We start from the raw sequence: 1,007,214 nt of genomic DNA, 5'->3' as shown, positions 1-1,007,214 counted from the left end.
TATCAAGGGGAAAGGGCCTTGTTTTAAGCCACTTGAAGTTTGGGGTAGTTCGTTGAGCAACTCAGACTAACTAAAGTGCTAGCTTTGTGACCTGGAACAAATGACTTCATGCCACTGAATCTCAATCTTCTCCTAAGTCCTGTTTCACTGGGCTGTTGTGAGGACTGAATGATAAACCACATGTGAATCGTCGAGCTCAGAGGATGTTGTTCAGTGACTGCAGCTATCACTTGCCATCATACCTAATGTGTGCAAGTACTTTCTACCCACTTATCATTTCATGGAGAAAAATTTGTTTGGTGGGACAAATTTTTAAGGCCATGGATCAGCCCACCTTTAATATTTCCAGGGCCCAGGGCAAGAGTACAAATAGAAGGCCATCAGCCAAATATCTAAATATGTAAAAGTTATAGACTAAGTTAACAAATTATTATACATTAAGTTCTACTTTCCTACCTTGGCAATGTACTTCTCATAATAACATGAAAAGCCGGGTTCAAACTCATGGTTGATGGGTGGGTGAGGGAGAGCTGGTTTCTAGGGCTTGGTCTGTAACTCCTCCTCTCTGTCCATTTGGGAAAGGAATTGGAGGATGCTGGATATTCAGAACAAAGTTTGGAGAGGTGTGATCTTGGTAAGGGGACACAATGGATGTTGTCCCATAGACTCCTCACCTTGTGAGAAGCCAGAGGGGAGAATTTTCTAAAGTATGGGCCCTGGGCCAGGGTGCTTTGGTCATAAGTACAAGGATAGTTATTGATTAAGTACCGAAAGTGCAGCCACTTAAATTAAAACCAAACTGAATATTATAGCAAATACAGAATGAACGATGTTTTAGCATACTTGCTCAAAAACAGGGTGTCCCAAAGGTCTTCCTTCAGTTTTAATCACTTCAAGGATATAAATACTGCAATTTATAAACCATCATTTGCAAGTTTAAGTGAATTTTACACTGTTTTGTTTTGTGAATGTTGAGTAACACATTTTTTTTATTTTCATTTCAGTTCCCCTGAGTGAAAAACATGGCATACATTGACTAGAAGAGACAATTACACTTATTAAAATAATTAAAACTCAGAGTCAAACGTAGTAAACTCTCAAAGGACAGTTTTGTAAGTTTGTAGCATTAGACTTATGAAGTTATTAAAGCTCCAGACTGCACTCACATATTTGGGACATCCCGTATTTGAGTTTGTGGTATGTCAGGTTCCATGCTATATACTTGATTAAAAAGGAAAAAAGAAAAGAAACAGTCTTCTCTAAGGAACTTGCAGTTTAGTTGAAGGGGAGATGTGAAGGAGACTGCTCTCATAATATGATATGTTACGGGCTGCAACTGGGCCAGTAGAGCTAGAGAACAGAGTCCGGGGAGTGAGTGACAGTCTGGAGAACCAGGGGAATCTTGCCAGTGGAGGCGACATGAAGCTGGGCATTAAGAAATGAACAGCTGGCTTGGCACCTGTGGCTCAAGCGGCTAAGGCACCAGCCACGTACACCTGAGCTGGTGGGTTCGAATCTAGCTTGGCCCCGCCAAACAACAATGATGGCTGTAACCAAAAATAGCTGGGCACTGTGGCAGGCACCTGTAGTCCCAGCTACTTAGGAGGCAGAGGCAGGAGAATCGCTTGAGCTGGAGGTTGCTGTGAGCTGTGATGCCACAGCACTCTACTCAGGGAGACAGCTTGTGGCTCTGCCTCAAAAAAAAAAAAAGAAAGAAAGAAAGAAATGAACAGCCAAAGAAAGGAAGATAACAGCACAGGTAACAGTGGGCGCATGTGCGGGGGGACAATGCTCTGTTCTGGGAGTGACAGACTGCTCCTCCTGGAGGCCAGGGCTGGACTGAAACTGAGGTGAGGAAATTAGTATGGAGCTGGCTTGCAGAGGACTTGCATCTGGAGTCTGGAGTCATTCAGAATTAGTAAATGGAAAGTCAGTTTTCTTAATGAAAAATAATAGAATAGAAAAGAACAAAACAGAGCAGAATATAACAGTAGAATAGGGATGTTAGTTTGCTGGGGCTGCTGTTACTGGGTGGCTGTAAACAACAGAAATTTATTGTCTTAAAGTTCTAGAGACTAAAAGTCTAAAATTCAGGCACCAGCAGGTTCCAGGTGAAACCTATAGTGGAAGCTTCCTTTGTTGTCCAGTCTCTGCTTTCATCTTTACTGGGCGTTCTCTTTGTGTCTTTTTGCGGTATCCTCCCTCTATATGCATCTATCTCTGTTTCCTAATTTCACCTTTTTGTGAGGATACCAGTCATACTGGATTACAGCTCCTCCTAATGACCTCATTTGAACTTGATTGCTTCTGTGAAGACTTTTTTTTCCTAAATAAAGCCACCTAACTGCTCCAAGAGATATTCTTAGTCTCTTTCTTGAATTGAGAATATTGAAAGGTGAGCAAGTGAATGGATTTGCAAAGAGGTTTTCCAAAGAGGCTTCACCAACAAAGCCTTGGCTTTTCTTAAAACAAAGATTTAAAATTGTCAGGTTGATCAGTCCAAGTAATTTTGGGGTTACCCCAAGCCCTTGTGTTCCCTGCATCTGTATGTTCCAGGCAGGTTCTGGTTTGTAAGCTCCGCTGGTTCAGAACATGAGTTAGACCTCATTCAAATCTAGAGCCTGCCACTTGGTGGCCATAGACATGTTTGTGATTTCAGTTTTCTCATCCATACATGGTAAAAATAATATTAGCCATCTTGCAGTGTTATTAAGAGGGTGAAATGAGATAGTGATACAGAGAAAGTGCTTATTGTATATAAAAGGGCTCAATAAATGGTAGCTATAATAATAGTAAGACTGACATAACCATGACAGTCTGTAAGATTCTAGGCCTGTGACTGCAAGTCTTTTTAACTGTCTAACACACCTGAATTGTATTCGGACACCACACAAAAGCATGCCCCTCACTGACCTACATCAGAGCTTTGCAATACTCCTTAAACTCCAATTAAGAAGACACAGACAGTGGGTTGTTTATACATCTTGAGTAGGTAGATACAATTCAAATTGCCTGAGTTTGGAGGTTTGATGTTGCATGTGCAGCTTCTGCCACCAAGATAAATGTGGAGCTGCAATGAAAACAAGGGAAAATGATTAACCTTGTAGGCAATCATGCCCTTCTTGGAAGTATCTATATCCCTCCTGGAACTTGTCAAGCCTAGTCCCAGGAACTTGTCCCAGCTCCTTCTCAGTGTTGCCACCTCTCTTCAAGGGGGCTGCCTCATGGCTTGAAAACACAACTCAGAGGCACAGCAAAGAAGAGAAATGTCACAGTGTATTAACTTGTCAATAAACACTTTGCTTAAGGAATGAAGTCAGAAATGTCACACCCACACTCTTGGAAAAAAGCATTGTGCTAAATAGAAAAAAGGAGGGGGTGGGTGGCAGATGCAGCTGAAGACACCCCACAGTTATTTTGCACTTTAGTCACATGCACTGAAGGCCTCATTACCTGAGAAGTAGGCCCAGGTGGCAATAACACTCATGTGCCCCTATCAACTTAGTGAGGAGCTTCAGTCTCCTTGTACTTGGTAAGGAAGGGGCACCTCTTATGACTAGCCACAGGCTATAGACTCCAGGGAAGTTGTGGATAATTACAAGGTAATTATTTATAATAAGTGCTTCCACTCTCAGCATGATTATCTACCCCTGAGTTGCTTGCCTCCTTCTGCCTGGTTTATGTAGGGAAACAACGTCCAAATTAATCTATGTCTTTTGCAAGCAAGTGTATACTCCTTTGATGATCCAGATGGTTTAGTGCCCTTAAGCAGCAGGTGTTAAGACTTTCATCTTAACATAAGAGACATATTTTTTCATTTTCCCTTTTTAAGACTTTGGGAATTTAAAGGTGAATTATGGGATTAATATAGAGTTGGCCACTAAGGACAGCAAAGCTAGCCCTGTGTGAAACCAGGAAAAATAATCACAGTGAACCTTTGGAAGGATTTTATGGTTTGCTCAACATTTTTTGTGTATATCATGTCTTTTAATTTTCAGATCAGCTCTGCACAGTATATATTGATTTTATGATGAACCTGGCAGTGTACTCAGGATAATACTCAATTAAGGGCATGGCCTTAGGAGTAGATTGATGGGATTTGAATCCCAGCTCAGCCACTCATTAGCTGTGTGACCTTTGCTGTGTTAACTAACCTCTCAAAGCCTTAGCCTTCTCATGTATTGCAGGAGGACAATACCAACCCTACAGGGCATGACCCAAAGTGAGTTAGTCTGGGAACGTGAATCTCTGCGTTTTTGGCTCTATAGCTTCTCAAGGGCTTTCGGGAATTAACAACGATGTCACATCCCCATACAAGTAAAATGGGTAAAGGATAGTTCTTGATAGGAACACTCAATGATTGTGTAGAACTGTATCTTGCTTTTTATGCATGGCAGATCAGGCTAAACTGCTCAGAACCTCCTGCCTGTGCAACTGCTGTGGATTTACAGGATTATCCCTTGATTTTGAGGTGGCTGTACCTTAGGAGCACTGGACAGTTGAAAAGAGAGGATTTGCTATTAATAGATGCTCAATCCCCAGGTTTCTTCTTCTTCTGCTCTCTGTCCCTGGCCAGGTAGAACCTTTCTCTCAGCCTTAGTTTTCTCATCTCAGAATGAAATTCAGAACATCCCACCTCCTCCATCCACCTTTACTGAGCCAAGGAATATGAATACACCAGGAAAATGATGGTGCATGTCACATGCCTTATGTAATACAGCGATTGTTGATGACTTGAATTGCTGGGGCTTAGCTTGTTCCCCATCATTCCACCCAGAGCTCTGTCAGCAAAAAGAAGAGAAAAGGAATTATCTCTTCCCCTTCTCAGAAGAAGAATAACTCAACTGAATTATTAAATTCTGGACTTCTTTGTGGTGAGATGGTTGGAAGAATTAATTCCACTTTTTCTCTTGTAGTGCACTCCATCATTAGTTTCTTTTGGTAAATTTTGACAACAAGCAAGCAAGTAAAACAAAATACAATCAATTCTCAGTAATCAGAGATTCCATATTAGTAAATTTGCCTTCAAGGTTTATTATTCTAAACTTTAGGATAATAGAGACTTCAGAATTCCTTACCCAGATGTTCACAAACCTGCTTCCACAGCCTCCTTGGATTCTTTCTCCATCTGAGGGGTGGCTGTGAGGGGCATGCTTACAGAACTGGGGTCCCTGGGAAGGTGTCCAGATGCAGGACAGGCTAAAAGGGCCATTTTTCACTACATACATTTCAGCACAGAACTTCAAGGAGCCTCAGAATTCTAAAGTCAAACCTGGTTTTCCAGGTTGTATCAAGGTATACTTTTCCAAGTAAAAGGGAAGACCTTATTTCATTTCAGTTTTTAGTCTTGGTTTATATGTTTTAAATATGCAGATAGATGATATGTGAGCCTCCATGTGTACCCTTATCTCAAGCCTCCAGAGAAAGTGGCCAGCTTAGGAAGAAAGAAACCTCTATTGATTAAAACTGCTCATATCTGGGGTCTGTGCATTACTGCATCCTAATCTGGCTTATTGTGGCTGCTACATCTGTTAGTGGGCTTCTCAGTCTTGAAGCTCTAGCACAGGAAGCCAACAGATAGGTGAGGAGCACCAGTCAGGAGTAAGTGAAGGAAGAACAGGGGCAACAGAGGTTGTGATCCTGAAGATTCACATTTGTATGCAATGGATAGGACTCTGGCTTGATTGTATGATCTAAATGGGAGCAGGGGCTTCCCCATCCTTCCTCATTGTCCCCTTGGACCTTCTCACCAAACTCACCAAACTGAGTTCAAACTGTTTTTTTTGAAACATAAAAAGACATAATGTTTCTTATACTCAAATAGTCAGGAAACAGTTCACCCCTGATCAACATGTAAAGTACTATTATTATCATCTAAACTCAGTTTAGACCATTTTCACTATGGGAAACAAATATACTTTAACAACATAAGTAAAAGAGTCATTATCAAAAATAAATAAATAAATATCTTTCTTTTCTTTCTTTTTTTTTTTTTTTTTGCAGTTTTTGGCTGGGGCTGGGTTTGAACCCAGGTTTATACCCACCAGGTATATGAGACCAGTGCCCTGCTCCTTTGAGCAACAGGCACCGCCTAATTTATTTCTTTCCAAAACTTAGAAGGAAGACAAGGATGAGAGAAGACAAGGGAATTAAAGGTTACTGAGGGCAGCACCTGTGGCTCAAAGGAGTAGGGCGCCAGCTCCACATACTGAAGGCGGGGGTTCAAACCCAGCCCCAGCCAAAAACTGCAAAAAAACCCAAACAAACAAAAAAGAAAAAATTAAAGGTTACTGAGCCCTTACTATCCAGCCAAAGCCATGCTAAGTTTATCACACACATTCTCTCATTTAGACCTCACCATAACTTTAACAAGTAGGTGTCATGGTCTCCATTTCCTAATGGATGTAGTGGAAGAATGGAGATGTTTAACAATTTGTCTGAGGTCAGATAGCTAGTAAATGTCAGAACTGGAATTTAAACTTGAAAGCCCCATTCTTCTTCTCTGTCTAGCAGCCTCTGCTCCAAAATTTAGAATGAAAGTCTTTGGATTATTCACCAGTCTGCTTCCCTGTTTTTAAATCCTGCCTCTTTAGCAAGGTTGCCTGTGGATGGGCCCCCTCATCACCTGCAGGGGTCCTCAAACTTTTTAAACAGGGGGCCAGTTCACTGTCCCTCAGACCATTGGAGGGCTGGACTACAGTTAAAAAAAAAGCTATGAAAAAATTCCTATGCACACTGCACATATCTTATTTTGAAGTGAAAAAACAAAATAGAAACAATTACAATCACACCGCCTCATGTGGCCCGCGGGCCGCAGTTTGAGGACCCCTGATCTAGGGTCAAGATGGTGGGCTGACTAGAAAGGGCCAGTTGACAAATCTTTGTGATAGATTTTGTGCGTGGGGGTGGGGTGGATTTCAACCTGCACCCTCAGGACCACATGCTGATTTTGTAGGGACTTTTCTTTGCTTATCTGTGGCATTGGATACCACAAAAAGACACACAGACCTCTTTTTTTCTGTTTGTGAATCAACTTTCATTAGTGTTTGTGTATTTAATGTGTTGCCCCCAAACCACTCTTATTTTTCCAACATGCAGCAGAGGCAGAAAAAAAGCTTGGACACCCCTGTTAGGGCATAGGGCAACTGGAAGGGGGAAGGCAACAGGTCAGCTAGAGGTGGAGGGGTGGGAATTTCTTAAATGCCCTTTGTTATTGCAGACAGTGTTGGAGCAAGGTCAGGGTCTGGAGAGCTGGGCAATAGGCCCTGAGCTGATGGGTTTAGAGACAGGCCACATAGCTCTACAGAGCCCACCAAGAGGTCCCTCTTGAGCTATTAGTAAGAAAACTTACTTTCACATTTAACCTATTTGTCCAAGGGATAAACTAGCAAAGCATAAAGAGAAAGGGAAGAATTTAGATAATGTGTGCAAGGTGAAATCTCAGAGAGAAGCAATTGGAAAATCATATATTTACTTTAGAGTTTTTGACATTAAAGTCTTTCCTTCCTTCCACCACCAGATAAGACTGTTTTGGCCTCTGTTTATAAATTCTTCCATGCCATGTCACCTTTCTTGCAAATCTGTTGCAAAATAATCACATCTCGGTATTAGATTCCATTTTCTAAATATGTTAAAAATGAATTTCAATGATTAAATGCCAAAGATTAAGCTTGTTACTTCTCTAAATTGATGTGAAGGGTACATTTTAATTAGAAATTATAAATCTAAGCCACTATACCATCGAGCTACCTCAAAACCTCCAAATCTCTATAAAGCTCTAACTCTGAGGGAAAAAAAATTAAAATTAAATTTCACAAGTGATCTTGTGAAATAACCAACCATATCTCATCTCATTTTATTTGGGTTGAAATTTCAGCCTGAGGCATCTGAGGGTAATTCAGCTAAGGCATCCTGGATAAAGGTCATCAACGAGAGAAGCTCTGACTTATTTTCCCTTTTATATATCTGTATACTTTTATTAACTATGCATTTATGGGTGTGATTTTGACCAGGGAGCTTTTCATTAGTATGGAAGCAACTATGTAATATTCTCTGGCATATCTTACACTGGCATTATGCTAAATTATCAGATGTTTCCTTTTCTGCATAGCTAAAAACAAAGTCTGTAAAGTTGTAATTCTTTATCCAAGCTGACAGTTGTTTATACATCTAAAGATTTGTCTAGAAAAATCTGCCCTGCGTTCTCAACATTAAAATCCTGTGGCTGCCGGGAATTTTAACACAAGAAAGGATGTTTAGCAAACATCAAAACAAAAGCTACCCTTCCAGCCTAATTTTCTTTTTCACACATTTGTCCACCCTACCCACCTCTTGATACCAGCAGGGAGTAATCTCACCTCTGGAAAGGAAGACAGCATCCTAACTGTGCTGACAAAGTGTAGGGAAATGAGAAAGGCTTGACAATTGCTGAATTTTATCCCCCTTTATTTCCAAAAGAATAATGACGAGCTGTCTTTTCTTCCACTTAACCTCCTAATCACCTGCATCAGCAATTTACACTGCAGCTACCCACATGTCTGAGTGGGAAGGGGCCAGGGAGGGGGTGGGAGAATGAGATGTGACCTCCCCTCCCCCACATCACCACACCCATTGAAACTCTTCCTTAACCAGCCTCGAAATTGCAATCTCCCCCCATTCAATGCCCAGCCCCTGCTGGCTTAGAGAGCTACATAGCTTGTGGTAAACTGTTATCCATTATTCCTCTATATTTAGAATTTCTCTGGAGAAACGGCATTATCTCAGTCACTATTCTGAAAGCTGCTTAAAGTTAGCCTTTTTCAGTAGTTTATTCACAGTTGCTTTCATGGACCCTTTATTCACCTTGCTTAAAATTTTTTGGATGGATGCATGACTACAGAAATGCAAACTGTTGAAATATCACTCTATAAAAAATACACTATTGGGACCTGATCAAACTAAAAAGCTTCTGCATAGCCAAGAACACAGTAAGTAAAGCAAGCAAACAGCCCTCAGAATGAGAGAAGATATTTGCAGGTTATGTCTCCAACAAAGGTTTAATAACCAGAATCCACAGAGAACTCAAACATATAAGCAAGAAAAGAACAAGTGATCCCATCGCAGGCTGGGCAAGGGATTTGAAGAGAAACTTCTCTGAAAAAGACAGGCACACGGCCTACAGACATATGAAAAAATGCTCATCATCTTTAATCATCAGAGAAATGCAAATCAAAACTACTTTGAGATATCATCTAACTCTAAGATTAGCCCATATCACAAAATCCCAGGACCAGAGATGTTGGCCTGGATGTGGAGAAAAGGGAACACTTCTACAATGCTGGTAGGAATGCAAATTAATACATTCCTTTTGGAAAGATGAGAGATCTAAAATTGATCTAAAATAGAGAAGGGAATAGATCTAAAAATAGATTTGTCATTCAATCCTATAATTCCTCTACTAGGCATATACCCAGAAGGCCAAAAATCACATCATAACAAAGATATGTGTACCAGAATGTTTATGCAGCTCAATTCATAATTGCTAAGTCATGGAAAAAGCCCAAGTGCCCATCGATCCACGAATGGATTAATAAATTGTGGTATATGTACACCATGGAATATTAAGCAGCCTTAAAGAAAGATGGAGACTTTACCTCTTTCATGTTTACATGGATGGAGCTGGAACATATTCTTCTTAGTAAAGTATCTCAAGAATGGAAGAAAAAGTATCCAATGTACTCAGCCCTACTATGAAGCTAATTTTTGGCTCTCACATGAATGCTATAACCCAGTTATAGCGGGGAAGGGGGAAAGGGAGGGGAGGGAGGGAGGAGGTGGGTGGAGGGAGAGTGATTGGTGGGATTTCACCTGCAGTGCATCTTACAAGGGTATATGTGAAACTTAGTAAATGTAGAATGTAAATATCTTAACACAATAACTAAGAAAATGCCAGGAAGGCTATGTTAACCAGTATGATGAAAATGGGTCAAATGGTCTATGAAACCAGTGTATGGTGCCCCATGATGACATTAATGTACACAGCTATGATTTAATAAAAAAAGAAAGAAATATTACTCTATAGAAAATCACCTATGATTTGCATTGTGCTAATGTTGGGGTAGGTCAAATGTTTTTTCTCTGCTCTCTGTAGTGTTTCATTGGAAATAAATTCTACTCCCTCCACCAGTGGAAAGTGACTCAATGCCCTGAACAAGTTCTGGTGATAGAAAACATATTTTCAGTAATACTGAGCTCATTTTTTGCCAGGACAAATTAGTCAGTAGCTATCTCATATGTCACAGAGGTTTTCAAGAGGCACTTAGGAAGATATTTAAAAAAAAAAAAATCCCCCTATGTAGATTATCGGAAATGTCATGTGCTAATGTGAAAATGCTCTGGTAGTGGAGCAAGATGGTGGCCGAGTAACAGCTTCCTTGCATCTGGGCACCCTGAGTCTGGGGAGATAGGACTCCGTGCATGTCTGGCTGGTGGGATCTGCCTATCATCACCCCTGTGAGGATACAGGGAGTCAGCAAGAGACTTCTGGACCCCAGGAGGAGGCCTAAAACAGTGGAAAAACGGCAAGTGGTCGCGTGTGTTCAATCCGTCTAAACCTGCCTGCAACTGTAAGTTCAGTAGCAGCGAGACTGCAAACCAGAAAGGCCTTACCTGTGAACTGTTTTGGTGTCTTTGGACTTGGCACTAAGTTGAACTGCCTTGGGGAGAGCCTGAGCGGGAGTGTGGAGAAATTTGGCCATTGTCTAGGGCCCCAGTCTGAGCCGCTGAGCCAGACGGAGCTAACAGTGTTTGGCTGTGGGTCACAGTGAGCCATCTGCCCCAGCAAGCTCTGCCCTCAGGGTCGCAGAGCTAGAATCGGGTGGGAGCTGGTAACCCAGCAACCAAGTAGCCTAAGGGTGGGGTTTGAGCCTCCTAGCAGCCTTAACCCTTAGGGGCAGGGTGAGACCAGTTTTGGCACACTGGGTAAGTGGATAGCCACTTCAGCAGTGATTCCAGCGACAAGCACTTTCCTGGGAAAGCTTCTCCTCAGCAAGTTTACAAGTTCAAAGTGCCGTTTAAGTAGTCTGAAGAGAGATTTAGGGTGTCTACCTGCTGGGGTTTGAGAAATCAGCAGCCTCCAGTCATATCAGAACTGTGATTAACATCTCATACATACCCCAGAAGACCACGTGTTGCCCAGACAATATTCAATAACATATACATACTGCTTTGTTTTGGGTTGTGTTTTTTTTGTTTTTTTGTTTTTTATTGGTTTGGGTTTTTTTTTGTTTATTTTGATGTTGATGTTATTTTGTTTTTTAATTTCAACCTTTTCCACACAGATTTTTTTTCTTTCACAATTTTTCCAGTTTAATTATAATTTACCATTGCTGCCTTTTTCAATAACTAGAACTTCATTTTTGCTAGTGTTTCTACTGCTATTATTTGGTTTTTCACCCAATTTTATCCCGTAAAGTTTTCTCTTTGCTTGTTTTGGTTTGATTTATAGCATTTTTGTCTTTCCTATCTACTTGGTGGAGGTGGGGTACTGTGTCTGATCAAGTTAGCAAAGAGCTGCTGACCTCAAGGGAACCACCCAACTGGGCACCCTCAGAAGGTGGAGTTTTTTTAAGGTTGTGTCAAAGTACCCTACTGTAAACTTATATTGCTCTGTCTCCCTCTTTCTGTGCCTCTCTTCTTTTGTCAATATTTCTTTTACCCACCCCCTATCCTGTCTCTATTTTTCTTTGTTTTTTTAACACTCAGTCCTCCTTTCTTTCATCCCTTTTTTGCTCTTCAACCTTCTCACACTTCTGGTCCTGTAACCCTTAGTCCACAGGCAAAAAAACTTAAAGAGAAAGAGGAAGTGAAAGGAAAATTAGGGTAAGGAAACAGATAAAAGAAATCACTCATGAGGAAGAATCAGAAGAAAACTCAAGGCAACATGAAGAACCAGTCCAGAACAACCCTGCCAAGGGACCATGAGGTAGCTACTGCAGAGGATCCCACCTAGAAAGAAAGGTTAGGAACGAAAGAAAGGGAATTTAGAATACACATGTTGAAAACAATGAAACAAATGATGGAAACAATGAAGGAAATTGCTAATAAAGTGGAAAATAATCAAAAGGAAATCCAAAAACAGAATCAAATCAGAGATGAACGATATGAAGAATATAAAAAGGATATAGCAGAGCTGAAGGAACTGAAACTGTCAATTAGGGAACTTAAAGATGCAATGGAAAGTATCAGCAACAGGTTAGACCATGCAGAAGAAAGAATTTCAGAGGTAGAAGACAAAGTTCTTGAGATAACTCAGGTAGTTAAAGAGGCAGAAAAGAAGAGAGAGAAAGCAGAACGTTCACTGTCAGAATTATGGGACTTTAGGAAGTGTTCCAACATACGAGTTATAGGAATTCCAGACGGGGAAGAAGAATGCCCCAGAGGAATGGAAGCCATACTAGAGAATATTATAAAAGAAAATTTCCCAAATATCACCAAAGATTCTGACACACTGCTTTCAGAGGGCTATCGGACCCCAGGTCGCCTCAACTCTAACCGAGCTTCTCCAAGACACATTGTGATGAACCTGTCCAAAGTCAACACAAAAGAAAAGATTCTGCAAGCTGCCAGGAGTAAGCGCCAGTTGACCTACAGGGGCAAATCCATCAGAGTGACTGCAGACTTCTCTAATGAAACTTACCAAGCAAGAAGACAATGGTCATCTACCTTTAATCTACTTAAGCAGAACAATTTCCAGCCCAGAATAATGTACCCTGCTAAGCTAAGCTTCAAAATTGATGGAGAAATCAAATCATTTATGGATATGCAAACATTGAGGAAATTTGCCACAACAAGACCACATCTACAGGACATAATTCAACCTGTTCTGCACACTGACGACCACAATGGATCAGCAGCAAAGTAAGAACTCACAAATTAAAGGACAGAAACTAACCTCCACACTGATGGAAAAGATAAAACTAAGCAATGGACTCTCACAAAATAAGACGAATAGAATACTACCACACTTAACAATTATCTCAATAAAAGTTAATGGCTTGAATTCCCCACTGAAGAGACATAGATTGGCTGACTGGATTAAAAAACACAAGCCATCCATTTGCTGTCTGCAAGAAACACACCTGGCTTCAAAAGACAAATCAAAGCTCCGAGTCAAGGGTTGGAAGACAATTTTTCAGGCAAATGGAATTCAGAAGAAAAGAGGAGTTGCAATGTTATTTTCAGATACATGAGGATTTCAAGCAACTAAAGTCAAAAAAGACAAAGATGGTCACTTTATATTGGTCAAGGGAAAAATACAACAAGAAGACGTTTCAATTCTAAATATTTATGCACCCAATTTAAATGCTCCCAGATTCTTGAAACAGACCTTACTCAGTGTGAGCAATATGATATCTGATAATACCATCATAACAGGGGACTTTAACACTCCCCTTACAGAGCTGCACAGATCCTCTAAACAGAAATTAAAAAAAGATATAAGAGATTTAAATGAGACTCTCGAACAACTGTGTTTGATAGACGCATATAGAACACTCCACCACAAAGATAAAGAATATAGATTCTTCTCATCACCCCATGGAACATTCTCCAAAATTGATCATGTCCTGGGACACAAAACAAATGTCAACAGAATCAAAAGAATTGAAATTTTACCTTGTATCTTCTCAGACCATAAGGCAATAAAGGTGGAACTCAACTCTAACAAAAACGCTTGACCCCACCCAAAGGCATGGAAATTAAACAATCTTCTGTTGAATAACAGATGGGTGAAGGAAGAAATAAAACAGGAAATCATTAACTTCCTTGAGCATAACAACAATGAAGACACAAGCTACCTAAACCTGTGGGATACTGCAAAAGCAGTTTTGAGAGGAAAATTCATCGCTTTAGATGCCTACATTCGAAAAACAGAAAGAGAGCACATCAACAATCTCACAAGAGATCTTATGGAATTGGAAAAAGAAGAACAATCTAAGCCTAAACTCAGTAGAAGAAAAGAAATATCCAAAATCAAATCAGAGATCAATGAAATTGAAAACGAAAGAATCATTCAGAAAATTAATGAAACAAGGAGTTGGTTTTTTGAAAAAATAAATGAAATAGATAAACCATTGGCCAGACTAACGAGGAATAGAAAAGTAAAATCTCTAGTAACCTCAATCAGAAATGATAAAGGGGAAATGACAACTGATCCCACAGAGATACAAGAGATCATCTCTGAATACTACCAGAAACTCTATGCCCAGAAATTTGACAATGTGAAAGAAATGGATCAATATTTGGAATCACACCCTCTCCCTAGACTCAGCCAGGAAGAAATAGACCGCCTGAACAGACCAATTTCAAGCACTGAGATCAAAGAAACAATAAAAAAGCTTCCAACCAAAAAATGCCCTGGTCCAGATGGCTTCACACCAGAATTCTATCAAACCTTCAAGGAAGAGCTTATTCCTGTGCTGCAGAAATTATTCCAAAAAATTGAGGAAGAAGGAATCTTCCCCAACACATTCTATGAAGCAAACATCACCCTGATACCAAAACCAGGAAAAGACCCAACCAAAAAGGAGAATTTCAGACCAATCTCACTCATGAATATAGATGCAAAAATTCTCAACAAAATCCTAGCCAATAGATTACAGCTTATCATCAAAAAAGTCATTCATCATGATCAATTAGGTTTCATCCCAGAGAATCCAGGCAGGTTTAACATACGCAAGTCCATAAACGTTATCCACCATATTAACAGAGGCAAAAAATAAAGATCGCATGATCCTCTCAATAGATGCAGAAAAAGGATTTGATAAAATCCAGCATCCTTTTCTAATTAGAACACTGAATATTATAGACATAGGTGGCACATTTCTAAAACTGATTGAAGCTATCTATGACAAACCCACAGCCAATATTTTACTGAATAGAGTAAAAGTGAAAGCTTTTCCTCTTAGAACTGGAACCAGACAAGGTTGTCCTCTGTCACCTTTACTGTTCAACATGGTGCTGGAAGTTCTAGCCAATACAATTAGGCAAGACAAGGAAATAAAGGGAATCCAAATGGGAGCAGAGGAGGTCAAACTCTCCCTCTTTGCTGACAACATGATCTAATACTTAGAGAACCCCAAAGACTCAACCACAAGACTCCTAGAAGTCATCAAAAAATACAGTAATGTTTCAGGATATAAAATCAATGTCCACAAGTCAGTAGCCTTTGTATACGCCAATAACAGTCAAGATGAGAAGCTAATTAAGGACACAACTCCCTTCACCATAGTTTCAAAGAAAATGAAATACCTAGGAATATACCTAATGAAGGAGGTGAAGGACCTTTATAAAGAGAACTATGAACTCCTCAGAAAGGAAATAGCAGAGGATATTAACAAATGGAAGAACATACCATGCTCATGGATAGGAAGAATCAACATTGTTAAAATGTCTATACTTCACAAAGCAATCTATTCAATGCCATTCCTATCAAAATACCAACATTGTACTTTCAAGATTTGGAAAAAATGATTCTGCGTTTTGTATGGAACTGGAAAGAACCCCGTATAGCTAAGGCAGTTATAAAAATAAAGCTGGAGGCATCAGCATACCTGATTTTAGGCTGTACTACAAAGCCATAGTAGTCAAGACAGCATGGTATTGGCACAAAACAGAGACATAGACACTTGGAATCGAATTGAAAACCAAGAAATGAAACTAACATCTTACAACCACCTAATCTTCAATAAACCAAACAAGAACATACCTTGGGGGAAAGACTCCCTATTCAATAAATGATGTTGGGAGAACTGCATGTCTACATGTAAAAGACTGAAACTGGACCCACACCTTTCCCCACTCACAAAAATTGATTCAAGATAGATAAAGGACTTAACTTTAAGGCATGAAACAATAAAAATCCTCAAGAATGCATAGGAAAAACACTGGAAGATATTGGCCTGGGGAAAGACTTCATGAAGAAGACTGCCATGGCAATTGCAACAACAACAAAAGTAAACAAATGGGACTTCATTAAACTGAAAAGCTTCTGTACAGCTAAGGAGACAATAACCAAAGCAAAGAGACAACCTACACAATGGGAAAGGATATGTGCATACTTTGAATCAGACAAAAGCTTGATAACTAGGATCTATGGAGAACTCAAATTAATCCACATGAAAAAAGCCAACAATCCCATATATCAATGGGCAAGAGACATGAATAGAACTTTCTCTAAAGATGACAGATGAATGGCTAACAAACACATGAGAAAATGTTCATCATCTCTATATATTAGAGAAATGCAAATCAAAACAACCCTGAGATGTCATCTAACCCCAGTGAGAATGGCCCACATCACAAAATCTCAAAACTGCAGATGCTGGCATGGATGTGGAGAGAAGGGAACACTTTTACACTTCTGGTGGGACTGCAAACTAGTACAACCTTTCTGGAAGGAAGTATGGGGAAACCTCAAAGCACTCAATCTAGACCTCCCATTTGATCATCCTGCAATCCCATTACTGGGCATCTACCCAGAAGGAAAAAAATCCTTTTATTATAAGGACACTTGTAGTAGACTGTTTCTTGCAGCTCAATTTACAATCACCAAAATGTGGAAACAGCCTAAATGCCCACCAACCCAGGAATGGATTAACAAGCTGTGGTATATGTATACCATGGAATACTATTCAGCCATGCAAAAAAATGGAGACTTTACATCCTTTGTATTAACCTGGATGGACGTGGAAGACATTATTCTTAGTAAAGCATCACAAGAATGGAGAAGCATGAATCCTATGTACTCAATTTTGATATGAGGACAATTAATGACAATTAAGGTTATGGGGGGGAAGCAGAAAGAGGGAAGGAGGGAGGGGAGGTGGGGCCTTGGTGTGTGTCACACTTTATGGGGTCAAGACATGATTGCAAGAGGGACTTTTACCTAACAATTGCAATCAGTGTAACCTGGCTTATTGTACCCTCAATGAATCCCCAACAATAAAAAAAAAAAAAAGAAAATACTCTGGTAATCTTTCTGTTTTACTCTTCCTTAGTAAAATGCTGTTTTTTGTTTGTGGTTCCACTCTAAAATAGATGTTTCAAAGAGAACCCGGAAGTCAATTTTATAATTTAGCACAGAAAAGCAAGATAACAAGGTCATCAAATAAAGGAGGCAGATTCAGTGATTTCATCTTTTCTCTCAGTTCTAATCTCTGCTGAAAACTGGGTAAGAAGAGGGTAGTGGGATGCATTTGTAAGAAATTTTTATTAGCATTCAGCATGTTAAAAATAAAGTGAGGGCTGGCATGGTGGATCACACCTTAATCACAGCACTCTGGGAAGCCAAGGCCAGAGCATCATTCAAGCTTACACACACACACATATATAAATTAGCTGGGTATGGTGCCAGGCACTTTTAATCCCAGCTACTTGGGAGGCTGAGGAAGAGAATCACTTAAACTCAGAAGTTTGAGGTTGCTGTGAGCTCTGCTGATGCCACAGCACTCTAGCCTGGGGAAAAAAGTGAAACTCAGTTTCAAAAAAATAGAATGTGTGTCTGTATGGATGAGTGCCTGTGATCAAGTACTGTCTTCTTTCAGTATGCTTGAGAATTTGAAGGAAAAGCAATTTAGCTGGACCAGTCAGCTCATGCCTGTAATCCCAGCATTTGGGGAGGCTAAAGCAGGAGGATTGCTTAAGTCCCAAAGTTCAAGAATAGCTTGGGCAACATAGCAAGACTGTCTCTACAAAAGATGAGAAAAATTAGTGGAGCATGGTGGTACATACCTATAGTCCCAGCTCTGGCCAAAGCAACAGAGCAAGACCCTGTCTCAATCAATTATTCAATCGATAAATAGCAGTTGATAGCACACACACATATCTTCTTGGGATCTCAGTTTTCACCATTCCATAGTAGAGCAAAAAATTGCTACTTTTCAGGGCTGTTGAGAAGATTAAATAAGACAATGTGAATAAAACATCTAACAGAATGTCTGGTCTATAATCAAAGAAAACTAGAGTAATATGTAAAGCTATGATACCTGTGGGTAGGAATGAGTTTAGCTGAATCCTAAAAATTCAGGCAGAAAGGCTTACTTAATTTTATTGTATAGCCTGGTCTATATGTAACAGTTTTCCTATTAAAGTTTAGCAGAGAGGAGGAAATTACTCTGTCATCTACGTCAGTTTAACTGGTGTGCTGTGAGAGGATTTTAGGTGTGCCATGAAAATTTAAAAAATTGAGAGACAAGATGGCAGACTGAAGCCAGCTTTCAAGAGGCTCCCGTCCAGAAGGAGAGTTAAGGGACAGGAATTTAGTAAGTATCCTGGTGGACTTGAGCCACACCAAAAAAGAAGGTTGAAGAACGCACTCAACACCGCTGAGGCAAGCTGTGATCACAAGGACGCAAACAAAAGGTACAAAATCCACCACCAAGCAGACGGGAGTCCTCCTCCCCCATGAGACTGGCTCAAGAGCCCCACAATTAAACAAACGGGCAGAAATTAAAGGCACTCCCACTACACTCCACGGGAGAGACCTTCTAAAAACTGGACCTACCTCCCCTACTGGGGTGCCGTGGCATTCTCCTGCTGGGCATAAAACTGAATAAAACTTTAAAAATCCTTTGCCGGCAATCCTGAATCCCCAACACTCCCCTCCCGCCCACTGAGGTCTGGAGGCCTGTCCCCCAGGAGTTCGGACTCTTGAGTGATTTCTCAAGGGGAGTGGACAGTCCCCGAGTTGCGACTGGTCAGCATTGACTCTGAGGCACGCGAGTGAGGAGAGGGCACCGGGCTGAGGGGGAGTCACGCCTCGGCGGCACTTCCCTGTGGTGCGGTGCAGCAGCCCTCTCCGTGCATCAATACGGCCAGGGATAAAACTAAATGAAACTCTAGCTTTCCCCCCACTCTCACTCGGGGTCTGGGGGCCTGTCCCCCAGGAGTTCGGATCCTTGGGTGATTTCTCGAGGGGAGTGCACAGTGCCCGAGCTGCGTCAGGTCAGCGCTGACTCTGAGACACGTGAGCGAGGAGAGGGCACTCTGCTGAGGTGAAATCAAGCCTTGGTGGCACTTCCCTGCGGTGCGGTGCAGCAGCCCTCCCCAGGCGGGCAACAATACGGCCGGGCATAAAACTGAATGAAACTCTAGCTTCCCCCACACTCCCACTCGGGGTCTGGGGACCTGTCCCCCAAGAGTTCGGATTCTTGGGGGATCTCTCGAGGGGTGTGGACCCAGCATAAACTGCGGGTGCTCAGTGCTGACTCTGGGGCACGAGACAGAGGAGAAAAGGGTCGGCTGAGTGCCCACACTAGAGCGGCAGTTCCCTGGAGGCAGAGCAACAGCCATTTTTTCTTTAACGGCAGAATGACTCACTTCTGGATATTCTGAGGCCACACCCCCTGTCTCCCTGGGCAACCAGAGGAGGCCACCAGTGAGCAGGGGATTTCCTGACACTGCTCACAAACCCTGGAAGCTTCTAGGGCGGGGCCGACCCAGAGAGGTGATCGGACGCAAGCCTTCAGCAGCAAAGAGGACACAAACCTCCAGCAGCAAAGACGTTTGAACTCAGAACAGCCCGTCTTCTGTAGGCGATTTCGGCAGGAACAGAGACAGAACCCCGCAAAGTTGTCTGTTCTGTTCTGTTCTCTTAACAGCACCCATCAGGGACAGGGCTAAGACTGAGTGAACACCTCCTTCAATCACCTGCATCAAGCACTCAAAGATGTCAGGCCCCATCTCCTCCTACTAAATAGCGGCAGTCTGCGGGGGCCTGGCAGACTTCCTTGCAATTCAGACAGGTGCAAACCCCTGGAGTGTCTGTTCACTGCAGGCAACTGGGTTAGCCATCTGCAGAGATACCAGTGACTGGGTCCAACGGAGGGGCAAAGTGGGGAAGGAGACGTCAACCTTCCCAGACTGCTCTGTTTGCTGGGTGGCTCCTCCTGACTCCACCCTGCACTGGGATGAGCCCGTGTCAGAGGAGTCACCAGGCCCCTGTGATCCAGTTCCCAGAGACCTCTTGAACTCTCCCACCCGAGACAGGTGCTGATTGAGACAGTTGATTTGGACCTTTTGAACTGGGCTAATAGACTGAGGACTTTTCAGGCGGTGCCCTGGGTGTGCGGTTGTAGGAAGGTTTGATTCTCCTTTTCCAACTGGGGCCAGAGGGGGGCTGGCGGGGTGACTTAATTGCTGATTTTTCCACACAGCTGAGACATCAAGCCAGAGTAGAAGTTGCCATAGGATCGAACAGAAACCAGCTGAAAACAAGACATGACCACATAGCTCCACCTCACAAGACAGGGCCCCAGTTTCTCAGGCCACAACACTGTACGGGCCCTTAATAAAGCCCCAGGGGAAAAATCAAAGGGAGTAAAATAACCATGGGGTGGAATCAGTGGAAAAACTCCGGTAACATGAATAACCAGCATAGATAAACCCCCCCAAGAAAAGATACGGCAGATGTGATTAAAGATCCCATTCATAAACAACTGGCTGAGATGTCAGAAATCGAATTCAGAATTTGGATTGCAGACAAGATTAATAAAATGGAATTAGGAATTCGAGGAGAAATTCAAAAGTTGTCTCAAGAATTTAACGAATTTAAAGACAAAACCACAAAAGACTTAGACACACTGAAGCAAGAATTTACAGCCCTCAAAGATATCAAAAATACAGTAGAATCCCTCAGCAACAGAATGGAGCAAGCAGAAGAAAGGATTTCTGACATTGAAGATAAAGTCTTCGAACGCTCCCAATCTCTCAAAGAGGAAGAGAAATGGAGAGCAAAAACAAATCACTCACTCAGAGAGCTCTCAGATAATTCGAAAAAAAGCAATATACGAATTATTGGGATTTCTGAGCATGATGAAGTGGCCTCGAAGGGCACAGAGGCCCTTCTGCATGAAATTATGACAGAAAATTTTCCAGACATGCCTAGAGAATCTGAAATTCAGTTAGCGGACAGCTTCAGAACCCCAGCACGATTCAACCCCAATAAGTCATCCCCCAGACATATCATAATTAGCTTCACTAAAGTTAACATGAAAGAGAAGATTCTCAAAGCAGCCCGGCAAAAGAAAACTATTACGTACAAAGGTAAGAATATTAGAATAACTGCAGATCTCTCTGCTGAAATTTTTCAAGCCAGAAGAGAGTGGTCATCAACTTTTAATCTCCTAAAGCAAAATAACTTTCAACCCAGGATCTTGTATCCAGCTAAAGTGAGTTTCATCTATGATGGAGAAATTAAATACTTCAATGACATTCATATGTTGAAAAAATTTTCCATAAGTAAACCAGCTCTTCAGGATATTCTCAGACCTATCCTCCACAATGACCAACCCAATCGTATACCACAAAAGTAAACTCACTCAGAAACTACGGATCAAACTCCAACTTCCACACTGGCGAAAGGATTAAAAATGTCCACTGGACCTTTGAAAAACTCGATACCCAAAATTCCACCAGACTTCTCAATACTCTCCATCAATGTGAATGCTTTAAACTGTCCTCTAAAGAGGCATAGGTTAGCTGACTGGATACAAAAACTCAAGCCAGATATTGGTTGCATACAAGAGTCACATCTTAACTTAAAAGACAAATACAGACTCAGGGTGAAAGGATGGTCATCCATATTTCAGGCAAATGGTAATCAGAAAAAAGCAGGTGTTGCAATTTTATTTGTAGATACAGTAGGCTTTAAACCATCAAAAGTAAGGAAGGACAAGAATGGTCACTTCATATTTGTTAAGGGTAATACTCAATATGATGAGATCTCAATTATTAATATCTATGCACCCAACCAGAATGCACCTCAATTTATAAGAGAAACTCTAACAGACATGAGCAACTTGATTTCCTCCAGCTCCATAATCGTTGGAGATTTCAACACTCCTTTGGCAGTGCTGGATCGATCCTTCAGCAAGAAGCTGAGCAAAGAAATCTTAGATTTAAACCTAACCATCCAATATTTAGATTTAGCAGACATCTACAGAACATTTCAGCCCAACAAAACTGGATGCACATACTTCTCATCAGCCCACGGAACTTACTCCAAAATTGACCACATTTTAGGTCACAAGTCTAACCTCAGTAAATTTAAAGGAATAGAAATTATTCCATGCATCTTCTCGGACCATCATGGAATAAAACTTGAATTGAGTAACAACAGGAATCTGCATACTCATACAAAAACATGGAAGTTAAATAACCTTATGCTGAATGATAGCTGGGTCAGAGATGAGATTAAGAAAGAAATCGCCAATATTTTGGAACAAAATGATAGTGAAGACACAAACTATCAGAACCTCTGGGACACTGCAAAGGCAGTTCTAAGAGGGAAATTTATAGCACTGCAAGCCTTCCTCAAGAGAACAGAAAGAGAGGAAGTTAACAACTTAATGGGACATCTCAAGCAACTGGAAAAGGAAGAACATTCCAACCCCAAAGCCAGTAGAAGAAAAGAAATAACCAAAATTAGAGCAGAATTAAATGAAATTGAAAACAAAAGAATAATATAACAGATCGATAAATCAAAAAGCTGGTTTTTTGAAAAGGTCAATAAAATAGATAAACCTCTGGCCAACCTAATCAAAAAAACAGAGTAAAATCTCTAATATCATCAATGAGAAACAACAAAGACGAAATAACAACACACTCCTCAGAAATCAAAAAAATCCTTAATGAATATTACAAAAACTTTATTCTCAGAAATATGAAAATCTGAAGGAAATTGACCGATACTTGGAAGCTCGTCACCTTCCAAGACTTAACCAGAATCAAGTGGAAATGCTGAACAAACCCATATCAAGTTCAGAAATAGCATCAACTATACAAAACCTCCCTAAAAAGAAAAGCCCGGGACCAGATGGTTTCACGTCAGAATTCTACCAAATCTTTAAAGGGGAATTAATACCTATATTACTCAACCTGTTCCAAAAAGTAGAAAAAGAAGGAAGACTACCCAACACGTTCTATGTAGCAACCATCACCCTGATCCCCAATCCAGGAAAAGACCCAACAAGAAAAGAAAATTATAGACCAATTATCGCTAATGAATATAGATGCAAAAATATTCAACAAGATCCTAACAAACAGAATCCAGCAACACATCAAACAAATTATACATCATGAGCAAATTGGTTTTATCCCAGGGTCTCAAGCCTGGTTCAATATACGTAAATCTATAAATGTAATTCAGCACATAAACAAATTAAAAAGCAAAGACCATATGATTCTCTCAATTAATGCAGAAAAAGCTTTTGATAATATCCAGCATCCCTTCATGATCAGAACACTCAAGAAAATTGGTCTAGAAGGGACTTTTCTTAATCTGATAGAGGCCATCTACAGCAAACCCACAGCCAATATCATATTGAATGGAGTTAAATTGGAATCATTTCCACTCAGATCAGGAACCAGACAAGGCTGCCCATTGTCTCCATTGCTTTTTAACATTGTAATGCAAGTTTTAGCCACCGCAATTAGGGAAGAAAAGGCGATCAAGGGTATCCATATAGGGTCAGAAGAGATCAAACTTTCGCTCTTCGCAGATGATATGATTGTGTATCTGGAAAACACTAGGGACTCTACTACAAAACTCCTAGAAGTGATCAAGGAATACAGCAGCGTCTCAGATTACAAAATCAACATCCATAAATCAGTAGCCTTTATATACACCAACAACAGTCAATTTGAAAAAGCAGTTAAGGACTCTATCCCATTCACAGTAGTGCCAAAGAAGATGAAATATTTGGGAATTTACCTAACAAAAGACGTGAAAGATCTCTATAAAGAGAACTATGAAACTCTAAGAAAAGAAATAGCTGAAAATGTTAACAAATGGAAAAACATACCATGCTCATGGCTGGGAAGAATCAACATTGTCACAATGTCCACACTACCCAAAGCAATATATAATTTCAACGCACTCCCTATTAAAGTTCCACTGTCATATTTTAAAGATCTTGAAAAAACAATACTTCTTTTTATATGGAATCAGAAAAAACCTCGTATAGCCAAGACATTACTCAGAAATAAAAACAAAACAGGAGGAATCACACTACCAGACCTCAGACTTTACTACAAATCGATAGTGATCAAAACAGCATGGTATTGGCACAAAAACAGAGAAGTAGATATCTGGAGCAGAATAGAGAACCAAGAGATGAATCCAGCTACTTACAGCTATTTGATTTTTGACAAGCCAATTAAAAACATTCAGTGGGGAAAAGATTCCCTATTTAACAAATGGTGCTGGGTGAACTGGCTGGCAACCTGCAGAAGACTGAAATTGGACCCACACCTTTCACCATTAACTAAGATAGACTCTCATTGGATTAAAGATTTAAACTTAAGACATGAAACTATAAAAATACTAGAGGAGAATGCAGGGAAAACCCTTGAAGAAATTGGTCTGGGTGAGTATTTCATGAGGAGAACCCCCCGGGCAATTGAAGCAGCTTCAAAAATACACTACTGGGACTTGATCAAACTAAAAAGCTTCTGCGAAGCTAAGAACACTGTAAGTAAAGCAAGCAAACAGCCCTCAGAATGGGAGAAGATATTTGCAGGGTATATCTCTGACAAAGGTTTAGTAACCAGAATCCACAGAGTACTCAAACGCATCAGCAAGAAAGAAACAAGGGATCCCATCGCAGGCTGGGCAAGGGATTTGAAGAGAAACTTCTCTGAAGAAGACAGGCGCACGGCCTTCAGACATATGAAAAAATGCTCATCATCTTTAATCATCAGAGAAATGCAAATCAAAACTACTTTGAGATATAATCTAACTCCACTGAGACTAGCCTATATCACAAAATCTCAAGACCAGAGATGTTGGCGTGGATGCGGAGGAAAGAGAACACTTCTGCACTGCTGGTGGGAGTGCAAATTAATACATTCCTTTTGGAAAGATATATGGAGAACACTCAGAGATCTAAAAATAGATCTGCCATTCAATCCTGTAATCCCTCTGCTGGGCAGAGGACCTTCTTGGTAGACCTTCTGTGTCTACCCAGAAGACCAAAAATCACAACATAACAAAGATATTTGTACCAGAATGTTTATTGCAGCCCAATTCATAATTGCTAAGTTATGGAAAAAGCCCAAGTGCCCATCGATCCACGAATGGATTAATAAATTGTGGTATATGTACACCATGGAATACTATGCAGCCTTAAAGAAAGATGGAGACTTTAGCTCTTTCATGTTTACATGGATGGAGCTGGAACATATTCTTCTCAGAAAAGTATCTCAAGAATGGAAGAAAAAGTACCCAATGTACTCAGCCCTACTATGAAACTAATTTGGGGCTCTCACATGAAAGCTATAACTCAGTTACAACCTAACACTAGGGGGAAGTGGGAAAGCGAGGGGAGGTGGTGGTGGGTAGAGGGAGGGGGATCAGTGGGATCACACCTGTGGTGCATCTTACAGGGGTATTTGCGAAACTTGGTAAATGTAGAATGTAAATGTTTTGGCATAGTAACTGAGATAACGCCTGAAAGGCTATGTTAACCATTGTGATAAAAATGTGTCAAATGGTCTATGAAGCGAGTGTATGATGCCCCATGATCATATCTATGTATACAGTTATGATTTAATAAAAAAAAGAAAATTTTAAAAATTATTAATTAAATGTTTTTCAGAAGAATTTCAAAGCACAGTAAGTATATTCTCTTTTTACTCTTTTTTTCTTTTTGATCAACTTAATTTAAGTGTGTTGGAGGTTTAACTATAGGCTGAAGTGTGCTGTGAGATTTAAAAAAGTTTGAAAAACACTGGTCTACGTGACCCATTTTCACATGTTTAGAGTTGATCGCGTACTTGAACAAGTGAATTATGAATTTCTCCAACATTCCCTTATAATTTGAGTCATTAGACACAGCCATAGTGTTAACAGTTTAATATGGAAGTGTTTGTGGGGATTTTTCTGGGTTTTCAAACTTGAAAGACATCAGTAGTATTAGCATTTGTGATTTCACCCTGTTTTAAATATTTATAGATGCTTAACTCTTAGATACTTTTGGTATTCCAACAAATTTAAACTCTGTATAAATATTCCTTTGGGGGCTTTTATTTTGTTTTGTTAGTAAAAATTACTAGAGGAATGTAACTCAAACCTAATTTCCAAATAAAATATCTTACAGCAATCCAAATATCCCTATGTGGTTATTATCCACTGTAAAGTACACGTTCCCTCGGGGAATCTGCTATAAGAAAAAATTAAAACTGAGCCGCCCATTTTAAAGCCCATTAAGTCATTAGGTGGCTCTTCAATGTTTTTCTGATGAGCTAGAAAGCACAAGCTGCCCTCCCAGAGTCAGGGACAAAAGCATTGTGTAGTCTCCTGCAAGCAGATTTCTTTATCCAGAGTTTAGATCAAAGATGGCCCTTAATATTAGCATGGATTTTTGGCCCTTATAAATATTTCTACATCCTTAAATCTTAATATGCTGCTGCTTCCTATAGTTAGGTGTCCTAAATGTGTGCTTAGTCACAGTGTTTGAAGAAATTGGTGCCAGACATTCAATGGTGTCAGGCAAACATGAGCAGCACATCCTGGAACTTATTAGACTAATGCCTCATAAAACTGCTCTAATTCCCCGATATTTCCCCCTAAATTCTTCTGTTTCTCTGTGTGGCAGACGTGGTTTCTTGCTTATTCATTGGTCATTCCCTTTCTCACAATTTCTCACTAAACTATCACGATTTAGTTTGTGCAATAACATACTCAAGAGTGGAGTCATGTTTGACCTTAGTCACAGAAAATGCTCTCCCCTTGGCCAGTGCTTGGTCTACAACTGGCATGTAACCCACTCTTGGTCAGTGAAATATAATGAGGATTATTATATAGGGCTTGGGAATATTTTTCTACCTGTTAAAAGGTAAGGGAAATACAACAACAATACCTAGCCACAACTGCAATAACTTGATTCCTAATTTGGATGATACCATGTGAAAACGTGGTGCCTGATGCTGTGGTAGCCATCTTGTGACCACGAGGAAAACAGCACATATGCACTGAAGATGGCAGATGGGAATGACTCAACAAGTCTGAATTCTTAAAGACATTGTCAATTTTTTTTTTTATTAAATCATAGCTGTGTACATTAATGCAATCATGGGGCACCATACACTGGTTTTATAGACCGTTTGACACATTTTCATCACGCTGGTTAACAGAGCCTTCCTGGCATTTTCTTAGTTATTGTGTTAAGACATTTATTTACATTCTACATTTACTAAGTTTCACGTACACCCTTGTAAGATGCACCGCAGGTGTAATCCCAAAAATCACACTCCCTCCACCCACATTTCCCCTCCCACCCCTCCCATTCCTCCTTCCCCCTATTCTTGGGTTATAACTGGGTTATAGCGTTCATGTGAGAGCCAAAAACTAGCTTTATAGTAGGGCTGAGTACATTGGATACTTTTTCTTCCATTCTGGAGACACTTTACTAAGAAGAATATGTTCCAGCTCCATCCATGTAAACATGAAAGAGGTAAAGTCTCCATCTTTCTTTAAGGCTGCATAATATTCCATGGTGTACATATACCACAATTTATTAATCCATTCATGGATCGATGGGCACTTGGGCTTTTCCCATGACTTAGCAATTTTGAATTGGGCTGAAATAAACATTCTGGTGCAAATACCTTTGTTATGATGTGATTTTTGGTCTTCTGAGTATATGCCTAGTAGAGGAATTATAGGATTGAATGGCAGATCTATTTTTAGATCTCTAAGTGTTCTCCAAACATCTTTCCAAAAGGAATGTATTAATTTGCATTCCCACCAGCAGTGTAGAAGTGTTCCCTTTTCTACACAAAACATCTCCGGTCTTGGGATTTTGTAATATGGGCTAATTTTACTGGAGTTAGATGATATCTCAAAGTAGTTTTGATTTGCTTTTCTCTGATGATTAAAGATGATGAGCATTACAGCTGCAGGCCGCAGAGAGCAGGTATGAGGCTCAGAAAAGGATCACTCAGGTGTTTGAATCGGAGATCTTAGATCTGTACAGCAGACTAGAGAAAGATGGCCTCCTGAAGAAACTTGAAGAAGAAAAAATGGAAGCAGCTGAAGCAGCAGAAGAAAGGCTTGACTGTTGTGATGATGGCTGCTCGGATTCCGTGGTGGGGCACAATGAAGAGGCCTCTGGCTACAACGGTGAGACCAAGACCCCCAGGCCTGGCAGCACCCGCGGCAGCAGTGGAAGCAGAGGAGGAGGAGGCAGCAGCGGCAGCAGCCAGCTTTCTACCCCAGAGAAACCCCCAAACCAGAGGGCAGGGCCATTCAGCAGTCGGTGGGATAGTGCCATGGGAGAGCCCTCTGCCAGCATCCCAACTACTGTCGGCTCACTTCCCAGTTCCAAAAGCTTCCTGGGTATGAAGGCCCGAGAGTTATTTCGTAATAAGAGTGAGAGCCAGTGTGACGAGGACGGCTTGACCATCAGTAGCCTTTCTGAAACCCTAAAGACAGAACCGGGCAAAGACTCAGGTGTGGAAGTCAAGACTCCCCTGAACCGAGATGGCCTGCACCCATCCCCCCCAACCCCAGACAGTGTTGGACAGCTACGTATCATGGACTACAATGAGACCCATCCTGAGCACAGTTGAGGGTGAGGGCCAGTCACTGTTACTGTGTGTATTGTTGGCATAGGACAGGAGGTGTGAGTGCACGTTTCAAAGCTTTCCTGTCCCAGGGTCTGAGTGGTGGGTTCACGTGGTGGAAGTGGGATGAGGGTCCTTTGACAGCTGATAGAATGCAGAACGGTTTTGGATCTAGCATGGAAATGCCTCTTAACCCTTCCCCTTGACCCACCCCAAGCCTCTCTTTCATTTACCTAGCAGTGTACTAATCCGAGGGCCAGTTTGCGTTCCTCGGTAGCTTTATTTTCTTCCTCTTCCCCTAAAATGGTTGCGTCCTTTGAACCTGTGCAATATGAGGCCAAATTTAAAAAAAAAAAAAAAAAAAAAGATGATGAGCATTTTTTCATATGTCTGTAGACCACGCACCTGTCTTTTTCAGAGAAGTTCAAGTCCCTTGCCCAGCCTGCGATGGGATCACTTGTTCTTTTCTTGCTTATACGTTTGAGTTCTCTGTGGATTCTGGTTATTAAACCTTTGTCAGAGACATAACCTGCAAATATCTTCTCCCATTCTGAGGGCTGTGTGCTTGGTTTACTTACTGTGTTCTTGGCTGTGCAGAAGCTTTTTAGTTTGATCAGGTCCCAGTAGTGTATTTTTGAAGCTGCTTCAATTGCCCAGGGGGTCCTCCTCATAAAATACTCGCCCAGACGGATTTCTTCAAGGGTTTTCCCTGTACTTTCTTCTAGTATTTTTATAGTCTCATGTCTTAAGTTTAAATCTTTAATCCAGTGAGAGTCTATCTTAGTTAATGGTAAAAGGTGTGGGTCCAATTTCAGTCTTCTACAGGTCGCCAGCCAGTTCACCCAGCACCATTCGTTAAATAGTACATCTTTTCCCCACTGAAAGTTTTTAATTGGCTTGTCAAAGATCAAATAACGGTCAGTAGCTGGATTCATTTCTTGGTTCTCTATTCTTGTGCCAGGATCATGCAGTTTTGATCACTATCCATTTGTAGTATAGTCTGAGGTCTGGTAGTGTGATTCCTCCTGCTTTGTTTTTATTTCTGAGTAATGTCATGGCTATTCGAGGTTTTTTCTGATTCCATATAAAACGAAGTTTTGTTTTTTCAAGATCTTTAAAGTATGACAGTGAAGATTTAATAGGGATTGCATTAAAATTACATATTGCTTTTGGTAGTATGGACATTTTAACAAAGTTGATTCTTCCCAGCCATGAGCATGTTTTTCCATTTGTTAACATTTTCAGCTATTTCTTTCCTTAGAGTTTCATAGTTCTCTTTACAGAGAACTTTCACATCCTTTGTTAGATAAACTCCCAAATATTTCATCGTCTTTGGCCCTACCATGAATGGAATAGAGTCCTTAACTGTTTTTTCACCTTGACTATTGTTGGTATATATAAAGGCTACCCATTTATGAATGTTGATTTTGTAACCTGAGACACTGCTGTATTCCCTGATCACTTCTAAGAGTTTTGTAGTAGAGTCCCTGGTGTTTTCCAAATATACAATCATATCATCTGCAAAGAGCAAAAGTTTGATCTTTTCTGACCCTATATGGATACCCTTGATCGCCTTTTTTCCCCTGAATGCAGTGGCTAAAACTTCCATGCAATGTTAAAGAACATTGGAGACAATGGGCAGCCTTGTCTGGTTCCTGATCTGAGTGGAACTGATTTCAATTTAACTCCATTCAATACGATATTGTCTGTGGGTTTGCTATAGATGGCCTCTATCAGTTTAAGAACTGTCCCTTCTATACCAATTTTCTTAAGTGTTCTGATCATGAAGGGATGCTGGATGGTATCAAAAGCTTTTTCTGTATCAATTGAGAGAATCATATTGTCTTTGTTTTTTAATTTGTTTATGTGCTGAATTATACTTCTAGATTTATGGATATTGAATCAGCCGTGAGACCCTGGGATAAAACCAACTTGGTCATGATTTATAATTTGTTTGATGTGTTGCTGGATTCTGTTTTTTAGGATCTTGTTGAATATTTTTGCATCTATATTCATTAGTGATATTGGTCTATAATTTTCTTTTCTTGTTGGGTCATTTCCTGGTTTGGGGATCAGGGTAATGTTTGCTTCATAGAACATGTTGGATAGTCTTCCTTCTTTTTCTACCTTTTGGACCAGGTTGAGTAATATAGGTATTAATTCCTCTTTAAAGGTTTGGTACAATTCTGACATGAAGTTCTCTGGTCCTGGCCTTTTCCTTTTCTTATTTTTTTTCTTTTTTATTAAATCATAGCTGTGTACATGGATATGATCATGGGGCATCATTCACTAGCTTCACAGACCCTTTACGAAGTTTCACATATACCCTTGTAAGATGCACCTCAGGTGTAATCCCACCAATCCCCTTCCATCTACCCACGTCCGTCCTCCCTCCCCTCCCTTTCCCCTGTCCCCTATTCTTAGGTTGTAACTGGGTTATAACTTTCATGTGAAAACCCTAAATTAGTTTCATAGTAGGGCTGAGTACATTGGATACTTTTTCTTCCATTCTTGAGATACTTTACTAAGAAGAATATGTTCCAGCTCCATCCATATAAAAGTGAAAGAGGTAAAGTCTCCATCTTTCTTTAAGGCTGTGTAATATTCCATGGTGTACATATATGGCAATTTATTAATCCATTTGTGGATCGATGGGCACTTGGGCTTCTTCCATGACTTAGCAATTATGAATTGGGCTGCAATAAACATTCTGGTACAAATATCTTTGTTATAATGTGATTTTTGGTCTTCTGGGTATATGCCCAGTAGAGGGATTACAGGATTGAATGGCATATCTATTTTTAGATCTCTAAGTGTTCTCCATATCTGTTTCCAAAAGGAATGTATTAATTTGCATTCCCACCAGCAGTGCAAAAGTGTTCCCTTTTCTCCACATCCGCGCCAACATCTCTGGTCCTGGGATTTTGTGATATAGGCTAGTCTCACTGGAGTTAGCTGTTATCTCAAAGTAGTTTTGATTTGCATTTCTCTGATGATTAAAAATGATGAGAATTTTTTCATATGTCTGTAGGCCGTGCGCCTGTCTTCTTCAGAGAATTTTCTCTTCAAATCCCTTGCCAAGCCTGCGATGGGATCCCTTGTTCTATTCTTGCTAATGCTTTTGAGTTCTCTGTGGATTCTGGTTATTAAACCTTTGTCGGAGACATAACCTGCAAATATCTTCTCCCATTCTGAGTGCTGTCTGCTTGCTTTAATTACTGTGCTCTTGGCTGTGCAGAAGCTTTTTAGTTTGAGCAGGTCCCAGTAGTGTAGATTTGAAGCTGCTTCAATTGCTCAGGGTGTCCTCCTCATAAAATACTCGCCCAGACGGATTTCTTCAAGGGTTTTCCCTGCACTCTCCCCTAGTATTTTTATAGTTTCATGTCTTAAGTTTAAATCTTTGATCCAGTGAGAGTCTATCTTATTTAATGGTGAAAGGTGTGGGTACAGTTTCAGTCTTCTACACATTGCCAGCCAGTTCACCCAGCACCATTTGTTAAATAGGGACTCTTTTCCCCACTGAATGTTTTTAATTGGCTTGTCAAAGATTAAATAATGGTAAGTAGCAGGATTCATTTCTTGGTTCTCTATTCTGTTCCAGACTTCTACTTCTCTGTTGTTTTGCCAATACCATGCTGTTTTGATCACTATCGATTTGTAGTATAGTCTGAGGTCTGGTAGCGTGATTCCTCCTGCTTTCTTTTTGGTTGTTTTTCTTTTTTGTTTGTTTGTTTTTTGGCTGGGGCTAGGTTTGAACCTGCCACCTCCGGCATATGGGACCGGCGCCCTACTCCTTGAGGCACACGTGCCGCCCTCCTCCTACTTTCTTTTTATTTCTGAGTAATGTCTTGGCTATTCGAAGTTTTTTCTGATTCCATATAAAACGAAGTATTTTTTTTCAAGATCTTTAACGTATGACAGTGGAGCTTTCATAGGGATTGCATTGAAATTATATATTGCTTTGGGTAGTATGGACATTTTAACAATGTTGATTCTTCCTAGCCATGAGCGTTGTATGTTTTTCCATTTGTCAATATTTTCAGCCATTTCTTTTCTTAGAGTTTCATAGTTCTCTTTATAGAGCTCTTTCACGTCCTTTGTTAGATAAATTCCCAAATATTTCAATTTCTTTGGCAGTACTGTGAATGGGATAGAGTCCTTAACTGTTTTTTCATCTTGACTGTTGTTGGTATATATAAAGTCTACCGATTTATGAATGTTGATTTTGTAATCTGAGATGCTGCTGTATTCCTTGATCACTTCTAAGAGTTTTTTAGTAGAGTCCCTAGTGTTTTCCAGATATACTATAATATTATCTGCGAAGAGCAAAAGTTTGATCTCTTCTGACCCTATATGGATACCCTTGATCGCCTTTTCTTCCCTAATTGTGGTGGCTAAAACTTCCATTACAATGTTAAAAGGCAATGGAGACAATGGGCAGCCTTGTCTGGTTCCTGATCTGAGTGGAAATGATTCCAATTTAACTCCATTCAATATGATATTGGCTGTGTGTTTGCTGTAGATGGTCTCTATCAGTTTAAGAAATGTCCCTTCTATACCTATTTTCTTAAGTGTTCTGATCATGAAGGGATGCTGGATATTATCAAAAGCTTTTTCTGCATCGATTGAGAGAATCATATGGTCTTTGTTTTTTAATTTGTTTATGTGCTGCATTACATTTATAGATTTACGTATATTGAACCAGCCTTGAGATCCTGGGATAAATCCAACTTGGTCATGATGTATAATTTGTTTGATGTGTTGCTGGATTCTGTTTGTTAGAATTTTGTGGAATATTTTTGCATCTATATTCATTAGTGATATTGGTCTATAATTTTCTTTTCTTGTTGGGTCTTTTCCTGGTTTGGGGATCAGGGTGATGTTTGCTTCATAGAACGTGTTGGATAGTCTTCCTTCTTTTTCTACCTTTTGGAACAGGTTGAGTAATATAGGTACTAATTCCTCTTTAAGGTTTGGTAGAATTCTGACGTGAAACCATCTGGTTTCCAGCTTTTCTTTTTAGGGAGATTTTGTATGGTTGATGCTATTTCCAAACTTGATATGGGCCTGTTCAACATTTCCACTTGATTCTGGCTAAGTCTTGGAAGGTGACGTGCTTCCAAGTATTAGTCAATTTCCTTGAGATTTTCATATTTCTGAGAATGAAGTTTCTTGTAATATTCATTAAGGATTTTTTGGATTTCTGAGGAGTCTGTTGTTATTTCTTCTTTGTTGTTTCTGATTGATGAGATTAGGGATTTTACTGTTTTTTTTCCTGATTAGGGTGGCCAAAGGTTTATCTATTTTTTTTTTTTTGTTTGTTTTGTTTTGTTTTTTTGGCCGGGGCTGGTTTTCATCCCACCACCTCTAGCATATGGGTCCGGTGCCCTACTCCTTGAGTCACAGGCGCCACCCAGGTTTATCCTATTTTATTGACCTTTTCGAAAAACAAGCTTTTTGATTTATTCATCTGTTGTATAATTCTTTTGTTTTCAATTTCATTTAATTCTGCTCTAATTTTGGTTTTTTCTTTTCTTCTACTGGGTTTGGGGTTGGAATGTTCTTCCTTTTCCAGTTGCTTGAGATGTCCCATTAAGTTGATAACTTCTTCTCTTTCCATTCTCTTCAGGAAGGCTTGCAGTGCTATAAATTTCCCTCTTAGAACTGCTTTTGCGGTGTCCCAGGGGTTCTGATAGTTCGTGTCTTTGTTGTTGTTTTGTTCCAAAAAATTGGCGATTTCTTTCTTAATCTCATCTCTGACCCAGCTATCATTCAGCATAAGGTTATTTAACTTCCATGTTTTTGTATGAGTATGCAGATGCATGTTGTTACTCTGTTCAAGTTTTATTCCATGATAGTCCGTGAAGATGCATGGAACAATTTCTATTCGTTTAAATTTACTGAGGTTAAACTTGTGACCTAAGATGTGATCGATTTTGGAGTAAGTTCCATGGGCTGATGAGAAGTATGTGTATTCAGTTTTGTTGGGATGAAATGTTCTGTAGATGTCTACTAGATCTAAATGTTGGATGGTTAGGTTTAAATCTAAGATTTCTTTGCTCAGTTTCTTGTTGGAGCATCAATCCAACACTGCCAAAGGAGTGTTGAAATCTCTGAGTATTATGGAGCTGGAGGAAATCAAGTTGCTCATGTCTGTTAGTGTTTCTCTAATAAATTGAGGTGCATTCTGGTTGGGTGCATAGATATTAATAATTGAGATCCCATCATATTGAGTATTACCCTTGGCAAATATGAAGTGACCATTCTTGTCCTTCCTTACTTTTGTTGGTTTAAAGCCTATTTTATCTACAAATAAAATTGCAACACCTGCTTTTTTCTGATTACCATTTGCCTGAAATATGGATGACCATCCTTTCACCCTGAGTCTGTATTTGTCTTTTAAGGTAAGATATGACTCTTGTATGCAACAAATATCTGGCCTGAGTTTTTGTATCCAGTCAGCTAACCTATGCCTCTTTAGAGGACAGTTTAAGCCATTCACATTAATGGGGAATATTGATAAGTCTGGTGAAGTTTTGAATATCGAGTTTTTCAAAAGTCCAGTGGATGTTTTTAATCCTTTTGCCAGTGTGGAAATTGGAATTTGATCCGAAGTTTCTGAGTGAGTTTACTTTTGCGGTATAGGATTGGGTTGGCTATTATGGAGGATAGGTCTGAGAATATCTGGAGGAGCTGGTTTGGTTATGGCAAATTTCTTCAACATATGAATGTCATGAAAGTATTTAATTTATCCATCATAAATGAAACTCAGTTTAGCTGGATACAAGATCCTGGGTTGAAAGTTATTTTGCTTTAGGAGATTATAAGTTGGTGACCACCCTCTTCTGGCTTGAAAAGTTTCAGCAGAGAGATCTGCAGTCATTCTAATATTCTTCCCTTTGAAGGTATGGTTTTCTTTCTCCCGGCAGCTTTGAGAATAATCTCCTTCATATTAACTTTACTGAAGTTAATTATGATATGCCTGGAGGATGTCTTATTGGGGTTGAGTCGTGCTGGGGTTCTGAAACTGTCCACTATCTGAATTTCAGAATCTCTAGGCAGGTCTGGAAAATTCTCTTTCATAATTTCATGGAGAAGGACCTGTGTGTACAGCGAGGCCACTTCATCTGTTTCTGGAACTCCAATGATTCAGATATTATCCTTCTTCGAATTATCCCAGAGCTCTCGGTGAGAATGATCCATTTTTCCTCTCCATTTCTCTTCCTCTTTGAGAGTTTGGGAGCCTTCAAAGGTTTTATCTTCGATGTCAGAAATCCTTTCTTCTGCTTGCTCCATTCTGTTGTTGAGGGATTCTACTGTATTTTTCATATTTTTGAGTGCTACAAATTCTTGCTTCAGTGTGTCTAAGTCTTTGGTGGTTTTGTCTTTAAATTCGTTAAATTCTTGAGAGAACTTTTGAATTTTTCCTTGAATTCCTAATTCCACTTTGTTAATCTTCTCTGCAATCCAAATTCTGAATTCGATTTCTGACATCTCAGCCAGTTGTTTATGAATGGGATCTTCAATTACATCTGCCATATCTTTCCTTGGGGGGGTGTTTGATCTATTCTGGTTATTCATGTTACCAGAGTTTTTCTGCTGATTCCGCCCCATGGTTGTTTTACTCCCTTTGATTTTTTTCCCTGGGTCTTTTTTGAGGGCTTGTGCAGTGTGTGTCCTGAGAAACTGAGGCCCTGTCTGGTGTGGTGGGGCTAAGTGGTTCTGTCTTGTTTTCAGCTGGTTTCTGTTCCACCCTAGTGAAACAGATACTCTAGATTGAAGTCTCAGCTGTGGATAAATATCAGCAATTAAGGCACCCCGCCCCCCACTAGTGAACAATTGGAAAAGAAAAATCAAACCTTCCTACCACCATGCACCCAAGGCACCATCTGAGTTTTTCTCAGGTGATTGGTTCAGTTCAAAAGGTCCAAATCAATTGTCTCAGTCTGCACCTGTCTCAGGTGAGAGAGTTTAAGTGGTCTCTGGGAACTGGATCACAGGGGTCTGGTCTCCTGGCCTTTTCTTTTTTGGGAGGTTTTGTGTGGTTGATGCTATTTCAGAACTTGATATGGGCCTGTTCAACATTTCCACTTGTCTCTGGCTAAGTCTTGGAAGGTGACGTGCTTCCAAATATTGGTCAATTTCCTTCAGATTTTCGTATTTCTGGGAATAAAGTTTCTTGTAATATTCATTGAGGATTTTTTTAATTTCTGTTGTTATTTCGTCTTTGTGTTTTCTGATTGATGAGATTAGAGAGTTTACTCTTTTTTTCTGATTAGATAAGCCAAAGGTTTATCTATTTTATTGATCTTTTTTTATTGATCTTTTTAAAGAACCAACATTTTGATTTATTGATCTGTTGTATAATTCTTTTGTTTTCAATTTCATTTAATTCTGCTGTAATTTTATTTATTTCTTTTCTTCTACTGGGTTTGGGGTTGGAATGTTCTTCCTTTTCCAGTTGTTTGAGATGTCCCATTAAGTTGCTAACTTCCTCTCCTTTCGTTCTCTTGAGGAAGGCTTGCAGTACTATAAATTTCCCTCTTAGAACTGCCTTTGCGGTATCCCAGAGGTTCTGATAATTCGTGTCTTTATTGTTGTTTTTTTCCAAAAATTTGGCAATTTCCTTCTTAATCTCATCTCTGACCCAGCTATCATTCAGCATAAGATTATTTAACTTCCATGTTTTTGTATGAATATGTAGATTCCTGTTGTTACTCAGCTCAACTTTAATTGTATGGTGGTCCGAGAAGGTACAAGGAATAATTTCTATTCCTTTAAATTTACTGAGGTTAGACTTGTGACCTAAGATGTGATCAAATTTGGAGTATGTTCCGTGGACTGATGAGAAGTATGTGCATTCAGTTTTGTTGGGATGAAATGTTCTGTAGATGTCTGCTAAATTTAAATATTGGATGGTTAGGTTTAAATCTAAGATTTCTTTGCTCAGCTTCTTGCTGGAGGATCGATCCAACACTGCCAAAGGAGTGTTGAAATCTCCGACTATTATGGAGCTGGAGGAAATCAAGTTACTCATGTCTGTTAGAGTTTCTCTTATAAATTGAGGTGCATTCTGGTTGGGTGCATAGATATTAATAATTGAGATCTCATCATACTGAGTATTACCCTTAACAAATATGAAGTGACCATTCTTGTCCTTCCTTACTTTTGTTGGTTTAAAGCCTATTGTATCTGCAAATAAAATTGCAACACCTACTTTTTTCTGGTTACCATTTGCCTGAAATATGGATGACCATCCTTTCACCCTGAGTCTATATTTGTCTTTTAAAGTAAGATATGACTCTTGTATGCAACAAATATCTGACCTGACTATTTGTATCCAGTCAGCTAACCTGTGCCTCTTTAGAGGACAGTTTAAGCCGTTCACATTGATGGAGAATATTGATAAGTCTGGTAAAATTTTGGGTATTGCATTTTTCGAAAGTCCAGTGGACATTTTTAATCCTTTCGCCAGTGTGGAAGTTGGAGTATGATCAAAAATCTGAGTGAGTTTACTTTGGTGGTAGAGAATTGGGCTGTTTATTATGGAGGATAGGTCTGAGAATATCCGGAAGAGCTGGTTTGGTTATGGCAAATTTCTTCAACATATGAATGTCATGAATGTATTTAATTTCTCCATCATAAATGAAACTCAGTTTAGCTGGATACAAGATCCAGGGTTGAAAGTTATTTTGGTTTAGGAGGTAAAAAGTCGATGACCAACCTCTTTTGGCTTGAAAAATTTCAGCAGAGAGATCTGCAGTCATTCTAATATTCTTCCCTTTGTAGATAATGGATTTCTCACGTCTGGCTGCTTTGAGAATATTCTCTTTCATATTAACTTTAGTGAATTTAATTATGATATGCCTGGGGAATGTCTTAATGGGGTTGAGTCGTGCTGGGGTTCTGAAGCTATCTTCTATCTGAATTTCAAAATCTCTACGCATGTCTGGAAAATTCTCTTTCATAGTTTCATGGAGAAGGCATAGTTTCATGCCTCACTAGGTATAGAGGCCACTTCATCCGTTTCAGGGATTCCAATGAATCGGATATTAGCCTTCTTCGAATTATGTCAGAGGTCTCTGAGAGAATGCCCATTTTTGCTCTCCATTTCTCTTCTTCTTTGAGAGTTTGGGAGCATTCAAAGGCTTTGTCTTCAATGTCAGAAATCCTTTCTTCTGCTTGCTCCACTCTGTTACTGAGGGATTCTACTGTATTTTTTAGATCTTTTAGGGCTGCAAATTCTTGCTTCAGTGTGTCTAAGTCTTTTGTGGTTTTGTCTTTAAATTCGTTAAATTCTTGAGACAACTTTTTGAATTTCTCCTCGAATTCCTAATTCCGACTTTTGAATTGCTGTTTGAAGTTCTAATTCCAAATTATCCTCCACTTTATTAATCTTGTTTGCAATCCATTTTCTGAATTCGATTTCTGATATCTCAGCCAGTTGTTTATGAATGGGATCTTCCATTAGTTTTGTCATATCTTTCCTTGGTGGGGGTTGATCTATTCTGGTTATTCAAGTTAGCAGAGTTTTTCCACTGATTCTGCCCCATGATTGTTTTACTCCCTTTGATTTGTCCCCTGGAGCTTTGTTGATGACTCGTACAGTGCTGTGGCCTGAGAACTCAGGCCCTGTTTGGTGTGGTGGGGTTAAGTGGTTCTGTCTTGTTTTCAGCTGGTTTCTGTTCACCCCTAGTGAAACAGTTACTCTGGGTTGAAGTCTCAGCTGTGGAGAAATACCAGCAATTAAGTCACCCCACCCCCCATAGGCAACAATTGGAAATGGAAAATAAAACCTTCCTACAACCACACACCCAGGGTATCACCTGAATAGTCCTTGGGCAATTGGGTTAGTTCAAAAGGTCCATCAAGTGCCTCAGTCAGCACGTGTCTTAGGTGGGAAAGTTTAAAAGGTCTCTGGCAACTGAATCACAGGGGTCTGGTGACTACTCTGATATGGCTTGCTCCAGTGCTGTGTGAATTCAGGAGGAGCCACCCAGCAAATAGATCAGTCTGGGAAGGTCGATGCCTCCTTCCCCACCTTGCACCTCTGTCACACCCAGTCACTGATAGCCCTGCAGTTGGCTGACCTAGTTTCCTGCAGTAAACAGATACTCCAGGGGTTTGCACCTGCCTGAATCACAAGGAAATCTATTTCTGCTCAGGCAGGCCACTGCTCTCTGTCTCTATCCAGCAGAGGGAGGTGATTCCTGACAACCTCGGGTGCTTGATGGAGGCTGGGGGTGTTCACTCAGTCCCAGCTCCTCCCCTAATTGATGTTACTGACTGAACAGAACAGAACAACTTTGAAGGAATTTGTTTCTGTCCCTGCCAAATTCCCCTGTAGAAGAGAAGCTGTTTTGAGTTCCCAGAGCCTGCGCCTCAGGCCCTCTTTTCACTCCTGCAGGTTTGTATTCGGTTAACTGTCAGTTCTAGCTTGCTGCCTTCCTTTGTCTATAGGCTGACAATCCTCTGAGGGCTGGGTGCGTCTTATGCTCATTAAAGCGGTCCTCTGGGTCAGCCCCACCCTGGGAACTTTCTGGGCCTGCGAGTGTGTTTCTAGTCCCTGTGCTCCACCCAGGTTGGTACCGCCTCAGGCAAACCCTTTACTCAAGGGGCCTGTATTTCCGTCCCAGATCTGTTTTGTGGTGGTTGCCACCTGAGTAGATGCCTGGCCTCCTCTGGTTGCCCAGGGAGACAGGGATGTGTGGCTTCAGAATATCTGGGAATGAGCCATATTATTGCTAAAAGATGGCTGCTGCTCTGCTCCTCAGGGCATTTCTGTTCCAGTGTGGTTCCCTCTCAGCTGACTGTCCTCTCCTCACTCCCATGCCCCAGAGTCAGCACTGAACAGCTGCAGTAGGCACTGTCCACACACCTAGAGAAATCACCCATGAATCTGGACTCCTGGGGGACAGGCCTCCAGACCTCAGAGTGAGAGCGGAGGGGAGTGCTTGGAGCTCAGAGTTGCAGGTAGAGAGTATATACAGTTTTAAACAGTTTTATGCCTGGCAGGAGAACACTGTGGCACCCTAGTAGGGGAGGTAGGTCGAGTTTTTAGAGGGTCTGTCCCATGAAGTGTAGTGGGAAGACCTTTGAACTCTGCTCATTTGTTTGTGGGGCACTCCGAACCATTCTCAAAGAGGAGGGGACTCCCATCTGCTTGGTGATGGATTTTATACATTTTGTTTGTATCCTTGTGGTCGCAGCTTGCCTCAGCAGGGTTGATGTTCGTTCTTCAACCTTCTCTCCTCGTGCAGCTCAAATCCACCAGGTTACTTGCTAAATTTCTGTCCTTTACTCTTTCCCTGTGGAAAGCTGGCTTCAGTCAGCCATCTTGTCTCCGCCCCAGCAAGACATTGTCAATTTTAATGATAATATCTCTTAATCATGAACACCAGATTGATAGTCTTTAATTTTTTAATTAATGTGAAAAACTATAGATTGATTCTGTCAATCTTGAGATACTAATGTTAAGAAAAAGCTTCACTTCCTTAAGTCCCTCCCTCATCATTGAGTTTTTCTTTTTAAAGTTTATTTTCTTACCTGTCTTTTCAAATCTATACATACATCTTCTGTGCCATAATACCCATAAGGTGTCTAACTTCTTGCCAGAGGTTAAGGAGGAACTGAAATGTTTTCAAGGTTAGCCCTGACTCAGGTTTTAGCACCTGAGGGTTTGTTAGAGGACAGCATTGTTCTTTTTCCAATCCACTTTTAATAGTGTTACCTGATGAGTCTTTCCAAAACACTTTTTTCCGTTTAGAAAATCCCAAGGATTCCAAAGAGCCTTCCAGATAAGATTTTGACCCTTTTCTTAGCATTTAGTACTGTTCCCAGTCTACACCCAACTGACCTTTACAGCTGGAGCTTATCTATTTATTGAAAGTATAACTTTTACCCATTTGGGTCTGTTTACTCACCTTTAACCTTTCTTACTCATTAGTACTTCTGGTCTTGTTTCTTTTGGCCCCTCCCCAGGACTAGAATTCCTGGTCCTCTAAGTCAGTGCTGTCCCATAAGTGGCCACAAAGCCATGATAGGTAGATTGGATTTTTCACTGATTTTTAATTTAATTTAGTTTGAATTTAAACACTAATACTTGAAAATCCAAAACTTTTTTTTTCTCTGTGAAATATCCTGTTAAGAATATGAAAGGACATGAGAGAGCAAGATGGCGGCTGAGTAACAGCTTCCTTGCATCTGGACACCATGAGCCTGGGGAGATAAGACTCCAGGCATCTCTGGCTGGTGGGATCTGCCTATAATCATACCTTTGAGGATACAGGGAGTCAGTGAGAGACTTCTGGACCCCAAGAGGAGGACATAAAAAATGGGAAACTGGCAAGTGGTCATGTGTGTTCATTCAGCCTAATCCCACCAACAGCTGTAAGTACAGTAGCAGCAGGACTGCAAACCGGAAAGGCCTTACCTGTGAAGTGTTTTGGTGTTTTTGGACTTGGCACTCAGTTGAACTACCTTGGGGAGAGCTTGAGCGTGAGTGCGGAGAACTTTGGGCATTGTCTAGGGCCCCAGACTGAGCCACTGAGCTGGACGGAGCTAATAGTGTTTGGCTGTGGGCCGCAGGGAACCATTTGGAGAGAACTGCCCCAGCAACATCCGCCCTCAGGGTTGCAGAACAAGGATCGGGTGGAAGCTAGTAACCTAGTGATTGAGCAGCCTAAAGGGGGGGACTGAGCCGCCTTACAGCCCTAACCCTCAGGGAAAGAGTGAGACCAGTTTTGGCACACCAGGTAAGTGGATAGCCACTTTAGCAGTGATTCCAGAGACAAGCACTTTCCTGAGAAAGCTTCTGCTTGGCAATTTTAGAAGTTTAAAGTGCCTTGTAAGAGGGCTGAAGAGAGATTTAGGGTGTCCACCCTGGGGGGTTTCAGAAATCAGTGGAGGCCTCCAGTAGTATCAGCACTGTGATTAACATCTCATACCCCAGAAGACCACCTGTTGCCCAGACAATATTCAACAAGGTATATGTACTGCTCTGTTTTTGGTTGTTGTTTTTTTTTTCTTTCTGCTCCTTTGTTTTTTGTTTATTTTGATGTTGTTGTTGTTTTGTTTTTTAATTTCAACCTTTCAAGTACAGATTTTTTCTTTCTCAATTTTGCTAGTTTAAATACAATTTACCATTGCTACCTTTTTCCATAATTAGAACTTCATTTTTGCTAGTGTTTCTCCCCCTATTATTTGGTTTTTCACCAAATTTTATCCTGTAAAGTTTTTGTTTGCTTCTTTTGGTTTGATTTATAGCATTTTTGTCTTTCATCTCTAATTGGTGGAGGTGGGTTACAGTGTAAAGAGCTACTGACCTCAAGGGTACCACCCAACAGGGCACCCCCAGAGGTTGGGGTATTATTAAGGTTGTGTCAAGATACCCTACTGTACACCTATATTGCTCTGTCTCCCTCTTTATGTGGCTCTCTTCTTTGTGTCAATATTTCTTTTACCCACGCCCTCTCCTTTCTCTACTTTCTTTTTGTTCTTTCCTTTTTCTTTCATCCCATCTTGCTCTTCAACCTTATCATCCTTCTGGTCCTGTACAAATAGAACTCATCGAAACCTTAGTCCACAGGCACGGGAACTTAAAGTGCAAGAGGAAGAGAAAGGAAAATTAGGGCAAGGAAACAGATAAAAGAAATCACTCATGAGGAATAATCAGCAGAAAACTCCAGGTAACATGAAGAACCAGTTCAGAACAACCCCTCCAAGGGACCACAAGGTAGCTACTGCAGAGGATTCCACCTATAAAGAAATGTTAGGGGGTGGCACCTGTGGCTCAAAGGAGTGGGTGCCAGCCCCATATGCTGGAGGTGGTGGGTTCAAACCAACCCAGCCCTGGACAAAAGCTGTAAAAAAAAAAAAAAAAAAAGAAATGTTAGGAATGACAGAAAGGGAATTTAGAATACACATGTTGAAAACAATGAAGGAAATGATGGAAACAATTAAGGAAACTTGCCGCACCCACGGCATATAGCCGTAGTGAGGCAGTGCTGTCCGCGTTACAGAACGACGGGAAGGTGGTTTGTGCTCCCCGGAGCTTTGTCCCCAGTTGCCCCCAGTATGCACAGCATCAGAAATGTTGCCTAGCATACTCAGTTACCCGCTTAAGTTTAAAGATTGTGGCATCTACTCATGTGTTTGTCATCCTGTACCAGAAGTCTGTTTGTTCTGATAAATTGTCAATATGTACTTTCCTAAGAATGAGCACAATGCACTACTAATCCAGATAGAGCACAGCCTTGTGAGCTGCTAAACTCAGTGGCACCAACAATGAGCACATAAAGATGTTTTCCCACCAGTGAGTTAAGACGATAAGCCCAAGGACATGAAATACAAATTATCTACATAAGTTACAAAGTCACTGAAACACATCCACCCACCATAAAGTCCTGTTCAGAACATCTTGTTTCACCAATTGTCACGCATAATAAAAATCAATAGGAAAAATAATACTTGTCAAGGAATTTACTCTAAATCAAAATTATAATTATTAATAACAATAAGATCAAATAGTAAATGTAGAATTAGTCAAGCATTAACGTAAAGAAGATGTCAAGCTGTTCTAAAAAGATAATAAGAAACTGAGATAGGAGAAAGCGGGCAGAGTTAACTAATAACCACCACCCTCCGGAAGCGGAACTTTAAAACATAACAATGCATGATAAATCACACTTGTAAACGCAAAGATAACCCGCGCACGTAAGCGGAAAGATTGCATTATGTAAGCTCTGTAAAAATGTATAAATACCAACATGTATACCCAATAAATTCACAGCTGCTTCCTTCATCACATACTATGTGGCAGTCTGTCATTTTTCCTGCGCCGACCTCTCAACTTTCCTCGTTCCTTCTCCCTGCACTCCCTCGGACTGAAACCCACCGACAGGGCGGTCCGTAGCAGGTGGCGCCCGAACAGGGACCTGAAGGACAGGTAATCTTCTCTCTCTTTCTTTCTTTTTCAAGGTTGAGGGCGGCTCTCACCAGGGAGCTGCAGTCCCGCCGGTAAAGGCTGACCGGTTAAGTGTGAGCAATCAGCAGGTACCATGGGGCACGAATTAACCAAGGAAGAAAAAAATCTTGAGTACTATGTTGCAACGTTTGTTGGCAAAGAACGGGTTCAATGTGTCCCTCAAACGGTTGGAGGAGCTTATACATTTTCTTATTAAGCAAGGTACGGAGGAGCCGTACCAAGACTTTATTTCAAGGCTGGAAGAAGCCATTAACAGAATGCTCCCCCCGTCTGAGGGCACATCACTGTTGCTCAAACAGTTAGAAGCATGCATAGATGCCTCACCAGCTATAGCCCAGGGTATGGCTTATGCTGCAGCAATGCAAGGACAGAAATTCAGCGCCTATGTTAAAAATACCTTCAATAAGGGAGGTAAGGGGCCGAGAGCTCCTATTAACACTTGCTATAATTGTGGCAAGCCAGGACATATGCAGAAGGACTGTAAACAGTCCCATGCCAATAAGCCGAGGGGGGAACCGCCCGGCTTATGCCCTCGCTGTAAGAAGGGCAAACACTGGAAAAATGAATGCAAATCAAAATTTCATAAGGATGGAACCCCCTTGAATGGCAAGGGTGACACTGATCCTGAGGATCAGGACGTACAGAGATCAAAAAACTAGTAAAAGGGGCATTCTCCCAGCCCAGACCCCAAGGGAGAGCAGGCTGTAGCTTGTAACACACAGCCTTTATCTACTTTAAATCCTCAAGCCCCTGAATTTACTATTCATGACCTTTCATGGGGCACTCCTGGAAGTGCAGGTTTAAAATTAGCAAGTGAAAAGAATGTCTTATTATCCAAATGGGACGGTGTTACTTTAATCCCCACTGCAGTAAAAGGGCAACTTTTGCCGGGGACAGTTAGAATTATTATTGGGAGAAGTTCAAATTATACTAAACATTTTGAAGTTATTCCAGGAGTAATTGATTCAGATACTCAAAGTACAATTAAAATAATGGTTAGAGCTTTAGTAGAAACAACGCAAATTCACAAAGGACAAAGAATAGCTCAATTATTATTATTACCATATGTCCCTTTACCTACACCATATTTAAAGACAACTAGGGGACAAAGTCAGTAGATTCATTCGGATTATATCACTCCACAGAAAGTACAGATAAGAAGAGACAAATTACAAACACTTAATGATTATCAAAAACTCTTAGGAGACATAAATTGGATTCGGCCTTATTTGAAAATTACTACGGGGACTCTCAGTCCTTTGTTTGCTATTTTGCAAGGAGACTCAGATCCACGGTCTCCAAGAATAATGACTAAAGAAGCTTTACAGACACTGAGGGTTGTGGAACAGACCATTCCAAGAAATAAAATTAAATGGCAAAGCATTTAAAGGGTTAATGGATACAGGAGCTGACAAAACCTGTATTGCAGCTTCTAAATGACCTCAGTCCTAGCCGGTTCAACAAACCGCTTCTTCTTTGATCAGACTTGGTTTAGCCGCAGAAGTTATGCAAAGTACAGCTTATCTCTCTTGGGAGTTTGAAAAAAAAACAGGTTTTATTCAACCATATGTATTGCCCTCTTTACCATTCACTCTATGGGACAAAAACCTCCTACATGTTATGGATTTAAAATTAGTCACTGCTGATCATTTAAATGACCAGCATTTTATATAAGGGCCACTACAGAAAATCATGCAGTTAAAATAACTTAGTTAACAAATAAAAGACCAGATGTCCTCATAACTTTGGGAAGAGGGTATGCTTGTATTTTTCCACAGGATGCGGAATCACCCATCTAGATTCCAGACCGACTGGTCAAGCCAGCTCCTTCGGAAAAGACAACGCAGAAGGAGACGCCAGCAGCTACTACAAGATCTCACCCGCCACTTGAAGAAAATGAAAGTACACTCGCCGATAGCAAACAAAACCACCGGACACATTTCCACTGACTCCAAGACGGCTGAAAAGACCCAGCGGGAAAAGAAGCTGAGGGCCCCCCTACCCTTCGTGGGGCGGGCCTGCCTCCCAAGTGTTACAGCCCCCAGACAGCAGCACTGACAGAATCCCAAGGGTGAGATTTAGAAACTTTATTATTGGCCCTTTACCACTAGTAATTTGTATAAATAAGAAAAATATTTTTACAAACTGAATCTTTATCAACGGATAAAATTCTTGCCTTTTAAACCTTCTAATTATCAGTTTAGCTGAGTGAATAAGTGACTTCATAGTAAACTAGGATCCTGTTTGGTGGAAAGTGAGTTTTTGAGAGTAAAAGAAATTAAACAGAAAGGAGAATGACATTGTGTAAAGAAAGAATCTTGTGTGATAAATTTTATCCTGAAACAGAATAGTTATGTAAGAAAGTAAAAGGCAGAACAAAAGTTCAAGAAAGTTTAGAATGTTTGTAGATGGTCTGTGCAGGTTAAATGAAACTCATAAAAGAAAATTTATGAAAGAATTTACATGTGATCCAGTTAACTATATATTTCCTTTAAAATCTTTAACTTGTAAAAATAACTAATTGTATTGCGTCCTTTAATATGCAACATGATAAACAAGTAAATGTTATGTTAATTGTAAAAAAAACCTTCATATGTAATGTTACCTGTAAATCTACAAGACAATCCATGATATGATAATGCAGCATTACAAGTGTTAGAAACACTTAATGAATTAATTAGGCCTAAGAGATTTGTAACAGCTTTAATTTTAAACATTACAACTTTAATTTCTATAATCACTACTTTTGCTGTAACTACTACAGCTTTAATGCAACAAATGCATACAACATACTATGTCAATACTCTTGACAATAATATAACTTTAACATTAATAACACAAGCTAATATAAATAATAAGCTTAAAACTAAATTAAATATGTTAAAAAAGAATAATCTTAACTTTAAGTCAAAACATTAAGTACATACAACAGAAACTACAAACAAAATGTCACTCAACATTTCAAGCCATTTACATTACACCTTTACCATATAATGTATCTAACTCATAGAACAAAGTACAAGCACATCTTCAAGTGTCTAGAGAGACAATAATATAACACATAATTTACACAACTTACAACAAAATATTACAACCATGAGTCAAGCTCATTTACCAATAACTTCTCTTAACACATTAACTCAATCTTTAACTAATGGATTTAAAACACTCAATCCTCTTAACTAGATCCAGTATATTGTGCTCATAACCATTATTAGTTATTTGTCATTTTGTGTTATGTTGTTGTTACCATGTCTCATACGGTGTCTGTTTTCCTCTATTATCTCTATACGCCAAGAAGTCTTTAAACTGCGGTTTAAAAACAAAAAAGGGGGAAATGCCGCACCCACGGCATATAGCCGTAGTGAGGCAGTGCTGTCCGCGTTACAGAACGACGGGAAGGTGGTTTGTGCTCCCCGGAGCTTTGCCCCCAGCTGCCCCCAGTATGCACAGCATCAGAAATGTTGCCTAGCATACTCAGTTACCCGCTTAAGTTTAAAGATTGTGGCATCTACTCATGTGTTTGTCATCCTGTACCAGAAGTCTGTTTGTTCTGATAAATTGTCAATATGTACTTTCCTAAGAATGAGCACAATGCACTACTAATCCAGATAGAGCACAGCCTTGTGAGCTGCTAAACTCAGTGGCACCAACAATGAGCACATAAAGATGTTTTCCCACCAGTGAGCTAAGACGATAAGCCCAAGGACATGAAATACAAATTATCTACATAAGTTACAAAGTCACTGAAACACATCCACCCACCATAAAGTCCTGTTCAGAACATCTTGTTTCACCAATTGTCACGCATAATAAAAATCAATAGGAAAAATAATACTTGTCAAGGAATTTACTCTAAATCAAAATTATAATTATCAATAACAATAAGATCAAATAGTAAATGTAGAATTAGTCAAGCATTAACGTAAAGAAGATGTCAAGCTGTTCTAAAAAGATAATAAGAAACTGAGATAGGAGAAAGCGGGCAGAGTTAACTAATAACCACCACCCTCCGGAAGCGGAACTTTAAAACATAACAATGCATGATAAATCACACTTGTAAACGCAAAGATAACCCGCGCACGTAAGCGGAAAGATTGCATTATGTAAGCTCTGTAAAAATGTATAAATACCAACATGTATACCCAATAAATTCACAGCTGCTTCCTTCATCACATACTATGTGGCAGTCTGTCATTTTTCCTGCGCCGACCTCTCAACTTTCCTCGTTCCTTCTCCCTGCACTCCCTCGGACTGAAACCCACCGACAGGGCGGTCCGTAGCAGAAACTGCTAATAAAGTGGAAAATAACCAAAAGGAAATCCAAAAACAGAATCAAATAAGAGATGAACGATATGAAGAATATAAAAAGGATATAGCAGAGCTGAAGGAACAGAAGCAGTCAATTAGGGAACTTAAAGATGCAATGGAAAGTATCAGCAACAGGTTAGACCATGCAGAAGAAAGAATTTCAGAGGTAGAAGACAAAGTTCTTAAGATAACTCAGATAGTAAAAGAGGCAGAAAAGAAGAGAGAGAAAGAAGAATGTTCACCGTCAGAATTATGGGACTTTATGAAGTGTTCTAGCATATGAGTATAGGAATCCCAGAAGGCAAAGAAGAATGCCCCAGAGGAATGGAAGCCACACTAGAGAATATTATAAATGAAAATTTCCCAAATATCACCAAAGATTCTGACACACTGCTTTCAGAGGGCTATCGGACCCCAGGTCGCCTCAACTCTAACCGAGCTTCTCCAAGACACATTATGATGAACCTGTCCAAAGTCAAGACAAAAAGAAAAGATTCTGCAAGCTGCCAGGAGTAAGCATCTAGTTGACCTACAGGGGCAAATCCATCATAGTGACCACAGACTTCTCTAATAAAACTTTCCAAGCCAGAAGACAATAGTCATCTACCTTTAATCTACTTAAACAGAATAATTTCCAGCCCAGAATTCTGTACCCTGCTACTCTAAGCTTAAAAATTGATGAAGAAATCAAATTATTTACGGATATACAAACATTGAGGAAATTCACCACAACAAGAACAGCTCTACAGGAAATACGTCAACCTGTTCTACACACCAACCACCACAATAGATCAGGAGAAAAGTAAGAACTCAGAAATTAAAGAACAGAACCTAAAATTCACACTGATGCAAAAGATAAAACTAAGCAATGGACTCTCACAAAATAACATGAATAGAATACTACCAAACTTATCAATTATTTCAATAAATGTTAATGGCTTCAATTCCCCTCTGAACAGACATAGATTGGCTGACGGGATTAAAAACACAAGCCATCCATTTGCTGTCTGCAAGAAACACACCTGGCATCAAAAGACAAATTAAAACTCCAAGTCAAGGGTTGTAAGACAATTTCTCAGGCACATGGAATTCAGAAGAAAAGAAGAGTTGCAATCTTATTTTTAGATACATGTGGATTTAAAGCAACTAAAGTCAAAAAAGACAAAGATGGTCACTTTGTGCTGGTCAAGAGAAAAATACAACAAGAAGACATTTCAAATCTAAATATTTATGCACCCAATTTAAATGCTCCCAGATTTTTGAAACAGACCTTACTCAGTCTGAGCAATATGATATCTGATAATACCATCATAACAGGGGACTTTAACACTCCACTTACAGAGCTGGACAGATATTCTAAACAGAAATTAAACAAAGATGTAACAGATTTAAATGAGACCCTAGAACAACTGTGCTTGATAGACGCATATAGAACGCTCCATCCCAAAGATAAAGAATATACATTCTTCTCATCACCCCAGGAAACATTCTCCAAAATTGACCATATCCTGGGACACAAAACAATCATCAACAGAATCAAAAGAATTGAAATTTTACCTTGTATCTTCTCAGACAATAAGGCACTAAAGGTGGAACTCAACTCTAAGAAAAATGCTCGACCCCACACAAAGGTATGGAAATTAAACAATCTTCTGTTGAATAACAGATGGGTGAAGGAAGAAATAAAACAGGAAATCATTACCTTCCTTGAGCATAACAACAATGAAGACACAAGCTACCAAAACCTGTGGGATACTGCAAAAGCAGTTTTGAGAGGAAAATTCATTTCTTTAGATGCCTACATTCGAAAAACAGAAAGAGAGCACATCAACAATCTCACAAGAGATCTTATGGAATTGGAAAAAGAAGAACAATCAAAGCGTAAACTCTGTAGAAGAAAAGAAATATCCAAAATCAAATCAGAGATCAATGAAATTGAAAACAAAAGAATCATTCAGAAAATGAATGAAACAAGGAGTTGGTTGTTTGAAAAAATAAATAAAATAGATAAACCATTGGCCAGACTAATGAGGAATAGAAAAGTAAAATCTCTAGTAACCTCAATCAGAAACAATAAAGGGGAAATAACAACTGATCCCACAGAGATACAAGAGATCATCTCTGAATACTACCAGAAACTCTATGCCCAGAAATTTGACAATGTGAAGGAAATGGATCAATATTTGGAATCACACCCTCTCCCTAGACTCAGCCAGGAAGAAATAGAGCTCCTGAACAGACCAACTTCAAGCACTGAGATCAAAGAAACAATAAAAAAGCTTCCAACCAAAAAATGCCCTGGTCCAGATGGCTTCACTCCAGAATTCTATCAAACCTTCAAGGAAGAGCTTATTCCTGTACTGCAGAAATTACTCCAAAAAATTGAGGAAGAAGGAATCTTCCCCAACACATTCTATGAAGCAAACATCACCCTGATACCAAAACCAGGAAAAGACCCAAACAAAAAGGAGAATTTCAGACCAATCTCACTCATGAATATAGATGGAAAAATTCTCAACAAAATCCTAGCCAATAGATTACAGCTTATCATCAAAAAAGTCATTCATCATGATCAAGTAGGCTTCATCCCAGGGATGAAAGGCTGGTTTAACATACGCAAGTCTATAAATGTTATCCACCATATTAACAGAGGCAAAAATAAAGATTACATGATCCTCTCAATAGATGCAGAAAAGGCATTTGATAAAATCCAGCATTCTTTTCTAATTAGAACACTGAAGTGTATAGGCATAGCTGGCACATTTCTAAAACTGATTGAAGCTATCTATGACAAACCCACAGCCAATATTTTACTGAATGGAGTAAAACTGAAAGCTTTTCCTCTTAGAACTGGAACCAGACAAGGTTGTCCTCTGTCACCTTTACTATTCAACGTAGTGCTGGAAGTTCTAGCCAATACAATTAGGCAAGACAAGGAAATAAAGGGAATCCAAATGGGAGCAGAGGAGGTCAAACTCTCCCTCTTTGCTGACAACATGATCTTATACTTAGAGAACCCCAAAGACTCAACCACAAGACTCCTAGAAGTCATCAAAAAATACAGTAATGTTTCAGGATATAAAATCAATGTCCACAAGTCAGTAGCCTTTGTGTACGCCAATAACAGTCAAGATGAGAAGCTAATTAAGGACACAACTTCCTTCACCATAGTTTCAAAGAAAATGAAATACCTAGGAATATACCTAACGAAGGAGGTGAAGGACCTCTATAAGGAAAACTATGAAATCCTCAGAAAGGAAATAGCAGAGGATATTAACAAATGGAAGAACATACCATGCTCATGGATGGGAAGAATCAACATTGTTAAAATGTCTATACTTCCCAAAGCAATCTACCTATTCAATGCCATTCCTATCAAAATACCAACATCGTACTTTCAAGATTTGGAAAAAATGATTCTGCGTTTTGTATGGAACCGGAAAAAACCCCGTATAGCTAAGGCAGTTCTTTGTAACAAAAATAAAGCTGGGGGCATCAGCATACCAGATTTTAGTCTGTACTACAAAGCCATAGTGTCAAGACAGCATGGTACTGGCACAAAAACAGAGACATAAGACACTTGGAATCAAATTGAAAACCAGAAATGAAACTAACATTTTACAACCATCTAATCTTCGATAAACCAAACAAGAACTTACCTTGGGGGAAGGACTCCCTATTCAATAAATGGTGTTGGGAGAACTGGATGTCTACATGTAAAAGACTGAAACTGGACCCACACCTTTCCCCACTCACAAAAATTGATTCAAGATGTATAAAGGAGTTAAATTTAAGGCATGAAACCATAAAAATCCTCAAAGAAAGCATAGGAAAAACACTGGAAGATATTGGCCTGGGGAAAGACTTCATGAAGACTGCCATGGCAATTGCAACAACAACAAAAATAAACAAATGGGACTTCATTAAACTGAAAAGCTTCTGTACAGCTAAGGAGACAATAACCAAAGCAAAGAGACAACCTACACAATGGGAAAGGATATTTGCATATTTTCAATCAGACAAAAGCTTGATAACTAGGATCTATAGAGAACTCAAATTAATCCACATGAGAAAAGCCAACAATCCCATATATCAATGGGCAAGAGACATGAATAGAACTTTCTCTAAAGACAACAGACGAATGGCTAAGAAACACATGAAAAAATGTTCATCATCTCTATATATTAGAGAAATGCAAATCAAAACAACCCTGAGACATCATCTAACCCCAGTGAGAATGGCCCACATCACAAAATCTCAAAACTGCAGATGCTGGATTGGATGTGGAGAGAAGGGAACACTTTTACACTGCTGGTGGGACTGCAAACTAGTACAACCTTTCTGGAAGGAAGTATGGAGAAACCTCAAAGCACTCAAGCTAGACCTCCCATTTGATCCTGCAATCCCATTAATCCTTTTATCATAAGGACACTTGTACTAGCCTGTTTATTGCAGCTCAATTTACAAGCACCAAAATGTGGAAACAGCCTAAATGCCCACCAACCCAGGAATGGATTAACAAGCTGTGGTATATGTATACCATGGAACAGTATTCAGCCATTAAAAAAAATGGAGACTTTACATCCTTTGTATTAACCTGGATGGAAGTGGAAGACATTATTCTTAGTAAAGCATGACAAGAATGGAGAAGCATGAATCCTATGTACTCAATTTTGATATGAGGACAATTAATGACAATTATGGTTATGGGGGGAACAGAAAGAGGGAAGGGGGGGTGGGGCCTTGGTGTGTGTCACACTTTACGGGGGCAAGACATGATTGGAAGAGGGACTTTGCCTAACAATTGCAATCAGTGTAACCTGGCTTATTGTACCCTCAATGAATCCCCAACAATAAAAAAAAAAGAGAGAGAGAAAAAAAAGGAGAAAAAAAATAAATAAATGGTGTTGGGAGAAGTGAATATGCACATGTAAAAGACTGAAACTGGACCCACACCTTTCCCCACTCACAAAAATTGATTCGAGATGGATAAAGAACTTAAATTTCAGGCATGAAACAATAAAAATCCTCAAAGAAAGCATTGGAAAAAAACTGAAAGATATTGGCCAGTGGAAAAGTTCATGAAGAAGACTGCCATGGCAATTGCAACAACAACAACAATAAAAACAAATGGGACTTCATTAAACTGAAAAGCTTCTGTACAGCTAAGGAGACAACAACAAAAGCAAAGAGACAACCTACACAATGGGAAAGCACATTTGCATATTTTGAATCAGACGAAAGCTTGATAATTAGGATCTATAGAGAACTCAAATTAATCCACATGAAAAAAGCCAACAATCCCATATATCAATGGGCAAGAGACATGAATAGAACCTTTTCTAAAGAAGACAGATGAATGGCTAACAAACATATGAAAAAATGCTCACCATCCCTATATATTAGAGAAATGCAAATCAAAACCACCCTGAGGTACCATCTAACCCCAGTGAGAATGGCCCACATCACAAAATCTCAAAACTGCAGATGCTGGCATGGATGTGGAGAGAAGGGAACACTTTTACACTGCTGGTGGGACTGCAAACTAGTACAACCTTTCTGGAAGGAAGTATGGAGAAACCTCCAAGCACTTAAGCTAGACCTCCCATTTGATTCTGCAATCCCATTACTGGACATCTGCCCAGAAGGAAAAAAATCCTTTTATCATAAGGACACTTGTACTAGACTGTTTACTGCAGCTCAATTTACAATTGCCAAAATGTGGAAACAGCCTAAATGCCCACCAACCCAGGAATGGATTAACAAGCTGTGGTATATGTATACCATGGAATACTATTCAGCTATTTAAAAAAATGGAGACTTGGGGCGGCGCCTGTGGCTCAGTTTGTGCGGCGCTGGCCCCATATTCTGAGGGTGGCGGGTTCGGACCCAGCCCCGGCCAAACTGCAACAGAAAAATAGCTGGGCGTTGTGGTGCACGCCTGTAGTCCCAGCTGCTCGGGAGGCCGAGGCAAGAGAATCATGTAAGCCCAAGAGTTAGAGGTTGCTGTGAGCCATGTGACACAAAGGCACCACACGACACTCTACCCGAGGGCGGTACAGTGAGACTCTGTCTCTACAAAAAAAAAAAAAAAAATGGAGACTTTACATCCTTTGTATTAACCTGGATGGAAGTGGAAGACATTATTCTTAGTAAAGCATCATGAGAATGGAGAAGCATGAATCCTAGGTACTCAATTTTGATATGAGGACAATTAATGACAATTAAGGTTATGGAGAGGGGAAGGAAAAGCAGAGAGAGGGAAGGAGGGATAGGGGCATGGCCTTGTGGTGCACGCCACACCTTCTGGGGGCAAGACATGATTGCAAGAGTGACTTTACCTAACAAATGCAATCAGTGTAACCTGGCTTATTGTACCCTCAATGAATCCCCATCAATTAAAAAAAAAAAAAAAAGAATATGAAAGGACAAGCCAGTGACTGGGAGAAAATATTTGCAAATCACTTATAAATGTTTCACATCTAGAATATATACCAGTCTGATTTAAAACTGGGTGAAAGAATTGAACAGACATTTTGCCAAAGAAGACATTGTACATTTATGTGCAAATAAGCACATAAAAAATATTTGACATCACCAGCCATCAGGAAAATGCAAATTGAAATCACCAAGAGATATCACTATAACACCTATTAGAGTGACTAGAATTAAAAATGCTTAGAGCTCCAAACACTGGCATGGATGCAGAGAAACTGGATCTCTCAGACATTGCTAGTGGTAATGTAAAATGGGATAGTCAGTCTGGCAGTCTGGTAGTGTCTTAAAAAGTCCACCCATAAACTATTCACAGATTTATTTGTAATAGCCAAAAATTAGAAATGACCCACATACCCCTCAATGACCCACATACCCACATTACCCCTCAGCATAATTACTTTGAAATCCAACTAAGGTGGATCTTAGGAACGTTATGATGAGTGAAAAAAGCTGTCTTGAAAGATTATGTATTGCATGATCCCATTTGTATAGCATTCTTAAAATGACAAAATTACAGAGCTGGAAAACAGATATATAAACTTTTTTTTTAATTTAATTTTTTTTTTTTGCAGTTTTTGGCCGGGGCTGGGTCTGAATACACCACCTCTGGCATATGGGGCCGGCGTCCTACCCCTTTGAGCCACAGGCACCACCTGGAAAACAGATAAATGGCTGCCAAGGGCTATAAAAGGACAGACTAGGGAGTTCCTTCCTGGTGATGGAACGGTTCGGTATGTTGATTGTAATTGTACTTTTACAGTGCTACACATATGGTAACATGTCATAGAATTATTCAGAGACACAAATAAAAACTTTGATGATACATACAAATGATGATGAAATATGAATGATGCCCAGTCTAGTTAGTTATATTGTACTAATCAATATCCTTGTTTTGGTAATGAACTATATAGTTAAGTAAAATGTTACTATTGGGTAATGAGTACATGAGGCCTCTGTACGATTTTTACATTTTATGAGTCTGTAATTATTTCAAAATAAAAAGTAAAATTTAAAAAAAGGTATTCAATTCTATTATGGGAAAACATTTGAGCATGTATATGAATCTACTTTTCAGTTGTAAATTTTATGAAATCTAAATACTGACCAAGAATTTCTGATGAAAATTTAGCATATGAATTGAAATGTGTTGTAAATGTAAACTACACACTGTGTTTTGAAGATTTAGTGTGAAGAAAATTCTAAAATATCCATAATTTTTATATTGATTAAATATTCAAATGATACTATTTTATATATTGGGTTAAATGAAACATATAATTAAAATAAATTTCTTTCTTTTGTTTTTTTTTAGAGACAGAGTCTTGCTGTGTTGCCTGGGCTAAAGTGCAATGGCATGATCACAGCCTCAAACTCCTGGGTTTGAGCACAGTCCTCCCACCTCAGCCTCCCAAGTAGCTGGCCCAGCCAATGATTTTTTTTTTCTTTTTGATAGAGATAGGATCTTGGGATCTCACTATGTTGCCCAGGCTGATCTTGAACTCCTGGCCTCAAGCAATCCTTCCACCTCAGCCTTTCACAAAGAAATGATTTTGTCTTTCATTTTCACGTTTAAAAATGTGGCTTTTAGAAAATTTAAAATTACATATGCAGTTCCTATTATATTTCTATTAGATTCCTGTTCTAAGGAAAGGTTTTAAATATGAGACCCTGAAAATGGAAACATATAGGCTTATGCGTATAAGCAATTTTTATTCAAAGGACAACATTCATATATTTTTTCACAATTTTATTAACACATAGCTGATATATGATAAACTAAAATATTTAAAGTGTACAATTTGGACAGTCTGACATAAAAGTATGAATTTATAAAACCCATCATCACAAGATAATAAACATTTTTATTGCCCTTCAAATTTTCTTTCCTCCTGCCATCTCCATCACCAAGCAATTGATCATCTTTCTAACACTATAAATATACTATTTTCTAGATTTTTAAATAAATAAACATACTAATTGGTATCTTTCACTCAGCATAATTACTTTGAAATCCATCCATGTTGTTTCGCACATCAATAGTTCAATTCCTTTTCACTGCTAAATTAGTGTGTATTGGACAGGAATATGTCTACTCATTTACTTGTTCAGGGACTTTTGGCCTGTTCCCAGCTTTTAACTATTACAAATAAAGCTGTTGCACATTTTAATTGGGTTGTTTTTTTTTTCTTCTTATTGAGCAAGGAGAGTTTTATTTTACATAAAACACAAATCCTTTCTGAAATATATATTTTGCAGATAATTTCACCCAGGTTGTGGCTTGTCTTTTAACAAGTTTTTTGAAGAGCAAGTGTTTTACTTTAATCTAATCTATCATTTTTTCTTTTATAGTTCATATTTTTGTGTCCTATTCAAAAAATCTTTTTTTAACCCAAAGTAGCTAAGTTTTTTCCTATGCTTTCTTCTGGAATTTGTATAACTTAATCTCTTACCGTTAGGTCCAATATTTGTTTAGACTTACTTTTATACATAGCATGAGTAAAGAAAGAGTCAAGGTTCTTTGTGCATGTGTATGTATTTACCCTGTTTCCCCGAAAATAAGACATCCTCCGAAAATAAGACCTACTTACAGGAAAGATAAGACGTCCTCTGAAAATAAGACCTAGCACATCTTTGGGAGCACACCTTAAAATAAGACACTGTCTTATTTTCGGGAAAACCGGGTAAGTACAGTTCAGCCTTGTACCACATGGGGATTGCAGTGCTGACCACCATGCCATCAAAAAGTTGCATTTAACTTTGGACTTTTTCAATATTCTTTTTTTTTATCCTTTTTTTTTATTAAATCATAACTGTATACATTGATATGATCATGGGGCATCATACACTCGCTTCATAGACCATTTGACACATTTTTATCACAGTGGTTAACATAGCTTTCTGGCGTTATCTCAGTTACTGTGCCAAAACATTTACATTCTACATTTACCAAGTTTCGCAAATACCCCTGTAAGATGCACCACAGGTGTGATCCCACCGATCCCCCTCCCTCCACCCACCCCCCTTCCCACTTCTCCCTATTGTTAAGTTATAGCTGGGTTATAGCTTTCATGTCAGAGTCCCAAATTAGTTTCATAGTAGGGCTGTGTACATTGGGTACTTTTTCTTCCATTCTTGGGATACTTTACTAAGGAGAATATATTCCAGCTCCATCCATGTAAACATGAAAGAGGTAAAGTCTCCATCTTTCTTTAAGGCTGCATAGTATTCCACAGTATACATATACCACAATTTATTAATCCATTCGTGGATCGATGGGCACTTGGGCTTTTTCCATGACTTAGCTATTATGAATTGGGCTGCAATAAAAATTCTGGTACAAATATCTTTGTTATGTTGTCATTTTTGGTCTTCTGGGTATATGCGCAGCAGAGGAATTACAGGATTGAATGGCAGATCTATTTTTAGATCTCTGAGTGTTCTCCATATATCTTTCCAAAAGGAATGTATTAATTTGCATTCCCACCAGCAGTGCAGAAGTGTTCCCTTTTCTCCGCATCCACGCCAACATCTCTGGTCTTGAGATTTTGTGATATAGGCTAGTCTCATTGGAGTTAGATGATATCTCAAAGTAGTTTTGATTTGCATTTCTCTGATGATTAAAGATGATGAGCATTTTTTCATATGTCTGAAGGCCTTGCGCCTGTCTTCTTCAGAGAAGTTTCTCTTCAAATCCCTTGCCCAGCCTGTGATGGGATCCCTTGTTTTTTTCTTGCTAATGCGTTTGAGTTCTCTGTGGATTCTGGTTATTAAACCTTTGTCAGAGATATACCCTGCAAATATCTTCTCCCATTCTGAGGGCTGTCTGCTTGCTCTGCTTACTGTGTTCTTAGCTGTGCAGAAGCTTTTTAGTTTGATCAAGTCCCAGTAGTGTATTTTTGAAGCTGCTTCAATTGCCCCGGGGGGTTCTCCTCATGAAATACTCACCCAGACCAATTTCTTCAAGGGTTTTTCCCTGCATTCTCCTCTAGTATTTTTATAGTTTCATGTTTTAAGTTTAAATCTTTAATCCAATGAGAGTCTATCTTAGTTAATGGTGAAAGGTGTGGGTCCAATTTCAGTCTTCTGCAGGTTGCCAGCCAGTTCACCCAGCACCATTTGTTAAATAGGGAATCTTTTCCCCACTGAATGTTTTTAATTGGCTTGTCAAAAATCAAATAGCGGTAAGTAGCTGGATTCATCTCTTGGTTCTCTATTCTGTTCCAGATATCTACTTCTCTGTTCTTGTGCCAATACCATGCTGTTTTGATCACTATCGATTTCTAGTAAAGTCTGAGGTCTGGTAGTGGGTTTCCTCCTGTTTTGTTTTTGTTTCTGAGTAATGTCTTGGCTATTTGAGTTTTTTTCTGATTCCATATAAAACGAAGTAATGTTTTTTCAAGATCTTTAAAATATGACAATGGAGCTTTAATAGGGAGTGCGTTAAATTATATATTGCTTTGGGTAGTATGGACATTTTGATAATGTTGATTCTTCCCAGCCATGAGCATGGTATGTTTTTCCATTTGTTAACATTTTCAGCTATTTCTTTTCTTAGAGTTTCATAGTTCTCTTTATAGAGATCTTTCACGTCTTTTGTTAGGTAAATTCCCAAATATTTCATCTTCTTTGGCACTACTGTGAATGGTATAGAGTCCTTAACTGCTTTTTCAACTTGACTGTTGTTGGTGTATATAAAGGCTACCGATTTATGAATGTTGATTTTGTAACCTGAGACGCTGCTGTATTCCTTGATCACTTCTAGGAGTTTTGTAGTAGAGTCCCTAGTGTTTTCCAGATACACAATCATATCATCTGCGAAGAGCGAAAGTTTGATCTCTTCTGACCCTATATGGATACCCTTGATCGCCTTTTCTTCCCTAATTGCGGTGGCTAAAACTTCCATCACAATGTTGAAAAGCAATGGAGACAATGGGCAGCCTTGTCTGGTTCCTGATCTGAGTGGAAATGATTCCAATTTAACTCCATTCAATATTATATTGGCTGTGGGTTTGCTGTAGATAGCCTCTATGAGTTTAAGAAAAGTCCCTTCTAGACCAATTTTCTTGAGTGTTTGGATCATGAAGGGATGCTGGATATTATCAAAAGCTTTTTCTGCATCAATTGAGAGAATCATATGGTCTTTGTTTTTTAATTTGTTTATGTGCTGAATTACATTTATAGATTTACGTATATTGAACCAGCCTTGAGACCCTGGGATAAAACCAACTTGGTCATGATGTATAATTTGTTTGATGTGTTGCTGGATTCTGTTTGTTAGGATCTTGTTGAATATTTTTGCATCTATATTCATTAGTGATACTGGTCTGTAATTTTCTTTTCTTGTTGGGTCTTTTCCTGGTTTGGGGATCAGGGTGATGTTTGCTTCATAGAACGTGTTGGGTAGTCTTCCTTCTTTTTCTACATTTTGGAACAGGTTGAGTAATATAGGTACTAATTCCTCTTTAAAAGTTTGGTAGAATTCTGACGTGAAACCATCTGGTCCCGGGCTTTTCTTTTTAGGGAGGTTTTGTATAGTTGATGCTATTTCTGAACTTGATATGGGTCTGTTCAACATTTCTACTTTATTCTGGTTAAGTCTTGGAAGGTGGCATGCTTCCAAGTATCGGTCTATTTCCTTCAGATTTTCATATTTCTGAGAATAAAGTTTCTTGTAATATTCATTAAGGATTTTTTGGATTTCTGATGAGTCTGTGGTTATTTCGTCTTTGTTGTTTCTGATTGATGACATTAGGGATTTTACTCTTTTTTTCCTGATTAGGTTGGCCAGAGGTTTATCTATTTTATTGACCTTTTCAAAAAACCAGCTTTTTGATTTATTGATCTGTTGTATTATTCTTTTGTTTTCAATTTCATTTAATTCTGCTCTAATTTTGGTTATTTCTTTTCTTCTACTGGGTTTGGGCTTGGAATGTTCTTCCTTTTCCAGTTGCGTGAGATGTCCCATTAAGTTGTTAACTTCCTCTCTTTCCGTTCTCTTGAGGAAGGCTTGCAGTGCTATAAATTTCCCTCTTAGAACTGCCTTTGCGGTGTCCCAGAGGTTCTGATAGTTTGTGTCTTCATTGTCATTTTGTTCCATAAAATTGGCGATTTCTTTCTTAATCTCATCTCTGACCCAGCTATCAATCAGCATAAGGTTATTTAACTTCCATGTTTTTGTATGGGTATGCAGATTCCTGTTGTTACTCAATTCAAGTTTTATTCCATGATGGTCCGAGAAGATGCATGGAATAATTTCTATTCCTTTAAATTTACTGTGGTTGGACTTGTGACCTAAAATGTGGTCAATTTTGGAGTAAGTTCCGTGGGCTGATGAGAAGTATGTGTATTCAGTTTTGTTGGGATGAAATATTCTGTAGATGTCTGCTAAATCTAAATATTGGATGGTTAGGTTTAAATCTAAGATTTCTTTGCTCAGCTTCTTTCTGGAGGATCGATCCAACACTGCCAAGGGAGTGTTGAAATCTGCGACGATTATGGAGCTGGAGGAAATCAAGTTACTCATGTCTGTTAGAGTTTCTCTTATAAATTGAGGTGCATTCTGGTTGGGTGCATAGATATTAATAATTGAGATCTCATCATATTGAGTATTACCCTTAACAAATATGAAGTGACCATTGTTGTCCTTCCTTACTTTTGATGGTTTAAAGCCTACTGTATCTGCAAATAAAATTGCAACACCTGCTTTTTTCTGATTACCATTTGCCTGAAATATGGATGACCATCCTTTCACCCTGAGTCTGTATTTGTCTTTTAAGTTGAGATGTGACTTTTGTATGCAACAAATATCTGGCTTGAGTTTTTGTATCCAGTCAGCTAACCTATGCCTCTTTAGAGGACAGTTTAAGCCATTCACATTGATGGAGAGTATTGATAAGTCTGGTGGAATTTTGGGTATCGAGTCTTTCAAAGGTCCAGTGGACATTTTTAATCCTTTCGCCAGTGTGGAAGTTGGAGTTTGATCCGAAGTTTCTGAGTGAGTTTACTTTTGTGGTGTAGGACTGGGTTGGTCATTGTGGAGGATAGGTCTGAGAATATCCTGAAGAGCTGGTTTACTTATGGCAAATTTTTTCAACATATGAATGTCATTGAAGTATTTAATTTCTCCATCATAGATGAAACTCAGTTTAGCTGGATACAAGATCCTGGGTTGAAAATTTTTTTGCTTTAGGAGATTAAAAGTTGATGACCACCCTCTTCTGGCTTGAAAAGTTTCAGCAGAGAGATCTGCAGTTATTCTAGTATTCTTACCTTTGTACATTATAGTTTTCTTTCGCCGGGCTGCTTTGAGAATCTTCTCTTTCATGTTAACTTTAGTGAAGCTAATTATGATATGTCTGGGTGATGACTTATTGGGGTTGAATCGTGCTGGGGTTCTGAAGCTGTCTGCTATCTGAATTTCAGATTCTCTAGGCATGTCTGGAAATTTTTCTTTTATAATTTCATGCAGAAGGGCCTCTGTGCCCTTGGAGGCCACTTCATCGTTCTCAGAAATTCCTATAATCCTTATGTTGCTTTTTTTCGAATTATCTGAGAGTTCTCTGAGTGAGTGATCCGTTTTTGCTCTCCATTTCTCTTCCTCTTTGAGAGATTGGGAGCATTCGAAGACTTTATCTTCAATGTCAGAAATCCTTTCTTCTGCTTGCTCCATTCTGTTACTGAGGGATTCTACTGTATTTTTCATATCTTTGAGGGCTGTAAGTTCTTGCTTCAGTGTGTCTAAGTCTTTGGTGGTTTTGTCTTTAAATTCGTTAAATTCTTGAGACAATTTTTGAATTTCTCCTCGGATTCCTAATTCCATTTTATTAATCTTGTCTGCAATCCAAATTCTGAATTCGATTTCTGACATCTCAGCCAGTTGTTTATGAATGGGATCTTCAATCACATCTGCCGTATCTTTTCTTGGGGGGGTTGATCTATTCTGGTTATTCATGTTACCAGAGTTTTTCCGCTGATTCCACCCCATGGTTATTTTACTCCCTTTGGTTTTTCCCCTGGGGTTTTATCGAGGGCCCGTACAGTGTTGTGGCCTGAGAAACTGGGGCCCTGTCTGGTGTGGTGGAGCAAAGTGGTTCTGTCTTATTTTCAGCTGGTTTCTGTTCGATCCTATTGCAACTTCTACTCTGGCTTGAAGTCTCAACTGTGTGGAAAAATCAGCAATTAAGTCACCCCACCTGCCCACCTCTGGCCCCAGTTGGAAAAGGAGAATCAACCTTCCTACAACCATACACCCAGGGCACCACCTGAAAAGTCCTCAGTCTATTAGCCCAGTTCAAAAGGTCTGAATCTACTGTCTCAATTGGCACTTGTCTCGGGTGAGAGAGTTCAAGAGGTCTCTGGGAACTGGATCACAGGGGCCTGGTGACTCCTCTGACACGGCTCACCCCAGTGCAGTGTGGAGTCAGGAGGATCCACCCAGCAAACAGAGCAGTCTGGGAAGGTTGACGTCTCCTTCCCCACTTTGCCCCTTTGTCAGACCCAGTCACTGGCATCTCTGCAGATGGCTAACCCAGTTGCCTGCAGTGAACAGACACTCCAGGGGTTTGCACCTGCCTGAATCGCAAGGAAGTCTGCCAGGCCCCCGTAGATTGCCGCTATCTAGCAGGAGGAGATGGGGCCTGACATCTATGAGTGTTTTATGCAGGTGATGGGAGGGAGGTGTTCACTCAGTCTTAGCCCCGTCCCTGATGGATGCTGCTAACAGAACAGAACAGAACAGAACAGACAACTTTGCGGGGTTCTGTCTCTGTTCCTGTCGAAATCGCCTACAGAAGACGAGCTGTTTTGAGTTCAAACGTCTTTGGTGTTGGAGGTTTGAGTCCAATCACCTCTCTGGGTCGGCCCCGCCCTTGAAGCTTCCCGGGTTTGTGAGCAGTGTCAGGAAATCCCCCGCTCACAGGTGGCCTCCTCTGGTTGCCCAGGGAGACAGGGGGTGTGGCCTCAGAATATCCAGAAGTGAGCGTTCTGCCGTTAAAAAAAAAAGTGCTGTTGATCTACCTCCAAGGGGGTTCCGAGCCGTAGGGAGCCCGGTCGACAGCGAGCAGATTCAGTTTCTCCCAGTCTCTCGCCCGGTTGTACTGCCGCAGCTCAAGCCTTCAGGCTTCAGAGTGGGTGCGGGGTGGGAGGGAGCGGCTGGAGCCCAGAACCACTGGGCAGCGGACAGACTCGGCTATCCCCAGTTCCCTGCCCAGCCACACGGCAGGTGTTCAGGTCTCCGGACCACAGAGTGAGGGCGGGGGAGTGCCTGGAACTCAGAGCCAGCAGGGGCTCCAAGCCGTAGGGAGCCTGGTCGACAGCGAGCAGATTCAGGTTCTCCGGGTCTCTCGCCCCGCAGCTCAAGCCTTCAGGCTTTAGAGTGGGGGCGGGGTGGAGGGAGTGGCTGGAGCTCAAACCGAGCAGGTCTCCGGATCCCAGAGCGAGGGCAGGGTGAACGCTGGGAGCCTGGAGCCAGAGCCCAGTCTGCAGCGAGCAAATTCAGATTCTTCCGGTCTCTTGCCTGGGTATACCGCTGCAGCTCAAGCCTTCAGGCTTCAGAGTGGGGGCGGGGTGGGAGGTAGTGGCTGGAGCCCAGAATCCCTGGGCAGCGAACAGACTCGGCTATCCCCAGTTCCCTGCCCAGCCACACAGCAGGTGTTCAGGTCTCCGGACCACAGAGTGAGGGCGGGGGAGCGCCAGGCACTCCGAGCCAGCAGGGGCTCCGAGCCTAGGGAGCCCGGTGGACAGTGAACGGATTCAGATTCTCCCGGTCTCTCGCCTGGTTGTACCGCCGCAGCTCAAGCCTTTAGGCTTTAGAGTGGGGGCGGGGTGGAGGGAGTAGCTGTAGCTCAGAACCGAGCAGGCGTTCAGGTCTCTGGACCACAGAGCGAGGGCGGGGTGAACGCCGGGAGCCCGGGGCTCTCGGCAGCAAGGAAATTCAGATTCTTCCCGTCTCTCGCCTGGTTGTACTGCCGTAGCTCAAGCCTTCAGGCTTCAGAGTGGGGGCGGGGTGGGAGGGAGCGGCTGGAGCCCAGAACCGCTGGGCAGCGAACAGACTCAGCTATCCCCAGTTCCCTGCCCAGCCACACAGCAGGCGTTCAGGTCTCCGGACCACAGAATGAGGGCGGGGGGAGCGCCAGGCACTCAGAGCAGCTGGTAGCAAGTTCGACTCAGCTATATGCCTGGAGGTATTGTTGCCCAAGGAGGGCTGCTGCACCTCGCCTCGGGGAAGTGCCACCCTGGTGAGGGTCTCCCTCCGCTGACTGTCCTAACCTCTCTCCCGTGCCCCAGAAACAGCGCTGACCAGCCACAGCTCAGGGACTGTCCTCTTCCCTTTAGGAGCCACCCAAGAATCCGAACTCCTGGGGGACAGGCTTTCAGACCTCAGAGAGAGTGGAGGGAAGTGCTGGGTACTCAGAGTCACCGGCAAAGGAAATTTACAGATTTATACAGTTTTATGCCTGGCAGGATAACGCCTAGGCCTCCTAGTAAGGGAGGTAGGTCTAGTTTGTAGTAGGTCTTTCCCATGAAGTGTAGTGGGATGGCCTTTGATTTCTGCCCTTTTGTTTGTGGGGCCCTTAAGCCGATCAGGTGGGGAGGGGGGACTCCCGTCCGCTTGGTGATGGGTTTTGTACCTTTTGTTTGCTTCCTTGTGATCGCAGCTCTCCTCAGCGGGGTTGATGTGCGTTCTTCAACTTTCTCGCTTGGTGTTGCTGGAATCCATCAGATTATTTGCTAAATTTTCGTCCCCTAACTCTCCTTCAGGACAGGAGCCTCTATGGAAAGCTGGCTTCAGTCCGCCATCTTCCCATCATCCCCCGACTTTTTCAATATTCCGCTTGCTCCTTTTACTTTATTTATTTATTTTTTTTTTTTGTGATTTTTGGCCGGGGCTGGGTTTGAACCCACCACCTCTGGCATATGGGACCGGCGCCCTACTCCTTGAGCCACAGGTGCCACCCTAACTTTGGACTTTTTCAAAAACTTAACTACTAATAGTCTACTATTAACTGAAAGTCTTACCAATAACCTAAACAGTAAATTAACACATATTTTGTATGTTATATTATATGCTGTATTCTTACAATAAAGTAAGCTAGAGAAAAAAAAACATTATTAAGAAAATTTAAGGAAGAGAAAAATGTATTTACTATTTGTTAAGTCCAAGTGGATCATCATAAAGGCTTTCCTCCTCTTCACCTTAATGTTGAGTAGGCTGAGAAGGAGGAAGAGGACAGGTTACTTTTACTGTCTCAGGAGTGGCAGAGATGGAAGAAAATATGTGAGGAAGGGTATCCCTCACAGTTCCAACCCCTTCAAGGGTCAACTGTACATCTAACTAATTTATTTAAAAAAGTATCCTTTCCTCATTGGGTTTCCCTTTTAAGAATGTCAGTTGATATATGTGCTGGCCTATTTCTAGTGTGCTCCGTTGATTATTTCTAAGGCTATTTCACGCTGTCTTGATTACTGTAGCTCTATAGTAAACCTTACATACAAACTCACATAGATTAAGTCCTCCAACTTCATTCTCTTTTTTAAATGTTTTTGACCATTCTACATCTTTTGAACTTCCATAAAAATTTCAGAATCAGTTTCCCCATTTCCTAAAAAAAGAAAGTCCTGCTGATATTTTTATTGAGCTTGCATTGAATCTATAGATCAACTTGGGGAGAATGGACAACTGAACAATATCAAGCCTTCTGATTTATGGCTGTGTCTCTCTTCCCTTTTCAGGTCTTTTAAATTATTTTGACAATATTTTATAGTTTTCAATGGAAAGGTCTTGCATAACTTTTTCTCAAACTAATACTTACGTTCATACTTTTTGCTATTTGAAATGGTATTCTATTGCAATTTTGGAGGAACCCCCCCCCGATTTTCATTCGTATATTCTTTATCCTTCAATCTTGCTAAACTCACTTATTTGTTCCCATAGCTGTTTTTGTACATTTCTTAGAATTGTCTACATAGTCATATTATCTGTATTATCATAGAGACTATTTTATGTTTTTTGTTTCAACCTGAATGCTGTTGTTATTTCTTTTTCTTTCTTTATTACGTTTGCTCTAACCTTCCTTAACAATGATGGATAGAAGTGGTGAGAAGAGATGTGCTGTATTGTTCTCAACCTTAGATGAAAAGCCTCTTAGATTAAAAGCACCTTCCCTTGGAGTGTCTCTAGATTTTTGTATTTTTTTAGTGGGAAATTTCTAACTACAAATTACATTTCTTTAATAGCTATTAGCTATTCAGGTTATGCATCTTTTGTGTGATCTTTGGGGGATGGTTTCTTTTAAAGAATTTGTCCCTTACATCTAAGATGTCAAATATATTGGTAAAAAGTTGTTTATTAAAATTTTTATTTTTTTTATGTCTACAATTTCTGTATTGGTGCCCCCTCCATTCATATAATGGATAGTTTGTACCTTCTCTTTTTTTCATCTGTCCAGCTAAAGATTGATCACTCTTATTGATCTCAAATAACCAGGTTTTTTGGGGGGAGGGTACAATGCGCTGATTTTATATACCATTTGGAATGTTTACATAGAATTGGTTAACATAGTGTTCACCTCACTTATTTAATTGCTGTGTTTAGACATTTATACTCCACCATTAATATAGTTGACATGTACCCTTGCAGGTTTTGATTCCAATGATATTCTGTATCTTTTTTTGTTTTCTATTTTCTCTAGCCTCTTGAACATTTTTAATATATTTTAAATTTTAAGTACATTTATAATAGCTCTTTTAATGTCTTTAATTATTAATTCTAACATCTGTGTCATTTTTTGTTCTGCTTTTACTATTGTTTTTCTTAACAGTATGAGAAGTATTTGCCTACTTTTTTTTATGCACAAATAGACAGGAGTACATATAATTTATATGTTTAAGATAAAGAGTAATAACAAAATTAACATATGCTTAACACCCCAAACAGTTTAGCCAAAAGAATGCTATCAATACCTACAATCTGTCTCTGATTGCACTTCTTCAATCTACTCAAAGGTAACCACTATCTTGAATTTTGTGTTAAATTGTCATTTATTTATTTTTACTTAGGTATATAACCCTAAAGCAAATATTAATTTTTAACTTTTTTGACCTTTATCAAAATACAATAATTCTTGACTTACTTTTTTCACTCAATTATGATATTTTTAAAATTCAATCAAATAAATATGTGTATCTGCTGTTCATTTTCTATGATAAATAATATTTCATTAAATTAATATTCAAAAGATCTATTCTTCTATTTGCAGACATGAGAGTTGTTTCCAGTTTTTGTTTTTGTTTGTTTGCTACTACAGTGCTTTTATGACTACATTTGACTATGTCCTTGGTGGCACATGAAAAAAGTCTCCCTAAGGTATTTATCTTGAAATAATATTTCTGAATTGGAGACTACACAAATTTTCAACTATGCTAACTAACATTAAATTGCTTTTAAAAGTTGTCTTACCAATTTGCTCTTCAATCAGCAGTATGTGAATTTCTATTGCACTGTATCTTTGCCAATATTTGGTTTGTTGGGCAATGTAATTTTGCCAATCTGATAGGAAAAGAATGGTATCTGTAGAAGTCATTTGTTTTTCCTAAACAGTACCCATTATTCCCCCATTCCAAGCACATGGTAGAAGGAATTGCATTTGCTGCCCCTTGTGGTTGGGTGGGCTCATTTGATGTGTGCCCCTTGCCACTTTCAGGCTGGAAACTGATGCAAATACCTCCATGGGCTTCTTCCTTCTGGCAAGGAGACTGACAACATTCAGGAAGTGACTGTTGTGTGACTCTGGGAACGTGAACAACCACTATGAACAGATGACCTCCGTTTTCAGATGATCTATAATGGACAGTCAGTTAGCGTGAGAAGCAAAATTTTGTTGGTATGATGCTTGAGTGTTGGTGGCAACAATATTACCTAGAATATCATGATACACAGAATATCTCATTGTGGTTTTAATTTGCTTTTTGCTGCTTACTAATGAGACTGGACATCTTTTGGCCATTCCCTCTTCTTTTGTAAAGTGCCTACTTATGGCTTTTTCATTTTTCAATTGGTTTCTTTGTCTTGCTCTTGTTGATTTATAGGAGTTCTTTAGACATTTTGGATTATTATCTTTTGTCAGTTTTGTTTCAAATTCTTTACATAATTTATGTTTATTCTTGTAATGATTCTTAAACACAACTTTTTATTTTATAAAATTCCAAACCTACGAAAGCAGAGAGAATAGTATAATAAAGCTTCCTATAACCATACCTAGCTGGCTTCAGTAATTATTGACTCTTAGTAAATCATGTTTCATCTGTAATCCCTATCCATTCCTCCCACACCTAGATTATTTTGAAGAAAATGCCAGACATTGTATAATTTCATCTATATATCTCTCAAGATTTGCTATTTGGAAGTGGGGTCTATTCCATTCTCCCAACCCACATAGACCAAAGGCTTTTCCTGTTCCCTTTTAAACAACCTAAGCTGTCTTGGGAGAGTTTGTGTCTCAACTAATTGGATGGCTAAAGACATTTAAAAAAATTTTTTCATTATATTATGTTAAAAGCACTAGAAATGACTTAATTTAGCACACATTCATGTTGCTCAGACACTTCTAAGTATATTTTAAACTTGTATATTTTATATTTTATTCATGCGTATATATGTTTTCTACTATCCATTTAAATTTCTAAAATATCTGAACTATTTCTATCGGCCTTGTTTGAAATAATGCCTGATAACAAATTCTATTTGATAGAATTCACATGTTTATACATATATGATGATTGTTAGGATATCATTAGGAAAATGAACTTGAAGTATGGCTTGATTTGTATAGATAATTCTAATGGCTAGAGAAAGAAATGTATCTCATATGGAATAAAATGTGATTTTTTCCCCTATTTTGCTCATTTCAGTTTTCTTTCTTTGATACTTTTTCTAGGCAGTTTATGAGTTGTATATTCAGTGCTATTTTTTGAAAGGCACACAATTGAAAATATATGGTTGTACTGTGGATAAATGCACTGCACTGACATTACCGCCGTAGAAGAATCTGGAATGAGCATTCTATCATTCAGTCCCTTAAATGTATCATCTTGCTGAGTTGCTTTTTCAGAAGTATTCATCCATAGGGTACTTTGTCTTTCAGAATTTAAAGATTCTGTTTTCGTACCTCTCTAAATAGTGTTTTAATTGTTATTTTAAATGGCACGCCATTAGAGATTTCTGTCCTATATTGTTTTTATATGAGTCTATAGACAATAATTTTTTGTTAATTAAAAAATAAAAACAACCGTTTTATTGCTTTATATTACCTTTCACTCAAAAGGGGGGAAGGGGAGATTAAGAGGCTGACAGAGCATTGAAGAGTAATTGAAAACGCCAAAACACAATCATTGGCTTTTTCTATCTGTTTTCTTTTGCTTTTAGGTTTTTGCCTTTTGTGGCCATGGTGTGGCTGTCATCCCACACTGATCTGTTTCTTTTCCTCCAGAAAAGCTTCTCCCTTCCTTCTGACTGCTGTTTGCCCAGCTGGTGTGCGTGGAGCTCTCCTCATCCTAGTTCATGGCAGGGGTAAGAGTTGTGTGTCCTTTTGATCCTTAAATTTGACCCAATTGCCCAGTGCAGTGCTGTCAGACTTCAGGGGGCTTGTCTGCATTCTTGAAATGTGCTTCTTGAGCCACTTTATGTTTAGCAATAACTTGTGATACTAATGAAACTCTTCCTTTGTTTTAACATCCGACAAATTACTTTCCAATCTTCATTGCCAGGACAACTCCAGGGAACAGTGAATCCTTTTTTTTTTTTTTTTGAGATAGAGTCTCAGTAGCCCTGGATTGAGTGCAGTGATGCCATAGCTTACAGCAACCTCCAACTCTTGGGGTCAAGTGATCCTCTTGCCTTAGCCTCCTGAGTAGAAGGTACTACAGGTGCCTGACACAATGCCCAGATAAGTTTTTTTAGAGGCAGGGTCTTGCTCTTGCTCAGGCTGGTCTCCAACTCCTGAGCTCAGGCGATCCACCTACCTCAGCCTCCCAGAGTGCTAGGATTACAGGCGTGAGCTGCTGCACCTGGCCTTGGAACAGTGATCCTTAAACATAAGATTCTAATATGCCTTTCTTCATACCAATGTTCCTTTTATGTATACCTCTAGTAAAACATTTTTTCTGTTTGATGCCAAAGATTTTCCCTTCTTTTAACTAGTTTTGGATACTTTACATGTTAGTTCCCCCCACCCTATCACTCATATTTTCTCTAACTGTTCATCTGGGGTTGGCTGAAGTATTAATAATAATTTGTATCTATCCTCACTTTAAAATGGGTTTGCATAGTCCATGACTATTTTGAAGAACAGTCAAACATTACATGATAAACATATGTCTTGCTGAGTTGCTTTCTCAGAAGTATTTCTAGTATCTTTTAGTATTTTTACTCCTATCTGTGTCTATAATAGCTAACCTCAGGCAAAAATGACTTACACTGCTCTATGACTCAGCGGATCCATTTCAAATGACTGTTTAGGAGATCTGTCAATCAAGATAGGAGGTGCTGAATGTAGTGAAATGCCTGCTTGCTTCCAGTTTTGACTCTTGATCACACACCTCTCTTACTATGTACACATGCACTGCTCTTTTCATGAAATAACAGCTCTGACACCACACTATAAGCTCCCTACTACATTCTTTCTGCCATACTCCCCACAACCTCAAAGCTCTTTGGAGCACCCAGGGGATTCCAGACATCTGTAAAGAATAACAATCTGTTCATTGGGTGTGTCTATTCTGTCTGAGAGAAACCAACATAATATGTACACAATGGGACAACATAATAGCACTAGCCAGTTCCGAGTCCTCAAACTGAGCTTGCCAGAAGAAAGAGCACCAGTTGGGTGTGGTGGCTCATGCCTGTAATACCAGCACTCTGGGAGGCCAAGGCAGGTGGATTGCTTGAGCTCATAAGCTCGAGACAAGCCTGAGCAAAAGCAAGGTGCTATTTGTACTAAAAAAAAAAAAAAAAAACACAGAAAATCTAGCCAGGTATTATGTGGGTGTCTGTAGTTCCAACCTCTTGGGAGGCTGAGGCAGGAGGATTGCTTGAGTCCATGAGATTAAGGATGGTGTGAGCTGTGACGATGCCATGGCACTCTACCCAGGGTGATAGAATGAGACTCTGTCTCAAAAAACAAACAAATGATAACAAAAAGATAAAAAGAAGGATAAGAAGAAGAAAAGAAAGAAAGAGAGAGAGAACACTGCACCTTAATAAAGTTATAGCATGGGGATCCCAGAAGAAGATGAATCTACCCAGAATCCTCCTCAATTCAGCCTGAACTTTTTATTAAGGACCTTCTGTGTACAAAGTTTAAACTGAGAGACTTTTAATGTTTCTTTCATATGTGGACAGGAAAGACAAACTCTAAATTCTTGAGGGATACTATTAAATCAAATTTCACAAACTAAATGCCTGTCAGGAGGCAAACAATTCAGAGCATAGCACCTACGGGGAGAATCCCATATATGACATAATAAAGAAACTATCATCATCTCTGCAAAGAATGCATTTTCATTTTTCCATAATAAACATGACAAATACTTGCCTATCTAATCCATCTAATATCATCTAATCTATCACTGTCTTTTTTTTAATCCATCACTTTTTAAGGAATGAAGTTGTAACTGATGCTTTTGATGATTCCCTCATATATAGTTCCTACAAATGGAACCTAAGGTCTGTTTTGGAGGGAAGCCTCCAATTTATATCTTTGACTTTAAATGACAGTCCAACTCTATCTGAAAAGATTGTCCTTCTCAGTGGGGTGTTCAATGTGGGGTTCAGTGAGTGGTACACAGTGAGAAAACACATGAAACATTGAAGGTGACAACCATCTAGTCAGCTAGCTCAGCCAAACCAGAGGTAGGGCAGCTGGGTCATATTTAGATGCTTGGATTACATTGTCACTGAGATAAACCCAAGAAATGCCCAAGTTTCCATATTTGGGGGAATTCCTGCAACGATCCTGTTCTTTAATAAGGCATCTTACTGCAGATCATTAATACTCAGCATCACCTTCTCTCTAGCATCTAGCCGACTGAGGTTTTGGCAGCCTGGCTGCTGTGGGCGTAGCTGATTCTTGTTAGTTGGTTGGTTGCATCCAATTAATCAACTTTCTGGCCCAGGAATCTCCCACTTCTAAAGTTAGGTTCACCTATAGACACATTTAGCATCAGTATCTAAGTATCCTTAGTAAGCTATAACAATAATCTATCTATCGTGACGTAACCATCCATTTATCATTTGTCAAAAAAAAATTTTTGTTAAAAATTACTAAGCTTTTATATTCATGAAAGACATCAAAATCAATTTGGGAATTAATTCTAAATTATGCATTTTAACATGCTCCAGATAAATTGAAATTTTAGAGGGTTTAAGAAAAACTTAGTAAGGTCACATTAACCACTGCTTTTTGACTTAAACAGCCATCTGATCAACAATTTCAAGAATCATTAATGTTAATAAGAAAAGAAGTAAACCATTATCATTCTAATATTATAAAACATTTTAACTTTTGTTCCTTGTTGTATGACTCACTAGGTACCTCTAAAAATGCTGGGTAAAATAGTTCAGGAAAATTATAAATGTATGCCTGAGCTTACAGGGAAATGACAGAAATTCTCTAAGATCAGAAAACCAAGATAGAAAGAACCCAGAAAAACAAGTGAGGCTTGCAGCTGGTGACATGGTAGCCCAGAAAAGTAGGACTTACCTTCCATGGCCATGTAATTTATCCTCTAAACCAGAGTGTTTGTGGAGTGAAAGGCATTAGCAACACACTGAAAATTTCTCTGCTTCTTAGAATATAGAAAATTACAAGAGAATGTCATACCCAGCCTAACATCAAGAAAATGATGAACGGTGTGCCATGTCATAACATCAGAGAGCTCAGGACACAAGGCCACCAGAAAACTGAATTTCAAAGGGTAAAAAATCCCTTTTAATCAAGTCAGGATACTGAATTATTTCATTTTTGGCAGAGTATGAGAGAAAAAGGGCACTGCCATGAAAGGGGCAGAAGAAATATATATAATATATGTATGTATGTATATTTTATATATGAATATATATAAATAAAAAATATATAAAGATATATAAATATATAATTATTATTTTTTTTTTTAGAGAAGGGTATTGCTCTGTAATCTAGGCTGGAGTGCAGTGGTGCAACCATAGCTCACTGCTAGCCTCTAACCCCTGGGCTCAAGCATTCCTCCAACCTCAGTCTCCTGAGTAGTTGAGACTACAAATGTGTGCCACCACACCTGGCTAATTTTCTTAGGATAAAGAATTACTAAAGGCTGAGTATGCACTCACATGTCATATTACTTTAGAATAAGTAGACACAAGAGGTTTTCACACACACTCGTAAGCTTCTCTCAATGGCCTCCTAGGGTGCTCTTAAGAAAGACTAAGGCAGGTTGAAAGGTTAGAGAGAGCTCCTTTTTGTGGTGTGGGGTGCAGTAGGAGGTGGCTGCCACCATGCCTTGATGCTTCTCTCATGGGAAGCAAAAGTCTTAAGCTATTAAGGAACAAGCAGCAAACCCTTGGACCCCAGGTGAGGAAGGGTATATGAACTATTAATAAAATAAAATAAAATCCTAACTGCCCACACACACTGAATAGTCCCCATAGTTCAGGCTATGGACTAAGACAGAGCTGGGTTCAAATCCAGGCCCTATCACCTGCTGTGTGACATTGGGCAAGATCCTAACTTTTGTATTCCTCTAGAGTTCTTACTTGTAATACAGAGATAATAGAAGTGACTGCCTACAAAGTAATTAAAAAGAGTAAACTCTTAGTGCAATTACTAAGACTCAGTACTTACTGTTATTTTGGCAAAAAAAAAAAAACATAAATGGGCAATTTGCAAAAGAATAAATATGAATGACTAATAGACACAAAAAAGATTCTCACTTGTAATAAAATAGATGTAGATTAATACACTAATGGGATGCCATTTTTCCCCAGTAAATTTGAATTTAAAACTACATCCTACCTCTCAATTTTGATATGTGTATAGTGAGTCCTAGAATGAATATAAGTTGAGATAATATTTCTAGAAGGCAATTGGGATTTTTATCTAAGGCCTGCATGTTTTCATAGCCTTTGGTCAAGGTTGTAGCCATTGTTCTACAGGCACCACTCACATTGTAGTCTGAATTTGGGTTTGTAGCAGCATCATGTATTGTTACACCCAAGGATCGGGGGTCCCCAATGACCACACGAGAGAGCCAGACACTGATACAATCACATGAGGGCGTTTTATTCAAGCTTGAGCCTGGGTTGCCAGCACTCCCAGATGCAGCTGGGACCAGAGCCCTGTACACACAACGCACGGGGTTTTTATGGGGTGAGTATGGGGTTAGGGGTTGGGGAAACAAGGTGTAGTCCATGGATTCGTTATTTCTTGTACCTATACTGGAGTTTAAAGCTGATTGGAGTCCGCCAACTTTAATGGCCGGGGGGCAGATGCACTCCGGGAGATGGGGAGGGGTGTGGTTTACCAAGAAACGAAACTAGGGGCTTTCAGGTTTGCTCTAAAATGGAGGATGAGAGCCCAAATGGTGTCACTAGGTTCTTCAGTATACAGACTACTTTATGTGGGTGCCTCTAGAGCTGTGCAGCTTTCGGCCCTGATGTTCACATCTTCAACTTACAGCAATCAAGCCTAAGAAAATAAACACAAAGGAACATATACATTTATGAATAAAGATTTTTATCTCAGCATAATTTACAAAAATGCAAAAACTGTGAAACATCTTACATTTCAACCAATAGCGAAATAGTGAAATAAATATTTGTAGATTCATACAATGGAACGTTTTCATATATCTGTTAAAAATCATGTTCAGACTGTGTAATGAGGCCAGGAGTTGTAGCTCACACCTATAATTTTAGCCAGGGAGGATAGAGTGGGAGGATTGCTTGACCTCAGGAGTCTGAGACTAGCCTGAACATGAGGAGCATTCTATCTCTACTAAAATAACAAAATAGGAAAATTAGCTAGAAGATATGGTGGCAGGTGTCTATTGGCTACTTGGGAGGCTGAGGCAGGACAATCACTTGAGCCCAAGATTTGGGGGATGCAGTGAACTATGATGGCACCACTCCAATCTAGCTGAGGCTATAAAGACAGACTGTAACTCAAATAAAAGTAATGACATGGGAAAATATTCTTACAAGGTCATTCCAAAAGGATAATAGCTTTATTATTGTCTCCAACTAGAAGAGTAAAGCATACTCATTTCAAAAATTACACAATGTAGAAAAACTAAATGAAGTAGATGCTAGTAATTTTAATAATCAAAAAATACACACTTTGGTTTTACAAAGTATTTTCCACACAAATGTCTATATTCCTATGTAACATGAAGTGCAAAAGACAAACTGGAAAATAGCAAATCCCCATGAAAGGAAAAGACAATCAAAATATTAAAATACTCATTCGGGGTGGTGGGAATATGGATTATTTTTTTTTAACTTGTCTATTTTTTATCTCTGACATGTCTATAGTAAGAATGAATTACTTTATAAGAAAAACATTCTAAATATCATAAATGCTATAAATGACCTTTTCTTTCTTAACTTATGGCTATTTCTTTCGGTGGTCTGGAGATTGAATATAAAATAATACAAGATATTCTTTTGCAAAATGAGAAATAACAGTCATTAATCATTTTGCTGTCTTCTTAATGAAGACATGCAAATGCATATGCAAATAAGCTGAACTTCTATTATGACATGGTGACAGGATGCTCTACAAAAGAGAAGGTAATGATAGAGTTTGAAAAACGGGAGTACAGAGGAAGGTTAGCAGTGGAGGAAGATTTCTATTCAATGCCTTAGTAGTGCTGTATTAATCTGATAGTGTTCTAACAGTAATAAAATAAGACCACAAACAGCATTAAGAAATGAAAGCTAGTTAATTGTAGCATGACACACAGAGCATAATAGAATGGAAGACAGAGACCCAGAACAAAAAGAAAATGTATAAAGTTATAATATTGTTCAGACTTCTTCATCAGTCTTGCCAGATCATCATATATATTCAACTACTTGCCAAGTTTAGTCAATATTACCCATGTATAACCCTAGGGTATTTTTATCCAGTATCACACATTTGAATCAAAACTGAAAAAGAATCACTTCAACCTTCAAAAATTTTGTCTACACAATTATGTGTATTCAAACACAAATTGAGTAAACTTGAAGTCCCTCTGTATTGTTAGCATTCAATAGACAAAACTTTAATGTCACAAGGGAGTATGAAGCACTAAGGTTCTTTAACGTGACTGTTCCAAGGAGAATTGGAGCTAGGCTTACAGAAAATTAAAGTCATTGGACAGAGCAGAAGAGACTATGAGACAGCATCCTATTGCGTTAATCCTGTTTCTGCCCTTTCATGTGGACAATAGGGACATCCAGCTACCTTTAAAAGGCTTGGGGATCCAGACTAAAGATAAATACTCAGCTGGATTCTACAAACATTTTTGAAATTCTATTATAGGAAAGGTTCCTGGGTTAGGAAGGAAGATACAAAATGGCAAAACACCATCACTGTCCTCCAGAATCTTCCTAGTGCATGAAAGAGCCAGGCAGGAAGGCGATTGCAAAGCATAGCAGAATTTTTAAAGTGCTGTGATGGTGGCATAGACACAGGAAGAGGAGATGAAGTGACAGTCCCCTAAATAGGGACTATGGTCATTATTACAGCAATAGTAAAACTCACCACTCAAAGCAGGATCCATGGAACAGAAGCTTTAACATCACCGTGGAGCTTGTTAGAGATGCAGATACTCAGCTCCCATCCTCAGATCTCCTGAGTTAGCAGCTCAGAGGTGAAACCCAGGTTTTGGTCTTGGTAGCTCCCCAGGTAAAATTTTTGGGCTCCAAAGTTTAAGAATCAGCATTGTTCTGAAGTACAGATACTTGTGGTGTAAGAGGACATAACCCCCCTTTTTCTTGTTCATGCTAAATTTTTAATAATGCACAATTTTTATTTTTTTGTTTTTATTTTATTTATTTATATTTTTGAGACAGAGTCTCAAGCTGTTGCCCTGGATAGAATGCTATGGCATCATAGCTAACAGCATCCTTGAATTCTTGGGCTCAAGAGATCCTCTTGCATCATACTTTCTATTTTTAGTAGAGATGGGGGTCACACTTTTGCTCAGGCTGGTCTTGAACTTGTGAGCTCAAGCAATCCACCTGCTTTAGCCTCTTAGAGTGATAGGATTACAGGTGTGAGCCACTGTGCCTGACCTAACACACAATTTTTAAAACAATGATTATACATGCTCATTGTAGAAAACTTAGCATATGTGGAATAATACAAAAGGTGAAAAATATCACCCTAGTGCATTAATGTATTGGTTAGGACTCTGCAGAGAAACTGAATAGAGAGAGGTATATAAAAGATATATGTGTAGGAGCTTTGATAGCACATATATGAAATCTATATATGAGATAGATAAACAGCCCTCCATATCCATGGGTCCCACATCCATGGATTCAACTAACTGCAAATCAAAAATATTTTTAAAAAATTAAAAACCAAGACAGTAGAGCAACTAGTTACATAGCACTTCCATAGTATTAGGTATTATAAGTAACCTAGAGATGATTTAAAGTATACAGGAGGATGTTCATAGGTTATATGCAAAAACCACACCATTTTACTTAAGGCACTTGAGCATCCACAAATTTTGATACCCCCAGTGGGTCCTCAAACCAATCCCCCAGAGATACCAAGAGAGAACTGTTTACATGTAAGACATACATATATATGTACATATACATATACCCATATATACATATAAAAGAAATGTACAGGAAACATATATGTATAATAATATATACAAGAGACAGATAATATATACAGAAGATATATACAAGAGAGATATATGGATAGTAGAGATTTCTTAGAAGCCATTGGCTCACATGATTACAGAGGCTGGTAAGTCCCAGATTTGCAGGGTGAGCTGGCATGGGAGAGGCCCAGAGAGCTGATGGTATTATTCCAGTCTGAAGGCTAGCAGACTTGAAACTCAGGAAGAACTAAAGCTTCATTTGAATCCAAAGGTAGGAACAAAGCTTATGATTTTGAGACAGAGTCTTACTCCATGACCCTCGGTAGAGTGATGTGGTGTCATAGCTCACAGCAACCCCAAACTCTTGGGCTCAGGTGATCCTCTTTCCTCAGACTCCTGAATAGTTGGGATTACAGGCACCCACCACATGGCCCAGCTAGTTTTTCTATTTTTAGTAGAGATGGGGTCTCGCTCTTGCTCAGGCTGGTCTTGACCTGAGCTCAGGCAATCCACCCTCCTTGGCCTCTCACAGTACTACCCTATTACCCCCAAAACAAGACAGAATGGTCTCTGCTTCTACTACCCTGTTTCCCTGAAAATAAGACATCCTCCGAAAATAAGACCTACTTACAGGAAAGATAAGACATTCCCTGAAAATAAGACCTAGCGCATCTTTGGGAGCACACCTTAAAATAAGACACTGTCTTATTTTCGGGGAAACAGGGTAGGATTACAGGTGTGAGCCACTGCCTGGTGAGCCCTTTGTTTTATCTGGTCCTTCAGCTGATTGGATGGGGCCCACCCATATTAAGGAGGTTAATCTTTTTTACTCACTCTGCTAATTTAAATGTTCATCTCACCCCAAACTCTCTCACAGAAACATTCAGAATAATGTTTGACAAAATATCTGGCCACTTCTTGGCCCAGTCAAATTGACACATAAAATTAACTATCATGCCTAAATTAACTACTGTAAACATTTTGGTTTACTTAATTTGTCACCATTTCAATTTCAACACTAAGGAATGGAGTTTATGTGAAAGAAGATAAAGTCTGAGGGTATAAAGAGTCAGTATTTTACTTCATGCTTTGCTGCTGCTGCCCCCATTGGAAGTGGATGGCAGGTGTGTTCATGGGTAATAACCACTTCTTTCTGTCCAAGCTAGGGGCTTCATTTTCATACATTCAGAAAACGTAAGAAGTTGTGGGGTTTTTTCCCCTCCAAAGCAATTTTTCTAGCTGTGGTATGAATTATTTCTCTGGCATAAACATGACCCTTCAACCCCATCTGAGCTGAAAATCCCATTTCTAATCTTCTTTCTGATTGAGAAATGACAGAGTGGATTTTCTGGGAAATATCTGGTTGTTCTTGTGGGAGTGGCCCCAAAGCAAGTGCACATTTTTTATGATTATTCATCACAAAGTACATTTTTAAAAATCAACACATGGATTAAAATTTGAAATTGACAAATGTTTGTCCTCCTGGTAGACTAAATTCTGTTTTCTCACATGGTGATGTCTCTGGTGACATAATCTTATGAAAGGTCTTGATAAGAATTTGATTTGTGCTGTTTGCTTCATGACCAGAGACAGTACTGGCAAAATCATGGAGTGACATTAGCCCTCACCATGGCCAGCCAGCATCTTCAGCAGTATAATCTGTTCCCGTAAATCCCATCTTTTCCATCAGTGGTTTTAAGTGTTGGCAGCACATTGGAATCACCTAGGAGTTTTATAAAAATGCTGATGTTTGGTTTCTATCCCCACAGACTCTATTTGATTAGTCCAGTGTATGATCTGGGCACTGGGCTTTCTAAAAAGCCTTCTGGGTGATTGAATATGCACCCAGAGTTGCAAATCATCATCCAAGGACCCTCATTACTCAAAATGTGGTGATCCACTATCCACGTTACCTTCAAGCTTGTTGGAAATGCAGAGGCCTGTTCTAGACTGCCTGCGTCAGCATCTATATTTTAACAAGACTCCCGGGTAATCTTAGGCATATGATAAGGTTCAATCCAATGCTACATTGGTCCTCCCCTTGGAATTAAATTCACCTTTGGGGAAAGGGAAACTCAGTAAGGTGAAATAGTTATTTTATTTAATGTCTTAGGTCTGCCAAGATGATCAAATTATAGCAGATGTTATACTGCTATAACACTGCTTGAGTAAGTTTAAGAAGTAAAAGTTCTAATTATGAGCTTCGAGCATCAGAAGTTGAATAGAATGGAGTTTTTGATCAGGGAGAATTCTTGATTCCTTGAAATCCTCTTGCATGTGCAAATAATTTCTTAGTTTCTCTAAACTATGCTTATTCCTGCCCAGGCCCATGGGGTCAAGAGCACAAGTCCAACAAATTCTCTAGCTCCTGGCCTGACCAAAGGTTTATGTTTTAGGTAAGAAAATATGATAGTATTGTCCTAAGTTTCAATAGAAAAACATGAGTATTTAAAGCAAAGAAATGTATTTTAGGCTGGGTGTGGTGGCACGCTTTTAATCCTACCCTGTTTCCCAGAAAATAAGACAGTGTTTTATTTTAAGGTGTGCTCCCAAAGATGCGCTAGGTCTTATTTTCGAGGGACGTCTTATCTTTCCTGTAAGTAGGTCTTATTTTCGGAGGATGTCTTATTTTCAGGGAAACAGGGTAGCACTTTGGGGAGCTGAGGCAGGAGGATTGTTTGAGTTTAGGAATTCAAGGCCAGCCTAAGCAGGAGCAAGACCCTGTCTCTACCAAAGGTAGAACAAATTGAGCGATATTCTTGTAGCCTCAGCTACGTGGGAGGCTGAGGCAGGGGGATCATTTGAGCACAGGATTTTGAGGTTGCAGTGAGCTATAATGCAACCACTACACTCTATCCTGGGTAACAGGGAGACCCTGTCTCAAAAAAAAAAAATGTATTTTAAAGACTATTTTGCACTTGAATAATAGTTTAAAGAGGAAATACTAACCAAAAGAGAAGAATGAAACTTCAAACGAAAGCTAAAGGGTGGGTGGCACCTGTGGCTCAAAGAGTAGGGCACCCACCCCATATACCTTAGGTGGCAGGTTCAAACCTGGCCCTGGCCAAAAAATGCAATAAATAAATAAATAAATGAAATGAAATGAAAAAAAAACATAAAACAAAAAAAGCTAAAGGGTAAGTCTTCTTTTTGTGTATTTTGAAAAATGTCAGCCATACCTGATTCAAATCAATGCCTATAACTTTGATAACTTATTTCCTCTCTCTAATTTTTGGTTTTCTTAACCAAATAAAGTATGGACAATAATATCTACATCTAGGGCTATTGTGCATTTTGATTAAGACCTCCAAAGATGACAGATGAATGGCCACCAACATATGAAAAAAATGTTCATGGTCTTTAATCATCAGAGAAATGCAAATCAAAACCACTCTGAGATATCACCTAAGCCCAGTAAGATTAGCCCTCATCCAAAGTCCCAAAACTGCAAATGCTGGTGTGGATGTGGAGAGAAGGGAACACTTCTACACTGATGGTGGGATTGCAAACTAATACAGCCTTTTTGTAAAGAAGCATGGAGGATCCTCAAAGAGCTAAAAGTAGACCTTCCATTTAATTCTGCAATTCCATTCCATCTACCTAAAAGAACAAAATCATTTTCCACAAAGACATTTGCACCAGAATGTTTATTGTGGCTCAATTCATAATCACCAAGTCATGGAAGTAACCTAAGTGCCCATCAACCCATGAATGGATCAACAAACTATGGTATATGGATACCATGGAATACTATTCAGCCATTAAAAATGATGGAGACTTTACATCTTTTACATTTACCTGGATGGAGCTAAAACACATTCTTCTTAGTAATGTATCATAAGAATGGAATAATAAATATCTAATGTACTGAATACTAATATGAAATCAATCTATAAAAAATTACATGCTGAATTGAACACTAAAACAATACAGTCTAGTACAGGGTCAGGGGAGAGGGAGGACAATTGGCAGAAAGAAGATGGGCATGTAGTGGGATCTCACCTAATGTGCCCATTGTGAGAGTACAACATGCCCCCTGAGTGAAGGGTGCTTTTACAACTGGGACTTTACCCTGGAGTAAGAACAATGTACCCTAAAATTTTGTACCCTCATAATAATTTGAAATAAATAAAATAAAAATAAATTTTAAAAAGATGTTATATAAGTTTTATAGCTTTAGTTTCCCCAAATGAAAAATAGAGATAATTCTTACTTCAAGATTCTTGTGAGAGACAAAAATGTGTACTTTGTGCTCAGTATGGTCCTGGCACACAGTAAATGATTGCTTTGTAGAGGGCCATCTTTCTGTATCAGTAATGGCAGAGAACACAGTGAGTGGTATTAATAGTTGCAGCACCAAGAATCATCAAATGAATGATTTCCACCCTTTCAGATTGGACTGACCCAATCTGGTGGAGAAATTGTCACCTTTCAATACTTTCCCCACCAAAATCTACTTTAACATTCTACCAGAATTCTTATTCAGAATTCTTATCCAGGATGGGGAAATGTCCCAATGTAAAGTTAGTCACCATCTTATGGGAGGGTGAAAGAGAGGGAGAGTGAGCACACAAGTGAGCTTGGGTGTACTTTGGAATATTGCACATGCTACTCCCTGAAGACTCCGATGCATTCTCAACATTCATTATCTCTTCAAGAACTACCACAGTTAAAAATTACCTGCTATACAGGATATATAAATTAAGCGTGAATATTATTGTTGGCTATACATTGTTTTACATAAAGATGAAGTATAGTATTATCTCCATCTTATCAGAGGAGGAAACTGAGAAACAGAAAGATAAAGTTCCTTGCCTAAGGTCAAGGTCATCAAACATGTAAGTATGTAGCTGAGTCAGAATTTGAATTCATATTTATCTCTGAAGCCCAGGCCCTGATCATATGCCTCAATGTACTTTCATATAGGTGGCACATCAGACCATAATTCTTACAGACTACTCCAGAAAAGCAGGTGTAAGCACACTATGACTTGCTCTAAGGAACAGAGGACACTCAGAATTCCAAAATGGGCTTCGATGCTGTAGACACTATGTTACACCTGTTGTTTCATTCAATCCTCACAAACTCTGTAAATAGGGATTTTTAACCCCACTTCAAAGATCAAGAAACTGAGATTAAAGAATTTGTTCAAGGTCACTTAGCTAATAAATGACAAACTATGATTGCAATCCAGGTCTGTCTGACTTCCATAGACACATATCCTACTTTCCTAGAATGACTTTTTTATACCTTGTTTTACAAAGAATCTGAAATATTTGGAAAAAGGCTAAAATATGTTTTCCATTTCAGAAGCTTGGTCTCGATATAATGTCTGTTAGCTTTCCTTCAGTGTACCCTTACTCTCTCTTCTTAAAAAAAATAGACTTTTGTTTTGTTAAGGAACCTGTAGCTGCCAGAGGGAAAGAAATAAAAATATTGATTCAGATTTTCTGGGACTGGTGGGTGAAGGCAGAGACTACTCCAGAGTACAGCATTGTTTTGTTCTGGGGCTAACAAGCTAAAACTGTGGATGAGAAAATGCCAGCTCTCTGGAATTAGCCACTGAAGCTTGATTTTGGAGATTTTGTTTAAAAAAAACAAACAAACTGTTGAACAACTGTTTTTAAAAAAAAAACTGTTAAACAAAAAGCATGAATAATACTTATTTTTTTCTTTCTTTTTTTTTTAATTGTTGGGGATTCATCGAGGGTACAATAAGCCAGTTTACACTGATTGCAATTGTTAGGTAAAGTCCCTCTTGCAATCATGTCTTGCCCCCAGAAAGTGCCACCAGGGCCCCACCCCCCTCCCTCTGTCCCTCTTTCTGCTTTTCCTCCCACCCCATAACCTTAATTGTCATTAATTGTCCTCATATCAAAATTGAGTACATAGGATTCATGCCTCTTCATTCTTGTGATGCTTTACTAAGAATAATGTCTTCCACTTCCATCCAGGTTAATACGAAGGATGTAAAGTTTCCATTTTTTTTTAATAGCTGAATAGTATTCCATGGTATACATATACAACAACTTGTTAATCCATTCCTGGGTTGGTGGGCATTTAGGCTGTTTCCACATTTTGGCGATTGTAAATTGAGCTGCAATAAACAGTCTAGTACAAGTGTCCTTATGATAAAAGGATTTTTTTCCTTCTGGGTTGTAGGAGGAATATTTAGAAATAAACATATCCTACATCAAGCACACAAAGTAAATTCAGTGTGAGTTTTAAATGACTTGCTTTTCTTCCAGAGGCTTAAGAGATCTGGACCCCCCTGGGTTACTCACAGAGTTAGGCTTTTTTGGAGTTGTAAAAATTCCTTAGGCCTTTTGTCTGAAGCAGTACACCCCGTGAAGCCTGAGATCCAAGGGCATGCCGCCCTTCCTCAGAGATATGGGCCAGAGGGTTGACATATGCTAACAACATATTGTCAGCGGTCTATAGGTACTCTGCCCTGAGGGAAGGAGACAGTCATTACTTCATACTGAGTAAACTGAGTGAATGCTTGAAGATATTCTTCTTCTTCTTCTTTTTTTTTTTTTTTTTTTTGTAGAGACAGAGTCTCACTGTACCGCCCTCAGGTAGAGTGCCGTGGCGTCACACGGCTCACAGCAACCTCTTAACTCTTGGGCTTACGCGATTCTCTTGCCTCCGCGTCCCGAGCAGCTGGGACTACAGGCACCCGCCACAACGCCCGGCTATCTTTTTTTTTTTTTTTATTGAATCGTAGCTGTGTACATCAATATGATCATGGGGCACCATACACTTGGTTCATAGAATATTTGACACATTTTCATCTCATTAGTTGACATAGCCCTCCTGCCATTTTATTAGTTACTTTGCCAAGACATTTACATTCCACATTTCCACATTTGCCAAGCCTCGCATGTACCCTTGTAAGATGCACCACAGGTGTGATCCTTTCAATCCCCCTCCCTCTACCCCCCTTCACCCTCCCGCCCCACGCTTTCCCCCTTACCCCTGTTCTTAGGTTGTAACTTGGTTATAGCGTTTCATGTGAAGGTCCTAAGACAGTTTCATAGTAGGGGTGAATACATTGGATATTTTTTCTTCCATTCTTGAGACACTTTACTGAGAAGAATATATTCCAGCTCCATCCATGTAAACACGAAAGAGGTAAAGTCTCCATCTTTCTTCAAGCCTGCATAGTATTCCATGGTGTACATATACCACAATTTGTTAATCCATTCCTGGATCAATGGGCACTTGGGTTTTTTCCAAGACTTAGCAATTATGAATAGGGCTGCAATAAAGATTCTGGTACAAATATCTTTGTTATGATGTGGTTTTTGGTCTTCTGGGTATATGCCCAGCAGAGGAATTACAGGATTGAATGGCAGATCTATTTTTAGATCTCTAAGTATTCTCCATGTATCTTTCCAAAATGAATGTATTAATTTGCATTCCCACCAGCAGTGCAAAAGTGTTCCCTTTTCTCCACATCCATGCCAACATCTCTGGTCTTGGGATTTTGTGATACAGGCTAGTCTCACTGGAGTTAGATGATATCTCAAAGTAGTTTGATTTGCATCTCTCTGATGATTAAGGATGATGAGCATTTTTTCATATATCTGAAGCCCACTCGCCTGTCTTCTTCAGAGAAGTTTCTCTTCAAGTCCCTTGCCCAGCCTGCGATGGGATCCCTTATTCTTTTCTTGCTAATGCGTTTGAGTTCTCTGTGGATTCTGGTTATTAAACCTTTGTCAGAGACATAACCAGCAAATATCTTCTCCCATTCTGTGGGCTGTTTGCTTGCTTTACTTACTGTGTTCTTGGCTGTGCAGAAGCTTTTTAGTTTGATCAAGTCCCAAAAGTGTATTTTTGAAGCTGCTTCAATTGCCCAGGGGGTCCTTCTCATAAAAAATTCACCCAACCCAATTTCTTCAAGGGTTTTCCCTGCACTCTCTTCTACTATTTTTATAGTTTCATGTCTTAAGTTTAGGTCTTTAATCCAGTAAGAGTCTATCTTGGTTAGTGGTGAAAGGTGTGGATCCAGTTTCAGTCTTCTATAGGTTACCAGCCAGTTCACCCAGCACCATTTGTTAAATAGGGAATGTTTTCCCCACTGGATGTTTTTAATTGGCTTGTCAAAGGTTAAATAATGGTAAGTAGCTGGGTTCATCTCTTGCTTCTCTATTCTATTCCAGACATCTACTTCTCTGTTTTTGTGCCAATACCATGCTGTTTTGATCACTATTGATTTGTAGTATAGTCTGAGGTCTGGTAGCGTAATTCCTCCTGCTTTGTTTTTATTTTTGAGTAATATCTTGGCTATTCGAGGTTTTTTCTGATTCCATATAAAACGAAGTATTGTTTTTTTCAAGATCTTTAAAGTATGACAGTGGAGCTTTAATAGGGATTGCGTTGAAGTTATATATTGCTTTGGGTAGTATGGACATTTTAACAATGTTGATTCTTCCCAGCCATGAGCATGGTATGTTTTTCCATTTATTAACATTCTCGGCTATCTCTGTTCTTAGAGTTTCATAGTTCTCTTTATATAGATGTTTCACATCCTTTGTTAGATAAATTCCCAAATATTTCATCTTCTTTGGCATTACTGTGAATGGGATAGAGTCCTTAATTGTTTTTTCAGCTTGACTATTGTTGGTCTAAATAAAGGCTACTGATTTATGAATGTTGATTTTGTAACCTGAGACGTTGCTGTATTCCTTGATCACTTCTAAGAGTTTTGTAGTAGAGTCCCTAGTGATTTCCAGATATACAATCATATCATCTGCGAAAGTTTGATCTCTTCTGACCCTACGTGGATGCCCTCGATCGCCTTTTCTTCCCTAATTGTGGTGGCTAAAACTTCCATTACAATGTTAAAAAGCAATGGAGACAATGGGCAGCCTTGTCTGGTTCCTGATCAAAGTGGAAATGATTCCAATTTAACTCCGTTCAATATGATATTGCCTGTGGGTTTGCTGTAGATGGTCTCTATCAGTTTAAGAAATGTCCCTTCTATACCGATTTTCTTAAGTGTTCTGATCATGTTGGATGTTATCAAAAGCTTTTGCTGCATCAATTGAGAGAATCACGTGATCTTTGTTTTTTACTTCGTTTATGTGCTGAATTACATTTATAGATTTACGTATATTGCACCAGCCTTGAGACCCTGGGATAAAGCCAACTTGATCATGATGTATAATTTGTTTGATGTGTTGCTAGATTCTGTTTGTTAGGATCTTGTTGAATATTTTTGCATCTATATTCATTAGTGATATTGGTCTCTAATTTTCTTTTCTTGTTGGGTCTTTTCCTGGTTTGTGGATCAGGGTGATGTTTGCTTCATAGAACGTGTTGGGGAGTCTTCATTCTTTTTCTACATTTTGGGACAGTTTGAGTAATATAGGTACTAATTCCTCTTTAAAGGTTTGGTAGAATTCTGACGTGAAACCATCTGGTCCCGGACTTTTCTTTTTTGGGAGGTTTTGTATGGATGATGTTACTTCCGAACTTGAAATGGGCCTGTTCAACATTTTCACTTGATTCTGGTTAAGTCTTGGAAGGTAATGAGCTTCCAATTATCAGTCCATTTCCTTCAGATTTTCATATTTCTGAGAGTAAAGTTTCTTGTAATATTCATTATGGATTTTTTGGATTTCTGAGGAGTCTGTTGGTAGTTCATCATTGTCATTTCTGATTCATGAGATTAGAGATTTTACTCTTCTTTTCCTGATTAGGTTGGCCAATGGTTTATCTATTTGGTTGACCTTTTCAAAAAAACAGCTTTTTGATTTATTGATCTGTTGTATTATTCTTTTGTTTTCAATTTCATTTAGTTCTGCTCTGATTTTGGTCATTTCTTTTCTCCTACTGGGTTTGAGGTTGCAGTGTTCTTCCTCTTCCAGTTGCTATCTTCTTCTCTTTCCATTCTACTGAGGAAGGCTTGCAGTGCTATAAATTTCCCTCTTAGAACTGCCTTTGCGGTGTCCCAGAGGTTCTGATAGTTCGTGTCTTAATTGTTGTTTTGTTCTGAAACTTTAGCAATTTCCTTCTTGATCTCATCTCTGACCCAGCTATCGTTCAGCATGAGGTTATTTAACTTCCATGTTTTTGTATGAGTATGTAGATCCCTGTTGTTACTCAGCTCAAGTTTTATTCCATGATGGTCCGAGAAGATGCATGGAATAAATTCTATTCCTTTAAATTTACTGAGGTTAGATTTGTGACCTAAGATGTGATCAATTTTTGAGTAAGTTCTGTGGGCTGATGAGAAGTATGTGTATTCAGTTTTGTTAGGATGAAATGTTCTGTAGATGTCTGCTAGATCTAAATGCTGGATGGTTAGATTTAAATCTAAAATTTGTTTACTCAGCTTTTTGTTGGAGGATCAATCCCTCACTGCCAAAGGAGTGTTAAAATCTCCGACTATTATGGAGCTGGAGGAAATCAAGTTGCTCATGTCTGTTAGAGTTTCTCTTATAAATTGAGGTGCATTCTGATTGGGTGCATAGATATTAATAATTGAGATCTCATCATAGTGAGTATTACCCTTAACAAATATGAAGTGACCATTCTTGTCCTTCCTTACTTTTGTTGGTTTAAAGCCTATTGTGTCTGCAATTATAATTGCAACACCTGCTTTTTTCTGATTACCATTTGCCTGAAATATGGATGACCATCCTTGCACCCTGAGTCTCTATTTGTCTTTTAAGTTAAGATGAGACTCTGATAAGCAACAGATATCTGGCTTGAGTTTTTGTATCCAGTCAGCTAACCTATGTCTCTTTAGAGGACAGTTTAAGCCATTCACATTAGTGGAGATTATTGATAAGTTTGGTGAAATTTTGGGTATCGAGTTTTTCAAAAGTCCAGTGGACAATTTTAATCTTTTCGCCATTGTAGAAGTTGGAGTTTGATCAGAAGTTTCTGAGTGAGTTTACGTTTGTAGTAGAGGATTGGGTTGGTCATTACGGAGGATAGGTATGAGAATATCCTGAAGAGCTGGTTTGGTTGTGGCAAATTTCTTCAACATATGAATGTCGTTAAAGTATTTAATTTCTCCATCATAGGGGGGAGAGACAAGATGGCAGACTGATGCCAGCTTTCCACAGAGGCTCCCGTCCAGAAGGAGAGTTAGGAGACAAAAATTTAGTAAGTATCCTGGTAGATTTGAACTGCACCAAGAGAGAAGGTTGAAGAATGCACACCAACACCACTGAAGCAAGCTGTGATCACAAGGACACAAACAAAAGGTACAAAATCCATCACCAAGCGGACAGGAGTCCCCCTCCCCCATGAGACTGGCTCAAGAGCCCCACAATTAAACAAACGGACAGAAATTAAAGGCCCTCCCACTACACTCCACAGGAGAGACCTTCTAAAAACTGGACCTACCTCCCCTACTAGGGTGCCATGGCATTCTCCTGCTAGGCATAAAACTGTATAAAACTTTAAATATCCTTTGCCAGCAAACCTGAACCCCCAACACTCCCCTTGCACTCACACTGAGCTCTGGAGGCCTGTCCCCCAGGAGTTAGGATTCTTGGGTGATTTCTCAAGGGGAGTGGACAGTCCCTGAGCTGCAACTGGTCAGCGCTGACTCTGAGGCACGCGAGCGAGGACAGGGCACCTGACTAAGGGGGAGTCACGCCTCAGTGGCACTTCCCTGCAGTGAGGTTCAGCAGCCCTCCCCGGGCAACAATACGGCCAGGCATAAATCTGAATGAAACTCTAGCTTCCCCGCTGAGCTCTCAGCACTCCCCCCCACTCTCACTCAGGATCTGGGGGCCTGTCCCCCAGGAGTTCGGATCCATGGGTGATTTCTCGGGGGGAGTGCACAGTGCCCGAGCTGCGACTGGTCAGAACTGACTCTGAGACATGCGAGCGAGGAGACGGCACTCTGCTGAGGGGGAGTCAAGCCTTGGCGGCACTTCCATGTGGTGCAGTGCAGCAGCCCTCCCTGGGCAACAATACGGCTGGGCAAAAAACAAAACAAAACAAACAAACAAAAAATACGGCCAGGCATAAAACTGAATAAAACTAGCTTCCCCGCTGAGCTCCCAGCACCTCCCCCCACTCTCACGTGGGGTCTGGGGGCCTGTACCCCAAGAGTTCGGATCCTTGGGAGATCTCTTGAGGGGTGTGGACAGAGCATAAACTGCAGCCGGTCAGTGCTGACTCTGGGGCACAAGACAGAGGAGAAAAGTGTCGGCTGGGTGCCCACACCAGAGCGGTTTTTCCTGGAGGCAAATCAACAGCCGTTTTTTCTTTAACAGCAAAACAGGTCACTTCTGGATATTCTGAAGCCACATCCCTTGTCTCCCTGGGCAACCAGAGGAGGCCACCAGTGAGCAAAGGATTTGCCTGATGCTGCTCACAAACCCGGGAAGCTTCCAGGGCAGGGCTAACTCAGAGAGGTAATCGGACACAAACCTCCAGCAACAAAGTTGTTTGAACTCAGAACAGCCCGTCTTCTGCAGGCGATTTTAGCAGAAACAGAGACAGAATCCTGCAAAGTTGTCTGTTCTGTTCTGTTAGCAACATCAATCAGGGACAGGGCTAAGCCTGAGTGAACACCCCTCCCCACCACCACCAGCATCAAGCACTCAAAGATGTCAGGCCCCATCTCCTCCTGCTAGATAGCAGCAGACTGCAGGGGCCGGGCAGATTTCCATGCAATTCAGGCAGGTGCAAACAACTGGAGTATCTGTTCACTACAGGCAACTGGGTTAGCCATCTGCAGAGATACCAGTGACTGGGTCTGACGGAGGGGCAAAGTGGGGAAGGAGACATCAACCTTCCCAGACTGATCTATTTGCTAGGTGGCTCCTCCTGACTCCATGCAGCACTGGAGTAAGCCATATCAGAGGAGTCACCAGACCCCTGTGATCCAGTTCCCAGAGACCTCTTGAACTCTCCCACCTGAGACAGGTGCCGATTGAGACAATCGATTTGGACCTTTTGAACTGAACTAATAGACTGAGGACTTTTCAGGCGGTGCCCTGGGTAGGCAGTTGTAGGACGGTTTGATTTTCCTTTCCCAATTGGTGCCAGAGGTGGGCGGGCGGGGTGACTTAATTGGTGGTTTTTCAACACAGCTGAGACTTCAAGCCAGAGTAAATATTACAATAGGATCGAACAGAAATCAGCTGAAAACAAGACAGAACCACTTCGTCCCACCACACAAGACAGGGCTCCAGTTTCTCATGCCACAACACTGTACTACGGACCCTCAATAAAGCCCCAGGGGAAAAATTAAAGGGAGTAAAATAACCATGGGGTGGAATCAGCAGACAAACTCTGGTAACATGAATAACCAGAATAAATCAACCCCCCCAAGAAAAGATACAACAGATGTGATTGAAGATCCCATTCATAAACAACTGGCTGAGATGTCAGAAATCGAATTCAGAATTTGGATTGCAGACAAGAATAATAAAATGGAATTAGGAATTCGAGGAGAAATTCAAAAGTTGTCTCAGATTTAACGAATTTAAAGACAAAACGACCAAAGACTTAGGCACACTGAAGCAAAAATTTACAGCCCTCAAAGATATGAAAAATACTTTAGACTCCCTCAGCAACAGAATGGAGCAAGCAGAAGAGAGGATTTCTGACATTGAAGATAAAGTCTTCGAACGCTCCCAATCTCTCAAAGAGGAAGAGAAATGGAGAGCAAAAACGGATTATTCACTGAGAGAACTCTGGGATAATACAAAGAAAAGCAATATACGAATAATTGGGATTTCTGAGAATGATGACGTTGCCTCGATGGGCACAGAGGAATTTCTGCATGAAATTATGAAAGAAAATTTTCCAGACATGCTTAGAGAATCTGAAATTCAGATGGCAGACCGCTTCAGAACCCCAGCACGATTCAACCCCAATAAGTCATCACCCAGGCATATCATAATTAGCTTCACTAAAGTTAATATGAAAGAGAAGATTCTCAAAGCAGCCCGGCGAAAGAAAACCATTACATACAAAGGAAAGAATATCAGAATAACTGCAGATCTCTCTGCTGAAACTTTTCAAGCCAGAAGAGGATGGTCATCAACTTTTAACCTCCTAAAGCAAAATAACTTTCAACCCAGGATCTTGTATCCAGCTAAACTGAGTTTCATTTATGATGGAGAAATTAAATACTTCAATGACATCCATATGTTGAAAAAATTTGCCATAAGTAAACCAGCTGTTCAGGATATTCTCAGACCTATCCTCCACAATGACCAACCCAATCCTATACCACAAAAGTAAACTCACTCAGAAACTTCGGATCAAACTCCAACTTCCACACTGGTGAAAGGATTAAAAATGTCTACTGGACCTTTGAAAAACTCGATACCAAAAATTCCACCAGACTTATCAATACTCTCCTTTAATGTGAATGGCTTAAACCGCCCTCTAAAGAGGCATAGGTTAGCTGACTGGATACAAAAACTCAAGCCAGATATTTGTTGCATACAAGAGTCACATCTTAACTTAAAAGACAAATACAGACTCAGGGTACAAGGAGGGTCATCCATATTCCAGGCAAATGGTAATCAGAAAAAAGCAGGTGTTGTAATTTTATTTGCAGATACACTAGGCTTTAAACCATCAAAAGTAAGGAAGGACAAGAATGGTCAGTTCATATTTGATAAGGGTAATACTCAATATGATGAGATCTCAATTATTAATATCTATGCACCCAACCAGAATGCACCTCAATTTATAAGAGAAACTCTAACAGACATGAGTAACTTGATTTTCTCCAGCTCCATAATCGTCGGAGATTTCAACACTCCTTTGGCAGTGTTGGATCGATCCTCCAGCAAGAAGCTGAGCAAAGAAATCTTAGATTTAAACCTAACCATCCAATATTTAGATTTAGCAGACATCTACAGAACATTTCATCCCCAAAAAACTGAATACACATACTTCTCATCAGCCCACGGAACTTATTCCAAAATGACCGCATTTTAGGTCACAAGTCTAACCTCAGTAAATTTAAAGGAAGAGAAATTATTCCATGCATCTTCTCGGACCATCATGGAATAAAACTTGAGCTGAGTAACAACAGGAATCTGCATACTCATACAAAAACATGGAAGTTGAATAACCTTATGCTGAATGATAGCTGGGTCAGAGATGAGATTAAGAAAGTAATCGCCAATTTTTTGGAACAAAACAACAACAAAGACACAAACGGTCAGAATCTCTGGGATACCACAAATGCACTTCGAAGAGGGAAATTTATAGCACTCCAAGCCTTCCTCAAGAAAACGGAAAGAGAGGAAATTAACAACTTAATGGGACATCCCAAGCAACTGGAAAAGGAAGAGTATTCCAACACCAAACCCAGTAGAAGACAAGAAATAACCAAAATTAGAGCAGAATTAAATGAAATTGAAAACAAAAGAATAATACAACAGATCAATAAATCAAAAAGCTGGTTTTTTGAAAAGGTCAACAAAATAGATAAACCTCTGCCCAACCAAATCAGAAAAAAAAGAGTAAAATCTCTAATATCATCAATCAGAAACAAGAAAGACGAAATAACAACAGACTCCTCAGAAATCCCAAAAATCCTTAATGAATACTGCAAGAAACTTTATTCTCAAAAATATGAAAATCTGAAGGAAATTGACCGATACTTGGAAGCACGCCACCTTCCAAGACTTAGCCAGAATCAAGTGGAAATGTTGAACAGGCCCATATCAAGTTCAGAAATAGCATCAACTATACAAAACCTCCATAAAAAGAAAAGCCCGGGACCAGATGTTTTCACGTGAGAATTCTACCAAACCTTTAAAGAGGAATTAGTACCTACATTACTCAACCTGTTCCAAAAGGTAGAAAAAGAAGAAAGACTACCCAGCACGTTCTATGAAGCAAACATCACCCTGATCCCCAAACCAGGAAAAGACCCAACAAGAAAAGAAAATTATAGACCAATATTACTAATGAATAGAGATGCAAAAGTATTCAACAAGATCCTAACAAACAGAATCCAGCAACACATCAAACAAATTATATACCATGACCAAGTTGGTTTTATCCCAGGGTCTCAAGGCTGGTTCAATATACGTAAATCTATAAATGTACTTCAGCACATAAACAAATCAAAAAACAAAGACTATATGATTCTCTCAATCGATGCAGAAAAAGCTTTTGATAATATCCAGCATCCCTTCATGATCCGAACACTCAAGAAAATTGGTCTAGAAGGGACTTTTCTTAAACTGATAGAGGCCATCTACAGCAAACCCACAGCCAATATCATATTGAATGGAGTTAAATTGGAATCATTTACACTCAGATCAGGAACCAGACACGGCTGCCCATTGTCTCCATTGCTTTTCAACATTGTAATGGAAGTTTTAGCCACCGCAATTAGGGAAGAAAAGGCGATGAAGGGTATCCATATAGGGTCAGAAGAGATCAAACTTTCTCTCTTTGCAGATGATATGATTGTGTATCTGTAAAACACTAGGGACTCTACTACAAAACTCCTAGAAGTGATCTAGGAATATAGCAGTGTCTCACGTTACACAATCAACATCCATAGATCAGTAGCCTTTATATACACCAACAATAGTCAAGTTGAAAAAGCAGTTAAGGACTCTATCCCATTCACAGTAGTGCCAAAGAAGATGAAATATTTGGGAATTTACCTAACAAAAGACGTTAAATATCTCTATAAAGAGAACTATGAAACTGTGAGAAAAGAAATAGCAAACAAACAGCCCTCAGAATGGGAGAAGATATTTGCAGGGTATATCTCTGACAAAGGTTTAATAACCAGTATCCACAGAGAACTCAAACGCATCAGCAAAAAAAAAAAAAAAACAAGGGATCTCATCGCAGGCTGGGCAAGGGATTTGAAGAGAAACTTCTGTGAAGAAGACAGGCGCGTGGCCTTCAGACATATGAAAAAATTCTCATCATCTTCAATCATCAGAGAAATGCAAATCAAAACTACTTTGAGATATCATCTATCTCCAGTGAAACTAGCCTATATCACAAAATCCCAAGACCAGAGATGGTGGCGTGGATGTGGAGAAAAGGGAACACTTTTGCACTGCTGGTGGGAATGCAAATTAATACATTCCTTTTGGAAAGATACATGGAGAACACTCAGAGATCTGAAAATAGATCTGCCATTCAATCCTGTAATTCCTCTGCTGGGCATATACCCAGAAGACCAAAAACCACATCATAACAAAGATATTTGTACCAGAATGTTTATTGCAGCCCAATTCATAATTGCTAAGTCATGGAGAAAGCCCAAGTCCCCATCGATTCACAAATGGATTATTAAATAGTGGTATATGTACACCATGGAATATTATGCAGCCTTAAGAAAGATGGAGACTTTACCTCTTTCATGTTTACATGGATGGAGCTGGAACATATTTTTCTCAGTAAAGTATCTCAAGAATGGAAGAAAAATTACCCAATGTACTCAGCCCTACTATGAAATTCATTTGGGGCTTTCACATGAAAGCTATAACCCAGTTACAACCTAACAATAGGGGGAAATGTTAAAGGGAGGGGAGAGAAAAGGGTGGTGGGTAGAGGGAGGGGGATTGGTGGGATTATAGCTGTGGTGCATCTTACAGGGGTATTTGTGAAACTTCGTAAATGTAGAATGTAAATGTCTTGGCACAGTAACTGAGATAATGCCAGGAAGGCTATGTTAACCATTGTGATGAAAATGTGTCAAATGGTCTATGAATCGCGTGTATGATGCCTCATGATCATATCAATGTACACAGCTATGATTTAATAAAAAAAAGAAAATTTCTCCATCATAGATGAAACTCAGTTTAGTTGGGTACAAGATCCGAGGTTGAAAGTTATTTTGCTTTAGGAGATTAAAAGTTGATGACCACCCTCTTCTATCTTGAAAAGTTTCAGCAGAGATCTGCAGTCATTCTAATGTTCTTACTTTTGTAGGTAATGGCTTTCTTTTGCCTGATAACCTTGAGAATTTTCTCCTTCATATTGACTTTAGTGAAGCTAATGATGATATGTCTGGGGGATGACTTATTGGGGTTGAATCGTGCTGGAGTTCTGAAACTGTCTGCTATCTGAATTTCAGAATCTCTAGGCATGTCTGGAAAATTCTCTTTCATAATTTCATGCAGAAGGGCCTCTGTGCCCATCGATGCCACTTCATTGTTTTCCAGAACTCCTATTATTCGTATATTTGCCTTCTTCGAATTATCCCAGAGCTCTCTAAGAGAATGATCCATTTTTGCTCTCCATTTCTCTTCCTCTTTGAGAGTTTGGGAGTGTTCGAAGGATTTACCTTTGATGTCACCAATCCTTTCTTCTGCTTGGTCCATTCTGTTGCTGAGAGATTCTACTGTATTTTTCATATCTTTAAGGGCTGCAAATTCTTGCTTCAGTGTGTCTAAGTCTTGGTGGTTTTGTCTTTAAATTCATTAAATTCTTGAGACAATTTTTGTATTTCTCCTCGGATTCCTAATTCCATTTTATCAATCTTGTCTGCAATCCAAATTCTGAATTCGATTTCTGACATGTCTGCTAGTTGTTTATGAATGGGATCTTCGATTACATCCACCATTTCTTTCCTTGGGGGTGTTGATCTATTCTGGTTATTCATGTTACCGGAGATTTTCCACTGATTCTGCCCCATGGTTGTTTTACTCCCTTTGATTTTTCCCCTAGGGTTTTGTTGAGGGCCCGTTGAGTGTTGTAGCCTGAGAGACATGGGCCCTGTCTGGTGTGGTGGGGCTGAGTGGTTCTGACTTATTGTCAGCTGGCTTCTGTTTGACCCCAGTGAAGCACTTACTCTGGTTTAAGTCTCAGTTCTCTGAGTCGGCCCTACCCTGGATGTTTCCAGGGTCTGTGAGTCACCTCAGGCAAATCCTATACTCAGGGGTGGCCTCCTCTGGTTGCCCAGGGAGGCAGGGGGTATGGCTTCTGCTGCCTAAGGGAACTGCCACTCTGATGTGGGTCTCCCCCAGCCTCACTCCTGTGTCACAGAGTCAGGACCGACCAGCCGCAGTTTGAGCACTGTCCACACCCCAACAAATCCCTCAAGAATCTGAACTCCCGGGGGACAGGCCTCCAGATCCCAGAGTGAGGGTGGGGTGGGGCGCTTGGAGCTCAGAGCCACCGGCAGCAAGCTCACTCAATTCCTCCCAATCTTTGGCTCCACCACACCACCGCAGCCCAAGCCTCCAGGCTTCAGAGTGAGGGTGGCTTTGAGGGAGCAGCTGGAGCCCAGAACCGCTGGGCAGTGAACAGACTCAGCTCCACCCAGTTCCTTGCTCAGCCACATGGCATGCACTCAGGTCTCCAGACCACTGAGTGAGGGCGGGGGGGAGCACCGGGAGTCAGAGCCAGCAGGGGCTCCGAGCTGCAGTGAGCCCAGTCGGCAGCGGGCAAATTCAGTTCCTCCCAGTCTCTCGCCCGGTTGTACCACCGCAGTTCAAGACTTCAGGCTTCAGAGTGGGGGCAGGGTGGGGGGTGCAGCTATAGCCCAGAACCGCTGGGCAGCGAACAGACTCAGCTCCACCCAGTTCCCTGCCCAGCTACACAGCAGGCACTCAGGTCTCCAGAGCACAGAGCGAGGGCGGGGGGAGTGCCAGGAACCCAGAGCCAGCAGGGGCTCCGAGCTGCAGTGAGCCCAGTCAGCAGCAAGCAAATTCAGTTCCTCCCAGTCTCTTGCCAGGTTCTACCGCCGCAGCTCAAGTCTTCAGGCTTCAGAGTGGGGGCAGGGTGGGGGGAGGGCTGGAGTCCAGAACCACCGGGCAGCAAAAAACAGACTTAGCTCCACCCAGCTCCCTGCCCAGTCACATGGCAGGAGCTCAGGTCTCCGTACCACAGAGTGAGGGCCGGGGGAGCGCCAGGAGCTCAGAGCAGCAGGGAGCTCAGAGCAGCTGGTAGCGAGGTCCACACAGTTCGACTCAGTTATATGCCTGGTTGTATTGTTGCCCAAGGAGGGCTGCTGCACCTCGCCTCGGGGAAGCGCCGTCCTGGTGAGGGTCTCCCTCTGCTGAATGTCCTCACCTCTCTCCCATGCTCCAGAATCAGTGCTGACCAGCCGCAGCTTGGGGACTGTCCTCTCCCCTTTAGGAGTCACCCAAGAATCCGAACTCCTCGGGGACAGGCTTTCAGACCTCAGAGAGAGTGGAGGGAAGTGCTGGGAGCTCAGGGTTGCTGGCAAAGGATATTTACAGATTTATACAGTTTTATGCCTGGCAGGAGAACGCCTAGGCATCTGAAGATATTCTTCTATTAACTCTGTTCCCCTATGGCTACTTTCGTCTTTGTGACCTGCTTGGAACTAGTCACTGTTTAGAGGAAGAGATTTACTACATAGGTGGTTGCATTGATATGATAAATATTTCCTTTCAAGTTAAATTACAGATATGTAAAAAAGAAGATAAGATGATGGAACTAATAGATAATAGATTAAGTGTATACGTGACTGGAAGAGTATAAAACTAAAACTTGGAATAAAAACTTTTGCTATATGCCATCCCATGGTGTATAGTCTGTTTCTTGACTTAATAATTACAGGAGCGAGTTTACACCCACGGCAAAGCTGCTGTTCGTTAGCATCTCCGGTCATGCAACATGGGTAGATGCCCAGTAATGGGATTGCAGGATCAAATGGGAGGTCTAGCTTGAGTGCTTTGAGGTTTCTCCGTACTTCCTTCCAGAAAGGTTGTACTAGTTTGCAGTCCCACCAGCAGTGTAAAAGTGTTCCCTTCTCTCCACATCCACACCAGCATCTGCAGTTTTGAGATTTTGTGATGTGGGCCATTCTCACTGGGGTTAGATGGTATCTCAGGGTGGTTTTGATTTGCCTTTCTCTAATATATAGGGATGATGAGCATTTTTTCATGTTTGTTAGCCATTCGTCTGTCTTCTTTAGAGAAGGTTCTATTCATGTCTCTTGCCCATTGATATATGGGATTGTTGGCTTTTTCATGTGGATTAATTTGAGTTTTCTATAGATCCTAGTTATCAAGCTTTTGCCTGATTCAAAGTATGCAAATATCCTTTCCCATTGTGTAGGTTGTCTATTTGCTTTGGTTGTTGTCTCCTTAGCTCTACAGAAGTTTTTCAGTTTAATGAAGTCCCATTTGTTTATTTTTGTTGTTGTTGCAATTGCCATGGCAGTCTTCTTCATGAAGTCTTTCCCCTGGCGATATCTTCCAGTGTTTTTCCTATGCTTTCTTTGAGGATTTTTATTGTTTCATGCCTTAAATTTAAGTCTTTATTTATCTTGAATCAATTTTTGTGAGTGGGGAAAGTGTGGGTCCAGTTTCCAGTCTTTTACATGTAGACATCCAGTTCTCCCAACACCATTTATTGAATAGGGAGTCATTGCCCCAAGGTATGTTCTTGTTTGGTTTATTGAAGATTAGGTGGTTGTAAGATGTTAGTTTCATTTCTTGGTTTTCAATTTGATTCCGAGTGTCTATGTCTCTATTTTTGTGCCAGTACCATGCTGTCTTGACCACTCTGGCTTTGTAGTACAGACTAAAATCCGGTATGCTGATGCCCCCAGCTTTATTTTTATAACGAAGAACTGCCTTAGCTATATGGGGATTTTTCTGGTTCCATACAAAATGCAGAATCATTTTTTCCAAATCTTGAAAGTACGATGTTTGTATTTTGATAGGAATGGCATTGAATATGTAGATTGCTTTGGGAACTATATACATTTTAACAATATTGATTCTTCCCATCCATGAGCATGGTATGTTCTTCCATTTGTTAATATCCTCTGCTATTTCCTTTCTGAGGATTTCATAATTTTCTTTATAGAGGTCCTTCACCTCCTTTGTTAGGTATATTCCTAGGTATCTCATTTTCTTTGAAACTATGGTGAAGGGAGTTGTGTCCTTAATTAGCTTCTCATCGTCACTGTTATTGGCATATACAAAGGCTACTGACTCGTGGGTGGACATTGATTTTATATCCTGAAACATTACTATATTTTTTGATGACTTCTAGGAGTCTTATGGTTCAGTCTTTGGGATTCTTTATGTATAAGGTCATGTCATCAGCGGAGAGGGAGAGTTTGACCTCCTCTGCTCCCATTTGGATTCCCTTTATTTCCTTGTCTTGCCTAATTGTATTGGCTAGAACTTCCAGCACTATGTTGAATAGTAAAGGTGACAGAGGACAACCTTGTTTTGTTCCATTTCTAAGAGGAAAAGCTTTCAGTTTTACTCCATTCAGTAAAATATTGGCTGTGGGTTTGTCATAGATAGCTTCAATCAGTTTTAGAAATGTGTCACCTATGCCTATACTCTTCAGTGTTCTAATTAGAAAGGATGCTGGATTTTATCAAATGCTTTTTCTGCATCTATTGAGAGGATCATATGATCTTTATTTTTGCCTCTGTTAATATGGTGGATAACATTTATGGACTTGCTATGTTAAACCAGCCTTGCATCCCTGGGATGAAACCTACTTGATCATGATGAATGACTGTTTTGATGATAAGTTGTAATCTATTGGCTAGGATTTTCTTGAGAATTTTTGTATCTATATTCATGAGTGAGATTGGTCTGAAATTCTCCTTTTTGGTTGGGTCTTTTCCTGGTTTCGGTATCAAGGTAATGTTTGCTTCATAGAATGTGTTGGGGAAGATTCCTTCTTTCTCAATTTTTTGGAATAATTTCTGCAGTACAGGAATAAGCTCTTTCTTGAAGTTTTGATAGAATTCTGGTGTGAAGCCATCTGGACCAGGGCATTTTTTGGTTGGAAGATTTTTTATTGTTTCTTTAATCTCAGTGCTTGAAATTGGTCTGTTCAGGAGCTCTATTTCCTCCTGGCTAAGTCTAGGGAGAGGATGTGATTCCAAATATTGATCCATGTCCTTCACATTGTCAAATTTCTGGGCATAGAGTTTCTGGTAGTATTCAGAGATGATCTCTTGTATCTCTGTGGGATCAGTTGTCATTTCCCCTTTATCATTTCTGATTGAGGTTACTAGAGATTTTACTTTTCTATTCCTCGTTAGTCTGGCCAATGGTTTATCTATTTTATTTATTTTTTCAAAAAACCAACTCCTTGTTTCATTAATTTTCTGAATGATTCTTTTGTTTTCAATTTCATTGATCTCTGATTTGATTTTGGATATTTCTTTTCTTATACTGAGTTTAGGCTTAGATTGTTTTTCTTTTTCCAATTCCATAAGATCTCTTGTGAGATTGTTTATATGCTCTCTTTCTGTTTTTCGAATGTAGGCATCTAAAGCGATGAATTTTCCTCTCAAAACTGCTTTTGCAGTATCCCACAGGTTTTGGTAGCTTGTGTCTTCATTGTTGTTATGCTCAAGGAAGTTAATGATTTCCTGTTTTATTTCTTCCTGCACCCATCTGTTATTCAGCAGAAGATTATTTAATTTCCATGCCTTTGGGTGGGGTCGAGCATTTTTGTTAGAGTTGAGTTCCACCTTTAGTGCCTTATGGTCTGAGAAGATACAAGGTAAAATTTCAATTCTTTTGATTCTGTTGATATTTGTTTTGTGTCCCAGGATATGATCAATTTTGGAGAATGTTCCATGGGGTGATGAGAAGAATGTATATTCTTCATCTTTGGGATGGAGTGTTCTATATGCGTCTATCAAGCACAGTTGTTCTAGGGTCTCATTTAAATCTCTTATATCCTTGTTTAATTTCTGTTTAGAGGATCTGTCCAGCTCTGTAAGAGGAGTGTTAAGGTCCCCTGTTATTATGGTATTATCAGATATCATATTGCTCAGACTGAGTATGGTCTGTTTTAAGAATCTGGGAGCATTAAATTTGGGTGCATAAATATTTATAATTGAACCATCTTCTTGTTGTATTTTTCCCTTGACCAATATAAAGTGATCTTCTTTGTCTTTTTTGACTTTGGTTGCTTTAAATCCACATGTATCTGAAAATGAGATTGCAACTCTGAATTCCATTTGCCTGAAAAATTGTCTTCCAATCCTTGACTCATAGCTTTAATTTGTCTTTTGAAGTCAGGTGTGTTTCTTGCAGACAGCAAATGGATGGCTTGTGTTTTTTTATCCAGTCAGCCAATCTATGTCTCTTCAGTGGGGAATTCAAGCCATTAACATTTATTGAGATAATTGATAAGTGTGGTAGTATTCTCTTCATCTTATTTTGTGAGAGTACATGGCTTAGTTTTATCTTTTGCATCAGTGTGGAGGTTAGGTTCTGTCCTTTAATTTCTGAGTTCTTACTTTGCTGCTGATCCATTGTGATGGTCAGTGTGTAGAACCGGTTGAAGTATTTTGTGTAGAGCTGGTCTTGTTGTGGCAAATTTCCTCAATGTTTGTATATCCATCAATAATTTGATTTCTCCGTCAATTTTAAAGCTTAGCTTAGCAGGGTACAGAATTCTGGGCTGAAAATTGTTCTGTTTAAGTAGATTAAAAGTAGGTGACCATTTTCTTCTTGCTTGGAAAGTTTCATTAGAGAAGTCTGCTGTCACTCTGATGGATTTGCCCCTGTAGGTCAACTGGCGCTTACTCCTGGCAGCTTGCGGAATCTTTTCTTTTGTGTTGACTTCGGACAGGTTCATCACAATGTGTCTTGGAGAAGCTCGGTTAGAGTTGAGGCGACCTGGGGTCTGATATCCTTCTGAAAGCAGTGTGTCAGAATCTTTGGTGATATTTGGGAAATTTTTTTTTATAATATTCTCTAGTATGGCTTCCATTCCTCTGGGGCATTCTTCTTCCCCTTCTGGGATTCGTATATCTCGTATGTTGGAACACTTTATAAAGTCCCATAATTCTGACAGTGAACGTTCTGCTATCTCTCTCTTCTTTTCTGCCTCTTTTACTATCTGAGTTATCTCAAGAACTTTGTCTTCTACCTCTGAAATTCTTTCTTCTGCATGGTGTAACCTGTTGCTGATACTTTCCATTGCATCTTTAAGTTGCCTAATTGACTGTTTCAGTTCCTTCAGCTCTGCTATATCCTTTCTATATTCTTCATATCGTTCATCTCTTATTTCATTCTGTTTTTGGATTTCCTTTTGGTTATTTTCCACTTTATTAGCAGTTTCCTTCATTGTTTCCATCATTTGTTTCATTGTTTTCAACATGTGTATTCTAAATTCCCTTTCTGTCATTCCTAGCATTTCTTTACAGGTGGAATCCTCTGCAGTAGCGACCTCATGGTCCCTTGGCGGGGTTGTTCTGGACTGGTTCTTCATGTTGCCTTGAGTTTTCTGCTGATTCTTTCTCATGAGTGATTTCTTTTATCTGTTTCCTTGCCCTAATTTTCCTTTCACTTCCTCTTGCTCTTTAAGTTTCCGAGCCTGTGGACGTTGCCGGCGGGTTTAGACCAATTGAACACACGCGAACACTTGCTGGTTTTCGATTGTTTTTGTCCTCCTCTTGTGTCCAGAAGTCTCTTGCTGACTCCCTATATTTTCACAGGGATGATTATAGGCAGATCTCACTAGCCAGAGATGCCTGGAGTCCTATCTCCCCCGAATAATACTTATAATTACAAGTTAAGAGAACATTTCTGTAGCCATTTTGAAACTTTGACCCAGTAAAAATGTAAATGTCCCAGGAAGGAGTGGAGGCCTTTGTGTTGTAGGACCCCCCCCCCCCCCCCCCGGCCAGGGCAAGGATGTAGTTTTCCTCCTCTCTTTATTCCCAAAGCCTAACACAGTCTCTGACACATTGTGAGTGTTCAATGAACACTGCCAAGTGAATTAAGGAATGTATGAATAAATGAACAGTTAGCAGAGAATAAATCCACCAGTCACCTTTATGAAAGCAAATTTGATAATAAAAGTGCATAAAGCCTAGGTACTCCCCAGAAGACATGAAAAACAAACTCACTTCACTCTTTTGCCAAGAGCAGGCTTAGAGCTATCTTCAGTTTAGTTTATCATAGTTTTCTCATAGGACATTGAGGGCAGAAAAGACTTTTATAATCCAAAATGTCAGGGAACAAAGCCAGGAGATCCAATAAGCAGAATAAAACACATTCAATGAGTTTCTGAACACTATGTTGGTTTGTGCTTCAGAAAGAAAGCTCTCCCTCTGGCTCCTCTCTGACAGCGTGGCTTAAGTGTGTGTGTGTGTGTGCGCGCGCGCGCGTGTGTGTGTGTGTCTGATCCTTCCAAGCTAAGTTGCAAATAGGAAATTCAGGGCAATCAATACCCATGTCCCTCTGTAGCTAGGAGAGAAAATGCAGGAATACGTGTGCCTGTAACGTGTGTCACCACTAGGGGTCCCCAGCAGCAGGCGACGTGAACTGGAAACTGGGTATCCGAGGCGGCCTCCCTTTGTCTGCACCCCAGGTGTGGACTCCTCTTTGTTCAGAGGCAGACCTGTTACCTGCCAGGGCTGAGCTGCCGGCTCGCTAACCAGGTCCTGGGCTGCCTGGCACCTTTTGAGAAAAACGAGTGTTTCACAGCTTCTGCCTCTGATTAGGCCTGACGTTCCTCGGAGGGAGCCAAGGCGTTCTCTTTAAGGGGACTAGGTATCTGTGTGTTTGAAATAGGGCTTAAACTACAAAAGGAAATATTTCTTACTACAACAAAATTGCTGGCAAAAGGACTGCTTTTCAGGGTACAGTAAAGTATTGGCCATAAAATATTTAAAGCTGGTTGACAAATAGCCCCACTGTTCTCTTGTGAATGCTGGCCACTGGATTAATCTTGAAAGTAAGGAATACAGTATTTCATTCTGTGTTTAGGGAAAGAGAATGACCTTCATCAAGAAACACCCCAGAATGGCTGAGAGAGCACAGCTCCCACCATGACAGCCACATTCACCCTGCTGTTTTCTTGTCTGCCTTTAAACTTCAAAAGAATGGTAAAACAAAATAAACAAATGATAGTAATGTAAGAGCTACCCTACAAATAGTAAATGATGTGAGCTGTAATGGCTGGTGCTGGAGGGTGGGTAGGGTGCAGACTGCAAACGTTTCCTCCATCAAAATTTTATTCTTATGTTTTCACCATTTCAGTTCTTTTCACAGCTAAGGTAGTGCCCTTACACACCCATCACCTTCCTTTTGTGTTCCAGATGTGTTACTGGTCATCTGTGACTCAATGGTCACAGCTACTGAAGTGGAAAGTGATTGGCATATATGAGGAACATTTACTTTGCTCATTTAATTCCACAGATGTCTACTGGGCATCTATTGTGTGCAAAGTATAATAGAGAATACAAAGGCTGGGCAGACAAGGATCCTGCCCCCAGGACGTTTTTATTGGACTAGGGAGATAAAATATATGACAAAATTAGTATATTGAAACAAGACAGAGCATGAGATCTGCCAATTGAGAGGTAAGAAGGACAGCTGGTTTCTGGTGTGGGAAGCAGGGAAGATTCTCCAGAGAAGGTACATTTTGGTTAAACCTTCACAATATGTAGGATGGGCTACAGGAAGGAAGGGCAAACACCGTGCTTCCAGGCCCAAGGGGCACAGGGCACAAGAGAAAGGATCAAGTTTGTGAAAAGGGGAACAGAAATAAGTTTGGAAAAAGAAAGTTGGAAGGCGTGGATTGCCAGGTGAAAGCTAAATTAAAACAAGCTGGTAATTTTATTTATTTATTTATTATTTATTTTTTATTTCAGGTTAATGTGAGGGCACAAACAACCAAGACACAATATTGAATTTGTTAAGTAGAGTCCCTCTTGTAGTTATATCCTGCAAACTGGTAATTTAAAATTTTAAATAGATCACATTATCTGCAAGACTTTTTATTTATTTTTTAAGACTTTTTAATCTCATAAGATTTTTAATATGTGAATACAAAAGGTAAAAATGACTATAGAATTTCTACCTTTCAAATAAATGTAAGCTCTTTATAGCACCAGTATTTCCTTTTCCATTCTCAAATTGAAATTCTCTAGAATTAAGGCCGTAAGTGAGTGAACAAAATAGATGAACTGATTTTCTCCTTTCATTTGGAAAAATACTTTGTAACATCCACAAACAGGTTCCTGAGTCTACTGAGGAGGGAGTTAGCATTTTTGTTTCAGCCATCTCCTGCTAATTTGTTGACATGAAACATTTTTGCAAGGAGCAGTCAGCCCTCAGGCCTCCAAATCTAAGACTGATAGTCAATGATCATGCCTGCTGGGTTTTCTCCTTTGGTTATGGCTTTGATGATCCAGATGATCAATTAATTTTAAGATTTTAATTCTGAACCTGGAGCTCTGTCTGTTTTTCAAAATAATGGGCATTAGTGTTATGGTCCACCTTCTACCAACAGGCTGGGCCTCCCAAATCGGCAAGCAGATTTGTTGGCCTTGTTACCTTCCTCTGGACTCAGGACCTCGTAGGAAAAGCTATGAGTCTGTTTTGTTCTACTTTGTATAGCACAGTGTTAGTGCCTTCTGACCATGTGGCCCTCTGGCCTTCATCTACCAATTTGGAATAATAAAAATAACCTATTTCACAGGGCCATGCTTTAGTTTCTCCAACTAACTAAAGGTCCTTGAAGGCAAATATTACCTTCTCAAATTGTATAAATAGAATCTGACGTCTTTTGGTGAGACTTAAGAGATAAATAATGAAACCTATTGCCTATTGCACAATTTGAGATAAGAAGTTCACACCTTAGGCCAAAGTTGAGCCATTTCCCCTGGTAGAAGAATTCACAGATGATTAGTGATCTTCAGATACAACAAAGCAAAAGTTCAAATTGTACATTCAATATTTCAAGTGACTTTTGGAACACAAACTTTATACCAGATACATTGTTTAATCTTCACAATAAAGGCTCAGTGAGTTGAAGTAATTTGCTCAAGGTCACACAGGTAAGTGACAGAACTGGGGTTTGAACTGAAGTGTTGTCATCAAAATCCAGATGGTAACAATCCCAGGAGGTCAAACAGCCAAGTCAGATAGTCCACTATCTAAAGATCTAGAGGAATATGTAGATTACTCATCAAACAAATAAAAGACTCTGGGGAAATGGGAAGTTCAGCCCTGATAGAGAGGTCAAAGGTGTGATGGGCCACACTTCCCTGAAGGGTTCCAGATTAGGCTGCAGGAAGGGTGTACTGCGCAAAAGATAAATGGTGGCAGCAGGTAGGGAAAGGAGTGGTACTTGAGTCTCCTTATACAGGCTGGGCTGCTTCAAAGTCTGTGCCGGTGAGGGTCAGGAGGACACAGCTAATGTGACTGGAGAATGCTCACAGCCCTTGACTATTCAGTAAGGTGCATTTAAAAAAAAAAAAAGAACCTTACTGGGAAGACAATTGGGATGGCATCCTGGAGGGAACTTTTAAAACACAGTTTAATCAACTAGAAAATGTGATGTGGGTGTAGATTGTGGTTACTTAACATGCATTATTCACTGTATGTTAGGTGATCCCCCAGGACCTGGCTACTGTTCCAGGGTCACTCCTGATAATTTTTAAATTGTTCTTTTAATCATGTTCTTAAAAATTGAACTACCCAATGTGAACACTTTACATTTTGCTATATAATGAGAGCATTTTTATTTCTTTAATGTTTGCTTTTTCCTCTGATCTAACAATTTCTCTTCAAATTTCACAGTTTTCTGTTGCTTTAGGATTGAAAGAACCGATTAGCCTGCTGGGAGCATGAAATAGACTTTTTAGAAAATCTGCACGATATTTCCTCCCAGTGAAATTAATTTAGGTTTAAATATAAGGGGAAGGTAATACACCTGTGTCTCTTTCTCTCAAACACCTAAGCAGTTCCTTATCCTGAAAGGGCACAGTCTGACCAGCTGCCAAGTCTTAAGTCTTTTGTGAGGATCCCTTCCAAGGCGCAGCAGTCGTAGAACCTCTTTCTCTTTGACACCCGGCTTTGTGTGGACCTGATGACACATTTGGCACGTCTCTATTTCTTTAAAGGCCAGCCTCAGGGGCCCAGAGGACCCATCGGGCACTGACTGTGGCTGGGCTTCTTACAGCGCAGCTGGATGGGTTTTCCTGTTGTTTTAGGAAACGCACCTACTTGCAGGGCAGGAGCTATCAGCTCCAGAGCAACAAAGGACAATTTGGAGGGGAATGAAAGAAACACTACACAGCCGCTCTGGCCCTTTCTGCCTGGCGCTCGCGTCCTCAGTGGTCCCGCCTTGGCTCAACGCATCCCCCACCCCCACTGTTTCGCCGCTCCAGAGCCAGGCGTGGAGAGGCGAGCCCCATCTCTTTCCCTCCACAGCCTCCCTCCTGTTCCCTCTAAACCCTAGGATCAGTGCTGCGCACCGCATCCGCGCTCGGCCCGCGCCCCCCGCGCCCTCCCAGCACCTCGGGAGTCAGCTCCCCGTCCGACCTTCCCCCGCCCTGCAGTCCGCAGCCTCTCCCTCCAGCCCCTGTCGCGGGAGCTGTCAAGCCCGCAGCAGCAGAAGCAGCCCCCGAGCGCCCGCGTCTCCTCTCCTTCCTTTGTGTGCGTGCGAGCAGAGTTGGGGCGGAGGGAGAGGGGCGTCGCTCCGTCTGTCTGCCTCCCGCCGTCCTCGCCCAGGCTGCTAGAAGTGCGGCCCGGGAGGCGGGAACCCAGGGGAGGGTGCGGGAGCCCGCGGGGCGGCTCGGGGCCTCCCGGCCGTCCTAGTCCCAGCCGCGCACGGGGGAACGCTGACGGCAGTGGGACTCGGTAGGAGCCGACATCGGTCGGCCCAGCTGCCCCTCGCCCTCCCTCTGTCCCCACCTATCCCCCGACACTCGGAGAAAAGCGTGCAAAGGCTCGGAGAGGGACGGAAACCACAAATAAATAGCGGCGGCAGTAGCGCGTCATCTGGTGGAGCAGGAAGTGCAGGCTGAGTCCGGAGGCCGGTGCTTTCGCGCGTCCCCAGGACTTTGCCATGGGCTGGGGGCCGCGGAGGCTGCGAGCGGCCGGGCGAGGGCAGCGGCGGCGGCGCCCGCAGAGGGGCTGAGCGAGCAGCGTCGCGCGGGGCGCGCGGAAATGGCAGCGTCCAGTAACTCCAGTCTGTCCGGCTCCTCCGTGTCCTCCGGTGAGTTTCAGTCCGTCGGGCGCGGCTGCTGCGCTGGGTCTCTTCCCCATGCCTTGACCCCACTCCCTGGGAAGGATAGAGCCTACCTGTGGCGGTCCCACCGCTCTCTCGGAGTTGGGGCAGGCGTCAGGAGTGACACTTGCTAGGTTTTGCCAGCTCCTCGGTGCCTGACATCTGACAGCCTGGAGGTGGGGGAGCCGTGGCACCCTTCCTGCGCGGCGCGGGTGTTCTGGGGCTCGGGGCGCAGCGGGAGAGAAACGAAAGGAACAGGGCAGGCTCGCACTTTCTGCGCAGCGGGAGCTGGGCTGGCGCGGCGGGGAGGCGGAGGGCGACCGTGTGGTGCCCGCTACCCAGGATACCCAAGTCCGAAGCAGAGGGGCGCTAACCCTTGCCCCTTTCAGACTTGATTTCTTTGTTTGTTTCAGAAATTAGCTCTGTGGAGACACTTGCTTGGGGCATGGTTGTGAGATAGCAGCGATGAAGGGATTGTGTCTTTCTGGTCCCGATTGAAGTGGGTTAGGGAAGGGAAGTAGAGCCCAGGATCTGACTCTTGGCACGTTTACGTGTGTGTGTGTGTGTGTGTGTGTGTGTGTGTGTGTGTGTGTGTGTGTGTGAGAGAGAGAGAGAGAGAGCGCGCGCACTTTAGACCTTTTCTTATACTACTCTAGTAATTTCACTAGCAAGGCATACATTTGTTTATCCTTTTAAGTGTGACTGAGCAAAGGGTGGGCTTCTTTCAGCTTTTCTATGATTAACCCGCGGGTCTAATTGAAGAGAAAAAAAATGCTAAGGAATCTGAAGCAGCAGGGGTCAATAGAAGCAGACCTACTGGTTTCTGAGTATGACAGGTTTCTATTCAGAATGATGCATTGAGTAGAATTCCTGTACCTCTCTCGTCACTGGAAACTTTAATGCCAACCCTAAAGGGACAGCTGATAGGACATTTAGTGTAGCTTACAGTATTCAAGGGTCAAGAAGGTCTTGAAATCCTAATGGAAATGCTCAATGTGCTAATATTGTATTAAATCCTATTATGCTCTTTTTATTATTATCCATAAATGAAACTCTAAGGAAGAAACACCTTTTTAGAGGTATTGGACAGCAAGCCAGGCATAAAAGAAACCACATCTTTAAATGTGTAATTAATTAAATAATAAATGCAAGGTGAATTTGACTCAGGTACAATTGTGATGTGGCAAAAGGTGATCACTTGAAAGCCATCTGTTATCTTTTTTGGAAGGGTTAGTTACAGGGAAATGACACTTCCTTTCTTGATTACTGCCAACTAATCAAAAAAGGGTATTAGGTGTACAATATCGTTCAAGTTTCTGGTAGTAGCAGCCAATGGGGCAGAACAGTCATATCTTATTAAGAGCAGCAACAAGTTGACTGCCTGTGGTTTTAATTCTGAGAACTCAGCAAATGCTACAGCTTATTTTTAGTACCTTCCAACCACTGTTGCTGCTTTTCAATTCATTTTGGTTGACTAACATTGAATTTAAAGTACAGTGATGTTGAGTTTTTATTAGCATATGGTTATCCCTCTCAGAAAACTGCCTGAAAATGTACTGGTGGGGAAGAGGTGGCAAAGTCAAGACTGGAGAAAGGACAGGAGGCAGTATTATTACATGATTTACTGGGGGCATAAATTACAGATGCTGTGGCATCTGCATTTTCAGATTTTGATGTAGCTTAAGAAAACTGATTGGAAATCCTAACTCAGCCTTAGGAAGCATATGTTGGTTTGAAGCAGCACAGTATAAGCTTTAGATGATGGTAATTGCTTTGCAGATAGGACAGAGACGTTTATAATTGTTTACTTCCCTGCTTTATTTACCACTATGTTTTAGAAACTGGGAAATAACATGAAAGCTGAAATTCAAAAAGTGGGTATGGATATATTATGTGGTAGAATCAACCTGGTCCATGAGTTTATGTTGCCTAATTCACCAATTAATCAGGTACTTTGTCTTAAAACATACAGAATTCTTTCTTAAAGCACACTTTTACCCTTGTGTGGATCATGAATAATTCAGATGACACAGCAGTTCACACCTGGGAGAGGTGTTGGGCAGGAAAGATTAGAGCTTATTTGTGGTGGCAGCTGGGCTCTCTCAGGCAGCAACCAGAGTCTGAAAAATTAGGACACATTATCCATCTATTCATGGCCATTTTCAAAGACCTACTGTGTGCCAGGCAGTAAGGTGCAAGCTTCAGCTTCAAGTAGGTTAAGTGTGGAAGATAATTTTAGGATTTCTTCTAGCTCTGTATTTCTGGGATAACTGATTTTTGTTTTTTTTTTTTTTTTAATCCTGACTCTTCATTGATCATCTTGGTATCTTGGGGTGAGTTACTTAACTTTTCCAAGCCTCAAGGTCCTCATCTGTAAACAAAGCTAATACAAATGATAGAACCTACTTTACAGAGGATTGTGATAATTGAGGCAACAAGTGTAGAGGTTTAGCACAGGTCCTGATGGTTATTAACTCCCTAATGTGAATAAACTTTACTTCTTTAAGGAATGAAAAAGAAGGTACTCACTGCTCAGACTTGAGGTGCAGAAATCTTCTGTCCCATGTTCACTTTGATCTTGAATTTTGGGCTTCATTATATAACATCATCTGAGTGGTCTTCCAGGTTTTAACCATAGTCCTGAAAGAAGAGTGAAGATCCTTTCCTTTACCATCCAGGAGCAAAGCTGGATAAGCAAATAGCGACTTGCATTCCAGTGTGACAAAATGAGTGCTGTGGAGGCGGGTGTGGGGAGAGACAATGGTTATCTCAGTTTAGGGGGATGAGTGCAGGTGACATAGGAGTTGGGTACTGAAAGATCAGTAGGCCTTTTCCAGAAAGCAGATAGAGGGAAAGGCATTTCAGGAAGAAGGAAGAGCTTAGGCAAAGGCCTGGAGATGGGGAAGTCGTGGCCTAATTTTGACTGCTTGGGCTGTTGATCCTTCTGCTGGGTGGTCACTCTTCTCTGGACAGTTATGGTTCTAGGCCCGTCATGCCCGGAGCTCACTTACTACTGTTGTTGCTGTACAAGAACCTGTTCGGGTGGCATGGGTTTGATGATGAAAAAAGCTCTGGAAGCCTTAGGACATATTTGGACAATTGAGCACTAAAAAAGGACTGTTGATTCTGTAGTGTTCAAACTTCTCTTGGCAGAATAGCTGTGGGAGACTTAGGTTTTGGTGTGTTTGCACAGAGCAAAGATCTAATAATTTACTCAGTGTTGAGGTCAAAGTTACCTGATTTTCCTGAGAACATGAGCTCACTAGGTGCTATTGAACTGTATCACCCAAGTGTGCCATTTATTCTACATTACCAACTGAGACATAACAAATGTAGTAGTCAGGGTACAATTAATTTTAAAATATATTTTCTGAGAACTCCAGAAATTTTCCTCTGGAATATTTAATTATATGCAAAAGAAATTGCTTTATCTTTGTTTTAATGACAACTGCTGGTAATTAAATTTCACAATCACCTAGATTGGCAGGAAGATTTGATTACCTTTATTATTGCAAAAAAAAAAAAATCCCTATCCTTAAGCTTTCAATCCAGCCTATGATACTTGATTATATTCTGAAATAAACAATGGTTGATTTGCAAAACAGTTTCCTTAATAATCAAGGGTTACATTTCCTTTTATAATTGAAATAAAAACTTTTTGCATGTTAGTAATATGATTGTCAAATGGGCAATTTCACAGTCAAAAAAATCAACCCAAGTGAAGTAACAAATAAAGAAGCTATGAAATATTTCTAGTAACTGAACAAGGTAAAATATTAAATATTAAAGGTACCCCAGGATAAGAAGCTAAAGTTTTGAAAACAAGCATACTGTATTATAAGAATGAAGTCAACATAGACTTTTTAAATTAAAATGCAAATAAAAAAAGATTTTAAAAATCAGTATTATGTGCAGAGCCATCAAAACCTTAATGGGAAAAGAACATTACTGAGTGGATTGAGGTATTTATTTCTCTGGATTCTATACAACAGCAATGTGGGCCAAGTAAATACTGTTATTTTCTGCTGTCAAATTGGTGTTGATCCTAGAAATGATAAATAGAAATTTTTATTACTTATTATTGTGGGATCATAACCAGTGACATATAAACATTTTCCGTATTTCTATGACACAACTGAACTATAGTAATTCTGGCAAGGCTTATGGGTGTAAGTAGAAATTTCATAGATCCCATACTATAAAACACAATCTCATTATCGAAACAGATGTTCTCATTGAGAAGTCGTCTTTTAGACTTTGGATTTTTCAGAAATTTTCTTCTGGAATACTCATTATGCAATTATGTGTAAAAGAAATTGCTTTGCCTTTGTTTTAATGGTAACTGCCGATAATTAAATTTCACCTAAATTAGCAGAAAAGTTTGATTACCTTTTTGATTTTATATTACATACACAAAATTGCGATTTAAAAATAATCACAGGTAAAAAACTGCAAAGCTAAAATTAACCCAGTGAAATAAATTATTCCCTGAGATGAGAAGCATTGGTTTTTGTGTTTTTCTGCTGGCCTTACCACATCTTCTCTGAACTTAATAGATTTTAGCATCTGTTGGTAGTATCTCAGACAAATGGAGAAATACTGAATCTGAGAGGTAAGGAGACTTCTTTTTCTTTTTATTTCAGATGACTATAAGGGCATATACAGTTCAGTTACATTGTTTGCGTTTGTTAAGTATAGTCCAAGTTGTATGTAGTTGAGCCCTTCATGCAGGAGGTGTGCCATATACCCTACATTGTGCCCATTAGGTGCGAGCAACCAAACCCCTCCCAGCTCCTCCCTGGCTCCTACAACTACACAAGCCCACATGAGAGAAAAACACAATTAAATTCAAGAAGGGGGGGGAAAGGAGATTTTTCTTAAGCATATTGCGTATTTGCAATGTTTGACAAGGGACATGCCGATTTCTGTACTTCTGAAATTCTAGCTCCCCCTAATTAGCCCCATGCAGTAAATGAGACGGCTCTGTCGTTTGCCTCACTTTTGTGGGCGTTGAGCACCAGGTATTTTCTGTGGCCAGTTTGTGTGCGGTTTAACTGGACAGGGTGTTCTCCGAGCTGCCACCTGAGGCCCGGCCCGAGTGTCAGCCCTGCTGAGGGCTGTCTACTCCTCCTCAGGGACTCCCAGTTTTGCACAGTGCTGAAAAGAACTGGACATTCAGTTTGGAAAACCTGAACACGAGCAGTGTCACGCTGGGAAAAGTTTTCTGCCAGAAGATCAAGATTCCTGACAAGACAGAAACAGAGGAGAGAAATGGAGCTAGTGATAGATGCATGATTAATCACATCCGCCTGTCACCCACGGATCATTTATCTTTTATGAATATATATTCACATTTCATCGCTTCTGAAATATGTTGTTTAATTTTCAAAACAAATGGCTCTTCCCCCTCCTTTCCTCCTTTTCTCTCTCCCTTCCTTCTTTTTTCCTTCTTTCCATTCTTCTTCTACTTCTCTTTTACTTTTTTCGCCTATTCCAATGTCAGCCAGATATCTCCTTCATCACTGGATTACTTTACTTTTTATAGTTTCCAAATCTTCTCTGCACCTTCTTTCTTCTCCTTCCCTTTGGCCTGTGGGAAGGGAAGCTGGTATTCTGTCTGTCGTGTGGATTTGGGTCAGAGGATTCAAATGGACACCCTTGCCTCTGGTGCAGGCAGGTTGGTGAGACAGCACAACTGATCTATCTCAAGGTTACTAACAAATGCAGAGGTATATTTAAAGGCTTCCTTACTAGAAGAACCCCCAGTTAGGGATATGCTGGCCCCCACAGGCAGTGGACCCTGAACCTACATGGTTGTTCATTGAGGTCTAAGGCTACAGACCTGGGATAAGTCCACTGTCAAGTGGCCACAAAACATTCATCTGTGCTTCCAAGGAGAGCCAGCCACCAGCTGCTTGTGCAAATAACCTGCTATTCTCCTCGTTCACAATTAATTGCACACCTTTGTGGGGGCTGATCTTTGAATATAGCCTGTGTGGTCTGATTTTAGCATTGCCTTGCTTCAACAGTTTGGCTTGTTGACATCACCCAACCTTAGCGCCATTTGCAAAATAATGCAGCTGCATAAAGTTTTATTTTAAATCAACCAATGTTTAAGTGTCATAGATTCCCTATTAAATATAAGCTGAGCAGATTTAGAGTGGGGAGAGACCTCTGATATTGTGTAGCAGAGTCCAACATGGTATAAGGAAGAAAATCAGGGCCTGAAGGACTAAGAAACTGTCCAGTGCCACTCAGCTGGTTGGTGGTGGAGCTATGGCTGGAACTGTCATCTAGGACCCAAGTGCCTGTGACATCAACTCTCCAGGCTGCTTCCTGGCTCATCCTAAAGAGTAACATCATCCTTTGAGAATTTCTTGCAGACATTTTTTCTGTCTGTCTTTTTAGAGGCTGCTCTATTTAATTATTTAATACTTTCAAAAAAGAAGTCATAAAGTGCTTGTATTTTTAATGGGCCTTAGATCTCAAGGCTGTTGTGATGCACAAAGACTTAAGTGACCTAGGTCTTCCCTAACCATATGCAGCTGTACTCTCCAATATGGTAACCACTAGCCACATGTAACTATTTTAAATTAAAAATATCTGGCTGTGCACAGTGGCTTATGACTATAATTCTAGCATTTTGGAGGTCAAGATGAGAGTATTCTTTGAGGCCAGGAATTCAATACCAGCCCTAACAACATAACGAGACCCTATCTCTACTAAAAAATTTACATGGTGACGCTCTCCTGTAGTACTAGTTATTCTGGAGGCTGAGGCAGGAGGATCACTTGAGCCCATGAATTTGAGATTGCAGTGAGCTATGATGACTACACTGTAGTTTAGGTAACAGAGTGAGAACCTGTCTCCAAAATATAAATAAATGGATAAGTGAATACATAAAATAAAAATATTCAATTCCTTAGTAACACTAATAAGCTAAGGATAGATTTTTTTTTTTTTTTTTTTAATTTCAGGTAATGTGAGGGTACAAACAACCAGGTCTAAATATTTGAATTTGTTAGGTAGAGTCCATCTTGTAGTTGTGTCCCACACCCAAAGGTGTCCATACACCCCTACATTGTGCCCATAGAACATTTAATGGAATGCTTTCTCATTAATGTGTTTGTTTATTGTTATGTTTAGGTTATTTTTCACTAATTTTGCAAATTAACTTTTTTAAAGAGTAATTTCTTCATAACCTGGAGGGAAACTGAGATAGCTGGAGGATCATTTTCGGGAGGGTAATGTTCGTAAATACCTCTTGTCCTGAGGTTTGAGTCAAGCTTTATAAAAACAAAAATGGTGTTTTGTTTCCCTAATGGCAACTCAATTTCTTTTTAAAATAAACCCACAGTGAGTTGTAATATCATCCTCAAAAAGGAAAAAAAAGTCCATTCCTGGAAAAAGTTTGGATCTTTTTGTACTTTTTCCAAAATATCATAATGAAAATAGGAAAATAAGAAAATTATGAATATGTGGACCGAGGTTGCTAGTGGCACATCTCAGTCTTGAGATTTTTCTCCCAATTTGCCTATCAGCAAACAGTCCAGCTAGAAAGCTTTTGCTTCAACAAAAGGCCCACATGCAGGGCAAAGTAAACACATGTTTTTTAGAAAATAAAGTTAACTTTTGGAATTTTCAGCATATTTAACTGGGGGGAAATACATGCAAATGTTCCTGAAAACAAGATGCAGGAACATGACAGTTGCTAAGGAAAAGAAGTTCTTACTCATGAACTTGTATTACTCTCTTCCAGTGCAACAAAAGTGGGAAGATAGACAGTGTCTTTAAAGTGTCAAACAACTATCAAGAAAGAGGTGGATATTCAGGCCATTGGATTCAGAAACTATAATAACTAAAAGACTCTTGTTCTTTATTAATGTCTTCTCAGATCATAGATTTAGGGTACTCTGAATCACAGAGGCACTTGGGTGATAACCTTACGCAATTCTTTCTCATCAGAGGTCCAGTTCCTGTATTTTCTCCTGCCCTCAAGTTGTCCCCTGAATCCTCAGAACCAGCGAGGTATTGTCCTTTTCAAAGAAACCAAACTTAGCACTTCCTTATTACTTCACATAGGCCACGTTAGTAATGTAAGCATGCTTGTTTTCTGAGTGGTTTGCTTCCAAGGAGTAAGTCCAAGACACAGTCGAGGCAGTGGGGAAATGGGAAGCAGAGAGTACGGCTTTGGCAGTAGATCCCCTGCAGCTCCTGTCCTGTAGGGGCTGCCTCACTGATCACAAAGGGCCTGATTCTCAAAGCCTAGGCCTGTGCTGTTCAATATGGCAGCCACATGTGGCCCTGAGTTGCTGACACATGGCTAGGCTGAATTGAGAGGTGCTACAGGAGCAAAATGCACAATGAAGACTTAGTACAAACAAAGACTTAGTTCAAAGACTTAGTAGAAACAGACAAAAATATAAAATATCTGATTTATAAGTTTTACAATCTTGAGTATATTTTGAGATGATAATATTGTATTTAGGATCTATTCAGTTAGATAAACAATATTTTAAAAATTAATTTCACTTGTGTTTTTAAAAAATATTTAATGTAACTACTGGAATATTTGAAATTACATATGTCCCTCACATTATATTTGTATTGGTTGGCACTGGTTTAGATGATTCCAGTGACGGCGTTCCCGCCTTTATCGCAGAATATGCCACACAGAAACCTGCTGATTCACTGCTCTGTGGCTCCCATGGTTGAAGCCCTGTCTGTTGCCCAAGCCAGAAACTTACCCTCCATTCACCAAGGCAGTTCATCCCCAATTCTCAGGTCCCTGTTTTATTATAATTCCATGCAATGAGAAATGTTCTTAAATTTTCTGAATCTGTGCAGTGATTTTGAGATGAAACATTAGAGACAGGGACAGGTTGGGACTTTTGTCAGATTCTAGTTGAGACAGATTTTGGGTTTTGTTTTGTTTTGCTTCAATATAATTCTAGATTTTTCATATTTTTGTTAGCTTTATGAACACCTCTTTGTCCAAAGAAAGCCTGCAATCCTATGAAGTTGGAAAGAGAAGCTGAGGAAACAAGGGACACATTTTTCTCTCTACTGTGTAGAAAATCTGATAGCATTTACATTGAGGCCTCTTGCCATGAATATGTATGTGTGTGAATTTGTCTGTATATATTGTGTGTGTGTATGTATACACAGAAAGTAGACATGGATTAGTTTTCAAACAAAAGTTATTTTCAACCAAATTTATCTCACATATAAATTAATATCAAGGGAAATGAAAAGTCAGGCCTAACATTACTTTTAGTAATGAAAGAATTCACTTGGGATTATGCTAATGAGTATAGATATTAATACACATAATTTGGCTCCATAATATTGATTTAAGTTGCTCATTCAAATTCACTTTATTATGTAAAAATTAGCAGTTTTGTTTTACAGAGCTTGTCCCTACAGACAGTGAGATGTTAAACCATGTTTATTGGGTAAATTATAGTATTTTGCTCATTTTCATATGCAAAGAGAGCAACAGTGTGTCTTCTTTAGTATGCACCCTTTGAGTTGTTAGTTTTCTGGTGGGGATCCACACAAGGTGTCCTCTCTGCTATCTCCCTCGTTTTGCGATCAATGTCTAGGTGGAAGGTACTGTCCATGACCAGGAGACAGAAGTTTTTCTTCTCTGTGATGTTAAAATACCCTAGGGTTGAACTATGGCTGAACTAGAGCCCTGTGTTTGCTTTAAGCAGCCAGGCTAACCCCTGTGCCTTTCTTTCTTTTTTTTTTTTCCTGAATTCTTTTTTAAAGAATTCATTCATTAAGAATTCCTCTGAATGAATTCTTCTTCAGAGGAAAAATGCAGTTGATAAGGGCCTTGTAAACTGTCCTGAAGTAATTAGTATCAGATTAAGATTAGGAACAGAACCAAAGCCAATCCTAGGCAATTCACATGTAAGACATGATGTAGAGTTAGACAGTGTCATCTGTCATAAGAACATAATAATTGCCACTGTACTTACTTGGTTTTTATTCCGACCCCAGTAATAGGAATGGGGTATTTCATAAAAATGCTCAGCTGCCTTTCAGGGAAGAATTGCCCTGCAGGCATCTTACTTTTCATAAAAAGCTGAGTGTAAATCTGTCATTCAGGAGTTCATGTTGAGATGTCTGAATCCATCTGCAGTTCCAGCCTGCGCTTCTACTCATATTAATAGTAATGAGTTCTATCCATTTTCTACCTACAGAATAGGTTGCTGTTTCTTCCTATTGCTTTACATTTAGCTCCCTGAAACTTGTTTCTAGCACCCATTCTTGATATTTATAAATAAATGTAGGTTTATTTGATTCACAGTCTTCAAGGGTCTCATTGTATGATGAGCACTAGAAAATCAGGGTCTGGTTCAAACACCAACACCAACTAGCTTTGTGGTGTACCTGTCTGAGTTTCCATTTTCTGATCTGTAAAATAGACTAATCATACTAATTGTCAGAATCAAATGTGTGAATGTCCGTGAAAGAAATTTGCAAATACATGAATAAAATATAAGAATCCTTGGTTTCATGAAGTTCGTACTCTAATAAGATGCTCCACAGGTTCCTTTTCCGGATGATAAGTGACTACTCAGAGCTTATGATTTCCTGGGAAAAATTTTCCCTAAATACTTATCTTTGTTTTTCTTTATCTGCTTTTCAAAACCTCTAATAAATATACCAATTTAGAATGTCTCTACTCTGTATAAGACTTCAGTGTGGGGCGGTGCCTGTGGCTCAGTCAGTAAGGCGCCGGCCCCATATACCGAGGGTGGAAGGTTCAAACCCGGCCCCGGCCAAACTGTAACCAAAAAATAGCTGGATGTTGTGGCGGGCACCTGTAGTCCCAGCTACTCGGGAGGCTGAGGCAAGAGAATCGCTTAAGCCCAGGAGTTGGGGGTTGCTGTGAGCTGTGTGAGGCCACGGTACTCTACCGAGGGCCATAAAGTGAGACTCTGTCTCTACAAAAAAAAAAAAAAAAAAGACTTCAGTGTGCATGTCATACAAGTTCCAACAATTAAGTTCAAGAACTCATCCTAAAAAAAGTGCTACATAATGTCATTGCTGAATGAGACCTTCAAAGTACTCCCCTTGGGACGCTATGCACCAATACCAGCACCAAAAGCACTTTTTCTAGGATGAGTTTGTGAACTTAATTGTCAGACCTTGTATGATGACAGTTCTGATGGTCATTCCAAAAAAAAAAAAAAGAGTTCCAAATTGCTTTGAAGGGTGGATTAGGCATGGGGTGTCGGTGCATAGCTTCGCAAGGGCTGTACCTGGAAGGTGACTATAGTGATATTCAGCAATGAGGTATGTAGGACGAGTTCGTGAACTTAATTGTCCAACCTCATAATTTCCTATCTAGAGGAATGGCTCTTTTAAAACTTAAATTTATAAGTATTAAATGTATACAAAAGAATATCTGTAATAGGCATCAAGTTATGAAGCACAGCAACATGAGCGTAAGATAAGCTTACTTTTCTTTCTGAAATAATTTTATCATACATCACTAAAATACATGCTCCACAAGGGCAAGCTATTTTTGTCTGTTTTGTTCACTGCTGGATCCCCAGCACCTGACCCAGTGTTTGATATGCAGGAGGAACTCAATAACAAGTTGCTGAGTAGATGAATATGTCTGAATCTCAAGCACTGTGTTATAGAAATGTCTCTGCAGCCCCTCCATTTTCTCTCTCATGTAAATCAGCTCTGCAAGCATCCTATTAGCCCTGTGCCTTAAATGATTTTCAGAAAATTATTTAAAAATATTCATAATATAGATTATGTGCATTTATTTGCAATAGGAGACTCCCAACAAAATCACATGGCCTTTGCTGAACCAGAACTTCTTTTTTTTATTATTATTAAATCATAGCTGTGTACATTAATGTGATCATGGGGCACCATACACTAGTTTCATAGACCGTTTGGCACATTTTCATCACTCTGGTTAACATAGCCTTCCTGGCATTTTCTTTTTTTTTTTTTTTTTTTTTATTGTTGGGGATTCATTGAGGGTACAATAAGCCAGTTACACTGATTGCAATTGTTAGGTAAAGTCCCTCTTGCAATCATGTCTTGCCCCCATAAAGTGTGACACACACTAAGGCCCCACCCACCTCCCTCCATCCCTCTTTCTGCTTCCCCCCCCATAACCTTAATTGTCATTAATTGTCCTTATATCAAGATTGAGTACACAGGATTCATGCTTCTCGATTCTTGTGATGCTTTACTAAGAATAATGTCTTCCACTTCCATCCAGGTTAATACGAAGGATGTAAAGTCTCCATTTTTTTTAATGGCTGAATAGTATTTCATGGTATACATATACCACAGCTTGTTAATCCATTCCTGGGTTGGTGGGCATTTAGGCTGTTTCCACATTTTGGCGATTGTAAATTGAGCTGCAATAAACAGTCTAGTACAAGTGTCCTTATGATAAAAGGATTTCTTTCCTTCTGGGTAGATGCCCAGTAATGGGATTGCAGGATCAAATGGGAGGTCTAGCTTGAGTGCTTTGAGGTTTCTCCATACTTCCTTCCAGAAAGGTTGTACTAGTTTGCATTCCCACCAGCAGTGTAAAAGTGTTCCCTTCTCTCCACATCCATGCCAGCGTCTGTAGTTTTGACATTTTGTGATGTGGGCCATTCTCACTGGGGTTAGATGATATCTCAGGGTTGTTTTGATTTGCATTTCTCTAATATATAGAGATGATGAACGTTTTTTCATGTGTTTGTTAGCCATTCATCTGTCATCTTTAGAGAAAGTTCTATTCATGTCTCTTGCCCATTGATATATGGGATTGTTGGCTTTTTTCATGTGGATTAATTTGAGTTCTCTATAGATCCTAGTTATCAAGCTTTTGTCTGATTGAAAATATGCAAATATCCTTTTCCATTGTGTAGGTTGTCTCTTTGCTTTGGTTATTGTCTCCTTAGCTGTACAGAAGCTTTTCAGTTTAATGAAGTCCCATTTGTTTATTTTTGTTGTTGTTGCAATTGCCATGGCGGTCTTCTTCATGAAGTCTTCCCCCAGGCCAATATCTTCCAGTGTTTTTCCTATGCTTTCTCTGAGGATTTTTATTGTTTCATGCCTTAAATTTAAGTCCTTTATCCATCGTGAATCAATTTTTGTGAGTGGGGAAAGGTGTGGGTCCAGTTTCAGTCTTTTACATGTAGACATCCAGTTCTCCCAACACCATTTATTGAATAGGGAGTCTTTCCCCCAAGGTAAGTTCTTGTTTGGTTTATCGAAGATTAGGTGGTTATAAGATGTTAGTTTCATTTCTTGGTTTTCAATTCGATTCCAAGTGTCTATGTCTCTGTTTTTGTGCCAGTACCATGCTGTCTTGACCACTCTGGCTTTGTAGTACAGACTAAAATCTGGAATGCTGATGCCCCCAGCTTTATTTTTATTACTAAGAACTGCCTTAGCTATACGGGGTTTTTTCCGGTTCCATACAAAACGCGGAATCATTTTTTCCAAATCTTGAAAATATGATGTAGGTACTTTGATAGGAATGGCATTGAATAGGTAGATTGCTTTGGGAACTATAGACATTTTAACAATGTTGATTCTTCCCATCCATGAGCATGGTATGTTCTTCCATTTGTTAATATCCTCTGCTATTTCCTTTCTGAGGATCTCATAGTTTTCTTTATAGAGGTCCTTCACCTCCTTTGTTAGGTGTATTCCTAGGTATTTCATTTTCTTTGAGACTATGGTGAAGGGAGTTGTGTCCTTAATTAGCTTCTCATCTTGACTGTTATTGGTGTACACAAAGGCTATTGACTTGTGGACATTGATTTTATATCCTGAAACATTACTGTATTTTTTGATGACTTCTAGGAGTCTTGTGGTTGAGTCTTTGGGGTTCTCTAAGTATAAGATCATGTCATCAGCAAAGAGGGAGAGTTTGACCTCCTCTGCTCCCATTTGGATTCCCTTTATTTCCTTGTCTTGCCTAATTGTATTGGCTAGAACTTCCAGCACTATGTTGAATAGTAAAGGTGACAGAGGACAACATTGTCTGGTTCCAGTTATAAGAGGAAAAGCTTTCAGTTTTACTTCATTCAGTAAAATATTGGCTGTGGGTTTGTCATAGATAGCTTCAATCAGTTTTAGAAATGTGTCACCTAGGCCTATACTCTTCAGTGTTCTAATTAGAAAAGGATGCTGGATTTTATCAAATGCTTTTTCTGCATCTATTGAGAGGATCATATGATCTTTATTTTTGCCTCTGTTAATATGGTGGATAACGTTTATGGACTTGCATATGTTAAACCAGCCTTGCATCCCTGGGATGAAGCCTACTTGATCATGATGAATGACTTTTTTGATGATAAGCTGTAATCCATTGCCTAGGATTTTGTTGAGAATTTTTGCATCTATATTCATGAGTGTGATTGGTCTGAAATTCTCCTTTTTGTTTGGGTCTTTTCCTGGTTTTGGTATCAGGGTGATGTTTGCTTCATAGAATGTGTTGGGGAAGATTCCTTCTTCCTCAGTTCTTTGGGATAATTTCTGCAGTACAGAAATAAGCTCTTCCTTGAAGGTTTGATAGAATTCTGGAGTGAAGCCATCTGGACCAGGGCATTTTTTAGTTGGAAGCTTTTTTATTGTTTCTTTGATCTCAGTGCTTGAAATTGGTCTGTTCAGGCGGTCTATTTCTTCCTGGCTATGTCTAGGGAGAGGATGTGATTCCAAATATTGATCCATTTCCTTCACATTGTCAAATTTCTGGGCATAGAGTTTCTGGTAGTATTCAGAGATGATCTCTTGTATCTCTGTGGGATCAGTTGTTATTTCCCCTTTATCATTTCTGATTGAGGTTACTAGAGATTTTACTTTTCTATTTCTAGTTAGTCTGGCCGATGGTTTATCTATTTTATTTATTTTTTCAAAAAACCAACTCCTTGTTTCATTAATTTTCTGAATGATTCTTTTCTTTTCAATTTCATTGATCTGTGATTTGCTTTTGGATATTTCTTTTCTTCTACTGAGTTTAGGCTTAGATTATTCTTCTTTTTCCAATTCCATAAGATCTCTTGTGAGATTGTTGATGTGCTCTCTTTCTGTTTTTCGAATGTAGGCATCTAAAGCGATGAATTTTCCTCTCAAAACTGGTTTTGCAGTATCCCACAGGTTTTGGTAGCTTGTCTTTATTGTTGTTATGCTGAAGGAAGTTAATGATTTCCTGTTTTATTTCTTCCTGCACCCATCTGTTATTGAACAGAAGATTGTTTAATTTCCATGCCTTTGGGTGGGGTGGAGCATTTTTGTTAGAGTTGAGTTCCACCTTTAGTGCCTTATGGTCTGAAAAGATACAAGATATAATTTCAATTCTTTTGATTCTGTTGATATTTGTTTTGTGTCCCAGCATATGATCAATTTTGGAGAATGTTCCATGGGGTGATGAGAAGAATCTATATTCTTTATCTTTGGGGTGGAGTGTTCTATATGCATCTATCAAGCACAGTTGTTCTAGGGTCTCATTTAAATCTCTTATATCTTTGTTTAATTTCTGTTTAGAGGATCTGTCCAGCTCTGTAAGAGGAGTGTGAAAGTCCCCTGTTATGATGGTATTATCAGATATCATATTGCTCAGACTGAGTAAGGTCTGCTTCAAGAATCTGGCAGCATTTAAATTGGGTGTATAAATATCTAGAATTGAAATGTCTTCTTGTTGGAGTTTTCCCTTGACCAATATAAAGTGACCATCTTTGTCTTTTTTGACTTTAGTTGCTTTAAATCCACATGTATCTGAAAATATGATTGCAACTCCTCTTTTCTTGTGAATTCCATTTGCCTGCAAAATTGTCTTCCAACCCTTGACTCGGAGCTTTAATTTGTCTTTTGAAGCCAGGTGTCTTTCTTGCAGACAGCAAATGGATGGCTTGTGTTTTTTAATCCAGTCAGCCAATCTATGTCTCTTCAGTGGGGAATTCAAGCCATTAACATTTATTGAGATAATTGATAAGTGTGGTATTTTTTTTTTTTTTTTTGTAGAGACAGAGTTTCACTTCATTGCCCTCGGTAGAGTGCCGTGGCGTGACACAGCTCACAGCAACCTCCAACTCCTGGGCTTAGGCAATTCTCCTGCCTCAGCCTCCCGAGTAGCTGGAACTACAGGCGCCCACCCCAACGCCCGGCTGTATTCTATTCGTCTTATTTGGTGAGAGTCCATTGCTTAGTTTTATCTTTTGCATCAGTGTGGAGGTTAGGTTCTGTCTTTTGATTTCTGACTTCTTACTTTGCTGCTGATCCATTGTGGTGGTCATGTGCAGAACAGGTTGAAGTATTTCCTGTAGAGCTGGTCTTGTTGTGGCGAATTTCCTCAATGTTTGTATATCCGTAAATGATTTGATTTCTCTGTCAATTTTGAAGCTTAGTTTAGCAGGGTACAGAATTCTGGGCTGAAAATTGTTCTGTTTAAGTAGATTAAAGGTAGATGACCATTGTCTTCTTGCTTGGAAAGTTTCATTAGAGAAGTGTGCGGTCACTCTGATGGCTTTGCCCCTGTAGGTCAACGGGCGCTTACTCCTGGCAGCTTGCAGAATCTTTTCTTTTGTCTTGACTTTGGACAGGTTCATCACAATGTGTCTTGGAGAAGCTCGGTTAGAGTTGAGGCAACCTGGGGTCCGATATCCCTCTGAAAGCAGTGTGTCAGAATCTTTGGTGATGTTTGGGAAATTTTCTTTTGTAATATTCTCTAGTATGGCTTCCATTCCTCTGGGGCATTCTTCTTCCCCTTCTGGAATTCCTATAACTCGTATGTTGGAATGCTTCATAAAGTCCCATAATTCTGATAGTGAACGTTCTGCTTTCTCTCTCTTCTTTTCTGCCTCTTTTACTGTCTGAGTTATCTCAAGAACTTTGTCTTCTACCTCTGAAATTCTTTCTTCTGCATGGTCTAACCTGTTGCTGATACTTTCCATTGCATCTTTAAGTTCCCTAATTGACTGTTTCAGTTCCTTCATGTCTGCTATATCCTTTTTATATTCTTCATATCATTCATCTCTTATTTGATTCTGTTTTTGGATTTCCTTTTGGTTATTTTCCACTTTATTAGCAATTTCCTTCATTGTTTCCATCATTTCTTTCATTGTTTTCAACATGTGTATTCTAAATTCCCTTTCTGTCATTCCTAACATTTCTTTACTGGTGAAATCATCTGTAGTAGCTACCTCATGGTCCCTTGGTGGGGTTGTTCTAGACTGGTTCTTCATGTTGCCTTGAGTTTTCTGCTGATTCTTCCTCATGAGTGATTTCTTTTATCTGTTTCCTTGCCCTAATTTTCCTTTGACTTCCTCTTGCTCTTTAAGTTCTTGTGCCTGTGGACTAAGGGTTACAGGACCAGAAGGGTGAGAAGGTTGAAGGGCAAAAAGGGATGAAAGAAAGGAGGACCGAGTGATAAGAAAAAAAAGAAAGATAGAGACAGTATAGGGGGTGGGTATAAGGAATATTGACAAAAAGAAGAGAGGCACAGAAAGAGGGTGACAGAGCAATGTAGGTGTACAGTAGGGTACTTTGACACAACCTTAAAAAACCCCACCTTCTGGGGGTGCCCAGTTGGGTGGTTCCCTTGAGGTCAGCATCTCTTTGCTAACCTGATCAGACACAGTACCCCACCTCCACCAAGTAGAGAGGGAAGACAAAAATGCTATAGGTCAAACCAAAAGAAGCAAACAGAAAACTTTACGGGGATAAAATTTGGTGAAAAACCAAATGATAGCGGTAGAAACACTAGCAAAAATGAAGTTCTAGTTATTAAAAAAGGCAGCAATGGGAAATTATAAGTAAACTAGAAAAATTGAGAAAGAAAAAGGGATCTGTATGGAAAAGATTGAAATTAAAAAACAAAATAACATCAACAATGTCAAAATAAACAAAAAAAAACCAAACAATCAAAAAAAAAAGAAAAAAATACACAACCAAAAACAAAGCAGTCTGTATATGTTATTGAATATTGTTTGGGCAACACGTGGTCTTCTGTGGTATGAGATGTTAATCACTGTTCTGATACGACTGGAGGCTGCTGATTTCTCAAACCCCAGCAGGTAGACACCCTAAATCTCTCCTCAGCCCACTTAAAAGGCACTTTGAACTTGTAAACTTGCTGAGCAGAAGCTTTCCCCACTTTCTCGCTGGAATCACTCCTGAAGTGGCTATCCACTTACCCAGTGTGCCAAAACTGGTCTCACTCTGCCCCTGAGGGTTAGGGCTGCAAGGCAGCTCAGACCCCACCCTTAGACTACTTGGTTGCTGGGTTACCAGCTCCCACCCGTTTCTAGCTCTGTGACCCTGAGGGCGGAGCTTGCTGGGGCAGATCACTGACAATGGTTCCGTGTGACCCACCGCCAAACACTATTAGCTCCATCTGGCTCAGCGGCTCAGACTGGGGCCCTAGACAACGGCCAAAGTTCTCCGCACTCCCGCTCAGGCCCTCCCCAAGGCAGTTCAACTCAGAGCCAAGTCCAAGGACACCAAAACAGTTCACAGGTAAGGCCTTTCTGGTTTGCAGTCTCACTGCTACTGAACTTACAGTTGTGGGCGGGTTTAGACGGATTGAACACACACGACCACTTGCCGGTTTTCCACTGTTTTAGTCCTCCTCTTGGGGTGCAGAAGTCTCTCACTGACTCCCTGTATCCTCATAGGAGTGATGATAGGCAGATCCCACCAGCCAGAGATGCCTGGAGTCCTATCTCCCCAAACTCACGGTGCCCAGATGCAAGGAAGCTGTTACTCGGCCGCCATCTTGCTCCGCCTCCCCCTTCCTGGCATTTTCTTAGTTATTGTGCTAAGACATTTACATTCCACATTTACTAAGTTTCACATATACCCTTGTAAGATGCACCGCATCATCTTTAATCATCAGAGAAATGCAAATAAAAACTATGTTGAGATATTGTCTAACTCCAGTAAGATTAGCCTATATCACAAAATCCCAAGACCAGAGATGTTGGCGTGGATGTGGAGAAAGGGGAACACTTCTATGCTGCTGGTGGGAATGCAAATTAATACATTCCTTTTAGAAAGATGTTTGGAGGGTGGCGCCTGTGGCTCAGTGAGTAGGGCGCCGGCCCCATATGCCGAAGGTGGTGGGTTCAAACCCAGCCCCGGCCAAACGGCAACAACAAAAAAAATAGCCGGCCATTGTGGGGGGTACCTGTAGTCCCAGCTGCTCGGGAGGCTGAGGCAAGAGAATTGCGTAAGCCCAAGAGTTAGAAGGTTGCTGTGAGCCGTGTGACGCCACGCACTCTACCCGAGGGCGGTTCAGTGAGACTCTGTCTCTACAAAAAAAAAAAATAGAAAGATGTTTGGAGAACACTTAGAGATCTGAAAATAGATCTGCCATTCAATCCTATAATTCCTCTACTAGGCCTATACCCAGAAGACCAAAAATCATACCATAACAAAGATATGTGTACCAAAATGTTTATTGCAGCCCTATTCATAATTGCTAAATCATGGAAAAAACCCAAGTGCCCATCGATCCACGAATGGATTAATAAATTGTGGTATATGTACACCATGGAATATTATACAGCCTTAAAGAAAGATGGAGATTTTATCTCTTTCATGTTTACATGGATGGAGCTGGAACATATTCTTCTTAGTAAAGTATCTCCAGAATGGAAGAAAAAGTATCCAATGTACTCAGCCCTACTATGAAACTAATTTATTGCTTTCACATGAAAGCTATAACCCAGTTACAATCTAAGAATAGGGGGAAGGGGGAAAGGGAGGGGAGGGAGGGGGAGGTGGGCGGAGGGAGGGAGATTGGTGGGATTACACCTGCAGTGAACCAGAACTTCTTGACTTGAATTGTGGTTCACAAGCCCATTTCAGGAGTGAATAGTTTTACTATTTTACTCTGGACCACTACAGAGAATTTCTGTTTCTATACCAACAAAGCAAAGGCAAACAGCATTTTTTAAATTGTGATGTAGTATACATGTTACACATACAAGGATGAATCTGGAAAACATTATGCTAAGTGGAAGGAACCAGTTGCAAAAGACTGCATATTGGATGATCTCACTTACATGAAACGTTCAAGGCAGGCAAATCATAGAGACAGAAAGGAGAGTAGTTGTTTTCTGGATCTGACAGGATTGGTGTGAAATGGGAAGTGACTGGTACTGGGCTTCTTTTTGGGGGGGTAATGAAATTGTTCTGAATTTGATTATGTTGATGGTTGCACATATCTGTGAATATGGTAAATGACATTGAATCCTTCAATTTTAAACAGGTGAATTGTAGGTTATATGAAGTGTATCTCAATAAAGCCATTTTTTTTAAAGGCAGAAGAAAATTGATGCAGTAAGAATATGAAGGTGAAATAGTCATAAAGTGAGTAGACAGAAGGGCAATTCCCATAGGTTAGGGTAGGTCCTTCCTAGCCAGGATCTGGTAATCACTTCGGGGACATTTCAATCCATATTCACTAATAACTTAGTCAACATGGCTGCCCCTTCTCGTCTCATTTTTATTTCCACACTCATCTTTTTTCAGCTCCCAGCCCCTGACCTCCTCAGACACTCAGTTCCATAGACACTCTGGCCGTGCAGCTGGTTTGCAAGGTCAGCTTAGCCTCTGCTAGACAAACACCTCCCTTCCTCAGGGTCCCCTAAAGGCTGGGGTACCCTCCCTCTAAAGGAAGAATGAGAGACAGCAGTAGGTCTCCTCTGCTGTTTCTGGACAAAGCAATTAGTGCATTTCTCATGATGAGTTAATTCGATTTTTATCCAGCTTTTTGGATCCTGTGCACAACTCTTATGCCCTCCAAGTAGAACATGTGCGCCTGGTGCTCTTAAGTATTATTAATACAGTGATGCTTGTGGTGCTGCCTCTGTGTGTCCCCACTAGCTGGATGCTTGTGCAAATGTTTCCAAGGGTGGCATGTGCATGTTCCTTTGTTGTTTCTAATCAAAGAGCTAACACCCTTTGATCACGTCAGATCACAGTATTGTACTGTAAATACTTTGTTAGAAAAACTAAATATTACACAGGTGTAGCTGTCTTGGAAATTCTGGTAGTGTTTACTTTTACCTAAACAAGCAAAGAAAAACGTGTTTGATCAGATGAGACGAAAATATAAATGACTACAAATAGGACATTTTCTAGAACCACATAGTATGCACCAAATGAAGCCAAACAATGAGCTTTTTACCTGCTGGTTTTGAGAGCCACGTTGTTTGCAGCAGTCTTCCCTCAAGTGTAAAGACTTGTCTAGCTAGAGAGACTTTTTGTTGAGTTGCAGAAAGATCTGGTTCTGGTCTGGAGATAATGGAGGTGAGGACTAGGGTCTTGGGGAACAGAGTTCCTAGGTGGCCCTCTTCAATGCCCTGTCTGAATTTATAGGATGGCTCACTTCTTTTCAAGTTGTTCATGGCCTGTCTTTCTTCTTTCTTCCCATATGAAAACTGAAAAAGGTATCCCATAAAATACAAATGTATGCCCATTCATGGAAGTGTGAAAGCAACCCAAGTATTGAGCTATCGCCCTTAATTCTTTCCTTAAGGTCTCATTCAGAGTACTTTTCTGGCATCCAGTGGAGGAAGAGGGTATGGGCCAGAGTGGGTTTATTGTTCTGTGATATCTGGCTGCTGTGGGCCCCTTGTGACAACAGCACATCTGGGGATGATATTGCGCCTCATGCTGGCCTCCACAGCTGCCATGGCATCTCACTTCAGTTGAAGATTTTATACCTCATTCCTCCTGCTTTCTAATGTCACAGGCTAAGTTATCTTTAACAAAGGACTCATTGTTGCTGATACCTGTAGTCCTAGCTACACTGGAGGCTGAAGTGGATCACTTGGACCCGGGAATTTGAGACTTCTGAGGCTGTTGTGAGCTGATTTCACCACTGCACTGCAGCCTGGGTAACAGAGTGAGACCTTGTCTCTTAAAAAAAGAAAAAAAGAAAGTTGCTAGGATCTTGTCTTATGCAAGCTTATCTTGTGCTAAAACAAACATGTATGACACGTTCACACCTCCTCACTTCCTGACCAGAACTTCCCAGGGTGTAATTATTGTATGGGTTAGAATGCATCAACTATAGATATAGAAAACCCCCAAAAGAAGTGTGAGCTACTGTCAGTTCTATAAATTGTGGTGTGTGGTTCTCTCAGCTCTGCTTTCTTGATGGTGGGCTTTGTCTTCAACCTCACTCTCCTTATGGTGTCAAGATAACAGCAGAGGTCTCTGGCATCATATCTAGAAACAGAAAAGGGGTTATCTCTTCCTCCTGGGCCTGTGGAAAGTAAGAAAACCTTTCTCAGAAGCACCTTTCACCCCAGCAGTTTTCCCCTTGCCTCATTAGCCACAGTTTTTTTACGTGCTTAGGTGTGAACCAATCCCTGGCAAGGGAATATCTTAGGATTCCCAGGATGTATCTTTGAGGGTCTTGAAAATTGTATGATTTTTCTGGCTCTGCCTAATTCTTCAGTGCCAGCTTATGGTGCCTTGATGGTGCCTAGAATCGGATGGGTCAGCCTCTGGGAAGGGGTGAGGACACCTCAACAAAACAAGGTTCCATTAGGGAGAAGGGGCAACCAAGAGTGTCTGCCTTAGTTACATCATCAATGTCTGCAGCCCTTGGAATCTCAAAGGCCACTGCAGAAACACTGAGAATTCTGAGATACATGCCTCTCTTGGTCAAAGGATTAATTAAAATCTTAGTCGAGAATCAAATGATGAGTACACCTGTTCACTTTGTAATAATACCAGTTCCTGGGAAAATGTTTTTGCTTCTCTACCATTTAAGGTGACTGACAGCTTTTACTGATGTTGGGGTTTTTTTCTTTCTTTCTTTCTTTCTTTTCTTTTTTTTTTTTTTTTGAGTCTGACTCTGTCACCCTGGGTAGAATCATAGCTCATAGCAACCTTAAACTTTTGGGCTCAAGTGATCCTCTTGCTTCAGCCTCCTGCGTAGCTGGGACTATAGGCACCTGCCGTAACTCCTTGCTAGTTTTTTCTACATTTAGTAGAGATGGGGTCTTGCTCTTGCTCAGGCTGGTCTCGAACTCCTAAGTTCAAGCAATCTACCTGCCTCAGCCTCCCAGAGTGCTGGGATTACAGGCATGAGCCACTACACCCAGCCATGTTGTTTTTTGCTTGTTCATGCTTTATGGTTTGAAGCACTTTGTTTTATGGTTATGGAAAAATATAAATCCATTAATTAAAAAATGAATAGATTTCTTTAACTCTAATGAAAAGTGGGAGAGTGAGGGTTGAAGGTTTGGTTTTTGACAGACTTTAACATCCCTGGGGCTCATGTAAGTTGGAACTGTATGATTAGACAGTCAGGGAATAATGGTAGATGATTCAACCACTCCTGGTTGCTATGGCAAGGAATTTTTAAGGCTTTGATTTATAAGAAATAATGATAATTAGTAGCTCTTTGTTTTTAAAACAGAGATCCCTAGCAATTGTCAAGGCTGAGTGGATTAGATGATTGGCATCTAATTGGAGAAAGAATCTCAGGTTATTTCCTAGAAAAAGAGAACAGGGAGGAGGCTTTTGGAGAGTAGGTACCTGTTTTTCATTACTGTGGCAGGCCAGGGTGTGTCAAGATGGCTGGAGATGAGGAGACATATGACCTGTATCTGTGCTAGTTCTGGCTCAGCATTTACTTTTTGTGTGGCGTGGGGCAAATTACATTATCATTTTGTAACTTTGATTCTCACCTGTAAAATTATTAGTTTGGCCCAGATCATCTTTGAGGGTCTTGAAAATTATATGATTTTCTGGCTCTGCCTAATTCTTCTTGCCAGTTTATGGTGCCTTGGTGGTCCCCTAAGGGAGCAACCCTCTCCCCACTCATACACACACATACCTCAAATAGCAATTACCCATGGCATCGTATGTTCTAAGCAGCCAATCTGTAAGACACTGGACTATTGGATGCCTGCACCACACTGGCTTTTCAGATCTCACTCTCAGTAGGCCTGGAGATGATCTGAGTGTGCTCCAGGCAGGATTATACAAGCCTTTTGGAAAGTGAGCCACTCTAAGAAACCCAGAACACACATACCATGTACACACGCAGAATTCATTCGATATGTATTTATTGAGTATTACGTATTGACCATGTTCTAGGTTTTAGAGACACTGTGCAGTGAACAAAACAAGCAAAAATTCTGGACTTGATGGAGTTTCTTAATAGAGACATAATAAATCGAAGAAACTATATGTAAATATGTATCTTGTATATATAATTATATATAATTTATATAGTATACTAGAAGGTGATAAGTTGTATGGCGAGAAAGAAAGCAGGAAGGGAGGTAGGAAAAGCTGGGGGTAGGGGAGCCTGAATTTTAAATTGCATAATCAGGATGGCTTTACTGAGAAGGTGGCGTTTGCAGGTAGGGCAGCCAGTCATACAGATATTTGGAGACAGAACATTCCAGACAGACAGAACAGCACTTGCAGACCCCTGATGTGAGAACGTGTATTTCAGGAACAGAAACAAGGTCCATGGAGTGAGAAAGTGGAAATAGGAGCAAGCAGGAAGGAGGTGGCAGATGATGGCATTGTAGGGACTTTGGTTCTTACACTGAGTGAGATAGGTTGTCCCTGGAGGGTCTTAGAAGGGAGTGGCAGGATCTGACTTAGGTTTTAAAAGACCTAAGGGAAGAGCAACACTGGCTGTTACATCAAGATAGACTAAACAGAAATGCTGTGCGCACATGCACACACACACACACCTGTGGAAACACAAGTTCCCCAAAGAATGTTTATCCTGTTATATGTGATGTGCTCTGATATTGTCTTTTCTGTCCTGTTTCTACTCATTCATTTAAAATCTGTCAGGGCCCACAAATTGATTTCAGGATCCACTGTAGAATGGTGACTGGCAATTTGTAAAACACTATAAATTGGCCTAGAACCACAAAGATGTAGTTTTCTTTCTCAAGGCATGGTTGTGTTACACACAGCATCCTACAGAGGCCTCATATTCATATTTAATAACAGTTTTAAAATAATTTTTTATAATAGTTTTTCTAAAAGATTTTGTTCACTTTTTAACTTGCTACACTGAGTGGCACTATTTTATTGCATGAAGTCTTATCTTTTCCCTAAATATTTAGCAGGCTTTTATCACCAATACATATTTTAAATAACTTTTTATATAGAACATTTCAAATATATTTAAAATAGAGAATCCTAATGAACTTCTCATCACCCACCTTCAACAGTAGTCAAATGATGGTATGGTTTCATCTATATTTCATCCTCATACCCTGGAGTGTTTTGAAGCAAATCCCATTTCATCTGTATATATTTCAATTGGTATCATGAAAAGATAGAGATTTGAAAAATTGACATTATTATGTTCTCATATGCACACACAGAAGCACTAATTGCCTCTTTTTGGTCGGATTTGCCAGTGCTTTTATTTATTAGTCTGAGAAGGGAAACACAAGTGACCTTACTGGAGTGAAGCTGAGGTTGTGCTGTGGAAGGAACACCCCGTTGAACAAATACTTTGTCATCTCCAAAAATGAGTCATTTCGATTTGATTTCCCTTTTATACTTTCATTTATAGTCAAACATGGCCTCCTTTTCTGTGGTTCTTGAGAAATCTGCAGCCTTGTAAGTCTCTGGGTCTTGGTCATCTTGGTACTACCCCCGTGACTTAGCATGGTTCCTGGCACACGAGGCAGCCGTCACATTTATGTTAATGTTTTACTTCTTTTTCTATGCAGAAGTGGGAATAACCTTTCCCTAGTCCTATAGCCTCTCACCTCCTGCTGGCCCTATGTTGCAGCCTCCTTAAAACCTGACTTTTCTAGGAAGCTTTTCTGAATCAGTTTTGACTCTTTGAAAGGAGCCTTCAGGTTTGTCTCAATTCTTACAGAATTCTTTTGTTCTTTCTATTCTGTAAGTTTGTTATACTCAACCAGTAGTGTAGTGCTGTGATATCTTCCCCAATCTCCACCAATAATTAATTGGCCAGAGATGAATTAGATATAGGTTACATTCCTAAAAACATTGTCATTTCTGAAGATGTTTAATAGTTATAATTTCAGAAGGAGGTAAGGAAATAATTTTACGTTTGTGTATATGGTATATACTAATCCACCATTGAATATCCTATGTTTACAGAGTTATGTACCCAAATATTTTATCTGTGAATATAGACAGGGAGATGGCAATACTCTGAGACTTCTTTTTTTCATCTTTTATTTCTCTTTTCTTTTTCCTTTCTGTCTTCCATCAAACATGGGTTTATAGTTGGTGTCAGCTGCCATGCTTGGCTTTGGGGACTTAAAGGGATATGAGGAATCCCACTTGTAACTCTTTGTTCTGAGTTTGTCTTTATTCACGGTTTATCACTGTAACTCTGTGAAGGCAGGGACCCTTGGTGACCAGCTTCCACATAACTTTTTAAAAACTTTTCTTTGGGTGAATAAATGAATGAATGGAAACATGAATTCCTAGCCCAAGGATTTAAAGTGAATGTGAACTTTGTGAAACTTTGTAGAACTTGGGACATCATTAATAATCATAAATATTTGGGGTGGCACCAGTGGCTCAGTGAGTAGGGCACCGGCCCCATATATCGATAGTGGAGGGTTCGAACCCAGCCCTGGCCAAACTGCAACAAAAATAAACAAAAATAGCCAGGCATTGTGGTGGGTGCCTGTAGTCTCAGCTACTCAGGAGGCTGAGGCAAGAGAATTGCCTAAGCCCAAGAGCTGAAGGTTGCGTAAACTGTGACACCATGGTGCTCTACAGAGGGCGACAAAAAAAAAAAAATCATAAATATTTGTAGTTCAAACTCTTCCCTTAAATTACTACCTATTTTGAGATTTTTGTACCCTCTCAGCAATGCCTGCAGTTCATGGATTATTATGAACAGTGGCTTAGGAACGGGCCCCAGACTGTAAACAAGAAGGCTAAAAGGGGAAGCCATCCACTGTGCTGACCACCCACTCTTCCTGGCATGTGTTGTTCTATCTATTTGAGGCACTCCTAATTTCTCATTCTCTCTGGTTCTGTAAATGTCATAGTCTTGGAAGCCTCCCGGATGTCCCGATGAAGGGTCTTGTTTAACCTGGAGCTGGGCCTGTAGTTATAAATCCTTAACACTAAGAAAAAAAAAAACAGCACACAAATCTGTCTGTTTCCCAAGGTTTTTCTTCTATCCAAGTTACAATTTTATGTTTACATGCATGCTATGCCAGGAGACAGTGACTTCTGATAAAATAGGAATTAAAAGTACTTCTTATGTCATTTCAGGGCATGAATTTGCCTGGTGGGAAGTTTTATCTGTGTGTGTGTGAGAGAGAGAGAAACAGAGAAAGAGACGGAATATGTGTATCTTTATAAGATGTGGCACACACGTTTATGTCTTTCTGTAATAAAGCAGATTCAATTTCCCAAGGAAAGAAAACTTTCAAAGGACCTGTACCTGTGGGACAAAATTTTAGCTAGTATCTTTTCTTCTGGTTTTAAATGATTTATTCCTCTTCCTTAAGTGATTGAATATAAAAGAGTTCTTTTTTAAAGAGAGGACTATCACTTAACATTTTAATATTAATAGTTATATATAATTAATCTTATTATGTAAACTAATCTTTATAAATCCCCAGATGCAGTTTGTAACTAAGCCTAAGCCTAAGTAATTCTCCAGGTGTAATGACTGACAAGCCATAGAATGGAAATGTCAGAGAAGCAGTTATTTGGGAGGACTGGAACTTTATATATATATATATATATATATATATATATATATATATATATATATATATATATATATAAATTGCTGAAAGAGTCCTTGTAGATTTTCCTCAAAATTAAAAAAGCAAGAAGAAGAGGAAATTACAATTAATAGCCTTAAAATTCCAATTAATCTCTCAAATAGTGATTAATTTCCAGAGAAACGGAGACTCTGCAGTGCATCTGAGAGAAAGGAAAAGACAATTAGGATTGGGGAAATTGATAGAGGACACTTGGGTAGGTGCAAGTCCCACCAGGGCTTCAGGCTGCACTCGGATTGAGTTAATTGACAAGGTTGGAAACCTACCAGAAACTGTATCTACTGCTGTCTCTTCCTAATGGGGTGATGTGCCCATTTTAAAACCCACTGCCCCTGTTACCTAAAATTGTCTATTGTTTCTTTGTGGAAATCTTCAAATAAGATCTGTTATCAAATTATACTTCTTTCTTTGTCACCTCTCAGCACATCATTGGACCGAGATTTTGGCCCCTGCCCGTCTTTGTGCTTCCAGTATCCTCAGGGCTCCCTCTGACAATCAGCACCTCAGTGAGCTGTGTCAGATCTGTGTTAATGGTTAAATATAGTGGATACTCCAAATTTCTAAAACACTAATCTTGCCTGGAAATCTCAGGGACCAATTGCTGTATCAACTTTTTGCTTCTATTAAAGCAAAATAATAGCCTTGCGATTTTTTTGTGTGCCATCATGAGGACTGGATAAATCAGAATGAAGCAGAAATTAAATGGCTATACTTAAGAAAATAATACTTATTTTTAATATGCAAATGCTAAGTTGGCATTATCAGATAGATTCAGTCTTAAGTAGCTTGGAACTTATTTGTAATTTTAATTACATGGCAATGAAGATAGTGTTAAGCTTTTATAGTAGCATGGTGTTGGTTCTCTTTCTCCCCAACCTACTAACAGTACTTGTGAGGGGAAAAAGCCTCTAGAGAGGAAAGAATAAATATCACAGTCTCTTGAACATCTAAATATATGCAGCATTTTATAGAAATAATGTAAATGAACTAAGCATTTGCAGTCAGCTGGAAAACTTAACTTTCAGAGGGATTTGACCAGATACACTGACCTAGAAAACTAAATAAGCAGTTTGGAAAATTTGGCTTGTGTGTATAATTATTTTTATATTATCTCAGGCTGTGCCTTGCAAAGAGTAAACCACAGTAGTTATCTGACCTATTGCTCTACCACTGTCTTTTCTTCAACAGAGTAATTATGTAAGACTCAGCATGTTTTTAACTAACTATATGCATGCAGAACATTCCTTAACTTCAGTAGCCCAGCTCTTTATTAGTCTTTCAGTATAAATAGAAAAGAAACCCCATGATCGCATTAATGTACGCAGCTATGATTTAATAAAAAAAAAAGAAACCTTAAATCAAGACCAGTGTTTATACTGGAAATACAGGCCATTGTGGAAATACGAGCTCTTGGCACTTTTGTCTTGAAAGCTGTGATTTATCAGATATTTCTAATTAAAATAGAAAGTTAATCTTTAATATAAAAGAATCCTAACAATGCTTTTTATTTGAATATAAATATGCAGTTAGGATATAGGTTACAGGATGTCTTTAAGGCCCTAATGTCCTTTGGGTTTACTGTTTTTAATTCTGGTTCTTCTTTGAGTAGCTTGGAGCAAATAAGATTTCCATTAGAGTGTGTGCATGCCCCTAAACCTAGCTGAAAAAAAGATACATATCTGATAATTTGCCATCTCAGCATCATCCCGTGGCAGCAGGCTGGAAGGCAGTAGTTTAACCTGCATGTGAAGTAATGTTTATGTGCAAGGAGGTGTACTTCCCTTCTTGGATGTGAAGGACCTCACAGGAAAGTAGTTTAATCAGATTGCCCTGGATGGCTAATCATCCTGAAGAGCTAGTGTTGCAATTGGAAGACATTAACTGTTGTTTAAAACCTGAATTGGCTGGTAGAGCTCAGATATTCATAAAACTAGTTTTAGCCTGTATATTTAACTGCCTTCATCTTACATTTAAAAAAAAAAACCAAAAAGCCCTGAGAGTAACAATTTCCAGTGGTAATGTTTTATGGGCATGTATGACCACCCCACAGCAACTGAGCAACACAAGAGTTTCCTGACTTGTAGAAGTCAAGCAAAGTTTTGAAAAATTGGAAGGATGGCAAATAGTCCCCTACATCCGATACTCCCAGGTCTGTGCAAAAGCAGTGAGAGATGCCCTGAAGACAGAAGTCAAAGCAAATGCCAAGAAGACTCCTGGCAGCAGTGTGAAAATTGTGAAAGTGAAAATGGAATGATCTACCCTGCATGAAATGCTACATTTCATGGTGAAGATGTGTGGGCATGTGCCATGGCAGATTGAAAACAATCTCACATCACGGGAAACAAAAATACCTGTCTTGTTCATAAATTGACAATGTCAATAAATTGAAGTATTCTTCACTCTTAAAAAAAAAAAAAAAAAAAAAAAGCAGTTCAAAGGAAACAATGAATTGGAATTAATTACTAAGCTGAAAAGGGCCCTGGGTGATTTTAGTCTTATTGGGGATTACAAAATCCCCTCCCGCCCATTCCTCCAACCCTCACCCATAACTCTCTTTCCTTCTTAAGTTTGTGCTGTGACCGTTAAGTACTAGACAGCAGAAGTCATGGTAGGGTTTGTAGAGTGGTAGAATCATACAATACGCGTGTGAAAAGGTTATATCCTATTTAGGCTTGGTGCCTGTAGCTCAAGTGGCTAGGGCACCAGCTACACGCACTGGAGCTGGAGGGTTCGAATCCAGCCTGGGCCTGCCAAACAACAGTGACAACTCCAACTGAAAATATAGCTGGGCATTGTGGCAGGCGCCTGTAGTCCCAGCTACTTGGGAGGCTGAGGCAAGAGAATCACTTAAGCCCAAGAGTTTGAGGTTGCTGTGAACTGTGATGCCACGGCACTCTACCCAGGGTGACAGCTTGAGACTATGTCTCAAAAAAAAAAATATATATATATATATATACATACACTTTTAAAAGTTAGGTTCTAAAACAGACAAGAAGTTTAGACTGTTTTCAATGTGAGCAGGCTCTGTCAGAGGCTAATCAGGGCTTCTTAATCCTGAATCACCAAGGACAGTTTTTGAAAACACACTGGCCTGGGCCATATATGAGACTTAAAAATTATGATGTCCCCGTGGCACTCCTGAGCAGTCAAGGTAATGAAGAAATACTCAGAGTTTTTCCAACACTGCTTAGGCAGCTTTAAAGAACTTGTTTAGCAAAGAGTAAAATTACTAATTTAAAGAAGACTGAAATAAATCAAGGATGTATTTTGTACTCTTTAGGGTAACCATTAAAATAATAACAATAATGAAAGAAGCTTGCCTAGAGTCTAAATAAGGGAGAAAAATAGTTTTTAAAACATTAGATTTATCTAAAAGAAGTGAAAAAGAAGAAATATAGGAATTAAGAATAGTTGAGAAAAATAGGGAAAAATGCAAGATGGTAAACTTAAAAGAAACTACATTAGTAATTATATTAAATATAAATGATTTCAGCATTCCAATTAAAAGGCAAAGATTGCCAGACTGGATAAAGTTAATCAACTTTAGTACATTTAAAAAATTCTAATGCAGTTTATTAAGTTCAAAATTTCTATAGACTCAGAAAGGTTGAAAGTAAACTGTTAGAAATAGATACACTGTGCAAAAATTAACTAAAAGAAAGCTTATCTGATCATATTAATACCAGATAAAGTAGACATTAAAGCAGAAGTTATTATGAGACAAGGGCATTTCTTAGTGATGAAAGAAATATAACAATCCTAAATTTGTAGGCACTTGACATCTTTAAAAAAAATACAGATAAAGTGAATATTGGCGCAACTTAAAGGAGAAATATACAACTCCAAAAATCATTGTTGTAAACTTTAGGAAGATAAAAGCAAAGAGTAAGTTGAAGAATGTGATTATACAACTTGACCTAATTGTCAACTATACGAAACTAATCTAACAACTACATTCTTTTAAAGATACATGGAACATTTAACACAATAGATCACCTCTTGATCATAAATTATGTCTGAATAAATATCAAAAACCTAAAATAATTATATGTATTCTGACTAGTATAAAATTAAATTAGGACTCAATAATAGAAAGTTGCCTAGGAGATCCTCAAATATTTGAGAGTAAACAGAACACTTCTGAATAACCCATGCAAGAAGAAATTACAATATTAATAGAAAAGTATTTTTAGGTAAATGATAAAAATTATGAAAATGGACCATATACAAATTTGTGAGATGAAACTAAACCAATGCTTAGTATGAAATTTATATTTTGCAAATGTATCTAGTAGGAAAAAGGAAAACTTGAAAATAAATGTTTTAAATTTCCAATCCAAGAAGCTAGAAAATAGTTACCAATTTAAACCCAAAGTAAAAAAAGAGAAATTACAAAAATAAGGGTAGAAATCAAAGAAGTATCAAAAGATATATAATATTTTAAATTAACAAAAAAAGTGTGTGTTTTTTAAACAATTAATACATCTCTTACAGTTCAATCAAGGAAAAAGGAAGTAAAAATACAAGTTGGGCATATCAGGAAACAAAACAAAGGAGGGTCACTACTACATTTCATAATTGGGTTAAAATGATAAGAGGAAATTATGATCAACTTATTGTTAATATATTTGATCCTTGGAGAAAATTGAAAAATTTCTTTAAAAACATAACTTACCAAAATGAACATAGAAATTTAAAAACCTAATAATCATATATTTATTATTTAAATTAACCACAGCTAAATGCTTTCCGAAAAATTAAATTTCAGACCCCTATTGCTTTAGTAGTAAATTCTTACAAACATTTATGAAAAAAAAAATGCCAATTCTATGCAAACTCTTCCAGAGAATAGCAAAAGATGGAACTTTTTTTTTAGCTCATGATATGACATCAGTCTAACCTAAGTCTGGCAAAAACTTACTATTAAGGAAAATTACCAACCAACATTTCACATATATCCCAAAAATTTCTTTTAGCTAATCAAAATTCAGTGACACAGAAAAGGATAATACCTCATGATCCAATAGGGTTTATTCCAAAAATCCACAGTTGATTTAATGCCTAAAGATCAATCAAAGCATCACTAAAAGAATAAGATGGAAAATCATGTAATGAAAGAAAAATCATTGATTCAATTTAACACTTGCTTATAATAATATTTCTCAATAAACTGCTAATAGAACAGAATTTCTTTAATCAATGGTAGATAACCTCATACTTAGTGATAAAATAATAAATGCTTTTTCTATGAGTTTGGGAACAAGAAAAGGATGTTCACTATCACCATTATACAATATCTAACATTGCACAGGGAATTATAGACAATGAAATAAGGCAAGAAAAAAAGGTTATGAAGATTAAAAAGGAAGAAATAAGACTATTTTTCATAGATGGCATAATTATGTATATGGAAAATCCTGAAGAATCTACAAAACAAGTGTTGAAAACATTGTGAACTTTATAAGGTCAATGTACAAAATATCAAGTGTATCTCCCAATATAGCAACAATAATTGGAAAATTAAATTTAAATGTATCATTTAATGTTAAAAAATCAAGTACCCAGTAATAAATCTAATGAGAGATGTTTAAAACCTTTACAATGAAAACTACAAAATATATTGAGAAGAATTAAAGTTTGCTTAAGTAAATGAAATGACAAAAGCATATGCCTGGATTAGATAATTGTAAAAATGACAATTCTGCCTAATTTAATTAACAGATTTAATGCAATCCCCATCAACATTAGTCAGTTATTTGTTGTCCTTCTTCAAGGACTAATGATAGTTGAAAACTATCAAACTGGTTCAAAATACAAAAACTAACAATAACCAAAGCAATGTTAAAGAAGAAAAAAAAAAACATGGAGAACTAACACTATCAGTTGTTAAGGCTTATTGTAAAGCTACAGTAATTAATTATCTAAAGTAATTAAGAGAGCATGGTATTGGTTCAAGAGTACATGAATAAAGTAAAGAATAGAGTAAAGCCTAGTAATAATTGTTACAGATCTGTGCATATCTGACAAAGTGCTTGTACCAAGAACATGTAAGGAATCCTACAAAGCAATTGGAAAAATACAGTCAACCTAATTAAAAATTGAGCAAAACACTTGAAAAAGCTTTCAAAGAAAAGAATATCACAATTAGTGACCATTGACCCATGAATAGATTAACAAATTGTGGTATATGTACACCATGGAATATTATGCAGCCTTAAGAAAAGATGGAGACTTTACCTCTTTTATGTTTACATGGATGGAACTGGAACATATTCTTCTTAGTAAAGTATCTCAAGAATGGAAGAGAAGTATCCAATGTACTCATACTATTATGAAACCAATATATAATCACCCACACTTTCATATGAAAGATAAAACACAACTATAGTTCAGGATGAAGGAGGGAAGAGGAAGGGGAGTAAAGGGGAAGATTTGGTGGAGGGAGGGTAATTGGTGGGATCTCACTTATGAGGTATATTGCAAGGGTACATGTCAAATCTATTAAGAGTAGAGTACATGACTCAGTGCCTATAGCACAGTGGTTACAGCTCTGGCCACATGCACCAAGGGTGGTGGGTTCGAACCTGGCCCAGGGCAGCTAAACAACAATGACAACTGCAACAACAACAACAAAAATAGCCAGGTGTGTGACAGGCGCCTATAGTCCCCGCTACTTGGGAGGCTGAGGCAAGAGAATTGCTTGAGCCTAAGAGTTCGAGGTTGCTGTGAGCTGTGATGCCATGGTACACTACCAAGGGTGACACAGTGAGACGCTGTCTCAGAAAGAAAAAAAAAAAAAAGTAGAGTATAAATGTCTTAACACAATAATTAAGTAAGTGAGGTCAAGGCTATGTTAACCAGTTTGATGTAAGCATTCCAAATTGTATATAAAATCAGCACATTGTACTCCATAAATGCATTAATGTACACAGATATGATTTAATTAAAAAATTAGGAGAAAAAAATAAAAGTTTCTAAACATTATTAGAGAAATGCAAATAAAATAACAATGATATTCCATTCTCCATCCACCAGAATGTCTAAAATTAAAAAGGCAAGGATTATCAAGCTTAGTGCAGTTTTTGGTGATTAGGAGAAAAAAATTTACTCTTGCCTTTGTGTCCTTATGATTAGAACCCTTTCAATTTTTGGTGGTGGCATTCCAAATCATCTCCTGTTGATTTAGTCTTGCCTTCTGTCTACAGCCTTCTTACACTGTCCAGGCTACCTACTCAAACCTTCCAGTGAAACACTTGATTTCTTATTACTGCCATATTCCAAATTAATCACTATTCTGACTTTATAACTACAGATTAATTTTGCCTGTTCTTTGAATCTTAAATGTTGGAATGATGCAGTGTGTATTTATGTACTCTTGCATTCTTTTACTCAACATTCACATACTGAGATTCATTCATGTATTTTTGTGTACCTATGGTTCATTCTTTTTCATTGCTGTGACTATTCCCATTTCTACATTATTTATCTCTATATTCTAATTTATTCTGCAACTGATAGACTCTTGAGTTGTTTACAGTTTGAGATTATTACCCAAAACTCCTGCAATGAATATTCTTAAATGTGCACATACATACACATTTCTGTCATGTACATGTAAAATTTCTAGATCGTGGGGTATGTATATAAAGACAGTCCCTGGGTTACAAATAGGTTCTGTAGGTCTGTTCTTAAGTTGAATTTATATGGAAGTTGAAACAGGTACATTTACCTATTGCCTATAATAGCCTCCATTCATAAGTGCAAGTAAGATGTTTGGAATTTATTTAATAGTGTCTCTTCATAAGCGCAAGTTGTATATAAGTCAGATGATGGTAACTTGGGGAGTTCCTGTGTTCAGCTGTGCAAAGTACTGCCAAACTGGCTTCTAAAGTCAGCTCAGCGCCCGTAGCACAGTGGTTATAGCGCCAGCCACGTACACCAAGGCTGGAGGGTTCGAACCCAGCCTGGGCCAGCTAAACAACAATGACAACTGCAATAAAAGATAGCTGGGCGTTGTGGTGGGTACCTGTAAAAAAAGAAAAAATAATAAAGTAGTTTTACTAGTTTACCCTTTCACTCAGCAACATATGAAAATTTTCATTGTGTCATATCTACATCATGCCCGTGCCTCTTTTCTTATTCACTTAAAACTCTCAAAATTCTTTTGACTTGACTCTCTAAAATCCTATGGGCAGTAAGATGCAATTCTTTCCTATCATTTGGCCAGATGACTGCAAACACTGCAGAAGCAGCAGCAAACAAAAATGGCAGGAAAGACTATATATATCAACTGATGTTCCAAAGATGAATAATTCTAACAGGCTCTTCTTGAAAGAGGAACAGTTATGTGGGATTGCTGTCCCAATCAAGAAGTTTGTACTTCTTTTTAAATTTTTTGTAGAGATGGGCCTGATCTTGAACTCCTGGCCTCAAGCGATTACAAGCATGAGCCACTCCACCTGGCCAAGAAGCCTTTGCTTATTAATCATAAACATAATTCTTTCTTCCAAAGAAATATCCCTATTATGAAAAAGTTTGAAACAATTTGTAATCAAGTGACATTCCCTGTAAACACTGTAAATATAATTGAAAAGAATAGACTTTTAGGCCATGATCAGATATTAGCAAATTTTAACTAAGTAGAAGCAAACTTGCAGTACAAATATTTTTTCTGTGTGTGCTAAATGCACAAACAGTATTTATTTCTAAAATCCTGCTTTGTTTAAAAAGAGATTACAGGAGAGAAATTCAGAAGCTAAGGGATTAGGAGCTATTTCTGCTATTACCAAGTACATGATCCTAGTCAGTTAATGTTTTTGTCTGAGTTTTAAAAACTGCAGAAAAGAACATTATAATCTTATTTGTTTACTGAAAAGATTATTGTGAGGAACAATTGAAATGGCCTATAATAGCCAATCCTTATAGGGATTAAAAGTTAACAAGGCATTTTCCACATATTTTTATTTCTATTTTTCTTTTTTTTTTTTTTTTTTTCAGTTTTTGGCCAGGGCTGGGCTTGAACTCACCACCTCCGGCATATGGGGCTGGTGCCCTACTCTTTTGAGCCACAGGCGCCACCCTTTATTTCTATTTTTAAAATAAACTTATCGGTGGTCAAGTGCTATTCAAGCATAAGGTATATTTTTCACGTAATAAGTCACTGGATAACTTTATTTATTATATGCCTTAAGTTGTAAACAAAGCCCAGTGTGGTTCAGTCTGTGAGTGTATTTTGCTCATTCTTTCTTGACTCAGTAGAAAGGAATGGAGAGTATGATTCATAATGAATAAAACACATATCATCTCCTGGAGATAGAAAATAAGGATAAAGGCAGATTTCTATTCGGGAGAATTTATTTGAGCTTTGGAAGTAATTTAAAATGGCTATTCCCTCCGTCGGCCTGCCTGGGTTGACGCCTCCATTTTCAATCATAGCAAGATTGCCTTTAGTTGCAGGGAACTGCTAAAGCCAGAGCTCTGAAACTCGGAAACTGAGCTCTTTTCAATTAAAACTCCTTATAAATTTTAGACGGGCAGAATATGATCTCCTTTCCTGATTGCCATCACAGATTTCAAATTATTTAAATTAATTCATAGTTTGTCCAAATCAAAAGGAGAAAATATGACCTAACTCTCACTGTCTTGTTATACCTGAACATGCAGAATTAGCCTAGAAAGATATGTTAAGCTACTAAATATGCAAACCTTATCATAAAGTAGTTGTTTTGGGGCACATGCATATATAGATATGAGCTCTAAGAGAAACAGTATTATATACAATGATGAAGTTCTCGGATCAGTAACTAAAACCAATAAATGAAAAATATGTGTGTGTCTGTGTGGGTGTGTGCCTTCTGACCATCCATTTGTATGGAGATGTGTATATGTGTGTTTAAAGCAAAATCTCCAAAGATTTTCTTTGTAAAACTGCATTTGATTCTATAGGACATTAGTGCTATGGTTTAGTATCTCCCTTGGTTTCTTATCCTGGTTTTACACTATGTGGAAAATTTACTCTGAGGTAGAACAAAACTGATAAACCTTGATATATTTGGAAGGTACACATAGACCCTAGCTGATCACCTGCTGTGACTTCTTTGAGGCCCTTTCTGAGGAATCACCACCAATCACACTAGAAAAGATGACTTTACCTCATGTGAGGGGACAGTCCTAATTTTCAAGAGGGTGTTAAAGTCACTGAGCTTTACTGTGGTTAAAACATTATTCTGAAACATGTCCTACAAGCCATGGGATTAGGTCTTTATTAATAAAACTTCCCAAATGGTATTTGCAATGTGTCACACCACTAGAGAAGATAAGTAGAATGGAATTAAACTAACACAGAGAGATCACTTATCTTATAATTAAGAATAGTGTACAAGAATGAATTCATAGCAATTTCTGTGTTGGTCAGGGAGATATTAAATAACCTTTCTTTTTAAAAAGTATTTTTTGAGACATAAATTCTCTGTGGGGAAAAAAACATAGAACAATGAGCTGTCTTTTTTCTATTGGTTGCCTGTTGCATTCCAAATACTTTGAAAAATGAAGGGAAATGTAACATTTTAAAACAATCTTTCTGAAATCTATTTTTATGAGTAAGGAAAAATGAACTAAAGTCCTGAATTATTTAGACTTTTTGAAAACTTACATGATGTAAGGCAGATAACTCTTGGTATAGATCAGTTTCACAGAGTATGGTGGCGTGAAACAAACATGAATCACTGATTTTTTTTTTTAGAGTCAGCTGAAAAGCATCACATCTAATGTCATTTTTTAGAAAGAAAAATAAACGGTATTTCCTGATGAGGAAGTTCCTCCTTGGAAACTTCACAGAGCTTTATCTCATTAATTTACAATGCACAATTACTGCAGAATCGTCTTGAGTCTGTGTATTTAAGATCTTAGCTGAAAGGTCATTTGTTCTGAAGCACAGCCAACTCAGAAAGGTGAACAAAAAATCAATTTATACAAAGTATAATCAAATTCTTATCAATTTATGCTATGACTTTTCAAATTTTCTCTGGAATTATCCTGGTGATGTAAATTTTGCTTTTAATGTTCTCTGTAAAGGTCCAAAATAATGATCATAAAGAAGATAATTTTAAGGTTTCGATACCAATTTTTTTGTCTTAGTTTCCACCTAAAATGAGTTTCCTTTTGCTGATCCTTCCTTTTCCCATCTACTAAATAGAGAATGAAAAAGGCTGCTACAGCTGTGAAAAATGTAGAAGGCATTCATGTTTCCAGAAGGAAATTGTAATGGGTACATACACGTTGTTTCTATCACTTTTGTGCTTATGAAAGGAGTAATAGAGGTTCCCTGGCCTAGATCTATGGTGAGATGTGATATGATGTTGCATTTCATGAGAGTATTTTAGGACTCCAGTGTGGAGTCTAGCTTCACTACAGTTTATAACTGTGTTTTGGCTGAGTTAGTGGAGTCAGTGAACTTTGTTTTCCTAACGGCTCTCACTATAACAGCAGTGCACCTTCCACTGGCAGCAACAGTAGCAGGTAGTTTTTATATTCACTTTTATTTTTTTTAAGAGACAAGATCTCCCTCTTTTTCCTAAGGTGGAGTGCAGTGGTACCACTAACTCCTGGGCTCAAGTGATCCTCCTGCCTCAGCCTCCTGAGTTGCTAGGACTATAGGCAAGTGACACCAAACCTGGCTAACTTAAAAAAATTTTTTGTAGAGATGAGCTGTCTCTCTCTTGCTCAGGCTGGTCTTGAAGTCCTGGCCTAGAATGATCCTCCTACCTTAGTCTCCTGAGATGTTGGGATTACAGGCATGAGCCACCACACCCAGCAGCAGGAAGCTTCTTAAGGAGATAATCTTCGTGCCTTGCTGGGCAATGTAGACTGGGTCAAACCATCCATTTTTCTGTTCTTTTATTTTTCTGGCTTAGAGTTACATTCTCACCTCAGTTGATCTCCTTTCTGCCATTAGCTTCCTGCACACCATTGAATTGTTCTTTGTTCCACAGGGATAGGTATGCTGAGTTCCTAGGAAAAAGTTTGTCCACTGTCCAGAATTACTACTCCTTCTTGTGATAAAGCCCCCAGTTTTCTTCTGTGTGCCCCTTTTTTCCAAGTCCATATAGGTCTGCTGCTTTTGGGGGTGGCATGTGACCCCAGCTTCACTAAGAATCTCAGGCATTGGACTGGAAAGGGCACATAACCCCATTGGAACCATCAGCTATTTGCTGTGGGGTTTGCTTGCTGGGTTTGAACCATAGTTGTCTTTCTGTCATTCCCCTGAGAACTGAGATGGAATGGAATACACTCCCGTGCAGGCAGCGCTGAGCAGTGGAGAGCCCACTCCGGATTCTCCTTGTCTGGACCTGAATCAAGCAGCAGCTGAAGTTCTACTGCTGGCCTTTTGGCTACCCCACTTTTTTTTTTTTTTTCTCTTTAGCTTATACTAGTTGGAATTGGAGCTTCTGTCATCTGTCACTTACAACAGAAATAACCCTAAGTGATATAGACCAAGTATATAGCACAAGCTCCAAAGGATTTTACTCTTTCCATGTTTTATCCTGAGCTTCCTGTTAATAATTCCAGGTTGCAAAACCTTTCTTTACTCATGGTGCTGACATCTAACAGGCTTATTGTTAAATCGGAGGCTTCAGGTAATATACGTTCTCAGCTCTGAATATTTCCTAAGTTCTGAATACTGTATCAAGCTGCTTAAAATCGGGATATTTATAAGTAATTGCTTGTAATTCACAGAGGACACTCACACACATATATGTATATATCTTCACACACATGCATATATACACAAAAACACACATATAGGCTGGGTGTGGTGGCTCATGCCTGTAATATGAGCACTCTGGGAGGCCAAGGCGGGCAGATTGCTTGATCTCAGGAGTTCGAGACCAACCTGAGCAAGAATGAGACCTCATCTCTACTAAAAATAGAAAAACTAGCCAGGCATCATTTGCAGGCACTTGTAGTCCCAGCTACTTGGGAAGCTGAGGTAGGAGGATTGCTTGAACCCAAGAGTTTGAGATTGCTGTGTGCTAGGATGCCGCGGGACTCTTCCCAGGACAACAGAGTGAGACTCTTTCTCAAAAAACAACAACAAAAAAAACCCTCAAACACACACACACAAACACACACATACATGAGAGAGGATGGTGTGTGGTATAACCCATTTTAATCAACAACAGAGGACCGTATGGCTTATAATGCCATATTTGGATATATTCAGATACACAAGTACTTGCCACGGTGTTACAATTGCTTGCAATATTCAATATAGTAACATGCTGCACAGATTTGTGGCCCAGGAGCAATAGGTGATACCATGTAGCCTGGGTGTGTCGTGGGTTCTACCATTTAGGTTTGTGTAAGCGCATCCTATGATGTTTGCACAATGAAAAAAATAGCATAATGATGCATTTTTCTTAAGCCACACTTGACTCTGTATCTATATACACATGCCCATATACACATATATGCGTGTATACATATATTCATATGTGTGTCTGTGTGTGAATACATACATATGTTTATGTTAAGCCATACCCACATATTCACATATACTACGTCTTTAGAATGGTTAGGATGATAATGGTTAGTTCATTTCACTCATTAGACTTAAAAAAAAAAAATCACCCAACCTTCCCATTAGGCAATATTAGGAAATAAACACACCACCAAGGCAGAGAATTTGATGTGATCAAAGTCCAAGATGATTTGGCTGCAGGCACAGCAATATGGGGGGTTGTTTGTCTCACCCCTGGGTTTCAAGAAGGCTGATCCACCCACACAACTCAGGGCAGGGTGCCAGAAGAATGGGCTCCAGGCACTGCAGCCTGTTGTCCTTCCTGAACTCTCGCTTCACACCCACTCTTCCTTTTGCTCCCACTTTGCTCCAGGTTGGCCTGGTTTTTGAGCATAGTGATGTGCTGCACTCTGCTTTCTGGCCCATGGGCTTACAGAAGGAAAGCATGGAATCATTTTCCGGCTGTAACCCTTACAGACCCCTCAGGTGTGGTTTGCTCGCTCTGGCCTCCTCACCTGGTCTGACCCTCTTCCCGGGCTGGGGATGCTGTTTCAGTCTTCTTTGCAAGAGTGTGATAGGGTGAGGAAGAGGGTTGACATGAAAGAGAAGCAGCTAGAAAAAGGACAAAGGTAGTATCTTTCCACGCATGTCTTACCTTATCTAAAAATACTTCCCATTGGCAGATAGGGTGAGAAGCTTAGCAGATGGCATATGCTTCCTAGTGTACCAGATTGTAATATTATACACTTGGATTACAAAATCTGGGTATTACAGCCATAAACATGTGTAAACATTTTTATGTTTTGCTAAAAAGGAAAAATAATCACCCATGATATATTATCCTAATGAGCTAATTATGAAGATCAATTAATTATATTCCTAAAATCTAGGTGGAAGAATGGCACTGACTCCTGTGACATTCTACTCAGCTTAAGCAGTATAATGTGTATTTCTCATTTGGCTTGATTTTCACCATTTGCTACAGTTGTGTTTTACTTATTAGACTCCTAGGACTGGAAGGAGTCTTTAGATGAAGAATTGGAAAACTATGGCCTACCAGCCAAATCCAGCCTGCCACATATTGTAATCCTTCCTTCCTCCCTTCCAACCTCCCTCCTTTCCAACCTCCCTCCCTCCCTCCTTCTTTCTCCCTCTCTTGCTCTCCCTTCCTCTCTCTCTCCTTCCTTCCATCCCTTGCTCTCTCTCCCTCTCTTTCTCCCTCCCTCCTTCCCCCCACCACCTCTTTTCAAGGCAAGCCTCAAAGTTTATGGAGGAAGAGAAAGATAGGCTTAGAGTAGGAAGGCTTACGAAGCAGGATACATTTGCCATAGTCAGTGAATGGGTCTCCATTGCCAGGGCAAGTAGGTAAAGAGGCTGTAAATAAAGTTTCATTGGAACCCAGCTATAACCATTCATTTAATTTTTGTAAATGGTTTAGTGGGTTTCTTTCCCACTACCCTGGCACAGTTGAGTACTTGTCAAAGTGACCATATGGCCCTAAAAGCCTAAAATATTTACTACATGGCCCTAACAGAAAAAGTTGGCCAACTTTACTTTAGAAGGTTATCTAAAATCATCTGTGTTTTCCAGAAGGCTTCTCTTTTGTTGTCTCAGAAGAGTATTTGCCTAATTAGTAAAGATTTCTAGGGATGAACATTGTATTGCCTCACTATATCCCAACTCTTACTGAACAAATTTTTTTTGTAAACTTACCTAAATCCTTTATAAGACAGTATAAACCCAATTCCTCTTTTTAAAAAATCTTTAGTTCAGTTATTTTTGTTTCAGCTGCTCAATGAAAGCATCGTATGTATTTAAAGTCTATGAAATGGCCTAATTTTTGTCCTTTTTTGTCCCCACAGAATAATATCTTTCCTTGCTAACATTCCCAAATCTTAAAATGTTTTTCCATGGCTTATCTACAAAACTTTCTCCATTTCCTGTAATGACAATTATTTATTTATAGTTAGAACTGGACATTGTACTCTAGTAATATTTACCCATTACAAAGTACATCCAGGTGTATAATCAGTTTGTATCTCAAAATACTTTGTGAGGAATTTGAATCTAGTAGGTGAACAACTATATGCCCGTACGAGAGAAAAACACAATCAAATTCAAGGAGGGAGGAAGGAAGGAGGGAAGGGACTTGGTAAGCTCCACCTAACCAGTTCAATGTAGGGATATATGGCACACCTTGTGGATGAAGAACTCTGCTAGGATTCAGATACGACCTAACAAACGCAGATGACATAACCCAATCATATGTACCCTTATATGATCCAAAATTAAAGAAAGAAAGGAAAAAAACCCTTGTGAGGCCAGCAAGTAGTTTTATTATGTCCACTGTGTGGATGAGCTGTATGTGTTTTTATTGGGCCCATTTTGAAGATGAGGCACAGCAAAGTTAACTATCTGGTCTTTGATCCCACAGCCAGGAATTGATAAGCCTTTTTCCAGCATACCAGACTGCCAAGGACATCATAATGAGCTTGGCAGGAGGACATGTGACTGTTCCAGTAAGCTATATTGCATGTGTCTGCCTAATGGAGGGAGGCAGACACATACAATATAGCTTACTGGAACAGTAAGGGAAAATATTCTGTCCTTCACTATATATCTGCAGGCTTAACTCGAAGTTGGTTGGCTATGGGGCCATCATGACCTTGGTCCTCTGTCCACCATTTAAATATTGTCACTGTGTCTGCATCACAGCAAACTGATTATGTGTTAATAGAAGAACTATGGCTCGGTGCTTGTAGTTCAGTGGTTACAGCGCCAGCCACATACACCTGTGGTGGTGGGTTCGAACCCAGCCCGGGCCAGCTAAAAACAACAATGACAACTGCAACAAAAAATAGCCAGGTGTTGTAGTGGGCGCCTGTAGTCCCAGCTACTTGGGAGGCTGAGACAAGAGAATCACTTAAGCCCAAGAGTTTGAGGTTGCTGTGAGCTGTGACACCACAGCACTCTACCAAGGGCGACAGTGAGACTCTGTATCAACAACAACAACAAAAAAATAAAAAAGAATAAGAACTAGGAAAGAGTTTGGTAAAGTGAGCAAAAATCCATCGCAAGTAGGAGAAAAGGGGTGTGTTTCGGGGGAAGAGGGTGTTCAATGGCATTGGAGGACAGTATAAGCTACATATCCTTTCCACAGTCCTCACAGCCAGACCATCCCCACATTCTACACTGTGACGTTTGTTCTTCCTCTTCCAATGTACTGAACTCAGTAGTCTCACTTCTCAAAACTATTCTGATTTTGGAGTTTTTGAAGATATTCTCTGCTGTCTTCTTTTCTCATCACCATTTATTGTTAATGTGAAATTCTTCTCTTTGAGTCATTAACGGAAATATTAAGCAACAGAAACAAAAACATATCTCCTTAATAATAATGTTCATAGATTATTCTCAGCAAAGCACAAAGATAGCATAGGGATACTGTTATGGAAATATGAAAAAAAAATGGTACTGTACTTTTGGGGGTAGATGTTTCCCAACTTACTTATTTTACCCTTTTAGATGTTTCTTTTGGGATGAAATTACAGCTCTGATACTATCATTAGCACCTTAGATTATTGGTTGCAGTGTATAAAAGAAACACAGGCTACTTCTTGAACATTCCACATTTTTAGTTTAACAGAGCATGTTTCCTGTTTTGGTTGTATGTTGCTCGCCATTCACCGTCATCATTGCACACAGTCATGATTCCTACATGAACAGATCATTGTACAAAGTGAATTTCTCATGTGTGTCTTCAGGTTATTGCAGCTGAAGCATTTATTTTTACTAGTAGTAATATTAGAGAACTCATCAATATTGAAGCATAGACTACCATTCTTTGCAGAAATAGCAACTTCTCCCTTCAGTGTCTGTTTCCAAATCATATCATTCCTGGTCACTGTGTGAGGAGCAGGAAGGGCACAGTTTGACGGCTGAGATCCTGGCCTGTGGCTGTAAGAGGCCAGGGAGGAAATTCATCTTTGGTTTGTAAACAGACTTGTAAACCAAAGACTTTTATGAGGACATCACTGGGAGACAATAGAGTTAGGACCTTGCTGTCATATTTACTGTCGGAAGTAAAGTGAAATGAAATGAGACTTTAAAATAAAAATTTCTCTTTTCTTACCCCTTCTTTCAGTTATCCTTTCAAAGATACTTAAAAAAAAAATTCTTTGTATTTTCCTGATCTTTTCTCTAGTTGAGCGACCAGCTCTTATTCTCATCTTGTCAAATGTCTTCTCATCCTTTTATGTGCACAGCTAGGAAACCTTACTAAATCACTATTCCAGACTCACAGCTGCTTTCTGCCTTTGAGAAACAATATTCTCTAGCTCTCTCTCTTTTTTTTTTTTTCTGTAGCATCACATTCAGAAGATACAATTTCCATGTCTAAGAAGCAGTCATCCTTGAATTTTGCAGACTTAATTTTATTCTGGTAGCTTCAAATCTGAAAACAGGATGAATGATCTGATATTTACTTGCATCTAAGAATCGAAATCTTTTTCACAGTGTTGGGGTTTGGTTGATGTCATCATTTCCATCTAAGCTAATCATGACTCCCCTCAGTGGGCACTCACGTATTTTAGAGTTGTTGAATGTTTCCCAAATGCGGGATGCTATTACATTTTGCAGGCTTCTTTCTAAATTGTTATTTATACTCACTATGAAAACTTCAGCTGTTTTTATGACAGGCATTATTTTAAAGGAATAGTGGTAACAATGGCTGTATATTGATTATTTTTATATTAAGTTGTCCTCATGTGTCCATAATATGGTCCTTTCTTTTTTAACATTCCTTGTTATGACAGAATAATCCTAATTTCCACTGTCCTTTCTTAGCTTGTCATGTTACATTATTTCTATGATGTATACTGGTTTTGTTTACTCAGTTAATGACCATTTTTCTTTAACTTTTCTCAATGCTATATTAAAGAAGGAACTATAAATAATATGGTGCAGAGGCTGGCCATAGTAGCTTACCCATGTAATCCTAGCAGTCTGGGAGGCTGAGGTGGGAGGATCACTTGAGCTCAGAAGTTCAAGACCAGCCTGAGCAAGATCAAGACCTTGTCTCTAATAAAAATAGAAAAATTAGCTGACTTTTGCGGTGGGTGCCTGTAGTCCCAGCTACTTGGGAGGCTGAGGCAGGAAGATTGCTTGAACCCAGGAGTTTGAGGTTGCAGTGAGCTATGATGATGCCATTGCACTGTAGCCAGTGTGAGAGAAGGAGGCTCTGTTTAAAAAAAAAAAATGAATAATAATAATATGATTCAGAGCTCAAGTTTTCCCAAGTCTGAGTTTCTGGGTTTAAACCCCTCCTTGCCACCAAACTTGTTTTATGACTGGGCACCAAATAGTCTCTTTGTGCCTCTTCTCTTTTCTCTAAAATGGTGGTAACAATACCACCTAATTCCTATGATGATTGTATGATTAAATGAGTTAAGTTATATAATGAATTTAGAATCAAGCCTGGCATATAATGAAGGCTCCACAATGGTAGCTGTCATTATCATCTTTATTGTTGTTGCCTAAAGAGTGACAACTATGTCAAAAGCAGTTTATCTTCAAAATCCCTTACAAACCTTACAATGGAAGTAGGTGGTTAAGGAATGTGTAAAGTAACTGTGGTAGGTAGAATAATGACTCCCACCCCACCCCATCCCAGATTCCCACATCCCCATGGAACCTGTGAATATGTTAGGTTACATGGCTAGGGAGAGTTAAGGCTGCAGGTGGGATTACTGGGAATATTGTCCTAGACCTTGCTGGTGAGCCTGACATCATCACAAGGGTTCTTCAAGTGTGGAAGCAGGAGGCAGAAGAGTCAGTTTCAAAGGGATCAAAGCCAGGAAGACTTAATGGACCATGGCTGGCCTTGAAGAGGTAAAGAGGCCACCAGCCTAGGACTGCCAGCAGCCTGTAGAAGCCAGAAAAGACGAGGGGATGGATTTTTTCCCCTAGAGCCCCCTATTAGCCTCCTGCTAATACTTTGACTTTAGCTAATTGAGACTCATTTCAGGCTTCTGACTTCCAGAATTTGTGTTATTTTTAGCAACTAAGTATGTGGTAATTGGTTATAGCAGCAGTAAGAAACTAATACAATGGTCACCTGACTGAATGAAAAGGTTACTTGACATCACTACACCAAAAAAGGGGAGGTTTTTATTACGTTAATGAGACATGATTGTTGAAACCACTTAAGCAATGGGTTCTAAACCTTCCTCAGCTAGACTTACTCCTTTAAAATAGCTTCCATGCACAGAATCATAAATTTTTGCATAATGTTTAATGAGGCCTACAAATCTCATTGAGACCCTCCTTGGCCCCAGGTTATAGCTGGGATAAGATACTGATAAGATAAGGCAGAAAATACTGAAGATGGGCCAAGTTGATGATAGCTACCATCCTGGAGCATTTATTATATGCCAGACTTGAAGTTTGCAGGGGATTTTTTAAGGCTCAGCCAATGATGAGGTTTTAATGATGAGCCTAGGAAAATTCTGGACCATCAAATTGGTCTGGTGCTTTGAAGTTCTAAGTAACCGAAGGCTCTGTGAATGCTCATCAAAGCTACCAGGTAATTTAGAGATCTCAACCCCCCTGTTCAGCTGAATTGAAAATGTCTTATTTTCCATTTCTCAGTCTATTATGGTAATGTCATGTTCCAAGTTATATGACCTTTCTGTACTTACAGCCTTTTAGGGACACATCTTATTACTAGAATAATTAAATTCATGCTCTAAATAGTGATTTTAAACCTAAAGTAACATTAGAGTGATGGTTATCTTTACTATGTCTTGTTCCAAGATCTCTTATGTTTTGGGTCATGAAAACAGGTTTTTATCTTTATCTTACAGGAGGTGCTAACACTTAGAGGGGATAGCCTAGGGAGAGGAGTACACTGGTATGATTTCATTAATTCATCAGTAAGTACAGATCCATGGCCAGCTAAGTTCAAGTCAAGATACTAAGTATGAGGATGCCAAAGATAAGGAACCTGGAGGTAGTTCTCATCATTCAGGTCCTTACTGTCTTATTCTGATCTTTGTTATAAAGCAAATACTCCTTGAGGGTATGGTTTCAATGTTGCAGCCATTGTTCACTTTCTAGTGAAAGATTTATCAGGTCTTGTCTTGAAAATAAGCTTTCAGGCAGTGCCTGTGGCTCAAAGGAATAGGGCACCAGCCCCATATGCAGGAGGTGGTGGGTTTAAACCCAGCCCCGGGCCAAAAACTGCAAAAGAAAAAAAAAAAAAAAAGAAAGAAAAAAAGCTTTCAACTGGAGGAGGAGGATGGGAGGTCAGAGGTCCACAGAGAGCTGAGGGGCAGAGTAGAATTTCTGTGATAAGAACATCCTAGGCCAGTGAATAATACCTTTAGTCATCTTGGATTTCTCTTTCAGTGGATCCAGACTATTCTTTACACGTTACCTTAAAGAGTAGAGGCAATAGCAAGGGTGGGACGAGATTGATTACAGGTGGTCAACACAGATCTGGTTTGAAGCCCATCTTTGTGACTCAATAAATACATCAGTTGTGCCAGTGTGTGTGGCATTTATTTCGTGCCGGCCTCTGCATGGAGCATGCCATGGCTATTTGCAAGGTTGCTCCTTTGCAGTCAGTTAAGAGCTGCTGCTGCATGAGTTCTGATTTTGCACACAACTTCAGTATCTTCTGCCTTAGCCTGCCTAAACTGCTGTCCCCAACACCTCTGTGGCCTGTGAGGAACCAGGCCATACTGCAGGGGATGAGCATGCAGGCATGCAAATAAAGCTTCATCTGTATTATAGAGGCTCCCCACTGCTCACATCACCACTTCCACTCCACCTCCTGTCAGATCAGCGGTGGCATTAGATTCTCATAGGAGCTCAAATTCTACTATAAACTGCATGCCAGCGATCTAGGTTGCACCTTCCTTATGAGAATATAGTGCTCCCAGCCCCATCTCATAGAAAAATTGTCTTCCGTGAAACTGGTCCTTGGTGCCAAAAAAAAAAAAGGCTAGGGACCACTGACCTAGGACATTCTCAAACTGGGATTGTTAATGGACTGCATGTTGGAGTGAGATAAGAAATATGTATTAGTTTTCTGTTACGACTATAACAATTTGCCAAAAACCTAATGGCTTACCATAAAACAAAGTAATTATTTTATGGTTCTAGTTGGTCAGAATTCCCAAATGACTAGGCAGGGCTAAGTTCCTTCTGAAAGCTCTAGGGAAGAATTCACTTCCTTACCTTTTCCAGCTTCTAGAAGCTGCCCACATTCTTTGCCTGGTGGTTCTGCATCACTCTGAACTCTGCTTCTGTCATCAACATCTCCTTCTGACTCTCCAGCCTCCCTCTTATAAAGACTCTTATGATTGCATTAGGACTGCCCAGGTGATCCAGGCTAGTCTCCCTTTGCAAAATCCTTACCTTAATCACTTCTACAAAGTCCATTAGCCAAGTAAGGTAACAGATGATTTTAGGAATCATCTGACACATCTTTGGAGCCATTATTCTGTGTACCACAAGGTGTCAAGGATGATAGCACCAAAATAGCCAAAGTGCTTTCTTTGCTAAAGACCTTTAAACCAAGGCCTCTCTCCCACCCAGTTTTGGAGCCAGATAAACCTTTACAATTCCAAGATGGCCCTTTTCCATTTTCCATTATTATGGGTATAATAGAAAATGTTTCAATGTGATTAGAATTAGCAGGGTCTTATCTCACACTTGGCCCAGGGGGTAAAGTTGGTGGGAAGTGGCAGATTTCTGGGCTCCATGCCTTGCCTTTGCAGGTCTATAAATTCCTCATTAGATTCCTGACTGCTTCAGTAACTCCTCATCCCATGCCTTTTAAAGTGCTCTTTGCACCACATTTTTGGATAACCATGACATACCTTTTCAACATGTGTTTGTCCAAATCTGTTCTAATGATTTCAACTTTATGTCCTCATAGGTAGGAGTCATTGTGCAATTTGATATTTGTTTTCCAGATAACTTCAAAAGTCTGGTAGAAAAGAGAAAGGAAAAAATAAAAAAGCATCTCAGTGGAGCAAGGGCTTTTGCCAGAAACTTTCCTGGATTGTTTTCTGTCTAAGACATCTATCCTCCAGACCAAAGCAGACAGGAAAATAGGTTGCAAGGCTGAGCCTGGAGGCAGGACATGGTCTCTGAGCCAGGTGATAAGGCAATGGGCCTGCAGGCTTCAGGGCAAACATAGGTTCCAAAGCCAGATAAGCCAGACATGGGAACAGGACACCAGTGGGATAAGGGAGGGGTTAAGTAAGTTGGTGCAGAGTGGACAAATTTTGCACTTGAAAACTTCTAGCCACAATGTCTACAAGGAGCAGAACTGATCTTTCCTGGTGTACAGCCTAACATCGTGTTATGTGGCAGTAAAAGTCTCTGCCACTCCATCATTTGAATCTCTGTCATTCACTCACACTTTCACATCTACCCTTTTGAAATTAAAACTTTAGATCTAGTACACATATATGTATTATTCTCCAATTTAATATTGTCAGACTGCTAATTGTTTTCCATGGGGGAACGATCATATATAAGTATGATCCTGAAAATATAAACATATATTTACTCATTAATTTAACATATATTGACCATCAACTATGTGGCAAGGATTCTTCTAGGCACTGAGGATATAGCAGTAAAGAAGACACATGAAAGTACTGTTTTTGAGGCACTTATAATCTAGCTGAGAGTGACAGACAACAAACAAAAATAGGTAAAATTTAGGGGAAGGAAAAGCAGAGCAGGGATGAAGACATGAAGTATTAAAAAAAGCTGAATGTGAGTTGGGATGAGTAGGGAGGGCCTTCCTGGATGAGGACTTGAAACTTAAAGGAAGTGAGGGGGCGTGTCAGTGGACATATGGGGCAAGAATGTGCTATGATAGGTAGGAGAAGAGCAAAATTAAAGAACCTGAGGTGGGAACACGCCTGGAGTGTACAAAAAGCAACAAGAAGGCACGTGTGGCTGGAGCAGAATGGGCATGGCTGGAGGCTGTGTGTGAGTGGAGGGTGGCTTGCAGATCACAAGAAGTCTTGCAGGTCATGACAGGGGCTCTGTCACTGCATGTGAAATTATTGAAAAGTGCTGAGCTGGCTGGGCAATGAATGATCTGATGTATTTTCACTGTTCTGGCCTCTGTGCTGAAAATGCACTGCAAGGGGGAAGGGCAGAATTAAGTACAACACTTTGGGGCTATTCTAATAATCCAGAGATGATGGATGAAGCCCAAATGATGGCAGTAGGGCTGATGATTGAGTCTTGAGGATGTTTTGATGGTAGAGCTAGGACAGGATTTGCTGATGATGTGGATGTGGGAATGAGAGAATGTGGAGCCAGGGATGATGGTTTAGTTTCTGGCCTGAGCAACTGGAAGGATGAATGGACATGCCATTAACTCTGATGGAAAAGATGGCAGGAGGAGCGGGGTTGGGGGAAACCATCAAAGGGTCAGTTTGGACATACTCAGTCTGTCATACTCCTTAGACATGTCAAGCATGTGATTAGACATGTGGATGTGGGGATTGGAAGAGAGGTCCCCACTGGAGATATAAACCATCAGCTCCAGTCTCTACCATCACACCCTTAATTCTAGCTTCACTTGACAATGTTCTTCAAAGCACCTCCCTACCTTGGCCTAGGTCATAAAGATCTTATAAAAAGCTCTTGTTCCCTGTTGGTTCAGTGCTTCATCCTGCATTCTGATCTTGTTCCTCCAGATCCCATCTCCTTGCGTCAGTACTTGATTCTCTCCTTGAACCCAGCCCAGGGGTTGCCATTGCGTGAGGCAGGAGCATGGGAACCTAGCCCACAGGCAGCCAGCCTTTTACCACTGATGATTCCATTGGATGGGGTGATCATCAGGGCATGATGTTTGGCCACTGTACAATACCTCTTGGATTGGTCACCTGGGTCTCTCCTAGCGCAGACTGAACAAGAACTACCTAATCCTAGAGAGCCTCTTGGGGTACACCCTCCCCTGAGCCTGGCTCCAGAAGGCTCTGCTTCTCTGAAAAGGAGACTGAAATGCCTTTACCTGGAACTTCCCAAAGAAAGTTTAGTGTCCTGTTTCCCATCACCCCTTCCTTCCCAGTGTTATATATATCTCAATTCTAAAGTAAAATGGGTATTGATCCTATCTCTTAGGTGAGACAGGTAGGGGCTATCGAATTAGCTATTGAATCAGCACCTCTGTCTTAATTGCTTGATGGTGAAATTGATTGCAAATCGTAGCTGAAAGACAATCACAAGTTAGGCTTGGGCAGGTAGAAGAAACTATATATTTCTCCAACAATTTTTTTATTGAATAACTACCTGCTAGGTGTCAGTTATTTCACTATGCTGTGCTGTGTGTACAGAAAAAAAAAAGATAAAATGTTCTCTATTCCTAAGAGACTCACAGCTTCTTGGAGGAGGACACAAATATGAAAAGAAACAAATTAAAGTATTGTGACAGGAACAGTAGGCCAGCGATGCCACAGCAAAGGCAGGCAGAAGGGGAGGAGAGGGTGCTTTGGAGGTCAGTGGAAGCTGAGCTAAGTTTTGAAAAATGAGGAATCTGCCAGGCAGACCATGGAGGGGAAAGCTTCTGGAAACTTCAAGTAGCTCAGGAAATCTGTCGTCATTGGAGGAGCTTTAAGTGTGAAGGAAAGGGCCAAGCCTAGAGGAAGGGGAGGGAGACAGGGTAGGAGAGAGTGCCAGGGAGCAGGTCCTGAAGGAACTCGTCAAGAAGGATACAGGTTGGGAAGGAAGAATAGGAAGAAAAATATCAATCTAACAATTTGAATACAGTAGAATCTCTGTAATCACTCAAGGGACTGTAACAAACTAGTCAACGTATGGAGGTGATCAACATATGGAACTAGGCCTATGGTACTGATATGTACATGTGGTGCATGTCCGGTCTATGAATATTAGATCAGTTTAAGGAAGTGGTCATTGTAGGGAAATGGTCAACTGTGGAGGTCCTATTGTATTTTTTTTCAGTTGCCATAAGGAGTATCAATCAATTTGCATGGTTTATTTAAGACTGAAACTTCCTGACAGAGGAAGTTGCAAAGCACTAAGAAAGTATGTTTAAGTCAAATGTTGTCCACACAGATTCTGTGCATTATAGATTATCTATCCTTCTACATCCAGTTTCTTCACCTTTTTCCTACTTTCTTTTTATTTATTTATTTGTTTATTTTTATTAATATTAAATCATAGCTGTGTACATTAATGAGATCATGGGGCACCATACACTGGTTTTATAAACAGTTTGACACATTTTCATCACATTGGTTAACATAGGCTTCCTGGCATTTTCTTAGTTATTGTGGATGAAGCAAGGGAATGCCTGAGTCCAAGAGACTAGGTTGCTGTGAGCCATGATGATTATCCACATCACTCGACCCAGGGCAACAGAGGGAGACTCTGCCTCAAAAAATAAATAAATAACTAAATAAAATAATAAAATAAATCAAATAAAAACAAAACAAAACTAAACATTCTCTAGTAATTTCCTAGAAACTCATTATGTTAGAAGTTCATTTCTAAATTTATTTTCCATCTTGGCCCATTACACATTAATTTGTTACACCCAATCACCCAATGTTACACCCATCTTGGTGCCTCCAGGTTCTGGTTCTGGTTTTTTAGGACTATTAACTAACTTTGTTTTAATGTTTACTATAGGTGGTACATAAGAGTTCATTTAAATTTGGACCAAAAAATAAAATCTACATACTGGAAAAGTCCTTTTTCTTTGTAATTCCAGAATGTTTATGTTTGATTCTAATTATCTGTTGATATGACAATAAAATTAAATCCAAAAATATAAAAAAAAAAAAGAAGGAAAGGGGGACTAATGCTTTCCCATCTGCATAAGAGGGCAGAGCAGCAAACATGATTTTGGTTTGAAAGGTAAGCAAAGAAACAAAACTCCCCCTTCTTCTCCCAAAATGTATGCCAAAAGGAGAGCCACCATTCATCAAAGTAACTCAAAAAGAAACTTAGATGTAACTTTCATTATTACTTCAAGACCTCATGCTATACATATAAAATACAGATCATATTTGACACTTACATGTTTACTGTGTGTAAGGCATTGTTCCAAGGGCTCCATATATGTGTACAGATGCATGCATAGAACTCCTTTAATCCTCGCAACTACCCTATGATAGTAGAACTCATTTAATTCTCTTTGCAGTTAAGTGACTTCCCAAATGTCATATTGCTTGTAGCGACAGAGGCAGGTGTGGAAACTAGGCAGATGCCTCTATAGGATACACACACATATCCATATATATATGTGTGTATGTATGTATATATATATATATATCCATGTATGTGTAGGTCTTTCTACCATGTCATAGTCCTCACCAAAAGTGTCAGAAGGGGCAGATAGAAACCTCCAGCAGCCAGAGACTGTGCTGTTGTGTCTGTATAAAACCATCTCCCTGGCATTGTTGAGAGTAATGCAAATCATCAGAGACCCTACTTTCATTCCAAAGGCAGTGAGAGCTGCACATTTAACTATGACTGCCCTCTGCATACTACTGGCTTTTAGGTCACCAGGGTAATTATGTGAAAGAGTGCAGCTCATGGCAATATCTTCTAAGGCAGTCAGCAGTTTGAGTTGAAGCAGAATGGGCCTCTCAGTACTTTAAATGTTTGTTTGTTTGTTTGTTTGTTTTTCTAGAATTCTGGAGGGCTGGGTAGATTCTTTAACTAGAATATCATATCTATTATGTTAAAAAAAAAAGTGCTGCAGGGCAGGGCCTGTGGCTCAGTGAGTAGGGCGCCGGCCCCATATGCCCAGGGTGGCAGGTTCAAACCCAGCCCCGGCCAAACTGCAACAAAAAAATAGCCGGGCGTTGTGGCGGGCGCCTGTGGTCCCAGCTACTCGGGAGGCTGAGGCAAGAGAATCACGTAAGCTCAAGAGTTAGAGGTTGCTGTGAGCTGTGTGACACCACGGCACTCTACCCAAGGGCGGTACAGTGAGACTCTGTCTCTACAAAAAAAAAAAAAAAAAAAAAAAGTGCTGCAATTCCTCTTCGGTGCTTATTTACATCAATTAAGAGCAGACTTAGGTAAAGAAAAGTACAAGTTTGTTTGTTTGTTTAGAGCTGTCAGTGGTGTCATCATAGCTCACAACAACCTCAAATCCTGGGTTCAAGTGACCTCCTGCCTCATCTCCCAAGTAGCTGGGACTACAAGTGCCCACCATTGCATGGGGCTAATTTTTCTATTTTTGTTAGAGACAGGGTTTTACTCTTGCTCAGGTCTAGAGCCTGTGAGTTCAAGTGATCCTCCCACCTCAGGAAGTTACAAATTAAAGTGCCAACATCCTGAAATGAGATTATTTGATTATAGTCTGGAAAAATTGGTAGTACTGACTTCCCTTCTGGAAAAAAGAAAAGTAAAATATCCAGGTGGCATTTCTGTGAGGAAAGCAATAATCACGGTTCTCAGCGTGAATGTTTGCCTTTTTATTTTATGACAACTTTTATTTTTTGGAAATGAACTTCAAAGCTTCTATACATGTTACAAAAATTTCCACATGCAGAGAAACAAGTTTATTTTTACTAATGTCTTCCTTATTTATTTATAAACAAGCAGGCAAATAAACATCACTGGGAGATAAAATAGGCGTATTTTGTGTTTCCTGTAGGTGGCTTAGCTAGTGTAGAGCTCCATATTAATCTAATCAGTCAATTACTAAGTTTGTAAAATATGGCTTAGAGAAAAATCACTTTTCAGAAAATGGAACCTTTTTTAATCTTATGGAGAAATACCATATACATAAAAGCAACCTTTAAAAATTATCTACTGATGTCTCATTTTCATGGAACAAATCTCTTTCCTGGCATTTTTCACTCACTATGGGACCATCATAGTCCACCTAATGTAGGTTTGTTCCACTTTGCTTGTAGTTGTAATCCTAAAAAGTTGTGTACAAGTCAGAATTTTCTAAGTCCAATCACTTAAAAAGCATGGATATTTTGAAAAACTTCTTTTAAAAGGGATTCTATGGAGACTTCTTTGGGGAAACAGAAAAAAAAATTGATATAACAATACCTCAACTTGATCATTTTAAAGATCAGATTTTGATAGATCTGATCACAGATTTTGGGGGTATGTTTAATGACATAATTTTACTTCGTATATATCATATAGATTGAGTTAGAAGGATTTTTAAATACTCCAGAAGTTTGCCTGCAAAATATGTGCAGGTTGGCGTTCTCATTTGCTGATGTAGAACAACTTAAGACAGAAAGACAAGGAGAATTTTGCCAAGGCCTCAAGGTTTCAGAAGGAAGAGAATCCAAAATCCTCATAGTTGTTAATGTCCTTGCCAGTGTATCCTTTCAATGTTGAATACATAATTTAAGTAAGTCTGAAGTTAATTACAGTTTATCTTGATCACAAATTTATTTTTAGATGTCACAGTGCACCCAAGTCAAACTACCAGTCAACATCTGGCAGATCTGAACATTCAGTGCCTCTCTTTTTAAAAAGAAGTTGCCCTGGATTGTTCTATTGTTAACACTAAGGAGGGAACTTCCTGATTTTTTTCTTCATTTTTATTTAGTGGTTTCTAAACCAAAAAGGAAACATTGAATGGTGCTAAATTATAAGTCTATGGGTTAATCTTATTAATATTAAGATTATATAAGATTATATATATTCTTTTCTTCCCCCACACCTACTTCCCTCGTTCCTGGTCATCATTGTAAGTGGGTTGTTTACTTATTTATTCTCTCAAGCTCTCACTTCTAAGTCTGGGATTTCCCCTTCTTTTTCAGTTTTAATTTTTATGGGCAGAGAAGGTGGCATGGAGAACAGGGGTGACTGTGGTTAGCCACTCTCTTTGGCTGGGGACGGAATCTCTGAGACCATGAAGAACACAATTCACCTCCTACACAGAGGGATGGGACGCACTAACCAAGACCCTTAAGTGGCTGAATCCCTGCCAGTCATTTCTGCTGTTCTCTGCAAGAAGGTCAGAGCAAGCATTTTGTAGCAAGGCAGAGGGGCTGAGGACCTGGAAGCTCATAGGTAACCTCTGGGGGCAGCACCACCTATTGGCAGAAACTGGTACGCTGTGCTCAGGCTGGGGAGGCTGGGTGTAGACTCAGCAGGAAGGAGTGGATTAGTAATGTCTGCCTGCAGTGAGGGTTAAGGAAGTGGTGTGCATGGCATAGATCGTCATCTCCTTGGCATGGGACTTACAGATCCTGTGTGATAATTAGGAAACTGGGGTTTTCATCCCATTTCTGCCTGTAATGAGCAGTGTAACCTTGGGCAAGTGATTAACTTCCCTCGGCCTTGGTTTCCTGCTCTTTAGAGAGGAGCAAACCCACCCTCTCTATAAACCTTCTGGATGTCTGGATCCTAGATTCTGTATCTCAGGCTGGGTCACTCATGGATCGCCATAGTTCATGAGGTAAGAAGTGAATCTTCATCTTGGTCTTTGGGTCTCTCTTAGTCTGACTTTATGCTGTTTTTCACACCATGTCTTCAATTTCCAATACATACTGGCCAACTCAGATAACTCATGGTTTTTGGAACATGCTCTGTACTTTCCTGTATCATCTCTTTTCTTTGTTAATCTCTATCTAATGCCTCTGCCTTCCCCTCTTCTCTGCTTATTAAAATCCTACCAAATTCATTTTAGACTCTGAATCTCATGGAGTCTAAAACCCTTTCTCTTTGGGACCTTTGTTGTTTTACAACCTATTACAATCTCAATTGTTGTCATATTGTTCCTAGCTAGTTTGTAAATTCATGGTGGGAAGGATTTGTGTTTTGTGCCCCCATTTTCCATGGACTTTCTTCAATGTCTAGTCAGTCTGACAAAATGTACTGAACATTTATTTAAAGAAGAAAACAAAAACCAAGGAAAAATAGCAGAAATAAAAGTGGCAAGGAGATTCATTTAAGTCAATATATACATTATACCTATTGAATTTTGGCAAAACAGGATGGCAGGTATTTCAGTGGAGACAGATAAGACTAAGAAATAATCTCTGTCTTCAGGAGCTTACAGAATAATAATTAATATTTTTCATTTTTAATGCACATTCTTTTTACCACATCCTCACGCATACTACCTTCTTAGAACAACACTATAAGGTATTACCACCTCTATTTTACTGATGATGAAGCTGGAACAGAGAGTTTAAAGGACTTGCCTGAGGCTACATGGCTAGTAAGTGGATACCTGGCTTCTGAAACCTGAGCTAATCCCAGGATTGACACTGCCTCCTTGGTGGGGAGTGGATGACAAGCACTGGCATACCCTCTACTTTCTCATTTCTAAGCCTTTGCTATGCTCTTTGGGCCTCTTGGAATGCTCTCCCCTCATACACCTCTCAGTTTATGGAAGTGCTTCTTTTGCTCCTAACATGTTTCCTTCTTGAAGCCTTTTCTGCCTCCTTCATCCAGCTGGGCCCCTGATAATGGGTGCTCTATACACATGTGTAAAATGAATGCATTAATGCCAGCTCAAGCTCTTTTTCCACTAGTAAAATTCTAAGGGTGAGGTAAGAACATCTAATAAAAAGTGACTGGAGAATTCTGTTTCAATCAACAAACATCCATTGAGCACTTAGCAAGGTCTTGGTAACACACAGAGGAAGACGTCCAGTGTAGAATAACTTTTCCCTGCTTTATAGAAGAGGCTGTAGTGACACCCATCTTGGGATTTATGCCACGTGGAGGGAATTACTTCTTTCCTGGGGCAGGAGCAGAGAGGTTCCCAGAGTTCTCTTGTCTCTTGTCCTGGTCTACAAAGAGTGGAGGGTAGGGGGAAATAGAGACTGGTGTGGAACGGACAGTCTCAGTGAGTAATTGCTGGTAATTGCTAAGCCAGAATAAGCACCAGAGCTTCTTCCCTCCATATTTCTAGGAATGGAAGGGCAGACTAGGGCCATTTGGGGCATAGTTTCTACTCGTTGATCTTCCTATCAGAAAGTGGTGAGTTTTATGTGTGATCTATATAGATCACACGGGCCAGGGAGTGACTGCTTGCAGGTGCTGTGGATTCAGAACTGTGGCTGAGAGACGCTCACATGATTTAAGTCCATGTCTTCACTCCTTCAGGCTGCTGTAACAACAGAAACTTATTTTGCACAGTTCAAGGCGCCAGCAGATTCAGTGTCTGGTGAAGGCCTATTTCCTCTGAGAGTGGGTTTTTCTCCCTGTACCCTCTCATGGAAGAAGGGATGAAGGAGTTCTGTAGCATTTTTCTAATTAGGGCACAGATCACCTCCCAGGACCCCACCTCCTAATCCCATCACCTTGGGTGGCGGGGGTGGGGGGATTTCAACATATGAATTTGGAAGAACATGAACACACAATGCCCAGCACTACAGTGTCATGAGTCACATGTGGGTCATTTATGGAGGTATGAACCTCAGGCTGAGTGAAGCCAGAGGGAGGAAGGGCCTGGAGTGTCTAAAATGGAAACAGAAATGGTGACATCTTTGCCAGAACTGGAAAGATGAATGGGATCCCACCAGGCTGTGAAGGCAGATGGGGGTGGGGGGCACTCTAGGAAGAAGAAGCAGGAAGTGTAGAGATAAGAGTGGAGAGAGCAGTTTGACATAACTGGAGCTTGGGGAATGCAGATCAGGGGTATAGCAAAAACCACAAATCTTGGATTTTCTGTTCTAGATGTTGCTAGTATTTATGCAATTACACAGTTACCCAAAGATGCCAGAACAGGCATCTCCCTGCTCTCTGTGGCACACAGCCTGACATGGTGGCCTCCCCTCGGCATCCTAAGTTGCTGCCCAGCATCCTCCCCAGAAGCAGGTGCCCATTTGTCCTGTGACCACATGCTTCCCAGCCATGTGCCCACAGCCAGCCTGACTTGCCTCCTGAGCTTAGCTTGCCAGAGACCACCCTGGCATTGTGTAGTGGCCCAGGACGTGCCAGAGTTTGTTTGTTCTTCCCCCTTACAAAGATTGTCAGCCCCCAAGTTACAAAAACAAAACAAACAAAAAGCCTTACTGCCCCTGATGGTGCATCCCAAGCCCTGACCTTTTCATAGCCAGTCTTGACCTTCATCGTATCACAGCCTGACCCACCAGGAGAGGAGCCTTGATGCTGTTCTCTTGTTTCTTCTTCCAGCTTTCCCTTTCCCTGGCTTAACACAAAACAAAGCAAAACAAAAATCTAACGAACCAAAACCCTCCCTGCTCTTTGTCTTCCGGAGATCAGTGTTACGCCGCTTATTTTCTTTTTTATGGAGATGTCATTTCTAGAGGAAAAGCACTGTACTTTTTCCCCATGTGCTTTGTCTGCCTCGTTCAGGTGTTGATGCCTGAGAGAGGCTGGTCCACACCATCTACGAGAGCTGAGCTCAGAAACCGGTCAGGCAGCAGCAGGTTGGCTGGGGCTGGAGGGCCTCTGGGACTTGGAGAGTAGACCCTGTCCACTGTAGGGAAGCAAAGTGCTGGGTCTGACTCCACTGCAGGTGATGGGAGCAAGTCTGACCAGGCAGATGACAGTGAGGCCTAGAGACTCTGGAGAGGAACTACTTTAGCGGGCAGTGGTTTTAGCAGCAGGTGGCAATATGAGGACGAATTTATGTCTGATACCTGATCAGAGATTTGAGCTCTAGATTGGCCACCTGGGGCACTGGGCCTCATTCAGATCTGCCTCCAGCCTGCCCCTCTGCCAGTCCCCATCTCTTTAGTCTGCTTCCCATCTCTTTAGCACGTTACCCAAGTCTCCTCCTGTTGCCTGCAGCTTCCATTTCTTCCTCTTCACTTCCGCTGCTGTGACCTTAGATAGGCCTATGTCTCACATGGTTGCCATTATCAGGCTACTGATAGGCCTTGCGCAGAGTCTCCCATCAGCTTGGCTTGTTGGACCACTGACGCTCAGTTCTGATCCTGTTGCCGCCCTCCCCCCCCCGCCCACACACACAGATCTTTCGTGGGTCCCACACTCCTCAAGCCTGGCATTCCAAGGCCTCAGGCAGGCTGTCCCTGCCTCTCTGTGAATTTTTCCTGTAGCCTCATTCTCTTCCCTTTGCCCAGGGCTTCCCAAACCTGAACCTTCAGAAAAATCTAACAGGGAACCTGTTAAACATACAATTATCAGGCTTTACTTTGAGGGGCACATGCCACTAAGCTGGGGGCTGGAATCTGAGTGTTTCATATTGTAAGCACTGGCTGCGTGTCTCTGCAGATAACCCAGTTTCAGAATCCAACCCTGTGCCCAGGTGTGCCCTTCCCATCCCCGGAGCTCTCAGTTCTTCATGCTCCAGATCAGGGTTAATTCCACAGAACTGTTATTTGCGTGATTCCAGCAGCAGCCAAAGGGAATTTCTTCTTCTACCCTTATATTAGTCAAGGTTCTCTGGAGACCAATAGGATACAGATAGATGTCTAAAAAAATTATTTTTATTTTTATTTTTATATTTTTTTCAAGACTGAGTCTCACTTTATCACCCTCGGTAGAGTGCTGTGGCATCACACAGCTCACAGCAACCTCCAACTCCTGGGCTTAGGTGATTCTCTTGCCTCAGCCTCACAAGTAGCTGGGACTACAGGTGCCCACCTCAACGCCTGGCTATTTTTTTTGTTGTTGCAGTTTGGCTGGAGCCTGGTTTGAACCCACCACCCTCAGTATATGGGGCCGGCGCCCTACCCACTGAGCCACAGGTGCCATCCTATAAAAAATAATTTATTAAGGAAATTGGCTTGTGATTGTGGAGGCTGAGAAGTCCCGTGACCAGCCGTCCACAAGCTGGGGCCCCTGGGATGCAGAAACAGGGGTCAGTGTAAGTCCGAAGCCTCAGAACCCAGAAGGCTGATGGTGTAATTCTCATTCTGAAGCTGGAGGCCCCAAACCCGGGAGGGCTCTATGTTCAAGGACAGGAGAGGAGGAGTGTGTCCCAGTTCCAATGTGTCCTGGTTCCAGGAGACAGACACATGCCCTTTCCTCCTTATTCTGGACTCCCTGCACATTGGACGGTGCCTGCCCACGTTAAGGCAGATCTTCCTCTCCTGGGCTACTGACACTCATACCTGATCTTCCCTGGGAACACTCTCAGACACATCCACAATAATGCTTTACCAGGGTACTGGGTAACCAACCCTTAATCCAAGTGAGTTGACATCTGAAATTAGCCCTCACAACACCCTAGGTCAGTCCTGTCACCTTTTGCTCTACGCCATCTCTTTCTTGCTGATTATAAGTTCTTTTTAGGGAGTGTATTTTATTCATCCATGTGTATCTTGCAGCTTCCAGGAAACCAACTTATATTTAATAGCTGCTCCAATGTGCAGGATATTAGACCATAAACAGTCAAATAAAAATATATGATATTGCATTTAGTTTTGTGAGATTTTACCTCTATAAGAAAAAAATAGGAAAGATGTCTCAGGAATGGTAGTGACATGAATATCAATAACAAATTCCATTAAAAAATTTAGAAATATGAATTTTTAAAAGTAGCCCTTTTCATTATAGAATCATGCGTAAGAATTACCTTTTTCTTCCCCTCTCTTGTCTGGTGAACAGACCTCTGGAGGGCTTCTGAATATATTTGTAATTGCCAAGACCTTATTGACTTAACCTTATTTAACATAAGACTTAGGATTTTATTGTTCATCTGCAATTATGTTGCCTATTATATTTCCTTTTGTTTGCCACTAGAGACCCCAGTTAGCTCAGATTTCTGTTAACAGGTGCAGTGTCATGGCGCTCTCTGAGAGGAAAGAAAGATAGCAGGAGCCAACTATTTACCTCTCTTACAGCACAACCTTTATTGATACATCCCTATTTTTAAATTTGCTTTTATCTGCATTGTAAAAATGAAATTATATAGCCATTACCAAAATTAGATAGGAGATTTATTGGATCAGAAGTGCTTTCTTTCTAATCCTTAAACAACTGAAAGGTTCTTTGATAATTCTATCAAAGAGAGAGTTAAAATTCCTTTTTATCCTGAAATGTTACAGATAAGAGAATAACCTAGTTCTGCTTCACTAATGTAAGGAAGGCTTCTGATTCAGGAATATACAGAAGACTTGAAACGTTCATAGATTATAACATGACTCATTGAAGAATATAAAAGACTTGAAAGACAATAAACTATTTTAAATTAGAACCTCTGATTTCCTGTTAAGTCTTTTTCTTTTTTTTTTTGAGACAGAGTCTCACTTTGTCACCCTAGTTACAGCGGCTGTGATGTCACAGGTCACAGCAACCTCCAGCTCTTGGGCTTAGGTGATTCTCTTGCCTGCCTCAGCCTCCCGAGTAGCCACAACTCCTGGCTATTTTTTGTTGCAGTTTGGCTGGGGCCAGGTTCGAACCCGCCACCCTTGGTTTATGAGGCTGGCACCCTACCCACTGAGCCACAGGCGCTGCCCAGATTTCCTGATAAATCTTAAGATGCTTTGCTTTTGTTTTTTTTCTAATAATATACATGGAGTACCACAGCTAATAAGAAGACTCTTCCCTTTCTCTTTTTTGCCTGATCTTCTTTACAACTTAGTAATATTTCTATTTTTTTCTTTAAGAGACAGACTCTCACTCTGTTGCCCAGGCTGGCATGGAGTGGCCTGATCATAGCTTACTGTGATTTCAATCTCCTGGGATCAAGCAAGCCTCTCACCTCAGTCTCCCATGTAGCAGGGATTACAAGCACACGTCCCCACACTTGGATATTTTTTTTCTTTTTGGATTTTGTAGAGATGAGGTCTTACCTGTGTTACCCAAGCTGGTCTTGGACTCCTGGGCTCAAGTAGCCTCCCAAAGTGCTGGGATTACAGGAGTGAGCCACTACACCCACCCCAATTTAGTAATATTTTGATCATGTATTTATTATGGACAAGGCTGAGACAAAACTGAATAAAAATACTAAAATTAATAAATAAACATTTGTTATATATATACCATGCAGGACACTTTGCAAACAATGGTGATTTAAAATAAAATACCTGCCTCTAACAAGACTACATTTTAGGGATGTTATGGGGATGAGATAGATATAAAGTACTTAATATGGAGTCAATGCTAGCAGGTATTTTTAAGGTAACTTTTTATAAGTAACACATTTGCAGAATTTCAGGGAAAATGAGTTAAGACAGTCTAGACATATTAGTAATGTTCGATAAACAGAGATTTCACTCACTCTTTCCTCAACATAATTTTCTAAGCTTCAAACGAAGAGAAATGTGTCAGTACATGTAAACTGTGAATGTTTATTTTCAACTATGAAAGTGAAGCCAAATTTGGAACCAGTAAAGTATTCACATAGAAATAAAACATAATTACCTATAATCTAAGATGATACAGGATTTGATGCATGGCCCTTATTTTAAAGATTAAAAAAATTACAGTCAGAGTGACAGTGGTTTGTTCTATTAGTTTTTGAAGGTGGTTTAAATTTTACATTAATCTCAAGAATTTTACATGCCATACATACTAAAATAGACCAAACTTGTTATCGTGAGCTCACAAACAGCTGCAGAAAGGCTCTGGGTTAGCAGAGAAACCTAGGGTTAGGTAAAGGCTTTCAGAGTAGTGAGTTGAATTATTTCTCCTACAAATTCATGACCTTCTGGAACCTCTGACTGTGATCCTATTTGGAATAGGGTCTTAGCAGGTATAATAATTAGTTAAGATGAGGTCATACTGGATTAGGGTGGGTCCTATATCCTATATACGGATGTTGTTCTAAGATAAGGACAGGATGGAAGGCCTTGTGAAGGTGGAGGCAGCAGTTGGAGTAATACTACCACAGACCAGGACCACCAGGGATTGTTGGCAACCATTGGAAGCTGGAAGAGGCAAGAAAGGATTCTTCTCCAGAGCCTTCAGAGGGAATGTGGCTCTGCTGACACATTGATTTTGGACTTCAAGCTTCCAGAGCTGTGAGAGAATAAAGTTCTATGATTCTAAGCCTGACAATTTGTGGTTCCTTGTTATGGCAGCACGAAGAAACTAATACAGACACTTATCAGAGATGAACTTCAGTGCACTAGAGCACCATTGTGTAGCCTTAAAGTGGTCATAATAACACCTATTACACAAGTTTACATAGGATTACATGACCCAGTCTATTTATAAAAATTTGGTACATGCACAGATGGGTTTTTGTTTGCATTCTGTCTTAAATTACATTCTTATGCATCAAGTGTTACCTCTTGTACAGAATCTGAGATTTCAGCTTATGGAAAGGAAAAACTATTTTGTATAGGAGCATCCAAAAATGTAAGTGGTATCTCATGGGGCAGTTGATTTCCCTTCCTGGAAAAGATGTAAGCAGAGTCTTAGTTATCCAGAGTGTTCACACCAGTGTATCAGTTAGAGATTGTGTTTTGGTCTGTGTAACAGATACCCACCTATAGTGGCTTAATCAAATAGGGATTCACCAAAAAGTTTCTCACATAACAAGATGTCCTGAGCTATGTCTCCATGGCTAGTGTAAAAGCCCCATGATGCCATCAGGGACCCAGATCTTTCTCTCTTCCGTCCTGCTGTCCTTACATGTGGCATTCATCCTTGCTGCCAGAAGATGGCTGCCCTTCCTCCAGCCTCACGTGCTCGTTCCAAAAGGAAGAAAAAAGGAGTGTGAAGGATGAAGCTGCAGACCATGTTAAGAAAGCAAAACTTTTCTGGAAATCCTCAGCGCATTCAGCTTGAGTCTCATTGACCAGAACTGGTTCACATGGCCTCTGGTGAATGTGTCTGGACATGAGACTTTCTGCCATATGAGTTTAACAATTAAGTTCACGATCTTACCACTGTGCACTTACCTTGGCAGCACTGTCCAAACAACTCAGAAAGGGTTCACGATCTCGGTATAGCAGGTTCTCACAGCTGTGTTCCTGTTGACATGTGGCTGGGTCTTGCTGAGTGGTGTTTGTTATTGTTGTATGTTTTTGTGTGCTGTCATGAGAACGTTGAAGCTTGAATTAGACCAACAAACCAACATTTGTAAACGTCTTGTTAAACTTGGCAAAAGTGGAAGTGAAGTCAGGGACATGTTAGTCGAAGTTTATGGGGATAATAGCATAAAGAAAACAGCAGTGTACAGACGGATTAAAGGTTTTCTGAGGGACAGAAAGTGTCATTGATGAAGATAAGTCAGGGTGGCTGGTAAGGAGCAGAACTGATGAAAACATTGCAAAAATTCATTGAATTGTGCATCAAAATCATTGGCTGACTATGAGAAGCATAGCAGACTAGTAAACATCTATAGAGAAACAGGGAAATCTGAACTGATGATCTTGGCATGGGAAAGGAATGGCTCTTTGCATCACCAGCTCACACAGCACTGTCTGTGAGGGAGCTGTTAGCCAGTAAACAAACAACTGTATTGGAACACCCTCCCTACTCACTTGATCTGGCCCCCAGTGACTTTTTTCTTTACATGAAGATAGAGAAAATATTGAAAGGAAGTGATTTTGATGACATTCAGGACATCGAGCATAATACAATAGCTTTAATGTCTGTTCCAGAAAAAAAGTTCCAAAATTGCTTTGAAGGGTAGACTAGGGAGTGACATCAGTGCATAGTTTCCCAAGGAAAGCACTTATACAGTGCCCATAGTGATATTCAGCAATGAGGTATGTAGCCATTCTTCCAGGACAAGTTTGTGAACTTAATTGTTGCAGCTGCCTCAGACAGATCACGCACACTAGGTCTCCTCCGAAGAGCCAGGCCTCCGTGAAGTCACTAATCAATACCGCCTCCTTCCAAATCTCACTTAAATGTCTGCTGGTCATAGCCTAGTCACATCCAGACCTGTTGCTGCCAAGGGGACTGGGAAATGTCGGGTCTGGCCTTCCAGCCTCTGCAGTTTAGGAAGGTGCACTACCCAGGCTCAATCAGGGTGCCCAGCTAGCTATGCACAGGGCCTAGCACTGACAACATTCCGAGCAACTGGCTGCAGTTGTTCCTCCAAGACAGCTTGCAGGTCATGGGGAGCGAGGCCACTGGTGAGGAGGCACCGAGAGACCAGAGGAACACAGGGACGAGTTCAGGCCCACACACCCCGGGAGCCTGCAGGTAGGGCATGTACCCAGGAATGGGCAGCGGAGGGCTGATGGGGGCATGCAGAGGGCAGAGGAGGTGGAAGTCCCTGGGCATGCATGGGTGGACATGTGCAGAGAGGAACCTGCTTCTGCTTTTCCCCTTGCTTGGTCTCTCTCCCAGGTTCTCAGTTTCTCTCTCCCAGATGCTTGGTTTCAGGCAGACATGTGGCTCCAAGGCAGGGCCAGCACATTCACTTCACAGCACTGCCACGCCCTGTCCAGCAAAGGAGGGGTTCCTGTGACAGCTGCACGAAGTAGCTTGTGTGGCCTGGACTACGTGGCGCTCAGCCAGTCCTGAAACTAAACTTAGGGTGTGGGTAGGACTAATTATAAGTACAAGAGGAGAAAGAAAACCCTCTACCCTGAGAGGTCTTTGTTGGAAACTTCTAGGCTCAGTGTTGGAGGGAAGAAACTGAGTGAGCTTTATTTAAAAGAACAAACAAACCCCCCAAAAGAAACTGATTGGGAATCTTCCTCCTCCTCTCTCCCTCTCCTCCCCTCCCCTCTTTTCTTTTCTTCTCTCTTTTCTCTCTTCCCCTCTCCTCTACCTTTCTTTTCCATCTAAGTTTGTGTTTCATAGTCTGTGATTTAGGCAATGGGGTAACCGAGATATTTGTTGGAAGTGATCTTGCAGACAGCAACGATGGCAAGCTGGGTAATTCAAATTTAGAAAGGATTTTTAATAATAATAAAAAAGGATGTAACTGTGATTTTTCATCTCTCTCCCACCTTTTATATGTTCTTTTTGTTTGTTTTGGGTAAGCCATTAGGGAGAATTGGACTGATTTACTGATGTCTTTTCTTCTTTTGCTGGTTGCATTCATCTTAATCTTTTACCCAGACATACTTTCTGTAGGAACAGAATCTATAAATGGAACTTGTAGTATACAAAAATCATTTTCTAGAAACTGATTCCGTTTTAATGCCATTAAATGCAATCAGGAGTTACCAAGCCTGTTACTGGAACTCTCTTCCAAATTTAACCTAATGCAATTTACCTTTCCTTTGGTGTTGAAGTTCCTGACAGCTGGAGCAGACTTTTCTAGACAGAGCAGTTTGGCTCATAACAGGTGTCTTTTTCCTTTGTTCCTCCTGTTTTGTTAACTTCATGTTAAGGTCCTGGTGTGATGTTATAGTGAGCTTTTGCTTGGGCTGTTGGTTAGCTCTAAACACTGTGAGATGCTGCCATATCATAAACTGGACTTGAAGCCATGTGGTTGTCAATACACTCAAACCCTAGATGACGTCTCAGTCTACTTCAGAATCACAGAATCATGCAACAATATAGCAACACTTTCTCTCTAGTGATACTGGAGAAGAGTGACTCTTTTTCCTTGGTACTACTTTTCAATTAAAAATGTTCTTTCTTAACAAGAAAAAGTTTGTACATGGATATTCAAAAGGAGAGAAGAAGCCAGCCAGGCACCTTGGCTTTATAATCCTAGCACTTTGGGAGGCCAAGGCAGGTGGATTGCCTGAGCTTAGGAGTTTGAGACCAGCCTCAGCCTAAGAAGAATGGGACCTCCCTCTACTAAAAAATAGAAAAACCAGCTGGTTGTTATGGCAGTCACCTATAGTCCCAGCTACCCAGGAGGCTGAGGCAGGAGCATCACTTGAGCTCAAGAGTTTGAGGTTGTCGTGAACTATGATGATGCCCTGGCACTCTAGCCTGGGCAACAGAGTGAGATTCTGTTTAAAAAGAGAGAGAGAGGGGAAAGAGAGAGAGAGAGCCATTTTCATTACTTCAGCTTGAAAATAATTATAGTATTTTAAATCTCAACTTGCAGTTTTGAATATATGCAGTGCACTTGCCTTTAGTGATTTAATTATTTGTTTCTGAGCTCATTACAAAAAGACGTGGTGGAATCTGGGGGAGAGGAGGAATATTTTCATTCCCTAGTTATCTTCTGCTAGAATTTGGTGCTCCTGGGTCATCTGTTCAAGGAATTATTTTAAAGTTCATTTTCTATTAAACATGACTTATACCTGCATTGGGCTTGTCTGTCACAGGTGCTCTTTGATGATGTTTTGAGGCCTGGCCATATGGAAACTAAGATAACATGGGCAGTCCAGGGAGCCAATCCAATAGTATCTGAGGAAGAACTAATACCCCTCTCCCCAAATCTACCTATAGGACCGCCATTAACAAGAGGACCCCTCACCTCCCTGTTGTAAGGAGTTCTGGCTGCAAATCCCTTTTATCATGGGGAAATAAACCCAAAGCAATGGACATAATGCCTTCCTAGAGCCCAAGCCATGCAGATAAGCATGGGTTTTCTTCAACACATTCTGAGTAAGAGCAATAGATTTTTCTCAGAGCCTTTGGTGATAAGGACTGGGGCTGTCAACTGGCCTTGCTATTGAAAATCTACCCTGCTTTCCTAGGCTGCCTGACCTGAAGCCACCCCCACCCCCACTTTTGTTTACTTACCTGTTACCTTTGCCTCGCTCTGCCTTGCTCGCTCCTGGAGTGACCATCGACCCTCACTGAAGCCATTTCCCAGAACTATTTACGTGTGGTCCATCCCAGCCTTAGTTTCCTTTTGGTTTGGAAATAGACATATCACTGTGTTCTCTTCCATGTATATTTCAGTCTCCGGTCCGATGGCTTCAGTGGTCTCAAGTTCAGCACATGTAGGATTGAGCTTACACTGCGTTTTCCCATGTGGCCCGATGATCTTCACTCCGTGTGTCAGTGGCAGCAACTCTGCTCTCCTCATCCCCAGGCACAACTGTTCTGACTGTTCCCTGTCCTTCGCCATCTCTCAGCATTTTTCTTCTACTCTTCCATGTATCCCTGCCCCTAGGTTGTAAGAATAATCTCTGGTCCATGGAGTAGTAGAACTGAAAATACTCTTTTGCAACCAATCTAGTATCTTCTTTTTATACACAAGGAAATAGCAGCCCAGAGAGATTAAACAAGTCACTTTGCTCTGAACTAGTTGGAGCAGAGTCAGGCCGACTCTTCTTTCTCCTAGCCCCGTGTTCTTGCCGCCCCACTGGTGGAGTCCTGCTCCCCCCATCATCTCCACCCTCTCTCCCCTCATCTATTCTGTATGTTCAAGCATTCAGATTTATTGTGTCAAAACACTACTTTTTGCCATTTCTCTCTCTCTTTACCTACATACACACACACACACACACAAATGCACAGAGATTTTGGTGGTCCCTATAGCTAGGATGACTGACTATATAATGTATTGCCCAAACTGGGTCTCTCTCTTGAGAGTGAAAAAAAACTCCAGGGCAACAGGGATAAGCCAGGATTGTCAAACCAGGATGTAGGCTCAGGCTTCCTACAGTCTAAATCATAAAGACTAGATGTCCCCTTCTGGAATTTAAAAGATGATAACCAGGCTCCAGATTTCTATAAATCTGGCCTCAAGTTACCCTTCTAAGCTCTGTGCTCAAGAATCAACACAATGTTTTGCGCCATCCTTCTTGGTGCATATCTACTTTGTTTAGATTTCTGCCTTACAGCCTGGAAGTCTTTCTCTGCTCATCCGATTTTCTGTTTTCTCGAGGGGCTAGTTAAATCCCTTTCTTCCATAAAATCTTCTAAGTCAGTTTCATCTGCCAGTTGTCTAGCTCCTCCAAAGTCATGCACTCACTACCTGTACTACTAATTTGACACTTACAAGTTGTGAAGTGAAGTGATCTGATTTTTTTGATGGTAGTGAGGATACAGTATCTGATCATTCCTTCTATAAATATATCTGCTTAAAAGCGTGAGACCCAGAAGAAAATATTACAACGAGCAAAACTTTTAAAAGGGAAATCAGAATTTTGTTTTGCTAACAAGTATATAAACTGTGTGATTGTACTCATGTGCCACCTGGAAGAAAAACTTGGACCCCACTTCAGGTATAAATCAGATGGTGATTTATTACACCTGCGCAGGGGACCATGGTGATTTATTACACCTGTGCAGGCTGGTCGCTGCCCCAAAGGGCAAAATGGCCCCGAAGAGAAAAGCATGCTGCCTTTTATACCTTTTTTGTTGCTATGTGGCAAGCAAGCGAACAAACACAGAAGCAGAACATGGCCAGTTAGCCCAGAGGTGGGGTTACAATCAGGGGGGCTACAACGTGGCGGTTGGCACTGGGACAGCTTGGGAGACTCAGTGGCTTGGGAAATTCTGCTTGAGTAAGTTTTCACCATTGTTTTACCTGTGGCTAGGAGTTTTTGAGAACTCAGGAAACTTTCTTATTCTATTCTGAAACCTGTTCCCTGATTTTGCAGGGGGTGGGGGGGTGGGGGATTGAGACATCGTGCGGGGACTCAGGCTGAGACAGTTAGGGGCCTTTAGGGGTCTTTGTGCTGAGTACTACAGTACAATCTTGGAATTTGGCACCAGCTAAGGGAAGTATGCCTGCAACCCCACTTCTAATTTTTATCTGCACAAGTGTGAACTAACTTATGTGTGAAGTTGTTGCTTGTGGTGTTATTATAATCCCAGAAGGGTGTAAACATCAAGTGTCCAGAAGTGAGGAACCAGTAGAATAGACCGTGATACGGCACCCAGTGGAGTGCTACCCAGCAGTAAGAAAAACAGACAATAAGGAAGATCTCTTATGTATGAATGTGGTGAGATCTGTAAGATACAGGGGAGGGAGAACACAAGGTGTGGAAGAGTGGATATTGTGTCTACGGTTTGTGTAAAAAAAGAGCTGGGGAAGAACGTGTGTATATATTACATATTCTCTCTATATAAAGATACATATGCCATATGGATACACGTTTTATATATCTGTACTTTTGCAAAAAGAAACAATGTTAGTCAAAGGTATAAACTTTTAGTTATAAGTTAGATTCTGGGAAGCTAATGTAGAGAATGCCAATTATAGTTAAAATTGTATTATATACTTGAACTGTACTAAGAAAGTAGAATTTAAGTGGCCTTACCCCCACCCCCCTACCCCCCCCACGGTAACAAAGTATGATGATGGGCCTATTAATTAATTTGACCGTGGCAATCATTTCACAATGTATAACTATATCAAATCATTACTTTTTTTTTTGAGACAGAGTCTCTCTATGTTGCCCTCAGTAGAGTGCTGTGGCATCACAGCTCACAGCAACCTCAGACTCTTGGGCTTAAGTGATTCTTTTGCCTCAGCTTCCCAAGTAGCTGGGACTACAGGCACCGCCACAAAGTTTGGCTATTTTTGTTGTTGTTGTTGTTGTTATTGTTGTTTGGCAGGCCGGGCCTGGGTTGGAACTGCCAGCCCCAGTGCATGTGGCTGGCACCCTAGCCACTGAGCTACAGGCACTGACCCAAATCATTACATCTTGAATATATATAGCTTTTACTTTTCGATTCTATCATAGTAACCCTGGAAGAGAAACAGCTGGAATGTAAATATAAACTAAAGAAAAATAATTACCCTGTTTCCCCGCAAATAAGACAGTGTCGTATTTTAAGGTGTGCTCCCAAAGATGCACTAGGTCTTATTTTCAGGGGACGTCTTATCTTTCCTGTAAGTAGGTCTTATTTTCGGAGGATGTCTTATTTTCGGGAAACAGGGTATCTATAGGGTCAAGAGTGAAAACAAGACTTTTCCATTTCCACTTTTCCTTAGATAAATATTTTCTTATCTAATTTTGGATTTGAGCTATGTCAATGCATTTATGTAAAATTAAAACATGTAAGTGATTTATTTTATAAAATTATTTCTTTGGTAAAGTAGGGCACAGGGTGATTAATTTTGCTTGCTCTCATTTGCAGTATTTTCATGCTTGAATTTGTGGAACTGAATAACCTCCTGGAGTGAAGGTGCCTTGGAGGGTGGGAGGGGGAAGCCTGGAAGAGGGGTTCACCCCGGAGGGGGTGGGGAAGTGGTTAGGATTCCAGAAACTTGCTTATAAGTCAGGTATTTGTTGACTCCATATCTCAGTGTTTCCCTCTTATTTTTTTCTAGCCATGGAGAGTTTGGAGTTCATTTTTTAGGTGAACATTGTATTTAACCAGCGTACTTGTCCAGCCTATTAATTCTTGATACCAGATCTATTTCATTTGAAGATGTCTGTGGTTGTTTCTTCCAACAGTTGAGGAAACATCCTTTGTTCCATTCATCACGTTTAGCCTCACTCTGATAATGTAATTTACAGCTCTTTGAGAATATCATTTAGAAATAATCCCCAATTAATAATCCACTTTGCGATTGTATTCTACTTTCCTTCTAACACACTTTGACTTACAGAGGAAAAAAATAAGATGTAATTCTTAAATGCAGATATCTGAGAATGACCTGTCCTAAGAGAAACTCTAATAAGAGACCCTGAAGGTGATAATGATTCCTTTTTCCCCTACATCCAATCCAGGTATCAATGGTAATCGATGTCCTTGTTCATGTGTCTTTGGAAACTCTCAATTTACTTTTCATTGTGTTTTATGTCATCTCATATTGTCCTCCAAACAACCCTTTTACAGAATGGAAAAGGAAACCAAGGCACAGAGAGGGTTAGTAACTTGCTCGAGGTCACACAGCCCACTTCATGGCAGGCCTGGGGTTTGCTGTTTGCGCTATATTCATTGTCTCTCTAACTTGGTCAAGCTCTGTGACTTCTACCTTTACTAGTTCCTTTTATGTCATTTCTAAACTCACTGGGGGAAGTTATGAGTTACCATTACCTCTCACCACTAGAGTATTGTGATTTCCTCCCAGCAGGGCTCTGACTAAGGTGTTCCCTTTTAAAACCTTGAGTCTAATTACCACCCAGAGCTCAACCTCTCTAGGGACATAAGTATCATTCCTTCACTCCACACACATTTGTCGGAGTATTTATCTAAATGTACAGTGTGTTCTTTTTTCTCTTGAAAAAAATTATTTCTCAGAACATAGGACTTTGCCTTTTATGTTTGAGTCCTTACAAAGTCTTTTGCCTTAACTAGAGCTATGGTCCCCTCCTTTATTTTGAACCAGAATCATGTCTGGCTAAGACAATTACTGAGATTACCTCCAATAAATGCCAGCAATGGATACTTGTGGAGGTCACTTCTTGGAATGACTTTTTAAAGGAAGCAAATTTGCATGGTTTTAGAGATTTTTCTTTGGCTCTACCCTCACAGAAGTGCCTATCAGATATCATTATACATAAATCTTTTCAGACCAGATTATTTTAAAAAACAACATGAATACACATCTACAGACAATAAAATATAAACTGGCCTCATGCTGTATAAATGTACAGTTGTGGCTGGAGTAAAATTTCCAGTGATAGCATCGTGCACACACTTGAGCATGCTTTATCTCAAAAGTGTTTTATCTTCACCTGGAGGTGAAGGTGACTATTAGTCACCTCTGCAAGTCAAATTAACTAATTAACTATTAGTTAATTTTAAAGTGGCCCCAACTATGGACTAAGACACGATTGATGATGTGTGCTAAAGGTTTAATAAAATTATTTTGTAAGATTTTTGGTATGAAGAGAGAAATATTTTACTTGTATTATCTTATATAGTATGTGATTGTGAATATGCAAATGTAAATTCAATATAAGTGAACCATTATCTGTTTCACCTTATGCCTTAAATTTGTACATTCAAATTGATACACTAAACTTTTTTCTTGTCTTTTCATTGAGAAAATGGAGAATTGCTTTATTTTCAGTCATCTTATGTTTATGCCTGAACACAGATGTAGGAACTACTCACAGAAAATCAGATATCGACTCTGCCCTCATGATACTAACAGCTGAGTTGCGAAGTTAAACAGCTACTATTGTTGCAAAATAACTAAGAAAATGCTACAAAAGCTATATTAACTAATGTGATGAAAATGTGTCAAACGATCTATGAACCAAGTGTATGGTGCCCCACGATCATACAAATGTACACAGCTATGGTTTAATAAAAATAAATAAATAAATAAAAGAAAAAAAAATCCTCCTCAAATTTGGTGGCATAAAATAATAACCATTTTCTTAGGTTTAGGATTCCTGGGTCAGAAATTCTGGAAGGGCCCAGAAGGGACAATATTGTCCTACTCCATGATACCGAGGACCTCAGGTGTGAAGACTTGAAGTCTCAGCTGAAATCATCTACAGTTGTCTTTATTTGCTGGCATTTGGCTTTCTCACAGCATGGCAGCTTTGCAATAGTCAGATTTCTTACATAGAAACTCAGGGCTCTAAGCACAAAAGTTCTACTGAACAATGAAGATGCATCTGTGCCTTTCCCAACCTGGTCTTTTTTTGACTACCTGTTGTTACTTCTGCCACCTTCTTTTTGTTACATGCAAATAAAAAGTCTGCCCAGATTCACATGGAGGAAATCTAGTTCCCATTTTTCCTGGGAATAGTGTCAATATTACATCGTAAAAGATCATGTGGGATGAGAAATGTCATGGCTGGTTTTGGAAAATTAATCGGTCCCAAAGAACTTTGGCAGACTTATGTATAAGAATATGAGAAAAGAGAAGACTTGAAGAAAGTTCTAGCTGAAGTGCTATGGAAATGTTAAAGAAATGTTATTTATGGATGATCTTGGGCAAGGGAGGAGGAGTTAAAGAAATGTTATTTATGGACGATCTTGGGCAAGGGAGGAGGAGTAGGGTATGGACACTTGGAAAGGTAGAGATGGAAACCAGATGTATAATTAAGGAGAATTGGGGAGCTGGATGAAGATGTGGGGTGAGGGACCGAGCTAGAGCTAGATTTCTGTTTTGAAGTCAGGGAGTCTGGATGTCAGGGAGGAGGATGTGCTTGGATAAAAATAAAGAACAGGTGTATGTAGGAAGGAGGAGGATGAGATCCAAGGATGGAGTTTCAGCAGCTGTTCACAATCATTCTTACCCAGATCCAAAACGAAGCCCCCGGCATTCTGGCCTCTGTGCCTACCACTCCCCCACTCCCCCGGAAGCTTTTCTGACACAGGTTCCTGTTTGTGGCTAAGCCTAAGCTCACTGGGCCTTCTGCCCTTCCCTTCTCTGTCTTTCCTGTGGCATCTTATCCGTAGCCTGTCTTCCAGCAGAGCACGCTTGGCTAACTATGCCATGGGTTCTGTGGCTTTGCTCTTGAACCATCTCCAACTCCATTATCTGACCCAGTTGCAGCACTTGATTCTAGGCACCACCAACTCTCCCGTTCTTGGCTTCAGTTGCCCTCTTTCCACTTCTCTGGCCAGTCTCCTGTGCTGCCTCTTTTTGGTCAGCTGCCCATAATTTGTTGGTGTTCCCAGAGTTTTCTTCTTAGCTGTTGTACCTGCTTACTGTGCCTACTCTCAGCATGGGAAGGGAGGCTTCTAGTGGACAGGGACCCCTGCAATGGCATGTAAACTTTGGACCGTGTGTGGCTAGACACATATTTCTGGGACATGATTCTCAAAATGGTCTCTGAATTAAGAAAAATTGAAAGGTTGAGATCAAAAACTTTTCTTCATATTTTCTCCATGTCCTCAGACTTACATTCAACCCATAGCACTCCCCTAAGCTATAGGATTGTGCACCCTCTTCTGGGAAGCTTAAAAATTCTGATGATTGGCAGGGTGCAGTGGTTCACACCTATAATCCTAGCACTCTGGGAGGCCTAGGCAGGAGGATTGCTTGAGCTCAGGAGTTTGAGACAAGCCTGAGTAAGAGTGAAATCTGTCTCTACTGAAAAATAGAAAAAATTAGCAGAGTATTATGGCACACACCTGTAGTCCCAGCTACTTGGGAGGCTGAGACAGGAGGATTGCTTAAGCCAGGGAGTATGCTGTGAGCTAGGCTGACGCCATGGCATTCTAGCCTGGGGCAACACAATAAGACTCTGTCTCTCAGGGCGGCGCCTGTGGCTCAGTGAGTAGGGCGCCGGCCCCATATGCCGAGGGTGGTGGGTTCAAGCCCAGCCCCGGCCAAACTGCAACAACAAAAAAATAGCCGGGCGTTGTGGCGGGCGCCTGTAGTCCCAGCTACTCAGGAGGCTGAGGCAGGAGAATCGCCTAAGCCCAGGAGTTGGAGATTGCTGTGAGCTGTGTGACGCCACGGCACTCTACTGAGGGCCATAAAGTGAGACTCTGTCTCTACAAAAAAAAAAAAAAAAATAAGACTCTGTCTCCAAAAATAAATAAATAAATAAATACATAAATAAAGTTGATTATCAGAGCTTGACCCCAGACCAACTGAATCAGAAGCCTGAGCATGGGTTCCAAGCACCCTCTTTATATATATATATATATATATATATATATTTTTTTTTTTTTGGTAGAGACAGAGTCTCACTTTATCGCCCTTGGTAGAGTGCTGTGGCATCACACAGCTCACAGCAATCTCCAACTCCTGGACTTAGGTGATTCTTTTGCCTCAGCCTCCTGAGTTGCTAGGACTACAGGTACCCACCACAACACCCGGCTTTTTTTGTTGCAGTTTGGCCGGGGCAGGGTTTGAACCCACCACCCTTGGTATATGGGGCCAGCGCCCTAGCCACTGAGCCACAGGTGCCGCTCATCAAGCACTCTCTTTATTAAAAGCTACATGGGAAATGCTTGTATGGAGCCAGGGTTGGGAATTCGTTAAATTTTCTAACCAACTACATGGATGATGTCTTCTGTATGTCACAGTATTAGTTTGATAAGATTCTCAGGAGAAAAAATTTAAGGTCTTAGGAATTAATGCTATGTGAGATATTTCATATGATGGACACATATGGTGTTCTTAATACATTTCACAAAAAGCGATAATCCTGCTTTGTGTCAGTCACAAAAAATCCTAGTGGTTACTATTTTAAACTGTTTTGTTTTTACTGGGCTAAAGAATAAATTATACTGCCTGAAAAAGAGTTAAATTAGATCAGGATTAGAGTTTCAATTCAGATAATAAAGATTTGTCTTCTTTTGAAATCAGTAGAGAACAGAGTAAATATAATCGTTTTCTTTGTGTTAACTTCATGCAGCTCCCTAATCCCTTTCTTCTTTGCCTAGCTTGTTTCTTTTATTTTTGTTTATTAAGGTGAACCCTCCTTACTAAAAAGAAACTAGCATTAACATGTGTAGAAGTTCAGTTTTGCAAAGGAGAAAGAGTTCTGGAGATGGATGGTGGTGTAGGGCACACAACAATGTGAATGGGCTTAGTGCCACGGAATCCTACCCCTATAAATGGTGCAGATGCTACAATCTATGTTATATGTATTTTATCACAATTTAAAATAATAAAAAATTATTTTATTTTTTTGAGACAGAGTCTTACTCCTTCACCTGGGTAGAGTGCTGTGGCGTCACAGCTCACAGCAACCTAAAACTCTTGGGCTCAAGTGATTCTCTTGCCTCAGCCTCCCAAGTAGCTGGGACTACAGGTGCTCATCCCAACACCTGGTTGTTTTTTTTTTGTATTTTTAGTAGAGACCTGTTCTCATTCTTGCTCAGGCTGATTTTGAACTCCTGAGCTGAAATAATTCACCCGCCTTAGCCTCCCAGAGCACTAGGATTACAAGTGTGAGCCACCTTGGCCAACAATAATAAAAAAAAATAAAAATTATTTAAAAAACACAATTGACTGTTAAGAGCAAAAAAGAAAACTAGATTTAGGTGAAATAAATAATTGGTCTTTTTAAAGGAGATCTATTATTTCTCAGCAAAAATTCAATCCATTGGAAGATAATGCGAGAACTAAAAATTCTCCTCCATCATAGTGAAATCAGGAGTGTGGAAAGCAGCTGTTGTGGAGCCTTCAAGAAGCTTGACCCTGAATAGATGGGAAGACCTGCTTTCAGAGTCAGGAGAAGTCGAAGGAACAGGGCCACATTGTGGGCTGCTTTGCAGTGGGGTCTCCAGCTATTTTGCTGGCACCATCCACGATTTATTCAGCTTAGCACTTTGGAAGGGTCCAGTCTGGCTCCTGGCGATGCAGCTGCCTCCCCACTTCCTCAGGGCACAGATTTCACTTTTCACTTGCTGTTCTAGACTTGAGTGGCCAAATCATTGTCATGAAATCTTTTTTTTTTGGGGGGGGGGTTGGGGTGGGATAAGGTTTATTTACTTACTTAACATTTAAAGATAATTCATGTACTTCAGTGATATGCAGACAATTTAACACTATTGAAACACTTAAAATCCAGAGAGAGCCAGGGCAGTATAGACCCCCAACCCCATTCCTCTCTAGATTGTCTCAAGAAACCTCTTAAAGATGCAGTCTCTTCTGAGTTTGACTTCTGTCTCCTTAAGACCCCTGGGCCTGGAGTTGAGGCCTCTCTGAGGCTGAGTGGGCTGTGAATGAATTCACAGAGCTTTGAGACACATGATTAAATAGAAATTTTTTGTGTTTAGAATGGTTGTACTACCTTGTAACTCTCTCAATTCAAAAAACTTTCCTGGAGGTAGGAGGAGGCTTCATGAGAGAGATGAAGGTAATCTCTCAGGTCTAGGAAAGCAGAGAGCTGGCACCTCCCACCAGCATGCAGGGTGGAGGATCCTGTGGCTTAGGAATAAATAAATTTGATGCCAGCTACACTAAGTACAAAAAGTATCCTCTGCCTTGATGGATAAGGGTAACAAGAAGGAAAAAGCTTAAGTTTGAGTCAGCTCATAAAGTCTGTTTTAGATGGTGAAACCTTGACTGCCACATGATGAAGATTCACCTCAAAATACCCAATTTAGATATTATCTGTGCCATTGGTAGCATGACATGTTGCCCAAATGACTGCCAAGGTGTGTATGTCTTCCACAAAACAGACTGACTATACACTTAAAATATGAGGTTTCCTAGGAAACTGGAACACTGGCTGGCCGTCCTCACCAAGCAGTCCCCAGGGGGCCTGTGCCCAGAGAGGCAGAGTCCATAACTTCCTTCTTCCCCACTTCTCCTCTCCTCCCCTTTCTTTATTCTGTCATCTTTCTGCCCCCCAAATGTCTAAAGAATGGATGTTCCGATGGCACACTAAACAGGAGATGTTATTGCCTTCTAATAGGAAGAATCTGTTTGCTAAATCACAAATCGACCATCTTGTCTGTCAGAGAGACCAATGAATTTTTGAAATTATGAATTTTCTGGAAAAACCTATAATCTGTGATTCTGGAAATTATTATTCTAGTGTGTGATAAGATGGCATGAGGGAATTCAGGTGAGATCAAGCACTTATTGACCATTCATTTGCAAGGACTGCGTTTCAAGTTTTCAATGCATTGTTCACAGCTGAAGGAACTGAGGTTTGGGAAGGACCAGGCTTTACCGAGGGAGAGTGAGCCCAGGTCCACTCTCTGATTCTTTTCACTATAGCACACCTTCAACATGAGCGACAGACTGGGACCAGACCTCCTTCCAGAAAGCCCCCACCTCTGCAAGTAGAGACAAATTGAAAAACTGACCTCAGCCTCTATAAATTTTCTTTTGGAAATAAACAAATGAACTACAACTGGGCCATCTTGGCCCTTCTTCCTGTTTAGGGTGAGAAGCCAAGGTCATTTTCTGCTTGAAGTCCTGCACATTTTTTAATGGAAGGACTCAATAGGGGTCATACCTCCTTCCCCTTTGATGCTTTCCTTCCTGGCTCCAGCCCCACTCTCCCCTCAGCTGCAGGAGCACTTAAAACCATTTTACTTTTTTGGCATTTGTCTGAAGTGTCTTGTGACTTCTGTGCTTCCACGCAGCAGTCGCGTCACCCCGTACATCACCCTGTGTCTCTGCAGGAAAACTCAGGGCCTTCTGCACAGGAGGCACTGAGGGATGGCTGCTCAATGGCTTATTAAAGCTTACAGAAGGCAGCCAACTTTTCCAGAGGGAATAACTTGAGGGAAGTGGCTCCTAGAACCCTGAGCAAGGTGCTGATGTCTCTTTTCATTTTCTCTAGTTTCCCCTAACTTGGGATGTCAGTGCATCCCTGTCCTGGGAATTTGGTATTTGTGGCCTTGATGAACAGTTTAAATTGAATCAGGCCATCCTTTATGTCACAGAGGCCTCCCAGTCCCACTGGACAAGGAGAGGCTCTAGAACTTTCTGTGTCCCTGTGCCAGAATCATTCAAGGCATATTTTGGCTGATTTCTACTTTGGATGACTCTCCTTGAAGCAGGATAGCCAAATCAGCTTCTTTCCAGTAATGGCAATCAGATTTTATAGCAAAGTCCCCAGTTAGGCAATGAGAACAGGGAGGCAGCCTGAGTCACTGACTGGTGTTATAGAAGGTTCTTTCCACTGAGAATGACTGAATATTTTGTGCTGAAGCCTTTTATTTCTCTGTGCCCAGCATATTTTCCCTATAAATGTTATGGTATGTAAGTCCTTTTGAGTAGCTTCTTTATTTTTATTTGCTTAGTTAAAAACCTTGAACTAAGGCTTATGTAATAAATTATTCATATTTGGGTTATGTGGCTGGCTCAAAAATGTCATCAATTTTAAATAAAATACGAAGAAGTATAAATTATTTGATAAGTGTATCAACCATTTCCATGGTTCCCACCCGCCATGTCCTTTGTGTTTCATGCCATTTAAGAAATAATCTCCCTGGGTACCATCCTTAGCTAAAGAATAGTCTTTTTAAAATAGAAATTACTAACTACTCCTTGCATTTTCAGCTTCTCTTGATCTTTGCATTGGGAAGATAACTCTCTAGGGAGCTTTGAAGATATTAATAGAGGTGAGAATGCATGGATGCTTCTGCACCAATTCCCAGGGAAGGTTTTTCCAGATGTGGCATGCCATGGGGAGTCTATCTGGCTTGGATAATTGACAGCTGCCAGCCTGTAATCATCTGTGCTAAATTGGTGCTGGAACCACAGAAGACAGCTCAACAGCTGGGCTACAGAGAGCCGCATCTCTGCACAAGGCACAGCTCCCTTCCCCACAGCCATCTTCAGAGGCCTTACTCACTCCCCCCACCCCCACCCCCACCCAAGCAGGTGCATTGCTCTGGGAAGGGAAGAAAGCCTGTAGCTTCCACCTGGTAGGTGAGAGAGAAGAAATGCCTTCACTCAATTCACTCAAATGGGCCACAGTTGGATAACTGGGGATTCACTTTCTATTGCATTGACTTTAGCATTTAATTTTAATTTTTTATGTTTTTATTAATGCACAATAGCTGTACATATTTAGGAGGTATATGTGATAGTTTAATACAAGCACAAAATGTGTAATGATCAAATCATGATAATTAAGATATCCATCACTTTAAACATCTATCTTTTCTTTGTATTGGAGGCATTCCAATTCTACTCTTCTAGTTGTTTTGAAATATAGAATAAATTATTGTTAGCTGTAGTCACCCTGTATTCCTTCTGACTTTATATTTGTACCTATTAACCAGTCCTTATTTATCCCACCCCCACTCCCCTGCCCACCCTCTGGTAGTCGCCATTCTTCTCTCTCCATGAGATTAGTTTTTTGGCTCCCACATATGACTATGAACATGCCATATTTGTCTTTCTGTTTATATTTATTTCACTTAACATCCTCCAGTTCTGTCCATGTTGTTGCAAATGAAAAGATATCATTTTTTATGGCTGCATAATATTCATACATATACACATATATATTATATATACCACAGTTTCTTTGTCCATTCATCAATCAATATTTAAGTTGATCCCAAATATTGACTATTGTGAATAGTGCTGCAGTAAACATGGGGGGAGATACCTTTTCAGTGTACCAATTTCCTTTTTTATGGATGGATGCCCAGCAGTGGGATTACTGGATCAAATGGTAGTTCCATTTTTAGTGTTTTGAGTGACCTCCATACTGTTTTCCATAGTAGCTGTACTAAGTTACATTCCTAACAGCAATGTAAGAGCAACTTTAGCATTTTAATCTGAAATTCTTTAGAGGCCAGTTCTTAAGATGAGGCAGGACCATAAAGCAAAAGGACTGATGATAGCAGCCCAATAGAGAAAACAGGGCTGGGCACAGCATGGTTCCTATTCTAGCCCAAGCCCTTCCACGTGGTGACTATTAAACCTTAGCTCAAACCATCTGATGTTCTCTCATTTCCTGGTGTATCAGGTATGATAATACCACCTGTCCTGCCTACTGCAGAGACTTATTCTGGGATTATAGAAATTAATGTAATTATATTGTCCACTGTAAATCCAATTTAAATAAAATACACAGATGAGGTAGTGCCTGTGGCTCAGTGAGTAGGGTGCTGGCTCCATACACTGAGGGTGGCAGGTTCGAACTCAGCCCCAGCCAAACTGCAAACAAAAAAAAAAAAAAAAAAAAAAGATGATGAGGACAGAGTCTCTGGTATGCATGATCGCTCTTTGTCCTTCTAATTCTCTGCCTTTATGAACTTATGGCCTAAATGGTAAATGCCTCCTGAGAATAATAACAAGAGCTTTCATTTGTTGGACACTTCTTACGTGCCAGGCATTGAGTTAAATGCCTTATGGGCATTATTTTATTCAATTCTCACAATAACCTTGCTGGTTGTCACTCCTGTTGCTCCAGGTCAAGTAGAATAACTGGGTTCTGAACCCTGTGTACTCTTCTGGAAAAGCCCACGCACTTCCCTTGAGGCTGCTTTCTAAATTAAGGAGCTACATTCACCATTTTCAATTGACACTTTAAAAATGATCTAACATGTATATCCATGGTTGAGTCATTTCTTCATGTTTGAGTGTAGCATAAGGCTTGATGTGATAGAGTGCAAATAGAGGTTGCTGAGGAAGGTGTGGGGAGGGGAAGAGAGAGCACAGAAGAGAGAGAGGGAGGGAGGGAGAGCGAGCTCACCATACTGGAAAGAGAGAAGGGGAAAGTTGGGGAAAGAGAGAGAGGGAGAATTCACAATTGAGAAAAAAAAGACATCGTTTTTTGTTTCTGATCATAATAGTGATTTTGACAAACGCATTTGTATTTATAAATCTCATTTAATATTTTCCGTGCAGATAATCCTTAAAAGCATATAATCAATTAATGGGGCTTTTGATGTCCTCAGTGCAGGAGATTTGGAACTACATGATCTTGATAATCTTTATAAAAGATTGGAAGAGGCTGACAGCGAGACAATTCCCAGTATTTCAAAGCTCTGCTGGACAGAAACGATTAAATTTGAGTTGGGTGGGGAGGGGAAGCAGAAGAGGTGAGACGTAGAACAAGAAGAGATCGGAAATGGATGAAATGGCTTTAGAAAATGCTATCACCAACAATCAGCCTTTTGGTCACCTTCCTCGTCTTCAAGTGGCAAGTGCATTTTGACTTTGGCTGTGGTCGGTCCCTGCCTGACCCCAAAAGCCAGTAGACAAGTTCAAGGCCCTGGTCACTGTCAGCATCTAGTGAAAGCCCTCTCTAGTTGTTTTGATCCTGGCCCTGTTACATTAACAGGTTACGATTAAATATATTTTCACTGGCAGCTCTTTTAACATAGAATTCTATGATTCTGGAATGTACTGTAAGATGAAAAATTCTATAATTCAAAAATGTTCCAAGTCTCTTTCCAGTCCCTGTAGTGGGGTACCTCCTAAGAGCCCCTAAGGTGGATCCTGCCTGGGATGCCCTGAGTCTGACCAGGTCATTCAGGAGAATTTTCAGTTTGGTAGAAAATCAGGTTCTTTCTGTCCAGGCCAACAATTGAACTTGAGGTTAAGAAATAACACCTAGAAGAAAAAAAAAAAAAAAACAGAATGGCTTCTTTTGCAGAATCAATTCTTATGTTTCAGATGTTGATTATCCAATGTTGTGAATAATTTAGGGCTTTTGTTTCTCTGCTTTCCTTGGTGGCTTTGCCTTTCCTCATCTCATTCTCATTGCCTCTAAAAACAGGCATAGTAAGAGACATAAATTAATACTGGAGTCTCATCATTTTATTCTTAACAAGCAGCTCCTAGAGGACAAAGAGGGATATTTCTAATTCACCCTTGCATTTTTCTCCCCACCAACTCTTTATACAGGTGTCTAGGGGGAGCTCAATGGTGGTTTTTTATAGGCAGGTTGGATGGAGGTGAATATTTCACTGTGATTGCAGGAGAGAGGCCTCAGCTCTGTTTGCAAGGAAGGGTTCCAAGGTACCTGGCACATGCAGAGAGCACGGCTTTGATATCAATCATAACTTCTTTCACACATGGAGAGGGACACTTGATCTGTAACATGCCTACTGGTTCCTGCACTGGCGTCTCCCACCCCACACCACAGACGTGGGCTTCAGCACAGTCTCGGTAGCCCAGACTTAGGGTAGTCTCTGATGCCCCAGGTCCTGACTCACCTCCCTCCTGTTGTCAGTCCATAGAAGTGCATCCATCTTTGTCCTCACACACATCTCAACTATGCCTGGGTGAGAGCTCAGGGGCGGAGGAAGGGCTGTTCTCTCTGCCTTGCCAGAGAGATAAATGTAAACCTCCTGGACCCAAGTCATGAACAGAATAAAGACAATTCAATAATAAGGATTTGGGGCAAGGCAAGTAATAAAGCTACTGAAGAGGGAACCTGAGCCCAGGACCAAGCAGGTGGGGAGTCAGAAGCAGATGGCTGCTCTGCCACCAGGGTGGAAAAGCAGGAATGCCTGTACTGGGTGGAAAAGAGAATTACCAGAGTCTTCTAGGTCTGTCCTTCTCAAAATTTTGGGCCTCCCGACCTGTTTATTTTCTTACAAATGATTGAGATCCCCAAATATTTTAATGTTATATTGATCAATATTAACCACAGGAGAAATTAAAATAGAGAAATTAAAAAAACATACATTTTTTCCTTTTTTTTTTTTATTGTTGGGGATTCATTGAGGGTTCAATAAACCAGATTACACTGATTGCATTTGTTAGGCAAAGTCCCTCTTGCAATTGTGTCTTGCCCCCAAAAGGTGTGGCACACACCAAGGCCCCACCCCCTCCCTCCTTCCCTCGCTCTGCTTTTTCTTTCCCCACCTCTCCCTTCTTCTTTCTCTCTGCTTTCCCCTTCCCTCACCCCCACCATGACCTTAATTGTCATTAATTTTCCTCAAATCAAAATTGAGTACATAGGATTCATGCTTCTCCATTCTTGTGATGCTTTACTAAGAATAATGTCTTCCATTTCCATCCAAGTTAATACAAAGGATGTAGAGTCTCCATTTAAAAAACATACATTTTAAAAATAAATCTTATTGTGTGTATTTGAGGTTTACAAAATGATGTCATGGGATACATATAGGCCTTAAAATGGTTACTGCAGTAAAGCAGAGTAACATATTTACCATCTCACATGGTTACTTTTGTGTGTGTGACAAGAGCAACTAAAATCTACTAGTTCAGTGGAAAACCCTAATACAGTGCAATTTTATGAACTTTAGTCCCCATGTGTATAAGATCTCTAGGCTTATGTGCATTTTGCGTCCTTTGACCTGCATCCCTCCATTTCCTCCCCCCTAACACATAGCAGGCATTGTTTCATTCTCCATTTCTCTACACTTGAGCTCTTTTATTCCACGTGTGACATCGTGCAATATTTTTCTTTGTGTGTCTGGCTAATTTCACTCGGCATAAGTAATGTTCTCTAGACCGACAATGTTGTGGCAAATATCAGGATCTCCTTTTTAAAGCCTGAATAATATTCTATTAATATACATACATGTTTTACATATATCACATTTGCTTTATCCATTCACCCACTGAAAACATCTTTACAAGACAGTGACCTCATCTTCTTTGGTTATATACCCAAAAGAGGGCTTGCTGGGCCATATGGAAATTCTGTTTTTAATTTCTTTAGGAACTTACATACTGTTAATGGCTATACCAATCTTCATCCCCACCAACAGTGTTCTAGCTTTCCCTTTTCACCATATCATAGCCAACATTTGTTATTTCTTATCTTTTTGATACATTACTTTTATTAAAACACAATATTTTCCAAAATAGTGTTATTGTTTTACTTTGCTGCAAATCTCTTTAGTGGCTGTCTTCAGGGGAGATGGTTGGATTTTATATCTGTTTGTACATCTACTCATTGCCATATTTCATCATGTACTTTCTGGAAATCTCCACCGTGTACTTGAGAAAGCCTGAACGTAATCATGTCAGATAGGGTCTGGGTATTATTATGAAAATAGTTTTGGCCTCCCAGATCTCCTGAAAAGTTCTCAGGGATTTCCGAGGGAAGGAAAATTCCTTCTCTAGGTGCAAACTGCCCCAAACTTGCTTCTCTTTGTGTTTAAAATGAGGTCATGTTATATGATGACATTTCTGCATTAGCACAAAGTGGGCATGGTGAGCCAAACAAATAATCCTTTTTATGGCTTTTGGCATTTCAATAGTACATACAAACATCACAGGGATGAGTTAGAATAAGAGTGACATTGAATGCCCTGTCGGACAGTATGGCCCAACTCTTGCTCATGGATTGGCAACAAGATCACTCAGACCCTGAGACAGGCTACTTTCCACACTTTTCAACATGTGAAACTTCAAATCACATGTGCTTCTCTTAGCCTGGACAAAACATAAGTTTTTCCTCTTGGCAATTACCAAAAGCATTCTAAGAGAGGAGCAGCTGCTTCAAGTCCCTCTGAGCTTCTGTTTCCAGTGCCCAAGGACAGCTTAAATCTGCTTCATAACTGCCCGATAACTGGGCAGTTTATCAAACTCATCTTCTATTTCCAGGGCGCAGAATCATCTCAATCAGAACCCCCTCTTTCTGCACCAGTCAAGACAAGGGCTGAGCTGTGCCACTAATAAGGGGAGCCTGAACGGGAGGCAGTGTTTCATGAGGACTGTGGGTTGGTTTCACTCCAGCATCAGACTTCACCTGCTGAAAGAGTGACAGCGGAGTGGATACGGCCAGTTATTCCGTGGCCAACGTGCAAACAAAGGCTGTTCAAAACACCAAACAAGACAGATTTTGATGTCGTTCTAATGCAGGAACATAATTTTTAACATGGCTAGAAAAATACTCGGCTTTATTCTGTGTCCTTTGGGAAAACTTCATTCATCTGTGCTCTCACCTCTCCAGAGCGGGCAGAAGGATGGTGTCTGAGGGTTTACTTGTTATTATGGAAGTTTACAGAGAGTTAGTCATCACCCAGCGGGAAGGTAGGAATGTGTTTGTGTGTGCTTTGTGTTTGTGGGAGGGAGGTACAGCGTGAGGACTGTGTCACCGAAGCGAGGCTCCTGAGTCTGGCCTCTCTTTGTCCCCTGTGAATGTGACTGTGGTACTCAAGCAGCACAAAAGGAAATTAGAAAGCCAGCATTGTCTGTGTGTCCCCTGTGACCCAGTAGTTGCTCTCTGGATCTCAGTTTCCTCATCTGTAGAACAGGTATAACAATAGTATCCATCTCATAGGGTTATTTAGAAACATAGAAAGATAGTATACATATAAAAGCTTCTTAAAACAGTGTATAATACATTAAAAATACAAAATAAATGGCAGACACGTTATATTATTATTATTAGCTATTGGCATTTGAAACTTGGTTTCCTCATCTGCAAAGTAGGATTTTCCACGTTGGTGTAGAGGTTATATTAGAAAATATATGCTCAAATCTTGGAGAAAATGTCAAATACTGTTAAAAGTAATGCATTGTATTTTGGGAGCAAGAGAACAGTTTAATTGTATACCTGAGTATTTTTCCACGTGTAAGACTCTAGTCCTTGAACAGTAACATGTGATTACCTGCACTGTTTTGAAAGCAGGGCAGTTATTTTTAAATGAAAGAATATGTAACAACCAGAGCAGGAATGGCAATATAACTACAACTAGTAATAAAAATTGCTAATATTTGTGGAGTGTCTTGTGCCAGCACTGAGCTAAGAACTTGGGTTGTAATAGACCATCTCATTCCTCATAGCTCTTTGAAGGAGGCACTGGGTATCATTACTCCATTTGCAGAGGAGGAAAATGAGATCACTCAGGGCCACTCAGGCAGCACGTGTCTGGGCCCTGGTGGAGCCTGGCAGGCTGATTCTAGAGTCCATCTATGCCCTTCCCCAGTGCAATAGCAGGGCTGGGGGTCCAGTGGCAGGAGGGAGGGGATTGCATTGCAGTCTCAGATAGCAGATTGCAATGTCTCTGCAGGTGACAGGTTGGGTTTTTTTGAGTTTTTAGATAAGACAAATGATACTTTTTCCTTAGTATTGGGGAGAAAGGTGGCTGTTTCTTAGTGAGTGAATCATTGATTTGAGGCAGGGAGATCAGATGGTAGACTCTAACAGTTCCCCAAGGACAGTGTAAGGAGGGGGCTGGGGCAGAAGTCCCCAGGGTGTTTCTGAAGGGGTGGTGAGCCTACCAGAAAGGAGCGCACAGGATGTGACCTGGGCGGAGCCCGAGGGGTGAGGTGTAACCTTTGTGTGGGACTGTAGTGGGGAGCAGTTTTTCTCAGGAGATTGCAGGCTCTCCCACGGGGCCTGGATATTATTTCCATGTCTCTATTCAAGGCTATTTGATTAAACAGGAAGATGGCACAGAGGCATAACCATCTGTTTCTGGGAAGGCTGTATAAGTTAGTAATATAAAATGGGAGGGTCAGAGAGACTTGAATTTGAATTTCACTTATGCAACTTAAAAGATACATGTTTGTTCAAATACTTAATCCTCCAGGTCTTCATAGGATGGTTGTAAAGATTAAATAAGAAACTCGTGTAAATAAATCACTTGGCTTTGTAAGCCCACAGTAAGTGGAAGTTCTTATTACTGTTTTGTAATAATTAGATCTTCCCACTAGCTGATTCCTGTATTTTCCTGTTATGCTGAGGAGATTTCCTTTAATTGCGGCTTGACTTTCAGCTATGTTGGATCACTATAGGCAATGCCAGTTCCAGGAGCAGGACTCCACAGGTGGAGAGGTGCTAAGCCTCTCTGCCTTACAGATGCATTGTGTAATTTTAGGATGGTATTGGCCAAGCTTTCCTGCTTGATCCTGTTCTAGTGCAAACCTTAGAAGAATATGCAGAAAGGAACAGCCAACTGTAAACAGTCACGGCCCTGGCTCAGCTGAGGAAGGTCGTAGCTTGGCTTTTCCTGACCTGGCAGACTTGTTAAGAACAGGGATCATGCAGTTAAGGGGCCACACACATCATTATACCAGAGAGGAAAGGTTACTTGCTGGCTTTGAACAATGCCCTGGGGCTGTGTCTGCGAAATGCAGGGACCACAGTCTCTGTTCTGTGAAGATCACTAGCTAAGCAAGGAGCCCAAGAATTTTGTAGCATGCCCTTCACTCTTTTACTGAATAGTCGAGTAATGGGACATCACCAAGGGATTAGATTGTCTGCCCGAGGAGTCCTCTGTGCATGATGGGCCAGGCCCCCTGTGTTATCTAGGTACCGGTTGGGCAGACTGATGTCAAGTTCAGATTGGTGCAGTGACAGGACAAAGTGGCAACAAGCAGGCAGTGGTAGAGCAGGGGTCAGGTGTGTACAGAGGAGCCACAGCCCTAGTGTGATCCAAGCAGCAGGGTTTAGGGTTCAGTATCGAGGTCTCAGACAAGCCCCAGAGCTTCGCAAGAAGGTGAACAGTTGTAACCCAGAATGTGAGCCCTGGCATAATCCAAAACAGGGAACCCTGGCAGGCATGGAGACCCATGGGCAGGGCTCAACTTTGAAATGTCATGAAGGCTCTCCTGAACCATACCAGACCTGTCCACACAGCTTGGTGCTTTGGTCATCACACGTGTGTGGTGGATTTTCCCAGCAGTATCTTCAAGGTGTCACTCAGCTTCTGAGTTTCCCCTCAGGTACTGCGTGTGCCAAGAGTATCTCCAGATCCTTCAGCTGCTCTCAGCCTTGATGGCACCAGCCCTTCAGTCCAGCTTTCCCCAGCCCCAGGTTAGCCAGTGTTTATCAAATGTCACCACATGGCAGGCACAGTGCAGAGACCTCTGCACACACTCTTTCCTTTCATCATCCTCAACAACCTTGTGAAGTGGGTGCTGTCATTGTCCCCATTTTACACATGGAGAAACTGAGGAGAGGTTGAGTTGTGTGCAATCCTAGCTGGTAAGCAGAGTGAAGACGCACCGCAGACCTCTCTTTCCCCAGAGCCCAAGCTCTGCACCGCCTTGTCTGGGACTCATTCAGCTGAGATGGAAACTCAGCCTGTGACCTGCTGAGCTGTGTCTCAGAGTTGCTGTGTTGCTGTGTCTGGCTGGAACAGTGAATGCAACTGTGGTTGTACATTGAAATCATCCAGAAAGCTTTAAGAACTACTTATACTTGGGTCTTGCCACTGAAGATTCTGATTTCAATTGAGTTGAAGTGTGGCCTGCACATTTACTAGATGAGGGTTGGTCAACATTTTCTGTAAAGGGCAGGTGCAGACAGTACATACTTTTGGCTTTGCAGTCCATACGGTCTCTGTTGCATCTACTCAGCTCTGCCTTGGTAGAGTGAAAGCAGTCACAGACTCTATATAAATGAATGAGCATGGCTGTGTTCCAGCAAAACTTTATTTATAAAAACAGGTGGCTGGCTGGAACTGGCCTGTGAGCCAGTTCATTAGTAGGTTCTATCTCATGGCCAGTGAGATCAGAATTCATCTTGCTTCTGTGGCTCCAGTGTCTGTGGTGTCTTGGGAGAGCCCTGGGCATCCCTACCCTCCAAACTACCGCCCTCCTGCAGGATCAGCAGGCCCAGTTTCTCTGGCTGAACTTCTATGATGGCCTCTGTCTTATAGACACCAGTGCCCTGCTGGGTTGGAAATCCTGCGACAAACCACCACCTGTTTGGCGGGGGTCCTGCCTGGTTTACTAGCCCTCTCTTATAAGGAGTTAAAATTGGCCCCCTTGGTCCTGGCTGACAGCCAGGTCCTCTGAATTAGAAGGATTAGCTGGATTTGTGAGGCTGCCACCTGTTTGCTAAAGAGGACTGCCCTTTGTGAGCATGCCTCCCTCTCCTGCCCCCATCCTCCCAGGCCTGTCTCCCTCCAGAGCTAGTCCAGTGTGGGGAGGGAGGTCTGGTCCCTATCCTTTTCTCACCCAGGATCTTATTTCCTTCCCTTTTGAACTGGCCTTCCATGCCCACCTCGTACTTGAGTGATAGCATCATTTTCACCAGAGGGATTTGGCATATCAATTTTCTTTTATGGAATATTAATGCAGGATTTTTGAAATTGTGAGCAGTGATTATTTACAAAGTCAAAGGGGCAGCTGGAAAATAAAGCTGCTGAATTGCTCTTGGTGATTGGAATTATGCCTTAAGCCCCTAAAACTATAAAAGCAAAGCACGCTTTTCCTAGCTTCCCTCACATGGCAGCTGTCTGTGGTGGTAATGGGGGTATAGAAACACCACAAAAAATGCCAAACTGAAAGAACAGTATTACTATAGATGGCACTTAAAATATTAACAGTTCATATTCACAGAGGGTCTTTACAGGTTCATTGTTTAGACATTGGAGTGCATTTGTTCAACAAACATTTACTAAGGCCTGAATGTGTTCCACATGTAAGAGACACAGGATAAGGCTTTTACCCTCACCAAAGAAAGACCATTGTGTAAACAAATAACTACATGATGGTGTCCCAAGTGCTGTAATAGAGGCATGTGCACAGCTGTGGGCATGAGAGGCTGGAATGGAAGGCTGAGGAGTCAGAGAAGCTTCTCACAGGGGTAGGTGAGAGGTGAGCTTGCATGCGTCGAGTTCCCCAGACAGAAAACAGGAGGAAAGGTGTTTCTGGGGAGAGGGACCAGCCTGTCAAAGGCGGAGCAGGGACTGGAGTGTGTGGTTCATGGCAGGGAATGGTGGGAGTTGCATCTAGAAAGTGGCTAAGGGATTTGTAAACCATTTGGGAAGCTCCAGCATTCCTGGGTGATATTGGGCCAATAGAAGCATTTAAAATAGACGAGAAACGCAATCGAATTTCTTTTAGAAAGATAATTTTGGCAGCAGTGGGGATCCTGAATTAGGGTGGTGAATAAGGAAAGAAGCAGGAGTCCTAGTAGGAGGCTGTCATCAAGATCAAGAGGCTCCAAGCTAAGGAAGCAGAAGCTGGGATGAACAAGACGGGAGACAGAATTGATAGAATGATGAAGGTGAGTGAGAAGGTATTCTTGGTTTAAAAATATAAAAGGAGACCGGACAAGATGGCTCATGCCTGAAATCCTCTCACTCTGGGAGGCTGAAGAGGGTGGATTGCTTGAGCTCAGGAGTTCAAGAGCAGCCTGAGCAAGAGTGAAATCTCATCTCTACTAAAAATAGAAAAAATAGTTGGGTATGGTGGCACATGCCTATAGTCCCAGATACTCAGGAGGCTGAGGCAAGAGGATCTTTTGACCCCAAGAGTTTGAGGTTGCTGTGAGCTGTGATGAGCCATGGCACTCTACCTGGGGTGACAGAGTGAGACTCTGTCTCAAAAGAAAAAGAAAAAAATGTATATGTATGTGTAGAAGAAGTAGTATTTTTAAAGGAGCAGAGATGTTCATGGTTCAGATGTCAGGCCTGCTGGTTTTGGGGAGTCTGAGGATCACACAATTAGAGTTATTCACTAGGCTATGTATATGTGTGACAGGAATTAAGAGGGAGGACTGGAGGTAAAAACTTCTATCAGGCACTGGGTATAGATATGGTTCCAATGCTCTGTGGTTTATAGCTTAGCAGAGAAGACAGACGTTGAGCAGTAAACTTGGAAACAGGTGTTCATGAGAACAGCCTGTGACTGTGAATTGTGTGATCGTGGGCCACTCACCTACCTCCCTCAGCCTGGACTTCTTCAGTTGGAAACAAATGGGTTATAAGGACAACAGAGGCACATCTGTCAGTTTATAAACACCCTACACACACTGTCTGATGAAATACTTACACTGACCACCTCACATGCTTTTGAAAATTGTTATTTTGAATAAGAAATATAGTCACACAATATGGAACTCGAAACTCAAAGAAAGGTAAATAAAGACTCCTTTCCATTCTGTCCTGAGGCCTTTCCCAAAGACAACATTTTCCTATGTGCTGTACAGGAGTATTCTTTGTATGTACAAGAGACCACTGTGTGTGTGGGTGTGCGCGCACGTGTGCGGTCTTTTATTCTCTTTCTTTTTCCTTTTTCTTTGCATAAATGATAATATACTATTCACTATTCTGTACCTTGCTTTTTTTTGGCATACGAAGAAATATCCATTGAAGGGTACAGCACAATTTTGACATAAGGGGCCCCCTATTTAGGGGCACCTAGGTTGTTTCCAATATTCTGCTGCTATAAACAATGCTGCATCTTTTCACACATGTGTAAGTATATCTACAGGATAAATCCCTAGGAATGAAATTGCTATGTCAAAGAGAATGTGTGTCCGTAATTGTGACTGTTAGTGCCAAATTTCTCTCCATGGCCATGCCACCAAGTCAAGTTCCTATTGGCAGTGTCTCTCATGGTTATGAGGCTTATATGATGTAACATATTTACGACACTCCATGGACTGAGAAGGGGTCAGCAGATGTAAAGTGTCCTCATGCCCCTCCCTCCCTACACAGTGGCTCTTCCACTTGCTGTCCACAATGAGAGAAGTGCCAGTTGCCTATCAGTAGAGAACCCTTGCAGTCCTGTTCAGCCATTTGCCTCTTAGAGATATTCACCATTGTTTTACCATGGGAGATGCCTCCCTGTCCTGATTTCTCCTGAGTACAAGTGGTCATGTGGCCAGTGCTGCTTCTTGGGCATCAGCTCTTATGCAATATTGTGTATCCGAAGTGTCAGCTGACAGTTCTGTTGCCTGGGCACTGGGTGGCGGGAAGGCCCAGGAGTCCTGCCCAGCCTCCTCCACAAACAATGGAGAGACAGTTGGGATGACTTGGCAGTGGCATGATAGAACAGGTCAGGACAACCTGAACTGTTTTCTGCAAGCACTGAAGATATAGCCTATAACGTGTGTCAACTCATTTGTCTGTACAAGCTATATTCATTGCTACTGGTTCTTCTGTGTGTTTTGAAAACTCTGTTTCACACTGGAGTTTGGTGTTAAGTGGAAGGAAGAACAAGGATGAAGTAGATCCATGGTTGCCTCTTACAGAGATAGGTGTACAACCCAGTTCAACAAATTGAGACTGACGTAACTCATTTCACTCAGGCTCTTTCTACTGAGTACCTACTATATACATGGCTCAACACTGAAATGGATTATAATTTTAAGTACTGGGGATAACGACAGCCATGTCGGCTGTTTACGTTGATTTTGGTAGACTGAAATTGCTTTGCCTTTTTCCTGTGCTAGCCAGTCGTTATATTTTTCATTGACAAACTGAATTGCAAAGCAGGCATTATTCAATTTGCACAATACAAGGAAAATTGCTCTGAAAATTAATAATGTTTTTGTGGTATTGGTGGATTTAAACATAAAATATGATTTTCTGATTTATCTGTTTGGTAAGGGAGAAATTTTTACCTAAAGGGAAAATATGCCAAAATGCAATAAGTTGAGGAATCTGAAACAATATCAAATACAGACATAAAAGAATTTTTTTTAAGCCTATAAGCATTGAATATTAACAAGAAGGACCAGTGTCACAAAGATTACAAGACGGAATGTTTCCTGTTCTGAAGGAAAGGCAAAGCCTTATTGCTGGTATGGCTATAAGGGAAAATCTTCTAGGGTAAAAAATGAAAATCATGAGAGAAGCAACAGAGGAAGAAGGAAAATACTGAAAAAGAAAAAAAAAAAACATGGAAAAAAGGACAGATAACAGCAGGTGGTGGGTATCTGAAAAGGCAGAAGAAATTAAAGCCAAACCATGAAAGTGGCAGAAAGAGGAGAGCGGGCCAGTGGGAAAGGAGAGAGAGGCCCCCTCTCCATGCAACTGTGTCATCTGACTCGCTTTTCTTGCTCTGCCTGAGAACACTTTGACCACCAGTATCTGAGCTGCACTGGACTCATACACTCCTCGTATACCATGTATTACAGCCTAGCAGTAACTTACAACTCTTGTTAGGTGCTTACCTGGTTTCAGGTTACTGTCCCAAGTACTTTGTGTATTAGCTCATTTAACCATCATAACAAGCCCTTGAGCAATCATTGTCTTCACTATATGGATGAAGTAACTAAGTTACAGAGAGGCTGAGCAGCTTGCCCAAGGTCAGAAGCTTCCAGGGGAAAAACTGATTTAATTGGTAGGATTCTAAGATTCCCACCCCTAAGATTCTCACTTCTTGGTGCACCAAACCTGTAGAATCCTTCCCCCTTTAGTGTGGACAGTGCTTGTAAAGACGATGGGATATCACCTTCTTGATTAGGTTACCTTATATAGCAAGGAGAAAGTGATTTTTGCAGGTAGTAAGTAATGTCCCTAATAAGTAGATTTAGGGTTAATCAAAAGAGAGACTGTTCTGGGTGGGCCTGACCTAAGTAGGTGCGCTCATTAAAAGAAGGCTCAGGTTTTCTCTGAAGAAAGAGAACTATAGTAAGAGATTCTTCTGCTAATCCTAAAGAACGACTAAGCTGTGTTGTGAACAGCCTGTGGAGGAGGCCATGTGGCAAGGACCTGAGAGTGGCCTTCAGGAGCTGGGAGTGGTCCCTGATCAACAGCTAGCAAGGGCACAAGGACCTCAGTCATCAGCCTCAGGGAAGTGAATTTTTTCTAACAACCACGTAGGTTTGGAAGAGAACCCTAACCCCAAGAAAGAAACATACAGCTGACTCCACAATTTCAGCCTGTGAGACCCTGAGCAGAAGGCCAGTTCAGTCACCCCTGGACTTCTGACCTGCAGAAGGGGTGCTGCTTTGAGCTGCTAAGTTTGTGTTAATTTGTTCTGCAGCAGCATAAAATGGATGCACTGGGAAGTGAGCCTCCCGATTCTGGCCCCTACTCCAGTCTGCCCCTGCAGAGAAGTCATTGCATAATCACGAAATCCTGGAACCTCAGGGTTGAAGGGACCTTTGAGATCATCCAGTCCAGTGCCTTAATAAAAAGTTTCCTTTGCAGCAGGTACCCACTGTGTGCATAGGTTGGGGACTGCTCCACTTACAGTGGATTATGGGAGCAGGCAGTGTGCCACAGTGGAGCCCCACTCAGCTGCTTCTGTTCCTTCCATGCCCTTTTTCAAGGCACCTCTGATGAGCACAGTATGAAAACCATGGATCTGATCCAACAACTCATCTCATCTTTACCTTTTCTTCTACAACATCCTGACCTGTCTGAAAGCCTCCCTAAACTTTTCTTTCTATTTGCTGGGCTATTCCTTTGGAAAGTCTTCTTTCTGTTGCATTAAAATCTGACTCTCTTTCATTGCCACTATTGGTCTAGGTCTGGCTATAAGTGACACACAGGACAAATAGAACCCTTTTTTCCTAAGACACCTTCATGTCTGGTATGTACAAGACAGTTCTCATGTTTTATGGAAACCATCTATTTTCCAGACAAAACACCTCCATGCCCTCATGGGAGTTTCCGGTGGTCCTTCTCTCCTACTAAACTTTTGTTTGCCTATGTTTCTTTTAAACCAAGGTCAGGACCTAAGCACAAAGCTTTTGGTGTGGTCTGCTTCACACAAAATGCAGCGGACCTAGCTTAAGCCAGTCTAAATATTCTGTTTCCATCAATGCAGCATTAGACCACATTGGCTTTTTGGCAGCCACAAAGCAGTGCTGACTTGTACCACACACAGAGTCAACCAAAACTCCTTTTTTATACGTGCGGTGGCTAAGGTATGTCTCTGCAGTCATGTACTTGTGTGTGTGTGTTTTAACCTGAATACAGGCTTAATATTCACCACTGCTATGTCTCATCAGGGATCTGGTGCATCTCTTGTGTGCTCCTAATTATGTCATCCAGCAATCTTGCTCTTCTTCCTAGCGTCATCTCAACTCACAGTGTGATAAGTATGCCATAAATCCTCATTGGAGTTATTGACACAATCTTGGAACTGTTTGGGGCTGAGGTCAGAGCCCTCTGGCACCATATGGACGACCTATTCCCAGTGTTTGGGTCCTTCAAACAGTTACAAATCCAAAAAATTTCATCACCTAATGGCAGTCATCCAACTCATAAAGGTGCCATTAGAAGCAATGAACTATTTCCTGGTGTCCAAGTATAAGGTCTTGAGTCCATTTCTCTGACCTCCCAAGCTAGGAGGTCACAGTAGTTTCTCCTGAATGCTCACAAATGCTTTGTAGCCTCTTTTCCTCTTACCCACCCATCTGTGGTTTGTTCCTCCTTAGATAAACAACCTTCCCCCCATTCTCGTCTTTTTTTTTTTTTTCAGACCCCCTGTGGGAAAAGATAAAGACCACTTAAAGGCTGATAGTGAACTGAGCCATAGGGTGCCTTAACAACAGTGATAGGGCTCATCTTTGTTTCAGAGGAGTATCTCCTAGGTATCTTTCCATCAGAAGTAGGGCAGGTATCTTTTCATCACTTTACCCCAACATCAGGACAAGTTGTGGGAGGTGGAAGGGGTGCAGCCAAAGGTGAGGTCTGTGTTTGGGGGTGGGGTGAGGAGGGAGATGAAGGGGTAAAGCTGAGTGTGGTTCTGAGGTTTCCATGAGGCTGGGGTGAAGTGAGTGCCTTCTCAGCATCACCCTTTCTTTTGCTCATCCTTTCCCCCTGTCTCCACCAGCCATGCTGTACCTTAAAGCAGATAAGGGCAGAAATAGGGTGGGGGACATCATTTTTGACGGCGCTAGGGATAGCTTCAGCTCCATGTTAGATGTTGGGGTGGATAACTCCCAGATCCACCCTAAATTGAACATCCTGTGATTTCATAATTTATTGAGAGAGCACAAAGCCCATATGAGCGGACTTGGTGGAGATAGTCCACAAGTATAAATAAATCACAATTGTGTCCTGTCTTGGTTCATTTTATCATATACTTTTCTCCTTTATTTACATTCATTTATATAAAATGAAAATTTCCATGAGTCTTATAGGAGACCTATGTTACCAAAAACACCAAGAACTTCTTTTCGATTGTTGAAAAAGACATGTTTTAATTGCTGTGGTGAAATTTGACATCATAGTGTTCATCTGTTGTTTTTACCACCTAGTCTTCATTCACCATCTCTGATAACCACCTGCATTTTGGGGGGAGCCTTTGGTGGAATCATCTCTGCACTCTGCTTTGTAGGGCATGGAGCTTCGATCTGGCCAATCAGAACATTAGGTTCTCCCATGTGTGGTTTAAGCCACACAAGGCAAAAAGTCTTGCTGGGGATCCTAGAAAAGAGACCCCTGGTCTTTCTCATTGAACTTGGAGTTCTCAGGTTTTGAGGTTCAAGCTGTTTCCACTCCCTTGCTCCCAGGAGGGAAGAATCTGAAAGAAAATGAAGCCAAGACAGAGAAAGTGGAGGTAAAAAATAGAACAAAACTGGCTTCTGATGACATGAGGAGACAGTGATTAGCAACTAGACTCTGGAGCCAGAACTGCTTGGGTTTGAAATGTTCTGTCATTTACTAATGTGATCACAATGGATGAGTTAGTCTCTGTGCCTCAGTTTCCTCATCTGTGAAATGGGAATTGTTATAATACCTACTCACAGAATTGAGGTTCAGTGCATCTGTGAAAAGCTGAGCACAGTACTCAGCATTTGGTCCACAAGAGTGTCAACATTTGAGCCATACATTAAGGCATGCCTAAAATGAAATCCACCCCTTGATTTTTTTTTTATTTTTAAGAACAATAAATTCTCTTTTGCGTTAGGCACTTTGGGTTGTGTTTTTCATCACTTTACCCAAGAAGTCCTAACTAGTAGACTTGGCAAAATCAAATTCTTATTCATAATTTTAAATTTTGTCTTCATTGATGATAATCAGATAAAAATAATGCAAACATGGATATATTCCTTTCTTGATTATTATCCAATGATGAGCATTATCTTAGAATACACTAATTTCAGCTTGGCGCTTATAGTTCAGCGGCTAGGGCGCCAGCCACATACACTGGAGCTGGCGGGTTTGAACCCAGCCCGGGCCTGCCAAACAACAATGACAACTACAACCAAAAAATAGCTGGGTATTGTGGTGGGCACCTGTAGTCCTAGCTACTTGGGAGGCTGAGGCAAGAGAATTGCATAAGCCCAAGAGTTTGAGGTTGCTGTGAGCCATGATGCCACGGCATACCACCGAGGGCGACACAGTGAGACTGTGTCTAAGAAAAAAAAAAGAAAGAATACACTAATTTCCTTCTCCTTCCTAGAGTCTTGGTTGCATTTGTTTGAAATTTACATTTCCTCATTTCTTTAAAAAATACCCATGGCATAATTACCAAAGGATATTCTGAATGTTGCAATTAGATTCTCATAACAAACACACACTTTATGTTCTTTGTCTATGGTTTATGTAATATTTTAAAGTAAAAATATAAAAATGTTTAAATAAAATATAAATAATAAATATATTAAATAAATAAAATCTTTAAAAACACACCTGCATAGGGAAGGTAGGTGGTTGGCTGGGGACATGGGTGAGAATAGGGAGGAAATTCTGGGTGAGAATAGGGAGGAAAATCTGGGAATCTCTATTGGATTTAGCAACCTCTTGGCTCGTGTGCCCTTGGACAAGCTGATTCTGCTTGGTTTCCTGATCTGTAAAACAGGCAGGATCAGGGTGATAGCCAAGTTCTCCCCCATGCTTTTTTTTTTTTAATATGCAATGACCTATTCCTCTTTATTAATTTTGAAGTGTGTATGACCTTTCTTAAATAATCTATTTAATTTTATCTGTGGTTGAAATGATAGAAAAAAGTTAGAAAAAATGGAATAATGAGACTCATAGGAATTTTGTGATAGCCTTAGAATTTGTAGTATAGTATATATTTTAAAGTTATCCTCGTCTATATTTTTCTGTATCTGAGGGGCTTCGTTTTTTTCTTTCTGTTTTTAAAAAATCCATGTGTTCTTCTCCCTGAGTTCTGACTGTCCTTAATAATCAAAACGGAGCTTGGCCATTTAAGCTGAGAATAGCAGCAGAGGCCCTGGTTGGCTTTAATTAGCAGGCAGCACGCAGAGAAGAACAATAAGGAACCAGGATAGAAAACAAATAGCAAACCAGAGAAAATGGAGACAAAGTAAGTGAGCTGGTAAGATGGGTCCAATGGTGTTAGTTTTCCTTTTTCTTAGAGAGTGAAGCCAGGCCTGGTGTGAAGTGGGCAGTCAGTGGGTTTGCAGGAGTGGGAGGCCAGTGATGAATAGGTGAGAGCCAGCATTTGGCTGTGTATGGACGCACTTCATCCTGCCAACTCAAGGGGCCCAGGGATGGCGGAGGAAGAATATCACAGAAGAAAACTCAGGATACCCATGTTCCTGTGCAAAATACAGTTTCCATTGCTGAAGTGAAAATATCGAAGGCATTGCCTGAAGAACAGTGTGACCTCTGAGAATGCTAAGAAGTTGCTTACTCACCTGAACCAAAGCATTTGTGTTTGAAAACCACAGTGCTTATTTGCAAGTAAGTATTCATTTCATGCCTCGCTATTTGGCTTTTAGGTTGGACTTAATTAAAAAAGCTGTAGCATCTTTGAGTCCAATTTCCTCTTTTCACATAGCATCTGTCCCCGACAGCTTGTGTGAGGCTCGGCCACTTGTTGAGGCTGAAGCTAGAAGAGGAAATGACAGAGGAGAGGCGAGGTGAACATACGCCTCTTGTTGGAGGTGGCACTCTCTAATTCTGCACAGCCCTGTCACATGCTTAAGAGTCTTCTTGGTTTAAGCAAGGCAACAGATGTCTCCAAGAGGAGGATGTTGGCAGCATCCCAAAGGCCAGCAGGACTGCGGGTCAGGCATGAGTGAGCCGACAGGAGAGGGAGGCATACATGTTTTTGCCCTCTGCTCAGAACTGGAAAACAGGCCAACATCGGAGAAGAGCAAATTCTAGAACTGAACAGAGGGTGATGGCAGAGAGAAAATACTTATTTGGAACAAGCATCATCCTGGGGCGAGATGGGGGGAAGTTGACTATTTTCAAATACAAATATGCCCCAGCACTTTCTACATTCAAATAGATGGTACAGAAGATGACAGTCGATACAGGATTGATTTTGCCTATCAATGTGACCACGTTTTGCTTTACAAAACTGATGTACGCATTTAGCTGGAGGTTTGCTTTTAAGTTTTACCAGGAAAGAGAACTAAACCTTTCTCCCCTTACTTTTTTTTTCTTCCTTTTTTGTGTCTTGGGCAGAGTGCTGTGGCACAGCAACCTCAAACTCTTGGGCTCAAATGATCCTGAGGCCTTAGCCTCCTGAGTAGCTGGGACTATAGGCACCTGCCACCATGCCCAGCTAGTTTTTCTATTTTTAATAGAGATGGCGGTCTCTCTCTTGCTCAGGCTGGTCTTGAGGTCAAGTGATCCACCTACCTCAGCCTCTCAGAATGCTAGGATTACAAGCATGTGTGCCTAGTTGGCCCCTTTCTTCCCTTAAATAAGTTGTTCTCAGTTACTGGGATAAGCCTATCAGTAAATCCAAACCAACCTGTATCTCATTTTGGAACAAGTAATTGAGTTGGTAATAAGTACACTCTTATAGATGGAACACACATTTAATCTACTTTCCATTTGAAGGTTTTAGTGTCACTTTTAAAGTAGTTTGTTTGAAGTTCAAGGTAATAGAATTTGGTTCTTTGGAGACTTCATTCTTAATTTAAAAGAACCTTTGTAAATTGCTTGGGCCTTATACTTTACCTTGTTCTTGAAATTACCTGGAATTTCTCTAGCTGTGCTGTTTTATAGCATAAGACTCATTTGAACAAGTATGTGTCACCTTCCTGTTTTCTTTCTGGACCTTAGCTCTTCTTCCCTGCATACTCCTATTCCCCAAACCCCACAGGTGGTCTAGCTACATTTTGTCTCTGAACAGTCCCTGTTGCTTTTATGCAAAGGAAACCAATATCGTGACACATCCCATCTGAAGCTTGTAATTAGTGCCCCATTCTGTGCAGTTCTGTGGATATTGAATATGTCCTGTTCATACTTTCTTCCATTTGATGTCTGAAGAATACAGTCATTCTGATTGCTGATCAGACTGTCACAGATCCATGGAAGGCCACCTATGGGCCACATCGGGGCTTAAATGCAGCACATATCTAGAAAGCCAGCATGATCAGGGGCAATTGGGGTGTTCATGGCCAGGCAGTATTCTCAGGAGACTTGCATGCCACCATGAGTAATGTTAGCAAGTTTTACTGACACTTTTCCAATTACACAAGTAATGAGATGGTATTTATGGACAAATTAGAAAAAAAATATAGAAAAGTAGATGATCTGCCTGCAAATCCTACATTTAGAAGCAGTCACATAATCTTTTGATGTCTATGATTTTAATTACCTTTTATATACATATATACTTATAAATCTATATTTTCTTTTTTCAAAAGAAATGTGCTAAGCCTGCTGATACTAATTTTATTGCAAAATCTACCACAAACATCTTTAAGTATTTGATATCATTTTTTTTTTTATTGTTGGGGATTCATTGAGTGTACAATAAGCCAGGTTACACTGATTGCAATTGTTAGGTAAAGTCCCTCTTGCAATCATGTCTTGCCCCCATAAAGTGTGACACACACCAAGGCCCCACCCCTTCCCTCCATCCCTCTTTCTGTTTCCCCCCCATAACCATAATTGTCATTAATTGTCCTCATATCAAAATTGAGTACATAGGATTCATGCTTCTCCATTCTTGTGATGCTTTACTAAGAATAATGTCTTCCATGTCCATCCAGGTTAATACGAAGGATGTAAAGTCTCCATTTTTTTTAATGGCTGAATAGTAATCCATGGTATACATATGTATACCATGGAATACTATTGTATATGTATTTGTTAATCCATTCCTGGGTTGGTGGGCATTTAGGTTGTTTCCACATTTTGGCGATCAATTGCATGGATGGGACTTTTTTTTTTCTTTAAGAGACAGAGTCTCACTTTGTCACCCATGGTAGAGTGCTGTGGCGTCACAGCTCACAGCAACCTCCAGCTCTTGGGTTTAGGCAATTTTCTTGCCTCAGCCTCCCGAGTAGCTGGGACTACAGGCACCTGCCACAACGCCTGGCTGTTTTTTTGTTGCAGTTTGCCTGGGGCTGAGTTCAAACTCACCACCCTCGGTATATGGGGCCAGCACCCTGCCCACTGAGCCACAGGTGCCACCCAAGGGACTTTTGTTTTTTTTAAAATCAGTCAACATATAGTTAGATATTTGAACTGGTTTCAGTTTTTCTTTCTTTTTTTTTTTTTTTCAATTTGAAAGCAGTCACTGTTTATTAACTGACCAGATTACAAAAACAATCAGGGCAGATACCTTAGTTCATTCTTCTAATAAGCCTATTGATTTGATCTTCCCTATTACCAGCATCTCCACCTTCTACAAAGTGGGTTGTTTTTTTCTTCATCCCTCCCCGTGGAGATGATAACTTAAAGGGCCACAAGAAGTTATTTGCTTCTTTGAAGCGTTTTCCAACAGTATAGATCTCATGAATCAGATCCTCCATGCAGATGATGCCATATTTACTAAGAGATCGTGCAATCAAACTGTTATCAGTCAATGCAATTCATTTCTTATTGATTTTGCCATAACCACGCTTGTAGATTAGCTCATTTACTGACTTCAGATTTGGGTACCGCCATGCAATATACGGTTCTACAATCCTCAGCATGTTAATGGAAGCCTTGTTGAGCTTAACAAAAGTTCCATTGAAGATCTAGTGAAGGCGAAGAAGCTGCAACACTTTTCGGACCTTTGGACTCACACCATTGATACCTCTGATCCTGATGACAAATGCCAATTTTGGTTCTGCAGGTACATAGAAGTTGCCAGCTTTTCTTGCCATCCTAGCCATCCGAATCTCAGTTCTGTACATCTGCCTGTATTCTTTATGATACTGCTTAGCTTTTTCATAGATAAGCTTCCTCCTTGCCTTTCGAAGCATCTTTTGGGCACACTTCTTTCTCAGATGCTTGATCTTCAGCTCTGCGAAATTCTTTCGCTTTTTCTTAAGGGTTTCTGGCACAGCAGGAACCTTCTTCTTCTTCTCTTCAATGGCCGCCATGGTTCCAGCCGGAAAAAGAGGACTCTGTTTTTCTTTCTAATAAATCATTCTATGAGTAACATTATGTGGCTAAATCTTTTCACATCCTCGTTTCTTTAGGATTAAATCCTAGAAGTTGAATTGTTTGATCAAAAAGTGTCATGATTCTGGGCGGCACCTGTGGCTCGAAGAAGTAGGGCACCGGGCCCCATATGCCGGAGGTGGTGGGTTCAAGCCCAGCCTCGGCCAGAAACTGCAAAAAAAAAAAAAAAAAAAAAAAGTGTCATGATTCTTACAGGAGTCTATCTCATATGCCCTTTACAATGGCACCAAACATCTGGGTGGCAAAAGTTAGCAGCTCATGCTTCTCAAACATGCGCTGAGCTCCATCTTCCTTCCTTGCTTCCTTCCTTCCTCCCACTCTCCCTCCCTCCCTCCTTTTCTTCCTTCCCTCTTTCTCTCTCCCTCTCTCTTTCTTTCTTTTCTTTTTGTGAGACAGAGTGTTACTCTATTGCCCCAGGCTAGAGTGCTGGCAGTCAGACTTCCCAGCAACCTCAAATTCCTGGGGAGTCATAGCTCACAGCATCCCCAACTCCCAGGGGTCATAGCTCACAGCATCCCCCAAATCCCAGGCATCATAGGTCACAGCATCCCCAAACTCCCAGGTGTCATAGCTCACAGCATCCTCAAGACTATTGGGGAGTCACAGATCACAGCATCCCCAAACTCCGAAGGGTCATAGCTCACAGCATCCCCCAAATCCTGGGCATCATAGCTCACAGCATCCCCAAACTCCCGGGTGTCATAGCTCACAGCATCCCCAAACTCCTGGGTGTCATAGCTCACAGCATCCTCAAACTCCTGGGGAGTCATAGATCACAGCATCCCCAAACTCCCGGGGGTCATATCTCACAGCATTCTCAAAGTCCCAGGGGTCAGAGCACATAGCATCCTCAAACTCCTGGGGTCATACCTCACGGCCATCAAACTCCTGGGGGTCATAGCTCACAGCATCCTCAAACTCCTGGGGGTTATATCTCACAGCATTCTCAAAGTCCCAGGGGTCAGAGCACATAGCATCCTCAAACTCCTGGGGTCATACCTCACGGCCATCAAACTCCTGGGGGTCATAGCTCACAGCCCTCAAACTCCTGGGAGTCTAGCTCACAGCATCCTCAAACTCTCGGGGTTGTAGCTCACAGCATCCTCAAACTCCCGGGGTCATAGCTCACAGCATCCCCAAACTCCCGGGGGTCATACCTCACAGCATCTGCAAACTCCTGGGGGGTCATACCTCACAGCATCCCCAAACTCCTGGGGGTCATAGCTCACAGCATCCCCAAACTCCTGGTGGTCATAGCTCACAGCATTCCCAAACTCCTGGGGGTCATAGCTCACAGCATCCCCAAACTCCTGGTGGGGTCATACCTCACAGCATCCCCAAACTCCTGGGGGTCATAGCTCACAGCATCCCCAAACTCCGGGGCGTCATAGCTCACAGCATCCTCAAGACTATTGGGGAGTCACAGATCACAGCATCCCCAAACTCCGAAGGGTCATAGCTCACAGCATCCCCCAAATCCTGGGCATCATAGCTCACAGCATCCCCAAACTCCCGGGTGTCATAGCTCACAGCATCCCCAAACTCCCGGGGGTCATATCTCACAGCATTCTCAAAGTCCCAGGGGTCAGAGCACATAGCATCCTCAAACTCCTGGGGTCATACCTCACGGCCATCAAACTCCTGGGGGTCATAGCTCACAGCATCCTCAAACTCCTGGGGGTTATATCTCACAGCATTCTCAAAGTCCCAGGGGTCAGAGCACATAGCATCCTCAAACTCCTGGGGTCATACCTCACGGCCATCAAACTCCTGGGGGTCATAGCTCACAGCCCTCAAACTCCTGGGGTCATACCTCACGGCCATCAAACTCCTGGGGGTCATAGCTCACAGCCCTCAAACTCCTGGGAGTCTAGCTCACAGCATCCTCAAACTCTCGGGGTTGTAGCTCACAGCATCCTCAAACTCCCGGGGTCATAGCTCACAGCATCCCCAAACTCCCGGGGGTCATACCTCACAGCATCTGCAAACTCCTGGGGGGTCATACCTCACAGCATCCCCAAACTCCTGGGGGTCATAGCTCACAGCATCCCCAAACTCCTGGTGGTCATAGCTCACAGCATTCCCAAACTCCTGGGGGTCATAGCTCACAGCATCCCCAAACTCCTGGTGGGGTCATACCTCACAGCATCCCCAAACTCCTGGGGGTCATAGCTCACAGCATCCCCAAACTCCGGGGCGTCATAGCTCACAGCATCCCCAAACTCCTGGGGTCATAGCTCACAGCATCCCCAAACTCCTGGGGTCATAGCTCACAACATCCCCAAACTCCGGGGGGTCATAGTTCATAGCATCCCCAAACTTCTGGGGTCATAGCTCACAGCATCCCTAAACTCCCGGGGGTCATAGATCACAGCATCCCTAAACTCCCAGGGGTCATAGCTCACGGCATCCCCAAACTCCCGGGGCTCATACCTCACAGCATCCTCAAACTCTCGGGGGTCATAGCTCACAGCATCCCCAAACTCCTGGGGGTCATACCTCACAGCATCCCCAAACTCCCGGGGGTCATAGCTCACAGCATCCCCAAACTCCTGGGGGGTCATACCTCAAAGCATCCTCAAACTCCTGGGGGTCATAGCTCACAGCATCCCCAAACTCCTGGGGGGTCATACCTCACAGCATCCCCAAACTCCTGGGGGTCATAGCTCACAGCATCCCCAAACTCTGGGGGTCATAGCTCACAGCATCCCCAAACTCCTGGGGGATCATACCTCACAGCATCCCCAAACTCCTGGGGGTCATAGCTCACAGCATCCCCAAACTCCTGGGGGTCATAGCTCACAGCATCCCCAAACTCCCGGGGGTCATAGCTCACAGCATCCCCAAACTCCTGGGGGGGTCATACCTCACAGCATCCTCAAACTCCTGGGGGTCATAGCTCACAGCATCCCCAAACTCCTGGGGGGTCATACCTCACAGCATCCTCAAACTCCTGGGGGTCATAGCTCACAGCATCTTCAAACTCCTGGAGGGTCATACCTCACAGCATCCCCAAACTCCTGGGGGTCATAGCTCACAGCATCCCCAAATTCCTGGGGGTCATATCTCACAGCATCCCTAAACTCCCGGGTGTCATAGCTCACAGCAACCTCAAACTCCTGGGCTGAAGCCATTCGTTAGTCTCAGACTCCTCAGAGGCTGGGACCACAGGTGTGAGCCACCAGGACTGGCCAGTTTTTCTATTCTTATTAGAGACAAGGTCTCACTTTTGCTCAGGCATTCCAGACCTCAAGCAATCTGGCCTCTCAGAGTGCTAGAATTACAGCCGCCTGGCCAGAAGGAGGGGATTTCTGCCCTCTTCTTTCTGGGAAGTTTTGTGTATATTCTTTCCTGCTATAAATTTGAAGAGACAGGATGGGCTTTTCATATATTTTTGTTGTTCCAAGCTCTAAATATTAGATTAAATATGCTTAGAAAAGGCCTTATGAACCACCAGGAGTGGCCTTTTTCTATAGTAACACTTTTATCATGACATGCAGAGGAGAGAGAGAGGCCGAAAGGACAGGACCCTTCCTTCCTCTCTGTGTGGTCTAGCGAAGCTCTGAGGAGAGTTACTGTAACACGCAGACTATATAGTATTTCACCAGAGAATAGAAAATACTTAGGGAAGACAGAGTGCTCTGAGACAACCTCTCAATCCATTTATCAAAAAGCTTATAATGGACCTCTCATTTCAAAGAAGGTCAAACACTAATAAATATTGAGAAAAGAAAGTTAAAAGGACATCAAGTTAATATTTTGCTATCCGTTACTTGATCTTAGAAAGCCTGAAATATTTTTCCACACAAATTTTGCAATTTATTGATTCATTCCTGCCAATCGGCTTATAGGAACAGACACAGATGCTTCGCTTTTAACTACAGCTTCCATTTCTATAGTGCTTTACAATGCCAACAGATTTTTATGTATTCACTTTCATTACTTATGCTATCGCCAGCATTCTGGAATAATCTTTGCTAGTTAAAAACTGTATTGTTGTCAGTAAAAGCAACTGAAATGTTATTGATTTTGGTTTAAATGCTGCAATAACATCTTTTGGTTTTGTTGTACTGGTTTTGAGGAAAAAATAAAATATTCAGTATTTCATCGACTCTTTCACACTTGCCTGTGTTCAAAATATATTCAGAAGCTGATTATTTTCCCACTTCTGTTACTGCCACACTGGTTTTGGAGAAAAATAATCTCTATCCTGGATTGCATTAACTTCTTCACCAGCTGCTTTATTTCCAGTCTTGCCTCTCTTCAGTCTGTTGTGAACCCTGGGCTGAGCAAGCTTCCAGAGTGTAAGTTCAGTCCTGTCACTCAGAGCGGCCTCCACTTTCTTGCCTACCATATGCCCCTTGCATCCGGTTTCCTTAGAAGACAGAGCAGTTAGGAGAGGGTCTCCACGACTTCCTGCCATTTGCCGGCATCTTCCCAGTGCATGGAGGCCCCACCTTTCCTGCTTTTCTTGAAAGTAATTGTCCCTGCTGCTGCCTAAGCTCACCCTTTCATTAGATCCCCTTCCTCCCCAGGCCCTTCACTGCTTCTGACAATTGTCCCTTCTCACTCCAGCATCATCACTTATTCCCTGGCTGTAGCCATACCAGCATACAAACAGGCTGTTACTTCTCTTATTTAAAAAAACAAAACAAAAACAACTTTTCTTGGCAGCATTTCCTTCCTCAATGACCACTCCATTTCCCTGCTCCCTTGACAGAAAAACTCTGAAAAATTCTTTTCCTCCCCTCCTTCCCTAAATTCACTGGGGTCAGGCCTTGCCCCTATCCCTTTCCCTACCCACTGTACTCTTCTGACCAAGAGTAGTTAGTGTCCTCCACAGTGTTAGCTCCAAGGGTCCATTCTCAGCCTTCACTTTGCTGACCTCTCAGCAACTTTCATGAATATTGATCACTTTCTCCACCTTGAAGCACGCTCTTTTCCTTACTTTCACAAATCACACTTCATTCTGGTTCTCCTCCTTCAAACTCCTAGTTACTGTCATCTTTCTATCCTTACATAAACTCTGCTCCCCTCCTTCACTGAGCTCCAGACACAATGGCTTCCTTGCAGCCTCTCTGCCTTGTTGCAGACATCTCAGGGCCTTTGCACCTGCTGTTCCTTCTGCCACAGTTGCTCTTCTAGACATCTGTGTGGATCTGTAGCCCCCTTTCTCTACACTTTCTCTCCATAGTACATCTCCTCACCTGGCTCACTGTTTTACTTATTTCATTTATTGTCATTCTCTGTCCACTGGACTGTAAGCTCTATGAGGATGGGAATTTTTATCTGTCATGTTCTCTGTCATGTCCCCTGTGCTTCAGACAGTGCCTGCTACATAACAGGTGCTCAGTAAGTACTAGTTGAATAAATAAATGACTATTCTTGATATTGTTAGTAATGTACTTGGAGAAATATTTCATCAGAACCCCTTGAGTCTTTCACTTTATAGGAGTTTAAAGGGTTTAATTTATATTAATATTTGTATGACGGGAAAAACAAGGGTGTTTCAGGACAGAAATAATAAACATTTGGAAGGTGGAATGCCTTTGTTAGTTTGCCAGCCTATCTGTATCCATGGAAACACTTCCTCAGAACTGTAAATTGGGAGTATATCCTTAGTGTCTGTCTTGTAATCACAACAAGGTGCCATTTTTGTGCCAGATTGAATGACAAGGGCAGGATCAGAGAAAAGCAACTGAGATCTTAAGGCAGCACATTTGATTCAGAGGTGCTACAAGCGGAGGCCTGAGAGACTCTACTAGAAATGGAGCAAATCCCCCCAGCCTGTCCCAGATGCCTCCTACCCAGGGGGAGACCTCACAGGTCACCACTTCATTTTCCCCAGGCATGTCAACAAATCGGGTGTACATGGTGCCATCCCCCCTCCCCGCCTTTCCTTAAGTACTTTTTTCCTTCAAAAGTCTCTTTCCCTCTGTTTTTTCTTGGTGAAACCCCATTCTTCAAGGCTCAGCACAAATGCAGACTCGACTGCGAAGCCTCCCCAGACCCCATTAGTCAGCATGAATTCTGCCATGCACTGTGCTCCTTGGTACAGGAGGCCAGACAGTCCTCCCTCGCCGCAGATGCTCAAGATCCTGATATTAAATGGTGTAGTATTTGCATATAACCTGTGCACATTCTCCTGTATGCTTTAAATCTTCTTTAGATTAGTTACAATACTAAATACAATGTAAATGCTATGCATTTCAGTAGTGTGTAGGGCTGGTTTAGGGTATAATGACAAGGAAAAATGTCTGTACGTGTTCAGTACAGAGGCAACATTCATTTTTTTCCAGAGTATTTTCTATCTGTGGCTGATTGAATTCACAGGTGAGAAACTCACAGATACAGAGGGCCGACTGTATTCCTCAATTTACTTGTGAACACACACACACACACAAATTTTAAGTTCATTGAGGGCAAGGATTGTATTATACTTTTTTCATGCTTTTAGCAGCTAGAAAGTTCCTTGGACACTGAAGGCACTCATTGTAATTAGAATTGTCACTAAATGGACACAAACTTTTTTAAAAATCAGATAAAAGATCCTTCTTGTAAGTTGCCTCCTGCTGGTGATTTTCCTTTTACTCCTTCTTTGTGACTATTAGGCAGCTTCTAGGCTTCGTTTAGACCAGTGGTTCTCAAACTTCCTAATGCCATGACCCTTTAATACAGTTCCTCACGTAAAACTTAACAAAAATAATTTTATGGGTGGTGGTCATCACAACATGAGGAACTGTATTAAAGGGTCATGGCATTAGGAAGGTTGAGAACCACTGGTTTAGTCGTTATGACGAGAAGTCACTTGTGCAGCAAAGCCTCCTGCTTAAGGCAGGCTGGCTTTGTCCGATGTCGCCTGCTTGTCTTGGTGCCCTCAGCTTCAGTAGTGTGTAGGGCTGGTGGGACAGAGGAAGAAGCAGGGTAAGCAGCCCGCAGATTATTCTGCAGTGCATAACTGGATGTCAGTCTCTGGTTTTCTGAAATCCTAGTCTGGGGTTCTAGGTAAAAAATTGCATCTATACCATGCCAATTATTTAGCAGAAACTCCACAAATATAAATTTCAGGACCCAAGAAAAATAGTTAAAATGGGAGGCATTCCATTCATGGTTATTGAGGCTTTTTCTGCCCATGTTTTCACCTGGTATCATAGACAAATTCCTGTACGACTTGATGGTTCAGCCCCCTTACCCACCTCTTTTCATGGTATTTGTTAGTGAGACCAGGCAAATGCTTTCGGGGGCTCAGAGCCCTCAGTAAGCAAGTTGCTGACTACTGTAGATGTGGCCTCAGTGGTTATTACTGTCTTTGCCAGAAGAGGGGATTAGACAAATTGTCAGAGGGCCTTGAGCCAGCTGGATCTTATGGAAGGCCTCACTGATGACTGAGACGTTGAATATCGGGTCCCGGTGGAAGGAGAGTTGGCATGATCTTGGCAGCTGAGCTGTCCACAGGCACCCTGAGCCACAGATAGTCCATGCCAAAGAAATACGAGGTGTAGCTGAGAAGCTCTCCGCCAGGGTTATTCTAGAAAGGGAAAGGTCTGCCCATGGGTAATTTTAAAAAAATTCTAGCTCTCTCACATTTTTTATTAAGGCATGGTAAAATGCTACATTTATAAAGGTTCCAGATGCTGTTGAGTAAACTCCTAGTTTGAGTGCAATGGAGTAACACAATAGCCAGCAAGATGTTGGACACTCCAGAGAGAGGAAAGATACCTCCAAGGGAGCATTTACCTGCTGGACTCTGCCGCCTTCTGCCCTCAGGGATTCCCATGCTGTGGGAATTTCTTCCCATTGTATATTGTTATTAATAAAAGAATGGCAATATGAAAACCATTCTTTCTAAGGACTTAGGTGTACTCCATTGAAAAAGTGAGGGGTGGAGGAAGAAATAAAGTGCTTTAAATCCATTTAGAAGTCCCAAGAGGTATAACTAAAGCCAGATACCCAATGAACTTATAAATTGCCTTACAGGGATGCTGAGAGACTTTATGCAGGTAAATGTTCCTTGGGAAACTTTGCCACTAGCCTGAGTGGGTGCCAAAAGTTACCTCTAGGACGGGATCCAGGCTGGAAGGGAAATTTGCCTTTGGGAGTTGGGCAGATTCTGAAGAATACTCTGTTAATGGCTTCTCTGGAGTAAGAAAGGGACTGTGCCCTAGAGAACATTACCAGCACTGAGCTGTGGTGATTTGAGTTGTCGTAAGAGAGCACGTTCACTCTTCATTTCTTGTTTGTCATGTGAACCTGTGATGATCCATATATGCCTAGAAATTCTTGACCCCTTCGGTGGTGCCATCTGGAGACCTTAGGAAAGGGCGTGTGGTCCGGTTGACCTTTGCACTGGGAGTGATTTGTGTTCTTCTGTTGCTTTCAGAGATTCGTGCTCACCTGATACAGCAACACCGACTGCTTCTTGCTAGCTTTGTGCTTCATTGTACTTACATGTCAGGGGAGGCTGGGAATGTCACCTTTTTTAGGAGTCTGGACATAATAGATAATAAATCTAGAAAACACAACATGTATATAATGTGTTCTTCTTTTTTTTTTTTTGTTTTGTTCTGTTCTTCTTTTTCTTCTTGCACATACCTCAAAACTCTGACCTTATAAGAGTAATACAATTATGAATGAGGTTACTAATACCACTTGGTACCCACAATAGTTCCTGAATTTTTGCTGAACTTCTATTATCAATAGATAGGAGGCCTGAGAGACTGAGATGGAGACACAAGTGACTGGTAGGTGCAGTGACAAGCATTTTGAGTGACAAATAGATAACTCTCCATGAGAGTGCAGATAAAAGTGTGAGTTTCCATGGAGGAGGCGCAGGGTGACTTGGTGGATGAAGCAGCAGGGACATGAGCCACCGCATGGGGACATTTGGAAGGGGAAAGGGATTACAAGCAGAGAAAGTACACAGACTGAAGAGAGGCAGGAGCCCAGAGGGGAAACAGTGGGAGTAGACTTCTGCAGGGCCCTGGGCACTGAGTACAAATAAGATTGGAAAGAAAGATTGGGGTCAGATTATAGAAGGTCTCACATGTCCATCTGAGGAGTGTGGATGTAACAGCAGAGGTAAACAGAGTGTTGTATGAGGGGCAATAGACCAAGCAAGAGGTGCTGATGTCTTTAGGGCCAGCGTGAGGCAAGAAAGACCCTGAGCAAAGAAGAAAGAAGAACTGAGCATTAGTGAACTATGAGGAGGAAAGGCCAGCTGATGAGAAGAGGAAGGGAGCAGGGTCAGGAGGTTCATTAGGGCATGAAGTATATTTCTTGGCCTTTGACACTGGCTTCTGGCCAATCTTGGGAAAACGTTGCCTTTTCATATTCTTTCTCAATTTTGAGTGATTTGTACAAGCTCAATTAATTCTGTTCAAAACAGCCAAAGATGCAGCCAACAAAATTACATGATGGATTAAGTTAGTAAAATTACAAAAAAGTAGTGATTCATTTTGAAGACTTGAAGAGTTTCTTACTTTCCAAAAAAAAAAAAAAAAAAAACAAATGGCAAAACATTAAATTCTGAATTAATGAAGCAGAGAATTAGCAGGTGATTATTTGAATAACAAAAGGAAACTTTTTCCAAAAGCATTCCCTCTCCCCTCCAGGAATTCTTTAAAGAAGAATTCTTTAAGCAAGCCCTCCTAGTCCTCACCTATTTAAAATGTGATTTATTTGTAGGCACCTGATGGAACATGGAAAGGAGTTTATCTAATAAAGCATGCAATGCCTTTGGGCTACTTACTACCAGGTGAAATATTTTAAAAAACATTTATTTATATATGTATGAAGTAGCAATACCGTAAGAAATGTGAATGAGTATATTTTCATTTTCTGTCAGTCAAGTTTGAGAATTAAAGCTGTGATTTTTTTTTATTAAACATATTAATGACCCGTTTAAAACTTGCTACTAATTGCTTTGATTACTGTCATTTGTATAGTCCCCTAATATATACAGAGTCCACAAAGTTCTTAGTCATTTTTTCCTAAAAAGCAGTGATAAGAAAAGCTTTTATAATGTCAGCCTAGAAAACCCTAACAATGGCTTCCTTCTTGAATCATTATAAGAAGTAATTTAATTATTTATGTTTTTGTAACAGTTCCTAGTTTTTCTTCTATGTAATGCTTTTTTTTTTTTTTTTTTCTGACATGGGTTATTGCTCTGTTGCCCAGGCTGGAGTGCAGTGATGCAACCATAGCTCCACTGAAACCTCCAAATCCTGAGCTGAAGCCTTCCTCCTGCCTCAGCCTCCAAAGAGCTGGGATTACAGGCATGAGCCACTGCACCTGCGTTAGAATACTTTTTATTTTTTTATTTTATTTTTTTTTTTTGCTTTTTGCATGAAGTTTGCTTTACGACTATGCCTTATTCTTTTTTTTTTTTTATAGTTTCTTTTCTTTTTTTTTTTTTTTATTGTTGGGGATTCATTGAGGGTACAATAAGCCAGGTTACACTGATTGCAATTGTTAGGTAAAGTCCCTCTTGCAATCATGTCTTGCCCCCATAAAGTGTAACACACACCAAGGCCCCACCCACCTCCCTCCTTCCCTCTTTCTGTTTCCCCCCCATAACCATAATTGTCATTAATTGTCCTCATATCAAAATTGAGTACATAGGATTCATGCTTCTCCACTCTTGTGATGCTTTACTAAGAATAATGTCTTCCACGTCCATCCAGGTTAATACGAAGGATGTAAAGTCTCCATTTTTTTTAATGGCTGAATAGTATTCCATGGTATACATATACCACAGCTTGTTAATCCATTCCTGGGTTGGTGAGCATTTAGGCTGTTTCCACATTTTGGCGATTGTAAATTGAGCTGCAATAAACAGTCTAGTACAAGTGTCCTTATGATAAAAGGATTTCTTTCCTTCTGGGTAGATGCCCAGTAATGGGATTGCAGGATCAAATGGGAGGTCTAGCTTGAGTGCTTTGAGGATTCTCCATACTTCCTTCCAGAAAGGTTGTACTAGTTTGCAGTCCCACCAGCAGTGTCAAAGTGTTCCCTTCTCTCCACATCCACGCCAGCATCTGCAGTTTTGAGATTTTGTGATGTGGGCCATTCTCACTGGGGTTAGATGATATCTCAGGGTTGTTTTGATTTGCATTTCTCTAATATATAGAGATGATGAACATTTTTTCATGTGTTTGTTAGCCATTCGTCTGTCGTCTTTAGAGAAAGTTCTATTCATGTCTCTTGCCCATTGATATAAGGGATTGTTGGCTTTTTTCATGTGGATTATTTTGAGTTCTCTGTAGATCCTAGTTATCAAGCTTTTGTCTGATTGAAAATATGCAAATATCCTTTCCCATTGTGTAGGTTGTCTCTTTGCTTTGGTTATTGTCTCCTTAGCTGTACAGAAGCTTTTCAGTTTAATGAAGTCCCATTTGTTTATTTTTGTTATTGTTGCAATTGCCATGGCAGTCTTCTTCATGAAGTCTTTCCCCAGCCCAATATATTCCAGTGTTTTTCCTCTGCTTTCTTGGAGGATTTTTATTGTTTCATGCCTTAAGTTTAAGTCCTTTATCCATCTTGAATCAATTTTTGTGAGTGGGGAAAGGTGTGGGTCCAGTTTCAGTCTTTTACATGTAGACATCCAGTTCTCCCAACACCATTTATTGAATAGGGAGTCTTTCCCCCAAGGTATGTTCTTGTTTGGTTTATCAAAGATTAGGTGGTTGTAAAATGTTAGTTTCATTTCTTGGTTTTCAATTCGATTCCAAGTGTCTATGTCTCTGTTTTTGTGCCAGTACCATGCTGTCTTGACCACTCTGGCTTTGTAGTACAGACTAAAATCTGGTATGCTGATGCCCCCAGCTTTATTTTTGTTACAGAGAACTGCCTTAGCTATACGGGGTTTTTTCCGGTTCCATACAAAACGCAGAATCATTTTTTCCAAATCTTGAAAGTACGATGTTGGTATTTTGATAGGAATGGCATTGAATAGGTAGATTGCTTTGGGAAGTATAGACATTTTAACAATGTTGATTCTTCCCGTCCATGAGCATGGTATGTTCTTCCGTTTGTTAATATCCTCTGCTATTTCCTTTCTGAGGAGTTCATAGTTTTCTTTATAGAGGTCCTTCACCTCCTTCGTTAGGTATATTCCTAGGTATTTCATTTTCTTTGAGACTATGGTGAAGGGAGTTGTGTCCTTAATTAACTTCTCATCTTGACTGTTATTGGGGTACACAAAGGCTACTGACTTGTGGACATTGATTTTATATCCTGAAACATTACTGTATTTTTTGATGACTTCTAGGAGTCTTGTGGTTGAGTCTTTGGGGTTCTCTAAGTATAAGATCATGTCGTCAGCAAAGAGGGGGAGTTTGACCTCCTCTGCTCCCATTTGGATTCCCTTTATTTCCTTGTCTTGCCTAATTGTATTGGCTAGAACTTCCAGCACTACATTGAATAGTAAAGGTGACAGAGGACAACCTTGTCTGGTTCCAGTTCTAAGAGGAAAAGCTTTCAGTTTTACTTCATTCAGTAAAATATTGGCTGTGGGTTTGTCATAGATAGCTTCAATCAGTTTTAGAAATGTGCCACCTATGCCTATACTCTTCAGTGTTCTAATTAGAAAAGGATGCTGGATTTTATCAAATCCTTTTTCTGCATCTATTGAGAGGATCATGTGAGCTTTATTTTTGCCTCTGTTAATATGGTGGATAACATTTATGGACTTGCGTATGTTAAACCAGCCTTGCATCCCTGGGATGAAGCCTACTTGATCATGATGAATGACTTTTTTGATGATAAGCTGTAATCTATTGCCTAGGATTTTGTTCAGAATTTTTGCATCTATATTCATGAGTGAGATTGGTCTGAAATTCTCCTTTTTGGTTGGGTCTTTTCCTGTTTTTGGTATCAGGGTGATGTTTGCTTCATAGAATGTGTTGGGGAAGATTCCTTCTTCCTCAGTTTTTTGGAATAATTTCTGCAGTACAGGAATAAGCTCTTCCTTGAAGGTTTGATAGAATTCTGGAGTGAAGCCATCTGGACCAGGGCATTTTTTGGTTGGAAGATTTTTTATTTTATTTCATTTTTTTGTAGAGACAGGGTCTCACTTTATGGCCCTCGGTAGAGTGCCGTGGCCTCACGCAGCTCACAGCAACCTCCAACTCCTGGGCTTAAGCGATTCTCTTGCCTCAGCCTCCGGAGCAGCTGGGACTACAGGCGCCCACCACAACGCCTGGCTAGGAAGATTTTTTATTGTTTCTTTGATCTCAGTGCTTGAAATTGGTCTGTTCAGGAGCACTATTTCTTCCTGGCTGAGTCTAGGGAGAAGGTGTGATTACAAATATTGATCCATTTCCTTCACATTGTCAAATTTCTGGGTGTAGAGTTTCTGGTAGTATTCAGAGATGATCTCTTGTATCTCTGTGGGATCAGTTGTTATTTCCCCTTTATCATTTCTGATTGAGGTTACTAGAGATTTTACTTTTCTATTCCTCGTTAGTCTGGCCAATGGTTTATCTATTTTATTAATTTTTTCAAACAACCAACTCCTTGTTTCATTAATTTTCTGAATGATTCTTTTGTTTTCAATTTCATTGATCTCTGACTTGATTTTGAATATTTCTTTTCTTCCACTCAGTTTAGGCTTAGATTGTTCCTCTTTTTCCAATTCCATAAGATCTCTTGTGAGATTGTTGATGCGCTCTCTTTCTGTTTTTTGAATGTAGGCATCTAAAGCGATGAATTTTCCTCTCAAAACTGCTTTTGCAGTATCCCACAGGTTTTGGTAGCTTGTGTCTTCATTGTTGTTATGCTCAAGGAAGTTAATGATTTCCCGTTTTATTTCTTCCTGCACCCATCTGTTTTTCAATAGAAGATTGTTTAATTTCCCTGCCTTTGTGTGGGGTCGAGCATTTTTGTTAGAGTTGAGTTCCACCTTTAGTGCCTTATAGTCTGAGAAGATACAAGGTAAAATTTCAATTCTTTTGATTCTGTTGATATTTGTTTTGTGTCCCAGGATATGATCAATTTTGGAGAATGTTCCATGGGGTGATGAGAAGAATGTATATTCTTTATCTTTGGGGTGGAGTGTTCTATATGCGTCTATCAAGCACAGTTGTTCGAGGGTCTCATTTAAATCTCTTATATCTTTGTTTAATTTCTGTTCAGAAGATCTGTCCAACTCTGTAAGAGGAGTGTTAAAGTCCCCTGTTATGATGGTATTATCAGATATCATATTGCTCAGACTGAGTAAGGTCTGTTTCTATAATCTGGGAGCATTTAAATTGGGTGCATAAATATTTAGAATTGAAACGTCTTCTTTTTTTTTTTTTTTTTTTTGAGAAGTGAGATTTTTTTTTTTTTTTTATTGTTGGGGATTCATTGAGGGTACAATAAGCCAGTTACACTGATTGCAATTGTTAGGTAAAGTCCCTCTTGCAATCATGTCTTCCCCCATAAAGTGTGACACACACTAAGGCCCCAAACGTCTTCTTGTTGTACTTTTCCCTTGACCCATATAAAGTGATCATCTTTGTCTTTTTTGACTTTAGTTGCTTTAAATCCACATGTATCTGAAAATAAGATTGCAACTCCTCTTTTCTTGTGAATTCCATTTGCCTGCAAAATTGTCTTCCAACCCTTGACTCGGAGCTTTAATTTGTCTTTTGAAGCCAGGTGTGTTTCTTGCAGACAGCAAATGGATGGCTTGTGTTTTTTAATCCAGTCAGCCAATCTATGTCTCTTCAGTGGGGAATTCAAGCCATTAACATTTATTGAGATAATTGATAAGTGTGGTAGTATTCTATTCGTCTTATTTGGTGAGAGTCCATTGCTTAGTTTTATCTTTTGCATCAATGTGGAGGTTACGTTCTGTCTTTTGATTTCTGAGTTCTTACTTTGCTGCTGATCCATTGTGGTGGTCATGTGCAGAACAGGTTGAAGTATTTCCTGTAGAGCTGGTCTTGTTGTGGCGAATTTCCTCAATGTTTGTATATCCGTAAATGATTTTATTTCTCTGTCAATTTTGAAGCTTAGCTTAGCGGGGTACAGAATTCTGGGCTGAAAATTGTTCTGTTTAAGTAGATTAAAGGTAGATGACCATTGTCTTCTTGCTTGGAAAGTTTCATTAGAGAAGTCTGCAGTCACTCTGATGGCTTTGCCCCTGTAGGTCAACTGGCGCTTACTCCTGGCAGCTTGCAGAATCTTTGCTTTTGTCTTGACTTTGGACAGGTTCATCACAATGTGTCTTGGAGAAGCTCGGTTAGAGTTGAGGCAACCTGGGGTCCGATATCCCTCTGAAAGCAGTGTGTCAGAATCTTTTGTGATGTTTGGGAAATTTTCTTCTGTAATATTCTCTAGTATGGCTTCCATTCCTCTGGGGCATTCTTCTTCCCCTTCTGGAATTCCTATAACTCGTATGTTGGAATGCTTCATAAAGTCCCATAATTCTGACAGGGAACGTTCTGCTTTCTCTCTCTTCTTTTCTGCCTCTTTTACTGTCTGAGTTATCTCAAGAACTTTGTCTTCTACCTCTGAAATTCTTTCTTCTGCATGGTCTAACCTGTTGCTGATACTTTCCATTGCCTGTTTAAGTTCCCTAATTGACTGTTTCAGTTTCTTCAGGTCTGCTATATCCTTTTTATATTCTTCATATCATTCATCTCTTATTTGATTCTGTTTTTGGATTTCCTTTTGGTTATTTTCCACTTTATTAGCAATTTCCTTCATTGTTTCCATCATTTCTTTCATTTTTTTCAACATGTGTATTCTAAATTCCCTTTCTGTCATTCCTAACATTTCTTTACTGGTGGAATCATCTGCAGTAGCTACCTCATGGTCCCTTGGTGGGGTTGTTCTAGACTGGTTCTTCATGTTGCCTTGAGTTTTCTGCTGATTCTTCCTCATGAGTGATTTCTTTTATCTGTTTCCTTGTCCTAATTTTCCTTTGACTTCCTCTTGCTCTTTTAGTTTTCGTGCCTGTGGATTAAGTGTTACAGGACCAGAAGGGTGAGAAGGTTGAAGAGCAAAAAAGGGATGAAAGAAAGGAGGACCGAGTGATAAGAAAAACAAAGAAAAATAGAGATAGGAGAGGGGGTGGGTAAAAGTAATATTGACAAGAAGAAGAGAGGCACAGAAAGGTGGAGACAGAGCAATATAGGTGTACAGTAGGGTACTTTGATACAACCTTAAAAAAACCCCACCTTCTGGGGGTGCCCAGTTGGGTGGTTCCGTTGACGTCAGCAGCTCTTTGCTAACCTGATCAGACACTGTACCCTACCTCCACCAAGTAGAGAAATGCTATAAATCAAACCAAAACAAGCAAACAGAAAGTTTATGGGATAAAATTGGGTGGAAAAGCAAATAATAGCGGTAGAAAAACTAGCAGAAATGAAGTTCTAATTATTGAAAAAGGCAGCAATGGAAATTATAATTAAACTAGAAAAATTGAGAAAGAAAAAGGATCTGTATGGAAAAGGTTGAACTTAAAAAACAAAACAACAATCAACAACATCAAAATAAACTAAAAAAACAACGAAACCAAAAAAAAAAAAAACCACAACCAAAAACAAAGCAGTATGTATATGTTATTGAATATTGTCTGGGCAACACGTGGTCTTCTGGGGTATGAGATGTTAATCACAGTTCTGATACGACTGGAGGCTGCTGGTTTCTCAAACCCCAGCAGGTAGACACCCTAAATCTCTCTTCAGCCCACTTAAAAGGCACTTTGAACTTGTTCACTTGCTGAGCAGAAGCTTTCCCAGGAAAGTGCTTGTCGCTGGAATCACTGCTGAAGTGGCTATCCACTTAGCCAGTGTGCCAAAACTGGTCTCACTCTGTCCCTGAGGGTTAGGGCTGCAAGGCGGCTCAGACCCCTCCCTTAGGCTATTTGGTCGCTGGGTTACCAGCTCCCACCCGATTCTAGCTCTGCAACCCTGAGGGCGGAGCTTGCCGGGGCAGATCGCTCACAATGGCTCCCTGTGACCCACAGCCAAACACTATTAGCTCCATCTGGCTCAGAGGCTCAGACTGGGGCCCTAGAGAATGGCCAAAGTTCTCCGCACTCCCGCTCAGTCTCTCCCAAAGGCAGTTCAACTGAGTGCCAAGTCCAAAGACACCAAAACAGTTCACAGGTAAGGCCTTTCTGGTTTGCAGTCTCGCTGCTACTGAACTTACAGTTGCGGGCGGGTTTAGACAGATTGAACACACGTGACCACTTGCCCGTTTTCCACTGTTTTAGTCGTCCTCTTGGGGTCCAGAAGTCTCTCGCTGACTCCCTGCATCCTCTCAGGGGTGATGATAGGCAGATCCCACCAGCCAGAGATGCCTGGAGTCCTATCTCCCCAGACTCATCGTGCCCAGATGCAAGGAAGCTGTTACTCGGCCGCCATCTTGCTCCGCATCCCCTAGAATACTTTTTAAAATTACTCTCCTCCACCCAAAACAATTGAAAGCAGGGATTTTAACAGGTAATTAATTGTATCCAAATGTTCATATCAACATAATCACAATAAGCAAAAGGTGGAAAGAACCCATCATGGACAGATAAATAAATAAACAAAATGCAATATGTTAGTTTTTTTATTCATTCAGAATCTAAGTGCAGTGCCAGGTATAATGCTGGCCTTGAGAGAGGATCACAGATGCTTCTAGTCTTTCTTTGATGTCCTGAAACCTGGATGATCCAAGACTGCCCAAGAAACCTCTCATCCCTCTCTGAAAGGAGAACCCAGTAATAATAAGGGCTACAGACCTGGACTCTGAGCACTTGGGCCCAAGGCCGTGTTCACACCCTTGCTTTACTAGGCAGCCTTGGCCAGTTTCTTACATGTTCCTAGCCTCGTCCCCTCTCAGGTCATCTATGGTGTATGCCTGATGCTACTTGCGCTACCTGAGTAGCACTGGAGCACTCTGAGTTTCAGTGTACTTACTGTACAGAAGGAAGTAATTGTCAGTGTCTGGGCTGGAGATTTCCTCCACCTTTCTTTTCACATAAGTCCATATTTGAGTTTTTGGCCTAGGAAACAAACTGGTAAAAATAAAGCATTTATTTCCATTACTTTTATTGAAACCATCTGTAGCCCTAGCTAGATTGGAGTTAGCCACATTGAGGGATAACCTTGCATCTACTAATGGCACTAAACTTTGTAAGACTCACTTCTTCCAGGGGATCAGGGGCAAAGCCGGAGGAAGCTTGAGGAAGGGCCTAGGCGGGAGGACTGCAAGCATAAGCATCTATCCTGTACTGGCCTGTGCAGCTGCCCTTTTCTGAGAGAGTGACCTCAAGAGTTACAGTTTAGAAGAAAGTTTTGGGGGTTTTTTGCAGTTTTTGGCTGGGGCTGGGTTTGAACCCACCACCTCCAGCATATGGGGCCAGTGCCCTACTCCTTTGAGCCATAGGCACTGCCCCAGAAGAAAGTATTTTTTTATTGAGGTAAAATATACAGAACATAAAGTTTGCCATTTTAATCATTTCTAAGTGCACAGTTTTGCAGACATTGACATTGTGGTGCCATCATCACCACCATCCCTCTCCATGACTTCATCTTCCCAAACTGAAACACGTGTCCATTAAATAATAACCCTCCATTCTCCCCGCACCCCCTGCCCCAAGCCCTGGTCAGGGTCTGTTCTACTTTTCCTGAATTTGACTTCCTTGTGCCCCTCATGTAAGTGGAACTATACAGCGTTTGTCTTTTAGTGTCTGGCTTATTTCACCTGGCATATGTTTCCACATGTCATTCATATTGTAGCACGCATCAGACTGTCATTCCTCTCACCAGTGAATCCTCTCCGGGGGCTGCACTCAGACCCTCACACCAGGCCAACAGGCCCCTTTGTGCCTTGCATCTGTGTTGGTGCTGGCATCTGTTTCCTGCTCCCAAGTTACTCATCCCCCCAAGTCATTGATTGCCATGCTGGCCCATGTCCCCCACAGCAAGACAGCTTAAGGTCTGGTTGTCTTTGACTTATTCCATGAGGCATTTGCTGCACATTGGATCATTCTTCTTTCCAGGAGGATATTTGGCAGGCTGCATTTATGTGCCACCTTTGGGGCACATGGGACCATTCACCCATCCTTGTGGGGTGCTGGGATACTAGGGTGCATATGGGGCTCTCTCAGTCATTGGCCCAGACACACCCCTCGCCCATCTCCAGCCTGGCACCTCCCTGTCCTCCTTTGATTCTGCCATGCCCTCTGACCTCGCACTCCCCAGTTCTATCTGTGGGTTTTATTATCCACACTTTCAGGGTCTGCCTTGAGGTTGGGGGCTGGGGGAAGAGTTGGGCCCCCTTCCCAGGGACTCCCCAGGCTTTAATACCCTTCTAGCACCCTGCCCTGGTCCTGCCAGTGTCTTCAGCCTATGAGACTTTCTCAGAGCTTCAGCTTTACCTGATACCCATCCTTCCAAGTTGTGCCACAGCTCAAGATTTTGACAAAGAAACTAATCCATTTCTTAGTTTTCTGCTTGTCTGTTGTATCATTCCTTCTCCTTAAAGTAACAAAAGCAGTAGTCCTAGCTGATTAAATAGGTCACGGCCACTGGGTACAGGGACAAAATACAAATAAACACACAAAAAACCACTGGGATTAATACTTAAAAATACTCTCTTAACTCTAATGTTCATAGTGGAAATACAGGAAGAGAGGAGAGGACATGAATTAGAAAAAGGACAGAGCCAGCCAACTTTACAGATGACTAAAACCAGATCTTTTGCTCTGCCTGGAAGATTTATATGATGTTAGGCATTGCTGAGAGTTAAGAAATCAAAAATGACTGAGGGAGCAAAGAAAAAAACATATTCAGAGAGATTCCACCAAGCTGTAATTGCAGAGAGAGATGATATCTCGTAACCAAACACCGTGAAGCAATGTATAATGTGATCCAATGAATAGTAACTGTCCTAATTAACCTGTTTCAGAAATCTAACATTTGATATTTTAGTGTGAAATAGAATACTCTTATATAATACTATGTTAAGTGGAACTATTTATTCTCATTTTTTGATGAGTATTCAATACATTAAATGTGCCATTTGAAAATTTAGTGTGAGACCACCTCGCAGGAGTGCAAAGATAAGCACGTGAACTGGCTTCGTGACTCTCAAGCCCTGTCGCACATAGACTATTGGAGCAGACTGGGAAAGGGAGGTAGGGGAGGTGCCTGCCTCTTTCCCCAAGCCCAGAGAGATGGACTTCAACCAGACCTCTTAGAGGGTTTAAATAAAGTTGCTGGCATTTGGGGGGATGTAGTAGATTTGAACCTGATTCATTGTGAAAAATCTAAAGGGCAAGTTGCTGTGAGATTCCTGCCTTGGAGCTGATCAGGTATCTAGAAGTAGTCAGGGCCAAGGATGTGATTGCTGTCTGTGAGCCAGACATAGGCCAGGCCCCAAGGTCAGGCAGTGTGGGGGCATCTTCAATCCTGTCCTGGAGGGGAGGTGGTGGGAAGACACGGCTAGGAGAGTGAGCCTCTTGAGTGGCTAAGGAAAGAGCTGTGAGCTGCCAGCATTTACTGCATTGGGGAGGCTATCGGCCACTGGAGGTCCTAGTGATTGTGGGGTGAGGGGTAAGTTCTCTGAGGAACCCATGAAAACACCGCAGGAGAAGAGTACATATAAGGTTTCAAAGAAATATAAAATATGATTGTCTAATAATTTTTTTATCTGTTGCCATATCTGGCAGCCCCTCTAGGTACAAGAGGTATAAATAGCAATAATAAAAAAAAGCATCCTTTATCCTCTATTCATGTTCTCCGTGCTTAAAATCAGAATATAGTTATTCAGCCCCCAACAACCCAAAAGGGATAGACTCTTCTGTGAGTTGGGGTTTTCTTAGTTTTGACACGTACCCTAACTTGCTACAAAGCTTGAGATTTGTAAGAAAAATTTGCATTTGTTAACTCTTATAGGTGTGATAAAATGGGAAGTTGAGTCAATAGCTGGGTAATTTTTAGAGACTAAGTAATCATAGCAATTGTAGAGTTAGTGATTTGCTTTTCCTCTCATAAAATGAAAGGTCTGATGATGTTCGCTTCTGTAGAAAGCCACATTGGTTGCCCAGAAACTACCTCTTCAGACCCAAATTGTATTCTTCTGAACGAGAAAGCACGTCCACCTTAAACATGAATCTTTCTTCGCTCACTCCCCCTTTCTCCTTCTCTTTTGCCCTCCTTCCTCTTCTTCTTTCTCTTCTCTTCTTTCTCTTCTCCCACTTCCTTCCTCTCTCCCTCTCCTTTTCTCCACCCAGACTTCTTAGAACCACACTTACTTGATCTCTGTGGGTTAGACTTCTGTGTTTCATATCTAAGACACTCACTTCTGGGTGGGCAAAGTGTGCAATCATTGTCAGGCAAGTACGTGTATCTCAGAATGTTCCCAGTGCTATGGTTTGCTTTCTGTCCCCTTGTAACTTAGGCCCCATTTAGCATTTGTTATGGAAGCTAGTAGGCAATTCATTGATTTAGTCAATAGCACACAGCTTTAAGTCAATAAATCACTAGTTCCCTAAACTGGTTGTGTCTTAAGAAGCAGACTTGAAAGCATTATATTCCTTTATCAGTTTCCTAGGAGGTGGTTTCAAGTTTAAAAACCGTATGAAGGCAAGCATGCTGAGAAATGAATTATTGGCATCTCCCAAAGATGAAAGTACTGGCTTTTTGTAAAAGAAAGAAGGAATGTTCTGATTAAGTTGCTTGTTTAATAAATAATAAAGAGGATCCACAAAGCAGCAAATGTAAAAGAAAGGACAGTGATAGGAAGAAAAAATCCCTCTGCGACATGCCACTGGAGAGTGCTGATTCAGAAGAGGAGTATACCTGGGAGGAGGGACGAGGAGGGAAGAGGGACCATGGTGCTGAGAGAAAGCACAGTGCCAGGGTGCAGGTGCTCCGCGAACAGCTATATCCTCGACCTGTGACAAATTCGCCCTCTGGGAATAAACAAATGTCCAGGGAATCATGTGTCCAAGGTGATTTTTCAAGTGTTTTGTGTATTATTTAAATATTGTAACAGATTACTTAACCCAGTATAATCAATATATAAGAATGCCATAAGCTCCCTCCTGTCCAGTAGCTGTGTTAGCCTCCTTCAGGAATGACATGAGGAGGTAACCAGGCCAGCTCATGTGGAATGGCTTTGGGTGATTTGCATTCTGCAGAGTTGCCAGATTCCTTCCCGTCTTCTTACATAATACTGAGCATTTCCCTCCAGAGGTGTGAAGCATGTGTAATGATTAGTCTTTGGTGTTTCAGATGTGACTGGTAATGTCCAGGCCTGGGAGCATCTTAGTACTCCTGTTTTGGGGACAGCAGAAGGAAAATATGCCCCACATACATCCTATCAATATGCGCTGTTTCCCCTTCAGCTAAATACTTTGACAGGACCTAGGGAACTAGGTAAGACTTGAGAAGCTCATTTGTTTGTAAATCTAATGCCTTCCAATTCAGAATACCTCAGATATTTTTAGGAGTCTGTAACCCCTTTTATACATTTTTAAAAGCTGAGTAAAAAATATAAGTTGAATGGAAATCATTATCTGTAAGTAAATACATAATATAGTCAATTCATTTTGGAGATCCAATCTTTCAAAATATCCTGTTTGAAGGAAAAGAATGAAAGGGATCTATGAGTTACAAGGTTGGTAAGGATGGTTATTCAACCTCAATTTGCAACTAATGGCATTCCTACTGTGGTGGGTGGAATAGGGTTTCCCCCAGAGATGTCTTTTGAAACCTGTGAATGTGTTGTTACAGGGCAAGGGGGAATTAAGGTTTCAGATGATTTAAGATGGTTAATCATCTGACCTTGACTGAAATGGTCAGATTATCCTGGATTACTGGGTGAGCCCAGTGTAATCACAATAATCCTCCTAAGTGAAGGAGAGAGGGAGGAATGTTAGCGTCACCAGGGATGCCAAGCTTCTGGCTTTTGAACGGAGAGGAAGGAACCAAAAGCTGAGGGAGGGTGACAACTTCCAGAAGCTGAAAAAGGTAAGAAAACAGATTCTTCCCTAGAGCCTCCAGAAGGAGCCCAGCCTTGACAACACCTTGATTTTAGCACAGTGGGACCTGTTTTGAACTTCTGATCTCCAGAACTTAAGCCAATAAATGTGTGTGGTTTTAAGCCACAAGGTTTGTGCTAATTTGTTACAGCAGCAATAGGAAATGAATGTGCTTAGCACTGTATCTTTCTGGATTTTGCTCAGTTTAAATAAATTGGCTTAAAGTATTTACTGGGTATCTCGGCATAAGTACAGCTGTGTCTGGGGGAGCTGGAAAAGTATGGAGGAAGTAGAATAAACCAGCTCCATCCTGCTGTCTGCAGGTTCTGCCTTCTCTCCCCTTTGGCCTCCTCAGCCTTGCCCTGTGTCACCTCTCCACTCCCCTGGCTCCCACTCCTCCAGAGCCCTTTCAATTCCTCAAACTTTCTGCCCCAGGCCCTTGGCTCATGCTCTTTCTTCTGCTTAAGTGCTCTTTCTCCATCTTCCAACAACAGACTTTGTTCCATCTTCAGGCCTTAGCCTAACTCAGTGATTTTTTTAACTGGTGTGCTTTGAGAGGATCTTAGGTGTGCCATGAAAATTTTTAAAGATCATTAATTAAATTATTTTCAAAAGAAGTTCAAAGCATAGTACATTCTTTTTTTACTCTTTTTTTTTTATCAACATAATTTAAGTATACCAAGGAAACTAAGTTCCGTGGTTCAAGTGTGCCATGAAATAAAAAAGTCTGAAAAACACTGGTTTAACCCTTCCTCCTCTGTCAGTCAGACAAGTCTAAACGTGATCACTTACAAGTCAAAATCTTAATGGTTTAAAACAATACAACTTATTTGTCCCCAGGTCACACAATGTTGTTGGGGTGTGTGTATCAGAGACAGGATTTGGCCATTATGGCAGTCTACCTTGAGACCCCTGTACCCTGCCCCCGGATCCCCATGCTTTCTCAGAATCCTCAGCAGGATCTCTGTGCTTACCTGTGAGAAATAAGGAATATGTGGAGGCCCCTGGAGGCTTGGAAATGGGAAGCTTCACATTGGGATGGGAATGGGAAGCCATAATCCTCATGACCTCACTCTCTGTGTGCCCAGGAGGAAATCCAGTGGTGGGTGGATGGTGCTCCCTCCTCAGATATGATTCTCTCAGCCACCCTAGCCAGGTCTGCTTTGATAGACTCTCTGCTGGTATCTTACTTATTTCCTCCATAGCACTTTACACTTAATAATCTGTCTCTTTGTTAATTGTGTTCCCCCCAAGACCAGAGCTGCACAGGGCCGGGACTTGTCTGCTTTGCTCACGACCACATGTGCAAAGCTGATAACACCATGTCTTTTGCAGAGTAGATCACCAATCAGTAAGAGTTAATGTGTGATGAGTGGACTGAACAGTCTGACATGTGAATGAGTAGAAAGCACAGACCGGGACCAGAGGGTGTCTCCTGTCACTCCGAAGGCAAAATAAATAGGTCGTGGTCTTTTACAGTAATAACTTTCAAGAAGCAGCCAAAAGCTTGTTTTGGGTTTTTTTGTTTTGTGTTTTGTGGGTAGTTTCAGAAGGCTAGGATTCAAGAAAGTGTTTGGAATGTCACTGCTCTTCTGCTTTTAGAACGCGAGTCCAGGCCTCCAGATGGGCAGACTGGCAGGAGCGCTGCTCTTCTTACTTGGACGGATTCTGCTTTTTTATTTCTGAGCAGGCTGTCAACCCCTTCAGGAGCCCTAACTTTCCCCCTCTTATCTACTCACAGAGGCCAAACCATTCACCCTCTTGTTCCCCCAGCCCCCATAGACTAATCATATATTCCCAGAAGCCCTGTGGGGGAGAGGGGCTGGTTTCCTGACCTTGTTTCTCCTTGTCATTCTTAGTGTCAGTTTCCTTTCTAGCTTACCTTAAGCTGGTGGTTACATGGCAGCCTGAGAGGCAGAATGCCCAAACCCAGAAAGTGGTAAAGAGAGGAGTAAGTGATGCTTAATGGAATCCCAGTTGTGGAACTTTGGGGGTTTTGTTTGTCTTTTCTTCTAATGGTTCATTCAGATCTAGGAGCTGATGAGAGAGGATTCTGGGCTTGTCACCAAATGCACTCCCCACTCCACTACCTGTGTAGAGCTCTAAGGAAGGCCCGGAGCTACCTGGCTGTGCAGGCTGAGTGTTCCTCTTCTCCTGAGTGGAGGTAGAGTCCTACTAGGCTCATGGGCCCTGCTCTGGCCTTGAATGGATCCTGATCTGCTGAACTCCTAGGAAAGCTGCAGGGTGAGAGGCCCGAATGTCTGTTCTCTGGAAGGGAAGGATTCCAGGAAGGATACTCCTACCCCAACTGGATCTCTCCACATGGGGCAGACATATAGCGTATCCTGTGTGGGGGTAACCAAGGAGCTGTAGTTGGGAAGAGTACCACAAACTACATTATGTATCTACTTAACTTCCTTTCCACACTTCAACATTGTTGCACAGATGAAACATGTTAAGAGGAACACTAAAATCAAGGATGTGTGCAAAGATTTGTCAGTAGGAATGTTTGGTAATAGAAAAAAAGGCAATAACGGAAATGTTCACATAAGAGAGTAGATAAAAATACATTATGATACATCCACAGAGTGAAATACTTGAAAGCCATTAAAATTGATCATGTAGAAGAATATTAAATGACATGTAATCGTGTTCACATTTAACTTTTCAAAATCAGGCTATAAAACATTAGAAACTGTATGATACAATTTTTTCAATTGTGTATTATGCTTATGTAAACAATGGAAAAGATAAAGATCAAAATAGGAAGTGGTGCAACCATTATATACCCATAATTGTTAAAAATTAAAAGTTAAAATGCAAGAATAATAACACAATAGGATAGTTACTGTGGCAAATGGGATTCTGAGTGATTTGGGTTTTATTCTTAGTGTCCAACTTTTTTTTTCAAACTTTCCATAATGAACACACATTTCTTTTGAAAAGGGACATAAAAATATGTAATGTTATTTTACAAATTAGATGACTATCTTAGTTCATTTGGTTTGCTATAACAAAATTCCACAGGCTGAGTGGCTTATAAGCAACAGAAATTTATTTCTCACAGCTCTGGAGGTTGGGAAGTCCAAGCTCAAGGTGCCAGCGGATTTGGTGTCTTATAAAGTCCACTTCCTACTTCATAAAAGGATATTCTCACTGTATCCTCATATGGTAGGAGAAGGATGGAGCACTCGAGTGTCTCTGATAATGACACTAATACCCTGTATAATGGCTTTAGTCTCATGATATATTCACCTTCAAAAGGCCCTCTTCCTACTACTGTCACATTGGGGATTATGATTTTGGGGCGACACAAGTGTTTATAACATTGACTAAATCCCCAAATTACTTGTTAATAAGTATTGAAAGGAGACCTGAAGAACAACACAAGTCACTGACTTGCAGTAAAAAAACTCCATGACCTGCTCTTCTGTCTGCCCTCCCTTCGTTGCAGACCTGTCCCTTTCTTTCCCTCCCCCCAAGCTTAATACCCTTCTGAGCCTTGTAGGCTAAGCCTCCTTAGCATCTCTTGTATCCACTCTCCCCATTGTATTCTCTTTTCCTTTGTCTCTGCTGTCTTTTGAGGGACTTCCCACATTCTGGCCTTTTCTCCCACTGTTCAATAAGTGGTAGCCAGTCCTCCACCAACAACATGAGGATGGGACCCTCTTGAGAGACTCAGCTCAAGGGCTACATGTTCTCATAGAGTCTTTCCTGATAGCCCCACTTCTGATCCTAGAACGGACCCTTCTTTATGCCTCACTCTTTGTTCTGAATCCTCTGGTAGAAACTTTCAGTGTCTCCTGCACTTCTTGGCACTTACTTTGTACCGGGTTCTTCATACTTCCTGCATCTTAACTTCTGCAGTCATTGCAACATCATCCCCAATCCCCATGAGATTCACAGCCCCACTTTACACATGAGAAAACTGAGGCAAAAAAGAGGCTAAGCAGTTTGCCAAAGCATCACAGGTAGGGACTGGAAGAGTCAAGCTCAAGCCCATGTGGTGTGGCTCTGGCGTCTCTACACGTACTATTTATGTGCTATGCTTTCTTCCCCTCCATGTAAGGTCTTTTTCCTAGTTCTGTCCCCTACCACATTGTATAAGAGGGATCATGTCTTTTATCTGTAGGTTTTGGTGCCACGCCCACGGGCTGATATGTGGAAATCTCATAATAAACACTGATTGAATGGCTATTTAAGCAACAGTATTTATTGAGCATCTTCTCTATGCCAGGCATTGCTTTCAGAACCTGAAAGACACAAGTATCAAAACAGATCATGATTCCTGCCCTCTATGGTTGGGGAGGGGATGAATTCAATACTAGGGGAAAAGTCAAGGATAAATTGGGAAAATGATTCTGGTATATTTAGAAGACATTTTTACTGTTGTATCCATACTTTACTAGATAGCATTATAATTCTCTTCTTTTAAATTTTGGGTGTAATTTGAAGCAATTACAGTACTGCAAATTAATACAAATTTGTCCTTCACTTGTCATGGAAGAGTGCTGCAACTGTTCAAATGTAAGTAGCCCGTCAGTGGTCAAATCATGACTGCCTGGTGCTCCTTGATGCTCTGAAACATCTTGTTTGAAACTGCAATGTATAATCTTACTCTCACTTCTTAATGTTTTTCTTTCTTGCTCATCTTTTCTGCTTTTTTCTTGTCTTTCTCCCTCTATTCTCTTGAGAAACCATCTTAATGCTTTCTGTTGCTTCCTACCTCATTCTCTGCCTCCTTTTTTCTTAATTTCTTTTCCTCTGCACCTCACCAAATATGTATTTTTGAACAATTGATCAAAGCTCATAAAGCACAGTGTGATTTTTCTCTTTCAACCTGTAGGTAGAGAGGAAATGATCTGACCAAAATGTGTTGCCAAGTGCTGTAGATTTCATTTGGGGCCAGAAGGGAGGAAGACAAGCTAACTTCTCTTTCAATGTCAGAGCAACCTCATAATGTAGGTATTATTTCTGATTTATTAGTAAAAACACAGATATTCAGAAAGATTCATTGTCTTAAGTTTCCTGGGTAATGAAGAGCATGTAGGTGAACGTATTCCTCCATGATGTGCTGCCACCCCTTATACAGAGTAGAGCACTGAAAAATAATTTATTCCTCTTGCTTGAAGAATGCATTTTACTAAGGTCTCATTTATTATAATGAATTGGAGGCACTAAGAAACTCAGACTATTCCAAAATAATGGCATTATTTTAAAACAAATGGAATCTTACAGGAATAGAAATATCTGATTATACTTGCAAAATACTAAGTTAAAAATGTACCACAAGAATAAGCTATTTCTTCACTCTCATCTCCCCATACTCCAGTGTCCATGAATGGAAAGTACGCATTCTTTGGATCCTACCTTCGATTCTAATGGCCACGGTGAGATCACAGAAAGCCTCTGCATTGATCAATTGTTATCCTGAATCTTGGGCAATCATGCAACTCAGATTTCCAGAACATAATCTTTTGCAGATATTCTTTTGATCAAACTCTGTACCAAAGTCTGTGAAGTATTTCTATATCCCTATCAGACCACTTTAACCTTTGCAGTTGGACCTCCAGTCTCACTGAACCAGCTTGCAAATCACTGGTGACCTGCCCATGGCCAGTTCTCCTCAGCCCCAATGCTGACTGCTCAGTCTTTCTGAGTTGTATGGAAATGCTGGGTTAGTGCCTACCTTCAAGTCTTTCCCCAGGAAAAAAGGGTCACATTTTAAGGGATTGGAGGAGAAAGAGCCAAGGCCATGTGAAGCCACATTGGGAGGATTCCCCAATGTGAATGCCTAAGAGAACATCTGCACACAGCAGGTGAGGCAGATATAGTCACCTGAGGCCTCAGGCTCCCTGTAGTCCCCTGCTGAGCTCGGTACTGACTGCTAAGGCAGGCCACACTCTGAGCAACATCTCACTTAGAGAAATTCTGGCCTTATAATAACAGTCATATGTGGCCATATCAGGAAACAAAGATGATTCTTTCTAAATCCAAATACATTCATTCCTGCAATGCACCACTTGGGAAAATTCTTCCAAGAATTCTTTTATGGATACTTTGAGTCTTGTTTTCTCCCTCTTCTCCCCTCTGGCTGTCCATGCTTATAGCCTTTATCTCTTCTAGGGCAGTGATGGGGGTCTTAGGGTAGTTTATGGGGTATAATTCATTGTGGGTGTTTATTATTTTAAAAAGTATACAGAATGCAAGAGCTCCTCAGAGTTACAGACTCTGAACGTCCTGTCCAGGGGCTTCCATTCCCATTTGATTATGAAGTCATTCTGCCCAGTGTATTCTTGGGATCCTACTTTTAAAACACCTCCTGTCCTTCATGCCTGTCAGTATATACGCTAATTTTGATATTGGCTTGGGAAAATACGTTCCAGCAATTTTAATTCTGAGTTCTGTACCTAGAAGAGTAAAAGGCAAAGTCTTGAAGATACATACCTGTACACTCATGTTTATAGCATCATTAGTCGCAATAGCCAAAAGGTAGAAGTAATCCAAGTGTCAAAGGTGACAACATGGGTGAACCTTGAAGACATTAATATAATAAGCCAGTCAAAAAATATAATAAGCCAGTCAAAAAAACACAATACTGTGTAACTGCACTTACATGAGGTACCTAGAGTAGTCACATTCACAAATACAGAAAGTTGAATCTTGGTGAAAGTGGGGGAAGAATGGAGAACTGCTTTTTAACTGGTGTAGCCTTAGTTTTGCAGGATAAAAAGAGCTCTGGAGATTGGTTACACAGCAGCGTGAATGTACTACTAAACTGTACATGTAAAAAGCTTTAAGATGGTATATTTCATGTTGTATTTTATAACAATTAAAAATAATTTACAATTTAAAAAGCATTTTAACCCAGAAGAGGAATTAGCAAGTTACATCACCACTTCCAACAACAAAAAAATTCTTTATTAACAAATATTGCCCAGTGATTACTGTATATGGTATGCCTGTACTAACATCCAAGAAGAATAATAAAGATAAATACAGCACAGTTTGTGTCCCAGACCATGTTGGTATAGTCTGGAAGACGAGATCTGGGCAAAATATCAATTCATTGAGAATTCCAAGAAGTGAAAGTTCCCTTAGATGAGAGGCAATGCATTCAGGAGGACCGGTTAAGGGGAACTGGGAAGGTTAAGTAGGAATCCAAAACAAAATCAAAACAATTTTTAAAATTACCTTCACTTTCATTGAAGGGTGAATAATAGAGACTCTATTGCTCTTTATTTTTCGGGTGTCTTGTGAACTGTTCTGGAATGGAATAAAGTCACGTATCCCCTCCGTAAGGCAGCACTTGATCAAATCAACATTGTAGGTTTATGTGGGCAAGAGAATTTTAAGTGTTGCCAAATCCCTGAGAACTAATTCCAGTGCATCCTCAATATAGAAGCATTAACCTTGTTTAATTTAGTACTGAATTATGAAAATATTATATAATATCCTGAATTCTTATGAAATTATGACTTTCATCATACTTCTGAGGAACAAAGCCTTATCTTCCTTTCTATTTTGGGAACTCAAAAACAAGTAAATGAGATACCTGACGCTATGTATGCTTCTCATACAAGGATCTTCCCCGACCTAGGAAATGTATTACTTTGTGATGGTTATCTTTGAGGGAGAGAGAGTAATTCAGAACTGCCTGGTAAATCCTACTTATTTTGGTCTGCTCCACCTTTCTCAGCTTTGACAGATTAGCACAAAGATTGCAATTTTCCCCATATGATCCCAGGAAGCAGATTGCTGAATCATGAGTCCTAGCTTCAGGTTAAAGAGGAAAATAATTCCTTCAGGGAGTAATGTGCAGGTACTGTCTGCAGGATTAAACTGATAAGAGATGACATTGCATTAGGAGGTTACAATAATAGGATCACCTTAAATTAATCTCCCTGAATGAATAAAATACACCTATTACTCTGAGGTTCATCCCAGCCTTGTAAAATGGCTGGTACATGTGAAGTTCTGGAAAAAAGTCAAATAAAGGATATAAAAAATGGGCTATTCTGATAATGCAGTGATATGTTTGAGGATTATCATATTTGATTCATTTTTAAAAAACTCAACAAATATTCTTTTTTTTTAGACAGAGTCTCAAGCTGTCACCCTGGGTGTCACAGCTCACATCAACCTAAAACTCTTGGGCTCAAGTGATTCTCTTGCCTCAGCCTCCCAAGTAGGTGGGACTATAGGTGCCCACCACAACGCCCAGACCTTATTTCGTTGTAGTTGTCATTGTTGTTTCAGCTGGCCAGGGCCAGGCTTGAACCTGTCAGCCTTGGCGTATGTGGCTGGCACCCTACCCACTGAGCTACAGGTGCTGCCCATCAACAAATATTCTTGACTTCTCACTTTGTGCTGGACAATGTAGGTGATAGAACAGTGCAGAAATGAAAAAAAAAATTCTTATACTTAAGAATCTTACCTGCTAACAGAGACCAATGATTTTTAAAAAAATCTTTGTACTTAGAAGTCTTACCTGCTAATGGAGGTAAAATGATTTTTTAAAAATTATGAAAATGCTAAGAGAAAAGCAAAGCAGAAAGGAATTCTCATGATGTGTGTTGAAATTTAAATAAGATAAACTATACATGAATCATTAGATTTCTAATTGTTAGAACACACAAAGAGATGGCATTTAATACCATTGAATCAGTAGAGCACTTAGAATCAAACTGGGTTCTAGGCTTTGTTTTGGCACTATTTCTTTGGGCAAGTTATTCTTTCCTCTGCGCTTAGTAGTCAGGTGCCAGATGGGCAAGTTGGACCACATGGATTCCAAATCTCTTTTAGCTCTAAAATTCTGTGAACATTAATGTTTCTTTGATGATCTCAAAGTCCCTCAGGATCTTGTGGTTACCCATAGCTGTCAATATGAAAGCCAATTCCTATTAAAGACATTTTATTTGAGCTTCCTAATCATTTAGATTCTGGGTAAATAGGAATTTTTGTCATCTATATAATGTATAATAAAAGCATGTAAAGTGCTTACTAGTTACAAAACTGCCATACCTTGGTAATGGTTTTCTTCTATAATTCCAGGTAAGGCAATTTGATTTCCTTTACTGGCAATAAATACAGGGAGAGAGCAATTTATATGAGTTGGTTATAGTGCATTTTACTATAATTTAGTAATGGAAAAAGCCTGATTAGGATCACGTATTCAGTATGACACCTATTTTCTGACACAATTCAGTACCATACAAATTCCCGAAGACTTGTTGGAGGAAATATAATTATCCAAACTGCTGACGTTACATAGTGCACACTAGCTGACATGTCACAGACCCGTGACATCATTACACTAAAAGCCAGTTTCCAGGCACAGTCTGATGTAACCAGAGTCGCTGCCCTCTATGCGATATCTGACTTTACTGAGTTCTTACAAAGAAATGTGATCTTTTTTTTTTTTTTTGGCCACAATGTTGGGGTTATACTTTTAACTTGCCAAAGCAAATAGCTCTGCTTTCTTGGAATATGGAGTTCATTCAGATAACCTTCCTATTTTCTTCTCTTCGTGAGGGATGGTGTGGGTAGGGAAAAAAATCATGTGGTCCTTAGAACTCTGTAAGCAATTATATGCTCTGCTGATAAAAGAATGTTTTGTTGCTAAAAAAAGGGTGTAGGTAGCCTGAAAATAGGTTTCAATTTGGCCATTGTACTAGAGTTCTGGGAAAACAGACCATTCTTTTGAATTTCTGAACAATAATAATTTATTTAAGACATTTGCACAATCATGATAAGTAACACATCTTGATAAAAAAGCCTTGCATTGCAGAGCAACTGTAGAAGGATCGCTACACAGATAATGAGCACAGTTATGTGTAAATTAATTTAAGTGGGCACCAAGGGACAGAAGTAGACAGGGAAAAGGGAAGTAATTGAAACAGCAAATTGTTTGAGGCATAAAAATGGAAACATGTGTAAACTCTACAAACTTAAAAGTGGTTTGGTGCCATAAACTTTTTTTTTTTTTTTCAGTTTTTTTTTCATGGCCTGGCTCGAACCTGCCACCCCTAGTATATGGGGCCGGTGCCCTACTCCTTGAGCCACAGGCACCACCTGCCATAAACTATTTTGTTAATCCCTCTGGAGTTTTAATTAGGTACAAGTAATGATTTAATGAAATGCCCATGGAAAGAAGTCAACATAAACATCAAAACAGAGGGAGAAATCCCTTTGTATTTGGGCACTTTGGGACCAATGGGTGTTTCCTAGATCCTTGATATATATTGAAAGTGTGGTCCATAGACCAGCAGCATTCAGCATTCTGGGAACTTGATAGAAATGCAAAACCTCAGGCTGCATGCTAAACCTAGTGAATCAGAATCTGTATTAACCAAGTCTCCAGGTGGGATGCACACACACGGAGCTTAAGAAACACTGCCTTAAGTTATTATAATAGCTTTGTCATTCATTGATTCATCAAACATTTTTTAGAGCTCCTTTCATATCCCAGAGAACAAACTAGACAATGAAAGGAAGAAACATGGTTAGAAACATGAGTAAGATACAGTCCCTGCATTCGAGGAACATATGTAACTGCAGAGGGACATGAGAGATATTAAAGTTAGAGTTAAGATGATCTGTGCTGGACTGTGAGATGCCAGGGTGGAGAGTGAGGATGCTGCCCCAGGGTTAGCTCTCAGCACATGAGTCTTGGTGCTTTGTTTACAGAAGACTGGGGTAAAAGAGTGTGTCAAGCCTTGAAATGTTGGGTTTTGAAACAGCTGTGGAATTTTTCAGGGGGAAATGACTAGTTGGCTCTCAGGTCTGAGAACAAGGGTCAGTAAACTATGGGTACATAGACCAAACTCTGCCCTCCGCTTGTTTTCACAAATAAAGTTTTATTGCAACACAGCCTGACTCATTGGCTTGCATATTGTCTCTGGCTACTTTTGCACAATCAGGGCAGAGTTGAGTATGTACAACAGAGAATGTGTGGCCTATGGAACCTAAAATATTTTCTCTCCAGCCCTTTACAGGAAGTTTGCTGACTTCTGTCCCAGAGCATTGTGGAGAGTTTGGGAGGGAGATCCACAGTTGCCAAGCAGGTGGATGAGTTCCTCCTGGTAGGCTATGCAATGAGAGGAGACAAGGGCAGGGCAAGGCCCTGGGAGACACTGCTTCCCAGCCTCCTAGCATATCCGGGAGGCCAAAGTCGTGTTTTGTTTTGTTTTTTCCCTGATAACTTTTATAGCATTGACTTGATCATTTTTTTGGCACTTGCAAATTTATTAAGCTAAAAAATTTGTACTAGTTCAATGAACTATCCTGTATGTCATGTATAAACCTAATCATTTAGCAGATTTTGTGTAGTAAAGATAACTATTACCTTTAAATGAAAGCTGCAGTAACATTATGGTTTGAGCCTAGTCACAGAGAAGAGTCTCATTTACCCATGAAATACAAAGGAAAAATTTAATTTCCTCATGAATTTGTTTAGCCAGCATCGTACTTGTGTTATAAACATTTTCAAAGATCATTAATTAAATTATTTTTGAACGAAGTTTAAAGCACGGTAAGTATATTCTTTTTTTTATCCTTTTTTTGATCAACATAATTTAAGTGTGTCACAGAAGTTTAACTGTAGGTTCAAGTGTGACGTGAGATAAAAAAGGTTGAAAAACATGGGTTTAGCCTTACTTTTGCAGCTGTCAGGGCTGTACAGAGGTGCCCACAGTTCCTGCAAGCCCCCTCTCCCTTTGGAGATCCCAGAGCAGCTCTGACCACAAGCCTACTTGTTCTCAATATTTTGCCTGTTTGGAAGGTGGCTACTCCCCTCAGACACCAGGCAGAGGCTAAGCTAGAGGGAAGCTGAGGGGGCCAACAATGCCCCTATAGCAGGAAATAGTCTAGTACATATAAATGGAACTGCATATGTGAAATCTGCACACTTAAAAGGCATTTGTACTATAAACTCTTACGTACATCTCAGGAGTTATGTGGAGGCCTTTGTGCATAAAATGAAGGGGTCTTAACCACCCTGCAAACATTTTGATGGAATCATCTCAAAAAGAAAAGAATCTGGGTATCATTTCTTAACTTGTCTTTGTTGGGAAAATGACACTGATATTCTTAAGTACTGGCTTTGAGGTGAGGTTCAGTAGTCTCTATGTGTTGAGGGGAGAAAGAGGACAAAAAGGTCATACATGGGAATCACTAGCACCTTCACGATCACTGCTGACATGACTATCATGTATCTCCTTATTTTTACACTAGCATGAAGGCATCCTTTGTATTTTCTGTTGCCAAGCCCAGTGGCTTCCCAAACATTTTCCAATTTAACGTCTGATGGGCACAGTTCAGATACAGTGGAGCTGCCAAAACTGTTGATTTAGATTCCATGCAAGTCCCTTGCATTCTGAGAGGGTCCACTAGTTCTTTTGGTAAACCTAAAAGGTAATAGTAGGTTAGGGTAAGATTGTCTGGGCTGATTAGAGTTGCCAGGCTGCCTCCATTTCCACAAAGCTACTTTGACTCCAGTGTTTCTTTCCTCTCCCTAGAGTGCCTAAGCTGTCTGTTCGCAATATTGCAGTGTTGGGATTCTCTTGCAGGGCCCTGGCTCATCTGAGCTTTTGTTTTCTCTGGAACTGAGTGGCACCAAACCCTTGTCACATCTCGCTTTTTCAGGGTGAATGAGCCAGTGTTGGAATGCACAGCTCCTTTATGTGACCTCCCCTCCCCCACCTTGCTGGCCCTTCGCTTTTGGTTATTTCTGCATTTTTGTGACACAAGTAGAGAGAAATGTGCAAAGTGGAGGCTTGATGAGTATGAAGGTGGTCATCAATATTTAGTGAGGAGCTGCGCTCAGCACTTCACAGACATCAGCTTACTGCATCCTCCCTGTGCTCCCCGAGGGGTAGGCCCAGTAGATTTCTCTATTAAAGAGAAAACAATAAGCTTTTTTGCAGTTTTTGGCCAGGGTCAGGTTTGAACCCGCCACCTCCAATATATGGGGCTGGCATCCTACTCCTTGAGCCTGTGGCGCCTGTGGCTCAGTGGGTAGGGTGCCAGCCCCATATACGGAGGGTGGTGGGTTCAAACCTGGCCCCAAACTGCAACAACAACAAAAAATAGCTGGGCATTGTGGCATGTGCCTGTAGTCCCTGCTACTCAGGAGGCTGAGGCAAGAGAATCGTCTAAGCCCAGGAGTTGGAGGTTGCTGTGAGTTGTGACTGCCATGACACTCTACCGAGGGCAATAAAGTGAGACTCTATACAAAAAATAAAATAAAAAAAAAAAAAAAAAAGAGTAAGCAATAGAGGTTTAGAAGAATTCAGTAGTTTGCCCAAAGCATCAAAACCAGAAAGTACCAGAACACGATTAGGGCCACATCTTGTCTCTCAGATCAAAGCAGGGGTGTTAACTACCATGCCAAGGGACAGCACAAACTTTAGATACTGGAGAATTGAGTCTCAGAGCCACCAAACTATGGCTTCTGAATTTTTCATTATTTTCCTCAAGGGAAGGTATCCATTGTCACCCCCACCCTAGGATTTAGACACACTGCTCAGCAGGGGTGACAGATCCTGCAGGTGAGTATCAACGGCGTCCTCTCAAAGGTTTACCACGGTGGCTTTTTGCTGACATCCCCAAATACTTGTGATTGAACATTTTCTGCAACTTTATTACAAAGAATTCTCTTTATAGAAAGGGAGAAAGCCAAGTAAATATTAAGAAAGCAACAAAATCAACACAGCAACCTCTAGGACATAGTGTCTTTCCTCATATCTAACAGCCAGCTGGACTCCAGACACTAATTGGAGTAGTGATCATGATGACTGTTGCCCAATCTTAACTTGCTACAAAACTGATGTGCTGCTCCTAGATGCCGTTTCCCTGGCTCTGTCCTTTTTGCATGCTCTCTTTCTCTTTCTGCCAGTGTTCCGATTCTCACCTTTCAGGCTAGGGGAAACCTTCTTCCACCCACAGTGGTCCCCTGTTCCTGTCCCTCCAGCCTTCTGTGCAGACTTCCTTCCACGCACCTCGTATCCTATTTGTCAGGGTGAATCTGCTGCAAGCATAGAGACCACACTGATCCCAACTTTGCTTATTCTCAAACACCAGAATCTAAATCACTTAAAATTAGATCCAGGGCTGGGAGCAATTAGGTAAATTTCTCCCTCATGGGACATTCTAAAGTGGCTTCTTTGAAACCTCACTATCTCTTCTACCAAACGGCCTAGGGAAGAGCTATACAGATTGTTAGCAATTCTGTAAAGAATTCTGTGGCAAAGCTTCACTGGGGAAAATAGCTGAAATTTTTTTCAGAAATTAGATTTCTGGGTTATCTGTGCATTTCATTTATGCATATTTTCCTAACATGGTCCTGGTGTGGACAGCCCAAGGTCTTGCTGCAGGTGAATAGAGAGAGATTGAATTCAGCCACCATGCCAAGAGTTTTCTGTGACCATACAGTGATAATGGAGACAACACCGGTGCTCATACCAGGGGCCAGCCACTCAGAGGTGAATTGACCTATTCCTCACAGCTGTCCTTTGAAGGATGGCACATCATTTTATAGATGGGGAAACCAGACACAGAGCAGTTGATTCACTTTCCCAGAGCTACACAGCTTATAGGTGGCAGAGCTGCGATTTAAACTCAGGTAGTCTAGTGTTAGAGATTGTGCTTCAACCTGCTCTTTTGTATGTAGTATCTTCTGACACACAGACAAGGAAGGTTTAAGCTTTCCTTCACAGAAGGTTTAGTCAGAGAGATGTTTGCCAATCTAATTTAAGACATACTGTGTTAAATACCACAATAGAAACATATTGAGTGCTTTTAAGCCCTGGATACTTTCCTGTGATGTTAAAAGCCATCTTGGATCTGTTTTCCATCCCAGAGAATTATCAAGCCCTCAGATAATTGAAGAAAATGAGGCAAAGTGAGGAGAAGTTCCCGTCCCAGCCAGCTTCGTCTTGTCAGTCCCCACTAATAAAGGTTAAATGGCTTTTCTCACATTGTTCCCTAAGAGCTCTGCTTGTCTCCACCAGCGGTCCCCTGTCTTCCCTGAAATTAAAAGTTCCATCTCAGTCCTTGTTTACTGTTGCTTTCAAGTCCTTTGTGGCAAGGTGGAATATGGCCTTTCCCTGTTACAATGGAGATTGGTAAAGAACCAGATTACAAACCCCAGATCCCTGTCAGGATAAATAGACTTTGCCAAATCTCCCCAAGCTTCTCTGGCTACAAAATGGGCAAAATAGAACTTGCTTTTTCCTCCTCCTCCTCCTTACCTAGTGGGAGTATTGTGAAGATAAAAAGCAATAATTGGTGTGAAAATGCCCTGAGCTTCCCAGATGAAAGCTCTCTATAATCCCAACATATCATTAGACTGCTTTACGGAGATTTTAATACGGTTCGGTGGCTCATAGAAGTAGCTTTTTCAGCTGGTGGTGTGAAGTCCTAGGTCTTTATTCCAGAAAGGGCTTATTTATTGAAAATAGAGTCAAGTTAACACTGTCCAAGTCAGGGACAGCCTAGAGTTGAAGGATAAACGTACCTCCATTTGGGAAAACCTGTTTAGCCATGCTTGCTTGAAAGCCCCTGGGGTAGGGAGCTCCCTACTTCCAGAAGCAGCCACTGAGTACTGTTAGAAAATGGGATTGGTTACTACACAGAACACATCCACGTATCTGCCCTTCCACTTTCTGAAAACATACACCATGCTCACTTGGACACTTTGCTAGCTCAACTTCCCTCAACCGTTTCTCATGCGATGAGATTTTGAACCCTCTCATCCAGCGATATTGTGATCCCAGAACCACACACAACATGCATGAGGTCTGACGAAAGCAGATGGCCACCCCATTATTTTGCTAGTGTAGCCTGAGATTATAGAGTTTTCGGTACCATTGTTGCACTTTACTATTGAAGTGAAACGGATGACAATCTCTAAATATATATCATAGGTATTCTTGCTAGATTAGGTCTCCTGAACATTGGCAATGTTTTTTTTTTAAGATTCTTGGAAAAAAATTACATTTATCGCACTTAAATTAAAATTTTATTATGCCATCTTTTTAAATCCATATTTTTCCATCTAATTTATTATCTACCTCTCTCAGGTGGTAATCCAAGCTCTTGGATATGTATTCGAAAAGGGTAAAGGGCCCACTTCCTACAAATATAGTAAAGTTTAAATTTTATCCACTGTTCATGGCCAGTTTTGATAAGGATGCTCTCTGCTATTGGTTAAATCTTGCCTGGGAAAAAGACAAAGAAATATTTTTCTATTAACTAATGTGTGCCCTTTGTAATTGTCAGCCGTAAAGTGATTCATCTACCCGTGTGCCCCGGGTTTTGTAACTGTGTCCAGGATGCTTTGCTGCTTCCTTCTTGTCTGCTTCCTTTCCTCTGCTCTCCCAATTTTGTGACATCATCCTGGAAAGACATGTCTGGCATTAGGATAACTTGAGTTGTTCTAAGGAGACTGGGTTGGCTTCCGGGGTACCATTGTTCTCAATTCCCTTTATAATCTACCACATTTATTATTTCTGGGATCAATTTGTAGCCCAAAAACATCTATTAGAGAATTCTCCTTCTTTCCCTTAAAAAAAAAATTCAGAACTCTGTCTAATTCCTTGATTGTGATCCCACTCCCATGGATCATGTCTGCCTCACAGGCCTCTGCCAGCAGGTTGCCACCTGATTTGAGCATTTCCCTCTGAGCGCAGGGTACAGTCTGTCTAGGGTGAGATCTGAATCCATTTAGAGCAGTTAGATGCTCCCAACCTATCCTATTCTGTTTTCTTTTTTTAATATTTGTTTTGTCCTTTGTGGTCCAAAGTCTGTTCTCCAAGGGAAGCCAATGGCAACTAGAAAGGAATTGTGCCCTCTTTGTGAAATCAGCATAGATGCCAGCCACTGAGCTCAGGCTTTCTTTGATGTTCTAGGTTCTAAGCTTCATGAAATCCTTTTATATGCTACTTTCCATCTTTCAGTGATCTGTATTAAAATGTGGATACCTCTGAGAAGGGTTGTACTTTGAAACATAAAGTGACCAGTGAAATGCTAACATCTTAGCAAAACATACCTTCAGACTCAGCCCAGGTGGTTGCAGGGGCGGGGGTGGGTTTTAAAGGAAAATGCTGAACTGCTCACTTATGGCTGGGCTGAAAATCTTACCTTCCCAGGACACTGTCCCTGGTAGTACTCAACAGAGAAGAGTGCAAGTCTGCTTTGTTTTGGGGTAATGCTCCATCCTGGAGCATTTTTTGCAAGAATTGAAGGGAGAAGAGGGATGCAGAAAGCTTAGATGAGGAGTTAGGAAAGCTGGGCCATATTTATTCCCAGGATCTGCTTGTAAGTAGGCTCTGAGACCTCTGTTTTCTTCTCTATAAAATGAGATTTAAGTTATTTAAGTCAACCTTAAGTCATCTGTAAGGTCCTTCCTAGCATGTGACACTGATATTTTACCCTACCCTTATCCCATCTTTACCACTATAGCTGGCTCTGCGTCCCATGTGCAAGTCACATCACCTTTCTGGGTCCTTCATTTTAAAGAGAGAGGTATGACTGGTTCTGCAGTTTTCTAAGTGAGCAGAGCTCCGCAGAAACCTGGGGGGAAAGCAGAGTTGGGGTGTGGAGGAGGAGCAGCCTGTCCTCCTCAGTCCCTGTTCAACTAGGGCAACTCAACACTTACCTACTGGTCTTCCGCCTGAGCTTTCACTATTGTTGCTTTGTCTGGTTTTGCCTATTAGTGGACTGTATCTTAATACGTGACCACGTAGTAATATCACAATATTATAAATGACTCTTAGAGCCCTGTCTAGCTCCTTGAGAGCAGGGATCAGGACTTGTCATTATGTCTTCATTACTCTTCATAAAGCCTCAAGTATATTAGGTGCAAATGCTTATTGGATAAATTTGTAATGATAATTATGGTAATTATTAATGAGCTCTTATTCCATACCAGGCATTCCGTGCTTTAATGGGCTACCTCAATTCACCTTTACATTAAACCTATAGGGTAGATGTTATTTTATTCCATTTTGCAGAACAGCAATAGAAATACTAAACTTTAAGTTGGATGGAGACAACCTGACATATATGACAAGCGAGCCTCTTAATTGCTTTTCTATATTGCCTCATTCTGCTTTTTTTGTTTTTTCTCATTTATTTATTTCTTTATTTATTTATTAAATCATAACTGTATACATTGATATGATCATGGGGCATCATACACTCGCTTCATAGACCATTTGACACATTTTCATCACAATGGTTAACATAGCCTTCCTGGCATTATCTCAGTTACTGTGCCAAAACATTTACATTCTACATTTACCAAGTTTCGCAAATACCCCTGTAAGATGCACCACAGGTATGATCCCACCAATCCCCCTCCCTCTACCCACCACCCCCCTCCCTCCCCTCCCTTTCCCACTTTCCCCTATTGTTAGGTTGTAACTGGGTTATAGCTTTCATGTGAGAGCCCCAAATTAGTTTCATAGTAGGGCTGAGTACATTGGGTACTTTTTCTTCCATTCTTGAGATACTTTACTGAGAAGAATATGTTCCAGCTCCATCCATGTAAACATGAAAGAGGTAAAGTCTCCATCTTTCTTTAAGGCTGCATAATATTCCATGGTGTACATATACCACAATTTATTAATCCATTCATGGATCGATGGGCACTTGGGCTTTTTCCATGACTTAGCAATTATGAATTGGGCTGCAATAAACATTCTGGTACAAATATCTTTGTTATGTTTTGATTTTTGTTCTTCTGGGTATATGCGCAGCAGAGGAATTACAGGATTGAATGGCAGATCTATTTTTAGATCTCTCAGTGTTCTCCATATATCTTTCCAAAAGGAATGTATTAATTTGCATTCCCACCAGCAGTGCAGAGGTGTTCCCTTTTCTCCACATCCACGCCAACATCTCTGGTCTTGAGATTTTGTGATATAGGCTAGTCTCACTGGAGTTAGATGATATCTCAAAGTAGTTTTTTTTTTTTTTTTTTTTTTTTGTAATATATATATTAGTTTATTTGTTTTTTTTTTTTTTTTTTTTTTTTTTAATTTTTTTTATTAAATCATAAGTGTATACAATGATATGATTATGGGGCATCATACACTCACTTCATAAACCATTTGACACATTTTTATCCCAGTGGTTAACATAGCCTTTCCGGCGTTATCTCAGTTACTGTGCCAAAACATTTATATTCTACATTTACCAAGTTTCGCAAATACCCCTGTAATATGCACCACAGGTGTGATCCCACCGATTCCCCTCCCTCTACCCACCCCCCCCTTTCCCACTTCCCCCTATTGTTAAGTTGTAGCTGGGTTATAGCTTTCATGTGAGAGTCCCAAATTAGTTTCATAGTAGGGCTGTGTACATTGGATATTTTTTCTTCCATTCTTGGGATACTTTACTAAGAAGAATATGTTCCAGCTCCATCCATGTAAACATGAAAGAGGTAAAGTCTCCATCTTTCTTTAAGGCTGCATAGTATTCCATGGTATACATATACCACAATTTATTAATCCATTCGTGGATCGATGGGCACTTCGGCTTTTTCCATGACTTAGCAATTATGAATTGGGCTGCAATAAACATTCTGGTACAAATATCTTTGTTATGTTGTGATTTTTGGTCTTCTGGGTATATGCCCAGCAGAGGAATTACAGGATTGAATGGCAGATCTATTTTTAGATCTCTGAGTGTTCTCCATATATCCCTCCAAAAGGAATGTATTAATTTGCATTCCCACCAGCAGTGCAGAAGTGTTCCCTTTTCTCCGCATCCACGCCAACATCTCTGGTCTTGAGATTTTGTGATATAGGCTAGTCTCATTGGAGTTAGATGATATCTCAAAGTAGTTTTGATTTGCATTTCTCTGATGATTAAAGATGATGAGCATTTATTCATATGTCTGAAGGCCGTGCGCCTGTCTTCTTCAGAGAAGTTTCTCTTCAAATCCCTTGCCCAGCCTGTGATGGGATCCCTTGTTTTTTTCTTGCTGATGCGTTTGAGTTCTCTGTGGATTCTGGTTATTAAACCTTTGTCAGAGTTATACCCTGCAAATATCTTCTCCCATTCTGAGGGCTGTCTGCTTGCTCTGCTTACTGTGTTCTTAGCTGTGCAGAAGCTTTTTAGTTTGATCAAGTCCCAGTAGTGTATTTTTGAAGCTGCTTCAATTGCCCGGGGGGTTCTCCTCATGAAATACTCACCCAGACCAATTTCTTCAAGGGTTTTCCCTGCATTCTCCTCTAGTATTTTTATAGTTTCATGTCTTAAGTTTAAATCTTTAATCCAATGAGAGTCTATCTTAGTTAATGGTGAAAGGTGTGGGTCTAATTTCAGTCTTCTGCAGGTTGCCAGCCAGTTCACCCAGCACCATTTGTTAAATAGGGAATCTTTTCCCCACTGAATGTTTTTAATTGGCTTGTCAAAAATCAAATAGCGGTAAGTAGCTGGATTCATCTCTTGGTTCTCTATTCTATTCCAGATATCTACTTCTCTGTTTTTGTGCCAATACCATGCTGTTTTGATCACTATCGATTTGTAGTAAAGTCTGAGGTCTGGTAGTGTGATTCCTCCTGTTTTGTTTTTATTTCTGAGTAATGTCTTGGCTATTCGAGGTTTTTTCTGATTCCATATAAAACGAAGTAATGTTTTTTCAAGATCTTTAAAATATGACAGTGGAGCTTTAATAGGGAGTGCGTTGAAAGTATATATTGCTTTGGGTAGTATGGACATTTTGATAATGTTGATTCTTCCTAGCCATGAGCATGGTATCTTTTTCCATTTGTTAACATTTTCAGCTATTTCTTTTCTTAGAGTTTCATAGTTCTCTTTATAGAGATCTTTCACGTCTTTTGTTAGGTAAATTCCCAAATATTTCATCTTCTTTGGCACTACTGTGAATGGGATAGAGTCCTTAACTGCTTTTTCAATTTGACTGTTGTTGGTGTATATAAAGGCTACCGATTTATGAATGTTGATTTTGTAACCTGAGACGCTGCTGTATTCCTTGATCACTTCTAGGAGTTTTGTAGTAGAGTCCCTAGTGTTTTCCAGATACACAATCATATCATCTGCGAAGAGCGAGAGTTTGATCTCTTCTGACCCTATATGGATACCCTTGATCGCCTTTTCTTCCCTAATTGCGGTGGCTAAAACTTCCATTACAATGTTGAAAAGCAATGGAGACAATGGGCAGCCTTGTCTGGTTCCTGATCTGAGTGGAAATGATTCCAATTTAACTCCATTCAATATGATATTGGCTGTGGGTTTGCTGTAGATAGCCTCTATCAGTTTAAGAAAAGTCCCTTCTAGACCAATTTTCTTGAGTGTTCTGATCATGAAGGGATGCTGGATATTATCAAAAGCTTTTTCTGCATCAATTGAGAGAATCATATGGTCTTTGTTTTTTAATTTGTTTATGTGCTGAATTACATTTATAGATTTACGTATATTGAACCAGCCTTGAGACCCTGGGATAAAACCAACTTGGTCATGATGTATAATTTGTTTGATGTGTTGCTGGATTCTGTTTGTTAGGATCTTGTTGAATATTTTTGCATCTATATTCATTAGTGATATTGGTCTATAATTTTCTTTTCTTGTTGGGTCTTTTCCTGGTTTGGGGATCAGGGTGATATTTGCTTCATAGAACGTGTTGGGTAGTCTTCCTTCTTTTTCTACATTTTGGAACAGGTTGAGTAATATAGGTACTAATTCCTCTTTAAAGGTTTGGTAGAATTCTGACGTGAAACCATCTGGTCCCGGGCTTTTCTTTTTAGGGAGGTTTTGTATAGTTGATGCTATTTCTGAACTTGATATGGGTCTGTTCAACATTTCCACTTGATTCTGGTTAAGTCTTGGAAGGTGGCGTGCTTCCAAGTATCGGTCTATTTCCTTCAGATTTTCATATTTCTGAGAATAAAGTTTCTTGTAATATTCATTAAGGATTTTTTGGATTTCTGATGAGTCTGTGGTTATTTTGTCTTTGTTGTTTCTGATTGATGATATTAGAGATTTTACTCTTTTTTTCCTGATTAGGTTGGCCAGAGGTTTATCTATTTTATTGACCTTTTCAAAAAACCAGCTTTTTGATTTATTGATCTGTTGTATTATTCTTTTGTTTTCAATTTCATTTAATTCTGCTCTAATTTTGGTTATTTCTTTTCTTCTACTGGGTTTGGGGTTGGAATGTTCTTCCTTTTCCAGTTGCGTGAGATGTCCCATTAAGTTGTTAACTTCCTCTCTTTCCGTTCTCTTGAGGAAGGCTTGCAGTGCTATAAATTTCCCTCTTAGAACTGCCTTTGCAGTGTCCCAGAGGTTCTGATAGCTTGTGTCTTCATTGTCATTTTGTTCCAAAAAATTGGTGATTTCTTTCTTAATCTCATCTCTGACCCAGCTATCATTCAGCATAAGGTTATTTAACTTCCATGTTTTTGTATGGGTATGCAGATTCCTGTTGTTACTCAATTCAAGTTTTATTCCATGATGGTCCGAGAAGATGCACGGAATAATTTCTATTCCTTTAAATTTACTGAGGTTAGACTTGTGACCTAAAATGTGATCAATTTTGGAGTAAGTTCCGTGGGCTGATGAGAAGTATGTGTATTCAGTTTTGTTGGGATGAAATGTTCTGTAGATGTCTGCTAAATCTAAATATTGGATGGTTAGGTTTAAATCTAAGATTTCTTTGCTCAGCTTCTTTCTGGAGGATCGATCCAACACTGCCAAGGGAGTGTTGAAATCTCCAACGATTATGGAGCTGGAGGAAATCAAGTTACTCATGTCTGTTAGAGTTTCTCTTATAAATTGAGGTGCATTCTGGTTGGGTGCATAGATATTAATAATTGAGATCTCGTCATATTGAGTATTACCCTTAACAAATATGAAGTGACCATTCTTGTCCTTCCTTACTTTTGATGGTTTAAAGCCTACTGTATCTGCAAATAAAATTGCAACACCTGCTTTTTTCTGATTACCATTTGCCTGAAATATGGATGACCATCCTTTCACCCTGAGTCTGTATTTGTCTTTTAAGTTGAGATGTGACTCTTGTATGCAACAAATATCTGGCTTAAGTTTTTGTATCCAGTCAGCTAACCTATGCCTCTTTAGAGGACAGTTTAAGCCATTCACATTGATGGAGAGTAAGGATAAGTCTGGTGGAATTTTGGGTATCGAGTTTTTCAAAGGTCCAGTGGACATTTTTAATCCTTTCGCCAGTGTGGAAGTTGGAGTTTGATCCGAAGTTTCTGAGTGAGTTTACTTTTGTGGTATAGGATTGGGTTGGTCATTGTGGAGGATAGGTCTGAGAACATCCTGAAGAGCTGGTTTACTTATGGCAAATTTTTTCAACATATGAATGTCATTGAAGTATTTAATTTCTCCATCATAGATGAAACTCAGTTTAGCTGGATACAAGATCCTGGGTTGAAAGTTTTTTTGCTTTAGGAGATTAAAAGTTGATGACCAGCCTCTTCTTGCTTGAAAAGTTTCAGCAGAGAGATCTGCAGTTATTCTAATATTCTTACCTTTGTACGTTATAGTTTTCTTTCGCCGGGCTGCTTTGAGAATCTTCTCTTTCATGTTAACTTTAGTGAAGCTAATTATGATATGTCTGGGAGATGGCTTTTTGGGGTTGAATCGTGCTGGGGTTCTGAAGCTGTCTGCTATCTGAATTTCAGATTCTCTAGGCATGTCTGGAAAATTTTCTTTCATAATTTCATGTAGAAGGGCCTCTGTGCCCTTGGCTGCCACGTCATCAGCCTCCGAAATTCCTATAACCCTTATGTTATGTTTTTTCGAATTATCTGAGAGCTCTCTGAGTGAGTGATCCGTTTTTGCTCTCCATTTCTCTTCCTCTTTGAGAGATTGGGAGCGTTCGAAGACTTTATCTTCAATGTCAGAAATCCTTTCTTCTGCTTGCTCCATTCTGTTACTGAGGGATTCTACTGTATTTTTCATATCTTTGAGGGCTGTAAGTTCTTGTTTCAGTGTGTCTAAGTCTTTGGTGGTTTTGTCTTTAAATTCGTTAAATTCTTGAGACAGTTTTTGAATTTCTCCACGAATTCCTAATTCCATTTTATTAATCTTGTCTGCAAACCAAATTCTGAATTCGACTTCTGACATCTCAGCCAGTTGTTTATGAATGGGATCTTCAATCACATCTGCCGTATCTTTTCTTGGGGGGGTTGATCTATTCTGGTTATTCATGTTACCAGAGTTTTTCCGCTGATTCCGCCCCATGGTTTACTCCCTTTGGTTTTTCCCCTGGGGTTTTATCGAGGGCCCGTACAGTGTTGTGGCCTGAGAAACTGGGGCCCTGTCTGGTGTGGTGGAGCAAAGTGGTTCTGTCTTGTTTTCAGCTGGTTTCTGTTCTATCCTATTGCAACTTCTACTCTGGCTTGAAGTCTCAGCTGTGTGGAAAAATCAGCAATTAAGTCACCCCGCCTGCCCACCTCTGGCCCCAGTTGGAAAAGGAGAATCAAACCTTCCTACAATCGCACACCCAGGGCACCACCTGAAAAGTCCTCAGTCTATTAGCCCAGTTCAAAAGGTCCGAATCAACTGTCTCAATCGGCACTTGTCTCAGGTGGAAGGGTTCAAGAGGTCTCTGGGAACTGGATCACAGGGGCCTGGTGACTCCTCTGAGACAGCTCACTCCAGTGCAGCGTGGAGTCAGGAGGAGCCACCCCGCAAACAGAGCAGTCTGGGAAGGTTGACGTCTCCTTCCCCACTTTGCCCCTCCGTCGGACCCAGTCACTGGTATCTCTGCAGATGGCTAACCCAGTTGCCTGCAGTGAACAGACACTCCAGGGGTTTGCACCTGCCTGAATCGCGAGGAAGTCTGCCAGGCCCCCGCAGACTGCCGCTATCTAGCAGGAGGAGATGGGGCCTGACATCTTTGAGTGTTTGATGCAGGTGATGGGAAGGAGGTGTTCACTCAGGCTTAGCCCCGTCCCTGATGGATGCTGCTAACAGAACAGAACAGAACAGACAACTTTGTGAGGTTCTGTCTCTGTTCCTGTCGTCGCCTACAGGAGACGGGCTGTTTTGAGTTCAAACGTCTTTGCTGCTGGAGAATTGCGTCTGAACACCTCTCTGGGTCGGCCCCGCCCTGGAGGCTTCTGGGTTTGTGAGTCGTGACACAGGTGGCCTCCTCTGGTTGCCCAGGGAGACAGGGGGTGTGGCCTCAGAATATCCAGAAGTGAGCGTTCTGCCGTTAAAGAAAAAACGGCTGTTGATCTACCTCCAGGGAACTGCTGCTCTGGTGTGGGCACTCAGGCGACCCTTTTCTCCTCTGTCCCGCGCCCCAGAGTCAGCACTGAGCGGCCGCAGTTTGTGCTGGGTCCACACCCCTTAAGAGATCCCCCAAGAATCAGAACTCTTGGGGGATGGGCGCCCAGACCCGGATTGGGAGTGGGGCGGGGGGAAGCTAGAGTTTCATTCAGTTTCACGCAATACTACGGTCCGGGGAGGGCTCCTGCACTGCACCGCAGGGAAGTGCCGCCAAGGCTTGATTTCCCCTCAGCGGAGTGCCCTCTCCTCGCTCACGTATCCCAGAGTCAGCGCTGACCTGACGCAGCTCCGGCACTGTGCACTCCCCTCGAGAAATCACCCAAGGAGCCGAACTCCGGAGGGATAGGCCCTCAGACCCCGAGTGAGAGTAGGGGCTCTCAGCTCTCAGCGGGGAGGCCAGAGTCTTATTCAGTCTTGTGCCCGGGGAGGGCTCCTGCACTGCACTGCAGGGAAGTGCCGCCAAGGCTTGATTTCCCCTCAGCGGAGTGCCCTCTCCTCGCTCACGTGTCCCAGAGTCAGCGCTGACCTGACGCAGCTCAGGCACTGTGCACTCCCCTCGAGAAATCACCCAAGGAGCCGAACTCCTGGGGGATAGGCCCTCAGACCCCGAGTGAGAGTAGGGGTTCACAGCTCTCAGCGGGGAGGCCAGAGTCTGATTCAGTCTTGGGCCCCGTATGCCCGGGGAGGGTTGGTGCACTGCACCGCAGGGAAGTGCCGCGAGGCGTGACTCCCCCTCAGCCCGGTGCCCTCTCCTCACTCGGTGCGCCTCAGAGTCAATGCTGACCAGACGCAACTCGGGGACTGTCCACTCCCCTTGAGAAATCACCCAAGGATCCGAAGTCCTGGGGGACAGGCCTCCAGACCTCAGTGGGCGGGAGGGGAGCGCCGGGGATTCAGGGTTGCCGGCAAAGGATTCCCAAAGTTTTATTTAGCCCTATGTCCGGCAGGAGAACGCCACGGCACCCCAGTAGGGGAGGTAGGTCCAGTTTTTAGAAGGTCTCTCCCATGGAGTGTAGTGGGAGGGGCTTTAATTTCTGCCCACTTGTTCAATTGTGGGGCTACAGAGCCGGTCTCATGGGGGAGGGGGACTCCCGTCCGCTTGGTGGTGGATTTTGTACCTTTTGTTTGCGTCCTTGTGATCACAACTTGCCTCAGCGGTGTTGATGTGCGTTCTTCAGCCTTCTCTCTTGGTGAGGCTCAAGTCCACCAGGATACTTACTAAATTCCTGTCCCTTAACTCTCCTTCTGGACGGGAGCCTTTGTTGAAAGCTGGCTTCAGTCCGCCATCTTGTCTCTCAGTCTCCTCAAAGTAGTTTTGATTTGCATTTCTCTGATGATTAAAGATGATGAGCATTTTTTCATATGTCTGAAGGCTGTGCACCTGTCTTCTTCAGAGAAGTTTCTCTTCAAATCCCTTGCCCAGCCTGCAATGGGATCCCTTATTTTTTTCTTGCTGACGCATTTGAGTTCTCTATGGATTCTGGTTATTAAACCTTTGTCAGAGATACAACTGCAAATATCTTCTCCCATTCTGAGGGCTGTTTGTTTGCTTTAGTTACTGTGTTCTTGGCTGTGCAGAAGCTTTTTAGTTTGATCAAGTCCCAGTAGTGTATTTTTGAAGCTGCTTCAATTGCCCGGGGGGTCCACCTCATAAAATACTCGCCCAGACAAATTTCTTCAAGGGTTTTCCCTGCACTCTCCTCTAGTATTTTTATAGTTTCATGTCTTAAGTTTAAATCTTTAATCCAGTGAGAGTCTATCTTAGTTAATGGTGAAAGGTGTGGGTCCAATTTCAGTCTTCTACAGGTTGCCAGCCAGTTCACCCAGCACCATTTGTTAAATAGGGAATCTTTTCCCCACTGAATGTTTTTAATTAGCTTGTCAAAGATCAAATAGCGAGAAGTAGCTGGATTCATCTCTTGGTTCTCTATTCTGTTACAGATACCTACTTCTCTGTTTTTGTGCCAGTACCATGCTGTTTTGATCACTATCGATTTGTAGTAAAGTCTGAGGTCTGGTAGTGTGATTCCTCCTGTTTTGTTTTTATTTCTGAGTAATGTCTTGGCTATTCGAGGTTTTTTCTGATTCTATATAAAACGAAGTATTGTTTTTTCAAGATCTTTAAAGTATGACAGCGGAGCTTTAATAGGGAGTGCGTTGAAATTATATATTGCTTTGGGTAGTATGGACATTTTGATATGTTTTTCCATTTGTTAACATTTTCAGCTATTTCTTTTCTTAGAGTTTCATAGTTCTCTTTATAGAGATCTTTCACATCTTTTGTTAGGTAAATTCCCAAATATTTCATCTTCTTTGGCACTACTGTGAATGGGATAGAGTCCTTAACTGCTTTTTCAACTTGACTGTTGTTGGTGTATATAAAGGCTACCGATTTATGAATGTTGATTTTGTAAACTGAGACGCTGCTGTATTCCTTGATCACTTCTAGGAGTTTTGTAGTAGAGTCCCTAGTGTTTTCCAGATACACAATCATATCATCTGCGAAGAGCGAAAGTTTGATTTCTTCTGACCCTATATGGATACCCTTGATTGCCTTTTCTTCCCTAATTGCGGTGGCTAAAACTTCCATTACAATGTTAAAAAGCAATGGAGACAATGGGCAGCCTTGTCTGGTTCCTGATCTGAGTGGAAATGATTCCAATTTAACTCCATTCAATATGATATTGGCTGTGGGTTTGCTGTAGATGGCCTCTATCAGTTTAAGAAAAGTCCCTTCTAGACCAATTTTCTTGAGTGTTCTGATCATGAAGGGATGCTGGATATTATCAAAAGCTTTTTCTGCATGGATTGAGAGAATCATATGGTCTTTGTTTTTTAATTTGGTTATGTGCTGAATTACATTTATAGATTTACGTATATTGAACCAGCTTGAGACCCTGGGATAAAACGGACTTGGTCATGATGTATAATTTGTTTGATGTGTTGCTGGATTCTGTTTGTTAGGATCTTGTTGAATATTTTTGCATCTATATTGATTAGTGATATTGGTCTATAATTTTCTTTTCTTGTTGGGTCTTTTCCTGGTTTGGGGATCAGGGTGATGTTTGCTTCATAGAACGTGTTGGGTAGTCTTCCTTCTTTTTCTACCTTTTGGAATAGGTTGAGTAATGTAGGTACTAATTCCTCTTTAAGGGTTTGGTAGAATTCTGACGTAAAACCATCTGGTCCCGGGCTTTTCTTTTTAGGGAGGTTTTGTATAGTTGATGCTATTTCTGAACTTGATATGGGTCTGTTCAACATTGCCACTTGATTCTGGCTAAGTCTTGGAAGGTGGCGTGCTTCCAAGTATTAGTCAATTTCCTTGAGATTTTCATATTTCTGAGAATAAAGTTTCTTGTAATATTCATTAAGGATTTTTTGGATTTCTGAGGAGTCTGTTGTTATTTCGTCTTTGTTGTTTCTGATTGATGATATTAGAGATTTTACTCTTTTTTTTCTGATTTGGTTGGGCAGAGGTTTATCTATTTTATTGACCTTTTCAAAAAACCAGCTTTTTGATTTATTGATCTGTTGTATTATTTTTTTGTTTTCAAGTTCTTTTAATTCTGCTCTAATTTTGGTTATTTCTTTTCTTCTACTGGGTTTGGGGTTGGAATGTTCTTCCTTTTCCAGTTGCTTGAGATGTCCCATTAAGTTGTTAACTTCCTCTCTTTCCGTTCTCTTGAGGAAGGCTTGCAGTGCTATAAATTTCCCTCTTAGAACTGCCTTTGCGGTGTCCCAGAGGTTCTGATAGTTTGTGTCTTCATTGTTGTTTTGTTCCAAAAAATTGGCGATTTCTTTCTTAATCTCATCTCTGACTCAGGTATCATTCAGCATAAGGTTATTTAACTTCCATGTTTTTGTATGAGTATGCAGATTCCTGTTGTTACTCAATTCAAGTTTTATTCCATGATGGTCCGAGAAGATGCAAGGAATAATTTCTATTCCTTTAAATTTACTGAGGTTAGACTTGTGACCTAAAATGTGGTCAATTTTGGAGTAAGTTCCCTGGGCTTATGAGAAGTATGCGTATTCAGTTTTGTTGGGATGAAATGTTCTGTAGATGTCTGCTAAATCTAAATATTGGATGGTTAGGTTTAAATCTAAGATTTCTTTGCTCAGCTTCTTGCTGGAGGATCGATCCAACACTGCCAAAGGAGTGTTGAAATCTCCGACGATTATGGAGCTGGAGGAAATCCAGTTACTCATGTCTGTTAGAGTTTCTCTTATAAATTGAGGTGCATTCTGGTTGGGTGCATAGATATTAATAATTGAGATCTCATCATATTGAGTATTACCCTTAACAAATATGAAGTGACCATTCTTGTCCTTCCTTACTTTTGATGGTTTAAAGCCTACTGTATCTGCAAATAAAATTGCAACACCTGCTTTTTTCTGATTACCATTTGCCTGAAATATGGATGACCATCCTTTCACCCTGAGTCTGTATTTGTCTTTTTTTTTTTTTTTTTTAATTTTTATTTTTTTGTAGAGACAGAGTCTCACTGTACCGCCCTTGGTAGAGTGCCGTGGCGTCACACGGCTCACAGCAACCTCTAAGTCTTGGGCTTATGCGATTCTCTTGCCTCAGCTTCCCGAGCAGCTGGGACTACAGGCGCCCGCCACAACGCCCGGCTATTTTTTGGTTGCAGTTTGACTGGGGCTGGGTTTGAACCCGCCACCCTCCATATATGGGGCCGGCGCCCTACTCACTGAGCCACAGGCGCCGCCCGAGTCTGTATTTGTCTTTTAAGTTAAGATGTGACTCTTGTATGCAACAGATATCTGGCTTGAGTTTCTGTATCCAGTCAGCTAACCTATGCCTCTTTAGAGGACAGTTTAAGCCATTCACATTGATGGAGAGTATTGATAAGTCTTGTGGAATTTTGGGTATTGAGTTTTTCAGAGGTCCAGTGGACATTTTTAATCCTTTTGGCAGTGTGGAATTTGGAGTTTGATCCAAAGTTTCTGAGTGAGTTTACTTTTGTGTTATAGGATTGGGTTGGTCATTATGGAGGATAGGTCTGAGAATATCCTGAAGAGGTGGTTTGGTTATGGCAAATTTTTTCAACATATGAATGTCATTAAAGTATTTAATTTCTCCATCATAAATGAAACTCAGTTTAGTTGGATGCAAGATCCTGGGTTGAAAGTTATTTTTTTTAGGAGATTGAAAGTTGATGACCACCCTCTTCTGGCTTGAAAAGTTTCAGCAGAGAGATCTGCAGTTATTCTAATATTCTTTCCTTTGTACATAATAGTTTTCTTTTGCCGGGCTGCTTTGAGAATCTTCTCTTTCATGTTAACTTTAGTGAAGCTAATTATGATATGCCTGAGGGATGACTTATTGGGGTTGAATCGTGCTGGGGTTCTGAAGCTGTCTGCTATCTGAATTTCAGATTCTCTAGGCATGTCTGGAAAATTTTCTTTCATAATTTCATGCAGAAGGGCCTCTGTGCCCTTCGAGGCCACTTCATCAGTCTCCGAAATCCCAATTATTCGTATGTTGCTTTTCTTCGAATTATCTGAGAGTTCTCTGAGTGAATGATCTATTTTTGCTCTCCATTTCTTTTCCTCTTTGAGAGATTGGGAGCGTTCAAAGACTTTATCTTCAATGTCAGAAATCCTTTCTTCTGCTTGCTCCATTCTGTTGCTGAGGGATTCTACTGTATTTTTCATATCTTTGAGGGCTGTAAATTCTTGCTTCATTGTGTCTAAGTCTTTGGTGGTTTTATCTTTAAATTCGTTAAATTCTTGAGACAACTTTTGAATTTCTCCTCGAATTCCTAATTCCATTTTATTAATCTTGTCTGCAATCCAAATTCTGAATTCGATTCCTGACATCTCAGCCAGTTGTTTATGAATGGTATCTTCAATCACATCTGCCGTATCTTTTCTTGGGGGGGTTGATCTATTCTGGTTATTCATGTTACCAGAGTTTTTCCACTGATTCCGCCCCATGGTTATTTTACTCCCTTTGATTTTTCCCCTGGGGCTTTATCAAGGGCCCGTACAGTGTTGTGGCCTGAGAAACTGGGGCCCTGTCTTGTGTGGTGGGGCTAAGTGGTTCTGTCTTGTTTTCAGCTGGTTTCTGTTCGATCCTATTGTAACGTTTACTCTGGCTTGAAGTCTCAGCTGTGTGGAAAAACCAGCAATTAAGTCACCCCGCCCACCCACCTCTGGCACCAGTTGGAAAAGGAAAATCAAACGTTCCTACAACTGCATACCCAGGGCACCGCCTGAAAAGTCCTCAGTCTATTAGTTCAGTTCAAAAGGTCCAAATCGGTTGTCTCAATCGGCACCTGTCTCGGGTGGGAGAGTTCAAGAGGTCTCTGGGAACTGGATCACAGGGGTCTGGTGACTCCTCTGATATGGCTTACTCCAGTGCTGCGTGGAGTCAGGAGGAGCCACCTAGCAAATAGATCAGTCTGGGAAGTTTGATGTCTCCTTCCCCACTTTGCCCCTCCATCGGACCCAGTCACTGGTATCTCTGCAGATGGTTAACCTAGTTGCCTGTAGTGAACAGATACTCCAGGGGTTTGCACCTGCCTGAATTGTAAGGAAGTCTGCCAGGCCCCTGCAGTCTGCCGCTATCTAGCAGGAGGAGATGGGGCCTGACATCTTTGAGTGCTTGATGCAGGTGGGGGGGGTGAGGTGTTCACTCAGGCTTAGCCCCATCCCTGATTGATGTAGCTAACAGAACAGAACAGGCAACTTTGTGGGGTTCTGTCTCTGTTTCTGCTAAAATTGGCTATAGAAGACGGGCTGTTCTGAGTTCAAACGTCTTTGCTGCTGAAGGTTTGTGTCCGATTACCTCTCTGAGTCGGCCCTGCCCTGGAAGCTTCCCGGGTTTGTGAGCAGCATCAGGCAAATCCTTTGCTCACTGGTGGCCTCCTCTGGTTGCCCAGGGAGACAGAGGGTGTGGCTTCAGAATATCCAGAAGTGAGCTGTTTTGCTGTTAAAGAAAAAATGGCTGTTGATTTGCCTCCAAACTGCCGCTCTTGTGTGGGCACCCAGCTGACCCTTTTCTCCTCTGTCTTGTGCCTCAGAGTCAGCACTGAGCGCCCTCAATTTATGCTCTGTCCACATCCCTCGAGAGATCTCCCAAGAATCCGGACTCTTGGGGGGCAGGCCCCCAGACCCCCAAGTGAGAGTGAGGGGAAGCTAGAGTTTCATTCAGTTTTATGCCTGGCCGTATTGTTGCCTGGGGAGGGCTGCTGCATCGCACCACAGGGAAGTGCCGCCAAGGTGTGACTCTCCCTCAGCCAAGTGCCCTCTCCTCGAGTGCCCTCTCCTCACTCGTGTGTCTCAGAGTTAGCACTGACCAGTCGCGGCTGGGCACTGTGCACTCCCCTCGAGAAATCACCCAGGGATCCGAACTCCTGAGGGACAGGCCCCCAGACCCCGAGTGAGAGTGGGGGGGGAGTGCTGAGAGCTCAGCAGGGAAGCTAGAGCTTCATTCAGTTTTATGCCTGGCCGTATTGATGCACAGGGAGGGCTGCTGCACCACACCACAGGGAAGTGCCACCGAGGTGTGACTCCCCCTCAGCCCGGTGCCCTCTCCACACTCGCATGCCTCAGAGTCAGTGCCGACCAGTTGCAGCTTGGGGACTGTCCACTCTCCTTGAGAAATCACCCAAGAATCCGAACTCCTCGGGGACAGGCCTCCAGACCGCAGTGAGTTGGAGGGGAGTGTTGGGGATTCAGGGTTGTCAGCAAATTATTTTTAAAATTTTATACAGTTTTATGCCTGGCAGGAGAACACCATGGCACTCTAGTAGGGGAGGTAGGTCCAGTTTTTAGAAGATCTCTCCCGTGGAGTGTAGTGGGAGGGCCTTTAATTTCTGCCCGTTTGTTTAATTGTGGGGCTCTTGAGCCGGTCTCATGGGGGAAGGGGACTCCTGTCCACTTGGTGGTGGATTTTGTACCTTTTGTTTGTGTCCTTGTGATCACAGCTTGCCTCAGTGGTGTTGATGTGCGTTCTTCAACCTTCTCTCTTGGTGCAGCTCAAATCCACCAGGATACTTACTAAATTCCTGTCCCTTAACTCTCCTTCTGGATGGGAGCCTCTGTTGAAAACTGGCTTCAGTCGCCTCATTCTGTTTGTAGGGCCTACTGACAAAGGTCAAGGGATGAGGGAGATGGAAAGCAAGGGGAGTATCAGTCTGAAAATGATGCTGGAGAGAGAGGGGGATGATCCCGAGGTGTCTGAGAAAGGGCTTTGATGTGAAGTGCAATGTTGGTCCATAGAAGTGAGCTCCACACATCACCAGCTGTGGTACCCCTCAGGAACATTTTTTAGAAATGCATGTTCTCAGGCCCCATCTCAAACTTCTTGAACCAGAAAAGTTGGAGGTGAGGTCCAAGAGTTTGTGTGTTAATAAGCCCTCTGGGGTAGTCTGATATATGCTGACATTTGAGATCCAGTCCTGTGGACCAATTTCAGTGAATTTAGTTTTGCCTCTCAAAAAAAGAGTGAAGTTTCTGGTATTCTCAGTGTTGGAATATAAGTTTTAAATCTATACTGGTATCTAATCATTTGATATTTCAAAGAAAAGTCTAAACAAGATGTTTGCTTGGACCAAGAGACTCTTTAATATCAGATTTCTTCTTTCTACCTTCTGTTTAGTCTGTAACCCGAGGCCTATCACTTAAGTCCTGATTCTTTGCCTGTAAAATGTGGTTAATGACGCTGTGCTCCCATATTGGGATAGCCAAAGAAACATGTAATTAGTGGTTATGAAGCATCTGGAGCCCAGAGCACCATATAAATGTTGTAGGATAATTACCAGTTTATGGCCTTAAATGCTGCGTACAACTTGACACATTTAAAATTTCTTCCCTGAATCATAAAGTTTAAAGTTAATTTAATAGTTTGCTATTTTGCATTTAATTTTTATTCTTTTTGTAGCCTGATTCTTTTCTTCTTTGTGCTTCCTTTAATCTTCCAGAGAAAATAGGTGAGAAAAAAAAAATGTTTAAAAAATCAAGACCTTTGGAGAAAATGTATTCTCCAAAAGCAAGGCATAATTTTAGGCTGTCAGGCAAGGGTTCTACAGAAGTTTTGGACAAAAAGATAAGAGATATTCCATAGACCCAGAGATAGTTAGCACCTCTAATAATGACGGTTCTTTGAGATTCCAAGTGATGAATCTTTAAAGAGAGTTCACCTTGAATAATGTCTTCATTTCTGCTCAGCTTTGTAACAATGACCTTCCTTCTATTCGAAATCTGAGATGTCTGAATAGTATTTTCTATATGGACACTCTTTGTTCAACTTAGTAAAACACTTCCTTTTTTAGGCAAGACTGCTTGTCCTTCATATACACTCATTTGGATTAGTTTTACAAGAATACAGGCTAGTTTTTCCTCTAGTGCAAAATCTTTTTTTCTTCCTCCACTTAATCTCAAACTGGATATATATTCTCTTCTCTTCTCTCTTTTCTTTTCTTCCCTTCCATCTTCTCCTCCCTTCCCTATTCTTCTTCTTTTTTTAAATCACCTATCTTCTCTGGACCTGTCTTTTCCTATCAGGTGCAAATTATTTGTTTGCAACATTTCTGAAATTGCTCTAAGAAGATCAGTAGAAAAATGGCAAGGAAGGAGAATATCATTTCACTGCCCTCACATCTCTGAAAGCCGGCTGTTCTTGAATTGTGTGTACTCCTTGCCAGCTCAGTAATAACTAATGTATAGTGTACATATGATCTGCAGAAATATATCAAGAAATGCATGCATTTAGTCATTGTTTGGATGATTTGAACTCATTTAAATTTTTGACCATTTGGTCAGTAAACCTCTACAATAAAGAAAACGTGTCTGTTGTTTTGGTGAATGGCCAAAAAAAGATGCAAATGAAGACATAGCAAAACGATTTCTTTTCAGAGTTTAACTAGGGCAGAATTTATATGGAAAATCACAAATGTGGATAGATTAACCAAAGATAAGTGTATAAAAGAGGCTTTTATACCAACAGTGTGGTATGAAGAAAAAATTTTAAAATGCTAAATAACCGTAGTTTTTATTTTATGCATTATAACTTTAATATTGCAGCATAATTACTGAGCAGGAAAAAACCTCCACTCTTCTATTACCATTTCCCAACATTTAAAATTACACACTATTGATTGAATTAAAAAAAAAGAAAAGAAAAGAAGGATAGGGCTTATCCAAACTCTGAATCAACACACTAGTTTATAAACTGAGTCTCAAGTAACCAGGATTGTTTCTCCTCATGCCTTATGCTAGAGGTCAAATGCTTACAATAGCTGAAAATAACAAATTGAGGCATGTTTTCATAATTGGAAATAAAAAAGAAATTCTGCCATCTGCTAATGAAAAGAAAAGTTTTACAATAAAGCTAACACCTACTGTCATTTCTAAAGAAGCATCTCTAAATTCTTCAGAAGACAGTAATGGTGCTTATAACAGCTAAAAATGATTCAGGGTACCATTAATGGATTAGGAATTACCTGGAAAATCATGCTTGTACTTGGAAGTGCAGTTACTATCCTTTTAGTAGTTGGTCCAACTTTATAACTGTCTGGGGGTTTTCATAGCAGACCGAAAAGTATTTTTCATTTTCAAGTCCAAATAAGTCAAAATGAACCAGACAAAAGATGTACTCTAAGGGGAAAAAGGGGAGGAAAAAGAGATCCCCCCTCCCTACAAACCCCCGACTACTTTGAAGATCATTGGCTGAACCCCAAAACGGCTTCTTTTTCCACTGAACTTAATGGCAATTTGCTAAGCACTACAGTAAAATGAAATGGTTTAGTATGTCTGGCAAATTATGAGGGTTGACAGCAAACAGATTGGAAGAGTTTAACTCCTCCTCATCTTCCACAGATAGGTCCAAAAACAAATGATCAGCCATTGGGACAATGGGTCCATCTAGCAGGACATGTTTCGGCCATAGACTTTTCCCTTCCCTTCCCTTCCCTTTTCTTCTTTTTTTAAATCACCTATCTTCTTTGGGCCTGTCTTTTCCTATCAGGTGCAAATTATTTGTTTGCAACATTTCTGAAATTTCTCTAAGAAGATCAGTAGAAAAATGGCAAGGAAGGAGAATATCATTTCACTGCCCTCACATCTCTGAAAGCCGGCTGTTCTTGAATTGTGTGTACTCCTTGCCAGCTCAGTAATAACTAATGTATAGTGTACATGTGATCTGCAAAAATATATCAAGAAATGCATGCATTTAGTCATTGTTTGGATGATTCGAACTCATTTTAATATTACACCGTTTAGTCAGCAAACCTCTACAATAAAGAAACCATGTCTGATTGAATTAAGTAACTTAAAGTTTCCTCTGGTGCTTCTTAAAACAAGAACTGTTGCTTTTCAAAAAGGAGATGTTTTTCTTGAGGAATATGGATGGCGGTTTTCTGTGGTTTCTCACTTTCTTGAACTCCCAGAGCTCTCACTATCTGGATTGTTTATTTCTCACCATTAGCATTTACTTTCATGTGCTGAAATTCTCTTTTTATGCCCCAATTTGACCAGATGAGAAACTCCTTGGAGTAAGGATCATCTTTCAGATTTGTGAAAAGCAGTTTATCAGGTCATTTTAACAAGACTCTGTACCTTTAATCACATTTGGTGACCTAATGCGTTTCTTATTAAAATAGTGGTCTCTGCCTCAGCCTATTTTTATATCATCTTGAAATGTATTAGGTTTTCCTAATACACTTTTCTAAAATGACCCTGGCCTCATTTAGCACAATGATTTGTTGTAAAGTACTTCACTTTGGGGCTCTGGATGAATAAGGTGGTCAGGAAATGATACCTGGAAAGTATTATTTGAACCAGTGTTACTGGATTGAATGAGCATCACCCCAGGACACAGGGTCAGATGGGGTCATTTTTGCATGATAATTGGGAATTGTTGCTACCACTCTGAGATCCTTCCATGATTGGAGAAAGGGGTACAAAAGTTTTTGTTAACATAGATCACTTTGTAATGCTTGTGTCAGGGCTATAATCGTGCCCTTCATCCGAATAGTGTTCACTGAACCCATTAAGTAGGTTTTCACTCACCCTTCCCACCCCCCCGCTTGATTTCCCCTGAGTTTTACTTATCTCTGTGCACATACATGTGTGCTCATTGGTAGTTCCAATTTAATTGCAAGTGTGTGTGGTGGTGTTTGTTTTCCCATTCTTTAGGATATTTATTTATTTATTGCTATCAATAAAGCATTAATGAGGTAGCATTAATGAGGCCTTTCTGAAATTTGTTTTTGGAATTCAATTTTGGCCCCAGATTGACCTTCCGGAGACAAATTCATGTTCTTAGAGGTTGTGTGTGTGTGTGTGTGTGTGTATTGTAAGTGTGTATGTTTTAGAAAAAATGAAGGACTCATTTATTAGTTAGAACATATCATTGAAATTCTTAGAAATCCCATAATTGCAGATTTATGCTGTGCATGTTATATGAAGAAAAGTAAAACACCCCCTAAGCTTTGAAGCATTGCCTATCCTCGGAATACATCACAGGAAAATAAAGGGGAGAGTGTTGGTGGTATTCTTGCTATTTTATTGTTAGAAAAATCAAGAGCTGAGATGAGAGTCTCCTTGCATACATTGAATCAATTTAGAGGTGTATACTATAGCATGGGAAGTTTATTACAGATGTGAAATTATGCAGTATGTAGCAAGGATAAATGTTTATTCATATTCTAAATTTAACCTACCAATATTTAAACATTGGAGTTGGAAGTGAATTTGCTGTTTTGGCTTTTGGGTCTGAAATTCTCCCTATACTGCCATGTGGAACAGACACAGAGCTATGGAAAAAGTGGAAGGATATCCAAGCTTCTTCTCCTTTTGGAAAACATATTTGGCTCTAGTTTATAAAAAATGAATCAAAATCACTACAAAAACAAATTATCTTAGCCACATTTGAGTCTTGTTTTAGCCTTTGCTGTGGTCTAGGGAGAGGCAGGGGACATTGTCAAGGTCCTGCAGAGGACAGAAGGCACACTCAGCTGGGGTGCTGAAGAAAGTTAATGAAGGGTCTATAGACAGAGGTGTCAGGAGGTTGAGAGAACCAAGAGATTCTGAAGCACCTGGGAGTTGCCAACAATAGGAAGCCATTCCCACCCCTGGGCCTGAAGGGATGATAGGATGAAATCGTGCTTTTGGAGCTGGGGCCAGCTAGAATCACAGGAGAGGAACTGAGACAGTAGGGTCATGGAGGGCCTTATCATGGAGGTCTTACCTGCCTGAGTTGCAGGACCAGGGTGGGGGTGGGTGGGAGGAGAGCAGAGAAATTAATACCCCATTCCCTGGCACTGAGGAGACTCCTACCCCGTTTCCCCGAAAATAAGACAGTGTCTTATATTAAGGTGTGCTCCCAAAGATGCACTAGGTCTTATTTTCAGGGGACGTCTTATCTTTCCTGTAAGTAGGTCTTATTTTCGGAGGATGTCTTATTTTCGGGGAAACAGGGTAGTAGAAGCAGAGACCATTCTGTTAGAGAGTAAGTTCTTTCCTTCAAAATCTGGGGATTACCAACAGTGATTTTTCATTGAATTGACAGGGAGATGGTGAGTGTAAAAAGTGATTAAAAGAAGGAGCATGAAATACCACTCTAAGGAATAGAATTTTGGTGAAGGTTTGGCTTGTGTGGTCTTACCAAAAAAAGAGAGAGAATAATAATATTATGTGATTTATATCCACAAAAAATAGAAAGTAAACAGCCACATGGAATAGTGGTTAAGAACTCTTGCAGGGGAGTAAGACTGTCCAAGTTCATTCCAGGTCTTGCCCCTTAGCAGCTGGGCTATCTGGGACAATTTCCTTTGATGCTTTGTTTGCTCATTTTTAAAGTAGGGAAAATGATCATGTTTACTCTGTGGGGTTCGTAGGAGGCTGAGATGAAAAGGTGATGGCCTGAAACAAAGAACTCAGTAAATATAGATGCTACCAGCTAATACAGATGGCCCCTGACTTAGAATTTTTGACTTTACGATGGTATGAGATCTGTACACATCCAGTAAAAACTGTACTTTGAGCTTTGACTTTCTCCTAGGCTAGCAATGTGCCTATGATACTCATTCGTGATGCTGGGAGCCACTGCTCCCAGTCACTGACACCCCCATGGGATAAACACTCATATTCCACAGTGTGCTGTGCTTCCAAACAATTTGGGGATATTATATTTTCTGTTTTCCTATCCTGTCATGTCTGCAAAGTGCCCATCTGTGTACAGTATTCAGCACTCTATTGTAAAATAGGCTTTGTGTTAGATGATTTTACCCAACTGCAGGCTCATATTAGTGTCCTGAGAACAACTGAGGCAGGCTAGGCTAAGCTGTGATGTTCCGTAGGTTAGGTGTACTAAATAATTTTGACTTAATGACATTTTCAGCTGTTGATGAGTTTGTTGGGACACAGCCCCATTGTAAATTGAGGAGCATCTATGCAAACTCGGCTGTATCCTTCTTGTCTTATGGTCCTGTCTCAGAAGATGTCTTCTCCACGCAGAGAGTCCAAATGTGGGTGAGGATGAGGGTATGAGACGGTTAAGTTTATTGGAAGGAAACATGGGCTGCAGGAGGCTGAGCAGCACCCACTCTCCCCTCCCTTCCTACAGTGGAAGGAGAGGCTTGCTTCTCTCTCTACCACGTTGGTATCCTGTGGGGCTGGGAAGGAGAAAGCAGAGACACTGACTGAAGAAGGAAATGGTGCTAGGTCCTACCAGGCAAGGGCTGGGCTGGGGGCATGCAGAGTGGGATCAGAATGGGATAAGCCCACTGGTTCTGGGTCCTCATTCCCTTTGGCTGTCCCACACCAGGCATCAGGGACAGACTGTGCCATTAGGCCCTGCCCCACTCTCTGTTTTCTGAGCCCACAGCCTCCATAGCTTCATGCCAGGGTTGCTTTTGAAAGGAATCTCAGGGCTCTGCTCAGCATCTCATTCTCAGAAAATGACCAGTTGACAAATGAGTAGGCAAGATACATGCAACTAAAAGCAGATCAGGAAAAAATTGGGTCTCTGAGGGAAAAAAGGATGCAAAAAGGAACTAGAGATGAAATTGAGTGCTTTAAGTTCGCCCATTCTATTTGTATAGTTTTAAAAATAAAAGCTAGAAGCAGGTTGGAGGAACATAATGCACTAACAGACTTGGGAATTAGGGGCAGAATTGTGCTCTAAATTCATGAAGCCATGGCACAGTTTCATATTGAACATGGTCTATCCCTACCACTAGCATTTTCCTGGCTGATTTTTTTTCCCCCCTATGGCAGCCAGAGATTTTTTTCTGGTTTTTCAATTTGTGCCCACAAATTCAACTCCAACCTACACACCCACAAGCCAACAGCTGCCAGAGGCTGTGTCTTTTGCAGCAGTGAGCTCCCGGTGTCTTTTGCAGCAGTGAGCTCTTGGTTTTTAGCTGTAATGGGCGACAGTCAGGGACAAGATGAGTGCGTGTGAGCTCATGAGAAAGGGGTAGATGATAATAAAACAATACAGGGTGCTGTGCGTGGGGTCCAGCAGTCCTTGACACTTTGAAGATCACCTGGCCTTTCACAATCAGTGGATTCGACCACGTTGTTATACGAAAAGATTAAAACACAGCTGAAAAACCAAATGATAAATAAATTCAATCTCATAGTGACTATTTCACCACATAAGATGGGTGTAGAAAATTTTGGCAGATAGAGTCATGTCAATCACACATTATAAAGCCACATAGTGAGAAATTAGAAACATTCTTCTTGGAAATCTATTTAGAAAGAAACGGTTTTAGAAACTGTCCCTCAGATTTCATACCTGTCACATCTCTGTCCCCTATGTGTAAAGGAGGATTAAGGTCAAAGGACCAGCGTGGAGTGGGAAAGTCAGATGCAGAATATCACTCTGTTGTGGACAGGAAGTCCTCAGGGCGTGTCTGTACACTTAGCACTTCCATTGTTTGCAAGATATTGACATCTGAAATGAATTTTTACTAAGTGTGAGAGAGATGTTATCTTAATCAGCGGATACCTTTTGAATAGATTGAGTTTAATAGTTTTGAAAATATTGGTGACATAAAATACATTTAGAAAGGCGTCTGAAATTCTACAATAAACAGTTAAGCGATAGTTAGCACAGAGTATGGCCTCTTTCCGGAACCATTTACTTAGTGCAGTGGTGCTCACGGGAGTGGAACGATGTGTAGTCATTTGTGCGTCCTCTCACACAGTGAGGCCTGGGAAAAAAGCCTGTTACAGTGCAATGGATTAATTCTGAAAAAAGACCCCTTCCTAAAAAGCCAAATGTTACATATGAAAACCTACAAACAGCTCTTGCTGGAGGCTCCGTCTGTTGATCTGGGACATGATTACTAAGTGGGTGTAAGTGGTGTGTTAGCTTCTGGATCAGAACACCCGCTTTTAACCTGAGGATACCACACCCTGGACCTGGAAGTTCTTAGCAAGGGCTTCTTCAGTCACAAACACTGAAGGTGAAGGACATTTTCCTGTGTTATTCAGGGGCCCCACAGTTAGTCATTTCTGGCAGTTTTCTTTGCTGTTTCCTTTTTCAATTTTTGAGAGCCAGATCCTAGCCATACTTTTCAGTAGTCTGTATTAGAGCCTGCACATAGCAGGTAAGACTCAGCAAATCCTGACTGGGAGGAAACTTCCAAAAAGCTTGATCATTCTTTTCCTTTTTAATCAGGTCCGCAGCTTGTGACTGACTAGAGTGGACATGGTGAACAGTGCAGCCCGTATGCCTGGTGGGTGGGTGGGGGGGAGGGGGGTGCACTGAAAGCGCAGTACTGATGGTTGGCACAGAGATTCCTCAGGGAGATCTAACTTAGTTTTTCCTCCAATTTGATAGTGGTCCCCAGTTGGTCAAGCAAAAAGACATGTTTTGAGCACCCGGTGTATACCAGCATTTGGCTCTGCTTTGGGAGATGCTGAAGAGTATAAAACTTGGGAGGAAAACAGAGATTTGGGGGACGTGACAGCTCTACTAGGGTGGCTTTCCACTGGGACTCACATCCCATCTCCATTCCACCAGAAGCCAGGGAACACACACTGGGAGTAATCACAGGAGTTCCTGCCACCAGCAGCAAGAATTGGTGGGCCACTCGCCTGAAGGAGAAGGTGAGGCAGAGGCTTCCTCTTGGAGCAGCTCATGTGACCCTCTCCTTGCCCTTGACAGATGGCGAGCTGTCTGCTGAAAGGGTCCCTCCTGTATTTGCCTGTGCAGTGCTGGGGGAAAGAAGGCATTTGATAATGCATAGGCTCTCCGTGGAAATGGTTTAACTAGCCTTTGTGAAAAAGCACTCTTTCATTAAAAATTCTTAATACACAAACCAGTAAGTCTCCTTCCTTCTCAGAATGCTTGACGTGAAAACAGCATTCCAACCCTTTTACCTCTGTCTTCCTTTCCCTTCCCATAATGCACAGCCTGGCAAACTCCTTCTCAGCCCTCAACACCCAACTCCAATATCATCTCCTCTGTGACAAATCCCTGTCATCTTACCACTCACCTCTGCCAGGGGCCTGGCTCCTGTCTTCAGGCACCCCAGGGCTCCCTTCCTTCCATGGACACCCTTCAACCTGATTCCCTCTAGCAGTGGGAGTTGCTTCAGGGAAAGGAGTTTGTTGTCTGTGTGTACCCAGTGCCTAACTTGGGATCAGGAACAGGGTGATGGCAAATGTCTGCTAAATGCAAAATTGGGAAATGAACAAATGATCTTTTATAAAGGCACAGGTGTGTAAATATACAATTCCTTCTTATGACACAGCCACCGCAAATATAGATAAACAGAAGTTACCAGTACAAACAACCACAGATAGCAGCTAACTATTAAGGAAAGGTTTGTTTTAATATTTGGTTTCAGATTCTGGTAGTGGAAGCAGGAACTTTCACATGCTGCAATTAGGAAGACAAATGTTCCACTGTGCAAACAGCAAGAGGATATGACTGCCGCCAGCCTGTGGTGCAGCTGTCCCCAGCCCTTAAGCAGATAGGCAGCCCTGAGATAACAGCGGGGGACCGGGAGGAGGTCTGTTCTTCTCCTCTGCTATGTACTGTCAATACTTTCTCTTGTGGAGATCCTTGGACCACTTGTTTGCCTCATTCTTCACCCTTTAATCATAGGCTCACTAATGCTGCCACTCACCCTGCTGCTGGGTGATGGGAAGGCTTTCCTTCCTGCGTACATTCATTCAAGCATTGGCATGAAAGTGATAAATACAGGCAAATGCAGAGATGAACTTGGAGCCTTACGTTAGCGTCTTGCTGGTGGTGAGGGACTGCTGTGGCTGGGCACCCGCTCTTGCCTCCCCTTCCTGTACCTCACAGCCATGCTTCCTGTGCTGTCTTTTGCCCTGTGGTATGGTTAATGAGGTGTCTGAAGTGTTGCTAATGCGTGTTTGTGATCTTTAGAAATACACGTATTTTCCTGTAAGAAGTTATTTTTAACGAAAGTGATAAGAAACCACAGAGCACGAAACCAGGAGAAAAGTAAAACTTGAGGCTCTGAGTCTTGGGCGGCTTCATAACCTGAATGGGCCCCATCTGCTTTTACTTGCCTTACAGTAATAGGTAAGGTTTAGGTTGGTAAAAGATGAACACAGGCTTTATATATTCATAGGCAGACCCAACTAATGGCTTTAACATTGTGAAGTAAATGTACTTAATTCTAGTGATAAAACGTGATAGGTCAACCCTCCCCAGATCATTACTGGGTGGACATTGTGTTGGCCATAATTTATTCTATGGGATATAAATAAGTTGGCTAAAGCTTTCCCCAGCTTTAGGCAAGGGACAGCCCTTTTTCAGCCTCAGGTTCCATATCTGTAAAATGAGACAGTACTATTCATCTGGCATCCAACCTCACTATTCCTCTGGCGCAATGGAACTAATAATACCTCTTTTACAAGCTCGTTATGAGTATTAAATAAGATACCACATGTGAAATGTCTGGAGGTTAAAATATCTACATCTATTATGATACAGCCTCAAAATTATCTTTGAACCCCCAACTACTTCCTGAAAAAAACACAATATACCTGAAATTACCTTAATCAGTGATTAAGTTGGCCCCTTAAAGAGGTCACTTGATCATTTAAAAAAAAGAAAGAAACCTAAAAAATTTAATCAGATGTACTTACAAGTGTTTAATATAACTGTAAACAATTTCCTCTCCTGACCTTCAGCCACCTTGATCTCTATGGACAAACATAACTTCAGCCCCTAGCAATTTTTCCTGAGCTTTTATGTGTACTGCATACTGGGCTATTCCTCATTTTTATTTTAATTTTTATTTACTTATTTTTTTTTTTAAAAACGATATCACTCTGTCACTAAAGCTAGAAAGAAGTGACTGGATCATAGTTCACTGTAACCTCAAACTTCTGACACAAGGGATCCTCCTGCCTCAACTTCCCTAGTAGGTAGAATTATAGGTGTGTGTACCAGGCCATGCTAATTTTTTTTTGTTTGTTTGTTTTTTGCAGTCTTTGGCCGGGGCTGGGTTTGAACCTGCCACCCCTGGCATATGGGGCCGGAGCCCTACTCCTTTGAGCCATAGGCGCCGCCCACAGGCTAATTTTTTAAATAAAATTTAGATATAGGGTCTCACTACGTTGCCCAGCCTGATCTTAAATGCTTGGGGTCAAGGGATCTTCCTGCCTTAGCCTTTGTCAGTCATGAGCCACCATACCTGGCTTTTTCCTCATTTTTAAAATTTAACACCTTAGAAAGCTTTCCATATCAGTCACGTCATTCCTTTTAGTCTATTTATAGTATTCCATAGCAGGTTTTTAAAGATCGCTTTAATAAGCATTGAGGCAAGTGGCTATGTGGTGGAGACTACCTACAAGGTAAAAAACAGCTAGCTGCTCACATGTTACATGACTATGTGATTATGGCTGGATAAAGTTTCTGGTGGCAGCATTGTACAGGGACTTAAAATTGTTTTTCTATCAAAAGGCTAAGGAACAAGCAAGCATGATATATTTTGGGGAAAATATCTTAGATGACTAAAAATAATCTAAGACAAAGATACACATAGAGAATTTAAATAAGTAGCCAGGTGTGGTGGCTAACATCTGTAATCCCAGCACTTTGGGAGGCCAAGGCAGGAGGATTTCCTGAGGCCTGGGGTTTGAGACCAGCCTGGTCAACATAGCAAGACCCCATCTCTATAAAAAATAGAAAAATTATCCAGGTGTGGTGGTGCTACTCAGGAGGATGACACAGGAGAATTACTTGAACCCAGGAGTTTGAGGTTGCAATGAGCTATGATGAGGCCGCTGCACTCTAGGCTGTGAGACCTTGTCTCAAAAAAAGCAAAAGCAAGACTTTGTCTCAAAAAAAAAAAAAATAGTAATAATAATAAAATAAAGTTATTCCATGAAATGTGAAGTGATAAAAGCAATATTTCTAAATTTGTATATTATTTTAGTATGTATAATAAAAGAATTAATGAATCAATTATAAGTACATATATGAATTAAGTATTATAAGTAGATATCTGATAATTACTAAAATTTTATGCATTCAAAAACACTTTTAGGCATATCTCATCATTGGGAAAATGCCAACTACCTTCCGCTGGGGAATTCTTTTTTTTTTTTTTTGAGACATAATCTCACTTTGATGCCCTCGGTAGAGTGCTATGGCATCATAGCTCACAGAAACCTCAAACTCTTGGGTTCAAGCAATTTTCTTGCCTCAGCCTCTTGAGTAGGTGGGACTTCAGGCACCCGCCACAACACCCGGCTATTTTTTTTTTTTTTTTTTTTTTTTTAGAAACAGATGTCTTGCTGATTTCGAACCGGTGAGCTTCACCAGCCTTAGCCTCACAGAGTTCTAGGATCATAGGCGTGAGCCACTACACCTGGCCCTGGTGGGGACTTCTTAAGGGGATCTTCATACTTAGCAGTTTTACTCTAAACAAACAGAATTCAAACAACATAAAGCAGGCATAGGCTTAAATAGCACTTTTATTACTAAGGGCAGGCAGAAAGGCTTTTGGCCTGGTGTGCTTACTATCCGCTGAGCCTTAGAATTAAGCAGGCTTACCTGTTTGCCAGGTGCTGCAGGCTAGACCACCAGGAAGGCACCCTCCACCACAAAGTGTAGTGCCCCTAGGGAAGCACAAACCCAACAGAGAAATTGCTTCAATCTTACCAGGGACACAGTATAGGCCCAGAGAGAGGCCAGGAGTTCGCTCACTGACTTTCTTTCACAGGCCAGGAGTAGGGAAGATTTCTTTCCCATTAACCCTGTGTATTTTGGCATAAAGCATATACTCATTTGGACTAATTCTCACCACATATATGGGTGAGTAAGTCATTTCCTGAGGTCCACTTGTTCCTGTAAGGCAGGAAGGATGGCTTCCCCAGAACTGATGGCTCCAGCATGCTGCCTTTGAAAACTTCAGGTCACTTGGAACGGCTCTGATCGGCAGGTGTTGGCATAGGGAGGACACAGCTGCTCTAAGACTGAGAATTTATGGAGTCAGAGCTTTCCGTCAGGAAAGCATTTACAAGGCCCAATCTCTTTTTACAGATGAGAAAACTGAGGCCCATCTGAGTTGAGATTGAGGGAATAGCCAAAAAATTACTCAGTGAGCTGGGAGCAGAGCTGGTATTGCACACTCATTACTACCTTCCAGCCTTCACTTTGCTGGGCTTATTGACCAGAGCACAATTTTCTGCCCTTTCCTGGGACCTCCATCACTAGAATTCTCTCATTCACATGTGGGGACATAGCCAGTGACCCTCTGACAGTCCAGTTCCACCGCAGCTGGTTCCGTTTGCAGCCCATAAGACAAACAATGATTTGGCTAACAAAGGCCAGGGTGAGTGCCAATGACATGCTCATGCTTGATATGAATCACTGCAATTATAATAATTGAACTGATTGTTGTGGACAGTGCCAGTTGTAAGGAAGGATTGTGCTAGATCAGAGAGCCCATTTGTTGCCAGGCCAGTATTGAGCTGACAGTCCAGGACTAGGAATGGGCAGAATATCTCTATTGAGGGTGAAATCTGGACTTGAGTTACACACAGCACCTGATACGTAAAAGGACCCTTGAGAAAAAACAGGAAAGGAGGGAGAGAAGGAGGGATGGACGGAGGGACCAAGGGAAGGTTGGAGGGAGGGAGGAAAGAGAATGGGACGGAGAGGGAAAGAAGGATTTCAGTCAGTGAGATTTCACTTTAGCTGTTCAAAAAGATAGCAGAAAGTTGAATAATGTTATAGTTTTCCCCTCTCTGGTGCTATTTTCTGCAATCTTCAAACCATGTTATATCATTGAAGCAGACCGCAAGTAAGAAAGAACTGAAAACTTCGTGTTAGCTTCTGCATTGCAGATTGCACTGTGGGACTAAGATCAGAGAGAAAACTCAGGAGTCTCTGAAACCAAACTGATCTATATTTGATTTCTGGTTTTTTTTTTTTTTTTGCTAACCATGTGAAACAGGAAAATGACTTAATCTCTTTTAGTTCCCTCTTCTCCAAGAGATAAAAGTATGTACCTTATAGGACCTCTGCCAAATGCTGCTTTAGCACCCTAGACTTTGTCTATTATAGCACTTTTTATCATTTATCACAATCACTTGCTTAAGGTTTATTTGCCTTCATTGCTGGATCAAAGGCACCTTGAAATCAGGGACTGGGTCTGCCTTGCTCACAGCTAAATCTTCAAGTAGCACAGTGCCTGGCACATACATACTCGCTAAAAGGGTGGTTAGGTAGATGGATGGGTGGGTGGATGGGCAGTTCGGTGGATGGAAGGATGGACGGATGGATGAATGGTTGGAGAGATGATTCAAGAAATTGAAAAGATTCAGGAGAACGTAAAAGGGCCTACCCCAGAGTCTGGAATATACCAGGAACTTAAAAATTCCTTTCCACTTTTGATGGATGACCTCACCTCCTCTTCTATCTTTATGCTTCAGGACTATTTAACCCTAAAATAATTTAACGCTCAAAAAACTCTCTTTCCTTGCCAGTTGCAATATTACCAAGGCCATGATTTATGAGTTGCTTTCATAAGATTTATTCTACACTGCTACAGCCATCATATATCTGAAGAGGCACAAATGCCCATGTGAACCCAAAATGCATAGAAAAATATTATAATAGGAGAAAACAGTGGCTCTTCTAAATGGCAGCTGGAGGTACATCTTTTTTTTTAATTAAATCATAGCTGTGTACATTAATGCGATCATGGGGCACCATACACTGGTTTTATAGACCGTTTGACACATTTTCATCACACTGGTTAACAAAGCCTTTCTGGCATTTTCTTAGTTATTGTGTTAAGACATTTACATTCTACATTTACTAAGTTTCACATGTACCCTTGTAAGATGCACAGCAGGTGTAATCCCACCAATCACCCTCCCTCCGCCCATCCTCCCCCCTCCCTCCCCTCCCTTCCCCCTTTCCCCCTATTCTTGGGTTATAACTGGGTTATAGCTTTTATGTGAAAACCCTAAATTAGTTTCATAGTAGGGCTGAGTACGTTGGATACTTTTTCTTCCATTCTTGAGATACTTTACTAAGAAGAATATGTTTCAGCTCCATCCATGTAAACATGAAAGAGGTAAAGTCTCCATCTTTCTTTAAGATAGAGACCATGCTTTTTCCATGACTTAGCAATTATGAATTGGGCTGCAACAAACATTCTGGTACAAATATCTTTGTTATGATGTCATTTTTGGTCTTCTGGGTATATACCTAGTAGAGGAATTATAGGATTGAATGGTAGCTCTATTTTTAGATCTGTAAGTGTTCTCCAAACATCTTTCCAAGAGGAATGTATTAATTTGCATTCCCACCAGCAGTGTAGAAGTGTTCCCTTTTCTCCACATCCACGCCAACATCTCTGGTTTTAGGATTTTGTGATATGGGTTAATCTTACTGGAGTTAGATGATATCTCAAAGTAGTTTTGATTTGCATTTCTCTGATGATTAAGGATGATGAGCATTTTTTCATATGTCTGTAGGCCGTGCACCTGTCTTCTTCAGAGAAGTTTCTCTTCAAGTCTCTTGCCCAGCCTGTGATGGGATCACTTGTTCTTTTCTTGCTTATACATTTGAGTTGTCTGTGGATTCTGGTTATTAGACCTTTGTCAGAGACATAACCTGCAAATATCTTCTCCCATTCTGAGGGATGTCTGCTTGCTTTACTTACTGTGTTCTTGGCTGTGCAGAAGCTTTTTAGTTTGGTCAGGTCCCAGTAGTGTATTTTTGAAGCTGCTTCAATTGCCGGGGGGGTCCTCCTCATAAAATACTCACCCAGACAAATTTCTTCAAGGGTTTTCCCTGCACTCTCTTCTAGTATTTTTATAGTTTCATGTCTTAAGTTTAAATCTTTAATCCAATGAGAGTCTATCTTAGTTAATAGTGAAAGGTGTGGGTCCAGTTTCAGTCTTCTACAGGTTGCCAGCCAGTTCACCCAGCATCATTTGTTAAATAAGGAATCTTTTCCCCACTGAATGTTTTTAATTGGCTTGTTAAAGATCAAATAATGGTAAGTAGCTGGGTTAATCTTTTGTTCTCTATTCTGTTCCATACATCTACCTCTCTGTTTTTGTGCCAGTACCATGCACTTTTGATCACTATCGGTTTATAGTATAGTCTGAGGTCTGGTAGCATGATTCCTCCTGCTTTGTTTTTATTTCTGAGTAATGTTTTGGCTATTCAAGGTTTTTTTCTGATTCCATATAAAACAAAGTATTATTTTTTCAAGATCTTTAAAGTATGACAGTAGAGCTTTAATAGGGATTGCATTAAAATTGCATATTGCTTTGGGTAGTATGGACATTTTCACATGGTATGTTTTTCTATTTGTTAACATTTTCAGCTATTTCTTTTCTTAGAGTTTCGTAGTTCTCTTTATAGAGATCTTTCACGTCCTTTGTTAGGTAAACTCCCAAATATTTCATCTTTTTGGCACTACTGTGAATGGAATAGAGTCCTTAACTGTTTTCTCAGCTTGACTATTTTTGGTATATATAAAGGCTGCCGATTTATGTATGTTGATTTTGTAACCTGAGACACTGCTGTATTCCTTGATCACTTCTAAGAGTTTTGTAGTAGAATCCTGGTGTTTTCCAGATATACAATCATATCTGCGAAGAGCGAAAGTTTGATCTCTTCTGACCCTATATGCATACCCTTGATCACCTTTTTTTCCCTAATTGCAATGACTAAAACTTCCATTACAATGTTAAAGAGCAATGGAGACAATGGGCAGCCTTGTCTGGTTCCTCTTCTGAGTGGAAATGATTTCAATTTAACTTCATTCAATATGATGAATTTGTGGTTTGCTGTGGGTTTGCTGTAGATGGCTTCTATCAGTTTAAGAAATGTCCCTCTTATACCAATTTTCTTAAGTGTTCTGATCATGAAGGGATGCTGGATATTATCAAAAGCTTTTTCTGCATCAATTGAGAGAATCATATAGTATTTTTTTTTTAATTTGTTCATGTGCTGAATTATACTTATAGATTTATATAAGTATAAATATTTGTTCTTATTTATTAAGAATAAATATTTGTTCTTATATATTGAATATATAAATTCAATATATTCATATATTGAACCAGCCTTAAGACCCTGGGATAAAACCGACTTGGTCATGACGTATAATTTGTTTGATGTGTTGCTGGATTCTGTTTGTTACGATCTTGTTGAATATTTTTGCATCTATATTCATTAGTGATATTGATCTATAGTTTTCTTTTCTTGTTGGGTCTTTTCCTGGTTTGGGGATCAGGGTGATGTTTGCTTCATAGAACGTGTTGGGTAGTCTTCCTTCTTTTTCTATATTTTGGAACAGGTTGAGTAATATAGGTACTAGTTCCCCATTAAAGGTTTGGTAGAATTCTGATGTGAAGCCATCTGGTCCTGGGCTTTTCTTTTTAGGGAGATTTTGTATGGTTGATACTATTTCAGAACTTGATATTGGCCTGTTCAACATTTCCACTTAATTCTGGCTAAGTCTTGGAAGGTAACGTGCTTCCAAGTATTGGTCAATTTCCTTCAGATTTTCATATTTCTGAGAATAAAGTTTCTTGTAATATTCATTAAGGATTTTTTAAATTTCTGAGGAGTCTGTTGTTATTTCATTTTTGTCATTTCTGATTGATGAAATTAGAGATTTTACTCTTTTTTTCCTAGTTAAGTTAGCCAAAGGTTTATCTATTTTATTGACCTTTTCAAAAAACCAACTTTTTGATTTATTGATCTGTTGTATAATTCTTTTGTTTTCAATTTCATTTAATTCTGCTCTAATGTTAGTTATTTCTTTTCTTCTACTGGGTTTGGGGTTGGAATGTTCTTTCTTTTCCAGTTGCTTGAGATGTCCCATAAGTTGTTAACTTCCTCTCTTTCCGCTGTCTTGAGGAAGGCTTGCAGTGCTATAAATTTCCCTCTTAGGACTGCCTTTGCAGTATCCCATAGGTTCTGATAATTCATGTCTTCATTGTTGTTTTGTTCCAAAAATTTGTCAATTTACTTCTTAATCTCATCTCTGACCCAGCTATCATTCAGCATAAGGTTATTTAACTTCCATGTTTTTGTATGAGTATGCAGATTCCTGTTGTTACTGAGTTCAACTTTTATTCCATGGTGTTCTGAGAAGATGCAAGGAATAATTTCTATTCCTTGAAATTTACTGAGGTTAGACTTGTGACCTAAGATGTGATTGATTTTGGAGTATGTTCTGTGGGCTGATGAGAAGTATGTGTATTCAGTTTTGTTGGGATGAAATGTTCTGTAGATGTCTGCTAAATCCAAATGTTGGATGGTTAGGTTTAAATCTAAGATTTCTTTGGTCAGCTTCTTATAGGATGTATCCAACACTGCCAAAGGATTGTTGAAATGTCCGACTATTATGGAGCTGGAGGAAATCAAGTTGCTCATGTCTTTTAGAGTTTCTCTTATAAATTGAGGTGCATTCTGGTTGGGTGTATAAATATTAATAATTGAAATCTCATCATATTGAGTATTACCCTTAACAAATATGAAGTGACCATTCTTATCCTTCCTTACTTTTGTTGGTTTAAAGCTTATTGTGTCTGCAAATAGAACTGCAACACCTGCTTTTTTCTGATTTCCATTTGCCTGAAATATGGATGACCATCTTTTCACCCTGAGTCTATATTTATCTTAAGGTAAGATGTGACTCTTGTATGCAGCAAATATCTGGCCTGAGTTTTTGTATCCAGTCAGCTAACCTGTGCCTCTTTAGAGGACAGTTTAAACCGTTCACATTAATGGAGAATATTGATAAGTGTGGTAAAATTTTGGGTATGTAGTTTTTCGAAAGTCCAATGGACATTTTTAATCCTTTTGCCACTGTGGAAGTTGGAGTTTGATCAAAAGTTTCTGAGTGAGTTTATTTTTGTGGTAGAGGATTGTGCTTGTCATTATGGAGGATAGGTCTGAGAATATCCTGAAGAACTGGTTTGGTTATGGTAAATTTCTTCAACATATGAATGTCATTAAAGTATTTAATTTGTCCATCATAAATGAAACTCAGTTTAGCTGGATACAGGATCCAGAGTTGAAAGTTATTTTGTTTTAGGAGATTAAAAGTTGATGAACATCCTCTTCTGGCTTGAAAGGTTGCAGAGAGATCTGCAGTCATTCTAATATTCTTCCCTTTGTAAGTAATGGGTTTCATACGTCTGGCTGCTTTGAGAATTTTCTACTTCATATTAACTTTAGTGAAATTAATTATGATGTACCTGTGGGATGTCTTATTTGGTTTGAGTCATACTTGGGTTCTGAAACTGTCTGCTATCTGAATTTCAGAATCTCTTGGCATGTCTGGAAAATTCTCTTTCATAAATTCATGGAGAAGGGCCTTTCTGCCTTGCGAAGCCACTTCATCACTTTCAGGGATTCCAATGAGGCAGGTATTAGCCTTCTTCGACTTATCCCATAGCTCTCTGAGAGAATGATCTGTTTTTGCTCACCATTTCTCTTCCTCTTTGAGAGTTTTGAGCGTTCAAAAGCTTTGTCTTCAATGTCACAAATCTTTTCTTCTTCTTGCTCTACTGTATTACTGAGAGATTCTACTGTATTTTTCAGATTTTTGAAGGCTGCAAATTCTTTCTTCAGTGCATCAAAATCTTTGGTGGTTTTTGTCTTTAAATTTGTTGAATTATTGAGCCAACTTTTGAATTTCTCCTCCAATTTCTAATTCTGATTTTTGAATTGGTCCTCGAATTTCTAATTCCAAATTTTACTCCATTCTATTAATCTTGTTTGCAATCCAAATTCTAAATTCAATTTCTGACATCTTGGCCAGCTGTTTATAAATGGGATCTTCAGTTACATCTGCCATATCTTTCCTGGGCGGGGGGGGGGGGGGTTGATCTATTCTGTTTGTTCATGTTACCAGAGGTTTTCCGCTGATTTTGCTCCAAGATTATTTTACACCATTTGACTTTTCCCCTGGAGTTTTGTCAAGGACCACTACAGTGCTATGGCCTGAGTAACTGGGGACCTGTTTGTTGTGGTGGGGCTAAGTGGCTCTGTCTCGTTTTCAGCTGGTCTCTGTCTGACCCTAGTGAAACAGTTACTCTGGGTTGAAGTCTCAGCTGTGGAGAAATACCAGCAATTAAGTCACCCCTCCCCCCATAGGTAACAGTTGGGAAAGGAAAATCAAGCCTTCCTACAACCACACACCCAGGGCATCACTTGGATAGTCCTCGGTCAATTGGCTCAGTTCAAAAGGTCCAAATCAATTGTCTAAGTCAGCACCTGTCTCAGGTGGGAGAGTTTAAAAGGTCTCTGGCAACAAGATTACAGGGGTCTGCTGACAACTCAAATATGACTTGTCCGGTGCTCCATGAAGTCAGGAGGACCCACCCAGCAAATAGATTAGTCTGGGAAGGTTGATGCCTCCTTCCCACCTTGCACCTCTGTCACACCCAGTCACTGATAACCCCACAGGGCTGTGATCCAGTTGCCTCCAATGAGCAGATACTCCAGGGGTTTGTACCTGCCTGAAGCACAAGGAAATCTATGTCTGCTCAGGCAGGCCACTGCTCTCTGTTTCTATCCAGCAGGGGGAGGTGAGGCCTGAGAACCTCGGGCACTTGATGGAGGATGGTAGGTGTTCACTCAGTTCAGCCCCGTCCCTGATTGATGTTACTGACAGACCAGAACAACTTTGTGGGAATTAGTTCCTGTCCCTGCTAAATTCCCATGCAGAAGAGAAGCTGTTTTGAGTTCCCAGAACCTGTGCCTCAGACCTTGTCTTTGCTCCTACAGGTTTGTATTTGCAACACGGTTAGCTGTCAGTTCTAGCCTCCTGCCTTCCTTTGTCTATAGGCTGATGATCCCCTGAGGGCTGGGTGCATCTTAGGCTCAGTAAAGTGATCCTCTGGGTCAGCCCTGCCCTGGGAATTTCCCAGGTTGTGCGTGCATTTTCTAGTCCCCACACTCCACCCAGGCCGGTACTGCCTCAGGAAAACCCTTTACTCACAGGGCCTGCATTTGCATCCCAGATCTGTTCTGCGGTGGTTATCACCTGAGAAGATGCCCGGCCTCCTCTGCTTGCCCAGAGAGACAGTGGGTGTGACTTCAGAATATCCGGGGGTGAGCCCTATTGTTGACAAAAATGGCTGCTGCTGTGTGCCTCAGGGCACCGCCACTCCAGTGTGGTTCCCTCTCAGCCGACCATCCTCTCCTCACTCCCGTGCCTCAGAATCAGCACTGACCAGCTGCAGTCCAGGCCCTGTCCACACCCCTCGACAAATCACCCAAGAATCTGGACTCCTGGGGGACAGGCCTCCAGACCTCAGAGTGCGAGTAGAGGGGAGTGCTGGGAGCTCAGAATTGTAGGTAGAGAATATATACAGTTTTATACAGTTTTATGCCTGTCATGAGAACACCATGGCACCCTAGTAGGGGAAGTAGGTCCAGTTTTTAGAGGGTTTTTCCCATGGAGTATAGTAGGAGGACCATTGAACTCTGCTCATTTGTTTGTGGGGGCACTCAGAGCCAATCTCATGAGGGAGGGGACTCCCGTCTGCTTGGTGTTGTATTTTGTACCTTTTGTTTGTATCCTTGGGGTCACAGCTCGCCTCAGCAGGGTTGATGTGTGTTCTTCAACCTTCTCTCTTGGTGCAGATCTAATCCACCAGGTTACTTGCTAAATTTCTGTCCTTTAACTCTCCTTCTGGACAGTAGCCTCTGTGGAAAATTGGCTTCAGTCAGTCATCTTGTCTCCACCCCGGAGGTACATCTTAATTGTCTCCTTCTCTCAGAGCTAACCTCTTCAGGAAGGGACTGAATAAAATAAAATAATAACTATCAAGAAATAACTGAGTAAAATAATCTCTCTTTTTCTTTCCATTCCAGCAGCACTTTAGGTCTAATATTGCTTTGTAATGCCACACTTTCTTTTTGTGCTATGGTGACATGTACATGTGGCCAGGGGCTAGATCCCAGCAGGTGGTCAGTTAGGGCTTATTGAATAATGAATAAATTGATGTCTTATTTTATGTTTTAGTTGATTCCTGTGGTTAGAGTCTGCATCTTGCTTTTATATCTGCATCCACATCTAGTGCAATATTTTGTGCCAAGTGGGCCATAAGCTGTAGGTAAATATTTGTTGGATGAATAAATGAATGCCCCAGAGGGCTTCTGGAGGAAAGACATTCCTCTGATGAAAAGAATTTGTAAAGAGGCAGGCAGATGCTGGCAGGAAGAATGTCTGAGGAGGGGAGGCAGGTCTCTAGACTGAATGTTAGCAGAGGTGGTGAAGTTGTGTCTAAACAAACAGCAGAGCAGGAAAATGTGAATGATAAAGGAGGAAACTGTCCACCAGGAAAGCAGCTCAGGCACACCAGGAGGACTCTTAGCAGCTCCAGCACACCAGGAAAGCAGCTCCAGCACACCAGGAGGAATTTTATTTTAAATGAATGCCCCTTCCTTGACTCACTGGTTCTAAGAGAGGGACATGATAAGGGGTTGACAAAGGTCATGGTGATCGTGATAACCAAACTGGAGCTCCTATGGCTTTTATCTCTGTCAACCCCTTGTCACCCTTCATCGCCTCCCCTTCACTGGTAAACCTCTTGCTTGCAAGCTGTTTGCTCAGTTTCCACTTACACTTCATCTTACTTGACTGTGACTTCTATCCTTGTTGCCCTGTGGGCTCATTAGAAACCCCCTTTTTGGTGCAGTAATGGGCTCCCCTCATGCTTATCTCACTGGAATAGCTTCTGATGCTGTAAACCACTTCCCCCTTCTTAAATGTCTCTTGCTTTGCCTTTCAAGTTGTCCATTTCATGGTTTCTCTCTGCCGCTCTGGTCTCTGCCCATTTCCTACTTCTCATCTCTTATGAGGCACTGTGTCAAGACCTTCTTCCCTTATCAGGGTGTTTTGATGGACAGCCTGTGTCCTGCCATTTAGTTTGGTGGCCACAGCACTATCTGTACACTAGGGCTTTCATTCCTGTTGCCCCAGGCCAGGGCTCTTTTCTGAACCCTGTGCCTCTTAGAGACAATCATTTGCTGTCCTGTAGCCAACTCTTTCCAGCAAGGATAAGCTGAAAACATCACCATTTGCCAGGCCCACTTCTCCTCTGGTCTGCCCATCTCTGTAAATGGCATCACCACCATCCAGGTGCTTAGGCCAAAAACAATTCATCTTCCTCTGCCCAAGGCAATAGTCATATCCTGCCTTTACTTCTCTGTGGATGGCCAGTCCATCACCAACTCTCTACGTCTTACAGATCTACCACATTTTCTCTAGCTCCACTGCTACCATTGAAGAGCAGACCAGTAGGGTCACCTTCCCGGGCCTCTTACCTTCCCACTCTCCCATCTTCTCTTCCTTTATCCAGTCTCACTCTACATCTGGACCCTGTGTCCTCCCTGCTAACATTTTCCCATCCCTCTAGACAGTTAAGCTCTTAGCATGGTTTTAAAGTTCTTAATTATCTGGTCCCTACTTAATTGAATCCCTGGCCACTCAGGAATGCCTCTTCCTGTATCAGCCCACCCCGAAGACGTGCCTGTGTCCCTTTCAGCCATCAAGCTGAGCCCCTTCCAGCTCTCCTGTCTTGTCTCTGGTCCTGGCAGGCCACCCTCAGGCTGTGTATTCCCCCACCTCCACTCCAGAGTCCACTTGTCCAAAAGACTCTACTTACCCTTGGCTGCTGGAGTAGATACCTGGGCCATTGAGTGCCTCTTTGACTAAGCTCAGGATGCCATGGTAGCAGAGGTTACTCATTCTTCACTCCCTTTTGGGGAACTTTAGGCCTTGTTGTTAGATTCTCCTCCTCTGAGTCTGCTTCTGAGAGAGCCCTGAACAAGGCTACTCAAGGCCAAAGGTGACTGGCCAAGGTATGGGGAAGAGCCTAACTGCTCCCCTTCATCTAGCCTTCCAAGGGTTGGGATGCTCTGCCATTGACACCCCTTTCACTCTTACTATGTTAACCATTGCCTCCTTATTTGTTTTTACCCTTCAATCAAATGCAAGTTTTGAGTTTCTGTCTTTCACTTATCCAATCCTTGGAGCACTTATGATACCCTGGATACCATTTATAGCAGCCAGGGCCACCATTCCAGTTTGCCATTGGTGCCCAGGTGAGAGGACTAGTAGGGGTTGAACGTAGGTTGGGCTTTCCTTGTCAGGCCATGTGCTCTGATTTGGGACTGTGTCCCCCAGAGGAAGCATCTTCTCCACATACAAGCGCTGTCCAATTTCCAAGCCAGGAACCTGCCTGAAAAAAAAAAACACCTTTTTCTAGTTCACAAAAGGTACCCAATAGGGTAAAGGTGACCCATTAGTCAGAAAATAAGATAACAAGCTATTATCCTTCTAGCATGAGGGGATAAAATATAAACAAAGAAATATATAACCACACAGTAAAACATTTCAGCTAGTAAAAGGCTCTGCGAAGAATGAGAAAGAGTGTCTGGGAAACCACTTTGGATTGACTGGTCCAGGAAGACCGCTCTGGAATGCTGAGATCTGTATAGATGGAGGGGAGTGTAGGGTAGGAGGGAGAGGCCAAAGTGGTTGAGGTCTACGGGGCAAGAGAAGAGACAAATGAGATGACCAGGGAGAGGTGGCCAGGGGCCAGATCACACAGGGCACCCTGCCTTGTTCACTGCGGCGTGCACAAGGCCTGGCCCTTCCTGTTTATTCTACAAATATCTGTTGAATAAGAAAGTCTCATCATGTCTCTGTGTACAGAATAAATGGCCCAGGACGGAAGCTCTGTGTGGCCCCAGGGCCCTCTAGTGACCATAGACTACAGCACAAAGCCCTCCATGGTTTTATTATCTTCAGAAAACCTCTGCCTAGCTTGGTCCGTGGGACCCAATTTAAGGGCCGTGGGACCCAATTTGAGGGCCCAACAACAGTTCTGGAATTTGTCTTATTAACTGTTCTCTGCAGGTAGGACGCAATCAGTTACAAACATCACCGATATGAGATGCACAGTTGGGTGCATGGCAGGCCTTCATCTCTTACCCAAGCAGAGTTTCCAAAGAGAATACATGGATGTCTAATTTCTCAGGGGAATGCAGGGATCCTGTACTGGTGAAAAGCATTAGCAAGCAGGCCAACTAACAGCCTTCAGATCTTGATGTTTTGTAGCACTTAGGATGATCTCCAGGCAATCTCGCATTTCAGGCCTGGCACTACTTAGCTGTGATGGCCTGACAAGATCACAGCAACATGCCATATACTTTGGCCCCTCACGTAGTTCTGAAAACCCAAGGTTGGGCATAATGTGTACACCGAAGACATATTGCAGCATGTGCACAGATACAACATACTGTTCCTGCTGTTGTTGTTTGCTTTCACTTGGATCCCAACCCATCCTGGGCCCATTAAGCTAATCACCCAACAAATTCTGAACTGTCATCTCATTTTGAGGCTATTCCATGCCTGACTGAAAAATCTGTTTTCCCTCACTTTCCCTGGAAGAAGCCCACTGCAACCCATTTGCAAATGTGTGCATCAATAAATCAAAAGTGACAGCAGAGACTGGCTTTTCTGGGGGAAAGGATGGCAGAGACAGGGACACTCTCCTTCCATCTATTTTCCAGGGGATCCTCCTATACAATGTTTGCAGCTTCATTTGAAATATTCTAAGGATACGGCATGTTCAGCTTCTAGTAAATTGTTCTCCACACCAGTGAATCTTTCATTCCTCTCATTCTCTAAAGCCTCTGCATGTGTTTTTCTGTTAGTCTAGTCATTCTCCACTGAGCCAAAAGAAGGAGTCTGGCTCTCCTTGATGTTTACACGTATTTTTTCTTCAGTTGTCACTTACCCAAGTGGAGCACATACATTCTTTAATTTTTCTTCACTAATCAGTCTCCAAATTCCTTTGCACTTGCTCCTCAGGTGAGTCCATCAAGTTGACATATTTCTGGAGTTAAAATGCCTGGAAGAATATAGTAATCCAATTGCAGCCACCCAAATCTGCAAGATTCTTGATGTATTTTCACCATACTCCATGCCATATGTTTCCACAGATTCACTTCCAGGAATGTTCTGTGCCTCCATTTGCTACCCTGAAAATGCATAGTCTCATCCTTGCATTTTCTAGTGGAGCCTTTTCTTTTTTATTTTATTTTATTTTAGAATGTTATGAGTGTATAAATCTTTTTGTTACATGAATTGCTTTTGTACAGTTTGGGTCAAAATTTTAAGTAAGCCCATCACCCGATTAGTGCACATTGTACCCACTGGGGTAAATTTACCTGTCCCCTCCTACTCTCTCCTACCTGCATTCTTTCCATTGAGTTTTACTATCAAATATGCACATGGGTGTTGATTAGTTCCCATTGAATAGTGAGTACATGTGGTGTTTTTTTTTTTTTCCATTCTTGTGCTACTTCACTTAGGAGAATGGTCTCCATTTCTATCCAGGTTGTTACAAAAGGTCTTAGTTCACCATTTTTTATGGCTGAATAATACACCATGGTATACATATACCACATTTAACAATCCACTCGTGTACTGATGGGCACTTGGGTCAATTCCACATCTTTGCAATTGTGAATTGTGCTGCAGTAAACATTCCAGTGCAGGCATCTTATTGACAAAAGTGCCTTATTTTCCTTTGGATAAATACCCCACTGTGGGGTTGCTGGATCAAATGGTAGGTCTACTTTTAGTTCTTTGATGTTTATCCATACAACTTTCCATGAATGGAGGTTACTAGCATGGATGTGAAAGAGAATGGAACTCTTACACACTGTTGGTGGGACTGAAAACTAGTACCAACTGAGACTTGAAGGTATTAAAAGTTAAGATGTATATTGATCAGCCAGTATTGCTAAGTGAGAGTGCAAAGAAATAGTCTTTCTAGTCATTCTCGTACACATTTTTGAGAGTTCCAATTGGCACACTTTTTTTGGAAGCCACTTTAACAATAACTGTTAAAATAAAAAAATACACGGGCTGGGTCTGTTGGCTCATTCAATAATCCTAGCACTCTGGGAGATGAAGGCGAGAGGATCACCTGAGCTCAGGAGTTCAAGACAGCTTAAGCAAGAGAAAGCCCCCACCTCTACTAAAAATAGAAAAAATTAGCCAGGTGTGGTGGCATACACCTGTAGTCCCAGCTACCCTGGAGGCTTGAAGCAGGAGGATTGCTTGAGTTCAGGAGTTTTAGGCTGTGCAAATTATGATGATGCCACTGCACTCTAGCCAGGACAACAGAGTGAGACTGTCTCAAATAAATAAATAAATAAATAAATAAATAAATAAATAAATGTCACAGACACTTCACCCAGCAGTTCAACATCCCTGAATCTATACTGCATATATAACATATCAGTGCAGCACTGTTTAATGATACCCCCAAATTGAAAATAGCCTAAATGTCCATAAATTGGAAGTTATCACATAAATGAATGAAATATATTTTGAAATACTCATACCATGGAAGACCAAGCAAAAGTTAAAAAAGAAGTGAACACAGATCTATGTGTATTGACATGGAAAGATGCTTAAGAAATAGTTCTTAAATTCAAAAAGCAAATTGCAGAACAGTATTTATGGTATGAGATTATTTTTGAAAAGCATTATTCACTATTTACAGAACCAAATCCATAAGGATTCACTGAAATTTCTTTTTTTTTTTTTTTTTTTTTGTAGAGACATAGTCTCATTTTATGGCCCTCGGTAGAGTGCCATGGCATCACACAGCTCACAGCAACCTCCAACTCCTGGGCTTAAGCGATTTTCTTGCCTCAGCCTCCCAAGTAGCTGGGACTACAGGTGCCCGCCATAACGCCCAGCTATTTTTTGGTTGCAGTTCAGCCGGGGCCGGGTTTGAACCCACCACCCTCGGTATATGGGGCCGGCACCCTACCGACTGAGCCACAGGCGCTGCCCTCACTGAAATTTCTTAATGCTGCTTTTTTCTGAGGTAGAGGACTTCTTTAAAAATACATATTTAAATTATTCAACTTTTTCTGTTTTCCAACAATAAGAGGATATTATTTAAAGTTTAGTAAAAACAATAGAGGTATTCCTTTATTTCTGCTCTGCTCTTTGTCCAGAAAGATGAGTTTTTATGACACCTGGTTTCTGTTGTCCCTGTCGTCCTCTCCATCTGTCTCACACATTGAGGAGCTTTCTGTGGGATAATCCCAGAATTCTTTGTCTTCTTCCACAGACCATCTTTTTAGGATTTATTACTTTAGCACTTAAGGTTTTCTTAAGGTTGCTCTCAAGTTTTAAACTACCCCCCTGGGCCCCTTTAACCATCTATTCTTTTTCTTTTCTTTAATATGTTCCCATTCTGTATGGATTATTTCATTTGAGGGGTCTTATTATCTATTTTTGTAAGATTTTGATCATTTTCTAACCATCTATATCTTTTTTCCCTCCACCTTTAATGAGAGGTGATACTTGTTTCCCAGTCTGCTCAGAATTGTTCATTAATGTTTATTTCATTTTTAAAAGAGAGCCAAGGGAATTGGGGATGGTCTTTTGTTACTGAAGAAATGATCTCTTTTATTTTGTCTTATTCTTAGCATTTCCTGCCCAAATACTTTACACATTGCGTGTTATCATAAGGATCATTTTTGTTAGGTCTTTTTACATCTACTTTATATTCAGGGTGGCAATTTATTTAGGCAATGTATTTAAAAAATATATCACTTCTACAAATTTATTTTTCATTCTTTTAAATTTTTGTACAAGCAATATTTATAGAAAATTATAAACTGTTAAGTAAGCAAAAGAGAAAAAGATGGAAATCACTTATATTTTCACTATAAGGTATATCACCTTCTAATAATTGGGTTTATAGTCTTCTAGATATTTTCTATATCTACATATACATAAATATTTACCTTTTCTTAAAAATGAAATGATACTTAAATTATTTTTTAGACTGATTTGTTTAATACTTAACAGGATAGCATGAAAATTTTTCTATCATTAAAGTAAGTAGGAACAGTAAGCACGGAGTTTATTTTATGTCAGGCACCTGGCTTAGTATTTTATTTTATTTTTAATCACAATTTATTTTATGTTCATCTTTTTTTAATTGCACTTTATTTAGGGTTCTCTCTGTCTCTGTCTCTCTTTTATTCCATTAATCTCTTCTTTTTTAGCTTTCTCCTATACCTGGCTATACTGAAATGAACTATAGTTGTTATTTTCTCTTTATAGACTCAGCATTATACATATTAACCAATGCAATGCTTGCAACAATGCTACATGCTGAGTCATATTATTACGCTCACTTTATAGATTTAAAAACTGAGGCACAAACAGATTAGATCATTTGCCTAAGGTCACACAGCTAGTAAGTGGCAGAACTAGGTTTTGACCCTAGACATTTAGCTGTGCTCTTGACCACAAAGCTGTAACTCGAACTGTTATCTTCGTGGCTAAGTACATGATATTTAACTACTCCCTTCTTTCTGTGCTGTTAGGTTCACTCTTATGCAGAGATCATCAATGAACACCTTGATCATATATATGTCTGCATATATGTTCAATTACTACCTTAGGCTAGATGACCATAAATAGAATTGCTGAGTCAAAGAGTTGACACATTTTTTTAAAAGGCTAGATACATATTAGTCAAAGTTTTTAAACAATAAGATTTCTAAGCCTCTCTGATTCTGGATTTCTTTTTTTTTTTGTAGAGACAGAGTTTCACTTTATTGCCCTCCGGTAGAGTGCCGTGGCGTCACACGGCTCACAGCAACCTCCAACTCCTGGGCTTAGGCGATTCTCCTGCCTCAGCCTCCCGAGCAGCTGGGACTACAGGCACCCGCCACAGCGCCCGGCTATTTTTTTGTTGCAGTTTGGCAGGGGCTGGGTTTGAACTCGCCACCCTCGGCATATGGGGCCGGCGCCCTACTCACTGAGCCACAGGCGCTGTCCAGCCTCTCTGATTCTTATAATTCATCATCCCTTTCTAAAAATGCAAAACTATCTTCTGGGGTCACCAGTATTTATTTATTTATTTGTTTGTTTACTTATTTTTGAGACATAATCTCACTCTGTTGCCCTGAGTAGGAGTGCTGTGGCATCATAGCTTACAGAAACTTCAAACTCTTAGGTTCATGTGATCCTCTTGCCTCAGCCTCCTGAGTAGCTGGGGCTACAGGTGCCCACCACAATTCCCAGCTGTTTTTTTTATTTTTAGTAGAGACAGGGTCTCGCTCTTGCTCAGGCTGGTCTCAAACTCCTGAGATTAGGCAATCCACCCGCCTCGGCCTCCTATGCAGCTTCTCATTTTATTTCCTCTACCTTCCTTCTACATTATGCCTATTTCTGTAAAATGTTTAGCAAGACAGTACATTTTCAAAAAGCATTATGTCTTATGTTGTCAGTTTGTCCAGTACCTTGCATCTCCTAAACTTCACCGTTTAGCTGGGTATGTGCAGAGATGGCATGCTGCCCCACCGTTTGATTTAAAGATAAATTTTCATAATACAAATGTTTTTCTTTTCTCTATATTATTTTTTCTTTTAAGCTTCTCAAGAACTGAAATAAAAGTATAGTATATACTAATTTTATTTTCTTAATTTCATCATACATAAATTCAGGGAGACTGCCTGACAAGAATGAATGATGTATCAGAGATCAGAAAGTCAAAGCTCCCACCCTCTGCCTCTACCTTGTTTTATGACCTAGAGGAAATCACTTAATCATTCTGCATTTCATTTTCCTTATTTGCCAAATGATGAAGGTGAACTCAATGATTTTGAAAAACTATTACAGGATTTTTAAAGAAGTGACAGGTTATCTAAGAGTAAAGTTGATCTTTAAAAAGTATTGTGTGACATTGGGGCAAATAATGTGTATGTTTGGAGAGGGGGAAGGTTAGGAGAAACTGAAGATTTATTTCAACGTATTAAGAATATCTTGTGCTTTGTCACTTGACCAAGGCCTCTTAACAGCGTGCATTAGTGGTTTGTGAAACATATACTTGTTCCACTGAAGCATGACAAATGGCCTCTCACTTTGAATTCTTCTACATGGGAAAGAAAACCCTTCCATGACAACAGCACTGGAACATAATTACAGGCTGCAGGTCTGGGGACAAGAATCAAGACAGTCATTGGCCACAGTCGAGAGAAAAGACAAGAGCCAAAAGCCCACCCCGGAAGAATCAGGACAGGGTGATGTCACAATAATAATAATAATAATAATAATAATAATATGATAACATTAGTGAGACTTTCTATTTGCCAGGTGTTGCCCCAAGAATTTATATACACTATCTCATTTAATTTCAAAGTGCCTCTAAAAGATAGCTTATGAAGTAGATGATGTTATTTTCTTACAAAAAATGAGTAGTGGGGAGCTCTTAAAAGAAGCTGGATAATCCACGTCAACTTATTCAGCCAATAGTTGTCAGGGGTAGGAATTCAACCTTGAGAGTTCATTCATATATTTAACACAAGTTTTTGTTTTGTTTTGTTAAGTGCCTGCTGTATGCCAGGCACCCTTCTGAGGGCTGGCAATGCTGAAGTGAATGATACAAAATTTTTGCTTTTGTGGAGTTTAGTCCCTAGTGGATGAGACCAGTCAAAATAAGGCAAGGAATAAATAATAATTTCAGATGGCAGTAAGTGCTATGAAGAAAAATAAGGTCTCTGTTAGGAGACCGACTGGAGTAGCGGGAAGGCTACTTTGTACAAGGCTGGCAGGGAAAGCCCCGGGAAGGTCACCTCAGCTGAGCCCTATGTGCTAGAATAGGTGAGCCTGGCAGAGACCTGTGGGAGAGCATTTTACATGGACAGCCCCTAAGAGCAAAGGTGAAGGGACTTGAAAGAGCCTGGCTTGTGCTAGGAACAGAGGGAAAGCCAGTGTGGTTGGATGACAGTGGAAAAAGGCAGGATGTGTACAGTGGAGTCAGAGAGGCAGGCAGGCTCCCAGTGACTCAGGACCTGCCAGCCACAGCCAGGTGTTCAGATCTCATTCCACATGCAGAAGGAGGACACTGGAGAATTGTATGCAAGGGAGTGGTCTGATCTCCAGTCTCTCCAGGTGGCTTTCTTCACCTTCTTGTTACATTGCCAACAAGGAGTGACTGGAGAGGGATAAATTGTTTATGTAGCCTGCAGGGGCAGCCTAAATCCAGGGAAAGTTAGGGGTTGGTGTTTCAAATGAAACAAAGTTCTGGGTTTTTTACAGAATAAGACTGAGATGGACAGTGAAGAGTCATCTAATCTAAAAGTCTAACTTTAGGTAGGAAGAACTTAGTCGATCCATAAAAAGACTGATCCCTCTGTCTGGGCCTCAATATATGGAAAGCAGTGCACTAGATTGTTAACATCCATGACCACTTCTAGGTCTGTGGGTTGTGCTTACTTCGTAGACTAAATCTCATCCAGAATAACATGTGGATTCCTAGTGTGTAGGAGGCATCTCAGGAATTACATTATCTGTGAAATCTATACTGTGTGTGCATGCCTATGTGTATGGGGGGGTTTATCTTTGAAAAAATATTTTTGAAGATGTCAACATTTTCACATAATGCATCTGGATTTTTTGATAAGTGGCATTGTATAGATGTTTCTAGAAATGCATTGTAAACTAAGCAATTTGATTTCTTTCTTTGAATGTTCTTTATAAACAAATGCTTATAGTAAACCCACTAAAATCCGTTTATGTCACATATAGAATGAAATTAATAGTTTAGGTTAAAAACTAACTATTTTAAAATATTGTCCTCTTACTTTGACAGAAGTATTAAGTTAATGATCACATTTATTCAGCAAACTAAGTTTGAATAACAACATAAGCTATCACTAATGCACTGTGTTTGTATGTGTGCCTGTATGTTCTGACTACTCATATGTAAGTTTATAACAATTCAGGCCTAACAATGTACATTCATTTGTATGGAATGACCTTGGCAGGCAGTCAGTTGAACATCCTGATACAGAGCACCCTAGAGAGCAAGATATTAATTGTGGAAGAATTTCATTTAAGCTGTGCAGTGTAAATTAAGTAGGATTTGGGAAAAATTACCACTCTTCATTTAATTTTTATTTATAAATACTACATTTGTTTCTCCGGGGTGTATGTGTAGGGGAACACTCTCAAACTGTCGTCCAACATGAAGTTAGAAAAGAATAACAGAGCAGAAACACAAGCACAGGGCAATCTAAGGACAGGCTGTGGGTTACCCTGGGGTTGTAGGATGAGAAAAATAGAGTTTCCTTATCTAAAAGGGCTGAATAAAAGGACATTTTTATGGTCTCCCTCCCTCAACATTCTGTGTTTTGAGGGAAAGGACTTTTCTGCTGGCTAATTAAGCTAGAAAATATTTTCCCAAGGCCTTATAGCCATGAGCTCAGAGGACTCTAATAGCTCCACTCGCATTATAAATTTAGCTGTTGGCACTAGGATGGTTGAGTCAACTGAATGAGCAGATTTTCTCCTATTGTCTGTTTCCTAGGTTGATGAATAACAATTTCACCCTCTCCATTTAGTTGTAACTCTTTCACTCTGACACTTCAGATTGCTGAGAGGTTTCTGGAAATTTTCTAAGTCACACATTGGAGTTAATTCAAGGAGATGATGCAATTCCAATTGAATCATCAGTGTCTCTGCTGTCAGACCAAGTATTTTAGTAGTTCAGTTGGTTGAGTTGTGCAACTCTACAGACTTAATATTACATACTTGCCAATTTGCGTCTTGCCCTCAAGTCTTAATAAATAGGCTAAAGGCCTGATTGGAAATTGTGAGATAAATTATATGTTTTTTTATGCCAAGTTAAATAAATACTGTTTGAAAGGATTACTAGAGGGTACAATCAAGTTAATTGCTTCAAAAATCTTTATTTGATTTACTGGGCTCTATGAAAATTGTTAAGCTATTGATTCTATCACAGTAAGTGATCTGAAGAAAGTGGGGCTGGGTCCACAAGGTTTCCAGTTATGTCCCCTCCCTCATGCCCAGAACCACCCCATATACGAGCAAAGTCCCCCAGGACGGGAATGCAAGTACTGCTGACAGACTGTTGTTCCCCCAGAGAAGACACATGTTGACAATTTGACATTCAGGCTGACAGACTGATTTCTTTATTTTATTCTAGATGCTGAAGAATACCAGCCTCCAATATGGAAATCGTACTGTGAGTACCAGAAGTGAAAATCTCCTCAGAAGTCTTCATCAGGCCTGCCTTTTGGAACAATTTTTGTCCTTGGTGTAGTACACACAAGGTCCCACATCACAGTGCTGAAAACCCAAATCTCTCTTTTTCCACTAAGGAGAGATAGTAGTCAGAGAGAATTAACTCAGCCCCTCTCCCTTGACTAATATATCTAAGAACCAGCTGCTGGGGTGGCACCTGTGGCTCAAAGGAGAAGGGCGCCGGCCCCATATACCGGACGCTGGCCCCATATACTGGATGCCGGCCCCATATACCGGAGGTGGCAGGTTCAAACCCAGCCCCAGGCAAAAACTGTAAAAAGAGAGAGAGAGAGAGAGAACCAGCTGCTGGCGACTCTCCTCAGGAATGCTTGGAAAATGGAGGTGCACATTCTGAATCTCTGCCTTTTAGTTTGGAGCTTTATTTTTATTTTACTTTTATGCACAGTTGGTTGGCATTAGGAGTTCAAGACCAGGCTGAGCAAGAGTGAGATCCCCCTCTCTACTAAAAATAGAAAAACTAGCCAGGCATCCTGGCAGGTGCCTATGGTCCCAGCTACTTGGGAGGCTAAGACAAGAGGATTGCTTAGTTTCAAAAGTTTGATGTTGCTGTGAGCTGTGATACCATAGCACTCTATCCAGGGTGATAGAGTGAAACTCTGTCCCCCCAAAAAATGAGTGAGTGTGTTGACTTCTGTGATTTATGTTCTTGGCTGATTATCTAAAGCTGTGATATCAGATGACCATTAACTGCTGAAAAAAAAATTATTTTCTTGAGACAGAGTCTCACTATGTCACCCTTGGTAGAGTACTGTGGTATCACAGCTCACAGAAACCTCTGACTCTTGAGCTTAAGCAATTCTCTTGCCTCAGCCTCCCAAGTAGCTGGGATGATAGGCACCAGCCACAATGCTTGGCTATTTTTTGGTTGAAGTTGTCATTGTTGTTCAGCAGGCCTGGGCCGAGTTCAAACCCACCTGCCTCAGTGTATGTGGATGGAGCCCTAATCCCTGAGCTATGAGCCTAATTGCTGAAAAATTAACAGAGAGTGAAGAATGATATTTCGTCACTAAGGATGACTTGCAAGAAACAGAGATCATATCTGACCATCACTCAGCTGCCTCACAAAGGTGGGCTGTTGTCATCACCTTGAACTTGTTTTTTCTCTCCTTAGTATCATATCCCTGACTCAGCAGTTCTCCACTGAGAGAGGGAAGATCTGGGGTAGGATAGACCCACTGTGTCAACAGCCATGGGATGCTGGTTCTGGTTCAGGCTCAGTAATAAGAATAATCATTGCTGCTCATTGAAAACCTGTCCTGTGCCCGCCACTGCACTAAGCAACTGTATCTTAGATTCTCACCACTGCCCCAATACATGGATACTATTATCTCCATTCACATATGAGGAAACCACAGCTCACAAAGCCTGAATGACTTGTCAGAGATTTCATAGAAAGTGGTAGGATGGCTTTCCAAGTGGAACCCAGAAGCACCTGACCCATAGCCCACAACTCTCCAAGACTCTTCATATTTAAAACTTCACACATACATATATATACTGTAGACACAAACGTACTGGCATACGCACACTTCTATACATTTATGTATGCATTTGTTACAAAAGCAATACAAAGCTACATAAAAAACAAACATTTGGGAAATACATAAAGCAGGGAGTAAAAGTTTCCCACAACCCACAAACCAGGATTTCCAACCCCCTCTTCTTCTTTCCCAATAGCTAACCCCTGTCAGTTTTAGAAGACATATCCTTCTAGTTGTTTAAAAACCCATGCTTAGCATGCAGGCATTTTGTTGTAGTTTTTGTGTTGTTGTGTAAAAATGGCTTTAGGCTGCACTTGGTGTCCCTTCAGCCTATTTGTTTCACTTCACAAACATCTTGTTTTTATCCTTCCTTGTCATCACATCCAGAGGCACCTCGTTCTTCATTATACTGGTCTGTTCTTCCATCTGTGAAATAAAGGGGGTGTACAAGGTCTCTAAGGGGCCTTCCAATCTAATGCTTCATGTCCCAATCTTCTATTTTAAAAGGCAGAGCTAATGACTTAGTAATTGGATGGTATTTTTTGTTTGTTTCCTAATGGAGTGTGAAGTACTCTGACAGTAAATCAACAAAATATCTGTAGTGAGAGGTATGGAGTGTTCTCTGACTTACTGAGTCTTGCACACTGCAGGCACACAGCCTTGCGTGCATTAACTAGCTAATAAGTATTTGCTGAGTACATGGCAGAGAACTTTGCTGAAGTGAAAAGACGGTATTGGCTCAAGTCACTTTTCCTTTTTCTAAGAGACCTTGTGCCACCTGATAGATCCCTTTAAAAGCATTTCTATGTCCTGAGGAAGGTAGAAAAAGCATTGCTACTTCCATGTCACAATATCAATTTTACCTTCATTTTTGGTTTTAAGTTTCACTTTTAGATCTAACCAAGTTGTACTTTTAAAATTTGCTCTAGAGTCATAAAACTTGACCTGCAAAAGGATTGGTTGAAGTCATTTAGTACAAACCTACCATATTTTTCTGTGTAAAATGAACTCCCATGTATAATGCACACCCATGTTTTTGGCTCGAACTTTCAGAAAAAATGCTCCTTGAGAAACTGGTCTGTTGTCAGCTGGGAGAGACATATTAGGAGAAGGCTAATGTTCCTCTGGTAAACATGCAGATAGCAACACCTTCCCACAGATGCCCACTCTGTGAAGGCTGCCCCGGCCCTCTCTCCTGGGAGCCCTTCCCTCCCTGCCACATCAGGGTGAGGCCAAGATGGTCACAGGCATGGCTAGTAGGGCGGGAGCTTCTGACACAGGCCAGCTGGGTCCCTGGAGCCTGTGTGGGGTTCCCGGTCACCTCTGTGGGGCCGGCCCTCATCCCCACACAGCCACAGCCTGCCTCACCAGCCCTATTACTACCCCTTCCTGGATCAAGATGTTCAGTAGAAGCCACTTACCCACTTCCACTGGATCCCAGATCTTCCCAAACTGGAACCCTGTGCACCTGGTGGACCCAGGTGGGAGAGCATAGCACCCTGGGAGGCCCCGCCAAGCCATAGTACCCATGTATAATGCATATTCTTATTTTTTCCCCTCTAAAATTTGGACAAAACGATGCACATTATGCAAGGCAAAATACGGTAATAACGTATGTAAAGTTCCTCCTTATTAAACCCAACTAATAGTCAACTGGGCTCTGTTTCGTGCATTCTTTGACTTTGGGCCACTTAGACATCTATATATCCTCACAAGATTATTATCAAGGTCATGCTACCTCATCTCATTTCCTAAGAATATGATCCATTCATTTAATCTTTTAGCAAATGCTTTCTGAATATTGGAGGATATTAGGAATCAACAATGAATAGTGTGGTTTATACTTTCCTGCAATTTATAGTCTAGTAAAGGAGACAACTGTAAACCAACATACTTAAAATTCAAGTGGATTCTGGTAACAAAATACTACTCTACTTCCTGGGATCATAGGAGACTTTATAGAAGAAGCTAAATTTGCATGTGAGCCTTGAAGAATGACTAGAAAGAATCTGAAGGCCTATTGACCTTCATGTGATACTTATAGAAATACAAATGTGTTAAAACTGTAGCTTTTCCCTGGTCTGAAAATCCAGCAAAGCTATCTGAATATTAAATTTTGTTTTGTGTTAGATAACCTGTTGGTGAACACATTCTGAACCTCAGGAATCACCAAGCTCTTCTCTTTGAAGTGCTCACAAATCATCGTTAAGAGATTAATTTTAAATACTGATGTTAAACTTGTTAGCATATAACTTATGTAATCTGTATTCTTCCATCACACATTTTTTAAACTCTGGAACTTGATACTATCAAATCTCTCATCTATTTACTGCATGCAATATATTTATGCCATAGTTTATAACTCTTGGTTTAAAAATGTATGATTTGCAGTGATGAGGGATCTATATAGCTATCTTTTTGCTTTTATTGACTATTTTTGACTGTAAATTTGACTTAGTTAATGTCAAATTCTTATTACGAAGAATTTGTCCTAATTGTGACATCATTCCTAAAAGAATATTAGTCTTCTTCTAATGATTCCTTATAAGAAGCTGCTTCTAAATTTTGATGCTAATTGCAATGCTCTGGGCTGCAAGTAACAAAATACATTACTCAATTACGTTGATTTAATTGAGCAAAAAGTCCAGAGGCACTGGCTTTAGGCTTGACTTGCTCTGGAAACTTAGATGACATTACCAAAACACAGTGCATATTTCTTCCTGTCTTGGCTCCACTTTCCTGGATTTGGCTCTACTCTTAAAATATTCTTTCTTAGTTATCCCCGGATAGCTACAGACAATACCAGGGCTATCACTTCCTTGTTAAAAAGTAACAGGTAGGGCGGCACCTGTGGCTCAGTCGGTAAGGCGCCGGCCCCATATACCGAGGGTGGTGGGTTCAAACCCGGCCCTGGCCAAACTGCAACCAAAAAATAGCCAGGCGTTGTGGTGGGCGCCTGTAGTCCCAGCTACTCGGGAGGCTGAGGCAAGAGAATCGCTTAAGCCCAGGAGTTGGAGGTTGCTGTGAGCTGTGTGAGGCCACAGCACTCTACTGAGGGCCATAAAGTGAGACTCTGTCTCTACGAAAAAAAAAAAAAAGTAACAGGTAAAGAGACAGTCTACCTTTTTGACAGTACAAAGTCTCAACATTTGAGTCTCAGCCCTAATTGACCAGAATTGTCCATTCCTGAGTTCATCACTGTGGTCAAAGAGTTGGTATGTGCTAACTGCCCTAAACCAATCAGGACCCCACTGGAAGGAACCTGGGAAACCTACATGATTAGAAAATCTGGATTAATGTTGGAATTGGAAAAGATAGAAATGGATGCTGGGGAGGCAGCCACAGATGTCTGACTAAGAAATTCAAAAGAGTAAGGAACCATAGAAATCATCTCTTTCAATATTTTGTATAATGTATGGTGTTAATTAATCTATTTCTTCATTTAGCAAATATGTCTTCAGTCTCTATCTTAAACCAGGCACTGTGCTTGGAATTGATGGATAAGATGGGGTGTTGAGTGAAGAAACTATGATGTTACAGGATGCCCCTGGAGTTCCTGCCCACTCGGTCCCTCTCCTTTTCATAGAAGCTAACACCATCACTTACTGAGCTCTTTCTATATAGTCTTGCCACAAAGTATCATACATCTATAGCTAATCTTCAACTCTCAGACCAAACACAAAAACACTTATGAAATCAGTGAGAAGGCTTTGGTTTTGATTCCCTAAAAGAAAAACTCAGTGTTGTCACCAGGTGGCCCAAATTTCCACATCCCCAGCTATGGCCTTTCTCATGTCACCCACAGGGAGCAGGTTGAGTCTGTTCCCAGCAGACGGTCTGTCAGGTTTCATCACTGAAGGGAGAGTGACAAGTTCTCTTGGTGAGCTCCCAATCTGCTTTGGGTTGCTTGGGCAGCTGGCCATCTCCACCTCTGTTCCCCAGTGCCCACCACCCCTGCCAAACAGCTTACTCCAGCACTAGAAATTCCCTTGTGTGCTGCCCAGGGCCCAGGGCTGGGCAGTGCATGGATCATATTTGGGACGTTGCTTAGTTGTGAATTCCATCCTTTTACCTTTAGGTTCACAGACCAGTCAAGAGGCGACATACATTATTGCACTTGCTTGGGATTTGTGTTTGTTAGACAAAGAAAATTCAAGAAGCTATGATTTCAGATTACATAGTTCATTTCATATATTTAACATGCCTTGGAGCTTTTTTCCATGGATGTTTCTTCTGTTAAAGGTAATCTAGGAAATGAAGACTGGCTCTCATTTGAGGCTAAGATCAGAGACCGGGTCTCACCATGACCGCTGTGATTGATTGCCTGCTCGTTATCTTTGTAAGGAGATTTATAATACAGATGGCAAATGGGCTTCTGTATCTGTTTGCCAACTGCCGTTGTTTAGAACAGCATAGAGCAGGTCTTGTGGATTCTAAGACCAACTCATGGAGAAATAAGCCATTGATTAAGATTATGATGTCTGCTTCTGAGGTACCAGCAAGGAGAGATGGTATCCCTGGCTTGTGGGGTCTACCGGGGGCCTTCCTCCTTCCCTCTTCCAAGTTGCTCCCTGGCTAGGACTGTACTAGTTGGTTGTGAGATTGGTGAACTATTACATTTTTCTTTACTAAAGCTGAGGGGTTCCTAACAGTCACAGCTATGCAATTTAGCCTGCTGACATAGGGGAGGAAGTGTCTAGGAATGTTTCGTGCCCTGCATTCTCTGTTTCTGTTAATCACATCTCAATCTCTCAGTCACTTGGGGTCCTTCTCTTCATTCAATTTGTAACCAATTTCTGTTAATCCGCTTTTGAATTTTTTTTTTTTTTGCAGTTTTTGGCCAGGGCTGGGTTTGAACCTGCCACCTCCAGCATAAGGGGCAGGCTGGCACCCTACTCCTTTGAGCCACAGGCAATGTTCTGCTTTTGAATTTTTGAAGGCACTCAAGGCACCTTCTCATTTGCATTTCCATCAGTGGAATCTTACATTTTCACCATCTTTTTTGTGTATGAGTAAAATACTATCCCACTTGTTTTTGTTTTTTAAGTGTTGGGGATTCGTTCAGGGCACAAGAAACCAGGTTACACTGATTGCATTTGTTAGGTAAAGTCCCTCTTACAATTGTGTCTTGCACCCAAAGGTGTGGCACATACCAAGGCCCCACCCCCCTCTCTCCTTCCCTCTCTCTGCTCTTCCTTTCCCCACCCCTCCCTCTTTCTCTCTCTCTGTTCTCCCCTTCCCCCACCCCACCATGTCCTTAATTGTCCTCATATCAAAATTGAGTACATAGGATTCATGATTCTCCATTCTTGTGATGCTTTACTAAGAATAATTTCTTCCACTTCCATCCAGGTTAATACAAAGGATGTAAAGTGTCCATTTTTCTTTAATGGCTGAATGGTATTCCATGGTGTACATATACCACAGCTTGTTAATCCATTCCTGGGTTGGGGGACATTTAGGCCATTTCCACATTTTGGCGATTGTAAATTGAGTTGCAATAAACAGTCTAGTGCAAGTGTCCTTATGATAAAAGGATTTTTTTCCTTCTGGGTAGATGCCCAATAATGGGATTGCAGGATCAAATGGGAGGTCTAGCCTGAGTGCTTTGAGGTTTCTCCATACTTCTTTCCAAAAAGGTTGTACTAGTTTGCAGTCCCACCAGCAGTGTAAAAGTGTTCCCTTTCCTCCACATCCACGCCAGCATCTGCAGTTTTGAGATTTTTGTGATGTGGGCCATTCTCACCGGGGTTAGATGATCTCTCAGGGTTGTTTTGATTTGCATTTCTCTAATATATAGAGATGATGAACATTTTTTTCATGTGTTTGTTAGCCATTCGTCTGTCATCATGTCTCTTGCCCATTGATATATGGGATTGTTGACTTTTTTCATGTGGATTAATTTGAGTTCTCTATAGATCCTAGGTATCAACCTTTTGTCTGATTCAAAATATGCAAATATTCTTTTCCATTGTGTAGGTTGTCTCTTTGCTTTGGTTGTTGTCTCCTTAGCTGTACAGAAGCTTTTCAGTTTAATGAAGTCCCGTTTGTTTATTTTTGTTGTTGTTGCAATTACCATGACGGTCTTCTTCATGAAGTCTTTCCCCAGGCCGATATCTTCCAGTGTTCTTCCTATGCTTTCTTTGAGGATTTTTTTTTATTATTATTAAATCATAGCTGTGTACATTAATGTGATCATGGGGCCCCATACAGTGGTTTCATAGACCATTTGACACATTTTCATCACACTGGTTAACATAGCCTTCCTGGCATTTTCTTAGTTATTGTGCTAAGACATTTACATTCCACATTTACTAAGTTTCACATATATTCTTGTAAGATGCACTGCAGGTGTAATCCCGCCAATCTCCCCCCTCCCTCCCCTCCCTTTCTCCCTTCCCCCTTTATGCCTTATATTTAAGTCTTTTATCCATCTTGAATCAATTTTTGTAAATGGAGAAAGGTGTGGGTCCAGTTTCAGTCTTTTACATGTGGATATCCAGTTCTCCCAGCACCATTTATTGAATAGGGAGTCTTTCCCCCAAGGTATGTTCTTGTTAGGTTTATTGAAGATTAGGTGGTTGTAAGATGTTAGTTTCATTTCCTGGTTTTCTATTCGATCGCAAATGTCTATGTCTCTATTTCTGTGCCAGTACCATGCTGTCTTGACCACTATGGCTTTGTAGTACAGCCTAAAATCTGGTATGGTGATGCCCCCAGCTTTATTTTTATTACTATGCACTGCCTTAGCCTTACGGGTTTTTTTCTGGTTCCATACAAAATGCAGACTCATTTTTTCCAAATCTTGGAAGTACAATGTTGGTATTTTAATAAGAATGACATTGAATAGGTAGATTGCTTTCAGAAGTATAGACATTTTAACAATGTTGATTCTTCCCGTCCATGAGCATGGTATGTTCTTCCATTTGTTAAAATCCTCTGCTATTTCCTTTCTTAGGATTTCATAATTTTCTTTATAGAGGTCCTTCACCTTCTTCGTTAGGTATATTCCTATGTATTTCATTGTCATTGAAGGTGAAGGGTGTTGTGTCCTTAATTAGGCATATACAAAGGCAACTGATTTGAGGACGTTGATTTTATATCCTGAGATATTGCTGTATTTTTTGATAACTTCCAGAAGTCTTGTGGTTGAGTCTTTGGGGTCTCTAAGTATAAGATCATGTTGTCAGCAAAGAGGGAGAGTTTGATCCCTCTGCTCCCATTTGGATTCCTTTTATTTCCTTGTCTTGCCTAATTGTATTGGCTAAAACTTCCAGCACTATGTTGAAAAGTAAAATCTTGACAGAGGACAACCTTGTCTGGTTCCAGTTCTAAGAGGAAAAGCTTTCAGTTTTACTCCATTCAGTAAAATATTAGCTGTGGGTTTGTCATAGATAGCTTCAATCAGTTTCAGAAATGTCCCACCTATGCCTATACTCTTCAGTGTTCTAATTAGAAAAGGATGCTGGATTTTATCAAATGCTTTTTCTGCATCTATTGAGAGGATCATAGGGTCTTTATTTTTGCTTCTGTTAATATGGTGGATAATGTTTATGGACTTCCGTATGTTAAACCAGGCTTGCATCTCTGGGATGAAACCTACTTGATCATAATGTATGACTTTGATGATAAGCTGTAATCTATTGGCTAGGATTTTGTTGAGAATTTTTGCATCTATATTCATGAGTGAGATTGGTCTGAAATTCTTTTTGTTTGGGTCTTTTCCTGGTTTTGGTATCAGGGTGATGTTTGCTTCATAGAACGTGTTGGGGGAAGATTCCTTCCTCCTCAATTTTTTGGAATAATTTCTGCAGTAGGGGAATAAGCTCTTCCTTGAAGGTTTGATAGAATTCTGGTGTGAAGCCATGTGGACCAGGAAATTTTTTTGCTGGAAGCTTTTTTATCATTTCTTTAACCTCAGTGCATGAAATTTGTCTGTTCAGAAGTTCTATTTCTTCCTGGCTAAGTCTAGAGAGAAGGTGTGATTCCAAATATTGATCCATTTCCGTCACATTGTCAAATGTCTGGGCAGAAAGTTTCTGGTAGTATTCCGATATAATCTTGTGTATCTCTGTGGGATCAGTTGTTATTTCCCCTTTATCATTTCTGATTGAGTCTACTGGAGATTTTACTTTTGTATTTCTAGTTAGTCTGGCCAAAGGTTTAATCTATTTTTTTTATTTTTTCAAACAACCAACTCCTTGTTTCATTAATTTTCTGAATGATTCTTTTCTTTTCGATTTCATAGATCTCTGATTTAATTTTGGAGATTTCTTGTCTTCTACTAGGTTTAGGCTTAGATTGTTCTTCTTTTTTCAGGTCTGTAAGATGGCTTGTGAGTTTGTTGATGCGCTCTCTTTCTGTTTTCTTTAATGTAGGCATCTAAAGTGATAAATTTTCCTCTCAAAATAATGCTTTTGCATTATCCCACAGGTTTTGAATCTCTTCATTGTGTCTTCATTGTTGTTATGCTCAAGGAAGTTAATGATTTCCTGTTTTATTTATTCCTGCACTCATGTGTCATTCAACAGAAGGTTGTTTAATTTCCATGCCTTTTTGTGGAGTTGAACATTTTTGTTGGAGTTGAGTTTCACCTTTAGTACCTTGTGGTCTAAGAAGATACAAGGTAAAATTTCAATTCTTTTGATTCTGTTGAGGTTTGTTTTGTGTCTTAGGATATGATAAATTCTGAAGAATGTGCCATGGGGTGATGAGAAGAATGTATATTCTTTACCTTTTGGGTAGAGTATTCTATATGCGTCTATCAAGCACAGTTGTTCTAGGGTCTCATTTAAGTCCCTTAAATCTTTGTTTAATTTCTGTTTAGAGGATCTGTCCAGCTCTGAAAGAAGAGTGTTAAAGTCCCCTACTGTTATGGTATTACAGGATATGATATTGCTCAGACTGAGTAAGGTCTGTTTCAAGAATCTGGGAGCATTTAAATTGGGTGCATAAATATTTAGAATTGAACCATCTTCTTGTTATATTTTTCCCTTGACCAATATAAAGTGCCCATCTTTGTCTTTTTTGACTTTGGTTGCTTTAAATCACATGTATCTGAAAATAAGATTGCAACTCCTCTTTTCTTCTGAATTCCATTTGCCTGAAAAATTGTCTTCCAACCCTTAACTTGGAGTTTTGTCTTTTGAAGCTAGGTGTGTTTCCAGCAGACAGCAAATGGATGGCTTGTGTTTTTGAATCCACTTAGCTAATCTATGCCTCTTCAGTGGGGAATTCAAGCCATTAACATTTATTGAGATAATTGATAATTATAGTAGTGTTCTATTCATCTTATTTTGTGAGAGTCCATTGCTTAGTTTTATAGTTTGCATCAGTGTGGAAGTTAGGTTTTGTCCTTTAATAGCTGAGATCTTACTTTGCTGTTGATCCATTGTGATGGTCAGTTTGTAGAACAGGTTGAAGTATTTCCTGTAGAGCTGGTCTTGTTGTGGCGAATTTCCTCAATGTTTATATATCAGTAAATGATTTTATTTCTCCATCAATTTCAAAGATTAGCTTAGCAGGATCTAGAATTCTGGGCTGGAAATTGTTCTGTTTATGTAGATTAAAGGTAGATGACCATGTCTTCTTGCTTAGAAAGTTTCATTGGAGAAGTCAGCAGTCACTCTGACAGATTTGCCCCTATAGGTCAACTGGTGCTTACTCCTGGCAGCTTGAAGAATCTTTTCTTTCATCTTGACTTTGGACAGGTTCATCACAATGTGTCTTGGAGAAGCTTGGGTAGAGTTGAGGTGTCCTGGGGTCCAATATCCCTCTGAAAGGAGTGTGTCAGAATCTTTGGTGATATTTGGGAAATTTCCTTTTACAATATTCTCTAGTATGGCTTCCATTCCTCTGGGGCATTCTTCTTCCCCTTCTGTGATACCTATTACTCATATGTTAGAACACTTCATGAAGTCCCATAACTCTGTCAGTGAACTTTTGCTTTCTCTCTCTTCTTTTCTGCCTCTTTAACTATCTGAGTTATCTCAAGAGCTTTGTCCTCTACCTCTGAGTTTCTTTTTTCTGCATGGTCTAATCTGTTGTCAATACTTTCTATTGCATCTTCAAGTTCCCTAATTGACTGCTTCAGTTCCTTCAGCTCTGCTATATCCTTTCTATATTCTTCATATTGTTCATCTCTTATTTGATTCTGTTTTTAGATTTCCTTTTGGTTATTTTCCACTTTATCATCAGTTTTCTTCATTGTTTTCATCATCTGTATTCTAAATTCCCTTTCTGTCATTTCTAACATTTCTTTATAGGTGGAATCTTCTCCAGTAGCTACCTCACGTTCCCTTGGAAGGGTTGCTCTGGATTGGTTTTTCATGTTGCCAGGATTTTTCTGCTGATTCTTTCTCATGAGTGATTTCTTTCATCTGTTTTCTTGCCCTAATTTTCCTTTCACTTCCTCTTGCTCTTTAAGTTGCCATGCCTCTGGACCAGGGTTTCGATGAGTCCTTTTGGTACAGGACCAGAAGGATGAGAAGGTTGAAGAGTAAGAAGGAAAAAAAGGAAAGAAAAAAAAAAGAAAGAAAAGAAAAAAAGAGAAAGGAGAGGGGGTGGATAAAAGGGAAAATTGACAAAAAGAAGAGGTGCACAGAAAGAGGGAGACAAGACAGAGCAATATAGGTGTATATAGGGTACTTTGACCCAACCTTAAAAACCCTCAACCTCTGGGGGTGCTGGGTTGGGTGGTTCCCTTGAGGTCAGCAGCTCTTTTCTAGCCTATTCGGACACAGTAGCCCACCTCCACCAAGTAGAGAGGAAAGACAAAAATGCTATAAATCAAACCAAAACAAGCAAACAGAAAACTTTATGGTATAAAATTGAGGGGAAAAAAAACAAATAATAAGGATAGAAACACTAGCAAAAATGAAGTTCTAATTATTGAAAAAGGCAATAATGGGAAATTACATTAAAACTAGAAAAATGAAGAAAGAAAAGAAAAGAGGAAAAGAAAATCTATAGGGAAAATGATGAAATTAAAAAACGAAACAGAACAACAACAACAACAACCAAAGGGAAAAAAAAACCTCCAAAACAAAGCTGTATATATATCTTGATGAATATTGTCTGGGCAACAGGTGATCTTCTGGGGTATGCGATGTTAATCACAATGCTGATACGCCTGTATGAGATGGAGACTGGAGACCTCTGCTGATTTCTCAAACCCCACAGGGTGAAGATCCTAAATCTCTCCTCAGCCCCTATAAAAAGCACTTTAAACTGCTAAACTTGGCTAAGCAGAAGCATTCCCAGGAAGGTGCTTATTGCTGGGATCACTCCTGAAGTGGCTATCCACTTAACCAGTGTGCCAAAACTGGTCTCACTTATGCCCCTAAGGGCTAAGGCTCCAGGGCGTCTCAGACCCTGCCTTTAGGTTGCTCAGTTACTAGATTACTAGCTCCCACCTGATCCTTGCTCTGCTGCCCTGAGGGCAAAGCTTGCCTGGGCAGTTCTCCCACAATGGCTCCACGTGGCTCACAGCTGAACACTATTAACTTTGTCTGTCTCAGCAGCTCAGTAGTTGGGGCCCTAGACAACACTTACAGTCCTCTGCACTCTTGCCCAAGTTCTCCCAAGTTAGTTGAACTGAGTACCAAGTCCAAAAAACACCAAAGCAGCTCACAGGTAAGGCCTTTCTAGTTTGCAGTCTCACTGCTGCTGTACTTACAGCTGCTGGCGGGATTAGACCTAACGAACACACGTAACCACTTGCCAGTTTTCCACTGCTTTTGTCCTCCTGGAGTCCAGAAGTCTCTCACTTACTCCCTGTGTCCTCAAAGGTATGTTTATGGGAAGATCCCACCAGCCAGAGATGCCTAGAGTCTTGTCTCCCCAGACTCACTGTGCCCAGTTGCAAGGAAGCTATTACTTGGCCGCCATCTTGTTCCTCCCTTCCTAGAAAATAAGTTCTGGAGTCTGGGAAGTCCCAAATCAAGGCATTGGTATCTGGTAATGGTCTTGCTGTGTCCTCATGTGGTGGAAGGCAGAAGGACAGAAGAGGGATGAACTCTGTCCTCATGTGGCAGAAGAGAGAGAACCCACCCCGATGACTCCAAATTTTCTCATGGTTAAGTGCTCTTAACCATTGTGTCTTAATGTTAGCTTCAAGAATCAACACCTACCTCGGAAGGGTGACATAGACCTGTAATCCCAGCATGTTGGGGAGCTGAGGCAGGAGAATTACTTGAGCTTAGATTCCAAGTGATGAGGATTACTTGAAGTTGAAGCTGCCCTGAGCTGCAATGATGCCATGACACTACAGCCTGGGCAACAGAGCAAGGTCCTATCCTATTACACCCCATGTGCCAATCTAATTTAGGCCCTGGAACATTCTCTTCTGGTGTCTCACCTGTCCTTTGTTTAAAATGTCCCCACTTGTTTCCTTGCTCTGACATTCCCCTGGACAATGGCCCCTGCTCCTGAATATACATTAGAGTATCCTGAAAAGATACTTCTCAAAAGCAGAGGTTTGGTGGACCCTAGCCAGACTGGCTGAGTGGGCATAGCCAGAGATGGAGTCCGGGAATCTGTATATTTCATAACAGCTCCTGGGAGTGTCTGAGGTGAGCAGCCCCCCATAATTGATGCTCGCTGAGTTTAGCAATTGAGGCTTTGGATCTTGGTTTCATCTATTATCTGTGTGACCTTAAACATCTTCAAAGCTGGCAGGTATCTCCACTACTTTATCAGTGAGGGGGAAAAACAGTGACCTTGGAAACTTGTTGAAGATGCATATCAAGTGTCTGGCATATAGCAAGTGCCCCCAAAAGGCATCCTCTATTCTTCTGAACAGCCTTATCCACATCACCACTATTTTTAAGCAGACTATATCATGTGCCTCCTGCTTATAACATGTCACTGTGTCCACATTGTAGACAGGAGGGAACCGGCACTCACACTCCATAGGATGCCAGCCAAAGTCCTTCTTTCACACCACACATCTGGCTCCACAGCCACAATGGCCTCTCCTTGACCAGTCAGCACCATTTCCTTTTCCTGCTATTGACCTTTCCTTCACCTATAGCCTGTAACCCCCTCCCTCCTTTCTTCCTGAAGAAACCTCACTAATCTTTCAGGGAGAGCTCCCTGTCTCTACCCTTGGGAAGCCACCCTGACCACTTGAGTAAACTGAGTGGCTTCCTACTCTTCTCCTTGTTAAATCAGTTGGCCCAACTTGTTTTATTTTTCCCCATACATATCTGTCTCACTGTATCAGAGGCACAGATTGGGCCATTAGATATAGTCTATTTAATCACCAAATACACATTCAGCATCTACTGTGTGCCAAGCATTATTTTAAGTGCCAGGGATGCTTCAGTTGACAAAGTTCTGCCCACAAAGAGATTAGGTTTTAGTAAAAGAAAATAGTACACAAAATGAATAAATATAGTATTTATAGTTGTTGTTTTGAAACAATGTCTTGCTCTATCCCTCAGGCTGGAGTGCAGTGGTGTGATCAGACCTCACTGAAGCTTCAAACTCCTGGGCTCATGGGATCCTCCTACCTCAGCATCCTGAATAGCTTGGATTACAGGCATAAGCCACCACACCCAGCTAATGGTTTAGTTTTTTTTAGAGAAGAGGGTCTCCTCGTGTTGCCTGAGCTGATCTTAAACTCCTGGTTTCAAGAGAGTCTCATGTCTTGGCCTCCTAGAGCACTGGGATTATAGGCATAAGCCCAGCCACTTTTTATTTATTAATGGTCTTAATGGTGATGAGTGCTGTGAAGAAACATAAAATGATATAAGGGAGCAGAGTGATGGGTGGAATTTCACATGAGCAAGTCAAGGAAGACCTCCCCCATAAAGTGAGAATGAAGCAGAGACCTGAGTGGAGGCCGAGAGTGAGCCACGTGGTATCTTTTTTTTCATGTGCAAGCTTTTATTTGAACATTTGTATTAATTCTTTGGCATATTTGTGTGTGTATCTTATATATCTGGAACTTCTAGGTCACATGCTAACTCTATATTAAACTTTTTGAGAAACTACCAATCTGTTCCAAAGTAACTGTACTATTTTACGTTCTTAACCGCAGGATATGAGGTTTCAATTTCCCCACATTTTGCAGCATTACAACCACATAGTATCTTGGGATAGAGCAGTTGAGGTAGAGTAGTAAGTGCAAAGACCCTGAGGCACAGGAAAAATAAACCAGGGCTTTGAAATCAAAAGGATACGTTTTTGTTGGATGCCCTATGGGCAGATATTTAACCTCTCTGCACTTATTTTCTCATCAATAAATGAGAATGAGAATGATAGTTATTTTTTTTCTGTATTCTTATAACAATTCAACAAAATATTCTTCCTGACATGGCAGGTGTTTAGCATGCTGGTTCCTTTCTCTTCTCCCTGCCTCTCCATTCATCCTCAAAGCCTCCATATAATGCTGATTGTGGTGTCTGGCGTACAGCACATGCTCATATATTTGCTATGAATTACAAAGGAGCACTTAGCTAAAAATGGTTCTCTTTTATAACAGGTATACTTTCTTTGCCACCTTTCATTAAAAATGGTATTAACAAAAGCCATTCCAGCCATATCCCTTACATATAACTGTTGGCTTCAAGAGGTGTTAATAATAGGAAGAAGAGAGTGGACAGGATTCTCCATATGGGAGTTCTGCAATTCCTCTTAGATCTAATCCTCTGTGATTCAAGGAGATGGCCCCTTTTGTTCCTATTATGCTCATTAACAGCAATATTCTGCTAAAAAGCAGTTTAATAGCTTTGGTGTGATATGAAAGGAATAAAGAACTCCAGGCAGCTTCCTTGGTGATTACAGAGGGCACAGCTGTACTGGGGAAGCCAGTGGAATGTCTACATCTATTTCTGTATCTTTGATTGGCCAGCCTTTCCTCGTGTTTCCTGTTTTACAAGAAGTCTTCTTGAAGTCTATGTCCTACAGCCTTGTTGATTAAACAATACATACGTATGATTCAAAAGTCAAAACAACACAATAAGGTATACACTGAGGAATCTTGTTCCTAATCCTCTCCTTGTCTTTCTTTTCAACCCCTAAAAGTAGTTGCTCTTATTACCTCCTTGTTCCTTCCAGATTTTCTTTATATAGATATAAGCAAAAATAAATTTTACTCCCTTTCTTTTTAAACGTTAAAAATTTTTTAATTTGTTTTTTATTTGTATATATTCATGGGGTACAAGTACAATTTTGCTACTTTTTTTAATTAAATCATAGCTGTGTACATTGATATGATCATGGGGCATCATTCACTAGCTTCACAGACCGTTTGACACACTTTCATCACACTGGTTAACATAGCCTTCCTGGCATTCTCTCAGTTACTGTGCCAAGACACTTACATTCCACATTTACCAAGTTTCACATATACATTGATATGTACATTATACTCTGGGTATATGGGTTCGTGTGCATGTGTTTTCTTCATTTTGTTCTTTTTACTTATCAGAATATCCTGAATATCATCCCTTGTCAGTGTATAGAGAGATCCTCACTCTTTATTGCAGGAACATGGTATCCATTGGAAGATGGACTTTCGTACATTTAATTCGTCCTTTCTGAGGGATATTGGTACCTGCTTCTGTATTCACTGCACTATTTCATAAACATATTTTTAATTTCTGAATATCCCTCTATAGCTGAAAGGATTCTTGAAATAGAGGTTGTGATTTTATTTGTGTTTGTATCCATAGTACTTCAACAAATTCTATGGATTTAAGATTAAGCAAAACCAAACACAATCTCTTCCCTGATGGTTGGACTTACAAGATGGGAGAGAGAGACGATTGTTTCTAGCACCTACACCAAAAAATACAGAATTATAATTGTGATATGTTATATAAAGGAAAGTGCATGGAATTATAAGAGCAGAGACTAGGACAGTGTCTTTGGGTCTGGTGTGAGAGGCCAAGAAAGACTCTTCCACAAAGTTGATGTTTGAACTGAGGTCATGATAATGAGGGTAGATAACAAGAGGTGGGGGTGGGGGGGATTGAGAGGAAGATACCATAGATTTTCCTTCAAAGAAAAATAACCATTTTAGCTGAGCAGCTGACACAGAGAATAGCATGGTCCAGAATGCTATGCCCAACACCTGGTAAGGTTGATAAACTGGCCATATGAGGTGTGATGAACAACTTCTAAGATGCCAGTTGGAGAAATAGGATGGATAATGGCTCCTTTGCTGACATCAGGATTCCTGGAAGAGGCCCAGATTTGGAGGTCCTGAGGTTGAAGGGAGCACTGTGCATTTAGGGAAAGGGAGCATGATTCATGGTAAGGTTGTAAAAGTAGACAGAGGCAAGGTCATTTAGGGAACTATCACAATGTTAGAGATTTTGATCTTCAGCTGAGAGCAATGGTACCTCATGGAAGGCTTTTAAGCAGCAGAGTGACATGATCTGATTGACGTTTTAAAATAATCACTCTGGCCACCAGGTATAGAACAGGCTGGAGGGTGGTAAGAGTCTAGAGCAGTGGTTCTCAACCTTCCTAAGGCTGCAATCCTTTAATACAGTTCCTCATGTTGTGGTGACCCCCAACCATAAAATTATTTTCATTGCTACTTTATAACTAATTTTGCTACTGTTATGAATCATAATGTAAATATCTGATATGCAGGATGGTCTTAGGCGACCCCTGTGAAAGGGTCGTTTGACCCCCAAAGGGGTCGTGACCCACAGGTTGAGAACTGCTGGTCTAGAGCTTGAAACAGGGATTAGTGATAGTGATGGACAGGCTTAAGAGACTTTTACAAAGCAGAGTTGACAGTTCTGTTGATAAACTGGCCATGTGAGATGTGATGAACAATGTCTAAGTTGCCAGCTGGAGAAATAGGATGGATAATGGCTCCTTTGCTGACATCGGGATTCCTGGAAGAGGCCCAGATTTGGAGGAAAACATCCTGCGTTCAACTTTTGACAGGTTGAACTTGAGGTCCTTTTGAGGAACTCAGGAGAAATGGAAATTTGGGTTCTGAGCAGAGATGCCAGAGCCTTTTGTGTGTAAGGTATGTGGAGGAGATTCTTTATGGAGAAAACAGAGACTAGAGCCTGAAGAGGGTTTAAGATAAGCCTTGGGTATGATTAATGGGCAGGTACAGAAGGAGGAGTCAGCAACGGGCATGAGAAGAGAGCAGCCAGAATAGAAGGGGGAAAAACTAGGGGAGTGTGAAGGCCAGTGAAAATAGGTAGCTCAAGCTGAGTAACATGTGCCAACTGGCTGACGGTCTCATGTGCAAGGCAGCTCCTCTCTCCTCCACCCAGCCACACTGCCATGTACTGATGCGTTAGGATCTGCGCGCTCTTTCTCCAGAGAGAGGCAAGCTTTTGAAGGTTTTCTTTTTATCTGTTTTTCATTTTTGGTGTCTTTCTGAGCTCAGAAAGGGCTATGCTGAACTCCAATTTTCTTTCATTTATGGGTACAGTCGTCCTTATGTGACACATGCCTCATCATTAGTGTAGGCAACCTTCACTTAGAAGTGTGGCACATTTCAACATCAATTGGAGGGTTGCATAGTTTCTTCTTTGTGCTAAAACTGGCAAATCTGCACTTAATTAGGTAAGGACATAACCATGTTGTGCCAAAGGCATTGGGGAGCCATCATTACAAAATATATTCCATCACTTTTCTTTCCATCTGGCTGTCTATCCTTCAATTAAAATTTCTCTTTTATTTTTAGCCCTAAAAATAAATCAGAAAATTTTGTTTATCATATTATATTTTCTAGAAATACTTCATGTTGATCTTCTTTTTAACTTTTTGTAGATTTATTCCATCTAAAATTAATTTTTCCCTCTTTAGGATTCTGAAGGTTATATCAGCTTAGTTTGTTTTCAACCTCTACTTTCACAGAAGTAGAACTCAAAGGTACCTGCACAGGGTAGATTTTCCTTCAAAGAAAAATAACCATTGTAGATGAGGAGCAGAAAAATTACTCATTATGGTCTGAAAAATAACAAATAATAGTCTGATAAATTATATTATATACAATGACCTATTTTCCTCCGAGCCCAAGCCAGAAAATGTGTCTTTAAAGCAGGTTAGAAGAGAGTTATTATTATTATTCTTTAAGATGTGAAAGGCCCCAGGAGAGAGGAATGATAATGGGTGGGAAGTCTTCGCATGAATGAGAAATTTATAATGATAGGCAAGGCAAAAATGGTGGGTAGAGGGGAGAGAAAGAAATGGTTTGGTGTTTCCTTTACTCACAGAATCAGTGGTGTCTTTGTATGTAACTAATATTTCAGAAAATGATACTCCTCTTCTAATGCCAGTTCTTTCCCTGGTATGTTAAGAGACATCAGCATTTAAATTCAGAAATCCTATTATACGATCTTACTACTTAGGTATTCACAAGTAGAATTTCATCTTTAAAATCGTCAAAAGAATTTTAGCCATATCTAGTCTTCTAAGAAAGCCATGAAATGAACAATGCCAGTAACAATTATGAAACTAAATTGGCCTTATAAGAACAAAAAATAATATCAATTTTGCCAGTTTATCGTCATGGTGACTAATTTCCATATAAATTACCTGGCTTCATCCAGTGTCAAAAATGTGCCTGTATCTTGTTTTTTACATTTGCAGTTCTTGGGATTTACTTATGTGAAAACATTTGAAGGCATGTTGGTATGCATTGCAATATTCTAATTATTTTTTTCTTTTTGGCAGTATATCAGTTACAGCAAGAGGCACCTCGTCCCAAGAGGATCATTTGTCCTCGGGAGGTCAGTACTCAGTTATTTCTAATACACCTTGTTAAATATGATGAATTGTCAGCACTACGTTGATACTGGAAGGATTTCAGGTTTCCTGGGAGTTGATTTCTTTTAACGTTTGTTAGAGTGTCAACAAATTTAATGTCTTCATAATCTATATTTTGAAATCAGACATTATTTTAAAAATACTAAGTAGGAATCAGATGTCTCACATTTTTAACCATTGCAGAAGCAAATTAAACATCATTTGTAAACCCTCCAGAACACGTATTCTGGTTGTTTTCTTTGTTGTTGTCATTTTGATTCTTTTAGCATTTATTATTATGAAATATTTCCAGCAGAGAAAGTACAGAGAAGAATAAATGTCCAGGTATTTTCATTATCCATATTTAGCAAATCTTTATGCTTGGTTATATTTTCCTGACATTTTAAACTAATAAAGCCTTACAAGAAAAGTGACTGTTTTTATTCTTGGAGATAACTTAAAAAATATATCAGCTCATGAAAATGTTTCCTGGATCACAGAACATTCCCTAGCCCTCTTTCACTAATCAGTTCTCTGATCACGTGGGATGCCAGCAAGATTTGAAAGGCAGTATTAAGGCTCTGTTTTCTATTTTTTCTTTAACAGCAAAATTAATATCCTTCAAACCAAAGACCCACGAGTCCTTGCTTATTTTTATAATTATTTCTTTTATTAAATACAGAGTAGCAGATAGCTTTTAAAGCACCATACATGCTTTATTATCAAAGGATAAAGGCTCTAATTCCAGGTTCTTGTGATTCATCTTTGAATGTCAGTACTTTCTGGATCTGGATTGAACGTATTTCAAAGACCTAGGTACGTACATACCCATACTTAGAGCTAACTTAATATGGTTTAATAAAGTTTTATACATAAAATTAACTTTTGTTGAAGGGCAATGAACTTCATCAAGTAATCTTGATTTTAGCACAGAGTAGACTTCTTATCCCAGGAATATGGCTGGAGAGGAGGAAATATCTGATGCTTAAAAAAGAACTCCATTTGGTACTCTGATCTTGTCTTATCACTAACTCTGTGGCCAATATATTCAAATGATATATCCAATAATATATTATTTGATATTCAATAATCAAATTCAATAATATTCAATACTATCTGAATCAGAGAAAAATCAAAAGAGTATAAATTTTTGAATGAGATGTACTATATAAATGTGTTTGCAGGAGAATTAAGAAACAAGTTGCTAAGAATTCTTTCACTTCTACTTTTCATTTAGAAAATTCTCAAATTTTCTCCATCAGAAAAATTATTACCATTTTTAGAGGAGTAGAGGCATTAAAATATCTCAATAAAAAGGATGTTTGTAACATTAGAGTACAACTAAGGGCTCTCTCTAGAGGTGTTAGTAAAAAGGCATGAGGCAGGGCCAGGTACTTGCTGGAGATCAAGGGGATGGTGAATAACCATGTACTCATCCATTTATTCAGCAAACATATATGGGGAACCTGCTCTGTTTATATATGGGGAGCCTGCTCTGTTTCAGCTTTGGTTCTGGGAATAAGCAAAGAATTTGGCTGTTAGCATTTTGACTGTCATAATAAAAGGGAAGAAAATTATGATGTAATTAAATATATGTTTAAGATTTTACCTTTGTGTGTATATGTGTGTGACTCTGAGATAGGGGTGGGGAGTGGGGACAGAAAGAGAGAAATCATCTCTCTGTTTCTAAAAATCCTTGGAACCATGTCAAATTGTCCTTTAAGTCGAGTAGAATATTAGCAGTAGAGATAGGTGGAATCAGAGTATTCTCGTGAAGACTCTTCCTAGGGTTCCACGGGGACTCTAAAGGATGTGGTGCATATGTTGCTTTTCTTCTCTTATCTGTCTGGTAAACCAAGCTCTTCATATTCCAACTTTTACTAATTTGATTCTTTAATAAGTGAAGCCTGGTTGATGTTTGACCCAAAAGTAGCGTCTCAGAATTCCATATCCCATTTTTGCCATGAAGCCTAACGTGGCATGAAGATGTATCAGCTCCATTTGCCCAACAGGCAGCATGGGGGCCAGCCAGCCAGGCAGCTGCTAGGTGATAACCAGTCAAGTTTACCTGAAGGACAGGTGCTGCTCAGGGAAGAGCCGTAGGGGTAGCTTCAGTTCACTTTATTCTTCACTATGATGTTAATTGCAAATAATTTCAGCCCAAATTGTTCAGCCTGCTTCCTGTGAGTGAAGGTTCTATCTTCTCTCAGATGCTGGTGAAGCCACAACTCCTATTACATATGGCATTTAGTTAAATATCTCTTTGCCTTGTAACACGCTTGCATGCTTGGGGGGCATGTCTAATGAAGACAGAAAGCCTGTCTATGCGAGTGTGTGGCCAGAGAGACTGAAGCTTTATTAACATATTTGCATAAAGCCATAAAGGCTATTCCTTTTGAACAATGAGTTATAATTTTTTTCTGTATACATTTTCTGTTTCATCTTACCCTTTAGTTAACTATTATTATTAAACACCCATTTCTTCCTTTTTTAAAAAATTAAATCATAGCTGTGTACATTAATGCAATCATGGGGTACAATGTGCTGGTTTTATATACAATTTGAAATGTTTTCATCAAACTGGTTAGCATAGCCTTCACGACATTTTCTCAGTTATTGTGTTAAGACATTTATATTCTACACCTAGTAAATTTCACATGTACCCTTGTAAGATGCACTGTAGGTGTGGTCCCACCAATTACTCTCCCTCCACCCATCCTCCCCCCTCCCCTCCCTTCCCTCTCCCCTTTCCCCTTCTTCTTGAACTATAATTAGGTTATAGCTTTCATATAACTGTAAATTGGTTTCATAATAAGACTGAGTACATTGGATACTTTTTATTCAGATACTTTGCTAAGAAGAATAAGTTCCAGCTCCATTGATGTAAACATGTAAGAGGTAAAGTCTCCATCTTTCTTTAAGGCTGCATGATATTCCATGGTGCACATTAATTTATTGATCTATTCATGGTTCACTGGGCACTTGGGCTTCTTTCATGACTTAGCACCTTGATCCCCAAACCAGGAAAAGACCCAACAAGAAAAGAAAATTATAAACCATTACCACTAATGAATATCGATGCAAAAATATTCAACAAGATCCTAACAAACAGAATCCAGCAACACATCAAACATATTATACACCATGACCAAGTGGGTTTTATCCCAGGGTCTGAAGGCTTGTCCAATATACATAAATCTATAAATATAATTCATCACATAAACAAATTAAAAAACAAAGACCATGAGATTCTCTCAATTGATGCAGAAAAAGCTTTTGATAATATCCAACATCCATTCATGATCAGAACACTTAAGAAAATTGGTATAGAAGGGACATTTCTTAAACTGATACAGGCCATCTACAGCAAACCCACAGCCAATATTGTATTGAATGGAGTTAAATTGAAATCATTTCCACTCAGATCAGGAACCAGGCAAGGTTGCCCATTGTCTCCGCTGCTTTTTAACATTGTAATTCTTAGCCCTGGCAATTAGGCAAGAAAAGGTGATCAAGGGTATCCATGTTGGGTCAGAAGAGATCAAACTTTCATTCTTCACAGATGATATGATTGTATATCTGGAAAACACCAGGGATTCTACTACAAAACTTTTAGAAGTGATCAAGGAATACAGCAGCGTCTCAGGTTATAAAATCAACACTCATACATCTGTAGCCTTTATATATACCAAGCTGTAAAAACAGTTAAGGACTCTATTCCATTCACAGTAGTGCCAAAGAAGATGAAATATTTGGGAGTTTATCTAACAAAGGATGTGAAAGATCTCTGTAAAGATAACTATAAAACTCTAAGAAAAGAAATAGCTGAAGATGTTAACAAGTGGAAAAAGCATACCATGCTCATGGCTGGAAAGAATCAACATTGTTAAAATGTTCATAGTATCCAAAGCAATATACAATTTTAATGCAATCCCTATTAAAGCTCCACTGTCATACTTTAAAGATCTTGAAAAAATAATACTTCATTTCATATGGAATCAGAAAAAACCTCAAATAGCCAAGATATTACCCAGAAATAAAAACAAAGCAGGAGGAATTATGCTACCAGACCTCAGACTATACTATAAATCGATAGTGATCAAAACAGCATGATACTGCCAGGGAGGTAGATGTACGGAACAGAATAGAGAACCAAGAGATGAACCCAGCTACTTACCGTTACTTGATCTTTGACAAGCGAATTAAAAACATTCAGTGGGGAAAAGAGTCCCCATTTCTTCCTTTTATACAGAGCTCCACAGCCTTCCCTCTTGCTCTTCAACCCATCTCCTCTTATCCACCTCTTCTCCGGTCCCTGGATGGGTGGCTCCAATATATTTAATCTCTCTTGTTTCTCTGACAATTAATACCTTCCTGGGTTTGGTCCTCTCTCCACTTAGGATCCCCCAGTTCAACATAGAGTGAATACCATAGATAATACCCACATTAGAGTGCCAAGTGATGTGTGCAGTTACAGAGACAGGGAACATTGTCAGTCCAGGTGCAGGCACAGGCCATCCTGACTTGATCCATGATGGCTATTAACAGATACCAACCACCTAATGGACTTCGTTGGGAGCTAGGTGAGTCAAGGTATAGACTGATTCAGCAGACAAAATCCAATAAGCTTAGAACATCCGGGAAGGCAGGGTGCTCAGTGGAAAATTCAGCTTGAACTTGCTTTGACTTCTTGCTCTACCACTTTCTAGCTACCCTCCTTAGAGTAGGGCACATAAAGGCCTAACCCGAGGGTGAACATATATCTTGCACAGTTATATTTGGCACATATGAGTCAAAGGTCTGGTTTGGTGCCTGACACGTAATAGGTACGCAATTAATGTTCATGATTCATGGCAGATTCTGAAACCTGTAAAGAGCAGGCTCTGAGACAACAGGGACAGAGTCAGAGCAATGGCAGTATTCTTCCAATGTAAGGGCAAAAAGGCAGTGATTACAAACAAAGCAAGATGTCCAGGTCAGAAATTAAGCCACCAGGAGAAAAGATACTGAGGATGAGGAGCAGAAGGCACAAGCAGTTGAACCACGGTTCCAGTACCAGTTAAGCTGAGCAGGGTCAGCTACTGAAATAACAGCTCATTGTTTTCCTGGGATTCATCACTGCAAATTAATATTTACTAAGCAGCTGTGACACCTGGCATTCTGAATACTCCTTGCCAAAAGGATCAAACCATCTTCCAGTATATAGAATTCTCACTTGCTCTTTCCGTCAATTACCAATCAGTCACTTCATAAGCATTTATAAATTACCAAGTGTGTGCCTGGGTGGTCTGCCAGCAACTGTGTAGGATATTAACTCTCAAATTTGTTTCTCTAGCTGAGACCTCTCCCCTGGGGTTCAAGCACCTCCATCCATCTGCTTGACCTCTTCAGGTAGGTTTCTCACAAGCCAGTGCTAGCCTAATGTTCAATGAACATAGAATGAACTAGACCCCGCTCCATAGTTAGGACCCCATCCAACTTCAAAAACCTTGACTTCTTGTTTTCCCACCCTCACTCCTTTCTCTTCTACTCTTAGCAAGCATTAATTTTATCTCCAAGTATATGTTGAATTTTCCCCACTTTACTCCATCTCTATGACTATTGTGTGGTTTGGGCCTTCGGCATTTCTTGCTTGGATTTTATTGCCAATAAAAAGCCTCCTTCCTGAAAGCCCTGCATCCTCTTTTGGCACCTTCCCTGCAGCCCATATTTATACACATAACACACACACAGTCCATTCACCAGACAGGAGCCCAAACCATCATTGTTAAATATAGATCAGACCCTTCCATAGCTTCCCATTACTTGTAGAATAAAAGCAAACTTCCTGCTGTGCCTGTGAGCCATGGTGCACCTCTTGCATTTGTCATTATCTTACCTTTCTTCTCAGAGTGCACTCCCTTTGGGACCCACTAGCCCCTATTACCATTCATCAAACAAATCACAGTGTCACTACAGCAGGGCCTTTGCACTTGCTCTTGGCCTAGAATTCTCATACCCAGGTTCTCTGCATGTTTAGTTTTCTGATTAAATGTCATAGAATAACAAACCATTCATGAACTCCATGAAAATTAATACCTCCCAAGTCCTCAATCTCTGTCATAGCACCCTGCAATCTCTAATACACTTTCTTAACATATTTACTTGCTGCTTGTATATTTCTCTCCCAGAGAATACAAGCTGCAGAAATTTCATCTTTTTTTAATTATTATTCAATCATAGCTATGTACATTAGTATGATCATGGGGCACCATACACTTGGTTTATAGACCGTTTGACACATTTTCATCACACTAGTTAATATAGCCTTCCTGGCATTTTCTTAGTTATTTTGCTAAGATCATCTGTCTTAATCATAGGTATAGCCCCAGCATTATAGTATGCCAAACAACAGTGGAAAGTCAGTAAATATATAGGAAATGATGGAAAAAAGGATAGAGATCGCTAACATAAGGGATTTAGAATTCTCAAACTATTCCTAATAGCATATCAAATTTACCCGATGCTGTCATTAGGGTGGTGAGTTAGACTTTTGGCATTTGTTAAGGTACTTACTTAAATACAGACTAGTATTTTTTCCTGGAATAGTCTTAAGTTTCTTTCTGGTCTTTCCAAAATGCCAAAATGACAAGATTTGCTCACATGACTCATTTACAGTCAAGTTCCACTAGAATTACCTAAAGGATGCACCAAATAAGCAGAAATTCTTTTGTAACTGTCAATGATTTGGTGTCATTTGTCTCTTTTGAAATTGCTATAGTGAATAGGAGATTATAAAAAGCAATTTCAAAAACGAGAAATAAAATTACATACTATTATTTCAAATTGTTCTCCCTTTTGTGTAGTTTCACATCCTTCTCCCTTGCCATAGAATAATCTGTTTTGGAGAACTATTTTTTTTTTTTTTATTGTTGGGGATTCATTGAGGGTACAATAAGCCAGTTACACTGATTGCAATTGTTAGGTAAAGTCCCTCTTGCAATCATGTCTTGCCCCCATAAAGTGTGTGAACTATTTTTTTTTTTAAATGCAAAAGTGGATTGTAGAGGTTTCTAGCACTCATAATTAGAATCAGTTTTTTTCTTGATTGTCAGAGATTAGACCAAGTACAGATGACAGTGGCCAGTGCTAAATTGTAGTAGTATCTCAGTACTGTATTTTTCCTTCCAGTGAATTTTATTCATTTTTTGTTTTTATTATTTGGGATTCACTGAGGACAAAAGAATTAGGTTACACTGATTGCATTCTAATCTGAAGGCAGTAGATGAACTATTAGATAAAGTACTTCTTATAATTGTGTCCTGCCCCCAAAAGGTGTGCATACACCGTGACCCCATCCCCCTTCCTCCTCTCTTCTCCCCACTCCCTCATTTCCCTACCCCCACTTTGTATTAGTTCATCTACTGCCTTCATATTAGAATAGAGTATATTGGATTCTTGCTTCCCCATTCTTGTAATGCGTTACCAAGAAGGATGTGTTCCACCTCTATCCAGGTTCATCTCCATCTTTTTAATGGCTGAATAGTATTCCATGGTATATATATACCACAGCTTATTAATCCATTCCTCAGTTGGTGGGCATTTAAGTTGTTTCCACATTTTGGCAATTGTAAATTGAGCTGTGATCAACAGTCTAGTACAAGTGTCTTTATGATAAAAGGATTTTTTTTCTTCTGATAGATTCCTACTAATGGGATTGCGGGATCAAATGGGAGGTCTAATTTGAGGTTGATTAGTTTGAAGTCCCACCAGCAGTGTAACAGTGCTCCCTTCTCTCTACATCCACCCCAGCATCTGCAGCTTTGAGACTTTGTGATGTGGGCCATTCTCACTGGGGTTAGGTGATATATCAGGGAAGATTTCCATGGGAATGGCAACAGCAACAAAAATAAACAAATGGGACTTAATTCAACTGAAAAGCTTCTGTACAGCTAAGGAAACAACAACCAAAGCAAATATACAACCTTCAAAATGGGAAAAGATATTTGCATATTATGAATCAGACAAAAGCTTGATAACTATGATCTACAGAGAACTCAAATTAATCAACAAAAAAAGACCTAACCCACATATCACTGGGCAAAAGACATGACTAGAACCTTCTCTAAAGAAGGCAGACAAATGGCTAACAAACATATGAAAAATGCTCATTGTCCCTAATCAAGAGAGAAATGCAAACAAAAACTACCCTGTGATGTCACCTAAAACCTGTATGCATTTTTAAACACTGCATGAAATGTCCCTCCCTCCTTTTATGCCTTGGTTTCTAGTCGTGTTCCTAAATATCTACCTGTCTCATCCTTTTCTAGCTTTATTTGTAAAAACTATTCTTTTAAGCCAGCAAGAACATCCATTTCTTCATGATGCTCTTTAAAATTTTATTAATCATTCCTAGACTTCATAGTCTTGTAGGTTTAGAGAATTTATTTTGTCTTAGGCATGTCTGGATCTTAACAAGCCATACTGATTGTATCATTCTCAATTAATCCAATACATTGCGAATCATGGATTTTTAGTGAACTTAGAGGAATTTTCTACTATTTCACATTTCTCTCCCCTTTTCTTCTTCTATTCATTGAAATAAATGCTTTAAAACAAAGTGCATTTGGGGGAATGTAAAAACTCAGTACTGAGTCAAGACATCCAGACAAAGTATGTCTCTAAAGTAATAAGATTGATTCTATAAGCCACAAGCAAAAATTGATCTTATTACCTTTTAATTGGCTTTATGTGTAGTAATCCATTTCTTCCAGAGCAAAAAAATATGTCTATTCTTTTCATCCTGGACTTTTCTCTATTTGTCCCTTTTTCCACCCTTGATGTTGACACAACCAAGAATAAAGGACTTCTCTCATCATTATTCCTTCGGGCTTTCATCTCACTCACTAATGCAGTCAACCTTTTTTCTTGATGCAGTTTTGTTCTGAATTGAACTTGCTTTGGTTTTAGACTTGCTTTATTAGTATAGAGGGTAAAACCAATGTTAGAAAAAAAATTTTCCCCTAAAGATAGAACCAAATGTCTTGTACTCTTTTAAAAAATAAAAATATCTTTTCTTATTGTATACTGTGATCTACCAAAATACATACTCCCCCCAAGAAAAGTCATTGTCTTTGGATACTTTGAACTTGTTGTAATATAATATAGACCTTGCAAGTGTGTGCTCAGAACATATGTAGACATTTCCAAGGTGAAATCATAAGCAGTAGGTAAGGGCTCTTGAGGCCAAGGTGCTATAGAGCTCAGAGGGTCTGAGCCAATGGAGGCAGGTGAGATGGCTGGAGAGAGTCACCAAGGAATAGCACACATGCCAGAGCATAATTTGAGGCAAAAGTGGTGGGATAAGGAAAACGAAGAGGGGATTAAATCATCATAGATAATAGGCAAAGTTTCCTGAGAAGGCTCTGTAATCTCTCCAGGTGTTTTATTTCTTAAAATTCAACTGGAAAATAAATGTGTATTACCTTATATAATTACTAATGTTGGAATAGTATCTTGTATATTTCATTGTTATAAGAAAAAAGGAACTGATAGCACCATGTGTTACAACATATGCCCTGTCACCCTTCCCTAGCCTGTGCCAGCCAGGAGCCAAGCATTACTCACTGATGAGAGTGGGAGCCGAATGACCCAGACTGAGATGCAAGGGTTATGAAGAGCTTCTGGCTCTTGTGAGGCCAGCCTGAGGCATCCAAATAGGAAGCAAATATCACACCCTATAGCAGTCACTACAGAGAGCAGTCCATAATAAGTCTGCTGTGTAACTCAGAGGTCAGGCCCAGTAAGATTTTGAGTGTTGCCATGATTATCCAGGTGCACAGTGCTATTGGTATTGTACTTCTGAAATTATATTTGTATTACTATTAATACAAATATGGTATTGTACTTCTGATATTATATATGTATTACTTTTAACAAAACCATTCAAATTCACTTCTAATCAGGTGACTCATACTAGACCTTTTTGCCTACTTGCCATGGCAATGGAGGTCCATTCACTGTCTATGGGGAGCTATCTCACTTTGTAAGCCTATATTTTACTCTGTAAGCCTACTTTTCTCTTCCTCCATAAATGTTTGTTTCACGTTTGCCTTAAAAAAAAGTGACTTATACTCAATGTCCATTCATATTCAGTATACACTAATGAATTCCAGTTCTTCTGAGATGTCTTGGATATTTTTCTTACCTGTCACTATGCACAAATCCTTGCTAGCATTCCTCCTCCTTTGAATGGACCTTTGCATTAACGAAAGTACTAAATCCATTATCATTATGTCAGGAATACTTTGAATTGAATTTCTATTTTCCTAGGTGCTAGGCCATTCCCTCAGTCCATCATCTGTGTGCTTAGTGAGCATTTTTCACTTCAGGATTTTAAGTAACTAATTTGCTAATTAAAGCCAGTCCAGAGCTGGCACTCTCCCAGCCCCTCCTCTTTGCCTCAATTTAGCACATCCCTGTCATCTTTACGCTGGCACTGACTGAGCCACTGGTAATGAATCACCTTTGGCTATGCCCTTTAACAAATCACAATCTCACTTAACATTAGCTTTAAGTATACCATGTCTGCCTGTCTTATTGGACAGAATAGCAAGCTTTGCTTCCATGATGATATCTTTTCATTCCTCCTTATCTACATGTCCAGTGTCATCTCCCTATCTACTGTGGAAAGAAATTAAATAGACTTGGCACAGCCCAACAAAGGCATATTGGTTGCCATCCAGCACCTTATGTCCTTTTAGGTAATTACACATAGATTGTTTGATGAATTGTTCTTGTGTTTTACTGGGTGTTTCTACAACTCTGTAATTACACTCTTGTGGCTGTCCCTTTGTTCTGTTATGGCTTCTCAAAGACCATGCTCAGTGATGCTTCATCAACACCTTTCAACTCAAGGATGCAAGTCAGACTCCTTAGTGTTTCAGTAGTCTCAGTTGTTTAAAAATATAATCCAACCATTTTCTGCCTCAGTTCATTGTGATTTTTTAAGCTGTCATCAGTATGCCATAGCTTAAAAATTAATGATTGTCTTCTCCCATTGCTGTGAGAGATGAAAGGGCATGAACACAAAGAGATGATTTGACTCTGTCATTCAATAGAAAGGCTTTTGAGGCATTGGCATCCTCTGTGTTTTCAGCTAATTGTAAGATGTCCTGAAATTGATTTTTGAGATAAGGCTATCACATTTTTTAGTCTGGCCATAGACATGAGTAAACTACTGTCTGCCAACTGTTTTTGTAAGTAAAGTTTTATTACAACATAGCAATGCTTATTCTGTTCTGTATTATCTATGGCTACTTTCATGATACCATGATAGAAGTGAGTACCAGAGACAGAGACTATACGATCCTCAAAGTCTAAAATGTTTACTATTTAGCCCTTGCCAGAAAAAGTTTGCCAACCTCGGTCTTGCACTAAAACTTTGATCAGTAAGTCGATATATGCAAAGCACTTAGAACAATGCCTGGCATTTATTTATAAGAAACATTGGTCTTTGATTTCTACAGTCTCCCAAGTGATATGTAAATGTTAGCAAATGAAGGGAATTTCAGCTCTGGAATTTAGAGTTTGATCTTAAGCCAGTTTGAGAGATAAGATTTGGCCTTCGTATTTAACACAAGTAAATTGATGGAAGAGGCCAAGGCAGTTACTAGAAGCAAATGTTCTTTCACCTATTTTCTCATGTCAACTTTCTTTCCATCAAGAAAAGATGGTGCAGGGCTCCATACACAGGAAAGTGAAGGCATTTGTGGAATCTGTTTATGTGGTAAGAACATCTGAATATGTGAAGTAAACCTACTTTCTTCAATTTCAAGATCAAAGCTGGTGTTGCCCTCCTATTAAAAGTTTATATGTTATGCAATTTTGATTAATAATTTGCATGCTGAAGCATCTGGGAGAAGAGTGCTGGGTCTGCAACTGACTCCAAGATATAATTTTTTTACAAAGTTGGATTGATTGATAGGAGTGAAAAATACATATGCCATAAAGCAAGCATAGTAAAAATGTATAGAATCTAGGTGATATGTGTATGGGTTTTTGCTGTAAAAGCCTTTCAACCATTATGTATGTATGAAAAATTTCATTTTAAAATGTCAAGGAAAAAAATGAAGACAGCAAGAGAAACAATGGTAGGATGTGCTGTGGTCCAGGGAACAAAGACATTCTCTGGGGTGCACAGCCCTGACAGGCAGGAGGGTGTCCCAACATCAGAGCTGTTGGAAGCACTGTAAGCCATGCTCAGGAATGTTTTTTCACATGGAATAGAGAATTTTTCAGAGAAAGAATAGTTGATAGCAAGGGCACACATTAATAAAAAACTTTCACTCTCTGATTTCTTACCATGCTGGGAATTATTTGGCGAGGGGTAATGCCTATTTCAGAAATGCCAAATTCAGTAACTTTTTAAAAGTAATAGAGAACAGGCTTCTGGATTTTACATATATAAGTCATTTTTACACACCTTTACAATATAAGGGAGTAAGTACTGGACTTGAGATCAGGGACTAGGTTTTTGTTTTGTTTTTTTTTTTGTAGAGACAGAGTTTTAAACCTGAATCTGCTGCTAGTCCATAGGGGGCTTTAACCCTGAATCTGCTGCTAGTCTGTAGGGGGCTGTGAGCAAATTAGTTAACCACATTGAACTGAGCTGCAGCTTTCTTGTCTATCAGAAAGAAGGAGGCAAGAACACATAGCCATCTTTCTGGTGGAAGAATATATGTAAAAACATTGTGCAGGTTACTAAGATCTTCCTGGATGGTGTCTCAGTAGAGGCAATATCACACCCAAAGGGGAGAAAACTGGTTCTTGGGGGATCACACCCCCACACTTACTCTTTTTATTTATAAGCCACAAATATACATAAAAACACAAATAGACATACAGTCCATGCTTAGTATTAAAATTTTATTGTGGGGAGATGATTGTGGGGGAAACATCCCTAAAAAAGGCTGCATTGCTCTCTAATGCAAAAAAAGGGTAACAAGTCTTTAATTTCTACCATCTCCCAGGTCTGCCTTTTTTTTTTTCTTTTCTGTTTAGACAGATAAATTTCATCCATCACTTTGAACGTTTAATACTCTTACACTTCTAGGAGAGAAAGAAAAAAGTAACTTCTGGGAGAAGAATAAGAATGATAGACATTTTGCCTTTTCCAAAGTACATATAGCACCACTTAACCCAAATACCACTAAACTTTGATGGAAGGAATTTACTAACAAGAGTGAGGAATTAGGTAAGTGTACTCACCCAATCTTTCCCCCTAGAAGTTTAACAGCAACATTAGTTCTCCCTTGATTTGATTTGATTCTATTGGGTACTTCAAGCTCTTTGAGCTTAAGAAGTATGTGGAGAATTTAAAGAGAGTTTGGAGGAGAATAATGAAGATGAATTAAGGATTGGAAAATGGGATCTATTAGAAAAGGTCGAAAGAATAAGAATTATTTAGTTGAGGAAGAATAGGCAATCTGGTGGCACAGAGATTGAATGAAAGCCTTATTCTTCAGCGAATATTCTCAGATTCTCATCTACACTGGAGACCAAAAAAAAAAAAACAAAAAACCCACGGAAGATGCATAATCTGAAGCAAGAGGGATATGAAGTTAGATGTTTTGATGAAATTTCTGTTGATGGTTAAATCCTGCAGTTTGATTCTCCTTTACTGGATTTCTCATTTTAAACTAATGTTCCTGTCTGTAGGATCAAGCATTTGACTAGGTTGACCCATCATGTTTGATTGCCCTGCCCTGGGGGGGGCTAACCAGCCAGTTGAACGGATATGGCCTCCATGGGGTTTAGCTTGATGGAAGGAAACACTCATTTTACCTGGACCTGTGGATCCAGGATGCCAGAGGATGAATATAAAACTTGGGCCAAGAAAGTGCCAGGTCAGAGCCAAAGCTGTGTGCCTAATTGGGTTATCCAAACAAGAAGGGCCTCAGGTGGGTTTGGGGAGCCAACACATGGAGCCGAGGAATCATATAGTGCCAGGGAAGATATTGCCAAGAATGAGTTCATTTACCAAAATGTAGGACTAATGGTAGTTGGAAGGGTATGAGGAAATTCCCTGGATGGAAAGAAAAGCTGATGATAGGTCTTTGAGGCATCATAGGGTTTTCAGTCGAGAGTAACGGTTAGGGCCAGAGCTCCAGGACCACCAAGCCTGCTTTTACACTCTGCCTCTCTGTGATTCAGAGGTTCATCCTTTGGAAATAGGCATCGTAGCTCTTACCTTTAATTGTGAGAATGAAACGGGCTAATACATGTAAAAAAAAGTGCTTAGAAAAGTGCCTGGTGCACAGTAATTTCTTTTTTTTTTTTTTTTTGTGTAGAGACAGAGTCTCACTTTATGGCCCTCGGTAGAGTGCCGTGACCTCACACAGCTCACAGCAATCTCCAACTCCTGGGCTTAAGGGATTCTCTTGCCTCAGCCTCCCGAGTAGCTGGGACTACAGGCGCCCGCCACAACGCCCGGCTATTTTTTGGTTGCAGTTTGGCCGGGGCCGGGTTTGAACCCGCCACCCTCGGTATATGGGGCTGGCGCCCTACTGACTGAGCCACAGGCGCCGCCTGCACAGTAATTTCTTAATAACTGTTAGTGATTGTTATTGTTATTGTTGTTAGGCTCTGCCATGCATGTGAATCAGCTCTAACAGCTTATTTTAATGGTTTCTACTCAAGCTCCAAATTCCAGGGACAGAGCATCTGAGTGGCTTATGCTGGTTCATATGTTCACAAGGACCTTGATTAGCAGAACCACTGCTTCCAGCCATAGTTGTTCTCTGTGGTCTCCAGTCTTCACTCTGGAGATTCAGAAATCTAGAAGGGGAGCAAGTTTCATCCTGTGGCTTGGAGGCATAAAGCATCAAGTTGTGAGCTACTGCTCCTGCCAAAGATCCCAAGGAAGGAATCTCAGAGCATCAGGCAAACCTGTCTTTCAATCAGTCCGTTACTGCTATGAGGCTGAGCCCTGTGAACATTATGCTGTTTGGTGCTGGGGCAACAGAGATAAAAAAAAAACAGGAGCCTTTTCTTCAAGGCGCTCATGCCTAGAGCTCATAAAGGCTCCCAATCCCAGCAAGATTGTCACAGACCTAACTCAGGCCTTTATAAAGTTCAGAGGCAGAAGAAGAAACAATCTAAAGTAGCTAGGGATAGCCCGGAATGATTTCCCCAGGTGGTGGCATTTCAGCTCTTAATTTTAAAATCAGTGAGATTTTACCAGGGTAAGGAATAGAGGAAATAGAGAAAAAGTACTAAAATTCCAGGCAGAGGAGCTAATCTGACTAAGAATGGGTTAAAATATGACTGACCAGCATGTGTTTCAGAAACTGCAGGAGTTATGTATTAAGAACATGAAGAATTGGGGAATGAGGATGTGGTGGGGCAAGAGCATGCATGTTGGTAAGTCCCTACCCTGGGTACAAAGCAAGAGCCATCCCAGGAAGACCTTGGATACTATTAATAGGTTCAGCTCTTTAATACTTATTGGGCACCTGCCAAGTGCCAGCACTGTTCTAGACTCTAGACATCAGAAAGCAAAACACAAATATCTCTGCCCCTGTGTGGTTTCCATTTGAGTGGAAGAGATTGGTGAAAAAAAAAAGTATATGTATGTATATATACGTACATGGTTATAGACAAAGGGTCTTATTATAAGGTGTTGACTTGTGTGATCATGGAAGTTGCAAATCCCATGATCTGCCATCTGAAAGCTGGGGATGAAAGGAATTTGGTAGTGTAGTTCCAAGGCCTGAACGCCAGAAAGCTGATGGTGCTGATCCCACTCCAGGTATGAAGACCTAAGAACCAGGAATGCCATGAGTGGATCAGTGTCCCCACTCAAGTTGTTGGAGAGAGGGAGCACGAATCCAACCTTCCTCTAACTTTTTGTTCTATTCAGGCCTTCAATGGACTGGACGTCACCCACCACATTGGGGAAGGCCATTTGGTTTACTCAGCCCATCGATTCAAATGCTAATCTGTTCCAGAAACACCCAGATACAACCACAAGTGTTTAATCAGATATCTGGGCATCACATGGCCTGGCCAAGTTGACATTAAAATTAATCATCATAACACAAATAAAATATATAGTATATCAGATGATGATGAATGGCATAAGGCAAAAAAGGAGATGGGATATGCCAAGGAGAGGAGAAAACATTTTTAAGTTAGTATGGGAAGGACCCACTAAGTCATGTTGGTTTGACCATGTGGCAGTGGAGAACCAGTAAATATTTTTTTATAATTTTTATTTCAAAATATTTGGGGGGTACAAGCGTTCTGGTTACATGGATGAATTGTATAATGCTGAAGTCAGGACTTTCAGAGCACTGGTCACTAGAATAGTCTATACTGTACCCAATAAGTAAGTTTTTATCTGTTACTCTCCTTCCACCCTCTCCCCTTCTTAGTTTCCAGCATCCATTACACCATATTATGTCCATGTGTACCCATCATTTAGCTCCCACCCCACTTATTAGTGAGAACATGTGATTCTTTTTCTATTCCTGAGATATATCACTTAGGATAATATTCTCCAGTTCCACCCAAGTTGCTGCAAATGACATTATTTCATCTATTATTATGGCAGAATAATACTCCATGGTGTATATATACCACATTTTCTTTATTCACTCATAAATTGACGGTTTATTTCCCATATTTGCAATTCTGAATTATGCTGTGATAAACATTCAAGTACAGTTTGTTTGTTTTTTTGTTTGTTTGTTTGGGATTCATTGAGGGTGCAAAGAATTAGGTTACACTGATTGCATTTGTTAGGTAAAGTCCTTCTTATAATTGTGTCCCATCCCCAAAAGGTGTGTCACACACTGTAACACCCATCCCTCTCCCTCTTCCCCCTCCCCAATCTTTCATTCCCCTACCTCCTTCCCTTGTATTAGATCATCTATTGTCTTCATATTAGAATTGAGTACATTGGATTCTTGCTTCTCCATTCTTGTGATGCTTTACTAAGGAGAATGTGTTCCACCTCCATCCAGGTTAATACAAAAGATGTAAAGTCACCTTTTATGGCTTTAAAGTCTTTTTTTATGGCTGGATAGTATTCCATGGTATACATATACCACAGCTTGTTAATCCATTCCTAGGCTGGTGGGCATTTAGGTTGTTTCCACATTTTGGCGATTGTAAACTGAGCTGCAATAAACAGTCTAGTACAAATGTCCTTATGATAAAAGGAATTTTTTTCTACTGGGTAGATGCCTAGTAATGGGATTGCAGGATCAAATGGGAGGTCTGATTTGAATTGTTTGAGGATTCACCACACTTCCTTTCAAAAAGGTTGTAGTAGTTTGCAGTCCCACCAGCAGTGTAAAAGTGTTCCCTTCTTTCCACATCCATGCCAGGATCTGCAGCTTTGAGACTTTGTGATGTGGGCCAGTCTCACTGGAGTTAGATGCTATCTCAGGGTGATTTTGATTTGCATTTCTCTGCTGATCAGGGACAATGAGCATTTTTTCAAATGTTTGTTGGCCATTCCTTTGTCTTTGTCATAGAAGGTTCTGTTCATGTCCCTTGCCCAGAGGTAGATGGGCTTGTTTACTCTTTTTCTGTTGATTAATTTGAGTTTTCTGTAGATTCTAGTTACCAACCCTTGTCAGATTGATACCCTGCAAGTATCTTTTCCTATTCTGAAGGTTGTCTTTGCTTGTTGTGTCCTTAGCTGTGCAGAAGCTTTTCAGCTTAATTAAGTCCCATTTGTTAATTTTTGTTGTTGTGATGGTCGCTGAAGTCTTTGTCATAAAATCCTTCTCCAGTCCAACATCATCAAGAGTTTTCCCCACACTTTCTTCTAAGATTTTTATCATTTTGTATCTTAGATTTAAGTCTCTTACCTATCTTAATTTTTGTAAAGGGTCAATTTTTGTAAAGGGTAAAAGGTGTGGATCGAGTTTCAGTCTTTTATATGTGATTATCCAGTTCTCCCAGCACCATTTGTTGAATAGGGATTCATTTCCCCACTGTATGCTTTTGTTTGCTTTATCAAAGATCAGATGCAAGTAGAGACTGGTTTCATCTCTTGGTTTTCTATTCTGTTCCATATGTCTATGTCTCTGTTTTTGTGCCAACACCACGCTGTTTTGATTACTGTGAGCTTACTGTAATACAGCCTGATTACTGTAGCATAGCCTGAAGTCTGGTAAGGTGATGCCTCCAACTTTGTTTTTATTGCTAAGAATAGCCTCAGCTATACGAGGTTCCATACAAAACCAAGTACTATTTTTTCCAGTTCTTCAAAATACAATGTTGTTATTTTAATGGAAATTGCATTGAATCTGTAGACTGCTTTGGTAGAATATAGACATTTTGACAATGTTGATTCTTCCCACGGAAGAGCATTAGTGTCTTAGGTGTGTTTTTGATGTAATGACTTCTTTTTCTTTGGGTAGATACCCCATAGTGGGATTGCTAGATTGAACAGCAAGTCTATTTTTAGTTCTTTGAGGAATCTCCATATTGTTTTCCATAGAGGTTGTACTGATCTACATTCCCACCAACAATGTATAAGCATTCCATTTTCATCCCATCTGTGCAATATCTATTGTTTTTTTATTTTAATAATGGCCATTCTTATAGGGTAAGGTGGTGCTCATTGTGGTTTTAATTTAAATTTCCCTGATAATTGGTAATAATGAGCATCTTTTCATATATCTCTTGGCCATGTATGTATATCTCCTTTTGAAAAAAATTCTGTTCATGACTTTTGCCCACTTTTTAATGTTTTTTTTCTTGCTGATTTGAGTTCTTTGTAGGTTCTGCATTTTAGCTCTTTGTAAAATGTATGGTTTGTGAATATTTTCTCCAATGTTGTTGGTTGTCTATTTACTCTGTTTTCTTTGCTATACACAATTTTTTAATTTAATTAAGTCCCATTTGTTTGCTTTTATTGTTGCCGTATTTTCCTTTGGGGTCTTAGTGGTAAATTCTTTACCTAGGCCAATATCTAGAGGAGTGTTCCATATGGTTTCTTACAGAATTTATATGGTTTAAGGTATTACATTTAGTTCTTTAATACATCTTCCGTTAATTTTTTTTTTTTTTTTGTAGAGACAGAGTTTCACTTTATTGCCCTCAGTAGAGTGCCGCGGCCTCACACGGCTCACAGCAACCTCCAACTCCTGGGCTTAGGCGATTCTCCTGCCCCAGCCTCCTGAGTAGCTGGGATTACAGGCGCCCGCCACAACGCCCAGCTATTTTTTTGTTGCAGTTTGGCCGGGGCTGGGTTTGAACCCGCCACCCTTGGCATATGGGGCCGGCGCCCTGCTCACTGAGCCACTGGTGCCGCCCTTCATCTTCAGTTAATTTTTAAATATGGTAAGAGACAGGGATCCTGTTTCATTCTTCTGTATATGGCTTATCCAATTTTCCAAGTGCTATTTATTGAATAGAGCTTCCTTTCCCCAGTATGTGTTTTTGTCTACTTTATCAAAAATCAGTTGTTCATAGCTATCTGGTTTTCTTTCTGGGTTCTCCATTCTGTTCTATTAGTCTATACCAGTACCATGCTATTTCAGTAACGATAGCCTTGTAGAAATTTGAAGTCAGATAATGTGATGGCTCCAGATTTATTCTTTTTGCTTAATATTGCTTTAGTTATTTTGGCTCCTTTTTGGTTCCATATGAAGTATGGGATTACTTTTTCTATATCTGTGAAAAATTACATTGGTATTTTGATGGGAATCACACTGAATCTATAAATCATTTGGGGCAGTATGGACTATTTTATTTTATTTTATTTATTTATTTAGTTATTTTTTGCAGTTTTTGGTCGGGGATGGGTTTGAATGCATCACCTCTGGTATATGGGGCTGGCGCCCTAGTCCTTTGAGCCATAGGCACTGCCCCAGTATGGACATTTTTTAAATGTTAATTTTCCCAATCCATGAGCACGGAATGTTTTTCCATTTGTTTGTTTCATCTGTGATTTCTTTTGTCGGTGTTTGACAATTCTCCTTGTAGACATCTTTTAACTCTTTGGTTAAGTATATTCTTACATATTTCCTTTTCTTTGCAGCTATTATAAATAGTATTACATTGATTTGACTCTCAACTTGACAGTTACTAACATATAGAAATGCTACTGATTTGCATATGTTTATTTTGTAATCTGGGACTTTGCTGAATTTGTCAACTCTAGTAGTCTTTTGGTGGAGTCTTTCAGGTTTTCTAGATCATATCATCAGAAACAGGGATCATTGGACATCCTCTTTCCTGATTTGTATGCCCCTCATTTCTTCTTCTTGCCTGATTACTCTGGCCAGGACTTCCAGCACTATGTTGAATAGAAGTGGTGACAAAGAGCATTCTTGTCTTGTTCTGGTTCTTAAGGAGAGTGGTTTCAACTTTCCCCCCATTCATTATGATGTTGACTATGGGTTTGTCATATATAGCTTTTATTAATTTGAGGTGTGTTCCTTCTATGTCTCAATAAACTATTGAGATTTTTATTATAAAATGCTGGATCTTATTGAATATTTTCTCTATATCTGTTGAGATGATCATATGGTCTTTGTTTTGGTTTCTGTTTATGATATGAATCATGGTGAATTATTTTAGAAATACTGGTTTGCTAGTATCTTCCTGAGGATTTTTGCATCTACGTTCATAAGAATATTGGTCTGTAGTTTTGTTTTTTATTTGTTTGTTTTGGTTTTTTTTATTGTGTCATTTCCTGGCTTTAGTATCAGAGTGATACTGGCTTCAAAGAATGAGTTTGAAAGGATTATAGAACAGTTTCAGTGGAATGGGTGCCTATTTCTCTTTTTAGGCCTGGCAGAATTTGGTTTTAGGACAGTGTTTTTTTGTTGGTGGTGGTGCTGGGAGGTTTTTTAATTACTGTTTCAATCTCTTTATTCATTATTGGTCTGTTCAGGATTTCTATTTCTTCCTGATTCAGGCTTGGGAGGTTGTGTGTTTCCAAGAATTTATCCATTTCCTCTAGGTTGTCTAGTTTGTGTGTGGATAGACGCTTTCCTAGTAATTATGGATGTTATTTTTATTTCTGTGGTATCAATTATAATGTCTCCTTTTAAATTTCTGATTGAACTTATTTGAGACTTTTCTATTTCTGGTTAATCTAGCTATTCATCTATTAATTTTCTTTATCTTTTCAAAGTTCCAACTTTTTGTTTCATGGATCTTTTGTATTGTTTTTGTTATTATTGTTTTTGGTTTCCAGTTCATTTAGTTCTGCTCTTAACTTCTAGCTTTGGGGTTTTGTTTGTTCTTTTTATAGTTCTTTGAGGTGGGACATTAAGTGGTTAATTTGTGATCTATCTTTTTGATGTAAACAAATTTCTTGGTGATTGATCTCTGCTAAAATCTTACTACTTCTTGTTCTGCTTCACAGCTTCTTCCTATGAAATCTCCTGTAGGTTCTGGCACTTTTCTCTCAGAATTATACCTGGGCTGTTTTATTTATTTATTTTTTCATCTAAAACGTTTTCTTCTTTCTGAGAGGATATAGCAACTTGTATCTCTAGTCAGCCATCTTGCCTCTAAGCCAGTGAAGCATTTTGATCAAAAAGCAATGTGACAATATTTTTATCTTCTGATTTTAGAATGAAAGATAGATTAGAGTGTGATGAGAGTACAGAGAGACAAGTAAAAAGACTATTTTAATGGTCCAAGTGAATGCATAGTACAGTACACATCACATGGAAAGAAAAAGACAATTTCAACAGCAATTAAGGAGTTACATACAAGAGACAAGACTTAGTGACAGATTGTCACTTGGGGTTGGGGAAAAAGAGAAGTTTGGGATGATGACTTCTAGCTTGGGCACTGGGTGGATAGTGCCCTGCATAGTATCAATCACAGGGATAAAGAGTAAGGGAGGTTGAGTCATCATCTGTGATGCATACAGCAGCCTACCCAGGTCCCCAGAAGGGGGTGCTGGGGTTTTAACTATGCTTGTATCAAGCCATCTGTAATAGCACAATCCATGTTTTTAGTGAGTACATGGTCTCTATTGCCCTTTCTCTTCCTTTTGGTGCAGGAGAAGCTTTTATGTCAGTAAGATGTTGGTTTGGGTCTTTTCTCCATGCCTGTGCATTATACAGGTCTTCCCTTTCCCATCTGCAAAATGGGAATGACTTGCCTGTGGGGAGACCAGAAGCACCCACACTGAAGCCACATGTTGAGTACTGGGTCAGGGTTAATAGGTCTAAACCAGGAGAAGTCAAAACCAGGGACGGAAGTCCTCAGTGTGTGAGGCATGATCATTTGTAAAAGTGTGTGTCCGAGTTTAGTTGCCCCTCCATTTTTTTCTCAAATCTAAATATAAGTAATTTAGGCAATTCACCTTCCTCTTTTATGATGCTTAATTTGTATAAAGCTTATATAACAAATCCTGGAAAATTAGGATTTCATTGAAGTCTATATTGGAGAGCCATTCAGACAATGTTTTAGCCACTTGCATGGGGGGCATCTTCTGTGACTTGGGGAAGCTGTGAGTGGTGGAAGTTTTATTTTTAACGCAGTGATTAGGGCAAAGTTTGAAAGCAACATTCTATGAGGTGTGGAGCCCCATAGAAGTAAGGTGTGGAAATATCAGTTCAGATGTGTGGATAGCCTGAATTATTATTCCCAAGAAATAACTTTTTTTTTCTTTTTTAGTGTTTTCTATAGTTTATATTGTTTAAATTTTCTCCAAGAGAGAAAGGGGCTCCCTTATTAACATTGTAGTCTGCTCCAGTTTGTAATTCTTCTTTTTATTTATTTATTTATTTATTTATTATTTATTTATTTATTTTTTAATTGTTGGGGATTCATTGAGGGTACAATAAGCCAGTTACACTGATTGCAATTGTTAGGTAAAGTCCCTCTTGCAATCATGTCTTGCCCCCATAAAGTGTGACACACACTAAGGCCCCACCCTCCTCCCTCCTTCCCTCTTTCTGCTTCCCCCCCCCATAACCTTAATTGTAATTCTTCTAATCTACTTCCTTGAGTAGCTGGAGGTATCTTACCAGTACTGTCTTTTTCTTAACACCACCTTTATAAATTGTCAATATTATCAAACACAAATATTTCCTTTTACTTCATTTTACTTTATGTATTTAAAATATTTACATGTTGGTTTAAACAATGTTTTCAATAAACTTCCTTGGGAATACTTGAGACTTCAAAGTTCTTTCAATCTAAAGCAGAGTTTCTTTACTATAGACATTGGGGAAGATAATTCTTTGTTGTACAGGGTTGTCCTGTGCATTGTAGGATGTTTATCAAATTCCTGGACTCCACCCATTACATGCTAGTAGCACACTCCCCCAAGTTGTGACAGTTAAAACTGTCTCCAGACTTTGCCAAATGTCCCTGGGGGGGAAGGCCAAAACCACCTCCTCTCTTAGATGAGAGGTACTGGTCTAAAGAAAAGCCTTTTACGGGCGGCGCCTGTGGCTCAGTCGGTAAGGCGCCGGCCCCATATACCGAGGGTGGCGGGTTCAAACCCGGCCTCGGCCGAACTGCAACCAAAAAATAGCCGGGCGTTGTGGCGGGCGCCTGTAGTCCCAGCTACTCGGGAGGCTGAGGCAAGAGAATCGCTTAAGCCCAGGAGTTGGAGGTTGCTGTGAGCTGTGTGAGGCCACGGCACTCTACCGAGGGCCATAAAGTGAGACTCTGTCTCTACAAAAAAAAAAAAAGAAAAGCCTTTTACTTTTTATTTGCTCTAATATTATCACTGATTTTTAAATTATAATTCCTGGAAAATTTAGGGGGGAAAAAGTGAAAGCAGAAAATAGCCCAAGTGAACAGAAATTGCTCTTGTCTTGAGCATCCGTAAATTAACAGAATGTTGGATCTACCTATATGAATTGTACTTAGAGAACTTAGCCAAGTCATCAGTAACCTTTTAAGGAGATTTCTTACAGAAAGACTGACCAGTAGATTTTTATAATACATTCTAATCAAGACAGGAAGGAATTCACCTCATCAGTGCCCTACTAGAATTCTGGAAAGAGAAAGGAGATCTTTAAAAATTGGCTCAATTTTCATTCTGTGCTGTAGACCTTGACTATAAGAGCATAAATTTCAGTACCTGCATTTTTCTTTCTCTTCCTTTCAATAGAGATCTTCGATTTCCAATTAAAAAGGTATTATCCACACTTATTTATTTTTCTTTTTAAAGCCATGGTTGGAGAAAGTTTAGATCCATATATGTATTTATTTGGGGGGGGGTGAAATTGCCCCAATATCACCGGCACAAATCCCTTTATCAAAAGGCTTTTTTCCTCACTTGATCTATATCTCAAAAAATGCACCAGTCTAACTGTCCTGTGTAGGAAGTTGCTAAATTGGGTTTTTAAATTATTTCTATTAAGTAAAAACTTAACATATGCCAGCTGCTGAGGGATTATAAAAGCTTTGTTTTTTCAATAATTGGAAACCTTGTTTACAGAGGACTCACAATATTCTTTAAATGTCTTTGTGTTGAATATAAAGGAACTCATGTTTATCTAGGCAATGATAATCTGACTGTAAAGCAAACTCATTTAAGGATTATGCTTCCTGTCTCTCACTGTGCAGCTGTTACCCTACTGTTGTCTGATGCTTTGCAGAATGCTAAGAATTCTTCCTTAAAATTAGAAAAATAAATTGAAAAGTAAACCAGGTATCTTGGGAATTACATGTAATTATAAGTCACAGGGAAATATTTTAGGAACTCCAAGTGTCAGTACATCTAGGCAAATTTATCCAAAGTTCACATTTGCTAACTCATTGATGGAATTCAGTCCATTTTTTAAAGAGATTTGAAGGTGTTCAGTCCTGGCAAAGAAAAATTAAGGACCATGTAAATAATCTAATATTTAGCCATGTTGACCTTTGAGAGCCAATGAACACACCAACACTGATCCTGCTATCTGCTGGACAGGGAGTGAGGCACAGTAGTTGGGGCTGGTCCTAGGCCCCTTTCTAGGCCTGTGACAGACATCAAGCTGTTGTTTAGTGGCTCTCTGTAAAATAAGAGCACTCCTGACCTCATAGTATTGTTTGGAGACTTAAATGAGACTGTACAAGTGAAACCACGAGGACAGTTTTTGGCACAGATCAGTGACTCAATAATTGTTCCAAGTCTCAGTTTTGTACATGCAATATCTCATCTAATCTTTGAAACAGCTTTATTAAAGTAGCATATTTTTATAACTCCATTTTTATTAAATATTGAGAAAAATGAGATGCAAGGAAGCTTAGTAATCTACTCAGGGCATTCTGCAGACGTATAATGAATACAGTTACCCTCTGTTCTCTGAATACTCACCGTCTGAATATTTGCTATTGGAACTTACTGCAAGGTTTAGATAAAAACCTTTCCCAGTTAGAAACCAGCTATAACAAGTTCTCACATGAGTGGCAGCTTCTCAAATTTTAATGTGCATATGATTCCCCTTTGAAATGCAGATTCTGCATTTCTAGCAAGTTCCAAGGTCGTGCCAAAGCTCCTGGTCCCCAGATCCCATAGTTTGAATTGCAGGGTGCTAGAAGGCAGAGGATGGGCCTCTCACATATCTCAGGGTTCTGCTGGTGAGCTGAATGTTTAAACATATTGCATATCATCTCTCTAATTTCCCTTCCTTTTCCCTGCGGGTTCACCCCTTTAGATGCTTAACCAGGGCATCTGAAAGCATTACCAGTTCAGCTCCAACTGGATAGCAACTTCTACATCTTCTGCAATATCATTGCATTGTTTATTCTTATTATAGAATGTGCTCAGTATAGAAGAGCAGTATAGATTCCTATTTTATTCAGCTGTAGACTGCACACAAATTTACTTATTACACTATCAAATTTACCTATTTACATATTACTCTATTAATAAAGTGTGAAATAGTTAGGTAATTGGTTTTAAATGTTTTATGTTATTCAAAACTTAACTTTAGATTGTTAGTTATTTAGGAACATTTTAGTGATATTTGAGAAACTAATATTTTTGGATGCTCTGATCATGAATTACTATTTTTTTTCCATGCAGAGTAATGGAATAGAGGCTCTTGCTATTTGAAGCTTTGCTACCCAGCACATTTTTTAGGAATGGATTACATTTGGATAACAAGGGGCACCTACATTTATTTTGTGCCAGACATCAGTAGAAATCCTGGGGATCTGATGATGATGAAGAGAAAATAACTGCTTCGCAAAGCTTATAGAGTAGTTAGAGATGAAACTGGAAAGTGAATACTTAACACACAGTGAGACACATAAAGGGAGCTCTAAGAACAGGGCAAAGAATGGGCCTAACTCCTCTTTCTAAGAGGCCCTCTCTGGATAGCAGTAATAGCTAATATTGAAGGACTAACTCTGTATGGCAAGCACCATTGCAAGCACTTTACGTGAACTTACATATAACTATTACAATAACCTAATGAGGCAGTGTGAATGAGAATTTTCTCATTTTAATGATGAGAGAATTGAGGAATGGAGAAAGTAGTAAAGTCACATAGAGTTGGGTGGTATGAGTCCAGAGCCTGCCCTCCCAACCACTGTTTGATCTTCCCCTTTTGAAAGAGAATTCTGTATCTTCAAATAAGAACATATAAAAAATGATAGATCTACTCAAGGAAGTACACTTACAGAACTACAAGTAATTTGGTTTGACGGGAGCATAGGCTGAACATGGATGATGAGGCCACTGTGTTGGACATAACATTTGTGTTGGCCTCACATATAGAGGAACACAGTTTATGAGTAGTATGGACAGGACCAAAACCATCTTCGATAGTCCTGGCAATTTCATTATATTTGAGGTGTGACTATAAAGTCATGAAATAGATTTTATTTTAACATATATATTACATAAGCATGGTCCCTTTCCATCAGTCATCTTGGGAAGCTCTGCTTTTATTTCCACTGAGTTCCCTATTGTTTAGAGTGTGTTGGGAATGTCTCTTCTATAATATCTTCAGAGCAAATCACAGTGAAAATCTTATTATCTTATGATCATGCCTCGCTTTTGTCTCAAATGTATTTCCTGGTTCAATCACCCATCCAATTCACTGGTCTTGGCTTTGAATAAGTTATGACTCTTTGCCAAAATAATATCCACTCTCAAATCCATTTTCAAAAAATAGATCTGTATTTCTACATAGCAATGATTTTAACTTTAATATTTGCTTAAAAATTATCTGGGGGATTGATTAAATTAGCACATTCATTAAATCTTACCCTCAGTAGTTTTGGCTTAGTTGGTCTGAGATGGGGAATAGCAATCTGCATTCTTCAACAAGTTTCCTTAAGTTTCTGTTTTGAATGACCAGACTTTGAGAAGAACAGCTGTAAGGGTATTTATAAGAAAGAGTAGTGCATCTTCATGAAGGTCCAATGGAGAAATTCCAAAAATGTCCTGATTAGCAGGGTTTTTAGTGTCATGCATTGTGCCTATCTTGGGAGACTTGTCTTGTGAATGATGCATATTTAGAATAAGATTTATAGTATTAGAATATTATGTTATTGGAATAATATGGTATATTTTTAAAAGGAATCAGCCACCATTCTGCTTGGCCACACCACATACACTGAATCCACCAGTGCCTGGGAAAGGACCCACGTCATGTATTTGCTCACTCAGGGAGCCCCTACTTGGTGCGCTGCTTCAGTAAAGATAGGTGTTCCTTTCTGAACCAGCTCCATTACCTAAGGGCCCAGTATTAAAGGATCTAGTAATTTGTCTACAGACTATGACTTTTTCCTACCTTTTTCTTGAAAAGGATAGTGAGTCAACCTTCTCTAAGGGCAGGCCCCTGTCCCTTCTTGGACTTGGAACATTAAATCCCAAGAACAGGCATGGCAGACCTGACAACTGTCCCTCTTGTTCACAATGGCCAGGTTCACCAGGTGAGGAGTCCACTGGCTCCAGCTGCTGCCCTGAGATGATCACAGTGGTAGGAAGCTCCAGAACCAACTTCCAATGATGTCATGTTATATTTTTCATCCCTTCCTGAATCCATGATTCCACCTAAATCAGTCCTCTGGTTTTTGATCAAGTTGTCTGATTTGAACAAATAAAATATTCAGTGAAAATGCAAGAAGCATTTTCTTCTTGCATTTCGGAGTTGCCTTATCAACTCTCCTCTTTCTCATTCACACTTGCCTACAAGAAACTCATACAATTGGAAATTGAAATTAAGAGCTATGGCTATTTTAGTAAAACAACTTCAGATTTCCATTGCTGGCTTACACAGAGCTTGAGCAGTGAGTCAGGCTTCTTTAAGGGCAGGCCCCTTGTTCCCAGGAGCCCTAATCCTCAGCCAGCTGGGTTTTGTCTGGATCTGAGGATCCAACATTTTCCAACCCGAAGAAATGTGAATGTTTGAGGGTTATTTAACTTCAATATTAAGTTCCTGACAGTCTTAAGGTTTAGTGAAGATTAGAAAGAGGGACTATGTGTAGACCTCTGTGAGCAAAAAGTTTAGAAAAAAGTGTTTTTTTTTTTATTTTTTATTTTCTCTATACATGTAATGTGTTTATTTGGTTTCCATTTTTTGCCTGTGTTTTTGTTTTTTATTATCCCAGCCATCATCTCTCTCTCTTGAACATTAACAAGAAGAGCTATATTTTACTCAGAAGCTACAGAGACAACAAAGAGAAGAGACATTGAATCTACCCAAACAACCCCTGATCAGAAGGAGTTGGGATTGGATGCCCAAACACATCCTCTGTCCTCATTGTCTCTCTTCTATCTTTCCTCCCTTCTTTTGTAAGGCTGCCAGATTCAGAAGAAAAAAAAAGCGAGAAAGAAATAAAACCAGAATACCTATTTAAATTTGAATTTCAGATAAACCAAGAATAATATTTTAGTATATGTCTTATGCAATATTTGAGACCTAGTCCATGGTCATATTCCATGTGCAACCTCTCACCCCCAATTCCATGTTCTTATTTTATTTTCTAGTAGTTTTCACACAGAGAGGATTTGTCCCTCTACTGCATCAGACTCTCCTTTGGGCAGGATCTTATTTGTTATCCCTCAAGACATCATAAATATTGACCTGTCTACATGGGAGCCTATGTTAGATTCCTTCCTGCTGCAAGCACAGAACACCTCCAAGCTCCTCATACCTTTCCTCTCTGCACCCGCACGTCATTGCTTCGTGAACCATGACTGGCCTGAGCACAGGGCTCTGAACATAAGCAATATGTCTTATATATTTATGAATAATGAACTGAAAGCAATTTGTTGTCTTATTGGGAACCAATTAAATTCAATGTTTATTGACTTACCTGCATGCAAGAAGTTAGTAGTAGGAGGCTTTATTACTATTCTGTCCGTCAGAATAGTACGGTAGTTAGGTTAATTACTCTAATCTAAAATAAGGGGGATATAAGAAGATACAGGGTGGAGTGTGGTGGCTCACACTGGTAATCCTAGCACTCTGGGAGGCTGAGGCATGTGGCTCGCTTAACCTTAGCAGTTTGAGATTAGCCTAAGCAAGAGTAAGACTCTGTCTCCACTAAAAATAGAAAAACTAGCTGGGTGTCATGGTGCTCACTTGTGGTCACAGGTACTTGGGAGGCTGAGGCAGGAGGATAGCTTTAGCCCAGGAGTTTAAGGTTGTAGTGAGGTACAATGATGCCTCTGCATTCTACTGCCTAACAGAGCAAGACTCTGTCTCATAAAAAGAAAAGAAAAATAACAGAGTGGGTAAATGAGGTTAGAAGCTATACCCAGATTTTGAAAACTTATATATGGCTCAGATAAAAAGATAGAAATAAAAATGCTCAGATATTTGGGCAGCTCCTGTGGCTCAGTGAGTAGGGCATCAGCCCTATATACCAAGGGTGGCGAGTTCAAACGCAGCCCTGGCCAAATTGCAACAAAAAAATAGCTGGGCATTGTGGTGGGCGCCTGTAAGTCCCAGCTACTCAGGATGCTGAGGCAAGAGAATCACCTAAGCCCAGGAGTTGGAGGTTGCTGTGAGCTGTGTGATGCCACGGCACTCTACCAAGGGCAAGAAAAGGTGAGACTCTGTCTCAAGAAAAGAAAAGAAAAATGAAAAAAAAAAAGAAGAAAGAAAAACAATTCCCATATATTATTTCAAATTTTGGAATATTGCCTCTTGAAGAATGGAGAAAGTTTTTTGCCATTGAATGTTGTCTGCTTCCATTGGCTTTTCTAGTCCTAAATTTCTTCTATGGGGTAGTGGTTTGGCCATCACAAATCTACACTATCAGAAAAGGAAGGAAGAACTTTGAAAGCCAATAGGATGATATAAATGACAGAGTATTCAACTCACCTTAAAAAGCTCCCTGGCATGTGGAGTAATGGTACACATCACTTATAGAAAGGACATCAGATAATAAGGTGCCTTTTTATATACTTTGTGCTTCTCTTAATGATATTATTTAAATATTCCTTCACAAATGACACTGAGCACACTTCTAACTTTGAAGATTAAGAAAGTTATGAGTGCCCCTCTTGGTTGAGTAATTTTCAGGTGTAAAATGCACAGAAGAGTGCACTTCTAAAATGCATATTTAGAAGTGTCTAGATGATTAGTTTTCTACTAGCAAGGTTTGTCCTAGGCAGAATTGTGAGCATGGTCCTCAGACCCCGGTTCCCCCTTTATGAGTCCTATCTCCCGGTCTCTAGCACCCCACCACCAAACAAGATCCCCTACATCTTTTGGAGGCTAGAGGCAGGCCAGGAAACTGCCCAATATCTTGAAATACTGCTGCTATGCCTATCCCTAAGCCCTCCTAGGAAAACCACCCATTTGACTGCAGAAAGAAAGGATTATAATGAAAGCTGCCAAGCCCAGATTCTACTCCAGTGAATAAACATGAACTTGCTGGCAGAGGCCTAACCACCAACAAAAACCCATAACTTAATGTGGGTCTACTATCACTTGAGTGTCCCTGGAGTTAGAAAAGAAGAGCAAAAGCTGAACAGGAGAATTTGTATTAATTGCTCACCAACTCAGACACTGTGAACATGAGAAAAAGTTCTTATGAAAGTAGATGATCTTATGAATGAGAAAAACTCAATGTGATAACCCCAAGGCTAAAGCTGGGATTGAAACATCTTTCCTGGAATATTTGATAGTGAAGTCATAAATCTTGTCCTATATATGCTGTACATTTGTGTAAAGTGAATTTCAGTTAATCAGCCATTTGTTGAAGAAATAAGAATGTTAAACTATTGATTTCACTTGAAAAAAGATCAAATGAAGCCTCTTTTCTTAAATCCAGGTATATTTTTTGTTTTTATTATAGATACATAACAAAGCAACTAGATGAAGATTGAAATAAATGCTTATGTTTGATGCATGCTAGAAATAGTGGTTTTATCCTTCAGGATGAAGCCTTGTAATATCATTATAAATTCCTTAATATTAAAATAAGTGTCACTTTGTTTCTTCTGAAAATTATTTTATTGGGTGATAGGGTTGGGGTGGGAAATGAACCTAGTGATTAGAGAAATACAGTGGTTTTAGATCATCCCTACCCAAGATAGTGGAATGTGTTGATTAACTCAATAGCTTCATGGATCTCTGATTTGGGAAATAAAATCTGTAATAAAATGACTTCCAGGACTATTGCTCTGTTTATTTGAATAGCAATTTTACCTAGCAGATTTGAATTCAAATGCATTATTAATCTTTTTCTTCTTTTTAATACAGGTGGAAAACAGACCAAAATATTATGGAAGAGAGTATGTATTATACAATTCTTTGTTTTAATAATTTAATCAGTAGTCATTTCATGTGTCATTTAAGTATTAAATATTACAAATTCTTTAATATGTGGTCATCATCACATGTCTATTGTGTAAGAGTTTAATAATAGGAATAAATGCAATCAAGACTCCTTAGTAATGAATTTTCTTTACAACGTTCAGGTGCTAGGTTTCCATCAGTATGTGTGTGTGGGCGGGGAGGGTCTCATGCTATCTCTCTCTCTCCACAAAAGCAGCTACAGACTGCCTAGAAATTATTTGGGATGAAATTTAAGGCAGCATTTCTCATAAATGAGGCTCCTTGTTAGTATTTAATTTCACTTTTTACCTCAACACAATATAAACACTTGGGCTGTCAAAAATTGTACAGTATAGCTAAATTCCTGACTCATGTACCTCAGCAAACCAAGAGATCAGGAAAGGCATCTCATTTCTCTGCAGTCTCATAAAACCCAAATGATGATTCCTCTTGACTTGTACATGTTAGCCAAATCACCTGAATGCCTTCAATTATTAGCTTTCCTTCCCTTTTTCTTCTTAGTTTTGAATCTTTTTTTTTTTTTTTTACTTAGAAATCTACTGCAGGGGAAATATGTTGGACCATAAAAATAATTCACGATATAAGCCTGTGGATGTGGGCAGGTGGAACGGTCCTGAGGGCAAGGAGATGCATAAATCACTTTTCTTCCCACATCTAACCAGAAGGTGTTGTGAGGCAAAGCCTCCTTTGAATTTATATCCAGACTCTCCTGACCAATCCAAAATCTTCTTTCTCTTATTCCTTACCCATGGGAGCCTCATCTCCATGACTGATGAGCCTCTTGGTGGCCCCAGCCCAGTATGTTTCCTTAATAGCCACAGCTGCATTTCAGAGCCTTCCATGTCCAGCCCTTGGGAATTCGGCCTCTGGGAGATCTGTCCCAGAGATCACCTCTGGGAGATCTGTCCGAGAGCGCTGGCCTCTGCTATTCTGCCTGTCACATCCCTAACATCTAAACTATGTTGTAGTATGGCTTTCTTCCTCAATATACTGGTTTGGGTTTTGCTTGTAGATAGCACAATTAATTTAAAAAATGAGAGAAAATGTAAACCTCCCACATCCACTTTTGCACATGAATTCCAAACTGAACACTGAATATTATGCATTTTATTTTTTGCATAAAGATTTTATTGAATAACCTTTTAGGTCTCATTCTCCAATCCCAATTCATGTAAAATATGTATAAGGAGAGGAGATATAGAAAACATTTTCATAACCACAGAAAGGAATATTGTGTGGTAGAGGAAAATTAGCTGTTGAGATGGATACCTTTACAGAGGGAGAACTTTTATTTCTGTACTGTTTAAGTTTTTACTACTTTTATGTCTTTCAACTTTTGAAGTTTGAATTTTCCCACTGTGCACAAGTATTACTTTTGTTTTTAAAAAGTTAATGAATTAAACCTGTTAATTTCGGAAAAATAGAAAATATAGGAAAATAGAAAGTGAAAAACACCCACAGTCCTACCTTGACCGGGGATGGTTGCTAACTTTTCCCTCCATCTCTTCCTTTCTATTCTTTGTGCATACTTTCTTTTTACAATGTTTCTGTCATATGATACATACATGTATTAACTATTGCAGGTCACAAATATTTGTACTTTTTAAAGTCGTGCATAAAAGAAATGAAGAGCCACAGACTTGTGTCTTCAGCTGCACAAAATTGTCATTTTCTTCTGTTGAATGATTGAATTTAATGTAGCCATTGACGTTGCTGTTAATCACTTAAACTTGCCGAGTCAAGGGAGTTAAAACTTAAATTCTAGTGTTCTAAAGCATAGTAAGGCAACCATAGTGAAGAACAATTCATTGAATATTTCAGAATAGCTAGAAAAGAAGCTCTTGAATGTTCCCAACACAAAGAAACGATAAATATTTGAGGTAGTGGATATCCCAATTACCCTGAGTTGATCATCATACACTGTACATATGTATTAAAATATCACATGTACTCCATAAATAAGTACAATTATTACCAGTTAAAAATTAATTTTGTTAAGTATGCATAATCAAAATCAAGTATCAAAAAAAAACCTTTGACTATCTGTTTTGGAGACTCCTCCCCTTTTTCCTGCATCCCTTCCAGGGGAGGGACCTGAGGCTGGTCCTTGTGCCCTCTTCTGTCTGTACCTCACTCTGTTGCCCTGGCCCATGTTTGGCGTGTGTCCTGGACGTCCCAGCTTCTATCCTTCCTCCCATCTGAGTACAAACCATGCCTGACCCTGCTTAGCTTTTGAGATCAGACAAGATTGGGCACGTTGAGGACGATTTGGCCATAGACTTCTATCCTTTCTGACTCTGGTGTGGGAAGCTTTCCAATGCGCCTGTCCTTCCCCCTTGCCCCCTGCACACACCTGCACACAGACACGTGCGCATGCACTCTAACTGGCCCAGCACATGCAAGGCTATCCTCAGGACTCTGCTTTGCCCTCTCTAGCTTCAGCTTATGCCACATGGGAAGCTTCTCTGCAGGGGTCATAGGACCCAATGGCCTCAAATGCAATCAAAACCCCCAGAGCCTCTGCTTCAGGCTCACAGTAAGCTGCCCAGTGACCCAATCCACACCCACCATGCACAACCAATTAGACTCCCTGAGCTCCAGATCTTTCAGCACTCCCCACATCCGCACCTCCTGTCTGTAAAACTGGGGACACTGGCCGGGCGTGGTGGCTCACTCCTGTAATCCCAGCACTCTGGAAGGCTGAGGCAGACAGATTCCTTGAGCTCAGGAGGTCAAGACCAGCCGGAGCAAGAGCAAGATCCCATTTCTACGAACTATAAAAACTAGCTGGATATTGTGGCAGGTGCCTGTAGTCCCAGCTACTTGGGAGGTTGAGGCAAGAGCATTACTTGAGCCCAAGAGTTTGATGTTGCCGTGGGCTGTGACACCACAGCATTCTACTCAGGGCAGCAGAGCAAGACTCTGTCTCAAAAAAAATAAATAAAAAAAATAAATAAATAAAATAAGGAACACTGGTCTTTTCTGGGGGACAGGAGGGTTGCTCTATGTCACAGCACAGTCATCCTCACTCAGGAAAGCACTTCCCCACAGCCTGAAAGCATCATCTCTTGAGATTTAAACCCAAATTTGGGAAGCCAGAAATCCTCTTTCTCCCAAGATGTCACAGCCTTAGAGTTAAGTGTTGATTTTGGAACCAAAAGCCACCACTATGTTGGACCTTACTTCCCTGGAGCAAAAGTTTTAGTTTCGATGGTCTAGCTACTTGTTAAGGATAGAGGGAATTAGGAAATCATTATTGTAATAGGCACATCCCCCCCCCCAAAAAAAATGTTTCATTCTACATTTCTCCTCTAACTTAGCATTTGCATTTCTGTGGAAAAAAAACAAAACAAAACTTGTCTGGCTGATACCTTTTCCCCTCTTCCCCTTCCAAGAGAGTAAAAGAGTTTATTTGTTTTTCTGTCCAGGACATTTCTTTTCTGATTTATTTCCCAAAGTTCTCTAAGCTTGGATAATCCTAGAAAGAAGTGCTGTTCCCTCTGCTACCTCTCCCAGGAGTGTGAGTTGCAGGCTGCTGACTGTACCCCCAACCCAGTTTGCCTGTCTTCCCCCAAAACACCCATCTAGAAAATCCCTAGCAGCAGAGGGAGCAACTGTCTTTTCTTTTCTTTTTTTTTTTTTATTTGTTGGGGATTCATTGAGGGCACACAGAACCAGGTTACATTGATTGCTTTTGTTAGATAAGGACCCTCTTATAATTGTGTCCCCCCACCTCCAAAAGGTGAACCACACCCCTTGCACCGCCACCCCCTCCCTCCTTCCCTTTCTCAGCTTTCCCCATCCCCCACCCCCCACCATGTACTAGGACCCTAATTGTCCTCATATCAGAATTGAGAATTGTATGTCTTTTCTTAAAGGCAGCAGGGAGACCAGGCTGGTTCTGACCCAGCTCTACCTGCCCTCCTCCTTGTGGGAGTCTCTGTCCACTCTCTGGGCCCCAGACAACTGCCTCTAGGTCAAAGCTTTCATTAGCCATGGCCGCAACCCTCCCAGATATGACCAGTTTTCTACATACTGTGTAGTATTCTAATATGTTATCTTTGAAAAAGAAAAACAGGTACATTTTCCAGACATGCCCCTAAGCTATTGTTCTCAACATTTAAAGAACTGCAGGAATGTTGATTATAGCTAGCTCCTCTAAAATTAACAATACCCTTCTCCTGAAGTAAGCAGGTTGCTAATCAATAACTGCTCATTTGCAATCATGATAATGCATTGTTCTGTGTTAGAACTGAGAACAAAATTGATAATTGCTCTATTTTTATTTCTTATGAGGAAAAAAAAAAGGAGCCATCTGTCTTTTTATTTCTACCTTTATTTCCAGCCTGAGAGCAAAGACAATCGCAGAAAGCCAGGTGGCTGTTTTTCCTCATGAGTGCCTGCGTGAATGCTGATTATCTGTTTGGGGTGTGCTGAGAGGTGGTTCTAAATCTGTCAAGAAGTGCAATGGTTACTCTCCTCTTCACCCAGCTTGGGGATTGCAGATTCTGGTGGCCCTGCCTTGCCTTAAGCCTAGTTCTTTGTCGTCCATACTTTGTATGTGGTCTGATCAGAGCAACAACGGTCTTATACCCCTCAGGTTCCATGGGATAATCTCTCGGGAGCAGGCTGACGAGCTCCTCGGAGGTGTGGAGGGCGCCTATATCCTCAGAGAAAGCCAGCGGCAGCCAGGGTGCTACACACTGGCCCTCAGGTGAGTGGCTCCCCATTCGCTGCTCCATTGCTGTCCAAGCAGCACCACTGATGTTTGCCTTTTTTTTTAAAGTTGTGATAAAATACTTGTAACCTAAAATTTACCATTTATAATTTTGAAGCATACAAGTCAGTGGTATTAAGTACATTCTTGGTATTGTACAACCATCTCTATCATCCATTTCCAGAACTTTTCGTCATCCCAAACAGAAACTCACTATCACGATCACTCTCTCTCTACTATTTGTATTTTCACTTTGTTTCCAAGCACCAACAGTATAGCAGAGGATGTCTGTATTTCCTCAGCCATGGATGTTATCAGTAGGTGTGGACACTGGGGGTCTGTCTATGGACACAGGAGATTGGGAAATTACTTGGGAAGTTAGCTCTCCTTCCACTGCTGCCTGCACTGTCCAGCTAGTGGAGGGAGAAGCTCCTCTGCCCTAGTTCCCAGCAGCCCTTGTCGAAGGGCTCCTTCGCCTGACCCTGCATGTGCATGACTTATAAGACATGCAGTTTGCTCACCTTGACCACAGGAACCCATCACGATGGCCAGTACAACACGGCTCTTCAGAGCATTTGTTGCAGAATCATAAGTTTCAGAAATCACAACACTGGAAAGGCAGTGCATATACTGCACTTTGTGAACCTTTGTCAAGTATTTTATGTCATTTGATCCTCACTAGAGTCTTGTAAGGTTCGGAGAAGGTCTTCAATTTCAGAATCAGATTGTCTTCCAAAAGTTCACTTGTGCTCTCTTTGAAATTGGGAAGACTTTTCTCCATAAAAGGATGATGTCAATGGAAGCACTTCTAGGCTAGCCCACAAAGGTGCGTTCAGTGTACTATCTCAATATTGCAGCTGTGCAAAGACACTTTCCAAGTTGCGATATGTCCAGAACATATGGTAAATGATGTACAAGGCATGACAATTAAGTTCATGAACTTGCCGCCATCCACTTACATTGGCTGCACTGTACAAACAACTCAGTAAGGTTTTCTAACCTTGGTATATCAGTGTCTCACAGATGTATTTGTGTCAATATGTGGCATTGTCTTGCTGAGTGTGGTGTTCATTATTGTTGTTGTGTATTTTTGTGTACCATCTCAAGAATGTCAGAGCTTGAATGAGAGCAATAAACAAACATTTCATAACTTTTTTGTTAAACTTGGCAAGAGTGGAAGTGAAATTGGGAACATGTTAAAACAGGGATAATAATTGCATCCATCTCAAGAAGTCTCTATGATAATAAAATGGGGTGGGGGAAATCACATCAAGTGCCCTGTGCCTGTTATGCAGTAAGTGCTCAAAAAAATATTAGCTGTTACTATTATTATTCCTCACTTTTCTTCTTCCTAACTCTGTTGTAATTCCTCATTCTCTCATGGACAGGTTTGGAAACCAAACCTTAAACTACAGACTCTTCCATGATGGAAAACATTTTGTGGGAGAGAAGAGGTTTGAGTCGATTCACGACCTAGTGACAGATGGCTTGATAACGCTATACATAGAAACAAAAGCTGCCGAATACATCTCAAAAATGACAACCAACCCCATCTATGAACACATTGGATATGCCACTCTGCTCAGAGAAAAAGTATCCAGGAGGCTGAGCAGGTCTAAGAACGAATCAAGAAAAGCAAATGTGACAAATGAAGAGCACACATCTGTGGAGAAGGTGAGCCGTGTGGGGGCGGAGCTGTCTCTCCTGTTCTTTTCCACACTGAAAAATCAGGCAGTTAATTATACATGTGATTTGCCAAAATTGAAGGGAAGACCCCACCTACCCAAAGGACTCTGGAATTTTAGTGCCAAAAGAGACCTTAGAAATCGTCCAGTTCAACCCCCTCATTTTACAGATGAGGAAACAGAGGCCCAGAAATGTTAAATGATTTGTCCAAACTGATGCAGAGATAGATCTTCTGTAAATAATCTATTATGAGTTTATTTGGAATTTGAAAGAAAAAAACACTCCCTTAATGTTTTTGATGAAACATTGTGATGAAATGTGTTTTTAATTGTCATCTGAGGTGTCTCTAGCCCCCTCTCTAGTTCCACCCACGTAGCCAAGTACACAGTATTGTATTTCCATCTCTTAGGACAGGGTGACCATCCACGGTACATGGGTCAGCCATTTCTGGAAGGTGATCTGATCTAGATAACAGGTTTCACTGACAGATATGGGGGTATTAAGGGTGTTAATGGCACCCTCTGGCAAGAGTGGAGAGACAAGTGGTCCTCTGACCCAGATGAAGTTATTATGCCTCACTGAGGATCAGGAAACTCCTAAGTGGGTGAGAGTGCAAGCTGGGGGAGTGTGGGCTGTGGCAGGAAGAGCTGGGAGATCTGATTTTCCTCTCCAGTAAGTTGCTGTTTATTTGAAAGGCACCACCACAGTTTGCTAGCAGATTTTTGGGATGTGCCCCTTTAGGGACCATCTGCTTTGGTCCTATCTGTTTTCCACTGAAAGAAAATGACAGCCAGCCACTCTAGTCAGCCCTCACATCATGTGCTGTGCCCGGCTGGGTATAAGAGATACCAATAAGTAGCCAGCTTGGAGACACTGCCCCTTCTGGAGGTTGCTAATCTTTAATTAAACTGGAGCAGCCACCCCCCACTCCCACCCCCTACCACCATTGTCCAGTGTTAGCGGATAGCAAAGGAACTTTGGGTTGACTGATTCAGCATTGGCAGTGGTGAAGGAGATTCACCAGAAAGTCCTGAAATAGGTAGGAGGGTGTAGGGTGGCATCCTGGTCCTCTTGGCAGAGAGAGGGATAATTTTAATTGATTTGCTAATTGAGCTTCAGAGCCTAAGAGAACCTTCCCAGGAATCACATCAGTTGAGCAGCTGGCCCATGAAAAAATAATTTGCCATTTTCGTTTTATAACTCCAGTGTCTCCAAAGCACCTGTTTATTCTTTTACAAATAATTGATTTGGGAAATTATGGGGTTTCTGATCGTTTTCATTTTAACCAAAGAGAAGGGGGACTTGAATCCCAACTTTCAGAGTTTTTTCTGGCCAGACGAAAGCCAGTCTGTTTGCAAAATCTGTTCAAAAGTAATTTAGAATAGAAAATCTGAAAGCTGACCTTCCCAGCCATGACAAATCAGAAGATGAATTGTAAAATAAATCTCTAAAGCAGTGTTTATATTTCTGAATCAAAGAGCAAAGCCACCAAAAAGGCAATCTGTTACAAACTGCAGGCTTCACAATAGAGCATTTCAAGGAAGAGAGGTGAAGAGAAGAGAGTCCTTCTGTGTCAGGGGTGAGACTGTAGATTCTGGGTATTGGAATTGATATTTCTAGATCCATGTCCTATGCCAAGAGGGAAGTTTGGTCTATAGAAACTGATATTCCACATCAGGAAACTTATACAACAAAATATGACCTTGCCTATAGGTATTTTGTGTTCATTTATTAAAAATAAATTTTGGAAGAAATTAGTAATCCAATTACTAATCACTTTGAATGAACCACCCAATATACTTTCATCATTTTGGAAAAAGGTAAATAAGGAAAATATTGAAGGAAAAGTCCAAACCCAATGAGCAGTTTGATGGACAAGTGTTGCTGGTATCGATTTTTCTAGGGCACAAATGATGTGATGTTTGGTTTTCCTAAGGTACTCTCTGGCCACTGGTCTGGTCACTTGCTGGAGTAGGTTTGTTAAGTTACTTGGTACAAATCCATCTGTTTCTCTCTGACCTCTATTGACAAGTGAAATTGTTAAAAGTCTCAGTCTTGCCGGAGATTCTATTTCCCTTAAGGGCAGGGACTGTTGCCATGGAGGCAGTGACTAGAAAAGAGGCCCCAGAAACTTGAATGGCTTGACTGAGAAGAGCCCAGGGTACCTGTCTGCTTCAGCCCAGGGTGTGTCGTGAAGGTTTTAATGAGTGAGATGAGGAGGTGTCCTACTATTTCTCAAATCCAGACATCCCAGTATTTCAGTTTGCAGAGTAGTCACATTTTATTTGCCTTTGTTTGTTTTACTGACAATTTCCATATGAATCCAGAGAGACTGTATTACCTGTGAATCTAAGAACGTTAATGGTGTTAATTGACAAAGAGATTACCTATCCCATCAGATTGGAGTGGTTTCTGGATTTATCACCTCTCAAGGTTTTTAGCAGTAAACTTGATTTTAATAAAAGTACATGAGGTGGAGAGATGGGAGGGTCTAAAAAAAATAGTTGTGGTGATGGTTAGCCATTTGTTCCTTACTGATCCTTTATTTAATTGTATTTTAAAACATTATGATATATAAGGGTCACTATTTAGTGCATTTAATCCAAATAGTTAATGTCCAGTGTAATTTCTTTTATGAAATATATTTCCGATTTATTCCATAGATTGATTACCTACTGACCTTCAAAAATGGCACTGCAAGCAATATAGGAATAACAATAGGATTTAATATTAGTTTAGACACTTATAGTTTATAAGCAATTTCACAATTTCCCATGTTATCCTCAGAACAGTTTCTCCAGGTCCATAGGGCCAGGATCATCCTCCCCACTTTATTGAAAAGTTCACACTAGCAAGATGAGGAATTGAACCCAGGCTTCCTAATTCTAAGTTCAGACCTTATTAAATCTACTAAGCAGCTGAGTGGCCTCATTCTATACTTATGCAAGTAAGTACCCTTGGTTTTGGCTATCCTAAGTCAAGTGATGCTAAAAATCACTCACTATTTATACAATCTGTTCTTGAAAACATACTGTTATTGCTAGCTATAATGGCTAGTACTTTCTTTGAATCAAATATATGTGACCACCATATTTTCTTTTTTTTTGTTTTTTGTTTTTTGTTTTTTTTTTGGCCAGGGCTGGGTTTGAACCCACCACCTCCAGCATATGGGACCGGCGCCCTACTCCTTGAGCCACAGGCACCGCCCACCACCATATTTTCAATAGGACATTTTCATTGAAAAAAATCTGGTTTGCCGTATTAAGTTGCATCTATGTTTTAGTAGGAAAAAATAATCCGTACTTTTGATAAAATGAGAGCAGCGTGCTGAAGAATATATTCTATCTCACCAGCTAATTCTTTTCACTATTTGTTATAGCGGCAAAAATTAGAAAACATCCTAAACACTCATTAATTCGGGATGGCACATCCATGTCAAGGAACACACAACCCAAGGAAAAGAATGAGAATTCTTATATGGGGTGATATAGAAAAATCACCTGGAATCATAGATGAACAACAGCAATTTGCAGTATAGTAGACTGGCAGTCCCCAGGTTACAAACGAAATAGGTTCTGTAGGCATGTTCGTAAGTTGAATCTGTATGTAAGTTGAATCTGTAAGTGGGAACAGGTACAATTACCTATTACCTATAACAGCCTCTGTTTATAAGTGTGAGATGTTTGTTAGTTGGATGTTTGTAACTCAGGGACCGTGTATAGTATGGTACTGTTGATGTAAACTAGAAGGAAACCGAAGATTTTGTGTATGCTTTTTTTCTTACAAAGCCACGAAGGAGACAAGAGCTGGTTGCCTGTGGCTAGGGAAGTCTGTATCTGAGGGGCGAGTTGGGGGAGATGTTTCCCTGCTACCATAAAATACTCTTTGTATTTTGAACCATGATAAATGCAATACCCTATTCAAATATTTAAATAAGAAAAAGTAATGCATCATGTCTTGAATTCACCTATGTTAAGGCAAACCCTGGATAAATAAAGCTTTGCTAAGTCAGTGTTTATCATGTACACAGCAGCAGCAGTTCCCACACTCCGGACCAAGGCACCTTCTCCATCTCTTCTTTCTGGCGCTGCCCCCATACTGATAAGATCCTTTCTCTCCCCACCCCCATACCCTGGGATGATTAACAACAATGAGGCTGTGTTCAGCAGACTTTCACTAAAGGTGGGGCTGGAAGTGGGTGACTAGAGCACAGGGCAGGTACAGGGCAGACCTCACCAAATAGAGTGTGGCCAGTCAGTCGCTGGAAATGGACTGGACCCCCACCCCCAAGATTGCCCCAATCCCCCCACAGACTCCTCAGAGGTGCAGGGTCCTTCCCAGCCCTCCCCCCATTTTCCACACTCCCCACCATGCACACCTCCTTTCTCCACTGCTGCAGACCAACTCCTAGACCCTTTTGCTTTCTTAGAGCAGGTGCCGAAGCCCTCTTTGGTTTCTGCTTTCTTCCTGTGAAACCAAGGAAAGTGATCTTTTCTGGACTGAAGTCTTCAAGCCTCTTGGGGGTGTCTTCCTACACAGATGAACTATTTCACGGGGAATGACCCCTCTTTTCTGTTCTTTGTGAAATGCCTACTTTCTTCCTTTCCAGGGGGATACTTTCTGCATTTATTTCACCATTTCCACCATGTGGCCCTGCTGGCCTGTCCAGATATTTTTGCCTAGTAATGCCAATACATTTCCCTCCACTGTCCTTGAACAGCAGACGATGGCCAGGCTAAGGCAGGCACATGGAGCCCTGCTCCCCAACAGAAGCCACCACAGAAGGTTGAGTCTATCCTGAGTGGTTTTTCCTCAGTCCTATGATTGCACCTAATTGCGTGTGGTGACTTCTGCTCATCAGAGTGTTGTGGTCTTTGGAAAAGCTCTCGTTTGCTTTGTCTGCAGGACAAAGTTCAGATTCCTCAGCATGACCTATAAAGCACCTGAGTGGGGCCCCTGGGAAAGCAGAACCTGGGACAATGGCTTGGCACAGATGGCAGATTTGAAAGGGCATCCCAGGGAACAGGAGGGAGAGGCCAATACAAGATGCCAGGAGGGCTATGTCAACTAATGAGATGAAAATGTGTCAAATATTCTATGAAACAAGTGTATGATGCCCCATGATCATATTGATGTACACAGCTATGATTTAATAAAAAAATAAAATAAAATAAAATATAAAAAAATAAATAAAAAAATAAACAGTAAAATAAGAAAAAAAAAATTCACATCATGGGTTGGGTCACACCTTAAGCGGAACTGAAGGGAAGGTGACAATCTATCACCTCTGTCCCCTCTAGGCTATGGGATAATACCCACGGCTGTTAGGTCCCCCACCTCTAGGCCATATGTGTGGTAGAGCCAGGTAGGTGTCTGCCAGCATCCCCTGCAGCCTTTGGGACCCTGTCTTCAATAAAGCCTGCTGAGACTCAGCCTCCCATCTCACAACTACCCCTGGGCTTTGCATGTAATCTTTAGGATGGATTAGCCTGCTGTGTCCTAGGTAATTGTTTACATCAGTGGTTCTCAAGGTGTAGCCCCCGGAGACCAGCAGCATCAATACCTGATTAGAAATGGCATCCTCAGGCTCCACCCCAGAGCCACTAGAGCAGGAACTCTGGGATGACCCCTACCAATCTGTGTTTCAACACTCCTCTGGTGGTTCCAATGCACACCTGTGTTTGAGAGTCTCTCTGCCTCACTCCTTCCCTGGAAGTTGATGGATTTGAGACACAGACTATTCCTCTACTTACTTCCTAACTAGAAAACCTGGTACAGTACACATTCACTGAGTAAACAATGGATGGATAACATTAAAACGTAATGAATTGCCCTAAATTCACCCCGAGCGTTTCTCAAGCTCACTAAGCGAGTGTATCAGTGTCTCTACCCTTTCCTCTGTGCTGGCTCCTTCCTCCACTGGGCTAGAATCCAGCCACCCACTCACTGCTGCATCATGGGCAGCAGCGTGTCTAGGAGGAGGGCAATCTTGGAGACCATCTCCTATAGTTCTGTTTCACAGAACAGGAAACCAAGGCACCCGGTTCAATGGAATAAAGAATATTTTAAAGATGTTTCAGAGACTCACACAGAAAGAGATGCCTTAAGGCCACCTGCTACGTAGAGGTTACCTGAGAGTTAAGATCTTTGAGGTTTATAAGTTATACCTACCTGAGTCCTACGTGATCACTGGGAAATAAAAAAATGAATTCAGATAGTAACAGTTAATCTAGAAGGTGTCTCAGAAGTCAGGGCCCCAGTGTAAAATGGAAGGTGTGTTTGGCTGGTGTTCTGAAGAGAACGTACTTAACAAGGGATCTTTCCCAGGGGTGACACTGGCAGGAACCGTCACCACCCCAGTACTGAAGGGGCCAGGGAAGGTAGGAGGGTGACTGCAGTCTGATGAGAGCTGCAGAGGGTCTCCTGCAGGAGGGGGGCTCCCACAGTCAAGCAGTGGCTGCACCACGGGGCAGGGGGATGGCCACATTTTCTTCCCCCACCCTGATCTGTCTGAACCTCCCATTGGCCAAGCACAGTGGGAAAGTGGAGAACAAAGGAGTTGAGGGCTGCAGCCCTCAGAGTTCCACTTTCCTACACAGGCAAAAGCAGAGAATAACTCCTCACTCGGTGTGAGCATTGTTTTAATTATCTAAGTAGAGTGAACCAGGTTCAGAAGCCAAAATGGGTGTTAATACAAGATGATAAGATAGTCCTTTTCTTGGAGGGACCCAACTGTGCCACTGTGCAGGGGATCTTGTTCCTGGAGTGGGGGAAGGCTTTGTAACTTCATTAAGGAGAGGAGATTCCAATGTGGTGTTGCCTGCTGCCTTTCCCCAAGCAGAGGCACTGTGCCCCTTTGCCAGAGAAAGAGCTTGAACTGATAATATAGAAAGCACTGAGGAACTGAAAAGATACACTCATATTACAAGGTCCAGAGAACCTGTAGATTTTCTCCACAGGAGGTCCCTTGGAAATAATGTGTAAGTGAAATTACCATTCTTTTTCAGGAGTCAAAGATAAATGAAGCTCAGCATAACTTAGCTAGTAAAAGTGACAGGTACAGTGATGACTCTGATCATCCTTCTTCCTACCCTCACATGCACAAAAATAAAGAAAAATGGAAGAGAACACTGTAAGAATGGGTTTGAACTTAGATCACACCTGCTCATGAGACTGGGTTCTGCCAAGCACTATTTTAAATCAGAATCTTCGGGTTTATCACACAGACTGAGCAAAAGCCAATGTGGGTATGTCAGCAGTTCTCAAACTGACTGCCAGTTAGAATCACTCTGGGAGCTTTAAAAAATACCATGCTTGGCCCTTCCTGACCCAGACAATCAAAGCCTCCTCAGATGAAGTTCAAGTATCTATATTTTAAAGACTTCTTAGGAGATTCTAATGTGTAGCCGGGGGTTGGGAACTTAAGTTAGATGAAGCAAAGGTGCTGAGACATTTGGGGGAGTTTTCTTTTAAGAAACACCTGTCCCACCTCCTCTCATGCCTCTTCTATTTCTGAGACTCTTACATGTCCTAAATTAGACTCTGGGCTTCTCTCTCTACCTGTGCATACATGTAAAAAGTTCTCCCTAGATACGTTTTTAAGGCCATTAACTCTGGTGGTTATGTGGTTACCTGAACTGGTTCAGAGATTTGTTTTGTTTTTTTCCAAGCTTCTTTTTACAAGATGGCTGGATAAAATTTAGGTGATGGGGAACAATTAACTGGAGTAGGATTAAGAATTTAACGAGGGACAAAGAGAAGTCAATGTCATGTCCCCTTGGTAGGGGACAACTGCTGTTTTCTTTGGGTTAATATTTTATCAGAAAGCATATCTTTTTTAGCAATATCTCACTGTCAGTGTTTTCAAAGTTTGAGCTTTATGGGGACAAAAAAGGGAAGTCATTCTAATTCATTCAGTGTATGTTGGGATATGATGAGCAAATGCTTCTTTGTTCCCATCCAAAATCTCTCTAGGAAACAGCTAGAGACCCAGAAGCTGAGGAAGTATTTTTCTATTCATACAGTGCCATCTTGTGGCCTGTGGGAGGGTTACATGTTCATGCCTTTCAAGGGACCCAAACTCAACAGATGTGATAGTAATGAGTGAGAACAAATTTTCAGCAATGAACTCATTGAATTGTCCTCATCCCCCCAGGTTTTATAGTACTGATCAGACTATGCAATAGCCAGGGGGTGGTCTGATTCATAGCTGATGTTCATTCTCTACTTAAGCATGTGATCAGCTCAGCCAACCTGGAACATTTCAATGTAAACATAGTCCAGAGATGCTCCAACTTCTGGCATCAGAACCCCTTTCTACTCTTCAAAATTACTGAGGTTTTATGTAGGTTGTATCTTTATGTTTACTATACTAGAAAAACTAGCACAACTGAGAAAATTTTAAAATGTGTATTAATTCTTTTAAACATGATAATAAAACCATTGTGTTAATGTAAATACCATATCTGGGGGGGGGGGGAAATAACACTGTTTTCCAAACCAAAAAACAAAAAAGAGTATATTGGATATTGGAACTGTTTTCACTGTTTTATAAATCTTTTTAGTGTCTGGCTTAAAAATAAGAGCCGTGTTCTCACATCTGTTCCTGTTTTCAACCTATAATGATATATCATTTTGTTTGAAGTATAAGAAGCTCTGGGCCACAGAAATATATAAATATATAAAAAGAAGAAATGTTTTTATGGCCTTTACATGTAAATGTAGATTTTAAAAAAATATGCTAGACTAGGCCAGGAGCAATGTCTCTTGCCTATAATCCTAGCACTCTGGGAGGCTGAGGCAGGTGGATTGCTTGAGCTCAGGAGTTTGAGAACAGCCTGAGTAAGAGTGAGACCTCCCCTCCACTCTACTAAAAGTAGAAAAACTAGCTGGGCATAGTGACACACCTGTAGTCCCAGCTACTTGGGAGGCAGAGGCAAGAGAATCACTTGAGCCCAAGAGGTTGGTTTGAGGTTGCTGTGAGCTATGATGACGCCATGGCACTCTACCCAGGGTGACAGAGTGAGGCTCTGTCTCAAATAAAAAAAAAAAAAATAGAAAAAAATATGCTAGACCACAACTCAACAAGTGGTTGTTTCTTAAAGGTTGAAATTAACAATGTCAATTCCTGAAGAAGGCAATTAGTATAATAAAATTAGTTTTGACATCATGGACTCTTTAAAAAGATCTTGAGAGCCCCCAAACATTGGTGGAGCACACTTCGAGGACTGCTACTCTAGGCAGACATGTGATGGACAAAAAGCACATCTTTTACAGTAGTTTATATGTGTACATATCCAGGGAGGTGTTTGAAAGACATTATCACGGGCGGCGCCTATGGCTCAGTTGGTGGGGCGCCGGCCCCATATACCAAGGGTGGCGGGTTCAAACCCAGCCCCAGCCAAACTGCAACAAAAAAATAGCCGGGCGTTGTGGTGGGTGCCTGTAGTCCCAGCTACTCGGGAGGCTGAGGCAAGAGAATTGCTTAAGCCCAGGAGTTGGAGGTTGCTGTGAGCTGTATGAGGCCACGGCACTCTACTGAGGGCCATAAAGTGAGACTGTCTCTACAAAAAAAAAAAAAAAAAAAGAAAGACATTATCACATTTTTATCACCTTTGACTGCTGGGAGGTAAATGATGCTGTCACCTAGGACTGCCATTCATCTCAGAGATGCTTGAGGGAAGAGTGTCTGCCCTTGGAGCTCTTTCAGTGGCTGGCAACTGGGGCTATGAGGGCATCACCCAGAGCCTCAAGCCCCTGTAAAATTTGGAAAAAGCTGTACAGGTGATTCTGATATACCCTCCCAGTGACGTGCCACCAACCCAGCCTCCTTCTCTTCACTATACTGAGGAGAAACAAATGCTCCTTCAGAGCTTAAGGTGACATTGAACAAAGGGGGATGATTGTGGGAGGTGACACACACATTAACCAAAACCCATTATTTCTTTCTTTGGCCTCATACAGGATGTCAACTTTGTTCTTACTTCCCATAGGCCTCTCCTGCCACCATCTCTGTGTCTGTTTCCCCAGGACATATTGGTCTCCCCACTTTTGCACCTGTAGTGTAGCTGTCATTTTTTCCACTTCTTTTTTTTTTTTTTTTTTTTGTAGCTGTCATTTTTTGCCACCCAGAACTTAGGCACTCTCTTCTGGAAATCACACCCAGAACCCCCTCAGCTTAAGGGCTTCTGGTGGAGTCATATCAGCCCCCAGTCTTAGAAGTGGATTTGTGTTTCAGGGCTGATCTGAGGACTCACATTTCCCTGACCACTGTAGTTGGTTCAAGGGTAAAACACAGTAGACTTTTACTTCAGGTCCAGGAAGCAGACCTTTCACCCTCTTTCTGCTTGGAAGGATTCGACAGAAAATAGAATCTGGGTTGCTGAAGCCTCTCCCCATAACGCAGAGCCTGAGAATGGGACACAGAGAAGGTGGATCCTGGAGATGAAAAGAAAAAGACTGAGTCCCAAGGACCTGATCTCAGCCCCTGCAGCCTGCCACCTTCTCCTGCATGTTTCAGTTATACATTAGCCAAAAATTCCTGTTTGGCTGCATGCGATGACTCGCAGCTATAATTCCAGCACTTAGGGCTGGGAGGCCAAAGCAGAAGGATTGCTTGAGGCCAAAGTGTTTTATAACTCTTCAAGTTCTATAAGTCTTCAAAGAGCAAGACCCCTACCTCTACAAAAAAAAAAAAAAAAAAGAAAGAAAGAAAGAAAAGAAAAAGTAAAATTATCTGGGTGTGGTGTCTCCTGTCATCCCAGCTACTCAGGAGGTTGAGACAGGTGGGTCACTTGAGCCCAGGAGTTGATGACACTACTGCACTCCATCCTGGGCAATAGTGTGAGAACCTGTCTCTATAAATAATAATAATAATAGTAATTCCTACTTTGCTTTTGAGCTGGGTAAGAGAATGTTTACATTAAGTCAGCTGCTCTGTCTTCATAATCAGAAGAACCGTAGCCTCCACCATCAGCTTACCATCACTTCTTCTGTCTTGCACTCCTGCTCACCTTGTCACCATCATTGTGAAAGCTCTAGTATTCAAATTCATAGTCATTTTTATTTTAATCCAAGAATCCACACTGTCCTTCTTTAAAATAGTGATATTAAAACAGAAAAAGGGAATATCTAGGGCTCACTGAAATGGGTAGGAATGGATTGTCTAGATTACTAAGCAGACATGGCAAATATCCCACTTCTGGGATACAGCCCTCTGCCTCCTGACTTTAAAGAAGTATAGTATAGAACTCTTAATAATTAAATGCACTTAAATAAGATTAAGGCAATATGCTAAAGAGTTTTAGGGAACCCAGATAAACCAGATTCTTATCGACTCCTACTATGTCCAGGAAATCTGTTTTAACAAAAAAATGGGAAGAAACATGGTTCCATCTGCAGCATTGGATATGGCCCAACAGCACCCTCTGTTGGATGTAGGACCTCCCAGGTCATCAATAGAGCAGACAATAGAAGCTGGAAGCCTGGTGATCTTAAAGAAGGAAAGGCCCAAATTCTGTCTGCAGCCTTTCTGAATTAGACCCACAGCCTACAGAGAGAGAGAGAGAGAGAGAGTGTGTGTGTGTGTGTGTGTGTGTTGGGGGGGTCCAGATCAACTATGGGGAGAGGACGGATCTTGTTTCCGAATTTCTGTTGACATTCCTGGAAATGAGAGTGTTAAGGCGACATTTTAGGTCATCCTCAATACTTCAGAACAGATTGCAGACTGACATCACTCATTTCTCAATAAAGAAATGTCTGGCTAGGTTTTACGATGGTGTTTATAAACGTTCCCGTTGGTTTTATGTCTCCTTACACATGATCATTTTGAAGTTGCTAGAAAGTTAATGTTTTACTTTATTTCTAGTCCCCATTTATGAACCTAATGAAGTCCAACCATCAGAAAAATAGGCTAAGGTTTGCACACGCAACTTTTGTTTTTCTCATGTGATTTGGTGGTATAAAAACATTATTTAAGAAGTCAAATCATTGTCATCTGCAACAGATACTTTGATACCCAAGTTGAGAGTTGAAAATAAGACAGAATTCTGAGCTGTACATATTCCAACATACATGTCTTTAACAGAGTAATGGCAGTTCTATTTTACCATCATATACATAAACACCATGTGAAACAATTCATGTTAAGGGGAACTTCTCTTATGTCTTATCCTGAATAATTTTAGAAAATGCATCATTCATAAATGAAAAGAATTTTTCATTTATTGAGCATGTCATAGTTTTAAATCCATTATAAACTATATTATTTCATTTAGCCTAATAAGCCTCATAAGCCTTTAAGTTAAGGCTTCCTCCTCCACCTGCAAAAATGCAAGAACTGAGGCTTGGGGAGGCCACGTGGTTTTCCCAGGGTCACAGATCTACCAACTTGCAGGTCATGTAACTAACACCCAGTCATAAGAAGCTTGACTAGCTTTAAACAGGCTTACTCTCTACTGTCCCATGCTGACAAAATAGATAGATTTGCTAATTGTAAAGCTTTAAAACAAAGCATTGTATTAGGAATTATTTTCCTCTTCAAAATCAGCGCTCGGTCCCTCTGTGGCCTGACTCTAATCATTTTCTGTCCTTGACTCAATTGTTCTTGTGAAGAACTAGGTATAACTAGGGAATTTTAAAGAAGGGAAGCGTTCATTACAGACAAGCATGCCTGCCTCTGATTTAGAAAAGAAAAAAAAATCCCTGTGTGCATTTTTAGCCTTGAGCTATATGAATTTTAAAAGGATTCAGCAATACTGTAAAGCTCCGTGTACTTCCACCGAATCCCACAGTGACGGTATGAAAGGCGTCTGTGTCCTTCTTCTGGCATGATGGAGGAAGCCCTCAGGAATGTTAGGAAGTAATGCCTGACCCCGTTCTCCCCAGTGTATCATCCCCTGACCTCTGGGAGTGGAGAATTATATACATGGAGATGTTAATTCACTGGATTTCTTCTCCCTTCCAGTAAGTTAAATACAAAAGCTCAGCCAGGAGGTTGGAAAGGAAGGAGCACTAGCTTTCCTTGGGTGTCTACCATGTGCCGGTGCTGTAGGGGGTGGCCCTCAGTTGGTCATTTCCTTTCTGTACGCCAACAGCCCTGGGAGGGAGGACTTAGGGTAGCTGTGGTAATTTATTTATGAGCCTGATCCCAACAGGCTTGCTGTCTTAACTTGAAAGCTTCTTCAAGGGTTCCTGGCTACCGCACAATAACCCACACACACACTATGTGGCACTCAAGGCCTTCTCTGACCCTGTGGGTGTCACCTTGCATAAACAGGAGCACATCACCTCATCTACTTCCTCTTTCCAGTTATTTCCAAGAGGCCAGAAAATCAATTAAGGTTTCTGAACACAATTACACAGCATCTTCTAGCTCTTTGCATGATCCTTCCCCTCCCCAGTACCCCGTCCTCACTTGGGGAACTCTTTCTTACCTTTTTAGACCCGTTCTGGACATTTTCTTCCCTGCACAGACTTTTCTCATCCTACCCAAGACTCTCTCAATTGATACATTCCTTTGGCTGCCTCACTGTGGCTTAGATATAGCTCTGTTTGCTTAGCACACCACACCAGAGGGTTTGTTCATTAATTCATTCATGCTAAACTATTAATAATTCATAATAATAACAATTAAATATTCATTTGTGCCAACCACTGTTTTTCTCAATACTGGCCAGTGACACTTAGGATGACTAGCTCAGGATGGACAAAGTACAGTAAGTCAAACCCTGGGGTCTTTGCTGAAGAACTGAGAAAGAAGTGAACCTATTCTTTCTGGGCTTGCTGAGGAACTGCATAAGTAAGGAGTGAGAATGGTCACCTGGCCAGCACTCAGGTAGTCTGTCTGAGAAAGAAGGCAGGGAAGAAAGCTGAACCCGGGGGGAGACAGAGAGTGTGCTACACTTTGAGCCTCGAAAGGTCCTTTGGGGAGTTCTATCCTTGGTTTTATGTGCTAATACACTTCCCTTTCTTTTTGTTCTAGTGCTAATTTGGGTGGAGTTTCTATTTCCTATAGCCAGAGAGCCCTAATGGCATTGTAAAGGAAAACAGGCGATGCCTGGCAGGGAAGGCCCTTCTGAGGAAGGGATTAGGTGGGGGAGCCTGGGCACTGGGGCTGGCGAAGGGGAAGGCTCTGGGCAAGCAAGGTGGGCAGGTGAGGGATGTGTGGACTGAAAGGTCCTCATAAAGCAGGCTCAGAAGTTTGGATTTCATGCTCAAAAGCCCCAAGGAGCTGGCAGAGGTGTGATTTTTATTAAACATGTGGAAATGGTGGCCTGGAGGATGGATCAGAGAGGATGGAGACTGAGGCCAGAGGGGTGGGAGATGCGGTGACACTGTAGCAGCTGTATTTTTGCTTTCAAAAGCTGGTTGCTCTAGGCAAATTTTTAAAAGGTCACCTTTTCCATTTTTTAAATGATGACACTATTACCAAAGCTAATTACTATCTTTATCTTCCAAATTTTGAAGACCTCAGTTTGATAATTTGTTTTTTACAAGTTTTACTAGGTTTGCCGGTGGGGGTCAGGGGAGTAGATAGGCGAGAACTCACAGCCCATTATTCCACTTGAGTGGGTAAATCTGGTCCCACAGAATTGCATTCACCCATGGGGCTTATCTGTTCAAGACACAACCTTCTATTCTCCAAAGCCCTCTGCCATTTCCCCTAAGTGCACACTCAGGGTAATAGTTTGTTAAATGAATTAATATGTTTGTATTCTTCCTTCATTACACCTCTCACTTGTAAAGAGAGAAATAGAATATATGCCTTTCTCAGAAAATCTGTGGACTTTAAAAATTACCTATGTTGAATTTGATAATAAAGTCAAAATACTCATTAACCTGCACTTCACAAATCCTCACCTTTAATATCTACAAAATAGCTACCTACTAATTAGTTTAAAGGACATTGAGATGAAAATAGTCGTTATTAAGAGAGCAAAGGTTTTGTTCCAATTCAGTGAAAGTATACTGTTAAAATTGGGATAAAAAGGGCAGCAATGTTTAGGCTGGTAAATTGCATTTGCTTGAGTGGTTCTCAGATATTAACGTGAATGAGAATCTCCTGGAAGGTTTGTCCATACACAGACTACCAGGCCCTCCCCTGTCATTTGTGATACAGTAGGGCTGGTCTGCGCAGCCTGTCAGATTTCCAGGACAGAATTAGTTTGAAACCACTATCTAGGCAGTTGAGTCATATAATTATTAAACACTAAAGCAACTGGAGAACTGAGGCAAAATCATAGTTGATTAATTGTACATACTATGTAATGTATAATCACATATGTATGTATGCGCGTGTATTACATGTATGTATTTCCAGCCCTTTTTATACTTAATTCTCCTAGAGTACAAGCAAACCGCATCTTAGGTACTCTCTAAATATTCATTGCTTTTATGTAACTTGCTTCTGAAGACCCTCAGTGGCTATGGCAGGGTGTCTTCCCCAAAGAGAAGGTGCTGGTGCCACACTGTGGTTAAGAACACAGGCTGCAGCGGCGCCCATAGTTCAGTGGGTAGGGCGCCAGCCACATGCACCAGGCCTGGTGGGTTCGAGCCCAGCCAGGTCCTCCTAAAACAAAAAAATAGCCGGTTATTGTGGTGGGCGCCTGTAGTCCCAGCTACTCAGGAGGCTGAGGCAAGAGAATCGCTTAAGCCCAAGGGTTTGAGGTTGCTGTGAGCTGTGACGTCACAGCACTCTACCAAGGGCAACAAAGAGAGACCTGTCTCAATTTAAAAAATAAATAAATAAAAAAGAACACAGTCTGCAGGACTAGTGGCTGTGTGACCCTTGACAAGGTACTTGAACCCCCAGTGCATCAGTTTCCTCATGTGAAAATAATAAAAGTTTCTCTTCGGGGGAGCTTGCTTAGTGATTCTGATAACGCAGGCACCCATCCCGTGGATGGCTAGCTATTCCCACATCCCCTGCCCCCTGCCACACACACAAGTTTCCCACGGCCTCCAGCCACTGTGTCCTGGCTCATGTAAGCCTCTCAGCCAAGAGCACCCTCCCTACTGGGCCTGCATGCCCCCTCGCCGGCTCTGTGACTTTGGGCTCCAGAGTTGGCTCATCCCTCTGACACCACATGGTGCCAGCACAGAGCAAGCTCTCAACGGTGCAGCTCTTCTGCCAGCTCTTCCAAGCCTCCTCTTCCTCCTTTGCACTCCTGGGAACATCTCCCTGCTTCTCTAGGGCACCTCCTGTGCTCTCCCAACAGTCCTTACCTACTGGTTTCTTCTCCTGTGTTCTCAGCTCCCAAGGTCCAGGGCTGTGACTCAGTCAATTCTGGGACCTCACAACAATTAACTGCAGCTAATGGGCTTTGTACTTCCAGCGTAATTTAACAATTTAACCAATGTTTGTTGAGGAAAAGAAGGAAGAGAAGAAAAGAAAGAAGAAACACAGGGAGGGACATTTTTACTATAACTTCTGAAACTAGAGGTAAATCTCTTGGGTAGAAAACCTAGAAAATTATTTAAGTTGAACCATATGCAACTGTTGATACTTGACAGCTTCCAATCTACAAAACAGGCAATTCAAGTGGTTCAAACTAATAGTTATGTAATATGAGTGTATTTGAACCTGGGTAATATATATAACAAAACTTCTTAGTTTTATAATACTATGTACAAACCACTAGGAGTGGATAGTAAGCTTGAAGTTTACATAGTCTGAGAGGCTCTTTTTAAGCAACAAACACAAAATTACTAGTAAGATGTTATATCATGGGGTCTTGGCAAGGCCTGGGCCAGGGAGAAATTCTGAAACTTGGCCATTTGCTTCTTAGTGACTTCCGCACCCAGGAGGAAGGCACCTCCCAGGGCCTGCTTTGACAAATGGGGCTACTTAGGCACGTGTGAGTCAGAAGAGTCAGGGTTTTGGGGAGAATCTATATGAGAAGAACACTCCTATGGGCAGATAACTCAGGTGCCAGCAAGTCCATCCTGCAATCACACAGAGCCACACAGAGACACTGCACAATTGCTGGGCTGGCCCATAGATTCCTAACAGTGATATTTCTAAGCTCCAATGAGCCTCCACATCAGACAGACCTCAAAGGCAGATGGTTTATTCTTCCGTTGAAATTCTCATGTTCATATGTTTCATGTATTTTCCCTCAGATGGAATGTTTTGGAGCAGAAAGGGAGCTAATTAAGAAAATTTAAGCCATGCTGGGTAAACACTGAAGCGGGGGTGGGTAGGACCAGGAATAAAAGCTTTATAAAACTTGTGCTGAAAGACAGAGATAAGGCCAGGTTCCAAACACGGAGTTTCTGGCATTTCTAGAAAAGTCTCTGAGAGGGCTTGCAGGAAGAGCTATTAGATTCAAAATTTACTATTATGCTGAGAGTGGCAGTGCAGAGCTTACTGAAATGCCATAAAGAAATCCTAATTCCATAGTTCCCCAAGCCAAGCAAACATAAGCTCTTATGTTAGGAGAGGATCTCCAGGAACCAATTTTTTTTCCCTAGAGATAAGCTTGGCTGATCCAGTCCCTTTCTGAGCTTAGTTACAACATAAACCTCCTTCAAGTGTTATGTCCTGGACCCCAGCATCCTGCTACTCCACTCGGTCTCCCTTTGCCCATGGGCATCCATGCTCCACCAACCAAACCTGGTGAACCATGAGAGAAAGGCTCCCTCAGAGCATGGGGAAGAATTCCTGCTTCAGCATCTCCCCCCACCCCACCCCACCACGGGAATTCAGGTATTACATGTCTCCTGGCTCGCCTCCTACAAGAGAGCAAAGGACATGAAAAAAACAGGACTTGTGGTCCCTCTCCTTCATTTTGGGACACTGGGCTATCAGAACTGACAGGAGGGTGCTTATCCCATTTGTATGTCTAACTTAAATATTTTAAACACAAGCATTAAAAAAGAAATTTGACAACCACGGGACGTGCTGTTTAGTATTCTATGTAACAATAGCTTTGCCAGGCTAGCCTAGCGCTTGGCAAAACTCAACAAGTATAAATATTCATTAATAAGACTATGAGAAGGGCACTGATGGACTAAAATCCTGGACCCTAAACGGGCCACTCAGGATGGTTTATTGATGTAATAGCACACATTTGTCACTAGGTGGCAGGTTTTTATAAATTTCCAATAACTGGCGACTTGCATCATTCTTGGGGAGAGAGGGAGTGTGAGTGTGTGCACATGTGTGTCAGTGCCTGTGTGTAAAGTGTGTAGGAAATTTAACATCAGCTTCTGAGACACCTCAAGGGGTTGATTATTGATTAGATAGTTTGAAACAATCACCACCATTTTGTACCCAGCACAGCCTTCTGAACCTACTAATCAGATTAAAGCTCTGTCTAGTGGTGTTGGGAATCCAGGTATTTTCATGCAAAAGAATGAAGTTGGGCTCTCACTTTGTAACAAATACAAAAATTAACATTAAATAGATTAAAGACCTAAACTCAAGACCTAAAATTATAAAACTCCTAGAAGAAACTATAGGGGAATGTTTCATGATGTTGGATTTGGCAAGGATTTCTTAGATGTGACACCAAAAGCACAGGCAACAAAAGCAAACACTGTCTAGACAAAGGGGACTACATCACACTTTAAAATCTTATCTGTGTCAAAGGATTTAAGCAGTGGCCTCAGAAGGCAACTTACGAAATTGGAGAAAATATTTGCAAATCATATATCTGATAAGAGTCTAACTATTCAGATTATTTTTATTATTATTTTTTTATTAAATCATAGCTGTGTACATTGATATGATCATGGGGCATCATACACTCGCTTCATAGACCATTTGACACATTTTCATCACAATGGTTAACATAGCCTTCCTGGCATTATCTCAGTTACTGTGCCAAGACATTTACATTCTACATTTACCAAGTTTTGCAAATACCCCTGTAAGATGCACCACAGGTATAATCCCACTAATCCCCCTCCCTCTACCCACCACCCCCCTCTCTCCCCTCCCTTTCCCACTTCCCCCTATTGTTAGGTTGTAACTGGGTTATAGCTTTCATGTGAAAGCCCCAAATTAGTTTCATAGTAGGGCTGAGTATATTGGGTACTTTTTCTTCCATTCTTGAGATACTTTACTAAGAAGAATATGTTCCAGCTCCATCCATGTAAACATGAAAGAGGTAAAGTCTCCATCTTTCTTTAAGGCTGCATAATATTCCATGGTGTACATATACCACAATTTATTAATCCATTCATGGATCGATGGGCACTTGGGCTTTTTCCATGACTTAGCAATTATGAATTAGGCTGCAATAAACATTCTGATACAAATATCTTTGTTATGTTGTGATTTTTGGTCCTCTGGGTATATGCCCAGCAGAGGAATTACAGGATTGAATGGCAGATCTATTTTTAGATCTCTGAGCGTTCTCCATATATCTTTCCAAAAGGAATGTATTAATTTGCATTCCCACCAGCAGTGCAGAAGTGTTCCCTTTTCTACACATCCACGCCAACATCTCTGGTCTTGAGATTTTGTGATATAGGCTAGTCTCATTGAAGTTCGATGATATCTCAAAGTAGTTTTGATTTGCATTTCTCTGATGATTAAAGATAATGAGCATTTTTTCATATGTCTGAAGGCCACGTGCCTGTCTTCTTCAGAGAAGTTTCTCTTCAAATCCCTTGCCCAGCCTGCGATGGGATCCTTTGTTTTTTTCTTGCTGATGCGTTTGAGTTCTCTGTGGATTCTGGTTATTAAACCTTTGTCAGAGATATAACCTGCAAATATCTTCTCCCATTCTGAGGGATGTTTGCTTGCTTTACTTACTGTGTTTTGGCTGTGCAGAAGCTTTTTAGTTTGATCAAGTCCCAGTAGTGTATTTTTGAAGCTGCTTCAATTGTCCGGGTCCTCCTCATAAAGTACTCGCCCAGACCAATTTCTTTAAGGGTTTTCCCTGCACTTTCCTCTAGTATTTTTATAGTTTCATTTCTTAAGTTTAAATCTTTAATCCAATGAGTTAATGGTGAAAGGTGTATGTTCAATCCCAGTCTTCTGCAGGTTGCCAGCCAGTTCACCCAGCACCATTTGTTAAATAGGGAATCTTTTCCCCACTGAATGTTTTCAATTGGCTTGTCAAAGATCAAATAACGGTAAGTAGCTGGATTCATCTCTTGGTTCTCTATTCTGTTCCAGATATCTACTTCTCTGTTTTTGTGCCAATACCATGCTGTTTTGATCACTATCGATTTGTAGTAAAGTCTGAGATCTGGTAGTGTAATTACTCCTGCTTTGTTTTTATTTCTGAGTAATGTCTTGGCTATTTGAGGTTTTTTCTAATTCCATATAAAACGAAGTATTGTTTTTTCAAGATCTTTAAAGTATGACAGCGGAGCTTTAATAGGGAGTGCGTTGAAATTATATATTGCTTTGGGTAGTATGGACATTTTAATAATGTTGATTCTTCCCAGCCATGAGCATGGTATGTTTTTCCATTTGTTAACATTTTCAGCTATTTCTTTTCTTAGAGTTTCATAGTTCTCCTTATAGAGATTTTTAACGTCTTTTGTTAGGTAAATTCCCAAATATTTCATCTTCTTTGGCACTACTGTGAATGGGATAGAGTCCTTAACTGCTTTTTCAACTTGACTGTTGTTGGTGTATATAAAAGGTACCGATTTATGGATGTTGATTTTGTAAACTGAGACACTGCTGTATTCCTTGATCACTTCTAGGAGTTTTGTAGTAGAGTCCCTAGTGTTTTCCAGATACACAATCATATCATCTGCGAAGAGCGAAAGTTTGATCTCTTCTGACCCTATATGGATACCCTTGATTGCCTTTTCTTCCCTAATTGCGGTGGCTAAAACTTCCATTACAATGTTAAAAAGCAATGGAGACAATAAACAGTCTAGTAAAAGTGTCCTTATGATAAAAGGATTTTTTTTCCTTCTGGGTAATGGGATTGCAGGATCAAATGGGAGGTCTAGCTTGAGTGCTTTGAGGTTTCTCCATACTTCCTTCCAGAAAGGTTGTACTAGTTTGCAGTCCCACCAGCAGTGTAAAAGTGTTCCCTTCCCTCCACATCCACACCAGCATCTGCAGTTTTGAGATTTTGTGATGTGGGCCTTTTATCATAAGGACACTTGTACTAGACTGTTTATTGCAGCTCAATTTACAATCGCCAAAATGTGGAAACAGCCTAAATGCCCACCAACCCAGGAATGGATTAACAAGCTGTGGTATATGTATACCATGGAATACTATTCAGCCATTAAAAAAAATGGAGACTTTACATCCTTCATATTAACCTGGATGGACATGGAAGACATTATTCTTAGTAAAGCATCACAAGAATGGAGAAGCATGAATCCTATGTACTCAATTTTGATATGAGGACAATTAATGACAATTAAGGTTATGGGTGGGAAGCAGAAAGAGGGATGGAGGGAGGGGGATGGGGCCTTGGTGTGTGTCACACTTTATGGGGGGAAGACATGATTGCAAGAGGGACTTTACCTAACAATTGCAATCAGTGTAACCTGGCTTATTGTACCCTCAATGAATCCCCAACAACAACAAAAAAAACAATGGAGACAATGGGCAGCCTTGTCTCGTTCCTGATCTGAGTGGAAATGATTCCAATTTAACTCCATTCAATATGATATTGGCTGTGGGTTTGCTGTAGATGGCCTCTATCGGTTTAAGAAAAGTCCCTTCTAGACCAATTTTCTTGAGTGTTCTGATCATGAAGGGATGCTGGATATTATCAAAAGCTTTTTCTGCATCAATTGAGAGAATCATATGGTCTTTGTTTTTTAATTTGTTTATGTGCTGAATTACATTTATAGATTTATGGATATTGAACCAGCCTTGAGACCCTGGGATAAAACCAACTTGGTCATGGTGTATAATTTGTTTGATGTGTTGCTGGATTCTGTTTCTTAGGATCTTGTTGAATATTTTTGCATCTATATTCATTAGTGATATTGGTCTATAATTTTCTTTTCTTGTTGGGTCTTTTCCTGGATTGGGGATCAGGGTGATGTTTGCTTCATAGAACGTGTTGGGTAGTGTTCCTTCTTTTTCTACCTTTTGGAACAGGTTGAGTAATATAGGTACTAATTCCTCTTTAAAGGTTTGGTAGAATTCTGACGTGAAACCATCTGGTCCCGGGCTTTTCTTTTTAGGGAGGTTTTGTATAGTTGATGCTATTTCTGAACTTGATATGGGCCTGTTCAGTATTTCCACTTGATTCTGGCTAAGTCTTGGAAGGTGGCGTGCTTCCAAGTATTAGTCAATTTGCTTCAGATTTTCATATTTCTGAGAATAAAGTTTCTTGTAATATTCATTAAGGATTTTTTGGATTTCTGAGGAGTCTGTTGTTATTTCGTCTTTGTTGTTTCTGATTGATGATATTAGAGATTTTACTCTTTTTTTCCTGATTAGGTTGGCCAGAGGCTTATCCATTTTATTGACCTTTTCAAAAAACCAACTTTTTGATTTATTGATCTGTTGTATTATTCTTTTGTTTTCATTTTCATTTAATTCTGCTCTAATTTTGGTTATTTCTTTTCTTCTACTGGGTTTGGGGTTGGAATGTTCTTCCTTTTCCAGTTGCTTGAGATGTCCCATTAAGTTGTTAACTTCCTCTCTTTCCGTTCTCTTGAGGAAGGCTTGCAGTGCTATAAATTTCCCTCTTAGAACTGCCTTTGCAGTATCCCAGAGGTTCTGATAGTTTGTGTCTTCATTGTCGTTTTGTTCCAAAAAATTGGCGATTTCTTTCTTAATCTCATCTCTGACCCAGCTATCATTCAGCATAAGGTTATTTAACTTCCATGTTTTTGTATGAGTATGAAGATTCCTGTTGTTACTCAGTTAAAGTTTTATTCCATGATGGTCCAAGAAGATGGAAGGAATAATTTCTATTCCTTTAAATTTACTGAGGTTAGACTTGTGACCTAAAATGTGGTCAATTTTGGAGTAAGTTCCGTGGGCTGTTGAGAAGTACGTGTATTCAGTTTTGTTGGGCTGAAATGTTCTGTAGATGTCTGCTAAATCTAAATATTGGATGGTTAGGTTTAAATCTAAGATTTCTTTGCTCAGCTTCTTGCTGGAGCATCGATCCAACACTTCAAAAGAGTGTTGAAATCTCCGACGATTATGGAGCTGGAGGAAATCAAGTTACTCATGTCTGTTAGAGTTTCTCTTATTATAAGGTGCATTCTGGTTGGGTGCATAGATATTAATAATTGAGATCTCATCATATTGAGTATTACCCTTAACAAATATGAACTGACCATTCTTGTCCTTCCTTACTTTTGTTGCTTTAAAGCCTACTGAATCTGCAAATAAAATTGCAACCCCTGCTTTTTTCTGATTACCATTTGCCTGAAATATGGATGACCATCCTGTCACCCTGAGTCTGTATTTGTCTTTTAAGTTAAGATGTGACTCTGGTATGCAACAAATATCTGGCTTGAGTTTTTGTATCTAGTCAGCTAACCTATGCCTCTTTAGAGGGCAGTTTAAGCCGTTCACATTAATGGAGAGTATTGATAAGTCTGGTGGAATTTTGGGTATCGAGTTTTTCAAAGGCCTGGTGGACATTTTTAATCCTTTCGCCAGTGTGGAAGTTGGTTTGATCCGAAGTTTCTGAGTGAGTTTACTTTTGTGGTATAGGATTGGGTTGGTCATTGTGGAGGATAGGTCTGAGAATATCCTGAACAGCTGGTTTACTTATGGCAAATTTTTTCAACATATGAATGTCATTGAAGTATTTAATTTCTCCATCATAAATGAAACTCAGTTTAGCTGGATACAAGATCCAGGGTTGAAAGTTATTTTGCTTTAGGAGGTTAAAAGTCGATGACCACCCTCTTCTGGCTTGAAAAGTTTCAGCAGAGAGATCTGCAGTTATTCTAATATTCTTTCCTTTGTATGTAATGGTTTTCTTTCACCGGGCTGCTTTCAGAATCTTCTCTTTCATATTAACTTTAGTGAAGCTAATTATGATATGCCTGGGGGATGACTTATTGGGGTTGAATCGTGCTGGGGTTCTGAAGCTGTCTGCTATCTGAATTTCAGATTCTCTAGGCATGTCTAGAAAATTTTCTTTCATAATTTCATGCAGAAGGGCCTCTGTGCCCATCGAGGCCACTTCATCATTCTCAGAATTCCCAATTATTCGTGTATTGCTTTTCTTCGAATTTTCCCAGAGTTCTCTGAGTGAATAATCCGTTTTTGCTCTCCATTTCTCTTCCTCTTTGAGAGATTGGGAGCGTTCGAAGACTTTATCTTCAATGTCAGAAATCCTCTCTTCTGCTTGCTCCATTCTGTTGCTGAGGGATTCTACTGTATTTTTCATATCTTTGAGGGCTGTAAATTCTTGCTTCAGTGTGTCTAAGTCTTTGGTTGTTTTGTCTTTAAATTGGGTAAATTCTTAAGACAACTTTTGAATTTCTCCTCGAATTCCTAATTCCATTTTATTAATCTTGTCTGCAATCTACATTCTGAATTCGATTTCTGACATCTCAGCCAGTTGTTTATGAATGGGATCTTCAATTACATCTGCCGTATCTTTCTTGGGGGGGGGTTGATCTATTCTGGTTATTCATGTTACCAGAGTTTTTCCGCTGATTCCACCCCATGGTTATTTTACTCCCTTTGATTTTTCCCCTGGGGCTTTATTGGGGGCCTGTAGTACAGTGTTGTGGCCTGAGAAACTGGGGCCCTGTCTTGTGTGGTCGGACGAAGTGGTTCTGTCTTGTTTTCAGCTGGTTTCTGTTGGATCCTATTGTAACATTTACTCTGGCTTGAAGTCTCAGCTGTGTGGAAAAACCAGCAATTAAGTCACCCCGCCTGCCCACCTCTGGCACCAGTTGGGAAAGGAAAATCAAACCTTCCTACAACCGCATACCCAGGGCACTGCCTGAAAAGTCCTCAGTCTATTAGTTCAGTTCAAAAGGTCCAAATCGATTGTCTCAATCGGCACCTGTCTCGGGTGGGAGAGTTCAAGAGGTCTCTGGGAACTGGATCACAGGGGTCTGGTGACTACTCTGATACGGCTTACTCCAGTGCTGCATGGAGTCAGGAGGAGCCACCTAGCAAATAGATCAGTCTGGGAAGGTTGATGTCTCCTTCCCCACTTTGCCCCTTCATCGGACCCAGTCACTGGTATCTCTGCAGATGGCTAACCCAGTTACCTGTAGTGAACAGATACTCCAGCGGTTTGCACCTGCCTGAATTACATGGAAATCTGCCAGGCCCCTGCAGTCTGCTGCTATCTAGCAGGAGGAGGTGGGGCCTGACATCTTTGAGGGCTTGATGCAGGTGGTGGGAGGGAGGTGTTCACTCAGGCTTAGCCCCGTCCCTGATTGATGTTGCTACCAGAACAGAACAGACAACTTTGCAGGATTCTGTCTCTGTTTCTGCTAAAATCGCCTGCAGAAGACGGGCTGTTCTGAGTTCAAACGACTTTCCTGCTGGAGGTTTGTGTCCGATTACCTCTCTGAGTTGGCCCTGCCCTGGAAGCTTCCCAAGTTTGTGAGCAGCGTCAGGCAAATCCTTTGCTCACTGATGGCCTCCTCCGATTGCCCAGGGAGACGGGGGTGTGGCTTCAGAATATCCAGAAGTGAGCCGTTTTGCTGTTAAAGAAAAAACGGCTGTTGATTTGTCTCCAGGAATTGCCGCTCTGGTGTGGGCACCCAGCCTTCCCTTTTCTCCTCTGTCTTGCGCCCCAGAGTCAGCACTGACTGGCTGCAGTTTATGCTCTGTCCACACCCCTCGAGAGATCTCCCAAGGATCCGAACTCTTGGGGGACAGGCCCCCAGACCTTGCGTGAGAGTTGGGGGGAGTGCTGGGAGCTCAGTGGGGAAGCTAGAGTTTTATTCAGTTTTATGCCTGGCCGTATTGTTGCCCGGGGAGGGCTGCTGCACTGCACCACAGGGAAGTGCCTCCAGGGCTTGACTGCCCCTCAGCAGAGTGCCCTCTCCTCACTCGCGTGTCTCAGAGTCAGCGCTGACCAGTCGCAGCTCGGGCACTGTGCACTCCCCTTGAGAAATCACCCAAGGATCCGAACTCCTGGGGGACAGGACCCCAGACCCTGAGTGAGAGTGGGGGGGAGAGCTGGAAGCTTAGCAGGGAAGCTAGAGTTTCATTCAGATTTATGCCTGACTGTATTGTTGCCCGGGGAGGGCTGCAGCACCTCACCGCAGGGAAGTGCCGCCGAGGCTTGACTCCCCCTTAGCCGGGTGCCCTCTCCTCACTCGCGTGCCTCAGAGTCAGCGCTGACCAGTTGCAGCTCAGGGACTGTCCACTCTCTTTGAGTAATCACCCAAGAATCCGAACTCCTGGGGGACAGGCCTCCAGACCTCAGTGTGAGTGGAAGGAAAGTGTTGGGGGTTCAGAGTTGCCAGCAAAGGATATTTAAAGTTTTATACAGCTTTATGCCTGGCAGGAGAACGCCATGGCACCCTAGTAGGGGAGGTAGGTCCAGTTTTTAGAAGGTCTGTCCCGTGGATTGTAGTGGGAGGGCCTTTAATTTCTGCCCGTTTGTTTAATTGTGGGGCTCTTGAGCCGGTCTCATGGGGGAAGGGGACTCCCGTCCGCTTGGTGATGGATTTTGTACCTTTTGTTTGCGTCCTTGCGATCACAGCTTGCCTCAGCCATGTTGGTGTGCGTTCTTCAACCTTCTCTGTTGGTGCAGCTCAAATCCACCAGGATACTTACTAAATTTTTGTCCCTTAACTCTCCTTCTGGACGGGAGCCTTTGTGGAAAGCTGGCTTCAGTCCGCCATCTTGTCTCTCCCCAGATTATATTTTTTTAAATGCCTATAACTCAACAACAAAATAAAACTCAAATAACCCCATTTGAAAATTGGCAAAGAACTTGAATGGACATTTGCCAAAATGTGATTTCCAAATGGCCAAGAAGCATATTAAAAGATGTTCAACATCACTAATCATTAGAGAAATATATGTTAAAACCAAAAAAAAATACAGAATAACTGTGAATTAAAAAAAATGGAAAGCAAAAAGTGTTGGTTGGATATGGAGAAGCTGGAACCTATATGCATTATTGGTGAAATCATAAAATGAAATAGCTGCTATGGAAAACAGTACAGTACCCCTCTAGATACTATAAATAGAGGGGCTGTGATTTTTAAAAAAAAAAGGAAAGCAACAAATTCTGGATGAATGTGGAGAAACCTTTGTGCACTATTGGTGAAAACATAAAATGATGTAACTGCTATGAAAAACAGTATGGTACCCCTCTTCAGGCTGCTGGTGGTGTTGACCTGTTCATACAAAACCTCAGCTAGCAAAGCATATATGAAATGCTAAAGTAAAGATTTCACAACTGAAATAGCAACACCAAGGAAATGCTTTCTGTTCCTAGAAATCATAGAATTTTGTCACTCAGGGTGGAGAGAAGAAGGAAATGACACTGACATTCATTTCATGCTTATTATGTATGTACTAACTAAGGATGGCTAAGTTATCTTTCCTGATAATCAGTGGATGCTTCCATGCACTGTTCACGTGCCCCCAGAATGGCTGAAGGGCTCATTCCTTCAGCAGCTAGTCATGCTGCTGGCAGAAACCTTCAGCTGCAGGAAGCTGTTTTGCCCAAAGACCACATCCTTACCCTTACTGGGTAAGGTAGAGGTCTAAAAGCTCAACCCCTTTCCCAAATCTGGGAGAAATCTGAAGAATCAGTCCCTCTTCAAGCCACCTGGACCAGCTGAGGCCTTTGCCTAGGCTGCATCATAGCCTCTCCCCCTGCCCAAGCCTGCTTCCTGTGGCTTCTGCTGGTCTCAGAATCTGCCTCCCGTCGAACTTGCCCTGCACCAATCCCTCAGGGAGTATGGAAGCTCAGTCTGAACCTGAAATTTTATTTGTAATTGAATTTTAATTCCATCTCAAGCTTCTGTTCTGCCTAAGGGTGATACTTTAGTGTTAGTCAATTCAGGGTAAGTCAGTCCATTCAGGGATTTCCTCTCCTGCCTTCTCCCTAGGATTACATCTCTTTTTCATGGGGTCCTGGCAGTTATCTTCTCTGTGTGCCAGCAGCCATTGCAACACCTCTATCCTGTCTATTGCTATCTTGTGGTGAATGCCCATTGGAGCCGCATCTTTTCTGGCTTGATACCAGGTCTCATCCGGCAGGCATTTTTCAGTGCTTCATCCTTACCATTTGCAGGTACATGGGAAGGACCACTTGCTGGGTTAATTGGGGACAATATGAGGCTATACTTTGCTATTATGTAAAATACCAGGCAAAACCCCCACCAAGTTTAGCACTAATGGTAAGCACCAAAGTAAGTGATTTAGAGTTATGCAGAATGTCTTAAAGAAGAAATTATTTTTTGGTGTTTAGCACTAATGGTAAGCACCAAAGTAAGTGATTTAGAGTTATGCAGAATGTCTTAAAGAAGAAATTATTTTTTGGTGTCCCTGTGTAGAAAAAAAAGTCATTGGGCATGTTCTCCTTCTGCATAAAAAGGTTTTAAATTAGTTCCCTGCAGCTTCCCACACTGATTTAACATATATTTCTCAAGTATGGCATTATTCAAGATTCTGGGGACACAGTGGAGAATACACACATGCAAGGCCCCCTGACCTTCCTAGTTTTTGGTAGGAATTTTGTTCCAAGGACTTCCACAGCAGTGATTTCAACATGAAGGCCACTAATGAGATGGCATTTGCCCTTCATTTGCCCTGTTAGGCTAGATACCATTTCCAGTGGCCCTCACTCCAAGGGACATCAGCATTGCTTTCTGTTCAGTTGACTGTCACTGTCAATGACTAAAGCCTAAGTCAGCAACTTAGGCTTTCTCCATAAGTTGGCAATACATAAGCCACATGTGGCTGACACACATATTTTGATGGTTGGTCCATTGGTTTTAAAAATATTTTTAATTTTGGAGAATTTGAAGGCAAATTAAGATTTCTAATTTCTCTTTAAGAAAAAAAAATATGCAGTAGGCCAAGGTTTATAGCCTCAGATGGCAAGACATTTACTGAAAGTAAATGCTACCTCTCCCTGCGCCTCCCAGACACCTTCAGATAAGACAGATTCGTGACTTTTCAACACAATCTGGTCAGACAGCCTCCTTCACCTGCTCTACCTCCCTGGCTGCTGGAGGCCTGTTTTTGGAGGGTTTTGTCTTTAAATTAACAGAGACTGACAAAGCTGTATTCTGGGGCTTATTCTATTGCCTCACATACTGTAGTATTTACCTGGCCATGTTTTGATGTGGTATTTTCTACCTGCAGTGAATGATCATAGGTGACTCACTCACACTTAATTGTGATGTGATACCCGGTATCATACCTTTATGATGACCTCTGGCCATTAGTGTTATTCGTGAGATACTTGTTCACCCTCCTTTCAGCATGATAGGAGGCACGACCCAGTCCCCTGTAGGTGGGTGAGGCCATGTGGCTCTTCCACCATTTAAGTGTGGCAGGAAGTGCATCATTTCCAGTTGAAGGTATCTGCCTGTGCAAGACCCTCCAGAGCCCACTTTTTCTCCTGTTATGGCAATCAGCAACATTCAGGATGGTGGCTGCTGCCTGCTGAGTCCCAGAGCAGGGAGACATGGAGCAGAGCCCCTAGCAAGAGGTCATGACTGAGAAGCAGATATTTGTGGATTTAATTAACTAAGGATTTGAGTCTTTCAATATTGCAGAATGCCCTGGTCTATACTGAGTGATACAGCCCATAAAAAGAATTTCTCTGAAAGTCCTGGCTAAATTATTCTCATCCCAGCAACTGGATTCTACTCATTTATGGACCCTGAGAATCTTCTTTAGCTTCTAGGAATCTTGAACCCAACTGTAGCAGAAGTGTAGGATTTTGTGATGTTTAGTGGGTGTTCTGAATTTTCTCCTGGTTTAATCTTCCTTTCTTTTTCTTTCATTCTTTTGTTGTTGTTGTTGTTGTTGTTGTTGTTGTTAGTAGGCTATGTTGTAAAAGAAAGAGCAGTACTGCATATAAAAACAAATAATTATATTGTTTGATTTGATCTACTTTTCTTTCAAATACATGTATGTTTCCCTTGAAAGAAATTAGTTTGTACTGATGTATAAATAAAAAGTAAAACCCCTGAGAATCTGGAAGAATTCTTTTTAGCAGTGGACTATGAGAGAGGTTAATGAATTATAGGATTTGAGGAATTTTTACATAAGAAGTGGTACCTTCAGAAATTTCTTACCTCTTCTTGTGGTTAATAATAAATTATTGTGGACTACTTAAGTTGCCAGTGGGAGATTGGAAGTATTTATAAGGAAATATGTGGTTTGTGCTTTTTATTGATTCATTTTTAATCATGTAGAAGAACTTGCTGGTACTTAGAGTTATTTGCCATTTGTTACCAGGAGTAGCGACGGAGTAGCACAGGCATTCTTGCTTAAGAAAATGCCCTGGGACAGATGTAGTCTTTCTTGAGTCACCTACTCTACTAGTTTTCTATGGCTGAATAATAAATTGCCATAAACTTAGCAGGTTAAAACAACACTCATTTATTACTCACAATTCTGTGGATTGTAAATTCATGTAAACTCAGCCAGGTTCCAAGAGCAACCCAAGGTTCAAATCAGGCATGGACCAGGTTGGGGGTATGAATACATCACCAATCTCATTCAAGTTGTTGGCTGAAGTCAATTCCTTGTGTGTATAGTTCTGATCTTCTCATTTCCTTGCTAGCTATCAGCTGTGGGCTGGTCTTTGCTCCTGAAGTGTCTAATATCCCTTTTTATGTGCCCCTTCATCTTCAAATCCATCAGTGAGCATCTGATCTTTCTCACACTTTGAATCTTTCTGACTTTCCCTTCTACCTCCAGCCAAGGAAGGGTCTGCTTTTAAAGGATTCATGATTATTCACCTAGATAATCTCCCTATCTTGAAGTCAACTGATTAGCACCCTTAATTACATCTGTGAAATCTCTCTTATCATGTAACATAATCATGAACCATAATGTCACATAACATAATCAAGGGAGTAACTTCATGTGCCAAAGGTCCTGGGGGGAATCAAGAATAGTGCTTCCATGTCCTCTGACCATTCTTCTACTCTCTTCCATCATCTTTGATAACTCCTTTTTACCTTTTTATTTCAGACCAACTCCCATCTGTTCTGGAGAATTCAAAACTAGCTGCTACCCATATATCCATTTCAATCAAGCATGTCATTAGTTCAAGTATGTACTTTTTATTCACATCTATGTTGTGTGTCCAAAATATAAGGTGAAGAGGAATAAGCAGACAAGGTCATGGACAGCATGGTGAAGAAATTGGAGCAAAAACTCCAGGGCCAGGTTTGTTTACTAGTTGTATGACTCTGAGATTGACTTAATCTCTCTCTGCCTCAGTTCCTTCAGCACCAAAATGGAGATTATAAAAGTAACTACTCGACAAAATTGTTAGGAGGATTGAATAAGTTAGTATATATAAAGTGTTTGAATAGGCCTAGCACAGGGTTGCTACTATAGTATTTTCTTAGAATAATACTCAGTGCTGTGAAACACAAACCCCAAATCTTAGTGGCCTGATGCAGGCAAAGGTCATTTTCTCACTTGCATTATGGATCAAGGGAAGTGTTTCTGGTTGATAAGCTTTCTAATGTGTTCATTCAAAAACCAAGACTCATTACATTCAATCACTCTTTCTGTAAATCACTGGGTCTCAAAATGTCAATCAAGGACCCCCTGGCATCCTTGGTTGACATTTTGAGACCATTTCCACAAGCACCCTACACACACACACACACACACACACACACACACACTTTTCCAACTGTGTGTCTGCAAAGGGCTGGAGTTTTTCATATTCTTCAACCAAAACAATATAGCAGGTAGAACACTGAAGCAGAGGTGAGAATCCAACTGTCTCTTAAGTTAGAAGACAAAGAGATTTTCAAAAATTTAAAATAATACCCCTTTTGTCATTTTTTGTTTGAGCTAATGTGGTTCATTTTTATAAAATATATTATTTATATAATGTTTATATTATTTATATTTGTATTTTTTAATGAATTCCTACTCTAGAGTTTTCTTGATAAGTAGCAATAGATACAACTTACAGTAGCAAATGCTTTTTGGAGTTCTAAATAAATTTAAGACTATAAAGAGATTATGAAACCAAAAGTGAGAGATCCAATGATGTAAATTCTGGGAGAATTTTCCATTCAGCTGGTGAAAGGAGTCTTCAGGACCACACTGAGGAGCCTCCTATAGGTCATTCCTGGAATTAGCACATTATTTCCACTCACATTTCATTAGCTGGAACTCAGACACTTGGTCACACCAAACCAAAGGGAGACTGGGGAATGGACCTGGTTACTGCCCAAGAGAAAGCAGAAATGGGTCTCTCTCCACCTCATCTTCTTTACCATAGTTGACAACTATCTTGTCTAGTGTTTTCCAAGAGCACTAGTAAAACATAGTCAGACAACTCCAAGAAATTCTAGAATTGTAACACAAGCCCACTGTTAGCCTCAGTAGTTTAGAAGTTGGCAGAGACTAATCTGAGATAGCTATGCATGTAGCCAAAGAGGTAAAAGAAGGGTGTATTAATCTTTTCAGAATCAGATTATTAAACAATGAGTGAAATGTTCTAGAAACATTTCTGATCCCTTTTGAAATCAAGAGTGAGGCATGACTGGTACTAAATGCTCTTCGTTTGGTTTTGTTTGTTTTTGGTTTGCTTTGATTTTTGCTTTGATATCTGATACCACTTGCACAAAATCCACTTTAGAATTTGAGAAATTGTCATTAATTGTGATGCATGGGGGGGAAGCAGAAAGAGGGACAGAGGGAGGGGGGTGGGGCCTTGGTGTGTGTCACACTTTATGGGGGCAAGACACGATTGCAAGAGGGACTTTACCTAACAATTGCAATCAGTGTAACCTGGCTTATTGTACCCTCAATGAATCCCCAACAATAAAAAAAAAAAGAATTTGAGAAATTGATGGCCTTTGGCAGTCTACATCACAGGTCAGCCATCTTATACTTTTTGGAATAAGACATGAGTTTTACACACACACACACACACATGAGAACCATACCTTAGGGTTCAGTTGCCTGGAAAATATGATTGAATTTTATATCACTGAAAATTTGAGAACAAGACTTGAGTGAGTACTAGCCTAGACTTAGACAAAATCTTAAGGTGGAAATTTGATTTTTAAATTTGTCATGACTAGATTAATTTTATATGTTTATACTACATATAAGTTTAGAAATTTGGAAATTGATATCTAATCTGCTTTTGTGCTACATGTGGTCTTTATCATGCACTAGGGACCCTTGTGCAATTAGCATGTGGGTAAACATTTGTAGCTGTATCTTTGCTTTCGTATGTTCTTTGTGTTATAATTTATTGGAGATATAAGACCTTGATAAGGAGCATACACTGTTCACAGGACAAGGTCAATCCACTTTAGGATCCTCCCTTTTATGAAATAAATTCTACTGTGCTTAAAAAGAAACAAGCTTCACCTAGGACATATTGTTTGATATTTGCTTGGTGCTTCAAGGTAGCCATTGCTAAGTAACAAAACATATGTGAATCCAAATTTTATAGAACAAATCCTTCTATTAAAAGGGATGCAGCAGAGAAAGATGAAGCTTTTCTTGCCTCCTTTGTCCCTTAAAAAAGAACAATCTTGAAATCTGATGGCCGCAGATTCTCCACCCCTAAGCCATTAATACATTATTGTTTCCTGGACAGAAAGAACAAGATAGGTGGTTTTAAGGTCAGTGGGGGCCAGTGGCTTTGTCTCAGACCCAGGCCCTTTGCATTGCCTTTCCCTCCCCTTTCCCAGCCTCTCGATTTGGCCTCCCATTTGGTTTGGTTAACAAGTGCACAGTAAGATTGTTGTTCCCTCACAGGTGTTAAAAGAAAAATTTCAGACAAATTAAATTGAATAGAGTTTAATTGACCAAAGAACAATTTGAGAATTGGGTGGACCCCAGAACCAGAAAAGGGTCAGAGTGACTCCAAGACTGCCAAACAGTCTGATAACATTCATGGACAGAAAGGGGAGAGTGACATATAGAAAACCCAAGTGAGGTACAGAAACAGCTGGATTGGTGACAGCGGGGCCTGTGCCTTATTTGAACCTGTTCTGAACAGCTGGTGCCTTTGGTTGGCTGAGACTGCGCTACCTATTAGAAGAGTATGTTCCAGTCTGTTTATGCATCAAGTTAGGTTCCAGTTCACTATGTACTGAGAAACCTTGAGGCCAAACTTAAAATACACATGAAGGCAGCTTTAAGCCAAGGTTAATTTAGTACAGCCATCACATGGTGGTGTCCAAATCTGAGGGCAAAGGAGATGACAACAGAGAAGAAGAGACTTCTTCATTTCTCCCTTGGAGAGAACACCCCTTTCCAGCAGACTTCCCATCATATCTCAATGACTGGGACTGTGCCCCATGCCCTCCTGCAGACCAGTTATTGACAAAAGGACCAAGGAGCCATAATTGGCAAGAGCCAGTCTTGGTCAGTTCATTGCTGCCTCAACCAAAGTGGGATCCTACTTGCAAATAAGAAAGAGGAAAGAGACACTTCCGGGCACAGAGGTTAACCAAGACCAGTGCGCCTGGTATGTGGAACAAGCAAGACTCAAAGAACATCATCAAAACACAACTGACCAGTGAAAATCATTTCCAGTTGGGAAAGGTTTTCCCCTGCTACTGAGATAACTACTCTGTCATGCCCCCGACTTTTCAAGCCACTTGCAGCTAATGGAAAGCCCTATTATTACTTTCCATCTCAAAACACAGTCTTGCTTTAACAGTTAGAACTCCCAGTTATGAATAATATTAGAAAATCCAAACTTGATGTGAGTTAAATCTCTCTTCCCCCAGCCATGGCTGATGTGGAGAGAGCACTTGCAAGGGCTGTGATCAGTGACTTCCCTCTCTCTTCACTCTGTTCCTGGCTCACTAGCCATAGGTTGGGTGCAGTGGGGAAAGAATTCTTCCCTGATTGATGCCATCCTAAGAAGGCTTCATGCTCATTGGGCATGGTGGACTCATTTGTGGGTCCTTAGGAGGTTGCTCCACTGGTCCCCTCTTACTACAGTTCCTGCAACACAGGAAACACATGTGACATTTTTCTGAAACCAAACATTGAAACTGGGAGTGAAGGGAGTGGGGGTGGGGTTCATGATTTCACCAACCTGACGATCATGAACTGAGACCGTCAACTGAACGGGGCACCCAGGGAGAAGGGCCACAGGGCACCTTTGCAGTGCACAGACTCTTCCGTATCCAGATCCAGTGGCCACTTCCCCTTCCATAAAGAGCTCTCTTTCCAAGTTGCCTTAACCTTCCAGGTGTTGGCCTGGAATTCGAAAAGCTCCTGGACAACTTTCTCTGCTGGTCTCAGGAAATCTTTTTGCCCTGAGTCAGGTAGAAATGCAGTTGCTTCCCAGATGGATCCCTCTCTTCTCACCTAAGATAGTTCAGGCAGCCTCAATGTCAGTCAACTACTCTCCACTTCTGCAGGATTGGGGACTTGCTATTCACACCCAAGTTGGTCAAATGGTGCCCAATGTTCAGTCAACCACTTTCCCCTTTCCCATCCTGCTGGTGTGAGTGTGGAGTCTTAACAGTGGTGAACTGGTTTTCACTGGTTCCTTTGTACCTCACATAAAATTCCACATCTGTCCCAAAGGAGGAACATCCCAACCCAAAAAGGCGAGCTCTATGTTTTGTTATATGTTTTGTTATAATACTGTGGTGTCCCAAAGAGCAATTAGTGTTCTGTAGGCTGCAAGTTCCTCCAATAAGGGTTCTGACTAATAAGTTTTCTAGTCTAAAACCTTGGCAAAAGGTTTGTTATTCTCTATCTGCTGTCAGCTATGAACTCCAACCACCACTGGCCTCTTTCCATAAATTCATTGTCTCTAGTTTGCTGGTCAGGAAAATCGAGAAAGAAATGAAGTTTTTAAGATTGGCTGATTAAAAGGTCCTAACTCAGAAATCTACCTTTACCTTGCCCATTTAGTCAAAAGTACAGTGTATCTGCTCCTTGGGAGCTATTTGGTACCTCCTGTTTGTTTTCCTTTGTGTTCCGGATAGATGAAATTGTTTGCACTCTAATCACCAAAGAACTGAGCCATAATTACAGCACGAGAATTTTTCTGAGATCCTTGTGTATGCAAACATGCATCAGTGAATCCATTCTGTTCCTTAATTGGGCAGCCTATCCAAAAAAAAGGTAGGGCTGTCTGTGTGAATGTGGTTGTGGGAGTATGAGTTTGCTTTTGTGCTGGAAAGATTCGACATTGTTATAGTATTAATAGTAAATACACGTGGAAATATGATAGATCTAACTGTACCTGTAAATCAACCAGACCAATATTTAATAGTTTTAAACTGAAGAACAGAGGACAACAAATGTGAAACTACTTTATAATAGTTACTGGAATATTTTGGATTAGTTACGCATTCTTGGTAATCCTAGTTTATCTCTTGTTCTTATTGTTGTTGTTTTCATAGTTAGCGTATTTTCAGCAGCTATTCCTGGCCTTTGGAATATAATTATGTTTCTCTCTTGAGCTATAATTTGGCTGCCGTAGCCAGAGGAACAAGGTTTGTGTGGAATCAAAGCTGACAACGGGGTGGGAGCTGCAGCTCTGACATTCCTCTGCTGGCTGACAGCCCTGTAACTCTGAGTATATAGAAAGACATTCCTGAAAATGGTTACCAAAACCAAATCCAGCTCTTGCATAGATATAGTTTTTTCTATTAGAGGAACCAGCTCTTACTGGCAGGAGGGTTTATTCAGGGCTATTTCTTCCACTTAGCATTTAAGTCACCAAATAGTACCTGTTATGCACCTGTCACACTGCTTGCACAGTGCTGCATGCCGTGGGATGGAGTTTGCTTTATAAGTACACTTTAGCAAAAACTTGTATGTACACAAAGAAAGGAAATTCAACATCATAGTTGAGTGTGTTAAGATAGATTAAGTTAGTTAGGGCTTAGTACCTCACCAAGAAATCCTGTGCAGTTTAACTTTCCTTTTTAAATGTCTATTCTTTGCCATTCATCTCCCTGATAATCAGCAGTAAATGCTATGGATGTAGTTCTGATCATCATGGTGATTCATCTACATCCCAGAGAGATAAGAGCATCTGTAACCCATATTCTCTGCCATGAGGGATGCAAAGGCCCTGCGTCACTTTGCTGGGGCTGCCATAATAAATGTCACAATCTGGGGACCTTAGAACAACTGAACTTTTTCCTCAGTTTTGGAGGCTAGAAGTTAGAATTGAAGGTATTTACAGGGTCATGCTCTCTCTTAAGGTGCTAGGGGAAGATCATTCCTTACTTCTTCCTAGCTCCTATTGGTCACCAGCAACCCTTGGTATCCCCTGACTGGGTCACTCCAATATCTGCCTTCATCATCACATGGAATTCCCTCCATGTGTCTCTGTACCTGGGTCATTACAATATTTACAATATTTGGAAAAGATATAAACAGAAAATAATGAGAGAATAAACAAGAGAAAAAAGTAAACATATTCCATGTTGGTCCATCAATTTTTTTTTTTTTTTTTGAGACAGAGTCTCACTATGTCATCCTCAATAAAGTGCTGTGGCATCATAGCTCACAGCAACCTCAAATTCTTGGGCTTAAGCGATTCTCTTGCCTCAGGCTCCCAAGTAGCTGGGACTACAGGCACCTGCCACAATGCCCAGCTGTTTTTTTGTTGTTTAGCAGGCCCAGGACTGGTTCGAACCCATCAGCCCCAGTGCATGAGGCCAGCGCCCTAACCACTGAGCTATGGGCACCAAACCCATCAATTATTTTTAAAAGGCCAAATGAGAAGAACCAAAAAGGGAATGCTCCAGGAGAGAATGTTGATTTCCAAAGTTTAATCCTGGGGCAATGGACCAATAGCATCAGCATTGCCTGGGGACCTGTTAGAAATGCAAATGCTTGGACCCACCTCAGACTTACTGGACAAATACTGGGGGCAACACACAGCAATCAATCAGTACAGTCCTGGGTCACTTAATAATGGGGTTACATTCTGAGAAATCTGTCATTCTAGGTAGGAGATTTCATCATTGTGTGACCATGATAGACTGTATTTACACAAACCTACATGGGGTACCCTACCTTACTACCCTCCCAGGTTGCATGGTACAGCCTATTGCACCTAGGCTACAAAACTTTACAGCATGTGACTGGACCGAATCCTATAGGCAGCTGTAACACAGTGGTAAGTATTTGTGCATCTAATCATATCAAAACATAGAAAAGGCATAGTAAAAAGCTGGTATCCTGATCTTATGGGACCACCGTTGTACTTGTGTGACACATGACTATTTTAATAAGCCCTCCAGGTGACTGTGATACAGGCTATCGGTTCAAAACCACTAGTCCTTAAAGCTGGTGTGGATATGACTTCCAAGGGCAGCATTTCCTTTCATTGGGCAGCACCCAAGAAAATCATTAAGCTGAGAAAAAAAACTCATGCTCACTTCTCTAAATCCTACTGCAAAAGCCTACTTTTTTTTTTTTTAATCATGTTTTGGATCATATTGAAGGGTGAAAATCAGATTGGTTAAGTCCAGGGCAGAGTTAATCAGTCAGTCCAGTATTGTAAGTAAGGTGTGGAAGGAAGCAGTCCTCTCTCACTAGATTCTGCTTGCCCTAAAGACAATGCAGCATGAGAGGCAAGCCCTGGAGTGAGGTCTCAAGTTGGAGACCACAGAATACTGGCAAGGTATTCCCCAAACCTTTGCATTCCTGCCAGTTTTGGGATCCTGGGGGTCCAGGCTGCTGCTCCAGGGCCCACACCTTCAACAGCAAAACCAGGCAGCATACCAAGGACCCCAATATTTATTCACACTTTTCAGAAATAGGCAAGTTGGCTTTTATATGCCTGTACTTTTATGTTAATGTTTTATTTGAATATTGCCTATTATGCTTGAATACTGAGTATTTGAATGTTATCTTTGAATAATGGTGGAAAAAAACTGTCCATTCTTAAACACTCAACAAGCATTCTGAAGGTAGAGTTTTGACCTCAGAGTTTCATTGCAGTCAAGGGCCAAAGGAATGTGTCCCCAGTGCTCCCCACCTGGCTCTGTGAAAGGCATCCCGGCCCTGGGCTAAAGAGAGGCAGCCCTGCCTTCTGAATGTCAAGGACATTTGATCTTACACATGCCCAAGGGTTGTCTCTGGTGCCCTACGCAGAAAAGTATCCGAATTGTCCAGAGAGGAACCATGAAGCGCAACACTTGTACCCAAAGTTATTAACCAGTTGTATCCATACAAACCAACAAACTTCAAAGGCTTGGGATTGGATTCTGTCTTCAGGGGTTAAAACAGGATATTTAAATATAGGGTGGACATAAAGTTCATGTGCAATTTAAAAGAGTTTAACATATTAAAAAAATGCACACGAACTTTACGTCCACCCTGTATATGACTTTATTTCAAGTCATATACATATCATATACATATACATTTCATATGCAGTGAAATGAAATAGTGACCTATTGGGCTCTTAATATACATTCAGTAAATTCCTTTTTTTTTTTTGAGACAAAGTCTTACTCTGTCACCGTGGGTAGGGTGCCATGGCATCACAGCTCACAGCAAGCCTCAAACTCTTAGGCTCAAGCGGTCCTCTTGCCTCAGCCTCCTGAGCAGTCAGGACTACAGGCACCAGCCACCATGCCTGGCTAGATTTTCTATTTTTAGTTGAGACAAGCTCTTTCTCTTGCTCAGGCTGGTTTTAAACTCCTGAGTTCAAGCAATTCACCTACCTTGGCCTCCCAGAGTGCTGGAATTACAGGCACTATCCCTGTGCCTGGCCCTGTTTTTTTGTTTTGTTTTATTTTGTTTTTTTTGAGCTAAACTCAATTTCAGGTAATTGCTTCTTATAAAAATTAATAACATTAATAATGAAATTTATTCTTTGATCCTACTATTACATAATATATGCTCACTGAATAATAAGTAAGCGGTGCAGGAAAAGATTATAATCCACTACATGGGAGCTATTTTTTCCTTCCAGTGTCTACATACAGTATATGTAAACATGTATTTGAAATATCTTTAACATTTAATTTTTTAAATATTCTATTGCCATATTCTTACAAAAGTAATTTAAATATTATGTCTTGATTAGAAAATATAGATTTAAAAACAATTTGTTTCACATCCATAAACTGACCTTATGGAGATACCCCAGGTACATATCTGTTCAGCATTTAAGACATTTAAAACCATAATAGGCCAAAAACCATAAGAAGCTAAAAGTGGCTTCTTCCTGCTAAGAGGCTTAGCAAATTTCTCTCCTGGGTAGATAAATCTTTGTTTAGAGGAAAAAAATACCTTCACAGGTCATTCAGAAAGGGAAAACCTTCAGAGCATACTCTGAAAAGGAAAAAGTAAAATAAAAAGCTGCTTTATTCTTTTATGTTTAAATTATATATACATGTATATTTTAAAACCTGATGAGAGCAAGAGTTCAGCACTTCATGGGTATGTCAAGAGCAGTGGAATGGCTGAGAACTTTATGAACACAGGTGAATAACATACAGTTTTAAGCGGATTGCTAGGCAGTGCTCTCCTGGTCTCACCCTACCCTTATTGATCATAAAAAGCCTACTGTTTCTTAAAGGCTGCCATGTGCCAGGCAGGTTTGGTTTTTTATCCCTGTATTAGATTTCAATGGACAAAAGGAAACTTTCCTACTTGTAATAAAACTAAACAGCAGGGAAGTTTTTTGTCATGAGATTGTCATCGTGAATTATCTGCCCACAGGTAGGTGCCATCAGAATAGTACAGACGCCCGTGGAGTGTTGAATATTAACAAACAGGTAGAAACAACAGCCAGATGTTTAATTACAGGGACTTACTCTTTTTCAGCTTGGTATTCTGGGCACTTCTGGTGGACTGATATGCTGGTACATATCAGCAATTCAATAACATACTGAATCGATCCGGCTTCCTCCTGCCTTGACTCTGTCATGACCTTTGTCACCTTAGAAAGGCTTTGCATATCCTGTCTTGTTTTCTCCATCTGGACTCTTCTTCCCCAACGTCTCCCCATCCTTGCTCTTTCTTGAGCTTCAGGTGGTGGCTCTGATGTCCTCTCTTTTAAGTCACTGAAAAATGTTTGGAAACCACAACATAGGCACTATCCCTGGTGTCTTTCCTGGTCTTCCTAAGCCTGACATGGCCACATGGCATCAAAGATGGTCACAAAGGACAAGATCTATCTATGCCATTTACCACGTGCAGAGTTCAAGACAGAAATCAGGGAGATTGCAGAGTAGGTTTAGTTTCCCCCAGAATAGTCAGGGGGCAAAGCTGGAGAGGGAAAGAAGGGACCAAGTGGCCTATATTTTGCCTTATAGCTGCTGGCCTAGCCACTGAGAATATGTCTCTAGGCTTCACCACGGCCAACTGTCCAATTTTGAACCAGAATTCAGAGGTTCAAAACTAAGAACATAAGCTCATAGTCAAATCCATCAAAATCTAGAAATATTACAGAAGTGGCAGTTTTATGATATTTAAACATCTAAATTTTAATAACTAGTTTTATTTATTAAAGACTACCAAAGTCACATGAAAGAAATGATATTTGAGTTCTTTTTCTGTTTTCCTGATAAAATATTTGGTGTAAGCATTTACTTTTTCTAAGTCAATTAATTAGAGCTCCTTTGCATATTAGGCAGTGAAATATCACATACACATCATATATATAGATACACGGACATACAGACAGACAGAAACAGAATCTATAATTTGCCAACTTTTTAATATATATTAAAGCATATATTTTAATCTAGACTTTTAATTACCTAATTTATCTTTTCAGTTTACCTAGGTTTTAGTTATCATTTTAAGTTATTTTTCTGTTAACTATATGCTTCATAAATTAGATACATAACACAGACCAGGGATTAAAGCATAGTTTTTAACTACTGTTTTTAATCTTATAAATCCTACCAAGAAAAACAAACCTAAGTATTTTAATAAGAATTGTTATTTAAAACAATATAAAATTTAGAAATGATTTTACAAATATAGTAGACATTTTTAGAGTATCTTCTGTTTAAAAATACCACATCTTTTAAAACACCATATGCCAGACAAAATCTATTGACATTGTAGGGATCAAAATGTCTCTGGCCCCCTAAAGTTCAGCCAAACTAAAAGGAGAAAAGGCCACTGTTTCCATAAAGATTTGCTGAGAATTCACTAACATGAAGCAGATTAATCAACAGAAGGAAAAATTATAAACTTATGTACAGGCGCCTTCAGAATGAGCACTCAAAGATAGCAGGGAAATTGTCCATTTTTTATGCTTACGGTCAACAACATGTGGGCCACTGTGTGGAAATGAGACTGAGAACTAGCGGCTGAGTAGGAGAAGACAGTAGGGCCTTTCTATCTAGATCTTACTTGGCTTCTAGGAGCCAGCATTCCTTCCTTCTAGGAATGGAACAGGGCCCTTTTGGAATGGTGCTTTCACAGTAAAACAAAATAGCCCAGATTGTCCCTTTATGGCCAGTTATTACATAGAGCAATTTTAGGTTTTATGAACAGTTATTAGAAAAAGTGGTTCTGGTTTTATGACCTGCTGTGGGGAAGAGTGATTCTGATTTCTATGACTAGTTTCAGGAAGAATTGGAACAAGAGGCAGGAGGACAAGGCAAGCTCAGAGAACTTTTGCTTCTGAGGCCTTCATTTTCAGGTAGTTTTCTGAGCCCCATCAATATGACATCACTGTATTTTAGACTGAAAAATCTTCAGCATCCATCCTTAGCACCTTAAAGAATGACAAAGCTGTAACAAGTTTTTTCTTACATGAGGATCAAGATTAAGCTGTCTTTAAAACATTTTCTAACTTGGGTGTAAACTCAAGTATGTGCAATATATCTAGAGAGTAAGACAGTTCTGAGATTCTCTTTGGATTTTAGCAATCATTTTAATTAATCTTAAATTGTTATACAAAATTAACAGTGTACGGATTTTTTTTTTCTAGGCAAAAACTCTGTTAAAGCAACATAATGTACACATAATCACCTAGCAAAATCAAGAATGAATGAGACTAAGGGAACCCTGAAATTACCAACTTGAGCTCTTATAACTACATCTTCTGGGACCATTCTGAATTCCTAGGGTACTGTTAATATCAGATGACAGAGTTGGAAGCATGTTTTATTTGTACCTTTCCTTGAACATTGAAATCAGTGGAAGAAACTGTGTTTGTAGCTAGGATTGCCGTCTGTAGCACAGTGGTTATGGTGCCAGCCACATACACTGAGACTGGCAGGTTTGAACCTGGCCTGGGCCAGCTAAACAACAATGACAAATGCAAAAACAACAAAAAAATAGCCAAGTGTTGTGGCGGGCGTCTATAGTCCCAGTTACTTGGGAGCCTGAGGCAAGAGAATCACTTAAGCCCAAGAGTTTGAGGTTGCTATGAGCTGTAATGCCATGGCACTCTACCCAGGGTGACATAGTAAAACTGTCTCAAAAAAAAAAAAAGACAAAACTAAACTATTTTCATAAACATTTGCCCATAGGTTTGTGTTTGTGTTCTATTTACTTGATGTTTCATTTATTCTAATTTGCTGACACTTTGTTTTATTTAGGCATGTATACAATTTTACCAATTAAGAACCTCAAAATTAAAACACACAGGTATTTTTGTTGATAACTCAGAAAGTTTAGCTATTATTTGACCAACAACATTAAATTTACCTTACTTATTAAAAATCATGCAAACAGATCATTTTGGTTTGGGCTGGGTTTATATTTTTATAACCTTTGTGTCAAATCCTAACACCTTAAGAATATCAAAAATAGCATGGTACCGGGCAGTGCCTGTGGCTCAAGGAGTAGGGCGCCAGCCTCATATACCGGAGGTGGCAGGTTCAAACCTGACCCCAGCCAAAACTGCAAAAAAAAAAAAAAAGCATGGTACCCCATGATTGCATTAATGTACACAGCTATGATTTAATAATAAAAAAAAAAAGTATAAAAAATGTCCAGTAAAACCCAGGCAAAATATATGCTGACAATTTGAAAACATTTTTATCCTTACTTTATTCATAATACTTTTTTTAATAAACCAGTTTATTTGCTAAAGATTACTAAATTCACATGAACCAGAAAAACACTTGAATTTGTTTAATTAACTTATGAATGTTCTGTTATTTATAAGCCAATCCAGAACTAGGTAGACACAAACATATATGGACACACACAAAACATAACTAAACATATACACTCACATCCACATGCACACAAAGGTCCAATAGATTTTACATTAGAACTCTGGTCATGAGATAGTAACATGACTCTTTAGTTTATAAAGGACAACTTGATTCAAATTTCTTCAGAAAAACTGGAACTTGTTCATATGGCAAAACTTTAATTGCCCTAACAGGTAACCTAATTATGCCTGTGGATCAAAGTTTTAGGCAATGCAGTTTCCATGACAGTTTGATTTAAAAAAAACTTATTTCAGGCTCTGCGCCTGTGGTTCAAACGGCTAAGGCACCAGCCACATACACCTGAGCTGGCGGGTTCAATCCAGCCCAGGCCTGCCAAACAACAATGACGGCTGCAGCCAAAAAATAGCCAGGCGTTGTGGCAGACGCCTGTAGTCCCAGCTACTTGGGAGGCAGAGGCAGGAGAATCACTTGAGCCCAGAAGCTGGAGCTTGCTGTGAGCTGTGAGCTGTGATGCCATGGCACTCTCCCCATGGTGACAGCTTGAGGCTCTGTCTCAAAAAAAAAAAAAAAGTATGACAGTGGAGCTTTAATAGGGATTGCATTAAAATTGTATATTGTGCAGTGCATCTTACAAGGGTACATGTGAAACTTAGTAAATGTAAAATATAATTGTCTTAATACAATAACTAAGAAAATGCCAGGAAGGCTATGTTAACCAATGTGATGAAAATGTGTCAAACTGGGCGGTGCCTGTGGCTCAAGGGGTAGGGTGCCGGTCCCATATGCCGGAGGTGGTGGGTTCAAACCCAGCCCCGGCCAAAAAAACCAAAAAAAAAAAAAAGAAAATGTGTCAAACTATTTATAAAACCAGTGTATGGTGCCCCATTATCGCATTAATGTACACAGCTATGATTTAATATTAATAAACAAAAAAGAAACTTATTTTAGCCCTCTTTTTATCCTTCAGTTCAAAATGAGTCTTTTTTGTTTTTAATGTTTACATTTTGACTACAACTTGCCAGGTAGCCTTTGCTGATATCATAGATATCAAAGATCTCCACGTAGCCTTTCACAATTGCTGATATCATAAGCAATGAGTTTTACTTCCAGCATCAGAAAGGAAAGCTAGCAGAAAATTGAAGGGAGAGCTTGAGAGACATTTTAACTCTATACTGGCAGGTTGATCTCTGAATTTTCCATGATATAATTTACCCTTCAGTAAAAAACTTGTGCACAAGAATTAGCCATAACCAGGTAGAGTCCTAGAAAACCCAACATGCCTTTGAACTTTTCCATTTAACACAAGTTAAATAGAAGTAAATGGATCCTCCAAAACCCAGCTGGGGTACTTGAAGGGAGTTGTTCTGTTCTTCTTGTCTTTCTTCATTTTTAAGGAATTTTTCCCATTCTTAAACCAATTTAGATTAATTTGGGGAAGAAGCAACAGAAAGGACCACTTAGAACGTTCCTTCAAATCAAAATTAGGATCCCAAACAACAAATTCCTAGGGAAAGAACCAGCTCAGAATAAACCAAGGACTGTCAACCAAACACGGGAGGTTGAGCCTCCACTGGAGGAGAATCTCGGAGCATTCTCACTACCTAGCTCTGAGATTGGGCTACTCCTTCAAGGGTCCCGAGCCTTTCTGAGTCCTATGTTGGATGCGAATCTTGAGAGAAAAGAAAACCATACTCTATAAAATAATTTAAAGAGGCTTATTTTGAGATAAATTTGAGGACCATGACCCAGAGCCACCCACACTAAAGAAGCCTTGAGCAAGTGAACTTGCAGTGGTAAGGTGACAGTTTGATTTTATACATTTTGGGGAGACAAGAATTACAGGTAAGGTCATAATCAATGTGGAAAACATACATTGGACATCTGGAAGAGGATATTTACAGATGATAGGTGTTTTTAAAGGTTCTTTAGCTGACAATTGGCTGAAAAGAGGCTTTGTCTAAAAGATCAGGAGTCAATGAAAAGGAATGCTTAAGATAAAGAGTCTGTTAATTAGAGACAAAGTACTGGAGATAGGCCCAGATTTAAGTGAGTATATTGAGGACCTGCTGGTAGGTCTTGCTTAGCCTTAGACCTATTAGTGAGTCACAGAGGACAACTCTAAGAAGAGAAGGGGGTATGATAAGACATGTCTGATCTCCTTTCTCATTGTTAGCATCTCAGTTTTAGGGATCCCTTGGCCATAGCCAAAAGGTAGAAACAACCCAAATGTCCATCAACAGATGAATAAACGATTTATGGCTTATGCATGCAATGGAATATTGTTCACCCATAAGAGGAACAAACCGATATGGTACATGCTATAGCATGGATGAAATTTGAATTGTGCAATTTAAAGTGGCTAATTTTATATGTGAATTTCATCTCAAATTAAAAAATCAAAAAAGCAAAGAATGGCCAAGAAGCAAAAGCAGAAATATTGCATGTATCTCCTGATCAAGTCAAATTCTCATGACTCTGATGGAGGCATCTCAGGTTACAACAGCCTATGAAGTTATAGTGGTGTGTGTGGGAGGGAGGGTGGGAGTGTGCCAGCCAAATAGGATTACTCTGTTCTGTGCAGGGCTGAGTGTTGAGCTCAACCTGGCCTGTATACTCTGCACACTTGGATTTTATTGCAAAGGTAGTTTGTCTGTATCTGTTGTTGCTATCTCTGTTTAGTGATATTTGCAGGGCTCTTTCAGTTGTAGACTATAAATAACAAAAGAATCCTTTGTCGATCACTGAACCATCCCACTCTGAAAATTCAGAGTATTTACCTGCAATTTCCCACCAGGTTTCAGTATGTACCCAGCCTGGCCTACTGGGTTTCTGTCATCAAGCTATTTCATTTTCTCCCTTTTAAGAGTGACATTTGCATATGTTGTGTTTGTATTCATATGTAAATTTATAGTTGGCATCTACCAAATCGATTTTTATATATATTTATCTGTCAGCTTAGGCTCTGTTATTTTGTGGTTACAAACAACCTCAAAGTCTTAGTACCTTAAATGACAATAGAGATTTATATCTCACATGTTCTTCATGGGTAAGCTACACATCTTCTTTCTGTTATCATGAATCCAGGACCCAGGCCTAAGGAGCAGCCCTTATGTGAGAGGTGTTGGCCTCAGGAAAGAGGAAGGGCGAAGAGAAATGGCAGAGCCACACAAAGGCTCCTTCTGCTCCCATTCAGTAGTGGCTGATGTCTCCTCCATGCACGTTTTATTGGCCAAAGCAAATCATGTGGCCAGGGCTAGCAAGAACTTATTAGAAAACTCAGGGAGAGGCAAGCCATGCTTGAGAAAGTGTCTACCACTTTATTATGGTCCCCAGATAAGGTTTCCTTAAGTTTTGCTTCATCTAAGATGCCCACCTATGGTCTTTGCTTATAAAGCAACTTTTCAAGCTTCTAATACTTTAGAATTGTGGAAGAAAACTCTCACCATTGTAAATTTTATTTATGCTGATAGGAGAAGTAATATGTTCTTTGAACCTTGATTTCTTATAACAAATAACTAAATGGATTAACAGTGTGAATATTGGAAGCCTACGTATTTATGCATTTTGTCATACCATTTCAGAATAAAATATTCTACGTCAGCCCTTCCCCCTTGTTCCGGTTATCTAGTGCTACAGAACAAATTACCTCAAAATGCAGTGGCTTAATACTCTCAGAACCATTTGTCTGTTGTCATAGCCAAGGCTTTCCAGAGATGGCTCATCTCTGTTCCACATGGTTTTATCTGGGGGAAGTTCATCTGGGTCTGAGAAATCAGCAATAGCTTCACTTACATTACTTGGCATCTGAGTTGCTGTAGCCAGAATGGTTGAAGTTGGTAAAGCCTCCCTCCCTCCCTGCAGATTTTCTCGTTCCCCAGGTCCTCCCTGTCTCTCTCTCTCCAGTAAGGTGGTTCACCTTCTCTACAAAGTGCCTTGAAGCCTTCGAAGGCCTGAGCTTTGAAGTTTTACAACTTCCCTCTGCCATATCCTATTGGCCAAAGCCAGTGACAGGACTGACCAGATTCAAAGGCAGGGAAACCTCTCAGTGGCAGGAGCTGCTGGTACACCCAGAGGTGGGAGGAATTTTTACATGTTCGACCATGAACCAAGTAGGTTGTATGGTACCAGGTCAATTGCATACCTTTCTAGAGTTGTTAATTTCTAATAGACACTCAAGAATTGGAAACCTTTGAAGACACTTTGAAAGAATTATAAGAAAGGGGAAGAATCATGAATAGAAGAGATTTTTTTTTTCTTTGCAGTTTTTGGCCAGGGCCAGGTTTGAACCTGCCGCCTCCAGTATATGGGGCTGGTGCCCTACTCTTTGAGCCACAGGCACCATCCTATGAATACAAGAGAAAAAAGAAGTTTTATTCTGGATCTGAAGCCTACCACCTTGAGCAGATTGAGGAGGTTGGAACCCAGTGCTACCCAATCTTCTCTCCCATCCTGGCCTCCTGGCCATGGAAGGAATTCTCCTCCCATGCAGAAAGTTAGTTATAAGTTAGTTATAGATTCTGAAGGAAATCCAAAAGTATATGTAGTTAGCCTAGTGTGGAGCCAAGACCCATTAAAGAGTCCCAGCTAGATTCTCATTGGGAAATTTGAGAACGCTGCCTTCTAAGTCGACTTAAAGGCACAAAGACCCTAAGTAAGCCCTAAACTCATCCTAAACTCAGCTCTCCTGTGAATGGAAGGAGGTTCTGACCTCAGTTGTTTTCAGTGCCAGACTCTGTGAAATCATGAAATAAACCTACCTGGCCACCAAAAATGTGTTGGTATCACCAACACATTTTTATCACCATCATTTGAATAAATTATGCAGAAATCCAACTCTATAGTATGCCCTTAAAGCAGAATAGTATTCTTAATTAGCTGTTAACCAATTAAGCAGTAAATAGTTAGTGTAATAGAACCAGCACTGTTCTGAGAGCATTCATTAAGACCAATCTGGAAGGGATTCTTTTTTTAAGTTTAGATGGTTAATCCATTATTGTTTTTATTGCCATATTGTAATCAGTGCGATGATCAGCCTAGGTTTGTTCTTCGTTTGGGAATTTGGGTTTTTGTTTTTATTTATTTTTTTTTTTTGTAGAGACAGAGTTTCACTTTATTACCCTCCAGTAGAGTGCCGTGGCGTCACACAGCTCACAGCAACCTCCAACTCCTGGGCTTAGGCGATTCTCCTGCCTCAGCCTCCCAAGTAGCTGGGACCACAGGCGCCTGCCACAACGCCCGGCTATTTTTTTTTGTTGTTGTTGTTGTTGCAGTTTGGCCGGGGCCGGGTTTGAACCCGCCACCCTCGGCATATGGGGCCGGCGCCCTACTCACTGAGCCACAGGCGCCGCCCTGTTTTTATTTTTTTTTACCCCAAAAGTAAATATTTATTGACCCCAAGGAGCTAGAGTAAATCTGATGAAATTCTATAGTTTTTTTAAATAACAAATTAAATAGATCTATCATCAAATGTGCAGGATCTGTTTCAGTTTAGTCATCACTGTAGTATCAACAGCAGAGAAATATAAGACTCCAGTTATAGAATCCCAAGCCTGGATTATAGTCCAGCTGGAACTGTCTACACCTGGTTCTCAATCTCAGTGGCCCATTGATATCACATGGGCCCCTCTAATGCCCAAGCCACACCCCAGACCAGTTACATCAGAATCTCTCAGTTGGGAACAGAAACAACAGTTATTTTTTAAAGCTTCCCAGGTGATTTCCATGTACACCCTACGGGTAAGAATCACTGTTCTAGACTACTCTTAAGGCCAAGGTAGAGGAACAGGGATCTAAAACAGCAGGTATACAGGGTGTCCATAATGCTTGTGTGGATGAACATTATGGACACCCTGTTTATAAAGTAATAGTTTATAAGACACTGGGATCAGATAAGAAAAAAAAAAACAGTGATCTCTGAGAGTCTGGAAACAAAGTGATGGCTGCAGTTGCCTAGCTTACAGCCTGGAGAAAGTGTCTCAGGCAGGTGCAGTGAGGGGAAACTCAGCAGGGCCCAATGGACTCTCTGAGTTGAGGAGGTGGAGCTGAGAGTCCAGGGAGACAGAATTCACAGGACCAAGTAAGGGAGATGACAGAGCTGCCTGCAGAGAAGCCTGGGGATTGGGATTTCTTAGATGGGCCTCCTGGAGCATTCAGCAAACATCAGTGCAGCAGATTGAGCAGGATCAGTACATGTATATAAGGAAACTAGTGAGTCCAGGGAAAGAATCACCCAAGAGGATTAGATGGAATAGTGTTGACATTTACACTGGGCCAGGAATTGTAGCTCTTTCCACTGGTTGGACTGGAAAGTGTCATTATTCATGGGGCATTGGGTAGAGTCCTTGGGATGTCTCTCCCTCAGGACTGGGCCATGCTCAGCTCTAGACTGAGCCCAGCTCCAGACCCATGTAGCCATCATAAAAGGAAGACACAAAAGGATCAAATTGTTTCCAAGTAACTCAGCTGCATCCAAAAGCAAAGGTAAAGAACATTTATAGGAATACAAAAATACTCAGCATACGGCAATGTGAAATTCAGAATGTCTGTCATCTAGTGGAAGATTACAGATATGGGAAGAGGCAGAAAAACATCACCCAACGTAAGGGGATGAATCAATCCAGAATTAACAGAGATGTTAAGACAAGCCAACGAGGACATTAAAACAGGCATTATAGCTATATTAAAACTGTGTTCCATATAGTCAAAAATCAAGTTGAGATGTGGAGCATATTTAAAAAATCCAAATCAAACTTTTATTTAGAGATTAAAAACTACAATCCTTGAGATGAAAGATATACTACATACAACTAATAGCAGACTGGACATTACAGAAGAAAACATAAGAGAAATTTAAGACAGAAATAGAAACTATCCAAAAAGGAGTTTATTTTAAAAATGAAAAACCATCAGGGAGCTATGGGATAACTTCGAATAGCCTGACAGATATCTAACTGGATTCCCCAAAGATCTGACACAGAAAAGGAGGACCGAAAAAAATGTATGTGAAGAAATAATGACCAGAAAATTTCCAAATTTGATGAAAAGTGTAAACCTAGAGAACCAAGAATCTTAACAAATCTCAAGCACCAGAATCTACACCAAGACTTATCATTGGAAGGTTGCTTGAAGCCAGTGGTAGGAGGGAGGGATTACAGAGAAACACGAGGAGACTTTCTAGGATGATGAATGATGGAGATGTTCATTCTTTAAAGTAGTGTTAGTTTTCCCGGTGTGTGTGTGTCTATGTGTGTGTGAGTTAAGCGTGTGTGTTTTTGATATGGGGTATGAGTGGTAAGTGAAAATGTTTCCAATTATACACTTAAATATGTACAACACGTTGTGTGTCAATTCTACCCCCAATAAAACTGATCCATTCAAACAAATAACTCAACCCTGGGTGCACATCAGAATCACCTGACAAGCTTTGTAAACATATGTATCTCCATCCTCAGAGGTTCTGGTTCAGTTAGCCTGCAATGGGGCCCAAGCATCCATATTATTCAAAGTTTGAGAGACAATTCTTTTTTGGCAAGATTTTTGAGAATCACTGCAAGGAGGAAACTGTAGAAATTTTCCTCAGTAGCCTGATATAATGGTTAATGATCTTTATTCTGAGCAAGCAGCTTTGTATTTCAGGGATATGGCCCTTTGATATACAATGTTAGCATCTGAGTTCTGAGTTTCCTGTGTCTAGTCCTTTCACTTATAGGCATACAATACCTAAGTGTATTAAGGAAAAGCCTGCAAATCCTGATCAGGCATTTCCGTGGCTGATCCTTGGGCTAGCAAGTGAATGAGACTATTTACAGCCATTCACAACCGCTTATGGAGCCTTATGGTGTGGTGAGCGCAGTGCCTGGCACACAGTTCACCCAAGCCAGCCTTGGTGTGATCGGTATTATGGTGGGCAGGCACTGAGGAGCAGACACTGGGCAGCAGCCACAGCCCTGCTACAACAGCGCAGGTGTTCATGGAGTAGGGAGTAGTTTAGGGAAAGTTGAAGAAATGAGAAAAAAAAACTAAGGTGAGTGGTCACTTGGTGTTTACTCTGTTCCAAAGAAAACCACTCTGGGGGGAATGTTTATATAACTTTCTTTTCTTCACCAGAGAAAATGATCCAGGAACACATTCAATTTGTGGTTTGTCAGTATTTCACTCCTAGTTCCAGTATCTTCCCCAGGGGATGTGGTAAAGGTTTAAGAAATTCAGGGCAGGTATTTTACTTCAGTTACAGAATATCTTGAAGGCAAATAGAAAGTTCTGTTTCATCTGTTTGTCATGCACACATTTGTTTGCCTGTGAGCATGAATCACCAGGCTCCTCCCTAAGCATTTTGTAACCCGAGCTGAGAAAGAACGAGATTATACACTAGAGGAAGGCAGGGAAATGAGTGCATTTCTAAGAGTGCTGTAGTCGGCAGAAAGCCCCTAACCGTATCAGATACTAATGCCTGCAACATGTAGATGTAATCTTACCTTGGCAGAGAGTTTTTGCAGATGTGTTTACATTAAGAATTTCAAGATGGGGCGGCCCCTGTGGCTCAAAGGAATTAGGGCACCAGCCCCATATGCCAGAGGTGGCGGGTTCAAACCCAGCCCCAGCCAAAAAAAAAAAAAAAAAAAATGAATTTCAAGAGGAAGAGATTGCCCTGGATTATCTGGGCAGGCCCCAAATACGTCCACGAGCATCTCTGTAAGGGAGAAGCAGAAGGAAATTTCACGGACAGGCACAGAGAAGTTTGCATGGAGATGGAACAGAATGTACACAGCTATGGTTTAATAAAAATAAATAAATATAAAAAAAAAAAAGATCCTAGACTGAGGCCATCAGGAACATGGGCAGCCAGCAGAAGCTGGAAGAGGCAGAGAACAGATTCTCTCCTGATTTCAGACTCCTGGCCCCCAGAACTGCAAGAGAATGAATTTGCACGGTTTTAAACCATTAGATTTGTAGTAATTTGTTACAGTAGCCTAAGGAAACTAGTACAGATGTGATCATCAGATGAGGAGGATGTGCATTACATCATTACTTTTGCACTATTTATATATGAGAAAGAGAGAGAGGCAGAAGCACTAGAACCCTTGAACTTTTTCGTTATCCATGCAAATAGGGACAGATGGGAAATAGTGCAAATTACAGAACTGGGGCTGGGAGAGAGGATGCTGGAGGGAGAATGGCAAGGTGATGGCTGGAGAGGGAAGGGAGACACCAAACTTTAGATAACTAGGCAGAGATATGTGACTCAGCTGCCTCCCCTCTCTGCATTACTTTTGTTCACAGCACATCACATCTGCTATCCATACTGATTTCTTTTTTGTCCGTTTCTCCCTACATGAATGTAAACTTTATAAAAATGGAAATTTTTGCCTATTATATTCACTGTTTCCCTGCTGCTGAAAACAGTGCCTGGAACATAGTAGGTGCTCAGTAAAAAATGAGCAACACATAATGAAATCAAATACATAATGCACGAGTTAAACCAAGGATGGTGAAGTTCTGGCTTAACGGTAAGCTTGCAGTGTCATCCCAGATCAATACTGTGAATAAGTGTGGTGCACAGACAGCTGCCTGTCTGAGAACAGATAAAAACAGAAGGATGGGAGGCTTCAGAAACTTTTTATTTTACTTTATTTTTTTATTTGATTTCATTTTATTTTTGACACAGGGTCTTTCTCTGTCACCTGGGCCAGAATGTGGTGGCCCAGTCATAGCTCACTGCAGTTTCAAACTCCTGGGCTCAAATGATCCTCCTTACCTCAGCCTTCAGAGTAAGTGGGACTACAGGAGCATACTACCACACCTGGCTATTTCTTTATTTTTTGTAAAAACCGAGATAGCACTATCACCCACCAGGTCTCATACCTGGTCTCAAGTAATCTTCCCGCCTTGGGCCCCTAAAGTGCTAAGATTACTGCATGAGGCACTGCACCTGGCTAGAAATTACTTCCAATTGCTTTTTTTAAATGTATATGATTGAAAACCAAAATAACAGTTGATAAAGAGCTATTGTAAATTCAATAATGTTTTTTAATAAATTTATATTTTTATTAACCACAACATATTTACCTTTTAAAATGGTCACACCTGTGAAGAAGAGATAAATAATTTTGATTTGTTGTGTTTGTTCCAAATATAGATATAATACACATATAATAACCTTTATTGTATATTATTATATATTATAATAACCTCAAGGTTATTATATGTGTATTATATCTATATTTGGAACAAATATTATATGTGTATTATATGTGTATAACCTTATATGTGTATCTGTATTTGGAACAAATAATATGTAATAACCTTGAGCCCTTAAGAGTTCACGGCCCAAAAGTCCAAAGGCACAAGCCAACCCAAACCAGAACACTAGTGTGCTAAGGCATTCTGTGAAGAGCCCAGGGTTCTACAACTTAATAGTATCTAAGACAGGCCCAAATGCAGGACTCATGCTTTCTAATCCCATCCTGGTGCTATTTTAGTGGCCACAGATATCTACACTTCCTACAGGTGTTCTCCTAGGCAACCTGGTTCATGCTCATAGATTTGAATCTGGCTAAAGAAGGAGGCTTATCATGCCCACCATACCTCTGACAGACGACAGCAGGGAGTTAGGACATGTCTGGGCTCTGGACCAGCGTCATGGGCATGGGGCCTATGCAGAGCCCTATTCTTAGAAATACTGGGCTTGATTTAATGCTCTGCTTCACTTTCTTAATGTTCTTAATAATTCTCCAAAAAGTGACATACATTTTTATTTTGCACAGGGCCCTGCAAATTCTGTAGCTGGTCCTGTGTAGGCAAGATGACTTGGATCTAGCATTCTTTTGTTTCTGCTTTCCTTCTGGGGACACAGCCTTCATCGTTGCTCCCCAGGATCTGACCATCAACCCAAAATGAAGACACGCAGTATATGGGGGTCATTATGAAAGTTTTGAGACACATAAAAATCAAGAAATATAAAATCTGCATGGACAGAAACAAATTAAGTCCTCCCTGCAACACTGCTAAGCCGAGCAAGTTGAAACTTGCACAGGTGAATCAGAAAGGATGCTGTCCACTGTGTTTATTGGAAGTAAAATAATGGACCCTAACAGTCTGTCTCAAAACTTTCGTAGTGACCCATGTATCAAAGCTGGGACTGGGATGAAGGGATGAAGGAGCTTAGGTTACAGAAGTTAATGGGGCCCTCTCGCTCTCGGGGGTGTTCAAATGCAGGTGAATCCTTCTCACTTGCCTCTCCCTGGTCCCACCCTGCAGACATCTGCGTATACATACTCTGCTTTCTTTTCCTCCATGTGTGTGCCTCTACAGACATTGAATTTTCATCAGCTAGATTGGGTGGCATGCAGAAACCCACCCTATTAACTTTTTCTTAGATTTTCTGAAAGTGTTCTTTATTTGTGCTGTCTTTGCTGGAGAAGAATTACATTTCCCCATTCTCTGCAAGACTCGCTATGGTTGACTGGTGCAAGCTCTACTGTGTAAATGTAATTTGATATAAAGCTGAATTGTCAATAGCATGAAATATTTGATAGGAAGCATGAAAGAGTAGATGGCACTGGTGGTCAGATTCATTGTGTCTGGGAATGCAGGAACAGTGTAGCATGGTCGCAAGGAAGAAAGGCTTGCTTAACATCCTGAATCCACTGCAAATCCCCTGTATGACCTCAGGCAACCAGGGGTCCTCAAACTGTGGCCCACAGGCCACATGAGGCAGTGTGATTTGTATTTGTTCCTGTTTTGTTTTTTTACTTCAAAATAGGATATATGCAGTGTGCATAGGAATTTGTTCATAGTTATTTTTTTAAAACTATAGTCTGGCCCTCCAACGGTCTGAGAGACAGTGAATTGACCCCCTGTTTAAAAAGTTTGAGGACACCTGCTATACCTTCTTAGCCTCAGTTTCCTCACCCATAAAAATAGAGCTGTCTCTATCCCACACGATTTTTTTTTTTTTTGAGACAGAGTCTCACTATGTCTCCCTCAGTACAGCACTGTGGCATCACAGCTCACAGCAACCTCAAACTCTTGGGCTTAAGTGATCCTCTTGCCTCAGCCTCCTAGTAACTGGGACTACAGGCACCCACCACAATGCCTGGCTATTTTTTGTTGCAGTTGTCATTGTTGTTTTAGCAGGCCCTGGGCTGGATTCAAACCTATGTGGCTGGCGCCATAGCCACTGTGCTTTGGGTGCCAAGCCCATCCCACATGATTTTTGAGGGGCCAAAGAATGAAATGTGTCTAAATATGTTTTTGCAAGTTGTGAAATTCTAACTGGTTACTGACACTGTTTATTCAATTTTGGGAGGGGAATTTTTCTGTAAGATGGGTCCATCCTAAATTTCTACCTGCCCTCTGCCAAGTTTAGGGATAAATCCCACAACATCACCATAGGATATTATGCAGTCTTAAAGAAAGATGGAGACTTTACCTCTTTCATGTTTACATGGATGGAGCTGGAACATATTCTTCTTAGTAAAGTATCTCAAGAATGGAAGGAAAAGTATCCAATGTACTCAGCCCTACTATGAAACTAATTTATGGCTTTCATATGAAAGCTATAACCCAGTTATAACCTAAGAATATGGGGAAGGGGGAGAGGGAGGGGAGGGGAGGGGGGATGGGCAGAGGGAGGGTGATTGGTGAGATTACACCTGTGGTGCATCTTACAAGGGTACATGTGAAACTTACTAAATGTAGAATATAAATGTCTTAACACAATAACTAAGAAAATGCCAGGAAGGCTATGTTAACCAGTGTGATGAAAATATGTCAAATGGTCTATAAAACCGGTGTATGGTGCCCCATGATTGCATTAATGTACACAGCTATGATTTAATAATAAATACAAAAAAAGAGAAAAAAAATCACACAATATGGGTTAGGCTTTAGAATACGCTTTATGGAGGAAAAGAAGAAACTGATAAAGTCGGGGTCAGCCTGGTGAGAGAAGATAAAAAGGCTAGCTGAGGCCAGTGTGCTCTGCTGAGTGGATTTGTGGGAGGGACACCTTGGGGAGAGGCAAGCCCTCCCCCAACCCCTTCCTCATAAACTCCCTTTTATTAGGCAAGTAGAAGAGCAATTTTGTCAGTGGGGAGATAATCAAACTGCTTTGTCTCCAGGAAGCCTGGACTTGGGTGCTGGCTGTTCACAAGAATTATCTGGGAATGCAAGCCCTCAGCTCCTGGGGGACCTTGGGACTCAAGAAATGTTACCCCGGAGGAGGAGATAACTTGTCCCTTGGGAAGAGGAGTTTGGGCATAGCCTCCCCAACTGTGTGAGAGAGTTAGACCCCATCCTGCAGCTCTTCCATCTGATAATATAAGTTAGGCACCTAGGGTCATAGCCAGGCAATAGCCTACCACAGAAGCACTGTTAAATTTTGGAAATAGGAGCCATCTGTACTAACCCCACGGTTAAAACCTAACTGGGTCATGCCAGGGTTTATTAGTGGCTGGTTTAGATTTGATAGAGAGATCAAGGTCTACTCAGGCTAAATCCAAATCCACCCATTAATGACCTAAACTAAGAGGATTCTCTTTTCAAAGATTCACTTGATCCTTTGGCCTAAAATTCAGTTACAGCAGATTCCTCTGGCCAGCTTTGTACCTGCTTTTCCATGCTTGATGTTGAAAGCTTGTGCATCCCCCTATGCTGCCCTTACTCACCCCTTCCTCCAGACATGAAGCCCCTCTCCTACCTGCCCTGATATCTTTTTTTTTTTTTTATTGTTGCGGATTCATTGAGGGTACAATAAGCCAGTTACACTGATTACAATTGTTAGGCAAAGTCCCTCTTGCAATCTTGTCTTGCCCCCATAAAGTGTGACACACACTAAGGCCCCACCCACCTCCCTCCATCCCTCTTTCTGCTTCCCCCCCCATAACCTTAATTGTCATTAATTGTCCTCATATCAAGATTGAGTACATAGGATTCATGCTTCTCCATTCTTGTGATGCTTTACTAAGAATAATGTCTTCCACTTCCATCCAGGTTAATACGAAGGATGTAAAGTCTCCATTGTTTTTAATGGCTGAATAGTATTCCATGGTATACATATACCACAGCTTGTTAATCCATTCCTGGGTTGGTGGGCATTTAGGCTGTTTCCACATTTTGGCGATTGTAAATTGAGCTGCAATAAACAGTCTAGTACAAGTGTCCTTATGATAAAAGGATTTTTTTCCTTCTGGGTAGATGCCCAGTAATGGGATTGCAGGATCAAATGGGAGGTCTAGCTTGAGTGCTTTGAGGTTTCTCCATACTTCCTTCCAGAAAGGTTGTACTAGTTTGCAGTCCCACCAGCAGTGTAAAAGTGTTCCCTTCTCTCCACATCCACGCCAGCATCTGCAGTTTTGAGATTTTGTGATGAGGGCCATTCTCACTGGGGTTACATGATATCTCAGGGATGTTTTGATTTGCATTTCTCTAATATATAGAGACAATGAACATTTTTTCATGTGTTTGTTAGCCATTCGTCTGTCGTCTTTAGAGAAAGTTCTATTCATGTCTCTTGCCCATTGATATAAGGGATTGTTGGCTTTTTTCATGTGGATTAATTTGAGTTCTCTATAGATCCTAGTTATCAAGCTTTTGTCCGATTGAAAATATGCAAATATCCTTTCCCATTGTGTGGGTTGTCTCTTTGCTTTGGTTATTGTCTCCTTAGCTGTACAGAAGCTTTTCAGTTTAATGAAGTCCCATTTGTTTATTTTTGTTGTTGTTGCAATTGCCATGGCAGTCTTCTTCATGAAGTCTTCCCCCAGGCCAATATCTTCCAGTGTTTTTCCTATGCTTTCTTGGAGGATTTTTATTGTTTCATGCCTTAAATTTAAGTCCTTTATCCATCTTGAGTCAATTTTTGTGAGTGGGGAAAGGTGTGGGTCCAGTTTCAGTCTTTTACATGTAGACATCCAGTTCTCCCAACACCATTTATTGAATAGGGAGTCTTTCCCCCAAGGTAAGTTCTTGTTTGGTTTATCGAAGATTAGGTGGTTGTAAGATGTTAGTTTCATTTCTTGGTTTTCAATTCGATTCCAAGTGTCTATGTCTCTGTTTTTGTGCCAGTACCATGCTGTCTTGAGCACTATGGCTTTGTAGTACAGACTAAGATCTGGTATTCTGATGCCCCCAGCTTTATTTTTATTACTAAGAACTGCCTTAGCTATACGGGGTTTTTTCTGGTTCCATACAAAACGCAGAATCATTTTTTCCAAATCTTGAAAGTACGATGTAGGTACTTTGATAGGAATGGCATTGAATAGGTAGATTGCTTTGGGAAGTATAGACATTTTAACAATGTTGATTCTTCCCATCCATGAGCATGGTATGTTCTTCCATTTGTTAATATCCTCTGCTATTTCCTTTCTGAGGAGTTCATAGTTTTCTTTATAGAGATCCTTCACCTCCTTCGTTAGGTATATTCCTAGGTATTTCATTTTCTTTGAAACCATGGTGAAGGGAGTTGTGTCCTTAATTAGCTTCTCATCTTGACTGTTATTGGTGTATACAAAGGCTACTGACTTGTGGACATTGATTTTATATCCTGAAACATTACTGTATTTTTTGATGACTTCTAGGAGTCTTGTGGTTGAGTCTTTGGGGTTCTCTAAGTATAAGATGATGTCGTCAGCAAAGAGGGAGAGTTTGACCTCCTCTGCTCCCATTTGGATTCCCTTGATTTCCTTGTCTTGCCTAATTGTATTGGCTAGAACTTCCAGCACTATGTTGAATAGTAAAGGTGACAGAGGACAACCTTGTCTGGTTCCAGTTCTAAGAGGAAAAGCTTTCAGTTTTACTCCATTCAGCAAAATATTGGCTGTGGGGTTGTCATAGATAGCTTCAATCAGTTTTAGAAATGTGCCACCTATGCCTATACTCTTCAGTGTTCTAATTAGAAAAGGATGCTGGATTTTATCAAATGCTTTTTCTACATCTATTGAGAGGATCATGTGATCTTTATTTTTGCCTCTGTTAATATGGTGGATAATGTTTATGGACTTGCGTATGTTAAACCAGCCTTGCATCCCTGGGATGAAGTCTACTTGATCATGATGAATGACTTTTTTGATGATAAGCTGTAATCTATTGGCTAGGATTTTGTTGAGAATTTTTGCATCTATATTCATGAGTGAGATTGGTCTGAAATTCTCCTTTTTGGTTGGGTCTTTTCCTGGTTTTGGTATCAGGGTGATGTTGGCTTCATAGAATGTGTTGGGGGAAGATTCCTTCTTCCTCAGTTTTTTGGAATAATTTCTGCAGTACAGGAATAAGCTCTTCCTTGAAGGTTTGATAGAATTCTGGAGTGAAGCCATCTGGACCAGGGCATTTTTTAGTTGGAAGCTTTTTTATTGTTTCTTTGATCTCAGTGCTTGAAATTGGTCTGTTCAGGAGCTCTATTTCTTCCTGGCTAAGTCTAGGGAGAGGGTGTGATTCCAAATATTGATCCATTTCCTTCACATTGTCAAATTTCTGGGCATAGAGTTTCTGGTAGTATTCAGAGATGATCTCTTGTATCTCTGTGGGATCAGTTGTTATTTCCCCTTTATCGTTTCTGATTGAGGTTACTAGAGATTTTACTTTTCTATTTCTAGTTAGTCTGGCCAATGGTTTATCTATTTTATTTATTTTTTCAAAAAACCAACTCCTTGTTTCATTAATTTTCTGAATGATTCTTTTGTTTTCAATTTCATTGATCTCTGATTTGATTTTGGATATTTCTTTTCTTCTACTGAGTTTAGGCTTAGATTGTTCTTCTTTTTCCAATTCCATAAGATCTGTTGTGAGATTGTTGATGTGCTCTCTTTCTGTTTTTCGAATGTAGGCATCTAAAGCGATGAATTTTCCTCTCAAAACTGCTTTTGCAGTATCCCACAGGTTTTGGTAGCTTGTGTCTTCATTGTTGTTATGCTCAAGGAAGTTAATGATTTCCTGTTTTATTTCTTCCTGCACCCATCTGTTATTCAACAGAAGATTGTTTAATTTCCATGCCTTTGGGTGGGGTCGAGCATTTCTGTTAGAGTTGAGTTCCACCTTTAGTGCCTTATGGTCTGAAAAGATACAAGGTAAAATTTCAATTCTTTTGATTCTGTTGATATTTGTTTTGTGTCCCAGGATATGATCAATTTTGGAGAATGTTCCATGGGGTGGTGAGAAGAATGTATATTCTTTGTCTTTGGGGTGGAGTGTTCTATATGCGTCTATCAAGCATAGTTGTTCTAGGGTCTCATTTAAATCTCTTATATCTTTGTTTAATTTCTGTTTAGAGGATCTGTGCAGCTCTGTAAGGGGAGTGTTAAAGTCCCCTGTTGTGATGGTATTATCAGATATCATATTGCTCAGACTGAGTAAGGTCTGCTTCAAGAATCTGGGAGCATTTAAATTGGGTGCATAAATATTTAGAATTGAAATGTCTTCTTGTTGTAGTTTTCCCTTGACCAATATAAAGTGACCATCTTTGTCTTTTTTGACTTTAGTTGCTTTAAATCCAATGTATCTGAAAATAAGATTGCAACTCCTCTTTTCTTGTGAATTCCATTTGCCTGAAAAATTGTCTTCCAACCCTTGACTCGGAGCTTTAATTTGTCTTTTGAAGCCAGGTGTGTTTCTTGCAGACAGCAAATGGATGGCTTGTGTTTTTTAATCCAGTCAACCAATCTATGTCTCTTCAGTGGGGAATTCAAGCCATTAACATTTACTGAGATAATTGATAAGTGTGGTAGTATTCTATTCGTCTTATTTGGTGAGAGTCCATTGCTTAGTTTTATCTTTTGCATCAGTGTGGAGGTTAGGTTCTGTCCTTTGATTTCTGAGTTCTTACTTTGCTGCTGATCCATTGTGGTGGTCAGTGTGCAGAACAGGCTGAAGTATTTCCTGTAGAGCTGGTCTTGTTGTGGCGAATTTCCTCAATGTTTGTATATCCGTAAATGATTTGATTTCTCCATCAATTTTGAAGCTTAGCTTAGCAGGGTACAAAATTCTGGGCTGAAAATTGTTCTGTTTAAGTAGATTAAAGGTAGATGACCATTGTCTTCTTGCTTGGAAAGTTTCATTAGAGAAGTCTGCGGTCACTCTGATGGATTTGCCCCTGTAGGTCAACTGGCGCTTACTCCTGGCAGATTGCAGAATCTTTTCTTTTGTCTTAACTTTGGACAGGTTCATCACAATGTGTCTTGGAGAAGCTCGGTTAGAGTTGAGGCGACCTGGGGTTCGATATCCCTCTGAAAGCAGTGTGTCAGAATCTTTGGTGATGTTTGGGAAATTTTCTTTTATAATATTCTCTAGTATGGCTTCCATTCCTCTGGGGCATTCTTCTTCCCCTTCTGGAATTCCTATAACTCATATGTTGGAACGCTTCATAAAGTCCCATAATTCTGACAGGGAACGTTCTGCTTTCTCTCTCTTCTTTTCTGCCTCTTTTACTATCTGAGTTATCTCAAAAACTTTGTCTTCTACCTCTGAAATTCTTTCTTCTGCATGGTCTAACCTGTTGCTGATACTTTCCATTGCATCTTTAAGTTCCCTCATTGACTGTTTCATTTCCTTCAGCTCTGCTATATCCTTTTTATATTCTTCATATCGTTCATCTCTGATTTGATTCTGTTTTTGGATTTCCTTTTGGTTATTTTCCACTTCATTAGCAGTTTCCTTCATTGTTTCCATCATTTCTTTCATTGTTTTCAACATGTGTATTCTAAATTCCCTTTCTGTCATTCCTAACATTTCTTTGTAGGTGGAATCCTCTGCAGTAGCTACCTCATGGTCCCTTGGCGGGGTTGTTCTGGACTGGTTCTTCATGTTGCCTGGAGTTTTCTGCTGGTTCTTCCTCATGAGTGATTTCTTTTATTGTTTCCTTGCCGTAATTTTCCTTTTACTTCCTCTTGCTCTTTAAGTTCTTGTGCCTGTGGAAGTTGTGGGCGGGTTTAGACGGATTGAACACACACGACCACTTGCCGGTTTTCCGCTGTTTTAGTCCTCCTCTTGGGGTCCAGAAGTCTCTCGCTGACTCCCTGTATCCTCATAGGAGTGATGATAGGCAGTTCCCACCAGCCAGAGATGCCTGGAGTCCTATCTCCCCAGACTCACGGTGCCCAGATGCAAGGAAGCTGTTACTCGGCTGCCATCTTGCTCCGCGTGTCGGACTTAATTTCTGCCCTGATATCTTTACCCGAGATTAGTGCCTCAGTAGCTGTGAAGTCCAGGTGTGAGAGGAATTTTGCACAAAATGCTCTGTGAGCCTAGTGATGAAGCAATTAATTTTATCAGGGACATTTCAAGAAGGAGCTACTTGAACTGTATTATAAAGGATAAGTAGAATATTTTTAGAACAAAAAAAGGTGAGAAGGGAATGCTAGGTTAAGAACACAGAAGCACAGATGTGGGACTTCAGAGAAGACAATGTGAATGAGTTGTTTACAACAGGGTGCAGCACATCGTAGGTGCTCAGCAAATATTAGTATTAGTAATTACTGTCGTTACATCATCAAGGAAATTCAAACACCCGGTATGGGTAGAATACCAGGAGGGAAGGTCTGGAAATGAAGCTGAAGTTGTAGTTGGAGATTTTTGTGTGTGAAGGGCCTTGAATGCTAGTGGGGTTTGATTTTTTTATTTGCATCACATTTTAGCCAACTAGTTAAAATCATGACTGTGATTTTTGCCCAATATTGTCCTCTTCTTATGACCTGGCCACGTAAAGCTTCTGCACCCAAATGACACCATAACCGCTTCCATTTCACTGGCAAAAAAGTTTACATGGCCACACCTAACTTCAAGGACATGCAGTCCTAACATTGGTGACTACCGTGGTCCTATGATGATGTATATTTGTTCATACTCATAAAAGCACGTGCTTAAAATGAATAAATTTTGTTATCAAAATTATACACCAACAATTCTTTTTTTTAAATTTGAGATTAATATGGGGGTACAAACAGTTGGGATATAATGCTTGCACTTGTTAGGTCCCTGTTGTTGTTGTGTCTCACACCTAGGAGGTGTGCCATACACCCTTACATTGTGCCCATTAGGTAGGAGTATACCAATCTCCCTCCATCCTCCCATCTGTCCCCTCCATCCTACCCCCAGCTTGAATTGAATTGAGTTTTTCTTTCGTGTGGGCATATATGTCAATTCTGACTTTGAAAAACACTTCAGTGCATTTTTTAAACAACTAGCTTTTCAATATTATTAAAATCATAATTCAAACAGCCACTTTAAAATATGATTTGAGATGGAAGTGGAAGACATTATTCTTAGTAAAGCATCACAAGAATGGAGAAGTATGAATCCTATGTACTCAATTTTGATATGAGGACAATTAATGATAATTAAGGCCACGGTGGGGGTGGGGGAAGGGGAGAAGAGAGAGAGAAAGAAGGAGGGATGGGTAGGGAAGAGAAGAGCAGAGAGAGGGAAGAAGGGAGTGGGGTAGGGCCTTGGTGTGTGCCACACCTTTTGGGGGCAAGATACAATTGCAAGAGGGACTTTGCCTAACAAATGCAATCAATGTAACCTGGTTTATTGTACCCTCAATGAATCCCCAACAATAAAAATAAATAAATAAAATAAAATATGATTTGATTTCTAAAAGTTAATTTTATGAATCCTTTTAGAGACATCATAACCTGTAGTGTGCTGCTAATGCCGCTAAGTTTAACCACCAGAATGTTTTCCTATGGTGAGGTGGGAAGTGGGATGAGTGGGGAAAGGGATCCTGGAAAGTAGCATTTACCTATGTCCCTGATGTAAATTCTCCCACCATGGCTGATTTCAAGCTACCAATGTGATATTACTGAATCAAGCTAGTTGAACCACATGCCAGTAAAGATGTGGTATAATTTGACATTATTATAAACAACAAGGTGATGACTATCCTCATGATGTTCAAAGATCGCCTTGTACAAATCCCTAGTTTGCTGGTAACACAGGATTAATAATAATAGTGCCAATCAGATACTACAGCTTTGAAAAATAATCTGGTAGAATTGTAGATTTAAAGCTAGACAAAGTCGCAGAGATCATCTAGTCACTGCACAGTTGAGCCAAACTGACACTCAGGAAGGCAAAAGATGTGACCAAAGTCATCCAGCTGCCATCCAGGAAACAGAACTGGGAACAGCATCCAGGCTTCCTGACTTTCTATTTAATGTCTGTGTGTGGCTCTCCGCACCACTGTAGGAACTGTGGGATTCCAGTTTTTGAATGGGTAAATTGTTCCTAGCCCACTTTCAGATATCCATCTTACAAGTATTATTTTAAAAGGTCAAAATATTCAGCCAAGCCATGCCTGTGGTGACCAAGTGGCAGGCACCTCAGGCTTGGGGAGGGGGTGTCAGGTGCTATTTGATAGTTGTTGGACCCAAACAATGCATTTTGCTCTGGATAGAGCAGAGGATAGCCTGACACCTTGTCGAGGGCTGTGGTTTACCCACAGCCCACTTCAGAGCCTGCTCTCATGGGCTCCCCTGGCACAGCCCCCACTCCCCACTTGCTCATGTTAATTCCAGCAGCAGCTCAGAGCAAGACCACTAAGCATTTTCCAATCTCAACCAAACTTCCGGGTAGCTGAGAAGAGTCCTTGGGAAGATGAGTTCATTCTGCAGGTCTGAGTGTAAAGTTAAAAACCAACAATAACAACTCTGTCAACAAAATGACTATTTGGAGGGCAAGCCCAAATGTCTCAAACTTGTGTGACTTTCTCTGGTTGTCCATTTTAAATACCTTTTCCTTCTTTCTCAATCTACAAATTCTTGTTCTTCCTTTAAGGCTCAACTCAAGGCCAATTCTTTGAAGATTTTTCTAACGTTGACCTTGGAGTACCTCCCATTTGCTCCTCTGAATTTATTACATCTTCTCCCCTGCCCCTAGAACACTTTGAACCTGCTTTTACTACAGCTCATGTCACAGAGCGTTTTGTGATTATTTATCCAGATGTCTGTCTCTTCAACTAGACCAAATAGTGCCTGGCCTGGCCCAGCCCAGGTAAAGGGTTGGGGGAGAGAGAGAATGAGAATGAAAGGAAAAGGAGAAGAAGAATAGAAAGAGGACAAACCATTCTGGACTGAGAGCAAACTTTCTGGGAAAAGTGAAGTTCCTCTGTGCTGGTTCATGCACCGCATTCCAGGGTGAAAGTGTCAAGCTTACAGTCCGTGAACATTACCAGGGGACATCTATTTACAGTGCAGATTCCTGCCTCCCTATCCCTTCTGCATTCTGAGCTCTGAATCAGAAGTCTGTGTTTTCACAGGCACTCCAGATGATTCAGGTGATCCAAGCACACTTTTGAGAGGCACTGGTGGGAGGGCTTCAGGGATGCAGGTGAGGTGGGCACCAGGCAGGTGCAGACTGAAGACCACGTAGCTGCCTCCATGAAAGCGCAGGGAGCTGGCAGGTCCTGAGGTGTCACCCTTCAGTTCCATCATGCAAGGCCCAGATTCCCACCCACCTTGCTCAGGCAAGTGCACAGAGCTCACTGGTTATGTCTCTTTTCCCAGAATATTTGACAGGCTTTTGGCACCTTAAGGGAGGCATGTCCTGGACCCTTTCAGTTCTAGTCTTTCGCCTGATCCCTCTGAGCTGTGGAATAGCCATGCAGGGTCTGCACTGGCCATGTCTGTGGATGAAGGATGTGGCCTGGGCTCAAAGACCTCCCCGAGGTGATGGGCATAGCCAACACCCACCATCAGAGCAGGTCTTGGCTCCTCTATGGCCTCCTCAGGCCTTCAGGCTTCCACCTTGTGCTAGCCTCAATAATGACAGTACTGTGTCCTTTAATCAAACCACCCACACCCTTGAAACTGCCACACACACAGCGGGGAGAGTCTCCCCTGTCCTCCTAGCTGAGTGATCATAGGGTTGTAACCTTCCCCACATGGTCATCACCCCTGGAGTCTTCTCAAAGCTCTCTATGCCTCTGCAAGCTGAAGGTTCTCAGAACAAAATTCTGGAAACTATCTGACAAGTACCTGTCACCATCACTCACAGAACAAAGTGTGTTTGCATCCCAGAAAATGATCATTTGATATTCCTGTTCATTAAGTTACTACAATTGTACCTACATGGGGTGCGATTGATTTTAATTTCACTCTGAGGTTGCTCCAGGTTACAATGGTAAGTCTCTAGCCTTGGAGAACTTCTATTTAGCATTTAAATGAGCACTAGGAGGGAAACACAAGACGTAATTATGAGGAGAAACCACATGTTGAGGGGCACCTTTGAAGTGCTTGGGCGCCCTGAAAGGGGCTGTGCACAGCTTCAATTCAGTAGGTGGGAAGTCAGCTGGATGGCCCTGGGAGCAGATGCCCTGACATTGATGAATTGTGTGGTTGTACTGGGGTAGGGAACTTTCACTCAGTGCTGGAATTATTTTAATGCAATGCTTGCCCATGACTCGGTAGCCTCAGTTTATAAATTAGCACATATTTTTAAATTCTTACCCATTACTCTACCTCCAGTTTATAAGTAAACATTAATAATGCTATAATTTCAATTGCCCACTCATTTTGCTAAAAACTATTTAGTGTATTATGCTTATAGATTATGTTAAATGTTTGTTTGGAGTCCATGCCCCTGTTATTATGTGTCACAAAAGGCTTAATTCACTCCTGCTTAATTTCAAACTTTCCCAATGGAATATAATGAGTTGTTTTCACAGGCAGGATTAGGGCATGATTAGTGCCATATAACTGAAGCATAAGTTTATTTTCAGAGGGTGAAGATTCTAGGATTAGTTGCATATACAGAGTCTATTTGACTCTCCAAACCAGTGGTTCTCAACCTTCCTAATGCCGTGACCCTTTAATACAGTTCCTGTGGGTCACAACCCACAGGTTGAGAACCACTGCTCTAAACTATGAGGCAGGTTACCACAACCAGTAATTGTTCTTTCTAAAGGAATGCCACAGTGGCCATTTGTATAAGCAGCATGCACACACATGCACACATACGTGAGCACACACACTCTACACATCACAAGTAGATGTCGAATTCTGATGTTAACTGTCCCACCTCTGTCATCTCATGGTTCCACTATTACATAATTATCTGGTTACTTGTCTCATCCCTACCCCAGACTTTTTACTTCTCAAGGGCATCTGTATTCCTGATACCTGGAGTTAATGTTTGTTGAACATTTAAAGATGGAAAGTTCTTGTTTTGTAAGTGAGGAAACCGAAGCCCCAATACATCAGATGACTTGGCCAAGATCACAGCATTCGGGACAAGTGTATGTGTCACAAGCAGGAGACTATTCAGTCAAATCAGAATATTTATCAAATGTCCTCTATCAGAATTCTTCATTTCCCACAATCACTCGGCCATGTGAAAGAACATGCTTTTAGCCCAGCAAATACACCAAAGAAGATAAGACCTTTGGCTTTGCCTCTCCTTTTTGTCTATCTCATTGGCAAAGTTCCTTTTGTAATGATCCAACCAAGAGACAAAATATCAGAACTCAGGAGCAGACAGATAAAATGGCCAGAAGACAAAATTCAACCAGTTATAAGAAGAACTCTGCTGCCTTGAATTTGACAGTGATCCTTTCACAAAGAAGTCATGCCTGCTCTTGAATTAAGTTACAATAAACTAGGAGAGACCAGCTCCTGCTTCCCTTTTATGTAGTTTCAGGTTTCCTCGGGAATCTTTTGGTCTTCTGTCCCCATAGCAATATACCTTGCCAGGAACTGGGTGGGTCAAAGGTCAGATTCCCCCCCTCCGAAGGCTTGGAAGGCTTAGGTTTCCAGTTTACTTTTTTTTTTTTTTTTTAATTCTTAAATGTCTTTCCAAAGCCTTGTAGGTTTAATTAGAAAAATCGTCATGTTTCTTCCCTCCCGTGTTTTTATCCTGACTTCTTTCTCATGTGCCAATAATTCTCTTACTCTCACTGTACTTTCCCCTCCTCTGATTTCACTTGTCATTTGAAATTTTCAATTTCTTTTTCTGTTCAAAGAGGGATGGAGCTCTGGAGAAATCAGGGTGAGGTCATGCTGGTTAGTCCTTCTCCCCCGCACAGGTAAGACTTTTGACCCGCCCCTGCAGGTTTCATGACCTGAGACCTGGAGGGTCACACCAGAGGCCCCAGCTGCCTCAGGGCACAGGGTGCAGTGTGGGAGGGAACAAAGGATTCCTTTCTGAGGTGGAGCAGCCAAGCCAGGAGCTGACCCAGCCTCAGGGAGCGGCCCAAGCGGCAGGTAGGGGCCTGCGCCCTGGCAGCCACTTTCACAGTAGGCCAGGGTGACTCTGCCTGTAGCCCCCTACATGTAGCCAGGCTCAGATATTTTGAAAACCCAGGACGACACCCCAGCGATAGGAGGAGCCTTAGAAACATGCCTGTCCTATCAGGCAGCCAATGAGGCAGCAGCAAGAAGAGGCGGAGGAGGAGGGGGAAGAGGAGGGGCGGAGCGGCCACCGAGACCGCAAAGCACAAGGGCAAGTCAGAGGTTCACAGCTGTGCTCCTCCTCCTCCCAGTGCCACCAAGTCAAGTCAGGCGCAGCTGCCCCTTCTCAATCTAGAGGCCACAAGCTCACTGTGACCTTAGTGTTTTGGTTTTTGTGTGTGTGTGTGTGTTTTTTTTTTTTTGTAGAGACAGAGTCTCACTTTTACCGCCTTCGGTAGAGTGCCGAGTGCCATGATGTCACAGGACTCACAGCAACCTCTAGCTCTTGGGCTCTCGATTCTCCTGCCTCAGCCTCCTGAGCAGCTGGGACTACAGGCGCCCGCCACAATGCCCGGCTATTTTTTGGTTGCAGTTCAGCCGGGGCTGGGTTTGAACCCGCCACCCTCGGTATATGGGGCCTGCGCCCTACTCACTGAGCCGCAGGTGCCATCCTTAGTTTTTAAAGTCAATTTCCCTTAGCACATGCACCTTGGAATCTTGGGTCTCTAGAAAATGTTGATGCCTGGTTGCTCCCCCAGACATTCTGATTTAATTAGTACTGACTGCCTAGTAGACATCTGGATCCTTCAAATTCCCTAGGTGATTCTAATGTGCAGCAAAGTTTGGGAATCACTGTATTATCGGCCATTTAATTCCTAGGGCCACGCCCCACCTACACTCAGAATAGATTTTGGCAACAGGTTCCACTTCCTGGAGTTGGTGGGAGTTATCTCCCTTTTGAAAATTCACATACATACAGTATTTATTGAGCACCTGTTATGTGCCATGCCCTGTGCTGGTGCCTGCCTGTGTTTAGCCCATCCAGGGCTTCTCGGAGATCAGCCTTCTAAAGGCAAAGTGCTGTCTTGTGATTTAAGTGCAAACTGGACTCTTCTCTGCTTCCAAGATGCTCCTCAGACAAAAGGTGTGTCACAGGTACTGAGAGAGGATGGTTTTAAAAGGCTAGAGGTCATGTGGGGACTATTGGAAGAGGGAGAGGTATGAGGAGCTCATCCCAAGCACACTAAGCTAATATATGTATACAAACTTTGGAGCAGCCAATTTTATATATGAAAAGTGCCAAAGTCATGTAAAGGTTAAAGACATGGGCTCACAAGCCAGATCAATTTTAGTCTCAAAAGACAATCTGTCCCTTATTAACTGTGGGATTGAGCAAATTATTTATTCTATCTTTCTGAGCCTCAGTTTCCCCATTTCTGGTGCCTATTTCACAGAGTTGTTTGCAGGATAAAATGAAGTAATGTGTGTAAAGGGCAAAGCATGAAGTCTCCACGTGTGTAATCTTTTATTATCATCCTTTTACCATCATTATAGCACACAGTTTAGGAACAAATGTTGACATTGGTCATCAGCTTTTCTGCCGTATGAACAGACACATTTGTGCCTTTTTCTGTAATCCCTATGTGTTCACTCTGCCTTGCCTTAGACCTGGTCCTCAACCCCCCAGGTCCATGGCCTGTTAGGAACTAGGCCACACAGCAGGTGGTGAGAGCTGGTGAGTGAGCAAAGCTTCATCTACATTTACAGTTGCTCTCCATGGCTCATGTCACCCCTGAGCTCCTCTCAGATGAGTGGTGGTATTAGATTCTCAGAGGAGTGTGAACCCTACTGTAAACTGTGCATGTGAAGGATCTAGGCTGTGAGATCCTTATGTGAATCTAATGTCTTATGATCTGAGGTGGATGGGTTACACACTTAAATTATACAGAAACCACCACCCCCAATCCCATCCCCATACTGTGAAAAAAATCGTCTTCAATGAAACTAGTCCCTGGCACCAAAAAAGTTGGGCACTGCTGCCTCAGGTGTTTTCCCTAATTATTAGCAGTGATTCTTTTAATTGGTATTTTATTTTCTTTCTTTTTTTAATCGCACTTTTTTTTTGTATTTTTTGTTTTTTTATTGTTAAATCATAGCTGTGTACATTTGTGCAATCAAGAGGTACAATGTGCTGGTTTCATATACGATCTGAAATATTCTCATCAAACTTCAACGTAGCCTTCATGGCCTTTTCTTAGTTTGTATTAAGAGTTGTTTTCTTAGTTGTTTCTTAGACATTTGTATTCTGCATTTAGTAGGTTTCACTTGTACCCATTCTAACATGCACCAGAGGTGTGGCCCCACCCATTACCCTCCCTCCACCCTGACTTCCCTCCTCCCTTCCCCTCCCCTGGCCCTTTCCCCATATTCTCGTGCTATAGTTGGGTTATAGCCTTCATGTGAAAGCTATAAATCAGCTTCATAGTAGGGATGAGTACATTCAATACTTACCTTCTTATACTTTGCTAAGAAGAATATGTTCCAGCTCCATCCATGTAAGCATGACAGAGGTAAAGTCTCCATCTTTCTATAAGGCTGCATAATATTCCATGGTATACATGTACCACAATTTTCTAGTCCATTCGTGGGTCGATGGGCACTTGGGCTTCTTCCTTGACTTAGCAACTATGAATTGGGCTGCAATAAACATTCTGATACAGATGTCTTTCTCATATTGTAATTTTGGTCTTCTGCATATATACCTAGTAAAGGAATTATAGGATTGAATGACAGGTCTATTTTTAGATCTCTAAGTATTCTCCAAACATCCTTCCAGAAGGAACGTATTAGTGTGCATTCCCACCAGCAGTGTAGAAGTGTGCCCTTTTCTCCACATCCACACCAACATCTCTGGTTTTGGGATTTTGTTATGCGGGCTACTCTTACTGGAGTTAGGTGATATCTCAAAGTAGTTTTGATTTGCATTTCTCTGATGATTAAGGATGATGAGCTTTTTTTCATACGTCTGCAGATCATGCGTCTGTCTTCTTCAGAGAAGTTTCTCTTCAAGTCCTTTGCCCACGCTGAGATGGAATCACTTGTTCTTTTCTTGCTAATACGTTTGAGTTCTCTGTGGATTCTGGTTAGTAGACCTTTAACGGAGGTATAACCTGCAAATATCTTCTCCCATTCTGAGGGCTGTCTGCTTGCTTTACTTACTATGTTCTTGGCTGTGCAGAAGCTTTTTAGTTTGATCAGGTCCCAGTAGTGTATTTTTGATACTGCTTCAATTGCCTGGGGAGTCTCCTCATAAAATATTCACCCAGGCTGATTCCTTCAAGAGTTTTCCCTGCACTTTCTTTAAGTATTTTTATAGTTTCGTGTCTTAAGTTTAAATCTTTTATCCATTGAGAGTCTATCTTTGTTAATGGTGAAAGGTGTGGGTCCAGTTTCAATCTTTTACAGATCGCCAGCAAGTTCACCCAGCACCATTTGTTAAATATGGGATCTTTTCCCCACTGAATGTTTTTAATTGGCTTGTCAAAGATCAAATAATGGTAAATAGCTGGATTCATCTCTTGGTTCTCTATAATGTTCCAGACATATACTTCTCTGTTTTTGTGCCAATACCATGCTGTTTTGATCACTATTGATTTATAGTAAAGTTCCAGGTCTGGTAGTGTGATTCCTCCTGCTTTGTTTTTATTTCTGAGTAATGTTTGGGCTATTCGAGGTTTTTTCTGATTCCATATAAAACGAAGTAGTATTTTTTTTAAGATCTTTAAAATATGACAAGGGAGCTTTGATAGGAATTGCATTAAAATTATATATTGCTTTGGGTAGTATAGACATTTTAACAATGCTGATTCTTCCCAGCCATGAGCATGGTATGTTTTTCCATCTGTTAACATCTTCAGCTATTTCTTTTCTTATAGTTTCATAGTTCTCTTTGTAGAGATATTTCATGTCCTTTGTTAAATAAACTCCCAAATATTTCATCTTCTTTGGCACTACTGCGAAAGGAATAGAGTCCATGACTGTTTTTTCAGCTTGGCTATTGTTGGTAAAAATAAAGGCTACAGATTTATGAGTGTTGATTTTGTAGCCTGAGACATTGCTATATTCTTTGATCACTTCTAAAAGTTTTGTAGTAGAATCCCTACTGTTTTCCAGATATATGATCATGTCATCTGTGAAGAGTAAAAGTTTGATCTCTTCTGACCCTATGTGGATAACCTTGATCGCCTTTTCTTCCTTAATTGCAATGGGTAAAACTTCCATTACAATGTTAAAGAGCAATGGAGACAATGGGCAACCTTGCCTGGTTCCTGATCTAAGTGGAAATGATTTCAATTTAACTCCATTCAATACGATATTGGCTGGGGGTTTGCTGTAGATGGCCTCTATCAGTTTAAGAAATGTCCCTTCTATACCAATTTTCTTAAGTGTTCTGATCATGAAGGATGTTGGATATTATCAAAAGCTTTTTCTGCATCAATTGAAAGAATCATATGGTCCTTATTTTTCAGTTTGTTTATGTGCTGAATTACATTTATAGATTTACATATATATTTATTTATTTATTTTTTTATTTTTTTATTAAATCATAACTTTATACAATGATATGATTATGGGGCATCATACACTCACTTCATAAACCATTTGACACATTTTTATCACAGTGGTTAACATAGCCTTTCCGGCGTTATCTCAGTTACTGTGCCAAAACATTTACATTCTACATTTACCAAGTTTCGCAAATACCCCTGTAAGATGCACCACAGGTGTGATCCCACCGATTCCCCTCCCTCTACCCACCCCCCCCTTTCCCACTTCCCCCTATTGTTAAGTTGTAGCTGGGTTATAGCTTTCATGTGAGAGTCCCAAATTAGTTTCATAGTAGGGCTGTGTACATTGGGTATTTTTTCTTCCATTCTTGGGATACTTTACTAAGAAGAATATGTTCCAGCTCCATCCATGTAAACATGAAAGAGGTAAAGTCTCCATCTTTCTTTAAGGCTGCATAGTATTCCATGGTATACATATACCACAATTTATTAATCCATTCGTGGATCGATGGGCACTTGGGCTTTTTCCATGACTTAGCTATTATGAATTGGGCTGCAATAAACATTCTGGTACAAATATCTTTGTTATGTTGTGATTTTTGGTCTTCTGGGTATATGCCAGGCAGAGGAATTACAGGATTGAATGGCAGATCTATTTTTAGATCTCTGAGTGTTCTCCATATATCTTTCCAAAAGGAATGTATTAATTTGCATTCCCACCAGCAGTGCAGAAGTGTTCCCTTTTCTCCGCATCCACGCCAACATCTCTGGTCTTGAGATTTTGTGATATAGGCTAGTCTCATTGGAGTTAGATGATATCTCAAAGTAGTTTTGATTTGCATTTCTCTGATGATTAAAGATGATGAGCATTTTCTCATATGTCTGAAGGCCGTGCGCCTGTCTTCTTCAGAGAAGTTTCTCTTCAAATCCCTTGCCCAGCCTGCGATGGGATCCCTTGTTTTTTTCTTGCTGATGCGTTTGAGTTCTCTGTGGATTCTGGTTATTAAACCTTTGTCAGAGTTATACCCTGCAAATATCTTCTCCCATTCTGAGGGCTGTCTGCTTGCTCTGCTTACTGTGTTCTTAGCTGTGCAGAAGCTTTTTAGTTTGATCAAGTCCCAGTAGTGTATTTTTGAAGCTGCTTCAATTGCCCGGGGGGTTCTCCTCATGAAATACTCACCCAGACCAATTTCTTCAAGGGTTTTCCCTGCATTCTCCTCTAGTATTTTTATAGTTTCATGTCTTAAGTTTCAATCTTTAATCCAATGAGAGTCTATCTTAGTTAATGGTGAAAGGTGTGGGTCCAATTTCAGTCTTCTGCAGGTTGCCAGCCAGTTCACCCAGCACCATTTGTTAAATAGGGAATCTTTTCCCCACTGAATGTTTTTAATTGGCTTGTCAAAAATCAAATAGCGGTAAGTAGCTGGATTCATCTCTTGGTTCTCTATTCTGTTCCAGATATCTACTTCTCTGTTTTTGTGCCAATACCATGCTGTTTTGATCACTATCGATTTGTAGTAAAGTCTGAGGTCTGGTAGTGTGATTCCTCCTGTTTTGTTTTTATTTCTGAGTAATGTCTTGGCTATTCGAGGTTTTTTCTGATTCCATATAAAACGAAGTAATGTTTTTTCAAGATCTTTAAAATACGACAGTGGAGCTTTAATAGGGAGTGCGTTGAAATTATATATTGCTTTGGGTAGTATGGACATTTTGATAATGTTGATTCTTCCTAGCCATGAGCATGGTATGTTTTTCCATTTGTTAACATTTTCAGCTATTTCTTTTCTTAGAGTTTCATAGTTCTCTTTATAGAGATCTTTCACGTCTTCTGTTAGGTAAATTCCCCAATATTTCATCTTCTTTGGCACTACTGTGAATGGGATAGAGTCCTTAACTGCTTTTTCAATTTGACTGTTGTTGGTGTATATAAAGGCTACCGATTTATGGATGTTGATTTTGTAACCTGAGACGCTGCGTATTCCTTGATCACTTCTAGGAGTTTTGTAGTAGAGTCCCTAGTGTTTTCCAGATACACAATCATATCATCTGTGAAAAGAGCGAGAGTTTGATCTCTTCTGACCCTATATGGATACCCTTGATCGCCTTTTCTTCCCTAATTGCGGTGGCTAAAACTTCCATTACAATGTTGAAAAGCAATGGAGACAATGGGCAGCCTTGTCTGGTTCCTGATCTGAGTGGAAATGATTCCAATTTAACTCCATTCAATATGATATTGGCTGTGGGTTTGCTGTAGATAGCCTCTATCAGTTTAAGAAAAGTCCCTTCTAGACCAATTTTCTTGAGTGTTCTGATCATGAAGGGATGCTGGATATTATCAAAAGCTTTTTCTGCATCAATTGAGAGAATCATATGGTCTTTGTTTTTTAATTTGTTTATGTGCTGAATTACATTTATAGATTTACGTATATTGAACCAGCCTTGAGACCCTGGGATAAAACCAACTTGGTCATGATGTATAATTTGTTTGATGTGTTGCTGGATTCTGTTTGTTAGGATCTTGTTGAATATTTTTGCATCTATATTCGTTAGTGATATTGGTCTATAATTTTCTTTTCTTGTTGGGTCTTTTCCTGGTTTGGGGATCAGGGTGATGTTTGCTTCATAGAACGTGTTGGGTAGTCTTCCTTCTTTTTCTACATTTTGGAACAGGTTGAGAAATATAGGTACTTATTCCTCTTTAAAGGTTTGGTAGAATTCTGACGTGAAACCATCTGGTCCCGGGCTTTTCTTTTTAGGGAGGTTTTGTATAGTTGATGCTATTTCTGAACTTGATATGGGTCTGTTCAACATTTCCACTTGATTCTGCTTAAGTCTTGGAAGGTGGCGTGCTTCCAAGTATCGGTCTATTTCCTTCAGATTTTCATATTTCTGAGAATAAAGTTTCTTGTAATATTCATTAAGGATTTTTTGGATTTCTGATGAGTCTGTGGTTATTTCGTCTTTGTTGTTTCTGATTGATGATATTAGAGATTTTACTCATTTTTTCCTGATTAGGTTGGCCAGAGGTTTATCTATTTTATTGACCTTTTCAAAAAACCAGCTTTTTGATTTATTGATCTGTTGTATTATTCTTTTGTTTTCAATTTCATTTAATTCTGCTCTCATTTTGGTTATTTCTTTTCTTCTACTGGGTTTGGGGTTGGAATGTTCTTCCTTTTCCAGTTGCTTGAGATGTCCCATTAAGTTGTGAACTTCCTCTCTTTCCGTTCTCTTGAGGAAGGCTTGCAGTGCTATAAATTTCCCTCTTAGAACTGCCTTTGCAGTGTCCCAGAGGTTCTGATAGTTTGTGTCTTCATTGTCGTTTTCTTCCAAAAAATTGGTGATTTCTTTCTTAATCTCATCTCTGACCCAGCTATCATTCAGCATAAGGTTATTTAACTTCCATGTTTTTGTATGGGTATACAGATTCCTGTTGTTACTCAATTCAAGTTTTATTCCATGATGGTCCGAGAAGATGCATGGAATAATGTCTATTCCTTTAAATTTACTGAGGTTAGACTTGTGACCTAAAATGTGATCAGTTTTGGAGTAAGTTCCGTGGGCTGATGAGAAGTATGTGTATTCAGTTTTGTTGGGATGAAATGTTCTGTAGATGTCCGCTAAATCTAAATATTGGATGGTTAGGTTTAAATCTAAGATTTCTTTGCTCAGCTTCTTTCTGGAGGATCGATCCAACACTGCCAAGGGAGTGTTGAAATCTCCAACAATTATGGAGCTGGAGGAAATCAAGTTACTCATGTCTGTTAGAGTTTCTCTTATAAATTGAGGTGCATTCTGGTTGGATACATAGATATTAATAATTGAGATTTCATCATATTGAGTATTACCCTTAACAAATATGAAGTGACCATTCTTGTCCTTCCTTACTTTTGATGGTTTAAAGCCTACTGTATCTGCAAATAAAATTGCAACACCTGCTTTTTTCTGATTACCATTTGCCTGAAATATGGATGACCATCCTTTCACCCTGAGTCTGTATTTGTCTTTTAAGTTGAGATGTGACTCTTGTATGCAACAAATATCTGGCTTGAGTTTTTGTATCCAGTCAGCTAACCTATGCCTCTTTAGAGGACAGTTTAAGCCATTCACATTGATGGAGAGTATTGATAAGTCTGGTGGAATTTTGGGTATCGAGTTTTTCAAAGGTCCAGTGGACATTTTTAATCCTTTCGCCAGTGTGGAAGTTGGAGTTTGATCCGAAGTTTCTGAGTGAGTTTACTTTTGTGGTATAGGATTGGGTTGGTCATTGTGGAGGATAGGTCTGAGAACATCCTGAAGAGCTGGTTTACTTATGGCAAATTTTTTCAACATATGAATGTCATTGAAGTATTTAATTTCTCCATCATAGATGAAACTCAGTTTAGCTGGATACAAGATCCTGGGTTGAAAGTTTTTTTGCTTTAGGAGATTAAAAGTTGATGACCAGCCTCTTCTTGCTTGAAAAGTTTCAGCAGAGAGATCTGCAGTTATTCTAATATTCTTACCTTTGTACGTTATAGTTTTCTTTCGCCGGGCTGCTTTGAGAATCTTCTCTTTCATGTTAACTTTAGTGAAGCTAATTATGATATGTCTGGGAGATGGCTTATTGGGGTTGAATCGTGCTGGGGTTCTGAAGCTGTCTGCTATCTGAATTTCAGATTCTCTAGGCATGTCTGGAAAATTTTCTTTCATAATTTCATGTAGAAGGGCCTCTGTGCCCTTGCAGCTACCTCATCGTTCTGCGAAATTCCTATAATCCTTATGTTGTTTTTTTTCGAATTATCTGAGAGTTCTCTGAGTGAGTGATCCGTTTTTGCTCTCCATTTCTCTTCCTCTTTGAGAGATTGGGAGCGTTCGAAGACTTTATCTTCAATGTCAGAAATCCTTTCTTCTGCTTGCTCCATTCTGTTACTGAGGGATTCTACTGTATTTTTCATATCTTTGAGGGCTGTAAGTTCTTGTTTCAGTGTGTCTAAGTCTTTGGTGGTTTTGTCTTTAAATTCGTTAAATTCTTGAGACAATTTTTGAATTTCTCCTGGAATTCCTAATTCCATTTTATTAATCTTGTCTGCAAACCAAATTCTGAATTCGACTTCTGACATCTCAGCCAGTTGTTTATGAATGGGATCTTCAATCACATCTGCCGTATCTTTTCTTGGGGGGGTTGATCTATTCTGGTTATTCATGTTACCAGAGTTTTTCCGCTGATTCCGCCCCATGGTTATTTTACTCCCTTTGGTTTTTCCCCTGGGGTTTTATCGAGGGCCTGTACAGTGTTGTGACCTGAGAAACTGGGGCCCTGTCTGGTGTGGTGGAGCAAAGTGGTTCTGTCTTGTTTTCAGCTGGTTTCTGTTCGATCCTATTGCAACTTCTACTCTGGCTTGAAGTCTCAGCTGTGTGGAAAAATCAGCAATTAAATCACCCCGCCTGCCCACCTCTGGCCCCAGTTGGAAAAGGAGAATCAAACCTTCCTACCATCGCACACCCAGGGCACCGCCTGAAAAGTCCTCAGTCTATTAGCCCAGTTCAAAAGGTCCGAATCAACTGTCTCAATCGGCACTTGTCTCGGGTGGAAGGGTTCAAGAGGTCTCTGGGAACTGGATCACAGGGGCCTGGTGACTCCTCTGACACAGCTCACCCCAGTGCAGCGTGGAGTCAGGAGGAGCCACCCAGCAAACAGAGCAGTCTGGGAAGGTTGACGTCTCCTTCCCCACTTTGCCCCTCCGTCGGACCCAGTCACTGGTATCTCTGCAGATGGCTAACCCAGTTGCCTGCAGTGAACAGACACTCCAGGGGTTTGCACCTGCCTGAATCGCAAGGAAGTCTGCCAGGCCCCCGCAGACTGCCGCTATCTAGCAGGAGGAGATGGGGCCTGACATCTTTGAGTGTTTGATGCAGGTGATGGGAAGGAGGTGTTCCCTCAGGCTTAGCCCCGTCCCTGATGGATGCTGCTAACAGAACAGAACAGAACAGAACAGACAACTTTGGGAGGTTCTGTCTCTGTTCCTGTCGTCGCCTACAGAAGACGGGCTGTTTTGAGTTCAAACGTCTTTGCTGCTGGAGAATTGCGTTGGAACACCTCTCTAGGTCGGCCCCGCCCTGGAAGCTTCCCGGGTTTGTGAGCCTTGTCAACGGTGGCCTCCTCTGGTTGCCCAGGGAGACAGGGGGTGTGGCCTCAGAATATCCAGAAGTGAGCATTCTGCCGTTAAAGAAAAAACGGCTGTTGATCTACCTCCAGGGAACTGCTGCTCTGGTGTGGGCACTCAGGCGACCCTTTTCTCCTCTGTCCCGCGCCCCAGAGTCAGCACTGAGTGGCCGCAGTTTGTGCTGGGTCCACACCCCTTAAGAGATCCCCCAAGAATCAGAACTCTTGGGGGATGGGCCTCCAGACCCCGATTGGGAGTGGGGGGGGGAAGCTAGAGTTTCATTCAGTTTTACGCAATACCGGGGAGGGCTCCTGCACTGCACCTCAGGGAAGTGCCGCCAAGGCTTGATTTACCCTCAGCAGAGTGCCCTCTCCTCGCTCATGTGTCCCAGATCAGCGCTGACCTGCCGCAGCTCCGGCACTGTGCACTCCCCTCGAGAAATCACCCAAGGAGCCGAACTCCTGGGGGATAGGCCCTCAGACCCCGAGTGAGAGTAGGGGTTCTCAGCTCTCAGCGGGGAAGCTAGAGTCTTATTGAGTCTTGGGCCCCGTAATGTTGCCCGGGGAGGGTTGGTGCACTGCACCGCAGGGAAGTGCCGCGAGGCGTGACTCCCCCTCAGCCCGGTGCCCTCTCCTCACTTGCGCGCCTCAGAGTCAATGCTGACCAGTCGCAACTCGGGGACTGTCCACTCCCCTTGAGAAATCACCCAAGGATCCGAAGTCCTGGGGGACAGGCCTCCAGACCTCAGTGGGCGGGAGGGGAGCGCCAGGGATTCAGAGTTGCCGGCAAAGGATTCCCAAAGTTTTATTCAGCCCTATGTCCGGCAGGAGAACGCCACGGCACCCCAGTAGGGGAGGTAGGTCCAGTTTTTAGAAGGTCTCTCCCGTGGAGTGTAGTGGGAGGGCCTTTAATTTCTGCCCGCTTGTGCAATTGTGGGGCTCATGAGCCGGTCTCATGGGGGAGAGGGACTCCCGTCCGCTTGGTGGTGGATTTTGTACCTTTTGTTTGCGTCCTTGTGATCACAACTTGCCTCAGCGGTGTTGATGTGCGTTCTTCAGCCTTCTCTCTTGGTGAGGCTCAAGTCCACCAGGATACTTACTAAATTCCTGTCTCTTAACTCTCCTTCTGGACGGGAGCCTTTGTTGAAAGCTGGCTTCAGTCGGCCATCTTGTCTCATCCTCAGATTTACATATATTGAACCAGCCTTGAGAGCTTATCGCACTTGGTTGTGGTGTATAATTTTTTTGATGCGTTGTTGGATTCTGTTTGTTAGGATCTTATTGTGTATTTTAGCATCAGTATTCATTAGTGATATTGATATATAATTTTGTTTTTTTGGGGGGTCTTTCCCTGGTTTGGGGATCAAGGTGATGTTTGCTTCGTAGAATGTGTTGGGTAATATTCCTTCTTTTTCTATATTTTGGATGAGGTTTACTAATATAGATACTAGTTCTTCTTTAAAGGTTTGGTAGAATTCTGATGTAAAGCCATCTAGTCCTGGGCTTTTCTTTTTAGGAAGATTTTGTATAGTTGATTCTATTTCAGAACTTGATATAGGCCTGTTCAACATTTCCACTTCATTCTGGCTAAGACTTGGTAGGTGGTGTACTTCCAGGTATTGGTCGATTTCTTTCAGATTTTCATATTTCTGAGAATAGAGTTTCTTGCAGTATTCGTTAAGGATTTTTTGAATTTCTGAGGGGTCTGTTGTTATTTCATCATTACCATTTCTGATTGATGAAATTAGAGATGTTACTCTTTTTTTCCTGATTAGGTTGGCCAAAGGTTTATCTATTTTATTGATCTTTTCAGAAAACCAACTTTTGGATTTACTGATCTGTTGTATAATTCTTTTGTTTTCAATTTCATTTAATTCTGCTCTGATTTTGGTTATTTCTTTTCTTCTGCTGGGTTTGGGTTGGAGTGTTCTTCCTTCTCCAGTTGCTTGAGATGTCCCATTAAGTTATTAACTTCCTCTCTTTCCATTTTCTTGAGGAAGTTTTGCAGTGCTATAAATTTCCCTCTTAGGACTGCCTTTGCAGTCCCAGAGATTCTGGTATTTCGTGTCTTCATTGTTGTTTTGTTCCAAAAATTTGGTGATTTCCTTCTTAATCTCATCTATAACCCATCTATCATTCAGCATAAGGTTATTTAGCTTCCATGTTCTTGTATGGGTATGCAGGTTCCTGTTGTTATTGAGTTCAACTTTTATTCCGTGATGGTCTGAGAAGATGCAAGGGATGATTTCTATTTTTTTAAATTTGCTGAGGTTAGATTTGTGGCCTAGGATGTGGTTGATTTTGGAGTATGTTCCGTGGGCTGATGAGAAGAATGTATATTCAGTTTTGTTGGGATGAATTGTTCTGTAGATGTCTGTTAAGTCCAGATGTTGAATGGTTAAGTTTAAATATAAGAATTCTTTGCTTAGCTTCTTTTTGAAGGATCTAGCCAGCACTGCTAAAGGTATATTAAAATCTCCAAGTACTATAGAACTGGAAGAAATAAAATTGCTCATGTCTGTTAGAGTTTCTCTTATAAATTGAGGTGCGTTCTGGTTGGGTGCATAAATATTAATAATTGAAATCTCATCATATTGAGTATTACCTTTAACAAATATGAAGTGTCCATCCTTATCCTTCCTTATTTCGGTTGGTTTAAAACCTATTGCATCTGCAAATAGGATTGCAACACCTGCTTTTTTCTGCTTTCCATTTGCCTGGAATATAGATGACCATCCTTCACCTTGAGTCTATATTTGTCTTTTAATGTAAGATGAGACTCTTGTATGCAGCAGATATCTGGCTTGAGTTTTTGTATCCAGTCAGCCAACCTGTGCCTCTTTAGAGGACAATTTAAACCATTCACATTAATTGAGAATATTGATAAGCCTTCGAGAGTCCTGTGGACATTTTTAATCCTTTTGTGACTGTGGATGTTGGAATTTGATCAAAATTTTCTGGGTAGGTTTACTTTTGTGGTGGAGGATTATGCTTGTCTTTATGGAGGATAGGTCTGAGACTATCCTGGAGAGCTGGTTTAGTTGTGGCCAATTTCTTCAACATGTGAATGTCATTAAAGTATTTAATTTCTCCATCATAAATGAAACTCAGTTTAGCTGGGTACAGGATCCTGGGCTGAAAGTTATTTTGTTTTAGGAGATTAAAAGTCGATGACCATCCTCTTCTAACTTGAAATGTTTCAGGAGAGAGATCTTCAGTTATTCTAATATTCTTCCCCTTGTAGGTAATGGGTTTCTTTCATGTGGCAGCTTTCAGAATTTTCTCCTTCATATTAACTTTAGTGAAATTGATTTTGATGTTTCTGGGGGATGTCTTATTCAGGTTGAGTCATGCTGGAGTTCTGAAACTGTCAGCCATCTTAAATTCAGAATCTCTTGGCATGTCTGGAAAGTTCTCTGTCATAATCTCATGGAGAAGAGACTCTGTGCCTTGTGAAGCCACTTCTTCACTTTTGGGGATCTCTATAAGATGAATATTGGTTTTCTTCTAATTATCCCAGAGCTCTCTGAGAGAGTGATCTGTTTTTGCCCTCCATTTCTCTTCCTCTTTGAGAGTTCGGGAGTGTTCGAAGGCTTTGTCTTCAATGTCAGAAATCCTTTCTTCTGCTTGCTCCATTCTGTTACTGAGGGATTCTACTGTGTTTCTCAGATCTTTGAGGGCTGCAACTTTTTGTCTCAATGTGTCAAAATCTTTGGTCCTTTGGTCTTTGAATTCATTTAATTCTTGAGACACCTTTTGGGTTACTGCTTGGAATTCTAATTCGATCTTATTTGCTATCCAGATTCTGAATTTGATTTCTGACATCTCAGCTATTTGTTTGTAAATGGGATCTTGTGCTGTGTCTTCCCCATTGACCCTTGGGGGAGTTGATCTACTCTGATTATTCATATTGCCAGCGTATTTCCTTTGATTTCCTCTCATGATTGTTTTTCACCATTGCCTCTGGCCATCCTCAGAGTTGGGGTAGTGTCTCTTCGAGATTAGACCTGGGGTGATCACTATTTTTGCTGGATCTTTGTAGAGAGTGACCCTGTGTAGCTCTTCTGGGGCTGCCCCAGCCAGGGAGTTCTGGTGGTGGGAGCAGCTCCAGAGTGTGACACCCCCGGATCCAGCAACAGGGCGGGGGATGGTGCACATGGTCCTGGGAGTGCCTGACACCCAGTGACTTTGGCACAGAGGGCCCAAGGCTCCAGCAGTCTCTTGCCAGGTGAAGGGCTCCACGCAGAAGCAGGGAGGGCACGCAGCTACCAGAGTCCCTGGCCAGATGAGTGGGCAGTGTGAAGGCAGGGAGGGTACAGGAGGGAGGACATGGGGTTGCGCGGTTCCCAGAATTCCTGGTCAGGGCATGTGGAGGCCTGGAAGGCGGGGTAGCGGGTCCCTGCGCAGCTCTTACCAGGGTCCAGGAGGGCTCAGCTCTTACGGAGGTCCAGGAGGGTCTCCAGTATGTTTATTTTCAATATAAAGTGAAATCACCGAACTCTGGTCTTTAGCCCTGGCCAGCCACATTGGGGATTCATAGCTGCTGAGCCTGTTGTGTTCTGTGGGTGGGGAGCACTGGAAATTTCACTTTGACCAGAATTTCTCAAAAATGTCAAGTTTGTAAGATGCTTCTGTTTTTCTCCCTTTTGTATGTCAGGTCTATGGGTAACAATCTGATGCTCTGGGGAGATACCTTGTATCTCCAAATATCACAATTTGATTTTTCTTTTTTGAGGTTAAAAATTATTTATTTAAAATCATTCTAGCTTCAGGACTTTTCATTAAAACACTGGTAATTCTTATGGTCCCAAGCCTTTCCAGGTGTGGCTTCTTTGAACAGGGCCATGTCTTGATGATGGAGAGAAGCACATGGCTGCAGGTGGCAGGGAGCACAGCCTCTCCTTGACTCACAAGGGAACTAGGATTCTGGAAACCTCCTTCCATGGCACTACTTTGTACAGTAGAATAAATGGTTATCCAAGTTATCCAAAGTGAAACCAGTAGCATGGATTTCATCTTCCGTACATGGGAACTTGGAGATTCTGGCCTAATGTAGGGTAGTTAAAATCACTCTCTCTCTCTATATTCCTGGCCAAAGTAATAATTTATCAGGGAAACACCACATGTTTTAAGCAGCTTGTCAAGTATATATTTCCTGGGAGCTTGTCCTTAGTTTACTCATTTAACTAATAAATTTTTTTTCATTCAGAAATATTTATCAAATGCTACACAGACAGGCAGAATGCTAATGACAGATACAGTGATGAGCAAGACAGAGCTATAGAGAAGTGAGGGTCAAACAGAGCCAAAGAGAAACAACCCTCTACAGAATGGTTTGTGATAAGAAACACAGAGGAGAACACTTCCTGGGGGAAGTTGTGGGCAATGCAGGGGAGGTTGGAAGGATGATGAGTAAGCAGAGTGAACAAAGAAGAGGGATGTGGCAGATGACATAGAGTGTGTTCTGGGGACTCCCACATTCACAGTTGTGCCCCAGCTTTCTGGGATTTCACTCACACACAGTAAGTCCTCACTTCATATCATCCATAGGTTCTTGCAAACTAGGACTTTAAGCAAAATGACATATAGTAAGTCCTCAAAAAATGTCATGTCCATCAAAGTCGTCTGATTACATACAGAGGGTACCAAGAAAAGGTACACACATTTTAAAAAAGGAAAAACTATATTAAAATTGTAACACTCAAGTCACATTTGGCTTCTGCAATTGCAAGAGGTGCTCAAACATGACTTGTATTCATCTTTTGTTATCAGTATATATTGAATATTACAAGTTTAATACAATTTTTTCCTTCCTTAAAATATTTAGGGTTCAGTTTGGCACCCTCTATATTTTAAGTGTAGACTTTACTATACATATGTAAACTCAGAATTTAAGCTATATACTGAGAAAATGTCTTATTTGGGGGCATAAAGGTTTAAATTCTCAGGAAAATTCCATAAATGGAGATTAGCCAAAGACTGAAAAATAGGCCTAGAGGAAGAGCCCTTCTTTTTTCACGTACGAAACATAGTAATGAAGGGCAAAGCCCTGAACATGTCAAACTTCCTGGGTTTTAACAACTTCTCCTAGTCTATGAACTACCTTAGATGACAACGGGAACTGGATCTTATTTCACTTTGGATGCTCAGAGGGTAGTACAGAGCCTTACATCTAGGAGTTGTTCACGTAATGTCTGTTGATTGTTTAATTGATTGTTGGCTAATTGCAGGATGAATGGATAGGTGGAAGGAAGGAAGGACGAGTAGTTAAATAAATGGTTGACTGGTAGACTAGCTAGCTGGATAGATAAATGGGAAGTGGGTGAGATGGATAAATGGAAGGTGTGCAGATGGATGGAAGGGAAAGAATATGAAGGGTCTACATCAGTGTGTCTGATACTTGTGCATAATATGTTGTAACTATATTTCTGTTGTTTTATAGCATAAAATACCTTATCTTTCATACATACTGAAACATTTGTGTCTGTAGAGGGCTCTTCCTCTAGGCCTATTTATTTAACCTATTTTAGTACATACTTGGAACAGGGTTTTTATCATACAGAAAAAATATACTATTTGTTTCAGATGTGTTTTGTTTGTTCAGAAAAACAGAAATACAAATGCATTCTGCATAAAACTTGCTGCCCTATATTATGCTGCTGAACATTAATCTTAGTGGCTAGGGTGCCAGCTGTGTACACTGGAGCTGGTGGGTTCGAGCCCAGCCTGGGCCTGCCAAACGACAATGACAACTACAACCAAAAAATAGCTGGGAGTTGTGGCAGGCGCCTATAGTCCCAGCTACTTGGGAGGCTGAGGCAAGAGAATCACTTAAGCCCAAGAGTTGGAGGTTGCTGTGAGCTGTGATGTCATGGCACTCTAGGCACTCTACTGAGGGTGACATAATGAGACTCTGTCTCAAAAAAACAAAAAACAACAGACATCAGCTTTTTCAGTTTGGTGCCATAAAAGGGTTTCACAGGCCCTGTCACCAAAACCTGCTTTGGATACCATTGCTGAATAACAAACCACCTCAAAACATAGCAGTGTCAAATATCCATTGTATTATGGTTACAGATTCTATGGGTTAGAAATTAGGACAGGGCACAGTGGGGGTGGCTTGCCTCTGCTTCATACTGTCTAGAGAGACCCAAAGGTTTGCAGTGAACTCAGAAGCTTAGGACTAGAATCCTTCACAAGTCTGGCACCTGAGCTGGGGTGACTTGCACGCTGAACTCAGCTGGACTGTCAATCAGAGTGCTACATAAGGCGCCTCAGTGCAGCCTGTGCTTCTGCCACACATGCGGCCTTGGGATAGTTGAACTTCTTACATGACAGCTCATGGCTTCAGTGCAAGGGTTCCATTGAACGAGGCAGAAGCTTCATCGCCTTTTATGACTCACTCTCCAAAGTCACACAGAATTTCCTCCATCAGAGTCTATTAGTTGAATTAGTTACAAGTATGTCCAGATTCCTGAGAAAAGGGACACACACCCCTTATCTTGATAGGGGGGATTTAAAAGAGTTTTACAGCCATTTTTAAAGCCCAAGCACCCCCTAGTTCTTAGAAACTGAACCCTAGAATCCCAACAGAAGGTAATCTCACTTTAACTCATTTCATCCCCCTTTGAGTCTCTCTTTTGTTGATACATATTATTTGCTTTTTGTGAGGGAAGAATCAGACCCCCAGCTTCCCATCACACCTGGAGTATGCTCGTAATGCAGTACCAAGAAAACTCTCCCCTCCTTTCCTGAGTTCAGTGCTTCTCCTAGATTATGCCAGTTTTGAGAGAGGACTCTTTGGAACCATCCCAGCCAGTGGCAGGCCAGGGAGCCTTCCTACTGCAGCAACAGAGCTGTATGAGGAAACTAGGGCAAAGCGGTTGTGCAGATGACAGCCTGCACAGGCAGGCACACCCACAGCAGTGGTAACGCCTCCAGGCTTCCAGGCACCCCACACAAGTGCTTCTTCTCCTTAGGATCTTGGCAGGTGGCTTTTTGTGTTATGTCAGAGTGCAGCAGTTTTCTGGCAGGGCTCGGGTCAAAGGGTCAAAGGGCAGTTTCCTGCCGATTCAGATTGTTGGCGTATCATTCAGGGCTGAAGGATTTCTTTAAGAGACTATTTCTTATCCATGGGGTTTGTGGGCGGTCAGGAGGAGCTTTGGTAAATAATATGGGTAGATTTCAGAACCTTAGGTCAGAGCCTAGAGATCTTAGGATTTCAGACTCACTGGCACCACAGAGCCAAAGGGGTCATAATATGGAATGCTGGGATTCAAATGACACCCTGGGCTTTGTTCAGCAAGAAGACACCATAGCAACTCTGAGGGCCCTGTGAGAACCAGAGAAGTGTCCCAGCTCTGCTGATGTACAAACCTGGGACTGAGTGCCCAGAACTGGTGCTTCCTGCCCTGCCTGCCTAGAACTGACCTTCCTGAAGTGTCCTTCTTGCTGTCCACTCCAGCCAGTAATCCTGTGCTTTACCTTGACTAGTGTTGTCTTTCTCACTGGCTCCAATGGCTCACCACGGGGGAGAAAAAAATATGTAATAACCATCCCCAGTCCTTACAGGGTCACCCAGGACCTGCCAGCAGAATCAGTCCCAGTCTAATTATGTGTGCATTGTTCAGGATACAGCAGAGCTGCCAGCTAAGCTTATTTAAAGAGTAATTATTAACAATAATCATAGCTAAGCTTTATTGAGCCTTTATTAGTTTTAAGCACTACAAACTATGTGTATTATCTGTTTTAATTGAGAGCAATCCTGAAGTTTAAGTATCCAGTACAGTTTCTCAAACACTAGTGCTGCTACATACTCACTGGCCTTACAGAACAGTTGGGAAAACTCTGATAGTTCTAAACACTAGTGTAAAGAGTAATTCTCTAAGAAAGGGATATACATAGACTTTTCCAAACATATTTAAGCCTGGAACAACTGGTGGTAACTGGCATTTTAAGAAACACTAATTTAAAACCTGAGTGGATGTTAACAGAAGTGGGTCTGCGCAAACATGCTTAGCAGCCTGTGAGACATCTAAGAGCCATTTGTCATGGTGGAGTTGGTGTGACTTAGTGACCATCTTTGAAATGGTTATTGTTGATACTCTCAGAATGCCCAGGTAACTCCTGAATGTAGCCGATGGTTTGTGCTTAGAAATGTGTCATCAGCTTCAAAGAAGCCTGCTACATCACAGGACCAAGACACTCCATCTGCTTCCAACACCCAGTTACATGTGCAGAGTGAGGAAGCCGAGAGTGAAGATGTGGAGCCCATAGAGCTGCTCACAGGCTGCCCCACGGTTATTTGTGACACTCTCCAGGAATACAGGAGGCTCTTCCCAGAGTGCATTGCTGGAGCTCACCCAGGACCAATATCAGCTATAATCTAATCCTTTATTCCGTTTCTGTAAATCCATACCCTAAAATATACTTTTTTGCTTTTTTCCTTCTAATAACATCAAAATGTTTCAGGACACAGCCTGTGTTTGTGGCATTTATGAATCTTTAGTACAATTTCTTATTCATTCCACCACATGCCTTCAGAGAACTGTCATTTGTAATTAAAATACTTCCAGCTTCCTCTTAGCTCTCTGGTGATTCTGATCCAATTGAAATGACCTTATGTTTATGAATTCTGTCAAGTCAGAAAGGGCTATTTTTCTCCATATGACATGAAGTAAAAGCAGTCTTAGTTGAACTCAAATGTTGATTCCTCGCAAAGAGTAGACCTCACTTTGAAAATATTACCTGAATAATCACAAAAGTTACTCATTAAATTATATATGCTTACACATATATAAAATGGTCTCCAGCCTGGGTATGAGCAATATCCAATTTACAACCTAAATTTCACCTTTAATCCTGAATGAGGGATCTGGTATGTTTACTCACATCTCACATTTGAGGAAATGACCCACAAAGAGGTTAAAAACTTGGCACAAGGTCACCCATTTGGGAAAGGTTGAAGCAGGGATTTTGACACAGAGAGTTTAGCCCTAGATAGTCTTCACTCCTAAAAAGGAATTCTTGGCAAGCAAAAGCTTTCACCATTTTTAGTTTCTAATTGCCATTTCTACAACTGTGAGTTTGATGAGCACATAGCATTTTTAACGGAAACAACACATGGCCGATTACAATACTAGAAACTCTTTAGGAGATGGCTGGAAACATTTACTTATTAATAAAAAAAATTTAATATAGCCACATTTATTAGGGTTAAAATAAAATAATAAAGCTAGAAAACTTTTGACTTATTTAAAATGGAAGGTCTTTCATCCCAAATCATTACTGAAAGATTACAAAACCTAAATTTCTTCTACCTATAACATACATATTGAGATGTAATTTTTCTGGGTCTGGATAAATTTATTTGAAGAAAATTTGTTGTATAAACACAATAATACATGTTATTCTCTTATCTCCTGACTTTCACAAACAATAATAGAAGATAATATGATTAAAGCAGCATTAAAGATAATATGATACAGTGGTTTTTTTCTTTGTTTTTTTTTTTATTGTGGGGGATTCATTGAGGGTACAATAAGCCAGGTTACACTGATTGCATTTGTTAGGTAAAGTCCCTCTTGCAATCGTGTCTTGCCCCCGAAAGGTGTGGCACACACCAAGGCCACACCCGCCTTCCTCCTTCCCTCTCTCTGCTCTTCCTTTCCCCACACCTTCCTCCTTCGTTCTCCCTCTGCTCTCCCCTTCCCCCACCCCCACCGTGACCTTAATTATCATTAATTGTCTTCATATCAAAATTGAGTACATAGGATTCATGCTTCTCCATTCTTGTGATGCTTTACTAAGAATAATGTCTTCCACTTCCATCCAGGTTAATAGGAAGGATGTAAAGTCTCCATTTTTTTTTAATGGCTTAATAGTATTCCATGGTGTACATATACCACAGCTTGTTAATTCATTCCTGGATTGGTGGGCATTTAGGCTGTTTCCACATTTTGGCGATTGTAAATTGAGCTGCAATAAACAGTCTAGTACAAGTGTCCTTATGATAAAAGGATTTTTTTCCTTCTGGGTAGATGCCCAGTAATGGGATTGCAGGATCAGATGGGAGGTCTAGCTTGATTGCTCTGAGGTTTCTCCATACTTCCTTCCAGAAAGGTTGTACTAGTTTGCAGTCCCACCAGCAGTGTAAAAATGTACCTTCTCTCCACATCTACGCCAGCATCTACAGTTTTGAGATTTTGTGATGTGGGCCATTCTCGCTGGGGTTAGATGGTATCTCAGGGTGGTTTTGATTTGCATTTCTCTAATAGATAGAGATGATAAGCATTTTTTTCATATGTTTATTAGCCATTCATCTGTCTTCTTTAGAGAAAGTTCTTATTCATGTCTCTTGCCCATTGATATATGGGATTGTTGGCTTTTTTCATGTGGATTAATTTGAGTTCTCTATAGAATCTAATTATCAACCTTTTGTCTGATTCAAAATATGCAAATATCCTTTCCCATTGTGTAGGTTGTCTGCTTGTTTTGGTTGTTGTTGCCTTAGCTGTACAGAAGCTTTTCAGTTTAATGAAGTCCCATTTGTTTATTTTTGTTGTTGTTGCAATTGCCATGGCAGTCTTCTTCATGAAGTCTTCCCCCAGGCCAATATCTTCCAGTGTTTTACCTATGCTTTCCTTGAGGGTTTTTATTGTTTCATGCCTTAACTTTAAGTCCTTTATCCATCTTGAATCAATTTTTGTGAGTGGGGAAAGGTGTGGGTCCGGTTTCAGTCTTTTACATGTGGACATCCAGTTCTCCCAACACCATTTATTGAATAGGGAGTCTTTCCCCCAGGGTATGTTCTTGTTTGGTTTATCAAAGATTAGGTGTTTGTAAGATGTTAGTTTCATTTCCTGGTTTTCTATTTGATTCCAAGTGTCTATGTCTCTATTTTTGTGCCAGTACTATGCTGTCTTGCCCACTATGGCTTTGTAGTACAGCCTAAAATCTGGTATGGTGATGCCCCAGCTTTATTTTTGTTACTATGAACTGCCTGAGCTATACGGGTTTTTTTCTGGTTCCATACAAAATGCAGAATCATTTTTTCCAATCTTGAAAATAGATGTTGGTATTCTTATAGGAATGGCATTGAATGGGTAGATTCGTTTGGGAAGTATAGACATTTTAATAATGTTGATTCTTCCCATCCATGAGCATGTTATGTTCTTCCATTTGTTAATATCCTCTGCTTTTTCCTTTCTGAGGATTTCATAATTTTCTTTATATATTTTCTTTCTTTCACCTCCTTCATTAGGTATATTCCCAGATATTTCATTTTCTTTGAAACTATGGTGAAGGGAGTCGTGTCCTTAATTAGCTTCTCATCTTGACTATTATTGGTATATACAAAGGCTACTGACTTGTGGACATTGATTTTATTATTTTTTTTATTGTTAAATCATACCTGTGTACATTAGTGCAATCAACCAATGTGCTGGTTTCATATACAATCTGAAATATTCTCATCAAACTGTTCAACGTAGCATTCATGGTATTTTCATAGTTATTGTATGTAGACATTTGTATTCTGCATTTAGTAAGTTTTGCCTGTACCCATTCTAAGATGCACCGTAGGTGTGGCCCCACCCATTCCCCTGCCTCCACCCTATCCTCCCCCACTCCCTTCCCCTTCCTTGGCCCTATCCTCATTGTCATGTGTTATAGTTCGGTTATAGCCTTCATGTGAAAGCTATAATTTAGCTTCATAGTAGGGCTGAGTACATTGGATACTTTTTCTTCCATTCCTGAGATACTTTGCTAAGAAGAATATGTTCCAGCTCCATCCATGTAAACATGAAAGAGATGAAGTCTCCACCTTTCTTTAAGGCTGCATAATATCCCATGGTGTACATGTACCACAATTTGCTAGTCCATTCGTGAGTCGATGGGCACTTGGGCTTCTTCCATGCCTTATCAATTATGAATTGGCCTGCAGTAAACATTCTGGTACAGATGTCTTTGTTATATTGCGATTTTTGGTCTTCTGGGTATATACTTAGTAAAGGAATTATAGGATCGAATGGCAGGTCTATTTTTAGGTCTCTAAGTATTCTCCAAACATCCTTCCAGAAGGAACGTATTAGTGTGCATTCCCACCAGCAGTGTAGAAGTGTGCCCTTTTCTCCACATCCACGCCAACATCTCTGGTTTGGGGATTTTGTTATGTAGACTGCTCTTACTGGGATCAGGTGATATCTCAAAGTAGTTTTGATTTGCATTTCTCTGATGATTAAGGATGATGAGCTTTTTTGCATGTGTTTTCAGATCGTGCATCTGTCTTCTTTAGAGAAGTTTCTCTTCAAGTCCCTTGCCCACCCTGAGATGGGATCACATGTTCTTTTCTTGTTAATACTTGAATTCTCTGTGGATTCTGGTTAGTAGACCTTTATCAGAGGTATAACCTGCAAATATTTTCTCCCATTCTGAGGGCTGTCTGCTTGCTTTACTTACTATGTTCTTGGCTGTGCAGAAGCTTTTTGGTTTGATCAGGTCCCAGTAGTGTATTTTTGATACTACTTCAATTGCCTGAGGAGTCCTCCTCATAAAATATTCACCTAGGCTGATTCCTTCAAGAGTTTTCCCTGCACTTTCTTCAAGTATTTTTATAGTTTCATATCTTAAGTTTAAATCTTTTATCCATTGAGAGTCCATCTTAGTTAATGGTGAAAGATGTGGGTCCAGTTTCAGTCTTTTACAGGTCGCCATCCAGTTCACCCACTTTTCCCCACTGAACGTTTTTAATTGGCTTGATGGAGTTCTGAAACTGTCTGCTATCTGAATTTCAGAATCTGTTGGCATGTCTGGAAAGTTCTCCTTTGTAATCTCATACAGTAGAGACTCTGTGCCTTGTAAAGCCACTTCGTCACTTTTGGGGATCCCCATAAGACAAATATTGTTTTCTTTTTTTAATTATCCCAGAGCTCTCTGACAGACTGATCTGTTTTTGCCCTTTATTTCTCTTCCTCTTTGAGAGTTTGGGAGCGTTGGAAAGCTTTGTCTTCAATGTCAGAAATCCTTTGTTCTGCTTGCTCCATTCTGTTACTGAGGGATTCTACTGTGTTTCTCAGATCTTTGAGGGCTGCAAGTTCTTGTCTCAATGTGTCAAAATCTTTGGTCATTTGGTCTTTGAATTTGTTGAATTCTTGAGATATCTTTTGGGTTACTGCTTGGAATTCTAATTTGATGTTATTTGCTATTCAGATTCTGAATTCGATTTCTGACATCTCAGCTATTTGTCCATAGGATCTTGTGCTGTGTCTGCCTCATTGATCCTTGGGGAAGTTCATCTACTCTGATTATTCATATGGCCAGAGTTTTTCTGTTGATTTCACCTCATGATTGTTTTTCACCATTGCCTCTGGCTGTCCTCAGAGTTGGGGAGTTATCTCTCCAAGATTCGACCCCAGCAGGATCACTCTATTGTTGCTGGATCTTTGTAGGGAGTGACCCTGTGTAGTTCCTCTGGGGCTGCTCCAGCCATGGAGTTCTGGTTGTGGAAGCAGTTGCAGAGTGTGACAAACCCAGATACAGCAAGAGGGCGGGAGGTGGTACACACAGTTCTGGGGGTGCCTGCCACCCAGTGTCTTTGGCACAGAGAGCCCATGCTCCAGCAGTCTCTGGCCAGGAGAATGGCTCTGTGTAGAGGCAAGGAGGGCTCCAGAGGGCACACAGCTACCAGAGTCCCTGGCCAGATGAGCGGGTCAGTGTGGAGGCAGTGAGGGTACAGGAGGGAGGACACAGGGTTGCGGTGCCCCTGCAGTTCCTGGTCAGGGCATGCAGAGGCCCTGCAGGCATAGGTCACAGGTCGGGGGTCATGGTGCAGCTCTTATGGAGGTCTGGGCTGCACCAAGCCCAGGAGTTTGAGGTTGCTATGAGCTGTAATGCCATGGCACTCTACCCAGGGCAACAGCCCGAGGCTCCAGTGTGCCAAAACCGGTCTCACTCTGCCCCTGAGGGTTAAGGCTGTAAGGCAGCTCAGTCCCCGCCTTTAAGCTGCTCAGTCACTAGGTTACTAGCTCGCATCTGATCCTTGCTCTGCAACCCTGAGGGCGGTGCTTGCCGGGGCCATTCTCTCACAATGGCTCCCTGTGGCCCATGGCTGAACACTATTAGCTCTGTCCAGCTCAGCGGCTCCGTCTGGGGCCCTAGACAATGCCCAAAGTTCTCCACACTCTTGCTCCAGCTCTCCCCATGGCAGTTCAACTGAGTGCCAAGTCCAAAAACACCGAAACAGTTCACAGGTAAGGCCTTTCCAGTTCACAGTCTCACTGCTGCTTATACTTATGGCTGCTGGTGTGATTAGGTCTATCGAACACACACAACCACTTGCCAGTTTTCCACTGTTTTTGTCCTCTTGGGGTCCAGAAGTCCCTTGCTGACTCCCTGTGTCCTCAAAGGGATGATTATATTCAGATACCACCAGCCAGAGATGCCTGGAGTCTTATCTCCCCAGACTCACCATGCCAGTTGCAGGGAAGCTGTTACTTGGCCGCCATCTTGCTCCCCCACTTCCCCGGACATTGATTTTATATCCTGAGACGTTACTGTATTTTTTGATGACTTCCAGGAGTCTTGTGGTTGAGTCCTTGGGATTCTCTAAATATAAGATCATGTCATCAGCAAAGGTGCTGAGTTTGACCTCCTCTGCTCCCATTTGGATTCCCTTTATTTCCTTGTCTTGCCTAATTGTATTGGCTAGAAGTCCAGCACTATGTTGAATAGTAAAGGTGACAGGGGGCAACCTTGTCTGGTTCCAGTTTCAAGAGGAAAAGCTTTCAGTTTTACTCCATTCAGTAAAATATTAGCTGTGGGTTTGTCATAGATAGCTTCAATCAGTTTTAGAAATGTGTCACCTATGCCTATACTCTTCAGTGTTCTAATTAGAAAAGGATGCTGGATTTTATCGAATGCTTTTTCTGCAACTACTGAAAAGATCATATGATCTTTATTTTTGCCTCTGTTAATATGGTGGATAACGTTTATGGACTTGTGTATGTTAAACCAGCCTTGCATCCCTGGGATGAAGCCTACTTGATCATGATGTACGACTTTCTTGATGATAAGCTGTAATCTATTGGCTAGGATTTTTTTGAGAATTTTTGCATCTATATTCATGAATGAAATTGGTCAGAAGTTCTCCTTTTTAGTTGGGTCTTTTCCTGGTTTTGGTATCAGGGTGATGTTTGCTTCATAGAATGTGTTGGGGAAGATTCCTTCCTCCTCAATTCTTTGGAATAATTTCTGCAGTACAGATATAAGCTCTTCCTTGAAGGTTTGATAGAATTCTGGAGTGAAGCCATCTGGACCAGGGCTTTTTTTGGTTTTTTGGTTGGAAGTTTTTTTATTGTTTCCTTAATCTCAGTGCTTAAAATTGGTCTGTTCGGGAGCTCTAATTCTTCCTGGCTAAGTCTAGGGAGAGGGTGCAATTCCAAATATTGATCCATTTCCTTCACATTCTCAAATTTCTGGGCAGAGTGTCTGGTAGTATTCAGAGATGATCTTTTGTACATCTGTGGCATCAGTTGTTATTTCTCCTTTATCATTTCTGATTGAGGTTACTAGAGATTTTACTTTTCCATTTCTATTAGTCTCCCAAAAGTTTATCTATTTTATTTATTTTTTCAAAAAACCAACTCCTTGTTTCATTAATTTTCTGAATGATTCTTCTGTTTTCGATTTCATTGATCCCTGATTTGATTTTGGATATTTCTTTTCTTCTCCTGGGTTTAGGTTTAGATTGTTCTTCTTTTTCCAATTCCATAAGATGGCTTGTAAGTTTGTTCATGTGCTCTCTTTCTGTTTTTCGCATGTAGGCATCTAAAGCGATGAATTTTCCTCTCAAAACTGCTTTTGCAGTATCCCACAGGTTTTGGTAGCTTGTGTCTTCATTGTTGTTATGCTCAAGGAAGTTAATGATTTTTCTGTTTTATTGCTTCCTGCACCCATCTGTCATTCAACAGAAGGTTGTTTAATTTCCATGCCTTTGTGTGGAGTTGAATGTTTTTCTTAGAGTTGAGTTCCAGAGGGGTGGAGCATGATGGCGGACAGGACAGACGTGTAGCCCACCTCTCCCAAGCCATCAGGTGAGAGGAAAGGCAGTCTGGACCTTCCCTGTGTGTGGATTATTGGAGTGGACAGACAGCTGGAGACACCCAGCGAACTGGCGGATTGCTATATATGAAGGGTAATTTAAAATCACAGACTCTGTTGTAGAGATTCTTCCCTGCTCAGCCATGCCGGCCAGCAGGCCCCTCCCCTACGGAAGTCAGCAGCTTTTAAATGCTGACAAAACCCAATTGACAAATAATTATTCCTGAACTGAGGGAGGCATCCGAAAGGAGAGCCACTCAAAACCACGGGGAGCTGGGCAAAATGTTGGACAATTGAAGGGAAGGGATCCTGCCCGGGAAACAGACATTTTGAACTACACAAAAGGGCGGGCACCTTTCCCCCAGGCATTGGAGGGGGCTAGCGGTTTAGGCTTGGCAGCAAACTGGCGGGTGCCCATCCAAAAGGGAAACTCTGAACCATAAAACCCAGAATAAGTCCCCCGAACGCTCCAACCACGGGACCCGGCTTGAAGCCCTGGACCTGGCTTTGGCTGCTAAAGCCGGGAAGCTACTGAAGCCGTGGACCAGGCTTTGGCTGCTAAGGCTGCAAATTTGGCTTCAGCCCTGGGAGCCAGCCACAGAAGATAAAACTGCAAGCCCGCCAACGACCTCACAAACTCAGCACCACTCCCCCTACAGCCAATTGCAGTCACCAGTTTGCAGCAGAACCTGCAAACAGAGTGAGAAGATTTGAGAAGCGTGGACACCTGCACTGAGTGGGAAGGTCAGTCGCAAGTGCTGTCTGGAAAAGAACAGCCGAGGTTACACAATTCTTAGGCGACAAACTTTTGCAGAAATTCCAAAACGGCAATCAGCCATGGAAGGTGGTCACCATGGTAACAGTATAAACTTTAAATCAGGTATAAGCCTCGGAACCACTCACAGCACCACCTGGTGTCCAGAAAGTATATTGCAGTATGAATATATTCCTACGAAAGTTGATCCCTACAGCAGACATATAGATATATATAAGTATATTTCTACATGCAAGAATATTTTTGTAGTTGGTGCCTTTTTTGTTTGTTTTGTTTTGTTTTTTGTTTTTTTTTTTTGGTTTTCGTGGGTTTTTTGTTTGTTTGTTTTGTTTTTCTCTGTTTTTTCCTCACCATTTTCTTAGAGGAGATTTCAATAATTTTTTATTATTACTTTTTATATAAATATATTTTTTATTTCTATGTCTTCTAATTTTAATTTCTTCCTTCTTTTCATTTAACATTCCTACTAACACCACTTTTTCTCTCTTTTTTTCCTTTCTTTCAATTATTTTATGATTATCACTATTTTTATTGCAGTTGTCGTGGCTGTTACCTGTATGTCTATGTGTTTCCGTCTGTCTCTGTATCTATGGCCCCGTGTGTCTGGTAAACTTCGTATCTGTTTATTTGTTCATTTGGTCTCAATGAGCTTGGTGTTACAACCTGCAACTCTGAGCTCCTAACACTCCCCTCCACTCTCACTCTGTGATCTGGAGACCTGCCCCCCCAGGAGTCCAGATTCTTGGGTGAACTCTCAAGAGGTATAGACAGGACCTGGACTGCAGCTGGCCAGTGCTGACACTGTAGCAAAGGAGTGAGAAGATGACGGTCGGCTAAGAGGGAATTACACTGGAGCGGTGGTGCCCCGAGGTGCAGAGCAACAGCCGTCTTCAGCAATAACAAGGCCCACCCCCAGATATCCCATAGCCTCTCCTCCTGTCTTCCTGGGCAACCAGATGAGGCCGAGCATCTTCTCAGATGGCAACCACCATGGAACAGATCTGGGACTGAAACACAGGCCCCGTGAGTAAAGGGTTTGCCTGAGGCAGCACTGACCTGGGTGGAACATGGGGACTAGAAAACACACCCGCAAAGCCGGGAAACTCCCAAACTGCGGGTGATCCAGAGGACCGCTTGACTGAGCCTAAGACGCACCTGGCCCTCAGGGGATCACCAGCCTATAGACAAAGGAGGCCAAGAGGCTACAGCTGACAACTGATCGTGCTGTGAATAAAAACCCACAGGACTAAAGACAGGGCCTGAGGCACAGGTTCCGGGAACTCAAATCAGCCTCCCCTCTGCAGAAGAATCTAGCAGGGTCAGAAACAAACTCCCACAGGGTTGTTCCGTTCACCCAGTAACATAAATTAAGGGTGGGGCTGGAACTGAGTGAATACCTCCAGCATCCATCAAGTGCCTGAGGTTGACAGGCCACACCACCCCCTGCTGGATAAAGACAGAGAGTAGCAGCCTAGACGAGCAGACACAGACTACCCTGTGACTTAGGCAGGTGCAAACACCTGGAATATCTGCTTACTGCAGACAACTGACTGGGTCACAGCCCTGTGGGGATAGCAGTGACTGGGTGTGACAGAGCTGCAAGGTGGGGAAGGAGGCATCAATCTTCCCAGACTGATCTATTTACTGGGTGGCTCTTGTGACTCCACGCAGCACTGGAGCAAGCCATATTAGAGCAGTCACCAGACCCCTATGATCCAGTTCCCAGGGACCTCTTGAACTCTCCCACCTGAGGCAGCTGCTGACTGAGACAATTGATTTGGAACTTTTGAACTGAGCCACTCACCTGGGGACTATCCAGGTGGTGCCCTGGGTGTGTGGCTATAGGAAGGTTTGATTTTCCTTTTCCATTTGTTGCCTGTGGTGGGTGGAGTGACTTAATTGCTGGTATTTCTCCACAGCTGAGACTTCAACCCAGAGTAACTGTTTCAGTAGGGTCAAATAGAAACCAGCTGAAAACAAGACAGAACCACTTGGCCCCTCTACACCAAACAGGGCCCCAGTTTCTCAGGCCACAGCCCTGTATGGGTCCTCAACAAAACACCAGGGGAGAAATCAAAGGGAGTAAAACAATCATGGGGCAGAATCAGCGGAAAAACTCTGGTAACATGAATAACCAGAATAGATCAACCCCCCCAAGGAAAGATACGGTAGATGTAATTGAAGATCCTATTCACAAACAACTGGCTGAGATGTCAGAAATTGAATTCAGAATTTGGATGGCAAACAAGATTAACAAAATGGAACTAGGAAATCGTGGAGAAATTCAAAAGCTGTCTCAAGAATTTAACGAATTTAAAGACAAAACCACCAAAGACTTAGACACACTGAAGCAAGAATTTGCAGCCCTCAAAGATATGAAAAATACAGTAGAATCCATTAGCAACAGAATGGACCAAGCAGAAGAAAGGATCTCCGACATCGAAGATAAAACCTTTGACTGCTCCCAAACTCTCAAAGAGGAAGAGAAATGGAGAGCAAAAATGGATCACTCAGAGAGCTCTGGGATAACTCGAAGAAGGCAAATATCCGACTCATAGGAATTCCTGAAACAGATGAAGTGGCCTCACTGGGTGCAGAGGCCCTTCTGCATGAAATTGTGAAAGAGAATTTTCCAGACATGCCTAGAGAACCTGAAATTAGGATAGCAGATAGCTTCAGAACCCCAGCACGACTCAACCCCAATAAGACATCCCAAGGCATATCATAATTAACTTCACTAAAGTTAATATGAAGGAGAAAATTCTCAAAGCGGCCAGGCAAAAGAAAACTATTACCTTCAAAGGGAAGAACATTAGAATGACTGCAGGTCTCTCTGCTGAAACTTTTCAAGCCAGAAGAGGATGGTTATCAATGTTTAATCTCCTCAAGCAAAATAACTTTCAACCCCAGATCTTGTACCCAGATAAACTGAGTTTCATTTATGATGGAAAAATTAAATACTTTAATGACATTCATATGCTAAGGAAATTTGCCATAACCAAACCAGCTCTTCAGGATATTCTCAGACCTATCCTCCATAATAAGCAACTCAATCCTCTACCACAAAGGTAAACTCATTCAGAAACTTCCGATCAAATTCCAACTTCCACAATGGCAAAAGGATTAAAAATGCCCACTGGACTTTCAAAAACCTCAATACCCCAAATTTCACCAGACTTATCAATACTCTCCATTAATGTGAATGGCTTAAACTGCCCTCTAAAGAGACATAGGTTAGCTGACTGGATACAAAACTCAGGCCAGACATTTGTTGCATACAACAGTCACATCTTAACTTAAAAGACAAATACAGACTCAGGGTGAAAGGATGGTCATCCATATTTCAGGCAAATGGTAACCAGAAAAAAGCAGGTGTTGCAATTTTAATTGCGGATACAATAGGCTTTAAACCAATAAAAGTAAGGAAGGACAAAAATGGTCACTTCATATTTGTTAAGGGTAAGACTCAATATGATGAGATTTCAATTATTAATATCTATGCACCCAACCAGAATGCACCTCAATTTATAAGAGAAACTCTAACAGACATGAGCAACTTGATTTCCTCCAACTCTATAATAGTCAGAGATTTTTAACACTCCGTTGGCAGTGATGGATCGATCCTCCAACAAAAAGCTCAGTAAAGAAATTCTAGATTTAAATCTAACCATCCAGCATTTAGATTTAGCAGACATCTACAGAACATTTCGTCCCAATAAAACTGAATACACATACTTCTCATCAGCCCATGGATCTTACTCCAAAATCGATCACATCTTAGGTCACAAGTCTAACCTCAGTAAATTTAAAGGAATAGAAATTATTCCATGCATCTTCTCGGACCATCATGGAATAAAACTTGAGATGAGTAACAACAGGAATCTGCATACTCATACAAAAACATGGAAGTTAAATAACCTTATGCTGAATGATAGCTGGGTCAGAGATGAGATCAAGAAGGAAATTGCCAAATTTCTGGAACAAAACGACAATGAAGACACAAACTATCAGAACCTCTGGGACTCTCAAAGGCAGTTCTAAGAGGGAAATTTATAGCACTGCAAGCCTTCCTCAGGAGAACGGAAAGAGAGGAAGTAAGCAACTTAATGGGAAATCTCAAAAGACTGGAAATGGAAGAACACTCCAACCCCAAATCCAGTAGAAGAAAAGAAATAACCAAAAGCAGAGCAGAACTAAATGAAATTGAAAACAAAAGAATAATACAACAGATAAATAAATCAAAAACCTGGTTTTTTGAAAATGTCAACAAAATAGATAACCCTTCGGCCAACCTAATCAGGAAAAAAAGAGTAAAATCTCTAATCTCATCAATCAGAAATAACAAAGACGAAATAACAACAGACTCCTCAGAAATCAAAAAAATCCTTAATGAATATTACAAGAAACTTTATTCTCAGAAATACGAAAATCTGAAGGAAATTGACCATCACTTGGAAGCACATCACCTTCCAAGACTTAACCAAAATCAAGTGGAAATGTTGAACAGGCCCATATCAAGTTCGGAAATAACATCAACATACAAAATCTCCCCAAAAAGAAAAGCCCGGGACCAGATGGTTTTACGCCAGAATTCTACCAAACCTTCAAAGAGGAATTAGTACCTATATTACTCAACCTGTTCCAAAAGATAGAAAAAGAAGGAAGACACCCAACACGTTCTATGAAGCAAACATCACCCTGATCCCCAAACCAGGAAAAGACCCAACAAGAAAAGAAAATTATAGACCAATATCACTAATGAATATAGATGCAAAAATATTCAATAAGATCCTAACAAACAGAATCCAGCAACACATCAAACAAATCATACATCATGACCAAGTCGGTTTTATCCCAGGGTCTCAAGCCTGGTTCAATATACGTAAATCTATAAGTATAATTCAGCACATAAACAAATTAAAAAACAAAGACCATATGATTCTCTCAATCGATGCAGAAAAAGCTTTTGATAACATCCAACATCCCTTCATGATTAGAACACTCTAGAAAATTGGTATAGAAGGGACATTTCTTAAACTGATAGAGGCCATCTACAGCAAACCCACAGCCAATATCATATTGAATGGAGTTAAATTGAAATCATTTCCACTCAGATCTGGAACCAGACAAGGCTGCCCATTGTCTCCATTGCTTTTCAACATTGTAATGGAAGTTTTAGCCACCGCAATTAGGGAAGAAAAGGTGATCAAGGGTATCCATATAGGGTCAGAAGAAATCAAACTTTCGCTCTTCACAGATGATATGATTGTATACCTGGAAAATACTAGGGACTCTACTCCAAAACTCTTAGAAGTGATCAAGGAATACAGCAGCGTCTCAGGTTACAAAATCAACATTCATAAATCGGTATCCTTTATATATACCAACAATAGTCAAGTTGAAAAAACAATTAAGGACTCTATCCCATTCACAGTACTGCCAAAGAAGATGAAATACTTGGGAGTTTATCTAACAAAGGATGTGAAAGATCTCTATAAAGAGAACTATGAAACTCTAAGAAAAGAGATAGCTGAGAATGTTAACAAATGGAAAAGTATACCATGCTCATGGTTGGGAAGAATCAACATTGTTAAAATGTCCATACTACCCAAAGCAATATATAATTTCAACACAATCCCCATTAAAGCTCCACTCTCATAGTTTAAAGATCTTGAAAAAACAATACTTCGTTTTATATGGAATCAGAAAAAACCTCAAATAGCCAAGACATTACTCAAAAATAAAAACAAAGCAGGAGGAATCATGCTACCAGACCTCAGACTATACTACAAATCGATAGTGATCAAAACAGCGTGGTACTGGCACAAAAACAGAGAAGTAGACGTCTGGAACAGAATAGAGAACCAATGGATGAATCCAGCTAATTATGGTTATTTAATCTTTGACAAGCCAATTAAAAACATTCAATGGGGAAAAGATTCCCTATTTAAGAAATGGTGCTGGGTGAACTGGCTGGCAACCTGTAGAAGACTGAAAGTGGACCCACACCTCTCACCATTAACCAAGATAGACTCTCACTGGATTAAAGATTTAAACCTAAGACATGAAATTATAAAAATACTAGAAGAGAGTGCAGGGAAAACCCCTGAAGAAATTGGGTTGGGTGAGTTTTTCATGAGAATGACCCCCCGAGCAATTGTAGCTGCTTCAAAAATACATTATTGGGACTTGATCAAATTAAAAAGCTTCTGCACAGCCAAGAACACAGTAAGTAAAGCAAGCAAACAGCCCTCAGAATGGGAAAAGATATTTGCAGGTTATGTCTCTGACAAAGGTTTAATAACCAGAATCCACAGAAAACTCAAACGCATTAGCAAGAAAAGAACAAGGGATCCCATCGCAGGCTGGGCAAAGGACTTGAAGAGAAACTTCTCTGAAGAAGACAGGCACACAGCCTTCAGACTTGTGAAAAAATGCTCATCATCTTTAATCATCAGAGAAATGCACATCAAAACTACTTTGAGATATCATCTAACTCCAGTGAGACTAGCCTACATCACAAAATCCCAAGACCAGAGATGGTGGTGTGGATGTGGAGAAAAGGGAACACTTTTGCACTGCTGGTGGGAATGCAAATTAATACATTCCTTTTGGAAAGAGATATGCAGAACACTTAGAGATCTAAAAATAGGTCTGCCATTCAATCCTGTAATCCCTCTACTGGGCATATACCCAGAAGACCAAAAATCACATCATAACAAAGATATTTGTATTAGAATACTTATTGCAGCCCTATTCATAATTGCTAAGTCATGGAAAAAGCCCAAGTGCTCATCGATCCACAAATGGATTAATAAATTGTGGTATATGTACACCATGGAATATTATGCAGCCTTAAAGAAAGATGGAGACTTTACCTCTTTCATGTTTACATGGATGGAGCTGGAACATATTCTTCTTAGTAAAGTGTCTCAAGAATGGAAGAAAAAGTACCCAATGTACTCACCCTTATTATGAAACTAATGTAGGACCTTCACATGAAAGCTATAACCCAGTTACAACCTAAGAATAGGGAGAAGGGGGAAAGGGAGGGGAGGGAGGAGGGAGGTAGGTGGAGGAAGGGGAATTAATGGGATTACACCTGCGGTGCATCTTACAAGGGAATATGTGAATCCTAGTAAATGTGGAATGTAAAAGTCTTAGCAAAATAACTAAGAAAATGCCACGAAAGCTATGTTAACTAGTGTGATGAAAATGTGTCAAGCAATCTATGAACCAAGTGCCCCATGATCATACTAATGTACACAGCTATGATTTAATAAAAAAAAAAAAAAAAAAAAGAACTGACCCTGCCTAGGCGGGACAAGTTTATTTGGGCAGGTACACCTGATTGTATCACAGACACATAGAGGACCTTTTCCTTTACCTATGAGCTATGAGCAATTCACCTGTTCTCTGAACAGACAGAAGGCTACTTTGGTACTGGGGAACAGTTTTTCTCACCTCTCTACAAATGTATCATGTGCCTGCTACCATTTTCATTATGGCCTCCGTTGAGTCTATACCATCACCTAGGAATTACCAAATTCCCCTTACCAAAACCATGTTCTCACATGAGGTTAGCAGTTGGTAACAGGGTCTTTTAAGGACTTTCTGAGATGGAGTCTATTTAGTGTTTTAATTTTTTTCCCCTTTCCCCGTTGTCTCTACTTTCTGATCACTTTATGTATTCTTGGTTGCATCAATTGCCTGAAAGCCCTGTGATGTTCTGTAAATTTTAAAGACAAATTCTTTCAAAATAAGGAAGTAATAATTCCTGCAAAAAAAAAAAAATAGAGTTGAGTTCCACCCTTAGTGCCTTTAAGGTCTGAAAAATTACAAGGTAAAATTTCAATTATTTTGATTTCATTGAGGTTTGTTTTGTGTCCCAGGATATGACCAATTTTGGAGAATGTTCCATGGGGTGATGAGAAGAATGTATATTCTTTATCTTTGGGATGGAGTGTTCTATATGTGTCTATCAAGCACAGTTGTTCTAGGGTCTCATTTAAATCTCTTATATCTTTGTTTAATTTCTGTTTAGAGGATCTGTCCAGCTCTGTAAGGGGAGTGTTAAAGTCCCTGTTATTATGGTATTATCAGATATCATATTGCTCAGACTGAGTAAGGTCTGTTTCAAGAATCTGGGAGCATTTAAATTGGGTGCATAGATATTTAGAATTGAAACATCTTCTTGTTGTATTTTTCCCTTGACCAATATAAAGTGACCATCTTTGTCTTTTTTTACTTTAGTTGCTTTAAATCCACATGTATCCGAAAATAAGATTGCAACTCCTCTTTTCTTCTAAATTCTGTTTGCCTGAAAAATTGTCTTCCAACACTTGACTAGGAATTTTAATTTGTCTTTTGAATCCAGGTGTGTTTCCTGCAGGAAGCAAATGGATGGCTTGTGTTTTTTAATCCAGTCAGCCAATCTATGTCTCTTCAGTGGGGAATTCAAGCCATTAACATTTATTGAGATAATTGATAAGTGTGGTAGTATTCTATTCGTCTTATTTGGTGAGAGTCCATTGCTTAGTTTTATCTTTTGCATCAATGTAGAAGTTAGGTTCTGTCCTTTAATTTCTGAGTTTTTACTTTGCTGCTGATCCATTGTGATTGTCAGTGTGTAGAACCAGTTGAATTATTTTCTGTAGAGCTGGTCTCGTTGTGGCGAATTTCCTCAATATTTGTATATCCGTAAATAATTTTATTTCTCTGTCAATGTTAAAGCTTAGCTTAGCGGGATATAGAATTCTGGGCTGGAAATTGTTCTGTTTAAGTAGATTAAAGGTAGATGACCATTGTCTTCTTGCTTGGAAAGTTTCATTAGAGAAGTCTGCAGTCACATTGATGGATTTGCCCCTGAAAGTCAACTGGTGCTTACTCCTGGCAGCTTGAACAATCTTTTCTTTTGTCTTAATTTTGTAGAGGTTCATCACAGTGTGTCTTGGAGAAGCTCTATTAGAGTTGAGGGGACCTGGCATCTGATACCCTTCTGAAAGCAGTGTGTCAGAATCTTTAGTGATATTTGGGAAATTTTCATTTATAATATTCTCTAGTATGGCTTCCATTCCTCTGGGGGCATTCTTTTTCCCCTTCTAGGATTCCTATAACTCGTATGTTGGAACAATTCATAAAGTCCCATAATTCTGTAAGTGAACATTCTGCTTTCTCTCTCTTCTTTTCTGCCTCTTTATCTGAATTATCTCAAGAACTTTGTCCTCTACCTCTTAAATTCTTTCTTCTGCATGGTCTAACCTGTTGCTGATACTTTCTATTGCATCTTTATGTTCCCTAATTGACTACTTTAGTTCCTTCAGCTCTGCTATATCCTTTCTACATTCTTCATATCATTCATCTCTTATTTGATTTTGTTTTTGTATTTCCTTTTGGTTATATTCCACTTTATCAGCAGTTTTCTTCATTGTTTCCACCATTTCCTCCATTGTTTTTATCATGTTTATTCTAAATTCCCTTTCTGTCATTCCTAACATTTCTTTATGGGTGGAATCCTCTGCAGTAGCTACCTCATGGTCCCTTGGAGGCGTTGCTCTGGATTGGTTCTTCAGGTTGCCAGGAGTTTTCTGCTGATTCTTCCTCATGAGTGATTTCTTTTATCTGTTTTCTTGCCCTAATTTTCATTTCACTTCCCTTGCTGTTTAAGTTCCAGTGCCTGTGGACTAGGGTTTTGATGAGTCCTTTTGGTACAGGACTAAAAGGATGAGAAGGCTGAAGAACAAGAAGGGACAAAAGAAAGAAAAGGAAAGAAAGATAGAAAGAAGGAAAGAAAAGAAAATAGAGAAAGGAGAGGGTGTGGGTAAAAGGGAGTATTGACAAAAAGAAGAGAGGCACAGAAAGAGGGAGACAGAGCAATATAGGTGACACAACCTTAAAAAACCCCCAACCTCTGGGGTGTCCACTTGGGTTGTTTCCTTGAGGTCAGCAGCTTTTTGCTAACCTGATCAGACACAGTACCCCACCTCCACAAAGTAGAGAGGAAAGACAAAAATGCTATAAATCAAACCAAAACAAGCAAACAGAAAACTTTTCAGGATAAAATTAGGTGAAAAACCAAATAATGGGGTAGAAACACTAGCAAAAATGAAGTTCTAATTATTGAAAAGGCAGCAATGGGAAATTGTATTTAAACTAGAAAAATGGAGAAAGAAAAGAAAAGGAAAGAAAAAATCTGTAGGGAAAAGGTTGAAATTAAAAAAGAGTGGGGAAAGGTGTGGGTCCAGTTTCAGTCTTTTACATGTAGACATCCAGTTCTCCCAACACCATTTATTGAATAGGGAGTCTTTCCCCCAAGGTAAGTTCTTGTTTGGTTTATCGAAGATTAGGTGGTTGTAGGATGTTAGTTTCATTTCTTGGTGTTCAATTCGATTCCAAGTGTCTATGTCTCTGTTTTTGTGCCAGTACCATGCTGTCTTGACCACTCTGGCTTTGTACTACAGACTAAAATCTGGAATGCTGATGCCCCCAGCTTTATTTTTATTACTAAGAACTGCCTTAGCTATACGGGGTTTTTTCTGGTTCCATACAAAACGCAGAATCATTTTTTCCAAATTTTGAAAGTACGATGTAGGTACTTTGATAGGAATGGCATTGAATAGGTAGATTGCTTTGGGAAGTATAGACATTTTAACAATGTTGATTCTTCCCATCCATGAGCATGGTATGTTCTTCCATTTGTTAATATCCTGTGCTATTTCCTTTCTGAGGAGTTCATAGTTTTCTTTATAGAGATCCTTCACCTCCTTCGTTAGGTATATTCCTAGGTATTTCATTTTCTTTGAAACTATGGTGAAGGGAGTTGTGTCCTTAATTAGCTTCTCATCTTGACTGTTATTGGTGTATACAAAGGCTACTGACTTGTGGACATTGATTTTATATCCTGAAACATTACTGTATTTTTTGATGACTTCTAGGAGTCTTGTGGTTGAGTCTTTGGGGTTCTCTAAGTATAAGATCATGTTGTCAGCAAAGAGGGAGAGTTTGACCTCCTCTGCTCCCATTTGGATTCCCTTGATTTCCTTGTCTTGCCTAATTGTATTGGCTAGAACTTCCAGCACTATGTTGAATAGTAAAGGTGACAGAGGACAACCTTCTCTGGTTCCAGTTCTAAGAGGAAAAGCTTTCAGTTTTACTCCATTCAGCAAAATATTGGCTGTGGGTTTGTCATAGATAGCTTCAATCAGTTTTAGAAATGTGCCACCTATGCCTATACTATTCAGTGTTCTAATTAGAAAAGGATGTTGGATTTTATCAAATGCTTTTTCTGCATCTATTGAGAGGATCATGTGATCTTTATTTTTGCCTCTGTTAATATGGTGGATAACGTTTATGGACTTGCGTATGTTAAACCAGCCTTGCATCCCTGGGATGAAACCTACTTGATCATGATGAATGACTTTTTTGATGATAGCTGTAATCTATTGGCTAGGATTTTGTTGAGAATTTTTCCGTCTATATTCATGAGTGAGATTGGTCTGAAATTCTCCTTTTTGTTTGGGTCTTTTCCTGGTTTTGGTATCAGGGTGATGTTTGCTTCATAGAATGTGTTGGGGAAGATTCCTTCTTCCTCAATTTTTTGGAATAATTTCTGCAATACAGGAATAAGCTCTTCCTTGAAGGTTTGATAGAATTCTGGAGTGAAGCCATCTGGACCAGGGTATTTTTTAGTTGGAAGCTTTTTTATTGTTTCTTTGATCTCAGTGCTTGAAATTGGTCTGTTCAGGAGGTCTATTTCTTCCTGGCTAACTCTAGGGAGAGGTGTGATTCCAAATATTGATCCATTTCCTTCACATTGTCAAATTTCTGGGCATAGAGTTTCTGGTAGTATTCAGAGATGATCTCTTGTATCTCTGTGGGATCAGTTGTTATTTCCCCTTTATCGTTTCTGATTGAGGTTACTAGAGATTTTACTTTTCTATTTCTAGTTAGTCTGGCCAATGGTTTATCTATTTTATTTATTTTTTAAAAAAACCAACTGCTTGTTTCATTAATTTTCTGAATGATTCTTTTGTCTTCAATTTCATTAAAAGTGGTATATATATCTTGTTGAATATTGTCTGGGCAACGGTTGGTCTTCTGGGGTATGAGATGTTAATCACAATGCTAATAGGACTGGAAGCCTCCACTGATTTCTCAAACCCCACAGGGTGGACACCCTAAATCTCTCTTCAACCCTCTTAAAAGGCACTTTAAACTTCTAAACTTGGCTAAGAAGAAGTTTTCCCAGGAAAGTGCTTGTTGCTGGGAACACTGCTGAAGTGGCTATCCACTTACCCAGTGTGCCGAAACCAGTCTCACTCTGCCCCTGAAGGTTAAGGTTGTAAGGAAGCTCAGTCCCTGCCTTTAGTCTACTCATTCACTAGATTACTAGCTCCCGCCTGATCCTTGTTCTGCAGCCCTGAGGGCAGAGCTTGGCAGGGCAGTTTTCTCACAGTGGCTCCCTGCGGCCCACAGCCAAACACTATTAGCTCCAACCGGCTCAGCAGCTCAGTAAGGGGCCCTAGACGATGCCCAAAGCTCTCCGCACTCCTGTCCAAGCTGTCCCCAAGGCAGTTCATCGGAGTGCCAAGTCCAAAAATCCTAAAACAGCTCACAGGTAAGGCCTTTCCAGTTTGCAGTCTCACGGCTGCTGTATTTACAGCTGCCGGCAGGATTAGACTGATCAAACACATGCCATCACTTGCTAGTTTTCCAATGTTTTTGTCCTCCTCTTGGGGTACAAAAGTCTCTTGCTGAATCCCTGTGTCATCAATGGGATGATTATAGGCAAATCCCACCAGCCAGAGATGCCCGGAGTCTTATCTCCCCAGAGTCACAGTGCCCCATTGCAGGGAAGCTGTTACTCGGCCGCCATCTTGCTCTCACCCCATGATATAGTATTTTTATTTTAAAATTTTTTGGTTCTCTTGGCTTAAAGTGAAAATCTCCTCAGGGATTTGACCTAAATCATATTTTTTTACATGAAACAGTGATCTCTCTTGTATTTTGGAAAGATTTTTATTTCTATGAACAGAGGCCATAAAACAGCATGTTTTTGGTCCCACATAGTGTGAATCCTTCCTTAATACCTGCTAGATGAAGAGTTTTCACTTTCAATAATGTTACTTACCCACTTGTTTTGCACATCTGAGAGTTGCCATACGTATATTCTAGCAGTGAGTTTCCAACCAGTGGGGTTTTGTTGTTATCGTTCTTTGTTTATTTGTTTATTGAGACAGAATCTCACTCTGTGCCCTGGGCACAGTGCCGTGGCATCATAGCTCACAACAAGCTCAAACTCTTGGGCTCAAGAGATCCTCTTGCCTCAGCTTCCCAAGTAGCTGGGACTACAGGTGCCCACCTCAAATGCCTGGCTAGTTTTCTTAGCAGAGATGGGGTCTCGCTCTTGCTTAGGCTGGTCTTGAACTCCTGAACTTAAGGAGCCACCAGACTCAGCCTCAGCCTCCTGTGTGCCCAGTCCAGTTGCTAGTCTTGTTTGGAACTTACCTCATTTTTCCCACCAAGGTAAAGGCCTACAAATGCAAAGCAAAACTAATACAAACTGGGGGGAAATGTTTTTGTTTCTATGTGACAAAATGTTCCTGTTTTTCCTCATTCTGATGATAAAGGTAACATCATTAAAGGAATTTTGAAATGTAAAGAAAATATATACATTGGTCTATTTCCTTGCAATGATTCCTATGTATTGGGATTTAAAAATATATATCTATTAGCTAGTACATTTATCATTGTATTCTGCTTTGTTTCTTAAGCATAATATCACCATGTTATTATACACTCTTCACAGACATCATTGTGATTGTTGCGTGAGCGTCACTCTTACTTAGGTATTTCCTAATATTAGGATATGCACAATATATTCCATTTTCAATATTAGAAATAATGCTGCTATGACTTCCCCTCTGTATTTAGAATAACTTCCTCAGGATAGAGTCTTAGAAATTGATTTACTCAATCTTAAAGGATAATAACATTTTGAAATCCCTGCTACACATGACCAAATTACTTTCTAAGATAATTTTAATAATGTACATTGGCAATTTCCTTCCTGTGCTTGATATGCCTGGGTGTATGTAGCTTGTTTAATGGATACAATCTGAGAGAGCTTGGATATTGATCAGACCTGTTGTTGCACAACAGAAAGGGCTTAGACCTTCATTTCAAGGAACTGGCTTTTAGTCTTAGCTTTACAACTAACTAGCTGTGGGAATCTGGGCAAGTCACTAGGAGGTTGGACTAGACCAGACACATGCATTTAGGAGACTAGGCTAGACCAGACACATGCATTTAGGAGACTAGGCTAGACCAGACACATGCATTTATTTATAAGTCTTTATTAAGTGCTCTTCATGGTTCTTGGTACAAAAGAGATTAGAAAATGTGAAGCAAGGGTTCTTTGACAGGATATTTTACCCAACTCTGGGACACATAGGTGGTGGCAGAATCACTTGAAGTTTAACACTATGAACCCTGGAAGCAGCTGGTTCTGGGTGCAAATCCTACTTATCAGCTTTGCAAGCTTGAGTGGTAAGAGCTCTCTTATGTCAGTTTCCTCATATTTGAAATGGGAATAATAATACATAGGACTACTGTGCAGATTAAATGAGAATACGTTTAGTGTGCCTGGCACATTAATGGACTTAGTAATCATTAGGAGATTTTTTTCTTTCTGTTACTCATATGATTCTAATATGACTTAGGTTTTACATGATGTGGACCATGTGTGCAGAGGCATAACTTCACAAAAGAATATTATATCTTCAAAGAGTCTTGGATTCAGAGCATTGGAAACATGTGGGGGAGGTCATGTGTCTCCTGACACAGACCATCTCTCAGGTTCTGTCCAGGGCTGCTGTTGCCACTTCACAGAAGTTGAGTGGACCCTTTCCCCAAAGTTTGGTTTGGTGTTGATACTGATGATGCCACATGCTCACTAAACAAATGTGCAGAGTTTTATTGCTTATATAATGAGATTTTCTTAGAGGTAGCAGGTCAGACCCCTAAGCAAGTCCCCAGAATGGCTTGAGAGAATCTGGAGGTGCAATGGTTTGACATTCTGTAATGGTTAAGAGGTGGAGGTGGGTGAGAGCTCTCGTGCCATCAGGAGCTTACACGGCTTACATGATTTGAACTTCCCCCGGCACCAATGGAGGGAGTACCCTGGCCTTCTAGTTGACTTGCAAGCTGTGAGCAAGTCAGACACCAAAAATGAAGTCAGATTCTTTATTACATGGGTTATGGTTTTATGATGGGCAAGGGAAATCTCACTGACTTCTTTCTTCCTTAAAAGGAAAAACAAGCGGGCTGTCTGGATCCACCCACAACCCCATCCTTTCCACTGCCCCCCTTTGCTTTCCAGCACTCCCCAGCACTGGCCCTGCACTACTCTCCTCCCATTCTTAAAGCACCTGAAAGCAGGTCTACACCACTGCTCCTGGAGACTGCTCTGCCAAAGTGAACACTCACTCATGTTCCTAACCCTGTGGTCCCCCCTGCTCAGTGCCCGTGAATCACACCTGACCCGTGAGCAACACTGGCCACAGTTGATCATCTTTCCACTTGACTTCCAGGATACCAAACTTTCCTGCTCTTACTCGCAGGCTAGGTCCTTCTCATTTTCCTGACCTCTTCATGGTTGGAGTGTCCTGGGACCCAGTCCTGGAGCTCTGCTATCCTCTAACTACACTTACTCTCTTCCTCTAAAATCTACCTGCCAGTGTTCGTACCCCAAAGTAGCACTCCAGCACCACTCTCTTCTTGGGACTCCAGGTGTCTGTGTCCAGCTGCTACTTGATGCTAACGTGCACTACAGGATGGAGGCCAACCTTCTGCCTCCTCTTCTCCTCAGGTTGTCTTCATTTCATTTATTGAAAACTTCAGCCACCTGGTTCATCAGGCCCCCAACTGTGCCATTATCCTGGAATTCTCTTTTCCTTGTGCACTTCACATCCAACCTGTGAGCTAGTCCTATAGACTTTACCTTGAAATGATGCCCCAATTCTGACTACCCCATCTACTTCCACTATCCCCTCACTGGCCCAAGTGCTATCTCCTCTTTACCTGGATTCCTACAGCAGCTTTTAATTTGTCTCTGCTTACACTGTTGTCCACACAGCAAGAAGAGCAATGCTTTTGTAAAGTGATTCAGAACATGCCAGAGCTCTGATGAGAAGTCCTTGGTGGCCGCTCACATCACATAACAGTGAAAGCTCCTGTCTCTTCCAGAAGATCCCAGGTTCCTCACTTCACCTGCTAGCACCACATTCTAGCACACTTGGTCTTTCCTATTTCTTGAACATGCCAAGCTTACTCCTACCTCATGGTCTTTGCATTTGCTATAGCCCTTCCTAGAATGCTCTTCCTCCAGGTATCAGCCTTGCTCACCCCATCACCCTCTGTCACCTTCTAAATGTGTTTTTGCCTAAATGTCACCTTCTCAGTGAGGCCTTTTCTGGTGACCCTGATTTAAATGGCAGCCACCCTCATCACTCCCTATCCTGTGTTGTTCTTGCTTTGTTCTTCCTCAGAGCACTTACCGCTTTCTGAAATAATATATAGTGTCCTTATTAGTTTTATTTATTGTCTGATCTCCAAGAGGTCAGAAACTTTTGTCAGTTGCTCACAGCCCTAGCCCACTGGCCTAATACAGTGCCTGATTAAATGATAGTTGCTCAATAAGTATTTGCTAAGAGAAGAAAAGAAGGAAGGGACAGAGGGGAGGGAGGAAGAAGGAGCTATATTTGCAGCATACCAAAGAAGAATTTCATTGCATTAAAATAAAGGTGAAGTCAAATTGGATGTGGTTGTTTCAGACTGGACTGTCTTCTTCCGGAATACTGTGCTTTCACATCAGCCTGATGGTAGTTTCTGTTCCCAGAGCAGGCAGTGGCTATGTGGGGAGTCTGCATCATCACACACAGTCTGACATTCCAGCCAGAAAGCGACAATGGGGCCATGTACTTGGTATAAGGCTGGTCTTCTCAACATACAAATATGAGGTCCAATTGTGGAGTTTGAAAATCTCAGTCACCACTATAAGCAACCAGAAATAACCTCAGAGTCTATTAGGAATGTGCAAGTACCCATTTTTTAGCTCTGCTGAGTTCCTAAATATCCCCAAGAATGGCGGGGGGGCATTGTCAGCTTCACAGTTGTGAACGGCATCAGGACTATTCAGTTTGGGTGATTGTTCACTGTAAAAATAGCACAGAAGATGGGACTGGAGTATTTCTATTTGTGAAACTTTGAAAACTGTTTAATAGTTTTCTCTCTCATTTACAACATGGGATAGTTTACATGCAGAAAAACAACTGATTGATTTGCTTTTTTCTAAAGGGCACCTTACTCCAACTGCTGATGGAGAAACCTGGTAGAAAAGAAGCCATAGGCTCTGTGTGATATGCTCTGCAGTGCTGCTCTGCAAACTGCCATCATGTAGTACAGCAAGAAAATGCAATTTGGCAAATGGTTGGCCTTTGGCAGAGATCTGTCTGGTTAAAATACTGAGCAACAGTGGAAGGGAGGGGGATGAGTTAGGGAAATATACTTGGGACCCACTATGCAGTGAGGTGCTGTTAGCAAGAAATTGAGTGTCTTGACCTTTGTAATAGAATCCATATGTCAATCACTTGGGGTACCAATTTCTTTGGACAGATGTAATGCATTGAAAATACAAAAAAAAGGAGATGATTACCAAATATGAGAAGAGAGTAACCTGGGGCAAGAAGAGAAATGACAGCTGAGAACTTGGTAATAGCTGCTTCCTCTTAAACTTGACGATGTTTACTTGGATCCTTTAGCTTCACAGATGTTTTAGGGGCTTGATTTGACAATCCATTGTCTCAAAACACAACTGTACCATATTTTCTTAAGTTGAGCATTTAAGAAATTTGAGTAAGATTTTCAATGTTCTTATTTAAAGAAATGGATTACTACACTCAGATTTAAAACATGTTGTTCATTCTCTCAAAAACTCACACAAAAACAAAGCAACAAATTATCAAATGACATGTGAGGCACATAAGGAGACCTAAAGTCTTCCTCTGTGATGTGGAGTACCTCTTGTCTCTACATTTAAACAGTCTGTGAAAAAAATCAGTAATTAGCCAACGTTTCTGACATCAGTCTCAGTAAAGCAGCTGGAGAAATTACATGGGAAAGACAGCAATTACAGCATTGCACAGTCAACCAACCCAAGAAGCATCAGGTTCTTTATTTGCTTCTAAACAAGGTACTTTGGTTCATTTTAGAACCCACACAGGCCCTTCAGTTTGGGGTGAATTGTGGCTGTTCTGAATGGAGTGAATTGCATTCTAGGAAAGGCAATGAGAGCCTTCCTTCAGCACTTTTGTGTCTCTCTCACATTGAGAGTGGCCGTCTGTCCCTGGAGAACAATTGGAGCAGCAGTTGGGCATCTGTGGCATCAGAGACAAAGGCCTCTCTGCCTCAGATAGAGCACACAGCAAGTTTGGAGGTCAGCAGCAGTTTTAGATACCTGATGCTTAAATGCACTCGAATGAAACCAGGATTATACAGCTTTAATTAGCCCACGGCAGGAAGGATGGCAGGGTCCCACCCTGGTCATTCTCATTTCTTTAACAGACATGGGAATAAGTTTACAGTTTAATCATATGTCTTTGTTGTCCTCCTCGTCTTTCAGAACTGAAAGCTACAAGCAAAGAATATAGCGAACACGGGGCATTCTTAGGAAGAGCAAAGGAGATTTATTTGGCAGTATGAGAGAATGTTCAAAGTCCGTAAGATCAACTGGGTTTAGAAGTGTTGATGAAAGAAAACCACCCCTTGGATTATCATTCAGCACTTGGGGTTTATTTTACTTACATTTCCAGTTTTTTCACTTTCCAACAGCAATAGAGAACCAGATCTGAGGTGCCAGAGCAGATTTCCCTGCCTCTTTGTCCACCAGTACCCTGGAAACCCATGTAGAACCCCTTCATATACACACACATCTAAGATATATGTGTGTATACAGAAGACACTGAAATAGCAGGTAGTAAGTAGGTACTCAATATACCACATTCCAGCCATCGAAAGCATTTCGTTGTGACCCAAAGTGAGAGAAAAACAAAGGAAAAAACAGATTTCCCACCATCGTCCTGGGCTGAAGGAATAACTATAGCATTTTGCTAAGTGTCCCTGGATCTGGGCAGGATTTAACATGTTGTAGCTATGGGGAGATAACATGCAGCCCAGGAACATGACCCAACCCCAAAACCCCAGACAGATGTGCAAGGGAGTGAACCCCTTGTCTAAGGGAAAAAAGAATTAGAAGTCACTCTGATGGAAGGTAAGGTAGTTTTTTATAGGACTGCTTAAAACCGGGCATGTTTACTTTGCATGTAACACAACTTCCTGGAGTGTCAAGCAGTGCTGGCACCATGCCAGTCACCAGCGATAGAGTTAATAGAACTAGGAGTAGTTTCACAAGTTTTTAGGTTTTCTTTTTTAAGCTTTAAAAGTTTTTAAAATTTCTGTAGGAACACAGAAGAGTAAGTCTTTGTGCCTGTAGCTGCTATACCTAGAGTGCCAGGGATTTCCCTGGAAAGAACATCAGGAGATCTGATTCCGGGTCTACTTACGGCTCAGTTTCCTCATTGGTAGAATGAGAATAAGGACGCCCACTCTACCTTCCTCACAGAGTAAAGGTCCATATATGTAACATATATAGAACTCCACAAACATATGATGTTACTTTTAATATTATTCTGGACACAAACTCGGCCTTGCTCCTTAGCCCCCAGGACTCTGTGGCTGACCCTGGTGCAGGGTCTCCCTGGTTCTAGCACCCTCTTTTGTGATAGAAGAAAACATGACAGCTTGAACCAAAAGAAACTCCAAAGGGCATAGCCCCTGGATTTTATATTGATTTTGTATTAGAGGCTAACAAGAGTAATAGATAAATAGGTAGTGATAATGATAATCCTCTGTTGTGATCCCCTGACCTCAAGTTACCTGATAGCTGAAGACATTTGTTCATTTATTTAGCAAATTTAGTAAGCACTTACTTTGCACCAGCTCCATGTATGGCACCAGGGCTTTAATTGTGATGAAAACCACACACAGCATCTGATCTCATAAAGCTAGAAGACTGCTGGCAGTGGTGCCAAGTCATAGTTTTCAAATCACACTAACAGGTGTATGGTTATACATCCTCAAGGTGACAGCAGGAAAGTGGGAGCAGGTGAAGCTGGAAGGGTGGCAGGCACCAGGCCCCACCGGCCCCACGGGCCCCCATAAGCAATGGTAGGGATATTCACCTTTGCCTTGAGGGTCTATGGAGGTTTTAAGTAGCATGATGGGAGGTGAGATGGGGTGAGCACAAGCAGAAACATGATCACATTTTGTATTTGAAAACATATCAATCCTATGGGAAGGGGGGAATTTGTTCAATTAGTATTGACCACATTTATACATTGGTTTCTAACAATTGCACTGAACTGAAGCACTTGAGATTAGTGCACAGACTCGCAATTCTGGGAACACATTGCTCCCCTGGTGGAATTTGGAGAGTCTGGGCCCCCATCTTCAGAAATTTGGATTTACTTAGTCAGAGGTAAAGCTTGAGCATGGCTTGTGGTTTGTGTGTGTAGGGAGTGGGGGGACTCTTTGTTCCTTGGTGATTTTGATTATCAGGCAGGGCAGAGGAGGTCATAGAACAGGGGTCCTTAAAGCCTAGAACCAGGACCAGCCATGTCAGCACCACCTGGGAACTTGTTAGAAATGTGAATTCTTGGGCCTGATTTCATACTGACTGACCCATAAACTCTAGGGCTGAGCCCCACAGCTGGTGTTCTGACAAGCCTTCGAGGGGTTTCTGATGCCTGCCAGGCATGAGGAGCACTGTTGCAGGGGTCCTAGGCAGGAAACCCAGGGTCTGCATCTGATTCTGGATCTGGGACAGAATAGCTCTGTGACAAAGGGCAGTCATCAAACCTCTCTGGCCCTTGGTCTCTACACCTGAAAAAAAAGGAGGTGGGATTAGATGAGTTCAGAGGCTGAGAGTTTATGTATGCATAGAAAACCTAATAAAGGTTTTATAACATTCATTAAAAATCATTTTGATATAATGGAATGAGAACATAACCACTGGGGGAAACTAAAAAAAATAGAGAAAACAATATAATGGAAAAATAAATGTTAATTAAAATTTCTCCACCCAGATATAACTATTGCTTATCTTCAGCAGTTTCATGGAGATGTTTTGGTGTGTTATCACTGCCTTCTGTTTCACTTTTTCAAAAAATTTATTTCAAAATATTACATGAGTACGAGTGTTTTTGGTTACATATATCAATTTTATTATTCTTGAGTCAGGGTTATAAGTGTACACATTGCCCAGATAGTGTTCACTGAACCTGTTAGGTAGGGTTTTGTCCATCCCCTCCTCCTCCGTTTCTCCTGCTTGATTTCCACGGAGTTTTATTTCCCTCTGGGCTTATGTGTGCTCATTGGTTAGTTCCAATTTAATAGTATGTGTGGTGGTTTTTTTTTTTTTTCGTTCTTAGCTACTTCTCTTTAGATAATGGTCTTCAGATCCATCCAAATTGTTGCAAAGGGCCTTGATTCATTCTTCTTCGTGTCTGAGCAGTACTCCATAGAACACATATATCCCATTTTGTTAATCCACTCATGAACTGATGGGTATGGCTTGGTCCACATCTTTGTGATTGTGAATTGTGCTGCAATAAACATTCCAGTGTAGGTGTCTTTTTCCTTAAGATAAACTAGTGGGATTGCTGGATCCAATGGTAGGTTGGATTCTAGTTCCTTGAAGAATCTCCATACTGTTTTCCATAAAGACTGTACTAATTTGCAGTCCCACCAGCAGTGCAGTTCCTATCTCTCTGCATCCACACCAGCATCTATTGTGTTTGGACTTTTTAATAAAAGCCATTCTAACTGGGGTAAGATGATATCTCATTGTGGATTTAATTTGCATTTCCCTGATAATTGGTGGCATTGAGCACTTTTCATATGTTTGCTGGCCATTTGTCTGTGTTTTTTCTTTTTTTTTTTTTGAAAAGCTTCTGTTCATATCTTTTGCCCACTTTTCAATGGCATTGTTTATTTATTCCTTTCTTATTTGCTTGAGTTCTTTGTAGATTCTGGTTATTAGCCCTTAATCAGTTATATAGCTTACAAATATTTTCTCCCACTCTGTAGGTTATCTTGCTTTGCTGATTGTTTCCTTAGCTATGCAGAAGCTTTTCCATTTAATCAAGTCTCATTTATTTTGTTGTTGCTGTGATTGCCCCTGAAGTCTTCTTCATAAATTCTTTGCCTCGGCTGTTACCTAGAGGAGTTTCTCCAACATTTGCTTCCAGAATTCTTATGGTTTCATACCTCATATTTAAGTTTTTAACCATCCTGAATTAACTTTTGTGAGTAATGAGAGATATAGATCCTGTTTTATACTTTTGCCCGTGGCTATCCAATTTTCCCAGCACCATTTATTGAATAGGGCTTCTTTTCCCCAGTATATACTATTGTCTGCTTTCTCATAGATCAGCTGGCTGTAAGTGGATGGTTTTGTGCCTCGGTTCTTTGTTCTGTTCATTGGTCTATGTCTCTACTCAAGCTGCTTTCTTCTGATAATTTTGTTTTTCTGTGAGCATCTATTTACAAAGCTTGGAATCATACTATATATGCTTCAGGAGTGTACTTGTCATCTAACACTGGGGCAAATGTTATTTTAATCATCTTTATTGATGTCTGCACAGTGTTCATGTGAATACACACACAGAGAGGTCACTCAATGAAGTGCACCAACTCATCCTAGAAAAAGTGCTACATACCTCATTGATGAATATCATAGTACGGTTGAAGTGCTCTCCTTGGGAAACTGTGCTCCAATGCTACCCTTCAAAACACACATGCCATGATTTATTTAATTTTTCTCCTATCTTGAACGAAAGTTTAGGCTTTTTTCTTGATATTATTATTTTGTTGAATATTCCTCTATCTCCCTTAATATAGTAATCTTTGTCTGAAGACCTATAAGAGAATCCTACCAACAGAGTCATTGGATCAATGCCCACAAACTTTTTCCAGGCTTTTGACAAATCCCCAACGTTTTTCCCAGACCACCCCAATTCACACAATACCAGCATAATCCTAGAGCACCCTCTTTATGACACCCTCCTTTATCAGTATTGATTTTCATTTTAGGCACTGCCATGAAGCTGCAGGAGCCCGCAGGAGCGGGAGGGAAGTGTTTGTAGCATAGGGCAGTAGCAGGCAGTAAATACCTAAGGGAGACAAATTCAGACTCAAGAAACAGAAACATATAAAGGGATCAGCAGCACAAATACTGGGGTTGGAATAGTGGGAAAGGCTGTCCAGGGACTGAGGATGACATTTTCCATGAGCCCTCTCAAAATGCAGCACTGGAATTTGTCTGATGCCTATGGAAGGATTAAAGATTAATAGTAAATCACCTTATCTAGAAATTGGTACTAATAAGGCAGACTGTCGTCGTCCCTGCAGGCTGAGATATAGGCCTGCCTGAAGCCAGACAGAGAAGGAGGCCTCAGTTGGGTGAAGTTTTGAGGTTTCTTCTGGGCTTACAATGTGAAGATTTTAAAGTCAGGGCAGGGCAGGGGTCTCCCCTCCTTCTCCCACTACCCTTTTCCTGGGCCCTTTTCATGTACACTGGTGCCCCCAAAGGGCTCCATTTTCTCATATCTTCCTGCCCTTTGACCCATCCTTACCTCTGTCTTTGTCTGACAGTTTTTTACTGCCTTTTTGTTACCCGAATCCTTCTTATGTCCAGGCTTCTAATCACAGAGAGAAAGAAGAACAGGGAGAGGCCTCAGAAAATAGAATCCCACCTCATTTATAAAAAAAGAAAAAGGGAAGTGGTGAGCTTATTTCACTATTTATTTATAGCTCCACCTACTTCCAAAAGCATCTTAAGTAGTGCCTGTATTCACTGATGCCCCAGGGAGAACAAAAACCTCCTCTTTAAAAACCAGGCCAGAAAACACCAGCACTGCTAGTCAGTAACAGGCTAATAATGCAGAAGAGAGTAATTCTGGTGTACAACCACTGAATATTGTTTAACATATTATTGGGATGAGAGGATATTTAGAAAATGGTTAAAAGCATAAATTGAGGATATATGCAAAAGAATTGAAAATAAGACTTGTACAAGAATTGAATCAAGACTTGTACAATAATGTTTTTAGTAGCACTAGCCACATTAGTAAAAAGGTGAAAACTATCTAAATGTCCATCACCTGCTAAATGGATGGAAGAAACGTAGTATGTCCATTCAGGGGATTATTACTTAGCAATGAAAAGGAGTAAAGTATTGATACACCCTGCAGCATGAATGAAACTAGAAACATCATGCTGAGTGAAAGAAGCAAGACACGGAAAGCCACACATTTGTATAATTACTTTATGTGAAATATTCAGAATAGGCAAAGCCATAGAGACAGAAAACAGACTGCAGGTGCTGGGGAGAAGAGAGCAGGGAGTCAGTCCTGATGGGCACAGGGTTTCACTTTGGAGTGATGAAATGTTCTGGAACTAGATAGAGGTAAGGGTCAGAGAACACTGTGAATACACTAAATGCGCCAAGATTGTGTACTTCAAGATAGTTAAAATTTTAACTTTTATATAATGTATATTTTGCCACAATGAAAACAGTAAACTTGTTCTTGGGGAGTAGGGGAAGCACAGACCTGGTTAGTTGTGCTTCTATCTGACTACTGAAACTCGCAGTTCCTATTTCCTCATCTGCAAAACTGGGATAATTGTGATAGCATCTCCTTCAAAGGGTTTTAAATCTTATGTGAGTCAAAATATGCAGAGTGCTTAGTATAATACTTGATACGCAGTAAGCATGCTGTAAATATCTGTGTTATCAACTGGATTCACATATTCTCAACTAAAGAAAATTTTGCCTGCCTTCCGGAGTGTATTTGGCAATGTCTAGAAACATTTCTGATTATCCTAATTGGGAGTTCTACTGGCATCTGGGGAATAGGGGCGAAGAATGCCATTAGACATCCTACAGTGCACAGGGCAGCCCCACAACAAAGGATTATCCAGCCCTAAATGTCAGTTGCTCCAGTGAGAATCCCTGGTTTAAGCAGAGTGTGTAGGGAAACGTGCTTCATCTAATGAATGTGTAGATGAAAATAGGTCAGATAGAAATTTTTGTTAGAAGATGATCAGCAAAAGTATTGAAAGTCCACTGTGTATAGAGAGAACTGTATTAGACATTGTGGTGAATATAAAAGAAGCCAAGTATCTGTCCTTGAGGAGTATAGATAAAAGATAGCTCTATGTGATTGGGTTATTTAAGAGGGAAGTTTTTACCAAGAGATTTTTGTAATCATTTTTCCTTTGATAGCAGGGTGATGTGAGGTCATCTACACTGCACACAATAATGTCGCTCAAAGGCTAACACTTACAGTCCCCTATAAAGAAGCATCCTGAGGGAACAGTGAGTGGCTCCTTCACATTTATGAATGTGTCTTGTGTTTGGGTAAATTCTATTGAATAAATATCCAAGAAAGAAATCACTGTCACAAATAGAAATAAAAATTACTTGTTACAAGCAAAAGCACAGACACAAGAGAAAATATCAAATCTCCTTGTATTCCACCACCAATAGACCAAAAGGAGAGGGAGACCCCTTTTGCCTACACTCCATTTAAAAAGTATTTATGTCATATTCTAAAGCTTTGTATTCATATCATTTATCTAGTTGAGATCATGGAATTTGTTCCTGCTTGAAAAGGCTTGCCGTCAGAATGTTTCTCTTAATTTGCTAGCAATGAAGGTTTGAGAAAAGACCCGTCTCCCTCCTCTCCATCGCTTTACTTAATCCCATCAGTGGCAGTTGTTCTTGGGATTGGATGATGAAAAGGGGTGAAAGAGCCTGGGGGAAGCACATCAAGATGGCAGATCCCTGGGGTGAACCGGGTCCTTGGAAGCCAAGGCCGGGGATGGGCAATCACAGGATGGGGCAAGAGACCCCATGCCACACACACCTTGCACAACTGTTCCCCCCTATATGGACAGGTGCTCCCTAGAAACATACATTTAGTTCCTACCATGGCAAGGAACCTTCGCTTGTAGGGGGAGACAAGAGCAAATTAGGCATCAAGCACACCACAGTGAGTGTTCTGTACAGGGGGATAAGAACCGCCTAAATCACTCTCATACAACATAGAAAGTGAGAGGTATCATCAGAAAATGTAGAGAAAATACTATGAGATTTCAAAGAAGAGAGTTTGCCTCCAATGGGGGAGTTGGAGAAGTCTTTTTTTGGAAAAGATGGCATTTGAGTTAGAATGTGAATGGGCTGGTGGAAATGTAGACATGTTGAAATGATGCTGGACTATTCCAAAAAAAACAGAGCAGGCCACCGAGGTGAGAAATTGTGTTGGAGAAAAGATTTTATAGGACTTGTAAAGGAGAGTATAGGGAAATACAATGAACTGGATACATCAGGACCAGCTCATGAAATATCCATAATGCCAGGACACAGCTAAGCCCTGGAGAAGCACTGGCGTGTCCTAAGGAGATGGGAGTAGTGAGCAGATTAGGAAGATTATTGTGTATAGGATGGCCTGGAAAGACACAAAGGTCTGAGTTATTGTGGAGCAAGGGGAGGGCTTTCAGATAAAGCATCTGGCAGGACCGATGGCAGGGTGTGGCAGCACAGGGGTGGAGTGAGGCAGCAGGGCACACAGAGCAGGGCCATGGGCACAATGCCTTCTGGTCTTAAATCAGCTGCATGGCCTTGGGAAAATCAACTTCACCTTCAGTGCCTTGGTCTCTTCATCTGAGAAAATGGGAACATAAATTTTGTTCCTCATACCCACATGCTGAAGTTTAAAATAAGTGCATTTGACACATCCTAAACATCGTCTGGCACTACAGAAATTATTGTACTCAGTAGCACGATATAAAAATTGGCAGTCAGTTTTGAAGTTTACTAAGATGAAATGAAAGGATGGATTTTTAAACCAAGTTGAAGTGATGGTGATTGGCAGGAATAAAGAACTGCACAGGAGAAGGATTGACCTCTGGTCTCTCCACAAGGCTGCCTAGAGGGGCTGGAGCATGGTACCCTGTCTCAGTAAGAAACAGGATGAAATTCACAGACCATCTATTTACATAAAGCTCCAGCCATCTAGTTCGCGCCTTCAAGTTCCTAAAGTATTGATTTTATTGCCTGGCATTAGCTGCACTGAACTTTGCCATCAGATCAGGAGTACTCCCAAGACATCATTATATCCTTAAGGGGAAGACCTGAGACCATGAGACCATCAGATAATACTTTTAAGAGCAAGGAGGGCATTTTTAAAGGCTTGGCCACTAATAGAAAGAATATCAAAGATTTTTTATTTAAAAGGCAAGCAACTGTGATATTTTGGTAAGGAATGTTGCTTTGTCTGTGTGGGTTTGAGCATAGGTTTGTGCAGGAAGGAGAGAGGGGAGACTGGGAAGTGTTCTGCCTCTTAGTTTGCAACTTCTAAAGTGGACTCAGAGCTGAAATGCTTTGCTCTTTGATGCCCCATTTGGTGTTCAGACTGTTTCAATTTAATACATGCCTAAGAATAAAAGTTAAGCTTTCAAGTGCTGAGGCAACAAGAAACATAGGCTTTACCCCTGTACCATTAAACAATCATCAGGGTTTAAAGGTTTAATCTGCTGGAGTTCAGCCCAGGATGAGGTTCAGAGCCCCAGAATAATTGCATGCAGCCTTAGACTTTGCCCATTAGAGCTACTTGCGGAGGCGGCGGGGGGAAGCAGTGCACACGTCAGTTTGAAATGTGCTGCTAAGGAGAGGTCTCTCCTTTACAGTGTGCTGCAGCAGGAGAAATAAAGCCACCTGCCCCTGCCGCCCTGAATCCTCAGTGGCTGACTGGATACCGCTTCTAAGGGTTGCTGCCTACATGAATGTGTACTATTGTTCCAGGCACACGTTGGCCTTAAGAAATAGCACAAAACAGGCCCATCCTTATTCAGAAGCAGAGCCCCCTCCACCCGGCCATCACTCAAACCAGGCCTTCTAGGTCACATGCTGGAGGCCGCTGCAGACAGGATGCAGCTGCCTCAAATCTGCTGCCTAACATTAGCTGCGGTTCGAAAGCCCTGACTGTGGCACGGACCTCCCCAAGCTCCACAGGGGAAACTAGAAAGATCTGGGATCTGGGCACGATGTTCTCCCAGGAACTGTGGCTGGAAAATGAGAAAAAGTGTGCTGTGGTTCGGAAGTCCAAGCAGGGCAGAAAACGCCAAGAACTGCTGGCTGTTGCACTGGGGGTGAAGGTGGGAGTGAAAGGCGCCTTTCTCTGGCCCCCTCTCAAACTCTTTGCCTGTTCACAGATCTCCTCCCTGGTTCGAAGGGCAGCCCTCTCACACAACGAGAACCATTTCAACTATGAGAAGACACACAACTTTAAGGTAAGCAAAACTCTGTGTTCTTTCGTCTGTCATGAAAGGCAGGTGGAAAGGTATAGTTTATGGTTTCCATCTGGTCTCTGACTGTAAAGTCCGGAGACAGCAAATTCCTTTGCTTTCTCCACTTAGCAAGAAACTGAACACCATGGATTTGTATCAGATTTGCAAGCAGTTAGCTTGGTGCTTATGCCTAGAAACGTCTATTTGTATGTTGACTTAGCTCTGGAGAATTGGGCCCATTTCCTCTCCATATTCTCAGGTACCGTGAAAGACAAACAGAGCATGCCCAGTCTGTCACATTGAGAGATGTTCTGGGGAAAGTCAAGCAGTACTTTTCCACTCAGAGTAGCAGTAAAGTGTATTGCTATCTCCGACCAAGGGAAAACAGTTGCCTGCTTCACATTTTCTGTTTTGTCTTTGGGTTTCAGTGATGCTAACTCCCTCTCATGCATAGATAGCTGGGAAAGCAAATTTTAGACAGGAGACTCCATCCCATCGTTTTCGTTTGTGTTCTGGGTGCTGAGGGCACCCTTGGTCACAGCCTTTATCTTGCTCACCAGACCAAACAAAAAGATCTGGAAACCTGTTGGGAGTTTAAGTACCTTTTCCCATGTGTATTTATAAACTGGAAAGACCACTATCTCTGTTTCAGAGTAGCGCTTGTAGAAAGGGCCTGCCATCAGAAAAGTATGGCCTGTCTCCTTCACCCTGATGTGCTTTCCAAGAAGGGCTGGGAACTGATTCTGATGCCAAAATGCCCAGCTTGAGATGCCATTGCAGGGAGGAGAGACAGGATAGAATCAGAGACTTTGCCCCAGCAAATGGTCTGACGATTTGAAAGTTGGAGAAAGTGGAGATAAGGGATCCAGGAAGGCAAAATGTGAACGGTCTTCCCTTTTAAAACTTTTATTTCCTTTAGGGCCAGTAGGCCAAGTGCCTATTGGAACTAGATAGCCCTTTGTCAGAGATGATGAAAGAAATCAATTTATTTTGTTGCTTTCCAAACCTTCAGAAGGACAAATGTGTGTCTATTAAATATACATTGTTAGCTTGGTCGTTTCCCTGCATCTGTTTTTAGAAAGCAAGTGGCTCAGGCATTTGCATGCTATAATTGAACCAAGGGATGGACTCATACAGCCCTACATATTTAGCATTAGGGTAAAAAATGGTATTACATAAGTCCTCTTCCATGCTAAAGCTTTTGATATTTCTCCTCTCACTGAAGAGTGACAGGTCTGATTTGGAGTACAAAAAGTCTTCATTTTTTCTTACCTTGTTTTCTACTTTTATCCTCATTAATTTATTTTCTTTATGAAAGCATTTTTCTGACTTTTGGCAGAAATCCCCAATTTTCTGCATCCTGTAGACGTACAACTATGAATAAGACAATAAATCATCTTAGACTTGTGAATTCTTTTCCTTCCTCTTGAATATTCCAATTTTTTCAGCTTCAAGAAATTAGAGTTAAAAAGGATGAATAATCACATTTTCATGCATATTTGCAGTTCTTTGGGCTTTAAGAAATTAGAGTTATGTTTGCATAGAATAGTTTTCCCACATATGTTCTGTGTCTGAATTTGGGTTTAAAAACACGTAACCATGTTTAGCTGATCGATACTTTGAAAACTAATTTCAGTCTTTTTAATCTTAGATCTCTGAATGGAAAATTAATCTTAAGATGTTTTTAAACAAAAATATAGTTGAAATTTATTTCTTAAATAGTACTGTTACCAACATGATTTCTTAAATACATGTCACTGAAAAACACCAGCAGCTTTTAAAATGTTTGCTTAAAAACGCATTATCTATTCATTGTGGCCTCTTCTGACTTAGAGCTCTTGAGAGAAGAAAAAGCAGAGAATAGACAAGTTGTTCGAGAGGAATACACAAGCCAGACAGGAGCATTTCTCTTCCATGTTTTAAATGGAGATCTTTGAAACTTAACACACTACAAGTAGCTGTGACAGTGGATCATGGCTTTCAATGGTACTGTTCGTGCCACTGTCTTTAAGAGTGAGTGGCGGGGACCCGAGGAGGCGGTGCCTCTGTTTTGCTGGGCCCCTTCCATCCTCAATGTGCCCACTGCTCAGCCCCTCAACTAAGTCTAAATGGGAATTTTGCATGGTTTTTGAAAGAACATTCTGAAAGCAGGTCGCTGCTATGAATATAGCAGCAGGTTTTTAGTAACAAGCCACTGAACTAATTAAAGGAAGAAAACTCTATCAAAGGCCCCTGCCATCTGCTTGGAATTTGTGTTTTATACCTTAAATTACATTGGCTTGTAGTTATGTTGACTTCTAATGGGCATTATTCTGAAACTTTCTTGATTTGTATTTCAAGTAATTATTTGGGGAATATAATGTATATGGGATAAAATAGTAAGGGCTCAATAAAAAGAATGATAATCACCAGTTCATGCTTATCAGCAATAGGGCTTTGCCAGCCCTGTCTGCCCCCTGGTTTAGAGGCCACTATGTGAGATTCAAATCTGCCAGTAAAGCTTGATGCCTTGCTCTATGACGAGATTTTTTTGCCCCTGTGGAGACTCTTATCCAGGTAAGAAGCCCTCTCCATGCTCTACCCAGGCACTTTGTCAAGAGGATTGATTAGAAGCTCCCCGAGCTCGGAAAGCTCTGGTCACCTTCTTGAGCATTGCCTTTGCTTCTTGAAAAAAGCTGGTGTTAGAAAATGGAAACTCAGCTCTGAGAACAAAAGCTTTGAGAACCAAGTTATAGTTGTGCCTCTTTTCAGGCAATAATCATGTACTTTTTGACACTCTATGCTGATGCGTCTTTGGCCCTTTCAAAGCTTGCATTTTCTAGGGTTACTTGCACCCACTAAGTACTAAAAAGTATTTATTAAAGGAATGGGGAAAATTAACAGATTCTTCTCTAAAGAAAAAACTACTCACCGAGAGAAAAGCCACTGGGTTGCTTACCTCATTTTTTTTTTTCTGCATCTCTGTTTATCTAATTGGCCTAAGGAGACACTCTTTCATAAGTGGTCCACTCAAATAACACTTTGTGTCTGAGCTCTAGAAATGTTCAGGCCAGAGAAACACAGAGACTCAACTGTTTGGATTATTGTACTTGCTGGTCACGCATGACACAGTGATCAGGTGGCCACTGCCAGCTTAGTACTCTTGGCCACAACATGATCTTTGTTGAAAAGTTTAGCTCTCTGCCTCAGTTTCCTCATCTGTGAAATGGTAATGTTGTGGGCTTTAAAGAATCCATGCAAATCATTTATCATCATCTCTGGCACCTAGTAAGCCTCATTTGATGTTAGCTTCTGTTATTATTTTATTAGTCATCTTTTTTTTTTTTGCCTCTCACTTCTCTTGTGGTCTTGTGTTTAGCTTTTTCTATCTCCATATTTCTTATTTTCTAGCCCCATTTCTTCATATCTTCCTTTTCTCTTCCATCTCTTTCTTCCTCTCTCGTTAATTAGATGTGATAGAAAATGAAATAAAGCCTAACGATTATTGTGGTTTCTCTGAATGTATTTTGCCAATACTTGTTCCTCACCTGTTAAAAATGAGTGATTTAGATTTAGAATTCACACATTTTTTTTCCTGGCTTTTCAAAAGCACTTTGTATCTGCAAGGACTCTATTAGTTTCCTAAAGCTATTGTAACAAACAACCACAAGCTTGGTAACTTAAAACAACATAAATTTATTCACCCGCCGTTTTGAAGGCCAGGAGTCTGAAATCAAGGTTAAGACAGGATAGGTTCCTTCTGAGGCTCTGAAGGAGAATTTGTCCTGTGTCTCTCTCCTAGCTTCTGTTTCCTGATAATCCTGGGAATTTTTTGGCTTGTAGACACATTACTCCAATCTCTGCTTCGACTTCATCTCAGTACCTTCTCTGTGCATTTCTGTTATCTCTTTTCTTATAAGATCACCAGTCATTAGATTTGGGGCCCACCCTAATCCAGTGTGATATCATCTTAATTATATCTTCAGAGACCCTCTTTCCAAATAAGGTCATATGCACAGTGATTGGGGTTAGGAGTTGAACATACCTTTTGGGAGGTATATGATGTGACCCATTACAAGGACTTTCACTGATCCTTTCCAGAGCCCTCAGTAAGAAGTCTCTCTAGTCTCACCCTTGAAATGACACATGGTCACTGCTATTAGTTAAAGCTTACAGTGTTATTAAAGGTTTTCACATCCACAAAGAAAAATCTTTAGATGTAATCTAATTGCTCAGGCCCCACTGCTAATTTCTATGGCTATTGACTTACTGTCTAAACAAGTTTTCATTGATTTTTTTTCTTACCAATGTTTCATTGCTCTGACAGAAAGTGATGAAATTTAGTCATTCTTGGTCTCTTATGTTTACCAAGAATTTCTTTATGAAAAGAGGGTATGGTAAGGCTGCCAAAAAACTGCAAAATATCTATTGAGCTTCAATTTTCAGTAGTAAGTCAGAAGCACGTATTTGCTGTGGCTGATTCATATTCAGAGTATGTACTTTGTAGTCAAATATGTGGTATAGGTATCAGTTCACATTAACATGTGTGATCATGCTGCAGAACTGGCTACATCATTTTGGGGGCCCAGTACAAAATGAAAACGTAGGGTCTCTTGTTAAAAAATTACTAAGACTTCTAAAACAGTGGCAGCAGACCATGAAACCAGGCACAGGGCCCTGCTCAGGACAGGGTCTTGCAGCTGGCCCTGTAGTGGCGTGTTTTTAAAAAATATATAAAATAAAAAAGGAGCAACACAGACCTGTTTCCATGAGAATTCAAGGAAGAGGGGGCTTCCTGGTGCTGGGCAGCCCTTGTAGGAAACAGCAGGGAGGAGGTATTAATAGAAATCAGCTGAAGCCCAAATAGATAAATAGATCGATGTTAATTACACAGAGGAAAGAAGGGGCCTTCAGGGCAGTGCAAAAGACATGCATGAAAAGCTTGGGTCAGAACTGAGCCAGGCACAGATAAGGCGCAGGGAGGAGGCTGTGGGGGAGAAGGGAGCTCCTTCACATTTAGGTCATCAGCTGTGCGGACAGATGGTGGAAAGATGATGGCCCTGGGGAGAGGGGAGCAGGGAGAGGCTCCTGCATAGGCCCCACCTCTGCTCCCTGCAGCTGGTGTCCTGCCTCCAGCCTGCAGCACTGTCACTCTCTGCTGCCACATTCTCTCCCCTCCCTCTGCCCAGGCACTTGTAGAACACCCTTCCTTCTTCTGCATGTGGAATATGGATGGAGAGTGCAGGCCCAGAAAGTCCTGATGGTTCAGAGTGAACTGCTCTGCCCCCCTCCAGCCCATGTCCCCCACTCCCAGACCCTGCTAGCTTCACTTCTCTCCTTAGCCCTGCCCACCAACCATGCCAGGCACGCCTACTTGTTTGCCTGCCTGCCCGCCCAACCAAACAGAGACTAAAACTGGAGGGCAGGGATTTTTGTCTGTTTTATTGACCGCAGAAACCCCGGTGTCTGGGACTAGGCCTGGCCTGCAGCAGGCTGTCCGTCCATGGTGGCAGAAAGCTTGTGGCCCTATCTACATACACTGGCACCTCCTCCTCACCCCTCGCCCCATGATTTATCCTCGTGTGTGTCCTGTGTGTTGCACACACTTGGGTTAGTTGTTCTGGGGCCCTTCTTGGTAGTGGGCCCTTACCAGAGTCAGCAGACTATGCTGCGCAGATGGGGGCTTTGGGGATGTGCCCGACCACCTCTCCCTTCCCATTTGGCTGAGGGACCTGTGGCCAACTGTGCCATGCTACCCAAAGTCTCATACATGGGAACCGTCTGCCTCAAATTACTTCTGTTGTCCTGGCATGCCACAAGATGTCTTTCAAGTGTCCCCATCCAGATATGAGTGAAAGGGTTGCTCTCCTTACCCTTTTATGGCCCCCACTGACCAAGCCTGCATCAGTAGCTTCCTATTAACATGCCACACCCTATCATGTGTGCTATTGGACATGCTCCTTTATTTTTTATTTTTATTTTTATTTTTTATTGTTGGGGATTCATTGAGGGTACAATAAGCCGGGTTACACTGATTGCAATTGTTAGGTAAAGTCCCTCTTGCAGTCATGTCTTGCCCCCATGAAGTGTGACACACACCAAGGTCCCACCCCCCTCCCTCCTTCCCTCTTTCTGCTTCCCCTCCCCCATAATCATAATTGTCATTAATTGTCCTCATATCAAAATTGAGTACATAGGATTCATACTTCTCCATTCTTGTGATGCTTTACTAAGAATAATGTCTTCCACTTCCATCCAGGTTAATATGAAGGATGTAAAGTCTCCATTTTTTTTAATGGCTGAATAGTATTCCATGGTATACATATACCACAGCTTGTTAACCCAGGAATACCTGGGTTGGTGGGTATTTAGGCTGTTTCCACATTTTGGCGATTGTAAATTGAGCTGCAATAAACAGTCTAGTACAAGTGTCCTTATGATAAAAGGATTTTTTTCCTTCTGGGTAGATGCCCAGTAATGGGATTGCAGGATCAAATGGGAGGTCTAGCTTGAGTGCTTTGAGGTTTCTCCATACTTCCTTCCAGAAAGGTTGTACTAGTTTGCAGTCCCACCAGCAGTGTAAAAGTGTTCCCTTCTCTCCACATCCACGCCAGCATCTGTAGTTTTGAGATTTTGTGATGTGGGCCATTCTCACTGGGGTTAGATGATATCTCAGGGTTGTTTTGATTTGCATTTCTCTAATATATAGAGATGTAGAACATTTTCTCATGTGTTTGTTAGCCATTCGTCTGTCGTCTTTAGAGAAAGTTCTATTCATGTCTCTTGCCCATTGATACATGGGATTGTTGGCTTTTTTGATGTGGATTAATTTGAGTTCTCTATAGATCCTAGTTATCAAGCTTTTGTCTGAAAATATGCAAATATCCTTTCCCATTGTGTAGATTGTCTCTTTGCTTTGGTTATTGTCTCCTTAGCTGTACAGAAGCTTTTCAGTTTAATGAAGTCCCATTTGTTTATTTTTGTTGTTGTTGCAATTGCCATGGCAGTCTTCTTCATGAAGTCTTTCCCCAGGCCAATATCTTCCAGTGTTTTTCCTATGCTTTCTTGGAGGATTTTTATTATTTCATGCCTTAAATTTAAGTCCTTTATCCATCTTGAATCAATTTTTGTGAGTGGGGAAAGGTGGGGGTCCAGTTTCAGTCTTTTACATGTAGACATTCAGTTCTCCCAACACCATTTATTGAATAGGGAGTCTTTCCCCCAAGGTATGTTCTTGTTTGCTTTATCAAAGATTAGGTGGTTGTAAGATGTTAGTTTCATTTCTTGGTTTTCAATTTGATTCCAAGTGTCTATGTCTCTGTTTTTGTGCCAGTACCATGCTGTCTTGACCACTATGGCTTTGTAGTACAGACTAAAATCTGGTATGCTGATGCCCCCAGCTTTATTTTTGTTACTAAGAACTGCCTTAGCTACACGGGTTTTTTTCCAAAAAAAAAACAGAATCATTTTTTCCAAATCTTGAAAGTATGATGTTGGTATTTTCATAGGAATGGCATTGAATAGGTAGATTGCTTTGGGAAGTATAGACATTTTAACAATGTTGATTCTTCCCATCCATGAGCATGGTATGTTCTTCCATTTGTTAAAATCCTGTGCTATTTCCTTTCTGAGGATTTCATAGTTTTCTTTATAGAGGTCCTTCACCTCCTTCGTTAGGTATATTCCTAGGTATTTCATTTTCTTTGAAACTATGGTGAAGGGAGTTGTGTCCTTAATTAGCTTCTCATCTTGACTGTTATTGGTGTATACAAAGGCTACTGACTTGTGGACATTGATTTTATATCCTGAAACATTACTGTATTTTTTTGATGACTTCTAGGAGTCTTGTGGTTGAGTCTTTGGGGCTCTCTAAGTATAAGATCATGTCATCAGCAAAGAGGGAGAGTTTGACCTCCTCTGCTCCCATTTGGATTCCCTTTATTTTCTTGTCTTGCCTAATTGTATTGGCTAGAACTTCCAGCAATACATTGAATAGTAAAGGTGACAGAGGACAACCTTGTCTGGTTCCAGTTCTAAGAGGAAAAGCTTTCAGTTTTACTCCATTCAGTAAAATATTGGCTGTAGGTTTGTCATAGATAGCTTCAATCAGTTTTAGAAATGTGCCACCTATGCCTATACTCTTCAGTGTTCTAATTAGAAAAGGATGCTGGATTTTATCAAATCCTTTTTCTGCATCTATTGAGAGGATCATGTGATCGTTATTTTTGCCTCTGTTAATATGGTGGATAACGTTTATGGACTTGCGTATGTTAAACCAGCCTTGCATCCCTGGGATGAAGCCCACTTGATCATGATGAATGACTTTTTTGATGATAAGCTGTAATTTATTGGCTAGGATTTTGTTGAGAATTTTTGCATCTGTATTCATGAGTGAGATTGGTCTGAAATTCTCCTTTTTGTTTGGGTCTTTTCCTGGTTTTGGTATCAGGGTGATGTTTGCTTTATAGAATGTGTTGGGGAAGATTCCTTCTACCTCAATTTTTTGGAATAATTTCTGCAGTACAGGAATAAGCTCTTCCTTGAAGGTTTGATAGAATTCTGGAGTGAAGCCATCTGGACCAGGGCATTTTTTGGTTGGAAGATTTTTTATTGTTTCTTTGATCTGAGTGCTTGAAATTGGTCTGTTCAGGAGCTCTATTTCTTCCTGGCTGAGTCTAGGGAGAGGGTGAGATTCCAAATATTGATCCATTTCCTTCACATTGTCAAATTTCTGGGCATAGAGTTTCTGGTAGTATTCAGAGATGATCTCTTGTATCTCTGTGGGATCAGTTGTTATATCCCCTTTAGCATTTCTGATTGAGGTTACTAGAGATTTTACTTTTCTATTCCTCATTAGTCTGGCCAATGGTTTATCTATTTTATTTATTTTTTCAAAAAACCAACTCCTTGTTTCATTAATTTTCTGAATGATTCTTTTGTTTTCAATTTCATTGATCTCTAATTTGATTTTGGATATTTCTTTTCTTCTACTGAGTTTAGGCTTAGATTGTTCTTCTTTTTCCAATTCCATAAGATCTGTTGTGAGATTGTTGATGTGCTCTCTTTCTGTTTTTCGAATATAGGCATCTAAAGTGATAAATTTTCCTCTCAAAACTGCTTTTGCAGTATCCCACAGGTTTTGGTAGCTTGTGTCTTCATTGTTGTTACACTCAAGGAAGTTAATGATTTCCTGTTTTATTTCTTCCTGCACCCATCTGTTATTCAACAGGAGATTGTTTAATTTCCATGCCTTTGGGTGGGGTCGAGCATTTTTGTTAGAGTTGAGTTCTACCTTTAGTGTCTTATGCTCTGAGAAGATAAAATTTCAATTCTTTTGATTCTGTTGATATTTGTTTTGTGTCCCAGGATATGATCAATTTTGGAGAATGTTCCATGGGGTGATGAGAAGAATGTATATTCTTTATCTTTGGGATGGAGTGTTCTATATGCGTCTATCAAGCACAGTTGTTCAAGGGTCTCATTTAAATCTCTTATATTTTTGTTTAATTTCTGTTTAGAGGATTTGTCCACCTCTGTACGAGGAGTGTTGAAGTCCCCTGTTATTATGGTATTATCAGATATCATATTGCTCAGACTGAGTAAGGTCTGTTTCAAGAATCTGGGAGCATTTAAATTGGGTGCATAAATATTTAGAATTGAAATGTCTTCTTGTTGTATTTTTCCCTTGACCAATATAAAGTGACCATCTTTGCCTTTTTTGACTTTATTTGCTTTAAATCCACATGTATCTGAAAATAAGATTGCAACTCCTCTTTTCTTGTGAATTCCATTTGCCTGAAAAATTGTCTTCCAACCCTTGACTCGGAGCTTTAATTTGTCTTTTGAAGCCAGGTGTGTTTCTTGCAGACAGCAAATGTATGGCTTGTGTTTTTTAATCCAGTCAACCAATCTATGTCTCTTCAGTGGGGAATTCAAGCCATTAACATTTATCGAGATAATTGATAAGTGTGGTAGTATTCTATTCGTCTTATTTGGTGAGAGTCCATTGCTTAGTTTTATCTTTTGCATCAGTGTGGAGGTTAGGTTCTGTCCTTTAATTTCTGAGTTCTTACTTTGCTGCTGATCCATTGTGGTGGTCAGTGTGCAGAACAGGTTGAAGTATTTCCTGTAGAGCTGGTCTTGTTGTGGCGAATTTCCTCAATGTTTGTATATCCGTAAATGATTTGATTTCTCCATCAATTTTGATGCTTAGCTTAGCAGGGTACAGAATTCTGGGCTGAAAATTGTTCTGTTTAAGTAGATTAAAAGTAGATGACCATTGTCTTCTTGCTTGGAAAGTTTCGTTAGAGAATTCTGCGGTCACTCTGATGGATGTGCCCCTGTAGGTCAACTGGTGCTTACTCCTGGCAGCTTGCAAAATCTTTTCTTTTGTCTTGACTTTGGACAGGGTCATCACAATGTGTCTTGGAGAAGCTCAGTTAGAGCTGAGGCAACCTGGGGTCCGATAACCCTCTGAAAGCAGTGTGTCAGAATCTTTGGTGATATTTGGGAAATTTTCTTTTATAATATTCTGTAGTATGGCTTCCATTCCTCTGGAGCATTCTTCTTCCCCTTCTGGAATTCCTATAACTCGTATGTTGGAACGCTTCATAAAGTCCCATAATTCTGACAGTGAACGTTCTGCTTTCTCTCTCTTCTTTTCTGCCTCTTTTACTATCTGAGTTATCTCAAGAACTTTGTCTTCTACCTCTGAGATTCTTTCTTCTGCATGGTCTGACCTGTTGCTGATACTTTCCATTGCATCTTTAAGTTCCCTGATTGACTGTTTTAGTTCCTTCATGTCTGCTATATCCTTTTTATATTCTTCATATTGTTCATCTCTTATTTGATTCTGTTTTTGGATTTCCTTTTGGTTATTTTCCACTTTATTAGCAGTTTCCTTCATTGTTTCCATCATTTCTTTCATTGTTTTCAACATGTGTATTCTAAATTCCCTTTCTGTCATTCCTAACATTTCTTTATAGGTGGAATCCTCTGCAGTAGCTACCTCATGGTCCCTTGGCGGGGTTGTTCTGGACTGGTTCTTCATGTTGCCTGGAATTTTCTGCTGATTCTTCCTCATGAGTGATTTCTTTTATCTGTTTCCTTGCCCTAATTTTCTTTTCACTTCCTCTTGCTCTTTAATTTCTCGTGCCTGTGGAAGTTGCGGGCGGGTTTAGACGGATTCAACACACGTGACCACTTGACGGTTTTCCACTGTTTTAGTCCGCCTCGCGGGGTCCAGAGGTCTCTCGCTGACTCCCTGTATCCTCGCAGGGGTGATGATAGGCAGTTCTCACCAACCAGAGATGCCTGGAGTCCTATCTCCCCAGACTCACGGTGCCCAGATTCAAGGAATCTGTTACTCGGCCGCCATCTTGCTCAAGGACATGCTCCTTCTAAACATGCCTGCCCATCTAGAAGTTCAGGAGCCGGAGAATGTGTCCTACTGCAAAGACACCTGTCCAGGACGTGGCAGCACCACCATATCCCAGTTTGGGCTTTGTGGCTAATTATCGTGTCTATTCCCATCATTAATTTTTGCATTCTAGTCAGTCCAGTAGTGGTCATTTACTTCAGAAAGAACCATTTTTGCTTCACCATGCACACGGCTCTCTTTTCTTCCTCCTCTTTGACCTTGTGAAAATGTCTGAGTCCATTGTTCCCAGGATGTTGTGCCCTGAGTTGTTGCCTGCCTCTCAGCTGCCCATCACCCTGTCCAGTCCATCCCAGTCCTATGTCTGTGCACCTGGAGAGTAAAGACATTGGACATTGAGCCTGCACATTAGCTCACACAGAAATTGGGTTCAGAATGGTTGTGGGGTTTGTTTTGTTTGTTTTATTTAATAATTAGAAAAGGATGTTTTGCCAGAAACAAATCTGGAAAGAACAGCTCAAAGGCAAAGCTCCTTGCCTTGAATACAAAATGAAAGACTCAAAGTGAGACTGAAATAAATAGGCTTGGAAGAACTGGGCTTGATAAAGAAAACATGGTTTCTGCCCCCAAAGTGCTATGAAGAGGAGTCTTTTTTATCAATCTCTTCCTGTACCCTGGCTCTGCCATTATAATTGTTAGAAGCTGCTTATTTTCAAGTACCAGAACCCCTGGAAATTGTCTTAACTAAATAAGAGATTGTCAGCCCCGAATACTCAGAACTCCAACAGGAGAAGAAGCAAGAGCTGGGACCATACCTGCAGCCAGTTTCTCCTTCTCTTTCTCCCTTCTTCCCACCTCCTCTCCCTCCCTCCCTTCCCTCTTTCCTCCCTCTCTCCCTCTGTCTTCCTCCCTCCCCTTTATCTCCTATGCCTATCTCCTTTTCCATCTTCCCTCTCCCCCTCCCTGCTTCTCTCTCTTTCTCTCCTTCCCTCACTGCCAACTTCATAGGTTTTTGCTTTCTGGGTATCAGCCTCCTTGTTTCCTCCCTGCATGAATACATCATAGTCCACGTGGTCTGTAGAATATGGCTGATAATAACTCCTTGGTTTATATACTAAGTGGTTGTGTTTCCATGTAGACAGAAACAGAAGGAGAAACCCAATGATATAAACCTCCTAACATCACCAACAAAACACCTACTCCTCTCTACCCCTGGAATGCCTTCCTTGCTCACCTCGCTCTTATGGGTCAAGTTGCTCCACTGAGCCACCTGCCAGGACCTGCACCTGACTTCTAGATCGGAGCTTTTACTTCTGTCCTTCATTCCCTGCGGCCTTGCCTTCTGTCGAGAGGCTACACATTATTTGAAATATCACATGATTCCTGACACACCAACCTGCTAAGAAGTTGCTCAAAGGCTCTTTCTTAGATGTCTGCGATTCACCAAGATTTACTATTGCTTCCCAGACAGTATATGCTTAATTTAAAAGTGTGTGTTTGTGAAAATTACAGCTAAATTAACCCATGTTTTACATGGGTCCTTGTGAGACCTCACAGTATAATGCCTTTATTCAAAGGATTTGCGCTCCTAATAGGATTTCAGGCAAGTGAGGAAACAATTTTTGGACAAGGTTCTTGCGCAGGTGAAGTATCTTCTTTCCCTGCCAGGGTCTGATTTAAAGCCCATCTCTTCTATCCTTGGCACTGGGGCACTGTCCTTGCTCCCCCTCTACAAATCAGCAGAGCCAGGTGGAGAGACAAGCTTTGATGCAAACTTTGCTCAGATGGCTTGCTTAGGCCACACACTTAGGCCAAGCTACTTCACAACTGCAAACCAAAGAGTCTGACTCATATCAAGTGCTTAGTTGTTATTAATTTTATATCAAGTTTGTTTTAATCCAAAGAACACATAATTCAAAGGGTCTATCCTTACTGACCTTAGTGACCAAGTGCCTGATTCAGGCTTTTCAAGTCCAGAAAAACATGCCTTTTGTGCTTTGTTGGGGTAAGGGTGGAGGCACCAGTGATCACTGTACATATTGGATATTTTTTCTTTTTTTTTTTTTGTAGAGACAGAGTCTCACTGTACCGCCCTTGGGTAGAGTGCCGTGGCGTCACACGGCTCACAGCAACCTCTAACTCTTGGGCTTACGCGATTCTCTTGCCTCAGCCTCCCGAGCAGCTGGGACTACAGGCGCCCGCCACAACGCCCGGCTATTTTTTGGTTGCAGTTTGGCCGGGGCTGGGTTTGAACCCGCCACCCTCGGCATATGGGACTGGCACCCTACTCACTGAGCCACAGGCGCCGCCCATATTGGATATTTTTTAAAGTTCTGAAAAAAGGAAGCTATTTAGCTATTCTTTCTTGATTCAGAAAATATGGTTTAAGGGCTGATTATGTGTCCAATGCAAGAGAGAGATGATATAAGGTTTATGATCACATCCTCTACTAAATATTCTTAGCTGGGATGATTTTGCACCCCAGGGAGCATATGGCCATGTCTGGAGATATTTTCAATTTGCACACCCAGGGTGTGCTTGTGGAATTTAGTAGAGGCCATGGATGCTGCTAAACATCCTACATTGGCCAGGACGGGCCCCCACCCATCTGCAAATATCACTACCAATAGGCAATAGGGAGCTACGGAAGGTTTTTGAGCAGGGAAATGTCAAAAGAATGTTGGTGCTGATGTGCTCATAAATGTGACACAGAATTAGTTAGTACAAGAATATTCTGCTTTATGTAGTCTTGAGATTCCCAACAAGCTTTGAGGCAATCAGTATTTTAGAAATTAAATTCTATCTTAAATGAACTAGAGTTGATGGGACAAATCCAGGAGTCATGGTATTGTGTGTGGGGTAGGTGGAGGAGCCGGCTCTCCTGCAGAGTCTGCTGGGTGGGCCTCTCCAAGGAAACCAGGGTCTTTCCCTGTCACAGACTGAGTGATTCCCCTCTGCTGTTTTTTTCTTACATCTGAAAAGCTTTACTTCAAGGTCAGTATTCCATCTGATGTTGCAAGGGGGAGAGTCCAAAGTTTACCCTAATTTCTCATATGAATTAAATGTCATATGATTGTGAAAAATACAGTAAATTATAGGAAAAATACTTGGCAGAGATCTGGAGGCCTTGACTTGCTACTGACCTTCTGGGTGATGGAGGATAAGCTGCCTGCATTTCAGCCCCTCAGTTAACTCTGAGGAAAAGCTAGACTAGAGCCCCCACAATCCAGCAACTTGTAGCTAGAGATGACGTTAGTCATCTTCAGCTCCCTCTTTTTTGTATATAAAGTAGCTAAGAAAAAAACACCTTTGATCCAAAGAGTCCTTTTCAAAGCACAGCAAAAGAATAAAGTTTCAATTTTGTGATATTAATCATAAACACGGCAAACTAAAGCAATATGGTTTTCATCAATACCAGCGATTCTCAGTTGAGATTACTTTCTCCTCTCCTCCCACCGGCAACATTTGCCAATGTTAGAGACTTTTGTGGTTTGTCCCAACTGGGGGGTACTACTGGCATCAAGAGGATAACAGCCAGGAAGCTGCTAAAAGTCCTACAGTCCAAAAGAAAGTCCCCCAACAACAAAGAATTCTCCTGCCCAAAATATAATGATACCAAGTTTAAGAAACCCTAATATATACTGATAAGTAAAAGCACACAATAAATAGCACTTTGCTTTTTCACTGTTTAGGTTCCTGGCCAAACTGATTGTGTATTTGGGTGGTGTCTACACTGACCCACCAAAACATATCTGCTATAAAACCACTAGAGAATACTGCCTTCCAGATTCAGCAGACGTGAGACAAATAACATCCTGTTCATTTAGAGTCAAGTTGGGGAATACTCACTTAAAGGCCTGGGATTTTTCTAGACAACTCTTCTTGCCCTTATTTTTCCTACATAGCCATTCCTGGACTATTTGTCAAACATACCTTATCTCCTGTAATATCATCTTTTTTTGTTTGGTGTGGTTTTTGAATTCCAGGCAGACCAGGCCCAGTATAATAGTCTTGGACAGACATTCTTCCTGTCTGGGGTATTTTCTTCCTGTCTAGAATATTTTAGTTACTGCCCTAAAGTTTTCAAAATGTTTTTTTTTTTCTAAAAAGATATTCTTGAAAATCAGTAAACTATAGAGAATGGAAAAATCCAATCAGTTACTTTTAAGATACAGAGTATTTCATTTAGCGAGTCAACATAAGTTGAACCCAGATAAAATAGGTTCAGAGAATATCCTTAGCATTTACATGTAGCCTCCTGTCCAGAGATTGTCCTTGGGGATTCAAAAGAAAACTGAACAATATATTGGCCATGAAAATAAACACTGGCAGGTCTATCACAAAAAAAAGGAAATTAGGCAATGGGCCTAAAATAATGTTTAACTTTACGTTCCACCTTCACTCCTATTTTGTTTTATTTCTGTGGGACTGTATGTGGACACTTGGAGTTATTTACTATTCATAGATATCTCTCTGCATTAATTTGGCCAGATAAATGAGATCAAAAGTAAGAGGGATACTTGCTGGGAAAGGATGTTGGTAAATATAGACAGGGCTAATAAGCATTCAATGCCGTTTTGATATGCTCAATTTTTTTTTTTAAGATCAGCAAAAAGTAAAATTTTAGAAAATTTGTGATTAGCCTATCTTGTATTTCCCAAGGCAGTTGGGAAATGGATTGGTTTCTGTTTTGTCCATGTGCAGTAAAGATGGTAGCTGCTCTACTAATTTCTAAACATTGCATTTTTCATTTTTACCCCAAGGTATAGAGACATTTGCCATGAAGTTAATTTATCCGCTGGAGATGTTTCAGAGAATAGCATGATATTGCTCTTTTGTTGTTGTTTTGTTTCTGCACCTCCTGTGAGAAAAGAATGCCTTTCAGAAACAAAGCCTGGCTTCATCTGCCTTTGGATATGCTGTCTTCTCTTCTTGGCATGTCATCTTCAAATCAACTGCCCAGAGTCTACATCATTACTTCCCCACTAGCTCTGCCTTTCCCAGGCTGGTAAATTCTTATCCATCCTTCAAAGCCTATTTCAATCTGGCCTCCCACAACCTTCTAGGAAGAATTTATCATTCTCCTCATGACACTGCAGAAGGATTTCCTACCTGTTCTGTTGCATCATTTAACACATGATTATTTGTTTCCTGTTTATTCTTGTAGATAATGAGATCCTTGAGTGTAAGGAGTTCTTGCTCTTCTGATCTGTTTCAACTCTGTCTATCCAAGGATTGATATATCAAAGTAGGCGATTGGCATGTGAGTATCAGACAAGTGAATAGTGAGTCAATAGAAAGGTGGATAGGTTGATGAAAACAGAAATAATTCATCTCTCTGGTGTCCTTCCCCTGCTAATTTGTAATGCCACTTCAGAAGAGATGTACCAAGTCTCCGTATATGTGTGATTGGGTTTCTGATCTTTCCCACCCTGTACCACAAATATCAAATACATTGTACCAAACATACTGGGGTTTAGCTATTATTAGTTGTAATCTTATTGCATTATATTCAGAATATGGTGTGTATGGTATTGGCTTTTTTTTGTGTGTGTATATGTTGAAGTTTGATGTGTGGTCAGTTAATGTAAATTTTTCATGTGTTATTGAAAACAGTTGTATGTTCTTTGATTTACTGGATATGAGGTCCCTTTTCTTTTTAGTATATTAACTTCAGCTATTTCATCTATTAATTTATGCAAATAAATGTTAAATCATTATGATGTGGATTTTCAATTTCTTCTTGTAATTTTTTCAAATTTTGCTTTATATTTTTGAGATCATATTGACATACACATATCAGATCAAAATTATTCTTTCTAGTAAAAAGTTGTCTCTTATATTATGATCATCTTTATCACTAAGAATGCAAATATATGCATTTGATCTATCTGGGGTTTCTATTGGCTAGCATTTGCTGGGTATGACTTTTTTACTTCCAATATTTTTTTCACGTTATATTTTATGTTCTTTGAAAAGATATTTAAAATATGATCTGAAAATTTGTCTCTTATGTGATGAGTTACAGTAATTTTATATTGTGATTAGAGATAGAGACAGAGTCTCACTTTTTGGCCCTCAGTAGAGAGCTGTGACATCACAGCTCACAGCAGTCTCCAACTCCTGGGCTTAGGAGTTGCCTCAACCTTTCTATTGCCTCAATCTCCAGAGTAGCTGGGACTACAGGCACCTGCCACAATGCCCAGCTATTTTTTTGTTGCAGTTTGGCCAGGGCCAGGTTTAAACCCAGCACCCTCAGTATATGGGGCCAGCGCCCTGCCCACTGAGCCACAGACACCACCCCATAAGAACTTTTTTGTTTGATGTGGTTTTTTATTCTATTTTCTCCTTTCCTGCTTTTGATTAGCTTAATCTAATCTAGATTTCTTTTTCCCCTTATGCATTTTTAAATTAATTTAAATAAATAATTTAAATAATTTCACTCTTTTTGTATATACTCAAATATCTAATATAATACTTACATGATTGATTTAAAATATTCCTCAGTAATTAGCAGCTCTTCTTACATTGCCCAGATCATCAAAACGCCTTAACCATCATCATCCCCTTCAATCTTTTATGTCATTTTTCATTCAGTTTTTAAGTCCCCTAAAATTAGTCATCTTGTTGTTGTTTTATGAAAATAGGACTTAATTAAATGACTCCTAGTTACCAGTTTTCATGCTTACCTTTGCTTCTTGAATCCTATTCCATCCTCATAGGTTTAATTTGCACCTCATTGAAGTATATTATAGTATTTCTTTGAGAATCTGTGAGTGGAAACTCTTGGCATTTGTCTGAGAATATCTTTATTTCACCTTTGCTTCTTGGATGATAACTAGCTGCCTCTAAAAGTTAGGTTGGAAACATTTTTCTCTGAGTACTTATGAAATCATTCCTTAATTGCTCTCATTTTTTGCTGAGAAAATATCTGTTTTTACTCTAATTGCTATTCTTCTGGAGGTTATCTGATTTTTAGGCTTCTACTTTGTCTTTTGGTATTCTACAATTTCGCTATAATCTATGTAAGTGTAGATTATTTTTGTATTGTTTGAGCCTCATTTAGCTTTTCTGAAACTGAAGGTTTTATGCCTTTTACTAAATCTGAAAAGACCTTGGCCGTTTTTCTGTTAGAATACATATTGCTTCCATATATACCCTAAACCCCATCATCTCTCGTCTTTTCAGGACTATCACTTCTTTGCTTATCTACTCTCTTTTCTCCATCTCCAGACTCCTCTGTTCATTGTATCGATGCCATTAGCATCGATAATGTCAACCCTAATGTCAACCCTAATGTCTCCCATCTTAAAAATAAAAACATCTCCCTTAAGCTATCCTATTTCTCTGCTGAATATCATAGCCAAACTTCTTGATAGAGTTGCCTTCATATTTCTCTACTTCCTTTTAACTCATTTATTCTTCAGTTCACTTTTTTTTTTTTAAGATGGACTCCTGCTCTGTCATTTGAGTAGAGTACAGTGGTGACATCATAGATTACAGCAACTTCAAACTCTTGGGCTTAAGCAATCCTCCTGCCTCAGCCTCTCAAGCAGCTGTGACTACTGGCTGGCACAATGCACCATAGCTGGCTGATTTTTCTATTTTTTAGTAGAGATGGGGTCTCTTGCTTAGGCTGGTTGTGAGCTTCAGAGCTCAAGTGATCCTCTTGCCTCAGCCTCTCAGAGTGTAGGATTACAGGTATCAGCCACCACACCCAGCCAGTTCACTTGAGTCTGACGTCCACCCTCACTGGTCCAAAGATGCTGCTCTTACCAAGGTTGTGAATGACTTCCATGTATCCAAATCAGTTTTTAGTACTTATCTACTTGCCCTTTACCAGCATTCAACATGGTTGACCACTCCTTCCCTAAAGTATTCTTTTGCCTCTTGGGTTGAAAAACAACTTTACTTTTGGGGTGTTTTCTAAACATTGGAGTACTGAGTGAGGGCTTGGGGCTGAGCTGTCTTTTCTTTATTTTCTGCTCTCTGTGCCCAACAGTCACGCACTGCATGATGGCATCTCAGTCAATGACAGACTACACATATGATGGTGGTCCCAAAAAGTTACAATGAAGTTTCCCTATGCAGGTGTACCGTCTTTTATCTTTTATACCATATTTTTACTTTATCTTTTCTATATTTAGGTATATTTGGTTAGACAATTACTCAACTATCATGTTACAATTAATTGTAGTATGTAGCACAGTAACATGCTGTGTAGGTTTGTAGCCTGGGAGCAATAGGCCGTATCATACAGCCTACATGTGTAGTAGGCTGTAGCATCTGGGCTTATGTGAGCACACTCTATGATATTCCCCACCTCCTCATGGGCAAAATTGCCTAATAATGCATTTCTCAGAATGCATCCTTGCCATTAAGCAATGCACTATTGTACTTTTCACCGTTTACACAATTTTAAATATCATGTTTGTCAGCCCTAACCCCTCCTCTGAGATATCAAATTTGTGTGAATACCTACCTTCTTGACACTCAACATTTGTATTTTATAGCAACATTTAACCTTAATCTGTTTAAAACTGAATACAGGAACTTCTCCCCAGGAGATTATCTACTCTACATCAACAAATGGTATCACCATCCACCTGTTCCTAAGCTAGAATCTAGGAGTCATTTTTTATTCCCCTCTATCTCATCCATATTTATTCTATTATCAGGTCTTGTGAAGTCTGTCTTCAAAATATATCTCAAATTCATCTACTTCCCATCTCCATGGCCAACACCCTGGTCTCCTCTGTTGTTGCTCAATACTGCATAGTTTTCTAATCTGTTCTGCTCCTAACACCATCTCATCCATTTCAGATGTATAGGTTCCTATGAGAAGCCCGCCAAGGAACTTCTTTTGTACCTATATTAAAACCAAATCCACACTCATGAATAAAGTCTTGAAGGCCCTGAATGACTTTCCCTTTCCTACCTCCATCTCAATTACTGCCTCACTTTTGGTGTTCTGGACTCCAGTTCTTCCATCACACAAAGCTCTTTTGCCTCTGTAAGGCCTCCATATATCCCTTTTGCCTGGACTCTTCCCTGTCCCTTCCCCCACAGGACTGGCTGTTCTCTTCTTTGGGTCACCTTCCAAGAGGGGGCCTTCCTGACCATCTGTCCTGGACAACACTGGCCCCTCTTAGTCTCTCCAGTAGCAGTCTCATCTTTTTTTCTTCCATAACCTTTTTCATGCTTTTTTATGGGGAGTTGTCTTTTACATGTTATTAGATTTAATTGATCTTGTGATTTCAACGGTATATTAACAAGTGACTTTGCTGCCATAATTAACCAGAACTTTTAGAGCATTTCTAGTAAAATATTAAGAAATGTATGACTGCTGAATTTAAAAAATGTCCCACTTTAATAAGGATACTTTACTGAGGAATCCTTCTAGTACCAAGTTCAATCTCAATGGGCCTCTAGAGAATCATGGCATTTGGCACTATGTGTACTTTTAGGATGAATTCTTTGCATTCCTACCAGGAGTGTGTTGTCATGTCTTAGAGTCACTCTCTTGCAACACATTTCTTTAAGTGAGAACAATTTTGAGAAATTTTTACATCTGTTTTCAAAGTAAAAACTCTCTAAGGGACAGTTTGCATATAATAAACTGAAATACCAAAAGACTATTATAAGTTCACTGCATAGAAATCCTGGTTATACGTGGCTTTTTTTGATTTATTAACTTGCTGACTTTCTTCCTCTGCTTTTACTCATCTGTGAGTTCCATTAGGAGGAAGCCAGGTCTGTTTTGCCTGCCTCTTTATGCACACCCAATTACTAGTGTATATGAATAAAGAAAGAACTCAAAACAAGACTTTCTTTTCTTAAAGTAGAACTATGATGAGCATCTTCCCAAATTATGACCATACTTAAACTGATTTTTTGTTAAACAAAGGTAGTATACAAGCCAATCAGCATGTTAAAAATTAATACTGTCTACATTTCTTTTATTTATTAATGGAGGTTTAAAACTTTGAAAGGTTTTATGTAATGTCTTATGGTATTTTAATTGTGTAAGATTTCAGAACATTTCATGTAGATTTGTATACCTCCAGTAGACAGCCATAGTGGTTTTGGCTGACCCTTGTCCTATTTGTTTTCAGGAATCCCCTACCTCTGTTTCTTTTTAATTTTTTTTTTTTTTATTGTTGGGGATTCATTGAGGGTACAATAAGCCAGGTTACACTGATTGCAATTGTTAGGTAAAGTCCCTCTTGCAATCATGTCTTGCCCCCATAAACTGTGACACACACCAAGGCCCCACCCCTCGCCCTCCTTCCCTCTTTCTGCTTCCCCCCCCCATAATCATAATTGTCATTAATTGTCCTCATATCAAAATTGAGTACATAGGATTCATGCTTCTCCATTCTTGTCATGCTTTACTAAGAATAATGTCTTCCACTTCCATCCAGGTTAATACAAAGGATGTAAAGTCTCCATTTTTTTTAACGGCTGAATAGTATTCCATGGTATACATATACCACAGCTTGTTAATCCATTCCTGGGTTGGTGGGCATTTAGGCTGTTTCCACATTTTGGCGATGGTAAATTGAGCTGCAATAAACAGTCTAGTACAAGTGTCCTTATGATAAAAGGATTTTTTTCCTTCTGGGTAGATGCCCAGTAATGGGATTGCAGGATCAAATGGGAGGTCTAGCTTGAGTGCTTTGAGGTTTCTCCATACTTCCTTCCAGAAAGGTTGTACTAATTTGCAGTCTCACCAGCAGTGTAAAAGTGTTCCCTTCTCTCCACATCCACGCCAGCATCTGTAGTTTTGAGATTTTGTGATGTGGGCCATTCTCACTGGGGTTAGATGATATCTCAGGGTTGTTTTGATTTGCATTTCTCTAATATATAGAGATGATGAACATTTTTTCATGTGTTTGTTAGACATTCGTCTGTCGTCTTTAGAGAAAGTTCTATTCATGTCTCTTGCCCATTGATATATGGGATTGTTGGCTTTTTTGATGTGGATTAATTTGAGTTCTCTATAGATCCTAGTTATCAAGCTTTTGTCTGATTGAAAATATGCAAATATCCTTTCCCATTGTGTAGGTTGTCTCTTTGCTTTGGTTATTGTCTCCTTAGCTGTACAGAAGCTTTTCAGTTTAATGAAGTCCCATTTGTTTATTTTTGTTGTTGTTGCAATTGCCATGGCAGTCTTTTTCATGAAGTCTTTCCCCAGGCCAATATCTTCCAGTGTTTTTCCTATGCTTTCTTGGAGGATTTTTATTGTTTCATGCCTTAAATTTAAGTCCTTTATCCATCTTGAATCAATTTTTGTGAGTGGGGAAAGGTGTGGGTCCAGTTTCAGTCTTTTACATGTAGACATCCAGTTCTCCCAACACCATTTATTGAATAGGGAGTCTTTCCCCCAAGGTATGTTCTTGTTTGGTTTATCAAAGATTAGGTGGTTGTAAGATGTTAGTTTCATTTCTTGATTTTCAATTTGATTCCAAGTGTCTATGTCTCTGTTTTTGTGCCAGTACCATGCTGTCTTGACCACTATGGCTTTGTAGTACAGACTAAAATCTGGTATGCTGATGCCCCCAGCTTTATTTTTGTTACTAAGAACTGCCTTAGCTATACGGGGGTTTTTCCAAAAAAAAAAAACAGAATCATTTTTTCCAAATCTTGAAAGTACGATGTTGGTATTTTGATAGGAATGGCATTGAATAGGTAGATTGTTTTGGGAAGTATAGACATTTTTTTTTTTTTTTTTTTGTAGAGACAGAGTCTCACTGTACCGCCCTCGGGTAGAGTGCTGTGGCGTCACACGGCTCACAGCAACCTCTAACTCTTGGGCTTACGCGATTCTCTTGCCTCAGCCTCCCGAGCAGCTGGGACTACAGGCGCCCGCCACAACGCCCGGCTATTTTTTGGTTGCAGTTTGGCCGGGGCTGGGTTTGAACCCGCCACCCTCGGCATATGGGGCTGGCGCCCTACTCACTGAGCCACAGGCGCCGCCCGGGAAGTATAGACATTTTAACAATGTTGATTCTTCCCATCCATGAGCATGGTATGTTCTTCCATTTGTTAAAATCCTGTACTATTTCCTTTCTGAGGATTTCATAGTTTTCTTTATAGAGGTCCTTCACCTCCTTCATTAGGTATATTCCTAGGTATTTCATTTTCTTTGAGACTATGGTGAAGGGAGTTGTGTCCTTAATTAGATTCTCATCTTGACTGTTATTGGTGTATACAAAGGCTACTGACTTGTGGACATTGATTTTATATCCTGAAACATTACTGTATTTTTTGATGACTTCTAGGAGTCTTGTGGTTGAGTCTTTGGGGTTCTCTAAGATCATGTCATCAGCAAAGAGGGAGAGTTTGACCTCCTCTGCTCCCATTTGGATTCCCTTTATTTCCTTGTCTTGCCTAATTGTATTGGCTAGAACTTCCAGCACTACGTTGAACACTAAAGGTGACAGAGGACAACCTTGTCTGGCTCCAGTTCTAAGAGGAAAAGCTTTCAGTTTTAGTCCATTCAGTAAAATATTGGCTGTGGGTTTGTCATAGATAGCTTCAATCAGTTTTAGAAATGTGCTACCTATGCCTATACTCTTCAGTGTTCTAATTAGAAAAGGATGCTGGATTTTATCAAATGCTTTTTCTGCATCTATTGAGAGGATCATGTGATCTTTATTTTTGCCTCTGTTAATATGGTGGATAATGTTTATAGACTTGCGTATGTTAAACCAGCCTTGCATCCCTGGGATGAAGCCTACTTGATCATGATGAATGACTTTTTTGATGATAAGCTGTAATTTATTGGCTAGCATTTTGTTGAGAATTTTTCCGTCTATATTCATGAGTGAGATTGGTCTGAAATTCTCCTTTTTGTTTGGGTCTTTTCCTGGTTTTGGTATCAGGGTGATGTTTGCTTCATTGAATGTATTGGGGAAGATTCCTTCTTCCTCAATTTTTTGGAATAATTTCTGCAGTACAGGAATAAATTCTTCCTTGAAGGTTTGATAGAATTCTGGAGTGAAGCCACCTGGACCAGGGCATTTTTTGGTTGGAAGCTTTTTTATTGTTGCTTTGATCTCAGTGCTTGAAATTGGTCTGTTTAGGAGCTCTATTTCTTCCTGGCTGAGTCTAGGGAGAGGGTGTGATTCCAAATATTGATCCATTTCTCTCACATTGTCAAATTTCTGGGCATAGAGTTTCTGGTAGTATTCAGAGATGATCTCTTGTATCTCTGTGGGATCAGTTGTTATTTCCCCTTTATCATTTCTGATTGAGGTTACTAGAGATTTTACTTTTCTATTCCTCCTTAGTCTGGCCAATGGTTTATCTATTTTATTTATTTTTTCAAAAAACCAACTCCTTGTTTCATTAATTTTCTGAATGATTCTTTTGTTTTCAATTTCATTGATCTCTGATTTGATTTTGGATATTTCTTTTCTTCTACTGAGTTTAGGCTTAGATTGTTCTTCTTTTTCCAATTCCATAAGATCTGTTGTGAGATTGTTGATGTGCTCTCTTTCTGTTTTTCGAATGTAGGCCTCTAAAGCGATGAATTTTCCTCTCAAAACTGCTTTTGCAGTATCCCACAGGTTTTGGTAGCTTGTGTCTTCATTGTTGTTATGCTCAAGGAAGTTAATGATTTCCTGTTTTATTTCTTCCTACACCCATCTGTTATTCAATAGAAGATTGTTTAATTTCCAAGTCTTTGGGTGGGGTCGAGCATTTTTGTTAGAGTTGAGTTCTACCTTTAGTGCCTTATGGTCTGTGAAGATACAAGGTAAAATTTCAATTCTTTTGATTCTGTTGATATTTGTTTTGTGTCCCAGGATATGATCAATTTTGGAGAATGTTCCATGGGGTGATGAGAAGAATGTATATTCTTTATCTTTGGGATGGAGTGTTCTATATGCGTCTATCAAGCACAGTTGTTCTAGGGTCTCATTTAAATCTTATGTCCTTGTTTAATTTCTGTTTAGAGGATCTGTCCAGCTCTGTAAGAGGAGTGTTAAGGTCCCCTGTTGTTATGGTATTATCAGATATCATATTGCTCAGACTGAGTAAGGTCTGTTTCAAGAATCTGGGAGCATTTAAATTGGGTGCATAAATATTTAGAATTGAAATGTCTTCTTGTTGTATTTTTCCCTTGACCAATATAAAGTGACCATCTTTGTCTTTTTTGACTTTAGTTGCTTTAAATCCAATGTATCTGAAAATAAGATTGCAACTCCTCTTTTCTTGTGAATTCCATTTGCCTGAAAAATTGTCTTCCAACCCTTGACTCGGAGCCTTAATTTGTCTTTTGAAGCCAGGTGTGTTTCTTGCAGACAGCAAATGGATGGCTTGTGTTTTTTAATCCAGTCAACCAATCTATGTCTCTTCAGTGGGGAATTCAAGCCATTAACATTTATTGAGATAATTGATAAGCGTGGTAGTATTCTATTCGTCTTATTTGGTGAGAGTCCATTGCTTAGTTTTATCTTTTGCATCAGTGTGGAGGTTAGGTTCTGTCCTTTAATTTCTGAGTTCTTACTTTACTGTTGATCCATTGTGGTGGTCAGTGTACAGAACAGGTTTAAGCATTTCCTGTAGAGCTGTTCTTGTTGTGGTGTATTTCCTCAATGTTTGTATATCCGTAAATGATTTGATTTCTCCGTCAATTTTGAAGCTTAGCTTAGCGGGGTACAGAATTCTGGGCTGGAAATTGTTCTGTTTAAGTAGATTAAAAGTAGATGACCATTGTCTTCTTGCTTGGAAAGTTTCATTAGAGAAGTCTGCGGTCACTCTAATGGATTTGCCCCTGTAGGTCAACTGGCACTTACTCCTGGCAGCTTGCAGAATCTTCTTTTGTCTTGACTTTGGACAGGTTCATCACAGTGTGTCTTGGAGAAGCTCGGTTAGAGTTGAGGGAACCTGGGGTCCGATAGCCCTCTGAAAGCAGTGTGTCAGAATCTTTGGTGATATTTGGGAATTTTTCTTTTATAATATTCTCTAGTATGGCTTCCATTCCTCTGGGGGTATTCTTCTCCCCCTTCTGGAATTCCTATAACTCGTATATTGGAGCGCTTCATAAAGTCCCATAATTCTGACAGTGAACGTTCTGCTTTCTCTCTCTTCTCTTCTGCCTCTTTTACTATCTGAGTTATCTCAAAAACTTTGTCTTCTACCTCTGAGATTCTTTCTTCTGCATGGTCTAACCTGTTGCTGATACTTTCCATTGCATCTTTAAGTTCCCTAATTGACTGTTTCATTTCCTTCAGCTCTGCTATATCCTTTTTATATTCTTCATATCGTTCATCTCTTATTTGATTCTGTTTTTGGATTTCCTTTTGGTTATTTTCCACTTTATTAGCAGTTTCCTTCATTGTTTCCATCATTTCTTTCACTGTTTTCAACATGTGTATTCTAAATTCCCTTTCTGTTATTCCTAACATTTCTTTATAGGTGGAATCCTCTGCAGTAGCTACCTCATGGTCCCTTGGCGGGGTTGTTCTGGGCTGGTTCTTCATGTTGCCTGGAGTTTTCTGCTGATTCTTCCTCATGTGTGATTACTTTTATCTGTTTCCTTGCCGTAATTTTCCTTTCACTTCCTCTTGCTCTTTAAGTTCTCGTGTCTGTGGACTTTCGCTCGTCCTCCCTCCAGACGTATGAAGGCAGACACCCCAACAGCGTTCCCAAGGACCTTGAAGCCGGCAACTCCGCAGGCCCCACCGGCGGCGGCCTGTGACGTCCCCTACCTCTGCTTCTTAAAGCTCTTTGGGGCCAGAGAACAAGTATATTTGTTTTGTTTTCATTTTAAATCATGATGATGAAATACATCTCCTGTTCTAGAAGATCCTGTATCCAAATAATCAAAGATAAGCCCATCCTTACTTTGTGATGTTCAGAATATGGAACAACCAGCTAAGCAGCCATCCACAAAAATAGCTCTTTGGCCAACCAGGAGAGGTTTTTAGCTTATTTACCTGAAGGCTACACCAAGGTCTGCTCAGTATAGACTCCCATTGGTAGTCTATAGACCCCATTGGTAGCATGCATTTTCAGCAAACTCTTTTATTTTATTTATTTTTTTTTTTTGAGATAGTCTTACTCTGTTGCCCAGGCTAGAGTATAGTAGCATCATTATAGCACATTGCAACTTCAAACTCCTAGGCTCAAGTTATCTTCCTATCTCAGCCTCCCAAGTAGCTGAGACTATACGCACACACCACCATGTCCAGCTAATTTTTCTATTTTTAGTACAGACAAGATCTAACTTCTCGCTCAGGCTGGTCTCAAACTCCTGAGCTCAAGCAATCCACCTGCCTCAGCCTCCCAGAATGCTAGGATTATAGGCTTGAGTCACCTCACCTAGCCTCCTTCACTTTTTTTAATGCCTTTTTGGAAGTGGCTAAAAGCCTTGGAACATTTCAATTATCCCATGATCATGTCTTATTTATACCTGCCTGGCTAGGCTACAGATGGAGCAACTTGGGTCAAAAGGGCATAGTAATTGAGTTCTGCCTTCCAGAACTTTCTGAGCTAAATGCAGGTTATAGCTACTGGCTATATCTGGATTTGTCTATACAGTGTCTTGTTTTAGATGGTGAGAGTTTCATTTCTTAGGTGATGGCAAAGCCCTATAATCTTACTGTTTCTCCACATTCCTTTCTGATTCTGGCTTGGGGCATGGTGGACCAGTGAAGGATTTCAAAGATCAAAGCATATCTCTGTTTTTGCAGGATCTGTTTGCAGCTGCGTCACTGGAGGGAAGAGGCCCAGTGAAGCACTCCTCCTACTTCCAATGACTCTGGATTTTCTGATGTTTTTTATTCTTTTTGGATCACAGGTCCACACATTTCGAGGCCCACACTGGTGTGAATACTGTGCCAATTTCATGTGGGGACTCATCGCCCAAGGGGTCCGGTGCTCAGGTAGACACGAATGTTCTTTCTCTTCTTCAAGTTTTAAAGCGCTGCTATGTTGAGCAGGAGGACCTCTCTCCAGAGCTGAGAAATATGTTCAGAAATGCTGGAAAGGTCTGGCTTTCTGGAGAGTTTAACAAATGAAAAGGATCTCGTGTATATGAAAGGAAAGAAAATTAAAAAAAGAAAGAAATACATATTCTTAAACACCTACCTGCCTCCCCAAATAGGCAGTATTCTTTAAAAGGAAAAGAAAGTCAATTCCAATGCCATGCTTTTTCCTACCCTATCTTGTTATGAAGGGCAGGACATAAAAATAGTAAGAATACTGATGAATATTTATCACTTACCAGGCACTAGGCTACCTCTTTCTATTTATCATGCCATTTAGCTTCACCAACAGGGCATGAGGAGATGCAATTAAATAAAAGAGAAAACACAGGCATACAGCTAACTGTTCCTTGCCTTCAGCCACATAGTAAGCAGTGGGACACTGAGTCAAAGGCCATCAGACTGAAGAACTCATGCTTATTACTTTTCTTCCATCAGATCAGCAGCTAAACCATCTTGATTTTTTTATCATGTTTTCAAAGAAGTTTGAAACTGTAGAAATGGGTGCACATACCCATTGCTAACAGCACATAACACGTTGTATTAAGGTACCTCTAACGAAATGACAAAGAGTTACCAAATTAATATGTAACTGGGCTTCCTAATTTATCATGCCATGTTTTTTTCTGGCAAGCAGTTGTGGCCAGGACCAAGAACAGCCTCTTCTGATATTGATTAGATTTCTACTGACACTGTGACCTCGTTCCTCTTTGCTAGAGTATGATTTTAAAAAATTACTCTTATGCAGCATTTAAAATAAAATAAGTTAATAACATTACCTTAAGGTGACCTTCTTTCCTTTAGAGGCCACAGGATGCTGTGGTTCACAGGTTCCATCTTGGTTCACAGGATGCTACAGCCAATAGTTGCATCCCAAAGTGGGGAGCTGACCCCACAAATGCTTTGTTTTTATGTGTTCTATTGTCCTGCATAAACTAATATTACAAAACAAAACATCCATGGGGTTGGTCCCCAACCCTTCATTTGGGATGTGACTATTGTCTTCCTCTCTGCCTGGAAGGGACTTTTTAGCTTTCATGTAAATATAGCAATCACCAGTATTGGCACCTGGATGGTTCAAGTAGTTCTCATGTTTGTTGGATAACTCTGTTTCTCCCATCACAGGTCCGTGAGATTACTGGTTTATGTTCAGATTGACCTCTGAGGGGCAGCCTCCCCAGATATGTTTAGATGTCCTTATTAACCTGAAATACTTACTTGCCAGGAGTTATAGAGTACCTCACAGCTCAGCCACTGAGCAAAGAGGTAGAATATCTGAATTATTCAGAGGCCACTAACCTGGCCCATCCAGATTACATCTATCAAAAAAATACCTAATTGCTGGTATTATCCACTTTCAACATGAAATTAGTCCAAAGTCAATATTTGGAGAACAAAACTCTGGGCTTCACATTAGCTGTGAACAGCACTTTTCTCTGGGATGAAAGGGTTTTTTGTTTTTTTTTTTTTTTCTAGTTTGTTTGGTTTGGTTCTTTTTTTTTTTCTTTAATGAAATACATTTTAAAGCTATATTGTTTGTGTTCTTCAGTGGCTACTTTTTGTCCTTTTATTTCCTCTAAGCAGCAGGAAGGCTGAAAACTGATCATAGAAGGTTAGGAAGAGCCATCATTGCCTCTCAGCTCTTCTTACATTATATATTTTGAATATTTTGAAAAAATACTAGCCTTTATTTGTAGCATATGGAGTTCTGTTACTTTGTAAAAACTTAACATTTTATACTTGTTATAAAATATTTTAATTTTATTTATTTATTTTATTTATTTTTTTAATTCTTTTTTTTTTTTTATTAAATCGTAGCTGTGTACATTAGTATGATCATGGGGTACCATACACTTGGTTCATAGACTGTTTGACACATTTTCATCACACTAGTTAACATAGCCTTCCTGGCATTTTCTCAGTCATTTTGCCAAGACCTTTACATTCCACATTTACTAACTCCACATGTATATTATTGCTCCAGATCTTAAAATGAAGACATGATTCCTCTTACATGAGGTACCCAGAGAAGCAAGTTCAGAAAGACAGAAAGTTGTATGGTGGCTGTGGGACAGGTGAATGGGGAGTTGTACTGTTTGGATAAAGAGTTTCAGTTTTGAAGATGGAGGAAGGTTCTGGGGATGGATGGTGGTGATGACTGCACAACAGTGTGAATGTACTTAATGCTGCTGAACTGTACACTTAAAGACGGTTAAAATGGTAAAAATATATATATATATAGTATTATGCATATTTTACCACAATTAAAATTTATTTAAATTTATTTTTTAACAAAAAATTTTGTTAAAAAATTTATGTAGTTTGTAAGATACAATAAAAATTACTAATTAAAAAAACTTAAAAGCTGGGCAAGTATCTTTATTTTTTATTACCATATTTGCTATTTATTTTATTTGAACATGTACATAGTACCTACTGTATTTCAGACACTGGTGAACACCTTGTTAACTTATAAGATGAGCATGATAACACTAAGACTAGGTGCTATTATGTTCTCCATTATGTATGAACAAAGGATTCACACAAGAAAGGTCGAGTTGCTAATCTTTGGTTTGAAGAGTCCATGACCATTAGCATTCTCTTGACCTTTTCTGGAGGATTGGCCCAGCATTTGCACACCCATCCTCCTGGCTGGGCACTCTGAGTAGGCCATTTTCCTTTCTATGGGCCTTATTTTGTTTGACACCTATGAGTGGAAATAATGTCTAACTGTACACCTATGGAGTACCAGCCAATTCATTTAGCCAAAACTTACATTCACTAGATAGATATATCAAAATATTATTGATGCTTACTTGAGCTTTGTTGAATTTCTCAAGATGATAAAAGTAAGATGAATTAGAATTATTTTTTTTCTTTGGTAGGAAGGTAGACAAAAAGAACTCAACTAGTCATATTTACGTGAAATTAGAATTACATGGTAATTATAAATTACCACTGATTTTACAGAAGTTTACAAGAATCCTCTCAACTTCTTGGTGTGGTTAACTGCTTTTTCTGTAAAGCAGATGACTACAATATTCATTGTCCTGTGTGAGTGTTTGTGTGTGTGTGTGTGGAGTTATTCTTTATATCTAGAAAAACAGTTTTAGAAGACATTTTGAGTAGACAGCACATCAACTTTGAACAACTTCAGCATTAAATTTTTATCTTCCAGAATGGAGACTGTTCCTTTTTATTGTCATAGAAATTCTGTCAGTGGATACCAACTGCTAACAAGGCTTTTAATGTATTCATTGAACTTAAAAGCACCTTTTCAGCTTTGGATCTTGATATGAGCTTTATAAATAATTCCTCTAATCATCGCATTACATGGCCTCGTTATAAATTATAAACTCTCAGGTACTCCCACTGGTGTACGGTCAGGCAATATTTCCACTCGTAGGTGTCAAAAGTAAAATGGCCTACTCACAGTGCCTGGCAAGGAGGTGGGGAGCTCCAACTATGGGGGCAACTCTCTAGGAAAGGGGATGAGAATGCCAGTGGTCACAGACTCCTCAAACCAAAGAGTGGCAATTCCTACAGAAAGAGTAACTATAGGATTGGCAATTCCTACAGAAAGAGTAACTATAAGTTTGGCAATTCCTACAGAAAGAGTAACTATGCCTTCCAAAGAGGAACATCACGGGCTTAAAGGAAACAACATAGCAAAAGTCCTAGGTGACCTTTATGAGCTGTGATTATCTCTGGGAATCCAAACCCAAAAGCCCACTTGTGGGACCCGAATGCTTCCAGCTTGAAAAGAGAAAACATATACAAACAACCTGGATAATTACCTACACTATCTGGATAAGGTGTTCTAGTCCAGCCACAAAGGCACTTACTGAGAAAGATGGAATCTTATAGGGGTTAGTGATGAGTCAGTAGCACGCTCATCTTGTACAGAGTATCTCTCTAAGTGAGGCAGGCATTCCAGGGAAATACATCAACCCCTGGGTGGTGGTAGTTTTATTTTTGGCAATATATAATTTGTGTGTGGCATCTTTGTTTACAGATTGTGGATTGAATGTACACAAACAGTGTTCCAAGCACGTTCCCAATGACTGCCAACCTGATCTCAAGCGGATCAAAAAAGTGTACTGTTGTGACCTTACAACACTTGTGAAGGCTCACAACACTCAGAGGCCCATGGTGGTAGACATATGCATTCGGGAAATTGAAGCAAGAGGTTTGGAAAATACATCCTATTCTAATGTTATAGTGATTCTAGCTTTACTATTTATTTTTACTATTGTTAAGGAAACTGAAGCTTTTCATTATTCTTGCTGGGACCTGCACACACACAGAAGCATGCACACACAGATAAATTTGCAGAAAACTAAATCCAAACAGCTGTATCAATTTCCATGCCTTATAAGCCATGCATGTGTATGCATTCAACAAATGTTTTTACTAAGCATTTATTTGCTAGACATGGAAGTTAGAAAAGTCACCATTCTTTCCTTCAAAAATTCATACTAAAGTATGAGGAATCAGAAGAACAAATAAAGAAATGTTGGTGGGTAGATATATTCAAAGCACTATAGAGTCACAAAGGAAGATGTTGTAATTTTATTTGAGGACAATTGAGAAAGGATTATGGCCAAGATGAGAATGACTTTGAACTTTTAAAAAATTGTTTCTATTAAATAATAAATTGTTGATCAACATATATCTCTTACATATGAAAATATCAGGTTTTTAAATTTTACATATTTCTGGTATACAACACAATGTTTTGAAATATGTATACATTGTGTTCTGCTAAATGGGGCTAATTAACATATGAATTACTTGTGAGAATACCTGAAATGCACTTTTAGAGATTTTATTTTATTTATTTATTTTATTGAGACAAGGTCTTGCTCTGTTACTGGTGTTAGAGTGCAGTGGCACAATCATAGATCACTACAGCCTCAAGCTGCTGGGTGATCCTCCTTCCTCAGCCTCCCAAAGTGCTGGGATTACAGGCATGAGCCGCCATGTCTGGCCCTAAAATGGTTCTGTTTAGTTCACAGAGGAGAGTTAAGAGAGTAGAAAGATCCATGCAATGAAAAATCAAGGAGGCAAAGAAGATAGAAACATTTCTAGAAAAGTTTCATGATATTATTCTTGAGTAAACTTTCCTTCATTTGGCCACTATTCAGTATCAAAACGTTCAGTGACATGGTTAGGTCTAGCTGGGAGAACTTGGATTCCTAGATATAACTTGTATAACTGGGTCACATCTTTTGTAAGGTTTTAACCCTTTTTACCATGCATTATATTCTGCTATACTTGATATCCATTATTGTGTCCAAATTGGCAGAGTATATTTTACAGGTATACATTCATTGGCCAACCACTCCATTTTTTTCAAAGCAAAACAAAAAAGGACATTATAGCTTATTATGCCAAGCCTTTAACAGATAGGAAATTATTCCCTTTCTCATGCAGGGTGGAAAACCATAGCTATTCTGTTCTCTGAGGACTTGCTCATTTAATCTCAGATTGTAAGAAATGCCTCCTGTCTTTTCACTGCTGTGGCTGTCAAGGCTTAATGGGTGCTTGAGAGCTAGTGAAAGTATTAATCCAATGACTAAGCTGTGTAAGGAGAAATGACGAGTTCCCTGACTCGGGATGAGTGCCTGGAACAAGTGGTCCTGGGTTTTGCTACTTAGTGGGTTCTGCAGTTTGGGGTCAGATCATCAGCCTCTCCAAAGCCTGCAATCAGACCCAAGGATGGAGTTGTGCTTCTCTGAAGAAGCTGAGATCTGCATAACTTCCTCCCAGGATGACTGATAATTCAGGCAATGTTAGTGCCATGGCTGACATTTAATAAGAAAGATCCCATGGGAACACAGCACTAAGCATGCCTAGTTTAAGAGCTAGAATAGCAAATCAGGAATTTATGCCAAGGAAGTTACAGCATAGGAATTAGACCTCCAGGTGTAAGGAACCTGAACACATCAGCAGAACCCATGAATGCCCTAGGAGAAATTTATGTGACACTCACATTCCCAGCTGCATGGCCACCACTGCTGTCTTCCATCCATAGCAAATTCCTACTGCACCAAATGTTCTTTTTTTTTTCTTTTGAGAGCCTCACTCTTTTGCCCCAAGCTAGAGTACCATAGTATCAGCCTAGTTCACAGCAACTTCAAACTCCTAGGCTCAAGCAATCCTCTGGCCTCAGCCTCCCAAGAAGCTGGACTGCAGGCTCATGTCACCACACCTGGTTAATTTTTACTTTTTAGCAGAGACAGGGTCTCACCCTTGCTCAGGCTGGTCTTGATTTCCTGAGCTTAAGCAATCCTCCCACCTGGACCTCCCAGAGTGCTGAGATTACAGGCATGAGCAACCACACCCACCCCGCCCCAAATGTTCTTTTATGCCCATTTTTCTCTGCTTGATGGGACAGAGTGAAAAGAACACAGACTTGAAGTTAAATTCCCAGCCCTGTGTCTTACTGGCTATAGTGACTTAACTGTATTTGAGTATCTGTTTTCTCCTTTATGACATGAATGGACCCCATAAGGTGGTCGTGAGGATTAAAATGAGTTGATACATATAAATGACCTAGTACAGTGTCAGCCTGTGTTATAGGACTCAACTGTGTTAATCCTGTTCACCTTCTCTTGAAGTGACCAACTCCCATAAGTCCACCTCCAATTCTGTCTGTGTTACTTAGTCTATACATCTCAGTCTATACATCACAGAGACACTGAATGATAGTGTCTTAGACAAGACAGAAATCTATTTCTCTCCCAGCAACAATCCAGGTGCCCAGAAGTAAGTCAGCACAGTAGACCTGTGCAGCAGGAATGCAGGCCCTGCAGCCTGTGCCCTGCTGTGCTCGAGTGCTGCCCGTCTGCAGGGTCAGTGTTGGCTGCCAGCATCTCACCTACACTGTAGCCAACAGGAGGGGAAAGGGGTGGTTTATTTCCCTTCGAGGCCACACCCCAGAAGCTGGACACAACACTTGGCCAGAGCTTAATGGCTGCTGCAGTGGATGCTGATCTGAAAACCAAAGTTTCCATTACCATAGAGGAATGGAAAGACAAATATTAGAAGGATAGGTAGCAGTCTCGGCAGCTCTGTCAAACTCCAACCCATCCTTCATGATGTCCTTCAAGATTAGCCTCACTTTATTTTATATCAAATTAATGTGAGGGTACAAATTTTTAGGTTACATTCTTCTCACTTCCAAGGTAAAGTTCAAGTTGTAGATGAGCCCCTCACCTGGAGGGCATGCTGAATTCACTCTGGGGGCTTGCTGAAAGATTAGCTTCTCAAAAAAAATCTCAATATAATACAAGGTGATTCATTGCTGAGTAAAGTATGGACTAGAGTCAGGAAAATTAGCCCCATTTAATTTCACTCTAAACCAGCAGTCCCCAACATTTTTGACACCAGAGACCAGTTTCATGGAAGACAATTTTTTCCACGGGGGTGGGAAGCTGGGGTGGGTAGGTGAAGGGGGTGATATGAGCTATGCTGGGAGCAGCTGGCAGCTGTAAATACAGGGGAAGCTGCTTCCTTCCCTCACCCGCCACTCATCTCCTACTGTGCATCCCGGTTTCTAAGTTTTCTGAAAGGCAATTTTTCCATGGAAGACGGTTTTTCCATGGACCTGGGTTGGGAGGGTAGGGGAGGAGGCAGAGTTCTGCACCTGACTCTTAACAAGTACCAGGCCGCAGTCTAGGGTTTGGAGGCCACACCTGTAAACCATAAACATAGTTCAGCATAGACTATAAAGCACTGATTTTCTATGTTCCTTGAAAACCTGAATTGCTTTGAAAGTGACTCAGTGAATCATAAGGACTGAATGATTTTTCTCCCTCTTATCCCTACCAAATTCATATGTTGAAGACCTAACCTGGAGTGGCTATATTTGGAGGTGGGGGTCTTTGAAGGAGTAATTAAGATTAAATGAGATCCTAAAGGCAGGGTATTAATCTATTTGACTAATGTCTTTTGGGAAGAGACTCCAGAGAGAAAGCTTACTCTGTCACTCTCCACATACACCAAGGAAAGGCCATGTGAGGACTTGTGAGAGAAGGTAGCCATCTACAAGCCAGAAGTTGAATCAACCAGAACCTTGGTTCATCTAGCAATAAGCAGGGTTACCACTGCTGGGAGCTCACATAAACTACTGTGTCCTTGCCTCTGTTCCAACTGCACTGAGCTGTGTGCACGTGCACCATAATTTTGCTTCCATTTCATGTGCCAAGTCCAGTTGATCGCTAGTGGCAATCTGAACAATTGGTACTGAGATGAATTGTCAGACCAAGGAGGGCTCAGTGGGGAAAGAGCTAGGGATATTTGTTGTGGTCATAGGAAAGGGGTCAGGGCAGTATTTATGATTTTATACCATGTACTTGTCTCTGATGCAGACTTAATGAAGACCCTTATACATGGCAGGCAGTACACATTCCCTAACTGTTTGCCAAGTGAAAAAGCAGAAACGTGTTACTTATCAATAGCTTGGAAGGTATACTGCAACCACAGCAGAAGCTATTTGCTTGCGTATTTTTGCTGTAGCTAGAGTTTTGATAGCAGCTAGTTTGTGACAGACAGGGTCTGAAATCGGGTCTCCTATTCCTTTTGATACTTTTGGGACCTGGCTAGGTTTCAAGAAATATCTTAGCAAGTCAGTAAGCTCAGGGAACAAAAACTAAATCTTTTTCTTAGCCTAGAAGTGCAGGGATCCAATTTTCAGAGACAAGAAATAGGATTTTATTTACCTGTTGTCTGAAAGTATAACAATGATATCAATCATATTTAGTTGAACAGTTAACATATTTTCTTATGGGTAAACAAGAAATGTAAAATTTGGATTTTTCCAATAAAATCAGAATAATAAGTATAAGACACACGTGTGGTGTGTATTCCTAGCACAGTGCTGCATACAGTATAGTACATGAATTAAGATGATACAAGGGAAAGAACTGGATTGCTTTTCACAGCAGTGAAATGTATGCCTGACAAACAAAAGAAGTACAGAACTGGTTGATGAGAATCTTGAATATCAGTTCACTTTGAAAATCCAGGCAGAAAGAAGATGAGATTTCCACTGAGATCCCCCACTGCCATACAAGCAAATGAAAACAGACTTGCATGGAAACTGAGACTGGCAAGTCCAAGTTCTGATGCAACAGTGTGTGATACATCAGATCACTGACTGTACTTGTTCCTGTCCTGATAGCATATAGTATAGATGTGAATTCAAGTCTATTTTTTTTAGATGTTTCAAGAAACTAAAGTCAGTGTATCTGTCTGTCTCCCTAACAGGATTAAAATCAGAAGGCCTTTACAGAGTCTCTGGGTTCACTGAACACATCGAAGATGTCAAAATGGCATTTGACAGAGGTAAGCCTGTACTTCTTGAATGCCATCTGACTAACTTAGCATCCTCTCTTTTGGGACCAGTTTTATTTATATTTTATTTAAATATATATAAATAAATAATATTTATATATTAAAAATATATATATTTTATTTATAGTGAGAGTGGAGTTTCAGAACTACTGAGTGTCATTCCTCAGGAACCTGTGTAACAACGGCTTGAAAACCACACAGTTCTGCTTCTCTGGGGAGAGTGTTTCCTTAGAAGCCATGGTAAAGTGGCCACCTCTAAGAGAATTTAAAATACTACTTGGATGGGCAGTCAATCCACATGGCACCAAGTACCCTTCTGTGTGCCTACCTCGGAATCCCATAGACAGTTCTTCTCTCAGCTCCAAAGAAGGAGCACAGGGAAAAGAGGGTAGCCCAGACATAGAAGGAGGGGAAGCCAGTGGAAGTTTAGGAGGTAATTTCTTTTGTTCTTTATGATGGTGGCATATATGTTCTAGCTGGGAGCAGATGTAGCCAACCTGAGGATTTTGTTTGTTTGTCTGTTTAGACACAGAGTCTCACTCTGTCATCCTGGTTAGAGTGCTGTGGTATCATTATAGCTCACAGCAACTTCAAACTCTTTGATTCAAGCAATCCTCTTGCCTCAGCCTCCCAAGTAGCTAGGACTATAGGTACCTGCCACAATGCCCAGCTAGTTTTTTCTATTTTTAGTTAAGGTGGGGTCTGACCCTTGCTCAGGCTGGTCTCCAACTCCTGAGTTCAGGCAATCCACCTACCTCAGTCTCCCAGAGTACTAGGATTACAGGTGTGAACCACTGTACCTGGCAAGGAGGATCTTGTTTAAAATACAGATCAGCAGGACTCACCCTTGAGGACTCACTCAGAAAGCTGGATAAGCCCAGAATTCTGAAGCTGGATAAGCCCAGAATTCTGTATTTCTAATAAAAAATACAAGTAATTCTGGTACAGCCAGTCAAGAGATGGGACTCTTAGCCTATGGACAGAGCTTCCAATTTGCAGCATGGTATACAAAGTCTTCAACATGCAGCCCTTCCTCTCTGTCCAGCTCAGCTGTAGCTCCTCTTCCCTGTTACACTGATTACCCCAGCAACCTTGAAACGGACCTTATTTGCTGTCATGAAGAAGCACCTTGGCTCACGTCTGTTCATCCGGAACGTGTTCACATCTCTGCCTGGCAAACACCTGTTACTCAGGGGTCAACTCAAGTCTTTCCTCTTTCAAGAAGCCTTCCTGACTGCCCCAAGCTCACCCAAGAGCTCCATTTCCTTTTCCCACATCTTCCCTCCATGTTCTTCACACTTCTTCAGCATAGCAATCTTCCCATCTCCTTGTAATTGTTGAGTTGTGTGTCTGACTGTCACTCTAACTAAAACTCTTGCAAGATAGTATCTCTTTTCTTCTTGAATTTGCTCGGGCATAAGAGTGCTTGTTTTTATTGTTGTTGCAGTTTGGCAAGGGTCAGGTTCGAACCTGCCACCCTCAGTATATGCAGCCGACGCCCTACTGACTGAGCCATAACAGTGCTTGGCACGCAGTAGATTCTCCGTAAATGTTTGCTAACTATTTGGGGTCAGTATGGCATATCTGCTGTGCCTTTACTGTTTCCTGTGCATCTGCAGCTTTTTTTATCTTCAGAACCAAATTTGCTGAGGCATTTCTTCTTTTAAATGATTCTCTATAAAAAAGATTGTAATAACTCCTATATGATTAAAAAAAATTTAATCCAAAAATTTCGCATAACCTGTGACAAATTGGAATGATATTTACTAATGGTAAAGCAAAAAAAATCAAATGTCTTGGGATCTATTGTTAGCAATGGTAAGAAATATGACACCACCGATCAGTAGCCCAGGGTGGTCTTGGAGGGTTGGATGCACCCAGCTTCTCTGTCTCTATGACAAAAAGAGGTAGAGATAAAGAAATAGAGGAATGGAGGAGGAGAAAGATGGTGGCCGAGAAACAGCTTCCTTGCATCTGGGCACCGTGAGTCTGGGGAGATAGGACTCCAGGCATCTCTGGCTTGTGGGATCTGCCTATCATCACCCCTCTGAGGATACAGGGAGTCAGCGAGAGACTTCTGGACCCCAAGAGGAGGACTAAAACAGTGGAAAAACGGAAAGTGGTCACGTGTGTTCAATCTGTCTAAACCCGCACACAACTGTAAGTTCAGTAGCAGCGAGGCTGCAAACCGGAAAGGCCTTACCTGTGAACTGTTTTGGTGTCTTTGGACTTGGCACTCAGTTGAACTGCCTTGGGGAAAGCCTGAGCAGGAGTGCGGAGAACTTTAGCCGTTGTCTAGGGCCCTAGTCTGAGCCGCTGAGCCAGACAGAGCTAATAGTGTTTGGCTGTGGGTCACAGGGAGCCATTGTGAGCGATCTGCCCCGGCAAGCTCCGCCCTCAGGGATGCAGAGCTAGAATCGGGTGGAAGCTGGTAACCCAGCGACCAAGTAGCCTAAGGGTGGGGTCTGAGCCGCCTTGCAGCCCTAACCCTCAGGGGCAGAGTGAGACCGGTTTTGGCACACTGGGTAACTGGATAGCCACTTCAGCAGTGATTCCTGCAACAAGCACTTTCCTGGGAAAGCTTCTGCTCAGCATGTTTACAAGTTCAAAGTGCCTTTTAAGTGAGCCGAAGAGAGAATTAGGGTGTCCCACCTGCTGGGGTTTGAGAAATCAGCAGCCTCCAGTCATATCAGAACTGTGATTAACATCTCATACCCCAGAAGACCACGTGTTGCCCAGACAATATTCAACAACATATACATACTGCTTTGTTTTTGGTTGTGTTTGTTTTTTTTTGGGGGGGGTTGGGTTTTTTTTGTTTATTTTGATGTTGTTGATATTGTTTTGTTTTTTAATTTCAGCCTTTTCCATACAGATCCTTTTTCTTTCTCAATTTTTCTAGTTTAATTATAATTTCCCATTGCTGCCTTTTTCAATAACTAGAACTTCATTTTTGCTAGTGTTTCTATGGCTGTTACTTGGTTTTTCACCCAATTTTATCCCTTAAAGTTTTCTGTTTGCTTGTTTTGGTTTGATTTATAGCATTTTTGTCTTTCCTCTCTACTTGGTGGAGGTGGGGTACTGTATCTGATCAGGTTAGCAAAGAGCTGCTGACCTCAAGGGAACCACCCAACTGGGCACCCCCAGAACGTGGGTTTTTTTTAAAGTTGTGTCAAAGTACCCTACTGTACACCTATATTGCTCTGTCTCCCTCTTTCTGTGCCTCTCTTCTTTTTGTCAATGTTCCTTTTACCCACCCCCTCTCCTTTCTCTATTTTGCTTTTTTTTTCTTATCACTCGGTCCTCCTTTCTTTCATCCCTTTTTTGTTCTTCAACCTTCTCACCCTTCTGGTCCTGTAACCCTTAGTCCACAGGCACAAGAACTTAAAGAGCAAGAGGAAGTGAAAGGAAAATTAGGGCAAGGAAACAGATAAAAGAAATCACTCATGAGGAAGAATCAGCAGAAAACTCCAGGCAACATGAACAACCAGTCCAGAACAACCCAGCCAAGGGACCATGAGGTAGCTACTGCAGAGGATTCCACCTATAAAGAAATGTTAGGAATGACAGAAAGGGAATTTAGAATACACATGTTGAAAACAATGAAAGAAATGATGGAAACAATGAAGGAAATTGCTAATAAAGTGGAAAATAACCAAAAGGAAATCCAAAAACAGAATCAAATAAGAGATGAACGATATGAAGAATATAAAAAGGATATAGCAGAGCTGAAGGAACTGAAACAGTCAATTAGGGAACTTAAAGATGCAATGGAAAGTATCAGCAACAGGCTAGACCATGCAGAAGAAAGAATTTCAGAGGTAGAAGACAAAGTTCTTGAAATAACTCAGATAGTAAAAGAAGCAGAAAAGAAGAGAGAGAAAGCAGAAAGTTCACTGTCAGAATTACATGGGACTTCATGAAGCGTTCCAACATACGAGTTATAGGAATTCCAGAAGGGGAAGAAGAATGCCCCAGAGGAGTGGAAGCCATACTAGAGAATATTATAAAAGAAAAATGCCCAAATATCACCAAAGATTCTGACACACTGCTTTCAGAGGGATATCGGACCCCAGGTCACCTCAGCTCTAACAGATTCTCCAAGACACGTTGTGATGAACCTGTCCAAAGTCAAAACAAAAGAAAAGATGCTGCAAGCTGCCAGGAGTAAGCGCCAGTTGACCTACACGGGCAAATCCATCAGAGTGACTGCAGACTTCTCTAATGAAAATTTCCAAGCAAGAAGACAATGGTCATCTACCTTTAATCTACTTAAACAGAACAATTTCCAGCCCAGAATTCTGTACCCTGCTAAGATAAGCTTCAAAATTGATGGAGAAATCAAATCATTTACAGATATAAGAACATTGAGGAAATTCGCCACAAGACCAGCTCTACAGGAAACACTTCAACCTGTTCTACACACGGACCGCCACAATGGATCAGGAGCAACGTAAGAACTCAGAAATTAAAGGACAGAACCTAACCTCCACACTGATGCAAAAGATAAAACTAAGCAATGGACTCTCACCAAATAAGACGAATAGAATACTACCACACTTATCAATTATCTCAATAAATGTTAATGGCTTGAATTCCTCACTGAAGAGACATAGATTGGCTGACTGGATTAAAAAACACAAGCCATCCATTTGCTGTCTGCAAGAAACACACCTGGCTTCAAAAGACAAATTAAAGCTCCGAGTCAAGGGTTGGAAGACAATTTTTCAGGCAAATGGAATTCACAAGAAAAGAGGAGTTGCAATCTTATTTTCAGATACATGTGGATTTAAAGCAACTAAAGTCAAAAAGACAAAGATGGTCACTTTATATTGGTCAAGGGAAAAATACAACAAGAAGACTTTCCAATTCTAAGTATTTATGCACCCAATTTAAATGCTCCCAGATTCTTGAAACAGACCTTACTCAGACTGAGCAATATGATATCTGATAATACCATCATAACAGGGGACTTTAACTCTCCTCTTACAGAGCTGCACAGATCCTCTAAACAGAAATTAAACAAAGATATAAGAGATTTAAATGAGACCCTAGAACAACTATGCTTGATAGACTCATATAGAACACTCCACCCCAAAGATAAAGAATATACATTCTTCTCATCACCGCATGGAACATTCTCCAAAATTGATCATATCCTGGGACACAAAACAAAAATCAACAGAATCAAAAGAATTGAAATTTTACCTTGTATCTTCTCAGACCATAAGGCACTAAAGGTGGAACTCAACTCTAACAAAAACGCTCGACCCCACCCAAAGGCATGGAAATTAAACAATCTTCTGTTAAATAACAGATGGGTGCAGGTAGAAATAAATCAGGAAATCATTAACTTCCTTGAGCATAACAACAATGAAGACACAAGCTACCAAAACCTGTGGGATACTGCAAAAGTAGTTTTGGGAGGAAAATTCATCGCTTTAGATGCCGACATTCGAAAAACAGAAAGAGAGCACATCAACAATCTCACAACAGATCTTATGGAATTGGAAAAAGAAGAACAATCTAAGCCTAAACTCAGTAGAAGAAAAGAAATATCCAAAATCAAATCAGAGGGGGAGACAAGATGGCGGACTGAACCCAGCTTTCAACAGAGGCTCCCGTCCAGAAGGAGAGTTAAGGGACAGGAATTTAGTAAGTATCCTGGTGGACTTGAGCCTCACCAAGAGAGAAGGTTGAAGAACGCACATCAACACCGCTGAGGCAAGCTGTGATCACAAGGACGCAAACAAAAGGTACAAAATCCACCACCAAGCGGACGGGAGTCCCCCTCCCCCATGGGACCAGCTCAAGAGCCCCACAATTAAACAAGCGGGCAGAAATTAAAGGCCTTCCCACTACACTCCACAGGAGAGACCTTCTAAAAACTGGACCTCCCTCCCCTACTGGGGTGCCGTGGCGTTCTCCTGCCAGGCATAAAACTGAATAAAACTTTAAAAATCCTTTGCCGGCAACCCTGAATCCCCAACACTCCCCTCCCGCCCACTGAGGTCTGGAGGCCAGTCCCCCAGGAGTTCGGATCCTTGAGTGATTTCTCAAGGGGAATGGACAGTCCCCGAGTTGCGACTGGTCAGCATTGACTCTGAGGCACGCGAGTGAGGAGAGGGCACCGGGCTGAGGGGGAGTCACGCCTCGGAGGCACTTCCCTGTGGTGTGGTGCAACAGCCCTCCCCGTGCATCAATACAGCCAGACATAAAACTGAATGAAACTCTAGCTTCCCCCCCCACTCTCACTCGGGGTCTGGGGACCTGTCCCCCAGGAGTTCGGATCCTTGGGTGATTTCTCGAGGGGAGCGCACAGTGCCCGAGCCGCGACTGGTCAGCGCTGACTCTGAGACACGCGGGCGAGGAGAAAGCACTCTACTGAGGGGGAGTCACGCCTCGGCGGCACTTCCCTGCGGATTAGGTGCAGCAGCCGTCCCCGGGCAACATTACGGGGCCGGGCACAAAACTGAATAAAACTCTAGCTTCCCTGCTGAGAGCTGAGAGCCCCTACTCTCACTTGGGGTCTGGAGGCCTATCCCCCAGGAGTTCGGATCCTTGGGTGATTTCTTGAGGGGAGTGCACAGTGCCCGAGCTGCATCAGGTCAGCACTGACTCTGAGACACGTGAGCAAGGAGAGGGCACTCTGCTGAGGGGAAATCAAGCCTTGGTGGCACTTCCCTGTGGTGCGGTGCAACAGCCCTCCCCGGGTGGGCGTAAAACTGAATGAAACTCTAGCTTCCCCCCCACTCCTAATTGGATTCTGGGGGCCTATCCCCCAAGAGTTCGGATTCTTGGGGGATCTCTTGAGGGGTATGTACCAAGCATAAACTGCGACCACTCAGTGCTGACTCTGGGGCGCAAGACAGAGGAGAAAAGGGTCAGCTGAGTGCCCACACCAGAGCAGCAGTTCCCTGGAGGTAGATCAACAGCCGTTTTTTCTTTAACGGAAGAACGCTCACTTCTGGATATTATGAGGCCACCCCCCCTGTCTCCCTGGGCAACCAGAGGAGGCCACCGGTAAGCGGGGGATTTCCTGACACTGCTCACAAACCTGGGAAGCTTCCTCTGGCCGACCCAGAGAGGTGATCGGCAAACCTCCAGCAGCAAAGACGTTTGAACTCAGAACAGCCCGTCTTCTGTAGGCAATTTCGGCAGGAACAAAGACAGAACCCCGCAAAGTTGTCTGTTCTGTTCTGTTCTGTTAGCAGCATCCATCAGGGACGTGGCTAAGCCTGAGTGAACACCTCCTTCCCATCACCTGCATCAAGCACTCAAAGATGTCAGGCCCCATCTCCTCCTGCTAGATAGCGGCAGTCTGCGGGGGCCTAGCAGACTTCCTTGCGATTCAGACAGGTGCAAACCCCTGGAGTGTCTGTTCACTGCAGGCAACTGGGTTAGCCATCTGCAGAGATACCAGTGACTGGGTCCGATGGAGGGGAAAAGTGGGGAAGGACACGTCAACCTTCCCAGACTGCTCTGTTTGCTGGGTGGCTCCTCCTGACTCCACGCTGCACTGGGGTGAGCCATGTCAGAGGAGTCACCAGGCTCCTGTGATCCAGTTCCCAGAGACCTCTTGAACTCTCCCACCCGAGACAGGTGCCGATTGAGACAGTTGATTTGGACCTTTTGAACTGGGCTAATAGATTGAGGACTTTTCAGGTGGTGCCCTGGGTGTGCGGTTGTGGGAAGGTTTGATTCTCCTTTTCCAACTGGGGCCAGAGGTGGGCGGGCGGGTGACTTAATTGCTGATTTTTCCACACAGCTGAGACTTCAAGCAAGAGTAGAAGTTGCAATAGGATCAAACAGAAACCAGCTGAAAACGAGACAGAACCACTTAGCTCCACCACACCAGACAGGGCCCCAGTTTCTCAGGCCACAACACTGTACGGCCCCTCGATAAAGCCCCAGGAGAAAAACCAAAGGGAGTAAAATAACCATGGGGCGGAATCAGCAGAAAAACTCTGGTAAAATGAATAACCAGAATAGATCAACCCCCCCAAGAAAAGATACGTCAGATGTGATTGAAGATCTCATTCATAAACAACTGGCTGAGATGTCAGAAATCGAATTCAGAATTTGGATTGCAGACAAGATTAATAAAATGGAATTAGGAATTCGAGGAGAAATTCAAAAGTTGTCTCAAGAATTTAACGAATTTAAAGACAAAACCACCAAAGACTTAGACACACTGAAGCAAGAATTTACAGCCCTCAAAAATATGAAAAATACAGTATAATCCCTCAGCAACAGAATGGAGCAAGCAGAAGAAAGGATTTCTGACATTGAAGATAAAGTCTTCGAACGCTCCCAATCTCTCAAAGAGGAAGAGAAATGGAGAGCAAAAATGGATCACTCACTCAGAGAGCTCTCAGATAATTCGAAAAGAAGCAATATAAGAATTATAGGGATTTCTGAGAACGATGAAGTGGCCTCCAAGGGCACAGAGGCCCTTCTGCATGAAATTATGAAAGAAAATTTTCCAGACATGCCTAGAGAATCTGAAATTCAGATAGCGGACAGCTTCAGAACCCCAGCACGATTCAACCCCAATAAGTCATCACCCAGACATATCATAATTAGCTTCACTAAAGTTAACATGAAAGAGAAGATTCTCAAAGCAGTCCGGCGAAAGAAAACTATTACATACAAAGGTAAGAATATTAGAATAACTGCAGATCTCTCTGCTGAAACTTTTCAAGCCAGAAGAGGGTGGTCATCAACTTTTAATCTCCTAAAGCAAAATAACCTTCAACCCAGGATCTTGTATCCAGCCAAACTGAGTTTCATCTATGATGGAGAAATTAAATACTTCAATGACATTCATATGTTGAAAAAATTTGCCATAAGTAAACCAGCTGTTCAGGATATTCTCAGACCTATCCTCCACAAGGACCAACCCAATCCTATACCACAAAAGTAAACTCACTCAGAAACTTTGGATCAAACTCCAACTTCCACACTAGCGAAAGGATTAAAAATCCACTGGACCTTTGAAAAACTCGATACCCAAAATTCCACCAGACTTATCAATACTCTCCATCAATGTGAATGGCTTAAACTGTCCTCTAAAGAGGCATAGGTTAGCTGACTGGATACAAAAACTCAAGCCAGATATTTGTTGCATACAAGAGTCACATCTCAACTTAAAAGACAAATACAGACTCAGGGTGAAAGGATGGTCATCCATATTTCAGGCAAATGGTAATCAGAAAAAAGCAGGTGTTGCAATTTTATTTGCAGATACAGTAGGCTTTAAACCATCAAAAGTAAGGAAGGACAAGAATGGTCACTTCATATTTGTTAAGGGTAATACTCAATATGATGAGATCTCAATTATTAATATCTATGCACCCAACCAGAATGCACCACAATTTATAAGAGAAACTCTAACAGACATGAGTAACTTGATTTCCTCCAGCTCCATAATCATCGGAGATTTCAACACTTCTTTGGCAGTGTTGGATTGATCCTCCAGCAAGAAGCTGAGCAAAGAAATCTTAGATTAAAACCTAACCATCCAATATTTAGATTTAGCAGACATCTACAGAACATTTCAGCCCAACAAAACTGAATACACATACTTCTCACCAGCCCACGGAACTTACTCCAAAATTGACCACATTTTAGGTCACAAGTCTAACCTCAGTAAATTTAAAGGAATAGAAATTATTCCAGGCATCTTCTCGGACCATCATGGAATAAAACTTGAATTGAGTAACAACAGGAATCTGCATACCCATACAAAAACATGGAAGTTAAATCACCTTATGCTGAATGATAGCTGGGTCAGAGATGAGATTAAGAAAGAAATCCCGACTAGAAGACGTGTGCCCCTGAGATACAGGAAGACTTTCCACGGAGTATGCAGGTAGGGGCAGTCCAAAGGAAATCAGTTTCCAGACCTTCAACTTCACCTAGGTGCCTTTCTCTCAAATTGATTGTCCACCTTGTACCAGTTCTTCTGTCCCCTTCCCTAGCTGTCATCTCTTTTTTGATAAAGATACATCCCTTCCGGGGGGAGGCGGAGAAAGATGGCAGCCGAGTAACAGCTTCCTTGCATCTGGGCACCGTGATTCTTGGGATATACGACTCCAGGCATCTCTGGCTGGTGGTATCTGCCTATCATAACCCCTGAGAGGATACAGGGAGTCAGCGAGAGACTTCTGGACCCCAAGAGGAGGACTAAAACAGTGGAAAAACGGAAAGTGGTCGCGAGTGTTCAATCCGTCTAAACCCGCCCGCAACTGTAAGTTCAGTAGCAGCAAGACTGCAAACCAGAAAGGCCTTACCTGTGAACTCTTTCGGTGTCTTTGGACTTGGCACTCAGTTGAACTGCCTTGGGGAGAGCCTGAGCAGGAGTGCGGAGAACTTTGGCCTTTGTCTAGGGCCCCAGTCTGAGCCGCTGAGCCAGACAGAGCTAATAGTGTTTGGCTCTGGGTCACAAGCAGACATTGTGAGCGGTCTGCCCCGGCAAGCTCCGTCCTCAGGGTCGCAGAGCTGGAAATGGGTGGGAGCTGGTAACCCAGCGACCAAGTAGCCTAAGGGTGGGGTCTGAGCCGCCTTGCAGCCCTAACCCTCGGGGGCAGAGGGAGACCAGTTTTGACACACAGGGTAAGTGGATAGCCACTTCAGCAGTGATTCCAGTGACAAGCACTTCCCTGAGAAAGCTTCTGCTCAGTAAGTGAACAAGTTCAAAGTGCCTTTTAAGTGGGCTGAAGAGAGATTTAGGGTGTGTACCTGCTGGGGTTTGAGAAGCTAGCAGCCTCCAGTCGTATCAGAACTGTGATTAACATCTCATACCCCAGAAGACCACGTGTTGCCCAGACAATATTCAATAACATATACATACTGCTTTGTTTTTGGTTGTGTTTTTTTTTTTTTTTTTTTTTTGGTATGGTTGGGTTTTTTTTGTTTATTTTGATGTTGTGGACTGTTGTTTTGTTTTTTAAGTTCAACCTTTTCCATACAGATCCTTTTTCTTTCTCAATTTTTCTCCTTTAATTATAATTTCCCATTGCTGCCTATTTCTATAATTAGAACTTCATTTTTGTTAGTGTTTCTACCGCTATTATTTGGTTTTTCACCCAATTTCATCCCATAAAGTTTTCTGTTTGCTTGTTTTGGTTTGATTTATAGCATTTTTGTCTTTCCTCTCTACTTGGTGGAGGTGGGGTACTGTGTCTGATCAGGTCAGCAAAGAGCTGCTGACCTCAAGGGAACCACCCCACTGGGCACCCCCAGAAGGTGGTTTTTTTTTTTAAGGTTGTATCAAAGTACCCTACTGTACACCTATATTGCTCTGTCTCCCTCTTTCTGTGCCTCTCTTCTTTTTGTCAATATTCCTTTTACCCACCCCCTCTCCTTTCTCTATTTTGCTTTTTTTTTTTTTATCACTCGGTCCTCCTTTCTTTCATCCCTTTTTTGTTCTTCAACCTTCTCACCCTTCTGGTCCTGTAACCCTTAGTCCACAGGCACGAGAACTTAAAGAGCAAGAGGAAGTGAAAGGAAAATTAGGGCAAGGAAACAGATAAAAGAAATCACCCATGAGGAAGAATCAGCAGAAAACCCAAGGCAACATGAAGAACCAGTCCAGAACAACCCTGCCAAGGGACCATGAGGTAGCTACTGCAGAGGATGCCCCCTATACAGAAATGTTAGGAATAAAAGCAAGGGAATTTAGAATACACATGTTGAAAACAATGAAAGAAATGATGGTAACAATGAAGGAAACTGCTAATAAAGTGGAAAATAACCAAAAGGAAATCCAAAAACAGAATCAAATAAGAGATGAACGATATGAAGAATATAAAAAAAATATAGCAGAGCTGAAGGAAATGAAACAGTCAATCAGGGAACTTAAAGATGCAAAGGAAAGTATCAGCAACAGGAGAAGACCATGCAGAAGAAAGAATTTCAGAGGTAGAAGCAAAGTTTTTGAGATAACTCAGATAGTAAAAGAGGCAGAAAAGAAGAGAGAGAAAGCAGAACGTTCACTGTCAGAATTATGGGACTTGAAGCGTTCCAACATACGAGTTATAGGAATTCCAGAAGGGGAAGAAGAATGCCCCAGAGGAATGGAAGCCATACTAGAGAATATTATAAAAGAAAATTTCCCAAATATCACCAAAGATTCTGACACACTGCTTTCAGAGGGATATCGGACCCCAGGTCGCCTCAATTCTAACCGAGCTTCTCCAAGACACATTGTGATGAACCTGTCCAAAGTCAAGACAAAAGAAAAGGTTCTGCAAGCTGCCAGGAGTAAGCACCAGTTTACCTACAGGGGCAAATCCATCAGATTGACAGCAGACTTCTCTAGTGAAACTTTCCAAACAAGAAGACAATGGTCATCTACCTTTAATCTACTTAAACAGAACAATTTTCAGCCCAGAATTCTGTACCCTGCTAAGCTAAGCTTCAAAATTGACGGAGAAATCAAATCATTTACGGATATACAAACATTGAGGAAATTCACCACAACAAGACCAGCTCTACAGGAAATACTTCAACCTGTTCTGCACACTGACCACCACAATGCATTAGCAGCAAAGTAAGAACTCACAAATGAAAGGACAGAACCAAACCTCCACACTGATGCAAAAGATAAAACTAAGCAATGGACTCTCACAAAATAAGATGAATAGAATACTACCACACTTATCAATTATCTCAATAAATGTTAATGGCTTGAATTCCCCACTGAAGAGACATAGATTGGTTGACTGGATTAAAAAACACAAGCCATCCATTTGCTGTCTGCAAGAAAAACACCTGGCTTCAAAAGAAAAATTAAAGCTCCGAGTCAAGGGTTGGAAGACAATTTTTCAAGCAAATGGAATTCAGAAGAAAAGAGGAGTTGCAATCTTATTTTCAGACACATGTGGATTTAAAGCAACTAAAGTCAAAAAAGACAAAGATGGTCACTTTATATTGGTCAAGGGAAAAATACAACAAGAAGACATTTCAATTCTAAATATCTATGCACCCAATTTAAATGCTCCCAGATTCTTGAAACAGACCTTACTCAGTCTGAGCAATATGATATCTCATAATACCATAATAACAGGGGACCTTAACACTCCTCTTACAGAGCTGGACAGATCCTCTAAACAGAAATTAAACAAGGATATAAGAGACTTAAATGAGACCCTAGAACAACTGTGCTTGATAGATGCACATAGAACACTCCATCCCAAAGATAAAGAATATACATTCTTCTCATCACCCCATGGAACATTCTCCAAAATTGATCATATCCTGGGACACAAAATAAATATCAACAGAATCAAAAGAATTGAAATTTTACCTTGTATCTTCTCAGACCGTAAGGCACTAAAGGTGGAACTCAACTCTAACAAAAATGCTCGACCCCACCCAAAGGCATGGAAATTAAACAATCTTCTGTTGAATAACAGATGGGTGCAGGAAGAAATAAATCAGGAAATCACTAAATTCCTTGAGCATAACAACAATGAAGACACAAGCTACCAAAAAACTGTGGGATACTGGAAAAGGAGTTTTGAGAGGAAAATTCATCGCTTTAGATGCCTACATTCGAAAAACAGAAAGAGAGCACATCAACAATCTCACAAGAGATCGTATGGAATTGGAAAAAGAAGAACAATCTAAGCCTAAACTCAGTAGAAGAAAAGAAATATCCAAAATCAAATCAGAGATCAATGAAATTGAAAATAAAAGAATCATTCAGAAAATTAGTGAAACAAGGAGTTGGTTTTTTGAAAAAATAAATAAAATAGATAAACCATTGGCCAGACTAACGAGGAATAGAAAAGTAAAATCTCTAGTAACCTCAATCAGAAATGATAAAGGGGAAATAACAACTGATTCCTCAGAGATACAAGAGATCATCTCTGAATACTACCAGAAACTCTATGCCCAGAAATTTGACAATGTGAAAGAAATGGATCAATATTTGGAATCATACCCTCTCCCTAGACTCAGCCAGGAAAAAATAGAGCTCCTAAACAGACCAATTTCAAGCACTGAGATCAAAGAAACAATAAAAAAGCTTCCAACTAAAAAATGCCCTGGTCCAGATGGCTTCACTCCAGAATTCTGTCACACCTTCAAGGAAGAGCTTATTCCTGTACTGCAGAAATTATTCCAAAAAATTGAGGAAGAAGGAATCTTCCCCCAACACATTCTATGAAGCAAACATCACCCTGATACCAAAACCAGGAAAAGACCCAAACAAAAAGGAGAATTTCAGACCAATCTCACTCATGAACATAGACGCAAAAATTCTCAACAAAATCCTAGCCAATAGATTACAGCTTATCATCAAAAAAGTCATTCATCATGATCAAGTAGGCTTCATCCCAGGGATGCAAGGCTGGTTTAACATACGCAAGTCTATTAACGTTATCCACCATATTAACAGAGGCAAAAATAAAGATCACATGATCCTCTCAATAGATGCAGAAAAAGCATTTGATAAAATCCAGCATCCTTTTCTAATTAGAACACTGAAGAGTATAGGCATAGGTGGCACATTTCTAAAACTGATTGAAGCTATCTATGACAAACCCACAGCCAATATTTTACTGAATGGACTAAAACTGAAAGCTTTTCCTCTTAGAACTGGAGCCAGACAAGGTTGTCCTCTGTCACCTTTAGTGTTCAACGTAGTGCTGGAAGTTCTAGCCAATACAATTAGGCAAGACAAGGAAATAAAGGGAATCCAAATGGGAGCAGAGAAGGTTAAACTCTCCCTCTTTGCTGATGACATGATCTTATACTTAGAGAACCCCAAAGACTCAACCACAAGACTCCTAGAAGTCATCAAAAAGTACAGTAATGTTTCAGGATATAAAATCAATGTCCACAAGTCAGTAGCCTTTGTATACACCAATAACAGTCAAGATGAGAAGCTAATTAAGGACACAACTCCCTTCACCATAGTCTCAAAGAAAATGAAATACCTAGGAATATACCTAACGAAGGAGGTGAAGGACCTCAATAAAGAAAACTGTGCAATCCTCAGAAAGGAAATAGCAGAGGATATTAACAAATGGAAGAACATACCATGCTCATGGATGGGAAGAATCAACATTGTTAAAATGTCTATACTTCCCAAAGCAATCTACCTATTCAATGCCATTCCTATCAAAATACCAACATCGTACTTTCAAGATTTGGAAAAAATGATTCTGCGTTTTGTATGGAACCGGAAAAAACCCAGTATAGCTAAGGCAGTTCTCTGTAACAAAAATAAAGCTGGGGGCATCAGCAAACCAGATTTTAGTCTGTACTACAAAGCCATAGTGCTCAAGACAGCATGGTACTGGCACAAAAATAGAGACATAGACACTTGGAATCGAATTGAAAACCAAGAAATGAAACTAGCATCTTACAACCACCTAATCTTCGATAAACCAAACAAGAACATACCTTGAGGGAAAGACTCCCTATTCAATAAATGGTGTTGGGAGAACTGGATGTCTACATATAAAAGACTGAAACTGGACCCACACCTTTCCCACTCACAAAAATTGATTCAAGATGTATAAAGGACTTAAATTTAAGGTATGAAACAATAAAAATCCTCCAAGAAAGCATAGGAAAAACACTGGAAGATATTGGCCTGGGGAAAGACTTCATGAAGAAGACTGCCATGGCAATTGCAACAACAACAAAAATAAACAAATGGGACTTCATTAAACTGAAAAGCTTCTGTACAGCTAAGGAGACAATAACCAAAGCAAAGAGACAATCTACACAATGGGAAAAAATACTTGCATATTTTGAATCAGACAAAAGCTTGATAACTAGGATCTATACAGAACTCAAATTAATCCACATGAAAAAAGCCAACAATCCCTTATATCAATGGGCAAGAGACATGAATAGAATTTTCTCTAAAGACGACAGACGAATGGCTAACAAACACATGAAAAAATGTTCATCATCTCTATATATTAGAGAAATGCAAATCAAAACAACCCTGAGATATCATCTAACCCCAGTGAGAATGGCCCACATCACAAAATCTCAAAACTGCAGATGCTGGCGTGGATGTGGAGAGAAGGGAACACTTTTATACTGCTGGTGGGACTGCAAACTAGTACAACCTTTCTGGAAGGAAGTATGGAGAAACCTCAAAGCACTCAAGCTAGACCTCCCATTTGATCCTGCAGTCCCATTACTGGGCATCTACCCAGAAGGAAAGAAATCCTTTTATCATAAGGACACTTGTACTAGACTGTTTATTGCAGCTCAATTTACCATCGCCAAAATGTGGAAACAGCCTAAATGCCCACCAACCCAGGAATGGATTAACAAGCTGTGGTATATGTATACCATGGAATACTTTTCAGACATTAAGAAAAATGGAGACTTTACATCCTTCGTATTAACCTGGATGGACGTGGAAGACATTATTCTTAGTAAAGCATGACAAGAATGGAGAAGCATGAATCCTATGTACTCAATTTTGATATGAGGACAATTAATGACAATTATGGTTATGGGGGGGAACAAAAAGAGGGAAGGAGGGAGGTGGGTGGGGCCTTGGTGTGTGTCACACTTTATGGGGGCAAGACATGATTGCAAGAGGGACTTTACCTAACAATTGCAATCAGTGTAACCTGGCTTATTGTACCCTCAATGAATCCCCAACAATTAAAAAAAAAAACAAAGAAGAAAGAAATCCCAATTTTTAGGAACAAAACGACAATGAAGACACAAACTATCAGAACCTCTGGGACACCGAAAAGGCAGTTCTAAGAGGGCAATTTATAGCACTGCAAGCCTTCCTCAAGAGAAAGGAAAGAGAGGAAGTTAACAACTTAATGGGACATCTCAAGCAACTGGAAAAGGAAGAACATTCCAACCCCAAACCCAGTAGAAGAAAAGAAATAACCAAAATTAGAGTAGAATTAAATGAAATTGAAAACAAAAGAATAATACAATAGATCAATAAATCAAAAAGTTGGTTTTTTGAAAAGGTCAATAAAATAGATAAAACTCTGGCCAACCTAATCAGGAAAAAAAGAGTAAAATCTCTAATATCATCAATCAGAAACAACAAAGACGAAATAACAACAGACTTATCGGAAATCCAAAAAATCCTTAATGAATATTACAAGAAACTTTATTCTCAGAAATATGAAAATCTGAAGGAAATTGACCAATACTTGGAAGCACGCCACCTTCCAAGACTTAACCAGAATCAAGTGGAAATGTTGAACAGACCGATATCAAGTTCGGAAATAGCATCAACTATACAAAACCTCCCTAAAAAGAAAAGCCCGGGACCAGATGGTTTCACGTCAGAATTCTACCAAACCTTTAAAGAGGAATTAGTACCTATATTACTCAACCTGTTCCAAAATGTAGAAAAAGAAAGAAGACTACCCAACACGTTCTATGAAGCAAACATCACCCTGATCCCCAAACCAGGAAAAGACCCAACAAGAAAAGAAAATTATAGACCAATATCACTAATGAATATAGATGCAAAAATATTCAACAGGATCCTAACAAACAGAATCCAGCAACACATCAAACAAATTATACATCATGACCAAGTTGGTTTTACCCCAGGGTCTCAAGGCTGGTTCAATATCTGTAAATCTATAAATGTAATTCAGCACATAAACAAATTAAAAAACAAAGACCATACGATTCTCTCAATTGATGCAGAAAAAGCTTTTGATAATATCCAGCATCCCTTCATGATCAGAACACTCAAGAAAATTGGTCTAGAAGGGACTTTCCTTAAACTGATAGAGGCCATCAACAGCAAACCCACAGCCAATATCACAATTGAATGGAGTTAAATTGGAATCATTTCCACTCAGATCAGGAACCAGACAAGGCTGCCCATTGTCTCCATTGCTTTTCAACATTGTAATGGAAGTTTTAACCACCGCAATTAGGGAAGAAAAGGCGATCAAGGGTATCCATATAGGGTCAGAAGAGATCAAACTTTTGCTCTTCGCAGGTGATATGATTGTGTATCTGGAAAACACTAGGGACTCTACTACAAAACTCCTAGAAGTGATCAAGGAATACAGCAATGTCTCAGGTTACAAAATCAACATCCATAAATCGGTAGCCTTTATATACACCAACAACAGTCAAGTTGAAAAAGCAGTTAAGGACTCTATCCCATTCACAGTATTGCCAAAGAAGATGAAATATTTGGGAATTTACCTAACAAAAGACGTGAACGATCTCTATAAAGAGAACTATGAAACTCTAAGAAAAGAAATAGCTGAAAATGTTAATAAATGGAAAAACATACCATGCTCATGGCTAGGAAGAATCAACATTATCAAAATGTCCATACTACCCAAAGCAATATATAATTTCAACACACTCCCTATTAAAGCTCCACTGTATTTTAAAGATCTTGAAAAAACATTACTTCGTTTTATATGGAATCAGAAAAAATCTCGAATAGCCAAGACATTACTCAGAAATAAAAACAAAACAGGAGAATCACACTACCAGACCTCAGACTTTACTACAAATCGATAGTGATCAAAACAGCATGGTATTGGCACAAAAACAGAGAAGTAGATATCTGGAACAGAATAGAGAACCAAGAGATGAATCCAGCTACTTACCGCTATTTGATTTTTGACAAGCCAATTAAAAACATTCAGTGGGGAAAAGATTCCCTATTTAACAAATGGTGCTGGGTGAACTGGCTGGCAACCTGCAGAAGACTGAAACTGGACCCACATCTTTCACCATTAACTAAGATAGACTCTCATTGGATTAAAGATTTAAACTTAAAACATGAAACTATAAAAATACTAGAGGAGAATGCAGGGAAAACCCTTGAAGAAATTGGTCTGGGTGAGTATTTCATGAGGAGAACCCCCCGGGCAATTGAAGCAGCTTCAAAAATACACTACTGGGACTTGATCAAACTAAAAAGCTTCTGCACAGCTAAGAACACAGTTAGCAAAGCAAGCAGACCGCCCTCAGAATGGGAGAAGATATTTGCAGGGTATATCTCTGACAAAGGTTTAATAACCAGAATCCACAGAGAACTCAAACGCATCAGCAAGAAAAAAACAAGGGATCCCATCGCAGGCTGGGCAAGGGATTTGAAGAGAAACTTCTCTGAAGAAGACAGGCGCACGGCCTTCAGACATATGAAAAAATGCTCATCATCTTTAATCATCAGAGAAATGCAAATCAAAACTACTTTGAGATACCATCTAACTCCAATAAGACTAGCCTATATCACAAAATCTCAAGACCAGAGATGTTGGCGTGGATGCGAAGAAAAGGGAACACTTCTGCACTGCTGGTGGGAATGCAAATTAATACATTCCTTTTGGAAAGATATATGGAGAACACTCAGAGATCTAAAAATAGATCTGCCATTCAATCCTGTAATTCCTCTGCCTGGCATATACCCAGAAGACCAAAAATCACAACATAACAAAGATATTTGTACCAGAATGTTTATTGCAGCCCAATTCATGATAGCTAAGTCATGGAAAAAGCCCAAGTGCCCATCGATCCACGAATGGATTAATAAATTGTGGTATATGTATACCATGGAATACTATGCAGCCTTAAAGAAAGATGGAGACTTTACCTCTTTCATGTTTACATGGATGGAGCTGGAACATATTCTTCTTAGTAAAGTATCTCAAGAATGGAAGAAAAAGTACCCAATGTACTCAGCCCTACTATGAAACTAATTTGGGGCTCTCACATGAAAGCTATAACCCAGTTACAACTTAACAACAGGGGGAAGTGCGATGGGGGTGGTGGGTAGAGGGAGGAGGATCAGTGAGATCACACCTGTGGTGCATCTTACAGGGGTATTTGCGAAACTTGGTAAATGTAGAATGTAACGGTTTTGGCACAGTAACTGAGATAACGCCGGAAAGGCTATGTTAACCACTGTGATAAAAATGTGTCAGATGGTCTATGAAGCGAGTGTATGATGCCCCATGATCATATCAATGTATACAGTTATGATTTAATAAAAAAATAACAAAATCAAATCAGAGATCAATGAAATTGAAAACAAAAGAATCCTTCAGAAAATTAATGAAACAAGGATTTGGTTGTTTGAAAAAGTTAATAAAATAGATAAACCATTGGCCAGACTAACGAGGAATAGAAAAGTAAAATCTCTAGTAACCTCAATCAGAAATGATGAAGGGGATATAACAACTGATCCCACAGAGATACAAGAGATCATCTCTAAATACTACCGGAAACTCTATGCTCAGAAATTTGACAATGGGAAGGAAATGGATCAATATTTGAAATCACACCCTCTCCCTAGACTCAGCCAGGAAGAAATAGAGCTCCTGAACAGACCAATTTCAAGCACTGAGATCAAAGAAACAATAAAAAAGCTTCCAACCAAAAAATGCCCTGGTCCAGATGGCTTCACTCCAGAATTCTATCAAACCTTCAAGGAAGAGCTTATTCCTGTACTGCAGAAATTATTCCAAAAAATTGAGGAAGAAGGAATCTTCCCCAGCACATTCTATGAAGCAAACATCACCCTGATACCAAAACCAGGAAAAGACCCAACCAAAAAGGAGAATTTCAGACCAATCTCACTCATGAATATAGATGCAAAAATTCTCAACAAAATCCTAGGCAATAGATTACAGCTTATCATCAAAAAAGTCATTCATCATGATCAAGTAGGCTTCATCCCAGGGATGCAAGGCTGGTTTAAAATACGCAAGTCCATAAACGTTATCCACCATATTAACAGAGGCAAAAATAAAGATCACATGATCCTCTCAATAGATGCAGAAAAAGCATTTTTTTAAAATCCAGAATCCTTTTCTAATTAGAACACTGAAGAGTATAGGCATAGGTGGCACATTTCTAAAACTGATTGAAGCTATCTATGACAAACTCACAGCCAATATTTTACTGAATGGAGTAAAACTCAAAGCTTTTCCTCTTAGAACTGGAACCAGACAAGGTTGTCCTCTGTCACCTTTACTATTCAACATAGTGCTGGAAGTTCTAGCCAATACAATTAGGCAAGACAAGGAAATCAAGGGAATCCAAATGGGAGCAGAGGAGGTCAAACTCTCCCTCTTTGCTGACGACATGATCTTATACTTAGAGAACCCCAAAGACTCAACCACAAGACTCCTAGAAGTCATCAAAAAATACAGTAATGTTTCAGGATATAAAATCAATGTCCACAAGTCAGTAGCCTTTGTATACACCAATAACAGTCAAGATGAGAAGCTAATTAAGGACACAACTCCCTTCACCATAGTCTCAAAGAAAATGAAATACCTAGGAATATACCTAACGAAGGAGGTGAAGGACCTCTATAAAGAAAACTATGAACTCCTCAGAAAGGAAATAGCAGAGGATATTAACAAATGGAAGAACATACCATGCTCATGGACGGGAAGAATCAACATTGTTTAAATGTCTATACTTCCCAAAGCAATCTACCTATTCAATGCCATTCCTATCAAAATACCAACATCGTACTTTCAAGATTTGGAAAAAATGATTCTGCGTTTGGTATGGAACCAGAAAAAAACCCATATAGCTAAGGCAGTTCTTAGTAATAAAAATAAAGCTGGGGGCATCAGCATACCAGATTTTAGTCTGTACTAAAAAGCCATAGTGGTCAAGACAGCATGGTACTGGCACAAAAACAGAGACATAGACACTTGGAATCGAATTGAAAACCAAGAAATGAAACTAACATCTTACAACCACCTAATCTTCGATAAACCAAACAAGAACATACCTTGGGGGAAAGACTCCCTATTCAATAAATGGTGTTGGGAGAACTGGATGTCTACATGTAAAAGACTGAAACTGGACCCACACCTTTCCCCACTCACAAAAATTGATTCAAGATGGATAAAGGACTTAAATTTAAGGCATGAAACAATAAAAATCCTCCAAGAAAGCATAGGAAAAACACTGGAAGATATTGGCCTGGGGAAAGACTTCATGAAGAAGACTGCCATGGCAACTGCAACAACACCAAAAATAAACAAATGGGACTTCATTAAACTGAAAAGCTTCTGTACAGCTAAGGAGACAATAACCAAAGCAAAGAGACAACCTACACAATGGGAAAGGATATTTGCATATTTTCAATCAGACAAAAGCTTGATAACTAGGATCTATAGAGAACTCAAATTAATCCACGTGAAAAAAGCCAACAATCCCATATATCATTGGGCAAGAGACATGAATAGAACTTTCTCTAAAGATGACAGACGAATGGCTAACAAACACATGAAAAATGTTCATCATCTCTATATATTAGAGTAATGCAAAACAACCCTGAGATATCATCTAACCCCAGTGAGAATTGCCCACATCACAAAATCTCAAAACTGCAGATGCTGGCGTGGATGTGGAAAGAAGGGAACACTTTTATACTGCTGGTGGGACTGCAAACTAGTACAACCTTTCTGGAAGGAAGTATGGAGAAACCTCAAAGCACTCAAGCTAGACCTCCCATTTGATCCTGCAATCCCATTACTGGGCATCTACCCAGAAGGAAAAAAATCCTTTTATCATAAGGACACTTGTACTAGACTGTTTATTGCAGCTCAATTTACCATCGCCAAAATGTGGAAACAGCCTAAATGCCCACCAACCCAGGAATGGATTAACAAGCTGTGGTATATGTATACCATGGAATACTATTCAGACATTAAAAAAAATGGAGACTTTACATCCTTCATATTAACCTGGATGGAAGTGGAAGACATTATTCTTAGTAAAGCATCACAAGAATGGAGAAGGATGAATCCTATGTACTCAATTTTGATATGAGGACAATTAATGACAATTAAGGTTATGGGGGGGGAAGCAGAAAGAGGGACGGAGGGAGGAGGGTGGGGCCTTGGTGTGTGTCACACTTTATGGGGGCAAGACATGATTGCAAGAGGGACTTTACCTAACAATTTCAATCAGTGTAACCTGGCTTATTGTACCCTCAATGAATCCCCAAGAATAAAAAAAAAAAAGAAAAAAATAATAATAAAAAAAAAAAAGCAATATGACACCACCGTACACAAGGCAAGTTTCCCAGGTTGAAGTCCTTGGGGTGGGAAAAGGAAGGTCAAGTCAAAATAAAAACACTTCAGTGAGCCTTAAAGAAGTAATAAGAGCTGTAGATATTCAACAATTGTTTTGTAAATACGGCCTCTACATCAAAGTCCAAAGAATACTGGTGGAAATTTGTTAGAGTTTCTTGATGCCTTTTTACTGATATTTCAAATTAGATTGTCATTCTATTATGAACTTTTATGTCTATAATATGAACGAATTACTCTGCTAAATTTCTGTTTAACAAATTACCAGGGGCTAGGACCCACAGAACTGTGTTAAGTCTATTTCCTTACCCTTCTGCCTGCTCTTAACCCTTGGACCCCACCTCATGCTTACCAAACTCCTTTCTGTTACCTCCTCCTACACTTCGATGTTAATAGAAGCCAAAAAAATTTGCTGAAGAAGCAGTCATTATTGTATTTCTTTTTTCCTTTATGTGCAGGCCTTAACTTGGTGCAGTAAGATCCTAATTAGGTCTGGATTGTTGTTTGTTTTTCAGATGGTGAGAAGGCAGATATATCTGCCAACATCTATCCAGACATAAACATCATCACTGGAGCCCTTAAACTGTATTTCAGAGACTTACCCATCCCCCTTATCACATATGATACCTATTCCAAATTTATAGAAGCAGCAAGTAAGTATTTAGAATTCATTTTTTATTTTAATTTTAATGCCAGAATTTTAAGTATAATGCCTTTGACTTTAAGAAAACTAAAATTTAGAACTCTTTAAATTATTGCATGTGTACTTATTATTTGCCAAGTGAGGGAACAATAGTACAGTTAATAGAAAACCAGGCATAGTTCACCAGCTGAGTTGAACCCATACCCAGCCAACTGTACCTGGCTGAAGCAGGATGTCAGTTCTTTCTCTCTCCCCATCATTCCTTGAATGCTGGGAACCAGCACACTCAGGTCTATGGTGTTGTAAATATGAATATTTCTGTAGCAAAAAAAAACATATTTTCTTCAATTAAGACCATGTAGGTTAACTATTTTAATCTACTAGGGAGACTCTCTTTGCTAATTAAAGTCACGCCCAAGTTTTAGCTACTGCTATTGTTCAAAATTAATAGGAAACCAAGAATATGCCCTTCCAAGTGTTAAGCTAGGACCCTTCACCAGTGTCCTCAATCTGCTCATCTCCTCCAGAAGGCAAATACTAGAATTCTATTTTTCAGAAGAGAAATGCAAGGCTTAGAGAACAAATTCACATGTCCAGGAGTGGAAAGTCAGCATTAACCTTCCCTCAGCCAATGGCTGCTTGTTCTGTGTGCAGCCCTGTGTTGCAGGAGAGAGGAGCAGGGTGAAAGGGGAAGGTGGGGAGGGGGGGCTACACTTTGCCCAGGAATAGAGGCAACAGTGAAGAAGGGGCAATTGAGATGCTGAGATATAGGACATAGATAGAAGTCAAGCCCACGTTGAGGAAATTTCATTTTATTTTGAGTTTTAGTTGTGATTGCTGTTATTTAATCTTTAAAGGTTGAAAAGTTTAGATATGTGCTATTAAGTGTAATCATGAGATGCCTGCGGGGAGACACAAGGGCAGGCTGGGATTAGAGTGAAATGCACTTTCCATTTGAGCTGTGGCCCCGTCCTCGGTAAGACCATTCAGTCCCAGATCCCAGTAGTCCTAGGCAGAGAAGATAGCAGCTGGGTACCCTCCCCCCTAAGAAGACTAGCAGGAGGGATTTCTTTGAGTAGGGGCCAGTACCTATCAGAGACCCCTAAACCAGAAATAGATAGTCTCCCTCTCATTATTAATGGGCCTAGACTCCTCTTCCTGACCCGAGATGTGCCCAGGGTTAATCATACCTATGCTTAAGTGAGAAGTTCCACTGGTGCAGGGTCAGCTGGCAAGCTCATCTGCCAGTGCCCCTGCATGGCAACATGCACTTGGTTGTGGAAGATTGCCAGGGAACAACATTAGACAACTTCTAGGGAACACTATCTACCACATGTGGTACAGTTCAAATTAAAGTCAGCTTGCCAGCAAATCCAGTGCTCAGAGAGGCCAAGAACAGCTTGTGCACATACCACCAGACTGTAGGCATTCCAGTGGACTGCACATTCCTAGAGTGAGGACATTGTCCAGTCTCCAGACACCCACAATGTGAACATCCAGTTAGCATGTTGTGTTCGGCTCACTTTCTGGAATAAGGCAGGGTAGGAACTAATTGATCAGTTTAAGTGGAATAGTACCTGAAATTGCATGAATTTATTAGAACCCCCCTTCCCTGCCACACATACACATTTGTGGCTAAGACAAAATTTCTTGTTACTTCTCTGAAAAGTTTAATGTCTTAACTGTGTGCTAATATCTGGATGTGTGAACTTCACAGAAATCTCCAATCCAGATGAGAGGCTGGAAGCAGTCCATGAAGTGTTGCTGCTGCTGCCTCCTGCCCACTACGAGACCCTCAGATACCTGATGATCCACCTAAAAAAGTAAGCTAATACTTTTTCCATAAACCTGGATCTGCCCTGGAGCCATCAGTGCATTGGGAAAAGCATCAGCACTCCTCCCAGCCCTAACAGCAGTGCCAGAGCACTCCCTCTGTGTCAGCACCCGCTCCAAGTGTGGTCCTTGTATCATCCCAAGGCCACTGTCAGAGGCCTTAGGTTACATGTGAGACTGCTGAAGTTAAATAGCTGATTCAAAGAGGTGAAGTCAGGGTTGAAACCCAAGTAGGCTGATCTGGAGCCCATGCTCTGTCTTCACCTTTTGTCTACACCACCTCCGTGTCTGTATCCCCGCCCTCTGTGTTCTGTTCTTCTCCTGCTGCTTGTCCCAGTTCCAGACTCCTCTGCTTTCCTGCCCCCAGGAGAACACATTCCCAGCCAAATCTATTGTGAGTTCTCCGTCTCTAAGTTGCTGTGGGTGGATCAGCTGGTGCTTCACTTTCAACGCCTATACTGTGAACTGCAGTCTCATCTGAAAGTTTGATGGGAGCAGGGGGGTATCCATTTCCAATCTCAGTGAATGTCGTTGTTGGCAGAATTCAGTTTCTCAAAGACTGGTGGACTGAAGGCTTTATTTCCTTTCCACCTGTTGACTGGAAGTCACCCTTAGTTCCTTGCCAGTTGAGTCTTTCCATAGCCAGCTCACAAAATGGCAGCTGGCTTCCCTCAGAGCATGTAAGCAGAGCACCCAAGAAGAAAAACAGTCTTTTTATAACCTAACATCAGAAATGATGTCCTGTTGCTTTTCCATCTTATATTTGTTAGAAGCAGGTCACTAGATTTAGCCCATAGTCAAGGGAAGGGACTCCATGAGGGTGTGAATCCTAGGAGACAGGGACCACTGGAGGCCATCTCAGAGGAGGCCCAACACACCCTGGGCTGGCCATGTGGACAGATGGAGATGTTTGGATGTCTACAGGACTCTAAAGACTCTTCTCACTAAACCTATATCACTTTTCCTTCACTGTACCTGTATACTGAGGTCAATGAGTTGGTCCTGTCCTATTGGAGGGATCAAGGTACACCTGTGTGCCTCCTCGCATTTTTTTTCTTTGCTAGACACATGGCTGTAGTCCATTCTTAGATAAAAGGAACATTGACCCTCTACTCAATAAGTGAAAGGAAGCAAGTTGAGAATGCTGACACTAGGAATGGGGGGCAGTTTGACTTATAAAACACCCAAATACTGTTGCTCAGTTTCAGGGTAAACAGAGATGGAGCCATTTCACTCATAGTATTCCCATTTTGATGAATTTATTGAATTTAAGAGTACAAGTAATTTTTGGATAAGTAATAAACTGTGAGTGTCATACCCAGCTTTTAATTAGCTATAAAACATTTCTTTTTTTAATTTTATTATTTTATTAAATCATAGCTGTGTACAATAATGCAATCGTGAGGTACAATGTGCTGGTTCCATATACAGTCTGAAATATTTTCACTGAACTGGTTAACATAGCCTTCATGGCATTTTCTTTTTTTATTTTATTTTTTTATTGTTGGGGATTTGTGGTCAATGTCCAATTGTTACAATTTGGAAGGCAAAGTACCATTATCAGAAAAAATGTTGACATCTCCCAGCTGAATCTTAAATGCCAAATTTCATGTTTTCAATGTGGTGGGTTTTCTAATCATCTTGTTTGGTCAGGTGCAGTGTCTGATTTCATAGGGAGAAGTGAGTACTTTGATAATGAAGAATATACTCTCCTACCATTGTAGATTTGTAGGGTGAAAATGATCCAAAATGATGATTTGACCTTCCTAAAATAATGCTAAATGGCTACTCCTAATGAGCTCTAAGGAAATAAACACAAAAGGATGGCCTTTTGTTTAAAACCTGAACACATTTTAATTATATTTTGCTCTCTGGAGAACCTACTCCCTTTTACATTTATTGTAAATATTCTAAAACCTGAATTTGTGAAAGCAAAAATCAGGGAGATTTTCATTTTATTCTACTAGAAAGATATGAAGCCAACTTTGAAGTATGAATTTCATTCTTGGATGCTCTGCAATTCTTTTTTTTGAGACAGAGTCTCACTATGTCACCCTTGGTATAGAGTGTTGTGGCATCACAGCTCAAAGCAACCTCCAACTCTTGGGCTTAAGCAATTCTCTTGCCTCAGCCTCCCAAGTAGTTGGGATTACAGGCACCTGCCACAACAACTGGCTATGTTTTGGTTGTAGTTGTCATTGTTGTTTGACAGGCCTGAGCTGGGTTCAAACTGGCTTCTGGTGTATGTGGCTGGCACTCTAGCCGCTGAGCTACAAGCACTGACCCTGCAATTCTTATCTGGATGTTGAAATAATGATTTTTTTTTTTTTTTTTGCAGTTTTTCGCCAGGGCTGGGTTTGAACCCACCACCTCTGGTATATGGGACCAGTGCCCTACTCCTTTGAGCCACAGGTGCGGCCCTGAAATAATGATTTTTAATTCAACCATAATTACCATTCCAGACATCATCCTGTGAGAACTAATGTCCAACTGCCTTGCGGTTTGGCCACATTCCTGCCTGTCCCATGATATCAGTCTGGCTCTTCCTAAATTCATGGCAGCCCATTCTACTGGCAGCCTTTCTCCTCTGGCGGGAGTCCTGTCAGCAGACAGGGAATCTGCCCTCAGATCTCCACTCTTTGGTATGCAGAACAAAGAGGAATAATTCTCTAATTTAAAAAACTGTGTTCATACTTGATGCATATAAGTAATTTATATCCACTGACTGAAAGCATTGTCAACAATTTGAAAAGAAAAAAAAATGAAAAAATTACCTCTTTTAAAATCCCTTTCCACCATTCTGATTCTCAATTTTCTCCCGAAAATTGGTTTGGTCCCAAACCAAAGATGCTCTTGGGACTTAAGTATCAGATCAGTATGTAAATTCATCTGCACGCATACATAATATCTTTGTGTGTATGTGTGTTACAGGGTTACTAAGAATGAAAAGGACAATTTAATGAATGCCGAAAATCTGGGGATCGTATTTGGGCCCACCTTGATGAGGCCCCCTGAGGACAGCACCCTGACCACCCTCCACGACATGCGGTACCAAAAGCTCATTGTGCAGATTCTAATCGAAAATGAAGATGTTTTGTTTTAATCCATCAGGGAAATGAGCTGAATAGCCTCAGCCCCATCTAAGTTGATAAAGCTAAAGGAATAAAAACATTTCATACATTTGATTTGTTTTTCAAACAAGCGACAGAATTTCCTGGACCACAGTGGATTGCCAAGTCAGGTACTGTGTCTCATAGACACGAGCCTTTTCCACATGAGAATGACAAGTGTGAGGGTGAGAAAAACCCCTCACCTTGGGTCTTCTGCTGTGCCTCGTATGTGTGTCTGTTTTGCTGGAAGAGTGATTAATAAATCTTTCTTTAACTTATTAAAAAAATAATGTAGACCTTTAAAGTTCAGTCTTTAGCAGTAACAAGAGCTTAATTCATAAAGGTACTTGATACAGGTATACATTTTCCACTTATAAAAAGAAGACAATTTTATCTGTTAAATGTTAAATGAAACCTATATTGTAAAATGTATTTTTATTTTACTTGCAAGAATGTTATTTTATTTTAGCAAATAGAACTCAATGCAGTGCATTGATTATTACTCTGTGTGCCCTGTCCTACATTCTTGCTATGATGCCCTAAAAATGTTGACCATGAATGCAGTATTATCTTGAAATACCTCTGTCCTCATCAGTGCTTTCCGATGAAATTTCACCTGCCCCGTGCATTCTTGCTTTTGATAGTTCTTGCTCTTAAGCACTGGCATTCTGCTATTGTATGGTATGTGTTTATAGCAATCGTAGGATGGTCTGAAACATCCACAAGTTTGCTTTCCATAAAAATTTTATGACTTTCCAAAGTAGGTTTTGTAATTGGCTGGAGTTGCTCCATATTATTCATACCACAGAATGTCTTAGCTTTATAAAAAATGATTTAAGGACACTGGATGTATCTGAGCTATGTAAAAAGTTAGCACTTTTCCTCATTTCTTTTTAGCTAGGCCCTCTGAATTCTTCTGTTAATGGCAGTTTACTTTTGCTACATTTCTGTACTGGTGAACAGCAAATCTGCAGAATAATTGTTGAATTTTTTTTTCATTTTTGTTTTGTAAACAAGCCTATTTTAAAAAGTGAGAATGAATAAAGTTGATTTTTACCAATTATTCCTCAAAGTAGCTCTGTATGGATAGTAATTTAATCTGACTTTCTGACTACAGTTCCATCCTTTTGATTATGTTTATCTTAGCATGAGCTCTCACACCAAGATTCCTATATTTTGTAACATAAATGAAATATTTAAAACACCCCAAACTGTAAATCTTAGATTTTTTTTTAATCCAACTACAATGTCATTTCCTGATTATTTGAGATAATTAACATAATTGCTCACTAGTCTTGTTTTGAAGTGACCATAAAAGAATGGCTGTGTCAAGTGCAGCTGACAGGAGGGACAGAGTGTGACCACTGTCCTGGACAGTCCCAAGGGCTATGCTAATGGACTCTGCTGCACACAGGGGTCAAAATAGCTTAGTCTCTTCTCTGCTGTGATCCTCCCTCCCAACTGCATACATTTATTCATTGTAGCTTCTGTATTTCTTGATATTGTCAAAAAATTATCTGGAAATGGATTTATTTTGTGAAGTGACAATACTTTGTAATTTATGATAGTGTAAACGGAAGGAAAAGCATTACATGTATTATTAAACTCTTCTGTCTATCCTTGTGAAGTATGTACAAGAAAGTTGTGTGGGGAAAGAAGGGCAGGGGTGGGGGAAACTCTGTTCTCAGTTTTGGGGGAAAGATTTTCTCTCCTTACTGAAACACGATGAGAAAGCAGGAGCATTCCAGGGAGTCCCTGCTCCCTCTGCCTTCTAGAGACCTAGAAGACTCAGATCCTAATATTCCCCCTTCACTTTCAGCCCAGCTAGAGTTGCAAGGCTGCTTGCAGGGTAGCAGGACAAGAATTCTGGAGGTAGAAAGCCCCAAGTTCAAATTTCAGATCCACATATTTATTACTGACTGCATATAACATTGGGAAGTTTGCTCCTCTGAAAAACCGTGAATAATATTCTGATTGTCACATCTTAAATTTACAGTCTAAGGTAATTAGTCATCGTTATTTCTCATTATTATATTTTTAAGCGTTGATGACTTAGAAAGGGAAAGGCTACAACATGGGGGGAGCAGGGATGGTAAAAGCATGAAAAGGAAAGGATGTGTCCCAAGTCCAAGTAACTGAGGGATAGTATAACAGGGATCTGTAAAAGGTAATGAGGTTCACTTGACTCCTTTTCTCAAATGTGATTCTAACACTTGATCCCCTCTACCCTGCTTTAGTCCTAAGGCTGCTCACCCAGACCTCTCTTCCCCACCATCTGGCGGCCTGACGTGGCTCCCCTTATCTGGCTTGAAATTCCTGCTGTTAGAATAATTGGCAAGTTAGACTGTCACAGGGGTCCTCAAACTACGGCCCGTGGGCCACATAAGGCAGTATGATTGTATTTGTTCCCATTTTGGTCTTTTTACTTCAAAATAAGATATGTGCAGTGTGCATAGGAATTTGTTCAGTTTTTTTTTTTTTAAACTATAGTCCGGCCCTCCAACGGTCTCAGGGACAGTGAACTGGCCCTCTGTTTAAAAAGTTTGAGGACCCCTGGTAGAGGAAGCAGGACTGTTTGCAGAAACCCACTGTTAAATGGTCCACGAAGGTTGTGGGAGGTGGGGCAGGGCAGGGTGGATGAGAAAAAAACAGTGGTGAGGATGCAGGGAGACTGCTTTTCTTTCTCCAGCTGACATAAATGGGCATTTCAGATGACCTGGTTCTCCACAGCTGGGAGGGGACTGGAGCACAATTCTAAAATAGTAGCTTAGAAGGGCACAGGGAGACAGAGATGTGGCCAAGAGAAAGGCAGTGAAGGAGGCACGGGAAGGAAGCTCACCGTACAAGTGAAGGATCGCTTGGGCTGTCTCGACTCCCGCTGAAAACCCACTCCGGGAGCTTACAAATTCCCAAGTTCTATCAATTCCTGATTTATAGTCTTTTAATTTAAAATTGTTCCATTCATTAATTTTCAGCTAATATTTACCAAGCATTCATTATCTATTGACTACCAGACAATGCATGCCTGGAGACACTGAGAAGGCTTATCTCCCTAAAAGAATTAAATAATAAGTTCAGTCTAGCAGGAGAGAAAGCTGAAACGTTAAGGGTTTTGAACTCTAATTTAGCAGAATAGAAGCTAATAATTTTTTTGTAATTATGGGATAGTTTTATATTTACAAAAATGTTTCAAGCATACAACAGAAAGTTCCTGTATATGCTTCACCCAGTTTCTACTAATGCTGACATTTTACATAATCACAGGACATTTATCAAAACTAAGAACAATGGACCATTACTATTAACTGAACTTCAGGCTTCATTCGGAGTCCATGAGTTTTTTAACTAATATCCTTTTCCTGTTCCCAGATACAATGCAGGGCATCACATTATACTAGTGGGTTTCAAGGGGGGGATAACACAATCTGATTTACATTTTTGAAGAATGACTGACTTGATTGCAGAACTGTCAGAGACTATGAGAGCAGGTGGGAGTAGCCAAGGGTAGAGACAGGGAGTCTGGTGTGCACTGTTCTAATGCAGGACTGAGATGGTGGCAGCCTGCCCCAGGCAGCTGCAAGGCAGAGAAAACAACTGAGCTGTATTTAGGAAGTAGAGTTGAAAAAGTTTGGTCACAGACTGGATTGAGGAATCAAAGATGACTCCCACATTACTTAATTTGGCAACTGGATAACATTTATGGAAATGAAAGACACAAAAAGAAGAACTATTGGGAAAAGATAGAAGACATAAGGAAGGTGACAAGTTCCATTGTGGACATGACAAAATGGAGATAGCTGTGACATGTTCAAACAACGGTGTTCAGAAGAAATTGCATTAACAGAAGGGCTGGAGGGCAGCACCTGTGGCTCAGTGAGTATGGTGGGTTCAAACCCGGCCCCGGCCAGGCCAAACTACAACAAAAAAATAGCCAGGCATTGTGGTGGGCACTTGTAGTCCCAGCTACTCGGGAGGGTGAGGCAAGAGACTCACCTAAGCCCAGGAGTTGGAGGTTGCTGTGAGCTGTGATGCCACAGCACTCTACCGAAGGTGACAAAGTGAGATTCTGTCTCAAAAAAAAAAAAAAAAAAAACAGAAGGGCTGGAGGTACCAGCTGGGAGTGACCCACTGAAGATAACAACTGAAAACACAGGATTAAGTAAAAAGAGCAACCAAGGACACAGAGCAGAGAAATACCAGGGAGGACCCAACCACAGTTTTCCAGAGCTCCACAGAAAAGGATAAATGAGGTCCATTTTAATGTAATCAAATATAGAAGATCTCATGATGCAGTTCAAATACACTCTCCTCCATCTGCAGTTTTGCTTCACCATATTCTCATATATTTATTTTTCCATGTAGATTTATTTTGCTGTGTGCAAGGCACCAGTGCCTGGGAGATGTTTGCTTAGTTAGATGCTTTATTAATGTAAATGAGCCAGTGCTGTGGCCTGAATGTGTCAATCCCTACTGAAATGGTATTGTGGGCGGAGGGGAGGTTGGGAGGTAATTGAGTCATGAGGATAGAGCTCTCACAAATGGGATTAGTGACCTTATGAAAGAGACTCCAGAGAGCCCACTTGTTCCTTCCACCATATAAGGACAGAGTTGGCAGGTGACTGTGAACCAGGAAGCAGATCCTCATCAGATTCCAGATCTTCTAGCTCCTTGGTCTTGGACTTCCCAGCCTCCAGAACTGCGATCAGTAAGTTTCTGTCACTTATAAGCCACCCAGTTTATAGTATTTTGGTACAGTGGCCTGAATGGACTAAGATGGTCAGTATCATTTTTCTTTTCCCTAAGTTGACTTAAAATAATTTTATCATACTCAAAGACCTCCTTTGTGCTACTAGTTTGTACATACTTCTAATTCTGTGCATCACAACGTATTACAATTGTGTATAGAGCTGTCTCCCACAAAAGTACAAACCCTTGAAATCAAGACCCCTGGATACCACCTGCAGTCCACACCCCTACTCATCCTGCAAGGCTCAACTCAACAGCCACTTTCCCTGCAAGATTCTACCTGGCTTCCCCAGGCAGAGAACATAGGAGGTTGCCAATTATCAACACGTGAAAGAACAAATGGTTCAGACAACTCTAGAGAGCTTGGTTGAATCAGAGCATGAAGTGTGAGGGGAAGGGTGGGGAGCTGAGATTAAATAAGCATGCCCATATAACAGCATAAGGAACCTCATGTGCTAAGCACAAGTACAATCTTAGAACATTCAAACTTAGATCTGTCAGGTGGCACATGAGGACAGACCAGAGGATGTCCAGACACAGAAGCTGATCAGGAAGCTGTCGTAGGTAATGACAACCTAAACTTGGTTCACAGCAGGAGGGATGGAGAAGAAGGCATGGACAGGAAAGTTATTGGAAGACTGTTGGAATTTATTGATTTGATGCCAGGATTTTAAAAAATTGGAAATAGTCACATATGATATCCCTATTTCTGGTTTTTGTAACAAAATGAATATTTAGGAAAATGAGCAGGGGGGCAGGTTCAGTCAAGTGAAGTCATGGTTTCAGTTTCTGTGCTGACTAATGCAACAACTCTCTAGGGGGAAATGTCAGGTAGATGTTTTGACACGTGGCTTTGGAGCTTAAAAGGGAGAGAGGAGCTGGCAGATATGACCCAGTCAGAGGGCATGGACAACAGAATTACAGAGAACCAAGAAAGGAACCCTGGATAAGAATATCAAAGGACCAGACAAAGTTAGAGAATTTTTCAGAAAGACCAGGAATGGCCAGCGGAGGAGGCAGGGAGTCTGGATGTAAGAGGAAAGGAGAGGAAGGAAGAACTCAAGGGTCAGAGGTCCACCAGGGCCAAATGCTGCTGAAGGTGACAAGGTCCCCAGTTCCCTCTGGACATGGCAACTCAAGTCACTGATCACTTAGCAATGATGTTCAGTGGGGACATGTGAAAGGTGGGTTGTTAAACCTTAAGGAGCAAATGGGATGAAGAAAGAAGATAAAACCTGTAGTCAAACGTGGCTCAGAAAAACAGGTGAAACTCTCATTCCATAGGCTTATAAACTTGGTATGTATAGTAAATAATTTATTGGAGAAAATTTTTCATTGTTGCCAAAAATAATATAACCTTATTATGTACTTCAAAATCTCTTTCAAAAGTTAAGCAGGTATTACTGGAACATATTCTTGGTCACTCATTATCAAACATACCTATTGGTTCCTATCTCCTAATCTGTAAAATGGGTATAATCTTGGTTCTAACCCTAATCTGAAAATGGATATAATAACAGAATACTTACCCTCCCCTACTTCTTGAGAGTTCTTCTAAGAATATGCTGAGATCCTGAATGTGAAAACTGAAAATATAGGAATACACAAGTGTTAATTATCATACACAGGCCCATCCTTCCAAAACCAATCCCCTGTCTGGGGGCAGTGAAAGAGGGGGTCAAGTTAAGGTTAGTCCATTAACTGGCAGATTTGGAGGATGTGAAGCCACAGGCCTGGAGCAGGAGATCCTGTCAAGTGTAACATGGGGCTATCAAAATCACAGGCACAGGACAAAAAGAGACTTCATTAGACCAATAATTTAGTACCAACTGGTCAATAGTAAGCATGTGTGTGAGAGTGATATATATGTGTGTTAAGAGACAAGGGCACAAGGTTCTTTTCCAGTGGTTGCTGCTAAAACCCAGGAGATTTTAATGGACCAATAGTTTCATCAAGGTAAGCAGTTCCCACCTCACACACAATCCCAGTGTGGCAAAGTCACTATCATTCCAACAGCCCATGTAGACTACTTCTTGAGCATAGATTACTGACTTTTAATAATGAGACAATCATTAACCTATAAGAAGCAGTATGTTTGCCAGTCAGGAAAGTTTCTGCTGCACATAAAACTCTGATGTAAAGGATTTAAATGATAAGTACATCTATTATCTCAACAAGAAATCCAAATAGAGACCATCTCCAAAGTCAGTGCTATCTTTCTACTTTCCTATCCTCAGCTTACTGACATTTTCCTCAGGCTTTGACTCATATAGTCAAAAGAAGGAGGCTGCAAGGACCACCAAGACAGTGCCTGTCTCTTCTTGTGTGCCCTGTTTAACAGCAAGGAAAACTATCCCAGGGGACCCCCAACATAAAACCTCTCCCGTTGGTGAGAATAGCACTGCATGTTGGTGCCTAACCCAGTCGCTAATCAGGGGAATGAGACCACCAAGGTTAGTTTAGATCAGGGGTTCGCAAAGTGAGATGCCTTGATCAGCATCACCTGGGACTTGTTTAAAAGGCCAGTTCTCTTACCCAACTCACTAAATCAGGGAGCAATTCCAAAGCAAAAGTTTCAGAAATGGTGATTTAGAAATATCAGGGATTATACCTGATCTGGGGATGGATCCAACTTAAAGTATTTGGATACCAGAAAATAATTAAGGTTCATTAGCAAAGAAAGGGGCAACAGGTTTGTAGCATTGTGGGGGTGGTTCAGTTTCTCAGAATCTGTAAGCAAAAAACTTTCCACATACTCACAACCCTCCCTCCATGACCAAAGTCTCCATGGGTCCATCACCATAGTACCTACTCTATCCCTAATATAAACTACAGGCTTCATGAGGGAGGAATCTGATCTGCTTTGTTCATACCCTACCCCAGCCTACTAACACACAGTAGCCACCCCAAGCTTTTCTAATTTAATAGCATATTCCTTCTACAAATATTGTACTCCAGTGTTCCATTTGAGTGCTGTAGGGGAGGGGAATAATTGCAAAAGCAGAGGAATCTGAAAATTCACATTGACTTTTGTCCATTATTTAGAGCTATGCCTAAAACATCTGAACATTTTGTAGCTTTTGCTTTAAACAAGGGCTTTTCCCTCAGACTGAGAATATCTTCACCATATTCTTTCTTTTTTCATCCAGTAGGAATGATTAAGCTTCAAAATGTTTTGGCTGGAAGAACCTGAAAAAGACCTAGATCTCTAGTTAGTTCAACTGCAGGTTACACAGAACAGTAGCTTTACTTGGCTAGAATCTAGTGCCATATAGATATGAGAAGGTTGGGCGCTGGGTCGAGATAGCCCGCTGTTTAAATCCTGACTCCATCACTGTCTAATAGCGTGGCTTATGGAAAGTTACTTGACTTTTTAAACCTCCATTTCCTTATCATTAAAATGCACTAATACCAGCTCCTAGTCCATGAAGTTACCATGAGGCTTAGAGCAATCTGTGGATGGCGCTCTATTCATAGAGTTTGGAGCACAGACTAAGAAGCAAATGCTTTTCTAAAAAAAAAAAATCTATAGTAAATATTTGTGAGAAAGGTTAGATCATTAGTATCCTTTCTTCAAAGTTTTAAGGCATGATCACTATTGCTGCCTAGCAAATGAGAGAGTGACAGGAATTTCAACCACTTACTGACCAGTGACTTTGGAAGCCAAGCCGCACCTGTCCCTTGCTGAGTGATATGGTGGAAAGAGCATGGTATTCCTCCCAGGGCCCTTGATGTTGAGCCACAAGACCTGGCTTAATCATAGATCAAGGCTTTTAACATTTCTGAGCTTCAGGTTTCTCTCCTTTGAAACATGAAAATTAATGCCTGCCCACTCGACTACAATCTCATGGGGATATCACAGAGGCCAGATGACACAGAAGCAGGGGTGGAGGCACTGTCACACAGCCTCACCCCTCCATACTACCCTCTCCTGCATCCTCTGCTCAGGCTCCTCTGCCCATGCTCCCTCTGTGATGTGCCACTCCCTGGTGTGCTCTCCAAGGCTGCTTCTCACCTACTTTCTCCCTAGGCAGTCACATCCACTCTGTCTTTGAATACTGTCAACAAATCCAAATTATTCCTGAGATCCACATTTAGTAAGCTACCCAATGTTCTGTAACAAATTCCTTCTGCTTAAGCCAGCTAGCATGGGATCTACTACTCATAGCCAAGGTCCCTGTGAACATACAAGTGATTCCACCATTCAGCTCCTTAAAATCTTTACATCTTTGCATCTAAAGTTTGCATTGCATTAAAACAATTTTAAAATTCACAAATAAAGGACTTCATCCCATTCTCCTTCCTTCTCCTCCATTCCTCAGCATGTTTATTGCATATGTTCAATATATGCCATGTTTTAGAGACATGTTATCCTCTATATTATAATTCTATGCCTAACTTTTAATTCTCCTCCATGTGATGTTTTTGAAAAGTAACCATAGTGATACATAGAAATTGACTTTATCCATTTTAACTGTTCTAAAATATTTTATTACGTAAGGTGTCCTATTGCTATTGCTATGAGTAGGTATTTAGGTTGTTTCCTTCTTTTCTATTGAAAACAGAACATCCCTGAGTGTTTTTGTTAACAAATGCAAGTGCTGGGAGTGGGACTGTAGGGCACAGAGGAGGCTCATTCACTTTACTGGGCACTCCTCAAAGTGACAAGGCCAGTTTATACACTCTTCAGCAGTATTTGAGAATTCCCACTCTCTGTATCCTTACCAACACAGCATTATCAGGCTCAAATATTTTTGCTAATCTGCTGGTATAAAATGATATTTTTGTTTCCATTTGCATTTCTTTGATTGCCATTGAAGTTGAGCACTCTTTTTCATTAAATGACTGTTTAATGTCTCTTCTATGAATTAGATATTCATAACTTTTAGCATTTCTCTATTGAGTTCTTTCTTTCTACCTGCTGATTTGTTGGAATTCTTTTTTTTTCTTTTTTTTTTTTTGTCATATAGAGTGTCACTCTGTTGCCCAGACTAGAGTGCCATAGTCTCAGCCTAGCTCACAGTAACCTCAAACTCCTAAGTTCAAGTGATCCTCCTGCCTCAGCCAAGTAGCTGGGATCTGCCACAACAATGCCCAGCTAATCTATCCTTCCTTCCTTCCTTCCTCCCTCCCTCTCTCCCCCTCCCTCCCTCCCTCCCTCCCTCCTTCTTTCTCTTTCTTTCTTTCTTTCTTTCTTTCTTTCTTTCTTTCTTTCTTTCTTTCTTTCTTTCTTTCTTCTTTCTTTCTTTCTTTTTCTTTCTTTCTTTCTTTCTTTCTTTCTTTCTTTCTTTCTTTCTTTCTTTCTTTCTTTCTTTCTTTCTTTTCTTTTCTTTTCTTTTCTTTTCTTTCCTTTCTTTCTCTCTCTCTCTCATCTCACTTTGTCACCCTTGGTAGAGTACCATGGCATCATAGCTCACAGCAACCTCAAACTCTTGGGCTCACGCAAGAGCTCAGCCTCCTGAATATCTGGGACTACAGGTGCCCACAACAACACCTGGCTATTTGGGGGGTTTTTTGGAGATAGGGTTTCACTCTTGCTCAGGCTGGTATCGAACTCCTCAACCCAAGCAATCCACCTGCCTCAGCCTCCCAGAATGCCAGAACCATGCCAGGCAAGACTATTTCTTTATCAGTGACTTGCATTGTGCCTATCTACTCCCAGCGTAAGTGATCAGTCTTTTCCTTTATTGTTTTTGCTTTATGCGTCTTACTTGTAAAATTCATCCTAACCCCCAAATCATGAAGATACTATATTTTTTATAAAAGCATCCAAGTTATATTTTCAACACTTATGTCTGGGATTATAGTGCAAGGTAGGAATCTATTTTTTTTCTTATGTAGATAACAAATTATCTTAATGCCCTTTATTGAACAGAAGTGTTCTGTCCAATATTGTAACTACTAGGCACATGTAGCTATTGAGCATTTGAAATGTAACCTATCCAAATCCAGATATACTTTAAGTGTATAATACATACTGGGTTTCCAAGATTTAGTACAGAGAATGTAAAATTTGTCGATAATTTTAATTATGATGAATATATGTTATAATAATATTTTGGGTAGTTGGTACCGAAATATGTTATTAAACTTTACCTGTTTCTTTCTACTTTTTTGAAATGGTGGCTACCAAAAAAGTTTAAATTACAAGTGGGGCTCACATTATATTTCTACTGGACAGCTCTGAAATAGATCATCCTTTCCAAAAGGAGAAGGGTCTCTCAATTTGTCATGATGGAATTTCCACAATTGCCTAGGTCTGTTTCTGGACTGACTCTCTATTCTGACCTATTAGTTATGTTGTTTAGTACTACACCAATACCATACTATCTTAATTTTTACTACTTTATAATAAGTTCTGAAATCTTATTCCAATTTCCGTTCTTCGAATTTGTCTTTGTTTTTAGTTATTTTCTCTCCTATATCAATTCTAGAACCACCTAAACTAGTCTTCCCCATCCTCCAACACAAACAAAACCTACTCAGATTTTGGGAAGAATAGTATTTGATTTCTATCTTTGGAAAGAATAGATGTCTGCCTTCACAAATACAGTAGAGTTCTTTAATTAGGTATCCCTCAAAAGGTTTTATAATTTCCTACACAAAGTTTATGCCTGTATCTTATAATATATATTTCTAAATACTTTAAAGGTTTTGTCACTCTTATGAATGGATTTTTTATTTCTAATTTACTTTCTAATGTATAGTTACAAATGTTAGGAATCTGTTTATTTATATATTATGGTCTTATCTCCAGAAACCTTGTTGAACTCTCATCCATTACCTCAAACATTTATCATTTCTTTGTGTTGGAAACATTCAGTATCTTTCTTTTATATATTAAAATAATATATCCTGCAGTGCTATAGAACACCAGAATTTATTCTTCCTATCTGTAGTTTGTATTCTTTAACAATATCTCCCTCTGCTTACCTCCCCCCACCCTTTTCAGCCTCCATCTGTTCTGTTGTACTTTTGAAGTCTGTGAGATCCACTTTTTCTTAGCTTCCACGTACTGGTGAGAACATTCAGTGTTTAGTTCTCTGTTCCTGATGTCCTCCAGTTCCATCAATGTTACCACAAATAACAGGATTTCATTGTATACAAACCAAGTTTTCTTAATCCATTTACCTGTTGTTGGACATTTGGGTTGACTCCGTATCTTGACTATTGTGAATAGTGCTGCAATAAACATGAGGATGCCAATGTCTCTTCAAGGTACATATTTGCTTTTCTTTGGATAATGGATGTGACAATCACTTGATCTGATCACTATGCATTATATGCAATGAAACATCATGATGTGTCCTATAAACGTGTACAATTATTGTGTGTCACTTAAAAAATAAAATGTAAAAAGTATGAGAACTGGCGGCAAAAAACAGGAAAACTATAAGACATTGATGAAAGAAATTGAATAATATATGACCACTCTACCCAGAGAAGTCTACATATTCTACAATATTGTTAAATATTGTTACAGACTCAATGCAACCCCTATACAAATGCCAGTGACATTCTTGACAGAAATTGAAAAAAAATCCTAAAATTCATATATAATTAATTCTTATTTCTCCTTCTCTTTCTTCTTTTAGTTGAGAAAGGATTTCACTCTGCTCTTGATCAGGCTGGTCTCAAACTCCCACCTCAGCCTCCTAGAGTGCTATGATTGCTACAATTACAGGTGTGAGCCACCATGCCAGGCTTTTATTTCTTCTTCCTATCTTACTGCTATAGTTGGTACCTCCAGAGATGAAGGCAGCCATCCTCAACTCATTTCTGACTTTAATGAGAAAATATCTGAAGTTTTACCATTAAATATGATGTTTATTATAATTTCAACACTAGTGATTCTCAAATTTGGCACCTGTCAGAATTACTTGGATAACTAAAAAAAACCACAGATGCCAGCCAGGTCTTTTGAAAAAGCAAAATACCTAGTACTTTGTATTTTTACCAAGCTTCTCAAGTGATTCTCCTATCATCCAAAGAAAAGTCTACATGAATACCCTTTGTGGTAGGAAACCTTGCTTCTAGACCTATAACCTCATTTTTATTTTAAAAAAATTACAGATGGTGGTGTTTTATTAATTTTTTTTCCTGAAATCTCTTAAGATGATCTTTAGGTCATATTTTCTCCTTTAGCCTATTAACTTAGTATATTACATAAATATATTTCTTAATGTTAAGTCACAATTATACTCCTAAGGAATTTTTCACTTGGTTGTATATGGTGCTCTAACAGAGTCTCTTAACATGCTCTTATCTCTTTTCTTTACTTTTGTTTTCTACACTTTTTCATCAAGCTTCATAAGTGAAAGTGTCTTTGCTTGAATAGTCCCTATTCAGTTGTTCGTCTCATAAGAGGAATTACAAAGATTTCTCTATTTTGCTGTTCTCTGAAATAGCTTGAATAAGATTGGAATTAGGTTCAGCTACAAGTAGCATAAAACCCAAATTGCAATTGATTAAACAAAATAAAAGCTTTCTTCTTGCTCATATAAAATCCCAAGTGGGTGGTGCGGGTTTGACATGGCAGCTCCATACTCATCAGGGACCCATGTTCTTTCCTTCTGGAGATCTCCCACTGGAGATCTCCTACCTGAGCTTCCTGTACACACCACTGCCTCCTACAGGCTTCATTAAACCCTCTTCACAACTCTGGCTTCCAAACCCCACCCTGCCAACATCTATCTCTATTAGGATGACCCAACCCGAATTGGGTCCTTTTCACACCTAAGCCCTCCCAGGGGCTCTCTTTCCGTCTTCTGGTCTATTGAGCTAAAGACCTGTGAACACACCAGCACACAATACCTAGAGCAGGCTGGCACTCATGGTGAGAAGGACCAGTAAAAACAGGGACCACCTTCTCTGAGAACGTGGTGAAGAGACAGCTGAGGCTGAGAACCTGGTGAAGAGACATCTGAAGAGGCATCATGGTCACACATCTGTGGCTGGGAGGCAGGACATGTAACTACCCAGGCTGCTGTCCTTTCTATAAGGCAACAAATGACAGTGGCTTTGCATGAGAGAAATAAAAATTTTAGATTCAAGTGGTAAGCATTCTTAGCTTGGTTGCCAGATATGTAGGGAAAGTTCTAAAAATGCCAGCTCACTTGCTGCTTGGAATTCTTGAAGGATACTGGTCCAGGGAGAAGATGATTTAGCACAGTCCCTCCCACAGTGGGAGAAGTTCCCAGGGCAGGACTGACCCAGAGGACAGCTTTACTGAGCCTAAGATGCACCCGACCCTCAGGGGATCGTCAGCCTATAGACAAAGGAAGACAGGAAGCTAGAACTGACAGGTAACCAAATACAAACCTGCAGGAGCAAAGACAGGGCCTGAGGCGCAGGCTCCGGGAACTCAAAACAGCTTCTCTTCTGCAGGGGAATTTAGCAGGGACAGAAACAAATTCCCGCAAAGTTTTCTGTTCTGTCAGTAACATCAATCAGGGGCAGAGCTGGAACTGAGTGAACACCCCACAGCCTCCATCAAGTGCCCGAGACAGTCAGGCCTCACCTCCCCCTGCTAGATAGAAGCAGAGTGCAGTGGCCTGGCTGAGCAGAAAAAGATTTCCTTGTGATTCAGGCAGGTGCAAACCCCTGGAGTATCTATTCACTACAGGCAACTGGGTCAAAGCCCTGCAGGACTATCAGTGACTGGGTGTGACAGAGGTGCAAGGTGGGGAAGGAGGCATTAACTTTCCCAGACTGATCTATTTACTGGGTGGGTTCTCCTGACTCCACGGAGCCCTAGAGCAAGCCATATCAGAGTAGTCACCAGACCACTGCGATCCAGTTGCCAAAGACCTTTTAAACTCTCCCACCTGAAACAGATGCTGACTGAGACAATTGATTTGGAAATTTTGAACTAAGCCAATCGCCCAAGGACTATTCAGGTGGTGCCCTGGTTGTGTGGTTGTAGGAAGGTTTGATTTTCCTTTTCCAATTGTTGTCTATGGGGGCTGGGGTGACTTAATTGCTGGTATTTCTCCACAGCTGAGACTTCAACCCAGAGTAACTGTTTCACTAGGGTCAGACAGAGACCATTTGAAAACAAGACAGAACCATTTAGCCCAACCACACGAAACAGATCCCCAGTTTCTCAGGCCATAGCACTGTACAGGTCCTTGAAAAAGCTCCAGGGGAAAAATCAAATGGTGTAAAACAATCATGGGGCAGAATCAGCAGAAAAAACTCTGGTAACATGAATAACCAGAATAGATCAACCCCACAAAGGAAAGATATGGCACAGGTAACTGAAGATCCCATTCATAAACAGCTGGCCAAGATGTCAGAAATCGAATTTAGAATTTGGATTGAAAAGAAGATTAATTAAATGGAGGAAAACTTGGAATTAGAAATTCGAGCAGCAAATCAAAAGTCGGAATTAGGAATTCAAGGAGAAATTCAAAAGTTGTCTCAAGAATTTAACGAATTTAAAGACAAACCACCAAAGACTTTGATGCACTGAAGCAAGAATTTGCAGGCCTCAAAGATCTGAAAAATACGGTAGAATCCCTCAGTAACAGCATGGAGCAAGCAGAAGAAAGGATTTCTGACATTGAAGACAAAGCCTTGAACGCACCCAAACTATCAAAGAGGAAGAGAAATGGAGAGAAAAAATGGATCATTCTCTCACAGAGCTCTGGGATAATTTGAAGAAAGCTAATATCTGCCTCATTGGAATCCCTGAAAGTGATGAAGTGGCCTCGCAACGCACAGAGGCCCTTCTCCATGAAATTATGAAAGAGAATTTTCCAGACATTCCAAGAGATTGTGAAATTCAGATAGCAGACAGTTCCAGAACCCCAGCATGACTCAATCTGAATGTGACATCCCCCAGGCATATCATAATTAACTTCACTAAAGTTAAATGAAGAAGAAAATTCTGAAAGCAGCCAGACATAAGAAATGCATTACCTACAAAGGGAGAATATTAGAATGACTGCAGATCTCTCTGCTGAAACTTTTAGGCCAGAAGAGGGTGGTCATTGACTTTTAATCTCCTAAACCAAAATAACTTTCAACCCCAGATCCTGTATCCAGCTAAACTGAGTTTCATTTATGATGGAGAATGAATACTTCAATGACATTCATATGTTGAAGAAATTTGCCATAACCAAACCAGCTCTTCAGGATATTCTCAGACCTATCCTCCATAATGACCAGCCCAATTCTCTACCACAAAAGTAAACTCACTCAGAAACTTTTGATCAAACTCCAACTTCCACACTGGCAAAAGGATTAAAAATGTCCACTGGACTTTCGAAAAACCCGATACCCAAAATTTCACCAGACTTTTCAATACTCTCCATTAATGTGAATGGCTTAAATTGTCCTCTAAAGAGACACAAGTTAGCTGACTGGATACAAAAACTCGGGCCAGATATTTGTTGCATACAAAGAGTCACATTCAAAAGACAAATACAGACTCAGAGTGAAAGGATGGTCGCCCATATTTCAGACAAATGGTAATCAGAAAAAAGCAGGTGTTGCAATTTTATTTGCAGATACAATAGGCTTTAAACCAACAAAAGTAAGGAAGGACAAGAATGGTCACTTCATATTTGTTAAGGGTAATACTCAATATGATGAGATCTCAATTATTCATATCTATGCACCCAACCAGAATGCACCTCAATTTATAAGAGAAACTCTAACAGACATGAGCACCTTGATTTCCCACAGCTCCATAACAGTCAGAGATTTCAACACTTCTTTGGCAGTGTTGGATTGATCCTCCAGCAAGAAGATGAGCAAAGAAATTTTAGATTTAAACCTAACCATACAACATTTGGATCTAGCAGACATCTACAGAACATTTCATCCCAACAAAACTGAATACACATACTTTTCATCAGCCCACAGAACGTACTCCTAAAATCAATCACATCTTAGGTCACAAGTCAAACCTCAGTAAATTTAAAGGAATAGAAATTATTCCTTGCATCTTCTCAGACCACCATGGAATAAAAGTTGAACTCAGTAATAACAGGCATCTGCATACTCATACGAAAACATGGAAGTTAAATAACCTTATGCTGAATGATAGCAGGGTCAGAGATGAGATTAAGAAGGAAATTGTGGGGGAAGAGACAAGATGGCAGACTAAAGCCAGCTTTCCACAGAGGCTCCCATCCAGAAGGAGAGTTAAGGGACAGGAATTTAGTAAGTATCCTGGTGGATTTGAGCCGCACCAAGAGAGAAGGTTGAAGAACGCACACCAACACCGCTGAGGCAAGCTGTGATCACAAGGATGCAAACAAAAGGTACAAAATCCACCACCAAGCGGGCGGGACTCCCCCTCCCCCATGAGACCGGCTTAAGAGCCCCACATTAAACAAATGGGCAGAAATTAAAGGCCCTCCCACTACACTCCACGGGAGAGACCTTCTAAAAACTGGACCTACCTCCCCTACTAGGGTGCCATGGCATTCTCCTGCCAGGCATAAAACTATATAAAACTTTAAAAATCTTTTGGCGGCAACCCTGAACCCTCAACACTCCCCTCCCACTCACTGAGGTCTGGAGGCCTGTCCCCCAGGAGTTCGGATCCTTGGGTGATTTCTCAAGGGGAGTGCATAGTGCCCGAGCCATGACTGGTCAGCGCTGACTCTGAGACACACGAGTGAGGAGAGGGCACTCGGCTGAGGGGGAGTCACGCCTTCGCGGCACTTCCCTGAGGCACGGTGCAGCAGCCCTCCCCGGGCAACAATACAGCCAGGCATAAAACTGAATGAAACTCTAGCTTCCACGCTGAGCTCTCAGCACTCCACCCAACTCTCACTCAGGGATCTGGGGGCCTGCCCCCCAGGAGTCCAGATTCTTGGGAGATCTCTCGAGGGGTGTGGACAGAACATAAACTGTGGCCACTCAGTCCTGACTATGGGGCATGAGACAGAGGAGAAAAGGGTCTGCTGGGTGCCCACAACAGAGCAGCAGTTCCTGGAGGCAAATCAACAGCCTTTTTTTCCTTAACAGCAAAACGGCTCACTTCTGGATATTCTGAAGCCACACCCCCTGTCTCCCTGGGTAACCAGAGGAGGCCACCAGTGAGCAAAGGACTTGCCTGATGCTGCTCACAAACCCGGGAAGTTTCCAGGGCAGGGACGACTCACAGAGGTAATCGGACACAAACCTCCAGCAGCAAAGACGTTTGAACTCAGAACAGCCCGTCTTCTGTAGGTAATTTTAGCAGAAACAGAGACAGAACCCTGCAAAGTTGTCTCTTCTGTTCTGTTCTGTTAGCAACATCAATCAGGGATGGGGCTAAGCCTGAGTGAATAGCTCCCCCCCTACCACCTGCATCAAAGATGTCAGGCCCAATCTCCTCCTGCAAGATAGCGGCAGACGTGGGGCGGCGCCTGTGGCTCAGTGAGTAGGGTGCCGGCCCCATATGCCGAGGGTGGTGGGTTCAAACCCTAGCCCTGGCCAAACTGCAACAGAAAAATAGCCGGGTGTTGTGGCGGGCACCTGTAGTCCCAGCTGCTCGGGAGGCTGAGGCAGGAGAATCGCGTAAGCCCAAGAGTTAGAGGTTGCTGTGAGCCGTGTGACGCCATGGCACTCTACCCGAGGGCGGTACCGTGAGACTCTGTCTCTACAAAAAAAAAAAAAAAGATAGCGGCAGACTGCAGGGGCCTGGCAGACTTCCTTGCAATTCAGGCAGGTGCAAACCCCTGGAGTATCTGTTAACCATAGGCAACTGGGTTAGCCATCTGCAGAGATACCAGTGACTGGGTCTGACGGAGGGGCAAAGTGGGGAAGGATACATCAACCTTCCCAGACTGATCTATTTGCTAGGTGGCTCCTCCTGACTCCACATAGCACTGGAGTAAGCCATATCAGAGAGGTCACCAGACCCCTGTGATCCAGTTCCCAGAGAGTTCTTGAAATCTCCCACCCGAGACAGGTGCTGATTGACACAATCTATTTGGACCTTTTGAACTGAACTAATAGACTGATGACTTTTCAGGTGGTGTCCTGGGTGTGCAGTTGTAGGAAGGTTTGATTCTCCTTTCGAACTGGGGCCAGAGGGGGGTAGGCAGGGTGACTTAATTGCTGATTTTTCCACACTGCTGAGACTTCAAGCAAGAGTAGAAGTTGCAATAGGATCGAACAGAAACCAGCTGAAAACAAGACAGAACCACTTAGCTCCACCACACAAGACAGGGCCCCAGTTTCTCAGGCCACGACACTGTACGGGCCCTTGATAAAGCCCCAGGGGAAAAATCAAAGGGCGTAAAATAACCATGGGGCGGAATCAGCGGAAAAACTCTGGTAACATGAATAACCAGAATAGATCAACCCCCCCAAGAAAAGATACGGCAGATGTGATTGAAGATCCCATTCATAAACAACTGGCTGAGATGTCAGAAATCGAATTCAGAATTTGGATTGCAGACAAGGTTAATAAAATGGAATTAGGAATTCGAGGAGAAATTCAAAAGTTTTCTCAAGAATTTAACGAATTTAAAGACAAAACCACCAAAGACTTAGACACACTGAAGCAAGAATTTACAGCCCTCAAAGATATGAAAAATACAGTAGAATCCCTCAGCAACAGAATGGAGCAAGCAGAAGAAAGGATTTCTGACATTGAAGATAAAGTCTTCAAATGCTCCCAATCTCTCAAAGAGGAAGAGAAATGGAGAGCAAAAACAGATCATTCACTCAGAGAACTCTGGGATAATTCGAAGAAAATCAATATACAAATAATTGGGATTTCTGAGAATGATGAAGTGGCCTCGATGGGCACAGAGGCCCTTCTGCATGAAATTATGAAAGAAAATTTTCCAGACATGCCTAGAGAATCTGAAATTCAGTTAGCAGACAGCTTCAGAACCCCAGCACGATTCAACCCCAATAAGTCATCCCCCAGGCATATCATAAATAGCTTCACTAAAGTTAATATGAAAGAGAAGATTCTCAAAGCAGCCCGGCGAAAGAAAACCATTACATACAAAGGAAAGAATATTAGAATAACTGCAGATCTCTCTGCTGAAACCTTTCAAGCCAGAAAAGGGTGGTCATCGACTTTTAATTTCGTAAAGCAAAATAACTTTCAACCCAGGATCTTTTATCCAGCTAAACTGAGTTTCATTTATGATGGAAAAATTAAATACTTCAATGACATTCATATGTTGAAAAAATTTGCCATAAGTAAACCAGCTCTTCAGGATATTCTCAGACCTATCCTCCACAATGACCAACCCAATCCTCTACAACAAAATTAAACTCACTCAGAAACTTCAGATCAAACTCCAACTTCCACACAGGCAAAAGGATTAAAAATGTCCGCTGGACATTTGAAAAACTCGATACCCAAAATTTCACCAGAGTTATCAATACTCTCCATTAATGTGAATGGCTTAAACTGCCCTCTAAAGAGGCATAGGTTAGGTGACTGGATACAGAAACTCAAGCCAGTGATTTGTTGCATACAAGAGTCACATCTTAACTTAAAAGACAAATACAGATTCAGGGTGAAAGGATGGTCATCCATATTTCAGGCAAATGGTAATCAGAAAACAGCAGGTGTTGCAATTTTATTTGCAGATACAGTAGGCTTTAAACCAACAAATGTAAGGAAGGACAAGACTGGTCACTTCATATTTGTTAACGATAATACTCAATATGATGAGATCTCAATTATTAATATCTATGCACCCAACCAGAATGCACCTCAATTTATAAGAGAAACTCTAACAGACATGAGTAACTTGATTTCCTCCAGCTCCATAATTGTCGCAGATTTCAACACTCCTTTAGCAGTGTTGGATTGATCCTCCAGAAAGAAGATGAGCAAAGAAATCTTACATTTAAACCTAACCATCCAATATTTAGATTTAGCAGATATCTACAGAACATTTCATCCCAACAAAACTGAATACACATACTTCTCATCAGTCCACGAAACTTACTCCAAAATTGACCACATTTTAGGTCACAAGTCTAACCTCAGTAAATTTAAAGGAATAGAAATTATTCCTTGCATCTTCTCGGACCCTCATGGAATAAAACTTGAACTGAGTAACAACAGGAATCTGCATACTCATACAAAAACATGGAAGTTAAATAACCTTATGCTGAATGATAGCTGGGTCAGAGATGAGATTAAGAAAGAAATCGCCAATTTTTTGCAACAAAACGACAATGAAGACACAAACTATCAGAACCTCTGGGACACAGCAAAGGCAGTTCTAAGAGGGAAATTTATAGCACTGCAAGCCTTCCTCAAGAGAAAGGAAAGAGAGGAAGTTAACAACTTAATGGGACATCTCAAGCAACTGGAAAAGGAAGAACATTCCAACCCCAAACCCAGTAGAAGAAAAGAAATAACCAAAATTAGAGCAGAATTAAATGAAATTGAAAACAAAAGAATAATACAACAGATCAATAAATCAAAAAGTTGGTTTTTTGAAAAGGTCAATAAAATAGATAAACCTCTGGCCAACCTAATCAGAAAAAAAAGAGTAAAATCTGTAATATCATCAATCAGAAACAACAAAGACGAAATAACAACAGATTCGTCAGAAATCCAAAAAATCCTTAATGAATATTACAAGAAACATTATTCTCAGAAATATGAAAATCTGAAGGAAATTGACCAATACTTGGAAGCATGTCACCTTCCATGTCTCAGCCAGAATCAAGTGGAAATATTGAACAGGCCCATATCAAGTTCAGAAATAGCATCAACTATACAGAAACCTCCCTAAAAAGAAAAGCCCGGGTGCCAGATGGTTTTACGTCAGAATTCTACCAAACCTTTAAAGAGGAATTAGTACCTATATTACTCAACCTGTTCCAAAAGGTAGAAAAAGAAGGAACACAACCTGTTCCAAAAGGTAGAAAAAGAAGGAACACGTTCTATGAAGCAAACATTACCCTGATCCCCAAACCAGGAAAAGACCCAACAAGAAAAGAAAATTATAGACCAATATCACTAATGAGTATAGATGCAAAAATATTCAACAAGATCCTAACAAACAGAATCCAGCAACACATCAAACAAATTATACATCATGACCAAGTTGGTTTTACCCCAGGGTCTCACGGCTGGCTCAATATCCGTAAATCTATAAATGTAATTCAGCACATAAACAAATTAAAAAACAAAGACCATACGATTCTCTCAATTGATGCAGAAAAAGCTTTTGATAATACCAGCATCCCTTCATGATCAGAACACTCAAGAAAATTGGTCTAGAAGGGACTTTTCTTAAACTGATAGAGACCATCTACAGCAAACCCACAGCCAATATCATATTGAATGGAGTTACATTGGAATCATTTCCATTCAGATCAGGAACCACACAAGGCTGCCCATTGTCTCCATTGCTTTTCAACATTGTAACGGAAGTTTTAGCCACCGCAATTAGGGAAGAAAAGACGATCAAGGGTATGCATATAGGGTCAGAAGAGATCAAACTTCTGCTCTTCGCAGATGATATGATTGTGTATCTGGAAAACACTAGGGACTCTACTACAAAACTCCTAGAAGTGATCAAGGAATACAGCAGTGTCTCAGGTTACACAATCAACATCCATAAATCAGTAGCCTTTATATACACCAACAACAGTCAAGTTGAAAAAGCAGTTAAGGACTCTATCCCATTCACAGTAGTGCCATAGAAGATGAAATATTTGGGAATTTACCTAACAAATGACATGAAAGATCTCTATAAAGAGAACCATGAAACTCTAAGAAAAGAAACAGCTGAAAATGTTAACAAATGGAAAAACATACCATGCTCATGGCTGGGAAGAATCAACATTATTAAAATGTCCATACTACCCAAAGCAATATATAATTTCAACGCACTCCCTATTAAAGCTCCGCTGTCATACTTTAAAGATCTTGAAAAAACAATACTTCGTTTTATATGGAATCAGAAAAAACCTCGAATAGCCAAGACATTACTCAGAAATAAAAACAAAACAGGAGGAATCATATACCAGACCTCAGACTTTACTACAAATCGATAGTGATCAAAACAGCATGGTATTGGCACAAAAACAGAGAAGTAGATATCTGGAACAGAATAGAGAACCCAGAGATGAATCCAGCTACTTACCGTTATTTGATCTTTGACAAGCCAATTAAAAACATTCAGTGGGGAAAAGATTCCCTATTTAACAAATGGTGCTGGGTGAACTGGCTGGCAACCTGTAGAAGACTGAAATTGGACCCACACCTTTCACCATTAACTAAGATAGACTCTCATTGGATTAAAGATTTAAACTTAAGACATGAAACTATAAAAATACTAGAGGAGAGTGCAGGGAAAACCCTTGAAGAAATTGGTCTCGGCGAGTATTTTATGAGGAGGACCCCCCGGGCAATTGAAGCAGCTTCAAAAATACACTACTGGGACTTGATCAAACTAAAAAGCTTCTGCATAGCCAAGAACACAGTAAGTAAAGCAAGCAAACATCCCTCAGAATGGGAGAATATATTTGCAGGTTATTTTTCTGACAAAGGTTTAATAACCAGAATCCACAGAGAACTCAAACGCATCAGCAAGAAAAAAACAAGGGATCCCATGGCAGGCTGGGCAAGGGATTCGAAGAGAAACTTCTCTGAAGAAGACAGGCGCACGGCCTTCAGACACATGAAAAAATATTCATCATCTTTAATCATCAGAGAAATGCAAATCAAAACTACTTTGAGATATCATCTAACTACAGTGAGACTAGCCTATATCACAAAATCTCAAGACCAGAGATGTTGGCGCGGATGTGGAGAAAAGGGAACACTTCTGCACTGCTGGTGGGAATGCAAATTAATACATTCCTTTTGGAAAGATATATGGAGAACACTCAGAGATCTAAAAATAGATCTGCCATTCAATCCTGTAATTCCTCTGCCTGGCATATACCCAGAAGACCAAAAATCACAACATAACAAAGATATTTGTACCAGAATGTTTATTGCAGCCCAATTCATAATTGCTAAGTCATGGAAAAAGCCCAAGTGCCCATCGATCCACGAATGGATTAATAAATTGTGGTATATGTACACCATGGAATATTATGCAGCCTTAAAGAAAGATGGAGACTTTACCTCTTTCATGTTTACATGGATGGAGCTGGAACATATTCTTCTTAGTAAAGTACCTCAAGAATAGAAGAAAAAGTACCTAATGTACTCAGCCCTACTATGAAACAAATCGATAGTGATCAACAGCATGGTACTGGCACAAAATCAGAGAAGTAGATGTCTGGAACAGAATAGAGAACCCAGAGATGAATCCAGCTACTTACCGTTATTTGATCTTTGACAAGCCAATTAAAAACATTCAGTAGGGAAAAGATTCCCTATTTAACAAATGGTGCTGGGTGAACTGGCTGGCAACCTGTAGAAGACTGAAACTGGACCCACACCTTTCACCATTAACTAAGATAGACTCTCACTGGACTAAAGATTTAAACTTAAGACATGAAACTATAAAAATAATAGAGGAGAGTGCAGGGAAAACCCTTGAAGAAATCAGCCTGGGCGAGTATTTTATGAGGAAGACACCCCCGGGCAATTGAAGCAGCTTCAAAAATTCACTACTGGGTCCTGATCAAACTAAAAAACTTCTGCACAGCCAAGAACACAGTAAGTAAAGCAAGCAGACAGCCTTCAGAATGGGAGCAAATATTTGCAGGGTATGTCTCCAACAAAGGTTTAATAACCAGAATCCACAGAGAACTCAAACGTATAAGCAAGAAAAGAACAAGTGATCCCATCGCAGGCTGGGCAAGGGACTTGAAGAGAAACTTCTCTGAAGAAGACAGGTGCACGGCCTATAGACATATGAAAAAATGCTCATCATCTTTAATCATCAGAGAAATGCAAATCAAAACTACTTTGAGATATCATCTAACTCCAGTAAGATTAGCCCATATCACAAAATCCCAAGACCAGAGATGTTGGTGTGGATGTGGAGAAAAGGGAATACTTCGACACTGCTGGTGGAAACGCAAATTAATACATTCCTTTTGGAAAGATGTTTGGAGAACACTTAGAGATCTCAAAATAGATCTGTAATTCAATCCTATAATTCCTCTACTAGGTATATACCCAGCAGACCAAAAATCACATCATATTTGTACCAGAATGTTTATTGCAGCCCAATTCACAATTGCTAAGTCATGGAAAAAGCCCAAGTGCCCATCGATCTATGAATGGATTAATAAATTGTGGTATATGTACATCATGGAATATTATGCAGCCTTAAAGAAAGATGGAGACTTTACCTCATTCATGTTTACATGGATGGAGCTGGAACATATTCTTCTTAGTAAAGTATCTCAGGAATGGAAGAAAAAGTACCCAATGTACTCAGCCCTGCTATGAAACTAATTTATGGCTTTCACATGAAAGCTATAACCCAGTTATAACCTAAGAATAGGTGGAAGGGGGAAAGGGAGAGAGAGGAGAGGTGGGCAGAGGGAGGGTGATTGGTGGGATTACACCTGCGGTGCATCTTACAAGGGTATATGTGTAACTTAGTAAATGTAGAATGTAAATAAATGTCCTAACATAATAACTAAGAAAATGCCAGGAAGGCTATGTTAACCAGTGTTATGAAAATGTGCCAAACGGTCTATAAAACCAGTGTATGGTGCCCCATGATCACATTAATGTACACAGCTATGATTTATTAAAAAAAAAAAAAGCTACCTCTTTGTGTTCATAACCCACCCGCTACCACATTCCCCATCTCTGTCCCCTGCAACCACTACCTGTTCTCCAGATCCATAATTTTGTCATTTTGAGAATGTCATACAAATGGCATCAAACAGTATGAAACCTCTTGGGATGGTCTCTTTTTCACTCAGCATAATTTTCAGAGGATTCATTCAAGCTGTTGTCTGTATCAATGGTTTGTTCCTTTTCGTTGCTGAGAAGGACTTCACAGTATGGCAGTACAGTTTGTTTTGCGGTTCATTCACTGAAGGACATCTGGATTGTTTCCAGTTTAAGGCTCTTATAACAAAGGGGATACGAACATTCATGTACAGGTTTGTATGTGAATGTGGGTTTTCATCTCTTTGTGATCAATGCCATGAGTACATTGTTGTGTCATGTTTTTTTTTTTTTTAAAGAAACTGCCAAACTGTTTTCCAGAGCTGCTGCATCATTTTACATTCCCACTAGCAAGATGTGAGTGATCCAGCTTCTGCTCATCCTCAGCAACATTTGGTAATGTCAATATTTTTTATTTTAAGTTATTGCCTGTTTTATAACTGGATTATTTGTTTTTCCACTGTTGAGTTTTGAAAGTTTTTACATACTCCAGATATAAAAGCCTTCATCAGATATGTGGTTTACAAATATTTTCTCCAAGTTGGTAGCTTGCCTTTTCATCTTCTTAAAAGTCTCCTTTAGACCAAAAGGTTTTGTTTTTTTTTTAATTTTGATGATATCCAAATTAGTTATTTTTTCTTTTATGGAAAATTGTTAGTCATGTCTAAGAACTCTTTACCTAAGCTCTAGGTTTAGAAGATCGCCCATATTTCATTCTAAAATTACATTCTAGTTTTACATTTCATATTTAAATCTATGACCCATCTTGAATTAATTACAGCATATTGTGTAATCATTAGGTCAAGGTTCATTTTTTGCCTGGTGTCTTGTTGTCTCAGAACCATTTGTTGAACTGACTATCCTGCTTCCATTGAAGTACTTTGCATCTTTGTCAAAAATTAATTGCCCACATTTGTTTTGGTCTATTTCTGGGCTCTCTATTCTGTTTTAGTGACCTATGTGTCTATTTTTTCCCATCTTAATTACTCTAGCTATGTAGTAAATCTCATTTTCAAAATTGTCACAGCTATTCTAGTTTCTTCTTGTTTTTTTTTTTTTGACAATTCATATCAATTTTAGAAAAAGTTTGTCTGTATCTACAAAGAAAAAAAAAACTGCTGAGATTTTTCTTTTTATAGAAACAGGTTTAACAGTTTGGGAAGAATTGACCACTTTACCATATTGAGACTTTTAATCCATGAACAGAGAATATCTATTTATTTAGATCTACTAGGTATATACCCAGCAGACCAAAAATAAAAAATGTATATACCCAGCAGACCAAAAAGGTATATACCCAGCAGACCAAAAATCAAAAAAACCCAGCAGACCAAAAATGAAAAAGAATTTTCATTTCTTTTTCTTTCTTTTCTCTCTCTCTCTTTTTTAGTGTCTTTGTCTTGGTTTTGTATTGGGGTAATACTAACCTCATAAATGAACTGGGAATCATTCTCTCCTCTTCTATTTCCTAAAAGAAGTTGCATAGATTAGTGCTAATTCTACTTTAACTGACATGTAGAATTCAGCAGTGAAACTGTCTGACTCTGGAGATTTCTTTTGGAAGTTGATTATGGACTTGATTTCTCTAATAGCTTTAAGACTATTCAGAAGATATATTTCATATTGAGTGAATTTTGGAGTTTATGCTGTTCAAGGAATCGGTCCATCTCATTTAAGTTATTGAATTTATGTAAGTCAAATTATACATAGTATTCTCTTATCTATTATCAAGAGCCTCAGGATCTATCATTCCATCTTCTGTTTTATTCTTGATATTAGTAATGCCTGTTTCCTCTCTTTTTATCTTTGTCAGTCATCAGCCCTATAGCTTTACTAATTTTATTGATTTTTTTCAAATACTGAGCTTTTTGTTTAATTGCTTTTCTTCATTGTCTGTTTCCCATCTCATTAATTTCTATTAATTTTTTTTTTTGAGACAGTGTCTTGCTCTTTTGACCTGGCCAGACTACAGTGGCATCATCATGGTTCACTGCAACCTCCAACCCCTGGGCTCAAGTAATCCTCCCACCTCAGTTACCTGAGTGACTGGGACTACAGTTGCGTTCCTCAATGCCTGGATAATTTTTATATTTTTTTGTAGACATAGAGTCTCACTATGTTGCCCAGGCTGGACTCAAATGATCTTCCCACCTCAGCCTCCCGAAATGTTGGGATTACACACATGAAAATAACTGTTAGGCAGTGAACTAAATAGCTAATAAAACAAAAGATTGGCCTTTGGTGAAGAGGTAGATAGATCTGAGGGAACAAAGCAGAAAGCAAGAAAGAGGAATCTAATGAGGGAAGTAAAGCAAGAAAGGTGCTCAGAATCAGGGGGAAGCCAGAGAACTCTCTAGAATAAGGTAAAAGGAGATGCCAAGAGGGTAGCTGTGTAACAGGCATGGAGGATAAATGTCCAGACCAGAACTGTGTGATTACAGACAGAAATGTTGAGGACACCACCACTGTGCCTTCCACTGCCACGCCATCTGATGACTCACTTCACCAGAACAAGTGAGTCCACCAAATAGAGAAAGACACTCAAAATCCATGAAATATGGGACCCAACTAAAGGAACTGCCAGGAGGAGACTGTGCAGCAGGCCAGAGAGAAATTGGTTCTTAGTGAAGGAAAAAGGAAGTGTTCACGAGTGATGTTTCAAAGAAATCCAAAATGAAACACATGGATTACTGATGTGATAAAATTTGTAGAAAAGTGTACCAAGAAGTCATCTGAAGGTATTGAAAGAATTAGAAAGAAGAGGAAAGCAAATTGAAAGAGATAAGAGAGCATTACTAACTTCAGGAAAAGACACCCCCACCCCCGCCACAAAAAAGCAAAGTACATCAGTACACAGACACACTAATACATTTAAACAGGAAATAAACAATTAAACAAATGCCGTAATATAATATTCTCTAGTGGGTTTATGGGAGAGGGGAAACTGAAGTTGTTCATGATGGTATAAGAGACGTAAATCGTTAAATGCAAGGAGGAAGTCTACAGAATGTTTAATATTAATAAGTCAAAAGAAAGAAAGATATACATATTATTTAGAAATATCGAAATTTGTAAATGCCAAAAATAAAAGCCAAAATTATTGGAAGTGGGAGGACTGGGGAAAGAATGAGATAAGAAACACCTATAATTTGCTATAAGACCATTAATAACATTTGACTTTTAAACTTATTGCATATGTTACTTTACTAACATGAAAACAAATTTTTGTCAAGAAGCAATGCTGTGTTGCCTGAAATAGCAGTGACATGATGCTCCTGTTCTTTTCCTCCTTCTGGTATAATTCAGCGATGCAGGTTATGTAAAAGATTCCAGGAACTAATGGAGCAGCACATATTAAACATAGTCCCCGGCTTGCACCCTAGCTACAGTCTGGTAGTGACCTTACTTCTAAGGATTTCGTCTTGCAATCTGTTAGTCCTTTTCTCATAACATTCCTTTCAAGTTTAACTGAGCACACTTCCTCCTGTAACTATAGGTAATACAATTTTGGTGCTGAAAGGATAAAGAGCATTCTTAAATCACATACAGAAAGCTTCTGCTTGATTTGATTTCATTATTATGTCCTGAAAACAGATTCAAAGTAAATTGTAGTAGATTAAATATCCAATGGTAACTTCAAACATTTTGTTCTTGGGGGAAAAATCTTGCCCAACTTCTACCGTTAATTTCAAAAAGCACTTCCAATTGATTTGTTCACCTAATTTCCTCACACAGCCAATAAAAGGTATTAGTCAAGGAGAAATGAAATTGACTGAGTCCGTGTTATGTGTCAGGCACTGTGCTAGGGATGCCAATACATGTATTGTCTCCTTTAATTCTGGCAACCACTCAGAAAAATAGATAGTATTATCCCCACTTTATGTATATGGCAACCAGGGTCTGAAGATATTAAGCAAATTTCCCAAAGCCACACACCTAATAATTCAAACCAACCATCAAGCCTTTCCACAAGAAACATGTAATTACAATTTCTAGAGTTAATTTGAGCTTTATTTTGAGTGCATGATTCCATAGGGCTTTTATGCCTAGGCAGCCACATATGACTTTTAAGTGGGAGACTTAGAAAACAATGGCCTAATTAGAATTTTTAAGTATGACTGTTTCCTTTGATGTAACAGCCTCCACAACAACAAATGTTTATTAAGCTGGTGCCTGACTAAATGGCAATATGAGATTTAAATAGCCATATTAGAAGAACTTTGTATATGGGATCAAATAACTCAAACTAAATCAAAATAACTCCACCTCTTATGGTCCTGTAATCTTGAATAAATTGCTTCAACTTTCCGAGATAAAACTATAGAACTGGTAGTTCCTGTCTGTCAGGGTGGCTTTGACCATTAAAAGTAGAAAGGCCAGAGTAAGGAATGGAAACTTAATATTATGATGAAAGTTTTATAGCTGCTGCTCAATCAGTTCCTTATACCAGATGCACAGGCTGCTTGTTCAATGAGTGGGAGCATATAGTTATGAGATTTACCTGCGTTAGCACTGAGCAGAGAGGTGCTCCGAGAACTTTGTGAGCCTCCCCTCAGCCTGCAAACTTAAGAAAGCAAGGATTGCCAACTCTGTAGATTGGGTCTTGATACAGGTCAGGAAACCAAAACACTCATTTACGTCCTGCATCATGTTACCCTTCCATCAGATACCCACTTGATACCCTGCACATGTGATGTAATGAGCTGACACATCGACAAACCACAGGAGAGAAAATGTAACCTGGCTAACAGAGCATAACCAAATCAATACTCTGTAAAGCAGTGGTTCTCAACCTTCCTAATGCTGCGACCCTTTAATACAGTTCCTCATGTTGTGGTGACCCTCAACCATAAAATTATTTTTGTTGCTACTTCATAACTATAATTTTGCTGCTGTTATGAATTGTAACGTAAATATCTGATATGCAGGATGTATTTTCATTGTTACAAAGGGGTGGCGACCCACAGGTTGAGAACCGCTGCAGGATATTAACAATAGCAGACAACAGGTTACCTTTTGAAGGAGCTAGGCTACCCCAGCCCTGACTTGGAACCAAATGACCGGCTAGATTGAGAACATTACTTTGGAGAGTAACACATGACTTGCACTGAAAAATCAGTGATCTTTCTAACCAATAATCAGGTTGAGCTATTTTTGTTTCCTGAAAGACTCCAAATGTGTTTTGGAGCCTTGTTCCAGGATTTCATGTCCTCCAGATCATTCATTCATTCCCTAAGTGCAACATTTGATAAAATTTCAGCAGCCGTTCCCTGGTGTTATTTTATTTTGTCCCATCTGTATCCACCTCACTCCATCTCCTTCAAAGGTATTACATAATTGGGTTCTCCCAATTTGGTAACAACAAAAACTTAGCAGATACTTAGGTCTACCATTTTTAAAGAAAATCAAGCTGTTAGTACATGTAATAGCAAATTTGATTCTATTTCATTGCCCCTTTTTCCCTCTTTTTAAAATTTCAAATTAATATGAGGGTACAAACAATTAGGTTACCATGTTTGCATTTGTTAGGTAAAGTCCCTGTTGTAGTAGTGACCTACACCCAAAAGGTATGCCATGTACCCTACATTGTGCCCATTGAGTGAGAGCGCAACAATCCCCTCTATTCTCCTCTCCCTGTCCCTCCTTCCCCCTCACCCTAGCTTGAACTGAGTTTTTGTCTTGTGTGGGTATGTATTAATTTGTCCACTGGCTTCATATTAGTATTGAATACATTGGATACTTGTTTTTCCATTCTCATTGCCACTTATATTACATTTCTTTTTACAAATCAGTCATATTATAATCAACAAAGACTTCATGTTTATGCATTCTATGATGACTCATTCAACAATACTGAAAACTTTTATCACAGGGCACAATGCCAGGTGCTAAAGATTCATTAGTGACATCTTAGTAATCATGGAGAGACACATAGCACAGTGATTAGTTAGGTCCCTGGACTTTGATACTCAAAGGAAGGTAACAGATTTCCCAGCTTCTGTGCAATGCCAGGTTTTGCTACTCATGAAGCAATTGCCACGTTTAACCAGTAAAATTCTGATTTTAATTCCTAGTATGCAAAAACTAAGAACTTATTCTCTAGTAATTTGTTTTCTTTTGTCTTTTAGTATAACCACTATTGCACTTAAAGATTAATCTGAGAAAGAAGAAATTTAATTTTTAAAAGAAAATCGGTGAGACAAAGTGACTCATGCCTATAACCCTAGCACTCTGAGAGTCTTGAGACTGGTAGCTCGAGACCAGCCTAAGCAAGAGGAAGATACCACCTCTATAGAGAGAAATTTCCTAACAGAGAATTAGCTAGGTATGATGGTGTGTGCCTGAAGTCCCAGCTACTCACGTTTTTGAACCCAGGAGTTGGAGAGTGTAGTGAGCGATCATGACAACACTACTGTAGCTAAGGTGACAGAATGAGGCCCTGTCTCAGAAGAAAGAAAAAAAAAAAAAGAAGACGAAAAAGGGAAGAAAGGGGAGGGGAGAGAAGAAGAGAGGAAAGCCTTACCCAAATCACCAACACATTTTGAAAACTAAAAATGACAAGATAAAACATGGTTTAAAAATGTAAGCATTGTCCCCAAGTATGTTTAAATATCATAACATCAAATATCACCTACTCTTAACTGAGCAGATAAATCAACTTTTAAATGCATCAAACAGTATGATTCATACATATAAAAAGGATATGGTCTGACCCTACAGTTCTGTGTCACAAAACTGGACATCATACAGTGTAGATTCATTTAAAAGTTGATTTATCTGGGCGGCGCCTGTGGCTCAGTGAGTAGGGCGCCGGCCCCATATGCCGAGGGTGGCGGGTTTGGACCCAGCCCTGGTCAAACTGCAACAGAAAAATAGCCGGGCGTTGTGGCGCGCGCCTGTGGTCCCAGCTGCTCGGGAGGCTGAGGCAAGAGAATCGCGTAAGCCCAAGAGCTGGAGGTTGCTGTGAGCCGTGTGACGCCACGGCACTCTACCAACGGCCATAAAGTGAGACTCTGTCTCTACAAAAAAAAAAAAAAAGTTGATTTATCTGTCAGTTAATAGTAAGTGACCAATGATTCCTGTATCAATAATTATGGAACACATGTATATTTGTAACACTAGGCGTGTGTTTGTGTGTGTGTTTGCATAGGGTGGTGATGAAATTTTTTATAGATTAAATCAGTTCTAGATGCAAAAAAATGGAGGGAAAAAAGTTAATTATTTTGATTTAAAACTCTGTCTTTAAAAATGTCATTATTATGATGTCTCAGATAAACTGATGAACCTCACTGTTTGGACTTAACCTCAACATGCTCATCGATGCACTACAAATATTTCTTTATTCATTCCCTTCTTTTCAATGAAAAGAACTTTCTTTTCAATGAAAGTTCTTTATTTTATACATAAATTCTCTATGTCTACAAAATTTCCCATCACTTAAACATTTAACTAAATCCTCCTTCTTTGAAGAACTTTTCGGATTGATAAATAAATGTGGCAACACTACCTTTTCCCCCTTTTGAACAGTATCATTTGTTTCCTCTAACTGTACTAGTCTGTATGAGATAGGAAGGCATTTGGCTGCAAGTAACAGAAAACTGTGTTTAAATCTGTGCTTACATCATCGGGACATATGTTTTCTTTCTGAGCTAGAAGTCTGCAGCTAAGTGGTTCCATGGTTCTTTCAGGTGCTCAGAGATATCATCAAGAACCCAGACACTTAAATGCCAGGAAGGCTATGTTAACCAGTATGATGAAAATGTGTCAAATGGTCTATAAAACCAGTGTATGGTGCCCCCCTCCCAAAAAAAAGAACCCAGACACTTTCCACACTCCTGTGCCAGCACATTGCCTCTTAGTCCCATGCTGATTGCCTCACTGTTGGAAGATGGCTGCTGTGACACCAGACATCACATCTTAATACTGTGCTTAAATGCAAGAATCAAGCATGTCGCAAAATACGTTCTTTTTTCAGAAGGTTGTACGAAGTATTTCCAGAAGTCTTCCTTACAGCCACATAAGCCAAAATTGGATCACACAGCCACTTCTTGTTTGCAAGGAAGGCTGTGAAAGCATTTCCCTTTTTAGCTTCTCATCAGACTCAGTCTCCTCTTCTATATGAATTAAATAAAATAGTACCCTGTTGATTCTACCCTAACATCCCTAATTCTCTTCATGCATAGTACACGCACACACTTTCTTACTGCCACCACTGTATTACAACCCACCAGAATATCCCACCTGAAGTACTCCAGCAGTTTCTAACTGGTTTCCTAATTACCCCTCTGTCCCCTCTCATTCACTCTTTACACACAGCTCTGGTAGCATTTCAATGCAAATCTTATCAAGAGCACCGTAATCCTATTCTGTGGATTAGGATCCTGAGCAGTCTGGTCACGCCCACCTTCCAGCTTCAGATCTAGCTGCTTCAGCTCACTCTTCTCACTGGGATCACGCTGTCCTGCTCTTGGCACCTCTAGACCTACAACTCCTTCACACCGCGGGGCAGGTGCGTGTTCTATTTTCTCTGCCTGCAATGTTCACCCATCACCCACCTCAGCTAATTTTTCCTCAATTTCTATGTCTCCACATCAATGTTCTCACTGTATGCAAGGGTTATTTGTATGATGTTGTCATTAAATCAATGACACATGACAGAAACATTCAAAGTTGTTAAATATAAATGGGTAGAAGGGTGTGATGTAAGAAAATCAATTTTAAAAGATTTTTCAGTAATTAGTTAAGGTTTATTTATTAAGAAGATGCTGGCTCCTTTGTTAAAATCACATTCAATGAGAGGCAATTTGGCAGTACTAGTAATTATTTTCTCTTGCTAAATATTTTCATTATTTTACCTGTATGGTCAACAATGTAACAACCCAGCTCCATAACTTCCTAGTGGTAATGGCACCTCAGACAAGAGCTGTTCCCCTATAAAATATTTGTGCTATCATGAATTGTCTCATTCTCTCCTCAAAATTGGTGGCCTGTCTTTATTCAGTTCTAGTGCTATGAACTGAATGTTTACGCTTTAAAACTAATCCCAAGAAATACATTAAAATGCATGACTTTCAAATATACACTGCTGTGCGTAGAATAAAAATTCAAAGAACCCCAAGCTAAGAAGTTAATCGGGTGTAAGTATTCATGTTTTCATCTTCCTTTATGCATTAAAATACTCTATAAAAACTATTTCTACCTATTTTAAGCTACAAGATATGTGAGTTAGGCCATGTGTCTCTCATTCCATTTATACTGCAGAAAGTCCTCAGTGCAAAGCGGCTCAGACATCAGTTGCTCCATACCCATGCTTGTAGCATAAGGAATATCAAAATAGTTCTTTGGAAAAGATAAAGCAAGCTGCACCTCTGGGCCAATATCTTTCTGTGGAACGAATAAAGGCACCGCCATGTGACCAGGAGCAAACACCTCTGAACCCTGACACAGTCCCCTGATTCACTTCCTGCAGTGGCTCAAAGTTGGATCTACACTTCCCTGGTGGCGTGGCTGTCCATAGCCTTCCAGACCTGAAAGAAGTAAATTCACACCCTTGTTTGCCCATGTCAAGAGCCCATGGCTAGCAGGCTGCGGTATAACGTGGTGGTTTCCACGGCGGAAGCTGGAGTCAGACCTCCCGCATTCCAACTCTGTTCTGACATGTACCAGGGGGGCGACCCCAAAGAACCATTTAACACCCCCTGCGCCAGGGTTTCCTCACTTGTAAAGTGAGCATGATAACAGTACCTACCTTTTAGGGTCGTCAAGCGCAGTAAATAAACGCAGGACAACGCTTGGAACAACGTCTGGCTAGCACACAGAGGGCTTCCGAACAATGTCAGAGCCTTTCAACTAAGGGGGCCTGAAACAAACATTTTTGCATGGGTGTGAATTAGATCTCTGAGTTACAAACTTGGGACCCCGGTATCCAGAAAGCAGTGGTGGTGGTGGGGGGGGGGGAGTAATAAGGAAAAATCAGGGTGGAGCAGAGCGAGAGACGAGGCGACATTTATCCAGGCGAGCCCCTCTACAGCCTCAGTCTCCCGGTCTGCAGTCTCCACCGTTTCTCCTGGCAGAGTCTGCCGAGTGAGCGGAGCTGCACAGCTTTTCTCCAATCAGGCAACCCAAGGCTGGCGCCGCGTCTGCGACCTGATCCAATCTCGTCCCCTGGAGGGCGGGAACGCCAAGTTCCTACCTGCAACTGTGGCAGCGGTGGCCGCCTCCTGGGTCTTTTTTTTTTTTTTTCTCCCTCCTCCCCCTGATGCCCTGGGGTTCTGGTTTCTCGAACTTGGCGAATAACCAGCAGGTGGGCAGATGCCTTTTCCCGTTTCTAGGGACGCGTAGGAAGGTTCAATGCTCCAGACTGAGCAGCCGGGCTCCCATTCGGCGGCTCCCGGGCAGGGAATAGGGACGCGCCGGAGAATGAAAGGCTGCTGACCCGGAGAGCTTGCCTCGGCATTCACTTGGGGCGGCGAGTCTGGCAGCCCCTTGCCGCAGCGCCTCGGAACAGAACAGACCTCACCGCGCAGAAGTTGGAGCTGCCAGCGGAGACAGGCAGCTGCACTTGGCTGAGCTGTGCTGCGGTGCGCTGTGTGCTGCGGTGCGCTGCGGGGATTTGCGACCAGTCCACTTCTCAGAAGTAGGATCTCTCCCAGGCCGCGAGGCTTCCAGGTTGACCCCGGCGCGCCCCCTAGCGCTCTTGGCCGCGATCTCCGCTTGGGGCCGCGGCGTCCTGGGAAGCCCCAGCAGGTGAGCGACTGGGGGTAGGTCTGCGTCGGCCAAAATAGAGCCTGGCACTGGAGTGTCACCCTGGGGTGCCAACCCCGTGCCTCCGGGTCCCCGGCTTCCCGGTACCCTAGGAGAAACAGCAAGTCGCAGGCCCTCGAGGACTGCGTGGTCTGTACATTTGCGAATTTTACCATGTTTCCCTTGCGCAATTCTTGCAGAACTCTCCCGTTCACACAAGTTGATAATCGTGGAGAAGAAAATGTAGGCTAGAGGACAACAAGCAGCGTCAAGACACCCCACTCCCACTAGTAAATAGCTTGGAGAAGGGAGTGCTTTTCCAAACTGCACCGTAGGAGGGAATAGGACGTTTGCAAACCTAATTGCCAGGCTTGAGGGTGTGGGTGTCTTCTGCACCCAAAGAGCTTTTGGCCATTTTTTTTTTTATTGTGTCCTCGGGGCGTCCTAGGGAGGAGCTGGGGCTGCGGTTTCGCGGCTCTGCGGAGGCCGCTGAGCCGGCTGCCGTAGGCGCTCAGACTTCCTCTCCTCGGCGGTTCCGGGAGGAGAACCTCCAACAGCAAACACCGCCGAAGTTTCCCTCCGAGCGCGCTTGTCAATCCCCTGAGCGCCCGGCACGTGGGCTGTGGAGTGGCCGAGCGCGAACCTGGAAGTGAGCGCAGCGCAGGCGAATCTGCACATTCCTGGCGGCAGCGCCCTGTAGACCCGCACGTAAAGAGGACAGAGTCTTGCTTACAGTATTAGCACGTAGGTGCTAAATGAGCGGCTTTCCGCTCCGCAGAGGGGGTGTTGAAAGCTTGGAGAAGAAACAAATTGTTTGGAAGTGTCTGCTTACATTCTCTCGCCTTTGGAGGGAGGAATTGCACAAGTTAAAAACCAGACGCCTTTTTTAATTTGTAACTAAAAATCTCAAACGTGGTACAGACTTGGTTCATATTTTTATAAAGAACTAAGAGGAGGGCATTTGCTATTTGGCCTCGTCTCTACCGTCAGCTGGGGGTGCTTCACAAAGACGTAAGATTGGTTTCTGGGGAGTAAAAGCGGTTTCCAAGGGAAGTTAAGTCTAAACACGTTTCTCTGAAATCGCAAGTGGTTAAAGAAAAAGTTTAAAAGAGCAAGGGCTGGGCGGCGCCTGTGGCTCAAAGAAGTAGAGCGCCGGCCCCATATACCAGAGGTGCCGGGTTCAAACCCGGCGCCGGCCAAAACCAAAAACAAACAAAACCGTAAAAGAGCATGGGCTTTGTCTCTCTCTTACACTGGGATATAAATTCTCCGAAGTATCTCATGAAAAGGATCTTGCAACGGAAGTCGATGGGGGAAGATATTTGGAGGGAATTTCGCGATTGTTTGTGGTCTAGTACGCATTGTTTACCTGTAGGGAGGACGCGCTGGGTTCCCAGCGTTCTACTCCCGGGTGCATCTCAAGTGAGACCGTTATGGCCGGGTGGGTCACCTTCAGGCGTTTGTCTATAGCAGGCGGTGTGGACGGGCCATTTTCTCTTTGCAGCCAAGGTGACCCAGATGGCCGGGCACGTCCCAGGGCGCCCCTGGTGCGTTGACCACTGCACACCTTGGAGGCAGGGCAAAGGTCGAGGCCGGGAGTTCAGGGCTAAGCCTGGAGACCGGGTGGTGGCGCCCTGGATACCAATCGTCCAGCCCCACGGTGGGGCGCAGCGGTACCTAGTGGGGGTTACCTTCGGGGCTCCAGTCACTGTGACCCGGCTCCACCTGGCGCCAGGCGTAGTGCAGGAGAGGAAATGGGATTGGGGGCACGTGACTTCGACTAGGTCGGTAACTAAGTTTTGTTTTGTTCCCCAGCACAGGGCGCTGCCTCCGCACCCACCCTGCATCCCGGGAAGGAGAAGACGGGGAAGGTGGAGTGAACGGCCAGAAACCACTAGGGGAGAGGGGCCGCCGCGGAGTCTCTTCCCCGCCGGGGCGCCGCAGCCCCCAGGCCGGCCATGGCCGACAGCGGCGGCACCGGCAGCTCCGGCCCCTGGTGGAAGTCGCTCTCCAACAGCAGGAAGAAAAGCAAGGAAGCCACGGTGGGGGCGCAGCCTGCAGCCCAGCCCGCCTCCGAGGAGCCGGCGCCGCCCAACCCGGACTGGACTAGCAGCTCCCGGGAGAACCAGCACCCCAATCTCCTCGGGTGCGCCAGCGAGCCCCCCAAGCCAGACAAGTTGTGTGGGGAGAAATCAGGTAACAGCCGCCGCAATTTGAAGATCTCACGCTCCGGCCGCTTTAAGGAGAAGAGGAAAGCGCGCGCCACGTTGCTGCCAGAGGGAGTCAGGTCAGCAGAGGAGGAGGGCTTCCAAGGGGAGCCCCAAGAAGACAAGCAATAACCAAGGCTCCGGGGCTGTAGCTCTTCCCACCGCTACCCTTTACCCGCCCACAGTTCTAAAAACCTGAGACTTCGGACCTGCTCCTGTATTTGGTGTGTCTAATCCCGCCAAATTCAGAATATTCACACAGTGCCTCTATGATTTTTTTCTGGGAATTGACGTGGCAATTGAGTTTTCAATATTTCATGACTCAAGGATGCATTAAATATTTATTTGTGGTAAGAAAAGATACCTACCGCTGAGGAGGTTGGGCATAATTAATTGTTTCAAAAGCTGTTCTGGGGCCTGGGCTCCTGGTTCATGTCACCATTGGGAAGGAGAAGGGTCCTTCTCTCAGAGATGGTAACTCAACTTGAACTCCACAGCCCCTCAATTGAGGAAAGCAAGGTCTTATTCAGGACTTTGTGGATCGCAGATCACAGTTCTGTTTTTAGTGCCTGAAAAACGTACTTTAGAGATACTTCCACAGACTTACCTCTGAAGTGAAGGGGGGTGGGGTGGGGGAGCATTAATTGGAAGCATTTTAAAGTAAAGCAGGATTGCTTTTAACGTGGAACTATAAAACTGTACCGCCTATTTTAGTGTGCACTATTAAAATTGTTGCACTCTTGGACTTAAGGTGACTTGTATTTTTTCTGTTCCAAGACTGAAACCCATCATACTTAACCCATCATACATGCAAAGTCTGAGGTGACAGAGTTAATCATTTGCCACACAACAGCTACCAATGGAAAGCTGCAAGGAAGAGAAAGTTTCCAGAAACCAGCAACACCCAGGCCGGAACCAGTTAGCCAGATATCCTTATTTACTAACCAAATTCAAGGTAGGGAGACAGAGGTTCATTATTCATTATTCCAAGAGTCCCCTTTAACTTCAGTGCATTTTCATAGCATACAATAAGTCACGATGCTAATGATACATTCTTTTCAGTATCTGTTGTTAACCTTACTAACGATTATCTGAAAATAAACAAATGCCCTGAACTCTCTTACTGTGTTCAACTATAGGAGTGGGGAGCTTTCCCCACTCCCATTGTTTCAAAAGCTTACTTCTTTGGTCTAAAGTATACATGTATCTAGTTTCAAACCCTTTAGATCTACCAATGTGAAGACTGTTAACAAAACTCTACCTGTTCACTTTTATTATAAGCTTTAAGAAAACGAGTAAAGGAATACCACTTGCCTTGGGCAAATTACAAAAGAGTTATTGTACTCCTTAAGAGGCACTGGGATTTTTCCCACCACAATTCAGGTTATTCTTAAACATCCAGAAATGCATGGAAGGGAAATTATTTTGATTAAAATGTATATCTTTTTAGGAAATGACAAATAGGATCTTAATTGGTGCTTCTTCATTTGTACTTGTATATATAGAGAGGCTATAGTTTTGTTTCAAATTTGTTGTTTGTAAAGTAGCAAAATATATCAATCGTTTATGTGATGGAGGTGGCTGGAATGGATTTAAATGAATGAATCAGGCTTAGTTACCAGCAGAATAACATTGCTAACCATTTGATACATGAGTTTCTACATGCAAAAACCTAACTCTAAAGGAAATTGTTCATATGGAGACTATGAACACCTTATTTAGGAGTATGTGGGGGTTGTTTTTTTCTTTAAGCATGAAAAGACTTTGTCGTTGTGTATTTAAAACTGGAAAGTGCGACCAAAATCGCATCCACATGGACTTCATGGATGTGGGAGAGATTACAATATGGAGCTACCATCTCTAGATTCAGGTAAAGAAGAGGGAGTTAAGAACATGAAGTAGAGAAGAAACTCAAGGTAAGGAGGGGATTATAGGCTGAAAGAGCAATGGGAGTGAGTACAGCAAATGTCAAATAAGACTTTGGAAAACCTTTATAGAGTATTTTCATTTCACTCTGTAGAAAGTAATCAAAATAATAATAAGTAATTATCCATAATGTTTTCTTCCTCCTTCAGGAAAACCAATAGATTAGTACTGAACCCGTGAAGTCTGCAAATACATGGTATTAAAACATTATACTAACTCTTTCATCTAGTCTTATTTCTTTAAAGCACTTTTTTCTGAAAAATTCCTTTAAAGTCACAAACCACTCGCATTCTCCCAGGTCTTGTGTTAGTTTTGGATCCCATCCAAGTCTGCCATGCTGTGAATAATCGATAGCAGACATACAGTAGTAGAACTTACTGACATGACCCCACTGTTCTTGAAAGAACATAAAACCACGTTAATGGCAGTTATGACAGCAAATGCAATTCACAATCTGCCACTGAGGTTTGTAATTACGTAGTTTTAAAGCAGCCCTAAATTATGCAGTGGGAGGAATACATTGATTTAATCCCAACTCAGTGAAATCAGAAACCAGGGAAAATTGGTGAGATAGAAGATCATGAGTAAAATGAGGTAATTTGGCAAAGTATCTTGCTGGAATTTATGTGCTTTTAGGTAATTAATTACATTCCTGGGACATATACAAACGTTAAAATTGTTTAAGCCTTGGGGTAATTTACAGTAAGTAAAAGGAAAATGGTGAATTAGAGTTAATTAGATTAGATACTTTTGTTTTCTTTAAACCTCCTTACCAATGAAATTTCACTCACAGATTTGGAAATCATCAGAGAAATGTTAATACTTTGCTTCCAAATTATATGAAAAAAGGGAATGAAAATCTAGTAACATGTTTGCTAAATACTTTCATAGCCCTCCAAAATTATATATACAGTAGTTTTTGCCTCGGTGACTCTCCTTGCAAAGTTGTTGGCTGAGCAGTTACTCATATTACAGGTCACCTGAATGTCCCTTTGTGTTTGTACCTCTATCGTTCGTTCCATTCTGTCTTGCATTTCAAGAGCACAGACTGGATTTTGGGTATATAGTTAGGATATTCTGTTTCAGTATAATACCTTTTCTCCTTCGAAACATGTATGTGAATTCAGCGATTCCAGTTTTGCCAAGTCCTTAGAAGGGAAATAGAAACCTAAAGAGCAGCAGCATTGGCTAAGATTTTGTAAAAAAACAGTTCTTTTCCTGAGATGCGCAGAAGAAAACTTCAGTGCCAAGAAGGAAGACAGAATTTCAAATAAAACTTAAACTGGAAAGGAGTAAGTGATATCCAGTAACCACAAGGGACCTTTTATGAAAAAAAGAAAGAGTGAATATCATTTTTCCCTTGCTGAGAAGTGTCAGTGAGACTATAAACAAGCACTGCAAAAGCTAGCTTGACAGACGCAATAAGGGAAATTTAAAGTCTAATTTATTCTTGGAGGATCTTGTTGTAATTATATAAAAAGTTCTTTCTTGGTGTAAGTTAGAGTTGATCTCAGTGGGAAGTCGAGAGTGGGACCAGAGATATTTTATGCACTTGGATGTCACCACACAAGTGTCATAGACTAGAAACAAGTAGTGTGGAAGCCACAGCAAACTTGGTCCCTGGTGACCTGGCTGCCCCATTGCTGCATTGTTCTCATCTGTTCTCTGTACTCTCTGGTCCCATCCTCATCTTGCCTCTGACCCATGGCACGTAAATTCCTGTGAGGCTCAGGGACACAGAGGAGGGGTGCCAGGAATCCCATAGGCCTTCCCCAGCCTTCTGCAGGCATGGCATGTCCACTTTGTACTAAGATGGCCTGGCTAATTTGGAAAATAGGATGAATAATGTTCACGATATGAAAAAATTATCACTATGGAGGTGAGATCTGAGGAAACTGCACAGGCCTTGACTTAGCAGAGGACAGTTGGCCATTTGTACAGAAATGGTAACAGCTACAGACCATGATCACATGTGGTAAGACTGACTGCAGAATATAAGCAGTCCTGAGTATGCAGAGTGAGGAATTCAGCCCTGCTTTCTGACCTGAATTGTGCTACAGAGAATGAAGTGACTGACTTGTAATTTTCATGTCAGGCTTGTTGGAATTACCTCATGCAATAATAAGATCCTCAAATGGAGTGCCTTTATTTCTCAGGTGTGGAGCAAGACTGTTTGTTTACCAAGGAGACAAAATTTCTGGCCCTAAAACTAGGAAGTTTAGGGTTGAAAAAGCTAAATATCCCTAGCCACTGACTGGCCTGCTGGTTAAGGAGGGAACATAGGACCCACATTGGATCTCCCTGTGCCTCTGTGGAAGGGGTTTTCCTTGAGTTACAAGGATTCTGGATTATAATTTCTTTCTAGTAGCCAGTCAGAAGCATAACCATGAATCCATACCTTATAGGATGGCAGCAGAAAGCTCCAACAGTTTTCCAAGACACATGATCACAGTGCTGTCTTTGAGTTGCTCTTGAATAAGTCTTAGATGATCAGAGTGTTAGTTGACTCTTCTATAAAACAAGGGAATCAAGTTTATATTCCAGCTTTAAAACACTTTTTTACTATTCTGCTATTCTGAGCAACTGGTTGTAAAGTTAACTCTTATACTATTCACTGGTTTAAAACAAAAGGCATCAGCTGTCTGTACTAATTGTGAGACGGGGAGCAGGAGAGATGGCAGAGAAGTATCAACTGTGATATGGATGTTGCTGCTGCTATACTGTCATTTGGCACAACAGTTGGAATATTCCTGCTACATAGGGACATTGAGCTTTGTTATTCATGTTCAGAATCAAATTGTGGAAAAGATGTCTTATGATAGTATATGAGCTTTCAAATCTATTATTTCATTTGTTTTCATAGCTAGCACTCAAGTATTCAAAGTCTTGTTAGTCACTGTTGGTTGGTTGCAGTAGCTCACACCTGTAATCCTAGCACTCTGGGAGGCCAAAGTGGGTGGATTGCTTGAGCTCAGCCTGAGTAAGACCAAGACTCTGTCTCCACTAAAAACAGAAAAACTATCCAGACATTGTGGTGGGTGCCTGTAGTCCCAGCTACTTGGGAGGCTGAGGCAAGAGGATCTCTTGATTACAAAAGACTGAGGTTGTTGTGAGCCATGATGATGCCACAGCACTCTACCCAGGGCTACAGAGTTAGACTCTGTCTCAAAGAACAACAAACACTTGATTATCTAATCTTAGTCTATTTAAACTTTATTTTCCCACTCACATTGATGATGTCCTAGATTAGGAATTCATCTCCTTCAGGCACGGAGGCCTGGAGATAAAAATGTTTTTTTTTTTTGTTTTTTTTTTTTTATTTTTGGCCGGGGCTGGGCTTGAACCCGCCACCTCCGGCATATGGGACCGGCGCCCTACCCGTTGAACCACAGGCGCCACCCGATAAAAATGTTTTAACTCTTCGTCACATTCTGTTTGTAATCCTGTAGGATAAAGCCAAACCCCTTTACAATGGCTACCACCCGTGTCTAGCTGCTCCATATAACTGACAATTCCGAGGGCATAGGTGGGCTGTGCCATGTCTGCAGACTTCTCTCTATCCTGTTGTCCCTGTTCAGCATATTCTTTCCTCACCACCTGCCTGGAAAGCCCTCAATCAATCTTCAAGACTCAAGAGTTTCATCCCTTTTAACTGTTCCCAAGCAGAGTTGGCACATATTTATGAGAAGTACGTTCAAACATATGTTACTCACTACCAGTGACCATATTACATAAATATGATATCATGTCTTCCTCCATTTTATTTTATTTTAGATTATTCAGAGTTTATTGAAAGACATAAAAAAAGATCTACAAAAGTTAAGACAAGGCTTAACAGCAGAGGGGTGGTGGAAATGGCTTACCCATCCATCCCATTTTAGTTTTGGATATCAGGCAAATTCAAGGGTCAATGCTCATTCTTTATGTAATTGCATAAACTCCTGGTTAATCTATAATGAAATGTAGATTAGTGAGAATTGCTTTCAGATACAGAAAGCAGCAAGCATTTAGCTATTAGTAGAGCCACAATTCCACCCACCCCTGGGAAGCAGGCTATGTCTAGCAGATAGAGAAATGTCGAGGGTTGGGAATCAGTCAAAGTCCAGTTAAGAGACAGAAACCACACAGTAATTTGAATAGGGAGTATATAACATAAAGATCTATTACTAATAACAAGGAAGAGTAACAGGGGCTTGGCTAATAAGAAGTAAAGAGAACCCTAAAGAATATAAGAATGGATCTAAATGAGCAAACACTACTGCTAGGGCTGAGATATAGGTCCTCAGACAGAGAAGACACCCTCTTTCCTCCAACCACTTAAGTCATATTAGAAAGGGCACAGCCATGACCCATTTAGAGGCTGAGAAGTCACTGCAGTGCCCCACCAGCAGAAGTTGCTGGTTACTGTCTGCCATGGGTGATAACTCACTAATCACTAAATGCTTTAAACATCCTGGATGAAAATATATTAGGCAATACCACTGGGTTTATATAATATGGGGAGGAAATTTGAATTTCTGTGGATGAGGCTACATCTGTTTCATGCCAGCTCCCTCCTTGGTTTAACACCCTCTTAGGAAACAATCCCCTCAAAATAAAGTCTGAAATTATTATTATTATTTGAGTCAGAGCCTCAGTCTTTCACCCTGGGTAGACTGCCGTGGCATCACAGCTCACAGCAACCTCCAACTTCTGGGCTCAAGTGATTCTCCTACCTGTGCCACCCAAGTAGCTGGGACTACTGGTGCCTGCCACAACACCAGCTATTTTTTGGTTGCAGCCGTCCTTGTTTGGCAGGCCTGGGCTGGATTCAAACCTGCCAGCTGACGCCTTAGCTGCTTGAATCACAGGCACCAAGCCTAAAGTCTGAAATTATTAAAGTGCTTTAAGGGCCCTACTTAATCCAGCCTCTGCCCATTTCTTCAGTGGTCTCCCTCCCACCATCTCTCCAAACACTCTCCATTCCAGCCAAACAGGCTTGTTTCAGTTCATTTTCTACCTCTAGGTCTTGGAACTTGTTCCTCCCCCAAACTGCCTAGAAACTCTCTTGGAAACAGGTTTTCTAAGGGCCTTTGACTTTGGGGAGCCTCTCTAGATATGCTCTCTCTTTACAGCCTTCTAGGGATTTTGAGGACACTTCTGCTTGAGCAACCATACATAAGAACTTGAGTGGAGTTACCTAACCTCTCTGGCTACAGTGATAACTCTGCTACATGGTGTTTGCATGCATGGACTAAGTACACCCACAAGCCTATATCTCAGAGATAAACTACATAGCCTAGATTAGAAGTTCTCAGTAATACCAGCTGTTTAAATTTTTACTCTTGAGTAATGGGTTGAAGTTAGGCTGAAGGAATTCTTTTTTTTTTTTTTCCAGTGTCTTCCTTTTAAAACTATCCAGAATTTAGAGATTCCATTTCCCAGGAACTCCAAGAAGTCTGCTTTTTAGAAATCTATGTTCCAAAAACTCAAGGAAAATTGAAACAGGAGAAGGTTGAGGACATGGAGAAAAAGAGGGGACCACACATCCAGGCCCTGAGGTGGCAAAGAAGAAAAGTGGGAATCTGTGCTGTCAATTTTATTGATATGTCCAAGAATCTATCAGGAGCTTTGCAGTTCCTCCCATCAAGATATGGAGTCTGTTTCCTAACCTTTTGACTATGGGCTAGTCTCCTGACTTGCTTTGGCAAAAAGAAAATGTGGCAGAAGTGATAACACCAACTCCAAGTCTGTAAGTCTTCTCTGGCTGTCCTAACGAAATAACACAGACTGAGCAGTTTAAGGTTTAAACAACAGGAAATGTATTTACTCAGTTGCAGAGGCTAGAATTCCAAGATCAAGGTGCCACTGGGGCTGATTTCTGGTGAAGCTTCTCTTTCTGACTTGCAGCTAGCTCCCTTCTCACTGCATCCTGGCATGGCCTTTCCTCTGTGCATGTGCTGAGAGACAGATCTCTGAGGTCTCCTGCTCTTCTATAAGCACACTGGTCCTATCCAATCAATGCCCCACTCTTAATGACCTCATGTAACCTTTAGCATCTCCTCACTGGCCTTATGCATATCCACTCCCCCTTGCCTACTAAGTAAGAAATAGTACAAATGCCACCAAGCAGTACAGAATATAGTCACATTTGGGAGTTAAAGTTTCAACTATGAATTTTGGGATAATACAATTCAGTCCATAACAGCAAATCTAGGCTTTGAGGGGCCTTGTCAGCTTTTAGGATCTTACTTCTAACTTGAGACAAATCTGGTCTAGCCTGCTGAAGGACAGGGACCATGGAGCCAAGATCAGCTGTCCCCCTGAGGCCATCAACCAATCTAACCACTACCCACAGTTGCATGAGAGAGTCTACATGACACTAGAACTACCCAGCTGAACTCAGAACAAATTGAACTTCAGAATTCTGCACAAAATTAACTAGTGGTATTTTAACCCACTAGGGTTTGGGGTTTGTTTTTTAGGCAGTAAAATCTAACTGATTTGGCAAATATTACTTTTCTTCCTGTTTTGTGGATGAGAAATGGAATCTCAAAGAAATTAAGTGATCAGCCAAGATTTCTGGCCAGTTAAGTCCTAAAAAGCTGCTGAGTCTTCTGAATTCAAATTCTTTATTTTCTTCATTATCCTCTGCTTCTACTCCCAGAGAGATGGACTCTAAGTCTGGAAACACAAATATATTAAAATAGGGCGACTTATGATAAGGCATTTTCTGGAAATCAGTTCCTAATGGGCTGGACTTCAGAGTGAGAGGGCATACCTGAGAGTATGATGGGAGAGTGTGTGTGTGTTTACATGTACTTCCTCTTCGGGGTACAGGCTCAGAGTTTATTTGGCTCTTTAATGCCAAGTTCAAGAAGGTCACCAATGGGTCTTGCCAAGTAATACATGTTTGTTCATGTAGGCCCTTGTAAGAAGTGAAAAACTTTATTGGCTGTAATGGGTTTGGGCCCTGCATGTTTATGTCAGTCAGCCTTTTGGGGACAGACTCCAGGTAAGGGGTGGGGCTCATGCGAGCTTTAATATGCTCCTTAGCTATGGACCTCAGAGAGAGAGTTTCTCAACCTTTTCCATGATAGGCTGAAGGCTGTGGGGAAGCTGAGTCATGAACAGAGAAAAGCAGAACTCACTGTGTGGGAAGATACTGGGTATTTCAGAAAAGCAACAGTGACAGATAAGCTTGAACTCAGGGGCCTCCAGAGGACTTTCCCAGAACTCCAGCCAATAGGCTGTCTGCCTCTGCTCCAGACATAATCCCAGCCTCTTATTGCAAAATCATTGCTTTCTTTCCAATATTCTGCTCTTTAAGACATGCCTGTATAGAATAATTTGAATGTAGATTTTGAGTAGGGTGCCAGTCCCATATGCCGGAGGTGGCGTGTTCAAACCTAGCCCTGGCCAAAAAAAAAAAAAAAAAAAACAAGCAATGAATGTAGATTTTGCACCCCATAAATTTCTCTGAAAAATAAAATCCTAGAAATAGGTATGCTGAGTCAAAGGATATAGACTTCACAATTTTGTACAGATAAGTTTTTTAGAAGTTTTCAAATTGCCTCTTTAAGGTTTGTACCCATTTATACTTCACAAGCAAGGTATGAAAGAGCTGCTTTCACACAGCCTTGCCAAGAGAGTCTTATCAAACTTCTAGATTTTGTCTAATGAATAGAAATTTTATGTGTCTCAAAGTAGTTTTAGTGTGCATTTCTCTTATAATGTGTGAACTTCACCATCTCTTGGAACATTTAATCTCTATATCTTTTTATGTGAACTTTCTGTTCATATTCTTTGAACATTTTTTAATCATGTCATTGGTTTCATTGTTCTTTAATCATGAGACATATGTTAGTATTATTTCTCCAGCAAGATTGCTTTGGATCACATGTATATTATGACATTATTGGATTATTGTATTCTTCAACTTTCTTGTGTGGTTTTTTCTTTTCTTTTTTTTTTTTTTAGAGGGGTGTTGGTTCTTTTCTAAGGATTTATTGTGAATCTCCAACCAGATTTTCAGTTCTCTGAGTATAGACCTAGGGAATAGCATTCACTTTTTACTTGTTCTAGTCTAGCGTGATGCTAAGTAATCACCAGTAACTATTTGGCTTACTGGACGAGTCAGAACAGAAGAACTAAGGGCTATCTGGAGATAGAAATCTCATCCATAGTGGATTGAAGAGTGGCCCCCAAAAGACATGCCCTAAGCCCCAGGACCCATGAATATGACTATCTGGGAAAGAAGATTTTATTGTTGTAATTAAGAATCTTAAGATCATCCTTAAGATAATCCAGGATATAGATAAGATAATATGATTATTCACATATTCACAGTCAGCCAACTCCATTGCTGAGAGACAGAAAGAGAGAAGAGGAGAAGCCCGTGTAAAGAGAGAGGCAAAGATTAGAGCTAGATAGCCATGGTCCATGGAACACCCCAAGACACCACATGCTGGAAGAAGCAAGGAAAAATTCTCCCTCCAGCCTCTAGAGGCAGTGCCAACACCTTGATGTCAGACTTTTGGCCTTGAGAACTGTAAGAGTAAATTTGTGTTGTTTTAAGTCACTCCGTTTGTGATCATTTGTTTTGGCAGCCACAGGAAACTAATCCATCACCCTTTGCTCCTGTGGTCCCCTTTGTCACAATCAGTGAACACATGTTATGCTGCCAACTAGCTGTGAGGGGAAGAAGGAGATAATGGGGACAGAAGAAGCATTGGAAAAGAGGGAAAGGATGTGGGGAGGCAGAGAATGCTAGTGAGAAAAGAACTAAAGGAAGGGTGGAAGAAAAAAGAGAGAGAGAGAAACAACATGCGGAAGGCTGGCACCTGCTCAGACCCTGGCCCCTTCCTTTGTCCTCATGGGTCTGGACACAGCCACTCTCCCTATTCTCCCTTAACTTCTTCCAGCCCCCACACATCTGATACACTAATCAAGTTCATGTTTGTGTTGCTAAGATCTTCTGTCCCATCCCACGTTTCTGGTTTCCAATCTGCAGGCACTGGCAAGCGGGGAAGAAAACCTGAGCAGAGACATGTGCTCACCCAGAAAGCTCCTCTTCCTTTCCCTCAGTCACCCTAAAAAGAGGCCAGTGACCCAGGACCAAGGACATTCCTCCACTAAGGGTCTCCCACTTGCCTGAGGTCTTCCACTTCAGGCAGTCACCAAAAACTTATCCACCCACTTGCAACGCTTCTGCAGTTACGTCTCACCACTTTATCTGCCATCTACAACAGAAGAAGTGACCCAGAGTTGCAAAGGGTGCCCTTGGATGTGATCACTTTTGCTCTTACCTTCTGGGTTTCCCTCGAGGGTCTTTGGAATCTTTGTGCTGCCTCTAGTGGTCACTGGAAGGAATGTGCACCCCAGAGGACCACAGGGGCTGCTGGAGCAACAGCAGTTACTTAACTATGTCTATGAACAATGTTGGGTACCTAAGTCCTCTGTCCATTGACCTAATCATTGTTCAAAAAATCTCTACCTATGTTTTGAAATTTTCTCTGTTTTTACCTAGACATTTTGATCATGTTTATAGAGAGAAGATTTGTAAACATTTTTTGATGTTTACATCAAATTCTGTGATCATTTTAAAAAATTATTTTTAAATTTACATATGATAAAATCCCTTTTGGTATACAGTTCTGTTGGTTTTTGACAAATTCATAGAGTGGTATAACAATGACCCTGATGAGGATACAAAACAGTCAAAAAATTTACCCATCATGCCTTTTCATGGTCAAATCCTTTCAACTCTTAAATCCCAGTAACCACTGGTATTATTTCTATCCCAATGGCGTTGTCTCTTCTAGAATGCGGTATAAGTGGAATTATACACTCTGCAACTTCAGGGGCCTTGCTGCTTTCACTTGTCATATGCACTGATTGGCGTATCACATGTTGTCAAGAGCGTCAATAGTGTGTTCCTTTTCATTGTTGAGCAGTATTTCATTTACTGTATGTGCCACTGTTTGTTCCATGGGCCCCATGAATGAATTTAGGTTGTTTCCAAGTTTTTTCAGTTATGTATAAGGCTGCCACAATTATTTGGATGCAGGATTTTGTGAAAACCTGATGTTTCATTTCTCTAAGGTAAATACCTATCACAAGTGTGTGCATAAATGTTTTTGCTCTGCCAAACTGTTTTCCAGAGTGGCTTTACTAGTTTGCATTCCCACCAGTAGTGTTTGAGAATTTTTTTGTCAGCACTTAGTATTGTGAGTTTTGGCTTTGTGTTAACCATTTTTAAAGATATGTAAAGGCATCTCACTCTGGCTTAAATTTACATTTTCCTAGTGACTAATATTATCTTTTTTTATTTATTATTAAATCATAGCTGTGAACATTAATGCAATCATGGGGCACTATACACTGGTTTTACATACCATTTGACATATTTTCATCATACTGGTTATCATAGCCTTTCTGGCATTTTCTTAGTTATTGTGTTGAGACATTTACACTCTACATCCAGTAAGTTTCACATGTACCCAAAACAGACTTGCCATTTGATCCTACAATTTCTCTACTAGATATAGAAGACCAAAAATCACATTATAACAAAGATATTTATACCATAATGTTTATTTCAGCCCAGTTCATAATAGCTAAGTCATGGAAAAAGCCCAAGTGCCCATCAATCCACAAATGGATTAATAAATTGTTGTATATGTACACCATGGAATATTATGCAGCCTTAAAGAAAGATGGAGACTTTACCTCTTTTGTGTTTACATGGATGGAGCTGGAACATATTCTCTTAGTAATATTATCTTTTGGTGTGCTTATTTACTTTATCCTTATACCATCCTTGGTCTAGTATGCAGACTTTTTGCCCATATTTGAGTTAGCTTTCTTGTGACTTTTGAAAGTTCTGGATATAGCGCCTGTGTTAGAAAAATGATTTGCAAATATTTTCTTCTAAGTCTTTAGCTTGCCTTTTATTTTCTTCACAATGAAAAATTTTTAATTTTGTGAATTTAAACTTAGCAATTTTTTCTTTAATAGTATATTGGACTTTTTATGTCATAGCTAAGAATTCTGCAAAACCCAAGATCATGAAGATTTTCTCTCATGCTTTCTTCTGGTTTGTTTTTTGTTCTTTCTTGTTTGGTTGGTTGGATTTGTTTTGTTTTGTTTTGCTTTGAGACGAGGTCGTGCTCTGTTGCCTGAGCTAGAATGCAGTGTCATCATCATAGCTCACAGCAACCTCAAACTCCTGGGCTCAAGTGATCTTCCTGCTGCGGCCTCCTGAGTAGCTGGGACACAGGTGTGTGCTGCAGCCTCCTGAGTAGCTGGGACTATTAACTTTCTAGTTTTTGTAGAGTCAAGGTCTCACTATGTCTAAAACTCCTGGCCTTAAGTGATCCTCCCTCCTTGACCTTCCAAAGTGCTGTAAATACAAGCATGAACCCCATTACCCAGCAACTTCCAAAAGTTTTAAAATTTTGTTATTTTACCTCTAGATCTATATACCACATGAAGTTAATTTTTATATATAGTATAAAGTATACATTGACATTCTTTTTTTATATGTATATTCAGTTGTTCTAGCACCATTTGTTGAAAATCATAACCTTCCTCTTTGTACTGTCTGTACACCTTTGTCAAGAAATAAATTGGATGTAAAGTGTGGGTCTACTTCCAGACTTAACTGTTTGTTGATCTATGTGACTATCATTTTACAAATACCACACCATCTTGATTTTGTGACTTTATAGTAAGTCTTAAAATGTCAAACTCTTGAATTTGTTTTTCTTTTTTGAAATCATGTTGTCTATTCTATTTTCTGTGATTTTCCACACAAATTTTGGAATCATGATAATTAAAAATAACTATGCTGGGATTTTTATTAGGATTTTAATAAAGCTCTATAGATTAATTAACATCTTAACAATAGTCTTATGGTACGCGAACACGACGTACCTATTTAGTTATTCTTTGAGTTCCTTAATCAGTGTTTCAGCATCAGTTCTGTAAATATTTTGTCATATTTATACTATTTCATTTCTTGGAGCTATTTATAAATGGTACTTCTTAATTTCAACTTCCAATATTTCACTGATAGTAATTTTTTTTAATATTGACCTTATAACCTGTGGCTTTGTTAAACTCAATTTTTAGTTCTAAGAGTTAAGTTTTTTCTTTTGTAAGTTACTGAGCTTTCTATGTAGAAAACCACATTGTCTGCAAATAGTGGGAGTTTTATTACCTCTTTTCCAATCTCTTCATCTTTTAATTCTTTTCTTTTGCTTATTGCACTGACTACGACCTGTTGTGTGCTTTTAGGAGTGGTGAGAATCTTATTTCAGTCTTCAATCCTGACCAAAGTTAAGGAAAAGGGTCCAGTCCTTACCCTTTTGTGTGATTCATCTGTAAGTCTTAGTAGACACCTCTTATCATATTAAGAAAGTTCCCTTCTGGAGCTGAGCATGGTTGCTCATGGCTGCAATCCCAGCACTCTGGCAGGCTAAGGCAGGAGGATCCTTTGAACCCAGGAGTTTGAGGTTGTTGTGAGCTAGGCTGAAGCCATAGCACTCTAGCCTGGTGCAATAGAGTGAAACTCTGTCTCAAAAAAAAAAAAAAAAATTTCCCTTCTGTTCCTAGTTCATTAAGTGTTTTCATCATGAGTGCATATTGAATTTGTCTAATGATTCTTCTATATCTATTGATATGATCATGCTTTTTAAAAACATAACTCACATTGCTAATTTTTGAATGTTGAACAACTTGCCGTATAGTGATAAACTCCATTTGCACATGCTCATCTCTTCCCATGCTCCTTCCAGGCCTGCTTCCAAAGCCCCTTTAAGAAATGTTATTGACCTACTCCAGCTCCTTTCTTTTAGATTCAGTGACCCAAGAGATTAATGATTTGCCCAGGGTCAAGCAGTTAGCAGCACAGCTGCTACTGTATCCTGACATTGCCCCATGGGATCCAGTAAGAATAGGTATTGTAGGAACACAGATCTTCAAGATCCCAGTCTTTGGAGAAAAGTCTACCCAGAGATTTGAGGAACAATATAGTGTCGTGATTAAGAGCAAGAAATCTGGAGCCAGACCACCTGGTGTCAAATGGTGGCTATGTGACCTTGAACAAGGTATCAATCTCTTTTAAGTTCTGATTTCCTCATATGTAAATTCTGTGTTTACTTGTATATCCAACAGCCACCTAACAGTCAGCACATCAAAAGTAAGTGTTCTTTTTTCTCTTACTCTAAAACATGTTCCTCTTCCTTTGTCCCAATTTCATTAAATGCCAATCCTGTCTCCCCAGGAATCTAGCCCAAACACTTAGTAATTGCCTTTCTCCCTCCATATCCTTCACCCGTATGCTTTAAATAACATCAAGGTGTACCAGGTCCACATCCTACACATCACTTGAATCAAACCACATTTTATCCGTTTCCAATGTCACTCCCCTATGGTCTAGCTATCATCATTTCTTGCCAAATGACAAGTTAACTAACCTGCTTTGTTTCCAATTGTCTTGCCCCCTGCCATCCTTTACCTACACAGTTGCAGTGTGTGAACTTTATAAGTTAAGGATCTGATCATGAAACTGTCCTCTTTAATCACAAGTTTCAGCTCCTCAGATGTCACTTTCATGAGCAACCCAAACTTCCCTCCCAAGCTTGTGTCTCATTATTATTACCACGTTTGCATACCCTATTCCCACCATATTGAAAGTGGTCAGTTCTTTAAAAGTGTCATACTAGGCCAGGCCTGGTGGCTCATGCCTGTAATCCTAGTACTCTGGGAGACTGAGGCAGGTAGATTGAGCTCAGGAGTTGGAGACCAGCCTAAGCAAGAGCAAGACCCTGTCGCTACTAAAAATAGAGAAAATAGCCCCACATCATGGTGGGTGCCTGTCGTCCCAGCTGCTGGGGAGGCTGAGGCAAGAGGCTTACCTGAGCCCAAGAGATTGATGTTGTGAGCAATGATGATGTTATGGCACTCTACCTGGGGCAATAGAGTGAGATTCTGTCTATAAATAAATTAAAATAAAAGTGTCATTCTATTTCTGCCTTCTAGATATTTCTTCATGCTCCCTCCTTTTCTGAGAATATACTTGACCTTTGGCCAGCTCATCCTTTTAGGTCTGTTTTGATATGAATTCAGTCAGGAATTCTTTGTAATACACACATCTTTCTTCCCCAATAAAATCTGGAGCAGACATCCATCCAATGTGCTTGTATAATACCCTATACTTCTCCCATCGTAACTTCACCTCATTATAGAAACACTGATTTGTGGACACCTATCCACTAGTTCTCAGCCCCATGAAATCAGGGACTCTTTAATCTCTTTAATATCTATCTCAGTTGTCTAGCAAATGTTAGCTTTTGTTACCATCACTAAAAAATTCATGTATACACATGGACACTAAGTATTTTTTATTTTTGCTTTTTAAAAATTGGTTATTTTATGATAATAAGAGATCAAATAGAAGTAACTGTGTTTCATATTAAGTCCTATTTCCTGTTTAGAAAAGTTAAATTTTGATGAAGATTGAGAAAAAATATTAAATAATAAAAACTACTATTTATTCTTTTCAACTAGATATCATGCTTAGCATGTGTATACAGGGACTTTTTTTTTTTTTTTTTTTTGTAGAGACAGAGTCTCACTTTATGGCCCTCGGTAGAGTGCCATGGCCTCACACAGCTCACAGCAACCTCCAACTCCTGGGATTAAGCAATTTTCTTGCCTCAGCCTCCCAAGTAGCTGGGACTACACAAGCCCACCACAACGCCCGGCTATTTTTTGGTTGCAGTTTGGCTGGGGACAGGTTTGAACCCGCCACTCTCAGTATATGGGGCCGGCGCCTTACCGACTGAGCCACAGGCGCTGCCCTATACAGGGACTTTTTAGTGATATTCTGTCACCAAATTCTCTGATATTCTTGAGGAGGCATAAAAAAAAAATACTGTAATTTACTCTTGTATTGTTGACTCATTATAGTGATTCTTATCTTTCCTGATTTTCTAATTTATGTTTGAACCCAGTATTAAATAGCAAAGGTCTCATTGCAAGAATAGCTCTTCTATTGTTTGGAATGCAAGATAATTATGATTGAGTTTTAAGATAATTCAAGATCACACTAAGTGATTCTTGATTTAAAATCTTGACTTTCTGAACCAGAAAAAAATTAGCTAAATTATTTAGCAAAATCTTATTTTCCTTAGACTAATTATGGAAATATACTGAAAACAACTTCCTTCCTTTGGAGGATAAAAACTTGAAAGAAACATTAGTTTTCTTTCTGTTTAGTTAGAGCTAAGGAGAAATTTTAGGTTTTGGATTTACAGTGAACTTCATAATGCTCTATGACCAATTAGCAGAACTAAAGGATAAAAAGTAAACCACTAAAAGAACTATTTCTACAGAAAACTAATTTAATTTTATAAAAAAATCATATCAAATTTAAGAAAAAATTTAAATGAATTTGATTACATGACAATTACAGATATGAAGTCTTATTCTTTGATACCTGGCATTCTAAGTGATTAAAATGTTTTAATTGTAACCAGGCATTGTGGTGGGTGCTTGTAGTCCCAGCTACTTGGGAGGCTGAGGCAAGAGAATTGCTTAAGCCCCAGAGTTTGAAGTTGTTGTGAGTTGTGATGCCACAGCACTCTACCTGGGGCAAGAGCTTGAGAGTCTGTCTCAAAAAAATGTTTTAACTGTGAAATCATAACTTCTGTACTTCAAGACTCCCAGGAAACATTATTTGTTAAACTCATTTTTTATAAGAATATCCCAAATAAATAAACTGTAAGTTAAGAGAAGTCTGAATATAAAGAGCACTTACAGACAGAAATTGTTAGGTCTAAGGTAAAGTAAAAAAAATACCAGTTAACTCCTGACAAATTCCTGGGCTGCAAGCCCTCAACAAAATGGAGTAAGTCTGGTTCACTCCCAAGATAGATGGGAAAGTACTCACTAACTGTTTGCTTGACTTCCTGGGCCTGGGAAGTGAACTGACTATCCCCAGACTGACCTTTAAACCATGCCAGGTGGAGAGAATACTGAGACAAAGATGTATGGAGGGAAAGTACTAGAACTAAGATGTATGAGAAAATATTAAAACAAACATGTATGATGTATGGCTAACTAGCCTCAAAATTCTGCTTCTGTACAATGCTTGACTGCTACCCACCCCCAAATGCACCTGAACAGCCTGCATGACACCCAGGATGCAGAGCAAGCCTTAAAAATCTGACTGTTTTAGCACTCGGGGCTGCTCTCAGAAACTCCATGTTGGGACACTTGGAGCAGTCACCAGCTAACTCTTCAATAAAAGGACTCTGCTGTAAATTTGGCTTGTTTAGCAGTGCGGTCTTTATGGAACTCCTGGGCACTGCTAAATTATATTGTATTACCCCCAAATTCTTTAGCTTAAATAAATATTCACCAAAAAATATCATGAATTTGTAACTGCCATAATGTTTGTAGGTACAAAGAATATGTGGGGGGGAAGGCCCCAAATCGTAGATAAATTTGTAAGTAAATAAAAATGGTTTCCCATTATAACATGATCTTATGGGAAAATATGATTACCTTTGCCAAACATTGATTTACATAGGAAATGGTTTGGAATATAATTACATAGTACTTGATATAGGAAATTACATGTCTAAAGATTCTGCCCTCCTATACAAAACAAAATATAGTCAGGACAAAATATAAACAGATATGAGATGACTTTAGCTAAATTTGAATATAGAAATCACAATGTTAACCTTACTTTGCTTCACAAAGGGTGTCTAAGAGCTTATAAAAGTTACAAAAATGATAAAATAAATTTTTAGGCACCAAAGATAAAAGGAATGATAACTTTATAGGAAACTAGTTAATAAATATTTTCTGATTTCATTTGATAATTAATTACCAAAAGGAAAAAAATAACAAACGCCATTACCTCCAGAATTGACACACAGGAAGGGATCAGGGGTCACTGCTTGGAGGAGGGCAGTTTTTATAATCTCTTAAAAACCCACCCTAGAATACACTCTTTAAATGATGCCCATTAACTCAGTTCACATGCAATTCCTCAGATAATTTGTATAATATAAATTAGCTCTGTACCTTTGAGTTAAATAGAAAAACATTTCTCTTAGGTGTTGACCCTTCTCTCATTTTAGAAAATGTTGAACATATTTTTAAAAAACACAATTTGGTACAAAATCAAATATTAAACTACTTTGAGCATGAGATTATTATCAAATTCAGGGCGCTCAATATCAGCTTAAGGAAAAGGGCCACACCTTATCGACTACATACCTATAACATAAAAGGGCATCAATGATGTTTGTTGAAAGAATGAATTAATAGGTCACTAATACCTGTGATCTCTAAGGATGACATGGAGAAAAACTTACATATTCTTCAGCCAAATCATGGGACTATTGTCAAATCCAATATAATGTATTATTTTCTTTTATGCATTTTATAGGGTATAAAGCATATTAGAATTCTTTCTAATGTCAAGATCATCAGAGGAGCCTCAATATTATCTTGGATAGTTCATCTAGAAGCCTAGAGTCTAGAAATTTTTCACCTAAAAGAAATTCTAAAGAATACTTTGTTGGGTGGCACCTGCAGCTCAAAGGAGTAGGGTGCCGGCCCCATATGCCAGAAGTGGTGAGTTCAAACCCAGCCCCGGCCAAAAACTGCAAAAAAAAAAAAAAAAAGAATACTTTGTCTAACCTCAACCTTGACAGATAAGACACTCCAGGCCTTCCTGCATCTGTTGCCTAGTTGACACAGTTAATTAACATCATAGATAAAAATAATATTCTGTTTCCGAGGCAAGGACTCTCCACAACGCATGCTGCTTTTTAAAACTTAATTTAATTATGGAGATCAAATAAAAAATGAAAATGTTGTTTTATTTTTTTATTGCTTCTTTTAAGTTGTTTCTTTCCCAGATTCAAAATGTGTTGAAACTATGAATCTGGACAAACATGGAGAAGAGGAAGATGTTGGGAAGTTGCTGGAACAGCTGCAGAAAGATAAATGAAAATGATAAGTGCTTTATTCTACTCACATGGTAGCAGGGAGGGGCGTGGATTGGGAGGATTCAGCTTCAGCTTCCCTAGCAAGGCAGCATTTGTTTATAGGAGGGTCTGAGTCAGTTTGAGTTGATATTTAAGGTTATTTGCTGATAACATGTACATGGCCAAAGAGATTTGGACAGAATATTATGTTCAAAAATTCATTTATTAACTAGATAAAAAATGTTTGGATGGATTTCTGCCATGAAAATGATGCTTGGAATGCAATCATATTGCAGGGAGATGTTTTGCAGTAACACACTCCCACTCTTCTAAGAATGAGTTAAGTAATGTTATGGTGTTAGTGCAAATTATTGTTGGTCAAAAATATTGCTAGTGAAACAAAACATCAATTATAGCAGCTTTAAGCCCTATTTAAGAAAAGCATACTTTGGGCGGCGCCTGTGGCTCAGTTGGTAAGGCGCTGGCCCCATATACGGAGGGTGGCGGGTTCAAACCCAGCCCCTGCTGAACTGCAACCAAAAAAAAAAAAAATAGCCAGGCATTGTGGCGGGTGCCTGTAGTCCCAGCTACCCGGGTGGCTGAGGCAAGAGAATCGCTTAAGCCCAGGAGTTGGAGGTTGCTGTGAGCTGTATGATGCCATGGCACTCTACCAAGGGCCATGAAGTGAAACTCTGTCTCTATAAAAAAAAAAAAAAGAAAAGAAAAAAAAGAAAAACATACTTTATTGTATGATAATAGCCTTCTCCAGGTATCATTTATCACTGATAAATGAGTTCACAGCCTCTCCATAAATAAAATATATCACATAAACAAATTAAAAAACAAAGACCATATGATTCTCTCAATTGAGGCAGAAAAAGCTTTTGACAATATCCAGCATCCTTTCTTGATCAGAACGCTTAAGAAAATAGGTATAGAAGGAACACTTCTTAAACTGATAGAGGCCATCTACAGCAAACCCACAGCCAATATCATGCTGAATGGAGTAAAATTGAAATCATTTCCACTCAGATCAGGAGCCAAGCAAGGATGCCCATTGTCTCCACTGCTTTTTAACATTGTAATGGAAGTCTTAGCCACTGCAATCAGGCAAGAGAAGGCAATCAAGGGGATCCAAATAGGACCAGAGGAGATCAAACTGTCACTCTTCACAGATGATATGATTATATATCTGGAAAACCCCAGGGAATCAACTACAAAACTCCTAGAAGTGATCAAGGAATACAACAATGTCTCTGGATACAAAATTAACACTTACGAATCCGTAGCCTTTATACATATAATAGTCAAGGGGAAAAACAATCAAGGACTCTATTCCCTTTACAATAGTGCCAAAGAAGATGAAATATCTGGAAGTAAATTTAGCTAAACATGTAAAAGATCTCTATAAAGAGAACTATGAAACTCTGAGAAAAGAAATAGTTGAAGATGTTAACAAATGGAAAAATATACCATGCTCATGGCTGGGAAGAATCAACATTGTTAAAATGTCTATATTACCCAAAGCAATCTACAGATTTAATGCGATCCCTATTAAAATACCTCTGTCATACTCTAAAGACCCAGAAAAATTAGTACTTAGTTTTATTAGTTTTATATGGAAACAGAAAAAAACTCAAATAGCCAAGACATTAGTCAGAAATAAAAATGAGGAGGAAGCACGCGAGTGCAGGGGAAGCACTTGAAAAAATTGGCCTGGGAGAATACTTTATGAGGAGGACACTACAAGCAATTGAAACAACACCAAAAATACATTACTGGGATCTGATCAAATTAAAAAGCTTCTGCACTGCCAAGAACACACTAAGTAAAGCAAATGGACAGCCCTCAGAATGGGAGAGGATTTTTGCAAGTTATATTTCCAACAAAGGTATAACTAGAATCCACAGAGAACTCAAATTTATTACTAACAAAAAAACTAGTGATCCATTTCATTGTGGGCAAGAGACATGAACAGAAGCTTCTCTGAAGAAGACAGGCACATGGTCTACAGACACATGAAAAAATGTTCATCATCTTTAATCATCAGAGAAATGTAAACTAAAATCTCCCTGAGATACCATCTAACTCCATTAAGAGTAGCCCACATCACAAAATCCCAAAAGTACAGATGTTGGGGTGAATTAGGAAAAAAGGGAACACTTCTGCACTTCTGGTGGGAATGCAAGCTAGTATGTTCCTTTTGGAAGGAAGTTTGAAGAACACTCAGGGATCCAAATGTAGACCTGCTGTTTGATCCTGCAATTCCTCTTCTAGGTGTATATCCAAAGGACCAAAAATCACTTGGCAACAAAGATATATGCACCAGATTGTTCATTGCAGCTCAATTCATAATTGCCAAGTCATGGAAGAAATCCATTGACCCATGAATGGATTAATAAATTGTGGTATATGTATACCATGGAATACTATGCAGCATTAAAAAATGGAGACTTTACCTCTTTTATGTTTACATGGATGGAGCTGGAAAATATTCTGCTTAGTAAAGTATCTCAGGAATGGAAAAAATATATCCAATGTGCTCAGTACTACTGTGAAACCAATTTATAATCACTCACACTTGCACATGAAAAATGAAACACAACTATAGCCTAGAATCAAGGAGCTAAGGGGAGGGACAGGGGAAGGGAGGGGTGGGTCAATAGAGGGAGGGTTAGTAGGGGCACCACACCTATGGAGCATATTGCAAGTATAAGTTGGATATCAGGTGTAGAACACAAATGTCTTAATGCTGTAATTGAGTAAATGAGGTTAAGGCTATGTTGATTTGTAGGATGTAAGAACCCCAGTTTGTACAAATAATCATCACATTGAATCCCATAATGGGATAAATGTATTCATAATCTATGTACAAATGACTTAATAAAAAAATTAAAACAAAAATAAAAAGAGTTCACAGCCTCAGTGAATTTGAATCAGGTATTGCACAAATACACACACATATATGCACGCTTATACTATACATATAAATATATAATTGATTCTTGTTATTCACAGTAGTAATGTTCCATAAAGTCACTGCTTTAATGAATTAGTAATTCACTGAGTCACAGAATTAGTCAATACTCAACTATTGTCTCCAGGGTAAATAGGCAGTTAGGTGCCTGTGTGCTTCTTCTCACAACACTTTTATCAACTGATCAATACATAACTTTGTTTTATGTGTTTCTGTTTGAAGACACTTTAGTATGTATTGTTGATTTATTAACATTGAACTTGTGGCCTTTAGCACTAACTATGACACATGCCTGAATGAAGCTTGTCTAACATGCATATTTTTCTGTAAGATACATCACAGCCTTCGTGCTGTTAGGAACACTACATAGCATTTCAGCACGAAGCTTGAGGGCTGTTTTAAACAGCAAAATCACAACACGAACAATGAAGGAAGAAACACTAGAGGACACTCGTTTATACAGAATTAGGAGAGCTGAGACAAGAAGGTCACTTATGTGGGAGCCTCTGTGCATGTGAGAAGAGAGGTAGCTCAATTTTTCACCATTTTGCACATGTTTGTAGGTGACTACTAAACTGTCACATGGATTTGGAATATATTTTAATAAGTGAGAAAGTTTGCAAATATGGTATTCCTGAATAATGAGGATCAAACACATGTACTCTATTCCTGTGTGTGTATGCATTCATGTGGGCATTTTTCTGATGACCAAATAAGTTTAGGTCATTGTTGTTGGCAGTTGTGGCTATTTGCAGCCAGTGTCATTTCTAAAATGTAAAAAGAGCAGGTTGAATATTTAGGTATGCTTGTATTGTGTGTATTTGGTGGGTGGTTACACAACAATGATGTGCCCATTATTCCTGTTCTTCCAGATTTTTAGAACTGCACCTATTTTGGAGCAACTCAAAGACAACTCTGTTTTTTTTTTATATGCTTGAACTGAGAAAATGCTGAGGTTCCTATTTTTGAAAGTAGAAAGAAATTTGAAACTCAAAATCCTCCTCTATCTTTGCAGAGTTGGGAAGAAGGCAAGTGTACCACCATGTCCTTGTCAGAAGCTGGCCTATGGCTTTTCGTGTTACTTGGCAAGAATCCAAGTAACACGGGGAGAGCAAGGGGTACAAAGGTTTAGATCTATCTACTTACTGCCTAGCTCTATTTATTTTCTGTGTGATATTTATCTTAAAATGAAAATAATGTTTATCTCTTGGTGTTCCCAGGAAAGTAAGAATAATGTATAGTAAGCACTTTGTATTTTATTTTTGTTATCATTAATAGGAGCAATAACAATCATACTTGTACTAAACAGAGATGATATATCAAATTCAGGCCCCAAAGTAATTCAATTGCAACCTAACAAAATAAACACCTCCCACAGTCACTGGATTTTGCACTGTTGATCTGAAAAGACAGCATGGCTGTCATGCACCTCTGCAGAACTTTCTGATGTTCCCCAGCCTTTGTCAGGACATACAGTACTCTCTTTGGCACACTTGCGTGCTAAACGCTCCAGGGTGTCAGAGCCATCAGTTGTCCTGAGACCATGAATTGTTGCCCCACCCTCTGTAGAGCTCTGGAGTTCAGGGTCCATGTAAACAGCCTGCAGAAGAATTAACCTTGGCTGAAGCCCCAGGGAAGACATGCTCACTGACTCACTGCTCTGTTCAGCCACTCCCTGGGTCCTTTACTCTTCTTGCTTGGCTCTACCTCCTGCATTTACCTCCCCACCTCCCAACTATTGATTCCCCACCTGCTGTTACTAAAACATAAAGAATAAAAAAAAATTAAGGCTGAGGAATTGTGATAGGAAAAGAATGGTGTCTGAAAAATAGAAATCAGAACAGAAATACACACAATAACATATATATGCTTACATGTGAACATGTTCATACACATGAACAGAAAGAGAGAGAACCAATTACCAGAAAATAAATAACATTAATATTATTTAAAGTCACATTTTCTTACACAAAACTGGAGAGATCTACCCACAAAATCGGCAAAAGCCTTGCTTGATACTGACCTTGCCTACCACATGAGATGATCAGGAAAGGCTAGGTGATAACTTGTCAGGTACACAGTGAGGAAGTTTGGTTCATTCTCTCATTGGATCATTCATCAGTCACAGGACACCTATGGTGTGGACATCACTAAAGAAGCCTTGTGCTCTTTGCTTCTGAGAAGCTCATTGTCTAGAGGCATTACTTAGATGATTTCTTAACAGACTTCTAGTATCTTCCAACTCAAGGATTCTATAATTCTGTGTCTCTACACTCATGGATGATGCTCAGTAGGAATGCACTGATAAAACTTGTTAGCTGTTAAAGTGTTGAAATATTTCCATAAGGGTTTGCAAGTAGCCAGTATGAACCCCCTGATGTGCCCTATGCTCCTGGACCCAACAACTAAATAGATAACATCTGTCCTAGGAGGAGTTTCCAGGACCCTCCTCCACCTTACCAGCCAGAATTACTTGGCAAGAATCCATGGGGAGAGAAAGGGGTACTAAGACTTTAGATCTATCTACTTATTGCCTAGCTCTATTTATTTTCCGTGTGATCTTTATCTTAAAATTAAAATGACAGTGTGTCTCTCAAACTTATATAGACTTTATGAAAGATCTCCTGCCTGAAAGATCCCCTACCCATTTAGCCCATCTACTCCCACATGATTTTGGAAAGGAATTCAGTGAAAACAGAGTATTTTCTAAAAGCAAACCAATGTGGAAATGATCGTACATATGTTCATGTGCTCCAACAATACGGTATTAGAAGATTCTTACATGAAACACAACACTCTCAGAACGTCTCAAAACTCAACATGTCTCAAAAATCTAGTTATTGGAATATAATAGACCCCAAATACTACTGATTTAATATATTTAAGGCTATCCATTGTTAAGTTAACTAAACTTCTAACAACAAAGAAACCTTGAAACTAAACTAACAATAATATGTCATTAAAAAGGAAAAATTAGGTGATTTCCTTCTTTTTTTTTTTTCTTTGCATTTTTTTGGCCAGGATTGGGTTTGAATCCGCCACCTCTGGCATATGGAGCTGGCACCCTACTCCTTTGAGCCACAAGTGCCATCCAGGGATTTCCTTCTTAATTTCATCTTTGACCCAGCTATCATTCAGCACATAGTTATTTTGTTTCCAAGCCTTTGTTTGAGTGTGAAGATTCCTGTTGCTGTTGAGTTCAACTTTTATTCTATGATGGTCTGAGAAGATACAAGGAATAATTTCTGTTCTTTTAAATTTGCTGAGGTTAAACTTGTGTCCTAGAATGTGATAGATTTTGGAGGATGATCCATGGGCTGATGAGAAGATTGTGTATTCAGTTTTATTAGGATGAAATATTCTGTAGATGTCTGTTAAGTCCATTTGTTCTAGAGTCAAATATAAGTCCATTATTTCTTTGTTTAGTTTCTTCTTGGAGGATCTATCCAGAACTGACAGAGGGGTATTAAAATCTCCAACTATTATAGTGCAGGAAGATATCAAATTGTTCATATTTGTTAGGGCTTGAGGAACCTTCTGGTAGGGCACATAAATGTTAATTATCCAAATCTCTTCATGTTGAGTGTTTCTCTTGACAAATATATCAAATATATAGTGTCCATCCTTATCTTTCCTTATCTTTGTTGGTTTAAAACCTATTATATCTGCAATTAACATTGAAATCCCTGCTTTTTTCTGATTTCCATTTGCCTGGATTATAGATGTCCATCCCTTCACCCTGAGTCTTTTGTTATCCTTTAAGGTAAGATGAGTCTCTTTTTTTTTTTTTATTGTTGGGGATTCATTGAGGTTACAATAAGCCAGGTTACACTGATTGCATTTGTTAGGTAAAGTCCCTCTTGCAATCATGTCTTGCCCCCAGAAGGTGTGGCATGCACCAAGGCCCCGCCCCCTCCCTCCTTCCCTCTCTTTGCTTTTTCTCGCCCCCCCCATAACCTTAATTGTCATTAATTGTCCTCATATCAAAATTGAGTACATAGGATTCATGCTTCTCCATTCTTGTGATGCTTTACTAAGAATAATGTCTTCCACTTTCATCCAGGTTAATACGAAGGATGTAAAGTCTCCATTTTTTTAATAGCTGAGTCTTTTGTATGCAGCAGATATGAAGTCTGAGTTTTGTATCCAGTCAGCCAACCTGTGCTTCTTTAGAGGACAATTTAAGCCATTCATGTTAATTGAGAGAATTGATAGGCATGGTAATGTTTTGGATGTCATGTTTTTCAAAGGTCCAGTGAGTATTTTTAATCCTTTCACCATTGTGGAAGTTAGGTTATGTTCAATAAACTTTGTGTGAGCTTACTTTTGCAGTAAACCATTGTGTTGGTCATTATGGAAAATAGGTCTGAGTATATCATGTAGAGCTGGGAGATGATGGTTATGTTTATCAGTCTGATTTAAGCATTCCACATTATATATCAAAACAGCACATTATACCCCAAATTTAAATTGTACACAATTATGATTTAATAAAAAATGCTAAGAAAAATAATAAAAATTCCAATACTCTCTAGTGGAAAATTTTTTCTAATAAATAGATTTTAAAGAAACTATTCAAAAAAAATAAAGCAAACACATCAATCAAAAATTATAATCTCAAGGCAGCATGATACTCACAAAGAATCCTCCCTCAAATTGCTAGAATCCCAAGTATGTGCCTGTCCACACTCATGATAGAAGCTTTCAACCTTTGCAAAAGATTGTGCAGTAGTGACTTTTACAGAGGACTGAATGAGAGCACTCAGCAAACTCTAGAGTAGGAGAAAGAAAGTACTGTTTTTAGTACTGTTTGCTGCATGCTCCTTATTTTAGGGAGGTAATGCCAAATTCTTCTTAAGAAGAGATTTTCTTCTTAATGGGAAAATATTTTAAGGGATTTTCTTAATCTGGGCAGGAGTGGTTTGGATGGAACAGGGCTAAAATTTCTCCATGTGAAAAAGGCAACCTTTCTGAGACAGAGATACACATTTGTTGTGCTGAGGTCTCCTGGGGGACCCCCGGATGCCTCATAGGCAGGATTGGAGGCCAGTGAGGAGCAGAGATGGAAAGAGAGGCTCTGGTTGGCAGAGAACAGACCCTGGAAGCTTTTGGAAAGGCCTGCTGCCTCCATGGAGGAATGAGGTATTTGTGATGATCACACAGCCCTGCCCAGGCTTTTCCTTTCCACACTGCAAAGCCCACACAAGTGTCTAATCTTCAGACAAAGTCTGTTATACCAATAGCCTAGCTGGGCAATTCTTGGGGACTTGGGAAAAGCTAGAGAGAAAGGTCTTCACCTTGCAGTGATAGCAAGATCACCAAAGGTAACCTATGGGAAGTTGGAGCGGTTAAAATAATAGGGGCTAGGAAACAATCAGAAGCTCCTATGAAGACCACTTGAGAGAGCTGAAGTATTTGACTTGGATTTGAAAGGCTGGAAAATGCGGGGCAACTTTGGTCACCCTATAAACAGTCCAGTTTTATTTACAAACACCAAATTGTACTAACCTTAATTTATTTAGGTTACTTGTGACACATAATCAAAGTCTTACATAAAAATGAAAATCGATTAAAGTACACATGTGTTCTACAAGTTCCAAAACCCAAGCCCATGAACTTGATTTTGTTTTACTTGGTCAGTGGCCCTCAGAGGACTGTTGTGGTCCCCCAGTACAGCCTGGAACACATTTGGATTATACATGGATGACTGGTCACCTTCTTTCTGTTCATCTTAACATTTTATAGACAGTTCTACCCACACTTAAGGAGACACTAGAATAATATATTTAAAAGCCTGACCATGAGAACCCTTGAAGAACAAAACAGTACAAGTGTTAGAGATCAGACATAACTGCAAAACCGTAGTATAAATACACTTTGTATTTTGGAAAATATTAATTTTTTAAAGAAGTTTTTATAATTACTTATAATTTCATATCTCAAAGTCACATTAATACATTTGTTCATTTTCTTTCAGGCCTTGTTCTGTGCATTTAAAATAAAAAGTAGGATATATTACATATAATTTTTATTTTTTAACATACCATATAATGAATGTTTCCATATTAAAATTATTTTGAAAATATTTATGACTGTATACATTATTCTATGAAATTTATGAAGAGTGTAGATTATTTCAAAATTTTTAGTGTTATAAATACACCCACAAGAAAAATAGATAAATGACATGAAACAGAAGCTCACAGAATTTGAAGTCCTACAAACATAAAAAGAGACCAAATTTATCAATATTGAATAACTGCAAATAAAACAATTAAAATCATTAGTTTTTGATTACTTGAGCACCTGTGGCTCAGTGAGTAGGGCGCCGGCCCCATATGCCGAGGGTGGCGGGTTCAAACCCAGCCCCGGCCAAACTGCAACAAAAATAGCCGGGCGTTGTGGCGGGTGCCTGTAGTCCCAGCTGCTTGGGAGGCTGAGGCAAGAGAATCACGTAAGCCCAAGAGTTAGAAGTTGCTGTGAGCCGTGTGACGCCACAGCACTCTACCCGACGGTGGTACAGTGAGACTCTGTCTCTACAAAAAACAAAAAAAAAAAAAATCAAAACTCTCAATAACAATAACAGTAGGCTTGATTTGAGTTGGTTCTTAAATGGTAAACCGGTTCCTATCACTTCAGAATGACCAGCAAAGTTTACAGTATTTGAGATACAGGAACCTCAGAGATCATTCAGTATAACCCCTTCATTTTCCAGAGAAACATGAGGCCCAGAGAAGTTGTGGACCTTATAGTTGGTGGGCTGTGTCCTTGAAATCCATCACTAAAGGCAAGCCCTATTTGAATTCATGTTGCTGTCCCCAACCTGAATATTCTTCATATACAATATACTTTTACCAGATCACTAAGATTTCCATTTTCCAAACTGAAAAGGCAACTGAAAAAGGTTATAAAAGTAGTTTTATGAAGATTTTCTCTAAATCTTTTTCCAGCCTTCCTTTGTGTCCCAGTCTTGGGGTTGATATGAAGTCTCTCTAGCTTTCTTAGTAAGGTCTGTGTTCATCTGTGTTTAATTAGAGTACATGGAGTTGCTGAGAAATAAAATATTCTGTTAGTTCAACTTTTAAAACTATTTTCACAGCTTTTGCTATTTTTAGCTATCTATTCTTCATTCTCTAAACCTTTCATGGAATGAGAGGGAATGCCAATATAAATAAAAAATAACTTCCATGTCAATTGCAACAACAATAAAAATAAACAAATGGGACTTAAACTGAATAGCTTCTGTACAGCTAAAAAGACAACCACCAAAGCAAACAGACAACCTTCAGAATGGGAAAAGATATTTGCATATTATATGTGGGACAAAAGCTTGATAACTAGGATCTACAGAGAACTCAAATTAATCAACAAAAAAGAGCCAACAATCCCATATATTACTGGGCAAGAGACATGAATAGAAACTTCTCTAAAGAAGACAGATGTATGGCTAACAAACATATGGAAAAAATGCTCATCGTACTTAATCATCAGAGAAATGCAAATCAAAACCACTCTAAGATATCATCTAACCTCAGTGAGAATGGCCCATATCACAAAATTTCAAAGCTGCAGATGCTGGTGTGGATGTGGAGAGAAGGGAACATGTTTCCATTGCTGGTGAGACTGCAAATACAACCTTTTTGGAAGGAGATGTGGAGAATCCTCAAAGATCTCAAATTAGACTTTCCATTTGATCCTGCAATTCCATTATTAGGCATCTACCCAGAAGAAAAGAAATCCTTTTGTCAAAAGGACATTTGCCTGTTTATTGCAGCTTAGTTTATAATCGCCAAAATGTGGAAACAACCTAAATGACCACCAACCCAGGAATGGATTAATAAGTTGTGGTATATGTATACCACGGAATACTATTCAGCCATTAAAAGAGATGGAGATCTTTTGTATTAACCTGGATTGAATTGAAACACATTCTCCTTGATAAAGCATCAAAAGAATGGAGAAGTAAGAATCCAACATGCTCGTTTCTAATATGAAGGCAGTAGATGATGTAATACAAGACCAGGGATAGGAGAATGATGGATAGGAGAAGAAAGGGGGACTAGGGGGTCCTGTTATATGACCCAACTCTTGGAAGCAGGACACAATTATAAGAGGGACTTCACCTAACAAATTCAATCAATATAACCTAATTCTTCATACCCTCAAAGAATCTCAAACAATAAAAAAATAAATGAAATAAAATAATGCAAAATAACCACACCACTTTTCTCCTCACTACAGGGCCCTGACAGCAGTGTGCTCAGCAGGTGGGTACTCTGAGCTCACACCACTGGCTTTTTTTGTGATTATGGTCAGACCCAAGGCAACAATGGAGAGAACTGTTTCAAAAAAATCAAAAAAAAAAAAAACACTTGTGTAACAGCATCAAGTACATATCAAATCCCTGGCCTTGGTTATTTGATTTCATCCATAGTTAAATCAACAACTATTCCTTATTAAAATTAAATAAATTCTCAGTTGGCGCAAACTCTATTCAATTACACCTTCCTTTCTCAAACGGTGTATGGTTGGGAGTGATGGGATTATTCATATGATCTTTTTTCCTGCAAGTGGCACTGTCATGTTGCTGTCTTCAACCTGAACATTGATTCCATGGATTGGATTTCACGTATAGGTTAATCAAATTGATATGTAGGGATATGGGAAGAGGGAGGGTATTTAAGGGACCTCACCTAATGTGCATGATGCAATGGTACATTTCAAAATTTTTAGAAACGAGTACAATTGTGACGGATGAGTTACTTAGTTCAATGTAAGCATTCCACATTGTGTAGCAAAGCAGTACACTGAACCCCATAAATGCATCAATGTACAAAGTTATGATTTAATAAATAATAATTAAAAAATTTTTAAATCCCACAGATTAAAAAAAGAACAAATTGATATGTAAATTTTAAATGGAAATAAATGCTATAAAGGAAAGTAAAGGGTGGTTAAAGAGCCCTTTGGTAGAGAAGAGAGGAAGAGGAAGTGGAGAGCATCCTAGGAGGAGGCCTCAGGCTCTACAGAGGCCCTGGGTGGGAAGGAGGGGTGCACGCTGAACACTGGTAGGGCTCTCCTTGGAGTTAGCAGACAAAGTGTACATGGACAGTGGCACTGGGATTAGAGGTGGTCAAGTCCAGATTTAAGATTTGCAGATGTGCTAGTTTGGAGTATTCTTTCCTGACCCTTTGATGTTGGGCTTGGTCATATGACTGTTTGCTTTGTCCAACAGATGGTGACAGGTGTGACATGCAGCAAGGGCTTGGAAATGTGCCTATTGGGTAGAGTGCAGATTCAGGAAGTCTCTGTGAAAAAAACATACCCCAGATGGGTAGTCAGTCCCATGTGGAATATAGCCACCCCTGCTAACCTGCTGACATAAAGGAGCAGGGCACTCACGGCCCCACAGTTCTAGGATGTTTTGGAATAGTTTGCTACATGCAATAACTGATGGATAACAGAGCTTTTCCACTTTTAATGGGAAATTTAAGGAACATTTTATGCAGAGAAGTAGATCAGATATGATTTTTAGAAGACCACCACTGCTAGGTGAAGTATAGATTAGAGGGGTGCAAGAATGTCTATGAAGGAGCAGTAAGGAGGCTACCACTGTCTTCTAGATGAAAGGTCATGAAAACAATCCAGGTAACAGAATGGTGTGTGCTGTGTGCCAAGCACTGTCCTAAGGCTGTAGTTGCACCACCTCATTTAATCTTCACAATTCTATCCAATTATATTCTTTTTTGTTTTTGTTGAGAGAGAGAGATAAAGTCTTTCTCTGTTAGCTAGTCTAGAAGTGTCGTGGTCTTAGCCTACCTCGCAGCAACCTCAAACCCCTGTACCCAAATGATCCTGCTGCCTCAGTCTCCCAAGTAGCTGGAACTTCAGGTGTCAACCACAATGCCTAACCAATTTTTCTATTTTTAGTGAAACTAGGTCCTGCTTTGTTCAGGTTGATCTTGATCTCCTAACCACAAACAATCCTCCTGCCTCAGCCTCCCAGAGTGCTAGGATTAATAGACATGAGTCACCATGCTCAGCCACTATCCCATGTGTTGATTGATAAGTGAACTAGGGCACAGAGATTTAGTAATTTTCCCAAGGTCACCCAACTTTTAAATGGTAGAGCCAAAATCAAAGTCAGGTAATGTTAGTTCAGAACCCCCTGCTAGTAACCAGTAAATTCTATTGTTTCCTGAGATGGCCAAGAATGATAACAATTGTTATAAAATGGGGGAAAGTGGGCAGATTTGAGTTCATTTTTAGGAGGTTACATCAATAAGGCTGATGACAAATTGAATATAGAACATGAGAGAGAGAGAGGAGACATAAAGAAGGACTTTAATGCTGTCAAGAAAGAATGACTCTCTGGCTCATACCACCAGATGAATAGCAGTGCCATTAAACATGCTGGAAAAGGACCAGATAAAACTGTAAACTTCATCTTGGGAATTTTGAAAGTGCATATCTTTGACATAACTAAATAGAGATATCAAGTATGCTGTTGGCTATATACGTCTTAAAGAAGAGAAGATTCAGAAACTTAGAGGCTGTTAGCATACAGGTGGTCACTGATACCCTGGACATATCATGGAAAGATTTTAAAGTCAGAAGACAAAAGAACCCAAGAGCATGGGAGACTATCCTTTCAGGCATCCACCTGTGGTTAGGAGATCAAGATCAACCTGAACAAAGCATTGTTATAACTTTGTTATGCATTTTAATCTTGGGTAAGCCAAGTTTCTCCAACTTTCTCTTTTGTCATTGCTGTTTTGTTTCTTAACCAGCATGGAATTTTAATTTTCCAGGTTAAATTTATTAATTTAAAATGCTATTCTTCTGATTAATGTAGAAATTGGACAAAGTCCCCAAAACAAAGAAACTTTAGGAATCTTTGAGATTTTGTTAAAACTATGAATTAATTTGGTAAGGATTGTCAACTATATGTAGGATTTTTCATAGAGGTCCCAAATAATTATTGTTAGAATTGATCAAAGGCTTATAAATATGTATTATTCTTTTTCAATAGAATATATTCTCATTATGTTCTATAATAAGTTATATATATGTATATGAGATGTTATTTGTATATAAACATCTTTACTCAAATATCTTTGCAATTATAGGAATTCTAAAAGTATTCTCTTATTTTTATGTATATTACAATATCTCCCCTTGAAACAATGGAAAAATTTCTCTTCCAAAATTATTTTCATAGCTTATTACATTGGCCCAAAGTCTCAAGAAAGAAGATAAATCATGGTAATAGTTGGCATTTTTCTTAGTTTGGGTTGCTACAACAAATTATAATGGACCGGGTGGCTTAAACTGCATTTGCTTCTCACAGTTTTATAAGCTACGAAATCTAAGTTGAAAGTACCAGCACATCTGGTGTCTGGTGAGGGTCTGCTCTCTTATTTGTAGTTGCCAGCTTCACATAGTTCAGAAAACAAATATCTGTCCTGTGTTTCTTCTTATAAGAATAATAATTCAATTTTTTTCAAAATCACCATTTCTTAATGCCATGACCTTGGAGGTTAGGTGTTCAACATACCAATTTTGGAGGTCACAAATACTCAGTACATAACAGCATTCTTGCCTTATTTCTAATTTTCATAAAATCTTTCAAGTGTTTCTCTCTAAAACATGAGTTTTCATTACACACACACATGTACACACATATGTCAAAATAATATTTTTTCTGTATCCATGAAGGAAAAAAGTTATTACAGATCAATCAGATTCATCAAAATTTTACTTCTGTTGAACTAAACTATTAGTAAACAACAGGGTAATTCCTAAACTTTTGAGGTTATGAGTTTGAAAAAACGTTTATCCAGAAAATGTCTCACCTGTAACAACTACTTGAAAATGACTCTCCAAAACAAAAAAATCACAATGCAAAACTAAAGAATAGGAACTCTTAATATCAAGGGATTAGTGGTGACCATTGAAAACTATTAAATATATACTTGAATCTAAATAATCATTATAATAATTGGTTACAAACAAACATAAAAGCTCAAATCTTCAAAAAGAATTTCTGTAATTAAAAGGTAGTGTAATAGCAATACCCTGGATTCAAATAAATAAAACATGAGGGAGAAGACACATAGAAATAGAAAGGCACCAAAGTGGCTTATCTTACCTGAGCCAGTGTTGAAACATCATTTCAATATGGAACTAGTAATTTTTCAAACTGTAAAGTAAATAATATTGCTACTAGAATTTTAAAATGCTGTGTTAGATTTTTAAAAAACAAAATATAATTTGTTTAGTAAAACAACCATAAAAAATAGAGAAATGGCCAGGTGCCTTGAATCATATCCATAATCCTAGAACTTTGGAGAGTTGAGGCAGGAGGATCACTTAAGGCCAGGTGTTTGAAATCAGCCTGAGCAAGAGCAAGACCCTGTCTTTACAAAAAATAGAAAATGAGTGGCTCACAACTGTAGTCCCAGCTACTTAAGAGGTTGAGGAAAGAGAATCCCTTGAACCCGGGAGTTGGAGGCTTCGGTTAGCTATGATGACCCTACTGCACTCTAGCCTGCACGACAGAACAAGACTGTATCTCAAAAAAAGAAAGAAAGAAAGAAAGAAAGAGGAAAGCAAGCAAAAAGGACAGAAGTATAAATAATACAAAGCATAAAACTAACATAAATAAAACTAATCTCACTAATATAAAAACAATGTAAATGAATTAGACACTCAATAAAGACTTTTAGTTTGGATTTAAAAATACAATCACAGTTACTACCTACCAAAAGCCTCAAAGGCAAGATTAATTTTAAAAAGGTCTAATTCAAAGTAAAAATTATTTTGGACAAGTAGAATCATATTATATCATTAAATTATATTATATTATAGAAAAATATGACCATCTGTCCAGGAGTCTTTATCTGTAGAATAACACAGTATCACAATGTATAAAGAGAAACATGTTTTTTTCTTAAATCAGAGCTGTGTACATTAATGCGATCATGGGGCACCACACACTGGTTTTATATACCGTTTGACATATTTTCGTCACACTGGAAATTTTCTTAGATATTGTGTTAAGACATTTATATTCTACATTTAGTAAGTTTCACATGTGCCCTTGCAAGATGCACCGTAGGTGTAATCCCACCAATCACCCTCCCTCAGCTCAACCTCTGAATATAAGACATTTATATTCTACATTTAGTAAGTTTCACATGTACCTTTGTAATATGCACCGTAGGTGTAATCCCTCCCCACCCTCCTCTCCCTTTCCTCCTTCCCCCTATTCTTAGGTTATAACTGGGTTACAGCTTCCATATGAAAGCCATAAATTAGTTTCACAGTAGGGCTGAGTACATTGGATACTTTTTCTTCCATTCTTGAGATACTTTGCTAAGAAAAATATGTTCTAGCTCCATCCACGTAAACATGAAAGAGGTAAAGTCTCCATCCTTCTTTAAGGCTGCATAATATTCCATGGTGTACATATAACACAATTAATTAATCCATTCGTGGATCAATGAGCACTTTGGCTTTTTCCATTACTTAGCAATTATGAATTGGGCTGCAATAAACATTCTGGTACAAATATCTATGTTATAATGTGATTTTTGGTCTTCTGGGTATATACCTAGCAGAGGAAATATAGGATTGAATGACAGGTCTATTTTTATTTATTTTTATTTTTTTAATTAATATTAAATTATAGCTGTGTACATTAATGCAATCATGGGGCACCATACAGTGGTTTTACTAACAGTTAGACACATTTTCATCATAATGGTTAACATAGCCTGCCTGGCATTTTCTATGACATTTATATTCTACATTTACTAAGTTTCACATGTACCCTTGTAAGATGCACCACAGGTGTAATCCCACCAATCACCCTCCCTCTGCCCATTTTTCCCCCTCCCTCCCCTCCCTCTGCCCCTTCCCCATATTCTTAGGTTATAACTGGGTTATAGCTTTCATATGAAAGCCATAAATTAGTTTCATAGTAGGTCTGAGTACATTGGATACTTTTTCTTCCATTCTTGAAATACTTTACTAAGAAGAATATGTTCCAGCTCCATTCATGTACACATGAAAGAGGTAAAGTCTCCATCTTTCTTTAAAGCTGCATAGTATTCCATGGTGTACATATACCACAATTTATAAATCCATTCATGGATCGATGGGCACTTGGGCTTTTTCCATGACTTAGCAATTGTAAATTGGGCTGCAATAAACATTCTGGAATAAATATCTTTGTTATAATGTGATTTTTGGCCTTCTGGATATATACCTAGTAAAGGAAATATAGGATTGAATGGCAGGTCTATTTTTAGATCTCTAAATGTTCTCCAAACATCTTGCAAAAAAAAAAAATGTATTAATTTGCATTCCCACCAGCAGCGTAAAAGTGTTCCCTTTTCTCCACATCCGTGCCAACATCTCTGGTCCTGGGATTTTGTGATGTGGGCTAATCTTACTGGATTTAGATATCTCAAAGTACTTTTGATTTGCATTTCTCTGATGATTAAGGATGATGAGAATTTTTTCATATGTCTGTTGGCTGTGCACCTGTCTTCTTTAGAGAAGTTTCTCTTCAAGTCCCTTCCCCAGCCAGCGATGGGATCACTTGTTCTTTTCTTGCTTATATGTTTGAGTTCTCTGTGGATTCTGGTTATTAAACCTCTGTTGGAGACATAAACTGCAAATATCTTCTTCCATTCTGAGGGCTATCTGCTTGCTTTGCTTACTGTGTTCTTGGCTGTGCAGAACCTTTTTAGTTTGATCAAGTCCCAGTAGTGTATTTTTAAAGCTGCTTCAATTGCCCAGGGGGTCCTCCTCATAAAATACTCACCCAGACCAATTTACTCAAGGGTTTTCCCTGCACTCTCTTCTAGTATTTTTATATTTTCATGTCTTAAGATTAAATCTTTAATCCAGTGAGAGTCTACCTTAGTTAATACTGAAAGTTGTGGGTCCAGTTTCAGTCTTCTACAGGTCGCCATGCAGTTCACCAAGCACCATTTGTTAAATAGGGAATATTTTCCCCACTGAATATTTTTAATTGGCTTATCAAAGATCAAATAACGGTAAATAGCTGGGTTCATCTCTTGGTTCTCTATTCTGTTCCAAACATCTACTTCTCTGCTTTTGTACCAGTACCATGCTGTTTTGATCAGTATTGATTTATAGTATAGTCTGTGGTCTGAAAGCATGATTCCTCCCGCTTTGCTTTTATTTCTGAGTAATGTCTTGTCTATTCGAGGTTTTTTCCGATTCCATATAAAACAAAGTATTATTTTTTCAAGATCTTTAAAGTAGGACAGTGGAGCTTTAATAGGGATTGCATTAAAATTGTATATTGCTTTGGGTAGTATGAACATTTTAGCAATGTTGATTCTTCCCAGCCATGAGCATGGTATGTTTTTCACTCGTTAACGTTTTCAGCTATTTCTTTTCTTAGAGTTTCACAGTTCTCTTTATAGAGATCTTTCACGTCCTTTGTTAGATAAACTCCCAAATATTTCATCTTCTTTGGCACTACTATGAATGGAATACTGTCCTTAACTGTTTTTTTAAGGTTGACTATTGTTGGTATATATAAAGGTACCAATTTATGAATGTTGATTTTGTAACCTGAGACTCTGCTGTATTCCTTGATCACTTCTCAGAGTTTTGTAGTAGAATCCCTGGTGTTTTCCAGATAAACAATCATATCATCTGCGAAGAGTGAAAGTTTGATCCCCTCTGACCCTATATGGATATCCTTGATCGCCTTTTCTTCCCTAATTGTGATGGCTAAAACTTCCATTACAATGTTAAAGAGTAATGGAGACAATGGGCAGCCTTGTCTGGTTCCTGATCTGAGTGTAAATGATTTCAATTTAACTCCAAACAATATGATATTGGCTGTGGGTTCGCTGTAGATGGCCTCTATCAGTTTAAGAAATGTCCCTTCTAGACCAATTTTCTTAAGTGTTCTGATCATGAAGGGATGCTGGATGTTATCAAAAGCTTTTTCTGCATCAATTGAGAGAATCACATGGTCTTTGTTTTTTAATTTGTTTATGTGCTGAATTATACTTATACATTTATGTATATTGAACCTGCATTGAGATCCTGGGATAAAACTGACTTGGTCATGATGTATAATTTGATTGATGTGCTGCTGGATTCTGTTTGTCAGGAATTTGTTGAATGTTTTTGCATCTATATTCATTAGTGGTATTGGTCTATAATTTTCTTTTCTTGTTGGGTCTTTTCCTGGTTTGGGGATCCGGGTGATGTTTGCTTCATAGAACATGTTGGGTAGTCTTCCTTCCTTTTCTACATTTTGGAACAGGTTGAGTAATATAGGTACTAGTTCCTCTTTAAAGGTTTGGTAGAATTCTGACGTGACGCCATCTGGTCCCGGGCTTTTCTTTTTAGGGAGATTTTGTATGGTTGATGCTATTTCAACACTTGATATTGGCCTGTTGAACATTTCCACTAGATTCTGGCTAAGTCTTGGAAGGTGACATGCTTCCAAGTATTGGTCAATTTCCTTCACATTTTCATATTTCTGAGAATAAAGTTTCTTGTAATATTCATTAAGGATTTTTTTGAATTTCTGAGGAGTCTGTTGTTATTTCGTCTTTGTCATTTCTGATTGATGAAATTAGAGATTTTACTCTTTTTTCCTGGTTAGGTTAGGCAAAGGTTTATCTATTTTATTGACCTTTTCAAAAAACCAACTTTTTGATTTATTGATCTGTTGTATAATTCTTTTGTTTTCAATTGTTTAATTCTGCTCTAATCTTGGTTATTTCTTTTCTACTACTGGGTTTAGGGTTGAAATGTTCTTCCTTTTCCAGTTGCATGAGATGTCCCATTAAGTTGTTAACTTCCTCTCTTTCCATTCTCTTGAGGAAGGCTTGCAGTGCTATAAATTTCCCTCTTAGGACTGCCTGTGTGGTATCCCAGAAGTTCTGATAATTCATGTCTTCATTGTCTTTTTGTTCCAAAAATTTGTCAATTTCCTTCTTAATTTCATCTCTGACCCAGCTATCATTCAGCTTAAGGTTATTTAACTTCCATGTTTTTGTATGAGTGTGCAGACGCCTGTTGTTACTGAGTTCAACTTTTATTCCATGGTGGTCCGAGAACATGCAAGGAATAATTTGTATTCCTTTAAAGTTACTGATGTCAGACTTGTGACCTAAGATGTGATCGATTTTGGAGTATGTTCCGTGAGCTGATGAGAAGTATGTGTATTCAGTTTTGTTGGGATGAAATGTTCTGTAGATGTCTGTTAAATCCAAATGTTCGATGGTTAGGTTTAAATCTAAAATTTCTTTGCTTAGCTTCTTATAGGAGGATCTATCCAACACTGCCAAATAATCTCCAACTATTATGGAGCTGGAGGAAATCAAGTTGCTCATGTCTGTTAGAGTTTCTGTTATAAATTGAGGCAAATTCTGGTTGGGTGCATAAATATTAATAATTGAAATCTCATCATATTGTGTCTTATGCTTAACAAATATGAAGTGACCATTCTTATCCTTCATTACTTTTATTGGTTTAAAGCCTATTGTATCTGCAAATAGAATTGCAACACCTGCTTTTTTCTGCTTTCCATTTGCCTGAAATATGTACGGTCATACTTTCACCTTGTGTCTGTATTTATCTTTTAATATAAGATGAGATTCTTGTATGCAGCAAATATCTGGCCTGGGTTTTTGTATCCAGTCAGCCAACCTGTGCCTCTTTAGAGGACAGTTTAAGCCATTCACATTAATGGAGAATATCGATAAGTCTGGTAAAATTTTAGGTATCAAGTTTTTTGAAAGTCCAGTGGACATTTTTAATCATTTCACCACTGTGGAAATTGGCGTTTGATCAAAAGTTTTTGAGAGAGTTTACTTTTGTGGTAGAATATTCAGCTGGTCATTATGAGACCAGCCGAAGGTGGGGAGTTTCTGAGAATATCCTGAAGAGCTGGTTTGGTTATTCCAAATTTTTTCAACCTGTGAATGTCATTAAAGTATTTAATTTCTCCATCATAAATGAAACTCGGTTTAGCTGGATACAGGATCCAGGGTTGAAAGTTATTTTGTTTTAGAAGATTAAAAGTCAATGACCACCTTCTTCTGGCTTGAAAGGTTTTAGCAGAGAGATCTGCAGTCATTCTAATATTCTTCTCTTTATAGATTATGGTTGTCTTGTGTCTGGTTGCTTTCAGAATTTTCTCCTTCATATTAACTTTAGTGAAGTTAACTATGATATGCCTGGAGGTGTCTTATTCGGGTTGAGTCGTGCTGGGGTTCTGAAACTATCTGCTATCTGAATTTCAGATTCTCTTGGTATGTCTTCAAAATTCTCTTTCATGATTTCATGGAGAAGGGCCTCTATGCCTTGCGAAGCCACTTCATCTCTTTCAGTGATTCCAATGAGACAGATATTAGCCTTCTTCGAATTATGCCAGAGCTCTCTGAGAGAATGATCTGTTTTTGCTCTCCATATCTCTTCCTCTTTGAGAGTTTGGAAGTGTTCAAAAGCTTTGTCTTCAATGTCAGTAATCCATTCTTCTGCTTGCTCCACTCTGTTACTGAGGGATTCTACTCTATTTTTCAGATCTTTGCAGGCTGCAAATTCTTGCTTCAGTGTGTCTAATCCTCTGGTGGTTTTGTCTTTAAATTCGTTAAATTCTTGAGACAACTTCTGAATTTCTCCTCGAATTTCTAATTCCAACTTTTGAATTTGTAATTCCAAATTTTCCTCCATTTCATTAATCTTGTTTGCAAACCAAATTCTGAATTTGATTTCTGACATCTCAGGCAGCTGTTTATGAATTGGATCTTCAGTTACATGTGCCATATTTTTCCTTGGGGGTGGTGGTGATCTATTCTGGTTATTCATGTTACATAGTTTTTCCGCTGATTCTTCCCCATCATTATTTTACACCATTTTGACTAGATGAGTGGATAAAGAAAAGTTGGGTTTGGGGCTCCAGGAGTAGAGATTAACTAGCCTTTTACCCAAAAGCTGGGAGTGGTGTCTGTGCCTTTTCCCTTGGAGCTTTGCTGAGGACCCATACAGTGCCACAGCCTGAGAAACTGGGCAACTGCTTGGTGTGGTGGGGCTAAGTGGCTCTGTCTTGTTTTCAGCTAGTCTCTGTTTGACCCTAGTGAAACAGTTACTCTGGGATAAAGTCTCAGCTGTGGAGAAATACCAGCAATTAAGTCACCCCACCACCCACAGGCAACAATTGGAAAAGAAAAATCATACCTACCTACAACCACACCCAGGGTACCACTTGGATAGTCCTCGGGCGATTGGCTCAGTTCTATAGGTCCAAATCAATTGTCTCAGTCAGCACCTGTCTCAGGTGGGAGAGTTTAAAAGTTCTCTGGCAACTAGATCGCAGGGGTCTGCTGACAACTCAAATATAACTTGCTCCAGTGCTCCATGAGGTCAGGACGACCCACACAGCAAATAGATTAGTCTGGGAAGGTTGATGCCTCCTTCCCCACCTTGCACCTCTGTCACACCCAGTGCTGGGCTGTGACCCAGTTGCCTCCATTGAGCAGATACTCCAAGTGTTTGCACCTGCCTGAATCACAAGGAGATCTATGTCTCCTCAGCCAGGCCACTGTTCTCTGCTGCTATCCAGCAGGGGAAGGTGAGGCCTGATAACCTCCGGTGTTTAATGGAGGCTAGGACTGTTACTCAGTTCCAGCCCCGCCCCTGATTGATGTTACTGACAGAACAGAAGAACTTTGTGGAATTTGTTTCTGTCCCTGCTAAATTCCCCTGCAGAAGAGAAGCTGTTTTGAGTTCACAGGACCTGTGCCTCAGGCCCTGTCTGTGCCGCTGTCCACTCTCAGCTGTAGTTAATATTCGTAGCCTGGTTACCTGTCAGTTCCAGCCTCTGTCTGCCCTCCTTTGTTTAGACTGGTGATCCCCTGGGGGCCAGGTTTGTCTTAGGCTCAGTAAAGCAGTCCTCTGGGTCAGCCCCACCCTGGGAATCAGCCAGCTCTGCATGTGTGTTTTCTAGTCCCCGTGCTCCACCCAGGCCAGGACAGCCTCAGGCAAACCCTTTATTCACAGGGCCTGTGTTTCTGTCGCAGACCTGTTCTGCCGGTGGTTGCCATCTGAGAAGATGCCTGGTCTCCTCTGGTTGCCCAGAGAGCCAGGGGTTGTGACTCCTGAATATCTAGGGGTGAGCCTTATTGTTGCCAAAAATGGCTGCTGCTCTGTGCCTCGGGGCACTGCCGCTCATTGTGTGCTTCTCTCTCAGCTGATTGTCCTCTCCTCACTTCCATGCCACAGAATCAGCACTGACCAGCAGCAGTCCAGGCCCTTTCCACACCTCTCAAGAAAACACCCAAGAATCTGGACTCCTTGGGGACAGGCCTCCAGACCACAAAGTGAGAGTGGAGGGGAGTGCTGGGAGCTCAGATTTCAGATAGAGAATATACTCAGTTTTATACAATGTTATGCCTGGCAGGAGAGCACCATGGCACCCTAGTAGGAAAAGTAGGTCCAGTTTTTAGAGGGAATCTCCCGTTGAGTATAATGGGAGGACTTTTCAACTCTGCTCATTTGTTTATAGGGTACTCTGAGCCTTCTCATGAGGGAAGGGGCTCCCGTCCACTTGTTGATGGATTTGTACCTTTTGTTTGTATCTTTGGTGTCATGGCTTGCCTCAGCAGGGTTGATGTGTGTTCTTCAACCTTCTCTCTTGGTGCAGCCATGTTATTTGCTAAATTTCTGTCCTTTAACTCTCCTTCTGGATGGGAGCCTCTGTGGAGAGCTTCAGTCAGCCCACCTTTTCTTGACCCTCCAAGTGAAACATTTTGTACATGAATATAAATGCATTTACCTACATGATATATGTATATATGAGAAGTTGGAGTATGACTACAATAGAGAATAGTTTGCCATACTACTTTGGCACTTTACTACTACTAATAGTTTGCCATCTCCACTTTGGATGGTTTATTCAACAAATAAAAAAGGTCATTGAAAAAAAAAAGTCATTGAAAATTTGAATAATTTAGTAGATATAACATTTTCTACCCTATCAAACTTTCTAATCTACAATAAGAGAAAATATTTATGAGACACTTGCAAACATGGTGGTAACAGCAAGACTTCTACAGACCCATAAGAAAATTTGTTAAAATGTCCATAAAGCAGAAAGCATACAGGCCATGTTCTCCAATACTGGAAAATAATGAATAATAAAACAAATTTTAAATTGGAAAAGCTGTTTTTGGAAATTGACAAGAATCTTTTAAATAACAAGTGTCAAGGAAAGAGTAAAATCGACACCTGGAGAAAGATGGCGGCCAAGTGTGCAGCTGGGTACAGTGAGAGTGGCAAGGGAAGACTCTAGGCATCTCTGGACGGTGTGTTTTGCCCAGAGGCTTCCCTTTGGTGACACAGAAAGCTGGTGAGAGACTACTGGACCCCACAAGGAGGACAGAAGCGGCTGAAAACTGGCAAGTGGCAGGTGTGTTTGTTAGGTCAGAGGCTGCCTGCAGCTGTACCCATAGCAACAGTGAGACTGCAAGCAGGAAAAGCATTACCTGTGGGCTGTTTTGGTTTTCTGTGACTTGGGCACTCAATTGAACTGCCTTGGGAGATCTTCATCCAGTGTGTGCAGACAACTTTGGATGTTGTCTCAGGCCCCTGTCTGAGCCACTGAGCCCGAAAAGAGCTAGTATTATTCAGCTGTGGGCTGCCTTCACAGCTGCTGTGGGAGAACTGCCCCTGTGTGCTGCAGCCAGGAGAACTTGGGTGAGCAACCTAGTGATGGAGCTGCCCAAAGGCGAGTACTGAGATGCTGGGGAAGTGCAGAGATCCAAATTTGGCAGATTAACATCCTTGGCCCCCAGGGGCATAGTGGGAGACTGGACTTGATGCACTGGATAAACAGACACACCAGGAGAGATTCCAGGGCTAAGTGCTTTCCCTGGAAAGCTTCTGCTTGGCCAAGGTTCATAGTTTGGAGGGTCTTTTAAGTAGGCTGAGGAGACTTTTGGGCTCACAAGACTGTGGGGTCTGAGACACCAGCAGAGACTTGCAGTCTCCATCTCGTACATCTGTATCAACATTGTGATTAACATCTTATACCTCAGAAGATCACCTATTGCCTGGACAATATTCAGCAAGATTTATATACTGTTTTAGTTCTTTGGTTTTGTTCTGGGGGGGTGGGTTTGTTTTTTGTTTGTTTGTTTGTTTTTAATTTCAACATTTTTCCTTGGCATTTTTTCTTTTATTTTTTTCACTATTCTAGTTTAAATACAATTTTTCATTTTTGCCTTCTATAACAATTAGAATTCCATTTTTGCCAGTGTTTCTGCCCCTATTATTTTTTTCTCCCCCAACGTTATCCCATAAGGGTTTTTGCTTGTTTGTTTCAGCTTGATTTATATTATTTTTTACTTTCTTCTCTACCTGGTGGAGGTGGGGTACTGTGTCTGATCTGCCTGGCCAAAGAGCTGTTGACCACAAGGGAATCACACAACCCAGAACCTCCAGAGGTTGGGGGTCTTCAAGGTTGGGTCATAGTACCCTACTACACACCTATATTACTCCTGTTTCTTTTTTTTTGGTGACTTTCTTTTTTTTTTTTTTTCAATATTTCCCTTTACTCACCCTCTCTTCTTTCTCTTTTTTCTTTCTTTCTTAAATCTTTTTTCCCTTCTTGCTCTTCAATTTTCTCATCTTTCTGGTCCTGTAAAAAAAGAACTCATTAAAACTTTAGGCCAGCAACACAGTAATGTAAAGAGCAAGAAGAAGTGAAAGGATAATTAGGGTAAGGAAACAGATACAAGAAAGCACTCATGAAGAAGAATCAGAACAAAAATCCTGGTAACATGAAATACCAGTCCAGAGTGACCCTTTCCAGGGATAGTGAGGTAGCAGAGAATTTCTCCTATAAAGAAATGTTAGAAATGATGGAAGGGGAATATAAAATACAGATGATGAAAACAATGAAGGAAATTGCTGAGAAAGTGGAAAATAACCAAAAAGAAATCCAAAAACAGAATCAAATAAGAGATGAATGATACAAAGAATATACCAGAGATGTAGGAACTGAAGCAGTCAATTAGGGAACTTAAGAATGCAATAGAAAGGATCAACAACAGATTAGATGATGCAGAAGAAAGAATCTCAGCAGTAGAGGATAAAGCTCTTGAGATAACTCAGATAGTTAAAGAGGCAGAAATGAAGAGAGAGAAAACAGAACATTCACTGAATTATGGGACTCTATGAAGCATTGAAATATACGAGTTATAGGTATCCCAGAAGGGGAAGAAGAATGTCCCAGAGGAATGGAAGTCATTCTAGAGAATATTATAAATGAAAATTTTCCAAATATCACCAAAGATTCTGACATACTCCTTTCAGAGGGATATCGATCCCCTGGTCACCTCAATTCAAATAGAGCCTCTCTAAGGCACATTGTGATGAATCTATCTAAAGTCAAGACAAAGTAAAGATTTTGCAAGCTGCCAGGAGGAAGCGCCAACTGACCTACAGGGGAAAATCTATCAGGGTGATCATGGACTTCTCTATTGAAACTTTCAAGCAAGAAGACAATGGTCATCTGTCTTTAATCTACTTAAACAGAACAATTTCCAGCCCAGAATTCTATATCCCACTAAGCTAAGCTTTAAAATTGATGGAGAAGGAGGTGGAGCCATGCATACAGGACGGATGTGTAGCCCACCTCTCCCAGGTCTTCAGGTGATAGGAAGAGGGGTCTGGACTTTTTCCCCATGTGAATTGTTGGAGTGGACAGACAGAGACGTACAGGGAATTGGCGGATTGCTGTATATGAGGTGTAATTTAAAACCATGGACTCTTGTAGAGATTTTCCCTGCTTGGCCGAGCTGGCCGGCAAGCCCTGCCCTCACAGAGGACAGCAGCTTGCAATTCTTGGCAAATCCCAATAGACAAAAATTTATTCCTGAACCGAGTTTAATGGCCCAAAAGGGGTCCCACTCAGAGGCAGAAGGAGCTAGGCAACCCAATGGAAAATTGAAGGGAAAGGATCCCAGCCTGGGAAACAGACATTTTGAATTATCCAAAATGGCAGACACCTTCCCCCAGGACAACAGGAGTGATTAAATAGACTGGACCATACCTGGTGGGGAATATTGGTGCGGGCAGGCAGTTCAGGCTGTGGGGTGAACTGGTGGGTGGCTGGACTCAAAAGTCCAGATTCAAAATTGCCAGAAAAAATGGGCCACAAAAACTGAGCCACAAAAACTGAGGATAAGGGCTCCATGTGCTACAGCCCTGGGAGCCGGCAACAGCTAAAGCCAGCAGCAGCCAGCACCCTCCCCCACAGCCAACGGCAATTGCCAGTTTACAGGAGAACATGGCAGCAGAGGTGAAAGATTTGTGAAGTGTGGACTCCTGCACCGAGTTGGGAGGTCGGATAGGAGTGCTGTCTGGAACAGAGCAGCTGAGGTTGAACAACAATTAGGTAATAAACTTTTACAGAAACTCCAAAATGGTGATTGGCCAGGTAGGGTGGTTACCATGGTAACAGTGTAAACTGTGAACCAGGTATAAGTCTGGTAACCACTCACAGCGCCACCTGGTGTCCTGAAAGTATATTGCATTATAAATATATTCCTACGAAAGTTGATCCCTACATCATACATATAGATGCATATTTCTACATATATACAAGAATAATATTTTTGTGATTGGAGCCTTTTTTTCCTTTCCTCATCACTTTCTTGGAGGAGCTATTGTTAATTTTTTCTCATTTATATATATATTTATATATTTATTTTTATGGTTTCTATTTTCAATTTTTTCTTTTGTCTTTTTTAACTTTTTTATGAACACCACTTTTTTCTTTCTCATTTTTCCCTTCTCTCTTCATCTTCTTCCCTTCTTATGGTTTCTGAGAGTGCTTACATCAGATTTTTAGAGGTTTTTTTGTTTATTCATTTTGTTTGTTTTTTACCTTTTTTTCCAATTATCTTACGATTATCATTATTTTTATTGCAGTTGTTTTTTGTTGTTGTGGTCTGCATATCTATGTGTTTCTGATTGTTTGTGCATCTGTGGGCTTGTGTGACTGGTAGCCTCTTTATCTGTCTAGTTGCTCATTTGGCCTCGATGAGTTTGGCATTTTGCTAAATACTCGGGTTGGCTATTTTCCCTAACTCCAATTTTCACACGCAATAAGGACAAGCAGCAGGCTAGAGCTGACAGCTAACCGTGCTGTGAATAGAAACCTGCAGGAGTAAAAACAGGGCCTGAGGCACAGGTTCTGGCAACTCAAAACAGCTTCTCTTCTGCAGGGGAATTTAGCAGGGTCATAAAAAAATTCCCACGAAGTTATTCTTTTCTGTCAGTAGCATCAATCAGGGGTGGGGATGGAACTGAGTGAACACCCCCCATCCTCACCACTCCCTGCTGGATAGAAACAGAGCAGCAGCCTGGCTGAGCAGATATAGATTTCCTTGTGGTTCAGGCAAGTGCAACCCCCTGGAATATCTGCTCACTGGAGGCAACTGCTCTGCAGGGCTATAAGTAATGGGTGTGAGAGAGGTGCAAGGAGGGGTAGGAGGCATCAAACTTCCCCGACTAATCTATTTGTTGGGTGGGTCCTCCTGAGTTCACAGAGCACTGGACCAAGTCATATTTGAGTTGTCAATAGACACCTGTGATCCAGTTGCCAGAGACCTTTTAAACTCTCCCACCTGAGACAGGTGCTGACTGAGACAATTGATTTAGACCTTTAGAACTGAGACAAATGCCTGAAGACTATTCAAGTGGTGCCCTGGGTGTGTAGTTGTAGAAGGTTTCATTTTCCTTTTCCAATTGCTGCCTGTAGGGGGGCAGGGTGACTTAATTGCTGGTACTTTTACACAGCTGAACTTCAACCCAGAGTAACTGTTTCACTAGGCTCGGACAGAAACCAACTGAAAAAAAGACAGAGCCACTTAGCCCCGCCACACCAAGCAGTTGCCCAGTTTCTCAGGCCATAGCACTGTATGGGTCCTCGACTAAGCTCCAGGGGAAAAGTCAAATGGTGAAAAATAATCATGGGGTGGCCTCAGCGGAAAAACTCTAGTAACATGAATAACAAGAATAGATCAACCCAGCCAAGGAAAGATATGGCAGATGTAAGTAAAGATCCCATTCATAAACAGATGGCTGAGATGTCAGAAATTGAATTCACAATTTGGATTGTAAACAAGATTAATAGAATGGAGGAAAATTTGGAATTAGAAATTCAAAGACCAATTCATAAGTTAGAATTTGAAATTCGAGGAGAAATTCAAAAGTTGTCTCAAGAATTTAACGAATTTAAAGGCAACACCACCAGAGAACTAGACACACTGAAGCAAGAATTTGCAGCCCACAAAGATCTGAAAAATACAGTAGAATCCTGTAGTAACAGAGTGGAACAAGCAGAAGAAAGGATCTCTGACATCGAAGACAAAGCTTTTGAACGCTCCCAAACTCTCAAAGAGGAAGAGAAATGGAGAATAAAAATGGATCATTCTCTCAGAGAGTTCTGGCATAATTCGAAGAAGGCTAATATCCGCCTCATTGGAATCCCTGAAAGTGATGAATTGGCCTTGCAAGGCACAGAGGCCCTTCTGCATGAAATTATGAAAGAGAATATTCCAGACATACCAAGAGAATCTGAAATTCAGATAGCAGACAGTTTCAGAACCCCAGCATGACTCAATCCCAATAAAACATCCCCCAGGCATATCATAATTAACTTCACTAAAGTTAATATGTAGAAGAGAATTCTGAAAGCAGCCAGACATAAGAAATTCATTACCTACAAAAGGAACAATATTAGAATGACTGCAGATTTTTCTGCTAAAACATTTCAAGCCAGAAGAGGGTGGTCATTGACTTTTAATCTCCTAAACCAAAGTAACTTTCACCCCCAGATCCTGTATCCAGCTAAACTGAGTTTCATTTATGATGGAGAAATTAAATACTTTAATGACGTTCATAATTTGAAGAAATTTGCCATAACCGAACCAGCTCTTCAGGAAATTCAAAGACCTATCCTCCATAATGACCAGCCCAATGCTCTACCACAAAAGTCAACTCACTCAGAAACTTTTGATCAAACTGCAACTTCCATAATGGCAAAAGGATTAAAAACGTCCACTGGACTTTTGAAAATCTTGATACCCAAAATTTTACCAGACTTATCAATATTCTCCATTAATGTGAACGGCTTAAACTGTTCTCTAAAGATTCACAGGTTAGCTGATTGGATACAAAAATTCAGGCCAGATATTTGCTGCATACAAGAGTCACATCTTACCTTAAAAGATAAATATAGACTCAGAGTGAAAAGATGGTCATCCATATTTCAGCAAATGTTGATGAGAAAAAAGCAGGTGTTGCAATTTTATTTGCAGATACAATAGGCTTTAGACCAACAAAAGTAATGAAGGATAAGAATGGTCACTTCATATTTGTTAAGGGTAATACTCAATATGATGAGATTTCAATTATTAATATTTATGAACCCAACCAGAATGCACCTCAATTTATAAGAGAAACTCTAACAGACATGAGAAACTTGATTTCCTCCAGCTCCATAATAGTTGGAGATTTCAACACAGCTTTGGCAGTGTTGGATAGATCCTCCAATAAGAACCTGAGCAAAGAAATTTTAGATTTAAACCTAACCATCGAACATTTGGATTTAACAGACATCTGTAGAACATTTCATCCCAACAAAACTGAATACACATACTTCTCATCAGCTCACGGAACATACTCCAAAATCGATCACACCTTAGGTCACAAGAATAACCTCAGTAACTTTAAAGGAATAGAAATTATTCCTTGCATTTTCTCCGACCACCATGGAATAAAAGTTAAACTCAGTAACAACAGGAATCTGCATACTCATACAAAAACATGGAAGTTAAATAACCTTATGTTGAATGATAGCTGAGTCAGATATGAGATTAAGAAGGAAATTGTCAAATTTCTGGAACAAAAGGACAATGAAGACATGAAATATCAGAACCTCTGGGATACCACAAAGGCAGTCCTAAGAGGGAAATTTATAGCACTGCAAGCCTTCCTCAAGAGAATGGAAATAGAAGAAGTTAACAATTTAATGGGACATCTCAAGCAAGTGGAAAAAGAAGAATATTCCAAATCCAAACTCAGTAGAAGAAAAGAAATAGCCAAAATTAGAGCAGAATTAAATGAAATTGAAAACAAAAGAATTATACAACAGATCAATAAATCAAAAAGTTGGTTTTTGAAAAGGTCAATAAAATAGATAAACTTCTGGCTAACCTAATCAGGAGAAAAAGAGTAAAGTCTCTAATTTCATCAATCATAAATGACAAAGACTAAATAATAACAGACTCTTCAGAAAATAAAAAAATCCTTAATGAATATTTCAAGAACCTTTATTCTCAGAAATATGAAAATCTGAAGGAAATTGACCAATACTTGGAAGCACGTCACCTTCCAAGAATTAGCCAAAATTGAGTGGAAATGTTGAACATGCCAATATCAAGTTCCAAAATACCATCAACCATACGAAATCTTCCTAAAAGGAAAAGCCCAGGACCAGATGGTTTCACATCAGAATTCTACTAAACCTTTAAAGAGGAACTAGTGCCTATATTACACAACATGCTCCAAAATGTAGAAAAGAAGGAAGACTACCAAACACATTCTATGAAGCAAACATCACCCTGATCCTGAACCCAGGAAAAGACCCAATAAGAAAAGAAAATTATAGACCAATATTACTAAAGACTATTGATGCAAAAATATTCAACCAGATCCTAACAGAACCCAACAACACATAAAACAAATTATACACCATGACCAAGTCGGTTTTATCCCAGGGTCTCAGGGCTGCTTCAATATACGTAAATCTATAAGTATAATTCAGCACATAAACAAATTAAAAAACAAATACTATATGATTCTCTCAATTGATGCAGAAAAAGCTTTTAATAATATCCAGCATCCCTTCATGATCAGAACACTCAAGAAAATTGGTCTAGAAGGGACTTTTCTTAAACTGATAGAGGCCATCTACAGCGAACCCACAGCCAATATCGTATTGAATGGAGTTAAATTGAAATCATTTCCACTCAGATCAGGAACCAGACAAGGCTGCCCATTGTCTCCACTGCTCTTTAACATTGTAATGGAAGTTTTAGCCATCACAATTAGGGAAGAAAAGGTGATCAAGCGTATCCATATAGAGTCAGAAGAGATCAAACTTTTGCTCTTCGCAGATGATATGATTGTATATCTGGAAAACACCAGGGATTCTACTACAAAACTCTTAGAAGTGATCAAGGAATACAGCAGCATCTCAGGTTACAAAATCAATATTCGTAAATCGGTAGCCTTTATATATACTAACAATATTCAGGCTGAAGAAAACAGTTAACACTATTCTGTTAATAAGAAAACAGACACTATTCTGTTCACAGTAGTGCCAAAGAAGATGAAATATTTGGGAGTTTATCTAACAAAGGACGTGAAAGATCTCTATAAAGAGAACTGTGAAACTCTAAGGAAAAAAATAGCTGAAAATGTTAAGAAATGGAAAACATACCATTCTCATGGCTGGAAAGAATAAACATTGTTAAAATATCCATACTACCAAAAGCAATATACAATTTTAATGCAATCCCTATGAAAGCTCCACTGTCCTACTTTACAGATCTTGAAAAAATAATACTTCGTTTTATATGGAGTCGGAAAAAAATCTCGAATAGCCAAGACATTACTCAGAAATAAAAACAAGGCAAGAGGAATCACGCTACCAGACCTCAGACTATACTATAAATCGATAGTGATCAAAACAGCATGGTAACGGCACAAAAACAGAGAAGTAGATGTCTGGAACAGAATATAGAACCAAGAGATGATCCCAGCTACTTACCGTTATTTGATCTTTGACAAGCCAATTAAAAATATTCAGTGGGGAAAAGATTCCCTATTTAACAAATGGTGCTGGGTGAACTGGCTGCCGACCTGTAGAAGACTGAAACTGCACCCACCCTTTCACCATTGTCTAAGATAGACTCTCACTGGATTAAAGATTTAAATGTAAGACATGAAACTATAAAAATTCTAGAAGAGAGTGCAGGGAAAACTTGAAGAAATCGTTCTCGGCGAGCATTTCATGAGGAGGAACCCCCGGGCAATTGAAGCAGCTTCAAAAATACACTACTGAGACCTGATCAAACTAAAAAGCTTTTGCACAGCCAAGAACACAGTAAATAAAGCAAGCAGACTGCCCTCAGAATTGGAGAAGATATTTTCAGGTTATGTCTCTGACAAAGGTTTAATAACCAGAATCCACAGATAACTCAAATGTATAAGCAAAAAAAAACACAAGTGATTCCACCGCAGCCTGGGCAATGGACTTGAAGAGAAACTTCTCTGAAGAAGACAGGCGCACAGCCTACAGACATATGAAAAAGTGCTCAACATTTTTAATCATCAGAGAAAAGCAAATCAAAACTACCTTGACATACCATTTAACTCCAGTAAGATTAGCCCACATCAAAAAATTCCAGGACCAGAGATGTTGGCATGGATGTGGAGAAAAGGGATACTTCTACACTGCTGGTGGGAATGCAAATTAATACATTCCTTTTGGAAAGATGTTTGGAGAACACTTAGAGATCTAAAAATAGATCTGCCATTCAATCCTATAATTCCTCTACTAGGTATATACCCAGAAGACCAAAAATCACATTATAACAAAGATATTCGTACCAGAATGTTTATTGCAGCCCAATTCATAATTGCTAAATCATGGAAAAAGTCCAAGTGCCCATCAATCCACGAATGGATTAATAAATTGTGGTGTATGCACACCATGGAATATTATGCAGCCTTAAAGAAAGATGGAGACTTTACCTCCTTTATGTTTACATGGATGGAGCTGGAACATATTCTTCTTAGTACAGTATCTCAAGAATGGAAGAAAAAATATCTAATGTACTCAGCCCAACTATGAAACTAATTTATGGCTTTCACATGAAAGCTATAACCCAGTTATAACCTAAGAATAGGGAGAAGGGAGAAAGGGAGGGGAGGGAGGGGGAAGGGGGGCAGAGCGAGGGTGATTGGTGGGATTACACCTGAGGTGCATCTTACAAGGGTATATTTGAAACTTAGTAAATGTAGAATGTAAATGTCTTAACACAATAACTAAGAAAATGCCAGGAAGGCTATGTTAACAAGTGTGATGAAAATGTGTCAAATGATCTATAAACCAGTGTATGGTGTTCCATGATCACATTAATGTACACAGCTATGATTTAATAATAAAAAAAAAACATTCAGTGAGGAAATGATTCCCTATTTAACAAATGGTGCTGGGTGAACTGGCTGGAAGCCTGTAGAACACTGAAACTGCACCCACACCTTTCACCATTAAATAAGATAGACTCTTGCTGGATTAAAGATTTAAACTTAAGACATAAAATTATAAAAATACTAGAAGAGAGTGCAGGGAAAACTCTTCAAGAAATTGGTCTGGTGAGTATTTTATGAGGAGGACCCCCCGGGCAATTGAAGCAGCTTCAAAAATACACTACTTGGACCTGACCAAACTAAAAAGCTTCTGCACAGCCAAGAACACAGTAAATAAAGCAAGCAGACAGCCCTCAGAATGGGAGAAGATATTTGCAGATTATGTCTCTGACAAAGGTTTAATAACCAGAATCCACAGATAACTCAAATGTATAAGCAAGAAAAAAACAAGTGATCCCATCACAGGCTGGGCAACGGACTTGAAGAGAAACTTCTCTGAAGAAGACAGGCACACAGCCTGCAGACATATGAAAAAGTGCTCAACATCTTTAATCATCAGAGAAATGCAAATCAAAACTACCTTGAGATACCATCTAACTCCAGTAAGATTAGCCCAAATCACAAATTCCCAAGATCAGAGATGTTGGCATGGATGTGGAGAAAAGGGATCACTTCTACACTGCTGGTGGGAATGCAAATTAATATGTTACTTTTGGAAAGATGTTTGGAGAACACTTAGAGATCTAAAAATAGATCTGCCATTCAGTCCTATAATTTCTCTCCTACGTATATACCCATAAGACCAAAATCACATTATAACAAAGATATTTGTACCAGAATGTTTATTGCAGCCCAATTCATAATTGCTAAGTCACAGAAAAAGCCCAAATGCCCATCGATCCACAAATGGATTAATAAATTGTGGTATATGTACACCATGGAATACTATGCAGCTTTAAAGAAAGATGGAGACTTTACCTCTTTCATGTTTACATGCATGGAGCTGGAACATATTCTTCTTAGTAAAGTATTTCAAGAATGGAAGAAAAAGTATCCCATGTACTCAGACCTACTATGAAATTAATTTATGGCTTTCATATGAAAGCTATAACCCAGTCATAACCTAAGAATATGGGGAAGGGGCAGAGGGAGGGAAAGGAGGGGGGAGAATGGGCGGAGGGAGGGTGATTGGTGGGATTACACCTGTGGTGCATCTTACAAGGGTACATGTGAAACTTTTAAATGTAGAATATAAATGTCTTAACGCAATAACTAAGAAAATGCCAGGAAGGCTATGTTAACCAGTGTGATGAAAATGTGTCAAACTATTTATAAAGCCAGTGTATTGTGCCCCATGATCGCATTAATGTACACAGCTATGATTTAATAATAAAAATAAATAAATAAAATTGATTGAGAAATCAAATCTTTTATTGTTATGCAGACTTTCAGGAAATTTTCCACAACAAGACTATCTTTATAGGAAATATTTCAAACTGTTCTACACACTTATCATCACAATGGACTTTCGGGAAAGTAAACACCCAGAAATTAAAGGACAGAACCTAGTTTCCACAATGATGCAAAAGACAAAACTAAGCAATGGCCTTTCACAAAATAAGATGGATAGAACACTACCACACTTATCAATTATCTCAATAAATGTCAATGGCTTAAATTCCCCACTGAAGAGGCATAGATTGGCTGATTGGATTAAAAAACACAAGCCATCTATTTGCTGTCTGCAGGAAACACAGCTCATGTCAAAAGACAAATTAAAACTCAGAGTTAAGGGTTGGAAGTCAATTTTTCAGGCAAACGGAATTCAGAAGATAAGAGGGGTTGCCATCTTATTTTCAGATACATGTGGATTTAAAGCAAATAAAGTCAAAAAGGACAATAATGGTCACTTCATATTGGTCAAAGCAAAAATACAAAAAGAAGACATTTTAATTCTAAATATTTATGCACCCAATTTAAACGCTCCCAGATTCTTGAAACAGACCATGCTTAGTCTGAGCAATATAATATCCTATAACACCATAATAGCAGGGGACTTCAACACCCCTCTCTCAGAGATGGACAGATCCCCTAAACAGAAATTAAACTAAGATATTAGAGATTTCAATGAGACCCTAGAACAACTGTGCTTGATAGACGTATATAGAACACTTCATCCCAAAGATAAAGAATATACATTCTTCTCATCTCCCATGGAACATTCTCCAAAATTGATCATGTCCTAAAACACAAAACAAACCTCAACAGTATCAAAAGAATTGAAATTCTACCTTGCATCATCTCAAACCACAAGGCACTAAAAGTGGAACTCAACTCCAAAAAAAATGCTCAACCTCACACAAAGGCATGGGGAAGTTAAACAACCTTATGCTGAATGACAGTTGGGTGTGGGAAGAAATTAAAAAGGAAGTCATTAACTTCCTTGAGTATAAGGAAGGGATTTTACTATGGGATACAGTAAAAGCAGTCGTGAGAGGAAAATTTATAGCTTTAAAAGCCTACATTCACAAAACAGAAGGAGAGCATATCAACAAACTCACAAGCCATCTGATGGAATTGGAAAAAGAACAATCTAAGCCTAAATCCAGCAGAAGAAAAGGAATATCCAAAATCAAATCAGTGATTAATAAAATTGAAAACAAAAGAATCATTCAGACAATTAATGAAACAAGGAGTTGGTTTTACTTTATGGGGACAAGACATGATTGCAAGAAGGACTTTACCTAACAATTGCAATCAGTGTAACCTGGATTATTGTACCCTCAATGAATCCCCAACAATAAAATAAATAAATAAATAAATAAATAAATAAATAAAATAGATAAACCTTTGGCCAGACTAACTAGAAATAGAAAAGTAAAATCTCTAATAATTTCAATCAGAAATGACAAAGGGGAAATAACAACCAATGTCACAGAGGTACAAGAGATTACCTTTGAATACTACCAGAAACTCTATGCCCAGAAATTTGACAATGGGAAGGAAATGGATCAATATTTGGAATCACAACCTCTCCCTAGACTTAGCCCAGATGAAATAGATCTCCTGAACAGACCAATTTCAAGCACTGAGATTGAAGAAACAATAAAAAATCTTCCAACAAAAGATGCCCTGGTCCGGATGGCTTCACACCAGAATTTTATCAAACTTTCAAAGAGCTTATTCCTGTACTGCAGAATTATTCCCAAAAATTGAGGAGGAAGTAGTCTTCCCCTAACACATTCTATGAAGCAAACATGACCCTGATACCAAAACCAGGAAAAGACCCAACTAAAAAGAAGAATTTCAGACCAATTTCACTAATGAATAAAGATGCAAAAATTCTCAACATAATCTTAGCCAATAGATTACAGCTTATCATCAAAAAAGTCATACATCATGATCAAGTAGGTTTCATTCCAGGGATGCAAGGCTGATTTAATATACACAAGTCTATAAACATTATTCACCATATCAACAGTAGCAAAACCAAAGACTATATGATCCTCTCAATAAATACAGAAAAAGCATTCAATAACATCCAGCATCCTTTTCTAATTAGAACACTGAGGAGTATAAGCATAAGTGGCACATTTCTGAAACTGATTGAAGCTGTCTATGACAAACCCACAGCTAATATTTTACTGAATGCAGTAAAATTGAAAGCTTTTCCTCTTAGAACTGGAACCAGACAAGGTTGTCCTCTGTCACCATTACTATTCAACATAGTGCTGGAAGTTCTAGCCAATACAATTAGACAAGACAAGAAAATAAAGGGCGTCCAAATGGGAGCAGAGGAGGTCAAACTCTCTCATTTTGCTGATGATATGATCTTATACTTAGAGAACCCTAAAGACTCAACCACAAGGCTCTTGGAAGTCATCAAAAAATACAGTAATGTCTCAGGATATAAAATCAATGTCCACAAGTCAGATGCCTTTCTATACGCCAACAACAGTTAAGATGGAGGTTAATTAAGGACAATTAATTGTCCCTTCACAACAGCCACAAAGAAAATGAAAAAAGAGGTGAATGACCTCTATAAAGAAAATTATGAAACCCTAAGAAAGTAAATAACAGAGGACATTAACAAATGGAAGAATATACCATGCTCATGGCTGGGAAGAATCAACATTGTTAAAATGCGTATACTTCCCAGAGCAATTTACTGATTCAGTGCCATCCCTATTAAAATACCAACATCCTACTTTCAAGTCGTGGAAAACATGATTCTGCATTTTGTATGGAAGCAGAAAAAAACCCGCATAGTTAAGGCAGTTCTTAGTAATAAAAACAAAGCCGGGGGTATCACCATACCAGATTTCAGGCTGTATTACAAGGCCATAGTGGTCAAGACAACATGGAACTGGCACAAAAATAGAGGCACAGACATTTGGAATCGAATAGAAAACCGGGAAATGAAACCAACAACTTACAGCCACCTAATCTTCAATAACCCCAAACAAGAGCGTCCACTGGGGAAAGACTCCCTATTCAATAAATGGTGCTGGGAGAACTGGATATCCACATGTAAAAGACTGAAACTGGACCCACACCTTTCTCCATTCACAAAAATTGATTCAAGATGGATAAAGGACTTAAATTTAAGGCATGAAACAATAAAAATCCTCAAAGAAAGAATAGGAAAACCACTGGAAGATCTCTGCCTGGGGAAAGACTTTATGAGGAAGACTGCCCTGGCAATTGCAACAACAGCAATAATAAACAAATGGGATTTAATTAAACTGAAAAGCTTCTGTACAGAAAAGGAGACAACAACCAAAGCAAATAGACAATCTACCCAATGGGAAAGGATATTTTGAATCAGACAAACGCTTAATAACCAGGATTATACAGAACTTCAATTAATCCACAAGAAAAAAAAAATCCCATACATCAATGGGGAAGAGAGATGAATAGGATCTTCTCTAAAGATGACCGAGAATAGCCAGCAAACATATGAAAAAATGTTCATCATCGCTAATTATTAGAGAAATGCAAATTAAAACCACCCTGAGATAGCATCTAACCCCAGCGGGAATGGCCTATATCACAAAATCTCAAAACTGCAGATGCTGGCGCAGATGTGGAGAGAAAGGAACACTTTTATACTGCTGGTGTAATATAACCTTTCTGGAAGAAAGTATGGAGAGACCCCAAAGATCTCAACCTAGATCTCCCATTTGATCCTGCAATCCCATTACTGGGCATCTATCCAGGAAAAAAAACCTTTTACTATAAAGACACTTGTACTAGGCTATTTATTGCAGCCCAATTTATGATTGCTAAAATGTGGAAACAATCTAAATGTCCTTCAACCCAGGAATGGATTGATAAGCTGTGGTATATGTATACTATGGAATATTATTCAGCCATTAAAAAAATTGGAGATTTTGCAGCATTTTTACTAACGTGGATAGAGGTAGAACACATTATTCTTAGTGAAGCATCACAGGAATGGAGAAGTAGGAATCCTATGTACTCAATTTTGATATGAGGACAATTAATGGCAATTAATGACACAGTGGGGGATGGGGGAAGCAGAGACCAGACAGAGAAGGAGGGAGTGGGTGAGGGAAAGGAAAAGAAGAAAAAAAAAAGAAGACAAGAAAAGAAAATAGTAATTAATTCTCACATAAATTGGATTTAATTTTGACCAAAGTACATTACTTTAACATTAATTTTTAATTCAACTTGTTAATATGTTGTTTGGGATATTGCATCCTAATTTATAAGTTAAATATGTTTGTAATTTCCCCTTTATAATAATATATTCTCTCCGATTTTAATATCAGGTGTACCCAGATCAAGTTGAATGATTTTGAAGTATTCCTTCTTTTTCTATTGTCTATAAGATTTGGCATCATCTGTTTTTTGAAATTATCTTTTACTTTTATTTATAAATATTAGTTGTCTATTTTTTGAGACTTAAAAACAAATAATAAGATGAAGTTAACTGATGACTCCATACTGAATCTCCAGAGTCAAAGCATTCTATAATAGACACAATCTTATTTGACAATATGGATGTTACTTTCTTTGCGTTATTATTATTGTTGTTATTGCTTAATATTTCGATGCAGCAATTCTCTGATTCCTTTTCTGAATGTATTTATATTCATTCATTCTTCAGGAGGTTTTTGTTTCTAGTCCTTATATCAAATATCGTTATTGTTATTTAAAAAAAACAAAGAAAGCAAAATCACAACTATGGATGACGATGAGAACTCTATTCTATGATTCCTGTTCTTGGATGGGGATGGGATGTTTGGGTTATTGATTTTCTGATCAAAATGCTTGAGGACTTCTTTTTGTTGCATGAGAGAAACAGATTCAATAGGAAGTACACATGTTTACATATCTAGAAAGAGATACTTGTTTTAAGGAATTGGTTTATATGGTCTTGGTATCTGGCAAGTCCACAATCTACAGTGTGGACTGACAGCTTGGAGATCCAAGAAAGAGTTGTAGTTTGAATCAAAAGCAGCCTGCTGGCAAAATTCTCTCTTTGGTGGGGAGGAAGGAGTCTTTCTTTCTTAAGGCTTTTGACTGACTGAGGAAAGTCTTGCCAAATTAGGGAAGATAATCTGCTTTACTCAAAGTCCTGTTCAAAAATATCTTCTTGGAAAGACCCAAGTAATGTGACCAAGCCACATTGACACACAAAATTAAGCATCATAATCCTTAATAACTCAAAACATTTGCCATTATGCTCCTATCTTTGGATTTCTATTCATAATAAACACTTCCTATCTGTATATATTGAGCACTTGTCACAGCAGAGAAGTGTTTTCCCAAATATGCTGAATCACTGTTCTAACTGATCTTTTTTTCTCCCCAAGAAGCACCTGCAACTTTTTATACCATTGTTTCTTTTTCTCTTCATTCTCAAAGAGCATCTCAATTTACTCCTTCCATTACTGTTTTAATTTCCCATCTTTTCAATTCTGCTCAGTGCTGCCTTAGAGAAATTTAATTTCTTTATTACAATTTTTAAAATATACAATCCTTTCTTAGCCCAGCCAACAGATCCATTTTTCCAAAATATTTTCTTTTATTATGTGTATGTCCACCCTAACTTTGGGATTTCTGTGCACATTGTTTCAGAATCATGGAAATGGCAGATAACAGATTTTTCAGAGTTGTTATTGGTTCAGTTTATTTTTATTAATTTTATTCTTTATACAAAATAAAAATTAAGAATCCTAATTTGTTCCCCAGATTGGGGGAAACATTGTACTGGCCTATGAAACACAAAATATGATAACCATTTTTTAATGCCTATTGATTTTTTAAATTGACAAATAAGTGTACAGAATGTGATGTATGGAAGGAATCTAAGTGTCTGTCAGTGGATGAATGGATAAACGAAATGTGATCTAAATACACAAAGGAATCCTATACAATCTGTAACAAAGGAAATCCTATCATTTACAACAACAGGGATGTAACTGGAGACATTAGGCTAAGTGAAATGAGCCAGACACAGAAAGACAAATACTGTATGATCTCACCTATATAGAATCTAAAACCACTGATCTCAGAGAAACAGAGAGTAGAAAGGTGGTTACCAGAGGCTTGGGCAGGGGGCTAGGGTTGGGAAGAGGGGAGATGTTGATGAAAAGATACAAAGCTTCACTTAGACTGGAGGAATAAGTTTTAATGATCTGTCCTACTGCATGGTGACCACAGTTAATAACAATGTATTATATACGGTTGTCCCTCTTATCCTTGGGGATACTTTCCAAGACACTCAGTGAATACCCAAAACCATGGGTAGTACAGAGCCGTATATAAACTGTTTCTTTCTCTACATACATATCTATTTTAAATAAGAATTGGGAGCAGTAAGAGACTGACAACAATAACTACTAATTAAATAGAGCAACTATAATAATATACTACAAAAGCTGTGTGAACGTGGTCACTCTCTCTCTTCTCTCTTTCAAAATAGTGAGATGACAAAATGCTTATGTGATGCAATTAAGTGATGTGAATGACGTAGTGTTAGGCTATGTCTGACCTTCTGTTGTTACGTCAGAAGTAGAACCATCTGCTTCGTGTGATCCTGAACCATGGAGCCATGACCATGTCAGTGGCTGGATATCAGAAACAGACAGTGTCAATGGCTAACTGGTAGGTAGTGTTCATAGTGAGGATACTCTGGACAAAGAGAAGACTCCCACCCAGAGTGGATAGCGCAGGGATGGCATGAGACTTCATCACACTATTTCAAATGGCACACTATTTAAAGCTTATGACTTGTTTATTTCTAGAACATTTCATTTAGTATGTCTGAACCATGTTGGCCAGAGGATACTAAAACCAACAAAACCACAGAGAGGAAGGCACCGTATATTTCAAAACTGCTACAATAATAGATTTTTAATATTCGCGTCACCAAAAAATGATATTGGTGAGGTGATGGTTATGTTAATTATCTGGATTGAATCTTTCTACATGTACACATAGATTGAAACATCACAGTGTATACAAATGAGACTGCTGTCACATCTCCACCATTCATGTAGCTTGTCTTCCCTCACCTCTCTCATAGGAACCCTGTCAAGCAGTTTTCTGGAATTTTCTCCCATTTCTTATAAATTATTTTCAAAGCCACGCAGCTTCATAGACTTATTAAAAACTTGTTTGCTTTCCTTATACTGCAGTGTATTTTCACAGGTCCCATTTTTTATGTTCATTTATCTCTGAATTTTGAGAGATCTACTTAGAGCAGATCTTTACCAAAGGTCAGGTATACAGAAAAACTCTGGCCCTGCTTGGTGCCACCTGGGCTGCTGGCCAATGTCCATAGTTCCTGCTTAATTTTTCACTCCATGTATATATTTTCCTTGTCTAGTTTGCCTAGATCTAGGGCTAACTGGCCTTGTCCTGACTCTTGCTATTCATCTCATAAAGTAAGTTGTGCAATAGAGAGACAGCTTCCTCATTTTCTCTTTCGTGAAGTTGGTGAAAACTATGGTTTTCTGAGTTAGAAGACAAAGACAGGGATGGGATGTAATGTGGGGCTTTGCTTCATTTTAGGCTGTCTGATTTGCTGTTTCAAATAACACTGATTCTCGGGCCTGGTAGTTAGTACATGTACTAGCCAGTCAGTAACATGCACTACTGGGCTAGCAGTCTTAGATTTTAATCACATTTTATGGGTAATGGAGCAAAATTGCATCACAGACTTACAAGCATTTAAAATCAACAGCTCAAAAAATAAATAAATAAAAAGAAAATAAAATATAATAAAATCAACAGTTCTTTTCATTTGCTTTGAAAGAGTATTATTATCTAATTATTATATATTTGTCCCAGACCCCTCCAGCAGTTTGAGAGGGCCCTAGTGTCCATAGATTTGGCAGTCACAGACTTAATATTAATTGCTTCTGCATTTCTTTTATCATTCCAGTGATACCTAATGAAGGCTGTCATTTTACTGGTGCACAAATTTGAATTGTGTGCCGCCGGGCTGATGTGTGAAAGCAAGTGTCACAGCCACCAAGCAAAGCGGGTGATTGTCCAGCACTCACATCCCTCTGTGATGCTGCCTGCTGCTTCTTGATACAGATCCAGCATTTCAGCTGAAATGAGATTTTAAATATATTTCTTTGTGGGAAGAAATCAGCCATTAAGTGAGACAGAAAATTGTAATGATAGTTGGCCTGTGACATAAAGTATGCAAAATAAATGTGTGAAGGATGGGCGGTGCCTGTGGCTCAAAGGAGTAGGGCGCTGCCCCCATATGCTAGAGGTGGTGGGTTCAAACCCAGCCCCGGCCAAAAACTGCAAAACAAGAAAAATGTGTGAAGGAAACAGTATGCACAAGAAATGTAGGTTCCTGCATAAATGTGTAAATTTAAGTATTAAAGAAAATCTTGGGACATGCCTAGTAAACTCTAAGGGCACACTGCGCTGTGTTGCATTCACCAGTAAAGTTCCTGATTAGTTTCAGTGAAGGGTATGGCAGCTGTAAATATTTAGATTCAGTTCCATTATTGAGGAACTAAAGCTATAGAAAATTAGCCTGTAAAATTAGTAGTTTTTAAGTGCCAGGTAAGTATGGAACTTATCATATACATTATAAAATTAAATCCCCAAAACAAGTCCATCAGATCTGTAGCACAATCCAGCTACAGATAAAGAAACAAAGGCTCAAAAATAAGTATCTTTCTGAGGTTACCCTGCCAGTACATAGGAGGGTTGAGGATCTGAGCTATTCTAACCAGAGACACCTCAGGGCCTTCCTCTGACATACTAAAGAAGCCTTTCTTTTTTTTTTTTTTTTTTTTTGGGTTTTGGCCGGGGCTAGGTTTGAACCCGCCACCTCTGGCATATGGGACCGGCGCCCTACTCCTTGAGCCACAGGCACCGCCCTAAAGAAGCCTTTCTAAATTACATTCCTACTTAGGAAAAAAATATGTATCAGCGGTTTTGCCTTATCTCTAGGTCCAATAGGAGTTAAATAAAATGTGCTTCTTAAGAATAAGTCAAGGTAGAGGTGGGAAGACTGCTTGAAGCCAGGAGACCAAGACCAGCCCAGGTAACACAAAGAGATTTTTGTCTTTAAAAACATTTTAATATTTAAAAAAAATTATCTGGGCATGATGGCTTGTACCTGTAACTCCCAGTAACTCCAGAGCCTGACACAGAAGGATCACTTGTGCCCAGGAATTTAAGGCTGCAGTGAGCTATGATCATGTCACTGCACTCCAGCCTGGGTGTCAGAGTGAGATTCCATCTGTTAAAAATAAATAAATAAATAAGTAAGGTTTGTCCTGTTAATACTCAACTTTGCAACAACTCTGCAGAACTAACTAGGCAACAGGGAATGTTTGGGAATAAGCACTATTCATGCCACGCTCAGTATCATACACAAAACGAAGACCTTACATCACCTTATTCCTTTAGAGAGCTGGACCCAACCACTGGCTCTCAAGAGAGATAGGTTTAAAATTATAAAGATGAAAATGAAGTTAGAGTGACATCAGACAGAGCCACTTCATTTTATGAATGAGAAACTCAGGGATGTAAATCTCAAGGAGCGTATCTAAGGCACAGTAGTTAGCATTAGTTAGATTGCTAGTGAGAGAGCTGAGACTAGAATTCAGGACTCCTGGCTCACAACCAGGCTTCGTCCCACAATAGCATATTAATAGCTGTGAAGAGTAGTCTTTGGCTTTGTTCTACCTCTGACCTTTCATCAAATCCACACATCAAATTCACAACTAATTGTTTAATCCTCTTTGCTTGAATGAGCAAGTCTCTACCAGGGCAGGTTTCCAATCTCACAAAGCAGTAGGTGTAAACAAATATAAATTGAATGCACTGTCTAAAATGAGATATTTGCAGAAGAAAAAGAAACTTACAAATATCTGAAAAGAAGCACCCGCCTATAGCACACAGGGTGAGTCAGAGGGTGTGGTGAGAGCACAGACACAGAAAACTGGTAATCACTCAACAAGCCAAACAAGGCAAATAGCCCAAAATCTCCATTCTTCTGGTGCTTCCAGGCTGGTATTTCATCCCCGGCAAGGAAGAGGAACACTGCGTTCGTGCTCAGCCGCCCTGCCCTTCCACCCACCTGGGCCTCCTCCAGTTTAGGCCTTGGGCTATGTCTGGCCTGCATCACGGCAGAAACCTCAGAAATGGCCTGCCTGCCAGGTCCCTGACTGCAGCCAGGGATCTGTCACATTAATGCTGATTTGTCAGGTCAAGCCGGACAGCAATATTTCTCTGTGTCTTACAGGCAAAGTTCAAGTTCTTTAGCTGTACCCAATTTTTGCAGGAATCCAGGCCTCGAGGAGCTTGGCCTGCTGATTTATCATTTTTCTATTTATGAGTCTTCATTCTACACTCAAAGATCAACATACATACATACATAGATAACACAGGAAATTATAGCTAAAATTTACCTTTATTTACAAAATATCTATTACATAATGTTACAATCATTTATATTTCTCTATTTGTTGATATATGAACACTAAAAATATAAAAAAATAAATAAATAATGAGTTTATTTATTTTCCTATGTATGGCAACCTTTGGGACACCCTGTATTCGCTGGCCTTCTCAGTGTGCCCCGGGTGAGCATACCGCATCCCCTCTGTTATTCTCTCTGAAATTCCAATCCCTTTCTTCCCCTCTTCCCCCTGTTTCTATGCCTTTCCCAAACCTCCAGGCCCAAATTGGTGCCCTCCATGAAGTTTTCCTTGAGCATCCTAGCTCACAATGGCAGTGATAAGCTCCCAGGCCTGCCATGGTGATAAAGGTGGTTGAGACTCCTAGGCCAGGCACTGTGCCATGTTTCTCCTCATGGATCATCTCATGAAGGCTGCACAGCAATTCTATGTGGCAGGAGCTGAGATCTTGGTAGCAAGTGATGAAAACCCCAAACCAAAGTGAATTAACACGTGAAAAAGTTACTGACTCACTGATATGAAAAGTCTGAGGAAAGACATGGCCCCAGTGATACACCAGGAACAGGTCTTTCTTCATCTTTTGGCTCAGCTTCTACAAAGTGCCTCCTTTCTAGGGCTCAGGTGGAGGCTGCAGAGACCGCAGGTTCTCATCTGTAACATCCAGGCAGAAGACGGCTGTGAGTGGCTTCCGCAGACTTCTCATTCTGTCTCCATGGTTATGAACAACTCATTTGGCCATCTCTGTGCCAATCACTGTGACCAGGGGATGGGACTGGGGGTCAGTTTTGCCAGTTTCAGGTGTCCTACTCTTGCCACTCAAAGCACCCAGGCCGGGGGGAGTTCAGGGCTCAAGCTTATCATGTCAGTGCTTTGGGAGACTGAGATGGGAGGATCACTTGAAGCCAGGAGTTTGAGTCCAGCCTGGGCAACATAGTTAGTGCCCTACCCTACAAAAAAAACAAACAAAAAAAAGTATCTAGGCCTGGTGGTGCTCACCTGTAGTGCTTGGGAGACTGAGGCAGGAAGATTTCTTGAGTCCAGGAGCTGGAGGCTGCAGTGAGCTGTGATCATACCACTGCACGCTAGTCCAGGCAACAAAGTTAGACTTTCTTTAAAAAAAAAAAAGAGAGAGAGAAAGTCCCCAGGCCAAAGTAGGTGAGTAAGTAGTTTTGTAATAATAGACAGAATTTCTGAAAGCCATGTAGAAACCTATGAAACATTTTGACAGTGAAAGAATTTCTGCACACTAAAAATAAAATGGGTCCTGCTTAGACAGTATGGGGAAAATCTTAAATACTAAAAATAAGTTTGGACTGGGCTCAGTGGCTCATGCCTATAATCCTAGCACTCTGGGAGGCTGAGGTGGGTGGATCACTTGAGCTCACAACTTCAAGATGAGCCTGAGCAAGAGTGAGACCCCATCTCTGTTAAAAAACTGAGGCAAGAGGATCGCTTGAGGTTGCAATGAGCTGTGACTCCATGGTACTTTACCAAGGGCAGCAAAGTGAGACTCTGCCTCAAAAATAAAAAAATAAAGAAAGAAGTTTGAATGTCAGAACCAATTTGAGGTTGCCCACCAGCATTTCCAGAGTTGTCTTTAGTCGGACTGGAAAATGAAATATGAACCCCATTTCGAAGTCAATTGACAAAGCATTATCTAAAACCTTCTAATATAGGATATTTTATTATTGGAACAAATACGAAAATGGACTTATACTTTGGTCATTTTCCACAAAGAATCTTTTGGCTAGCAATCTGAGTGGAATCTTTGGTATTAATTCCAATCTACTCTGATACTGAGGTATCAGATTCCTGCTGAGAGAGTATTTTCATGGGGAGCTAGGGTGATCATAAAGCTAATTTGCATGCCTTGAGCTTTGCTGGAGAACCCTGTGAACAGATCTTTCTTCTTTGTGTAATTGAACTTCCCCCACTCAGCAGTTTCGTAGCTCTTGAGGCAGTATTTGTTATACTGCATAATTTCTCATCTCTCCTTTGCAAATCACTTTCAAAATCAATAGTAAATTGACCTGTACAAGAAAGCACACAAATTACTTCATGTGTTCATGGCCGGTATCTTCATCAAGGCTCCCTTTCAAATACTGCAGAAATACAAAAGAGGTTTCCTATGTCATAACCGTAACACTAATAGCACTGTGTCAGGCTCTGGACTAAGCCCCTTAAATTATTTTATTTTCTTTTTTTCATTGTTGGGGATTCATTGAGGGTACAATAAGCCAGGTTACACTGATTGCAATTGTTAGGTAAAGTCCCTCTTGCAATCATGTCTTGCCCCCATAAAGTGTGACACACACCAAGGCCCCCCCTCCCTTAAATTATTTTTATCATCTTTTTCCTACAGGTGCTCTCTGAGGTATGTACTTAACATAACTCTTTCTAACAGAAGAACTGAAGTTTGGAGAGATTGAATCAGTTGCTCAAGGCCACCAGACCAAGATCTAAACCCAGACTGCCTGCCTTCTGGCTTTTTAACAAACATACTCCAAACTGTGTTACTGACATGAAAGCAGCCAATAAATATGCATTAAAACAATAACATTGATGCACGGGTGAGGATAACAGGAAGGCTGACGCACTGTGATTATCTATGCACTGACACAGTAAGGCCTACTTTCCCTAAATCACAGGAGAATGTGGTACTTTTAGACTGAGTTAAATACAGGTATTTAGTTACATGCTTGCAAAGGTAGCACATTTTCCAAGTGGCAAGTTTGTGGAAGCCTGGCTCCTTTTCAGTCTTTGCCTCTGTGACCCATGCAGTGAATATCTAACCTCCCCTCTCCTCTCCCACCCCCAGCACTGAGGAGGTGAAATCGGCAGGTGTTGGCATCAGAGACGGGAATGTGCCTCTTCTCCCCACACCTGCCTGCAGACCTGAATTCAGACCACCAGGTGGAGGGTGTGAACATGAAGATGCCAGAGGTTGTCACAGCTGGGTCTGTGTTTCATGTATTTCGAGAAACAAGGTAACATCAGAAAGGACCCTAAGGGTTGTCTTGAATGGCTGCTGCCTCTGAGTTATCAGAGTTATACACAAGGATGATTACCTTCCCTCACACTCCAGACCTTCTTAGTGACCTACATAGGCTGTGTTCTCACTTCCTCTGCAATGCAGGGCAGAGAGGATATCTTGGACAACTAAAAAGTAACTGGGTGTGGTTTGTTTATCTCTGGCATTCACAGGCTGGGCAGCTGGAACGTTAGCCTGCTCTGTGGACACGGCGCTCAAAGGCTCCTGGTTTACACAGAAAAATACTGCCTCTCTTTCAGCTTCACTGCATGTGAAATGGAAATCAGGCCCTTCTTTTTTTTAGTGAACTATTACCATGTCTCTCACCCTACCTCCCGTCCCCTCCCCGTCTATCTCTTATCCTGTCCTCTCCGCCCACCCCCCTCAGGGACCCTTCCCTTTTGTTCCTCTTTTGTTTTCCTTGTCTTTGTTCCTTCTTCTTTGTACCTGTCTCTTTCCACGGATGAGATTCCATTTTACTTATCCTGCAGGTGTGTAAAGTGTGCCTTGGTGATGAAAGAAAATATTACCATGAGAATGTGACCACCTCTCACTCCCTACCATAGGAATGTGACCACCTCTCACTCCCTACCATAGGAATGTGACCTTTTGTAACTGTTCCAGGAGATAGCCCCAGGAGCTGCAGCAAATGTTTACTATTAAGCAAATATTTGACTGTTAGTCTTGTCTTAAGACAGTTGAATAATGAACCAGAGTTCTTCTTATCTGGAGAGCCCCTGCTATGTCTACTCCCCCCCCCCTACTTTATGGTTAGAGTCCCTGCTATGTCTGCTATTCCCGCCTACTTTGTAGTTTTTGCCTTTATAAGCTTGTAAAAACTGCTGTGCAGGGCTTGACTCCTCGGCTTCTAAAAGAGTTGTGGGTCAAGCCCCGGCATGCAGGAATAAAAATCCTCTTGCGTTTTTGCATCAAGTGCCGTCTCTTGCGGTTGATTGGGGTGGTCAGAGCTCCGGGCAGAGTGGGGGGTTCTGCCCCAAGTCTTTCATTTGGGGGCTCGTCCGGGAGATAACGACCACCCCTCACCTGCAGAGTCGACCTTGGAGGTAAGAAAGGGGTACCCCGAAAACTGTCTAGTCTGTGTCTTCAGTCCTTTTGTTTGACTTTGTGTGCGCGCTTTCGATTTCGCAGCCGTTCGGCACCTCGTGAGAGTGGCCGGACAGTGGTCAGTAGACATGCCCGGAGGACCACAGGCTGAAACCCTGGGGGATGCCCCAGGAATTGAGGAGAACCAGGGACACCTGGTTGTCTCCTGCTGTAAGGGCGCTGGTCGAGTCTGGTTGTTCGATCAAAAATTACGGGAAACGTGCCCGTCTGATTCTGTTATAGGCTTGTGAAGGACCAAGTGTGGTAGGTGGGTCCTTGTACCTGTAATATTTCTGTTATTCCTGTTATTTGTGTTTCTGACATATCCACTGACGATGGGACAGACTGTGACAACCCCTCTGAGTTTAACTCTAGATCATTGGACTGAAGTGAAGAGAAGAGGTCGTGATCTGTCAGTAGAGGTTAAAAAAGGCCCATGGCAGACTTTCTGCTCCTCGGAGTGGCCTACTTTTAACGTCAGCTGGCCCTCAGGAGGAACCTTTGACTTATCTCTTATTTTTGCTATTAAAGAGATTGTTTTTCAGAGAGGACCGGGAGCCCATCTGGATCAACAACCTTACATCATAGTCTGGCAGGACCTGGTGCAGAATCCGCCCCCCTGGGTTTGGCCGTGGACTGCCACATCCAGGCCCCCGTCTAATCCTCAGGTGCTCGCTGTCCAATCTTCCGGTCCCAGAAAAGGGGGCAACAGTTCGGACACCCCTAAGAAGATCTACCCGGAAATCCAGACTGATCATCTTCTCCTCAACCCTCCACCCCCTCCTCCCCCATACCCTCCCACCTTGGCTCCTGTCGGGGGGCAGGGAGGACCAGCATCGCCAGATCTGGTGATTGCCCCCTCTGCACCCCCGGGGGAACCTTCACTGGGGCCCGCACAAGGTACCAGGAGTCACCGCCGGGGAGGAGTGTCTCCCGACATTACTGTTGCCCTACCCCTGAGGGCATACGGCCCCCCACCGGTGGCAACAGATGAGGGACCACCTCCTCTCCAGCCCCTCCAGTACTGGCCATTTTCTTCCACAGACCTGTATAACTGGAAAATTAATCACCCCCCTTTTTCAGAAGACCCCCAACGCCTGACTGGGCTGGTAGAGTCCCTGATGTTCTCTCATCAGCCCACATGGGATGACTGCCAGCAGCTCATACAGACTCTCTTCACTACTGAAGAGAGGGAGAGGATTTTACTAGAAGCTAGGAAGAATGTACTCGGGGCGGACGGGCATCCTACCCAGCTCCCCAACATCATCGAGGCTGCCTTTCCCCTCTCCAGACCAGACTGGGATTTCAACACGGCAGAAGGTAGGGATCGACTGTCAGTCTATTGCCAGGCTCTAGTGGCTGGCCTCCGTGGGGCAGCAAGACGCCCCACTAATTTGGCTAAGGTAAGAGAAGTAATACAGGGGGCCACGGAACCCCCCTCCGTGTTTCTTGAGCATCTAATGGAAGCTTTACACCCCATTTGACCCTGCTTCTGAAGGACAGAGGGCTTCCGTGGCTATGACTTTCATAGGGCAGTCAGCTGTAGATATTAAAAGAAAGCTGCAGAGAATTGAAGGATTGCAGGACTATACCTTGCAGGATTTAGTTAAGGAAGCTGAGAAAGTATACCATAAAAGAGAAACTGAGGAAGAAAAAGAGCAGAGAAAGGAGAAAGAGAGAGAAGAAAGGGAAAATAAGAGAGACCCAAGACAGGAGAAAAACTTAACATGGATTTTGGCCGCAGTAGTAGGGGAGAAGAGCCAGGAACAGACCCAAGGTAGAACTAAGAAGTCAGGTAGCCTGGGCAACTGCGTCCCGTTAGATAAGGATCAATGTGCCTACTGTAAGGAAAAGGGGCACTGGGCCAGGGAATGTCCTAAAAAAAAGAAGAAAGAACTCTCCAAGAAAGTACTGGCCTTAGAGGAAGAAGAAGATTAGCGGGGACGGGGCTCGGAACCCCTCCCCGAGCCTAGGGTAATACTTAAGGTGGAGGGGAAGCCAGTTGAGTTCCTTGTAGACACCGGAGCTCAACACTCAGTCCTACTCGAACCATCAGGACCCGTCTCCAAGAAAAAATCCTGGGTTGTAGGGGCCACAGGGCATCAGCAGTACTCATGGACTACCCGAAGATCAGTAGATCTGGGAGTGGGATGGGTAACCCACTCGTTCTTAATTATCCCTGAGTGCCCTGCGCCTCTCCTCGGGAGAGATTTACTCACCAAAATGGAAGCCCAAATCACTTTTACTCCTGATGGCTCAGAGGTAACCCAAAATAAGAGGGTAACAGCCCTGACCATGCGTTTAGAGGATGAACATAGACTCTTTGAAAAGCAGCGGGAGAAAGGGACTAGTCTCGTAAATGACTGGCTAGAAAAATATCCCGGGGCATGGGCCGAAACTGCTGGAATGGGACTGGCCGCAGAAAGGCCGCCTATAGTCATAGAACTCAAAGCTACTTCCACTCCTATGGCAGTGCGCCAATATCCTATGACTAAGGAAGCTCGGGAAGGAATTAAGCCTCACATTCAGCGTTTCCTACAGCTGGGCATACTAGTAAAATGCCAGTCGCCATGGAACACGCCCTTATTACCCGTCAAGAAACCCGGCACAGGAGACTATCGCCCTGTGCAGGACTTAAGAGAAGTAAACAAGTGGGCCCTGTGCAGGACTTAAGAGAAGTAAACAAGTGGGCGCAAGACATCCACCCCACCGTGCCTAACCCTTATAATCTGTTAAGCTCTCTCCCTCCAAACCATATCTGGTACACTGTCCTGGATTTAAAGGACGCCTTCTTCTGCCTCCGACTACACTCCTCTAGCCAGAACATCTTCGCATTTGAATGGAGAGACCCGGACTCTGGAACAACGGGGCAATTGACATGGACCCGATTCCCACAGGGGTTTAAGAACTCCCCAACCATCTTTGATGAAGCCCTCCACCAAGACCTAGCTCACTTTCACGCCAGCCACCCTCAGGTAACGCTCCTACAATATGTAGATGACTTACTACTAGCTGGAACAACAAAAGAAGAGTGCTATCGGGGCACAGAACTGTTGCTAGAAGAAATAGCCCGCTTAGGATATCGAGCCTCTGCTAAAAAAGCCCAGATCTGCCAGAAAGAGGTAACGTACCTGGGTTACACCTTAAGAGGAGGGCAGAGATGGTTAACAGAAGCCAGGAAGCATACTGTGACTCAGATTCCAGTTCCCCGCTTGCCCCACCAGGTGCGAGAATTCTTAGGAACTGCGGGGTTCTGCCGCTTATGGATACCAGGGTTTGCTACTCTGGCAGCTCCCCTCTACCCTTTGACCAAGGAAGGCACTCCCTTCGAGTGGGGTGCCAGCCAACAGTGGGCCTTTGACAACATTAAAAAGGCCTTATTATCAGCCCCAGCCCTGGCTCTACCAGATGTAACAAAGCCCTTTGTCCTATACGTAGATGAGAAGAGAGGAGTGGCCCGAGGGGTGCTGATGCAGCCTTTAGGGCCATGGAAAAGACCGGTAGCATACCTCTCCAAGAAATTGGACCCCGTCGCTGGTGGTTGGCCAGCCTGTCTGAGGTCTGTGGCGGCAGTAGCGGTACTGGTAAAAGATGCAGACAAATTGACTATGGGGCAGAAGTTGACAGTCATTGCCCCCCGTGCTTTAGAAAGCATCATCAGACAGCCCCCTGACCGGTGGCTGTCTAATGCCCGCATGACACATTACCAGAGTCTCCTATTAAACGGAGACAGAGTCCAGTTTGGCCCACCTGTCATCCTCAACCCAGCTACCCTATTACCTGATACTTCTGTCCAGAAAGATGTATTACACACATGCCAAGAAGTACTGGCTGAGGAAACTGGAACTCGGAAGGACCTCTGTGATAAGCCCTGCCGGATGCCCAGCTGACCTGGTTCACTGATGGGAGCAGCTCCATAATAGAAGGTAAAAGGGTGGCCGGGGCGGCGGTAGTGGACGATAAGCAGACCATCTGGGCAAGTAGTCTGCCTGAAGGGACGTCGGCCCAGAAGGCCGAGCTGGTCGCCTTGACCCAGGCCTTACGTTTGGCAGAAGGGAAAAAAGTTAACATATACACCGATAGCAGGTATGCTTTTGCTACAGCCCGTGTTCATGGGGCCATTTACAGGCAGCGAGGACTGCTGACTTCAGCAGGAAAAGAAATTAAACACAAGGAAGAAATCCTAAGTCTACTGGAGGCTGTTCACCTCCCTAAGAAAGTGGCCATTATCCACTGCCCTGGGCATCAGAAAGGGGGGTCCAGAGTTGCCGAGGGAAACCAAAGAGCCGACCGAGAAGCTAAGCTAGCAGCTCAAAGGCTCAACATCCTGCCACTATATGAAAACACTTTAAGGCCTAGCCTTAAAGAAATAGCACCCCCCCTTGTCAAACACTTTAAATATTCGGAGCGGGATCTCGAGAGAATGAACAGATTAGGCCTCCACTTAGAATCCCCAGAGGGGATCCGAGAAACTCTGGAAAGAAAAATCATCCTCCCTGAGGAGCAGGCGATCACCTTTCTCAGACAACTTCATAAATTAACTCATTTGGGCCCCAAGCATCTAAGAACTATTGTTCAGTCCTCCCCATACTATATTATGGAATTAAGTAAACTCGTTGACGCAGCTGCAAAAGAGTGCAGACCTTGCCAATTAGTAAACACCCAGCCTAGCACATTACCTCAGGGAAGACGACTCCGAGGAGATCATCCTGGAAGCTACTGGGAAACAGATTTTACAGAGATTAAGCCGGCCAAATACGGATACGAGTACTTGCTGGTGTTCATAGATACTTTCTCAGGATGGGTCAAGGCTTTTCCTACAAAAAGGGAGACTGCTCAAGTTGTAGCCAAAATAATATTAGAAGAAATTTTTCCAAGATTTGGGCTACCCAAGGTAATCGGATCCGACAACGGTCCCGCTTTTGTTGCCCAGGTTAATCAAGGTTTAGCCAAAATCCTGGGGCTTGAGTGGAAATTACATTGTGCTTATCGGCCCCAAAGCTCAGGGCAGGTAGAGAGGATGAATAGAACCCTAAAAGAGGCCATGACTAAATTATCCTTAGAGACTGGCATTACTGACTGGACAGTCCTCCTTCCCTTTGCCCTGTTCCGTGTGTGCAACACCCCTAGCACTCTCAAGCTGACCCCCTTTGAAATCCTATATGGAGCTCACCCCCCGCTTGTTGCCATGCAGCACCTCCCTTCCCCAGAATCTTACTCCTCTCAATCTCTATACACCAGATTAAAAGCCCTTGAAACTGTGCAAAAGGAGGTGTGGAGCCGGCTGATGGAGGCCTACAAGCCCGGGTATCTGCAAATACCTCACCAGTTCCAGGTTGGAGATTCGGTGTACATCCGGTGCCACCAGACAGCCAACCTTGAACCACAGTGGAAAGGACCATACCTAGTGCTGCTCACAACCCCGACGGCAATAAAAGTTGATGGCATCGCAGCCTGGATCCACGCATCTCATGTCAAACCAGCACCGCCGCCAGACTCCGGGTGGAAAGTGGAAAAGACGGACAACCCCCTCAAGCTCCGCATTCGCCGCAGTAGCCCTGCTCCTGCTGATACAACTCCCAGTGATAAGTAGCTCCGGTCCCAACCCCCATGCCCCCCAGAGGTTAACCTGGCAGGTTCTCTCTCAGACTGGTGATGTAGTATGGAGTACTACAAAAGAAGACCCTCCTTGGACCTGGTGGCCGTCCCTCACCCCAGATATTTGCACCTTAATAGCAGGGCTAGATAATTGGGATATCTCCGATGAGACCTTTAAAGAGGTTCCATCGAGCCTTGATCACCATTTAACAAAGCGCTCACTTACCAAAGGCTCCACATCCCAAGGCCAGTACGTTGCAGACGCCCCTGGCTGTGGCAACTTGCCCGCCCAGCACCGGATGCGACAAACGGAGTTCTATATCTGTCCCCGGGACGGGAGAATGAGAAGCCAAGCCAACAGATGTGGGGGGGTAGAAAATTTCTATTGTAAACAATGGGGATGTGAGACGACTGGGCAGGCCTTCTGGCACCCCTTCTCCTCTTGGGACTTAATAACCGTAAAGAGGAGCAGTACCGGAGCAGGGTCAAACCCCCTAAATATTTCCTTCACGGAGAGGGGGAAACAAGCCCGAGATTGGATAAAAGGAAGAACATGGGGATTCCGTTTCTATATGTCAGGGTGGGATAAAGGATTTACCTTCTTCATCAAATTAAAAATAGAGGACCCCGTCGCTGTCCAGATAGGACCCAACATCGTACTCTCAGGACAGCAGCCGCCAGCCAGGCCGCCTATTTCTCCCCGTATGCCCCAGACTCCGGGGAGCACCCAATTTACTGAGGCCAGCACAGCCCCATCACCTGCGAAACTGTCTCCCCAGGTAACATCCCCGGAGACTCCAAGCACCGGGCAGAGACTTCTTAACTTAATACAGGGGGCTTTCAATGTCCTCAATACTTCCAACCCTAATCTTACCGAATCTTGCTGGTTGTGTCTAGCCTCAGGCCCGCCCTATTATGAAGGGATCGCCTTCTCAGGTATCTTCCAAAATACCACCTCCCATAATTCCTGTGACTGGGGATCCAAGATCACCCTTACAGCAGTCTCTGGGCGAGGCATTTGCCTAGGCATGATCCCCGAAAATCGCCAGCATCTGTGTAATCAGACCATTAAAAGCCCATCAACCACTACCAATTATTATCTAGTGCCCCCTAAAGGAGGATGGTGGGCTTGCAGCACTGGGCTAACCCCGTGCATTTCCTCATCAGTGTTTAACTCCACTGCAGACTACTGTATCCTCGTACAATTAATACCTAGAGTTATCTATCACGAGGCGAGTTCCTTCGAGGCAGAATTCGATCTCAGACCCCGTAGACAGAAGAGGGAACCAGTCTCTATTACTCTAGCTGTCCTGATGGGTATAGGGGTGGTGGCCGGAGTAGGAACAGGAACGGCTGCGCTTGTCCAGACCCCACAGTATCTCGAAGAACTGAGAGCAGCTGTAGATGAGGACCTAAAAGCCATAGAACAATCAATCACAAAATTAGAAGAGTCACTAACATCCTTATCTGAAGTAGTATTGGAAAATAGACGGGGACTCGATCTCCTGTTCCTAAAAGATGGAGGGTTATGCGCTGCAGTAAGAGAAGAATGCTGTTTCTATGTAGATCACTCTGGTATGGTGAAAGACTCCATGTCTAAACTCAGGGAGAGACTAGAAAAAAGACAACGAGATCGGGAGGCCCATCAAGGATGGTTTGAAAGTTGGTACAGCCGATCACCTTGGTTCACCACTCTCGTTTCCAGTTTAATAGGCCCTCTTATTATACTGCTTCTAATTCTTACCTTTGGGCCCTACATTTTCAACCATATAGTCACCTTCGTCCGGGAGAGAGTAAGTGCTGTACAAGTATTAATGCTCAGACAGCATTACCAGTCCCTCTCTCTGGGACGATAGCCACGAGAATTAATACATAGAGCCAGAAGTTCCATGATTAGAACTTCCCAAAAAAACAAATGGGGGAATGAAAGAAAGTATTACCATGAGAATATGACCACCTCTCACTCCCTACCATAGGAATGTGACCACCTCTCACTCCCTACCATAGGAATGTGACCTTTTGTAACTATTCCAGGAGATAGCCCCAGGAGCTGCAGCAAATGTTTACTATTAAGCAAATATTTGACTGTTAGTCTTGTCTTAAGACAGTTGAATAATGAACCAGAGTTCTTATCTGGAGAGCCCCTGCTATGTCTACTCCCCCCCCCCACTTTATGGTTAGAGTCCCTGCTATGTCTGCTATTCCCGCCTACTTTGTAGTTTTTGCCTTTATAAGCTTGTAAAAACTGCTGTGCAGGGCTTGACTCCTCGGCTTCTAAAAGAGTTGTGGGTCAAGCCCCGGCATGCAGGAATAAAAATCCTCTTGCGTTTTTGCATCAAGTGCCGTCTCTTGTGGTTGATTGGGGTGGTCAGAGCTCCAGGCAGAGTGGGGGGTTCTGCCCCAAGTCTTTCAGTGACAGAGTAACCGCAGTCCCAATAATTCATTCCAAAGTGAATGGATTTAAGCCAGTAGGATTGGAGTCCACAGACAAGATCACCAACACTTAGAGAGGGGTAGAGGAGATGGAATGGTGGTAAATTCCAGGATGATTACAAATGGATCCAAGCTTCTGGAAGGATGAGGGCTCCCCACATCAGTGCCACCTAGTGGTTTGCTAGAGCAAGGTCAGCTGCTCAGGCCAGCAGCAGGGTGATGTTTTTGCGCTGTGAGTGTGCTGACTTCCCTGCAGGACGCTGTGCCACTGTCTTATTCAGTCACCACATACTACAAAATCTCTCTGAGTGAGGGGCTGAGGGATCGAGGAATGTGTGGGCTTGGGATTCTACCCCTCACTTGTCTAACACTCTTCTACAACACACACCAAGGAAACTAGAAAGCTACAGAGATGCAATTTCCAGAATTTGTACACTAGAATTTAATTGGAGTCTTATTTAATTTTTCATGATTTTTGAGTAGGCACTAAGATGTTCAGAAATGGTATAACAGGAAAACGTCACAAATTTAAGGTTGTGTGTACCTCGTAACACACATTTTAGGTAAGTGGCTTTCTATTTCCACAGTTAAAAGTGGCAGAATATTGATAAGATCCACTTCTGTTGACAATGAAAACAGCATTTTCTTAATTCTTCATTTTTCAAGAAGAGAGAAGTATTGGCATTTCAGATTTCAGAACTGTGTTAAAGATCTTTTTGTTCATAAACAAGGAAAAGAAAATACCACCTCCACCTTCATGGGTTTTGAGACTTATTAAGTTCAATTAAATGTCAACATTTACCATAAAAATAAGCGACCATAAAATAGCATTGAAGTTTATTAAATTTAAAAGGCGGAAGTCTCTCATGGAAATCCACATAGCCAAAACTAGAACCCCCTCAGAAAACCCTCCTGCACATGTATGTCCTGGGGAGTGCAGCAGGCTCTGAACCAAACAGGAGATACACTGGGGACTGGCCTAAGTATAATAAAGAGCTTGAGACTTGACGCTGTAAACTTTCCAGCTCTCATCAGGACCTCTCAAGGGCCTGTCTCTCTATGATCATGAAGAGAAATGGCCTTCTGTGCAGCTGCCAGCCAGGCCCTGAAGAAATGATTCCATCTCCTACCCTCATCACAGGCAGCCCTGCTGGGCCCTACAGTACATAATGTGCAATGTCCTCCCCCTCATTGTGCTTGTGTTAGTGGTGTGGAGCCCCACGGTCCAGCACTTGGCTGACTTGGAAAGGAGATTCATCTGTTGGTCATGTGAAAAATTCCTTGTAGATGGACTTCTTTGGGGAGGTAATTTTTCTGGGACTCCTTACCTGAGCGAAGAGAATGGTCACTACTTCCCTCTTAGCAAAGCAGAAAACGTTTTGGTATATAATGAAATGGAAATTACCAGTAACTTCCCTTTTCTTTCTTTTAATTTTATTCAGTTATGTATTTTTGTATTTATTTATTTATTTGAAACAGTGTCTCTTCTGTTGCCCAGAGTGTTGCATCATCATAGCTCACAGCAACCTCAAACTCTTGGGCAGAAGCCATCCTGCCTCAGCCTCCCAAGTAGCTGGGACTACAGGTGTACATCACTGAACCCAGCTAATTTTCCTATTTTTAATAGAGGTAGGGTCTCAATTTTCTCAGGCTGGGCTTGAACTCATAGGCTCAAGCAATCCTCCACCTCCCAGAGTGTTAGGATTACAAGTGTGAGTCACCGCACCCAGCCTATAATTTCCTTTTCTAAATCCCAATGAAATTCAGCCATGATTGAATAATAATTTCATAATACCTCATTTCAGATTAACTATGATATTTGAAATGAAGCTCTCCAGTTTCTCACTGGAGTATCAGAAAGAGAAAAGGGGGGGGGGAGATGGAGAAATTGACAGAGAAAGATTAATAGAAAGAGAAAGAAACAGGGTACCAGAGACAATGAAAATTCAAGTAAGAATAATCCCACCGACTCAGGTGGTCTGAACAATGTCTTTTACAGGAATGAACATAAAGAAAATATCTTGCACCTCCTCTAGTCTTCTAGGCAGCAACTGCTAAATGTTCTTGTTGCTAATTTATTGAGGTGGGTCCAGCTACCTGGACTCATCTCCCTGGACACCTGGTGCATCAGCAGCTGACCAGGAAGCCCTTGAGCAAATCTGGACAGACTCTCCATGCAAGGAAATGGCAAAGAGAGAAAGAGAAGGGAAAATAGAGAGAATGGGGGAGATGGAGAGAAGGTAGAGGGAAAGAGGGAGTAAATGGCAGGCTGGAGAAAGAAAAGGAAGGGGAAAGCAAAGAAAAAGAAAGGCAGATATAGGGGCGGCACCTGTGGCTCAAAGGAGTAAGTCGCTGGCCCCATATGCTGGAAGTGTTGGGTTCAAACCCACACTGGCCAAAAACTGCAAAAAAAAAAAAAAAAAGAAAACAAAAGAAAGAAAGGCAGATATATAAGAGGAAGTGAGGAAAGGGAAGAGAGCAGAAAAACAGAGATTGCTGAGAAAGAATACGAAAGGAAAAGCAAAGGAAACCAAGAATCCCAGGAATCCCAACTTACAGCCATCTCCCTGAGCGGTCACGAAGGGGAAGAGAGAGTCTCGCTGAGTAAACTGGCCTGCAGCAGACACTGCAGGGCTCCGGCCCCTAGTTGCACCTAGTTGCACCCTAATGAGCTGGTGGTGGCTGGGAGGCTGTGCTCTGGGCAGACCGGGAGGATTTCTGGTTTCACAGCCTGGCCACTGGGGGCCGCTGGGAGCAGGCATGTTGCCTGGCACTTGCTATCATGGCCTTCCCTTATTCTCTGCGTCCCACACGCCCCCTAGGCTTCAGGGATGGCCATCTGTGGGAAGGCGGTGACAAACCCCTCGGGAAGGCACACGTGGGGTTGGATTTCCAGCTAAACTGTCAATGTCGTGTGAACCTCCGTGTGAGTGTTGGATATCTAGCCCTTGGGAGGACAGCAGAAAGGGGGAAATACGATTGCGAGGCTGACCAAATAGAAGCTTCTGAGCCTTCCCAACTCCATGTCTCCGTTTTCTTCCAATCAATAAGAATTCTTTTCCCTTTTCATGGACTCGGTCGAAATTGAGGACAGATTCTGCTCCATGGTGATTTATGTGGAAACAAGAACTTTTTTCTTCTTGCTTCCCACACCACTCTGACTCCCCCAACAATTTACAAGAAAGTTTGGCTCATGACTTTTAAAAGTTTATTAGAAACCCAAAGTTGACTGTGAATCAGAGAAAATTAAAGACATTTTAAAAAAAGAGAGGTTAAAAAAGAAGAGAGGTTTTTTGTTTTTTTTTTTTTGTAGAGACAGAGTCTCACTTTATGGCCCTGGGTAGAGTGCCGTGGCGTCACACGGCTCACAGCAACCTCTAACTCTTGGGCTTACGCGATTCTCTTGCCTCAGCCTCCCGAGTAGCTGGGACTACAGGCGCCTGCCACAACGCCCGGCTATTTTTTTGTTGCAGTTTGGCCGGGGCCGGGTTTGAACCCGCCACCCTCGGCATATGGGGCCGGCGCCCTACTCACTGAGCCACAGGTACCGCCGAAGAGAGATTTTTTTAAAGGATCAGAAGACACAGAATACATTTCGATGTCAGCTTTAGCCACATAGAAAATAAAGCAGGAACAGAGGGGGCAAATGTTTCTCCACCTCTGATATCACACGGTGACTAATGAAGAAGTCACTAGCATCATTTTCTCCAGGCTTTCATCTTGGGGAAATTATCCATTTCTGGCCTCAGTTTGCACATTTGTAAAATGAAGTCTCTGGAATTCCTGTTTAGGCAGTTCTCCTGGAATACCTTTAGTTCATGAATTGTTACATAAATATTAAACATTTAATCTTAATGTCAGTTTCTTTTAATAGACAAGGTTGTGAGGTCTGTTTTCATTTCCTATGTTCAATAAAAGCTGGTTGAATGAAAGAATTAATGAACTTTTAAATTCCTAATCTCTATTGTCTGCTTTTAGTAACCTTGAAATAGATCATATCCTGTTTTTAGTAAGGAATTTGACAAAAGTTCTTCCAAAATGGGAAAGGGGTAAAGGTCACTCAGCCTCCTCTGGCTCCTATCTCTCACAGAGTAAAAGCCAAAGTCATGGATGATGGCCTAGAAGGCCACACAGAATCTGCAAATACCTGTCCTGACAACACCTGTTCCCTTCCACTCTTCTTTCCACTCATACTGTTCAAGTCACTTTGGCTTCTGGCTCTCCCTTGAAGACACTAGGCAGGCTTCCACCCCGGGGCCTTTGCACTCGCTGTTCCCTCAGCCAGGAATTCTATTCCCCATTTGCTCTTCTCTCACCACTTCCAATGTCTCCGTCTTAGTAATGCCTTCAGAGTTACAATGGCTCTGAGTTACCCAGACCACAGCTGTAGATCCCATCTCCATCTGATATGCTATATTTCTTTGATTGACTGTTCCCTCTTCCACTAGTCACTAAATATAAAATGCCCAGTTTCAAATCAAAAGTTCAGTTTATTATATCTCAAACAAGAAGAAATACAATTAATCAAAGTCTGTCCCTAAACTCTCGACATGATTTTGCCATCTTAATGGTAGCTTATTTATGCCAGCAGTAAAGAAGCCTGGAGAGTGAGTGGAGATGAAATCAACAAGGCATTTTCTACAGCTTGTTGAAAATTGAATATTTTTCCTTGCAAGAAATGTTCTAAAGCCTGAAAAAAGTGGTAGTCAGTTTCCAAGTCCACTTCAGTAGTTTGACAGTGTTGTTTGTGTGACATGTGGTCAACAGGTTGTCTTGCAAGAAGATTGGCTGTTTCTATAGCCAAAAAATCTTGGCTGCTTAATCACAAGCATCCTCATCATGTCATCCAGTTGGTTGCAGTAAACAACTGCCTATATCGATTGACCAGGTTTCATGAAGCTGTAGTGGATAATACCAGCACTGGGCCATCAAACAGACAACATTAGTTTTTTTTTTTTGATGAATATTCAGTTTTGAGCTGTGTTTCAGCACTTCACCTTTATCAACCATTGTGCTGAATATTCCTGCTCATCAAAAGGATCCATTTTTCATCACACATAATATTTGCAGAAATCGTTCACCTTTATAGCATGACAACAAAGAAAGGCAAGCCTTGAGACATTTCTCTTCTGATGCACATTTAATTCACGCAGAACCCATATATCCAGCTTCTTTATCTTGCTGATTTATTTCAAATGGTCCAATACTGTTGGGATAGAAACATCAAATCTTGCTGCTAATTCATGCACAACAGATTTGCTTCCACTATAGCTTTCGGCTCATCACGATTCACCTTGGTCTCAGGGTGCACACATGGCTCGTTTTCAAGATTAAAAACCCTGAAAAGAACTTCTCAAAGCATCCCATGTATTGTGTGTTCATTAGCCACATCCTTCCCAAACACTTCATTGGATATTTTGAGCTGTCAGCACTAAATTGGTTCCACAGTGGAACACGCATTCAATAACAACAAGAATTTTTTTACTTATCCATGGTTTCACAAAAATTGGTTTTAAAAAATTTGAAAAGCTAAAATGTGCATTTGAAAGAATGAGGATGTACATTTAAAATTAAAAAAAGGCAGTGTCAAAGTAAAATGTCAGATGTATCAACTGTCTAACTTAGTACTTAAGAAAATCAGATATTTCATACTTGATCGCCTAAAGAATGTAAGTTCCATAAGGGCCAAGAATTATCTTTACCTTTTTCACTGCCATTTCCATAGGACCCAGGACAGTATTTAGCAGACAGTAGATACTCAACACATATTTGTTAAATTAATAAAACTTGTAATTACATATTGCTTTATTTCTCACTCAAATCCTTTAAGAATCAGGTAAAGGAAGAAAGAAAAAAGAAAGAGAAGAAGGAAGGGAGGGAAGGAGGAGAGAGGGAAGGGTCACATTTGTTAAAGAGATCCTTGGGGCTAGCTTTAAGTACTTTACATGTGTTCACACACTTAGGTCTTAAACAACCATATGAATTAAGATCTATGACTTCCTTCCCCTTAGCTTTTCTGTCTGACCACTGGCAGGGCCTGGGCCTTTTGTATTCTGTAACCGTACTCACTTCCTAGGGGATCTCATCCAGTCTCGTGGCCTCAAATGTCATCTACCTCTGGTAGTTGCCAAATGTGTCTCAAACTTAACTTGTCTAAATCAAACCCTTACCTTCCACCTCTAAATTGTTTACTTCTCGGAGAAGGGCAACTCCATTCTTTTGGTTATTCATGCTGAAGACATGGGAGTCATCTTTGATTCCTCTCTTCTCTGTCCTCACACCTAGAGGTGCCAGATTTAGCAAATAAAAATACAAGATGTGCTGTATTTTATCTGGCATCTCTACCCACATCCAATCAATCAGGAAATTCTGTGTGTCTCCAGAATATAACCCACATTCAACCACTTTCCCCACCACCTGTACCACCTTGCCCCATCCTGGGATTACTGCAAAAGGCACACAGCTGGCATCTTTGCTTCCACCATTGTCCTTGCTGTCTAGCTTCTGACATCACCTGGAGCAATCCTTTAAAAAAAGAGTTAAATCCTACTCGGGAGGCTGAGGCAAGAGAATCGCTTAAGCCCAGGAGTTGGAGGTTGCTGTGAGCTGTGTGAGGCCACGGCACTCTACCGAGGGCCATAAAGTGAGACTCTGTCTCTACAAAAAAAAAAAAAAAAAGAGTTAAATCACATTGCTCTTCTTCTCAGAACCCTTCAGTAGCCTAGGTTAACATTCAAAGTCCTTCCCAAAGGCTACGCAGCCATCACGATTGTCCCACCTCGCTCTTCCTTGCTGATTTCATCTCCTGCCCCCTCTGTACACTCACTCTGCCTCAGGACACAGGCATCCTTACCACTTCCTGAATACACCAGTCACCCCTTCCTTTAGTGCCTTCACACCCACTTTGCTGTTCCGTCTGCCCGAAACCCTCTGCCCCAGATTTCTTTATGATTCTTGCTCTCATTTCTCTCCTGTCTCTACTCAAATGTCACCTTCCCTCATTAGCCTCTTTAAAATAGCACCCTCCCAGTCATTCTCTTTCTTCCTATTTCATTTTCAGAATGTTTTATCTTAGCACTTACCATCTCAATATATTTCTCTCTTGTCTCAGAATATAGCTATTATGAGAATAGGAATGTTGTGTCTATGCACTGCTGTACTCCAGTGATAGTAAGTGCTACAACATAGAAGATGCTCAGTAAATACCTACTGGGTGAATGACCACTCCTTTATAGGTGGGGAAACTGAGGCAAAGAGAGGCTAATTATCTTATCTAAAGTTGATAAATACTCAAGGTTCTATCCTTTGTCAAAGCATTATTTTTTTTATGTTGGGGAATTCATTGAGGGTACAATAAACCAGATTACACTGATTGCATTTGTTAGGCAAAGTCCCTCTTACAATGGTGTCTTGCCCCCAAAAGGTGTGGCACACACCAAGACCCCATTCCCCTCCCTCCTTGTCTCTCTCTGCTCTTCCTTTCCCCACCCCTCTCTCCTTCTTTCTCTCTCTGCTCTTCCCCCAACCCTACCATGTCATTAATTGTCCTTAACTGTCCTCATATCAAAATTGAGTACATAGGATTCATGCTTCTCCATTCTTGTGATGCTTTACTAAGAATGTCTTCCACTTCCATCCAGGTTAATACAAAAGCTGTAAAGTCTCCTTTTTTAATGGCTGAATAGTATTCCATGGTGTACATATACCACAGCTTGTTAATCCATTCCTGGGTTGGTGGGTATTTAGGCTGTTTCCACATTTATTTATTTATTGTTAAATCATAGCTGTGTACATTTGTGCAATCAAGGGAGACGATGTGCTGGTTTCATATACAATCTGAAATACTCTCATCAAACTGTTCAATGTAGCCTTCATAGCATTTTCTTAGTTATTGTATGTAGACATTTGTATTCTGCATTTAGTAGGTTTCTCCTGTACGCATTCTAAGATGCACCGTAGGTGTGCCTCACCCATTACCCTCCCTCCACCCTGACTTCCCCCCTCCTTTCCCTTCCCTTGGCCCTTTCCCCATATTCTTGTGCTATAGTTGGGTTACAGCCTGCATATGAAAGCTATAAATTAGCTTCATAGTAGGGCTCAGTATATTGGATACTTTTTCTTCCATTCTTGAGATACTTTGCTAAGAAGAATATGTTCCAGTTCCATCCATGTAAGCATGAAAGAGGTAAAGTCTCCATCTTTCTTTAAGGCTGCATAATATTCCATGCAGTACCACAATTTGCCAGTCCATTTGTGGGTCAGTGGGCACTTGGGCTTCTTACACGACTTAGTAATTATGAATTGGGATGCAATAAACATTCTGGTACAGATGTCTTTGTTATATTGTGATTTTTGGTCTTCTGGTTATATACCTAGTAAAGGAATTATCATCAGAGAAATGCAAATCAAAACTACTTTCAGATATCACCTACCCCCAGTAAGAGTAGCCCACATAACAAAATCCCAAAACTAGAGATGTTGGCATGGATGTGGAGAAAAGGGCACACTTCTACACTGCTGGTGAGAATGCACACTAATACGTTCCTTTTGGAAGGATGTTTAGAGAATACTTAGAGATCTAAAAATAGACCTGCGATTCGATCCTATAATTCCTTGTTTCCACATTTTGGTGATTGTAAATTGAGCTGCAATTTACACTTGCAGTCTAGTGCAAGTGTCCTTATGATAAAAGGATTTTTTTCCTTCTGGATACATGCCCAGTAATGGGATTATAGGATCAAATTGAGGTCTAGCTTGAATGCTTTGAGGTTTCTCCATAATCCCACCAGCAGTGTAAAAGTGTTCCCTTCTCTCCACATCCACGCCAGCATCTGCAGTTTTTTTTTTTTTAATTGTTGGGGATTCATTGAGGGTACAATAAGCCAGTTACACTGATTACAATTGTTAGGTAAAGTCCCTCTTGCAATCATGTCTTGCCCCCATAAAGTGTGACACACACTAAGGCCCCACCCCCCTCCCTCCATCCCTCTTTCTGTTTTCCCCCCATAACCTTAATTGTCATTAATTGTCCTCATATCAAAATTGAGTACATAGGATTCATGCTTCTCCATTCTTGTGATGCTTTACTAAGAATAATGTCTTCCACTTCCATCCAGGTTAATAAGAAGGATGTAAAGTCTCCATTTTTTTTAATGGCTGAATAGTATTCCATGGTATACATATACCACAGCTTGTTAATCCATTCCTGGGTTGGTGGGATCGCCAAAATGTGGAAGCATCTGCAGTTTTGAGATTTTGTGATGTGGGCCATTCTCACTGGGGTTAGATGATATCTCAGGGTGGTTTTGATTTGCATTTCTCTAATATATAGAGATGATGAACATTTTTTCATGTGTTTTTTAGCCATTCGTCTGTCATCTTTAGAGAAGGTTCTATTCATGTCTCTTGCCCATTGATATATGAGATTGTTGGCTTTTTTCATGTGGATTAATTTGAGTTCTCTATAGATCCTAGTTATCAAGCTTTTGTCTGATTGAAAATATGCAAATATCCTTTCCCACTGTGTAGGTTGTCTCTTTGCTTTGGTTATTGTCTCCTTGGCTGTAGAGAAGCTTTTCAGTTTAATAAAGTCCCATTTGTTTATTTTTGGTGTTGTTGCAATTGCCATGGCAGTCTTCTTCATGAAGTCTTTCCCCAGCCCAATAGCTTCCAGTGTTTTTCCTATGCTTTCTTTGAGGATTTTTATTGTTTCATGCCTTAAATTTAAGTCCTTTATCCATCTTGAATCAATTTTTGTGAGTGGGGAAATGTGGGGGTCCAGTTTCAGTCTTTTACATGTAGACATCCAGTTCTCTCAACAACAATTATTGAATAGGGAGTCTTTCCCCCAAGGTATGTTCTTGTTTGGTTTATTGAAGATTAGGTGGTTGTAAGAAGTTAGTTTCATTTCTTGGTTTTCTATTTGATTCCAAGTGTCTATGTCTCTGTTTTTGTGCCAGTACCATGCTGTCTTGACCACTATGGCTTTGTAGTACAGACTAAAATCCGGTATGCTGATGCCCCCAGCTTTATTTTTATTACTAAGAACTGCCTTAGCTATACGGGTTTTTTTCTGGTTCCATACAAAACACAGAATCATTTTCTCCAAATCTTGAAAGTACGATGTTGGTATTTTGATAGGAATGGCATTGAATAGATAGATTGCTTTGGGAAGTATAGGCATTTTATTTTTTATTTTTTTTTTTTTTTTTTTTGGTTTTTGGCCGGGGCTAGGTTTGAACCCGCCACCTCCGGCATGGGAAGTATAGACATTTTAACAATGTTGATTCTTCCCATCCATGAGCATGGTATGTTCTTCCATTTGTTAATATCCTCTGCTATTTCCTTTCTGAGAATTTCAAAATTTTTTTTATAGCGGTCATTCACCTCCTTTGTTAGGTATATTCATAGGTATTGCATTTTCTTTGAAACTATGGTGAAGGGAGTTGTGTCCTTAATTACCTTCTAATCTTCACTGTTATTGGCGTACACAAAGGCTACTGACTTGTGGACATTGATTTTATATCCTGAAACATTACTGTATCTTTTTGATGACTTCTAGGAGTCTTGTGGTTGAGACTTTGGGGTTCTCTAAATATAAGATCATGTCGTCAGCAAAGAGGGAGAGTTTGACCGCCTCTGCTCCCATTTAGATTCCCTTGATTTCCTTGTCTTGTCTATTGGCTAGAACTTCCAGCACTACATTAAATAGTAAAGGTGACAGAGGACAACCTTGTCTGGTTCCAGTTCTAAGAGGAAAAGCTTTCAGTTTTACTCCATTCAGTAAAATATGAGCTGTGTGTTTGTCATAGATAGCTTCAATCAGTTTTAGAAATGTGCCACCTATGCCTATACTCTTCAGTGTTCTAATTAGAAAAGGATGCTGGATTTTATCAAATGCTTTTTCTGCATCTATTGAGAGGATCATATGATCTTTATTTTTGCCTCTGTTAATATGGTGGATAATGTTTATGGACTTGCGTATGTTAAACCAGCCTTGCATCCCTGGGATGAAGCCTACTTGATCATGATGAAGGACTTTTTTGATGATAAGCTGTAATCTATTGGCTAGGATTTTGTTGAGAATTTTTGCATCTATATTCATGAGTGAGATTGGTCTGAAATTCTCCTTTTTGTTTGGGTCTTTTCCTGGTTTTGGTATCAGGTTGATGTTTGCTTCATAGAATGTGTTGGGGAAGATTCCTCTTCCTCAATTTTTTGGAATAATTTCTGCAGTACAGGAATAAGCTCTTCCTTGAAGGTTTGATAGAATTCTGGTGTGAAGCCATCTGGACCAGGGCATTTTTTGGTTGGAAGTTTTTTTATGGTTTCTTTGATCTCAGTGCTTGAAATTGGTCTGTTCAGGAGCTCTATTTCTTCCTGGCTAAGTCTAGGGAGAGGGTGTGATTCCAAATATTGATCCATTTCTTTCACATTGTCAAATTTCTGGGCATAGAGATTCTGGTAGTATTCAGAGATGATCTCTTGTATCTCTGTGGGATCAGTTGTTATTTCCCCTTTATCATTTCTGATTGAGGTTACTAGAGATTTTACTTTTCTATTCCTCCTTAGTCTGGCCAGTGGTTTATCTATTTTATTTATTTTTTCAAAAAACCAACTCCTTGTTTCATTAATTTTCTGAATGATTCTTTTGTTTTCAATTTCATTGATCTCTGATTTGATTTTGGATATTTCTTTTCTTCTACTGACTTTAGGCTTAGATTGTTCTTCTTTTTCCAATTCCATAAGATTGCTTGTGAGATTGTTGATGCACTTTCTTTCTGTTTTTCGAATGTAGGCATCTAAAGCGATGAATTTTCCTCTCAAAACTGCTTTTGCAGTATCCCACAGGTTTTGGTAGCTTCTGTCTTCATTGTTATGCTCAAGGAAGTTAATGATTTCCCGTTTTATTTCTTCCTGCACCCATCTGTTATTCAACAGAAGATTGTTTAATTTCCATGCCTTTGTGTGGGGTCAAGCGTTTTTGTTAGCGTTGAGTTCCACCTTTAGTGCCTTATGGTCTGAGAAGATACAAGGTAAAATTTCAATTCTTTTGATTCTGTTGGTATTTGTTTTGTTTCCCAGGATATGACCAATTTTGGAGAATGTTCCATGGGATGATGAGAGGTATGTATATTCTTTATCTCTGGGATGGAGTGTTCTCTATGCGTCTATCAAGCACAGTTGTTCTAGGGTCTCATTTAAATCTCTTATATCTTTGTTCAATTTCTGTTTAGAGGATCTGTCCACCTCTGTAAGAGGAGTGTTAAAGTCCCCTGTTATGATGGTATTATCAGATATCATATTGCTCAGACTGAGTAAGGTCTGTTTCAAGAATCTGGGAACATTTTAATTGGGTGCATAAACATTTAGAATTGAAACATCTTCTTGTTTTATTTTCCCTTGACCAATATAAAGTGCCCATCTTTGTCTTTTTTGACATTAGTTGCTTTAAATCCGCATGTATCTGGAAATAAGATTACAACTGACTGCTTCAGTTTCTTCAGCTCTACTATATCCTTTTTAGATTCTTCATATCATTCATCTCTTATTTGACTCTGTTTTTGAATTTCGTTTTGGTTATTTTTCCCTTTATCAGCAGTTTCCTTCATTATTTCCATCATTTCCTTCATTGTTTTCATCATGTGTATTCTAAATTCCCTTTCTGTCATTCCTAACATTTCTTTATAGGTGGAATCCTCTGCAGTAGCTACCTCATGGTCCCTTGGCAGGGTTGTTCTGGACTGGTTCTTCATGTTGCCTGGAGTTTTCTGCTGATTCTTCCTCATGAGTGATTTCTTTTATCTGTTTCCTTGCCCTAATTTTCCTTTCACTTCCTCTTGCTCTTTAAGTTCTCGTGCAGTTGCGGGTGGGTTTAGACGGATTGAACACATGCGACCACTTGCCAGTTTTCCACTGTTTTACTCCTCCTCTTGGGGTCCAGAAGTCTCTCGCTGACCCCCTGTATCCTCACAGGAGTGATGATAGGCAGATCCCACCAGCCAGAGATGACTGGAGTCATATCTCGCCAGGCTCACGGTGCCCAGATGCAAGGAAGCTGTTACTCGGCCGCCATCTTGCTCATCCCTCCCAAACAATAAATTTTTTTTTTTTTTTGTAGAGACAGAGTCTCACTTTATGGCCTTCGGTAGAGTGCCGTGGCATCACACAGCTCACAGCAACCTCCAACTCCTGGGCTTAAGCAATTCTCCTGCCTCAGCCTCCCAAGTAGCTGGGACTACAGGCGCCCGCCACAACGCCCGGCTATTTTTTGGTTGCAGTTTGGCCGGGGCGGGGTTTGAACCTGCCACCCTCAGTATATGGGGCCGGCGCCTTACCGACTGAGCCACAGGCGCCGCCCAACAATAAATTTTTTAAAAATGATGTCTTTTAACATCAAAATTTTGTTTTTCCCTATAAAAGTATTATATGCTCATTATAGAGAAATTGAAAAATATGGCAAGAAAAAAGTCACTTATAAATTCCCAATTCAAACATATGTTGTCTTTATCCTTGATAAAGACATGTGGTGTCTTTATCTCCAGACTTATTTTTGTGTGTTTTAAAAAATAATTTTGTACAGACAAAACTTCTTCCCTTGATTTTTTTAATCTTCCTCTTGCTGACCTGATCATAGCCACTAGAGGGCCATATATTAATATTTGTCCTCTGCTCCTAAAACTTCAATAATATCCCATAATAATTATTTTATTTCAGATTATTTTATTACTATATTAGAATATTTATCCTAAGTGCTTTATGAACTATAATCTGCACAAAATCTTGAAGTCAGTTCTTTTCTTATTTCCATTTTACAGATAGAGGAGGAAAACAAGTTTGGAGAATATAAATAACTCACCCAAAGCTGTAGCACTGTCCCGTCCTCTTTTCCTAGGTAGAGGTTGGGATGAGGCTGGTTGAGGGAGTGTCTCTCTCTCTGAAGCTACAAGTATTACAGAATCATGAGCTCTGTGAAGTCCTGAAATAAACAGTGACCCAAGAGAGGTGCATGAGGACAGGATCTCAGAAGCTGATACAAGAAACCACATGAAAAGTCAGACAACCTACAATTTACAGACATGAAAGCAGGGATGAATGCCTGGAAGGGAAGGATGTTTCTAAGCCAAAACCTGGGGCAGTGGTGTCCCTTCTGTCTGTATTTATTATGCTCAGGTGGGCCAGGTATGAACGGGGCATACCGGAGTTGGAACTAAGCCATTTCAGTACACTGCTCAGCACAGAATGCCTAGTAAATGTGTCCCTCATTTCCTTGAGTCATTTCTGCCCAGCAATTGCTGTAAAACAGTTATTGGTCTGTCCTTTGTCCCTCCCTTCCGGGTTTCCCCAAGAATAGCACTGGTTGCAAAGATCAACACCTTTTCCTGTGCACTCTGGAGAAAATAACACCATAGCCTCCTGCCCATTCCGATGAGCTATTCCTGGAGGGGTAATCATGACCTCCTCCCCAGAATTTGTGCAACTATAAAAATATTTACCTTATTTTAGTTAAGAGTTTGGGAGGAATGCTCCTAATTGCATCCTGCATCATTATCCAATGTCTGTTATATTTGTATCACAGTTACCATTTACATAATAAAACAGAATTGAAAGATGGAGCAACAGGAAAGATATTAAAGATATTTGAAGAGTAAAGACGCTACTTATTTGTTATTATAGGCAGCACCCAATGGCTAAGAGCCATTAAAGGTATTTTCTTGGTATTGCCAGACAAAAGCTCTGTTTTGTACAAGTGGCAGCAGAGGGCGCTCTTCTTATAGATTAGTTTCTATTCTCACTTTACTCAAAGGAAAACACTTGTAAAAATGCTTGTGTATGTTGATGGAAACGTAAATTAGTATAGCTAACATGGAAGAAAGTATGGATATTTCTCAAGAAACTAAAGATAGAACTACCATACAATCTAGAAATCCCACTACTGGGTATTTATCCAAAGGAAAAGAAAGTAGTGTACTTTCTTTTGATTACAAGTACTCACATGTAATCAACCTCAGTGCCCATCAGTGAATAAATAGATAAAGAAAATGTGTACATACACAATGGAATACTATTAGGCCATAAAAAAGAACAAAATCATGTCATTTGCAGTAATACAGATGGTACTGAAGGTCATTATGTTAAATGAAATAAACCAGGCACAGAAAGGCAAATATTACATGTTCTCACTCACAGATGGGCACTAAAACAGTTGATCTCATGGAGAGAGAGTAGAATGATCGATAGCAGAGAATAGTAAGGGTATATGGGGGGAGATGAAGAAAGGTTGGTTTGTGAGTACAAACATACAGTGAAACCGAGGAATAAGTTCTAAGGTTTGATAGTGAATCTGACAGGGAGAGTATAGCTAACAACATGTATTGTATATTTCAAAGTCATTAGAGAGAATTTGAAATGTTCCCAAAACACAGAAATGATAAATATCAATACTCAAGGTGATGGATTTACCCAGATACCTTATCTAATCATTACGCATGCAATAAAATATCACATGTACCCCATAAATGTGTAAAATGTTATATATTTAAAATTTTAAAAATAAAACAAGCTGGGAACAGTGACTTGCACCTGTAATCTTAGCACTCTGGGAGGCCAAGGCAGGAGGATCCCTTGAGCTCAGGAGTTCAAGACCAGCCTGAGCGAGAGTGAGACCCTGTCACTACTAAAAAATAGAAAAAGTAGCTGGGTGTTATGGTGGGCACCCGTAGACCCAGCTACTGGGGAGGCTGAGGCAGGAGGAACACTTGGTCTCGGGGGTTTGATACTGTAGTGAGACATGATGGCCATTGTACTCGACCTGCAGCTATAGCTCTCTGTCTCAAAAATAACAATAAAAATAAATGCTTGTATATATATATATATATATATGTATACGCAGACGTACTTTGTGTATGGCTCCTTGTAAAAAAGTAGATGGTAGACAGATGATAAATAGATAGTGATAGAAAAAGGTACACGGAAAGATAGAGTTAGAGAGAGGGGGGCGGTGCCTGTGGCTCAGTGGTTAGGGCACCAGCCCCGTATACTGAGGGTGGCAGGTTTGAACCCGGCCCCGGCCAAACTGCAACAAAAAAATAGCTGGGCGTTGTGGCGGGCGCCTGTAGTCCCAGCTACTCAGGAAGCTGAGGCAAGAGAATCGCCTAAGCCCAGGAGTTGGAGGCTGCTGTGAGCTGTGAGCTGTGACGTCACAGCACTCTACTAAGAGTGATAAAGTGAGACTCTGTCTCTACAAAAAAAAAAGAGAGAGAGAGAGAGGGATAGAAAGAGATTACTTCTATGGTTCTGCCTTGATCCATTAATACTGAAACTGTGTATGATTATGTTGACTTGAATTACTACAACTTTTTTCTCCTTAAGCATGTTAACATCCTCTTTCAACATGGAGACTTTTCAATCTTGTGCTCAGAAAGTTAGAGCTTTCAGTTTTTGCCCTTCCTCTCATCAGTTTATGTGCTTCCTCCTGGGGTCCTCCCTGGAGGGCCATAGCCATTTCTGGAACATTTCCAGGAGAGAAGGAGGTAAATCCATCTTCTCCTAGAACAGTTTCCCTTACGTTCTCTGCTGTGGAAGGCTGTAGACTGCTCCCATACTCCTTCCCCCTCCTTTTTTCCTTTGCCCCCCTCCTCCCCCTTATCTCTATCCCCCCAAGCACTACACTTGTCCCACAGTTCCATTGTTCTCCTCCACCTCCAGGGTCCACCTGTAATAGCCAGCCTCTAGGATGGCCCCATGGTCCCTACCCCCTTGTATATAACCCTTGTGCAGGGCTCTCCTGTATTGAGCTGGGCTGACCTGGATATGATGGGAATGACAATGTGTGACATTGATGTCAAAGTCACAAAAGACATCTGCCTTCCACTTTGCTCTCCCTTGAATCACTAAGCCAGCTCTCATGTGTGCGGATACTCAAGTAGTTCTATGGAGGGAAGGTCCATGTGGCAAGGAACTGAGCTCTCAGGCCAACAGCCAGCGGGGACTCACAAATCATTAGAGTGAGTCACCTGAGAAGCACATTCACCAGGCTTCAGACAAATCCTTCAGATGACTGCCTCTCGAGTCACCAATTTGTCTACTAGCTCTTCAGTAACTCTGAGATGGAACCATCCAGCTGCAAAGATGCTTCTGAATTCCTGACCCACAGACAATGATAGATAATAAGTATTTATTGCTTTGAGACACAAATTTGGACTAATAGGCTATGCAGCAATAGAAGGTCTCACTCCTTTTGCCATGCTTGACAACACCATTAACACTGCCATCTTTGTGGCTTTACCTCCTCATGTTCAAAGCTCTCCAGTGGCTCATCATTAATGTCAGGATAAAATCTGAGTTGCTTGACACATGATCTGGCTCCTGCGTGTCCCCAGCCTCCCTGACCCACTCTGCCTTTCCTCCCCGTACTGTTCCAGCTACTCTGAAATACAGCATGTCCCCCTACATGTGGATGGATGGATAAAATTGCCAGATTTTTCACAGAATGCACAGCCAAGTTTGAATTCCAGATAAATAATGAATAATATGTGTGGTTATATAATATTTGGGACATACTAAAAATATTGTATGACACACACTTATTCTTAAAAGCTATTCTTTGTTTTTATCTGAAATTCAAATTTCACAGGGCATTTTGTACTTTCAGTTGCTAAATCTGGCAGCCCTGCAGATGTGAGCTGCTTGCTCTCAGCTCCTGCTCACCCCCAGCTGGATCACTCCATCTCCTCTTCACTAACTCCCTGCCCTGCAGGGCTCAGCACAGACATCAGTGCCCCTAGAAGGCCTACACTGACTTCCCCCACCAGACACACGTAGGATGGGTCTGATGTACCTGCTACTGGCTCCCAACACTCCTTGTCACATCTCTTTCATACCAGCACGTGGCAAGAGTCATTTGCCTGTCTCCAAATCTAGATTCTAAACGTCTCAAGGTCAGGCACTGCCTTATTTCCAGCATGTAGTTAAAGTGTCAAAAACACATAAGCCTGGTTTACAATCCTGAAGATTTACGCTAAGCTAGTCGCTGTTCTAAGATGTTTTGCATATATCAACTCATTGAATTTTCATATCAAACCAAAGGAAGTACTATATTAATACCCCACTTTTACTGGTGGGGAATCTGAGTCAAGAAAGGGTTATCCAACTTCCCCACTGTCATTTAGCAATGGCAGGGAGATTGGAGTTCAAATCCAAGAGTCTAACTCTCTAGCACTCACCCCTCTGATGATAAACTAAAGTACTGCCTCTCTGTGGTGTGTAATGAGTGTTTGCAGAATGCATGTATGAACTATTTATGTGGCTAAGTTCCTCCAAACTAGATAATTGACTTCAAACAGGGACCTCTGTCTCTACCCTTCCTACCTAGCACAAAGCACATGCTTTTCTCATTGGTAAACACCAAAGAATTATTCTGGTCTGTTTTTCCCTCTTCAAATCCTGACCACAGATTCAGGGTAACACTGTGTGCCACACATGCCTAGAAAAGAATGGTTTTAGGACACGCCTTAGAAATAAGGCCAAGGGGGCACCATGGTTAACAGCATGAGTTCTAGAGTAAAACTGTTTGAGTTCAGATCTCAACTCTGTACTGCTTGTTGGCTAAGTGGCTCTGGATGAGGCCCTGAGGCCTAGATTCTTCATGAGAAATGGAGATGATAGTTTGTGTTTCTTAGGGTGTTGCTGAGGATTAAAAGAAATTAAAGAAAAAGCCACACTAGCACAGCACCTAGAATGTAGTGTATACTTGGTAACCATTAGCTGCCACCATTGTAATTCTCATTCCACTCAGCCCAGTGGAAGTATTTGTGGGCCTGGCATCCCCATGAATTTTTGTTACTTCTTCAGCCCCCTTCCCTTGTGCAAAACTTCAGAGTGAGGTTAGAGAGGTATCCTTTGGAGTTTTAAGGCCCAGCCTTAAAGATCAAAATTAAGAAAGATGAAATCCAATTATAGCCCAAGAAGAAGGGGAAAGGGGAAAGGGGAACGGGAGGGGAGAGGAGAGGGGATGATAGGTGAGGGGAGTGTAATTGGTGGGACCACACCTACAGTGCATCTTACAAGTATACATGTGAAATTTACTAGGTGTAGAATATAAATGTCTTAACACAATAACTAAGAAAATGTGGTGAAGGCTATGTTAACCAGTTTGATGAAAATATTTCAAATTGTATATAAAACCAGCACATTGTACCCCATGATTGCATTAATGTACACAGCTATGACTTAATAAAAAAAAAAAAATTAGGAAAGAAAAATCAAAGGAGGAAGACCAACCCACAGCTCAGAGAGCAGCTAGGGAGAAGCAAGAATAGCTCTGTCGGCCTTCACTTCCTGCCCTGCCATCCAGAGCTGGGGTCTAAAACTGCTTCAGACTCCAGGGTCAGAAGCTGCTCTGCTTTGGGGGAGCTGAAGAAGACATCATAGCTACCAGGAAACAATGCACATACACTCTCAGGTCGACAGCTACAAATTCCTCACATCTCAACACCTGCCTGAAGGAACACTCTTTGCTTCACAAGTGGCCAGAAATACATGAGAACTCTGTGACTTCAAGGAGTGGTCTCACAGACTAACTCAATCATAGGAGTGCCCATGTTGCAATCAAAGGCTACTCCTTCTGAGCATGGTAGGCACTGTTGCTAAGTGCTCGCACAGATCACCTTCCTTAGTCCCTGCAACAATACTGTAAGGTTTGGTGACATCATTATCCCTATTCCACAGATAAGAAAACTAAGCAATTGGCCAAAGTCAGTAAGCCAGTAAGAGAAGTTGATTTTAAATTTTGTGCTGTGATGTGGAAGTAGACTCTTCAGCTGCCCCCGATCCTATGGCCCCAGCTTCTGCTATGGGTCAAGTTCAGTGCTTCCAATGGATGCTAATAATACAACACACTCACAACAGTGGTTCTCAACTCCACATGCTCATCAGATCACCTGGGAAACTGGTTCACCAGGCCATCCTCAGACAAAATGAATTAAATTTTATGGAAGATGGAACCAAAATACTGGATGTTTTGTTAAGATTTCTCTGGATGACTATAATGGCCAGCCAGAGTTGGCAACCATTTTTCTCTTTCAATCAATGGATATGGTAAACTTGAAAAAGAAATTCCTAAGATCCTCATATTATAAATCTTTCCAGAATAATTTCTGTTCTTTTTCCAAGGGGAAATCTCTAAACAAGCTATGAAGATAAGATACCTCACAGAAGGTTTCAAAACTTTCCTTTACTCATCTATAATACACAGATTGTAGAATCAACTACTTTAATTAATGTAGAGGTAAGTGCTTCTTTCAGGCCCTTAAGAAAAATCTGATGCTAAGTGGCTACTTAGCAGTTACATGAACCTGATGGTGAGCACCTCCTTGAGGACACCATACTTGACTGACCCTCATTCCAAACCTGGGAGAAGGTCTTCATATACTACCATTCTGTAAAGTCTAAGACAAACAGGAAAAAATTAAGCAATTCACTTCAATGTAATAATGATAATTTACATTTATATAGCTACAACAGAAATCAATTCTGGCTAAGTTAAGCAAATAAATTATTGAAAACATATGAAGTATGTCACAGAAGCCAAAAAAGAAAAACCCAATGGCCTCAGAAAAGATAGGAGCCGGGGTGCCTGTAAGGATCAGGGATGCAGAACTTACAGATGTATGTTGCCTTCTACCATTTTGACATACTTTGACCCTTTTGTAAGAAGTCCTGTTTAGCTCTTATGACCTCCTCCTGGCACCATGACTGACTGTTCCAACAATACTATATCCAGTAGAAAAACTGGGATGCTTTCACAGAAGGAGAGGGAAGCAAAAGCTACATTGGCAAAACCAGTAGTCTAATGCTGTGCCATTAAAAGGTGTGGCATGCATACATGAATAACACCTTGTAAGGTGGCTGACACAGGGCATCTGCATTCCAGGTAAATTTTTGCTCTGATTTCCACTTTCTTAACATTAGTGATAACTATTTTGTAAATTTTAAAATTTCCACACACACAATTTATAACTAGTCCTCTTCTTGAAAAACGTGGGCTTGCAAATCAAAGAGATTATCTAACTTGCCCACTAGTGGATGTGAAGAAGCAGACTGGACTTCTGAGCGTGGCTTCCACTAGTGACATCATTCCACCTCTCAGCAAGCGCTTCATGGCAAACCATTCCTCAGCGGTCAGCCTTACGCTGAAAAGCTGCACAACTGGTAGTAAGGACACAGCTCTGGAGCCACCCTCCTAGGTTCAAATCCTGGCTCAGCTACTTTCTCCACCATGTGAATTAGGGATGATGTTTCAGTGGAGAATACATGTAAAATAGAGATGGTGATGAGATAGCACCTACCACACAGGAGTGCTGCAAACATTGAAGTAGTTTGTCTCTATAAAGTGCTTTGTTCATTCTGTACCTGGCCCACAATAAGCACTTACAGCGATTGCTGTTATTAGTACGTCATGGTTTCTTAGCTCATATTCACGGAAAGAGTTTCTGGGAGATGGTAAGTAACAGCCCATTCCTATTTATAGAGTTTGGACTTCAGAGCAAACCCTTTGCCAGGGTCACATGCTAAAGTCCTCTGGGAATAGAATATGGATTTGCAGGATTCTGGCTTTCCCCTTTGCTCTTTGTTCACTTCTTCAGCCCATTCTATTGTCCTGGCTGTGGCACCTGTGGCTCAAGGAGTAAGGTGCCAGACCCATATACTGGGAGTGCTGGGTTCAAGCCCGGGCTGGCCCAAACTGAAAAGAAAGAAAAAAAACATTCTATTGTCCTTCTGCTATAATTTAACAGTAGAGGAAGAAAGTCCTGAAGCTGATTCTAAGTGATTATTCACAACAAAGACAGCCGGTTTATCCATGAAGGTAAAAGATCAGCTGAGAGCCTGCTAATGTGACCAACCCCCTCTGTTTTGATCACTTCATGACTTACAGGTATGATTACCCTGAGGTCACATATACAGTCCCCTCCTTCTCTCCATCATTGCCAGCCCACATTCTTTCCCAATGGCTTTATCCACCTAGGTTTGCTGTATATAACAAACAAACATACAGGACTCTTTCAGATAAAGAGTGATTAATTTTTGTTATTTATCTGAATTTCAAATTTCACCAGGTGTCTTATATTTTATCTGGCACCACTACACCATTCCCCTATGGACACAAGAGCCACTAGATTTCCTAAATGGTAGGATGAGAGGAGCTCTAACTGGCCCTATCCAGGATCCAAGATGCTCAGCAGCCCTGTGGAGAGCTGTCTAGGGTCCAGGATGCTGAGAGGTCTGATTCTGTTGAAGTCCCATCTGCCAAGCAAAACTCACGGCAGGTTTTCCGGTAACATAATCCCACAGGATGCCAGCAAATTACAGGCTCTTGCTAAAATAAATTTAGGAAACAGCATTTTCTTTAATGCCCATCACTTCCATCCAAGTTTATAGATTATTCTTGTCTAACATTTTGATTCTTTTTTATTATTTATATAATAGTATTCTTATATATAATTATAGAATGTAATATGCATAATGTTATCTCTATGATAATATATTTCATGTTGCTCCTTCTGTTTACATTTACCACCTTGTTAAACCAGTTTCTTTGCTCACTAGTCATTCTTGCATCTCAGACCTTTCTGGGGTCAATTTTTATCTTCCAAAAATACACCCTTTTAGTGAAAAGGAAATCAATGTCTTTTTAGAGAAAGTCTTTTGCCGGAAAGCTCTCAGTTTGTGTTTGTCTTAAAATGCCTGTATTTCTCACTCTTTCTTGCAAAACAGTTGATTGAGCAAATGCCACCAGGCACTTACGTTATCTTATATATACGGAAAACTCAGTAAGGTTTCACAGCCTTGGTGTATCACTGTCTCGCAGCTGAGTTCGTATCTTACTGAGTAGTGTTCCTTATTGTTGAGTGTTTTTGTGTGCTGTATGATAACAGCTCTGATGGCCATTCCAGACAGAGTTCCAAAATTGCTTTCAAGGGTGGCCTAGGTGCTGCTGTCAGTGCATAGCTTCCCAAGGGGAGCTAGTGATATTCAGCGAGGAGGTATATAGCACTTTTTTTAGGATAAGTTCACGAACTTAATTGTCACACCTCATATATCAACAGCTATTTTCTGCCAGCATCCAGATCAAAACACCACTCACTGTTTCCCAGATTTGGTGCTATGCTTCAGAAATCTGCAGTCATGCTGTCAGTCTAACTGGCATTTCTCTGTAGTTAATCTGTCTTTTATCTCTGACAAAATAAAAATGTTTTCTTTGTTCTCATGGTTTCATTAAAATAGGCTTAGACATGGATTTATTTTTATTAATTATGCTTAGGATTCATCATGATTCCTGAATCGGCCAATTTGTACCTTTCCTAAACTCCAGACTATTTCCCATCGTTATCTATTCATACATAATCTCTATTCCTTTTCTCTGTTCTCTCCCTCTGGAATCCTTACTGGGCACAGTACATCTGTACATTTGCCCTTTCTTTTTTTTCTTTTTTCTTTTATTAAATCATAGCTGTGTACATTGATATAATCATGGGGCATCATTCACTAGCTTCACAGACCGTTTACCAAGTTTCACATATACTCTTGTAAGATGCACTGCTGGTGTAATCCCACCAATCACCTTCCCTCTACCCACCTCCCCCTTCCCTCCCGTCCCCTTCCCCCTTCCCCCTATTCTTAGGTTGTAACTGGGTTATAGCTTTCATGTGAAAACCCTAAATTAGTCTCATAGTAGGGCTGAGTACATTGGGTACTTTCTCTTCCATTCTTGAGATACTTTACTAAGAAGAATATGTTCCCGCTCCATCCATGTAAACATGAAAGAGGTAAAGTCTCCATCTTTCTTTAAGGCTGCATAATATTTCATGGTGTACATATACCACAATTTATTAATCCATTCGTGGGTCGATGGGCACCTGGGCTTCTTCCATGACTTAGCAATTATGAATTGGGCTGCAATAAACATTTTGGTACAAACATCTTTGTTGTGACGTGATTTTTGGTCTTCTGGGTATATGCCCAGTAGAGGAATTACAGCATTGAATGGCAGATCTATTTTTAGATCTCTAAGTGTTCTCCATATCTCTTTCCAAAAGGAATGTATTAATTTGCATTCCCACCAGCAGTGCAAAAGTGTTCCCTTTTCTCCACATCCACGCCAACATCTCTGGTCTTCGGATTTTGTGATTAGGCTAGTCTCACTGGAGTTAGATGACATCTCAAAGTAGTTTTGATTTGCATTTCTCTGATGATTAAAGATGATGAGCATTTTTTCATATGTCTGAAGGCCGCATGCCTGTCTTCTTCAGAGAAGTTTCTCTTCAAAGCCCTTGCCCAGCCTGTGATAGGATCCCTTGTTCTATTCTTGCTAATGCATTTGAGTTCTCTGTGGATTCTGGTTATTAAACCTTTGTCGGAGACATAACCTGCAAATATCATCTCCCATTCCGAGGGCTGTTTGCTTGCTTTACTTACTGTGTTCTTGGCTGTGCAGAAGCTTTTTAGTTTGATCAAGTCCCAGTAGTGTATTTTTGAAGCTGCTTCAATTGCCTGGGGGGTCCTCCTCATAAAATACTCGCCCATCCCGATTTCTTCAAGGGTTTTCCCTGCACTCTCCTCTAGTATTTTTATAGTTTCATGTCTTAAGTTTAAATCTTTGATCCAGTGAGCGTCTATCTTAGTTAATGATGAAAGGCGTGGGTCCACTTTCAGTCTTTTACAGGTTGCCAGCCAGTTCACCCAGCACCATTTGTTAAATAGGGAATCTTTTCCCCACTGAATGTTTTTAATTGGCTTGTCAAAGATTAAATAACGGTAAGCAGCTGGGTTCATCTCTTGATTCTCTATTCTATTCCAGACATTTACCTCTTTGTTTTTATGCCAATACCATGCTGTTTTGATCACTATTGATTTGTAGTATAGTCTGAGGTCTGGTAGCGTAATTCCTCCTGCTTTGTTTTTATTTCTGAGTAATGTCTTGGCTATTCGAGGTTTTTTCTGATTCCATATAAAATGAAGTATTGTTTTTTCCAGATCTTTAAAGTATGACAGTGGAGCTTTAATAGGGATTGCATTGAAATTATATATTGCTTTGGGTAGTATAGACATTTTAACTATGTTGATTCTTCCCAGCTATGAGAATGGTGTTTTGCCATTTGTTAATATTTTCAGCTATTTCTTTTCTTAGAATTTCATAGTTCTCTTTAAAGAGATCTTTCACGTCCTTTGTTAGATAAATTCCCAAATATTTCATCTTCTTTGGCACTACTGTGAATGGGATAGAGTCCTTAACTGTTTTTTCAACTTGACTGTTGTTGGTAATTATAAAGGCTACCGATTTATGAATGTTGAGTTTGTAACCTGAGACACTGCTGTATTCCTTGATCACTTCTAAGAGTTTTGTAGTAGAGTCCCTAGTGTTTTCCAGATATACTATCATATCATCCGCAAAGAGTGAAAGTTTGATCTCTTCTGACCCTATATGGATACCCTTGATCGCCTTTTCTTCCCTAATTGCAGTGTCTAAAACTTCCATTACAATGTTAAAAAGCAATGGAGACAATGGGCAGCCTTGTCTGCTTCCTGATCTGAGTGGAAATTATTCCAATTTAACTCCATTCAATGTGATATTGGCTGTGGGTTTGCTGTAATGGCCTCTATCAGTTTAAGAAATGTCCCTTCTATACCAATTTTCTTAAGTGTTCTGATCATGAAGGATGCTGGATATTATCAAAAGCTTTTTCTGCATCGATTGAGAGAATCATATGGTCTTTGTTTTTTAATTTGTTTATGTGCTGAATTACATTTATAGATTTATGGATATTAAACCAGCCTTGAGACCCTGGGATAAAACCAATTTGGTCATGGTGCATAATTTGTTTGATGTGTTGCTGGATTCTGTTTGTTAGGATCTTGTTGAATATTTTTGTATCTATATTCATTAGTGATATTGGTCTATAATTTTCTTTTCTTGTTGGGTCTTTCCCTGGTTTGGGGATCAGGGTGATGTTTGCTTCATAGAACGTGTTGGGTAGTCTTCCTTCTTTTTCTACCTTTTGGAACAGGTTAAGTAATATAGGTACGAATTCCTCTTTAAAGGTATGGTAGAATTAAGACATGAAACCATCTGGTCCTTGGTTTTTCTTTTTAGGGAGGTTTTGTATGGTTGATTCTATTTCCGAACTTGATATGGGCCTGTTCAACATTTCCACTTGATTCTGGCTAAGTCTTAGAAGGTGACGTGCTTCCAAGTATTGGTCAATTTCCTTCAGATTTTCATATTTCTGAGAATAAAGTTTCTTGTAATATTCATTAAGGATTTTTTGGATTTCTGAGGAGTCTGTTGTTATTTCGTCTTTGTTGTTTCTGATTGATGAGATTAGAGATTTTACTCTTTTTTTTCTGATTAGGTTGGCCAAAGGTTTATCTATTTTATTGACCTTTTCGAAAAACCAGCTTTTTGATTTATTGATCCATTGTATTATTCTTTTGTTTTCAATTTCATTGAATTCTGCTCTAATTTTGGTTATTTCTTTTCTTCTACTGGGTTTGGGGTTGGAATATTCTTCCTTCTCCAGTTGCTTGAGATGTCCCATTAAGTTGTTAACTTCCTCTCTTTCTGTTCTTTTGAGGAAGGCTTGCAGTGCTAGAAATTTCCCTCTTAGAACTGCCTTTGCAGTGTCCCAGAGGTTCTGATAGTTTGTGTCTTCATTGTCGTTTTGTTCCAAAAAATTGGCGATTTTTTTCTTAATCTCATCTATGACCCAGCTATCATTCAGCATAAGGTTATTTAACTTCCATGTTTTTGTATGAGTATGCAGATTCCTGTTGTTACTCAGCTCAAGTTTTATTCCATGGTGGTCCAAGAAGATGCATGGAATAATTTCTATTCCTTTAAATTTACTGAGGTTAGACTTGTGACCTAAGATGTGATTGATTTTGGAGTAAGTTCCATGGGCTGACGAGAAGTATGTGTATTCAGTTTTGTTGGGATGAAATGTTCTGTAGATGTCTGCTAAATCCAAATGTTAGATGGTTAGGTTTAAGTCTCAGATTTCTTTGCTCAGCTTCTTGTTGGAGGATCGATCCAACACTGCCAAAGGAGTGTTGAAATCTCCAATGATTATGGTGCTGGAGGAAATCAAGTTGCTCATGTCTGTTAGAGTTTCTCTTATAAATTGAGGTGCATTTTGGTTGGTGCATAGATATTAATAATTGAGATCTCATCATAGTGAGTATTACCCTTAACAAATATGAAGACCATTCTTGTCCTTCCTTACTTTTGTTGGTTTAAAGCCTATTGTATCTGCAAATAAAATTGCAACACCTGCTTTTCTCTGATTACCATTTGCCTGAAATATGGATGACCATCCTTTCACCATGAGTCTGTATTTGTCTTTTAGGTTATGATGTGACTCTTGTATGCAACAGATATCTGGCTTGAGTTTTTGTATCCAGTCAGCTAACCTATGCCTCTTTAGAAGACAGTTTAAGCCGTTCACATTAATGGAGAATATTGATAAGTCTGGTGAAGTTTTGGGTATCGAGTTTTTCAAAAGTCCAGTGGCCATTTTTAATCCTTTCGCCAGTGTGGAAATTGGAGTTTGATCTGAAGTTTCTGAGTGAGTTTACTTTTGTGGTATAGGATTGGGTTGGTCATTGTGGAGGATAGGTCTGAGAATATCCTGAAGAGCTGGTTTGGTTATGGCAAATCTTCAACATATGAATGTCATTAAAGTATTTAATTTCTCCATCATAAATGAAACTCAGTTTAGCTGGATACAAGATCCGGGGTTGAAAGTTATTTTGCTTTAGGAGATTAAAAGTCAGTGACCACCCTCTTCTGGCTTGAAAAGTTTCAGCAGAGAGATCTGCAGGCATTCTAATATTCTTGCCTTTGAAGGTAATGGTTTTCTTTCTCCTGGCAGCTTTGAGGATTTTCTCCTTCATATTAACTTTAGTGAAGTTAATTATGATATGCCTTGGGGATGTCTTTTTGGGGTTGAGTCGTGCTGGGGTTCTGAAGCTGTCCGCTATCTGAATTTCAGAATCTCTAGGCATGTCTGGAAAATTCTCTTTCATAATTTCATGCAGAAGGGCCTCTGTGCCCAGCGAGGCCACTTCATCTGTTTCTGGAACTCCTATGATTCAGATATTTGCCTTCTTCGAATTATCCCAGAGCTCTCTGTGTGAGTGATCTGTTTTTGCTCTCCATTTCTTTTCCTCTTTGAGAATTTGGGAGCGTTCAAAGGCTTTATCTTCGATGTCAGAAATCCTTTCTTCTGCTTGCTCCATTCTGTTACTGAGGGATTCTACTGTATTTTTCATATCTTTGAGGGCTGCAAATTCTTGCTTCAGTGTGTCTAAGTCTTTGGTGGTTTTGTCTTTAAATTCGTTAAATTCTTGAGACAACTTTTGAATTTCTCCTCGAATTCTTAATTCCACTTTGTTAATCTTGTCTGCAATCCGAATTCTGAACTCGATTTCTGACATCTCAGCCAGTTATTTATGAATGGGATCTTCAATTGCATCTGCCATATCTTTTCTTGGGGGGGTTGATCTATTCTGGTTATTCATGTTACCAGAGTTTTTCTGCTGATTCCGCCCCATGGTTGTTTTACTCCCTCTGATTTTTTTCCCCTGGGGCTTTGTCGAGGGCCCGTACAGTGTTGTGGCCTGAGAAACTGGGGCCCTGTCTGGTGTGGTGGGGCTAAATGGGTCTGCCTTGTTTTCAGCAGGTTTCTGTTCCACCCTAGTGAAACAGGTACTTTGGTTTGAAGTCTCAGCTGTGGAGAAATTTCAGCAATTAAGTCACCCTGCCCCCCCACCAGCAAACAACTGGAAAAGAAAAATCAAACCTTCCTAGCACCATGCACCTAGGGCACCACCTGATTTGTCCTCAGGTGATTGGTTCAGTTCAAAAATGTCCAAATCAATTGTCTCAGTCTGCACCTGTCTCGGGCGAGAGAGTTTAAGAGGTCTCTGGGCACTGGATCACAGGGATCTGGTGACTACTCTGGTGTGGCTTGCTCAGTGCTGCGTGGAGTCAGGAGAAGCCACCCAGCCTATAAATCAGTCTGGGAAGGTTGCTGCCTCCTTCCCCACCTTGCACCACTTCACACCCAGTCACTGATAGCCCCGCAGTTGGCTGACCCAGTTGCCTGTAGTGAATCGGTACTCCCGGAGTTTGTACCTGCCTGAATCACAAGGAAGTCTGTCAGGCCGCTGCGCTCTGCCTCTCTCCAGCAGGAGGAGGTGAGGCCTGACAACCTCGGGCGCTAGATGAAGGTTGAGGGGTTTTCACTCAGGTCCAGTCTCACCCCTGATTAATGTTACTGACAGAACAGAACAGAACAACTCTGCATTTCCCCTGCAGAAGAGAAGCTGAATTGAGTTCCAAATCAGCTTGTCTTTGCTCTTATATTGTCTATAGGCTGATGATCCCCTGAGGGCCAGGTGCGTCTTAGGTTTAGTAAAGCGGACCTCTGGGTCAGCCCTGCCCTGGGAGTTTCCTTGGTTTGCCAGTTTGTGTTGCCTCAGGCAAACTCAGAGTCTCTGGTTGCCCAGGGAGAGAGGGGGTGTGGCTTCAGAATATTCTGTAGTGAGCCGTATTGCTAGCAAAAGAGGGCTGCTGCCTTATGGCTCAGGCAACCGTTGCTCCCGTGTAGCTCCCCTCCGGCCAATCGTCCTCTCTCCGCTCCGTACCTCAGAGTCTGCACCGACAGGCTGCAGCCCAGCACTGTCTACACCCCTCGAGCAATCGCCCAAGAGTCTGGACCCCTGGGGGACAGGCCTCCAGACCTTGGAGCGAGAGAAGAGGGGAGCACAGGGAGTGCTAGAAGCCTGGGGTTGTGGGCAGAGAACACACACAGCTTTACACAGTTTTATGCCTGGACGTATTATCACCAAAAGACGGCTGTCGCACTGTGCCTCAGGGAACTGCCACTCTGGTGCAGTCCCCTCTCCGCCGACCGACCGGGACTGGCCTCCCGACCCCAGTGTGAGCAAAGGAGAGCGCTGGGAGCTCAGAATTCCAGGTAGAGGCCATACACAGTTTATATAGTTTTATGCCTGGCAGGAGGACGCCGTGGCACCCCAGTAGGGGAGGTAGGTCCAGTTTTTAGAGGGTCTCTCCCTTGGAGTGTAGTGGGAGGACCTTTGAACTCTGCCCGGTTGTTTGTGGGGCACTCTGAGCCTTTCTTATGGGGGAGGGGACTCCCGTCCGCTTGGTGATGGATTTTGTACCTTTTGTTTGTATCCTTGTGGTCGCAGCTTGCCTCAGCGGGGTTGACGTGCGTTCTACAACCTTCTCTCTTAGTGCAGCTCAAATCCACCAGGTTACTTGCTGAATTTTTGTCCTTTAACTCTCCTTCTGAACGGGAGCCTCTGTGGAAAGCTGGCTTCAGTCAGCCATCTTGTCTCCTCCCCACATTTGCCCTTTCTTTTTAAATTTTCTATAGTTCTGTCTCTCTGTGCTCCAATCTGTAACAATTTCTTCAGATTGGTCTTTTAGTTTACAAATCCTGTTTTTAGCAATGTCTTATTTGCTATTTAATCTGAACATTGAATTTTAATTTCACTCATGATGTTTCTTGTCTCTAGAAATTCTATTGGTTTCTTTTTCAAATATTCCTGTTCTTTTTTTTTAAAAAAAAAAAAAAAGCATCTGATTCCCTGCTCATGTTTTTTTTGTTCTCTTGTCTGTCTTTAAGTAATTTCAATATTTTATTTTTTATTTTATATTCGATAATTACAAAATATCTGAAATTCCTGGGGATAAAACTCTGATGTTGTTTCCCCAAACTTGTGATAGTTTGTTTCCCGAAGTGTTTTGTAATTTTGGATTTTGAACTCACGTCCAAGGGACTTTATATAGGTGAATATTAAAAGGCTTGGGAGGAGAAATGAGTCCCTCCAGAAAGAATTTTTGTTTGTTTTTTCCAAGCACCCTGTAGCATCACAGGGTGAAAGTACATTAATTTCTTGCCTTGTGGTGTATCAAATGATAAAAGTACTCTGTGATTATGAAATACAATGGCAGATGTTTTTCCATATAGAATAAGATAGAAATATTTCCCTATCATCTCCCTTTTCTGTGAGTGAGTTTTTTCCCCTTTCTTCCTTTTTTCTTTTTTTCTTTTTACAGAGTCTTACTCGCTCACCCTGGTAGAATACCATGGTGTCATTGCTCACAGTAACCTCCAACTCTATATATAGTTTATTGATTCTGCTTTGTGGAGAAAACTGCCTAATGCAATCTCTTTCTGTCTCTGTTTTTATCATTATAGATTAAAAGTAATATGAATAAAATTAAAAATTGAGCTGCTATTGTGAGGTCTCTTATTTGTACATTCCATTTTAAAGTAGGGTATTTATTTCCTAAAAATACTATTGTAACTTTAAGTACCATTTAGGTCACAGGATTAAAGGTAGGACCATCATCCTCTATCAATAAATATTTTTAATGAATTAGTTAATAGATGCTCAGTTATTCATAAGATAAACATCTCCTGTACTTTCTAGGGAAAAAATTATTTGAAGACATACTCTAACCAAATCAGGGAGATTAATAAAAACTAGCATAGCAAGAATGGGAGGACTATAATTCCAAAGGAATCTCTGCTGATTAAGTTTGTACCCTAATTTCAGAAATCTCATGGAGTTACATATTTCCTGAAGGAAGCTGCAGTCCCTGCACAATGTTTGACCTTTTGTTATTTCAATTAACTAGTCATCTTACTCCTTTCTCCCTTTCCCAGCATAAGGATACATGTTTCTCAAACCATAATCTCCACCCAACAAGTCAGTTGGAATGTCTTGACTTATTTGATGATTATTTCAAACAATCACTGCTGTTGTTCTTCCAGAGCTTGCTAACAATGGCTAAGTTTTCACTCAACTGCAGCACTATGCCAGAAGAAATACTTAACAAAAAGTCTTTTTTTCCCCCTTTAGAAAACCAGAATTACATAGAACAACATAATAGACATGTTTGTGTCTGAGCAATCTGAATAGGAATACTTTGCATCTTCAAAACTGATTTTAAATGATTGTGAACAGTCTTTTAAATTGGGAAAAATTATTACAAAATACACAGAATTTTTAAAATTTAAAAAAAAAAGTTGGGGAAATTCAATAAATGACCCAGGGGAAGATATTATATTTCAATAGCTCTTTCCTTGAAGCATCAGGATCTGTTACTATTTCTGAGTTAACTAGACTTTAAAATACATACAATATGATCTTGACAATATGCTTGTGAGCATATAAAAACATCTGGGAAAAAGATAACAAAGAAATACATCAAAGTGGGGCATCGCCTGTGGCTCAAAGGAGTAGGGCGCTGACCCCATATGCTGAAGGTGGTGGGCTCAAACCCAGCCCCGGCCAGAAACTGCAAAAAAAAAAAAGAGAAAAAAAAAAGAAATACATCAAGTGTATAGAGAAGTTATTTCTAGATGATGCAAATTTGGAAAGAAATTTGACTTTTCTTTTCTCTACTTTTCTGTATTTTCAAATGAGCATTTTTTAATAATCATTAAAAATGGATGTTTTTAATAAAAATCAGAACATGTAATTTACATGTGTCCATATTATTAACTGTTGAAAGGAAGGATATCAAAATGTAATGGTTTCAGAGTAGTTTAATTTCTGGCTTTTGATATTTTTGAAGTGTTCTATAATTAGAAGAGCATATATTAATTTTAACATAAAAATCAATGTGTTTTCTTAACTACATGGTAAATGATGAATATAAGGCAATAAATGCAAAAAAAGAAAAAAGTCCCAATAGTAAGCAAGATTGCTACATTACTGGAGAGCAGTTCACTGTGGGCCATGTGTTAGAAATAGCCTCCTAGAAGATTGAGTTTTGTTTAACATCCGCAAGTCCATAAATGTAATTCACCATATCAACAGAAGCAAAAACAAAGACTATATGGTCCTCTCAATAGATACAGGAAAAGCATTTGATAAAATTCATCATCCTTTCCTAATTAGAACATTTATGAATATAGGCATAGGTGGCGCATTTCTTAAACTGATAGATGGCATCTACAACAAACCCACAGCTAATATTATACTGAATGGTTGTCCTCTATCACCACTACTATTCAACATAATGCTGGAAGTTCTAGCCAATACATCAAGCAAGAGAAAGAAATAAAGGGCATCCAAGTGGGGGCAGAGAAGGTCAAAATCCCGCTCTTTGCCAATGATATGATCTTATACTTAGAGAACTCCAAAGACTCAAACACAAGACTCCTGGAAGTGATTGAAAAATACAGTAATGTCTGAAGATATAAAGTCAATATCCACAAATCAGTAGCCTTTGTATATGCCCATAACAGCCAAGATGAGAAGCTAATCAAGGACACAATTTCCATCACACTAGCTTCAGAAAAAGTAAAATACCTAGGAATATACCTAAAAAAAGAGGTGAAGGACCAATATAAAGAAAATCACAAAACCCTAAGAGAAGAAATAACAGAAAATATTAACAAATGGAAGAACATACCATGCTCGTGGCTAGGAATAATCAACATTGTTAAAATGTCTATTTTCCTCAAAGCCATCTACAGATTTAATGCAATATCCATTAAAATACTAACATCATACTTTCAAGACTTGGAAATAATAATTCTTCATTTTGTATGAAATCAGAAAAAAACTGAATAGCCAAGGCAGTTCTCAGTAATAGAAACAAAGCTGGTGGCATCACCCTACCAGACTTTAGGCTGTACTATATGGCCATAGTGATCAAAATAGCATGGTTTTAGCACAAAAATAGAGATTTAGATATTTGGAATTGAATAGAAAACCATGAGATGAAGCTAACATCATATAGCCACCTGATATTTGATAAAACAAACAAGAAATACACTGGGGGAAAAGAATCTCTATTCAATAAATGGTGCTGGGAGAACTGGATAACCATATCTAAAAGACTGAAACTGACCCGACCTTTCACCACCTATAAAAATTGATACAAGATGGACAAAAGATTTAAAACTAAGGCATGAAACAATAAAAATCCTCAAAGAAAGTGTGGTGAAAACACTGGAAGACATCAGCCTGGGGAAAGATTTTGTGAAGACTTCAGTGGCAATTGCAAGCTAAGGAAACAACAACCAAAACAAACAGACAATGTTGCAGATATTTGCAACGTATGAATCAGACAAAAGCTTAATAACTAGGATCTATAGCACACTGAAATTAATCAACAAAAAAAGATCCAACAATCGCATATATCACTGGGCAAGAGAGATGACTAGAACCTTCTCTAAAGAAGACAGATGAATGACTAAGAAACATATGAAATGTTTCATCTCTAATCATCAGAGAAATGTAGATCAAAACCACCCTGAGACAATATCTAACGCCAGTGAGAATGGCCCACATTCTAAAAGGGAACACTTTGACATTGCTGCTGGATCTGAAACTAATATAACCTCTTTGAAAGGAAGTGTGGATAGCCGGGCGTTGTGGCGGGCGCCTGTAGTCCCAGCTGCTCGGGAGGCTGAGGCAAGAGAATCGCGTAAGCCCAAGAGTTAGAGGTTGCTGTGAGCCGTGTGACGCCACGGCACTCTACCTGAGGGCGGTACAGTGAGACTCTGTCTCTACAAAAAAAAAAAAAAAAGAAAGGAAGTGTGGAGAATCCTCAAAGAACTCAAATTAGACCTCCCATTTGATCCGCAATGCCATTACTAGGATCTACCCAGAAGAAAATGAAAAATCATTTCATCCTAAGGACATCTGCACTAGACTGTTTATCACAGCTCAATTTAAAATCACCAAAATGTGGAAACAATCTAAATGCCTACCAGCACAGGAATGGATTAACAAGCTGTGGTATATGTATACCATGGAACACTATTCAGCCATTAAAAAAGAAGGAGACTTTATATCTTTTATATTAACCTGGACTGAGGTGGAAGGCATTCTTCTTAGTAAAGCATCATAAGGGTAAAGAAGCAAGAATCCAATGTACTCAATTCTAATATGAAGCCAGTAGATGATCTAATACAAGGTGGGGGTTGGGGAATGAGGGAGTGGGGAGGAGGAAGGAGGATGGAGGATCACCGTGTCTGGCACACCTCTTGGAGATGGGACACAATTATAAGAGGGACTTTACCTAACAAATGCAATCAGTGTGACCTAATTCTTTGTACCCTCAACGAATCCTAAACAATTAAAAAGGAAGAAGGAGGAGGAGGAGACAGAGCTTTTGCTGGGCTTAAAGTATGGGCAGGTATGACTATGCAGAGAGGAAAGGCAGGACACTCCCAGTTCAGGAAGGAGGAAGGGGAACATTCTGACTAGAGCAGAGAGCTCATTCAGGTCAGTGATGAAGATAAGCATAAAACTGGGCTCCACTCAACCGTGGGGCACTGTGGGTCTTCAACAAAGCACTTGAGTTCATTCTGCAAACCAAATCTTGACAGTGTATACCATAAACACCCAAAGCAGCCCAGGGGATGATTTGCAATTACATTCAGGTAGCTGGTTTCATCAACCCTTTGCCCAGTTCCAAAGGCAAGATTTCCACCCCATTTCACTTTCTGACCTGTATCCTTCCACCTGCTGCTTTCTCTTTAATAGTCTTCCTTTTTTGCCAAGCCCTTGACTTCCTGGCTCCATTTAAATCCCTTCTCCCCCTTCCATGTAGTACTTTCCCTACTCTGCAAAACCATCCTACATTCTTCATTCTGTCCACCCCCATCCAAGAATAGTTGGTCTTCCCACAATGTTGTTAATGGCAGAGAGGAAATTACCTCATTATAGGAACTCAAAATAAGGAAGAAATTACTTATTAGTGTAATATTTACTTTCAAGGAATATTCACATTTTCAAAGAGATGCTTGTTAACCCATTATACTTAAAACAGTGGAGGGAGGGAGGTAAATTTCTTCTTTTTTTGTAGAGACAGAGTCGCACTTTATCACCCTTGGTAGAGTGCTGTGGTGTCACACAACTCACAGCAACCTCCAACTCCTGGGCTTAGACGATTCTCTTGCCTCAGAGTCCCAAGTAGCTGGGACTACAGGTGCCCGCCAAAATGCCTGGCCATTTTTTTGTTGCAGTTTAGCCGGGCGGGGTTTGAACCTGCCACCCTCGGTATGTGGGGCAGGAGCCACAGGTACCACCCCGGAGGTAAATTTTTTGAGTTATCAGCCTTAGTCTTAAACTAATAAAGCCACCAGTTCGACTTCCCATGGCCAACAACTGTGGAAATGTTGTCAATCCTTTTAATTTCTTGTAAAATTCAAGACTGAAAGCTGTGGGAAGCAGGATCCAAGTGATCCTCTGAGTCCAGGCTGATGCCTGGGTGGGCAAATGCCTGTTGTCTTGGGGGCCCAGCCAGAGCCAGGACTTCTTTTGACCCCTGGATTCAGGTCACATATTTTCCGGCTTATCCTGCCACCCACCTGTTCTGAGCATGCTTGACCTCATCTCATGCCCAGGGTAGGGAGGAAGGAGGAGGAGATATACATGGGACAGCAGTCTGGGAGCTAGAAGGGTGACAGGGTGACATGTGGAACAGATGCAAGGGCTGGTTATTATTAGTGCCCTTGGTAAACAGGAGAGCTGCTTACACAGGGATGAAATCAGCTGTTTTTGTCCTGGGGCGAGTTCCAAAGGTGACTGCCTCCACTCTCCTCCCAACTTGATCTGACTCTGAAACCACTACCATGCCCCTAGTTTCTCCATCCTCAGTTTGCTTACTGCAGCCAGATATGATAATAGTAAAAATAGCAATAACTGTTGGATCTAACCATTCCAGGAACAGTTTTGAGACTTCATATATTGTAAATTCTATTTTCCTTATAACCAGCCTCTCTTGGGAGGTGCTATTCATGTCACTGTTTTACAGATGAGTATCCTGAAGCTCAAAATGATGCAGTCACTTGCCTAAGATCACCCACGTGATGAGTGACAGGTTTGGGATTTTAACCTATACACTATTCCTGTCTACTCTGATAAACCAGCCTCACTAAACTTTGCTTTCACCAAAGAGTGTAAGGACCTCTGGATCCACAATTCACACAGAACAGAGTCCAAACTTCCCAGTCTGGAAGTAAAGACTTTCACACTCTGATCTCAGTCAATATATCCAACCTTATCTCTGAGACTTCTTGGACACGTGGCATCAAGCCATGGCCACCTGGAGCTGTTCTATCTCCTCTGAACTTGCACATGCACTCAATATCCACGCACAGTAGCCCTGTGGCACTGCCCCTTCTTCTCTCCTCCAGCTCACTAGAGTTCCTGACTTCTCCTCCTCTCTGAGTCTGGGATGAAGGTTTGAATAAGAAAGTTTATATAGGGCAGTGCCTGTGGCTTGAAGGAGTAGGGAGCCGGCCCCATATGCTGGAGGTGGTGGGTTCAAACCCAGCCCTGGCCATAAACTGCAAACAAAAAAAAAATAATAAAATAAAATAAAAAAAGAAAGCTTATATACAAAGACAATTCCTATTTATTCACTTACTATCTTCTCCTTGCTTCTGATTGTGTATGGTTCCCCACATTTAGAATCCCTCATCTAACTCCATCAGGCTGGTGAGGTATCTGGCCCCTTACCCGAGAGATAAAATCGTATTCATGGGACAGCAGTCTGGGAGCTGGAAGGAGTGGCAGGGTGAAATTTAGAACAGATGCAAGGACTGGTTATTATTAACAGTAACACTCTACAGGTATTTTAGTAAAATACATTATAGTTCTTTAGAAACAAAAGAGGCCTTTAAGGTACTCTGGACACATAAACCAATAAAACCTCCAGAGTTGGACTAAACTAGTCCTACCCCTACAAAAATCTGTTAGCATCTGTCCAATTATTTTGGTTTCTGGTTTATTCCACTAATGTCTCACTGCAACCCATATTAGCAGCCCCTCTACCATCTGCCTGGGATGATCTCAGACTTAAATGCACATGTGGATCACTTGGGGATTATAATTTAGGACATGTGGGTGATGCCTGAGATTCTGCATTTCAAACAATCTGCTAGGTGATGCCAGTGCTACCAGTCCCTGGGCCAAACTCTGAGCGAACTCAACATAATGCCTAACTTGGTATAGCTGATGCCAGCTCTGTATCTCTTTGGCAGGTACAGATGGATCTGCCCTGAAGACAGGTCTCCTCGTGGGCCAGATGTGGTGGCTCACACCTGTAATCCTAGCACTTTGGGAGGATGAGGCAGGTGGATTGCTTCACCTGCGGCGTTCCAGAGCAGCCTGAGCAAAAGGGAGACCCAGTCTCTACTAAAAACAGAAAAATTAGCCATCCATGGTGGATAACACCTATAGTCCCAGCTACTTAGAAGGCTGAGGCAAGAGGATCACTTGAGCACAAAGAATTTGAGGTTGCTGTGAGCTATGATGATGCCACAGCACTCTATCCAGGGCAAAGAGTAAGACTCTGTATAAAAAAAAAAAAAGAGAGAGAGAGAGATCACCTGCTGGCTCCCGCAATATACCTATGGAAACCCTCTCATTTGCAAACAGTCTGCATGCCCAGTTGTGTCTCCTGCCTGCTCCTTCTGCTGACTCACTTTTCCCTCTTATGTCCTCTTGTCCTCCCTGCCTCTCTGTCTGCCCCATGACAGCTTCACCTGAGTAACTGAAAGGACAAAGCTAACTTTATTTTGTTAAAACTAACTCCATTTTGTCTCACAGACTTCACTGACCCCACTTTGCCCCCAGCCTTCAATTTACAGCTGCATACCAAAAGTGATAGGCAACCTGCTTCCTCCCCCACCCCGGCTCCAGTATGTTTGCCCCAACCCACTCTCGGCCTCAGTAGTAGTAAATCTTTCCCCTAAGCCCCCATTCTTCCCCCCCACCCTTTTCTTTTCTGTATCCTTAAAACTGCTCTTCCCTCTGTGGTAGGGGCTTCTCTGTCCTCCTGCTGCGGCAGGAGAAGCCCAGATTTGAATCTGTGAATAAACAGCTCTATTGTTTTTGCATCGGACTCGGCTCCTTAGTGGTCTTTGTAGGGGATTTCAAGATCTGGGCACAACATAACCTTTAGTATAGGTCTTCTCTCTGATCTCCCCTTTAAACCAGTGTAGCATGTGGTTCCTGCTACCCAGAGATTCTGTGGTGATAATAATAATAATATCTACACACAAATTTTAACCAGTCTTAAGGCTTCTCCCTGTTGTGGGATGTGTGTACCACAAGGAGGGGAAACATGTGGGAAGAGGATCAGAAGAAAAGCTCAGAAGAACATTCTGTACTTTATGTTTTGTTTACAAAGGGCCATAATTATTTGTTGTGAGCATGATTATTCTTCCCTATAACCGTGAGAGAAAGTAATCATATTATTGAAGTTGAGGGATATTAACAGAGCTGGGAGAAGCCCCTAGAGGCTGGCAAACAGTGGGAGCAGAACTGCTACAGTGACAAAGACAGATTTCCAAGAGCATTGACACACACCCCCTGCCTTCGGCTGGGCTGCCCATGCTCAGCAGCCAAACAGCCACCTCAAGGGGCCCCCTTCATCATCCTCCAACACTGCAACTCTGAAACTTCTTTATTTCATCTTACTTTTTGATCTTCTGAATCCAAAGAACGGGAGGGCTTCTGTGCACATAATCATGCTAGAAAACTCCATCTCCTTAAAGTTTCAGGGTTCCCAGGTTTCCCAAGGGCATGAAAAGCAAACCCTAAATTAAAAACTACTATATGCAAAAGAAGCATGAAAGAGTAGACTCAAGAAATTGTCTAGAGTTCCTTCCCCCTCCCAGAAGCTCTGGGGCTTTTACTTCTGTATTCCTTTCTGTCTAATAAAACCCTATCTTACCACTGATCTGTGGTCTGTGGGTCCATTCTTCGAATCCCCGAGACCAAGGACCTACTGAGGAAGAAATTCCAGTATCATAGTTGGGGGCTTGTTGTTCGGGATAGAAGCTCTGTGGTGAGCAATGGGACCACTTACCTCTATCCTGCTTTTCTCTATAGTTATAGATAATGGAGACTAATAATTCAGACATCCGTCAGCTGGTAAAAGTGTGTAGTGTGGCTGCCGTCCTCCAGGTCATGGGCAAGAGGCTGTTGGGGAATGAACTTTCTTTCTTTTTTTTTTTTCCTTTTTGTTGCAGCTGTCTTTGCTGTTTTAGCTGGCTGGGACCGGGTTCGAACCCACCACCATCAGTTCATGGGACCGGCGCCTTACCCACTGAGCCACAGGTGCCATCCGGGGAATGAACTTTCTAATTCCCCTTGGCTCCAAAAGGATGGAGGAGAAGGGAATGTTAGAAGGCTTAAGAGCCAAGCAAATAGAAGAAGTTCCCAGAGGTCTTGGGGTACCTAGAAATGGTTCTGAAGGGCCTTCTGAAGGGCACTGAAGGGCCTTCTGAAAAAGCGGGCTCTCTGAGATCTTTTACTATCTGTTCCTATTTCCCATGGTCCCCAACTTTTTCTACTGATCTATACAAACCTCCTGCTACTTTCTCTCTTCTTGTAGTTTACATGCTTAGTTTTGAAGGAGCTAAGAAAATTTCACCCCAAAATATGATTCCTTGGTATAAAGATTATTTTGAATTAAAGGCTGTTCAGAATCAGGAAACTGAACAAAGACTTCCTTTATCTACCTAAAATCTTAAAGGGCTGCTAGACTCCTTATCACATGCTAATAGACATGGCCCTAAGCTCATTTAAAGCACAATACCTGTTCTGTCAGGTTAATTTACTCATCAATCTGTTCCCCCCATCTACCCATCCCCCCCTAGCAACAACTTGCTGCACCTATACTTTCCAGGTTTCTCCCCCTTCCCTTCTAAAAGGCATCTTTAAAAGCTACTATCACTATTCTTGTGGTTCCCCCCATGCACGTGGTATTTGGAAATAAACCTTTCTGTTATTAATCTACCATTAAAAAAAAGAGAAATTGTCTAGAAATGATAGGTAGAATGTTAGTGTAAATGATATTTGATGTCAAGTTGGACGGTCTGGATTCACAAATGGGATCTGCCAAGACTAGAATGTGAATTGGGCACCTTTCTTAACCTCCCTGAAGCAGTGATACTTGCCTCGTGGGTTTGCAGCAGGGATTAAAAGGACTGGTGGGGATCACATGATATCTACCTGCCAGAAAGTAGGCATGCAATAAATATTACAGGAATGTATCACCTTCTTTGAGGTATAGCCCAGGCTTCTAAAAGTGATGATTCTTTCTCAAAATAAGAGATATCTATGCATCGAGGTCCAAAGAAGAAAGGTCTTGTCCTCATTGCTCATCAGATGGTGCTGGCCAGTAGAGAACAGGGTCACTTCCTTACTCATGGAGCATGAGGGATCTGGGGCAGAGGAGCACAACTTCCACAACATCCTGGGAGAAAAATACTTGGAGTTAGAAAGTCCTCTGATGCAAGAGCTAAAGAAGGCCCAAGAAGCCAGAGAGATTTGCCTACAGGTGCTATTTGAAGTCCTTAGTGAAAATGCAACCTAAGGACAATTGTATTTCTACATTGAAAGGCCTTTAAAAATACTTCAAATTGTAAGGTCAAGACTTCAAAGCACATAATGAATGGTTGTTTATCTCCATTACCCTTTGCTTCTGGTAATTCTGTGAACATGCTCTGACCTCAGACTGTGGCTGGAAATGCAGGAAGGATGCTGCCTGTGCATTAGCGTGAGCTTTGGAACTCGCCTAGAGAACTTCTGAAGCTCTGCCAAGATAAAATAAATAGCACAGTCTCCCTTCAAATCTCAACTTGAAAATGACACCGTATATCTTTGAATTAAAAGATTTCAGAATGTTTTAAATCATTTGACAGGTTTTACTAGAAAGAGAAGTTGTGATGAGTAAATGAGAAAAATTTATTTGAGGCAGATCATGGACTAAAGTGTGAAAGCAAAACCAATCAAGCTTCCCTAGAAAACGGAGATGGCTTGATGACTGTTTCAATCAATTGGCGCTGCTACAACAAAATACCACAGACTAGGCAACAGCAGGTTTGATGTCTGGGAAGGGACCAGTATCTGCTCCTAAGTCGGGGCTTTGTTGCTGCATCCTCCCCGGGAGATGAATACTGTGTCCTTATATGGCAAAAGGGACAGAAAGACAAGAGGGGCAAACCCCCTCCATCAAATCCTTCCACAAATACACCTAACCCCATTCATAAGGGCAGCACTCTCCTGACTGACTCACCTCCTAAAGACCACACCACTTACTACTGCTGCCTTGAGGATTATATTTCTTTCTTTTTTTTTTTCCAGTTTTTTTTTTTTTTTAATTGTTGGGGATTCATTGAGGGTACAATAAGCCAGGTTACGCTGATTGTATTTGTTCGGTAAAGTCCCTCTTGCAATCATGTCTTGCCCCCAGAAGGTGTGGCACAGACCAAGGCCCCACCCCTGCCACTCCTTCCCTCTCTCTGCTTTTCCTTCCCCTCCCCCCATGACCTTAATTGTTATTAATTGTCCTCATATCAAAATTGAGTACATAGGATTCATGCTTCTCTATTCTTGTGATGCTTTACTAAGAATAATGTCTTCCAATTCCATCCAGGTTAACACAAAGGATGTAAAGTCTCCATTTTTTTGAATAGCTGAATAGTATTCCATGGTATACATATACCACAACTTGTTAATCCATTCCTGGGTTGGTGGGCATTTAGGCTGTTTCCGCATTTTGGAGATTGTAAATTGAGCTGCAATAAACAGTCTAGTACAAGTGTCCTTATGATAAAAGGATTTTTTTCCTTCTAGTTAGATGCCCAGTAATGGGATTGCAGGATCAAATGGGAGGTCTAGCTTGAGTGCTTTGAGGATTCTCCATACTTCCTTCCAGAAAGGTTGTACTAGTTTGCAGTCCCACCAGCAGTGTAAAAGTGTTCCCTTCTCTCCACATCCACGCCAGCATCTGCAGTTTTGAGATTCTGTGATGTGGGCCATTCTCACTGGGGTTAGATGGTATCTCAGGGTGGTTTTGATTTGCATTTCTCTAATAGATAGGGATGATAAGCATTTTTTTCATGTTTGTTAGCCATTCGTCTGTCTTCTTTAGAGAAAGTTCTATTCATGTCTCTTGCCCATTGATATATGGGATTGTTGGCTTTTTTCATGTGGATTAATTTGAGTTCTCTATAGATCCTAGTTATCAAGCTTTTGTCTGATTGAAAATATGCAAATATCCTTTCCCATTGTGTAGGTCGTCTCTTTGCTTTGGTTATTGTCTCCTTGGCTGTGTAGAAGCTTTTCAGTTTAATGAAGTCCCATTTGTTTATTTTTGTTGTTGTTGCAATTGCCATGGCAGTCTTCTTCATGAAGTCTTCCCCCAGGCCAATATCTTCCAGTGTTTTTCCTATGCTTTCTTGGAGGATTTTTATTGTTTCATGCCTTAAATTTAAGTCCTTTATCCATCATGAATCAATTTTTGTGAGTGGGGAAAGGTGGGGGTCCAGTTTCAGTCTTTTACATGTGGATATCCAATTCTCCCAACACCATTTATTGAATAGTGAGTCTTTCCCCCAAGGTATGTTCTTGTTTGGTTTATCGAAGATTAGGTGGTTGTAAGATGTTAGTTTCATTTCTTGGTTTTCTATTCCATTCCAAGTGTCTGTCTCTATTTTTGTGCCAATACAATGCTTTCTTGACCACTATGGCTTTCTAGTACAGACTAAAATCTGGTATGCTGATGCCTCCAGGTTTATTTTTATTACTAAGAACTGCCTTAGCTATACAGAGTTTTTTCTGGTTCCATACAAAGCTCAGAACCATTTTTTCCAAATCTTGAAAGTATGATGTTGGTATTTTGATAGGAATGGCATTGAATAGGTAGATTGCTTTGGGAAGTATAGACATTTTAACAATGCTAATTCTGCCCATCCATGAGCATGGTATGTTCTTCCATTTGTTAATATCCTCTGCTATTTCCTTTCTGAGGATTTCATAATTTTCTTTATAGAGGTTCTTCACCTCCTTCGTTAGGTATGTTCCTAGGTATTTCATTTTCTTTGAAACTATGGTGAAGGGAGTTGTGTCCTTAATTAGTTTCTCATCGTCACTGTTATTGGCATACAGAAAGTCTACTGACTTGTGGACATTGATTTTGTATCCTGAAACATTACTGTATTTTTTGATGACTTCTAGGAGTCTTGTGGTTGAGTCCCTGGGGTTCTCTAAGTATAAGATCATGTCATCAGCAAAGAGGGAGAGTTTGACCTCCTCTGCTCCCATTTGGATTCCCTTTATTTCCTTGTCTTGCCTAATTGTATGTCGAATAGTAAAGGTGACAGAGGACAACCTTGTCTGGTTCCAGTTCTAAGAGGAAAAGCTTTCAGTTTTACTCCATTCAGTAAAATATGAGCTGTGGGTTTGTCATAGATAGCTTCAATCAGTTTTAGAAATGTGTCACCTATGCCTATACTCTTCAGTGTTCTAATTAGAAAAGGATTCTGGATTTTATCAAATGCTTTTCCTGCATCTATTGAGAGGATCATATGATCTTTATTTTTGCCTCTGTTAATATGATGGATAACGTTTATGGACTTACATATGTTAAACCAGCCTTGCATCCCTGGGATGAAACCTACTTGATCATGATGAATGACTTTTTTGATGATAAGCTGTAATCTATTGGCTAGGATTTTGTTGAGAATCTATTGGCTAGGATTTTGTTTTTGCATCTATATTCATTGGTGAGATTGGTCTGAAATTCTCCTTTTTGTTTGGGTCTTTTTCTGGTTTTGGTATCAGGGTGATGTTTGCTTCATAGAATGTGTTGGGGAAGATTCCTTCTTTCTGAATTTTTTGGAATAATTTCTGCATTACAGGAATAAGCTCTTCCTTGAAAGTTTGATAGAATTCTGGTGTGAAGCAGTCTGGACCAGGGCATTTTTTTGTTGGAAGATTTTTTATTGTTTCTTTAATCTCAGTGCTTGAAATTGGTCTGTTGAGGAGTTCTATTTCTTCCTGGCTAAGTCTAGGGAGAGGGTGTGATTCCAAATATTGATCCATTTCCTTCACATTGTCAAATTTCTGGGTATAGGGTTTCTGGTAGTATTCAGAGATGATCTTTTGTATCTCTGTGGGATCAGTTGTTATTTCCCCTTTATCATTTCTGATTAAGGTTACGAGAGATTTTACTTGTCTATTCCTCATTAATCTCGCCAATGGTTTACCTATTTTATTAATTTTTTCAAAAAACCAACTCCTTGTTTCATTAATTTTCTGAATGATTCTTTTGTTTTCAATTTCATTGATCTCTGATTTGATTTTGGAGATTTCTTTTCTTCTACTGACATTAGGCTTAAATTGTTCTTCCTTTTCCAACTCCATAAGATGGCTTGTGAGATTGTTGATGCGCTCTCTTTCTGGTTTTCAAATGTAGGCATCTAAAGTGATAAATTTTCCTCTCAAAACTGCTTTTGCAGCATCCCACAGGTTTTGGTAGCTTCTGTCTTCATTGTTGTTATGCTCAAGGAAGTTAATAATTTCCTCTTTTATTTCTTCCTGCACCCATCTGTTATTCAACAGAAGATTGTTTAATTTTCATGTCTTTGTGTGGGGTCGAACATTTTTGTTATAGTTGAGCTCCACCCTTAGTGCCTTATGGTCTGAGAAGATACAAGGTAAAATTTCAATTCTTTTGATTCTGTTGATATTTGTTTTGTGTGCCAGGATATGATCAATTTTGGAGAATGTTCCATGGGGTGATGAGAAGAATGTGTATTCTTTATCTTTGGGATGTAGTGTTCAATATGCGTCTATCAAGCACAGTTGTTCTAGGGTCTCATTAAAATCTTTTATATCTTTGTTTAATTTCTGTTTAGAGGATCTGTCCAGCTCTATCAGAGGAGTGTTAAAGTCCCCTGTATTATTGGATATCATATTGCTCAGACTGAGTAAGGTCTGTTTCAAGAATCTGGGAGCATTTAAATTGGGTGCATAAATATTTAGAATTGAAATGTCTTCTTGTCGTATTTTTCCCTTGACCGATATAAAGTGACCATCTTTGTCTTTTTTGACTTTAGTTGCTTTAAGTCCACATGTATCTGAAAATATGATTGCAACTCCTCTTTTCTTCTGAATTCCATTTGCCTGAAAAATTGTCTTTCAACCCTTGACTCTGACCTTTAATTTGTCTTTTGAAGCCAAGTGTGTTTCTTGCAGACAGCAAATGGATGGCTTGTGTTTTTTAATCCAGTCAGCCAATCTATGTCTCTTCAGTGGGGAATTCAAGCCATTAACATTTATTGAGATAATTGATAAGTGTGGTAGTATTCTATTCATCTTATTTTGTGAGAGTCCGTTGCTTAGTTTTATCTTTTGCATCAGCGTGGAGGTTAGGTTCTGTCCTTTAATTTCTGAGTTTTTACTTTGCTGCTGATCCATTGTGATGGTCAGTATGTAGAACAGGTTGAAGAGCTGGTCTTGTTGTGGTGAATTTCCTCAATGTTTGTATATCCGTAAATGATTTGATTTCTCCGTCAATTTTTAAACTTATCTTAGCAGGGTACAAAATTCTGGGTTGGAATTTGTTCCTTTTAAGTAGGTTAAAGGTAGATGACCATTTTCTTCTTGCGTTGAAAGTTTCATTAGAGAAGTCTGCGGTCACTGTGATGAATTTGGCCCTGTAGGTCAACTGGTGCTTACTCCTGGCAGCTTGCTGAATCTTTTCTTTTGTCTTGACTTTGGACAGGTTCATCACAATGTGTCTTGGAGAAGCTCGGTTAGAGTTGAGGCGACCTGGGGTCCGATAGCCCTCTGAAAGCAGTGTTTCAGAATCTTTGGTGATATTCGGGAAATTTTCTTTTATAATATGTCTAGTATGGCTTCTATTCCTCTGGGGCATTCTTCTTCCCCTTCTGGGATTCCTATAACTCGTATGTTGGAACACTTCATAAAGTCCCATAATTCTGACAGTGAACGTTCTGCTTTCTCTCTCTTCTTTTCTGCCTCTTTTACTATCTGAGTTATCTCAAGAACTTTGTCTTCTACCTCTGAATTTCTTTCTTCTGCATGGTCTAACCTGTTTCTGATACTTTCCATTGTATCTTTAAGTTCCCTAATTGACTGCTTTAGTTCCTTCTCCTCTGCTATATCCTTTCTATATTCTTCATCTTGTTTGTCTCTTATTTGATTCTGTTTTGGGGTTTCCTTTTGGTTATTTTCCACTTTATTAGTAGTTTCCTTCGTTGTTTCTCTCATTTCCTTCGTTGTTTTCATCATGTGTATTCTAAATTCCCTTTCTGTCATTCCTAACATTTCTTTATAGGTGGAATCCTCTGCAGTAGCTACCTCATGGTCCCTTGGCGGGGTTGTTCTGGACTGGTTCTTCATGTTGCCTGGAGGTTTCTGCTGATTCTTCCTCATGAGTGATTTCTTTTATCTGTTTCCTTGCCCTAATTTTCTTTTCACTTCCTCTTGCTCTTTGAGTTCCCATGCTTGTGGACAGTTTTCCACTGTTTTTGTCCTCCTCTTGGGGTTCAGAAGTCTCTCACTGACTCCCTGTATCCTCAAAGGGATGATTGTAGGCAGATCCCACCAGCCAGAGATGCCTGGAGTCTTATCTTCGAGGATTATATTTTAACGTGAATTTTCAAGGAACAAAAACATTCAAACCACAGCAATGACCTGGGGTTAGCAAAGATTTTTTTAGACCATAAAAAGAGGCAACTGCAAAAGAAAAAAATTGATGAAAATTTCTTTTTAGTATTAAGAACTTTTTGTTCATTGAACAACATCATTAGGAGAGTTAAAGGGCAAGCTATAAGGTGGGAGGAGATATTTGCCACACACATATCTAATAAAGAACTCTCATGCTGTCATGATCAAAAGACTCCCATAAGTTAAGTTTTAAAAGACAAAAACAAAATTTTAAGTCATTAAAAGACAGAAACAGTCACTTCCCAAAAGAGTATAGCCATATGATCCATATGTCCTTAAAGAGAGGTGCTTGATATCAGTAGTCACCAGGGAAATGAAAGTAAAGTCATGATGAGAGACCACTGCTCACCCACCCACCCACCCACCAGAATAGTGGAAATGAGAACAACTTTTAATACCAAGTGTTGGAGAGAAGAGAGAGCAATTGGAATCCCCATATCTCACTGCTGGGAGTGTGAATTCTTTCAAACGTCTTCATGTGTACTCCCTATGAAGATGAAGAGTCCTGAGACAGAAGAAGGTGCCTAATAGGTATTATAGACTAAGTGTTTTTGTCCCTCCCAAATTCATATGTTGAAACCCTAACCCCAATGCGATGATATCAGGAAATGAGGTTATTTAAAGGGATAGGTCATTAGAGTGGAGCCCTCATGAAAAGGATTAGTGCCCTTGTAAAAAGAGACCAAAGAGAGATGATTTGTTTCTTTGCCTTGTGAGAACACAGCCAGAAGACAAACATCCTCAAACCAGGAGGAGGGCCCTCCCCAGACATTGAATTGGCTGGCATCTTGATCTTGGACTTCCCAGCCCCTAGAACTGTGAGAAATAAACATTGTTTAAGCTACCCAGTCTATGGTATTGTGTTATAGTGGCCTGAACTGACTAGCAGAAAGGGGACTTTTTTTTTCTTAAGCAAGCCAAGTTTGGGGAGGTGGATATCAAATCTTTCTTATACTTGAGCCCCCTTGAGGCCACCCTTAGCTACTGGTTTGTGCCCTTGAAGACCCCAGCTTGCCTTCTCTGTCTCTCTCTCTTTTTTTTTTTTACAGGTTTCTTTCTCCCTTTCACTTGCATTTAGAGCTGAATCTGAAGCCATTCATCTGGTTCAAACCCCACCCTCCTCCAACTTCCAAAACCCTTTTTCACTTCATGGGGGTAAACAAAGAAATGGACAAGTGGGCTAATGGGCTCACTGTCTATTGCTACAAAATGCATTGCAACCCCTTCTCAGCAGTACAGTTTCTATGTCAAAAGATTCTCAGGATTACTATAGGCTGAAATGTAGTGTTTCACTGTAATTTTTCTTTCTTTCTTTTTTTTTTTTTTTGTAGAGACAGAGTTTCACTTTATTGCCCGCGGTAGAGAGCCATGGCGTCACACAGCTCACAGCAACCTCCAACTCCTGGGCTTAGGCGATTCTCCTGCCTCAGCCTCCCGAGTAGCTGTAATTTTTCTTTCGTAAACATGAATACTCATGATTATCATCTTATTTGGTAAATTATCTTTGATTCTTCTTCACAGCTATCATTTGCTAACTCCCAGCTCCCCTTTCTGACACCTGTCCCTCTTGCTGTGGCCTTTACAACCTACCAGAGCTCACAGTTCCAGGAATTCCTCCTTCAGCCAGTGGCATCATTTGCCAAGGACAATTTGGAAATATTGGATCACAGTCTTCTTTCACAGCCTGTGAACATGTTCTACACTTGGAGTTACAGATCCAGTTTTAAAAAGCAAATTTTTAAATACAGGCTAATCTTGATTTTCCTTAGATTTAGTGCATAGCACATTAAAGTTCATGTGGATTATTTTCCTGAGAGGAGCTTAATATCTGTGGTCCTGAATGCTTTCATATACTTAATTCAAGCAGTTGAAAGAAGAATAAATTTATATGCAAGACCCTTTTTAGGAAATTTATCAGTAACTTTTTAAAATCTCACAAACTCTACTGCTCCATTAACAGTTGGAACTTGCAGTGCTAAATGGAAGTTTCCTCTGTTTTATTTTAGTCTAACCAGAATTCTAATGGGCTCTTCTTTTGTGGCAGACACCACTTATTATTTACTTAGTACTCATTTTCCCCTACCAGCATCTCCCTCCTCTATACACAGCACCCTGGCTTTGCTCCAGGGAATATTAGGTGGTAGGGAAAGCAGTCTCATCCCTACTGGCCTATGATTGGTTGAGGAATGGCCATGTGACCTGCTTCTGCAGCTGACAGGACAGAAGGAGCTGCAGAGAAACCAGCTTATCATGTTGCTTGTCATGGCCCTTTGCCCTCTTGCCTTTACTTTCTTCTTCTCTTCCCTGTTCTGGGTTGGGACACAAATGTGATATGAGAGCTGTAGTACCTAACATGTCACCTAAAGGGAATGACCAAGAAAAATGCAGTGACATCGGTCCTAACTCTGCCAAACTATTCAATCAACATAAAGCAATGGTCCACCTCCAGACTTCTTGTTATATGACAAAAATAAGCCTCTAAAAGCTTCTGCCTCTCTAGCTGATCTTCTGTTATGTGAGGCCAAGGGCACTCCTGCCAGATGTGCTGTTCTGTAGCTGTGAAGTCGAGAGGACATAATGCACACTGGGCAGTTTCTGTGCCCTGGGGAGTGGGCCATCTTGCATATGCTGGCTCCTCAGCTCCTCGGACCGGCCTATGAAATAGCTCCTGGCATCTTTGTTTGCAGACACGGATACTGGGTTCAAAGAAACTAAGGCAAAGGTAGCCCCAGGGTGAAACCCAGGCCTGTCTGACTCTCCTGCCCAAGCTCTTGCTACTCTACCACGCTGTCGGGGAAAGTGAATGCAAGGGCACCAATAATGGGGGCGGGGCTTGAGAACCAAGAGTTCCTTTTCGAACACTTTATGTTTGAGACACTTGTGAATTACCCCAGTGGAGAGCCGGAGTGGGCAGGTAAATGTTATAGCAACAATTAGTTGGGCACTTGTTATACACAAGCGGTCTCATAAATGTCACTATGCTTCACACTCAGCCTTATGAAATAAATAGATATTGTTACCATCATTGGCCTCAGAGATCCAGATAAAGAAAAGACTTAGGCAAAGGTTAAGTTACTTCCCCCCAATCCCACAGCATGTGTGTGGCAACCAGAGCATGAATTCAGGGCTTAAGATTCCAAGACCCATGTTATCAGATGGTTTTCCTGGGCCCACCCAGCAAGAGCTTCCCTGGAGAGCACTTTCAAACTCTTTTCTGAGGCGACTGTGCAAATCTGAGGCAGAAGGTGGGGGGTTGCTTTTTTAGGGGTGGGGCTTCCTGGGCCTGGACACTAAGCTTCTTTAGGGCTTATTCCCTGGACAACCTCAATCCCTTCTCAAGGAGAAAGATTTTTTCATAGGCTAATGAGATTATCACCTTCTTTTAAGTTTGTTAAATCTGAAAAGCTTTTAATTTTAGAGAGAGATTTCTTTCTCTTTTAGAAATTTTTAAAAATTCCACATAGAAAATATTCACAATTGCTTTTGTGAAGAGGTAGAGAGAGAGCTGTTCACTTGCTCCGCTGGAAGAAGAGTGGCTGCCAGGAGGAGTGCATTAAAGGCTCCTGCTTCTCGTTATTTAGCCTGTAACGATTACTCTAAAAGCTCCTAGAGACCTGTACGGTGGAAAACGGTGAATCCTGTCATCGCTCAAACTGAAAATGAACTGTGATTCCATCTTCAAGGGCATCCAAGCAACAACAGTAACAAAATACGGATGGATTTCTGAGCTGGGAGCCTCAGCTAAGGCTTTGGAGGGGAGAATAACAAGACACCAAGGAAGAAAGAGGAAGGTCAGACTTGCTGTCCTCTTATGTCCTTAGGCAAGAAGGTACCAGCAAGTTCTTGTGATGTTGGAGGCCCATTAAAGGATACTGGGACGCACTTTATATTTGGATCCACCAAATTGGGCAGCATTTGAAGCTCAGTCTTTAAGACATTTTCTTTTTTGAATTCATATGGAGAAGTAATCCAGATCTCCATCCTCTGCCTGTCTTTTTTCCAGTTTTTCTCCTGGCTCCTCTAACAGAAGGTGATGAGTTGATGCTGTGAGCTTGAACAGTGCTTTGTTTTGCTTTTGCTCCCCTCAATCTTGTCTTTGGAGTTATATAAAATCTGATATTTTTTGCTCATCAAGTTTTAAACTTGGTGTGATTGATTTACAATTTTCAAAATGTGTGTCATTTTTTTTGTGCTGGAATCACCAGAGCGCTGCCCAATGGATGATCCTGAAGACTTTAGATTGCTCCAAAGATCCTTTTTCTTCTCCTGCCTGAGTTCCTTGAGAGGAGAGAGAAGAAGGAATCCTGACTATTTACTGGGTTACATGCCACATCCTCCCTACTCCCAACCAGTTCAAAACCCAAATTTCTGCTTGCCACAGTCACATTAACCAAGTAAGACTTTATACTGAAGGATGGGTGAAGATAGTATAGAGACGAATCCTAGATTAATTGATTTCAACCTCCTAAATCAGCCAAGCTTATATGGGTTTTCAATTATTTGCAAATCTATATCCATGAAAACAAACAATACAAAGGCTGCCAAAATAATTCATACATGTTTTAAGAAAGAAAAAATTATATTAAAATTTTAACATACAAGTCATGTTTGACGTCTGCAGTTACAAAAGATACAAGATACAATACACAAGATAACAAACTTTGCTGGTATTGATTATTACAATGTGTATACATTTTTTGGCCCCCCCTGTACATTATCAAGATGGAAGCCTTTTAGCAATTGGAATCCCAAACCAACAATTTTGCTTCTAAAAATGGGGAAATGGATTCTTTGTTTCAGCTAATTAGCTGTTTTCCTCCTTACCTGCTTATGACTTTTTTCATTGCACTGGTTCAATTACCTACTTAACACCAAGACTATATTGCTCTGCAAGGCATTTCACATATACTGTTAGGTAATTGCCCCCAGAAAAGTCCCTTCCCCAGAAAACCCCTTCCTGCTTTCAACAGACCAAGACTAGCTGTCTCACTCTTAAAATTACAGCTACCCACTGAAAATTTCAAACTTATGGCCTGCCCCTAATGACTCTTCCTGCCAGAACAGTAACTCCTTATTGGCTATTCTACCATCCCGTCATCATTCTGAGACTTCCCCTAACTGAACCTATATAAAGGTGTGCTCTTCTTTTAGTCCTTCTCTCTCTCCTTCTCTCCCTCTCCCTCGCCCTCTCTCTCTTTCTCTCTCCCTCTCTTTCTTTTCTATCCTCCTCGGTGCTGCTCTGCAGCATCACTCGCCAATAAAGACCTTTTGTATAAGCCTTAGTGGTCTGTGAGATCTCCTCAGTCAAGTGCCGCCCTTTCATATTCTTCACATGCATTCTCTCATTTCTTTATCACAAATGTACCGAAGCTAGATTTACTATTATCCTTTTTTTCTATGTAAGAAAAACAAGGTTCAAGGAGGTATTGCAAATTAAGACAGAGACAAAAGTTTAGGATTTGACATTTAATTCTACATGTGATTCTGCATTACATGGGATCAGTCAGATATGGTCTTCAGCTTGTCTTAAAATTTTTTACTGAGAGATTTTGCCAGGCCTCTTTTTAAAAGTTTAATACTTAAAAGCATGATGGTTGGTTTCATTACTTAACAGATAGAAAGCATGTCTGCAAACAGTTAAAGAAACTAAGAGACAGGGAATGTGGTGGGGTTTATCCAACCTAAACATCAGCACAGTTCCCTGCACAGAGGGTGAGCTCTCAATACTAAATGAATTTCTAGGTAGTTACTATAAAATACTGTTATTTTATTTTAAAACCTAATTGAGATGCAATTATATTCCAATTTCAAAATGTAACTATTAGCATATTCATAAGGAAAATTATCTAGAAAAATATATACCAAATTTTTACCATCTGACACACCATGACTTAAAAAAAAATAAAAATAAAAACACGGTATAGCAGGGCAGCACCTGTGGTTCAAAGGGGTAGGGCGCTGGCCCCATATGCCCAAGGTGGCGGGTTCAATCCCAGTCCAGGCCAAAAAAAAAAAAAAAACCACACAGTATAGCATATTTATGCTAGAGGTGGAACAAGCCAGACCTATTTTTAAATCCCAGATTCTCTACTGTCCTTGGTACTATTTTGAACAAGTTACTTATCTACCTTGTATCTGATTTTTCTCACTTAAGAAATGGGAATAATTATAATACGGAGTACGTCACAATATTGCTGTACTGATTAAATGAGATAATGTATATATAGTGCCTACACACAATTCACTATTCAACTATTCTTATAGTTACATTCTTAACATTTCCCCCATTCACATTTCTATGAGCTGAATATCACCATGTCATGATCTATCTCCTCAAGCAGATAAAATGAAGAGCTGGCTGCAATTAAAAAGACAGTAGTAGTATATGCATGAAATGTGAGAGGTAGCACTTTGTTCTCTCCATTCTTCTCTTCTAATACACAGAAAAGAGGCGGCTGAACTGCTGAGGCCAAAGTTAAATGAAAGGAGAAAGAAGGGAACTGCTTGTCTGGCATGTGCCAATGGAAGGTGGAGTGATGGCATAAATACCATTTGCTGTCGTCTCAATCCCTGTCTATTTATTTTCAGGCTTATTTACATCTTTGGGTAAAGAGAGAAAAAAAATCTGCCTACATTTTACCTACCAAGTACATTGTAGGCATTTCATGTTAAATCATTGTTCACTAATTTCCAGAGCCAAATCAAGAGAGTGCAGTAACCAAGATTTAATATCATTATTATTTTTTTTAATAATCTAAAAGTCACCCAGAGGCATGCAAGAGGTCCAATGCAAGGTGGAGGAGAGGTGAGAGACAAAATAAATTGTAGAATTATAAGTAAATCTGCCTACTGAATAGTAAGATACCATTCTTCTGTTCAGATCCCAGAATTTCCACCATCAGGTTTACTATATTCCCATGAGAAGTCAGAAGATACGTCTCTGAAAAAACTCAATATACTTAGAGGAAAATATCTTCAAATGTTGACTTTGGGGGCTACCTCCTTCTTACCCTGGCAGAGGAGCCTGCCAGTCAGCAGTCCCATCCATGCCCATGGGGCTTCCACCTGGGGAATAGACTTCCTCAGCATGGCTTGACAATAAGAGATCACCTAATATTTGAGGAAAGCCTCTTATATGAAAAAAAGAGAAACACAAGCAAACAACAAAAAGGAATTTGGGGACACAGAAAAAATGCTGGAAATAGAAAACTCTTTCCTTCCCAAAACAAAACAGAAGAATAACAACAACAAAAACCCACCAGAGAAAAGAGAAGATATGGCATCCATGAAACCAGAATAATCACAGAACAAGAAAGAACTCTAGAATATTATAAAAATTAAAGCCAAAACCACAAAGGAAATTTCATGTTAAGACCTCATGAAAGTTCTACAAAAAGCCAATAAAACAATATTAAAATTAGAGTAGCAGTCTAGGGGTCTGTATCAAGCAAGTTTAAATTTGGCTACAATAACAGAAAACCTAAAATAATAGTGGCTTAAGCTCACAAGAGCTTTTCTGTCTTAAATGGAGGTAAGCGAGCTAAGGTTAGTATGGCAGCTCTAGAGAGACTCCTTCCTTTTGTTCTGCCTTTTCAATATGTGGCTTCTATCTTCAAATTCATACTGGCTGGAGTTATGGCCATCATATCTGCATTCCAACACCAGGAAAGAAGAAGCCAGCGAGGACAGTGGGAATTCCTCTCAGTGATGTCAAATCCAAAAGCAGTTTTCCAAGAAATCCTACCCCAACACCTCCACTTCTATGTTACTGGCCAGAACTTAGCTACTGGTCCCATCTAACTGCAAAGGAGTCTGAGAAATGTTCTTTCATTAAATGTTTTCCTACTAAAGAAGAGGAAGATATAAATATTTAAGTAAACAACTGGCGGACTTTGATACACAATCTCATTTTTAATTAACAAGAAGTCTATGAAGGGGTGAACAGAGAAAATGGATAGGAGGAAATTACTCAAAATTAGTACAGGGAAATTATGTGTTCGGACTGATGGACTATTAAGTACCAAGAATAATGAATGAGAAAGGATGTCACTACGGCCCATCCTTGTAAGATTCAGAAGAGAAGCTTCAAGGTAGGTTCAGAGGCAGAGGGCAGTGGACTCCTCAATAGCATCACTGAGAGCTAGAAGACAGTGGAACAGCAGCACCACAATCTCGATTTTGTGGTATAAAAAGTGGTGATTTTCCTGATGAAAAGTGTGATTTTCATCCTAGAGTTTCATACCTGGAAAAACTAATAACAAGGGCAGGGATAATCTCAAATATTGAAGAATATGCTTGGGAAGAAACCAAGAAAGGGAAGAATGTGGAATTCAGGAAGCAGGGGAGCCAGCGTGGGAGGAAGGATGAGGGGATTCCCAAAATGGCAGCGACTTAGCAGGCCCGGCTGTTTAGAGAGCACCTAGCTCAGTTTAACACAGCAGAATGGGATGGAGAGGTTATGTGAAATTTGCAGTAAGAAAATGTGAAAGGGGGGCAGCCCCTGTGGCTCAGTCGGTAAGGCGCCGGCCCCATATACCGAGGGTGGCGGGTTCAAACCCGGCCTCGGCTGAACTGCAACCAAAAAATAGCCGGGTGCTGTGGTGGGCGCCTGTAGTCCCAGCTACTCGGGAGGCTGAGGCAAGAGAATCGCTTAAGCCCAGGAGTTGGAGGTTGCTGTGAGCTGTGTGAGGCCACGGCACTCTACCAAGGGCCATAAAGTGAGACTCTGTCTCTACAAAAAAAAAAAATAAAAAAAAAAAAAAAAAAAGAAAATGTGAAAGGGTATAAGAAAATTTATCAAGAGATAAAGAAAACTAAACCAGTAAAAAATAGAAGCCTTTATAAAAGCTAAATCCTCATGACAGAAGGGAGACAATAATGTCTAAACTTTCAAGAAATAGAAGTTGCACATTTCTAAAAATATGGATATAGACAACAGAAGAAAAAACCCAGAAGAATGGAGAGTGTTTGCCACTGAAGAATGGGAAGCGTTGCTGGAACAAAGAAATTCTGTTTTTTCATATAAGCATTTTAACACCATGGGTAAACTATACAAGTTATCTTTGATTTTTAAAAAATGAAAACAAGCATGCTGTTGCTTCACTAAATTATCTGAACTACTTCAGTGGCATCCTTTATTGGAATCAGAGAATTAAAATGTTAAGTGAAATAAATCAATGAACTAATCTGGATTAATTTTTTTACTTTTCTTTTTTTTTTGAGACAGAGTCTCACTTTATCACCCTTGGTAGAGTGCTGTGACATCACAGCTCACAGCAACCTCCAACTCCTGAGCTTAGACGATTCTCTTGCCTCAACCTATCAAGTAGCTGGGACTACAGGTGCCTGCCAAAACGTCCAGCTATTTTTTTGTTGCCGTTTGGCAGGGGCTGGGTTCTAACCCAGTATATGGGGCCGGCACCCTACACACTGAGCCACAGGCGCTGCCCTCTAATTTTCTTTTCTTACCTATTCAAGACCTCTACCAAGTAATCCAGTGGATTCTAGAAGTCAAAATTTCTATGTTCAAGGTTTATCGTTCTCAATCTCAGCACCTTACAAGAAATATCCTTTCATCTCAAGTAGGCAGACACCACTCCTGCATAGGCCCGTGAAAACACACACACACACACACACACACACACACGCACACAGAGACATTTCTGTCCATGTTTCACTGATTCAATTTGAAGGCTTTGGAACAAAAGATCCCCTGGAATGGTTTACTAAGAACTACATTGTTAAATTCCAGAGTCCTTAGAAACCCAGTTTAACTGTTGATGGAAAAAAAAAAAAAAAAAAGCCAAAATGCATTAATGAGATAAATTGTAGAGGGAAAGAATCTGTCAAACTGAATCTGAGAAGGAGACAGCTAACATAATATTTCTCCCAGGATAAGTAGTATTTGAAAACTCGCTGTGTAAGTTTGTCACTAAGAAATCCAGTGATTTAAAGAAGCATTTTACTGACAAAGACAGGACAACGTGTGTGTTCTGTGTTATTTTATATGAGCCAGAGCGCCCAGATGTTCCTTTTCATTCTTTCACTCTCTGAAAGAAGAGTTGATTGAAAGCCCCAAGAAGCTTCTTTCTCCTTTAGACAGCAACTGTTAATAGGCCTTACGGTGTGATAACAGAGGTGAGCAAAACAAGAGCCAAATTGCCTTTCTCCTTGGTACCACGGGCTAAACTGGGGCCAGCACTGACCCCAATGTAGAGAAAGGGCTGGGGTGAGTCTGCCAGACCTGGGCTCCATGCTGTCTTCTCTTTGCTTGCTTGTAATTTGACCCCAAGTGAAATATTTTATTTTACAGATGCAGACTTGCCATTCATTTGTGGGTGCTAGCCCTCCACCTCACTACAAATAAACACTGAAATCAAGATCCTCTAAAGAGTATAGTCACTTTCAGGTGGAACCACTAAATGAGGAGTGAACCACAGCAAAACTTCAGATTCCTGCATCCCTCCATTCTTACCACTGGACTCAGTAATGACAATGAAATTTGCTCACAATGTAATGTTAATGTATCTTCCTTCAACCTTACATTGTCTTTGGTCAAGAAATATCAGCACTGAAAAAAAAAGAAAGAAAGAAATACCATTTGTAATTTTGAAATTTTCTGTGTTTTCCAAATTGTTGCTACAGAGACCCAGGAAATAGATGTATTCTTTTATTATTAAAAAAAAATAAATAAAACAAACTTCAAATTTTTTTTTCTTTTGAAAGCAAAAGAAGGCGTGGCTCCTGCCTGCCTGGGAAGAGAGGGAGAAGGGGCCGGAAAGAAGCTTGTTGAAGAAGTGCTGCTGTGTGGCCATTTGCCCATGCCTAGAAGATTTGGCTGAGTTCGGGTCTCAGAGGCAGTGTAGGGTGATGGCTTAGAGCAGAGGCTAGAAGTTGAGCCTCATTGTGAGAATGAAGCATTGATACAAATGCTTAGAACAGTGCTTGCACATAGATAGGGATGTTTAATAAATGTTGGCTACTATTGTTATTATTATTAATATTACTCTAAGATTCTGGCTCCTCCCACCCCATTCCTTTTTTCTCCAGTTGTTTATTGTCCTAGAGGACCTTCCAGACACATTCTCCACCTGTTCACTTCATCTATGTTACAATGCATATTTGGGGGATGTGGAGATATACTGGAAGTTACACCCTGAAATACCTGTGCATTTTTTCTGGGCTGAATCACAAGGCTTTTGATATAATAGTCTGGCTTCAAGACTGCTGGTTCTTTTTTTTTTTTTTTTTTTTATAGACAGAGTTTCAAGCTTTTGCCCTAGGTAGAGTGCCATGGCATCATAGTTCACAGCAACCTCCATTTCTTGGGCTCATGTGATCCTATTACCTCAGTTTTTCTATTTTTAAAGAGATGGGGGTCTCACTTTTGCTCAAGCTGGTCCACCCACCTCAGCCTCCCAGAGGGTCAGCATTACAGGTGTGAAGCCACAAAGACAGGCCCCAGGTATTTCATTCTTGAGCAAGCTTTTTCAGGGACATTCCTTCCCTATTTTCATAAAGCGTTTCCTGACTATTTCACTTCAATAGCCAAGAAGAAGAATTAATACATTAAGCTGATTAAGATGTACTTTGATTTATGATCATCTCCTCTCAAGTGTTTTCAAGATGCAGTCCCTTATTCTTACTAAGCTAAAGAAAGCTGGCAGAAAATGCCATTAGACAAACATGCTATTCTTTTCTTTGTACATAACACGGTATCTTCCTTGAACCTTACATTGTCTTTGGTCAAGAAATAACAGCAGAGAAAGAAAGAAAGAAAGGAAAGAAAGGAAAGAAAGAAAAGAAAGACCAGTCTGTTTAATGACAAGGAAACATAGTTGCTCTTTCATTTGAACTTGCTACTTTACAGATGTAGAAAGAAGAAGACAAAAGTTTTTCTGAGAATTTACTGACTTGGCTATGTCACCTGGTTGGCTAACCTTTCAGATAGAGGAGCTGTCCCTATCCTTGTTGCCAATAAGTGGCAGTTTAACACCATGTCACATCGCATTCTTTGTTATCTTAATGTGAGAACTCTGCAACTCACACAGTCGATTCTTTTTTTTTTTTTTTTTTTTGTAGAGACAGAGTCTCACTTTATGGCCCTCGGTAGAGTGCCGTGGCCTCACACAGCTCACAGCAACCTCCAACTCCTGGGCTTAAGCGATTCTCTTGCCTCAGCCTCCCGAGTAGCCGGGACTACAGGCGCCCGCCACAACGCCCAGCTATTTTTTGGTTGCAGTTAAGCCGGGGCCAGGTTTGAACCCGCCACCCTCGGTATATGGGGCCGGCGCCTTACTGCACACAGTCGATTCTTGATCATCCCTGTACACAGTGTGTCTCTGCTCAGGGAGTGTGAGCAGATATAGCCTGTAAGGCAGAAATTTTTAAAATGTGTCTACTTAGCCTTGAACTACATTTTTTTCCCCAGTTGAAATTGGTGTGGCTATTCAGAAGTTGCCCTTCTGTAAAAATGAAACAAAACAAAGCAAGGCTACAAAGTGGAGGTCTGACTCAGGATTGCTCAGAGGCTGCTTTCTTCCTCTGTCATTCTGTTCCAAAGGCTCGCTTCACACCCTGGGGTTAGCTGCAGTCGTTCTGCACCAAGAGACAAAGAAAGCAAACACTTTTGCTGACATGTCATTTCTAAGCTGTGATGTTTCTGGCACAGAATTTTCCTTGGACAGGTGAAAAAAAGAGGACCAAATGTTAACTTATTAATCAAGTCCAGATTTATTGAGTACAGACATTGTGTGACACATACTTTGGGAGGGGCTGGTGGTACTGGGTTGAGGACACCATTTCTGCCCTTAAGGACAAAGACAAATAAACAGACAGTATGACGCCATACTCTAAGTGCTGAAGTACAAGAGGGGAAGAGGTCGTGAACTACTCAGAAGAGGAGCCGAGGTCCACCATGAGGGTTCTGAAAGCTTTCTCAGAATAGTTGAGTGTTGATACTGAAGGATGAGGCAACATTCTCCAGGAAATGAAGATAAAGGTATTCCAAGATAAGAAATAAGGCGGGAAAAGGTGTTCTTCTAAGATAAGGCTTGGGCGAAGGCAGATTCAAGAGAGCACAGGGTGAATCCCAGGGTCTCCGAGTCCTCTGGGACAGCAAGCACAGTGTGGTATTGGGCAGGTGTGGGGAGACAGAGACAGAAGATGAGATGGGGCCAATCTTAGAGGTTTTTATAAACACTAAGTTACTTAGGCTTTATCCTGGGATCAAAAGAGAGCGAGTAAAGGATTTTAAGCAAACAAGTTAGGTGAGCAGAATTTTGTTTCTGTGGTCTTTAATAGTAAAATGAAGTGCTTTTAATTTTATGAATTTCATGGAATTCACTTCTGGGTATTCTGAAGCACAGCAGAAATTATTGCCCCCATTTTGCAGAGGAAAGGACTAAGATTTCAAGGGTCTAACAAGTTATGTCAATAATGAAAAGCCTACAGCTAGTTGGTAGGCAACTTAAATCCAAATCTTTTGTCTCCAAGATCCAGGCTCTTTATACTACATTATGTTATTTACTTAGAAGGATTGAAGATCTTGATATCTTCATAAAATGCCCTTCTCAGTTTCTCAAAAGAACAGATTTGAGAAGGTATTTCAGGGAATTCCTCATTCCATTTACAATTCTGCTTTCATAAATTCATTACCTTGTCTCTCTTGGATCTTTCCCCTTCGCCAACATGTTAGAATCTCTCTCTCTTGACTCTTTCTACCCTTCTAGACATGACGCTGCCTCTCTGCTTCTCTTCTTGGTCAAGGTTTTTGAAAACCTAATACACACTCAAAGTGTGGTCTGCACTTCCTCAGCTGCTTTTCATACCTCACCCCACTAAGACAAGGCTTCTGCTTGCCATGGCACTGAACTTGCAAACCTATGATGACCTCCTGTTGTCACATTTTTTGGCTGTTGAACGTGAGCTCCGTGCAGCATGACACTGCAGGCTGCTTCTCTCCTGCTGCTTTCTGTGGTCTGACTCTTCCCTGGCTCTTCCCTCTTCCTCCTGCTCTTCCTTGCCACCTGCCTGGTGGATTGCTTCCTCTTTCTCTACCTGTTCAGGACAGCCTGGTGCTCCACACATGCTCTTGGCTCTCCTCTCTTCTCACTCAGCAAGTGAGGAAAGTGCATCTCAACCTCTTTGTGTTTGCAGCATGTTTTGGAGCAGTAGAAATTCTGGAAGCAGAATGGTAGGATGAAATTGCATCCACAGATATATGGAATGAGCCCCTTGGATACCTTTTGGCACAGTGCTGCTGTTTGAATAGAACAGCCTGCTCTTTTTCATGGACTGTGTGTGTGTGAAGTCAAGCTTCTCAACCCAGGAGTCTGCACAGCCCTAGCCTGATGTTAAGTGATAGAATTTCATGCCTCTTAACTTTTACTCAGGGCAAAAGGGAGCTTCCTCTGTGCAGAGGCTTGCACAGCAGGCCCACGTCCACATTCTTGCTGCCCACAGTAGGTTACAGCACACGGGTGAGTAGCCTGTATAGAGGATGGGAACCATTGTCTTGGACTCCCATAAGTTTCTGTCCTTTTAAAAATCATTGTGGTAAAATATGCATAACATAAAATTTAATCTTCAATTCATGTTTAAATGTACAATTCATTGGCATTAAGCACATTCACAATGTTGTGCAACTTTCACCATTATCTAGTTCCAGAGCATTTCTATTTACCCCCACAATAGAAACCCTATACGCATTAAGCAGCCACTCCCTGCTGTCTCTAGCCCCTGGCAACCAGTAACCTGCTTTCTGTCTCTATGGATATTCCTATTCTGTGTATGTTGCATAAATAGAATCATACAATACATGGCCTTTTGCGTCCGTCATCTTTGACTTAGCATGTGTTTTCAAGGTTCATCCATGTGTGTTGTTGAATAATATTCCATTGTATGGTTAGATCGTATCTTTTTTTTATCAGTCATGTGTTCATGAAAATTTAGATGGATTCCATCCTTTGGCTGTTATGAATAGTGCTATTACAAACATTCATGCACAAGTTTTTGTTCAAAAGCCTATATTCAATTGTTTTGGGTGTGTGCCTGTTCTCATCAGCAATATATGAACGTTCTAACTTGTCCACATCATCACCAACACTTGTTATTTTCCCAGTTTTTAAATTATAGACATACTAGTGGGTATGAACTAGTATATCGTTGTGGCTCTAAGGCTTTATCTTTGCTTTAAATGCTAATGATTTAAGCTTAAACTCTATTTCTAAATACTTTCCAAGCAATAAAAACATTCATCTACAAAAAGACTTGTACACAGATATTCAAAGCACCTTTATTTGCAATACTCAAAAAACTGGAAACAACCGGGGTGTCCACCAAATGGATCAGCAAATACTGACAAACCCATACAGTGAAATACTAATAAGCAATAAAAAGGAGCAAAGTGCACATAGAATAACTCATGGCTGAACCTAAAACACATTATGCTGAGTGAAAGAGGCCAGAGCAAAATAGTTCATCATTTACGATTCTAGTATACAAAGCAGTAGAAAAGACAGCATTAATCCACAGTAACACACCTGTCATTGCTTAGGAATGGGGGTAAGGTGGCCACAAAGGGTCATAAAGGAACTTTCTTGATGATGAAAATAGTTTATATCTTGATGAAAGTGAAAGATACATCAGAGTATACATTTTGTCAGCATTTATTAAACTGTTCATATAATGATACATTTTATTGTATGAGATTACACCCCAGTACAGTAAAATAGTTACCAAAAGTTGAAAACAAAAACTTTATAGACTCTGAAATATAGAGCTCAATGCACCAACCCCAATTTAATTTCTTTCACAACTCAACAAATGTGAATTGAGTAACTACCAAGTGCTAAGAGATAAGGATACAAAGGTGACAGAGATGGTCTCTGAGGTTGTAGATACCAGTCTGGTCTGGAGGACAGATTTTAAATTGATGAACAGATAATGTCACCATGACACCTGTAATAAATGCTAAAAAGGTAAGGTGCTTGAGAGCTAATAATAAAAGAAGTTGACCGAGTCACGATCCAGGTAAATGATGACTGAGTTTAGTTCAGATCTGAAAAATGAGGAGCAGTTCATTCTTGGGGTGTTCTCTAGAAAGAGAAAAGGGTATGTTCAAAGGGTCCATGACAAGAAGGAGTATTGCCTGTAGAAAGATGGGCGAGTAGACCACCGTGGCTGGAATGCAGAGATCAAGGGGTAGGGCTGAGAAACGTGTGCTAGAGAGTGGGTCAGGTCAGACTATGAGAGCCTTCAGACAAGGATCTTGTTTATTGCCACCAGAGCAAAGGGAAATCACTGAACTACAACTTCGGGTTTCAAGATAATTTCTCTGGCCACGTTGTGAAGAATGGTTTGGAAGAATAGCATGTTCTGGAGGAACCAAGTGAGAGGGCACTGGGAAAGTTCTGGAGAGTGATAGGCTCTATTCTCAAGGGGTGCTGGTGCAGATGCACAAAACTGGGCAGATTCAACAGCCCTCGGGGAGGGCTGATGTAAGAAAAGGAAGGTAAGAAGTTCCTGAGTGGTACAACAAGGACCTGGGTAACACCGAGGTTGTGTCAGCTTTGGAAGGAAGACCATGAGTTTCAGACACATGGAGTTTGAAGCATTTGGACCCCTGGCTCTTTTAGACTTTCTTTTCCTTGAAAGCCTCTCTTCCTCAGTTTCTGACAGGAGAAACTCCTGTTCTTTCAGGGACACCCAGCTCGGGTCTCCCTGTCTCTCCTCCCCACTCCTGCCTCACCAGAGAGAGTGCATCATTTCTTCTCTGGCATTAGATCTCTATTCAGGACAGGCTCCTCCATTATGCTATTCTATTTACAAGTTTGTGTTCTCTGCTAAACTGTTAGCTTCCTGGGGGCAAGGCTGTGAATTCATCTTTGCGCCCCTGACATCAGTGCATGTAGTAGCTAATCTGTAAATATTTGAGAAACTGAAGTAAGTACATGTAAGGTTTTTATAGTGCCTTTTTCTTGAAGAGCTCAAGAAGTTACAGGACAGATATAAATGTATGTTTGCAAGAAGAAGGTGTGAAAGGTGAGCTGTTGAAGGCATTTAGTGAGCAGTGGAATAAAATATTTTTGTCCTTTGCCAGGTTGCTTTATCAGTTAGGAATGCATTTGGCTGCACAGTTAGAAAATCTGATCGCAAGACCTAAAACAAACATGGACTATTTTCTCACATAAGAAATAGTCCAGAGATGGAAAGTTCCTGGCTTTGGTTCCAATACCCAGCAATACTAAGCTGATTGACTGTTTTCCAGTCTATAGTCTTGATTATATTGACCTTTTGACCTCAGAGTCACTGACTGTTGCAAACTGGTTATAGCATCAGTAGGCATCTCATTTGCCTTCAAGGCATACAGAGAGTGGGAAATGGAAGAGCAAAGCCAGCAAAACATTTTTCAGAAGTCCCTCAGCCAACCCCCTCTTTCCAATCATTGGCCAGAACTGGATCCATAACTTTCTGAGCTGTAAGAAAGGCTGGAAAATCAGGAATAGGATTGTCATGGCAGTCTTGAGACCAGTCATGATTCTGGGTTCTGTTAATAGGGAAGAAGGGGAATATGGCTTGGCCATTGGGAAGATGATTCAAGGTATCTGCTTCTGAAGTCATATCCACCGGGAGTAGCTAGTGATTTCCTTAATTCATCTTAGTGGAGGTAGGTGGGAATGAATCTTTCTCGAAGGTCCACATAAACAAGATCTAATGGCAGAGACTCTGCACATGGATATTAACTGTCACCTAAAAGTAATGCCTCTTGAAGATTTCAGCCCCAACTTTCCTCACTTTCCAAATAGATTCTTCCTCACTGCCTCCCATTGCTCTAACCAGTCATTTTAAAAAACAATTTGATCCAATCCAGCACTTATCCATATCTTAAGGTAAATAACAGCCTTTTCATGCTTAGGCTACTCAATAGAGACCATGGGAACTCTCTGGGCCCATGACAATGACTTCTCTGCTGGTTTATCTTTTCTTCCTTTTTGAATTAGAACATGAGTGGTTGGGCATTCAATGAGCATGAGCGTTTGGAATCTAGAGAAGAAGAGCATCTGAGTAATGCCTCAGATTTTGTTTCCAGTAGCAATTAGTCATGTAAAATGATTTATGAATTTTAGGATGGAGTACAGTTCTTTAGGTTTCGTGCCCACGATCATTTATAATAGTTCTAAAGGAGGAAAGGGCAGGAGGAACACAGGACAAACAGCTGGGAAGCAAAGACCTCATTGGCTTCCACTGCCTACACATATACACTTCTTCACTTAAATCAAAAGAAAAGGCCGTGTTCTTGACAACACAGGAGTGAGAGAGCTCATGAGAGTACTATCAATGCTTGCTATAAACATAAGCCAACATACTGTCCCTCTATAAACACGAAGAAAGCCAGCTAAGAGCTGCTAGGGGAACACACTTTGACAGCAGCAGCTACAGAATCTGAACCTGGGGATAGGCTGCAATCCACGAGATCTTCCCTGCTGGCATGAACCTGTGTTCCCACACTTCACCTAAGTCTCAGTGGGACGCTGAGTGCAGGTCTCCCCTTCACTCCCATCCTGGAGACCCGGCCTCCCTCACCAGCCTCCTAAGGGCCTTGCAGTGTGTCTGGCTGATAAAATGCACTCAAACATTGAAGACCGAGTGAACAGTCCATGAGCACCCCCTCAGTTCCTCCACTAGCAGGGATGCTTAGGACATGGGAGACAGAGAATCCTCCCCAGAGCCATACATCGAGCCTCAGAGCAAACTTTCTGCATTCCCCAAGGCCCTCAACTTGAAGTCTGACGGAGATTTGCTGACCACGTCGTTTTCCCTGCAGCTCCAGGCTATTTCCGTTTTCAATCACAGTCTGCTCTCCCTCCCCTTGGCTCCACCTGGGACAATCTACCTCCCCAGGTCACCTTGCCATCCGGATAATTCACATTCACCCCTTGGTTTTCTCGGGGACATCAGCTCTTCAAGAAGCCTTCCCGACATGCCCGCCAAGTCTGGACCCGGTGCCCCTCTATGTGCGCTGGCTCCGGGGACCTCTGACCCCTTCTCCGCGTTGTGTCGTAACTGCCCATTGATTGGTTTTCCTTTCCAGTCTGTGAACTCAAGGGTACCGGGCAATCTCGTTCCTTCTTTTGTCCTCATCGCTTAAGACGCCGCCTGCGGCTTAGGAAGGGCTCAAAAAATTCTGGAACAAATTCAAGGAGTGGTGTGCCACTGGGAGTGGTGGTGCTGGGCCCAGCGGTCGGCCAGCACTTCAGCCCTTATCTGGGGAATTCCAGCCTTAGGCCCACTTTCTTCGCAGATTAGACTTGGGACTCCATACCTAGGAGGCGCTTCTTATAGGCGGGACCCGCCTCCCGGGTCTCAGGAGACCCCGCCCGCCAGGGCCGTGTCCCTGAGCCGGGCGGCGGCAGCTCCCGGGCGAAGCCAGCGAGCAGGTGGGGGCGGCGGCCCCGCCTCCGCGTCCCGGCAGCGCCACAGCGGCTGCCGGGGAGCGAGCCCCGCGCACGGAGCGCAGCGCCGAGGGCAGCGTGGCTGCAGGGACGCCGTCTGGAGCACCGCGCAGGGGGACCGATCCTGGAGCCGGGAGGCGGTGGCGGCGGGGAAGATGTTGGTCTGAGCTCGAGTCCAGTCCAGCGTAGTCTCCAGCACGGCCAGCGGCAGGTGGCGGCTTAGCGCGCGCGTCCGGGTCGGTGCCGGAGGGTGGGAGGAACTGGCGGTGTCGCGGCGACTGCTGCTAGGGCCCGTCCCGGGGCAGAGTGGGGCTGGGGGTGGTGGCACAGATACCGCGCTAGTGCCTGTGCCGGGAAACACCCTGCCCCCGGGATGCCGTCCGGGCCGAGGTGGGCATCCAGGTGCTGCACGGCGTTCGCGACCCCCACCTACTCCCTGTCGCGCCGCCGGGGCCTGACCAGAACCAGACCGCGGAGGGACGGAGGGTCACCGCAGGGTTGCCTGACGACTTCCCCGGACCCGACTCTTCAGGGAGCAGCCCGCGGCTCCCAGGCCCCTAAACCCGGCCCTCCTCGAAGCGCGCTCTTGCCTTCCGGGTTTCACCCCCAGAACAAAAGGCTAGGGTCTTGCTGGGGAGGGGGCTGTCGTGGGACCGGCTGGGGCGGAGAAAAAAGCACTAGGAAATTATAGAGCCGGAGTGCCTTTGGGATACAGAAGCAGCCGACACTGAGGGAGCCAACACCAGAGATGTAAAGTGACTTGGCCAAGGTCACACAGCTCCTGGAGACGGGACACAGGTCTCCACATTCTCCTCCCGGTGCTCACGTCAAGCCCCTGGGGTCAGTGGACAGGCTGTGATCCACAAGTTTACGTCTGGCCACAGACTGCCTTTAAGGTCCTTTGCGGGAATCTGGGGAGAAGGTGGCCGGGGCGGGGGTGGGGAGCAAAGTTGAGGGAGGGGACATTGGACTCCTCCGGATCTGATCTCGGGGAGCCCAGCCCGCCGTGGGGTGGGGGAACAGGCAGGCAAACACTGGCTAGCAGGAACCGCTCCTTCTGAGGGTGGCGTGCCAGCCGCGTGGGTGTGTGGGCGGGCGCGGGGGCGGCCTGGGGACAGGTGTGCGCCACTCTTTGGAAAGAAGTTTTGCGAAGAAGGGCCGGGAGAGCTGTTACAGGAGCCCTGGGACAGACTGGCAGCATTCCCTGACGCTCAAGTTACTTTGGGACCTGCTGGCTGCATTTGTGAGGAAAGCTTCTCTGTAGCAAGAAGGCAGGCTGTCTGTCACTTTGCCTCGGTGCTCCAGGTCCTTGGGGTAAATGAGATTCTTGTTTGCCATGACCTGTGTCATTTAGAAAGCTTGTGCCCCTCTGCCTCCTCCTCTCCAGAATCTTTTGTCGCTTCAGACGGAGGATTGGGAGTATGTTTCCTGTGGTCAGCACTAGTAGTTATCACTAATCTTCCCTTGATTTTTTTCTTTAACTTTATCATGGCAAAAGAGGTCAGAAGAGGGGCTGCCTTTCGCCCTTGTATTGATCGGCACAAAAACCGAGGGAGACATCTGGGCGCTGGGTGTGTCCCCACCTTGCCCTAAATAAAGGTCACATGGGTATACGCTATAAAACATATTTATTAGTTAAACCCTTGAGACTTGTGCACTGGCTTTATGTTTTACCTCAGTATTAAAGTAAATAGAAATGTAATGCTAAAATCCATTCACTTTGGTAGCACACAGATTACTGCAGTTTTCCAGCTAATGTATTTTACAGATACATTTAAAAACCAAACAAAAACAAACAAACCCCCCCCCCCAAAACAAGGGCGGTGGGAAGAGGGAAGCAAAAGAAAGTAAAGTGACAGGGGTGAGGGAAAGGAAAAGAAGAAAAAAAAATAGTAGTTCTCACATAAATTGGATTTAATTTTGACCAAAGTACATTACTTAAACATTAATTTTTAATTCAACTTGTTAATATGTTGTTTAGGATATTGCATCCTCATTTATAAGTGACATGCTTGTAATTTCCCCTTTATAATAATATATTTTCTCCAATTTTAATATCAGGTGTACCCAGATCAAGTAGAATGATTTTGAAGTATTTCTTCTCTTTCTATTGTCTATAAGATTTGGCATGATCTGTTTTTCAAAATTTTCTTTTACTTTTATTTATAAATACTAGTTGTCTATTTTTTGAGACTTAAAAAAAATAATAAGAAGAAGTTAACTGATGACTGCATACTGAATCTCAGAGTCAAAGCATTCTATAATAGAAATACTCTTATTTGACAATGTGAATGTTACTTACTTTTCATTATTATTATTATTATTGCTGCTTAATATTTCGATGTAGCAATTGTCCGATTCCTTTTCTGAATGTATTTTATGTTCGTTCATTCTTTACGAGGTTTTTGTTTCTAATCCTTAGTTTAAACATTGTTATTGTTATTAAAATTTAAGCCTTTTTAATTTAGTGAAGGCAAAAAAATGGAAGCCTAATAAACACATGTATATGTAAAAAAAAATAGAAGTAAATAAAATAATAGAAAAAAAATAGAAGGAAATGAAAATGCACTGTAGATGCCTTTCTGGGCATCACCTAGTTTGATTCACTGTGATTCTTTATTGGTATTGTGACTTTTTTTACAGATGAGAAAAAAAAGTCAAGAGGTTAAATGCAGGGAAGCTCAGGATAAGAACCCACACAGAAACTTCAAATTCTGTATATGCACCCATCAACAGGCAATTTTTTGGCCACTTGAATGGGGACAGAACCATCGGGGTGACAGAGACTTGTAGGCTGGCTTCCTGCCATGCCTCCTTTTTTGTTCCTTCTAGGAGTCTCTGTTTTCATGTAATCATGAGTGTGACATTGTGTCACAGATTGCAGTTAGCCAGCAGCAGAAGGGATGGAGGAAGAGTGTGTCTGAGAACACACAGTTTTAGGAACAGGAGCAGGCCAGCTTGGCAGCCTGGCAACGCTCTTTTTAGGAGCTTCATTGTTCAGAGACCATATAGTACAGGTTGTGAGTTTGCAGTTACTCCAACACACGCGCACACACACACACACACAGAATAAATAATATAACCTAGAAAAGATCTGAGAAATCAAAATGTGATTAATAGTAGAGTAGAACATGCAGAATTTTTACCAGGGAGGCACAATGGACGACTTTTTCTACATTCTACAACTCATAAATATATGTTTATTAATGCTAAAGTTTTTTTTAAAGACCTACAAAAATAACTCAGCAGAAGGAAGGAAATGTGTTTTCTAGCAAATGTGTTATAAATGTATATTAACATGGGTGCCAAAATATTGGAAACTTTAGGGTACAGTCACATTACATCTGGGAAAAAATACTGAGAAATTTCTTCTAATGTGTGACCTAGTGATTTGATATTTCTTTTTTTTTTTTTTTTTTGGTTTTTGGCCGGGGCTAGGTTTGAACCCGCCACCTCTGGCATATGGGACCTGCGCCCTACTCCTTGAGCCACAGGCGCCGCCCATGATTTGATATTTCTGCCTAAACTTCAGAACTGGGAGAAGCAGCATGTTTGTTTTACTACCCAGTTTCAAATTGCAAGTTGAACATTTGCCCTGTTCTTAGAGTTATAAAGTTTTTGTGTGAAGAACCTCGGGTAAGTAGAGTAACTATAGAGGTGTATCTGGCTCACCAAGTGCCATCAAACATGATTATGCCTCACAAAGTTATCTTTAGGCAAGTTGTGCCTTGTCACAGTAGTGTTTCTGCCATCTGGCTGCTGGAATATTTAGAAAGGAATTGTAATTGTTTGACTGACTTTGCTGAGAGAATGACGAAACAAACTTCAAGAGGGAACTATAATATATGAGTTAGGCTTGGCGAGAAAATGATTAATTATTTCTTACCTAGCCACTGCACAAAACGAAGAAGTGTGACTTCCAGCTGATACCGAGCAGGTGCAGAATATGCCTTTTCTCTCTGGCTTCAGCAATAACCTGCTTGAAACTCCCCCTTTGCCATTCCAGTTGGGTCTTTCTTAGACCTGCTCAGGCAGGAACTCGATAGTGATGTGGCAGGGGAATTGTGTGATCAACTGCGGGGTTCAAGTGCCAAGGGGAGAAAGTGAAGCAGAGTAAAATGCCAGGCGGGTGTGATGTGTACCAGGCACCGTGGAGGAAGATTTTCAAACTCATCTTGAGGGAATATTCATCCTGTGTGGGCAGTGTATTCCAGCAAGACACTGCAATCTAAGATGATGGCTTCCAGAAGAGAGTAACAGGCCTGCCTATCACTGTAGGTTAGAGGTTGTGCATCATGTGAGTTCACGTGTGTGTCAGAGCAAAGCACACAGGCTGCCATCCATCTGTTCCTTAAAAGCTAATGGCTAGCCAGGCTGGGAATAGGTTAGGATTTCCTGTAATGTAGGAAATCACATCAGCCTATAAGGGACCTGATTCTTCTTATTCCTGTTATCAAGTGGGACACTGAGGCCAAGGACTGAACTGCTCTCAAAATGATAATGTGCCCTACTCTGGTCTCCCATTAGTCCGCTCATAACCCTAAGGTGCCCTCAGCCTACCTGACTGCCTTACAGAACCTGAGCTCCTCCTGCAGGGCAGCTACCATGTCCTCTCCCATCTCGGTTGCCAGCACCATGCCTTGCACATGATGGGTACCTTCTAAAGGTCGATGAATGAATTAATGAATGTGTGAGTGAATGAATGAATATGTTGAATATGTTGAATATGTTCTAAGATGAAAAGCCAGTTCTTTTTGGATTATCTGTTGTTTTGACTTCGCTGTCTCATTCCCCTCTGATAGTACAGATCATCAGCATGATTGTATGGACAAGATTTAAAATAGTTACCTCCCTTAAGGCTCAGCCTATAAAATCAGAAAGCTTCTGCTTTCTTCTTAATATTTAAGAGGTTAAATATTATTTCGTATTTTGTATGATTCATGTAATTCAGAAACCTTGGTTTTAACCTTACATTTATTAACTTGCTGTGTGATTGACCTTGGACAAATTATTTAACCTCTCTGTGCCTTTGTATTTTCTTTTCATAAGTATGATTTATTACGCTTGTTTTCACATTACTATTTAAACCATTTTCCAGCTTTATTAGTTTTTTTTTTAGTTTTTTAATTGTAGTAAAAACTACATAAAATTTACCATTTTAAAGTGTGCAGTTTAGTGGCCTTAAGTGCAATAATAATGTTGTGCAATAATCACCACTATCCATTTCTAGAACTTTACCAAAGGGATAAAAACTTTTAGAAAGGTTAATAATTAAATAAGTAATAATTAAATTAATTAAATAATTAAATAAATAAATAGGTTGGACTTAACTAATGGCAAACTAGGATGCAAAATTAAATGACAGAAAATTCAAATGGATACTTAACTTTCAGAAGCCCCACTTTAACTTATAGGCCTAAGAGGATGTAAAAGGTAAAGGTTTGTGGGCTCACTCCTGTTCTCTGGCCAAAAGTACAGCTTTGATGAGGGAAGATCCTTGTTCCCCCTTCTCAGCCCATGAGAGAACTATTCCTTACAGTGGAACTAAACTTCTGGAAGGAAGTCCCCAGGCTAGAGTGTGTGTATATAGGAGTTACTGTTACTGTGTGTTAACTCAAGAGACTTGAAATTAAGAAATCTGGAGTGAAGTCTCTGGTTCTCTTTCCAGCTCTGTGCTCTTTTATATCATTTAACTTTGGCTTTAGTTCTTTCGTTTGTGAGATGCATGCTTTGGTTTTTTTCACCTGTAAAATGGAGGTAAAGATAGTATTTATCTCATATTCAGGGTAAATAAGATAGGTTTAGTACTTAGGACAGTGCCTCATTCATAGCAATCTTCAATAAATTAGTCATTATTTTCATTGTTATTATGATCTGATGTTTTTAAAAATTGTTTGCCCTACATGTTCCCTGTTCCATACACTATTTGGGGAGCCTATAAAAATAGGTAGTAAGAAGTTTACAATTAATAGATAACGAAACAAGGGAAAAGGAAACACATAGATTAAAAAGTAAGATAAAATCAGAGATGACTTAGAGAACCAGACTACATCATGAGGTGTGGGTAGTATCTAGAGATGAGGGCAAAAATCTTTCAGAGCTTCCCAGCAGCCAAAACAAAAAGGAAAACACAAATAGTTACCTGAAGGACAGCGACCATGAGATAAAAACAGATCAGTTACACACCTTTTCCTGGTCTTGAAACCTGGGATAACTTTCCCCTGGCAGGTCTTCAAAGCAGTCGCTGTTGCCATAGAGATTTATGTCTTCAACATCATCCCTGCCATAAAGACAATGGAAGTTTTGTGGTAGAAGACAAAAATAAGTTTTCTAGAACTTTATTGACCACAGTTCTGGAGACATAATCCCAGAGCACAGCTAGCAAAAGGTCTTCTGTACATGGCCAAACACTGCAGTTCAGTGACAGGCTATATTCATAGCTGTGTTTACTGAGTGCCTGGGAGAGTGGAACGATTCTTCCTTTCAAAGATTATAATTCTTGTGAGAGTTAGGTAAACAATTCTACCTTTGAGAATGGTGGTTCTGTGTGAAGCCATTTACGTGAGCTGGATCAGTTGACTCATTCAGGAAAAGTTGGAAGGGTGTCTTCATGCACAAATACTCATTAATAAATGATTGTGAGGCTTGGTGCCCATAGCACCGTGGTTATGGCGTCACCCACATATTCTGAGCCTGGCAGGTTCAAACCCACCCCAGGCCAGCTAAACAACAATGACAATTGCAACCAAAAAAAATATCCGGACACTGTGGTGGGCACCTGTAGTCCCAGCTACTTGGAAGGCTGAGGCAAGAGAATCACTTAAGCCCAAGAGTTTGAGGTTGCTGTGAGCTGTGACTCCATAGCACTCTACCAAGGGTGACTCTACTGAGGGTGACATATGAGACTCTGTCTCAAAAAAAAATAAACAAATAAATAAAAATAAAATAAATGATTGTGATTCATGGATTTTCTTAACACTGGAAGTCCATAATTTCACTTTAGCTGCAAATTTTATCATTTATTTGGGAAAAGAAAAATCCCATGCTAAGTAAAAATCAATGGTATTTTTAAACATTCTTTGTAATTGAAATAATGATGATCATCTCTTTTCAGCCTCCTGTCCCCAGGGTTTATATTTGTCCAGACATGACTTGTATCAGCTTAGATTGCATTCAGCTGCCAAAGCAAACAAAACGAAGACAATGCACACATCCGAATCTGGCTTAAACAGATATGTTTGTTTGTTTTGTGGTATTAGACGCCCAAGAAATGCATTTTTCAGAGTTCATACAATGCTGTGAGAGACCAGCTCTTGCCATTTAACTGCTTCACTATCCTTGACCCATAGGGCTTCTTCATCCTAAATCTTGTTGCCTCGTGGTCACAACATAGCTGCTGTATCTCTGGGTTTACATCTGGAGTCTAGGCAAAAAAAAAAGAAAGGTGCAAATAGACAAAGTGATAAAGGCCATTCCGTTAGAGAGGTTTTGCCTTTTTATTCAGAACATGATGCCCTCCCTAGGACAATTAAATATAAGAGAGTCTTAGAAATCAAATATTTTTAGCTGGCTAAATTGCAATTGCACCCTTCAAATTAGCGGTTAGGCTAGGAAGAGAGGGAATAGTTATTGAGTAAGCAGTAGCAGCCACCTGAATGCTTCTGTTATTAGCCATGTCCCTCACTTAATTAGAAATTACAGAAGGTGACTCATTAATTTTAAATGTTTTCTAGATGTTCATGGAATTAGCATTAGAAAATGAAACATACCTAACTGCCTGTGTAAAAGAACCCTAAATAGCTATTTGCCAGCTCTGCTTCTCTGAATTTCATATCTAAATTTCCATTTGCCAGCACACTTCAAACTTGGTATGTTTCAAATTAAACTCACTGCTCTCTGCCCATTGGCCCCCTTCCCATGCTCCCCTACTTCTCCTTATTTAACATGAAATTGTCTTGGGATTGTCCTGGGCTGTTCCTCCTCCCTAGTCCCAGACATCCAATCTGATTACCTCCCTGGCTCAATCACACAGCTGCTATTCTAACTCAAGGAAATACCCATCCTAGCTCATGTGGATCTCCAAATTGGTCTCCCTGCTTGCTCTTTCTTCTCCCTACAATTCATTTTCCATACATGACCCCCAGAGTGCTATATTTAAAACACAGATGTCTAACAATATCTTTCTTCTCCTTAAAAGCCTGCAATAGCCAGCCCAGCTAGACAGCCTTGGCCCTGTGAGTGACATGCCACACCCTCCATACCGCAATTGGGGGGGCCAAGCTCTGCTCACACTTGCCCCTCCCCATTTAGTCATGAAAGCCTGGGCTCTGAAGTGTCTTTCCTATGCTGCTTGCTTGTCTATAACCTGCTGAACAATTAATTACCTTTTTCATTTATGTTTTCAAACTATATTTCTATTGACCTTTTTGGTCAGGATTCACTTTTACCTGGTATTAACACTGCTCCATTTTTGTTTTTTTGTTTTTTTAAATAACAACTTTTATTGAGATATGATTCGCATCCCACAAAATTCACCTTTTTAAAACCCACAATGTCAGGGGTTTTAAGAATATGCACAGTTGGGTGGTGCCTGTGGCTCAAAGGAGTAGGGCGCCGTCCCCATATGCCAGAGGTGGTTGGTTCAAACCCAGTCCCGGCCAAAAACTGCAAAAAAAAAAAAAGAATATGCACAGTCATACAGCCACCACTGTTACTTAATTCTAGACATTTTCATCAACCTAAAAAGAAATTCATTAGCAGTCACTTCCCATCCCCCACTATTAGCCCTTGACAATCTCTAATTTCCTTTTATATTTCCACGGATGGATATATTCTGGACATTTCATATAAATGGAATCTTAACAGGATGGGACCCTTGGAATCTTACACTATGGGACCATACAGTATAGGACCTTTGCTTCTTTTATGTAGCATAATATTAAGGTTTATCTGTGTTGCAGCATGTATCGGAACTTAATTCCTTTTTTAAAATTCATATAATAGTTCAGCAAACTTCATTTCTTTTTATTGCTGAGTAATATTCCATTGCATGATGATACTCCATTTTTGTTTCTCCATTCATTATGGATAGACATCTGGGGTGTTTCCACATTTTGTTTACCATTAATAATGCTGCTGTGAACATTTATGTGGAACCTTTTTTGCAAATTATGTTTCATTTCTCTTGAGGAGACACCTAGGAGAGGAATTGCTGGGTCTTGTGGTAACTATGTTTAACAATTCTGAGAAATGGCAATCTTTTTTTTTTTTGTAGAGACAGAGTCTCACTTTATGGCCCTCGGTAGAGTGCCGTGGCATCACATAGCTCACAGCAACCTCCAGCTCCTGGGCTTAAGCGATTCTCTTGCCTCAGCCTCCCAAGTAGCTGGGACTACAGGCGCCCGCCACAACGCCCAGCTATTTTTTGGTTGCAGTTCAGCCAGGGCCGGGTTTGAACCCGCCACCCTTGGTATACGGGGCTGGCGCCTTACCGACTGAGCCACAGGCGCCGCCCAGAAATGGCAATCTTTTAAAAGTGACTTCATGGTTTTACAGTCCCACCAGCAACGTGTAGGATTCTGCTTCCGTTTTTAGTGCCTGTGTAGGGTAGCGTTTTCATTCTTTTATTTTCAACTTTTATGCATCATTTTGTCTTAGCAGTGTTTTTTAAAAGAATATATGGGTGATTTTTTAAAAAAGAATTAGGATATCTGTTATTTAGTAAGAGAATTTGATAATGTGTTCACAGTTATTGTGATTACTCATATGTTGGAACTTCTTTTGTGTTTTTTATATACCTTATGCTTTATTATTAATTAACTCTTTTTTCCCTTTCCTCTTTCACCTTTTCCTAGAAAAATACCTGGAACATAGTAGCCCTTAATAAGTGAATATTAGCTGTTACTAAGGCTATCATTTGTGGACAAGAACTGTGTTTCTATTATTTCTTTATTCATCAATTATTTATTAGTTACCCACTATTCATGTTTACAGTTTTGCTCCATGGCTAGCATAGTGACTAACAGATGAATCTCAGTGAATATTTTCCATGTTGTTTAGATAATGCAGAGACTGATGAGTTTGTCAAAAGCAGGAGGGAGCAGTGGTAAGTGCATGGGCTTGGGACCACACTCACTGGGGTTTGATCTGGCTTTGTCACATCCCAGCTATTTGATCTTGGCGTGATTACATTTTATCTTTGCACCTTCATTTCCTCACCTGTGAAATGGGGATAACATCTGTTGTGTAGAGTTGTTTGTAGGTGGAGTGAATGAAAGATAATTACATAAGTAACGATTAGAATGGCTGGGGTAGGGAATATTCTCAGTACATTTGAACCATTGCTTTTGTTAGTGACCTGCTTCACAAAGCACCCTTTTAACCATGTACATCATCATTAAAACACCAACCATGTCTTTCCAGGGGGTAAGGTTATAATGAAAAATTAAACTGTCCCCTCTTCTGTGTCACTGACATAAATTATTACTGCCCTAGTAAATCAGGGGACATTTTTCCCTCATAAGGGGAAAAAGAACCAAGAGAAAAAACCAAAGGTGTACTTCTGACCTTAGATTTTGTCTCCAGTGACCCTGAAGGCTGCTGTTCACTCCAGCACTCTTAAATATTTGAATGAAAGATTTCTGTCTCTGTCATGCCCTTGCCCGGCAAATCAGAGGAAAACTAGTTTCAGAAATAGGTAGGACAACTATCTAAAACAAACAATCTAACATTTTCCCTTAGTTTCAGATTCATTTTCTCCACATTACCAGCTTTTGCATGACTCTTTGTGCCGCTGTTCTGGCTTTCCCCCAAATGTACATATCATACAATTTGAGAAATTCACCTGCAGAGGCCTTGAAGGAAGACCAAGAGTACAGTGGGTTTATGCCTGGCATTGTGCCCTTCTGGTACTCACGGATGCTCAGTGAGTTTTAAGTGACAGTGTTTGACCTGTACTCAGTGTGACATTACCCATATAAATTACTTATGCCAAAGAATGACCAGGCAGAATTTTGCCTGTAGGATCTAGGGGTGCAGTATTTTGTGGCTGGAGGAACAAAGCCACCGGTTGTTATCCCAGAGCTGTATATCTCCTCACCAGCACACTTGTGTGCTTGAGTTTAATGAATGACAAGGATCAGGTGTAGCTGGGACCAGCTTAGATATGATTTGTGCCTAACAGAGAATCATGTCTTAAAGCCATTCCTTATTGTATGTTAACCGTGTTAACAGAAAAATTCAACTTTAGGGAGAATGATTTTATTCTGCTCTTGCCTATTTTCCAAGCACACCTGGCCAGTCATCTCGGACACCGTGGGTGTCTGCTGGGCTGATTTCAGTTGGTGAGGAAGTTTAGGGCAGGACCAGCCCAGCAAACCCTCTTCAGCTCTTGGCAGTACACTTGATGACTCTTAACAGCTGCTCATTTGGACCAAATTGTTAAGACAATTTGCATTCTTTTCTTCATTTGTAGTTTCCTTTTAGGTGTAGACAGGTCTCCTAATTCAGATAGTGCAAGGCATGTTTTTAAAATTCTTTACAGTTGTTCCAAATAAACAAGGTAGGTCTCTAGGTTGGCAATTCTGAACTTTGTATTTTTTAAATTAATTTCTATTTTATTTCAGAGGATGACAGAGGTACACAATTGGTTACATAATTTGCATGTGTACATTTTATGTCAAAGTTGTAAGTGTGTAGCCGGGCGTTGTGGCGGGCGCCTGTAGTCCCAGCTGCTCGGGAGGCTGAGGCAAGAGAATCGCGTAAGCCCAAGAGTTAGAGGTTGCTGTGAGCTGTGTGATGCCATGGCACTCTACCTGAGGGCGGTACAGTGAGACTCTGTCTCTACAAAAAAAAAAAGTTTAAGTGTGGCTTTCACTCAGAATATGTGCATTGCATCAATTAGATGTGAATTCATTGTTCTCTCCCCTCCCACCTACTGGATTTCCACTGAGTTTTCCTTCCATATGTGTACATTAAGTGTTCATCAACTAGTTCCAATTTGGTACTGTGGTCTTTGTTTTTCCATTCTTGGTGATACTTAGATGAATGGTCTCCGGTTCCATCAGGTGGTTACAAAAGATCCTAGATCACCTCTTTTTTTAAATGGCTGAGTAGTACTTTATGGTATACATATACCATATTTTATTAATCCATTCCTGTATTGATGGGCATTTGAGTAGTTGACAATTAATATATTTTTCAAATAGGAGTAATATATATGACATGTTATTTATGTATTTATGTATTTATTCATTTATTTATTTTTGAGACAGAGTCTCACTCTGTCACCCTGGGTAGAGTGCCCTGGCATTATCATAGCTCATAGCAACCTCAATCTCTTGGGCTCGGGTGATCCTCTTGCCTCCGCCTCCCCTAGTAGCTGGTACTACAGGTGCATACCCACAATGCCTGGCTGGTTTTTCTATTTTTAGTAGAAGTGGAGTCTCGCTCTTGCTCAGGCTGGTTTGGAACTCCTGAGTTTAAGCAGTCCACAAGCCTTGGCCTCCCAGAGTGCTAGGATTATGGGCGTGAGCCATTGCACCCAGCTCTATGATACTTACTTTAAAAAGTATAAAAAGGATGCACTGTGTAAAGTCTTTCTCATCCCCATTCTCAGGCCACCAAGGTGTGCATTCTTACAGAAAAACATACTTGTTCCACATATATTTTCTGCTGCTTGTTTTGTACACTTAATATGACCTGGAGATCATTCCAGATTGGTACATATAAGGGGGCCACATGCTTTTCAACAGCTTTTAAATGCCATTATACATTTATTATAAGGCATGAACTGTAATTTAATAAGCAATCCCCAGTTTACAGACATATGCTTTACTTCCAGGTTTTCACCTGTAGCACAGTGGTTACAACACCAGACACACACACCCAGGCTGGCGGGTTGGAACCCAGCCCAGGACAGCTAAACAACAATGACAACTACAACAAAAAATACTTGGACGTTGTGGCAGGCGCCTGTAGTCCCAGCTACTCGGGAGGCTGAGGCAAGAGAATCGCTTAAGCTCAAGAGTTTGAAGTTGCTGTGAGCTGTGACGCCACAGCATTCTCCTGAGGGCAACATAGTGAGACTCTGTCTCAAAAAAAGAAAAATGCTGCAATGCATGTCACTGTACACATTAGTTCTCACAAGTATAAGGCCAGTTCCTAGAATTGGAAAGCCTGCATTATAAACTTTTGGTGCATTTGCCCTTTTACCTTTCATAGAATTTAACTGTTTAGAACTGCTGTGCCTCTTTTTATTCTGGGTCTGTAGGATCCCCTTATATAGGAAATAAAAGAAAATAGATGCTTACTGTGATTTTAATTTTACTGTAATTTCCCCATAGTTTGTATTATGATGTTTAAATATAATTTCCCTTCAATTCATAGTATGATTTTTTGCGTTGTTTATTGTGGTTTTTATGTATGCACTCAGGTACTTACTATTTTACATGAATCTTTTCTTATAAGCTTTTCTATAAAGCTTTTAGAAAGATCTTTCTGATTTTGAGATTTGTAAAAATAGTTCTTCCTCCCCCAAAAATAATTCTCCCATATTTCATTTTAGTATGAATATAATTTCCAATTAGAAATTAGCAATTTGATACCTTTGGAATGGATTCTTTTTTAATTTTTATTTTATTTATTTATTTATTTGAGACAGTGTCCCACCCTGTTGCCCAGGTGCAGTGGTACAGTGGCATCATCGTAACTCATTGCAGCGTTGAACTCCTGGGCTCAAGTGATCCTCCTGCCACAGCCTCCAAAGTGGCTAGGACTACATGCGTGCACCACCACGCCTGGCTAATTTTTTTTTTTTTTTTTTTTTTTTGTGGAGACAGGGTCTCTCTATGTTGCCCAGGCTGGTTTCAAACTCCTGGGCTCAAGCAGTCCTCCTGCCAAGGCTCCCCAAGTCCTGAGATTACAGGTGTTAGCCACAGGGCCCAACCTGAACTTAATGTAAGGCAGGAAATCCTTATGTTGATATTCTGGCTATCTAACTTTTTCCTCTCCAGGTTACTACATGGTTTTCTCAGTAATTTTTATTAAATAATCTTCTCTTCTCTGCTGATACACCAATGTCTTTGTTTTTTTATCATAGCCAAAATTTCCAAAAATAATTAGATCTATTTCTGGGCTCTTGATTCCATTACAATTATTGATTCTCCATGTACCAGTACCACATGGTTTTAATAAGTGTGGCTTTATAATTTATTGTCCAATGATTTTAGTTTTCCACGTGACCTTTAGAATCACCAAGCCTAGTTCTAAAAAGCAAATAAGTTGGTATTTTCATTATGATCACCCTAAAATTCTAGATTAATATGCAGCAAATTAGTGTTTAGTCTTCCTACCTAGGAGTAAATATGTTTTTCCTTGTGTTCACTGTTTCTCAGTAATGTTTAAAATTTTTTTTTCATGTCTTTCAGATTTTGTTAAGTTTATGTTTAGGTGTCCTTTCTTAAAGTAGCTGTTATGAACACAGTTATTTCTTCATACTATTTTCTAGCATTCTGTTTCATACATGGAGTTTATTGGTTCTGAAGAGCCACCTTTTTGAATTATTTTTTTTTTTATTTCCTATTGATTCTCTTAGATTTTCCATGTACATTGCCGTATTATTTGGGGTAAAAATGTTAATTGGTTTAGGTAACCTAATTGAGCCTCCTTTCTAACTGTCACTTATTTTCTTTCTTTTATCTAATTGAATTGACTCCTACCTCTAAGATAATAATAAATAGTAGCAGCAATCGTAGACATTCTTGTCTTGTTTCTGACTTTAATTGCAATTTATTTAGTATTTCCCCAATTACCATAATGTATTTTGAGAAATGTTATAAACATACAGAGACAGCAATGGAGATGATCTTATGATTTTTTTCTTTGATGTCCCTAATACAGGGTATTATATCAAGAGAATTTTTAGTATTGAAACATCCTTGCATTGAAACCCTACTTGGTCAATATGTATTATTTTTAGTTCATTGTTGAATTCTGTTTATTTATGCTTATTATTTTGCTCCTCAATATTCAGAAATAAGATTGCTCAGTAGTTTTCTTTTTCTTTTCTTCTTCCCTGCTGAAGTTTGGGTCTGACTGCTACGTGGTAATTAACTGTTCTTGCAGGTTGAATACAACTCAGCCTATGGCTTCATGCTTCTTGGTGGTGGATCTTTGACAACTTTTGTGATTTCTTTTGTTTAGATTTTTTCTCTTGTCTTGGTCATTTTAATAATTCAAATTTTCCTAAAAAGTTATCTATTTCAATCCAGGTTCTCAGATTTCTTTACCTAGATTTGAGCAAAATCTTTCAATGCTTTGTATATCTATCATTATTTTCCCCTTCTCTTCTTATTTCGTATATCTGTATTTTCTCTTTCCTTTTCTTGGTTAGGTTATTGATTACCTATTTTATTGTTTTCTGGTTCTCAGGGAATAAGCCTTAGGGTTTATTTGTTCTAATATTTATCTTTTTTCTAATTCCTAAGTATCTGTTTTTTTAATTTATAAAGAAATGTTAATTTCTTCCCTCCTTCTGCTTCCTTTGGATTTATGTTATTGTTATTCTTCTTGAGAGGGTTTTACTCTTTGCTCTATAAATGTAACTACCTACAGCTATATGACTTTCGCTCTGAACCTTATTTTAGCTGTATTCTGTAGTAGTACAGACTTTTGCTCTGAACCTTATTTTAGCTGTACTCTGTAGCTGTACTTCTAATATGCAATGTTTTCATTATCCTTATTTTCTTCATTAATTTTGGGTTTTATGCCTTTTTGTTCCAGAAGTTGTTTGATAATATTTAATGTTCCCAGGTGATAGCACTTTTATGTTTTCTTTGTATTTTCTTCATTTAATGGGATTGTAAACAGAGAATATTGTCTGTTGTATTTCTACTCTTTAGAATTTTCTTTGTACTGTTTACAGTTAATAGTACCAATGTCAAATACAGGAATAATAGAATGTGAGTTCTCTATTTTCAAAATATATAGTCATGTTTCTCTAGCTACCCTGCAATTATTATTTATATCTTTTAAAATCTTATTTTTTATCCAATGAATCTGACAAAGGCAGAGCGAGAACCAATGAGTTCTGCTCTGAATATGGTTTTCTTGAATATTCTGTAGTTTTGCTTTGTTTATTTTGTTACTGCTTCTTGGCACGTAAGTATTCATGGTTGCTAACTCAAACTTTGACCATTATAACTCATCTTTTTGACTTGTTTAATGTTTTCTATGCTGATTTCAATTTATTCTGATTGAACTTAAAGATGTAAAATTTATACAGCATATAACTGAATTTTGATGCAATCCCGGGGCTTGTTCCTTTAAAATGTGAGTTCAGCCTATTTATATGCATTAATATAACAGATATGTTTGTTGTTATTTTTGTGTATGTTGTTTTCTGTTTTTATTGCTTAATTTTTCTTTTTTTACATGTCACTTAATGGTCTATGATTGTTTTCCTGTGCTTTGTGGGAGATGTGCTATATCTTTAGTTTTTCTTGTCGTTATCTTTATAATGCTAATAATTCTCTGATTTTTTTAATTAAAGAGTATCTACTCATTTCCCAATATAAGCAATAATCAATATCCACTTCTTCCCACCTCCCCTCTGTCCCCCCTTTCCACCACGCAGGTTTAGTTGATATCATCACTTTATTTAGTTTCATTTTAGTATTTACATGTATACCTTTTAATATACTTGACTTATACTCTTATAAGAAAAATAAATGATTTATTAAGTTTAAAGATATTTTGACCACTAGAGTATGATAGCTAAGGAACCAATCGATATACATACATCTACTACTTTATCTTCCTTTTCGCCTGATAACTTTTGTTGGTTATGTCTTTCTATTTTGCTGTGGTAAATAATAGTTACATCGCTTTCCATAGGCATTTTAATCTTAGATGTATAGTTAATTCTATACTCATTGATATTTCTTTGGCCCTACTTTCTCTCCCAACTCTTGATTGGTTAATATCTTTACTATAGTGATAGCCTGAATAAAAATTCAGGAATCATAAATTTCCATGTTTGAAAACATTTGCCTTCTGACTTCTTACTAGAATAATGGTTTATCTGGGCATAAATTTTTCCTTTATACCTTGTTTTTCTGGGATACTATGGCATAGTTACTATTTCTCCAAAATGAATGTGCCTTATTAATGTATAGAATTAAATTTTCTTTCTGAAAAGTTTTCTTAAATTATATATTTGAAATTACATATTAAATATTTGTCTCTTCCATTTATTTATTCCCTTTATTCAGGAAAATTAGTCATCTTTTTTATTTATCTATCAGTTTCTTGGTCATTTATTTATTTATTTATTTTTATTGTCTCAGGTTCATTGAGAGTACAAAGAATTAGGTTACACTCTTTGCATTTGTTAGGTAGAGTCCCTTTTACAATTTGTCCCACCACCAAGAGGTGTGCCATACACCGTGAACCGCCAGTCTCCTCCATTCTGCCTTCCCCCTGCTCCCTCATTCCCCTGCCCCTACCTTTAATTTATTTGTGTTTTCTCTTATGTGGGTATGTATTAGATTCTCTGCTGGCTTTATATTGGAATTGAATGTGTTGGATTCTTTTTTTTTTATTATTATTAAATCATAGCTGTGTACATTAATGCGATCATGGGGCACCATACACTGGTTTTAAAGACCATTTGACACATTTTCATCACACTGGTTAACATGGCCTTCCTGGCATTTTCTTAGTTATTGTGTTAAGACATTTATATTCTACATTTACTAAGTTTCACATATATCCTTGTAAGATGCAACGTAGGTGTAATCCCACCAATCCCCCTCCCTGCACCCACCCTTTCTCCTCCCTCCCTCCCTTTCCCCCTTCCCCATATTCTTAGGTTATAACTGGGTTATAGCTTTCATATGAAAGCCATAAATTAGTTTCATAGTAGGGCTGAGTACGTTGGATACTTTTTCTTCCATTTTTTTTTTTTTAGTAAAATTTTATTGCTCTATTACCATTGATATATTTCCCTGAGAATGTATATAAAGAGTATCATAGTTCATGTAAGAAAAGCTTCCATTTCAATAAGAAAACATGATTATAGATATGTATATATATAAGAACTGTCACTTAAATGTATCAAATTGTTTAGTGATAATAAAATGCCATTTTACCACTATGTTGAAATTGCCTTCTCAGAGAAGCAACCACCTAACCATTCTGTAAAATAGTTCCTTCCTCCCTTGCATTCCCTATTCTACCATTCACCCTTACTCTGTTTTAGTTAATAGCACTTATGAAGCATCCGAATCACATATTTATTATCTTCTTCTTCCAGTTAGTAATTTTGTATTTTTCCTTTTTATTTCTGTTTTTCTTTTTTCTCTTTTCTTCCTTTTTTTAAATATAAATACAGAACTTCTACATAAGGAAAGGACTTTTTTTTTTTTTTTAGTAAATTATAGCTGTGTACATTAATGTGATAATGGGGCACCACACACTGGTTTTATATACTGTTTGACACATTTTCATCACGCTGGTTAACATAGCCTTCCAGGCATTTTCTTAGTTATTGTGTTAAGACATTTATATTCTACATTTACTAAGTTGCACATGTACCCTTGTAAGATGCACCACAGGTGTAATCCCACCAATCACCCTCCCTCCGCCCATCCTCCCACTTCCCTCCCCTCCCTCTCCCCCTTCCCCATATTCTTAGGTTATAACTGGGTCATAGCTTTTGTATGAAAGCCATAAATTACTTTCATAGTAGGGCTGAGTACATTGGCTACTTTTTCTTCCGTTCTTGAGATACTTTACTAAGAAGAATATGTTCCAGTTCCATCCATGTAAACATCAAAGAGGTAAAGTCTCCATCTTTCTTTAAGGCTGCATAAGATTCCATGGTGTACATATACCACCATTTATTAATCCATTTGTGAATCAATGGGCACTTGGGCTTTTTGCATGACTTAGCAATTATGAATTGGGCTGCAATAAACATTCTGGTACAAATATCTTTGTTATAATGTGATTTTTGGTCTTCTGGGTATACACCTAGTAGAGGAATTATAGGATTGAATAGCAGATCTATTTTTAGATCTCTAAGTGTTCTCCAAACATCTTTCCAAAATGAATGTATTAATTTGTATTTCCACCAGCAGTGTAGAAGTGCTCCCTTTTCTCCACATCCACGCCAACATATCTGGTCTTGGGATTTTGTGATATGGGCTAATCTTACTGGAGATAGATGATATCTCAAAGTAGTTTTGATTTGCATTTCTTTGATGATTAAGGATGATGAGCATTTTTTCATATGTCTGTAGGCCGTGCGCCTGTCTTCAGAGAAGTTTCTCTTCAAGTCCCTTGCACAGCCTGCGATGGGATCACTTGTTCTTTTCTTGCATACGTTTGAGTTCTCTGTGGATTCTGGTTAATAAACCTTTGAGACATAACCTGCAAATACCTTCTCCCATTCTGAGGGCTGTCTGATTGCTTTACTTACTGTGTCCTCGGCTGTGCAGAAGCTTTTTAGTTTGATCAGGTCCCAGTAGTATATTTTTAAAGCTGCTTCAATTGCCCAGGGGATGTCCTCCTCATAAAATACTCGCCCAGACCAATTTCTCCTAGAGTTTTCCCTGTACTCTCTTCTAGTATTGTTATAGTTTCATGTCTTAAGTTTAAATCTTTAATCCAGTGAGAGTCTATCTTAGTTAATGGTGAGAGGTGTGGGTCCACTTTCAGTCTTCTACAGATTGCCAGCCAGTTCACCCAGCACCATTTGTTAAATAGGGAATCTTTTCCCCACTGAATGTTTTTAATTGGCTTGTCAAAAATAAAATAAAGTAAATAGCTGGGTTGACCGCTTGGTTCTCTATTCTGTTCCAGATATCTACTTCTGTCTTTTTGTGCCAGTACCATGCTGTTTTGATCACTATTGATTTATAGTATAGTCTGAGGTCTGGTAGCGTGATTCCTCCTGCTTTGTTTTTATTTCTTAGTAATGTCTTGCCTATTTGAGGTTTTTTCTGATTCCATATAAAATGAAGTATTATTTTTTTCAAGATCTTTAAAGCATGACAGTGGAGCTTTAAGAGGGATTGCATTAAAATTGTATATTGCTTTGGGTAATATGGACATTTTAACAATGTTGATTCTTCCCAGCTATGAGCATGGTATGTTTTTCCATTTGTTAACATTTTCAGCTATTTCTTTTCTTAGATTTTCATAGTTCTCTTTATAGAGATCTTTCACGTCCTTTGTTAGATAAACTCCCAAATATTTCACCTTCTTTGGCACTACTGTGAATGGAATAGAGTCCTTAACTGGTTTTTTAAGGTTGACTATTGTTGGTATATATAAAGGATACCGATTTATGAATGTTGATTGTGTAACCTGAGATGCTACTGCATTCCTTCATCACTCCTAAGAGTTTTGTAGTAGAATCCCTGGTGGTTTCCAGATACAAAATCATAGCATCTGTGAAGAGCGAAAGTTTGATCTCTTTTGACCCTATGTGGATACCTTTGATTGCCTTTTCTTCCCTAATTGTGATGGCTAAAATTTCCATTACAATGTTAAAGAGCAGTGGAGACAATGGGCAGCCTTGTCTGGTTCCTGATCTGAGTGGAAATGATTTCAATTTAACTCCCTCAATACAATATTGGCTGTGGGTTTGCTGTAGATGGCCTCTATCAGTTTAAGAAATGTCCCTTCTATACCAATTTTCTTAAGTGTTCTGAACATGAAGGATGCTGGATATTATCAAAAGCTTTTTCTGCATCAGTTGAGAGAATTCATATGGCCTTTGTTTTTTAATTTGTTTATGTGCTGAATTATATTTATAGATTTATGTATATTGACCCAGACTTGAGGCCCTGGGATAAAACCAACTTGGTCATGATGTATAATTTGTTTGATGTTTGCTGGATTCTGTTTGTTAGGATCTTGTTGAATATTTTTGCATCTATATTCATTAGTGATATTGGTCTATAATTTTCTTTTCTCATTGGGTCTTTTCCTGGTTTGGGAATAAGAGTGATGTTTGCTTCATAAAACGTGCTGTGTATATTTTGGAACAGGTTGAGTAATGTAGGTAGTAGTTCCTCTTTAAAGGTTGGTAGAATTCTAACGTGAAGCCATCTGGTCCTGGCTTTTCTTTTTAGGGAGATTTTGTATGTTTGATGCTATTACAGAACTTGATATAGGCCTGTTCGACATTTCCACTTCATTCTGGCTAAGTCTTGGAAGGTGACGTGGTTCCAAGTATTGGACAATTTCCTTCAGATTTTCATATTTCTGAGAATAAAGTTTCTTGTAATATTCATTAAGGATTTTTTGGATTTCTGATGAGTCTGTTGTTATTTCGTCATTGTCGTTTCTGATTAATGAAATTAGAGATTTTACTCTTTTTTTTCCTGGTTAGGTTAGCCAAAGGTTTATCTATTTTATTGATCTTTTCAAAAAACCAACTTTTTGATTTATTGATCTGTTGTATAATTCTTTTGTTTTCAATTTCATTTAATTCTGCCCTAATTTTTGGTTCTTTCTTTTCTTCTACTGGGTTTCGGGTTGGAATGTTCTTCTTTTTCCAGTTGCTTGAGATATCCCATTACGTTGTTAACTTCCTCTCTTTCCATTCTCTTGAGGAAGGCTTGCAGTGCTATAAATTTCCCTCTTAGGACTGCCTTTGTGGTATCCCAGAGGTTCTGATAATTCGTGTCTTCACTGTTGTTTTGTTCCAAAAATTTGGCAATTTTCTTCTTAATCTCATCTATGACCCAACTATCATTCAGCATAATTTATTTAACTTCCATGTTTTTGTGAGTATGCAGATTCCTGTTGTGACTGAGTTGAACTTTGATTTCATGGTGGTCCAAGAAGATGAAGGGAATAATTTCTATTCCTTTAAATTTGCTGAGATTAGACTTGTCACCTAATATGTGATCAACTTGGGAGTATGTTCCATGGGCTGATGAGAAGTATGTGTATTCAGTTTTGTTGGGATGAAATGTTCTGTAGATGTCTGCTAAATCCAAATGTTGGATAATTAGGTTTAAATCTAAAATTTCTTTGCTCAGGTTCTTATTGGAGGATCTATCCAACACCAGCAAAAGAGCGTTGAAATCTCCAACTATTATGGAGCTGGAAGAAATCAAGTTGCTCATGTCTGTTAGAGTTTCTCTTATAAATTGAGGTACAAATCTGGTTGGGTGCACAAATATTAATAATTTAAATCTCATCATATTGAGTATTACCCTTAACAAATATGAAGTGACCATTCTTAACCTTCATTACTTTTGTTGGTTTAAAGCCTATTGTATCTGCAAATAGAATTGCAATAGCTGCTTTTTTCTGATTTCCATTTGCCTGAAATCTGGATGACCATCCTTTCATCCTGAGTCTGTATTTATCTTTTAAGGTAAGATGTGATTCTTGTATGCAGCAAATATCTGGCCTGAGTTTTTGTATCCAGTCAGCCAACCTGCGCCTCTTTAGAGGACAGTTTAAGCCATTCACATTAATGGAGAATATTGATAAGTCTGGTAAAATTTTGGGTATTGAGTTTTTGAAAAGTCCAGTGGACATTTTCAATCCTTTCGCCACTGTGGAACTTGGAGTTTAATCAAAAGTTTCTGAGTGAGTTTACTTTTGTGGTGGAGGATTGGGTTGGTCATTATGGAGGATAGGTCTGAGAATATCCTGAAGAGCTGGTTGGGTTATGGCAAATTTTTTCAAACTGTGAATGTCATTAAAGTATTTAATTTTTCCATCATAAATGAAATTCAGTTTAGCGTGATACAGGATCTGGGGTTGAAAGTTGTTTTGTTTTTAGGAGATTAAAAGTCAATGACCACCCTCTTATAGCTTGAAAAGTTTCAGCAGAGAGATCTACAGTCATTCTAATATTCTTCCCTTTGTAGGTAATGGTTTTATTACGTCTGTCTGCTTTCAGAATTTTCTCCTTCATATTAACTTTAGTGAAGTTAATTATGATGTGCCTGGGGGATGTCTTATTTGGATTGAGTCGTGCTGGGGTTCTGAATCTGTCTGCTATCTGAATTTCACAATCTCTTGGCATGTCTGGAAAATTCTCTTTCATAATTTCATTGAGAATGCGCTCTGTGCCTTGCGCAGCCACTTCATTGCTTTCAGGATTCCAATGAGGTGGATATTAGCCTTCTTCGAAATATCCCAGAGCTCTCTGCAAGAATGATCTGTTTTTGCTCTCCATTTCTTTTCCTCTTTGAGAGTTTGGGAGTGTTCAAAAGCTTTGTCTTCAATGTCAGAAATTCTTTCTTCTGCTTGCTCCACTCTGTTGCTGAGGGATTCTACTATATTTTTCAGATGTTTGAGAACTGCAAATTCTTGCTTTTGTGTGTCAAAATCTTTGGTGGTTTTGTCTTCAAATTAGTTGAATTCTTGAGAATTTTTAATTTTGAATTTTTCCTCGAATTTCCAATTCCAACTTTTGAATTGCTCCTTGAATTTCTGATTCCAAATTTTCCTCCTTTCTATTAATCTTGTTTGTAATCCAAATTCTGAATTCGATTTCTGACATCTCCGCCTGTTTATGAATGGGATCTTTAGTTATATCTGCCATATGTTTCCTTGGCAGGGTTGATCTACTCTGGTTATTCATGTTACCTGAGTTTTTCTGCTGAATCCGTCTAGGATTATTTTACACCATTTAACTTTTCCCCTGGAGCTTTGCCAAGGACCCGTACAGTGCCATGGCCTGAGAAACTGGGGACCTGTTTGGTGTGGTTGGCCTAAGTGGCTCTGTCTTATTTTTTTTTATTTTTATTTTTTCTATTTTTTAGAGGCAGAGTCTCACTTTATCACCCTCAGTAGAGTGCTGTGGCATCACACAGCTCACAGCAACCTCCAACTCCTGGGCTTAGGCGATTCTCTTGCCTCAGCCTCCCGAGTAGCTGGGACTACAGGCGCCCGCCACAACACCCGGCTATTTTTTTGGTTGCAGTTTGGCTGGGGCTGGGCTTGAACCCACCACCCTCAGTATATGGGGCCGGCGCCTTACCCACTGAGCCACAGGCGCCGCCGGCTCTGTCTTATTTTCAGCTGGTCTCTGTCTGACTCTCGTGAAACAGTTACTCTGGGTTGAAGTCTCATCTGTGGAGAAATACCTGTAATTAAGTGACTCTGTCCCCCACAGGTAACAATTGGAAAAGGAAAATTAAACCTTCCTAAAAACAGACACCCAGGTCACCAGTTTCATAGTCCTTGTGCGATTGGCTCAGTTCAAAAGGTCCAAATCAATTGTCTCAGTCAGCGCCTGTCTCAGGTATGAGAGTTTAAATGTTAAAGGTCTCTGGCAACAAGATCGCAGCGGTCTCCTGACAATTCAAATATAATTTGCTTCAGTGCTCTGTTACATCAGGAGGACCCACCCAGCATATAGATAAGTCTGAGAAAGTTGATGCCTTCTTTCCCACCTTGCACCTCTGTCACACCCAGTCACTGATAACCCTGCAGGACTGTGACCCAGTTATCTCCAATGAGCAGATACTCCTGGATTTTGCACCTGCCTGAATCACAAGGAGATCTATGTCTGCTAAGCCAGGCCTCTGCTCTCTGCCACTATCCGGCAGGGGCAGGCGAGGCCTTACAACCGAAGGAGGCTGGGGATGCTCACTCAGTTTCAGCGCCACCCCTGATTGATGTTACCGACAGAACAGAACAACTTTGCGGGAATTTGTTTCTGTCCCTGATAAATTCCCCCACGGAAGGGAAGCTGTTTTGAGTTCCCATACCTGTGCTGTATGGTCTCAGCTGTAGTTTGTATTCATAGCACGGTTACCTGTCAGATATAGCTTCTGCCTGCTGTCCTTTGTTTAGGCTGATTATCTTCTCTTAGGCTCTGTAAAGCAGTCCTCTGGGTCAGCCCTGCCCTGGGAATCTCCTGGCTCTGCATGTGCATTTTCTAGTCCCCGCGCTCCCTCCAGCCCAGTACTGCCTCAGGCAAACCCTTTACTCATGGAGCCTGCGTTTCCGTCCCAGATCTGTTCTTCAGGTGGTTGCCACCTGAGACGATGCCCAGCCTCATCTGGTTGCCCAGAGAGTGAATGGGTGTGACTCTGGAATATCTGGGGGTGAGCCCTATTGTTGCCCAAGACGGCTGCTGCTCTGTGCCTTGGGGCACCGCAGGTGCGGTGTGGTTCCCTCTCAGCCCACCATCCTCTCCTCACTCTCATGCCGCAGAATCAGCACTGACCAGCTGCAGTCCAGGCCCTGTCCACACCCCTTGAGAAATCATCCAAGAATCTGGACTTCTCGGGGACAGACCTCCAGACCTCAGAGTGAGAGTGGAGGGGAGTGCTGGGAGCTCAGAATTGCATGTAGAGAATATATTCAGTTTTACACAGTTTTATGCCTGGCAGGAGAGCGCCATGGCACCCTAGTAGGGGAAGTATGTCCAGTTTTTAGAGGGTCTTTCTGGTAGAGTATAATGAGAGGAGTTTTGAACTCTGCTAGTTTGTTTATGGGGTACTCTGAGCCGTTCTCATGGGGGAGGGGTTTCCCATCCACTTGGCGATGGATTTTGTACCTTTTGTTTGTATCCTTTGGGTCTCAGCTTGCCTTAGCAGGGTTGATGTGCATTCTTCAACCTTCTCACTTGCAAAATTTCTGTCCTTTAACTCTCCTTCTGGACAGGCTTTCTCAAGCCTCTGTGGAAAGTTGGCTTCAGTCAGCCATCTTTTTCTCTGCTGCCCAATACATTGGATTCTTGCTTCTCTATTCTAGTAATACTTTACTAAGGAGAATGTGTTCCAGCTCCATCTAGGTTAGTACAAAAGATGTAAAGTCTCTATCTTTTAATGGCTAAATAGTATTCCATCATACACATATGGCACAGCTTATTAATACATGCCTGGGTTGGTTGGCATTGAGGTTGTTGCCACATTTTGGCGACTTGCTAATCCTTTTAATTTCTGTGCTCATTTCTGTTTCATTCTGCTAAGTTTCCTCTTTCCACCACGGTACTCAGTGTATTTTAAGCCATACATGTTTTCTTTAATCTTCTTCTAGTGTTATCTTCATTGTTTGTTTTTTTTGTTTCTGCCACATTATGTTTCATTTCTTTTCTTGCTCTATCTTCCTGGGGTCTTTATCTCTTTCCTTTGAGTACTTCTTTTAAAGAGATGTTTCATTAAATACTTTGAGTTAATGATTATATTTCTTGTTACAACTTTCATCTGCTCCTCAGTGGTACGTTTCCTGAGAAGTGGTCTTCTTTCACCATCTGTTCTTTTTTCTGTCCCTTTCCCCACTTATTTCCTAATTTCCTTGCATGCTCTTATATTGGTTCGCATTTTTCATTATTCATCTTAGTTGAATTGGGGGGGGCAGTATTTTCAGGAGACTTCCATGAGGAAAAGACCAGGGCATCTTCTAGATCTGCAATATTTCTCTTTGGCTAGTTTAGAGTAGTTTAAGTAATTTCATCTTATTCGTACTGTTCCAGGCCAAGCAGATTTTGGTGCCCTGGGTCCCCCACCCAATTTGAAGTTATGCTAGAATTTGTTATGCTAACCTGTGGCAAAGCGCCTCTCTGAGACGGTGCTCCTGATAGGGATGGAGGGGTTGTAAGATCTTTATCGAAATGCAAATTATGTGTCTGCATACAAATAATTTTAGGCCCTCCATTCTCTAGCCAATAGAGATGGGTGGCTCATGATTCACTCTCTTCTTTGTCCTACCTTATTCCTAGAGTGCACCTGTTGAAATGGCTTGCCTTTGCCACCTTCCCTGCCCCTGATGGATGTAAGGTCCAGGAATACTCCTGCTGCCATCCTACATACCCTTTTCCATTATTCTGAGCAAGACTTGATAGAATTTTCTTCTTAGAGGAGCCAGTTATTCCTACTTTGGAGAATAGTACCATGCGACTTTGTTTGAGGTCTGCAGTCACAGATATACCCTCTAGTAGTACAGGTATACAACCTTTTTTCTTCTCTAGTGTACATTGGAAGAATAAGAGTTGTCTTGGGCTATACATTAAATACACAAACACTACAAAAGCCAATGAGAAAAAAAATTGTGTGTAATTTTCAAAATGACCAACACCACAGATAAGCAAAACAGCCCTCACATAATTTAAATGCAGCCTTGGGGTACAGGTTAGACACTCCGGCCAGCATCTTATCTAGACCCTGTATTGGGCCATCCTAGGTATTGAGCAGTCCTGTTTCATTTATTCAAGTTCAAGGTTATAGAAATCTAGTTTTACCAAAGAAAATTAATTTATATTTCTGGTTTACTTTTTTTCTTATTATTTTGTAATCTTAAGTGATTTCCAAGAAAATGAGAGAAAAGAGATATTTTTGCTCTTGTGAAGTCAGAAGACTTTTTTAAACTGACCTTAATGTTGAAAACTGTTTTTTTTTTTTTTTTAAAACAAGCCACCTCCCCTCTTCTGTCCTCAAGTAAGACTACTTCCATTGTTGTACCCGTTGCCACCTGTAAGAAAACCTTGGACCCCATTTCAGGTATAAATCAGGTGGTGATTTATTGCACCTACGCAGGGGACTGCTGCCCTTAAGGGCAGGCAGCCCTGAAGTGCAGTGCAGGTTGATTTTTATACCGTTCTTGTACTGCGTGGCAAGCAAGCTAGTGAGCACAGAAGTGGAACATGGCGGTTAGTTCAGGGCAGGATTATAGTGGGGCGGTTGGCTCAGGGGGTTACATCATGGCAGTTGGCACAGGGACAGCTTGGGAACTTAGCTTGAGTAAGCTTTTGCAATTGTTTTACCTGTGGCTAGGAGTTTGGGGAACTCAGGGAAATTCCTTATTCTATTCTGAAACCTGTTTCCGAATTTTGCTGGGGTGGGGAGGGCAGTTGAGACATGTGGGGACTCAGGCTAAGACAGTTAGGCACCTTTAGGGTTCTTTTGCTGGTCAGTTATTACATTCCCCACTGATCTTTTTGGGAATCAAATCCTTGATTCATTTGTGTTGCTGGGAAGGGGCTGATCCCTGTGACATCTCCCCCCGTTTCCCAATGTCCAAAAGTTCAATAAGACAAATCCCTCAAGGGGGACTTCTTGAGGCTGCAGTGTGCGTTGACTAGCCAGCTCTTAGTATGTGGCCGGAACAGGGTATGTTGACTATCGCTAGATGTAAAAGAAAGTCTGTCTATGTCTCGGGAGCAGCCCTCCTGTGTAGGGTGTCCTAAAAGGAGGTCATTGACATAATGGAGCAGCACACATTCTAATTTTTTACTCTGGAATTTCTGGAGGTCACGAGCCAGTGCTTCTCCAAAAATTGTGGGTGTTTTAATCCCCCGTGGCAATCTTGTCCATGTGTATGGATTGCAGTTTCCATGTCTGGTCTTTCCTACTGGAAAGCAAACAGACTCTGGCTCTCCAGAGTCAGCTTGATACTGAAAAAGGCATCTCTTAAGTGCAGGCAAGTGGGCCCCTTGGCTTCTGCCAGCAGCATAGTCAGCAGAGTATAAGGACTAGGCATAGTATATGCAGTGTTACAGTTACACCATTTACTGGGAAGTTCTCATTTTAGGTTTTAATTTTCTTGAGGTATCTATATAGACACAGTAGATAACATTTAATATGCACAATTTGGGGCAGCGCCTGTGGCTCAAAGGGGTAGGACACTGGCCCCATATGCCAGAGGTGGCAGATTTGAACCCTGCCCCAGCCAAAAACTGCAAAAAAAAAAAAAGTAAAAATAAGAACATTAAAATGAAAGCTTATATGTTAAAAACAAATACTGCACAAATTTTCTAGTGTAACCACAGGTGATCTTTGTTGAGTTTTAAGGCTTCAGAGTAAATATAACTACTATATATAATTATATACTGTTTGACCAGTCTCTTAGCCCCCTTTAACAGATTAGTGTAGTAAAACCGTTATGTCTCAATTTATGAGTTGACATTACAGACAGTGTGGGTCACAGCCTTTTTTCTTTCTTTGAACCATTTTTCTCTCTCCAATTTTCTCTTTACTAAAAGCAAAATATAGCAAAACTAACTTCGTTGCCAAAATAAACAGTACCTTCAGTACAGTTTATTTGATTATTTGCATAGAGTGCAGTAAGCATAGGCTCTTCTTTCCTTTAAAATTGGCTTTTGTTGGAACCTTTTATAAGGAATCTCAGGCTGGACTTTCTTGAAAGCCTTTTATGAGCCCAGGTTTCATCTGTGCCATTAGATACCTGTATGCATTGGGTAAATTCCTCTTCTCTTGAGGTCCCCAAGCATATTTTGATTCCCGGACCCGTCAGCAAGCGACCTTCGTTACTTACCACAGATCAGGAAATGTTACTGATTGGTATCTGGCCAGTTCCTTTTTTTCAAAGGGCTTTTTATTGGCTTTATAAAGTCAACCTTGATTCATTAGTGCAGTCTGGACACCTCTGGAAATGCTGTTGCAGACAAAGCCTTGGTAAATTAACCAGTGGTTCTTTATTATTCTCTAGAACCAAACAGATTCTTTTTGAACTTACGCAAATAACTGTATTGTCAGGCATTAAGAATACTTACAAATGGCTTGTAAATTTTATAGAAATTAAGGAGAGAGAAAAAATACATGTTTCAGATTCTGCTCATAAGTACATACTTGAAAAGCTATAAATAGATGAAAAGATAGAAAATGGTTTTCTTGATTCCTAGAAAACAAAACACAAAGAATCCAACTATAACAAATCAGCTTAGTTCCAGGTAGCTGATTTCTGTTCTGTTTGGAGTTAGGTTAGCAATCCAATGAAAGTTCTAAAAGTCTATACGAACAGTGGGGAAGGGTAGTTAAGCTATATTTTCCAGAGGCGAGGAAGTTGTGGAGTACACAGGAGTTGTATTTTACTTTTTACTTCAGAGATGGAGGTAACAAAAGTAGGTTCATTGTCAGAGCCTGCTCTTCCCATGCATGTTCATTTTTCTATTGGTGAGCTGCTGTCACAGAGACCACTGTGGGACCTTCCTGTCACCCTGCTGCGGCCCTCCTCTCCTTGTAATTATGGGAGGGCTCTTAGGGAATGATGTCAGTCAGGATGCTGGGGAGCATGCCCATAAGGGAACCAGAATGTTGCAGGAAAACAGTGAATTAAAACAGACATTTATACTATCAATATAGAGGAAGAAACCTCTAATTGCTGACAAGAACTAGAACTCAGGTGTCTCAAGGCATAGAATGCTGAGTTCTAGGGAATCTTTTAAAAACTCTTTTATACCTATTTTCTTTTTCTCTTAAGTTCAATGCAAGATTGTTTCAGGCTGAGACCAGTCCTTTAATAAATACTGAACAAATGACATAAAATGACATGGCAGACACGGGCCTGACATGAACAATGTCTAAAAGTTCACATTTACTCTCACACTATCATAGTCTCAAAACCAGAACCAGAACACCTTCTCGTACACCTTTTAACAGGCCTGTGGGTGATCTAACACCCCGGGGGTTGATTGGACGCCCACTTTCATTTCAATGGTATTTCTGGTGATGGGTTTGAATACACACTTCTGGGAGCCCCCAACTGGCCAGTAGGACCAAGGCTCTCCATGCCTCTGAAGGTTTCTGACAGGCCAATAGTCCAGCAACCTGAGGCACCTGTCTCTTTGGCCTTCCCTCAGAGGCTCTACACAAATTACGACAATTGAATTTAACAAACAGTTACACATTTTTCTAACAATTCACAATAAATAAGCACAACAAAAACATTATGAATAATTATATTAATGTCTGCAGACCCTTAGTCGAAATTAGATGTTAAAGTGGCTTACCTCCAGAGGTGGACTCACAGGTGAATTTAGAGTGATCGTCATCTGGTCTCTTGGGGGCTCCAGATTCTCTGGGGACCCTGGGATGTTTCCACGGGGCACCTCCCCTCAGAAGGACCATAGCCTGCCCCCATCCTGGAGGCCACCTGAGGATTGGCAGAATACGTGCCAATCAGAGTAATGCCAAGTGGCTGCTGTTTTTTAAAAAGTAAAGAGGACTCTCCTTTCTTTTTTAGTTTGAAATGGGTAATTGACCTTGGGTTTTCGGCTGAGTGCCAGCACCTTATCTCAAGATGATTCATAACATAATAATCACAGGTTTTTTTGGCAGTCAAAAAGAGCAATAGTTTTAACAAACTTTGTAGTAACTCTTTAATTGCTGGAAAGAGAGGATCTCAACCGCAAGTGGGCTATTTACACTACAATGTTAAAATAACATGAGAAAGTACAAAAGGGCTATGTAAGAGAGATAGGAATCAGTTAGCGTAGCATGCTGCCAAGCAGACCAAGAGTCTAGAGCAATACTATAGAGTAAAATCCAACTCCCACAGGGAAAGCGATGTCAAGGGCAGTGGAAGACATAGGGGATATAAGACAGAAGGTAAAAAGGCTAGTTGGCAGGGTGAGGTAGGGGGACAGAGTCAGTCTTTCACCAGGGGCTGAAAAATTCTCCAGCAGCCACCCCCTCGCTGAAAATTGACTCTTATGCCCTAGCCACAGTCAGTGGCCATAGCCTGGGTTAAAACAAATTGTATATTGACCTGTTGACAGACAGCAAGAAAACACAGATGTTGACACTCAGATTTGGAATTGACCAATCTTTGAAAGGAATTCTGACAAACCATTGGAAACAGCAAACACAAATTTGACAAACAACTCACACACGCCAGTGCTGACATAAACTTGGATTTTACCAGGGACTCACCCCCTATGAGTTTAAAGAGAAACCAGACAGACCAAAGACTCACCCTCGGTGAGCCCAAAGAAGAAAACCTGACAGACGAAGGACTCACCCTCGGTGAGCCCAAAGAAGACAAAAAGCAGACAAAACAAGACCCACCTTCTGTGAGTCCTAAAAGGAAAAACCTGAGACAGACCAGGGACTTACCCCTGTGAGTCCAAAACCTAGACAGACTTGAGACAGACCAGAGACTCCTGGGAATACAAAACCCAGACAGACTTGAGAAAGACCAGACTCACCCTTGTGAGTCCAAAACCCAGATAGACTTGAGACACACCAGACTCAACCCTGTGAGTCCAAAACTCGGACAGACCTGAAACAGACCAGACTCACCCCTGTGAGTCCCAAACCCAGACAGATTTGAAACAGACCAGAGACTCGCCCCAGCATCCTGTGGGGGCCTGGGAGGGGAAGTTAATGTCACATCTGACCTTTCAACCCCAGATACCAGACGACTGCAGTCCTCAGAGGGAAGTATAGAGTTGGCATCTTCTTACCTCTAGAGGTCAAAAGACATAACTGGGCTGATGGTCCCTCCCCCAAATCTCTAGAGAACAGACAGATTTTACAAACTAACCCAAACTCAACCTATGCCCTGGCTCCACACATCTGAGGACTCTGGGGTGGAGGAACGTCTCTCCAAGGCCTTCCCCTGAAGCTGTCGGAGAGCAGTGGGCCTAGGTGGGGATCCAGGGGTGGCAATCTCACTGTGGCCTCCAAAAATGTTGTACCCATTGCAACTTGCAGGAAAAACTCAGACCCCACTTGAGGTATAAATCAGATGGTGATTTATTACACTTGTGCAGGAGACCGCTGTCTTAAGGGGCAGGTGGACCCAAAGTGCAGTGCAGGCTGAATTTTATACCATTTTTGTGTGGCATGGCAAGTAAGCTAGGGAGCCCAGAAGCGGAACGTGACAGTTAGCTCAGGGTGGGGTTACAGTGTGGAGGTTGGCTCAGGGGGTTACATCGTGGCAGTTGGCATGGAGACAGCTTGGGAAACTTAGCTTGAGTAAGCTTTCACCATTGTTTTACCTGTGGCTAGGAGTTTTGGGAACTCAGGGAATGTTTCCGGATTTTCCTGGAGTGGGGGGAAGGTGTTGCGATGTGTGGGGACTCAGGCTGAGACAGTTAGGGGCCTTTAGGGGTCTTTTGCTGGATGGGTTATTACACCATTACCTGAGAACCTAGCATGTCTTTACTTAAGAAAATTACATTTGGGAAGAACTTTGTTTTTTTGGAAAGGATCATATGCTATTTTTAATTTCTTTACTACAGGGTGGCCATAAATTTTGCGTCCAATTTAAATTGCATAAGAACTTTATGGCCACCCTGTATTTATCTGGAAGCAGTGTTCCTCACACTTGTGCCTACAGACCATATTCCCAGCTATCAAACTATTTCTCTTTTATCACTTCCCACATGTCAGCTGAGGCTTTTTACTAGTGGGCACTATACACTTTGAGAATCCAACATTGAGTGTCTATTTATTCCCATGCTGATAATGAGGTCTGCCATTGGACAGGAACTTCTGTGCTTCTCTTTTTATTTTAGTTTGTAATATTTTTCTTTAATAAACATTAAGATAATTATTTCATTTATAGATTCACATAGAACTTTCATGGTGTGATGCTGACAAGATATACCTCAATCTTTTGCTTGAGTAATTGGCTGATCCCTGCATTTGTATTTGGCATTCTGGCATCATATCCCCTGTCCTTGAACTTTTGAGGGGCCCATGGTCCAGATATACACAAAGACATATGAAGAGAAAATTGCTAGAATACCTAATTGCTAATTGGTAAAATTGCTAATACCATAATAAAAGTCTGACCATGTAGGAACAGTTACCTCTGACAAAGGGAGAAGAAAATTTGTGCAGAGAAGTGAGCACCTGAGCAGAGTTTTAAAGACGTATGGGAATTTTCCAGATGGTAAACCTCACCACACATACCCTGAGTAGCACTGACAAAGACATAGAGATGGGAAAAAGGTAAAAAGGAAGTGAGAAAATTGTCAACAGCATGGTGTAGGTAAAGCATAGGGAGGTCCAGAACAGAGTGGAGAATGAGATGTAGGGTTTGACTCCATAGCAGAGAGCCTGGAGAGGTATGTGTTAATCCTGCAGATGGTATCATGGATTCTGGGAGGTGACACCTGCCATCAGTTTATGAGACTTAGCTGCCAGTGGACTGTGCTTACTGGCTGCTGTAGGAAGGAATTTGTCTGGAGATTGAGGTGAGGGTGACTCTTTGTTGCTCGAGGTTCTTGCATAACTTCAAATTGGGTGGGTGACCCAGGGCAGCAGAATCTGCTTGGCCTGGAACAGTAGAAATAAGATGGAAGTACTTACACTAGTCTAAAGTCTCACAGTGAAACTTGGGAAGAAAGGATTTATCTTTACAATTAATCTGCACATTATTTCCTTGGTGATTTTGGAATAGCAAATCAGGTTATTCCCAGTACTAAGTAAAAGCACCTTAGCTTTACAAAAGTAAAGAAACCAACCTTCCCATAAAATCTAACACTATAAATTAATTAAAGGGTTGGTTGTTTGTTTTGTAAAATGACTCATTATTTTATAATATTAATTGCTGATTTCCATGTAATAATAAAATCCATTTTCTGGGCTTAAGGCTTACTTCAATTTGCCAAAACTAGAGATGACATTTTTCAGAAGTATAACTGTTATATAGAATGAAGGTTACTTATGAATGTATGATTCACATTATGTATTTTTAATAAGCCCAGTTCTTTTAATTAATTTAAGGGCAGGAAAAAATACAGAATACTGATTTTTTTTTTCTCTTTTACCCCTTGGGAACTACACAGATGATGATTTCTATGGTATTCAGCCATAATTTAAATACCTTAGCCTTAAATACCTTAAATGATAAATATTATTAATGTTTTCATTTTTATTTTCACCAAATACTGTTGATATGTTATAATGAATTCAGTGAACGATCTGGGAACAAATTTGCATTTCAATGAGTCTTACAAAAGAAAACCAATTTATAAGCTCATTGTAGGTGTAACATAGTAGATTGTGGTTAAAATGTGTCTTCACTTTAGAATTCACATAGACAAGTCCACATTGATCCCTGAAACATTTCAGTAGATAATTAACTGTAATATCCGGCTAGGAAAGAACCAGTTCAGTTTCAAGAGCTGATGTCTGGGCTGGTGCTCTGTTCTGCAGGTCAGAAGTCCTTCGTGTCACCTGTGTGAGAGGTGAATGGGCACTCCTCTTTGTTTTCCTTTCACTTCTCATGTCATGTCCAATTCTAAGTATAGTAGCCATTTTTTTTTATTTATGCCTGCTGAAAATAAAAGAATCTACATGAAAATGAGTCTTTCTTGTAGAGGACACAACTTCTGACTATTTGAGGGACAGAGAACTCTCATCATCCTAGATATTCTAGAACAGGGCTTTTTGAGTTGAATGAACATAATAATTCTCATATTGATAGGATACTTTCACAGACCGGGATTCAGTGGGTCTGGGTGGAGGCTCCGTCCTGTTTGCAGTCTTCCACAACTGACAGCTTCTCGGTGTGGTGTCAGCATCCCAGGCCCCACCCTAGACAACTGTATCCACTGAATCAGAATCTGCATTTTAACAAGACCCTTGGTGATTCATCCTCCCTTAAAGCTTGGCAAATACTAGTCTAAATTGCTGTTCTCCAAAGCACAGTTTAAACCAGCAGAGAAACTTTAGATAAGTTTAAAGGGCACATACATTAAAATTTTTTTTTTTTTTTTTATTTTTATTTTTGGCCAGGGCTGGGCTTGAACCCGCCACCTCCGGCATATGGGACCGGCACCCTACCCGTTGAGCCACAGGCGCCACCCCACATACATTAAAATTTTAATGTTAATTGCTATCTTTATTCTTATTACGTTCCATTTACAATAGGTGGTATTGATTTACCATTTATGGTTAATTATCTTTTTCAAAATAAACTTAAGTAAAACCATGCATTGATTTAAGTAAAACACACATTGATTGATAGTAAATGTTAAATAAATATAACTTTAGGTGGTATATGGCTGTCACAAAAACTTTGTAGTCAAATGAATAAACATGATATAAGTCAGCATGATGCTTAAGAGCCTGGCCTCTGGAGCCAAACAGCTGGTGTAAATACAGCTCCTTCACTGATTCATTGTGTGACTTTGGACGAGTTTCTTAACCTCATTGTGTCTCAGTTTCCTCATCTGCAAAATGGAGATAATAACGGTATCTGTCTTTTTGGGATGTTATGGTCTCAAATTGGTTAATATAAGAAAAGTCCTAGGAACAGTGCCTGCACATGGTGAGGGCTGTTGGGGCTGATTCATTTTACTATTATCCAGAACACGAAGGCTTAGGGACGTTTTCTTTTTATTTATTTGTTTATTTTTTCTTTCAAATTAATATAAGGGTACAAATTTTTAGGTTACATTGTTCTCACTTCTAAGGTAAAGTTCAAGTTGTAGCCCTTCACGCATGGGTATTGCTGAAAACCCTCACACTGTGTACATTAGGTGAGATCTTGCCAATTACCTTCCCTCCTACTGCCCATTTCCCTTCCCTCTCCTTCCTCATCCCTCTCCTTTGCTAGACTATATTTGTGTTTTATCATTTATGTGGGCATGTAATTGTTTATATATTGGTTTCACATTAATATTGAGTACATTGGATATTTTTTCTTCTGTGTTTGAGATACCTTTACTAAGAGAATGTGTTTCAACTCTATCCAGGTTAACATAAAAGATGCAGTTTCCATCTTTTCTTATAGCCAAACAGTACTCTGTGGTACACATATGCCATGGTTTTTAATCCATTCATGGGTTGATGCGCATTTGGGTTGCTTCCACAACTTGGCAATTATCAATTAAGCTGCAATAAACATTCTGATGCAAATGTCTTTGTGGTAAAATGAGTTTGTTTTTCTGAATAGATGCCTAGTAATGGAATAGCAGGATCAAATAGAAGGTCGACTTTTAGTTTTTTTAAGAACTCTCAATACTTGGGGAAGAATCAACATTGTTAAGATGTCTATTTTACTTAAAGTGATCTATAAAGTCAATGCAATCCCCATTAAAATACCAACATCATACTTGGAAGAACTGGAAAAAATAGTACTTTATTTTGTATGGAACCAGAAAAAAACCCTGCATAGCCAAGAAAATTCTTAGTAATAAAAACTAAGCTGGAGGGATCACTCTTCTAGACTTCAGATTATATCACAAATCTACAGCAATCAAAACAGCATGGTATTGGCACAAAAATAGAGATATAGACATATGTAACAGAATAGAAAAGTAAGAGATAAAACCAGTTTCTTATTGCCATCTGATCTTTGATAAACCAAACAAAACCATACAGTAGGGAAAAGAATCCCTATTCAACAAATGGTGCTGGAAGAATTGGATAACCACATGTAAAAGACTGAGACTGGACCCACACCTTCCACCACTTACAAAAATTAACTGAAGGAGGATAAACGATTTAAATTTAAGACGTGAAATGATAGAAATCTTAGAATAAAGTATAGGAAAACTCTTGATGATGTTGGATTAGGGAAAGATTTTATGAAGAAGACTTCAGTGGTAATCACAACAATAACAAAAATACACAAATGGGACTTAATTAAGCTGAAAAGCTTCTGCACAGCCAAGGACACAACAATTAAAGCAAAAACACAGCCTTTGGAATGGGAAAAGGTATTTGAATGGTATGAATCTGATAAAGGGTTGATAACTAGAATCTACAGAGAACTCAAATTAATAAACGAAAAAAAGAGCAAACAATCCATTCTACCACTGGGCAAGAGACATGAACAGAACTTTCTCAGAGGAAGACAAACAAATAGCTAACAAACATTTGAAAAAATTCTCATTATTCCTAATGAGAGAATTATTATTATTCCTAATCATTAGAGATATGCAAATCAAAACCACCCTGAGAGACTCGGCACCCATAGCACAGTGGTTACAGCCCCAGCCACATATACCAAGGCTGGTGGGTTCGAACCCAGCCTGGACCTGCTAAAAAAATAACAATGACAACCACAACAAACAATAGCCGGGCATTGTGGTGAATGCCTGTAGTCCCAGCTACTTGGGAGGCTGAAGCAAGAGAATTGCTTAAACCCAAGAGTTGGAGGTTGTTGTGAGCTGCACTCTACCATGAGGGCAACATAGACTGTCTCAAAAAAAGAAAAAAAAGCCACCTTGAGATATCACCTAACCCCAGTGAGAATAGCCCACATCAGAAAGTGTCAAAGATGCAGATGCTAGGGTGGATGTGAAGAGAAGGGAACGCTTTTACACTCTGGTGAGTCTGCAAACTAATACAACCTCTTTGGAAGGAAGTGTGGAGAATCCTCAAAGAACTCAAACTAGACCTCCCATTTGATCCTGCAATCCCATTACTAGGCATCTACCCAGAAGAAAAACAAAAACATTTTATCCTAAGGACATTTGCACTAGATTGTTTATTGCAGCTCAATTTACAATCGCCAAAATGTGGAAACAACCTAAATGCCCACAAACCCAAGAATGGATTAAGAAGCTGTGGTATATGTATACTGTTATGTGAAGGCCGATTGGGTGGTGGATGATGCATTGGTAGAACCCACTTTTTGAAATTGTATAGGGCAAAGAATGGCTACAAGCTCTTTTAGCAAACTTCTTTATTTCTGACCAACTTAAATAGCCAGCTCTCCAGCTAATTAAGGACACAACTCCCTTCACCATAGTTTCAAAGAAAATGAAATACCTAGGAATATACCTAACGAAGGAGGAGAAGGACCTCTATAAAGAAAACTATGAAATCCTCAGAAAGGAAATAGCAGAGGATATTAACAAATGGAAGAACATACCATGCTCATGGATGGGAAGAATCAACATTGTTAAAATGTCTATACTTCCCAAAGCAATCTACCTATTCAATGCCATTCCTATCAAAGTACCTACATCGTACTTTCAAGATTTGGAAAAAATGATTCTGCGTTTTGTATGGAACCGGAAAAAACCCCGTATAGCTAAGGCAGTTCTTAGTAACAAAAATAAAGCTGGGGGCATCAGCATACCAGATTTTAGTCTGTACTACAAAGCCATAGTGCTCAAGACAGCATGGTACTGGCACAAAAACAGAGACATAGACACTTGGAATCGAATTGAACACCAAGAAATGAAACTAACATCTTACAACCACCTAATCTTTGATAAACCAAACAAGAACTTACCTTGGGGGAAAGACTCCCTATTCAATAAATGGTGTTGGGAGAACTGGATGTCTACATGTAAAAGACTGAAACTGGACCCACACCTTTCCCCACTCACAAAAATTGATTCAAGATGGATAAAGGACTTAAATTTAAGGCATGAAACAATAAAAATCCTCCAAGAAAGCATAGGAAAAACACTGGAAGATATTGGCCTGGGGGAAGACTTCATGAAGAAGACTGCCATGACAATGGCAACAACAACAAAAATAAACAAATGGGACTTCATTAAACTGAAAAGCTTCTGTACAGCTAAGGAGACAATAACCAAAGCAAAGAGGCAACCTACACAATGGGAAAGGATATTTGCATATTTTCAATCAGACAAAAGCTTGATAACCAGGATCTATAGAGAACTCAAATTAATCCACATGAAAAAAGCCAACAATCCCTTATATCAATGGGCAAGAGACATGAATAGAACTTTCTCTAAAGACGACAGACGAATGGCTAACAAACACATGAAAAAATGTTCATCATCTCTATATATTAGAGAAATGCAAATCAAAACAACCCTGAGATATCATCTAACCCCAGTGAGAATGGCCCACATCACAAAATCTCAAAACTGCAGATGCTGGCGTGGATGTGGAGAGAAGGGAACACTTTTACACTGCTGGTGGGACTGCAAACTGGTACAACCTTTCTGGAAGGAAGTATGGAGAAACCTCAAAGCACTCAACCTAGACCTCCCATTCGATCCTGCAATCCCATTACTGGGCATCTACCCAGAAGGAAAAATATCCTTTTATCATAAGGACACTTGTACTAGACTGTTTATTGCAGCTCAATTTACCATTGCCAAAATGTGGAAACAGCCTAAATGCCCACCAACCCAGGAATGGATTAACAAACTGTGGTATATGTATATCATGGAATACTATTCAGCCATTAAAAAAAATGGAGACTTTACATCCTTCGTATTAACCTGGATGGAAGTGGAAGACATTATTCTTAGTAAAGCATCACAAAAATGGAGAAGCATGAATCCTATGTACTCAATCTTGATATGAGGACAATTAATGACAATTAAGGTTATGGGGGGGGAAGCAGAAAGAGGGATGGAGGGAGGAGGGTGGGGCCTTAGTGTGTGTCACATTTTATGGGGGCAAGACATGATTGCAAGAGGGTCTTTACCTAACAATTGCAATCAGTGTAACTGGCTTATTGTACCCTCAATGAATCCCCAACAATAAAAAAAAACAAAAAAAAAACAAAAAAAAATAAATAGCCAGCTCTCCATGTACACATTATTAATCAATAATCACAAAATGGTTTCAGGGGTCTATTGCAAAAAACAAATCATTCTTTCCCTGGAACCTGCTAATCTACTGATTGACTAATATACATTCTTCTACTCTAAAAATAATAATAGTAAAAAACATGTTGTTTGTTGTTTTCTCACTGACCAACATGTCACAAGATTGCAGCAAGGGATAGATTTTTTTTTCGGTCTCCAAGCCCATGAACACCTGGGTTACGAAACCGCAGTGGGGAAGTAGGCTGATTGTATGCCTGCTTTCTGGAGGCCCTAAAGCACCTGAAGAGCAGAAACTCATTATCTCGCTTAACCACAGCCCGGAGGTACCAATAGCTTACTAACACATGCCTTGCATGCATCAGCCTCCTGATCGTATCTCTGATGCTGGATGTTTATTTCCAAGCAATGAGGCTTAATGATAAAGCTGTGTCACTGATGATGGACTTTAACCTCCAAACAATCAGGCTTAACAGCTTTGTTTGTGAGTTAGCCTGGCCTCAAGCCTGATCAGCGAGAAATCAAAACTGCTTTTTCTCAGGCAGCTTGGGCACAGAAACATAGGCTTTTAGCCTAAATATACCATGGAATATTATTTAGCCATTAAAAAGATGGAGACTGGAGTTAAAATACGTTCTTCTTAATAAAGTATCACAAGAATGGAGAAGCAACTATTCAATGTATTTAATACTAATATAAACCCGGTAGATGATCTAAAACATGCCCACATAAGAGAATAACTCACATCAATTGAAGGTGGGGGGAGGGAGAACAAGGGAGGAAGGAGAAGCAGGAAGGGAGGGGGATGTGTGTGCTCCCACTTAATAGGCACAATGTTAGGGTGTATGGTGCACCTCTTGGGAGCGGGACTCAATTATAAGAGGGACTCTACCTAACAAATGCAAACAGTGTAACCTATTTCTTTTTATCCTCAAATTAACCTGAAATTAAAAAAAAAAAAAAGAATTCTCCATACTTCTTTCCATACAGGTTGTTTTAGTTTGCAATCCCACCAGCAGAGTAAAAGCATCTACAGATTTGGGACTTTGTGATGCGAGCTACTCTCACTGGGGTTAGGTGATATCTCAAAGATATTTTGATTTGTATTTCTCTGATGATTAAAAACGATGAGCATTTTTTCATGTGTTTGTTGGCCATTTATCTGTCATCTGCAGAGAAGTTTCTGTTCGAGTCTCTTGCCCACTTAGAATGGGGTTGTTTGCTCTTTTCTTGTTGATTAATTTGAGTTCCCTGTAGATTCTGATTATCAGGTCTTTGTCTGATTTGTAACATGCAAAAATCTCCCATTCTGAAGTCTGTCTGTTTGTTTTGGTTGTGGTACCCTTAGCTGTGTAAGGGTAGAAGGGTAGAAGCTTTTTAGCTTGATCAAATCCCATTTATTTATTTTTGCTGTTGCTTCAATTGCGTGGGGAGGGGTCTTCCTAATAAAATCTTTCCCAGGCCAATATTTTCAAGTGTTTTCCCCACATTTTTTTTTAGAATTTTTATTGTTTCGTGTCTTAAATTTAAAACTTTTATCCAGTGAGAATCAATTTTTATCAATAGTGAGAGGTGTTGATCCAGTTTCAGTCTGCTACATATGGCTAACCAGTTCTCCCAACACCATTTATTAAGTAGGGATTCTTTTTCTGAGTGCTTTTGTTTGGTTTATCAAAGATCAAATGGCGATATGTGATTGGGTTCATCTCTAGATTCTCTATTCTATTCTATAGATCTATGTCTCTATTTTTGTGCCAGTATCATGCTGGGTGTTTTGTTTTGTTTTTTTGAGACAGAGTCTCACTTTGTTGCCCTCAGTAGAGTGCAGACCGTGGCATCATAGCTCACAGAAACCTCAAACTCTTTTAGTACAAGTGATCCTTTTGCCTCAGCTTCCCATATAGCTGGGACTACAGGTGCATGCCACAACCCATGACTAGTTTTTCTATTTTTAGCAGAGCCAGGGTCTTCCTGTTGCTCAGCCTTTTAGAGTGCTAGGATTAGAGGTGTGAGCCCCTGCTCCTGGCTACCATGCTGTTTTGATCACTATAGACTTGTAGTATAACCTGAAGTCTGGTAACTTGATGCTTCCAGATTTGTTTTTATTGTATTGAATTGTATTGGCCATTTGGAGTTTTTCCTGGTTCCATATGAAATGAAGTACTTCTTTTTAGTATTTCATCCTGTGCTTTTTTATCTCCCCTACCCTGTCCCCCTGCTTCCTTGGGCTGACATGCCCCACATCCCAATAAAGGCTAAATATCTCTAGAACTTTTAGACTGTTGAGCAGAGAGAGCAGCAGCTTCCATTCCACCAATAAGGGAATAGTCTTACCTGGAAGTAGTGGCAGGTGGGCCATAAGATCTTATAGGTGAAAGTCCCAGGAGAAGGATAGGCCCAGATAATCTGCTCATTCAATGACAAGGAAGTGATAACAGAAAGTGGCCACTCTCAGATCGTTTTCATCACCAGATGGAGAGAAGATTTAAAAAATAAAATTCCTTTATTATTTTACATATAGCTTTAGAAACTTTACCCCATAAAAGATGGCCATAAAGTTCATGTGCAATTTAAAATAGTGTGTCATTTAAAATTGCACGTGAACTTTATGGCTACCATGTATTTTGAGAACATTTTTATTTGTGCCTCGTCTGCACATGTGATTTCCTGGCCTGTGATAGGAGACCTTTGATAAATAAATGGCTGGTCCCTAGAGGTGACAGAACCCTAGTGAGGCCATAATGTGAGATATGGATTGGCCCATGACGTTTATTCAGCCTGCATCAGTTCCAAGATGAGAAATCTCTGTTCTTCCCACACCTCAACCTCCTCCCCATTTCATAGCCAAAGAAGCAAGAGACTATGTCAAAGCAAAAAATTAGGAGTACACAGAGAACCTTATTTTCAGATTCCTATTCAAATACATTTTTAGAACCATCAAAAGATACTTTTGTCAAAAATTAGCAGTATTCCTTCTTGCTTTTATTAACGATAAATAGCACATTTTTTATTTGTGAACAGCTATAATCTGACAAACTACACTTGGAAAAAAATACTGAAGAGTTTTGAGGAGAGCAGCTATCATGTAAAATTGTTTACCATGCATTATTTCTCTCTGAAATCTTAGATTTCACAAATCTTGGTTGAAATATAGACATATATAATTTCTTATCTTAACGAGATAGGCAAGCCCAGACCACATCACTTTTGAATGGCTACAGACAGGCTGATCAGGCAGGCAAAGAAAGGAACCAGAAGGGAGAGAGGAAGGCCAGCTCATCCTCAGCTACAGCCATTGGGCGCCCATACCCGCACCCTGAGATAGCTCCTGGTAAAGAGATTGCACCATGGCATTGTCTGGGTGCTGTGGAATCTGCACCTGTGTTCTATTGACTCACTGCTTTTAAAAAGTGCTTTTTAAATTCCTTACCCACAGTTCAAGTTTAGATTTCACACAAAAATCTGAGTATGGGGATTTTGTTGAGAAAAAGAGGGAGGTTCTGGCCAATACTGGGCTGGCAATCCTATGGAATATCAATCAGCCAGAGCTGAGAGGGGTTCCTGCTACAGACCCAGGTCCCTTCCATCAGCCCCTTTGAGCTTGTTTTTTTTTTTGTGACCTACCTCACCTCTGGGTTGGCGGGCACAGCCTGCTCCCTGGGGACAAGGGATGCTGGGGAGAGGAGCTTCTTGCTAGAGGTAGAGGGACTTGTGACATGGGGAATCTCTCAAGCATAGGAAAACCGTTCAAAATATGGTGGGTGACACTACCAGACAGATGTGCACCCTCCCCAGGGGTTAAGACACTTACAGCATAGCAGCGTGTCACATAAGCGAGCCCACCCTATTCCGCTTCCCTGCCACCCAGGAAGAGCCTCCCATGCTGCCTGCCATCTCTGGCTCTGCTCTCTGATGACATTCCACTCCCACTAGCTGGGACAGAGGCCTGTGTCCACCATTCTGCCTGTTGAAAAATTTAATAGTTTCTACCAAGTGTTTTTTTTTTTATTGTGCTATCTCCTGGGGGAAGGGGGGTGATGCCATTCCCTTACCAATCTCTACCTCTTTGGGGGCATTTATCATATTCCTTCTTTTAATATAGTTATTTGAAGTGGTGATGATGAATATTGTTTCCAACTACTGTCTGCTGTGTGTCAGGACCTGCACTGTGTTTTTTATATACAGTATTAAACAAACTAAAAATTAAGTATTATATCTCCTATTTCACAAATAAAGAAAATAAGGGCCACTTAAGTTAAGTGACATGAACAAGGTCACCCAGCTAGGAGAAATCAAAGGGCAAGTGGCTTTCAGGGCTAGCTGACTCTGAGACCAGTACTGTCCCCCTGGAAGCCCATGCTACTTCTGTTTCCTTCACCACCATCTAATGAACTTCCAGTGTCTAATATGCATTTTGATGCTGTTTCTCAGATATTTCATGAATTGGGAGACAGTACAAAAGCCTTTGAGTAACAGGCTTTTCATTTTAAACATTTTAAGTACATTTTAAAGCAAAATAGCATTTTTAAATGTGTGGAGAGAACACAGAGCATTAAAGGGCGCAGGGGTACAGGCCGTGACTTCCTGGAGCTCTGACTTCCTGGAGCTCTTAACTCTCAGGTTCTCACAAACACTTCTGTAGATACTTGCTTAATTATTACACCTGTAAGAAAAAGATGTTACAGCCGTCAAGAACTGCATATAAAATTACCTTTAATCCTAGATCTTCCATGAAGTCTATGTTAACCAGTTTGATGAAAATATTTCAAATTGTACATAAAACCAGCACATTGTACCCCATGATTGCACTAATGTACACAGCTATGATTTAATAAAATAATAATAATAAAATACAAATCCTAGATCTTGAAAAATCATTCTCTGGGATTTCAGCAGGGCAGAATCCCAAGAATAACTAATCATTCTCAGATTCCTAAAGATAAAACAAGATGTAAAACGAAGGCACTTAGGTGTGGAAGGAACTGATGACAAGCTGCAGTCTCCTTACTGTGTCCCTTTCATCTGACCATCTCAAAAAATACTTTTAAATCTTTGCAAAATGAAGGCAGAGAAGAAGCAAGACCTGATCATGTCAGTGAAACAATTTGATGCAGTAGAAATGAGGTTTTGGATCAGAAAAATCAGGGCTTTAAACTCAGCTCTGATGATACTTCTGAAATTTAATAGAAACTGCGTAACTCCTCTGAGACAAAGTTTGTTTATGTGTTACGTGGTAGTGTCAGCATCTGCTATATGATTGTTGAGAATATAATATGAAATAGTGTCTTAAAAGTCCCTGATGGAATGTCGAGTATGTACATGAGGGAGTGGGGGAACCTCAAAAAGCCATACAGCTGATCCTCATTATTAGTAAACTGTGTATTTGCAAATTCACCTAAGGTACTTACTCAAATTTATTTGTAACATGTCAAAGTCAATATTCATAGTACTTTTGAGGTCATTCCCAGACATGCGAAAGTGACAAAAATTTGTCACCTGACAAGCATGCTCCCAGCTGAGGCAGAATAAGACAATGCTCTGGCTTCTTGTTTCAGCTTTCATACTAAAAACAAGTGTCCTTTTCCCAGGCTATATGATGCTATGTTTTTTGAATTTTTGTGCTTTTTATTGGCGGCAATTTTGCTATTTAAAATGACCTCCAACTGCAGTGCTGAAGTGCTGACTGGTGTTCCTAAGCCCACAAGGCTGAGATGTGCCATAGGGAGAAAATCTGAGGGCTGGATGGGAATCATTCAGAGGTGAGTCATGGTGCTGTTGGCCACGAGTTCTCTTGTTCTCTTCGGGCCCTAAACAGATTGCATGATGCGCACCCACATTGGGGAGGCTGATTTTTTACTCAGCATACAGATTCAAATACTAAACTGGGAAACATTCTCACAGGTACACCCAGAAATAATCTCATAGTCCAGTTGAATTGACACATAAACTTAACCCTCACAGTCTGTATTGATAGCAACTTTATAGAACATAACTACAGTGAAAATAATGAGAATTGATTGTATTCTATTTAGTTACTGTATTAGATGGTTTAAATATTGGTGGTAACAAATTAACTCCAAAATCTTCATGGCTTATAACATAGTTAAAGTTTATTTTTCATGTATGTAAAGTCTAAGCAGGTGTCTGGCAGGTGGTCTCACAAAAGGTAAGTCAGGGGCCCACACTTCTTTCATCTTGTGGCTTTGCCAACACATGAGGCCTTTGCTTCCAGTGAACGGATGGAGAAGGAATGTCATAGGTAGAACGTCTTCAGGAATCAGCCCAGAAGGGGAGCAATCACTCTGCCTTCATTCCATTAGCCACAGCTCAGTCTGAGGGTCACTTCTAACTGCAAAGGATTCTGGGAAATGTAATCTAGCAGTGTGCTGAGGCATTACCTGAATAGCCCAGTCATGGTTCCCACCATTCTTCTTAATGGTGAATGCAGTCATTTTTCCTTAGGTAAATGGCAAAATTCTTAGGTAAGCAGCATTTACGGTTTTTTTAGATTATTCTTCCATACCCTTTCTGGTGCTTCACCAGGGGAAGCAAATATGTCTCTTCTCTTGTGTCTTAGTTAAAAGATGAGTTCCTTATATAATGAGACCTCTGTGTATTCTTTGGTTCTATTAATACTTCAACCGGCCCGTTAATCCCTGCCGTAAATTTTTGACCGAAAATATTTTTGTCACTGAATAAAAGATCATAGAAAGAATAGACCAGGTGCCTTCTGTGAACAAGAGTGTTAAAATGCAAATAGTTGATAATTTATGTTTGTTCCAACTAAATTGTGGACTCACATCCAAGTTGCTTTAGCATCAGCCTGTCAAATGCTAACTGTGCCTGACACTGTGTTATTGTGTGTGTTATACTGTGTAATAAAATAACACTGATGCTACCTGGATGAAGCATCTACTACCATCTGGGATCTCTGCTCAGTCTCACTATACTTTTACGTTGTGGAGTTTCATGGGTACTTTTTTTTGGTGATCCTTCTGCTTTTGTTTTAACATCAAGGAAAGAGGCACTGACATAGTAATGACCAGGCCTCTGCTTTCAGGGGAATAATTTATAAGAAAAGTGCGGTCTTATGCAATGAATAGCTCATGGACCTCGTAGAACTCTTATAGATTCTTTCTCCCCAAAAGTTAAACTTACACATGTATTTTATACCATTTACAATTATTATACAATTTTATAGGATTCTTAACCCTACTAGGAAAAAAAAGACTGGTACCATATGATCCAGAAATTCCACTGTTATATATATGCCTAAAAGAATTAAAAGCAAGTTCTCAAAGAGATATTTGAACACCAATGTTCATAGCATCAAAAGGTGAAAGCAATCCAAAAGTCCATCAGTAGATGGACTAAACAAAATATGGTATACAATTTCTGATACATGCTACAACATGAATGAATGTTAAAAATACTATACCAAGTGAAATAAGCCAGACTCAAATGGGCAAATATTGTATAGTTCCACATATGTGAGGTACCTAGGATAGACAAATTCAGAAAGTAGAATAGAGGTTGTCAAGGATAAGGGGAGGGAACAATGGAGAGTTAATGTGGGTATAGAGTTTCTGTTTGGGGTGCTGAAAAAGTTCTGAAAATAGATAGTGGTGCTGATTGGACACATCATGAAAGCCATTTGGACCCTTAAAAGTGGTTACAATGACAAGATTGTGTACTACTTCTATTTTACCATAATAAAAAATATCACATTGAGAAGAAACTGGAATTTAGAGCCTGTTTAGCCTCAATTTAAGTTCCAGATCTGTCAGTTACTAGGTGTATGTGACTTTGAGCAAAAGATTTACTGTCTCTGACTATCCTTTTCCTCACCTATAAAAATGGGCATCCTTCTACTGACCTTAGAGGATTGTTGTGGAAATAAATGTGATTAGCCTTAGTCACTATATAAAGAGCTAAAAAGAACTAACATACTAAGTCAGTAAAATCTAGTGGACCATGCTGAGAATACAGTATCACATTGCAGAATCACTTTTTTGCCTCTGTGGAGGTAAGAATATTAACATGAAGTAATACAGATGCTGTAGGGTTTTATTTTATTTTTTAATTTTTTTATTGAGCAATAATAATAATAATAATGCAAAAAGTAACATGCACATTGTCAAATAAGAGTATGTCTATGATAGAATGCTTTGACGCCAAGGTTCAGTATGGAGTTATCAGTTAACGTTTTCATCTTATTTTTTTTCCAAAGTCTCAAAAAATAGACAACTAGTATTTATAAATAAAAATAAAAGATAATTTCAAAAACAGATCATGCCAAATCTTATAGACAATAGAAAAAGAAGAAATACTTCAAAATCATTCTACTTCATTTGGATACAACTGATATTAAAATTGGAAAAAATATATTATTATAAAGGGAAATTACAAACATATTCCACTTATAAATGAGGATGCACTATCCTAAACAATTTTTGTAAACTGTGAGGTTTTTTCTTTTTTTTTTTTTATTGTTCGGGATTCATTGAGGGTACAATAAGCCGGGTTACACTGATTGCAGTTGTTAGGTAAAGTCCCTCTTGCAATCATGTCTTGCCCCCATAAAGTGTGACACACACCAAGGCCCCACTCCCCTCACTCCGTCCCTCTTTCTGCTTTTCCTCCCCCCCAACCTTAATTGTCATTAGTTGTCCTCATATCAAAATTGAGTACATGGGATTCATGTTTCTCCATTCTTGGGATGCTTTACCAAGAATAATGTCTTCCCCTTCCATCCAGGTTAATACGAAGGATGTAAAGTCTCCATTTTTTTTTTTTTTTTTGCAGAGACAGAGTCTCACTTTATGGCCCTCGGTAGAGTGCTGTGGCCTCACACAGCTCACAGCAACCTCCAACTCCTGGGCTTAAGCGATTCTCTTGCCTCAGCCTCCCGAGTAGCTGGGACTACAGGCGCCCGACACAACGCCCGGCTATTTTTTGGTTGCAGTTTGGCCGGGGCCGGGTTTGAACCCGCCACCCTCAGTACATGGGGCCGGCGCCTTACCGACTGAGCCACAGGCGCCACCCAAGTGTCCATTTTTTTTAATACCTGAATAGTATTCCATGGTATACATATACCACAGCTTGTTAATCCATTCCTGGGTTGGTAGGCATTTAGGCTGTTTCCACATTTTGGCGATTGTAAATTGAGCTGCAATAAACAGTCTAGTACAAGTGTCCTTATGATAAAAGGATTTTTTTCCTTCTGGATAGATGCCCAGTAATGGGATTGAAGGATCAAATGGGAAGTCTAGCTTGAGTGCTTTGAGGTTTCTCCATACTTCCTTCCAGAAAGGTTGTACTAGTTTGCAGTCCCACCAGCAGTGTAAAAGTGTTCCCTTCTCTCCACATCCACGCCAGCATCTGCAGTTTTGAGATTCTGTGATGTGGGCCATTCTTACTGGGGTTAGATGATATCTCAGGGGGTTTTGATTTGCATTTCTCTAATATATAGAGATGATGAACATTATTTTATGTGTTTGTTAGCCATTCGTCTGTTATCTTTAGAGAAGGTTCTATTCATGTCTCTTGCCCATTGATATATGGGATTGTTGGCTTTTTTCATGTGGATTAATTTGAGTTCTCTATAGATCCTGGTTATCAAGCTTTTGTCTGATTGAAAATATGCAAATATCCTTTCCCATTGTGTAGGTTGTCTCTTTGCTTTGGTTATTGTCTCCTTAGCTGTACAGAAGCTTTTCAGTTTAATGAAGTCCCATTTGTTTATTTTTGTTGTTGTTGCAATTGCCATGGCAGTCTTCTTCATGAAGTCTTTCCCCAAGCCAATATCTTCCAGTGTTTTTCCTATGCTTTCTTTGAGGATTTTTATTGTTTCATGCCTTAAATTTAAGTCCTTTATCCATCTTGAATCAATTTTTGTGAGTGGGGAAAGGTGTGGGTCCAGTTTCAGTCTTTTACATGTAGACATCCAGTCCTCCCAACACCATTTATTGAATAGGGAGTCTTTCCCCCAAGGTATGTTCTTGTTTGGTTTATCAAAGATTAGGTGGTTGTAAGATGTTAGTTTCGTTTCTTGGTTTTCAATTTGATTCCAAGTGTCTATGTCTCTGTTTTTGTGCCAGTACCATGCTGTCTTGACCACAATGGCTTTGTAGTACAGACTAAAATCTGGTATGCTGATGCCTCCAGCTTTATTTCTATTACTAAGAACTGCCTTAGCTATACGGGGTTTTTTCTGGTTCCATACAAAACACAGAATCATTTTCTCCAAATCTTGAAAGTCCGATGTTGGTATTTTGATAGGAATGGCATTGAATAGGTAGATTCCTTTGGGAAGTATAGACATTTTAACAATGTTGATTCTTCCCATCCATGAGCATGGTATGTTCTTCCATTTGTTAATATCCTCTGCTATTTCCTTTCTGAGGATTTCATAATTTTTTTTTTTTGTAGAGACAGAGTCTCACTTTATGGCCCTCGGTAGAGTGCCGTGGCCTCACACAGCTCACAGCAACCTCCAACTCCTGGGCTTAAGCGATTCTCCTGCCTCAGCCTCCCGAGTAGCTGGGACTACAGGTGCCCGCCACAACACCCGGCTATTTTTTGGTTGCAGTTTGGCTGGGGCTGGGTTTGAACCCGCCACCCTCAGTAAATGGGGCCGGCGCCCCACCGACTGAGCCACAGGCGCCGCCCCATAATTTTTTTTTATAGAGGTCCTTCACCTCCTTCGTTAGGTATATTCATAGGTATTGCATTTTCTTTGAAACTATGGTGAAGGGAGTTGTGTCCTTAATTAGCTTCTCATCTTCACTGTTATTGGCGTATACAAAGGCTACTGACTTGTGGACATTGATTTTATATCCTGAAACATTACTGTATTTTTTTGATGAGTTCTAGGAGTCTTGTGGTTGAGACTTTGGGGTTCTCTAAGTATAAGATCATGTCGTCAGCAAAGAAGGAGAGTTTGACCTCCTCTGCTCCCATTTGGATTCCCTTTATTTCCTTGATTGCCTAATTGTATTGGCTAGAACTTCCAGCACTATGTTGAATAGTAAAGGTGACAGAGGACAACCTTGTCTGGTTCCAGTTCTAAGAGGAAAAGCTTTCAGTTTTACTCCATTCAGTAAAATATGAGCTGTGTGTTTGTCATAGATAGCTTCAATCAGTTTTAGAAATGTGCCACCTATGCCTATACTCTTCAGTGTTCTAATTAGAAAAGGATGCTGGATTTTATCAAATGCTTTTTCTGCATCTATTGAGAGGATCATGTGATCTTTATTTTTGCCTCTGTTAATATGGTGGATAACATTTATGGACTTGCGTATGTTAAACCAGCCTTGCATCCCTGGGATGAAACCTACTTGATCATGATGAATGACTTTTTTGATGATAAGCTGTAATCTATTGGCTAGGATTTTGTTGAGAATTTTTGCATCTATACTCATGAGTGAGATTGGTCTGAAATTCTCCTTTTTGTTTGGGTCTTTTCCTGGTTTTGGTATCAGGGTGATGTTTGCTTCATAGAATGTATTGGGGAGGATTCCTGCTTCCTCAATTTTTTGGAATAATTTCTGCAGTACAGGAATAAGCTCTTCCTTGAAGGTTTGATAGAATTCTGGTGTGAAGCCATCTGGACCAGGGCATTTTTTGGTTGGAAGATTTTTTATTGTTTCTTTGATCTCAGTGCTTGAAATTGGTCTGTTCAGGAGCTCTATTTCTTCCTGGGTAAGTCTAGGGAGAGGGTATGATTCCAAATATTGATCCATTTTCTTCACATTGTCAAATTTCTGGGCATAGAGTTTCTGGTAGTATTCAGAGATGATCTCTTGTATCTCTGTTGGATCAGTTGTTATTTCCCCTTTATCATTTCTGATTGAGGTTACTAGAGATTTTACTTTTCTATTCCTCGTTAGTCTGGCCAATGGTTTATCTATTTTATTTATTTTTTCAAAAAACCAACTCCATGTTTCATTAATTTTCTGAATGATTCTTTTGTTTTCAGTTTCATTGATCTCTGATTTAATTTTGGATATTTCTTTTCTTCTACTGACTTTAAGCTTAGATTGTTCTTTTTCCAATTCCATAAGATCACTTGTGAGATTGTTGATGCAGTCTCTTTCTGTTTTTCGAATGTAGGCATCTAAAGGGATGAATTTTCCTCTCAAAACTGCCTTTGCAGTATCCCACAGGTTTTGGCAGCTTATGTCTTCATTGTTGTTATGCTGAAGGAAGTTAATGATTTCCTGTTTTATTTCTTCCTGCACCCATCTGTTATTCAACAGAAGATTGTTTAATTTCCATGCCTTTGTGTGGGGTCCGGCGTTTTTGTTAGAGTTGAGTTCCACCTTTAGGGCCTTATGATCTGAGAAGATACAAGGTAAAATTTCAATTCTTTTGATTCTGTTGATATTTGTTTTGTGTCCCAGGATATGATCAATTTTGGAGAATGTTCCATGGGATGATGAGAAGAATGTATATTCTTTATCTTTGGGATGGAGTGTTCTCTATGCGTCTATCAAGCACAGTTGTTCTTGGGTCTCATTTAAATCTCTTATATTTTTGTTTAATTTCTGTTTAGAGGATCTGTCCAGCTCTGTAAGAGGAGTGTTACAGTCCCCTGTTATGATGGTATTATCAGATATCATATTGCTCAGACTGAGTAAGGTCTGTTTCAAGAATCAGGGAGCATTTAAATTGGGTGTATAAATATTTAGAATTGAAACATCTTCTTGTATTTTTCCCTTGACCAATATAAAGTGACCATCTTTGTCTTTTTTCACTTTAGTTGCTTTAAATCCACATGTATCTGAAAATAAGATTGCAACTCCTATTTTGTTCTGAATTCCATTTGCCTGAAAATTTGTCTTCCAACCCTTGACTCGGAGCTTTAATTTGTCTTTTGAAGCCAGGCGTGTTTCTTGCAGACAGCAAATGGATTGCTTGTGTTTTTTAATCCAGTCAGCCAATCTATGTCTCTTCAGTGAGGAATTCAAGCCATTAACTTTTATTGAGATAATTGATAAGTGTGGTAGTATTCTATTCATCTTATTTTGTGAGAGTCCATTGCTTAGTTTTATCTTTTGCATCAGTGTGGAGGTTAGGTTCTGTCCTTTAATTTCTGAGTTCTTACTTTGCTGCTGATCCATTGTGGTGGTAAGTGTGCAGAACAGGTTGAAATATTTCCTGTAGAGCTGGTCTTGTTGTGGTGAATTTCCTCAATGTTTGTATATCTGTAAATGATTTGATTTCTGCGTCAATTTTTAAGCTTAGCTTAGCCGGGTACAGAATTCTGGGCTGGAAATTGTTCTGTTTAAGTAGATTAAAGGTAGATGACCATTGTCTTCTTCCTTGGAAAGTTTCATTAGAGAAGTCTGCGGTCACTCTGATGGATTTGCTTCTGTAGGTCAACTGGTGCTTACTCCTGGCAGCTTATAGAATCTTTTCTTTTGTCTTTACTTTGGACAGGTTCATCACAATGTGTCTTGGAGAAGCTCAGTTAGAGTTGAGGCAACCTGGTCCAATATCCCTCTGAAAGCAGTGTGTCAAAATCTTTAGTGATATTTGGAAAATTTTCTTTTATAATATTCTCTAGTATGGCTTCCATTCCTCTGGGGCATTCTTCTTCCCCTTCTGGGATTCCTATAACTCATATCTTGGAACGCTTCATAAAGTCCCATAATTCTGACAGTGAATGTTCTGCTTTGTCTCTCTTCTTTTCTGCCTCTTTTACTACCTGAGTTATCTGAAGAACTTTGTCTTCTACCTCTGAAATTCTTTCTTCTGCATGGTCTAACCTATTGCTGATACTTTCCATTGCATCTTTAAGTTCCCTAATTGACTGTTTCAGTTCCTTCAGCTCTGCTATATCCTTTCTATAGTCTTCATATTGTTCATCTCTTATTTGAGTCTTTTTTTTTTTCGATTTCCTTTTGGTTATTTTCCACTTTATTAGCAGTTTCCTTCATTGTTTCCATCATTTCTTTCATTGTTTTCAACATGTTTATTCTAAATTCCCTTTCTGTCATTGCTAACATTTCTTTATAGGTGGAATCTTCTGCAGTAGCTACCTCATGGTCCCTTGGCAGGGTTATTCTGGACTTGTTTTTAATGTTGCTTGGAGTTTTCTGCTGATTCTTCGTCATGAGTGATTTCTTTTATCTGTTTCCTTGCCCTAATTTTCCTTTCACTTCCTCTTGCTCTTTAAGTTCTCGTGCCTATGGACTAAGGGTTCGATGAGTCCTTTTGGTACAGGACCGGAAGGGTGAGAAGGTTGAAGAGCAAGAAAGCAATGAAAGAAAGAAGGACCGAGTGAAAAGAAAAGAAAAAAAAAGAGAGAAAGGAGAGGGGGTGAGTAAAAGGAATATTGACAAAAAGAAGAGAGGCACAGAAAGAGGGAGACAGAGCAATATAGGTGTACAGTAGGGTACTTTGACACAATCTTAAAAAAACCCCACCTTCTGGGGGTGCCCAGTTGGGTGGTTCCCTTGAGGTCAGCAGCTCTTTGCTAACCTGATCAGACACAGTACCCCACCTCCACCAAGTAGAGAGGAAAGACAAAAATGTTATAAATCTAACCAAACCAAGCAAGCAGAAAACTTTAAGGGATAAAATTGGGTGAAAAACCAAACAATAGCGGTAGAAACACTAGCAAAAATGAAGTTCTAGTTATTGAAAACGGCAGCAGTGGGAAATTATAATTAAACTAGAAACATTGAGAAAGAAAAAAGATCTGTACGGAAAACGTTGAAATTAAAAAACAAAACAACATCAACAACATCAAAATAAACAAAAAAACAACCAAGAAGAAAAAAAACACAACCAAAAACAAAGCAGTATGTGTATATTGTTGAATATTGTCTGGGCAACACGTGGTCTTCTGGGGTATGAGATGTTAATCACAGTTCTTATATGACTGGAGGCTGCTGATTTCTCAAACCCCAGCAGGTAGACCCCCTAAATCTCTCTTCAGCCCACTTAAAAGGCACTTTGAACTTGTAAACTTTCTGAGCAGAAGCTTTACCAGGAAAGTGCTTGTCACTGGAATCACTGCTGAAGTGGCTATCCACTTACCCAGTGTGCCAAAACCAGTCTTACTCTGCCCTGAGGGTTAGGGCTGCAAGGTGGCTCAGACCCCACCCTTAGGCTACTCAGTCGTTAGGTTACCAGCTCCCACCTGATTCTAGCTCTGCGACCCTGAGGGCAGAGCTTGCCAGGGCAGATCACTCATAGTGCCTCCCTGTGGCCCACAGCCAAACACTATTAGCTCCATCTGGCTCAGCAAGCAGCTCAGACTGGGGCCCTAGACAATGGCCAAAGTTCTCCGCACTCCCGCTCTGGCTCTCCCCAAGGCAGTTCATCTGAGTGCCAAGTCCAAAGACACCAAAACAGTTCACAGGTAAGGCCTTTCCGGTTTGCAGTCTTGCTGCTACTGAACTTACAGTTGCGGGCAGGTTTAGCCCGATTGAACACACGCAACCACTTGCCGTTTTTCCACTGTTTTAGTCCTCCTCTTAGGGTCCAGAAGTCTCTCGCTGACTCCCTGTATCCTCACAGGGGTGATGGTAGGCAGATCCCACCAGCCAGAGATGCCTGGAGTCCTATCTCCCCAGACTCACGGTGCCCAGATGCAGGGGTTTTTTTTAATATAGGTCTTATGTCCTTGCAGTGTACCTTCATATGGGTTCCAAGACACATGCTCACATGCACACACTTGCATGCACGCACACACTCATGGAGAAATATCACTTTTACCGGGAGATCCAGTATCCTACAATTTAAGTATTTGAAACAGAATCATATTTGTAGAATCAGGCCCAAAAGCCCCCCGTGTAGCAAATATGAGCTAGGAAGTACATGCACAGGAGAGGTGGCACGTACCCATCCAGTTGGCTGTGTAGAAACTACAACACAGTAACAGCAAGGGAAGTAACATCCCTGACAGATAGCAGGAGGCAGGAAAACAACTGACGCCCTATGAGCCTTGCTCAAGCCTGGCATCAGGAGTGATGCTGAGCCTGTGACATTCAGAAAAGGTTACATTTCATCCCATTTGCTTTGCTTAGGAAAATGGGGGTCTGGGCAGGATGCATATAGAAAATGATAAAACTAAAACGGTAATGCTAACAAGGTAGTATTCAGTTATCTGGAAAAACCATCGTGGAATGAGGTGCTACTATTTAATGTATTTATATATGTTATTTGCATTGAGACATGAATAGCTAAATTTGATCTCTTTTATCACCTAATGTCTCTAGACATTAGAGGACCTATTGACCTTAGAGGATTGACCTTAGTGAATGAACGAATAAACAAGGGAAAGAATAAAACTATTTATAATATGTGCACAAGACATGTATCACTTGCATATGAGTAAAGCCATCCAAGTTTAAAACTGTCCCTTTTTTCTTTTTTCAGAGCAGAAACCACTCTCTTGGGACCAGTCATAAGCAAGAGACACCCACACTGTGACACATGCCAGTGCCACCGCCACCACCCCCTCCTCTCCCTCCACCGCCTCCACCTCTGGGAGCACCTCCTCCTCCCCCACCACCAGCACCCCCGGTAAGAGCTGGATTTTTTCTCACTGGTTCACTGTGGAGCATAAGCTATTTGAATATGCTTGAGCAAAGGGTTTTAAATGGTCAGAAGAGGCCACTGCTTAGCTTCTCTGTGACAAGTGGCATCTTTGGTAGCTGGCCCTCGAAGCATCAGGACCTGATTCCAAAGCAGCCTGGCTCAGGTATTTCTCCCATTCCTGGCAGCTCTCACCTCCACCATCGGTCTGCTGCTGTCTGCGTCATTTCCCCTCTAATCCCCGCTTCTGGGTGCAGCCTCCCAGTCTCCCTAAGTGACTTTTCTTCTCTCTGGAAACCTCAAAGCAGGGGCTGTGCCAAAGCACACCCCTGAGGAGGCACAGTGAAGTCCAGTGCTAACGTGTAATTGGGATTGTGGTAAGGATGGCTTGGACCCCTGGTTCTAGGATCAGTGAAGTTCAGTGTCATGTGAAATGCCACAATAACAAAAAAGAAATGCCACAACAATAAGTAAAAATCCCTGAATGAAGTTACTCTGTCTACACAAGACTGAATTGAGGCTATTTCAGTTTGCGTTGCTGGATTCTTTCTCTTGGTTGAATAGTTTAGGAGGGGTCACAAAGGGCATTTATTTTGTTTTACAACAGGGATCCTCAGCATTGGCATCGCTGACATTTGATTGGATGATTTTTTGCTGTGAGGTGGGTGTCCTGTACTAGCTGCCAGTAGCAGCCCCCAATTTGGCAATAAAAAAGTATGATGGCACACAAATACCTGAGACTTACTAAATATTGGACGGGTCTTTATGGAGTGTTCTCTAACAGAAAAAAATTAACCTATATGTATCATTGCCCCCAATAATCAGGTAGTTTTATTTTGAAACCTGATTTAAGAATTTAACCCTGAAGGAGCTGAAAAGAATCTATACAAGGAGATACACAGCAGTGCTATTTATTCTAGTGAAAAAAAAATAGATCTTAAATGGGTTATGAGAACTAAAGGAAATTAATTATGTCACACTCTTAATTAAAAATTGCATTATGCAATGGCGATAATTAAAATTACGTCTATATTGATCATGGAAAAATGAATGTGAAACGATGAATTAAAAATAACACATATTTTGTACATAATGAAATCAGCTATTTGATATTTGTAATAATAGCTAAGATCAGAAGAGAATTTGATAACACCAACAATAAAATTTAATATTTCATTAAGGGAAATCCTTTTCATTACAGATGTTTAAATTAAGGAAGGAAGGAAGGAAGGAAGGGAGGGAGGGGAGGGAGGGAGGGAGGAAAGGAAGGAAGGGAGGGAAGGAAGGAAGGAAGGGAAGGAAGGGAGGAATGGAAGGAAGGGAGGGAAGGAAGGAAGGAAGGGAGGGAAGGAAGGGAAGGAAGGTAGGGAAGGAAGGAAGGGAGGAATGGAAGGAAGGGAGGGAAGGAAGGAAGGAAGGGAGGGAAGGAAGGGAAGGAAGGAAGGAAGGTAGGGAAGGAAGGAAGGAAGGAAGGAAGGAAGGGAGGGAAGGAAGGAAGGAAGGGAGGGAAGGAAGGAAGGGAGGGAAGGAAGGAAGGGAGAGAGGGAAGGAAGGGAAGGAAGGAAGAAAGGGAGGGAAGGAAGGGAGGAAGGGAGGGAAGGAAGGGAAGGAAGGAAGGAAGGGAGGGGAAGGAAGGGAGGGAAGGAAGGAAGGAAGGAAGGGAGGGAAGGAAGGAAGGAAGGGAAGGAAGGAAGGGAAGGAAGGGAGGAAGGGAGGGAAGGAAGGGAGGAAGGGAGGGAAGGAAGGAGGAAGGGAGGGAAGGAAGGGAAGGAAGGAAGGAAGGGAGGGAAGGGAAGGAAGGAAGGGAAGGAAGGAAGGAAGGAAGGGAAGGAAGGAAGGAAGGGAGGGAAGGAAGGGAAGGAAGGAAGGGAAGGAAGGGAGGAAGGAAGGGAGGGAAGGAAGGGAGGAAGGGAGGGAAGGAAGGGAAGGAAGGAAGGAAGGGAGGGGAAGGAAGGGAGGGAAGGAAGGAAGGAAGGAAGGGAGGGAAAGAAGGAAGGAAGGGAAGGAAGGAAGGGAAGGAAGGGAGGGAGGAAGGGAGGGAAGGAAGGGAGGAAGGGAGGGAAGGAAGGGAGGAAGGGAGGGAAGGAAGGGAAGGAAGGAAGGAAGGGAGGGAAGGAAGGAAGGAAGGGAGGGAAGGAAGGGAAGGAAGGAAGGGAAGGAAGGGAGGAAGGAAGGGAGGAAGGAAGGGAAGGAAGGGAGGAAGGAAGGGAGGAAGGGAGGGAGGGAGGAAGGGAGGAAGGGAGGGAGGGAGGGAAAGAAGGAAGGGAAGGAGGGAAGGAAGGAAGGGAAGGAGGGAAGGAAGGAAGGAAGGAAGGAAGGAAGGAAGGGAAAAGAAAGAAAGAAAGAAAAAATGGAGGCCAGGCCCTAAGGCTTAATCTCAGCACTTTGGAAGGCTAAAGCAGGAGGAATTTTTGAGGCTGAGAGTTCCAGACGGGCCTGAGCAAGACCCTGTCTCTACAAAAAATAGAATAATTAGCTGGACATGGTGGCACATGCCTGTAGTCCCAGTTACTCAGGAGCCTGAGGCCAAAGGAGCTCTTGACCCCAGAAGTTAGAGGTCACAGTGAGCTGTGATAATGCCACTGCACGCTAGCCCAGGCAACAAAGTGAGACCTTATCTCAAAAAAAAAGAAAAAAAAATATTACTGGATCAAGGGTATGATCTGATGCTAGTAGCCTGAGTGAGGAAACCAGCAAGGCCTGTCTGTCTGGATTCTTCTTGGACTCTCTGAGCAACACCCTCTCCTTTTGGGTCTGGGGCAAGACCCTCCCTGTAATGGGGTCTTAGGACCTATAGTCAAACAAGGTGGGTCAGATAATTTCTTTTCAGGACACAAAAAGGCAGAAGGAAAGTTAAAATGTTTTTAAATTTTTATGGCTGGCTGTGGAGGAAAGGAATACTGGTTTCTATGGCCCATCTATAGACTGCCTCGAGGGAGAATGGCCTGGGAGACAGGAGGACGGGAGAAGGTCAGAGAAAAACCTGTGCTCCTGAGGCTGCTTCTGAGACCTTCATTTTGGGGTATTGTTTTCTGAGTCCCAGTATCCCTTTAAAATGTATCAAACTTGGTCACATGTAATTGAATGACCTTATATCACAAACCCTTTGTTGTAATACAATGAGAAATATAGATTACTAGAGCATCATCCTCTAGTAATCTGCCAAAAATGAATGTACCCATGAGTAGGCAATTAGACATATCCAGAATATGAGACATTCTGCAGCAGAGGTTGGCAAACTAGAGCCTGTGGGCCAGCTCACCACCTATTTTTTTACAGTTCTCTACCTAAAAATGGTTTTTACATTTTCAAATGGTAGGAAAAAATCAAAAGAAAAGTGGTATTTTCGATACATGAAAATTAAACGAAATTCACATTTTAGTCCATAAATAGCTTTATTGGAGCACAGCCAGGCTCTTTCATTTACATTTTGTCTGCAGCTGCTTTTATGCTACAGGAGCAGAGCACCAATTAAGCAAAATGTTATTCCTCCAAAAGAAATTCTATTCTTCTCATGGTAGTCTGGTATCTAAAAAATTATACTCTATTATTCCTATATTTTGAACTTTGTCAACACACAAAGTTGTGTGGAAATTTGTTTTCTCTTTTGATATGTAAATATATCCTTGGTTTCTGCCTCTTGGCCCCAATGCCTACAATATTTACTGTGGGGCCCTTTACAAGAAAAGATTGCCAACACCTGTACTATAACCGGCGGAGCTCATTCAAGCCTTTCATTCATCAGCAGCAGCGGCCAGTAACCTTGGATATGTTGGTCCTCTGCTTCATGTCCAGGAACTTCCCATCCCCTGCTTAGCTGTGACCCACTCTGCTACCACCACCCTCCTCCTCCCACAAGGTCTGGCCCTTGCCTACCTCTCAGACCTCCTACCATACCCCTCTCCAGGGCTTTCTGACTCAAGATTTTTGCATAGCTATTCCTTCTGCCTGGAAAGCTCTTGCTATTCGTGGTCAGTCTCTTTCTCCTACCCATGGCTGGCTCTTACAAGCATTTTTACACTCCTCTTTCAGAGTAGCCACCAGTCTTTAATTCTGTTTTTTCTTGACTGGGCTCTATGGTTTCATGTTCTGTGGTGCTTTGTATCCCTCAGGACTGGCTAGAAAGAGGTACTTAGTTCATTGAATGAATGAATCTATCAATTAATGAATGTGCAAATAGGGCTAAGGAATGGAGTGAAACCTTTTTTATCAGTAAAGAAGACTTTATTCATGATCATCACAGTAGGTATAGGGACTGCTGCAATGAGATTTTGCGGTGCAGGAGAGAGATTGCATGGGCAAGCAGGAATGTATAGCTGAAGAACAGAGTGGAGGTCAATGGAGAAAAAAACGACTTAGAGGAAACATCAGCGGTAAGGGGGTTCCTGGCAAAACTGACCTAACAGGATTCTTGCAGACAGGCCTCGGTGACCAGACACCACCTGGGGAACACGATCAGCTATCGGGGATGGGGGCTTTTGCTAGACTGACTTAGCAGGGCTCTTTAACAAACCTGATTTTATAAAGATGTGCACACATGGGCCCAGGAAAGGTTTAGAAGCCTGAATAAAGTTTGGTCAAGTAAAGACCAGCATGTCTGAGTGTATTATATGTAACCTCTGCAAGGAATAGAGAGCATTTTGTATGATTTGTCTGATCCTCTGTACTAAAATGCAAACTTCACTTCAGCTCTGGAATTCCCAGAGACTGTCAGGTAGGGGTAAGGAGGAAGGGAACAGATGCTTTATCTAGGGCGTCCCCTGAAAGGCAAATGAAAGTAGGAGATGCTTTGTCTAGTATGACGGACAAATTGACCAGAATGGGCTCCCAGGGAGAACAGATGACATGTTGGGGGGAGGTCCCCCAGGACTGCCCAGATGTTGGTCTATAATAGAGTGTTTCCAAGGACTGACCAATCAGAGACAGAGAAACCACAAAGTAGAGATAGGACCAAGGCCTCTATGGAGGGTCTTTGGAGCATGCACACAGTTGAGGTAACAGTGTCCCTAACTGACTTACCGTCATTAGCATAGTACAAATTACACCCACCAGTGCCATGACTATTTACAAATACCAGGGCAACCCCAGGAAATTGCCTTACAAGGATAGAAATGGGGAGGATTCCCAATTTTAGGAATTCTCCACTTCTTTCCAAGAAAACCATGAATATTCCACACACACTCCCCACTTAACATAAAATTAGGCAATCAGCATAAAATGAGAAATCATGTTAAACTCAGAGTCTCTTCCATTTACAGGGGCCGACCCATTCTTTCCCTGGAATGTATTGTATTTCAATAGAACGGTGGCACCTGCTTGCACTGCTCATTTTATTCTGTTGACTCAGTACCAGGTATCATTTTTTGGTACTGGGAATCAAGAACCTGGGAACACCAGGACCTGACATCTGGTCCCTATACCTGACAAAACTAGACCAGGGGGAACTTGAAGTTAAAAGGTTTTGGTTTCTCCTACCATCTCGCTCCTCCCCCTTCCTCCGCTTTCGTCCCCTCCTCATCTCTGATGTGCATCTTTCCCTCTTCTAAGAACGTGGGAGTAGAACAGGGCTGCTGAAGTCTTGGGGCAGACTTTCTCCTTGTTCCCCCTTTCCTTGTCCTCCTTTGTCTCATCCCTTTATCCAGGAACAATGACAAAATTGTCCACATAGTGTGTTGGTCCATTGCAATTAAATGATTATTGTCGCTTTGCTTTCAGGGTGTAACTTAAAAATGTATCTAAGGGAAATATGATAGACTTTTGAAATGCACCAGAATTTTACTAAACTTTTACTTTCAAATGGACTTTGATCCCTTGGTAGAGTCCACAACGAGCAGTAAGCTTCTTGAGGGCCTGTGATTTCTACCTTATTGCCACAATCCCATACTGTGTTTGGTGGGCTCTGCTTGCCTGTCACTACCTAGCTGAGAAATTCTTTGGAGTTGGGTTGCCCAGGCAAAGCCTGACAGTAGGGTTCATGGCCATGGCATGTGTGTTTGTTTATAAAGTAGATTTGTGAATTTTTGTAGAAAAAAATATTTTAATGTCACCATTGAATCTAAAGTATCTTAGGAAAACACTTCTAGGGTAGGCCACGTCTTATTATTTAAACACAAAGGGGAAATTGGCTTGATAATCACTTATTTACCATGAAAAGTGGCAAAATAGGAAGACATCATGGTGGAAGTAATGTTTACTAAGATGCTGAAGGAACATTACAATGAGAAGCTTACCATAGCCCATCGATATTTTCTTCCCCTGTTCTTGTTTCCCCAACTCTTTGCTTACACTGAAGAACCTTAGTGGCATGATTTTTCTCCTTGTCATCTAAGGATTGAATGCTTCACGAGCAAATATAAGCTGTGACTTATATGGAGAGGTTTTCCCATCTTTAGCATGCTGGGGCTCATGTGGTATAGAAAAACGTGCCAAATTGTGAAAGAAAAATGGGGAAAATGAAGTGTTCTCTGAAATCCCCTGAGAGACTTTTTTTTTTAATTTTGTCTTTGCTGTTGTTTAAAAAAAAAGAAAAGAAAAGAGCAGAGATGGGGGCATCAATATGTGGAAGGGCACTCAGTGGAATTGCATATGGCTCTATATTCTGGAAAAGGTAATTTGCATGTTTACTGGTGCATTTGGAATAATGAGAGGCTTAAAAATTCTGATAGACTGTCACTCACTCATGTTCTCTGACACACTAGTGCTTTGATTAGTGTTGCTAATGAGGGATTGGGGATGTTTACCCAGGATTGACAGCAGCCACTGGAATAGGAGAAGGCTATTGCGTCTGTGTAGGCTATTAGTATAGTATTAAGTTGAAATTAGGTCTCCGCTTAGTAGCTTGCAAAAGTACACCTTTGTCTTTGAGTAATTTTAAAAATTTGATTCCCCTCTCACCTTTGCCAGTTTGCACTGGCAATAGAAACAGCTGCATTGGTGAAGAATAAGCCAGCGCTTGCCACAGATTGACATGGTCTGCGGGAGAGAGAGGCAGGGCAGGACCTGCCACTCATACTTCCAAAGGGCCATTCAGGATGGTATTTAAATGTGTTTCTTTTTTCACAGCTGTGAGGTGGGGTGGGTGACAGGAACAAAGAGAAGGCCTGAACTGTTGAGAAGGAGGAGGGATTATGCACTCCAAATGCCCAGGTCTTGGCAAAAAAAAAAAGCACTCACCTTGTTAAAGGCTTTATCAACTATTACAGGAGCCCAGGAGCACAAGCCAGCCATGCCCAGGAAACATCTGAGCTGAAGGCTATTCAGAAAGGTGACCTGGGGTACAATGCCAAATGGTGACCCTCGGGAGCCTCAGGCTCATCTCTGGGGCAGTGATTCCTAACCAGGGCTTTATTTAACACCTGAATCTTCTTGTTCTTTGAAATCTTTTAAAATTTCAGTGTGAATCTTTTAAAATTTCTAAGATAATCCCTGGAGACCTGCCAACAAGCCATTCCTTTGTACACCAGGGCTGTCTTTGTATTTGTGCTCAGGAAGGCCACTGTGGTTTGGAGCCTCCTGGGATCTGTGGAGTCATGTACTCCTCCATCCCCCAAACTGCTCTTTCCTTTTTCACTATACTTGCTATAAAAGGAAAAAGGAACTACCAGCGTCAGGTTGTCATCGACAATTAGGTTTCCATCCCTGACTAGGTAGAGAAAGCTGCGATAAGGCAGGGCTGGGTGTGTGTGCCAGGACCTGCCAGCAGATTGCTGCAGCTAGGCGCTAGCTTGGCACCCAGTAACTCTCATTTCTTAGAATGTCTAAAAAAAGGGACAGGTAACAAGTGGAAAAACAAAAACAAAAACAGGATACACATAGGCAGTGTGGTCCCCGTGATATGAAGCAGCAACCTGTGTGTGCGGGCTCACTCATGTGCTCTCGGTTTGAGACTGTCCGGAAAGCACAGACAGACGTCAACACTGGTGTCTGGGGTGGGGGAGGGTTGATGGTTTTATTTTCTTTTTTTTTTTTATGATTCTACATTTCCTTAAATATCTTTATGGAGAATTTATTACTTTTATAATTAGAGAAAGTTGTTTTTAAGAAAAAGGAATGAATTATCACTTGGCTATTGGTTGAGCTGGATAATGTAAGAGCAGCAGGCATCTACTAAATAGCATGTGTGCACCAGGCACTGTGCTAAACACTTAACATGAATTACCGCAACTCATGTTTACAAAAATCCAGTGAAGTAAGCACAGATCATGCTTTCTTACAGATGAGGGAACTGAGGCACAGCGTCACACAGCCAGTGAAAGGTGGAGCTGGATTCCTCCCTGGGGTTTCTTACTGCAGGGCATAACTGCTGTGCACTCTGCTACCTTCAGATATGTTCAGTAAGTGGTGCTGAAGAGTGTAAGGACCTAATCCTTAGATTCTAAGGGTGGTCTAGGCTCTTAGCATATACTAGATTACTGCTCACAGTAACCCTTAGAGGCAAGTATTACTGTTATTCTCACTGTGTGGATGAGCTAACTGAGGTGCAGAGGGGGAAGTGACTACCAGGCAGGGCCATCCTTTGAACTCTGGTAGAATGGCTCCAGACTGGGCTCTGAACTGCTGAACCACCTGCCCTGTGATGTAGACCTTCCCAGGGATTTCTTCTTCCTCTTTGAATATGGAAGCCAGGAAGTCAATGGATTCCTCTCCTTAAACCGTGGACAGACCTTTCAGATTTCTTTTCTTTCTTTCTTTCTTTTTTTTTTTTTTTGCAGTTTTTGGCCAGGGCTGGGTTTGAACCCACCACCTCTGGTATATGGGGCCAGCGCCCCTACTCCTTTGAGCCACAGGTGCCGCCCCACCTTTCAGATTTCTTTCTGTATCCCCAAGCTGCTTCCTAAGATTGCTATTTTCCTTTTGCTTTCTTTTTCTTATTTTCTTTATGGTTCTATTGTTTTTCTTATTCATTTGTTGCCCCCCCCTTCAATAGAAAAAATATATTGCTAATTGTCCTTGGAATAAATCTCATAGCTTTGCACAGACCCAGTGCAAAGGAGCTCAGTTTTGTCTTGCCTTTTGTTTACACTGGGTTTCCAGTGAGCTCAGAAAGGGGGGTCTCTGCTGTTAGCACCGCGGGGCACATAGTGGGGACAGTATGTGCCTCTTGAGCCCAGTGACCATAGAGTGAGTCCTTAACTTTGACCAGGCCATCATGCAAGTTTACTGAACTTTGACAGCATTCGGTCTCTGCCTCTAAGAGTTCAGAACCTGAGTCCAAGGAAACCAAAGCTTGTCATTGATCACTGCTCAGTAGTGGAAATGATAAGTGTAGAATTGGGTTTTTATTCTCAGACCAAAGTTTTGTACCATTTGTTGCCTCTTTGTAGTTCCTACATGGCCTATCTGTGGACTTCCATCCTTAAAGAGCCCTCTTGACCTCTGATTAGTTACCTTTCATCTTCCTAAGTTTGCTTTTCTGTGCATCAGGCTAGATGTACCTTGCTGATGTTTAGAATCCTCTCCTGCACTGACCAGAGTCAGGTGTGGAATGAAGCAGGTCTCAGAGCCAGTGGTCATACACAGACTCAAAGACAGAGGGTGTGTGCCTATGTTAGTGTAGGCACTCAGTACCTAGTGTTCCTTCTTGAGCTAGTGAGTTTAATGCACACACTGTCATTCAGCAGGCACACTCTCTAGGAGCTAACCAGCCACTGCTTTTTCCCATGTGCCTAACCTTTGAAAGTCAACAACATTCTATGTTGTGTCGTATAATATCACAATACATTCAAATTGTAGTAAGAATATTTTATAAAGCAAATGCAGTTGTATCAGAAATGACAAATTTAGGGACAGCCAAATTTAATGTGTGAGTATTGTTTTAAAAACCATAAAGCATCCTTTGACACAACCTTTCCCATTCCAACTCATTATTGTTTTCTAAGAGAGTAGACCCTATACCTCTTTGCTTTACATAGGATCTTTATAAACTCACAAAAAGCAACACAGTGCACCCCTTTTGTACATGGTAGCAATAGATTTCCATTTTACTAAGGGCTGTTCACAGGAGTTTGAATGTGTTTTCAATCTATTAAAAGCAAGATTCAACCTGTACCACATACAGCATTTAATAAAAACACAAAGGTGTAAAACATGTCTGAGTCCAATCAGCACTCATTGTGCTAAGCTGTCAGTTTCAGTAGGGATCATGTAATAATGTAGCCTGCTGTGTTAAAAACAAAACCAAAAACATGGGTTTTGGAGTCACAGAGCTTGGAAAATGAATCACAGCTGTGCCATTTCCACGCTATGTGATGTCAGGCAATTTACTTTTTTTTTTTTTTTTCAGGCAATTTACTCAACAACTGACAGCCTCAGTTTCCTTAACTGTTAATGGAATATAATATCTACCTAGAGTACAGTGCCTTCAGAATGTAAACTTCTGAAGGGAGGGGTTTTTGTCTATTTTGCTCACAATGCCTCTTCCATGCCGTGAGCCATGCCAAGGACATATTAATAGCAGGCATGGGGTTTTTGTCAGGATCCAGGAGGCTGACAACAGTTGTTTACCCAGAGCCTGCTCAGTAAATGGTGGCTACTATCATTTGGGGGACTGGAAAACAGCTGGGAAAAAAAAAAACAAAAACAGATCTTAGACTGATGAATTTAGGTTAAAGGTCTTGTGGTCAGTGCAGGGCAAGAAGTGAGATACCAGTCAACAGCAGAGCTGTGAGTGTGAGTTACACAAAGTGGGGAGTTGGGCCAGCAGTCTGAAAGTAGTCCAAAAGCAGATGGTGTAGGGACCAAGAGAAAGCTGCTCCTTTGCTCTCTGAATGCTTCTTAAAAATCACTGACAAGAAGCAAATTAATAGGAGAAAAGGCATAAAAATTTTATTAACATGTACATGGGAATCTTTAGAATGATGATCCAAAGATACAGGAGAAATTGTCCATTTTTAATGCCTAGGTTCAACAAAGTATGGACACCCAGGTATGAAAAGTGTCATGGTGATGCTCAGAGATTTGGGTCAGGTTTATTGAAAAGGGATGGTGACCCACCTGGGCAGGAGGAAGATGATGTCTGTGCCTTGGGGCAGTTAGAGACTCCTTTTGTATGGGGCCAGAGAGGGTGGGCAAATTCCACAGTTTGCCTGAATGGCTTTTACCTGCATGGCTTTTGTGGGTTAGCAGTTCAGGGGTGGGGCTAAGTCTTTTGTGTCCTTTGTCTTAGGAGGAGAAAAGGTGGGGAGAGGGTTTGTGTAGGGCCATATTAGGCCCCTCAAAATGTAGACACATGATTGGACAAAAAGGGGAAACCAGCAAGGTCTATCTAAATACCTCTTGGCCTCTCTAAGCACATTCCTTACTTCTGGGGATGGGGCAGGATCCCCTCTGGAATGGGAGTCATGTGACCTACAGTCAAACAAGATAAGGCAGATAATTTCTTTGTGGCTGATTTTTACACAGAAAGGCAAAAGGTAAGTTAGAGTAATATTTTTTTGGTTTTATGACTGTCTTTAGGGAAAAGGGGTGGAGTTTCCATACCCACCTTGGGGAAGAAAGATTCTAGTTTTTATGCTTAGCCTCAGCAAGAATGGGGCTGAGAGACAGGAAGTGGGGGCAGGGGGGACTTTTGCTTCTGAGACCTTCATTTTGGAGTATTGTTTTCTGAGTCCTAACAGGGGGCAGATGCTATGATTTTTAGGTTTCTGAGGTTCCAAGTCCACTGTGCCAGTCCCTGCCTCCGTAGCATGATTTCAAGGAGTTGGGTGGTTTTTCCCCTTCTCTTTTGTGCCTCGTATGAAGTTGGGTGAACCTGGGTGCATGGGTGTAATAGGAGGTATCTGGAACTAGCCATAGTTATAGCCAGGGAGGCTCAGCTGTGGGCCCATCGCTGCTGGAGTGATGAGTGTCTGAAGATCTGGGGTGTCTTCAGCGCCCACTGCAGTGAGATGGCAGCCCATTCAAGTATTTTCAACATGTGCAGGAGGCATTTCTCAGCTGCCATTTGGTTTGTCATTGCACAAGCAGCTTGGGCAATAACAGACCAAGAGCTGCTGAGCAGAGGGACATACGTTTCCCAGAAGATTAAGTGGTGTCCCTGACCCAGAGGCCCTGGAAGGGAGAGAAGGAAGTTGTTTGGGCATTGTGCACCAGCTCTGAAATGCTGAGATTCAAATGCTATGGGTAGATATTGCTCTTCCTGAGCCAAACATTCATTTAAAACTCTACTGACCAGGGAGATTTGAATACTGACAGAATATAGGTTTATATTGGCATAAGAAATTATAGACACAATAGAACCTCCGTAGTTGACCACCTTCCTATACTGACCACCTCCTTAAATTGACCTAATTCTCATAGAATGGACACGTTGACCACCTCTGTGTGGTGACCAGTTTGCTACAGTTTCTTGGGCGGTCAACTTACAGAGGTTCAACTGTAATTTTATAGTTAATTTTAATTTTATTTAATAATACACTTCTTATATTTTTAAGAGGTCTTTTCTTCTATAGCTTATACACTAAAATTTTTGTGGATATATGTTTGCAGTAAACAGGGATAAGGAGAGGAACAGTGGATTGGGATAGAGACATGATTAGGTGAACTGCGAGTGTTGAAGCTCAATGGTGATGCCTGGGGGCTCATTATACTGCTCAAAAACTATAATGGACACCAACAACCTCACATTTAGTGCAAAATATACATGATTTGGCAGAACCAGGGACAGAGAGATGTAGCATGTTTTCACTAACTCAGAAAGGTGTTTGAGATCAAATTTTGTATGCTTTTTAATTTTATAAGACCCACATAGGCATAGGTTGTCTGCTTGAAATTCTGTGTATCACTGTGATTTGTCCTGCTCTGTGCCCTCTGCCCCTGCGATCTGGCTCCTGTTTTTCCAGGGATTAATGTTAGAGGGATTTTTAGCTCCTTTTCTTTACAGCTGAAGTAACATCTCTAATCATTGAGTGGTTTTCCTCCTGAGAATGGGAATTGATATAGGCTATTTTGCCCAGAAACGTCAGAAGTGCTGTGGGGCTGGCATCATAGTCTCCCTTGCTACTTTTTGTGTAAATAAATCTGAGAGGAGTGGGAACACCAGATAACAAACAGTATTTTGTAAAACTGTTCAGTTTACTGTTCTCTGCCTGGGTACAAGGGCATCTATCACTGGTTAGTGTTTTCTCCTCACACAAAGCACAGAGGACGTTAAGGTAATTATTAAAGTCTCCTCATCAGAACCCCTTTAACACCAAGGTCATCAGATATGGAAGAATTTTCACCTTCAGTGGTGTTCTCTAGTCCCTAACTAATTGCCTCTTGTGACTGTTTCATTGAAGTATTCCAGAGGGTGGTGATGGGGAAAGAGGTTTAAAGTCAACTCTGAGGCTGGTGCCCTGTAACTCTAGCACTCTGGAGAGGCCAAGGTGGGTGGATTGCTTGAACTCAGGGGTTCAAGACCAGCCAAGCAAGAGGAAGACCCCATCTCTACTAAAAATAGAAAAATTAGCCGGGCATTGTGGCATGCACCTGTAGTCCCAGCTACTTGGGAGGCTGAGGCAAGACTTGACCCCAAGAGTTTGAGTTTGCTGTGAGCTATGATGCCATGGCCCTATAGCCTGGGTGACAAAATGAGACTCTGCCTCGAAAATAAATAAATAAATAAAGTGAACTCTGAGATAATACCTTCTCTGGGTAAGGAGATAGCTTGTAAAATGTGTGTTATGGCTTTGAAAATGTATATTTGAAAATGTTCTTCTTTTATGTTAAAAAAGAACGTCACATGAACTAGTAAGAGACAATCATTAAAGGAAAAAGAAGTCCCTAGTTGTGCTGGACCTTAGCATAGGTCAATGTATGTTCTAGAGCAGAGACATGTGAAGTGATGGCATTCTGTAGGAAAGTAAATCAGAGGTTAATAATTATTTAAGAGCTAAGAATCATCAGAGAAAAAAATTTTTTTTTGAGACAGAGTCTCACTTAGTCACCCTGGTGTCACAACTCACAGCAACCTCAAATTCTTAGGCTCAAGCATTCTCTTGCCTCAACCTCCCAAGTAGTTGGGACTACAGGCCACAATACCTGGCTACTTTTTTAGAGACAGGGTCTCGCTCTGGCTCAGGCAGTCCACCCACCTCAGCCTCCCAGAGTGCTAAGATTACAGGTGTGAGCCACCATCCCCAGGAAGAGAAATATTTTGTATTTTCTTCTGAGTTGTTTGTTTTGGGGTTTGCTCTCTGTCAAAGCAAAGATATATCTTTAGATATAAAAGAATAATTACTTAGAAATTAAAAATTTCTCTGGAGATTCATTCATATGGTGTTCAGGCCATCATCAGAAACCACGTCTGTTCACTACTGTTTGAGCAGACAGTTAAAAGGAACATGCTTTTTTTCTTCACGAAATATAAATGTGTTCATTTACGTGAAGAGGCAATGTGTTTTCTCCCCATAATTTCACCTAGTTTTTGTCCTTAAAACATAACATTTTATTCATTGGTGATTCATAAAAGATGGAAAAACTAAATGCAGTGGTTGGTGTAAAATTAAAGATGTTGACTTTGGAGCAGAAGGAGAACAAAAGAGAAGGTTAACCAGCTAAACTCCAGGGGTTTTTCCTGAGTGGAGGAGCACAGCCAGGCCGGTTCCTGTGGTTGCCCTCATCAGAGATCACATAACAGGCTTCTTGAGACCCCACGAGCCACTCTGGAGATTTGCACCCACGTAGAGAACCACTACAGAAAGCAAGCAGTGGGGGATACCTAGGCTGGGAAGGAAAGGCCACAGTCTTCTGTGTCAGATGGGCCTGGCTCAGAATTTAGGGCCAATTCTTTTGGACTTCAGTTCCTTCATCTGTGAAGTGGAAATAATAATACCCTATGGGCTTATGTGAGGATTCATTGAAATAACACTTCAAAAGCATCAGCATGATTCCGGCACACACACTAAGTGTTCAGCTATATCAGTGGCAGCCCCCTCCTTTTCACTCCCCCACATGCTAGGTTGGAACTTAGCTCACTAGTTGTCACACTGCTTTCTCTGAGAGTACAGTAAACCCTCTGTGTCACATTAACCTCCTGCCAGACCCAACCTTATTGTCAGTTCCTGCTAATCTCACCTCGGTGACATATTATCATGTAGCCTCTGTTTCTGTGCCAGGAAAGGTTCCCCCCAGTAGGATCCCCAGAGTGAAGGTGATCAGACCTCCCTTTTCCCTGGGCTGTCCAGAGCAAGCTGTGAAGGTCATTTCCTGGCAGCTGAGCTGTTCTGCTTAGCAGACAGATTTTCTCCTTTTCTATTCCGGCCACTTATCAGCCATGCACACAGGCCATATCAGCCCCTTTACCTTCTTGGGGCTGTCACTTTAGCCTAACTTCCTCTTCCTTTACTGACCAGATATTTTCAATCAGATCAATTCCTGACTCTCCTCTGGGGAAAAGGCTTGACTTTCTGCTCCTCACCAATCAATTCCACCTCAGCAATCAGTTCCACCTCCCCAACACTGATATATGTCTAAATGAAGAGTATAGGTTGTGTTCCAGGCACATAAAATGTCCTAGTGACAAGTGTCAGACTTGGCCTGTTTGGCATGAATAAGAGTGGTAGTCAAGCCATGGAGTTCAGTGTCATCCCTTCTGGCTATACCTTGGCACTGATGGTGAGGGTGGTTGGCCAGACCAGCCCGTGAAGATGCAGGCTACGCTGGCTCTGAACAGGCGCACCAGGAGCCAAGCTTCTTTCACATCTGCCCCTCCAGTGCCTTCTATAGAACCTTGGACATCTCTGCCCTTCACTTTGTGGGCTCTACAGTGGGGACAGTCCTATAAGGACTTCATTTGCTTTTGTTTCTTTTCATTTTAATTGTTCCTAGGCAATGCCTGAGGAGAAAAGCTATTCTAAAGCTTTAAACATGGTCTTTAGCGCAGTGCCGGCTGACTCCCAAGGCAGGGCTGACCCAGAGGACCGCTTTACTGAGCCTAAGACGCACCTGGCCCCCAGGGGATCATCAGCCTAGACAAAGGAGGGCAGGACACTAGAAGTGACAGCTAACAGTGCTGCAAAAACAAAATACCAGGCAGCAGCAAAGACAGGGCCTGAGGCGCAGGTTCTGTGAACTCAGCACAGCTTCTCTTCTGCAGGGGAATTTAGCCGGGACAGAAACAAATTCCATAAAGTTATTCTGTTCTGTCAGTAACATCAATCAGGGGCGGGGCTGGAATTGAGTGAACACCCCCAGCCTCCATCAAGCGCCCAAGGTTATCAGGCCTCACCTCCCTCTGCTGGATAGAGGCAGAGAGCAGCAGCCAGGCTAAGGAGACATAGATTTCCTTCTGATTCAGGCAGGTGCAAACCCCTGGAGTATCTGCTCATTGGAGGCAACTGGGTCACAGCCCTGCGGGGGTTATCAGGGACTGGGTGTGACAGAGTTGCAAGATGGGGAAGGAGGCATCAACCTTCCCAGACTAATCTATTTGCTGGGTGGGTCCTCCTGACCTCACAGAGCACTGGAGCAGGTCATATTTGAGTTGTTAGCAGACCTCTGCATTCTAGTTGCCAGAGACCTTTTAAACTCTCCCACCTGAGACAGGTACTGACAGAGACAATTCATTTGGACCTTTTGAATTGAGCCAATCACCTGAGGACTACCCAAGTGGTGCCCTGGGTGTGTGGTTGTAGGAAGATTTGATTTTCCTTTTCCAGTTGTTGCCTGTGGGGAGTGGGGTGACTTAATTGCTGGTATTTCTCCACAGCTGAGACTTCAACCCAGAGTAACTGTTTCACTAGGGCCGAACAGAGACCAGCTGAAAACAAGACAGAACCACTTAGCCCCACCACACCGAACGGGTCCTCAGTTTCTCAGGCCGTGCACTGTACGGGTCCTCGGCAAAGCTCCAGGGGAAAAGTCAAACAGTGTAAAATAATCACGGGGCGGAATCAGTGGGAAAGCTCTGGTAACATGAATAACCAGAGTAGATCAACCCCTTCAAGGAAAGATATGACAGATATAACTGAAGATCCCATTCATAAACAGATGGCCGAGATATCAGAAATAGAATTCAGAATTTGGATTGCAAACAAGATTAATAGAATGGAGAAACATTTGGAATTAGAAATTCAAGGAGCAATTTAAAAGTTGGAATTAGAAATTCGAGGAAAAATTCAAAATTCTCAACAATTCAACTAATTTGAAGACAAAACCACCAAAGATTTTGACACACTAAAGCAAGAATTTGCAGTCCACAAAGATCTGAAAAATATAGTAGAATCCCTCAGCAACAGAGTGGAGCAAGCAGAAGAAAGAATTTCTGACATTGAAGACAAAGCTTTTGAACACTCCCGTACTCTCAAAGAGGAAGAGAAATGGAGAGGAAAAACAGATTATTCTCTCAGAGAGCTCTGGGATATTTCGAAGAAGGCAAATATCCACCTCATTGGAATCCATGAAAGCAATGAAGTGGCTTTGCAAGGCACAGAGGGCATTCTCAATGAAATTATGAAAGATAATTTTCCAGACATGCCAAGAGATTGTGAAATTCAGATAGCAGACAGATTCAGAACCCCAGCACGACTCAATCCAAATAAGACATCCCCCAGGCACATCATAATTAACTTCACTAAAGTTAATATGAAGGAGAAAATTCTAAAAGCAGCCAGACGTAAGAAAACCATTACCTACAAAGGGAAGAATATTAGAATGACTGTAGATCTCTCTGCTGAAACTTTTCAAGCTATAAGAGGGTGGTCATCGACTTTTAATCTCCTAAAACAAAATAACTTTCAACTCCGGATCCTGTATCCAGCTAAACTGAGTTTCATTTATGATGGAGAAATGAAATACTTTAATGACATTCACAGTTTGAAAAAATTTGCCATAACCCAACCAGCTCTTCAGGATATTCTCAGACCTATCTTCTATAATGACCAGCCAAATCCTCTACCATAAAAGTAAACTCACTCAGAAACTTTTGAACAAACTCCAATTTCCACAGTGTGAAAGGATTAAAAATGTCCACTGGAGTTTCGAAAAACTTGATACCCAAAATTTTACTAGACTTATCAATATTCTCCATTAATGTGAATGGCTTAAACTGTCCTCTAAAGAGGCACAGGTTGGCTGACTGGATACAAAAACTCAGGCCAGATATTTGCTGCATACAAGAATCACATCTTACCTTAAAAGATAAATATAGACTCAGGGTGAAAAGATGGTCGTCCGTATTTCAGGCAAATGGTAATCAGAAAAAAGCAGGTGTTGCGATTCTATTTGCAGATACAATAGGCTTTAAACCAACAAAAGTAATGAAGGATAAGAATGGTCACTTCATATTTGTTAAGGGTAATACTCAATATGATGAGATTTCAATTATTAATATTTATGCACCCAACCAGAATGTGCCTCAATTTATAAGAGAAACTCTAACAGACATGAGCAACTTGATTTCCTCCAGCTCCATAATAATTGGAGATTTCAACACTCCTTTGGCAGTGTTGGATCGATCCTCCAATAAGAAGGCGAGCAAAGAAATTTTAGATTTAAACCTAACTATCTAACATTTGGATTTATCAGACATCTACAGAACATTTCATCCCAACAAAACTGAATACACATACTTCTATTCAGCCCACAGAACATACTCCAAAATCGATCACATCTTAGGTCACAAGAATAACCTCAGTAAATTTAAAGGAATAGAAATTATTCCTTTCATCTTCTCGGACCACCATGGAATCAAAGTTCAACTCAGTCACAACAGAAATCTGCATACTCATACAAGAACATGGAAATTAAATAAATTATGCTGAATGATAGCTGGGTCATAGATGAGATTAAGAAGGAAATTGCCAAATTTTTTGGAACAAAACGACAATGAAGACACAAATTACCAGAACCTCTGGGATGCTGGAAAGGCAGTCCTAAGAGGGAAATTTATAGCATTGCAAGCCTTCCTCAAGAGAATGGAAAGAGAGGAAGTTAACAACTTAATGGGACATCTCAAGCAACTGGAAAAGGAAGAACATTCCAACCCCAAACCCAATAGAAGAAAAGAAATAACCAAATTAGAGCAGAATTAAATGAAATTGAAAACAAAAGAATTATACAACAGATCAATAAATTAAAATGTTGTTTTTTTGAGAAGGTCAATAAAATAGATAAACTTTGGCGAACCTAACCAGGAAAAAAAACTGTAAAATCTCTAATTTCATCAATCAGAAATGACAAAGACCAAATAACAACAGACTCCTCAGAAATTCAAAAAATCCTTAATGAATATTTTTTTTTTTTTTTTTGTAGGGAATTTGTGCAAATTTTCTTTTTTTTTTTTTTTTTTATTGTTGGGGATTCATTGAGGGTACAATAAGCCAGGTTACACTGATTGCAATTGTTAGGTAAAGTCCCTCTTGCAATCATGTCTTGCCCCCATAAAGTGTGACACACACCAAGGCCCCACCCACCTCCCTCCTTCCCTCTTTCTGTTTCCCCCCCCATAACCATAATTGTCATTAATTGTCCTCATATCAAAATTGAGTACATAGGATTCATGCTTCTCCATTCTTGTGATGCTTTACTAAGAATAATATCTTCCACGTCCATCCAGGTTAATACGAAGGATGTAAAGTCTCCATTTTTTTTAATGGCTGAATAGTATTCCATGGTATACATATACCACAGCTTGTTAATCCATTCCTGGGTTGGTGGGCATTTAGGCTGTTTCCACATTTTGGCGACTGTAAATTGAGCTGCAATAAAAAGTCTAGTACAAGTGTCCTTATGATAAAAGGATTTCTTTCCTTCTGGGTAGATGCCCAGTAATGGGATTGCAGGATCAAATGGGAGGTCTAGCTTGAGTGCTTTGAGGATTCTCCATACTTCCTTCCAGAAAGGTTGTACTAGTTTGCAGTCCCACCAGCAGTGTAAAAGTGTTCCCTTCTCTCCACATCCACGCCAGCATCTGCAGTTTTGAGATTTTGTGATGTGGGCCATTCTCACTGGGGTTAGATGATATCTCAGGGTTGTTTTGATTTGCATTTCTCTAATATATAGAGATGATGAACATTTTTTCATGTGTTTGTTAGCCATTCGTCTGTCGTCTTTAGAGAAAGTTCTATTCATGTCTCTTGCCCATTGATATAAGGGATTGTTGGCTTTTTTCATGTGGATTAATTTGAGTTCTCTATAGATCCTAGTTATCAAGCTTTTGTCTGATTGAAAAAATGCAAATATCCTTTCCCATTGTGTAGGTTGTCTCTTTGCTTTGGTTATTGTCTCCTTAGCTGTACAGAAGCTTTTCAGTTTAATGAAGTCCCATTTGTTTATTTTTGTTGTTGTTGCAATTGCCATGGCAGTCTTCTTCATGAAGTCTTCCCCCAGGCCAATATCTTCTAGTGTTTTTCCTATGCTTTCTTGGAGGGTTTTTATTGTTTCATGCCTTAAGTTTAAGTCCTTTATCCATCTTGAATCAATTTTTGTGAGTGGGGAAAGGTGTGGGTCCAGTTTCAGTCTTTTACATGTAGACATCCAGTTCTCCCAACACCATTTATTGAATAGGGAGTCTTTCCCCCAAGGTATGTTCTTGTTTGGTTTATCAAAGATTAGGTGGTTGTAAAATGTTAGTTTCATTTCTTGGTTTTCAATCTGATTCCAAGTGTCTATGTCTCTGTTTTTGTGCCAGTACCATGCTGTCTTGAGCACTATGGCTTTGTAGTACAGACTAAAATCTGGTATGCTGATGCCCCCAGCTTTATTTTTATTACAGAGAACTGCCTTAGCTATACGGGGTTTTTTCCAGTTCCATACAAAACGCAGAATCATTTTTTCCAAATCTTGAAAGTATGATGTTGGTATTTTGATAGGAATGGCATTGAATAGGTAGATTGCTTTGGGAAGTATGGACATTTTAACAATGTTGATTCTTCCCATCCATGAGCATGGTATGTTCTTCCATTTGTTAATATCCTCTGCTATTTCCTTTCTGAGGATTTCATAGTTTTCTTTATACAGGTCCTTCACCTCCTTCGTTAGGTATATTCCTAGGTATTTGATTTTCTTTGAGACTATGGTGAAGGGAGTTGTGTCCTTAATTAGCTTCTCATCTTGACTGTTGTTGGTGTACACAAAGGCTACTGACTTGTGGGCATTGATTTTATATCCTGAAACATTACTGTATTTTTTGATGACTTCTAGGAGTCTTGTGGTTGAGTCTTTGGGGTTCTCTAAGTATAAGATCATGTCGTCAGCAAAGAGGGAGAGTTTGACCTCCTCTGCTCCCATTTGGATTCCCTTTATTTCCTTGTCTTGCCTAATTGTATTGGCTAGAACTTCCAGCACTATGTTGAATAGTAAAGGTGACAGAGGACAACCTTGTCTGGTTCCAGTTCTAAGAGGAAAAGCTTTCAGTTTTACTCCATTCAGTAAAATATTGGCTGTGGGTTTGTCATAGATAGCTTCAATCAGTTTTAGAAATGTGCCACCTATGCCTATACAGAGTTCTAATTAGAAAAGGATGCTGGATTTTATCAAATGCTTTTTCTGCATCTATTGAGAGGATCATGTGATCTTTATTTTTGCCTCTGTTAATATGGTGGATAACGTTTATAGACTTGCGTATGTTAAACCAGCCTTGCATCCCTGGGATGAAGCCTACTTGATCATGATGAATGACTTTTTTGATGATAAGCTGTAATCTATTGGCTAGGATTTTGTTGAGAATTTTTGCGTCTATGTTCATGAGTGAGATTGGTCTGAAATTCTCCTTTTTGTTTGGGTCTTTTCCTGGTTTTGGTATCAGGGTGATGTTTGCTTCATAGAATGTGTTGGGGAAGATTCCTTCTTCCTCAATTTTTTGGAATAATTTCTGCAGTACAGGAATAAGCTCTTCCTTGAAGGTTTGATAGAATTCTGGAGTGAAGCCATCTGGACCAGGGCATTTTTTGGTTGGAAGCTTTTTTATTGTTTCTTTGATCTCAGTGCTTGAAATTGGTCTGTTCAGGAGCTCTATTTCTTCCTGGCTGAGTCTAGGGAGAGGGTGTGATTCCAAATATTGATCCATTTCTTTCACATTGTCAAATTTCTGGGCATAGAGTTTCTGGTAGTATTCAGAGATGATCTCTTGTATCTCTGTGGGATCAGTTGTTATTTCCCCTTTATCATTTCTGATTGAGGTTACTAGAGATTTTACTTTTCTATTCCTCGTTAGTCTGGCCAATGGTTTATCTATTTTATTTATTTTTTCAAAAAACCAACTCCTTGTTTCATTAATTTTCTGAATGATTCTTTTGTTTTCAATTTCATTGATCTCTGATTTGATTTTGGATATTTCTTTTCTTCTACTGAGTTTAGGCTTAGATTGTTCTTCTTTTTCCAATTCCATAAGATCTCTTGTGAGATTGTTGATGTGCTCTCTTTCAGTTTTTCGAATGTAGGCCTCTAAAGCAATGAATTTTCCTCTCAAAACTGCTTTTGCAGTATCCCACAGGTTTTGGTAGCTTGTGTCTTCATTGTTGTTATGCTCAAGGAAGTTAATGATTTCCTGTTTTATTTCTTCCTGCACCCATCTGTTATTCAACAGAAGATTGTTTAGTTTCCATGCCTTTGGGTGGCGTCGAGCATTTTTGTTAGAGTTGAGTTCCACCTTTAGTGCCTTATGGTCTGAGAAGATACAAGGTAAAATTTCAATTCTTTTGATTCTGTTGATATTTGTTTTGTGTCCCAGGATATGATCAATTTTGGAGAATGTTCCATGGGGTGATGAGAAGAATGTATATTCTTTATCTTTGGGGTGGAGTGTTCTATATGCGTCTATCAAGCACAGTTGTTCTAGAGTCTCATTTAAGTCTCTTATATCCTTGTTTAATTTCTGTTTAGAGGATCTGTCCAGCTCTGTAAGAGGAGTGTTAAAGTCCCCTGTTATGATGGTATTATCAGATATCATATTGCTCAGACTGAGTAAGGTCTGCTTCAAGAATCTGGGAGCATTTAAATTGGGTGCATAAATATTTAGAATTGAAATGTCTTCTTGTTGTAGTTTTCCCTTGACCAATATAAAGTGACCATCTTTGTCTTTTTTGACTTTAGTTGCTTTAAATCCACATGTGTCTGAAAATAAGATTGCAACTCCTCTTTTCTTCTGAATTCCATTTGCCTGAAAAATTGTCTTCCAACCCTTGACTCGGAGCTTTAATTTGTCTTTTGAAGCCAGGCGTGTTTCTTGCAGACAGCAAATGGATGGCTTGTGTTTTTTAATCCAGTCAACCAATCTATGTCTCTTCAGTGGGGAATTCAAGCCATTAACATTTATTGAGATAATTGACAAGTGTGGTAGTATTCTATTCGTCTTATTTTGTGAGAGTCCATTGCTTAGTTTTATCTTTTGCATCAGTGTGGAGGTTAGGTTCTGTCCTTTAATTTCTGAGTTCTTACTTTGCTGCTGATCCATTGTGGTGGTCAGTGTGCAGAACAGGTTGAAATATTTCCTGTAGAGCTGGTCTTGTTGTGGCGAATTTCCTCAATGTTTGTATATCCGTAAATGATTTGATTTCTCCATCAATTTTGAAGCTTAGCTTAGCAGGGTACAGAATTCTGGGCTGAAAATTGTTCTGTTTAAGTAGATTAAAGGTAGATGACCATTGTCTTCTTGCTTGGAAAGTTTCATTAGAGAAGTCTGCGGTCAATCTGATGGATTTGCCCCTGTAGGTCAACTGGCGCTTACTCCTGGCAGCTTGCAGAATCTTTTCTTTGGTCTTGACTTTGGAGAGGTTCATCACAATGTGTCTTGGAGAAGCTCGGTTAGAGTTGAGGCGACCTGGGGTCCGATATCCCTCTGAAAGCAGTGTGTCAGAATCTTTGGTGATACTTGGGAAATTTTCTTTTATAATATTCTCTAGTATGGCTTCCATTCCACTGGGGCATTCTTCTTCCCCTTCTGGAATTCCTATAACTCGTATGTTGGAACGCTTCATAAAGTCCCATAATTCTGACAGTGAACGTTCTGCTTTCTCTCTCTTCTTTTCTGCCTCTTTTACTATCTGAGTTATCTCAAAAACTTTGTCTTCAACCTCTGAAATTCTTTCTTCTGCATGGTCTAACCTGTTGCTGATACTTTCCATTGCATCTTTAAGTTCCCTGATTGACTGTTTCATTTCCTTCAGCTCTGCTATATCCTTTTTATATTCTTCATATCGTTCATCTCTTATTTGATTCTGTTTTTGAATTTCCTTTTGGTTATTTTCCACTTTATTAACAGTTTCCTTCATTGTTTCCATCATTTCCTTCATTGTTTTCAACATGTGTATTCTAAATTCCCTTTCTATCATTCCTAACATTTCTGTATAGGTGGAATCCTCTGCAGTAGCTACCTCATGGTCCCTTGGCAGGGTAGTTCTGGACTGGTTCTTCATGTTGCCTGGAGTTTTCTGCTGATTCTTCCTCATGGGTGATTTCTTTTATCTGTTTACTTGCCCTAATTTTCCTTTCAATTCCTCTTGCTCTTTAAGTTCTTGTGCCTGTGGACTAAGGGTTACAGGACCAGAAGGGTGAGAAGGTTTAAGAGCAAAAAAGCGATGAAAGAAATGAGGACTGAGTGATAAGAAAAAAAAAAATGAAAAAAAAGAAAAATAGAGAAAGGAGAGTGGTTGGGTGAAAGGAATATTGACAAAAAGAAGAGAGGCACAGAAAGAGGGAGACAGAGCAATATAGGTGTACAGTAGGGTACTTTGATACAACCTTAAAAAAAAAAAAACACCTTCTGGGGGTGCCAAGTGGGGTGGTTCCCTTGAGGTCAGCAGCTCTTTGCTAACCTGATCAGACACAGTACCCCACCTCCACCAAGTAGAGAGGAAAGACAAAAATGCTATAAATCAAACCAAAACAAGCAAACAGAAAACTTTACGGGATAAAATTGGCTGGAAAAACCAAATAATAGTGGTAGAAACACTAACAAAAATGAAGTTCAGATTATTGAAATAGGCAGCAATGGGAAATTATAATTAAACTAGAAAAATTGAGAAAGAAAAAGGATCTGTATGGAAAAGGTTGAACTTAAAAAACAAAACAACAATCTAGAACGTCAAAATAAACAAAAAAAACAACCAAACCAAAAAAAAAACCAAACAAAGAAACAAAAAAAAACACACACGCAACCAAAAACAAAGCAGTATGTATATGGAATTGAATATTGTCTGGGCAACACGTGGTCTTCTGGGGTATGAGATGTTAATCACAGTTCTGATACGACTGGAGGCTGCTAGTTTCTCGAACCCCAGCAGGTAGACACCCTAAATCTCTCTTCAGCCCACTTAAAAGGCACTTTGAACTTGTTCACTTACTGAGCAGAAGCTTTCTCAGGGAAGTGCTTGTTGCTGGAATCACTGCTGAAGTGGCTATCCACCTACCCTGTGTGTCAAAACTGGTCTCCCTCTGCCCCCGAGGGTTAGGGCTGCAAGGCGGCTCAGACCCCGCCCTTAGGCTACTTGGTCGCTGGGTTACCAGCTCCCACTCAATTCCAGCTCTGCGACCCTGAGGGCGGAGCTTGCCAGGGCAGATCGCTCGCAATGTCTGCCTGTTACCCACAGCCAAACTCTATTAGCTCCGTCTGGCTCAGCGGCTCAGACTGGGGCCCTAGACAAAGGCCAGAGTTCTCCGCACTCCCGCTCAGGCTCTCCCCAAGGCAGTTCAGCTGAGTGCCAAGTCCAAAGACACCAAAACAGTTCACAGGTAAGGCCTTTCTGGTTTGCAGTCTCGCTGCTACTGAACTTACAGTTGCGGGCGGGTTTAGGCGGATTGAACACACGCGACCACTTGCCGGTTTTCCACTGCTTTAGTTCTCCTCTTGGGGTCCAGAAGTCTCTCGCCGACTCCCTGTATCCTCTCAGGGGTGATGATAGGCAGATCCCACCAGCCAGAGATGCCTGGAGTCCTATATCCCCAGACTCACGGTGCCCAGATGCAAGGAAGCTGTTACTCGGCTGCCATCTTGCTCCACCCAGTCCATCTTTAATGAATATTACAAGAACCTTTATTCTCAGAAATATGAAAATCTAAAGGAAATTGACCAATACTTGGAAGCACATCACCTTCCAAGCCTTAGCCAGAATCAAGTGGAAATGTTGAACAGGCCTATATCAAGTTCAGAAGTAGCATCAAACATACAAAATCTCCCTAAAAAGAAAAGCCCAGGACCAGATGGCTTCATGTCAGAATTCTACCAAACCTTTAAAGAGGAAATAGTACCTATATTACTCAACCTGTTCCAAAATATAAAAAAAGGAGGAAGACTACTCAACACATTCTATGAAGCAAACATCACCCTGATCCCCAAACCAGGAAAAGCCCCAACAAGAAAAGGAAATTATAGACAATATCACTAATGAATATAGATGCAAAAATATTCAACAAGATCCTAACAAACAGAATCCAGCAACACATCAAACAAATTATACATCATGACTAAGTTGGTTTTATCCCAGCGTCTCAAGTCTGGTTCAATATACGTAAATCTATAAATATAATTCAGCACAGTAACAAATTAAAAAACAAAGACCATATGATTCTCTCAATCGATGCAGAAAAAGCTTTTGATAATATCCAGCATCCCTTCATGATCAGAACACTTAAGAAAATCGGTATAGAAGGGACATTTCTTAAACTGATAGAGGCCATCTACAGCAAACCCACAGCCAATATCGTATTGAATGGAGTTAAATTGAAATCATTTCCACTCAGATCAGGAACCAGACAAGGCTGCCCATCGTCTCCACTGCTCTTTAACATTGTAATGGAAGTTTTAGCCATTGCAATTAGGGAAGAAAGGCGGTCAAGGGTATCCATATAGGGTCAGAAGTGATCAAACTTTTGCTCTTCGCAGATGATATGATTGTATATCTGGAAAACACTAGGGATTCTACTACAAAACTCTTAGAAGTGATCAAGGAATGCAGTAGCATCTCAGGTTACAAAATCAACATTGATAAATTGGTGGCCTTTATATATACCAACAACAGTCAAGCTCAAGAAACAGTTAAGGACTCTATTCCATTCACGGTAGTGCCAAAGAAGATGAAATATTTGGGAGTTTATCCAACAAAGAACTTGAGAGATCTCTGTAAAGAGAACTATGAAACTCTAAGAAAAGAAATAGCTGAAAATGTTAACAAATGGAAAAACATACCGTGCTTATGGCTGGGAAGAATTAATGTTGTTAAAATGTCCATATTACCCAAAGCAATAAACAATTTTAATGCAATCCCTATTAAAGCTCCACTGTCATACTTTAAAGATCTTGGAAAAAATAATACTTCATTTTATATGGAATCAGAAAAAACCTCAAATAGCCAAGACATTACTCAGAAATAAAAACAAATCAGGAGGAATCATGCTATCAGACCTCAGCCTATACTATAAATCGATAGTAATCAAAACAGCATGGTACTGGCACAAAAACAGAGAGGTAGATGTATGGAACAGAATAGAGAACCAAGAGATGAACCCAGCTACTTACCATTATTTGATCTTTGACAAGGCAATTAAAAACATTCAGTGGGGAAAAGATTCCCTATTTAGTAAATGGTTCTGGGTGAACTGGCTGGCAACCTGTAGAAGACTGAAACTGGACCCACACCTTTCACCAGTAACTAAGATAGACTGTCACTGGATTAAACATTTAAACTTAAGACATGAAACTATAAAAATACTAGAAGAGAGTGCAGGGAAAACCCTTGGAGAAATCTGTGTGGGTGAATATTTTATGAGGAGGACCCCCCCCGGGTAATTGAAGCAGCTTCAAAAATACACTACTGGGACCTGATCAAACTAAAAAGCTTCTGCACAGTAAGTAAAGCAAGCAGACAGCCCTCAGAATGGGAGAAGGTATTTGCAGGTTATGTCTCTGACAAAGGTTTAATAACCAGAATGCACAGAGAACTCAAACGTATAAGCAAGAAAAGAACAAGTGATCCCATTGCAGGCTGGGCAAGGGACTTGAAGAGAAACTTCTCTGAAGAAGACAGGCGCACAGCCTAAGACATATGAAAAAATGTTCTTCATCCTTAATCATCAGAGAAATGCAAATCAAAACTACTTTGATATATCATCTAACTCCAGTAAGATTAGCCCATATCACAAAATCCCAAGACCAGAGATGTTGGCGTGGATGTGGAGAAAAGGGATCACTTCTACACTGCTGGTGGGAATGCAAATTAATACATTCCTTTTGGAAAGATGTTTGGAGAACACTTAGAGATCTAAAAATAGATCTGCCATTCAATCCTATAATTCCTCTGCTAGGTATATACCCAGAAGACCAAAAATCGCATCATAACAAAGATATTTGTACCAGAATGTTTATTGCAGCCCAATTCATAATCACTAAGTATGGAAAAAGCCCAAGTGCCCATCGATCCACGAATGGATTAATAAATTGTGGTGTATGTACACCCATGGAATATTATGCAGCCTTAAAGAAAGATGGAGACTTTACCTCTTTCATGTTTACATGGATGGAGGTGGAACGTATTCTTCTTAGTAAAGTATTTCAAGAATGGAAGAAAAAGTATCCCATGTTCTCAGACCTACTATGAAACTAATTTATGGCTGTCATATGAAAGCTATAACCCAATTATAACCTAAGAATACGTGGAAGGGGGAGAGGGAGGGGAGAGAGGATGATGGGTGGAGGGAGGGTGATTGGTGGGATTACACCTGCCGTGCATCTTACAAGGGTACATGTGAAACTTAGTAAATGTGTAATGTAAATGTCTTAACACAATAACTAAGAAAATGCCAGGAAGGCTATGTTAACCAGTGTGTTGAAAATATGTCAAATAGTCTGTAAAACCAGTGTATGGTACCCCATGATCGCAGTAACGTACACAGCTATGATTTAATAATAAAATAAAATAAAATAAAATAAAATAAACATGGTCTTTGAAGTCTGGGTTCCTAAGTGTAAAATGGGATTTTTGGGAGACTGGCTGACTGGAGAAAAGGAGACATGACCATACCATATCAGCTAGTTGGGGCTGGTGCTAGGCACCAAGTGAGATTTTTTGGTGAACTCTTTAAAACTCACACAAGATCACACACACCCTTGTTCTTAGGTGACGTGAATTGAGGCCACATTATTCCAGCATGTGTTGCTTTAAGGCCCAGACACCAGTGCACATTTCATTGACCTGCTTTCTTTATATGTGAGCAGTGTTATTTCTTATGTGCTATACAAATAGTTGAAGGTTAATTAGCAGTATAACTGTAAGTAGTAATGCTGCCAGTCTCCTTCAGACAAGAAAAAAAAAAAAAAGGCCCAGACACCAGGAGGACTAAGGCCAGCAAAAGCTCCCTCAGCGCCCAGTTCCCTAATTCACTGCTCTGACACTCTGAGCAATAACCCTCAGGGTCCCTAATCCACTATAACTTCTTGTGGGTTGCCCCTTTCTTGAGGAATCAGTGCATTTCACCAGTCCTTTTTGTTCTCTTTGCTGCCAAATGTAGCTACCCCTTACTCCAAACTCAGGGCTTCTAACACAGACCCGGTGGTAATGTCTGAGTTTCAGGATGGGAGGACAGGTTAAAAGAGGGTATGTGTGTCCAAAAGTCACTTATAGGCAGGGAGAATTTTCCATGGCAATTATAACAGTATCTTCATATTATTTCTCTTAATAGTATATCCTCTAACATTTTGCTGACGATTCAACACACATCTTCTTGTAGAATCTCATTGTATTTTTCAGTACCCTTTGTGAGATAGGTAAGGTCTAAGGTTGGGTTTCTGTGAAAGTAGACTCTGAGATGAGGGTTTGCATGCAGGGAGTTTATTTGGAAGTTATTTTCTGGACACCCTAATGAGGGAGTGAGGAAGGAAAACTAGTAAAGGGGGTGTGAGCAACAAGAAATCCACCCTGCTGGGCCCTGAGGGACTGTGGAGCTGGCCTGGATGGTCCCACCAGCTCTTGTTCTCTGGTACTCTCGGCAGTCTGTCCTGCAACGGTGTGCATGCCGTCCTGGGAGTTACCCTTGCAGTGACAGCAGGCAGCCAGCGTGTTGAGGAACCGTCTGAAGTCAGCCTCCATTTCAGACTGAGCATGTACCCACAGCTTCTGTGATGGTCGTATTCATCGTGGAGGCAGATTCCTAGAGAAAGAAACCGGAGCCGCAAGGTTCCGTACCTGCCAGAGTCTTTGGACCCCTTCCTCTGCGTCCTGTCCCTTCAGCCACATTGTTTCCCACTGCAATTATGACAGACATGGCTGAGGCCTTCCTAAAACGCCAGGCAGCCAGATCTGGAACAGGCTCTGACAGTGTTTCGCACACAGAGACCTGATGAGGCCCTTTCTTTCAGAGACATCATAGCTTGCTGGTTTAGCCTTCTGAGTCAGACTTCCTGGGTTCCTATCCTGGAAATTGTGTGGCCTCCATTGGGCAAATCACTTAAATTTTCTTTGCCTTGATTTCATTCTCTATTAAAATACTGTTTCATTATGGTTGATGTGACAACTACATGAATTAATTCATGTGAAGTGCTTAGTAGAGAGTAAGCACATAAAAGTAATTGCTCATTCACTGGCAGTGGTGCGATGGCACACGTGGTGCTTTATGTCCTTCTGCTGACATTTCCCTGGCTTTATAGTTCACATGAACATGTAAAGGGAAAGCTCACATTTTGTTGCAGTGTTCATGTCTGATAGGAATCTCACCAAGTTCATTACCCTTCAGGTGACTTGTTTATCCCCCATCTTCACTGCATGTTGGCAAACTCCCTGCGGAAGGAGTCTGTGCTTGCCTTGCCCTTTCTGGCATCAGCAGCATGAATTAGCAAGGTGGCCAGTCTTGGGAGCTCCTCAGGAAATACGTGGTCAATGAATGAGCACAAAGTTCGCTGGCGACAACAAAGCTTGTTCTGCACAGCCAAGCCACCTGCTGCTGGTTGCATCAACATAAAAAGAATTTAAAAGACTTCACCAAAGATGCAACCCTCCCAGAATTTTCTTTGCATTTATGGAATGCTATTCTGAGACCCTCAAAGGAATTTTCAGCTGTGGCTCAATACTTTAATCCAAAGTGAGATGAAATTGGAAGCTGAAATACAGAATATGGCATTTGCATATGCACTATTAACATACAATGCTAATTATTAGCATTAATGTGGTGACACTATGTTGTGACAGAGCATTTGGACGACATTTAACAACGGTTTGACTTTTATGCACCAAAGGGGAGGGCCAAATTGAAAAGTCCTGTTTTATGGATGAAGAACTCAGACCCACTAAGGTGTGCAGAAGACCCTACAGCAGAACTGACCCAAGTTGGGTTGCTGGTTCACAATTATTGACTTTTTTGGTCAATGTCATAGGCACCCAGTAGAGGGAGGTTGGTGATACTGATGCAGCCTCACTTAGGTTGCAGACTCATCTTGTTATGGGGCTGGGTTGTGTACTTCTAACCAAATTTCTATGTTAAAGCCCAATCCCCAGTACTCTGAATATGGCTGTATCTGGAGAAAGGGTCTTTATTTAGAGAGGTAGTTAAGGTAAAATGAGGTCAGATGAGTGGGCCCTAAGCCAATATGACTGGTATCTGTATGAGAAAAGGAAAATATGACACAGATGCACACACCTGGAAGGCCATGTGAAGACACAGGGAGAAGATGGCCATTGATAAGCCAAGGACAGAGGCCTCAGAGGAAACCAAACCTGCTGACTCCTTGATCTTGAACTTCTAGCATCCAGGTCTCTGAGATTATAAATTTCTACCATTTAAGCCACTCAGTCTGCGGTCCTTTGTTATGATAGCCCTAGCAATCTTAATACACAATGCCTTTGTTAGCAGGTGGGTGAGGAAACCACCTGTGGCTCCCTCAGGCCCCTGAAGTCCCAGCTTCTATCCTCTCAGATGCTCCCGCCACACCTCATGAGGGTGAATTTATTTTTCTAGAGACAGAATTCATCATCCCCCAGACAAAATCTGTGTCTTGTATCCTCACTCCTGTGCTTTTACAAGAATGTGTATCAAGATCCTTTCCCCCTTCTTATTGAGCTGTTTTGTTTTGGTCTTACTTGTTTTGTTTTGTCTGAAGTTTAGAAAAATGCAGAATCTCTGATTAGAAGGAAGCTTTTGACTCGAAGACCTAATTTAGTACTTTGCTTCTAATGATGCAAATTGCTGGGTGTGCTACCGGGGAAATGCATTTCTGAATCAATAGGCAGATAACTGCTATTTCTAGGAACTCACAAAGAGAGTGGTGCCAATTCCTTGCTGCCTTGGATCATTCAGCATTCATTATAGGATGCAATCGGTCTTTCAGCAATCACAAAACATATTCCCCTGTTCACTCCCATTCTTGGGATCTCTGTTGCTCTAATTGATTCTTGCTGGAATGGTGGGGCTCAGTAATGGCTGGAGTGGGTGGGCAGGCCCAGGGTAAAACCTCAGGAGATCCTAGTATAGACCACCTGGAGTTACAAAAATACAAAATGTGCCAGAGAAACCATAAGAAGTGAATGTTAATTCTACTTTCTACAAGTCATCTCACTCCTGCTGGTTCTTTGTCCCTTCACTTTGTCTCTCTCTACATTCTTTCATTACTTTGTCTCTGTTGCCAGAGTTAGCAAAGAAAAATACAGGATGCCAGTTAAACTAGGATTTTAATTAAATAACAAATAATTGCTTTCATATAAGCATATAGCAAACATTATACTACAACAATTATTTGTTGTTCATCTGAAATTCAAATGTAACTGTGCGTACTCTATTTCACATGGCAACCCTATCTCTGTCTCAATCACTCTTTATGCATTTCTCATATACATATGTGTGTATGTAGATATGGCTAGACCTGTAGAGTTGGATACAGATATATAGATAATCACCCTCACGGACTTCGCTAATTCATCTTTTTCCCTTATAAACTTACCCCACCTTACACATCTTCTACTTTCTTCATTCCTAAATACAGAAATGATTATACATATTTCTCCTTCCTCCTTTGTTCTTTTTTTTTTTTTCTTTTTTTTTGCAGTTTGTGTCCGGGGCTGGGTTTGAACCCGCTACCTCCAGCATATGGGTCCAGCGCCCTACTCCTTTGAGCTACAGGCATCGCCCCCTCCTTTGTTCTTTATCCATATTCTTTCCCCTTTGTAAATTTCCCTAACCTGTCTTTAAAAATTATAACTTTTCCCCCTAAATATTGGTCATATTTAATAAATAACTTCTTTCCTTTCTTACTTTAAAATTATGAGAGGCAAAACTCTTGGTAGTTCTCTCTTTAAAAACTTACTTAATTTTCCTTTTTGTTACCATTCTTATTTATTTGTTTATATTTATTTTGCCTTATCAGATCAGTGGTTCCTAATAGAAAATGAGATCATACCCTTAGACAGAAGGTTGATAGGGTCAGGTGCTTGTCATCTAAAAACCTTGTGGGCAATATGAGAACTTTGGGGAATAAATGTGCTTTCATTTTTGTCGCATTTCATTAGAAAATTTCAAAATCCACCCTTTAGTAGGCACAAATTACTCTCACATCTGTTTTTTTGCAAATCACTATTCTAGGCTGTTGGAGACTCAGGTCAGTGGAGCCTATTGGTCTCTACCCTGAGATAAGACATATGAAAAGATAATACAAAGAAATTATATTGTAGCAAAGAATAAAAAGAGCGAACTGAATGGTCACAGACCTTTGTCACTAAGAGGCCAGGTTAAAATGGCAGCCTTCCTCACCAGCCTAGAGGACAGAGTAGGCAGTGCTGGGTGTTGGCTTTGGGTACTCATACACCTGCCTAGTCTTGCACCCTAAGCAGCCCCCTCTCCTCACCCTGTCCCCACTCTGTGATGTGGTGAAGTTAAACTTTGTTCCCCTGTAACCTGGCATTTCAGAAGCTGAACTCTGTCTTTTCTCTTTTACAAAGAATCATGGCAACATTTTTTCCAGTTATTTTAGGAAGATATAAATAGATAAATCTATTTTTCTTGATTTTTGTTTCATTATGCCCCACCTCATTCCACAAAAAGTTGAGACCGTGGGTTTTAAAAATTCTACTTCCACAAATTGTTCTTAAACCCTTTCCTAAGTACTTCTCTTCTGCAGATATTTTTTTTCTGGTTTGTAAGGTGTCCAATTCATTTTTTGATAAAACAAACCAAAAAGCTCTGTGCAGGTGTCCACCAATTCAAGAAGACATACTTTTCAGAGAATCCCCACTTTCCTGTGGGGATTAGCTGTTGCTGACCTTTGGAATTATAGGGGTTTCTGCCATCCTTCCACCCTCTAACCAGTGACTTCATCTAGTGACTTTGATAACTTTTACTACTATGATTTCAAAAATATATATTCCATGTAAACAATGAAATGTATCTGCGTGTATACAATTTAACTTTTTAATAGACTTTATTTTTTAGAGCAGTTTTAGGTTCACAACAAAATTGAGCAGAAAGAACAGAGAGTTCCCATATGCCTCCCACCCCCATGCACACACAGCCTCCCCCACGGTGAACATCAAATTTTCATTCTGCACTTTGTTAAAGATTCATCATCTTTAAAACCATCTCTTTGATGGTTGTTGCCAACCTGAACCTATTGTTACTCAAAATGAACAGATGAAGTAACAAAGATTATTAGAATTTTAATGTGATTTCTTAAGAAGGTTTATTAATTTTTATAGTAGGTAGCTTACATTCATATTACCTTGTCACATTTTCTGCCAGTACAAGTATTTTTTGGTTCTTAAAATGAAATTAAATATACTGGAGATCAGAATAGTAACTAACACAGCAAAAGGCAACTGATGTTTGTTGGCTATATTGCTACTCTGTTCCTTAAAGAGTCTTGTGACTTCCAGATGCTTGTAGTCTTTAAATGACTTCCCCACCCCCACCAGGAGGGCTGTGTCTCCTTCCATAGGTGTGGGGTTAACCTCATTGGGATGCCAAGGAGGCAGAGACCCATCAGCACAAAGGAAGGACAGCATATAGGGACGTGTCTTAGTTTGCTGAGTGCTGGTTGCATCAGCCCACACCACTCTGATTACATACAGCCTCAATCGGCAGGCCTAATTTTAGTAGGTGCAAGACAAAAATACAGTTGAGAGAAGTGAACTAAAAATAACACCCTCTCCCCTTTATTCCATTGCAATTCACCTCCTCAGATAGCTGGTCTGTTCCATTTCAGGAAAATCATCTCCCTGTCATAATTGCCATGAAGACATTTTGAAGGTTGTTAAGAATAGTGCAAGCCTACATTTTGTTTTGATTCATTGCTGCTGTCATGAACTTTGAAGAATTCTGCTTTCCTCTAGAATTGCTGGCATTCAGTTAAACAGATGCTACTGTATTTGTCAGAAAGGTTTGAGGTGGCCTCATTTTATTAGAAATATACAAAGAGTGTCATTAATGGGAGTATGTTGCATGAGTCACACTTGGGGTATACTAGCGCCCCCATCATGGTGAAAATACTTGTTTCAGTTTTCAATTCACACTGCATTTCCACATTGAAGAACCAATTTTACTTTAGCAAACTTTTTAGAGTGCTTGTTATGTTTAAGACATTGTTCTGAGTACTGGAAGGGTTGATTGAGACATACTTCTGCATGAAGAAACTTACTTGGGAAGACAGAACCAAGTCAAGATGTGAGAGATAGATCTTTGCAGCTGACGCCAGAATTCCTCTAAAGGAGAGGAGACCTATCTTTGGGGAAATAGCTTAATAAACCATGGGGTGGGTGTTGGGATTTGAGGGCAGGAATGACACCATGTAAGAATAGCTAAAGTGCAACCCCTGAGGCCTGCTCCATTTGTAAGACTTTGGGCAGAGGGAGAAGACAGTTAAGCAGGGGGGGTAGAGAGTAGCCAGAGCACTGGCTCGAGGTAGGTACTAGGGGTTGCTGGACCAGAGGAAATGCTATGTTGGGAAGGTCAAAGGCCACCTGAGCCCCAGAGATGCTCAGCGGGAGGTTGTTGATGATGCTTGTGACAGAAAGCCTTCCTGTTCTCCAGCCATTCCACAGTAAGTCCCTTATGGTCATGAATGGTTGATGTGACTGTTTGGGGGGTGTTTTGTTTTCTTTTAGTGTGGGAAATACCACAGAAGGCTTTGGGTTGCATTTCTGAGGCCATGAAGAATACAGTAGAGACAGGATGTATGAACCGAGGAAGCTGGAAGAAAACATGCCCATGGGACATAAGCACCCCCAAAATTGCAGAAATCTTTGGGAGGCTTTGAGCTTCCTAAAGGCAGCCAGCAAGGCATCTGATCCAGTCTCCACTATATCTCAAGGACTCAGGAAATCCCAGATGGTTATCTGTTTATCTGGATTAAGCTGTTAAAGTGTATAAGCCATTATACAATAAGTTTTAAGAGTAGAAATACACGGAGGGGAATAATTAATTCTGACTCTTGGGTTACTTTAGGGATCTCTGAGATAGGCTTTATAGCTGGGCCTCAAATGATAAGTGTGATTTCAATAGGCAAATGGAGGTGACTACATCCAGCAGAGGAAATACCCAAGAACTGGCCTCGAGAGACACCAAGTATGTGGACAGGACAAGGAGTAAGGACCTAGGTGTGTGTGGCAGCAGTACGTGGTGTGTGGGTGGGTGTGAACGTGCGCTGTGGTCAGATTCTGGAAGGCCTTCTATTCTATGCCTCATGAATTTTGTCCTAATTCTGTGGATGCAGATCTAGATCTAGAGAAGAGAACTGGAGAATCATGGAAGTTCAAGAGGAAAGGTTTTGTAACCAAGTGCTACCTAAGTAGACCGTTTAAATCTCTGACTGTCAGACTTCCTCCTTTATGGTGTGGATGTTTGTCCCCAAAACCTCATGTTAAAATTTGATCCCCAGTGTTGGAGGTGGGAGGTGGGGCCTACAGGGATGTGTTTGGGTCATGGGATAGATCCCTCATGAATGACGGGGTGTATTCCTCATGATAACAAGCCAGTTCTCACTCTATTAGTTCCCAGTGAGAGCTGGTTGTTAAACAACCTGGCACCTCCCTCCCCTCTCTCTCTTGCCTCCTCCCCCACCATGTGACCTCTGCCCATACTCACCCCACCCCCCCTTTGCCTTTCACCACAAGTAGAAGAAGCCTGAGGCCTTCACCAGGAGCAGATGCTGGTACCATGCTTCTTGTCCAGCCTGCAGCCTCAGGTGTTCCTTTATGGCAACTAAGCAGATGAAGACAGTGCCTAAAGGGTGACCTACTCCCATGCTAAGATTGGAGCCATGGTTTAGATGGTGCTGGCAAGAAGTGAAGAAGTGTGAATGAATGAAGTGGTGGGAGAACTAGAAAAAAAGGTGGTAGGAATCATTGGAATCATTGGATGGTACAGTGGATAAGAGATAAAATTGACAAATTATCAATGATTGATACTGGGAATTGTTGGTTTCAAGTCTGGTTGGCTGGAAGGAAGTTGCTTAGGTCCTTATCTCACAGAGAAGCAACAGGTGTGCAGGTCTGCATGTGATTAGGGGAGAAAGTGGTGGAGATATGAGTTTGGTTTTGGATGCATTGAGCTTTTGATACTTGTGAGACAAAATTTATTTGGAGATGTTCAGCAGTAAATTGGAACTGGGCCTAGTGAACACTCAGTTCATTCTGAAACAGTTTATCTATGTGGCATAAATGCCAGCAGGGCTCAGAGATAGACTTAGTAGATTCCAGGTATTTCTGAGCTGCTGGCACAGTTCTGAGCCTCACCCAGGAAGTGCTATGTAGAAGCCTCTGGCTTCCCCTGCTTCATCCATGCCCATAGGAAATGTGCAATGAGTTTTTGTTGTACGCAAGCAATGGCCTCAGTTTGGCAGTGCTAGGAGGAATAAGAGAAGAGTTGATACAGTTCATGGTGGAAGTACCTAATTTACTATAATTACTTATTACACCACATACATATAGATGTAACAAATATTTTCCTAGGCACAAAAATCTGACTTTACTGAAAATGTTTTCAAAATGCCCAGGGAAAAGAGGCAGGGCTAGACTGTTCAGTCTCAGTCCTGCCTTCCTGCTTTATTTCCTTTTTTCCCTCTTTGTTGTGATATGTCAATGTAATTGTTTATACCAGCTTCTGTTTGCCATTTATTTTAGATGTGTGTGTGTGTTAGTTTATTATAGATAATGAGCCCCTCCTGAGGAGCAACCTGAGGCTGCTCCCAAGACCAGAACGTTGTGCTTAATAGATCAGAAAGTCAAACGCAGGTTGAATTCCCAGGGAGCAGGGTCATTGGGCTTATGTGGTGAAGAAAGGAAGGAACTGACATTTACCCCTTGGTTGTTGAGAGATTTGGTGTCCTGATGCAAATGGAAGGACTTTTAAGCTGTGAATGTTTGCAATTATAGGACTGCGTGGTTATTATTGTAGTTGTTATTATTTCGGAAAAATGAGGTATTAGTAAAATTCACTTGAGTTTTCAGAAAGTAATTTATGGAGAAGGTATATTTGAGCCATTGTATGTTCTTAACCACAGGAGGGATTGATAGTATTGGGAGAAGATTTTTCTGAAAGTCCTTTGCAGTCATTTAGCCATGGGGTTGTGGGAAGGGCCTGGTGTGGTTGCTGAAATGGGAGGGAGAGGTCATTCTGCTACTCCATTGTGTCCATAGGTCACCTAGGGGGAAACTCAGGGTTGTTTTGTTCTTCCTCAAACATGTTCATTTAGCTTCCATGCCAGTGTAGCACCTCCTGCTCCCTAACCATGTTCCCTCCCAACCTCACACACATGCAGAGTAGAGTATTAGACATCTTGTGTTCAAGATGTGTCTGGGGAAGAGGCCAGACATAGTTGTTACTGATGTTTAAACTTTCTTGTATTGTGAAAGGTATGGAGTAACGGTGGGTCCAAGAGACCTGGGACAGCAGACAAGCCAGCACCCAGGCTGAGAAAAGCCTGGACATTGGTTGGCCTGAGGATGTCTTCTCATCTCTGCTCTGGAAATGCACAGAGATCAGAACTTCTGAGTGGCCCAGTGGGAATATCAAATTTATATGTGTCCAGTTGGAAAATGAACTAGAAAGTGGGCAGTGAAAGAGCAGCAACAGCACATCTGTGGGTGGGTTGCATATGCTAGTGGTGTTTACTCTCTTGGCAGGGAAGAGATGATGAGTTTGTTGGAATGTGTCAACTGTGAATTGCATCTTCTAAGTATGTGGCAACACTTATTTATTCATCATATTGAGACCTTCTACGGATTTACTGCTATGAGCAACAAGGATTTAGCTCCTTCCTATCACCTCTCATCTCCTCCTCCCCAACTTCCTCTTACGGCATTATTTTTGCTTCCTTTTGTGGTTATCTTTGTAACTTTAAATAATACACTCAAATCTCTGTTGTCTTGGGTCAGCGTTTGACACTATTCCTTGACCTTTTATTTTGTGAAATGAAGTCATTGGTGCCCCTACGCTTTGTTCTATCTCTTTTCTGTGGAGGGTAACAGCTCCATGAATTGCAACTCCTGGGTAGATTTGGGTCCCCACCTCCACCATCAGGATACAGCACAGTTCCACCACCTCCCACACAACATTGTGCTACCCCTTTGTAGTCATGCTCTCTTTCCACTCCTAATCCCTGGCAGACACTGATCTTCCTTTTTATTTTATTATTAACATTTTATTGCTGGGGAATAGTCTTTAGTTTATTGATTTGTTCACCTACTGAAGAACATCAGTGTTGGGCAATTAGAAATAAAGCTGATATAACCATTCATGTATAGGTTTTCATACGAACATAAAGCTTTATTTCTCTTGGGTAAATACCTAGAAGTGAGATTACTGGTTCATATGTTAAATGTGTGTCTGACTTTAAAAGAAAGTGTCAAACTGCTTAACAGAGTGGCTGTTCTACTTCACAATCCCATCAGTAATGTGCAAGAGTTCTAGTTTTGCTCCACAATCTTGATAGTGCTAGTCATCTGTATAGGTATGTGGTATGTCCTATCCTGGTTTAAGTCCACATTCCCCTAATGGATAAAAATATTGAACAACTTTGAATGTTCATACTTGCCTTCTATATATCCTTTTGTGGGAAGTATATGTGTAAGTCTTTTGGTCTTTTCTTTTTAAATTGGGGTTTTTGTTTTTTTACCATTGAGTTTTGAGAGTTCTTTTTATATATTCTAGATAAGAATCCTTTGTTGCATCTGCAATTAGAAAACATTTTCTCCCACTCTGTAGCTTGTAATTTCATCCTCTTAACAGCATCTTTCTCAAACAAGAGTTTTGACTTTTTTTTTTTTATTGTTGGGGATTCATTGAGGGTACAATAAGCCAGGTTACACTGATTGCAATTGTTAGGTAAAGTCCCTCTTACAATCGTGTCTTGCACCCATAAAGTGTGACACACACCAAGGCCCCACCCCCCTCCCTCCATCCTCTTTCTGCTTCCCCCCCATAACCATAATTGTCATTAATTGTCCTCATATCAAAATTGAGTACATAGGATTCATGCTTCTCCATTCTTGTGATGCTTTACTAAGAATAATGTCTTCCACTTCCATCCAGGTTAATATGAAGGATGTAAAGTCTCCATTTTTTTAATGCCTGTATAGTATTCCATGGTATACATATACCACAGCTTGTTAATCCATTCCTGGGTTGGTGGGCATTTAGGCTGTTTCCACATTTTGGCGATTGTAAATTGAGCTGCAATAAACAGTCTAGTACAAGTGTCCTTATGATAAAAGGATTTCTTTCCTTCTGGGTAGATGCCCAGTAATGGGATTGCAGGATCAAATGGGAAGCCTAGCTTGAGTGCTTTGAGGTTTCTCCATACTTCCTTCCAGAAAGGTTGTACTAGTTTGCAGTCCCACCAGCCAAACCAGCAGTGTAAAAGTATTCCCTTCTCTCCACATCCACGCCAGCATCTGCAGTTTTGAGATTTTGTGATGAGGGCCATTCTCACTGGGGTTAGATGATATCTCAGGGTTGTTTTGATTTGCATTTCTCTAATATATAGAGATGATGAACGTTTTTTCATGTGTTTGTTAGCCATTCGTCTGTCATCTTTAGAGAAAGTTCTATTCATGTCTCTTGCCCATTGATATATGGGATTGTTGGCTTTTTTCATGTGGATTAATTTGAGTTCTCTATAGATCCTAGTTATCAAGCTTTTGTCTGATTGAAAATATGCAAATATCCTTTCCCATTTTGTAGGTTGTCTCTTTGCTTTGGTTATTGTCTCCTTAGCTGTACAGAAGCTTTTCAGTTTAATGAAGTCCCATTTGTTTATTATTGTTGTTGCAATTGCCATGGCAGTCTTCTTCATGAAGTCTTTCCCCAGGCCAATATCTTCCAGTGTTTTTCCTATGCTTTCCTGGAGGATTTTTATTGTTTCATGCCTTAAATTTAAGTCCTTTATCCATCATGAATCAATTTTTGTGACTGGGGAAAGATGTGGGTCCAGTTTCAGTCTTTTACATGTAGACATCCAGTTCTCCCAACAGCATTTATTGAATAGGGAGTCTTTCCCCCAAGGTATGTTCTTGTTTGGTTTATTGAAGATTAGGTGGTCGTAAGATGTTAGTTTCATTTCTTGGTTTTCTATTTGATTCCAAGTGTCTATGTCTCTGTTTTTGTGCCAGTACCATGCTGTCTTGACCACTATGGCTTTGTAGTACAGACTAAAATCTGGTATGCTGATGCCCCCAGCTTTATTTTTATTACTAAGAAGTGTTTTAGCTATACGGGGTTTTTTCTGGTTCCATACAAAATGCAGAATCATTTTTTCCAAATCTTGAAAGTACGATGTTGGTATTTTGATAGGAATGGCATTGAATAGGTAGATTGCTTTGGGAAGTATAGACATTTTAACAATGATGATTCTTCCCGTCCATGAGCATGGTATGTTCTTCAATTTGTTAATATCCTCTGCTATTTCCTTTCTGAGGGTTTCATAGTTTTCTCTATAGAGGTCGTTCAACTCCTTCGTTAGGTATATTCCTAGGTATTTCATTTTCTTTGAAACTATGATGAAGGGAGTTGTGTCCTTAATTAGCTTCTCATCTTGACTGTTATTGGTGTATACAAAGGCTACTGACTTGTGGACATTGATTTTATATCCTGAAAAATTACTGTATTTTTTGATGACTTCTAGGACTCTTGTGGTTGAGTCTTTGGGGTTCTCTAAGTGTAAGATCATGTCATCAGCAAAGAGGGAGAGTTTGACCTCCTCTGCTCCCATTTGGATTCCCTTGATTTCCTTGTCTTGCCTAATTGTATTGGCTAGAACTTTCAGCACTATGTTGAATAGTAAAGGTGACAGAGGACAACCTTGTCTGGTTCCAGTTCTAAGAGGAAAAGCTTTCAGTTTTACTCCATTCAGTAAAATATTGGCTGTGGGTTTGTCATAGATAGCTTCAATCAGTTTTAGAAATGTGCCACCTATGCCTGTACTCTTCAGTGTTCTAATTAGAAAAGGATGCTGGATTTTATCAAATCCTTTTTCTGCATCTATTGAGAGGATCATGTGCTCTTTATTTTTGCCTCTGTTAATATGGTGGATAAAGTTTATGGACTTGCGTATGTTAAACCAGCAATGGATCCCTGGGATGAAGCCTACTTGATCATGATGAATGACTTTTTTGATGATAAGCTGTAATCTATTGGCTAGGATTTTGTTGAGAATTTTGGCACCTATATTCATGAGTGAGATTGGTCTGAAATTCTCCTTTTTGTTTGGGTCTTTTCCTGATTTTGGTATGAAGTTGATGTTTGCTTCATAGAATATGTTGGGGAAGATTCCTTCTTCCTCAATTTTTTGGAATAATTTCTGCAGTACAGGAATAAGCTCTTCCTTGAAGGTTTGATAGAATTCTGGAGTGAAGCCATCTGGACCAGGGCATTTTTTGGTTGGAAGATTTTTTATTGTTTCTTTGATCTCAGTGCTTGAAATTGGTCTGTTCAGGAGCTCTATTTCTTCCTGGCTGAGTCTAAGGAGAGGGTATGATTCCAAGTATTGATCCATTTCCTTCACGTTGTCAAATTTCTGGGCACAGAGTTTCTGGTAGTATTCAGAGATGATCTCTTGTATCTCTGTGGGATCAGTTGTTATTTCCCCTTTATCATTTCTGATTGAGGTTACTAGAGATTTTACTTTTCTATTCCTCGTTAGTCTGGCCAATGGTTTATTTATTTTATTTATTTTTTCAAAAACCCAACTCCTTGTTTCATTAATTTTCTGAATGATTCTTTTGTTTTCAATTTCATTGATCTCTGATTTGATTTTGGATATTTCTTTTCTTCTACCCGGTTTAGGCTTAGGTTGTTCTTCTTTTTCCAATTCCATGAGATTGCTTGTGAGATTGTTGATGTGCTCTCTTTCTGTTTTTCGAATGTAGGCATCTAAAGCAATGAATTTTCCTCTCGAAACTGCTTTTGCAGTATCCCACAGTTTTTGGTAGCTTGTGTCTTCATTGTTGTTATGCTGAAGGATGTTAATGATTTCCTGTTTTATTTCTTCCTGCACCCATCTGTTATTCAACAGAAGATTGTATAATTTCCATGCCTTTGGGTGAGGTCGAGCGTTTTTGTTAGAGTTGAGTTCCACCTTTAGGGCCTTATGGTCTGAGAAGATACAAGGTAAAATTTCAGTTCTTTTGATTCTGTTGATATTTGTTTTGTGTCCCAGGATATGATCAATTTTGGAGAATGTTCCATGGGGTGATGACAAGAATGTATATTCTTTATTTGGGGTGGAGTGTTCTTTATGCGTCTATCAAGCACAGTTGTTCTAGGCTCTCATTTAAATCTCCTATATCTTTGTTTGATTTCTGTTTAGAGGATCTGTCCAGCTCTGTAAGAGGAGTGTTAAAGTCCCCTGTTATTATGGTATTATCAGATATCATATTGCTCAGACTGAGTAAGGTCTGTTTCAAGAATCTGGGAGCATTTAAATTGGGTGCATAAGTATTTAGAATTGAAACATCTTGTATTTTTCCCTTGACCAATATAAAGTGACCATCTTTGTCTTTTTTGACTTTAGTTGCTTTAAATCCATATGTATCTGAAGATAAGATTGCAACTCCTATTTTGTTCTGAATTCCATTTGCCTGAAGAATTGTCTTCCAACCCTTGACTCGGAGCTTTAATTTGTCTTTTGAAGCCAGGCCTGTTTCTTGCAGACAGCAAATGGATGGCTTGTGTTTTTTAATCCAGTCAGCCAATCTATGTCTCTTCAGTGGGGAATTCAAGCCATTAACACTTATTGAGATAATTGATAAGTGTGGTAGTATTCTATTCATCTTATTTGGTGAGAGTCCATTGCTTAGTTTTATCTTTTGCATCAGTGTGGAGGTTAGGTTCTGTCCTTTAATTTCTGAGTTCTTACTTTACTGCTGATCCATTGTGGTGGTCAGTGTGCAGAACAGGTTGAAGTATTTCCTGTAGAGCTGATCTTGTTATGGCGAATTTCCTCAATGTTTGTATATCCGTAAATGATTTGATTTCTCCGTCAATTGAAGGTTAGCTTAGCAGGGTACAGAATTCTGGGCTGGAAATTGTTCTAACTAGATTCAAGGTAGATGACCATTGTCTTCTTGCTTGGAAAGTTTCATTAGAGAAGTCTGTGGTCGCTCTGATGGATTTGCCCCTATAGGTCAACTGGTGCTTACTTCTGTCAGCTTGCAGAATCTTTTCTTTTGTCTTGACTTTGGACAGGTTCATCACAATGTGTCTTGGAGAAGCTCGGTTAGAGTTGAGGCTACCTGGGGTCTGATAGCCCTCTGAAAGCAGTGTGTCAGAATCTTTGGTGATATTTGAGAAATTTTCTTTTATAATATTCTCTAGTATGGCTGCATTCCTGTGGGGCATTCTTCTTCCCTTTCTGGGATTCCTATAACTCGTATGTTGGAACGCTTCATAAAGTCCCATAATTCTGACAGTGAATGTTCTGCTTTCTCTCTCTTCTTTTCTGCCTCTTTTACTATCTGAGTTATCTCAAGAACTTTGTCTTCTACCTCTGAAATTCTTTCTTCTGCATGGTCTAACCTGTTGTTGATACTTTGCATTGCATCTTTAAGTTCCCTAATTGACTGTTTCAGTTCCTTCAGCTCTGCTATATCCTTTTTATATTCTTCACATCATTCATCTCTTATTTGATTCTGTTTTTGGATTTCCTTTTGATTATTTTCCACTTTATTAGCAGTTTCCTTCATTGTTTCCATCATTTCTTTCATTGTTTTCAACTTGTGTATTCTAAATTCCCTTTCTGTCATTCCTAACATTTCTTTATAGGTGGAATCCACTGCAGTAGCTACCTCATGGTCCCTTGGCGGAGTTGTTCTGGACTGGTTCTTCATGTTGCCTGGGGTTTTCTGCTGATTTTTCCTCATGATTGATTTCTTTTATCTGTTTCCTTGCCCTAATTTTCCTTTCACTTCCTCTTGCTCTTTACGTTCTCATGCCTGTGGACTAAGGGTTACAGGACCAGAAGGGTGAGAAGGTTGAAGAGCAAAAAAGGGATCAAAGACAGGAGGACCGAATGATAAGAAAAAAAAAAATAGGGAAAGGAGAGGGGGTGGGTAAAAGGAATATTGACAAAAAGAAGAGAGGCACAGAAATAGGGAGACAGAGCAATATAGGTGTACAGTAGGGTACTTTGACACAACCTTAAAAAAACCCCACCTTCTGGGGGTGCCCAGTTGGGTGGTTCCCTTGAGGTCAGCAGCTCTTTGCTAACCTGATCAGACACAGTACCCCACCTCCACCAAGGAGAGAGGAAAGACAAAAATGCTATAAATCAAACAAAACAAGCAAACAGAGAACTTTATAGGATAAATTGGGTGAAAAACCAAATAATAGCAGTAGAAACACTAGCAAAAATGAAGTTCTAGTTATTGAAAAAGGCAGCAATAGGAAATTATAATTAAACTAGAAAAACTGAGAAAGAAAAAGGATCTGTATGGAAAAGGCCAAAATTAAAAAACAAAACAACATCAAGAACATCAAAATAAACAAAAAGAACAACCAAACCAAAAAAAAAAAAAAAAAATAACCAAAAAGAAAGCAGTATGTATATGTTATTGAATATTGTCTGGGTAACACGTGGTCTTCTGGGGTATGAGATGTTAATCACAGTTCTGATACAACTGGAGGCTGCTGATTTCTCAAACCCCAGCAGGTAGACCCCCTAAATCTCTCTTCAGCCCACTTAAAAGGCACTTTGAACTTGTGAACTTGCTGAGTAGAAGCTTTCCCAGGAAAGTGCTTTTCGCTGGAATCACTGTTGAAGTGACTATCGACTTACCCAGTGTGCCAAAACCGGTGTCACTCTGCCCCTGAGGGTTAGGGCTGCAAGGCGGCTTAGACCCCACCCTTAGGCTACTCAATCGCTGGGTTACCAGGTCCCACCTGATTCTAACTCTGGGATCCTGAGGGTGGAGCTTGCCGGGGCAGATCGCTCACAATGGCTCCCTGTGACCCACAGCCAAACACTATTAGCTCCATCTGGCTCAGCGGCTCAGACTGGGGCCGTAGACAACGGCCAAAGTTCTCCGCACTCCCGCTCAGGCTCTCCCCAAGGCAGTTCAACTGAGTGCCAAGTCCAAAGACACTAAAACAGTTCACAGGTAAGGCCTTTCTGGTTTGCAGTCTCGCTGCTACCGAACTTACAGTTGCGGGCGGGTTTAGACAGATTGAACACACGCGACCACTTGCTATTTTTCCACTGTTTTAGTCCTCCTCTTGGGGTCCAGAAGTCTCTCACTGACTCCCTGTATCCTCACAGGGGTGATGATAGGCAGATCCCACCAGCCAGAGATGCCTGGAGTCCTATCTCTCCAGACTCACGGTGCCCAGATGCAAGGAAGCTGTTACTCGGCCGCCATCTTGCTCCGCCTCCAAGTTTTGACTTTTTTATAAAGTCCAATTTAGTAATTTTTTTCTTTTTTGAGTTGTGCTTTTCGTGTCTTATCTCAGAACTCTGCCTAACTGCAGGTCACAAAGATTTATACGTTATTTTTCAAAATACTGTAGTTTTATGTTTAGACCTATTAACCATTTCTAGCTTATTTTTGTGAAAATTATGAGGCTTAGATTGAGTTTCATTTTTGGTATATTTGTGTTCCAGCATCACTTGATAAAAAGATTGTCCTTTTTCCATTAAATTTCCTTTGCATCTTTGCCGTAATCAGTTGGCCATATTTGTGTGAATCTATTTCTGAACTGTTTATTCTGTTCCATTGCTCTCTGTGTCTGTCCCCTTACCAGTACCAACCATCGTCATTACTGTAGCTTATAGGAGGTCTTTAAGATAGGCAGAGTGAATCCTACAACTTTACTCTTCTTGTGCAGAATTATTTTGCCTATTGTAGTTCCTTTTCCTATAAATTTTAGAATCAGCCTGTCTCTATCTGTTGGAAAATCTTATTGGGATTTTGATTGGAATTCCATAGAATTTGTAGATCAACCTGGGGGAAACTGACATGTTTGATATGTTGAGTCCTCCAGTTCATAAACACAGGCTGTCTGTTCGTGTATTTAGATTTTCTTTCTTTCATCAGTATTTTGCGGTTTTTCTGAATCCATATCATGTACATGTTTTGATAGATTTATACATAAGCATTTCTTCTGTGCTTGAAGCTATTTTAATTTCCAATTGTTTATTGCTAGTTTATGACCTTGCTAAACTCTTATACTGGTTTGGGAGTCTTCCACATGGAAAATCATGTTATCTGAAAACATTTACCATTTTTATTTCTTCCTTGCCATTTCCTTCTCTGTCTTACCTTATATTGCCCTTGCTAACATTTCTATTATGATGTTCGATAAGAGTGGTGAGAGGAAACATCCTTGCTTTGTTTCTGTTTCTTAATATTTCACCAAGTATGATATTAACTATAGATTTTTTGTTGAGGCCCTTTTTCAGGTTGCTAAAGTTCCCTCCCATTCCTAGTTTGCTGACAGTTTTTATCATGAGTTGGATGATGAATTTAGTCAGATGCTTTTTCTGCATCAATTAATATGATTGTGTGATTTTTTTTCCTTAGACTATTCATATGGTGGATTTTATTAATTGATTTTCTTGTATGGAACTGTAATTTCTTATATTAAACAAACCCTGCTTATATGTAAGGTAGTTAATTATTATTTTTATATATTTTGGGAGGCTATCAGCTTCTTCATAGTGCAGGCTGACAACATTTGCCTTCTGATGTGTAACTATAGTTAAGCACTTCCTGCTTTGTCTCTACAAATGTCTGTAAAAGTTGAAAATCTCTGAAAAGCAGTATTGTTTAGGATTATGAAGTATAAATACTTTCATATGGAGCCAAATAGGATTGTATGATTGCATTTATTTACCTCTCTTTGTGACCAGCATACTCTTAACATTATAGTATGTTAAGATGTGGGAACTCCATTCTTACTCTATTAAGCTGTCCAAAATCAGTGCCTTTCTCAGAAGGTTTTCTCTTTTTCCTGGAGCTTCAGATTTTCTTTGTTTTTATTAGGCATGGAGGGTGAGGAGACATAGTCTTTCTTCGCTTGGTGCCTAGTATTATCCAGCTTCTTAAAAGTTCTCTTGCTTGGAATGTATTCAATTCTTTTCTAATTTGAACTGCCTGTTTTCCCTACACAGCTGTCATTCAGGGATTTCTTTTTATTGGCTCCCTGGCTTTCTTCCAGGGAATGCAAACTTTAAGACAGGAAAAGGTGAGTCTATTGGAACCTAGTAGTAGAGGGAGCTGATATTAATATAATTAGCAGGTACCAAGCCTGCTAATTATAAAGTTTTAAGTTCATTATATGGATTACTTCATTTAATCCCCATCACAATTTGTGTGGTGAACCTGAAAAAGGGCCTCAACAAAAAAAACTATAGTTAATATCATACTTGATGGTGAAATATTAAGAAGCAGAAACAAAGCAAGGATGTTTCCTCTCACCACTCTTATCGAACATCATAATGGAAATGCTAGCAAGGACAATATAAGGTAAGACAGAGAAGTAAATGACAAGGAAAAAATAAAAATGGTAAATGTTTGCAGATAACATGATTTTCCATGTGGAAGACTCCCAAACCAGTATAATTATAATAGTTATAATTATTCTCTTTCCAGTTTTACAGACGAGGAAATTGAGATCTGGAGAAGTCAGGTAACTTGGCTAAGTTGTGCCACTAATGACAAGTGGAGTCAGGACCCCAGCCAAGGCAGAAGGACTCTGGAGCTCTCATTTATATTACAAAGAAAGGCTGTCTCCCACTGATGGAAGGCTGATGGGCCTCTCCAGGGGCAACTTATCAAGAACCCTTGGCCACTGGGCATCTAGACCCAGAGATGCTTCCTTACTGTTCTGAAAACTCAGCCAAAGCAGAATGGTAGATTGAAGAACTGACCCCTGAACTCAGCTCTTTCTAGTGTACCATACAGCCTCCTCAACAACTGGCTAGTGACTATGCTTTTGGTAGCCCAGCTAGCACAAAGAGAAGTGGCTCAGGGAAGGGCGAAAGGTATCAAGAGCATGGGCTACAGGGACACCAGGAGAAGGAGGGATCACTTCCAATCACAGAAGGGCTCTTTGGGTGCAGAGAGGGAAGGAAAGGCCTCCCCTTTCTATCAACTCTTCCTTTAACTGAAATGAGACCCATGGGTGATGACAGAGTCCTAGAGCACATATGACAGGCATCCCAGGTCTGGTGACCGAGGGGTTGTCACACTTTGCATCTTGCAGCCCCTTTCTTAATTCCCTTCCCAGTCTCCAAAACCACCTGTGTGCACACTACTGTACGGAGAAGGAGTCAGGTTTCTGTGAAAGACTGACCCAACACAGAGAGGTTTGGACACAGGTTCTGCAGTGGATGGGAATATCATCAGATCCAGTAGTGAGATCCTGTTGTGCTGTCCTGGGGCTTAGTTGTGAGTCATTGTTTCTCTAGAGTCCTATTCAAGCCTGGACCCAGAAGTTTCTGTTGAACCAGTTTATTGGACCTAGAAAGGTGACAGTGAGGAAAGAAAGTCTGGATCCATTTACATGCAAACACAATACTATGGAAACATCTGGACCTTTCTAGAAATTTGGGGATTTCTTCCTTCTTGGTTATGTTTGTTACCTTCTTTCTTATGTGAGCAGTGTTCATAATCCTCATTATTTTAGAGTCAACAAAGGGAGGCCATCTGCTGGAAATTCTGCATTTTGCCCTCCAGCCAGCAGGGAGGCATGAGAGGAGAATAAGGTTGGCCCATGTGAGGTTCTGTGTTACCTGACAGGGGAGTTTCAGGTGCAGGTTATTTACATCTGAGGGTATCAGCCACACAGCATAGGATTACTCTGCACAGTTTCCATTTTAAGTGCTCTTATCCCGCCCCCAGCCAAAGCAGCTGCTGGCTCACTTTAATGCACTAATCAGGCTGTCTTCAGAGTCTGTCATTCAGCCTTGGCTGTCCTGTCTGACTCTGGCAAAGGTCAAGCACTTAGCTTCCTTGGGCCCTGCCTTCTTAGAAACTCCACCCATTCTCTTTTTACCCACCCTTCCTTTTCCTCCTCTGGTGCCCCTTCCCCACCCCACCTTCCTGCTTTGGCTCTCACACTCCTAGTGAAGCAACATCTACCCTGATCTCAGGCCAGAGAGCAACTGGACCCCTCTGCCCACCCAGCTGTAGGCCTGCACTGTTTCCTGAGTGTTTCGACTGTCACTATCTTCCTGGGTTTAAGAGGCAGAGTGGCACAGAGGTTAAGAGCGCCAGGCTTGCTGGGCCTGGCCTCTCAGCTCTGCACTTGCTGGCAGCAGCTGGTCTGCGTCACCTCCGTGCCTCCTCTTTTGGCTGGACATAATGCTCGTAACTAGTACCTGCATCACAGGCTCATCCAAGGACCCGGAAAATGAGTTAATACTCACAAAGTACTTGGGACAGTCCCTGGAATATGAAAAGGCCTTCCCGTTTCTTTTCATTATTGCTACTGTCATTCTCACACTTTGCATTACAAACGATGTGTTTGGGGAAATGGATCATACAGGGAAAAGCTTAGTTGAAGATGCTTTTTTAAAAAAGATTTTTTGTAAAGCAAACTGTATTTAATATAGAGCTTAATAGGGAGATAAAGGGTTTGGCAGAGATGCAGGGCCAGGGTGGGGGGCACTCCCGAAGAGGAGGGAGTCTGCGCACAGACTTGGGAGTAGGAAGAAAGGAAACACTGGAGCAGTCAGAGGAGTGAGATGAGGCTGTAACGCGCCACGAAGGACTGTGGGGTGGAGAATGGAAAACCACTGAAGTATTTTGAGGAGAGTCAGACAATTAGTGCTTTAAAGACAATCTAAGTGTGGTCTCAGAGAGAGATGAGGATCTAGTTTTAGAGACCAGCTAGGAGGCTGGGATCTGGAAAACAAATAATAAAATAAGATATATATATATATACACACAAATATATGTAAATATGTATCTATGCACCCACACAACACACACATATACACAGTCAAGTGTAGCCAAACAAAGGGGTACTTTCTCAGAACTGTCGTCAAGTGATTTTGTCATTGTGCAATAATCATAGAGTACACTGACACAAACCTGGATGGCAAGGGGCCTGCTGTGCTCCTGGGCTGTATAGTACAGCCTGTCACTCCCAGGCTACACACCTGCACAGCTGTCACCGTGCTGAATACTATAGGCAGTTGTAACACAATGGGAAGTATCTGTGCGTCAAAACATATTTAAACATGAAAAAGGTACAGTGAAATACAGTGTTATACTCTTATAAACTGCTGTCATATACACAGTTTTTTGACTCAAATGTCATTATGCAGACTGTGACTTACACGCACACACGTGCATATATACATTCCCTTCCTGAGAATAAGAGCCTGTCTTCCCTGTGCTGTATCCCCCATTCCTTTTTTTTATATTAACTAATTGTTATTTTAATTTCTTAAGAATCTGTGAGAGTGTCATCTCTCCCACTCTTTTTTTATTAAATTGTAACTGTGTACATTGATGCATTTATGAGGTTCAGTGTACTGATTTGATATACAATGTGAAATGCTTACATCAAACTAATTAACACATCTATCACCTCGCTTACTTATTTGTTTTGGTAAGACAATTATACTCTTTTCTTAATAGTTTTGAAATGTACCATTGCATTATGCTCCTTAGGTGAGGTCCACCCCCCAAAAAACCCTCCCCCCTCCCACCTCTTCCTCTCTTCCCTTTTCTCTCCTCTTCCCCCTTTTACTTTCTGGGCTATAGTTATGTTTGGCCATTCATATGAGTGTATAGGTGATTATATATTGATTTCATAGTAGTGTTGAGTACATTGGATACTTTTTTCCATTCTTGAGATACTTTACTAAGAAGAATATGTTCCAGCTCAAATGTGTCAGTCTATAAAACCAGTGTATGGTGCCCCATGATCGCATTAATGTACACAGCTATGATTTAATAGAAAAAAGAAAAAAGAATATGTTCCAGCTCCATCCAGGTAAACATAGAAGATGTGAAGTCTCCATCTATTTTATGGCTGCACAGTAGTCCATGGTGTACATATGCCACAATTTGTTGATGCATTCATGGGTTCATGGGCACTTGGGCTGCTTCCATGTCTTGGCAATTATGAATTGGGCTGCAATAAACATTCTGGTGCAAATGTTTGTTGTAAAATGATTTTTGATTGTCTGGGTATTTACCTAGTAGAGGAATTGCAGGATTGAACGTTAGGCCTACTTTTAGTTTCTTGAGTATTCTCCAAACGTCTTTCAGGAAAGGTCTTATTAGCTTGCATTCCCGCCAGCAGTACAGAAGTGTTCCCTTCTCTGCAGCCTCGCCAACATCTGTAGTTTTGGGATTTTGTTATGTGGGCTAATTTTACTGGAGTTAGATGATATCTCAAAGTGTTTTTGACTTGCATGTCTCTGATGATTAACGATGATGAGCATTTGTTCATGTATATGTAGGCTATGTGCCTGTCTTCTTCAGAAAAATTTTCTGTTCAAGTCTCTTGCCCACATAGAAATGTGTATCCTCCATTCCTAATACAACGTCTGGCACAGAGTCAGTGCTCAAATCTTAAATATTACTGGGTTTCATTAGTATCCCGGGGGCTTGCTCTACTGATTTATGTTTACCATCTTTTCAAGCCCCTTTTCTTGAGCAGTTTCCATGAGCTACTTATGTATTCACTTTATCAGGGAAATAATCATCAGGTGCATTTAAAGACATGTCTTTTTCCAGTATCTGATCCACCATCTGTATGTTTATTGCCCCTTTGAATTTATGGCTCCAAGGAGTAGAATCTCTAATCCCTGCCTCTGAAACCAAACCTGTCTCTGTCAATTCTGTTCACACATATCTCTGTATTTCTTTATTTCTACTCCTTTAATCCCTTACATTTATTCTCCTATTTTTCCAATTATTTCCTACTGAAAAGACTTGGAATTCATATCAGAGTCAAAATTCTCACTGTAGCTAATAATAAGTATGAAAATATATTACTAGACATGCACTCTGTAGGTAGAGAGGGATTGCCACACAGTAGAACTGTTTTATAACATTGGCTTTGGGTAGGAAGATGCTGGAATTTATAGGTAAACTCAGGCTAGCATATGGACATGCAGTCAAGCCCACCAGGTGGTAGAAATGAAGACTCTTGAGTTTTTTATTCTGAGTGAGATAAAAAGTCAGTGCAGGTTTTGAGTAAAATAACATGATCACTGCAGCAGATGCTCTGTTCAGGGTAAGCATGTTGCTCTAGGAACACAGAATGGGCTCTTCATCTGGCCCTCCAGGATCTGGAGTCTTCTTGACAGATAGCCAAGAGATAAGTACAAAAAAGAGAAAAGAAATTAGCTCAAGCTGAGGCCTGGAGGAATGCTCAAGGAGTGGAAAATCTAGGCCCAGGGGTCCTCAAACTACGGCCCGCAGGCCATGTGAGTTGGTGTGATTATATTCGTTCCCATTTTGTTTTACTTCAAAATAAGATATGTGCAGTGTGCATAGGAATTTGTTCATAGTTTTTTTTAAACCATAGTCCGGCCTTCCAACAGTCTGAGGGACAGTGAACTGGCCCCCTGTTTAAAAAGTTTGAAGACCCCTGAACCACTAACAGTCTTGTATAACAAGGGGCCGTTTGAATTGGATCCTAAGAACAGTGGGGATCCAGCAAGGAGTTTATGGATTGAGTGCCACAGTGAATGCACATCCTTATAAAGATGACTCTGGCTGCTGTATGGAAGAGGGCAGGACAGGAGACAGGAAGATCACATGAATGAGAAGTCCAGCGGTGACTGCTGCCTGCATGAGGACAGTGTCACAAGGATGGAGAAGAGGAGCCTGATTCATCAGGACTTTGTGATGAACATAATGGTTGTTGGGAATGAAGAGTAGGAAGGAGTCTTGGATGACCTTTGGGTCCCTGAGCAAGGAGGTGGCTACAGCAAATAGTAGCCAAAGTCATGCCATCAGATGAGATAACCTTGATGGGCAGTACATTTTTATAGGAATAAAGAACAGGACCAGACTCACCTGTAGCCTAACCCCCACCCCCCCAATTCAGTTCTAATTCTGCTTTACCTCCAGAACAGTGACATGGCACAGAGTAAGTCAGCTCTATCCTCTAGTGAACAGCCACAGTCTGTATACACTTTAAAGACATCAGGCCTTAGAAAAGAAGGCTAGCAGGTTCATTCTTTTTGCTTATGGATTTGAGTTACATATTTAGATTTCTAAAAATGAGCTGTGAAGCTGCTAAATCTCAGTATGCCTCATTATTGAACAGCTTGATTTATGCACATTTGGAGTAGGGAACATTGTGTCAGGCTTGATAGGGGAGAGTTAGTTTTTTTAAATTTTATTTCAAATCTCTTCTTTTGGATCCCAGGATCTCTGTGTTCTCCAACATAAGGAAGGTAGCAGCAGAAGGGAGACATTGTCACTCTGGCTATCGTTGGAATTCAACGTGATAGTGGTTTGCTAGTACCCTGGCTGCTGCCACCTGTCTGCCCCCACATTTGAGAAGGTGGGGTAGGCTAAGGGCTGACAAGCATGATCGTGTACCTGGAAACCTGTGCACTAACTTTAGATTTAACCGTCACATTAAAGACTCTACCTTTAGGAGACTACAAGGCTGTGGAATTGTATTAAAGCGATAGGGTTTGGATCATCTTTGAGAAAAAAACAACCTGCTACATTTGGGCCAACTGGTTGGATTTTTATTATCATTTTTCACAGAAACCAGTATCAGAAAAGTACAGGAATGGCATATGGTGGCAGGGTGACAAATCGCAAGAGACATGCATTTCAAAGTTTTGTTCTGGGCTGAACTGTCATCCCCTCTCCCCAGAATAAACTGTAAAGGTTAGACACAATTGTTGAAATGACAAATGGATATGCAAAAGGTTTTGTAATTTATCAAGGTAAGAGAAAAGGCAACTTACTTCACCAATTTTTAATCTTACCCTTGGCTCTGTTAGTACTATCATTCAATTTTTGTATTTCTAATCTTATTGGCACACTGCAGTTTTTCAACCTTTACAGCCAAGGAGATGATCTAATTTTCATCTTTGGGGGGTTGTAGGTTATTTCTTTTGAAGCTTGCTGTAGGAGAACTGAGTCAACAAATGCTTTGTGTGGCACTCAACAAATTCTCACACTCAATAACAGTATTAACAAGAAAGAACAAGAGCGAACTCTGAAGTAACATTTTGTTGGATTTTTTTTGTTTTGCTGTGTGTGAATGTGTTTTATTCTTTGCTGCATATTTTGCCATGGGAAAAGAGTCTAGGAATGACTTTCTCTCCCGTGATTACATATTTAGCATAGTTGCCAATGTCAGGATACGCATAGAATAAAATGTTCAGTGAATATTTGGAAATCTTCCCTTTCCTGTTTCTGCATCCTGTAACAACAGTAACAGGAATTCTTGGGGTGGTAGGAGATTTTGAAAAAGGCACATTGTGGCTGAGTTGTAAATAAATACTGCCAGTGGAATGGAAACAACTGTCTTTGTGTAATGTGATCTTCAGTGCACAAATAAATGGGTCCTTTTGTACAAAGCCCATTAAATCTAACTGTACTGTACGTGGTCGCTTTAGCCACGCAATTATTAATTCTTTTCTACCTCATGGGAGAGGAGAGGACTCAAGGATGCCATGTTAATATCAGGTGAGGGAGAGCCCTCTAGCGGAAAAATGTCAGGGCCAACCCTGGAGCAGGGAAGACCCTGGAGCTAGGAACACAGCTTTCAGAAGTCAAAGGAATGTCAGATTTAGCTCAAAGAGTTGAACTGCACATAAGCATACAGTGACTCACCACAGCCTGCTAACTAAGCTGCCCTGTAGAATTGTCATGGACTTATCAAGGCATGTGCTCAGTAGGAACTAAAATTAAAATCACTGTTTTCAGGATGTGCAACATTCTTCATAGCCCTCATCTGAAAAGTTTGGAATGGGCCAAGTTACTGAGTGGGGGACACGTTTTGGTGATAAGTAGTGGAAACTACTCCCTAGGGGAGTAGTAAGGGATAGGGTTTTCTCATCACTCCAGTTGCTTTAACCAAAGATATACCATTCTAACCCTTGCGTTCCTCAAGACTATTTGGGCTGTGAATATCATTACAGTTTACTGGGTTGTTTATCTTATATGTAGAAGGAAAATGAGAAAGTACTTTCTCACCCAAATCCCTAACTATATAAAACATACCTGAAATTGTAATGTCAAATTTTTCCAAAAATGTTCATACCCTCTTGACTAGGATCATGATATTTCTTGATCCCTTATTCCTGTTATTTATTATTTATAAATAAAATGAAAGGAGGCTTAAAAATGTAAAACTTTACAGTTTAAAGTGATTTTTTATATTAATGGTTTATATAGCATTTTTTAAAAAGCATGCTGTGTAGTAAATACCCTGATGTATATACCACTTAGAAATGCATTTTATATATAAATTTTACAAAGATACACACACATCCTGTATATACAGCCACCAATGAATTAAGTTTCAGGCCCCTTGCTCAGAGATTTCTTGCTGACCATCATTCATAACTCCTCAAGCGTTGAAAAAGCATTGACATTTTAGCCAACCCAACCTTTGTTTCCAGTCTATAATTTTAGAGAGTCCATGAGTTTTTCTAATCAGCAAACCTGTTGTCTTTTTCTGAATAGAAAATGACTATAGCAAGGATTTGTAAGTCCTCTTTATACTTCAGGAACCATCTGAGGGCTCCTGTCTTCCTCAAAGCCAGCTCAACCTGGTCAACATGGCCATTCCTTTTGTCTGTGTGTGCGTGTATTCTATTCATTTATTCATAAACGAACAAACAATGGAGCTCTCATTCTTCTGGGTTAAAATTCTTTTCTTATCTTTTTTTTTTCCTGTTTGGGATTCATTGAGAGTACAAGGAATTAGGTTACACTGATTGCATCTGTTAAGTAAAGTCCCTCTTTTCTTTTTTTTTTATTAAATCATAGCTGTGTACATTAATGCAATCATGGGGCATCATGGTTTTATAGACCATTTGATGTATTTTCATCACACTGGTTAACATAGCCTTCCTGGCATTTTCTCAGTTACTGTGTTAAGACATTTATATTCTGTTTTTTTTTTGTTGTTTTTTTTTTTATTGTTGGGGATTCATTGAGGGTACAATAAGCCAGGTTACACTGATTGCTATTGTTAGGGAAAGTCCCTCTTGCAATCATGTCTTGCCCCCATAAAGTGTGACACACACCAAGGCCCCACCCCCCTCCCTCCTTCCCTCTTTCTGTTTCCCCCCATAACCATAATTGTCATTAATTGTCCTCATATCAAAATTCAGTACATAGGATTCATGCTTCTCCATTCTTGTGATGCTTTACTAAGAATAATGTCTTCCACGTCCATCCAGGTTAATACGAAGGATGTAAAGTCTCCATTTTTTTTTAATGGCTGAATAGTATTCCATGGTATACATATACCACAGCTTGTTAATCCATTCCTGGGTTGGTGGGCATTTAGGCTGTTTCCACATTTTGGCGATTGTAAATTGAGCTGCAATAAACAGTCTAGTACAAGTGTCCTTATGATAAAAGGATATTTTTCCTTCTGGGTAGATGCCCAGTAATGGGATTGCAGGATCAAATGGGAGGTCTAGCTTGAGTGCTTTGAGGTTTCTCCATACTTCCTTCCAGAAAGGTTGTACTAGTTTGCAGTCCCACCAGCAGTGTAAAAGTGTTCCCTTCTCTCCACATCCACGCCAGCATCTGCAGTTTTGAGATTTTGTGATGTGGGCCATTCTCACTGGGGTTAGATGATATCTCAGGGTTGTTTTGATTTGCATTTCTCTAATATATAGAGATGATGAACATTTTTTCATGTGTTTGTTAGCCATTCGTCTGTCGTCTTTAGAGAAAATTCAATACATGTCTCTTGCCCATTGATATAAGGGATTGTTGGCTTTTTTCATGTGGATTAATTGAGTTCTCTATAGATCCTAGTTATCAAGCTTTTGTCTGATTGAAAATATGCAAATATCCTTTCCCATTGTGTAGGTTGTCTCTTTGCTTTGGTTATTGTCTCCTTAGCTGTACAGAAGCTTTTCAGTTTAATGAAGTCCCATTTGTTTATTTCTGTTGTTGTTGCAATTGCCATGGCAGTCTTCTTCATGAAGTCTTTCCCCAGGCCAATATCTTCCAGTGTTTTTCCTATGCTTTCTTTGAGGATTTTTATTGTTTCATGCCTTAAGTTTAAGTCCTTTATCCATCTTGAATCAATTTTTGTGAGTGGGGAAAGGTGTGGATCCAGTTTCAGTCTTTTACATGTAGACATCCAGTTCTCCCAACACCATTTATTGAATAGGGAGTCTTTCCCCAAGGTATGTTCTTGTTTGGTTTATCAAAGATTAGGTGGTTGTAAAATGTTAGTTTCATTTCTTGGTTTTCAATTCGATTCCAAGTGTCTATGTCTCTGTTTTTGTGCCAGTACCATGCTGTCTTGACCACTATGGCTTTGTAGTACAGACTAAAATCTGGTATGCTGATGCCCCCAGCTTTATTTTTGTTACAGAGAACTGCCTTAGCTATACGGGGTTTTTTCCAGTTCCATACAAAATGCAGAATCATTTTTTCCAAATCTTGAAAGTACAATGTTGGTATTTTGATAGGAATGGCATTGAATAGGTAGATTGCTTTGGGAAGTATAGACATTTTAAGAATATTGATTCTTCCCATCCATGAGCATGGTATGTTCTTCCATTTGTTAATATCCTCTGCTATTTCCTTTCTGAGGATTTCATAGTTTTCTTTATAGAGGTCCTTCACCTCCTTCGTTAGGTATATTCCCAGGTATTTCATTTTCTTTGAAACTATGGTGAAGGGAGTTGTGTCCTTAATTAACTTCTCATCTTGACTGTTATTGGTGTACACAAAGGCTACTGACTTGTGGACATTGATTTTATATCCTGAAACATTACTGTATTTTTTGATGACTTCTAGGAGTCTTGTGGTTGAGTCTTTGGGGTTCTCTAAGTATAAGATCATGTCGTCAGCAAAGAGGGAGAGTTTGACCTCCTCTGCTCCCATTTGGATTCCCTTGATTTCCTTGTCTTGCCTAATTGTATTGGCTAGAACTTCCAGCACTACGTTGAATAGTAAAGGTGACAGAGGACAACCTTGTCTGGTTCCAGTTCTAAGAGGAAAAGCTTTCAGTTTTACTCCATTCAGTAAAATATTGGCCGTGGGTTTGTCATAGATAGCTTCAATCAGTTTTAGAAATGTGCCACCTATGCCTGTACTCTTCAGTGTTCTAATTAGAAAAGGATGCTGGATTTTATCAAATCCTTTTTCTGCATCTATTGAGAGGATCATGTGATCTTTATTTTTGCCTCTGTTAATATGGTGGATAACGTTTATAGACTTGCGTATGTTAAACCAGCCTTGCATCTCTGGGATGAAGCCTACTTGATCATGATGAATGACTTTTTTGATGATAAGCTGTAATCTATTGGCTAGGATTTTGTTGAGAATTTTTGCGTCTATGTTCATGAGTGAGATTGGTCTGAAATTCTCCTTTTTGTTTGGGTCTTTTCCTGGTTTTGGTATCAGGGTGATGTTTGCTTCATAGAATGTGTTGGGGAAGATTCCTTCTTCCTCAATTTTTTGGAATAATTTCTGCAGTACAGGAATAAGCTCTTCCTTGAAGGTTTGATAGAATTCTGGAGTGAAGCCATCTGGACCAGGGCATTTTTTGGTTGGAAGATTTTTTATTGTTTCTTTGATCTCAGTGCTTGAAATTGGTCTGTTCAGGAGCTCTATTTCTTCCTGACTGAGTCTAGGGAGAGGGTGTGATTCCAAATATTGATCCATTTCTTTCACGTTGTCAAATTTCTGAGCATAGAGTTTCTGGTAGTATTCAGAGATGATCTCTTGTATCTCTGTTGGATCTGTTGTTATTTCCCCTTTATCATTTCTGATTGAGGTTACTAGAGATTTTACTTTTCTATTCCTCGTTAGTCTGGCCAATGGTTTATCTATTTTATTTATTTTTTCAAAAAACCAACTCCTTGTTTCATTAATTTTCTGAATGATTCTTTTGTTTTCAATTTCATTGATCTCTGATTTGATTTTGGAGATTTCTTTTCTTCTACCGAGTTTAGGCATAGATTGTTCTTCTTTTTCCAATTCCATAAGATCTCTTGTGAGATTGTTGATGTGCTCTCTTTCTGTTTTTCGAATGTAGGCATCTAAAGCAATGAATTTTCCTCTCAAAACTGCTTTTGCAGTATCCCACAGGTTTTGGTAGCTTGTGTCTTCATTGTTGTTATGCTCAAGGAAGTTAATGATTTCCTGTTTTATTTCTTCCTTCACCCATCTGTTATTCAACAGAAGATTGTTTAGTTTCCATGCCTTTGGGTGGGGTTGAGCATTTTTGTTAGAGTTGAGTTCCACCTTTAGTGCCTTATGGTCTGAGAAGATACAAGGTAAAATTTCAATTCTTTTGATTCTGTTGATATTTGTTTTGTGTCCCAGGATATGATCAATTTTGGAGAATGTTCCATGGGGTGATGAGAAGAATGTATATTCTTTATCTTTGGGATGGAGTGTTCTATATGCGTCTATCAAGCACAGTTGTTCTAGGGTCTCATTTAAGTCTCCTATATCCTTGTTTAATTTCTGTTTAGAGGATCTGTCCAGCTCTGTAAGAGGAGTGTTAAAGTCCCCTGTTATGATGGTATTATCAGATATCATATTGCTCAGACTGAGTAAGGTCTGTTTCAAGAATCTGGGAGCATTTAAATTGGGTGCATAGATATTTAGAATTGAAATGTCTTCTTGTTGTATTTTTCCCTTGACCAATATAAAGTGACCATCTTTGTCTTTTTTGACTTTAGTTGCTTTAAATCCACATGTATCTGAAAATAAGATTGCAACTCCTCTTTTCTTCTGAATTCCATTTGCCTGAAAAATTGTCTTCCAACCTTTGACTCGGAGCTTTAATTTGTCTTTTGAAGCCAGATGTGTTTCTTCCAGACAGCAAATGGATGGCTTGTGTTTTTTAATCCAGTCAACCAATCTATGTCTCTTCAGTGGGGAATTCAAGCCATTAACATTTATTGAGATAATTGATAAGTGTGGTAGTATTCTATTCGTCTTATTTGCTGAGAGTCCATTGCTTAGTTTTATCTTTTGCATCAGTGTGGAGGTTAGGTTCTGTCCTTTAATTTCTGAGTTCTTACTTTACTGCTGATCCATTGTGGTGGTCAGTGTGCAGAACAGGTTGAAGTATTTCCTGTAGAGCTGGTCTTGTTGTGGCGAATTTCCTCAATGTTTGTATATCCGTAAATGATTTGATTTCTCCATCAATTTTGAAGCTTAGCTTAGCAGGGTACAGAATTCTGGGCTGAAAATTGTTCTGTTTAAGTAGATTAAAGGTAGATGACCATTGTCTTCTTGCTTGGAAAGTTTCATTAGAGAAGTCTGCAGTCACTCTGATCTATTTGCCCCTGTAGGTCAACTGGCACTTACTCCTGGCAGCTTGCAGAATCTTTTCTTTTGTCTTGACTTTGGACAGGTTCATCACAATGTGTCTTGGAGAAGCTCGGTTAGAGTTGAGGCGACCTGGGGTCCGATATCCCTCTGAAAGCAGTGTGTCAGAATCTTTGGTGATGTTTGGGAAATTTTCTTTTATAATATTCTCTAGTATGGCTTCCATTCCTCTGGGGCATTCTTCTTCCCCTTCTGGAATTCCTATAACTCATATGTTGGAACGCTTCATAAAGTCCCATAATTCTGACAGTGAACATTCTGCTTTCTCTCTCTTCTTTTCTGCCTCTTTTAATATCTGAGTTATCTTAAAAACTTTGTCTTCTACCTCTGAAATTCTTTCTTCTGCATGGTCTAACCTGTTGCTGATACTTTCCCTTGCATCTTTAAGTTCCCTGATTGACTGTTTCAGTTCCTTCAGCTCTGCTATATCCTTTTTATATTCTTCATATCGTTCATCTCTGATTTGATTCTGTTTTTGGATTTCCTTTTGGTTATTTTCCACTTTATTAGCAGTTTCCTTCATTGTTTCCATCATTTCTTTCATTGTTTTCAACATGTGTATTCTAAATACCCTTTCTATCATTCCTAACATTTCTGTATAGGTGGAATCCTCTGCAGTAGCTACCTCATGGACCCTTGGCGGGGTTGTTCTGGACTGGTTCCTCATGTTGCCTGGAGTTTTCTGCTGATTCTTCCTCATGGGTGATTTCTTTTATCTGTTTCCTTGCCCTAATTTTCCTTTCACTTCCTCTTGCTCTTTAAGTTCTCATGCCTGTGGACTAAGGGTTACAGGACCAGAAGGGTGAGAAGGTTGAAGAGCAAAAAAGGGATGAAAGAAAGGAGGACCAAGTGATAAGGAAAAAAAAAAGAAAAATAGAGAAAGGAGAGGGGATGGGTAAAAGGAATATTGACAAAAAGAAGAGAGGCACAGAAAGAGGGAGAGAGAGCAATATAGGTGTACAGTATGGTACTTTGATACAACCTTAAAAAAAAACCACCTTCTGGGGGTGCCCAGTTGGGTGGTTCCCTTGAGGTCAGCAGCTCTTTGCTAACCTGATCAGACACAGTACCCCACCTCCATCAAGTAGAGAGGAAAGACAAAAATGCTATAAATCAAACCAAAACAAGCAAACAGAAAACTTTACGGGATAAAATTGGCTGGAAAAACCAAATAATAGCGGTAGAAACACTAACAAAAAAGGAAGTTCTAATTATTGAAACAGGCAGCAATGGGAAATTATAATTAAACTAGAAAAATTGAGAAAGAAAAAGGATCTGTATGGAAAAGGTTGAACTTAAAAAACAAAACAACAATCCACAACATCAAAATAAACAAAAAAAACAACCAAACCAAAAAAAAAAAAAAACACAACCAAAAACAAAGCAGTATGTATATGTTATTGAATATTGTCTGAGCAACACGTGGTCTTCTGGGGTATGGGATGTTAATCACAATTCTGATACGACTGGAGCCTGCTAGTTTCTCAAACCCTAGCAGGTAGACACCCTAAATCTCTCTTCAGCCCACTTAAAAGGCACTTTGAACTTGTTCACTTACTGAGCAGAAGTTTTCTCAGGGAAGTGCTTGTCGCTGGAATCACTGCTGAAGTGTCTATCCACTTACCCTGTGTGTCAAAACTCAAGACATTTATATTCTACATTTACTAAATTTCACATGTACCCAAGTCCCTCTTATACTTGTGTCCCGTCCTCAAGTGGTGTGCCATACACCGTCACCCCTCATCTCTCCCCCTCCTCCTCTCTCCCTGCTCCCTCCTTCCTCTGTCCCCCACCTTGTATTAGATTATCTATTGCCTTTATATTAGAATTGAGTACACTGGATCCTTACTTCTCCATTCTTGTGATGCTTTACTAAAGAGAATGTGTTCCAACTCAATCCAGGTTAATACAAAAGATGTAAAGGCTCTGTCTTTTTTAATAGCTGAATAGAAATTGTATACATGGTATACATATACCACAGCTTGTTAATCCATTCCTGGGTTGGTGGGCATTTAGGTTGTTTCCACAATTTGGTTATTGTAAATTGAGCTGTAATAAATAGCCTAGTGAATTATTAAGAGGCTAATGTCCTTATGATAAAAGGATTTTTTTTTTCTTCTGGGTAGATGCCCAGTAATGGGATTGCAGGATCAAATGGGAGATCTAATTTGAGTTCTTTGAGGATTCTCCTTACTTCCTTCCAAAAAGGTTATATTAGTTTGCAGTCCCACCAGTAGTGTAAAAGTGTTCCTTTCACTCCACATCCACACCAGCATCTGCAGCTTTGAGACATTGTGATGTGGGCCATTCTCATTGGGTTTGGGAGATATCTTAGGGTAGTTTTGATTTGCATCTCTCTGATGTTAGGGATGATAAACATTTTTTCATGTTTGTTAGCCCTTTGTTTGTCTTCTTTAGAGAAGGTCTAAAGAAGAGACACTTCATGTCTCTTGCTCAGTGATATATGGGATTGTTTGCTCTTTTTTGTTGTTGTTGATTAATTTGAGTTCTCTGTAGATTCTAGTTATCAAGCTTTTGTCCATTTCTTTGTAGATCCTAGTTATCAAGCTTTTGTCCAATTGATACCATGCAAATATCTTTTCCCATTCTGAAGGTTGTCTAAAGCTATAGAGAAGCTTTTCAGTTTAATTAAGTCCCATTTATTTATTTTTGTTGCTGCAATTGCTACAGAAGTCTTTTTCATATAATGTTTCCCCAGGCCAATATCTTCAAGTGTTTTTCCCACACTTTCTTCGAGGATTTTTATTGTTTTATGCTGTAGATTTAAATCTTTTATCCTTCCTGAATCAATTTTTGTAAGTGGTGAATGGTGCATGTCCAGTTTCAGTCTTTTATATGTGGTTATCCAGTTCTTCCAGCACCATTTATTGAAGAGGGATTCTTTCCCTCAGTGTTTGTCCTTGTTTGGTTTATGAAAGATTAGGTGGCTGTAAGATGTTAGTTTCATCTCATGGTTTTCTGTTCGGTTCCAGATGTCTATGTCTGTATTTTTGTGCCAATACCCTGCTGTTATATGGCCATGTAGTACAGCCTAAAGTCTGATAGGGTGATGCCACCAGCTTTGTTTCTATTACTAAGAACTGCCTTGGCTATACAGGGTTTTTTCTGGTTCCATACAAAATGAAAAATTATTGTTTCCAAATCTTGAATGTATGACATTGGTATTTTTATTAGGGATTGCACTGAATCTGTAGATTGCTTTGGAAAGTATAGACATTTTGACAATGTTTATTCTTCCCAGCCATGAGAATGGTATGTGTTTCCATTTGTTAATCTTCTGCTATTTCTTTTCCTAGGGTTTCATAATCTTCTTTGTAGAGGTCCTTCACCTCTTTTGTTAGGTATATTCCCAGGTATTTCTTTTTTTCTGAAGCTACTGTGAAGGGAATTGTGTCCTTGATTAGCTTCTCATCTTGGCTGTTATGGGCATATACAAAGGCTAGTGATTTGTGGACATTGATTTTATATCCTAAGAAATTACTGTCTTTTTTTTTTTTTTTTTGTAATCACTTCCAGCAGTCTTGTGGTTGAGTCTTCGGAATTCTCTAAGTATAAGATCTATGATCAGCAAAGAGTGAGAGTTTGACCTCCTCATGCCCTCATTTGAATGCCCTTTATTTCCTTCCCTTGCCTATGTTGGCTAGAACTTCCAACACTGTGTTGAATAGTAGGGGAGCTAGAGGACAGGACAACCTTGTCTGGTTCCAGTTCTAAGAGGAAAAGCTTTCAGTTTTACTCGATTCAGTATAATATTAGCTGTAGGTTTATCATAGATGGCTTCTGTCAGTTTAAGAAATGTGCTATCTATGCCTATATTCTTAAGTGTTTTAATTAGAAAAGGATGCTGAATTTTTTTTAATGTTTTTCCTGCATCTACTGAGAGGACAACATGATCTTTATTTTTGCTTCTGTTGATACATTGAATAATGTTTATGGACTTGCATCCTTGGGATGAAACTTACTTGATCATGATGTATAATTTTTTTAATGTGTAGCTGTAATATATTGGCTAAGATTTTGTTGAGAATTTTTGCATCTATATTCATTAGTGAAATTAGTCTGAAGTTCTCCTTTTTAGTTGGGTCTTTTAATGGTTTTGGTATCAGGGTAATATTTGCTTCATAGAACCTGTTGGGGAAGATTCCTTCCTTTTCAATTTTTTGGAATAATTTCTGAAGTATGTGTATACGCAATTCTTTGAAGGTTTGATAGAATTCTAGTGGTCCAGTCTGGGTCTGGACCAGGGCATTTTTTTGTTGGGAGATATTTTATTGTTTCTTCAATCTCAGTGCTTAAAAAACATGGCAATTTCTGAACATTCGGTGGTCTTCCTCTCTGTGAGTCTCACCTGGGTGCAGAGTTCAACTTGCGTCATTAGGGGCTTCCCTCCTTGCAGCCTGTGCCTATTTTCCTGTGCATGTGTGTGTCCTTGAGAGCAAAGGCAGCATCTTACACATCCTGGGTCTTGTTCGTTCATTCATTCACTTATTCATTCGGCAAATACTTAGCTTCTTTCAGGTGATATATTGGTGAATAAAACAAACAGGATTTTCTCTCCTGATATGGAGTCCTTGGGGGTAATGAACATTAAACTCATAACTGCAAATGGAAAATTTCCAGAGTGGAAATGTAAATATAGACTTATATCCCCATGATAAATGTGACAAAGGAAGAAGGAATATGATACCCTTAGAACAGTGGGTGGCCTTAATTATATTTTGGGTCAGAAAAGGCCTCCAAAGGGGTGATGTTTAAGCTGAAACCCAAAGATGCATGATATTCCCTGTATATACAGCAGGATTGAAGAAGAGTTCTCACTTTGAGAAATGTTCAACCATCTCTAAGGTCACATATTCGTGTAAAACTCTTAACTTCAGAGAATCCCCCTGCCAGCATCTTCCCCTCACTTGCTGCTAGCCAGCCAATGTTTTCTCTGGTGCTCCCATCTCTAATAACCCTTGAAAACACCTGCTGTGCCATCTTGACCTTCTGTGGAACTGAAGCAGTTAGATCTCAGGCTACTTGCAGAATTAAGACAAAAGTTGTTCTTGAGAATTTATTTAAAAAGCATTTCAGCAGTATGTAGCACACTTATCCTAAAGATACCATGTGCCCTTGATAGCTACAAAGTTGCAAAGTGAAAAGCACTTGGCCTTTGGGATTCAGCAGTCTGGGTCTGAACCTCAGCTGGTGACCTGAAACAGACAAGGTCCTCCTCTCAGTCTCATCTGTGAAAGGAGGGCAAGCTTGCCTTAAACTAATGAGGTTCTTGGGGGGGATTAATATAATATACCAGGCATGTAGTGGGCATCACTAAACATTCATCATAATCTCGCACCCTCCCTTCTCCTCAATTTTCTGACCCCTCTAGGCCCTAGTTCCTCTTGAGCTCCCCAGTTCTCCCCTTTGCTCCATGATCACATAAAGATGAGTATCTCTCCCTCAAAACCTGCTCAGACATTCTGAATCTGCTTCAGTTAAGAGACATAATGGGCCCACAGCAGACCACCTGGATATGAGTCCCCAGGGACTCACAACAGGGCGGATGTGAGTACCCAGGGATTGAACAAAGCTTCAGTACTGTCCAAGTAAAACAAGGCACAGGAGCAGCACCTGTCATCAAGCTGCTGGAGGGTGCGAGATTATGATGAATGTTTAGTGATGCCCACTACATGCCTGGTATATTATATTAATCAAGGATTTGGTCCAGAAGGGGACTTGAGGCACCCAGCAGGATGATGACTCAAAACCTTAGAGCAGGGGCCAAGTGAGCACAGACAGAGCCCAAGTATGGGGGACTTTACCTAGGAGGGAGGAAGAGGGGTCTATGATGTAGGGCTCCCTAAGATCTCCCAGAGTTTTAGACCAAGATAGGCACTTAGGCCTAGGTCATCTAAAACAAAGTCCATTCTAGGACCTCAGGGAAAGAGTTGTGAGCAGAGTTAGAGACAGTCTCAGGCTGAGACCTGTAGGCAACTGCATTTGACATCAGCCGTGAACTGGGGCAGGAAAGCTAAGAACTGGGGGAGGAGAAACAGAAGACAGGATAGGACCTTTGCTTATCTGCAGATGTTATAGTCACATTCCTCTTGTTCCTTTAAGGTAAATACAGACACTTCCAGCTCAAGAAAGCCGGATCCGAAAGGTCGGAGTGCACTGTTGGCTGATATCCAGCAAGGAACTCACCTGCGGAAAGTGACGCAGATTAATGACCGCAGTGCCCCGCAAATCGAGGGTAAGTGAGCAGCTAGGCCAGACCTCCTGTGAGGCACATCCTCCCATGGCTTGGCCACAGTTGCTTCATAAGACGGACAGGGTGAGAGAATCCGAGATTTCCTTGCAGATCTGCAGGTGGCTTGGAGTGTATCTTTCACCACTTTTTATTTTTTTTCCTTTTTTTTTATTAACTCATTTGTACATAGATCATAAATACATTTATGCCATTATGGAATTCAATATGTTGATTATTTGTACAAATTGGAGTGCTTACATCCTACTAATCAACATAGCCTTCACCTCATTTACCCAATTACAACATTAAGACATTTGTGTTCTATACCTGATAGATCCAATTTGTATTTGCAATACGCTCCATAGGTGTGGTCCCCCTACTAACCCTCCCTCTATCAACCCACCCCACTCTCTTCCTTTCCCTCCTCTTCCCTCCTTCATCCTAGGCCATAATTGTGTTTCATTTTTCATATGCAAGTGTGAGTGGTTATAAATTGGTTTCACAGTAGTACTGAGTACACTGGATTTTTTTTTTCCATTCCTGAGATACTTTACTAAGAAGAATATTTTCCAGCTCCATCCATGTAAACATAAAAGAGATAAAGTCTCCATTTTTTTAATGCTGCATAGTATTCCATGGTATACATATATCACAATGTATTAATCATTCATGGCTCGATGGGCACTTGGGCTTCTTCAATGACTTGGCAATTATGAATTGAGCTGCAGTGAACAATCTGGTGCAAATATCTTTATTGTCAAATGATTTTTGTCCTTTGGATATACACCTAGAAGAGGAATTGCAGGATCAAACGGCAGGTCTACATTTAGATCTCTGAGTGTTCTCCAAACTTCCTTCCAAAAGGAACATACTAGCTTGCATTCCCACCAGCAGTGCAGAAGTGTTCCCTTTTCTCCACATCCACACCAACATCTGTTGTTTTGGGATTTTGTGATGTGGGCTACTCTTACTGGAGTATCTCAGAGTGGTTTTGGTTTGCATTTCTCTGATGATTAAAGATGATGAGCATTTTTTTATGTGTCTGCAGACCATGCACCTGTCTTCTTCAGAGAAGCTTCTGTTCATGTCTCTTGCCCATAATGAAATGGGATCACTTGTTTTTTTTCTTAGTAGTAAGTTTGAGTTCTCTGTGGATTCTGGTTATTAGAACTTTGTCAGAAATATAACTTGCAAAAATCATCTCCCATTCTGAGGGCTATTTGCTTTACTTAGTGTGTTCTTGGCAGTGCAGGAGCTTTTTAATTTGATCAGATCCCAGTAATGTATTTTTGATGTTGCTTCAATTGCCCAGGGTGTCCTCCTCATAAAGTATTCTCCCAAGCCAATTTTTTCAAGCATTTCCCCTGCACTCTCTCTAAGAATTTTTATAGTTTCATGTCTTAAGTTTAAGTCCTTTAACCAATGAGAGTCAATTTTTGTTAGAGGAGAAAGGTGTGGGTCCAGTTTCAGTCTTTTACAAGTCGCCAGCCAATTCACCCAGCACCATTTATTGAATAGGGAATCTTTCCCCCAATTTATATTTTTAATAGGCTTATCAAAAATCAAATGATGTAAGTGTCTGGGTTCACCTCTTGGTCTTCAATTCTGTTCCATACGTCTATCTCTCTATTTTTGTGCCAGTACCATGCTGTTTTGATCGCTATCGATTTATAGTATAGTCTGAAGTCTGGAAGCATGATTCCTCCTGATTTGTTTTTATTTGTGAGTAATGTCTTGGCTATTCTAGGTTTTTTCTGTTTCTATATAAAACTAAGTACTAATTTTTTCAGGTCTTTAAAGTAGGACAGAGGTATTTTAATAGGGATCACGTTAAATCTGTAGATTGCTTTAGGTAGTATAGACATTTTAACAATGTTGATTCTTCCCAGCCATGAGCATGGTATATTTTTCCATTTGTTAACATCTTCAGCTGTTTCTTTTCTCAGAGTTTCATACTTCTCTTTATAGAAATCTTTCATGTCCTTAGTTAGACACACTCCCAGATAGTTCATCTTCTTTGGCACTATTCTAAAGGGAATAGAGTCCTTGATTGTTTTATCCCCTTGACTATTGTTGGTATATATAAAGGCTACAGACTTGTGAGTGTTAATTTTGTGTCCTGAGATGTTGCTATATTCCTTGATCACTTCTACGAGTTTTGTAGTTGATTCCCTGGGGGTTTCCAGATATATAATCATATCATCTGCAAAGAGTGACAGTTTGATCTCCTCTGGTCCTATTTGGATCCCCTTGATTGCCTTCTCTTGCCTGATTGCAGTGGCTAAGACTTCCATTACAATGTTAAAAAGCAGTACAGATAGTGGGCATCCTTCACTGGCTCCTGATCTGAGTGGAAATGATTTCATTTTTACTCCATTCAATACGATATTGGCTGTGGGTTTGCTGTAGATGGCCTCTATCAGTTTAAGAAATGTTCCTTCTATACCTATTTTCTTAGGCGTTCTGATCAAGAAAGGATGCTGGATATTGTCAAAAGCTTTTTCTGCATCAATTAAGAGAATCATATGGTCTTTGTTTTTTAATTTGTTTATGTGATGTATTATATTTATGGATTTACATATATTAAACCATCCTTGGGACCCTGGAATGAAACCCACCTGGTCGTAATGTATAACTTGTTTGATGTGTTGTTGGATTCTGTTTGCTAGGATCTTATTGAATATTTTTGCATCAATATTCATTACAGATATTGGTCTATAATTTTCTTTTCTTGGTTTGGGTATCAGGGTTGTGTTTGCTTCATAGAATATGTTGGGAAGTATTCCTTCTTTTTCTATGTTTTGGAAAAGGTTAAGTAATACAGGTACTAGTTCCTCTTTAAAGGTTTGGTAGAATTCCGTTGTGAAGCCATCAGGTCCCTGGCTTTTCTTTTGGGGGAGATTTCTTATAGTTGATGCTATTTCAGAACTTGTTATAGGCTTGTTTAACATTTCCACTTCTTTCTGGCTAAATCTAGGAAGGTGGCATGTTTCCAAGTATTGATCTATTTCCTTCAGATTTTCATACTTCTGAGAATAGAGTTTTATGTAGTATTCATTAAGGATTTGTTGAATTTCTGAGGAGTCTGTTGTTATTTGGCCTTTATCATTTCTGATTGATGAAATTAGGGATTTTACTCTTGTACTTCTGGTTAGGTTAGCCAAAGGTTTATCTATTTTATTGACCTTTTCAAAAAACCAACTCTTTGATTGGTTGATCTGTTGTATGATTATTTTGTTTTCAACTTCATTTAGTTCTACTCTAATTTTAGTTATTTCTTTTCTTCTACTGGGTTTAGGGTTGGAATGTTCTTCCTTTTCCAGTTGCCTGAGGTGTGCCATTAAGTTGTTGACTTCTTCTCGTTCTGGTCTCTTGAGGAAGGCTTGCAATGCTATAAATTTCCCTCTTAGGACTGCCTTTGCAGTATCCCAGAGGTTCTGATAGTTTGTGTCTTCATTGTCATTTTGTTCCAAAAATTTGGTAATTTCCTTCTTAACCTCATCTATGACCCAGCTATCATTCAGCATGAGGTTATTTAGTTTCCACATTTTTGTATGCGTATGCAGATTCCTGTTATTACTGAGTTCAACTTTTATTCCATGATGGTCCAAGAAAATACAAGGAATGATTTCTATTCTTTTAAATTTGCTGAGGTTAAACTTGTGACCTAAGATGTGATCGGGCTGATGAGAAGAATGTGTATTCAGTTTTGTTAGGATGAAATGTTCTGTAGATGTCTATTAGATGCAAATGTTGAATGGTTAAGTTTAAGTCTAAAATTTCTTGGCTTAGCTTCTTTTTGGAGGATCTATCCAATACTGCCAAAGGCGTGTTAAAGTCTCTGACAATTATGGTGCTGGAGGAAATCAAGTTGCTCGTGTATGTTAGAGTCTCTCTTATAAATTGAGGTACATTCTGGTTGGGTGCATAAATGTTGATAATTGAAATCTCATCATGTTGAGTGTTGCCCTTAACAAATAAGAAGTGACCATCATTATCTTTCCTTACGTTTGTTGGTTTAAAGCCTATTGTATCTGCAAATAAAATTGTAACACCTGCTTTTTTCTGATTTCCTTTTGCCTGAATTATAGATGACCATCCCTTCACCCTGAGTCTATGTTTATCTTTTAGGGTAAGATGAGATTCTTGAATGAAGTAGATGACTGACCTGAGTTTTTGTATTTAGTCAGCCAACCTGTGCCTCTTTAGGGGGCAATTTAAGCCATTCACATTAATTGAGAGTACTGATAAACCAGATAGAAGTTTGAGTATCAAGTTTTTTGAAAGTCCTTTGGACATTTTTAATCCTTTCACCACGATCGAGGTTGGAATTTGATCAAAAGTTTCTGAGTGAGTTTACTTTGGTGGTGGAGGATTGTGTTGTTCATTATGGAGGATAGGTCTGAGAATATCCTGGAGAGCTAGTTTAGTTATGTCAAATTTCTTCAACATGTGAATGTCATAAAAGTACTTAATTTCTCCATCATAAATGAAACTCAGTTTAGCTGGATACAGCATCCTGGGTTGAAAGTTATTTTGTTTAAGGAGATTAAAGGTTGATGACCACCCTCTTCTAGCTTGAAAGTTTTCAGTAGAGAGATCAGTAGTCATTCTAATGTTCTTCCCCCTATAGGTTATGGGTTTTTTTTATGTCTTACAGCTTGCAGAATTTTCTCCTTCATATTAACTTTGGCGAAGTTAATTATAATATGCCTATGAGAATTTTTATTTGGGTTGAGTCATGCCGGTGTTCTGAAACTGTCTGCTATCTGAATTTCAGAATCTCTTGGCATGTCTGAAAAATTCTCTTTGATTATTTCATGAAGTAAAGCATCTGTATCCTTCACAGCAACCTCATCACCTTCAGGTATTCCTATAAGGTGAATATTACATCTCTTTGAATTATCCCAGAGCTCTCTGAGAGAATGATTCATTTTTGTTCTCCACTTTTTTTCCTCTTTGAGCATTCAAAAGCATTGTCTTCAATGTCAGAGATCCTTTCTTCTGCCTGCTTCATTCTGTTACTGGGGGATTTTACTGTATTTCTCAGATCTTTGAGGGCTGAAAATTCTTGCCTCAATGTGTCAAAATCTTTAGTGATTTTGTCTTTGAATTCATTGAATTCTTGAGACATCTTTGGAATTATTGCTTGAAATTCTAATTCCATCTTTTCCTCCATTCTGTTGATCTTATTTGCTATCCAAATTCTGAACTCAATTTCTGACATCTCAGCCATTTGTTTATGAATGGGATCTTGTGTTGTGTCTGCCTTATCGTTCTTTGGGGGAGTTGGTCTACTCTGATTATTCACGTTGCCAGAGTTTTTCCGCTGATTCTGCCTCATGATTTTTTTTTACTGTTGGCTAGGTGGGCAGGTAAGGTGAAATTGGATTGGGAGTTCCTGGAGTTGTGGTTAACCAGCCCTATGTTAAGGATCTGGGACTGATGACTGCAGCTTTTTTCCCTTTAGCTTTGCAAAGGACCCATACAGTATTACAGTCTGAGGCTGAGGAAACCTGCTTGGTGTGGTGTGGTTAGGTGACTGTTTTGTATTCAGCTGGTTCTTGTCTGATCCTAGTGGATCAGTGACTCTGGTAAAGTCTTAGCCATGGAGAAATACAAGCAACTAAGACACCCCACCTCCCATGAACAACAACTGGAAGAGGAAAATCAACCCTTCCCATTATCACACAACCAGGGTACCACCCAAAAGCGTCCTTGGGTGATTGGCCCAGGTTAGGAGTTCCAAACCAATTGACCTAGTCAGTATGAACTCTCAAGTGGCAGAGTTCAAAAGGTCCCTAGCAACTAGATGGCAGAGGTCTACTGGCTGCTTAGATTTGGCTTACTCCGGTGCTCTATGGAGTCAGAAAGGCCTGCTTGGTAGCAGAGGTGGACCAGGGGGCTGAGTCTCTTTCTCCACTTTGCTCCTCTTTCACACCCAATCACCGGTGACCCCACTGGGCTGAGGTCCTTCTCCCTCCGATAAGCAGATGTGCCAGGGCTTAGTGCCTGTCAAAGTCAAAGGATGGTCAATGCCCCTGCAGCCCAGCCACTACCCTCTGCTACCAGGCAGCTGGGGGAGCTTGGGCCTGCCTACCTCGGGTACTCAATAGCTACTGGGGAGTGTTCCACCTGAACTCAGTCTAATCCTGATGGTAACAAGTCATCAAATGCTTTTCTCCCTTAGCCTCCATGCTTTTGCCCCTGCCGTTCTGCAGCACTGGTATTCGTATAGAGTGAGTTCTGGTCTCCTCTGGCAGTCCTCAGAGTTGAGGAGATGTCTCTCCGAGATTAGACCCTGGCAGGATCACTCTATTGTTGCTGGATCTTTGTGGGAAGTGACCCTGTGCAACTCCCCAGCAACTGCCATAGCCAGGGAGTTCTGGCTGTAGGAGCAGCTCCAGGAGCATGGGGCACATGGATCCAGCAGCAGGGTGGGGGATGCTGCACACAGTTCTGGCAGTGCCTGGTGCCTGGTGACTTTGGCAAGGAAAACGCTCGGCTCACGACTCTGGCCAGGTGGGCGCCAGGGGCAGGGCATGGGATGCATGGTTCTAGCAGGCTCTAGCCAGGCGGGGGGTGGGATGCTTGGTCTGGCTGTCAGGGAGGCGGGGGTGCTGCTCATGAGCCCCCTCCCACAGGGGTTAGGTTTCTGGTTCATCAGGTAAGGGAGGAAGGATGGACTGGAAGTTCAGAATGGCAGGGAAAACATTAGCTCAATTTTTCTGCCTTACAAGAGTATTCAGAGTCACAGCAGGGTCCCTCTGGGGAAGTAGACCCCACTTCCTATAGTTCTCACCCGTAGGGTGAGACAGGGGGTCCTCTGTTCACCTCTCGCCTATAGAAAACCTGAAGTTTGCTTTCTTGGAGTCGCAGCTTGCCTCAGCAGAGGTGACCTGCAGTTGTCACTCTTCTCTCTCGTCTTGGCTCCCAGTCTTCAGCCTAATTGGGTACTTCTGGACATTATCCTTCCCTCTGGACAGGAGGTTCTGTCGGAGGCTGGCTCTAGTCAGCCATCTTGCCCCCCTTTCTTCACCACTTTTTAAATGCAAACAAAACAAAACACTATGGAGGGATTGTGGGTAATTTTTATTATGATAAAATTCACCATTTTAACCATTTTAAATGGCCTAGTCGATGGCATTTAGGACCTTCACATTGTTATTACAACGGTCACCTCTGTCTGGTTCCAGAACATTTCCATCACCATAACCATTAGCAGATACTCCCTATCCCTCCCAGCCCCCAGCAGCTCTAATCTACTTTCTGTCTCTATGCCTTTTCTGGCTATTTCACAGAAATGGAATTGATATCAGAATTTCACTCTTCGGTAGGTCCTTGGTCTTGGAGATTTGAGGAATGAACCCACAGACCACAGATCAGTGGCAAGACAGAATTTTATTAAAAGTTAGAAAGGAATACACAAGAAGTAAAAGGCAGAGCTTCTGTTGGGAGGAAAAGAACTAACTGGGGAGGTTCTATGCAGGCTCTTTTATCTAGGGCTCTTAGGTCTTGAGAATTACGCTTGGCCAGAACTTGGCAAATAGAAACACGTTTTCATTGTTAATGAGTGTTACTGACAAAGGAATGAATGCAGTCCCTCTAGCTCAGGGTAAAAGGTGAGGGTGTTCCCTTCATGAACTTGCCCAAGCCTAGGAAAACTGGGTCCCCTGTCCAGCCTTGAATAGGAGGGAACCCTGTATCAGAATCATGCAATATGTGGTCTTTTGTGACTGGCTTTTGTCACACAGCATAATGTTCTCAAGCTTCATCCATGGACTTCACTTTTTATCATTGAATAATATTTCATTGTGTGGACATACCACATTTTGTGTGTCCTTTGCAGGGTAACATATAAAGATCACTTACCTTGTGTCAACATAGTCCTCAAACTCAGTAATGGAAAATGAAGGTCCCAAGATACAAAAAAAATCACAGTGTTTGCTTTGTTTCTCATAAGGAGAAAGTTCTATTAAGAATTCTGTCTTGGGAGGCACCTGTGGCTCAAGGAGTAGGGCACTGGCCCCATAAACCAGGAATAGCAGGTTCAAGCCCAGCCCTGACAAAACTGCAAAAAAAAAAAAGAGAATTCTGTCTCAGAGGACTGTAGGACTGGAGCTTTCTGTCTTCTAGAGATTGATAGAGTAAAAAGAGTCCTGTGCTTAGGTCCAATGATCCATGTTGAGTTCTGGGCCTGTTACCAAACAAATCAGGGAAGCTCTCTGAGACCATTTTGCTTATTTGCAGAATGGGGGGGATAATATCATCTCTCTCTCTCTTTTTCTTTTGGTCAAGATTGTTGAAAAATGAAATAGTATATGCGGAACTACTTAGTATAGGTTGAACATCCTTCTTCTAAAAATCTCAAATCTGAAACTTTTGAGCACCAACAAGGTGCCAGTAGGAGGTAATGAAGTTGATGTTGTAGCCCTGCAGAAAAAGTGCCTCCAAGTGGCATGGTGAAAATGTGTGAAGGGTTCTTGAAGGTCTGGAGCAGCTAACTTGCATTCAGAACAGAACAAGCAATCATGTCAGTTAATGAAATCAAAGGGAGACTTACTTCTAAGACAAAAACTCATTGTTAATAAGGCAGATTACTCTGGAGGAAGTATTTTTTAAAATCATCCAAGAGGACACTCCCTCATTCCTACAGGACCCACTTCTTGGTCTCCCAATTGATTCACATTTTTCTTCTCACCTAAAAAAATAAAAAGCTGTGTACAGTAACCTGTACAGTACACTCAAAACCCAGCACTGCAGGGGGAGACTGGCAACCTGCTGTTGTTTGTCACTGCTGTTGTCTGACAGCTGATACAGGTATTGGAGTGAGACTACTGTGCTGCTTAACTGCATTTTTCACTGTATTAATAGTATGTCATATTTTTCACCATTAAGTACTTATGTATGAATAAGTGTAAGAAAGTAACTGCAAACTCAGAATGATGGTGATGCCAAATACCCACAGATGGCCCACCTGGGTGGCCGAGATAAGGATACCTTTCCTTTCTAATGTCACAATGCACATAAACATTTTTTATGCACAAAATTATTTAAACTATTATATAAAATTAACCCTCAACCTATGTGTAAAGGTATATATGATTTATGAATTTCATGTTTAGTCTTGGGTCTTAATCTCCAAGATACCTCATTATGTAAATGCAAATATTTAAAAACTTTAAAAACTCTGAAATTCAAAACACTCTGGTCTGAAGCTCGCTCAACCTAAGATGTAAGATGTTATTATGTCTTCATATATTTTGCAATGATGTGCACAATGGTAATTCTTAAAGTTATAAATTCTTAAAAATATAATTGTTTCAGGCTGGGTACAGTGGTTCACATCTGTAATCCTAGCCACTCTGGGAGACCGAGGCAAGTGGATCTCTTAAGCTCACAAATTCAAAACCAGCCTGAGCAAGAGTGAGACTCTGTTTCTATGAAAAATGAAAAACTGAGGCAAGCGGATTGCTTGAGCCCAGGAGTTTGAGGTTGCTTTGAGCTATGACAAGACAGTACTCTACCAAGGGTGACAAATTGAGACTCTGTCTCAAAAATAATAATAATAATAATAATAATACTTGTTTCCCCTATGTATAACTACATGTGTTAATGTATATGGATAGACAGAATTTTCAAGAAATATTTTCAACATTGATTACAATAGAAATTAATTTCTTGTTAGACCCACTATCTAATTGGCTAAGATCAATTAACAGATAAATCCATTTTATTGGAGTACTCCACTCCTTATCATTCTAATGAGTAATGTAGGCTATTAATGCTCAGAATAATCTGGCCACTTTCACCCACCAGTGGGCACTGTGCCTTGATTGCTATGCATATTAGGTTCAGGTTGCAAATATTTTCTGCCAGGAATTCTTGTCTAAGTGGAAAGTCTTCTCATTTTCCGTAGTAGGTAATCATGCATCTGGAAGGCTGGCATTAGCAACACCTCTCTTCAGGCCTCATGAGTTTTCTGATCCATGAAGAAAAAGTACAGGGAAGCATGAAGGGCTTATACATGGGTACTGGGGAAATAGGAAGGAAAATGCTGAAGTACAATCACTGCAGGCCATTCTGCTCAACACTCTGTGGGCAAGAAGTTCAAATGACTGACTTAACTAAATCCATGGGGTGTGGGGGTTATTGTTGTTTTTTTTTATGTTTGTGTTTTGTTTTTTGAGATAGAGTCTCACTTTGTCACCCTTGGTGGAGTGCCATGGCATTACAGCAATCTCAAACTCTTAGGCTCAAGCAATTCTCTTGCCTCAGTCTCCCAAGTAGCTGGGACTACAGGTGTTTGCCATGACGCCTGGCTATTTTTTTAGCAATAGAGTCTTGGTCTGGCTCAGGCTGGTCTCAAGCTCCTGAGCTCAGGCGATCCACCTGCCTCTGCCTCCCAGAGTGCTAGGATTATAGGCATGAGCCACTGTGCCTAGCCTAAAATCATGGGTTTTCATTGTGTAGTCTTCTCACTGCCCAAATGAAAATAGAACTAGCTCTACCCCTATCATGTTTGGGTTTTCTAATTCAAACGGTGCTGCTAGTTCCCCTGTTGCCATCTACAAAATGACAGCATTCATCAGTCACTTTTTGAAAAATGGTTGGCCACAAATGGTCTGTTCTTTGACAGGACTAGGGAGAGTAGCAGACAGACTGAGGCATGTGAGTCTGCAGGGTCTTGAGGAGGGTCTGCTGGTGAGGGAGGATCTGCTGGTGATGTCAGAGGTGGAAGAATGGAAAGGTGACAAGGGCAGTGTTAGACCCTGATGCACAGTAACAACTGGCTGCTCAGCTCTGCTCACAGTCCTGATCTGCTTGCTTCTTCTCTCTAAAGGTTCTAAAGGAACCAGCAAAGAAGGAGGAGGTTCTGCAAACTCACGAGCTGTGAGCACACCCCCAGCCCTAGGAGACCTGTTTGCTGGTGGTTTTCCTGTGTTGCGACCAGCAGGCCAGAGGGATGTGGCAGGTAAGGAAGAATTCAGATGGCCTATCTTGTGGTCTTTATCTCCTTAACTTGTGGAACCAACTGGGCAATGCGCACATACCAGTAAGTGACATTTTTACTGACAAGAAGGTCATGTATTCCAGCCCTTAAAAACCAGAAGTTTCCAAAGCACATAATTGCTCAGGGAATCTTTGAAATCATCATCCTGTTTAAATTATTTCATTGGAATAGTTGGGGAATGACTTGCAATAGCATGTAGTATTTAGTGATGGTGTATTGGTGGCCCAGACTACAACATCTAGGCAGAAGGTACAAATCATAACAGACAGTCACAGGGGCATCATTGAGGGCTCACCAGCAACATGTAAGGTATAACAATTTAGTTGTTATATCAGTTAGCTATTGCTATGTAACAAGACACCCTGAAACCTAAAAGCATTAAACAACTGTTCTGTGCATTGTGAATTTAAGATGGTTTCAGCTAGGCGCCCTCTAGCATCTGCAGGTTGGGTAGGTGGCTTTGCTTATTTTGTATTTCTCATATTTCTCCTTCCTATGGGGCCTACACTGGAATAACTGGCCTGACTCATCTCTTATCCATGTGGTCTCTCAATATCCCGCGAGCTGGCCAGGGCTTGTTTTCATGGACAGAAGTGTAGAAAGTCTTTTGAGGCTGAGTCTGAGAGGATTATTAGGAAGTAACATGGAAGTCTAGGAAGTATTGCTTCCTACCACATCCTCTTGGCCAAAGCAAGTCCAAGGCCAGCCCAGAGACAAGGATGGATAAATACATTTCACCTACTGATGAGAAGAACTACAGAATCCCATTTCACAGATTATGGAATCAGGCATGAGTGGGTAATTAAAGCCATTTTTGTAATCAGTCTACTGGAGTCATTTGTTTTTTAGTGGGCATGCGATGTCTTCAAAGTATTGCATTAAAATTGGGCTAATATATATTTACTGTGAACAAAAAGAGTGTTCCTATTATTGTGCTCTTTTGCCAGTAGCTGATTAAACTCCCAGAATATAGTTAATTTAAGAACTAAGAAGAAGTTTTACCAGATCTTCTGCAATGTGGCTTTTCTAATCTTTTCTGTGGCCTCTGTCACTGTTTAACATCATGGAATGATGTGCTGCCTGCACCCTGATAAGTCCAAAAGATAAGGACTCAAGGACTCAACTTGAGCCTTCTCAGCAGCCATTTTCATTTCCCTCGTTTCACTGAGAATTTGGCAGAAAAGATAGTGTGAATGTCTTCCTCAATAAAGAAAGTAGATGTTCTTCAGTGCCCTCTTCCTTTTCAAAATTCCTGAGTGCTATCAAACAACTATCCTTTGGAATACAAAGCTTCTATGCATTTCTCTTTGTAGAAATAGTGATGGGAGAAGTAACTCCCAGTCCAGTTTTCATAGGGACTAGCCAAAGGAAGTCAACAGAATCCCTACTTGTCTACTTGTCTCTAGTAGGACACAAATGTCAGAGGTTTGAGCCTGTATGCCAGCAAGTCTCAACCTGTGGCTCGTGATCCAAAGGGCTGCAGCATTAGGAAGGTTGAGAACCACTGCTCTATGCTGAGGAAGATAAGAATTTCTTTCTCTCTTTAGAGACTGGGGTCCATAATGAAGTGACTGATAATGGTTGTTACAGGATGGAAACTCAAGGAAAAAGCCAATAGGTAGATGCATGGATTGGATACACACCAGGGTAAGACAGACCAGAGCTCTCCTCTCTCAGAACTCTCCCGAAAGCCCCCTCCTTATTCAGAGAACAAGACTTAGGACTATGCTTCCTCTCCGACCTCATTGCCAACCATTCTTGTTGGCTCAGGTCCTCCAATCCACACACACCACCCTTTTGCTGCTCTTGTACACACTGGGCATGTTGCTGCCACAGGGCCCTTGCACCAACTGCTCCCTTGAAAATGCCTGGCACATGGTACGCAAATTTGTTGAACAGAATGTACGAGTGGATCGTATGGTTGCTGACTTATCCATTACACACCATAAACATAGTGTCTAGGGCTCACTATGCCTTTGGAGACTCATAAAAATATTTAAATTCATTTTAAAATCAGAAGAAAAGACATGATCTTTTAGCGTCAGAGATAATATTTTTCTTTATCCTAATGCAGTTACAAATAGAAATATTTTTTATGGCAGAAGGTGCCCACAAAGGCAAAAGTGACTAGGGTCCTTGGAATCATAATGCAGCTTTGGCTTAGTATTCTGAGGGAGTGACAATTAAAATAAGATATGATTATAAAACATTGTCACTGGATAGTATAGAATGTGTAAGGAGTCTTCCATGCAAACCAAGGTCTTCGGGGAAACATGTACAGATTTAAGGAAGAAGAAATATTTCATCTTTTGATAGACTTCCAGTTTTTAAAAGCTGAATCTGTTTATATCAGCAAAGCACCCTTGATGTCCTCAAGATGTCCATTTCCCACCCACTTCTTGGTCTCCTTTTGTGTTTTCTTTGGATTTTTAGGACTGGCACAATGGACAGCCTCCTCCTTTCCTTCCCTCTACTGGCCCTGGGCCTGCCACTCTCCTCACCTGCACATATGCCCTCTGGTCCTTTCTCTCCTGTGGGTCTCACCTGTGTCCCCATGTGGGCATGATTATAAGGCAAGCAAGGATTTGGGCTGCCTTTGCTTTTCACATTGGGATACAAATAGGTTTGCCCACATTCTCATTTGGCTGCTGCTCAGTAAGCAGAGGACCTTGTACTTTTTTTTTTTTTTCTTTTTAAAATTTATTTCTTATTTTTCTTTTTTATTATTTTATTGTTGAGGATTCATTGAGGGTACAATAAGCCAGTTACACTGATTGCAATTGTTAGGTAATGTCCCTCTTGCAATCATGTCTTGCCACCATAAAGTGTGACACACACTAAGGCCCCACCCCCCGCCCTCCATCCCTCTTTCTGCTTCCCCCCCCCATAACCTTAATTGTCATTAATTGTCCTCATATCAAGATTGAGTACATAGGGTTCATGCTTCTCCATTCTTGTTATGCTTTACTAAGAATAATGTCTTCCACGTCCATCCAGGTTAATACAAAGGATGTAAAGTCTCCATTTTTTTTAATGGCTGAATAGTATTCCATGGTATACATATACCACAGCTTGTTAATCCATTCCTGGGTTGGTAGGCATTTAGGCTGTTTCCACATTTTGGCGATTGTAAATTGAGCTGCAATAAACAGTCTAGTACAAGTGTCCTTATCATAAAAGGATTTTTTTCCTTCTGGGTAGATGCCCAGCAATGGGATTGCAGGATCGAATGGGAGGTCTAGGTTGAGTGCTTTGAGGTTTCTCCATACTTCCTTCCAGAAAGGTTGTACTAGTTTGCAGTCCCACCAGCAGTGTAAAAATCTTCCCTTATCTCCACATCCACGCCAGCATCTGCAGTTTTGAGATTTTGTGATGTGGGCCATTCTCACTGGGGTTAGATGATATCTCAGGGATGTTTTGATTTGCATTTCTCTAATATATAGAGATGATGAACATTTTTTCATGTGTTTGTTAGCCATTCGTCTGTCGTCTTTAGAGAAAGTTCTGTTCATGTCTCCTGCCCATTGATATAAGGGATTGTTGGCTTTTTTCATGTGGATTAATTTGAGTTCTCTATACATCCTGGTTATCAAGCTTTTGTCTGATTGAAACTATGCAAATATCCTTTCCCATTGTGTGGGTTGTCTCTTTGCTTTGGTTATTGTCTCCTTAGCTGTACAGAAGCTTTTCAGTTTAATGAAGTCCCATTTGTTTATTTTTGTTGTTGTTGCAATTGCTATGGCAGTCTTATTCATGAAGTCTTCCCCCAGGCCAATATCTTCCAGTGTTTTTCCTATGCTTTCTTGGAGGATTTTTATTGTTTCATACCTTAAATTTAAGTCCTTTATCCATCTTGAATCAATTTTTGTGAGTGGGGGAAGGTGTGGGTCCAGTTTCAGTCTTTTACATGTAGACAGCCAATTCTCCCAACACCATTTATTGAATAGGGAGTCTTTCCCCCAAGGTAAGTTCTTGTTTGGTTTATCGAAGATTAGGTGGTTGTAAGATGTTAGTTTCATTTCTTGGTGTTCAATTCGATTCCAAGTGTCTATGTCTCTGTTTTTGTGCCAGTACCATGCTGTCTTGACCACTATGGCTTTGTAGTACAGACTAAAATCTGGTATGCTGATGCCCCCACCTTTATTTTTGTTACTAAGAACTGCCTTAGCTATACGGGGTTTTTTCCGGTTCCATACAAAACCCAAAATCATTTTTTCCAAATCTTGAAAGTACGATGTAGGTACTTTGATAGGAATGGCATTGAATAGGTAGATTGCTGTGGGAAGTATAGACATTTTAACAATGTTGATTCTTCCCGTCCATGAGCATGGTATGTTCTTCCATTTGTTAATATCCTCTGCTATTTCCTTTCTGAGGAGTTCATAGTTTTCTTTATAGAGGTCCTTCACCTCCTTCGTTAGGTATATTCCTAGGTATTTCATTTTCTTTGAAACTATAGTGAAGGGAGTTGTGTCCTTAATTAGCTTCTCATCTTGACTGTTATTGGTGTATACAAAGGCTACTGACTTGTGGACATTGATTTTATATCCTGAAACATTACTGTATTTTTTGATGACTTCTAGGAGTCTTGTGGTTGAGTCTTTGGGGTTCTCTAAGTATAAGATCATGTCGTCAGCAAAGAGGGAGAGTTTGACCTCCTCTGCTCCCATTTGGATTCCCTTGATTTCCTTGTCTTGCCTAATTGTATTGGCTAGAACTTCCAGCACTATGTTGAATAGTAAAGGTGACAGAGGACAACCTTGTCTGGTTCCAGTTCTAAGAGGAAAAGCTTTCGGTTTTACTCCATTCAGTAAAATATTGGCTGTGGCTTTGTCATAGATAGCTTCAATCAGTTTTAGAAATGTGTCACCTATGCCTATACTCTTCAGTGTTCTAATTAGAAAAGGATGCTGGATTTTATCAAATGCTTTTTCTGCATCTATTGAGAGGATCATGTGCTCTTTATTTTTGCCTCTGTTAATATGGTGGATAACGTTTATGGACTTGCGTATGTTAAACCAGCCTTGCATCCCTGGGATGAAGCCTACTTGATCATGATGAATGACTTTTTTGATGATAAGCTGTAATCTATTGGCTACGATTTTGTTGAGAATTTTTCCATCTATATTCATGAGTGAGATTGGTCTGAAATTCTCCTTTTTGTTTGGGTCTTTTCCTGGTTTTGGTATCAGGGTGATGTTTGCTTCATAGAATGTGTTGGGGAAGATTCCTTCTTCCTCAGTTTTTTGGAATAATTTCTGCAGTACAGGAATAAGCTCTTCCTTGAAGGTTTGATAGAATTCTGGAGTGAAGCCATCTGGACCAGGGCATTTTTCAGTTGGAAGCTTTTTTATTGTTTCTTTGATCTCAGTGCTTGAAATTGGTCTGTTCAGGAGGTCTATTTCTTCCTGGCTAAGTCTAGGGAGAGGGTGTGATTCCAAATATTGATCCATTTCCTTCACATTGTCAAATTGCTGGGCATAGAGATTCTGGTAGTATTCAGAGATGATCTCTTGTATCTCTGTGGGATCAGTTGTTATTTCCCCTTTATCGTTTCTGATTGAGGTTACTAGAGATTTTACTTTTCTATTTCTAGTTAGTCTGGCCAATGGTTTATCTATTTTATTTATTTTTTCAAAAAACCAACTCCTTGATTCATTCATTTTCTGAATGATTCTTTTGTTTTCAATTTCATTGATCTCTGATTTGATTTTGGATATTTCTTTTCTTCTACCGAGTTTAGGCATAGATTGTTCTTCTTTTTCCAATTCCATGAGATCTCTTGTGAGATTGTTGATGTGCTCTCTTTCTGTTTTTCGAATGTAGGCATCTAAAGCGATGAATGTTCCTCTCAAAACTGCTTTTGCAGTATCCCACAGGTTTTGGTAGCTTGTGTCTTCATTGTTGTTATGCTCAAGGAAGTTAATGATTTCCTGTTTTATTCTTTCCTGCACCCATCTGTTATTCAACAGAAGATTGTTTAATTTCCATGCCTTTGGGTGGGGTCGAGCATTTTTGTTAGAGTTGAGTTCCACCTTTAGGGCCTTATGGTCTGAGAAGATACAAGGTAAAATTTCAATTCTTTTGATTCTATTGATATTTGTTTTGTGTCCCAGGATATGATCAATTTTGGAGAATGTTCCATGGGGTGATGAGAAGAATGTATATTCTTTATCTTTGGGGTGGAGTGTTCTATATGCGTCTATCAAGCATAGTTGTTCTAGGGTCTCATTTAAATCTCTTATATCTTTGTTTAATTTCTGTTTAGAGGATCTGTCCAGCTCTGTAAGAGGAGTGTTAAAGTCCCCTGTTATGATGGTATTATCAGATATCATATTGCTCAGACTGAGTAAGGTCTGTTTCAAGAATCTGGGAGCATTTAAATTGGGTGCATAAATATTTAGAATTGAAATGTCTTCTTGTTGTATTTTTCCCTTGACCAATATAAAGTGACCATCTTTGTCTTTTTTGACGTTAGTTGTTTTAAATCCACATGTATCTGAAAATAAGATTGCAACTCCTCTTTTCTTCTGAATTCCATTTGCCTGAAAAACTGTCTTCCAACCCTTGACTCGGAGCATTAATTTGTCTTTTGAAGCCAGGTGTGTTTCTTGCAGACAGCAAATGGATGGCTTGTGTTTTTTAATCCAGCCAATCTATGTCTCTTCAGTGGGGAATTCAAGCCATTAACATTTATCGAGATAATTGATAAGTGTGGTAGTATTCTATTCGTCTTATTTGGTGAGAGTCCATTGCTTAGTTTTATCTATTGCATCAGTGTGGAGGTTAGGTTCTGTCCTTTGATTTCTGAGTTCTTACTTTGCTGCTGATCCATTGTGGTGGTCAGTGTGCAGAACAGGTTGAAGTATTTCCTGTAGAGCTGGTCTTGTTGTGGCGAATTTCCTCAATGTTTATATATCCGTAAATGATTTGATTTCTCCATCAATTTTGAAGCTTAGCTTAGCAGGGTACAGAATTCTGGGCTGAAAATTGTTCTGTTTAAGTAGATTAAAGGTAGATGACCATTGTCTTCTTGCTTGGAAAGTTTCATTAGAGAAGTCTGCAGTCACTCTGATGGATTTGCCCCTGTAGGTCAACTGGCGCTTACTCCTGGCAGCTTGCAGAATCTTTTCTTTTGTCTTGACTTTGGACAGGTTCATCACAATGTGTCTTGGAGAAGCTCGGTTAGAGTTGAGGCGACCTGGGGTCCGATATCCCTCTGAAAGCAGTGTGTCAGAATCTTTGGTGATGTTTGGGAAATTTTCTTTTATAATATTCTCTAGTATGGCTTCCATTCCTCTGGGGCATTCTTCTTCCCCTTCTGGAATTCCTATAACTCGTATGTTGGAACGCTTCATAAAGTCCCATAATTCTGACAGTGAACATTCTGCTTTCTCTCTCTTCTTTTCTCCCTCTTTTACTATCGGAGTTATCTTAAAAACTTTGTCTTCTACCTCTGAAATTCTTTCTTCTGCATGGTCTAACCTGTTGCTGATACTTTCCATTGCATCTTTAAGTTCCCTGATTGACTGTTTCATTTCCTTCCGCTCTGCTATATCCTTTTTATATTCTTCATATCGTTCATCTCTGATTTGATTCTGTTTTTGGATTTCCTTTTGGTTATTTTCCACTTTATTAGCAGTTTCCTTCATTGTTTCCATCATTTCTTTCATTGTTTTCAACATGTGTATTCTAAATTCCCTTTCTATCATTCCTAACATTTCTGTATAGGTGGAATCCTCTGCAGTAGCTACCTCATGGTCCCTTGGCGGGGTTGTTCTGGACTGGTTCTTCATGTTGCCTGGAGTTTTCTGCTGATTCTTCGTCATGAGTGATTTCTTTTATCTGTTTCCTTGCCCTAATTTTCCTTTCACTTCCTCTTGCTCTTTAAGTTCTTGTGCCTGTGGACTAAGGGTTACAGGACCAGAAGGGTGAGAAGGTTGAAGAGCAAAAAAGGGATGAAAGAAAGGAGGACCGAGTGATAAGAAAAAAAAGAAAGATAGAGAAAGGAGAGGGGGTGGGTATAAGGAATATTGACAAAAAGAAGAGAGGCACAGAAAGAGGGAGACAGGGCAATATAGGTGTACAGTAGGGTACTTTGACACAACCTTAAAAAACCCCACCTTCTGGGGGTGCCCAGTTGGGTGGTTCCCTTGAGGTCAGCAGCTGTTTGCTAACCTGATCAGACACAGTACCCCACCTCCACCAAGTAGAGAGGAAAGACAAAAATGCTATAAATCAAACCAAAACAAGCAAACAGAAAACTTTACGGGGATAAAATTGGGTGAAAAACCAAATAATAGCAGTAGAAACACTAGCAAAAATGAAGTTGTAGTTATTAAAAAAGGCAGCAATGGGAAATTATAATTAAACTAGAAAAATTGAGAAAGAAAAAGGGATCTGTATGGAAAAGATTGAAATTAAAAAGCAAAAGAACATCAACAACGTCAAAATAAACAAACAAAAAAAAACAACCAAACAAAAAAAAAGAAAAAAATACACAACCAAAAGCAAAGCAGTTTGTATATGTTATTGAATATTGTCTGGCCAACAGGTGGTCTTCTGGGGTATGAGATGTTAGTCACAGTTCTGGTACGGCTGGAGGCTGCTGATTTCTCAAACCCCATCAGGTAGACACCCTAAATCTCTCTTCAGCCCACTTAAAAGGCACTTTGAACTTGTAAACTTGCTGTGCAGAAGCTTTCCCAGCTTTCTCACTGGAATCACTGCTGAAGTGGCTATCCACTTACCCAGTGTGCCAAAACCGGTCTCACTCTGCCCCTGAGGGTTAGGGCTGCAAGGCGGCTCAGACCCCACCCTTAGGCTACTTGGTTGCTGGGTTACCGGCTCCCAACCGTTCCTAGCTCTGCGACCCTGAGGGCGGAGCTTGCCGGGGCAGATCACTGACAATGGTTCCGTGTGACCCACCGCCAAACACTATTAGCTCCGTCTGGCTCAGCGGCTCAGACTGGGGCCCTAGACAACGGCCAAAGTTCTCCGCACTCCCGCTCAGGCCTTTCCCAAGGCAGTTGAACTCAGTGCCAAGTCCAAGGACATCAAAACAGTTCACAGGTAAGGCCTTTCTGGTTTGCAGTCTCGCTGCTACTGAACTTACAGTTGTGGGCGGGTTTAGACGGATTGAACACACGCGACCACTTGCCGGTTTTCCACTGTTTTAGTCCTCCTCTTGGGGTCCAGAAGTCTCTCACTGACTCCCTGTATCCTCATAGGAGTGATGATAGGCAGTTCCCACCAGCCAGAGATGCCTGGAGTCCTATCTCCCCAGACTCACAGTGCCCAGATGCAAGGAAGCTGTTACTCGGCTGCCATCTTGCTCCGCCTCTCAGGACCTTGTACTTTTAATTGATTCTCTATGAGGGGTTTTGAATCTGGATTCCTGGTGTCCTCAGTCACTTAAAAAGTTTGGATGTGGCCAGGTGCAGTGGCTCATGCCTGTAATACTAGCACTCTGGGAGGCAGAGGTGGGTAAATTGCTTGAGTTCAGGAGTCTGAGACCAGCCTGAGCAAGAGTGTGATCCCATTGTTACTGAAAATAGAAAAACTATCTGGGCATTGTGGTGAGCACCTATATTCCCAGCTACTCCAGAGACTGAGGTGAGAGGACTGCTAGAGCCCCAGAGTTTGAGGTTGCTGTGAGCTATGACACCACAGCACTGTAGCCTGGGACAACACAGTGAGCCTCTGTCTCAAAAAAAAAAAAATTTAGATAAGTTATTCAAAGGTAGTCTCTATTCTGTTTTTCAAATTCAGTATCCCTTTAACAGTCATTCAACAACCGGGCATATAGGTAGGCTTCTCCTGGTTTAGAGAGCTGCCTCGGTCCTCCCTGGCCACCTCTGTGTACTATGGAAACAAGTTTGAGAACTTTTAGGCAGGAATCTGAACTGACCCCTGCCTTAGACATCACATGAAGTGTCTAACATAGGTGTTGCAGGCAGATTATCCTTTGCCTGGAAAGGAAGAGGGTCCTTCTGCTCCTGCTCATGTTCAGCCAGTTCTCACAATGCCAGCCTTTGACCCCCTGGGGAATCAAGTCAGCCAAGGTGGATTAATTAATGCAAAGATACTATCTCTTCTAGAATCATCTCAAAGAGAACCCTTAATAGAGGAATAATGATATCACTGCCTTGCTTTAAGAACAGCTATTTGGAAAGTCAGACAATGGGGTCCTGCCCACTTAGCTTCAGCCCCTACAGGTCACTTCTACCACTCTGGCTTTGACTGGTCTGCTTTTGACATTAAGTACATTAGGGTGTGATTTAGCATCTGATTGGGTAAGCACACTGGAGCCTCAGCCACTGAAAAGTTCGAGACCCCAGTAGATGCTGGGGTTTGTGATCTGAAATGAAAGCTACATTTGTTATTCTGCAGCACCCAGGAAGTTGTACGTGTGAGAAGCCACCTTGCCCCCCAGGGTTTCCTTATGTTGTCATAGGGATTATAAAACGTGTCATGGGGATACTAAAATAGGGAAAAATGTATTCCCCAGAATTTCTTTTAGGAAGATCGCTATATTTGGAAGAAATACTTTAATATCCCTCCTGAGTAGACAGTGATAGTCCAAGGACATATTTAAGCAGTGATTGCAGAGTGTGGGTGTATCTAAGAGGAAGAGAGAAGAAAGGGTGAGCAAAGTTGTGCAAAGAGTGCAGAAGCCCCTAGATTTTTCCTCCCTCCTTTCTGTTCTCAATACAGAAACAAAGTCCTTCTTCACAAAATGCTGGGAATGAGGAAAACCTGTTGCCCAGGACTTGTGGTTGGTACCTCTGAGGATGCAAACTAGAGCATAGGAGCTGATGGACCTAGCAGGTGACACTAAATGAGCATTGAAATGAGGAAGGGCAGATTGAGAGTCGAGGCGGCATGGATAGGAAGGCTGGCGGCCTGGCCTGGGCTTGTCTTGGAGGAGGGCAGCTCTTTAATGCTGGGAAGAACCATGGGGCTGTGACACCTGCAGGAAAAGCAGCCTGCCACGCAGCTCACTGAGGCGTGCTTGAGTATCCTAGTGCCGCCCACACACTTGGGTGGGGTGGGGAGGAGGTTCTTCCTTTTTGGCAAGCTAACCCAGAATTCGTTTCACTTCCAGGTACCAAGTCAGGGCAGGCCCCTGGCTCCCGAGCACCGTCTCCCAGGCTTCCCACTAAAACCATCAGCGGCTCCGTTAACCCCCCTGCATCGCCCAGGCTAGGCAATGCCTCTGAGACCCATGGCGCTTCCAGGACAGTCCTTCCTCGCCCCAGCGTGCCCGCCCCTCCTCCCCCGACCCCGCCTGCACCTCCACCCCTGCCCCCGTCCTCCCCGGTCAAAGCTCCGCTGGTGTCCCCTCCTGGCCCACTGACCAAAGGGACCCCCCTGGTGGTTGCGCCAGCTGTTCCCTGCGCGCCTCCACCGCCTCCACCGCCACTTCCCCCAACCCCACCCCCACTGCCGTCGGCCTGTGTTCTCGGCGAAGAGGCGGCGAAGCCTCCCCTAGCCCCTTTGCACCTCCAGACCATCCCGCCCCCGCTCCCTCTCCTCCCACCCTGTGGGTATCCGGGGCTGAGCGCGGAGCCCGCCAGCCCGGCTCGAGACGCGCAGGAGCCGCCGCCCCTGCCGCCCCCCTATACCTGCTCCCCGAGGGCCGCGGCGCCCGCACCTCCCCTGCCAGGAGCTAATGGCAGCAGTGAAGTCCCACCTCCGCTGCCCCCCAAGTCCCCTAGCTTCCAGGCCCAGCTGCAGAAGGCCTTGCCCGCGCCGCCGGCGCCCCTGGGGTCCCAGGTGTTCCTGCAGAAGAAGCGACCAGGCCGAGGCCCAGGTAAGCCACACAGGACCAGTGAGTGGCCTGCACCAGAGAGCCACTTGGGAACTGGAGGGATGTCCCAAACCCCAGGATTGATTGCATTTTAGACCAGAGGTATTCAGTGGCCCTGGTGGAGGGCATTAAAACCTTGTGGTTCAGGGCTGCGCCTGTGTCTCTATGGATAGGGCGCCGGCTCCATATACCGAAGGTGGCAGGTTCGAACCCAGCCCAGCCAAACTGTAACAAAAAACTAGCCAGGCGTTGTGGCGGGCGCCTATAGTCCCGGCTACTCGGGGGCTGAGGCAAGAAAATCGCCTAAGCCTAAGAGCTGGAGGTTGCTTTGAGCTGGGATGTCACGGCACTCTACCGAGGGCGACAAAAATGAGACTCTGTCTTTAAAAATAAATAAATAAATAAAAATAAATAAAAAATAAAACCTTGTGGTTCAATAGGACTTAGTTGTTGGAGGCATTAACTGGGAGGGAGGCCAGGATACTTGCCCCAAATGAAAATTATGCAGATGGTAAGCAAGGGATTCTGTCCTTGACCCCTGCATTCACTAGCTGCTGTGTGACTCCAGGCAACCTTTTAGCCTCTCTGTGCTCCCTGCTCTTCATCTGTAAAATGGGGGGAGAGAGCAATAGTTCCTACCTCCTGAGGCTGTTGCAAAGATTGAGTTCTTATGCCTGGCAACAGTGGGTTGCAGAGAAGAGTTATTCAGACTGTCACCATTCTGACGCTGAACCTAGTCCCGGGAATGGAGAGAGGGTGTGGGTGTGGTTTGTTTCCAGAACCAGGTGTCCCCAGCCCTTAGTACAATGGATTTGCATTTTCACAGCTTTTGCAGCAGACTCAAGAAAGCTGGGGCCTCTGTTGATATTAAATATTAAAAATAATTCCTTCATTTATGCAGCACAGACGACTTTGTACTGAGTGATGAGGCTTCACTTACCTCTCAGACACTCGTAAACACACACAGCCACACTCACACACATACACATGTTCCTTTCAGAAAACATTTGTATGCAGAAAGTTGCTTAAACATGTTTTCTCGAATTAAAAACAATACAAGTTTGTCATAGAGTCAACAGAAGAGAATTGAAATGACCTTTAATAATTATGTCACTCAGGATGAAAACTGCCATTTGGATGTGTTTCCTACATTTTTTTGTTACGTACATGTTTACCTGCACTGATGTGCCAAGACGGCAGATGATGGATTGTCAAATGAGCCACATAGGAAATTATTGGCAAAAGAGAGAGTGGGCCTCTCATCAGTGTGATCAGGGAGGGCTTGAGGAAGCAGGTTGGATTTGAGTTGGGCCCTGTGGGCCTGGGCAGTTTAAGTTGACTGGAAGGAGAAATGAGGATTTACTTATCTCAGTTGGAGAACTGAAATTCAGTGCCAACAAGATTGGCTCCAAAGTTTGCCCCATTACTTACTATATCACATTACACCTCAAGATCAAAATGCTTAACCTCTCATGTAAGGTTATAGCATCAGTGGTCTCCATCCCTGTATCTGAATGCACCATCTTCTCTGTAAGGGACCAGTGGGGGAAAGCTAAATCCACCCCCTGCACCTCCTGCAAGATCGCCCACCACAGAGCTTTCAAGCAAGAGTCAGCAGGCCCTCATCTGGACCCCAGCACAGCAGCCTGGAGGTCAACTACGAAATGGAAGCCTGCACATCATCGGTAAGTGGGGTCAAGGCTGGCTGTGCTTTCCCCTGGCCTCTGGAGAGTTTGCAAGCAACAGTGCTGTCATTTCTCGGGGCTCACTCCAGCACCAAAAAGCCCACAGGCTCTGTTACATAGCTTTCTCCCAAGGCTCTGTGGGTAGATTAAGGGTCAATTTTCTAGCCTTTTGAGTCAGGATCAGAGAAAGAGAAGAAAACTTGACATTTAAGCTATTTGTGTGTGTGTGTGTGTGTGTGTGTATCTGTCTGCATGGAAAAAATCATTGCATAAGCTTGAGAGGCAAGTGACTTGGATAAGGGGAAGGGATAGAAGGAAGGCTCACCAGGGAGAGGATAATTAGAGCAAAATTCTGGAGGTAGGAAGGAAGGTCACTTGGTGTCAGATGTAAGGCCACAGACTGTTTGGATCTCTTGCATGTGCTGGGCTAGTGTCAGGCACAAAGCCCATATCACAAAGCAGGAACTCGGCCCATGAAAAGGCCACCAGCCCCCACCCCTTCCTGCCAACAGGAGCTCATTTGGTTTGGAGAGCCAGGGCCCACACGGACTGCAGACGATGCTCCTCCCTAGCAACCTAGCTGAGCACTCGGTTAGGGTGCTCCAAGCTGCTGGGACTTCGCTGGTCCCTTGTTAGTACTAGGGTCCCCAGCTATGATTGTACTCCAGAGAGCCTGGTGCCACTTCCTCCCCATGGCAGCTTCCATACGTGTTGGTACATTGGGGTGGGTGATGGGAAGTAACTACGGATTTGCCTTTTTCTGCTCCTCCTTGCCCCAACCAACCAGTAAAACAAGAAGTGGGCGGATGTCTGTAGGGCAGTGGCTCTCAACCTTCCTAATTCTGCAACCCTTTAATACAGTTCCTTATGTTGTGGTGGCCTCCAACCATAAAATTATTTTCATTGCTGTATTAAAGGGTCATGGCATTAGGAAGGTTGAGAACCACTGCTGTAGGGAATGGCCTGGCCTGAAACTCTTTGCACTGCAATCAAATAGAACTCAATGTATTTGGTCAGAGACCTGTGTGCTCCTAGGTCATGACAGTAACCTGAGTAAATCTTACCATTTCCCATGTGTGCAGATGACTTTGAGTCCAAATTCACGTTCCATTCTGTGGAAGACTTCCCCCCTCCAGATGAGTATAAACCATGCCAGAAGATTTACCCCAGCAAGATCCCCAGAAGTAAGTAACACCTTGGTAAGACCTCAAAATTAGGTCCTCAGTCTGCATTTTTTGGTCACAGATGTCTGAAGAATGATGTTATCATTTTGCTCTGCTACTGTAAGGATGTAGGATGTAGTGCTGTGCACACATCTGGAGGTTTCAGAGCATTTATTTGTCCTGATACCTAAGGGGTCATTTAAAGGTTTTTTTTTTTTTTTTCACAGAACACCAAGGTTAACTCTTTGGCATTAGATTTGGATGCCTAGATTTACTACTCATCCCTCTCCTCCTCTGGGGCTTTTGACAGAGGAACTAAACCCCCCAAAACAACAGCAGAATGAGATAATGGGAGCTTCTTATTAATACCTGGGGAGGACCCTGAAACCTCCCAGTTCAGAACACTTACAAACCATGAAATGGAGAATGTCCTTAGATGAGTAGTTCTCAATTTTGGTTACATATTCAGCATGCCCTAGGCAGCTTTTAAAAATCCCAAAGGCCAGGGTACATCTACACCAACTAATCAGAATATCCAGGATGGGATGCAGGTGTCAGTATTTCTGAAAGCTGCCAGGTGACTCCAGTGTACTGCCAGGGCTGGAAATCACAGCCCAGGGAGGGCCTGCCTCCTGATTTCATGGCGTGGTCAGGCTACACGAGAGCCTTACCTGGCTTACCTGTTCAGCCTTAAAGAGTGGGAGCGATAGAGTCTGCCTACTAGTTAATAGAGCAGGTTCCTGTCCAGTGCTGGGCCAATCAGCTTGGGTAGGAGCCAGTAAAAAGGGGGCAGAGCCAATAACAGGGACAGTGAGGGTCAGATGTGTTCCCACCCCCAAACCGAAGTATGTTTCTTTGTCCCAGATATCTGTGGACCTGACTGGAAAGTCATTATGTCTAGGGTTAGCCCAAGACCAGGAATTAGGAACCTCCTCTTTGACCATCTCCTTTGAGAGGGGCCTTGGTGAAGTCCCTTCTGCAGGGCTCAGCTTCCAGCAGAGCAGAGGGAACACAGCCTGCTCTGTCCTCAGATAGGGTCCTCTGGGGATCGGCCTGGGCCAGTCTTTCTCTGCTGGCCTGTGGGATGGCATATGTAGAGAGCTGTGACCTTGTGTGCTCTGTTAATAATGTGTGAATGTCACTGCTCAGGATTGAGCAAGAGAAAGAAGGGAGCAGTATAAAAGTGGATGGAGGGAAATTTGTCCACTTAGGGCTTAAAGAGCTGTGAAGACACAGCACTGGGAGAAGACAGACGCCACATCTGTCTCTCCCTCCAACTCTGTTCAGCAGTTGTGTGTGGACTGCATGTCACCCAGCAGGTGCCCTGTGAGCACCAGAGGCCACAAAGTGTAAGGAACAGGGGCCTGTCCCAAGCACACACCGCACATACTCTTGATGTGGACATGAGAGAAATTAGCATCTTGCTCAGTGATTGCTTAGAGTGCTGAGGGCATGTAGTGGGTATGTAGTGGAGGGTGGGGGCCAGAGGCCTGAGAGAGAGAGTCTCATTTCCACATTGTGGGAAGGCATGCAGGTGGAGGACAGGACGAACCCAGGAGAGATCATGATGGTGCTTGGTGCTTGTGGGCCCTGTAAGTCCCACACGGTGTGTCAAGGCACAAGGTGCCTGGCTCAGTCAGACTACGTGGGCTACCAGAGGCTTTAGGTTGGGGTGGTGTTAATTTAAAACGCCCTTTTTCCCATCTTGTGAAATATTTACAGTAATCAAAGATCTAAGTGTCTGTATTTGTATTGGAGGACATAGCTTAGGGGTTCAGCAATAACAGATTTCTGAATACTACATGCAGCCTGGAATGAGGTCCGCTCACTCCCTCAGACCAGGGTGACTCCCACATGAGGAGACGGAGTCTGGTTTCCCTTGCAGGCACAGAGCCTGCCTCACAGAACTTTCCACGTGGCAGTGTTGCTGGACCAATAGTCTATCTACCTGTCACTCAAGCCAGTCAGCAGAGAAGTGGATGAGAGATCAACAATTCCATTTTATTTACAGAAAAGCCAGCAATTCCAGAACAGCAAGGATATCTCCTCAGAGAGCTGTTCTGTCTCCTGCTTCCCTTTTTTCCTCTCACAGTAAGAGCAAACATCTCAGTGTTACTAATTATCATAGTGTACATTAATTAAATAGATTCCTCCTCATAGGTTACAAGGTTATATGACATCCCCCATCTTAAAGTGGTTATATCATCAAAGTGTTCCTACTCTAGACTAAATTTATAGTCAGTACTCCAGGTCTGGAGTTGGGGTGGGGAAGGAAGGGGCCACAGATACCAGTGTTGGAGCCATCCGAAGAGCAGGGTATACTGTTGCTCCACAGAGGCCACGTAGGCTGGGTGCCCCGCAGCTAATTCGAGTCTTGACAGAACCCCATGATCCTCCCACAACACAAGAAGTTTGAGAGTTCTGCCACAAGGCCCTGTCCCAGCCTCCCAGCCTTCTGGGAGGCTGCCTCAGCACCTTGGTCCTTAGAGCATTAGTGTCTTAACTTTATCCATAAAAGAAGGCCTTGTAACACCACCCCAACCACAAGCACATGCAGATGGTAGCACACAGGCTCACGCCTGGGGCTGTCCAGAAGTGTCCTGTATGTAATGGTTATTTGTGGGGCAGCCTCCCAAAGGGACCCCTGGTGCAGAACCTTGTAACTATATGAGTGTGAGTCAGATAGGGATTGTGCCTGTCTGGTTACATTTCTCCTTAACGGTTTTCCTGTTTGTTCACTATTGACCTAGTTCACCAAAGAGTTCTTTGTTCCATCAGACTTGTGTGTTCTCATGCCATGTGGTAAAAGTGCTGTTGCCTCCTCAGCCTGCTCTCTCTCCCCTCTCTCCCTCTCTTCCCTTCTCCCCCCTCTCTCGCTCTCTCCTTCCTCTCTCTCTCTCCCTCTCTTTCTCTCCCTCTCCTCCTCTCTCTTCTCTCCATCTCTCTCTGTCATACACCCCCACAGAGCACACTCATACCCACTGTGTAGCTCTTCTACTGGCCACCATCACTGTCTCTGCTCTGCAGGCATTAGCTATTTTCTTGCACTAGTAGGCTGGTTTTTGTCTAGTTTTTTTAAAATGTCTGCCCTGCAAGCCTGATTATGACTTCTCACCACACCCCTCCATAAAAGCTGTCTTCCAGCATCCCACTCTTTTGCCACAACTCCTGCCTTTCCAGCACACCCCTTCATTTCTCTGAACCCATGAAGGTGCTTTCATGTCTATGAACTATCTCCCTCAATCTACTCTGGTCGCTGAGCCATTTCTCTGGTCCTTTTTTAGCCAGTCCCATCTTGGCTTCTTCTTGTCCTGTTCTCTCTGGAGCTATATCCTCCCAGGCCTTCTCCCCCATGAGCCAGGGCAAGAGCTCTTACAAAGGTCACCAAGGGACCTTCATGATGCAGAACCCAGTGGACAGAGGTGTTAGCCACAGCACATCAGCTCCTTCTTCTGAAACTTCAGAGTTTTTGACTTCCCTCTTCTCCCAAATCCAAGTTAGCAGTTAGCCCTGGGGTGTCTCTCTTTGAAATGAATCCAGAATCTGATCTCATTCACCTCTTCTGCCACTCCAGCCCTGGCCTAAGCCACTATCATTTCCCACCTGAATTATTGCCAGAAGCTGCTAACAGGCTCCCCTGCTTGGTGCTGCAGCCCAGGTGACTTGTCTACAGCCACGCAGCCCTCTGCGTGGTATTATTAACTCATAATACCTTTCAGTGTATTACCTTCTCGCTCCACAGCAAGTAGAAATTCTCAGCGTGGCTCAAGACCTTCATGAACTTCTCCTTCCTCTTCCATCACTCTCCTCCCACTTCATTTGGCTCCATCAACACCTGCAATTTCTAGAACATTCCAAGCACACTCCTGCCTCTGGGCTCTTTGTATTTGCTGTTTCTTCTTTATAAGACACTTTCCCTATATATCCATGTGACTCACTCCCTATTTCCTCTGGATCTTTGATCAAGTGGTGTTTGGTTTAGTATTCTCAGGCTGCCATAATAAAATGCCGCAGACTGGGTGACTTAGACAGTAGAAATTTATTTTCTCATGGTTCTGGAGGCTGAGAAGTCCAAGATCAAGGTGCCAGCTAACTCTTTTTCTGGGGAGGGCTCATGTCCTGGCTTGCAGAAGGCTGCCTTCTCACTGTGTGCTTCCATGTGGTGAAGAGAGAACAGTTCTTCTGGTCACAGTTTATAAGGGCACAGTTTAATCTCATCAGGAGAGCCCCACCCTGATTGACCTCCCCTAAGCCTAATTACCCCCTAAAAGCTATATCTCCAAATATCATCACTGTAAACCTTCAACATTTGAATTTGGAGGGTACACAATTCGGTCTATAGCAACACCTTATCAGAGAGGTCTTCCCTGACTGCCCTTCATAAAATAGAAGCTTTTTCTGCCCTGTCACTTTTTATTCTTTTCATGCCTTTTTTTTATTATTATAAAATTGCCTTCAAAGGATTTCTCACATCTTGACTTTATTTGCCTGGCCCTTGTGAGGCCCTAAATGGCAAGAACTGCTTCCATTTTCCTTCACTGGCTTATCTCCAGTGAAGCACATGGACATTCCATGAATACTTGTTAAATTAATCAATAAAAGTGTTTAGTCATATATGTATTGCTAAACCATTTACACAATGAAAATTTTGGATCCAGCATAAACTCCAGCAATGGGGTTAATTAAATAAATTAAGACAGAGCCACATGACGGAATACTATATGACCATTAAAAGAGTATCCAATATTCAGCGACATGGGGAAATGTTTACACTACCTTGTTAACTAAAAACAATACAAAAATATACCAAAAATCACATAAAATAAAATTTAAATTTTTCCAAAAAATATGTATCTGTGTAGAAAAGAGGAGTTAATAAAGTACAGGAGACTAGAAATATGTACACCAAAATATTAAATGTGGCCATCTCTCAATGGTTGAATGCTGGGTTGTTTTCATTTTCTTCTTTTCTAATTTGTCCAAGTTCTTATAGAAAGTGTGTACTGGGGCCAGGCTCAGTGACTTACACCTGTAATCCCAGCACTCTGGGAGGCCGAGCCAGGTAGATTGCTTGAGCTCATGAGTTTGAGACCAGCCTGAGCAAAAGTGAGACCTGGTCTCTACTAAAAATAGAAAAGCTAAGGCAAGAGGATGGGTGAGCCCAAGAATTGGAGTTAGCTGTGAGCTACGACGCCACAGCACTCTACCAGGATGACAGATTGAGACTGTCTCAAAAAATAAGGGGGGTGGGGTATATTGCTTTTAATCATTAGAACTAATTTTTGGATCACAAGTTATTGGAGGAGAGAATATAATTAGCCCAGCCCTTGGCCGAGCACCTGTGGGGAGGGCAGTGAGGTCCCAGGACGTGCAAGGTGACTCCCTCAGGATTGGGTGGCCTCAGTTCTCTACAGAGGGCATGCAGGGGAGGAAGGAATGGTGGGTGGTTCTCAAAGGGAAATGAAGGGAAAGGTTAAATATGCAATTTCTAAGGTTTAGGTTTGGCAGATACTAGAATTATCATTTCCAATGAAATTTGTCATGTCCTTCACTTAGTCTTGTAAGAAGCCTCCAAAATAAGAACAGGAAAGGCCCTTTGAGGTCATCCAATGCAACTCCTTAATACTCAGGCAGTGAAACCACAGCAGAAATAAAGTGGCCTGCCTCTGTTTGCAGCAGTGGTGAAGCAAGGCTGGAGCCAGGCTGTCGGCTCTGGGCACAGTGTTCTCACCACATCTCTTGCCTCTTCACTCTCATGCCAGAGGACCGCAGCTTGGAGAGGCTGTTTTGGTCCAGACCCTACAGCTCTGCTCCTTACAGGAGTCCACTTTCTTCCAAATTCCCTTTCCCTCTTCACAGGAACCACTGCCCAGGCTGGTAGGCATCTTACCGAGGCTCTCAGAGAGATGCTATTTCCATGGCCAGCCAGGTTTTAAATCCTTTCCGGACATTGTCCAGTCCTGCAGTGTTCATCATCCTCTTGTTGTTTGGCTATGAGATGGATTTTTGTTTTCTGACATGAAGATCTCTCTGTGTCTGGAAAAAAGATACAGGGCTTGTTTGATTTACAAATGACAAAAAATAAGGTTGGAAGCCAGCGTAGCCCCCCGGCTTCTGCTCATTCAGCCCAGGCACATATTTTCTTCTTTAAATACCTCAGTTCAGAGAAGTCTTCCATGGCATGCTGCTCTGTACCAGGCAGTTCTTTCAACCACTCTCAACCACAGCTATGTTAAGGGGAGGGAAGAGGGGCTGTCTGTTTATAAGAGGCGGCATCTATGTTCACACAGTCTGCTCTGGAAGAGTGGAGCTGCTTGAGATTGGGGAAAAATGTAAACACTATTTCTTCTTTGGAGTTAGGGTGCCACAGATTTGGCAAACACTGTTTTGGTGAATGTGGAATGCCCTTGTGTGGGAAAGCAGCCTGCGTGAAGGGCTACTTCAGCAGAATGGCTTTACTTTTGAATTCTAAAAGATTCTAGAGACAACACACAAGGGAAAAATCCCTGTAAGGAGAGATTTGGATTAAAAGCACTTTGACTCATATTAAGTCCCAGCCACTCATTCCTAGCAGCAGTGAAATTTTTTTTCTTTCTTTTTATTTATTTATTTATTTATTTTTGAGACAAAGTCTCACTGTCGCCCTCAGTAGAGTGCCCTGGCATCACAGTTCACGGCAACCTCCAACTCTTGGGCTTAAGTGATTCTCTTGCCTCAGCCTCCCAAGTAGCTGGGACTAGAGGCGCCCACCACAACACCTGGCTATTTTTCTATTTTTTGGCTGCAGTTGTTGTTTAGCAGGCTCAGGGGGTGGGGCTCGAACCTGCTACCTTTGGTGTATGTGGCTGGCACCCTACTCACTGAGCTATGGGCGCTGAGCCTGAAATTTTTTTTTGAGACATGAGTTTGCCTTTTTGTTTTATGATGAAATTGATTCTCCTTTGACCTCTTGGATATTGTTCTCTATCACATTTGAGCAGCTCCCAAAACTGGTGAGAACTGCCTATCTATGGTGAAGCCTGTTTTATTACCCAGTTGTTCCCAAACAGGGATGATTTTGCCTAACCATGGGGACATTTGGCAATGTCTAGAGTCATGTTTTGATTGTTACAAGTGAACGTGGACATGGGCAAGGGGGGATACCAGGGATGCTGTTAAGCATTCTGTAGCACACAGGACAGCCCCCCAAGCAAAGAATTACAAAGACAAGGTTGCAAAACCTTGGCCTAGAAGGTTTTCTGTAGAGGACAAGAGTTTCTTAACTCTAAGAACAGTAATTTCCAAGGCTATTCTCTCATATGAAATTAAACCAGGGGCTGTATATCAATGTCTTTTTACTGTTTACTCACTTAATAAACTGGCTAACCATCAAGCTCTACGAATGTCTTTTGGGCCAAAATATCTTTATTCTAGAATATATACTCTCATTAATTTTAAATACGTTTTAATTGAAATGACAAAATTTCAATTAATTCAATTAAAATCAAATCCCATTTGATTAACATTTTAAAAGTTTCAGAGACTCTTCTACATGATAGTTTGTTTAAAAATGTATATCTTACTTTAAAAGATGTTTATGATGACTTAAATGTTACTGTAGAACACTTGAAAAATACTTTTTTAAGGTGTTTTTTTTTTTTAATGGTAATTCTGTCACCCAGGAGGAAACATTTTAGTATATTATTTATGGGTTTTTGATGAATTTTTAAAATGATCAAGGCGATGCTTTTTATACAATTTCATCTCCCCAAAAAGAATCTATGTGAACTTTCAAATAACTGCTTAGTAACAAATGATACTAAACTTTGTGTCACCTAAAAACTTCTGCTGGATATAGGTTGTCTGTTTTTCTTTATTATGAATATTTTATGATGAACATTTATGCCGTTCATGTTGCTTTTTAAGTAGCACAGCAACCTGGATTGTTCTGGGGACTTTGGGACATGGTTATTTAATGCCTTATTCATGGTAAAACAGAAAAACCGCATACCAAAGACAGCAGAGGAGATCCCAGGAGACATTCTTCAGAACACCCAACTGAGGGTGGCGCCTGTGGCTCAGTCGGTAAGGCGCCGGCCCCATATATCGAGGGTGACGGGTTCAAACCCGGCCCCGGCCAAATTGCAACCAAAAAATAACCAGGCGTTGTGGCGGACGCCTGTAGTCCCAGCTACTCGGGAGGCTGAGGCAAGAGAATCGCTTAAGCCCAGGAGTTGGAGGTTGCTGTGAGCTGTGTGATGCCATGGCACTCTATCGAGGGCCATAAAGTGAGACTCTGTCTCTACAAAAAAAAAAAAAAAAAAGAACACCCAACTGAAGGGAAAGTTCTCCAACACCTAAAAATGTAGATTTAAAACTTGGGTAGACCAACCAAACCATATATCTGTATATATGCAGATATATGTATGTGAACACCATAAAAAAAAAAAATTCTGGAAGGGTAAACAAACACCAAACTTTTATTCTTGATGACTCGGGAATAGAAAACTGAAATTAGGAAAGGGACAGGCAGAGGAACTTTGGGAGACTTTTTTCCATTATCTCAGCAGTTCTCAACTGTGGGTTGTGACCCACAGGAACTGTATTAAAGGCTCGCAGCATTAGGAAGGTTGAGAACCAATGCATTATCTCCTTCTGAATTCTTTGAATTCTTAACTGAGAATACATTCATATGTAACTAGCATAATATTTAAACATAATATGTTTTAGAGAATGATTTAGATCTTCATGGAACAGAAGCCCTGTTCATATATCAGCAGTTACTTTTACTTTTTTATCTAACTTTTAACCAACCCTGAGCAGACCTGGGAAGATCTTTGTTTTGAGTAAATAAATTCTCAACACGCATGTGGATGATGGGCCTTAATAAGTTATTCTCCTCGCAGCATATTAGACATGACTTCTCTGCATCCATAGTCTGTGACATAGAAGACTGGGTGGAAACACACGGTCTGGGGCCAGAAGCCTGGAGGTTTCAGGTAGATGGGCTCATGTTACCCTTGTTCCTTTGTTGTTGCTTTAAGTGCTGGTTTAGGGAAGGGTTCTCTATGAAGTGGGCACAGTCGGTCCCTGGGCCAGTAGTTGGTGAGAGAGGGTTCTTGTTTCTTTCAGGCCATACACCTGGTCCCTGGCTCCAGGCCGAGGCAGCCACGCAGAGCTCTGATGACATCAAAGGCAGAAATTCTCAGGTAACATGTCCCTCCTCTCTGAATGTAAAACCAGGAATTCTCCTCTGGGAGCACAGAAATGCCAAGGGTGTGTGCTCTCCTTAACAGCTTAAGCTTTTTCCTCAGACTCCTTTTCCTTAGGGAAAGCCATTTGGTTTACCTTTGTTTCAAGCCAGAATGAAACACCCAATGATTTCAAAATCAGAAGGATGAAAAGGGGGGTCCCCTGGAATCACCACCACATACAGAAGCGAATCAACAATTTAGAAATCCTCTGGAATCTTTCTGCATCAATCATCGCTGTCAGTCCCAAGATTACCCTGCTTATGAAGGCAAGAAAACCTGTGACATTTATAAAACAGAATTCACTGTTCTCTCATCTGTGGAATATGTGGTTTCTTTCAGCATTTGGACTTTTGTCCTCATCTATATTGTAATGATTTTGACCCAATTTAGTCACAGTTCAAGTCATGATGGCTGCAGGAAATTGAAAGAGCTGGACAGGAAGCCAGAGAGGGGCCAGGTGATCAGACAGTCTTCGAAGAAATACCTTCATCTCACCCAGGGTAACTTGGATAGAAGTGCTTCCTGACCTGGGCAGAGATGACATCAGCCCATTTGTGACTTGTTAGGAACCGGGCCACACAGCAGGAGATGTATGGCAGGCTAGAAAGGGAAGCTTCATCTACATTTACAGCCAGTCTCCATTGCTCCCATCACCACCTGAGCCCCACCTCCTGTCAGATCAGCAGCAGCATTAGATTATCCTGGGACAGTGAGCCCTTCTATAAACTGCAGATGTGAGGGATCTAGGTTGCAGCTCCTTACGAATCTAGTGCCTGATGATCTGAGGTGGAGATGTAATGTGCTTGAATCATCCCAGAACCATGCCCCGATCCCCCCATCCATGGAAAAATTGTCTTCTGTGAAATCAGTCCCTGCTGCAAAAAAGGTTGGGAACCACTGCTCTAGCAGACAAGCATCCCACTTTTCTAACCAGGGCTAATCCAAAATTGCATTGACCGCTCTTAGGTGATCACAGGTTCATTACATATAATTGTAATTGAAAGAAGGAAAAAAGAAGATAGGAATATACACAACTTTCTTTTTTTGAGAGAGTCTCACTCTATTGCCCCAGGCTAGAGTACAGTGGTGTCATCATAGCTCGCAGCAACTTCAGATTCCTAGAATTAAGCAATCCTCTTGCCTCAGCCTCCCAAGTAACTGGGACTACAGGCACCAGCCACAAAGCTCAACTAGTTTTTCTATTTTTGATAGAGTTTGGGACTTGCGCTTGGCTCAGGATGATCTTGAACTCCTGAGCTCAAGCAGTTCACCTGCCTGGACCTCCCAGATGGCTAGGATTACAGGTGTGAGCCACCACACCTGACTTCAAACTTGTTAATAGGCAGAGCGGATTCTGAAAAGATAGCAGACTAGAAAGCACAAGGAATGTGTCTCCTCACCTGGACAACAATCTTATCCATTTAACTGTCAAATGTATTTTAGAATCCTGGGATCTGTTAAAGGCCTGCAACTTCCAGGGTAAGGCTTTGATGGTGAATTGTCAGTTTCAGCTCTTAGCACTTTAGCAGCTACCTAGTCCCCACTCACAACCCCAGGGCAGGCAGCTGTGTAGGGATTCCTAGAGCGCCTAGTACACAGCTTGCAGGGGCCAAGGTGGGCAAAACAGCTCTTAGCACTTTAGCAGCTACCTAGTCCCCACTCACAACCCCAGGGCAGGCAGCTGTGTAGGGATTCCTAGAGCGCCTAGTACACAGCTTGCAGGAGCCAAGGTGGGCAAAACAGTCCTGCCTTTCAAATATTGTGTTCTATTCTCATTGCTGCTTCTGACCACAGAGGTGCAAATAAATACGTAGGCAGCCATTATTTCAGCATCTCCTCCTATTGTTGCAACACCCCACACATAAACCTCCATACCCCTCAGCCCCACACCTCTTCCCCTGAAGTGACCTTCAGGGAATTTAAAGGACTGACATCCTTCCCCCAAACCCCTTCATTTTGTTTCCTTTTCTTTCCCCTTTGGGAACCAAACATTAAAGACTGGGACATTCAAAGTGACTACAGTGAGCTCATGCCTGTAATCCTAGCACTCTGGGAGGCTGAGGCGGTTGGATTGTGAAAGGTGTAAATGATGGTGCTAAGAGGAGTTGTTCAGACTCCTCTGAACAGCAGAGATGTTCAGATCAGGTTTATCGAAAGGGGAGGGTGACCTGCCTGGCCAGTGCAAAGATGGCATCTATACCCAAGGGCAGTTAAAGACCACTTTTATACGTGGTTCACAGCTTGCCTGGAAAGTTGGGGTCCTTTGGTGTGAATTTGTGAGGGCTGAGGCTAGCCAGATCCTCTGTGTCTTTGTCTTAGGAAGAGGAGGGGAAAGGGTTTATGTGTGGCTGTGTTAGGCCCCCAACATTTCTGACTCTTGTTAAAAGGAGGGATGGGGACAATGGTCTGTCTTCTGAAATTTCTCCTGGCTGGATAGGGTAGTAGTTGTCTCAGTGAGATGAATCAGGTGTTGGTAGGGCTGCACAGGTTTGGGGTATATTGGGAGAGGGTTTGGGAGTGGTAGAAATTGGGCGTGTTGGCAATGGTGGTTGACATTTTTTTGTACCCTGTCTTGAATAAATGAGGACAGGAATTGGATGACACAAGGGGCAATGGTTAATAACAGGAGGATTGCAGCAAGGAGGCCTGGGAAGGATAAGACCCAGCGTTCCCACGAGCTTTTGAGCCAGGATCCCTCATTTTGAGAGTGTAGGTGGATAGCTTGTTCCCAGAGCCACAACTTGTTGGTGTAGAAATAGCGAGTGTCTTGTAAAAAGTGTAAAGGTCCCTTTCCTCTGCCAGGATTAGATCTAAGTCTCTAAGATGGGGTGAAAGGCAACTGGAAAATAATAAAAGAGAACTTTATCTTTTAAAGAACTGAGAAACTGTGGAATACATGCGGGGCTGTAGTTTGTTTTTTTTTTTTAATTTTAGTGATGAGATAGGAGAGTAAAACAGAGGTCTTTCAATTTTAGGAAGACTAGAGGGTGTGGCTTGGATATAATTAGAATTATTTCCTTACCTGTGTCAGAGAGTAAGTTACTTTAGGCCATCCTGGTGTGATGAAGTTGAGCCCTTTTTCAAGTCAGACATGTCATTCAGCTGAAAGCTATTCCCATGGGTCCAAGGGTATGGATGTTGACTCAAGGGACCACTGGTTCCAGAAGGTGAATATAATCTCTTGATTTAAGGCAATTATACTCTCCCCTTCTAGTGCCTTTCTCCTCTGTGGAGAAGACACAGTTCCAGGGTTTTAGTGAACTATTTCTCTTAGGGCATTTTATTTTAGGAACTCCGAGTCATGGGTGGTTGGCAGGGCTCTGTTCTGTAGAAGGGCTTGGTCTTCTCACTTGGGCCTTTTGATTAACTATCTCTGGAGATGTTTTAAAGTGGCAGCCACTATTGAAAAACTTTGCTGTTGGGGCTGCTGTCAGTCCCATTTCTCTCTTTCTCTATCCTCTCTCCATCTGAAGCCTGTGGGCAGAGGGAAATTGATGGGGAGGCGGGGGAAGCTGGTTGTGAGACAGACAGAGAGGTCCATGAAGGGGGCTGAGCGAGGCAGCTGCAGGGTCTGTAAGCTCCCTGCCCTGTCCTGGCAGGTGCGCCCGTGCTTGTGTCAGCTACAGCCTAGGGAACGCCCATGTCTTCTTCCCACACCACTGCCTCAGGAGCCACTGGGAACTGCCAGATTTGTGGCAGTCACAGGATCTGCAGCCTCATAGTTCCCTGTCTTGCACCAGCAGCCCCACCAGCACTGGGGGAGAGAGCACATGGTTGTTGGAGGGTGGGGAGAGGCTGTGAGAAGTCCTGGGATCAAGGGATAAGAGAGAGCATGGGGGATTGAGGCTCTAGAAGCAGGTTAGGAAGTGGAGAGCAGTAAGAGCTTGTGACATCCCAGGAGGAGGGAAGATAGGTGGAAAAACCTGGGAAGATAGAGGGGGAGGTGTTGGAGCCATAATTTATATAGGGCAGGGTAAGAGCAGAGGATTTTATTCCATCAGCCATTTGTTTTAGAGGAAATTATTTTAAGTTCTTTAAGATATTAAAATTAAAGGTCCTGTTTTCTAATTTGTATTGAGAATGAAGAGACACTCCTGGGGTGTCTCTGTTGAGGGTTATGGAAGGGCCAGCTCCCATGTCTCAGATGTTCTTCCCTTACCTGGGTAGAAAAGAAGCCATCCCTTGTTTCCCAAGAACCAGGAGCGAAAAAATGAAGAAAGACTGAGAAAGGTCAGGTGTTACTATTTTTTCTCAGAGAACTTAAGGTCCCCAGGACCTTAATAGCCTAAAAGAGGGTCCTGCACTGGGCTTAAAGCAAAAAACTAAAACAAAACAATTTGAGTTCCTGGATCCCAGAAGAGAGCACAGTGCTAAGACAAAATCCTCTAGTTAGGCACAAATGAACAAATGAAGAAGCAGAGAGGGGACATAGAGCAAGGAGTGAGCCAAAGAGTAAGCTGAGAGGGGTTTTGTTTGAAGCTATTTAGAGACATTATTCACATTTGAATGGAAGTTAAGTCAGAATCCTCTATGACTCTCCAAAAGGCGGATCAGTGGAGTTGGGTTTGGGCACAGCTGGACTACGTTCTGAGAAAACTGGGGTGACTGGGGAGGTTGGCAGTCAGCCACCAGCTCTGGGTCTTTGACACCATATGAAAGGTGTAAATGATGGCATCCAGAGACTAGGCCACGGCAGAAATGTTCAGGCCAGGTATATTGAAAGGGAAGGGTAGCCTGCTTAGGTAGTGCAAAGATGGTAGCTGTGCCCAGTGGATAGTTAGAGACCCCTTTTATATGGGGCCATAGGGGTGGACAAATTCCATAGCTTGCCTGGAAAATCAGGATCCTTTGGTACAGATTTCTGGGTAGGGGGGTGGTGGCCAGATCCTCTGTGTCTTGTCTTAGGAGAAGAAAAGGAAAAGGAGGAGGAGGAGGAGGAAGGGAAAGGGTTTGTATGTGTCTGTCTTAGACCCCCAACAGAGTGCTTGAGCTTAGGAGTTTGAGACCAGCCTGAGCAAGAGTGAAACCCCGTCTCTACTAAAAATAGGAAAAACTGGCCAGGCATTGTGGAGGGCACCTGTAGTCCCAGCTTCTCAGGAGGCTGAGGGAAGAAGATCTCTTAAGCCCAAGAGACTGGGGTTGCTGAGCTATGACACCACAGCACTCTTCTCAGGGCAACAGAATGAGACTCTGCCCCTCCCCCCAAAGAAAATTAGGAACTGACCAGAAATGCCTAGGAGAAGGTACAGGCTCAGAAAAGACCTGAGAAAACTTTATGATTATACTTCAGGCTGATTCTTGCCACAGAGACAATCTATAACAATTAAAAAATAAGATAGATAAAAACAATGATGACAATAAAACAGCAAGCCCTGGGGCAGAGGGGGAATCTGGATTTCCAAAGTTACCACATAATTGGATTCAAATATATGAATTTCAACAAAAACAAAATTACATCATACAAAGAAGCAGGAAAGTATGGCCCTTTCAAAAAAAAGTGATAAATCAACAAAAACTATCCTTTACAAAGACCTGACGGCAGATCTATTAGACTTTTAAACAACTATCTTAAAGATAGTCAAAGAATTAAAGGAAAATATGAAGAAAGTCAAGAAAATGATGTATGATATAAATAGAAATAACAATAAATAGATAGAAAATAAAAAACAAAAAAAATATGGAGCTGAAAAATACAACTGAAATGAGAAATTCAAAGGATGGAATGAAAGGCAGATTCAAGTGGGTCAATCAGGCAGAAGAAAGAATCAGCAAACTTTAAGACAGGACAATTCAAACACATAAAAAGAATAGAATAAAATAAAGGTATCAAAAAATAAAATACTTAGCAATCAACCAAAGAGGTACAATGAAATTACAAAGCATTGCTGAAAAAAATTAATAAGACAAAAATAGCAGACACCTCCCATGTTCATGGGTTGGTTGCAAGACTAAAGATGTCAGTACTACTAAAAGCAATCTACAGATTCGGTATAATCTCTAATAAAATCTCAGTGACATTTTTTGCAGAAATAGAAAATTCACATGGAATCTCAAGGGACCCTTTGAGATAGTCACACAATCTCAGAAAAGAAGAACAAATCTGGAGGACTCATGTTTCTTACTTCAGAACTTATTATAAAACTACAGTAATCAAAACAGTGTGGTACTAGCAGAAAGACACACAGACCAATAGAATAGAACAAAGAGCTCAGAAATAAACCTTTTGCATTTATGGTGAACTAACTTTTGACAAGGATGGTAAGACCATTCAATAGGGAAAGGATAGTATTTTTAACATATTGTTCTGGGAAAACTCAATATCCTTTGCAGAAGAATAAAGTTGAAGCCTTACTAATATCATAATACAAAAATTAACTCAAAATGGATCAAAGACCTAAATGTAGGACCTATATCTATAAAACTCTAAGATGAAACATGGAAAAAGCTTCATAACAACAACAACAGAAGAAGCCCATTGACCCATGAATGGATTAATAAATTGTGGTATATGTATACCATGGTATATATTGGAGCCTTAAAAAAAGATGGAGACTTTACCTCTTTTACATTTACATGGATGGAACTGGAACATATCCTACTTAGTAAAATATCTCAAGAATGGAAGAAAAAATATTCAATGTACTCAGTACTATTATGAAACCAATTTACAATCACTCACACTTTCATATGAATAATAGATCACAAGTATGGCCCAGGTTGAAGGAGGGAGGAGCGGGATAGGAGGGAGGGGGAAGGTCAGATGGAGGGAGGGTGAATGGTGGGATCACACCTAGGGTGCATGTCAGATCTATTAGTATAGAGTATAAATGTCTTAACACAATAATTAAGTAAATGAGATGAAATATATATTTTTTTAAAAAAGCTTCATAACATTGGATTTGCCAGTGACTTTTTGGATATGATACTAAAGGCAACAGAAGAAAAAAATAAATTAGACTTCATGAGAATTTTTTAAATTTGTGTATCAAAAGACAACATCAAGAGTAAAAAGGTGAGCCACAGATGGATGGAACAGAAAATATTTGCAAGTCATATATTGGGTAAAAGATTAATATTCAGAATATACAGGGACCTTCTGAACTCAGCAACAAAAAACAAACAACTTAATTCAAAAACAGCCACAGGAGGGCTTGAATAGGTATTTCTCTAAAGAAGATATACAAATGGCCATTAAAAACATGAAAAGATGCTCAATATCACTAATCATTAGAGAAATGCAAATCAATATTATGATGAGATACCACCTCATACCCATCAGAGTGGCTGATAAAAATTTTTAAAAAAGAAACAGGTGTTGAAGATGTGGAGAAATGTGAACCCTTTTGTACTGTTGGTGAGAATGTGAAATGGTGTAGCTGCTGTGGAAAACAGTATGGCAGTTCTTCAAAACTTAAAAATAGAATTACCATATGATTCAGAACTTCCACTTCTGGGTTTATACTCCAAGAAAGCAAAAGTGGAGCCTGGAAAGATACTTGTGCAAGTACAGCAGCATTATTCACAGTAGCCAAAATGGGAGCAACTCATGGATGAATGCATGAACAAAATATGATAGACGCTTTTACAATGGAGTATTATTCAGCCTTCAAAAGGAGAGACATTCTGACACACATAATATGGATGAACCTTGAGGACACTGTGCAAAGTGAATAAGCCAGTCACAAAAAGACAAATATTATATGTGTATGTTTCCATTTATATGAGGTAAAGTAGTCAAAATCAGAGGCAGAAAGTAGAATAGTGGTTGCCAGGGGAGGGGCAATGAGGAGTATTATTTAACTGGTGTGGAGTTTCAGTTTTACAAGATGCAAAGAGTTAAACAGAGATGGATGGTGGTGATGGTTGTACAATGTTATGAATGTAATTTAATGCCCCTGAATGGTACACTTAAAAATGGTTAAGATAGTAAACTTTATGTGTATTTTACCATAATAAAAAAAAAATTGGAGAAAAGTTTGTTAATAAGCATTCACTTTAGAAAAATTATAACTTAATTTTACTTTCTTCTTTGTTTCTGTAATTACCAATTTTCTGCAATTACTATATTACTGCTGTGATCAGAAAAATACAGCAGTAATTATAATCATCATCCTCTATATTTATTGGGCTCTTTACATTTTTCAGTTAGCTTGCTCATGTTACTTCACTTGATACTTTTAATAACCCCGGGATGGAAGCTGGAGAGATACCTTTAATGCCATTTTTTCAGAAAGGAAAACCACTCCATGAGATTGAAGAGAACTTACCCGATGCCACAATGCCAGACCTTCTGACCTCTCATCCAGAGTTCCTTCCACTGTACTTCGCTGCTTTCCCTGGCATGTCAGAATCTACAAGGACAAGAGTCATCCTCACTATTAATGTGGCAAAGCTGTGTCAGACATTGTGCAGGAACTGGACCCCAGCCTCATGGCTGGCACATGCCTGAATCTCCCGAGACTGGTGGTTTTGATCTCTGCCCATAGCAGTCTGGTCAAGGCTGCACCAGAAAGTTTCCTGTGGGCAATCCACAGTAAAGAAGATCTTCTTTATGTCTTGCTGGATACCATCGCAGTTCATTTTTACTGCAGTGAGACACAGAGCAATCGCCCAGAGAAATCAGTGAGCTCTACACACACTAGGGGGCGCTTTCTTCTTTTCCAGATGCAGTGATCAGTGCAAGTGTGATCTCCCTGGACTGGAAGGCCGGGATTCCTTTCTCTCCTTTGCATTGCCTTGACTTGGGTTCTTCAGCAATTTCTTTGCTTTCCCCTAGCTTTGTGTCAAGTGAATTGCTAATACTTTGTCCTGGAAATGTTTATAGGACAGCATTAGGTCCTCGCTACATATCCTATTTCATCCCTTTTTCACCATGACCCCTTGAGTAAAACTCAGCTCCTCGCAGATGCGTCTCCCTCACCTTGGCAGCCTTGCATGAGTGAAGAGAAGCTGCAGTGCTCAGCCCTGGGTGCCAGGTGGCGGGGCTTTCCTGTGCAAGAGTCATCTAACCCCACCTGGTAATGTTCTGTCCTTTTCCACAGCTATTTCTGAAGACTCTCCGATGAGAAGACAGATGAAGCCAAGGTCCTGGGTTCCAGACTGCAGAAGAGGCCGCCCCCCAAGAGAACAGACGCCCCCCACCAGGCTCCAGCTGTAATTAGGTTGACGCACAGGCTCTGAATAGAGCATTTGTTTATTGTAAATAAGAGTTTGCATGGGCTTCAAAGCAGTGTTATCAGTCGACTTTTATTTGAGTAACATTTTTTAAAACACCCACCATTTTTCCATTTTTTACATCTTGGCACTTGTCAGTAAAGATAGAAGCCTGCCCCTCCCCTGACCCCATACGCCCATTCCATGACTGAATATGCTTGCGGGCAGGCCCTTCTTAGATCTTGAACCATTTTTAGAGATTCTTTAGTTTGCAGTTGGTCCCAAAGTCTTAAGTATTCATAACAGCTTCTTATTGGCATGATTTTATATTCTCATTTACACCAACTGCAAAATCGAACCAAATAATGCCTTATAAATGACACAGCTCAGAAGAGGTTGTGTGTCCCCCACACCCAGACAATGCCATGCAGCCTCCAGTGAACGAGATGTCACACACATCTCGCTTCCTTTCTGCAGTACAGGGATGTTTTTTCACTGCCTAGTGTAAATATATCACAAAGTAAATGCAGGAAGGGGCTTTCCCCCCTCCAATGCCAACCACAGGGCCCCCTTTGTCACTGAACAATCAATCCTACAAGAAGCCAGTGCTGTTACTGTTTACAGTGTCCCTAGTGTCCAGGTCTCCGTCACTTTGCTCCTGTCCCCTCCAAGTTCCCAGCCCCGTGCTAGTAGGCAGGGTAAGGTCAGCTTTCTAAGATTTCAGTATTTCTTTCCCTATAGGTTAAAAACATACACAACTCATTATTATGAAAAACTACTAATTCAGACGTCTTCCCTATTGCCTCCCTCTTCGAGTGTGGGATTCCCATGGAAAATATGATATGAAAAAGTGTGGAATGAAATGGCTTGTGAAATACCTGCCTCTGAAATCTGGTGCCACACCCCTAACTTTAGGAAACTTGGAACCACCTAGCAGGCAAAACGGGTGAGGGACACTGCTGGAGCTAAAGTGGAACCTTGCTGGCCTGGCAGCTCCTAGCTCTTTCCCTCCTGGGGCAGGGGATGAGTGCATGCCCAAGCCCCCCAGTATGGAAAAGGTCAGGCTTGCTGCAGTGGCTCCTCACACTCTTTTCTGAGCCAGTAAGAGAGTGGAAGAGTGAGTGTGTGTGTGTGTGGGTGTGCTGCCTGGTCCCGGATGCTCCCTATCCTTGGTGAGAGAAGGCAGTGACCGGAAGGAGAGAAAATAGGGAACAGACTCATCCATGGGTTGTGCTCAAGATAGCTGTAAATTGAAAGAAATCGGGAGGCAGAGAAAAGGGAGACCAGTGAAAACATTTGTTTTGGAACAACACACTCATGCATCACACCAGAAGGAGGGTTAGGGCAGGCGACTGCATACACTAGAGGTTGTCCAGAGTAAAGCGGAAGATGGTGTCCTCCCCACACCAGTGTTGCACTTTCTCATTCCAGATGGAAGCAAGTGAACCAGGGTTAAGTTCCCTTCTCTGGGGAATGAATCGAACCAACTTGGAGCAGCTAAATCAATAGAAAAGAAGTTTTTGCAGTCATCAGTTCTGGGCATAAACTGATTTGTTTTGCTGGTTCCCAAAGGTTTCCCAAGGGATTTCTATATTATAACAGCATCCACTCCACTGCCCTTCCAGTTGTGTGTAAAGTAATTATAAAAGTTATAATTATCATGCTGACGAGGGTCCTGGACAAAGGCAATTCCACCTCCAGAGGAGACTGGCCTGCCCTGATTAGGTGTTGATACATTCATGTTCCATAAGACTGGGATAGAAATGCAAAATAAAACTACTTAAGGACAGAGGGAAGGACTGAGCAGAAACCAAAAATGGCAATTAGGGAGAAATCTCAGGAATCTGGCATCATCACATCTCTCCTCAAGACCTATCACTTAATTCATAGCCCTTTGAGCTCATGCTGGTGCATGAGTTCCCCAGGCGGGTGGAGGGAAGGTTTCTTGACCGTCAGCTCACACGTAGGGATGTCAGAGTCACAGAGTTCCCTGCCATCCTGACGTTTGCTTACTGACACTGTGGTCTGTGACTGCCCCAGTGTTTCAGTGTATTTTATATTTATTGATGTCTCCCACTGCAGTCATTTCTTTGTACCTAATAAACTTTAATCAGTGGAAAGTGCTTCCAGTCATTTCCTTGTTAAAAACCATCCATGATCACTGGTACCAATCTAAACCAAGCAAGGGAAAAAACGTTCTCAAATTTTTTTTTTTTGTGGTTTTTGGCCAGGGCTGAGTTTGAACCCGTCACCTCCGGCATATGGGACCGGCGCCCTACTCCTTGAGCCACAGGCGCCGCCCCTCAAATTTTTTTTAACGTAGGTAATGCTGTTGTTTTATTAGTACAAAATTGGTGGTGTATTGCTTATACATTCTGCTAAACTGTGTTAAAATGGAACAATTAGCCTCCCTCAATTCAGAAAACCTCCCTCAAATCAGAAAACTCCAACTCAGAAAAGCCTCCTGTGTGAAGCAGAATCATCTCACTCTCCACTGTAGTGTTCTAAGGGGGAGGCACATGATACAGGGAGGTGAGGTTCAAGCTGGTTCAGAGCTAGAGCTAGAGCTTTGCTGGCAAACAAAGGTCTGGATCTCCATTTTCCCTTTTACAAATGGGGAAAGTAAATTACTTAACTTGTCTGTGCCTCAGTTTCCTCATATATCAAATGGGGACATAAATTTGGACCTGAGCATATGTTGATGAAGATTCAGTGACTCAGCCCTTGGATCACAGTAGAGCCAAGGTAACAGGGCACCCCATGCTCTGAGGAGTAGCCAGTCTGCTTATTACATGCCCAACACAAACAAGTTCTGCTGGCCAGGTCCCAGGTATCCCATTTAGATGTCTGCTGAGCTGCTCAAGACCATACTTGACAGGCTCTGCCCTTGGATAACAAACCGAGAGCAGTAATTAAAATTCATACATTTCCTCCAAATAAATCTCATCTAGGAACTAATTTCCAAGCTACTTACTACATGGGGTTGACTTGTATTCTCTGCTCTCTTACTGGTAAAGGTACAGATAAGCTCTTTAATGACCAAAAGGGACAGTGTGAGTGGGGCCCAAGATAATCTATAAAGTACCCACCCAGTGGATGGCGGAGATGAGAGGATGAGGGAAAAATGAAGGGTCGAGACATGAAGAGAAAGTATTTTAAAGAGCAGCTGGGGCTCAGCGTCCATAGCTCAGTGGTTAGGGCTCGGGCCACATATACCAGGCTGGTGGGTGCAAACCCAGCCTGAGCCTGCTAAACAACAACTACAAAAAAAAAAAAAAAGCCAGGTGTTGTGGTGGGTGCCTGTAGTCCCATTTACCTGAGAGGCTGAGGCAAGAGAATTGCTTAAGCCCAAGAGTTTGATGCTGTGAGCTGTGACCCTACGACACTCTACCAAGGGCGACATAATGAGACTCTGTCTCAAAAACTAACTAAATAAAGAGCAGCTAGGTCAAGGTGGCTGACCACCTTCAAAGTATGAGGACCAATAGATAGCCCCTTGCTCCAGGCTAGCTCCGTTTTTATTGCATACACCATTGTTTTAATCATTAGTCTAATGGAGGGGGAAGGCTAAACCCTAAATCATGGTTCTTGCTGGGCTTGCATTTTCTAACCAAACTATTTCTTAAACTAACTACATTAATTAGACTGCTTTACCTTTTACTATTATTGCTCTAAGTTATTTATGATCTTAACACAAACACAGCATGGGACAGGGAACACAGTCCAGGAGCAGGATGTCAAAGAAGACCCCAATTAGGCCACTTACACAAACCACAGGAGTGGCAATTAACACTCAAGAAACCTTGTGCTCAGATGGACTGACTCTTCTGACCATACTGAGGTGAAAAGAGAAAGGAGATATTTTTCTCCTTATTTAGTCCTGAGAGACCCTTCTCTCTTTAGCGAGGTTTTAACGTTCTTCATTCCCTAACTCCCCAAAAGCACTCACTCTCCTTGAGACAGCAGCCCTGCTGGTGAACCTCGCCTGCTCAGTGACCTTACAGTGGAGTCATGCCAGGGGAAGGGTAAAGTTCCAGTGAGATAACCGCCTCAGTCTAAAAGGGCGGGTTTTAGGCAGTGCATTTTGCACCAGATTTTGGGTTTCTCTGATAACTTCTCTCCTGTCTCTGTTCTCTTTTGCCCATCATCTGAAATCTTTTTATTTTTTTTTTTTTGTAGAGACAGAGTCTCACTATACCGCCCTCAGATAGAGTGCCATGGCGTCACACGGCTGACAGCAACCTCTAACTCTTGGGCTTACGTGATTCTCTTGCCTCAGCCTCCCGAGCAGCTGGGACTACAGGCGCCCACCACAACGCCCAGCTATTTTTTTGTTGCAGTTTGGCCGGGGCTGGGTTTGAACCCGCTACCCTCGGCATATGGGGCCGGCGCCCTACTCACTGAGCCACAGGCGCCGCCCTTGAAATCATTTTCTTAATTCAATCCCTAACCTACTTACAACAAACAATTGAATGTTCATTTTAAGCTTATTAAATCATTATTACTAGCAATGTAAGCACATCAAGGTATGACACTTCCCTTAAGTGCCCGTATGTGCATCTGCAACAAAGTGAATGATGAACTGCAAAGTCACATTGACTGTGGAGGTGGTGAAGTAACTGTGATTACAGGTACCCATTATGGGTTCAGTATGGGAAAGGTAGTCCCCAGAGAGGGGAGGGGAGCAACTTAATGGGAAAGGCTTTGGACCCCAGAAGCAAGTTCAGGCAGTGCCCCAGTAGGCATTGGCATCCATTAAGAACCTATTCTATTATGGGTTGAATTGCGTCCCCCCCCTAAATTCATATGTTAAAGTCCTAACCTCTAGTCCCTCAGCATGTGGCCTTAATTGGAAATAGGGTTATGGCAAATATAATTAAAGATGAGGTCATAATGGAATAGGGTGGGCCCTTAATCTAATATGACTGGTGTTCTTATAAAATGGAAAAATTTGGACAAGGTGAAAATGAAGACAGAGACAGAAATCAAGATCATGCTCCTTACAGGCCAAGAATGCTGATGCTACCAGTAACCCAACAGAAGCTGGGCAAGAGACATGGAACGGAGTCCACTCAGCTCTCAGAAGGAGCCAACCCTGCTGGACTTCTAAGCTCCAGAGCTATGAGACAAGAAATTTTGCCCTACTTACACCATCCAGTTCGTGGTACTTTGTAACAGCAGTGCTTACAAACTAATACACACACATACTGTCATCTTGGAGCTGCACAGGAGTGTCTAGGGAAAGAGAGCTGAGGATAAAATGTAAAGATTACCAATTCCTTGTCATATGAATGGGGCAGTCATCTACTCTGACCTTGAAATAAGTCCCTTGTTGCAGGAGACTAAGTCCTATTTTCAAGAACAAGATATTCACTTGCTTTTTTGCTTGTCCCAGTGGAGGCAGGATCCTGGAAGCAATCTGGCACTTCTGGGTCACAAGAGTGGCGGAGAGTTGGCTTTTTTCTCACGGGGCATCCTTTCCTGTGGCAAAGCTGCCAAAGCTTTAGAAGAAAAGTAGTTGGCATACAGAACACCAGTCATGCTGACATTCTAGCCTTCAGATTCCATATATGAACAATTACTATTTACCTTTTAAAAAAAATTTTGGTAAAATACACATAATGTAAAATTTACCATCTAAAACATTTTTAGTGCTCAGTTCAGTTAAGTACATCTATATTGTTCTGCAGCCATCATCACCATGCACCTCCATAATTCTTCATCTTGTAAAACTGAAATTCTGTTATTAAACAATAACTCCTGTTCTTCCCTCCTCTCCCCCAGGACCTAGAAACCACCATTCTACCTTCTACCTCTATGAATTAGACTACTCTAGGTACGTATGTAAATGGCATCAGGTGATACTTGTTCTTTTTTGATTGGTTTATTTCACTTAGCATAATGTCCTCAAGGTTCTTCCATGTTATATTAATAGCATAAGTCAGAATGTCCTTCCTGTTTAAGGCTGAGTAATATTCCATTGTATGGATATACCACAGTTTGTTGATCCTCTCACCATCTATACATACTTGAGTCATTTTCACATTTGAGCTATTATGAACAGTGCTGCTATGAACATAGGTGTACAAACATCTCTTCTAGGCTCTGCTTTCAATTCTTTTGGGTATATATCCAAAAGTGAAAATGCCAGGTCATGTGGTAATTCCATTATTGATCTTTTGAACAACCTCCATACTGTTTACTACAGTGGCTACACCATTTTACATTCCCACCAATGGTGCATAAGAATTCCAATCTCACCTGGCTTATTGTACCCTCAATGAATCCCCAACAATAAAAAAAAAAAAAAAGAATTCCAATTTCTCTAGACCTCTCCAACACTTGTTATTTTCTATGTGTGTGTGTGTGGGGGGGGGGGGGTTGTATATAGTAGTAGCTATCCTGGTGGGTATGAGGTGATATCTTATTGTGGTTTTGTGTTTATTTTTAGAGAGTGAATTTATCCACAGAACAGTATATAACGCAGGTAAATACTAAACCACTTGTGTTTTCTAAAGATTCCAGTCAGAAAAACACATCCCCTTTCATATACTTACTATGTTATGACTAATGTCCATGTTTATTCATGAAACACAAGACAGAAGAGCCCATTAGACATTAATTTCAGTATTTTATTATTATATGTATTTAGAGACAATTCCAACGGCAAGCACTGGATAGGGATGTTATCTGTTTTTTTTAGATATCTGTACAAAAGACTGTTACTATTACATAGTTCCCACTGCAGGAAACACAAATATGTTTTTTTATTCCCTGCCAATAGCATTTTCCATCTAACATTTAAATTTTCATAACATGATTTCAAACATGTACATATTAGTTCCCATGAGAAATCTGCAGGTGACATTTCTGCATATTTGAAGTTAATCAGATAAAGCACATTTTGACAAAAACCATAGGAGGGAAGCTGAGACTTAGGAGAGTGTGAAGTAAAAGGCCACAGCTATGAGGAAGCATAGTGATAGGGCTGCACATGCAAGTGACTTGCCGCTCCTCCGCCTCCCACGAGTGTATCCAGCATGGGGGACTCCCTCCCTCCAAACTCCCTCCTCTGTGTGCTTCCTTCCTGCAGCTAAGAACTCAGCTGAAGACCTTCCTGGGAAATGATGGGTGTAGTCAAGCATGCAGTTAGCGGTCTCATGACAGATACCTGGCCCCATGCCTGCTGGGCCGACCAGAGTTGTACACCACTTGCACCAATGTGGGATGACATCAGTTAGCAAGCAAAGTAATTTCCCTGGTGGGCATTTTTTATACTTAATTATTCACCCAATAGTAAAGGAACTCCACTGCTAAGATCTAACAGGCATATACCAGCCATGTTAGCTTGTAAGAAAGCCTCCTTCTAATAACAACACTGGGTCCTATGTTATTGGGCACTAAAGAATCTTTATAATTTCAGTTATATCTTTATTCTACCTAAAGGTTCAAAGCACCTCCTATAAAGAAATAGTACTCTAGTTCTGCTTTGCTAAGTTACTTTTACTGGAGCCTCTGTCCTTCAGTAGGGCTATCTTTGTCTATCTTTGTAAATCCCATCTACCAGACAAAACTCACTAGCTTTTGTCTGGTTATGGGTGTAAGGGTGGGGGAGAGAGTCTGTCCAGTATGGCCATGTCTCCCTTCTGCACAAAGCATGCACAGGTCCCCTGCAGTCTGAATAATTACACAAATGGGATTCTAGGATGCTATTTACACAGTGTGACCTTTAAGCATTCTTTTCATACATCATCTCTTGGGCAAAATGTTCATTTTCCCCACTTTGCCTTCAGAAAAGCAATACCTGTTCAAGAAATTATCCATGTAAAAAACATTTTTTCCAAAGCAAAAATGTCTAGAGTTTTTTGTTTGTTTGCTTATTTTTAAATTCACACTAAAACAACCAAAAATCCTTCAACATATTTCCAACTGTTTATAATAAAAGTCACCAAAGTGAGTGCTGCCACATCGGGGGGATTCTTTACTGTCTTCTTGTCTTTCCCTACCAGTCCCACCACCATCACTGGAATTCTTAGTGGGTACACAGACCACCCCATGCTTGATGGGAATGACCACACCCAGCTTAAGGGCTGCAAGGCTGCACCACTGAGGTCTGTTATGCCCTCTAGTGGTAAGAAGGGATATCACAATTGTGTACACGGAATTACCCAGGACAATGCCCAATTAATTGGTCCCTTTCTAGATGCCTGATCAAGTTCAATGTCCTCTAACAGAAGTTGCCATGGTGTTACCACTGCATGAGTGGGTAATGACATAAAGCTAGCATGGTTATCCATGACCTTGGTTTGGCCCATAGTATTGGAAGCAGGCCTCTGTGTAATTTATTCTCACTAGACTTCTTTTGTTCAAACCCTGAATGACTCTGGTTGCCTCAGACAGGTCAGATCTGATGAAATGTTTCCATAATAAGTCAACATGAAACCATGCTGAAATTTTAGAGTGGCTTTCTGCATCATCTTGCTTTAAACATCCATTAAGCAGGTGGACTTGGGAGGGGATAGGTACCTACATCACCCTATCCCCGTTAGCATTTGCAGATGGGTGCTTTCAGAATGGCTGCTCTACTCAAGAAGACACTCTAAATTCATCAGGAGTGAAATCCCAGGCAAAATTTGCACAATCTTTGGCCACCATGATTGGTTACCACTAACTTTGTCAGCTGAAATATTCCCACTTCTCATCACTTGTGGTTATGGTTTTACATGCAGAATTGACAAAACTGCTGAGCAAAAAGTTCAAGACAGTCCTATACTCACGTTCCGGGGAGCTGGTAGAAAATATTTTTGCTCTGGTAATGCTCAGTGTTCGTACCTATTTAATGAGGGGTTGGGTCCCTGCCAGCTCTCACGGCCTGTGATTCTACTGCTGAGAAGTCACTACCTCTAACTTACTTCTGAGACTACAGATACTCATAATATTTCCATCTGCAGATTCCTGACAAGAATGATGAAGCAGTTAGGCCCAACAGTGCCCTCCTGCTAGCTGCTATCTTAATACACACTTCTGAAAACCATTTCTGCCCATTCCAGGAGTGTTTAAGAGTTTCAATAGATAGAGGTAAACCCCACCACTGCCACCACCTACCCACTTCAACTATCACTCTGAACAAAGGCAGCCACCAGGTCATGTGAGCTATAAGGCTCTGGGGGAAGAATGGGGAAGGCGGTGTGCAGATTTGTGGATACACAGTCTGGGCAGAAGTGTGATGGGTGGACAGCTACCCTGCAGAGAAATGCTTTCACATCCATCTGGTGCCTTCTTGCCCTCTTTCTTCTCCATGCTAAGCCCATCTGGTCTTCCTCATATGCTTTTCTATGCACTGGTGGAAAGTCAAATCCTTTAAGTGAACATGACATTGGAAACAAATCAGTTCAATTAAAATCTCTCTGCTGAGCTAATGCAGTGACTGCTCGGATTCCAGCTACTTTAAATGGAATCTAAATAGTCAAAGAGTTCCTGCTTTTCTTTCCCTCATTAGCTGAGAGATTCACAGCCTTGTGGGGTGGAACTATGCCACAGGACCACTCAATTAATCCTAGACAAGATGCTGGTAACTAGGCTGGAATGACTTCCACACAAGGCCTGTGGCAGGTGTGCAGGTGGGCCTTTCGGAGATCCACACGGTGACTTTGGGAAGCCACCAATGTGGCTCTATGAGTCTGCAACGTGGGTGGGTTCCAGCTCTCCTGCCCATGCAGGCAGTTCAGAGGACCTACCACAGCGAAAGGAACACAGTTTCCTCAGGACTTAGGAAGGACATGAGATTGGAGGGGAGCCACCTTTTGATTCTGTCCCCCAGAAGACCCGTCTGGGGACACTGTGCACCACAGGCGTGCACTCACTCAGGTTAAGGGAAGCCAGGGAGGTTCTCCCTCTGCTCCACACACAAGGGGCCTGTGTGCGCAGACAAATGCTTTCTGTTAACCTGAAAGAAACCACTACTGAGAAAGACTAAGACTTCAAAAGAGTTTGCTTTTCCTGCCAGCTCGGCATTGTGGAGCCTGCCTTTCAAAGCTGGATGAACTCTGGTCCTCCCACAAAAGACTAATGTGTCCCATTGTCACTGAAATACAATGATAATGTGTCCATTGTCACTGAAATCCACAATTAGTCACACAACTGAATGACAGGCAAATGGGATACATGTTACACTGCAGAGGAAGGGGACCTACATTGCAGAGGAAGGGGGTGATGTGAGATTCGAGGCAGAACACGAGGAGACAGTCCTATCTGGCTTCAGAAAAGGAGGCCACATCTTAACGTTCTCATTTTACTCAAACAGGAGAGTGGTTTGTTTTGCTGGTAATTTAGTAAGGTGGGAAGTTTTAAATAAGAAGGGAAAAGGGAATGCTTACTTCACTTAAAGAACTTAATCTCCGTGTCAACACAGTCATAGAAAAGATCCCCGACTTCCGTGGGGTCTGGGGGGTCAGAACTGGTCAGGATTTCTTCCATGGCTTCCAGACCTTGCTTCTCCAGTTCCAGCATGGTCTTCTTCAGCTTGTGACCTTGCTCCTGAGGAAGGACATGGCCACGTTTACTGTCAGCAAAACAGCTCACCCAGTCCACATGAACTTTACACACCAACATACCTATTTTCTTCAGGACAAATTGAACCTATTAAAGGTGTTACATACATGGTGGGGAAAGCACATGAGTATCTAACCACATTCTTTCTTCTTGTCTTCAATAAAATGTACGCTTGGATTTCATATGAAAATCCATGAAAATGGCTGCTGTGGGTATAATGGGTGCTGGGGATCATGTACTGGGTGTTTTTGTCTGATGTCTTGCAATTTTATTAACCAAAGGTTTGAGGGGAGGGAGAATTGCACTATTAAGAATTTTTTTTTTTTTTTTAATGGCTGGGTGCAGTGGCTCCCTCCTGTTATCCTAGCAATCTGGGACGCCAAGGCTGGTGGATCGCTTGAGTTCAGGAGTTCAAGACCAGCCTGAGCAACAGCAAGACCCCATCTCTACTAAAAATAGAAAAATTAGCCGGGCATAGTGGCAGGTGCCTGTAGTCCCAGCTACTTCAGAGGTTGTGAAAAAAGGATTGCTCAGGCCCAAGAGTTTGAGGTTCTTGTAAGTTATGGTGACTCTAAGGCACTCTACTGAGGGTAACAGAATGAGACTCTGTCTCAGAAATATATATATATTTTTAAACTAGAAACTTGAGACTCCTTTGTTAAAAAACTCTGTACTATGATAAAACATACATAAAAAGCTACCATCTTTAAATACATGGTTTAGTGGCATTAAGTATTCACAATGTTGAGCAATCAGCACCACCATCCATCACCAAAACTTCCTGGAAGAATTACTTCTTTGAAGCAACATATGATTTTAACTTTAAGTGAAATGTTGCCATCAAATATAACTTTTCACCCCCAAGAGTATACAAAGAATTTTAGACAGCAGTTAAACAGTAATCCCTCCTAGAACTGTATATTTCTATCATTCCCAAGTAAACAGTAAATGAAAACGAAATGCTCTTTGCCTGCTGAGTTTCAGAATAAGTCAGAAGTTCATTTGATTTCAAGAGTCTGGGCAGGAAAATTAACACCAGCCTTCTAGGAAGGACCTCGGCAGGCTAGATTCTGGAAGAAGACTGAACATGCTGGAGAGCAAGGGAAAGGCTGGTGTGTCACCTGCCTCCCTGCCGCTTTCCTCTCAGACCTCACCCTCCACCCCCAGCCCTCACCCATGCTTACCTGGCCACTTTCGAGGATGACACGTGCCCACTCGTGGGCCTTATACAGCTCATGCCGGCGGTCTGGTTTCTCTTGGAAGCGAGGCTCCTTTTTGGCAGGGTCATCGTCCCCAAAACAAGGAGATTGTGCTTTGGGGACAAGTTTTACACCATCAACAAAGATGAAAGGCTTGAATATGGATCTGGAGAGAAAGGAAAGGCACTTCAGCCAGACAGAGATCAGGACTTGGGGATGCCCAGAGATCATCGTTTCTATGCAGCATTTTCTGAGCCAACTCATGGTGTGTGGTGGATGGGAAGTGGTACAGCCAAGACAGACTCAGCTGTATGTTTTAGTAACTATTTCAGCAAAACTCACAGCCACAGATTCCTCTATTTACAGCAGGGAGACATCAAAACAGATTTTCTTTGTTCTGGGAGGACCACTTGAGGAGACCCCTCTAGTTGTAAAAAGTAAGGCACAGGCACTGTTCTGAGAAAGGGTGAAATGGGCCGCCTGTCTGAATTGAAAGAACTTTCCCCCTTTCTCTCCCATGGTTTCCTGGGAAGCAGCCTTCTGGAAAATATGAGCCTCTTGGTTTTTAGTTTGGGTTATTTTGTTTTCTTTTCTTTTTCTTCTTTAGGCTACTTTATAGAAAAGTCTTTGGACTGTCTCTGACAGACTCAAGGAGGGGACAGATTAAGACAGATGACGAAAAGGCCCCAGAGGGGACACGTTCACAGAAGTCTGGTTGGTGAGAGAACGAGCACGGGCATGGTAGGTGCCTAATGCCTTCCCTTTTTGATTCAGCTCTTTCAGCAGCACGATGTACATTAGGGAAAATGGCTGTGTGTGTGTGCCCATGTGTGTTTGCACATATCTGAACACACATCACCTCAAGTACAAACACAGAGAGGTACGGCCTGGAGTCCCAGGATGACAGAGTGAGGGATGTACAGATCAGATTTGTCAGAGTTGGCCATTTTCTCTCCTCTCAACAGGTGCACCCTGGCCCACCCTAAGGTGCTTCAAGAGGGCTAGAAGTGAGCTGGGATGTTGATTGATTCCAGAAGGCCCAAGTATCTGAGGCTTTAGGAGCTGAGCAGGCCAGCCAGTGTACCACACCAGTGTTTTCATGCATGCCATGCTCTGAAAAGGACTGGAAACCAAGAGCCCTTGCTACCCAAACTGTGTCCTTGGATGGGAAATGTCAGCATCACTGTAGAAGCCCATGCCCTGCCCATCCTGCTGAATCAGAGTTTGCATTTTTAACAAGATCCCAGGGGATTCATAACATACCCAAGTCTGACAAGCACTATAGACAATGGTAATGAGAAGTAACCTCCTGGGTTAGTTCTGTGAGGTTACCAGGGAAAAAGAGGGCCCGAGTGAGAGAAAGAAAGACACTGATCAAAATATGCAAAATTGGAATTTGGGTTAATTTAATTTGCATATTAAAGCAGTGAGATCACTATGCCCCAAGCTGGTGAAGTGAAGGGTACTAGTTAAGGACAGTGTCAGGCACTCTGTTGTTCTCTATAGGTGATGCAAATATATATGTTGGAAGCTGGTTCCATCTTAAGCCAAATCTACTGGGAAGCACTAGGCCACCCCTAGGTAGCAAGGACCTTCCCTGAGCAGCCATCATCAAAGGACCCCAACCACCCCACACAAACACAGGGGAGCTACCCTTATACAGAAGGAACATACATTTCCACTTCCCTCATTCCTTTTCCCTTCTACCAAATGTTGAATGAATGACTGCTGATTGAGAAAAAGAAATTAATGCAAAACTTAAAACTGCCTAAACAAACTTTGGTTATATAAAGATGAATTCTCTGATTTGTGAAAACAGTTGATTCTCCCAAAGGGCTGAAGACCTGAGGGCTCACAGAAAGAGGGCAGTGGAGGGGAGAGGAGGGAGCAAGCATGTTAGACATCAGGAACTGGCTGCCTCCCAGCCGCCAGAGCCCTACTGTTCAGGATTTCTTGAAAAGTCAGTGCATCCTACTGTGGTCAGCAGCCTCTTTGGCTGGTAGAGAGATGCTTCAGCGATGGATAGGCCCAGAGCTCCTGCCCAGCAGCCCAGAGCCTGCTCAGTTCATACCCTCTCAGCTTCAGGGCGGTGCACCAGGCAAAGCTGTCACTCCTACTGGGCTGTAGGCAGGACACGTGCAGGCCCCACACCTGGCCACCAGGGAACCTGCAGTCTCCAGCAGAGTCTGCAGAGCCTGGTATGCAGAGTCTCCTGCATTTCCCAGCCCACCCCAGGCCACACGTGATGCTATTTCTGCAATCCTAACACCACGCCCCTACCTCTACTACTCAGAAGCCCAAGTAGGAGTGATATTGGGAAACCTGCATTTCATTCCTAAAACCTCAGGGTTTTCCCTATTGTGTTTCAGGACTCTTCTGACACAGGACCCTGTTGGGAAGAGCCATGCTGCGGGGGGGGGGGGGGGGCTGGAAGGGGCCAGACAGCCAAGCAGCACCCACTGAGATACACTGACAGTGGGGCAGGGACTGGGGATGAACAAGGAATGGTCTGTCATTTTCTCTCAGGCTCTCATCTGGGCTAGAGTGATCTCTGCCGTCCCTTCCACCTTCTAAAACCATGAGGCTTGCGAACTTGTGGCTCCAACTTCAGTAAGCTAGTGGTAACCAAAGTCATGGTCACCTGCATCCAATGTACAGGACAAGAAACAGTAAAAGATAAGAACACGCTATCTGGTATAACTCCAAACCTACTCCACAATCGCTGGAAGGCGGTGGCAAGTTTAATCAGTGAGGGTGTCTGGTGGTACTGTATGTTTATCTCTCCCAGCTAACAATTTTTTTGTTTTTTTGCTTTTTTTTGTAGAGACAGAGTCTCACTATCACCCTTGGTAGAGTGCCGTGGCCTCACACAGCTCACAGCAACCTCCAACTCTTGGGCATAGGTGATTCTCTTGCCTCAGCCTCCAGAGTAGCTGGGACAACAGGCGCCCGCCACAATGCTCAGCTATTTTTTTGTTGCAATTTGGCCAGGGCTGGGTTTGAACCCGCCACACTACCCACTCAGCCACAGGTACCGTCCCCATCTGTTAGTTTTATTAAAGAACAAATAATAAATATGAGGAAGTTCCCAAAATATTCTAAATAAGCAATTCAAGGATGTTTTTCAAAGTTTACAAGGAAGTCGGCATACTAAACTGATAAAAAAAACCCACAAATTTGCTAAGATGGTTAAAGGGAGATTTTTTTGAGACTGAATTTATTATGTAAATAACAAATAATTATTGGATTATAATTATGCAACAAATATTAATAAATATTATCACTGATCATAATTAGAATAATACTGATATTTATTTAAACCAAGTCTTGGGAATTATCTTTGATGCAGGTCTGATCATCTGGGTCTAGGAATCCAGAAAAGAGGGAAAGTAGATAACTAAGGGGTTCTAAAACATTCAGGTTTCTTATAAATCCTTATTCAAAATCACATTTAAAATTACAAATAAATAATAAGGAGATACTCTGAATTTTCCCACAGATGACCCCATTGATGGTCATCTGGTAGCTTTTTAAATTTAACTACTTGAATGAATGTATGCAAATTAACAGATACACCCAAGTGAGTCCAAGCTACCCAGCCAGGGTGAGGCCTACTTCATCATGCACCTGGGGCATCCCAGAGTGTCCTGTGACGGCTCTGATGAAGGACATGGCTGAGAGGGCTCCAGAGGCTGAGTCTGCTTCTGCCATCATGGCTGACTCAAAGACTAACCTTCGGAAAAGCCACCAAACCCTAGGTTAAGAATATGCCCTGGTCACTCAGCCATCCATGGTATGGTATGGCAAGAATACAAGATGACAAGCCCTGAAAATGAAGGTCCTTCTGAAGGTAAGGGACAGCCAGCAGCTGGTGAATGAATGAGGTTAGAATTGTCTGAGCTACTTTAAAGAGACCCCATGAGGGACAGTTAAGCCAATGAGAACATGAACATCACTAAAGGAAGCCCTTCTCTTCAACCTTCAGCCTTGAGTGACAGTTTGAGGCACAGCCAGGAAACAGGCTCCGCCAGAGGCCCTGCTGTCCTTTTGCCTTTCTGAAACCTTGGGATGGATATACCTAGCCAGTGCAAAAAAATATACCTACCCAGTCATTTGTTTTGTCATTTTGGAAGAACAGCAACCTTCTTATGAAAGTCTCTATCATTTTATGGCACAGCATAATTTTCAAAGCATTTGCATTCACTTCTCATGGTCCTCTTATTTATCCACTCCATAAAGATGTGCTGAGTCCTGAATGAGGGTCAGATACTGACATAGGTACTAGGGATATAGTAGCAGTGAATGAGGCAAGGCAAAAACTTCTGTCTCGTTTTACATGTGAGATGACTGAGGCTCGCAAAAAAACTGAGTGCGTTGTCCAAAGTCACATCCCTAACAAGTGGCAGATTTAGAACTATATTCAGATCTTCTAAATGCAAAGTCAGTGTCCCCCACTACTGCTTGACCTTATACCCTTCTGTTGTTTTTTTCACACATAAGGTGCTACTGCAGAAAAATAAAATTTCTTTGGAATTTGGAATTCCAGTGTCAGTGGCCAACCAACAGTTCCATGCTCAAACATGTCTTTGTTTCTCCTGAAGATGCTGAAACTCCCCCAATTGATTAAGCTAGGAGGATCACTTAAGCTCAGGAGTTTGAGGTTGCAGTGAGCTATAGACCCTGTGCCCTGAAATTCCTAAGCTACTGAGAGGAGTCAGGCACGAAAGGAACAACACAAAGACACCTGCCCTGAGGAACCTGCTAAACCTTGGGCCAATGTGAAAAGAATCGGTAGTAACCAATTTCTCTTAAAAAAAAAAAAAAAATGCAGGTGCCCCTCACAGTGGTTCATCTATGGGTCATTCCAGGTTATTGGGAGTCACTTAAATCAGATTGTTGAAATCATACCCGGATAAGAACTGGACCAATTCATGGAAGGAGTTTTAGTTTTAAAGGAAAAGGGAGCCAGTACATTTGGAGTATGGGACAACCTTCAGCATAGCAGGGGGATTCAGATGGTAGAAGGTTTTGAAAAGTCACAAATGTAGGGCAGAGAGAGGAGAGGGGTGGTGTGGGAAGAATTCAGAGTGAAACTGGAGGAGTCAGTGCCATTTTGCCCAGGGCCCTCGGCAATCTGTATATGTGTGCAGGTAGCACCCTTTGTAGCCCCAAAGGCTGCATAAGTTAAAGCCACTTATTCATAAGTGTCCAAGGCTCATAATGTTTTCTCCAGTAATGAAAAGGTGCCACCTATTGCTAACATTTGATTATCAAGACTGATCCCATTTAGCCTCTCAAGGTTAGTACATAGGAGGAGGAAACAAGAGAAAGAGGAAACAAAGAAACCCACGGAGAGAGAAAGAGACAGACAGACCACATCCCCTGAATCTCCCCTCCACTCTGCTACTAGATAAAGTAGATCAAACGCCATATTTTCCTAGAACTTCTTCTATCTTCTCTCTCTCTTTTGGTTTGCTCATCTTGTACCTTGAGTATTCGTGTATTTTCTTTGACTTAAGGGGTCTCTCAGTGGTATACCTGTCTGGCAACTATAGCTCTGAATGAGTTAAGCCCAGTTTACAGTGTTTGCCAATTTTTGTGGTGTAAACACCTTACTATGGACATTTAAACTGCCAACATCACTGAACATGGAGCTGGGAAAAGATGCACACTACCAGCTCTCCTGACTCCAGCAAACCGCGAGGCTGAATTTACAAACTCCAAGTACTCAGGTCCTCCTCCTTTCTTTAACTCTCCAATTTTTCATATCAGTGAAGCATTAGCAAGCACTGGCTTCCTAGGATATGATTTCCAAAAGACAGAATCAGTACACCAAAGCCATTAGTGTCACTATATAAATAACTGGGGTACCAGCTGACTCAATGGACTATTAAATATGATGCAATTTGCCTCCTCAATAAAATTAATTGAAGGACTTTGTAGCTCCCTCAATCATTCAAACCCTAACTTTTGCATTTCCTTCCAACTCCCAAATTTACATACAGTAGGAGGGAGGGAGGAAAGAAGGAAGAGAAAAATAAGATGTGAGCCTAACGCTTATAATCCTAGCACTGTGAGAGACTGAGACAGGAGGATCGCTGGAGCGCAGGAGTTTGAGACCAGCCTGAGAAAGTGCAAGACCCTTCTACAAGAGAAAGAAAAATTAGCCAGGCATGGTGGTGCATGCCTGTGGTCCTAGCTACTCAGAGGCTGAAGCAAGAGGATCACTTGAGCTCAGGAGTTTGAGGTTGTAGCAAGCTATAATGATGCCACTGCATTCTTGCCTGAGTGACAAAGTGCCACTGTATTCTTGGCCTATCTCAAAAAAAAAAAAAAAAAAGGAAAAGAAAAGAGAAAAATAAGAAATAACTTGTTTAACTTATTAAAACAAGTTATTTCAAGGAAAATATTTATAATACAGCGAGCAAAGGACAAAGAAGTACCCAGGCAGACAGAACAGTAAGATCACATCCTTTGGTTCTAACACTGACTGGGAGGGGTGAATACTACAGTTCTGCTCTGTGATCATAATCTCTCACAAGTCCATTGCTATAAGATGATGCTCTGAAAAACATCTCTCTACTATTTTTAGTGTTGGCAAAAGCCAGCTAAAATCTCCCTAATTTTACTACCTAAAAACCTAAGAGAAGGTAATTATGCTTCCTGCTGACAAAATACAATATGTTGAACACTCCCAATTACAGAGAAATGTTGAAATGTTGAATAGGAAAAAAAAAAAAAAAACTTATGACAGTTCTATACTCACAGTAGGAAACACAGCTCATTTAACCATAGAGGATAAAAATGAATGTCTTCCAGAAGGCTCTTAATCTTCTACAAGGTCTTGTCAGTTAATTTAACCATGAATAATTTTTTTAGTTACTTAAAATTTTCCATTTTAAATATTAGAAGGCTATTGCCCGGCCTATTTCGATAGTAGGATTAGGCTGTGTACTTTAGCCTAGAAAATCGAACCCCCTAATATTAGTGTCCCTCAGACATTAGGGACAATAGGAGTTGGTTCAGTTCAACCCACTCCTTGAAAGCCTCCTTTCCCAAAGAACAGTGTCCATGCCCCTTAGCAGAGCACCCCAAACCCTTCAAAATATTAACTCTGAATACCCACATGTACACCTGCTGGCCAGTGGGGTCCTCCTGAAGCAGCTGTCCCATCAGCATTGTGGATACAAGTGAGGTCATAGTTCACTAGGAAGAGGCCCAATATCTAGGAAGGGAAGGAGCCCCAAATCTGGGAGACCACAAAGTAAGTGGAAGATGGGGCTGGGGAACCAAGGGTCCAGAACTGGGAGATAAAATTAAGAGAAAGCATCTGAAATCAAGTGGAACGACATCCTGAGATTTCCAGGAACACTCTGTATGCTGAGGCTCATAGGAGGGTGACTGGGCTTGTGGATTGGAGAGCTGGGGGTGGAGAGAGATGGAAACCTAAACACCAGCTCATCTACAAGAGGGCACACAGATGTAGCCCTGGGTCATGCTGTTTCACACCTCAGTACATGTGATTCTCTCTACCCAGTGTCCCCTGCTTTTTCACCTACTAAACCCCCACTCTTCCTATAATGCCCACTGCTCAAGAGTTCCTTCCTCTGTGAAGTTTTCCCAGAGGAAAACCATTTTCCTTGTACACACCTAATATCCCTGATAACCAACAAGCACAACATTTGGTACACAGTGGGCGCTTAATAAGTGCTGATTGAATGAGTGAATAAAAAACTTACACAGAGTTCAACAGTCAGACCTTGTTAGAAGGATCTATTGAGATCAGCGGTAGTTTAAAAAATGAGGCCAAAGGGTCATAAGAGGGACACAGTTTTTCCCCCAAGTCATCTAAGGACTGATCCCTAGCTAGGCACAATCATTGTCTTATATTCATAAGTAATAGGAGAATAAATATATGGGGATGCAAAAAGAAAATTTAACAGCAGTAGATTCCCTGCTAGCAGATTCAAAAGTTTTATACCTGACATTCAAACAATGATACTGGTGTTCAGCCAATGGAACATCTAAAAAACATCAGAGAACCTACGGGAATGAGTAGTCTTCTAGAGCTTTCCAGGCTGAGGACCAGACTTAGTGACAGATCCTAGGTCCAACTCAGAGATTCTGATACAAGAGAGTTGGGTCAAGCCATCTGTTATTTTTCAGAAACTCCCCCAAGTGATTCTAACAGTGAATAGATTTAGAAACCACTGGAATCTTGGTTCTAAGCTACCAGTGATGTGATTTGTTGTGTACATGACGGAGTTATTAGGGAAAGGCACAGCTGTGTGCCTTTATAGTTTTCATAAATAATAGTTAAACCTACTTGGATTGTCTCATTTAATCCTCCCCAAAGCATTTAAAGGCAGTGACTAGTATTATTCCCACTGTATAGACACTGAAACTGAAGCTTAGAGAGGTTAAGTAACTTATCTGCTCCTGAGTGACAGAGACGTGTGCTTCACCATATGCTGAAGTGTGTGGGAGGAAAGCAGATCCCTAAACTACAATGTGTTACACTTGAAGTGGCTTCAGTCTGGATTACTTCTGGACCATTTTATCCTTCAATTCTTAGGAACTGGTTGTTCAAGAAATCTTGGGTATTTCTGAATCTGTCTGTCTCGCTGTATTTTGCTCATCTTTGCCCCCCTCATCTACAACAAAATACTTGGTCCTTGGTATTTACTCAATAAATACTTGATAAATAAAGCAACAATTTGATTCTATGATTGTATTACATACTATATGAATCAAGCCAAGGACTTCACTTAATCAGAGCTCTTTGTGCTAAGTTGCCCACACTGAGGATAATGGAAAAATGTGACTTCGCTATCCAAGTGGAGGAAATGGTCAGGGCCTTAATATCTGCTTGCTGCATGAGCTTTCAAGGGAAGCCCAGGCTTTCTGCCTACATGACTGTGTCTCAGACAAACCTGGAAGGATCTGGGGTCCCAGTGAAATAGTGAATGCATGGTGAGCTTCTTTCCTGAGGCAGGACAGACACGGTACTGGCTGTGGTGAGGAATGATTCAGAGTCTATACAGATTCCACTGGCTTTGTCCCGTAAGATGTTAATCATGGTCTGCACGGTAACACTTTCTGTAAAAAAAATGAAAGAATGAGAGATGGGAAAATAAAATATAACCATGGCAGGCTACGAACCAAAATCGGTTCACTTCTTGCTCTTTTTAGTAACAAAAACCTTGACATTATAGTTGGAAATGTAAATATACAACTAAAAGATACAGAGGATGCCAAAAATATAAATACATTTTAAAAAAGAAAAAAACTGTATTGAAATTGTATTACTTAGTATATACCAATAATGTCTGTTATATATATTGTAACTTTTATTGCTTGTAATTATGGAAATCAAATGTGACTTGAATATTACAATTTTAGCGTAGTTTTTCCTTTCTTAAAATGTGTATGCATTTTTGGCACCCTCTGTATATTTTCCAGCTTCCCTGTGACTAGCTGTGGCCATGTGATAAACTTTGATCCATGGGAGGTAAGCAGAAATGATGTGTATAATGCCTCGTCACATCTATAAGATCTTAAAAAGTAAAGGGCAATGATTTTATAGATGTGATGAGGCATTGTCCTTTACTTTTTTTTTTTTTTTTGAGACTTACTTTGCCCCCTTGATAGAGTGCCGTGGTGTCACAGCTCACAGCAACCTCAAATTCTTGGGCTCAAACAATCCTCTGGCCTCAGTATCCCAAGTAGCTTGGACTACAGGCACCCACCACAATGCCCGGCTACTTTTAGAGGCAATTCTCAATCTTGCTTAGGCTGGTCTCGAACTCCTGAGCTCAATGCTCCACCTGCCTTGGCCTCCCAGAGTACTAGGATTACAGGGTGAGTTACCGTGACTGATCTACCCTTTACTTTTCTTTTCTCCTTTCCTGCTGGATGGGAGATGCCAACAAGAGGACCACAAATAGAATTCCTGTGTTAAGCAAAGTAACTGGCCCTGGACTGTTCATACACACTGATCTATAACATGGGAGAGAGACAAGCACAATTTTCTCTAAGCACAATAATTTGGGGTCTCTTTGTTATAGCTATACCTCAACAAGTGCATTAACTCAAAAGATGGCCATGGGAACGTATGTGTAATCTATGTACAGTCTTCCATGCTCTCTCTCAGCTGAGAGTCAATCCTCTGTTTGGAGAATAGCCTCTCTGCAGAAGAAACATACACAGAGAGAGACATTTATGTTCAGAGCCATTAGGACTATTGCTTCTGACTGCAGATAAATGGACAAACAGATCCTTCACTACCTGGGATCCCATTTCTACATTTTCCCCTCTGGTTATAATTTGTTAAAACAGTATTTTGTATTTCAGTCTGTATTCATTAAGATGGAATCACAGCATCACATAGGGAAATAACATGTCATACCCCCAAATATTAACAATAAATCCTTGATTTCTTTTTTAATCCTTGATTTCTTCAACTATCCAGGGTTCAAATTTCCTCACTGTCTCATAGATGAGCTTATTGACTTAAATCAGAATCTAGTTGGGTGGTAATGTTTCTTAAATCTCTTTTAATCTCTGCCTCTTGTTGCTGCCCTTGCATCTTGTAAGAGAAATTCAGTCATTTTTCCCATAGAGCTTTCCACAACCTGGGATTTGCAGATAGCATCCCAATGGGAATATTTAATATGTACCTCCACCCTCTGTATTTTCTGGGAATTCGTAGCTAGGCTGCAGCAGATTTAGAGTTGATGCATTGGCAAGAATATTTAATAACTTTCATTGAGCTAGTGTTTTTTTAATTAAAAACTTCTAGAGTTTTAAGTTCTCATCTTAAAAATAAGCACTTTATTACCTTTCTACCCAAAAGATATTACTTAAGTACTATAGCAAAAGTCCTAAAGTGGTTCTAGATTAAGAGTTAGGAAACTTTTTCATAAAGAAGCAGAGACTAAATATTTAGACTTATGGGCCACTCAGTTTCCATCAAAATTTCCCTGTTGCAACTGCTCAACTCTGCCATTATAGCACAGAAGCAGCCCTAAACAATATATAAATAAATAGGTGTGGCTTTGTTCCAATAAAACCTATTTGCAAAACAGGCAACTGCCAACAGGTCATAGTTTGCTGACCCCTATTCTAAATAATCAAAAGTTTGACTTACAAAAACATATATGTGTGTGTGTGTATACATATACATATATATCACTATTAAATATAAAATGTGACGATTGTGACTTTTTTGGAAGGGTATCCACACAAGCACAAAAGTAACAAGCTATCTGGTCATCACCTTTACCTGAGTATGGATTCTGATTAAGTCAGTAACTGGGTGGCAAGTAGAAGGCTTGGAAGAGAATCAATTCAACAATTCAACTCAATGAATGTTCATGGAACAAAGGACTATACAGACATCACAAGAGGATCCTAAGATGAGTAAAAGACAGCACCTCTACCCTCCAAACAGGCTAGTGAGACAGGGTAAGAAGACAATACAGGGAGAAGATAAGCCAAATATACAAATACTAAGATATAAGGAAGGCTGCAATAAGTACCACAAAAGACAACACAATGACATCCTGTATTTAACAGAAGTGGGTGCAGGAGCGCTCCATGGACAGGAAAGAACCACATAAAAATGAGTTGTCCTCTATTGTAAGAGGGATTTTACCTAACAAATGCAATCAGTATAACCTGGTTTCTTGTACCCTCAATGAATCCCCCAAAATAAATAATAAATAAATAAATAAATAAAACTAAAAAAAAAAAAAAACGAGTTGTCTTCTTGCCTGCACATTAAGCACTTTTAGCACAAGCTGGTCTCTACGTACAAGGTCTATTCACTCCTCCTCCTCTTTGTCCACCCTCCTACGTTCAAACCAGTTCTCTGAAATAATCATAAGACAGAGGGCATAAGAAAAAGAATAACAAGGGATTTACTAACTCACCTTCTTGGTTTTCTAAGCTATCTTTGCCTGCACAGCCGTCTGGATGATCATCAGCTGCAGAAAACACTTCAGAGAAGTTGAATTCACTGTCTCCCGTCCACCAGCCTTGACTCTGAGCATAACTCCTGAGTTCTGGGTGCTCAGCGTCCATCTTAGTGGTGAGTGAAAGCTGATTGCAAATGCACTTCACTCCCTCTGTGGAGAACGCAAAGCCCACTTAGTTGACAAAAGACTTATAAAGACATATTCAAAAAATTGAAATTCATAGGGAATCCTTCCCCTAAAACCCTGAGTTTAACTGCAGGGAGGAACAAGTTAATTTTTTTGTTCTATTTTGTTTAGTAGGCCCAGGGGTTTGAACCTGCCACCCACGGTGCACAGGACCAGTGCTCTAACCACTGAGCTATGGGTGCCCATCTTGGAAAAATTTAATTTTTTTTGAGACAGAGTTTTACATTGTCACCCTCAGTAGAGTGCCGTGGCATCACAGCTCATAGCAACCTCCAACTCCTGGGCTTAGGGAATTCTCTTGCCTCAGCCTCTCAAGTAGCTGGGACTACAGGTGCCTGCCACAACACCCGGCTATTTTTTGTTGCAGTTTGGCCCGGAGCCAGGTTCGAACCTACCACCCTTGGTATATGGGGCTGGCGCCCTATCCACTGAGCCACAGGCACTGCCCAGAACAATTTAATGTTTAAAGAGAGAAACAGACAATCCTTGGAGTTTTTTCTCTAGGAAATGTCCTGAAAGGTTTAATCAATTTTAACTGACCATTATCACATTTTAAATAACCAATAATCATTTTATTTATCTTACATTTGTAATCACAAGGAAATATGTAAGCCTCCTCATTCTGGCTAAATAAACTCTAAGTATCCATTATTTACAAAAAAAAAAAATTGTGAAAGGTTATTTGAAAGAGGTGTTGCACTAACAAGACTTTGTTAGAAATTCTGTATGAGATTCCCCTAAGGCAGTGTTTTTCAACCTTTTTTATCATATGGCACACTTAAACCTATATTTAGACTTCTGCAGCACACTTAAATTATTTTGTTCAAAAACAAAGAGTAAAAAAAGAATATATTTACTGTGCTTTGAACTGCTTTTGAAAATAATTTAATTAATGATCTTTAGAAATTTCCGTGGCACACCTAAGATCCTCTCAGTTGAAAATCATTGCTCTAGAGAGGAAATAGGAAAATCTATTCCTCCGCAGCAATGCTCTACAGCCAATCACTCTCTCCCTCCCTCCCTCCCATGCAAGGGCCGCAGAGCAGCCCCGGTCCATGTCCTGTTAGGAACTGAGGCGCACAGCAGGAGAGAGAGGCAAGTGAGCAAGCAAAGCTTGCTCTGTATCTATAGGCACTCCACATCACTTGCATCACCGCCTGAGCTCTGTCTCCTGTCAGATCAGGGGCAACATTCGATTCTCACAAGAGCAGGAACCCTACTACAAAGTGCACATGCAAGGGATGTAGGTTACATGTTCACTATGAGAATCTAATGCCTGACGATCTGAGGTGGAGCTGAGGACATAAACAACACACTTTGGGTGTCATTATCTCTTATCATCCCCAGGTGAGACCATCTAGTTGCTAGAAAACAACTCATGGCTTTCACTGATTCTGCATTATGGTCTGTTATATAATTATTTCATTATAGATTACAATGTAATAATAATAAAAATAAAGTGCACAATAAATGTAATGCACTTGAATCATCCCAAAACCACCACCGTCCCAACACACACCCTGGTCCAGGGAAAAACCATCTTCCATGAAACCACTTCTGGTGCCAAAAAGGCTGGGGACCACTGCTCTGCTGTATCTAAAGAGATTATGCCTCCCTAATCTGATCCTTTTGCACCTGGGAAACACTTTACACCACCACCCCCTGCCCAAATATATGTGGTTTTTAAGAAATACAAATCAAGGCTTGGTGCCCATAGCACAGTGGTTAGGGCGCTGGCCACAAACACCAAGGCTTGCAGGTTTGAACCCAGCCTGGGCCAGCTAAATAACAATGACAACTGCAACAAAAAAATAGCCGGGCATTGTGGTGGGCACCTGTAGTCCCAGCTACTTGGTAGGTTGAGGCAAGAGAATGGCTTAAGCCCAACAGTTTGAGGTTGCTGTGAGCTGTGACACCACAGTACTCTACCAAGGATGACATAGTGACACTCGGTCTCAAAAAAAAAAAAAAAAAGAAAAGAAAAGAAAAAAAGAAATACAAATCAAATACTCTTCATTCAACTTTTTTTTCAAGTCTCAATATTTAAAAAAAACATAGTGGCAGTGATAATGGATCATTTTAAAAGCATGGAATGTCTTCACGCACATATGTATGTCTAGATGCATGTGTGCATGCATATGTGTGTTTGTGCGAAAAATCTGTGGGAACTTTTTTTCTCATAAAAATAGAATTGTAACTATATAAATCTAGGATCAGAAATTCTGGCATTCTAAGTACACTCCACCTTCATGAATGAAGGTTTGGGTGAGAGATTCTCCTGTCAGCTGGCAGGCTGGCTAGCTATGTCTTCTCCTAAGCCTGAGCTGCAAATACACACAGGTAAACTTGGCCTTCAAGCTTCAAGATGCTGTCCAGACTGCAAACACTGAGAAATTATCAGTGCTAGCTCAAAGGCACCATGCCCTTTGCTGCTTCCAAGGGGCATGATGATCTTCCAATGTCTTGGAAAATGAAGTAAAAGAGAGAGAGAGAGAGCACCTAATTATAAGCAAGAATAAAGCCATCACTGCCTGAAAACCAGTTCCTAGAGGCAGGATCAGTGCTGGACTAAGTTATTTCAGTCTGTTTTGCTTCACTGATTTACACTTCCAGAATAAGCATTCCTGGCTGGTGGGTATTGGCCCTTGGCCATCATTCATCATTTACTTTACACCATAAAAGTGAAATTATAAACAATTAAAATTTAAAAAAGAGTTTGGGCCTAAACGAGGCCTAAATGATTTTGACATCATTCATATTCTAAGCTACCAAAAGATATTCTTTTATATGAACATAGTATCTTTGAAAAAAATACACTTGTGAACAATGCCACAGATGTTATTTTCCAGGAGGGCTGATTTATAGCAGACATCTGCTTTCAAAAACGTTAGCATTTGGGGACAGTGTGCATTAAATCCTCCTGCAACCAACAACATTGCTGCTGGAATCAGAGGACATGAAATTGATGGGTCCAAGAAATGACTGAGGATTTTTAAAATTTAAATATTTAAGGCCAGGTGCAGTGGCTCATGCCTATAATCCTTGCACTCTGGGAGGCTGAGGCAGGTGGATTGCCTGAGTTCAGGACTTCAAGCCAAGGCAAGCTCAGGTGTCTGTAGCTGGTGCCTTTAGCCGCTTTAGCCATAGGTGCCGAGCCTCATTTACAAGTTTTTATATTCCTTTTTTATTGATTTACATCGTAGTTCTTAGAATTGTTTTGGTTTCAAAGTTTTGAATCCATTTTTGTAATAAAACACCATGGCCCCAAGGAAAAAAAATTTTTTTCTAGTGTGGCAATCAATGTGTGAAGCCATATTTTAAAGGGAAGCTCAGCTTCAGAAATGCAGTTATAGATCAAAAAGTTCTAGGTTCTACTTAAAAGAAACATGACTGCTTTTAAGCATGGAACATTAGCCCTTTTGATGGAACCATTCAATAGTAAGACTTCATCTTAGCAGGGGTTTTTATAAAGGAGTTTTAAGCTCCTGCATCACAGGACAGTGGGAGACCAAGTGGGCTGCACTATGAATGCTGTAAGAGTTGGGCAGGTCGGCACCCAAGGGTGGAGGAACTCTGATTGCCAGCGGTCAGCACTAGCCCATTCAGCACCCCATAACAATGAGAAGCTATCCCCTACCCCAGGCAAACACAGTCTTCACACAGGAAGCCACAGTCTAGATTTCACTGCCTCAGTGGGGCAATTTTGTACATGGTACAACATCCCTATCATCCAGAGAAGCCCCGATCACCAGACTCTGTGCCCAGAAAACAGGCTTGATTTCCTGAAGCTCTTCTGTTGTTCATTCAGACCAAATTTGGCTGAGCTGTGACATTCCCTCTACACACTTAAGGCAGGAATGGCAAACAGGTTTCATATCTAACATCATTTCTGATAATTGCAAGTGACTCCCTGATAAATTCACTTAAGAAAAATACATAGGCCAACTGTAGGTTCACCAAGATGGGGGTGCCATGACCTACTTGCCATGTCTGTCATGAGCTCATGGGGGCAGAGTGATGGCGCGCGCGCGCGCGCACACACACACACACACACACACACACACACACGGTGTGTTCTGTGATCTACTCTCCGTGTCTGTCTTGAGGTTGTGGGGGCAGAGTGATGGCGCACACACCGTGTGTTCTGTGATCTACTCTCCGTGTCTGTCTTGAGGTTGTGGGGGCAGAGTGATGGCGCACACACGCACACACCGTGTGTTCTGTGATCTACTCTCCATGTCTGTCATGAGCTCGTGATGGCACATACACACACACACACACACCATGTGTTCATCACCCAATCCTAAGGAATATGAGAGGCACTCCACAGGCTGATTCTTTCTTAGAACTACACAGTCCTCTTGGAAGCCCTTTAACCCATTCTGGGCTTCCTATCCTGATGATATAAAATACCACCCCAACTCCTAACATTTCCTTCCAGAGCTGCCTTAGAAGTGTGATGCTGCAGGAGCCACAGAGCAGCAATTTTATGGGCACTAAATCCTTCCAAGTGGATCACCTGGTCCTCAGCTCTTCCAGAAACATTATTGGCCCAGATTGGCATTCAGTGGTCCTCACACAGATCCAAGCTGCTATCCTGGAGGACCATTCCAAGCACAAAGGTCTACAGGACTGGGGGTGACAACAAGGGGGTGCTTCCCAGTGAAGGGATTTGTTGACCTATTATGAAAAAAGAATCATTGCTCCCTTGGCCAGTCATGTAATAGAGTAGCAGTTTGAGTTGTGGAACTACAAGTGGTCAACTGGTACCAGTCAGCTACAACTAGTCAAACTGGATACTACCAAAGAGTAAATATGAAATGTTAGGATCGTGCTTCCCAAGCATCAACATCCCTTCACTCCAGGTTCTTCCCTGGATGCAGATCCAGAAATGAGAGGCATACCTGAGCAAGAAGACCCGCACAGGGAGGGTCTGAGCTACAGGCTCGTCCTCCTCTAGGTCTAACACTGCGCATCCCCCATCTTAACCTTGTCCTTCCTCAAAACTCTTTACTATCCACACCACTCACCTGTGACTTTCTCGGCAGCCCAGTACTTCCCTATGGTCTCAAGCACCCAGGCTTCGTCACGATCTACAATCAGATACGCACTTTGGAAGCTGTGGCAGAAGCTTGCATCTTCATAGTAATTCCCACCTTGTCCATGTTCTTCCAACAAGGAGACGATGGTATCTAAGGCTTCTTTAGCTGTTTCCCCTCTTTCTAAACCAAGCCTGCAGTAAGGAAACAGAAGTATACCCCAGTCATTTCATGCTACGTCATTACTACCATAGCAATCAAAGACCAGGGCAAGGCTGAGTTACACAGCAAGTGTAATGAACATGTTAAATAAGAGACTGATTGACAGCACTGTAACTCATGATACTTCCCCAACATGGACAGCTAGAAATCATGGGGCTGTTTTCTGTCATTGGAATTCCCCTTCCACACAGAACACTCAGGAACTAAATGGCATCTCCCTCTTGAAAGAAAGTTCAGCCACTTCTCTCTCCCTTTTCTGACTGTGTCTCCCACAGTGCTGGCCAGCTCAGCCCTAGCCCTTATTGAGACCAACTCTCTGTGGCTTGTGCTCCCTCTTGACTCCAGCCTTCACCTCTATTAGTCAACACCACATATTTTGCTTAGTAAAAAAGTGTTCAATTGCCAGCCACTGTCCTCTGAGGTCTCATGAGGAATGGGCAGCTGGTTAAGACATGACCAATCATTTCTCTACTCCACACATTTCTCCTCCTACCCACCAGCCTATGTCCATTGGTGTGGCTTCCAGCTTCAGTGATAAAAAGAATATGTGTTCTTTATGAAGTAAGACATTCCCTCTACCCCCGGTCCTTCCAATTAATAGACTCTTTAAAGAGGACACAGATATTGCCCTCTCCAAGGTCACACACCATGTAATATATTTGAACTTCAGTTTTAGGTGACTTATTGAATGAGGACCCACATCATTAGGTTTGCTGTAAGGATGGGTTTATGAGATAATGACCATGAAAACACACAGCATTAGTGCTGAGACCAGCTAAGGGGTATTGGAGGTACAACATGGTGGTGGAGAAACACAGGATTCAGAGATAAAGGAATCAGCATCTAGATCTGGTTCCGCTGCGTACTGGCAGTATGATCATAAGTAATAGGACATTTGCAAGCCTTGACTTTCGCATCTGTAAAGTGAAAACAATACTACCTCCGTTTCAAGATGCTAAGAGAGGATGGTGCATGGTGTTTACTGAGGATACGCCCACTTACTCATCTGTTCATTCAAATTATAATTCCAGTGGCAGGAATGCAAAAGTCTTAGAACATGGGCAAGGGAGCCAGTAAGATGGTGGCATAAGCCAGTTCTTGGAGAATTTTCAAGTTGAGAAGTAATAACTATTAAAATTCACCCAATTTGATGCTTTCTAAAGGAATTTCCCTGGGTTGCTAGGAAGAAGAAAAGATACACTATGGACTGATTCTTGTAACAGGTTTACATTCATAGTCAGATAATTATATAACAATTCATTTCATGTTTCTCATTTTAAGCTTATTTAGGAATATCTGGTTAGAAGGCAATGATATACAAAGCTGAACACTAACACCTTAGGAGAGCAACGAAAGAATAAACCCATTAGGAGACTGAATTAAGTAGACCTTTCTACTGGTCAATGTCATCCTCTCTGCACTAGAACAAACAAGTGTGCTGTGAGTGCCTCTTGTAACCAGAGCTGTGTCCTCTGCAGGGCCTCCCTCCTCCTATCCACAAGCCCCCGATGGCTCCCTGGTCACAGTGCCTCATGTCCGTTCCAGGAAGAAGCCTGTTCCCAGGACCTCTGTTCATGTAAACATGTGCTAGGAGCATGTGAACAGCCAGCTAGGGGCAACAGCCTCATCTTTGGAGCCTGTGATTTCTCTTTTTCCATATAACACGCTTTCCTGATGTATGCCTGTTTGCATGCCACAGAGAGGCCATATGAGGACTCAGTACTTGCACTTGCCCTCCCACACTGAATTCGGGGTCCTAAATACACAGTCTGCAGCAGGCCCTGCAGACTCATCACAGACACAATTCTGTCTTCCTCCTCCTACCACTCATGCCAGGACCAGGGGTCAGTGATCCTCCTTCCTCCCATCCGACCATGCCCACCTGGTCTCCAGGTCACAGGATGAGGACGCAGGGTTACACACCTGCCATCTGTGACTGACAGATGCGGATGAATCCCATGTCACTGGGGGCAGAAGAAAGGCCAGAGAGACTGGGCCTGCAGCGATCCTGGGCCATAAGGCACATGACAACATGAGGGCTATTTCCGAGCCATTCCCAACTACCTCACCTCCACGATGACGCAGATTCATGTGACTCCAGATGAGAACAGCACTTTTTGGCCCCCAGGTCTAATTTCACTTTGCCTATTACACCTCAGTATGGGAAGGACCAGGACAAAGAAAGGGAATAAGTTAAGTAGGCCAAGGTTAATATCTGACATCTAGTTCCTGTGCAGTTCAAATCCATCCAAAGTGTGCGCTTTGTCCACATTGTTCTAGGCCTGGGAATTAGATGCTCCTGGATTCAATTCCTATTTTCATGGGAAAATCTTTATTTCGAGCCATGACCTTCTCACAGGCACATCATGCACACTCTGCCCACTCCAGGAAGGCTAACACATCTCACTGAGGATGAGTAATGGCTGCACTTCCCTTGCTTACAGCCCTTTGTTTAGGAGCTCTGCTTGCTTATCTTTCTTTTTTTTTTTTTTTTTTATTGTTGGGGATTCATTGAGGGTACAATAAGCCAAGTTACACTGATTGCAATTGTTAGGTAAAGTCACTCTTGCAATCATGTCTTGTCCCCATAAAGTGTGTCACACACCAAGGCCTTGCTTATCTTTCTGATTTCTCTGCCTCCACCTCTGTTTCTTTGTACCCCAAATAAGGTAAAACTAAGTTAAAAGTAGCTTTGCCATGGATACATAATCACCCTTGGAGGAAAGTAATAAAATAGTTAACACCCCTACCCTTGAAGGGATGAGCCTGGTGTTCTTGTTGAACTCAGCGGCAAGTAATTTTCCCCCGTCCCCACAGCCAACAAGTCTACAGGGTCCCTCGGGATTCATGATCTTTTGGACATCAGAAGATTCCCATGCAGAGTTCTGGAAGCAGGAAGGTAATGCCATGGACTCAATGGATGTGTCCCCCCAGATTCATGCCCTGAAGCCTAATCTCCAATGTGATGGTATTTAGAGTTAGGGACTTTGGGAGGTAATGAAGTCCTAAGGAGTGAGGCCCCCATGGTGGGATTAGTGCCCTTTAAGAAGAGATGTGAGAGCTTATCTTCTCTCTGTTCTCTGCCAGGTGAGGATACAAAAGGAAGATAGCCACCTGCAGCCAGTAAGCAGACCCTCACCAGACACTGGATCTGCCAGTGCCTAGAGCTTGGATCTCCGAGTATCCAGGACTGTGAGAAAAAAGTAAGTGCCTGTTGTTTGAGACCCAGGGATATGGTGTCTTTGCTATAGCAGCCAAATAGAGCAAAAGAGGCAGTAAGTGGATGTGAATGTAAAGTGCAGCCTTGATTTGGGGGAAGAGTGGGTGAAACCTTCTGACCAATCTCCATTTCTTAGCATCCTGAGCCTCCTGTCTCACTGAGAGTAGAAAGGGTAAAGTGAGCTGTCATTCAGGGAACCTGCCCTTTAACTTCCCTAAGTTCCAGATTCCTCATATGCCAAATGGAAGTAAAGAGACCTACTTCACTGGGTTATGTGAGATGAAATGAAATGAAATAACAATTGCAGGAGCCTGGAGACCAACCTGAGCAGGGGTGAAACCCTATCTCTAATAAAAATAGAAAAACTAGCCAGTTGTTCTGGTAGACACCTGTAGTCCCAACTACTCCAGAGGCTGAGGCAAGAATATCACTTGATTCCAGGGGTTTGAGGTTGCTGTAATCTAGGCTAATGCCACACTACTCTAGCCGGGGGCAACAGAGAAAGACTGTCTCAACACACACACATTTGCAAAGCATGTCTTACAATAGCATTCAGGGAACAATAACTCGAATTACACAGGTTCCTCCCTCCTGCAAACACTGGCTGGGCCTCCTTTCAGATCACCTTTAAGTCATATTCACTAACAATCTACAGACAAACTACAGATCTTTCCAAATTTTCACTCTGGCCTCTTTTCAAGAACTTTCGTTTTTTTGTTTTTTGGGTTTTTTTTTTCTTTGCAGTTTTGGCTGGAGCTGGGCTTGAACCTGCCACCTCTGCTATATGGGGCCGGCGGCCTACTCCTTGAGCCACAGGCACCGCTGGACTTTCGTATCTTTTTTTTCTTTTTTTTGGTATCTTGTTTTAGACAGAGTCTTAAGCTGTCGCCCCGGGTAGAGTGCCACGGTGTCACAGCTCACAGTAACCTCAAACTCATGGGCTTAAGCAATTCTCTTGCCTCAGCCTTCCAAGTAGCTGGTACTTACAGGCACCCACCACAACATCCAGCTATTTTTTGTTGCAGTTGTCATTGTTTTTGCTGGCCTGGGCTAGGTTCAAACGCACCAGCCTCGGTGTATGTGGCCAGCGCCCTAACCCACTGAGCTACGGGCGCCACTACTTTTGTATCTTTTAACATACTGAAGGTCAGATGGAAAGTGTCCAGACTCACAAGATGTTCTGAAGTACTGGAATCAATTAGGTTTTAGAGCCAATGTTAAAACATAAAAAGCAGCAGCCAAAATCAGGCAGCAGGAAAAGAAAAGAAAAAACAGTATTGAAAGGGAAAAAAAGACAGAAAACATGAAACGAATGTGGTGATCTGCCGCCTGGTACCAGCTTGGAGAGCAGATGGTTAAAGTACAAGAATTTTGTGCTGGTTGTTAAACAGTTGGTAGCTTGAAATTTGTCATGGTGGGAATGTTTACATTACAGAATTGGAAAAGGCCACAAATTAGGGCTGCCCCTCCCTGCCACCAAGACAAGCCTTAAGCATTTACCAGCATACCACAGACTAAGGAGGTCCAAAAGCTTCCCAGTTCTCTACCAGGCTGAGGTCCAGCTGCATCATCACAACCAGCTGACCTTGTAAAAGACACCCTGACCTAGAAAATAAATTTCCATTTTTATGTTAGGTCCTATCAGCTACTTGTCACTTGGAACCCGTCCCATGAAGCATGCAAAAATGTGTATATGCACTTATGTGCCTTTTCCTCAGGAGAAAGGGACTAATGGACAGAGTCTCACAGAGATCCATGGGTCAAAAATAACAGATAGAACTTAGCTTTTAAGCACACACATCACTTAAGTCCATGCCTACTAAATTGCTACTGTCATTCACTTGGATCTCTTTGAACTGAGGTTGGATTTCAGGTGCTGAGGGAAAGCACAGAGCACCAGAGTACAGACAGGGGCAGCCACCACAGTCTTTGAACAATCAGCCACAGTCTAGCAGGCACTTGAAACGGAGTGCCAGATGTAACCAGCCTGTCCAGGGGAGGGGCAAGGACAGGGGAAGGAACAGGACCCCGTGCAGCAATACGGAGACAGGTGCTGAGTCCTAAACAGACAGAAAGTGTCTTCTGAAGCAGTGGGTCTCCACCTTTACCACAGGAAAGCATCACCTGGAGCAATGGTCCCCAACCTTTTTGGCACCAGGGACTAGTTTTGTGAAAGATAATTTTTCCACAGACTGGGGGCGGAGTGTGAAGAAGGGGATAGTTTCAGGATGATTTAAGCCCATTGCATCGCCACCTCCATTCATCAGGCGTTAGACTCTCACAAGGACAGTATAACCTAGCTCCCTTGAGTGCACAGGGTTCATGCTCCTATGAGAGTCTAGCACCCCCACTTATCTGATAGGCAGTGATGCAGGCAGGGGTCTATACAAATGAAACTTCACTTGCTCACACACCCTCACCTCCTGCCAGTTCCTAACAGTCTGTGGCCTGCTACAGCCCCTCAGCCCAGATATTGGGGACTATGGGCCTGGAGGGCTTGTTAAACAGTTGCTGGCCCCACCCCTAGAGTTTCAGTAGGTGCAGAAGGGGGTACCCCAAATTTACATTTCTGACCAGTACCCCAGTAATGCTTGCTCACTGGCCACACTGAGAATCACTGCTCTAGACGCTTGCCATCCAACGTGTGGTTTGTGGGTCCACAGCATCAACAGCATCTAAAACTTCTTAGAGATTAACACAGGGAGCCTTCCTGTATGAGTCACTTTTAGGATTTGGATGTTAGGAAATGACCCTTCAGATTCTGACTATGCTTACCTGAACTCATCACAGCCAACTTAAAACTGAGACTGGACCATGAATTCAAAGACCCACTCAAGGGGCGGATATCTGGGGCCCCACCCACAAATGAAGAGCTTAGGGCAGCAGGATCCTCTGCACGTCTTTTTCATTGCAATAGCTGAACATGGCTAGCCAAGGAAGGAATTAAAATTAAATGACTATGTCTTGGCACAGTAACTGAGATAATGCCAGGAAGGCTATGTTAACCATTGTGATGAAAATGTGTCAAATGGTCTATGAATCGAGTGTATGATGCCCCATGATCATATCAATGTACACAGCTATGATTTAATAAAAAAATAAATAAATAAAATTAAATGACTATGGTGAAACTATCACCCTGTGATCTACTCCAGACATTTGTTATTGTCCCAGACCTTGCTAACGATCACAACACCAATTACATGCCAAATATATCCTCTCTGTCTACCTCCCTCAGCCTTGTAGATGCAGGTCAAACACACCTCCTCCTCAAAGCATTTGATGTGGCATCAAATCTCAGATTGCCTTGAGTCACCTCTCTCCTACTTTCTTAAAATTGTTCTTAAAAATCACATTGCTCAATTTTCTGTCTTTTTCCTGCAACCAGACTAAAATCGCTTTGAAGCTTTGAGTTTCTTCATGTGCCCACAGAGTCTTGTACAAAGTAGATATTCAGGAAACCCCTGCTGCTTTATTGGTTGATAATCTTAAAAAGATAACTCAGAGGCTTTGAAGAAAGACAAAAATTATCTTAGAAATTAACTGTAAAATATGGTGATCTTCGCCAGTTCTGCAAGTCCTGTACTACAAATATAATAGCTCAAAGCAAAAAGTTACAAATGAGGAATAAAGGGGCATATTTTTCAATGTTAACTCTTTATCTTCAGGATTTCTATTAAATACAGAGGTGAAAAATACTAAGAGAGCTTTCAAACGTAAGCACAAATTTGTTTTTTGGGTTTTTTGGTTCATTTTTTGCTATCTCCAGGTAAGTAACATCAAAACTTGTTATTTTACACATTTTATTCTGCTAATCAAGAAAAAACTTGTTGTAAATATGGGGCTTTTTCTGCCTTTTCCCAGCTCAGGGAAGCTGCTCCTTCTGAGTATATGAGTATATGAGAACCAGGAATAATCAGAAAGGGTAAGGACCTCATAAAGGCACCATGCTACCAAAAGGGGGGACTCCCTGTTGGACTGGCAGAAGGGTTGCAGAGGCCTCTGTCCAAATGAGCAATCTCCCCTACAAAACCTATGTCAAACCTCTATTCCTTTTTCTAGGACATTAGTTTTGGGAGGTTCTTTGACAGTCATCCAATTGAAAAAGTAAGGAAACTGTGACCCACAGAGTTAATCTAACTTGGTGTATCCACACAGAAATCTAAGACCTCCAGCTCCCGGTTCAATATTCTTCAAACTAGGTCATGATTCTGTTTCATTTTACTATTTCAAAAAAAAACAAAGCCATCTCAGAAAGTTGCTCAGCTTCAGTCCACCCTCTATTTTAGTTATTGATTCAAAATTCAGTTACTGATCCCCACTATGTGCCAGGCACATGGTTTCCAGTGCTTGCAACACAGGAGTAAACAGAGATTCTTGCCCCATCCAGCTTATCCCACCAATCCCTTCTGTTACTTAGTGGCTGGGAGAGGAAAGACAGGGAGAAAAGACAACTGAGATACAGAAGGGAAAGGAGGGATGTGATGTCAGTTATTTTTTTCTCTTATATTTTGTGTATTTTTAAATATTTTTCTTGGGTTTTAGTGTATTCACAAAGTTGTGCAACCATCAGCACAATCTAAGTTTAGAACATTTTCAACACCCCCAAAGGAAATTCCACACCCATGAGGAATCAGTAACCACTTCCTCACCTTCATCCCAACCCCAGGCAACTACTGATAGACTTTCTGCCTCCATGGATTTGCCTGTTCGCTATATTCCATACACACAGAATCGTGCCCTATGGATGTTTTACATCTGGCTCCTCTCACTTAGTGTGATGTTTTCAACATCATTATGTTATAGCATGCATACTGATTCTTTTTCTATTGGTGAATAATATTCCATTGTAACCTATCCCTTTTTGCTGTTATCTCGAAGTTTATATCTTGGGAGGATTATGTTATAAAAGATGAGGTTTAGGGAACATAAATCCTGTCCCCATTGCCAGCCTTTTTTGGGCAGTACCTGACCAGATCCATCCCCAGCAGGGCTTCCATCTCAGCAGCTGGCTCTCTGGTGCTGACGGCTGCATTAGCTATGCACACTCCATGTTCATTGGCTCCCATCTCTGCCCCCCAGAGCCAGGCGGGTCTGCTTATCACTATGGCATGGGTCCTCGGAACCTGGTCGATTGAAATGTAAGTGCACTAAAAAACAAAGACAGGAAAAAAGCACAGTCACCTGTCAGGTACCACTTAGTGTCCACCTTGGTACTTACACTGAACCATCACTTCAGTTACAAACAGAGTCCAAAACTAAAAGGCCCTGAGAACCCCCCGATTTAAAACACACCCCAAGTCGCAATACAGCTCTAAACTCTCCACTTCAAGCCAATCCATGCTTAGTCTCACATGATATGGCGATCACCTTGAACCAGGTATTCAACCAATCATTGCCCCAAACATCCTGTGCAAGCTTATTTCAACAGGCACAGATGGCTGGTGAACACAGCTACTTACAAGCCTATCTTCAAAAGCAACTTAACCTAGAAGCCTAACATTAGAAAGCAGATAAGATGCTTTGTGTGAAGCAGGCAGGTCTCTGAGTCCCTGAGACAAGCCCTAGGGCTTCCAGGAACCCAGGAACACAGTTTGACAACCTACAGGATTGCCTCAGTGGTGGAAAAGAGAAAACTATGATAACATTTACATTCAACTGCTGCATTCCAACGTACACTCTCTCACACACTGTGCTTCCCCATCTGTCCACTGCATTTGCACACCAGGCCAGTGAGGTGGACACAGAAGGAAACAGTCCCACAGAGCTGTGTGCCTTGCCTGCTTTCAGAACGGCAGCACACACCTCTTAACAGTCGTATGCCTTACCTCCTCCAGGCTGCTGCATCTTTACCTAGAAACTGAGGGAGCTATTTTAGATGAAAGTTATTTTTAAATCTCCAAACCCTTCCTTTACACATACTCTCTCACAGAAGCATAAACAATACAACCAGTCAAAGCAAGTTACAGCAAAGGGAGGAAGAGGCATGGGCCCAGGGCGGGGATTCCCTTAGGAGCTTTTCCCACCTCATCTTCCCCCCAACCCCCGCCCCAGACAGAGTCGTAGTCAGTCACGCTGGGTACAGTGTCGGGGCATCATAGCTCACAGCAACCTCAAATTTTGGGCTCGTTATCCTCTTGCCTCTGCCTCCCAAGTAGCTGGGGGGACTACAGGTGCTTACCACAATGCCAGGCTGGTTTTTCTGTTTTTAGTAAAGACAGGATCTGACTCTTGCTCAGGCTGGTCTCAAACTTCTGAGCTCAAGCAATCCACCTGCCTCAGCCTCCCAGAGTGCTAGGATTATAAGAGGCGTGAGCCAACAAGACTGGCCTGTCACCCCTTTTTCTTGTACCCTCCCCATGGGGGACTGGGCTGCAGGAGCTGGAAAGCCACACAGCTAGTTATCTATCCATAGGCACCTCCTGGCTCTGACATTCTACCAGCCTAAGACACACTCTTTGTGTGGTTTAGGCAATATGGGATGTAGTACTCTAAGTTGAGCTCTCAAGGGAGCATTTTACCAGCTGCAGCAGTCGTTTACATTTTAAATGGGCAGCTAAAAGCTAAGTCTTAGTTTTGTTGTTATTGCTGTTATTGTTGTTGTTGTCGTCAGTAGTACTCATTTAAATTCAAGTCTGAGCTATATCAATTGAAGGTAGCCTGGAGAGCTACTCTGCATTGATTTTCCACAGCCTCTAACCCTCAGGTAAGAGCCATGTGCACGCAGCCCACAGGCTTACTGGTCAGGGGACTACTGTATCTGCACACTTCATATTAGGTATTGCTCTGCACAGGGATAATGTCATTTCACCTGGTAAACATCTGTAAACCGAAAGCTAATTAAGTCTGGAAGTTATCAAGAAATGCTTTAGTTTTTCATACCAAATTAATAATAAAATATACTCTTGGGATGTTTCCCCTCTTCAGTTTCCAAAAGCTCTTTACTTAAAACGATGACTCATGCAGAGCAAAAAGCTGGTCAAAGCCATAATCAAACTGTGTTCCTCTAAGTGGAATTTAAGTTTATATCTTAAAATTGCATTCTTCTATGTAAAAAAGTAACCCAGGCATTGACACTTTCCAAAACCCCTGTCCCCACTGAGCACCAGTGGCAAATTTTATCTTAAAAAGAAAGAGCAAATAGGGAAGGAATCTAGCTTCTTAAGCACAGATTATTTATTATAAAGTTTGTTTTAAAAATCAGGAAAAAATAAAGATAAGAAATGGGGGAGGCTGTCCTTCAACTCATTTTCATACATTCATTTCCATTTTGCCAATTATTTAAACATCAACAATACTCAAGGCATTCTTCACTAACTGCAGCTGGTGGAAAATCAGTGAGGACACCTAGTGTCTGTCCTTTCTGTTGACGAGGAAGAAGAGGGCAGGGACAAATTTCTATGCCTGACAGATCAACTTCTGAGAGTCACTGAGACCTGCCTACTTCATACTAATAATCTCTTGGCCTCCCCTCCCACTTTGCCCTTCTGATTGACCCTAGCCTGGTCTGCTTTTTCTTTTTCTCATTCCATTCTTTGTATCCCCTTTACAAAGACTACATAAGAGACTTCTTCTTAATCGCATACTCCTTAATGACATACACTGCTTACGTATGCCATCTCCCCTAGCTAGAAAGTACCAAGAGGGAGACATCTTTGCTGTTTCTTTCACTGATGTATCCCAAGTCTCGTGTATACTAGGCATCAAAAAACCTTTTTTTGGACAGACAGATGGATGGATGAGTGGATGGATAAATTTGAAGTGTCTAAGGCAGTATAATAAAGGTCCAAGGAAAGAGGAAGCACATCCAAGTTGCTAGAGGCTTTATCAAGTGGGTGACATTTGAGTTGATCTTGAAAAATGAGCCAGACTTCAAGGTATTCCAGACAAATCTAAGAAGCAGAGAAAACAGGGAAATGGGCATGTCAAAGGTGTCTCATGGTTCATTACATATACTGCTTACGTATGCCATCTCCCCTAGCTAGAAAGTACCAAGAGGGAGACATCTTTGTTGTTTCTTTCACTGATGTATCCCAAGTCTCGTGTATACTAGGCATCAAAGGTGTCTCATGGTTCAGGAAGGTCCTCACAGTACTGCTTGGGGGAGCAACTGTGATAACACTAAGGCACCAAACTGCAAGGCTCCGTAAGGACTGCCTGATAATGTTGACAATTGAATTGAAAAGACCATATGGTCTTTGTGGGAGTTCAAAACATACGCAACCAACTGGACACTTTTCAGGCCAAACTCAGAATGATAAGGAAGGAAGAGGATCCCCATGTAGCCAGATGGACCACACTGGCCCTTCCTAAGCTCAAGACTGAAAGCCAGTGCAGCCAGACTCCCCTCTATGCCCCTGGCAGCATCTTTGTCATGGACTACAGAGAATCAGGACTCACAAGGGACCTTCTGTGACTGCCATTTACAGTCCCGCTCCATTGTGTTTTAAATCTGCCTAATCACATCAGATGGGAAGGAGGCAGAGATAAACCTACTCTTCTCACATAGATAGGTTATTTAAAATTCCACTTTGGGAGCAAATCTCACAAAACAAGGAACATTTACACAAGAGGTTATTAGCTAACCTTTAATAAAGCCAGCCTTCTGGAACATGAACTTCACAGGCAGTCATTTTTATCTTAAATAAAATCCAAAACCCACCAAGCTTTGCAATTGCCACAGCATTAATAAGCAAAGAAGTAGGATTTGAAGAAGTTTTATCAGGGAAAAATATCCAAAAACCTCCTGAAATCTTCTTTCAGTGTGGCAAAAACAATTTAGCTCCCCAAGTTAAAATTCCTAGCCAAATTTCTACTAGGAAAAAGAAAGAAGAAAGAAAAGAGAGGGAGGGAGGAAGGGAAGGAGGGAAGGAAGAAAGAAAGAGGAAGGGAGGAAGGGGAAGGGGCAGGGAAAGGGGAAGGGAAGGGAAGGGAAGGGTTCACCACTTAAAAAAATGGATCTTCACAGAGATGACTCTCCATCGCGAGTCATGAAGCTGATACAGTTAACGGTGGAAATGGACGAGCAACTGGTCTTGCTGCACCACAGCTGGCTGCTCCCACCCAGCCTTTCATAAAACAAATCTGTCAGCTAGTGTGACTTCTGGGTGCCAAAGCCACATAATAATGCAAGGATGTCCAGAGTGGGGAGTGAGTGAGCAAAAGCAAGTGAGGTGAGGTGAGGTGAGGTGAGGTGAGGTGAGGTGAGGTGTACTTCCAAATGTCAGCACTGCTGAATGCTGATCGTGGGGTTTTAAAGCAACTGCCCATCCTGAGCCTGCACTTTCTCAGGTAGCCACCCTCCAGGCTGAAAGAGAGAAAAAAGACCCTGGAGACAAAGACAAAAACAATTCTTAGGAAGAGCAAGGCCTTCATTATTTTGTGTGATTGTGTCAGAAATGAAAAGCAAGATCAGCTCTATGCAATTGCCTGCAATTGCCTGCCCTTCCGCATTCCAGTACACACTATTTCTGGATCTCACCCAGTGAAAGGGGGAATAGAGACACCCACACAATGGATGTTTCAACTAATGAAACGTAACCATTGTGCCTTCGCTACTGTACTCAACACAACCCTGGCACCACCAGTGAGTTGATGAGTCAGCCAGACTTCTCAGAGTAGGCAAAAATGACAGGGAAAATGGGATGCTCTACAAGAAATACTTTTAGTTTTAGAAAATTTGTAATTCTAAAGCAGCATTGCTAATTATCACCAAGAGTTTTTATGTTTTTTTTAAATTGTATATATACATATACATGTAAAATATATATACTTTTTCTTGTTTCTTTCTTTCTTTTTTTCAGTTTTTGGCCAGGGCCAGGTTTGAACCCATCACCTCAGGTATGTGGGGCCGGCACCCTACTCCTTGAGCCACAGGCACCACCCTAAAATATATATATATTTTTAGAGATGGGGTCTTGCTATGTCATCCAGGCTGCCCTCAAACTCCTGGGTGCAAGTGATCCTCCAACCTCAACACCCCCTACTTGCTGGGACCACAGGTGCACACCACCACCCAGCTTGCTTGATATTATTTTTTTTACCCTATTGTTTTACCTGCTATTTGACTGGGGGATTTAAAAAATATGTTCTTAAGATTCATGTGAGTCTAAATAAAGATAAAAGAAGGTGTTGAGATCAAAGGGCAACACCCTCAACCATATTTTAGAAGCTTTAAGATCTTTAAGGATGGGCAATGTACAGGCTTGAGGTCAGAAATATGTTTTGGACAGGGCACATTATGGAAGGAAACCCTCTGCTTAGCCACTCTCCCATGGAAGTGAGAAAGATACTTTTCCCTTGGGAGATACTCTATAGACCTCTGAGGTTCTGATCCTGAGTATAAAGAAAAAAATAGAGATAGAAAGAATAACATACAATCTGCCCAGTGGCCATGGAGCTTTGCTTGGCTATCTCTGGCTGTAGGATGACTTGTGCTTTCCCATTATAAGAAATAAGCTTCAGAATTAGAATTCAGACCCCACCCCTATAAACATACACATCCTACACATCACAAATATAGCTTCTATCTGAACAATTTTACTGACAGGGCTACCAGCCATCATTAATTGGTCATTTTTATTCTTCTTATAAATATTTTCACTGCTGCAAAAGAGGAAAATGAACATCCCAAAGCCTGCCGCAAATCATGAAAGTTATATAAACTCACTGAGGATACTGAATCCATAGAGCACTTTCATGTTACAGAAAACAGACATATATTAAACCTATCTTTCAAAACAAACAAAAAAGAAAACAACAAAGACTTTAAACTTTAAAGCAGGGAAACCATGGAGATGAGATTTATTACCAAAAAACAACAAACTTAAAAAAAAAGATATGTGTCAAATCTAACTTTATCAAGAATTCTATCTCCATAAATTATGGTATAATTAGCCCTTTGGGCACCAAGTGTAAATATTATAAATGTTAACTTAAATCCATTGTTTTTCTGGAACAGTATTCTAATTGGATTAATTTTTTCTTAAGTAGAAAGTTCAACTATGTACAGATAGACCTGTACCATTCATGGGCATGCATGCACACGTACACAGACAGACAGACAGACCCACAGCCAACATCATGATATAGGAAGTTATCCATCTGCTTGCTCAGCAGCCCTACGGAGAAGGAGGAGCAGGACTCAGGTGAAGTTGAGAGGACAGAGAGGCTTTCAAAAAAAGCCACCTTATTCTGCAATCCAAAGAGAAGTTGTTGAAAGCCCAGAATCCACATGGCAAAGACTAAAGAATATAGTGATGATGTTCCAGTCTGCCAACGGCACAGCTGAACAAAAACATGCAGTGCAATTGTGGAAACTGGGGAACTCTGAGCTGAAGGACCTTCTTATTCTTCCAGGCTCCAGCAAACTAAACTTCACACATGACAGAAGATAGGGAAAAGACTGCCTGAGGAAGGAGGAAGGGAAAGGAAGGGAAGGGGAGGAGAGGGGAGGGGAGAGGAGAGGAGGGGAGAGAGCAGGAGAGAGGGGGAAGAGGGGGAGAGAGGAGGAGAGGGGAAGGCAGAGGAGGGAAGGGAGACAGAAGAGTTCCTCTGTTTACAATGTTCCCCTTAGAGTTGACAAAGTGCTTTCATGCTTTAGCTCACATGAGTCTCACAAAAGCCCTATAATGCAGGCAGAGGGGATATTACAATCTCTATCTGTAAAACAAGAAAACTGAGTATCAGAAAGGCTCAAATTGCCCAGGCCCTATAAAGAGAAAGGTAGGACAAGAGCCCAAGACCCCTATCTGCTGGAAAGAACTCATCTCCCCTAGTTTCAGGTGATGATTTCTTGTGGTAGGATAGGCATAAAGTGCCACATGTTCACAAAGGAGTGGTGAGCTAGAGGGAAGAGGGGATATTGGTGCTGAGGCCTTGGGGGATGCATAGAAGTCAACCAATAGAGAGGAGGGAAGAGGACAGGTATTTGCAGCAAAGGATAGAAAGAGCAAATGCACAGGAAAATGCAAGTGTGGTTTGTTATAGAATGGCAAGCAGCTCTGTGTAGCTGGGGCTGGAAGAGCAAGCTGAGAGAGAACAACTAAAAATGAGGGTAGCAAGTCAGCAGGAATTTGTACAGGTCTTATGGAGGTCAGTTATGACACAAACTATGGCCCAGGGATGCTACATCTGGAAGTACATCCAATGGCTATATCTGCACATGTACAAAAGGGCCTGTATACAGAGGTTTTTGTTGTTGTTATTGTTTGGGTTTTTTTTTTTTTTTGGAGATAGAGTCTCACTCTGTTGCCCTTGGTAGAATGCTGTGGCATTATCTTAGCTCCCAGCAACCTCAAACTCTTGGGCTTGAACAATCCTCTTGCCTCAGCCTCCCGAGTAGCTGGGACTACAGGTGCCCGCCACTATGCGCAGCTAGTTTTTCTGTTTTAGTAGAGACGGGGTCTTGCTCTTGCTCAGGCTGGTCTCAAACTCCTGAGCTCAAGTGACCTACCCCCGTTGGTCTCCCCAGAATTCTAGGATCACAGGCATAAGCCACCAGGCCTGGCCTGTACAAAGCTCTTCACGGCTGCAGTGTCTGCACCAGCAAAATATTGGAAATCATCCAAGTGTCCATCAATAGATGACTGATTAAATCAATTGTGGTACTTCTCCACAATGGATGATTATGCAGTTGCAAAAAAAAAAAAGTGACAATCACTGTGAACAGACATACAGAAATCTTTAGAAAATGTTACTAAGTGATAAAAGCAAATTGCTGAGCTTTTCTTTGAAATTTGAATGATATATTTAAAAATCAAATTTAAAAATAGTATACATATATATAATTCATGGAAAAAAGAAAATAAATCATGATATTCATTTCTTTTTATTTGTATAAAACTCAATAAGGATATGCAAGGAATTATTAAAAGGGTTATATAGAATAGGAATCAGGGTAGATATGGATGGGGGAGGAAGATTTCTTACTGAGAGCCTTTTTAATCTTTGAGCTACATAGATATATTACCCATTCAAAATATAAAATTACATTAAAAAGTGTGTTGAACTGGCTGGCAACCTGTAGAATACTGAAACTGGACCCACACCTTTTACCATTAACTAAGATAGACTCTCACTGGATTAAAGATTTAAACTTAAGACATGAAACTATAAAAATACTAGAAAAGAGTGCAGGGAAAAGTCTTGAAGAAATCGGTCTGGGCGAATATTTTATGAGGAGGACCCCCCGGGCAATTAAAGCAGCTTCAAAAATACACTACTGGGACCTGATCAAACTAAAAAGCTTCTGCACAGCCAAGAACATAGTAAGTAAAGCAAGCAGACATCCCTCAGAATGAGAGAAGATATTTGCAGGTTATGTCTCCAACAAAGATTTAATAACCAGAATCCACAGAGAACTCAAACGTATTAGCAAGAAAAGAACAAGTGATCCCATCACAGGCTGGGCAAGGGACTTGAAGAGAAACTTCTCTGAAGAAGACAGACACACGGTCTACAGACATATGAAAAAATGCTCATCATCTTTAAATCATCAGAGAAATGCAAATCAAAACTACTTTGAGATATCATCTAACTCCAGTAAGATTAGCCCATATCACAAAATCCCAAGATCAGAGATGTTGGTGCGGATGTGGAGAAATGGGAACACTTCTACACTGCTGGTGGGAATGCAAATTAATACATTCCTTTTGGAAAGATGTGTGGAGAACACTTAGAGATCTAAAAATAGACTTGCCATTCAATCCTACAATTCCTCTACTAGGTATATACCCAGAAGACCAAAAATCACATCATAACAAAGATATTTGTACCAGAATGTTTATTGCAGCCCAATTCATAATTGCTAAGTCATGGAAAAAGCCCAAGTGCCTATCGATCCACGAATGGATTAATAAATTGTGGTATATGTACACCATGGAATATTATGCAGCCTTAAAGAAAGATGGAGACTTTACCTCTTTCATGTTTACATGGATGGAGTTGGAACACATTCTTCTTAGTAAAGTATCTCAAGAATGGAATAAAAAGTATCCAATGTACTCAGCTCTACTATGAAACTAATTTTTGGTTTTCATATGAAAGCTATAACCCAGTTACAACCTAAGAATATGGGGACGAGGGAGAGGGAGGGGAGGGAGGGGGAGGATGGGCGGAGGTAGGGTGATTGGTAGGATTACACCTGCGGTGCATTTTACAAGGGTACATGTGAAACTAAGTAAATGTAGAATATAAATGTCTTAACACAATAACTAAGAAAAAGCCAGGAAGGTTATGTTAACCAGTGTGATGAAAATATGTCAAATGGTCTATAAAACCAGTGTATGGTGCCCCATGATCACATTAATGTACACAGCTATGATTTAATAAAAAATAAATAAAAATAAAAAGTGTGGGGCGGCGCCTGTGGCTCAGTCATTAAGGCGCCGGCCCCATATACCGAGGGTGGCGGGTTCAAACCCGGCCCCGGCTGAACTGCAACCAAAAAATAGCCGGGCGTTGTGGCAGGCGCCTGTAGTCCCAGCTACTCGGGAGGCTGAGGCAAGAGAATCGCTTAAGCCCAGGAGTTGGAGGTTGCTGTGAGCTGTGTGATGCCACGGCACTCTACCGAGGGCCATAAAAGTGAGACTCTGTCTCTACAAAAAAAAAAACAAAAAAAAAACAAAAAAAAAAAAAAAAAAAGTGTGTTTACCCAAATGAGTTGAAAACCTATATATTTACTAAAACCTGAACACAAAGGTTTATGGCAGCTTTATTCACAATTGTCAAATGTGAAAGAAATGTTTTACCATGCCTGAGAAAGACATGAGGAATCTTAAATGCATATTTATTAAGTTAAATAAGTCAGCCTGAAAAAGCTATCTACTGTATATTTCAACTATATGAGATTTTAGCACTATAGAGACAGTACAAAGATCAGTGGTTTCCAGGAGGTGGGGGAGGTTAATAGGCAAAGCACAGTGAATTTTTCCTGGCATTAAAAATATTTTCTTTTTTTTCTTTTTTTTTTTTTTTTGAGAAGGAGTCTCACTTTGTCACCCTCAGTAGAGTGCTGTAGCATCACAGCTCACAGCAACCTCCAGCTCCTGGGCTTAGGCGATTATCTTGCCTCAGCCTCCCAAGTAGCTGGGACTACAGGTGCCCACCACAACACCCAGGTATTTTTTGTTGTAGTTTGGCCAGGGCCGGGATCGAACCCGCCCTCCTCAGAATATGGGGCCAGCAGGGCCCTACTCATTGAGCCACAGGCACTGCCCTAAATACTATAATGATAGATACATCTCACTATGCTTTTGTCAAAACCCATAGAAATGCAACACAGAAAATGTAAATTAAGAACTTTAGTTAATATATCCATATTGGCTCATCAATTGTAACACATGTGCACACTTGGCAGGAGCTTGGTAATAGGAGAAACTGGGAGGCAGATGATTGAGTGTATGGGAACTCTCTGTACCTTCTGTTCATTTTTCCATAAACATAAAAGTGCTCTAAAAATAACTTATTAATTTAAAATAGAAAAGAAAAGAAAGAAAGAGAAGAAAGGGAAATTGAACAGGGTGCCAGTCAGGAAGAGTTCTGAATGGCATACAAACCAGCCTGAATTCTCAACCTATCAACACAACCCAACATTTTACAAGAAGGCAGTGACACAGCTGTGTTCTGGAAAGAAAATTCTGGTAATCCTGCAGGGAGAAGAATCCTAGAGAAAAAGACAAGGGACCAATAGGAAGATCACAGCAGGGCTAAGGGTAGAAAATGAGGGTAGAAAAGTCAGCAGGAATTGTATAGCTCTTATGGAGAGCAGTTAGGACACAAGCTTCAGCCTTTGGCCCAGAGATGCTACATCTGGAAATGCATCCAAGGGCTACCCTTGCACATCTACAGAAGGACGTGTGTGCACAGCTCTTCACACTGCACTCCATGGACTAGCAACATTTGGAATAGTCCAAGTGTCCACCAAAATAGGATCAGTCTAAATGAGATGGGGCAGTGTGGAGGACATGGGGTCAGCAGAATTCAGGGACAAGTGTCTCTGTGCATCTGGGATGGGAAGGAAATAAGGGTCATGTTTCCTCCAGGTTTCTACCATAAAGTATGTGGCAAACGATGATGTTAAAGACACAGGGACAAATGAGCTAGGGGAACAAACTTGGATTTTGACTTGTGAGGTTATGTCACCTTTAGGTTACGCATGTGGGAATGCACACAAGGAGCTTAAAACACAGGTATGGAACTCAGAAAAGAAGTCAGCACTGCCTTAGAGACTAATTATGGCATATATCGAAGTGCAATTATTTATACAAGAGGATATGATTTCATCTACAGTGTATCTGAGTAATAATATACCAGGAGATAACTAGTAAAATGAATCTAGCCTATCCCCGCCCCCCGGCAAAAAAAAGATTGTAACCCTGAGAGTAAATACAGGCTGTCCCAATGGTCACCAAACACACATAGGGAAAATAGGACATTGCATCCAAATGTGCCTTTATTTACAAAATATTCACTACAAAATTTTACAAAGTATTTCTCTACATGTTGATATATAAATATTAAAAAATATAAAATATAAGTTTGTTAATTTTCTGACGTGTGGCAACCTTTTGGGCACCCTATATTGAGTTAGCCTATCCTCCAAAAACGATAACAGACTTTTCTGAAATATGAAATATTTCTTTTAGACATGTTCATAAATGGCTTTGTGTGATATAGTTACTGTGGCTACTTTATGAAATATCCCCACTCTTTTTATTCTCACAGATTTGGACAGAAAACAGCAGGGATAGGATAGTGTGTTTCTATTCCAGCGCTCGGCGCCTGGAACCATCTGAAAGATCACTTACTCACACGTCCAGCAGTTGATACTCACTGTTAGCTGGGGGACCTGGTCTCTGTATGTGGGCTAGTTTGGACTCCTCCTAGAATGATGGACACCTGGGCTCCTAGGGCTAAAGTCCTGGGAGAGAGAGGGACAGGTGGAAGTTGTATATAAACCAGCCTGGAAGCCACATGCTCCACTGGTAAGAGCAACCACAAGCCCTCACTCAGATCTGTGGCCAGATGAAGGGGACGGGCCTCACCCTCACCCTCCCCTGGCCCTGGGAGGAGGGCCTTCTTCACGTTCTGAGAAGTGTATGTGCGATGGGATTTGGTGCCTCACCTTTGGGAATTTAAATCTGAACATGTGAAAATCAAAGTTTTATTTCAGTCCGTGTCTCTCTTGGGGGAAAAATGATAGAAATAATCAGGGAAGATGAACAGGGAAGGTGAGCAACAACTCAGCACACTTCATCCACAGAGTCTACTGTGCTCCAGGAAAAGAGAGAAACATTCAGACCCAAATGACATGGGTATTCACTAATAGAGGAATGAATGCTCACATACTTACCAGAGCACCTCCTCTTCACTGAGAAGGGAAGTCTCACTAAAGTTTAGGGGCTTGGGCTAAGTTAGTGGCTCAAAGAGAAAGGCAAGTGGTTTTGGTGGAAGGCCTGTGGAAAACAGTCTGTCCCTGCCCTCTCCACAGACAGCCAAGGACCAGTCATGCTCAATCCTGCCTGCTCATCTCAGTGCCTTTTGTAAACTCATCTAAAATAAGCAGCTCTAGCCCAGCACTGTGGCAGGAGCCTATAGTCCCAGCTACTCGGGAGGCTGAGGCAAGAGGATCACTTATGCCAAAGAGTTTGAGGTTGCTGTGAGCTATGACGCCCCAGCACTCTACTGAGGGTGACAAAATAAAACTCTGTCTCAAATAAGCAGCTCCTTGTAGAGTTATGTTGCTTTGGTGCTGGTTAATGCTTTTAACAAACTGAAACAGAACCAGTGATTTACGATTCAGATAAGAAAAAAAATACACCTTGAGGGCAGTGCTGTGGCTCAACGGAGTAGGGCACTGGCCCCACATGCCGGAGGTGGTGGGTTCAAACCCAGCCCCAGCCAAAAACTGCAAAAAAAAAAAATCTTGATGAATTCCTGTTTAAAACCAAGAATGATCATCAGAAATCAGTTTATTTCACAAACCACAGAACACCAAAGAGTAGGGATTATGTCAACAGAAAGAACTTGTTCATTTAACAGCCCCAATTTTTTCCTCCAAATTCTTCATTTAACAAACTACCATTCAAACATACATTACATACAGACACACACCCAATTTAAGTAACTATATCATAACTAAGAAGGTTATTTCATGAATGCAAAGATGGTTCAGTTTGTCATATAAATAGAAAGAAAAATTACGTGATTATCTCCATACATAATCACTAAGACAAACCTCAACAAAATTTAATACCTAGTCCTGAGTTACTTTTTAAACACTCAAAATAGAAATGTATGTACACTTTTTTTTAGAGACAGGATCTCACTATTTTACTCAGATTGGCCTTGAGTTCCTGGGCTCAAGCGTCTTGAGTAGCTGGGATTACAGGCACGTGCCACCATACCCAGCTTATGTATACTTTTAAACATGATAAAACTATATAAATCTCAGTCCCAAAATCAGTTACCTCTCTTAACAGGAACTACTAGAGGCAGCTTCACTCAGGTCAGGCATAAAGGTAGAGATAACCCACTATCTCCATTACCGTTTAATATGAGATCCAAGATGTAAACCAAAACAATCAGATAAGAAAATAATTCCATTAAAATTAAATAATTAATTAAAAATTTTATTTAAAAATAAATTAAAATAATAAATAATTAAAAATTTAAAATAATTAAATAATTAAAATTCTATTTTAATTAATAAAATAATAATTTTATTAAATTATTAATAAAATAATTTTATTAATTAAAATAATTAAGAACAATCAGACGATCTCCATTTGCAGGTGATAGAACAATGTACCTAGAAACACCAAAGGAATCAATGATAAAAGCTAACATAACCAACGAAAGAATTTAGTAAAATAGCAGAATGTAAAATTAATATAAAATAGCCATCATGAAAGTATAACAACACCCTCTGAGACACAGGCATTGTCCCACTGTGCCAATGAGAACGCAAAATGGTACACCACCTATGGAAGGAAATTTGACAGAATCTAGCAAAATACTACATTTATTTAACCTTGTGACCCAGCACTACACAGTTCTACATGAGGAATGAAAACTACCTGTGTTCTGTAGAGAGTGAACTCCACAATGTTTTAGTTGAAAAATGCAAAGCAGAGAAAAATCTATTAAATTGCTATTAATCTAAGAAAGGAGGAAATGAACCAGGATGAATATGCATGTATGTGTAATCTATTACATGTGTATTTATTACACATATACATAATTTTTTAAATGAAAGGATAAACCAAAAATCTTCCAAAACATAATTACACATAGGGGGTAAAGGAAGTGGAGTAAGGGAGACAAGTATAGAAGATATACTTCTATGGATCTACCTTGTGTTTTTAGATCTGACTTTGGAACCATGTAAATATTTTACTTAATTATAACACAAGGACCATAACAGTGAACATAGAGTTCTCCACATGACTTTATTTCTAAGTCTATGAGCAAACCTGAATGGAAATGGGAATGAGCAGAACCAACGACAATTCTCAAAATCGGCTTCCAAGAAAAAAGTGACAGTATGCGGCTGGCAAAGCCAAGAAAGAGAAGCAATGTGACTCAAGACACTGCCGCGCACGACTTACCTCAACCTTGCTCTCTGGGCCATGATCAGCAGCAGGGAAATATACAACCTCCTGTACTTCATCTCTGGGCCGGGCTGAATTTTTCCCAAATACCACCTCACCATCCTTAGCACGTGGTGGGAAGGCCACAAAACAGTAACTCGGAGGAGCTACAGCCATCCTGAAAAGAAAATGCCAGAGAGAGAATGGAAGCAGGCCTAACGTGGAACATTCCAACAGCAAGTTCTTCAAACATATTTCACCAGCTAAAATTGTTTTACTATTGAACTGTGTTGCAGCTAGCTCATTAAGAGATCCCAGCTGGCAAGTGGGGAAGGGGGTGCCCAGAGCAGACTCACAGAGCCACTGAGACCAGATATTGTTTAGTTTAATCATAGGATTAAATAAGCTCAAATTTGCAACAAACCACAGCAGCAGCCAAAAGTGCAGTGACATGGGAGAAAGGAGAGGTTATAATTGTTCCAGGCAGAGACACACACACTCACACACTCACACACATACACACACACACACACACACAGAGCAATCTGTCACAGCAATAAATGAACAAATAAATATACCTTGTAACAGTGACTGCACAAGAACCTCAGATCTAGAGACGCTTGCCTACCACATAATAGATTTGGGGGTATGATGAGGAAATGGGTCTAGAGATAAATTGAAAGATGCCCTCTTTGGGTTTGTTAATAGTTTTACTCTACTCAATGAATATTAACTCAAGCACATTCTGAATCTCTCCCCATGTCTCCAGCAGCTCCTGGGCTTAAAGCTTGTTCTCTCCTACCTGCCAATGTGCATCCTCACTGCTTGATCCTTCTTTCATAATTTAACCCCCTTTTCCCTTTGGGAGAATTCATCCATGCCCAAGAACTTCCCTTATCAGTTACGTACCAATGACCTACACATTTCATTACAGCTCATCTCTCACCTTGAACTTCAAACCGATAGACCCTACTGGCTCCCTGACATCCAAAGCTGATTTCATCTTCTTTTTCCCCTTTCCAAGTTTCCCTATCTCAGTGACCATGTCCACTGTCCTTCCCATTGGAGCATCTGGACCTCAGGAGCCATCATTACCATGTGTTTCTCTATTACCTAACATGTCACCAAGTCCTTAGATTCAATCTTCTGAATCTCTAATTTTGTTCTATTTCCTTCCATTTCTACTGCCACCACCCTACACTAAACATTGTCACCTCCAGCCTGGACCACTACAGTAGCCTCCTAAGGGGTTGCTCCAAAACATTTTACCCCTCCCAACCATTATGCACATTCCAGCCAAAGTGATCTTTTTACAAGGAAGATTTGATTATTTCATCTCTGCTTAAAATTCTTCAGCGGTTTCCCGTGGCTGTTAGAATAAAGGCCAAAATCTAATCAGGCTTGTGCCTCCTCCCCAGCCTTGTTGCATACCATTCACCCCTCCACTCTCACAACTCTGGGACACAGCCTTTTGTAGCTCTACAATACCCCTGGCCCTTTGCATATGTTCCATCTGTTTTCTTGAAATTGCCTTTCCCTGTTTCCTTCACCAAAACTATTTCCCTAGTTCATTCCTGCCCTTTGGTGACTAGAAATTTGTTGCTTAAATGTTTGGGCAACAAATTTATAGTCACTGTCCTATAACTCTCATAGAATACTGTCCTTTTCTTTTATAGTAACAATCAGAAATGGAAAAATGTGTATATTTTAATAATCAATAATTAGTGTCTCCCTGCAAAGTCTAAGCAATATGAAAAAGCAGGAACCTGGTCTCTTCCTCACACCATGGTAACACCAGCTCTATACAATGTCTTATACAGGGTACATTTTCAATAAATAATAAACAAGGGCTCTTTCCTTGCTTCTTAGTATTCCACCAAACTGAAGCTGACCCTCTACCCCATGCTTCTGCACCTGGCTTGAATGCCCTTCCCTTAGGATTTGGGCATATTCCTCAGGACTGAATCATAACCCCTTTCTTTCAGGAATATTTCTATTAAAAACTATCATTTTTTTCAGTATCCACAAGCACTAACCCACCCATGTTGCTCTAAAATAATGTACATTTGTTGCCTCAAATAAATTTCTTCACCTGTTTCAAAGAAAGCTCCTTGAGTAGCCTCTTCCCCAACGCCTAGAATTAGAGGCACTCAAACATTATCTATTATATCAACTATTGTATTTGTGTCTTCAATTATCCAACTTCGATGTTTTATGAGTCCAAAATATGATGTATAAATGAAAGTAATGTTCTCAGAAAAGCACTCAACTAGGATATAAAAGTCAGTTCCATCACCTACTAGCTATGTGGCCTTGGGCATGTCACTTTTCCTTTCTGATCCCATCTTTCCTCTTCTGCAAATATTTTTCCCAGCCCACAGGTTAATCATAAAAAATCAAGCAGACTGATGTTTGGGAACATATTTTGCAAACTGTGGAGACTACATAAAAGTATAAGATTATTTTTCTTTTTTTATTAAATCATAGCTGTGTACATTAATGCAATCATGGGGTACAATGTGCTGGTTTTATATACAATTTGAAATATTTTCATCAAACTGATTAACATAGCCTTCATGGCATTTTCTTAGTTATTGTGTTGAGACATTTATATTCTGCATTTAGTAAGTCTCACCTGTACCCTTCTAAGATGCACCGTGTGTGTGTGGTCCCACCTATGGCTCCCTTCACCCATCCACCCCTCTCCCCTTCCCTCCCTTACCCCTTTCCCCATATTCTTGTGCTACAATTGGGTTATAGCTTTCATATGAAAGCTATAAATTAGTTTCAAGATAATTTATTTGGGTTTTGATTGCTGAAACATAGCAACATCTAAAAATTTCTGTAAAGCAAGCCAATCAAAATGAACTTGCCTTGTTCCCATCTAGCACAGTTATCAAATCACAGAGCCAGCACTATTCTATGCTTAGAAGCATTTAGGGACCACAATGCTTTTTCTAGATGCAGGCTACTGTAAGCTAGTCTGCACACACGCACCAGGTTGCTGGAGCCCTTACCTGCATTGCTTACGGCAGGCCCTGCGGGGGTGGGGGGTGGGGCAGAGAAATAGGAGAGGCCACAACTCTGAAAATAATCCCCCCCACCCCACAGTAAAATACCGCTCCTCTTATCTGTGAGAGAGAAAAGGCAGGAAGACAAAAAGCCTCAAGTTTTTTAATCCTTTAACCATTTTCTCAAAAGACAGCTTTATCTTCAGACTTGAGGGGCAGGGGGAGATAAAAAAGAATCTGTATGTGTAAGAAAGACCAGAATAAGTATAAAATAAAATCCCTTCCTGGATAGTTTCTCGAATGGGAGTGTGGGAAGCACAGGCTGAGGCAAAGAAGACCTGGAAAAGACAGGTGGGAGAGGAGGTGCTTCCCTGCCTGTGAGCCTGCAGGGTGTCCTGGGGCTTCCCTCCTTCCCCATTGCCTGGTCGCTGTGGAAGGTGCCTGTATCCCAGCCACTCAGGAGGCTGGGACAAGAGAATCACTTGAGCCTAAGAGTTTGAGTTTGCTGTGAGCTATGATATCACAGCGCTCTATTGAGGGCAACAAAATAACTGTCTCCAAAAAAAAAAGAAAAGAAAAGAAAGACCTGTGTCTCATCTAGGAGTAGAACCTTACTTATTGGGGCCTTAAAAATGGTAGGAAGCCACCAGTCTCACATTTATGAGATTTATCTATAGAAAATAAGTAAAACCCACAGAGTTTTTGACAAGCCCTTATTCTTCAGCCAGGGTATCTGCTTCGTCTGTAAGTCATCCAGGTCAACTTGACTATGATAAGTACATAGGCAACAGAAGCCCAGAGGTATGTGGGCCCAGGGAGGCTGGCTTCTCCACTGAATTTTGTCAATGACTAGGAATGCCAGAAATGAGAATTGCAGTATCTACTTGAAAAAAAAAAAAAAAAAACTAGATGAACTAGTAAACTGTGCATAGAAAATAGTAACAAACTAGCCTAGGCTAAAATTGTCCATTGATTTTTTTTTTCCCTGAATCACCAATGTATGTACAGACTAGCCTCTGAGATGACCTAGTCAGACTCTTTTCAACTCTCTGGATCAGTGCTTTACAAGAAAATTCCAAAAGAATTTTCTGGTCTCAATGGCACTGGCTCTAATTTACAGGCTCCTCATCCCTTCCCAGCCCTAAGGCCTGTGAGCCTGTGTATCCTCTCTCCGGAGCAGTCTCCCTCTCCCCCTACCTGTCTTTGTGTAAAATAGGAAAGGAGATATCTGCTTAGAGGAGGTAGGTAAAAGAAATTTTTCTTTGTCAGAAGAATTTTGAAAAATTCTTTCAAAAGAATTTTCTGCAATGATGAGAATGCTCTATCTCCACTGTCCTTGTGTGGCTATTAAAGTATGGTTAATGTGATTGAGAAACTATATTATCAGTTTCATTCAAACTTTCATTAATTTACATCTAAATAGCCACATATAACTAGTAGGAACTCTCTCAAACAGAGCATCAATACAGTTTTCCAAAGAAACCCAGAAATGAAGATTTTCACATTAAGGCTTCCAGTGATCCTAGAGTACTTATTTGTGAAGTCCTCAATTTACGCTCATGACAAAATATGCTGTCATTCATACAAAGCAAATCAGCAAAAAAGAGGAAGGACACCTATAGAAAACTGTAGGAAACAAACATTAGGAAGCAGCTACTGAACTCAGCAGGCAGACTTAGATTAAGTGAGCTCTTTTCTCTAGAAGCTAAAGGTGATTCTGCTCTGGATGCCAGTCACCTTTCTCTTAACCTGATCTCATAATCTGAACTCAATATACCATGAAAGTGGGCCTCGTTGTATTCTGGAAATCCTTTGTTGTTTTCTGATCAATTCTTTTCTCTCTCTCCTAAATGAATTTTTGATACCTTTGCTTTTCTTTAAACCTCCACCCACCTCCTCTAAGCAGGTATCTCCTTTCCTATTTTTCACAAAGACAGGCATGGGGATAGGGAGACTGCTCTGGAGAGAGGACACACAGGCTCACAGGCCTCAGGGTTGGGGAAGGGGTGAGGAGCCAGTAAGTTAGAGCCAAAGGGAAGTAGTTTGGAAGGCCAGGTCCATACTGGCCTTGAAGATCATGACAAGAACTTTAGTGTCTTAGAACCCCAAAGGCTTTGAAGTCAGGTTTTAGGCAGGAAATGGGGACAGTTCAAATAGAGAACTTCAAAGAAGGTAGCTGTGATTAAAGAGGAGATCACACAGCAGAAGAAGATGAAGGGATGACAGGTGAGTCCATTACTAAGAATCAACCCTCAGGGAATGATCAAGCATATGAGGGAGACATATGCACAAAAGTGTTCATCACAGCAGTATTCATACAGGTGAAAAACTCACTGAAACTTACTCATCCAGAATCAGAGAAATGGCTAAAACTGTCTGCTACATCTAAATGGTGGCATCCTATAAGCCCACTGAATATATGTTTGCATATGTAATTGAATGGAGAAATAGTTGAGGGGGCAATAAATTATTTCAATTATGTAAAAATATACATAGAAAAAGACTTTGCCTAAATTATTTGCCCAGGAAATGTGCCCAAAATATTAACAGTGGTAGCCTGGCAATGAAACTCCTTGCTTTATCATCCTCTAATTTCCAACTTTCCTGTAAGTATTTTTACCTATATAATCTAATAAAAGATTTTTTAAAACAAACCTGAGGAGGTCACAAATTTAGGGATTTTTAAAGAAAATGTGAATTCCCAGCTATTTGGGAGGCTGAGGCAAGAGAATCGCCTAAGCCCTGTTGCTGTGAGCTGTGTGATGCCATGGCACTCTATTGAGGGTGATAGAGGGAGACTCTGTCTCTACAAAAAAAAAAAAAATGTTGATTCTACTTCTGTATCTGACACATCTGAAATTTCAAAACTGGCAAGGTCTTGTTTGAGTTATAGCTAGGATGAAATATTTTTTATTCAGCATTGTAATAGTTATTCTCTGATCCCTCCTTTCACCTTTTTTGCAGGTTGCTCAACTCAGAATTACTCAGAGTACACAATTTTTTCTTACTTTCATTCACACAAATAGTAAGTTGGTCTCCTACAATTGTTCCCTTTAGGAAAAGAAAATTGGCCAAACCGGAAGCCAGTTTTCTCATAATCCTGAGATGAAATCCTTCTGAAAATGATTCAAAGAAACTCAATTCTGTTTCTATTATTTGTCCAAATATTGGCTAACATACCAGATATCCACACTAAAAAAAAAAATCTGACAGGCCACCTCATCTGTATGCTGTGTGTAACATACATTTCGAAATCTTTGTTCACAGAATTTTAAAATGCTGATATTTATGCATGACACAAGAAACTGTATCATTTTTCTCCTTTTTCTTTATAACCTTATGCAGCATTATGAGATGTATTAATATATTCTTCTTCACACGCAAAAGAAAACTAAAATTCAATTAACTCCTCATCACACATGCTAATATGAAAATTTATAGCATGAAAAATTTTAACTATTTGTATTTGCCTGTGAAAACAGTATATAACCATCGGGTAATGGATTTTTCTATCATAACTACATTCTACTTAAGCCAGTATTAAAAAATCAGTGAATGCAGCTCACCCAGAAATAAAGCCATGATTGGTAGCTTTTTTAAAAAACTTGCTTGTTTTAAAGCATAATTCTGAAGCTGTCTTCTGAGGTGAGGTGACCCAGAAGGGAAGGCGGGAGCTGCAGTGTGTGCTGTAGGCCTGAAACTGAAAGTACAAGTGTCCAAAACAATATTTTCCAGACTGTATCCTGTGGGTCTTTTGTGGATTATGAAATACATTTAGTGAATAGGAACATCTTTTTTAAAAAAGCATTTTTAGAAAGAATACATGCATCTCACATAGTAAGAGTAAGAAAGTATTAAACTCTAATTTTCCCAACAGGTAATTCACAGGTTATGAATGAGATAGGTTCTATAGGTTTGTTCTTAAGTTGAATTTATATGTAAGTTGGAACAGATATCTGTAATAACCTCCATTTGTGTGAGTCATACGTCAGTCAGATGTTTATAATTCAGGGACTTTATTGTAATAGCCTCTGTTCAGAAGTTCAAGTTGTACATAAGTCATGTATTTGTAACTCAGGGACTGCCTAGACACACAGCCACACATAGACGTGTGCCTGTACGGGATTGAACTGCAGTATTTCTCTCTCACTGTGAGTCTCAATGAAAAAGCTTTAAAAGCAATAGGCTTAAAGTGCAGGTCTACTGAATAAGTCTTCTCAGTGGTAAATACCAGGTATGATTCTTGTCATGTTGGTAATAAACTAACAGTTCCAATTAATGAAACACTCTGGTTTAAAAAAAAAAAAGGCGGCCGAGCCCCGCGACCGCTGCTGCTTGCGGTTTGAGGTGGGAGGGTCAGGTTGCTCTGACGCTGCCTGTGTCGCCCTGTGCCCTGCAGGTGCTGGGAGATCCGTAAGGAACATGCTGGGACACCAAGGAAGCCGGCAAATGCTCCCTACCCATTGATTCTTTTGGAGCTGTCCTGATGTACTGTAATAGAAAACATAGTTTATGGTACATAGTATTATGCTGCAAATGCATAATCACAAAACATAGCTCTAATTTGCATTTCTTGGAATATATATCGCTGTGAACAAGATCAGGAGTTGACCTGTTCTCTATGTAGAAACTGTTTGGATGACACCAAAACGCCATTCTGGGAAACGTACACTTGCTCACTCATGTGCGCCCCATACATAACACATACTGCATGTGCAGAACTTTCTTAGCCAGGAAAGTCAACATTTCAATTAAGAATTCAGATGACTGGAGGCGGAGCAAGATGGCAGCCGAGTAACAGCTTCCTTGCATCTGGGCACCGTGAGTCTGAGGAGATAGGACTCCAGGCATCTCTGGCTGGTGGGAACTGCCTATAATCACTCCTATGAGGATACAGGGAGTCAGCGAGAGACTTCTGGACCCCAAGAGGAGGACTAAAACAGTGGAAAACCGGCAAGTGGTCACGTGTGTTCAATCCATCTAAACCCGCCCACAACTGTAAGTTCAGTAGCAGCGAGACTGCAAACCAGAAAGGCCTTACCTGTGAACTGTTTTGATGTCCTTGGACTTGGCACTGAGTTGAACTGCCTTGGGGAAGGCCTGAGCGGGAGTGCGGAGAACTTTGGCCGTTGTCTAGGGCCCCAGTCTGAGCCTCTGAGCCAGACGGAGTCACACGGAACCATTGTCAGTGACCTGCCCCGGCAAGCTCCACCCTCAGGGTCGCAGAGCTAGAAACGGGTGGGAGCTGGTAACCCAGCAACCAAGTAGCCTAAGGGTGGGGTCTGAGACGCCTTGCAGCCCTAACCCTCAGGGGCAGAGTGAGACCGGTTTTGGCACACTGGGTAAGTGGATAGCCACTTCAGCAGTGATTCCAGCGAGAAAGCTGGGAAAGCTTCTGCTCAGCAAGTTTACAAGTTCAAAGTGCCTTTTAAGTGGGCTGAAGAGAGATTTAGGGTGTCTACCTGCTGGGGTTTGAGAAATCAGCAGCCTCCAGTCATTTCAGAACTGTGACTAACATCTCATACCCCAGAAGACCACATGTTGCCCAGACAATATTCAATAACATATACAAACTGCTTTGTCTTTGGTTGTGTATTTTTTTCTTTTTTTTCGTTTGGTTGTTTTTTTTTTGTTTGTTTGTTTTGACGTTGTTGATGTTCTTTTGTTTTTTAATTTCAATCTTTTCCATACAGATCCCTTTTTCTTTCTCAATTTTTCTAGTTTAATTATAAGTTCCCATTGCTGCCTTTTTTACTAACTACAACTTCATTTTTGCTAGTGTTTCTACCGCTATCATTTGGTTTTTCACCCAATTTTATCCCCGTAAAGTTTTCTGTTTGCTTGTTTTGGTTTGATTTATAGCATTTTTGTCTTTCCTCTCTACTTGGTGGAGGTGGGGTACTGTGTCTGATCAGGTTAGCAAAGAGCTGCTGACCTCAAGGGAACCACCCAACTGGACACTCCCAGAAGGTGGGGTTTTTTAAGGTTGTGTCAAAGTACCCTACTGTACACCTATATTGCCCTGTCTCCCTCTTTCTGTGCCTCTCTTCTTTTTGTCAATATTCCTTATCCCCACCCCCTCTCATTTCTCTACCTTTCTTTTTTTTCTTATCACTCGGTCCTCCTTTCTTTCATCCCTTTTTTGCTCTTCAATTTCTCACCCTTCTGGTCCTGTAACCCTTAGTCCACAGGCACAAGAACTTAAAGAGCAAGAGGAAGTGAAAGGAAAATTAGGGCAAGGAAACAGATAAAAGAAATCACTCATGAGGAAGAATCAGCAGAAAACTCAAGGCAACATGAAGAACCAGTCCAGAACAACCCCGCCAAGGGACCATGAGGTAGCTACTGCAGAGGATTCCACCGATACAGAAATGTTAGGAATGACAGAAAGGGAATTTAGAATACACATGTTGAAAACAATGAAAGAAATGATGGAAACAATGAAGGAAACTGCTAATAAAGTGGAAAATAACCAAAAGGAAATCCAAAAACAGAATCAAATCAGAGATGAACGATATGAAGAATATAAAAAGGATATAGCAGAGCTGAAGGAAATGAAACAGTCAATCAGGGAACTTAAAGATGCAATAGAAAGTATCAGCAAAAGGTTACACCATGCAGAAGAAAGAATTTCAGAGGTAGACGACAAAGTTTTTGAGATAACTCAGATAGTAAAAGAGGCAGAAAAGAAGAGAGAGAAAGCAAAACGTTCACCGTCAGAATTATGGGACTTCATGAAGCGTTCCAACATACGAGTTATAGGAATTCCCTTTCTATAGTTATAGAAGGGGAAGAAGAATGCCCCAGAGGAATGGAAGCCATACTAGAGAATATTATAAAAGAAAATTTCCCAAACATCACCAAAGATTCTGACACACTGCTTTCAGAGGGATATCGGACCCCAGGTCGCCTCAACTCTAACCGAGCTTCTCCAAGACACATTGTGATGAACCTGTCCAAAGTTAAGACAAAAGAAAAGATTCTGCAAGCAGACAGGAGTAAGCTCCAGTTGACCTACAGGGGCAAATCCATCAGAGTGACTTCAGACTTCTCTAATGAAACTTTCCGAGCAAGAAGACAATGGTCATCTACCTTTAATCTACTTAAACAGAACAATTTTTAGCCCAGAATTCTGTACCCTGCTAAGCTAAACTTCAAAATTGATGGAGAAATCAAATCATTTATGGATATACAAACATTGAGGAAATTCGCCACAACAAGACCAGCTCTACAGGAAATATTTCAACCTGTTCTGCACACTGACCACCACAATGAATCAGCAGCAAAGTAAGAACTCAGAAATCAAAGGACAGAACCTAACCTCCACACTGATGCAAAAGATAAAACTAAGCAATGGACTCTCACCAAATAAGACGAATAGAATACTACCACATTTATCAATTATCTCAGTAAATGTTAATGGCTTGAATTCCCCACTGAAGAGACATAGATTGGCTGACTGGATTAAAAAACACAAGCCATCCATTTGCTGTCTGCAAGAAACACACCTGGCTTCAAAAGACAAATTAAAGCTCCGAGTCAAGGGTTGGAAGACAATTTTTCAGGCAAATGGAATTCAGAAGAAAAGAGGAGTTGCAATCTTATTTTCAGATACATGTGGATTTAAAGCAACTAAACTCAAAAAAGACAAAGATGCTCAATTTATATTGGTCAAGGGAAAACTACAACAAGAAGACATTTCAATTCTAAATATTTATGCACCCAATTTAAATGCTCCGAGATTCTTGAAGCAGACCTTACTCAGTCTGAGCAATATGATATCTGATAATACCATCATAACAGGGGACTTTAACACACCTCTTACAGAGCTGGACAGATCCTCTAAACAGAAATTAAACAAAGATATAAGAGATTTAAATGAGACCCTAGAACAACTACGCTTGATAGACACATATAGAACACTCCACCCCAAAGATAAAGAATATACATTCTTCTCATCACCCCATGGAACATTCTCCAAAATTGATCATATCCTGGGACACAAAACAAATACCAACAGAATCAAAAGAATTGAAATTTTACCTTGTATCTTTTCAGACCATAAGGCACTAAAGGTGGAACTCAACTCTAACAAAAATGCTCGACCCCACCCAAAGGCATGGAAATTAAACAATCTTCTGTTGAATAACAGATGGGTGAAGGAAGAAATAAAACAGGAAATCATTAACTTCCTTGAGCATAACAACAATGAAGACACAAGCTACCAAAACCTGTGGGATACTGCAAAAGCAGTTTTGAGAGGAAAATTCATCGCTTTAGATGCCTACATTCGAAAAACAGAAAGAGAGCACATCAACAATCTCACAAGAGATCTTATGGAATTGGAAAAAGAAGAACAATCTAAGCCTAAACTCAGTAGAAGAAAAGAAATCTCCAAAATCAAATCAGAGATCAATGAAATTGAAAACAAAAGAATCATTCAGAAAATTAATGAAACAAGGAGTTGGTTTTTTGAAAAAATAAATAAAATAGATAAACCATTCGCCAGACTAACTAGAAATAGAAAAGTAAAATCCCTAGTAACCTCAATCAGAAACGATAAAGGGGAAATAACAACTGATCCCACAGAGATACAAGAGATCATCTCTGAATACTACCAGAAACTCTATGCCCAGAAATTTGACAATGTGAAGGAAATGGATCAATATTTGGAATCACACCCTCTCCCTAGACTTAGCCAGGAAGAAATAGACCTCCTGAACAGACCAATTTCAAGCACTGAGATCAAAGAAACAATAAAAAAGCTTCCAACTAAAAAATGCCCTGGTCCAGATGGCTTCACTCCAAAATTCTATCAAACCTTCAAGGAAGAGCTTATTCCTGTACTGCAGAAATTATTCCAAAAAACTGAGGAAGAAGGAATCTTCCCCAACACATTGTATGAAGCAAACATCACCCTGATACCAAAACCAGGAAAAGACCCAAACAAAAAGGAGAATTTCAGACCAATCTCACTCATGAATATAGATGGAAAAATTCTCAACAAAATCGTAGCCAATAGATTACAGCTTATCATCAAAAAAGTCATTCATCATGATCAAGTAGACTTCATCCCAGGGATGCAAGGCTGGTTTAACATACGCAAGTCCATAAACGTTATCCACCATATTAACAGAGGCAAAACTAAAGATCACATGATCCTCTCAATAGATGCAGAAAAAGCATTTGATAAAATCCAGCATCCTTTTCTAATTAGAATACTGAAGAGTATAGGCATAGGTGGCACATTTCTAAAACTGATTGAAGCTATCTATGACAAAGCCACAGCCAATATTTTACTGAATGGAGTAAAACTGAAAGCTTTTCGTCTTAGAACTGGAACCAGACAAGGTTGTCCTCTGTCACCTTTACTATTCAACATAGTGCTGGAAGTTCTAGCCAATACAATTAGGCAAGACAAGGAAATAAAGGGAATCCAAATGGGAGCAGAGGAGGTCAAACTCTCCCTCTTTGCTGACGATATGATCTTATACTTAGAGAACCCCAAAGACTCAACCCCAAGACTCCTAGAAGTCATCAAAAAATACAGTAATGTTTCAGGATATAAAATCAATGTCCACAAGTCAGTAGCCTTTGTATACACCAATAACAGTCAAGATGAGAAGCTAATTAAGGACACAACTCCCTTCACCATAGTTTCAAAGAAAATGAAATACCTAGGAATATACCTAACGAAGGAGGTGAAGGACCTCTATAAAGAAAACTATGAACTCCTCAGAAAGGAAATAGCAGAGGATATTAACAAATGGAAGAACATACCATGCTCATGGATGGGAAGAATCAACATTGTTAAAATGTCTATACTTCCCAAAGCAATCTACCTATTCAATGCCATTCCTGTCAAAGTACCTACATCGTACTTTCAAGATTTGGAAAAAATGATTCTGGGTTTTGTATGGAACCGGAAAAAACCCCGTATAGCTAAGGCAGTTCTCTGTAACAAAAATAAAGCTGGGGGCATCAGCATACCAGATTTTAGTCTGTACTACAAAGCCATAGTGCTCAAGACAGCATGGTACTGGCACAAAAATAGAGACATAGACAATTGGAATCGAATTGAACACCAAGAAATAAAACTAACATCTTACAACCACCTAATCTTCGATAAACCAAACAAGAACTTACCTTGGGGGAAAGACTCCCTATTCAATAAATGGTGTTGGGAGAATTGGCTGTCTACATGTAAAAGACTGAAACTGGACCCACACCTTTCCCCACTCACAAAAATTGATTCAAGATGGATAAAGGACTTAAATTTAAGGCATGAAACAATAAAAATCCTCAAAGAAAGCATAGGAAAAACACTGGAAGATATTGGCCTGGGGGAAGACTTCATGAAGAAGACTGCCATGGCAATTGCAACAACAACAAAAATAAACAAATGGGACTTCATTAAACTGAAAAGCTTCTGTATAGCTAAGGAGACAATAACCAAAGCAAAGAGACAACCCACACAATGGGAAAGGATATTTGCATATTTTCAGTCAGACAAAAGCTTGATAACTAAGATCTATAGAGAACTCAAATTAATCCACATGAAAAAAGCCAACAATCCCTTATATCAATGGGCAAGAGACATGAATAGAACTTTCTCTAAAGACGACAGACGAATGGCTAACAAACACATGAAAAAATGTTCATCATCTCTATATATTAGAGAAATGCAAATCAAAACATCCCTGAGATATCATCTAACCCCAGTGAGAATGGCCCACATCACAAAATCTCAAAACTGCAGATGCTGGCGTGGATGTGGAGAGAAGGGAACACTTTTACACTGCTGGTGGGACTGCAAACTAGTACAACCTTTCTGGAAGGAAGTATGGAGAAACTTCAAAGCACTCAACCTAGACCTCCCATTCGATCCTGCAATCCCATTACTGGGCATCTACCCAGAAGGAAAAAATCCTTTTATCATAAGGACACTTGCACTAGACTGTTTATTGCAGCTCAATTTACAATCGCCAAAATGTGGAAACAGCCTAAATGCCCACCAACCCAGGAATGGATTAACAAGCTGTGGTATATGTATACCATGGAATACTATTCAGCCATTAAAAAAAATGGAGACTTTACATCCTTCGTATTAACCTAGATGGAAGTGGAAGACATTATTCTTAGTAAAGCATCACAAGAATGCAGAAGCATGAATCCTATGTACTCAATCTTGATATGAGGACAATTAATGACAATTAAGGTTATGGGGGGGAAGCAGAAAGAGGGATTGAGGGAGGGGGGTTGGGCCTTGGTGTGTGTCACACTTTATGGGGGCAAGACATGATTGCAAGAGGGACTTTACCTAACAATTGCAATCAGTGTAACTGGCTTATTGTACCCTCAATGAATCCCCAACAAAAAAAAAAGACAAGCTGTGGTATATGTATACCATGGAATACTATTCAGCCATTAAAAAAAATGGAGACTTTACATCCTTCGTATTAACCTGGATGGAAGTGGAAGACATTATTCTTAGTAAAGCATCACAAGAATGGAGAAGCATGAATCCTATGTACTGAATTTTGATATGAGGACTATTAATGACAATTATGGTTATGGGGGGGAAAACAGAAAGAGGGATGGAGGGAGGGGGGTGGGGCCTTGGTGTGTGTCACATTTTATGGGGGCAAGACATGATTGCAAGAGGGACTTTACCTAACAATTGCAATCAGTGTAACCTGGCTTATTGTACCCTCAATGAATCCCCAACAATAAAAAAAAAAAAAAAGGCCCAGGCCTGGTGGCTCAGGCCTGTAATCCTAGCATTCTGGAAGGCTGAGGCATGTGGATTGCTTGAGCTCAGGAGTTCAAGACCAGCCTGAGCCAGCACGAGATGACTATCTTTAAAAAGGCATGTGAGCTAGGACACAACGGCACTCTACCTAGGGCAACAGAGTGAGACTGTCTCAACAAAAAAATTTAAAGCACATTTATCTGTAGTCTGTGCTATATATATTTATGTTCTCTATGTTTTCCAACTGAAATTATTTTTCTTATTGTTAAATCATAGCTGTGTACATTTGTGCAATCAAGGGGTACACTGTGCTGGTTTCATATACAATCTGAAATATTCTCATCAAACTGTTCAACGTAGCCTTCATGGCATTTTCTTAGCTATTGTATATAGACATTTGTATTCTGCATTTAGTAAGTTTCACCTGTACCCATTCTAAGATGCACCGTAGGTGTGGCCCCACCCATTACCCTCCCTCCACCCTAACCTCCCCCCTCCCTTCCCCTTCTTTGGCCCTTTCCCCATAGTCTTGTGCTATAGTTGGGTTATAGCCTTCATGTGAAAGCTATAATTTAGCTTCCTAGTAGGGCTGAGTACATTGGATAATTTTTCTTCCATTCATGAGATACTTTGCTAAGAAGAATATGTTCCAGCTCTATCCATGTAAACATGAAAGAGATAAAGTCTCCATCTTTCTTTAAGGCTGCATAATATTCCATGGTATACATGTATCACAATTGCTAGTCCATTCGTGGGTCAATGTGCACTTGGGCTTCTTCCATGACTTAGCAATTGTGAATTGGGCTACAATAAACATTCTGGTACAGATGTCTTTTTAATATTGTGATTTTTGGTCTTCTGAGTATAAACCTAGTAAAGGAATTATAGGATCGAATGGCAGGTCTATTTTTAGGTCCCTAAGTATTCTCTAAACATCCTTCCAGAAGGAACGTATTAGTGGGCATTCCACCAACAGTGTAGAAGTGTGCCCTTTTCTCCACATCCACGCCAACATCTCTGGTTTTGGGATTTTGTTATGTGGGCTACTCTTACTGAGATTAGGTGATATCTTAAAGTAGTTTTGGTTTGTATTTCTCTGATGATTAAGGATGATGAGCTTTTTTTCATGTGTTTGTAGATGGTGCATCTGTCTTCTTTAGAGACGTTTCTCTTCGAGTCCCTTGCCCACCCTGAGATGGGATCACTTGTTCTTTTCTTGCTAATACATTTGAGTTCTCTGTGGATTCTGGTTATTAAACTTTTATTGGAGGTATAACCTGCAAATATTTTTTCCCATTCTGAGGGCTGTTTGCTTGCTTTACTTACTATGTTCTTGGCTGTGCAGAAGCTTTTAATTTGATCAGGTCCCCGTAATGTATTTTTGATATTGCTTCAATTGCCTGGGGAGTCCTCCTCATAAAATATTCACTTAGGCCGATTTCTTCAAGAGTTTTCCCTGCAGTTTCTTCAAGTATTTGTATAGTTTCATGTCTTAAGTTTAAATCTTTTATCCAGTGAGAGTCTATCTTAGTTAATGGTGAAAGGTGTGGGTCCAGTTTCAGTCTTTCACAGATTGCCAGCCATTTCACCCAGCACCATTTGTTAAATAGGGAATCTTTTCCCCACTGAATGTTTTTAATTGGCTTGTCAAAGATCAAATAACGGTAAGTAGCTGGATTCATCTCTTGGTTCTCTATTCTGTTCCAGACATCTACTTCTCTGTTTTTGTGCCAGTACCACGCTGTTTTGATCACTATCAATTTATAGTATAGTCTCAAGTCTGGTAGCATGATTCCTCCTGCTTTGTTTTTATTGCTGAGTAATATTTTGGCTATTCAAGATTTTTTGTGATTCCACATAAAACATAGTAGTATTTTTTCAGGATCTTTAAAATATGACAATGGAGCTTTAATAGCAATTGCATTAAAATTATATATTGCTTTGGGTAGTATAGACATTTTAACAATGTTGATTCTTCCCAGCCACGAGCATGGTATGTTTTTCCATTTGTTAACATCTTCAGCTATTTCTTTTCTTAAAGTTTCATAGTTATCTTTGTAGAGATCTTTTGCATTCTTTGTTAGGTATACTCCCAAATATTTCATCTTCTTTGGCACTACAGTGAAAGGGATAGAGTCCTTGACTGGTTTCTCGGCTTGGTTATTGTTGGTATATATAAAGGTTACAGGTTTATGGGTGTTGATTTTGTAGCCTGAGACATTGCTGTATTCCTTGATCACTTCTAAAAGTTTTGTAGTAGAGTCCCTAGTGTTTTCCAGATATACGATCATATCATCTGCGAAGAGTGAAAGTTTGATCTCTTCTGACCCTATGTGGATACCCTTGATCGCCTTTCTTCCCTAATTGCAATGGCTAAAACTTCCAATATAATGTTAAAGATCAATGGAGACAATGGGCAACCTTGCCTGGTTCCTGATCTAAATGGAAATGATTTCAATTTAACTCCATTCAGTACAGTATTGGCTGTGGGTCTGCTGTAGATGGCCTCTATTAGTTTAAGAAATGTCCCTTCTATACCAATTTTCTAAAGTGTTCTGATCATGAAGGGATGCTGCATATTATCAAACCTTTTTCTGCGTCAATTGAGATAATCATATGGTCTTTATTTTTTAGTTTGTTTATAGGCTGAATTACATTTAGATTAATGTATATAGAACCAGCCTTGAGAAACTGGGATAAATCCCATTTGGTCATGGTGTATAATTTTTTTTGATGTGTTGCTGGATTCTGTTCGTTAGGATCTTATTGAGTATTTTTGCATCAATATTCATTAGTGATTTTGGTCTATAATTTTCTTTTCTTGTGGGGTCTTTCCCTGGTTTGGGGATCAAGGTGATGTTTGCTTCGTAGAATGTGTTGGGTAATATTCCTTCTTTTTCTATATTTTGGAAGAGGTTTAGTAATATAGGTACTAGTTCTTCTTTAAGGGTTTGGTAGAATTCTGACGTAAAGCCTTCTCGTCCTGGGCTTTTCTTTTTAGGGAGATTTTGTGTAGTTGATGCTATTTCAGAACTTGATATAGGCCTGTTCAACATTTCCACTTCATTCTGGCTAAGTCTTAGTAGGTGGCATACTTCCAGGTATTGGCGATTTCTTTTAGATTTTCATATTTCTGAGAGTAGAGTTTCTTGTAGTATTCGTTAAGGATTTTTTGAATTTCTGAGGGGTCTGTTGTTATTTCATCATTACCATTTCTGATTGATGAAATTAGAGATTTTACTCTTTTTTTCCTGGTTAGGTTGGCCAAAGGTTTATCTATTTTATTGATCTTTTCAAAAAACCAACTTTTGGATTTATTGATCTGTTGTATAATTCTTTTGTTTTCAATTTCATTTAATTCTGCTCTGATTTTGGTTATTTCTTTTCTTCTGTTGGGTTTAGGGTTGGAGTGTTCTTCCTTCTCCAGTTGCTTGAGATGTCCCATTAAGTTATTAACTTCCTCTCTATTCGTTTTCTTGAGGAAGGCTTGCAGTGCTATAAATTTCCCTCTTAGGACTGCCTTTGCAGTATCCCAGAGGTTCTGATAATTTGTGTCTTCACTGTTGTTTTGTTCCAAAAATTTGGGGATTTCCTTCTTAGTCTCATCTATAACCCATCTATCCTTCAGCATAAGGTTGTTTAGCTTCCATGTTTTTGTATAGGTGTATGGGTATGCGGATTCCTGTTGTTATCGAGTTCAACTTTTATTCCATGATGGTCTCAGAAGATGCATGGAATCATTTCTATTTTTTAAAATTTGCTGAGGTTAGATTTGTGGCCTAGGATGTGGTCGATTTTGGAGTATGTTCCATGGGCTGATGAGAAGAATGTGTATTCAGTTTTGCTGGGATGAAATGTTCTGTAGATGTCTGTTAAGTCCAGATGTTGAATAGTTAAGTTTAAATCTAAAATTTCTTTGCTTAGCTTCTTTTTGGAAGAACTATCCTGCACTGCTAATGGGGTGTTAAAATCTCCAACTACTATGGAACTGGAGGAAATCAAGTTGCTCATATCTGTTAAAGTTTCTTTTATAAATTGAGGTGCGTTCTGGTTGGGTACATAAATATTAATAATTGAGATCTCATCATATTGAGTATTACCTTTAACAAATATGAAGTGCCCATCCTTATCATTCCTTATTTTGGTTGGTTTAAAGCCTATTGCGGCTGCAAATAGGATTGCAACACCTGTTTTTTCTGCTTTCCGTTTGCCTGGAGTATAGATGACCATCCCTTCACCTTGAGTCTATATTTGTCTTTTAATGTAAGATGAGATTCTTGTATGCAGCAGATATCTGGCTTGAGTTTTTGTATCCAGTCAGCCAACCTGTGCCTCTTTAGAGGACAATTTAAACCATTCACATTAATTGAGAATACTGATAAGCCTTTCGAGAGTCCGGTGGACATTTTTTTTTTTTTTTTTTTTTTGTAGAGACAGAGTCTCACTTTATGGCCCTTGGTAGAGTGCCGTGGCATCACACAGCTCACAGCAACCTCCAGCTCCTGGGCTTAAGTGATTCTCTTGCCTCAGCCTCCCGAGTAGCTGGGACTACAGGCGCCCGCCACAGCACCCGGCTATTTTTTTTGTTGTTGCAGTTTGGCCGGGGCTGGGTTTGAACCCGCCACCCTCGGCATATGGGGCCGGCGCCCTACTCACTGAGCCACAGGCGCCGCCCCCGGTGGACATTTTTAATCCTTTGCAACTGTGGAAGTTGGAATTTGATCAAAATTTTCTGGGTGGGTTTACATTTGTGGTGGAGGGTTATGCTGATCTTTATGAAGGATAGGTCTGAGAATATCCTGGAGAGCTGGTTTAGTTGTGGCAAATTTCTTCAACATGTGAATGTCGTTAAAGTATTTAATTTCTCCATCATAAATGAAACTCAGTTTAGCTGGGTACAGGACCCTGGGTTGAAAGTTATTTTGTTTTAGGAGATTAAAAGTTGATGACCATCCTCTTCTATCTTGAAAGGTTTCAGCAGAGAGATCTGCAATTGTTCTAATATTCTTCCCCTTGTAGGTGATGGTTTTCATTCGTCTGGCTGCTTTCAGAATTTTCTCCTTCATATTAACTTTAGTGAAACTGATTATGATGTGTCTGGGGATGTCTTATTTGGGTTGAGTCATGCTGGAGTTCTGAAACTGTCTGCTATCTGAATTTCAGAATCTCTTGGCATGTCTGGAATTTTCTCCTTCATAATCTCATGGAGAAGAGACTCTGTGCCTTGTGAAGCAACTTTGTCGCTTTCGGGGATCCCTATAAGACAAATACTGGTTTTCTTCAAATTATCCCAGAGCTCTCTGAGCGAGTGATCTGTTTTTGCCCTCCATTTCTCTTCCTCTTTGAGAGTTTTGAAGCGTTCAAAAGCTTTGTCTTCAACGTCAGAAATCCTTTCTTCTGCTTGCTCCATTCTGTTACTGAAGGATTCTACTGTGTTTTTCAGATCTTGGAGGACTGCAACTTCTTGTGTCAATGTGTCAAAATCTTTGGTCATTTGGTCTTTGAATTCATTGAATTCTTGAGATATCTTTTGGGTTACTGCTTGGAATTCTAATTCAATCTTATTTGCTGAATTCGATTTCTGAATCCAGATTCCAGATTCTGAATTCGATTTCTGATATCTCAGCTATTTGTTTGTGCATGGGATCTTGTGCTGTGTCTGCCCCACTGATCCTTGGGGGAGTTGATCTACTCTGATTATTCATATTGCCAGAGTTTTTCTGTTGATTTTGCCTCATGATTGTTTTTCACCATTGCCTCTGGCCGTCCTCAGAGTTGGGGAGGTGTCTCTCCAAGATTAGACCCCAGCGGGATCACTCTATTGTTACTGGATCTTTTTAGGGAGTGAACCTGTGTAGTTCCTCTGGGGTTGCCCCAGCCAGGGAGTTCTGGATGTGGAACAGCTCCAGAGTGTGACACCCCCGGATCCAGCATCAGGGCAGGGGGTGGTGCACACTGCTCTGGGAGTGCCTGGTGCCTAGTGACTTTGGCACAGAGAGCCCAAGTTTCCAGCAGTCTCTGGCCAGGAGAAGGGCTCTGTACAGAGGCAGGGAGGGTTCCAGAGGGCATGTGGCTACCAGAGTCCCTGGCCAGATGAGTGGGCCAGTGTGGAGGTCAGTGTGGAGTGTACAGGAGGGAGGATGCGGGGTTGCATGGCTCCCACAGTTCCTGGTCAGGGTGTATGGAGGACCCACAGGCACGGGTCATGGTTGGAGGTCGCAGGGCAGCTCTTACCCAGGTCTGGGCGGGCGCTGGTTATGGTCTCAGCGCAGTTCTTATGGAGGTCTGGGCAGCGCAGCTCTTACGGAGGTCAGGGCGGTGCAGCTCTTACGGAGCTGTCATTGACAGAGGTACCACACATGCTGTGGTGTAACTAATCACCTTATTAATGGCTTCACTTTTTTGGGTATCATTTTCCATGACGTTTCCTCAAATTGGAGTTCCCCTCGTGTATTTGCTTATCTGTTAATTAATCCCCAAGGCAGAACTTTGACTTGTGATGGAGGCTTTCCACAAAGGAAGGAAAAACTCTTTTTGATAGGGCTGTAGGATCTGGCAGGAAAATTCACTTTTAGATTTCATAGACAAGTTAAGAGTTGAATTTCAAAAAAATTGTGACTTTGGTTTAATACATTTCAGTGCAGATTCTGATGTCTCTTCTGAATATAGCTGACCTGCTTGGAATGCATCAGTTTAAAAATCCTGAAATTATTTTTAATATTACATGCTATTGGAGGAAGGGGATATTAAAAAATTGGATGCCGGGATAAGGTTGCAAGCTGTAAATATTAAAACATGTATGTAGCTGATATCATTTTTGTGGTGGAGAAAAGAAGTCACATTATTCATTAGCTGGCAGAGTATGAAAAAACAGTTAGTACATTTTCTCCCAGTCCCAATTTTTAATCAGTTCTCAGTGTAAACTATCAGTTTTCCTTTGGACCAGCACTGTCCTGTAGATGGATGGAAATAGTCTCTTTCTGTGCTGTCTGATAGACTAGCCACTAGCCAGGTGGGTCTCTTGAGTACTTAAAATGAGGCTAGTGCAACAAAGGAAACAAATTTTTAATGAATTTAAAATTAAAGAGCCAACATATGCTAAGTGAAATAGGCCAGTCCCAAAAAACACAAACAATGTATGATTTCACTTATATAAAGCACCTAGGGTAATCAAACTCAGGGAAACAGAAAATTGAGTGCTGGTTGTCAGGGAATGCAAGGAGAGGGAAACAGAGTTGTTTAATGGGTACAGAATTTCAGTTTCACAAGATAAAAAAAGTTCTGTAGAACAGCTGCACAACAACGTGACTAGACTTAATACTACTGAACTGTACAATTTAAAACAGCTAAAGAGGGGGGCACAGTGACTTGTGCCTACAATCCCAGCTACTGGAGAGTCTGAAGCAGGAGGATCAGTTAAGACCAGCAGTTTGAGAGCAGCCTGGGGAACACAATGAGACCCCCTTCTCTAAAAAATAAATATAAAAAAAATTAGCCAGGCATGGTGGTGCACAGCTGTAGTTGGAGCAAGTTTGGGAGGCTGAGGCAAGAGGATCACTTGAGTCCCATAGGAAGCTTCAGTGAGCTATTAATAGTGTGCTACTCTGCTCTAGGCTGGATGACACAGCAAGACCTCATCTCAAAAAAAAAAAAAAAAGACTAAAATGGCAAATTTTATGCTATATGTGTTTCACCACAAAAAATAAAACATTAAAAATATTAAATAGGCACATGTAGCCAAAGGCTACTGTAATTAGATCACGCAGCTTTAGGCATTGTGCCTTTGGCTTTGGTAAAGTATCCTTAAGCTCAGTTGCTAGCCACCATTGTCCTCTGCACAAACTTCTTTCAGGATTCATGACTTCCTCGAGGGAACAAGATATTAGTGCTTCCCTGGAGCTCACTGCAAGAGCTGTGTATACCAGCATTCACCCTCTGACTGGTGGCAGGAGAGCGGAGTTCATGCCTGTGGGACTGGAGGGTTGTACTCCTGTAACTAGGAGACTGCTTACAGAATGTCTACAGACAAGGAGGGAGGAAGCTGTGTGGGAGAAAAGATCTTTGTCCTCAGTTCAGTGAGTAGTTATTGAAGGCGTGAATGCTCTCAGCCCAGGAAAGGGTTTTCTTTGCATGACTGCCCAACTACCCTGCCCCTTTGTCTCAATGATGCTAGAGTGTCCCTAATCAGTCACCCTTCCAGTAATAAGAAAGCTTTGAGTTGCCTGCAAGGAAGACAATGACTATGTATATAAGCTATAGGCTCATTAACTGTCTTGCAAATAACTATGACAGCCTGCCTTCACTTACGCAAAGAATGAAACCCAAATAGGCCATCAGGTTCCCAGCTTCACTAAGTGAAACAAGGAAGGTTAAATTCAATGTCTGTGCATTCCACCTTCCAGAAAAGGAAGGAAGAAATTACTATATTCTTGTTTAATAAATTTGTTTTTTTTTATTACTGCCATTCCTTCTGAACTGAAAATAGAACAAACAATAATCATTTATAAATTGATTTTTCTTTGGTATATCTGCTATTGAAATAAACGAAGTGTTTGGGAAAAGTGTTATCAAAGTAAAATTGGGATGTCGCTGACAGCTGATAAATTATCTCAGATTCATCAAGTTCTTCCTGAAAGAAAGATTCTACCAAGTACTTCACTGAAAGCTCAAAACAGTAGAGCGGTGATTTTCAACCGATGTGCCACAGCACACTGGTGTGCCATGAGAGGATCTTAGGCAAGCCGTGAAAATTTTTAAAGATCTTTAAATTATTTTTGAAAGAAGTTCAAAGTATGGTAAGTATATTCTTTTTCATACTCTTTTTTTTAAATCAGCATCATTAAAGTGCACTGCAGAAGTTTAAATATAGGTTCAAGTGTGCCCTGATATAAAAAAGGCTGGAAAACGCCGCAGTAGGATATAAAGCTTTAGGACTCCATAGACATGAATTCCAGCTCCTAACATTGAACACAGAACTATCTAATGGCAGATTGAACATTTCGGTGAGCTTTGGGAGCCCACCTGAGTTTAAATCTAAGCCCTGTCACTTCTCTAAGGCTTTATATAACATGGATAAAGACAAGAGGTTAGTTCACCCTTCCCCAGGTTGCAGAAAGATTCAAATGAGATGATACTGCAAGTACTTACAAAGAGCTCAAAGTATCATCCAGGACACAGTAAGGACTCAACTGTCACGAGAACAAGAAAAGGATACTTGATGAAAGCTATCCCATCGTTAAATTCTACCTGTTCAGACTTCAGAAATTTGCCTTTTCCTTTGATGTGTCTAACTGCTCTTTCACCTTTTCAAGATTAGCTTCATTGCCCCCTCATGACTTTTAAGAGATGCTTAACATTCCTTTCTCTAATTCCAAGAGCAGCATCTACTCTAGCAGTTAACTCTGTGGGCTGCAGTGCCAGTCTTCAGCTAACATAGTTCCCAGGGCAGCAGACTGTAGATTTGTTTGGTATGGTCCAGAGCAAGGGTCCTCAAACTGCGGCCCACAGGCCACATGAGGCGGTGTGATTGTATTTGTTCTCGTTTTGTTTTTTTACTTCAAAATAAGATATGTATAGTGTGCATAGGAATTTGTTTATAGTTTTTTTTCTTTTTTAACTATAGTCTGGCCCTCCAATGGTCTGAGGGACAGTGAATTGGCCCCCTGTTTAAAAAGTTTGAGGACACCTGGTCCAGAGTCTTGCCCTCGGGTAGTGGTTTCTAGACACATGAATTAGCAGTCAATATTTTAATATCTTGAGATTTCCCCCACAAACACTCAGCTATTTGGCTTCTGCAGAAAACTCAAAGATCTGGCAATACGGGGTCCACAATCCTGAGTGACAGAAATACTGGAGTTGGGTAGTGTTTCCTCTCCACAAGGCCCATGCTCCCCACAGACACCTCCAATCTGCCACCGAGGCCAGTGTACTCGTTTGCGATGCCTGCCTAGCACAGGACCACAAGTATATAGGCACAGGAGAACAATACTACAGAGACACCCAGACCCTAGTCCCCATCCTAACTCCACCCACTGACTTTGAGCCAGTTTCCTCCTAGGAGACTAACTCCCATACAAAGTGCAGCACTGGAGTTTGCGTGAAGAACATGGTGAGCACCTAGCATGGTGGCTGTTCATGGTGGCACTCAAGCTGACTGTCTTCTTATAGCTCACTGGCAACATGCTTTAGTTCCTTACTGCCCCAGACCCTACTGTGCTCCTTCACCCTCTCACAAATGGTTTGCATCTGGCACAGCAGACACGCTCATGTCCCAAAGTGTAACTAAAATGTACTTTAAAGGAGAAATCGCTAGCTCTAACTATTAACTAACAGAGACTACGGATGATACCACAGGGACGTGACCAGCAAAAGCCAGACTATGGGAAACCCTACCAGACAAAGCTGGTTTCTTCAAAAATACCAACACAAACTTCGAGAAAAAAAAATTGCCAGGCATTGTGGCAGGCACCTGTAGCCACAGCTATTCAGGAGGCTAAAGGCAAACACATGAGCCCAAGAGTTTGAGGTTGCCATGAGCTATGACACCATAGCACTCTACTGAGGGCGACAAAGTGAGACTCTGTCTCAAAAAAAAAAAAAAAGAAAAAGAAAAAAAATTAAGCGACGTTACCTAAGAGATATATGAACCAATTGCAATAAATAGAATTTATTAGATCCTGACTTAAATATAGTATACAAAAATTTTATAAGACAACTGGGGTTTAATGAACACTGATTGGATATTAGATGATACTAAGGAATGATTGTTAATGTCTTAGATGTGATCATGGTGCTATGGCTATGTCTATAAAAAGAGTCCATATCTTTTAGAGATACCTACTGAAATATCTCAATGTAAAATGATCTGATGAAAGTAATGCAGGATGAGGATAAAGCTAAGACAAAGAAAGATTGGCTATGAAATAAAAAATCGTAAGGCTGAGGCAGAAGGACCACTTGAGGCCAGAAGTTTGAGACTAGCCTAAGTAATAGCAAGATCCCATCTCTACAAAAGTAATTTTTTAAATTAGCTAATGATGGTGGCATGTACCTGTAGTCCCAGCTACTTGGTAGGCTGAGGCAGGACGAGGCTGCAGTGAGCTATGATCCCGTCACTATACTCAGTTGCCTAGAGCAACTGAGCAAGACCCAGGAAAGGAAAAGAAAGAAAGAAAGGGGAAGGAATTGTTAAAGCTGGGTGATGGGTACCTGGAGTTCACACTACTGTTCCTTTTACTCATGTAGATGCTTAAAATTTTCTGTAATAAATAACATTTTAAAAGTAAACTCCATGATAAGATGTTTAAATTCTTTAAATTTTAGAGATAGCACTGGGATAATCTAATCTAAGGAGTATCTTCTGGATTTCTACTAGTAAGGAACTTATTTGTGGCCTCAGAGAGCTTCCTGAGGAACATTATGGTAGGACAAATGGAAGAGATTTATGATTGGCTTGGTATGTTCATGCACCAGAGGTAGAGTACAGTCGCCATTTTCTCTACCTTGGCTTTATTTCTTTTCCTGGAGTTTTAAAACACCTGACTCTGCTCACTGGACTTCAAGCCCCATGAGAGCAAGAACTCAAATAAATCCTTATTTCCTCGGCACCCAGAACAGAGATTGGCACATAATAAGATCTCAATAACTCAGTGACTGAAAGGGGTGGGAGACATCTATATTTCATCTTCAATGAGAGAAAAAGATCAACAAAATTTGATTTTGACACAGCACTCCCATGCCATGGTTCAACCCACAATATTCAAATTTAACCCAACATCAAAATGCTCTGGAGAGCTTGTTAAAATGGCAGATTCCTAGACATGTCCTTCTCAGAGATCCTGATTCAGTAAGTCCAAGTTCAGCTCATAGGAAGAATGCTTTTAACAAATGCTCAGGTGATTAGATGCAGCCATTTCAGACTGGTGTGTAATATCCACTCAGTATTTCTAAATCACTAGGACTGGATGAGAACTATTTTTTGAATACTCTTTTTCTAAGCGACTGAAATTATCACAAAGTTATTTGTTATTCCATTCCCCAAATACTGCAATTCGAGGTGATTATATTAGAGACAGGAAAACGAAAATAACATCTATTTAAAAATGGAAAAATAAAATCCCATAAAATTAATGACTGCTCAACTTGACCGTAACACCTGATCATGTAACAGACTACTGGTACATTCTCCTGCACACAGTAAATACAACCACTTAGATAATCATAAGAATAAAAAAAAAAAAAGTAAAACATATTTATAGTATGTAATTGGCTATCTATGTGTAGCATGGAAAGTTGAAAGTACATAAATACATAGGGGAAAACTGATGAAATGAAAAGAGGTCACACAAATATATGTGGTATCGTTGAAATTAGGTAGACGATAGATGCAAAAAGATCATAAGGAAATGCAACAAAAATTTTAAGAGTAATATTATCTCTGGATCATAGAATTCTAGGCAATTTCCTAACCTCTACATATGTAGGCACTTTCAAATTGTTCACATGCAAATGCAGAATTTGTAATGGAAGTATCTCTTTTCAAAAAAAGGAAAAGAAGCATTGCAATAAAAATAATTTGTTATCCAAATCATTTCAGCTAATAAATATGGCCCTGTAGTAAGACAGAGACTCTAGGCTGAGGGAAAACCCCACAGATCAGCAGTGGCAAATGAACTAATTTTACCTCTTGGCCACATCTGACTCTGCCTCATTTGAAAGATGCGATCATAATGAGAAGTATGAATTAAAGCAAAATGTCTAATGTCTTGAGCCATGCAATAGACTATTAACTAAGGAAATGTTAATAATTCAATGGCATGCTGTGCGTCACAATGTACTCCGGTAGAATCTGTTCATAGGCAACTGATTGCTTTACAAAAGTTTTCTTCCAGTCACTCCAGAATTTCTCTATGTTTAAGTGAAAAACTAGGAAATACACTTGCAACATACATGAAAAAGAGCTAACTTCCTTAACATATCAAGAGCTGGTACAGATCAATAAGATGACTACCTCAAAGGAAAAATAAGACAAGTATATAAACACTAGTTCAAATAAAAATAAATACTAATACTAATAGACAAAATACTTATTGAAAATATTATTCCCTATGCAGCCTTAAAGAAAGATGGAGACTTTACCTCTCTCATGTTTACATGCATGGAGCTGGAACATATTCTTCTTAGTAAAGTATCTCAAGAATGGAAGAAAAAGTATCCAATGTACTCAGCCCTACTATGAAACTAATTTATGGCTTTCATATGAAAGCTAGAACCCAGTTATAACCTAAGAATATGGGGAAGGGGGAGAGGGAAGGGAGGGAGGGAGGAGGATGGGCAGAGGGAGGGTGATTGGTGAGATTACACCTGAGGTGCATCTTACAAGGGTACATGTGAAACTTAGTAAATGTAGAATATAATTGTCTTAATACAATAACTAAGAAAATGCCAGGAAGGCAATGTTAACCAATGTGATGAAAATGTGTCAAACAGTCTATGAAACCAGTGTATGATGCCCCATGATCACATTAATGTACACAGCTATGATTTAATAAAAAAAAAGAAAAAGAAAATGTGTCAAATGGTCTATGAAACCAGTGTATGGTGCCCCATGATCACATTAATGTACTCAGCTATAATTTAATAAAAAAAAAAAAAGAAAAAGAAAATGTGTCAAATGGTCTATAAAACCAGTGTATGGTGCCCCATGATCACATTAATGTACACAGCTATGATTTAATATTAATTTTAAAAAATTATAAATAAATAAAGTAAATTATGTTAGTTCATGGTGCAAGCATCAACTACAATCAGGGAACATGTTCCTGCACTAAAGGTGCTTACTCTCTGGTAGTGACAAAACTACAAATAAATAAATTAGTATAGATTCAAAAAACAAAAAAAAATAAAGAAAATATTATTCCTACTCACAATTAAAGAATTACAAATTAAAGTTAAGTTAACAAATATATAAGATTAACAAAGATTTAAAAGTTAGATAATATTCCATCTTGACAATTGTTTAGGAAAGTAACTTTGGGTAATTTGGCCAAATCTAACAAATTAAATGTGATCTGTATTACTTAGTTATTTTTTAAGGACAAAATTACCCTGCAGAGATACTTATCAATTTACATCATAATGCAAATTATTTTATTCAATTATTTATACCTTCTTTTATATCCCTCTACCATCTAAACCATTAGAATAAAGGCAAATGTGGGTCAACTATTAAGCCCTGTGCTTGAATTTTTATGCCTGTAAACTCATTTATTGTTACCATCAACCCCTTGGTGGCACAATATAGGAAATGAAAGAAGAAAGGGAGTGAGAAGATGACAAACAGAATCTTTGACAATTATGCAATTTTTGTCTAGCTACAGGGAAAATCCTAATATAGACACATAGGGAATTAAATGTAATGGTGCTTTGAATTAAAATGTCCATACCTCTCAAGTGTATCTCACAATGCTTTCACATATGAAGACCTTGCAACACACCCTTGAATGTGGCCACCCATTCAGATATTTGGGCCAGCAAGAATTTCATTAAAGCCCATACAAAAATGAAATGTCACCTTCTATGAAATCAGAAAGAGCATTTATATTGGTAGAACCAGAGGAAGACTGGTCTTTTATGCACAAGTATACAAATAAAAGTTATCTCAGTATAGTTTTAATAAATTAATGTAAAGTCTAATATGCCATACTCATCCAACAGGAACCACCTAATGAAGTTGGTGGATACCTCTTCTTCATGCTTTTTTTTTTAGAGACAGTCTCACTCTGTGCACTGGGTAGAGTGCTATGGTATCATAGCTCACAGCAACCTCAAACTCTTGGGTTCAAAAAATTCTCCTGTGGCTCGGCACCTGTGGCTCAAGCAGCTAAGGCGCCAGTCACATACACCTGAGCTGGTGGGCTCGAATCCAGCCTGGGCCCACCAAACAACAGTGATGGCTGCAACCAAAAAAATAGCCGGAAATTGTGGCAAGTGCCTTAGTCCCAGCTACTTGGGAGGTGGAGGCAGGAGAATCGCATGAGCCCAGGATTTGGAGGTTGCTGTGAGCTGTGATGCCATTGCACTCTACCCAGGGTGACAGCTTGAGGCTCTGTCTCAAAAAAAGAAATTCTCCTGCCTCAGCCTCCCAAGTGTCTTGGACTACAAGCATGCACCATATCACCCAGCTAGTTTTTCTATTTTTTGTAGAGACAAGGTCTTGCTCTTGCTCAGGCTGGTCTTGAACTCCTGAGCTTAAACAATCCACCCACCTCAGCCTCGCAGAGTGCTAGGATTACAGGCCTGAGCCGTGGCACCCAGCTCACCCCAGTTTAAAAAAGGAAACTGACAGTGATGTCACTCTCCTAATTAAGGGTAGAACCAGAGCTGGGGCCCTCTCTCATTATAGGGATGCATTTATCTCATTTTGATTTGCTAAAATACACATGTCAAAATGGGGACGTTACTTTCCAATACACTATGCAGTTACATCAGCCTTGCCTTTGTATATCCTAGATAAAGTCATACCACCATAACCCCCACTAACACTGGGTCCATTAACTCCAAATCCTGGATCACCACCGTGATCTGCTTATTCTGCTTCATAAAATCTCGTAACAGCAGTGCCACCCCAATAAATACTCCCTGTCTCCATCTACAGTGTCCTTGATCTCTCCTTGTAGTAGTCCCTCTCTGTCCATCCCTTCCCACTTCTAGTTCCTATTCAAGCTTCTTCTTACATGCCTGATTCTTTAAACATTGTCACAAGTCTCAGCCAAGCCTCCACTTCCTATTAATGATCTAGACCCACACAGTCCAATAGACATATAATACAAGATAGACATGAACCACAAATGCAATCTTATATTTTCTAGTGGACACAATTAAAAAATAAAAACTGCAAAACTATTTTTTTTTTTTTTTTTTGTGGGTTTTGGCCGGGGCTGGGTTTGAACCTGCCACCTTCGGCATATGGGACCGGCGCCCTACCACTTTGAGCCACAGGCGCCACCCTGCAAAACTATTTTTAATAATAGTTTATTTAACCAAATATATTACTTCAATATAAAATCAATATAAAAATGATTGATGAGATATTTTAAATTCTTTTTTCATATTTAATTTCTTAATTGGATGTGTATTTCACACTCACATCTTGATTTGAACCAGCCACATTTCAAGTGCTCAATAGCCACATGTGGCCAATAGCTACCAAAATAGATAGTACATACCTATACTCTCTCTCCAATGAAATGGTGATTAAAAAATTTTGCTTACCTGTATTTTTATTGTTCTTCAAGAAACACAAATAGCATGTGTTCATGTATTTTTAAAATTTGTTAGTTTAAATATCTTTGACATACCTTCCCATTCATCCTCTAATGCAAGTTATTTTTTTTAAACGGCACTTTGGTTGCATGAGCATGGTCTTCACTTCAACACTATCTGTCCACACCAAGCTCCTATCTGTTCCACTGCCTCAATCATTCTCCCCATGCCTTGCCTCCTGCCACCTTCTCCCTCTGCACATCACTGATTGTGAAAGTGCAGAATATCCAGAAGAAACATTTTCCACATCCTCGCCACCTCTGCACAAACACTAATCACACACTACTTGTAACTCTGCTTTAGTAGATCTGGGATCACTATTTCACAACTCAGAAAATTAAAAACCAAATTATTCAAAAGGGCTCTGTCTTCGGTGCTGCTTCAAAATTATTTTCAAATCGTCTTTTTTATTTTTCCTTAAAATTAGAAACAGTAAAAAAACATCAGAAACACGGTCCACTTTGGTTTCTTTTCAAAAGAAACTGGCTTAATAGTTCTCCACAAACACAAGCAACTAAATTTTTAATCACAGAGTATATTTCTCACTTGAAAGATTTTAACCAGAATTATGTTTTTGTTTATTAACTACAAAAATAGTTTCATCACTGGAAAACCTGAACATGAGGTGGACACAGCATAAGAAGCTAAAAGGGCTTAAATTAGGAAACTAAGGTATAGACACGATTTTAAGGTCTATCATTTTTAAACTCATGTTACAGTTTGGTTTCCTGTTGCTCAAAGTGTGTGCCCTCCTAATAACAGGTTTGCTAATTCCCCCCTCACAGCCACTCCCCACGTCATAAAAGAGAAGTTAAGGAACCTGGATTCAGGTCCTCACTGCCAGTTGCCAACCAGCTGCATGATCTTGATGGTGCATTCATGCCCTGCTGTTCCCATCCTTCCCTCTACAACAGGGAGTCCACAGCATGCTCCTCTGGCAGCCCCTAGCTCTCCCGCACCTGACCTAAACTCATCTTTCTCTACTCCACTATTCCCTAAGCACTTGCCTCCTCAGGCATCTCCTCCTTCCAAAAAGACAAGATGGCAGTGAAAAGGGAAGGAAAGGCTGTTTAAAAAAAAAAAAAAAAGAGTCACCTTGCAAGAATTCACCATTCCCTGGTGGCTGGGTGCTTTCTTATGCTGCTAAATCAGTTCTGCCAATGAAACTTGCTCTATGAACATGGTATTTGTTGTGTTGGCTCACTGTTCTTAGATCGTGTCTACACTATACACCTATCTCTTTTAAGAGCCACTTGCAGGTACAAAGCAACTCGAAGTTGTGTATCGAACAGACAGCAGCAGCTAGACTTCAGTTGAGCCAGGAGAAAATGAGATCAAAATTGCGAGAGTTTTAATTAGGTTTTGAATCAGCTTTTGATAAGGTAGGGAAAATAATTTCAGCTCCCCACATTTCTCACTTAACATCCCTCAGGACTCTGCCGCAACCCTAAAATCTAGCCCGCTCCACGCACAAATCACTCCCGGCCTGATACCCAGAAGAGCCTTCCCTGTTGCTAATTACCTCACCAAGGCGTAAGTCAAGGGCAGCTGATGTTAGTTGTGGTCTGTGCTGCTTCCGCCTGGCCTGATTTTTCATGCTGCCATTTTGAATTAACGTAGATTTCCTCTGCAACTGATGCTGGGAACACACACACACACACACACACACACACACACGCGCGCGCGCGCGCGCACACGTAACCCCAGGACGCTAGACACGAGCGTAATTCAAGGCACTTGCAAGCTAGAATTGAACAGAAAAGCCATATTATTTAACAGACCCCTACAAGGTCAGTTTTGAGCCATAGCAAATGATAGTTTCCTTAGATGCTTTAAAGGACATTTATGTCCCTAAATTCGAGTTCTCGCCAATTCTGTAAAGTTTAAGATCCTGCTTTGCAGATCACACCCGTCTCCGCCCTCACGAGTGACGTCGCCAAATAATTGACGCTTCGACACTCAAGGCAAACTAAGGTAACAATCATCTCAGAAATACACGACAGCCTTTTATCAGCAAGTGCCCCCGCGCCGTCGCGTTAACCTACCCTAACCCCTAGGAACGCCCCGGGTGCAGCTCAGGGGAATCGCACCTAGTCCCACGCGTGGCCGACTACACGACAGCAACCTCCCGCGCGCGGGCACTTAGGGGCGGGCAGTCCCCGAGGCCCAGGGCGCACCGGGTGGGCGCGCGGGACAGAGTCCAGCCAAGAGCAGCGGGCCCGGCCGGGCAGCCATGCTGGCTTCGTGCCGGCCCGTACGGCAGGTGCGTTACCTCCGAAAGGTGCCAGGCTCTTCAGCTCCGGACTCCGGGAGCTGCCGGGGGGTGGGGTGACCACGTAGGGGGCGCACAGGCACACACCCCAACTGGCAGCAAGTTGGTAGTCAAGAAAAGGATGACGAAAATGTGCCGGGGGCAGGTGGGGGTAATAGAGTTAATAAAAGAAAGTGGGGGGAAGGGTGGGGTTGGGATGTGGGGAATGGGGGCAGGTTCCAACCTGGCTGCAATGCCCGTGCCCCGGGTGCGGGATCCATCCCTCTCCTGCACCCCAGCAGCCCCGGAGCCCGAATCACCCCCAGTCCAGGCCAAGGCCACCACTTCCTCAGTCCGGCGAACCAGCGCCCGCAGGGGTTCGGACTCTGCCAGCGCTAGGCACAGTTCGGAGGGACAGAGGCAGGAAGTGAGGCACCGGCGATGGCGGAGGGGGTGAAACCCCGCTCCCGGGGAGGCGCCCCGCACTTCAGTCATGGCCCTCCTCGGCTCACCTGCGGGGCAACAGGCTCCAGGCTGCGCTCTGCGGTGCTGAGGCTGCGGCGGCCGAGGGTGTGGGTACTGCCAGACGCCGATTACTGCGGCGACATCTGGGGCTGCATCTGCAGGGGCGGAGGCGGACGCCGGTCGCTGCCTCCTCCCCAGACTATCCGCTGTCTGGCCCGCCACCCCCTGCAACAGCTGGCCCCGCTCACGTGACCGCAGGGCCCACGCCCCCGGCCTCTACCCACCCTCGGTCCCCGCGACCCGCCGCCCCCGCCCGGGGTGGCTGCCTGGGCCGCGGCGCTGTGCTCCGCCTCCGAGGGGAGGGCGTCTCCGAGCCGGAGAGGCCCGGAGGGCGGATCTCGCCGCAGAAACTGGCTCCCTCTCCCCTCCTCGGTGGTGGTGGTGGTTGTTTTTGTTGCTGTCTCAAAAGGGAGACCCAGGCCCAGCTTCTGGGCTCCTCTTTCCGAGGTTACTAATTCTGAGTCCTCCGAGCCTAGGCAGGATTTCCCCGCGGAGAAATGTAACCAAGTCGACTCCCTGGTTTTAAAGATGCCCTCCTGTACCATGTTGATACCCCAGATCTCGTACCTAGTACTTGGACGTTGTGGCACAGAGAGTTTAAGTAATTTGTCCAAGGTCACACAGCAAGTAGCAAATCCAAGATTCCTTACCTGGATTAATCTACGAACAGGGGTGTGTGCGTGTTTGTATGCCAGCGTCAAGGTCATCGGTCAGGATATTACACAGACTCTACCTTTTACCATAAATAAGAAATCAGTAACTGTCTCTTCATCTCAAAGGATGTGAAGAAATAGTTCACAGGAAAATAAATGCAATACCACTCAGGCACACGAAAGATATTCAAGATATGCAATGAACTGCAAATCAATTATAGGAGGTTACAATTTCCACCCGTCCAATAAGCAAAAATCAAAAAACTCCATAAAGGACAATTGGCAATATCTCTCAAAATAACAAATTTATATATATTGTCCTCAAATCTATGATTCCACTTCTGGAATTTATCCTACAGATACACTGACATCAATGTGAAATGATATGAAGACAAGGTCATCCCTTGCTACATTATTTGTACTAGCGAAGATTGGGAGCAAATGTCTATAGATACAGGGCTGTTCAAAAACATTATAGTACATCAATACCATGAAATGCTATCCAGCTTATTAAAAAAATTAGGATAGTCTCTATATACTGATATGAAAAGATTTCCAACCAATATTAGGTGAAAGATTAAAAAAAAGCAAGGTGTAGAATGTTGTGTGTGGTGTAATCATTTGTGGAAGAAAAAATACATATATTTGTATATTTGTAAATGCATAGAATATCTTTGGAAGAATATGTAGGAAACTGTAATAGTAGATGCTGCCTGGAAACAGAACTGGTAACTGGATGCTGGAGGGAGAGAGAGACTTCTTTTCCATGTCTTTTTTGAACGTTGTGCCTGTGCTTACAGTTTGCTACATAAGTGAATGGATAGAGGGAAAGCGCTGGGGAAATTGGGGCAGATACTGTAGAACAGATCATTGGTCCATAGACTCTGGGGGATCAAAGGTACTTTATTGTTCATTTAGTTCAGCCAAGGAAACTACAGCCGAATGAGTTTAAATAATCAATGTTAGAAAGTCCCAATGTTACTGGATCCTAGACCAGATCTATTCAATTCAGAGCCTCTGAAGCTACAGCCAAGGAACTTGCATTTTTGTCAAGCTCTAAAAGGGGTGGGGAACCTGCAGCCTCAAGGCCACATATGGCCTTCCAGATCTCCAGCCCCTTGACCAAATCCAAAATTCACAGAACAAATCCCTTTATTTAAAGGGATAAATAAAAATCCCTTTATTTGTTCTGTAAAATGTGGACCTGATTAAAAGGCCACACTCAAGGATTCAGAAGGCAACATGTGGCCCCAAAGCTACAAATTCCCCACCCTTTTAATGGTACACTACTGCTAAGAAAAATAATGCAATTCTATGCCTTTCTGTAGCCAGCATGTGTTACTTCTCATGTAAAGGAAGACACTTGCACCCTTTGGTGGCCAGCTATGACCTCAGAACACAGGTATGGGAGACGACCAGCATATCTACCTGGCCTGAAATCTTTGAAGCTTGTTGATGTGTCTACATGGGCACAAGGCTATGAGGCCAGGAGCCCAGGAATGCATGAAGATTAAGAGATACCTATTTTCCCCAGGGACTACATAGAGAAGCTTATTATATGGGATTGTGAACATTTATTAAATAGCAGCAATACATTTTGTTCGGCTTTGTGTATGAGAGACAGATTCTGCTGTTATTCAAGGTTCATTAATAGAGATAAGGGAACAGAACAGTCCTACAAATATAGAGAACATGAAGAAATATCAATAAGGGCTTTAATTATTAAACTCTCAATCATGTGAGGTTTAGCTGCAAGTAAATTACAAGATTTCTATGAACTAGCTTGCAAGGATAAAGTTGTCTTAAATGAACTGCGATTATTATACAATCATTTATATTCCATCTAGTCATGTTCAAAGACTTTAGAACTAGTAAGTAAGTGTGCCAGATTTCCTTTTCTTCCATGGAAGTAGGAAAAGACTTCTCTTTTTTTCAGGACAAAGGAAAAAAAGCAGGGGCAGGGATACCCTGTTTCCCCGAAAATAAGACAGTGTCTTATTTTAAGATGTGCTCCCAAAGATGCGCTAGGTCTTATTTTCAGGGGACGTCTTATCTTTCCTGTAAGTAGGTCTTATTTTCGGAGGATGTCTTATTTTCTGGGAAACAGGGTAGGATGGTAGTTTTAGCTTTTGTGCATTGCTATGTAGAGATAACACATGTTTTCACCAGTGAGTTATCTTGCTATTGTCAAAAATCAATTGACCATATAGAAATGTAAATCTATTTCCCAACTCTCTCTTCCGTTCTATTGGTCTTTATTTAATGTCATTACAATACTCTCTGGATTGCTGTAGCTTTATGGTAAATCTTAAAATTAGACAGCTTAAGTCTTGCAACTTTGTTCCTCTTTTTCAAAACTTTTTTGCGGCTTTAGCTACTTTGCATTTCCACATAAATTTTAGAAACACCTAGCCAATTTCTATAAAAAATTCTGATTGGAATTACAAGGAATCTATAGACCAATTTGAAGCAAATTTACATCTTAATAATATTGAGTCTTCTGATCTATGAACATGATATATTTCTCATTTATTTAGGTTGTTTCTAAATTTTCTCAGCGAGTTTTTATAGTTTTCAGCATATAGGTGAGAATATTTTGGTTAATAAGTATTTCATGCTCTTGGATGCTATTGTAACTGATATTTTTAATTTTATTTTTCAATTATTCATTGCTAATATATAAAATAAAACTGATTTTTGTATAATGACCTTGTATCCTGTATCTTTACTAAATAAATACTTATTACTTCTATTAATTTTTTTCATCATTCATTAGAATTTTCTCTGTACTTAATAATGTTGACTAAAAATACATTGTTAGTTCTTTTCTTTCCAATCCATATGCCTTTTAATTCTTTTTCACATCTTAAGGAATTTTCTAGGACCTTCTTAACAGAGTCTCACTCTGTGGCCTAGGCTAGAGTTCTGTGGCATCAGCCTCACTCACAGCAACCTCAGACTCTTGAGCTCAAGCAATCCTGCCTCAGCCTTCCTTCGCAAATACCTGAGACCACAGGCATCTGCCACAACGCCTGGCTAATTTTTCTATTTTTATAGAGACAGGGTCTTACTCTTACTCAAGCTGGTCTCAAACTCCTGAGCTCAAAAGATCCTCCCACCTTGGTCTCTTGCTCATACTTCCTAGGATTAAAAGTATGAGCCACTGATTGGTTTTTCTAACCATGAATGGGCTTTGAATTTTGTCAAGTGCTTTTTCTGCATCTATTGAGATGATCAAATGATTTTTACACTTTATTCTGTCAATATGGTAAAATATATTCATTGATTTTTGTTATGATGCATTATCCTTTTTATACATTTCTAGGTTCAACTTGCTATTATCTTTTTTTTTATTTCAGATTAATGTGAGGGTACAGGTGATTACATTGTTTCAGGTACATTGTTTGTGTTTGTTAGATAAAGTCCAAGTTGTAGTTGAGCCCTTCACCCAGAAAATGTGCAATATACCCCTACATTGTGCCCGTTAGGTGAGAGCTTGCCAATCCCCCTCCTCCCACCTCCTCTTCTCACACCCCACACTTGAATTAAATTATGTTTTCCTCTTGTGTGGGTATGCAGTTGTTCATCTACTGGCTTCATATTAGTATTCAGTACATTGGTTACTTGCTTTTCCGTTCCCGTGATACTTTAAAAAGGAGAATGTTCTTCAACTCTAACCAGGTAAATATGAAAGTTGTAAAAGTCCTTCATCTTTTTATGGCTGAATAGTGTTCCATGGTATACATATGCCATAGTTTATTAATCCACTCATGGGTTGATGGGCACATGGGTTGATGGGCACTTGGGTTGATTTCCACATCTGGGCAATTGTGAATTGAGCAGCGATAAACATCCTAGGGCAAATGTCCTTGTGGTAAAATAACTTTGGGGGTAGATATCTAGTAATGGGATTATAGGATTAAATGAAAGATCTACTTTTAGCTCCTTGAGATTCTTTATACTTCTTTCCAAAGAGGTTGTATTAGTTTCAACTCGCTAATATCTTGTAAAGGATTTCAGTATCTATTTTTGTTGTTGTTGTTTGAGTCAGAGTCTCTATCTGACTCCCTGGGTAGAGCGTTGTGGCATCATCATAGCTAATAGAAAACTCAAACTCTTTGGCTCAACCTCCTAAGTAGCTGGGACTACAGGTGCCTGCCAAAAGGCACACCTAGTTTTTTTCTATGTTTAGTAGAGATGGGGTCTCACTCTTGCTCAGGGTGGTCTTGAACTCCTGAGCTCAAGGGATCTATCTTCCCATCTCAGCAAGCCACCCTGCCTAGCCTCAGTGTCTACTTTTATGAGAGATATTGGTATATAGATTGATATGTAGTATTATTTTCTGATTTAGGTATGTAGATGATAATGTCCTAATAATATGAGTTGGTAAGTGAGCCTTTCTCTTCTATTTTCTGAGTATTTGTAGTACCAATATTTTTTTTCTTAAATATTTGAGAATGACTTCTCAAATGACTTCATCCATCTGAAATTCAGCTTTGCTGAATTTAGGTTTTTTATTTAGAGTTTTTATTCATCCTTATGTCAATTTTGATAAATGATGTCTTCCAAGGGAATACTCAATTTCCTATGAATTGGTGAATTTATTAGAATAATTTATAGTATTCCTTTATTATCCCTTTGTTAGCCATAGCATCCATACCAACATCTCCTCTTCTACATTTCTCTGGTACTTTGTGCTTTTTTCTTTTAGGGAAGATTTCATGAAAGTTATGAATTCTTTTGATCTTTTTGAAGAACAGACTTTTGGTTTCATTGATTTTCTCTATTGTTTATCCTTTCTTCTACTTACCTTAGGTTTAATTTACTCTTCTTTTTCTACCATAAGAGAAGAGCTTACATCATTGAATTTGTATTTTTTCTTTTCATAGTATATGTAACTTTCTATATAATCTATCTAAAGGTCTATACCTTTATAGAGAAACTTTATATAAGTATATTAAGGTATAGATTCCCCTCTAAGTATTGTTTGAGCATCATCTCCCAAATTTAATATGTTATGTGTTAGTTTCTTTTGGTTGCTGTAATAAATTAACTCAAACTTGTAAGAGGCTATCCTTTGCCTTGCAGAATATTTAGTAGAATGCCTGGACTCCATAAACTAGATGTCCATAGAGGTCTCCCGGATTTCTTTCATTTTGACAACCCAAAAGGTCTCTAGACGTTGCCCAATGTGCCCCGGGGGCAAAACTATCCCCATCTGAGAATCACTGATCTAACCTTTTCATTTGAAAAGCAAAGAATGTCAGATTAACGAAAAGCAAGATCCAATTATATTTTGTCTGTAGAACCCCACTATACTAGAAAGATAGCTATAGATTAAAACCAAAAGGATGAAAAAAATGTAACATGCAACCAGTGGGGTGACTATATTAATGTTGACTAAGTAGACTTTAGAACAATAAATATTGCCAGAGATAAAAAAGAGACATTTAAAAATAATTCATAACAATCCTCAATGTATATGTACCTCATAAAGAAACTCTGAAACAGAAACCAAATACAAGAACAAAAACTGGCAGAAATGAAACAAATAGAAAGACCCACAATATACTTCAGGCTTTCAGCAATCTTTTCTCCATAACTGATAGGACAAATGGGAAAGAAATCAACAAGTACTTAGAAGACTTGAACAACACTATCAACCAACTTGATCTATATAAAACACAGTACTCAACAATAGCCAGTTCACCAAGATTATCCATAGCTGGGACATAAAACAAAAATAATTTAATTTCTTTAAAACAATAGAAGTTTATTTTCTCATAGATCTAGAGGCCAGAAATCTGAAATTAGTATCACCAAAATGGACTCAAGATTGGCAGTATCTTGTACCATTCAGAGGCTCTAGGGGAGAATCTGTTGATTGTCAGCTGCTCTTGGCTGTAGCATTCCTTGGCTTGCAGCCACATCACTCAAGTCTTCCAGGACAGCATCTTCCAATCTTTCTGTCTTTACATAGTTTTCTCCTTTCTGTGTGATCAAATCTCCCTGTGCCTCCCTCATCAGTATACATGTGATTGCATTTAGGGCTCATCCTGATAATCTAGGTTAATTCTTCTACCAAAAGATTTGTAACTTAAATCCATAAAGTCCTTTTTATTGCCATATAAAGTACAATTCACAGGTTTCAGGGATGAAGATCTTTTAGAGAGCCATTTTCATCCTACCATACCTGTGTTTTCATTTTCATTTATTTCATTTTATTTTCTTAAAGTTCTCATATTTCTTTTTCTCATGGGTATTTTTGTTTTATGTCCCAGCTATGGATAATCTTGGTGAACTGGCTATTGTTGAGTACTGTGTTTTATATAGATCAAGTTGGTTGATAGTGTTGTTCAAGTCTTCTAAGTACTTGTTGATTTCTTTCCCATTTGTCCTATCAGTTATGGAGAAAAGATTGCTGAAAGCCTGAAGTATATTGTGGATCTTTCTATTTGTTTCATTTCTGCCAGTTTTTGCTTCTTGTATTTGGTTTCTGTTTCAGAGTTTCTTTATGAGGTACATATACATTGAGGATTGTTATGAATTATTTTTAAATGTCTCTTTTTTATCTCTGGCAATATTTATTGTTCTAAAGTCTACTTAGTCAACATTAATATAGTCACCCCACTGGTTGCATGTTACATTTTTTTCATCCTTTTGGTTTTAATCTATAGCTATCTTTCTAGTATAGTGGGGTTCTACAGACAAAATATAATTGGATCTTGCTTTTCGTTAATCTGACATTCTTTGCTTTTCAAATGAAAAGGTTAGATCAGTGATTCTCAGATGGGGATAGTTTTGCCCCCGGGGCACATTGGGCAACGTCTAGAGACCTTTTGGGTTGTCAAAATGAAAGAAATCCGGGAGACCTCTATGGACATCTAGTTTATGGAGTCCAGGCATTCTACTAAATATCCTGCAAGGCAAAGGATAGCCTCTTACAACCAGTAATTATTTTCCCTAAATATCCATAGCACTGAGGTTAAAAAATCTGATTCAGATCCTTTATACTTAATGTAATTAACAATATTTTAAATGTAACATCTTGCTATTTCTCTTTTCCCCCATCTGGTCTTTGTTTCTTATTTTTTCTCTTTACCTGTCTTCTTTTTTAAATTATATTTTCAATATTCCATTTTATATCTACTATTGGTTTATTGGCCATACCTCCTGTTTTATTTTTTATTGATTATTCTAGGATTTACAGCCTGCATTTAAGTTTATCAATGTCAGAATTCTGGGAATATGGCTGACTAGTAGTCCTCAGCAGAGGCTCCTGACCAGAGGGAGAAAAACTGGATGGAATCGGATTCTATGAAGCCAAAGATGGGACAGAATTGGACTCTATGAAGCCAAGGGTGGGGAGCTGAGCCAAAAAAGAAGTTCAGGAAGCTGTGATTCCAAGGAAGAGCATTCAAGAAAACAGATTACAGGTACAAAGTCTACCGACTAGAGAACAGGAGACCCCTCCCCGAAGCAGGAGGCCTGCCACGGGTTCTCTGTGACCAAGAAAAGGGAACAAAAGACCTCTCATTTTTCCTCACTGGAGAGAGATGCTGAATACCGAGTCCCTTTCTCCAGGGAGGTCCCAGTCATGAATCCAGACACCACCCTGCCAGGCATAAAATTAAACAAATATTTTCCCCTATAATTCCAAACTCCCAGTCTACTCTTCCCACCTTGCATGGTGGTCTGAAGTTCTTCCCCCTGCAGAATGTTTAGTTTTATCATGAGAGATCTGGGTAAAGTGTGGACCGCCAAACATCAGGATGGAATCTGTGACTAGTGGGGAAGAAAGAGGGCATGGGAAGAAATGGATGCTCAGAGGGAGGAGGATCAGTCCTCTGGTTATAACTTTGCCCAGCCACTGGTGGTATTGACCCTGGGGCTGTGTCTGGAGGGAGGGAGTGCAGAACCCTTGGCTCTGACAGCACCCACAAGTGGGAGAGTGGTTGCCCAGTGTGGACTGAGTTTTGTGGGTAGGGCTTGTCCCCAGTTCCAACTGGGTGAGCAGAGGCTTGCAGGGTATGAACCAAGACCTGGGCAAGGGCATGAGTGACACAAGGGCAACAGCGTGGACCTCTGACTCCAACAGAGCCAGCAAGACTCCAGCTGTGGACTGAGACCTGCAGGAGGGGACATAGTCCCCTGAGTTCAATTGGGCCAGAGAGCAGAGGCTTGTTGGGTGTGGGCTGAGACTGGTGGGTGGGGGCATGTTCCCCTGACTCCAACTGGGCTGAAAAGCAGAGAAGTGGACACCAGTATGGACTGAGTCTGAGAGGTGAGGGCGTGGACCTTGGCTCCAACTGTGCTGTTGGAGTCCCTTGGATCCCTCTCTGTTGAGCAGGGTTTATACTGCCTGAGGCAATTTGATTGGAACTTGTGTCTGGGGCTGTTCACCTGGGGACACTCTGAGGTTGACATTTGAAGTTCTGTAGTGAAAAAGAACTGAAGAGTGGGGGCGGGTCACCACAGCTGTCTGTATCTCTCCATAGCTGAGATTTAAACCTAATATTGTGGCTTCTTAAGATAGGATAAAAGTTGGCTTATTTCAAAACAGAGCCAGCTTGCGCTATCTCACCAAGTAGGTCCTCGGAGTCTCTGTCCAAAACTCTGAAAGGGGCCCGTGTAAGGTTGTAGGGGATAAGTCACAATTACAAAGGCTAGTGCTTGGGTAAGAGGCTGATTATCTCTACTACCTGGGAACCCCAATTCAGTCTCACCCTACCAGTTCTAGTAATGAAATAGTGGAAAATGAACGTGGTGTTGAACCAGCAGAAGAACACTTGTAGCATGAATAATCAGAGTAGATCAACTCCCAAGGAATGACAAAGGAGATACAACTGAAGAAGCCATGCATAGACAAATGGCTGAAATGTCAGAAATCAAATTCAGAATATGGATGGGAAGATGAATAGAATGGAAGAAAAGATAGAAATTGAAATCCAAAGAGTAATTCTAAACTTGTCTCAAGAAATTAATGAATTCAAAGACAATGTCACCAGATACAGACATAATGAGAAAAGACATAACAGAGCACAAGGAAATGAAAAAAGTTACTCAAGAAGCTCTGAAATACAGTAGAATCGTTCAGTAATAGAGTTGACCAGGCAGAAGAAAGGATCTTTGAAATTGAAGACAAAGCTTTTGAACCCACCACCCTCAGTATATGGGGCCGGCACCCTACTCACTGAGCCACAGGCGCCACCCAGTTTTATGTATTTTTTATAATGGCCATTCTAACTGGTATGAGATGATATCTTGTGGTTTTGATTTGCATTTTATTTATGATTGGTGACATTGAGCATTTTTTCATATATAGTATAACCTCTATAAGTTGACCACCAAAAGGACTGTAACAAACTGGTCAATATACGGAGGGAGTCAACATAAAGAACTAAGCCTGCTATGTTGATATACATGTAGTATGTGTCTAGTCTATGAAAATTAGGTCAACTCAGGGAGGTGGTCAATGTAGGCAGGTGGTCAACTATGAAGGTTCTACATTATGTGGCCATTTGCATGTCATCTTTTGAGAATTATCTACTCAGATTGTTTACTCATTTTTTAAATTGGATTATTTGGTTTTTGGCTGTTGACATAGATGTCTGAGTTCTTTGTATATTCTGGATATTAATCCCTTATCAGATGAATAGTTTGTAAATGTTTCTGCAGGTTCTCTTCACTCTGTTAATTCATTTCTTTCTTTCTTTTCTTTCTTTTTTTTTTTCTCACTCTTGCCCTGGGTTGAGTGCCATGGAGTCATTGTAGCTCACAGCAATCTCAAACTCTCCAACTGAAGGGACCATCCTTCCTCAGCCTCCTGAGTAGCTGGCACTACAGGTTCCTGCCACAACACCCAGCTAGTTTTTCTATGTTTAGTAGAGTCAAGTTCTCACTCTTGCTCAGGGTGGTCTTAAACTCCTGAGCTCAGCAATTTGCTTGTCTCAGCCTCCCAGATTGCTAAAATGACAGGTGTGAGCCACCATGCCCAGCCTCATTTTCATTTACTTTTTAAGAGATGCAGTTTCACTCTGTCACCAGGCTGGAATGCAGTGGTGTGGTTTTAGGTGATTCTCAAGCCTCTGCCTCCACAGTGGCTGGCATGTGTCATCAAACCTAGCTCACTTTTATTTTTGAAAGGTGATTCCAAGTATGTGATTTTTGGTTTAGAGATTTTTTGTTTTCAGCATTTTAAATATACCATTCTATGTTCATAAGACATAGAAAATTTGTTTGCTTATCTTTCTTTCCCGTTATATATCTTTGTTCTCCTGTGGCTGCTTTTAAGATTTTTCTCTTTATCTTAGATTTTGAGGAATGTGATTATAATGAACCTTGGTTTTTTGTTTTTTTTTTTCTGTATTTATCTCTTTGGATTCATTTAGATCCTTGCATCTATAGGTTTTAATTTTGACTACATTTTTGGCCTTATTTCTTCAAATATTTTATCCATTGTACCCTCCCATTCACAAATTTAGGAACTCTGATTATACAAATGTTAGACCACTTGGTATTATAGGTCACTGTGGTTCTGGATTTTTTGTTTGTTTGTT

At 40.7% G+C, this 1,007,214-nt stretch overlaps 4 protein-coding genes, 1 long non-coding RNA gene and 1 other non-coding gene across 18 annotated transcripts; 4 read left to right on the top strand and 2 right to left on the bottom strand.

Annotated features, from left to right (window-relative positions):
* The first annotated feature begins 106,805 nt into the window (after nt 1-106,805).
* CHN2 (chimerin 2) lies at nt 106,806-558,975 on the top strand. The gene is made up of 13 exons (XM_053608457.1): nt 106,806-110,155; nt 306,162-306,200; nt 326,422-326,477; nt 358,134-358,165; nt 362,830-362,943; nt 364,335-364,620; nt 490,930-491,007; nt 519,171-519,255; nt 523,373-523,546; nt 528,631-528,708; nt 552,287-552,424; nt 554,132-554,237; nt 557,179-558,975. The coding sequence occupies exons 1-13, from the start codon at nt 110,107-110,109 to the stop codon at nt 557,348-557,350; spliced, it is 1,407 nt and encodes a 468-aa protein (XP_053464432.1). The 5' UTR covers nt 106,806-110,106; the 3' UTR covers nt 557,351-558,975.
* On the bottom strand, nt 552,432-592,968 carry LOC128598170 (uncharacterized). Its single transcript, XR_008383595.1, has 3 exons — nt 592,655-592,968; nt 563,633-563,689; nt 552,432-552,732 (listed from the first exon to the last, which is right to left on the bottom strand). It is a non-coding gene; the product is annotated as an uncharacterized LOC128598170 (long non-coding RNA).
* Nucleotides 592,969-593,441: 473 nt separating this feature from the next.
* Nucleotides 593,442-596,932, top strand: PRR15 (proline rich 15). 5 transcript variants are annotated; one of them, XM_053608458.1, is made up of 2 exons: nt 593,442-593,652; nt 595,465-596,932. In XM_053608458.1, exon 2 carries the CDS (start codon nt 595,608-595,610, stop codon nt 595,986-595,988), a length of 381 nt encoding a protein of 126 aa, XP_053464433.1. In that variant the 5' UTR covers nt 593,442-593,652; nt 595,465-595,607; the 3' UTR covers nt 595,989-596,932. The 5 variants fall into 5 exon arrangements, with proteins under 5 accessions (XP_053464433.1, XP_053464436.1, XP_053464437.1 ...); XM_053608461.1 differs by lacking the exon at nt 593,442-593,652 and adding an exon at nt 593,677-594,393; XM_053608462.1 differs by lacking the exon at nt 593,442-593,652 and adding an exon at nt 594,980-595,003.
* Nucleotides 596,933-741,279: 144,347 nt separating this feature from the next.
* On the top strand, nt 741,280-912,265 carry WIPF3 (WAS/WASL interacting protein family member 3). 2 transcript variants are annotated; one of them, XR_008383642.1, is made up of 9 exons: nt 741,280-741,419; nt 797,826-797,972; nt 865,964-866,096; nt 876,937-877,068; nt 888,215-888,922; nt 890,455-890,604; nt 891,687-891,788; nt 900,653-900,745; nt 900,879-900,955. XR_008383642.1 is itself a non-coding variant. In XM_053608977.1 (9 exons), exons 2-9 carry the CDS (start codon nt 797,883-797,885, stop codon nt 910,063-910,065), a joined length of 1,416 nt encoding a protein of 471 aa, XP_053464952.1. In that variant the 5' UTR covers nt 741,280-741,419; nt 797,826-797,882; the 3' UTR covers nt 910,066-912,265. The 2 variants fall into 2 exon arrangements, 1 of the variants encoding a protein (XP_053464952.1); XM_053608977.1 differs by lacking the exon at nt 900,653-900,745 and adding an exon at nt 910,042-912,265.
* LOC128560618 (small nucleolar RNA SNORA19) lies at nt 827,070-827,198 on the top strand. Its single transcript, XR_008373096.1, has one exon. It is a non-coding gene; the product is annotated as a small nucleolar RNA SNORA19 (small nucleolar RNA).
* On the bottom strand, nt 895,872-996,302 carry SCRN1 (secernin 1). Of its 8 annotated transcripts, XR_008383645.1 has the most exons (12): nt 995,990-996,302; nt 962,159-962,318; nt 947,517-947,698; nt 939,098-939,300; nt 933,837-934,031; nt 930,837-931,002; nt 921,889-922,069; nt 920,530-920,689; nt 909,264-909,351; nt 899,758-899,823; nt 897,658-897,803; nt 895,872-895,919 (listed from the first exon to the last, which is right to left on the bottom strand). XR_008383645.1 is itself a non-coding variant. In XM_053608981.1 (9 exons), the coding sequence occupies exons 2-8, from the start codon at nt 962,315-962,317 to the stop codon at nt 920,531-920,533; spliced, it is 1,245 nt and encodes a 414-aa protein (XP_053464956.1). In that variant the 5' UTR covers nt 962,318; nt 995,990-996,302; the 3' UTR covers nt 916,772-919,511; nt 920,530. The 8 variants fall into 8 exon arrangements, 5 of the variants coding, with proteins under 5 accessions (XP_053464956.1, XP_053464953.1, XP_053464954.1 ...); XR_008383644.1 differs by having other exon boundaries at nt 895,872-897,803; XR_008383646.1 differs by lacking the exon at nt 899,758-899,823 and having other exon boundaries at nt 895,872-897,803; nt 909,268-909,351.
* Nucleotides 996,303-1,007,214: the final 10,912 nt, after the last annotated feature.

Source organism: Nycticebus coucang, chromosome 11 (genome assembly GCF_027406575.1).
Source record: "Nycticebus coucang isolate mNycCou1 chromosome 11, mNycCou1.pri, whole genome shotgun sequence".
Classification (NCBI taxonomy): domain Eukaryota; kingdom Metazoa; phylum Chordata; class Mammalia; order Primates; family Lorisidae; genus Nycticebus; species Nycticebus coucang.
This window is presented reverse-complemented; position numbering and strand designations above follow the sequence as displayed.

Coding starts and splice junctions, on each gene's coding strand:
- CHN2 (XM_053608457.1), top strand. CDS start 110,107: ATGGCAGCGTCCAGTAACTCCAGTCTGTCCGGCTCCTCCGTGTCCTCC. Junction 519,256..523,372: donor CCAAGGGGTCCGGTGCTCAG/GTAGACACGAAT, acceptor CTTTGTTTACAG/ATTGTGGATTGAATGTACAC. Junction 523,547..528,630: donor TCGGGAAATTGAAGCAAGAG/GTTTGGAAAATA, acceptor TCTCCCTAACAG/GATTAAAATCAGAAGGCCTT.
- PRR15 (XM_053608458.1), top strand. CDS start 595,608: ATGGCCGACAGCGGCGGCACCGGCAGCTCCGGCCCCTGGTGGAAGTCG.
- WIPF3 (XM_053608977.1), top strand. CDS start 797,883: ATGCCAGTGCCACCGCCACCACCCCCTCCTCTCCCTCCACCGCCTCCA. Junction 888,923..890,454: donor GCGACCAGGCCGAGGCCCAG/GTAAGCCACACA, acceptor CTTCTCTGTAAG/GGACCAGTGGGGGAAAGCTA. Junction 890,605..891,686: donor TGGAAGCCTGCACATCATCG/GTAAGTGGGGTC, acceptor CCATGTGTGCAG/ATGACTTTGAGTCCAAATTC.
- SCRN1 (XM_053608981.1), bottom strand. CDS start 962,317: ATGGCTGTAGCTCCTCCGAGTTACTGTTTTGTGGCCTTCCCACCACGT. Junction 947,699..962,158: donor GCCCAGAGAGCAAGGTTGAG/GTAAGTCGTGCG, acceptor TTTGTTTTTTAG/TGCACTTACATTTCAATCGA. Junction 939,301..947,516: donor CTGGGGATGGATCTGGTCAG/GTACTGCCCAAA, acceptor TCCTTACTGCAG/GCTTGGTTTAGAAAGAGGGG.